The sequence below is a fragment of the Sceloporus occidentalis genome, unplaced genomic scaffold (genome assembly GCF_023333645.1).
Source record: "Sceloporus occidentalis isolate IW3139 unplaced genomic scaffold, rSceOcc1.0.p SCAF_5, whole genome shotgun sequence".
Lineage (NCBI taxonomy): Eukaryota > Metazoa > Chordata > Lepidosauria > Squamata > Phrynosomatidae > Sceloporus > Sceloporus occidentalis.
This window is the reverse complement of record NW_028316985.1, coordinates 11,527,613-12,681,045: the sequence shown is the minus strand read 5'-3', so window position 1 is coordinate 12,681,045 and position 1,153,433 is coordinate 11,527,613. Positions and strand designations below refer to the sequence as shown.

At 41.2% G+C, this 1,153,433-nt stretch overlaps 1 protein-coding gene across 7 annotated transcripts; it reads left to right on the top strand.

Moving 5' to 3' along the window:
* Positions 1 to 476,954: 476,954 nt before the first annotated feature.
* On the top strand, positions 476,955 to 931,508 carry SOX5 (SRY-box transcription factor 5). Of its 7 annotated transcripts, none has more exons than XM_089527613.1 (15): positions 476,955 to 477,298; positions 540,979 to 541,105; positions 587,398 to 587,608; positions 675,075 to 675,161; positions 701,249 to 701,421; positions 702,429 to 702,497; positions 774,872 to 774,992; positions 787,284 to 787,369; positions 822,942 to 823,088; positions 859,592 to 859,769; positions 871,896 to 872,068; positions 907,181 to 907,289; positions 910,181 to 910,354; positions 922,773 to 922,989; positions 930,675 to 931,508. In XM_089527613.1, the coding sequence occupies exons 1-15, from the start codon at positions 477,261 to 477,263 to the stop codon at positions 930,979 to 930,981; spliced, it is 2,217 nt and encodes a 738-aa protein (XP_089383739.1). In that variant the 5' UTR covers positions 476,955 to 477,260; the 3' UTR covers positions 930,982 to 931,508. The 7 variants fall into 7 exon arrangements, with proteins under 7 accessions (XP_089383739.1, XP_089383738.1, XP_089383735.1 ...); XM_089527612.1 differs by having other exon boundaries at positions 774,869 to 774,992; XM_089527609.1 differs by having other exon boundaries at positions 540,979 to 541,210.
* Positions 931,509 to 1,153,433: the final 221,925 nt, after the last annotated feature.

Here is a 1,153,433-nt window from a genome sequence, read left to right as displayed (position 1 = left end):
GGATGTTTTTAAACAGAGGCTGGATGGCCATCTGTTGGGTGTTGGGAGGTTGGACTGGATGGCCCTTGTGGTCTCTTCCACTTCTATGACTCTACGAGAATGTCAATCCTCTTGTGTTTGGGAAATCTCTCATAAATTCATAGACTTTTATCCCTCAGATAATGACAAGTAAGTTGTTAAATAGTATGGTGGGTAGTAAGCCAAAAATGACAGATGCCCTTCTCTATCTTCCTTGGCTCTCTGCCATTCGCATGCGGAGCTCAGGTGTACTCAGTGTGCAGATGGGTCTGCCTTAATTAATCTGTCTCTGCTACACAACCACTGCATTTTTGTGAGTCACTATGCAAAAGAGCTTGTAATATTTGTCCATGTGTGTGTTTAATTTTTTTTTTGACTGCAGATGGCCCTAATGAAGATTCATGGATCCTTCACTACCTTTCAACCTTGGGTTTTTAATCTGTAAAATGGAAGCAACACCACAGTTTATTGTGGAGAAAACATATGGGCTGAGTTGAATCTTCCTCTCTGTATCTTTCCCATGGAGGTGCAGGTTTCATTGGTTGTGAGAAAAGAAAATTCAGGCATTTGAAGAGTGTTATAATTTCACCTTTCAGTCTTCTTCCAGAGGTTGGAAAATTTTGGAATATAACTCCCTAAATCCCCAGCCAGCAGGCCCATGCTGGTTCAGGGATCCTGGGAGTGTGGCTCCAGAACAACTAGAGATGTTTTCCATGTTTCTTTAACAAACAGACAGGAGATGGTTTTCTGCTATATTCAATAGTGATGGCATCAATAGTGCCCCCTCTCCCTCAATAGCTCCATGGTGCTCCAAATAATAATAATAATAATAATAATAATAATAATAATAATAATAATAATAATAAACCTTTATTTATAAAGTGCTGTAAATTTACACAGCGCTGTACATACAATCTTTTTAATTGGATTTGATTTATGACCCCACAATGAAATGTTCTTGCAGTCTCCAAACTTCTAGCATTGCAGTAACTTAAAACTTCAGTTGAACATTTAGTAGATTAGAAGCATCCAAAGAAAAAAGGATAGGCAAAATTACCAACGGTTACCAAAGGTTAAGATTGTTTGTCCTCCAGAGCCTACATGACCAAAAAGGAATGGCTTCAACCTGTTTGGATAGCCCTCCATATCATCTTAATTGAGAACACCAACAGATTAAAATGTAGACCCGTGACTCTAACAAAATCATCCCCCCCCCCCACACACACACATATGACTTTTAACACCTTTGCCTGATGAAACCAGTGGAGCTTTGAAACCTTGCATCATATATTTTGTGGATTTTGGTTGTTCAATAATGTTATCACTCTTTTGTGGACTTTGGATGTTGCTGTACTTTACAACAAAATAGAGGAGTTGTGTGAATGATTTTCAGTGTCTCATTCTCTGCAATGTTAGAAATTTGAGGACTGAAGGAAACATTTCAGACAGGGAAGTAGAATTATTGTTTGGGGGAAAACATTGTCATTTTGCCCCACTACCATAGCTACATCCCTGCCTCCCCCTGCACATTCTTTCAACATGTGTGGGCGTCTTGTGTGAACCACCCTGATGTTGTTTTGGTATGTTGCTCAGTGGGAGAAGCTCAAGCTAGTCTGGCTTTACTAAGTAGAAAAGAATCCAGATAGTTCATCACTCTGTACAGAATATGGTTCCCCCATTTCTAATACTGGTAAATAGCAAATCATATATTATGGTGTCTTTTGCATTCTTAAAAAAAGGAGAAAGTTTTGTGATACTCAGATCTAGAGCAGTTTAAAGTTTATATCATTATGTGTGCATGCTTTTGTTTTAAATGCAACCACTTATTCCCAGTGCACTAGTTTTGTTCAAACCAGTCTTCTTTTGAGAATTATTGCACTGCTAAACACATTTTTCACTTGCCAGGAATGCTGCTTATCTCCAGCGGTTTATCTCAGATGTACAAACATTTCTTAAATGCTGAGTTGCGCAATAGGTTCATTGCAGTGCTAACTCCCTCTGGACTGCCTTGACATCTCTGCTGTACCTCTAGGGTATAGCTGGATGTCATCTGTGATGGCTTCTATCTTGAGGTGTACTCCTGCATGGCTAGGGTTTTGTGGGTTGTTTAAGGGGACCCTGGGAGTTGATTGTCAATGTAAAACAGTCAAAGAACAACAACCACCAGGCTTAAACATAATACTTATACGTCTGGACAAACATTGGGTGGAATTCTACATCATCTATTTAGTTATGTATGTGTAACTAAGTAGAGTCTCCTGGACGGAAACCCCCCCAACCTACTTTACTGGGCAGCAGATGCTTCAAGAGAAAGGAGTCAATTCTTCTGACAATTGGGGCATGGGAAAATGATGCATCTATTCCCCTGTCTGCTGGCAAGTGAGACTATGACAAAGAATTGTGATGGTGTCCTGCTTTTGACTCTTGCATCCTAACTCACTAGCAGGAGGGCATGAGGAAATGTCATTCACCCACACCCCAATAACCAGTAACACAGACCTCCATGTCTTGCTGCAGCTGTTGCTCCCTTAAGTAGGTTGGGAAGGCAGTTACAATTGTGGCAATAAATATAAATATGGAGCAGTTACAGATGCATAATCTCGATTAAACATTCATAATTGTGATACCAAATGCTAACCAGTGTTTATATTATAATATGTTTTTAATAAAACAAATTGTTTTAGGCCCAGACTAAAGGAGCATCTATAGTTATATCAGTTTGATATCAGTTTAACTGCCATAACTCCATGGTAAGGAATCAAGGGATCTGTAGTTTGGTGAGGCATTCTGAATTTTCTGTGGAGAGTCTAGTGTACCTCACTGAACTATAGTTTGCAAGACATGGTGAAAAGAGAGATAATAGTCCAAAATACACTGCAGAAATAATCCAGTTTGAGACTTCTTTAACTGCTCTGGTTCAATGCTAGGGAATTCTGAGAACTATAGTTTTGTGAGACATTTAGCCTTCTCTGGGATGGTTGGATCTGCTATGTGATAGATTGTGCTGGGAGTGGAACAGAAAACTCATAAATGGCAGATTACTAGATTACCTGGGTTTCTAAAAAATTGAAAGTGCTTTTCAAAATATCTGGTTTTTTTAAATTAAAAAAACCACATTATTTTAAAGTCCCATAACAATATCCTATTGTTAGCCCTGGTGGAGAGAATCAAAGCAGCTTCCTATGACCCTGTATTTGCATATTTAGTTATAAAATTGATAGATAAAAGGCTGACTTGGAGAGGTTATTCTCTGCAGAGGATATTGTTATGACACTCGTAGCCACAAAACATGGTGAGGTTCAGTGGCTACCATCCTTTAAGGAGCATTCAGTGTTGAAGTCATTCTCAAAATTAGAAAGTGTTACTAGAAAATTACAGTTTGTTGTGAGATGGAACAGGCTACATTTAACAACCATTACAGGTTGGTTTGAAGCAACAAGTAAACTTAGCAAATTTTCTCCACTGTAAAAAAGTCTATGTAAGAAAGAATGTAAGAAAGGTTACTTGCATGTTGGGGCTTACTTTGTACAGAATTTGCATGTGGTTGCTTGGCACAGAAAGCAGCATTTTCTGCGTAGGAAACAGTATTTTCTGTGTAGAAATCTAATTTTCCACACAAAAAGTGATGTGTCTTGGACAGTAAAAGCTGTTTTATTTGCAAAACACCCACTTGTGAATTTTGTGCAGAATAAGTCCCCAACTAAAGTATTTCTGTATAGAAAACAGTATTTCCTGTGTAGAAAATAATACTTCAGCTAATAAATATTGGCTGAATTCTTATATCATCATCATAATTATGATTGAAGATGCCCTTCCAATCCTACCTTTGTAGTGTGACAGTATCTCAAACCAAATGTTTCTGAGGCACTGGAGATTGAGGTGTTGGGAAATTATGCTTGCTATACTCACCTAGTGTAGATGTGCCTGGAGTACAGGCAGTTGGAGAAACCCAGTGGGTCCTGCCACAATTGCTTGTCACAAGGCACTTTGTAACCAGATGCACAATGAGCACATCATTTCCCAGTCTGACAATAGGCTTTTGGGATCACATTCAGTCAGTCATGTCCATAAATGTGAGTCCCCAGCAGTTACAATATTGCAAGTCCACCTTGCAATATTGTAACTGCTGAACAGGATGCCAGCCATTATTTTTGGAATAGAAAATGCTGTTTGCTGCACAAAACAACCATGTACAAATTTTTGCCGAGACTGCATTTGAACTGTGAAGATTCTTGTCAGACCAGGATTCTTCTCATCAGTGCTTCTCAGCACTCAAGAAACAACTTTTCTTTGAATATTTTAAAATATTCTTTCTATCCTTACATGGAAACTGTTCAGCTTCTTATAGAAAGTGTGTAGCTGGTTGTGGGCATCATCATTGCTATTCCTCACCTTTTGGGGTTCAGCAAGAAAAGGAAAGGAAGAGGCACTAAGGATCACATTGCAAATGTACAGTGGATAAAGGGGTGCACCAGAGAATTCCAAGGGAAAATCTATATACCTTTTATCGACTATAGCAAAGCCTTTGATTGCATAGATCATGAAAAGCTATTGAATGCACTCAAAGAAATGGGAGTGCCATTACACTTGATTGTTCTGATGTGTAACCTGTACTTAGGACAAGAAGCTATCAGAACTGAATACGGGGAGATAGAATGGTTCCTAATTGCAAAGGGGTTAGGCAAAGCTGCATCCAATCATCCTATTTATTAAATCTGTATGCAGAAAATATCATATGCAGAGCAGACTTAGAGGCAGGATGAGTCAGGATTGGAAGGAACTTTAACACAGATGATACAATAATTATAGCAGAAAACAACAAAGACCTGGAACAACTACTGAAGCCCTGGAGCCTTGGTGGCGCAGTGGTTAAATGCCTGTACTGCAGCCACTTACTCAAAACCATAAGATTGCGAGTTCAGTACCAGCAAAAGGGCTCTGAAGATGCCAGTCACAGATGCTGGTGAAACATCAGGAATAAACTCTTCTAGAACATGACCCACATAGCTTGAAAACACAACAAAAAACTATGGATGCCGGCCATGAAAGCCTTCTACTTCACAAAAGGGTTCAAGATTGACTCAAGCTTGCATCCTTCCAAGGTCACTAAAATGAGTACCCAGATGGTTGGGGGCAATTAGCTTACCGTTATAAACCATTTAGATACTGTTAGTTCAGTGTGAAGTGGTATATAAATGAAGTTGTTTATTTGAAGATGGTCAAGGAGGAAAGTGCCAAGATAGGTTTACTGTTAAACATTAAGAAAACAAAAATAATAGTGACAGAAGAGCTACAAGAATTCATCCTAGATAATGGAAAAACTGAAATGGTCCAAGAGTTCCCATACATTGGATCAAATATTGACTGGAGTGGTAACTGCAGTTAAGAAATTAGAAGAAGGCTAGGATTTGGAAGGACAACGACGAACGAACTGGACAAGATCCTAACAAACAAATATGTAACTCTGAACACTAAAGTGAGGATCATCCAGACCATTGTATTCCCCATCACCATGTACGGATGTGAGAGTTGGATGGTGAAGAAAGAAAGCCAATAGAAGGAAAATCAACTCATTTGATATGTGATGCTGGAGAAGACTGCTGAGAATACCATGGACAGCCAAGAACACAAAGGAGTTCTAGAGCAGATGAAGGAGCTTATCACTTGGCCTATTAATTTGACTTACCTCTCCTGGTTTAAATTTCAATTCGAGCTGCATCCTGATCTTATCAGAAGGTTTGCCCCCAAATTCACGAAATTTGAGCGTGAGGAAAAAGCAAAATGGACTGCTAACAGTTTCTTTCAGCCCAATTTTGATTATAATTTACTGAAATTCACAGAATTCTCATGTGGAAGAAAGCACAACTGACAGATTTGTTTGCCTTTAGTGTTATCAAGCATTGACATCTCAGGGACATCTGGGGGGAAGGCAAGGAGGAGGCTCACCAGGTGAGAGCGGTGAGCATAAAGCCGGGCGTCCGGACCTTCCTGCCACGCCCCCTCCGCCTCCTCGCCGGACACCGCTGCCAGAGCCGCGCTTCTGCCGGGCGGCCTCCTCCCGGGGTGTCAGAGGTGCGCATCTGCGCACCGCCCCGGGAGTGCCGCCCACGGACTGGAAGGGCACCGCTGCGGGACTCCGCAGCGCTACCACCGCGCAGCTGCGCAACTGCGCAGCTCTTATTGGGCTTAGGGAGGGTCGGGTTAGCCTTAGAGCAGAGGATGCCTGTGGTGGCTGACCTCTGCTCTCTGATCTGCTGGAGAAGGGTGGGGGGAGGTTATGGATGTGGGGGATGCATGGGCTGGGGAGGAAGGGGATAACATTGCTACGAGCGGAGCTCCCATTGAGGTTGTGTGGGGCAGGGGGAGGTATGGCGGTGGGAGAAGGGACTTGCGTTCCAGGGGAAGGCGAGATCGATGCGTCATATCTATCTCTCCTTCCTGTCCCCCTCCCAACCTAAGGGACCTGAGGGTCACTCCAACCGTGCCACAAACCCTGTCGTTGCTCCTGTGCAATGCCAGATCGATCAACAACAAGTCCCACATCCTCCACGATCTGCTGGAGGACCAAAGTTGCGATCTGGCTTTCATTACCGAGACCTGGCTTGGGCCTGAAGGGGATGCTGTGTGGGCTCAGGCCCTGCCTGCCGGGTTCTCGGTGAAGGACCAGCCCAGGTTAGGTGGGCGTGTGTGTGTGTGTGTGGCCTTGATACATAGGAACACCGTGTCCCTCACCAGGAACCACATCCGACAGACGTCCTATATTGATTGTATTTACCTGACCCTAAAAGCGAGGGACAGTCTAGGGATTCTGTTGGTGTATCGGCCACCCCGTGCGCTAACGGACTCCCTTAACGAGCTGACACAGCTGGTCGCTGAACTGATGCTGGAGACGCCCAGGCTACTTGTCCTGGGCGACGTCAACATCTCCCTCACGGCCAGCTATGTTCCACCCGGTGCAGCTCGCGAATTCATGGATACCATGGCGGCCATGGGCCTGTCCCAGCTGATTTCAGGTCCCACGCATTGTGCGGGTAATACTCTTGATTTGGTCTTCTGTTCGGGTGCGGAAAATCCGTGGGCGGAAATAACTAATATTTCCCCCCTGCCATGGACGGATCACTTCCTGGTAGAGGCAAAAATCAAGGTCACTACCCAGATCCCTCCCAGGGGTGGTGGACCTATTAGGATGGTCCACCCTCGAAGGCTGATGGAACCCAAAAGGTTCCAGGAAGCCCTAGAGGGACACATGGTTGGTAGTGACGGCGACTCTGTTGATGCCCTGACTGGTATCTGGAATACCGGTCTTTTGAGGGCTATACACAGTATCGCTCCCAAGCGCCCTCTCAGACCCGCTTCCAAACGTAAGCCCTGGTATACGGAAGATCTCCGGGCAAGGAAGCGGGAACTGCGACGGCTAGAGTACCGTTGGCGGAAACACCTTCGCTTAGACGACAAGACTCTCCTAGACCAACTGTTAGAGGGCTACGGAGAGGCGATACGAGCAGCTAAGAACTCGTTCTATGGTGCTCGTATCGCGTCCACGGAGTCGCGTCCAGCAGAGTTGTTCAGGGTAGTCAGGGAGCTAACTCAGCTCCCTCCTGCCCTGAACCAGATCCTTGAACCTTCTAAGGCCTGCTGTGACCAATTTAATAACTTCTTCGCGGATAAAACCTCTCGGATAAGCGAAGGTCTTAACGCCGACATTCAAGCAGAACCTAGGGTAGAGGCATCCAGAGCCTCCGTGGACTTTGTTAAACTGGATCGGTTTGAGTTGGTAAGTACCGATGATGTGGACAAGATCCTCGGAAGTGTTCGGAAGACAACCTGCTCTCTCGATCCCTGTCCCTCGTGGCTAGCGGCCCAGGGGGGACCGGCTGTGACTTTATTGTTACGCCGGATTATTAATACATCTTTGAGGGAAGGGCAATTTCCATCTGCTCTTAAATTGGCCATTGTAAAACCTTTATTAAAAAAGCCCTCCCTCGACCCCCTGGTACATAATAATTATCGGCCAGTTTCACTGCTGCCATTCTTGGGGAAGGTGATCGAGGGGGCGGTTGCAATCCAGCTTCAGGCGGTCTTGGATGAAACGGATTATCTGGACCCATTTCAAACTGGCTTTCGGGCGGGTTACGGGGTTGAGATGGCCATGGTCGCCTTGGTCGATGATCTCCGTCTGGGCATCGACAGGGGAAGCATGTCCCTGTTAGTGCTCTTGGACATTTCAGCGGCTTTCGATACCATAGACCATGGTATCCTTCTGGGGCGCCTGGCAGAGGTGGGAATCGGGGGCACTGCGCTCCAGTGGTTCCGGTCCTACCTCTCTGGGAGGTCCCAGATGGTGCAGCTGGGAGACGTGTGCTCCGATGAGAGGGCCCTTAAAACCGGGGTCCCTCAAGGAGCCATTCTGTCTCCCATGCTATTTAACATTTACATGAAACCGCTGGGAGAGATCATCCGGAGACATGGGGCGCGGGGTTATCAGTACGCTGATGACACCCAAATAATCTTCTCTATGTCTCCGACTGATGCAGTGACTGAGGATGGCGTCTCTCCTCTCGTGGCCTGTCTGGAGTCAGTAATGGGCTGGATGAGGGAAAACCGACTCAAGCTGAATCCAGAGAAAACGGAGGTACTCGTGATAGGTTCCCCTGGTCCAGGAATGGCGGTGGTTCCACCTGTCCTGAACGGGGTCACGCTCCCTGTGAAGGACTCCGTGCGCAGTCTGGGGGTGCTTCTTGACTCGTCCCTTCACCTGACTGCTCAGATGAATGCGACGGTCAAGAGCACCTGTCATCAGCTTCGGCTTATTCGCCAGCTGCGCCCATACCTGGCCCAGAGGGACCTTGAAACTGTGGTACACGCTCTGGTAACCTCGAGACTGGATTTCTGCAACGCACCCTACATGGGGCAACCCTTATACCAAACCCGGAAGCTACAAATGGTACAAAACATGGCAGCCAGGCTGGTCACTGGTACCTCCAGGGCCAGCCACATTACACCGGTGTTAAAAGATCTGCATTGGCTGCCGATTCGCTTCCGGGCACAATATAAGGTGTTGGTGATGACCTATAAAGCCCTAAATGGCTTGGGCCCAGGATATCTGAAGGACCGCCTCTCCCCATACATTCCGTCCCGCACCCTCAGAACATCTGGGCAGCAACTACTTAGGGTTCCCGGGGCTAGGCTTGTCTCCACTACTAGGAAGACATTCTCCATCGCCGCCCCGGCCCTCTGGAATACGCTGCCCATAGAGCTCCGCTCGGCCACCTCCCTGGCCCAATTTAGAAGGGATCTAAAGACCTTCCTTTTCTGCATTGCATTCCCCGACTAAAGTCCAATGGGCCTCCTTCCTCTTCACTGGCAAGGGGATTGGCTAATTCGGGGCTTTTCTGTTTTTTCTGTTTTTTATTGAATTTGTATGTATTGATGTATTTTACCATTGTTTTTAACTTGTTGTTAACCGCCCTGATCTGTTGGAAGGGCGGTATATAAATAAAAATGTTATTATTATTATTTATTAAGTTTGTGTGCCAGATATTCAGGAGCAACAATAATTATTTCTCTTGTTGCAAAAAAACCACAAAAAGAATGGGGGAAAAGAAAAGAAATCTGTCCTGCTGAGTCACTACACAAGGCACTAAACAAAGCTAATTTTAAGCAGGTCAGAGTTCAGCCATTCCCTCTGGAATTTAGGAGTCTCATGTGTTAAGCAAAAAGGGTCAAAGTTGATGCTCTGTTACAATTTTTTGCATGCTTTCCCTCAAGAACAGCCGCACGGGCTAGGATTAGCATGAGGTCTGTGAGGCTGGCACTTTGGTGTCTGGGTTAAAAATGTTTTCAAGCAGTAAATGCGCTCTCTGTATGGAAACGAGAGGACGGATCCCTGGGAGCTTTCGTATTCAAAAATGTGCAAGCTTTGAGCAGACGCTGCAATGTAATTTAGGGCAATGCATGCTTCATAGCTTTGGAGAATATTGCCTCCCGTAAATGTTACTTCTGTGGATGGTAGTAATTTTAGAACGGTGGCATTCTTGTTTTACATCGAGAAACTTTGGAATAAATAAAAGGAAGCATCAATCGGGGAGCAGAAGGCATTGCAACGGTGGAAAAGTACTGATGGATCTGCCTCCGAACTGGAGCTTAGAGGGAAGGAAGAAACAAGAGTGGGTATGTACTTCCCTCTTTTCTGCACAGACTTTCTGCCATGGCCTTGTTTCAATTGCAGTGTTTTTCACTCTTTTCCTATGACATGGAATATGAGTTGAGTAAAAAGGGCACAACAAATGCAAAAGGCTGGGTGTGATAGCAGGAAACAAGTGTGTTCTAAACGTTTTTTAGCAGTGTGTATTGTTTACTGAATCCCAAAGTGGCTAAAGGACAGCTCATCCATCAATCTATGGCTGATGAGTTGGGTCTCCCATGTGGGTAGTGTGCTGATCTAAAGGAATCAGTTATACTACTATTATCTCCTTCTTTCTTTCCTTGCAGAGAGGAGAGAGAGGAAAGAGGTACATCAGATACATACAAGATCAGATGCATAGAGCAATCATATTCATGTTGGTCATATAGCAAAGTACAATAACATCTAGAATCCACAAAACAGTAATACCTTTATTTGGATAACCAAAATGCACAAAAAACATGATGCATCATGTGTTTAGTGCATTTTGGTTGTCTGAGTAAAGGTATCACTATTTTGTGGATTTTGGATGTTATTATACAGATGCATAGAAGCTTCTTTTAGATGTTTTGGCTGGCATCCCACTTTCATTCACAGCTATATACATCTTTGGAACTTCCTTCCACAATCATTTTGCCAAGATCCTTCTCAACAAAATGAACTCTGAAAAGATTAAAAAAGTAAACTGACAAACATTTTCTTGATTAATTTAAAATGTGATCTTCTTGGGTTAATGACACTTGTCTTACAATTGTATTGTTACGTACTGTACTGTGTTATCTTGTTTTAATGTTTATTTTGTAAGGCTCATATCCTTATAAGGGCAGCACAGAAATAATTTAAATCAACCAATGGTGTAAAATATAGAAATCTTGTCTTTCATGCAACTCTAAAAAAAAAAAAAGAAGGAACATAAACAAGCCTGGGAAATGAAAAACAAACAAACATTAGAAGCAGATTCTGTTTTGTAGTTTGAGATTAAAGTTCTGCATGCAAAAGGAATGAAGGCTTTTAATTACGCCTTTTCCTCTTTTCACTTCTCAAAGCCTCACCCTAAAAACTTATACGAGCTCTGTTAGAGAACAGTATAAGAGAAAACCAATATATATGAAAACCAATATATATATATGTGTGTGTGTGTGTGTGTGTGTGTGTGTGGTTTTATATAATCTATACTGTCTAAATACCCTAAAGGCACACTATTCTGTCTGATCTTTGAAGCTAAGCAGAATCAGCCCTGGTTAGTACTTGGATGGAAGACTGTCAAAAGTGCTGTAAGCTATATTTTTTTTTGGGGGGGGGACTGACAAAACCCCCTCTGAGTATTCCTTGCCTATGAAATTCATAGGGTGATCATATATCAATTGGTGATTTGAAGGCACATATATACACACACTTACCTATCAAGAGCCTAAATCCTGTTTTTACTCCAGATTACAGGAGAGCCAATGAACCAGTGGGATTTCCTTATGTCTTGACTCACCATTCAATAGTTGGTTCAATGGATCTTATTTAGTTGGGACTAAACAACAGGATTCTAGCCTTTGTTAATTTCCAGAGAAGAAAATTTTACTTCCAAGTTGCATTATTCCAAAAGTTCAAGCCAGCCCCAGGGATGTAGCCAGGATTTTGGGAAGGGGGGGAGGGGCAGACTAAGTGCCACCATTATAATGGGGCTTGGGTGTGCAGCAGCACACACCATTCATTTTATATAACGGAACAACCCCCCCCCCCCAACTTGGCTATGTCCCTGCCAGCCCTAATCCTATTTCTCATAACAAAATACCACTGATATCCATGAGATTTAGGGCCCAAACAGACAGGCCAAAATAAAGCTGCTTTGGTTCACTTTGGAGGTATGTTGTTTAAATGACACTCACATCTTAAGAGGCCAGAAGCTGCATCAAATTTCCTTAGGACTGGAGCACAGCTTTGGTGCAGCTTCCGGCCTCTTAGGACGCATGCATAATTTAAACAGCATACCTTCAAAGTGACCCAAAGCAACTTTATTTTGGCTTATCTGTTTGGTCCCTTAGTCATAGCTGGTCCTACTATTAGGAAGAATGAGACAACTGCCTCAGGAGGCAAATAGTAGAATGGTGCATCCCTCCCAACCATTCCTCCCTCTTAGAGGACAGTCTGTCCTGTATCCCTTAAATCCATTTTATCAGGCTATCTAATGTTCCTGGGACAAGTATCATACTTTTGCCCATTGTCTGCAACTGTTTTTTTTTTTTTTGTCTTTCCTGCAAACTTGCCACAGATTGACAGTTGATGGATTGCAGATCCATGGACTAGTACTTTTCAGTAGAATTGCATTGAACTACCCCACTGCTTTGAGGTGTTTCAACCGGCAGTCCTGTTGGAACAGGGATGTACCCTTCTGTCATTTGTGTCAGGCAGCAAAGAGTCTTGGCCCAGGCCTAGAATTATTTTCAACTTTGAGCACTAGCAGTTCAGTCTTGTACATGTTTACTCAGACATAAACCCTGTTGAATTCAGTGGGGCTCACTTGCAGATAGGTGTAGATATGTTGCTCAGTTTCCCCATGCTAACATTCCCACTTTTCTTCTGTTGTTTCCCCTCTTGCAAATAAGATATGAGCTCCTTAGTTGGGAGTTACTGGACCTCAAAAAACTGTTCCAAAGTCCTGGTAAACTACAGGTGTGCTGTTATCCAACATTTGTATGGCTCAGCTGTGATTGACCTAAAAGGGGAAATAACTTTAAAAAGAGAAATAATTGAGTTCAACTATAAGGAGAACGGACTGACTGGCAGCTGCTGCTGAACTTTATATCACAGTTTACATCTCTTTAGATTCAGCACATTTGAAGGAGAGGAAAAGAGAGGTGGTTTAGATAAATGAGACCTACACTTACACACAGGAGACTGGAAAAGGAAGTTGGCCTGAATTGCTGGTGGAAGAAAGTCCATACCCTCCAGCTGTCCTTATTTGGCAAGGCCAGTCCCAATTAATCCTCTGTCATCTCAGTTTTAAAATTGCCTTTAAAATGTCTCACTTCTGCTCTCCTTGTCACTTTCCCCCCTTTGTCCTTAGCTTATTTCAGTTGCTTAAAATTGAGTTCAAAGTAATAATAATAATAATAATAATAATAATAATAATAATATCTTTATTTATATTTCCTGCCTCTCCCCATGGATCGAGGCGGGAGTACAACACATAAAATCAGCAAAAGTAGTTTGCACCTAGTTAATTCAGTAGTGGGAAGAGGAGAGGGCATAATCTTACCCTCAGGCTTGGGCAAAAGCAAACTGATGCAGCCTCTCCTAGCTTGTCTATTCCTCCTCATTAATACTTTTGTTATTTTGACCACATATTGCCTAGCTTTCATCTGTGAAATGTTGGAGGGTTTGGGTTATGAAAGTCTGGTCAGGAGGGTTGCTTGATTTGGCAGGTGAAGGATGTGGTCCCTCTGTGGTTTTCTGACTCTTTGCATCTTAATGAGGGATTTTTCAAACACACAAACACTCCCCCCAGCCCCTCCCCAAGTCCTGGAATGACAGTTCTGGAAACTAAGACTGCTCAAAGTCTGTGATGCTGAGGCATGAAAGCTGTGATAACGCTAGAGAAATCTTCAGTCGAAGTGATTCATAACTTGCAAATTACTAGTTTATTTATAGCTGTTAACAAGTTTGTCATGTTAAAGGAGCCAGCATAGTGTGTGTGTGTGTGTGTGTAAGTGGGGGGAGAGTCTGATTCTTGCCTGCCTGGCCTGGCCTGCATTGAAGATGGATTTACACAGTAGAGCACATTTTATGGTATTGATGTATTCAGTGCTGGATTTCTGTATCAAGCAGGGCTTTGCTTCTCCCCCTTAGCCAGTTGACCTCTCTGTAATTCTGTTTAGAGCTTGAAGCTCACAGAGCCCAGTGGCCACAGTGTCTGGGAGATTCTTGTAACTGCACTACAACTCCCAACTTTTCCAAGCTCTTTTTCTGTTTGGTCTTGAATTGTGTGCATGTATATACTGCCAACCTTGCAGTTTGAAAACATGCAAATGCAAGTAGATAGATAGGTACCACTTTGGTGGGAAGGTAATAGCCACATGACCACCAGAGAAGTCCTCAGACAATGCTGGCTCTTCGGCTTAGTAACAGATGAGCACCGTCCCCTACGATCAGTTACAATTAGACATTCATGTCAAGGGACTACTTTTACCTTACCTTTATGTACCTTCAAGTTTCCTGTCAACTTTTGGTAACCATATGAACCTGGCAGTTATAGTTCAAAAGTAACTTTTCTAAGCCCTGTTCTCTCCAGGCTTAACATACCAATTTAATTTATTTTTTCTTTATAGGACTTGGTCTGTCTTTTAAATGCATTCCAGTTTGTGGAGCATGAAATCCAGAGCCATACAAAATATTCCAGATGAGGTTTGATTCAGTGGCAGCTGTTAGCCATGTTAGTGGGGTGGTGATTCCATTCCAAGTTTTAATCCAAACAACCTATTTTAGGGATAGAGTTCAGCACCTTGGATAGTTCCTTTCAACTAAACCCAGAGCACATTCACCCGCTCACTGACATGGGAGCCACCAACTGCCCCTGTCTGACTATTGCAGAATAAAACAGACCAATGGCCTCAGAAACTATAGTTCTAGTAATGTATTTGAAATTGCATTAGCCATTTCTGTAGCTGCATTGCACTACTGGTTCACACTCAGCTTGTGATCAACAACAACCCAATAACCATTTCACATAAAGTAGTGCCTGATCAGTTAATCTCCCTCCTATATTTTTGCATTGGATTTTGCCATTGCCTAAAGACAGAATTTTGCATTTGTCTCAGACTGTTTATGATGTAACTGGTTGATGTCCTCAATATGCTGACTTTTTTTGCATATTTAAAATGCAGTGGTGCCTCAAATGAATTCTAGCTGTTGTTGTTTAAAAAAGAAAACAAGCAAACATTTGATTGAGAGAAAGGGGGAAGATGTAACCTGTGGGCTATATTCAGCTCCAGAAGCTACTTTTGAGGCTCCTTATGGCCAACCAACAAATTTCCAAATTAAAAAAGTCACCCACGGCTCCTAGGTTAACTTCTGTTTTGCTTTCTAGTAGGAAAAAAAGCCCTATTCTGGGCCTAAAACAGTCCATGAGATCTAAAAGCAACAAAATAGCCCCACATGTCACTTAGTGGAAGCACAAAGGCTTTTTAGTGATATAAGTGCTCCCCCCCTCAGGAAATGAAAAAGCAGGAAGAAATGCGGTCCTCCAAGGGTGCATGAGGACTCAATGTAGCACCCTTCATCAGTTGCCCGCCTCTGATTTTGAGTATTTATCTGTCTGAAAATTCAGTGCATCTGAGGGCCTGTTTGTTCAACAGCTAGGAACAGTGTGGCAGGACATTTTAGAACTCATGCCTGCCCTGTTTAACTGGCAATGTAGTTGGCTCCTTTTCACATAAATGAGCTCTCAGGAAGAGCACAGGTCAACAGAATCGTCCTCTATATCAGAGAGCATTCCCGAAAGAAAGATCTGTTGAGGGAGCGGTAGTGATTTCCTCAGCCCAGCAGGGAACTGTAGTACTGACTTCCATCTTCCAAGGGTTAACAGTAACCTATAATAATAATTTTGTGACACAGAAGATGCCGACGCCAAACAAAATGTGTCCCTTTTTTATGCATTAGCTATTTTCAGAGACCTAATTTCGGTTTTGTATCAAAATGGATATCACAAACACTCTTGCTTCCCACTGAGAGGGAAAGTGCTAGCAAGATCTCTCTCTCTCTCTCTCTCTCTCTCTCTCTCTCTCTCTCTCTCACACACACACACACACACACACACACACACACAGGACGATGGAAGCAGAAAGAGTGAGAAGAATCTAGGGAGCCATTGTTGAAATGGTGAAAGAGTAGGCCTAAAGCAAAATAGAGGCAAAATAGCCACCCCCTCTTCCCAGGATTGTTATCTGCCAGCCTGACCTTTTGCTCCCTTGTACTAAATTTGAAGGCAACTTCTTATGTCATTCACATAGACTACAGAAAGTGGCTTTTGTTGTTGTTGTGTGCCTTCAAGTCATTTCTGACTTAAGAGGTATAATTTGTGAAGGTCATCAAATCCAGGCTATTTTAACAGTTGTGAACATTTGGTAGTGTTAGAAAAGGCACATGCAGTGGATTGTACAGTGAGGTTGTTTAACAAGCAGCTTCATTTGTTATAGAGGTCGGGTGGCTTGCACAAACTTTTCAAAGAGACACAAGGTTGAAGAGAAAATTTGAAACTCTTTACCCAACTGGTGCATTTGCTGGGTAGCTTTCTGGAGCAGGAGAGCACATTCAACCTTCCCCAAGCCCATGAAAAAGCCATGCATCTGCAGGAAAAATAGTGATGATTACTAAGGCTTCTGCCACAAAAGCACCCATTACAGTGTTTCTCTATGGCGCAGGAAGATGTCAGAGGCCCCATTCCCACTGGCTTATAAAGCAGATCAAGACTCGGATTATGGGGGCATCGTTCATATTTGAGCGCACATTTGATCCTCATTACACCGATTTCGTTCCCACTGGAATTCGGATCCAATCCCCATGTAATCAGTTTTCCCAGGGAAACCCCGAAATGGGGGGGAATCGAACCTGGATTAATTTGACTGCACTTTTCTGGAGGTTTTTCTTGCATCTCCCGTGTCTGATCTGGGGCAAATGATTGGGAACGGCAAGGGTGTCCGATTTGGTAACTTGGGGATGGGAGGAGCAGTGCTCAAGGGGTTGGTCTGGGGGAGTCACCAGCTTTGTTCTCTTTCCTACATTACTGGTGCCATCCCCTCCCCCCATTTGCATAGCCTTTCCCCCGGTGGAGTGAGAAGCAAGGTAAGGAGATCACATGTGTAGACAAATTAATTTTTTAAAAAATTAAGCTTTTGATCGCCTAGGCGCTCTGTCAGGTGTCCAAACATAGCAAATTACTATATTGACTTCCAAACGTGGTAAACAGATTACGCCCCCATGCAACCTCCCCTCTGCTCCACATGCATAGATTGACCTGTGAGGAGAGCCACTGAACACCAGTTCTTTTTTCTTTTTTTTACATGCCTGCTCAATCGCCTCCCAGACAGCCCAGGGAGCAATGGGAGAGGCAAAGGGACTTGGGGGGATAGAGGCTCCTTCTCCCTTTCCCAGAGGGGCTCTGGGAAGACACAGGACAGCTTGGGAGGCAAAGGGACTTGGGGGGATAGAGGCTCCTTCTCCCTTTCCCAGAGGGGCTCTGGGAAGACACAGGACAGCTTGGGAGGCAAAGGGACTTGGGGGATGGAGGCTCTTTTTCCCTTTCCCAGAGGGAAAAGCACCTAAGCAATTTATTGATTGCTTAAAACAACAACAGAAAAACAGGTTTGAAAGATGAAAGTGGGAATGGGGAACAAAATAGCCTGCGCCACAATGCATTGAAGCAACATCACTGTGACTTCAAGTGCCTAGGCGCTTGATTGACAGCTGCTTAAAAAAAAAAAGAGGTTCCGGAAGGGCAATGGGAACGGGGAGCCAAAAAGTCCACTTCAAATTACAACAAGAACATTTCAATGGGAACGAGAACATGGGTTAAAAAAAAAAACAAGTCCGTTTGCACTCTTTTGTAATGGGAATGAAGGACCAGGTTTGAATACAACTCAGAAAAAATATCCAAGTCAGAATTGCAGCGAAATACATTGCTTTATAAGCCCACTGGGAATGGGGCCAGAGTATGCTTCTCTGCTATATAGTTGCATAGACTGATAGATCAGAGTATCTGTTTTGTTTTAGAAGGGAAAGGAAAGGAAAGGAAAGGAAAGGAAGGAGGAAAATACTTTTTTTTCTCCATTAGAGCCCAGTTTCACAAGCACGTCCCTAAATGTCATTGGGGTACAATTCCCATTATCATCCAACAAACATGAACAATAGGGAAGAGATGATGGAAGTTGTGGCCCAACAGGATCTAGAGACTAAAAACTGGGAAACTGGCATGGTAAATTGCAAGTAAGTCTAGTTACTAGTGGTCCGGTGAACTTCCCACAAGCTTTTGGATGACCTCTGGTGGAAATATGAGCCTGTACTGCCTGGATATTTGGGGCTGAAGCAGATTGTTAGCCCCAACCATAGTAGAACCATTTAATCAACAGGGACTTGATAAGGCAACACATTGAATAAGTCCATACTGTATGTTGTTAAGCATGATGGTGCTTATAGCCAGGTCAGTTATGATAGAGGGCTAATCTACACTGCATAACTAATGCAATTTGACAACTCTTGAACTGTCATGATTCAATGCTGTGGAATTCTGGGGTTTGTAGTTTTGTGAGATTTTAATCCTCCTGTCAGAGAGCTCTGGTGCAACAACAAACTACAAATCCCAGGATTCCATAGCATTGCTCCATGATAGCTAAAGCAGTGTCAAACTGCTTTATTACTGCAGTGCAGATGCATCCTAATTTGCTGTTCTATGCATGCCTAAGATTTATTTATCAATCAAGAGATTTTATAGGCATGAATTTACAGGACCTAAGGAGGAGAGCCAGCATGATGTTGTGGTTTAACCATTGGACTACAACACTGGAGACTTGGGCAAGTCGCATGCTCTCAGCCTCAGGGGAAGGCAAGCCTCTCTGAACAAATATTGCCAGGAAAACCCCATAATAGGTTTGCCTTAGGGTCACCATAAGTTGGAAATGCCTTGAAGGTATACAACAATAGCAACAACAACAATGAGTAGTATAGGACAGAGTGTTTTGGAGATGTCTCATTCACAGGGTCTCCATGAATTGGGGGTGACCCAAGGGCTGTTAACAACAGTTCTGAACAGAATGCCAGCTGATGTGTGGCACATGGGGGGGGGGTACATACATGAAGATTGTCTCCTAAACCCCATGCAGTTAACCCCTCCCTGCTTGAGCCACAATCCACTGGGGAAATCTCTTCCACAATCCATGTTGAAATATCTGCATTCTGGGGGCTGCACAACATCACAGTACTTCAAGCATTTTATTTTTAGGAGGTTTGTGTGGGTATGCATATGTGTCCACAGACATGTGCATTCAGTATTGGAAACGGTCCATGTGTGGGGGTCTGCAGATCTGTTATGGGATCTGAGGCTGTATTGGACCCCATAGAATGTCAATGGACTCATTAAGTTTTAGTTAAATTGTATGTATTATTCATAATATACGTTCACAGCATGCCGCCTTTCTCCTGTGAATGCTTAGTCAGAGAGTCATTTGCAAGCTCTGTTATGGATCTATAAAGAACAATACATTTGGGCATATTTTGTGCATTATCTGCCATCCATATTTTCTACATGCCATTATTCCGGGCAGGTGGAAACTGCCTTGAAACAGTTATGTGCAATTGTAGATTATCTATTTTAGAGAAAGTATAAAATAAACATGCATAAACTTCCTCCTCCTCCTCAGGAAAGAGAAATAAGTCTTTCATATTGAATACTATCGGGTATTGATTGTTTCAAGAGATGTGAAAATCTGTCTGTTTTGATTTTTGTTGTGTTTCTTAGAATCCCATTAACATTCTCATCTCACCCCAATTCCATATTGTGTTGTGAGAATTTCTTTCTTCTTACCCATACAGCTATTATTGTGCATTTTGTTATCAATTTTCCCAAAAGTTTTTTGTGTAATTTATTTACTTAATTTAGATTCTGCATTTCTCCTAATATGGGACACAAAATGACATACACACTTACATATATATGCATCCATTTACCCCATTGATTAAAACATTCTTGTACACAATTTTTTTTAAATACATAGATTTCTAGCCATGCACATTTTAAAGTATACTCCTGGTTCTGTCTGCATTTTTCTTTCCTGAAACACATTATAGGAATAGGTTTCCTGAAGCATACCAAATGTATAGTGCGTGTATCCACACAACAAAATTATATCTGTTTGATATCTATTTAATTCTTGTGGTTCCACTGCAATTTAGAGTCTGAAGTGTTTTTTTGAATTTTCTGCCAATTGTTCAGGGAATACATTAGATAATGCTAACTACCACTCCACTAACTACAAATCACAGAACTCCGTAGGTGAAGACATGGCAATTAAAGTAATATCAAACAGTTATAATTGTGTAGTGTTGACACATCCTCAATTCACCTTAAGGCAAGCTTATCATAGGGCTTCCTTGGCAAGAGGGGTTTTTGGTAGTGCCTCCCTCTGAGGCTAAGAGGCTGTGACTTGCCAAAGGTCACCCAGTGGGCTTCCATGACCAATGCTATGACCACTATACCACACAGAGATATTTCTCCAGGGAAATGTATTGCCAAGAATGTTTGCCCTCATTGCTCATTGTACCTTTTCCTTTTAAAAGATTCATCATCCCAGCACAGTTTTACACATTAGAAAACTCCTGCCTGAGCAGTAGAGGGAATTCAAAAGTGTTTATGACTGCCGGCAGGGCTTTTTGAGGACAAAATAGAAGTTTCAGCAGCTTTCTTCAACTGTCACTTGGTACAGCACACAGCATCACAGATGTTGAGAAATTTGTGCATAAACCAAAGTACTTTCTCATCCCCTCTTTTGACCTTTGTTAAATGAGGAAAGGTATATATTTTCAGGATAGGGATGTAAATCCTAGACACTTTAATCCCTACAGTTTTGCAGTGGAGTTATTCTGCAGACAGAAATACATGGCTTTTTGTTCAACAGGTATCATGCACAGAAAAAAGTATTTTCTGTACAAGAAATTCACTTTCTGTGCAGAAAACAGTTTTTTTTGGTGCAACCCCCCATATTTTGTAATTGAATAAATACCAGGAGAAAACTGCGCAAAATTCTTCCCAATAGAGCTTCCTGACTGTCAGGAAACCATTTTTTTTAAACCTTGTAATGTATGATTATGAATATTATTTTCATGTCTAATTCAGGGTGTGGGACAAACACATCTGAGGAAGTAGACTGAAGTGTATGAAAGCTCATGCTGCCCACTTATTTCTTTCAGTTAGTCTCAAAGGTGCTACAAGATCTCTTTCCATACAGATGAGCCTTGTAGTTTTCTTTCCTCTTTTTTGTCAGGTTGCAAGATGGTATATCAGCAGGTATATCTAAATTACAAGTTTAATTTTTTTCAGACTCTGGGTTTGAGTTTTTTTAGGATGGTGGCAGTAGATTTCTGGCTTTAAAATGGATGGGGAGATTTAAGAGGTAGGGATGCAAATATTTTTTGGAGCTTACTGATAGTGACAAGCATCTGTAGATTACAGTTCCCACCATTTCCCATGAAATGTATAGTTTTTCATTCTCCTCTTATTTTGCTTTTTCACAAATCACTGCTTACTACCGGTGGAAATTTTTCTAAATGTCAACTCTCCTGTGCTAACAGCAAATGATGTGGCATATTTCTCAGAGAGGGCAGTGGGGGCTTGTGGCTCCCCAGTCAGTGTGGTAGAGAATCATCTCCACGTTTTAACTTCTAAGGAGCTATCCATGGTCCAGTCCAGATGGGCGCAATAGGAAGCCCTCGTCATGTGCGAGGGCGGTGCTTCTAGAGCCCCTCGCACGTGACGAGGGCGTCAAAATGGCGGCGCCCTGTATAGATGGGCACTGCCATCATTACTTGATGGACGCCTAGCGTCCACACATCATGGTGCCATTATGATGTAATGAGTGCACCATTGGCGCACTGCAGCATCATAATTATGACGCAAGAAGAACCCATTTTTAACGGGTTCTTTTTGGTCTGCGGGGGCTGCGACTTCCCCACGGACCAAAGCTGCTGAGCATGATCTCCCAAATAGATTCAACACTTTGGATAGCTCCATTGGGTAGATGTCATCTTGTCTCAGCCCTATAGATTGGAGGGAGAAAAGTGAAGAAAAGGACAAGTAGAAGATGAGCAACGAAAGGGAGGGCCAGACCACCCTGAATACATCCGATCTTGTTTAATTTTGGAAGCTAAGCAGTCTTGTGTCTGGTTAATTCTTGGATGAGAGGCCACCTTGGAAAATCAAGGACTTCTAGTTGGAGGCTGAGAAAAAAACATGCACAAAGTCTGGAAAGACATAGCTGCCAGTCAGGGCTGACAATACTGGTCTAGATGGACCAATGGCCTGACTTACTATATGGTCAGATTCCTATGTTTCAAGCCAGGGTTGGGCAGCTGGGGCTGCATGTGACCTACCAAGGATGTTTTTGTGGCCCTTGACACCTCCAATATCTCCATACTGAGCTTTGTCTGGCCACAAAAGAGGGCAAATTGCTGCTCTGGAAGCATTCAAATGCAATAATTTACCTTTGAAATTTACTTGTAATGTTTAACAACAGAAATACCCTTTTTTGGGGGGAAGCAGAAGTGGACCTTTGGCCACTTTATTATTATAATTATTTTGCTTTATATTTTTGGTAGTTTTTGCAGCCCCTTGAGGGTCCTGGATTGGGGGTGGGGGTGGCTTCTGGAACTGCCACAGTTACCCATCTCTGGTTCATGCTCTTGAAGAATGAGGATATCTGTCCAGATCTTATTTGGAATAACATCCTCCTCCTCACTAATAAAAACCAACCATGCACATGACAATGGTATATGCAAATAATAATCCTTCCAGTTTATTTTGCAGTAGTCAAACAAATGGTGGCTAGTATCTCCAATGTCAGTGGGGCTCCAGGTTTCTCTCCAAATCTTAAAAGAGCTATCCAGGGTGCTGAACTGTAGGCTTCTCAGAAGGAGAAAGCTTCTCAGTTTTCGTAGTTCGTTACATATAGGCCAGCACATGCAAAATGAGTGTGCTGTTAGTAAGAGTGATTTTAATAGTTTGACCTTTGAAAGCTTTGGTGGTCTTTAATTTAAAGAATTAGTACTTTAAAAGACAAAAAATAAAAGTTTCAATTTTCTCATAAAATTGGCATTTTTTGCAGACTTTTGATACTACATTTTAACAGCCTTTATACTGTCATAAATGCCTTTATATGCATCTCTCTCTCTTTCTCTCTCACAGACACATGCACACACAAATGAAAATTAACAGATGAAGGTTTTCCCCACACCATGGGGTCTTGTGATTGTACTGTAGTTATACTGTACAAAACATCCAGATTTGATAAAATTTGAAGGCTTTCTTTTAAAACAACACTAACAAAAACTAGCCCAAACAAAACATCTCCTAACTAGCCCAAACAAAATATCTCACCTCCAATGGGTGACAGTGCCTCGCATGCCTGCAGCAACATGGTTAACAGTATTTACATCAGTGTAAGCCACCAACAGGATTACAGTCCTCAAATGTGTTCATTTATGATTGCTTGCAGCAGCCCATATGGCAGCACATTGCTTCTTAATTGAGGAGAGGCCTTAGAATCCAAGCCAGTCCTCCTGGGTCTTTGTTGCTTGACACATTTGTCTCCAATTTCTGAAATTTTTTGGAAATCCTGATAAATTTTCCATGACAAATTTTCACCCATTATCCAACACATTCTTTTGTTCAATTATCACCTCTGAGTGAGCTGCTGGTGTTGGCTCTGAGTTCATTAGCAAAATGTCAGTGAAGATTTACCCCACTGTGTCAGTGGGAAATATGTATGAAAACATGCCAGACTGACTACTTATTTTAAAAAGTATCTTATTGCCCCCCTTGATCCTGTTGTCTGCAGTCATAAAGATCCAACAGTTAACTATTTTCTTTCTTATTGCATACTTAGTATTTGTCCAGTTATTATTTTTTTCATGAAATTGAAAAACCTGATTCATCAGAGAGAGAGGAGAAATGGGAAAATAAATGGCAGTCCAGAATTGAGAATCAAGAATTAAGTAGCTGTCTATGGATAGAAAAAATTATTAATTTGGCTCAGCAGATTTCTGAAGTTAATTTGGGTACTTCTCCAGCGATGTCATTCAACTATATTCAACAAAATTAAATATCAACTATATTTAACAAAATGAGAATGGGAAAATCTGTCAGCTTTTCTTTCTCTTACATTTCTGTATTTTACATCCCATGTTCTTTTCATCATGAATATGAAGAAAATTCTAAAAAAATGAATAGGGATGTTCCTAAAAATGTTTTAAAAAGAATAGTCATGAGGCATATTCCTAAAAAATGAATAGGCATGAAATTATGTCCCGTTTACAGACATCAGCCCTTGGATTCAAATCCATACTGGTAAAAGCTAAGCCCTGGATCTAGAATGATGAAATAGTTAGTTTTAAGTTCCTTTCCTCATTTTAATTCAATCAGTTCATCAGTCTCAAGTTCTTTTCATCCTGAATATGAAGAAAGATGTACACTAAAGGCTCCACATAGTGTCTGATTGTGGAAGCTAAGCAGGGTGAGCCTTGGTTAGTACTTGGCTGGAAGACCACCAATACGTACCAGGTGCTGCAGGCTATATTTCAGAAGAAGGAACTGTCAAAATCACCTCTGGGTTTCCCTTGCTTAAAAAAACCCTATGAAATTCATGGGGGTCACCATAAATCTCTCTCTCTCACACACACATACACCTAAAATGAATTGAAAAAATTCGTTTACACATCTCCATATTCTTAGGTAGTCCATTGCGTCTTTATGAAAATTCACCAGTGTTTATTTCATTTTATTTTTTAAACATTCTATCCCATTCCATATAAAAAGATCTCAGTGTGGCACGTGAAATCAATACAATTAATATGATTAAAACAATTTGAAACGATAAAAAATAAAGTGGTCTAAAATCATATCAAACACATTATTAAGTAAAAGCATGACCATGAGTGTAGTATGTGAAGTATATCAGTAAAGCACAAAGGCTTTAATAAACAGCCATGTTTTTACTCAACACCTAAATGTTGGCACTAGTCAGGCCTCCAAGGAGAGGACATTCCAGAATTTAAGTGCCATGGTTGTGAAGACCCTCTCACACAGTGCATTGGCATCACTGGTGGGACACAGCAGCTCTTACTTCTTGAGCAGGCACAAGTGTCTGTGTTGTCCTGACTTTCTTCCTCGAAGGAATGTGTTTCATAGTAGCGTGTCTTCTGGGGTGTCCTTGTAACTCTGCAACATAACCTCTGGATATTAAAGAAGATGCTGAGATGTATGTAATTTTCACATCACTTCCTTTTTGCTTTATAGAAGCATCTCTAAAACACACTCAGCAACACCCCCTGCTCTACAGTTCTACATTGCAGTAGTTATGAACAAAACTCTTGACAGAAAACTTGTCCTCTATTATTCATCTTCTCCTTGAGGAACCCCTAGTAAGCATCTGAGGAGCTCCAAGGTTCCCTGGAACACCATTTGAAACCCAGTGCATTAGGGTAATCTTAATTGTCCAGCTGTTCTGTATCTGGCAACCTGCTGGTAGAACCCACAAACATGTTTTATGTGACTTTCTCCCTCTGTTGTGAGTTTTCCCTGTATTGTACTGTTGTTTTTATGAATACCATTCATTATGGATATGCAAGTTTGGCAATGTGCTTGATATTCTGGGCAAACTAAGTCTTTTGTTTGTTTTAGTCCACACTATGGCTTTTGTGGGAGAAGCTTTCCCTCACTTTGCTACCTTTCCTTCTGTTTGCCTCTCCCCCACTCGCCTTTTGAGCAATGTAAATCATGATGTTTTAAGTATGTAACTGCATTGGGCACATGTCTTCTTCCTTTTTTTTTGGCACTATTTGCCTCATGATGTGGAAAAATAAAAATAACTCGTTTCCCGCTGCTTGCGATTATTCCTAGGAAACCCACAGCAGCTTTATTTAACGTTCACAATGGGTAGCTTCAGAGCCCCCCCTCCCTTTCCTTAATGGTTTTAAGTTAAAGTATGCTGAAGAACAGCTGTTTAAACAGAAGTAAAGAACTTGAAAAATAAACATTGTAAATTACAAAGATCTGCTAGGAATTGCACAGGTAGAAAAAGGAATATTTTGTCAAGAGTCTGAAAAAAGCAATTAAACTGTTTCCAGATGAGTATAAAAGCATTAAAAAAAGCCAAAAAGAAAAAAAAAACCCAAAAGCTAATGCCATAATCTTTTTCAGTGGTGGCTGCATATGATCTCACATCCACACAACTGTGCCATAACTAACCATCCTACTGGCAGCACTCACTCTTTCTCTCTACTGCACCAGTACCATTATATTAATCATTACTGTTGTAAGACTGAAATCAACAAAGTGCTGCAAAACCAACATCTCTATGTAGAATGCATCATATTTAGTGTAAATTTAGTTCAACCCAGTGAAGGTGGTGGTGGGGGATTACACAAAAATGTCATAGAATTGTTGGTGCATTACAGACCGCTGAGAAGCGGCGGTCTGCTGCTGCCACCGGTTGCAGCGTCCGGGAAACGCGGCCGTGTGGAATGGCCGCTGCCATTTGTTACGGACTCTGTCCATAATAGGAGTAGGGGCGTCTAGAAAAGACGCCCCTTTTTCAAACTGGGATGTCCTGAGGACGTCCGAAATGGCGGTCTGTAACCCGCCATAGAATCATAGAATCATAGAGTTGGAAGAGACCACAAGGGCCATCCAGTCCAACCCCCTGCCATGCAGGAAATCCAAATCAAATCATCCCCGACAGATGGCCATCTAGCCTCTGCTTAAAGACCTCCAAGGAAGGAGACTCCACTACACTCCGAGGGAGTGTGTTCCACTGTCGAACAGCCCTTACTGTCAGGAAGTTCTTCCTAATGTTGAGGTGAAATCTCTTTTCCTGTAGCTTGCATCCATTGTTCCAGGTCCTGTTCTCTGGAGCAGCAGAAAACAAGCTTGCTCCCTCCTCAATATGACATCCTTTCAAATATTTAAACAGGGCTATCATATCACCTCTTAACCTTCTCTTCTCCAGGCTAAACATCCCTAGCTCCCTGATTCGTTCCTCATAGGGCAAGGTTTCCAGACCTTTCATCATTTTAGTTGCCCTCCTTTGGACACGCTCCAGTTTCTCAATGTCCTTTTTGAATTGTGGTGCCCAGAACTGGACACAATATTCCAGGTGGGGCCTGACCAGAGCAGAATAGAGTGGCACTATTACTTCTCTTGATCTAGACACTATACTTTTATTGATGCAGCCTAAAATTGCATTGGCCTTTTTAGCTGCTGCATCACACTGTTGACTCATGTTCAACTTGTGGTCTGCTTGGACTCCCAGATCCCTTTCACATGTAGTTTCATTCAGCCAGGTGTCCCCCATCCTATATTTGTGCATTTCATTTTTCCGCCCTAAATGCAGTACCTTACATTTCTCCGTGTTGAATTTCATTTTGTTAGCTTTGGCCCAGCTTTCTAGTCTATTCAGATCATTTTGAATGTTGATCCTGTCCTCTGGAGTATTAGCTATTTTGGTGTCATCTGCAAATTTGATAAGTATGCTCCCAATTCTGTCATCCAGGTCATTGATAAAGATGTTGAATAACACTGGGCCCAGGACAGAGCCTTGTGGGACCCCACTGGTCACTTCTCTCCAGGATGAAAAGGAGCCATTGTTGAGCACCCTTTGGGTTCGTCCGGTCAACCAATTACTAATCCATGTAACAGTTACTTTGTCTAGCCCACACTTTACAAGCTTGTTTGCAAGAATGTCATGGGAAACCTTGTCAAAGGCCTTACTGAAATCAAGATATACTATATCCACAGCATTCCCTTCATCTACCAAGCTGGTAATTTTATCAAAGAAAGAGATCAGATTTGTCTGGCATGACTTGTTTCTCTGAAACCCATGTTGACTTTTTGTGATCATGGCATTGCCTTCTAGGTGTTCACAGACTCCCTGTTTAACGATCTGCTCCAGAATCTTTCCTGGTATTGATGTCAGACTAACTGGACGATAATTGTTGGGATCCTCTTTTTTCCCCTTTTTGAAGATGGGGACAACGTTTGCCCTCCTCCAGTCTGCTGGGATTTCTCCTGTTTTCCAGGAGTTTTCAAATATGATTGCCAATGGCTCCGATATTACATTTGCCAGTTCTTTTAGTACCCTTGGATGTAGTTCATCTGGTCCTGGAGACTTAAATTCATTTAGATTAACAAGGTATTCCTCTACTATCTCTTTACTTTACTAATGTCCTTTGTGCAACATTCCAAGGTTTTTGTGCAAAAATGTTTATCTCAAAAAGTCCCAATTGTTGGATAAAATTGTGACAGTTGAACATTTACTTAACAGGCTATCTCCATTTGTCCTTGCTCATCAGGTGAGAAAAATTGAAAGTAGTCTTGACATCTCTTGTTTTAAAAAGAGCAGCTCTGGGCTGACTTTTTGTGTTGCATCTCTCCACTGCTGTCACTGAAACAACCAGCAACACACAATACATTGCCTGACCTGAGGAGTTTCCTTGCTGCACTGCAAGAGTTAGGGCCGGGGAAATCCCCTCAGGTGGCAAAGCAAGAGCAGTGGTGACTTGCACTCTTTCCCAATCATTGGAAGTCCCCTACTGTTGTCTCCTCAATAATACACCTTAGGAACAGTTCTGGAGAGTTTTGTCATGCCTAGTCACTTACTGCAACAAATGCTGAAACAGGAGAGTAACTACCAGTAACATTTAGACCATCCATCCATCCTCTTTAACTAATGCAGTGTTGGGCAACTCCTGGCTGCCTGGGGGCAGCACATAACTGCAACATTTCACAGATGAAACCTGGGACACATGTTGCCAAGCAGAGTTTGGTCAAGGTGGCCATAGGTATTCATGAAGAGGAACACACAAGCTTGGAGAGGCTGCAGCAGTTTGAGAGCTTCCATTCTCACAGAGATGATAGCTGTAACCCCCCTCCCCAAAAAAGAACCACCCCAGAAATGGCCACCAAATCTTGAAAGCTCTTGTGCTCCCATTCAAGTTGAGTTTTAAAGTGTTTGAAAGGCTTTAGAAATGCTTGGCTTCTACCTTAACTCAGCACCTCTCCAGTGCATTCATTTACACTTATTTCCAGAGCCTGGGGAATAACATACAGTATATAAACCGTGGAGAATTACTGTCTAGGCTGCAGCACTCTTGTTTCCCCAATATTAATACTTGTACCACTTTAGGAAGGTAAAACAGTTTAAAAAGAGAACCAGCTGGAGAAGAAATGCACAGGTGTAAAAGGCAAAGCATATGGTTGAGCTGCGAGTGTGCCGTTGGAAATGCCAGATGGTTAACATTCATTAAAACTTTTAGAATTTACACCTTGCAAAAATCCCATACAATGTCATTTTGTGTAAATAACTCATAATGGCTCAGGGCAGTCTTTGTACCTTTTAAAACAGATTCAGCATCAAAAAGTGTGTGTGTGTGTCTGTGTGCATATGGGGAGAGAGTGTTTGGTTATTTATTTTTTGTGGGTTGGAAATCATTTTGAGAGAGATCAGTAATACCTCCTTCAGTTCTGCAATGCATAGCTCTGTCTACTTTGGCAACTAAGAATAAAAAACAGGAATAGGGATGGGAGAGAAATTTGGCTATTTTAATATGAATCAGTCTCATGAGTACTTCCCAGATTAATATATGAATGTCGTTGCCATCATCCTTCATTTGTCATATTAATTGCAATTTTGTGTACAGTTGTCTGCTCAACATACACACACACACATACAGAATGTGAGAGACTTGGCATACAAAAATGTGTGCAGTAGGGGAAACAGTGTACAAAAAGTACAAGAGAAAATGATTGCAAAGAATCGAAGTATGAGAGAAATGACACAGAAAAATGGGTACACATTTTCATCCATGCAGAAAATGCATGTCTTTCATATGGATTTTATTCTTTTGATCATTCACCTTTCTGAAAGAATTTGTGGATCACTTCTATGCCCATTATGGCACCAGAAACAATGCAGAAAAACACACATAAAAACATCCTTTAAAAAAAGTTCAAAACTATTTTTAAAACCAGTTTTACAAAACCAAAGACTAGGTGAAATAACATAAGGTTAAATGATAAATGGAAACTGAAACTATATGGAAGTAACTTGATATGTTTTGAAAGGGAATTCTAGAATCAAAGTGCCTTTGTAGAGAAAGCACAGTTTTGTGTAGTCAGCAACCTAGGAGCAAAAATAGATTTTGAAAAGTACATATTATTAATCAGCAGAAAAAGGAGAATGGTCTCCACTTGTTTATTGATGGTCAAAATGTATTCTTTAAAAAGCCCAACTTGTTTCAGATGGTGCATTAACTGGGTGGCCTTCTTCAGGGGCATTAATTCAAAACCGGCAAAATATTCTGGAATTAGTTTTTTGTGGGTTTTTCATGCTATGTGGCCATGTTCTAGCAGAGTTTCTTCCTGACGTTTCGCCAGCATCTGTGGCTGGCATCTTCAGAGAATGTTTGCCTGGAAAGGACTTGGCTATATATATTGTGTGATCTGGAAAGGCAGGAGTAATTTGCATGTGTATTGTTGGTTGCTAATGGCAGTCTTCAGGGTGTGAGGGTCTGTACAAGAGGACTAATGTCTGCTTGATTATTGCTCATTGTCTGCTGGGAAACCCCTGACTCTGGAGATTTCTCATTTGCATTTGTCTTTATTTGCTGTCTTTCAGGACTGGTAGCCAAACCTTGTTTACTTTATGGGATTCCTCTTTCCTGTTGAAATTGTCCAGGTGTTTGTGGATTTCATTGGCAACCACTACCATGTCAGGATGCACAGGGAAGCCATTGAAATGCAAATCACTTCTGCCTTTCCAGATCACACAGTATATATAGCCAAGTCCTTTCCAGGCAAACATTCTCTGAAGATGCCTGCCACCGATGGTGGCGAAATGTCAGGAAGAAACTTTGCTAGAACATGGCCACATAGCCCGAAAAACCCACAAAAATCTATGAATGCCGGCCATGAAAGCCTTTGACTTCACATTCTGGAATTAGTTTTTTGTGGGTTTTTCGGGCTATGTGGCCATGTTCTAGAAGAGTTTCTTCCTGACGTTTCGCCAGCATCTGTGGCTGGCATCTTCGGAATTGCAAATAACTCTCCAGTAGTTGGACTGATAAACAATAGAAGAAAAGTCAGCAACCAATCCCTTCAAGTGGTGGGGCACGCAACAGGCTCTTTCTTGAAGATGGCAGATTTCACAAAGGTTCTTATGTTGTCATGTTCTACCTGGGATGAAGAAGGCAAGATGTAAGCCCAGATAACAGGTTCCAATCAGAATTATCCTAGTAGCAGAACCTAGGCCATCTCCCACTGACCTTCAAGAACCAGACTTTGGGGCTGAGCTACTTTATCCTTTGGAGTGTCACAGACTGAAATTATGGCAACTATTGCACAAGAAAGGATTTGGTCTTCCTTAAAAGGGAAATGTTCAGATACTTAAGCCAGCTGTGGTGCATTATAGCCGGTTATAAATTAGCACAACCAAGGCCATTTCTGTGCTGTAAAACAACATTGACTTGCTCTTTGGATTCTTGTCTTTGATAGCTCCCTATCTGGCATTTGACCCTGCTTACAGTGCTTTTTGTGCTTAAGACTCCAGACTGCTTTGACCACTTTTCTGCTCTTAGAGACCCTCCATGTATGACCCTGGGTGTACAGAGGGTATATGTTTCTAGAACTAGAAATGTGTTTTCCTGGGTCCTTATATAGAGTGTTTACACCCCAGTAATGGGAAAAGTAACTGAAAAGTTAATTGTACAAATGAAGTAATTAAATTATACTTGCAATGTTGTGTAGAATAGTTAAATATTTAGTGTAGTGAAAAAGGATTTATGCAAGTAACTATTGTATTATATGCAAGCAATTACTGTAACAAATTTCTTCGAAATGTGGTGTCTGCCTGTCTTTTAATGCAGAGGTAGTGTATGTTATAAGAGCTCTTATGACCTCCCTATTTAAAATAATTTGCAGTTAGCCTTCCTAATTTCCATTGACTTCAGTGTAAGGAAGCAGCATAATTATGTTTTCCTTTGAAAATTATAAGCTCCGCTACCATGTAGGAGGAGGAGAAAATGGCGGTGCATAATAGTATGTGCTCTTTGCAACAATATGGGGAAGAAGAAGAAACAGATAGTGGCAGGGAGGAGGAGGAAGAGTGGGAGCAGTGTCAGAGAGGGGAGAGGAACAGTAGCGGAGGAATGGGTGAACCACTTATTACTTGAATGTTTGGCTCTGGGGAGTTCTTGGAGCCAAGTCATTATGGGAGAGGTGACTTGAAAAATCACTTGTGTGTGCACTGAGGATCCCTTGAAGCCAGGCCTTCTGGACATAGGCAGTTGATGGCCATGTCCTCCTCTCATCACCATTGCCACTGTCTCTGCTCTTCTGCTTCTACATTGAGGTCTTGGCTACTTCTCTGTGTGAACAAAGATTATCACATTACTTGGGCTACACCTATTCTGTTAGAGGTTTGGCACTATAAGATTCTGGTCTGTGTCTCCAAAGATTCTCCTGGCATTTTGTTGTATGTGTTCTTAGTTTATATCACTCTATAGAGTGCCATTCACATGGATTACACTATATAAAGAATGGATACTATTAAAGTCCTTTTAGTTTTTAAAAGCAGAAATAAAAGAGGTAGTGTTTCATTCTGAAGTTTAATAGAGACAGAGATGACTGGATTATAATTATCATGTTGTGAAAAGCTATCTGGATTCTCCCTCAAAAAGAGCAAATTCATTCTTACCTGGAAATATCAAATGATGTTTGTTCCTGAATGGAAATGTGCTTACCCCCCATTTTTTTCAAAACCCACAGTTGATAAGCATAATACCTGAGACTGGAATAAAACATGACATAACTCTTGTCAACACTGCATTGCCAATAAGTTAAAATATTTAGCACCAGAGTGGTTTCATTATTATGGATGAGCAGACGTTCATTACCATGTAGGTGTTGTTCATAACACTTTAATGAGACTTTGGCTGGAATGTTGACTTCTAGTTACAGGACTGTTTTCTTTCACCATAAAATGCAGAATTTTCAAGATTTTTTAATGCTCATTTTTATGCAGAGTTTATAAACAACATATACATATGTTAAGTCATGACCATTTCTTTGTCCCCACAGCACCCCATCAGGTTGGGGCCAATAGCATCACTTTTCAATCATGTTAGCATTAGTGAGGTTTGCCCTGTTGAGGGATTATTGGTTATTCATGAATTGAATAATTACTAGAAGTTAATATTGAGGAGGTCAATTGCACAATGGGTTTGCCCTCACTGGCAAAATAAAGCGGCTTCAAACCAAATTGAAGCCTACCTGTTCAGATGCCATACGGTGTCAAACCAGTAGGAAAATGACACAAAACCATGCTCTGGGCTAAATACCAGCAAAAAGAAGCTCTGAGGAACCAGCTGAGGATGCTGGAAGACTTCATCCTACCATACTTTGGCTCCCTTCCTGCCCTGCTCCCTAGGAGTCTGGGATTCTAGGGCTGAAATCCCTGCTCAGCCATGGAAATTGACTGGATGAACTTGGGCAAGTTGCACTCTTGGCCTTGCTGGAAGGCAATTGCAAATCTCCTCTTAGTAAATATTTCCAAGAAAATTTTAGGATAGTGTTGCCATAAGTTGGGAATTCATTTGAAGGCACATAACAATGGAACTTACTTTATTGGCTTACACAGTGGTCAAGAACAGAATGTCAAGCTCTGCCAGGCATTGCTCTACTTCCTTCCCCCTGCTAAGGTGAGCCACCTACTGCCTTGCCACCAGAGTGCTCCACTGTCATGGCCATTTAGTGGTTGGAGGAAGACAGGATGGACAGGCCAGGTATTAACAATACTGGCATAGAATGAACTATGGCCTGGCCATACAAGGCAGCTTCCCATACTTATTCTTTTTGTTTTTCATTTTCCTCCTTTTTTTGCTGCTACGGATGTACAGAGATTTTTTTTTTTTAAGACCAGGGGAAAAAAGAATTTGGGAGGGCAGGAGAAGGGAGGATGTAAGAGGAGAAAGAGATGGAAAAAGGGAGATACCTCCTGCTGACTCTCTGCCAACATATCAGCCTCCCTGGTAAGAGTACAAAAAGGAGGAAAACATCACAGGGAAAAAAAGTCCAAGCAACAAGAGCAGAGTGCGTGGGCTCCTATGGCTCTAAACGCACAGCCTTTTGTCTGTTTAGAGAACACTTAGCGCTAACAAAACTTCCACTCATATCTTGTTGAGTTTCCATCATATCAGTCCTTGTGTATCGATCGCTTTCATCTTGTCGGTTTCTCTTTTTCTCCCACCCTTCCCTCTGTTTCTATGGTGTCTGCTCTTTGTCCTCTCAAGGTTTTCCATACTAGTAGCTTTGTTTTGCTTCCTCCTGCTTCGCCAAATTCAGTCTAGCCTGTCCCAGTTCAGGCATTATGTAATTACTGTCACGATCAAGGTTGTGGGAATTTTCCCCCCTTTTATTAGCAATCACAACTTGCATCTGACCAGGTTGGCTGGGTCCATGAAAGCTTTTTCCACAATAAATGTGTTAGTCTTTAAGAAGCCACTAGACTTTTCTGTTGCTTTGAGTAGAAACTGAGTGTTTGTTAGATAATTAACCAATTAACTGGGGTTGGCTGTATATATTTCTTCTTTACTTTTTATCTATTATTATAGCAGTCAATTCCTAAATGATTGTCAGAACAAAATAGTTTTCATCACTTACTAATGGAAGGCCAGAAAAGAGGGAACTAGCCTAGCAAGTAGCAATAGCAATAGCAAGTACATTTCTATATCACTTATCAGCGAACAAGCACTTTCTAAGCAATTTACAATGTGTAAGCCATTGCCCCCAACAAGCTGGGTTCTCATTGTACCTACCTACAAAAGGATGAAAGGCTGAGTGGACCTTGGAGCCCTCCTCTAGGACTGAATTTACTACGTTATGGCCACAGTACTAGCATTTAACCACTGCCACCAGGGCTTCCTAGGCTTGGAGGCCTAGGCTTCCAAGGGGGAAGTTCCAAAGTCTGGGAGCAGCCACTGAGCAGTCTATGAATGCTGTTGTATTTATTAGAGAAATTAAAGCAAAGGATGGCTATGTGTGTGATGTATAGTTAATGCAATATGGTAAAGTTATCTGTTGGGAGAGGGCGAGAATATGGACTGTTGGGGTGACTGCTGATTTGACAGAATAAAGGGATTTAAGAAAGGTTGGTGTGTATGAGAATTAGAGAGAGTTGTGTATAGACAGTTTAGGAATTAGGACTTTTTTGCACCAGCCTGCTATCTTGGTGCAATTACGTTAATTTAAGGAAATGGAAACATACCAGTTTGGAAATATTCATTATCACACTTCTTTGCACTAGTGTTAAGGTGCTGCTTTGCTCATCTATGGTCCTGTTCTATCTCTTCAATGTAGTGGCTAGAAGGAGAGATGCCTGCAGGGTCCTCCTTGTTGCACCACAGCTCACTGTAGGGAAGAGGCTGGATGTGTTATCCTCCAGCATCCTGTTTTCCAAGGCAGCACAGTTCTTTCACTAAGTACAGATGCCTGGCTTTTAAAATGGGTTTAAGTGGGGCAGATAAGGGTACACAGTGTAGCAATGGCATCACAGCTGTTCCATGCAGAACCTTGGCCTGTTTTTCTAAATGCTCAACAGACATTTTAAGTTACTGCAATGTTATAAATTTTCATGGGGAGCAGAATTCTTATTTGTGTAGGGCAATACCTTCATCCCTCCCCTAGATACAGCCCTGAACTTAGCACAACCATAGTGTTGTAGAGGCTTTGAGAAATAAAGGGCAATGAATAATCAAGAGCCCTCTGTTTATAAGTATTGCTTGAACTGGGATTGGTGACTTGACTATCTGAATCACTAGGTATCTGCATCATTGCCTGCCTGATCTTTGGCAGTGGTTATGTTTTCATAGTCCTGGGCAGATGGCAAAAACAGGAAGTTGTTCAAGGCACTGGTGGGTAAAGCCGTACACGTGGCTTGTGAGTGACTCACTGGTTTGCAAGTTGTGCAAGTCAGAGCTTCATTTTGTCTCACAGTAAACTGGAAATATGGTGTGAAGGGAGGTGTTGGGCACTAGAAAAACCAAACCACAGTTTTTACAGCTACAGAACTGTCGGGGCTGCCCTCTGGGTCATGTCAACTGGCCACCCAAGATAAAAATTGCCCAGCTGGTTTAACAAGTTAATCACGATGGACTTCACTTCAGGGAGTTGCCAATGGCTGTCATTTTGTTTGCATACTTATATCAAAGTACTCTGCAGCTGCAGTACAGGCTCTCTGCACCAATGGTTTGAAACTGGCCATGCAGTGTTGCCTACAAGATGTGTGAGCATGGAGCATACTACAGAGATGAAGTACAGAGGCATGATGCTGCACATACTTTTTTTTACGATAAATAACTGTATTGAATAAGAGGAACTATAGTGACATCTTTCCCAGAAAGCTTTGCATCTGTCAGTGCTGACTCCTAAGAAATATAAGAGGCAAGCATAAATGAAACAACGAACCTAAACATACAACAGTCCCCTCCATTTTTTTAAGGACAAATAACTGGATGGCATCCTTCTCCCCAGGAGCAGTGGTTTTCAGTCTTGCAATACAGATTCTCTATAGAAGTAGCCTATGGCAGGAGAGGGACAAGCAGAGGGAGGAAAGAGCATGATCCTATTTAACCTGCCTTCAGAAGGAAAGTTAAAAAAATTAATGGAATCATTCAAACCTTTTTGTTCTGTGGTTGCAACAGAGAAGTTTCTACTTTGGTGGAAGATATTTGAGCCCTCACATGTGATGGTATTTTTTTGAGGGCCTCATTAGTTCTTCTCATTTGTTGGGGAGGGAGGTTCATGAAGTGCATATACTGACCCACTCATTAGGATCCTTAATTTTAGTATAGTATGCTGAGTAAGTGAATGAGTTAGATATCCACAAGTCTCTGGTTTGAATCATGCTGATGCCGTAAGTTCACTAATTAACCATAAGATAGCTACAAAGAAGGTTCCCTTATCTACAATTACAGGGAGACAACAATTGTGGCCTGCCTTTTGTGGCTGTAATGTAGGTGTTTGTATGTGCACAGTGGGAGAATGGTGTGGGTATTGCAAAGGTCTGCATAAATTATAATGATTATTGTTAAGTTACCTACGTAGAACTTGATGGCCTTGACAGCAGTGATGGTTATCTTTTAGCATTACATGCAAGCATATGGATTGCTAGACATGTTGCATATAACTAAAAAAATAGCCCCACACTATCTTAAAGTTTGGGGTCTTTCTTACAAATGGAAACTGTTCATTATGAATATATCTTCCAGTTAACTTCTCCACCATATCTTTATGTAACTTCTGCTGATCACCAGATTATAGCCATAAAAATATTGTTACCACAGAGGATGTGACCCATCAGCTTCTTTTCGCAGGCCCCTAAGCTATGTCTCTGCCTCTGAATAACAGCTGTTGGAGGACAAAAATAAGAGGGGGCTAATGCACTCAGGTCCTGCTTGTGGGCATCCCTGCCACTGCTCAGTCACTGTAGGAATCGGAATGCTGGACTAGATAGGCTTGGTGTTTGATCCTCTGGATTGGGTGCCCACTGCAGCTGTCGTGGCACCAAGTGTGGTCACCATAGGGAGAGCCAATGTAGTTAAAATAGGGAGAGCCAACATGGCTGGATTCTTGTTGGTCACAACAATTCATATTATTTATATCCTGTCTTTCTTCTAATATAGGTCTCAATGTTGCTTACAACAAATTAAAACAAGTATAGTCAAAATCTTATTGTGCGGAAGTGTTTTTAAAAAATCAAACATACAGGTAAAACAGTTTAAAACACACATTTAAAAAGCAATAGTTAAAAAGAAAACAACAACAAGACACTCCATGGAAAGACTCTCCTGGCAGATGATTTTCAGAGTCAAAGACCCAGTGAATCACTTGTTGAATGGTGAGTCAACATGTGCTCAATCAAATTAATTCAGTGGCTCTATGGCAGTCATGAATAGAATGAAGATGTATACCTAATGCAAAACAGTGGGATTTTTTTAAAAAAGAGGGTTGCATTGGGGCTTGGGACAGTAGGTAGAGGGAGGGGGTTCTGTCCTTTTCAAACATAATGAAAGTCTACCTGTGAACCAAGCATAGCTCTTAAGTTCTTATGTTTGGACAACAGAATATGGAACAAAGCCTCCAACAATGAATCTTTCAATATACATTCTAAAAATGAGCCAGTCCTTGAAATATCCTGCTCCTAATGCATTTAAAGTGGGAAACCTCATCTTATATTACACCTGGAACTGAGCTGTAAGTTAATGCAGATGGTCCAAGATGGAATAATAGGCTCCCAAGAAACAAACTCAAGAGACGATTCAACTTAATACATTTTGTACTTGCTGAACTTCTCCAAACATTTGCTCTCTGTACACCATATTACAGTAATCTGATTTTTATTAAGTTGTGACAGTGTGTGTGTGTGTGTGTGTGTGTGTATATATATTACATCTGATTAGGGTTGCCATATCCCGCCGGGGGGGCGGGACTTTCCCGGTTTGGGGCGGGTCCGCACGGTCCCGCCCCGGTTTGGCCCCGCCCCGGGATTCCCCCCTCCCGCGATGGACGCCAGGCAGGGAAAGGAGCCTTGCCTCAGCGAGGCTTGTTCTCTGCTTGGCCTCCTCCGCTGGGGACGGAGGCGGCCTGACAGGGGAAAAGGGCTTCGCCTCAGCGAGGCCCTTTTCCCCTGCCTTGCCGCCTCCTCCGCCGGCGACGGAGGCGGCCTGACAGGGGAAAAGGGTCTTGCCTCAGCGAGGCCCTTTTCCCCTGCTTGCCGCCTCCTCCGCCGGCCAGGGAGGCGGCCTGACAGGGGAAAAGGGTCTCGCCTCAGCGAGGCCCTTTTCCCCTGCTTGCCGCCTCTTCCGCCGGCCAGGGAGGCGGCCTGACAGGGGAAAAGGGCTTCGCCTCAGCGAGGCCCTTTTCCCCTGCCTTGCTGCCTCCTCCGCTGGCGACGGAGGCGGCCTGACAGGGGAAAAGGGCTTCGCCTCAGCGAGGCCCTTTTCCTCTGCCTTGGCACCTCCTCCGCCGGCCAGGGAGACAGCCTGACAGAGGAAAAGGGTCTCGCCTCGGAGAAGCCCTTTTCCCCTGCCTGGCCTCCTCCTCCGCCGGCCAGGGAGGCGGCCAGGCAGGGGAAAAGGGCTTCGCCTCAGCGAGCCCCTTTTCCCCTGCTTGCCGCCTCCTCCGCCGGCCAGGGAGGTGGCCTGACAGGGGAAAAGGGCTTCGCCTCAGCGAGGCCCTTTTCCCCTGCCTTGCCGCCTCCTCTGCTGGCGACGGAGGCGGCCTGACAGGGGAAAAGGGTCTCGCCTCAGCGAGGCCCTTTTCCCCTGCTTGCCGCCTCCTCCGCCGGCCAGGGAGGCAGCCTGACAAGGGAAAAGGGTCTCGCCTCAGCGAGGCCCTTTTCCCCTGCTTGCCGCCTCCTCCGCCGGCCAGGGAGGCGGCCTGACAGGGGAAAAGGGCTTCGCCTCAGCGAGGCCCTTTTCCTCTGCCTTGGCACCTCCTCCACCGGCCAGGGAGACAGCCTGACAGAGGAAAAGGGTCTCGCCTCGGAGAAGCCCTTTTCCCCTGCCTGGCCTCCTCCTCCGCCGGCCAGGGAGGCGGCCAGGCAGGGGAAAAGGGCTTTGCCTCAGCGAGGCCCTTTCCCCCTGCTTGCTGCCTCCTCCACCGGCCAGGGAGGCGGCCTGACAGGGGAAAAGGGTCTCGCCTCAGCGAGGCCCTTTTCCCCTGCTTGCCGCCTCCTCCGCCGGCCAGGGAGGCGGCCTGATGGAGGAAAAGGGTCTCGCCTCGGAGAAGCCCTTTTCCCCTGCCTTGCCGCCTCCTCCGCCCTCCTCTCCTCCTCCTCTTCTTCCTCCTCTTCTTCCTCTTCCTCCTCCTCCTCTTCTTCTTACTCTCCTCCTCCTCTTCTTTTTCCTCCTCTCCTCTCCTCCTCCCCTTTCTTCATCTTCTTCCTCCTCCTCCTCTTCTTCTTCCTCCTCTCCTCCTCCTCCCCCTTCTTCTTCATCTTCTTCTTCTTACTCTCCTCCTCCTCTTCTTCCTCCTCCTCTTCTTCCCCTCTCCTCCTCCTCCTCCCCTTCTTCATCTTCTCCCTCCTCCTCTTCTTCTCCACCTCTTCTTCTCCACCTCATCCTTCCCCTGTTCCTCCCCTTTTTCTTCCTCTCTACTTCCTCTTCTTCCTCCTCCTCCTTTTCCCCTCTTCCTCCTCCTCTTCTTCCTCCTCTTCCTCCTCCTCTGCTTCTTCCACTCTTCCTCCTCTTCTGGTTTTTGGCCAGAAAGGGAAGCACATTTCTGCCATCTGTCTAGGAATAATGCCAAATGCCCTCCATTTTGATCATGCCTAAGAAACATGCATTTAAATGGAAAAAAAATTCAAAAATAATCAAATTTTTTGCGTGCCCTCCATTTTTTAAAAATGTGTCCTACATTTGATCATTTTGTCCTACATTTGTCCTACATTTGTCCCGGTTTGGAGGTCCTGACTTATGGCAACCCTACATCTGATCATTTGTATTTGCATTGTTCTTCATTGTGGTTTCTGTCAAGCCATTTGTCTGTGTAGATTTGTGGAAAAGATGAGGCTTGGGGAAGAAAGCAAAAGCACTAAATAAACTATTTCTCAAGTTCTTACCACCTGTCTTCTGGACACAGTGGGCCAGAGTGCACATTTAGAACAACTGTGACTAACAACTGTTAACAATGGGAGCAAGAATAATAGCCAAGAGCTGAGACATGAAGGTTGCTGAAAGGCAATATCCTTCAGTGCTGGGAAAGGTCAGAATGAAGCTCAATAGAAAAACCATTATGAAAGGCACAGGGAGAATTCTCCTTTTATGTTTCTGTCAAAGATTTGGGCCTTGGTTTTCTTTTCATGCCGGCAAACATTTCATTTTGTTTAATTTCAGTTATTTCAATCAAGGCTATTTTCTCCCTCGATTGAACCCATGCAGTGTAGTGATCATGTTTTTTCAGACTGTACATCTTTTCTTCATCAAAAGCTGTTTTATAACCAGAGTTTCAGAAGTCTGGACTACAACTCCCACAATTACTTAAGCAACATAGCTACTTAGCATCCTGTGGAGAGATTCTGGGAACTGTAGTGCAAACAGGTAACTCTCCCAGAGCTCTGCTGATATAATCCAATATTTGTCCATCTAATGCTTCTTAAATTATTTGATATGGAGGAACAGCAGGGCTTTCTGCCTAATATGCCAGGGACTGGTACCATACTTGTGTCTATTGATTACAACTGTTTCTTTCTTAGAAACCTTATGTGGACCAGCAGCTAATAGCTTGAGAACCAGCACCAGTTATATGATCTCCAGCTGTCCTGATTTGGCAGGGATAGTCCTGATTAACCATCTCTCATCCCATTTTCCCCAACTGCTTTAAAAATGTCCCAGTTTCTGTCTCCTCCTTCCACTTTGTACTCAGCTTACTTTAGTTGCAGCAACTTCTATTTAGTACAAGCAGTAGAATTAAGGCCATTACATTGGCACAAGTTATCAGCAGGATCATAAATCTACTCTGTTGGCAGCAACTTCTTAGAGTTTGAGGTGGAGGTCAGTCGCATGGCCTGTTAATTGATCAATTTGTAATACTGGAGTTGCCAGAGATTGACTGTAGATTCTTCTGCATTCACAAAAGATGTTCTTCCACTGACTTGTGATTTAGCCCCATATGTCTGTAAGCGCTCCCATATATCAAGGCAGGATCGTTTCTCCCTTCCTTCCCCTTCTCATTCCTCTTGTTCACACTGCCTTGAGGACTTGTTGGCTTCAATTCTAGTTTAATGCTGCATATATCTAACATTAAGTCCAGCACTGGGTTTTCCACAATTTAGTTCAGGTAATCTTCCCATCCCATCTTATTGCTTGTAGACATTGATAAAACACTGGGGGGAAAATAGTCTAGATATTGCTGCATGTAGGAGTGCTTTGAGAGCTGTTTTGCTAAAGAAGACTAGAAACATCTCTCTTAAAATGCTGTTCTGTTCCCACACTCCCGTACATAGGCAAAATACCACACAAATTCCTTGATATAATCATTTCAAATTCTTCTCTTCTTATTCCTCTTCTTCTTTTCTCTCTTTGAATATTTGTTTAAATCAATCTTGACAAGTGCTTATATGGATTCATAAACCACTACAGAAAAGAAATTTTATTGCTTCTATTAGGCAGTCATATTTAAATTAGAGTGGGGTGGGGAACAAAGCATTCTAATTTAAACATTGATTTAGGATGCATGTACACAGTACAAATAATGCAATTTAACTCCACCTTTAAGTGTTGTAGTACATCCCTTGGAATCCAGGAATTTGTAGTTTTACAAATAGTTTTAGCCTTCTTTGCCAAAGAGTCCTGATGCCTCACAAAACTATGAATTCCAGGATTCTATAGGATGGAGCCATGGCAGTTAAATGGTGACAAACTGCTTTATTTCTACAGTGTAGATGCACCTCTAGTCATAAAAAAACCAAACCAATCTGGCCACCATCCCATATTCTTTCAGAGTATAATATTTTGACTCGATGCAAGGCAGCTTCTCAGTGGTGTCTCACAGCACCACAACCATTTCGTGGCTGGACTGCTGCATTTTCACAACTGGGGGAAAGAGCTGATGCCAGGCAGAGGGCACTATCCAACTTCACTTATACAGCTGTGTCCTCAGGGTGATCTGAGGTATAAATCTGCAGTGCTGGGGCAGGGGAAGTGTTACTTAAGGAGGCACTCAGGATCTCCTTCTGCAGTATGTGTCCAAGTTATATCCCAAAGCTACACAAAAGTCTAACTGAAGTCCCATTAATTTCAGTTGCTATAATCCTATTGGTGGCATATTTATGTATGTCATCAAGAAGATTCTAGCCACTGAAACTAGTGGCTAGACTTCAGTAAGATATAGCAAACCTAAATTTCACTCATTTCATGGTCTTTTTCTTGATATAATCCAGTCTGGTTTAATTCCCATGTCAACACATGCATGCTTGCTGACAATGTGGAAGAAAGGGTGGATAGGATGAATTGTGCAGTTGTGGCAAACTCTGCATATCCATGTAATGACATATCCAGTTTCCATGTTGTGCCATATCCAGTATTCAGCACTGAAAATGAAATGGCTCAGTGGACAGTTCTTAATACATCAGACCCACCTTTCAAACTAGACTTTGCAATTCAGAATTCCAGAATCTTGGAAGAAATTTTGACAAGAAAATTTTTGTTAATGTTAGTTCATAATTATGGTAACATGTTTGTTGTGGTTTTGTTGAAGTTGAACTCCCTGTGGAATGAAGAGTAAGAGATATATCATCCTGTCTCCATACCAGTTATAAACTCTTGTCATGGTGCTCCAATCCACTGCTGTGGCACAGAAGGTAAATTATGGCTCTTGCAGTATCATTTACCCATGGTTGCTGTCAGTGGCAATATCCCAGGTCAACTTATCACACTGATAACACTATAGGTTTCAATGCCATGTTGGTATAGTTTATATGACTAGGTCTTTAGGAAAAAAATGTTTTTATGCTTTCCAGTCTCTTGAGCAAACTTCATTGTTTTATTCAGTCACTGATCGCAATTTTTTTTAAAAAAACATCAACAACTCTAAAGCTGATCTCTTGGGTATTTATGTGTGTTTTACCTCTAGTTGTCAAGAGCAGAAACATACTAGGAACAAATCCTCTTGCTTGAAAGAAAGTGATTTTTCCCCTCTACTCAAAGAGCTGGAGAAGGTTAGGGCTTGTGCTGTTCTGTTGGTGCTGGAAAAGTAAAAGCATACAAAAACAAGGCTTATTTTCATTGTGTGAGTTGTATTGTATTCATGGTGCTGACACCTCTGGCACTGAATGGCTGAATTGGTTTGTGAGCATTCCGACTGCTCAGAGAGCAGAGTTTTCAGCACATGTACAGTCCAGCTTTTCTGAGAGAAAGGAAGGTTATTACTTTGGCTTGGATAAAAGCTTCATCCAAACCTTAAGGATAGAAGTAGCTTTGTGTGACAGGGAGGTGACTGAGAAGAGATCCCAAAGGAGGCTGGGGTCTAGGAAGAAGGAAGCTTGAGTGGAGAAGGAGGGGAAGGGAGAGGTGCTAGCTGGATGGAGTTTGGTAGTAGTGGGGAATACAGTGCTCAGTTTGAAATGTATGATGTTTCAACGAAAAAGCAGGCCTCTTTGTTGTAAACATACAGAGATATATTATACGTTGGACACAGCTGTATTATATCTATGACAGTAATAGTTGTTGTTGTCTGCCTACAAGTTGTTTCCGACTTACGGAAACCCTAAGGTGTACTTATCATGGGAAATTTGTTCAGAGGAGGTTTGCTGTTGCCTTCCTCCAAGGCTGAGAGTGTGTGACTTGCCCATGGTCCTCCAGTGGGTTTCATGACTGAGCTGGGATTTGAACCTTAATCTACAGGGGTGTAGTCCAGCACTCAAACCACTAAGCCATGATGCCTCTCTGTGACAGTAATATGCTTTCAAAACTAACACTGCGATCATATCCTTGCTTAGTTTTTTGTGGGTTTTTTGGACTATGTGGCCATGTTCTAGAAGAATTTCTTCCAGAAGATGCCAGCCACAGATGCTGGTGAAACGTCAGGAAGAAACTCTTCTAGAACATGGCCACATAGCCTGAAAAACCCACAAAAAACTATGGATGATGGCCATGAAAGCCTTCGACTTCATATCTTTGCTTGCCTAAAAGGACACTCCATAGTTGATCTCCATTGTTTTGTCAATGCCTGCAGTGAAATCCATTCCAGGCTCTGCAGCCATTACATTTCCCATCAAAATCTTTTAGAGCACTTTCATTCACTATATCTGACTAAGAGGTACCCTCAGGGTAGGCCCTTTTTCTCCCTGTATGGTAATGATTGGGCTATTACTGTAACTTGCAAGTGCTGTGTTCAGATTCTTACACAAGTGTATACCCTCCAACTGTCCTGATTGGTTGATTAATCCTCTCTCTTATCCTTTTCCAGCTGCTTTTATAATATCCAGGTTTCTCTCTCCTCCTCTTACTGTCCTCTTTTATTTCCCTCCAACTTCAGTTGCTTCAAACTGAGTTCAAATCAGTGTGAGTGGAGAGGAAAGAAGGGGGCATTATCTCACCCTCTCCAGTAGTCTCATGATACAGCAAACCATTTCAAGCATGTCCTAGTTTATGTGTTCTTCATCATTAATAATGTTTGCTATCTTGATCATCCTCTGATGTTGCTTGGGTATACATGTCCCAGGTTTGATCTGTGAAATGTTTCAGGGTGTGCATCTGTGGACTTTGCTAGATGGGCTTAGTAAGGAACATAGATGAAGATAAAATGAAGTGGCCTTTCATATTTTTGCTCAAAAACTCTTGGAGGAAAGCAGGGGTGCAGATATAATGAACAGATATACCTTTACCTGATGTTGAGTATTTAATTCTAATTTGGAAATATCTGAAATTAACTAACTTAATGTGCTTAAAGACATCTCTTCTGATTGTCACATTGCTGTTTTTCTCTGCTGACACCTAGAGAGTGTCACATCAACTCACAAGATGAGTGAAATGTTGGCAAAAGACAACAGGAACCTATTGATGCTAAAGAACAATGCCTGCCTTTCAAAGGTGTTTGCTTCAACAGCCTTTTCTTGTGCCTAACACTTTTGTGTTCATTAGGAATCTGTGTGAATATTAGTCACTAGCAATTTGGGTTAATGTATTTATTTATATAGGTCATGATCCAATAGCACCCAACATTTCACAGATGAAAACAAAGACCAATTTGGCTAAGATGTAAAAGTTATCAGAAGACACAGGCTAGGTGAGGCTGCAAGAGTTTGCTTTTGCCTGAGTCACTTTACAGACTGCCCAAAAGGGCGGTCTGCCGGCACCAGTGTTTGCTGTGTTAGGGAACCACAGCAGAAAAACCGCATGATTCCCTGACACAGCATAAAGAACCCGCAAAAAGTGGGTTCTTTTTGCAGTGTGGAAATGATGCCGCAAGGCACCAATGGCACACTTGCAGCACTATTTCCGTGTTGTGCGGACGCTAAGTGTCCGCTATGTCAAAATGGCGGCGCCCATGTAGAATGGGCGCCACCATTTTGTACATGCTTGGCACATACTAGGTTTAGGGGTGTCCGGAAAGAACGCCCCTTTCTAACCCTAGTACGTGCCGAGCACATACTTTTTGGTGGTCTGGAACCCACCACAGCCTGCTGGAAAGGACAAGATTTTCTTCCCCCACTACTCTTTCCCTGCTGAGTTTATTAAATGAAAACTAATTTTGAGTTCTGTTTGCTGCAACTGAAATGAGCTGAGTACAAAGGATGAAAGTGGAATGAGGGGGAAAAAGTGGGACATTTTAAAGGCAGCTGAAAAAGGGACTGTTCCTGCCAAATTAGAGAGCTGGCAGGAATGTAATCCTGTGCCTGCTTAGTTGGGAGAAGAATTTAGAAAGTTTATCAATTCTTTATTGGCTCAAGGATTCCTGTTCAAGCTCTGCCTAGGAGTAAATAACTTTTTCGAAGTTCTTCCTGGCTGTAAGTCTTGTGGAACTCAATGGGACTTGAATACATATATACAGAGGTCGTGTCTGCACAGGTCAGAATACTCCAGGACCAGCATGGAGTATCCTGGCCCTGGAACTGCCCTGACTTCCTCTGTTACTGCCCTGATGCCAGGCGGCTGTTGACATGTGTATCCCATTCTGCCGTTTGACATTTCCATGCATCACTCACTCTGAGGTCAGAAGTGTCCAGTTTTCATCACATGGCTGAGCACCTCATGCTGACATCAGAACGAGTGAGGCACAGGAGCAGTGGTGTTGGATGACAGAGTTGGACACATTTTAAACAGCCTCCCAGCATCGGAATGGAGGGCTCCAGATCTACCAGGAAGATCTGGAACAAACCAAACCATCTTCTGGGACGATCCAGAGCAAAGCAGACATACAATTTAGTCTATTTTAAGAGGGGTATACACTGGGTTTGGTGTGAATGGGATGCACATTGTTTGCATGTAATTAACTCAGCAAGGAAAAACGAGTGGAGAAAGCAGAATCTTGTTAGCTCCACGCTCAGGGATTGGTCCCTGTATTGTCCAGACCTCTCCATTGTCTCTGCATTTTCCAGATGTGAGGAGGCCGGTTTATTTGGCCTGAGTAGACAGGGTCAAGATTGCATGGTATCACTTACATTCTGCATCTTCAATTCCCATCTCCTTCTCCATGGATGTTCAGAGCAATTTTCATTTTTAGAAAAGTATACGTAACAATAAGACCAGCAATCAATATAAATACCCCTCCTCCACAATAAAACCATCCCATTCGTCTACCAGAATCAACAATGCTGATTGTATGAGAAGCAGCACCAGATTACCACATAACATGTGCTCATGTAAAATGGTCTTCTTTCAATTAAAAGTTTGACTGATTACAATAACTATCCAGAATTAAAATAAATAAATAAAAACATCTAGGGTTAGCTGTTTCGGCCATATAGCAAATCCAATAACATCCCAACAATGATACCTTTATTGGAACAACCAAAATGCACAGTTACACATTGCAAGCTTTTGATGGCTTCTTCATCAGGCAAATTAGAGCGAGGGAAAGGAAGCTATTAGTCATAGGCCTGCATTTTCTGTTTCTAGTTTAGTTCAGATGGTAGGGAGGTCTATCTGCAGGCTGGTACCTCCCCCTTTGGTCATGCAGTCCCTGGTAGATTTTCAAAGTCAAGGAAATTTAATGTCCACTTGCAATTCATAGAAGATGTTTCCTTGGAACCTAGCATGTCTCCTTTCTTTGTGAAGCCACAGGTTCCTATTTAGGTAGAGATATCCAGAATTCCATAAATTTAAAAGGCATGGGGATTCTATTTATTCCCTTTCTTGAGTGCAGGTACCTATCAAATATAAGGAAGTAATCCCATGAATGCTTCTATTCTAATAACTACCAAACTACTAAATTTGGTACTAAAAATGGAAGGTGGAATAACCTCTTTAAAATCCTGTAAGTAGCTTTACATATTTTCTTTTCATATTTCTTTATAAATGTCTGTATCATCTTTGAACTCTAGAAAAAAAACAACCAAGGTAGTTTACAACAATATAATAGCAACAAAGTTTTTTTTAAGCCAAACAAAACAAAACCATAAGTAGATAAAATTAATAGAAAAAAATGCCTTAACTATCCACCTAAAGGATAACAGTCTAGGAACCAGTTTGGGAAGCTGTTTAACAACCATAATAGCACCTCTGGAAAGGACTTGCCCCATTTACCCACAACTTACACTTCTCTTGTTGGTAGAATGCAGATCAAGGTCTCAGAAGATTACTGTAACAGAAAGGCAGATTTGTATGACTATCTTTCATATATCATGGTGTCAAGCCATTTTTGATTTTACAGGTAAACTTCAGTGCCAATGCAATGCCCAAAACTTAATCAGTTCCAAAAACAGTTACAAAATTCGAAATGTTTCTTTTTAAAAAAATGGAATTATTTAAAATCAGAAGCTGAAGGCTTGGTAAAAACAGAGAAGCCTTGTTTAAGACAAAAGTTCAGAAGTGGAAACAATATCACCAAGAAAGACTACATTAATCTACCTAGGCATGGGTTTGTAGTTGTTGTATGCCTCCAAGTCATTTTTTACTTATAGCAACCCTTTTTGGGGTTTCCGTGGCAAATTTCTTCAGAGGGGGTTTGCCATTGCCATCCTCTGAGGCTGAGAGAGTGTGACTTGCCCAAGGTCATCTAGCGGGTTTTGATGCTCAATTGGAGAATCAAACCCAGATCTCCACAGTCATACTCCACTGCTCAAATCTCCGCATCAAACTGGCGACTGCATTTTATGTCAACACATGGGTATTTCTAAAACACGTTACTTTTGCTTTGTGAATTATAATTATATTTTCTTCCCAAAGTAACCAAAGTTTCCTCTTTCTTTTTAGGATGTAACAATGTCACATATGAAACTGGGCAAGTCACACTCTATTTATTTGAAATCACATTGAAATTGAAATGAATTCCAGTAGAATTAAATTAAATTTAAACTAAAACTTGAAATGAATTCCATATAAAATGTATATTTTAGGAGAAATTGTGTATAAAAATCATCTGTCTGTCTGTCTGTCTGTCTGTCTGTCTGTCTGTCTATCTATTTACCTTATGGAAAGATAGAGACAAAATACATATGTTATGGAATGCTGCTCTTGAAATTAAGTGCAAACATGTCTGTGTCTGTATTTTAAGTGGAAATTAGAACCACTACTGCTGGCAAAACTTACATGGACTAGAAATAAACTAAATTCTTACTAGGGAGTAAGCCCCAGTAAAACTGATTTTTCTCTCATATACCAGAGAGTAAGCTCCACTGAACACTGTTCTTTTTTCTGTTTATCCTTGAAGTAAACATGTATGGAGATACTGAGTGTACCTATATTTTGAAGGGAAGAACGCCTATAGATGTTTAGCATGTCTAGAAAAACAGAATCTGCCCCAGTGGAAGGTATCCATCTCTATGGACCATCTTCTTTTTAAGCCTTTTGAAAGAGGCTACACTAAGTTTGTTCTCTTGCTATGGAGGTCCAGCAGCAGCATAAGAGCTGGGAATAAAGATTTAGTAGTATGAAGTAAAGTACATTAACACTGCAGTCCATTTCCTTGTCATAAAGTGTTTCATACTGAACGGGTGAGGAAAAAGGGAAGGAGGGCTTGGTGGGGGGATGGCGGGAGGGGGATCCGCAAACATCACCACTTGCTTCAGTAACAGATTTAGAGCTCTCCATCCACGTTGAAAGGTCATTTTGGGCCCGAGGCTTCTGACATTGTTCCTTTAAGTTAGACCCTCAACATAAACTATTTTCAACACTTGCCATGAAGAACAAATGACCTTTAGTAACTTGCCCAGAAGACAAATGGTACATTAACATGATAAATATATTTCACTAGTATCACGCCTTCTGCTTTAATTTGTAATTAGAATCCTTCGTTCCTTCCTTCCTTCCTTCCTTCCTTCCTTCCTTCCTTCCTTCTCTACGCCCCATAGCATATTCTCCTAATTTGGCTTGAATTTTATAAATATGGTCTTTTTCCTCTGTTGGGATTAGTAATATTCACTGATAATTACTGTGGGTACAGCTGATTTCCTTGCGTTCAGGGACAATGTGTCTTGTTCTCATCTGTTCAAAGTAGGCTGGCTAAACTGTGGGGGAGAGAGAAAGAGGTAAAGGAATTAATTGTTAAGGCATTACAGCACTGGTCTGCTCTCCGCGAGAAAAACATGAGGAAGTGGTATTAAAGCATTTACAGGTAAGTGTGGGCTCCCCCCTTCCATTTTCCTAACTACAACAGTAGGCTAAATAAAGTGACACTGAATATGAACAAAGTCTTATTGTGTGTGTGTGTGTGCACAGATGTAATTGGAACATTAAATTTTGTGTGTTTGACTTGTTACGGTTGTGGTATTGCCTTTATCTTCTTTTTCATATCAATAGCTGTCTGGAGAGGACACCCCAATATGCGAATGGACTTTGAGAGTTCTGGTAGTTGCAAAGTCAGGTTCATTTGACATAAACCAGCTACCAACTCCTCTACTCATTACCCATTCTTATCAATTCTCCACAAACATTCTCTAATCTAAAAGAAAGAAATAGTACAAAGTGGAGGCTTTTGAAAATGTACTTTATTATTTTTTATACAGGAACAGGTTATTTTTGTATTTAGTTTTGTTTAAAAGTTACAGTCTTCTAGAATGAGTACAAGTGCTAGAAATTTAATTTAGTATCAGATGGTCTGCTGGGTGACAAATAAACAAAATCTGTCCTTCACCAAGAAAAAAAGGTGGAGACCGGTACTGTCCCAATAGTTGGGCATTCTTTAAGGTGGCAATAATGACAATTGGGATCTCGTGTAGCCTTTCCTACTAGTGTACCTCACTTGCATTCATTAATATTTAAAATCAAATAAGGTGACCAAGGCAAAAACTGCTAATGTATCTTACTTTAATCTCTAAACTAGCCATTGTAGGTTGCAAATGATAAGACTTGGGGACAGTGTTGTTGAATATCTGTCTTTAGGTCTAGTTATGTGTGAATTTCTGCAACAAAATTTGGGTTTCAGGCCACTCCTGTCTGGAGTGGATAAGACCTGATTGCTTGGAATCCAACACACTGATTTGTTTAAATCAATGTTTTAACATTTGTTTTTATTTGTTAACACCTTTGTTAAATTTGTTTTAGTATTTGTTTTTATCTGTACTTGGTTTTTTAAACATTGCTGTGAGCTACCCTGAGTCTCAGCTTTCCCATGAGAAAAGCATGGTATGAGTCCAAAAAAGAGGGGGGGGGGGGGGGAGAAAAAAAAAAGAAATGAAAACAAGGGATTCATAGTAGCATATAGATAAATATATTCAATTTCTGCACAGGAGGCTGCCAGAAAAAAAAAAAGGCTGGTGATGTTATAGTTAACCCTTAATAGCATGCAAAGCTTGGAAAGTTGCTTTTTTGGACTACAACTCCCAGGATCCTTCTTGAGTCAGTATGAACAGGCCATGTTACAAGGACAAATCTTCAGCAAAAGTGGGCTTTGCAAAAACACAGGAGCCTTTGATGAAGAAAGTGGAAGGGTTGTTGTGGCAGAAGGGCAGGCTTCCCCTTATCCAGTTTTCAATCTCAGCATGAGTGGAGGAGAATTGTTACTCATTTCCTTTGAAGGCTTAAAATAAAACACACCCTCCTGCCCATCATTTTCCCTGGTCGGACACGTCATCCCTGCTCTACAAGTAAGAGGAATACAAGTGACAGAAGGGAATTCCCCACTTTCTTTGGTATTCTTTCTTTCTTTTTCTTTTACAAAAGTTCTCTGTGGCTTCAGTGGCAGGACCAGAAACAGCTGCAGTAAACCAACAGCTCAAACAGGAAGCCAGAATAGACTAGATAATGGAAAAAAGGATGAGTTCATGCACAGTTTCTTGACGGGAAGATGTTCATTAATAGAAAAGAGAGACGAAAATCAGTCCAGGAGACTGGTATCTCAGCGGAAATGTGGTGGATTCCCTAGATCAGTGGTTCTTTATCTCTCCTTTACCAATCACTCCCTTTAAGTATCTTTTGTGGTGGCAGGCAGCCAAGAGTTAGCTTAAGCTTTAAAAACCTGTTATTATTGTTCTGTGCTTTCAAGTCATTTCTGAATTATGGTGACCCTAAGCCAAACCTGTCACAGAGTTTTCTTGGTAAGATTTGTTCAGATGGGGTTTGCCTTTGCCTTCCTCTGAGGCTGAAAGAGTATGACTTGTTCAAGGCCACCGATTGGGTTTCCATGGCTAAACAGGGATTCAAACCATGGTCTCTGGAGTCATAGTCCAAAGCTCAAACCACTGCAACACACTGGGATACTAAAACACATTTTTTAAAAAAGTTGCTCATTGGGTCTTCAAATTTGGAGAGAATGGAGAAATAATTAAATGAACACGCTCCTATTATAATATTTTTATTGGAATTATTCCTTATGAATCTAAAATAATAACACCTGAATACTGAAGCATGTCCGAATATTACGCGTAAATTAAATTAATTAATTAATGAGAAGGCTGGTGCTGCATTTCACTTACAAGCCTTACTATGGGGCTCAACAGACTGCCCCTAAGGGGTGGCTCCATGCCGCCCCTTTCCTTGCTGGATTGGGGCCCCAATCTGGCCTTTCCACAGTGTAAAAAAAGCTGCAAAAAGTGACTCCTTTTTGTGCTGTGGAAAGGGTGCCCTAGCCATGGCAGCAGCAATTTTTCAGCACTCTTTTGGCACAGTGTGTTTAAATGCTGCACCAACAGCGCTGTGACACCCTCTGCCATGTGGTTGGTGCATCGTATGGGGCAGTCAGCATGCATATACCATGCCCCCACACTGCCCCCATGCTGGCATATAACACCCATCTGTACAGGCTCTATATTAGGCTTAGTATGTAGAGAGATCTTGTAACGCCCTTAAGATTAACTAAAAGAAAGAGGTTGGCAGCATGAGCTTTCGTAGACTTCACCAAGTATTGGACTTAATAAGTGAAACTTGTACTCTGAGGGCTGGAAGGATTCCTCATAGATGGGTAGACATAGGTGTGGAGCCTCACAGAATTCCCTCTCACCTTGTAGCCCCTCTTTCTTCTCTGGAAGAGTGCTGGGGGGCAGGGGTGAGGGGCCACCTCTCCATCAAGGCTGTCTGTATTTCCTGGGTGCTTGGGCTGATGAGACTCAAGGCCCAGGCTGGGCAGCAAAGTGACAACCCTGAGCCCCCTCACCCAGGACTAAGCCACCTTGCATACAGTATGGTTTACACATGGGTAAAAAAAATAAAATGCAGAATACACCAGGCATCCCCAATCGCTGGGAGCATCTGACCAGAGAGAAAAGAGGCACACCCTGAGCCACTGACCCTTGGTGGAGCTGGAGAGGAGGGCATCCATCTCAGGCAGGCCAGTCCCAGAGGACCCACTGCACCCTTGCTTGAGTCCCTGCTTCCCACGGAGCATCCCTACAGGTGCCTCTGCTGCTGCCCTGGCAACTGTGAATGACCAGCCAAGCCAAGGTTTGGCAAATATATATAACATTATTGATTGGTTGCTTCATTTATTCATTTCTTAAAAGCTAGATCCTGTTTTTCTGGCAAAAATTGGCAGCTATATATAAATACAGTCAAACATCAGCGAACATTTAAAACCACATTTTAAACACACATCCATTAAAAAGAAGCAACAGTGCCAATGGTCATGTTGCCTGGGGATTCTGGGAATTGTAGTCTACAAAAGAAATTTCCCCAAGCTCTGTATTTACCACAAGTAGTAGAGGAAGGATCTACTGTTTATAATGCACAGCACCTCTACTGTGTATTATATGACTGGGTACATGGAGAGGGAAAGGAGATTGTGTTTTGTCTTCTGTGTTGAAAATTTCTTAAAGGAACTGAAGATTTTTCAGTGTTTACTTTTTTAAAGAAAACTTGCTCTGCTCTTTAATAAGCTATCTTGGTGTCTGGATAATAAGGAACATGAGGTCAAATTCTGCCCTTTGGTTCACGGGCATGGATGCTTTCATATCCACATCCAAGGCTGCAACATCATCTGTAATTTTTATGCATATGTAAATCGCTTTAGTGCTGGAAGTTATCTGATAGTCTTGACAACTGATGGCATGGGGCGGTTCGGCTATTTAGCGAATCATTCATTGCAATGAAGGAGCCCTGGTGGCGCAGTGGTTAAATGCCTGTACTGCAGCCATTCATTCAAAACCACAAGGTTGCGAGTTCAAGACCAGCAAAAGGGCCCAAGCTCGACTCAGGCTTGCATCCTTCCGAGGTTGCTAAAATGAGTACCCAGACTGTTGGGGGCAAATTAGCTTACTTGCTAATTAGCTTACTTGCTGTTCACCGCTATGATCTTTGGAATAGCGGTATATAAATAAAACAAATTATTATTATTATTAATGTTCTCTCATAAATGTACTGCATTTTACTTTATTTATTTTTATACGTAATGTGTTTCTGTGAACCACTCAAGGTGGTTCCAACTGTTTAAAATCTTGGATTGCAGTTGAATTAATACAACACAGAAGGGGAAGGGGACAGTGTGGTTTAGATGGCAAAGATTATTAATGAGGAAAAGCACACAAATGAGAAGAGGCTGCAACAGTTTGCATTTACCAGGGCGTACTGGGAAGGACAGAATTCTGACCTCTCCACCTGCTTAATTGATTAACTGAATGCACACTATTTTTGCACTTTGAACTCAGTTTGCAGCAACTGAAGTATTCTGAGGGGCTGAGCAGACGTGCCATGATGGTGTGGGCTGAGCCCATACTATTTTGGCCTGGCAGCTCACCCAGATTGGTCCCTGGGTTGGCATGAGGAAGGGCGGGTGTTTACATGGCTATCCCCGTGCCACCTCAGGTGGCATGCACTCCTTCTTACCTTGCCATGCTATCACTCCCATTGTGAAGCCCCCCGTTACCATGTCTGATGTGAAAACAGGGTGCCTGGCAAAGTAAGGAGCACTGGGGGCTGTGTAAACAACTAGGGTTTGCCAGAGTTTCCAGGAAATGTGGTGGCAAACCGAGAGTCAAATTGATCCAGGGTTAGAAAAGATCCTATAATGTAAAGATATCTAGCTGAGCATGAAAGTTAGAATCATACAAGCCATAGTTTTCCCTATTTCCTTATATGGTTTTAAGAGCTGGACAGTGAGAAAGGCGGATAGGAGGAAAATCAGTTCATTTGAGATGTGATGCTGGTGAAGAGTGACGAGGATACCATGGATAGCCAAAAAGACAAACAAATAGGTTCTAGAACAGATCAAGCTTTGGAACTCCCTCCCTAGAGAGGTCAGGATGGCTCCATCCCTGCTGTCCTGGTAAAGATGTTCTTGTGCTGGCAGGATTTTGCAAACTGATAAAGGCTGGGAATGGTGTGCTAATTATATTTTAAGATTTGTATTTTTAACATATTCTGTTTTAATTTTTAACATGGATTAATTGCTTTTTAAATTTATTTTTACACATTTTAATTTTGTATTGTTTTTTAAATTGTATTGTTTTAAATCTGCTGTTTGCCGCCTTTAGTATCTATATTGGGAGAAAGATGGGATATAAGAAAATAATAATAATAGTAATAATAATAATAATAATAATAATAATAATTTTTATTTCTACCCCGCCTTTCCATAAAAAATGATCAAGGCGGCTTACAAAAGTTAAAAACATTACAATACAAGATAAAACAAGACAATATGAAGTTAAAAACATAGCTACAAGAGATAGGAACAGGAATCAATAAATTACATATATCAAGGCAAGAAAGGGAAAAATCAATTTACAATGGTCCGGGGTCAAAAAAAAGGAAGGGGACAGGGGCAGAGAAAACAATTAACTAAGGTGGGAAGGCCAACCAAAATAAATGGGTTTTTAGATTTTTCTTAAAAGAGGCCAATGAAGCGGCGGAGCGGAGCTCTACAGGGAGCTTATTCCAAAGGGAAGGGGCAGCGATGGCAAAAGCCCTCTGTGAGGTCCTCACAAAGTGTGACCTAGGGACCTCCAACAGATTTGTCCCAGATGTAGGCCAAGATACTAAAGTTGAGGCTATCATACTTTGGTCATGTCATGAGAAGGAATGACTAATTGGTAAAGATAATAATGCTAGAAAAGGTGGAGGGATGTAGAAAGAGAGGAATACTGCATGCTAGGTGGATGGACTCTATTAAGGAGGGCTTGGGTATACATTTACAGGACCTAAGCAGAGCAGTGGAAAATAGGGAGTCTTGGAGAGATCTCATCCAGAGGGTCGCCATGCGTCAGGATTGACTTAAGGGCAGTGAAGAAGAAGAAGAAGAAGAAGAAGAAGAAGAAGAAGAAGAAGACGACCAACAACAACAACATGGTGTAGTGGCATCTGAGTATTGGACTAGGAGTCCAGGAGACCAGGGTTCAAATCCCCACTCAGCCTTGGGAAGACAATGTTTACCTTGGGCAAGTCACAGTCTCTTAGTGTAAGAGGAAAGCAATGACTACTGAATAAATCTTTTCAAGAAAATCCTAGGGTAGAGTCACCATAAGTCATAGCTGACACAACAGCAACAAAGCCCAAAATTCTATCTCAGTCTTGGTCAACATTTCTCAGAATGGTAGTACTAAGCAAGTCTGAACGATGACACACTGCCGTTTTCTTGTGCATTGTAGTAGGCACTATTGTCATCTTGCTCAATATGTGTTCCTTAACTGGGAAGATAAATCTATCTTCATTTTTGCATCTTCCTCAGTGAAATTAGCAAAAGAGGAGTGGTGCCCCCCTGCCTGGTGGCTGATCAAAGTTTTGGTGAAAAATATATCATCTTATCTTCCACCCCACAATCAGCCCATTTTATAGTTTAACAATTCATAAATGTGATTTTATTATCTGGAAGCCAAGAGAGAGGTTAACACACCTATAAAATGTGTTAGTATTGACTCTCTGTGTCTGCTGAGCCATATTCTTAACTAAGGTATTTCTTTCTTCATAATGATTACAGATTTCTGGGAGCGAATAAGATAGATGGTTTAGTTAAGCATCTCCTTATATATTCTGGTCTGTGCTATTGATTTGCATATTATAGGTCATCATGGCTCAATAACGATTCATCTATACTTTTGATATGAAAATAGACTGTTCCTCACAACGCAAGCCAATGCACTAATTTATTTTTACTCCAGCATTTGAAGTTATATTATGCTGGCTTTGCCATCAAAATGCATTTATTCAAGCACAATATGAAAGCTTACAGTTCAGAAATACAGAGTTGTCTTCCAGTTCAAGACATCGTTTTAAATTAGGAAACAGTATTGCTGTGGTACAATAGTAGATCAATAAAGAGCATCTTTACTGAAAGACATACCCAGGTGCAGTTTTATGAATGACCTCAAAGGACACCTGAAATAATTCAGAAAATTTGTGAGACAGATATTTGATAGATCTATATAAAAAGTTAAATGTGTTATTCAACATCACAACAAAGGGGAAGCCAGTATTTCAGTTAATGCTTGTGATATGGTGGCTAAGGATGCATCTAGATTGTTGAAAAAGTCCCAGATTTTGTTCCTGTTCTTTCTTTTTTTATGCCTGTTGACTTATGCCAACCCCATAGATCCTTCATAGGGTTTCTTAGGCAAGGAATACTCTGAGGTGGTTGCCTCTGAAATAGCATCCAGTTGTCTGTTTTCTAACCATGGTTGACCCTACTTAGCTTCCATGATCAGAAAGGATCTGGTGCTAGGTTAAAATAAACAAACCTGGGGAGCTGGTTGTACTGCTTGTACAAAAATGTTCTGGGATAAACAAAATATGTATGCATCTCCAAAACAAATTTCAAAAGAACAGGAACAAAATCTGGAACTTTCTGGTCTTTTAAATCAGTCTGGATCCACCCTAAGATAGGGATGAAGTAAAAGAACTCATACTTTTCAGTTACTGTTCTGTGAAGGGTCTGGAAATCGTGCCCTGTGAGGAACGACTTAGGGAGCTGGGTATGTTTAGCCTGGAGAAGAGAAGATTAAGAGGTGATATGACATCCCTGTTTAAATATTTGAAGGCATGTCATATTGAGAAGGGAGCAATCTTGTTTTCTGCTGCTGCAGAGAACAGGACCTGGAACAATGGATGCAGGCTACAGGAAGAGAGATTCCATCTCAACATTAGGAGCAACTTCCTGATGGTAAGAGCTGTTTGACAGTGAAACAAACTCCCTTGGAGTGTAGTGGAGTCTCCTTCCTTAGAGGTCCTTAAACAGAGGCTGGATGGCCATCTGTCAGGGATGCTTTGAATAAGATTTCCTGCATGGCAGGGGTTGGACTGGATGGCCCTTGTGGTCTCTTCCAACTCTATGATTCTAACGACACTTGAATATGATGTGTCCAAGAGAAACAACCAGAGATGTGCCCATCTATAAAGTATGCATTTGTGGAAATCACACCATGAAGTCTGATCCATGCCCACTTCTGTCATTTTTAATGGCAATTTGTTTTAATATAGTGATGAGAATTATGTAACCTACAAACCTATAAGAGGCCCTAGGCTAGGGGATATTTTGTGGCTTTGAGGCCATTCTGGATATACCCTTGATGCCCCTCATCAATGAACAAATGAACAAAAGGAATCAAATAAAAAATTGAGACTGGAGAACTGCAGCTGTGGGAAATCTCCAATTTTCTTTTGGAACAATTGAGTCTCCTGCTAGCAGAAAGGCAGGATATTAAACAAATTAATAAAAATGAATAAAAAAATTTTTTTGCTAGAAGGAGCAGCTGCCCACAGTGTACATTCACACCAAAACCTGTTTTACAGAACTGAAGGCTGGTAGCATCAACTCCACTGTGACAGTGAATCTACTTTGCAATGCTTTCTCAAGTCGGTCTCAACTCCAAACTTTAATCGAGTTAGCCATGCATTGGAGCCTTATTTCCTTCATTACTTTGGATAGCTCCTTCAACACTGGGGCCTAAACCCTGGAGCAAATGACACAGTCACTGACATGGGAATCACCAGCCACCATTACTGGTAGCAGACTTTCAGCTATGTCCATTTTCATTTGCAGGGAGATATGCAGCCCATGGCAGATTCTGGGGATGTAAAACTGACCTCTGAACCCCCACAGCTTGCCACTTCCTTGCTTATATGGTAAAACTTGCTCTTTTCATATTTTTTACTCAAATGCATCTTTTTAAATTGTATGTATCCATTGAATGCATCCCCTGTCTATTCACAAAAAAATCTTAAAGCAATGTTAGATATTCATAATTAAAATGTGCACATATGTCTATGCCAATGGTTCAAATGTATGCAGGGTGCTTTGGGGGTGGGAATAGGGGTGTTCTTTGGATGTGTCCAGATCTATGCATCAATATGAGGATATTTCAGAGACCAAACTATGTCTATTTCATAAACCCATCCAGGAAGTGTAAAGTGAGCTAGGCACGTTTGAAACTTGAACTGGAATGGGATTTCTCAGAAATCATAAAGTACCACAGAAAATCGCTGCAGATTTTGAAACTTAGCAAATTCCTGTGACATCAGAACATATTGTAGCGAGACCACCCTAACTATTTTTTTTAAAGAGGAAAAGCTGTACCTTAGATATAGGAGACATACATTATGTATAAAAATTCTCAGAATCAGTTCCTTACATTTCCAGGTAAAAGACTGAAGCACTAGAGAGATGCTGTCAGTCAGTGCTAACAGTACTGATCATTATGTATTCTGACTTGCTATGAAGCCTGATGTGTTACTAGCTGTTCAAAAGATTTACTTAGAAAAGTTACTTTTTTCTGCAACTACATTTACCCCCCCCCCCCCAGTGGATCTTGGGACTTCTATTCCAAACAAAGTACTGGATTTCTTACAAGCTTCTTACAAAAATACAGCAAATTAATGAACTGGCATGCAGTCCTAAAAATACTCCTTCCTTTTTTTTTATTTGTTCTTACCCCCCCCCCCCCCCACATTAGTAGATCCTCTCCCTTTTTCAAATCAGCTATTCCTTTCCCCACTTAAATTCTTTTGTTTCCACCATAAAGTCTGCTCTCCATCTCATTTCCTCCCTCCACGCTAATGTAATTGTGTTTCTTTTGATTGTTTTGCCTGGTTAACTTTTCTGTCTTGCATCCAGCTTGTCAGATTATGATGTTCCTTGTCTATCTAGTTCCAACATATCCTGTATCTTTGGTTCTGGTATAATTGTGACCTCCATGATCTTTGCATTTTGTTGGTCTTCTAATGCTCATTAAACCTCATGTTCTCCCTCCCCCTATAAATTTTGCACCTTTGTACTGTTCCTTCCCTCCCCCCCCCTTTTTTTTTTGCACTTCATTCATGAAACTCACTGCCAGCTGATACTGAGTTAATTATTTCCTTTCCTTTGGCTTTTTTTTTTTTTTAAAAAAAACAAGTCTCTTTTGCTTCAGCTAGTTTACAATTAAAGTTGCAAACCTATATCCACTGAACTGAAAGCAAGTCCCCTTTCACCCATGGAATCATAAAGTTGGAAGACACCCCAAGGGCCAGCCAGTCTAACCCCTGCCATGCAGGACCATACAATCAAATCACTCCTGACAAATGGTTATCCATCCTCTGTTTAAAAATTTCCAAAGAAGCAGACCCCACCACACTTTGAGACAGTGTCTTCTGCTGTCAAACAGCTCTTACCATCAGGAAGTTCTTCCTAATATTGAGGTGGAATCTCTTTTCCTGTAGGTTGAATCCATTGCTCCAGGTCCTATTCTCTGAAGCAGCAAAAAACAAGCTTTCTCCATCTTCTGTGTGACTTCCTTTCAAATATTTAAACAGGGCTATCATGTCATCTCCTAACTTTGTCTTCTCCAGGTTAAACATGCCCAGTTCCCTAAGCTGCTCCTCATAGGGCATGGATTCCAGACCTTTCACCATTTGATTGCCCTCCTCTGGACATGCTTCAGCTTGTCAACATCCTTGAATTATGGTACCCAGAAGCAACACTATATTTCATGTGACATCTGACCAAAGCAGAAGAGGTGGGATTGATTCCTGTACCTATCCTGTGTAGGCACAGAACAGCTACAAACCTACAAAAAGTATTAAAACCAGATTCCTTCTGAAATTAAGCAGGGTCAGTCCTGGTTAGTACTTGGATGAGAGACTGCCTACAAATACCAGGTCCTGTATGTCATATTTCAAAGGAAGGCACAAGCAAAGTCACCTCTGAGTATTCCTTGCCGAAGAAAACCCTATGCAATTCATGGGGTCACTTTAAGCCAACTGGTATCTTGAGGGCACATACACAGACTACTTCAGAAACAGGACCCTTTTGAACTCTCAGTAAAGGCTGGTCATGCTCCTTGTCCAGGGAATGCTTTCTTACTATTGAAGGGCAGAGGAGAAGAGAAAACTGAGAGGGGACAAGGAGAGATGGGAAATGAAATGGAGTATCCTGGAGAAAAATGCAATTCCAACCAACTATGAGCTGAACCATTTCATACGAGAACATTTCATTGCAGGTATGCTCTGTTTTATTCAAAGCTTCCTTCAAAGTCCCCTCAGTGTTTAACTCAAACCAGAACTATCACATTTCAGGTTTACCGTAAGCAAGAGCTAGTACATTTGCCTCAGATTTCAGAAGCAGAGCATATAAAAGTTCCTTTTTTGGACTATTTAGCCCCCAGAATCCTAGCAGCAGGGGAACTGCCCATGCTGACTGAGGGTTTCTGGGAGTTGTAGTCCAAAGAAGGAACTTCCCAACCCGAAGCTTTGTTCCGTCACAAACTCAGAGAACAACATTGCTGCTGTGTTAATAATCTTAAAAGTAAACAGGCCTAAGGCTGCACAGTTTATGTGGATGGGAATCCCCCTTCAGAACTCCATGTAAGACATTCTGAGTCTTCTCACGGAAGGCCAGGATGCAAATGTTTAAACAAATATAAAACCTCTCACTGTGTGGCTCAGCTACTGTGCCATTTCACAGCCAAATTCCACCCCATAGATGGCTTTTGTGTTTAGATACTCAGGGCTTCAAAGATGAAAGCTACTGGGGGCGGAATGAGGGAGAGATATAAAACATTTTTTGGAATTGTCGTAATCATTTCCTTCTCCCACCCACCTCAACCCCAAACTTGTTCCAGTTCTGCCAAGTCACTGTGTTGTGAGAACACACATCTCCCTAATAAGTGTCTGTTGTATCAGAATCAGCATACTGTTAACACTTGGTTACATCAACATATTCTGTTGAAATTCTTGCTAATTTAGATAACATAAATGAGTGGGATCAAACCCCATCAAACCAGATATTTGACACAGCCAGGTTCTAAAAAAACCCAAAGTGCTTCATAAACATTCAGTAATTCTGACAAGGCTACAGTGCATCCAAGAAGGATGTTCATTTTATAACAGGAAAAATGAATTAATTGTGTACTGTCCTCCTAAATTCTAAACAGCATTTGGTGCAGTCATGCTGGACACATGATCACCAGAGTAGTCCTCAGACAATGCTAGCTTAGTAATGGAGATGAGCACCACCTCCTACAGTCAGTTATGACTAGACATTCATGTCAAGGGACTATTACTTTTTTACCCTAAGAGTAAGAGACTTCAAGAGCCTCAGTCATCAACAGCCCTCCTCAGGTCTTGCAAACTTAGGGGCATGGTTTCCTTTATTGAACCAATCCATCTGTCATACAGTCTTTCCTTACTGGCCTCCATTTTAAACTTTTCCAGTGAGTCATGTCACCTCATGCCATGATGTCTAGTGAAAGTTCAGGGTTGATTTGCTCCAGGACCAATTTATTTGTCCTCTTGGCAGTCCATGATATCTATTGAACTTTTCTCCAGCACCACATGCGTATTGTCCAGATAATATTTGAATATTAATATGCAGGGAAAGTTGTACATATTTTGGTATGATTTATTTAGTGATGCATTTTATTTTTGCAAGCAATCCCCCCTAATATTTGTGTATACTATTTTTCTTACTGCACATATTTTAGTATAAATTTTGTTTGGCAAACTACATCACAAAAGTTTTAGAAGTGCAAAAAAAAAAAAAAAAAAAAAAAACCCTGATGATTGCATTCTAGTTCATATATTGGTTTGGAAAATGTAAATTAGATAAGTCTGAATTAAAATAAAAACCAAATGAATTTGTTCCCATTCTCTACTAGTGAGCTGTAAATAACCTTGTTAATAAATATCAATTTGTTTATTCATTTATTCTTTTATTAGAAGTATTTTTACCCAGCTCTCCAATTATATTCACATGGTAGCTTACAAAAAGAATAGAGCAATTATAATTATCAAGAAATATGTGGAGCTGGAATTCCACAACCAAGGTTGAATGGGCAGCACAGGACTATGATCTTATTAGAGCACAAGCTTAGTAAACTAGAGGCCCTGAGTTCAGTTCCTGTTACAGTTCAGTTACAAGGATCTCAGAGAGAACTGGAGAAGTCTACTTACTGAAACATTGGTGAGATAGATTTCAAACTACACATACATACATGCATACATACATGCATATATTTAAAAAACACTAGTTAAATTTATAACCTGAACAAGGTCTTCTCCTCCCCACTTTATCCCCACAACAACCTTGTAAAACAGATCAGGATTTGAGAAAGTGGCAGAATGGGATCATCCCCAGTCGAACAGTCAAACCACTATACCACAACAGTACTGTTAAGACATAAGTTTAATCTACATTGTGGAAATAATACAGCTTGACAGTGCTTTAACTGCCCTGGCTCTGTATGGAATCCTGAGATTTGTAGTTTGTTATGGCATTAGAGCTCTCTGACAAATAAGGCTAAATCTCTTTTTAAAAAAACACCCTGAAAATCCCATAATTCTATAGCATTGAGCCACGGCAGTTAAAGCAGTGTCAAAAGTGCATTATTTCTGCAGTGCTGATTAGACCATAATGATCTTAGTTAAGAGGCCATGGTTTGTTAAACCATAATTTGGTGAAACCAAGCACAAGAGTTATGTCCATGTACATTTGCCTTGCCCTCACCTTGTTCCTTTCCTTATTTGTCATATTGACCGCTTTTGTCATGGTTTGTTTAAAAATTTAACTGTCACTTGTTGGTTGAAATGTAACTGTAGTTTAAAGATGTGCTTCTCAAACTTTGGCCTTTTCAATAGTTCTGTTTTCAAATCCTAAAAGTCACAGACAGCATGGCCAATGTGCAGGAATTCTGGGAGCTGAAGTCCCAAACATCTGGAGAATCAAAGTTTGAGACACAATGGCATAAAGTTTAACCTGGCATTTCCAGTTATATTCCAAGCAGGAAACTGTAGTTTAATTATGTGCGTATGATATGAAACTAAGGGATGAAACAGACTGCCCCAAAGTAGCGGCTTGCTGCCGCCCCTATGAGCACTGAATTGGGGCTGCAGCAGTTGCATGCCATGTGCATTCAGTGTTTTTCCACTTCTTTTTGGCCTGGAAAAAGAGTGCCATTGCCATGGCGGTGGCACTTTCCTGTGCTCCTTTTAGCATGTTGTGTGTGAATGCCGTGCCAAAGGAACACTGTAATGCCATACAAACGCCATGCCCCCATGCCACCCCCCAAGCCAGCACTTTCTGCCAGTCTGTACAGCCCCTAAGTTCATGTAGAACAGGATGTCTGTTGAGGAAGTCTGCTGAGGATTGTCTATGACTAAAGCCCCCTCTCCAACAGCCTGCCTCCTGAGAGGAACCTCTCCTGAATGCTGACCTTCCGTCCCTCTTCCCACTGTTCTGGGACTCCTTGGAAGTAGCAGCAGCACCTTCAGCTCAGCAGAGAGAGAGGTGGGGCAGCATCCCCTCAGCCATCCCTCCCTCCCTCACCCTTAGAACCTGGGACGTTCGGAGGCTCCCATAGCTACCTTTTGTTCTCTGTCAATTCCCTCATGTCTTGGGATCGTCAGCCCATCCCATCCAGCACTGTTGGACTGTACCTTTATTTTTCTACGTTTCTCTTTTCTACATTCTCTCCTGCCATCTGTTCGTCACCCAAACCTCTCTTCCCCATGGCTCCTCTCACCTCTCCCTCTCCTTATCTCATCCCTATCCGCCCCCTCCCTATCTCCCAACTCCCATTCTCTTGCGCTCTCTGGAACTGCTGCTCCGCTGCCCCAAAAGCAACGGCGATCCATGATCTTTTTCTATCACAATCATTTAATCTTCTCGCCCTCACTGAAACCTGTTTCAACACACTGTTAAAACCCTCTCCTCCCTCTGTCTCTCCATTATTTTCTCCCTCCGACTTCGCCAATTACTTCATTACAAAGATCACTACCATTTGTTCTGAGTTAACTCTTCTTGATCTGGCTCCCACCATTAATCTCCTCGCCCCTCCTACTAATAAACTCTCTGTGTTTCCTCCTGTTTCTTTGGAAGAACTCTCTTCGCTGCTGAACTCATCAAAACCCATCACCTGCTCTCTTGATCCAATTCCTTCTCGTCTTCTAATCTCTATAGCCCCCTCTTTGTTACCTTCCCTCCTCTATATCTTTAATCTCTCTCTCTCTTCGGGTTCCTTCCCCTCAGTCTTCAAACATGCCTTAGTTTCCCCTATCCTGAAAAAACCCTCTCTCGACCCCTCTTCCTTGGCTAGCTATCGCCCAATCTCTCTGCTTCCTTTTCTTTCTAAGGTGTTGGAACGAGTTGTCTATTCACGCTGTCTTGAGTTTCTTGAAACCAACTCCATTCTGGATCCCTTCCAGTCTGGTTTTCGCCCACGGCACTCCACAGAGATGGCCCTTACTAAGATCTCGAATGATCTTTTGTGGGCCAAGGCGAATGGCCTTTACTCTATCCTTGTCCTTCTCGATCTGTCTGCGGCCTTTGACACTGTGGACCACTGTCTCCTAATAGACGTACTCTCTGATCTTGGTTTCTCGGGCCTTGTTCTTGATTGGTTCACATCTTACTTGTCAGATAGATCTTTTTCAGTGGTCTCGGGTGGTCAGACCTCGTCTTCTGTCCCCTTATCTGTTGGAGTTCCTCAGGGCTCTGTTTTGGGTCCCCTTCTGTTCTCTTTATACACACTCTCCCTTGGCAAACTTATCAGTTCTTTTGGTTTCTCCTACCATCTGTACGCCGATGATACCCAGCTGTACCTTTCCACCCCTAATCTTTCACCAGAGCTAGAGCAGCGAGTGTCATCCTGTTTAACAGCTGTCTCACACTGGATGCACCATCGGCGTTTGAAGCTCAATATGTCCAAGACTGAGCTTCTTGTTTTCCCTCCTAAGCCCACCCTTCACTATTCCTTTTCTATTTCTGTCAATAACATCTCTATCCAGCCGGTCCAGGAAGCCCGCAGTCTCGGTTTCATCTTTGACTCCTCTTTGTCATTTATCCCCCAGATCCAGACTACAGCCAAAGTCTGTAGATTTTTTCTGTATAATATCGCCAAAATCCGTCCATATCTTTCAGCTTCTACCGCAAAAACACTGGTCCATGCCCTAGTGGTCTCACGACTAGACTACTGTAACCTCCTCTTGGCAGGGCTTCCTCTCTCTCATCTCCACCCATTAATTTCTGTTCAGCATTCAGCTGCACGCATTATTTCACTCGCTCGCCATTATGATCATGTCTCCCCTCTGTTGTCCTCCCTTCACTGGCTCCCTTTTCCTTTCCGCATCAGGTACAAACTTTTGCTACTCACCTTTAAAGCCCTGCATGGGCTGGCCCCTCTTTATTTAGCTGATCTTCTCTCTCCCTACATCCCTACTCGCACTCTCCGCTCTGGTAGCCAAAGTCTCCTCTTTCAACCCAGGATCTCCTCTGCCCCATCCCGGATCCGTCCCTTCTCTCTTGCTGCCCCTCATTCCTGGAATCTTCTTCCTCTGCATGCACAACTCATCACTTCCCTAACCAGCTTTAAGGCTGAGCTGAAAACCATATTGTTTAGGGAAGCGTTCTCAGGGAATTTGTGATTGTCATCTGGCTGTCTGATAATGTTTTATGTGATGTGATCTGCTTTTATATGTGATGTTTTGAATTTATCTTTTCTTTTCTACATGGTAATTTTATTTATTTCTCTATTTAATTGTTATTATCTTAGAGTGTATGCCTTGGGCAGGCTTTTATATACTCCTTAATTTTACCGACTTTGTACAGTGCTGTGTATAATTACAGCGCTCTAGAAATAAACTTTAATAATAATAAATAATAAGTTCAAAACAAAGTACATGGTACCCAAGACCACGAAGGTAGTTTGGCACATGAGATAGTACCAAGGACACTTATCTGCATCTATGTCAATAAAATTACTAGTTAAGTAACAAATAGTTTTTTCATGGTATTCCAAAATTTGCTATCTGAGGTGCCTATCTCACTCTGCATGGTAGGGCTGGCCCAGCCTACACTTGTACTCCAGTGAGCATTCCACATGGTCCTTGCATGATCCATTTCATTTGGAAAACAGTTGCCAGGATCAAATTGTGTAGGAAATATGGCCAGATGGATGACATAGAGTTCAGTTAGTCATCTGTAAGTGGCTGATGAGGTGGGAGAGTTATGTCTAGCTACAGTCTATGTGCTGCTGTGCTGTTGGAAAAAATGGTTGTGTGTGGTGCTGGAGAAGTGTGTTGGGAATACTGTGGACAGCCAAAAAGAAAACCAAATTGGTCCTTGAACAGATCAAGCCTGAACTCTCAGTGGAAGCCAAGATTGTGGCTGTCACACTTTGGCCACATCATGAAAAGGCATGTCTTGTTAGGAAAAGTGATAAAGTCGGGCTTTCACATTCATGGGGGAATCTGTTCTGGACCTCCCACTGTGGGTACAAAAAACCACAGAGCCTCATGTCCCATTGTCCTTCATGGAGGTCCAACAAGTGTGGCCAACTGCACACACCGCTATTTGGGACAACTGGGTTTGCCATTTGCAGATGCTCTAATCCATGGATGGCAAGCCTGCAGATGGCAAGGTCCTGCTGTAATGCTAGGAAAGGTAGAATTATTATTATTATTATTATTATTATTATTATTATTATTTACGTTATTTATACCCCACCGTTCAGCCCTAATGGCTCTCAGAGTGGCTTATAATTATTATTTTTAATAAGACGGTTTCCTGCCCTCAGGCTTACAATCTAAAAGACATGACACAAAAGGAGAAGGGAATGGTGGTGGGGAAGGGGATGAAGCCCAGTGGTTCTTCTCTCCCTCTGATGCCTGGACCAAGGCAGATGGACTGGAGGGAGGGCTCTTCTTCAGGCTAGCCCTGGTGCAGCTGGGCCAGCCTATTCCCTCCCTCCCTCCCAGGCCAAAGGATGACAGTTATGGAGGGAGGAGCCTCTATCTTCAGGCTAGCCCTGGTGGAGCTGAGCCAGCCTATTCCCTCCCTCCCAGGCCGAAGGATGACAGTTTACAGAAGGCAGTAAAAGGAGAGACTTACTGCACACCAGCTGGATGGGCTCAATTAGGGAGGGTCATGGGACTGAATCTAGAAGACCTAAGCAGAGCAGTGGAGGACGGTGTGTGTGTGTGTGTGTGTGTGTGTGTCTTGGAGATGTCTCATACACAGGATCGCCATGGGTTGAAGTTAGTTCCAGGTCAGCTAACAACAACGCCATTGTTCAACTCCTTGAACAATGTGAGAAAAAGTCATTGTAATAGTGCACTCCCTTGTCACACCAGAAAAAGCCACAAGGGGGTTTTGGCTTCAGTCTCAGTTTCACTGCATCTCTTTGAAACATGTCTGCATTTTATTGCTATACTTTTTCTGTACATTGTTGCAAGGTTTTATTTGGGTTTTTTCTTGATAGTCATAGGCAGCATGATGCAGTTCCTCTTATAAGTGCACTCACTGATGCATTTTACCTAATGTAAGCACTTTCTCCCATTGCCTAAGCATGCCTGTGAGTTATTTTTCAATTGTACCCATTCACATGTTAAAATGCATGCAGTGTTTCGAGTACCCTTCCTGCAAAGCCCCCAAATCCTTGTAAATATGTTCATTCTCAAGAGCGGCTGCATGTCTTATGCCAGGGACTGGAAGGAGGTGCAGAAGGCAACTTTCACCATGATGGTTGAGCCCAACAAATTCTTTTTCACTCTTAGGAAACAGGATGGTGCTGCTAGAACTGATGGGGCCATTGGGTTGTTCCATTGTGGCCATTCTTGTTATGCTACACCTATTTGCTTTCTCTCTTTTCTCTGAGTCTGCTGACAAGCCTGAGAGCATCTCAAACTTCATTTGGTCTCCTTTCACACAGAGCATGCTTATCATCCTGAAAAGGCATCTCTCTGATCTTCTCCCTCCCCTGCTTTTTTTTTTTTTTTGGCATGCATTCACTTTTAAGATCTTCCCTTTCTTATGTAAAAAAGGCAATTAGAGTCGTATCTGTTTATTTTAAACAAAATGGCTGTTAATTAGCGTGATCAAAAACCCTGCCATTGTACACTACGGGCTTCACTTTGTAGTTGCACTAAATTGCGTACGGTTTGGTGCTGGCTGACATGATAGCAACACAAAGTCTAGGCTCCCCTCCTCCAGTTTTTTCTTACTTAATGAACAAACAGATCTATGGGGCTTTGTTATGTTCTGTTTCAGATCTATAGGTTCTGAATGCATTATTTAGAGTTCTTGTTTCTTAATGACTAATGTCATGTTTTTACTTATTAAGAGTGATTTAAGTTGCTGAAGAAGTTTTCCCTCTTTTATTTTCAGCTGTTTTTTTAAAGCTTGTGTCACTCGCTCATTTTGATGACTTACTTGAACAGAACACTCATCAACAACAGAACAGTGCTAGTTTTGCACTGTTTAATTCAGGTGTAAGGCTTTTTAACTGACCACTGTGTTTGTGCCTTTAACAGTGAACATCAGCAAATACTTAGGAGGTTATCGTACGTCATTTTTCATCTGATCTGGGCATGGGCTGGCAATGCGTGAGAATTGGTGTTATTGCATAGAAAAATGCCACCGATGCCGCTGGGCAACTACAAGCCCATTCCCAGCCCATGCCTGGATCAGGTGAAAGATGATGTGCGATAATCTCCTTACAGCTGTGTTCAGATGTAACATCATAACTGCTTCCATTTCTTCTTTTTCCCTCCCTCTTCCCTTGCACAAGTGATAAGAAACTTCAGAGCTGGGTTTCATGTCAGGCCGTAGTTGATTGGTAAACTGTGATTTCCCCAAATGAGAATTGCAAAACAAGATCAAACTGTGATGCAAGGCCACAGCTGCATATTGGGGTTACAACTGGTTAACCCCTTTTTTAATGCTAGGAAAGATTCACCTGTTTTTTGCCCATCAGGTCTGAATGAACACTTTTATTTCCCTATCCCTTTCCAGTCTGTTATGGCCCTTTCCCCACTTCTTTTCCAGTATGTTTATTCAAATGAGATTATTTATGATTAATTGTTCCATCCTGGAATGTAAAGTGAAGGCTTGTTTCTCTTCGTAGGGAATGATACCAATCTGGTCTACTGCTCTTCATTCTTTATTACCGTATATACATTTAATTATATCATCATAAGTCAAGAACTGTTTTGTGAAACACTAGAAAAGTAGAAGTGGATTATTTAGATATTTATTGTTTTCATGCATTCCCAGCCCATTTTTGAGGTTATATTGTCCTCACAAGACAATTCATAGGTAGAATTTGAAAACATATTGAAATAGACTAAGTACACAACATGTAAAAATATCACATTGTGTAATTAATGGAGAGCAACAGATAAAAAATACTCAAAGCACAGCACATTGGCCAAATATGTACAATAATAAACACTTCAGGTTTCTTTTGCAAGTTAGAAATGATGGAGCCATGTATATTTCTCTGTGGATAGCATTCCAAAGGGCTGAGTGTAAGCCCTAAAAAATCCAGTTCACATGCTTGCTTGCTTGCTTGCTTGCTTGCTTATTTATTTCATTTCATTTCATTTCATTTATAGCTGCCTTTCTCCTAGAGTGGGATCCAAGGTGGCTTCCAGAAACAGCAAATTAAAAATGTTTCAAACAATTTTTTAAAAAAACAGTTAAAAATCCTCACATTATAAAAGCTCATTTAGGCAAGCCAGAGAACAAGGCCTCAAATGCTGATGTTACAGGTTTAGCAAACTCATAGAGGTGCATACAGTCCTTCAGATAGCCTGATTCCAAATCATTAAGGTTTTTAAGAATCCCAAGTAGCACTTTAATGTAGAACCAGATATGAACTAGCAGCAAGTACAGTATACAGAAATGGTAAAGTATAATCTGAATATGAGAGATAGGTTAGTGGATGGATGTGCAGACAGACTCTCAGTTTCCAAATGATTATTTGTGCCACCTGTAGTTTGGAATCCCAATCATTTGAAATGAATCCACTCTGGGATTTCATATGAAATTTAAAGCATCTGTCCCAGCTGTAAAACCCTCTCTCCAGTTTCAGCATTTTAGATAGGCCTATTGAAGTTCTGTCTAAAACCTAGAGTAGATTCACTATCCCATTGACATCAGAGCCAGGAAAAGAAAAGTAGTTCTTGGGAGTTAGTTATGTATGCATGAATCCAGTGTAATAAAAGGCTAGAGTAGAAAGTGTGGCAATCAGTTTATCCACATGGGGATGTGTGTTTGACAGGTGTCATTGATGGAGTGAATACAGTCATCAGATGGCTGGGGCAAGGGGGAAAGCCCCCGCATGTGCTTTTATCAACATCTTGGTGTGTATAAATCCAGAGGTAAGTCTTCTTACAGAAAAACACCTACTGCTGTCATCTCCTCCCCAAGCTGTAGTTAAGGGCATAGCTACAGTAGCTGGTTGAAAAGATGGCATCTCAAATTTTGAAAGGCTCCAGCCTCATCTTTTGAAACTGAGCAGAATCAGCTATAAGCTTTCCAGTATGTATCTTTTTTAAAACATCTAAAACAAAATAGTCACACATTTTATTATACTGGCAAGAATGGATTTAGTACTAATCAAGCAGCTTGTGCTTTTCAGGAGCAGATTGTTCCATGAACTCCAGTATTTCGACATAGTTCATTAAAACATTTTGAAACTTTGTACAACATTTATTCCCCTCCATAAATAATACATCCTCCTGTGTAAGTAATGAATATATCAGGTGTTTCTCCCTCTCTGCCATTTACAAAGTTATCTAATCAAGGGAAAGGCGTTGGAAGGAGTTCTTGGAAGCTTCATGAAATCAGTTTCAGCTGCAGAGTATTCAGCGCGACTAAGTTAAGAGGACTTTGTGGTGTGTCACAGTACCTTACTTGGAAGCTATTTCTTCAAGAAGCTTGATTGTTCTGCTTGCATGTCATTCTGTCCCTAAAAGCATACTCCTTTCACATCCTCAGGTATTGTACTTGTGATGAAACACATTCAGAGAAGCTTTCTTCCTCTCGGTGTCTTTCCAAATGTTGCTTTTAACAGAAGCGTGAAGGCTAGAAATTAATAACATACCACAATGCAGCATCAGTAAAGTTCTGGGCTGTTACATAGTGTTAAACATACTGAGCTTCTTTGGAGGCAAAATACAGGCACAAACGTGGCCAATTTTAGCAGATTTTAGAATTCTTATTGTGCACCTTCAAATCATTTCCAATTTATGATAGCATTACAGTGACCCTATCATGGGGTTTTCTTGGCAAGCTTTGTCCAGGGGAGGTTGCCATTGCCGTCCTCTGGGGCTGAGAGTATGTGGCTTGCCCAAGGTTGGTTAGTGGGTTTCCATGCCCAAGAAGGGATTTGAAATCTGTTTTTCAGAGTCATAGTCCAGTGTTCAAACCACTACAGTACACTGGCTCTTATTTCTCTTCATAACAGTTATCATACTTTATGTGGATCTGTCAAGTCAATTTCTGTGAAGTTTCTCCCTTTACCACCTACAGTCAGTTCCATACTTTTTTAAAAAAAAAGATAGGGAAGGAAGGAAGGAAGGAAGGAAGGAAGGAAGGAAGGAAGGATCAATCCATGGATATTATTGCATTGATTTTCCAAAATGAATTAATAAAAGCATTAATGGACTCCTGTCCACTCTTACTAAAGTGCATTTGTGTGCATTTTGGACACATATCTCTGGACATTTTCTTGTTTGTCAATATCCTTCTAAAACAGTGATGCCCTGAAATGGAGCCATGGCAGTTGAAGTGGTGTCAAACTGCATTATTTTTTCAGTGCAGATGCACCCGTAGTGCTACCCATGTCCCTCCAGTTGGTTGTATCATCATCATCATAGGCGTCTGTGCTATCTTGAAACAAGAGGAGGATTGACCATTGGTTGTTTCTTCCTTTCTCTAAGTACTTTTTTCCTTCTGCGTCTTGCCACTTTCTATGTAAAGATGTCATTACAAGGTATTGTTTTTGATGGGGGAGGAAGTGCGTGTGTCTGTGTGTAGGCTGCAAAGTACACTGACAAAAACTATCATATTCGATTGGACATGCTTTCTGCAGATTTGTTAAGGATTTACCAGGCACATTTGTAGCGTTTAGTTGCCATGGCAATGACCTCGGTGGCAAGAGGGAACAGCCTTTAGGTTGGACCACAGATTTTCCTTTCATTTCCATTTAATTTGATTTGACTGCAGAATGTCACTTCCATTGCATTGATTAAGCTTCATCTCCGCCACCAGCCTTGTTATGAAGGTTAAAGGGCAAATTGGAAGCTGTTGGTTTGTCCCCCTCTTCCTCCCCCATTCACTTCTGACATCAATACAGATGAGCATTAGATGGAAAGGGGGACAGGGGAGAAAAGAATTCTTATCTCCGTGTTTATCAAAGCACCAAATAGCCAAGCTCTTGCTTGCCTTTAAGCATAAAATATGGACTCAAATCAATTTATGCAGCACATATGGAACTACTGTATAGTCTTTATACAGTATGGTGTAGCAGACAGCATTGCACTGGCACTGCCTGGATTCAAGTCCTTAATACAAGTAAGAAACTTGCAGGGCAATATTGAGCAAGTTAATTTCACTGAGTTTTACTTCCTTCGCAGGGTGTCTGTGACATAAAAGGTTGGGGGAGACAATAGTGTTTTATTTATATATTTTGAAATGGATGTCCTGAATAAATTTAAATGAGGCACAGAACTTGGAAGTCAGAAAGTAACTTATTACTTTTGGTTGTAACTTAATGATGGGGTAATAAGACACTGACAGCAGCACTTTTCAGCGGTAACATCTCAGATTTTTGCTGTTGTTGCAACGAGTTACGTTGTTTTAAATTATTACTTTATTTTTTGTTTATTTCATTTTAAAATGATTGTTACTCTAAAATATTAGAGCTGGGATTTCCAGCTAATGTCCAGGAGAATTGGTGGTTATTGTAAGATTTGTAATGTTTTTTAATAAAAGGTTTAAAAAGTAACTAAACAAACAATATGTTACATAACACATTTTATGATGACCAATGGCCAAAATAGAGAAAACAAGGTCATTTCTCACTATACAATTAATGGCAATATGATTCCACTTTAAGTGCCATGATTCCATCCCATGGCATCATAGGATTGCAATGTACACACAACAACAACAATTTAAAAGTGTCAGCCAGTGAGCTCTAGCACCTTGTTGTTGTGTGCCTTTAAGTTGCTTCTGACCTATGGTAAGCCTAAGGTAAACCTATCACTGGGTTTTCTGAGGCAAAGGCTGCTGCCACACTGAAGAATTACATACATATACATATACATGTACATATACACATACATTTATATCACAATAAACCACACTCCTAACAAATAGGTATCTAGAGCTGGCCCTTGTTATCCACTGGGGTTTGGTTCCAGGTCCATCCACCCAGATTCCAAAATCCATGGATGTTCTGTTAAATACAATGGGATAGTAAATAGCGACCCTTACATAAAATGGCAACATTGTGGATATGGAGAGCCGACTGTACATATAGAATGATTCAGTCCTTAAGGGATCTGGCCAGTCAGTTAGTATAAAAAAGGGATTAGCAAAGTTACTTTTTGGACTCCCAACTCCCAGAATCTTCCAGAAGGCACAGCCAACATCTGGGAGATTCTGGAAGCTGTAGACCAAAGAAAACTTTTCAAAACACAGGGAAAAATGAATTTAGAAATGATGAAATCTATGCAAAGTTATATGCCCAGTCAGCTTGGCTCCTATCAGGAGTTCCTTGTTTGGATCAGCAGAATATGTGAACACTCTTCAGAGGAAGTCCCACAAACCTGTCAAATCTCAGTAACACAGAGTAAGAGAAAAACAACACTGATAAATGGGAATGTCTGCACATAGCACTACGTCTTTTTCACTTATGAAATTCTGTAGGTTCTATCCTTAAAGGAGGTTACAGTCCAAATTTTGACTGTGGAACACAACCAAAGTGAGGTAATAAGGCCACAAAAGACACATGTGGGTGACTATAGTACAAGGAGTGGAATCACAGCTCTCCAAATGTTGGCCTGGCATTCCCAGCTGCACTAGCTACCATTGTCAATGGCAAGGAATGCTGGAAGTTGCAGTGCAACACCACAGAAGGCCGCAAAGCCCCAACAACAGCTGTAGGAAAGGAGAAGTAGGATTTGCTTAGAGGCTGGGAAAGTTTCTTTTGGACTGCAACTCTCCAAATCCCCAGATAGAATGGGCAGATGATTCTAGAAGTTGTTGTCCAAAAAGTGAAACTTCCAAAATCTAAGTTGAAGGCAGTTGAGAATAAGGATTACAGCAAAGGATTCCCAGATATAAGGGAGTTATTGCAAGTGACAGTACCATGTAATACTCTACTTCTATTTCAATATCTGTTTTGATTGTATATGTGCTGCCCTAATTTCTCCCACTATTATTATCCTGCAAAAGTCAAAGCAACACAGGAAATTATGGCCTGGTCCTTTTTACATATCTAAAAATATTGTTATTATTGGTGTTTTTTAAAATTATTTTTTAAGATATGGGGGACAGTTAGCTCTTTATCAATGTTTCTTTTATGTACTGGGAGTATAATGACTGACTGCTGACATTTGCCAAGACTGGTAATTAGCACTAGGCTCAGTGCAAGAAGCTTTCTTTCTGGATGGGTTCTTTTCCCCTTATTTAGAATGTGTTGTTTATACAGCAGAGATGGATACAGTATTCTGATTCTGTGAGTAGTATAAACCAGAAGAGAGAAAGAGAAGCCTAAATGGTAAGCTGTTCAATAACCCAGCACGACTTTATAAAAGAATGCCTAATACTTCTGAATCCTATAGCCTGATTTGCAGTAATGACAGGATGCTCACAGGTTGTTGTTGTTGCTGCTGTTCTTAATGAATACTCCAGATCTCCCCCTTTTTATTCTTGACAGTTGTAAAAAACAACAACCCCAAAACCTGAAAATAAAACCCTTCAGAACTCCCTTTATTCTTTCTTGGTGGTGGCCCATGGTTTGCATACTAGTGGAGAGGTCAGTCTATGCCAGGTTTTATTTTGAACTTTAAAGGAGCTCTCCAAGGAGTCAAACCTATTTTGAGGATAGGATCCAGCAACTTGGAGAACTCCTTTGAACTTTGAAGCCAGAGTAGATTCAGCATCCCACTGGCATGAGCCAACAGATCCCATTGTTCTTCACAATTTCTTATATTGTCTAGGGCTGCTGAGAGTCATAATTCTCCAACATCTGGAGGGACATTTGCTTGCCACCCCTGCTAAAGAATGTAGTGGTTAAGAGCCTGAGTTGTGAACCAGCAAATTCCCTTTTGGAATCACACATCAGCATGAAAAATACATGCTACCTTAAATGGGAATGAATGCAGCCTCTTTCCTCTTTCACTCAGAGGTAAGACCTGGATTGGAGCTGTAGCACATATGGAGGAGCGGTTTAATTCTCTTCCCAGCTACAACCCACAGAAATCCCATCCTGCTCTAACAAATGCTGACTGTACACAAGCATCCATTGGCAGCAGCAAATACCACAATAGAGAAGGTTGGTGGGAAAGAACTGAGCTTGGGGGAGAAGGAAGGAAGGAAGGATTCTGTCCCTATGGATCAGCTCCCCCCCCCCCCTTTTGAGTTAAATTTCCCTTTTTAAATAAAAATAATAAAAATAATAAAACACAGAAATGGCATTGCTTGCTATATATTTAACACATGTTGGCTAAGGATGGTGGGAGTTGTAACCCATCACATACAGCACATAGTACAGAGGGCAGTAGGTTAGGGAAGGCTGCAACCATAGTATATCATTTGTAACTCATTTGAAGCCATTAGTTGCTGCTAGTTCCCATGTTCATAGAATGCTGATGTAGGAACCACTTTTGTTTGAACTTTAAAGGAAATATCCAATGTACTCAAACTTATTCCCAAACTAGGTACAGCATGTTGGATGTCTCCATTACAGTTTGGACTGTAACCCAGAGCAGATTCACAGCCCCACTGACATTGGAACCACTCTTCCTGTCTACATTAAAGGAGATAACAATAAAGATCTACCTTTTAAACATTTAACTTAAATAGTTTTTTGTGGGTTTTTCAGGCTATGTGGCCATGTTCTAGAAGAGTTTATTCCTGATGTTTCACAAGCATCTGTGGCTGGCATCTTCATTTCTCTGAAGATTCCAGCCACAGATGCTCACGAAACATCAGGAATAAACACTTCTAGAACATGGCCACATAGCCTGAAAAACCCACAAAAAACTATGGATGTCAGCCATGAAAGCCTTCGACTTAACATTTAACTTAAACATTTTTACTTACTTACTTACTTTATTTCCTGATTCTGTATGTGTGCTGATCCTAACTTGTTTAAATCGCACTGAAAGCAGTGAGAATAAGCAGACTTAACCATGAGTTGGATTTGTGCCTATAATGTTTTAAGGAGCAATGATATTCTGGGACATAGTGCTTTCCTAATGAAGTAAAGCACCTTTGACAAGAATATACTCCATATGTAGTTGCATGCACTTGGAAGGAGCCATGCCTCCTGCATTTCTCAAATAAAGTGCTTCATTTGTGCCCCACTTAATCTCTTAGTGCCCTGTTTAATTTTTAAATAAGGTGTGTGTTTTCGTGCCCTATTTAATAGCTTCCATCTGTGAAACAAGACAAGATAACTGTATAGCAATGGGTGCACATGTTCACATTAGGATAAGAGATGTGGGTGTTTAGCACAAGACAAAACAATGGAATCTCTCTCTCTCTCCCCCTTTCCTCAAGTCACAAAAAGCAAGAAAAAATATATGCTGTTTTGACTTCATGCACCAAATGCTTTTAGTAGTGGAGAGTCCTCCAAGGCTCAATTTGGAATGACCAAAGCTTAGGAAAGATACTTTTTGGTGACCCCAGCTTGAAGAATCCTGCATCTAGCATGACCATTGTCCATCCTGGCTTGTGGACTCTGGTAGTTTTAGTCCAAAAGATAACTTTTCTAAATTCTAGGAATGGGCATATCTCAAATTGAGTTCAGCTGTGTTTGACTTGGACTGAATTATTTTGTCTTTCTTTAAACCTCTAATCTGGGTCCTGTGGAGGGGACAGTGGTTTGCTTCTAGTCTTCTTTGCCAGTTGTATTATTGTATGCCTTCAAGTCATTTTCAACTTATGTTTACCCTAAGGTGAGCCGATTATGGGGTTTTCTTGGCAAAAGGAAATCTCAGGAATTTGAAGGCTGCTAACTTGGCAAATGTAGGAAGGGTTGTTACTTGTAAATCACTAAAAAAGACAAAATTCCTGACTAAACAAAACATACAAGTAACAGAGAATAAAATTTGCACATACTAACTTATATTAGTACAGGAAAATATAATGTAACTGAACAAGTAATCCATCTGGCTGCTATATCTGATAGCCACTAACTATTGATCAGAAATAGGGACATTAGTAACAAAGGATTCATGCATTTAGTTTATTTTACATTTAAATGTAAGTTAGATGTCCTCACTAAAAGCTTCACCAAATTAATCTGAAAAATATAATCTATGATTTGGATGATTTAGCAATCCCCATCTCTCTCTCTCTCTCTCTTTGAGCTTTAAAAAGAAGGAAAGAACTAAGTGATTTTTAGAATCCTAGAGTTGGAAGAGACCACAAGGGCCATCCAGTCCAACCCCCTGCCATGCAGGAACTCTATCAAAGCATTCTTATCTACCCCATCAAAACCCCTTCTTAGGCTGATGCCACACTGTAGAAGTAATGCAGTTTACACCACTGTAACTGTTGTGGCTCCATCCTATGGAATCCTAGGAACTGTAGCTTGTTGTGGCACCAAAGCTCTCTGACAGAGAAGGCTAAATATCTCACAAAACTACAAATTCCAGACTCCATAGCATTGAGTCATGACAGTTAAAGCATTGTCAAACTGCAGTTAGATGCAGCCTACTTTCCCTTTCCTCCATCCTTATAATATCTTTTTACTCTCCTCCTTTCTAAAGTTCTCCGTATTTTATAGATATAAACATATGGTTTCAGTAATATGAATCCCTGCCTGTTAGTCACTCAGAGTAATAACCTCAAAAGCCATTTACACCGTTCACCCTACTGGAACTACTTTTGAGTAATTGCCTTGAATAAATACTTCAGTTCTTCAAACATAAGGGACCAAGAAAAAACAAGGAGTTCTGCAAAAATTTGCAGAACTAGTCTTTGGATAAACAGCCAGCTGGGAAATATGCAAAATTTGTTGACTCTTTAGCACTGTCTCACATTTAATTAATTTATAACTTAAGTAATAATTTAATTATGCAGTTAAGTTCATGCTCAAATTCCAACTTCTTGTCAATCACTTTAATTAAAAATCTACTTTTTTACAGAAAAGTTTTCTCTGAGGTCTAACTAATAGAGAACTTCATTGATTTTAACTAGAGAGTTCCTATCAGCAGGTCCAAAGTGTTAACCGGGACCAGTTACGAGGAATGTATAATGTCCTTGCTGCCACAATTACACTGGCTACTGGTTTATTTCTAGGCACTTTTCAAAATGCTGGTTGTGACTTTTAAAGCCCTATGCAGCTTGGGCCCAGACTATTATTTGGGCTAAATCTATTGTCTTACTATATGGGCCTGCCTTCTGAAATTTCTCTGGGAGATTTTTCTTTGGCTCACACCAATGCCACAGATCCCTCTGGTGAGTCCACAAGAGAGGGCTTCCTCAGTGGCTGCTCCACATGAGGCAAGGCTGACCCTCTCTCTTCACTCCTTTTTGCAGCAGATAAACACCTTCACATTTAAATTGGTTTTTTGGCAACTGGCTGAGTAGAGAATAATAATAATAATAATAATAATAATAATAATAAATGTATTTATATCCCGCCCCTTTGAGGTCAATCGGGGAAGCTAACAGCAACAAAATACAATACATTGTACATCAAAATTCCCTCCCCCCCCCTTAAAAAATTATTAAATCAATTATAATTAAAACCAACAATTTAAACAACATTAACACATACACATTATTACATGAAAAAAACAAAACAGAACAAAACAAAACAAATAAAACAGTAAACTACGGTAGCATTTCCAGGGAGGACCCTGGGGACTCTCCTGAGAAGAGGGTTCCTGAGGCCGGGGTTATCTATCCAGGAAAGGCCTGCCGGAAGAGAGCCGTCTTGACAGCCTTTTTAAACCTGTCTAAAGATGTCAGTTGATGGATCTCATCCGGCAGGTAGTTCCATAATCTGGGGGCGACAACAGAAAAAGCCCTCTGGGAGGTAGCCGAAAGCCTATATCTTTGAGGCTGCAGCAAATTCCTCCCAGAGGACCGGAGTGTGCGGGGAGGATTATATGGGAGGAGGCGGTCCCTGAGATAGTTTGGACCCAAGCCATTTAGGGCTTTAAAGGTGATAACCAACACCTTGTACTGGGCCCAGAAACTAATAGGCAGCCAGTGGAGGGACTTTAATACCAGAGTAATATGGTCCCTTTGATGGCTTGTGTGTGCTGTAGTTTAATATTTTGACATTATTTCATATATTAAATTATTCAATGAAAATTATATTAAATTATATTAAACTATTAAACTTAAATTAAATTACACCAAATTATTTCAATTTAATCTTCAAGTACACTAGTGTATTTAATTTTTTTTTTAAAAAAACCTTTTTATTATCATTGCTTTAAAAAAAAGCCTATAGTTTATTTTATATCTACACCGTGTGCTAGATTCCAGGTTGGGTGAAATGCAAGATAATAAATAAATAGATAAATATCACTGCTGTTGATAAGCAGGTAGTTAAGTACTCTCACCTCCCTTCCTCTCTATCTTTGAATCATTTTTTTAAAAAAGTCAACCTGCAAATAAAAATCACCTTTAAATAAATGACTATTCAGAACTTCGAAAAGTTTGTGTTTGGGCTACAACTCTCAGAATCCCCAGACAGCATAGGTATGCTAGCATGGAGATTATGGGAATTACAGTCAAAATATAACTTTTCCAAGACTGGTTATGTCCTCTGTAAAGTAAGAGATGCAGGTACCCTAATATCCTTTGATAAATCAGAACATGTTCTGCATATTCGGAAGCAGATGAGGTATCCAGTAACAGCTTCTCTTTTCCTGTGAATTGACTAGGAATGTAGAAGAAAATTATTCAGCTTGCTTTCTGATCTTGAAAAACCTACCTTTTAGATTACAGTTCCCAGAATTATATAGCTAGTCTTATTAATGCAGGATTCTGAGAAGGCTAATACATTTCCCCAAGTTCTGATTTTAATTCACACTTCCAGACCAAAATTTAACAGAAATAGTGTTATATTTCAATATTAGCACTTTCCCAAATTTTATGATTTGGTGTGTGTGTGTGTGTGTGTGTGTGTGTGTGAGAGAGAGAGAGAGAGAGAGAGAGAGAATAATATATAAAAATATAATATTATGGGAAAATGCTTGAAAAAAATTAGGTTTATTTATTTATTATACTTTACTGTATATAGTGCTGTAGAATCAAAAAGGCAGATGTTATGAGAAAATTGTACAAAATGCCTACACATTTAAAAACAAACATTGAAAATGATGCAGAAACAAAATGAACTTTAAACTGGAAAAATGTAAAAATGAATGGAGCTGAAAAGGACAGATATGTTGATCCTTGCTGGCTCTGATCAAGCATTATGAGAACAGGTAACTTTAACATATCAGGAAGGGTATGGACTAAACCCAGGGCTGGCAAGAAATATTTTGGCACTCCCTATCACCCCTCATAATTATTTTCACCCCTTCATTTCTGCTATTTTGTGTGTTAAAGCTAAACATGGCATAAAACTTAGTTTCCAATCTCTCATCATAGTATTGAGAATTAGTCAAAAAGCCAATTAGGTTTTTACAAGCTAAAGGCTTTTTGCTGTGACATTTGGCGACTGGCATTCTGTGTTGTGGCACCAAGGGTAAGGCAGGTGGGTGGCGAAAGGAGAAGGGGCTGTTGACCTTGGGGTTACATTCAAGGCGCATGTGGAAGGCAGATGATGTGACCGTACTACAGACACAGGGGAGGCACACATTTATGTTTTGGCCATTGTACAAAGAAACCATCATATGGTAAGCTTGCTTTTACATTGCCTGCTGTAATGCATTTTCACTTTAATATTGTTTAATTACGCAAAAAATTATAGAAAAAAAGCCGCCGTGCCACCCCTAAATTTTGCTGCCCTAGTTCACCTATATGGATGAGCCGGCCCAGACTAAACCCATGCCAGTCCCCACATTATCTGTCACTTTGCTTATAAGGATGTTATGTTTTTTGTAGAAGAGAGGGTTCTTGGTTGATGAAGATTTTCCACAAAATTCAGAACACTGGAAATTATGTATTCTAAATTGTACAGAGAGACTCAGTGAAGCAGTTTATAGGAAGAGATCTGTGTTGATCTATTTTTACATAAAAAGGAAAGTGAACTAAAGTCCACAAAAGCTTATGCTTAAATTTACCAGTTACTCTAAAAGGTGCTGCTAGATCCTATGTCCTTTCACTGCCCGATTTACATTGAGTCTCTCCTCTTCAGAAAGGCTATCCACTTTAAGCTGAGGTTAGCATCTACCTATGGTTTCTTCAGCCTTCTTTCTCCATTTCTGGAGGAGATTCATAATTGTACACGTGGCTTACATGTGGATACGTTTGATATAATAGGTTTGACTGATATGACTGGTTATAGATACAATAGACAGCCATGCTCTGAACTATAACTTAAACGTGAATTCTAATTACTACACAAAGTGATGACAAAATATAATTAGGATCATTTTTAGCAGACTTCTGACAGTTGTCTCTCCCCCCTTCCCCAGTCAACTACTGGGAAACGACTAAATGGGTGAGCCTTATTTTGATAACCAAAGTCCAATACTTAGCATCACTGCCTCACAGACTAGACACAGTGACAATTGGAGACAAGGCACCAGATCCCTCTGTACATTTCCTTTATGTACCTGCTCCATTTGCCAGATTTCAAGGTGGAGCTCAGAATCCACCATTTTAGTGGGTCAACTCTGCATGACAGGCAGGGTTCAGTTTCTCAAGTTTTCATAAGGTCAGCTCTGAGTGATAGACAAGACTGCATGCAAATCTCTGGCTAGAAAGAGAGCCCTGTAGCTGGCTGTGCAGCTTGTTGCACTTTGCAAAGGTTAAATCAAGTGTTGCAATGTTCAAAGATGCTTAATTTCCATATAAGAAAATACGTTTTATCTGCCCGTGTGTGTCTGAATGACACTCTGAAAATTACTGTGGTTGCTGCTTTAAAAAATGCTTTATGACATCACCGGTGGACAAGCAACATCAGAGTGCCACCAGGATCAAAGCAGTTATTAATGTGAAAGAACAGATAGGTTAGGAGTTTGATTTTGCTTGAACATATTGGGAAGGGCAAGATGCACCCCCTTGTCTCCTTTCCTCACTATTTAGTTAATTGATCATAAACTACTTTTCATTTTGAGCTCAGTTTACAGCAATCTGAAGTCAAAGGAGGAAAGTGGGAGGAGGGGACATTTTAAAAACATCCAAAAAAGTGATATGTAATAGGAGTAATCGAGACTGCCCCTACCAAATCAGGATAGATGAAGGGTATACACCAGGTATACTCCATCACCAGGGACTGTATAGATCTCAGGTTTTGATCTGGAAATTTCAGGGCCTTGGATGATCCCAGCTTGGCAACCCTACAATTCACCGTGTCAGGTAAGTGTGGCAAATGGCAGTTGATGTGGAGGAGAAAGTGGAGAATCGACTATGTCCAAGAAGTGAAGATACAACCCTACCAACATAGCTATGACTGAACTTACCCCAGAACTGGAACCTCATAAAAATGTTGACATTCTTGAAGATGCAGAATGATCTGTGCTCCTACAGCATAGATATGTGCTCACCTGCTGGCAGAATATATTAAATGCCCTCTTATGAACTAACATTCTGATGACATTATTAACAAGAGTTATGTGGATAAATAATGGAGAAGCAGCTCCCTAATCACTCTGTTTGTTGCTGATTCACGAAGGGTTTATCAAGTAAGCAAACTACATGCAAAGAAAATTTAATTTAAAATGCATTTAATCGGCAGATCCTACTTCACAAACATATGATAACCATAGGGTTCTCAGCCAGACATGTGGTACTTTGCTTGTTTAATACACTAGATGGATGAACTAGATAACATGCTGCCAGGGTAACATTAATTCTGCTGGAGAATAGGAACTAAAATGATTAGTCTGTCTTTCTGGTATGTTTATGAGATATCTGGTTACTTTCTGCCTTCCCATTTTGACTCTGCCTTGCCCACTGAATCCCCATCTCCCACGCTTCCATAAAACTGTCTTGCAATTAAACCAGCTGATAGCAAGCCCTGGAGACACAATGCAATGCCACAGTAAATAGATAAGATGTATTGTTCCATATATTTGTGCAAGAGGGAAAGACAGCTTCATCGCTTTAAGCGGAACGCTAATCGGGTTAGGCTAGAGGAATGAGTCCACTTTATTTCCCTCTCCCTGCTCTTGTGAAACTATTTGTAGGTTTGTAATATTGCAGTCATTTTTACCCTGGGACTCTTGCAAAACATTTACGCTAAAATGTAGTACTCCTTGGCGACAAATTCATCCTGACATGTCACTGGGTTTCCACAGTCCCCCAGAAACAGGATAGTGTGCTAGCCTAGGGCTATCGGGAGTAGGAGTGTATGAAACCTCCCCAGTTGTTTCCATAGATAATCAAGCTTGCCTCAAGAGAAGGATTGTTTCAATGGCTATTTTGACTCTTAACTTAATTGCACATTGCCTGCCATTTACAGGTGCAAATGTGTATCCCTTCCACTTTGACAGCAAGTGAGGCTTTGTTCTATTGTACTTTTTCCATGACATTTACCAGCATTTTCTTTCTCTTCTTGTCTAGACTTTCTGTGTTTTCCTTCAATATGGAAATATGTGGATATTTTGATAAGACTTTTCTTTATTGTGCATTTCTGTATGCATTGTTTTTAACGTACACATTTATGTACTCATTCTTCTTCTTGCCTAATAATAATAATAATAATAATAATAATAATAATAAATTTCTTACCTGCCTCTCCCCATGGATTGAGGAGGGGGGGGACAACAACAAATAACAAACAACATCAGTTAAAACACATTGGTTAAAACACACATAGATTTAAATGGACAAATAATATGTACACCTAATTAGAACAATCCACATCTAAAATTTCTCATTTAAAATTCATCGATATGTGGATTAAAGTATGAGTGTGTGTATTTTCCAAAGATATGCATTTTGAGTTGTGTGCATTTATTTATGTATACATATTGAGTATCCTTTATCCGAAATGTGTGGAACCAGAAGTGTTTCAGAGTTGGATGTGCTTTCTAAAATTTATTTTGGAATGCACAAGTTGCATAGTACATATGCTATGAATTTATGAAACTGGAGAGAGACATGGGAGTCTCTGAAAGGACTTGTTGATTGATGCCAAGCATTCTGCTTGATTACCACCATTTCACAGATCCTCAGTCTCTTTCCAGCTATGTGTCTTTTTGCTGCCTGCTTTCACCTTTGAGGTGGTAGCTGTGGCACTCCTGCTTGTTCTTCTCTCCCCAGCCTTGCATCTCTATCCAGCCACACCTCTCATTCTTTTGCTACCTGTGTTGTGTATGAGATGGGAGGCTGAAGAGAGACTGAGGATGTGAGAGATGAATGAACAGGAGCGCCATCACTGCCATGTCAAAGACAGAAGCAAGTGGCTGGGGACAAAAAGTTTTAGGTTTTGGAAGTTTTTGGATTTTGGAGTTCCAAATTAGGGTTGCTCAACCTGTAAGTAAAAAGAAAAAAATGAGAAAAAAATGAATAAAAGAATCTACCACTTTCAGTTTCTTTCCAACAATGGGAAGCTAGACGTTTATTAATAGTCACCATGGATTGCATATTATTATTATTATTATTATTATTATTATTATTATTATTAACCTTTATTTATAAAGCGCTGTAAATTTACACAGCGCTGTACATACAATCTTTTAGTTAGATGGTTCCCTGCCCTCAGGCTTACAATCTAAGAAGACACGACACAAAAGGAGAAGGGAGTGGTGGTGGGGAATGGGATCAGGTCCAGCAGTTCTCAACCTCCGAGGCCTGGACCAAGGCAGATGGACTGGAGGAAGGGCTTGGCTTCTTAATGGTTAAAAGGAGGCTTCCTGGGTCAGAGAGGGGCTAGCCTCTGGGAATGTTTCTCTAAACAATATAGTCTTTAACTCAGTTTTGAAACTGGGTAGAGAAGTGATGAGGTGTGCATGTGGGGGAAGAAGGTTCCAGGAGTAAGGGGCAGCAAGCGAGAAGGGACGAATTCGGGAGGGGGCAGTGGTAGTCCTACACTGTGACAGGAGACCTTGACTACAAGAGCGGAGGGTGCGAGTAGGAATGTAAGGAGAAAGAAGGTCAGATAAGTAAGGAGGGGCCAATCCATGGAGGGCTTTGAAAGTCAATAATAAAAACTTGTACTGGATGCGGAAAGGGAAGGGGAGCCAATCAAGGGAGGATAAAAGAGGTGAAACATGGTCAAAGCGGTGAGCGGATGTGACAATACGGGCAGCTGAATATTGGACAGAGATTAAAGGATGGAAGTGTGAAAGAGGTAGCCCTGTCAGAAGGAGGTTACAATAATCTAGTCGCGAAACCACTAGGGCATGGACTAGAGTCTTGGCAGTAGAGGCTGAGAGGAATGGACGGATCTTGGCAATGTTGTGGAGAAAGAATCTACAGGCCTTGGCGGTGGCCTGGATCTGGGGAATAAATGACAGAGAAGAGTAAAAAATGAAGCCAAGACTGCGGGTTTGATGAACCGGTTGGATAGAAGTGTCGTTAACAGAAACAGAAAAGGAATAGTGAAGGGTGGGTTTAGGTGGAAAGACAAGAAGCTCAGTCTTAGACATGTTGGGCTTCAAGCGCCGAAGCCATATCCACTGAGAGATGGCTGTCAGACAAGAAGAAACTTGCTGTTCAAGCCCCATCGAAAGGTCAGGGGTGGAGAGATACAGCTGAGTGTCGTCAGCATACAGATGATAGGAGAAACCAAAAGAAATGATGAGTTTACCTAGGGACAGTGTGTATAGAGAGAACAGAAGGGGATCCAAGACAGAGCCCTGGGGAACTCCAACAGATAGCGGAACAGAGGATGAAGTCTGACCACCCATGACCACTGCAAAAGATCTGTCTGACAAGTAAGATTTAAACCAGTCGAGAGCAGAGTCGGAGAACCCAAGGTCAGAAAGTAAATCAACCAGGAGACAGTGATCAACAGTGTCAAAGGCCGCAGATAAATCAAGAAGAATGAGAATAGAGTAGAGGCCGTTTGTCTTGGCCCGCAAGAGATCGTTTGAGATCTTGGTGAGGGCTGTTTCTGTAGAGTGCCGTGGGCGGAAGCCAGACTGGAAAGGGTCCAGGATGGAGTTGGCTTCAAGAAACTTAATACAGCGAGAATAAACGACCCGTTCTAGGACCTTAGAAAGAAAAGGAAGAAGAGAAATTGGATGATAGCTAGACAAAGAAGAGGGGTCGAGAGAGGGTTTCTTCAGAATTGGGGAAATGAGAACATGTTCCAGAGCCAGCCATATAACACCAGTCTTAAAAGATCTTCATTGGCTGCCTATTCGCTTCCGGGCCGAATACAAGGTGTTGGTTATTACCTATAAAGCCCTAAATGGCTCGGGCCCAGGGTACTTGGAGGACCGCCTCTCCCCATACAATCCGCCTCGCACTCTCAGATCGGATGAGAAACATCTTTTAAGAGTTCCGGATGCTAGGTATGTTTCATCTCGGAGGGCCTTTTCTGTTGCAGCCCCACAGCTCTGGAACTCCCTCCCCAATGAGCTCCGTACTTCCACCTCCCTTGATGTCTTCAAGAAGAACCTGAAGACTTATTTGTTCTGCCAGGCTTTCCCTCCGTGAGCCTTGTTATGCTTCCCCTCTGCAATGTTTGCTGTATTCCATTCTACACAGCCACTTGTATTGTTGTTGTTGTTTATAAATGTTTTTATATTTTATGATATTGTTGGGGTAGGGGGTTGTGATGTGATGTTTTTATCTGTTTTTATCCTTGCTGTACACCGCTGTGATCTTTGGAACAGTGGTATAGAAATAAATTATCATTATTATTATTATTGTTATTATGTTTGAAGTCAGAAGGGAAGGAACCCATAGAGAGAGAGAGATTAAAGATTTAGAGGAGCGAGGGCAGGAGAGAAGGGGCTATAGAGATTAGGAGATGGGAGGGAATAGGATCAAGAGAGCAGGTAGTAGGTTTGGAAGAATTTAGCAGCGTAGAGAGTTCATCCAGAGAAACAGGGGGAAACCCAGAGAGTTTATTAGTAGAAGGTACCAGGAGGTTAGTGGTGGGGGCAAGTCGGGAGGAACTATTTCAGATCGAATAGTAGTGACTTTAGTGATGAAGTAGTTGGCGAAGTCAGTGGGGGAAAATGATGAGAAAACAGGGGGAGAGGAAGGTTTTAGTAGTGTATTGAAGCAGGAGAACAAACGCTGCGGACGCCTCTCATTAGCGCAGATCAGCGATTTAAAATAGTTCTGTTTTGCCAAAGACAGAGCGCATGAAAAAGATAAAAGGATGAATTTATAGTGAATGAAATCGGCCGGTTCCCTAGACTTTTTCCAAACACATTCGGCCGCTCGAGAGCAGGACCGGAGGAACCTGATAGTGGGAGTGAGCTAGGGCTGAGGCCTAGTCATGAGGGAAGACATGCGTACAGATACAGGAGCAAAGCTGTCGAGAGCTGAAGAAAGAGTGAAATTAAATAAAGACATTGCTGAATCAGCAGAGTCCCCAAGATCAAAGGAAGAGAGAGATGAATTCAAAGTCTGACTGAGATGGTCAGAGTTAACAGACTGAAGGTCACGGAAATGGTGCTGGACAGTACGACGAGGAGGTGGGCTATAAGTAAGAGTAAAAGAAATTAAATGATGGTCAGACAATGGAAAATCAGATGCCAGGTAGTCGGAAATGACGCACTTAGCAGCAAGAATTAGGTTGAGACAGTGACCAAAAGAATGGGTTGAGGAGTTAGAATGAGGCTGAAGGCCAAAAGAAGCAAACAGGGAGCTAAGGCGAGATGAAGAAGGATTGTTGGGATTGTCAAGGTGAATATTAAAGTCACCTAGGATCAGAGAAGGGACTTCATCAGATAGAAAAAACGTCAGCCAAGATTCAAAGTCAGATAGGAACTGGGTAGCAGAACCAGGAGGGCGATAGATGACAGCAACCCGGAGCTGTAAAGGAAAAAAGAGTCGAATACAGTGGGACTCGAATGAAGAGAAACAATAGCTGGGGGGGGGGGGGGGAGAAAGAACTTGAAACTGGCAGGAATTGGACAATAGTATATCGACCCCTTCTCCTTGACCCTCAGGGCGGCTTGTGTGAGTGAATGAGAGACCGCCAAAAGAAAGGGCAGCGGAGGTAGCAGTATCATGGGTCAGGAGCCAGGTTTCAGTAAGAGCGAGAAGGTTAAATGATCTAGAGAGAAAAAGATCATGGACAGCAGTCGCTTTTGGAGCAGCAACAGAGCGACAGTTCCAGAGTAAACAGAGGAATGGAAGCTGGGAGATAGGAAGAGGTCGAATAGGGATCAGGTTAGGAGAGATGCGTGGAGCCATGGGAGGAAAGGATTTAATAAGTGATAATCAAAAGAAGAAAATATAACAATGACAAAAGTAGCAATATAATAGCCAACTGTACTTGGTAATGTTGCCTAAATATCACAAGGCACAAGGGATTTAATAGAGAAGGAAGGGGTGGGATTGGAAGCCTTTGCTCAAGGTCCCAGCTGCTGAGAGTGATGGAAGGAGAGGTGGCTGATGGATGCAGGGAAGGAAGCTCTATCCTTTGAGGCAGGGCTGATAGATCAGACTCAATCTTCAGATGGATGTAGGAATGGGAGGTCCTTTCCCTTGAGGCAGGCCTAGTGGATGAAAGTCACTCCTTAGATGGTTGTAGGAAAGAGAGGCCCTTTCAGCTGAGGGAGGCCTGGTGGATGAAAGTCACTCCTTAGATGGATGTAGGAAAGAGAGGCCCTTTCAGCTGAGGGAGGCCTGGTGGATGAAAGTCACTCCTCAGATGGATTTATTTATTATTTTTATTTTATTAAAAAAGAAGATTCATGCAAATTTCTTTTTAATTCCTAATCCTACTTTATACACATTCATGTCTTTGATCTTTCTACTTCAGCATTGTCTAGGCCAGTTTTCTTAAACCAGTGCACTTACAATAACATACCCATAATTCCCAGGCAGATGCTCTCAGATCTGTCCGTAGATGTCATGGATTGAAAATAGGCGCCTTTCTATGCAAACACAGGTTTTGTCACTGCAGGACCTCTCTTAATGTACTAGGCTATTGTTCCTCCTTCTCCATTCTCTGCAATAGGTTTAACAAGCAGGACCCGCAATAAAATGTTGCATTATGAAAGGCTCCTGTTCTTGGTTTCAATTTGCCACCCATACTAATTATTATTATTATTATTATTATTATTATTATTATTATTATTTGTATCCTGCCTCTTCCTGTATTGGATTGATATATTCCACATAGTCTGTTTCGGATCTTCTACCCAATTTTCCATTTGCCTCTATTATCACATGCTCAGCATTCTGTAGCTACTGGACATGCTCAGACTTCATTGGAATGTACTGCCTTCACCTTAGAAGAATTCCTGCTTCAAAATAATAGTTTCTAGTGTGTCAGCAAAATCTGGGGTATCACCAGATCTAGAGAGAACTCTGTTGGGCATGGATGGTTCCACTTTTGCTATATGTGGATCTGCATTTGGAGAACTGAATTTGCTGTTACTTTTGTGTGGTTTAATTCAGCATTGCCATACATTAAGTTTTTGTTGTTAATTTAATAAGACTAAATTCACCATATGATGTTTAGAGCAGAAAACTAAAGCCTAAAATCAGTAATTAGTTCTGAATAGAAAGGTGGTGTAGTAGGTTGAGTGTTGGAATATGACTCTAGAGACCAGGATTTGAATCCCCACTCAGCCATGGAAACCCACCAAGTGACTTTGGACAAGTCATACTCTCTCTGCCTCAGAGGAAGGCAAAGGAAAAGCCCCTCTGAATAAATCTTGTTAAGAAAACTCCATGATAGGTTCTCCTTAGGGTCCCCATAGGTTGAAAATGATTTGAAAGCACACAATTACAATAAGAGTAGATTTATTGAATCACTTAAACTAATGTATTAATATTCCTCCTTGATTCAACCAATCATTGCTCGTTAGGATTTATAGGTGGATTTAGGCTCAAAAGTCAGAAATGACACAGTGGTCCGGAATTATATTTCTGGGATTTTGCATAAGAAATCTTTGTTTTCGTTAATTATTTTTGGAGGGAATTGTAAAAACCAAAACAAAAAAACCCAATATAGTGTGAAATTGCATCATGATTTTTAATATGAACTCCTTCATACTTATAAACTGGCAATTATGGGCTTAAATCCTAGATGGTAGGCATAGAAGGTGACCGTTGGTTGTAAGTATTCCAGGTTTCTGCTAAACAGCATGGGGCTGTTTGTATTGCTGTCAAACTGCTTTGGGAGCAGTTATCCCCCTGCAGTTTACTGGTCAGGGAGACAACAATCTAATTCCTCTCCCTCTCCTCTAGCGAATTGAAAGGGTTGGCATACAGTCCTTGCTGACTAAACACTGGCCAGAATATTCCAGGCTGTACCTGGATTTCTCTGGCTCCAGAGCTGCCCCAGATTCTCCCCATTGTCTCCGTGATCTGCAGCAAAATCAGATGCCTGTCCACACACACACATCCCTGCTATGTTGCCTAGTGCTGCCGGTGTTGGTAAGAGTTATTCCTCTGAGGTCAGAACTAGATGTCTAATATCAGTCACATGGCTGGGCACCTATTTGTGACATCAAAGGGAATAATTTGCACCAGTAGCAGCAGCAGCAGCAGCAGCAGCAGCAGCAGCCAACAGTGGGTGCGCATTGTAGACAGCCACCTGGCATTGCAATGGAATGCTCCAGGTTTCCCTGCAAAATCCAGAGCAAAAGGTGGGTTACTTTAAACTAGTTTAAGAGCCAGATTTGGTGCAGAACTGATGTCATAAAGACAGTCCACACACGAATCAGGGATTTGGCCCTGCATTGTGAAGACTGGCCACTATGAGGACGAAGAAAACTGCTTCATTTTGACCTGTATAGACATGCAGTGGTTTAGTGGTTAAGATGTCTGTTCTGATGACATAAGATTGGCAGGTTGGCAGTTCAAGGCCCAAGTGCCACATGATGGGGTTGACTCAGCCTTCCATCCTTTTGTAGGTCAGTAAAATGAGTACCCAGCTTGCTGGGGGGAATTGGCTTACACATTAGACGTTAATCAGACAAGGGAAATTGGAAGTATAATCCAATGGCAATCCGAACGCAATCATGGGGTTTAACGTTATTGAGTGATAGACTACCACACGCAATTTCAGGCAATGGGAAGTCAGTCTGAATGCAATCATGGGGCTTCACGTTATTGCGTGAAAGGTGATCACACACAATTTGGGGCAATGGCAAGCTATTTTCAGGCAATGGGAAGTCAGTTCGAACGCAATTCAAATTCATGTAAATTCGCTGAACTAGCAAATTCACATGAATGCGTTTTGGCCCCACTTTCTTTTCATTCAAAATTAAGAGAAATTCCTCCTGTGTGATAAACTCCATTGTAAACCACTTAGAGAGTGCTGAGTTCAGTATTAAGTCATATAAAAATGTAGATGCTATTTCTTGCTATTGCTCTTCTTTCTCCTTCTTTTAATCATCATCATCACCATCATCATCATCAAATATGCCCTTTCCTGCTGAAAATGAAATGGAACTGTACTTATAAGATATTTCAATATTAGAAAAATAATGGAGCAGAACTGACTGAATCTTCTCATTTCCTTAGATGTTTTAAAAAGATGTTTAAGATAGAGCTACTGTTCAACTCTTGCTTAAAGTGAAATTCAGGGCAAACAAACATCCTGAAGTATGGTGAAATGTCTTGGGCACAAGGGGGACCTCCCCATTGCTAGCAAATTCTCTTGTCTCTGCAGCTCTCTTTCTGTCTTTGTCTCATACTCAGTTTCTCTCTGTAAAAAAAAAGCCACATTTTACTGAGGCAAATGTCAGACATTTGGGTGTTGGAGGCTGAGAGCTCTCAGATGCAATTCATGTTTTATTATTGAATGTGGTTATAATAATACCTTGTAGGCCCATAAAATGCTTTTATGTTCAAGTCACTTTACAAACATTATCTTATTAATAGCTAACAATTATATCTTTAGTGGTTTGAAACTGCGGTGTGGAAAGCTGCCAATTGAGAAACCTGATATTAGCTTGAGACACTTTGAAAGTGATTAACATGATTCTCTGTAGTCAATTACATTATTCTCTCCAGCAACTGGAAAGTTTTTTTCTGTTTCTCCTTAGTCTTGCATCTATTCCCCCCTTTTTTGTTTTTATATAAAAATTACCTTTGCATTCATTGGGCTGGGAAGAATTCTGGAGGAGTATTTCATACACGTGGAAAATACACAAACATTTTGACAGATATTCCACACTTTGTCCCTATTTGGCAGGAACAGTCTGTTGTCTTGAGTTTTTCGGCTGTTTTAAAAATGTCCCAGTTTCTCTCTCCTCCTCCTCCTGCCTTCCACCTTTGTCCTCAGCTTACTTCAGTTATTGGAAATGCAATTCAAAGTGCAAAAATAGTTTGCATTCCGTTAGCTGGGGGAAAGAGGAGAGAAGAGGGGGTGGAATCTTGCCCTTCCCAGTAGGCTTATGCAAAAACAAACTGCTGCAGCCTCTCCCAGCAGCAGAAGACAAGCTTGCACCTTCTTTAGTATGGCATACTTTCAGATATTTAAACATGGCTAAAGTGCCACCCCTTAGTCTTCTCTTCTCCAGGCTAAACAAGCCTTACTCCCTAAGTCACTCCTCATAGGGCATGGCTTCCAGATGTTTCACGATTCTGATTGCCCTCCATTGCTGCTGGATAATGGACTGGAGAAATATCTGGATATCCCCCCATAGCCAGAACCAGACTGAGGACATCATCTATTGAGTCTTCTAGAGGACACCAGTGGACCTTGGTGGAAGGAGAGGAGATGATGATGATGATGATGATGATGATGATGATGATGATGATGATGATGATGATGATGGGATGCTTGCCTTCAGCAGCAGCCCTGGACTCCCATGGCATCAAGTTCTGGCCTTTGTAATAATGATACAAAAGCGTTTTGAAAATTGGGCTTCCTTCCACGTTTGCTGGTAGAAGACAAAATTCACAAACAAGACCATCAAGAAGACAAGGTTAATTCTAGTATTTCTCTTTCTGGGAACATGGCATCTTCAAAGACTAACACGGTCCTTCCCTGGTGTCAGCTAGAGTACAGATGAAGTATGACTTCTGTATCGCTTTGGCTGCCCTGGAAATGGAATGTCAAACAGCATATAATCATCTTTCGTTGTATAAGGGACAAAGACCAAGGGAAAGTCCTTGTTTTCTGTTTGTGTCCACTTTTGGATGGCTTGCTATTCCATCTTGTCTAATTTTCCCAGAGAGCAATAATACAGTGCTTGTCAAATTTGAGGTTGCAGATGTTTTAACCCTATGTCAGAAGAGAAAATCACATATTGGTTGTTATTACTGTTAAGTGTCATGAAAAGGTGGGGAAGGAACATTTTAGTTTCTAATAATCTTACATTGGCTTGAAGGGTGCCTTCCAAGAATATCATTTAATTCATTATAAGCAGATTTTGAAAAGTCATTTTGGACATAATGCTTGATATCCTGCCTGCCCCATAGACCTCATTCCTCAAAAGATCAGTTTGCTTCAGCACAAAATGGACTGGGGTGAACTGTAGTGAATACATCACGTGGCAGAGGAATTAACAGTGCATTAAGATTGGTTGACACAGCAAAGAAGTTAATTTTGGATTATCATTGATCTAACCGACTCCAGGAAAGTGAAAAGTGGGTAGATATGAAAACACCCCCACAACTCTCTTGTTATGGACAGTTTTTAAAAAATGTGCATAGAAATCAGAGTGGGAAGAGTGGGATTGCGTGTATCAGTCTTTTTCCGATCTATGAAAAGAGAAAGAGAAAGGACTGTCATTTTCAGGCCTGAGAGGGAGTGACCAGGTAGGCCCAGCTCCATCAGGGAGCCTGAAGAAAGGGATTCCTCCCTCCATAACTGTCATCTTCTGGCCTGAGAGGGAGTGACCAGGAAGATCCAGCTCCATCAGGGCTAGCCTGAAGAAAGAGGCTTCTCCCTCCATAACTGTCATCTTCCGGCCTGAGAGGGAGTGACCAGGCAGATCCAGCTCCATCAGGGCTAGCATGAAGAAAGAGGCTCCTCCCTCCATAACTGTCATTTTCAGGCCTGAGAGGGAGTGACCAGGCAGATCCAGCTCCATCAGGGCTAGCCTGAAGAAAGGGACTCCTCCCTCCATAACTGTCATCTTCTGGCCTCAGAGGGAGTGACCAGGCAGATCCAGCTCCATCAGGGCTAGCCTGAAGAAAGAGGCTCCTTCCTCCATAACTGTCATCTTCTGGCCTGAGAGGGAGTGACCAGGCAGATCCAGCTCCATCAGGGCTAGCCTGAAGAAAGGGACTCCTCCCTCCATAACTGTCATCTTCTGGCCTGAGAGGGAGTGACCAGGCAGATCCAGCTCCATCAGGGCTAGCCTGAAGAAAGAGGCTCCTCCCTCCATAAATGTCATCTTCTGGCCTGAGAGGGAGTGACCAGGCAGGCCCAGCTCCATCAGGGGCCAGCTAGCCTGAAAAAAAGAGCCCTCCCTCCAGTCCATCTGCCTTGGTTCAGGCCTCAGAGGGAGAGAATAACCACTGGACCTCGTCCTCTTTCCCACCACCATTCCCTTCTCCTTTTGTGTTGTGTCTTTTAGATTGTAAGCCTGAGGGCAGGGAACCTTCTAATTAAAAGTAATAATTGTAAGCCGCTCTGATAGCCATTAGGGCTGAAGGGCCGGGTATAAATATCATAAATAAATAAATAAATAATGAATAAGGAAGGGAACAAAATAAAGTATATTGAAGGATGACATGGCTTCTTCACTAGCTTGAATGCTGAAAAGGACCAACCCATGCTAGGAAGGTAACATTTACTTACGTTTTTCTAGTATAAAATATAAAGTTACTTTAAGTTCATTCTAGAAGACTGTATATGCTGCATAACACCTTCTCCTTGGTTTCATTTCACTAACTGCCTCTCTTTTAATTTATTCAGTAAATCATCTCTAAAACATTTTTGGAGCTTGTTAGAAAAAAGATTGGCCACCATCTCTGCACAACTGTTCGTTTCTTGGCTTGTCCCTGAGTATGTTGTTTGTGTCTGCCACAATGTTTCACACTTTGTTTAGAATGTGTGTTTACTGCAAGTCCAGATTTTTTTAGGTTTCTTACCTTCATAAGACCACAAAGTCAATTCAAGAAGAATATCCACATATTATATACAGAAAACCTTATCTCATACAAACATATTTTTCCTAATTTCTTTTTCTACACAGATTCTCTCCTCCGCATTTTGTCCATCATAAAGTTCTAGGCTGGTTGTATGTCACATTCTTTTTTCTAAACAAGGGTGAGATTCTGGAACAAAATCACATCCTATACAATGTTTTCAGCATCTTGTGGAAAAACTAACTATGAGCGCCAAGCTGATTCAGTGTTTCAACACAATTATTTTCTCCTCCCCACCCCACCAGCATTGTTTATCACCATCTTGTCAACTCTCGGTATTATTTCCCCATAATGCTTTGTTTGGATTTTCTTTGAAAATTCCTTTCCTCTGAACTTACCATGAACTTTTCTGCAATAAACGGCCAAATACACACAACAAAAGAGCAGACCCTTTGTAGAAGAACACACTGGGGGAAGTTGCTGGGAAATTAGGCTGTTATTTTACACATACTCCTCCTTACCCTTTTTTCCAATTTTTAAAAAAAATGTCTCTCGAATTTCTTTTGGGGAGGGATAATTTATTTATTTTCTTATTTATTTATTTAATGCTTACAATCTAATTTACAATCAAAACGAAGATAATATATATTCAAAGAAAACATTCAAAAAGTAGAGACAGAAAAAAAGACAAAGAGAAAGGAAGGAAAGAAAGAAAGAAAGAAAGAAAGAAGAAGAAAAAAGAGAAGAGAAGAGTAAAACAACACCAGAATAGGGCCCTGCCTTCCCATCCTAACTGTAATGGAAAGATAAATAAAACAGAACATATTATTCTACCATTACAGATCCAACTAAATAATCTTACCCAAATTACTAATAACCATAACCACATACAGTATTATCCCGGTGTTATATTTCTCAAAAAGCTCAAAAAGTCCATAAATGGTTTCTAACCTCTTTTAAAAAAAACAACCTTCAGTTAAAACCCATATAAATTTACAATCTGGGCTAATTCAGCAACCTTAACAATTATTTTTCCATTGTTGGTGCTTTAGTCCATTTCCAAGTTTGAGCAATGTTCTTCCTATGTAAAGGCTTTCAAGGCCGGCATCCATAGTTTTTTGTGGGTTTTTCTGGCTATGTGTCCATATTCTAGAAGAGTTTCTTCCTGCCGTTTCGCCAGCATCTGAAGATGCCAGCCTCAGATGCCAGTGAGACATCAGGAATAAACTCTTCTAGAACATGGCCACATAGCCAGAAAAACCCACAAAAAACTAATGTTTTTCCTGCTGTTGTCATGTAGTGAAGAAGTAATCAGTGTTTACTGTCCAGTCGTTTATCCATAATGCCCAACACAAACATTTCTGGTGACATTACCAAATCTACCTTTAAATTCTTTTGGGAGTAATATATAAATCCTGGATCAATAATGTTTCACCTTTTTACAAGTCTACCATATATGAAAAAAGGGACCATCCTCATCTTATCATCTCCAAAATTGGTTTGAAACATTCCTGGAAATTTTGCCAGCTTATTTGGTATTAAATATCATTTATACACCAAGTTATACAGGTTTTCTTTTAAATTACTTCACAAAATAAATTTTATATCTTTGGACTACAAATTTCCCAAATTTCTAATTGCTGAAACATGCCTCCCCCTATCTCTAGATTTATAACTGAAACACACTAGCCTTCTATCTTCAAAGGCTTAACATTTAAAGTATGATAAAGGAACAATATCCACTTTGGACAAATGCATCTTGTTGTTCAGTGGCAGATAGATGCACAAATCAAACTGTCCTGATTTATCAGGGAGAGAGAGAGCATGGTGTAGTGTTCTGAGCCTTGGACTACAACTCTGGAGACTAGGGTTCAAATCCTTGCTCAGGCTGGGTAGCCTTCACTGAGTGAGCTTGGGCAAGCCTCACACTCTGAACTTCAGAGGAAGGCAAAGACAACCCCCCTTGAACAAATCTTGGCAAGAAAACCCCATTATAGGGTTGCCTTAGGGCTGCCATGTAAGTTAGAAATGAATTGAAGGAACACAACAGCAGCAAACCTGATTAATTATCTGTTGCCCTGCTTTTTCAACTGTTCTGACAATGCCTAGGTTCCCTTTCCTCCTCCCACTTTCTTCCTTTTTCCTTATCTTGCTTCATTTGCTGCAAACAGAGTTCAAGATGCAAAAGTAGTTTACATTCACTTAACGTTTAGAAAGAAGGGCATATTTCCCTTCTTTGAAGACACAAACATGCAAACTGCTACAGCATCTCCTAGCTTGTTTCTCCTCATCAATAATTTTTGCTATTCTGACCACACTCTGTTGTTGTTATTGTTGTTGTTGTGTGCCTTCAAGTCATTTCTGACTTATGGTGATCCTAAGGGGAGCCTATCAAGGTGGCTCCTTGACAAAATTTGTTCAGAGGAGGTTTGCCATTGCCTTCCCCTTAGGTTGAGATCATGTGACTTTCTCAAGGTCACCCAGTGGGTTTCCTGACAGAGCAGGGAATCAAATCCTGATCCCCAGAGTTGTAGTTCAACAGTCAAACCACTACTTACTTGGCTACAAAGGTTTTGGTTTTCATCTGTGAAATGCTTGGGGTTATGTTGTAGTTTGCTGGACACACTAGTGCTCTCTGGCTAAGATTTTTAATGCCCCTCCCTAAGCTTCAAATCCCAGGACCTCATAAGATGTTAGCAATTAAAGTGGTATCATAGCACTCTAGTTGTTTACTGTCAAGGGGCCCCAGGGGATGTAGATATGGTGGAGCATCCTCTCTCATCATTAATGGAAGAGGCTTCCCAGTCCAGTTGGCTTTGTATGTGGAACAGAAAGGCCATCTTGCTTAGGCAGTAGAATTTCTTGGCCCAAGCCTGGGAATTATTGTCATTAAAGCTGTGGGTTTTTGACATTGCTATTTTTTTTCAGATTTTTTTTTTTAAATACCCTATTCTATTGGATGTACGTGGGCTAGCTTTGTTAATCACAAGAACATAGTTTAGGTAATGTACGTAATGTTCTTTCATGTTCTTGTTTTGCATATGATGTTAAAAGAATTGGGCTTTGGTGTTCAAGTGAGATGGATCAGGAGAGAGGAGGTGGAGGCAATAAACAATCGTTGTCTTGAGATTTGAGATGTACTGTGAAAGTACAATGAGAGAACAAGTTAAGAACTGCAGTGCATTGATCCAATGAAGAGATGAGAGTCTTGTTCACTCAGAAGTGGTTTAGATGCCTGTGAAAAAGCAAAAATATACCATGCTACCTCCAAGAGTATTGGTGCGTTGTGCATAGTGCAGATCCAAGAATAATGGGTAATGCTGAGCTTCATGGACAAGTGTACCAGGAATTAATGGCTTGGTGCATCTGGACTTTATGTTACAGATCTCTGATGGATATATCATTTTATTTATTTATTTATTTATTTATTTATTTATTTATTTATTTGACCTCCTTAATGATACATAGGCTAAGAAAACCCAGTGTAATGCAGTACAAAGCAGTGCAGGAAGCTCACATATAACGCAAGTTTGTATAACACGGATTCACTTTTCATGCATTGAGGAAAATGTTCTCTTTAAACATTTGTAGGTCCTCCAGCATGACTCTATGGTCAACCTTTGGTGGAAGAATACCATAGGGCTGTGATGGAAGACCTAGAAAATGCCCCCCCCCAAAAAAAAACCAACAACTTTGTCATTCATTTAAGACAGGGGTAGGCAACTTTTTTGAGCCGGGGGCCGGGTTGCTGTCCCTCAGACAACTGGGGGGCCGAAGCCGGGGGGTGGAGTTTCCACCCTACGGGGGCGGGGCCGCGTGCCGGGGGTGGAGCTTCCACCCTCCGGGGGTGGTGCCGCACGCCGTAAGTGGAGCTTCCACCAAAGCCCCACGGGTAGGAGGAGGCATGTGCCGCCCTCTCCTCCTCGGTCCCTTTCTGGCCAAACACCCCCAACCTGCATTCCAAAACACATACAACAGCACATTGGTGCATTTCACATGGCTTTACTTAACGTGGCCTCTTGCATATTTCAGAGGCTTATTCCATAACCAAACCCCTTGGGTTTAACGCTTAGCATGGTTTAACATGGTTATGCATATTGAACATGTCAAGGTGGTTTCACCATTTTTGCACCAAGTGTACTTCTCAGAAGTGTGTACTTGGTCAAGGGACTTTGGTTTTTCTTCACTGTGCATGAGTTTGTAAAAATCACAGCAATTTACATTGGCCTTGCCTCAGAGGCTTGCTGATATCAATATCACCATTAAAGAAACAAAAGCACACAGAAAAGGCACTTTGGAAAGTCACACTCTCTTGGCTTCAGAAACAGTGCGTGCATGCCTCTCAAGCTCACTCATATCATCATCATCATCTTCATCATCATCATCGTCATCATCACCACCACCACCACCACCACCACCACCACACTATCACTGTCAAAGCAAGGGAGACTTGTTAGCATTAAAAGCACCCAAAACACACTTTGGAAGGTGACACTCCCTCGGCTTCTGAAACAGTGCCTGCATGCCTCTCAAGCTGACTCTCATCATCATCATCATCATCATCATCATCATCATCATCATCATCATCACACTATCATTGTCAAAGCAAGGGAGACTTGATAGCATTAAAAGTACCCAAAACACACTTTGGAAGGTGACACTCTCTCGGCTTCTGAAACAGTGCCTGCATGCCTCTCAAGCTGACTCATACCACCACCACCACCACCACAACAACAACACTATCATTGTAAAAGCAAGGGAGACTTGTTAGCACTTAAAGCACACAAAATAAAATTAAAAAACCTTGAGGCCTCTGGCCACTCACCACCTCCTCCTTCTGCTCCCCCTCCTCCTCCTCCTCCTCCTCCCCCTCCTGCTCCCCCTCCTCCTCTTCCTCCTCCTCCTGCTCCCCCTTCTCCTGCTCCCCCTCCCCCTCTTCCTCTTCCTTCTTCTCCCCCCCTCCTCCATGCACCACGCGGCCTGGGGGTGGGGCGGAGGAGGCAGAGGAGAAGGAGGTGGGCGGCGCTGGGAGGCGGGGAGGGCAGCGTGGGGCTTCCCCCTTTGCCTCCTCTGCCCCAGGCCACGCGGCCCTCTTCTACCTCCTCCGCACGGTGGAGGAGGAGGAGGGCAGCGTGGTCAAGCGGTCGTGCGGCCCAGGAGGAGGTGGAGGAAGAGGTGGAGGAGGAGGAGGTGGCGGCGTCGGCAGCAGGACCGGGCTGGGGCCGGTCCTGCCACCTCCGCAGGCCGCATCCCTGATTTAAGATATGAGAAATGGGATTCCAGATTTCACATGAAAATCATATTAAGTGAAAGGTCCTGGAGCAGATCCCTTATGTAATACACATGCTATATTTAAAAACAAGCAAAGAAGCAAACAAATAAAAACAGGAAAGATATATGTTTCAGGGTTGTGTGTGTGTTTGTGGCAAAATCATGTTGGCTACAACTAAATCTCTCTGAGACACCTTTCCATAAATGGGATGTCACAACTCAGAAGGTCCTTTTTCTTGGAAACACCTTGCCTAACTTTCTTTCTCTGCTAGTCAGAGTTGAAAGTGATGAGGCAGAAGGGCCAAAGATCTGTCTCTGTGTTAGGCAGTTTAATATATTTTTACATGAGTTCTTTGGGAGACACAATCATGCTGGCCATGGTAACATAACCTCCAACTGTCCCAATTTTCCATGGACTGTCCCACTCAATCCTCTGTTTCTTACTTTTCATCTGCTTATAAAATGTCCCAGTTTCAGTCTCCTCCTCCCACTTCCAACTCTTGACCTCATCTTGCTTTGGTTTTTGCAAACTGAGTTCAAAGTGCAAAAATAATTTGCACTAAATTAACTCAGCTGGGAGGAAGAAGAGAAGAGAAGAGGGGTGGAATCTTGGCCTTCCCAGTGGGCTTAAGCAAAAGTAAACTTCTGCAGCCTCCCCTGGATTCTGTGTTTTTCTTCATTAATAACTTTAGCCATCTAAATAATATTCTGATGTTGCTTGACCACGTGTCCCTGTTTTCATGTTGTTTGTTTGTTGTGTCCCTCCAAGTCATTTTTGACTTATGGTAACTCTAAGGCAAACCTATCATAGGGATTTCTTGGCATATTCTTCAGAGGGGGGTTGCTGTAGCCATCCTCTGAGGATGAGAGTGTGACTTGGCCAAGGTCACCCAGAGAATTGAACCCTGATCTCCAGAGTCATAGCCTAATGCTCAAACCATTACACCACATTGGCTCTAGTAATTCAAAAGGTGTTGGGCATGTTAAGTACTCCAGCTCCTTCACAGGCCCACTACACCTGAACACAGTACCAAATTTTTTGTTTTAAGCTTTTAAAATATAAATAAATGCATTTATGAGTACATTTGTTCTTTATCATGAAACTGAATGGCCCTCAGTGGCAGAGTCCCTTTCTGTGTATACCATTCATCATGTGCTACATCCATATAGTGTGCTTCATCCATCTAGTAAATGCAATGAAATATGTAATAAAAATATAAGTGGGAGCACTCCAACAAATTTATGGGATGGATCTCAAAAGTGTCATTTGTTTCTCAGCAGCTTTCCTCAGATTTTGTCCCAAGGTGATCAAATAATATTAAGAACAATAATTAGTCAGATGGTCAAAAGTGACCTGGTAGAGATTGAAACGTAAGCTTAGGGTTTGATATTAGGGCACTCTTGCGCTCTCTATATCTCTCTCTCTCTTGTTCTCTGTGTGTCTGCGTGTGCGTGTGTGTTTTCCAGGGGAAGGCAATGGCAAACCTTCTCTGAACAAATCTTGCCAAGAAAAGCCCATGATAGCGATGCCTTAGGGTCACCATAAGTCAGAAATGTCTTGAAGGCACACAACATATACACACAGATATCTATCTATCTATCTATCTATCTATCTATCTATCTATCTATCTATCTCCCTTTGTGACTAAGGAGATTATCACATGACCTTTGCCCTGGCTGTGCATGGGACGGGATCGGGTAGGAACAGGGAAAAATAGGTGTTATCACACAGTAAATTGGGGCAGTGATGCTGTCTGACCATCACCCTTCCCTTGGGTGCGCTCTGCTAGCTGATTCCGTACCGTCTGGGGGACGGGTGATGGTAAGGAGGCAGTCCAGCAGCAATTTACTGTGTGATAACATCCATTTTCCCTGTTCCAACCTGATCCCATCCCATGCATGGCCAGGGCAAAAATGGCTGTGCGATAATCTCCTGCATTTCCCTTCCTATCACAGATAGAAGGGGGCATTTTTAGGGGAAAACTGCACTTTGCCCACTGCTGCTCATGCAGAAGAATGCTTTTCAAACTTGGAGGGGGGATTAAGATAAGGTTAAAGCATATTTTCTCCCTTGACTTCCCAGCACCAAAAGTCGCCAAAAGAACCTAATTAAACTATTTCATGCCAGTCCTAACATTGATGGAGGCATAATTGTCACACGTCTAGTGACAATTCATATATTTGCAAACACGCCAGATCCCATTGAGAGCCACACACTGTGTCTCACCCATGTCTGCCCTTCCTGTTCAAAAGACACATGCTTTTAATGTTCCAGCAATATGTGTCTAGTTCAGACTAAAGAGAGTTTAATATTTAAAACATGTTTTAGAAATATCCTGGATGTTCAGAATATTCAGAGCTAATGTTCTGCTATTAAATATTCAGTTCTACCAAGACCTTTTAATGCACAAGCAGTTTTTCTTCATTTTTCCTTTCTTTTTTAATCATGTCAGAAGCACAAAGAAGACACAGCTGAAAAAGACATAAATACATTCCAGCAGCTTGTATTTTGGTTGTTGTTGAGAAATTGCTAAGTGTTCTGCTGTCCCTATGAAGTTCTCTATGAATGAAGTGATTCCACAACTGTAATGGCAGCATTTTAAAAAGTATCATTATTTACAGAAATAGGTGGATATTTTTAATGAAACACCTTTATGGCCAATGTTAAAGACTTGTGTATTCATGCCAGCATTTTAGCATGTTTCAGATATTACATAATTGTGTGGAAGGGGAAGCTTGGCATAATCACACATTGCAATGTCCCACACACGCTTGGTGAGGCTAGCAAAGACCTCCTGCTTATATAACTCTATGGGGGTGATGGGAAAATATTCCAGTTTCACTCTCTATCTCACTAGCCAATTGCAGCACTATATTCCACTTTTAACTGCAGTGGCAACCCCTCCAGGAATCCTGGGACTGGAAGTTCAGGGAGGGGAACTTAGAATTCTCTGCCAGAGAGCCTAAGTGTGTCCCCAAAGTACAAATTCCAAGATTCTATAGACTGCATATCTGTGTGTATGTGCCTTCAAGTTGCCTGTTGACTTACGGTGACCCCTTGTATTTCATAGTGTTTTCTTAGCTAAGGAATACTCAGGTTTAAGTATGTTTTACTGTGTGTATTTCAATTTTAGATTGTTTTAGATTGTTATTTCTTTGAACATCTCTTTGAAAGTTTGGAGTAAACCTTAAGAGTGGGTTCCATGTCTCTGTTCCACAGATATGGAAACCACCAACCTGACCCTAGTCCACACCGCAGTAAAATTCTGTGAATAAGGCAGGTCAATTGCACAGTAAAAAACTCATCTTCAGGTAACCTAAGAGAGTATTGAACAAGCAGTTTTCCAACCTATTTAAATATGTGCATTTGAGGACTGAGAACTGTTTTTCCCCTTGGGAAATGCTATGAAAAATCTCTCACCCTGCACAATTGGCCACTTTTGGACTGTTTCTATAGCAGCCCAAATGAAAGGGGGAAGTGTTTAACACTGATATATTAGTAGGGAGAAAGCTAACAATTACAGGGAGATTTCCTTTTTTCCTTTTTTCAACCTTATTAAAGAAATTGCATTAATGATGAATGAGCATTTATTTGGAATAATTATGTTTTAAGGTAGGTAAGATTAAAAGATATTGAATGGAATATCGACTGTTTCGTTAGGAATAGCAATAATGAGATTCCTGTTGCCTAATCTTACAATAATTGGGTTATTACTATGCAAATTAAGGTATTACCTTTAAAAAGAAGGTGATGGAAGTTCTAGAGGCAGCCATTTATCTATGTATCTTGAAAGCTACGCTGCCACTTGTCTTTAGGTGGAAGATCCTTTTTGAAACAATTTGACACTGTACATTTCATTATTATTATTATTATTATTATTATTATTGCATTTCTAGTCCAGTAGGGTGCTCATTTTTTAAAAAAAGAATTCACTAAGTCTCTCCAGGTGGCAAATCTCAAATTGCTATTCTTATATATTCATAGGCAGTGCTTGCACCATTGAGGGATAGAACAATCAGGAGTGGTTAGTGTTTTCCATGAGATAGTAGGGGCAATAGATAGTTTCCATACTAAGGGCAGAAGTCCAAATAGACTCCCCAACCTATTCTATCCCTGACTTACCCTGGATCCATCCTGCTACCTGCTTCTACACAGGGACAGCATGTAGATGTCTACACATGTTCCTGCTTTAGCCCACTACCGCTGCCTTTCCTCCATCAGCTCCCTGTCAGAGCCAGGACAGATCACATTAACTTAATGTCTGGGCCAGTTCCTTGCCTGGAATGGTTGCAGAAAGGTTTTTCCCTCCTGTGCTGCTGTTATCTGGGAATTTCATTTCTGACCTCAGAATAAGCAACTGCACACCAGTGATGAGGAGGAAAAAAAGCTTTCTATTATTGTTTTGCAACTCCACGTAATGACATTGAGCTAAATGGTGGTGCCTATCAGGCAATGATCTGTCCTGCCTCTCCATCCTCTAGAATTGAGGGCAGATCCAGAGAAATGGAAGGAGGAGAAACATGATAATAAGAATAAGAATAAGAATAATATTTATTTATATCTCACCTCTCCTTTTTGATGATTAGGCAGGTAACAACAATCCAATATAACAATTTCACAAACAATAATAAAATATTCCTATTAAAGATAATTGTTTTGCAATTTGTGAATTTGTTCAGCTTGTATGTATTATGTCAATTTGTATTAAAATGTGACTCAAACAAATTTTGCTCCTATTCCCACATAAAGGCATGAAAAACAAAATCCTGCTGAGAAGAGCAATGTGTAGGTTGACTAAATTTTGTGGCTTAAGATTACCATGACTTTCTGTACATAGTTGCACCTAACTGAAGAAAAGCAGCTATGCAACAGCTGACCTTGTGGCACACCCAGAAGGGGCTCTCAATGCCTCCCCATGCTATAAATAATATCCATAAGTGTATATTTTTGGTCTCCTATGGTTTGTTTTCAGATGATATATTTGTCCTCTTTGCTCATGGCCAATTGTCCCTTTCCTTTGGACCTCTTCTGCCCTTTGGTCAATCAGCTTATAGGCGGGTGGATTGTGTAGCAGGTGACATTGATTGCTCTTCTGTCATTTGGACACTGAATAGTATCGTAGCAGAACGGCAGCTGAACTCACAGCCGGCAAAACGTTAACATGCTTGGCCTACATCACCATGAGGTTCAGGGACCTGGGTTAGCTCATGACCCTGGGTTTCCCAGGGGAAGACTGCAATATACTTGCTGAGCCACCGAGGTCAGCTGTTAAAAGCTGATTTTTAAGTAGGTTTGTATCTTTGCCCATATGCAGACACTGTTTAAGTGGGAGTAATTTGGACATTTAATCAAACAGGCGCACACACAGTTGTAAGCTGCAGAACCAGATGAAGCTCTTATTATAGATTCACGGCACTGTGTTTTCATGTGTATTCAAGGATAATAATACTGGTATACATTTCAAAGGAAAAGAGATCTGCAAAGGTAGAGATTTGAGGGGATTTAAGCCTGTGTAAATGAAACTTGGGAGTTTAATTACAATGGTTGGCTGTGAATGCAGACATGGAGCATGAAACTCCCAGCTTTCAGTATGCTTATCTGGGTACTTTTTAAAGACATAGGTGTGCTTTACCTGCTTCTGAGGAAATATGGGGAAAATATCTATTCACATACTCTGTCTGGATACATACAGTTCTGTACAGAAGAAAATTCCCTCTTTTGGGGATTTACACATTCCCTTTTGCTATTAGAAGCTGTTGGAGAGTGTGAACTGTTACATGTTGTCAAAAACTGAACAAGAACAAGATACTAAAAAGACTGGTACAGTGCTAATGTGATGCACATTGTGGTTAATGTATGGCCAGGAAGAATCAGGTTCAAATCACCCTTCAAGTGAACAAGCAGCAAAACTTGGACTTATATCCCCAAAGTGAGCCTGCCTACATTATAAGATCCTTAGGGAAGGACTTTCTTTTCATCCCACCATCATCATGGGTGCTTCTGGTGAGGACATACAAGAAGACACAGACATAAAAGGAAAATGACTCTTGTTTTCCATGCATACTACTAGCCTTGGCATGAACAACTTTGCCACATTGTTGCTTAGGTTCTTTGAAAGCATGATGAAAACATACATGGGTCAGGATCCAATAAGGCTGTAAATGAAATTGCTTCAACCAGTGGAACTGGGAGGAGAAGATAAACAAAGTCTCACTGCACTAGCAATTGAGCACAAACACTGTGTTGGATTTAGGCCATTGATTGGTTCATTCATTTTATTATTCATATTGGATATTTATATCCCTCTCTTCAGCTGCAGTCTCAGGGTGGCTGACAACCAAATGCACTCTTTAAAAATATAGAAGACAATATGTCAAAACTAGGAAATGCAGCATAAAATACATCTATTTAAAAAATGCTAACAGCAACATAAACTCTAGGACAGAGATAAAAATTATTTAAGATGAACAATAAACTAAATCTAAAGGTGTGGCCAACTTCTTTCAGCTTGACATCATAAGAAAATCAGGGATGGTGCCAGGTAAGTCTCAATAGGGAGTGCATATCATTGTTGGAGTTCTTTCTGTTGAAAAGATATTATTCCCTTACATACAGCAGAATCACACAGAGGAGGGCTGTTGACAAAGATATCAAGATCTCGGCAGATACATATGGGCACAGGTGAGCCTTAAGGTACTCTGGTTCCAATACTTCAAAAATTACTTTTGGGGACTATAGCTTTAAGAATCCCCCAGCCAACAAGGGCAGTGGTGGCTGGGTTATAGAGTTGTAGCTTACAGAAAGTAACTTTTCTAAGCCCTGCTTCATTCCAAGCCACCATGCAAATTCCTTGCTCCCCATCTCCCTGGAGGGAGTATATTTTTTCCTGCAGAGCTTGTCGGTCTAAATAGATGCAGTAGCCTTACTTGAAAAACAGGGAAAGTGATCTTCCTAGTGTGTTTACAAGAGTATCACAGAGATTACTGAGAGACTATGTTTGGGAGGTGGGGGCTGTTTTGACTACTTGAAACATAAAACATGATGCTAAATATCATTTATTTGAGGCTAAACTTAATACTTAGAAATGCTTTCCTGAAATCTCAAGGTGTTTTCCCTCTCTTCTCCTCCCTTTCCATCCACTTCTCTGTGTGAGTGAGTATTTATACAATGTGTTGTATAATTATTGAACCCCATCAGGCTACATGTTGAGGGAAGCTTTTGAAGATATAATCTTAGTTTGAGCTCAGTGGTTTAGCAAGATGTAGGCATAAGGCCCTCCCTATCTTTGCTTTTTCATGCATAACAATGGAATGCTCAGTGTCTTTAGATAATGCCTACCTGCATGAAATCTCGACGGCTGACATACAATTTGAAAAAGGTCATAGCAGGAAAATGCGATCTTCTAGCAGAATTTAAGCCTTTTACTTTTTTTAACACCCCCCCCCCTTGCAAAAACAGCTAAGTAATATTGCTCTTTGAGGAAAAATAAACCTTGGCATTATTTATTTGCGAAAGTATGCATTGTTCCAATCGGTGGGTTACCAGCTCCCAGGTATCCTTGTATTTTGCTTCTTTTCGTCCACCCTGTCTATTTTTATCTTCAGAAGGAGCACAGCTATTACTATTAAGGAATCCCTGACATTTTCCTTTGGCAATAATTCAACAGAAGAGGGTATTAAGAGTCCAAGCTGGAACTTCTAATCTGAGCCTCTTCAAAATTCAAGGGATTTTAGGCTGGATTCCTTTGATCTGAATGGACTTTGAAGGTTTTGACTCAACTCTGGGAGAAACCAATTTCTGATTCTGCAGGGGTCTGTGTCTCATGAAAATATGAAACTCCCTCGTTCCTCTGCTTACCTATTTCCTTACGTGGTCAAGTACTTAACATGGGACACTATCAATATTCTGCCTACCTGGGAAATCTGGAGACTTTTTTTTGTTTCCTCTGCATTTTTGTGAGAGCCAACCTAATTCACACATCCCAACCCAATGTGTGGATCAGCGCATTGCTGCTCTTTGACTTGCACATTTCTCTGAATATCATGGTGAAGTTCTTGGCTCAAAAATGAATACACAAATACACTTCAGAAATAGCATACAGAAATATATAATTCAAATGAATATTGGGAGGGGGAAATGCATATAATTTCAAGTATGCAGTTTTATGCATGCTTTGCAAATAATTCATCATACTTTTAAAAATCAAATTAATAAAAAGTTCAGTGGAACAGACTCCTAAATGAACACATAAGAAACTGTCCTTATATATGTGAATCTTTATGTGGATTTCCCCCTGTATTTCCACCTGCCCTAAAGGGGCGGCATGATGCCATCCCTTTGAGTGCTGGATTGGGGCAGCAGCAACCACATGCTGGAGCCCCAATCTGGCTATCTGCCAGTTCAAAAAAGGGTGGCAAAATGTGGCTGGCAAAACGTCAGGAAGAAACTCTTCTAAAACATGGCCACATACCCTGAAAAACCCACAAAAAACAACTAGCATAGATGGCACAAAGCAGCCTAACTAGCACATGTACCTCTGTGCTAGTTTTCCAACATTTTGCTGCCACTCCCTGCCCCTAGCATCTTCTTTCTGGATTGTTACTTAGCTGTACCTATGGACAGGGATGACTTTGCTTGTGTCAATTATATAATTGATTATAACAGCAAAATACCTTATGAGAATAATAGGTATGTAGGTACATATGTGGGCATTTGGACAGAAAAAAATTTATATCCCATTGCCCTCCTCCCGCCCAGAAAAGGGAGAATTACAGTGGATGCGCCAGTTCACTGGGGTTAAGGATGCAGGACCCTGTGAAAGTGGAAAAACCACAAATATAAAAACACCACTTTTTCAAACCCGAGAGAACATCTCTCTATGAATCTCTAGGTCTTCTAGAACAACTCTGTGGTCAACATCCATCTCAGGTTGACCACAGAATTGTGCTGGAGGACTTAGAGTTTCTTAGAGAGAAGAGATTAATCAAATTCATGAATAATCAAATCCTGCAAAAGTCAAATCCACAAATGTGGAGGGCCAACTGTAGTTCATAGTATAGAAACAAGGATGAAATTAATGAACCTCCAATCATTAAAACAAGTGGACAAGGATGAAAGAATCATCAAGAGCAAACCTAACAAAGTCCATATACACAAGAAACAAAACAGCAACACTGGATATCTTAATTTAGTTTATCAAAACTGTAATTAAAAAAAAACATGTTTCCTGTGACAAGTTCTCTAGTTACTCTAAATATGCACAGTTGCTTCCATTTTAGACAAGAGGAAGAAAAGTACAGTTCAGTTGCTGGTGAAAATTTAACTTTTTGGACTATGAAGCTTCACCCAGGAATCACTTTCCCAGAGAAAGCCCTCTTGCACATTACCAACAACCATGTGAAGACAAAGAAACATGCGAAAGGATCACAGAGACTGGTTCCCTCTGGCTTTCCAGATGTTTTAGGAGTTTATCACATGGGAGGAATTTCTCTTAATTTTGAATGAAAAGAAAGTGGGGCCAGAACACATTCATGTGAATTCACTAGTTCAGCGAATGTACGTGAATTCGAATTGCGTTCGAACTGACTTCTCATTGCCTGAAAATAGCTTGCCATTGCCTGAAATTGCGTGTGGCAGTCTATCATGCAATAACATGAAACCCCATGATTGTGTTTGGACTGACTTCCCATTGCCTGAAATTGCATGTGGTAGGTTATCATGCAATAACATTAAACCCCATGATTGCGTTCGGATTGCCATTGGATTATACTTCCAATTTTCCTTGTCTGATAAACTCCTTAGACTCAACTCACACATTTGACCATATTGGCAGGTTCTATGGCCAAAGGCTGATCTATTTATTTAAATTATTTGTTGTTGAGCTCCAAGTCATTTCAGACTTATGGTGACTCTGAAACAAATCTGTCATGGGGCTTTCTTGGCAAGATTTGTTCAGAGGTGATTTGTGGATTTGTCTTTGTCTTCCTCTGAATCTGAGAATGCGTGATTTGCCCAGCCTGAAATCCCCGTGGAAGCCAAGACGATAAAGTTGATACTGTCTCATTTTGGCCACATCATGACACAATGGAAAAGACAATAATGCTAGGAAAGGTGGAGGGACGTAGAAAGAGAGGAAGACCACATGCTAGATGGATGGACTCTATTAAGGAGGTCATGGGTATCAACTAGTAGGACCTATGCAGATAGGCGATAGTCTAAGCCAGGGGTAGGCAATCTTTTTGAGACGGGGGCCGGGTTGCTGTCCCTCAGACAACTGGGGGGCCAAAGCCAAAAAATAAATAATTAAATATTTTTTAAAAAAAATTAAATATATAAATAAACCAGGACAAATGTAGGACAAAATTTTCAAATGGAAGACACTTTTTTTTAAAAAAATGGAGGACACACGAAAAAATTTGCTGATTTTTTAAAAAAAATGTTAATATAAATGCATGTTTCTGAGGCTTCTATAGACAATTGCCCCCCAAAGGCACCGGCGGCAATCGGCGGCAGGACCAGGCTGGGGCCGGTCCCAAGGCCTCGCCGGGCCACATCCGAGAGGATAGTGGAGGATAGGGAGTCTTGGAGGTGTCTCATTCACAAGGTCACCATGAGTCGGGATTGGGTCAAAGGTAGTTAAGAACCTAGTTTGGTTGGCATCCCATCTGTACAGCCACACTGCAGAATTAATGCAGTTCGATACCACTTTAACTGTCCTAGCTGCATCCTATGGGATTTGCAGTTTGTGGTGGCACCTGGGTTCTCTGATAGGGAAAGCTAAGCATACCACAAGACTACAAATCCTGGAATTCCATAGTGTTGAGCCATGTCAGTTAAAGTGGTGACAGACTCAGTTAATTCTGCAGTGTAGATGCAACTTGTCTGTGTGTGCATGTGTGTGTATAGAGAGAGGGGCAGTGATTCCACCTTATGTTGACTCTGGATAGCAATATTTATTTTAATTTATTTTATTTGTTTTTATCTAAGATTTACAACAAATAGCTCTCAGGGCAACATATGGTAAAAACACAATTAAATTTCAAATCCATATAAATCAGTTCAAAAGCAGCATTATAAAACAATAAATTAAAGCAACTAATCATTTAAAAGCAGCAGAAGATAATAGCACAACAGCAAAACAAGAAAATCTAAAAATATCACAAACAGTATTGCTTAAAAATGCCACATAGCACCAATATATATATACAAGATCGAAAGGAAAGAAAATTGAGCCTGGATGTGTATAGCCCAATATAGTTTTTCCTGATGGGCATTCAGAAACCAGGGTTTTTGGATTATAACTCCCATGCTGGCTATGGGATTCTGGGAGTTGTAATTCAAGAGTTCTGAGCTCTGGTTCTGGCCAGCATAGATCTTTTCCATCACCTACTGCTCAAGGTCTTTTTAAACTGGAAATGCAAGGGATTGGATTTGTGACCTTTTCAATACAAAGCATGTGCTATAACTACTAAGCTTCCACTCTGGCACTGGGACTTCAGTAAGCTTGGAAAATTTAAAGCCTAGGGGGGAGACTTCTGCCAAGCTGCATATGTGTAGGACTGCTTTGTCTCACAGCCACTGCTTGAAGTGTTAGAAAACCAGGCTGCAACATAGGTTTAGCTGTAAAGTCTTTTCTCAGCAGCTGAGCTTTGGGATTGAGAGTGGGCATTTGAATGTATTAAAAACCCTGTGCTCTCTCTGATGCGTTACATTGGTATCCTGTTACAATTGTTGATAGTGTTGTTGCTAAAATATTTGAGCACTTTTTAAAAATATTAAAAGGTACAAAAAACAAACACAGTTTTTGAATTCTAGTGCTCCGGAAAGGGAAAGACCTTTGCTGTCCACTTTTCTGTTCACTGTATATATTTTTAAAAACTTATTTTTCATCTAAAGCAAGTGTGAACAAACAGTGGCTCTGGGGTAGGATGTGAACTTGTTCTTATAATGCTTGGCCTCTTCAGGCTCTTTTGATCACCCTTTTTATGCTCTCCCTGGAGTCTCAAAGACTGATAACCTACCTTTTAAATAGGTTGCAGGGCCTCCCTGCACCGTTTAAGCTCAAAGTACACCCATATTTCAAAACACTGTTTGTTTTGGTACAGTTTTTAACAACTTTTTATCTTTTTAAAGTGCATTTTATTAACTATATTGTAATAATTTTAATTTGTAAACCACCTGGGGTCCCAGTCTTGGAGAAAGGTAGGTCATAAATAAAGCTAGTGGTGATAACAATTATTATGTGAACAGGCCTTTTGTCACAACAGAAAGGTCAGATAGATTTAGATACATGAATGGTCTCCAACCAAACTCACTTGAGAGTGCCAGTACCAATGAAGTTTAAATTAGGTGAAGAAAACTATTGTTAGAACTCATATTCAGGGGTAGACCTGTTGGCCATGCAATGACATCCAGAATCTACAGAAAGGTGATACCTTTCTTGGGTCAACCAAAATGCACAAAATACATGATGCAGACTTTCAAAGCTCCACTGGCTTCTTCATCAGGCAAAGGTGCTAAAATCATACAGGCCTTCATTTTCTTAAGGTGTTGTTGATGTGTTGTTCTGTGGACGGATATTTACAGAGGCCCCTGCCTCCTCCTGGCACTGGGAACAAAGCATTCCAAAGTCCAGAAGATAAAACTGAATTTAGCAATACAAAAAATGTTACTTCTTCTGAGATCCAAGATATCTCCATCCATTGTTAGAACTGACTCTTTCCTACAGAAACACAATCTAGAGGTTTAAAAGTTACCACATTCTAGCTGTCATCCCCCCCCCCCTCCTAAACCCCCGTATGTTGTTGGCTCCCATCTTGATCTCACATTTCCATGAAATGCAGCTTGACTGTAACATACACTCTGGAAGGATTTGTTGAAGTGGGGCTGGGAGGTAGGAAGAGGAAGAGAAAGTGAGAGACAGGCACCAACAAGGGTTAACCAGCTATGCCAGCTTGGAACAATGAAGACAAGGGCAGCTTTAAATGAAATGAACTGAATATTTCATTTGGCCACTCGGCTGCCTGCTCCAATTGCCTTCTTTGCTAGAATGAGATCTTAATCTAAAGTGACAACAACATCAGTTTCGATGTGCACCAGTCACAAAGAACATGACTTCCTTAACATAAACACTATTTACTGGCTAGAGTGGGGAATCAGGGAGTGTGCCCAGCTAAGGCGTAAGGCTGACAATGAAGGACGGCTAACAGGCAACAGAGAATTAACAGAAGCAAATGAAAGCCTGACCCTCGGAGGGCACATCCCTGACACATTTGAGCACAGAGACTTGTGCCCTGTTAACCTTGCTTCCTTGAACAACTGTGCTGTTTAAAAGGAAAAATTAGGACCTTTTCATTTTTGACACTTAACTAAATATATTAGGTCTTACTTCTTAGGAAGGGTGAGGCATGACGTAAAATGAAGGGTTGGTGTCTGCAATTATGGAATATTCAACAACAGCAATAAGAAAGGATTCCCTTTCTTCTAGCTCCCTTGTGCTGGATTTTGTTCTTTCATAAATTTTATTACATTCATTGCTTTTTTTTTTTTTTTTTTGCTGAGCAAAGGTCAGTTTCAATGGGGCAAATTTTTATATACCACTGATCCTTCACAATACAGAAAATATACAGACATTTTGGAGGGTGGGTTTTTTTTTAGGGGTTCTGTAATAACCATTATATTAAAGATACATAAACTGAGCATAGAGGAGTAGGCAGGTAGACACACAGGCAGGCAGACAGACAGACAGATGGACAGACAGTATCAGTGTTCAAAGTAGCATGGATGTCCTGGAAGCAACCGTTGCTCAAACCTCAGCCCGTAATCCTTGACTGACAATAACTCAGGAGTAAGTGCCATTGATCTACCTTGGTACCACCTTTCCATGGTGGTGGGATTGTGTGATCCAGTGGAGTGAGAAGCTGTCCTGATGGTAGCATTGCTTCTGTCATAGATTCTTAAGCCAGACAGGCTTTTGCTGAGAAGCCATAATACATCTGCAAAAGAGTTACTGGCCAGCAGCAGTGAAAGATGGGGTGACATTGGCAGAGGATCTCTCAGATAGACTTGTCTAATCTCCTTTGAAAGCCACTATTGGATCTTGTGAATTCCACTGTTTAACATGTGCTTAATGAATTTTATATGCCTCAGTCATATTTCTCCTTTGCCACCTTTTTAGAAATTAAAAGGTTCCAAATATTTAACCTTTCTTGATAGAAGAGTTGTTCCAGCATCTTAATCATCAGGTTCCATTGGTCTCATTCAGCAAGAAACTGTTCAAATTGTTTTGTATTAAAATATTGGTTTAAATATGTATTTTGAAAATTTAGTGTGTTCTACATGAAAGAAAAATCCCACTTCTTTGGCACTGACCACCAGGGGCTAAGTTATTAGTCATGAAATAAATAATTATTAATGGAAATGGGCTCTGTAAGGCTGAAATACTTCCTCCAAGAGGTGTCTTTATTATGTAGTTACTAATCATTTATACATTAAACCTTGAGGAGATCACTTCTTTAACATATAATAATCATCTCCCTAACATATAAAAATTAGATTAACTTAGACCAGTTCTCTCATGTTTCAAATGACGATTGTCTATTTCAAGTAGATTTATTGAGGATTAACAACTAATAGAACAGTATCTGTTTCATGATTGCTAATCCCCAATGAGTGTTTTTTTAATAATTAATTGGCACTTAACTAAGGAATTATGTTCATTGTGAAGTCGTATAGGAAGCAATAAAAGGCTTCTATGGATGATTAAATGCCAAAAGGATTCTTCATGATATAAAAGTGGAGAAAAGATTGGTGGAGGGAGGAATGCATATACTTCTCAATGTTTTCCTATTGCTGACAATGGAAGGATGGTCTTTTTCTCCGATCTCAAAATAGCTGTACTTATTAAAATTGGTCAAAATTCATACATACAGCACCCTGGAGCAAAATTTGGCAAGACCTAGAGGATTAAAAATACTGAATGTAGGAGAAAGGGAAACTGACAGATATGGAGCCATACTACTTATAATCAAGAGTTCCTAATTTTTTGTTTGCCTTGGCTAACCAAAAGATTGTGACAGCTAGGACAAAACGCTTCTCCCAAGCTGGGGTGTCTTATCTGCTCTTGTACTGTACCTTCCAAACTCAGTGTGCAAGGTCAAGGATAATTATTTGGAAAAGTTCCTTTTTTTGGACTACAGCTCCTAGAGTCTCACAGACAGCATGACTTGTAGAATCTGTAGTCTGAAAAGATGACTTTTCCCAAGGTCCGGATGTTCTGGGCACTGGAAATGGAGGCAAAGATTGTCTCTATATTTATATTTATGTATTTATTTATTTAAATTATTTAATTTATATCCTTCCTTTTGCCCAGCATGGGGTTCGATAACTCTGTGCTCTCTCAGTACCTCCAAGTGATGGGTAGCACCACTGCTGGGATGATCCCCTGCAGTCAAGAATAATCTGTCTCAGTGAGGAATTGACAAACCTATCCATTTTTGATCCATACCACTTTTATATTTTAATGCATGTTTCTATTTAGGATTCCATTCCATTTCCACATCAATCTGCTTTGAAACAAAATGTACCATTGTATTCTCCAATATGTATTTAACTATGTATTTTAATTAGTATTCATGGTTTGTTTCTTCAATTTTTTTTTTACCAGCAGAATATCTTTAATTTGCTACCCTATTATGATGAGTGTTTCATCCCTTTTCAGGGACTGAGGTGAAAATGAACAAATTACTTCTGTAGGAAAGGCAGGGTGTGCCTTATTTTAACTTTATGATGTACACGCTGGTTAAGCCTGACCACTAGACAGAGTAGCAATAGCAAGTACATTTCTATACTGCTTATCAGTGCATTTAAGCATTCCCTAAGGAGTTTACAGTGTGTAAGGCAATTGTCACCAACAAGCTGGTACTCATTTTAGTGACCTATGGAAGGATGCAAAACTGAGTGGACCCTGAAACCCTGCCTGGGATTGAACTCACAACCTTGTGGCTGTGAATTGCTGCAATACGAGCATTTAACCACTGTGCCATCAGGGATCCTGGTGGTGTGACTGAATCAGTTGACAGATTTTGGAAGGGAAAGTGGCAGGAACTTTCTGGGTGTGCTTCATGAACCCTCTGTCTGTTTCTAACTGTCCAAAGCTTTCTGTACTGCACACAATGTTCCATAACTTCTAACAGTTCCAGTTTGACAGGGATAATCCTAATTAATCCTCTACCATCCTACATTTTCAGATGCTCTTAAAATATCCCAGTTTCTCTCCCTTTTCTCCACTCCCCCCCCCCTTTGTCTCAGTGGTGCCACTAGCTAGGGTATCATCTGATGCGGAGGGCTGTCCCGGGGGGGGGGGGGGCTGGTAACTTGGAACCCCCCAACCAAAGTCCCTATAACCGAAAAAACCCAAGATAATAGCTAAACAAACCAAACCAAAGGGTTCTGACAAAGAAGTAATTAAGAAAATAACAGCACCCTGGAGCAAAATAATGTAGTATCTAAAAGGGTATAAATACCCCACTAGAAGGTATAAAAATGCTAAGGGTGAATATATATTGATAATAAAATTTTCAAACCTCAAAACCAGAGAAACTAACCCTGGAAAAAAGCCAATCAAACAACAGAAAGGGTAGAGAACCCCCCCCCCCCTTTTGGCAAATATGTTTTGTTTAACTTGGAACCCCCCTTCAGGGAGAAAGCCCAGCAGCAGAGCAGCCAGGAAGGGCACCCATTCACCCCTCTTCTCCTCGGTCACCAGGCTTCCTTCCCAGGAAGAAAACCCAGTGACGGAGCAGCTGGAAAGGGTACCCATTAACCCCCTGCACCAAAAGGGGAAGAGGGCTTAACTGGGTATTGCCTCTTTTCTCTGGTATCACCTGCTGCAGTCCACTCCCTCTGGGCACTCATAGTGACACCATTCTTTTGTCTTCAGTTTTCTTAAGTTGCTGCAAACTGAGTTCAACATGCAAAAATAGTTTTACTCAAGCAACTCAACAGGTGAGAGAGGAGAGGATGGGATGGAATCTTGCCCTTCCCAGGAGGCTTAAGCTAAAGCAAACAGCTGCAGCTTCTCCTAGTTTGGGTGTTCAGTATTGGAAGCTGAAGAAAACATGTAGCCAGTACTCACGTAGCATGAACTTAAAACTGAATTTTAATGGCATTTTTTTAAATTGCAGATTAATATGGAAATGGGACAGAAGAGACTGAGTGCCAAAGTCAACAAGCTCTCTTATTACTACTGACAGGTATGTTTAAGGGGAAGAGGTTGAAATTTAAGGGATGAGACTGTAGAGTGGATGTATCCAGGTTTTGTGTTCCCAACAGCACCATTAGGAGTGCATTGTATATCACTTGTGACACCGTAAGGAGTGAGATGAGAGTTGGGACATGGAGAGTGAGAGCAAAGTGGATTGGACTCCACCTGGGGAAAGCCTACTTGAGGTTGAATCTGGAAAAGCTTGTTCATCAATGGATAGACATACCTTAGATAAACTGAGAGTTTGGTATAAATATATATTTTGTGAACTTGAACTTTCAGAATTTTTTATATGACATGGCAGTACTTGTAGGGGGATTGTGTAGGTTGTAGGCCTAAGAAGCAACTTCTTCCAAAGTTTTCTTGAAATGAAATGTTGTGTTAACATTAGGAAACATCCTTGTGAACGCACTTGTGAATGTGGATCACTGAACCACTGCCATCTGTGAAAACCATTGTTTAAATGGTTGTGAGCCACCTTGAATTTCATGCAGGGAGAAACATCATTTTATTTTCTCAAACATTTTCAAATTTTAATATTGTTTGCTGTTTTATGCTGCTTTTATCACTTTGTGGTTTTTAATTTATCATTTTTATTTATCTGTTAATTGTTTCATTGCCTTGGAACTCTGACTGAAAGGCAGTAAAAAGCATGTAATAAATAAACCACCAAATCCATTTGTTTTGACTGTTGACAACTAGTTCATCATTAAAATGAATAGGCAGTAATTAGTGAATTCTAAAAACAATCTAAAAATTTAAGAACTCTTTGATTGACGTTAGAATATCGTGCTTCTTTACTTTTGTTACTGATTTTACTATATACTACAAGCTACTGTTTGCATTTTGTATTATTATAACTGTTTATTATTATGTTTATATTCTTTGTTTTCATTTATCTGTGTATATGTGTACATGCCTTCAAATTGCCTGTTGATTTACAGTAACCCCATGAATTCCACAGGGTTTTCTTAGGCAAGGAATACTCAGAGGTGGTTTTGCCAATTCCTTCCTCTGAAATATAGTGTTTAGCACCTGGTATTCATTGGCAGTCTTCTCTCCAAGTACTAACCAGGGATAACCCTGCTTAACTTCCAAGAACAGAGGCGATCTGGTGCCTTTAGGATATTTAGGCCCTTTTAGAGATCTTCTTTGCCAAAATTATAGGGAAAGGTAAACAGGTAAAACTTTTTGAACACTCTTAAGAGTCTGTTTAAACATCCAGATACTTACATGCTATAGTCTTTAAAGAAAACAGTTCAAACTCATAGTATACAGGAGGGAACATTTGTGAGAAACTTCTTCAGTTATATTCTTCCCCATATCCCCACTTCTTTTATTTTATTTTATTGTGAAATACCTTTTGTTTGAAACCACCCGATGTACATTCTGAAGTGATATATTCATATAAGAGGATGGTTGTCACTGTGTACCTTCAAGTCATTTCTGATTTATAGTGACCTAAAGCAAACCCATCACGGGAGTCTCTTGGCAAGATTTGTTCAGAGTGGGTTGTCTTTACCTTTCTCTAGGCTGAGAGATGTGACTTGCCTGAGGTCACCTAGTAGGTTTCCATAGTCAAACAGGGATTTGAATCTTGGCCTCCCAGAGTCCTAGTTCAAAATTCAAATCACTACACCATCTAGAATCAGCATGTTTTCATTGTGTATGTTTTTGGGGCACTCTCAGATGATCTTTTTTACTGTTTTGCATGAAGTTATTGAACTGCTCTGTAAAAAATTCTTCAGTTTAATTCAAAATTCTCTTATCCTCCAGTTTGGCAGTTTGATTAATCCCCTGTCTTTTCACTTTTCCAGTTGCTTTTAAAATGTCCCAGTTTGTCTCTCGTTTGCCCCTTTGTCCTCAGCTTATTTCAGTTGGAGGGAATGAACTCTACAAGTTGTAAGTCAATTGAATCAATGAAATAAGCTGGTGGAGACAACCTGTGTCAAGCTGGTGGGGCATAAATATCCAGCAATGCTCTTATGGTATGTGGCAGGATCAGAAGTTGCTCCCTCTGCCCAGATACATTGAGATCTCAGGGGTCTACTTCCACCAAATCCATCTGAGGAAGTAGACTGAAAACAAAAACTCATGCTGCCAACTTCTTTCTTTCAGATTATTATTAATGTCACAGGAAATTAAGTAGTTGCTTTATGATGTTGTTGTGTGCCTCCAGGTCATTTTCAGCTTATGGTGTCCCTAAGGTGACCCTATCCCAGGGTTTTCTTGGCAAGATTTGTTCAGAAGCGATTTGCCTTTGCCTACCACTGAGGTTGAGACAGTATGACTTGCCCAAGGTCACCCAGGCTCTTGAGGTGAAAAAGAGGGAGCTATTCTTCTCGCTGCCGCCTCCTCCTCCTCCTCTTCAGCTTCTCAGTCTTTATGTTTGAGTAGAGCCTAGGCTGCTGGGTTGAAAAAGAGGGAGTAATCCTTCCAAGACAGTGTAGTGCAGTGGTTTGAATGTTGGACTGGGACTCTAGAGACTAGTGTATGAATCCCAGATCAGTCATATAAACTAGTGAGTGTCCTTGGACTAGTCACACTCTCTCAGCCTCAGAGGATAGCAGTGGGAGAGTCCTCCATGATACCCATCGATCCATGCATCTCAGGAGAGAGTCCTCCATGACATTCATGGACCCATGCATTCGAAGGGACAGTCCTCCATGAGATCCATGGACCCATGCATCCGAGGGGACAGTCTTTCATGACACCATGGATTCATGCATCCCAGGGGAGAGTACTCCATGAGACCCATGGATGCATGCATCCCAGTGGAGAGTCCTCCATGAGACTTATGGATCCACACATCCCAGGGGACAGTCCTCCATGACACCCATGGAAGTATGCATCCCAGAGGAGAGTCCTCCATGACATCCATGAACGCATATATCCTAGGGGAGAATTCTAGCCATGGCACCCATGATTCCCTCCCATGTTTTCTTGAATGTGTTTCCAGTTGTGTCACCAATGACATGTAGATGATTGATAGGCATTTTGAAGCAGCACAAACTAGTGGGAACGACAATCATGCCAAAAAAGAATAAAGAAAAGATCCGCTTCTATAGTGGGAACGATGCATCGACTGGAATTGATTCACCAATCTGGAGTGAAAGTGAATCGCAAACCGGTTTAAATGTAAGTGGGAATGAACCCATTGAGGCCAAAGTATATGTTGTGGTGATTCCTTTATTATTGGCTAAACAAAGGACACAAAATTTATTATGCACACATTGAGTGCCTTTTAGTTGGTCCATTAAAGGTATCATCAATTGTGTCCTTGGATTTTGTTTGATATTCAACACAGCTACATCTGGTTTGTGTCTCTGTGTGCATCTGCCTTATACTGACTCAGATGAAGTTAGCTGTCTCAATATAGTCAGCTGTGAGCAGCTGTGGGTCTCAAGGATTTGAGGAAGGCTTCTTTCTTACTTCTGCATAGTACTTTCCAAGTACTAACCAGACTTGATCCTGCTTAGCTTCCAAAATAAAATCAAATTGAATGTGTTCAGAGTGATATGGTGTCTTCTTGCATACTTTGTTGAACAGGTGGGGAGCACACCATGGACAGGAGTCAGGCACCATCTGTGGCCTTGTAAAGCAGTGATATACAATCATCACATTCTTGAAGGAAGGCATAGCCTCCCCATTTCCCCCTCTTGTTCTCTCATTGTGTTTACATAGGTAATGTAAATAACCTCCTAAGTGTCTTAATAGACTTCAGAGGTTACCGTGTTTACATTAAAAGTGTGTTTCCTTAAACCCTTCAATTTCTGAGTAGTGGTATGTTTTGACAGAAGTGTGTTTATGAAATTATAGATTGAACAAATGGAACAGGATTTAAGTCAGTCACAGACAGAGTGGGAAGTAGTTTCATGAATCTGGATGAGGTCATGTATCACCTCAAGGCTTCAGTTTATATAGCTAGTGTGTAAAGCTGTGAAGGGGTGTGTGTATTGGAAGGACAAAGGGACTTGGGCCCTGGGCATAATACATGAATTTCAATTAGAATTGAAGCTATGGCTGTATGGAAGATCTGCTTGGAAGTAGTTGTTAGTCAGAAGCATGGTGTAATGGTTTGAGCACTGGACAAAGATTCTGGAGACCTGAGTTTAATAGGTGTGATCTTGGGCAAGTCACACTCTCTCTGCCCTGAACAAATCATGCAAGAAAACCCCATGATAGGTTCACCTTAGGGTCTTTGTAAGTCACTATAAGTCATAAACAAGTTGAATGCATACAAAGACAACAGAATTAAAATAGGTGAAATAGTGGCAGTCTGTGGTTGTATTTCTCATCTCTTTATTTTATTTGCAAGTGGATGAAAAGAGTGGGTGTATGCATGCTCTGTATCTCTAGGCTGGAACCAAGGTTGGTAGCTGTACCCCGGAAGATAGCAGCTCCAATATCAGTGGGGTAAACAAAGATCCCATGTCTTTCTTTGACCACTAAAAGACCCATTCATTTTGTTGAACTGACTTTGGTGATAGGGATTGGTACTATGGACAACACTTCTAAAGTTCCAATTGAAATGCCAAATAGATTCCCCATGTATATTGGTATATTTTGGTCAGCTTTTATAAAACTGTGTTCAAAAACAGACTTGTTCTTCCTTATCTAGGATTGAGCCCTTGGGAACCTAGGGAGACTCACATCTGAGCAGACTCTATATGGGACTGCACAATTTATCACCTGTTGGAAGCAGTGCCTCTAGTCAAGTGCTTGTGTATGTGTGTATCTGTTGGTATGCGTAGGAGTGGTGGTCCCATCTACAAAGACAGTCTCTCTGAAAGCAGTAGGAGGGGCAGAGCAGAAGGAGAGCTCAGAGCAGTAAGTGTAACACAGCTGTGCTCTGTTTATGCTTAGGCTACAACAATAATAAAAAAGCTATAAAATTTGAGATGTCAGGCCTCCACTTTGCTTTATTTACACTTCTCCCTCTGAGCTCTGTCACCCAACGCATTCATCTCCTCAGTTCCAACAAGAACAGGGAAAGATGAAAATATCACAGCTCAAAATAGGAGTTGAACGGAAGGAGATTCATCATCACTCTTTTACCAAAAAAGAAAAAGGAGAAAAGAAAAATATGTAAATAAGGTGATGAAGAAGGCTTACAGTCACACTGTTCTACTCTAGTGAGGAAGGTCAGGGATATGGGACATGGGAGGACTACAGATCTGAGACTTCCCTGAAGTGAGTGATATATTATTCAAATAACAGCTTTAAAAAAATCTTGCCACAATTTTCTGGGATTTCCCCTTGCAAAAACACAACAGTGTATGTGTTTATATTTAAACATAAAGAAACTTCATAGTCACCAACATTTCAAAGATGAAAACAGGGAAGTGTGTGGCCAAGTGTAGTCAAGGCAAAAGTTATTAATGAGGAAGAAGGCACAAGCTAGGAGATGCTACAGCAGTTTGCTTTTGCTTGAACCTATTTGGAAAGCCAAGATTTCACCCCTCAGGCTGAGTTAACTGAATGCAAACTGCTTTTGCACTTTGCACTCAGTTTACAACAGCTGAAATAAGTTGAGGGAAAGGGAGAAAGTGCATGTGGGAGGAAGAAACTTGGACACTTTAAAAGCATCTGAAAAAGTCAGACAAAAGAGTATTAAGATTGTCCCTGCCAAATCAGGACAACTGGAGAGTATGCAATGTTAAGAATTTTTTTTAATAGGGAATGCTGTAATGAGGAATCTACACTTCCTCTCTATTCACGTTGTCCATTAACCACACGTATGCAGACACCAAACCATTAGGATGATATCACATCACCCAATATTTTACAACAGTGCTCTAGAAATAAAGTTTAATAATAATAATAATAATAATAATAATAATAATAATAATAATAATAATAATATTTCTGACACAATATCGTAGATCCCATACAAGCTTTCCCAGTTCAGGTGTCTGCTACAATAACTGTGCTGGACTGCAACCCCTGGACTTAGAAAGTTAGAAGAGTTATCTTAAATAAATACACTTGGCCCTCTGCATTTGCAGCTTTGACTTTTGCAGATTTGATTATTTTCAGTTTTGATAAATATGTTCTCCCAAGGAATTGCTAGGTTCTCCAGTGCAGTTCTTGCCAGACGTTGACTATAGAGCTGTGCTGGAGAACCTAGAACTTCCTAGAGAAAACACTTCTTTAGGCATTGTAGGTCCTCCAGCATGATTCTATGATCATTCTCTGGCAGATGTTTATCATAGATCAACTGGAGGACCTGAAGGTTCCTAGAGAGGTGTTCTCTCGGGGGAAAAAAGAGCAGTGTTTTATTTGTGATTTTTTCCACAATCTCGGGGGTCCTTCACCTCTAACCCCAGTGAATTTGGAGGGACTGCTCTAGCTGCGAGTGTACATATAAACTAAACCTTCTCTATTAAAGTATGTTAAGAACAAAGGGCCTTCTATGTTGCTCCTAGACTGTGAAATGCACTCTCTTCTTGTAATTGTAATGTAATGGATGTCTTTGGGGTTATTGCTGTTATTAGTTTCAATGGTTTTAAAAGGTGATTGAATGATGGATATTTTTATTGTTGTATTTTATTGCTTAATGTGGGGGGATTTCTTTTATTGGATTTGTTGTATCATATTTTAACTGATTGTAAACCACTGTGATCATTGGAATAGCGGTATACAAATAGATTCATTCATTCATTCATTCATTCTTCAAAGTTAGAAGTACACCTTGTGATGATGCCTTTATTAGCCAGAGAAGAAACTGGATATATGTGCCAAAAGGCTCAGAAGATGGTTGTTTTGGTAGCCCAAAAGCCCAGTGTGTTTTATAAAGCCACTGAAGAAGGCCTTTAGAGCAAAACACATCTGGCTTTTTGTCTAATAACCCAAGCATCTTTTGAGCATCTTGAGATGTGTCTCCAATTTCCTCTGAGGGTCGTATTGGATGCTCTCCCGAGATCATTTGTTAGTACCCTTATTAGGTCAACCAAAAGGTGCCAAATATATCATGTTAGCTTTGGAAGGTTAGCAGCTTGTTCATCAAACAAAGACAGTATAAAATCATACAGGGGTAGCACAGTGATTAAGAATTAGAGGTCTGCATCTTGCTGCAGGTCTTTGCTTAAGGTGGTGTTGTGGGTGGACTGATACATACAGATGGACACCCCTTGGCTTTGAGGTGGCTGGGAACAAGGACAGAAAAAGAAACATGACAAAAGTATTCCCACAGTCACTGCTCTTAGGAAAGGTGTGAAAACATTTTCCTTTCAACAGACCTGTTAAACTGTTTTGATGTTTATAAATTATTGATTATAATAGTTTTGTTTAATTTTAATTGTAATGACTTGTATGTTTTTATTGTTCATTTGTTCTTATTGGTGATGTTACTTGTCCTGAGCACATTTTTTTAAAAAGTGTAATGACAGCATAAAAATGTAATAAAATGAATAAATAAAGTACTAGAAAAAACCTGATTGGGTAGCAAGTCAAATTTGCACACATTAGAATCCAGCTGCCAGTTAAATGAAACTGAAGAAATCATAACAGGTTCCAACAGGTTTCAGCCATACTCAATCTCTTTAATCTAGAATTTATAGAATCATAGAAAGGGAAGGGCCCATAAGAGCCACATAGTTCAACCCCTGCCATGCAGGAATACACAACTAAAGCACTCCTGACAGATGGCTATATAGCCTCTTTTTAAAGACCTCCAAAAAAGGAGAGTCCATCACACTCTGATGCAGTGTATTCCACTATTAAACAGTTCTTAAACACCTAATGTTTACGTGGAATAGTTTTTTCTTATTTTTTGTAATTTGAATCCATTGGTTTGTGCTAGTCTTTGGAGCAGCAGAAATCAAGCTTTCTCCATCTTCCACATGAATATTTAAAGATGGCTACCATGTGACTGTTTGTTCTTCTCTTCTCCAAAAGAAACAAATCTCCCTAAATTGTTCCTCATTTAGAGTAGTACATAGCATTTATTGTTGTTGTGTTTCTTCAAATCATTTCCAATTTATGGTAATCTTAAAGTGAACCTACCATGGGGTTTTCCTGGCAAGATGTGTTCAGACGAGGTTTTGCCTCTTCTGAACACAGTGAATCCTCCTTAAATACTTTTCTCAAAAATAAAAAGACAGGTAATCCAGCAAATCCATTCAAGATTAATACTTATGCAAAACTCAAGGCCTTCCTAGTTCTGCTGTATCAGTTTAATAATCCTCAGTGTTAAACCAATCCTAGACAATAAAAGCAGAACAGTCTATTTGCTATCAGTTACATTTTAACCAAAGGTTTTCCTAATGCCAATTGCCTGACATTGATGCTTTCTTATCATAATAGCATTTGTTTGGTTATATTTAGTAACACTCTTAATGCTGTCTACATTACACATCAAAGTAACTGTTAATGCTGCTCTGATCAGTTTTTTTTCAAGGAACAAGTTCAGGGAGGGAGGAACTTGATTTGCTAAGTTTGCAATTAATTTTTGTTTCTTAAAGCTCTGTCATCATTATAGTTCTGTTTAAAGGAAGGATGATAATTTATCAAGGGGTCAGTTGCATCCCATGCTGGATTACAGTATGTGTGAGAAACATTTTGCTGATAGTACTAGTAAAAAATGAGTCAGAACAGATGAGCAGGAAAAAGCGGCTCAAACTTGCATTTTTTGGAAGCAGGTTGAAACTCCACTGTCCACACCAGCCACTCCTAAGGTGGGCTGAATGCGCATGGTCCAGCTGCACAGAGCAGTGTCAAGCCATGGCACATGGTAATTTTTGTTGTTGCCTTCCCACCATGCATGTGCACTGTCTCACAAACATTCTGCCCTTGACTGCCTGCTCCCCAGATGCCATCCCATTGGATGGCTGCCCCTGCACCTGTGATTCTTCACTAATACAGGGAATCGGAGCATCAGTGTGTGCCCAGTAAAATACTGGCAAAGTACAGTCATGCCCTCCCCCCTCCACATGCTCCCTTTACCCCCTTCATCTCATGCCCCCCTCTCGGACTGTCTGGCTTGTACATGTTGTACTTACAATATATCCATTTGAGTTGTTACACTTTCACTTATTTTCATTGCCGCCTCGACTGCTTGGATATGCCCTCCCTGTCCTTTTTAAATGTGCATTTATATGCAGCTTTTGGTCTAGAGTTAGGACGGCTAACTTAGAATATCCCATGCTCTGTTTTTTAGCCCCAGAGTACAGCTTCAATCTCGTTTCCACCAAATTAGGAGGTGTGCATCATCTATTTTAGCAGAAGACCCTAATGCAATAAGGCTCCCAGTCTTTTAAGTCTATCTCTTATCACCAGTTACCAGTGATAAACGTAGAAGTTTGTTGGCTGCTGGTTCTCCAACCTTGAGTTTATTATTTATTTTCATGAATATTTATAAAAACTCAGTATCAAGAGTTTTCAAAAATAGTGCAAACAATAATAAAGCTTATAGTGTCTGCAATCCAGCATCTCCTCAGTGTAGCATAAATATTTGCATATGGAGATACACTTCACCAGCACTAGACAACCCCACGGAGAATAGTACCATGTTGCAACACATGTCAGTGACTTGGTGGTTCTTCAGGGGTGTAGAAACTAACAACAGAAACTTAAATGAGGCCTGGTAACTGATAATCAGACATTTATGGATAAAAAAAATATTTGCAAGTTTTCATTTCATCACATCAAGACACCCTATCAAGAAAATGAGCTTTTTTGCAGTTTAGGACATTTGAAGAAGAAAAAAAGTCTGCACAAAAGCATGTGGATTTTATGTATTCATGCATGTATTTAATTTATATCATGCCTTTCTCTTAAATAGTACCTAAGGTGGCTCACACATGAGTTGAAATAAGGTACACGAATTAAATTTTAATAGTAGAAATAATTGAAAAATGCACAACTCTTGCAATCTCACCCAGTAAAAAAAAATATTGAAATTATCCATTCTCATATATATAACAGTAAACTAAGCAAAGATTTACATCACTACAGTTATGGCAGTTCCTTCAGCAGAGGTGTTTGTTGTTTGTTTGGTTTTAGTATTCTTTTCTCTACATAATTTTGTATGCTTCCATCATGCCTCGCCCTACCTTGTTGCTGTGTGTCTCCAAGTGATTTTTGACTGATGAAAACCCTACAGCGAACCTATCACAGGGATTTCTTGGCAAGTTTCTTCAGAGGGGGTTTGCCATTGCCATGCTGAGTATGTGTGACTTGCCCAATGTCCCATAGTGGGGTCTCATAGCCAAGTGGGGATCTGGACCCTGGCCTTCAGAGTTGTAGTACAATGTTCAAACAACTACACCATCCTGACATGCTGCTAATAAGTCATTCCACTCAGAGATAAAAATTAGTGGTGTCAATCTGCAAAACATGAAATGTGACTTTTAACCGCGTCCCATATCTGCTCATCTGAGTGATGTAGACCCATGCAAGTGACACTGTATGCTTTTCCCCAAAGTGTCTTTTGGCTCTATGTTCAATATGCCAGCCAGGAAAGCCTAGTTCATAAGCTGTTCAGTTGACAGCCCATTATTGGTACAAGAACAAAAGGCAGAATTGGCAAGGATCACACCACATAGTACACTCTGAAGAGCATTTATTGAAGGCAGATTTTGTAAACATTTTTTATTATTATTATTATTTTAAAAAACATGGCATCATCCTTGGAGTTGCTTGCTTGCTTGATCTGCACTGACATCATCTCAAGGACATCATTTCCCAGCTTGATGCCAGTTCTTTTCTTTAGGGAGACCTGTCACCAACACCTGTAACCCTTTGATGACATGATGTTTAGCTCGGCACACCTTAGGGCATGGAGCAAAAGCCTCTGGAGCTGTTGTTGCCCTTAAAAGCTCATTAAACTAGCATACAGAATCCAGTGGGAAGGTTATATTGTGCCCATTGACATTGTTTAATGTTCAAGATGAATTATTGTTCCTTTTATATACACTGCAGGCACTTCATAAGTGTAGATTGTTCTTGGAGTAACATGATATGTAAATGTTATTGTAAGAAAATTGGCACTTTGCTCCATGTAGCTCCTTTGTCCAAATGCTACCCCTTCTTTTGGACACTGTGTTGCTGTACTGAGGTACAGTTGGGAGAGATCACTTGGAAGTGAAATATTATCTGATCAAAAAGATAGGTTACAAGATTTGATGCTTTTTAACTTTTTTCAAAAAACGAATAAAGGGAGACATCAAAGAGGTGGTACAAAACTGTGCATTGTGTGAAGAATGCAGAGGGCTTTCTTTCAGTCCTGCCACCATCACAGGTCTTTCTGGTGAGGACATGAGAGAAGGCCTTCTTGTGGCTGCTCTCAGATTGTGGAATTCCATTCTATGAGAGACTAGGCTGACCCCCTGCCTGCTCTCCTTTCACCATCAGGCATTTGGAAAGACCATTATTTCCAAAAAGGCATTTAATGATTTTGTGGTTGCAGGCAATCTTTTTGGGAGGTATTGCTGTATTTTTAACTCTACTGTTATGTTTTAAAATGATTTTCCCCTTTTTAAAATTTAATGATTTACAGTTGGCCCTCCATATCCATGGATTTTGCACCCACGGATTCTACCATCCACACCTTGCCATTTTATATACACATCATTTTATTACCCCCTTGTGTATTGTATATGCTTGAGCTTCCATGGATTTTGGTATCCACAAGGGGTCCTGGAACCAAACCTCAGTGGATATCAAGGGCCCACTGTAACTTGTTTAATTATGTTGTAATATTTTGATTATTTGGGTTTTTTGGGGGAGGAAGGGTTTGTACTGGTTTTTGCTTTATCTTGTTTTAGCCTTTTTTTTGATAAGCCACCTTGGATCTCATGTTGGGAGAAAGGGAGCACATGAAAGCCAGAGAAAGAAATAAAAAAATGAAGTAAGTTTATTGGGTTCCCACTTTCTCTTATAATACTGGAACTTGTGTCATTTTGTGAAACAGAATAGGGGAAGTGAAAAGTCCTTCTTCACACAATACATAGTTAAACAATGAAATTTACCCCTACAAGATGTTGTGATGCCTGCCAAATTTGATAACTTTAAAGAGGGATTTAAGAAATTCGATCCAAATTCTAAAATTGTCCACATGGGTGGCTGAGACAGTGATGATTTTGCTTTCTGACATTTTAGTGTCTGCAAACTTTGTTTCAAGGACAAAATCTTTATAATATTATGTATAAAAGTACATTCAGGATATGTGTATAAGGTGCATACAAAATATAAATTAATTGGGTCTTGCCACAAAGATATCTCATTGTATATATGCAAATATTCAGCAATCTAAAAAAAAAATCTGGAATCCCAAACACTTATGGTCCCAAGCATTTTAGGTAAAGGAGACTCAACCTGTAGTAACACCCCCAGAGTAAAATAGTTAAGATGGGAGATACTGCAAGAATAGAATCTGATATATTTATTGCAGTTGAAATAGGTAGCACGCCACTAAATATTCTAGTCCAGCTTCTTCGGATGGATGAACTTAGAATGTATTTGACTACAACTCCCATGAGAGGACATGAGGAAGATTGTCTTAGCCATATTGGCCTTTGTCTAAATCAATATTTTAAGATGAATTTGGGGAGTCATGCTTAGTAGTTTTCTCATCCTGGTGTTCTCCAGTTACATTGGACTACAAGTCACATCATTCCACTCCCATCCCAGCAGGCCATGCAACAGTGAAGCATTTCAATAAATCTGGTGAAATTTCTTGGTTGGGGTGGTGTGAAGTGTCTGTATATCATCTCATGCTTCAAGGATGAAATGTTCACTTAACATAGCTAAATCAGAACCTGTTTCCTTCCCTCCTCAAGGCAGCTAAATATATGCTAATAAGGGCCATCTATATGTATTAAATTGAGAAATATGTGTTCAAGTTAATTCTGTTTTTGGAATAATCAGAGGATTAATGCATCCTTATTTGTACTCATAACTTCTTATTAATTTTACATGTCCCACTACATTTATTCTTTCAGGCTTGGTACACTGCCCCAAGAAAGTCTTGTTCATACAGTAATGATTCAGAAGTTATTAAACTAGAGCTGTTAGCTAAGCTTACCCATTTTCTCAGCGAAGATCAGTGGCCCTTTCATACTACACTGCTACCATATTGTGGTTCTGCTTTAAGTGTCATAGTTTCATCCTGTGGAATTCTGGGATTTGCTGTTTAGGCATGAGTACTAAGAATTCTCAGCCAGAGATCTCTAGTGTTTCTCCAAATTACAGTCTCTGGGATTCCATAGGATTCACCCATGGCAGTTAAAGTGGAATTACTGCAGTCTTATGCAGTGTGAAAGGACCCAAGGCATCGTAGCTTCTTCTTCTAGTTCTTCAACCCCAGCTGATTGTTCAGGATCTTTTGAAGGTATAGCAGAATGCTAAGAATATGCTCTGTTAGAAATAAAACGTTTCTTATTTCAATTTTTAAAATTTCTCCTAGTTCAAATCTAGTCATGTAATATCTGAACTGGTGCCAATATATTGGCAGGAAACTTATTACTGAGAGCCAGCATGGTGTAGTGCTTTGAGTATTGGACTATTATTCTGGAGATCAGGGTTCTGGAGATCAGCTGTGGAAAACCACTGGGTGACCTTGAGCAAGCCACACATGCTCAGCCCCTGAAAATCTTGTGAAGACACACAACCACAACACCTTATTATTTTTGAACTTCATGAGCAGTAGGACTTTTTATTTGAAGTTATGCCACCTTATTGCCAAAAATGACTTCCTTGAAGCTTGAGACTTGTTACGTCCCCATGGCTATTTGTCCATAGAGTTCTATGTGGAGAGTTGTTGAGCTTATGTACTAGAGATAAAACATCTAGGGGTTAAAGAAAAGCCATGTCAATTGACCATATTTGAGAATGTTCATCTTTAACTCTAGAAAGGAGGTAAGCAAAACCCAGCCTGTGATTGTAATTATCCTCCCACACCACCCTGTTTTCTTTCCCCATATTCCTTGAGATTTTTTCCCCTGCCATAATTGCATAGGTTGTAAAAAAAAAAAATTGGCCCATTCGCTTTTCCTTCTTCTCTTTGTTTACAAGTGACACCGTGCTTCTGTAATCCCCTTGCTCATCTGATTTTACTTGTAAACCAGATGGGCATTCCATGCACACCTTGTTTACAAATTGAACCTTGCTCTCAGAAGCCTCCTAAATACACAGTTTTATTTGGAAATGATGCACATTCCTCATGCTCTTTATTTACAAGAGGAATTTTCTTTCTGAAAATGTGCATGCACTTTGAAATGCGGCACAATGCATGCACTTTTTAAAAGGAAAAAAATGTGTCTTTTATTTATTTATTTTCTGTTGACAGAGCACCAATTGACAAGCTGCTAGGTTTGGGGATGCCAGTTCAACTCCCCACACCTTTCAAATGTTACCCAACCTTGGTTTAGACCAGAGAGGAAAGTGCCATCTGTGGACAGCATGCAGCTCCTAGACCCCATTTCTTTGAACTGTGAAGCCCCCCCCCCTCAATTTTCCAAAAAACATTCAGTGTCATTTTGCACATTGTATGTTACAAAACCATGAAGAAAGCCCTCAAATACATGAAGATATATAAAAATACCTTTACAAGAACCCCATACCACCCCCAAATACCTCTGTTTTCCTCTGCTCTCCCTTTCATAATGGCAAAAGGAAGTGACATCATTTCATGGTGCCATTTTGAGAGGGACTGAAGAAGTAAATGAAGCTGTTTGGGCTTGCTGTAGTGTGTGTGTGTGGGTGGGTGGGTGGGGGGGTTTGGGGAGAACTGGACTCTGGTCCCCACACAGTCGCCTCTCCTTGATTTAGAACATCTGGATGCATATTAGGAGATCTCCAGCATATTGCTGCCCATTATTGGTAGGCTATTGGAAGTTGTAAATATCTTGGATCGGCACCCAAAAGGGGACAGAAGGCACAAGAAGTGAATGATGTTCCACATTTAACCAGTACTGATGTATGTGCAAAGTATTATCTAGCTGGAGCCAAAAAGCCAAAATGATATTTGTTCTATAAAGCATTTTGAGTTCCCAAGTGAGCAATAGGCTAGTGTACGGTAATCTGGAGGTGCCAATTCCAGGAAAAGGGTGATACCATCTAATAAGTAAGATGTAATGATTAGCAAAAGTAGGATGGAGTCAGACACATTATCTGTAGAAGGACCAGAATCATCACCCACCCCCACAAATCTAGTTAATACTTTGCCCTCTTAATTATCTGCAGCATCAGAGGAAAGTGCAGCAATCCCTTTATTTCTCATTACTCCTCAAACTGCTTTATTGAAATACTCTGAAAATGTAGAGAAGACGCTTTTGTCACAAAGGTTAGCAGTTTTATCTCCCTTTGAATTCTTATTTTTGTCCTGTTTTTTTTATCCCTCTTCTCTTGATTAACAAGCACACAAGCCAAAATGATATACATCAATTTATGTTTTGCTTAAAAATGATCAGACCTTACAATGATTGGTGTCAGATGTGATATACTGGGGGCCCTTTCACACTACACAATTATAGCACTTCAATTCCACTTTAATTTTCATTTCCACATCTTATGGAGTCCTGGGATTTGTAGTTTGGGAGGCACTAGAGCACCCTGGGAGAAATTTCCAAAACTTCCAAAATCCCAAGATTACGCAGATTGCACCCAAGGCAGTTAAAATGAGCCCTGGTGGTGCAGTGGTTAAATGCTGGTATTGTAGCCACTCACAGCCAGAAGGTTGTGAGTTTGATTGTACTGGGCTCCAGGGTCCACTCAGTCTTCCATCCTTTTGTAGGTCAGTAAAATGAGTACCCAGCTTGTTGGGGACAATTGGCTTACATACTGTAAAACACTTAGGGAGTGCTAGTTCACTGATAAGTGGTATAGAAATGTACTTGCTATTGCTAGTATATCAATAATGTAAAAGCCCTCAAGGTTGGAGAGTATTGGGATAGGATACTGGGACTATTGGGACAAGCAGTATTGGAGCATCAAGACATGGAAGCTCACAGGTGACCTTGTTCAACCTATGTTTCTAAGCCTCAGTGGTTGCTAGTATTCTCCATGTCAGTAGGATGGTGAATGTGCTCTGTTTTCGTACTGACATTAAATGACCTATCAGTGATGCTGAACTCTATCCTCGAAAGAGGTTTCAGCATTTTGGGTAATATATTTTTGTGAGTTTTTCAGGCTACGTGGCTATGTTCTAGAAGAGTTTATTCCTTTGAAGATGCCAGCTACAGATGCTGGTGAAATGTCAGGAATAAACTCTTATAGAACATGGGCACATAGCACGAAAAATCCATAAAAAACTATGGATGCCAGCCATGAAAGCCTTCGACTTCACATTTTGGGTAATGCCTTTCTAATTCAGATTAAAATCTAAAGTAGGTGGTTTTTTATTTTTTTTTTGTTTTTTGTTAACTGCCTTTGAGTCATCCCCAACCCATGCTGAATCTGTATATGAGACATCTTCCACCCCCCCTGTCCTCCACTGCTCTACTCAGTTCTTACAATTTCATCCTCGTGATCTCCCAGATCCAGTTGGTCCATCTGTATGTGGTCTTCCTCTCTTTTCATTGCCTTCTGCCTTTCTTAGCATTATTGTCTTTTCCAATGAGTTGTGCCTTCTCATGATGTGTCCAAAGTACAACTGTCTCAATTTGATAATCTTGGCTTTGTCTGCTCAAGGACCTATTTGTTTGTCCATTTGGTTGCCCATGGTATCCTCAGTACTCCTCCTTATTGTCACATCTCAAATGCATCAATAATCCTTTTATCTACCTTCTTCACTGTCCAGCTCTCACATCTGTACATGGCAATGGGGAGTACAAAGGCTTTGATAATTCTTACTTTTGTGTTCAGTTGTATATCTTTGTTCTTTAGTTCCTTTATAGCTGCCTTTCCCATTCCCAGACTTCTTTTGGTTTCCTGACTACAGCCTCCACTGTGATCAGTGTTTGATCCAAGATAGAGAAATTCTTTAACTGTTTCAGTTTCCTCATTGTCTAGGCTGAATTTGTGTAATTCCTCCATGGTCATTATTTTTGCTTTCAGGATTAAGCCTTTGCACTTTCTTCTTTGACCTTCCGTAGTAATTGCTCCAAGTCTGTGATGTTTTCTTCTAGAAGTATGGTGTCATCCACATATCTTAGATTGTATTTCTAAGTGGATTTTACAGATATGGAAATCATCACCCAACACTGTTTAGCCTATCCTATTTATATAGGTCATAACAGGGGATGTTATGGTCCCAGCCAGCATGGCAAATGGTCAGGGATTTGGGAAATTACTATGTATTTAGTTCTATATTTAGTAGAAATATTTCTGTGCCATTCCTCATTTGCACAGATATCTGAGCAATTTAGAACAAGAGAATAACAGAATTTTGAAAACCCTAAAGCAACCAGAATAATGCAATATGCAAAGGAGTTTGGAACAGCTCATGGCTGGGGGAAACCCAGGAAAAATTGTGTATTTTTATCTAAGACAACTCAACAGTGTGATGTGACATATAGCAGAGGGGGAAACCATTCTTACAGCTCGCTGGGCTTATTGTCTGGAATACTGGAAAGTACTAGTTTACCAATCTCTGATAATGTGTTACAGCATCATGAAAAAAATTTCATATAGTGTCATCACATGGTAAGATCTGGTATTTTCAGCTTGGTTTGCTAAGCTGTGGTCAATCTCCATTGCTGCAAAGAGCACAGTGTTATGGTTGAAAGGATGAACTGTGAAATCCCTGTTTCAAATTTCATTTCAATATGAGCTTAGCGGGTAAAAATAGGCAAGCTGCTTCTTTTAGCTCTGCGTCCATAATAGGGGCATAACAGCACTGTGCTACCTTAAAAGAGTTGTTTGTAATCTATGTGAAGTACCTTGAACACATAAGGATACTACTCCATCTTGTGCAAGTAATCCACCCTATTTTGCTCATGTATACACCTAGAAGTAACAAATCGCACAGGCAATTCTGCCCCAATGTGCTCTCTCTCTCTCTCTCTCTCTCTCTGTGTGTGTGTGTGTGTGTGTGTGTGTGTGTAGATGGAAGTCTATTTTCTATTGAATATGCTTTCTCTGTGTAGGAAAGAATATTTGAAAAGATTCAGGAAATGGTAAAAAAACATGGATTGATGAGAATCTTCACAGTTCAAAACCCATTCTTCAAAAAACTTGTAAGTTTCTGTTTTGCACTGGCAACTCCATTTTCTGCATAGAAAATAATGCTTCTGTACAGAAATGTTATTTCCTATGCAAAAATTGTTGTTTCCTGTATAGAAAAAAAATCTGTAATTGGGGACTTATTCTTGGCAAAATTTGCATGTGGTTAATTTACATAGAAAACAACATTTTCTGTGCAGAAAAGAGCATTTTCTCCACAGTAAAAAAAATTTCTATGCAGAAAATGTTGTTTTCTATGCAAATTAACCATTAACCACCTTCTGTGGATGCTACATCCTACAACTGTGTGATGGACAGCTACAAGGGGAAAAAACTTCTCTGCAGTTTTCCTTGTCTTTGGAATGTTCTCTTTAAGTTTACTTGGCATCTTCATGTTTATCCAGACATCAATCTAAAATCTTCCCATCCTGGTAGGCATTTCATCTTTAGATTATTGTTTCAATTAATTAATTTTATTGTGTGTGTTTTTAAAATAAAGTAATACTTTGCCGTGTTGATATTGGAATCAATGGTCTTATTGTTTTGGTTGTTACATTATTGACTATTTTGGATTTGTTAAGATTGTAAACTGCCCCAGCGGTAGTTGGACAGTTTGCAAATTCAAGATATAAAGAAATAAGAAATCTTGGAGTGGATGAAGTACCAAGGACAGGTTGTGTGTGTCTTTATACCAAAGATAGGCTATGCATGAGGGTGGTGTGTGTGTGTGTGTGTGTGTGTGTGTGTATCCTCACCCTCATGCACACTCTCTTCTTTCATGTTTGGAGCACTGAGAGCAGACTTGACCGACTGTGTTTGGTTGCCTGTGGACACTATGATGATGGCCTTATTGTGTTACAGCAACCCATCTGCAGCAAAGGGGCAGAGACAATTATAATCCAATGTAGATCTGTTGTAGTCTATAGTGAACAGATAAGCGAGGGGCAGAAAAAAAGACAAAGCGGGAAGATGAAAGATAATTATTGCTTTCAAGCTTGATGGTGGTGACTTCTTAATTGCTTCTATAAAGCAAATTTCCACAGTTCAAAACTTATTATCCTTACATCCGTCTCTGCTCACTGTTTCCTGGTAAGCTTGTTCACAGCAGCACCCACTGGAAGCAACAAGCAGTGACCATATCTCTGCATTTTCCCATGGATAGGAGTTTGACATTAAGACAATATTAGCCAATATTATGTTTGGCTGTAAACTGAGATGGACCTGATGTGGGTGACTGTAGCATGAGTCTGCTTTTGCCCTCTGAAAGCATTGTCAAATATTATTTAAAGAACAAAACAAGGCACCTAAATGTGGTCAAATGGAGCAAATCTTTTATGTGAATGCCAAAGAGGTGTTTTGTTTTTTTGCTTGCATGTTTTAAGGTAAAAGGGGATTGTTCTGTGTTTTTAATTGGTTAGGACAAAGTATATTGAAATGGGCAGGAGATGCAAAAAAGAAGGATTTTGGCATACACAAGGCAAGATTAGTACAGTCAGACCTTGGTATCCATGGAGGGATTCATTCCAGATCTCCTTGTGGATACCAAAAAATGTGGGACCTCATGTTCCATTGTGCCTAATGGTGGCATGACATGCGTGTGTGTGGCTGCTTGCATGTGCTGCCATTGGGAACAACAGGACTTACTCTCAGTGGATGCTTAAATCTGTGGATGGCAAGCCCGTAAACAATGAGGTCCCACTGCATTTGTCCTTGAATCCAAAGAATAGCTAGATCTATCTATCTATCTATCTATCTATCTATCTATCTATCTATCTTGTTCTTCATTAATTTTTTAAAGAAAATTTCATAATCCAGAAAAATGAAATGAAATGAAAAACAAGCTTGCAGTGTAGACTATAAAAGAAAAAATGCAACTGAGGAAGATAGAATATCGAAGAATAGAATCATAGAATCCTAGAATAGGAAGAGAGCCCAAGGACCACCCAGTCCAATACCTTACCAAGTAGAAATGCACCAAGGCCATCCAACAAATGTCAATTCAAAATCTGTTTAAAATCCTTCAAAGAAGGAAGCTCCACCATACTCTGAGGCAGCCTATTCTACTATCGAACAGCTCTTACTATCAAGTTCTTCCTAATGTTGAGGTAGGATCTCTTTTCCTGTAGTTTGAGTCCATTGCTCTGTGTCAAGCTTGCTCTATCCTCAATAGGAGATCCTTTCATATATTTAAACATGGCTAGAATGTCACCTTTTAACTGTCTCTTCTCCTGGCTAAACATAACCATCTCCTCACAGGGATGGTTTCCAGACCTTTCATTATTTTTGGTGGCTCTCTTCTGGTCATGCTCCAGCTTGTCAATATCCCTCTTGAACTGTGGTGCCTAATGAAGGATTAGTATCTTAAGATAAAGGCTGGCTCCAAGTTTGAGATGGCCCTCGGCAAAGTATCTCCTTATGTTCACCTTCCTCCCTCAGAGGAAGGTTGGCTTCTCCAGAGGTTGAGAATCTTATCCCCTTATCCCTTATCTAGGTTCAGCACCTTGGACAGTTCCTTTAAAGTTCAAGTTGAAACCTGGAGTGAATTCACTGTCCATTGCTTCCCATTTATCGGGGCCACTAGCTACCACTAATTGTCTGACCTTTCTGTCTTCGTGCCAAGCTTTTGACAGCTGTGGGAAGATGCATATAAAGAGCTCTTTTATGTGACAGGAGAGGCTCATGGCCTATGCCTGTAGATGTACATTCATGTTCACCAATTCTCATTGTATAGGTGGCAAAAGCAGTACCAGCTCCAGATTTTGGAGGTCTCCTGGACAAGGTTCACTCAAACGTCCCCCTTCCTGGCATTTTCTCACCAATTTCTCACCAGTCTAGTTCTCAGCTACTCTTCTTTCTCTTCATTTTTATCAACTGCATGGTTGCTAGCCAGAGATCCAGAGAGTAAGCATCTCTTTTTCACAACTGCTACCTGACAAAGCCTTCTTGGAGGCTAGGTTGACCTCCTTTTTGTTCTACTTTCATCCACTGATGAAAACTTTTTTTTTTATTTAGACAATCATTTGGCTGTCAACTAGTTATGGCAAGCGGGTCTTTTGTGGGAAAATACGTTGTTCTTTTATCCAAATTGTTATTTTTTAAATTAGTGCTGTTTTATTAAGATTGTTTACTTAATGGGTTTTGGTTTTTACTATTATGATTGGTTTGTAGCTGAATTTTATATTATCCTATGTTGTGAGCCACCTTGTGTTCACTATTGGGAGAAAGACAAGCTATTAATTATATTCTCATATACAGTGTGTGTGTGTGTGTGTGTGTTATACACACACATACACACACACACATATATATCCTTTCTATGCTACAGGGAAAGGCACAATAAACGATAAAGACAGAGCTGCTCTCGGTGTGAATGTGTTCATGCACACACATTTTTGTCTTTTCATCTCTACTGGAATATGTGCCTTTAGCTGTTGGGCAGTCATGTCAAGCCTTGGCTCTGGTAGGAAGTATGGTAATAAATAGAACTCATTAATACAATCCCACAATTCGCTGAGGTGAACACATAAGAAACCCAAGGAAGGGGACTAAAACATAAAAAAAAATAAACCTACCAAATTAAAATGAGAAAATGTTAAGAGGATACCATCCATAGCTAATGACATGGTGAAGGAATCATAGAATCAGAGGGTTGGTAGAAACCACAAGTGCCATGCAGCCCAACCCCCTGCCATGCAGGAATACACAAAGCACTCTGTTTCAAAACGTCCAAAGGAGGAGACTCCACCAGTCTTTTAGGCAGCGTGTTCTGTGTAGTTTTTTAATCTTATACTGTTTAATCTTGTTTTAAGGGGGGCACTATGTATATATGGATGTATTTTAACTTGTTGAATGCCGCTTTGATTGCCTGGCAAAAAGCGGGATAGAAATAATAAAAATATTTATTTATTATTATTCTACTATCGAATAGCTCTTACCATCAGGAATTTCTTCCTAGTATTTAAATGGAACCTAGTTTCTTGGAGCAGCAGAAAACAAGCTTGCTCCATTCTCAAATATTTAAACATGCCACCCCTTAACCTTCTCTTCTTCTTCACTATCTTCCCAACACTGAAAATCATCCTGCTAGGCAGAGAAGAAGGAGGAAAAGAGCCTGGACTTTCACAAAAAGATTTTGTAAAAAGGAGCATCTTTGTCAGAAGCATTGTTGATGGACCTATGTCTGTATTTTGTTGCAATGCAATGCTCTCTCTTTCAGGTCATTAGGTTGCTGACAAAATATGGATGTCTGAGTGGGCACTGAATCATACTGCTTCCTTTTGATTTATGGGAACATAATACAAACATGAAAGAATAATGCAGAAATATTAAGTTTTATTCCTGTCTTATTATAGTGTGCATGGAATTCTTACATGACAGTGGGGAAAAAAGGAAAAAGAATACAGAAATGGAAGAGTAAGTCCAGGGCTCCTTGTTAACTCCAGCTGACTCCTTGTCAGCTCCTTGTTTTTTTTTTTTTAAATCAAAACAAAAATGGAAATACCACAGAAACTATGCAAATGTGAGTTACTCGAATCCTTAGGCCTTGAGGCTTCGCTGAGAGCACCACTACGACTACGAGCATCAGCTCAGGAAGACGGATCAGCTGTACATGAAAGACTTGAGTGTTGTGTTGCTATGTGAGCTTGGGGTATAATTTTGCAAGCTGACAAGAGTGAAGCATCTCCTCAATATCTGTATTTGGCAGAAGAGATGAATGCATACATCAAGAAACAATGTTTAAGTGTTTTATTTCCTTATTTCAGCCTGACAACCTGTCAGCGTAGTTAATGGCCACCAAGAGAGAAGGGGGGATGAGGGGGAGGGAAAGAAAAAGGGGGAAACAAAGGTACAATTTTTTAAAAAGAGCCAAAAAGGAAGGAGGAGGAGGACAATGAGGATGAAGAGGGGGAGGAAAAACATTTGTGAGGCACTAAATCATAGGAAACTCATAGGCAAACATCCTGAAACATCAGGGATAACTATGATGATAGAGTTTTCTCATGGTTGCATCTGATAATAGTACCCCTAAAAAACTAGTTTTAAGATTGGTAGCACCCCAGCCACAGGGCTTCCAAAGCACTGCAAGTTGGGTCACTGGGAAATGACGGGTTGTATCCTGTTAGTCACTTACAATTCTATAAGCTAGACTTAGAAAATTGTAACTGCTTCATAGTCTCATTTGCAATCATGGAACTATTGCCAGGACTTCAAGTGACCCTAAAGCCCACCTGAAACGTCACTGAGCCATCCTGAACAATGGAGGTCTGTTGAGCAAGGTGCTGCATGATGACAAGACCATCTCCCTCCTGGCCCTGCTTCTGATCCTTGCAATATTGCTTACTGACAGAAGGATCAGTGAGCAAGTCAGAGGAAGATTAGGAATGGGAAGGGCAGCTATGAAATACAGCTGGCCCTCCTTATCCATGATTTTTTTTATCCATGGATTCAAGCATCCACAGTTTGAAAATATTCCCAAAAAAGTATAAATTCCAAATAGCAAGCCTTGATTTTCCATTTTATATAAGGGACACTATTTTGCTCTGCCGTTATATTTAATAGGACTTTAGCATCTACGGATTTCATGGGTGATCCTGGAACCAAACCCCAGAGGATAACAAGGTTCCAGGGTAAGTACAAAAGTTCCTAAAGAGTAAAGTTATACAATTAAGCACTAAAGTTTGAATCATACAAGCCATTGTATTCCCCATCATTGTGTAAGAATGTGAGAGCTGGACAGTGAAAAAAGCGGATAAGAAGAAAATCAGTCATTTGAGATACGGTGTTTGAGAAGAGTGCTTAGGATACCATGGATGGCAAAAAAGACAAAAAATCCTGAAGTCTCTGTGGAAGCCAGGATTATCAAGTTAAGGCTGTCGTACAGTAAACACAGACTGGGGATGCTATATGCAGTTGTATCACTAGGTGGTGAAGTGGTGTGGACTACACTGGGTGACACCCCAGGGGGTAGTACACCCCCGGGGGGAGGAATGACAGACTGCTTTCTGGATTCTGCATGGCCATGGCTACATGGGATTTGGAAGGCCAGGGGCACGGGCAGCTGCCTTCCGGGTCCTGCACAGCCATAGCCATGTGGGACTCAGAAGGCTAGAGGGGAGCTGCTGAGAGGGCCAAATATGCCCCCACCTCACTACCATGGCACCATTCTAAGTGCTGCAACAGCAAGGTGGGGGGAGTGCCCTTTTGCTCTGCCCAGAAGCTCCACCCCTATATTGGGTGACACCCTGGGCAGGGATGCTATTGGCTATATGCTCAACAGGGAACACATGATTGGGAGAAAAATTCCAAAGCAACAACAACAATGGAAGCAATTCATAGAAAAGTTATATAAAACCAGTGAAATGATGACCAATTTTAAGGAAGAGCCTTTTGACAATGAATCCAATATTTTAGAAAATTAAGGGGAGACTACTGTCAAAGCATCTTTGAGAAAGAAATTGACAGGAACTGCCAATAGAGCTGGTTCAAATAATCTGTTGACATTCTAACAAGATTCTGCCAACAAATATGGAAAACAAAACAATGGCCTATAGAGTGGAAATCCTTCTTATCCAGTCCCCAAGAAAAGGGACTAGTAACCTTGGGCCATTGCATTAATCTCTCATGCAAGCAAAGTAAAGTGGCTCCTTGTTATCTGCAGGGGTTTGGTTCCAGGAGCCTCCGTGGATAACAAAATCTGTGGATGCTCAAGTCTCATTAAAGAGAATGGCATAGCAAAATGGTGTTCCTTATATAAAATGGAAAATCAAGGTTTGCTATTTGGAATTTACACTTTTGGGGGAATATTTTCAAGCTGTGGATGCTTGAATCCATGGATAAAAAATTCGTGGATAAGGAGGACTGACTGTATTGTTTTTTGTGGGTTTTTCGAGCTATGTGGCCATGTTCTAGCAGAGTTTCTGACGTTTCGCCAGCATCTGTGGCTGGCATCTTCAGAGATGCCAGCCAGAATACTGACTGTATTGCTCAAGATTTCATGACAAATCAAAACTAAATGTGGAGGACCACATTTCAGATGGTTTGACTGAACAGATGAAGCCATGGGCATGAGTTTACAAGATCTGAGCATGGTTGTTGATGATCAGAGCTCAAAAGATGTGGCAGAATGGGAGGAAATATCATTTCATAGGAGACACACACACCCTGGAAGCCTCTGGGGTTGTGAGCTTTCATTTTTGGCCAGAATTTTTTTTATGGGGTGTGAGGTTGATGTGGGGTGGCTCTCTTCTAGGGAGTACCAAAGCACTTCCCAAATGATATCACACTTGCCACCCCTAAAGTCGAGAATGAATGGCCCTCTGCCATGTATGGTGTATTTGCATCTGGCATTGTGGCTGAAGGGATGCTGTAATGCCATCCTGCACCCTTCAGTGAGCAAGATGTTGGATCAAAGCACCTTTAAGATCCCTTCCAACTGTATGATTCTATTATTTGTGTCTGCTTCAATGGAGAAGTTTGAGAGTGCCAGTCTTGAACATTTGTCCCATCTCTAAATCTGGTTATATGCCTTGCATACCAAACTGAACACACTGATTAGTACAAATGTTCCTGGACAGTATATGCCATCCAAGAAGGAACTTTAAATACCCTTTATTCTCAGTGATCTTGTTTAACAAAGCAGTGAAGACACAATGTCTCTGATAAGAAAAATCAGTGTACATTTTATCCTCTTTGACTAGTTCTCTAACCACATGTCCTTTGATTTGTGTATGTGTTTGAAAAAAATGTTCCTACTGTTCTGTGCCCTGGAGATCTATTGGCAAGACTTCTATGAGCAATTAAATTGTGTAAAGCCAGAATCCATGTATTCTGGACCAGAACTACTGAACTAGCTTCTAGTGGTAGATGTCATCCTAAATAATACTAGTGTCAGGCTTCCCTGCATACTGTGGTTTGAAATGCCAGTTTCAGATGGTGATTGTCTATTTTATTAGGAAAAAACTAAGAATTAATTTTAACATCTCCCACCATAGAGCATGCATTTTAAGAAAATGTTACTGTGCTTACCACACTTGCAAAAATAATAACATTTGATAGGGCTTCCAGCCAAACAGAAGAGGGGGAAAATCTAGCCCAGCCAGTTTTATTGAGTAAAGCAGGATTTATTTATTTTTTAGAATGGTAGCAGAACAGTTTTCACTTCAGTTACATGTTTACATCATGTGGCCAAGTGTGCAAAAAACAGGATACATTTTCTGTGGTCTTCTGCCTCTGTCCATGATACTACCTTAGGCCTCCATACCCCCCAAGTGACCCACTTTGACAGGAACAGTTCTGATTAATCCTTTGTAATTCTACTTTTTCCAGCTGCTTTAAAGATGTCCCAGTTTCTATCTCCTCCCACTTCCCACTTTTTGTCCTCACCTTATTTCAGTTGCTGCAAATCAAATTCAGTGTAATTTGCACTCAATTTACTCAGTGTGAGGTGGGGGGGGGGAGAGGAGGGGATGGAATCTTGCCCTTTTCTGTAGGCTCAGGCAAAAGCAAACTGTTGCAGCTTCTCCTAGCTTGTGTGCTAGTCCTCATTAATAACTTTTGCCATCTTCATAATACTTTGATGTTGCTTGGCCACATGTCTCCTGATTTTCATCTGTGAAATGGTGGAGGATATGACCTTCTGTTAAGCTGAAGAATGCTGTATGGGTGGTGTCATTCATTTTATTTCTGGGTAAGTTACATTTCTTTCCCCCAAAGGTGGCAGCTGTCCTGCCCCACATTGTATCCTCACAATGTTCAATGGGTTTAATGGCCAAGTGGGAGACAGAACTCAAATTTTCCAAGCTGTACTCGAGTAGTCTAACCACAACCTTAAACTGGCTCTCCAGTACATATGGCAGGTGCCTATGTGCTTTCCAGCCCATAATCTGATCTGATCTGACCCTAACCCTTGTCTCACCCAGCTATTAGAAAGTAAGCACAAAACCAAATTCACCTTGCCTGTCTATTGACTACCTACACTGGGATCTCAGGAGAAGAACCCATGGTCACAATACAGGTGTACAAATGATGAGTTTATATATAAGCCGGAGAGGTGGAGCTCATAATATTGCAGAATTCATTCCTGTTTCTCCAGGTTTTGGTTTTGACTTGCTGCCCTCCCCGCCTTGCTTGTCTGACCCCCAGGCAACCTGCTGCTGCCTGGCCGCACTTCTGCTATTAGGGTGCCACAGCCTCTGGACAGCTGTTCAGGATCTGGCATAGCTGCTCAAGGGAGCATCTGTGCCAGAACCCAAATGAAAGGCACCTCCTGGTGCTACAGCTTCCTGATGGCTGTTTGGGATCTGGCACGGTAGCTCAGGGGAGCAGCCTCGTAGGAGTCCAAACAATAGGCACTGCTCCCTCAACAGTGCTTGCTGCTTCGGGGTCAGTGGCCTCCAGAGGGCTGTTTGGAGTCTTGTGTGGCTGCTGGTCAAGTGAGAAAGGGATGTGACACCCTTTCTCACTTGCCTAGCAGCCCCACTAGCCCAATAGCCCCATTAGGTGTACCACCCCACTGCTTGTACACCTCCCCTTGTAATCTTGCATGGTTCAGCTCAAATGTTACACTTTTCCTCAAACAGACTGCTCTGTGGGAATGATCTGTGGCCTCTGTGTGGTGACCATCTCCCTGTTATTCTAAGTAAGATGATTTCAATGTGTAACCATAATAATAGCAAAGCAGGCAAGTGTACAAATAAAGGGATAGATTCAGAGTTTTCATTCCTGTGGAGGAAAGACCTTCACCTGCTGGTGGAAGTCCTTCCATCAGAGGAAGACATCTTCCTCCAGATGGGGAGCTGTTGATTCAGTTCACTGTATTTTTATGTCTTTTTTTAAAAAAAAAAAAACAAAACAAAATAAAACAAATAAGCAAAAAGCCCAACCCCTACAACACTCTGGATTTTGTAGTGAAAAAGTCAGCAGAAGAACATATTTTACAATCAGGAGAACCTACCAATCCATTTTCTAGATGTTTTATATAGAAAATCGGGATTAAATTAGAGATGTCTTGGCATAACTGGGTTGCTACAAAGTAAACCAGAATATTAAATATCCTTCATTTTTAACATATACATTGCCTGGGCCAGTTTGAGGTGGCTTGACTTATTATCACAAATTATATCTTGTAAGATCCCTGGCACATAGGCATGCCAGTGAAACCATCTGCATGGCCATAGACCTTGGCAGCAGTGAAAGGGTTAAGTAAGTTCTGGCATCTGCTTCACCCACACAGAACAGCAGAATGGCTTTTTGAGAAGAAGGCTCATGGAGATAGGAAAATATCGGACAGAGTATACGTTTTCTGAGGATAATAAAAAATTGCCCACTTTCTCACAGATGTCAATTCTGGCAATTTTCCAGTGAAATTTTTGGACTGTACATCAACTATCTAAATTATTTTAGTGTCTCTTGAAGAGTGTGCTTGGCAGGATTTTCAGCAGGAAAAATAAGAAGTGGATTTGAAAACATTAATACCATTTTAATACAACTGCTAGAGATGATTGTATCTTGGAATCACTGCTGTCAAACACATTGTGAAGTGCAGCTCTAAGAAAACTCCATTTGGAAGAAATTGTTAGGAAAAGGATGATGTACTTGAACAAAAGGGAATTTCTTTCTTAGCAAACTGGGATTTCCCCTCTTTCACTCTTGGCCTTTACTCCTACCTTCTTGGCTTCACTTTACATTATATTTTTCATGCTATTGTTGTGTGACATCAAGTCACTTCTGACTTGTGAATCTAAGGTGACCCCATCATGGGGTTTTCTTGGCAAGATTTGCACAGAACGGCTTTGCCATTACCTTCTTTAGAGATTTTGAGAGAGAGGGACTTGACTAAGGTTACCCAGTGGCCTTCCATAGTAGAGCAGGGATTCGAATCCTGCTCTCCCAGAGTTAAACCATTACACCCCAGTGGCTCTTTTAGCTAAATATCTTTTATAACAGGGGCCATGCTCTGAAGCCAAACACACTGCCAGTTTTAGCTGTCCCAGAACACCGGAGGCCTTTGGAGGCCTTTTTGGTGTTTCATACTTTAACCATCTTTAAGTTTTTCAAAGCAGTTTCAGGATGTGGAAGCCAAAAGACCTTCAAATATCTAGAGCTGGCTGCAATGAGTTTTGTTTTGTGTTGCTGAAAAACTCAGTTTAGGCTGAAATTGTAAGAGGCTAGTGAGGTGGAGCATTAGGGCCTCAGACTGGATGCACAATTCCTATCTGTGTTTTATAATAAAGTCTCATATCTGAATCTTTTTACCTCTACAACCTGTCCTGCTATGCTAGAAAGAATAGGGGTTGATAGTTGCAAAGAAGGGGAAGGTAGTTAAGTGTATTTTGGGGGCCCTGTAACTATTATCCTGCATTATGTCCTTTCCTTATAGTTAGGGGGAAAATCATCCACCCCAACCATTTTAGGGAGCCATTGATGACTTCTTTGTCATCAGCCATTATTATGTCTGCCCACTGCACTGTTTTACCAGAGATATTACCATGTCTAGCAATCAACACATTACATAAAGGAGGGAAGTTTCCAGTGCTTTAACAGCTTGATAAGAAAGGCTCAAGGAATGAATGTAGACCCAGAGACAGGAACAACTGTCAGTATACTATTCCATTGACTGCAATGAGAACTTTTTGGCTCTGGAAGTATTTTCAGCTTCAGCTCCCAGAAGTTCCAGCCAATGGTAAGGGATCATATAGTGGGTCTAAAACATCTGGAGAACAAAAACTCCAGCAGCCCATTTGAATTTAATGAGTTACCAGTAATGATAATAGTAAACTAAAAAAAAGAGTGATGTCTTCTGAGCTGGGAATATAAAGCAGTATTTGTGAAAACACTGATACCCCCCCCCCCCCCAAATCAACCTTAGGACCAGTCTGGTTACAGAGGAGTACTCATGCAACCCAGCTCTAAAGCCATTTAGTTGCAGTTTACATCCATATAAGATTGCATAAGATTGCACTGTATGAACCTAACACTTGCACCCTAAGCTGCCATGCTCTTGGTTTTTGATATTATTTGGATTGCTCAGAAATCGGCGGATCTTGCTCTGGCAACAGGAGAAGAGCTTGCTACAGAGTGATGATGAATGTAATACAGAAAGGTCCACAGAGGCTCATTGCTATGAAAGTGTAAACCCGAAAGCATTTATGCAACAATTCAGTACACAGACTGCAAGAGGTGTCAGGCTGCTAAAACACTAGCTTCAACTATTTTAGCATGTAACTAGATACGAAATTTAGGTTAAGAACAGTAACAAAAAAGGGCAGTTTTGACAGTTTACAACTGTGACCTGCAATAAAATGTTCAGTGCAAAGTGCTCCCTGCTCCAACCAGCCAGGCATGCCCTGCATCTAGGATTAGAAATGAATTGTGTTGGATTTGACAGTCTTCAGTAAAGTAGTGTCTTCCACATCTCCCAAGATTCATACAAAGAAGTATAAGTTGCAAGATAAATCTGTAAAACTGTGAGACTTATATGGCATTTTGAATAAATAAATTGCATACAGAACAAATATTTTAAGATATGAAGGGCTCCAATGTAGTAATTAAATGTTGCTGTGAAAAGATACGTTAAACAGCATACTCTCCCAAGATGTCACTGATGGAAACTGGGACAGTATAACCGAGCAATATCAAAGTGTGCTCAAGATGGTAAAAGTTATTAATGAGAAAGTGCTCACAAGCTAGGAGAGGCTGCAGCAGTTTGCTTTTGCCCGAGCCTCATGGAAAGGACAAGATTCAACCTTGCTCTTCTCTTCTCTCCTCTCCTCTGGCTGGGTTAAATGAATGTAAAAGCCTTTTGCACTTTGAACCCAGTTTTCAGCCAGTGATGTATGCTGAGGACAAAAGGGGAAAGTGAAAGGAGGGAAAAGAAACTGGAACATTTTAAAAGCAACTGAGAAAGAGGGATGATAAAGGATTAATTGGGACTGTCCTTGCTAAATGGGAACAGATGGTGAGTATGATGTAGTGGTTGAAATTATACCTTGTGCTTAAAGATTTTAGTGGTTGTGCTGAACACCAACATTGTGCAAATAATATCATGCACACTAGTGTGCCTGTTTATTGTTATAAAATAAAAATAAAACTTTAATTTATATCCCGCTTTTTGTTTCCACAATCAAAGCGACATACAACCTTTTAAAAAAAATACAATATATACAATCCCCCCCTTAAAAAAGGATTAAACAATTCCATCCATTAAAATTACAGACAATAAAAATCTAAAAACAATACAACAATAATAAAATAATGGTGGGCAGAGTCTTCGCTTTTATATGACTGTGGGGGGAGTGTTACATGGCCGGGATCTATTCCGGGAAGGCCTGCCGGAAGAGATCCATTGTGACAGATTTCTTGAAGCTCTCAAGGTTGGCAATTTGATGGATCTTGTCTGGCAGGCCATTCCATAAAGTGGGAGCGATCGCAGAAAAAGTCCTCTGGGAGGTCGCCATCAATCTGGTCTTTGTGGACTGCAACAAATTCCTCTAGAGTGCTGTGGAGGATGTGCAGTGGTTAACTGTGCAATCTCAGCAAATCAAGTGGTGGATTGAAGGCACTGATATATGGAGGAATACTGTCCAAGATAGTGAGCAATTGTGTGGCTGGAATCCTGTTGATTGTCCCAACTAGAGTAGACCTACTGAATCAATGGTGAGTCAACACACAGGGAAATCTAGTTTATTCAATAGCTCTACTATAATTGAGATTAGAGAGCCAGTGTGTATAGCTTTGAGTTTTGGGCTCTGGCTCTGGAGATCAGGGTATGATTACTCACTCGATCATAAAAACTCACTGGTTGACTTTGGGTAAGTCACACTCTTTCAGCCTCAGAACATGGCAATGGCAACCCCCCCCCCCTCCGAAGAAACTTGCCAAAAAGAACCCTATGATAGGTTTTCCTTAGGGTCAGTGTAAGTAAAAAATGACTTGGAGGCACACAACAACAACAACAACAACAACAATTTCTTCCTTCTAAAACCTTTCTCTTGGACAGGAGTGATTCCACTTGAATTTATAAACAGCAGCACTCACACCTTGAACAGTGAAAATAGAAGGAATTAGCTTTATCTCTCAACACAATGGGGCAATATAATGTTATTGTTACAATTACAAATCATAGCACCCACTTGTGTACCACCCAGCACACAGAAAAATCATCCACTATAAGAATTCTATTGCCTACTTATTTTTGTACTTGAAACTAGCTCATGGGCCTTATAACAAGTTCTAGCTTGTTGACAGAAGTCTGTAAAAAGGAAAACTATTCTCATGGGGGAAAATAAAGTGGGTTTCTGCCTCTTTTGATACATTTAATAGGCATTCAACCTTCCACTTGTCTTTTAACCTGCTCTCCAGATCGCTTCATTCTGAAAACTGAACTTTGATTGCTAGACTGCCATCACTAGATAAGGGAGAGTGCTGAAACAACAAATTAAGGATTCTATCCTGATTTGGAAATGAAACTGCTTATTGGAAGCCTTGCTTGAAGATGTCAATAGATACATATTTAGAAATGTATTTCATACTTTCCAAATGTCCTGATTTGGCAGGTACAGTCTCAGTTAATTTTCTGTCACTCCACTTCCTCAGCTGCTTTTATAATATCACCGTTTCTCTCCCCTCCTCTCACTTCCCTCTTTGTCCTCTGCTTACTTCAGTTGCTGCAAACTGGACTATGGGTCTGGAGACCAGGGTTCAAATCTCTGCTCAGTAGTGGAAACCCACTGGGTGCCCTTGGGCAAGTCACACACTCTCAGGCTCAGAGGAAGGCAAAGGATCACCTCCCCAGCCAAAATCTTGCTGAGAAAACATTGTGATAGGCTTGGCTTAGGGTTACCATAATTTGGAAATGACTTGTATGTGCACAAAAACAACAATGCTCATCTTTTTCTGTGTACTTTTTCAACCATCATGACATGCAGATACTTCAAAAGTCAAAACCCAAATTTGCCAACAAGAAAGAAAGAAAATCTAGAGCAGTAGTGATAGAAATTCCTGCTAGATTTGATAAATTATTATTAAATAATAAATAATAATTTTATTGAACTTTTTATTTTTAGAAGAGGATAACATGAGTAAAAATAAATAATAAGTAATAAGTGTTGTTGCTGCTGCTGCTGTAATTGTGAGCCTTCAAGTTATTTCTGACTTATGATGATCCTAATATCATAGGGTTTTCTTAGCAAGATTTGTCATTGTCCTTTGGTGAGGATGTGAGCCTGTGATTTGCCCAAGGTCAGTGAGTTTCATGGCTGGGCTGGGAACTGAACCCAACTCTCCAGAGTTGTAGTCCAACACTGAAACCACTAGGCCACACTGGCTTTCCAATTAATAAGTAGTAAATAATAAATTAGTATAATTGATATATAATAAAATAAAAACTAGATTTTATTAATTTATTAATTTTTATTTTTAATATCTAATATTAAATGTTATTATTAAATTATTTGATCGTTTCATAAGAGGAAAACTGAGCACTGAACCAAAAATGAGAAATAATCTACTTTTAGTAAACTGCAAGAGGAACGGTGTCTCTCTGTGCATGTGTTCATTCATGAACAAGTGGAATTAGTCTTAACCAGCCAAATAAGAGAGAGAAATTACAACACCTTTCAAAGATGCAAATTGACTATTAACAAAACAATGAAATCCTTCAACCTTCCTTTACAGAGGTGCAAATTGATAATCAGGCAGAAATGAAGAAGAAACTGGTTGCTTCTGGTTTAATGTGAGTTTGAAATGAAGTTTGCCAAAGAAAGAAAGAAAGAAAGACTGACTCTATAGATGAGAAAATTCTTCAGTGAATAATTCAAATGTTTTGCGACTAGGACCAAAATGAAAGCCCTTCTACATATGTGTGCTGACCAGTCAGGTTTGTTTGGTTTTTTTGTGAACTTCCTTTTGTGTAAACAACAACAACAAATTACTTACCCGCCTCTTTCCATGAATTGAGGCAGGAAACAACAACAGATCAACAAATATATAAGTCTGCCAGAAGAAACTGGTCTTTACTGCTGTTTGAAATTCAGACAGGGTATTCAGCTGTCAAATATCTTCTGGTAGGTTGTTCTACAGTCTAGGGGTGGCTGAAGAAAAAGTCTTCTGGTTGACAGTTGCCAATGTAGTCCCGAGGACCTGAGCGTATAGGGGACATTATACAGGAAAAGTAATCCTGTAGGTAATCTGGACCCAAATCATGTAGAGCTTTAAAGGTAATAACCAACACTTTGATAATGTGTGCCCTCTGTTTTGGCCACATAGAAGTTGCTGTCAGGGATGATGGGAGTTGTAGCTCTTCACCTCTGGCTCGAACTCACCACCTTGTTACGCACCGGCGCTGACCAGTTTTGGCCAGTGGTTAAAGCTTTGCTCTAAAGCAGCAGAGTTATAGAGAATAGGCTGAAGACCCTGACAAACTCTCCAAGCCTTCTCACGCTTGCTTCCACAGAAGTCTTCCCACTTCTTCAGGATCCAGCTGGCTCTTGTCTCTTCACCCAAGACACCAGACAACTCAGTAGTCTTATATAAAAGATCTACTTTATTCTACTATATACAGCTCCAAAACTATCCAATACAACAATACTCCTCACTACTACTACCCACAAAATACATTAGGATTCATAGCCATTATTATAGTCATTGGAAAATACCACCCACTGTTGTCTGTTTCCACCCAGTGGGCGTGTACACCATTCTCATTGGTTCTCTTGGTTCAACCCACAATTAATGATTTCATCATCTCAGCCTTGACCACTTAACAATTCTCAGGTGTGTTCAATTATCCACTTTACATTTCTGTCCTTGGCATTTAGGACTTGCTAATTGTATTACCTTTTACACCTGTGTGGCTCCTAATTGCTTCTGCTGAGTCACCCTGACTCTCACATACATGTTTTATTTCATTCACTGTATATCCCATGTTGCATTTTCCTTAACAGTTGCTACCATGCTCCTGCTTTCAGTCACTCTATACTTGTTGTTAATTGCCATCAAATCATATGGAACATATGGAAACCCCATGAATGAGAGACCTCCAAGTCCCTTTGTCATCAACAGCCATGCTCAGGTCTTGCAGACTGAGGGTTCTGGCTTCTATGATTCATTCTATCCATCTGGTATGTGGTTTTCATCTTTTGCTACTTCCTTCTACCTTATCAAGGTAGTGAGTCATATCTTCTCATGATATGGCCAAATACAACATTCTCAGTCTATGCTTGCACCCCAATACAAAGATAGGAAAGTTAATTGAAAAATGTTAATGCAGTTAGTTAACAAATAATATGCTTTAAAAAGTCTAATTCATTTACATTTGTTTGACAAGAAGGAAAAATTAATGAATAAGTTTGTGTTGTTTTGCCATTTGAGTAAAGCCTATTAAAAGCCTTTTCAGAATAAAGTTTTAAAATGTCATCCGTTATTTTACTCCACTCCCCTTTGTCCTCCTTATTCTTTTTCTTCTTCTTTGGTCTTCACATAGAATGTGATTGTTTGAATAACTTTTTCTACAAGTTCAGATTTTAGGGATACAAAGAAATCTCTTGTTTCAGTTTTATGACTCCGTTATCATGTTTAGAAATACGGTGAGCATAGGGGAACATCAGTTACTCAAACTCAGTTATCAATTGGCAAAAGACATTCTTGCAAATGCTGGGGGTGTAGAAAAATGCTTTCCCTGTCTTGAAGGTGAAAAAAGGAGGTTTGTCATTATTGTGTGTGTGAATAAAATAAGCAAGATTTACAAGCCTAGTAAATTTTTATTTTGAAAATATGAACTGAAAAAACCATCAACCTACCCAACTTCTTTTCCTATTGCATCTGGATTTAAATACAGCCCCCTATGACTCTGGATTGACCCCGACAAGGTAAATCCAAAAGATGAAGGACATGACTGGGAAGCAGTGAGTTCCAGCTCCCCCTGCAGACCCTTTAGCCTTTGCAAATACGTATTTTATTTGTCAAGTCCAATTATGGAGGACTTTAATGGTTTTGCTTGTGTGCAGCACTGCTTGCTCATTTCTCTTCATTCATTCATTCCACCTCTTCTAGTTTTCAATAAATCTTGGAATACCTTCCAATCAATTTTTTCTCCAATCCATCAGTAATCATATTTTCCTCCTTGGAATATATGTAGAATCAGTATTTTATTTCTCCCCTCTGAGCTGTTGCTATCCTGGGTGTTTTGACATAATAATGGCTTTGAATATGCCCTATCATTGAATGTTGACTCCTATATCTTGTTTATTATTAATTTCTAGAGATAGGTTTCAGGACTTAGCTAATTCTAGCCTTCAGGGTTCTAAGTTAAATATCCATTGGAAAGCTATCTTTTTATATATGTACTTGGAATATTAAGTTAATCTTCCAGCATTGCTCAGGAAACTGGCATTTCTGGCTTAGCCCAGGTATAATTGGAACAGACAGAATTTTAGGAGTATAAAAAAAGAATTTAAAAATTAGAATGTTTCATTTATGTTTTTTGTAGCAGTGCATTCCTTTGTTCACAAATGTTTGCAGGTTTAGTGTATTTTAAAAAGATTTTACAAGTCATCCTCATTAAAAGCCAAGCTATGAAACTGTGCCATATCATATGCCATGTCATAACTGAGGACCTCTACTTCTCCAAATTACTGTATATACTCGACTATAAGTCGACCTCATGTATAAGTAGAAGGCAGGTTCTGGGGCCAAAATTATGGATTTTTATATGATCCATGGATAAGTCGAGGGTAAAATTTAACAGCATGTAACAAAGGATGAAGCAAAGGAAAATGATACTAAAGATCTTTAAAATTTTTGACAGGCATAACTGTTCGTGCTCACCCTAAAGGCTGGATGGGTGAAATAGTAGAAGGGTTGATGCTTCTTTTAGATGCTCTGAGAAGAGATTAATCTCTCAACTTTCACCAGGGCATGGTCCCCTTTTCATAAAAGTTAAAGGACAGTACTTACATTGATCCATGGATAAGTCAACCCAGGTTTTTGGGGTCAATTTTTTGACTAAAATTTCTAGACTTATACATGAGTATATACAAAAATACTTTTAACATTGGGAAGAATTCCAAGGCAAAAATGTAACCATATGGTATCCTACATTGGTATCCTTGCTGATACGGAAAATGAACCTCTGTGCTGCACATTTTGCATCTAATGCCACTTAAAAATATTGTCATGCAACTCAAGTCATTACTTGAGTTGTTTGTGCTTTTACTAGCTATGCACCCAAGTGTGCAATCCATCAGTGCAACCCCTGGATTCCTTTGGCAGAAGACAACAAAGTCTAAAATCCACAAAAGAGCAATACAGTCAACCCTCCTTATCCATGGATTCAACCATCCACAGCTTGAAAATATATTTTTTTAAAAGTATAAATAGAAAACTTGATTTTGCCATTTTCTATAAAGGGCACATTTTACTATGCTATTGTATTTAGTGGCAAATGAGTATTCACAGATTTGGGTATCCACAGGGGTGAGGTCCTGGGACCAAACCCCAGCAGATAATAAGGAGCCACTGTCCCACTACAATGCAGAAAATACATCATGTAAGCATTTGAAGCTTCACTGGCTTCATCATTAAGCAAATATGTTAAAAACCACACAAGACAAAAAAAGTGTCAATACGCCAATCCACACTGCAAAAATAAATCCAGTTTGAGACCACTTTAATTGCCCTGGCTCAGTGCTAGAAAATTCTGAGAACTGTAGTTTCTTGTTGCAACAGAACTCTCTGACAGAGGAGGCTAAATGTCTCCTAAAACTACAGTTCTCAGAATTCCCTAGCATTGATCCAGGGCAGTTAAAGTGGTGTCAAACTGGATTGTTTCTGCAGTGTGTTTTGGCCCCAAGGTAGAGTCACAGGCCTGAGGGCAGGGAACCGTCTAATTAAAAATAATAATTGTAAACCATTCTGAGAGCCTTTAGGGCTGAAGGACGGGGTATAAATACGGCAAATAAATAAATAAATAAAACATTTGGTCTCAGATGTTATTTCCATTGCCAGTTAGGTTGGTCTAAAGAGATATAAGTGCAGGCAGAGGGCACTTTCCTTCTTGGCCATGTGGGGACCAGGGACAAAGGGCAATAAAAAACAGGTAATATGGTTTCAACTCCATTAGTAACAGAAAAGTAACTTTCCTTTCACTAATTGAGTTGAAATTTTGTTACTTGTCTTTTATTACCTTTTGTCCTCATCACTCAACTTTCAGTGGCCATTTATGTATGCCTCCCTGATCTATAAAAGCCAATCAGGGATCACAAAACCCATGTAATGGCATTGTGCTACAATATGGCTTATCAATGTTAGCTGTCTATTGATGCCTTAAGGATAAAAGAAACCCATTAGAATGGAGAAGGATCAGTTTCAGAATCAAATGGTTTTGAAGCCCCTTCACAATGAGTCACCTCCTTTGCCTCAAACCCTTTTTGTTTCTGAAGCAAAATGGCTCTTTTGCTGATGTTGAACCACTGCATGAACCTGGCACGGCATTTTGGCTGTATGCTAGTTGTGCCCAAGCCTCCCCGTGTTATCACCATAGCAGGACATGGAGACAGTACCAGCATAAAACACTGACCTTGATTTAATACCTTCGAAATGACTCTGTACATTTAATAGAGTAGTTTAGCTTCATGTGGCCCCATAAATAAAGTAGATGAGCATAATAATGTAATGGTATTCAAGGCAGAAAAAGATAAAACATATTTGCTACCTTGCTCTCTCATTTATAACCCAGGATGCTTGTTTACAGCTTGGGATGTTCAGTAAATCCAATTGTAATCCACAATGATCCACTGGTGCTTTGGCAGACTAAGCCAAAAAATAGGGCTTAACTATAATGAGAATAAATAGGCCAGCATTATGAAAATAGGACATTAAATCCTGATTAGGCACAATGTTTATTGAGTTAGAAGCCAAAACAGAAAAAAACCCAAATGCCAGTATCACTCTGTTCTAGTGTGGAGTTAGTTATATTGGATTTTACTAGGTAGCATTGCCACTTTCCTTTTTAAAACATTCTGTGGCTGCATCAATCTATGGTAGGACTCCTTGGCCTATCCAGAGCAATTTCTCTCCAGAATGCATATGCAGAACAGCAGCCCCTCGAGTTTTGCCTATACTTTACAGGCTGCATATGTGCTACAGAAATAATCCAGATCATCAAAACTTTAAATGCCATAGTTCAAAGTGGTGGAATTCTGGAAACTGTAGTTTTGGGAAACATTTAGTCTTCCCTGTCAGAGAGCTCTGGTGTCCTACCAAACTACAATTCCACCATCAAATGGTTCTGGCAGTAAAAAAAAGTTCTTCCTCATGTTTAGGTTGATTCTCTTGTAATTTGAACTCATTGGTTCATGTTCTAGTATCCGGAACAGCAGAAAAGTAGCTTCAGATCCCTTTCACTTATTTGGTATTTCTGGACCAATTCTTAGTCCTCAGTAAAACCTACCTCACAGAGTTGTTGTGAGGATAAATGGTTGGAAAAGTGCTTCAAAAATATTCACACACCCCTCCTTTTTCTTTTAAGAAAGTTATCTCTCATCAAAGGGGCAACTATCAGCATGAAAATAAATCCCACCAACCCCTTTAAATCAGGACATAAGCATACTTGTAGATGTGAAAGTATTAAACTCCTTTTCATCCTGCAAGAAGCATCAGCCAATAAAAGAAGATGACAAAACCGCACAACTGACTCTGGGATGTGTTAAGCAGGAGGAAGTTCAGTCAAACCTGTGATATACCAACATTATGAGCAATATTCCAGAAATGAAATTCTCTTCAGTGCCAGTTTTGATTGAGGCTGATGAACTAATTCGATCCTGGACATTTTCATCAGCAGTTGCTTGGAGGTGTTCAGATTTCCTTATGAAATACACCTATGCTGGCCAAGCTAAAGAGATGGAAATGAGGCATTTAAAAGCTTTTGCAAGGGCAGGAAGAAAGTGCTTTTTTTCTGTTTCATAGCTCTGGACATAACATTTGATATTAATGTTAAGGACTCAGGCGAAAGTCATTAACCAGGATGCAGGCTAGGGATGTGGGGAAAGGAGGAAGAGAAATGGAGCACTAGTATTTTTCTTAGGTACTTACCTCAGGATACTATTTTGAGTTTTTTACAACAAAGGTGGAACATGTGACTCACTGAGGTAACAAGAACTTTTGGGACACCTTCAGTAATGAAAGCATACATGCTGCCTATGCAGGGAAATTGATCCATCTACTTGGTAAGACTTTCCTATAGGAAGGTCAATAGAACCAGCAAGTTTCAAATGAGGGTATCTGCTCCATCTGGAAACCTCAGTGAAAGTCAAGGTTGTCCTACTGTCAGGCAGAACAGTGGTGGCATTTATGTCTTGGAGAAGTAAAGCCACTCTCTGCTTTAAATTAGATGTCCAAGATGCTGAATCAGTTTTGGTGATAGGGTTCAGCAAACTTGGACTGAACCCATCTTTCACCACTGCAGTGATGTGGACACTACCAGGGAAAGACAGAAGCGTTTGTGGGATTGTCTTCTTCAGAGGTCCAAAAGAACTACCATGACCATAGCAGGAAAACTATTTGCTCGTCCACATCAAGAAAAAAATATTGGGCTGGCCCTAATCATACTTACTGCTAAGTAAATATAATTAAGCACTCATTCCGCAGTTAAATTTTTGTAAGAATGCTAAAAATACAAATTCCCAGCAGTATCACATATAAGAAGAGCAGAAATCCAACCCCTCACCAACCATAGTATGCTTGAATAAACTCTTATGACAGTGGGGCATACCTCCCAATTGTTCTCTCTCATGTAGAGACAGACCTGGATTCCTGTTTCTCACACAGACATCAATTCCCAACCAACCTATCTCTCTCATATGAGCAAGCCAAGGGGTTCTTGCACCTCTGTTGAATAGGTCACTCATTTATTAGTTAAATCCAGCCTCTTCATTTAGAGGTGATATTCTTTTGATTTCTGAAGTAGGTTGTACAAAAGTATGTCCCCCTTGGTAAACTTATGAAATTTCCTAACCATCTGTGTGGATGTTGTTGATGACAAATTCAGTTTTTGTCTCAACTTGAGTAATCCTACTGAATCAATGAAAGCAAGGTAGGTCAACAATTGTGTGAGTTTTATTGATTCATTGAGTCTACTCCAGTTGAGACTAACCATGGGTTTTGATGCAGTGTTGGGGTAAATCAGATTTACCAACACAGTCCCCCTCCAGACTACAACCTCTATTGCCCCCTCCACCAGTAACCATGCTGGCTAGGGCAGATGGAAACTGTAGTCCTCTAGGATGCTAGGTTCAGGAAAAGCTGATGGAATCTTGGCCTGATTTTGGATGAATATGTCTTATCTCCTTATATTCCTAGCTTTGTATTAGATGGGGGAATGTGTTATGCATTTTCTCCCTGCTATGGTTTAATCTCTGTTTAGAATGGGACACCCCTCCAAAGAGGACATACATCTGGATTCTTTAATGGACAAAGTATGGTTGTTCAGCTGTTGCTGGACTGCTACTTCCAACATTCCTCCCTCTTAGCTATGCTGGCTGGGGCTTCTAGGAAATGCACTCCAACAATATCTGGAGGGTGGCAACTAGCCCCTCCCTACCTTAATGGATGGCGGGAATTGAGAGACACCTGTGCACCAATGCTATAGTTCCACTATATTGTTGTTACAAGTGTTGCTATGTTTCTTTGTATCAAGTAGAGCTTTGGAGATGCACCCAGATATGGCCTCAGAAGTTCACCAAGGCATTTCACCTATTGCATGTTACGGTGAAATCCAGAAATAAATCCATTTACTGTGCTTCTGAGAGTTAGCTTTTACAATGAAGTATGGCTGTCAGGTTGTGTGGCAGCCATCCGGGAATGATTCAACTATCTTGGAAGCCAATCATGCAGATATGCCAGCATTTGCATAATCAATTGTTTGTCAGTGATTCCACTTCCCTCTCCTCTTATGCAACACATACAAAACTACATAAATACAGTAGTTAGACTCTATCAATGACAGCTCTGTCAGTCTGCTGTAGGATTACTGTTTCAAATGATAATAGCTCTGAAGCCTGGAATCAAAGAAGAAATAAGATACTTTTATCTGGAGGTTTTAACTTTTTTGATGGCTTTTTGGTGTTGTTGCTTGAAAGGGAGGGAAGGGGGGAACCAACACATCCTGACATTTAAATTCTTTCTGCAATGAGATATAGGCGTGTTACAGATCGCCCTAAAGCGGGTGGTCTGCCACCGCCGCCATTAGGGGTGCCAAGAAGCCCCAGCGGCCAGACCGCAAGGCTTCCCGACGCAGCTAAGAAGAAGCGCCGAAATGGCGCTTCTTCTTGCCACCCGGAAGTGGCATCGTGAGGCACGAGGCGTGCACTCGCAGTGTCACTTCCGCCGCGTGACATCCGTGCGTCTGAGACGTCAAAATGGCGGCCCCTGTGTGGACGGGCACCGCCATTTACTACAAGCTCCGTGCGTACTAGGAACAGGGCCGGTTAGGAAGGTAAGACCCTTTCTAACCCTAGTACACGTGGAGCTCGTACTTTGTGCGCATGTGTAACGCGCCATAGAGTTGTTTAGCAACTTCGAAAAACAGACATCTTTTGAACTATTATCCACAGGTTGGAGATTGACGTTGGAGGCTAACAGAAAAAAAATAACAATACTGATCATTGTGTTACCCTCTTGCTTCCTGATTTACATTTAGCTTTGCCCGCAAACTGCTTCTGTACAAATTTTCAATGTGAAAAAAAAAATCCACTGCACACCTATCTTCAGATTTTAGTTGGAAGGCAAAATTTTGTCTACTTCTATGGACAACATTACAAAAAACATGTCCTGGTAAAAAATTAATTGTGTGCTGAGTGGAGACCTATATGTGAACATTTTAACCAGAGTTAGTGCCTCTCAAAAATTGTCTACCCTATTTTGGAACATAGAAATCAAGTTTGGGGTTGGGGAGAGAGATGATCTCACTGAATTTCCAGGGAGGGGAGATATTTTCTACTTTGTTTCTCAGGAGTAGGGCTTACAGAGGGTTGTTTTTTTTTTTTTGGGGGGGGGGGCAGTATTTTATGGATTATAACTTCCAGAATCCCATGACCACCATGAACAGTAATCTAAAACTATATTTCTAAACTCTGGGGGCTCATCATTAATAACAATGGTAGAAGAGTACACCTCAAACTGGATTGTTTCTGCAATGCAGATGCAGCTGAACTAAAAGAAAGAACCTGGTGGCATCAGCTTTTGTAAACTTGAGTCTGTTTCCCCAGGAAGCTCATGCTACTAGCTTCTTTTTTACAGTTAGTTTCAAAGGTGCTGCAAGATCCTCTTGTATATTGATTTTCTAAAATAACACAACTATGTCTCTGAATGATAAAAGGAACATGTATAAGAAATGGAAAAATGGGGAATCACCAAAGAGGAATTCAAAGAAATAGCTAGCATGTGTAGAGATAAGGTCAGAAAAGCTAAAGCGCAGAATGAACTCAGGCTTGCTAGAGAGGTTAAGAACAACGAAAAGGGCTTTTTTGGATATGTCCGCAGCAAAAGGAAGAAGAAGGAAATGGTAGGGCCACTGCATGGAGAAGATGGCAAAATGCTAACAGAAGACAAAGAAAAGGCAGAATTACTCAACACTTTCTTTGCCTCAGTCTTCTCAGAAAAGGCAAAGGGTGCTCAACCTGAGGATAATGGAGCAGAGGACAGAATAGGGGAATTTCAGCACAAAATAAGTAAAGAGATAGTACAGGAATACCTGTTTAACCTAAATGAATTTAAGTCTCCAGGACCAGATGAGCTACATCCAAGGGTATTAAAAGAACTGGCAGATATAATATTGGAGCCATTGGCAATAATCTTTGAAAACTCCTGGAGAACAGGAAAAGTCCCAGCAGACTGGAGGAGGGCAAATGTTGTCCCCATCTTCAAAAAGGGGAAGAAAGAGGATCCCAACAATTATCGTCCAGTTAGTCTGACATCAATACCAGGAAAGATTCTAGAGCAGATCATTAAAAAGAGAATCTGTGAACATCTAGAAGGCAATGCCATAATCACAAAAAGTCAACATGGGTTTCAGAGAAACAAGTCATGCCAGACAAATCTAATCTCTTTCTTTAATAAAATTACCAGCTTAGTAGATGAAGGGAATGCTGTGGATATAGTATATCTTGATTTCAGTAAGGCCTTTGACAAAGTTCCCCATGACATTCTTGCAAACAAGCTTGTAAAATGTGGGCTAGACAAGGCAACTGTTACGTGGATCTGTAATTGGTTGACCAGCCGAACCCAAAGGGTGCTCAACAATGGCACCTTTTCATCCTGGAGAAAAGTAACCAGTGGGGTCCCACAGGGCTCTGTCCTGGGCCCAGTGCTATTCAACATCTTTATCAATGACTTGGAGGAAAAAATTGGGGGAATACTTATCAAATTTGCAGATGACACCAAATTAGGAGGAATAGCTAATACTCCAGAGGACAGGATCAAAGTTGAAAATGACCTGAATAGACTAGAAAGCTGGGCCACATCTAACAAAATGAACTTCAACAGGGAGAAATGTAAGGTACTGCACTTAGGGCAAAAAAATAAAATGCACAGATATAGGATGGGGGACACCTGGCTTAAGGAGACAACATGTGAAAGGGATCTAGGAGTCCAAGTAGACCACAAGTTAAACATGAGTCAACAGTGCGATGCAGCAGCTAACAAGGCCAATGCGATTTTAGGCTGCATCAATAGAAGTATAGTGTCTAGATCAAGGGAAGTAATAGTGCCACTATATTCTGCTCTGGTCAGGCCCCACCTGAAATATTGTGTCCAGTTCTGGGCACCACAATTCAAAAAGGACATTGAGAAACTGGAGCGTGTCCAAAGGAGGGCGACTAAAATGGTGAAAGGTCTGGAAACCATCCCCTTTGAGGAACGCCTTAGGGAGCTGGGTATGTTTAGCCTGGAGAAAAGAAGGTTAAGAGGTGATATGATAGCCCTGTTTAAATATTTGAAGGGATGTCATATTGAGGAGGGAGCAAGCTTGTTTTCTGCTGCTCCAGAGACTAGGACCCGAAGCAATGGATGCAAGCTGCAGGAAAAGAGATTCCACCTCAACATTAGGAGGAATTTCCTGACAGTAAGGGCTGTTCGACAGTGGAACTCACTTCCTAGGAGTGTAGTGGAGTCTCCCTCCTTGGAGGTCTTCAAACAGAGGCTGGATGGCCATCTGTCGGGGATGCTTTGATCTGGATTTCCTGCATGGCAGGGGGTTGGACTGGATGGCCCTTGCGGTCTCTTCCAACTCTATGATTCTATGATTCTATGATCTCAAATATTATACCTGTCTATGCCTTTTGTAGTTGTTCAGAACAATTTTGGAAAACTTTTGTTTACCCAAGCAACAGGTCCTATTGCATACTCTCTATCATTTCACAGATGAAAACCGGGGCATATCTGGCCAAATAATATCAGAGCATGGTCAAGATGGCAAAAGTTAGTAATGAAGAGGAACTTGCAATATAGGAAAGGATGCAGCAATTTGCTTTTTTCTGAAGCCACTGGAAAGGGCATGGCTTAACCCCTTCATGTCTTCTTCCCACTGCAAGTTAGATGAGTACAAGCTATTCTTTGAACTCAGTTTTTAACTCAGTTTTGCTGTGGTGGAAGTAAGCTGTGGACAAAGGGGAAAGTGGAAGGAGAAGAGAGAAACTGGGACATGTTAAAAGCTGCTGAAAAAGTGGCACGACAGAGGATGTAACAGAACTGTTGAAGGGCATGTCATATGTAATATTCCCACATTGTTGTAGTTCCTCCTCCTCCTTCTTTTCCAATAATACAAATAAAGCATATCATCATCATCATCATCATCATCATCATCATCATCATCATCATCATCATCATGATGCTTTCCTTTCCTTTCTTTTCATTTCAGGCTAGTTTCTTGCCATTTACCTTTGTATTAGCATTTCCTATTGATTACCATTTCTTTCTTTCTTTTTAAAAATCTGTTTATTGTGCTCTTTTGTTTGGCTGCTCAAGAGCTAAAACAAAAGCCACCCAGCCCTATGAGGGACACATTTGCATGCGGGGAGCGTTGCCCGAGGAAAAAGTAATTGCTAATACATATTTATGTGGCACAAATTTGCCATTTGTTTATGCATAAAATTATCAATAGTGCGGGGCGACCCAACCGTAGAAAATGGTGACCTTTTTAGCTTAATAAATAGAAATCAGCTGTTATTGTGAAGAGATCAGCCATTTATACTGTGTTGTGGGATGCTGCTGGGAAAAAAATGGAGATTGGTGCTGGCAATATCATTAAATGGAAGGCCACTGACCCTTTTGGTATAGTCTATTATACTTTTATCTAATAGGAGATAAATGGCTCAGGTTGGAAAATAGATTGCAATCCCCCTCAGCCCATCCCTCATAGCACACACATAACAGGAGACAAAAGTCCTGCAACACATTTTGGCAGTCCTGAGAAAGACACTCTCCATTTAGACTTCTCTCTTCTATTGGCATTTATAAAATTCAGAGCATAAGAATGCTCCCCCCCCTTTTTTTTTTTTTTTTTTTTTTGGTATTTAATGCCCAGGATCCTCAAGCCAACATAACCAAAGACTTGCTGGTGCTGGGATTATGGAAACTGCAATCCAAATGTTTCCAAGCTTTAAGAAAATGCCTGTGGCACAATGCAGTCTAGATGCTTGGAGGGCATTGTCTGAGGGCTCAATAGCAGCCTGTCTCTTCACTAGGTATAAATGGTCTGGACCAGCTGTCCACATAGACCAGGGAATCCATGTGCATCTGTCTTAAACCCATTCATCCTTTCCTTTATACATGGCCAAAATAGTCTGAGCTCTGAACTCTAGTTACCTGTGTACTGAAAAAGAGGTAAGCAGATTTTGGAATTATGGTTGCAAGCATGAAAAGTAGAAATGGGTCCTGTACCTTTTATGGTTTTGTAGAAGAGGAATTCCCAGCAGATGTTGCTTGTTATTTGGTTGCATGACAAACCACACCTGCGGAAACTCCCTCTTCTATACAGTCGTGCCCTCTTCAGTTTACAGTATGACAATACCATTTGGGATGGTCTGGCTAGGACTAGTCCAAGGTTGAATTCTATTACCCTGCTTGTTGCACTTGTATGCAGAAAACATAATAGGTAGAGCAGGTTCAGACTCAAAGGGAGGTGGAGTGAAGATTGGAGGAAGATTTGCAGATGATACTGTACTGCTAGCAGAAAACAATGAAGACATGGAATAATTACTAAAGAAAATTAAAGAAGAAATTGCTATTGTTGAACATTAAGAAAACAAGAATAATGACTACAGAAATTTTTATATAAATTGAATTTAGATGACAAAAAAATAGAAATAGTAAAAGAGTTCCCCTACCTTGGATCAGTCATTGATCACAATAGAGATGGCAGTAAGAAATCAGAAGACTGGGACTGGGAATGGCAGCTATGAAAAAACTAGAGAAGATTCTAAAGTGCAAAGGCATGAAACTGAACAATAAAGTTAGAATAGTCCAAACCACTGTATTTGCCATGTTATGTGAGAGCTGGACAGTGAAGAAGGCTGACAGAAAGAGAATCAACTCAGTTGAGATGTGATGCTGGGGAACAGTGCTGAGGATACTGTGGATGGCCAAAAAACCAAGCAAGTGGGTCCTGGAACAGATCAAGCCTGAACTCTCACTGGAAGCCAAGATGACCAAACTGAGACTGGCATGCTTCAGACACATAATGAGAAAGGATGACTCATTAGAAAGGTCAACAATGCTAGGAAAGGTGGGTGGGAGTAGAAAGAGAGAAAAATTGCATGCTAGATGGGTAGACTCAATTGAGGAAACCACAACCCTTGACCTGCAGTGGATGACAGGGTGTCTTGGAGGTGTCTCACTCACAGACGATCTCACTCACAAGATTGCCATGACAGGATTCCCCCCCCCCCAAAAAAAAAAAAATAAGAATTCTGCCACTGTGTCCAATATTAGCAAATCTGAAAGGCAGCACCTCTTCAGGGATGCAGACAAAATCCTTTTCCAGTCTTACATAGTGATCCCTGATATTCCCTGTTGTTATTATTTGTTTATTTCCTGCCTTTCTCCCAATATAGGGATTTAAGGCAGCTAACAACATTCTTCTTGACAAAGGCATCAAAATGACTTGCTTTGTTGTTGTATGGAGGTCATATTTTACTATCTGCTATGTTTACTTTTCAATGGCTTGCTCTTTTCTACTAACTTCAGGGTCACCTGGGTCAATTATGGCCAATGTATATACTCTGAACAGCAGTACTTTCTACAAGTTCTAGTCCCATCAAGGTAGTAGCCCTAACCCTACTTTGCTTCCAAAATTAGATGAGCTAGAATGTATTTAGATAGTATTTGTTACATTTATAGCCTGTCTTTGCTCCAAAGAAACCAACACTCTTACACACACATAATTGTTAAAAAGGCAGGAATGCTAGAAAGATAGAAAAATAGAATAGGAAGGGGCCTCATGGACCTTCCAATCCAACTTTTTACTCAATGTAGGATCTCCAACAAGAGCACCCACATCAGTAGCTGTCCAGCCTCTTTTTGAAGGCATCCAGGGAAGGAGAACCCATCACCTCTCTAAACAATTTGTTCCATTCCCAAACCACCCTTACTGTCAAAAAGGTCCTTCCAATATTCAATTACAATCTACTCTCCTGTAAGCTAAAACTAATAGACATGATTCTGGAACATGATTCTGGGGCAGCAGAAAACAGGGTTCTCTGTGACAGCCCTGGAGGTATTTAGACTTTTCACCCAGCTGAACAAGCCCAACTCCTTCAAGTTTCCATTATATGTTTTGCTCTCCATATCATCCTTGTTGCTGTTCTCTGAAACCTGCCCCTTATTCACCTGGCAAATCTATGACTGCCTCAGTGCCACCCAATGAAGATACATTCTTCTACAGTGGTGATTTGAACCTAGCTTTCCCTAAACCTGACTAACAGTCTAACCACTATACCATGCCGGATCTCCTCCATAACATGTTCTGTGCATTCATTGATGTTAGATGGATCATCTATGCTTCTCTCAACGTCAGTGGATGCACATTCAGTGGTATTGGTGGGGAAATTGCTCTATAAATGTACAGCCTCTTAAAGTAAAAGGTTATCCTGATTGGGGAGCATTCCTGTATGCAGCAGGTATAACTTCATTTATACAGTGCCACTGAATGTGTTGCTGTTGGATGTCATAGCCAGTAGTAGTATCAGAATGGGAGCGAACAAAGCTCATATCTGTGGACCTCCATTTGTCTATTTCTTCTCAGGTGCTGAGGTTTGATATCACAGAATAATGCTCTGGCTGCAGTAATCTTTCCTTCCCAGGGCCATTCTGGGAGCAATGCTAGCAGGCACTCTGAGGGTACATAGGTACTCTAGAAATAATGCAGTTTGACACCATGTTAAGTGCTGTAGCTCCAACTTATGGAATCCTGGGAGTTGTAGTTTTACAGGTTCTTTAGCCATCTCTGCCAAAGAGTTCTGGTGCCTCACAAAATTACAAATCTCAGGATTCTGTAGGATAGAGTCATCACAGTTAAAGTGGTGTGAAATTGCAGGGTGTAGATGCACCCTGAGAAATAAGTTTAGTAGGAACCAGATCTCCTTTCCTACTGACTGCATCTTTCATACTAAAAACAGGGAGAGAGTAGGAGAAGATGATAAGATTATTTCTGCAAAATAATCTTATCATCCTTCACCCTGGGTCCAGCTTCTCCTGAAATACCCCTCCTCTGTCATTCTGAAAGCGTTTGAAAAGAAACCAGATTATGTTTATATAAAATGCAGGTATATACCAAAATTGCAAAAAGCTAACACTGTCTTGAGAGGTCCTCCCATCTCTCTGTGCAAAATGCCTTTATAAGATGCCTGCTAGAGGTATGACATTTCTATCTAAAGTACAAAGGCTTTTTTTTTTTACTGAAATGCAAATTGAAATTGATTAATTGGCTATACTCATATGATGAATCAACTAAGATATCTTTAATTGGGTGGCTACCTTACGATGTAAGCTTTGTCACACACATATATTAACTGCGAAGAAGAAGAAGAAGAAGAAGAAGAAGAAGAAATAATAATAATAATAATAATAATAATAATAATAATAATTTTGGCCTTGTTTCTTAGCTCTTTTCTTGCTGATGACTTAGGTTGTATTATTGTGCTTTCAAGATTCCCAAAGCCGAGAACTCTCTCAACTCAGCACTATTGGGTATGACACACACAAATATATTCAATCCACTTACTCTGGAAGCTGAGCACTGAAAAGAAGTCAGATGTGAAAACACAGAAGGGAAAAGGGACAGTGTGTGAAAAATACAGATAAGGCTTTAGGTTGTATTTTCCACTCTAGCATACTACTCTACTTGTCACAGCATAGAAGAAGACACCGTCCTGAAACCTAAATTTGCTTTATAGCAATTCCCCCCCCCCCCCCCCAATTTGATGCTTTCTACATGGGTTAAACAACAACTTCCAAGATCCTCAGCCATTGGTCAGTGGTAAGAGATGATGGGAGTTGGAATCCAAAAATATCTGGAAGATCATCCCCTACCCCTGGTTTGGAGACAACTGCTGTTAGAAACAGGCCATGGGTTTCTAGCCTAGAAGAGGCTATAGTTGCAGAATATCTGTAGCAGTGGAACTCAGCCCCGTCCTGAGTTGCACTGGATTCATTAGAGCTAACTTAAGGGAACTGGGCATGTTTATCCTATAGAAAAGTAGGTTAGATAAAATGATATTAATATTTGAACATTTGAAGGGCTGTCAGGTAGAAGATTGAGTGAGTTTGTTTTCTGCTGCTCCAGAGCATAGGATCTAAACTAATGGATTCAAATTACAGGAAAGGAGATTCTAATTAAACATTAAGAAGAAATTCCTGATGGTAAATGCTGTTCAACAGTTAAATAGTCTACCTTGGCCGGTGAGGTAAAACCTCTGTTGTAAGGTTTTAAACAGAGTTGAGCACTGGCAGGGGGTTACTTAGATCAGTGTTTCCCAAACTTTGGTCCTCCAGATATTTTGGACTTCAGCTCCCAGAATTCCTAACTGTTGGCTAGGCTAGCTGGGGCTTCTGGGAGCTGAAGTACCAAACACCTGGAGAATCAAAGTTTGGGAAACACTGCTCCAGATGTTCATTGTGGTCCCTTCCAATTCTGTGAGTCTTTCCTCCTTAGTCTCTTCAGAAACTTTATTGCAGTAAGTCTATCTTTAACCACTGGATCCTCTCATCTCTCACTTGCAAGAGCAGATGCCTTTATACCATTTTTCTATTACAAGTATCACACCACTGGTGGTAATCACACTACTATACAGTGCTTGGAAATATGACAATTAGACTGCAATTCTCAGAATTCCCCACTCTGCAGTTTGACATTGCCTTAACTGTCATGCCATAACTCAGTGCTGTGGAATCCTGGAATTTGTAGTTTGTTGTGGCACCAGAGCTCTCAGACACAGAAGGCTAAACATCTCATGAAACTACAAATCCCAGAATTCCATACCAATGAGTTATGGTAGTTAAAGCTGTGTCAAACTGCATGGGATTGCTGCGTATTCCATTATTTCTCAGGGGAGCAAATGTTAGGAGCTGAACGCTCAGCATTTTAAACTGGCTCAAGCATTCCAGGCTGGAGCCGGGATATGGAAGGGAGGCAGGGATTATCACACATTAAATTGCCACCAGCCACCATCGGCCTGGGTCCCAGCCGTGCTCTGCCAGCACTTTTTAAAAGCCGTAAAGTTTTCTGACTTCTAAAAGTGCTGGTGGAGTGCGGCTGGGACCAAGACTGATGGCGGCTGGTGATTAGGTGATGATTTAGTGTGTGATAATCCCCACCTCCATCCTGTGTCCTGGCTCCAGCCCAGGAGGCTAGAGCCGGTTTAAAATGTTCAGCAATAAGCGCCTTAAAAACTGCCTGCAAATACTATACCCTCCAACTGTCCCAATTTGGCAGAGATAGTCCCAATTAATCCTCTGTCATCCCACTTTTCCAGCTCCTTTTAAAATGTTCCAGTTTCTCTCCTATCCTCCCACATTCCCCCTTTGTCCTCAGCTTGCTTCAATTGCTGTAAATTGAGTTTAAACAAACAAACAAACAAACAAACAAACAAACAAACAAAAACATAGTTTTCAGTCAAGTCAGAAGAGAGGAAGGGGCAGAAACTTGTTTTTGTTAGGGACAGCCTTACAATTGATAAGTATCCCTGCTCCACATGGAAAAAAAAGAAGTGACACAACCCCTTGTACCACTTCAGGATTGTGCCGTTTCTGTTGCATTGTAGACTAATCCTTTTTCAGACAGAAGGAAATGCTGTGTTTGGTGTTACATAATCCTAAATGTTTGGTTTGTATTATGAAGGACATTGTGCCCCCATTTTATAGAGAGGCACAGGATCACAAAGTGGCCTTTACATCAATATATATTTGAATATACCCTCATATATGAAGCGTTTCTTTTATGTCCAGCAATTTTCTGATTCACCTTTGACTCCCCACTGCAATTAATCACACGTCATTTCTAAGTGAGTTTATCAAACAAGAAATCACTTTCACCCATCAGTGGGGGGTCACAAATCTAGACAGCTAAATGCCTACTTGATAGGGAGGATAAAATATTTCGGCAAGTTGCTGAATTATTTCTGAATAAATGAAGGGTCACAGAGTAATGGATGACTTTTCGCTTGACTTTAAAGGCCTTGGGTGTGACAGAGGTTGCTAGCCTTTGGGATGAGCCACTTCTTGTTTGCTTTTGGATCTACTGTCTAAACCAAATGCTGCTAGTTAGATCTGACTCATTTATTTCTATGAATGAGGGAGGATACCAAGCAATATAGATATATGGATGTTATCCTAAGCCTTCAGTCTTGATAGCACTTCTAGAGAATAGTGTTTATTTGCTCAGGCACAGAAACCCCCTGGGTGACCTTGGGCAAGTCACACTCTCTCAGCCTCAGAGAAAGACAAAGGCAAACCTCTTCAGAACAAATCTTGCCAAGAAAACCCCATCATAGGTTTATGGAGACCCTTTTCTTGCAAGATTTTATGGAGGAAATTTGCTATCACCATCCTCTGAGGCTGAGCAAGTGTGACTTGCTTAAGCTCACCCAGTGTGTTTCTGTGGCTGAGTGGGGATTTGAACCCTGCCCTCCCAGATTCCTAGTTCAAATCACTACATCATCCGGGCTCTCTGGAACAAAGCACCAGGAGTTTTGTGATATGCAAGGAGAAAGGCTTCATCTGAAACCTTCTGATTTCTATGTTCTCTAACTGCAGTCCTCACAGTGGATGGGGAAGAGAAGAATGGATTCTCCCAGCAACAGTGTTAGGGTGAGCTAACCCTTTTATAATGTGGCTTGCTTTTGAATGAGAAGCCAAAACCCATTAGTTTCACAAAATATCTATTTCTGGTGGAGATGAAAACTGTTAAAACTCCTTCCATGACATGGTGTAACCCAGTTGCCTGCATTTTTAAGATTGTTCTTACAAGTACCTGCCCTTCAAAATTTACCCCTGCACCACTGTTGCATCCTGTTTTCTGTTCTCATATGAAGCTCAAGCTTACTACTCCAGTTAATAATAATAATAATAATAATAATAATAATAATAATAATAATTTATATGTCCTGCCTCTTCCAAGGATTGAAGTGGGATTACATCATTAAAATAATACAATGCAATTGAAGAGTCAATAAAATACTAATACTGAATTATACATCCTTATTAGTTCCTTAAAAACTCCAAACATCAATTCATATACCATCATACTTAGAGAGGGGGGTCTTAATCATAAATCCAATGGGAAAGCCCGCCAGAAGAGATCCGTCTTTAGTACCTTCTTAAAGGCATCTAAGGTAGTGATAAGACGGATCTCCTCTGGCAGACTATTCCATAATTTAGGGGCTGCAGCAGTGAATGCACTATGGGAAGTTGTGGTTAATCGAGTATTACAATGTTCCAACAAATTATTTCCCGATGTTCTGAGTGTGCAGGGTGGATTGTGTAGGGAGAGGTGTTCCCACAGGTAACTTGGGCCCAAGCCATGTAGGGCTTTAAAGGTAAGGACCAACACCTTGTATTGCGCCCGGAAGCTAATTGGCAACCAATGTAGAGATTTTAACATTGGTGTTATATGGTCAAACCTAGAAGTACCGGTGACCAATCTGGCTGCTACATTTTGGATTAGTACCTCTGTTTTCTCTGGATTCAACTTGAGTTTGTTTTCCCTCATCCAGCCCATTACTGACCCGAAACAGGCATCCAGAGGTGAGATGCCATCCTTAGTCACTGTAACAGTCGGAGACATAGATCTGGGTGTCATCAGTGTACTGATAACACCGCGCCCCATGTCTCTGGAAGATCTCTCCCAGAGGCTTCATGTAAATGTTAAACAGCATTGGGGACAGAATGGCACCCTGAGGGGCGCCAGATGTCAGCTCTCTTTTGGAAGAGCAGCTGTCCACCAGCTTCACCATCTGGAATCTACCTGAGAGGTAGGAATGAAGTCACTGGAGCTCCCTCAGGCATTCCAGGAGGATACCATCGTCTATGGTATTGAAGGCCGCTGAGATGTCCAAAAGCACCAACAGGGTCACACTTTCCCTGTCAATGTCCAGACGGAGATCATCGACTAAAGCAACCATGGCAGTCTCAACTCCGTATCCTGCCCTGAAGCCAGTGTGAAAAGGCTTCTTCCAAAGAGCTTGAGCAGCAGAGTTGGAAAAGAAAGGACTCTTTCTTAGAGGCACCACGAGTTAGCTTAGATGAGACAATGATCTGGAAAAAGTGTAAGATATATTGAAAGTATGTCATATATACTGAAAGTACACACACACACACACACGCACACACACAATATTAGGTGGGTTCTCGTATAAGTCCAATGCACTACAATAGCTTTCCCTAATCTGGGGCCCTGCTAATAGGTTTGGCTGCAACCCCAGCCAGTATGTCGGGGCTAAGGATGACAAGATGTGTAGTCCATCTCATCTGGGGCTGGAGATGATGCAATGTGCAGTCCATCTCATCAGGAGGGCCCCAGGTTGCAGAAGGCTGCTCTACAATATGAATATATAGAAATGAAAATTTCAGCATTACCCATAGCTAATGTGCTTGCGAGAATGAATCATGGAGGAACGAAACAGATTTTAGCTTCAGGCTTTCCATGGAGTTATTTGTGGACAGGATGTTATGGGGAAGGGAAGCAAGGAGGAAGCAGAAATGGTCATTGGAAAAATTATGAAAAATACTTTGATGGTCCTTTAAAGTCTGAACGAGTTCCCAAATTGCAGAAGCATGGAAGACATCAGCAATTTAATGCCTGCACCGCTGTTTCAAATAAGGTGACCGTATATATTTTTAAGAAAAACAAAACAAAAGCAAAGCAAAGGAACAGTACAAATACAGTATATATAGGAGATTGGAGAGCATGGAACACCAAGAGAGTAAAGAAGTGGCTATTTCAGCTAATCTAATCTAATGTAATAGAAGACCCAAACTGTCACAGTAGAACTTGCTGCATAATTAGATTGTAAATCTTCTCAGCTGAGGAACTTTTGCCTGGGGTCAAGTTGTCTAAGTAATAATCCATTCTACATAAATTAGACGATCTGTACTGCTTCACTACATTGTTACAGTTCTCTTTGTTTTCTTGATTCACTCATGTTTTATATTATCTCTGGGCCAGAAGATAGCCATGTTTTCATCAGCAGATTTGGGAACACCTGCTTAAATGTGAATTCCTTGGAAAGCCTTCTTTTGAAAAACTGAATGAAGGGAATATGTGGAGCTGCCCTACTTTATTTTCACAATCACCTTGTAGTAAATAGTGGTAGGTGGTAATAACAAGAGCAATCTATCCATCATGCTAATTAAGTGCATGAATAAAGAAGAGTTCAGCTCTAGATTTTAAGAGTTAAGCACTCCTAGACTTGGTCTGGGTTGACCCTGGATAAGGCACACTATCTCAACTTCAGAGGAATGCCCTGGCACCCCTCTCCCCACTAAATCTCACAACCAAAACCCTGTGATAGGTTTACCTTAAGGCTGCCAAAAGTCCAAAATGACTTGACAGCATACAACACACACATAGGGGCTTTGGACACAGCAGAAGGGGTTGAGGGCCACCTGGACCACAGGGGGTGCATTTGTCCCAACCTTGGACTGGACTAAAGGACCTGGGAGTTGCATGTTTTCCCATTTTCATTCTTTAAAAACGTAGGTTGGCATCCTGTTGGGAAGTTTATTGTTGTAAACCACCTTACAGTCATCCTAAGCTGAATTGCACTATTGAGCCTCTTTCATATTCTCAGGAGTAGAGATGCAGCTGCAACATTAGGATCATTATGTGTGTGGAACTAGCAGTGTGACGGAAGTGCAACATATCCTGTTGTGCAAGGAGAACTCCTATTGTGCAGTGGGGCATTTGAAGTGGTGCCCTGTTGCATGGCATCATAATTCAATAGTTTGATTGTGTATTGTGTCTATAGTGCAGCTCTGTCATTCTCTAGTTACAAATTGTAACTTCTGATGCAGGATCTCAGCCCTAAAGTTTTTTTCCCCCATTCCAAATCTGAAGAATATGACAAAGCTTGGCACATCCATATTTTTTTAAAAAAATGCACCATAAATGGGATTGTCACCCATCCCTACCCTCAATAGCATATATATATTTGCAAGAAACAAATCTACCTACATAGAGATCTACTCTATGCATCCTTTTGCAGACATATCCTGTTTCATATGTAGCCATTAGGGTGGGATCTCAGAAGCTGTGCATCCACAAAAGTGGGGCCATTGCTTGTTGCCCCATGATGGCATATTCATACATGTAGGGGTATTAAGGAAGTTGAGCATCCTTGGCATCTGAGGAGACAACATGAGCGAGAATCTATGGAAAATTAGGATTTTCTTCTCCCAATGCAAAATAAAATAAAACACAACACATTTGCTCTCATTACTATGCTAGCAACATTCAGCCATTTCTCTACTCAATGTTAGGGTTTCTTTCACCTTTAAACTGTTCTGTATTATTACTCAGCAGCCAGGAATGTTGCCTTTGGTATAGGAACTCCACAAATAATAATAAAAAAAGAAATCAGACCTCAAGACTACTTGTGAGGCAGAAATAATCCAACCATTATTTCTGGTGTAAAAGGTTTGTGAATAGCTTCATTTGCCTAGAAGCTGTTTTCCAACCTAATAACTCCTTGGAATAATGACCTAAAACATTTTTTTAAAGAAAAAAAATTGTCCCATATTTAGAGGGAGGGAAAAACCCTCATAAATTCTGATTGGTTATGAGGTGACTGCTTAGTTAAGATGGAGCTGCTTACTTAGTGGAATCAAAAATAGTCTTTTAAGTAACAAAAAAAGTAAAGCATCAAAGTAACCCATGAGTGATAAGAGACTGAGTAGATTTTGTTCAAAGAAAAAAAAGCTTATTCATATAATGACCTCCATGCTGGTCATTTAACTAGCCTTTTAATCCCACTGGATTATGTTTTTAAATAAAAATAATTATCATTTTTAATCTGTTTTAATCTGGACAAAACTCAACCATACCAAACTAAGAAAATAGTACTTAAGCTTAATAAGAATTAATTGTAGAAATTAGTAATGATGATGATGATGATGATTGATAATAATAATAGGAAGAAATCTTTAAGAGAAGGCACAAGGTCACTCAGTAGGCCTTCATGGCCAAACAGGGATTTGAACCCTGTTCTCCAGAGCTGTATTCCAATGTTCAAACCACTATACCATGCTGGGCAGCCTAATGCCCCTTCCTCCAAAAGCAATTGTACTCCAGGGCCAGACTCAAGACCCATATAGCAAATGGTTCTTAACCACACTATATACAAACTGAGGCTTTAATCAAATAAGATAACCATTGGTTGACTGTCCAGAAGTGCCCACTAGGTATTACTATCGTGATGCCTTTTCAGAAATGCTTTTGTTCCCACTTTAGATTCCTCCCATTGCTCTTTTAAGAAAAAAGCCCCTGGGATACTTGGCCCAAAGGCAAACTTGGTTCAAAATAGCAATCGCTTTGAGTTTCTCTCTTTCCTCTTCCTCTTAGAAAGGGTTAAACCGAAGGTATCGCTATTGTATTAGTGATTATTGTCTCTCCTAACAAAGCCCACCGGGTTCCTTTCAGGGGCCTCTCCAAATAATAAGTGCAGTAAGGCTGTTCTGTCTAATTACTCCAAGACAGGGATGCTAAAGAGGAATTAATGACAGTTGACAAGTGCAATTAATAATTATACCAGAGCCGGGAGTCATGCAGCAGGCAGATGACAATAACAGGGTAACAGTACATGACAGCTCTTATCCATTCTTCAGCTGCCTCTTCCATTCCCCCCTTTCTTTTTCTTCTCTCCCTCCTTTTAACATGAGTTGAGGCCCACAGGAAATGCTGACAGCAGGGGAGAGGTTGGGGGGGTATGGAGAAGATGTGAGACAGTTGCTTAGGTAGGAGAGATCGGTATCCCACTCCTGAAGCCCCCAACCCCTTCCTTGCTAGAGATGAGGACCAACATCACAAGCACTGGAAAGTTACTCCGTGCTGACATTCTCTTGCTCACTCTTGCTATCAGGTGTACGCCAGCCTGCTTAAAATTCATCCAGGGAGGCGGGAAGGGGAAGGGGACAGGAAAGGCGGCAGCAGCAGACCCAGAGTTGAAGTGGTATTTCCATATCAAAGGCCAGGCAGTTGGCTCAGAATGGTAATTAAAGGATCCAGATTTCATCTCCTTGGTCAGTGCATGAAAGAAGAGATGGGGAGGAAAGAGGGGGAGAGAAATTAGAGGGACGTATGCCTCCCACCCCCACCTCCTTTAGCCTCCAATATAGCAGGCAATGAATAAAACCAAAGTTGGGCCAAAAGGTAACCCAGCACTTCATTTTTGAGGTCTAATTATATTTTTTGTATTAAAAATACATTTATTGATATGTTAATTTCACATGAAGGGATACATGGATGTGTTGTTTGTTTAGGCTGGCTGGGCAGACATCCTCTGTGTCTCACAGGCATCTCTGAGATCAGGCAAGAACAGTTCCTTGGCAGTGCGCTGCCTTCTCTCTGCCCACAGGCGTATGAGATGGAGGAAGGTTTGCACAGAGTACAGAAGGAGTGGGGGGAGAGACTGACCTAGCTTTTGCTCAGTCAGCTTTAGGGAGCTGCCCCAAACTTTGTACTTTTGGACCAGCTCCAGGCACTCATTGATTCCGTGTTCCTTGAGGTTGCCCCACTGTGCAGTAACTCAGGGATCACACAAGTCCCTAGAGCCTTTAAGAAAAAAAAATGAAACAAAATAAGTAATGCTGGCCCACAAATAATAATTTGAAAAATCCAAAAGCTACCATTAAGTAATAGTGGTAGCTGGTGGCTTCCATAAGCAATGAAATGTGCACAAAATTATAGACAAGCAGTTGGATGAAGCAAAGAAAAAGACCACTAGACCTCTTCAGCTGGCAAGGTATGGTTGGGAAAAGGACTTCAATGTGATTATGGAATCAAGGGAAGTAATAGTACTATTCTATTCTGCTTTGGTCAGAACTCACTTGGAATACTGTGTCCAGTTCTGGACACCACAATAAAGAAAGGATGTTGAGAAGCTGGAGCATGTCCAGAGGAGGGTGACCAAAGTGATGATGGGTCTGGAAACCATGCCCCATGTGGAGAGACTTAGGGAGCTGGATATGTTTAGCCTGGAGAACAGAAGTTTAAGAGGTGATGTGATAGCCTTGTTTAAATATTTGAAGGGGTGTCATATTGAGGATGAAGCAAGTTTGTTTTTTGCACCTCCGGAGAATAGGACTCAGATCAATGGATTCAAACTACTGTGCACCCTTTCTATCCGTGGGGGATCCGTTCTGGATCTCCCCTGTGGATAGTAAAACATGTGGGACATTAAGTCCTGTTCTTCTCAATGGGGATGCACTGCCATATGTGCTGCCGTGTGTGTGCATGTCTCATGCCTATTCAAAAAGCTGGGGTTTGCCGTCCACAGAAGCTCACACTGAAGATTGCAAGCCCACACTTGGTGAGGTCACACTGCACAAGAAAAAGATTCCACCTCAACTTTAGGAAAAACATCCTGAAAGTAAGAGCTGTTTGAAAGTGGAACATGCCACCTTGGAGTGTGGTGGAGTTTCCTTCTTTGGAAGTTTTTAAACAGAGTCTGGATGGTCATCTGTCAAGAGTATTTTGATTCTGTGTTCTGGCAGGTGGTTGAACTGAATGGCCCCTGTGGTTTTTTCCAACTCTATGGCCTGATACAGACAGGCACTTTGTGGCATGGCGACGGCAATACTAGGGTTAGGGACCGCACACCAACTGCACGGTCCCTAACCCTAATATGGAGTGGTGGCATATTAATGGCAGCATCCTGTGTACACGGGTGCCGTCATTGTGACATAAGCGCCACACAGCATCTGCATGCTGCCGCACGTCACTTATGTTGTGAGTACGCCAGTGGCACACTCGCAATGTCACTCCTGGAAAAACTGGGTTCTTTTTACAGCACCGGAGTGACATTGTGAGTTTGGTGGCTGCGTCTTACCTCTGGAGGGAAATAGGCCACTGGCAGGCCGCCCTTTTGAAGTGGTCTGTCCCGGGCCAAAGATTCTACATGAAATCAGCCTTTTCCCACTAGCACCCTCCCCACTTGCTTTTGATAACATCTTGTGTAAAGAAAAGCTCTGCACATCTCAAAAGATTGCCACCCATTCTGTGCATATCATATGGTTGGCCAAGCAATTTAAAGACTGTAAAGCAAACCAGTGCTAGCCCTACTGTTAGACAGAGAAAGGGAACTCCCTCAGGCAGCAGACTTTGGGTGCAGTGAAAAGGTAGCAAATTCTTAGTTATTTATTTTGTTATCTATATATTTTTATATAAAGCCAAGGATTAGAAGAGATGCTTGTAGGCTCTGCCCCCCCCCCTTGCCAAAATAACTTGATTGATTCTAGGTACAAAGCAATGAGGGAACTTCATATACTGTTCTGCCTTAAAAAGCAAGATATCTTAGGCATCCTTAAAACATAGCCTTTAGGGGCTCCCTGCACAACCCTCTGTGAGTCTTCCTTTGTCTCTAGGATATTGGTGAAAGAATACATTCCATGTGGGAATTGCATGCCTGTTCCCAAAAGAGAGGAAAATTTCCTCCTGATTAGGCAAATGTCAGTATGGAAATCCAAACTAACAACAATTCAGTTCACCTCTCCTTTAAATGAGGACCTACTTCCATCAGTTTTGAGTGTTCTGCAAAGACAAAAGCCAGATTGTGCTTTTCACACATGTAAGGATGCAGATCTTCACCTAACTTGGTGAGGTTATGAAAATTTTTTTTGTCCATTTCTCAATTCTGTTTCACATTTTGAAAAATTGGTATTGACTTGTAAATGTAAATCTCATTTCGGATTGAACTCTAGTTGGGACTAGCAATCACATTTAGGTCCAGATACTAAGTGTTATGGGACAACTTCCAGGCCACTGCCTCCTGTCTGTTCTTAGATTTTTTTAGTCTTAAAATTGGACTTGCACCTCACATACCTTCAAAATGCCTCCAAATCAAAGACTGTCCTTTGTACCACACAATATATGGATACTGTGTCATGAAAGTTGGTGCAGTGGCATCACTAGGGAGATATGGTGGTGCAGCCTGCACTGGGTGACAGATCCTTTGTTTAAATGAAACAATCTTGATCTGTTGATATTTTAAATGAACTGAAAAAAATGTAACAGGTCCAGCCACTAGGCAAGGCTAATTACCTTGCCTCAGGCAACAGATATTTGGATGCCATTAAAAAGCAGCAAATTGTCAATTATTTGTCTTAGTAGTATGTTTGTGTCACCATTGGGGCTAGCATCACAGCATTCTGCCTGAGGTACCAAAGTATCTGGGCCTGTTTCTGTAATAAAATTAGCTAAACTTCACACAGTGTGAAGGAAGAAGGTTTACCATCTTTGACTCCATCCTCTGCCCACACCTTGTTGTGGAAGAAAACTCTTTTTCTTTGAGAAATACTTTCATAATATATTTGGAAGGCCTGGGGCTCCCCCCCCCCACTTTTTTGAGACTGATAGCTTCCAGCCAAATCAACTCCACTGGAGGGCTGTAGCTCAAATGGATCTTCACTACAAAAATCATGAGTATGAAGCAAGAAATTGGTACCAAGGATGAGACGGATGACATTTATCCTGTCTTTAATGTGTCACTCGAGATGATAGTGTGGATTGTTAGATGAAGGCAGGGATCGTGGAGGGACAGAGAATTCAGGATGGATTTTGTTGCTGCTCCTTCCAAAGCTGCTCTGAGTTGAACTGGCGCTCTCTGGTGAACTAAGGGCCAACTCTGGAGCATTCCTGTTCAATCTAGAAGGGATTCATTGCCCCCATGATGGTGGATCTACCGGCCACCCAAAGATAAAGGAACATAGGAACCTGACTTATACATGTCCCTCCCTTTCTTGTGTGTGAGAAAATTTATGAAGATTTACGCCTGTAGATTATAAATAATATACAGTTGGCCCTTCTTATACACGGATTTTTTATACGTGGATTCAAGCATACATGGTTTGAAAATGTTCCAAAAAAGTATAAATTTCAAATATCAAACCATGATTTTCAATTTTTTATGAGGGACACCATTTTGCTATGTCATTATATTTAATGAAACTTGAGCATACGTGGATTTTGTTATACACAGGGGATCTTGGAACAAACCCCAACATATAACAAGGGTCCACTGTAGTACAATACAGTCAGTCCTCCATAATTCATGGATTCTTTATATATATTCTTTAAATTTCAAAAAGCAAACCTGGATTTTGCCATTTTATATAAGGGACACCATTTTACTATTCCATTATATTTAATGGGACTTGAGCATCCATTAATTTTGAAATCCATGGGGGTCCTGCAACCATACCGTAGCAAGGTCCCACTGTATTAGCTACTTTCACACTGGCACTAGGTCTTCAAAGTCTCAGAGTCCAACTACATGTCATATTAACTGGCCCTTTTGTATTACACAAATATAAAACTGAAACTTCCATGGTTCTGTGCTTTGGAATCCCAGGATTTCTAGTTTAGGGAAGGACATTTAGAATTCTCAATTAGAGAGCTTTAAGAGATTTCCAAGGTGCAGTATAGACCTCCCAAAAAGGGAGGCCTGCTGGCACCTTTCCCCCTCCCCTTGCAGGGAAGCCACAGCCACCAAACCATGTGGCTTCTCTGCAGAGGAAAAAGAACCCGCAAGAAGCGGGTTCTTTTTGTGCTGCGCTTGTGCAGTCTGAGTGCGCCAGTGGCAGGAGCTTCGGCTGATACGCCAGCTACGACCCTTCCTGGAATGGGAAAACCTAGAAACGGTTGTACCTCCACTGGTAACCTCTTGTCTTGATTTCTGCAATGCACTCTACATGGGGCAGCTCTCATGCCTCGTTCGGAAGCTGCCACTGGTCACAAATATGGCAGCCAGATTGGTTACAGGGAGTTCAAAATTTGAACCTATTACACCTATCTTAAAATCCCTACACTGGCTGTTTATTAGCTTCCGGGCATAGTATAAGGTGTTGGTCATTACCTATAAAGCCCTACATGGCTTGGGTCCAGCTTATCTGAGGGAATGCCTCCTCCCATACAATCCTTCTCACACTCTCAGGTCCCCTGGGAAGAATCGCTTGCAGTCCAAGAAAGCCAGACTGTTATTGACTTCCCAGAGGACGTTTTCTGTTGCCACTCCAAAAGTCTGGAATCACCTGCCGGAAGAGATCCACCATATAACATCTTTGGAGGCCTTTAAGAAGGCAATAAAAATGGATCTCTTCCAGCAGGCATTCCCAAATTGACCTCCTCGGAATGTTCACTCTCCACTTGGGAATTATTGTTTTTAATGCTATTTTAAGGTGGGAGGGAGATAGGGAATTAGATTCTATATGTTTTGCTATGTTTTTACTTGTGGTTTGTTGTGTTCTATTTTTATTGTTCTTATGTTTGTTGTTACCCACCTCAATCCAATACAGGGAGAGGCGGGATACAAATAAATATTATTATTATTATTATTATTATTATTATTATTATTATTATTATTAACCTTTTCTTTACCAGGGGCCCTCCCTTTAAATATATTTTGTTGATGCAAACCCACAAGACTTAACTCAAGATTTAAAAGCCTAATACCTGAACAGTGAACCATTAACAATCATACCATTAAACCTCCTCTTAGAGAAGCTGAATGGGGAGGGAAGTCTGACCCCATACATGAGGGTGGTGTGATGGTGAAGAAATGCCTGTATTTTCTCTCCCCCTCAGAATGGAGGAAGAAGTTACTTGGAAGTGAAACAGATGGGCCAAATAAAGCAATTTCTACCCATTTTGAAGGCAGGGCGTTTAGATGACACACGCCTCCAAAGTGAGCAGAAACCAAACTAAAGTTGCACTCCAGGGCTAAAAACTGGAGCAAAAAGAAGCCGCAATAATCCAACTCAAGTTGGAAAATGCACATTTTTGATCCTGCATCTAAACGTCTCATTCTGGTTCTGAAGGAGTGATGTATCCTAACCTAAAGCTCCATATAAATGCCCCACTGCAGGTGTATATTAAAAAATGATGGAGCCAGCATATGCAAGCAGTTGGGGTGGCAGTACAAAAAAGTGAAAGTGTGACATCACCAATAGATATAAGTACAACATACACAAATCAGATGGTCCAAGAATGGGCATGAGATTAAGGGGGGTGAAGGAGGCATGTACAGGGGCATGATTGTGCTTTGCCAGTGTTTTACTGGGCACAGTGATGCTCTTATACTCTGTACTGGTGGATGATTGCAGATGTGACTGTGTGGCTGATTGAAAGAGCACCAATGGCGCAGTGTCTAGCAGTGTGTTTGTGCAACAGTATGCATGCATGGTGGGGAGGTGAGAAATTACCCAGAGGCATGGTTTGATGCCACGCCATGTGATGAGGCCATGCACATTCACGTTACCTTGGGAGTAGATGGTGTGCATGGAGGTTTCAACCTGCTTCCAGAAAATGCATCCTTGAGCTGCTTTTTCCTGCCCATCTGTTCCAGGCCAAAGTTTAGAAGACTTGTTTAGAGTTTAAAGTTTAGGGGTGTAAGAGCAGTTGAGGTGATGGTAGTCATGCAGGAGGATGGGTTGTGAGGGAGGCGTAGTTGCCTCAGTTTAAGGCTAGGGATGTGAGAGGTTAAACTAAGAATCTGGTCACTGTGATCCCAGCTCAGCCATGGAAACCAATTGGGTGACCTTGGACAAAGTCACACTCTCTCAGCCTTATAGGAAGGCAAAGGAAAAAGCTCTCTGTGAACAAATCTTTCGAAAAAGACCCCACCTTAGGTTTGCCGCAAGTCAGTAATGACATGAAGGCGCAAAACAAGAACAACAGTTTTAAGAAAGAGAGCTGTGGCTAAATGGAATGGGAAAAATCAATTGATTTCCATAGTAATTTAATATGCCCGAGTAGCTCTCAACTATGTACAGTATGTTTTTTTAAAAAAATACATTTGTTCTGTCTCCAACTTCGTGGAGCAGATTTTTTCTCTATCAAGATTTTATTTTGCATTTCATTTGGAGATTAATTTAAACCAGATCAGTGATTATCCTCCCCAGTCCCAGTCAAATATCACAAGACTTGCAGTTAGCTGGATCTGAGATCTTCCCCGCCCCACCTTTCATCCTCTAACATTTCATGCTTTCTCGCCCTTTCTGTCTGGTAAACTCAAGTGCATCATTCTGCTGCCCTAGCCCTATTTCTTTCACTCTTTTTAATTCTTTCTCTGTGTCCCCACCCCCACCCCAGAAAAATACTCTGCTGCAGGGGCTCTGAAATGAATAAAAATGTAATCCTTAATGTGCTCATTGTGTTTCCCTCATTTGTTTTTGTGATATTGATTTATCAGCAGAGAGAAATTACTCGCTGGAAGAGAGAATGCCAGTTGGAATGACATTTCCTTCATCTTGCACAGAAGCTCTCCTTCCGTGTTTCGATGTAACTCAGATATTGGACCTGTAAAACGCCTTGTAACCATGTTTAGTGCTATGATTTGATCATGTGGAGCACCTTTATTTTTATAATAACAGTTGCTCAGCTAGAACAAGGGCCTGAGGTTATGACCAACTTACCAAGCCCACCATCCTACCACACTTCACCCATGTCGTTCTTGTTTTTACACAGAAACACCAACTCAGTTCTTCTGTCTTCCACTACTTTACATTCTCAGTGTTTCTGGAATGAAAAGAGAATCATAGAAGCCCAGAAAACATTTTTGTTTTGTTTTTTTCAAATGAGATTTGAGCTTTTATGTCACTGAATAATGTTTTTTTTAAATAAATAAATGAGGGAAATGCACACTTACTAATCTTCTGAGCTTCTCTCTCTGTTCTTCCTTTGCTAGTGAAATAACTCTTACGATTTTTAATTCACCAAAGCAAATCTTCCCCACCAGTGATTGTAAGATGTATTTGCCTAAAGCTACAATTAGCAGCAAAATGAAACATTTTTCTAAAAAGTGCAGGTGGGGTTTAATCATTTTATACATGCCATGCACAGAGTGATTGTTCAGACTTGTAAACAGTTATGGCCTGATGCCTGTACCCTCATCTATATGGGCACTTGAAGGAATGTTTATTTAGTTCACGCAAAACTTGACCCACAAGAGATGTTACAAAACTCATCAGTGGGAGAGGCATAAACAATTTCCATCTGCTTCAGACACCTGCCATGTACAGTATGTGAATGGGTATGGATATGGGTGCATGTTTGTTCCTCAGTCAAAGAACAGCTGTATTAAAATCGTCCCAACAAATCTATAACTTTTTGTCATTTGGGGTACTTTTTTTTTGTCTCAGTCAATGTAGTGTGAGCCAGTGTGATGTAGTGGTTTGAGTATTGGACTATGGAGATTATCAGATGGGGGTGGGGGGGAACCAGGAGTAAAAGGTATACTCCTGGCATATTTGTGTGATTGCACTGAAGATTTTCAGATGACAACATGATCATCCAGGATGTATACCATGAAGATCCAGGAATGCTCCAGCAACAAACCATTCATGGGAATAGTTGCAAGAGCATTCCTAGATTTTCATGGGATAAGTCCTGGATGAGCGCGATGTGTCTGAAAATCTTCAGCATGGTTGCGTGATTATGCTGGGATGATGAGAGTATGCTTTTTACTACCAGCTTTTTTTCTCCACTTGATAATCTCCTAGGACTCTGGGACACTTTGGTTCTAATTTCTGCTCAGTCATGGAAACCTACTGGGTGACCTTGGGCAGGTTCCTGCATGGCAGGGGGTTGGACTGGATGGCCCTTGTGGTCTCTTCCAACTCTATGATTCTATGATTCTAAGTCACACTCTCTCATCCTCAAGGAAATGCAATGTCCAACTTCCTCCGAATAATTCTTGCCAACAAAACCATAAGACAGGGTTGCCATAAATCAGAGTCAACTTGTAGACAAAACAACAACAACATTTTTTGCATGCCATCTGTTTTGTTGGGTTATTATGCTGGGAAGCATTAGTGTTATAGTTGTCAGTAGGTGTGTGTTTGTGTGACAGATTCTCAAATGGGTTCAGAAAATGTAAAATATGAAAGCTTGCCCTTGCATTAATCCTAACCCTGAATACACGAGAATTCCCATGGAATCAGAAATTTTATATACCCTGCCTTTTCCCCAATAATGGAAATCTAACCACATGTTTAAAAGCTTTAAACCATACAAGGTCATTAATAAATATAAGAGTTATTTTAAAAAGCAATTAAACAATTTATGAATTTAGAACGTTAAACATCAATAACATTAAAATTCATTAAAAGACCATGTTTAAACCTTAAGAACAGCAACACCAATAAAAAGACAAACATTTTGTAAAAGAAAATCTCTCAGTTCAAAAGAACACCAAAACATGTACAAAAGCTGCAAGAAGAAAACTTTGAAAATTCTTTCTTTTGTGTGTGAGAATGAAAAAAAAAACCATCAAAATAAATATTCCATATATGCACAATACAATGTTTTAAATCTAGGCAATTTATTTTGCACAAAACAGTTTTAGCACAAATAGTATTTTCAACTAGTTGCTGAAATACAAAATAAATAAATAAATAAATAATTTGTGCAACTTTCTGAAAATGTGAAAAACCTGGCTGTTTTTTGGAGGGAGAGGTCAGGGTGTTTCACGTTTCTAAGACATCTCAGTGCTGAGAAAGTTACTTTTTACATCCCTATTCAAGAATAAACATCAATCCAGTTAGTTTGGCATAAGCAGAAGAAACTAACCACAATATTCACCTTTCTGTGTAGTAAAATGTGTTGTTGTTGTTGTTGTTGTTGTTGTTGTTGTTAATGCTTATTTATATAGTACCATAAATTTGCATGGCACTTTACAGGCATCATCAAAACAGCATATAACTAGCCAATGGCATACAGTCTAAAAGATATAAACATAAACTATACAAAACTATACAAAATTAAGCAAGTTATGGAGTTAAAATACAAACTGTAAAAACAACTAATACATATAATCCAATATAAAATTAAAAAACAATATTAAAATACAGTTCCAAATGCCTTAGAGAACAGGAAAGTCTTCAATTCAGATTTAAAACTAGCAAGAGAAGAGCTAGTCTGCAGATGTTCAAGGAGGCAGTTCCAGGAGTACAGTGAAGCAAGTGAAAAAGGACGAAGGTGAGCCAAGGAAGAAGAAACCCTTGACTGGTTAAGAAGCCCTGAACTCTTGGACTGAGATGAAATAAGCACTGACAGATAAGGGGGAGCTAGGTTGTGTAAAGCTTTAAACGTTAAGAGACGAAGCTTGTATCAAATCCTAAAATGAATGGCATGCCAGAAGTGGGTTGACATGATCAAAGTGACGGACTTAGAAGATAAAAAGATATACCGGTACAATAAATAAATTAATATATACAAATAAATTAAAGGGCTATCAATTTGTTGCCATTTTGAGACCCCTCCAGCTCTTTCCCATGTTGGATGCAGCTGCCTCAATCTGCAGAATGCATATCTGTTTTGCATATCTGTTTTGAAGGCAATATGTCCAGGTTCAGTCCTCAGCAACTACAGGAAGCTTTAGGAAAATCTCACATTTGCAACCTTGGATAGCTGCTACCTAATTACTCAGTCAAATACTGCCCTGCCTTTTAATAAAACATACAAACAGCTTATTCTATGAAGTTTATCACACAGGATCTAAAATGGGCCCGTTGCATGCAAAAATGTGTGCGCGCAGGGGCGTGCACGGAACAGGATAGGGCTAAGGGCGGCATTTTACTGCACGCTGGAATGCCACCACTGCTTTAGAATAGTTCTCAAAAACCACGCCCTCTGAAACGGAGGGAAGACGCGATTGGAACGCCCGGCAGTAACGGTGGCGTTCCAGCGTGCAGTAAAATGCCGTCCTTAGCTCCATCCCATTCCATGCACGCCCCCATTTTAGGACGCAATGGGCCTGTTTCAGGGCCCATGTGATAAACTCTTATGTCTTGGGTGCAGCCAAATCTATACCATCTTCTTGACTGTAGGCAACAAATTGTTTTTTTTTTTAAAGGTACTGTATGAATGGAGAAACTGGATGACAAATCTATTCTCCCAATTCCATGGGGGAACCCCATTCCCCACCATGTCTGATGTGTGGAGCTCACTTGTTCAAATTTAACCCCCTGTTAATAATCGGTTTCTTGTTCTTTCTATTTCAAAATCAGCATGAAACATCCTGAAACACATCTCTTCTGCTCTGTTAAGTTTCCCCATTTTGGGATGTTATGACTGCATGTTGATGTTATTGTCTGCCTTCAAATTGTTTCTCACTTATGATGACCCTCAAACAAATGGATCATGGGCTTTTCTTGATGAAATTTATCCAGAGGAGAGTTGCCATTGCCTTCCTTTAGGCCCATGACTTGCCCAAGGTGGCTTTCCACGACCGTATGGGGATTTGAACCCTGATCTTTAGGGTCCTAGTCCAACATTCAAACTACTACACCATGCTGGCTCAACAGAAGAGGATAAATAGGATAAATCCAATCCACCCTTAATGCAGGGCCACAACTGTGGGCCCTATAATAAAATAATGCTAATGATCTTTGAAAGTCTGTCTTTCATGTGTGATTTTTTCCTCCAAGTGAAGAAATGATTCACATGATGCATATGGCAATAATTATATCTTGGTACAATTATGGTACAATTATATCTTCTATTAGAATCCTCCTTCTCCCCTCCTCCTTTTTCTTGGTTAGAGAAAGTGTTGTGAATGTGTACCTCGTGATAACTCATTATTCTCTCTGCCATCCATGAATCTGGCTTTAACTAGCATTTGAGAAGTGTCAGATTAGTCCTTCAAAGCATCTTTTCCAGGTGATTTCAGTTTAATGCAACCAGATAATTGTGGCTCTAGGGCTTAACAGGGTTGTAAAATCTGCTAATCCAGACAATATTATCCAAGCATAGGCTGTATTTGTACAAGAGACTTTTGCTTTAATAGTCTTTTCCTCAGATGTCAGAAGTAACTAGTTACAAGTAACATAGCAAACTGGAATGTAGGGTGGTGGATTTGTTTTGTTTTTGCTTTTTTGACAAAAATAGTGTCAGCATATCAAAAGTACAATTTAAAAGTAATGTAATGAGAAGAATTAGTATAGCACTTTGCATAGCAAGTAATAGTTTCTAGTTTTTAGGCATTGTAGAGAAGGTTTGAGTGAAATTTCTTGTGTTTTATGCTATTCTTCCATCCACTGTAAACCTATGTTGTTGTTGTTGTTGTTTGAAAGTAACAAGCCACACAGTGATTAGCATAATAAGTTGCTCATATTTCCTGCAATACCAATAAAATGCCACATTTTCCACGCAACAAATATAAACAAAAACCCATCAGTGATACCTTTATTGGCCAACTGAAATGCACAGTATATTGAAAGCTTGCAACAATTATTTTGTGCATTTTGGTTGTCTAATAAAGGTATCACTGATGGATTTTTGTTTGTATTTGCTAAATGGCCAACACAGCTGCCCCTGAATGTTTTCCATGTAACAAATTACTTTTTCAGGCTTTGTAACAAGTTTCATGATTTACTTTCAAAAACAGGTTTCTAAGCTCTATTTCCCTCTTGCTTGGTGATGTGCTTTCCCATTTTCATAGTTTCATAGGTATATTGCCATTCATAAAGTAAATATGTTCCTCAGTTTAAGATATTTAACAGAAAATTTGGTACAAGGTGCAGAATAACATGGAGACAATATGGATAAGTTCCTAGATCACCAAAAACATGTTTCAGGAAACTTTTTTATTCAAAACTAATGTCATAAACATGTGAAATCAAACAGCCAGGTCAGATAAGCCATGCATATATTTTTTAAAAATTCAACTTTCTAGGAAGCACTTGAAAGCTTCTTCTGAATTTCATGCCAGGATGTCTTTTTCTTTTACCAGCCTCCATGATTTTCGCATGATTTCCATTTGGGGGCCAGATTTATAGATCCATGTTTTCCAAACATACTGAAGAGATAGCTAATGAGGCAGCTTATCTGCTCTCTCCTTTTCTCTTTGCTGTTGTTCACACATGCTAAGTGAGGGATTCTGGAAGCAGATGTTTCCCTTTCCAGTTCTAAGCTGGCACACATGTCTACAGCAGGATTGGTTAGAGAAGAATTCCACTCTCTCAGTTTGATATTGTTTATGGCTTAGTTTACAGGGAGTGCACTGCTGCAACCCAGTATTGAAAAGTTGTGTTTCTCCAGTCCTATGTAAAAAGGAACTTCATAGTCACTGACTTGGGGGCTCAACACACAGGCGGCTCACTGCCGCCTTTTTGAGCCCCAGATGGAGGCTGCGGCAACCAGATGCCACGGCCTCTGGAAGGACCAAAAAGAATCCCCTTCCCAGCGGGTTCTCTTTGCATCTTGGGAGGGGCGCCACAGGTGCGCTGGTGCGCCATGATGATGCCGCTTCCACAGAGCATCATTTGGGTGTGGCGCCATCCATACATAATCATGGTTCACTTCATGTGGATGGGCACGTGCCATAATGGTGCACAGGCAGCAGAACAAAGGCTTGGGGTGTGTGAATGCTCAGCTCTACTGCAGCCCTAGTATACAGTCAGACTGGCTCAAAGTGCTGGTCTGTACTGTCTCATTGTTAACTAAGGGGCTAAACAGACAGGCAAAAAGAGGTGCTTCAGGTGTGGCGTTTAGATGACACATGCCTTGAAGCCAGCAGGAAAGTGCCCTCTAGGCGCCTTATACAGAGAAAAGCCATTTCAAAAAGAAGCAGCTTTTTTCCGCTTCTTCCTGGCTTGAAGTCATATCATGTGGTCATGACATGAGCACTCCAGCTGCCTTGGGAGCTGGCGGTGTGGTAGGTAGGGTTTCAGTGTAGCTTCAGAAAAGGCAGCTTCAAGCCACTTTTTTTCTGCCCATCTGTTTCATCCCTTTGATATGTTTATGTTAAGACTATGATTCTTATTTGGAATGACGCTCAATCGTCAAATCCATTGGTCTAAGCAAAACAGATTTTAAACTTTTATTTTCCTGTGTCTCTAGTCAACTCTGAGTGAGATGACAGCCTAGAGCTGCATATGCACTGGAGAATTAATGCAGTGTGACACCGCTTTAACTATCATAGCTCAATGCCATGGAATTCTGGGATTTGTAGTTTTGTGTCTGTCAGACAGCTCTAGTGGCGCAGTGATTAAATGCTGGTACTGCAGCCACAATGTTGTATGTTTGATCCTAGAGGAGGGCTCCAAGGTCCACTCAGCCTTCTATCCTTCCGTAGGTCAGTAAAATGAGTACCCAGCTTGTTGGAGCAACTGGCTTACACGTTGTAAGCCACCTAGGAAGTACTAGTTCACTGATAAGTGGCATAGAAATATATTTGCTATGTTGCTATTGCTGTTGGTGTTACAGCAAACTGCAGAGCCAAGGATTCCATAGGAAGGAGCTATGACAAGTAAAGTGGTGTCAGCAGTGTGGCAGCAGCCTAGATCTTCTGTTAAGAAAGATGAAGATGAGCCATAAGACTCTGGATTACCTCTGGCAGAACAGTGCTATGAGGCTGACCTGGTAGGTAGCAATGTATAATTGCCCCATTTATGGTTGTGGTGGTTTAACCCCCCATAGCTGCAGTATTTAATAGAAAATGTAGGAAAGTCATTGGCTGCACTCAGGGGTAGCTATGGTTTTTGTTTTGAGTAGCAGCCTTATGCTGCTGTCAGTTACCCTGCAATTGTGCCAACGTTGGGCATGTGAATACTTTTTGCTTAACTCCCCAGGGAGTCTTGGCTCTTAACTCTTGCTGCCATTGCGCTTTTCTCCATCTCACCACCTTCAAAAGTAGGAGTCTCATTCAGAGAGGCAGCAGGGGGCAGCAGCTGGCAATGGGAAGAATGGGGTGGAATATCTGAATCAGCCTAATTTATGCCTCTTTGGCTTCAGCTCAAAGCTTCATGAATATCATAGTGCTGTTATAAGAGCCAGACAAATCCCAGAAACTGGCTGTGAAGGAAATGAAGCATAGAAATCAGCCAGCAGAACATGGGTGGGATATCATGGATTGGTGTGGTGGTTTGGGTAGGACCTAAGTATCCCGTAGCTGTTGAATAACCCCTTGCTTGTACTCTTATTGTTGTTGGATTCCCCCACCCAGCATTGCCACCTCCGACAAGCAACACAGCTACAACTCACTCCCCACTTGGCTACCAGTGATGTTCAGTTTAAATGGGATAGAGCTGATTTCTGCATTGGCTGGGGTTGCATTAAATGATGGTTGGGCCACTTTCCAACTCTACAGTTCTAGGAGAACATTTACTGTATATGTACAAGGTGGCCACCATTTTACATGTAATGCTGTACTTGATCGAAATGCCTCCAACCAAATGGAATCCCTGAGTTTGACCACACAGCCACCAAGGAAAAGAACACTCACTGGATCAACAAATCTCTCAGTGTATATGGAGTGTGTGTAGCTGTTGTGTTACTAGGAGAAGGGACAATAATAATAATAATAATAATAATAATAATAATAATAATATTTTATTTATATACCGCCTTTCCAGAGATCAAGGCGGTTTCACAACACAACACATATAACAATAAAAACCATTAAAAACATCATAAAAACAAATCATACAATAAACAGTCTCACACTAGCTCAACAATGCTGCTGAGAGGAGAGAGGAAGGGAGTACATCAGGGGTCATCAGGGGTCAGGGTATGCCTGCTGGAATAGGTGTGTTTTTAACCCCTTTTTAAATTCTTCCAGTGAGGCGGCCGAGCGGAGCTCGACGGGAAGCGAGTTCCAGAGTTTGGGGGCCGAGGTAGAAAAGGCTCTCTGCGTGGTGGTGACATATCTAGCCTCTGGAAGCCTTAGCAATTGCTTCCCGGCAGACCTGAGTGTGCGGGGCGGATTGTATGGAGAGAGGCGGTCCTCCAAGTACCCTGGGCCCAAGCCATTTAGGGCTTTATTGGTAATAACCAACACCTTGTATTGTGCCCGGAAGCGAATAGGCAGCCAGTGAAGGTCTTTAAGGACCGGTGTTATATGACTGGTCCTGGAAGTACCAGTGACCAGTCTTGCCGCCATATTCTGCACCAATTGCAGCTTCCGGGTATGGTACAAGGGTTGCCCCATGTAGAGCGCATTGCAGAAATCCAACCGAGAGGTTACCAGAGCATGTACTACCATTTCAAGGTCCCCCCGGCCCAGGTAGGGTCTCAGCTGGTGTATCAGCCTAAGCTGATAATAGGTGCTCCTGACCGTCGCATCCACCTGAGATGTAAGGTGGAGCGACGAGTCAAGGAGCACCCCCAGACTGCGTACTGAGTCCTTCACGGGAAGCGTGACCCCGTTCAGAACAGGTGGAACCACCGCCATCCCCGGGCCAGGGGAGCCTATCACGAGTACTTCCGTTTTCTCTGGATTCAGGCTGAGTCTGCTTTCCCTCATCCAGCCCATTACCGACTCCAGACAGACAACGAGAGGAGAGATGCCATCCTTGGTCGCTGAATCAGTCGGAGACATAGAGAAGACTATTTGGGTGTCATCAGCGTACTGATAACCCCGCGCCCCATGCCTCCGGATGATCTCTCCCAGCGGTTTCATGTAAATGTTAAAAAGTATGGGGGACAGAATGGCTCCTTGAGGGACCCCAGATGTAAGGGCCCTCTTGTCGGAGCACACGTCCCCCAGCTGCACCATCTGGAATCTCCCAGAGAGATAGGATTGGAACCACTGGAGCGCAGTGCCCCCGATTCCCAACTCCTCCAAATGATGGTGGTGGAGCTGAATGGCTGGTTGCAAGGCAGACTTAGTTAAGCAACTATTTCTGGGAGTTGCCTTAGGTCCTACTTTGAGAGAAAGGTGGCACACAAATCACACACACACACACGAAAGATGGAGGTTGGTGCTGGAGGGAGGTGCTGCTGTCAGATACTTATTGTCTCACTAAGCAGATAAATATGCAAAGGGATCTTGTAGCACCTTAGTCTCAAAGGTGCTACAAGATCCCTTTGCATACTGATATTCCAGACTAACACAGCTATGTCTTTGAATTCTAAACAGATGATATCATTCTACTTCTGCTTCTTTGCTACTGCTGGGCTTCCTTCACTGAGTCCATCCAAATTTTTAAAGAGCATATGTACAATAGAGTCAAATTACAAGACAGACAGTTCTGACTAAACTCTGTGTGTGTGTGTGTGTGTGTGTGTGTGTGCGCGCGCGTAAATGTATTAAACAAAATCAATGCATTTAAGATGTGGTGCTGGAGAAGAGTGCTTAGCATACCATGGACAGCTGAAAATTCAAACAAATGGGTCCTTGAATAGATCAAACCAGAACTTTCCTTGGAAACCAAAGTGATCAAGTCATACACATAATGAGAAGGCATGGATTACCAGAAAAAAAACAATAATGCTAGGGAAGGTAGAGGGGACAAGAAGGAGGGTAAGACTACATGCCGGATAGATCAGTGGGTTTGTAGGGACTGATCAGAGCAGTGGAGTCACTATGAGTTGGGGCTGACTGGGGGGCAGCTAACAACAATAAACAAAGTATGACACTTCTCTCCTGCCTTTTATCAAGGTGCGAAACAGTAGGAAGAGTGTCTTGATTGTTTAGAGGACTTCTTTTTCAAGTGATTCAAATTGCAAGGCAGAATATTTCAACTAAACGCTGGGAAGAACTTTCTGCTGATACGAGTTTTTGGACAGATGAATAGATTACTTTGGTAGGTGTTCTTCACTGGATGTTTCCACACATATGTTAGATTGCTGCCTCCCAGGAGTGCTTTATCAGTGGATTCCTGCACTGTCAGGGAGCTGGATTAGGTGGGCAAAACATCAGGAAGAAACTCTTCTAGAACATGGTCACATAGCCTGAAAAACCCACAAAAAATATCCTGCTTTCCCTCCAACTGACAGCACCAATATTCAGGTATTTGGTCCTTAATTTCAGATGCCCCCACAAGTGCTGCAGTGATATACTGAATATTTTTGTGTTTTGATTTTCCACTACTTTTTAATCAGCAATATTCAGCAGCTAATCATTCCTTGCTGTAACACTACAACAGAGTCCTCCTCTACCTTTTCAACTCTAACTCTTAAAAATTACACAGAAGGACCCTACAACAGAGTCCTTTGGTTCTGTGACCCCTTTTATCTTTTTTTCCCATTTAGTTCTTGATGCTATTCATTTTCTAATACTGAAGTACAGTACACATCTCTGCTTACTAAGGTGACAGAGAAAAAATTGTTTGACCTGCATTTTAAAGCAAACATTTCTTCAAATGATTTGCACTTTTGAATTGAAACTTAATCATCCTTTGGGTTGTGCACTATTCCAAATTTTTCATATACATTCTTAGGTACAGAATTGCATGCAAATATGCATAAACTGCAGAAAGGGGTGTTTAAAATGTGTGTGCCAGAGAAAGCTGATTATAAAAATGCATATAAAATATAAAAATAAATACTATTTTTCATGAAGGTAGCTTTTTTAAAACACTGACTAAAACAGACGTTAGACAGAACAGAAATATAATAATAATAATAATAATAATAATAATAATAATAATTTATAATTTCCCCAATTCTGAAGAAACCCTCTCTCGACCCCTCTTCTTTGTCTAGCTATCGTCCAATTTCTCTTCTTCCTTTTCTTTCTAAGGTCCTAGAACGGGTCGTTTATTCTCGCTGTATTAAGTTTCTTGAAGCCAACTCCATCCTGGAACCTTTCCAGTCTGGCTTCCGCCCACGGCACTCTACAGAGACAGCCCTCACCAAGATCTCAAACGATCTCTTGCGGGCCAAGACAAATGGCCTCTACTCTATTCTCATTCTTCTTGACTTGTCTGCAGCCTTTGACACTGTTGATCACTGTCTCCTGGTTGATTTACTTTCTGACCTTGGGTTCTCCGACTCTGCTCTCGACTGGTTTAAATCTTACTTGTCAGACAGATCTTTTGCAGTGGTCATGGGTGGTCAGACTTCGTCCTCTGTTCCCCTATCTGTTTGAGTTCCCCAGGGCTCTTTCTTGGGTCCCCTTCTGTTCTCTCTATATACACTGTCCCTAGGTAAACTCATCAGTTCTTTTGGTTTCTCCTATCATCTGTACGCCGACGACACTCAGCTGTATCTGTCCACCCCTGACCTTTCGACGGGGCTTGAACAGCAAGTTTCTTCTTGTCTGACTGCCATCTCTCAGTGGATGCGGCTTCGGCACTTGAAGCTCAACATGTCTAAGACTGAGCTTCTTGTCTTTCCACCTAAACCCACCCTTCACTATTCCTTTTCTGTTTCTATTCAACCGGTTCATCAAGCCCGCAGTTTTGGCTTCATTTTTGACTCTTCTCTGTCATTTATTCCCCAGATCCAGGCCACCGCCAAGGCCTGTAGATTCTTTCTCCACAACATTGCCAAGATCCGTCCATTCCTCTCAGCCTCTACTGCCAAGACTCTAGTCCATGCCCTAGTGGTTTCGCGACTAGATTATTGTAACCTCCTTCTGACAGGGCTTCCTCTTTCACACCTCCATCCTTTAATCTCTGTCCAGTATTCAGCTGCCTGTATTGTCACATCCGCTCGCCGCTTTGACCATGTTTCACCTCTTTTATCATCCCTTCTGGCTCCCCTTCCCCTTCCGCATCCGGTACAAGCTTTTATTGTTGACTTTCAAAGCCCTCCATGGATTGGCCCCTCCTTACTTATCTGACCTTCTTTCTCCTTACATTCCTACTCGCACCCTCCGCTCTTGTAGTCAAGGTCTCCTGTCACAGTGTAGGACTACCACTGCCCCCTCCCAAATTCGTCCCTTCTCGCTTTCTGCCCCTTACTCCTGGAACCTTCTTCCCCCACATGCACACCTCATCACTTCTCTACCCAGTTTCAAAACTGAGTTAAAGACTATATTGTTTAGAGAAGCATTCCCAGAGGCTAGCCTCTCTCTGACCCAGGAAGCCTCCTTTTAACCATTAATTAAGAAGCCAAGCCCTTCCTCCAGTCCATCTGCCTTGGTCCAGGCCTCGGAGGTGGAGAACTGCTGGACCTGATCCCATTCCCCACCACCACTCCCTTCTCCTTTTGTGTCGTGTCTTCTTAGATTGTAAGCCTGAGGGCAGGGAACCGTCTAACTAAAAGATTGTATGTACAGCGCTGTGTAAATTTACAGCGCTTTATAAATAAAGGTTAATTATTATTATTATTATTATTATTATTATTATTTCTATTCCACCTTTTCTCGATAGGGAATCAAGATGGATTACAACAGGTATGATTTGATACATTCAAAACTGGCATGGACCAGGTGTGGACCAATTGGCTATCTCTGTCACCAACTTTTTTTAAAAGTGAAAATGAGAGCTATTATTCCCTGCAGTATAGATATGACAAACTCTACATAAAATATACTTCCCTATTCACTGAACTGAGTTGGAAATGCTACTGTTTGCAGTGAATTATCTAGTGCAAATCATATCAATAAAAACATACCTGCTTTATCATCTGGAATTGATGGGAAACTGAAAAATAATGCCAGGTGCTGTAGGCTATATTGCAGAGGAAAGCAATGGCAAACCACCCTCTGAGTACTCCTTGCTTAAGAAAATCCTATGAAATTCATGGATTTAGTTGTATCTTCCTGCATGGAAGGAAGTTGACAGGTGACTTGAAGGTACATGGGACACAGATGTTTGCCAAGGGGAAGGATTTACACAGACCCTGCTTTTCATCAAAACCTACATTTTTGACCAAGGAGGGTATGCTAGCTCATGACTTGACCACATGATGGACTCCATGCACTAATTTTGTGTCAGGGCATAATCAAACAGACCTGAGAAGTGATGCATGTGACTGAAACCTGATCATGACATCATAGGCTGATATGATTTGTTTTTCATTCTACAGAGAGTGACTACATTTCCTGCTCACACCCATCCTATTAGAGGCTTGAAATTAATCTGGACAAGGTGTGAGAATGAACAGCCTTGCTTTGTAAGCTAAGCATTTCAACTGAAAATTGGCCAAGGGCAAATTTCTGTATGAGATGGTTCCGTTTTTAGTGTGAATAAAAGCTATGGAATAATGGCATGGAAACTGAAGGGGCATTTGTAAAGTAGGGTGCTGTACTTCCATGTGAAAATCAGGACCAGTGGCCAGGCATGGAGGTGAAGAGAGACATGTTTCCAATGGGAACTTTGTCCTTAGGATGGAAAGTAAACTTTTGGCTTTCTCTCTCAATTTCTTTCAACAAGAAAATCTCTCTCCTCTTCTGCTCCTGACCTCCTTCTTCCATGTCTCCCCCCTCTTCTTGCTGCATGCCCCCAGCGACTTTGTTACTCTGCCTTGGAGTAAACAGTAGATGTTACATGGTATTAACACGGCATTTCCAACACAATGCTTTTGGGCATGCTCGGTGTTCAGGTCCCTGGCAGCCATAAATTAATTAAAAGTAGACAGGAACCAGAGGAGAAAAAGCAAGCTTCTTTTTCTCCTCCCTCCCTGCCAATCCTTGTCCCAGCTTTTTCTTTCATGCTCTGTGGGTAAATAGCTAATTCCTTTGTTCCCTTGCTGCACCATTTCATTTCTGCCATCATTGTCCTCATTGTTCTCAGAAACAGGAGGGGTCTGGGCCAGGAGCAGCCAAGGTCTTGGCTAATGACGGGAAGTCTTTAAAGTTTGCGCTGCATTTCATCTTCGCTGTGGGAGTTTTAGGACGCATCCAGTGTTTGATCCCCACCGTGCAACTTTGCTTCTAGTTAATTAACAGATCCCCATTACACTCTCTCATCTGCAAGCGCATGGGAGGCCTATCAGGAGGTAATTCAAGGCCAGTCTGACTGATGGCAGGAATTAGAGAAATCACTTGTTTCAGGGGTTAATGTATGGGAAGAAAGCCTCCCCCGCCCTTTGCTGAGGTCTAATTGAAATGTTGTATTCTGCTACAGCCCATTTTGGATCTATTATTTTTTCACTCTATTCCCTTCCATCTCCAGTTCTTCGCTATCCATTGTGACAAGAAGAGAAGGGAGGAGGTGCTTAGAAGACAATGAGATGTTCAGATACTTACGTTTTTGCTTTCATGTTAGTTTTTATTTGCAATCAAGCACTAGGAATAGCAAGTCCATTTATATACCGCTTATCAGTGAATTAGCACTCCCTAAGTGGCTTACTATGTTTAAGCCAATGGCCCCCAATAAGCTGGTACTCATTTTACCAGCCAATGACAGGATGGAAGGCTTAATGGACCCTGGAGCCCTGCCTGGGATTGAACTCACAACACTGTGGCTGCAGTACCAGCATTTAACCACTGCACCATCAGGGCTCCTCCTAAGCAGCCTAGAAGAGAAGGTGATTAATATGGTGCTTGCTTAGTAGCTAGTTTGAAATGGAATTAAGTGTTGAGGATAAAAAAGTGAATATAATATGAAGGTTCTCTTAATACACGGGACTTAAAAGTGCTAGCATTCACTAACAGGTATTTGTTGTTGTTAATTTCCATCAAGACATCTACTTATGGCAACCATATGAATGAGAGGCTCCCAAGAGCCCTGTTTATCAACAATCCTGCTTAGTTCTTGCATACTCAGAGCTGTGGCTGCTTTGACTGAATCAATCCATCTTTAATGTGGTCTTCCTCTTCTCCTACTTTGTTGTTGTTGTGTGCCTTCAAGTTGTTTCCAACTTGTGGCGACTTTAAGGCAAACCTATCATAGGGTTTACTTGGCCAGATTTGTTCAGAAGAGGTTTGTCATTGCCCTCCCCTGAGGCTAAGAGACTGTGACTTGCTCAAGTTCATCCAGTGGGTTTCATGGCTAAGCTGGGAATTGGACCCTGGTCTCTAGAATCATAGTCCAACACTCAAACCACTATGCCATGTTTTTCCTACTGCCTCCTACTTTATCATGCATTATCATCTTTTTTTTTAATGAGTCATGTCTCATGACACGACCGAAGTACAACACCTCAGTTTGGCTTCTAGGTAGACTTCATATTTGTTTTGCTCTTCGTTTTTGGCCATTTGGTATTTGTGAGACTCTGGTCCAGCAAGACATTTCAAATTACTTGATCCTTTTCCTGTCCGCTTAATTTACTGTCCAGCTTTTACAACCATACCTAGAAATCAGAAATACACTTACACGGACAATCCTGGCTTTGGTATTCAGTGATATCTCTTTCCAGTTGAGGATTTTATGTAATTCCTTCACAGCTGCCCTTCAAGTTCTGATTTCTTGAACTACAGTCTCAATTTTGATTTATGACAGTGCAAAGGTATAGAAAGGCGGGATACAGACCACCCCTTTGGGGCGGCCTGCAGGCACCACAATCCCTGCCGGATCGGGGCCTGAGCAGCCACAGTGGCAGCCCCAGAGGCCCCGATCTGCCGCTTTTCCAGGCCTCGGGGAAGCGGCAAAACGCTGCTTCCTCCTGGCCTGGAAAGGGGAATCCTTGGGGCTTCATGCCCCAGGACACCCCAGGGAGCCGCTGCCGGGAGAGAAAGGTGCCACTTGTCCCTCCCCCCCCCCCCCGGCTTCATTCCTGCAGCCGTTTGGTGGTTGCGAGAACAAGGCACTCCCCAGGAAGGAGCTTCGTTTTGGAGCTCCTTCTGGCACCACTGAAAGGGTGCTACAAGTGCCCTGCAGTGGCGTGAGCACATCACACCCACGCTGTGCCGTTTGGCTGCCGCGTGGTCATGATGTCATAATGGTGGCGCCCGTGTGTACAGGGCGCTGCCATTATGGCGCGGCAAGTATGTGCTAGGGTTGTGGGGCATCTGTAAAGGGCACCCCAACGCAACCCTAGCACGTCACGATGGAACCCCATAGGGCCCGTCTGTAAAGCTCCAAAGTTAATTCTAACTATTTTCATGTCTTCATTCTTCACTTTAAAGTTGTGTGAATTATCTGTGGCCATTAGTTTTCTTTTATTAATGTCGAACTCTAATCCTGCTTCATTAATTTACATCAAAAGTATAATTCTAAAAGCAAATATTTTAGCCCAATGGTTGGTCCCAATATGCATTCCCTTTTCTATAGGAGTTATCTTCTCTTCCTTCTTTCCCCCATATTAACATATGTGTGAATGCATTGATTTTACAGAAAAAAATATATATTCATATATGGTGTAGCTGGGAGGGAGTGGCATTCTGAAATTGGGGAGTTTGGATAAGGTAGGATTCCTCATAGCATCTAAAATGATCCCTGCAGTCCTTTTTTTAAAAAATAAAATAAAAATGGGCTGAGTCCAGGCTGAATTATACAGGAGAAGATTCATTGAAATCTTGGGAGTTCCGTTATTCAAGACTAAGGGGCGTGACAGACAGGGAAAAGGAGGCTGCGAGAAAGGCTGCAGCAACCAAATGGCGTGACCTCCGTGAGGCATAAAACACCCCCACTTTTAAAGGGTTCTTTCTGGGATCGGCCTGGGTGCCATTGGCGCCCTCATGCACACCAAAGATGTATATGCAGTGCAGTGCCTTTTGGAAGCTGTGCCATGCGTACATCATCATGGCTCTCCATATGGGACCATGCGGACACTCTGCTCTCCTAAGCCCTAAAATTGCTCCCAGGCCGGCACATAGCACTAGTCCTAACTTCCATGCTTGGTCATGACTGAAAGTCCCACTGATTCCTTTGGGTCTGGTATAACTGTAACTCCAATCTGTCAAAACAGTAAGCATATTCAAAGTAGATGTTAACATTCTCCCCCATCCCACCCCCCACACACTTGTTATCTGGGCTACAGAACAACCAGCATCTGTGTGCCACAAATCTATTGCCTCTTTCCCACCTGTGGAGCTTTGTGGCTAAATACAGCATGCAGCAGGAGCACAACCTTGTACTGACTTTGAGTCTCTCTGAGTTTCCTGCTACCCTCCCTTCTTCCCCACCCCATGAGCAATGACCCCCTTTAACTAATGAATTAGGAACCGCTCCTGCAATTGCAATTCTCAGTTCAACACTTGGCATTGAGAAGCAAACCAGGGCTATTTAGCTCAGCGTTAAATGGTCCGCCACATTAACCCCCTGGCATGCTAAGCTATTAGGTTGTTTTACTGTTGTTAAAGTTACATTTGTTAGGTGGAGTCACTGCCCTTCTTAGTGATGTGAGAGAGCTTGCTGTGTGCCATATATGCAGTGTACAGGGTGTGCAGGTACCAGCCATTCATGGCGAGAAGGGGGGCTTCCAATCTCAGTGTCCAACATCCTAGTTTTGTTGACATTCATTGAATCAAAAGACAAATCATGGTATAACCGTTTCTAACTGACACCTGAACAAAAATGACATCCATGTGCATTCCCTCCCAACATTTGGATAGTGCATATGTAATCTGTTGACCACATGAGTTTTCCCCCTCCGCCTTGAAAAGAATATGGCTTTAAATCCAACTTAATGCTACTGTTGTGAAATACCCAATGAGTGTAGTTGTTTTAGATTATATCTTTGTGCAAAGCAGTTGTGCAAAAGTGCAAGAGAGTGTGAATCTTGCTGCTTGATAGGTTTCATAATGATTTATTCAGTCTCTTGTTAAACCTCTTGCACAATTACTTGACAATAAAAACTCTATATTAGATACCACTCTTCTGTTGATTCTTAAAATGCATAATAGCAGAGCTGTGACAAGCAGTCAGGAAATTTCCATACCTTCCAACTGTCCCAATTAGGCATAGATGGTTCCAATTAATCCTCTCTTGTTCCATGTTTTCAGATGCTTTTCAAATGTCCCAGTTTCTCTCTCCTTCTCCCCCTTTGTCCTTGATTGATTTCAGCTGCTTCAAACGGAGTGCAGAAAGTAATTCGGCAGGGGGAGGAGGAGAGAAGGGAGCTAAATCTTACTCTTCCATATATGCTCAGACAAAAGCAAACTGCTGCAGCTTCTCCTAACTTGTGTGTTCCTTCATTGCCATGTAGACGACACTTTGAAGTTGTTTGGCCACGTCTGTCCTGATTTTCATCTGTGAAATGTTGGAGGGTATGACCTTCCACTCTCTACCTTGCAAGAAATGAATAGAGACCACTTGACAACCTGTTGTGAAGTGTTTGCAGAACACTTTACAGATAGAATTGTTCAATCTGCACTGACCTGAATGATGAAGTTGATAGAGATCCAGTGGATATAACCTTGGCTCCTGCTTGTCCATGTTATTGGATACATTTCAGTTTGTGCAGGATGTGGACAGGATCCTTGGAGAGGGGAGAGCCATCACATGTATACTGAACCTGTGCTCCTCCTGGCTTATAAAAGCAGCCAGAGGGGGACTGGCTAAATGGTGCCTCACTACAAGAGTAGCCTCACTGTAGAAAGGTAGAGTTCCATCCTGCCTAAAACAGGCTATGGTGAGGACTTTATTGAAAAGAAAACTCTTCCTGAACCTGACTACACTACATAACTGCTGGATGGTCTCCAATATTGCTTTTTGGGGCAAGGGTCTGGAGAGGTGGTGGCCTCCCAGCTTCCAGGAGTTCCTCAGTGAAACAGATTATTTTGATCCATTTCAACCTGGTTTCAGGCTCAGTTGGGTGACTGTAACAGCTTTGGTCACCTTGATGAATGACCTAAGCCTGAAAATGGACAAAAAGAGTGTGTTCATGTTGGTTCTGCCAGACCACTCAGCAGCTTCTAATATCATTGACCATGTTATCTTTCTAGGGATGGGACTGAGCACTCTGTTTTACAATGGTTCCAGCTTTTCTTGGAGCTATGAACTCAGAAAGTGGTGATGGCCACATTGAACTCCCTGGAAGGCCCATAGGGTTCTTCAGGCCTGAGCTTTGTCCCCCATGACTTCAATATTTACATGAAAGCACTGGAAGAGGTTATCCAGAAACTGGGGGTTCAGTATCACATGCATGCTAATGACACCCTACTCTATCTGTCGTTTCCACCTAATTCCAAGGAAACTGCTATACTGCTAAACTGGTGTCTACACTTAGTAATGGACTAGGTGAGGGCAAACCAAGACAGAAGTGCTCTTAGTCAGTCAATATAGAGATCAGGGAATAGGGACTCAGTCTACGCTGGATGGTCTCACACTTGACCTGAACTCTCAGATCTATCGCTTCTGTATATGCCTGCACTCAGATTTGAACCTGGATGCCCAGGCTTCAGCAGTGGCCAAGACTACATTTGCACAGCTAAAACTAGTGTGTCAGCTGCTCTCATTCTTTGAAGTGTCAAATCTAGCCATGGTCTTGCCTTGATTAAATCCTGGTTGGATTACTGTAACATACTCTATGGGAGGCAACGGCCTGTTACAAACAGGCACCCTAGTATGCAACGAGCGCGTACTAGGGTTAGAAAGGGGCGTCACTTCTTGACACCCCTAACCCTAGTACGGACCCAGTCCATACAAAATGGTGGCACCCTATACAGATGGGCGCCGCCATGACTACGTCACCACCGCGCCGCCTCCAAACGAGGCGGCACGGTTGTGACGTCGTCACGCTGCGAGTGGGCGCCTAGAACACCCTTTCCATGGCGTGAGAAGGAGCTCCGAAACAGAGCTCCTTCTGTGGTTTGCGTCGCTAGCGCAGCCTTTAGACGGCTGCGCCAGCGACACAAGGGAGAAAGGGGCCGAGTGGCCCCTTTCTCCTCCTCCCTGCCGCCACCAGGTGTCCTTGGGGCATGAAGCCCCAAGGACACCCCTTTCCAGGCCGTGGGGAAGCGGCCTTTTGCCGCTTCCCCGTGACCTGGAAAGCGGCGGATCGGGGCCTCAGAGGCTGCTGTTGTGGCAGCTGAGGCCCCGATACAGCAGGGAAAGGGCCGGTTACAGGCCACCCCAAACGGGCGGTCTGTAACTCGCCAACCTTTGGAAATCATTCAGAAACTTCAGTGGGTCTGAAATGCACAGATAGGCTGCTACCCCAGTGTGGTCACAGGAAACATATACCTTGCTCAGTGAAACAGTTTCTTTGGCTACTAGTCAGTTTCAAGCAGAATTCAAAGGGCTGGTTCTAATCTTTAAAGACCTATACAGCTTGAGTCCAAACTGTCTGTGAGATTATCACATACGTCTATCTAAGCCTGCCAGAGTGTTAAGATCTTCACGGGAGGTACTTCCCTTATTTTCAAAAATCACATACATGTCTGGTGAGAACACAGTAGAGGCCCTTCTCAATGGCTGCTCCCAGATTGTGGATCTCCCTTCCATGGGATATTCAGTTAGCCTTGTCCCTCCTATTTTTCTGCTGTCTTTTATTTCAGCAGGGTTTGACTCTTAGGCTGTATCCATACTGCAAAAGTCATTTGGTTTGACACTGCTTTAATTGCCCTGGCTCAATGCTATGGAATTTTGGGAATTCCACTCTGGGGCCACAACAAACTACAATTCCCAGAATTTCATAGCATTAAATCAGGGCAGTTAAAGCGGTGTCAAAGCAGATTACTTCTGCAGTGTGGACGCAGCCTACATTCTCGTAGCAGAAGGACCTTTTAATATGGTATGTTGTGCTTTTAGCTTTTAAAAAAACAGGTTTTCTATGAGTTTTACCTTTGTGGTTATAACAGAATTGTTTGTTTTAACCTTTTATTAACATGTATGGGTTTTTTTTAGCTGCACTTCAAAGGCACTCTGTTAGCTGCCTTTGGTCCTGTGCTGGTAGAAAGGTGCACTATAAATTAAATAAATGGCTAAAGCAACAGGGTCTTGTGCTATCACAGTGATGTAGTTGGATTCTGATGTACGTTTCTGTGTCATGCTCTGTTTGGGAAGGCTTAGGAGGGGATGAGCAAGATGTTCTTAATTTCTTGGGAGGTTATCACCTCTTCTCCCTCCCTCCAGGAATAGGGCCACCTTTTGTCCATTTGGTTTCCTCTTCATATTGGAACAAGAGTGAGAGAAGTCCATATGTGGAAAGGATTCAGTTCCTTCTTCAATTGCTCTTAGGCAATAATACCAAAAAAAGAAATGCAGTATGTCTAGAAACCTCCAGAGACTGGCAGTGAGCACCTGAATTGAGGGCTTTGGCAGATTTTGAGGAATGGCAGCCTCTGATTTAGTCATGACTTAATAATTCTACAGGTTTAGCTGGAGGTGAGTGGCTATAGACTTTGGGAAAATTCTTTTCCTATGTTGCTTAGGGAAGTCTAGGTGCTGTAGTCCAGAAAAGTAAATTTTCCAAGGTTTCTTGTATGTATGGGTGCAGATGTGGCATGGGGGTATGGAAGAGAGGAGAAGAAGATCAGAAACAATGAAGTATGAGTCCATACTCAGTGGGTTTCAGAAATTTCCAATTTCAGGATCTCTTTTTCTCTATAGTTAAGTGTTTTATTGCATTTAGGTGTAACTGGATTTTATTGCACTGCTAACAATGCCTGTAAACTTTTAAAAAGGGCCTGTGAAAAGTATAATTCTCAGAATAAAGAATTCTATTCTGAATTCTAACATTTGGTGTGTTTTCTGCAGTTGTGTGGAATTATAAATCTCCTTGCTTGTGATCCAGTTGTTTAGGCATTTTGGGTCAGAAAGCACAGTACAAGGGAAACAAAATCTAATTCTGATATCTCCGCTTCAGAACATCTTTGTAGAATAGACATTATTTAAATTTCTGGCTCAGCGTGAAGAGACTTATGAAACACATATTTGTACTTTTTTTTTTATGAAGGTCCTCCCACTATTACCCCATGGCCAGTTTTTAAATGTCAGCATATTGGCCTTTTGAAATTTCCTGCTTCATAATAACTGAAAGCTATTTGAACATGCAGAATTATGGACTAATCGCCGCTTGGCCAATTTTGCTGATTTTTTATTTTTTATTTTTTGCAGGCACGGCAGAGGAAAAAGAGAATGCAGTTTAGTTGCAACTTCAAAGCCGTGTTTCATTATCATTCTAGCAGAGACTCTTTTGAATACTTCCATCCCAATTCGGTCTTTTAAAGTGAAAGGAATGAGTTGTTTACATTTATGCATGCTCTGTCATCTGGCAAGGAAGTTGGTCAGGATAATAAGCTGGTCAGCGGTGAAATTGTTTGTCAGAGCACATAAAAGCTTTTGCCATTATTTCTGCCATGATCTCACTGACCTGCTAAACACTGCTCAAAGTAGTGGTCTCTCAGGATACAGTTTGAGAATCACATGTACCCTGCTCACAGCTAAGAAACATTACCTTTTTGGATTACAACTCCTACAATTGGTCAGCCAGTATGGGGGATTCTGAAAGAGGTAGTCCCGAAAGAAAGAAAGAAAGAAAGAAAGAAAGAAAGAAAGAAAGGAACAACTTCGGTCCTACCAAAGTTTGGGGTTAAGCTTCCCTCCCAAAAATCTAACTTTCTCAAGTGTTGCTGTTATTTTTTTAAAATATCTGTAAGTCAAAAGAGCCAGTTGTTATTGTCCTCAAGGCAACTTTGACTCATGGTGATTCCATGAGTGGGACATCTCCGAGACCCCCAGTCCTCCACTGCTCTGCTCAGGTTCTGCAGGCTTAGGGCCATGACCTGCTTAATTGAGTCTATCCATCTGGTATGCAGTCTTCCATTCTTTCTACTCCCCTTACCTTTCCTAGCATTATTGTCTTTTCTAATGAGTCAGATCTTCTTATGGTGTGGCCAAAATACAACAGCCTCATTTTAGTTATCTTGCACAGTTAATCTTGAACAACGGAGTGCTTAATTTTATGTGGACTTTGTCCTAAATCATTAGAAGCATTTAAAGAAAAAGGAGAGCCCAGATATTAGGGCATCTTGACAAAAGAGGAGAATATGTTCTTTCTATAAGACTACTGCAGAGTCTCACCTTTTGGCTTTTCATTATGGAAAGGCTGGGCAGGAATACTCCATGTCTGAGAGCAGCAGGCAGAAATGGCCTTTAATATACCCTTAATGTTTCTAAGGATGTGCCATACTGCAGAATTAAAGCAATTTGACACCATTTTAACTGTCATTGCTCCATCCAATGGAATCCTAGTCTGTTTTAGCATAAAAAGGTATAAAGGAATCCATAAGCACCTTTGACTAACTGAAGGATGGCTAGAGTGGTGTGGGCAAGCTGTGATCCACTTATGGGTTACGACCCATGGTCAAGAGGATTGGGTCGTTGGTCTTTTGCCACTCCACCAATGCTCATGTGCCAGTGCTCTATAAAGAAATTATGCTTCACAAAGGAGGAAAGAGTCAGTGGGAGAGAAGGATGCATTTCAGCTTCTGCATCCTTTTAAATGAAAGCTTAGCTTTGAGTAATCAAAATTGCTTTGGTTGTGCATGGAAGCATTAAAAGCCTTGTCCACTAATTGAGAGGAGCAGCTCCGGCAAAGCAGTCTTGCCCTCTCGTTATGCGATCTTGCAAGTTCTATTTGTCATCATCGCTTGCCGGTCTTAATCTAACTGTACTGCTGGTGCAAATTAATGGTAATTTGTTATGACATACTGTGTCCTTCGAGTGGAACAACAATATGGAACTAATATAGCTCCTTACACAGGCCCTTTCCAGCTTCTTCTATTCCTCCCCTGCTGCCTGGATCCTATCCACTGACGAAGACATCCTCTCTACTTACCCTTTGAGCTGCTCTCTGCCGAAAGGGGTGTCAGGAGATGTTATAGCTTGACTGACAGAGACTACCCAATGCACTTCCAATGACATGTTCTAAGAGACATGTGCTAACTATGGGGCTTGTCTTTTCAAGTGCCTGGCTGCTTTTCTGATCAAAAATACATGTTCATTTCTGAATGGCTTTCATTTCTAATTTAAGGAAGCGGGGGGGGGGGGTGTTACCCTTGTATGTCCATGCACCTGATGCTTTTTCACACTGACCAAATGTTGCTGTTTGAAACTGTGCTGAAAAAGCACATTGGTTGTTCATGTGGGCAGCTCTGGAGACAGTTCTGTAAATGTTAAGGGAGGAATAGTTACATACTTTAATGACTGCCACCCAAAACAAGGTATGTGTTTATCTGTGGGTGCATCTACACTGTAGAAATAATGCAGTTTGAAACCACTTGAACTTCCATGACTCTATCCTATAAAATCCTGAGATTGCTAGTTTGATTCATCTTGGCTTCTAGGGGAAGTTCAGGCTTGTTTTGCTCTAGCACCCATTTATTCGCCTCATTAATAACTGATTTAAGGGACAATGTCAACTATGTACCCCCTAAACTGGGACCTAGGAAAATATCAGTTCTAATGTATGCAGATGACACTATTTTATTGTCACAATCACAACAAGGCTTAAGGAGATTATTAAAAGCCTTTAGTCAACTAGCAACACAGGACAAGTTGAAAATTAATTATAAAAAATACTAATTTTTGCCAATAGATATAAAAAAACATACATGGCAACCCATAGAACAAGTGAAGTCCTTTAAATATCTAGGACTAAATTTCTCCTCAACTGGCTCTTGGAGTTATTTTAAAAATACAAAAGCAATTGCTACTAATACAGCCAACTCTTTATTAAGATTTTATTGGAGCAGAGGTGGTAAACAGTTCCCTCCAGCCATTAAAATTTATGAGGCTAAAGTTATAGCTCAGATGCAATATGGGGCTGAAATATGGGGGCCTAAGATAAAATCCAACTTGGAATCAGTTCAAAATAAGTACTTACGAGCAATTTTGGGTCTGCCCAAAGGAACTGAGACTTCTATCCTTTGGTTGGAAGGTGGGTTCCGTACTGTAAAGGCCATTACTCAGGTTCAAGCAATTAAATACTGGCTGAAACTCACTAAAGAGATAGGAACAGTTCTTGTATTGATTGGTTTCAAAGAAATGTTGGAATTTTAAAACAAAACATTTTTATCCTGGAATCAAGAAATTTTACATCTTATTGACTTATATGGGCTCTTAAATGATTTGTTGTGCTCTTTAAACTATCATAGAACTGTAAAATATATGAAGTCCTACATCTTGAAACATGACTTTCAGTTAGATTGTACCTCTGTTGGCCTATCAAAATGTGCTCCTTGTTATGCCAAACTCCCTTTCCAAACAAACTACCCACAATACTTACATAATATAGCTAACTTCAAACAGAGATATGTCTTCACAGCCCTACGCTGTTAGTCTATGACCACGGCTGTGGTGCAAGGGCATTATCAAAGGATCATGTGGGAAGATAGAGTTTGCCCATGTGGTTCCAACACAGTTGAAGATTTATCTCATACCTATTGGAGTGTACAATTTATAAAGATATAAGAAATGTCCTATACAAAGAATTAGGATTGGTATTAAACAACTATGACTATGATTTACATTTAATCATTTTGTTATTAGGGGACACCGAAACAAATATCTCTGAAAAGGAAGCACTGTAAAGACAATGGTTGGGTTACAGAAGAGATCTGAATCTCTACTATCCCTGAATATTCCCAGCTCTATAATTCAACCATATATAGTCTCAGTGTATCTGGTTCTTACGCCTAGCGAGATTTATCTGAGCCCTCATTTTTGTCTTTGCCTTTCTCTGCAATATTCTATTTTAAAGATAATTTTAACTTCGTAAGCAATGTATTATTTTATAATGTATTTGAGGTTTTATTTTATTATTTTTATGCTTTTATAGATTTTTACAATGTATTGATGTTATATTTGTTTTGATGGATTGCTTTCTTTTTGTAATGGCATATGCTACACAAATAAATTTATTTACTATTAGTACCACTTATTCATCTTTTCAACAGCCCAAGGTATCTGTAGTATGCTTCTCCATCACCACATCTCAAATGGATTGATTCTCTTCCTATCAACTTTCTTCACTATCCAGCTTTCACAACCATACATAGAAATCGAAAATATGATGGCATGGATAAACCTAACTTTAGTATTCAGTGATATATCTTTACACTTCAGGATCTTGTCTAGTTCCTCTATAGCTTCCCTTCCAAGTCCCAGTATTCTTCTGAGTTTTTCATGATCTGTACAATCTATAATTCTGAATTCCCCTCCCTAAACTGCAAATCCCAGGATTCCACAGGATGGAGCCATGGGTGTTAATATGGAAACCTTGTTTCATTGAACATTCCCTTCCTTGGCCTCTGTTCCCACTGCATGCTTCAACTCTAGCTTCCTTTATCCAGAGGCCACATGACTTATAGAGGTATCAAAACTCTCTCCCAACACCTGTGATTATTTCAAAGCACCTGAACTTTGTTGAACTTGGGTAAACACATCTTTAATTTATATTGCATGCAATTATTTTTTTATTACAGCTGGAGTGCGGTGTAATCAGGTGGCTATTGTATAATTTAAACTCCAGGTGATTTTTATTTAATAATAATAGCTTGCATTCCTATAGTGCCTCACATCCCCAAAGGGATCTCCACAGCACTTTGCTAACTTAACAATCAAAGATGTAGAAAGTAAAACACTGATTATAATTAACACAAGCTTAGGAAGCCAGGCCCTGCTCCTGCTAGTGCTGTTTATATTCAAAGGGATGCCATTGAATTTAAAGAAGAGTGGATTGGGACTCTGTTCGTGAAGGAACCATTGAGAGGAACAAGGTAGTCCAAGCAATTGTAACTGGTCAAGTGATGTACAGACTCTACTCCAAATTCATATACCTTACTAAAAATTCTCTCTCCTTCCTTTTTGTTTCCCTTATGTCCCCCCCCCCCTCCCCCGGGAGTCAAACTAGATATGTTTATCATGTTACTTTTTCCAGCAGTGTTCCTTCTCATGGTGTAGACATCATTTTGTCATAGCATGTAATTTTCCTCACTTGAGTATCTTGTATTTAGCATGCTTTATTACAGGAATGGTCATTAGAAAGCAAACATGGACTTTATTCAAAAGGTTGATTTCCAATACACATATCTCTGAAAACAAAATCATATTTTTGGAAAGAAAATGGGTTAATCAATAAGCTATGCTAATAGGCATTAATATCCAACTTTATCTTGGAACAGAACTTATGAATTCATACTTTGATATAAGTCAAATGTGATAATAGCCCAGTCCTTTTCAACTGTGGTGTAGTGTAGTACAGCAACAGAGCAACAGCATTATTTATTTGGGGACACAGGTATCATCTTTGTTCCCATTAGCTTTTCATATCAGGAACAATGATGACACAATCCACAGAGTCTCCATCTTATCAGGAGTCACCTTCAGTTCATTCACTGTCATCCAGAAAGACACTGATCACTATGTGAACACAGTGTTGGCCTGGATGAGCCTTTTGTCTGTTCTTCTTAAGGCCTGTTTATAACTCTACTCATTCATTACAAACCATTCAGCCATCATAAGGTGTCTGCAGCACTGGCTGCATGTATCTGTATCACTTCTCTTTTCTTTTTCCCTGACCACACTCCACAATCAATGGCTTTTATATCTTCCTGGTTTAATTAAAACAGAAACAATAGCAATGAAGTCAATTACCCTCAAAACATAGTGAGATTTTTCTAGCATAAATAATTAAGTCCCAAATCCCAAATTTGGATCTATAAGCCAAATTTTAGATTGTATTAACATTTTTTCAAAACAGTAGTGTTTGGCCTGATCAGCCATGCATTTTGGATTTTAGTCCAAAACTGTAGTTGTCCAGCACCAAGGGGTGGCTATTCCATGGTTCAGAGCATTTTGCTGTGGTCATTTGGCATTGTTTCATGATGAGCAAAGTACGTTTACACTCTCCAAAAGGAGGTTTCTCCATTGATGGGGCTGTGAATCAAGCCTGTCCCTAGAGGGCATGCAAATATAAGACAGGCATACAAGACAGCATATGAACTTCCACATGAGATGCATATATCTGTAATCTTGTACCAGTTTATATATACCACCAAATCCCAAAATCAAGATCATCCATGCCATAGAATTTCTGATTTCTTCAATATCATTGTGGATGCTGGACAGTGAAGAAGCTGATAGGAAGAAAAATAACTCATTTGGAATATGGCATTGGATGAGAGTTCTATGGATATCAAGGACTGCCAAAAAGACAAATGAATAGATCCAACAGCAACTCAAGACTGAACTCTCCCTAGAAGCCAAGTGACTAAACTGAGGCCATCTTACTTTGGACATATCATGAGAAGACATTACGCCCGTGGAATGAAAATAATGCCTAAAATAAAATAAAGCTTGGTAAAATAGAAGGTGGTAGGAAAAGAAGAAGACCTCATTATATGTGGATAAACTCAATAAAAGAATTTGTTGTTGTTGCCATTGTTGTTGCTAACCATCCATGCCGACCCTGTGGATGTGATAACTCCAAGAGTCACTGTCCTCCACTGCTCTGATTAGTTCTTATAAACTCATACCCGTGACCTTGGGGTTTATCTCATTGGCTTTGCTCCTGCGATAGATGCAGGATGTAACTTTAAGAAAGTTGATCTTATTGCATTTCCCTGTCTCTGGGGAGTATGGGTGTCTTGGAGACCTTGCATCTGTAGGACAGCAGTACCTTTATTAGTCAGCCAAAATGCACAAAATACCTGATGCAAACTTTCAAAGCTCCACTGACGTTTTCATCAGAAAAATGAAATAGGAGAAAGAAAAAACGACGATGATGATGATGATGATGATGATGATGATGATGATGATGGAGCCATAGGCCTATATTAATTCAAGATGTTGTAATGGTTGTTCTCAGTTAAGATGGTACAGAAGGATACCCATGTAGGCAGAGGCCATACCTCTTCTTTGAACAGGGCTCTGAAGGGCAAAGGGCCATCAGCTCCAGGAATGAAATTTAAAATGCATTAGCAACACAAAATGAAACCTCCACTGAGATTCAGGTTTCTTTTTCTTGTTTGATTTTTAACACCTTTGCCTTATAAAGAATCCAGTGGAGCTTTGAAAGCTTGCATCATGTATTTTGTGCATTTTGGTTGTCCAATAAAGGTATCACTGTTTTATGGATTTAGGCGCAGTGGTTAAATGCCTATACTGCAGTCACTCACTCAAAACCACAAGGTTGTGAGTTCAAGACCAGCAAAAGGGCTCAAACTTGACTCAGGCTTGCATCCTTCCAAGGTCGCTAAAATGAGTACCCAGATTGTTGGGGGCAAATTAGCTTACAGTTGTAAACCACTTAGACACTGCTTAGGCGGTATGAAGTGGTGTATAAATGAAGAATCATAGAGTTGGAAGAGACTACAAGGGCCATTCAGTCCAACCCCTGCCATGCAGGAACTATCAATAAAACCATCCCCGTCAGATGGCCATCCAGCCTTTGCTTAAAGACCTCTAAGAAAGGAGATGCCACCACTCTCCGAGGGAGCGTGTCCCACTGTTGAACAGCCCTTACTGTCAGGAAGTTCCTCCTAATGTTGAGGTGGAATCTCCTCCTAATGTTGGAGGAGATTCCAACACATGGCCAACACAGCTAACTCTGGATTTGTTTTGTTTATTTGTTTTGCATCCATAGGATCACTGTAAGTGGAAGGTAATTGAATGGCAATAAACAATAACCTCACCACTTCCTGGGTTTTGAACAGGATAGGCATAGGATAGAGCAGAGAGATAGATATCTGGAATATATTTGGGGAATTTCTAATCTGTTGTTGCTCTTGTTGTTAGCTACCCTCAAGTCAATTTTGACTGTGGATGAGACATCTCCAACATTCCCTGTCCTCAACTGCCCTGCTCAGGTCCTGTAGTCTCAGGCTCATGCCCTCCCTGGTTGTGGCTTCATATCTTTCTAGTGCCCTCTACCTTTTCCAGAATCATTGTCTTTTTTAGTGATTTATGCCTTATCATGATGAGGCCAAAGTATGACAGTCTCAGTTTAGTCATCTTGGTTTCCAGTGAGAATTTCATCTTGATCTGTTCTAGGACTCCACTTTAGTCACCAAATACCCCATGCTTGGAATCACTAGGGCACCTTTTTGGCTGTCCCAGTTATCTGACAAACTTAAGCATTCCTAGGTATAGGAAAGCTTTTACATTAGCACAATTTAATTTTCTGCTTTATTGGTAAAATATAAGAGGATCCCGTAACATGAGTGTATTTGTCCCCGAGGACATGAGGTGGTAGAAACTCCCAGCCATATCCTTTCATAGCACCCATTTTACCAAGGGAAATGCCTTGCTTTAATTACACATATACTACAGAATATTCCCAGTGGGACCAAATAATTGTATCTTTCCCTTCTGCTCTCTGATGAAGATGTACAGATTACAGATAAGATCACTAAATTTTGGCAATTGCCATTGTGACCTGTAGACAGATGATAAATCAGCAGTAGATAATGACCATACAGAGCTTTCTCAGAAGAACTCAGGCAGCCATGTGGGGTTGGTGGGATTATGTACAAACCTTGGATTTAGGCAGAGTCTTGTGGCCTTCCCTCTTTTATTATTAAATGTGAATTTTATGTGTTTAGTTTATTTCACATTATTCTGTTCTACGTACCTTATGGTAAAAAATTGTCTTCTCCCTTTTTTTAATGCTGGTCTGAGACTAATAAATTATCGATTGATTGCCTAGAAGCACTAATCAGATTTATTATTATTATTATTATTATTATTATTATTATTATTTAGCAAATTACTACATCCCTATTCAGGTTCTACCATGAAGACTGTAGCCAAAATGGGTCCCCATAGAAACAAAAGCACATGCCCCAAATTTCTAGAGCGATGGAACATATTGAATTGCTATGAAGAGTCGAGTGACTGGGAAATGTTAAGAATAGCTTCATTATGAGTGTTAATTCTCCCCAGAATCCAAAACATCCCTTAATTTGCCTTTATACCCTTTGTACCCTTCATTCCCTCAAATATCAGAGATTCCACAGACTTCATAAAAACCACCAATCAACCAGTTTTTGTAACAAATAAAGGAGTGAGGCCATGCTATTGAGGACTGGGCAGGATACGTTTCTAAGATGAAGGACCATCGCCTCCCAAAAATAGTATTCTACGATTAACTCACCACGGGTCAGCGTAAGAGGGGTGGCCCAAAGAAGAGATACAAGGACTCCCTGAAACATCTCAGGCTTGGCCAAATTGATCACCATCAATGGTTCGCCCTGGCCTCACATCGGGAGGCATGGAGATGCACTATCCATGATGCTGCAGCCTTTTTTGAAAGCTCACACCGAACAAATCTCGAAGAAAAATGACAACACAGAAAGTACCACAACCCCGAAAAATAACCCAAGGAGCCTTTCTGCTGTGCTTTCTGCAACTGGACCTGTTTGTCCCAGATTGGCCTTTTTAGTCATCAACATGCTTGTAGAAAGCACAGGATGTGTCCTTCTTGAATCTTTGTTTGCGAAGAAAAGCCAGAGAAAGGAGTGATGTGCAGAACCTATTTATTTTAATTTGTAAATGTTTCTGCGCAAATCAGTGTCATGTGTTTCTTCGGGTGGCTGAGTGCAGTGTTTGTTAAGCTCAATATGTGGACATTTGAAGAAGGAACAGTATGTGTGATTTGCAGACCTTGGAAAGGTTAGAGAATCTGGGAGTTGTGGTCCAAAGAAACCTTTGTAAGTTTTGTAAGCAATGATTGCAGCTCATCCCCTCCCATTTCTTCATGGTAACATATGAAAGGTGCTACTGACTTCTTTGGAAGTTAAAAATTCGTTCAATTCTATAGAAGAAAAATATAAGATTTACAATGACAGTAGTGTCAACAAAGAAGTACTTTTTAAGAAAAGAAAGGAAGATGTGTCTCTTTTTTGTTTATGAAAGCGTGAAACTGTTGAAAAGAAGCTTCTAGTTTCACACTGTCATCCACAAAACTCATGATGTGCCTACAAGCAAACTATAAAGAAAGTCTCAATTGTTCATCCTAGAACAGGAAAAATGGCATGGTCTGTGGTATAAACCGTTATGGGTTTAACTCTTTGGTGGTTTTTGTATTCATCCTCAAAAATCTCTAGAGGAGGAGGAAATAAAAAGTTTATCTACCATCTACCAGTACAGCCACATGAAAATAAGCCCTCTTTGTACATCTATCTGTCTATTTGAGGTTGCTTTGTTTTTCCCATGAACAGTTCCAAATCAATGTCTGTTACCCCAATATATTAATTATTTTGTTTGTTCAGTTTCGAACTGTTTAAACACTTTTAATTTGTCTTTTTAACTTCTTGAATTTTTCAATCTGCTTTTTTAACTTGAAAAAATGATTTTAGTATTGACACTGTTTTAAATGTATCAGGTTGGTTTTATAGTACACATCCTTTGATCTCTAGATAGAGAACTATATATATATATATAAATATTGAAATCAATAAATAAATATAAAATGAGCTCATGTAATGAAATATACAGTCAACCCCCCCTCCCCCCCAATATTTGCTGGGTTTCCTTTCACAGATTTGATGATTCATGGATTTGATTAATATGTCCTCTGGGTCCTTCAACATGTTACAATGGTCAACTTTTGGTGGAAGTTGACCATAGAGTTGTGTTTGAGGATTTAGACATTTCTAGAGGAGTCAGCATTCACAATTTTCATTTATATTTGCATTTTTTCCACTTTTGTGGGGAGAGAGGTGTTGCCCCAATCCTCTGCTAATGTGGAGGAAGACTGTATTTTCATTTCTGACTAAATAAAAGGTAAGATTAAAAGAGAGCAATTGGCAAATAGTTAACCTCGTTCATGAGCAGTGCCTGAAATATAAGGTATTTACTGTTAACACCCCCAACTTTTTCAAATACAGTATGTGGATTTTTTTCTATAAGCCCACAGACATGGCAATTTGAAAACAATATCTGACTCATCATAGTTTTCCAATACCCATTGTAGTGCCTTTTCACCTTCTTCAAGTGTAACTGATCTTTGGATGTTTTGGATGATACAAAACACATTTTGCATTTTAAAGTTGATCTGAGATGCAGCATTGTGAGGAAGAAATCTCTGAAATAGTTCCTCAACTATTCTGAAATAATAAAGAAGAGAATGAGGCCAAGCAAGTGGAGAGAATGTGCATGCACTGTGGAATTTTCCAGTATGGAAGGTGTGTGTGTGTGTGTGTGTGTGTGTGAAGTTCTTCATTGGGGCTACAACTCCCCAAATCACCCCATCACCACGACCCCAGGAACTTATGGGAGTTGTAGTCAAGAATGAACATTCACAGGTTCTGTTTTATCAGATGAGTGACCATTCAGCTTACTACTGTTCCCTTTTGTTTCTTCCTCAGTGTCAGAACTGAAGGCAGTTATAAAAGACTGGAGTGTCAGAGTGATTAAGAGCGGGTAGCAAAGCTGGGAAACGCAATAGGTAAGTCATTTGTAAAATGAAGGGATTGACAATATGCTTTCAACTACAAAAGGCTTGAGCCTTCTAGGAAAATTCCTACAGGGATACTGTCTTTCCAAGAAGAGGAAACCCAGTCATTTAAAATTCTATATTTCTATGAGAAAACATAAAAAATGGTCCATTGTCTAGCAGTGGAGATGAGGACAAATGTGAAGACTCAGTGCAACAAGAAATTGTAGTCATCCTGATTTTAAAGTGCTTTGGGAAGACATTTTTGACAAAAATGAACTGGGATTGTTATGGGTGATGGTTAATCTGGCTCCATTCTGCATGTTTTACATGCCTGTGTGTTCTTCATTGCACAGGGAAGTTGCAGAAGTTTTGCTAAGATCGTGTTGTGGCTGACTGTGTCATTTGTGAAAACATTTCATAAGTCTTTTCCTCTGAGGGTCTCAGGTTTTCTTGGGGTTTTCTCTGAGATTCTTTTTAACATGAATTATGGTGGTTAAGGCAGAACAGTGATGCCTTCGATCTCTCGACTTACCTTTGAGCACTTTGGCTAAACCTTTGATCAATTGCCTACATATCTGTGTCTTTTTAAATCAGGACTGGTGAAAGTGTAGTCTGTAGTCCACATACAATTTTGCCCCCTTTCAGAATGATTAAAGGGTCAGTCACACTTACGCTTTTTGCATGGAGAGATTCGCATCTGTGAACTTATTCAAAATCAATTCACTGTTTTCACTATGTTTTAAGGCAGCAAATCTCTCCATGACATTTAAATCCGGTTTGAAGTTCCCATTGGCCACCGTTCTGGATCAAAATGGAGTCACCTCCATTGCCTGAATGGAGGCTGCACAATCCAAATCAATCTGATAGCACATTCACACTATCGGAGATGCAGATCATTGTGTTTCTTAAAAAAAGAACTGCTAAGGGATCCAGTGCCAAGTGCATTGGTTTAAATGGGCTCTTCAGTGACCCCCTGCAAACTGCACCAACTACAATCCGTGAAAGTCTGAATGACAGAGAAATAACCTGGTTTCCAAACCAGATTATTTCATAGTGTGATTAACTGCATTTGATTTGCAGATGGCTTATTTGTTTCTGTGATTCAACAACAGCAATTTGCACAGTCCTGCCATGCGTATCAGCCATAGTGGGAAATCATTTGATTATTGTGTGTGAGAATGACAACCTCTTAAGGCAATGGAAGAACATGTATATGATTTTTTTTATATGATGATAAATATGTGCTACCTCATTCAAATGTTTGTGTGCATGGCTTTTTGAATACAGCTCTGAGCACATTAATGTTCTTGGAAACTGCTGCATGTTAATTTCCAACCTCTAACATACTTTGAAAATTTATTGTGGGCCATGTACTACCTGAAGCTCACTCTGGTACTCAGCTTACCAAGTTCCACCCCCCCCCCCCACTGCTCAGCACCATGGGCGTTAGTGATGATTCTCTTGAATCTACCTGTTTGACTTTTTCTCACTTGATGGTGACCCAAATTACAGAATCACTATTAGGCAAGTCTGTGTATGGCCATAAGGAGGCAAGATGAGATGGCAGTCCCTTGCCATATCAATTGTGAGCACACTTACCTTGCATTTCTGTATACAAGGGGTGGAGAAAGTGTGGTCTCAGAGGCACATGCAACCCCCTGAATGGTTCTTAAAGTTTAAGTGGATTTTTTTTTCTTGTCATTTGAATCCATTGCTTTGTGTCCTAGTCTTTAGAGTAGCCGAAAACAAGCTTGCTCCTTCTTCCACATGACATCCCTTCAAATATTTAAAGATGGCTATCCTGTCATCATTCATTCTTCTCTTCTCCAGGCTAAATATCTGCAGTTCCCTAAGTTGTTCCTCATAAGACCTGGTTTCCAGACCATTGATCATCTTGGTTGCCCTTCTCTGACCCCTGTCTGGAGTCAGACTTCCAGATAAACAACTGTAGAATTGTAGCCTTAATCTTGATAACACAGGCTAGAAAGAGAACATCAAAATTACATCTTCGGCCAAAATGGAGGGGTGGGGATTCTGGGGGTTGTAGTCCAAAAAGTGGGTTTTTCTAAACTTTGACTCCAAGGTTGCACCAGCTTTAACATTAATTAGTGATGTTGCTGCTCTATCTGCCCTGTTTAACTCCACTCTGTATGTGCAATGAAATTGCCCTGAAACACACCCCGGGCTTCTATGAATACCACACAGTGTCTTTCCAGTGGTTGATTCCAGAGGGACAGTTGTGGTGCACCAAAGATCCTTGGATTAATTGGTCCATGCATTTTTTTGGACTGCAGTCCACTTAGTGGGCTCTGGTCCATGAAAGCCCGTGCCGTAATTAACATGTTAGTCTTTGAGGTACCACAAGACCCTTATTTGTTTTCCTTGTGGCTTTTCTATATGGAATGGATTATTCTCTGTGACCAATGGAGCACTGAGAGCTGGGCTGTGGCAACAGACCTTTTCAAAAAGAGGAGGACAATATTTAGAGAGTCCATAGGAGCTATTTCCCCATATAATTCACACCTTGGCAGCTTTCAGGATGATCTAGCCATCATTTCTACTTGCAACACTATGTGTGCAAAATGTGGAGAATACTTTCAGAAGTGTATAATTTTCATATAATCCTGCGCATCTGCAATTTAGCTTCTAATTTGTTTCTTTGTAGTATTAAGCAGAGACAGTGGTTTATTTTTTAATGACATTAAAAAAAGGTTTTCTCTCCAGGGGTTTTGACCTGCACGGCAGAAAGAGCTCGTGTTTCTTTTTCATCAACAAGACAAAAGACTGAATACTTTCTTTCTTTTTTTTAATGAAGTGATTAAATGGGAGAACAATTTATCCTAGATAAGATAAACTCTTAGGTTCTCCCCCACACCACCATTACTTGTTTTCATTCTGTCATCTATATGTCACCCCTACCCCAACCCAGTGTGGACTCCATTTTAGAATATTAACTGTAGATTAAAAAAAAAAGTGACTGTGATGTACCAAATCCATGCACAGAACATGTTGAATTGTGTTAAATACAGGATGTGAACTTGAATTTACCTACTGGAATTCTTCCAGGTGAAACTGTTTCCTGGCAATTGCTTTGACCCATTCACAGAATTTTATGGCAAAGTTGTCTTTCATCATGAATTGTCCCATCTTTCTTCTTCCATCTTACCAAACGCACACACACACACAAACAAGGGAAAGAGAGAATGACTGTTGTTGTTGTTAAATTAATTTTCAACATATGGTGATCCTGTGAATGGGAGACCTCCAAGTCAACCTATCCTTAACAGCACTTCTCAAGTCTTGTAAAGTCAGGGCTGTGGCTTCTTTGATTGAGCCTATCCATCTGTATTATGGTCTTCCTTTTTTCCTTCTGCCTCCCACCTTGCCAAGAAACAAAAGCAGTTTCTTTGAGATCTACCTGATGCAGTTAAAGGCCTTTTGGTTGACTGAATAAAGTTTTTTTTTTTTTTAGTTTGTTATATTTTGCTAAACTAGTATAGTATTAGTGGTTTGAGTGTTGGACTTAGGACTCTGGGAGCTTGGGTTTCAATCCCTGCTTAGCTCAGACCTTGGGCAAGGCACATTCACATTCTATTACACTGCTAGCATTTTTATATCATGAGTGAGAAAGGTGCTTGATCAATTACAGCTTCCAGCAGCCTTAATCAGCACAGCTAGTGATGAAGAATGCTGGGAACTGCAATCTAACAATATTGGTCTCAGGAGACCAAAATCAGGGGGCAAGTTTAGTTCCAAGTCCCATACCAACAGGCAGAGAGGCACAGTCAGGTATGAATATCAGGGCATCGACCTGTTGTTTGCTTGGCTCTTATTTTGCTGGTACTACCAGAACTTAGGAATTTTATTTTCCCAGTGACAGAATTGTGTAGTTTGCCACTGTTATCATAAACTTTGGATATTGTGAATGAATGGCACCATTTGCTGCTCTTCCTCAGGCAGCAAAATAGCCTTGGGAGGTTCTGTTTAGGTTATGTCTTAATGGTGCTCCCTCATATACCATTTTACTTTCTTTCACATAATGCTTTGATTGAGAGTTCCTGCATGGTAGGGGATTGGACTGGATGGCCCTTGTGGTCTCTTCCAATTCTATGATTCTAATTCAGAGGTGGGAATATATAGGAACTTCCAGATATTTTTGGATTGGAGCTCTCAGCATTTCTAATCATTGGTGTGTTACAGAGCGCCCAAGAAGGGCGCTCTGCCGGCACCTCCATTTCCGCCGCCAGGAAGCCTCAGCCTCCAAACGGGGAGACTTCCTGGCGGCGGAAAAAGAAGCCGCAAAAAGTGGCTTCTTTTCGCGCTGCGCTTGCGATGCACGAGTACACAAATGGCGCACTCGTGACGTCGCAAGGCAAGGGTGACATGCAAACGCTAAGCGTCCAGCATGTAAAAATGGCAGCGCCCGTGTGTATAGGGCACCGCCATTTTTATGCCCTCGTCACGTGCTAGGGGTGAGGCCGGTATGGATGCTAGGTCATCGGCCAACCCCTAGCACGTGACGAGGGTGGCTCAAAGGCCCGTCTAGAATGGGCCCTTGTCTATGCCACCCAGAGCTAGTAAGAACAGCAGTGCAGTAATATGTGAATAGCCACCATGGTATAGTGGTTTGACTGTTGGACTATAACTCCAGGAAACCAGGATTTGTATCCCATTTAGTCATGCAAATCCAGAGTGGCCTTAGACAATGCACATTTTCTCAGCCTCAGAAGAAGGCAGTGACAAATCTCCTTTGAGAAATCTGACCAAGAAACCCTGTGCTTGGTTTGCCTTTGGATTGCCATGGGCTGGAAAAATCTTGAAGACACACAAGAAGAGCAATAAATATGTGGAGGGTCATATGATTCCCACTCTGAAACAAATAGGTTGCCATTATTCGGGGGGGGGGGGGGGAGCATAGTTGGAGGGTTTTTTTTTGGTGAGAACAACATTACCCCTCACCACTGTTTCTGAGAGAAGTTGTATGGTTGTTACACATGTAAATATCCAGATATACAGAGAAAGCTTGCAATATAGTAATCCAGTCCCCTATTCATCTATGCACCTGTGATGTTAAACATTTGAGTACTAACAGGGTTAACAAATTGGATCTGGGATGAGGCTTCTGTAACCAGTCCTTAATGGAGCTTGAAGTCGAACAAGTTACCATAAACTTCCATCATGCAGGATAATAATACCTCCTCTCTCTTATCTTCCAAGCACCAACTCATCCTGCTCTAAGATATGCTAAGGAATAAACTTAAAGGAGCCATGTCCTGGATTCAATCTGGCAATACAAAATGCAGTTGCCAAAGCAGTTCCATGAAGTAGTTCCAATAGATTCTTGTCTTCTCAGATGTTGACCCAATCCCTGCCCTTTTCTCTGAAAGTGCATAAAATCTTGGACCTTGGAAATTAGCAGGATTAATAATATTTATAAGTATTTGGGTATGTGTGAATGTAAGAAATGGAAGCTGGTTTTGTACAATGTTTACTTGCTATACAGTTCTGAATTTGCTGGAGAACAGCTATGAGTTGGTGATTTTTTTTAAAAAAAAATTGTGCTGGCTTCTATACTAGAAATCTGTAGTGGAGCTGTATCAGTGCTTGTTGCATCAAAAGTAGAGGATTACCACTGCTGAACACTCTGTGTCAAGAAGCTGTTGTGAGGATCAGAAACAGCTGGTGCCTAGCGGATGATAGTTTTATCCATAGCTGCTTTAAGCCTTACCCAAGAGCTTACCATATGGCTGGGTCTATGCTATAGCATACTTTGCATATTGGTTAATCCATTTTTCTTTTACAAGAACAAATATTTTACTCTGTTCTTTTCTGTAGGTAGACCAGTCTAGTATTTTGTTTTTCATCTCCACAGATTTTTAAACTCTATTTCTCCTTTTCTGTATTGGTCAAGAGGCAGAAACATATATGCCCTGTTCACATGTACACCCTTCTCTCCAACTGGTTCAGTGCCTACAATCCTACAGAGGAGTTATATATAGCCATACAGTTTCCAGATGGGAATGTACATGGATACAGGTGTACATTTTCACTCCATGTTTGTTCAACAAGGGACAAATATTTTTCAGCTGAAAGGCTGAACTGTATCTAAGGCGGTGTACAGACCACCCCAAAAGGGCGGTCTGCTGCTGCCTCCATTTCTGCCGGCAGGAAGCCTCAGCCTCCAAACGGCAAGGCTTCCTGGTGGCAGAAAAAGAAGCCGCAAAAAGCAGCTTCTTTTTGCGGCGCACAAGTGACGCTGCAGTGCACCATTGGCGCACTCGCAACGTCACCTGGGCATCACGATGTGTGGACGCTAGGTGTCCGTTAAGTCAAAATGGCAGTGCCCATGTGAACAGGGCACTGCTATTTTGTACGTACTTTGTACGTACTAGGGTTGCGGGTGTCTAAAAGAGATGCCCCCAGGCAACCCTAGTACATACGGAGTACGTACTTGGGTGCCTGTTTGTACAGGACCTAAAACACATTCTTAGGATATGTGTGGAGCCAAAGGCAAAAGTGTGGGAAAGAAAAATGCCACCATGACTTTAGCTTAAAGCTCTTGCTCTTTGGACAAAGCTTGCCACATAAAGGTGTTATGGAGAGAGGAAAAAAAATTACAGCCAGCCCTCTGTATACATAGATTCTGCATCCATAGACTCAACCATTCAGTATTCAGTTCAGTAGCCTTAGATTCAACTTGACAAAATTTTAAAAAGAAATAAAAAAAAAATCAAACCTAGATTTTGCCATTTTGTATAAGTGGGACCATTTTACTTCACCACTGTATATAATGAGGCTATATAATGGGAATCCATCCATGGATTTTGGTATACACAGGGAGTCCTGGAACCAAACCACAGCAGATACCAAGGGTCCACTGTAGATCCATGTAGAGAACCACAGAATTTGGACCCACAAGAAAGCCAGATGTGTTTCAGGGTTCCCACCCTCAATTACTTTGAGAAACCTGCTTAGGCAGGTTCTCTCAATAAGAAGTTGTAGAGTTCTGTTAACTTTATTTGGGCAATTTTAGTGCATATGAATTGAGGTATAGGAGGTTCTCTTCACTTTTGTCTGTTTAGGAGGTAGCAGGTATACTTGGACATTTGACAAATTAAAGCAGTTTTGTTGCTAAATCTGCCTTCTCACCAAATAATCAGTGAACTAAATGTTTACTTTTGTATACTAAAAAAACCCACCCTCAGCTCTTTGCATTTTTGAAAGAAATAAGCTTGACAATACTGTATTAAGAGTTGATTGAAACAGATGCTATTAATCATTTTAAAAACAATGACCACTTACAATATTTTACCTATGCCTCATTGCAGTAATGCATCTGATAGTGTTCAGGGGGAACAAATCCATTAACTTCGATTCCTTTTCTGTAAAACTTCCACTGAGCAGTTAAGGCTTTTGTTGACAAATCTACTAATTTAAATAATTTCAATAATGGGGTTGGCAGTGGGGAGATGGACAAATCTAATGAGCAATGGCAACATTCCCTGCAGGCCTTCATGATCCTATTTTAAACCTGCCCATTCCTTAGTGCAGTGATTCCCAAACTTTGGTCCTACAAGTGTTTTGGACTTCAGCTCCCAGAAGCCTCAGCCATCTTGACCAATAGTCTGGGATTCTGGGAGCCAAAGTCCAAAGCACCTGTAAAGCCAGAGTTTGGGAATCACTGCCCTAGTGCATGGATGAGCAGATGTAGCCCTCCAGATGTTGTCGAGCTGAAACTCCCAGGTTTCTTCTCTTTTCACTATGGCCTGTTACAGACTGCCAAAATAAAGCTGCTTCGGGTCTCTTTGGAGGTATGCTATTTAAATGATGCATGGGTCCTAAGAGTCCGGAGCTCGCGCCAAAGCCACACTCCATTCCTAAGCACTGGAGTGCATCTTTGGTGCAGCTTCCGGATTCTTAGGATGCATGCATCATTTAAATAGCATACCTCCAAAGAGACCCGAAGCAGCTTTATTTTGGCAGTCTGTAACAGGCCACTGTTTGCATCCCTTCAGAGTTGCAGTCCAACAACATCTGGAAGTCCACAGTTTGCCAGGCCCTGTCCTAGAGGGAAGACAAGAAACAGTAGCATAAACCCCATTATATCCACCTGATTTTTTGTAAGAGACCTTAAGAAAATACTCCACTTCTGATTATGATTGTATGAATTTTTGATGATGATATAGTTGTTTTATTGAACTAATAGTATTGTTATTAATTTTAAGATTGTATTTTTATATGGAATTGTAATTTTATTGATGTAATCCCGCCTCAATCCTCAGGGAGAGGTGGGAAATATAAATAAAATTATTATTATTATTGGTCTCAACTGGAATAGACCCATCAATCAATGGCAACTTGGAAAGTCAATACTTATGTAAGTTCCATTGATTGAATGAGTCTATCCTAGTTGAGACTGACAATGGGACTTATTGCCTTCTTCTAAAAGAGTCTCCTTGAAGATACTACACTATTTTAGAGGTAATTAAAGAGAAGACAATGCTTCCTGCATTTTCACTATAGGATTTATAGATTCCACCTCAACATTAGGAAGAATTTCCTGACAGTAAGGACTGTTCAACAGTGGAACACACTCCCTCGGAGTGTAGTGGAGTCTCCCTCCTTGGAGGTCTTTAAGCAGAGGCTAGATGGCCATCTGTTGGGGATGGTTTTATTGATAGTTCCTGCATGGCAGGGGGTTGGACTGGATGGCCCTTGTGGTCTCTTCCAACTTTATGATTCTATGATTCTGTGATTTTGAGGTAAAATATTTATTAATTCAATTTATACCCTGCCTTTCTCCCACCATGGAATCCAAGGCAGTGTCTATCCTGTTGAACTCAGGAGAGTGTCCCAGTTTGGAAACCACATGATGAAACAGGTAGTAGAATGGTAGAAAAAATATGAATGGGGGAAGCTTAAGTAAGGTAAAGTCAGGTCAACCTTCAGCACTACCCTCCTTAACCTCCAATTTCAAACCAACATTTCTCTAAAGACAACTTTTAGCTCATTTTTACTATATGCAGACTTTCCATATGACCACAACCCATAGGAAGAAGCTGTATGTATAATCTTGCCCAGAACTTGGAAATGTTACTTTTCAGAGTACAAATCCCAGAATCCCCAGTGAGCATGGTCAGTGGGCATGATGGCTGGGGGATTGTGGGAGATGTAGTCCAAAAAGTAACATTGTCAGCGCAGATTGTGTGTAAAACATTGAGTGTAGAACTGAATCTTATCACAGCCTCCTTCTCATCATTTTTAAACAAGAAACTTGGAATAACTTTTGCCTTAACTTGAATATTACAGTCCCATTGGTGATAATCTCACTTTCTATTCAAATGACTAGTGAGCTAATTTTATATATATGTTACGCTGTTATTTCCTTTGAAGTTAAGGTCAGCCTGTTCCTGTCCCTTTTCCCTCTGGCAAATCTTTGCCTGCTTAGAGGATGATCCTTCATATTTTTAATAACTTCTGATATATATATTTTAAATGTCTATCCATTCAGCTTGAAAGATCAGCTTACTCTTTGGCCATGGAAGGAAAAAATCCTCCACTATTTCTTATTCCGCTCCCCCACTCCATCAAATATGGGTATCCTCATTGTTAGAAGAATCTTTTTTTCTCCTTCTGTCTGAAATCCAGACAAGGAAGTTTATGAGTTCCACATCTTGTTTTATAAATGCTTGTAAATGCAAGCTGGTGGACTCGGGAAGTTGTAGTCAAAAAAAGTAATGTTTCTGGTTTCTAAATTTGAATAACTACATAATATGTCCAAAGAAGTATATAGAAAAATCAGCTCTTTTGATGGTAATCTACAGGGGCTTTATTTCACTTTATAAGGAAAGGCAGCAATAAAATCAATTGGGGAGGGGAGAGAAAAACATGTTTGAAAGGCCCACATTGAAGAAATGCAAAACAGTTAATGTTTTCAGAGAATTTATTATAGTTAATTTGCCTTTGGGCTGCCATATTGGATGGGAGTCTTTCTATATTCTTTGTAATATATAAGCCTGCTGCAGGCAGTCACTGAAGTTTTCAGACAACGAAAGAGTGACCATACTCTCTTCTATTACATCTTCATCTCCAATTCCATCTCCACCTCCATTGGAAGGCATCTGCTACCGTGGAGTGATTTCTGTATTTGTAGGCTTCCTGTTTGGTTTGGATCTCTAAGGACTTCAAATAACACTGGAAGCTTATGTGTGTTGAGATGCTGAGCCCCCAAGGTAGAGGAGAGTGGCCTTCCAGATGAAATCCCCATCATCTCTTCTCTTTACCTATGGTGGCTATGGCTGGTGAGTTTTAGGCCTAACCATAACATGTGGCCTGAAATGTTCTCTCCCCTGCCAGGAAAATGGGGACCATCCATTTCCCTCCCACAGCCTACAGTCTATCTATTGTATGAGTGAGAAGGTGGGCAGCTCCATTCTTCTATCCTTACAACAAAACTTTCCCTTGCTGACTTTGAGACTTGCCATAACTAAAGCATCACTTTGTCATGGCTCCATCCTGTGGAATCTTGGGATGTGTAGTTTGGTGATGTATTCAGCCTTGTCTGTCAGTGTGCCCTGGTGCTGCACCAAACTATGAATCCCAGGATTCTTTAAGATAGAGTCATGACAGTTAAAGTAGTGTCAAACTGCTTTATTTCTGCAGTGTGGATATACCCTTAGTCAGTGTGCAACTCCATTCCATGCTGGGCCTCAGTGGAGTAACTTGCTTTAGTTAGTTGATGTTGTGTGCCTTCAAGTCGTTTCCAAGATATGGCAACCCTAAGGAGACCCTATAATGATTCATTTGGAGGGGGGGCATCAAGTTTCTTCAGAAGAGGTTTGCCATTGCTATCCTCTGAGGCTGCGAGATAGTGACTTGCCCAAGGTCACCCAGTAGGTTTCCATGGCAGATCAGGATTTGAACCCTGGTCTCCAGAGTTGCAGTTCAATGCTCAAACCACTACGTAATTTCCAGGGGAGTGAGGGAGAGACTGTTTTAGGCTGAATAAGAGTTGGCAGTATCATTCTCAAGTCACAAAGCTTAACACAAACAGAAGAGATTTCAGTGTATGTTTGTATAGATATATATACAGACAGATACATATGGGGAAACATCTATTGTGAACATAAGTATAAGCTTTCTTCTGTAAATCTGACCCATTAGAAAGAAAAGCTTCTACTGGTATGATTAGCAAAGTAAAGTCAAATGCATAACAGACTCCGGGCTCTGAAGTGGCTGGACCAGCTCCCAATATTAGGAATATTAGGAATCACATCACTTCTCCTGTTCTCACATGTGCCCTGCCATTAACAGTCTGAAAGCAATTGTAATAATATATATAGCCCCGCTGAGTTGGCCTGGAAAGATAAATAAGCAATGCAGAAAAGAAGCTTTTGTTTTAAAGTAATTATTTAAACTATGTATTACAGGTAATTTCCTTCTAGCACTAAAGCAAAATGCCATCAGAATTTCAATAATGGTTTTGTGTTGCTGATCTAGACAACATGATATTGTCATTTCGGGGAGCTTAAAATGGCTGTTTTATTTCCATTTATGTCAAATATAAGGCTAAATAGGAACTTGAATACACATTTAAATATCATTTGGATGTTAAATTCTCGTAAGGACTCTTCACATCCCTGATCTTTTTTAATGGTAATGTAATGGTGGTGGTTTCATACACCTTAGAACTGATTGATGTGACTGAGGGGCGGGGAAACCGTTGGCCAAATATCATATTTTTATTTTCTTCATATTGTGCAAGCATAACACCTTTCAGCTTGAGTAAAAATATCATTAAAGAATTTTGTTTAGTAGTAAAGTCCAGGCATAGGAAAACTTTAAAGAGCCTGTTTATATACTGGGAGGACAATAAAATAAAGCCAAATAAATACTCAGCCTTATGAAGGATTGTCAGGCTAGTACATATTTTCCAAATGTTAAGGTTTGGAAGAGACAGCCCCTGCTGTCCCACTTCTTCAGCTGCCTATAAAATGTCCCAGATGCTCTCTCCTCATCCCAGTTTTCTCCTTTGTCCTCAGCTTGCTTCAGTTGCTGTAAACTGAGTTGAAAGTGCAAACACAGGCGGGTTACAAACCGCCAAAAATACGTATTGAATACATATTAGGGTTAGGAAGGGGCGGTGCTTCTGCACCCCCCTAACCCTAATACGTAGTCAATATGTACAATATGGTGGCGGCCATTCCACACGGCCGCCGCCATATTGACGTAGTGGATGCTTATGATGTCGCGAGGGCGCCATTGGCGCCTTGCGGTGTCATAACCGCGCCGCAGGAAGAAGCTCCATTTTGGAGCTTCTTTTTTGCTCCACGAGGGAGTCGCACGGTTTGGCTGCTGTGGCTCCCTCGCGGAGCAAACAGCAACGCCGGGAGACCACCGCAAAGCGGCAGTTTGTAACCCACCACAGTTTGCATTCAGTCAACTCAACAGAAGGGAGAGGAGAGGAGGGGACAGAATATTGCCTTCCCATGAGGTTCATTTGTATCCCCCCTCCTTTTCTCACATATTCTCTCATATAAGCAAATTCTCTTGTGGAAAGGAGGGGGATTAAGTGCTGTACTTGGAGTGTTAAAATTGGAGTAGGAAGAAAAACAGCTCATCACCAGTCCTTCAGTCTGCAAGTGTTCCCCCTTCACCACCATTCACATAGATGCATGACCTGCTCATTATAATGGCTATATATACTCACCAGCTCAGTTGTTTGTGTTTCAAAGGAGGAGGACATTGCCTAGAGCCCTCCCCATGTAACTTATTTTACATAATTCTTATTGTTCTTGTAAAAAAGCCAGTGAATACAAATTTGACATCTCTCCCCCCCCCCATTCTTTTTACAATGACAACACTGAACACTCGATTACATATCACGTATATACCCCGCTTAGAAACCTCTTTGCAACTAATAACCTGGCTGCTCCTGTGGGAGATATTGCCAATACACATTGTATTAAATTTAACACAATCCTGCCGCACACATTACCATTTACACTGTTACTTAAATTTAATTTGTATTAGAATGATTCATGGTCACAACAATGCAGCAGAAGAATACAAATGGCAAGTTTAGTACACTTTAGCGGCTGAGCGTCACTTGGAGAGATGAAATAAAGTGTAGCTTTTCTGACAAATGCCCTTGGTGTAATCAGGGACAAGGAGAAGTGTGACCCGGAACAGACAATGTGAAAAGGGTTGTGTTTATCATCCCTCTCAAAGGTCATGTTTTCCATCTCTGCTACAGTCCATAGTACCTTCAAGCACGTGTCTTGATGGCGGATAAGCTTCTGGCATTTGGGGTGGGGGATCTTATTTGCAATTTGAGGCGGTTCTTATTTGTAGCTCTGAATATGTTTAGCTGCATGAGGCCATCAATCAGTCATTGTGTCTGTAAGTGGCCAATTTCCACTTGGCCCCACCATCCTTCCCTCTCTGTCCCTATCAAGGGCAGCTGAAAGGTCATTATTAAAACAGTGATTTGCCATCGGGTTTAACATAACGGTTAGTCACTGTTTTATGGCAAGATGTCAAAACTCTATATTTTGCATGCATGCGTGTGTGTGAAAAGAAACGAAAATTATAACTTCTGGGGAGGAAAAAAATGTTGGCAATTTTTCCAATGGCAGTGTTGAAATTTATTTTAATTATTGTACTTGTCTCAGTTCATAATGGGGGGGGGGGGGAAGGAGGGGGAAATAATTTGGTACAGTATTCTACAGCTAAGGATTAAACAATTAATGGTGAGACCCATATCCTATTAATACATTTGGATTAATTATTTCAACCGTTTGCTTTGTAAGTCAGTGGCTTGGGTTTGGAACCCATTTCTTTTGCAAACACATTCAGGGGTTGCCATGTTGGCCATGTAGCAAAATGTAGCAAAATCCACCAAACAGAGGCCCGTTACAGACGGGCACCCTAGTACGTGCTCGGGATGCCCCTTTCTGACGCCCCTAACATTAGTACGCACCGAGCGCATACAAAATGGTGGCGCCTGTTCTACAAGGGCGCCGCCATTTTGATGTCACGGATGCCTAGCATCCGCACATCGCGCGGCGGAAATGACTCCGCGAGTGCGCCATTGGCGACTTGTGGCGCCATTTCCATGCCGCAAGAAGAAACTGCATTTTGCAGCTTCTTTTTTGTTGCATGGAGGAGTTGCACAGTTTGGCCACTGGGGCTCCTCCATGCAGCAAATGACGGCGCCGGCAGACTGCCCTTTTTGGGCGGTCTGTAAAGTGCCAGAGATATCTTTATTCAGGCAACTGAGGGGCTGTACAAACAGCCCCGAACAGGCGGCCTCTAGCCGCCCTTTCTTCAACTGGATCGGGGCTGTGGTGACCTCACACCATGGCCCCGATCCGGCCTTCCAAGGGTGCAAAAAGGAGCTGCAAAAAGCAGTGCAGCAATATGGCGCTGCGTCATCTGGACACTGTGCGCCCGGTCATGACACCATGCATCCTGTCAATACACTCCGCCTCAACTCTGCCCCCAGGCCAGCCTTTCAGGCCAGTCTGTACAGGGTCTAAGAAAACACAAAATACGTCATGCAAGCTTTTGATGCTTCTCTGGCGTCTTCGTCAGGCAAAGATGTTAAAAATTGTGCAGGAGAAGAAATCGATGATGTTAGAGCATAGGCCTACATATTACTTCTGTCGTCAGTTAAGATGGTCTAGGCAGGGATCCTCAAACTCTGGCACTTCAGTCAATCTGAATAAACTTCTAGAGCTTCACAAAAGCTCCTCCTTCCTCTTTATCCGTCAGCCAATCACCACCCACAAGCAAATTTCCTTCCTTCCTCATAACGCCCTCCCTGACAGCTTGGCCAGTGATCTGGGATTCTGGGAGTTGAAGTCCAAAACATCTGGAGGGCCGGAGTTTGAGGACTCCTGGTCTAGAGGGATATCAGCACGGGTGGAGGCCCCTTCTCTTCATGGCCATGTGGGTATAGGGACATTCCCTATCCTGATATAAATCACAGGCAATAAAATGACAGCCAATAAATGTTCAAATCCTTTACCAGTAGCAAAGTACCTTACATTGAGATCCAGACTGTTTCTTTCCTGGGTGAGGCTGACCACCCCTTTCTTCGGCAGAGAACATTGCATTTCTCAAAGTGCCCCTGTACTTTTACATCTGGATGTGAGGGCGATCTGGCTGTGACATCTGTCGCCCCATTGGTCACCAGGGTTGATTCGGCTGATCTGGCTGGCTAGGCGGGTGTCCCCTTCCTCCCTCACTGCTCTATGCGTGTCCCTCCTGAAGCTGCGCACTCTGTGGAAGAGAATGACCATCCCAGATAGGAGTGTTACATCTGGAAAAAATGTTTAGGTGTGGTGTAGGTAAAACCTGTGCAAATGAAAGAGTTTTACCATTGTTAGACATAAAAACAGCAAAGGTTAAGTTCTAGTCCCTTGGCTCCCTCTTGTATATCTATTTTGTATTTTAAAAGGGCCTTGATGTTATCCATCATCCATAGATAAAAAGAAAAGTCAGTGGCCCCCTCCAAATCAAATCCAGTTTTGGAGAGTGCTGTTTTTCATTCTTCCTCTGAACAGCTTATGTCAGAATAAGTGACTCTTCTACTCCTTCCCGCAATTGTATCCTCCTTGCAGTAAGCCTGTTGTATAATGTCAAAACTTGACAGTAACTGGTCACAAATGGTGAATTAATTGTAGTGAATTCCTTTCCATAATAGGTAAGGTATGATTACTTTACCACTATAACTTATTTTGAGATAACTGCACTCCTTTGGCAGTGCAACTGTCATTTTGATTGGCCAATAAAAGTATCACTCTTTTATGGATTTTGTTGTGAATTGTATAGTTCAATGGCCTCATGAATTTGAAGAGGAATATCACATAGTTCATGTGCTATTTTCTTGCTGTGCCTCATGCTCTGCTGTGAGTACTGAGGCGACAGTGAGGTGGCAGGAGTGTGCTTCATATCACAAGGATACAACTTGTAATGTTTGGATATGTGTTTATTTCTATGTGTATGGGTGGTATATATATTAAAAGCTAACTAAAACACATTTTAGCTGCTTTTGAGAAACAGGAAAATAAAGTAAAAATGAAAGAAAAACTGCATATAAAAAGAGTTGCTTCTTAAGGGTCTGTGGGTGCTGTACTTTGTCCTTTTTGTTATTTTAAATAATTTTATACAGTTTTAAATTATTGTTGTTTTAATACAATAATTTAGTTACTGGTTTAAAAATAAACAAGTGTTTGGCTGTATCTTGTATTAATTTTGTTGCTAGTCATCTTGAGCCCTATGTTGGGAGAAAAGCAGGACATAAATAAATATCGTAGATATCACAGTATGTAAATACTTTCCCTTGACCCTGGAACTACAGTGGTATTTTATTACTTTATGAAAGTAATTCCCCACAATGTCACCCAGGCTTGTATGTTTTTCCTTTTGTCATCTTGATCACACTCTGATGTTGTTTGGCTACACACATCCTGATTTTCATATGTTAAATGGAGGGTATTTATTTATTTATTTATTTATTTATTTATTTATTTATTTTGGTATTTATACCCCACCCTTCAGCCCTAAAGGCTCTCAGCAGGCATGACAGAGAGGCATCCTATCTCTGACATTGGGGATAGCAATTCTGACTAATATTGATAGTCCTAGCCTCTATGAATTTATCCAATTAACTTTTAATGCCATCCAAGCTGATACCCATAACTGTATCTTGTGGCAGTGAATTCCACAGGTTAACAATTTGCTGTATATAAATAAGTGCATCCTTTTATCTCTCACCATTTTGTTTTAATGTGTGAAATGTTTAAGGGTGTTGGGTGGGTAGTTAGATTCCAGAATGGGAACACTTGAGATTACAACACTGATTCAAGCCCTGCTTGTTCTCTCTGGATCGCATACATTGGGCAGTTTTAAGTTACATAGAGAAAAGGGAAACCAGTCAGCACTAAACTTGCGAATGCTTGTGAGTTCGTCAATCCTTGCTATAATTCTTTGAAAGCAAGCTAATATACGTACCTATTGACTTGCACTTTAGTATGCCTTAAGCATTTATTTATAGTCTACTATCAGCTGATTAAAAATCAATTAAGATCTGCAGAAATGACTGGACTTACATATTTCTTCTCTCTCACTCTCACTTTCTCTTTCTTTTTATCCTGGTAAAGGTGCCCTCTCCCCTCTAAAAGATTTTACATTAAATCTTGCTGCAAAGCATTATTGAGGATAATGAGGCAAATGCACTCAAATTCTTTGTGTGTTTAATGCCACTGAAACCTATTAACGTATTGAATGGGGATGCTTCCTTCAGTGGAGGCCCTAGTGTTATCAACAGGCCTACTGCATAGAGGTGTGTGTGTGTGTGTGTCTGTGTGTTTGCCTGCCTTCAAGACACTTGCCAATTTATTGAGACCCCCATGAATTTCATACGGTTTTCTTAGGCAAGGAATACTCAGAGGTGGGTTGTCATTTCTCTCCTCTGAAAGGTAGCTTCCAGCACCTGGTATTCCTTGGTAGTCTCCCTTCCAAGTACTAATCTGGGGAAATCTTGCTTAGCTTCTAAGGTCAGACAAGATCTGGTGCCTTCAGGGTATTTAGGCAGACATAGAGTTAGTTATAAAGAAGTATATATGTCAAGAGCAGTGTTGCATGCTGGATCCTTCATTTTCAGCAATTCTTCATGGCCTGGTGTATTGGCTGTTTCCGCTGCATATTTCATTTTGAGATGGTCTTTGTTCCAAAATGGCTAGTAGAAATTTTTAGCTTGGTTCAAAAGGGAGAGTAGATAAATTTGTGGAGGAGAGAGCTATATGAGTGGTTATTAATGAAATGGTACCTACATGTTTTGAAGCAGTATATACATTTTGAATATAAGATGTTGGTAATTGGAGCCAACTGGGGAAATGGTCGCCCCATTACACCCTCCAGCCTTTCACATATGTAAATGGAGTCACATACAGCCAAACAAGATTGGTGTGTGGTCAAGAAGGCAACAGTTAGTAATGAAGAAGAAAATCTGGAGAGGCTGCAGCAGTTTGCCTGTACCTGAGCCTACAGGGAAGGCCAAAATTTTGTCTTCTCTTCTCCTCTCTGCTGTGTAAACTTAGTGCAAACTGTGAAGTTGAAGGCTTTCATGGCTGGCATCCATAGTTTTTTGTGGGTTTTTCAGGCTATGTGGCCATGTTCTATCAGAATTTATTCCTGACATTTCGCCAGCATCTGTGGCTGGCATTTTCAGAGATGTATACTGTGTGATCCTGGGTAAGGAGAAGTGATTCCCATGTTTATCTGTGTATTGTTCTGTTGTTGATGGCCTCCTCGGGGTAGGAGGCCATGCAAAAGAGAATTAATGTCTGCTAATTGGTGATCATTGTTTGTAGGGAAAGCCTCTGACCCTGAGTGGTTTCTCATTTGCATTTGCTGAGTCCTCGTTTTGGTGTCCTTCAGGACTGGTAGCCAAACTTTATTTACTTTGAGGGTTTCTTCTTTCCTGTTGAAGTTGTCCGAGTGTTTGTGGATTTCAATGGCTTCTCTGTGCATTCTGACCTGATAGTTGTTGGCATGGTCCAGAATTTCAGTGTTTTCAAACAGCATTTTGTGCCCAGGATGGTTTGTAATGTGTTCTGCTACTGCTCATTTTTTCTGGCTGACCCAGTCTGCAGTGTCTCTCATATTCCTTGATTCGTGTTTGGACACTGCGTTTGGTGGTCCCTAGCAAACTTTTATATGGAACACTTTGAAAAGCAAGCCCTGGAAACAGCACTGAAAAAGCCCACAACTTGGTTCCGATACGTGGATGACACTTTCACCATTTGGAGCTATAGAGAAGAAGATCTGGCCGTGTTCCTGAACCATCTGAACAACATCCACCCTAACATCTAGTTCACTATGGAAAAAGAAAAGGAAGGAACACTGTCATTCTTGGGTTCTTCTTGCGGTGCCATTATGATGCCACAGTGCACCAATGGCGCACTCACAATGTCACAATGTCACCGTTAAATGTGGACACTAGGCATCCATCACGTAATGATGGCAGTGCCCATCTGTACAGGGCACCACCATTTTGATGCCACAGTTTCTCCCAGTATGTAGAATCAGAGAATAATTACAAGGACACCTCCTGTGACACATTCTACTACCCATAAAATGTGCTGTCCTTTCTTATCCAGGCTTCCTTTTTTCCCATACCTTGGTGCAAGCTCTACTCATATTTCTTACTGGGATCAGAATAAAATATGCAAAATGAGCAGATATGCACATAAATTATATTGATATGCATAATTGTCATCAAATATTTAACTGATCTTAGGAAACATGAAAGCTTGAAATTATAAGAAAGCTAGGATTATCTGCATCCTAACAAGACTTTCCAGGCAGATTCGTCCCCCCCCCCCCCAATTTTTTATTCAATATAAGGAGATGGGCTGGGAGAGAGGCAGGGACATGGTTTATAGTTTTCCCATCTTTGTTTAAGTCCCTGATATGCTGGCAAAGGGGAAAGTAGCATGGTTAAGGAGTATTAATCCTAATTGGCTGTACTGAATATGCAGTACTACATGAGAGCTATTGTAACTACCTCTAGAGTGACACTAAAGGTAGTTAAGGGACCTGTCTGTTCCAAATCTCAGCGTTGTCAAACTCACTACATGGCCTGGTTCCTTTTAGATTGGAAATGAAACTGATCAAGGAGAGTCCAATATGGAGTTAGCTCATTTTTTATGGTTTCTCAAAGAAAGGGGATTCCTGCCCACCCATGAGGCTCTCTTGTGCTCAACTACAATCAAGACTGTATAGCTGCCATTTTATACTGTGCCAACTAATCTTTGTTCCTGATGCTGGTTTTGTGGATTTCCTAATATGAAGAAAACTGATTTACAGCTCTTGCTTATCCATGGTGATTTTCAAAGCTTGGGTGGAAATAAAAGGTACTTTTCACAATCCCCAGCCTGTATGAGTTTTGGTTGGGGGATTCTGCAGCCACTCACTCAAAACCCTAAGTTTGTGAGTTCAATACCAGCAAAAGGGCTCAAGCTTGACTCAGGCTTGCATCCTTGTGAGGTCGCTAAAATGAGTACCCAGCTTGTTTGGAGCAATTACCTTACAGTTGTAAACCACTTACAACTCCCTAGATCTCTTTAGGAAAAATTTGAAGACCTTTCTTTTCCGTCAAGCCTTCCCCCATGTACCTTGATGTTATTCTTCTCTCCCTTGTGCATATTGTTTGATCCAGCTAATCCGTTGTATGGGTTTAATTGGTTTTTAGATTGTAAATGATTGTATGAAATGTCTTAGGATACTTTGTATTGTTTTCTTAATATTGGTATCGTGGGTTTTTGTATTATTGGGTTATGGGTTGATGTACTGTAGTGTTTTTTGATGGTGATTTTTGTAAACCGCTGTGATCTGCAAGGAATAGCGGTATAGAAATAAAATTTCATTCATTCATTCATTCACTTAGACACTGCTAGATCAGTATGAAGTGGTATATAAATGAAGCTGTTTGTTTTATTTGATTCTGGCAGTTGTATAGTGGACCCTCCATAATTATTATTATTATTAAGCTTTATTTATAAAGTGCTGTAAATTTACACAGTGCTGTACATACAATCTTTTTAATTGGACGGTTCCCTGCCCTCAGGCTTACAATCTAAAAAGACATGACACAAAAGGAGAAGGGAAAGATGGTGGGGAGGGGGCCTCTCTAGTAGGATAATACATATCCTAATTGCTGTGGTTAGTGGCACAGGACCCCCGTGAACATGGAAAAATGGCAAATAACGAACTACACTATTTTGTTTTCTTGTGGGAATACCTCTCTAGGGATCTCTCAATCCTCCAGGGTAACTCTATGGTCAATATCTGCCAGAGGTTGAATATAGAATTGCACTAAAGAACCTACAGATGCTTAGAGGACTGTTCACTCTAGGAATCTCTAGGACTTCCAGTGCGACTTTTGATGGAAGTAGACAACAGTGTCGTATCAAAGGACCTAGAGATTTCTGGGAAGAGCATATTAATAAAATCTGAAAAGTCTGAAAATAATCAAATCCATAAAAGGCAAAGTTGCTAATGTGGAGTCACTACGGTACTCTGAAATGTGTCTTTATAAAGCTTTCTTGTAACTGCATTCAGCTGATAAGGTAGAGTTCCCAGCTGTGTAGAGCTCTATATGCTTAGCTGTCCTTTGTACCCTCCAAGTGTCCCAATTTGTCAGGGACAGTCCTGAGTCATCTTCTGTCATTCTACTTTTTCAATTGTTTTCAAAATGTTGCAGTTGCTTTCTCCTTCTCGCACTTTACACCTTTGTCCTCCAACTAGTTGAACTGGTGCAAACTGAGTTCAAAATGCAAAGATAGTTTGTACACAGTTTACTCAGCAGAGAGAGGGAGCAAAACAAAACAGTCTCTTATAACTTGTGTATTCTTCCTTATTAATAAAATTTGCCATCTTGACCCTCTCTGATGTTTCTTCAGCATCTGTGCCCCTGTTTTCATCTGTGAAATTTTGGCTATGCAGTAGGCCATGGAAAACCACTGAATGATACATGTTGGATAGTTTAGAACTTTAAATCTTCTCTCAGCTCTAGCAGGCTAGCAGTGTACAGGCCTGGGCTGGAATGCTCATCCTCAGCTCTACATGCTTGCAAGAAATGATGCCAGAATATGGCTATTTATTTGATGATTCATTCATTTGCAAAAGCATGCACTACATAGTGAACTCAATTTTGAGATCAGAAATTGTAGTCTGTTAATTTTATCTGGAAAGTAGTGTCCACACAGTTAACCCCTTTGCCTTCACAAGGACTAGAAACTTGCTATACAAACTGAAGATTTTGCATCACATTTTCCCCCTTTCTTATACACACATACATAGTGTGGCATAATCAGAAAAAAAAATCATATCTTGTTCTCAGTGCACATTCTCTAGGCTTCTGGTTTAGCTTGACAGCCCCTAAATAGGGCCACACAGGAAGTTCCTGTGAAGATATGTGTTTTGTCATTGGTCATTTCCTCTCTTGATTTTAATTTTCGTAATTCAAATTCATGGGACTCTACATCTGTTTCCTTTAATACTGAAGATAAATCAAGATTATGGAGAAACCAACTCGTGAAATGAAGCAGGGGGCTATTCCATTTTCCTTTCTTTTGGCTATAGCCATCCGAAGAAATCATCATTTGGGCAACTAATATGCCTAAGTATCCTCCGAAAGGACTTGTGATTTATTGCAGCTGTTCAAATGTCTTCACAAATCATTTTGCTTTACAGCTTTGATCCTGAAATATGTGAAATGATGTCTGATTTATGCCACTGATCCTTCTTTTAGATAGTTAAGTGTTCTCGCTTAATGTTATTAAATAAGTTCAAAGCCTCAAATAGGCCATCCCAGTCTGAGAAAAATTTGAAAAATGGTCTTCCCAGCAAGCTATACTTGGCATACATGTTTTACCCAATCCCGCTACTTTGTTTTAAGAATCACAGGCTGTTTTTGATGCCCTTTCCTTTGTACTGATTTCTCATTGCCTTGATGTACTTTCTCTTTAATGTTATCCTTTGCAAATAATCTTTTGTAGATCTCTGATATTGTAAAAGAATAGAGGGAAGGGGATAAATATTATAGAACATTATTGGATGTGGGATGTCAAGACTGTGGGCAGTCATAGCCGTATCTAGATGGGATGGTTGCTTTCACATCTCTTGTTATTGAGTGCCCTCAAGTCATTTCCAACTCATGGTGATGCTAAGGCAGACCTCTCACAAGGTTTTCTTGGCAAGATTTGTTCAGGGGGTCAGGGTTGCTTTTGTCTTCCTCTTAGGCTGAGAGAGTGTGCAACTTGCCCAAGATAACCCAGTAGGTTTCCATGTCTGAGTGGGGATTTGAACCCTGGTCTCTAGAATCCAATGCTCAGACCACTACATGTTGGCCTTCCTGTTAAATATTTCTGAATAGTTTCTGGGATCTATGGGAAAGTTGTTCATGTGTTTAATTACTCAACTGAAAATTGTAGTTTCTCAGTGTAAGGATGAAAAGAGTATCTGAAAATATTTGAGAAATGTTCGAAGAACTTATTTTTTAGTGTCAAGAAAGCAAAAATATTATTTTCTTCACAGAAAATGCTATTCCCTGCACAGAAGGTGCTGTTTTCTGGGCAAAACAGCCATGTGCAAATTTGCAAAGAATAAGTCCAAAATTGTGAATAGTCTTTGAAAACTTTCTCACAGAGCGATGAAAATTGTAAAATTATTATTTCCTTCAAGAAGAAAATTGTGAAGAATTGCATCCTGGTCTCAGTAAAATGTCTTAGGCCCCTGAAACAACTTCATCTATATCTTATAGATGGGTTGAACAAACTCCAATCAGGGGCTAAGGCAGCGCCTCATAGAGGAAGAGGTGGAAGTAAAAACAGAGATGGTGCTATGCCCTGGACGGTGGTGCTTCTTTGTGCCAGATGAAAGCTACTTTAGCACAATTAGATCATCATTGTAGAGTCAAAACACTTCATTCCAATATTACTTTCCACATGGAGTTAGAGTCTGACCATGCAGACTGCTATGACTATATGAATGTCAGGGCGGGGTGCCAGAATTTGTTCATATGAAGATTTGGATTAAGAATTTGTCACCCCAAAATGCTAAAATGCAGCTGTCAGGGAAGAATTTGGCATTGAGATGAGACAAAAGAGAGGGGACAAACTTAACAGATTCTTAGCATGAACTTACAGCAGGTGCTGGCCTTGTATGGCCTGTTGTGATAAATGTCAATCACTTCTACTCTAACATATTAATTCAACATATATCTTATAAAATATGAATAAAATATGAGATTCAGACTGAGTCCCACTTGTAAGAAAAGGAAATATTACAAGCAATGAAAATCACATTTGCACATGCCCTTTGTGTCAGTTTGCTCAATTGTTGTTCCTCCAGGTGGTTTTGTACTTCAGCTCCCTGAAGGTACCTTGGCCAGTGGTTAGGACTTTTGGGAGCTGTAGTGCAAAATATCTGAAGGAGTAAAAGTTGAAAACTGCTAATCCAAATTACTAGCAGTGAAACATTTCCACAACTTAATGGTGGCCTGGAGTCAATGTACTGGAAAGCAGTTCCTCTACCACACTCTAAAGGCCACTGTGGAGGCAGGTGCCTACCATAAGCTCTTAGACAATGAAGGCTACAGGCAGACTTTGTGACAAAGTCCAGTCTCAGTGAGAACAGCTGCTGTGTGCACAAGGGAACGTTGACACTCTTTCACTGAAGTCTAAAGTCATTCTGTGTTTTTTCCAAAGTTTTATGACAGATTTGGCTTCAGTCCCCTGCTCCCCAAAGAGTCTCTTTAAATTTATCATTTAAAACATAAAAGATAGCACCAACTGTGGATGTGAGAACTGTAATAAGACCACTGCTCATCTTATTACATGGTTTCCTTGGAAAGCACTGTTCCTAAAAGCACACACGCACAATGCACTATGTTCCATCGTTGACTGCCCAGCTGAGCAACTGGTTTAGCAATGGAGGGACTTCTCTGGGGGAAACTGAAGATGTTAGGATGACAGATTTTGTTGCTCCCCTACTTCCATGTGAAGACAGCCTTGAAGATGTAGCTAAAGTAAACACAAGGGGAAATGAAACTTTGTCTCAAAGTTTCCTAAAAGGCATATGTGAAATGAAATAAAATAAAATAAAACCTGCCTCCAAGGATGGTATTCATGGAACTGAGCATGAAACTAAAAAAGGCAGATTTCAGGGCAGATTTTCCGAGAGCATAATTTTTTTGAAAAAAAGAAAACTTTAGGAGAGTGGCATATGATTATTAATCTCTGTGCATAAATTTGTACATTTGATGATGACTACAGTATATGGGGTAGTTTACAAGACATTTGCAAAAAGAAGGAGGAAAAAGAAAAAGAAGAAAGAAAAAGAAAAAAGGAAGAATATAATAACATAAATCCATAGAAATTACAAACTCCCACAATGCATATGATGAGAGCAGTCCATTCATTCTACTCAGAAATATAACTTGTTGAATTCAATGGGACAAAGGACTTTTATTGGATAGCTTGCTGTTGCACCTTCACCAAAATTTTGTTAGTTTAAGAATGGAAGCATATCAGTTTGGCATCATTTCTTATCACACTTTCCCCCATGATAGCACATTGGTGATCCATAGTCATGTGACCTGTTTTCCACATTGCCAAGAAAGGTGGGAACAAGTGCTTGTGGCTGTCAACCACCTCCTGAAGCTGGCTGCTATGTAAATGTGCACATAGTATCCAGCTTTGGGATGTGGTTAGCAGCCACAATTGCTCCCCCTCCCCTTGCCAAAGCACACGGCTGCTGTGTGCACATTTACACAGCAGCCTCACATGAACATTTGTAGCTGCCAAACACGTCCTGAAGGATGGGGCTGTTGTGTGAATGTGCACCCAATAGCCAACTTCAGGAAGCTGTTGGCAGCCACTATCATTGTGAAGAGGAGGGTGAGAGGGTGAGGAGCAGAATCATGCTCACTCACACCATGTGACTGTCTGAGAAGTGAAACTGCAGCAGAAGGACTTATCACACAAAGGCAGTAGTGGAATAGCAGTTAGATTGAGAGCCTATCAACAGGTTTTGCCTGTCAGTAAAAAAGTACACAACAGTAAAAAATGGAAAGCAAGGCAGCAGGAGCATGTACATGATATAGTGTGATAAGTACCAGCCAAAGACACTTTTATCCTATTAAAATTCTGCTTTTTAGCCTTGTGTAATAAAAGTTTTACTCCCAGGTAAGTTTGGGCAGAATTTCAGCCTTGGCCTTTGTGAGGAATTCAAAGAAATAGCTAGCATGTGTAGAGATAAGGTCAGAAAAGCTAAAGCACAGACTGAACTCAGGCTTGCTAGAGAGGTAAGAACAACAAAAAGGGCTTTTATGGATATGTCTGCAGCAGAAGGAAGAAGAAGGAAATGGTAGGGCCACTGCATGGAGAAGATGGCAAAATGCTAACAGAAGACAGAGAAAAGGCAGAATTACTCAACACTTTCTTTGCCTCAGTCTTCTCAGAAAAGGCAAAAGGGGCTTAACCTGAGGATAATGGAGCAGAGGACAGAATAGGGGAATTTCAGCACAAAATAAGTAAAGAGGTAGTACAGGAATACCTGTTTAACCTAAATGAATTTAAGTCTCCAGGACCAGATGAACTACATCCAAGGGTATTAAAAGAACTGGCAAATGTAATATCGGAGCCATTGGCAATAATCTTTGAAAACTCTTGGAAAACAGGAGAAGTCCCAGCAGACTGGAGGAGGGCAAACGTTCCCATCTTCAAAAAGGGGAAGAAAGAGGATCCCAACAATTATCGTCCAGTTAGTTTGACATCAATACCAGGAAAGATTCTGGAGCAGATCATTAAAAAGAGATTCTGTGAACATCTAGAAAGCAATGCCATAATCACAAAAAGTCAACATGGGTTTCAGAGAAACATGTCATGCCAGACAAATCTAATCTCTTTCTTTGATAAAATTACCAGCTTGGTAGATGAAGGGAATGCTGTGGATATAATATATCTTGATTTCAGTAAGGCCTTTGACAAAGTTCCCCATAACATTCTTGCAAACAAGCTTGTAAAATGTGGGCTAGACAAGGCAACTGTTACGTGGATTTGTAATTGGTTGACCGGACGAACCCAAAGGGTGCTCAACAATGGCTCCTTTTCATCCTGGAGAGAAGTGAACAGTGGGGTCCCACAGGGCTCTGTCCTGGGCCCAGTACTGTTCAACATCTTTATCAATGACTTGGAGGAAAAAATTGGGGGAATACTTATCAAATTTGCAGATGACACCAAATTAGGAGGAATAGCTAATACTCCAGAGGACAGGATCAAAATTCAAAATGACCTGAATAGACTAGAAAACTGGGCCAAAGCTAACAAAATGAAATTCAACAGGGAGAAATGTAAGGTACTGCACTTAGGGCAGAAAAATAAAATGCACAGATATGGGATGGGGAACACCTGGCTGAATGAAAGTACATGTGAAAGGGATCTAGGAGGCCAAGTAGACCACAAGTTGAACATGAGTCAACAGTATGGTGCGGCAGCTAACAAGGCCAAGGCGATTTTAGGCTGTATCAATAGAAGTATAGTGCCTAGATCAAGGGAAGTAATAGTGTCACTATATTCTGCTCTGGTCAGGCCCCACCTGGAATATTGTGTCCAGTTCTGGGCGCCACAATTAAAAAAGGACATTGAGAAACTGGAGCGTGTACAATGGTGGGCGACAAAAATGCTGAAGGGTCTGGAAACCATGCCCTATGAGGAATGACTCAGGGAGCTGAGTATGTTTAGCCTGGAGAAAAGAAGGTTAAGAGGTGATATGTTTAAATATTTGAAGGGATGTCATATTGAGGAGGGAGCAAGCTTGTTTTCTGCTGCTCCAGAGACTAGGACCCGGAGCAATGGCTGCAAGCTGCAGGAAAAGAGATTCCACCTCAACATTAGGAGGAACTTCCTGACAGTAAGGGCTGTTCGACAGTGAAACACACTTCCTTGGAGTGTAGTGGAGTCTCCCTCCTTGGAGGTCTTCAAACGGAGGCTGGGTGGCCATCTGTCAAGGATGCTTTGATCTGGATTTCCTGCATGGCAGGGGGTTGGACTGGATGGCCCTTGCGGTCTCTTCCAACTCTATGATTCTGTGATTCTATCTATGATTCTATGCATTACTGGCAGGAATTTGGTTAAGGATTGTGCCGCTAGGACAATGCATATTTCTAAAGTTGGGCACAAAGTTACTTGTATGTCATCTTGAAATCTCATGACATAGGGCAGGAGAACTAATTATCTAACCAATTATTTAATTTATTAATTTCTGTAAATGCCCTTCGTTTCCCCCTCCATGTCTGGTCAATGATTCCATTAGTCTTTTATTCCCACTGTTTTGTTTCAAATGTTCACATGTGGGTGCTTGTTTTCTATTGTACTTGTTGTTTTAACATGTCCTACAGCTCAAAGTGTATTTAACTAATGTTTTGCATAAATCTGAGATATACTTTTCTAGTGGGCATTTTTCAAATGTGTCTATTTTTTTTCTGGACATGTTCACAGTTATCTGGTGAGGATTCCCAGGACCTTGGACTTAAAACAGATTCCTTCTACATTCCTAGCATGGGAAAAAAAGAAGAATTTTCTTCCATTTTACACATTCCTTCTTGCCTCATTGCTTGGAAATGATTTACAATCTTTAGTTAGAACATATTCTACCTGGACTCAGTAGTTTTCCAGTTTCTTCACATTAGAAAAAATTAGCTTGTCTTCTAATGGATTGCAGAGATTCTGGTTACTAAGGGCCTATACAGACTGGCACTTTGTTCCGGCCTGTGGGCAGAGTTAGAGCTCAGTGTCCCTCACGCTGGATGCCCTAACCCCACCCCCAGACACACACCATCATGACGCACCTCCGGTGCTGCATCTACATGATGCAGTGCCAAAGGGGCATCACAAAGCTGTGCCGCCACGGCTATGGTGCCCCTTGGAGAGTGCAAAAAGGAGCTTCTTTTTGTGGCTCCTTTTGCGCTCTCCAGAGGCCAGATCAGGGCCGCAGCATGATGTTGCCATGGCTCAGATCCAGACCTCCCCTTTGAGGCAGTCTGTATAGTCCCTAGGATTACTGATATCCAACAACATGGCATCCTGTTAAAGGTTAATAGTTTTCAAACTGAGTTCTGGCTAATATGCTAAACTGTAAGTTCACATATGTCACCCTCTCTGTCAATGTTTGTACATGGGATGGTGGTTTTATGCCATGTAAGGGGCCCTGTTGGCACAGTGATTAAATGCTGGTACTGCATCCACTCACAGCCACAAGGTTGTGAGTTCGATCCCAGCCAAGGCTCCAGGGTCCATTCAGCCCTCCATCCTTTCATTAGTCGGTAAAATGAGTACCCAGCCTGTTGGGGGCAATTGGCTTACACACTGTAAACCACTTCAGGAATGTTATTCACTGATAGTTCGATGATTTTACTTTGGTAAAATGTTTTGAAGGATTAAGTGATAGATATTTTCCTTAACATCAATGTGGGCGGGGCTGGGTTGGCTGGTTGCATATCGATGGCCACTCCTGGTCTCCTTCCTCCTGTTCAGCCTAAGGCGGAAACAAACTTGCACGCCGGCTGCAGGCAAACCAAACTTTTAATAACTGTTTCCAAACAGATGTCTCCAACTATACAACCGGGCCGTTCTTGGCCTTCCCTACACCATATAAGTTCCCAAACCAGATGAACTCCTCTGTTTCAATCCTCAGGCGTCCTCCTCGGCGTCTCCGCTTCTCCGAGTGGCTCTTCCCCCGGAATGTTTCTCCAATGGTTCGAGGTCAGCCTTCTCCCTCTCCTGGGGTTCTGGACCCGTCTGCCACTGTTCCCCTTTTGGGTCCCACCACGTCCCTTCTATCGGGTCTTCTCCCCTGGTTGCCCAACTTTCCGCGTCCGGGAAGAGGAACTCGCCCTCTATCCTTGGGTCCCGCAGGGTCACTTCCTCATGGGGTCCCTTCCTTCGTCCCCCAGACCTGGCCTGAAGTATGGCAGGGCTTCCATCTCTCCCAAGCCTTCTCTTTACCTCCGCTTTCCCTTCTCCGGCCGCTGCTCCCCGTCCTCCTCTTCCGCCACGTGTTCCCTCTTTCGGCCGCCTCTCTCCTCCTCTTATTTCCCCTGGCCTGGCTCCACCTGCCCCTTGCTCCGCCTCTTCCCCTTCCTGCTCCACTTGACCTTCATCAGCCCCTTCAGCCCTCCCTCCTAAGGGTACTGCCTCACTACATAACCCCCCCCAAGAGGGATGATGGATGCGATGAGGTCCAGGTGGCCTGTCGGGGAAAAAAATCCGCATTAGCATGTAAGAGGCCCTGTCGATGAGAAATCGTAAACGCATAAGGCTGTAGGGCCATATACCATCGGGTAATACGTGGGTTGGTATCCTTCATAGACGCCAACCAAACCAAGGGAGCATGATCTGTGACCAGTTGGAAGGGCGCCCTCCATAAGTAGTACCTAAGCTCCGTGATGGCCCATTTGATAGCCAAAGCCTCCCTTTCTATGGCTGCATATTTCTGTTCTGCGGGTTTTAATTTTTTACTTAAATACAACACGGGATGCTCTCCATCTTCCCAGACCTGAGACAGCATCGCCCCCAGGCCTCTATCTGACGCATCAGTCTGAAGGATAAAAGGCTTAGAGAAATCTGGGGCCCGCAGGACAGGGAATCCAGATAAATGAGCCTTTAAGGCATCAAATGCCTCTTGTTCCTTTCTCTCCCACCTAACTCTCCGGGGCTGTCCCTTTCTTGTTAAATCCGTCAAAGGCCCCGCCAAATGAGCGAAATGAGGTATAAACCGCCTGTAATATCCGGCTAGTCCTAAGAATTGGCGCACCTGTTTCTTCGTTTGGGGGACACCCCAATCTTGCACTTTAACTATCTTATCATCCAGCGGCTTTATGTTCCCTTGTCCCACTAAGTGCCCAAGATACTTTACCTCCTTACAGGCAATAGCGCATTTTTTTGGGTTAACTGTGAGTCCTGCCTTCCTTAACGCTGTCAGCACTAACTGAAGGTGCCGAAGATGCTCTACCCAAGAATCGCTGAAAATTATGATGTTGTCTATATAGGCAGCTGCGCAGAACGCCAAGTCCTTAAGGACCACATCCATCAACCTCTGAAAGGTAGCCGCCGCCCCATGCAGTCCAAAAGGCATGCGAATAAACTGATAGAGCCCTGTAGGGGTAGCAAAGGCTGTCTTCTCCTTATCCTGAGGCCTTAGTTTTATCTGCCAATACCCCTTAGTCAAATCTAGGGACGATAAGAATTGGGCCTGGCCCAGCTTTTCTAATAAGTTCGTTGCTCCCGGCATCGGGTAGGCATCAAATTTAGAGACTGCGTTTAATTGTCTGAAATCGACACAGAATCGCACCGAGCCATCCGGTTTAGGAACCATAACGGGCAAACTCCTCCAGGGACTAGTAGATGGCTCAATCACCCCCATTTCTAACATGGCTGTTACCTCTCTGTTGATGCACTCCTGGACCCTCCAGGGCCAGGGTCTTAGAGGCATCCTTACCACTTTTCCTTCCTCGGTTTTAATAGCGTGCTGCCATAAATCGGTGCACCCCGGTTGCCCTTTAAAAACATCCTCAAATTCTTTTTGCAATTGTCTCACCTGCTCTTGCTGGCTCTCGCTTAAGGGAGATAGCACCGGTACCTCGCCCGTCTCCCGGCAATCCTCCACCTGGGGCCCTATCATCCATTCTTCTTCCTCTGATTCGTCCTCCTGTTCCCCGAAAAGGGCCTCTCGGACCGTCCAGGCCTTCAGAAGATTAATGTGAAAAATCCTCTTTTTAGGGGGTTCGCCATCCATTCGTACTTCATAATCCACTGGTCCTACTCTCCTAACTACCTCGAAGGGCCCCTGCCATTTTGCAAACCATTTGGCCTTTTGAGCTGGTAGCAAAACCAACACCTGCTGTCCTACCGTCAGCTCTCGTTCTTTGACTTTAGCATCATAAAGACGCTTTTGGTCCTCTTGCGCCCGGGCTAAGTTCTCCCTAGCCATCTGCCCTATTTCACCCAGGTGTTTCCGCATTTGTAAAACGAACTGAAGCTCAGACTGTGAACTGGGTTGCTCCTCTTCCCAACCCTCCTTAATGATGTCCAAAACACCTCGGGGCTTCCTTCCATAAACTAACTCGAAAGGCGAAAACCCTAAGGAGGACTGCGGGACCTCTCTAAAGGCAAACAATAAAGGTTCTATCAACCGAGGCCAGTCCTTAGGATGTTTCTCCATAAACTTTTTCAACATGCCTTTCAGGGTTTTATTAAATCTCTCCACCATCCCATTGGTCTGAGGGTGGTAAATAGAAGTCCTCAAGGGCTTCACCCCCAGCACTTCCCACATTTTCTTCAATACTTGACTCATAAAGCTAGTACCTTGATCTGTTAAAATTTCCCTCGGGAATCCTACCCTAGAGAAGATCTTCATTAACTCCTGCGCAATTCGTGGAGCCTGCATGGAGCGTAAAGGGACGGCCTCCTGGTACCGAGTAGCACAATCCACCACTACCAAAAGATATCGGTGACCCCCGGTGGCCGGCTCGAGAGGTCCTACTAGGTCCATGGCTATTCGGGAGAAAGGTTCTTCAATGATAGGTAATGGTATCAATGGGCCCCCAGGAGCCCCTTTCCCTTGAAACAGTTGGCATTGCGGACAGGAATTACAAAAGGCCTTCACTTCCGCAAATACTCCGGGCCAAAAGAACCTCTGGAGTACCCTTTGAGTTGTTTTCTCTACTCCCAAATGTCCCGCCATCGGAATCTCATGAGCCAGTCTCAATATTTCGGCCCTTAGAGCCCGGGGAACCAGTAGCTGGGGCTCGGGGTCACCCTCTCCGATCCTTGGGGGAACCCGGTATACCAAATCCTCTCGCAACTCAAACCGAGGTCCCCCCCCTTCGGTTGGCCCCTGTGCCCGCCTTAGCGCTTCTGAGTGAGGGATCATCTTGCTGCCACGCCACTAACTGAGCCCTCCTTACCCCTGTAATATCTATTGCCACCGTCCTTTGTACCTCCCCTTCTAACACTTCCTCTTCCGCTAGTAAACGTCTCCAACCCGGCCAATCTCTTCCCAGTAGGGCTTCCCTCGTTAGGGTGGGCACCACTCCCACTTTCAACTTTCGGCTTTGTCCAGCCACTTCTACGAGAGCCCAGACGGCCTTATACGGCTTCAAATCTCCATGCACACATCTCACATTAACCCATTGCGCTCCCTCCTCCCCGGGGAGCTCCCTAACCAAGGTCTGACTACAGCCCGAATCCACCAAGGCCTCTCTCTCTTGGCCGTTCACCTTTATCCTCACCAGCCGGGCCCGGGAGGGGCCCTTACTTGGGTAGCTTCCCAGGCGTCCGCCCAGGAGCATTCCATCACCGGACAGTCCCGCCTTATATGGCCCTCCTGGCCGCAGGTGTAGCATACCACCGCCCGACGAGCCGCGTTCTTGGGGGCTCCCTCACTCGTAGGTGTAGGGGCGGCCCTCTCCGTCTTCGGTGGACCGGGTTCTTCCTGGGGTCATAGGGGTAAGGTCACCGATCTGGCCAGGCCCCTTCCCATCCCGGGCACTGCCTTTCCACCCCTCAGAGCCACTCCTTCTGGACCCCGCCGGGGTCGGATCTGCTCGCCCTCTTCCGCTGCCGCAAATGCTTCCATCAGGGTGACCGCCGTCTCTAAATCTTTGGGTCTGTGGCACTTGACCCAATTCCTAGCCTGCGGGGGCAGAGAACCTACAAATTGTTCCACCATCACGACCTCCGCCACCTCCAAGGCTGACCTCTCACAGGGCTTCAGCCACCGTAGGCCACTAGCCCGTATCTTCTGTCCTAGGGTGCGTGGATGCAGCCCCGGCTTCCAACGAAGCTCCCGGAGCCGTAGGCGATAAGTCTCCTCTGAAATGTTCAGCGTCTGGAGGATGGTCTCTTTGACCTTCGGATAACTGTGAGCATCCTCCACCGCCATAGTATCCACAGCTTCTTGAGCCGGGCCCGTGAGACAGGGTGTCAAAATTAGGGCCCACTGTTCTTGGGGTCACTGAGCCGCCAAGGCTACGCGCTCGAAGGTGTTTAAAAACGCCTCTACGTCGTCCTGTGGCCCCATTTTCATCAGTTTTAGAGGGTTCAGGCCCACCGTCCATGTTAGCCCTCGGTCCTGTCCCTCAGCTCCACGGGTGGGGCCGACTCTCCATAGATCCGCCAACTTCGTTACTAGTCTCTCCTGGGCCACTTGTTGAGCGTTACAAACTTGTTCTAGGGTTTGGGAATGCTGCGCGGCCACTTGTTGTAGGAGGAGTTGTTGCTGTTCCGCAAACCAACAAAACAATTGCTCTTGGGTAGGCCTAGGCCCCGCCCTGGGGGCGGAGCCCGCATTCTCCACCAATGTGGGCGGGGCTGGGTTGGCTGGTTGCATATCGATGGCCACTCCTGGTCTCCTCCCTCCTGTTCAGCCTAAGGCGGAAACAAACTTGCACGCCGGCTGCAGGCAAACCAAACTTTTAATAACTGTTTCCAAACAGATGTCTCCAACTATACAACCGGGCCGTTCTTGGCCTTCCCTACACCATATAAGTTCCCAGACCAGATGAACTCCTCTGTTTCAATCCTCAGGCGTCCTCCTCGGCGTCTCCGCTTCTCCGAGTGGCTCTTCCCCCGGAATGTTTCTCCAATGGCTCGAGGTCAGCCTTCTCCCTCTCCTGGGGTTCTGGACCCGTCTGCCACTGTTCCCCTTTTGGGTCCCACCACGTCCCTTCTATCGGGTCTTCTCCCCTGGTTGCCCAACTTTCCGCGTCCGGGAAGGGGAACTCGCCCTCTATCCTTGGGTCCCGCAGGGTCACTTCCTCATGGGGTCCCTTCCTTCGTCCCCCAGACCTGGCCTGAAGTATGGCAGGGCTTCCATCTCTCCCAAGCCTTCTCTTTACCTCCGCTTTCCCTTCTCCGGCTGCTGCTCCCCGTCCTCCTCTTCCGCCACGTGTTCCCTCTTTCGGCCGCCTCTCTCCTCCTCTTATTTCCCCTGGCCTGGCTCCACCTGCCCCTTGCTCCGCCTCTTCCCCTTCCCGCTCCACCTGACCTTCATCAGCCCCTTCAGCCCTCCCTCCTCACCAACTTATTTTTAAGCTCCATTAATGGTTGCAGTGATACAAGACTATCAGCCACCTCCATAACTTCAGTTCCTGGTACATATGGATCCTGGTACATAACATCATTTTTCCCCCCTGGGCATTGCAAGAAGTCTGTTGGAAAGCTAGAGAGCAGGGATGGGAATCATGCAGCCCTACAGAAGTTGTTGGAATGCTTTCCCTGGCATACTTCAGCATTGGCTATGCTAGGTGGAACTGATGGGACTTGCTTTCCAACAACATATTGACAGCCAGATGATTCCCTGGGATCTTCTGCTGCTTCTCTTCCAAATTCTGGGATAGTCTGATACTACAAGGATGTACAAATATTTAAAGAGAGAAGCCCTTTAGTTAAAATAAGGACTGAGCACCTTTAGCATGTGTAGTGAAAACTGCCCCAGAATTCTCCCAATTCGAATCCTTAGGGATCTTTTCAGATTGACACACAGTGGCTGCCATCTAGTTAGAGATATACACATGTGTAAGTTACAATATACAAGCAGGGCCAAAAAGTCACCACTGCACAATTGACTACTGCTGCTGCTAGTAGTGGAAGTAGAGTTGTATAGAAGGCACATTGCTCTAAGCCCTGTCCTTGCACAATGTAATTGTGCATCCTGCATTGCATGTTGCAGTTGTACACTGTGTCTTGTGTGTTGTGGCTGCACACTGTGCATTGCAGTTGAGCATCATATATTGTGCTCTGAGTTGGGCATCATGTATCGTGCTTCACAGTTTTACACCATATGTTGTGTGTTGTTCAACACCATCTAGTCATTGCCATGTGTTTTGTAATGTTGCTACTATATTCTGCATATTGCTTGTCTCGCATAACTGTGTATGTGGATATTTATATTATGCTTATGTATGTGGATATTTATACTATGTTGGGTTGCAGCCACACATAACATATACATAACACATTCATTAAACAGAAAAAATTCAGTAGAAAACTTTGAAACAATCTCCTTCAGGTGTTTCTCAATTCACCAACAGTGGGCAAGCAACTCAATTACCCATCATTACTGTGATGTGTGGTATCAAGGGACTGGTATCCTCAAGACTTTACAGCTACTGAGTTATTCTCACACATGTAAATGTAGCTTGATGTCAAAGATGAATTAATGGGAAGTGGCAAATGAAAGGCACTGTCTGTGCCAGGACTAAAATCAGAAAAGCTTCCCATTTTTAGAGTTGCCCTTCAGTAGGGTTCATCTGTCCACACACACACACACACACACACGGTTATATAACCATACACACATGCTCCAGGTCAGAATGTCAAAGGTGCTAGCTAACATTCTGAATCTATTTTGCAGACAGGTTTTTATACCTTGGCTAGCATAGCTTCCAATAATTTTATTTTGGCCAGGAAAATCACAGAGAAGACAGTCAGAAGATCCCCGACTTTGAAAAAGTGCTGGCTGAACGAGGCTATGACCCAGGATGCATCTGGACAGCAGCATCCCAGCTAGATAGGTGGTGATTTAGGTAAGATAACATTGGGGGGTATCCTGGATCCTGAATTCAAGCTGGAAGAGGTAAACCAGTTTATAAACGCCTAGAACACAAACCAGTTGATTCAAATTAAAAGAAACGAGATTCCACCTAAACATTAGGAAGTACCTTTTTACTGTAAGAGCTGTTCAACAGTAAAACAGATTGCCTCAAAAGGTGCTGGACTCTTCTTCTTTGGATGTCTTTAAGCAGAGGCTGAATGGCCATCACTCAGGTGTGTTTTTCTTGTGTGTCCCTGCATGGCAAGGGGGTTGCATTAGTTGTCCCTTGTGGTCCCTTCAAGCTCTATGATTCTGTGTGTTTCTGTATATCAATGTATGCGTGGGAGAGGGAGCAGGAGAAAGGAGTGTGTTTTTGTATAGGTGGCGGTAGGGAAATGAGTGTCTGCCTCTAAAAGAATAAATTTTAATTAAACTAACAAGGCAGTTATACATATACATACTCAGAAGTATATTCCAGTGACTGGGACTTTTTCCTAGGTTAATGTATGTTTTTCACACCCTCTGATGTAGCTCAGGCAGAGCCTTGATTTTCATTGGTAAAAAGCTGGAGGATGTGGGATAGCTCTTTTAAACTTTGATCTACAAATTGGAGTGGATTCATTCCATCCCCCACCCCCGGCCCAGCTGACATGAAAGCCAACAGCCACCACTGGTTGCCAGTGCTGAAGCCAGTTTTATCTCCCACTTGGGTTGGTTTCTGCACCTGAATCAGGGGAAACCATCTTGCGATCCTGAGTGCTCCTGGTTGGCATCAGGAATAAGTGTGTGTGTATGGGCTGTGTGCCTTCAAGTAATTTCCAGCTTATGTTGACCTTAAGGGGAACCTATCATGGGGATTTCTCGGCATGATTTGCTCAGAGGAGGTTTGCCATTGCCTTCCCTGGGGCTGAAAGCATGTGACTTGCCCAAGGTCACCCAGTGGGTTTCATGGCTGAGCAGGAATTGAATCCTGTTCTTCAGAGTCATCGTCCAATGCTCAAACCACTACACCACACTGGCTCACAGCAAGAGTATATTGCAACATTTTGTTGCAACTTGTCTTTTCTCCCTTTCCTAGTATTGCCTGTAAGTGCGGTGTCACTCTCTTGTGCACCCACAGCCAGATACACACATATGTTTCAAGGCAAGGCATTTGACCCTCTTTAAGCAGAGTAAACTGATGATAAGAGGGAGGGGAAAACAGGATGATGGAGAACAAATGAAAGGGAGAGTAATTTGGCTTAGTCTATTTAGAAGCCGTTGCATCAATCTAGCCAGTTAAAGCAACTGAAGGGGGAAAGCACAGGGCTGGGAAGGAAGCTGGACCCTGATTTGTTCAGGGTCAGCAGCTGTGGTTTGAAGCAATTTTGTTTGTGGACACCTCTTTCATGTTATCAGCGTGTTAGCTCAGCAGCTTTATAAAATTTGCAGCCTAAAGCTTGTATGTGTGAGAGTGAAAGGGGGCGGTGGGTTGATTCAGTATTCTAGGGTGGCGCGGAGCAGGAAAGTGCTGTGGATATCCCCCCCTCCAGAAATGTATTAAATGAGATTAAATAGAGCTAGGTTGTTTGGGGGGACTGAATCTTACAGCTTTTAAATCTTGCTCTAATCAGCCTCTTTTAGGGGAAAAATATTTGCTCATTTACAGGACAAACAAGAGCAGTGAATGAACAATCCATGTGATCAAAGGCGAAAAAGAACGCAGACCAGAATGGAAATTATTTTCAGAAGTTTCCGCTGTGAATATAGTTCTTCAGCGAGGCAAGGCACTTTTAGAGCTTGGAAATAACTCCTTTCTTACTTGTAATGAATTCCTTATTTGCAGTAACAAAGGCATAACTAAGTTATGAAGGATAATTTCATTCCTTTTGTTATGTAAGCATAATTGTTCATTTGCTTTTAGAGAGAGTGGGTTTATTTAGGTTTGTTTTGTACAACAGACCAATGGCATATAGCATAGTGAATGTTTTTTTAAAATAAATAAATAAATTAAATAAACAAAACTATAGTTATGTTTGAATAATGGGAAAAGGAACAATCCATTTTTACCTTTCAAAATATAATCATTGGCGCGTTACAGACTGCCTAAAAGCGGCGGTCTGCCGGCACTGCTGGTTGCTCCATGAGGGAGCTGCAGCAGCCAAACCATGCGGCCAAACCATGGAGCAAAAAGAAGCCCCAAAATGGCGCTTCTTCCTGCGGTGCGGTTATGGCACCGCGAGGTGCCAATGGCGCACTCGTGACATCATAAGCACCGCACGATGTGCAGACGCTATGCGTCCGACACGTAATAATGGCGCCGCCTGTGTGTATAGGGCGCAGCCATTATTACGCCCCTGTCACGTGCTAGGGGTGAGGCCGGTGTGGACGCTAGGTCCCCGGCCAACCCCTAGCACGTGATGGGGGCGCCTCAAGAGCCCATCATAAGGACAATTAAATAATTGGAGTCTTAGAGGTGCAATGTCTAGTTATATGTTGTTTCCCATGTTTTGAACAGCATATGTAGACCAAAAGCTACTAGTTAGTCTCAACCAGAGGTACATCCCTTGAATCTATGGAATTTTAAGAAGTGTTGACTTTTTATTTAGTGGGTCTACTCTAGTTGGCAGTAACAACTGGATTTCAGCCATAGGTTTTCCAGATAGAGTCCCTAACAGTGATCAAATCGAAGCCTCGATCATCTTAGCTTCCAAGAAGTGCTCTGGTCTGATTTGTTCAAGAACCCATTTGTTTAGGAGTTTATTGCACAGCTATTTTTGCCTAATCTGGGCATGGGATGGAATCAGGCCAGAGAAGGAGAAAACGGGTGTCATCGCACATGAAATTGCTCCAGTTTTGAAGGACTAAAAGATTCCGTACTACCAAAATAGTTGGAATAATAATAATAATAATAATAATAATAAAATTTATTTATGTTTCCCCGCCTCTCCCAGTGGATCGAAGTGGGGTTCCAGACTAAAAAAGCACAAAGTGTTTACATAAAAATTCAATTAAAAGCAGCTAAAAACAATAAAATATACAACATCATACAGTAACAATAGCATCAACAAACAAGGCAGGGATCATACACAGATAGGACAAGCCATTCATATCGAGGGGTATTCATATCAGGTGGGGTATGCTCGGCTAAAATGCTCGGTTTTAATTGCTTTTCTGAATGTTTCTAACGAGGTCGCTGAGCGGATCTCCTCAGGGAGACTGTTCCAGATTCTCGGAGCTGTTGTTGAAAATGCTCTTTGCAAAGTAGCAACATACTTAGCGGTTGCTATCTCCAATAGGTTCTTACCTGATGTTCTAAGAGTGCGGTGCAGATTATATAGGGAGATGCTGTCCCGTAAGTAACTCGGGCCCAAGCCATGTAGGGCTTTATAGGTAATAACCAACACCTTGTACTGTGCCCAGAAGCAGATAGGGAGCCAGTGAAGATCTTTTAAGATAGGTGTAATATGGTCAAACCTTGATGAACCGGTGACCAATCTGGCTGCCATATTTTGCACTAACTGAAGCTTCCGAACTTGGTACAAGGGTAGCCCCATGTAAAGCACGTCACAGAAATCTAGACGAGAGGTTACCAGAGCGTGTATCACCGTTTCAAGGTCCCTTCGGTCTAGGTAGGGTCGCAGTTGGCGTATCAACCGAAGTTGATAGCAAGCACTTCTGGCCGTTGCATCTACCTGAGATGTCAATTGCAGGGACGAGTCCAGAAGTACTCCTAAACTGCAAACTTCGTCCTTCAGGGGAAGTGTGATCCCGTCCAGGACAGGTTGGCAAATTTCCTTCCTTAGACCTGAGGGACCTATCACAAGTACTTCCGTTTTCTCTGGATTCAGTTTGAGTTTGTTTTCCCTCATACAGCCCATTACCGACTCCAGGCAGGCATTCAGAGGAGAGATGCCATCCTTAGTCACTGCATCAGTCGGAGACATAGAGAAAAATATTTGGGTGTCATCAGCATACTGATAACACCACGCCCCATGTCTACGGATGATCTCTCCCAGCGGTTTCATGTAAATGTTGAACAGCATGGGGGGACAGAATAGCTCCTTGAGGGACACCAGATGTCAGTTCCCTCTTAAAGGAGCAAGTGTCCCCCAGCTTCACCATCTGCCTGAGAAGTAGGATCGGAACCACTGGAACGCAATGCCCCTGATGCCCAGCTCCCCCAGGTGCTCCAGAAGGATACCATGGTCAACGGTATTGAAAGCCGCTGAGATGTCTAAGAGCACCAACAAGGTCACACTTCCCCTGTTGATGCCCAGATGGAGAACATTGACTAAGGCGAATAAGTGTGGCTCAGGGATGGGTGGTGGTCAGCTAGCAGCACAATAGCAATTTTGTGTACGATAACACTTGTTTTCCCCCTATTGCAGCCTGATCCCGCCCCGTGCATGGATTGGGCACAAAACGCATTTGCAATAATCTCCTTAGTTACCCTAGCCATATGCAAGCCCCTGTCAGGTTTTTAAATGATTTCAGAGCCTTCTGGAGTCTGTAGTACCTTCACTAGCTTATACAGCTTAAATGTTTATGAGAGGTTTCAACATTTAGAAATTCATTCCTGTTTGATTTTCTTTTACTTCTTCGCCTTTCAGCATAGATCCTAGGATAAATAATTATGTTTGTTTAGTAGTGATAAATATTTTTAAGAGAAGGTGCTTGCAAATGGCAGAATACCACAATGACTAAGGAATACCCTAAAGGCATCAGATCCTGTCTGATCTTGGAAGTTAAGTAGGGGCAGCCCTGATGAGTACTAGAATAGGTGACCACCCCCAAATACCAGGTGCTGTAGGTGATATTTCAGAGGAAGGAACTGGGAAAACCACCCCTGAGTCTTCATTGCCTAAGAAACCCCCATGAAATTCATGGGTTGCCATAAGTCAACAGGCAACTTGAAAGCATGTAGATACATATACCACCACCCCCCCCATGCACTTTGGGCTACTTTGGAAAAGCTGTCTTATTTACTGAAATGGCTGGTGGGCCTTTGTTTCCTTTCCCTCCATTTGAATTGGCTTTCAGCTGCTAGATTTTCTCCAGCTCACACTTAGGTGAAATTAAGAACCTTGAAGGTTGGCTATTACCTCCTTAGATCCGTTGAAATAGCTCTTCCTGCTTGCATCCTTATGGTCTCATTAAGAGGAATGCTCACAGCATGCCTGACACTAGTGAATATTTTCAGAGCTCATTTGCTTACATTAAAAAGGGGAGTGGGCTGGAAAAAATACTTCTTTAGCCATAGGAGGTTGAGGGTGGTGATTCCCATTATCTAGGTTAGTCACTCCTTGGAGAAGTTAGAGACCGGCTCCCTGTTTTCTGGGAAGCAAACCTTTATTGTACACAATCAAGGTAAACTCCCCCCGAGAAGAAAATTGGGCCTAGTAGAGGAGTTCAGATGGTGAGAAGTTTGAAAGCTGGAAAACAATTAAAGACTGGGTATAAATGATGGTGATAATACTGATACCATCCCACTTTTATCCCATCCAACATTTCACGGAGGAAAACTGGGACATGTGTAGCTGATCAACATCAGAATATAGTCAAGATGACAAAAGTTCTTAATGAAGAAAAATACACAAGCTAGGAGAGGCAATAGCAGTTTGCTTTTGCCTGAATCTGTTGGAAAGTACAAGACTCTGCTCCCTCCTCTCTGCCTTGCTGAGTTAATTTTGAGTTAATTTTGCTGCAAATGAAGTTAGCTGAGGACAAAAAGGGGGAAATGGAATAGTGAGAGAGAAACTGGGACATATTAAAAGCAGCTAAAAACTGCAGAACAAAAAAAAAAGGCTATGGCGAGTTACAGACCACCCAAAATGGGCGGTCTGCCGCTGCCGGTTGCTGCGTCCGGGAACCACAGCGGCCAAACTGCGCGGTTCCCGGGCACAGCCAGAAAGAAGCGCTAAAATGGCACTTTCTGGGCCCCGGAAATGGCACCATGAGGCGCTAGTCGCGCACTCGCGGCGTCACTTATGCCATGCGACGTCCGGACGCTATGCATCCGCGACGTCAAAATGGCAGCCCCCGTGTGGACGGGCACCGCCATTTTGTATGGACTTGGTCCATACTAGGGTTGAGGGGCATCAGGAAGTGACACCCCTTCTCAACCCTAACACGCCCCTTTGGCGTGTCTGTAACGCGCCTATGAGTGCAATAGACATCAAGGAAGACAATAAGGGTGTAAATTTTTTACTATTTTGTTTTCACATACTGTATGAGGTTCAATAATTTTCCCCTCACTTTGGGCAATATTAATATTTCCACAGTTTTTACCCATTGGTGGCATATTCTGAAATGATTTGGGAATTCATAAAATCATAGAGTTGGAAGAGACATCCAGTCCAACCCCCTGCCATGTAGGAAATCACAATCCAAGCATCCCCAACAGATGGCCATCCAGCCTTTGTTGAAGACCTCCAAAGAAGGAGACTCTATCACGCTCTGAAGAAGTGTGTTCTATTGTTGAACAGCTCTTACTGTCAGGAAGTTTCTCCTAATGTTGAGCTGGAATCTCTTTTCCTGGAGCTTGCATCCATTGTTCCAAAAAGTCTCTGGAGCAGCAGAAAACAAGCTTGCTCCATCCTGAATGTGACACCCCTTCAAATACTTAAACAGGGTTATCATATCATCTCACAATCATCTTTTCACTGGGCTAAACATCCCCAACTCCCTAAGTCTTTCCTCATAAGGTATGGTCTCCAGACCCTTTACCATTGTTCTGCGTGAGAAGGGATGTTCATGAAAAACACGTTTTTAGCTCAAAGACTCCAATTTACAATCTTACTCAACTTACAGAAATACATATATTTTTGTTGAAAGTGTTCATTTTTGTCAGAATGAAAACTGGAGAAAATTCCTTGTACTTTAATGATTGTGTGGAAGAAGAAATTTCAGCAGGTGTTGCTTGTCATGCAATCAGGTATATTTCCCAACTAGGGAGACCCCCTTTTGGCTGGGAAATGAATAATGGTGAATATTCTTTCCATCTCCACAAACAGGGCAATGGAGAAATGCATTTTATCTACATGCTGCATGAAAAAACAGCAGCAACCAGCATAGTGCAGCAGGAAGATTCTGGCCATTGTGTCTGCATCATCAGAGTGAAGCTGGCTCTTATGAGACACCTAGGCTTCACTGTTGCCATAGTGCAGTTCTATAGTTCTTTGTAGGTAGGGTTGGTCTACTCTAATGGTGGCAAACCCATGGCACACGTGCCCTCTCTGGCACGCTGTGTGGGCATGCGGCCTGTTCCTACTCTTCCCTCATCCTCCCTTCCATTCAACTGTTTCTGGGGAGCAGTTAAAGGGATGGCAAGGGAAGAGGAAGAGCCAGCACACACCTGTTTCTTCTTTTTCCCCACCCTCCTGTTCCTTCAACTGACTTCAGGAAGACAGATAAAGGCACAGGAGGGCAGTGGGAAGAAGGAGCAGGTGTGCACCTGTGTCTCACACCCTCCTATCCCTTTATCTGGTTTCCTGAAACCAGTTAAAAGCAGGTGATGGTGGGGGAAGGAGTGGAGCAGGCGTTGAACTGTCCCTTCCCTCGTCCTGTCCTGTGTCTTTAACTGGCTCCCAGAGCTAGTTAAAGGCATGGGAAAGTGGGGGAAGGTTTGGGGGGGGGGGTTGCCTTTGCCCTCCCTTGAGGCCAAGAGAGTATGACATGTATGTGTGGTGCCTTCAAGTCATTTTCAACTTATGGCGATCCTAAGGTGAAATATCATGGGGTCTTCTTGGCAAGTTTTGTCACGGGGGTGGGGGTGCTATTGCTAGCCTGACAATGAAAGCATGTGCCTTGGGTTTTCCCCCAGAAGTCCTGCTCCCTGGAAGTCCTGCCCCTAAAGGCAGACGTCCCAATCCCTGGAAGTCCCACCCTCCAAGAAGTCCTGCCCTCAGGCACCTGGTAACACTCGGTGTGGGAACACAACTGAGTTTTGCTACTCGGTCTCTAAAAGGTTTGCTCTCACTGGCCTACTCCATGGGAAGTACTGCAAAAGGGGCAGCTCTTCTGGCTTTGTTTTTCAGGCTGTCACTGTGAGTTTAACCTATTTTAACTGCAAATCTGTATGTTGATTAGGGCAGTCTGCCATGTAGTGACTGAAGATTTTCTACAGGTTTCTGACACCTGAGCACATTTACATTAATTAAAACCAATACTGTTTTTTAAAATACAAATAATCCACAGGTGCAAACCTCTAACATCAAATTAGTACGTGCAACACATTCCACTGTTTTTCTAGTACCTCTATCCCCTCATTGTATGCCTGGCATTCATTTAGCCTTTTCTTCTGCTCCCTCTGCTCTCACTATGAGACCATCAGCGCAGATCTTCTCAGTCTCTTTGAACTATTTCAAGAGTTTTGGACCCTGAAGGGAAGAAACAGAACAAGGAGTTGTCTAGAGGCACTGTGAAGAAATTTATCTCCCAGACCTGCCTCCAGCCTTGTCTCTCAAGTTGATTAGGAATATCTAGTGTCCAAAGGTGCTACAGCAGGTGACTCACATTATTTTGATCAGTGACATTTCTTTAGTTCATTTTCAACACAAAACACCCCTGAGAAGCACACCCACAGGCCCCCTAAGTATCCAAGATAAGTTTAAGGAGGGTAGGTTTCACAGTTTTGGATGCATCTTGAGAAGACAGAAATTTTGTTTTGGCTTCCTTTTAATAAGAATTTATCAAAATACATACATTTCTTTATAAATGTGAGGGAAATAATTTAATTTTTCTTTTTAAACATGAATGTGGGATCAGATGAACCAACAGATTCTTTCGTCCCTTATACTGAAAAGGGCTTTGATCACATTTTGTCTGGCCATGCTTTCCATGTCTACAATCTGGCTTTATAGGAGAGCCTGCAGCTTGTAAAGGTAATTTTAAAGTTACAGTTCCAACTTCTTGATAGCTACCTGTTGTAGTGACAATGCTAACAGTAACTTTGATTTCTCGCTGATTAAAGATCAAAGAATAGTTACCATTAAGTTACTTTCTCAAAACACAGAATGCTACACATTGTTGGCTTCTGCTACAAAACATAAATAGTGAGCGCTCTCTCTCTCTTTTTCAGTATCTCTCCCTCACACACACACTCACACTTACATGCACACTGTAAGTGGAAGGGAAGTAAAAACAATTACAGTAACATGGCACAGAGTGATCAGCTAGTATATTGTTCCTAGTCCCAAGATTCATAGGTAGTAAATACTAGTCAGTGGCCCTGACATTCAAATGCAAGCAGGATTCAAATGATAAGAGAGAAAATTCCTGTTAAATGCTAAGAAGAATTGTTTGTTATGGAACAGACTAGCTCTAAAAGTGGTAGACTTTTCTTCATTGGACGTTTGACAGAGTTTTGATGCCCACCTCCCAGAGATGCTTTAGCTGTAGATTCCTGCATTGGCCCTGCTAGATCATTCTGAGAGGGGAGTGCAGGGTGTGTGTGTGCAGATTGCACTGGATAACACCCCAGAGGGAGGGGTGGTACACCCAGTGTGCTTGCTAGCCAAGTGAGAAAAGGCATTGCATCCCTTTCTCATTTGTCCACAGACAAGGCAGTCCCTTCCATTTTGGGCTTTGGCATGGTCATCGCCATGCCAAGAGTCCAAAAAGATCTCTGGGGGCCAAGGCGGTGTGCCCCCCCCCCCAGAGACACCAACCCCTGGTACATCACTGGCTGGTTTCATACCATTCTGGTAAGGTTTTAGGGTTTGTATGACTTGGGCATAAGATGCTGCATTGGAAAGTAAGACAAAAGAAAGAAGGCGTAACATAGGTACGATAGAATTTGAAAGTGAGTGAGAGAAACCAGCTTTGAGACTAATTGCTCTATGGGCCCATACAGACAGACCAAAATAAAGCTGCCTCAGGTCACTTTGGAGGCATGCTGTTTAAATAAGAGGCCAGAAGCCATACCAAAGCCACGCACCAGTCCTAATGACTGGACCACAGCTTTGGCACAACTTCTGGTCTCTTAGGACGCATGCATCATTTAAATAGCATACCTCCAAAGTGACCGGAAGCAGCCTTATTTTGGCCTCTCTATACAGGCCCTATATTTATGATGAGGTTTCATCAATCCACTTCTTTAGAGGCACTCACAGAGTGATAGTAAAGCTACTGGTTTTTAAAGGCTGTTTACAGGAGTATAGAAGTGTGAGAGGATGTAGTCGGATATGGAAAGATGCAAACTGGGCCAAATAAAAAGCTTTGTGGTATAGGCTGTATGATACAGGTTTTCCCAGTTGCTGATAGCCCTCGTTTTAAAGTGGTCTCAGATGAAAGCAATATATTTGCTTACCAAAGTCAGTTTCCTTGGGCTCAAAATGTTCTCTAAGGAGATTCCCTTTTGTTATATGCGCACTTGCAGGCACTCGCATATTACTACATTTAGTATGCCATTAAACTGTTATCCTTGTTCATACCTTTGCTAGTGGTATGGTAGTCACCCTGGATAGCCTGTTTTCGATGGATATATCAAAGCTGGGCAAACCTAAACTTTAGAGATTATTTTTTTTAAAGTGAACTCAATTCACCCCTGAAATCTTTGGTTTCCCTAGAAGAATTCACAATTATTTTGCCCTGCTTGAGGCCCTCTTTCTCCCCTGTGACAGTGAGTTGCATTAACTAACCAGGAGAGAAATCTAGCAGACCAGAGTCTTTTTCCTCTTCAGTCTCCTATGTCCAACCCAAGCCAGCACAAACAGGTGTTTGAATGATGATGTTGGAGCTTGCCATGAGCTGCCCACAGGGGGATCCTAATTGGTTTGTGAAAGGGGCATTGTGCTATCTTCCCTGTTCTCTGTCTCAGTAGAAATGTGGCTTCTGCAGTGTGCAGCCAAGCAGTCACACAAAATCAAATGGAATTTGCTTTGAATGCTGAATGAAATCCAAGATAATTTGTATCAAAGCTTCTTTTTCCAAATGGTGTACTGGTATCAGTTCATGAGGAGGGACAGATTACAAGAATATCTCAGGTAAATGAATATGAAATTTTATATAAAAAAATCACCCTCTAAAGGCAGCAGATCCTGCTTGATCTTGGAAGCTAAGCAGGGTCAGCCCTGGTTAGTACTTGGATGCAATGACACCAACAAATGCCAGGTGTGGCAGGCTAGATTTCAGAGGAAAGAAATAATAATAATAATAATAATAATAATAATAATAATAACAACAACAATAATAATTTGTTTTATTTATATACCACTATTCCAAAGATCATAGCGGTGAACAGCAAGTAAGCTAATTAGCAAGTAAGCTAATTTGCCCCCAACAGTCTGGGTACTCATTTTAGCGACCTTGGAAGGATGCAAGCCTGAGTCGAGCTTGGGCCCTTTTGCTGGTCTTGAACTCGCAACCTTGTGGTTTTGAGTGAATGGCTGCAGTACAGGCATTTAACCACTGCGCCACCAGGGCTCCATGACAAAACCACCCCAGAGTATGCCTAATAAAACCTTACAAAATTGAAGGGCTCACCATAAGTTGACAGCTGACTTGAAGGCACATCAATAATATTTTTTAAATGGGTGAACTGGAAACTGGTATGCAAAGGGATCTTGTAGCACCTTGAGACTAAGGGGATTATTGCACCATATTTTTCACCCAATACAAATGAGTAAGAATGGGTGTTATCGCACAGGAAAACATCACTGATGCCTCTGGGAGACTGCATGGATGTCCTTCAAAATCAGTGGGCAAAGTGTGGCTGGGAGACAGCTTATAGTCTCCCAGTGGCATCAGCAGCACTTTCCTGTACAATAACACCTGTTCAAGTCTGTTCCCAGCCCATGCTTGGATCAGGCGAAAAATGATGCACGATAATCTCCTGACTGAAAGAAAGAAGCTGGAAGCATGAGCTTTCATAGACTTCAGCCTACTTCCCCAGATGCTTGTTTCGAATTGAGAATCCAGAGACAGACCTATGTAAGTCACTTGTGTGTGAGAATGTCAGTGTACTTGCCACCTCATCTCCATACCCACAAGAATTTGAATTTGAATCAACGTTCTCACACACAAACAACTTATATAAGTATGCATGTGCTATGTTATGGATTCAAAATTGGATTAAATTGGACAAAAACAGTATAACAGATCTGGAAGCAGTAAAGATGAAATATGAATGGCATGAGTATCTAGAATATGGTAAAGAAAAAATTAATAAAGAGTTTAAAAATCATACGATAAGAAAATCATTAATACATACATGGAAAATAATTAGAGAGAAATTTTATATTGGTATCCCGCTATGGCTTTCAATTCAAGAAGCATTTTTCTGTTCAGTAGCAAATAAGGATAAAAGGCTACAATATAAGGATATGTTAGTAATTGATCCACAGGGAGAAATCAGGATAAGATCAAAGGAAGAATTAGAGGAATGTGGAAAAAAACAAACAAATTGGCTTGAATATTATCAGATCAAATCAAAATGTAAAGAAGACATAACAAAAAACAAATTTGAAATTCAACAAAACATCTTAGATAAAATTATTTGGGATAAAGATTTGGGAAAAGTATCTAAAATATGTAAAGTTCTGATACAAAGAGAGTTAGAGACGGAAACTGTGATGACAAAGTTGGCTCAAGGAATAGGACATGTCATACAATTTGAAAATTGTGAGAAAGCATGGAAACAATTAAACAAATTTACCTGCTCACAAGATTTAAAATAAAATTATTAGAAAATTGTTAATAGATGGTATTACACCCCCATTAAGGCTTTCAAAAATATATGGTATACAAAAAAAATTGTTGGAAATGTCAAAATAAAATAGGGTCCTATCACCATATGTGGTGGACATGTCAAAAAATCAACAAATTTTGGAACAAAATACACAAAGCGGTTCAAAAAATATTAGATTTAGAATTTCCATGCATCCCTGAGTTTTATCTTCTCAATATGACCTCGATTTTGGGAGCAGATAAAGAAAAAAAAATCATTGGAGAATGGCATTATTCTGGCTAGACATTGGAAATCTGAAAAGATACCCAGTATTGAGGAATGGATAGATAAAATAGTGGAATTGAAAGAGATGGACAAAATAGCGGTGTGGAATAATAAAAAATCAACAGATTATTGGGAAAAAGAATGGAAACCTCTGGTAAGATATCTGAATAATTTATGAGGAACAAAAGAAAAATATATAAGGATAAGTAAAGAAATTTTGTAAATATAGATAATACCTTATTTTGTTTTAAGTTAAATGGAAGAAGGAATGGGAAGAAGATAACAAATGTAAAAACAGAAGTTCATGAAGACTGATGTACAGATGGTAAAAACTGTTATTGAGATGTTGATTTCTATATACAGTCGGCCCTTCTTATACACAGATTTTTTATACACGGATTTAAGCATACACTGTTTGAAAATGTTCCAGAAAAGTATAAATTTACCTTGATTTTCCATTTTTTATAAGGGACACCATTTTGCTATGTCATTATATGTAATGGGACTTGAGTATACACGGATTTTGTTATGCATGGGAGATCTTGGAACCAAACCCCAGCGTATAACAAGGGTCCACTGTAGTGTACATGAGAAAAATTAATAATAACAATAATAATAATAATAATAATAATAATAATAATAATAATAATCTTATATAAGTATGCCTCTGGATTCTCCACTCCAAACTTGCAACTGAGGAAGTAGGCTCAGGTCTATGAAAGTTCATGCTATCAGCTTGTTTCTTTCAATTACTCTCAAGAGTTTTCTCCATACTTTCCAGATGTCCTAAATAGGAAGATACAGGCAGGGTACAGACCACCCAGAAGAGGCCCCTCCTTGGTGCCTCTCTCTGCTGCACAGCTGCGCGCAGCATACAAATTGCGCAGTGCAACTGCGCAGCAGAAAAGGAGCTCAAAAAAGAGGCTCCTTTTTGCTGCGCCGCAAAGTGCCAAAGACGGTGCATATACGTCGCAACTGCACAGCTCTGTATGGAAGCTGCGCAGCTCTGACGTAATGGTTACATGCATCGTGTGTAAGGCGCTGGCATAATGGCGGCACGTGCACGACATGCTAGGGTTGTGGGACGTGTGCATGTGCCGCCCTGAGGCAAACCTAGCACGGTGTGGATGCACCGCAAAGGGCCCATCTGGAGAGGGCCACAGTTAATCGTGTCACCTCACTTTTCAACGTCCTTTGAAGTGTCTCGGTTTCTCCCTTTTCCTCCTCCTTTCCCGTTTATCCTCAGCTTACTTCTATGGTTACAGAATGATTTCAAAGTGGAAGAAAACTTAGTAGGGAGAGAGGACTGATAGGGATGATAGCTGACTCTTCTTTTTAAATGCAGGCTAAAACGAAATGCTGGAGCATCCCCTGGCCTATGTATTTTTCTCATTAATAACTTTTGACTTTTTGACTACACTGATGTTGCTTGCCACACATCCCTCATTTGTGATATGTTGTTAGGCATGGTTTTCTTTCCACTGCAAGAGGAAACAAATATTCCTTTTCAGTGTATTGGAACATCCAGAAGTCATCTGTCATCTTCTGGCCTGGGAGGGAGTGAAAGGACAGGCCCAACGTCATTGGGCCAGAAGAGGAAGAGCCCTCCCCTCCCTCCTTCCAACTGTCATCTTCTGGCCTGGGAGGGAGCAAAAGGACAGGCCCAACACCATCGGGCCTGGCCTCGATTAAGAAAAAGAGCCCTCCCTCCAGTCCATCTGCCTTGGTCCAGGCCTCAGAGGGAGAGAAGAACTGCTGTACCTGATTGCCCCCCCCCCCATTCCCTTCTCCTTTTGTGTAGTGTCTTTTAAAATTGTAAGCCTCAGGGCAGGGAACCGTCTGTTATTCCCTCTGTTGTAAGTCGGATTCCCAGTGATTGGGTGGCGTATAAATAAATCCTGTTGTTGTTGTTGTTGTTGTTGTTGTTGTTGTTTTTATTATTACTATTATTATTATTTTGTGGAGAAAAACATACATTTTCTGTTGCAAAGAGTCAAGGCCCCAATCCACTTTTTCCCCAGCCAAAGGGGGGAAAAAGCTAGCTTTGAAGCCTTGCAGTGGCTTGAAGCTCACTGCAAGGCCCTCTGGCCGCATGTGACATATAAATACCGCACTGCCCTAGCGTCTTGAAGCCACCCATGTATGAACAGCTGGATGGTTTCAAGACATCTTGGGGGCGTGCGGTGTATGAATGCCATGCCCCCCAGCTGCGGAAGCCAGCTTTTAGAGCTGGTCTGTTCCAGCTCATAGGCATGTTGCCTGGGAGGGAGGCGCCACAATAAGACATGAGCCATATGTGGAGGAAAGGCCACAACTTTATTCACGCAAAACCAGCAGCCAAAAGGTAGGGTTGGCCAAAAGCATGAGGTCTGGATCATCGTACAACCCGCTGTTGTAAGATACTGGCCAGTCATATATCAGCAAGATATTGGGATGAGCTAGGGGCTGATGGAACGCCCTCTCGTATCCATGCAACCTAGTGATTGCATTCAAATTAAATCTCCTAGTCACCGGGAAGCGGTGTCACGTTATGGCCCCCGCAATGGCCACAACGCATGTCCTCATCACTCCTGTGTCCCATAGGGACTCCCAATACAGTGCTATGCAACCATATAGACCATGACCACCAGATCCAGACCCTCTGCTGCCGCCCCAAAGTTGTGACAAACACCAACACCCTGGCGGAGGGCGGGTGGGAGAGCCAAGCAGCAAATGGCACCGTGCACTGGGCAACTGGACCTAAATAGGCCATGCCCAGGGGGTTGCTGGGAAGGGAGTCGCCCCGCCCCCAGAGCAGCCGAACCAATCGGTCGCCCTGGAGGACCGAGGCAACCATAGAGAGGGACTATCCGCCCCCTAGAGCGGCCTTTCAGAGGCGGAAGTACCTCCCTTTCCCTCCCCAGCAACCAATCACCAGCAAGTACGCCCAAGCAAAGCATGCTGGGGCACTCCACCGAGCCTGCGTCGCCGCTCCGGCGGCAACACGGCCTGCCCGCTCAGTCGGGCTGCCGTCTTTATACTTAACTAATGTAAGCTGATGTCAAATACTGGCCACATTTTTCATTCCTAGTCACTAGCTACAAGAGGAGAGCAGTCTAATGACACCTCCCTCTTGTGTGTGGATATTAACTGTTTTGTGTGCATAAACAACAGTATACACAGCCTGAATGCTGGAAACGGAGGGAACGATCTGCATCTTTTCTGATATTTCTGTACCACATCTGGGCAGCTCAGCAGTCACATGTTGATGTCAGCATTTCTTGTCCTCTTGCTCATGCCACTTTGGCTTACACCCCAGCCACCAGACCAATGCTTAGATTCTTAACATAATGTATTTATATTTTTAAAAATGCCTGATTCCAACTTTCCAATTTTGCCACAGCGTTGTGTCTCATCCTCCGCCCAACAAGATGCTTTAGCTTCTGGCTCACATATTCTTCTTTCAGTGCCAGCACAAGCAGGTGTTTTGTCCATGGAGGGTTCTGATAAGGGAGCTGGATACTGCAAAGCCTTCAGTTCCTGCTGGTTTATATTTGAACAGGAATAACATTTTGTCCACCCCACTCCACCCCTCCACAAGTAAAAATATGCAAGCTGACGATAGAGCTTCTCTGTTATTCCTGATAACTGTATATGAATTCTGTTCATTTTATGGCATATGTCTTTCATGAACATTCAACAAGACATTCTTCCATACAACTGAGCTGAATTATTTGCAGTCAGGCTTTGTTCTCACAGTGGGTAATGGACTTCGGGAGATGAACTGGGATGTAACTGGGATTAGTGGATTCCTCCTCACTAGAGAAGTTAATGCAGGTGCCCTAATCTGTCCCAACCATTTAGAGCAGGGCTGGAAAACCTATGGCTTGTATGTCCCCCACTATCTCTGTAGGCCTACACACATCTGCCATAACCAATACCAAATTAAATGGAAATAAGATACTCTCATTCTTCCTGTCTTGTTTCCTAGAATAGTTGCTGAGGCAGTAGCAACAATAACAGAACCAGGTTTGTGGTGGTGAGACAGTGTGATCCCTCCCAGTGGATGCAGGGAAAGGAGTTGCTCTGGTGCTTCCAACACAAGGGTGTTGACCGTTTTGGTTCTGCAGCATATGTACAGAGTATATCTTTCTGAGCATATAGGTGTTTTTCAGTAATGGAGCACCATACCTTTCAACTGTCCCAGTTTGGAAGGGGAAGTCCCAATTAATTATCTGTCATTCCAGGTTTTCAGTTGCTTTTTAAAATGTCCATGTTTCTCTCTACTACTACTCCTTTCCCACTTTGTCCTCATTACTTCTCATGCTGCAATCTGAGCTCAAAGTGCAAAAGTAGTTTGCACTCAATAAATTCAGCAGGGGAGGTGGGGGCAGAATTTTATCCTACCTTGGCATCTCACTGATAACTTCTCCCATCTTGACACACTGCTATTGCTTGGCTACATGGTCCTGGTTTTTATCTATGAGAGGCTGGAAGGTATGGTGGACATGATTCATGTACAAAACTTCCCAGTGTCAAGTCCTGTAGGACTCTGAGTTTAGAAACTCAGGGGCTGTACAGACTGGCCATTAAGGCTGATCTGGGGGCAGAGTCGCCCCGACTCCACCCCTAGGATGAGGTGACACTGCATCCTGTACCACACGGCAGGTGACATCATGGGACTCCTCTGGTGCTGTGTCTAGATGACGCAGCACCAAAGGAGTGCTGAAAAGCTGCAGTGCCAGTAGCTATAGTGCCCTTTCCATGGCAAAAAACGAAGCTGCTTTTTGTGCCATGGAAAAGTGAGATCGGGGCCATGGCGTGCAGTTGTACAGCTCCTCAGTCTTCTGTGGTTAAAACTCAGAAAATGTTTATTCATGAATGATAGATCCAGTCCAATGATGTTCATTGTCAGAACAGAACAGCACAGCATTAACACTGGCTAATTAAACTATACTGTGGGCCTTTGGTATCCGCTGAAATTTGATTCCAGGATCCCTCCATGGATACCAAAATCTGTGGATGTTCAAATCCCATTAAATACAATGACATAGTAAAATGGTGTTCCTTATATAAAACAGCAAAATCAAAGTTTGCTTTTGGGAATTTATTATTATTATTATTATTGAATATTTTCTTCAATCCATGAATAAAGAATTCGTGGATATGGAAGGTTGACTGTACAAAATTTCAAATTCATGCAGGCTTAATTCTTATTTGTTACATTTAATAAACACATTCGTCCCTCTTGATTTCATACCACCTCTTCTTTGTTGTTACAGCTCGAATATTTTCACAGAAATGGCCTTGAATAGATTTAACTCAGGCTTGCCTCCTCTTTGGTATTATCTCAGCACCTGTGTCTGAGATTGTCATATCTCAGCAATAGCCATTTCTACTATATAACCCATCACACCAACTTGCCAGCATTTTATGGCAGGCAAGGTGCATATGCAACACGTGACACTCAGGTTCAATCTCTTGCATCTCTAGTGAGACTAGAAAGGTATCTTGATCTATCTAGCTCTGTACTGCCTACACTGACTGGCAGTGGCTCTCTGGGATTTTCAGACAGAGGAACTTCCTAATAGCATAAAGATAAAGAACCATGTGAAAAGAGAGTGGGCGAAGGCCCTGAAATATCCCACCAACAGCTAGCAATGCCCTAACAGCGGACTGAATAGGCATGCAGGTCACCTGTTCACAGTCTTTCCCCACTGTGGTGAGACACATTGTATTTCTGTTTAAATTATAGTAATTATTTCTAAATGAGTATTTATAAATATACATTAACATATGCAAATTCAATACAACTCAGTGTCCTCTTTTGTCCTGTAATTTTTGATGATCCATAAATGGCCACTCTAGATATTTAAAACATTTTTTTTCTTGAGAAGGCAGATGAATAATGGTGTGCGGATTCCTAGTGGATCAAGGCCTTTTGCTCTGTGTTGAAATCATTTCATAGTGTGACTCTGCTTATTGACACAGAGAGCATTTGAACTGTTTGCATGTGGCAAATTTAAAATGACCTCCATATTAATTCATTTTAGCAAACACAGAGATATCATATTTTTTAATATTTCAACCATCTAAATGTTGGGCTGTTGGTTTTTACTTAAAGAAGTGGGGGAAAATAATAATCTTGACCTATAGTAGAAATGTTTTTCATTTTTTAAAACCCCTGAATTTGTCCTTTTCAGCTCTAACTCCACAAACATACCGATTCAGTTAGTATAGGCTATGACTTTACAAGACAAAGATCTTCAGAGTCAATGAAATGAATAAATGAACCCATTCACTAGGATAATGTGAAAGACAAACTCAATATTTGGGAATGGAATATATGTAAAATGTAAATGTCGCAATGCCATTAAGTAATTTCCCCTGCAGATGTATATAGAATGCTGTGTACTATTCTGGTTTGCCCCATGTAATACATCTGTATTACATAGAGTTTGAAAAAGTACAGAAAGAGTACAGTTCCTTGGATGACTAAAGACAACAGTATATACCAATGTCTTATTTTAGACTGAAAGGCAACAAAGCAAGAGACTTGGTTGGCTGTATGCATGTCACTTTTCACCTTCAAAACTGTTTGAACTTGTTAAATACTTCAACGTGGTTTTCATTTGCTTAAATCTTTTTCTCTTTCTTTAAACTCTGAATTGCTTTAAGTGGATCAAATTGATTTTGTTTGCACACTGCATTGAGATCCCATGATATGGGGCAGGATGGAAATATTTTAATGCATAGACAAATAAATCATGGGAAAAGAGAAAATACATTGCCAAAATAAATGAAAATATAATCAATTTATTTGTTTGGAAAGAAGAAATACATATACCAATTTACATAGAAATTTAGAAATCATTATTTTATACAGAAATAGAGTACACTTGGCCAGTATATGGATACTATAATGTGTTGAGGTACATGGCTGCTTATTTTACTGTTGTTCAGGTGCTAACTAAGGATAGGCATAGAGCTTTATCACACTAGCGAGATCCTGTGAGAAAATAGGAGTTAAACGTGATTTAAAGTACATTAGAATTTAAAAAAAACTTCCAAATTCAGGGAGTTTATCACACTAGGGGACTGCCCAAGTGAAATAACATGAAGTTAATCCTAATGCAAAGCAGAGAGAAATGGCAGCTTTTTTACTTGCAGGTTGTTCCGAAAGTAAAAAGCTGCCAGTTTTCTCTGCTTTGTGTTTGGATTAATTTTGCGTTATTTCACATTAACTGCAACGCTGTGTGATAAACTTCGGGCATTTCCAGGTTTTCTTTACTTTAAATCTCATTTAACTCCTGTTTTCTCATGGAATCTCGCTAGTGTGATAAACTCTATAGTCAAGATTGCCCTTTTTCTCTTATTTCTGTTACTATGGTTTTTGCTTTTTGCTTTTTGTTCTTAATTTATAAACCAAATAATAAAAATTGAGGATGTTTTCAAAATAAGGACTGGCCTCTTGAACAAGATATCTTTTATGAAGTAAGACATTGGGGACAGTACAATTGCTACAATTAGGAATGGAGAACTCTGTCAAAGTAGGAGGAAAGAGTTCTGCACCCTGCATGCACTGTAACCCAAGAAATGTCACAAGAAATCAATTGGCAACAGGTTCAAGACACAGGCTGCATCTGCACTGCAGAAATAATGCATTTCAACACTGCTTTAACTGCCATGGCTTCATTCTATTGGATTCTGGGATTTGTAGTTTTGTGAGAATTTTGCCTTTTCTGCCAGAGAACTCTTGGGCCACAACTAACTACAAATCACAGGATTCCATAGCATTGTGCCACAGCAGTTAAAGTGATGTCAAACTGCATTATTTCTATAGTTCAGGTGCGGCCACAGTGTGTGCTTAATACATACCCTTCAAAAGTCCCAGTTTGGCAGGGGCAGTCCCAGTTCAGAATATGTAATCCCATTTGTTCATCTGATTTTAATTTTTCCATCGGTTCTCTCTTGTCCTCCCACGTGATCTCTTTGAACTCATCTTATTATGCTGCAAACTGCGTTCATAGTGAAAAAGTAGTTTGCAATCATTTAACTCAGCAGGGGCGAGGGAAGAGAATCACAGATAGAATCTTGTCCTCCCAGATAAACTCAGGCAACAACAAACTGCTGCTAGCTTATGTGTTCTTCTTTTGCCATCTAAAACACACTCTGATGTTTCATGATGACAAGTGCCCCAGCTTTTATTTGTGAAATGTGGTAGGCTATGCTAATCTAAAGAATTTACTGCCACATGATGTGATGATGGTCACTAGTTTAGATTACCTTTAATTCAGGAAATTGTTCATGGAGGAGAAGTCCATCAATTAATGTTGGACTTGATAGTTACATGGACAGAAAATATGGGACAATTTAATTGGGAAGTCCTTTGTAAGAATGTTCTCTAGCCAACTAGGAGGTCCTGATGTGGTGCTTGAGACTGACAGTTCATGCCTGCTTTTGAGCTAAGTTATTACATTGTCACACATTACTGGTGTGTAATGTCTAACTGAATGAAGAACTGGTCATGTGCTGATTCCAACACACATAGTTCCTTCCCTGATCTAACTGTCTGGACTACAAGGAAAGAATTCTTTTAAAATAGCCCTGCTTGGTTATACAGGAAGATGAGCAAGGAGTTGGATTTGCTTCTTTCCATGCCACACTTTCTCCCATCGACAGCCTGTGCAGGGGAATTTTAATTTTTCCAAAAGGGTTCTATGTGTCCTCTGTTGGATCAGAGCCATCATCCTGAAATAGTAAATTGTCCCAGCACAAATAACCATATGCCAGCCACTTTATTCTGCTAAACTGATAATGCTTGGGAAAGATACAGAAATAGACACTTTAAATTGTTCCAAAAGGAATGGGGAAGAGTGCCATTTTTCACCAAGAAGAATATTTACAGATTTCTCCTTACATTTCAAGGAAGTGTCAAAATTTTAAGATATCCCAGAAGAAGAAGAAGAAGAAGAAGAAGAAGAAGAAGAAGAAGGAGGAGGAGGAGGAGGAGGAGGAGGAGGAGGAGGAGGAGGAGGAGGAGGTCAACTGCCACAGGATTGTTTATTTATTTAATTATTTGCCCTTTTTAGAGCAATAGGGTTGGGGATTTTTAAATCCTCACAAAAATAAAGTAAAATAATTATAAAATATGGACAGACATATTTTGGAGCACAAAGAGTATTTTGCACAAGAAAGAAATATTCTTGAACAAAGCTATTGTATGGTCCTGACAAAACAAAGCAAGTGGTACAAAAAAACCAACATATTTGGTGCAAACTGTCCATTGTGAATGTTTCACCAAATATTCTCAAAATGTAAAAGGCATTGACAAATGTACCAGATCTCTCATAATGCCATACTCTCCATCTGTCCCAATTTAGCAGCAGTAGTCCCAGTTAATCCCCTGTCATCCTACTTTTTCAGCTGCTTTTAAAATGTCCCAGTTTCTGTCTCCTGCACCCACTTCCTGTCTTTGTCCTCAGCTTATTTTAGTTGCTGCGAACTGAGTTCAAAATGAAAAAGTAGTCAACAGAGGGAAGAGAAGAGGTAGGTGTAATCTTTCCCTTTCCAGGAGACTCAGACAAAAGCAAACTGCTTCAGCCACTCTTAACTAATGTGTTCTTCCTTATTAAGAACTTTTGTCATGCTGACCACACTCAGATGTTGCCACATCACATGCATTCCAGTTTTCAACTGTGAAATGTGGGAGGCTATGGAATATCACCTGATAGGGAAAAAATGTTGAAAGATTTCATTTGCACACGGGAAAATGAAATACAGTTGTCCCTCCACATTTGCAGCTTTGATTTCTGGCAGATATTGACCACCATAGAGTTGCACTGGAGGATCTGGAAATTCTGAGAGAGGTATTCTGTTAGGTAAAAATAATAGTGTCTTTTTTATTTGCAGTTTTTCCACTTACACAAGGGTCCTTTGTCTCTAACCTCAGCTAATGTGGAGGGACCACTGTAATAGAAGAGTTACATCCCTCTGGCTAAAACACCTTTTTCAAATTCTGATTAGAAATGAATAAACAAAGCCCCCCAATTCTGTATGGCCACCATTGGCTCTCCCTCTTCTGTGCTTGTGGGTAAAATCTAAGTTGGTCCCCACAGTTGCTCAGAATACTGTTTCTGAACCATAGCACAGTATGAGAGTAATTCCAATTCACAAAATGCAAGAGGGCAGAATCTCTCAATCAGAGAAAGTACAAAGAAAAATGTTCATTCAATTATTCTAATATATAAATAATAGGCAAAGTCATCAAACCAGTTCAAGACAAATGAGACAATTACTGTAAAGGTGAAAACATATAGTCAAACAGAAGCAACAGTTGCTAATATTCCAATTTGTCATCAGCAAATAATACCAATAAAAATGGACAGTAAAAGAAAACAGATTATTATTATTATTATTATTAACCTTTATTTATAAAGTGCTGTAAATTTACACAGCGCTGTACATACAATCTTTTTAATTAGACGGTTCCCTGCCCTCAGGCTTACAATCTAAAAAGACATGACACAAAAGGAGAAGGGAAAGATGGTGGGGAAGAGGATGAGGTCCAGCAGTTCTTTTCTACCTCCAAGGCCTGGACGAAGGCAGATGGACTGGAGGGAGGGCTTGGCTTCATAATGGATGGTTAATCTTCTTCCAGGGAGGCCTGTTGGAGCTAGCCTGCCTCTCTAGTAGGATAATACATCTAAAGTACATAGCAATACAGGAAATGGTTTGACAAAACCATTATAAACCAGATAGCCATGGTGTGTGAGCAATTACATAAAATTACAAGAAAACCAAAAACTAGAAGAACATGAAGTACATGGAATAATCTACTAACTGTAACTAAGAGCTTGTCTACACCTGTGAAAAATGCCACACTCACCCTGAATCTGTTTATGGCAGTCCTCATGATGTACGGCTACATGTGTGTGTGTTTGCCTTTATTCTGACTTTGGCACAAATTATGTAAAGCCAGGGAAAATACCTGGATTTTCCAGAAATCCCAAAGTGATCTTGGGGTTGTTGTGCATGTGGACAGCTGGATCAGATCCATTTTGGCATAATCCAGCTGTTTACACACCAGGAGCTTTGCCTTCCCTTCCCTGCAATGGGCAGTGTGAGAAAAGGGGATGGTCTGGTTTTGGCACTGCCACCACAGCATCCTTGCATTCAGGAGCTCCATATAAAGCCTGCCCAGCATGCCATTGCTTCTGCTGAGGTCATAATGGAGATCAACAAGAATGGAGTAGATTGACCTACTTGTTTATCACATGGTACAGCACCCATTCTGACTTCAACAGACCTGGTGATGGCTAGTCTGTCACAGAGACCTGCTTGGCCAGCAAGGCTGCAGTGATAGTGGCAGCACTGAGGGGGATGAGCCAGTGAGGGGGATGAGCCAGTGAGGCTGATATGGTATTGGCCTGGTGCATGTGGTCACCAATGTAGCCAGTCTGAGGCATAATGGTCCAGACTGGCCTCAGATTATGCAGCACATGTGGACACACCCCTGGTATCAACAAGTTCCACAAGATGTGTGTGTGTGTGTGTGTGTGTGTGTATATATATATATACACACTTGAGATTTTGAACTGGTTTTAATCTGTTTGTCATTATCTATATACAATAACAATAACAACAACAACAACAATAATAATAATAATAATAATAGGATTTATTTATATCCCATCCAATCACTGGGAATCTGGGCGGCTCACAACAGTGGGGATAATACAAAGCAATAACAATAAACATGAAAATAGTAAAACAATATCATATTTGGTTGGCATTTCTTCTGTGATTTCACATCACTCCTTGTTCCACAAAATCAGAAGCATTTTTAAGAAGTGCAAAAATGGTGCCAAGAAATGTGGCTAGCCACATCAAAATTATTTTTGGTTCATACAGATTCATGCAGGGCTTGAGGAAAGAAGAAGCTGTCGCTTCAGGCAGGCAAAAGCTTGGAAAAGTTGCTGTGTTGGACTAATGGCTGTGCTCTGAATGGGATTGGAGGATTTGTACCCTAAAGCAATAACTTTAGCAAGCTCGGTGAATAATGGTTGATAAGGAAAACCCATCATCAATTGTCAAATTATGCTGGTTTCATTGAAATTCTCTTAACACCCCCACTCCCCAAATCCCTACAGTTACCTCACCTGAGTAAACCTCTTCAGGTTCACTTTAGACTCTACTTACAATAAAATAGGCAGAACTTCTAATTCCAATTTGGCCTTATCTACGTTTCTTTAGATTTGAAGCGTGGATCAATATCAGTGGGAAGTTACTCCTTGTAAAACTTGAGTGCAGTTTCTGGGGAATGGTACCAGAACATCAGCTTTTCTCCTTCCATCTTTTTTTTTAAAAAAACTTTTCTCATAGTTTCAACATTGCAATAATGACAACAGAAAGAGTCTTATCTCCCATATTTAAAATCAAAATGGTGACTTTTTCCACTCCCACCATGTCCTAGAATCAGTTTTTGGCAGGAAGAAGGGGCACAGAGGGAAGAAACCTACCATTCCCAATGCCTATACCCCACTTTGGGCAGTCTTGATTGTGTTGTCTCCACAAATGATCAAATTTACTACCTAAAAATGTGCTAATAAGTGTAGGTGTGTGTGTGTGTTTCATTTCACTAGTGATACACACGCCACTGTTGTGGCCCACAGTTGGACTGAAGCAAGAGAACAGCCGGTCCTGGAGATAAGAAATGCTGATATACTGAAAATGTGTGAAAAGAGCCATGGAATAAATCAAGCTGCATGAACAAGGAAAGGAAAGAGGGGGGGGGGGGGATCCGCAGAAACTTTTAGATATTTTTAACACCTTGACCTTTCTTTTAAAAAATGAACATATTCTCCAAAGCTCTGAATACGTTGAATCAGCAGCAGGCAATGTGGGGAGTGGGGATGGGGGAGCAGATTGTGATGTAATCTTCAAGAAAACCATATTTGTAATAAGGTTAATTAAATTGTGCCGCAAGCTTCTGACAAGCCGGCTGTACGTTTGCCAGTAAATCTGGTCTCTTATTTTATCAAACTGAAGGGCAAAAGCAAGGGGGGGGGGGAGAAGAAGAAGAATAACAAAAGAGGTGGGGGAGAGCGAACCCTTTCCCCCTTCTCCCAAACCGGTAATGTGTCTTGCCAGAGGACATGTGGTCCGACAACAATGGCTAATACGTTATGAGAGGCTGAGCAAGTTTAAATGAGATTTGTCTCTGAACTCCAAGGCATATTGTAAGGAACTTCTTTTGTCTCCTTGTGATGCTGTGAAATTGAAAGCTCAATGGGAAGCTTCAATAGAAGCAACAAAGGTTGAAACGCCAGCCTGCTGTTTTGTAGCAAGCATCATGGATCGCCTGATAGTCCCGGGCATCTGGTAAGAACAGCCACTCCTTGTCAGGTTTTCGCCCACACACTGGGCGCCCGAGAACTTTACACGGCTTAACATATCCTGAATACTTGTGCATACTGTGCTCTGTGTCAAAAATGTTTATGTAATAAAACGCAGCTAATTAAAGATTTCAAAGGGAAACATTATTTTAACTCTAATTAGATATGATTACAGTTCTCCTTCCTTATGCCTGTGTGAAATTGCACAGGAAAAAAAGAGAGAGAACCTCTTGATTGGTTTTTCAGCTGAAATTGTTTCAGTGTTTTTGCTTTCCCTGTTTTAATAGTAGAGCCTTTTTAATTCTGTTTTCTCCCCACCCTCCTCCATGTCCTGTAAATAAAGCGAAGGTTGGATGCTCTGTGTGTGTGTGTGTGTGTGTAGGGTGGAATCCTTAATCAAATGGCTAATATATTAGAATCACAGATGTTCAGTATTTTCCTTTGGGAAAACAGCAGAAGCCCCATCCCTTGGATAAGGCCTAATGAAAGAAAATCAGATAAGAAACAAATAAACAACTGGCAGTTAAAAAGAGGGATGTTGGATTCTCAGGCTTGATCATTGTGTTTTCCAGACTGTATACAGGATGAGTCCATTTGCCCAGGTGCAACTGAAGTGGGCCTTGAAAAATTAAGCAACCATGGGAGTCTACAGAGTCGAGTGGGAAGCTCAGGCCCTGAGGCTGAGTTTGCTTTCCCCACAATCTTAATCTGGCCCTCTGGCTACTCTCCCTTTCCTAAAATACCAGTGCTGGGTGGTTTCCCAACTTTTGCATCAATTCCCTTCTTCTAAAAGAGAAACATTTTTCTTGAGTTACTGGTAGTAAGAGGTTTAAAGTAAAATATGCTGACCTTTTAGGTTCCCCTCCCCAGTTTTGACTTTTCCCACTACTGGAATGCCTTTCTAAAATTGAATTTGGCTGAAATAGATTTGTCATTTTTCTGTAGGAAAATTAATGGCAACATTAATCCCCATAGTTCCCCCACCTTATGTGGGTGTTGACACTAACAGAAGGGAAGAGGGGATGCACCTGAACGCCTAGATGTAGGCTGCACAAATAGTAGAAGGCATAGTTGAATCCCAGGTACATCACCATTGCAAAGGAAACCCATTCCTATCTCTGAATGATAGAGTGATGAGAGGATGGAATATTGAGAAGCCATGTAAGAAAGACACTAGTCAGATTTGGTTTCTCTGACATTTGATTTTTGTTTCTGGTTCCCAGGCTGCACACACCACTTTGCAAAATGCCTTTCACTATTCATTCACCCACCTTGGCCTTAGGCAACATCATTCCTCCTGCCTGTGTCCTTCAACTACCATAGGTAAAACAATCTGTCGCCTTATTTCCATACCTACAAGGCTTGCATTTCTATGGCTATTCATATAGTCTTGTTATAAAGGTCCTTCTTGGGAAATACTTAACTCCATGCATTTGAGGAAGTAGACCAATTCTACATAAGCTTATGCTACAACTCCTTTCTCCCAGTTAGTCTCAAAGGTGCTACAAGATTCTTTGACATAGGGATTGAAAGCTAGATTGTTAAAGAGTTAAACACTCAAAGCCTTGGGACTGGTTGGATTAATCTGACATTTTCTATCATTTTCACCCCAATTAATTCCCCCTCCCACATGCACCATTTGACTGGTTAAAAAACAAACTCAAGTACTTTCCATCCTGAATATGAAGAAATGAGTCCATTTTGGTGACTTCTGATTTAAAAATGGATTGAAACCAAATTCTCACCCATCCCTGATGCTAGCTTGGTTATATTCCACTTGCAAGAAAGTAGCTGCTGCTCTTTCTGTGTACAAATTAATAGACAGAGAAAAATACATTATGCCCACTTGTCAGTGCCCCTTGGATTTTCTATCTCTTTCTGCCAATGAGCTGAAGTGAGAGGATATACTAGGATCCTTTGAGACAGCCTACCTCAAAAATTGAGAGACACAGTGAAACACCAAATGTGAATTGGAAGGTTTTCAGATGGAATGCATAGTTTTTTGTGGGGCTTAGGATAGCTACAGTATGTGGCCGTGTTCTGGAAGAGTTTATTTCTGATGTTTTGCCAGCAGCTGTAGTTGGCATCTTCAGAGAAATGCTGGCAAAACGTCAAGAGTAAACTCTTCCAGAACATGGCCACGTAGCTGAAACCCCCCAAAAAACTATAAATATGAAATGCATTATCTTTCTTATGATTGACCCTTCCCTTAACCCCTGTAAGACTGGGCAGGGTGGGGTACCAGCTAGCAACAGTAGCTCAATACCATCAATCCATGGTAATTTAGCTCTCCTCAGTTTGAAAGGGATTTGAAAGGAATTTGAAAGGAAGATGCTTGCTACTGTTTGAGGCATTGATAGCAAAAACTATGCATACAGAGCTTCAGTAGATTGATCACTTAGATTAGTCTTTTTGATCTATTTTAAAAATGCCTCTAATCAGACAGCAATTCTTTCTTTCTTTCTTTCTTAAAATGTGAGTTATTCTAACACATGCACACAAAAAAATCATAAATGGGAGGTCTCATTTTAAGAGGTATCCTCTATCTCTCTCAAACAGTATAATAATATAATAATAATATGTTTTATTTATATACCGCTATTCCAAAGATCATAGCGGTGAACAGCAAGTAAGCTAATTAGCAAGTAAGCTAATTTGCCCCCAACAGTCTGGGTACTCATTTTAGCGACCTCGGAAGGATGCAAGCCTGAGTCGAGCTTGGGCCCTTTTGCTTGTCTTGAACTCGCAACCTTGTGGTTTTGAGTGAAATGGCTGCAGTACAGGCATTTAACCACTGCACCACCTACCTGTGAGGATGAAATGGAGTATCCCTGCAACATAGTGTATCTCCTCTGAGTTTGTTCAGACAAATTGTAGGATTTATTTTTAAGGGAAGATAAATAATCACAGCCTGCCTAATCCAATGACTAATGTAATCTTGAATTCAGGTTAAGGTGGAAGGAATATCAGAATCTTGAAGAAGTTCCTCTTCTAACTGGTTGTTTGCAGTTCTAATTTAAGAAGACTTCATTGAGATGTTCTATCTCAAGCTGAAGGGCATTGTTCTAGCTGGAGAGCATGTTCTGTTCATTTTGTTATTTGAGTGGTTTGTTAGAAGAAGAAGCTGTCTTTTAAAATGACTATTCAGCTGCCTCAGGACTTTGCTGTCACATCAAGGTTTTTCCTTCCTACATACTTTCTGTATTATACATGCAACAAAATGATCAGGCAATGAAAACTTTCTCCTTCCCAGGAGGTGTTGCATTGGAAGTTGTCTTGTGAGTGTGGATTAGTCCATAAACCCATATGTACACTGACAGTGGTTTAAATCAAAAATGGACAATAGCAGTAAGTAGAACTGACTGCTAAAGAAATGTTACAAGGCCCTTTGAGATTCTATGAAATATTTAATCAATGAGTGAGAAAATGTTTTCTCTGAAAAAAGAAAGAAACTTCAAGAATAATGTAAGCTGTCTTGGAAGCCAGTTGAAGGGCAGGTTATAAATCAGTTGATCAATCAATCAAATATAAATGGGAAAGGACTGTTGGCTTCATTTGTTACTTGTTGGCTTCTTGGAAATGATTTGGTTTGCTTAAGCAGGGCTATTCCTGAATTATATCCTCCAGCATTTCACAGGTGAAAACCAGAATTTATAATGAAAATATGGACACATCTTCAAGTGATTGAATCATAAAATAAATAACTATTTCCAGGAAACTTTTGTTGTAAGCATGTAGAGCTGGAGATGAGCATTCCAGTCCAGGCATGTACACTCCCAACCTGCAAGAGTTGTAAAAAGATCTAAAAAGTATCCAATCAGTATTACCCAGTGGCTTTCCATGGTCTAGAGTGGGTAACCACTCGGGACAAGTGTGACCAAGCAATGTCAGAGTAGGTCATAATGGCAAAAGTCATTAATGAGGAAGAACATAAAAACAAGGAGAGGCTTCAGCACTTGCTTTTACCTATGTTTACAGGGAAAGTCGAACGTTTGTCTCCTCTCCCCCCTGCCAATTGAGTACAAACTACTTTGGCACTTTGAATTCAGTTAGCAGCAACTGAAGTAAGCTGGGGACAAAAGGTAAAAGTGGGAGGAGAAGAGAGAAACTGAGATATATTGGAAAAGCAGCTGAAAAGTGGGGTGACAGAGAATTAGTAGGGATGGTCTCTGACAAATTTAAACAGTTGGAGGGTATGCTCCATAAGTTTCTGGATTGCAGCTCCCGTAATCCTGCTCCATTGGATATGTGGGTTAGGGTTCATGGGAGTTGGAAGACAAAATTATCTGAAGGGCTATGTAGTTGCCCAACCCTATAGTACTTCACATTACCACTCTTTTAATTTTCTCTGTTTTTTTCAAAGTTGTGGAATAACAGTTAAAAATGTTTAGCTTTAGAAACTGGAGTGCTTATCTGCCAAGAGACATTTTCCCCCTTTCAAATAGAAATTTATGGAAGTTTGTGGTCTCTTGTAGAATAGTAGGGATCAAGGCCTTTCCAGTCAAGGACTCAGGATATGTTTCACTACAAAGGCCTACATGCATTTGAGCAGGCTTTCCTAACAAGTTACCCACCAGCTGTGTTGCATGATAATATCCATCTTCCTTGTCCTGTATCACTATTGTCTGATGAGGTTGTAGTCCAGCAGTAGAAATCCTAGTAACCTTTAATCTCCCACCAACTCCTCCCACTCTTTTAAAGGGCTTCTACTGCACTCTTTGGCTCAAGATTTTGAGCCAAGGCTGTGGTGCTGCAACAGTTCCAAAGTCAATGGAAATGTCATTTTATGCCTCAAAGGCCAAAGCATTTTCTTTTCTTCTTCTTCTTCTTCTTCTTCTTCTTCTTCTTCTTCTTCTTCTTCTTCTTCTTCTTCTTCTTCTTCCTGATTCTGCTCATTCTGTTTGCTAGCTTTCTCCTGTGGTTCACTGACATATTTTAAAAGCTACTGCCACACTTTGGCAAACGATGCAAACTTCAGCCTGACTCCTGTGAATTCGCTGCACTAGTAGAAACTGTTCCTAGTATATGTCTATACTACTTTTTCCCCCCATGCAGGGCTTTGTTGGGTATTGAGATTATGTAATTATATGTATAAAGCACCAGTGGGCAAACTAAAAACAGTAATTCATCATTCATTAAGCAGACTGGGTTGTTAAGATTGACAGTTCTAATCTCCTTGTCCTTCTCTTGTCACTTTTTGAAGACAGAGCTGAGGATGTCTGGAAATTGCTAGACTAATGTAGAAGGGAGGGTCAAGCTGAAGCATAGGCTGCCTTGTGCTTTTTTCTTTGTCTTAATTGTAACAAACTCTTTTTTATATGTGCCATTGCTTTTTACTGTTCTCTAGCTCAGATCCTCCAACTGTCCTGATTTGGCAGAAACAGCCCCAGTTAATCCTCTTATCATTCCACTTTCTCAACTGCTTTTAAAATATCCCAGCTTCTCTCTCTCCTCTTCTTATTTTCCCTATTTGTCTTCAACTTACTAAAGTTTCTGCAAAAGGAGTTCAATGTGCAGAAAACTAACAAACAAGTACAATCAATTAATTCAGAAGAAGGAGAAGGACAAGAGGGTGAAGAGTCTTGTTGTTGCCAGTAGGTTCAGGCAAAAGCAAACTGCAGTACTCTCTCCTAGCATGTATGTTCTGGCTCATTTATAACTTTTGCTGCTCTCATGTTGTGTTCACACACATTCTGGTTTTCATCCGTGAAATGTTAGTGGGTACACTAGCTGAATAGCTGCCAAGGTATCTTCACAAGTATCTTCTTGTTCCAAAGCAAGAAGTAACTGAGAGTCCCTTGTGGGTTTGAAAAAAAAGCCCTTGTGCCTAAACCAGGCCAACATACCAAGAACATGAAATGTCTTCACGTGTCCTCAATGGGCTCAGGGGCATTATGAGTACCCCTACCCCCAACTGGGGTCCATGGGGGATTTAAAAACAACCTTGGGTCTGTATATAGCCCTTGAACATGTTCCTCATTCCTAGTCTACACTGGCAACCGCTCTGCAAGGTTTCTGTTGATGTTTTTCTTGACCTATAGAAGTGCAAGGGAAAGAACCTGGGACCATGGATACTTTCACACTGCACAACTGTAGCACTATGATTCCACTTTAACTACCATGACAACATTTTATGTAATCCTGGGATTTGAAGTCAGGCGCCACATTGGAACTGGCTGGCTGAGAACGACATCAGCCATAATCCCCAGCCAGTATGGCCAGTGATAAGGAATGATAGGAGTTATATACCAAACCATCTTGAGATGACCAGCTTGCATTATCCTTGGTTAGGATGTCCTTGAGGAGACTGCCAATCCCTGCTCAGCCATGAAATTAATATCATTATCTCATGTCTGTCACCTTACCTACCTCACAGGGTCGTTGTGAAGATCATGCAGTGAAAACCATCTATGCTGGCGTGAAATCCTCGGCAAGATGCCTGCTACTGTTAGTCATGGGTTTTTTGTTTGGTTTGCATTTTAATATGATCAGAGCTTGGGAAAGTTAGCTTTTTCAACTACAACTCCCAGAGTAATATCACTTATGATGGCTGGGAGATTCTGGAAAACACAGCCCCAATAAAGTAATGTTTCTAAGCTCTCAGCAGACTTCATTTCCACTCCTTGAACTAACAAAGGAACCAGAATACCATTCTCCTTTGGTTTCAGCACTTCCTCAAATTATGCAGTGCATTTTTCAAATTTAAAAATCTATGTAGAAATTCATATTCTAGGGAGAGAAATACAGAAATACAGAACAGGTACATTATGTAATATTGCTTAGAAAAATTAGTATATTGGGTGGTGGTGGGGTGCCTATAAAATATTGCCTAGGGAATTTTTGTGCAGATTGTACATTCTGTGTTTGTGAAAAAATGAATTCAGAAACTGGTTATGATTCTATGGTGTGGGCATATCAACATTATAGAAAGTCTGCAAACATGCTTGTAAACATGGAAACATTATAGAAAGTAAAATGAACAGATCCTTCCATTCTCCTAGCTGGAGAATTCTTATCATGCTTATTGGCTGTTGTGCAAATGGTCTTATTCTTATTTTACTGCATTGTGGCCTGGGCAGTCATTCACTTTGGCTCTCAGTTGGCATGCAGGTTTGCATCCCTATTATTATGCCAAGGTTTTGATTCTAGTAGGCTATCAGCCATATGCAAAGCTGTTCAGAGGCTGAGGCCTGACTGCAGTGGGCATGCTATGGCAATTTCCAGCATGGATACTGGCCTTCCACTGAAACAGACAATTATTTTAGCCTCCTGTCCAATGGCATCCAGCTGACTTTTTTGTTCGAAAAAGAAATGATTGACACCTGGGTATGAAAGTGCCTAGGAAGTGCTGTGTATCCCTGAATATACAGTATATGTGAAAGCTCATGCAGTGCCATTCCATGTCAGTAATGGGTGAATGTGCTCCAGTTAGTCTATATTTGAAAGGGGGTGCCCAAGGTGCTGAACTCTGTCTTCAAAATAGGCCCAACAACTTGGATAACGCCTTTAAATTTTGAATTAACCCCCATTGTGGATTCCCTGCCCCTCTGTCATCTGAGCCACCGACCTCCACTGTGCACATGTCAAACAAAGCAGAGAAAGCACCAATATTTGTATATGTATTTGGCTTAATATCCACAGTTCCCAAGATCAAAGGTAGCCAAGAGATTTCATGGGGTTTCTGTGTATCATCAAAATTATCTTACTGGCAAGTGGAAACTTCTTCAGCAAAATAGGAAATATGGTTCTAGCAGACCTGGGCTATGGTTGGGCCATTTTAGGATTCATCTAAAGAAAGGGGCATGGCATTTTGGGTGAAAAGGAAACAATATTGGGAGTTGGGGGGGGGAGTAGATAATCTGAACTATTTGGGATTTTCCCTTTGTGGAGTCCTATAGTTTTCTTTGTTTTCCTCTATTATTTAACAGTCCTACAGTTAACATAGTTCCAAGTATACGCCATCCTGGGAAGAAAAAAAAAACACGTGGTTGTAGCAGTCAGACCCTTCTGTCACCAAAATCTGTCAGTACAGTAATTTAAGTAATAATAATAATAATAATAGTAATAATTTTATTTATATTTCCCACCTCTCCCTGTGGATCGAGGTGGGATTACAACAATAGAAACAACATTACAAGATAAAAAAATTACGATTTCATATAAAATATACTCAATAAAACAGTAAAACCGCTATCAATACAATACATAGACTAAATCATCATTTAAAATACATATCTTTACAAATAGAGGTGGGGTATTTCTAACTCTCTTATAGCATATTGGGTGGATAGGCCTGCTGGAAGAGATCCGTCTTAAGTGCCTTCTTAAAGGTATATAAGGTGGTAATGAGACGGATCTCCTCCGGCAAGCCATTCCATAATTTAGGAGCTATGGCAGTAAATGCCCTGTGGGAAGTTGTTGTTAACCTGGTGTTTACATACTGTAATAAGTAATTCCCGGTTGTTCTGAGAGTGCGGGGCGGATTGTGTAGGGAGAGGTGTTCCCTCAAGTAACTTGGGCCCAAGCCATGTAGGGCTTTAAAGGTAATAACCAACACTTTGTACTGTGCCCAGAAGCTAATTGGTAACCAGTGAAGAGATTTTAATACTGGTGTTATGTGGTCTGATCTAGATGTTCCAGTGACCAATCTGGCTGCCGCATTTTGCACCATTTGAAGCTTCTGAACTTGGTACATAGCTAGACCCATGTAGAGCGCATTGCAGAAATCTAAATGAGAGATTACCAGTGCGTGTACCACTGTTTCAAGGTCCTTTTGGTCCAGGTAGGGATGCAGTTGGTGTATCAACCAAAGTTGGTACCATGCACTCCTGGAAATTATTTCCACATGGGATGATAACTGTAAAGATGGGTCCAGGAATACTCCCAAACTGCGAACTTTGTTGTTTAAGGGAAGTGTGACCCGTCCAGGACAGGTTGACAGAATTCTGTCCTAGGACTTGAGGTACCTATCGCAAGTACCTCCGTTTTCTCTGGATTCAACTTGAGTTTGTTTTCCCTCATCCAGTCCATTACTGACCCAAGGCAGGCATTCAGAGAAGAGATGCCATCCTTAGTCACTGCAACAGTCGGAGATATAGAGAAACATATTTGGGTGTCATCAACGTACTGATAACACTGCACCCCATGTCTCTGGATGATCTCCCCCAGCGGCTTCATGTAAATGTTAAACAGCATGGGGGATAGAATGGCACCTTGAGGGATGCCAAATGTCTGCTCTCTCCTAGAAGTGCAACTGTTCCCCAGCATCACCATCTGGAATCTGCCCGAGAGGTAAGAGTGGAGCCACTGGAGCGCAGTGCCCCTAATACCTAACTCCCTCAGGCTTTCCAGAAGGATACTATGGTCTATGGTACTGAAGGCCACTGAGATGTCCAAGAGCACCAACAGGGTCACACTTCCCCTGTCGATGCCCAGACGGAGATCATCGACTAAGGCGACCATGGCCATCTCAATTCCGTATCCCATCCTGAAGCTGGTTTGAAATGGATCCAGATAATTGGATTCATCCAAGACAGCTTGGAGTTGGGAGGCAACTGCCCTCTCAGTCACTTTGCCCAAGAATGGTAAGAGACCGGTCTATAATTGTTTCTTACCAGGGGATCTAGGGAAGTTTTTTTTATAAAAAAAGTGGTCTTACTACTGCTTGTTTTAATTTAGATGGAAATATTCCCTCCTGAAAGGATGCATTAATTATAAGTTGTAATAATATTTTCATTACATCCCCTCCCTGAATGGTTAACCATGATGGGCAAGGATCTAGAGGGCACGTCATCTTCCTTACATTTCCAAGGAGCTAGTCCACTTCATCGGTATTTACAAACTTAAAATGATCCAGTTTAATACAGTCCACAGAGTCACTGGACACCTCTCTAACTCTTTCTGTCATAATGCCGGTGTCTAGATCAACCCTTATATGGGAGATATTATCCTCAAAGAAATCATTAAAAGTGTCACAGCAGGCCTTAGTTGGTTCCAATAAAGAGTTCAGGGTGGGAGGCAATTGAGTTAGCTCTTTAACCATCCTGAAAAGCTCTGTTGGATGAGACTCTGCGGACGCAATACGTGCATCATAGAAAGAGTTCTTTGCTGCATCAGTTACCACTCTATAGAAATCAAACATGTTCTTATGATGTGTCTTGTCAGATAAACATTGATGTTTCCACCAGTCGTTGCACAGCCCGCTTCATTTGATGCAGATTTTCCTTGTACCATGGTTTTTTATTTGAAACAGGCTGAAAAGGACGCTCGGGAGTGATAGTGTCTATGGCCCTGGTAAAATCATTATTCCTGGTATCAACCAGGCTTCAACAGAATCACCGTCGTTCCCAATCATAAATCCCTCTAGAGCTTCCTGGAACTTTTTGGGTTCCATCACATTTCGAGGGCGGACCATTTTAATAGGTCCTCCACCCCCCAAGAGGGCTGTAGGTAGTAGCCTTCAGTCCCACTTTGACGAGGGAGTGATCCATCCATGGCAGGGCAGAGATCTGAACTACTTCTGCCCATGGATATTCCTGATCTGTACTAAAGACCACATCAAGTGTATTACCAGCACAATGTGTTGGGCCCGAGACTATTTGGGACAGGCCCATGGCTGTCATGGAGGTCATGAACTCCTGAGCTTCACCTATCAGATCTGATGAGCTGGTCTCGAAGGGGATGTTGAGGTCCCCCAGGACAAAAGCCTGGGAGATTCCAACACCAGATCCAAGATCAGCTGTGTCAGCTCGGCCAGGAAGTCTGTTAGACAACGGGGTAGATGGTAGGGTTACAATAACTCACAGCATGGAAGCTGTTCAAAAATTCACCAGGACAAAACGCCGCCAGGGGACATTGATGTTCTTGGTTATGATAAGTTCAGTAACTGCCAGTTTCTGGACACAATTCAAAGTGCTGCTTATGACCTGTAAAGTCCTATACGACAAGTCCAGGTGATCTGAAGAACCATCTTTCTGCATACGAACTTACCTGTCTAGATTATAGATCTTCAAGCCCCTTTTCTCTGATTATCCACCCTCAAAGGCACATTTATTGTGATTTTTAGGAAGGGCTTTTTCAGTGGCTGCTTCCAGATTGTGGAACTCTCTTCCGGGAGACTAAGAGGCCATGTCCCCATTGTCATGGCACTTGCAAGAAAATATATTTTCACTTTTGGCAGTGGATGGGTGCTCAAGAAAGCTCTTTTATTTAGGAGTGCCAGTTTTTTTCCCCTCCTCCTTTTGTGGATTTGTTTCTGAACCAATTGTTTGAATATGCTAATCTATTTCATTGTGTTTTTGTGTTATAATTTAGTGTGGTTTTAGTTGCATCTGTTTTTTAATCTCCCAGTTTTGGGAGAAATTAAATAGAAATGTGAGATAGAAAAGAAAATGTAACTGGCCCTAAGATAAACATCCTTTTATGTCCTCCACAATGATTCGGGGACTGAATTGCACCCTCCTGAAAAGCAGTCAGAATGGCCACCCCAATTCACTACCTGTAAAGGGATGAACTGAGGTGGACATTTTGTTAGGGTGAGTCATTGGCAGGTTACAGACCGCCATTAGGGACGTCCTGAGGACGTTCCAGTTTGAAAAAGGGGCATCTCTTCCAGACGCCCCTAACCCTATCACGGGCAGAGTCCATGACAAAAGCAGGGGCCGTAGCGGATGCTGTGGGTCCGCACATCGTGCCCCGGAAGTGATGCCGCGAGTGCGTGACTAGCGCCTCACGGCGTCTCTTCCGGGGCCCAGGAAGGAGCGCGATTTCCGTGCTCCTTCCTTGGAGTGTCCGGGAGCCGCGCAGTTTGGCCGCTGCGGCTCCCAGACGCTGCAAGTGGAGGCGGAGCCAGACCACCGCAATCCGGCGGTCTGTAACGCGCCATTGGGAGATTAGAAGAAAAGGTTGCTAGTGATAATACAGTAAATGCCACTGCTGTGGCTTCTGATGGAGAGAACAGCAACCAGCATCTGTCGGACTTAATGCCCTCCCTCACAGCCACCCTCTGTTCCTTGTGGTTTGTGGTTTTTAGATTATATGCCCGAGGGCAAGGAACAGTCACATTCACAATTGCAAGCTGCCCATGTAAAGTGTACAATGATAATCCAGTGGTTCCCAAACCTTGGCCCTTCAGATGTTTTGAACATCAGCTCTCAGAATTTTTCACTGTTGACCAGATTTGCTGGAGTTTCTGGGAAATGAATTTCAAAACACCTGAAGGACCAAAGATTGGGAATTGCTGTGCTCTCCCTCCTTCCTCCCCCCCCCTCTCTCTCTCTATATATACATACAGAAGAAGAGGAGGAGGAAGAAGATGAAGAAGAATAGGAGTTTGGGGCCAAACCAACCAACTGCCCCAATTCATTATCTATCTGTAAATGGGGAATAATAATAAATGGGGACTAATGAGCCTTTTTTTTTTTTTTTTTTTTTGTCTTGACCCATCTCTTGTTTCCAGACCTCAGCTCTCCTAACCTCCAAATGGCAACTACCTAGTTGGGCCAAATGATCAAAGACTACAACTTTTCTTCCACTCCATCTAACACAAAGCCAGGTGCTTTCACCAGCTCTGTGTCCACATCAAACCCTCCTAAGCGCAAAGCGTCATATGGCTTTTTTTGACTGTGCACGCACCAGAGAAGCAGGATCTAAATACATTAAAATATTTTATCCCATTATTTGTTTTGACCAATTGACCACAATATTAAAAATTCAATCATGGTGCAGCTGACAAGTGTGGTTGACTAATTTTATTTAAGAGTTCTCTCCCTGCCTACCCTAAACTCTGGTTTTCCCATTTTTCCATCCTGTTAACGCTGCTGCCTTTGCCTAGGCAGTAATGGGCTGCTCGTATGCCTACGACTGTTATGATCATGTAAATTTATTGGTGCTTAGAAGAAGCGAGCTATTAAAACATTACAACAGCCATTACAGCCGGGCTCGTGTTGGCTTTCGCTCCCAATGAACATATGCTTCCGAGTGAATGCCTAAACTCTTATTTATGGATTTAATTTAATATGCGGAAAGAATTCAAAATTAAATTTTGTGTCTGCCTCCAGAGAGTGTCAGTGTATAATAACATGGTAATTTTTACACATCTTTATGAGAAATGGGAAAATTAATTCTTTCTGACAAGTTGTAATTATTCGACTTGGAGCAGTTGCAGCTGAGCAGTTCACACGCCTGTTGTCTTGTTGCTTGTGTGGTGTGAAGGGAGAGGAGAGGAAGGGAGGGAGAGCCGCTGAGATGGACATATATTGTGTGCCTCTGAATTTCTAATAGCTTTTGACTTTTTAGCCTTGTGTATTATCAGGGTGTTCTTTAAAGAAATGGGGGGCATAATCTTGTCTATTCGGTGGAACATGTGACTTACAGTAGATGGGAGCTTCCTGAAGGAAGAGGATTATTTCCATCCATCTGAAACTAGTGAGGATTGTCTGGATTCTTTTCAAAGTTTATAACAGTTTAAAGCACTGTGAGATCACCTTTCTTTTTTTGCATGCTATGCACCCAGCATTGCTAACTACTAGATGTGTATATGGGTGGGGTGATAAACCTGGAGACAAAGGTCAGATGCCTTGGAGACAATGGTCCATCGGTACTGGTGGCATAGATCTTTGCTAGCACACATCTGGCAGTGCAGAGTAAGAGGGTATAAATGCTATAAATAAATAAATAAAATTAGGTGGAGAATAAGTAGTTCTCAAGCCCCATCTGGCTGTAGCCATGCAGCTGGGGAAAAGGAACAGCCACTGCTACCATGGAGTGCCCACAAGTATGCTGGTGATCCAGAAGGGCAATAGTTATTCCTTTTTCCTAGGGTTGCCATATTCCAATTCCATATCTGGGCATCTATTTTCCACATTATGCAAATTATTATAATTATGCATATTATGAATTTGCATTCTGATTATGCAAATTCATCACATTAATCATTGCACTTTTTTTCTACCATTATATTTCAACCTCAGTACCAATAACAAGCTAACAGCTCTTTTTTCTTTTTCCTCTCCCCTGCAGCTGGCCTGAAGAGCGGGAGGCTTCCAAGCAGCCCCAAAGAGTAAAGGGAGCCCCTTTACTCCCTCCAGGCTCCACCATGCTGCCTAGCCCTAAACTCAAGGTGTGGACACAATCACCACACAACACAAGGCCACCTTCACATGCCTCTTTTTCTTTCCTGCCTTCTGGGCCTGTCCATGCCTGTGCAGTAACCAGTGTTAGGTTCTGAAAAGCAATTGGTTTCTGTATATTAGAGGCAGACTTATCCCATTAATATACATAAAGGTAAAGGTATTCCTGTTGACAAGGTTGTCACTTTGTGTCCGACCGTAGGGGGTGGTGCTCATCTCCATTACTAAGCCGAAGAGCCAGCGTTGTCAGAGACTACTCTGTGATGATGTGCCCAGCATGATTGCACAGAATGCTGTTTACCTTCCCACTGGAGTGGTACCTATTTATCTACTTGCATTTGCATGCTTTTGAACTGCTAGGTTGGTAGAAGCTGGGATTAGTGACTGGAGCCCACTCCATCATGTGGCACCCAGGCCTCGAACTGGCAACCTGCTGACCTTGCAATAAACAGAATCAGCATCTTAACCACTTGAGCCACTGCACATATGGCTTTATTACCCTCCATATTTTGCTCTAGCTCTCACTGTGATAGTTACATCTGCTTGGGAAGATACTCTAGTCAGAAAGCTGACCTTTTCTGACCACACCTCCTAGAATCCCCCAACCATTACAGCCATCGGCCATACTGATGGGTAAGGTTCTAGGAGTCATCCTCTTTAAAAAGTCACCTTTCCAGATTCTAGAATGGTACACATAAATCCAAAATTGTTTGCTATCTGTTGAGGCACTTGCCTCCTTCTCTCAGCCATGGGAGCCCCATATCCAAAAGACCCATCCTCATCCTATATTGCTTATCCTCTGTTTTCTTTTTAATTAGGATGTCAAACAGTTCATTACCAGTAGGGCTGTTTTCCTTGCCCTGGTGGGCCCGAGCTGTTTTTTCCCCCTTAGGCCAGTGGAGGGGGCTCGGTTGCCTTGCTTTTATTTACGGCAGGGTGAAGGTCAGATCAAGGGGGAAAGTTTTCTTTCCCTCCTCCTCCTGTTCTTGTGCTGCTGCTTTCTTTTGTGACCTATCTTGCATTGTTTGCCTCTTTCCCCCCCTCCTTCCCTTGTCCTTTGAAGTGCCTCTCTCCAGGTGTTCCTGTTCTGAATTACACATGAAAGGAGCACATCCCCCTGACTAATTAACTAGTAAACTGCACCCGCCTCCCTTGGGTTTAATTGATGCTGTTCTTTAAAAAGCAGGGAAGAAACCAGTTCCTGGTTCCTCCTGATTTGACACCTGGGCTTCTGCCTCCTTCCATGTCATTACCATAGCTGGAGAAAAGAAAGGGGTGACAACTTTGCCTAAGGGTCCTCCACCGGAAGGCATGTCTCCGGACTCCCCTCTCACCATTTTGGAATTAATACAACAATTGCTCCTTGTTAAAAATAAGATGCAAGGAGGACAGCCATGACCACAACCTCCCTTTCCTGCCAGCCACATATTTGTGAAACTGAAGGCTTTCATAGCTGGCATCTATTATTTTCTGTGGGTTTTTTCAGGCTGTGTGGTTGTGTTCTTGAAGAATTTATTCCTGGCGTTTCACCTGCAACTGTGGCTGGCATCTGAAGATTGAAGGTGAAACGTCAGGAATAAATTCTTCCAGAACACAGCCACACAGCCCAAAAAACCCACAGAAAACTATGGATGCCGGCCATGAAAACGTTCGACTTCACAAATATATGGCTGATAGGAAAGGGAGGTGGTAGTCATGGTTGTCCTCCTTGCATCTTTTTTTTAACAAGGAGCAATTGTTGTTAAAACCCACAGAAAAGCCACATATTTATTTGCAAGGTTTTCTTTCCTTTTCCCAATCTCTCCCACTTACACACACACACACAGTCTCCAGTTCTATTTGATGGTTTTTAGAGTCTTCTCTCTAGGGAGCCAAGCAAAGAGAGTGATCCGTTTCCTCAGAGCAGCAAGGCCCAGTGCCAGAGTGCTAATTACTTCACACGATTGTCCTGACCCAACAAAAGCATCTGTGTGCTTGAGTGTGTTCCCTGGCGCTCAGTTCCTTTCTCCTTAGAGCGACATGTCCTGTGGTTGTGCCGCTGAGATGAAAGTTCCCGCCTGTTCTCTATTCTTTCAGTTGCCTTCAGATAAGGGTGGCTGCACAGGACTTTGTCAGAGGCTGCCTCCCTGAAGTCTAAGAATTCAAAGGCATAGCCATGTTAGTCTGGGAAATCAGTCTGCAAAGGGATCTTGCAGCACCTTTGAGACTAACTGTGAGGAGGAAGGCTCAAGTATACAAAAGCTCATGCTACCAACTTATTTCTCTCAGTTCCTCTCGAGGGTGCTACAAGATCCCTTTGCATACCTGAAGTTTGGTAGGGAGAGGAAGGCAAAAAGGAAGGAGAAAGTGGTGTGGAGTCTTTTAAAGTAAAGCTGATGCAAACAGGGGCAACACTGAGAATGTGGCTGTTTTCAAGAGGAAGCAGTTCTATCCTTAGTTCTTTTTCCAAGAGGCTTCCATCAAAACAATAGAAAGGTCCAGGTATGGATCCAATAAGGCCATTTATGTGCATGGCTTTAATTTAGTAAAAATCTGTTTATATCACCCACCCACCCACCGGACTTAGGATAGTTGCACCAGTAGTTGGTTTTATACTTGCTGGAAGCTTTTTGCACTCTCTTTCCCCCTCGTTAGATAGGGAATTCCTGCATGCAAACTCTCTCTCTCTCTCTCTCTCTCTCTCTCTCTCTCTCTCTCTCTCTCTCTCACACACACACACACACACACACACACACATTCAAACTAATAATGTGATTTATGTCACTCTCCCTTTGGGACTAACAGACATTTCAACTGAGCTGTTGTGTTTCCATCTTCCTGCTCTCTCAAACTTTTGGGGAAAGATGATGAGATAAAGATTTATTTTCTACCTGAACTGTTCACTAGCTAAATTAGGATATAGCTTCTGTGTAAATATAGAGTAAACTTTTGTATTTTAAATACAAACTCTGTGTCTGTTGATTTGTTTGTTTTTTAGTCAGTCACAGGTCTTAGAGACAAGAGCACATTTCTGTTAATTTTAAACTCTTAACAGGCTTGGCTTTGATATTTTAATATTTTTGTTTCCTAGCAAAGGCTGAAGTCTTAGAAAACTTAAATTACCCCACAGTACTGCTGTGGGCTAGAACAATTTAGGGCTAGTCTACATGTAAGTGTAATATGTGAATTGATGCTGATATTCACACATTCACATCAATGGAAAATGGTCTTTACTTTTCTATGCAAATTATTTGCATCAGTTTACATCTGTGTACCTTCCCTCTGCCAAAGCAGACAAACAGCCACACATGTGATAATGCACATAGTGTCTTTGTGCATTTCCACAGATACTTCAGTAAAATCTGATGACAAGGCTTTTTCTGCAGAGTTTAAGCCCCCCCCCCCCCACCACCTTCCACCAAAAGCCTGTACTCCTGTGAATTGAATGGGACCAGATCATGTTATATTTGACTGGAATGAGGAGCATTTTAATTGTATTAACTAGCCTTTAGTTGCATGATAGTGTTGGTATTGGCTGGGCAGAGGGTGGAAACAGTCAATAGATTCCTGTAGCATCAACTTCTTTAGTATTTAACAATATTTCTTCCCTCCCACCCATCCAAGAAATGAGAAAATGTTGATGCCATGTATTGATTTCATATAATTAGCTCCATCTTCCACCACTAGTTATTAGTCTTGGCTCTCCCAAAACACTCTGTGTCAGTATTTAATAATAACAACAGATCCCATGGACCAAAAATTAGTTTCATCTAAAGTAGGCCTATTGATATTAATGGAGCTTCAATAATAATAATAATAATAATAATAATAATAATTTTACTTATATTTCCTCCCTCTCCCAAGAATCGAAGCAGGATGATATCATTAAAATAACACAGTACTGTTCCAGAAGAACAATCTCTAAAATACTAATACTGAATTATGCATTCTTATTAGTTCCTTAAAATCCAATCATCAAATAGTTATTCAGTCATAATCAGGGGTGGAACATTAACCATAATCTCTTATACGGAATCAGGTGGATAAGCCCACCTGAAGAGATACGTCTTAAGTGCCTTCTTAAAGGCATCTAAGGTGGTAATAAAACAGATATCTTCCAGTAGACTATTCCACAATTTAGGGGCTGCAGCAGTGAATGCTCTATGGGAAGTTGTGGTTAATCTGGTAGTATAATAGAATAGTAGGTTGAGGCAAAAACAAACTGTTGCAATATATAAAGAAACAAATTCTTCCCGGATGTTCTGAATGTGCGGGGCAGATTATGTATGGGAGAAGCAGTGAGGCCCGGGTGCCGCATGATGGGGTGAACCCCCATCACTAGTCCCAGCTTCTGCCAACCTAGCAGTTCGAAAGCATGGAAATGCAAGGTACTACTCCGGTGGGAAGGTAAAGAGTGTTCTGTGCAATTATGCTGGCCACATGATTATAGAATAGTCTCTGACAACGCTGGCTCTTTGGTTTAGTAATGGAGATGAGGACCACCTCCTATGGCCAGACACGACTTGATAACCTGGTCAACGGGAATACTTTTACCTTTGTCCCATTTTTTCAGATGCTTTTAAAATGTGTCATGCCATTAAGGCTGGCCTGGGGGTGGAGCTGGGGCATCGCATCCACATGATACGTGCCTTGACTCTGCCCCCAGGGCACCATGCCACACGCCACTCCACACAACATGTGGCGTCACTGCGCTCCTCTGCCACTGCATCCACACAACGCAGCCCCAAAGGAGCACCTTCAAGCTGTGGTGCCATGGCTATCACACCATTTGCAGGGCGCAAAAAGAAGCTGCTTTTTGCGGCTCCTTTTTGCTCCATGGAAAGCCTGGGTCGGGGCCATGGCATGCAGTTGCTGCAGCCCCAATCCAGTGCACCTGAAGGCAGTTGCAGGCCACCCCTTAGGGGTGGTCTGCATAGCCCTTTAGTTTCTCTCTCTTCCTCCCCCTTTACCCCTTTCTCCTTAGCTTACTTTGCGTTTTGCAAAATGAATTCAAAGTGGGAAACAGTAATTTGCAGTCAAGTCAAGAAGGGGAGGAGGAAGAGGGTGTAGATTCCCTGAAGGCTCAGGCAAAAGCAGAGTGTGGTAGGTTGTGTGATCTTCCTCAATAATATGTGCTATCTTGACCACTCTCTGATGTTGCTTGGCCTCATATGCCCTGGTTTTCATCTGCTAAAGGTTGGAAGGCATGCCATGCAACTCTGTGGTGAGATGGGAAATTAACCCTTTCCATCAGTAACATCATGACCACTCATTATTCTATTCAGTCAATCATTTAATCAATTTATGTGCCAAAACCAAGGATATGTAGTCTATGCACATATATACAACAGGATTGTGCAATCAGTTGTAGCCAAAAATATTTTGCTGCCTAAACCAGAACTGAAATAGTGCTCCGTCCCATACTATGAAGAACACTTTGAAACAGCATCTCCCCCCGCTTTCCTTGTGCCACCTGAAGAACCTTTGTGGCACGGATAGACTAGCCCTGCTTGCAATTTCCTTTATTGTCTTTTGATAATGAAACTCTGATTTGAAACCTGGTTTTACTTATATAGTTTTCCCCTCCTTCATCACTTTGTAACAAAAGCTGTTTCTTCTATTTTGAACATATATTTTTTTAAAAAACAAAACAAAAACAAATACAAATAAATAAATTTTATGGCCACAAAAGGCACTGTTATAGTTCAAAAACTCTCCTTGCTAAATTATTTGTGAGTGTCTCATCAAAAACTATAACATGTAATTTTGTTACTGCACATGTTAGGTTTTCAGAGTAGTGGTTTTTAACCTCCCTCACACCTGGCTGGTATAGCTTGAAACCTTATCCAATAACCTTCATTCCACTCCGCATATTCTCTGGAGACCTTCTCCTTTTAATGCACAAGTTAATATTATCCATGTTCTTGTGATGCAGAATCACAGACTTGGAAGCCTAGTTTCTTTCATCTTAAAGTGTGGTGTCTGGTTTGAGAAGTCAGCACCAGTTTATAATGCATACTCTCCAACATTTCACAGATGAAAACTGAGATATGTATTGCCAAGCATAATAAGAATCTGGTTAAGAGGCTGCAGCAGTTTGCTTTTGCCTAAGCTTACTAGGAAGAGCAAGATTCTGACCCACCTATCCTCTTCCCTCAGTTGAATTAACTGATTAAAATCTGCTTTTGCACTTTAAACTGAGTTTGCAGAACTTTAAGTAAGGCATGGTACAGACCACCCCTTTGCGTGCTGGATTGGGGCCAGGGCAACCTCACTGGCAGCCCTGCATCCGCAATCCGGCATTTTTCAAGGCCAAAGAGGAGCAGCAAAATGCCGCTCCTCTTTGACCAGGGAAATGGGTGCCCTTGCACCTTAGGTGCCAATGGCACCCCAGTGCTAACTAGGAGAAAGGGGTGGCCGCTGCGACCCCTTTCTCCTCTGCATCGTTGGCGCAGCCGTTTGGTTGCCACGCCAACGATGCGGGGGCCCCAAAGAAGCTCCATTTTAGAGCTCCTTTCTGTGCCTCTGCCAGGCCACTGTAAGCAGCCTGGGTCGGTGTGGAGACATCATGTGCATGCTGTGCCGTTTGGATGCAGCATGTGCGTGACATCATTGTTACGCATGCAGTGTGGAAGGCGCTGGGTAACAATGGTGCCCCCCACATGTACTAGGGTTTGGGACTGTGCGGTTGGTGCATGGTCTCTAACCTTAGTATCACCGCTGCCATGCCACATTTGGGCTGTCTGTTTCAGCCCTACGATAAAGTAACAGAAGTGGGAGGACATGAGAAACTGGAGCATTTTTAAAGCAGCTTAAAAAGTAGTGGACCTGTCACTGCCAAATCAGATCAGTTGGAGGGTATGTTGCCATGTAGGAAAATATAGCAAAATTCAAAATACACGTTTTGATGATACTTTAATTAGGTCAACCAAAAGGCACAAAATACATCACACAAATCCCAATTAATCCTGTTATATCACACTTTTTCATCTGTTTTTAAAATGCCTGGTTTTTTCTCTCCTCTTCCCATTTTTTTTAATTTGTCCTCAGTTTATTTCAGGTGCTGCACACTGAGTTCCAGTGCAGAAGTAATTTGCACTAAATTATCTCAGAAGGCGGAGAGGGGAAGAGAGGTCAGAGTCTTGCCTTCCCAGTAGGCTGAGGCAAAAACAAACTGTTGCAATCTTTCCCTGCTTGTGAGTTCTTCCTCATTAATAACTGTTTATCATTTTGATCACTATCTTATCTTCCTTGGCCACACATCTTTAGATTTTCATCTGCTGAATGTTGGAGCCTATGGTCCAAATGCCTTTAAGGCACCTGATCCTGCCTGATCCTGGAAGCTAAGCAGGGTCAGCCCTGGTTAGTATTTGGATGGGGGACTGCCAACCAGTACCAGGTCCAGTAAGCTGTATTTCAAAGGAAGGAGTTGGCAAAACCACCACTGAGTATTCTTTACCTAAGAAAACCTTATGAAACTCAAGGTGTTGCTATAAGTTGACAGGTGGCTTGAAGACACATATATACACACACACATTGTCTTGCCCAAAGTCCTCCAGTGAACTTCATGGCTGAGTGAGGATTTGAACTTTGGTCCTCCCAGCCAGTGTCTTGCCATCTCTATCCATTACATTGGGAATACAAGGAGTGGCCAAGTTTGGTAGGTTTGGGGACCAATTTTGTCTTTCTAAAGAGCCAGTGCAGGTGCTACACCAGGAGGTGTAGCTATGGGGTGGGTGGCAGGAATTGAAAGCATTGCCGAATAAGAATTCTGGCCTCCATGAAATTTTTCTTCACTACCCAAATTTCTAGCATTGTAGTAAGTCACAACTTCAGTATGGCTATGTCTTTGAATTAAAATGTCTGCCGAGTATTTAGGAATACAGTTTAGGCATCCAAAGAAATGAAGCAGGAAAGTTTGCAAGGGAATATGTACACAGGGGCTTAGTCTCAGCAGAGCTAGAAATTTAGGAACTTGAGGAAAATTGGTGTGTGTGTGTGTGTGTGTCAGAATTCTTATTTAGAGGCTCAATAACCTTCCTTCTGATTTCTAGATTTCTCTCAATACAGGAAGAGGCGAGATACAAATAAATATTATTATTTCACAGAGAGAACAGAAATCACAATCAGTTTTTAAAAGATGTAATGAAAAGACACTTTCTAGTGTGCCCTGCTTTAGAGGAGAAATCTACATTTTTTGAGGTTTCCAGAAGTGTAAATCCCTTTCTTTATATATTCCATCACTAAACAAGATTGGGTCCATGATGGTGCAGAGATGATGTGGGAGCTGTAAAACAAGGCAGGGAGGACACATGTGGATTCTATGTGGACTATGCCCACCATGTGTGTATGTGCTTTCAAGTTGCTTGTGAACTTCTAGTGACCCCAAGAATTTCATAGGGTTTTCTTAGATACTCAAAGGTGGTTTGCCAGTTGCTTTATCTGAAATATAGCCTATGCCTCCTAGATTAGTAACACTCATTTTCTGAATGTAGATGCTTACATATCCAAAGTAACATGTCCAAATGTCTCTCCCCAATCTTGTCTATTTTAAAGTGATTTTAATTTGTATTTATAGTGTTGGTATTTTAGTTTAAAGTAAGAGATAAGGATAGTTATGTATGTATTATGTATTTATTTATATATTCTATTGCAACCCATCTTGAGCCTTCTTGAAAGGTGGGATATAAATAAAATCTATTATTATTATTATTTCCTGTATTTCAGAGGATAGTACTGCATCACTCAGGTTTAGAGGAAATCCAAGTTTTGCAGAAGTAGCAGGGGAAACAGTAAGCCCAATGATGACTAAATATGTTCAGTGTCCACAGAATGGTGACTGTTGAGGTGAGAATGGAGGTAGACCCAGAAAATAGGTGATGTGGGATGGAGTATGCTGGAAAAGGAATGGAAGAGAGTATCTTGGGAAAAATCATGGCTAACTGTCTGGAACTCTAAATAGGAGCATTGCACTGGAACATTTTGGTGCAGACTCCCTTTGCCTTTATCACATCCCAAAGTGAATTCTTTACTCTCTGGAAGGGAAAGATCTTATTTCTTTTGGGAGATCCCCTCTTGCATACTCTCTCTCTCTCTCCTTCACACACACACACACACACACACACACACACACACACACAGAGAGAGAGAGAGAGAGAGAAAGAGAGAGAGAGAGAGAGATGGATGGAGTTAACCACAGAACACCCAAAATTTTCTGTTCCTGCTGGAAATGAAAAGATCTTAATTGTTGATTTAATAGATCTTTAAGAGAAAACCTAAATTAAATATTATCTTAATCAGTAATAAAATGTAACTCTCTCAATTATATCCCCCCCCCCCTCGTCTTATTAAAATACGTAAATAGTTGCAGTGAGTATTGTTGTAATTGTTTCCTCCTTTGATTTTTCATTTCCTTTCTTGTCATCATCTCCCGGTAGCGGCAGCAGCTGTAAAACAGATCTTTCAACAGCCCCGTTAATTGCATGGAAATTAATCTGATTTTAAAAAACCTCCTTGATATACAGAAACTCATGTGCCTTAGTGCGTATAGGCACATGTTTGTTCCCTGCTGGTAGGGATCCATTGTGGAAGACTTTCCATCACTGTGAAGTGTTGGAAGAGAGGTCAAGACCACCGGAGACGTTTCTACAAAATCAGATCTTGCTGCTGTCTTTTCATTGAGCGCATCCTGCATTTCAAGGGAATGGATACGTTGCTGATCTTGTCTGTGCTAACTGCTCCCTGTACACCGCTGCAGGTTGCCATAGCTGACTCTGTGCGAATGCCCTCCCATCCTTAAATTTAAGCTCTTTGTCTGCTTTCAAGGGGGAAAGATTTCCCTTTGCAATTTGGGATCCATGAAGTCCCCTCAAGAATTTGGACCTTGTTTGTCTTCAAGTCATTTCTGACTTTTGGTGACCCTTAGGCAAACCTATCACAGGGCTTTCTTGGCAAGTTTCTTCAGAGTGGGTTTGCCATTACCATCCTCTGAGGCTGAGTGATTGTGACTTTTGCAATAGCCAGCAGCCTGCAGAAAACTATGGCAAAGCCCAAACTGGTCTAGTTTCTAATTCCTTGCTCCTTCTGTTTTTGCCCCCACCCCCCTCATTTCAAGGATTTTATTGACTTTCAAGTGTCTAAAAGCTTCTAAAATTGGTTTTCCCCTTTTCTTACAGTTGACACATCTGTGTACATGCACACACATACGTGCACAAACAGAATTCAGATCCATTAAATTGGATATTTGTTGTGTTGTTAAAACCTGGATTTTAAGGGATGGGAAGGAAAAAGAGAGAGAGGGAGGGAGGAATGTTAATATATGTGCTTTGATTTTGCCTTGCAGGTTGCCTCTCAGCCTGTCTTTCATAAGATTATAAAAGTGCCAAGGAGGAGTTAACCCATATCTTGTTCATCCATATTCCTTTAGGAGCGTTCACATTAAATTGTCTCCCTCTAGTGGTCCAACATCTATGGGAAGTGTTGACAGATAAATTATGACCAGAATAATATGTATACTGAGATAGGCAAATATTTCACAAGAATTAGACCTCAGGCAAGCAGGGCATGGTCTGGATTAAAACAGGCAGATTTAAAGGAATGGGAGTCTGAGAGCAGCCAACGGCAAATGGGCAGATGATCATGCCATCTCACCTCTTATTCCTCTTCTCTCTAGTGGTTATGGGCAGTGGGGAGAATCACACTCAAAGCAGCAGCAAATGTACACCTTTTCAAAGTTAAGGAGGGTTGGGATGAGAGTTAGTGTTACTATGGAAGAAAGAGAGAAGGCATAGCATCATAGGAAGCTGCCTAGGTTCAGATCAGACCATTGCCATGTCAAATTCAGTTTTGTTTATACAAGGTATGACATAATTGGGCAGCATTTGCACATCCTCCAAATTTCACAGATGAAAATTTGGACACATGTGGCCAAGCAACATCAGAGAATGGTCAAGATGGCAAACGTTATTAATGAGGAAGATCAGACAAGCTAAGGGATGAGGCAGCAGTTTACTTTTGCCTGAGTCTTTAGGGACATAAAGTTACCATCTCCTCCTTTCCAATCTCCTACTGAGTTAATTGAGCGCAAAATACTCTTGCATTTTGAACTCAGTTTGGAGCAACTGAAAAATGCAAGAGACAAAGAGGAGGGGGAGGGAGAGGGAAAAAAGAGCAACTGGGACATTTTGAAAGGAGCTGAAATACTGGAAAGACAGAACATTACTCAAGACTGCAACTACCAATTCAGGACAGTTGTAGCATATACAACTACTAGAATACTTAATCACTGGCTATACTGTTTAGGTCTGCTGGAAGTTGCAGTTGAAGGGCCACACTTTGGGAGTGATACAAGTTTGTTGTTAGCTGACATCAGGTGGACTTCAACCTATGGTGACCCTATGAATGAAAGCCCTCAGAATTACCCTATCATCAACAACCATGCTCTAGTTTTGCAGACTCAGGGTGACTGTGACTTCCTTGATTGAGTCTATCCATCTGTAATGCAGCCTTCCACTTTTCTTGCTGCCTTGTACCTTTCCAAGCATTATTGTCTTTTCTAGTGAGTCCTGTTTTCTCATGGCCTGAACAAGTATGGCAGTTCCATTTTAGTCATCTTAGCTCCCAGGGAGAGTTCAGGCTTGATTTGCTCTAGGAACAATTCATTCATTGTTTTAGCAGTCCACAGTATCTGTAGAATTCTTCTCCAGGACCTTTCAAATGATTTTATTTTCATCCTATCAGGTTTCTTCATTGTCTAGCATTCATAGCCATGCATGGAAAATGAAAATGCAATGGCATGGACAATCCTAACTTTAGTATTCAGTGATTTATCTTTACCCTTCAGGATCTTGTCTAGTTCCTTCATAGCTGCCCTTCCAAGTCCTAGTGTTTTTCTGATTGCTTGACTGCAGTCTCCATTTGGATTGAATAGTTCTCCGGCTATCAGAAGGAAAATCTAATTGCCGACCTCTGACTTTACCACAGTCATTGTATTGTTTTTATGCTATTGTCTGCTAGTAACATGGGCCTGTTACAGACTGTCAAAATAAAGCTGCTTCGGGTCTCTTTGGAGGTATGCTATTTAAATGATGCATGAGTCCTAAGAGTCTGGAGGTCGCACCAAAGCCACACTCCATTCCTAAGCACTGGAGTGCAGCTTTGGTGCAGCTTCTGGATTCTTAGGATGCATGCATCATTTAAACAGCATACCTCCAAAGGGACCCAAAGCAGCTTTATTTTGGCAGTCTGTAACAGGCCATGGTGTCATCTGCATATCTTAAATTGTTGCTGTTCCTTCCTCCTTCCTCTCAGTCTTATCCTGCTTTACATACAACACATTCATCATACAAGTTAAACAGACAGAGTGATAAAATGCATCCTTCCCTGACCCTCTTGCCGACTGGAAACCATTTTGTTTCTCCATGTTCTGTCAGCTGTGGTTGCTTCTTTTCCTGAGTCCACGTTACACATCAAGAAAACCAAATGCTGTGACACATCCATTTCTTTAAGAGGATTCCATAGTTTTTAATGACTGATACAACCCAAAGCTTTGCTATAATCTATAAAGCATGGCTTATTTTTTTCCTTAACTTTGTTGTTTGTTGCTCCATTAGCCAGTGTGTCTTTGCAATATGATCCCTAGTGTCCCTTCCCTTCCCTAACTCTGCTTGGGACATTTCCCACTCCATATATGGTAAAACTCTTAGTTGTAGAATTTTGAGCATGATTTTGCTTGCATGGGAAATAGAAGTACACCACCAAAATTTGCAGCACTGCAGTAAGGGGCCATCTTCTCTTTTCCAAAAAGGAGACACTCTGTTCCACGGGGCTCTATGGTGAATCAGAGCAGACTGACACCTTTCTGTTGGACAGGGTACCACCACAGCTGCTACTGAATTGTACCATTAACAGGGGCAGTGTGAATGTAGGGCAGGGTAAAAATCCTACAGCCTTTCAGATCTCTCAGGACTGCCACTCCTAGCATTTCTCATCCTTAATGATATGACTAGGAGTACTGGGACTTGCAATCTAGCAATATCTGGAGGGGCATTGGGCTCTCACCTTTTGTACAGGGAGATCCTGGCATGTAACAGTTACATATGCAGACATGTATGGAGCCAACATGATGTTGGACTATAGCTTTGGAGACCAGGGTTCAAATTCCCGCTCACCCATGAAAACCCACTGGGTGACCTTGGGCAAATCACACAGTCTTGGCTCTCAGAAAACCCTGTGATAGGTTTGCCTTAGGGTCACCATAAGTCAGAGAGTACTTGAAGGCAGACAACAACAGCAAGCTGGGGCTGAGGAAAATGGACATTTATAGAAGAAAAACAAATGTATATCTGAAGCAATAACCTCTCAGCTAGAAAATAGAGGAGTACAGTAATCTTTGATAAACACAAAGAAGCTCCCCAAATGGAGATAAATTGTTTGTTATACTGCAAAATTATTTCCAAAATACAGCTGAAAATGCTTTATTCACAACACGGCTTACTAAATCTGAGTAATCTTGTCTGTTGCATATATCACCTTAGTGGTCATAAAAACACTCAGGAAGTATAAAATAGCCTTCAGGGTAACCAAGGCTGACAAATTATATGAAATGAGTCAGAGATTCCTTCCTTAATAGGTATACTGGAAGACTGTTGTTCCAGTGGTCTCCATCAACCACTGGTCTCCGTTGGAGACTAATGGAGTACTTTGGACTAAAATAGTGTTCAAATGAAGCTGCTGCACTGTCACAAACGAAAAGACGCTACTGTACCTCTGTTGTAATTCCATCATTCAATATAGTGAAAGCAAATAATAAATTAAGTTATAAATAAGTCTGGCTTGGCTGTCTGATTTTTCTGCTCTGAGGAGTACTTGAGCAACACCATCAGTAATGTTGATGTTCATTAAGTTTTGAGTTGTGTGCATTGAGAAACATGTTAAATTAAATCCCTTTTAAAAAAGAAACATCCCAACAATTCCTTAGCAAAAAAATTTTTTAGACTTTAACTTCTCCAACTATTGTGGCTACTAGCTACTGGCCATTACAACTCAGCTATACACTGGGAATGGAAAGAATATGCAAACACATTCAGAAAATGGTCAGAAATGTTTTCTGAATTTCAAGAAACCTTGATAAGAAGAATCCAGGACTTTTTGGTGTGCAAAATTGACAGACAGCTTAAACAGTCTTTCTGTGAAGGCAGCAGATTTTTCTGTGCAGAAAATAATATTTCTATGCAGAAATGTTATTTTCTGTACATAAAAACACTGTTTTCTGTGCAGAAAATGTTGTAGTTTTTTTCTGTACAATATTTACCTGAGATTGATTACCATAGAAATTTTCTAAACAAAACCCCAGCATTTTCTGAACAAAACCCCAGCATTTTGTATGCAGAAAATAATATTTTTGCATGGAGATAATATTTTCCTTGCAGAAAATGCTGTCTCTTGCACAGAAAAGGTTGCGTTCTGCACAAAACCATGTGTAAAGTGTGCACAGAGTAAAGTCCTGAATTATGGATACTTTGCCCTTAAAACTATACTGTTTATAAAGATTTTCTTACAATGGGAAAAAAATTGCTAAAATTGCTAATTGCTTCATTTGAGAAAAAGATTAGTGAAGAATTGCATCCATAATGTAGACCCACTGGATCTTAAGAGTGAAAATGAGGCTTATTTCTACTGCTATTCATACCATTCTCTTGCAAGCATTCTCTTTCCTTTCCAGCAACCCATACTCATCCACACTTTTTGAAGAGTGGGAGTAATCTCTATCAGTGAGGATTCAGGAGTACCTTTCCAGCCCTACTATTATTGGGGTCAGTGGCATCACTAGGGTTGGTGTCAGCTGGTGTGATAATTCATGGTGTCATTCCCTCCATTGACTTCCTCTTGTACCACCCAATACAGAATCTGTATTAATGTTTTTTGTACTAATGTAACTCATAAATTTTTAGTTCCATAAATTAAGTTATAAATAAGTCTGGTTTGGCTGTCTGAGTTTTCTGCTCTGAGGAGTACTTGAAGAACACTAAAAGTAATGTTGATGTTCATTAATTTTTGAGTTGTGTGCTTTGATGCCCAACATTGTAGCCATTGTGTGACATCACAGGGGTAGGTTGTTGCTGTTGTTTTTCTGTGGGGTTTGTAGAAGAAGTAGAACATTATGAACATAGTATACACTTTTAGGACAGACTTGCAAATCAAGCAGATTCCCAAACCCTCCACAGATCAATAGCCATGTATTGTGGTGTGCTAAGGACTTGTCTTGTCTTGCCCATATTTTTATAGTTGGTGGGCTAGTAAGAGTGGCATAGTTTTGGACTAGGACTCTGGAGACCAAGGTTCAATTTCCAGCTCATCCATGAAACCCACTAGGTGATCCTAGGCAATACACATGATCTCAGCCTCAGAGGATGGCAATGGCAAACCTCCTCTGAACAAATAATGCCAAAACACCCACCCCAGATAAGTTCATTCTAGGGTCACCATAAACAACACACCAGCAAGAAACCAGGAGGCTAGTCACATCCTTGATGGGCCACAACATTCATAGCTAGTGACATGTGTTCTGTTTAATGGAGGGTGGATTTCAGATGAATTTTAGAAACTTACTGTTGGTTTGAGCAGCTCAATTATGGAACAGATGATACAGAAGAGTAGTCCTAATGAGGTAGTCCTTGCTGTGGCATCTGTTAGAGCCTGAGGTGATCTATTGATTAGAGCATGGTGGGGAAAATGTAGCCTGTAGACCTTGTTTCTGTGGCCCCGAAGTCTCCTGGCAGTTCTCTAAATCGGGGCTCCCAACCTTTTTGACTCATGGAGCCCTTTCACAAATCAGTTTCTATGGTGGAGCCCTTAGGAGGCCTATCCTATGTCTTACAAGTCAATTGTGTTTAGGAGTAGTGCTATGGGCAGGGTGGGGGGGGGTAGGGGTAGGTGGAAGTACATGAAGAACGCTAAGAGCTCCTCGGAGCAAAGGTTGAGAACCACTGCTCTAAATCTACCTGTCTTCCTCAGTGTATTTCTGGACCACTTTGGGGCTATTTTCTGACCTTAAACAGGCCAAAATGCAAGAAAACTCTTTGCAAATATGGTGGTTTTGCTTTCTCAGACTCCAGAATACCAGCCTTCTTTGAGGTGAAGTATAGCTGAAAATGGCAAGCTGAAGTGAAAGGACTTATTTGATGAGACATACAGTTATGCTGTACATACTTTCCCTACTTCATTTGTCACAATATGTTTGAGAAATTCAGGAATATTGTGGGAAATCAAAGGCACAAATCCCATTTAAATTAGATCTCTCTTTAAAAAAATAAAATATAAAATATTGTCTTATTCATGTAAGAGTTGCCGTTTCTTAGTCCAGTATATATTGTTCATGTAATTTTTTTAAAAAATTAGAATTTAAGCAGTTATAGATCATCCTAGTGTAAAATCAAAATAGATATGTTTCTAGATATTATGCCCCAGTGTTATGATGTAACAGACATCCTTTTTGAAGCAAACACAATATGGCATATTGCAATTTGTGAGATAAAAATATTTATTCCATTGCTTATAGGTGTTATAATTCCAGTGTCTGAGCAATGTGGAGTAATCAGTGAATTAGATTAAAGAGGTTGCAAAGATGAATGAGCAGGAGGGAGAGAGGAGGTTAAAGTGGGAAGAGGTCAGGTTACAAGTATACAACACAGCATTAAAACATGGATATGTATAGAACATATTATTGCTTGCCTGTGTCAATTTTCATTTGGACCTCAAAGTGAAAATGGCACATGAGGGAGAGACCATAGAAAGGGGCTTCTTTTCCATAAGGTAATTCATGTTTTCTGGTTATAAAATGGCCTGTCACTGATGTTAACACAAATTGTGCTAATCTTACAGAAGTGCAAATTATCTGTTATTCACTAGCAGTTAATAGAGTGCATGTTCATGTCAAAGAAGGTGAGGTAAACTAACCAACAATGAATCATGTGAGACCAAACAAGTTGGTTGATAGGGCTGTCTAGTTTTAAGTTCTAAAAAGTAGGCAAACTGCATAGGATTGGGGCAAACCCTGGTGGAATCAGATCGATGAGACATATGAGTTATAGGCCAAGCACATTAGAATCTGTCAAACAGCTCTTACTGTCAAGAAGTTCCTTCTAATTTTTAACCAAAGCCTGTCCTCCTGTAGCTCAGTTCTTTGCAGACTCAGATTTGCCAAGATTATACCCATGTAACATATTGCACTGATGGCGATGGAGTGTTACTATTCTCCTATCATTTTTAAAAGATTTACGTGGAAGATATAACATTTAATAGTTTATGAACATCACTCACTTTCATTCTGTTTAGATTACTGTAAAACAGTGTTTAAATAAGGCTACTTTCAAAAAGAGAATGAGTGTGATGTCGTGGTTTGGCTGTTGGACTAGGATTCCAGAGATCAGGGACATTATTGAATGAGCCCTGCTGCAATCGTGCTTAGTAAAGAAAATTGAATTATACCTATTTGTGAGCAGCTGCTTTGAACATCATGGCTTTGGGTTTTTTTAATTGTATTTTTATTTTTACTGTTTCCACACAATACCAGAGCTCTGCTCCTACTATTTAAAGTTTTGTTTTTGTTTTTTCAAAAAAAAAAAAAAAAAAAGGAAAGGAAAGGAAAGGAAAGGAAAGGAAGAAAGAAAGAAAGAAAGAAAGAAAGAAATTAAAAAAATTAAAGGGAATCTGGCTGCTAGGAGGAAGTCAGACAGAGAAGCAGAGATAATGACACCACTTGACTGTTAGTATCTCAGCTACTCTGGGAGTGATGTTTCTCACCTAAGGACAAATGTGACTGCAAGCTCAAGGGATGCTCTAACCATGCATCAGGGACTCAGCAGCTTTGGGTAGGGGGCATTGTCATGTGATAACTGTCACCAAAACTTTTTTTCTGGCTCTAATCATGGTTTAAAAGCTGTATATGATAAAGTCCCAGGGTTCACACCTTTGCATAGCCTTGGAAACCTATTGGATGACCGTGGACAAGTCACACTCTCTCAATTTTAGAAGAAGACAGTGGCAAATCCCCTCTTAACAAATTTTGCCAAACCCTACAATCTTGTGATAGGTTTGCCTTAAGGTCGCCGTATGTTGGAAATAATTGAATGCACAAAACACAATGGCACAATCTTAAAAAAAATGTTTGGAACTTTCAGCTGTGGCCAGATATTTGACTGGGGCTAGTTAGAGGGAAAACCAGTCTCCCTTATTACCATGGCTTTAGTGGCTACTGGTCTGTTTCCAGGGTCAACTCAAAGTACTTGTTATAACTCATAGAGTTCTACATAACATGACTCCTGGCTTCTTCCATATGAACCTATCTGGGCTCATGATTGTTGATCCTGCCACTAACAGAGGCACTTTTTGATAAAGCTGCCTTTTCCCAGAGTAGAACTCCCTTCCAAGAAGGCTAGACTGGCCCAGCTCCCTGCTGTGTTTTCACAAGCAAGTAAAGTCCTTTCCTTGAAGCATCTTGGCAATTAACTGGCTTCCAAGAAAGGGCACAGAGGGCTGATGAAAAATGCTGCACTCACCCTAAAGCTGATGCTGGCAGTCCTGATGACATTTGGCTACTTCTGAGGAGGATCCATGCTTTTGAATATTGGCAAATATTCTTTCTGCATCTAGTTGACAAACAGATTTACCTTCTTATCTTTTTGTGAAACCCTAAAATGCTGTCAGCAGCATCCATCATCCACCAAGCAGATGGGTACAACTGCCAGGGAGGCCATTTTGTGGTAAGTATTTATATTCCCAATTTGTACTCCCCTGCTGATGTTCCTTGCATGGGGCTTTGTGTGCTATGTAAGCCACCATCTACTTGGGAGTAGGAAGTATTGTAGTGAATGACAAGCACATATTAGGTGCATCACAAATGTGATTGCCAAACACATAATGAATAATTACAAAGGGAGCAAAAAAAGAAGAGCAAACAACAAAAGGCCTACCTTTTTCTGTGGGTAGAATTCCCATGATGATAATGCTGACAGCGCAAAAAAAAAGGTAATTTGAGAGGAAGCAGGAAACAGAGAAGGACAGGAGCAGGAAAAGCTGCAATTAACTAAGAGAATAAATAGTATGGTTATTATTAGAACAAGTGGGAAATGGTTGGAGGTTGGGGAGAGAACCCTGATATATACATACTGAGTAACATCTCAAGCCTTTACTGCAGGCACAACTTGCAGATTTCCGAGGATCAAAGAATTGGCAGTTGGCATCCAAGGATGACAAGCACAATGGGAATCTAGGAACACATGATTTAATTTCACCTCTGCCTCCTTGTCCTACCTTCATCCTGATATGGCACTTTTCTAATTCTAACCTTTGGAATTTCCTTATTTTTGTAAAACACAAAAAGCAAAACCAAACAAAAACCAACCGAACAAACATTAGTAATAGGGGTGGGGTGGGGATAAATGTCCTATGCATTGCAGTGAAGAACATGACACAAAGAGGCCGTTTTCAGCAGTAGCTATATGTTAGGGATGCTCCAGATTTTTGGTCAGATTCTCAAATGACCTGATCTTAATCCACGCTTCCTAGACTAAAATTCATTTGATGGTTTTCCGCAGTTAATGTACTCTTCAGAATTGTGAGATACAATTCTCGGCACAAAGCAGCCTATAAAATGTATACAAAATGAATATTTTAGATTTAAAGGCATAGAAATGTATATTTGGGAGTCATAAACTTGTTAAAACTGCCCATTTAACTAATTGTTTAAATCTGTACTTTTTTTTTCTTTAAAACAAAATTGTAGTGTAAGATGGAAATGCAATGGAACTGATTTATGAATGAGCACAGATGAAAACGAATGACCCAGCCATCTCCTGTTCAGCATTTAGTTTAGATCCACTCATGTTGACTAAATTTTCCAATGAGTCTAAATCTGCACTGGAGAAACAATCTTGCTTGACAGCACTTGAACTGCCATGGCTCAGTGCTATGGAATTTCAGGATTATAATTCTCAATGCGAGTTTTGTGGCTCAATAATGATTGCAACCCAATTTATTGCAAAACGGGAAACCCTTACATTCCATGTTCTCATGTTATTGGATAAAATTTGGCAACTTTCTCTTGAATTTTTTTGTCGCAGAGGTCTCGTTGTGCAGCCGGTCTTGAATTGTACAATATTTAAATGTTACCATAGTGATGAGTAGTGGACACAGCTTCTCTCCCCCCACCCCAAATTAAAGAACAGATGCTGAAAAGGTTGATCTTACTGTGACCTCCTTTAAGCTGACATCAACGCACTAATTGTTTTCCATTCTTTTCTTTCCCCAGCAGTCTTAGCTTTGTCCTTCCATCCTATCTTGGCCTGTTTTTAGATTTAAAAGGCAGCAGCTCCTTTCAGTCTTTCCTTTTGTGAGATGAAGCTACTTCTCACAATATACCCCATTCCCTCTTGGCAGTTAGGAAATACATACATACATAATAAAATTAAACGCGAATTGTGCAGAGCTGGCCAAACAATATCAAAAGTGTGAACACATTTTTAAAAACACACCCAACCTGCAACCCGCCAATGGGAAATCTTACTGGTTTTTGCAAAAGGTTGAAAGATATCTGAGATGCATGGTACAGGTACAGCGTTGCTTCCCCTTAGATCAGCTTATTGCACCTCGTTAGCAAAGGGCATGTGGAAACATCTCTTTTATTGCCATGGATCTCTCTGGCTTTCAAGAAGGCAATATTGGAATCCTGGGATATTTCACTGCAAAAACAGTTACTTAAATTTCATAACAGTAGGATTCTTCCCAATTGTAGCTCATATCCTAACAGAACACTATGTTTTTTGTCCATAGTGCAGTATTTGGCTATTGTATTTGATGCTAGACTTTTGGTTATCCTTATCACATCTTTATCAGGGGATTATTATTATTATTATTATTATTATTATTATTATTATTATTAACCTTTATTTATGAAGTGCTGTAAATTTACACAGTGCTGTACATACAATCTTTTTAGTTAGATGGTTCCCTGCCCTCGGGCTTACAATCTAAAAAGACATGACACAGAAGGAGAAGGGAGTGGTGGAGGGAAAGAGTAAGAGGTCCAGCAGTTCCTCTCTACCTCCAAGGCCTGGACCAAGGCAGATGGACTGGAGGGAGGGCTTGGCTTCATAATGGATGGTTAATCTTCTTCCAGGGAAAATATATACTCTCAAGTAGGATAATACATATACAGTACATAGCAATACAGGGAATGGTTTGATAAACAGGCACCAAAAGAACATCAAATAGTAAGCGACAATTATGCAATGCCTGGGAAGGCTTCTCTGAACAGGATGGTTTTCAACTCCATTTTGAAGCTGGTTAAAGAAGTGATGGCTCTTGCTTGTGGGGGAAGAAGGTTCCAGGAGTGAGAGGCAGCAAGTGAAAAGGGGCGAATCCGGGATGGGGCAGAGGAAATCCTGGGCTGAGACAGCAGACCTTGACTACCAGAATGGAGGGCCCTGGTGGGAAGGTGAGGAGAAATAAGGTCTGATAAGTAAGGAGGGGCCAGTCCATGGAGGGCTTTAAATGTCGACAGCAGGAGCTTATACTGAATGCGGAAAGGGAGGGGGAGCCAGTGAAGGGATGCCAACACAGGAGAGATGTGGTCAGAGCGGTGGGTGGAAGTGATAATGCGTGCAGCTGAATGCTGGACAGAGATTAAAGGACGGAGGTGAGAAAGAGGAAGCCCAGCCGGGAGGACGTTACAGTAATGAAGTCGTGAGATCACTAGGGCATGGACCAGGATCTTGGCAGTAGAAGTGGAGAGATATGGTCGGATTTTGGCAATATTGTACAAAAAGAATCTACAAGCCTTGGCTGTGGTCTGGATCTGAGGGATACACGACATAGAAGAATCAAAGATAAAACCAAGACTGCGGGCTTGCTGGACTGGTTGAATAGAAATGTTGTCCACAGAGACAGAAAAGGAATGTTGAAGGGTGGGCTTAGGAGGAAAGACAAGAAGCTCCGTCTTGGACATGTTGAGCTTCAAACGCCGATGGCGCATCCACTGCGAGACAGCTGTGAGGCAAGACGAAACTTGCTGTTCAAGCCTTGGAGAAAGGTCAGAGGCGGAAAGATACAACTGGATGTCATCAGCATACAGATGGTAGGAAAAACCAAAAGAGCTAATGAGTTTACCTAAGGACAGTGTGTAGAGAGAAAACAGAAGGGGACCCAGAACAGAGCCCTGGGGAACTCCAACAGATAAGGGAACAGGAGAAGAAGTCTGACCACTTGCAACTACTGTAAAAGATCTGCCAGACAAGTAAGATCTAAACCAGTCAAGAACAGAGTCTGAGAACCCAAGGTCAGAGAATATGTCAATTAGGAGAAAGTGATCAACGGTGTCAAAGGCTGCAGACAAATCGAGAAGGATGACAAATCGAGAAGGGGAGGACCCATGCAGGGCTCTGCCCATTTTGAAGCTTCAGCACCACCATTGCTGATACTTCAACCAGTACAAAAACTTGTTAATGTAGCAGCAGTGGCAACATTAAGTATATTTCCATTTTAAAATGTCTCCTCAAGTTTAAAAATCTTTGGGGGAGGGCTTTCTCTGAGGCCCATCACTATGATGGGTATTCTGTGAGGACTCAGGAGAGCCTTCACAGTGACTGCTCCACTATGGCACTGTGGATCTTCCTGGAGGATCCAGAGTAACATGTATATTTTAAAAAAACATTTAAAATGTGTTACACGCCCAGTTCTGCTGCAGAATGTGCTGGACATCATCTGGATTATGAAGTCAAAGGCTTTCATGGCTGGCATCCATAGTTTTTTGTGGGTTTTTCAGGCTATGTGGCCATCTTCTAGAAGAGTTTAATCCTGACATTTCACCAACATCTGTGGCTGGGATCTTCAGAGAAATCAAAAGGAGGTACCCAGCCTAGTGATCATCACTGGCAACCTGGTTCTGATCTCAGAACAAAGCAACCTATGGCCGCCAGTGGGATCAGTGGGATCCGTGTGTGGTCAACTGCCTGGTGTCAGAATGGAAGGCTTTGCATTGGGGCAGTCCAGGGCCAAGATGCTCTGGATTGCCCTGTGCCAGTGCAGACAGGCCCCAGACAGCTGCCTGGGAATGCCACCAAAGTGTTTACATCAGAGCTGCCACTATGAGTGAAGCTAGTTTGAGGTGTATAGCTAGTGACGCTGAATGAGACAGGAATGAAACGATGGGAAATGGTGAAAAGACGTTATGGGTGGTGATCTCTGTAGTCACTGTGCAAGCCATGGCATCTCTGGCTTCAAGTATCTCTGGCAGTATGTCAGTGAAAGACTTCTATCTCAGATCTTCAAGTGCCACCAAGGGAGTACTGGGTTAGATGAATGAGTGGTCTGGCTTTTTGTAAGACAGCTTCACATGTTCTGTTAGATCTCAGTGCCTATGGAAATGACCATTCCTGGAAATGTATCTTTGTACACACACAATTGAAATGGGTCAGTCAGCAAAACATTGGCTGAAGCCTGCACAGTTAGTGACTGATTTCTATTTATTGTTAACACTTGGTGGCTTGGATTTGCCAGTATGGATTGACTCCACTGAAAGGTTTCATGTTGTGAGATGAGGTAGAAGCTTATTCTGTGATATGTGACCCATGGTAGCTCCTTTATACATGCATATGGCCTCTTGAAGCAGCAGTCATTGAATGCCCAATAATGAATATGTGATGTCACTTGATGTGAAACTGTATAACCCATGGTTTTAGAACACCTTCTATTATATTTCTTTTCAGTACACAGCATTACTCTTTTTTGTAATTTTTAAACTAGTTTTACACCTATTTTATGTTACAAATGCATAAACGTAGCAGACAAAGACAAAAAAGAAAGAAAAACAGAAAAGGCATTACTTTTTAATAGTTTGCAATTTCAAGACAATTTCAGTTTGCAAAATAAGAATGGCATACCTGAAGAAATATGAAGATAATCTTTTAAGGCAAGTTTTCATATTCCTTTTGATGACAAATTGTTCAGGCCTCCCAGCTAGTGTATTTGAGATAATTGTTTTCCCTTTTTAATAATAAAAAAAGTCTTTATCTCTAATAATTATAATAATGCAGTCAAGCTGTAATGGGATTAAATCTGTTTAAAACAATAGAGTGTGTGACTTAATTTACAGAATGAGCAAGCTCTTGCAGTGAAATGCTAGGGGTTGTATTAATGGGAGGCTCATAAGACCTAATGCTGGGTAAGGACTCAATACTCAAGATGGACCTACATGCACTGATTTAATCAGAGCTCATCCAGGCTAAGCCTCTTTGGAGGATACATATCTGAAAGGGCATGGCTTCCTTTCCTGGCTGTTTGCTAGGATTCCCCCCCCCCGCCGCGCTTCCCAAACCCAGCAAATAATTTGATCCAGGATATTTTACGTCATAGCATCCTGGGGATTTGATGAGAAGAGGGCGCGAGACACAGGCCAATGCTATTTAGATACTAATCTGTTTCTCTGAGTTCTTTGGTCACTGAAAGTGGTATGTAGAATACAGCAACACCCAGCTGGAAGCATGAGTAACATTTGGCTTGTTGCTGCTGTTGTTGTGTGCCTTCGAGTCATTTCCAATTTATGGAGACCACAAGGTGAACCTATCACAGGGTTTTCTTGGCAAGATTTGGGGGGGGGGGGCTTTGCTATTGTCATCCTCTGAGGCTGTGAGACTTGCCCAAAGGGGTTTACCAGTGGGTTTACATGGCCAAGTGGGGATATGAACCCTAGTCTTTCACTGTCCAAGTCCATCACTCAAACCACTACACATTGCTAGCTATCACTTTAGTCTTGTTAATTGCATCAAACCCTTCTTTTGGTGGCAAAATGAGATGGACATTCATAAGCAACACAGGATTTGGAATAATAGTAAAAAAAAAAATCAGAGTCATGGCATATATTTTTAGGGGAGCCCTAAGAGTTAAAAAGGACTCACCAGAAAAATTAAATGTTTTGTGAATCTTTTCCCATGCCTGTAACATACTCATCTTACATTTCACCCTTACAAAACCCATTAGAAGAATCAGAGGTTGTAACTGTTTTTTTTTTTTAATCTGCAATTTCCAGAATCTCCTACATGGCTGTGTTGGTTGGGGGATCCTGGGAGTTGTAGTGGAAACAATAATTTTCCCAGGCACTGAAAATAGGATTTGATAGCAGTTTTCCTTTAGCTGGTATAATCAGATGGAGATGGGAGATCAAAATTTTTCCAATGCTAATGTAATATTGGGAGAAGGGCAATAAGAGTACCTTTCTTGTTCTCCCAATTTTTCCACCTCCTCTTATTCCACCAGAATCCTCTCCTTTCACTCAGGGTCAAAGTACTACTATATGAAAAATCTTTGAGGACTAAACTAGATATTTAATATTCTAACAAGTACAATAAATTCGGAATACTATTATGGTCTCTTTTGACTGATACAGATTACAACAAACATGTGATGTCAGTTTTCAAACATCTGTGTTGACTTTGTTGTTGTGTACCTTCAAGACTTTTCCAATTATGGCAGCCCTGTTACTCAAAGACAATAGGAGGGATGAAGGAGTGCTCAACCATCCTCAAGCAAAGCTAGGACAATTTGGGAGAAAGACAGGAAATAAATCCAAGAAACAAGTATGCAAGCAAGCCAGCCAGGCAGCCAGCCTATCACAGGTTTTTCTTTACATGATGTGTTCAGAGGGAGTTTGCTTTTCTCTGAAGTTGCTCTTTATTCCCCAGTCTCCACATGGTCAGGAAGGGGATGGCCTCTGCTTGCATTGAGATCCCTACTCTAGAACATCTTGTCACACCAATAGTGTGATGCAGCAGCCAAAAAGTGTCAATATGATCCGAGGCTGCATCAGTAGGAGTGTAGTGTCTAGATCAAGGGAAATGGTTCTGCACTGGTCAGGTCTCATTTGGAATACTATGTCCAGTTCTGGGCACTACCATTCAAGAGGGATATTGACAAGCTGGAGCATATCCAGAGGAGGGCAATTAAAATGGTGAAAGGTCTGGAAACCATGCCCTGTGAGGAGTGGCTTAGGGAGCTGAGTTTGTTTAGCCTAGGAAAGAGAAGATTAAGAGGTGACATGTTTTTTAGATTGTAAGCCCGAGGGCAGGGATCCGTCTAACTAAAAAGATTGCTTGTACAGCGCTGTGTAAATTTACAGCGCTTCATAAATAAAGGTTAATAATAATAATAATAATAATAATAATATTAATAATGTTTAAATATTTAAGGGGATGTCATATTGAGGATGAAGCAAGCTTGTTTTCTGCTGCTCCAGAGCCTAGGACCCGTAGCAGTGGATTCACTCGGCAGGAAAAAAGATTTCCACCTCAACATAAGGAAGAACTTCCTTACAATATAAGCTGTTCAACAGTGGAATACACTCCCTCAGAGAGTGGTGGAATCTCGTTCTTTAGAAGGTTTTCAACAGAGGCGGGATTGCCATCTGTCCAGCGTGCTTTGACTGTGTACTCCTGCATGACAGGGTGTTGGACTAGTTGGCCCTTGTGGTCTCTTCCAATGATTCTTCTATGATTCTAATTCTATTATTAGTTTATTACTTTATTTATTTATATCCTGCCTTCTTCCCAGTACAGAGACTCAAGGCAGAGTCTAAGTGATGATTCTATTATTCTCTAGGTATTGTTGGATGGCAGCAGCCAGCATCCTTACTGCTCACTACACCCACTAGATAAAATGATGGGAGGTGCCATTTTGTTCATCCCAGGCAGAAAACAAGCTTGGGTGCACTTTTTTCCCCATTTAAACTATTTATACACCACTCTTCAGCCAAAAAGTCCCCCATGGCAAATTACAAATAATTAATTTTAGAGTTCCCTCCCTTCAGTCTAAATAAGACATGATACAGGAAGAGAAAAAAATAGTGGAGGATCACATCCAACAGATACTGAAAGCTCTTCTCTCCCCCAAGAGGCCAGAGCAGTGACATTTGGAATATGGAGTGGGGGACACTCACTGACCACTGGGGCCAAGGCATGGTGGACTTGTACCTGGCTGCTCTTCTCTGCCTCAGAGGCCAGAGCAATTGCAGTTGGACCAAGAAGGGAGGACCACTCACCTGTTGTTGTCATGCAGCCTTAAGAAGAACTCTACCAGCTTTAACCCAAGGTCTAGTTTGGCATTCCCTTTTGCAACATGAGCCATACATATGCTGAAATGCAGGGCAAGAAGGTAACCAGCAATGACTCAACAACAAGGATTATAAGCACAGCACAAGCAGACTATCACCAACCCTTTTATGGCTACCATTGAAAAAGAATAATTCACCCATGGAACTGCTAAACAATGCCTCTCAAACATCTTCTGAATACAGTTAACATTAGTATTAGTATTAGCTGAGCCAAGTGGCTTGTTCCTATTACCCAGCCTACGTTTTCTGGACCCATTTGTCAGATACTTCATTTCACTGCATCACAGTCTATCCAGACAACCTTGTCATTGCAATTTCCACATCCATGCAATTTCTTTGTTCTCTTTGACGATGAAATCTTATCTCTGTAGTCTCCCAGCTTAGGTTAATAGCCTGGAACAAAACTCATTTAAGATCCTTTACATCATGAAAAGGAAAGAGAGAAGTACAGGAAGAGAACAGAGTTGGTGGCCATGGTCTCACAGATTCACATGATCTCTGGAGCACTGAATGAGAGAGGGGAGCATGGCACTTTCACAAGCAGTGTGTCAGTCTGTTTAGATTTGTGCACAGAGTGACAGCTGGAAGTTAAAAGGAAATAGAGCATGGGTTTCTTGTTGTAGTGCCCACAGATGCAGGAACATAAATTTTAATTGAGTTTATTTCACCTATTTTCCTTTGTCCCCTTCCCAACACTGTAGTGCTGTTCAAATCATTGTTCAGAGAAAAATGTGGTTCAAGAAAGGGAATTGCTGAATAGATGAACAAATACAAATTTCCTTCAGAGCTTAACCTGTACTTAAGGTTGAGGGTGGGGAACATACAGGCTGAGGGCTTGCATTGTGCCTGTGTACTTCAAATCTACACTAATTAAATTGCAGTTACACTGTACCAACTTTTTACTGAACACTGATCCTGTGCAACCAGTTGTGTGTCTGGCAGTGTGCCTGTTATTATCCCCCTGTGCAATGAGGAAAGCCCAGTGGCTGTTTTTGCAATCCCATTGGATCAAGTGGTACACTGAGGAATGGTTAAGCAGCATCCAACCATGCACAGTTGCATGGTTGGAATCCAGCTCCTTACAGTAGACTCATCAAATCATTTGCTGATTCATGAGTCAACATGTATATGAACCCAGTTGACTCAAAGGTGCTGCTCAGGTTGAAACTAATACAGCCCTCCCTTCCCTTCCATTCGGAATCCCCCCCATGTAAGGGGAAAGTTTTGTATGCACATGCCCCATTTAAAATAATGGGATGTGTACATGTGGTCTGTCACGGCTCACACATCATAGGTACACACACCATTCATAACATTGTACTGCAGCTTCAGCGTATGCTGAAAATCACAGAAGCAAAGACCGCATATGGCACGATCTCACCGGAATAGGATTTAGGACACTTCAATCTTCCTGAGCATTCCATCTCTGTTCTCAAGACAGTGGTCTTTGAGACAAGAAATCTACAAAGAAGATGGGAAGGAAAAACAGCTGAATTACAGTATATTCACCAATCCATCAATAGTAGGTTGAACAGAGACAATGGCTTCTTGGTACATGCATATATTATAACACTGGTTAACACCTCGGCCTCATGAAGCTGCTCTTAACTAGTGCATCATATCTACTTTCTGGTTCCACACACCTTGGCTTTAGGCAACATCTCTCCACCTGTCTTTGTCCCTCAATGACCATAGTTAGAAATGAATTTGTCACTCCATCACCATATTCCAGAGTAACACATCAATGTCTTTGAATAGGATTTAGGACTATGGTTACACCTGTGAATCTTCACCCACGAAAGTAGGGACTAGATATCTGCTTTGTACAATGGCCAAAAAAAACCAAAACAAAGAAACAAGGAATGTACATATCTGTAAAGCACAAACAAGAGTCTAGCCACAACTTTTAAGAAGTTGTATGGCCGTTTCCAACTTTCCTCACCGCTGTCTATCCTGGCTGAGTTTATTAACAGTTGTCATATATACAGCCTGCCCTGCGATATGCCAAGCAAAGTGTTTTTCCCCAGATATATCCAGGCTGAGGAATCAAAATGAAAAGAAAATCACTCTCTGATTTTGTGAATTTTGTAAGATGTATGTTTGCTGAAATTTAATGAATTAAACAGGTTGAACCAACTGACTAACTTGATATAAATAGCATTGGGGAATTAGAACATTTACCAAAGTCTAAATTCAGAGCACCAAAGGCTTTCATGTGGTCTTCTTGATCATGTGGCAAAAATTATATTAATTCATAAGCAAAGCTAGGCAAAGACAGCACAATTTAAACAGCTGAAGCATGGGTGAAGAAAATCTTTGAATTTGAATTCATTCATCCTATCAGTCACTAGAGTCACTGAGCACAGTGAATGCATCTTCAAATGAGCCATTTGTGATGAGATGTTCATTTTGGCAAATGCATCTCCATTTTGAGTTGTACTTGGTTCTGAAATTTTAAAGAAAATCCACTCAGGCTGTGTCTGCACTGTGGAAATAATGCTGGCTGAAACTGCTTTAACTGCCATGGAATTCCGGGAATTGTAATTTCTTTTGGCACCAAAGCTCACTGATAGAGAAGGCTCAATGTCTCACAAAACTACAATTCCCAGATTTCCATAGCATGGAGCCATAGCAGTTAAAATGGTGTCAGCCGGGATTATTTCTGTAGTGTGGATGCAGCCTCAGCCATGAATTCCTGCCACTGGACATTCCTTATTGCTATATAGATCATGCTTCAATGGAATAGTGTAGACAATATGTTTTACATACAGGGCCAGTCCTGCCATTAGGCACAGTGCAACAGTCTTCTCAGGAACCAGATTTTAGTTGTCTTGAAAGAGCAGCTAATTCTTAGTTTTTAAATTTATTGTGGTTATATTTTTACTGTCTGGAAAGAAGAGAGGAGCTCTCTCTTAAATAATTTTACTGCTGTGCAGTAATATGAACCCGGACCATTGGAAAGTATGTTCTATATGCTGCTCTATCTTATGTCACAAAAATTATTGGGTGAAGCTGTTTGTATACCATGAATCTTAGTTTCAATCTGCAGCATTTTTATTTTGAATAGGAATGGGGCAACATATAGCCCTCCAGACACTGTTGGTTTACAGTATCCATCACCCACAACCATAAAGCATGCTGGCTGAGTCTGATGGAACTGAAAGGATCCAACAGTATTTAGAGGTCTACAGGTTTCTTATCTCTAAGGAGTAGTAGGCAATTCTTGGGTAAATGGTCACAACATGTAGATCTACCTTATATAAATATTTATTATTTGGAATAACAATGGAGAACAGGGTTCAGATCCCCACTCAGACACAGAAACCTGCATGTCACAGTCTCTCAGCCTCAGAGGAAGGCAAAGGAAAGCAGAAGAAGACCCCTAGGAACAAATCTTGGCAAGAAAATTCCATGATAGATTTGCTGTAGGGTGGCCAACATGAGTAAAAAATGACTTGAAAGCATACAACAGAATAGATATATTCAGATACAAAAACTTATTTCTTGTTACTCAGCACTTGTTGATCCTTGACTAAATGTCTGAACTGGTACATGTTGAATCTCAGCTTTTACCAGGTGTAAAAGTTCCAGCTCTGATGTTTGTTCTGTGAAGGCTTATCTGATACTGCAGCCATCAAGAGATGAACTAGACTGTCTAGGACTTATTTCACTTCCTAGCAATAGATTTTCTATTTCTGGGCAGCTCATACGCTTTCCAGTCTGGATTTTCCAACATTGTGTAATTTATTCTCTTTCTAAATGTCAGTTTCCTAACTTGTGATGATTTGCTATCAGATATGATGCCTAAAGCAAAATATCAGCTGTTCTGAAAGCATATGACACTTTTCTTTCTCTGTAATTCCCTTTTTGGTGTCACATGGCCTCTCCATGGCTGTAAAGGAGATCAGAGGGACAGAAAACCTAAATGCTTCTCATAAAATTCCAAAATATTGCAAATGCATATGGCCATTTTTATATTTATGTCCCATTTGCATTCATAAATAGACTATTTCTTGGGTTTTTGCTAGGGGACAATCACATAAATTTTTTTGGTTGTTGTTCAGTTGTAAAACCCTGGAGACATAATTCTTGAAAAAGTATAATGTCCCCCGCAAAAATTCTTTGTTTGGTACTGAAAAGCTGAAGATAAGCAGAATTACTAACCAAATGGCAATCCTTTCAGTGATGCATACTGGTAGAAGAAGATGTACTAATTCACTATGGAGGCTATAGCTCTGACTTACAGGCAAGGGTAAGCAGAGACAGAGAGAGAGAATGAGAAAAGAATTTCTGAGACCGATACTCATCAGCTGGAGAGAGATGTAGTATACCTGCAGCCCATACTGACCAGCCAAGGAAAGAAAAGTCAGTGTGCAGCCCTAGGTCTGCATGTGGCCTGCAAAGGCAGCCTTGGCAGCCTCTCAACAATTCCTGACTTCCCAAATTTCCACCTTTCTAGAAAAAAGAGGTGTAATGCCTTTCCTGAAAACCTCTAGGGTGGTAATTCCCTTTTTATTACACAAGAGGCAGAGCCCCTCTACATTGTTTAACATTAAAGCAAAACCAATTTTTGAAAACCTATTTTGGAGCAAATTTTGGTAGTCAATAAAGCTGCTGGACTAGTTGTAGTTGCCCGCTGCTGCTGTAGGTCAAGTGGGTGACTTTGCTAGAACATGGACATCAGGTGCTTATAGGTGTCTAGGTTTAATGTATAGCTGCAAGTGGACTTGTTTATTGATTACTGATCCATCTTCTGCTCAGTTCAAAGTTCTGGTCATTACCCTTAAGATCTGAAATGGTTATTGTATTCAAGTTGCCTGTCAATGTTTATTGACTCCATGAATTTTATAGAATTTTCTTAGGCAATGAATACTCAGAGTTGGTTTGCCATTACATACTCCTAAGATGTAGTCTACAGCACTTGGTATTCTTTGGTGGTCCCCCAACCAAGTATTAAATGGGCCTGAGTTTGTTGGCTCCTAAGATCAAGTGGGATCTGGTGCCTTTAGGCAGGATATCCAAAAACTCTGCCTGCCCTATGTGGTCAAAAGGGAAAACTGCTTTATATAAGAGACCACAACCTTTTTGGTTGGGATTCATGAAAGAGTATTTTCAGTTGTGATGCAAACCCATCCCTTCCATTATGGTGAAACTGGGGAAAATATTTGTTCTGCCTAATAGTATTCACAGCTCTCAGCATAAGCTAAAGTGCCTGGAGTCAGGGTGTTTTCTTTTGAAAACTGGGATCTGCCCAGGTTTGGGAAAATAATGAAGTAAAATAGTGAAGTAACCCCGTGGACCTTTTTAGTACTGCCTATCTACTTCTGTTCCAATAATAACAACAATGGTGTCCAAGACTTTTTGAGTGACCCTCACACTCCCCATGAAATTAATTTCACATTTAGATCTGTACCTTAAATTTGGTACAGGCATATGAAAAGGTACTGTGAATACTGAGTAATTTTAAGAAATGAAGCGTTATCTCTTCTCACACCCACTCAATAGTGGAACCAGTTAAATTTAAATGGTTAAGGGTCTTCCACCCTCACCACAGAGGTGAAGTTAAATATATGTATTAATAAGTGGGAAATATACCCAAGTTCTGATACATGTACATCTTTCTCTCACTGAATGTCACTCATCTCTTCTTCTTCTTCTTCTTCTTCTTCTTCTTCTTCTTCTTCTTCTTCTTCTTCAAGTGGCTACCTTATTGCCAACACAGCATACGAGTCAGGCTTGATTCTTTCATCCTGGAATGGGTGGCCTGGGTTTAGAACTATTGTACTTTGTTGTTCTGCTCCATTTCTCAGGGCCAAGCAATAAACCTCATCATGATGCTTGTAAAAGCCTCACCAGGGATTTAAAACAAGCTCTGCCCTCTTTCCACAATGCAGTGTTGCACAGTGCAAGGGACTTGGGTTTTTCGGTGCTATTACAATGGCAGTGAAACCTGGAATCTCTGTAGACCAAAGTCATTGCAAATCGGAGGGATTACCTTGAGGATGAAAGGCCATTTGAGATATATGGGTTAGTACTGCATGATATGGAGCTCTGCTGTTTTATCAAAAGTTGCAATATGTGTGTGTGAGGGGGAGGGGATCTGGTAACCTGTGGGCCTTTTTTGTGCCCGTCCAGTCCCCCCAAAAAACATTTTCAGTTAAGAAAATGGCTAGAATTTTCTAGGAATTGAAATTTTGCCTTAAAACAAAGTGCAATCCCCCCCCCCCCAAAAGATGTTTTATTGAACCAGAAGCAGACTTTCAGTTACCTCTGGTTTTGTTTTTGGGATGTGGGGCAGACTAGACCAATCTATGGTGGGTTCTGGGAACCACAACTGATCCCAGGTCTCTGCTGCTTGTAATGCCTTCAGCATTGGTTTTCTCTATGTTAGGCTTTGTTTGCTATTGCCACCATTAGTCAGAACCATGTTGGTATCCTGTTGGTAGGTGAGGAAAAAGGCCATAGGTTCAGTATCATGAAAATATCTGCAGAATGGGAAAATACCTGGATCAGATCCAGCAGATTTGTCTGCTTGCTTTTGTCTGCCATCCCTGTACTAGCTCAGAAAATCTGCAACTCTAGCATAATACACCAACATTATTCCAGCCATTATTTTCTCTGGGACCCAGTTTAGTATCTGGGCCAGGGATAACTCCTGGAGAGGCTAAACTGGTTCCTGACCTTTGGTGCCCCAGATGTTTTGGGCTTCAGCTGCCATAATTCTTGACTGTTGCTCAAGTTGGCTGTGGCTTCTGGGATCTGAAGTCCAAAACAAATGGAGGACCAAACTTTAGGAACCACTGGGCTAGAATATAACCAGGAGTGGAGTCACCACCCCAATGACTTGGGAGACACCAGCAGTCCCTGAAAAATAGTAGTAGCTGCAGTAGCTTTCCTTCTTAGAACTGTCAGCTATGTCTGCCTCTGGTCTGGTAAACCTATGAGAGGGCACAACAGGGGACAATGTTCAGCCTCATATTGAGAAGAGAAATATTAGGCAAAATGGTGGCTGCAGCAGCAATAGCCTCCATTTTTGCATCTCTGTTGGATTGGCACTAGAATAGCAGCAGCTGAGGGAAAATGGCACTTTATCAAGTCTCCTTTTAAAACCTAGCTCTTCACATACAGCATTCCACAATAGGATGGCCTAGAAGCCATGGAGAAGGGCCGGGTTCCCCCATCCTTTCGATGTTATGAGAAGAAATATAGCAGCACACACTGGATCCTTATAGACATGTTCAGCTGGTACCATATCACCTGTTATCTTCCAAGGCAGGAATATACTGATGCCATATGCTGGTTTGCTGACCTCCTTATTATTGAAACAAGGTAAGGTATCATCCCTGTCTCGGACACTATTTTCCCCTTCCCTTTTCTTCATCAAATTGGAGAGAAAAGCTGTCACACTGGGGGAAACAGAAATACTCCTGTTGAAACATCAGGACTAGCAAACATAAACATATGTTAAATTGTTTTTCCTCTTTTATTGGTAACTGATACTGCTAATAGCTTTCAAGGAAAGCCCAGATCCAAAGCTTGCATCATAACAAGGGGGTGCATGCATTATTATTTTCTGGTGACAATGCATTTTATAACGTTGTTAACACCAGATGAGGGATAATAGCCCTAGTTTTATTGTTTGACTTGATATGCTTTTTTTTTTTACTTGATATGCTTTTAAGTTGCATGTTAAATCACTCGTGTTGCTTGTGATATGGCATATATAATCTTGCATTCCATATGATTTTCTACGCCGGGTGTTTTTTAGGTAACTAATCGCAGGAAGTTTGAGCTGAAAGAATACTTTGTTCGAGTCTAAGCTACATTTCAACAACTGTAGTGGTGGGAAAATCTATCCTCGGTTCATTCTTCTTTTTCTTCTGTTCCCTCTCCCCTCGCCTAATGGAGAATTGGCAAACCAGAAAGAATAGTCTTTGTCATGTGCAAATATGGTGCCCATAAATGGCGCTGGAGGCTTTTTTCCCCCCATTGTCCTATGACTTTGCCACAAGAGAAAAGTGAGAAGGGAGAAAGAAAGGCGCACTTGATAGAGTTGTGAAGAATGTTTGAATGGCTATTGGGTGTTGGGCATTGTCTTGGAGTGACCTCAATTCGGTACAGTAGAGACCCTTGAAAGCACTGTCTGAAGTCACAATACCACTATTCTCTTCCATTTAGCAAAAGGGATTAGTTAAAAGGGTGACGTTTCGTGCAGAGAGTTCCAAGTATTCCATGAAACAAAAGGACCCTGAAATGTTTTTGAAGTTATTTTTAATTGAGTTGAACTAATTTAATAAAGGGCCTAAGAAAAAAGGGGGGAGGGGGAATAAAGGAATGTGATTGTTTTATGATTCCTCACAGATGGAATGGACGTTTATAGCACACTTCTTTGGTCTCGGAGAGAACAGTAGCCCCATTTACAGCTACTGTTAGCAATTTAAGGCTGCTCCAAAATGAAGTCTTTTCAAGAAGCTGACAGCTTATAAATAAATCTGTCTGATAAAATTGAGCATAAACTGCATCTGCGGTTCGTTTGCCAAAATTAATTCGACATTTAATTAGAAATAGCAGTCAAACATATTTAATAAAAGAAAAACAGCCCTGGAAAGTAAATCAAATGAAGTCAGGATTTTTTAGCAGACGTATGGCTTTTTTTCTTCTTCTCTCTCTCCCTCCTTCTTCAGCAGGGAAGAAGTGGCGCTTCGGCCTAACCCCTGTGATCCTCAAATCTATGGGGGTTGAAGCTGAAAGAGTTCAGGAGAAGCTGATGAGATTATTGGAGAGAAGTGGTTAATTAATTGGCTTGGAGTTCCTGGTGGAAACTATTGTGCGGTAATTTTTTGTTGATTCTGTAATTAGGATTTTCAGTGGTGCCGCTGAAAATTTGTTGTAAACACTGACATGAATCAATATGGTCTTTATTAGCAGAGCTGCAGAGTTCAGTTCCAGAACTGTATTTCTAGCACCTCAGCAGCTTTGGACATGCTAAGGTTATAACAATCTTATTTCCATCCCATTATTGTCATTATTTCAATAAGGTTAGAGACTTATGTTTCCACCAGAATGAAGGAGAATCCCACTTACCCATCTTCAAGAGATCAGTTGTGACTTTCCAGATAGTGGGAAAATAGCTGGCTACAGAGATTGCATGGAAGTTTCCCATTTTCAGGATTCTTGTCCTCAGTCAGAGCCAAATCCAGGTCTGAGGGAGCAGGATATCATCCCCGATTAGGGCTAGGCCTGATCCCAAGTTTCCAGTTTTTGTGGGTCATTTCCAAGTGGGACTCCAGGCAAGAAAAAAGGTCTGTGTGCAAATCTTCAGCTCAGCTAGGACAGCAGCAACTTGAGACACTTTTCAAGTCTTCATTGGTTTGTTACTGCAACTTCTAAAGACTCTCCAGGTGGTTGCTCTATTTACTTAACTTCCTCCTTCACTCCCAATCATTGTGTTGCCAGTGCTTCCCCTCTGCTGTGCTCCACTCCACCTTCTGGATAGAAGCAAGTTGCTTAGTTGCTTATGTTTAAAATACTGCAATACAGATTCAACCACATATGGAGAGAGAAATCTCAGAAGTGTAAGCAGGGTTCAGGAAAGATAGAGGCACTAGGGACTGCACTGCAAACATGTGATAGCTAATGGAGCACATCAAGGATTTCCAAAGGAAAATCAGCATATGCTTCATAAACAAGCCTTTGATTGCATTGATCATGAAAAGCTATGGAATGCTATCAAAGACATGGAGGTGCCAATACACTTGATCATTCTGTTGAGAAATATTTGGGACAAGAGGCCATTGTCAGAATACAATATGGAGAAACAGACTGGCTACCAGTTGGCAAAGTAGGCAGAAAAGGCTGCTTATTATGACCATACTTGTTCAACTTGTACACAGAAAACATCATATGAAGAGCAGGGTTAGACTTAGAAGGAGGAGGAGTGAAGATAAGAGGAAGGAACATCTACAATCTAAGATATGTACATGACACAATGGCGGGTTATAAACTGCCATTAGGGACGTCCTGAAGACGTCCCAGTTTTAAAAAGGGGTGTCTCTTCTAGACGCCCCTTGCCCTATCACGGACTCAGTCCGTACAAAATGGCGGCGCCCTGTTCATACGGGCACCGCCATTTTGACGTAGTGGACGCTCTGCGTCCGCACGTGGTGCCCCGGAAGTGACGTCACGAGTGCACCCTTTGGCACTCGTGCCGCTTCTTCTGGGGCCTGAGAAGGAGCGCGATTTCTGCGCTCGTTCTCTGCAGCGTCCGGGAGCCGCACCATTTAAAGGCTGCGGTTCCCGGACGCTGCAAGCGGAGGCAGAGCCAGACCGCTGCTTCTCAGCTGTCTGTAACTCGCCAATATTACTAGTGAAGAACATTATAGACTTTGAACAAGTACTAAGGAAAGTAAAGGAAGAAAGTGCAAATGCAGGCTTGCTGCTGAACATAAATAAAAGAAAAATAATGACCATGGAGGATGTACATAAATAAAAATTAGAGAATGAGGAAATTGAGATAAAGACTTCTTGTACCTTGGATGAGACACAGTTCAGAATGGAGGCTGCAGTGAAGAAATAAGAAGACTAGGAATGGGAAGGACAGCCATGAAAGAGCAAGAGAAGATCTTAAAGAGTAAAGATATACAATGGAGCACTAAAGTTACAATTGTCCAAGCCATTGTATTCCCCATCACTATGTATGGATGTGACAACTGAACAGTAAAAAAAAGCAGATAAAAAGAAAATCAACTCATTTGACATGTGGTGCTGGGGAAGAGTCCAGAGTATACCATGGCCAGCCAAAAAGACAAATAAATGGGTCCTTGAACAGATCAAGCCTGAAATGATGATGATGATGATGATGATGATGATGATGATGATGATGATGATGATGATAAATATTTTTTTGTATGCCCCCTCTCCCTTTTGAGGATTGAGGTGGGTAACAGCAAGAAATTAAACAAATACAGAAAATAATGACAAGAAAAACAATCCCCCAACCCCCTCACCCCTTTGACCCATCCTTCCTTCAATACAAAATTAAACAATCCATATAACTACAGAAACAATTAAAAACAGTTTAACAAAAGTGGCAATACATAGGGGCCAGATCAAATGGGCAATTAATTCTGTTCTGGGCAGAGGTCAGCCTGGGAAGGCCTGCCGGAAGAGAATTGTTTTTATTGCCTTTTTAAAGGGATGTGATCTGGTGAGTCTCCTCTGGCAGGTCATTCCAAATTTTTGGAGTGGCAACTAAGAAGGTCCTCTGGGAAGTCACCAGCAGTCTAGGCTTCTTTTTACTGTAGTAAGGTCTTCCGAGAGGACCTGAGTGTGGGGTAAGAATTATATGAGAGGAGGCATTCCTTCAAGTAAGCTGGACCCAGGCCATGTAGGGCTTTATAGGTAATAACCCACACCTTGTAGTGTTCCTGGAAGCTGACAGGCAGCCAATGTAAAGATTTTAGAATAGGTGTAATCTGGTTGAACCTAGATTTTCCTGCGACCAATCTGCTGCCATGTTTTGCACCAGTTGAAGCTTCTGAATGTGGCATAAGGGTTGCCCCATGTAGAGTGCATTGCATAAATTGAGATGAGAGATTACCAGCATGTGTACAACCGTTTCTGGGTCCGCGGCTCCAGGTAAGGTCACAGCTGGTGTATCAGCCAAAGCTGATAATAGGCAGTCCTGGCTGTCGCATCAGTCTAAGGTGAAATTTGAAGCAACGAGTCCAGGAGCACCCCCAAACTACGAAAGCAGTCCTTTAGGGAAAACGTGACCCTGTCCAGGACTGGTGAACTTATCTCCATACCCGGGTTGGGGTTACCTATCACGAGTACTTCCGTTTTGCTTGGATTCAGCTTAAGTCTATTTTTCCTCATCCAATCCATGACTGACCTCAGGCAGTCATTCAGAGGGTAGATGCCCTCCTTGGTCACGGAAACAGTCTGAGACATAGAGAAGTAGATTTGGGTGTCATCAGTGTACTGATAATACCCAGCCCCATGTTTCAGGATGATCTCACCCAGTGGTTTCATGTAAATGTTAAATAGCATGGGATACAGAATGGTGCCCTGAGGGATGCCAGATGTCAGCTGTCTTTTAGAAGAGCAGATGTCCACCAGAATCACCTTCTGGGATCTGCCCAAGAGGTAGTCACTGCAAAGCAGAACCTCCAGTTCCCAACTCTCTCAACTGTTCCAGAAGGATACCATGGTCTATGGTATCGAAGGCTGCTGAGAGGTCCAAAAGCACCAACAGGGCCACACTTCCCCTGTCGATGCACAGACAGAATCATAGAATCATAGAGTTGGAAGAGACACAAGGGCCATCCAGTCCAACCCCCTGCCATGCAGCAGCCATTGCTCCGGGTCCTAGTCTCTGGAGCAGCAGAAAACAAGCTAGTTCCCTCCTCAATATGACATCCCTTCAAGTATTTAAACAGGGCTATCATATCACCCCTTAACCTTCTCTTCTCCAGGCTAAACATCCCCAGCTCCGTAAGTCGTTCCTCATAGGACATGGTTTCCAGACCCTTCACCATTTTGGTCGCCCTCCTTTGGACACGTTCCAGTTTCTCAATGTCCTTTTTGAATTGTAGTGCCCAGTACTGGACACAGTATTCCAGGTGGGGCCTGACCAAAGTAGAATAGAATACTACCTTTGATCTGTACACTATACTTTTATAGCCTAAAATCGCATTGGCCTTGTTAGCTGCCACATTGCACTGTTGATTCATGTTCAATTTGTGGTCTACTTGGACTCCTAGATCCCTTTCATATGTAATCTCATTCAGCCAGGTGTCACCCATCCTATATCTGTTCATTTCATTTTTCTGCCCTAAGTGCAGAACCTTACATTTCTCTGTGTTGAAATTCATTTTGGCCCAGCTTTCTAATCTATTAAGATCGTTCTGAAGTTTGATCCTGTCCTCTGGGCGTATTAGTTACTCCTCCTAATTTGGTGTCATTTACAAATTTGATCAGTATACCCCCAATTCTGTCATCCAAATCATTGATAAAGATGTTGAACAGCACTGGGCCCAGGACAGAATCCTGTGGGACCTTGATTATATAGAGAGATTCAAATTGATTCTGCAGCTTCAAGCTCACAGAACATTCCCTGTTTCCCTACTTCTGTGTGTGATCTTCCTCCAACTATCTACTTCTGTTGTATGAAGTGACCTCCTCCACCCCAGCAACTTCCTCTGTGTGTTTCCCATTCAGGACCATCTGGTCCATTCTGGCGAGGAAAACCTCTTGCTCCCTATGATGCTGAAGTGTAGCTACCTGGGCGTCCAGCTGCTGTACTTTCTCTTCTAAGAGGGCTACCAACTTGCACTTAGTACAGGTGAAGTTCTCCACATCTGTGGGCAAGAAGACAAACAGAGATCATCGACCAAGGCGACCAGAGCAGTCTCCACTCCGTATCCTGACCTGAAGCCAGTATGAACTGGATCAAGATAATCGGTTTCATCCAAGACTGCTTGGAGTTGGTTTGCAACTGCCCTCTTGATCATCTTGCCCCAAAAAGGAAGAAAAGATACTAGCCGGTAGTTATTTTTATCCAAGGGGTCAAGAGAAGTACCCCTAGAAGTCAAGATGATCAAACTGAGGCTGTCAAACTTTGGCCACATCATGAGAAGGCATGATTTGGCCACATCTGTCAGGGATGCTTTGAATTGGATTTCCTGCATGGCAGGGGGGTTGGACTGGATGGCCCTAGTGGTCTCTTCCAACTCTATGATTCTATGATTCTATGATTCTATGATTCATTAGAAAAAACAATAATACTAGGAAGGGTTAAGAGCAGAGGAAAGGGAGGAAGACTGTACACCAGATGGCTAGATTAAATTAGGGAGGTCACAGGCATGAGTCTGCAAAACTTAAGCAGAGCAGTAGAAGATGCTGCATCCATAGGATCTCCATGAATCAAGGTCAATTTAAGGGCAGTTAACAACAACAACAAAGTTGCTTAGATTAAACATTCATTATTCCACCTCGCTAAATCAGTGAGAAGGAAAAAAAATGCTATAATTTCTCCTTGATCTGGGAACAAACCCTTTAGCTAAGATTTCTGTCTTAATTCCCAAACAGGAAAATCTGTTCATGATGTGTGTGTTTGAATGACAAGCTGGGAACAACTGTAGCAAATACTTGATGCATAAGACTTCGTGACATCACCAGGGGCCATAGAATCACAGAGTTGGAATGGGATCTCTAGGTCATTAGGTCCAATTCCTTGCTCAATACAATCTGTTTGCCAAGATTTCTCAAAAATGATGGCAAGCAGTTCTGCAAGTATGTCAATAACTTACTTCAGTACTTTGGGATGCTGTTCATCTGGCTCTGCAAATTTGAACTCCTTTAGGTTAGGTTTTGGCCTGGAAACTTCAAGGCCTGGAGCAATCTTGAACTGGCAACCCTATCTTAGACGCTGTCATCAAATTCTGGACAGTGCTGACAGCTGCAGGAAAGCCATACAGACTGGTAAAGAAGCACCTTTACTTGTTTTGCCTCCATGTTTCAGATGTTTCCATTTCTCATTTATTTTCCATTTCTCTGTAGTGTACTGGTATGTTGCAAATTGAAAAAAAATTATCATGTACATTTTAAACATAAGCTTGTTATTAGAGCATCAGATTTCTTGGTATTCCATAAAGGAAGAGGAGAAGACAGGATTCTTGTGCCTTCCCCATTTGTGGTAGGATACAAACATCTTTGGTTATTGGTTTCTTAAGTGTTAAGTTTGTTTTCACAGCTGTATCGAGACCTGAATTAATCTCCATTGTGTCCTGTTCCTAGCACAGTTCTTTTGGAAGAACAAAATTAAAAAGAACAAGGAAATAAATCCATTTGTTGAAACATCAACTGACCCAGTGAAATCTGAAACTTCCAAGAAATAGACACCTACAGTTTAATAGGAAGTCTATTTCAGGGCTTGGGAAAGTGTAATGGTCTCTGCCCTTAGTGCAATGAGCCAATCTTACTTGTCTGGCAGATCTTTTGCAGTAGTTGCAAGTGGTCAGACTTCTTCTCCTGTCCCCTTATCTGTTGGAGTTCCCCAGGGCTCTGTTCTGGGTCCCCTTCTGTTTTCTCTCTACACACTGTCCTTAGGTAAACTCATTAGCTCTTTTGGTTTTTCCTACCATCTGTATGCTGATGACATCCAGTTGTATCTTTCCGCCTCTGACCTTTCTCCAAGGCTTGAACAGCAAGTTTCGTCTTGTCTCACAGCTGTCTCACAGTGGATGCGCCATCGGCGTTTGAAGCTCAACATGTCCAAGACGGAGCTTCTTGTCTTTCCTCCTAAGCCTACCCTTCAACACTCCTTTTCTGTCTCTGTGGACAACATTTCTATTCAACCAGTCCAGCAAGCCCGCAGTCTTGGTTTTATCTTTGACTCTTCACTGTTGTGTATCCCTCAGATCCAGACCACAGCCAAGGCTTGTAGATTCTTTTTGTACAATATTGCCAAAATCCGACCATATCTCTCCACTTCTACTGCCAAGATCCTGGTCCATGCCCTAGTGATCTCACGACTTCATTACTGTAACGTCCTCCCGGCTGGGCTTCCTCTTTCTCACCTCCGTCCTTTAATCTCTGTCCAGCATTCAGCTGCACACATTATCACTTTCACCCACCGCTCTGACCACATCTCTCCTGTGTTGGCATCCCTTCACTGGCTCCCCCTCCCTTTCCGCATTCAGTATAAGCTCCTGCTATCGACATTTAAAGCCCTCCATGGACTGGCCCCTCCTTACTTATCAGACCTTCTTTCTCCTCACCTTCCCACTCGGGCCCTCCGTTCTGGTAGTCAAGGTCTGCTGTCTCAGCCCAGGATTTCCTCTGCCCCATCCCGGATTCGCCCCTTTTCACTTGCTGCCCCTCACTCCTGGAACCTTCTTCCCCCACAAGAGCCATCACTTCTTTAACCAGCTTCAAAACGGAGTTGAAAACCATCCTGTTCAGAGAAGCCTTCCCAGGCATTGCATAATTGTTGCTTACTATTTGATGTTCTTTTGGTGCCTGTTTATCAAACCATTTCCTGTATTGCTATGTACTGTATATGTATTATCCTACTTGAGAGTATGTATTTTCCCTGGAAGAAGATCAGCCATCCATTATGAAGCCAAGCCCTCCCTCAGTCCATCTGCCTTGGTACAGGCCTTGGAGGTAGAGAGGAACTGCTGGACCTCTTACTCTTTCCCTCCACCACTCCCTTCTCCTTCTGTGTCATGTCTTTTTAGATTGTAAGCCCAAGGGCAGGGAACTGTCTAACTAAAAAGACTGTATGTACAGCGCTGTGTAAATTTACAGCGCTTCATAAATAAAGGTTTATTATTATTATTATTATTATTATTCCACAAAACTGAAGCAGACAGGTCTTGCATAGTTCCAGAATGTAAATAGATGACCAGTCATATAGACCCCCTTACAGACATCCAACTTCCACTTCAGGAGGCTGAGAATTTGGAAGTCAGGGACAGTGAGTGCATCTCCAGACCCTCTACTTGTGCTGCTGTTTCTGTAGGACCCCTGATGGTGCAGTGGTTAAATGCCAGTACTGCATCCAGTATTGCAACCACAAGGTTGAGAGTTCGATCCTAGGGCTCCAGGGTTGACTCAGACTTGCATCCTTCTGTAGGCCACTAAAATGAGTACCCAGCTTATTGGGGGCAATTAGCTTACACATTGTAAACTGCTTAGAGACTACTTAGTTCAATATGAAGTGGTACAGAAATGTAAATGGTGCTAAATGCTGGTTTGGGGATAATGTCTGTATAGGGCCAAGACTGATTAGTTGGAGGGAGCTACTTGCATGTAAGGAGAACAGATCATCAGTATCCATTCACTTGGACTAAAAGATGTTATGCTTTTCATGCAGCTATAAATGTATGTATTTATTTATTGTTATCCCACCCTATATCTGAAGATCCTAGGATGGTATACAATAAAATTCATTTAATACGGTAAATAACAATAATATATTAATTCAGTTATAATTTAAAACCAGTCTCTTTAAAATCTGTGAAAACAATTTAAAATAATGCCAACTATAGCACATGTGCAAATTGGAAAAAATCAATTATGTCCCAAAAGCTTTAATAAAAAGATGTACTTTCTCTTACCCAAATAACATCAGTATTGGTGCCAATCAAGCCTCTGAGGTTATGGTACTCCATAACCAGTCTATCTGAGCAAAGAAAACCCTCTCCCATGTCCTTCCACAATGAACTGCCCTGACTGATGGGGCACCAACAGCCTCTCCAACAGACTAACACAAACAATGATGCCTCTTGTGCCTCTGAGGAACAGGTATTCTATAACCAGGGTACTATAACAGAAAAGGCCCTCCATAGAGATGGCTCCCAATGATAGGATATGGAGGAATTGCACAAATAATTTTTCAGATGCCAGTTGAAGGTACAACAATGATAGAATGCAGAGTGAAACCCCAGCAGAGTGGCAGGGACTTTAACTCTCCCCCAGATGTACCCCTGATTCAGTTTGAACCCACCCCATGCTTTTGTTTGCATAAATCAGGGGGATGTTAGGAGGAGGGCAAACTAAAACTCTGAAACATTGGGGTCAGTCCTGTGATCTGGCCACCTTACTGCCAGCTCTGCAACGTTGGAGTATCCTGAAGGGTGGGGGTTTTCATGGAGTTCATGAGAATTCAGCCTTTTTGCCACCCTAGCAATTTGAAGATTGCTGTGATGAGGCCAAAACAATGTGCTGCAACGGGGCAAGGAAGCCAAACTACGAATTGAAAGCAGATGGTATTATCACTGTGTACAGAGCCCTGTTTGGATTTTGCAATAATTATCTGATTAAATTTTTTAAAAGAAATCATTAGGAGAGTAGCTAATACTAAGTGTGAAGATGAGAATATTCTGCATGTGCCAGAATTATTATGATTTCTTTTTAAATGCACTGCTCTTGAAATGCCTTGGAGATAGCAGAGAGTTCAAAACTATCTGTAGGAATTAGCTTGGCTCCTAGCCTTCATTCTTTTTTATTGTCTTAAGCCTGAGGGGCTCCTGGATGTTGTTGTTGTGTGCCTTCAAGTCATTTCCAATTTATGGTAACCCTATGGCAACCCTATCATGGTGTTTTCTTGGCAAAATTTGTTCAGAGAAGGTTTGCCATTGCCTTCCCCTGAGGCTGAGATAGTGTGACTCGCCCAAGGTCACCCAGTGGTCAAAAACTGAGGCATAGATGAAAAGCTCATTCACACACAGCAGTAGCTTGACCATTCCTCAGATGTTTTGGATTCATTTCCTAGAAAGCCCAACCATCTTGTCCAGTGATTAGAAACAAATGTTCTCAGAGGACTGTGTAGCCATACTTTTCTCTCTCTTCTCCTTCTCTCTTTTCTTTCCCCTTCTCAAAAACTGAATCATGTCTGGAGGATTCTTAAAAAGGACTGAAATTCTCAAGCGGCAATCATGTGGCCCTCCAAGGTATTGCTGGTATATCAGGAGCCCTAGCCAGTGATGATGAAGGATTCTGGGAGATACAGTCCCTTGACATCTGGAGGGCTGAATGATTCTCTGAAATGACAAAGTGGGCTAGCTGACAAAAAAGAAAGAAGGAAAGTAAAGGAATGTAAGTACCCCTCTGTTTCATCATGACAATATGACCAGTCCACTGGTTCCCAACCTTTGGTCCTCCATTTGTTTTGGACTTCAGCTCTCAGAAGCCTCAGCTAACTTGGCCAAAAGTCAGGAAATTAGGGAGCTGAAGTCCAAATCATCTGGAGGACCAAAGGTTAGGCTCTAGTCCCTCCATTGCTGTTATGAGCATTCTGGCAGATCACTCAGCGCCAAAATAACCCTTGGCCCAAGAAAGATATCTTGTTTCTGCTGTGATGCCTCAGACCCAAGCCTGGATCTTCAGTGTAAGTAGCATTTTGCTTGAAACATCACCAGATGGCTTTCTGGTTGAGTGTATCTGCCCACCCAACTTTATCTGTTAATATGGACATTTAGTGAATAGTCTTTTAGATCAGTGCTTCTCATCTTATCTGATGTTAGAGATTAGCAGTTATTCTTTTCCAGTGGGCCAGGGACTGGTGCCATATTTATGGCCATTGACTACAGTTGTTTCAAACTTTTCTGAAAACGTATCAGGGACTGGCAGCTGAGGACTTACAGACTGACACCAGTCCACAGGACCACCATCTTAAGCAGCACTGTTTTATAGAATCATAGAATGGTAAAGTTGGAAGAGACCACAAGGGCCATCCAGTCCAACCCCTGCCATACAGGAAATCCAAATCAAAGCATCCCTGACAGATGGCCATCCAGCCTCCATTTGAAGACCTCCAAGGAGAGAGACTCCACTACACTCCGAGGGAGTTTGTTCCACTGTCGAACAGCCCTTACTGTCAGGAAGTTCTTCCTAATGTTGAGGTGGAATCTCTTTTCGTGGAGCTTGCATCCATTGCTCCGGGTCCTAGTCTCTTAGAGTGGGCATGATAAGGTAATAGAAATTATAAGTATTATGGAGTATGAAATGTTAAACACATGGAGATAACAACCTTCCCCCCTCCTCTTTTGGTACTACTAAAAGAGAAAAAGAGCTTTGGCTAGTAGAATTTTTCTCTCTGTTTTAACCCAAGATTCACCAGCTAGCCCCAGATGCAAAATGCTGGCTCCGGTAAACCCCAAGAACATTATACTTTATGACCTTCATACAGAAATAAAAACTTATATTGGAGTTACTGTAGAGCAGGAATTCTAAAGGTATCATTTAGATCTTAAAATCACTAATATCAAGCAGCTGGAAGTTAGATATTCTTGCTGATCTGCTACACTATAAATCACTCAGAGGTCTGCAGGCAAATTGAGATCTATCTACTGTCCATTCTTACATTACTTACTGGTGAGCTTTGTCTCTCGCTGCAATATTACCTTCACAATATTCTCATCTGGCCAGTTAGGATTTTCAGAAAAGCATCAGTCTAGTGACAGGACATTTAAATGAAGAGCAACTCCATCCCCAAGAAAGTGTTGCTCACTCTTCCATAGATGAGAGATGCCCTCTTTCCCTTTGTTCTCCCCCAAGAGGGATTTTCCTGACAAAACATAAAAACTTGTCAGGTTTCATGTGTTAAATGACATTGTAAATTGACAAAGAACATTCCCTGGATATCTTCAAAGGGGTGGTTGGACAGCTGGGGTAAGGAGTTACTTTCTGGAGCCCCATGGTGAAGTCATTATTATTCATAACAACCCCAAACAGAAATATTTAATACAGTCCTCAAAAAGAGACTTGAAATAAAATTTCCCCCCAAATTTTAGAAATTGTGACTAAGCATTTCAAGAATGTTGTAAGTGATGCCCCATGTCAGTTTTAGCCACATTAAGCCATTAATTTTTGTTTAAACATATAAAGTGTGTTTTCTCACAAAGTAAACATTTCCTAACAAATTTTATTATAAACTATGCTCTTCTAAATGTATTTTTTCCTAAACAGATAGTTTTAATATTCATTTTGATACATTTATTGAGCTGAAACCTGCATAGTAAAATTTAGCGAAGTGTGAAATCTGAAGGCTAGCTGTTTTCAACTCCAGACAGATCAGGCCAATTTGCATAAGAATTCACAAAACCTAAATGTTAAATCCTGTGGATCATAAGAATTCTTTTGTCAAAAATCCAAGCCTTTCCTTCCCTTTGTTGTTTCTAAAATCTCTAAATTCATGTGAAGAGACATGCTTCAATCAGAAAATAATAACCGAGAGAAGTTTTACAGACTAATTCAAGTCAGGATAAATTACTGGGATATTTCCTTTAAATTTGGTGTGGCTGTAGTTTGCGGAGGTGTATGTGTGGTGTGTGTGTGGTGTGTGTATTATGATTCAAACATTTTCAAATATTCAACATATCCTGGTAAAAGATGAGCTTTATCTCAGGCTACAGTTCAGTCATTATTTTTTCCCTAAGGGTTTTTATTTGGAGGGGGAGATATTTTAAAAATTATCACATGATAGCTTAAGTTTTTGTTTATTTAAAAAGACCAAGGGAGTTTTAATGCACTGTAGAAACATGGAGTCTTATGCTATTGAGTTTCCTGTTGTGCTTGCTCCTCCAGAATAAATGGCATCTTTTCCAGTACAGAGGCAGTCAGAAATCTTGAATTCATTTTTTTGTTTGTTTGTTTGAGGTGAAGTGTGCCCTGTGAGTTTACCTGGTGATCCTGCTTGTCTGCTGCTTAAGGTCACTAGTTATGAAGAAAAGATATTATGGTCAGAATTCACAGTCCTTTTTCCTCCCTGTAATGTCCTGGATCATGACTTCCCCATTCAGAAAGTTTGGGACAGGTGACATAAGTTTTCAGTGGGAGACACACAATCAATCAATTGCTGAATTATTAAAGATCTGATGGGAAATCTCAGGGGCATTTCTTATCTCTTTGTAGATTTCCAGCATCAGCATTATGGTTGTAATCCTGCTCCTCTTGCTTGTCCTGCATTAGCTCATCTGTATTTTGTCTTGGCCAGAAAAATATTTACTGAGCTAGACTATTGGTCAGCCTGGACCAATGTTATCTGCTTTGGCTTGCGGAGGCTGCTTAGGAACTTTGGCTGAGATTGTTTGCTCTGAGACTTATCTCTGAATTCTACAGCCAAAAGTAAAATGAAGTTGTTGAAGATTGTATCTTGGGCAATACCCTTTTCATTGAGCATATATCTACCACTGAGTTCATCACTCTATCTCATAGTTCAGTAGTGGTAATGCTACCTCACTCTTATTTTCACAGGGGCCATTTCTCTAGCTGTTACTCTCATTGTGATCTGAAGCCTTTCAATTACAGTAACCATAAGTAGTTTGGGGTAGGAATGTGGAAGATTATCAATCTCATTTTCACTGTACTTCCTTGAATCACAGCAGTGTTTCCATCCTGTATGTCTTTCTTTTCTTTTTCTTTCCCCATAAAAATTTGCATGCATTTTTATACAGCAGGCCCTCTCCTTGCGTGGGGGATCTATTCCGGATACCCCCACCTAAGGGGCACACTGTACACATTTTTCATAACATATGCATGTACTGATACAGATTGCCAACTTTTTTACCCATGGTCCCCATTGACCAAAGGATGTTTGTGCATATTATTAAACTGCATACATTTTTAGCTGTTCCTGGCCCCATGCAGACAAGCCAAAATAAAGCTGCTTCAGGTCACTTTGGAGGTATGCTGTTTAAATGATGCATGAGTCCTAAGGGTCAGGAAGCCGCTCCAAAGCCACGATTCAGTCCTAAGGTCTGGAGCACAGCTTTAGCGCAGCTTCTGGACTTTTAGGACGCATGCATCATTTAAACAGCTTACCTCCAAAGTGACCTGAAGCAGCTTTATTTTGGCCTGTCTGTATGGGGCCCATATTGTTTAAATGTGTACATGATTTTCACTTCCCCAAAATGTACCACAAGCCTTGCAAACATATAAAGTTCTGAAGTGTGTTCTAATTGTTGTTGTTAGTTGCCTTCAGGTCAACCTTGACCCATAGTAACCCTATGGATAAGGCATTACCTTGTCCTCTGCAGCTCTGCTCAGGTCATGCCGACTTAGGAATGTGGCATCCTTGATTAAATCTAGTCACTTGGAATGTGGTCTTCCTCTTTTTTTACTGCCCTTTACCTTATTATTATTATTATTAAACTTTATTTCTAAAGAGCTGTAATTACCAAGCATTATGGTCTTTGCCAGTGAGTCACGCCTTCTCATTATGTCACCAAACTATGATAGCCTCAACTTAGCCATCTTGACTTCTACAGAGAGTTCAGGCCTGACTTGTACTAAGACCCATCTATCATCCATGCTATCTGCAGAACTCTTCCCGAGCACCACATCTCAAATGAATTAATTTTCTTTCTATCAGCTTTCTTCACGGTACAGCTCTCACAAATAAAGTGATGGGATATACAATGGCATGGACAGTCCTATAAGTAGTCTTTCAAGAAGAAGTCTTTGGAAGGTGTGAAAGGGATAATATCACTAAGAATTCTGAAATGACCAACATTCTTTTCCATCCCTAAATCTGAAACTGGACACTGCCTAAGAACTCTATGTGTGCCACCTTGACTTCTGTCATGAAAGCAAGGTGGCATAAAAAAAATATTATCCTTACATATTTGTTTGCTATAGTCTCCTTCTGTGTGTACCTCTGCTTAGGTAAAGGCCACTGAACTTCAGCTAGCTGGTAAAATCATGAGTAGGTAACATGTGTGTGTGTTGTTACTTCAATAGCAAACATGAAATATTGCCACTCAGTTGCAGCTCTTGTGGTTTAGAGTGTTTTTACTGGTAGTTTAATGAGTTGGAAAACAAGTAAGAATTGATTGTGTCTGGAGAAGGTGACAATGGTACTAAAGAACCTGGAGACCAAGACATGTTGAGGGAGCTAGGTCTAATAAGCCAGGAGAAGTGAAGATAGAGAGGTGATATGACAGATATCTTGAAATATTTGAAGAGCTGTCACAAAGAGGATGGAGTGCTCTCCTGCTCTGGAGGTGGGAACTGAAGCAATATCTTAAAATTACTAGAAAGGAGATTTTAACTTGAACATTTGGGAAAACATTTGGACAGTAAGAACTGTCCAATAGTGAGATGCACTGCATTATAGAGTGGTGGGCTCTCTTTTGTTGGAGTCTGGATGGCTGTCTGTCACACATACCTTAACTGGGCATTTCCTGCACCAGAGGAGGTGAAATAGAACCTTCCAGCTCTGCAGTTCTATGAGTCTATGGTTGGATGCCATGTGGCAAAAGCAAGCCCGCATGCAGGCAGGATTTGGTGCCATAAGATATCCAGCTTCTATTCAGATGTGTCATAAACTCCCCTTGTCTCCAACATCTTTGTAATCAAAAGCAAGCAAAGTGAATTACAAGGGAAGGGGAGGTTGTCTGTTGGCTAACAATCATAAGAAGAGAGATAATATTGCTTAAATGGTTACTGTTTTAATTAAATAATATGAGGTATGGAATATAGAATGTTCCATGAGAACAGGGAACTTGATAAAACAGTGGAGTGCTGCAGAGCAGCAAGAAGGGAGAAGCAAGGACCAGAAAGTGATACATATGGGGAAGCTTGCCAGTGTGGTGCAGACGTTTGGGTTTTGGGCTAAGATTCTAGGAGATCAGGATTCAAATCCCCATTTGGCCATGGAAACCCACTGGATGACCTTGGAGAACCCAGCTTCATAGGAAGGCAATGGGAAACCCCATCTGAACAAATCTTGCCAAGAAAGCCAGTGAGAGAGCTGCCTTAGGATCAGAAATGACCATGCATGGAGAGGTTGTGGGTAGGGTTGGTGTGTGAACTCTTTCTTTGTTCATATTTTCAGCCTTCAGGCACAGCTTGGAGCCTAAGATGATGCAAAAGTGAGAATCACATCTTTAAAACAACAGTGGAGACTGTATGGAACCCATGGTTGTGCAGTGCAAGCCACTGTACCATCCCTGGCCACCACAAACTCATCAAGCCCTTGACATCCCCCTAAGTTTTTCAGGTCCACCTATTTTCAACCCCAAATCTCCCCTCGGTCAATTTGTAATGTCATTTTCCCCTCCAACCCCCCCCCCCAAAGTACCTAAAACCTGCTGCTAGTCTCAACTAAATTATAGCTCCTTTGTGCTCTTTTGCCTGTCCTGAATCAGTATTCAAACTTGGGAAATTTTTGATTCATAGAGCAGTCCGTTAGCCTCTGTGTCACACCAGCTAGTGCAGTTTTGTGGTTCATATTTGTTACTTGTGTTTAGGTGTGGATTAATATTGAATGGAATCCAAGCAGTCTCTCCCCCCCCCCCCTTCTGTAGTGTGTCAGCAGAGAAAGCCAACATGGCCTTTGCCAGCAGTTTTGAAATCTGTGCTTGTATTATGAAATTGTGACATTGGGAGGGGAAGGGGGGGGAGAGGGGTCAGGATAGAAATGTGTGAGAGATGTGAGTTCTGTCAAAGCATTAGGATGCTTACCTCCTCCTTAACTGCCAAGGAATTGTCAAGGAGTTTGAGTTTGCTGAATTAACATGTAACATGACGGGTAAACCCCTGCTGGGCTGTCTAAATCGGGGCTTGTCCCTCCGCGCACACGTTAATCTGCAACAGGATACTCACCGCTATCTCTGCTCTGCGATGTTCTTTTCTATGCCAAGTCACAGCTTGCAGTGCTAACGGAATACTTTTCTTCAGTAATTTGCACTTTGATGGAATTGTAACGGTACTTGTGGGGGAGGGAGTGGTGGGCCGGGGAGGGAATGAAGTAGCAGGTCTTTACAGCTAATGGGAAGCTGGCACATCATCTATACATGATTTAAGCACTTCTATGTGTTGTATTAACATTTCAGTTGGAATGGTTTGATTGTTATTTTTTAAAAAAACAACTTCATACAGGTTGAGTCTCCCTTATCCAGAACTGTGAAATCAAAAATACCCCCAAATTGTTTACATGAATGGCTGTGCTAGTGATATCTTGGCTTTCTGATGGTTCATTGTACGCAAACTTTGTTTCTTGAACAAATGATTTAAAAATACTATGTATAAAATTAGCTTAAGGCTGTGTGTATAAGGTGTCTAGAAAATGTAAATTAATTTCATGTGTAGAATTCAGTCCAATCTCCAAGATATCTCATTGTGTATATGCAAATATTCCAAGATCTGAAAAAGAATCCAAAACCCAAAACATTTCTAGTCCAAAGCATTTCAGATAAGATAGACCCAACCTGCATCTGTTTGGCTAGAAGATATGTGGAAACAACAATCCTTATCTAGGACTGTTGTGAAGGGGGTTGGCCAAGAACAAGGGCAGATACACAACTTGTGGACTTCCAGATGTTGCACTGCAGCTCCCATCATCCCTCCTTGGATATGATGGCTAGAGTTTCTGGGAGTTACAATCCAAAACCATTTAGAAGACTATAGCTTGCACTAGGAGTGAGTTACACTAAATATATTGTTGCAAAGAGGGAGAGAGATGACCAAAACAAGATTCAGTAGAGTTGTTTTCTTTTGCAGAAAAGAGCCAATTGAGAATGTCATTTTGTTCATTTTTTATATTAACTTAACCTCATTTCCAAATTTCTTCAAAAACAGAATAGAAAGATCTTGACTTTTTGTTTATTTGTTTAATTGGTTGCTACTCACAAGGGTCCTTCAAATAGAGTTTATTCATCTTTTCAAACCATTGTGGATTGGTAAATCCATTAATATCACTACCTCTAGGGGTCAGTAATGCTTACAACTCCATTCAAAAGACACCTTATCTTCTCCTGAATTCCTTGTGGCAGTTTAGTCACTAGTATGTTTTCTAGATCTCTGTGTGACAAACCTGTAATTCTCTACATTAGAGTATAACATATACCATATATTCCGGCATATAAGACGACTGGGCGTATAAGACGACCCCCAAATTTACAACTTAAAATAGAGTGTTTGGGATATACTCACCGTATAAGACCACCCCTCTCTTCCATGATAAGTTAGAAAGGAGCTGAAGGCGCACACAACAACAACAACAGCAGCAGCAGCGACAGAGGAGAAAGAGGGGGGAGGAGAAAAAGGAGAAGGAGAAAGAAGAAAAGGAGGGGAAGAGGAGGGAGACTCCACTACACTCTGAGGAAGGAGTGTGTTCCACGTTTGAAATAACAGCATACACAACATTATTTCACCCGCCTCGACAACTCTTCCCGCCCTTCCTCTTGGTGCATCTACACTTTAGAATTAATGCAGTTTAAACTTATATGATGGAGCTAGAAATGTAGATTAAAATTCAAATGACTTAAAATTTGAAAGGGCCATGAAGATGCTTAGAATCTGGAGTCTTCTTAGAAATATTCAGTAAGATTGTAGCATACAGATATAAATAATAAGTAAATAACAATAGGATTACAAATGAAATGTTGAGTGCCAGATAGGAAGGTCTGTGTTTTTATGTTAGACGAGTAGATAGAGGTAGGAATTGTTAGTTTGGTAGGTAGGTAGTTTTTGTAAGTTAGGAAGAATGTTTGGTAAGGTGAAGAAAATGTGTCAGTATGTGAAAGAGGGTAAGTGCAAGTGAAGAAAGTTTATGGAGTGTTGAGGATGCAAGATTGGAGGAAAGGTTCAGAGGAGTGAAGGATAAGAGAGATAAGAGAAAGGTGGTATTTGAGAGAGGGTTGTTTACAAAGGCGGGTAACAGACCGCCATTTAGTACGTATAGAATACGTACTAGGGTTAGGAAGGGGCGGTGCTTCCACACCCCCCTAACCCTAGTACGTATTCAATACGTACAAGATGGCAGCGCCCTGTTCATACGGGCGCTGCCATCTTGACGTATCGGATGCTGAGCGTCCGTACGCGTCGCGGGCGTTGTGATGTAGTGAGTGCGCCCCTGGCGCCTCGCTATGTCACAAACGCGACTCAAAAAGAAGCTCCATTTTGGAGCTTCTTTATGGGTCCGCACGGGAGCCGCGCCGTGTGGAGGCTCCGGCTCCCCCACGGACCAACCGGCGGCGGTGGCAGACCGCCGCAAAGCAGCGGTCTGTAACCCGCCAATGAAAACTTTTTCAATTTTTCCATCTGATGGTAAACAATTGATATGAGAGATTGTGTTTGTGACTTAAATGTTTTATGTTATGTATGTCTGTTTTTGTAAATTTAATAAAATTAAAAAAAAAAAGAATTAATGCAGTTTGACACCACTTTAAGAGCTGCTGCTCCATCCTATTGGAATCCTAGGATTTGTAGTTTTATAAGGTCTTTTGCCTTCTCTGCCCAAAGAATGCTGGGGGTGGGGTCACTGCTCCAAACTACAAATCCCAGGGATTCTGTATGGATGGAGCTGTGGCAGTTCAAGAGGCTAATGTTGGAATCAAAGCCCAGGAAGCTTTGTGCCAAATAGAAACATGTTCGGCTGCAACTGCACTGCAGAAATAATCCAGTTTGACACCCCTTTAACTGCCCTGGCTCAGTGCTATGGAATCCTGGGAATTCTAGTTTTCTGAGACATTTAACCTTCTCTCTAAGCAAACTTTGGTGTGACAAAAAACTACAATTCCCAGGAATTCATAGCACTGGGCCATGGCAGTTAAAATGGTACGAAACTGGATTGTCTCTGGAATGAAGATGCAGCCTGAGTTGGATCCAAGACACACTGCAGAAGTAATCCAGTTTGAGACTGCTTTAGCTGCCCTGGCTCAGTGCTAGGGAACCCTGGGAAGTGTAGTTTTGTGAGACATTGAGCCTTCTCTGACAGAAAGAGCTCTGATGCCACAACAAACTACAGTTCCCGGGATTTCCTAGCACTGAGCCAGGAGAGTTAAAGTGGTCACAAACTGGATTATTTCTGCAGTGTGTTTTGGACCTTGGTTATTAAAAATGCTCAAGGTCCAATCCATACTGCAGAAATAATCCAGTTTGAGACCGCTTTAGCTGCCCTGGCTCAGTGCTAGGGAACCCTGGGAATTGTAGTTTTGTGAGAAAGAGCTCTGATGCCACAATGAACTACAATTCCCATGCATCTAAGGAAGTACGCTTAAGTCTAGGAAAGCTGCCAACTTTTCTTTCAGTGAGTCTCAAAGGTGCTACAAGAGCTATCTCTCTATCATCATCACCATTATTATTATCATTATTAAATCCAAATGCACCTGCAGAATTGGCAACACTGATATACTGTAGACTCATTCTCTGGGGCTGGGATCTGGAAGTGTGGAGGCAATTCCCTTGAAAAACCAGGGAATCCTGGGAATTGTAGTTTGTGAGGGCGGGGGGGGGGGCAACCACTGTCCTTTCTCTGATTGGCTGTTAGTGTGACTCCATCCAAACAGGATTGGTTGCTCTGTAGCCTGGCTCTCAGAGGGACTCAGGGGCTAAGAGGGAGAGAGAGAGAGACCCTTTTCTGAGGGTGGGGTGGCGACCACAACCAGCCCTCTCTCTGATTGGCTGAAAACTGTGAGTGTGTGACTCCAAAGGATTGGTTGCTCTGTAGCCAGCCTGGCTCTCAGGCTGGAGCGAGGAGAAAAGGAAGAAAAAGGGAAGGAAGGAAGGAGGGAGGGAGAGAAAGAAGGAGGGGAAAAGAAAGGGAGGGAAGGGAAGGAAGGAAGGGGAAAAAGCAAAGGAGGGAAGGAACGGAGGAGGACGCTCCTTTGCCTTCGAGAGAAGGCTTCCCTGCCGAGGGCTCTCTTTAGGACCCAGGGGCTTTCCGGCATACAAGACGGCCCCCGACTTTGGGGAAGATTTTCCTGGGCTAAAAAGTAGTCTTGTACGCCGGAAAATACGGTGTGTGTGTGTGTGTGTGTGTGTGTGTATATATATATATATCAGTATCTATATGTTTATATCTGAATCAGAAGCTGTATGGTTATATTGTCCGACATTGCAACTATTGCGACTCTTATCCGACAGAACTCGCCATAGGAACTTTCTTCGTTCCTATAGGGAGGCAATACGTGCAGCGAAGAGAGCCTTCTCCTCTGCACGTATTGCATCTGCAGAGTCCCGTCCAGCAGAACTGTTTAAGGTGGTGAGGGAAATGACGCAGGTGCCCCCTGTGCCAAATCCCTTACTTAACCCGACGACGGCCTGCTGTGACGCGTTTAACAACTTCTTTGCAGACAAAATCTCTCAGATAAGAGCCGACTTAGATGCCACCGTTGAAACAGAGTCGACAGGCGAGGCGTCCAGTGACTCCGCCGATGTAGTCATACTGGATCAGCTCCAATCTGTGAGTACTGATGACGTGGACAAGCTGCTTGGTAAGGTGAGGAAGACAACTTGCCCTCTCGACCCTTGCCCATCATGGCTGGCCGTCCAGTGGGGGGATGCATTGATGAGATTCCTCACGGATATCATCGGTGCATCCTTCAGGGAAGGACATGTTCCATCTTGTTTAAAGGAAGCGGTGGTTAGGCCACTCCTGAAAAAACCTTCCCTAGACCCCCTGGATATGAGGAATTATAGGCCGGTGTCATTGCTGCCATTTTTGAGCAAGGTGATCGAGAGGGCGATTGCCCTTCAGCTCCAAGCTGTCTTGGATGAAACTGATTATCTAGACCCATTTCAAACTGGCTTTAGGACAGGCTTTGGGGTTGAGACTGCCATGGTTGCCTTGACCGACGATCTGCGTCTGAGCATTGACAGGGGGAGTGTGACCCTGTTGGTGCTCTTAGACCTCTCAGCGGCTTTTGATTCTATAGATCACGGCATCCTCTTGGACCGCCTGAGGGGGTTAGGTATCGGGGGCACTGCTTTGCAGTAGTTCCGGTCCTTCCTCTCGGGCAGGTCTCAGAGGGTGCTACTCGGGGACTGTAGCTCCAGTAAGAGGTACCTCACTTGTGCGGTTCCTCAGGGGGCTATTTTGTCCCCGATGTTATTTAACATCTTTATGAAGCCGCTGGGTGAGATAATACAGAGTCATCGTGCTGGGTGTTATCAGTACGCTGATGACACCCAAATCTATTTCTCTGTATCTCGTTCATCGGCCTCGAATTCCGATGGCATCTCTTCTCTCAATGAATGTCTTCAGGCGGTAATGGGCTGGATGAGGAAAAACAGATTGAAACTGAATCCAGACAAGACGGAGGTGCTCATGGTAGCGGCCCCGAAACCAAGAATTGGGTTGCAACCTCCAGTCCTGGATGGGGTCACACTCTCCTCCAATTACTGTGTTCGCAGTCTGGGGGTGCTCCTTGACTCGTCGCTCCTGATGACAAATCAGGTAAATGCGACGGTCAGGAGTGCCTGTTATCAGCTTCGGCTGATACGCCAGCTGCGCCCTTTTCTGGAAGTAAGGGATCTCAAGACGGTTGTGCACGCGCTGGTAACCTCACGCCTTGACATCTGTAATGCACTCTACATGGGGCTACCCCTGTGCTTGACTCAGAAATTACAGCTGGTTCAAAATATGGCAGCCAGGCTTGTCTCAGGAACATCTAGGAGGGACCACATTACTCCGGTTTTGAGGTCCCTCCACAGGCTGCCTATCAGCTTCCGGGCCCAGTACAAGGTGTTGGTTATTACCTTTAAAGCCCTAAATGGCTTGGGTCCAAGCTATCTCAGGGACCGCCTCCTCCCGTACAATCCTCCCCGCGCTCTCCGGTCCTCTGGGAGGAACTTACTGCAGCCTCTAAAATCTAGGCTTGCGTCGACCTCCCAGAGGGCGTTTTCTGCTGTCGCCCCCAAACTCTGGAACGACCTGCCGAATGAGATCCGTCAGATAACATCATTAGACAGATTTAAAAAAGCGGTCAAGACGGATCTCTTCCGACAGGCCTTTCCAGATTAACCATCCCGGCCCAGGTTCCCTGACTCCCTCATTCCTCCCGTGGCCCCATCTTAGTGATGGTTGAGGATCAACAGAGGGATATCAGGGTTTTTTAGTTTTTAATTGTTGTTTTTATGCATTGATATTGTGTTTTAATATGTTATACTGTTTAATACTGTCTTAAGGGGGGGAGGGATAAAGTGTTTTTAATTGTCATATTTTATATTTTACTGTTGTTAACCGCCCGGATTGGTTTGCCAGAGGGCGGTATACAAATAAATATTATTATTATAAATTATTATTCCTTCAATAATTTTTTTTACAGGTGTTATAATTTTATCAAAGTGGGGAAAGTTATTTGGCTTTCTGTTTGCTCTTCTTGTTGTTACCCAGATGGAATTATAGTCATTGTAGTTTTTGCTTTAGGCTAGATCTGCACTACAAACGCACTTCTAATTTAAGATAGTTTAATGGTAATGCCTACCCACAAAGCAATGTTGCAGTTTAAAGATGACTTGGAGAGGATTGTTCTGTACATCACAACCCCCCTTTTGACAGAAAAGAGAGAGTAATAAAATATATGAATGAATAAATCACAGAAAGTGAGACTGGTAGAATTGTGGAAGGCACCACTTTCAACTGCATGTGATATGTCCTCTTCTGGAATTTCAATTTCTTGGCCACAATTGTAATTCATAGCAGTGCTGGCTCTTTCTCCTTAGTACTAGTTTTCTATATACTGAATTTATTTTGGACGTTTGGACACACATTACTTTTGGGAACTACATTTCTAAGAATCTCCTGGCCATGTTAGCTTAGGGAATTCTGGGAGCTGTCATCCCAAAAGTAACTTTATAAAGCTCTGCTTTTCCTTCTGCATTTGTGTTATTTCTTCTGCACCTGTGTTCCAAAACACACTGCAGAAATAATCCAGTTTGAGACGGCTTTAACTGCCCTGGCTCAATGCTCAGGAATTCTAGGAACTGTAGTTTTGTGAGACATTTAAACTTTCTTGTTCTCTAAAAGGCTTTTTTTTTTTGGTTCTCTAAAAGACTTTCTTGTTCTTTAAAGCATTTGAAACTGTATTATAATATTGTTTTATAATTTTATATTTGATTATATGTATTAGTTGTTTTTACAGTTTGTATTTTAATTGCATAACTTGCTTATTTTTGTATAGTTAATACTTTATGACTTTTAGATTGTATACCATTGGCAGGTTATATGCTGTTTTGATAATGCCTTTAAAGTGCCATGCAAATTTATGGCTCTATATAAACAAACAACATCAATAACAAGAAGAACAATAAATCTAGCTTTCTCATCAGAGAGCTATGGTAAGTCCTCTAGCACAGAGAATTCCAAGGATTATTTAACACTAATCTAGGACAGTTAAAGTGGTCTCAAACTGGATTATTTCTGCAGTGAGTTTTGGACCATAGTTAGTTTGTAGAGTTTTGCTCCTGTGGCCTCCATCTGTGGAGATTTCTTAAACTGGATGAGCATGTTTTAGGAGCACCTTACCTCTGTATTCCTTCACAGCAGAAGATTTGACTAGAGCAGGGGTAGGCAACCTGCGGCCCGCGGGCCAGATGCGGCCCGGCGAGGCCTTGGGACCGGCCCCAGCCCAGTCCTGCCGATTGCCGCGGGGCCTTTGGCCTCTCGCGCGCAGGGGCAAGGGGGGCAACTGTCTATAGACGCCTCAGAAACATGAATTTATATTAACATTTTTTAAAAAAATCAGCAATTTTTTTTGCGTGTCCTCCACTTTTTTAAAAAAAAGTGTCCACCATTTGAAAATTTTGTCCTACATTTGTCCCGGTTTATGTAATTATTTAAAAAAATTTTTAAATTATTTAATTATTTGTTTTTTGGCTTCGGCCCCCCAGTTGTCTGAGGGACAGCAACCCGGCCCCCGGCTCAAAAAGATTGCCTACCCCTGGACTAGAGGGTCCTTACAGTCACTTTGAACTCTTAAAATTCTGTGATTCTATAAATCTGTTTTAAGCAGTAAAGTCCATTGTTCTTTCCTTGCAAGGCCAGACTAGACTACACATTGAACCACTCACAAATAATGATTCAGCTATTTCCCTTAAAGCCACATAATAGTGTGTCTGTGCAAGTAGTGGAAGGGGATGATTGTCTTTGGAAGTTCAGTTTGCAGGATTGGGAAGGTTGTATCCCTCCCTCCTTCCAGAAAAGGGGTGGCTTCCACTGCATGGCATTGCCTGAACCTCAAAAGAGGTAACCTAGTTGCATGTAACTAGTTACTTTCTGAGATAACAAAGGTATAAAGTTGTGTTTCAAAAACAAGACACTGTTTCAAAAGTAAGATAATGACCCGAATTACTTTATTGCTGTAATGAATAACAGTTTCAAATTGCTTTTGAAAGTTACTTTTAAAGGGCATTTTAAGTGGCATTTTGAGATCTTTCTGAAAGTACCGTATTCTGCCACTCTCTTTTTCAATCTCTTTTACCCTGGAGGACTAGAGATTCCTAGCGAGGTATTCTCTCAGGTTAAAAAACAGTGGTTTTTTTACTTTCCACTCTCAGGGAGGTTTCTGTGCCCCTAACCCCAGCAAATGTGGAGAATTCACTGTATTTGCTCCAGCTACTACACCCACTGATTCTTTTAAAACAGAATCCAGCTGAACATAACTTGCAAGTGTTTCTTTCTCCCTTGTTATATGACTGTTCTCAAGCTTCTCCCAAGGGCCCTGGTGGCTCGTCCTGGGGTGGTAAATCCCCTCTGGGTTTTGGTCAGATTTGAAAGGAGCTATCAAGGATGGCGAAGCCTGTACCCAAAATAGGCACAGCACCTTGTATCTTTTTTTCAATGTTTGAACTAAAATCTAGAGTTGATTCACTGTTGCAGTGGCATCAGAGCCATCAGCCACCAGTGCATGAGGATCAATGTGATGTGTGCTTGTAATGATAATATTGACAACAGCAATAAACTAAATGTCCCTTGGGATCCCTTCCAGTTCTAAGATTCTGTGACAAGACAAATGGCTAAGGGCCCTTTGGAGTACACAAGACTGGTGGATTGCCTTTGAAGTGGTACATTTTCCTCAAAAGGCATCATTGGCCTCCTCCTCCAGTTGTGTAGATCAACACTATATGCACTGGTTAAAACCAAATTGATATTTGGGGCCATGTGCATGCCCTGTGTGCAACATGTCATGGAGTGAGTCTGTTTGCCCATGCAAATCAGCACAAAGGCAGGGATATTGTCGGCCGGCTGCGAAATTGAGAGGTAGGTCAGGTTTAATGGAACCATCTGTCATTAACCCTTTTACGGAGGCTGCCTGAGGGGAATCCTGGTGGATAAAAGCTGCACTGTATTCTGCCTTACCTTTAGTGTGGCGGAGTTACAGAGCAAGTGTTAGTGTAATGCACTTCTTCTGTTCTGCAGGGTTTACTTTGGAGTGCTGAGGGATGTGTGGATCATAGAGGGGGGGAAACACCCACAGCTGCTCCCTTCCTTTCCCCTACACATTTTGTCTGTCTTTGCAAAAACAATCCTGAGAATCCAGATGACTTCAAGGCTGGTTATTCTAGGCTTTTTAAAAAAGAGTGCTAACCATTGCAGCCCTGCTGATGTCTTAGAATTGTACCATGAGCTGGGTGTGCCCATGAGGGGGAGAAAGGGAGAGAAACAAATAGACACACACAGTTAATGGAAATCCCAGGGCTGAGTTTTTTCCTCCCATTTTCCAAGGCCTCCCTGGAATGTACACGATGAGATACATTTGGCTGTCAACCGCACAGTGCTTCCCTGTAAGGGAAGGGCAGGGTTTGTGTGTCATATATGCCGTTACGCTTGTGAAATTTTCCTAATTTGAAAAGATCCTGACTAAGATGATTTAAAAACAACAACACCAAGACCTAGAAGCATGTAGAATAAGCCAGATAATGTTTCAAACATGTGTTTAAGTGCTAAGAACAGTTGATGTTACAAACAGTTGATTTTGTAAAGAGTCGTCATTATTCCACCTTGAGATGCAAGATAGATTGTGGCCAGTTTTCAAGAGTCACGACATCTGGTCTGATTTGTCCAATTTGTTTTTTCAATAGAAGATAACCCAGGTTTAGTCAGTTATTAGTGCATAATGCAGAACTTTCTATCATTTCAATAAAGCTCTTTAAGCAATTTGTTGTTTTGTGCCTCCAAGTCATTTTTTTTACATACAGCGACCCTAAGGTGAACCTATCATAGGGTTTTTCTTAGCAAGTTTCTTCAGAGGGCATTTGCCATTGCCATCCTCTGAGTCTGAGAGAGTGTGACTTCACCAAGGTCACCCAGTGGGTTTTTATGCTCGAGCAATGAGTTGAATCCTGATCTCCAGAATCATAGTCCAAACCACTACACCACACTGACTCTCTTAATAAGTTTATGATGGCTTAAAAGAGAATGAACAGAGCTGGGAAATAACTCATTTTCTAGTAAGTTCATTTGGCAACTGGTTACTTTTTCCAGTAACAATCTGGAATGGAATTACTTTTCTTCTTGTAATAGCTACATCTGTAGCTCAGTACATTCCTGTTGGCTGCCATTACTAGTTATTGAGTGTGTGTATGCGTGCTGACTCATACCACGACCACACTGCTGAATTAATGCAGTTTGATACAGCTTTAACTTTCATGGCTCCACCCTATGGAATACTGGGATTTGTAGTTTGCTGTAACACCGGAACTCTCTGACAGTGAATGCTTAATAACTCACTAAACCACAAATCCCAAAATTTCTGAGCATTGAGCCATGGCATTGAAAGTGGTATCAAACTGCATTAATTCTGCAGTGCAGATGCAGCCTAGTCTAAGCAATGGAAGAGAGAAGAAGAAGGGACTTTGTGCTGCACCTGATAAGGAGAACAACAGAGAGAATATTGAACTGGAAAGGAGAGACTAACTTGGGTTAGGTGGAAATCAAAGAAAAAAGTTTTATAGAAGTTAACCACCTATTTTTGACCTTCCTCTGACAGAGAAATTCTGAAATATGTGACAGAGGGTGGGGAGTGGGGGACTGCTGCTGTCAGACAGAGAGAGCAAATCAGTGTGCTTCCTGTCCCCCCAACAAGGCACAAGAGACAAAAGCAATAGGAAGAGAAACTCATTAACAAGTAATACAATTAATTATCTTTCTAAATTGTGATATAAAGATGGTATTCTTCACTATGTTTTTCTCAAAAGGGGCAATGAGTAAATTTAGTCCCCACAGCAAGACAGTACATTTGAAAACTGTGCAGTTTTCAAAGACTATTCACAGTTTGGGATTTGTTCTGTGCAAAATTTGCATGGGATATTTTGTTGCAGAAAACAGCGCTTTCTGCACAGAAAATAACACTGTTGCTGTTGTGTGTCTTCAAGTCATTTCTGACTTCTGGTGACCCTACGGCCAACCTATCATGGGGTTTTCTTGGCAAGATTTGTTCAGAAGTGCTTTGCCCTTGCCTTCCACGAGGCTGAGAGAGTGTGACTTGCCCAAGGTCACCCAGTGGGTTTCAAGACCAAGAAAAAATTGAACTCTGGTCTCCAGAGTCGTAGTTCAACACTCAAACCACTAAGCCACATACAGAAGTATCATTTTTTGTGGAGAAAATGCTTTTTCCTGGCCAGAAAATGCTGTTTTCTGAACCAAACAACCATGTTCACATTTTGTGGAGAATAAGTCTTGATAGGTTCCTTATCAGTCCTAAATTATTCCTGCTAAGATTACCTGACACTTGAGAGAAAGAGAGAAAAACAACAACACCCAACTTCAGATAAAAGGTACTATGAAGTACTCATCTTGTTCTCTGATCCAGTGTTCTGGATTTGATCAGTTTCTGCCATGACTCTCTTGATAGATTGTGCTAAATTCCTTAGAGCAATTCTAAAAGGAAGATTCATGGAGAGTTGTTGGTCCATGATGGTTGTCATTCTACAGAAAGTTTCTGTGAAAGAAACAGACAGCGGTAGCCAATGAACATAAATATGGTGCTAGTCCAAGGCACATTAGTAGGGGAAATGGTGGCCTTTCACATCAGCCCTAAGATGCAGTGCCTTGGAGCTTCATCAGAAACCCAAGCCTTCTTCACGTTGTGCAACTGTTGCACTATGATTCCACTTTAGCTGCTGTGGCTCCATCTTGTGGAATGCTGGGATTTGTGGTTTAGGGAGAGGTACATATAATTCTATGCCAGATTGCTCCAGTGCCTCACCAAACTACAAACCTCAGAATTTCACAAGATGTAGCCATAATAGTAAAAATGGAGCCATAGAGCTGTAATACATGTAGCATGAAAGAGCCTCCATTTTGGGGATTATTAGAATAGGATATAGCTTTGCCCATCCCTGGCTGTGAAGTTTTAGCTACAGTTGGTCCTCAGTATCCATGGACTCCTTATCCACAATTTCAACCATGGCTTGAAAATATTTGAAATATGTTTAGAAATTCCAAAAAGAAAACCTTGATTTTACCATTTTGTATAAGGGACACCATTTTACAATGCCATTACATTTAATTGGACTTGAGCATCCATGGATTTGAGTATGCACAGGGGTCTTGGGAGCAAACCCCAGTGGATACCAAGAGCCCACTCTAATAAGGGTGTGAAGCTTTTAATAACAGCATAAACTGCAAAACTCAACAGATGAGATTTTTCCTCTCAAAATCAGGTAGTTCATTATCACTGTAGCCCAAAGAACATGTTGCTTTCTACCTGTCATGCAGCAGCATGGAGCATGTATGTATCCAACAGGTGAAAATCTTCTTCCAGCATCACCTTTCCTCAATTACTAAGGGGCTCTTGTTGCTCCTGGTGATGCTGGCAATCCAGCTTCTCTTCTTTCTTCCCACTATTGTCATCATCCATAATCTAGAGATTGTTCTTCATAAGCTAGTTTAATGCTCTTCAATTCAGATCTATTTTTGAAATATGTACACAAATCCAGTATTAAAGTGAGGGTGTGTTTTTGGAAAGATATTTTGGCATGTCTGAAAGAAACATATGTATCGTGTACATGTCAAGTATATCATCATCATCATCATCCAGCAATACAGTTGTAGTCTCTTATGTCTGACTATATGGACAAAGCTAATTCCTCCTTCCCCGTCTCCCCCTTTCTGTCTCCGCGTGTGATATTTCCGAGTGACATTTAACAGTGTGGGAGCTTACATTTGGATCCTTCTCTCTTGGCTCCCTGCTCATCCTTCCACTTTCATTTTTTCCAAGAGTAATTTCATATTTTCTTCAGCACGGCTTGGGTTGCCAACATGGAGGAGAGCCCATTGTTGGAAGTGGGGCGGCAGCCGAGCTGGCGAGGAAGAAGGTATTGGCAGAAGGAAGGGAAACCCTTCTGTGTCAAGAGGGCCTGGGCATGGTTAGGTTCGACAGCCTATTCCACTCTTTGCCTCCTGCCAACATTTTCTGTTTGCCCTTATGCCAAGACTTATTGGGGGAGACTGTGTGGTGTGTGTCATCTTCATGGCTGTTTAATTAATAACCCAGCTGACAGTTGCCATAATAATTACCTTACCTAAAGTGAAGGGGGAGGGAGGCACACAGAGAAAAAAAATCCTTGTGCATGTATTTAAATGAGATATGTTAACAGCCCTCATCCCTCCTGCATCTACCCCAGTCATAATCACATGCTGATTTCCAACAGCAATCAGAACTACAAGTGGCCTTTTCTTTTTCTTTCCTCTTTTTTCGGCATTTCTTTTTTTTTTTTCTCCCTCTTTTTTTTTCTTTTGCTCACTGAACTGACAAGGCTGTTTCCTTCCAAATGTGTACAGTCTTGACCTTCTTGTAATACAACATTGGCCTATGCCGGCCTATTGGAAAGAAAGAGGACACAGGAAATGAAGCGATAATGTCATGGAGCGAGTCTGATTGTTGAGTTGTCTTTGGGAAGAGTTCATAGAATGCTTTCCTACCGAACGGCTTTATACAGCTAGCATATACAACCTATGGGACACAAGAACTTTTTTTTTTTTTAAAGGACATATTTCCTTTTCAAACTATTAACAGGATTTGGGCCAGAAGCGCATGCATACACCACAACTGTCCTGATTTGAGAGGAACTATCTCCTTTAATCCTCTATTGTGTCATTTTTTCAGCTGATATTTAAATGTTCTAGTTCCTCTCTCTTTGTCCCAGTTTCCCCTTTTGTCCTAAGCTTTTTTTTCTTGCTGAACACTGAAATCAAACAGCAAAAAGTTGTTTGAGCTCATTTAACTTACCAGGAGGGAGAGAGGAGGGATGGAATCTTGCCCTTCTCTGTAGGCTCAGGCAAAAGCAAATTGCTGCAGCCTCTCTTAGCTTGAATGCTTTTCTTCATTAATGAATATTGCCATTTTGACCATGTTCTCATGTTGCTTGGGCAACTTGTCATAGTTTTCCCATGTGAAATGTTGGAGGGCATGCTCCTGCCCGAAAGAATCATCCCCCACCCAAACCTTGCATTATAGAGTCTAATTATTTTGGCTAATAGTAACCTTCATCCTTGCTATAATATAACCAAGGCAGTACTATGTTGTTTAGAACAACTTTTTATTTTAATATAGGGCATGGTGATTTCTTATTGAGCAGGATATTTTTATACCCACATCTCTTGAAGAGAAAGATCAGTGTTATTCATAAAATGTGGAACTTCAGAGAACAAGTCTCAAATCTCTGTTCAACTGAGAATCTTATGCAGTGATCTTGGAGCGGCTAGTCCCTCTTTGGCCCTGTCTACACCAGCCAAATAAAACAGCCTCACCCTGTCCTCTTGGCAGGAAGTCCACTTGCAGCATAGCCCAAACCCCATCTGGCATGTTTAGCTCCAAACCAGGGTATACCCCTCTTAAAACATATTTTAAAGCTCCCTGTTTGCTCCAGATCCTCCTGCATGTCCTGGATGGCTGTTTGAAACACATCCTGCAGCAGCAGTGGCAATGGGTCACTTGCTCTGAGGTATTCAGCCATGTGACCAATGCTGGATAAATCATTCTGACCTCAAAATGAGTGGCTTGCTGCCATGGAGGCTGTAATGGGTGCCACAACAGGATGCACACGTGCACAACTGCCCAGCATTAAAATGGAGGGGCCAGGGTAAAAGGGAGAGGTCAGGGCAGCTCTGGGGCCAGGATACCCCTGGAGTATTCTGGCTAGTGCAGACAGGACCTTTCACTCCAGTCTGTCTTACAGTACTGCAATGGAAAATTAAGGAAAACTCCTTAACTTGAATTCGGGGGGGGGGGGGGTTGCAGGGAAGTTCCAATAAAAATGTAATGGAGCTTTCCTTTTATAAATAAGTTATGGTCTGACATTTTGATCTGCTATGTAGTGCTGAAAATGTTAAATTAGAGTTGCTGCTTAAATTGGGGGGGGGGGGGGAAACAAGGAGCAGGTACACTTGGAAAGTGACAGGCTTTTATAGGTTTTATATGGTGTCTCAGTGACCACCTTTTGGGAATGCTGGAAAAATGGCTCACCTTTCCTGGCATTGGGTTAGAATAGACAATTTTGATGGAATTCTAGCTCTACCATTCTGTGGCAAGAGTGAGCAATTTTTGACATCACAGCAGACTATGCCACCCTGGTTGGGTTGATTTTTAGCCAGCAATAATATTGGAAGTGACATTTCATTTCCACTTCCAGTTTCAGCTAAAGCCTATTTGAAAAACAAAACAAAACTTTTGGAACGATGGGAGGGGGTTAATGGTTTGGGATAGGGGAGAATTACCAGGCCAAGTCCACAACCAGCAGCCTTTCCCGCTATTTCGGGGGTGGAACATTGGCAGATTTTGTTTTTTTTAGGTGTAGTCCCTTGAAAAGGACTTGGGGAAGCGCAAGAGGGGGGCAAAAAGCCCATATGGGACACATGGAACCCATGGATTTACCTTCTTGGAGTATTTACCTATTTTCAGGAATGTCCACTATCATTGTTTTTTATGTGCTGCCTTGTGAGTTTTACAGAGGCATCTGGTTGTGGCCTCTGTTGGAGATATGATGTCCTTAGTCAGATTTGGTAAAGCAATTCTTATTTTCATATGGAACAGGATATGTGAGACCCACAGACTCCATGTGGTCCTGGGGCTCCATTTGGCAGCCCCCGAAGGCCTCTGGAATCTTCTGAAGCCCCCAGATGTCCCTTGTATTTTTCAAATGAAAGGAAAATATGAAAATTCTCTAAAATCTCCACAAACTTTGGCCCTCTTTCCCCCCCATTAACCCCATGTGCCCTATCAAAAATCAGCATAGTTTGGCAAATTTAAGGAATAGAAAGGGATGTGACATCACCTCTGGTTGCTTTGGGAGTGTCTGTACCACCTGCAGTGAAGGGGTACAGTCTGAAGTTCTCAGGGGCACCTTCACCACTGATGTATAGCCCTGATGTAGTTGCACATGCTATGTACATTTCCACAGCCTACACTACATGGAAAGGCAGCCAAATAGTGATGCAAATCTTCGCTTACTTCATTCTTGAATTCAAGAATGAACAATGTTGATTTGCCATCTGCTGTCATTTTGTTGTTGTTGCTCAATGAGAGTGAAAAGAACAACACCTTATTTTGTTTTGTTTTTGTCTTCAGTGGTGGTTGCACAAAATACAACATTTGTGCACCAAAATGTATTTCATGCAAAATACATTTTTCCTACAGAAAGATAGTACAGTCAGCCTTACATATCCACAGATTCCATCATCCATGATTTGAAAATAATCACACACAACTATACCATTGCTGGTGAAGGTGGTCTTTTGACCTTTAGACCCTTGCCTAGTACTGACATGTGGCCCCAGATATACTTACCTGTAGCTCTCACAGTAAAACTCCTGACTTCTGACTTCAAGTGTAGACCAATTACTAAAACTGAGGCAAATATGGTTGCATTTTCTTGAAATATTTAACTGTACCATGATAGTAGTTTCTGAAAGGAGAAATAATGTCCTGAATCCTTTTAATTCCAACTAAAGTAGACACATTAAATCAGTGGGTTGTACCTATGTGATGTCTCACCATTCAACTAATGATTCAATATATCTACCTGACTTGGGACTCTGCCTCATCATTTTGGCGCATGAGGAAGAAAATCCGTCAGGCATCTCTCCCTGTCTCCAGCAGTAAAATACAACAACAAATTCAATAACTAAGGGGGCATTCACACCCAGATTTTTTGTCCCAAGGAGATGCGGATCACCTCACTGAAGCATATCGGGATCATTGTTCCCATTAAGTTTTGGGTTTGCGAATCTCTCTGAGTCATTTTAAGCCTTGGGTTATTCACACATGCCGTCATTTCAAGATAAAATGAAGCTGCCTCCATTCCCTGGATGATACAGAGCGATCCGAATTGATTTGGAAGCATATTCACATTGCTGAAGATGCAGATCGATATAGATCTTTCAGGAAAACTGGGGGGGGGGGGGACACCCAGTATTGAATATCCTTGGTTAAATGGCAGTTTTGCTAGCCCCCCTCCCCCCCCCCCCAAAAAAAAAAGTACACTGAGTGCATTCGGGGTGAGTGAACTCCAAGGAAATAACCGGGATTCATCCCGGATTATTTTTGTAGTGTGAATGAGGTCCAAGAGATTTTCTGCCATTTCACGAGGCCTAGAATCTGCTGCTTGAACTAGCTGTCTCACTTTGCCTATTAGTAGGGCTGGTCCTGACTCTTCTTTTAAATATTGAATAGTGGTCTGCTCTGTGTTGTTTCTTCCAACCCCAAGTTCTTCCAAGACCTTTCCTTGTTCTTTCCTCTTAGATAAACAGGAGGTAAACACACTGACATAAAAATAAGAATCTTAAATTCATCAGCATACCTGGCTACCATCTGGCAACCATCCCAGGTGCCTGGTGATCTCTTTAGCTTTCCTGTGTGCTTTTCTTTGAAAGGAACAAAAGAAAAGGGAAGAAAGAAAGAAAGAAAAACAAGGGCTCTGTGCAGATTTGCTTGTTGCCAGATGGCTCTTAGTAAAACATGGGCAAATGGAGCTGGCATGGCTTCTCTCATGACGAACCACAACAGACAGACTGGGATACTGCAGTCTAGCTGTTTTTCATCCCTACACTCAGAGAATGCAGAAAATTAAGTTTGGCAATTGCCAAGGAAATTGGAATAGGACGAACATTTGAATCTCAAAGGGATGATGATGTGGTTAAGTTTGGAAATAACACCAATAATGCTCAGATTTAAAAATATTAAAAGAGGACTGGGAAGACATGGTTTTCAGTCGTATTTAAAAGATTCTCTCTCGACTCTTGGCTCACGGTTGTCTTGCTTTTAAAAAAATGTATTTTAAGTTAGGTGGAATCTTTCCATGGGCAATATTTGGTTCAAATATGGAGGGACTGACCAGAACATGATGGTGAAGGCAGTGCATTTTGTTATTGTTGTTCAAAAGCTCAGGGTTTAGGAATGCTAGTTTTTTGAACTGTAGCTCTCAGAATCACCTATCAGATGCCTGGGGGATACTAGAGTTGGCATCCTTTTCTGGACTCTCTGGAGGTTGGCTTTTCCTTCTTCCCTCTGTAACAACCAAAACCCCTCTCTGGACTTACAGTACCATCTTGGAAACCCCCCACCCCCATGCACATTCATCCCATACTTTGTGGAGAGCAGGAAGAATTAGAAAAGGGTCTGGCTATGACCCATAGCCTCATATAAAATGATTACAGCAGTTCTGAGACCTCCAAGGGACCCTGATGGATCTCAGTCCTGATGTAATCATTTTGCATCCGGGTCTGGCTGCTGGAACGTAGCCAGATGCTCCTCTAATACTATCTACTCTCCATGAGGCACAAAATGGCTGTGCAGGGTGGGCTCCCCAGAATCTGTACAGTAAGTTCAAAGGCTGGTTGTGAGGGATGGTATATGACTCAGCCTAGCATAGATTTGTATGCAGAACTATGACACTATGTTGAGCCATACAGGATAGTGACCTAGAGGTTGTTGTTGTTGATGACAATGATGATGAATGGGGAAATTCAAAATGTGGGGAAATTGCCCACTATTTTAAAGCAAATATTTATTTTTTTTTAAAAAAAAATGAAAAAACAAAACAAAACAAAACCCCAGTGTGGGGGCATGACAGGGCATAGCATGTGAGGTGACCCTCCAATGTTGAATGGAGGGCCTATGATGGCCCCCAAGTCCCTGGAAGTTACCCAAACCAGTTTAGGAAATCTTTAGTCCTCCTGCTCACTGGGAGAAAAATAGTCAAAGTGCTTGGAATTTGTGAAGATCTAGAAAGCATTTGGATGGGTGGGGGAGCAACTGGATTTATGCATGATGGAGCCACATCTCATTCCACATTTTATTGCTACATGGGAGCAGGTCTACACCTAGCTAGGGTTACATCAAAAATGTAACTTTTTCCAATTCTGTACAAACCTAATAGAAAACCCAGTTGAACTCAATGAGACTTATATTATTTCTGAGTAAGCAGGCATAAGACTGAACTGGACTATGCTACATTTTTTGGAATGGGGAATTCTCTGCCCATATCAAAGGGAGTTCTTTAGCCATGCATTTCTCTTCCTGCCCCACATATCTTTCTTCTCCCTCACTTTTGCTTTCTCTTCCCTCAGCTGCTCCCGCTGCTCTTAAATATGCCTATTACCCTCAGGTTTTGACCTTAGGCAGACTGTGAGCACCAAGTCTTGTTATTGAGAGTGAAGTAACACCAGTAGTCAGGAAGGAACAATGTAGTTCAGGCCAGATAAAATAAATCTCACGTTTCCTGTTAGGAGACCTGGCCAAAAGCGATGATGAGACGCAGAGAACAAGCAGCTCAGCACTCAGCAGAAACAGAGAGACACATGGGGCAGACATGACCACAACCCATGCTTGAAAACACAAAACGAAAACAAACTTGTTGTAGTGACAGGGAAGAAGTCGGGAGGAGAAACCCAAAATTCATAACACGGGGAGGATTGCCAGACTGGAAACTCAAAGCACGGCACGTGCCGGATAATTTTTTCTGGCTTTCCTCCCACTGAAAAGCATTGCTGTTTATAAGCTTGTCTGCAAAAAAGAATTAATAAGGTATAGTAGAAAGACTTGGGAGGTTATTTGGGGGTTTTGTGGGAATGTTCCAATGTTGTTAGAAAAGCCACTTTTTCTAAAAACAATGATGGCTAACTGGTTGCCTGAAAGCCATATGAAAGCCCTAGTGCTGTTTGCTTTGGTCCCCGGCAACCCAGCCAAGTTTTAATTAAAGTGTCAAGAAGATTGTGTTCACAGTATCTTTTGGAAGGAAAAGGGAAACAAAGTATTCCCTTGTTTAAAATGCATTTCTCCTTGATTTTGTATGCAACCTTGTCATCAAATTGTAAATCCCCATATTGCTCTTCTTGAACACACAGTTACTACCTTTTGTACTTTCTTTCATTCATTTATTCACTCATTCAAAAGATAAATATCTTGCCTTTCCAAAAAAGAAGTCCAAAGCAACTTAATATAATAATATAAAATCATATTTACCAACATATCTGCACCATCATAGTGGCAGTTGGCATGAAAAGTTCAGTAAGACTAAATTCAGAACATTAGCAACTAAATACAGTGTGCCATGGTAAATAATGACGAAGCTATAACTGAAAGTTATAACTGAAATAGTCCTCTGGGAAAAAAAAAACTAACTTCTATGGGCCACTGGGAATTATTTGTAAGATTATCAAAGCCCAATCCTCTTCTTTCTTTGAAAGCTGTACAGTCAAGCTACAGGAAAAGAGATCCCACCTAAACACTAGGAAGAACTTCCTGGTGACAGGGGCTGTTTGACATTTGAACATGCTGCCTCAGAGAGTGGTGGAGTCTACTTCTTTGGAGATTTTTAAGCAGAGGCTGGATGGCCATCTGTCAGGGCTTCTTTGATTATGTCTTCCTGCATGGCAGGGAATTGGACTCTTGTGTTCTCTTTCAGCTCTATGATTCTAAGTACAATTTAACTATGGAGAAACCCTAGATAGTGAGAGTAGGAAGCAGTGGTTTGGAAGCTGCTGATCCACACTTAGCCCTTCCATACAACACATTACAATCCTACTTGAAGCTGGCAGAACTTAAAGCTTCATCAGTGTGTTTACACAGAGGTCTGGGTAAGTGAAGGCAGCCAGCTAGGTGACCATGTAAAGGAACCTTTCTGGTGTACCTTCCTGCCAATGAGTGGCTATTTGGAGGGAAGGGGTATGGATGGCGCCATTGGATAGCACAGATAAACCATTTTTTCATGTGGGTCCTGAATACCTTCATGAGTAACATCAGAAAAAGCTGCATAAACCACAAAAAGATTCCAGCCAAGTAGCAGGTAAACAGGTCACCTAGGACTTATCTGCATGGGCCAAATAAAATGTCCTCCTTCCATCCTTTAGTGGGGAGTCCGGACAACACACAATGCAAACCCTGTTTCTGGTGTGAAAAGTCCAGACAACATCCAGCCTGTTCATTAGTGGATCCAGGGTATATCCCACTTTAGAATGGAGTAAAATAACTAAACTGTTGCTTTGGATCTCCTCTAGCAGATCTGGAGCTCTCCATTGCACCATAGGAAAGTTGCTTAAAATGTGTCCTGTTGTGCCACCTGGATGGTCACCAATGTGTCATGTTGCTTTCTCTGAAGTCAAAACGAGGCACCCAGCCATGTGAACAAGGCTGGACACCTTGTTTTGACCTCAGAGTGAGTGACTCATCATGCGGCAGGTGACATAGTGGAATGTGTGTGTTAACAGCCACCTGGTGTTGCAATGGGAGTGTCAGGTAATGAATGGACAATGGGACAGCTCTGTGACAAGAATACTTTGGGCTTCCCCCAGAATATTTTGACCTGTGCAGACAGTGCCCTTTTCACTGCCTTCTTCATTGCTATGGTGATACTGTATATATGTGGCATTTCTATTGAAATTATGGCAATTATTTCTAAATGTACTGTACAGTGGGCCCTTGTTATCCACTTGGGTTTGGTTCCAAGACCTCCCATGGATACCAAAATCCATGGATGCTCAAGTCTCATTAAATACAATGGCATAGTGAAATGGTCTTCCTTATATAAAATGGCAAAATGAAGGCTTGCTATTTGGAATTCATACTTTTTTTAAAAAAATGTTCAAGCCATGAATACTTAAGTCTGTGAATAAAGAATTGCAAATAGGGAGGGGTAACTGTACATCTATCCATAGTATCTGCAAATTTCATGCAAAATGGATTTTGCATAAACTCTCCCTCCCTCTCATCCTTTCAAGGTGGGGGAAGAAATGGCTCTCCTGATTTCATTTCATTTTGTCGCACATTTGTGTTGTGTTGTCTGCCCCTTGAAATGAATGGTTCATCTGTGGTGCCAAAACCTCTGTTGGTTTTCAGAGTGAGAGAGGAAGGGGGTTAAAGAGCCTTTGCCTTCATATCACTCTTCATCCAAGTGAGTTTGTCAGCCTGCTGGCCCTTCAACGTGGCCCCTGTTAAAAATGAATTGCCAACTACATTTGGGGGCAAGGGGAGGTGATGCTTGCTGATTTGAGTGCTGTCTTACCTAAGTGGCTTCCTGACAATATAGAGGTAGTAATTGGGATTCCCTGCACTGGCTCCCACATGAGCTGCTGTTGGATCATGTTCAGTTTTCTGAGAAGCAAATTGGAGATGACGCCCCAGGCATTGCAATAATAATACTCAAACACAGTAGTGTGTTTCATCTTCAAAGCGCTGTACAAACACCAACTAATTAGAATTGTTTTTTCTTCTTCTTAGAAAGACTTAGCAAAATAGTGGGATGAAGACAAGCTCTGGCTGTGATTTATTTAGATATTGAAAATGCTTTGTGTTAAGTCCTTTTTGCGGGAGGTTGTTTAGGAAACCTGCTAACCCCAGAGCAGAAGGCAGAATCTTGTTGTGATTTGACAATGAGCCAAGGGACCACCAAAAAGAACACAGCTAGAGGAAGCCAGTGCATGTGCATGATGGGTTGCCAGGTAGATTATGGTGGAGGCTTAAGCCTTTAAGTGTGCAGATACGGGGGAAAGGATGAGTTTATGCAGACAGCAAAATGAGTGGTAAAATGTTTCCTAGATGGCATATTACAGTGTAGTCACTACACTATGATGAGTCCTAGAGTCTTTATCAGCATCATCACCAGATGTTCACAGCTGTCTAGTGGCACTGAAGGAGTGATTTCCTATTTAGTAGCCCTTGTTAGATAGTTTCACTTTGGCTTCACAGTTCAATGGTAGGTACTGAGGGGTCTTTTTTTTTCCCTTTTAGCAACTTGCTCACACTGTTCTTGTAGCTATTAAAAGGAGAGACCAATCACACTTGCACATTTCATTCTCCACTGTTTGCTTCTTCACCATATAAACCTTGGGAGGTCATCTCTCATTGGCCTCATGCTGGGCTAGGTGTACACCAGCCCAGGGACCATTTAGCCATGATGAGAATTCAGGGTCTGGGATAGTTTGGGGACAATTGGTAATTCATACCACTTGCTGTGATTGGATGGTGAAACATATCAGCTAAAGCACAAGTGGACTCCGGCTGCATCCACACTGCAGATATAATCCAGATCAACACCATTTTTATCTGTCATGGCTCAGTGCTGTGGAATTCTGAGAATTTTGGTTTGTTGTGGCACCACATTTCTCTGACAGAGAAGGCTAAATGTCTCACAAAACTACAATGTAGCAATATGGAAATAGCAACTTCATTTATATACCACTTCGTTCTACACTAAGTGGTCCCTAAGTGGTTTACAATTGTTAACTAATTGTCCAAACAAGCTGGGTATTCATTTCAGCAAACTCGGAAGGATGCTAGGCTGAATCAACCCTGAGCCCCTGGTTGGGATTGCACTCACAACCTTGGGGTTTGTGAGTGAGTGGCTGCAGTATCAGCATTTAACAACTGTGCCACCAGGGCTCCTACAATTCCCAGAATTCCAAAACATTGAGCCATGCAGTTAAAATGATGCCAACCTGGATTATTTCTGCTGTGTGGATGCAAACTAAGTGTAGTCTGTGGCCCGTGAACTCCTGTTTCATGGGCCTTGAATTCCTCAAAAGTCAATTCCTCAAAGTCCCCCTCACAATATTTTTCAGTACCAGGTTCAGGTATTTTCTCTCCAAAACTTCAATGAAAGCTCCAAGTTGTGCAAAAACACTCCCAGCTTCTCACAGAAAGCTCCCAAATACCTTTATAGTCACCCCTCCATTTTCGTGGGAGATCCCATGAAAATGGAAAATATTGGAGTCTCTATTGGCTACAGTGGTGGTGTGCTTCTGTGCATGCCGCTGCTCATGTGCCTCAGGTACACACACCATTGTGTCACCCTCCATTGGTCTCTCGTGTATTTCCAAGGGATGCAGACTCCAAGTTTGTGAAAATGGAGGGACGACTGTATTTTTATTTTTTTTAAAATCCTTCTCAAAATTCAGTTGCCATTTTGGGAAGAACTCTAATGAGGATAGAAGTATTTGAGAATACTTTGTGGGGTGAGAATTGGTCCACAGTTGAGCTGGAGGGGGAAAATTGGCTCCCAGCTCCCAGGAATTTGCTCATGCCTGAGCTAAAGAATGTGATGCCTTTTGTGCTGTAGATCACCAATTGTATCATTTACCACTGAAAAGCTTACAATTCTGTGCTATGTGTCAGTTTTCACACGTCAGCAAACACTGTTGCTTTTCTACAAAAGCCTCTCCAAATCCACTGCTTCTTGAAACACATTTTTTTGTGTGTAAAAATATGGGATTTGCACAAAACTCACAAATCAACAAGGAGTAACAAAGGAGTGTGCTCATGCAAATTGTTTTTCACACAAAAATACAAATTTGTGCTTTTTTTCAGAAACATTTTTGATGCAAAAACCAAAAACATAGTATTTGCATGAAATCCACCATTTTCCTACAAAATCCTGCACACCACCCATTGTATTTCTATGCAGAATAATTTACCAATTCAAGATGTGTAAGTACTTGGTGAAAAGTTAGTGAACTTCTCACCTTCTTCCCAACCAAATTTTCCTTTATTCAGCTGAGAAATTAATAAAATGCTATAACTGTCTATTGTTAAAGGGTCACTGATGTGTTCAAAGCACAAAGAAGGTGGTGACACTAGCTTTTAATTCTCTTAGATGTCAGGACATTACCTTATCCTTACCTTACACATTACCTTATCAGAAAATGTGTTATATATGGAAGCTTGTGCCTTAGAACATCTTTGTCTCTGTCATTTTTTTGCTTGCTTAAAAATCAACCACTCCGCTTTCATTTAGCATCAGAATAATGACAATCTAATTGGTAACATACTGTCAGTGTTAGTTAAGCAGGTCCTTTCTAGTCAATGGTGGTTCATGCTCCAAGTTCTCTGTGTGTGTGTCTTCAGGTCTCCTGTTGACTTATGGTGACCCCATGGATTTCATAGGGTTTTCATAGAATCAAAGAGTTGGAAGAGACTACAAGGGCAGGGATACACAGTTTCTTAGGGGTCATTCACACATTATTTTCAGTAGCGGAATGAGGCGAATAACCTCACTCACATTCACACCATGGAATGACATCAGTCTACGTCTCTTCATGTTCAGAGCAGGAGATGGTGGCTGAGGCAATGGTCCCCCATGACCTCCATAGTCTAAGGTGGGTGGAGAAGATACCACTTTCCTCCTGAGAAGCCACCAGAAACCAGTCTGTAGCAACAGATGTGCAGGGAAAGAGTGTCTCCTTGTAAAGCCAGCTGTGAGGAGCCTCATCTCTCCCAAGGAGTTGATGATGCAAATGTATTTGAAACACGTTCAGGGTATGCTGGATTTAATCCGGGTCTGTTCACATCATTATACACACTGCCAACAATGAGAATCTTTTTTTTTAAAGCTCAAGAAAAGATCCAGTAACAATTATCCCAGGTTAAGTGGCTTTTTTCATAGCCCCCCTCAAACATTTGAGGAGCATGTGCATTTGAGGTGCATGTGAACAATGGAGATTCAACTCAAATTCATCCTGGATCATTTTCACATGTGAATAAGCGTAGGGGGACCTTTATCCAAGTGTGTGATGAGACTCTTTCCCTGTACTGCTAAAACCATGGGCACATAATAGTTCTAACCCATTGCATGCCTTGTAACAAGAAATAGCCCTCAATTACCAACTTTCCACATTTTCCAGTGATTGCCATTTTTAAATTTTTGTATGCAAGTGACTCAAGGCATCTCAGAATTTCCACATAAGAACAATGCTGGCTTTTTTTTCTCCCCTTAGCATCTTTCAACATTTGTATTTGTCATTAGAGGGAAACTCATCCAAAGGAAATGTAAGTGTAATCTTTAAAACATTGTTTCCTGGATCTTAAATAGAGCACCTCTTCTGTACTGAAGTGTCTAATTGGTACTCTCTAAATGGTGAGTTCTAAGTGATCATTGTAGCATCCATTTACAGTGGTGCAATTTGGGAACAAAGTTGTGCTCGTGTTAAGCTGAGTAAGACTCTCAGGTTCCTGCTGCAGAGAAATCCTGATGTTTGTCTACCATCTACAGTCATCATATTTTCTTTCGCCCCCACTGACTAACAAAAAACATGATTGAAATACCACTTGAGCTCCAGTAGCTAAAGAGATCTGATGCCAAAGAGAAAAACTGAAGCTGTTTTTGTCATGTTTCCCCTATAAAAAGCTACAAAGTAGTATCATGCAATTGGAATCTTTTTCCTTTTCCTCTATGACCTCGACATAATCTGAACTTTGAATTGCTTCCCATGTTACACTTTTTTAGACCACAGTACGGGTGTGTGTTCCCTCTTATATTACACCCTTTAGTGGTAACATTATTATTAATGAGAAAACGGTTTCCATCTTGCCATGCATTTTGCATTTATTTGCTCTATTTACAGCCTATCTTGACGATTACATTTTCACAACAGCCCAGTGATGGAGATCAGGCTGAGAGAAGCTGAGTGGCCTAAGGTTGCCAAGTGAGCTTCATGTCTCACTGGAGACTGGAGACTGAATTTCCTAGGTGCCAGTTCACCCCTCTAACCACAACATCACACTGTTTCGGCAGCAGTAGGCAGAGCATTACTTTCTGTCAGGCCATGACATCCTAATCATATGAATTTTAGTTGAGTGAATATAATTATATTTGCATACAACTTCATGCGGACAAACAAGAATCCTTATGAAGCTTAAGCCAGACTTAGGTTGGTTCTGTTGTTGCTGTTAATTGCCCTTGAGTCGGCTCTGACTCATGGCAACCTTGTGGATGAGACATCTCCAAGATCCCCTATCCTCCACAGCTCTGTTTAGTTCCTGCAAACTCAGGCCTGTGGCCTGATCCAGTGAGTCTATCCATCTTGCATGTGGTCTTCCTTTCTTTCTACCTTCTACCCTTCCAGCATTACCATCTTTTCTAATCGGTCTTGTCTTCTGATGATGTGGCCAAAGTACAACAGTCTCAGTTTCATCATCTTGGCTTTTAGGGAAAGTTCAGGCTTAATCTGTTCAAAGACCCATTTTTCTGTCTTTTTTGTGACCACGGTCTCCTTAGCACCTTCTTCAGCACCACATCTCAAATGAAATGATTTTCTTCTTATTTTCCTTTTTCACTGTGCAGCTTTCATATCTTTACATGCTGATAGGAAATATCATGGCTTGGACAATTCTAACTTTAGTGCTCAGATGTATATCTATATTCTTAAGGATCTTTTCTAGTTCTTTCACACAGTTGCCCTCCCCATTCCTAGACTTCTTCTGATTTCTTGGCTGCAGTCTCCATTCTGATCAATGTTTGATCCAGGGTATGAGAACTCCTTAAGTATTTCTATTTTCTCATTCTGTAGGCTGAATTTATGTAGAACTTCCATGGTCATTATTTTTGTTTTACAGTGCGCCCTTGCAATTCACAGGGAATCCATTCCAGACACCCCACAGATAGTAAAAATCATGGGACAAAAATGTAAGTCCTGTTCTTCTGAATGGGTGCACACTCCCGCATGTGCCACTGCATGCCCATTCAGAAAGCCAAGGCTTGCCATTCCCAGAAGCTCAAACTGTGGATGGCAAGCCCGCGCTTAGTGCGGGTGCACTGTATTTATGATCGGCAGTAAGCCTGCCTTTGCACTTTCTTCTTTGACCTTCCTTAATAATTGTTCTGTGTCTGTGATGTTTTCTGCTCATAGTATGATGTTATCCACATACTTTACACTGTTGATATTCCTTCCTCCTGCCAGCACTCCTCCCTCTTCTGAGTCTAAATTTGCTCTTCGTATATTTGTTGGTCCTACTAATTTTGGTTCTAGCAATAATTTAGTTAGTTCTAGTAATGCTTAACTCAGTGGATGAAATTACTCTTTCAGTGGGGTTATGAATCTATTTTGGATTCAGTCTGAACTTCTAAAGGAGCTATCCAAGGTGCTGAATGCTGAGAGGATTGGGTTAAGACCCTTGTTCAGCTTTTTAGACAATAGAATGAAACCCAAAGTGGACACTGCCACACTGACATGGAAAGCACCAGCTGTAACTGTTTCTGGAATTACTTTACAAGTTTATTTGTGTAACCGTAACATCCCATTACCTGTATAGGCACAGGGATGCATCCATACCTAATGGTAGAGGAGGAATATAAAATGGTTCATGTGCTAGCTCATGCTGTTCCACCTGTGCTGCCTTGTGCTCTGTTGCAGGCTTCAAGTGATAATAAAGTAGACAGGAGAAGAATCTTTTCAGATTTTTCAAAGAGCATTCAGATTTTTAAAAAGTAACTACTGCGTATTTTATTAAACAAGAAAGTATAAAATGGTCATATCTTTATAAAATGGTACATGAGTTGGAAATGACCTGAAGGCACACAACAGCAACAAATCCACAGTAACTAACTACATTTGAAGCCTCATGATAAGAACAGTAACTAATTACTTTTCAAAGTAATTTCCAATTTCTGGGTTAAAGCATGAAAAACTCTTCTCACCTTTTATCAGGGACTTGAAATGCATGATGTACATGTTGATTTTATTTGATGGAAATCTCCAGTCTTATGTGAAGAAAATATCTTGTATTTCAACTGGTCTCAGGCCTAGGTTCTAGCCCAAGTTTTAGTTTAAAACAGATCCACTAACCAAGTGTACAGGTATGTTCCTTGACTGGTTTTAAAAAAGATTACTTTCATTAGTTTTAATTCCACTTCAGTAAGCTGGCTAATGAAAAGGAGTAGAGGAACATGCTCTATGTTGAAGAAGTTATACTGAATGTAGAAAGTGCCCAATTTCATCCTTGGTTTCTCTACTTAGAAACATAGTAGGCAAAACCTGGGAAAGTGGCTTTTTGGACTACACCTCCCACCATCCCACTCTTAATTGAGGGATTCTTAGAGTTGTCATGCAAAAAGATTCCTTTCCTAGTTGATAGTAGCAGCTGATGAGATCCTCTGCTTGAGACTTTGGACAGCCCCTTTCAGTCAGAGACAATATGGAATGAAAATAGAATACAGGTGTCCCTCCTCATTCACAAGTTTAACATTCATGGATTTCTTAGAATCATAGAGTTGGAAGAGGGCTATCCATTATTTGCAAATTTGTCTACATGGAGCAGGAAGAAGGGAGGAAAGTGAACGAGAGACAGAGAAAATGGGTTCTATTCCCTCCAAGTGCATTGTGGCTATGGGAGAGAGAGGGAGACAAGGTGTACAGATGGGTAGAGAAAGAGATAACGAGGGAGAGTTGGAGATGGGCAAAAGAAGTGGCAGTGAAAACTAGTGGCACAGAGAAAGAGACAGTGAGGAGGGGCAAAAGAAGAGACAGTGATAGTGAGCAAACCGACCAAAACCATAGCTGCACCCCTCATCTCCTCTTGCCATCCTCTAGAGGGTCCTGCTGAGGAAGGCGGTGTTGTAGATATTCATGATTTTCCCACTTTCACAGGGGTCTTGCCCCCCTAACCCCTATGAATGTGGAGATCCAACTGCATTCTGTCCTGGAATAAGACCACACTCTGTGTCGTCTGTGGGTTTAAGATTTATGCAGCTGCAGAGCTCTGTTGCCACCCGAACAACGCTTCCCAAAATTTCATAACATTGAACCATGTAGTTAAAGTCATGTCAAACTGGACTATTTCTGTAGTGTGGATGAAACCTGAGTGAACAAAAGCAAGGTCAGTCCCAAAGGAGAGCACAGTCCCCATAAACTATGGCAGAGATGGACAAAGTGAAGTGTGTGGGCTGCATACAGCCCTAAGGCCTTTTTTCCCATCACTGGCAGCTTCATCAATACCACCACCACCCCAGTGCCCAAAGATGACTATCAGCTTCTGAAACACATGCAGAGTGGAGAGTTTATATTCAAAAGGGGGTGGTGGATCACAGCCACAAAGATCCCAAAGCCAAACCAAAACTAGAAGGGGCTCCATTATCACTCCTAGGTCTCACTTTTTTGTACACTGCACCTGCATCATATGCTGGCACACCATACATGGCTTTCAGCTTATGCTGAAAGCTGCTGGAAGAGGCAATGGTGTGCACGCTGCGATGTGTCATGGGCACAAGCCCCATTGTTTTCACTGGGGCTCCACCATACATAGTATTTCCCTTATGCAGGGGGGTCTAGAATGGATCCCCCATGTAAGGGAAGGGCACAGTGTATTTCTTTCTTTACTTCTTGCTGCATTCAGCCCAAAGCAGGTGGTGGTGATGAACATTTCACTTCTGTCCCCCCAAGTCTCCCATTAATGATCTGTGGTCGCTAGGGTTGCCAGATCTCAGTATCTGACCCCAAGCCTTCAGTTTTCATGAGTGATCCCCAGGCAGGAGAGAAGCGTTAAAATAATCCAGTTTTGATGTGCTCAGCTCCAGGAAAGAGGAAAGGGCTGCATGTAAATCTCCAGCTCATCTCGTAGAGCTGTAGCTTGCTATGATTTTGCAAGGCTTAGATGGTTTGTTGCTATAACTTCCAAAGGTTCTCTAGAGTAGGGTGGGGGGTGGGCTATAGCTAGTTTCTTCCTTTCCTCCCAGTTGTTTTACCACCTGGGTTCACCCTCCACTCTACTCTGCATCCACCTGCTGCTTTCTCCATAAGTAGACAAGAAGAAATAATCATCTTGTCTTGAGAATTGACCCTTTACCTAAGATTATTCTCTTTCTTTCCAAGAAGGAAAGTATGCTATGTATGTATATATTTAAATGACACACTGTGAGCATCTGTGGTTGATACATAATGTATAATGTTGAATGATATTACCAGGAGCCAATCCTTCGCCTTAGTTTTTGGCTCAAAAACCTCAGAGCCTGGGATCATCCTGAACTGGCAAGCTTAATACTATCACGGGATAGAAAACTCTTAAGGATAACATTATTCTTTTTGGGGATTGCAACCTCTAAAAAAAATTAAAAATTTAAAAATAGGTATGGGGAACAACGTCCCTTTGGGATTGATAACAGATTGGAGACAGTGACAGGTTTGCTCCCTGGATACAAAGCCTGTGGAGTTCACTGTTCACTAGACAGGACCCCAAATGTATTGTGCGTGCTTTATCTTGTTCTCAGCTTATGTAAACCTTGCTTGAGGAACACAAAGCAAAATTGGGGTTGAAGTCCCCATTGTGTCAATACACTCAAATGATGTGGCAATGTTCAGTTGCAAAATTTGATTTGTTACAAAGAAGAAAAGGACCGGCCCTGGGGTTAGAAGGGCCTTGGCTTGACAAGAGAAACAGCTACTGCCTGTCTGTAGAGAGATCATACTCTGTGTGAGATTTCCGTCAATCGGTCTTGCCTGTGCTGGTGTTGCTCATGTCGCTGTTCTCATCTCCTGTGACAGATCAGAACAAAGCAGCAAGAAGCATATTTGGGCAGTTGTGGTACTTCTTGCTAGCCCTTCCTTCTTCACGGATAAAAACAGAAGGGAAAACCACATAGGTAATATTGTGGTTTGGTTGGAAGGATGGAAACATTGCTTGGTTGGTTTATAAGATGTGGATGATGGGATGGAGAAGGGGTTTGTTATATATTTCCAGGTTTGGAGGACCTGGCCCTCTAGATATCAAGGAAGATGCACTTCCATCATCCCTCACCATTGGCCAGGTTGCTGGGGATAATGGGAACTGAAATCCAGTAGCATTTGGAGGAGTTTGCCAGCTTTGTGTCAAGCTTTGCTTCTGCTCTGTGGAAGGCAGCAGGCTAGTGCTGATGATACTTGTCATTTAAAGCATGTGTTTGAACATTATGTATCATATGCATAATTGTTATTGTGCTCTTCACACTAACCTGAAAGGCAGAAGATTGTTATTATTCCCAGACTGCAGAGGTGGGGCAGAGGCTTAGAGGTAACAACTTATTTCTGTTCCTGGCAGAACAGAGATTTGAAGAGGGGCTTTACCAACTGAAGACAGGTTTTACCTCAGTCTCTCTTCCACCACCTCTGTGATGAATATCGGTGGATATTTAAGAAGTGATAACTTGGGAAGTTAACCCATGTACTTAGTAAGCATTTCCAAAGCAGAATGAACTGACCCTTTCACCACAGATTGCTCACTTGTTGATGGAAGAACAAGATATGCCATAAAAAGGGGTCGTCTTCTTTTTATTGAGTCTCCATAATATTCTGCAAAGGACAAAGCCAACCTCACTGTTCCTATGCTTCAATAGACTTATTAGTGATCAGGTACAGGTAAAAGGATGACATGACCGGGGTTCTTATTATCTGGGGCCAGATGATAAGAGAACTGGCAGAAGAAGTTGTCATATGCACATACTGATAAATGAAAAGGTGGTCTGTATTTACTTCTGGTTGAATATAATCCATATCATATTCTTAGAAAAACTAGGTTAACACTTTTTCTAGAGGCACAGTAAAATAGCAAATTTGATCAAAATGATCTATTTCTTTCCAATGATATAGTACACTCTTAACTATTACCCTATGAAGCTATTGGTCTTGGTTTTTGGATTGCAATCAAAGATGCTCTTTCAAGTTTGAGAGGAGTTCTAATGAGTTAATTAGGTTGAGAAAAAGGCAGATTTACCAGATCCCATTGCACTTTGTGCTGGCAGCAGCACCCGTAGGATCAATGAGCTGGGCCTCAAGCTGGCACAATGGTATTTGGGTCAGAGTTCCAGCATTGGCATCTGGTTGCAGAACTGACACGGCAGCTCAACTCTAGTGGGCATTTGCAGATGGAGCCGCAGAGCAGATGTGGCCTTCAAATGGGTGGCTGAGCACCATCCACTTAGCCTCAAGAAGGCTGCAGGTTATCTATGAAAGCTGGTGCTTCTTGATGCTAAAGGACAAGGATTTCTGTGTGTCTGTGCATGCGCACCAAAGGCACAAAATTCTGTTGTGCTTTATCCCAGCTACCTAGCAGTGTTGCATTTCTTTCATACATTTTAGCTCTTCAAAGAGCTCACAGTTTCCCACAGTTTCTTTTATCCTCACGACAATCACACAAAGCAGAAAACTTTGGCAAAGTTGTACCTGGAACCCTCAGCCATCAAGGCTGGGGGCTTCTGGGATTTATGTCAAAAAAGTGACTCTACCACACCTTATGCTGGAGGCAAAGCTAAGAAACAGTGAATGATTGGGAATTTGAACCTAGGCCTGTAGAGTTTTAAGTCCAAAACTCTCCCTTTATACCACTGTGGCTTTGAGGCACAGTCAACCCTTCCACAACACGGAGTGATGTGGTTGCTCAGGCAGCATATTTTGCAGAGTGTCAGGAAAGGGCTCAAAATTGTTAGTTCTCCATTTATTAGTGCATTTTATATTACTGCTTGTGGGGTTTTCTTCCCAATCTGCCAAAAATAAACATGTTGGTGTTGTTACTGTTCATTTTGACTTGTATAGGGGTAGGTGAATGTGTGCACCTTTGGATCTGGAGGCAAAGTAGCTTGAATCAGCTGTGCTCTTAGGAGTAGTTCTTTTAGTTCAGGGGTGAGTAAGCCTTTCTATCACTGAGAAGTCTGTTGGAGGCCATAACATTCATGATAGGTGTTGCTGAAGCAGTCATTGGCAAGACCAGAGCCAAACATAAGCAAAGCTTTTCCTCCCACTCCCACTCTCTTTGCCATCTTTACCCCCTCTTTTCCCTTGCTCCCCCCACTTACTAGTCTCCTAGTAGACTATTGGGAAAGAGACACATTGATCTTGCATTGGCATGAACAGATTGATGCAGAAAGGTCTTAAAATTAACCTTAGGATATCAGGACTGCATGAAGTTGTAAAGCTATAATCCTCTTCCTGTATTTGTTGCATTGCACCCTGACCTAGTTGTATTAGGTTACTTCTGCAGTGCTGAATCAACTAAATTTGACACAACTTTAACAGCCATGACTCAATACGATGGTATTCTGGGATTTGTAGTTTTACCATGTCTGTCAGAGAGCTCTGATGCCACAACAAACTACAAATCCCAGCCTTCTACAGGATGGAGCCATGACAATTAAAGCAGTGTCAAACTACATTAATTCTACAGTGTGACAGCAACCTTTGTGTGGGAAGCCACTCTGGACTCATTTTCTTTGGTATTCTGCTAGACCTTGACAGAAATTAGAGCTTGTATTGGTCTGAGAGAAAGAGAAAGCCTAGACGATCAGCAGTTTAACCATGGATCTCAGTGATGGTGTCTTAATGGGGATGCTCTGGATTTTTTTCTCAATAGTCCCTTTGTGGCAATACTCCATTGCAAAAGCCCAACAATCCTCCTGAGCCTTTCATTCAGTAAGAATGGACTATGGGAAGGGACTGGATCAAGCTGGAACATTGTGCATCTGTTTCTCTTACCAATAAGAGAAGAGTGTGGCATGTCCGCTTTTGAAACATAACCCTATAGACTGAAGCAGAACAAGACCGTTGGTAACTTTTAAAGAACTGTTGATTGCTGATTTCTTATTTAAATAAAGAGGGTTTTTTTTCCATTGTGGCAACCCCCCCAACCCAACCCCACCCTGCTTGCTGCTTAGCGTTCCAGTCCAGGCTAAGTTGTTGATTCCTGCCTTTTGCAGTCAGTCGGAAGGTAGGCTAATTTAGAGCAATCCTACCAATTCACAAGGAGGTCATTAGGCAGATGGAAGTCTGTAGTAGGTTATGAACCAGACAGACTCTATGAAGGAAGGTCACCGGGTGAGCTTACTGTTTACTGAGTCTGTAAACGGGTAATCGTCTGGCTGGATATATGGTCATTATCCACTGTGAGACCCAAATCCTTGGCAGTACAAGATCCCTGAACCAAATACATGCTCCTTCGCATCACCTAGGAAAAAAGAAACACCCATGCCAATAAGAGCTCCCTTTCCCCCTTTTCCCTTGGAAATGAATTGACTATCCCTTTAAAAAGCTGGAAATTTTTTACTGCTGAAAGCTGTTTAACAGGCAGAGTGCCGGGTGCTTAATTGTGTCAACAATTATTCACACATTAGCACCAGCTCTTCCTTCAGGTTTGTACAGCAATGACTCGTGAAAGTAAGTTGATCATACTCATCATAAATAAAATTAGCTTTGGGCAAAGTTTGTATTTGACAGAGGGAAAAAATGAAATTAAATCCTCGACAGTTATATACTTAGTTTCTTGCTGAAATTCGTTAACTGAAAAATGTGTCAGTATATGAAAGTAAATTGGGATATGTGTATGTGTGTGTGTGTGTTTGTTTCTGATATAGCGGCACATCCAAGCAGAATGCAACTCAATTTGCAAAATAATAAAATAATCACAATTATGTGGCAAAGAATAATTACCTTGAGAACCACTTTCCCTGTTTATTTTTCAGCAGCCAACACTCTTAGAGGTCTTTTACTTCAGTAGGAATTTGAGTGGTAAAGCTGTACTCCAAATTCATTTGATTCCCTAAAGAACTGAAGATGGGTATTGTATGACTTCACATGCTTCCCTTCTCCAGGTTAAACATGTCCAGATCCTTCAACTGTTCCTCATAAGGTTTGGCCTTTCAAGCTCTGATCTAGCAATAAGTTCTCTCAGATAGTTCCACTTCAGTCCCATTGAAATAAAAAGGAAAACTTAGTTGTGACACTGCTGCCATAGATTATAATAGATACAGAGGTCAGGATCCATCCATCTGTCTTTGAGAGCTCAGGTGTGAGCATGCTATATCCATCTGGAAAATGAACAAATGTGTAAATTCTAGTGAATTTTTCAGAAACAACTGAAATGAAATTATCCTCTCTCTCCCCCATTTGCCCTGGCCAGATCCCATAGGTATGGTGATTCCCAGCATGCAGAGGACCGTATTGTACCTGATTGCTGTATGTTAAAGGTTAAAAATGAGGAGAAAAAAGGTGTTAAGTTTTAATTCTGCAGTCATGTTGGAATTTAAAGTAATTAATTACCAGACTTTAAAGGGTTAAACAAATTCCCAGGCCTACTTAGACAAATTGATCAGTTTTAGTATCTTCAGCTTCTGAATTTTTCATATCTCAACAATTTTCTATGTGGAATATGAAGGAAAAATTTGTATCCTTTGGTACGTTCTTTTAAAAAATGAGCTGAAATGAAATTTTCGCAATGGCAACCTACACCAGGTGTTCCATTAATGTTAACCTATTGCTGGTAACCTGAGGCATGCTCAGACTCCTGATGCATCAGACTAACCTACAATCCTATTCATGTTTAATCAGTAATAAATGTCTCTGTGCACAGTTGAGTTTGCTTGCAGGAGAGTGAAGATAAGATTGCAGCTGAAATGCCCATTTTGTCTGCCATTTTGCTTTTTAGAATGTCTAGAGAGATACCTTCCATGAAATCCCTATTCTTCCCTCTCTGTGCCACTCTAGCACTTACAATGGGCCCTTGTTATACGCTGGGGTTTGGATCCAAGATCCCATGTGGATAACAAAATCTGTGGAGTCTCAAGCCCCATTAAATCTAATGACATAGAAAAATGGTGTCCCTTATAAAAAATGGAAAATCAAGGATTGATATTTCAAATTTATACTTTTTAAAAACATTTTCAAACCATGGATGCTTGAATCCATGTATAAAAAAATCAGTGTATAAGAAGGGCCGACTGTATTAGTAAACTAATTAGTAAAACAAAGAAACAAATTGCATTGTGTTAGGAATATTGCTTGAAAAATATCAGTATGATAGGCAAACCCTTGTACAGAAATGAATGCATTAAAAGTGTATGAAAAATGTGTATTTGGGGGGGATCTAGTGGACCATCTAGTGCCATCCTCTGCCAGAGCTTGTATCTGCCATGGAAGCACCCAATAAGCAGCCATTAAACTTCTGTTTAAAACAAAGGAGGCAATGAGATGGCAAACTCTCCTCCCTCCTTCTTTTACTATTTCTGTTTCCTCATTGTCTAGGTTGAATCTGTGTAAAACAAAATTTTTCAGTGGTGGGGTAAATGCAGTATTCCGTGAATAATCAAATCTGCAAACTCTTAACCCACAAATGTGGAGGGGCTCTATTTTAAAATCCCATTGTTTTTAAAAGGAAAAAAATCCCCATAATTTTGGTGGTTGTGTTTTGGAACTCAAATCCCTCCCCACTCCCAAGATGGCTATACTTTCACAGTAATGCAAGGATCATGCCTATTTCATTTGTAGCAAATGATCCATGCTTTGTGCAAAAATACTTGATATATTGTGATATGATCACTTCTTTGCTAATTATCCAGGGGATTTTTTTTAAGTGGAAATATGCTTTTTAGTGGAGGCTGTGCTTGTAGTAGTCAGACTGTAAGGATAACTGATTTACAACTTTGAAAAAAAGGAAAGAAAAGGAAATGAAAATATGTCAAGTCTTTCTGTAAAAACTGAAGTTGAGCTGAGAATATGTACTAGGGGCAATATAGTATGAATTCTTATGCTATGGAAGTGTGATGACAGAGAGAAAAGAAAGACAGTTATGAAAATGTGTGTTGAATTTTTCAAGTCAGTTGTGGCTCATTTTTACTGTTTGTGGTGAGATTCAAAATAGTGTTGGTGGTTTGTGGACCTGTGGTAGTCAGTGGTGAGTTTCCAGGAAACCATGCCAATATAGTCATAATATAGTACAAATGTCCATAATAAATATGGTACAAATGTCACTGGGAGTGTGCCCCTCCTGATGTTGCTGCTGCTGATGATGATGACAATGACTGTATTTATTTCTAGCCTACCTTTTTCCCAGTTCAGGACTCAAAGCAGTTTACAACAAATTAAAAATTCCATGGTTAAAATTCACAAGATACAAAAGTTAATTACAATCAAAGAATTAAAACCATGTTAAAACATATTGCATTAAACATGCATGTGTGCAACACAGCCACACAAACACCCACACACCTCACAACAATTAGCAAGATCCAACACAATGTTTAGGCACGATGGGCCTTATAGATATGGTTATGGTTGGACTTCAACTCCCATCAACTGTAGCCAGTGGTGGTGAGTGATCTAAGTTGTATTCCAGAAGTGTCTAGAGAATCACATTTTACCCAGTCCTGCTTGAAAAGTTTTGACTTTTAAAGCCCTTAATTGCTTAAGAACCTGGACACATTAAAAAAAAATGTCTATTTTCATATGTCCATATGGCCAAATTCACAGCAGTGACTCTTCCTTGGGATCTTCTGCCATCCAGTGAGGGGCTGCTGGGGAAAGGATCCTCTTCGTGGTGTGTGTTTATTACTTTCCCTAGGGAAGTTACCTTGGTACCAACCCAGATGTCATTTCAATGCCAGCCAGTGACCTTTAAAAATAAAATAAAATAAAACTGAGCAAAGTATTATACGGATTAGGGAAAAAGTAAGCAAAGTAAGAGGCATGGTCAACTTCCTTTTGAAGATCTTTAAACAAGTAAATCTTAGAACGAGACAATGGAAACATGAGTTAGTGACAGGACATAATAGTGTTGTGGATAATGGCACAACTAAACTCAAGCTGAAAGGAAGTTCAGCTGTTGGTGTGCTCAGGGGGGAAAGAAAAATTCAAAGCTGCACAACACACGTTATGGGAACATAGAATGTGAGAAGCATGGATTGGGGGAAATTAGACATAGTAAAGAAGAAATAAAATTTATAAACATTGCAGTACTTGGAGTGAGCTAGCTAAAGTAGACATTTGCTCTGGGACATTTTGAGTCAGATAATTGCATAGTGTTTTACAAGAAGAAGTAGAATGGCATTTATAGTTAAGAGAGAGGTAGCCAAAGCAAACAAAGGAGATAATGCAAAGTCAGACTGAATCATGTCAATAAGACTCAAGAGAAAACTAATCAATACAGCCACAATCCAAGTCGATGCTCCAACAGAGGCACAAGAAGTGGAAATTGAAAGATTCTATGCTGGTACACAAGAGGAAATGGATCACACACCAAAACAGGACTTCTTGTTAATCATAGGTGACTGGAATGTAAAAAGAGGAAACAAAGCAGTATCCAAGGTTGTAGGAAAATATGGCCTAGCAAAAAGAAAGTAAACAACAGACTAACTGATTGGATTTTGTGAGACCAATAGTTCATCTCAAACACATTCTTCATGCAACCAAAGAGATGACTATATACATGAATATCACCTGATGGTCAAATATAAAATCAAATAGACTACATAATGGGAAGCAGAAGGTGGAGAAGCTCCATTCCCAATCTCTCAAGAAAATGGACACTAGGGATTGCAGTAACCACAGGGCCATCACAGTAATTTTCCCATGTGAGCAAAGTGTTGCAGAATTTTAAGCATCAAAGACTTCTGCCATATATGCAGTGAGGAATCCCAGCTATCCAAACTGGGTTCAGGAAAGAAAGAGACATTAGGGATCATATAGCAAACATACATTGGATGATGGAATGCACCAAAGTATTTTAAAAAAATCAGTTTATACTTCATAGATTATAGCAAAACATTTGATGGCATAGATCATGGAAAGCTATGGATTGCTGTTAAAGAAATAAGTGCCACAATGTTTGATTGTCTTAAGGCTACAGTTAGGATAGAATACAGAGAAACTGAATGATTTCCAGTTAGCAAGGGAGTCAAACAAGCCTGTATTTTATCACCCTATCTGTTTAACTTGTATGCTGAAAATATAATATGTAAAGTAAGATTAGACTTGGAGGAAAGAGGTGTGAAAATTGGAGGAAGGAACAACAATTTAAGATATGTAGACAGCACTATCCTACTAAGGGAAAATAGCAGAGATCTGGAACAATTACTGAAAAAAAGTAAAAGAAGAAAGTGCAAAAGTAGGTTTATAGTTGAACATTAAAAACAAAACAAAAGAGTGACCACAAATGAATTGCATAACTTTAAATTAGATACTGAAGACATTGAAATAGTTCAAGATCTTTCCATGCCTTGGCTCAGTCGTCAATCAGAATGGCAACTACAGCCAAGAAGAAAACTTGGACTTGAAGGAGCAGTAATGAAGAAACTAGACAGGGTCCTGAAGTGTAAAGATGTTTCACTAAATACTAAAGTTAGGATGGTCCATGCCATCTCATTTCTATGTATGTTTCTGAAAGCTGGATAATGAAGAAAGCTGATAGGAAGACAATGAATTCATTTGAGAAGGGTTCTGCAGATACTGTGGACTGCTGAAAAGACAAATAAATACGTCCTAGAGCAAATAATGATTGAACTATCTCAGAGAGAAGAGAGAGTAGAGGAATACCTGTGGTCACATGTCAATATAAGAGTCAGGGTCCTAGATGTTTTTCCAGTGCAAAATGGTATTGGGTGTGTGTGACAGTTTTGGAGCAGAGATAAGCTTGCTTGTTTGCTTATTTTATATGATGCCTTTATTCCATAGTAGGACCAAAGGCGGTTTAAAATTGTCACAATTAAAACAGTATAAAATTATATTACAATATAAAATTATTTTCAAAACATACACAAGTTAAAAATAAATAAATGAACGAAGCACATACTCCATAAGTGACTAAATATTAAAAGCCTGCTTAAACAAAAAGATCTTTGCTTGCTGACAAAAAGAAACCAGGGAGGGGGCCAGACTACCCTCCCATGGAAAGGAGTTCCACAGGGTGGGAACAGCCATCCAGAAGGGTCTCTCTTATGTCCTCACCAAGTAAGATGGTGGTATGACCAAGAGAAAGTCTTCACCTGCAGATCTTAGGACCCTTGTAGGTTGTTATGGGAAACCTGTCCATTTTCCCCCTCCACGCCACTACTTTCCTACAACGGTGCTCCTAGGAAATGGATTGATCAGATAGGATGCTATACTTCTTGCCCTACCATTTTCTCTCCAATTCTTTCCCTACAACTATGATTACCAAGAACTGGCCACAGGAGGAAAGCAATGAATCTCCGAAAGGTTAAATGCCAAGCCTACCAATTCTTTATGAAAACAGACCAATATTTGATTTAGCCACATAACACAGAGTTCTAGCTTTAGAACAGGAATTAGCTGGTATCTTCCTGATGTTTTGGAGGACTACTGATTAGTCCCAGCCAGCATGGCCTCTGTTGATAGTATTATGGGATCTGTGGTCCTGAAACATTTGTTGGGGGCAGAGAACAGAGGAGACTCTCTCTCTCTCTCTCTCTCTCTCTCTCTCTCTCTCTCACACACACACACACACACACACAGAGTTGATTTCAATGGGAGGGGATGGAGTACACATATAATCTTCTCCCACTCAAATGAATGAGACTAAAAGGTCTACTCTTTGGGGCAGGAAGCTGCATGGTACCCCAGCACCATTTTGTGTTCTTGTTTTGCCCCCACTTTCAGTTTCCAAGGGCAGGTTGAAAGTTCAGAAGTGTATTAAGAAGAAGCTAGTGGTGCTTGTTGTTAAAAATCTCAGGCAGCTCTTAGAAGGTGCTTGATGTGTAGAGGGAAGCAAAGAGGCCAAAGATAAATAAAAATGTGTGGTCCTTCCAAGAGTCATAATTGTGTATAGTCTGCATCCTTTCTCAGTACAGTTTATTCTAATAATTCTGATGACTGCACTCCCTGGTAGATAGACACACATGCGTGTACACACACACACACACACACAATCTGCTGCTGTAGATAGAAAAGCTGTGTGCCTCTAATATTATCAGGCAAGGAGAGGTGGGGAGGGGGAGAGAAATATGGACATCTGTTTAACAATTCTCTTTTGTTGGAAGGATCATAGAGACACTGTTGCCTGCCTGTTGCACTCAATCAAAATGAGTAAAATGCTGATTTTTTTTTTAAATCAGGCGGAAGAGAGCCTTAACAGTATTTGCTTACACATTTCTGTCTTAATTTCAGCATTGTGATGATGAGGGAGAATCCCTAGGGCTTGTTGGGGCACACGGAACAGTGGGTGGGTGGGTGGATATTTCAGTAACGATAAAGGGTTTTGTTTTATTTCCTTGCTCTGGCCGGGGAGAACTAAACAGCAGTCGGAACTAATTGTAGCTCACTTAGGAAAGTCTTTATTAGCGCTTGCCACACATGGTTGCCAGATGTGCTGGACGGAGAGAGGGAGGGAAGGAGAAAGGGGGTGCATGTGAAGAACATGCTAACATACTTAAACCTAATAATCTGCCTTTTGTTTTGTGGCCTATTGTGACGGGGAGGGCAGGAATGGAGAGGGGGGAAAACCCTGACTGCACCTTTTTTTCGATGCACTTAGTTCCCTGTGGCTGAATGGAATGCTTTGTCTTCTGTTCCTTCTTAGGGAAACACACACACACACAATCCTAGTCCCAGTGAAAGGATATTTTTATAGCTATCAGTGACCTATTCTTCTGTTGGACAAGGGCAAAATTCTCCGGGCCTCGGAAAGTAGAAACTGTTGCCCCTGCTGGCTGTTTTGAGGTGGCAAGCTCCCTTTTAGTAAATATATCAACTCACACAATATTGCTCAAGCACTAGAGCCACTGACCCAGGGCCCTTTCACACTACACAATTATAGCAGCACAATTCTGCTTTTTAAGTGTTTTTTGGCTGTGGAGTCCTGGGTCTGTAGTTTGGCTAGTCAGGGAAGCTGTCTGAGAATTCTAAAGACAGTGGACCCTCCACATTAGCTAGAGTTAGAGGCACAAGACTCCTGTGAAACTGGAAAAACTGCAAATAATAAAATACTAATTTTATTAGCATGTGAGAACACCTCTCTATGAATTTCTAGGTCTTCCAGCACAACTCTATGTTCAATATCCAGCAGAAGCTGACCACAGAATCACACTGGTGGACCTACAAATGCCTATAGAAGTGCTTTCTCTAGGAATCACTAGGTCCTCCAGTGTGACTCTATAGCCAACTTCTGGTAGAGTCACACTGATGACCTAGAGATTCCTAGAGAGTACATAGCAACTAAATCATTGAATAATTAAACCCTCAAAAGCCAAAGCCACAAATGTGGAGGCCCAACTGTACTCCTCCCTAAACTGCAGATCCCAGGATGCCATAAGACAAAACCAAGGTAGTTAAAGTGGAATCATGATTCTAGAATTGTGTCATGTGAATGGTCCTTCAGACTAAATGCAAAAACAATGTATGTTGACAAAGTTGAGGGCAGGGCTGCCAAGAAAACAAAAGCAACTTGCACCTGCATCTATTATTTTTCCAAGCAAAATTCCCAACTTTCTTGAAATATTTAGAGCCTGTGGCCTTCAAGATATTACTAGACTACACATTTCTGACTACAGCTACCATAACCCCTGATTCTTAGCCATGCTGTCTGGGACTGATAGGCTTTGGAGTTGAATAAAATAGCAAGCAAGCAAAAACAAAAAAACAAAACAAAAACCAATGGTGCACTTTCCTTAAAATCCTCACAGAGTCTCAGACCACAGTTTGAATAACTTTGCTTTCGAAACCTTAGTAAATTTGAATTTCTTTCCCCTCTCCATGTTGAACACACCTAGACTGAATGAAACATCCCCAATTTTGTTCCAATTTTGTACTGGATTAAAATAAACTGAAATAGGAAGTTGGTATAAAAAAATTCCTGATCATACCGGGAGCTAATAGAAAGTACAGTCTGCAGGCTCAGTAACTACAGTTTCACTTACCCACATCTGGAAGAAAAGGCCTCTCTAGGTATCTGGAGGTCCTCCAGCATCACCCTATAGTCACCTTCCACCTTATAGTCACTATTATCCATGGTTCTTGCTATTGATAAATTTGGGAATTTATCCCCTGACAGTAATCTGGGATAACCAAAACATGAATGGATTGCCAAAATAATATGATAATGAACAGGAGCAACCTCTGGGACTTTTTGGTCTTTTTAATCAGTCTGCACGCAGCCTCAAAGTACAAAGTGAGGAACTGATTATAGGAGAGATGGGGAAAATGTGTCTTGTAGCCCACAGGACCACTACAATTCCTCAAGGGCTCCCCAACTTCCTCAATATTTTCGTGATTTAAAAAATGTAAAAATGTTTCTCATGCTCCTGAAGAAGCATAAGGTACATTTTACCTTAACTTTTTTATAGAAAAAAAAGCTTTACCGTTTTTAAAAATGGGTACAAGGGGATGTGAAAGTGCAGTACTCTCTCAGCCTCCTTGGGGACCAGTGTGGGCCCAAAAGCTTTGAGAGAATATTCCAGTATTCCTGCCTGTATGGACCCGGTTTAACTCTGGTAATTCATTTATCTTGTTGTTTTTAAATATATCCCTCAGGTTAATGGGAAAGAAGGGGTAAAATCAGAACTTGGATTGGAAATATTACTTCTTGGACTGCAATCCCCAGAATCACTAGCCAATATGATGGGCCTTGGTGGCGCATTGCCCCCTCCTCTAACAAGTAACTCTCCCAAGATTGGAATAAAAGAGTGCACTTTCCAAAGCTTCTCTGCACAGGAATAGCTTAAAAGCAGCCTTTGGCTTTATACAGAGCTGATATTTTCCTCTCCTCTTACCACCTCCCTGCAAAGTTGGCAAGTTTGTGAAAGTTTGGAAAGAGACACTGGCAATGGAGAAAAGCAGGTAGCAAGCATTATGAGCGGTGGCAAAATTCCAAGGGGAGGTTGGGCTCAGCTTACAATGGCTTGGAGATTTTAAAGCTGGGGAGTTTGTTTCCAGCCATCCCTGTTATGAAATCCTCCTCCTCCTTCCATACTTCAGACTGGCCATGTGGACTGGTTGTCAATCAGAAAAAAAAAAGCATAAGTAAGTTCAAGGAAAATCTTTTCAGTGCCTCTTTTCTGAAGCCGGTATGCTTTCCATTGATTTTTGAAGTTCCTGGAATCCTTAACTGGGAGCACCCTTATGTGGATTTGACCTTGGGGCTTCAGACTAAGCACATATTAACTTAAAGGAAATTTGTCAGTCTAATGAAGTCAATTTAATCCTTGCAATTTCAAATATCAGGCTTATTTCCTTTTTAGCAGCCAAGGAACATACGCTCTGCAGACAATGAAAGCTGTTTTAAACTTGCTAAACTCTCTGAAATAGATGTGTACTGCTAATTAATGTATGTGTTGAATTGTAATTATGTCATCCTGAGGGATTTACAAAATAGAATCTAGTTAAAATTTGATTCAATCTTCAATCATTCACAGGAGGTGCCCAAATTATCATTCGTTTAGTGCTCTCTGATTTCACTTCTGAAGGTAATCTAGAAAAAGGGAAGGGGATTTTTTTTGTTCTCCTCAGCATTGTTTAAAGACTAATATCCTCTAATTATTGTATTGTGCCACAAAAGTAGCTTCAATCAGAGCGGAGCAAGTAGTTCAGTTGTGAACATAGCATCCCCACATCCTGTTCATCTTTGTAGTATGCAAAGCAGAAGTGAGAAAAGGCATTCGAAGGACAGCAATGATAGGCTATGGCGGGGCAGTGCTTAACCCTTTCCATCTCTACCACATTTCCTTTATCATCCCTCCTGAAGCTGCTTTTCAACTTTATCTTTTCTGGTCTTATCTGCCATTTTCCCCCAGTACTTTGGTCCTCTGTGCTTTGCACTAGGAATGAAGGGAATATTCACTGTTATTCATTTCCTGACTGAAAGATCTGGAAGAATAACATAGAGTTGAGAATTTTGTGCATAGTTCACCTGGTACTGTATTTGCTATGTATCCAATTATTTTTGCTAATGTGATTGAGGTGAGAACAAAACTCATGCGCTAATGTCCTATGAATGAAGAATGAAGTGGAGAGTGGGTTGAAAATGGTGGGATTTCTTTTAAAAAATACTATATTTGCACAATGGGCCTACTTGTGTTGTTTATGTTTTGTATTAAAAAATCCCTTAAAAACATACTGTTTCTCCAAATGCATGCTTTTAATACAAAAAGGAAAACAAATATAATGACCATGGAGGAGCTACATATATTCAACCCAGCCAATGAGGAAATCAAATATTAAAGGGTTACTGTATCTTGGATCAAACATTATTCAGAACTGAGACTGAAGTAAAGAAATCAGAAGAAGGCTAGGAATGGGAAGGGCAGCTATGAATGAACTAGATAAGGTCCCAAAGTGTAAAGACATATAACTGAGCATTAAACTCAGAATCATACAAGCCTTTGTATTCCATATCATCATGTACAGATGTGAAAGCTGAACAGTGAAGACAGTGGATGACAAATCAATTCATTTGGCATATAGTGCTAGACAAAAGTGCTGAGGACAGTCCCAAAGACAAACAAATAGGTACTTGAACAGATCAAGACTGAAATCTCCCTGGAAGCCAAGATAACAAAACTGAGGCTGGCATACTTTGGCCACATCATGAGAATGCATGACTCATTGGAGAAGACGATGATGTTAGGAAAAGTAGAGGGCAGTAGAGAAGAGGAAGACCTCACGCTAGATGAATAGACTCCATTAGGGAGGTCATAGACCTGAATTTACAGAACCTAAGCAGAGCAGTGAAGGACAGGAACTCTTGAAGATGTCTCATCCTCAGGGTCACCATGAGTCGCGGTGGACTCGAGGGCAGTTAACAACAACAATGGCATTTTTCCCTTGCAAAAGATCATGCTTTTGCATGTGTTTCTGAAACACAGGGGATATGTGCCAAAATGATATTTTATGCAAGGAATGTTTGTACTTCTGCACAGAATTCTTACACAGAAAATTTGTGCATTTCTGTGCCATTCTGGTGTTATTCCCTAGTGCTTCCCTATCCAAGTACTAACCCAGATTGATCCTTCTTAGCTTCCAAAATCAGGTATGATTTTGGGTGATTTGATCATCTGGTAGACTAACTGCAGGAAGGTAGAAGATTCCAGGAGGAGCTAGTCTTGCCCAAAAATCTTCCAAACCCCGGAGACAGCGAGCACACTGGAATAATTTTTCAGGCTGGAACCTTTGAGTTGGCCCTGTGGGTGCGTTGTTTGGAGACTGGTCTAAAATAACATATTTCTAAGGAGAGAGTGAAAGAGAAAATGAGAAAAAGTCAGATGGACTGATGGATAGATGTTTGCAACAGATGCCAACTACATGTGGGGATGACCTTTCCAAGGGAGCGGTCCCCAGCAGGACATTGCACAGAAGCTGAAGAGGGGAATACGAACTTTAAGTAAGCTCAACACTTCCCCACAGCTCTAGTTCTGAAAGCTGCAGCTGCTCTACTCTAATCAGAATTGCCAACAAATTTTCTCTTAATGTGAACTTCAGCATGAATCTAAAGGTTCTTCTTCTGCAATGACTATTAAAGAATTTCTATGGAAACTAAAATAATTTCAGCAAGACAGTGTTTCTCAGGTGAAGTCTAACAACCCTGGTTCTCTCCAGTTCCTTATGCTTACAACATTGTTTCCCATCTTACATAATAATAATAATAATAATTTGTTTTATTTATATACCGCTATTCCAAAGATCATAGCGGTGAACAGCAAGTAAGCTAATTAGCAAGTAAGCTAATTTGCCCCCAACAGTCTGGGTACTCATTTTAGCGACCTCGGAAGGAGGCAAGCCTGAGTCGAGCTTGGGCCCTTTTTGCTGGTCTTGAACTCGCAACCTTGTCGTTTTGAGTGAATGGCTGCAGTACAGACATTTAACCACTGCGCCACCACTGCTCAAAGGGCACCATAGCTGCATTGCCGTGGCTGTGTGGTGCTCCTTTGGTGCTGCATCATATGGACACAGTACCGGAGGAGCACCATGACTCCACTTGCCATGTCATGGTGCACTGGTGCAGATTCAGGGTGTGCATCATCTGGATGTAACATCTCGACTCTGCCCCCAGGGCAGCCTTAATGGCCAGTCTGAAGAGGGCCTAAGTTTTCAATAATTGTGCTAAAGTTGTAGAGCTTTAATTGTCATGGTTAGTGAGTATATTAGTTTGGGATTCTGGGAAGAGTCGTCCCCGAAAAAGGAACTTTTCCAAGCTCTGGACCTGCATAAATAATCAGATTTAAAAACAACAACACATACACACATCTGCCTGAGAACAGTGTAATGTAGTGGTTTGAGCATTGGACTTTGACTGTGGAGATCAGGGTTCAATTCCCCACTTGGCCATGGAGAGCTGCTGGGTGACTGTGGCCAAATCACACAACTCTCAGCCCCGGAAAACCTTGTAATAAGTTTGTCATAAGTCAGAAATGACTTGAAGGCACACAACAACAACAACAACAACAACAACCAACACATCGTCCTGCAACATTTTCATGGTCTTGATCACTCAAGTCTTCATTTTCCTGTATACTGGTGTATGTGCATGCCTGTGGGTGTTGGGGGAGGAGGCTTTATTGCGGAGAAATAATACTCAGAAAATCACTGTGCACCCTTAACCCCACCTGACTCACTCCATAGCAGCCTAGGAAGTAACTCTCTGTGGCATTTGGGCCCTGTTCTACTACGCCCAATGTCAGGTTGAGCTTCAGGACCTTGCATTAGGAATCAGACAATGCATCAACTTGGCTCAACCTGTCCTCCCTGCTTTGTCTCCCTGCAGTGTGATGCCCCCGGGGCAATTGCAAGAAGCTAGACAATACCTTTGCTCTGACAGTCTTTGGCCTCTTCTGGGAGAGAAGCACCCCACCATAATCAGGGCCAGCCTATGCAGCTGCATCAGGAGGGAGACAAGAGGGAAAGTGCACTGCCATGGGCCAGCAACCACAAAGATGGCTTTCTCTTGTTCTGGAGTCTTATCCCCTATCCATTTTTAGCTCATAATTAGGATATAGGGTTGGGGAGTGGGTGACTTTTTTTTTTAAAGATAAAAGATGGGTGGAGGGGAGAGAGAAAGCAAAATATGGAGAATAGTTGGGATTATCACTGTTCAGTCTCCCAAATCCAGTGACAATACAGCTACAATGGGCAGCTTTGAGAACTGCATATGGTCTTCCTTCCGCGGGAGTTGATTAAGCGAGTCCGGATGAAATTGAAATCCTGTGATTTGACCTTTGTCTGGCCTGGGAGGGCTGCAATTCGCATAACAATTTCCTTTTGTTCTTTGTTTGGTGTTATTAATCCAACATGAGCCTCGAATTAATCAGAGGTAGTGCCGTTGTTGCGTTCTCTCTCCCTCCCATTTTTTCTTTTTCTCTTTCTTCTAATTCACAGCTCTACTGCTTGTGTCTTTTTTAATTAAGGCCAAACGATAACAGGCCGTAGCCCCCTGATTGCAGCACTTACCAACCACACATTGAGGGATGAAGAGGCTAAATAAGCAGTATGAGATTACTTCAAGGTTTCATTTAATTGTTTTCGTCTTCCTTTTAAGTAAAAAGAGCATTGGAGGGACATTCCGAATCCCAGGGCTAGCGGAGTATTTCCTTTATTACGCCTATGTTTGTCTTCGTCTCGGAGCTGGGAGGAGATTAGGATAGTTACAATGTGGATTTTGAGCCCTAATAGCTTAAGGGTTTGTAAAATTGACAGCCACAAGTGACTGATTTAAACCATACTTCCTCCATTCCAGAAGTGCGGCATTGCTCGAACAGGATGTAAGAGGGGGAGAAAACAAATGGTCATGCATTTAAACTTTGTTTAGCTACATGGGTTTGTTTGTGGTATAGCTGATACCACACTTGCTGTTCCTCTGCTTTAGTCTGGATTGCTCCTTTCATTCTTGGCTTGCTTCTGGGTGAAATATAAAACAATGCAAAATCAGCTATTAAAGACTGATGGTTCAAGGCTTGCTCATGATGGTAATGTAGGGTATGACATATGAAGTTAAATGCTGATGGGCCAACCTGCTCCCACCCTGGTCCAGCCAGTCATGAGCATGCAGTTCAGTGTTCCAGTGGCAGCTATTCTAAATGCTGAAAAAGTTCATGTCCACCTTGTACTGTAATTAAAAACAAGAGATATATTTGAATGGGAACTCTTACACACCAGTGCACCTAGGGAAAAGTAATATCTCAATAGAAGGGTAATTTTTTCCATGCAAAAAGTACAAAGCATGATCCCCTGTGTGTCTGACTAGAGCTGAACATCTGATAGAGGAGAGGAGAGGGCCAAGTGGACCCCCTAGAGAGTCTATAGCAGCTGCTTTATCCTGCAGCAAAGCCAGGAAGAAACAGCAATCTGTGCATACACACATAGACACATGCACATACCTTTGAAGACAGTGCTCTCACCTTAAGATTCCTCTTCCTCCCTCTGAGAAGAAGAGACAGGTGCCAGGTCCTGAGACTCAGAGCCATCCCTGAAATGTGGGAACCTATGGCAGTATAGAGGCCGCTAAGTTACATGGACTGGTAGTTTGACTCAGTTTAATCCATCTTCTTGTCTTGCATGGATTGCCATGGACCTTTAGAATCAAGCGGAATTTTGGACTCCCCTCTTCTGTCTTTTGAAATATTAGATACTGACCCACTGAGAGATGGGAATCTGCATGATCTGGATATGTGACACAGAAACGAATTTTACTTGGAATGGATATGTTATTTTTGGGACTACAGCTCCCAGAATTACTTAGTCAGCATGGCTATGCTTGTCTGGGGAATTATAGGAATTATATTGCCTGAAGCAAATTTTCCTAGTCTCTGATTCTGTGGATGAGTTTTGCTCATTCTACAGCTTTGTTGGGGCTAGAAGGAAGTCCCTTTGTTCAGTTTGTGTAGCAATTAGAGATAGCCTTTACCTTTCCCCTGTACTAGGCTTGGACATGGGTGTTTTATGTGAGTTTTAGGGAGCTAACATTTTGCACCACGCTATGGCATGTTTGAATGGGGCATGGTGGCTTAGGGGTTAAGATACTGGCTCTGATGATTGCTACGTCAGCAGGTCAGCAATTTGAAACCCAAGCACTGCGTGATGGAGTGAGCGCCAGTCACTAGTCCCAGCTTCTGACAACCTAGCAGTTTGAAAGCATGTAAAAGTGCAAATAGATAAATAGATACCACTTCAATGGGAAGGTAACAGCATTCCTTGCAGTCATGCTGGTCACATGACCACAGAGTCATCTTTGACAACCCTGGCTCCTTTGGTTTATTAACAGAGATGAGCACCATCCCCTACAGTCAAATCCGACTAGACAAACCTGTCAAAGGGGAAACCTTTGCCTTTTACTTTATATAGTATGCGTTGGTGTTGGTGTTGTTGTGTACGGATTGGATGACATAGCTTTTTCTGCCTGGGAATTATGAGTTACCCAGGTGAGGAAACTGATGTAAAAGTCCTTTGCGTGATGTCCAATATGTGTAGGATCCTCTCAGTTTCGTTAGATGCCATCTCAGAGAATGCTGATTTTTAGTAGCTGGAGCCAATTTGTAAGAATATATTAGAATCTCTAATAATATGATATCTGGGAGGGGGAGACCCTATCTGTTCCAAACTCAATGCAGTTTGTAACAACATGAGCTTGGTGGAGTGGATCTCTTTATCTTTTTGAATACTTAGTGCAGTACTGATATAGATTGAAGAGTGTTGCCATCATGAAGGCACTGGATGAGGTCAATAGTTTTGGAGTTTGATGGCATCAGTATGTTGATGACACTTGTGTCTATTTCTTCTTGTCATCACAGACAGCTGCAAGTTTCACAGATGACAACCTGGACATGTGTGGCTATGCAACATAGGAGGGTTGCATGCCCACTGAAGGACAAAGTTAGTACCCTGGGAGTCCTTCTGCATCCATCTTTGTCACTAGGGACCCAAGTGGACAGTGGCTTAAGAGTTCTTGGCACTAGCTTTGACTAGTGTCTCAGCTACGGTGTTCCTGGACAGAGATAACCTAGCTAGAGTAATTCACATACTGTTCACATCCCCATTAGGACGCTGCAATGTGCTCCGTGTGCCTGATCTTGAAGATAACTTGGAAACTACAGCTAGTGCAAAATACTGCCTGAGATACTATATGTACATCATACAATGCCAGTCCTACAATGTGCCTGACTGAGGATTCTATGTTTCATTGAGGCCAGTACACTGTGTGAGGATTTGAGAGAAGGCCTTCTCAGCCATGACACCCCAATTGTGTAATACTCATCCCTTGAAAGCTCAGCTGGAATCAAGACTGGTTTTTACATGCCAAGTTTAAAAAGTGGCTATTTTTTAAAAGCCTTTGAGCCTTGCTCATTTTTTCAAACGTTGTGCATATGGTCTTAAACAGTTTTAGCCTTCTAAACCTGTTTCACTTCATAATGTGTTCAATATCTTTTAAGTTATTTTTTATCTTTTTAAAATGTTTGATCCTGTTTGTTTTGATTTCATTTATATGCTGCTTTGAGATCTTTTGATATTTAATAAATAAGTAAGTAAGTTTGGGGCCTTCCAAATGAAACATAAAGTCGCAATGTAACCGACTACTGGTATACTTCTTTTCAACTTAGTTATCCATTGCATTCATTATTCCTTAAATGTTATTCCCTGTGCTTCTAAATGAACTTTTTGCTGTTTGATCATTTTATAATCTATCCCTGGCTTTAATGAAATCTTTCATGTAAGGGCCCAGTTGCATACAAAAGAGGAATGGGACCTATACTGACTGGCAGAAGGGAGGGGAGAGTTTTTAAGAGAGCATTTACACATCACCAAAAAGGAAGAAAGGCATATATATATATATATATATATATATATATATATATATATATGCATGCATGCAGACAGCCATTGTGGTGTAACATACCCTACAATTGTCTCGATTTGTAAGGGACAATCCCGAATAATCCTCTGTCATCCCACTTTTTAATATGCTTTTCAAATGTTCCAGGTTCTCTTTCCTACTCCCAATCTACTCCTTTGGCTTTTGTTTCTTTCAGTTTCTTCAGCGTGAGTTCAAAATGCAAAATATAGTTTGCTTGCAATTACCTGAGTAGGGGAAAAGAAGAGGTAGATTCTTGCCCTTCCCTCTTAGCTTTTCTGTTTCTCCTCAGTAACTTTTGCCAACTTGACCACACTCTGAAGTTACTTGGCCACACATGTCCCAGCTTAGATCTGGGAAATGTTGGAGGGTATAGTGAAGTAGGTTCAGTGTTGGATGAGGACACCAGAAGGCCAGGATTCTAATCTCTTGTCAGCCATAGAAACCCACTATGTGACCTTGGGCAAGTCACATTTTCAACTAGAATCTTGACAATAGTGACATTTCTTCTGTCTCTAATTCATACCTGAGGAAGTAGTTATTAGTTTACCAGTACATATATAAAGGAATTTCAGACACACGCAGGGGCTTGGCAGACTGCCATTGAAGCCCTAGGTTGGGGATGCAGCAACCACATACCACGGCTCCCAACCTGGCACGAAAAGAAGCTGCAAAAAGCTGCTTCCTTTTGTACTGTGGAAACGGTGCCCTTTCAGGTGCCGCCACAACTTTTCTGTGGCTTTTTGGTGCAGCATGATGCCACCTGCCACGCAGTTGGTTGGGCGGCATGACACCAGCATGATGCTGGCATGAGAGTGGGCAGCAGGCGGTCACCATGCCCCCACTCTGCCCTCATGTTGGTGTTTTTTTGCCAGTCTGTTGAGGGCCTCAGGTGAGGCTTTAAAATTCCCCATAAACCTTTTGGTGCTTAACACATAAGTATTCTGACTAATAAATCTGATCTTGGGACACTACAAATTCAATAATAAACAGTACCCCCTAAGACCTTTAAACATTTTCACAGTGGTTATTTCAGTGAAACCTCAGTAGCTTACCTCTTATATGCTTAAGGAAAGATAGTTTAACTTACTTCACATCGTTATAAATTAGGTAAACTCACTGGTGTATCTTGTTGTTGTTGTGTGCCTTCAGGTCTTTTCTGACTTATTGCGACCCTAAGGTGAAACTATCATGGAGTTTTCATGCCAGGTTTCTTCAGAGGGGGTTTGCCATTGCCACTCTCAGTGGTTGAGAGTGTGTGACTTGCCTAAGGTCATCCAGTGGGTTTCCATGGCTGAACCAAGATTTGAAGCATGATTTCCAGAGTTATAGTCCAGTCCTCAAACTAGTATGTGACACTGGCTCCCAATATAAGGGTAAATTATGGATTTTTATGAGATAAACCTTCAGATAAAGGTCTGCCATCCATAAAGTAGAATACATGTTACCCTGTGAAATGACATGTGGGGAAGGAGGGGGAATAGCTGATTCAAATCATGCCTGAACCATGAATGCATAAAATGATTTTAGGCAAGCCATCATCTCTTAGTTTCAGCCTTCTACCACTGTTTGAAAGAAGCAGGGATCAAACAGCTTCTGAAAAGACCTTCTCTTGACCCCCTGGACAAAAATAATTCTAGGCCAGTTTTGCTCTTACCATTTTTAAGCAAGGTAATTGAGAGAACAGTCGCTAATCAATTCCAAGTGGTCTTGGAAGAAGCCGATTTTCTAGATCCATTTCAAACCAGGTTTAGGACAGTATTTGGAGTTGAGACTGCCATTATTGCCTGGGTATGGACAGGGGAAGTGTGACCCTGTAAGTGCTCTTTGACCTCTCAGCGGCCTCCGATACCATTGACCATGGTATACTTCTGGAACGCCTGAGAGAGTTAGGTATCAGGGGCACTGCATTGCAGTGGTTCAGGTCCTACTTCTTGGGAAGGTTCCAGATGGTGATGTTTGGGGACAGTTATTCAACCAATCGGGTGTCCCTCAAGGAGCGATTCTGTCCCCAATGCTGTTTAACATTTACATGAAGCCGCTGGGTTAGATCATCCAGAGACACGGGGCGGGGTGTTATCAGTACACTGATGACACCCAAATATATTTCTCTAAGACTGCAGCAGTGACTAAGGATGGCATCTCTCCTCTCAATGAATGTCTTAAGGCAGTAATGGTCTAGATGAGGGAAAACCAACTAAAGTTGAATCCAGATAAGACAGAGGTACCTGCTATAGAAACCTTGAAACTGGGTATAGAGTTATGTTCACCGGTCTTAGATGGGGTCACACTTCCCCTAAAGGACTGTGTTCATAGTTTGGGAGTACTTCTGGACTCGTCCCTTCAGTTGACAGCTCAGATAGATGCGATGGCCAAGAGTGCTTGTTATCAGCTTCGGCTGATACACCAACTACGACCCTCCCTTGCACCGGGTGACCTAGAAACAGTAGTACACACTCTAGTAACCTCTTGATTGGACTTCTGCAATGTGCTCTACATGGAGCTACCCTTGTACCTAACTCGGAAACTTCAGTTATTCCAAAACATGGCAGCCAGATTAGTTGCTGGAAAATCAGGAGGAGCCCATATAACTCCAGTTCTGAAATCTTTACACTGGCTGCCAGTTAGTTTCCGGGCAAGGTACAAGGTGTTGGTAATCACCTTTAAAGCCCTACATGGCTTAGGTCCAGCTTACTTAAAGGAATGTTGCCTTCCATACAATCCACCCCGCACACTCAGGTCCTCTGGGACAAATTTACTACAGACTAAGAAGCCCAGACTTGCTGTGGTTACCCAGGCGACCTTCTCATCGGCCGCTCCTAAACTTTGGAATGACCTACAGGAATAGATCCATCACCTAACATCTTTTGAGGCCTTTAAAAAAAGCCATCAAGATGGAACTCTTCCGGCAGGCATTCCCAGACTAATACATGGGTCCTCTCCACTGTCCCACAATGATGCTTTCTTTGACTTTCCCTTAAACCGCCTCATTGCAATGGGAATTAAATTTTGTTGTAATTTTAATTGCGATTTTATTTTGATTGTAACCCACCCTGATCCTCTGGGGAGAGGCAGGCTATAAATAAATATTATTTTTATTATTGTTGTTATATGGGGATAAAATTACCAGCTTACTTTGTAAGGTTGCTGTGAGGATAATGTGCTTTCATTCAAGAGTTGGAAGTACTGCATAAACAACAAAAACAATGTGTTTGTTTGTATAGAAGGCTAATCTTGAATTTGAAAGGGAGGAACTGAAGACTGGGGCTGAATATGCACTGCAGAAATAATGCAGTATGACATGCTTAGCTTGCCAAGAAAACCCCATGATAGGTTCACCTTAGGATCACAATAAGTCGCAAAAAACTTGCAGGTACACAACAACAACAAACAAAAGTGTCATGGCTCCATCCTATGAAATCCTGGGATTTGCAGTCTGTAATCAGAGCTCTGTGATAGGGAAGACAAAATATCTCATAAAACTACAAATCCCAGATTTCTATCACATTGAGCCATGGCAATTATAGTGGTGTCAAACTAAATTATTTCTGCAGCGCAGATGCAGCAAAGACAAAACTGGCAAGGATGGAAAACTGGCAAGGATAGGAAATACATGTGATAACATTAATTCTGTCATATTTTATGTACGATGGAAAACAGAATATGCTAAATCCTTGACGTGATCATACAAATGATCTATCATGTTTGCCCTTCCTTCCCACCCCTCAGCATGTGAATCAGTGCCCATGTACTGCCCATGTAGAAGGGAGAAAAAATGTTAACTGGAGGAGGGAAGGAAGAAGTCTAAAAACTGTTGCAGATGATACATGTATAGCCCTCTGAATAAATTTGAGAAATAAAGATGGAACAGTATGGGATTCATAGTGAATCCATTTCCATTTGGGAAGCAAAACCAGGCAATTTGTAAATCCAAAATCTAGGGAGTAAGTGAATTTGAGATACATTCCTGCCTCAGTCTCAAGCTGCATCAGCAATGCAGAATTAATGCAGTTTGACATCACTTTAACTCGTCATGGCTCCATGCTATGGAATCCTGGGATTTGTAGTTTGTTGTGGCACCAGAGCTCTTTGACAGAAAAGGCTAAATATCTCACAAAATTACAAATCCCAGCATTCCATATCATGGAGCTACAGCAGTTAAACCATTGTCAAGCTGCGTTATTTCTGCAATACAGATGCAATCTCACTCTATTATCCTTCAGGACACTAGCCAAACATGTAGTACTTATTTGAATCTTGACATGTAGTCTTTACATTAGGATAACTAATTCTTAGTTATGTTTTCAAGAACATGTTGCTTTTTACATGCAGGCATGGCTCCCTTGAATTGCAACCTGGTGTTATTGTTCTATTTTAAAAGCAAACATGTAGCTTTATAGCAGGAAATGTACTGAATAAAGTTTTGCAGGAACAAAGAATCAGAGTAGGTGGAATGATTTTTTGAAACAGATAGCTAATATTATTGTTGTGTTTTTAATGGAGAGATGGAGGTTTGTCAATGGTAGAAAGGCAGAAATAGAAGTCTGATTGTTTTATATGCAAAATAAAATAAAATAAAATAATAGTAGTTTCCCTAAATAGACTGTGATGATTTTATGGAAAGTTGTTTAAAAAGCACCAGCACCTTAAAAGAGATGAAGTGAGAGAAAATGAACCCAAATGAAACATATGATCTCTGGACTTTGTGAATTCCATTATAAAATGTCTGAGCCACACCATCTTGACTAAGATGCCGACTAAGCCTTTATTACAGAACTTTCCAAATGTTCCAGTGTGTTGTATGAACCCATTTAAATATGAATTTCAAGGGAGTGTATATTTCATTGTGAATTTTCATGTCATTTTTTAAAAAGCAGAAACAAAATGGAATAGATGCATGATACAATATGGAAACAAGATAAAATAGATACAAATATAGAATCATAGAGTTGGAAGAGACCACAAGGGCTATCCAGTCCAACCCTCTGCCATGCAGAAACACACAATCAAAGCACCCTCGACAGATGGCCATCCAGCTTCTGTTTAAAAACTTCCAAGGAAGGAGACTCCACCAAACTCTGATTGTTTTCCACTGCCAACAGCTCTTACTGTCAGTAAGTTCTTCCTAATGTTGAGGTGGAATCTCTTTTCCTGTAGCTTGCATTCATTGCTCCATGTCCTAATCTCTGGAGCAGTAAAACACAAGCTTGCTCCACCCTTAATATGGCATCCCTTCAAGTTTTTAAACAGGGCTATCATATCACTGCTCAACCTTCTCTTCCTCAGGCTAAACATATCCAGCTCCCCAAGTCTCTTCTCATAAAGCATGGTTTCCAGACTTTTCATCATTTTAGTCACCCTCCTCTGAATATACTCCACTTTGTCCACATCCTTTTTGAATTGTGGTGCCCTGAACTGGACACAGTATTCCAGGTGAGGCCTGAATAGAGTGGTACTATTACTTTCCTTCATCTAGACACTATGTCCTATTGATGCAGCCTAGAATTGTATTATGTTCCTTAGATGCTGCATCATATTGCTCATTCATGTACAGCCTGTGGTCAATTAAGACAGCTTGTACTGCTGTCAAGCAGGGTCTCATCCATCCTATATCTGTGCATTTTATTTTTCCTGCCCAAGTGTAGTATCCTACATTTCCCCCAATTTATTTGTGGATGAAGAAATGGAGAACATATTTATACAATTTGCAGATGACACCAAATTTGAAGGAGGAGCTAATAACCCAGAGGTCTGAACCAGGATTGGAGAGCTGTACCCAAACTAATAAAATATACATCAGGGACAAATGAAATGTACTAAATTTTGGTCAGGAAAAATGAAATCCACAAAACTAGAATGGGTGACACCTGACTTAAAAACAGTGCATGTGGAAAGGATCCAGGGTCTTAGTAGATCACAAGCTAACCTTGAAACAACAGTGTGATAGGGTGAAACCAAAGGAATTCCATATGTATGGAACAGTTTTCTGTGTTTTTATGATGGATTTCATTTAATAAAGTTTAATTTTTTAAAAAAGCCAAAGAAATTTTAGGCTGCATCAACAGGAGTGTAGTGTCCATAGCAAAGGAAGTAATTGTCTATTCTGCTTTGTTCAGTCCTTACCTGGAAGACTGTATCTAGTTCTAGGCACCAAAGTTCAAGAAGAATATTGACAGTCTAGAACAGGGGTAGGCAACCTTTTTGAGCCGGGGGCCGGGATGGTGTTCCTCAGGCGACTGGGGGGCCGAAGCCGGGGGTGGAGCTTCAACCCTCCGGGGCGGGGCCACGTGCGAGGGGTGGAGCTTCAACCCTCCGGGGCGGGGCCGTGTGCCGGGGTGGAGCTTCCACCCTCCGGGGCGGGGCTGCGTGCCGGGACGGAGCTTCCACCCTCCAGGGCCCACGCCTCCCCATCTTTGCTGGCCCCTGACGGGGCCCCAGGCCCCATCAGAGACTGGCAAAAAAGCTGGTGGGGGCCACCAGCCCTGGAGGGCCCCCTGGAGGGCCCCAGCGACGGCACCGGGCCTCCCAGAGGCCCCCTGCCGCCATCGGAGCCCTCCTGGAGGGCCCCAGCGATGGCAAAGGGCCCCCCAGAGGCCCCCTGCCGCCCTCGGAGCCCTACTGGAGGGCCCCAGGGATGGCAAAGGGCCCCCCAGAGGCCCCCTGCCACCCTCGGAGCCCTCCTGGAGGGCCCCAGGGACGGCAGCAGGCCCCCCAGAGGCCCCCTGCCGCCCTCGGAGCCCTACTGGAGGGCCCCAGGGACGGCAGCAGGCCCCCCAGAGGCCCCCTGCCACCCTCGGAGCCCTCCTGAAGGGCCCCAGGGATGGCAAAGGGCCCCCCAGAGGCCCCCTGCCGCCCTCGGAGCCCTGCTGGAGGGGCCCAGGGATGGCAAAGGGCCCCCCAGAGGCCACCTGCCATCGTCGGAGCCCTCCTGGAGGGCCCCAGGGACTGCAAAGGGTCCCCCAGAGACCCCCTGCCGCCCTCGGATCCCTCCTGGAGGGCCCCAGGGACTGCAAAGGGTCCCCCAGAGGCCCCATGCCACCCTCGGAGCCCTCCTGGAGGGCCCCAGGGACGGCAGCGGGCCCCCCAGAGGCCCCCTGCCGCCCTCGGAGCCCTCCTGGAGTTCCCCAGGGACGGCAGCGGGCCCCCCAGAGGCCCTCGGAGCCCTCCTGGAGGGCCCCTGGGACAGCAGCGGGCCCCCCAGAGGCCCCCTGCCGCCCCCGGAGCCCTGCTGGAGGGCCCCAGGGATGGCAGCGGGCCCCCCAGAGACCCCCTGCCGCCCTCGAAGCCCTCCTGGAGGGTCCCAGGGACGGCAGCGGTCCCCCCAGAGGCCCCCTGCCGCCCCCGGAGCCCTCCTGGAGGGCCCCAGGGACGGCAGCGGACCTCCCAGAGGCCCCCCGCCGCCCCCGGAGCCCTGCTGGAGGGCCCCAGAGATGGCAGCGGGCCTCTTAAAGTCCCACCGCCGCTGCCACTGCGGCCACCCATCGCGGCTTTTCGCCGCTCTGGGCGCCGCCATTTTGGGCGAAAAAATGGCGGCGCCCATAGCCCCAGAGGCCGCTCTGGGCGCCGCCATTTTTTCACCCAAAATGGCGGCGAAGTCTCGCGTGACCTCGCCGCCATTTTGCCGACCAAAATGGCGGCGCCCAGAGTGGCGAAAAGCCGCGACGGGTGGCCGCGGTGGCGGCGGCAGCGGCAACAGGAGGCAGGGGCTGGCCGCCAGGCCTCCGCGGGCCGCATCCGGCCCGCGGGCCGGAGGTTGCCGACCCCTGGTCTAGAACATGTTCATGACAAAAATGATAAAATGCCTTGAATCCAAACCCTGTGAAGGATGGCTTAGGGAGCTGGGTATGTTTAGCTTAGTAAAAAGAAGACTGAGCCATCTTTGAATATTTGAAGGTATATTATGTAGATGATGGAACAAGATTACTTTCTGTTACTCCAGAGACTAGGGAGGTTATCAAACGAGGCTTTTAAACTGCAGTTAAAATTGGAGAATAGCATCTATTGCCATACTTACTCCATTACATCATTTATGTCTTGTTGCTGCTTTGCCTTCGAACCATTGGTACAGCATGAGTAAAATCCATCAATAAGCTCCCAATCATTCTGCTTTTCCATTTCTCCAGTGGTGTGATACGTTCATCCTTAGTTCTGATATTGGGGAGCTGGTTGGCTCCTATTATTTATTTTTTATTTAGCACCATCAGTGTACATGGGGCTGCACTTCTCTCTTTCCAAAGCCACAACAGTGACAATTGGGATGGTAGGAGGGCCTTTCCATAGCTGCTGGACATAGGCATGACATCATGTCCCTGAAGCAGTGAATTCTCTATAGGTTTTCACCTGAATTTTAAAAGAGCTATCCAAGGTTCTGATTCCTATTCCAAAAATAGATTCATACCTCATTTAAAGTTCATATTAAAACATAGGGTGGATTCACTATCTCACTGACCTGAGAACCACCACTGTTCCACATTCCCAGTTATTGTAGCTGTTTTCAATGGCAGGAAAAGCCAAGGAGTAACAAATGGTCTGCAGCTCATTTTAGGAGAAGCCAGGAAACCATTGTCTGTGAACATAGACATTTTATATTGCTGTAACAGTCTAAAATCTATATGCTGATACGAGTTGGCATGCTTGCTTACTTGCTTATTGGTTTCCTTCTTTCTATCATTACATTTTTAACCTAGCTTTTTACTCAAAAGAAAAACACTCAAGGTGACTTAGAGTTGTTTGTTGTTGTTAACTGCCCTTGAGTTGGCCCCATGGTAACTCAGTGGATGAGACATCTCCAAGACCATCTATCTTTTACTGCTCTGCTTTGGTCCTGCAAATTAAGTTCCATAATAATAATAATAATAATAATAAGTATTTTCCCACCTCTCCCAGGTGGACTGAGGCAGAATCACAACCTAATTTAAAAACAATACAGAATAACACACAGCACTTCAATAAACACATAACAGTTAAAAATTAAACAAGATATCACTGGCAATACTAGGGTTCAGGGAGGTGGATTCATGTCTTACAAAAGATCAGGTGGATATGCTCACCAGAAGAGTCTGAGTTTCATCAGCTTGGCTTCCAAGGAGAATTCAGGCTTAATCTGTTCAAGGGCCCATTTGTTTGACTTTTTGGCTGTGTGTGGTATCCTCAGCACTCTTCTGTAGATGCATATCTCAAATGTGTTGGCTTTCTGTTTGCTTTCTTCACTGTCCAGTTTTTACATCCATACATGGTGATGGGGGTGATGGCTTGGATGATTCTAACTAAGATCTGTGTAAAGAATAAAGCCATTAAAATCATCATAATAATCAAGGTCCAAAACACACTGCAGAAATTATCTAGTTTGAGACTTCTCTAACTGCCCTGCCCAAGTGCTAGGGAATTCTGGGAATTGTGAGACATTTAACCTTCTCTATCAGAGGGCTCTGGTGCTACAACAAACTACAATACCCAGGATTCCCTAGCACTGAGCAGGTGCAATTAAATTTGAATTATGTGTAGAAGAGTTAAATGATGCACATTAATTAATGTTTCAACCAGGCCAGGCATACTTTTAGGCTCTCTCTTCCTCTTTCTCCCTAACAAATATGAACACACTCATATACAGTAGGCCCTCCACATTTGCTGGCGTAGGACCCCATCAAAGTGGAAAATCTGCAAATAAAAACCACTAATATTTAAATCTGAGAGAACACCTCTCTAGGACTCTCTAGGTCTTTCAGTGCAACTATATGCTAAATATCCACTGGAAGACCAACAAATGACTAGAGAAATGTTTTCTCTTGGAATCTCTAAGTCATCAAGCACAACAAAAGTTGTCCATAGAGTTGTGCTGGAGGATCTCAAGATTCCTAGAGAAAACATATTAATCAAATCTCTGATTGGTATGGTGGATTTGATTATTTGCAGATATGATTAATATGTTCTCTGTAGGAATCTCTAGGTCTTCCAGCATGACTGTGATCAGCTTCCACCAGATTATTCCCCAAAATGTCAAAACCGCAATGTGGAAGGCTGACTGCAGTGGGCATGAGGCAGAGATCATGGAATCATAGAATCGTTGAGTTGGATTCTATCCAAGGGCCATCCAGATGACTAGCAATGATTTGTTGTTAGCTTTTCCTCTTCACATGGTCTCTCCGCATTTCCACCAGCAGTATCCCAATCCACCTACTATGTTTTTCTTTCTTTTCTTCTCCCTTCTTCCTCAAATGGAGGTCTTTGATGTCACAAGTGAGAATTCTGTTGGCTAACAACAACCAGGAAGGGCGCTTTACAGGAGCTCGCCACCACAGGACACGAAATGCAACCCACCGTATTTCCTTAACTAGCTGCTCTCCTGTACAGCTGCCCTCTCTCTTTTTTTGGATGTCCGCACTGCATCCTGACAGGAATCACAAAGATATGTGTGATTAAGTCTCTGTAATAATACTTTCCCTCCCTCCACCTTCATTGTGTTGCATTGTAAATAACCTTTCTGGGCCCTACTGCTTTATAAGCCCCACTGGCTTTGGCTCGGGTACATTTTTTTTTTACTACTCTGTATATACAGTGTATTAGCGCAATGGAGATCATTATGTGGCCTGTATTTGAGTCATTTTTATTTAAGATGCCAAACAATAAGCTGTTGATTGGGAGAACAAGAGGCGAACAATAATGTTCTGTGTCACATAATACACCACCATTTTCCAGCTTTGCTTTAGAAGGGCCCTCTTTATTGTTTTTGTATAAAAATGGTTCTTAGGAGGAGGAATATTTTGCTGAGGTATGTCATTATTTTGCAAATTTCTATTATCTCATCATGTTGTCTTCATTGTAAATTGCAGCTAATTAGGAACCTAGTTAGAGCCCCAGCTTTGAGGCTGGCTTTTTGTGAAAAGAGAACCCACCGATTACCGCACTACAAGAGAGGAAGGGAGAGAAAAAGGAGATTAATCTGGTTACCTAGGCGACTCTCGCTTCCATCTGCGAGGAACAATACATTTTTGTTTCCTTGGCTCAGTTCAGATCTGTTTTGTTTAGGGGAGAGAGAAAAAAAAGGAGAGAGAGAGAGAGAACCTAGCCCCATAACAATGCTGAATTCTGTCTAGCCCCAGCTTACGGGCTTCGATTCCTCTGCAAGTTTGGGGTCTCCGGGGACTGGAAAGATGAAAGAGATAAGCTCAGAAGTTGTCAAAGGTTGTGACCTTGCCACACAAAGCCAGCAGTTTTACTTCTAAATCCCCTTCTCCCGAAAAGCACTTAATGAAATAATATACTGTGCTTCTCAACACCCTGTAGTCTTTATTAAGCAGCAAGGCCCCCGAGATAGTGAATTTAAAGAGTCATTTAAAACTTCTGACATGAACATGCAGTGACTTAAGGTTTGGACAGGTAATACACCCTCTCCTTTCCAAAAGTGAAGGCTGCTCTCCCCACAAAAAAAGTGTCAAGAACACCTTCCATTTTCACATGAAAAGGGGAGAAAGTTTATCGCAAAGATCTAAATGTACTTTAGCCTTACCCCACTTGCTACCATTGCTTATCATGAATTTTATTTTAATGGGCTAGAGGGGGAAATTCATCCTGCCTGTTTCCTCATGTGGAAAGTTTTGAACTGCTCCAAAGTGTGTATTGTAGAGAGTACACCCACCACTATGCTTTGCTTATTCATCTGGCTTTCCACAGAAAGAAAGAGCAGAGGTGGTAATCGAAGCTGACCAAGCCTAGCTAAAAGGCTCGGAGGGGCTTGTGAGTTTATCAAAGGATTGACTAAACCCTCATTCTCCTTTTAAGCATAATGGCTTCCTCAGGTATTGTGCCATTGTGGATAGCAGCTTCTTATCTAGCGCTGCTATGAACAATGACGGAAAAGTCACAAAAATATAGGAATCGCTGAAGTTTGCTTATCTGAGCTTTACCAGCAAGGAGAGCACTAACCAAATCAGAAAGGCTGGCTTAATGGTTGGCCTTTATTACCTTTTGCTTTTTCTGACATGGCATGCAAATTATGATTTAAAAAAGAGAATTCCTCCTCCCTTCATGCTAACATAATTCTGAAGTCTCTCCTGTTGGCAGAAAGAGCAAGCCATACCAGTGAGTACCAGTGCTGTGCCAGGCAGCAATTTCTGGTTGTCATGAAAAGGCAGAAATGATTAGTTGGTAATGTATTATTTTTATATTTCTTTATTGTAAAGGTGGAAGCAGATATGCTTGTGAGATTTTCTGTCTCAGACACCAAGAAAACCTGCAGAAATGTGGTTTGAGGAATACGGTCACAGTATTTCATAGTAAGAAAGATCAAAGAAGAAAGTGTAAAGGCAGGCCTATTGTTGAACATAAAGAAAACAAAAATAATGACCACAGAGAACCTACACAAATTTGAATTAGTCAGTGAAGAAATAGAAATAGTAAAAGAATTCTCAAGCCTGGGATCAAACATTGATAGAAATGGAGACTGCAGCCAGGAAATCAGAAGAAGATTAAGCATGGGAAGGACAGCTATGAAGAAACTAGAGAAGATACTAAAATGCAAGGATATACAACTGAGCACAAAAGTTAGAATCTTACAAGCCATTGCATTCCCTATTGCCATATATGGATCTGAGAGCTGGGCAGTTAAGAAGGAGAATAGGAGGAAAATTGATTCATTTGAAATGTGGTGCTGGAGAAGAGTCCTAAGGATTCCTTGCAAACAAACAAACAAACAAACAAAAAAAAACCAACAAATGGGTATCCCTAGAAACTAAGATGACAAAACTCAGGTTGTCATACTTTGGACACATCATGAGAAGGCATGAATCATTGGAAAAAGCAGTAATGCTAGGAAAGATAGAGGGAAGTAGAAAGAGAGGAAGGCTGCATGCAAGATGGATGTACTCTATTAAAGAGATCATGAATGAGTTTGAAGGAGTTGTGCAGAGCAGTGGAGGATAGAGGGTCTTGGAGATGTCTCATCAGCAGGGACGCCATGGGTCAAGATCGACTCAAGGGCAGTTAACAACAAAGACCAATTTCATAGTTAGAGGAGAACCGGTGTAATCTAATCCAGCTCCTGCCAATGAAGGAAATCCACAGCTAAATCATCCCTAATAAATAACCACCCATCTCCCTTTTAAAAACAACCAACCATAACCCTAACCTAATCCTAACCCTAACCTCTTTCCTAGGTAGAATCTATTCCCTTATAATAGTACTTATGGTCAGGAGGTTGTTGAGCAGTTAAAATCTTCTTTTTTCTGAATTGAATCCACTGGTCCAGGTCCCAGCCTCTAGAGTAGCCGAAAACAAACTTGTTCCTTCTTCTGCCAGTATCAGTTGTCAGATATCTGAAGGTATCTAGTGTATTATCTGGATCCATTTCAAACCGGCTTTAGGGCAGAATATGGAGTTGAGACAGCCATGGTCGCTTTAGTAGATGATCTCCATCTGGGCATTGACAGGGTAATTGTGACCCTGTTGGTACTTTTGGACCTCTCAGCAGCCTTTGATACCATGGGGTGGGATGTTATCAGTATGCTGATGACACCCAAATATAATTCTCCATGCCTTGGACTGCTGCAATGACTAAGGATGGCATCTCTCCTCTGAATGAATGTCTAAAAGCGGTAATGGACTGGATGAGGAAAAACAAACTAAAAATGAATCCAGATAAGATGGAGGTACACGCTATAAGGAATCCTAATCCGAGTATGGAGATATGTTCACCGGTCCTAGATGGGGTCACACTTCCCCTAAAGGACTCTGTTCGCAGCTTGTGAGTGCTCCAGGATTTGTCTCTCCAAATATCAGCTCAGATAGATGCAATGGCCAGGAGAGCTTGTTATCAGCTTCGGCTGATATGCCACCTGTGACCCTACCTGGAACCTGGGGACCTGGAAATGCTGGTACACACACTGGTAACCTCTCAACTGGACTTCTGTAATGCACTCTACATGGGACTACCCTTGTGCCTAGTTTGGAAACTTCAATTAATTTAAAATATGGCAGCCAGATTGGTCGCTGGAAAATCTAGGGGCGACCACATAACACCTATTTTCAAATCTTTCCACTGGCTGCCTATTAGTTTCCAGGCACAGTACAAGGTGTTGGTAATAACTTTTAAAGCCCTTCATGACTTGGGTCCAGCTTACTTGTGGGAGCGCCTCCTTCCATACAATCCACCCCGTGAACTCAGCTCCTCTGGGGAAAACCTACTGCAGTCAATAAAGACCAGACTGGCTGCAGTTACCCAGAGGACCTTTTCATCTGCTGCTCCTAAAGTATGGAATGGCCTGCTGGAAGAGGTCCATCATATCACCAATCTTGATGGCTTTAAAAAGGCTGTCAAGATGGATCTCTTCCAGCTGGCCTTCCCTGACTGATCATCTCATCTCCACTGATTTGAACTGCCCATCACTGCCCCAAGATGTCTCACCCCAAATATGATTATTTTAAGTGATTTTAACTGGCTTTTATAATATAGTTGTTATATTTATGTAGTTAGTTTTGAGGAAGGGGTTAATGGTTTATGTAATTTTACTTTGTAATTAATTATGTATTTTTGTGTATTTTATGTTGCAAACCACCTTGATCCTTTAGGAGAGGCAGGATAAAAATTAAAAATAAATAAATAAAACTTATTGTTATCACTCAGTCTTCACTCTCTAACATCCCAGCATAGCAGTATCCTTCTTAAATATTGATATCCAGAACTGGACATAATATTCTCATTGATTTTTGACCAAATCAGAATAAAGTAGTACTATTACTTCTCTTGATTTGGGCACTACACTTCTGTTGATGTAGCTTAGAATTGCTGCCACATCACATCAGTGTCTTCTGTTTAGCTGGTTGTTTGTTAAGCCCCTAGATCCTTTTTGCACATATTATTGTCAAACTCATTATAAGTCATCCTGTAGTTATGCATTTGATTTTCCCTGCCTGTGTTTATCTTGTTGAAATTCATTTTGTGTGGCTGATTCCATTAGCAATCTAATGGATCCTTTCTTCTTGGGTACTGCCTACCACCCATCTACAAATCTGAAGAGCCTCTGCAGTACCAGCTCTAGCTAGATGGCATGAAACAAAATACATTTCTATGCTCAGCTGGTTTTTTGGGAAGGGCATGAAGCTGCCTGTTGACTTTCCAGTGTTCAGGAGTATCCTTGCCAGTTGTACTTGAGTCATTCAGTTATACTAGGCAGGCTGCAGTTTGTATAGGACCTTGATGGTACCTATGATTTATGGTGCATCATGGGAACTGTAGTAAACCAAGTGTGATTCCTGATCTTATGGAGCAGGACATATTAACACAGGGAAGTCTTATCCACATTGCTCCTTTTAGTTAAGAATAATGAACCAAAACCCCACCCCAACTTTTACTTTCAGTTGTGGTAAAATGAGTTTTGACTCATGAGTTTTGATGCTATAAATTTAGTGGAATTAGATTCCAATATATTTTTGCCATATTTTCATGCTTTAGGATATTCAGAACATTAATAACTAATGGTTGTGTTTTAAAATAACTATACAATATTTCTTTTTTAGTAGCTTATATATGTTTTTTTCTATTATTTCTTTCTTAGTTTTTGTATGTTTTATCTAGACAGAAAAAACAAGTGAGTGAGAAGATAAGTCTAAAGAAGACAACTTCTTAGAATCATGGAATCAATCATAATCCTAAAAATGTTACTTTGCAAGCCAGATGGACTTTAGTGAACTAAATTTCCATGTTTTTATGTTGTCAAGGTTGTAACAAACTTCATTTCGACATCTATTGCTATGTATATTTAGGGGATGTAATTTCAGTGTCTGGTTCTTGAGCAGGGGACATACAATTTCAAGGGTTTTTTTTTTTTTTTTTTTTTTAGTTAGAGAATTTATGTACCTGTTGATTAACATGGCAGTGAAAGACCCATGTCTTCAAATGTATCTGCACCGCTCACATCTATTGGGAGTGTGTTACCCAAAGAGCAGGTGGGGGAGACTGGGGGATCGCCACCAATACTTCAAATGTTGGGAAAATTAGCTTTCCAAGAGACTTCGGTAACCTTTGGGCTGTTTGCACCAGTGTAAACCAGTACTAACTGAGGAGGACTACAGGTCTTGGGTGAATTAAGAAGATTTTATTTGGAAAAATGCAGAGTGCAATTACGCACACAAGAGAGCAATTCAACTAGACAGAGCATACAGAGCTAACCGAAATGGAAATATGGAAAGGGAATAGTAGAGTGTGAAGGTGAGACTCATCCACCCAATTACCTTTTCCTTATGGCAACACAACAGGTCTTTTTGATCCCACCGCTGCCATCAATATGTCATGGGTGGCAATTATCTTACTAGTTTGCCGCCAAAATTGTGACGTGACACTCAAACTCAGTTCTCACCTCAAGTGTCTCCCACACTATAACTCTTCAGATGCCACACTCTGGGTTATCAAAATCCCAACAGCTTGAGACCAATTGCTTTTTGACAACTACACACCCAGTATGTGATGTGTCCCAAACCTAAATTTTTTTTTCTCTCATTGGTAGCATTATGAATATATTTCTTTAAGCACTTCAAAGCAACTGCTTGTTAAACAAACAAAAGGACTTTATTTACAAATTGGGTTGAATACAGTATCTTTCTTAGTGGATGACATTCAAGGTGGATATGATATATAAATACTTTAGTAGATACACCGTTTAACAGTTTCTTTTTCTTATCTTTGTAATTGTTTCTTTATAGCCTTATAAATGTTTCTTTATCTGTCTTCCAGATCTTTTAACTCTTCTGGTTATCTGTGACTCCACTAGTCACCAAGCACGATATCTCCTGCAGGATATTACAACAACTTTCCTTGTCCCTGTCTCGGGTACTTAAAACCCCTTTTCCAACTGCCCCTCATAGCAGCCTATCCTAGCCTCAGTGGATGTTAACTTCTCAGGCAACAGTCAACATCTCTCCCTATCTTGGGTTCATAAACCCCCTTCCAACTGCATCTCACAGCAGTCTCCCTCAGCCTCCTCAGCTGCTAAACTCCTCAGGGTAAAATAAAACTCTCTTAACTAGCACTGCTCTGTCCCTCTATTTATACTCACTCCTGGGAGCAGGTCCCACCTTTTCCTGGCTTAACTCTCACTGACTTCCCAGAGTCCTAATCTACATAGAATTTGAGGAAATGACCACATAAAGCTGGAGTGGCTCTGACTGGGAGTTCTGAGGGCAACACAGAACCCAGAGTATGAGGCTGTATGGCAGCTGTGTGTGCAGAAGTGAGGTTTTGAAACCATATTTATACCTCATCTGACCAGGTAACAGAGGCTAAATGTCTTTTCCCAGGAATTGATAGTGGGATTACGACTGCTTGATAACTTTAATTTTAGTGTAACAAAAACAGTGATTGGTTTGGGATATCCCTTAGATGGATAGATGGAGAAGTTTGGCTGGGGACACAACAGGGGGTAGACAGAGAGAGATTGGCTTACTGCTTTAGGTTCATCTCAAAGTTTGAAAGGAAGTGCAGATTATTTGGGGGAAGGAAAGAGCATTTTAGATATGATGTTTTTTTAAAACCTGAATGTCAAGACTCTGACCTCAAGTTCCTGAAAGGTTATCACTCTCTCAAAAGCATGCTATCTCCAGATATGGGATATAAAAATATGAGGACCCCAAAATGCACTTTGAGGTATGCAGGCGTGCTTAACAGGGGTGATTTAAAGTATGAAGAAGGCCCTCAGAACCAACTTGTCCTCCCATGTATTTGTAGACTGCTTTATAGCCAGGCTTTGTAACTGGATTTTCAGGTTGGCTTTAAATTAATCATGCCACTAGTGTGTATGAGGTCATAATAAGTCTTCTTTGATTGTTGCTTAATCTCCACAAGAACAATCCCCTAACTTACTGGGGAGACTGTTTGTGATCAGTTCCGACTGGTCACCATCTTCTCTCCATGGCTTGTTCTCACCACTCTCTCTCACCATCTGACATCTATTCCAGGAAAGATTCTAGAGCAGATCATTAAACAGAGAATCTGTGAACAACTAGAAGGAAATTCCATTATCACAAAACGTCAACATGGGTTTCAGAGAAACAAGTCATGCCAGATAAATCTTATCTCTTTTTTGGGTAAAATTACCATCTTGGTAGATGAAGGGAATGCTGTGGCATATCTTGATTTCAGTAAGACCTTTGACAAGGTTCCCCATGACATTCTTGCAAACAAGCTTGTAAAATGTGGGCTAGACAAGGTAACTGTTACATGGATCTGTATTTGGTTGACTGACCGAAGCCAAAGGGTGCTCAACAATGGCTCCTTTTCATCCTGGAGAGAAGTGGCCAGTGGGGTCCCACAGGGCTCTGTCCTGGGCCCAGTGCTTACATCTTTATCAATGACTTGGATGACAGAATTGGGGGCATACTTATCAAATTTGTAGATGACACCAAATTAGGAGGAGTAGCTAACACCCCAGGACAGGATCAAAATTCAAAATGACCAGAATAGACTAGAAACCTTGGCCAAAGCTAACAAAATGAACTTCAACAGGGAGAAACCTGGCTGAATGAAACTAAGTGTGAAAGGGATCTAGGAGTTCAGGTAGACCACAAATTGAACATTAGTCAACAGTGCAATGTGGCAGCTAACAAGAGCAATGTGATTTTAGGCTGCATCAATAAAAGTACAGTGCGCCCGCATCATATGCATATGCTGAAAGCAGCATATACTGAAACCAGCATATGCTGAAAGCAGCACCAGAAGAAGTGGTGCCATGTGCCAGAAGAAACAATAGCATGTGCACCCATGGCACATGCGCGCCGCCACATGCTGCCGTGAGCACTAGCCCCATTACTTGTAATGGGGCTCGAGCATACGCACTATTTCTTTTACATGGGTGTGTGTGTGTGCAGAATGGATCCCCCTCGTAAAAGAAGGGCACACTGTATAGTGTCTAGATCAAGGGAAGTAATAGTCTACTCTATTCTGCTTTGGTCAGACCTCACCTGGAATATTGTGTCCAGTTCTAGATACCACAATTCAAAAAGGACGTTGTGAAACTGGAGCATGTCCAAAGGAGGGTGACTAAAATGGTGAAGGGTCTGGAAACCATGCCCTATGAGGAACAACTTAGGGAGTTGGGGATGTTTAGCCTGGAGAAGAGGTTAAGAGGTGATATGATAGCCCTGTTTAAATATTTGAAGGGATGTCATATTGAGGAGGGAGCAAGCTTGTTTCCTGCTGCTCCAGAGAACAGGACCTGGAACAATGGGTGCAAGCTACAGAAAAAGAGATTCCACCTCAACATTAGGAGGAACTTCCTGACAGTAACGGCTGTTCAACAGTGGAACACACTCCCTCGGAGAGTGGTGGAGTTTCCTTCCTTGGAGGTCTTTTAACAGAGGGTGGATGTTGGGCAAGCTTTGATTGAGAGTTCCTGCATGGCAGGAGGTTGGACTGGATGGCCTTTATGGTCTCTTCCAACTCTATGATTCTATGATCTCTCTTTCTTCCAGGAACATGTGCAGTTTCCCTGGCTTTGGGAGAGAAATGGGAAAGCCAGCAAATCAGACATGGTCTAATTGGACAACAAGTCAGTGCTTCACAGGCTGGCTGGAAGGTTCTCTTCACTCTGGCCCTGGAGCTTCTAAATAACTAACTCCACAAGCACTCTGGAAGTTGTTTGGCTTGGAGCATCTTCCCACCTACCCTCCCTCTGTTCAGAGCATTGATGGATAATAAATTTTCAGGATGATTATTTTGTGTGGGAGTTTTCAGAGTGTGTAAGACTGATTTGTCACAACTTTGCCAGTTTTGGTGTTACTCTGGATCCTCTTTGGATCACACCCAGCTCAGGAGGAAGCTCCCCTTAAGGGACCTTGAAGGGGCAGGCTAACAAGATCAGTTCTTTCTCAGGGGCATCTGGCAATGCCCCATTTCTATACAGTGGGTTTTGCTTATGTGGACTCCCATGTCTTGATTCCAGGCATGCCCAGAAAGGAACCCGGGTGAACTGGGGTCTATCATTTAGCAATGGGTTTTCTTATGCCTCCATCTAGGCCCATATTGGACCAAGTATCATCAGCTGTTACCTGTAAAGCAGTGGCTTTTATTCCAACAAGTCCTGAGTGTTCCATTTGCCAAGCAGAACCACTGGCTTGCCACTGGATCTGCAGTCTGTCTTCCTGGTCCAGTACCAGAAGTTAGTGGACTGGGAGAAAAGGACCTGTGGGGGGGGGGGGACTCAGACTTATATGATATTGTAGTTTTAATCTTGTAATTGTTGTTTTTATTGTTGTAATCCCACCTCGATCCGCAGGGAGAGGCGGAAAATATAAATAAAAATTCTTCTTCTTCTTCTTCTTCTTATTATTATTATTATTATTATTAGAGAGAAAGACTCTTTAGAATTTCAGGCAGAATGACAGAATGCAAAATGCTGTCCTAACAATCATACAGACTCAGCAATCAAATCATTATCATCTGGAGATAAAGTTTTCACCCAAATATATATGTTGATTTATTGTATGAAAAACTTAGCACTGCAGTGTGGAATATCTCTTCTTACTACTTGAATTATTATTATTATTATTATTATTATTATTATTATTTATATAGCACTGTAGATTTGCACAGCGCTGTACATAAAACAATAAGTATATAAGAGAAAGCCTGCCTATGGCATACAATCTAAGAGATAATAGGATAATACATATAGAATACATAGCGCTACAGGAAATGGTTCAATAAAACAGGGAACAAAAGAACATCACATAACAAATGATAGTCACGCAATGCCTGGGAACGCTTCTCTGAACAGGATGGTTTTCAACTCCATTTTGAAGCTGGTTAATGAAGTGATGGCCCTTGCTTGTGGGGGAAGAAGGTTCCAGGAGTGAGGGGCAGCAAGTGAAAAGGGGCGAATCCGAGAAGGGGCAGAGGAAATCCTGGGCTGGGACAGCAGACCTTGACTACCAGAATGGAGGGCCCGAGTGGGAAAGTGAGGAGAAATAAGGTCTGATAAGTAAGGAGGGGCCAGCCCATGGAGGGCTTTAAACATCGACAGCAGGAGCTTATACTGAATATGGAAAGGGAGGGGGAGCCAATGAAGGGATGCCAACAAAGGAGAAATATGGTCAGAGCGGTGGGCAGATGTGATAATGTGTGCAGCTGAATGCTGGACAGAAATTAAAGGGCGGAGGTGAGAAAGAGGAAGCCCAGCCAGGAGGACGTTACAGTAATGAAGTCGTGAGACCACTAGGGCATGGACCAGGATCCTAGCAGTAGAGGCGGAGAGATAAGGTCGGATTTTGGCAATGTTGTATAAAAAGAATCTACATGCCTTGGCTGTGGTCTGGATCTGAGGGATACATGACAGAGAAGAATCAAAGATAAAACCAAGATTGCGGGCTTGCTGGACTGGTTGAATAGAAATGTTGTTCACAGAGACAGAAAAGGAGTGTTGAAGGGTGGGCTTAGGAGGAAAGACAAGAAGCTCCGTCTTGGACATGTTGAGCTTCAAACGCCGATGGCGCATCCACTGCAAGACAGCTGTGAGACAAGACGAAACTTGCTGTTCAAGCCTTGGAGAAAAGTCAGGGGCAGAAAGATACAACTGGGTGTCATCGGCATACAGATGGTAGGAAAAACCAAAAGAGCTAATGAGTTTACCTAAGGACAGTGTGTAGAGAAAAAACAGAAGAGGACCCAGAACAGAGCCCTGGAGAACTCCAACAGATAAGGGAACAGGAGATGAAGTCTGACCGCCTGCAACCACTGCAAAAGATCTGTCTGACAAATAAGATCTAAACCAGTCGAGAACAGAGTCTGAAAACCCAAGGTCAGAGAATATGTCAACTAGAAGACAGTGATCAACGGTGTCAACGGCTGCAGACAAATCAAGAAGGATGAGAACAGAGTAAAGGCCATTAACCTTGGCCCGTAAAAGGTCACTGGAGATCTTAGTGAGAGCTGTCTCTGTAGAATGCCTTGGGCGGAAACCAGACTGAAAGTGATCGAGAATGGAGTTGGCTTCAAGAAACTTAAGACAGTGAGAATAAACAGCCCGTTCCAAAACCTTAGAAAGAAAGGGAAGAAGAGAAATCGGACGATAGCTAGACAAAGAGGAGGGGTCAAGAGAAGGTTTTTTCAGAATTGGGGAAATGAGAGCATGTTTAAAGTCCGAAGGGAAAGAGCCTGTAGAGAGAGAGATATTGAAGATATGGAGAAGCGAGGGCAGAAAAGAGGGAGCTATAGAAATTAGAAGGCGAGTAGGAATTGGATCAAGAGAACAAGTTGCAGGTTTAGAACAGTTCAGAAGTGTAGAGAGTTCATCCAAAGAAGCAGGAGGAAACACAGAAATATTTTTAGGCGAGGGCAATAGAAGATTATGAGCAGAAGAAGAATCGGGAGGGACTATCTCAGAGCGAATAGTGTTAATCTTAGAGATGAAGTAGTTAGCGAAGTCATTGGGAGAGAATGATGAAGAGACAGGAGGAGAGGGAGGTTTAAGCAAAGTGTTGAAGGTGGAGAACAAACGCTGCGGGCACCTCTCATTGGTGGAGATCAGTGATTTGTAACAATTTTGTTTTGCCATAGAGAGGGCGCGTGAGAAGGACGAAAGAACAAATTTGTAATGAATCAAGTCAGCCCACTGTTTGGACTTTCGGCCTCTCTAGAGCAGGACCGGAGAAACTTAATGGGGGGGGGGGAGCCAGGGCTGAGGCCTAGTCTTAGAGGAAGAAGTGCATACAGAGACAGGGGCAAAGCTGTCAAGAGTCGAGGAGAGAGTGGAGTTAAATAAAGACATTGCTGAACCAGCAGAATCCCCAAGATTTAGGGAAGAGAGAGATGAATCCAGGGTCTGACCAAGATGGTTAGAGTCAACAGATTGAAGATCATGAAAATGGTGTTGAACAGTATGACGAGGAGGAGGAGTATAAGTAAGAGCAAAGGAGATTAAATGATGATCAGATAGTGGAAAGTCAAGTGCCAGGTAGTCAGAAATGGCGCAGTTTGCAACAAGAACTAGGTCAAGACAGTGACCAAGAGAATGAGTTGAAGAGTTGGAGTGTGGTTGGAGGCCAAAAGAAGCTAGGAGAGAGTTGAAGCGAGATGTTGTAGGGTTAATGTAAAGCCATGCTTGGTGGTTGTTGTTGTTGTTGTTGTTGTTGTTGTTGTTGTTGTTGTGTGCCTTCGTGTTATTTCTGATTTATGGCAAGTTTAAGGCAGAACCTGTCACAGGATTTTCTTGACAAGATTTGTTCAGAGGAGGTTTGCCTTCCTCTGAGACTGAGAAAGTGTGACTTGTCCAAGATTGTCACATTGGATTTCCATGGCTGAGGGGAACCTTGGACTCTGTAATCATAAACCAATGCTCAACTCATTAGTGGCTCTCATACTTCTTACCATGTGTTAACTAAAATGACCTATCATTAATTAGTTTGCTAGTGCTGGTGTGGACAGATGGATGACAATCTCTATTGTTGTTTTTAGTACTGTCAGAAGATTTGTTGTGATTGTTGGTTATTATGCTAAAGGGCTATTCCTTTTTTATTTTAAATTTTTATTCAAGAGTTATCACATTATTTCAAACATACAAGCATACAAACAACATCAACTCACTTTATTCCTACTATCCTATCCCCCCTCCTCCTTCCCCCATCCTCTATTTTCTTCTACTCCTACTTTCATTCCTTCACTTCTTTCACCCACAAATTTAGCACCTTCCAGTCTTCGTTTCCACTCATCTTACTTCACATCAATCGTTAACCATCTTCTCCTATGCTAAAGGGCTATTCCTGAAGCATTTAAGCAAGGGAGCTATCTGTGCTCCTCCTTCCAAGTAAAAATAGAGAGGTAGAAAGCAGGTATGGTGATGAATTATCATCACCATGGAAAGTGATGGAACCAAGCACCCATTTTGGACAACCTTCTGTTTCAAAACACTGGTTCACTTCCATACAGAGTACAGACCAAAAGATACACTGTGCATTCAAAGCAACTACGTTTCCTTCTTGTTTGCATTGTGCACACTGATGTTTATGTGCAAAGTATGCATACCACATCATAACTTATATATGCAAAGCATGAGGTATGGATCCTCCCATGGGTTACTGTGCAAACCTCCTTCAGCATATTGCAGAACGAGGCTTGCATTTCAACTCCTGGAAGTGGCCATAAAGTAGCAGAGTCCATTTTTTTACTATCCATGGTGGACTTATGACCTTATGAGGAAGGATTTGGACTGATCTCTAATCAAGGATTTCAAATACTGTTTTCTTATGGAACAGAACAGTTTTCCAGGTTTTGCCTCGATTCTGCTCATGCCATCCAACTGTCATTAGCTGACTTGGATTATCAGTTCTCTATTTTTTTAATGTGTGGTTCCCCATAGAAGCAAAAATACAAGGCCAAATTTGAATCCCATATCTTTAAGCTTGCCAACATTACAGGAGTACCACAGGCCCTTAAACCTCAGCACCTAAACATCAGATCTAGGAATAATTCCGTATGATGTTACAAGGGATTCTAAAGTTGCACAGGCAGTGCTACAGGAGGAAGCTCCTGGTGATGTCCCTGAGCACAATACATTAAGCACCAACCAGAAGTGAATAGAGCAAAGAATTCAAACAAAAAACTCACCAAGTCTTACAAATGAGGAATACACACACACACACACACACACACTTTTCATAGAGATTCCACCGCCTTATCCTGAGAACCAGACAAGTGCTGTCAGGCCCTAAGAAGAATGCTATCTAAATCCCATAATGAGAAAATAACCTTTTCCTGCAACCCCCCCCCCCCCATTTTTTTCAGCCAATAAGGCAAAGTTACAGCCAAAGCAGCTAAATGCTAAATTCTCCTGGACATAAGAATGGATAACTAGATAAATAAACAGGACAGCCACTCCCATATATGGCTGGCAGTGTGTTGTGTCTGGACTAGTCAGGATGGCCTGGCATAGATAACCAATCTTAGAACAACATCACAGGAGTATCAATCCGCTCTGCACTCTCAGAACATTGGGGAAGAATTTATTAGAAAATCAAAAGACCAGATTAACGACTTCCCAAAGAGACTTTAGTGTCACCACTCCAAAACTATGGAATAGCCTACTGGATGAGATCCGTCTAATCACCACCCTTGATGCCTTCAAGAAGGCAGTTAAGACGGATCTCTTCCAGAGAGTTTACCCATCCGACCCTCCTGTTTAGGAGATGTGTTATAATAATGCTCCACTCCTTTGACTATTACTCCATCATAATTCTATTGTCATTGCTATTATTATTGTATTGTATTGTATGATGAGATAGTTAATTTTATTTGAACTAACATTGATGTTAGTATTCATTAATTGTATTTTTTTATATATCTCTGTATGTATTTTATTGGTTGTAATCCTGCCTCAATCCACAGGGAGAGGTGGGAAATATAAATAAGCTATTTATTTATTTATTATTAGCATATATATTTTTTAAAAAATAACTCTTACAGCCCTCCTACCAGCCAAAAAGTAATGTTTTCTAGGTGCTGGTCAGGATAGCCTGATATAGATATAAGGTGCCCCATTTTCCATCCTTGTCTGATCAAAAAAGGAATACTTTCTGCCTGCTACACTTCAGCAAAAGTTCAGTCAACTGGCTCTCACTCAAATATCCAACTCTGGGGACTGACCTCCAGTGTAAAGAACGTGCAGTCCAGATCTGGGTCAAGGTATGGCTTCCTCGTAACCATCCGCCTGGCCCCAAGAGTCTTTACAAGCCAGTTTAACTCACCCTTCTCTCCAGCTGCTGTGTTGCCTCAGCAGAGCACAGCCTCTCAACAACACTTATGTAGATTATGGTGACTGGATATTCTGATTCATCACATCAGAATTCAGGGTGAGGATTACTGATGTATAATCATGCTCCGGTTGGCAAAGTTACCACGTGGGGCCTTTTGACGAAACTCTGTGGATTCGCTGCATTTTTCAAACAGCTGATAACAACTCAACAAGGCAAAATGCATATGATCCTTTAATTTTATTCTTAACTGCACAGGAGTTTCCCCTTACGTGCTTGCCTGCACACATACACGTATGCACAAAGCCATCTGTTGTTAGCTAGCAAGCAAATGCAGAGCAGGAGACACCTGTGTGCCAAATACGCACCAGCTGTGTGTTCTAATCCCTCACTAGACCAAAACACATGTCAGCGGATTGGCAAACGGAAGAGTCTAGTTAAACCTACAAAGCACAATACCCCCCCCCCTTCTTGTGTATCTGCTTCGTTTCTGTCTATTGTCTCTCCCTTGCTCCTGTACTTTTTTCAGGCATGGTTCCCAATCCCTCTTTGATCTTTGCATTTGTGTGTGAGTGTGTAAACACAAGTATTTCTAACAGTTGCATTTATAAATGTATCACTTTTAAGGAAGTCCCAATGAGAACAGGATGCTTGAGCTTCACCCCCTGAGAACTCTAAGATATGATCTATATGCTGCTTCCCTCACTGCAATCAGCATCCCCATGTTGAGTTTCTCAATTCCCCAACTAAATAATTAAGCCAAACTTGTAATATTACTCAAGCCCTCATATAGTAAGTCTTCCAGTTCCCATTGGCAGGGATCAGGAGAAAAGCAATAATCATGGACTTAATTATTTTTGCTGCATGGATAAATCTGGAAAGCAGGACACTCACCCTGGCAATGTTAGTCCAGGTGATGAAAATAATGTATAGGGCAGGTCCCAACAGTGGTATGACAGTGTCCAAAACATTTGATATTTCAATATGCACTAACATGTCTCTAAATACTTGTGTGTGGTTGGCAAAGGTCCCCACACTTAACACACATGATAGATCAAGCAACATCATGTGTCAGCTGTTGAGACTGAAACACTGCCTCAGTGATGTATTCAGGTCTTTTACTCCAAGGCTCAGGTCAAGTCTCAAATTTCTACCTTAGTCTCGAGTTTCAAGGTATCCATGCAAGATACATTCAAGTCAAATCTCAAGTAGAGTCTCAAGTCTAGGAACCAACTTTTAAAAGAATAAAGGAGGCAGAGTGTGTTTCTCAGAGGAGATGAGCAAGCATGTTGAGCAATAGGCTTGAGACAGGTTAAGGTCTGCTTGGCTGCCTGTTCTCGCTGCACATCAGAGGAGCAGTCTAAAACTTTAAAAAACATTAGAAAGATGCTTTCACCTCATGCCCATTGCCTGATGCATTTGCTGTCCCTTCTGTGAGAAACACCCCCATGGTCAGGGGGTGGGTCTTGCCTGCTGCTCAAAGTGAATTTATTTATTTATTTATTTATTTATTTATTTATTTATTTATTTCCTGTTTTTCCCCCAAATTGAAACTCAAAGTGGCTTACAATTTAAAAGATGACAAAAACATACAAGAGAGAGCTTTAATGATGGTGCTATGAAAGTGAATGATGCCACCAAGTTGGTTGCTAAACATATACAAATCGTGAGTAAATCAGCTGAGTAAGGTCCAAGTCAAGTCACTGAAGTCATTTGACTCTGACTGAAGTCCAGGTCAATTGACCTCAGTCTACATCACTGCACTGCCAACACTTAAACATAATAGCAGTACTGTGGAGGGGTGCTCAGATGAACCATAGCAATATATTCCCATAGGCCTGTTACAGACTGCCAAAATAAAGTTGCTTCAGGTTTCTTTGGAGGTATGCTATTTAAATGATGCATGGGTCGTAAGAGTCCAGAGGTTGTGCCAAAGCCACACTCCATTCCTAAGCACTGGAGTGCAGCTTTGGATTCTTAGGATGCATGCATCATTTAAACAGCATACCTCCAAAGAGACCCAAAGCAGCTTTATTTTGGCAGTCTGTAACAGGCCATAGAAAATCCTTACACCTGAGGTGTGAAGAGAGGGATAGCTTGATCTATATCTATCCAGAGTCCTGTAAATGCTAACTACAGATGTCATTGATTCATGCTAGAACATAGAGACTATGTGGTATGAACAATACATCTTTGTGTCATTCACACCTGTCTGCACCATATGCCTTCTTGACTGATTCCAATGAGAACTTAATTTCCAAGGAACAGGCTACATCGCACTGAGAGTCTATGCCCCTTTTTATGTGTATGGTTGTGTTGCTGTGCTCCCTGTGCTGAAAAGCATCTGAGATCATGAAAGTTCAATTAATTTGCATGGAGGTATCAGAGAATTGTATGACTTCCAAATCTGTGGGGGAAACATTCCAAGACTTCCCGTGGTTAGCAACAAATGGTGAATGCTATATTTCTGGTGAAAGTTGATCATAACGTTGTGCTGGAGGACCTACAGATGTCTAAAGAGGTGAATTCTCTAGGCATCTGAAGATTCTCCATCACAACTCTAAAGTTGGTCATAGAGAAGCAGTGGAGAATCACCAGATGCCAAGACAGACCTTTCCCCCCTAGTTATGGGTAAATGAAACCATAGTTACCAGAATCATAAATACAGGAGCCATATTGTATTTCTTACATTAGAGATCCCTAACCAGCAAGCGCCATAGTTGTGAAGCATAATGCAATTGATTGTAATGTGTCACTTCATATAGACCTACTTCATCCAATAAAAATACTGAAGAATCCCTTGCATGTAGAGTAAATTCTGCCTGTGCATCAGAAATTTGCATCTGCATTGAATCTCGGGGTGGTATATTTTTTAGCTAGTCTGTGAAGTTCTCCTTGGATAAAGATCATGACTGTTTGTGAAAATAATAACCAATGCCCCAGAAAGAATGGAGATCTGATACGCTTTTAAAAGTTCTGGGATTTGATTTCAATATCAGACAAGGGATAAAACCCCACATTAGATGCCTGGTATGTTTATTTTAGTAATATCTTTGGAAATGTTGGAAACAGTAGCACTGATGGCTCAACTTCGATACAGGATTTTCTCATGGCACTCTTAGACTACCTCCCAGTTACTGAAACAAGAAAGTGAGTAAACTTATCATGCCTTAGCAGTGCATGAAGCACTTGGCAAGGTTATGATTTCACCAGAGGTCTTTCAGAGTAACGCTCATCCCCTTCCCCACCACCACTCCCTTCTCCTTTTGTGTCGTATCTTTCTAGATTTTAAGCCTGAGGGCAGGGAAACATCCAATTAAAAAGATTGTATGTACAGCGCTGTGTAAATTTACAGCGCTTTATAAATAAAGGTTAATAATAATAATAACGCTGAATGGTGGGCCCTCTCTCTTAGCTAAATTACTTTCTTATATTAACACCAAAGGTATTTTCTCTGAAGGATGGAAGTAGAATAAAAAAAATTCAATAAAGAAGGAGGCGATGAATCAAACTAACAAGTGTTAAAATATATTATTCTTACTTAAGTATAATATATTTTAATACTTGTTAGAGGTTTTGATTTATCTCCCTTTTTCTAGATTGGAAAATAAAAGAGACAGACCACACTCAAATATGGAATGATTCAATCCAGAAAGCCACAAGCCTGAGTTTGCAAGACCTGAGAAATTGTTGAACAGTGCTCTTGGAGGTCTTTCCTTCATAAGGACACCACATGTCTAAGTTGACATGATGGTAAACACTAACAACAAATCAAAATTAAAAATAAATAAAATCAGAAATAAAATCAGAAATAAAGAGGATAAATCAAAATAATGTAAACTCAGCCCTTTGTATCCACAGATTCTGCATCCATGGATTCAGCCATTCATGACCTGAAAATATTCCCCCAAAAAATTAAATTTGAAAAGCAAACCTTGATTTTGCCAAGGTGCCACCTAGCCACCATTTTGTTATGCTGTTGCATATAATGAGACTTGAGCACCCATGGATTTTAGTATCCATTGGGGTTTGTGGAACCAAACCCTATTAGATACCAAGAGCCCACTGTAGTTTCTCTTTAAGATTTGTCTTATACATACTCAACAGTAGAAAGTTGATCGAAGATGATGCTCCTGCATATTGAATGAGACACATAGTTTCGCAGTCCATTGTAGGTTATTGCATATATTTTCTAGACTGAGCAAAAGCCTTCTTATTTTGCCATCTCAGGTGTACTTCTGCCATTAAGAACATGCTTTCTCTGAAGAAAGTGCTTTGTACTATCTAAATGTTTCAACAGCCTGATTATGTCTTTGGCCACCAAGGTCACTAAAATGCCCTATGCAAAGAATATGTATGGGCATGTTGCATTCAACTTTTATGCATCCAGTATAAAAATGATTAAGTTTTTAAAAGTTTGGATGACTTGACTCTAAGCATTGTTGACAGCTTCAAGAAGCATCAGGCGGGCTGACATAATGCTCCTCTTGATGATAGAGCTGTCAGAGTGGATTATGAATGGGAACAGGAAATAAAGAGAAGTGACATTTTTTGATGTGGGGCCTTGTGCCACAAAACTTGTGCTAATAATGAGTGTTTTGCAGTTAAGGCCCCACTGCACAATGCTGGGTGAATCTGGAGTCCATGCCCTTTAGTATGGCTTGAATTACACTTATGTCTGCTCTAGTTGGGACATATAATATCTGTTCTGAATGGCAGATCTGCCCTGTTTCCTTCAGGTAATGATAGTATAGAAGCACTGAAAATCAAATTGATTGTGGTAAAGAGATATTTTTAGAAATAGATACATGAAAGCATGAGGCCCCACAAACTAATCCCTTGGATGCATTCTTTTGCTTGAATCAACTCAGCTGCTTTAGTGACTGTGCTTGAATCATTTTGGATATGCCTTCTCTGATGCTGTGGCTTCTGTCCAATGTAATGAATTGGACATAGAAGAGCATAGTTTGGACACAATTTAACTATAGAGGGCAGAATTTGAGATTTGCAAAAATTCTCAGCATTATCAAAAGGCTTGTCTGTCACAAGACTGGAGTAGTCATACCCACAGAACTGGGTGTAGGACGCTAACATTATTTTGTGAGGCAGATAATGCTTTTTCAGCACACACACACACACAATTTTGAATGAAATACAATGTTTTAGGCACAACAAAACTTTTGTGGAAGTCCCACCCTCAAAAAAGCCCCAAAGGAAAAGAAAGAAAATCTCATCATCTCACCTCATGGGAGGCTTTTTTAATTGCATATATAAGAGAGCCAGTGTAGTGGTTTGTCTCTGGAAACCAGGGTTCAAATCCCCACTGCACTATGGAAACCTGGGTGACCCTGGGCAAGTCACACACTCTCAGTCTCAAAGCAAGGCAAAATGTGAGAAGAAAACACCCAGCCCTAACCAGCAAGTGCCATAGTTGTGCCATATGATCAAGGTTTGGTGCTTTGTTCTGACCTCAGACTCACTGCCATGGCAGCTGCACTGGGCAGCACAGCAGGATGTGCTTGCAAACAGATGCCCAGAGTCAGAACAAAGAGTCCTAAGTAACAGGGCAAGGGTGGCCAGGATACTCTAAGCTGCTTCTGGACTTTGCTGTCCCATCCAGACACCATCTGAGATGTTAGGAGCTGCTGAATCTGTGGCCTGGTTCCCTGCGTTGTGAACCATCAAACTGTAGGTGGCAGATTCTCTGTAAAGTATCCACAGGCTTTGGACTGACTCCTCTTACCAAGTCATCTTGGACTCCGGAAGACTTCCTGTTTCAGGGAAGATCCTTTTGAGGTCTGGTATGTTTCTGCATGCCAGAGCTCAAAATGTTCAAACAACATGTTCCAACAGTGTGTTAGCTGTTGTTTTGTCCTGACTTCTACTTTGCTCCTTAACCCTGGTTTGTTCTTTAGTTCCAGCTAAGGCTTCAGTTCTGACTACTGGCTGATCCCAGAGCTCCTGAATCCCAGGCGCATTACAGACCGCCGGATTGTGGCGGTCTGCTGCCGCCGCCGCTTGCACCATCCAGGAGCCGCAGCCTTTAAACGGTGCGGCTCCCGGACACTGCCGAGAAGGAGCGTGGAAATCGCGCTCCTTCTCAGGCCCCGGAAGAGGCGCCGCAAAGCGCAAGGGGCACATTTGTGGCATCATTTCTGGGGCGACACGTGCGGACGCAATGCATCCAGCACGTAAAGATGGCAGCGCCCGTGTGTATAGGGCACCGCCATCTTTACGCCCCCGTCACATGCTAGGGGTGAGGCCGGTATGGACACTAGGTCCTTGGCCAACCCCTAGCACGTGATGGTGGAGTGTTAAAGGCCCGTCTATAACGCGCCCCAAATCCTACCTCATTTCAGATACTTGCCCATGGCCTAGGGCTGGCATGGGGTCATATCAGGTGCCAGGAAAGTTCCGGCTGTCTGTGTAAGACCTGAGATGACATTCACAGAATTGGAATAGTTATATTTTTTGCTTTAAATCCCACAGTCTGCATGGAAGTTGTAGTCCAAAAAGTAACATTTCCAAGCTCAGTGGTGACTTATGGTTTAATTACTTTGTATTTCATTCCCAGCAAGAAAGATACAAGGGAGGAAGAATCAGTTTTGTGAATCAGTAGCAGCTGGGAATGATGTTGGAAGCCAAGCAGAGTAAGCCCTGATTAATACTTAGAGGGGATACCACCAACATATACCAGGTGCTGTGGGCTATATTTCAGAGGGAGGAACTGACAAAACCACCTCTGAGTATTCCTTGCCTAAGAAAACCCTATGAAATTGATGGAGCTGACAGGTAGCTTGAAGGCACATACAAGCACACAGCAATTGGAGCCGTCCAAACACAGGCCAGAATACTCCTGGAGCAGCCTGGAGTATTCTGGCCGTAAAGTTGACCCACACTAACGTGTTACCTGGGCATCCTAGTTGGGTGGTATCTTGATCTTGGTATACTGCAAAGTAAGACCAGTTATGAGCTAACACAATAACCAGCTGTAATCTTGTTGAACTATTTGAAGAATTTGGCAAAAACGACTGATAAAGCCCATTAGAAAACTTAATACTCTACTAATAAATAAAATAGATCTGAGCTGGAGTAATCCAGACATCAGAAGGGCTGCCAGGCCCAGAAAAACCCAGAGGAGGGAAGACAAAAAACCACCCAAAGGGAAGGTATTTTTACCATACATCAAAGGAATCGCAGACAGAATAGGGAAACTGGTGAGGAAACACAACCTTCAAAGGGTTTACAAACCGGCAAAGAAAATCCAGCAAATGCTTCGCTCAGCCAAGGACCAGAGAGACCCTCTCAGAGCCGCAGGAGTTTACTGCATACCATGCAGCTGCAGACAAGTCTACATAGGGACCACCAAAGGCAGTGTGCAAACAAGAATTAAGAAACACAAGAGACATTGCATACTGGGCCAGCCAGAAAAATCAGCAGTAGCAGAACATGTTACAAACCATCCTGGGCATAAAATACTGTTTGAAAACACTGAAATTCTGGACCATGCCAACAACTACCATGTCAGGATGCACAGGGAAGTCATTGAAATCCACAAACACCTGGACAATTTCAACAGGAAAGAGGAAACCCTTAAAGTAAACAAGGTTTAGCTACTAGTCCTGAAAAATAGCAAGAGGAAGACTCAACAAATGCAAATGAGAAATCTGCCAGAGTCAGGGGCTTTCCAGCAGACAATGAGCACTAATCAAGCAGACACTAATCCTCTTTTGCAGACCCTCCCAACCTGAGGCCTGCCATTAGCAATAGAACAATACACATGCAAATCACTCCTGCCTTTCCAAGTCACACAGTATATATATACCCAACTTCTTTCCAGGCAAGCATTCTCTAAAGATGCCAGCCACAGATGCTGGCGAAACATCAGGAATAAACTCTTCTAAAACATGGCCACATAGCCTGAAAAACCCACCAAAAACTATGGATGCCAGCCATGAAAGCCTTCGACTTCAATTATTGTATTTCCCTGATTGTCAGAATGCAGTGTGTGTGTGGGAGGAGGAGGTGATATGTAAGCTGATGGTCATCTTTTGTCCCACAAGTTCTAATATCATTTTTAGAATTAGTATTGAACTAGTTCCAGATTCTGTTTTATTGTATGTATTTCCATTTTTTTAAAAAAAAGCTCTGCTTATACTGATTTGTTCCTTCACTCTGGTACTGGAGACAAAGGCCAGGAGATAAGAAAATGTAGGACATTTTACAAACATCCATAAAGCAAGTACCTCTCTGCCCATTAGAATCTCCTTTAACTTGCCAAAAGGCTCACTGGAGCCTCATACATACATGGGTTTGTGTAGGGAGCAGGAATAGACCCGTAAGCCCTCTCTGAGAGACTCTGCATTTCTGAGTCTCAATTTGAAGCTGTCCTTTTTAAAAACTTTGGCCTGTTACAGACTGCCAAAATAAAGCTGCTTCGGGTCTCTTTGGAGGTATCCTATTTAAATGATACAGAGTCCGGAGGTCGCACCAAAGCCACACTCCATTCCTAAGCACTGGAGTGCAGCTTTGGTGCAGCTTCCGGATTCTTAGGATGCATGCATCATTTAAACAGCATACCTCCAAAGAGACCTGAAGCAGCTTTATTTTGGCAGTCTGTAACAGGCTTTAATTATTTAATTTACATTCCAATATGGGTCTCAAGGTGGCTCAAAGTGCATTTGCAACTTTGGGTCAGGATAGCTCGGTTCTCCAAACTGAATTTCCTGCTGAGTCCAAGGGAGTCGGTTCATCACTACTGATGATGCTGATGCAAGACATGCAATGCATAAAGTGCATAATTTAAACATTTCATCAATAGATTACAGTGGGGTTAGGGGCACAGGATCCCCATAAGAGTGGGAGGGGTGCAAAATACTGTTGTTGTTTTTTTAACCTCAGAGAACATCTTTCTAGGAATTTCTAGGTCCCCCAGTGCATGTCAGTAATCAATATCTGCTGGACGTTGACTATAGAATTATGCTGTAGGACCTACAAATACCCATAGAAGTGTTCTGTCTAGAGATCTCTAGGTCCTCCACTGTGACTTCTCATGGATACTGACCAGAGAGTTGTACTGGAAGACCTAGAAGTTCCTAGAGAGAACTTATTAATCAAATCTGCAAAAGTCAAAGCCACAAAGGTGGAGGGCCAACTGTACTATAATGCTTTGAACTTAAAGCTCTGAGCATAGTTTCTTTCCAAACTATTCTTTTTTTTTTTTTTGAAGTGGCACTTCTCCATATCTTACTATAGCTATTTTTCTTTGCACTTTGATATTACACACAGTGCCATACTGTGTGCATGTATCCAATGTGTGGATTTCCCATGGGCAAATAGCCGTTGTGGACACAGTGAACATATTGATGGGCTTGATAAGTCTATAGTCAGATCTGACAGGTCTAATTCTACATTCTTATTTTGCTTGGAAATGCCCACTTTTGATTGGAATTCATGTTGATAAGGGGAAAAATAATACAGACTAAATTTCTTCAACCCCATTGTATATTGGCATTTAAGAATCTAGGAAATCTACTCAGCATTGATGCGACTGCTGCTGGCAGTTTTCATTATGATTTAAATGAAAGCAAAATATGAGTGGTGGAACCTGTAGTTTGTAACATTTGCTGTATGCTAATTTCCATACAAAGTAGTGCAAAACCAGCAATTTTCTGAGGAAAAGATGTCAGTTTGTGAGTTGGTCCCAAACTTGCACAGATTGTTCAGAATGTCAACTAGGGCTGCCAGTTCAGGATTATTCCAGGTACTGAGGTTTCCAGGCCTGAGATGCAGGGATGGTCCCTGGTGATATCATTCAGCATTACGCATTAAGTACTAACCACAATTATTCATAGCTTGTCATTCAAACATATATATATATATACACACAGAGAGAGAAAGAACAGATTATATAGTTTTTTGTGGGTTTTTCGGGCTATGTGGCCATGTTCTAGCAGAGTTTCTTCCTGACATTTCGCCAGCATCTGTGGCTGGCATCTTCAGAGAAGGCTTTGCCTGGTAAAATTGGGTGTATATATACTGTGTGAGCCTGGGAATGCAGGAGTGATTTGCATGTGTATTATTCTGTGTTGATGGCTGGCCTCAGGCTGGGAGGCAAATGCAAATGAGGATTAATGTCTGCTAATTGGTGATCATTATCTGCTGGGAAAGCCCCTGACTCTGAATGGTTTCCCATTTGCATTTGCTGAGTAAGTATATATACACCCAATTTTTTCCAGGCAAAGCATTCTTTGAAGATGCCAGCCACAGATGCTGGTGAAACATCAGGAAGAAACTCTGCTAGAACATGGCCACATAGCCTGAAAAACCCACAAAAAACTATGGATGCCAGCCATGAAAGCCTTCGACTTTACAAAGAACAAATTGTCTTACTTGGAAATTACAATAGGAATCTTAGCAAAAAAGGGTTGTTCCCAGATCAAGGTGAAATGACAGGATTTTAGTCCTCATTGATTTTGGAAGACAAAGTAAGAAACATTTAATTTAACTTTTTACTTAAAAAAAAAAAACCCACTGGGTGACCTTTGGGAAGTCACACACTCTCAGCTTCAGAGGATGGCAATGGTAAGTCCCCTCTGAAGAACCATGTCAAGAAAACCCTATGGTACATTCATCTTATGATCACCATAAGTCAAAAATGACTTGGGGGTACATAAAAACAACAACAATCTAACCTACTTGCTCCTAGCTAATGGTGGATGTGGAGCAGAATGGAGGGAGAGTGAAGGCAATACAACAACTGGGAAAGAAAGAGGAAACTAAGTAAATAGAGAGATGACATGGGATGTCTTTGTAAGTTGCAGCAACAGACCAAAGAAGGCTTGAAAAGTGTGGCAAGCTGCTGCTGTCCTAGCTCAGCTGGAGATTGGCACACAGCCCTTTCCTCTTGTCTGTTCCTGAGGAAAACTGCAGCAAAACTGGAGAATTTTGACCTGCATCTCCAACCTGGAAATGATCAACAGAAACTGGAGATTCGAGGCCAAACCCTGGGAACTAGTAATGCTAACATCAAACTGGTACTTAATAATAATAATAATAATAATAATAATAATAATATGTTTTATTTATATACCGCTATTCCAAAGATCATAGCGGTGAACAGCAAGTAAGCTAATTAGCAAGTAAGCTAATTTGCCCCCAACAGTCTGGGTACTCATTTTAGCGACCTCGGAAGGATGCCAGCCTGAGTCGAGCTTGGGCCCTTTTGCTGGTCTTGAACTTGCAACCTTGCGGTCTTGAGTGAATGGCTGCAGTACAGGCATTTTAACCACTGCGCCACCAGGGCTCCTTCATCTGCATTGGAGAAATAATGCAGTTTGACACCACTTTAACTGCCATGGCTCAATGCTATGGGATTATGGTATTTGTTGTTTGCTGTGGCACTAGAGCTCTTTGATAGAGAAGGCTATCCCAGAATTTCATAGCATTGAGCCATGTCAATGAAAGTGATGCAGATTATTTCTGCAATGCAGATGCAGCTTAAATCAAATTTAGTCAAAAATCAGATTTATCAGATTTAGTCAAAAATTAGTTTGCAAATGTGCATTCAGGTGTTTGTGCAGGAGGTACTACTAGCAGTTGATGGAGCACTTTTGAAACACATGGTTTTTTATTTGCTCTCATGAGAACATATCTGGTTTGAGGATACTGAGAATATGTAGCAAGGCAGGACAGAGACAAACATTTTGCAGTATAAATGACAAAAGCAGCATCCACACTGCAGAAATAAACCAGTTTGACATTGCTTTAACTGCTATGGCTCAATGCTGTGGAATTTTGGGAACTGAAGTTTTGTGAGACATTTATCCTTCTCTGTCAGGGAGCTCTGGTACCACAACAAACTACATTTCCCACAATTCCATAGCACTGAGTCATAGCTGTTAAAGTTGTGTCAAACTGGATTATTTCTGCAGTGCAGATGCTGCCAAAGAGAGGCATGCAAATCCACCAGTACATTCACCATAATTACAGTGATTTGTGGTTTGTAGAAGGAAAACATACTGAAAGTTAGTTGGCTGTTGCAGAGGTGCTGTGAAGATTGTGTGTGTATACATGTGTGTAGGAGGGAGTCTGCATGCATATATGTGTTTTGCTCTTTAGGGATGTATATCACTTTGTGGTCCAATTGTTCTAGACATTTTGTCCATCAAACTAAGAGCCTATACAAAGAGCGATAAAATAACAGCATGTCCCCTTGGATCTCAAACAAACAGACCCAAATGGCTTTTGATCCTTCAGGCCTTTCCATATCTCTAATACTTTTGAAGGCAGACTTTAGCTTTTTTATGTTATTGTTGACTCAATTCAGTAGGGTTGTGTATGTTCTGAACCAAAAATGAACAAAGACCCTTCTCCTACTGCCTCCCCATTGTGTTGTACCTTTATACAAGCACCTCTAGCCACAGGTGGAAGTATTAAGATGATTTGTTTCATTTCTTCCAGCATGCACACTCCTGGGGTGGGTGGGTGAGTTAACAAGGAATGACTGTTGGAGGCTATGGATTTAATGAAAAAGCAAGCCGCTTGAAGGCAGAAGCTGGAGCCAGAGATTTTTGAAAAGTGCCCAGAGCTTGCAGCAAATGATGGTCATGGAGAGAGCATCAGGCTCTGTGCTATGCTTCCTTTAGGGGACAATCCACTGCATTCTGACAATTGATTGACAGCGCTTCTTTTTTCACCCTGTGGAGAAGGCCTTTCAAAGTAAAGAACAGTAGTGGCAAGCAGCATGTCTTAAAGCACCACTATTACAGATGCCAACATTTATTTATTTATTTATTTATTGCTTGCTTGCTTGCTTGCTTGCTTGTTTGCACTGGGGACCATTTGGTGCCATTTCACTTTTGCGCAAATCCCAAACCACTATGGAACACCACCATGGAAAAACAAAATAATCCAATAACAGGCATAATAACAGTGTTTTGGGGTGGTGGGGAAATCAGCATTGAATAACTCCTTTATGGGAACACTAAGAAGTTACAAATGTGGCCAGCATTGTATTTTAACAGAACCATTCTTTTTGGTTTGTTTGTTATTAATATTGTCTGTTTGTTTTCCTACTGCTATGGGACCCAAGACAGCATATGACAAAGGCTGAAACAACATATAGCTAAAACCAGTTGTGATCACACAAAAAGGGTTAAAATTAATAAGCTAGCCTGTTAAAAACTACAGTAACTTGAAACAGTTTAAAAGCATTGAAAATATTATGTGCTTAGGTGCTGTTCAGACTGGGCTGAAAGATTGGCCTGGGGGCAGAGTTGGGGCATCACGTCCAAATGATGCACACCCTGACTCTGCCCCAGGGTGCCATGATGCTGTGTGCTGCTCCATGTGGCGTGTGGCATCATGGCACTCCTCCAGCGCTGCATCCATATGACTTAGGGCTAAAGGAGTGCCATATAACTGTGCTGCCACAGCTATGGCACCCTTTTGAGGGTGCAAAAAGGAGTCCTCAAAAGGTTGGATCAGGGCTGCGGCATGCAGTTGCAGCAGCCCTGATCTGGCTAGGAAAGGGGTGACATCCTGCCACCCCTTAGAGGCTGTATGTAGAGACCCTTAGATGTCTTAGAAGCAACAAGATACAAGAGTCACTAGCAGCTACACTGTAGGGGTCCCAAAGAGGAAATAAGTGCAGTGTAATCCTAAATTGCCTTCAGTTTGCACATGAAAGAATACCTGTCTAGAAATATCTAGCTCCTGCCAGACATTGATCACAGAATCGTGCTGGAGGACCTAAAAATGTCTAGAGAAGTGTTTTCTCTAGCGATTTCTAGGTCCTCCAGTGCAACTTCTGGTGAAAGTTGACCATAGAGTCATACTGAAGGACCTCAAGATTCCTCGAGAGAACATATTATTCAAATTCATGAATATTCAAATCTGCTAAAGTCAGTGCTGCAAATGTGGAGGGCTGACTGGACACTCAACCATCAGAAAGCAAAGGGGTCACTGCCTTAACCACCTATGATCCCCCCCCCCCCCCCCAGTTTTTGGAGTATTGCAGATTTTGGAATGCTGCACTTAAAAATGAACAAAGGATTATGCACAAAGTACCTAAAAAGGCAAAAATTTACAGAGTCTGACCTATAAAAATCCTCAGTATTCTAATTTGAGATTAAGACAAAATAGACAACAACACCAATCTGATTCTGCTTTCACTGTCATGTCACCTAGAGAAGTCTTCTCTCTAGGAATCTCTAGGTTAGTAATGACAAACCCTTTAGAGACCGAGTGCCCAACTCAATGGCATTCCTGCACTACTGGCATTCTTGCGCTCAAAGGCATTCCGGGTGTGGGACCTCTGGCGTGTTGTTTTTCTTTTGTTATCTTTATCAGGGCACAGGTTATACAGTATGGATTCTGTGTAATTCATTCCCACTAAACCTGAGTTGTTTTGGAGGTTCTCAGAGTCTGTTGAAACAACCCTGTTTTCTATTTTGGCTGTGTCAGTCACAGTGGATGTCTACAGTGCTTCATCCTGAATTATATATGTGTTTTAATGTCTTGAACTGCTTTCATTTAATTTAAGCACACAGAGTAAATAGTTGAACTGTGGCTACATCCATACTGCTGAAATAATCTGGTTTGACACCACTTTAGCTGCCATGGCTCAATGCAATGGAATTCCTGGAACTGTAGTTTGTTGTGGCTCCACTCTGATGTCACAGCAAAGAACTGCTCTCAGAATTCCATTGCATTGAGCCACGGCAGCTAAAGTGGTGCCAAACTGCATTATTTCAGTAGTGTGGATGCAGCCTATGTCTCCCCCGCCCCCCTTTGCCATTTAACTAAGAACTCTGTTTCAGTGGGGTAGGAGGATGCAAAGAAAACTACAGATCTACCCTGGCCTGTAGGTTAAGATGAAATTGTCCATAGAAATGCATTATAAAGTTTGTTATGGCTACTTTTTCAGAACCTCATTAAAAACAGAGATGCACATGCACTGAAGGGGAAACACATAGGAACCAAGGAGAGTGTTTTGGGAGAGTTTTCCTTTCTGAAAGTTCCCACTGCTTTTAACCATCTTCATTTTTCCATCCTCTCCTCTGAATTTTTTTAAATGCCTTCTTTCTTTCTTTCTGTTTCTTTTTGCTCTCGTATTTAATTCTGATGAATTTTCTGTCTCTCTCATTCACCATCCATGAATCCTGCCCTGCTGCAAAATTAAAGTAGTTTAACACCACTTTATCAGTCATGGCTTCATCCTGTGGAATCTTTGGAAATGTAGTTTGGTGAGGTATTCAAGATGAGAGCCAGAGTGGCATAGTGGTTTGGACTATGACTCTGGAAACCAGGGTTCAAATCCCGGCTCGGTCATGGAAACCCGTAGGGTGGCCTTTGGCAAGTCACACACTGAGCTTCAGAGGATAGCAATAGCAAACCCTCTCTAAAGAAACCTGCCAAGAAAACCGAGTGATAGGTTCACTTAGGTTCACCCTAAGTCAGAAAGGCACACAACAGCAAGGTATTCATCCTGGTCTTTCAGAAAGCTGTGTTGCCTCACCAAACTACAAACCCCAGGATTCTGTAGAATAGAGTCATGGCAGTTAAAGTGGTGTCAAACTGCTTTAATTCTGCAGTGTAGATACATCCTGTGTGTGTGTGTGTGTGTGAGAGAGAGAGAGAGAGAGAGAGAGAGAGAGAGAGAGAGGTAAAGTATGAGAAGAAGCTACTTACGATAGTAAAATCTGCTGTAGCTACTAAGGCTTGAGGAAAGAGGGAGCTGGAGGGTGAAAATGTTGAGTTGGACCCTTAGAGGTATCTAGGAGAAATACTTGGTGTGTTGACATACTGAGATGAAGCTGTCACTGTGGCAGTTTGGAACCCGTTCTGAACTGTCAGTATTTACCTTCCTGGCAGTTTTGCTTCTGAGAGAGAAAGCAAAAGAAAAGAAGAGTTCAGTGTCAAGGGAGTGAATCTACTACTTTTAGCTAAGGCCTGATGCACTTAAAACAAATGGGTTATTTCCAAGATGGATATTGAAATGGTTGCGGCTGTCATAAAAGACAACAAGTTGTACTCTGATTCCAGATAGTTTTCTCATGGGGCTCTGAGCGCTGGTCACGCGGCAAATCACATCTACTTTTTATGTCTGAAAACAGTTGACAATTTTATCCTGTCTCTGACTTATTTACCATTCTGAGAAAACTCTTTAATCTTTAATCCACAGATTTGAATCATTAGTACAGTCTTCTTCAATATCTGTACGTTAAAAAAAAACCTTGAAAAGACCAGCAGAGATTAAATTAAGGTATTCAGAGCAACTGATACTAATTTTATAAATGTGATCATCACTTAATCTTTCTTCCTTTATCCCAAAATTTCTAGCCCATCATATTGGGTCCCAACAAAACTGACAGAAGCTTCCCTCAAACACTTCTGTGGCTGCATTTGTTCTGTAGAAACAATGCAGTTTGACACCACTTTAATCGCCATGGCTCAGTGCTATGGAATTCTGGGAACTGTAGTTCCTTGCGGCACCAGAACCCTCTATCAGAGAAGAATAAATGTCTCACAAAACTACAATTCCTAGAATTCCAAAGCATGAGCCTTGGCAGTTAAAGTAGTGTCAGACTGGATTGTTTCTCCAGTGAGGATGCAGCCTAGAAGAATAGGCCTAAACATATTGGACTCAAAGCAGCCACACCATATTGCTAAATCCAATATGGTATTTCCCATGCAGCTGTTTTTTATTTGATTTTCCTAAGCTTAGCTATTTAATTCTTGGAATTTAAACTCTTAAATCACCAGTGAAATTCACAGCATTATGTCAGTAGAATACTGTACAACAAAATTAAAAATCCACAAAAGAGTGATGCCTTTGTTAGCTAACCAAATGCAGAAACTGCATCATGCAAGCTTTCAAAGCACCACTGGCTTCTTCATCAGGCAAAGATGTTAAAAATCATACAGGAGGGAAAAGGTGAAGATGTTAGAGTTGCTTGTGAGAACCCAGGGCAATAAATTCCATTAGCAACAGGAAAGTCCTTCCCTTGAGATCCACTTGTCTCTGTCCTGTGCTAACTGCTCCTTTCTTAGACAGAGAACATTGAATTTTTCAAGGATCCTCTGTACTGTTATCTGGAAAAACTTTTAGGTGCTTTATAAGTAAAACTTGTCATTTATAGTGGAATGAAAGTGTTTTACTTTTGTTGGAAGTAAAAAACCCAAAGTATTTTAAACGCCCCTCGCACATGACGGGGGTGTAAAAATGGTGGTGCCCTATACACATGGGCGCCACCATTTTGACGTGACGGACGCCTAGTTTTGATGGTGCAAGTGCGCCATTGGTGCGGTGTCACAGCGGCACCGCATCTGGAGGACCAATGCTTAGGAACCACTGCCATAGACAAAGTATGATCCTTTAACATCAATATAGTCCCGCTATGTACTGTGCATCTGAATGCATCTGAGGAAGTAGACTTAAGTCTATGAAAGCTCATGGTGCCAACTTCTTTCTTTAGTTAGTCTCAAAGGTGCTACAAGATCTCTCTACATGTATTCTGTGTAGATCAGGCTGCATCTCAAGTACTGTGTTTATTTCTGGGTGCCTTATTTTAAGTATTATATAAGTTGGAGTGGGTTCAGAGAAGGGCAATGAGGATAGAATCATAGAATCATAGAGTTGGAAGAGACCGCAAGGGCCATCCAGTCCAACCCCCTGCCATGCAGGAACTCTCAATCAAGGCATCCCCAACAGATGGCCATCCAGCCTCTGCTTAAAGACCTCCAAGGAAGGAGACTGATAAATGGAGAACAAACCCTGTGAGAAAAGGTTGAAGGAGCTGGGCATATTCAGCTTGGTGAGGCTGAGGATGACATGATTTCACTTTTTAAATACCTCAGTGGCTGTCACACAGAGAAGGTTGCAGGCTTGCTCCCTGCTGCCCCAGAGGATGGAACCAGGTCTAATGGTTTTAAGTTAGAGTTTGATTAAATATTTGAAGGAATAATATTCTCAATCTGTTGCCTCCTTATTTTATCTAACTCTATCTTGTATTACTATCTATTGTTTTATATGTATTTTGTAGAATGTATGCCATTGACAGGTTTCATTTTTATTGATTTTTCTGTCTGTATGTACAGCGCTGTGTAAATCTACAGCGCAATATAAATAAAGTATAATAATAATAATAACAACAACAATATGAAGTTGAAGGCTTTCATGGCCAGCATCCATAGTTTTTTGTGGGTTTGGGGGCTATAGAACATGGCCACATAGCCCGAAAAACCCACAAAAAACTGTTAGAAGGAATATTTTGACAGTGAGAACTGTTTGGCAATAGAACCAATTGGCAAGAGAAGAAGATGGGTCTTTTTCTATAAACACCTTCAAGAAGAGGCTGGATAACTACCTGCTGAGGGTGATCTAGCTGAAAATCCTTCACTGAGCAGGAGTTGAACCTGATGGCCCATGGGACCCCTTCCAACTCTATAATTCTCTGATTGTAAATTAGGAGAACTGGAAGGAATGCCTCTTCTTTTTATATCAATACATCAAATAGGGCTTTGGGGAGATTTGTTCCTGGATTTAGGTAAGCACATAAAAGAAATTACTCTTAAAATTACTTTATTTTGAGAAATGTATTTTCTGGAACTTCAGGACAAAAACTGAATTTATCGAACTTTGGGAGCCATGCTAATGAAATCTTTATTATAACCCCCCGCCACCTACTTTAATGTAAAACCTATGCATAATGTCAAACCTGTGTTTTGTGTTTGCATCATAGTTTCAAATGCTATGTGTAATGAGGCGTTTGCTCTGAGATGTGTTTCTTCTCTGAAATCATTAAAATATAATTAAAATAAATATGTTTTAGTATAAAGAATTCCAGATATTTTGGATTTCAGTCAGAGCCAGAATAGTGAATGGTTTAGGATAATGGGAAGTGTCCAAAATATCTGGAGTACCAAAGATTTTTCAGCATTTAAAGTCCTGGAATTTCCATAGAATCTGCTTCTTAATATTAAGAAACTGAAAAATAATGTCTTTCGTGTAAAATATTGAAATACCTTGAGAAGGCTGGAGTAGATAGGCCTTTGGTCTGGCCCTGAGTGACTTCTATTTTTTTGGTCTCTGGAGAGTTTCTTAAGGTTTCTTAAGAGAGAGCCAGTATAGTGTATTGGTTTGAGACTTGGACTAGGGGTCTGGGAGACCAGGGTTCAAATTCCTGCTCAGCCATTTTGTGACCTTAAGCAAATCTCTCTTAGTCAAAGAGGAAGGCAATGGCTAAACTCCTCTTAATAAATATTGCCAAGAGAACCTATGATAGTGTTGCCATATGTTCAAGTCAACTTGAAGGCACACAACAACAGTAAAATATGCTTGCCATGTCCCATCAGTTAAGTATGTTCTTTCAAATTGTTTCTGAATGTATGGCAATCCCATGAATTTCATAGGGTTTTCTTAGGTAAGGGGTACTCAGAGGTGTTTGCCATTTCCTTGCTCTGAAATATAGGCAAACAGCAGCTTGGCATTCATTGGTGATTTCCCATGCAAGTATTTACCAGGGCTGATCCTGTGTAGCTTCCAAGATTCAATGGGATCTGGTGCCTTCAGGATATTTAGGTCCATCCCATCAGTTAGGGAAGTATGTTGTGGGAGGATATGGAAGAGGGCTTTTTTTGCTTTTTCACTGCAGTCATGGATTGCCCTTCCTCTTGGAGGCCCAGTTTGTAAAAATATAACTGTTTACTAAACCCTTTGGGCCATAATTCATCTTGTCCCAATTTGCACAAGTGAGTGGTTTAAAATGGTTTTAACTGCTTTTAATCTAAGTTTGGAATGGAGAGCCAGTGTGATGTAGTGGTTTGAGCATTGGATTGTAACTCTGGAGATTAGGGTTTGAATCCTCAGCCATGTAAATCCACTGGGTGAACTTGAGGACCTCACACTCTCTCAGCTTCAGAGGAAGGCAAAATCAAACCTCCTTTGATCAAATCTTGCCAAGAAAACCCCACAAGCTTGGAAAGGACATGAAGGCACACCATATCAATAACTGTTAAATGGTTTGTAGAAAGATCCTATAGCACCTGTGAGACTAACTGAAGGAAAGAAGTTGGCAGCATGAGCTTTCATAGACTTAAGTCTACTTCCTCAGATTCATTTGGGGAAGAAGACTTTAAGTCTATGAAAGCTCATGCTGCCAACTTCTTTCCTTCAGTTAGTCTCAAAATTGCTACAAGATCTTTTTACATACTGATTCTACAGATTAACGCAGCTATATTTTGAATTCTACCACTGTTAAATGGTTTGATATACTTTTAGCCTCTAAAGTATACTTATTGTTTTAAGTTGTTTTAATCAATTCAAATTTTTGCATACCATAAATAAATAACACCTCCATAAACTGCTGTTGATGAGATTCCCCCTCCCTGAAGATAGTATCCAAGATAATGTCTAAAACAAGCTCTACTGACCTGTACTGCACCACTCCAGTCTGATATTGTGGGACCTGACTATCTGACCAGTATTGTACTAGATCCAAATTTCTGGGATGTCAGAATGCTAGAACAATGATGGAACAAAAATGTTCCATTGTGGTCATCCCTGTTTGTAAGATTAAAACTATGGTGGATTCTGGAATAGCTGCAAGAGTGTTTTTGTTTGTTTGTTTGTTTGTTTTTGTGTTGTTTTGTTTTAGATAAGGATTCAAAAATGAATTGAAAACCATATTGAAACTGAACTTGGAGAAAGTGTGTATTGGATGAATAAATAAATGGAGAGAAAGCAAAGCAAGACCTTATTTATTTATCTTATTCCATTTATATACTCTCTTTGAGTGAATCCACAGTGTAGAAATCATGCAGTTTGACAGCACATCCAACAGAATCCTGGGATTTTTAGTTTTGTGTGGCACCAGCATCCTTTGGAAGAGAAGGCTAAAGATGATGTAGAACAACAAAAACCAGGATTCTATAGGATGCACCTACAGCACTGGCAGTGGTGTCAAACTGCATTATTCCTACAGTGTAGATGCACCCTTTCTGCCCCCAAATTAAACTCAGTATGATCAGAACCTACTGAGACATTTTTCTGTCCTTATTAAAACATTTTGCACCTTTGAGACCCGGAACAGATGGGCCTTTGAGGCACCCTCGTCACGTGCAAGGGTTGCCTGGTGGGCGGAGCGCCCACATGCCTGGCAACCCTTGCATGTGATGAGGGCACCGCAGCTGCGGTGCACCCACCAGACCTGACCACCAGATGGGGCGGTGCAGCTGCAATGTCACCACACCAGCTCTGGCGCTTTGTAGTGTCACAGCGGCGCAGCAAAAACAAGCCACTTCCAAGTGCTGCTTTTTTGCTCCGCAGCAGCGCTGCACAATTTGATTGCTGCGGTGCTCCTGCGGAGCAAAGAGAGGCGCCTCCCCGGCGCCTCTTTCTGGCAGTCTGTACCCCGCCTGAGAATCCCTTTTGCTAATGTAGCCTCTGTTGATGTAGCTGTTGTTCAAGCTAGAACCTACAAATTCACCTCCAGATTTCCAGTATCAGCAAACCTATGTAGCTTTCACACATTCAGAGAAATTCAGAAGTCTCTTGAGAAATCTTGCTTGTCTAATTAAAACCCTGCTTCCCTTCCTCAACATTTGTTGGGTGTTTTGCCAGAGTGAGAATCTCCAAATTCAGCTTGAAATTTCACTTTTGGCATCTCATGAAGGTTACCCTTAATTCTCTGCAGTGCCTTCAGAACAGCCTCCTTGCATTTTGCTAGCTTGGACTTCCAAACTATCATATATCAGCTGCTGTTCTTGCCATCAATCCATGAAAAGGCCTCATTGCCCTTTCTGTAGAGATGTGCTTTCTCCTAGTGTGTTGACACAATGAGATGTGTTTAGCAATTTGTCAGTGATCAACTGATTACACAGAACCCATTTTTTACAAATGGATAATTTCACTGTTCAGCCTTTGCAAATAATGTGCTGTTTTGTGTCTCATGTATGATCTTTCTGATCTTTGTAGCTTCTCCCTCTATAGTTATGCAGTTTGAGCTTTTTCAGTTTTATTTTTGACTCCAACCAACATTTCACCCCGAAAATACAACAGTTCAGTATGACCTCTATTGAGGTTGGGTTAGTTAATTGTAAATTGGATGTATCTAACATTTATCATAATGGCTCTTTTGAAAAAAGAAAATGGCTGATGAAGTGTAGAGTAACATTTTCAGGGGCATTTTGGGGCAATTAGCACTGCGAATATCATTTTCCTCTTCTTCCTTTGGCACTAAGCCTGACACTGGATTAAGGCAGAAGGATATATGGGATGGGGGATGAGATGCCCATCAGTATGAGCATTAAAGGGCCAAAATGCCCACCAACAAAGGGGCACATGAACATGGGGAGAGCATTTACAGTATCTGTGCTAAACCAATGACCTGGATGCTCTATGAAAATTAAAATTGTAGGGCAATTCAAGTTTCCTAAGGCTTCAGCCTTTGTTAAGGAAAGAAAAGTATTTAAATATCAAAAATATCAAAGCCAAATATTTTTGTTTCCTTAACCAAAGGCTGAAGCCTTAGGAAACTTGAATTGCCCTACATGTTTTATTGTCTTTGGCCACAACTTGTTACAACTTGTTGGGGGAAAAAAAACAATAATGTTAGGAAAGGTGGAGGGAAATAGAAAGAGAGGAAAGCCACATGCTAGGTGGATAGATTCTAGTAAGGAAGTCATGGGTATGACTTTGCAGGAACCAAGAATAGTAAAGGACAGAGAATCTTGGAGACATCTCATGCACAGGGTCACTATAAGTTGAGATTGACTTGAGGGCAGTTAAGAACAACAACAACAATGCTAAAGATAGTTCAAGTGTAGTGGTAGCCCTTTATTTACCAATATCCTTTGGCTAACTGGTCCAGCGAAGACTGCAACTTCAGCTCCACCGTAAATGCTCATCCCATCTTTCAAAGAAAGGGCTCATAAAGTGAATTAGGGTGAAAGCCATCCAGTGTTTTTCAGTCCTTTGTCTTTAAGCACTTGCCTAATAGATACAGAAGCCAGCATGGCGTACTGGTTTGAGCATTGGATTATGACTCTGGAGACCAGGGCTTGATTTCCAGCTCAGACATGAAACCCACTGGGTGACCTTGGGCAAGTCACATACTCTCAACCTCAGGAGCAGACAGTGACAAACTTCCTCTGAACAACTCTTTCCAAGAAAACCCCATGATAGGTTCACCTTAGGGTTACCATAAGTTGGAAATGACTTGAGAGTACACAAGAACAAACACGGACAATAGATACAGGTGATAAGAGTTTTCATGCAGGTGCATGAGAAGGCTAGAAGAGATGGGGGAGAAACCAGTCCACCCCTCCTCTGCACTCAAGTGTAGAAAACAACCTGAGTGCATCCAGTCAACTGCTGGGCAAATGATGGGAAAAGAAAGAAAGAGAGAGAGAGCAAGCTGATCAATTGACTGCCTTTACCGTCACTTACATGATCACTTTTTCCTCTTGATAAATAGCTTGTATGAATATATTGGGAGCAGCACTTGCTTTTTGAGTAAATCAATACGTGAAGCCTTGGCTGTTTCTGGGTACATGTAATCATCCATTTTTAATAAGAATTCTGAGATTAGCAACCTGCAATAAGAGCTTAATTTATGCTGTAAATGCGCCAAGCTTGCATTAAATTGTCATCTAGAGTTACAGGGTGAACTGTGTGTCTTGCCTTGTGGTGTGGAGAAAATCCACCTTGAAGTATTAGATGTCTCAAGCATGTGGAACATGTCCTACACTTGTAGGAAAGAGTGTTCACAGCACTTATGCACAGCAAGTGGAATTTAATCTCCTCTCCTCCCCCTCCCCACCACATCCCTTTCATTCAATATCTTCCTAATTTGCTTTCTCTGTTCTCCTGCAGTGTCTTTGAGAGGCTGGTTCTTGGAGAAACAGGTGATGCACTTAAAGTTATGGCTGTCTGCCCTGAACAAATTTAGATAGCTTGGTTTTAACTTTCTTGGATCCTAGAGTTAATCAACCCCATACTGTAAGGTGATGGAGACCTTGAACCAAGGACTCTGGTACTGCAGTACCATGGTGGTACTACAGCGCCATCATCAAAAGAGGCCAGATGGTATATTGCAATTTTCAGTCTGACGGGAACTAGATACCTTACATTCTAGGAGAGGTCCATCTAGACTTATAAATGGTATCAACATAAGGCTCCAGACTTTTTATGAACTGACATCTGATGTTCTTCCCAGAAGCATTCAGCACAAATGATTATACTTGGCCCTCCACATTTGCAGGTTTGACTTTTGCAGATGTGATTCTTCATAGTTTGATTAATCAGTTCTCAGTATGAATCTCTAGGTCCTCCAGTGCAATGCTGGCAAGCATTTACCTTAGAGTCCAACTGGAGGACCCAGAGATTCCTAGATAAAACATTTCTCTAGACATTTGGAGGTCCTCCAGTGAAATTCTGTGTCTAAACTTTGCCAGATGCTGGCCATAGTGTTGCACTGGTGGACCTAGAGACCCTAGAGTAGTGTTCTCTCAAGTTAATAAAAAGATAGTTTCTAACTTGCATTTTTTTTCACACTCATAGATTCCTGAGCCCTTAACCCCAGTGAATGGGGAGGGCCCACTATATTTTCAAAAGTGATCCTATAAAGAGTGCCATGAAGGATTCACCATGATCAGCACAAAATGACTGGTGACTCCTTTGTAGCACTCTTTAAAGGACCTCTTTAGGAAGGAATCCTTTGTGCTGACTGGGACTTTCCCATGGAAATATCCAGTTGAAGTTACACAAGTTTATGAAGATTTCCCTTTGGCACATGCAGATGAAGACATCCAGTGTATCTTCATTATTTATGGATTTAATGAAGCTTATTTTACTTATTTTTTTTCAGAATGAAATTTTCACTCAGACATTTTCCCCAGTCTGTTCAAGTATTTTGCTATCTGACTACATTTTGTAATGCATCAATATTCTTGTGAATCGTTAGGAATATAATAGTTGTTCACAACACTTTGTTATTAATATTGGATGTATTTCATATAGTCTAGCTTGACACTTAAATAGAGTTCAACTATATAGTTATTAGCCCTGTTCTTTTGCTTGTTAAGATACTTGGAAAACATGTTAAAGGAAGCATGCCTTCCAAAAAGGAAGACTGACATTGGAAATGCAGAAGAAGGTGAGGAATGTTAATAAATCCTCATCATCCATATTCGGCAGTATATATTTTAGAGTTGGGTGCCAGCTAGTGGGATATTCTCTCTTCCTGGCATGGTCATTGTTGGAGTGGGAGTAGTATTGCAATTTACAGTTCTTGCAGGGTCACTGGACTCGCACAGTTCAGGCTTCAGTCATGTCTTCAGCACTCAAGATGTTCACTCAGTTTGCTGCAGCTCCTAAACTTCCTTTAGCTTTTCCAGAAAGCTTTTATGTTCCACACACCAAAAACCAAACCAAACAAAACAAAAGGTTTCTAGTTCCCCTTGGAATCCTGTGCAGTGCATTTTGTATCCTTTACAAAATGGATATGCAAAAAATAATTCAAAGCACTCAAGTACATAATATCAGCAGAGATTTGTTGTTCTTTTTTCCCTTTAAAAAACAACAACACAAAACACTTTCCTGCTATCTGTTTCCAAGGACTAATAACTTATTTCCCCACACAACTGCTTCAAATAATGCTACATTTCTCATATTATAATTCAGACAATAAAAAGGAACTATGTGGATAATCACTTTTAATACAGTTGAATCTATAGAAGGTGAGGCAATTTAATGCTATTAATAGCAAGAGTGCAAAGTGTCTTCCCCATCCCCACATATGGATCATGTAGAAATAGCTTTTTTAAAATAACTAAAAAGGGGGGAAGTCCTTCGCAAATGTAACAATTACACAATGTTAGCCAAAATCAAAATATGTTATTTTTCAGACTGAGTTAGAGTTAAGGATTCTTCATGTGTCCATCTTCTATGTTTTTACTCATGCATGGAGAGAGGCACAGTGCGCGGTGGACTTACCTTAAATGATCATGTATTTCATTTGGCCTTAGCAGAATCACAGAAATACAGTATAGAATCATTATCCCTATACCAGTGGTTCCTAAACTTTGATTCTGTATTTGTTTTGGACTTCAAATTCCAGAATCTCCAGCTAACTTGGTCAACAGTCAGAAATTATGGAAGGTGAAGGCCAAAAAATCCGGAGTACATAAGTTTGGAAATTACTGCCCAATATTCATGTCTTTAAGTTGGGGTGAGCAAACTTTGGTGACCTGGGTCCCATGGGGAGGGATCATAAAAATCTCCCAAACAAACAGAAAGTCCACTTTGATTTTGATTTGTTTTATTTTATTTTTGGCAGGGGGGGAATGTTGTAGTGGGCTCTTGTGAGCACCACATGGATACCACTGAAAACAGTAGGTCCAAGACTACTCCTCCACTAAAATTGTAACACTCTTCTTCCCTCAGCAACAACGTTTTTGAAAATCACAAAGTTTTCAAAGCTTATTAACAATTCAAAACTTGTTCTGCACAAAATTTACATGTGGTTCCCCCCCCCCCCCCAAGAAACCTTTTTTTTAAATGCAGGAAACTGCATTTTTTTTGCACAGAAAATGCTGTTTTGATGCAGAAGACTTGCAAAAGAATTATGACAAGTCTTTTGCAAGTTACTAAGTTTTAGAGGAACAATGAGGCTGGAAAAGGATGAAATTTCCCTATATAAATGTTGCTGGGTTTATTTCATTTTATTTTATTTAAAAGACCTTTGACTTCTGTTGAAACTTCTTAGGTATGTCTCAAGTACCACACCTAAGCCAATAGCCAACCGGGGGGGGGGGGGTTCATTTTCCCCCCGAAGAAGTGTTATATGGTATGAAATCCCCTTCAGAAATTTTTCTAGTCTTGTTAAATTATTTCAGTTTCCTTTGAATGTTTTCATGTTTCATTCACATTTCCTTCAGAGTTAGCTTCAGACATAAATTTGATTTTTTGTGTAGTGGCTATATAGGCACAATAGTAATACAGTGTGCCCTTATTCTCTGCTGGGATTGATTTGCAAAGTTGCCTACTATTGTTTGTTTGTTTCATTTATGTCACCTTTTTCCTGGAGTGGAATCCAATGTGGCAGACAAAAGGAATCAGCTAAAAACCTGTCCCATAAACAGTTGTTAGAGGCTTAGATTGTATGGCAGATGACAAGGTTGTGGCACTGAGCATGTTATACTGTGCTCAAGAGTTTTGTATTTAATAGGGTGGGGGGTCATCTGGTACACAATTAGGTAAATTATTGACTCTATGCAGTGAATCAAAATCCTCCCCTTGCTTGGGAGACTCGACCTTTCTTTGGCATGATGTCACTAATGACTTTTACACAGCCCTGAAATAACAACAAAAGGAAAAAGCATCAGCAAAGGGTGAAAATGAGAAAGGAACTGAACACTGAGAGATTCAGAAGTAGGCACAGTCTGTTACAAAGGAAGGGAAATGGAGAAGAGAACTGGAACAACAACCCAAAATGTGGTCAGGCTTTGGATTAAATATGATCCTTAAATGCAGGGAAAAGTTTCAGATTGTTCTCTGTGTGATACACTTTGAAATTTGGGACACATTTCTATCCATGCTGCTCATTGACATGATAAATGATATGTGACAGCTCCAAGTGGCCTACTAGATAGGGTAAATTATTTCCTGAAACAAATTTTTCCTAAAATAAAATTTTCGAGTGATTTTTCCAGTTTCTTCTTTTGTTGAAATCAAATCATTTTGAGATTTGCTTTTTAAAAAAATTGATGGGGAGAAAAACATAGAAACAATACATGCTAGAACACATCACCTCATAATATATAACCCTCAAAACCAAGTCCACTATGTGGAGAAAGAGGGCATCTGCCCATGCTCAATGGCAGTCTCCTACTTTTGTACCCAACAAGTGCTTCTCCAGGATTGATTCCTTGATGGCAAAAAGGTCTGAAGAGGGGAGCCATCATTCAGAGCTTGAAATACTACTTTTTAGATGTGTATAGTTTTAATGCCCAAAATATGGTTAGTCATTGTTACAGAGCACAATCCTAGTTCACTAAGAACGTTGAGAGCCAAATAGGCAAGTACTAGATCCACTGGAAAAAAAAAGGTTGAATTTAAATCCCTCTCCAGTGGTTAAATGCCTGTACTGCAGCCACTCACTCAAAACCATGAGGTTGTGAGTTCAGTACCAGCGAAAGGGCTCAAGTTCGACTCAGGCATGCCTCCTTCTGAGGAGGTTGCTAAAATGAATATCCAGATTGTTGGGGGCAATTAGCGTACACTTTGTAAACCACTTAGGGAGTGCTTAAGTGCACTGATAAGTGATATAGAAATGTACTTGCTATTGCTATTGCTATTGCTATCTTGGAATGGTGGAAATTTCCTTGTCTTCACCTATGTTTGTGTCAGCATAGTGGCTGTGTCTCTGGATTGGGATTTTAATCTCAGCTGGCAGAGCAGTTGTAGTGGCAGATCTCTTAGATCAGTTGGCAGAGATTGGTTATACCAGCATAATGGTAGTTCAGCCAGCAGATGTTCAGTTTATTGAACACAAGAGGCTCTACCTATTCTCTAACTGTTACAGTTCCTCCCAAGCTCCTCCATAGTTTCAAAACTGGTGAAGGAAAGTGTCTCTGGGTAAAGCCCCTCGCTCTTACAACTTACATACTACTTACAACTGCATAGAGAAGAATTTCTGAAGATGGCTTAGTTGTCTGAAAAACAGATGATGAAACTGTACATTCAGATACTAGGTGGTAAGCTACTGTGTATAATAGTACAGTACTTCCTTTTGAGCAGGCATACATAGGTTTTGTTGAAGAGTAGTTTGAAATGAAGTCAAACTTTCAGACATTACAAAAATAAGTACTTCTGTAAGTGGGGGGAAATGTCTTAAGTCCGTCAAGATTTTGGAAAGTTAAAAATACCCTTTGCACAGTATTGTCCTATGTTATCAGATTCTGTGTGGTGAAAAATGTTGAAAGGGTTTTGTCAGAGGATGGGTCTTGTCTGGGTTTACTTTGAGTAAGTCAAGACTTTAAGAGTGGTTAGGTAACACTAGTGACATTTCCTTGTAAAAATATCTTCACTAGAATTATCTGCATGGTGTAGATAATGATCAGGAAGCCATCTCTTATGTACATTCATCTCATTTATGTATATATTGATTTTAAAGTCACTTTTCATCCATAAAGGTACCAGAGTGTTGAACGAGTAAGATTAAAAGAGTAAAATAATTTGTTCTTGTTGTGGGCTTTCAAGTTGTTTCTGACTTATGAAGACCCTGAAACAACCCCAGGGGATGCAGTGACTTAGTGGTTAAGACGCCAGTACTGATGAGCAGAAGACCAGAAGGTTGGCAGTTTGAGGTCCAGGTGCTGTATGATGGTGTGAGCTCCTGTCACTAGTCCCAGCTTCTGCCAACCTAGCAGTTCAAAAGCATGCAAATGCAAGTAGATAGATAGGTACCACTTCTCAGTGGGAAGGTAACCGCGTGTGGTGCAGTCATGCTGATCACATGACCACCTGAGCAGTCCTTGGACAATGCTGGCACTTCAGCTTAAAAACGGAGATGAGCACTGCCCCCTACAGTCAGTTACAACTGGGCATTCATGTCGAGGGACTACCTTCACCTTTAAAACAACTCCATCATGGTTTTTTTTTTAGCATGTTTCTTCAGAGGAGGTTTGCCACTGCCATCCTCTGAGGCTAAGAGATTGTGATTTGCCCACGATCACCCAGTTGGTTTCTGTGGTCAAGTGAGGATTTGAATCCTGCTCTCCAGAATCTTAGTCCAGTGCTCACACCACTACATCATGCTCACTCACCATAATGAAAACTCCAAATATGACATCGTGACATAGGAAAACAAGCAAAATAAATAAAAAACAATCAGCTAATTTTAAAATGCCTTGGGAAATAACAGGATTTTGACCTGGCTCTGTAGTGATGATAATGTTGGTACAACTTACATGGGGCCAAGTATTCCAAAGCTGGTGAATCACCATTGAAAAAGATGTTCTCCCTTCTATAAACAGTGCAACAAAGGTACCTGGAGAAGTGGCTCTCCTGATGATTTTATGTCACTCATATTATGATAACAGGGAATGATTTTCTTGTAGCTATTTGGTTCCACGTCAACCAGGGCTTTAAAGTTCAACACCAGCATCTTGAATTGGGGTGGGATCAAATAGGCAGCCAGTGTTAAATTTGCATCCATTTATTCACTCTTCACTATTCAAAATGCTCTTTAAAACTCCCCCCAAAAACACATCTATGGTCAAAGAATCTGCATCAGAAACTTGCCCAACATGATAATGCTGGAGGACTGCCGGGATTTGTAGCACAGCCCATTTGGCAGGAGCCAGGTGGAGAAAGGGTGACTGGGGCTGCATCTATGCTCAAAAATTAATGCAGTTTAACATTGTATTAACTGGCATAGCTCAATGCTATGGAATTTTGGGATTTGTGGTTTTGTGAGATATTTAGCCTTCACTCTCAGAGACCTCTGGTGCCACAACAAACTACAAATCTCATGGCAGTTAAAGCAGTGTCACACTACATTAATTCTGCAGTGTGGCAACAGCCTTAGAGGTATTTCTCAGAAACAACTGTATGATTGCCTTAGAAATACATTGTATTGACTCTTGCTATAAACCAGGCTGAGAATTTCCAGACTTCCAGATGTTGTTTGACTGAAATGGCCAGCATTTTTTATCACTGGCTATGCTGCCTGAGATTACTGGGAGCTGCAGTTCAACAGCATCTGGAGAATCACACCATCCCAGCTGTAAACTTTAAATGGGCTTATTTATGAACTCTACATGCCAAAGCCAGTGATTCCTCTCCTTCTAAGCAACAACAGCAGCAACAAGAGGAAGACGGATTTATCCATATTGGTAGTATTATTACTATTATAAAGTAACTGCTCTCTCCCTCTCTCTCTCACACATAATGTGAATGCATCTCAAAATGGACCTTGTGATATTTCTGGGAATTTCTTTCCTTACTGAATTCTGTGATAGCACCTTGTCATGTAGCAGCTCACCAAGCAACCATTTCTTTTTTCATGCCAGATTGTGTGAGCAAGGTCATTTTATGAAGAAGCCTTACTTTGGGGAAACTGTGGGTTACCTTCATAAATATCAAGTATCTTTTTAAAAAATCGCTTACATTTCACATTAACCAAAAATGTTTCCTGAAAGCAAAATACAAGCACTGTCGTTGTAACTAGAAACAGCCAATAAAATAAAATAACAACAAAAAAAACTGAAAAGAGGAGTTGTCAAATCTCGGGTGCGTTCATCCAGGTTTTCCATCTGCCCATGTAATTTACATCTTAAAGGCACAAAACATAAATGAAAACTGACAAAGCCTGAAGTCTTCAATCCATGTTCACTACAGAAGTCACACTGTGAAGTTGGATAACTCCAGATTTAATGAGTGATAGAAGTACAGTTGAAATCCATTGAGAACAATGATAATTTTCTAGGGGCATCAGCTGACCTTTCTTTCAGGTCTGTCAGTGACTATTAGCCATCAGAAATAAATGAAACTTACCAAAGTACTGAGCACCACTTGCTGATGGGGGTGTGGGCATGAGTTGCAGAAGGTAGTTCCTTTGTTCTGTTTGGATTTTTTAAAATATTTAATGGCATCTTTCATAAGCACAGCTTGTAAAAGTTGCATTTTTGGACTACAGCTCCCAGAGTCCCTCAGCCAAGATGATCACTAACCATGCAGGCTGGAGGATTCTAGAAAGTGTGGTTCAAAAATGAAACTTTTCCAAGCTCAGTAGGAAGCAAGATGCTGGACAAGGACAGGGTGGTTTCTGATACCCCTTAAGTGAAACCCCTTAATTTGCACAGTCACATGTGTAAATTATGCAAAATAATTTCTTATTATGCCAGTCATGTGTGGCTCAGTCCCACTGGTCATTTCGTGCTAAAATCACTCCTTCAGAGTAGTTCTACAGATATGAAACAGGTAGCGGTTTCTGCTTTGATATTTAATATGTAATGCTGGAGCATACAACCTGTAAGTCACAATCCACTTGCATACAAACCCATGGCATAACTAGGCTTGGTGTTACCCAGTGCAGGGTGGCAGCGGCAGTAGTGGACCACCTTGTCCTCTCCTCGCTCCCATGCCCTGTGCACCGGGCCAGATCTGGAAAGATCCAGGTGGCTGTGCAGGTGAGCAGGCAAGACAGCAAACAGCACCCTCCTTTATCTCTCACTGTCCTGCCTGCCTGACTGCCTGGCTGGCCAGACCCAGAAATACCCAGGTGTCTGGGTGGGTGGCTGGGCAAGCCAGCATACGGCCATGCCCTCCTTTGCCAGGAGGGAAGGGACAGCAGAAAAATGATCTGCAATGTGGGGGGACATCCTTTCTCCTTACTATCCTTTGTCTTTATAGGAGTCCTGTGCCATGAACAGGTGGTGGGAATGCAGATACTCAGCAGTTACAGGCAGGAGTATGGCAATGGTGTGTGGGAGTGGGGGTGGTGCGGAGAACAAATGCATTGCCCCCTAACAATTCTTATTCTGCCTCCTCATGAAATTTTCCTTCAGCCATCACATTTCGAACATTGCAGGTGAACATTTAGAAAACCAGAGACATAGCTGTGTTAGTCAGTCTGCTTCCTGAGATACATATGGGTGAACTATTACAACTTCTTTAAATAAAGTTAGTTTCAAAGATACTACAAGATCCCTTTGAGTTTAGGTATTCATTTTCATATAAGTGCATTAAAAAAATTCTAAGTAGCTATTTCAGAACTGGAAAAGATTTTAAGACCTGGAGACCTAAATTACATACTGAGTGTTCAAGCAAGTGAAATAGCAGTTGGTTGCAAACACTCATTCAGAACAGGTCTGTAGAATCTCCTAGGTAAATATGTGCAAGCACTTCAACAGAGAAATAATTTCAAAAACATTTTGAACTGCGAGGAGTAATATATTGCAACAACTATGGAGACCCAATTTACATGATCACTCAGTACAGAGTCTAAAATTAGATAACTGCATCTATGGTCTTACATCTGTACCTGCAAAATGAGTACATACCTACTGATATGACACAAGGTTATGGTTTGATAAGGATTTCAGACATAATGTAGTTATTTGACTTATTCACCCAAGATGGGACCTAAAGCAGCGTACAATATGCATTAAAATTATTAACGTACATGGTAAAAGAGTTAAGACAGCATTAAACAAACGACCCAACTGAAACATTGTTTTAAAAATATTAATGTCAAAATAATTTTAAAAACATAAAACATATGGCATAAAACATATGTTTTCTGACATATGGCAACCGTAAGGCACACCTATCATATGATTTTCTGGGACTGAGAGTATATGACTCACTCAAGGCCATCCAACGAGTTTCCATGGCTTCCAAAAGTGCTCTGTGGAACTTGATGTCAACTTTTTTCAGTGTAACAAAACCCAGGGGCCACAAAACAGGTTTGGCTTCTGTCTTTTGTCACCCCATTCTTTCAACTGATGCTGGTTCATATATCAGGCATGATGAACAATTGTACCTCTTATGGTACTGGTTGTCCTTGGATGCTGTCTTTTACCTTTTCACATAGAACTGGATATTAGTGATCCACTTGTATGATAGAAAGTCAAGGGCTGACCTCAAGAATATCAAAAAATTATTCAGTACTCTTGAATCAGAGGGTTTAAGTTACAAGGAAGGGATTTCTACCAAGCATTTGGGAGAACTTTCTGACAGTACAAGCTGTTCAACAGTGGAACAGACTGCCTTAGAAAGTGTTGGATTTTCCGTCATTAGTGGGCTTTAAGAAAAGGGTGGAGGGTCACCAGTCAGGGATGCTATAGTAGCAGATTGCCTGCATTATCGGGGAAAGGTTGCAGATGGTCTTTTGGGTGCTTGCAACCCTAGGGAGCCACTGTCCCTAACTCTGGTATTTAATGGGAAAGAGCAAGTTCACTTTCGCCCACCCATGTCTCATAATACAACTCCCATAAAATTTAATTGGTGCCCATTTTATCCATTATGTATATATCCCAGCATTTTTCAGAGTAGGGCATGAGGTGTCATCCCATGTCACCCTCACCACAAACTTTATATATTAGATTGGATTATATTTATATCCCTCCTTCCCTCCTTAGGGCCATTAACAGTAAGAACATTCAAATAAAATTAGAAGCACAGTTAAAACATAGAAACACAATTAAAATATCATTAAATAGATTTGCACTCAAACATTCAATTCATCAGCTTAAATGCCAAAGACCTGTTTGAATAACAGTATTTTTGTCTAGTGATAGAAGGACAGCGAAGCAAGTGACAGCCTACCCTTTCTTGGCAAGGAGCTCCTTTGCCATTCATAAAATCGTCTCTTATGCCCCTACCAACCATGGTAGCAGCAATTTGACCACATGCCATAACCACAAATGAGGACAAGGCACCATAAAATGTAGGACATTACCAAATAAAAACTAAAGAGACCAATATAAATATAAATTCATGTTTTTTAGTCATGCTCAACATGGAGGACATTTTGGAATTCCTCCTGCATAGAAGGCTGAAATGTCAGACATGTTCTGGAAAAGAAGGACATCTGGTCACCCTGGGTAGCAAGAACACAACGTCGTTCTCCAACAATTTTAAAAATCTAGACAGGCGCATTTTGGAGAATAGCCTTAAAGTCGGGAGAGTCATAACCGATGTAAAAGCTGGACTGTGAAAAATGTTGACAGGAACTGAATCAGCTCATCTGAAATGTGGTGCTGAAGGAACATTCTATGGAATCCATGGATTGCCAAAAAAAGACAAATAAACACTGCTTAGCTATGAGGGTGGAGCCAGCTTGTTTTCTGATGCTCCAGAGACTAGGACACAGAGCATTGGATGCAAGCTACAGGAAAAGAGATTCCACCTCAACATTAGCAAAAACAAAAACAAAAACCTTCCTGACATTAGGAGCTGTTTGATAGTGTAACATGCTGCCTCAAAGTGTGGTGGAGTCTCCTTCTTTGGAGGTTTTGAAACAGAGGCTAGATGGCCATCTGTTGGAGGTTCTTTGATTTTGTATTTCTGCATGGCAGGGGGGTTGAACTGAATGTGTCTTGCAGTCTCTTCCCACTGTATGATTCTGTGTTTCTATCTGAAAGATTATATCCCTTCAATCAAACCTGCAAGAACTCTAAGATCTTTAGGGAAAGGCATTCTCTCAGTCCTCCACCATCATTGGATCATTTAGTGAGGACACAGGAGAGGGCCTTCTTGGTGGCTGCTCCCACCCTCTGGAACACCCTTCCATGGATAGCTAGGCTGCCCTCCTTCCTGCTTTCCCTTCACCAGAAGGTCAAACCCTTTTTGTTTCAGCAGGCTTTTAATATTGAATTATCTCAGGGAGGCCCCACTGTCAGAGAAAGGCGGCATATAAATCAAATCAAATTGATCAAAATGGGCCTGAGAGCAAACCAGATTTGAGCTCTCACTAGAAGCCAGTATGACTAACCTGAGACTGGCATCTGTTGGACATTTCATGAGAGGATGCAACCCATTGGAAAAGATTATAATGCTTAGTAAAGTGGGAGGCAGTAGGAAAGGAGGATGGACACATTACAGGTGGATTGATGGAGTCAAGGAAGCCACAGCCCTGGGTTTGCAAGACCTGAGCAGAAGAGTTGATAACCGGGACTCTTGGAAGTCTTTCATTGATAAGATCAACTTAAATTGAAGTTGACTTGATGGCAAATATTAACAGTGCAACTTGTCTCTTAAGTCATCAGTGTGAACAATTCTTATGGCAACAGCATTGTTTTTCTTGATTTTATTTCCCCCATTGTTTGTCTTTCCCCCCCTTTCTCTCCCATCTAATTGTTGGTGAAAATTCTTGATATTTAACCTTCCATTCTCTTCCGGCAGTAAGATCCCTTTACCTCCTGTCCTGCCATCAGTCTCCATGGAGAACGATTGGTTTCTGTCCTCTTCATAACAGCGTTTTATGAATGTAGGTGCAATGAATCAAATCTTTCCCAGAACAAGCATTCTCTTTCTGTCACACAATGCACAATTATGTGTTCAATCTGTGTACACTGGCTTCCATTTATCATGGGATCAGCATTTTACTGCCATTTTAGATTTCATGGAGAGTGAGCAAAAATGCCAGTTAAACAATGATTCTAATTTCGGTCAAGCAATTGTTCTCCATCTATATGTAACGAGCCATATGAGTGCTAGTTATTCTACAACTGATTCCTATTATGTTGCTAAGGATGGGATCCAGCCAAAGTAAAGCAAACTTAAACCCTGCCCCACTTTGAGTGAAAATGTAAGCACCACCTGCTTAATTTCCCCAAATGAAACTGATTTATTAAAAAGTGTTAACTTTGCCTTGATCATATTATTTTAAACCTTGTGGGCAAGTGCAAAATGGCATCCCTTGCTATGATGTATTTGAATTAGGGCCAAAACCTGTGATCTGTAGGTGACTGGAAATAACTCTACCTGCACTCTTTGTGAGAGTATTCATTTTCGGTATCCCCATTTTATTCAGTGCTACTCCTCCCCCCTCCCTTATCTGCTGTTTTTCAGTGTTGCTGAAAATCCAGATGGTTACTTCTCCCTGGATGTGTCACATGCATAATCCCAACAACAACAACAAAATAACACTGGGATGTAATGAACATCCAAATAGAATAAATGCACCCTAGACATTTAAAGTTGAAATATGCCTATTTACCCAGTAATAATCAAATATAAGCTAACTGTAGCAACATTCTTACAATTTTAGTATTACAATGGTCCTTCCACATTCACTGGATTTAAGGGTGAAGGATCCCTGTGAATGTGGGAAAAACACAAATAAAAAAGCACTATTCTTTTTTCCAGAGAGAACACTTCTCTAGGAATCTCCAGATCCTCCAGTGCAACTCTGTGGTCAATATATGTGAGAAGCTAGCCAGAGAATCATGCTGGGAGATCTACCAAATGCCTAGAGAAATGTTTTCTCTAGGAACCTCTAAGTCAGTGGTTCTGAACCTTTGGCTCTTCTAATGTTTTGGACTCCAACTCCCAGAAGTCCCAGCCAGCTTGCCTAAATGATCAGGAATTCTAGGAGCTGAACTCTAAAATGCCTGGCGGACCCAGGGTTGAGAACCACTGCTCTAGATTCTTCAGTGCAACTCTATGATTAACTTCCTACAGAGTTGTGCTGAAGGACCTAGAAATTACTAGAGAGAACATATTAATAAAAACTACAAAAAAAAAATCAAATCTGCAGAAGTCAAAGCCATAAATGTGGAGGGTCACATGTATTAAGTCAAAAACAGCCATGCAAACACAGTGAAAGCCAATATTGATTACCATAAAGTAATGTCACATAACATTACAGTGTCACAATACTTGTACTCTGGTGAGTCCTCAGTCACAATATGGTTGTTTTTGACTTAATAATACTAAAATTGTAAGAATGTTGTTATAGGCGCTGTAGAGACCGGCGGCCTGCACACGTACTAGAATTACCTCAGGGCGTCCTTTCCAGATGCCCCGCAACCATAGTAAGTTGTAATGGTGGCACCCTTTCTACATGGGCGCCACCATTACGATGTCATGGTTGCGCCGCCTCCAAATGGAGCAGTGTGGACATGATGTCTTGGTGCCGCTGAAGGGCACCTGTGGCACCGGAAGGAACTCCGAAACGGAGCTCCTTCCTTTGTTTGTGTCACTGGTGCAGCCTTTACATGGCTGTGCCAGCGACACAAAGGAGAAAGAGGCCGAGCGGCCCCTTTCTCTTGTTCCCCACATCTGTCGGGCTGTCCTTGGGGCTAGAAGCCCCAAGGACACCCCTTTCCAGGCCACGGGGAAGCGGCCTTTTGCCGCTTCCCCACAGCCTGGAAAAGCGGCGGATCAGGGCCTCAGGGCTGCCACTGTGGCAGCTGAGGCCCCGATCCGTCGGGGAAAGGGGCGGGTGCAGGTCGCCCCAAAGGGCAGTCTGTACACCACCATAGCTAGCTTATATTTGATGATTACTGGGTAAATAGGTATACAGTTGGGTAAACAGGTATAGCTCAACTTTATATGCATAATCCCAGATAATCAGTGTTTGAGTTTATATGCACAATCTCAGTTAATCAGCAATCATATCGTGAACCAGGTGGCCAGTCAGATTTAAACCCTTGATGATATCACTCAGATCAAAGTTAGTTGAGTGTAAGGGTGGTGCTTCCAACCAATCAGGGTCACAAGGGCAATTCCATCTAACTAGGGATTCCTCATTGAAAAGGATAATTTTGCTACACTGGAAAACCAATTACAATTGTCTTAAGGCTGGCATCACTGATGGCAAATGGAGCTGAGATTCTCAAGAAAGGAAAATAATTAACAACATTTTTACTAGCATTGCTGGAAAAAAATAGCAAGGGGGGCTTTTTTTTTGGCAGGACCATAAATGTTCCCAAAGTACAGTGAACAGTTTCCGTTCAGCTGTAATTAACATACATATAGCAAATGCTGGCATCTTTTAAAAGTTGCCAATTACAGTTAAGACTGGAATTTCTTTTTAAAAATTAGAGTCTATTTTTTAAAGAGTCAAAACGTCACAATGCTTTTCTTTGCTAGTTATCTGATTATCTTTTTTTTATTTCTTTGTCATTCACTTTCTTCAGGCCACATAAACACCTTGCATTTATATATTTCAAAAAGCATAAATCAGTTGTATTACTAAAAACAAAACAAAAAAGCAAAAAAATATTACAAAACACACATCTCAACTTGACACATGTACTAAATTCCCATTAATGAAAACGTCAGCTCAGCATGCCACTTCCAGGAGCAGGGGGGAATGACTTCTTAAATATGCCTTCCAAACTATATCATAGTCAACTCTTTCCAGGCTTCCAAACTAAACCGTTGCTACTCAAAACAAATCCTCATTAGAAAATAAGTCAGTTGTATTCCTTTCTCACTTTTCCTACTTGTAGCCTTAAACAGAAACAGACTTGAAAAAAGAAAGCTATAATTGTGTTTAACCCTCCAGCACTACATTGGAAGCTTTTAGTCCCTTCAATGAATTGCAAATTATTATTATTATTATTATTATTATTATTATTATTATTTACCCACCTCTCATCAAAGCTTGAGGCATGGTACAACATAGATTAAAACAGAATATATAACTTAACATATAAAACCATTTAAACACATAGGTAAAAACGTATACATTTAAGATTAGGACAACCATTACATATTAAAATAATCCAGGGATTAATTAAAAATGTACCAATTTAAAATTCATAGTTTAAAATTCATAGTTTTAAAATTTAAAATGTATAGTTTAACATTGACCAGGTAGTCCTGCCAGAAGAAATAGGCCTTTAATACTGTTTTAAATTCAGACAGCATGTTTAGCTGTCAAATCTCTCCAAGCAGGTAGTTCCACAGTCTAGGGGTGGCCAATGTAAAGGTCCTCTGGATTGCAGTTGCCAGTCTAGCTGGTTGAAGTAAATGTCCCCCAAAAGACCTGAGCGTAGAGAGCAGATCATGTAGGAGAAGGTGATCCCTTAGGTAACTTGGACCCAAACCATGTAGGGCTTTGTACTTTGCCCAGAAATTAACTGTCAGCCAGTGGATTGATCATACTAATGTATGATATGCTCACTGCTGAATGTACCAGTGACCAATCTGGCTACCATATTTTGAACTAATTAGAATTTTTGAACTTGGTACAAAGGTAGGCCAATGTACAGCAAGTTTAGAGTTTACCAGAGCATGTACTACCATCTTTAGATCTTCCAGTTCTAGAAGGGGCACAGCTGGCGTATCAGCCAAAGCTGATAATAAGCACGCTTAACCATCACATCTATCTGAGTTGACGTTTGGAGAGATAGATCCAGGAGCACTCCCAAGCTGTGAACACAGTCTTTCAGGGAGAGTGTAACCCCCATCCAGAACTGAGCAACCTCAACCCCATATTAGAACTCCAACTCCAGGGTAGGTTCCTTGATAGTAAGCACTTTTGCCTTGTCTGGAGTATGTTTCAATTGGTTTTTCTTTATCCAGCCCATTACCCACACTGCCCACAATGTAAGTCATTGCATGACATTGTCATCTGCACAGTAGTAAACAATGGTTGGAATAATCTTAGTGAGTTATGCATGTCATTATGCAATGCCTTTTCCCTGGCTGTAGAATGGACATCACCACACTCCATATCCTGTCCCCTACATGTGGCAATTGTCACATGGTTTCCCATGTAGACACCAGACCCTCCATTTGCTTTACATTTTTAAGGTGGTTGCTTCATGTGACAAGCAAACACATCCTGTGGCCTGAATTTTCTTTGATGAAATTCAGTGATAATTCTAAACATTTACATCCTGAAACTGTTGCTGTTTCTGGTGAAACCTTTCTCTTGAAATCTTCCTTCCTTCCTTCCTTCCTTCCTTCCTTCCTTCCTTCCAACAATTAGCAATACACACTCCCTATTCTATGTTGTAAGTTTCCTTGGGTCATATGTGAGGGAAAACATGGGAAATAAATTAAACAAATTAAAGAAATAAGTAATAAGTATGACATTTTAGTCACCCAGAAGTCCTAGAATATAGAAATATGTAGTGACCGCCTGTTTTGGATTATATTTCAACAGTCATATTAGTCTTAAGCAAAAACACATCTAAACTATAGATGTATTAGCAACTTTTCAGATGAACTAATTTTAATACTATTTAAACTTTCCCAATGCGTAAGTGAAATAGCTGGCAGCATGCAATACTTCTCAGTTGTAAGGATCAGCTAGCCTAGGTTTCACACTGGCAGAATGTGTTGATTTGGTGCGTGTGTGTGTGTGTCCCACCTTTACTTTTAAGTACAGTGATCTGCCAGTGGAGGTAGAGTAACAGTGGGGAATTGTAGCAGGTTTGGTACATAGTATTTGCACCACATTTACTATGCAGCTGTGACCTTTTCCAATTGGTTATTTCCACTTTAGGCAATTACCAGCTGATTTTGCAGAGCTTGGGGGGAAAGATGACTATTTTCCCCCCAGTATCTACCCCTCCTAGATACCTCTATAATTTCTTTTTAATCAAAATTGAGATATTCACCCCATTTTAGGTGTGGAGATTCAGGGATGTGCTTTAGCATGTCTTGTGGGACTCTGGGGGCTGCAAAAAAGCATCTTGGCAAGAACATTCAGTTCACAGGCTGCAGTTTTTCCACCTCTGAAGTAGGGAATGATGTTGTCAGAATCACCTCTATGAGTCAGCTCATTTCTGCTGTCCGTGTACTTTGTTCTCCACAGTCCTATAGGAATTTCCAAAATCTAGGGCTAGGCAGTCATAGGACTTTATCACATGGGGAAAATCAGGGATTTAAACAGTTTCCTGGGAAAGTCGTGTAATCATGGCTAAGATTTTCATATGACATCACGATTAGAGAGAACTTATCCCAGGAATAACCAGGAATGCTCCAGCAACAAGTCATTCACAGGGAAATCTTAGCCGTGATCACGTTACTGTCCTGGGAAAATGCCTGTTTAAACCACTGTTTCCCCCATGTGATAGTCTCCATAGTTACAGACCCCTTAGTGTTGTAACCAGAAATACAAACCATAGGGCTTGATCCACATCAACAAACAAGTTCTAGAAGTTTTTGCCTTCACTTAGGACAGGTAGAGCTGATTGATCTTATTTGCCCATGCAAGATCAAGACATTCTAAACTATTTCTCATAACAGCAAGGATCACTCATGGTGAAATATGGTTGCTGAAAAATCCATCCCTTTTTACTTCACCCTTTCCTAGCTACTGTAAAAATGTCACCTGAACTCAGAGGAAATAGGGAAACATGAAGGGGATGACAGATGGTGTTATTTTGTCTGCTGATTAAAAAAAAGAATCCCAATATTTGCCCTGGGAGCCCTAGAAGGGAGTTCCACAACTTGGAACCAACCACTGAGAAGATTTTCTCCCATGTTTGCACCAAACATGATGGCATTGATAGAAAAATCCCTTTTCCACAGACCTTAAAACTCTTAAAACTTGGCTGAAGCAGCAGGTACATAGCTTGGGAGTGTTCCTAGCTCCATCTTTGTAACTGGAGGCCCAAGTGGACTTTGTGGCATGGAGTGCTTTATGCCAGCTTCAGCTAGTGTGCCAGTGATGGCCTTTCCTGGACAGATAAACTAACCACAGTAATCCATGCACTGGTAACCTTCAAGGCTTTAGACTACAGTAATGGTCTCTCCATGGGGCTACCAGTGAGGTAGACTCAGGAGATGCAGCTAGTGCAAAATGTACCTATGAGACTGCTGACTGGAGTACCATTTCGAGATTTTAACTGCTTTTATATGATGTTTTAACCTAATGTACTTCTGATTGTATTTTATATTGTAAATCCTGTGCTGTATAGTTGCTTTGAATTTGTAAGCTGCTTTGATCCCAGGAAAAGCAGTATAGAAATAAATATTTATTATTATTATTATTATTATTATTATTATTATTAGAGCACATCATGCTAGTTATAAAAGAATTGGACTAGCTGTTAAAGCATTTCTGGTCTGAATTCAAGAAGCTTGTGTTGACATTTAAAGCCCTAAACCCCTTGGAGCCTTGATACTTCAGGGAATGCTTCTCCCCATATGTGCCTGCTTGAGGATTAAGATCTGCTGGGGGAGACCCTCTTCCATGTCCAACCAGTGAGATCAATATACTGTACTGGGGCATGGGACCAGGCCTTCTCAGCTGTGGCACCCCAATTGTGGAATGCTCTCCCCAGAGGCCCACTGCCACAAACATTTATGTCATTGAGGTACCAAGTTATAACTTAGCTATTCATCAAAACCTTCAGGTCTCATTTATTCATCCCAAAGCCAGTGTACATAGTTTTTAAAATCTTTAAATATGTTTTTTAACTTCTTTCTTAATTTTAATATGTTCTAGTAAATATAATTATCTTATTGTTTTAAATTGTGTAATTTGCTTTAATGCTTCTTGTAAGCTGCTCTGAGATCTTTGGGTTGTTAATCTCACTGAAACTGAAGGGCTGACAATGGGTTTGTGGTTCTTTGGTCTGTTTTGTTCTATATTTAATCTATTTTTGTTTAAGTAATTTCAGTGCCACCACTCCCAGAACTGGTCATTTGTGCCAAAGGGAGCCCCAATAGATACCATTCTGAGGCCCCAACTGCTATAATCTGGTCTTGCTTGATGGCATACCCTACTGTAAACACAGTGCTGTTATTCTTGATGGAGAATTCAGCAGTTTGGGACAGATGCTCAAGGCAAGTTAAAGCAAAATAACAACAAACAAACAAAACATTATGATAGAAACTTTAAACACAATTAAACAAGCTATTATATCAAAACAGTATTGATTTTAGGTCAGAGTGTGGGAAGAAGGTGGAATATCAATCAATCAATCAATTGGAGATAATGGTCTTTCAGATAGTCTGAAGCTATTGATTTGTATATCATTACTCTTGATAGTTACAGCTAGTCAGTGAACTTCAGACTTTCCCAACCAATTCACCACATGTTTCAATCTTCATCTTCCATCAGCTCTCAACAAGTATGGTCAATGACCATGGATGCTGGGAATTATCTAAAATATCTAGAGGGTGCAAAGTTGGAAAAGATGGAAGATACCATACTGAGGAGGATGGACTAATTGACCAAGCTTTCAGCCTAGGTCCTCTCATACCTGGAATCTTGGCATAAGCAGCCTTTTGTTTTTGTTAACTTCATCCTATGAGTGAGAGATCTCCATGTTACCTTCTTGCAAACTCACAGATATGGCTTTCTTGATTGAGTCAATCCATCCATAATGTGGTCTTCTTTACCCACTGCTTACAACTTTACCAAGCATTATTGGCTTTGCTAATGATATGTACAAACTTTTTCTGGGTTTTTTGGGCTATGTGGTCATGTTCTAGAAGAATTTCTTCCTGACATTTCGCCAGCATCTGTGGCTGGCATCTTCAGAGAAAGATATGTACAAAGTATGACAGTCTCATCTTGGCTTATATGGATAGGTCAGACTTGAAATGCTCTTAGGGCACATTTATTTGCCTTTATGGGAATCCATGGTAGCCATGGAATCTTCCTCCAGCATCATATTTCAGATGAGATGATTCTTGTCCTATCAGCTTTCCTATAAACACCACTGTATCAAGTCTCTTTATCCTAACCCCGAAGTGATTCAGTAAATTACTACTTCAGAGCACTTTACTATTTCTCTAAATAAATAGCTTTCAATGATTTTTTTGCTAATATTTATTTAGTTATTTATTTAAACATTTATATCTTGCCCTATATTATAGGACCACAGGGTGGCATACAAACAGATCAGTTTAACCAGTTTTAGCAGTGTAAATCAGTAAAAAGAAATTAAATGAATTACAATTGTATCAATCATTTTGACAAGTTAAAGCAAAACAGTTAAAACCAATTTGAACATTTAAAGCAATTTAATACCATCATGTATGTGCAGATCTGGGCTGCAAAGGCTTTAATAAAGAATAGCACGTTTTTATTTGGCACCAAGCAGACTTCTAAAGGAAGGTTCTTCCACAACTGGGGTGCCACAACAATCTTTTTAATACCTGACAATACTGAGATCCATGGTAAGTCCCAAGTAAGTGTGGCTAGGAAAGCAGCCTTTGTTTCACTATACAAGGCTTAGCCTGAAATACTCTCTGTACTTTATTCTGAATAAACACATATAGGATTCCACTATTTAAATGTTCACTGAAATTCTTTGCACATCTGATGTGTTGTTCTTTGGATATTATGTTGATTGTTTTGTCCATTTTTTCCAGTTGGCATCAATTTGTCTATGTGTGTGCTGTACATCGATATTTGTCCAGTAATAACTAATAACTGCAATGGTGAATCTCAGAGTCATGTGCTAAATGTATCTTTCCAATTGAATTCTGCCCTTTCCCCCCAAAAAAACCTTTGTAAGTATTTTCCTTCCCTCTTCAGCATAAACAGAATAGCATACATTTTAACTTTCATTTCAATCCATCCTGTTTTCTTCACTATGGGTGCATATGCACTTCAGAATTAAATCAGTTTCACACCACTTTAATTGCCCTGGCTCAATGCTGTGGAGTACTAAATAGTTTTGCAAGTTATTTAGTGTTCTCTGTCAAGAGCTCTGGTGTTACAACAAACTACAAATTCCAGGATTCCATAGCATTGAGGCATAATGCAATGTCAAACGTCATTAGTTCTTCAGTGCAGATGCAGCCTATGTCCCCACCTAGACACACTGTAATTAATCTTAGTAATGGTTTAAGGAATCAAGTCATCTTCATGGTGTGGTTGTTTGTTTCCATAAATCAATCTTCCCTAACTAATCTCTCTGCAGATGCATTGGGGTTAACCATCATGATGGCTGGAGATAAAGTTCAATCTATTTGGAGAATAGTTGGATAAAGCTGACCTAGATTACATTTAAGATTTACCACAGCTTTGGGTTCAGTTATAACAATAAATTACAGTTACAGTGGGCCCTTGGTAGCTGCTGGGGTTTGGTTTCAGGACCTTCTGTGGATAACAAAATCCATGGATGCTTTCAGTCCATTATATACAATGATGTAGTAAAATGGTGTCCAGCATATAAAATGGCAAAATTGCTCTTTGCGGTTTTTAAAAATATATATTTTTAAGCCATGGGTGGTGGAATTCGTGGATGAAGAAATGGTGAATATGGCAGGCCAACTGTAATTGAAAATGGAAGTAAACAATTCCAATCTCTGCCTCATGGGTCACAATACAGAACTACAGGGGAGCACACAGTTCCAAGGCCCATGCACATGGTGCTATACAATGGTTTAGTATTACATCCATGCCAGCTCTCTAATGACCCATCAAAGGAGAGGAAAAAGTGAAAATAATGTGTTTTATCAAAGAACCCAGGCTGACCCAGATAGCTGCTCTGGGTCATTAGTAAGTGTACAAGAATGTAAATGCTGAGTAGGTGCAGCCTTTTTCATTCCTGTATAGTAAAATGCACCTGCTCAGTATCCTTTTGCAGAAATACAGGAGCCCTGTAATTCTTTTCATCTAGTCACCATAGGTCAACCCCAGATTGAGTTGTGACCTAGCAAGCAAGATGTATAACACCACCTATATGTTGTTGTGTGCCTCCAAGTCCTTTCTGACTTACGACAGTCCTAAAGCAAACTTTTCATAGGATTTTATTTGAAAAAAAATGTTCAGAGGGGGGTTTACCATTGCCTATCTCTGAGGCTGTTACTTGCCCAAAGTCACCCAATGGGTTTCCATGACTGAGAGGGGATTTGAATCCTGTTCTCCAGAATCATAGTCCAGCTCATAAACCACTATATCATGAAATCAGTGTTTGCTTTCCCTGCCTGTGGTTTTAAATAGAATGGGATAGCAAACACCAGAAAAATCAGAGTGTATGCTCAGTGGACCACATTTGATGGTGACTTGAAAGTTGTCCAAGCCTCCCTTGAGATTCAGATGTTTGGGATGTACAGACAATGGAAGCATGGATTGGAAGGGAGAAATCCCACAAATTGTTTGCTCTGCTAATCTTCATTTGTGGTTCTGGCATAAGTATATGCCAGAACTTTTTTTTAAAAAAGTACAATTTTGGGCTCTAATCTCCCCCCACCCAGTTATGTGTCTGAATTACAAATCCTGTATCCTGATGGCATATCTGCTCATGTACAAGTTATGTGTCCATAGGATCTTTTTAGACCTTCCAATAAATGTATAGAGGTTGGGCATATGGGCATGATCTGTACTCCTCATATCTGAATAAGAGTTTGGTTAAATGTCCAAATCCATTCTAAGCCTCCCAACTGTATTTTAGTGTCCTTTTTCACATCTTGTGGAGAAGTTGTAAATAACTTGCATTATCAAAAATCAGCTCTAAATATGTGTGAAACTATATATTTCTTCCAAGTGCACCTTTAGTGCTTGAATTTTCAGTAATGGGACATTTATCAAAAAACAATAATTAAAATGTTTAAATATATTTGGCATGCAAATATTGCCTTTTTAGAAAACATTTCTGTTCATGAACGAACTTGGCTTTTGTTTGCAAGCATACTGTCTGCCTATTGCTATGGTGTGGGTATGTGTGCCAAAGAGAGGTGACATGCAAACACTGACCTGGTCAAACAGTTGCAGGGTCAGAACATTAGCTCTTTTTGTGCCTAAACCCCAGCTGTAGAGGCAAAGGGAAAAGAGGAAGGAAAGAAAGAAAGAATTCGGACAACAATAAAATGAAAATAAAGACACAAAGAGATACAAATTATGTAGTTTTAATTTTTTTGAGGCATGTTCTTTCTGAGCCATGGAGGAAAATCCAGGTTTCCACAAGCTGGTGTCTTCCAGATGTGTCGGATGAGAACTCTCACCAGCAGGAAACAATGGGAGTTGTTGTCCAACATACGCGAAAGATGCCAGGTTAGGGAATACTGGAGTCTGGGCTAGATCCATTTCGAACATGCTTCTTTGAAGAGATGAGTTTTTTTTCATAAAAATCTCTGCAGTAAATCTCATGCAGTGCTTTATCACACAGAGAATAGGAAGTTTTCCCTTTATGTGTGTACGCACATACTCCTCTCACCCTTGTCACTGGGATCAGACACCTTGTTTGATGCAACTTTGTGTGTGTGTTAGTTATCTAATTAAGCTAAGTTATCTAATGTGGACAACCTCTCTGCCTGACCTGGTTATGCTTGCTTCGAGGTGATGTAGTAAAAACCACCTTGGTGCAGATGCCTGTGTGTGTGTGTGTGTGTGTGTGTGTGTACTAGGACATTAAACACAGGCACTGCACTGCCTCAGTCCCCTTGAGGGTTCCTATTTGCATTATGTTGCAGAGCATGTTATGTCAGGGGTGGTGGTCATCCCTGGCATCCTATGTCAAGAGCCATTACCCGATTACCTTCTTGCTCTGCCAAATTGTTGTATGAATTACTGCAAGCAGCTATGGAGGCCAGGATGTGCAAGGCACCACCTCAGTCAGAACTGCCTTGTTATCTTGGCCAGACTTGGCCTAGCCAAGGAAGGAAACAGACCCCACAGGCTGCTGGAAAGAGAGACCGAGGCTGAACTGAACCATCATCTACAACTTGAAAGATGGGGGTTGCCTGTGTGTCTGGACCGGGGATTATTCCTCATGCACATAGTCACCCTGTGTGTAACAACTCTCCATTCCACAAAGTCCAGTTATTCTGATAAAAGTTGGGAGCAAAGGGAACTTCTTTTTAACAAGAATCATCCCCCCCCACTCCTGTTGTTTGTGGCGATGGTGGTGTTGGTGTTGCCAGGCTGCTTCATAGCACTTTGTGGGCAATGCAGTGAAACCGACAGAGTGAGTGACAAGTTGTTTACAGGTTTCCTTGAAGGGGCCTCTGGTATATTTCAATCTGTCAAAGTTGCTTTTCTTTCCTCCGAACAATGCTTGATTGTTGTGTTGGGTGGCTTTTCCCCCCCCTTCTTTCCCCTGCACAGAGTGAAAGGTTTTTGGTAGTGTTTTTCCCCAAAATGAAGTCCGAGTTGGAGAGAGGGAATGCAACACACACATGTGAATCTGTCTGTCTGCTTTTCTGTCTACCTAGAACTGAGACTCGGGGATTCTTATATATGCAAAATGTCATGGAAGAAATGGTTCTTAGGTGTTCCTATCTTTTCCCCCACCCTTTCTTTGCAACTTCTCTGAAGGAGTTGCTAAGTGCCAGCTGTCTTAACCAGGCAACCCCTTGTTTAAATTCCTCTTGGCCTTTCCCTCCATCCTCCCTTTCACCCCACTGAGCTTCACCTATACAAAAAGGAAATGTCGGTTATTTATCAGAGAAGAGCAGTTAAGAGAATATTTGTCAGGGCCCTCCTTTTTAAAAAACTAAAACTAAAATTGTGCACAAGCACACCTGCGAGTTCGCTCCCTCTTTGCACTAACAGATATATAGATGTTCAAATATAGCTGCATGTTAAATATAATGTGTCCCTCTTTCTGGAAGTGTTTCCCTCCCTCCTGCATCCTACAGTTAGAAGTTAAGATTATGATGAAGGGCTGACTTGCATTAGTGGAATTTGATCAATCTAGCAAAAAGAAGAGATTTTGCGGTGTGTGTACAACTTTGTGCAAACTCTTTGACGTTCGCACCCACCCACAAACACTTTCTCTTTTGTACGATTTTACCTACTCAAAAATCTAGCAAACTGGAGTGTGTGCCACCTTAGAAAAATTAATTTGGAGGCACATGTGTATATATTTTATGTCTCTATACAGAAGGGATATAAGGAAAAGACAGGTCTGGGTGTACCTTTGTCCGCATAAACCTGAGCATTCTAGGAGAAGAGAGGAGGTTTGATTCCAGATGGGAAAACCACATAGGGCTTCAATAAATCCTATTTATTCTACATTTGTGACCAAATGGGTTGGTGCAAATCTGTGTATTTTCCCTGTTTTCTTCACTGCCTCCCTGTCCTGAGTATGGTTTTGGCAAATGAGACGAGGGCTTGATTTATTTTGAATGATTGATCTTTAAAAAAAACAGCAACCAAGAAATGAAAACCAAACCAATACTCAGTGTATACACACACACACACACACACACACACACACCAAGATTTGGTGCAAATCTGTATATTTTCTCTGTTTTCTTCACTGCCACCCTGTCTTGAGTATGGTTTTGCCAAATGAGTGGGGGCTTGATTTATTTTCAACCAACCAACCAAGAAACAAAAACCAAACCATTACTCCTTCTCTCTCTCTCTACACACACACACACACACACACACACACACACACACCAAGAAACAAAAACCAAACCAATACTCATTGTGTGTGTATGTGTGTGTATATATATATATACATATAACCAAGAAATAAAAACCAAACTAATACTCATTATATATATGTGTGTGTGTGTGTACTCATTATGTGTGTGTGTGTATATATAAAACCAAGAAAAAAACCAAACCTATACTCATACACACACACATATACATATATACAAGAAACAAAAACCAAACCAATACTCATACACACACACCAAGAAACAAAAACTAAACCAATACTCTCTCTCTCTCTCTCTCTCTCTCTCTCTCTCTCTATATATATATATATATATATATATATATGAAATGAAGCTGCTATCTATGCTCAGCTCCATTGGGGGAGAGGGGTTTCAACCTGCCCCTTAGCCTGTCTGAGCCTTCAGGAGGAGTGGGAGAGGGAAAGAGGAGTGTGTGTGTGTTGTTGTGGTGATGGTGATGGTGATGGTGATGGTGATGCTTGGAGGGGGGAGGGGGAGGGAGGCTGAAAGATGCTGCCTTTGCCAGGCTTGCTTCTTTTGGAGGAGGGGGGGGCTTGCAAAGGCCCCCTGAGGTTTTCTTTTGGGGGGGGTCTGTGTGTGGCGCAGGGGACAGCCATGTGGCGCAGCTGTGGGGGGAGCTTGCGAAGCCCTCTTCCCTCCAGCTAAAGTGCGCTGCCCCTTTAAGAGCCTGGTCAAGGAGTCCTAGCTCTGAGAGAGAGAGAGAGAGAGAGAGGAGGAGGAGGAGGAGAAAGAGAGAGAAAATCAATCGGTTTAGGAGGTTTGGCTCCACTTGACAGGTTCAGTTGGAGGCGATCTTCGGTGGCGACGGTGACAAAGGGGGATCCCCAAACTGTCCTCTCTTTCTTCTTCTTCTTCTCCTACGTACATACATAGAAATATTATTATTATTATTATTTTTCCTCCAGCATGTTAACTGACCCTGATTTACCCCAGGAGTTTGAAAGGTGAGTCCAGGGAGCTTTTTTTATATATATATTGCATTTGATCTGATGCTGGGGATTTTGCTTTGCCAAGGCATGGTCTGTGGTTGCATTTCGAGCTGTTGTCTTTTGGGAGGGGGGTGTCTTGGGCTTCAGTGTTTCGCTTTTATCTATAGATATATTTCCCAACCTGCTGCCACGATGTTTCCAAAGTGTGCAACTTTTCCTTCTGTATAATCTTTCCAAATAAACAAACAAATCAGACAGGAAAGGAAAATCTTTGGCAATATATATAGAGAGAGAGATAAAGAAAGAAGGCAAGCCCTACCTAAACCCTTGAGCTTCCTTTCCCCTCCCTAGATGTCAGATTTGTGACTGATCTCTTGCTTTTGGTTACAAATGTTCCAATGTTGCCTTTCCCCTCCCATCCTTACAAAACTCCCAAAGTCCTGTAACCTACTTCCAGAGGAGATGCTTGATCGGATTCACATTGGGAATTTGCACATCATCCCAGCTCTCTCTACCTCTTACAGCAACAACAACCCCATTTTTTTCCACTCCTCCTAATTTCTTTTTTCCTCCTTCCTCCCTTCCCTCCTTGCCTTAATCTGCTCCATACTGAGCAGAGAGAGATCTGAAGGCAGATTCTCCCATTTCTTCTCCTCCTTCTTCTCCTTCCTCCTTTCCTCTCTTTTGCAAAAGAAGGGTTTCATTTGAAAAAGCAAAAAAAGAAGGGACCCAGAAGCGCTTCCTCTGGAATGAATGGGAAAGCAGGCGGTGGCTTTCAAACTTTCAGGCTCAGCCTTCCAGAAAGGAGGGAAGGGGGAAAAGAAAAAGGAAGCAAAAAGAAAAAGAAAAGTTTATAGAAAGCGCATCCGCAGGGGCTTTGGGGGGGCTGCAGAGCTTGACAGGGAGCTTCTTTGGGATCTGATGCCAGCCCTTGAACAGGGAACTTAGTAGTAGTAGTAGTAGTAGTAGTAGTAACAATAATAACAATAGAGGATAGGGGTGAGAGGGAGAGAAAGTACTCTTCTTGGGAAGTAAAAGGGACCCTCTTCCTTCTGTGCTGAGCAGCAGGAACTTTTTGGGACTGGGAATTAATGCTAGTCCTTCAACAGGAAATAATAATGATAATCATAATCATGATGATGGGAGAAGGGGAATAAGGAGAGAGAAAGTACTCTTCTTGGGATGTAAAAGTGACCCTTTTTCTTTTGAGTTGAGCAGCAGGAACTTTTTTGGACTGTGAGTTAATGCCACTCCTTGAACAGGAAATAATAATAATAATAATAATAATAATAATAATAATAACAACAACAGCGATGATGATAATGATTATGATGATGGGAGGAGGGGAATAGGGAGCAAGAAAGTACTCTTCTTGGGATGTAAAAGTGACCCTCTTCCTTCTGAGCTGAGCACTAGGAACTTTTTTAGGACTGTGAATTAATGCCAGTCCATGAACAGGAAATAATAATGATGATAATAATGATAATAATAAATGATGGGAGGAGGGGGATAGAAGGAGAGAAAGTACTCCTCAAGGGAAGTAAAAGTGACACTCTTCCTTCTGAGCTGAACAGCAGGAACTTTTTTGGGCTTGCCTGTCAACAACTCGCCTTTGGATGTATGACTTCTTTGGCTGCCCCTCTCCTTCCTCCCCCCCATGGCTCTGCAGCACCATTGCCAAAGTTAAGCTCTTGCAGAGCCCCTCTCTGGTGGGCTTTTGTGAATGAAAGGAAACTGCACAAGTAGCAGGGGAGAGGGATCTTTGAACACAGTTTGGAAGCTCTAGAAACAAACTGTCTAGGAAATAAGCTGAGTTCTAGTAACTCCCATCTCCCAATCTATGTTTGAAGATTCCTCTCTGCTACAGATGCAATTTCCTTCAGAAAGCCAGGATACTTCCTTTCCAGCTGCATGCATCCCACCTTCTATATTTTTCATATGCACACATACACATATTGGCAAATATCTGATAAATGACTTGAATGGGGGAGTTAGACTTTGCATTTCTAGGAGAGTTGTTTGAAAGCAAGCAAGCTTCAAAAGACCAGGGGTGCCTGCTTCTTGGCTCCCCAAGTTTCACGAAACCTACCTTCTGCAGAACCATTTGGTTACATCTGACTGTGCGATGCAAGCTAGGTGATAGACCAGCTGGTAAAAAATATGCCAAGTCAAGCTGTTCAGCGTTCGGGCGGCTGAATTTGATAGTAAAAGGCGCAAGGGGGAAATATGTTTCAAGCATCTTAGGAAGGCAAGGGTGGTGCATGGATTGGGTAAAAGAATGCACAGATCAATGCACAACAAACTAATAGTAGTGTTGTGTATGTGTATATATACATCTAAATGTACAGCTGTATGTCCTTATTAGTATCAAATTTAATTCAATTCAGCAAGAAGGTTTTTGTTTTAACTAAGATACAAAAACTCCTCAACCAAAAACACCTTGGACTGGAAGTCTTTCCAAGGTTTTATTTGCTCCAATTAATTTCTCCCCTTTGTTTTAAATCACTGACATTTCCCACCCAGCTTCCATATTATTGTGATATGAATACATCTTCAGGAACTTAACTATTGATCCCAGTATACTATGTGCTAATGGGGTGATCACCAGATTCTTCTCAAATATAAATAGCCAGACAGCTAAAAGTCTTCTGTTGCAATGGAAAGGTAATATAAATATAAATGTAAAATCAGGTGTGTTGTGTTAAAGAAAACACAATAACAACAACTTTCCCTGTGAGCTGGCTAGGTGAAATTGACACTTTCTGTCTTAGAAGTGAACTCCTTAGTCTCTATGTATTGTTTTAAGACAAGAGGTTTCATTTTCATTCTGAAACAAAGTTTTGACTGATAAAGAAACTAGATCAGTTTCTTTTTAAATCCCTTAATGTGCTGTATGCTCAGAGTTTTATCTTTTTTACAAATATATAAGAAAAAGAAGAAGAGTTAGCTAAATAATCCCTATGTGTCTAGTTTTCACAGACATGTGGCTATCAAGGAATAGTTAGGAATGATTAAATGGTAGCAAGGGGGAGGGCAACCTTATCCTCCAATACTTTTTTATTTAGCATTTTCCATCTGTGGTTTTAGTTGGTAATACAAACCAATATCTCTGTTAATCATTACCATTTGTTTACATTCTCTGTGTTTTACTGTAGTTACTAACCACACATACATGGAGAACTGTACAGGTTGTGGAGATTGCTTACATCAGAACATGTACAAGCCACATGAAAATCCATGAGGCATAGCTAGGTAGGGGATGTTGTAGTTTGCTCTTCTATATAAATGTGTGTGTTTGCTTGTGTGTGTACATGTGTGTGCATTTCAATACAATTATAGGGCTTTACCACCTGTCACACCCCAGCTAGACTTATAAATGTGTACAAGGCCTATTAAAATTATATATATTAGACTGCCCAGTCGACTACACAGTGACATAGATTTATATTCCAAATAATTTTTAACATAGTTTCATTTCTTACTCATCAACTTGTTCTCAAATCCTCTGCAGGAAAAGATGTGTCCCATTGCCTTTTCAGTCACTTTGCTTTATTCTAAAACTTTTGGAACTACAGTTTAGTCAAGAAAAGCTGATGGCTTTGTAAGAGATGAACCGACACAGCTTTTGTTTTGGTCTGTGTGCATTGTTTCTTCCCCATCCTGGCTTTTAACTTTGGCAGTACAGAAGCTGGAATGAAAGCTGTCCACATTAATATCTGCTAGAGTCTGTGAGTTAGTATCTACAGTTTGTTGAATTGAACTGAGGAAAGGTTTAGCATGTTGAGATAAATTATGGTAGGTTCAAATAGACAAAAAGCTCAACAGTTGAAAGTTGGGGTTCAATACTTCGTAATTAAAATTACTGAAAGATTTGAGCTAGGAAAAGCTTTTTCTTTATCCAGAATTGGATAAAGATATACTGTTTGTGATGGTCAGAATTCACGCTAGGAAGATCTTCAAAACAAGGATTTAGGCTACATTTCTAAATATTCTTGCCAGAATGTGAGCTTTACTGGACCTAGTGGGGCTCCTTCCCTGAAATGCACTGGACTGTATTTTTAATTTTTTTCCCCATTCCACAATTGTGGCAAAGCATATATTAGCAAGACTGCAGAAAGCAAAAGCCAAGGTAAAGCTGTTTACCCAAATTGTCAGTAGAAGAGACCTGTAACTCCAACAGCACAACTTCAGTGTAAAATGTACAAGAACAATTGAAAGCTTGCAAACGATTGGCACAAACTTTGAATATATCTCTAAAATCTTGTAAATGAGAGGGAAAAAAGATAAAAGAGCTGCTTGTCAATGCCCATGTTGTGGAGATGTTTCTGAACCTAAAATAACGAGTGCAACGTTCACATGATTTCTCTGCAAACCCACAGGCTACATGTAGTCTTCAGAACACAATGCTGGGACCTGGGTTCATGTGACTTCAAGGTGAAGGGTATGATTCTAATAGTAAAGTACAGAGGAACAAGGACAGAGATGAATGAGACAAAAGTTAATATTTTGGATGTCTTGATCAAAGCTATAAGGGGATCTTAGATTAACAGTAGACATCAAAGACTTGAGGTGTTTGCTTTTTAAATCTTAGATGGGACAGCAACAATAAAATATTATGAGTTGGTTTTGTAATCCCAGCCTTCCATTTCATTTGTTTTGGGGTTCTTCCAACACTACCAAATGACAGAATGATTTTTCCTATATTGCAATTTTGTGTTAGTTGAAATTTTCTGGTAAGAAAAAGAGAGAAACTCAGCTTTCTCTTCCCCCACTCCTCATGGTTGTTGTCGATTTGGAAAAACTGACACCCTTCCGTCAGCGGGCCAGATTATAATGATTTGCCATAACACTCTTCCAAAGCACTTTAGTATTTATCCTTATCCTGACACCCTTTAGATGTGTTGGACTACAGCTCTCAACTTCCCCAGATAGCATGCTGGCTTGGAATGATGGGCTTTGGAGCTTCACTTCATCTAGAGGGTGCAGGTTTAGGGAAAGCAGTACCACAAGGACTTTCCTCTCCCCAACAAGGCAAAGTATGCTATGATGCTAACACTTAGTACTTGATGTCATTTAATTTCCATGCTTGCACCTCTCTTGCATTTTCCTGTTTGTTAGACCAGACACTGATTTGTACCCATGACCTGAGAATAGCTACAAACATCAATTTTGGCTAAACATAAATTGGCCCGTGGATGCCTGGTTGTGCTATGGCAGAAAGAATAAAGTGCTTTCAGTGTGTTTGTTTGACAGTGCTTTTGATGTGATTTGTACACTTTTTATTAAAGTGGGAAACATTTTGGCTATAACTCCGGCAATAGTTCCCCCTTACACTTGTAGCCTGCAGATACGAATGAACATTTCAGTAGATTTGTTCATTGCTAGAATAATGTAGCAGCGCTGAAATTATTCTGAGAAGGAGCTAAGAAGTGGAAGGAGCCTTGTGCACTCGTGCCAAATGTAGAATTTAACAGGTCCAGATTTCAGGAGGCAACCTTATCCCTAATACTCCAGGGGTTAATTTGAGAGTGACAGCGAAGAGGGCTGGGGGACCATTTGACTCTCCCCCTCCCAGTCCCCCTTGACATGCGACTCTAAAATGTTTGCTTGCGAGTACAGTTTGTACAGTCTGCTATCTTGGAGAGCCGAGAAAACGTATTTCCCTTTCTCCCTGTTGTCCAGAGACATTAAGCATAATGAATGCATGAGGTATTTACTGCTTCTTAGGGAGCTTTTAACTAGCAGCTATATCTGTGTCAGAGCCTTATTAAAAATGTGACAACCTGTCTTGTTGTTTTAGCCATGGTTCTTTTTGATAGGGATTGAATAAGTTTTTTCATGGCGCCCCAGGAAATGTATATTTTACTTTTGATCAACCACTTTGTATTTAGCTAGGAAATAGGCATATACATACCAGCTAATGAAAAAAGGTGAATAATAGATAGAAAGGGATCACTCTTGGTGATTTTTGTATGAGTGCTTTTGAATCTTATTGCATATCTTCTCCCCTCTCAAACAAACAAAAACAACATTTTTCTGTGGAAGTTAAGTAAGAATGAGATTTGCTTGTCTCCTTTTCTGTTAAGATCTCCTTAGTAATAATTTTGCCGCAACTGTAGAACTTGGAAGGAACTTGTGCCCCAGACAGAGCCCACTTTAACACACCATACCTTTTGATTATGTTATAATTACAGGAAAATCTTCCTAATGCTTGTACTAATTCTACATTGTGGCTAAGGCTTATGTTTTCAAAAAGAAATGCATTTCATATACGGCGTTTGCAAACATCCCTGTATTTCTAATATTCAGAATAAGGAGAAATTGGCATATATTGAAAAAATATTATTGCAAAGGTGAGTAAAGTCAGCTTGGAGCAATTATTTAAATTGAGGAACTTCATTAACGCCCCCCCCAACCCCACAAATGTGCTCTTTAATTAACATTGTCTAAATTAGCTTCTCTTGTAACACTTCAAATTAAGTAGAGCAGGCTGTAGTAAAGTAATACAATGAACAGTGATTTTCTCTGTGTGCATGCTAAGTATGATTTTTTTAAAAGGTTCCTCTTGAATATTTGCTGCGAGGTTTGGGTGAGACTTTTGTTTCTTAAAGGCAATTAGATCTGTCCAGGGTTCAATTTTAGCTCAATTTGTATCTATTCCTTTGCCAAATCTGCCTGTTCCAAAGTCCGTTTTGTGAGTCTTGCTTCTCCTTTAGAGACCATTCAATGTCTAATCCATGTCAACCACTAGGGGGGTGTTTGAGAAGAGAGTAGAGAGTACCTTCCATCCTGCAAATAACTAACTCACCTCAACCATACACTATTGCTAACCTTTGCCAAGTTGAGACTCTCCTGTCATTGGAAAAAATAGTGTCCAAGCCAGCATACCTCTGTAGCAAAACAAATCTATTTATAGAGGAATAGATGAGAGACAAGAGCCAATTCTGTAAATTGCTAATGTTTTAGCATTGCAAAATGCATGCTAAAAGTAAAGTCCACAAAGAAGGGGAATGTGGAGCAATTGCACAGAAGTGTATTTTTCTTTTGGGACCAGTAGATGAACACATAATGAAATGGATCAAACTCTGACTGCTCCAGACTCTGAAGTGTAATCTGTTGCGATATGGGTGCAAAACCTGACATCAATTTTTGTCCGTTTGTTTATTTTCTTGTGTGCCTGATATTTCTGGCTACCATGTCCTTTGGCCTTCATACTTGTTAACTAATTTGTTGGAGTGGGTGTGCATAATTATAAATGTGAAAAGCATGGCACGAGTGCATTGCATTAGCAGAGACTAGTAATTTTAAATGTTGAAAATCAGCATTGCACCTGCATAAGACAGAGAGTCTGAGAGCATTGATCAGTATCCCAACCTGATAGTGCACTGGGTAGCTTAAGCTGACAGGGAATTGCACCTGCTTATACAAACTCTTGTATCTTCCACCTCAGTCATTGCTTTATTAAACAACCTAGGTCCCATCATGACAGAAGCAGAAAGTTCACTTGATTTTTAAAATAGTTTTTATAAACACTCTGTTGCTCTATTTATCATTTATGGGATATTTTAAGGACAAAAAAACCCCCAACAACCCACAGTAGTGTTGTTGAGAGTAAAGCAAACAAAAATAATATATTCGTAAGTAGTTGAAAACTGTAACAGTACTGTTGAATATAAATTTATGGCTATGTTCCTTGTAAAACAATCCAAGAAATGCAAAGATAAAGACATGCAAAATAAATTAGGGGAATGTGAGGATTGGCAGACTGATATTTTAATAACTGTTATGAAATCACTGTGTCCCACCTAAAGCTACTACTGTTTCCCAGCAGTATTAAATGGGCCACGTATTAAGAACCACAATACAACATGTGGATTGCAAGAATGAATATAACTATTCCATGACTTTCCTTATTTATTTATTTTAAATTTACTCAAGAAAATCATAAGTCACTTTTGAGGATCAAGTCACAGCATCACAAAGCAAAATGCACAAGATGAATGAAACAAAAACAAAAAATACTGATACAGTGTATTTTAAAGTGGGTTCCTCCTCACCAAAAAAAAGGCTTTCATCAGTTATTGCATACCAAAGGGCAACTTAAAAGGTATCACAGAGCCATTTACAAATTATTTGTAATATCCAAATTTAAAGAAAGACATAATGGAACACTTTTATTGCTCATAAACTTCAATTAAAAAAAAATAGATACATTCTTAATGCTCCCACTTACCTTATAATCCTTCGGTCATAAACTTTGGCTGGATCATTCCATGAGTTCTAATGACTTACATTTCATATTATTTATCTTCATTTATATCATGTTCAAAAAGATCACAGGACCTTGTTGATTTGATTCATTCTTTAGATAATAGTTTAGCTATGTTCTTAAAAATAGTTTGTTAAAGATCTCCGTGTTTTAAATATCAGTATCATAAATGCAAATAGGCATGATATAATCTTTAGTACATTCCATGCCCCACCTCTCAAGCCATTCTTCTTTGCTTGAAACACTTTGTGAATACCATTGTCTGTCTTTGGAGCTACAATTATATGAAATGGTACGATCTCTCTCTCTCTCTCTCTTCGCGTTTTCTTTAAGGGACTAGTATTTCAAGTAAGGTCAAAGGATTAAGTAGCAGTCTTGGACCCAAGGATTTCTCAATTATGTTAACAAGCAAACCCCAAAAGTTTCTAGTAGTATTTCTGAAGTGCTACCACAGACGTATACAATCTAATTAGAAAAGGTTATTATTAAGTACTAAGTATATAGAGGTGTACTGTGATACAGATGGCCTTACGGTGGACCAAAATGCTTCTAGTATAGAGTATAATTGAATCATCCCCAATATTTCACATTGATTCTGTGTTATGAAGCACCTTTGAGCCAAGCTTCCGTACCTTCAGACAGTGACAGTCCTTTCGTCAGTATAGTAGCACAAATTCATGATGTTGTTAATAGTGTGAAGTCTTGGTTTGGCTCTCAGCATCGCTGTACTGTGGATAACTGCTCCTTATTTATTTGATGGAATGGTTAATTATGGGATCAAGTTTATTTTCATAGATCTTTTAGCCATGAAGAGTAATAGTGCCAGGTGCTGATGTTTGTTGTAACTGATCTATTGGAATCCTCTTTGCTTTCAACTCCTATCCCCCCACCCCACAAAAATACATATCTTGATACAGATAATATCAAATCTATATACATTCTTCATTCTTTTCTTGAATCCACAGGATATGTCAGGCTTTAAATGTGTACATATATGTATTCCATTTATGCATTGTTGTTATCCATCTTTTTGTTTTAATATGTTTTAACTCTCCGTATTGTTGTGAAATGTTGCAAACCGCTATAGATTATTACTACATTCCTTCTATTGCTGGCTAGTAGTTTATCTTGTAATTTGTAGTAAAGCATCTGCAACAGAGTGATGCTTGCTTACCTCACGTTAAACCTCAAAATTTTGAGATAGCGTATGGTTTGTTTAAGATGATAAAGCTTCACTGTGTTCATCTGAATGACAGGCAGCTTGATTTACACAGTTCAAATGAGTGGATTCTCTTTTAAAAATACAGTCTAATGTAGTGGGTAGACTCTCTGATTTAGGACTAGGAATTGGTTTCCTTTGATATCTCTGTCAAAAGATTAATTTTTTAGTCTTTTAGCTAAATTGCTCTTTTTTAGATAAAATGTATAAGACCATGACACCAGGGATGGGCACGCTTTTTTGTTTCCAGACAGTGTCAGTTTTGCATGTTCTAGCCATAATTTCTATCCACTTCTATATTAATCTGTGGTTTTATTTTATTTTTAAATCCCCATTTTGTATGTGTGTTAATATTTTCTGTCAAAATACATGTTTAAATATTCATTTTGATACTTCTCAATTCTTCAGAACTGTGTCATACAATGTTTGAAAAAGTGAAAAATCTTGAGGATAACTATGGTGCAAGTAGCACCTTCGCCAGAAAAGCTATGACTAGTTGAAGAGGAGCAGATTGTGTCCTTTATTTATTAGTGGCATTTGACTGCATAACTTGCAAAGTTTCAAGTTCTCAGTCATTCTTACATGATAGCCAGTGGTTTGGATTGCTTTAAGAAAAGAGATCAGGCAAATTCTTGGTGGGTATAGGTCCATCATTACCTAATTGCTGTGATAGTTCAATGGGACTTTTGGAAGTATGTGAGCCTCTTAATGTCAGGGAATCTAAAGAAGGGCTGTCTTCACAATCTCTTTGACTACTGTTGGCAATACAAATGTTGGACTAGATTGACCATCAGTCTCATCTGTTAAGACTTTTCTTATGTTCTTTGTACATTTACAGCATGAGATAGAATGCTAGCTAATCTTACTGAGATGTCAGTCGATAGCAGTTTTAAGCAGTTGAATTCGATGGGACTTTAGGTGGATTTTCTAGGCTGTATGATCTCTAATAGAATGACATCCTTGTTTAAAAGTGAAACTTGGAAGCATAATGCAGAATGTTGGAGATTTTTGTGTTCTCCCTCCAACCAGTTCAGCACTTAGTGTGTTTGCATGTGTCAAGGTAGACAGGGAAAGGACAAGGACATTTTGTGCTATATGGCTAGTGCAAGCAGCCTCTCTCACCATAGGACAGTACAGATACACCTACTGGCAAACTGGAGCTAATTTTCAGTGGCACAAAAGGAGCACGGCTACCCAAAAAGTTTTCTGACTTCATGACAGTGATATGGTGTGCAATAAGTAGATTTTTTTAAAAAAGACACTCTCTGACAGTGTTAAACCAAAGTGTCTTGTTTATTAACTGTTGCAGACAATTCTTACCTCCACCTTATTCCTTTCTATTCTGAAATTTACCATAGCTGATAAAGAAAGGAACTTTTTTTTTTTAACCAGGGCAAAGCTAAGGAGAAATAAAGTACTCTGTTTCCAGTTGTTTTTATGTGCTTTTTCTCACCGTTCGATTTCAGCATTAAACAAAAAAAAAACTTCCTAAAGATAGGCAATTTTATGCATTTAATATTTTGTTGCAATACCTATTTTTAAACAGTGGTAGAACAGTTGTCTTGTATGCAGAAGATCCCAGTCCCCAGCACCTTCTTATAAAGCAGGAAATATTTTGCTTGGGACCTCGGAGAACTGTTCCCACTCCAATATTAAGCAAAGTGGACCAGTGAAAGGAACTGGCATCAAGGAGCATCATATGTTCCTCTAAGGAGTGCAGTTATGGACATTACTTACTCTAGTTTGCTGCAATCTCCCCTAATTCCAGCTCCAACTGCTTTTATCTCTGACTATTACTTGTGTTAGCTGGGGCTGAGGGAATCTCTATATGAAAAATAATCTGGTGGTTGCAAAATTGGGGAAGGCTTATGTACTCAGACTGGCAGCTGTTCATCTGGGTCTAAGATGGAGACAGGGTTTTTTATATCAGCATCATCCTTTAAACTGGAGATGCTAGGGAATCACACCTGAAACCTGGTGGATTTGGCACATAGAGACTACAGCCTTTGAGTCTGAGAAGAAAGGGTGCATGCACTGGATTTTCTCTTCAGTTTTTTAAAATGTGATCCGCATGTAGCCCTTTCATTTTAGGATAAAGAAGATTTATCTAGTTTAACTAGTTTGAGATGTGTGCATTGATGAAATGAACTTTTCCTTTATCAGGAATGCCCAGAAGGGGTGCTGTACAGTAACGGTGCGATTAAATTTCTATTTGCTACCTCTTTCCAAGGCCGTTAGCACAGATTTAAAAAGTATAAATGATACATTCGGTTAAACCCAGACACACACGTATTTACATTTTAAGAATACCCTACACCTGCTTCAGCAAGAAAGTGTGATGGTGCTTTTGGAAGATGTACAGATTCAAGTTTTGGCTCAAGATGTTCTGCAAAAGTGTTCCTCTTGCAAGCAACTTGGAAATGTGAGAATCCCCCCCCCCTTTGCAACATTATGGCTTTTAAACAAGCAGCACCTGGGGTAGAGTTAATGCTTTGAAATGTCTCTGGTTCATCCCCTAGTGTTTCCAGGTAAATCTCTCTGTCTGGAACTTTGGAGATGTGATATAAATCATTGTATAAGATGAACTACATGGACCAATGGTTTGGACCAGACTTTGAAAATATTACCTTTTGGGCCAGCAGTGCACAGAATTCCCCAGCCCCTGTTGACTTAGAGGAGATTGTGGGAGCTATAGTAAAAAAATAATTCCCAGCTATGGTCTGGCTTATTACAAGACAGCTCTATAGGTTCAGCTTCTACAAAGGCATATTTGTGAGCCAGAGCTTAGAAGAGTTATTTCTTGAACTACAATGCCTGATTAATATATGGGCAACCCTGGAGGGAGCTAGAATGAAGGGCCAGCAGATTCAGATAGGGAAGTGAAGAATATTCATGGGTTTTGCTGTTTTTCGTGAAAAAAGGGTGACTGGGAACATCCTGTTGAAAAATTATCAGCTTCTATGAGATCCTTTGCCCCTGGGGTGAAGTGAAAGGACTGAATTATTTTTTTCATAACCTTTGGTTATTTTTTCTGCAAAAAAATTTTCAGGGTTTTTTTTGTTGTTGCTGAAAAGTGTATTTTGTACAAAGACCTCCCCCCCCCTCCGAAAACCTCATTGTTGATGGCGTTATCATTATGACATCTATTCATATCCTATCTTTTTCCCCAGTGTGGTACTTGAGGTAGCTGACATATATAGTTTTAAAAGATCACAGCATACAAAAGTTAAAAATGCAATTAAACAGCCAGAAAATTAAAAAGCATGGCAGGTGTGTTGGACTGGATGGCCCTTAAGGTCTCTTCCAGCTCTACAATTCTATGATTCTATAAATTAGCAACAACAGAAAATTGTTCAGCACGTTATACCTGTTACTCCATGAGTATCGGCTCTCAGAGTCTATCAGAATAAAAAAGGGGTTACTTGCTTGAGGAAAGACAGTAAGGAGCATACCAATCCAGCTTCTCTGGGAAGGGAATTCCGGAGCCTAGGAGGAGGCACTGTGAAGGCCCTTTTCTGTGTTCCACCAAATGTTGTCGGTGGGATAGAGAGCACACACACACAATTTCCACAATGTTTTCATTAAAATTCTCCAGATAGAAAAAAAAATCATCAAAGAAGGAGGAAAAATTTTCTTTCTTTCTTTCTTTCTTTCTTTCTTTCTTTCTTTCTTAAATGTTCTTATATGAGAGAATAAAATAAGATTTAAATCTCTAGACCACATCCAGGTCTATAACTCAGAACAGTCTTGAAAGATGGAAGTATCATCCTGCTCATATAGATACTGCTCTCCCCTTAGTTACACAGCAGGGAAAAGTCACAATGTGGATGAGTTCGTTTTGCAGCAATATATTAAATACATATGTATTTTATATTTTGTATGACAGAAGGTTTCTTTTTTCCTAATTATAAGACAAAGAGAATGAACATAATCTTTTTCTTACACTTGATCCTTTATAGGTAAAGACCCCCAGAATGTTTTAAAGTAATTTTGCAATCCCAAAATCAGTTAAATTGCATTTCTCTGGCAACTTATGTTTCTGAAGTATACAGTATTTCAATAGGGTTTATCCTCAGGTCTGGATTTCAGTGCCAGGAAACTGCAACTTTAACCTTTTCATCACCAATGAAATATACTATTACTGCCATAATACTAATACGGTGCCATCCACAGATGCTTTCCCAGGCTCATGCTGTTTCTGTGATAAAAGTCTTTATCTATTTAAAGAACTGATGCTTTGAACAAACATCATAGGGACATTAAAATGTTTTGTCCATTCAATAGTTTCATCCAACAAACCATCTAGGAATTGTTTTACTTCAACAAAGCACAAAAAGGTAGATAATCAATGAGAGAGAGAAATAAAAAAGTTGAATGGAAATATATTATATGTCATTGCTATTTATTTCTCAATCATTTGATAGCCTGTTTGACCAGATGGGACATTTCACACCTATTCAGGTGTTTAAAATAATAGGGTTCCTCCTCCTCACATCCTTGAGAAGACAGAAAGGTTTGTGTGAGAGTGATAGTATGAATGTCAAGAGCTTGGAAATTATTTTAAAGAGTAAATAATTCCAGTTACTTGTCGCAGTGTTTAAAAGTAATTTATTTTGCTAATGTAGTGTTTAGAAAGTAACTCAGTGTGATTGCTAGCTTTTTGTTTTAAAGTAAAAAGAAGATATACTGCTTTCATTTTTGGGAAAGGAATGGCAAGGCTAATTGAGAAAAAAGAACTTGGAAAATTCCTGTTAAAAGGCTTCCAAAATGGTCATTTAGATATCCTTTAAAATAACTAGACAATAATACTTGTTACACCAGTAAAGTATCTTCATTCTCTTTCTTTATGATACTTTTCAAATAGCTTTTCATTATGGGCTTGTATTTCAGAGGAAGGATCTGGCAAATCCACTTTGAGTATTCCTTGCTTAAGAAAACCCTATGAAATTCATGGGATTGCCATGAGTTGACAGGTGACTTGAAGGCATGGATGCACACATATACACACACACAAATACACACACAACTATAATACTTATTACTTCACTGTGTGTGTGTGTGTGTGTGAAATATTCATCAGAGATTGAAAATGTTACTATTTTGGACTAAAATTCTGAGAGTCCCCATTGACACTAACCATGGTGCTAGGAAATTCTAGGGGCTATAATCCCCAAAAGCAATGTTTTCAGGCTCTAGTTAATATTATTCACATAAACATAATCAGGGGGGCATATTTAGTCAAAGACTCACCAGGTTTACTGACAGGAGCCTTGTTTCTATAGTTCTGTTTGTCACAGAATGGAAGGAATTTATATATAGCTCCAGATACTGCTCCAGCTTGGCCCAAGGTGTTTCTACACCTTCCTTTTCCTGCTTTTATATTATTATGTAACTGTAGGTATATTATATAATTTTGTGCAGCATTAAAATTTGTGTGGGCGTCAGATGGTGTACACAAGGAGGAGGCCAAAGCTCACTTATTATACATTTATAATGACTCTTACATATTCTGGACTTAATTTATTGTGCCACTGCTTTTAATTATTGTGAATCTTCAGAGTTTGGGTTCAAAAATACGTTTATCCTTAGTCCAAATTTGTGCTGTTAAGAGTTTGAGTTCAGCAGTTCAATTCAAGAGTCAATAAAATGGTTTTGAATATTAAACTGTTTGCTTTCCTCCCATAGAAGCTAAAAGTTTAGACATGGATTTATCAACTGGTGCATTATCATCCAGCAAACTCAGACAAGTTTTGGGTCTTATTTTTCTGAGGATATTTAAAAAAAAAAAAGGCTTCACATTTACATCTAGAGAAACTGAGGAACAAACTATTCAGAGTTTGCAGCTTTCAATGAAAAATCACATCTCCTGGCATCTAGCTCTCTGTCTTTTATCTTGTAGACTGCCCTTTGCCATATTCCCCATTTTAAGTTTCAAGAAACTGCAAATTACAGATTTCTAGCAGTAGTCCAATTACAATCTCTAAAGGTCTCGCTCTGGCAGGATGAAATATAATACTTAAATTACTTAAATATGTAAAGTAGGGGGCTTTGGAATATCATTAATAATGATAGGTTCAGGGATATTTACAGCCTCTGATACTTCTTTTTTCCACTCCCTGCTGCCTTGATGGAGGTGAAAATATAACCAATGATCAGAGCATGTGGCAAGTATGTTTCGACTTGAAGCAGCTGAGTAGCTAGCCTTCTTAAGCAGTATGCCTGACATGATAATGCTAAGGCCATTTTCAGAAACGGTGACCTGAATATCTGATTTCCAATTCCAGAAGTGAAAAATCACATATTTAGATAAATGGACAAAATACAGCAACAGGTTTCTGAATGTCATGAATCTGTAGAGGAAATGGGAGGTGAACCCCGGTGTGTTTAGAATATGCTCTTATGTGTGTTCCAATGAATTCACACACCCAGGAAAGCCGTATTTGTGATGCAATTCTATTATTAAAAATCAGAAGTCTGAAGAATGCACAGAGTAGGAACATTAGCTGTTTTGCTTCCTGGAACAACTTGAAAAAGAAAAGCGGGGGGAAGGGAGGCCAAAAAAGAAGGGTACGTTAGATGCTCATAGTTCTATGTGAGAGCAATTTGTTTAAAGGGGAAATGCTCCTGAAATATTGAGGATGTTTGGACTCTACCCAGAACTGGTATTCTTAGGTAATTTTTAGACTCTCAGCTTATTGGTACATTAGGCACATCTGCAATAAAATCAGCTTCCCCTGCCTTCACTGAAACCTGTATAAAAATGCAGGAGCAAATCCCCAATTTGAGTGTGGGTTGTCAACATGATTGACTTCACAATATGAGGCCAGTTCTCCACCAAATCTGACCTGTCCCTGCCTAACATGGTTTTTAAAAATCTTACCTTTTGCTTTGGATCTTTGGACAAGCATCCTGTTGTGTTGCCCAGCAAGTTGTTCCCTCTAAAGTCACAGTGAGGTGCCCGGCCATGTGTTTGTCACTGAGCACCTTGTTTCTGACCTGAGAGAGCAGCTCATGCCAGAGGCAGTGCCAGGTGGCACAGTGGGATACATATGCATACAGCTGCCCAGCATTGTGATGGAGTATGGAGGCAATGGGGGCAATCCAGGGCAGAGACAGGGCCAGAATACTTTGGAGGCAGCCCAGAGTATTTTGACTGGTTTGGAGGAGACCCATGAAGGACTCCCTTTTCAGATGACAGCATATATTATGTGTAAGCCAGTGAGTTATATTAAATGATATAATACCTTCTTGAGCACAGCTGCTCTTGAATGTGGGATCTCCAACTAGGGCTAGGAAAGAATCTTAGACAGCCACCGCCAATCAAAATTGACAATACTGGGCTAGAATAGCCACTAGTTGGACTCAGAATGTCCAACAGCTTTCAGTCCTCTTCTCCAGCTCTACCTTAATTCCAGTGCTCTAAAGTGCACTGTGGAAACGGGGCTGCTTCCAGCGCTAATCATATTTAGAGTAGCTCCTTTGCAATGAATGGGTCCTAACAGTTACAACTAAGTTCTGTTGATTCCACTGGGCAGGACTAATGCTTGATTTAGCCCAGGGTGCTTTCAAATGTTTTGTTGAAACCCAGATAAGGGGACCATTCAACCAGGGTGACTGGGTGCCTTGCTTTGCAGAAAGGTTATTTGAAAGTCAGGGGAAAGTGTTGATGGGTTCGCCACTCAAAATCCAATTTGAAGAGAAGAAAACATTAGAAAAGACAGTAGAGAGCTTGATGTTGCCCATTAACACTGTCCACATAGATAAGATAACCAGTAGGCATGACATTCACCAGGGGTATAGCCACACAACACAGTAATAGAAGTTTGAGATGCATTTCTTGACCTTGATGCCATCCTACAAAATCCTGGGATTGCAGTTTGGTGAGGTCCTTAGTATTCTCTGATAGAGAGTTCTAGGGCATTCTGCAGAACTACATCATCACAGACTATTAGAACAGAATTCAAAGCATCTTGCCAAACTTCAAATCACATGATTCTGTTGGATGGAGCCATAGCTGTTTAAGTGGTATCAAATTGCTATAGGTGTGCAGTGTTGATACACAATGTGGATAACTGCTGTTTTTGCTATTATGGTGAGATGTATTGTATTTCTGTTTATATTGCAGTTATCTGTCAATAAAAATCATATACAAGTTGTATGTACATCAACATACACACACACATATATACATAAACACATCTCTTCTTTCTTCAGTTTTGGTGATACATTTCCTCCTCTTTTGGCCATGTGTAAACAGCTACTTTCAGCAATAAGGGTGAGGAGAAAGAAAAATCTGACCCAGAATTTCCAGTTTGAAGATAGACATCATTGTGTATACATTTTAGTGCTTGTGGTTGAAGCCATCTATTTTCTGATATTTTTCCCCAACCAGCAACCTTATAGGTACATTGGACTACAAATCCCATCATCCAAAGCCATCACAGTGTATGCCATGGTATTTGTAATGGTATTGGTAGTTCAAATCACTTGGTAGGCGACCGTTTGGAGAACATCTTCCTCTAACCTCATTTGCAGAAGGGAGGTAACTTCATATTACAGTACATGTAGAGCTGGTTTAATGTCTACACTTGGAATTTCCTGCTAGAAAAAAAAACCATTCATCTTACCATATTACCATTTTTTCCAATGAGTGTCTATACATTTCTGTTGTCACTACCAATTATTTTAAAGAGGTTTTTAATATACTCCATATCTTTCTTTAATCAAACTCTTCATTCTATCTTTCATTTTAATATACTTTGACTCTTAAGTAACATCACATGAGTCATACATGCTCAAATGCAACAGATAATGTTATTAAAAATTAAAACTGAATGAATTATCCACATTGTTAAAATACATATACACAAAAGACTTAGAACCACTTATTACAATACTACACTTTATTTTTCATGCTGACAACCAACTTTTTGATACAAGGGAAAATAATGTTTTGCCACTTGAAAAATCTCTTAAGATGGCTGGGAAGAGGGAGGTAAATGTAAGAGGGTATCAGTAAGGCATTGTGGTAGCATAGAAATGGACCACTGTGGTGGGTCTGAGTGTCAGATTTCTGAACCTTTAGAGGTGTGTAGCATCCCAAAAACGTCAAACAACCACAAAAACTGCAAGTGTCCAAAAGCTCTGTGCTCTATTTGATGGCTGTATCCTGAATATATCATATTTTTAAAAATGGAATTGCCACCCATTGCTGTCTCCAAAAAGACAATTCAAATTTTTTCTCCCTTAAAAATGTTTGACCTGGGAATCTGGAGGGTTTGAGGGCCATAAAAACAGCCAATGGAAGTACATGGGCCCTCCTTGAAGGGCCACATTTTATCCACCCAGAGAATTGGAGGTTCAAAAGCCCAGTAGACCTTGAAGCACTTTGGAATGCATAGAGCACAGATGGACAAATGTGACACCACCACCACCCCTGGAGTTGTTGGACTGCAATTACCATCGCATTTAATTGGCATAGGTAATGGTGAGAAAAACTGCAGCATTCGGATGACAATATCATTCTTTAAAGAATTAGACGTGCATGATGGGTAGGGTTGCCATCCCTGGGGACCTCCAAACCGGGAAAAATGTAGGACAAGGTTTAAAAAAGTAGGACCTTTTTTTTTTTAATTTCCTGGCCAGGAAATTAAAAAAAAAAGTCCTACATTTTTAAACCTTGTCCAAGGCCTCGCTGGGGCTTGGGTGACAGCGTCCCCCAAGCCCATGCCAGGCCTGGGAGGACTCCGCGATCGTGGAGCCCCATCCAGGGCCTGGCATGGGCTTGGGAGGCAGCGTCCCCCAAGCCCATGCTAGGCCTGGGAGGACTCCGCAATCGCGGAGCCCCATCCAGGGCCTCGCTGGGGGGGAATCCGGGGGGAATCCCCCGCCTCCCCGCGCGCCTGCGCCACCTTCCCCCACCTCCTCTCCACCTCCCTGCGTGGAGGAGGTGCTGCCTCCATCCACCTTCGCCTCCTCCGCGTGGCCTGGGAGAGAGGGGGCGGAGGAGGAGGGTGGTGCGGGCGCGCGGGGAGGCGCCGCCTCCAGCTTCGCCTCCTGCGCCCTAGGCAGGCCTCGCTGCCCTCTTCTTCCTCCCTGCCTCCCCGAGGAAGAGGAGGAGGGCAGCGAGGTCTGCCTGGGGCGCAGCAACCCAGGCTGCAACCAGGGGGCTCCCGGTTTTGGGGCTGCACCCGTGCCGGGAGGGGCTCGGGGCCCCCAAAATCGGGGAATTCCCGGTTGCAGCCGGGTTATGGCAAGCCTAATGGTGGGGATGGAGAAGAATATTGTGACTTCAAGGTACAGAGCAAGGAGTGGATCTGTAGATTACTACCAGATGGGTCCTTTTGCAGTCATGGCCTGCTTGTGGATTTCCATTGATGAGACAGAATGGTGGATTACATATAGATCTTTGGTTTTATCCAGGATGGCTGTTTTTATGTCTTGCGCCAGGCTACATCTTGCATCTGTTACATGTTTTTCCATGTGGCAAATAGTTTTAACACAAGCCATAGCCACACTGTTGTACCACTCTTAAACCATATATGAAGTAAAGCATAAAAATCACATGTTTTCAAACATGAGATGGGCCTACAGGGTCAATCTGATTTGTAGGGATTTCCTATTTGACACTCAACATGACCTTCAATCACAATGTGTCTGAAGAAGGAATTATAATCCATGAAAGGTCATGCTAAAATAAATCTGTTAGTTTTAAAAGTGTCACAAGACTCCCCTTTCTCCTTCTTTTTATACTGAAATGGACTAACATGGATACTTATTTTAAAATTGCATTGATCACACTTTTCCTAAATGAGGCATTCCAAATACTTTCCCCAAGCCAAAGCAAAGGGGAAAGGCTTCTGTTATTCTCTCTTCCTAAAACTTATAAGATCTTGGAAAGCTGAATTAATATAGTGATATGCTAAACCAGGGGTAGGCAACCTGCGGCCCGCGGGCCGGATGCGGCCCGGCAAGGCCTTGGGACCGGCCCCTGCCCGGTCCTGCCGCCGATTGCCGCTGGGGCCTTTGGGAGGCAATTGTCTATAGAAGCCTCAGAAACATGCATTTATATTAACATTTTTTTAAAAATCAGCAAATTTTTTTGCGTGTCCTCCATTTTTTAAAAAAAAGTGCCTTCCATTTGAAAATTTTGTCCTACATTTGTCCTGGTTTATGTATATATTTAATTTTTTAAAAAATTATTTAATTATTTATTTTTTGGCTTCGGCCCTCCAGTTGTCTGAGGGACAGCAACCCGGCCCCTGGCTCAAAAAGGTTGCCTACCCCTGTGCTAAACCATCTAGAACTGAATAGCTGTAGGATGTTGTTCTGGGTCTCATTAGATTTGTTCCTTAGAAGTAATTTTCCAAGCAGAGGGTTTCCTAAACTCCTTTTTCATTATGTCCGTGAATGCTTGTGCATGCGTCAAGAGAACTCAAACATAAGATTGCAGTCAAAGTCTCTGTTGAGCTTTCTTTCTTGAATCATAACTTGTATGGACATGTGATTCATTGTGTGGAGCTAGTGTTGCTAACCTTTTCAATCCTCAGTCAATAGACAATACAGCCCTGTTGAAAGGTAGATACTGGCAAGCTACTGAAGTACATGGTGAATATCAGCATGGGAGAGCTACAGGAAAAGAGATTCCACCTTAACATTAGGAGGAACCTCGACATTAAGAGCTGTTCAACAGTGGAACACACTTCTTCGGAGAGTGGTGAAGTCTCTTTCTTTGGAGGTCTTTAAACAGAGGCTGGATGGCCATCTCTCAGGGATGCTTTGAGTGTGATTTCCTGCATGGCAGAGGGTTGGACTGGATGGCCCTTGTGGTTTCTTCCAACTCTATGATTCCATGAAATTGTTTTGAATTTTATTGAGATTTTAAATGTTTTATCTGTGAGCCACCCTGGGTCCCTCTGTGGAGAAAGGCAGCATATAAATTAAACAAACAAATAAATTAAACAGCACTTCCTAGCACATGTTCCTGAATGAACCAATTTCTTAGTTGAATGTTTGCTGCAGAAAGGCATAGGTTTGCACATTCCCAATTCCAACTTTGGTATAGCTGTGATGAGTTCAAAAGCTTTTGTTTGCATTATAGGTTCACCACAGCTTGTCACAACATCACCTATTCGACCATCTCAGGGGAAGCTGAGGCCTTGGATGTCAATGAGGCAATGAGACAACTTTGGGTTTGAGTCCAAATTTCAAAGGAGCTATCTAGCCCTATTTTTGGAATAGGCTTCCAAACCTTTGATAACTTTTCAAAAAGGTGGCCCAAACTTCATAGTAAATCATCACCTCATTGGATCCATGAGCTTCCACTGGTTAATCTTAACTATAATTTGTTGAAATAAAGCAACATATAACCATAGTTTAAGAAGCAGACTTGTTTCAACAAACCATACTTAAGATTAGCTACAATTTAGGGTTATGCCAAATGTAGTTAATCTAGAATGGAAGTGTCTGAGGCTCACAGCAGCTTAACTACATATAATGCTGAACCATGGTTTATTTATTTTTTTTATTTCTTAGATGTGTATCCTGCCTTTCTCCCTGCGAACATGAGACTCAAGACAGTTTAGCATTACATGCTAACTGGGAAGATGGGTTTACTGAGGGAAGGAACTGTGGGACAACTACAGCTGCAGCAAACACAGTTGTTAGACAAAGCGTGAAGCATCTCTTGGTCACAAAATTTGCAGTTTGTGTCTAACATAAATACACTCAATTTTGTGTTCCCCTCATTGTGTCATTAAAGGAAAATGGCTATCCTGATTTAAAGTTGTATGTTTAGCTCAAATGGGAAAGTGTTAAAATTTCAGTATGTCTTTGGTCCATTAACTTTCAACCTGATCTAGCACGCTCCATAGTGCCTGGGCAACAGACACTGCTATACAACCTATTCCTAAGCAAACAGTGTTTTGTTTCCATAAACCATCTGGGGTGGTAAGGGCCACTTGCCTGGAGTAGTTTAATACACTTGGCCATTTTGAGACAGAGAACTAAGGAACATTTCTTCATTGCAGGAAAAAAAATTTTTTTGGAGGGGGAAGGAGACCGCCATCGAAGGAGGAAGAGAAATGAAATTTGGCTGTGATAGTTGTTTTCATTATTCAGCGGCAGAAAAACCATTGGCTATCTAAAGTTTTATGAAGAGACACACACGTGTACACACGTACATTCCTCCCCTAAAGGTACCAACAAAAGTGATACCATTCATAAACCTGGACAGTGCTTTCTTTCATAGAGCCTCTATGAGCTCTTCAAGCTAAGGAGCAAGAAAATGGATGGAATCTATGCACACACACACACACACTGCAAAACAGGCATCTTGTATTCATTCAAGCAGCTTAAATTTTGGACTACAGTCACAGGGACTGAGAAAAGTATTTAGCATTTGAAGCTAAATGACAAATGTATTCATAGATCCCATAAAACAGTCTCTTAATCTCCCCCAGGTAGATAATTCAGATAGAAAATAAATACTCACACATACAAAATCACAATTAGGCCAGTAATGCAATGCCACTCACCAATACTGCGACATATCTCCATGACCAGAGTGGGGTGAAGGCACAATTGTAGCTGAGGAGAGGAGCCATTGCCACATCAAACCTCCTTCCATATTTGCTAGAGGCCCAGGAACGTGATGGTTCCTCCTTTTCCCTAGCTTGAGAACCCCCACCTCCACCCCAGATTGACCATAGGAACGTGCCATAGTCTGATCATGCCTTGGAACCTTCCATCTCACAGACATTAACTCATATTTTTGAAAGATAGAAGGTAGTTATCTATATGAAAGTGAGGCATGACCAGTAGAAAGGCCCATATCCAAGTGTTAGTCCCATCTAAAGAAGGCCTATTGATTCAGTGGTACTTATACATGTGTTGATTTATCAAGTCTGCATTGATTCAGTGAACGAACTCTAGCTAGGACCAATAATTGTAGTCAGGACAAGAATCCCAAAAAAGAGTATAGGTAGAAATCTTGATGATATCCATCAACACCTGGAGAGCAAAGTGCATAGAGACATAGATCAACAGCTCACAGCCTTCTCTATTATGGTGAAATGCATTATATTTCTATTTAAGTTCTGGATATAAATTAGTGACTGCAAACGTTGTGTGTGCGTGTGTTGTGAAATTACTCAGCCTTGCAGCACATGAAACCACCACCATGGTCACACTGGCTACCATAAAATGTTGTTTAGTTGTTGTTTCAAGTCAACCACTCATCTTCTACTGTTTGGGCATGATATCTTGTAGTTTTGAGCTTTGGTGGGCATGGTGCATTAGGCAGGGATCATGAAAGCCAGATAACTGTTGGGAAAATAATTTGAGTCTGTGCTGGAAGGGGAAAAAAGGCATCATTCTTGAGGCCCAAGACCAGTTTGTTTATTCATTTCACTTATGTCCTGTCCTGTCCTTCCTTTAGAGATCTCAAAGTGACTTTGAACTTGAGGTCCAAAATATACTGCAGAAATAATCCAGTTTGAGACTGCTTTAACTGCCCTGGCTCAGTGCTATACAATTCTGTGAACTGTAGTTTTCTGAGACATTTAGCCATCTCTATCAGACTCTGTCAACTACAGTTCTCAGGATTCCCTAGACCCAAGCCAGCGCAGTTAAAGCGGTCCCATACTGGAATATTTCTGCAGTGTGTTTTGGACCTTAGTTAAACACATGGTCCCCATCCTGTCCTTGACTAGATCAGAACCTCTAACTAAGGTTTATCTTTTCTATAGGATCGTGTAATAGGATTTCCCAGCCCAGTCATTGGATCTTAATTATATCCCTTAATAAAGTAGGCAATGTTTAGTATGGCATTTATTGAGTTTCCTTCTTCTTGCAAAAATCTGGTGAAATTAAATTTCTGGTTATTTTGCCATAGCTAGAGGCTACCATGTCAAGTTTAATGACTTGAATTTTGAAAATGCTGATGCCAGATAAATTGTGTTTCTGATGGAGCAAGTTGGGTTACCTAAAAGGGGAGCAGGTATAAGAGAGTTAGTTCATTCGTCGAACACTTTGCAGTGCCCTCCGATAGCAACTGAGCTGATATTACATAGCCAGTGTATTGGCAGAACAATTTTGCACGTTCCATATGATAAACTGAAGTTTTCTTCACAGCCAGGAAATAACAGCTGATTTGCCTGCCAGTAAAAATAAATGTGCAGAAATCAGCTGCTGTTTCTGAGGGTGAGAGGTCTGAAGTTGTAGAATCTGTTTCTCTTGAAAAGTAAATTTAAATTTTATTTGATCATATTATATTCTTGTAAACTTTTTCAGAGAGGAAGGGAAGCTTGACTGGTGTCAGCAGTTTGCCCCTTTCCAAGAACTTATCTCCGTGCATTCTAGGCAATATTATTTGTACACTTGCTTTGTAAAGGCTTCCAGGATACTGTGGTTTGAGTAGAAGCACACACATGGCAGGTTAAACTAGAGAAGACTGCTTCTGATGGTGGTCAGAGTGGTGGAGCGATGAAGGGGAACATGGAAACATGGAGCAAAGGAGTTTAAAGTTGAGACAACTTGCCAATTGTCTCCTCTTTTTATTTTATTTTTTTAATGGAAGGTTGAAAGTTCTAGCCAGTTATTTGATTACACTGCTAAATCTTAGTTGCTTAACACCACATGTGAAGTTGGAATAAATAGCCGTCACTCCCTCATACCATATACACACCCACCATGAAATGTCTAAATGCATCCGTCTCCTAAAACAGTCATCTACATTGTGTTGTTCAAACTCCATTTAAAACTGTATTTTATAGTTACCATTTGGGAAGAGGAGAAAAAGGGACAAGAGAATGAACAGAGAGATAGAGGGGAGTACAGTGCCAAAAAAAAAAAAAAAGTGTGGTGATGGTAGAGATGGTAAACAATTGTGTTCAGTCTTCCTTTTTTAAGCAAACTGACCTGGTTTGCACTTCTCAAACTTGTATATGAATCAAAATACAGGTACCTTTTGGTTTTCACTCTTCTTTGAATTTTACATTAATGTTCCTGGCTCAAAAATACCTACCAATGTGTATGTAAAAATCTCTTGAGGCGTTTTAATATGAGTAGAAAAATGCATTATGATAAAATACATTTTTTTTTTCATTTTAGGGTAAAATGCATATACAAGTGTATATTCCATCAGAAAAAAATGGTGTGTGTGTGTGTATGTGTGTGTGTTTAAAAATGCATATAGATGAAGAAATGAACTAAAATGGACTTTTGAATGAACTCTTGTGAATCACAGGCGGGATACAGACTGCCCAAAAATGGTGGTCTCCCCCCGCCCTGATTTTCTCCGCGAGGGAGCCGCAGCGGACAAACCATGCGGCTCCATCGCAGAACAAAAAGAACCCGTAAAAAGCGGGTTCTTCTTGTGGTGCCTTTGTGATGCCACAAGGCGCCAGTGGTGCAATTGTGGCATCAGAAGGGCACCAGGACATGCGGACGCTATGCGTCCATCGCGTCAAAATGGTGGTGCCCATGTGTACAGGGCGCTGCCATTTTGACACCTCTATCATGTGCTAGGGGTGAGGCCGGTATGGATGCTATGTCCTCGGCCACCCCCTAGCATGTGACGGGGCGGTGCAAAGGCCCATTTAAACTGGGCCTAAGATGCCCTTGGTTTTTGATACTAGCTTAGAATGGGATTCAACATATTCATAAAAAATTACTCAGTTAATGACTGTTGGTTATGATAAGTTCATGCCATCATAACACCTTTAAATACCTGATGCTGGGTGGCAATAATTGATACTTATGGCCTTTGTACTCTACTTATGAGTTTCATGGAGATATCTGGTTGGCCGTTTCAAGATCAGAGGCCTGTTGGATAGTAGCAAAGCAACATGCTTTGTGTTCCAAGATGGTTATTGTAGGTTATGGTGACCATGTGTTCTGTCTAGTGAGCCATTCAATCAAAGTTTGGTTGAATGAGAATGAACTCAAAAAAAGAAGAGAAAGTCCAATAACATCAAAAATCCACCAAAGAGTGATACCTTTATTGGGCTAACCAAAATGTACAATATACACATTGCAAGCTTTTGAAGCTTTGCTGGCTTCTTCATCATGCAAGGTGTTAAAACCATACAAGAGAGAAAAAAATTGAAGATTTTAGTCATAGGCCTGCATTTTGTTGTTTTTATTCTCAGTTCAGATGGTATGGAGGGGTGTATCTTGCAGGCTGGCACCTCCTCCTGGCCATGTGACTACTGGGAGATTCTCAGAGTGCAGAAAATTTAACATCCATTTGAAAAACAAAAATACACTTTTTATGTTATTGGATTTGCCATATGGCCAACTTCAACTTTTGGATGTTTTAAGGAAGAAAAAGGACCTTAATATTGATTATCAGTTCTTAGTGTCTGGATAGGAGACTGAGGAAGCACACCAGTCATCTGGTCTTTAGTCTTCTCCACTATGGTGAATTATATTTTTGTTAAAATTATGTAAATTATTTCTAAATTTACAAATATACATATAAATTATACAAATGGTGTTCAGGTCTGTGTCTTCTCTTTCGATGATGCATTTCCTCTGAGGTTCCAGTGCAAAAGTTGCCCACTTATTAGAGATAACAGGACAACCAGATCCTCATGATTATTATTTTTTCTTCATCATATTATCTACCCAGAAATCATTCCATACACGTCAAACTCACTCAGGAGAGATAACCATGGGTCCCAAATGAGAAATACCTTGATGTTGGTTGGAACAGCAACAGTTGGGGTTAAGCAGTCAGATAAAAAAAGATGGAAGTTAAAAAAAAAAATCTGGAACGCACCATGCTTTTGTTGCTGCTGTACATGATAACACTCCTTACTTACCCTTCACTTTTCTGATTTGCCACAAGGGACACGAGTGCCCAGATTGGGAGTTGTGAGCATATCCTCACCATCCACATTTCATGATGAATTGTGGAGCTCTGAATTACCTGATTTGAATTATCTATGAACCAATGACCTATGATTTCCCTATATTTTTCAGAGATACACGTTGGCACTGTTTCCACTTTGCCCCTGCTTCCAGATTAACAATATACACAAACACATACATGATCTCATGGGGAGGTGAGAGATATCCAGATGTTACCACAATCAGTCTTTATTCAGTGGCATTATAATTAGAGCATGTATGTATGTCTGTGCATCAGTAACCTATAAAGGGGAAGGAGAAGCTAAATTGTGAACGTGCCAATTCTGATGTTAATTTTAGAAGTCTCCAAGTTAAAACAGATGGAACAGAACACAAGGCATAGCCAATCCATGGAACTGGAATGAAGTGGAACAGGGAATAATGATTAATTCTTCAGATCAGAAAGGTCTCAATGAGGATGGTGTAAATGTTCACAGGCCTAGCTCAGATTTCGACCCAGGGGTTTGATGGACCACAGTTCAAACAAAATATGAGCCCAGCAACCCTGAACTTTCCCCAAAATATGATTTGTGTTCTTGATCTATCTAACTATCCTGTTCCTTTGTTTTGTTGTCTGGTGTGTGTGTGGGGGGGGGGGGGGGGTGTGGGGAGGTAAACTGGTAAGGAATATACAGAGATAGGAAAAATACAGATTGTTCATTTATATCTACAGTCAAACAATCTTTCAATAAAATGTTAATAACAGAACAGCAGAAGTCCCCCTCACACTACACAATTACAGTGCTTTAATACTACTCTAATGGCCATATGTCCGCCATAGGGAATCCTGAGTATTAGTGACTCACTAAACTACAAATCCCAGGATTCAGACATAGGCAGTTCAAGTGGTATCAAAGTTATGTAGTGCGGTATCAATTGCGTAGTGCGGACAGCTTGGGAAAATGAAGGTCTGTAGCATCCTACTTTACCTCCACTGGCAACATTCCTTTCTTGTCTTTAAAGTGTGGTGGCAACAGGAGTAAGAAGTGAAGGGGAAGCTTTCATCCACATCTTCTGCCTCCCTTTTTCCACTGCTGTCACTAGTTGCTACATATTTTATACCACCATTGGGCACCACACTGCCTGTGGTTCTCATGTAGTTTCCCATATTGTAGTTCCCAGGCTGTTTGAACCACATGCCATGATGTTTTGCAAAAAGATGAGAAAATATCTTTAAAATGTTAAGGAAAAAGCAACATGGGATATACAGTGAATGAAATAAAACATGTATGTGAGAGTCAGGGTGACTCAGCAGAAACAATTAAGAGCCACACAGGTGTAAAAGGTAATGGAATTAACAAGTCCTAAATGCCAAGGACAGAAATATAAAGTGGATAATTGAACACACCTGAGAATTGTTAAGTGGTCAAGGCTGAGATGATGAAATCATTAATTCTGGGTAGAAACAAGAGAACCAATGAGAGTGGATGTACACGCCCACTGGGTGGAAACTGACAAGAGTGGGTGGTATGATCCAAGGACTATAATAATGGCTATGAATCCCAATGTATTTTGTGGGTAGTAGTAGTGGATAGTAGTGAGGAGTATTGTTGTATTGGAGTTGTGTTGGATAGTTTTGGAGCTGTATATAGTAGAATAAAGTAGATCTTTTATATAAGACTACTGAGTTGTCTGGTGTCTTGAGTGAAGATACAAGAGCCAGCTGGATCCTGAAGAAGTGGGAAGACTTCTGTGGAAGCAAGAGTGAGAAGGCTTGGAGAGTTTGTCAGGGTCTTCAGCCTATTCTCTGTAACTCTGCTGCTTTAGAGAAAAGCTTTAACCACTGGCCAAAACTGGTCAGCACCGGTGCGTAACAAGGTGGTGAGTTCGAGCCAGAGGTGAAGAGCTACAACTCCCATCATCCCTGACATAAAAGCCCCCTCCTCCAAAGTTTGCTGCATGCTTTCCAGGGGTGTGTAGGGCAGAAACAGCATGGTATGGTGTTTTGGGCATTGGACTAGGACTCTGGAGACCAGGGTTCAAATCCCCACACAGTCATGGAAACCCACTGGGTGACCTTGGGCATGTCATACTTTCTCAGACTTAGAAGAAGGCAATGATAAATCTCTGAACAAATAAACAAAATGTGATAGATTTGTCTTAGGGTCACCATAAACTGTAAATTATTTGAAGGCACACAAGAGCAACAGCTGGTGGGGGGGGGGAGCAAAATAAAGACATCTCCCCCAAAGAAGAATTTCTGATCCAGAATGAAATTTTCCACCAGTCCCCCAATCTATTTCTGATTGATTTGCTGCCAATCCAAGGGATGTGGCCTAAAAAAGATTCCAAGAGGGATTCCCCTTCCCTCACTTTTGGAAGTCCCCCATCCCTGCTTTAAACTGAGTACCTTACCAGAATCTACCATCCTCACTAATGCATGGAAGTGCAACATAATGATGAGTTATAATAAATAAGCCACTGCTTGAAAATCCACACTGAGAAAAGTGTTCTTTTCTCTTTCTGTATGCATTTTACATCTCTCCCTGCCTCTGTTCCTTTCTAAGGAAAAGTTTGCTCATTGAATGAAGTTTTACATTTCTTAACTCTGAGTGTTAGCAGAATGGAAAGTTGGGAGAGTTTTGGGTTTGGTTGGCTGTGCCATTTAAGGCCAGCATAGAATGACAGGAGTGTATGTTAAAGCTGTGAGCACTGGCAAGGTTGCAGTTGTTAAAAAGTGATATTTTTAAAAAAGCAGAAGTTATTCAAACGAGACATATGGAGGACTGGAAGTGTGATCTTGTGAGACTCAGTTTTTCTCTTTTTTTCCTGGAGAGCAGCTTTAGTTGCAAAATGCAGACCACGTCTCTGGTGGTTTAGAACACCACGTGCAACTGCTGGCCAACAGTCAAAGGAAGATATGTAATATATTCTAGAATCTGTGAATAGATCATCACAGGTAAACTGGAAATTTGCTTTTGTTTTTGCTAATGCATCTGGACAAATGGCTCAGAGTTTCAGTGAAAAACAATCTTAAGACAGAAATGGGAGCACTAAAAGTAGCAAAATGGTGGATTTTCTTTAGTCTTTCAGTATGTACATCTGTATGACACAACACACACAAACGTAACCCTGTCTTTTCTTTCTCCAGTTTCTTAGCCCTGTGTGATAATTTGATCAGAGATAGAAGATGACTGACCTAAGTAGATATTTGATTTCAACCTGCATCTCCCAGTTGCATGATACTATACTGCCACCTCAAATGATTCACACCATTAAACACACACAATTTGGATTAACTTGTCTGCTGAGGAGCCTTTGAATGTCTGCACTGATGTTTGCTGAGGGTACACTGCTCAGGTCTGTTGCATATTATCATTGACATACATGTTTTAAGGATGCACCCTAAAGAATACACCTATTATGTGCATATAAATGTGTAAATAAATATGTGTATGGAGAGCTAGGGGCTCCCCTGTTCACATGCTGATCTAAATATGGTAGGTTATGACTAAATAGGGCTTAGGAGTATGTTGGTAGTGTCAGGAGTTTCCTCTAACTGTGTATGGAGACCTAGGGGCTCCCTTATTCACATGCATGACAAAAAAGTTACTGGTTAGCTACCTGACTGGTGTATAGATAAAAATCAAAGAAGCATAGATTTAGAAGAGACCCCATGGGCTATCCAGCCCATCTCCCTGCCATGCAGGAAGACACAATCAAAACATTTTTGACAGATGGCCATCCACCCTCTCCTTAAAAACCTCCAAAGAGGGAGACTCCACCACCCTCCAAGGCAGTGTATTCCACTGTTGTACAGCTCTTACTGTCAGGCAGTTACTTCTAATGTTAAGGTGGAAATTAACTTAGATGGATGAGTGCTCTGACTCAATACAAAGCTATGCTCCCCTTTGAAAACAAAGTATTATTGTTTCAGAATTATTTCAACCCTACCCAGACTTAGTTGATAGATTGGTTGACTATCGTTCATATTAGTCATGGATAAAATTACATTTCTCCATTCAGATTGATGTTCTACTATAAATACTATCTACTTCATAATATGATTTGTCTTAGGTTTTTGTTTTTTAAAAATTAAATTGTGTCAGATATAACAAAGAAGGGGAGGACATTCACATATTGCTGTTTTCTTAATGATAAAATTCAAACTTTTTGTGACAGTATAGAAACAAATTCTCAAAACTATCTTTGTGGACTGTATGAACAGTTGCTTCTGTTGTTCAGGTTGTCATACCAGAACAGTAAGCAAAGGGCTCTCGTAGCAAATCTGAGACTAACTGTTCAACAGATATTGTAGTATAAGCTTTTGTAGGCTTGGTCTATGTCCTCAAGATGCAATTACTTGAAAGCTCATGCTTTATTTCACACAGTTAGTCTCAGAGATGCCAGAACATCTCTTTGCATACAGATATCCCAGACTAGCAGCTACATCGCTGAAGTCTGCATGCTAGGACAGTGTATGAAGTAATAGCTGTGGTTGTTGGTGACATTAGGAAAACATTGTTTTGTTGTGTCAGTTACTGAATAACAGCAAATCAAATACATAGCTGTGTTTCTATGACATTTTCTTAGTCTAAAGCATGGAAAATACACTGTTGTGTGGACTTCTCCACTGCAGTGTGGTATTCTCTTGAATTAAGATATTTGGAATGAACTAGGAAATCTGATGTCATTATACAGAATAGATGGGGCACATAAATATGAAGTACATTTCTGTTTCAAACTATGTGGAAGAAATACTCATAATTGTCCTGTGACAATATCCGTGGGACTGGCAGTACAGCTTGAAGACAATTGATGGCAGTCCTCTTTTTTGCATGATGAAGGAGAGTAGAATAGATCAGTTCAGAGGATGGTAGACTCTCCATCTTTGGTCTCTAAACAGAGGTTGGATGGGCATCTTTCAGGACTACTGTAGTTATGTATTCTTGAATGCCAGGGGGGTGGTTCATCTGAAGGGTCCTTATGGTCCCTTGCAATTCACCTGGGGGGTAAGTCTCTTTGAACTGAGCTTGGCTTACTTTGCAGCAGACATCTCTAGAACTGTGCTGTTAGCCACCTAGCAGTAAAACACCAATGAGCAGGAACATTGAGGAGCTGTGCATGATAAATAAAAGCATGTGCATGATAGGTATGAAACATAAGTAAATAGTTTTGGCTGCAGTGGTTCATTGATAACGGATGACAATGCGACACTTTCCATTCAGTTTTTGCTTTTATCCTCTCTTCTTCAGTTTAGCTTGAAGAAAGAAGATTGGCAAAGGGAGATAGGGAGGAGAGGTGATGGAGAGGGTTGACCAAATATCACATTTTCAAATGCCATTCAAGACTAGATTGATTGTGGGAATCAGGGAGAAAGCAGCCAAAAGGAGTTTTAATTGTATTGAGGCCCTCCCTCAGCTCATTTGGCCACAGTTGTCTTTAAACTGGTTGCATTTCAGGCCATGATGATTTCCTTAAAAATGTGGTTGAGATAATGATAGTAGGCAGTTTGGCTAATGAAAGGAAAAGACAGTAACAAACAAGGAAAGTGAAAAATGAAATAACATTTTAAGTTTTAATTTTACTAGCCTAATGGTTTTGTTTGTTTGTAGTGAAGGTTGCAGCTTTCTATTTTTAAATTCCACTCTTATTAAGAGATAGGAATTTAAAACTAACCAGCCAAAAGAACACTTCCTAGATGAGCTTCAAGAGTTGTGGTTTTCAGGGTCCTTCAGTCTGATGGTGTCCTTTCTCACTTTCAGGCATGATTTTATCAAATATAATACTGTATGTGCAAACTGGTTCACAGCTATATCTCCATAACAGTACCATGATATAATCCTAAAATATTGTCCTTACAACCCTGAACACATCAGTCCTGTCTGAGTTCACTAGCTAAGCAGTGCTGGTCCTGATGAATATCTGGATAGGTGACCACCCTGTAATACAAGAGCTGCCCAGGTAGGCTAAGAAAGAACTCTTCCCCACAACTTGGAGAGTCATTGCTATGAGTCGAGTTGACCATACTAGACTAGGTGCATTTCATTGTAAAGTACTTTCTGTTTTCCTTGTTAAGAAAGGCAAAAACAAAGTATAGTCAATTCTGTGTTCACGAATTCTTTGTCCACAGATTCAACTATCCATGGCTTAAATTTTTAAAAAATTCCAAAAAAACAAATCTTGATTTTGCTATTTTATATAAGGGACACCATTTTACTACACTACTGTATAAACTCTAATCTATCTGGTCCATGGGCTGCTTTTTGTTGACGATGCTGCCCTCGTTGCCCATACGGAAGCAGCTCTGCAGCGCCTAACATCTTGTTTTGCAACAGCTGCAGAGCTCTTTGGACTGGAAGTCAGTCTGAAGAAAACTGAAGTTCTCTACCAGCCGGCACCACAGGAAGAACACTACCATCCCCACATCACTGTTGGCACATGTGTGCTTGTCCATCCAGCAGTGCACCTACCTGGGAAGCATCATCTCCTCAGATGCCAAGATTGATAAAGAGATCAATCACAGACTGGCAAAGGCATATAGTGCATTTGGAAGGCTTCACAAAAGAGTCTGGAGTAACAAACACTTGAGGCGAAGCACAAAAATCAGTGTGTATAGAGCCATTGTACTGTCTATTCTCCTCTATGGGTCTGAAACATGGGTCACCTATCACCAACACCTACGACTCCTTGAACGCTTTCATCAGCGCTGTTTACGCACAATTCTAAATATACACTGGACTGACTATGTGACAAATGTTGCTGTCCTCGGGCAAGCAGGGATCACCAGCATTGAGGCCACGCTATTGAGGACGCAGCTGCGCTGGGCAGGCCACGTTTCTAGGATGAAGGACCATCGCCTCCCAAAAATAGTATTCTACGGTGAACTCGCCACGGGTCAGCGTAAGAGGGGCGCCCCAAAGAAGAGATACAAGGACTCCCTGAAACAACATCTCAGGCTTGGCCAAATTGATCACCAACAATGGTCTGCCTTGGCCTCACATCGGGAGGAATGCACTATCCACGATGCTGCAGCCTTTTTCAAAAGCTCACGGCGAACGAGTCTCGAAGAGAAACGACAACGCAGAAAGAACCACAACCCGGAAACATCACCCAAGGAGACCTTCCACTGTGCTTTCTGCAACCAGACCTGTTTGTCTCGGATTGGCCTTTTTAGTCACCAATGCGCTTGTACAAAGTGTGGGATGAGTCCTTCCTGAATCTTCGTTCGCGAAGCAAAGCCAGAGAGAGTATATAATGGGACTTAAGCATCCACAAAATTTAGTATCCATGCAGGGGGTGGGGGTGGGGGGTGGTTGGAGTCAAACCCGAGCGGATACCAAGGGCCCAATGTAATATACTTATATCCATATTAAATAAGCAATTTTGTAGGTACATAAACAAGCATTAGTATCAAAAAAATTGCAAAACAAGTATTTACCGTGTTCTCTTTTAGGCAATCAGATTTTTCTCTCACCAAGATGAAGGTGCTGAAGGAAACTGTTCTACTGTTGGGAAGAGAGCCTTTTTCTAAGCCATGTCATTTGAGGCTGTCTATCTGACTAAAGTCACATTTATTTTCTGGATGAACTTAATATCTTTAGAAATAGCAAGAGTAGAAAAGTCCTAATTAATCCTTCTTACTATGAGTGGCTGTAACAGTAAGTAATGTTCTGCTTAATCCATTACCTTCCCATGAATAAGGAGAAAATGAGCCTAAAGAATTCTGGATTAAAGGAAAGGGAGGGTGGTTATACATGTATTGCACTTTTCCTGGCAACTGCGCCTTGGTAAGAATATGCCTATACAGCTAATCTAGATCTCTCATCGGCCTATCTGATCTTACACAGACAATACTTATCTAAATCTTGGAAAGTTAAAATAAAACACAGCAACAACAACTGTTGAAAGTAACATACATGATCAGATAGGATTCTCTTCCATAATCAAAAAGGGCCCATCACCTGATTTCATGTTCTGCCCACTTTCCACTCCATACACTGACCTGGCAGTACTTAAGAGTACCAGGTGCATGAAAAGATCACAAGGCTGGATGTGAAAACTGATGCAGCAATGCAAAGATTTGTTCTTAGATGAAAAAATGAAAGAAAGAAAGAAAGAAAGAACCAGCTGCATTCCTTGTGACTTCAAACTGCACCATGGTGCCTCCTACATTTGTTTGTTTGTTTCTGAATGGTGTTCAAATGTATTATGACTAAAAATAATAGGGAGGGGGGCTCCTTTTCTCCTTCATTTTATTTGAACATATATCTCTCCATAAAGGAGGCATGGGAGGCTCCAATATAATGAAACAAGGCCTGAAAGCAGTTTTTATAACCACATATTATGTCTCAAGAAATATAGGCTTGTTCCTGAAATAGTGCCAGTCAACATTATATGTCACTGTTACTGTTCGTGCCATGCTATTACCCTAAAGGCAACATTGAATATATGCTTCGCCCAGGTATCATGAAGGTTTATTGGACCTGTAGTAAGGGCTATTGTAAATACTAGCTTTTCATAACCACTGATTTTCTTGTCTCTGAGTTTGATTTCTGAGCAGTGCTATATCTGTGTGGGAAAGGGAAGCCATTAGGATTTGGGGTTGCTGAAGACAGCATTGGAAAAACGGCCTTTCAGTTCTGCAACTGAAACATCAGCTACATAAGGGTTGTGGCTCAGTGATGGATCACATACTTTCCATGCAAAAGATCCCAAGTTTGATCCCCATTCTCTCTCAATTAGAGTGGGAAAGACTACTGCCTGATATTTTGCTGAGCCAGTGCCAGACTATGTAGTGTAGGCAATACTGGGCCAGATCTGAAAATAAATATTTCTCCTTCCCCATCCTCCCCCTTGTTTTGAACCTATTGCCAGTCACTTTCATTGAACAAACTTCATTCTAGTGTTATGAGAGATCAGAGCTTGGAAAATGTACTTTTTCTTTCCTTTTCATTTTTGACTACAGTCCAATAATTCCCACAGTCAACCTGGTCTGTGGGGGAAATGCTGGCTGGGGGATTCTTTTAAGAGATGCGAGCTTAAAAAATAATGTTTCCAAGCTTTTCAAAATAACTATACAGTTATCATCTTTGACACTGAGAAAGATTCTCTCTGCAGAAGAAGAGGGCACTTTCCTAGTTAACTGCAGTGGCTTCTATAGTCGTAACACATATCACCCTTTGCAGTCCTGTAGATTTTTCATCCAAAGGGTCTTTCCAGGATTGCATATTACACTGTCATCTCTAGAGATGTGAAGGCCTAAGATGAAAAACACAGAGGGGAGCAACAGGGTTTTTTTTTTGGTTTTTTTTTTTTTGGGGGGGGGGGGTATTCCCTGAGAAAAAATGTTTAAAATGAGTTATGGAAGATTTTTATTTAGAATGATACATAAAATGTTTAAGACAAGCTGTTCATATAATTACTTCTCCAAAATTAGCAGGAAGACTTTGATGTAAGACTATGTACAGTATCAGATCATTACAGTTCCAGGTCTTGGTTCCCCTTTCTCAGTTCTTTTAATGATAATTGAGTGCTTTATGCCTGCTTGTCAACTTTGGCAAACTAAAAGACACAAAGTAATTGTCTTTGTTTTAATAATACTGATATTGTCTTCTGTTTTCATCATTGGCCAGGGCGTTTTGGGAACTGTTATCCAAAACAGTATTTATTTATTTTTTTAGGCTCTGATAGAGAGTAGCCTCATACAACAACCTTGTGCATTATATTATATCTACTCTGATTCACAGTGAAACTTTAATTACTGAGCCAAAAATCTTACCGATAAGTACGTGGGAGGTGTCCAGTCTCATGACTTAGCCATGAAGTAGGATATAGCCACCCTGATTTGGAACTCTTCTCTGGCATAAATTCACCAAGTGGTCTTAGACAAACGTCTTGGCCTCAGTCTGAATTTCAGCCCCTACCCCAACATCTGTAGCAATGTAGGAATTAATAGCGTTAACTATTCTTAGTGCAAAGTCTTTGCTCTACAGTGGGCTGCATCCTTTCTCTACATATATATTATTCTTCTCCAAGTATTATAAAATTAATGTGTGTGTTATACTGATAAGCTGTTCTCTGGACAGATAGCGTTAGATAGAATATTCTTTTCACAACCATAGTCTAATACTTAATACAAGAGAATATAGAGATGATATTGCTGTTTTCAGCTTGGGCATCATAAACAGAGGAACAGTAGTTATTTAGCTGGTAGTGAAAGTAGGACCGTGTATGGTAAGAAAGAGGATAAGCACTTTAGTTAATTGAGGAATCAACTTTGTCTATTAAAATGACAGGTGTAAACTTGCAGCACAGAATCCACATCACCACCATTGGCTGATTTATTGTATGACACTATCAAGAACTGAAGTGGTATGAAATAAATTAAACTCGCACTGCCATCAATAACAGCAAAGTGTCTTGTAGTGCCCTAAAGGCTAACGGATTTATTAGGGCAAAGATTTCCATAATACAAAGTCCATTTTTGCACCTGCATCTGCTCTTTATAAGGTAGTGTTTTGATATGTTATTAGTCTTTCAGGTGATTCTCCACTATGGAAAATTGTCATCAATGGAAGAAATGCTCAACCCCCACCCACCCCGGTTAATTAATGATTGCTTAGAAGCATGTCACACGTAGATGCACACACATTTTATTACAGTTGTCTTTTCTTTTAGAAATACCTTTGGATTCTCCAGTGCTTAAAAATGATCTCCCCCAGGCTTTTTGGCTTTTAACTGATGTTAATTTAGTGAGGAGGGGAAGAAATGATTGGCAAATTGAGCTGATTGAATTTTGGCCTAATAATCCAAGGTATGAATTTCAAGGACCTGCATGAAGTTAAATTTCTTCACATCCTGGGAGGATGGGGGAGTGCAAGAAGTTGTACTCAACCATATTTTCTTGTTATGGCCAAACTGAGAATTATGGCCAGTGGCTTCCAAACAAGCCAGGATCCAGAAGCCAACTTGGAATTACAGCTTTTTATTCAGCAATGTTCATAAGCCATTAACTACAGTTTCCCAGTCAGGATGTCTTGCTCTGACTTAATGATAATAATAAATAAAATTTTTATTTATATACCGCCCTTCCATCAGATCAGGGCGGTTTACAACAATTAAAATACAATAAACAATAAACATTAAAATCATACACGAATTACATAAAACATAAAAACAAAAGGCCCCAGGTTAGCCAATCCTGTTGCCGGTGCGGCGGGGGGGAGGGGGGCCTATGGGACCTTATTCAGGGAATGCTATCCCAAACAGGTAGGTCTTCAAGTCCCGTCTGAATTGGGCCAGGGAGGTAGCTGAGCGGAGCTCTATGGGCAGCGTGTTCCAAAGGGCCGGGGCGGCGATGGAAAATGTCCTCCTGGTAGTGGAGACAAACCTTGCCCCGGGAACCCTAAGTAATTGCTGCCCAGATGTTCTGAGGGTGCGGGGCGGAATGTATGGGGAGAGACGGTCCTTCAGGTATCCTGGGCCCAGGCCATTTAGGGCTTTATAGGTCATCACCAACACCTTATATTGCGTCCTGGCTTGTCAATCCATTTGAGTGAAAGGATAGGCAAAGCTGCTCCACAAAGTTGCACAAAAGCACATGCATATTGTGGCTTGTTAAGCAGAGATCAAGTTATCAAAATTTATCCAGCATGTTTGCTGAGGTCCAAGGTGGAATTTCAAGAGTCTCTTAATATTAGCCAATATATGATGACAGATAATGGCAGGGATCTGTAATTTGGACTGTAATAAAGCCCTACTGAGTGAGACCAAAGAGATATCCTTTAAATAGACCATGAGCAGGACATGGAGGCAATAGCCTTTTCCCATTTTTGTTCCCCCAGTAGCCAGTTGTCACTGAAACACTATCACTAAAGCATTTGCTTGGATGTTTTTCCTTTCCTTTCTTCCTTTTTAATTTTCTTCTTTGGGAGTGGAATGAGGAGGGGAGAAGTGAGGTAGATATTGCTGGTGAGCTTTGCTAGCATATATTAATACCACAAGCCAAAATCTGCTATACTAGAAGCCTAATTCCATGGGAGCAAGGAAAGGTGTTATGAGAATATACCCTTAAAACGTCAACTAGAAAGCCCCATCTTTGTGCTTTCTTGTTTTTTTGGAACTGGGCCTAAAATGTCCCTTCCCCACACATGGCCATCTGCACAATGCATTTGCTGTGTGTGTGTGTGCGTGTGTGCGTGCGTGATGAATTCCTAGGGACACTGAAAGTGATGTGTATATATACTGAGGGAAATAATATACATAAGATGAAACTATCAGGAAAGGACAATTCTATGCCTAGCTCAAACTGCAGAGTGAGGAAAGAGTCGGTTCCTGTGTGTTGAACAGCTTTCCAGCTCTTCTAGTTAACTCACTCCAGACATGCACACACCTCCATTTTTTTCCTGGAGTATCTTTAATAGAAGGATTCCTATAATCTTGAAGCTGTCATCCTAAAGTGGTCTGCAGAGACCCCCAGCTATAAATCTCCATATTTCTGTCTGCCTCGCAGATAGATTTACACAACCGGAATCACACAGCAATGCTGAAAGCACTCCGCTAGGGAATCCTCCTAAATATTTAAGACTTTAGCTTATGGTTTAAATATGGGAAGGGGATTTCTTACTGTTCAGAAATACTTGTATTGGTACACTGGAAAATCCAGAAACTGGGGGCAGAAGAAAAGAAAAATGTGCTTGTATGCATTGATGGACTTAATGCATATAGGAATGAGTGACGATAAACCTCAAGAGGTAGCATTTCCAATGAAATGTGTCTTAAACCAAACCAGAGGCCACTGCTTTTAACAATCCACCCAAGTTGTCGGTAACTGAGGTAGGTTTGAGCTCAGTGCATAATAGCCTTCTTTCACACTGTCAGATTAGTTTCCCAAAGAAAGGTTTGGCAGAGAGCTGTTTTCCAATCCAACTTTCCATCACTTTCTACAATACTGCATTTCACTGGCTCAGGCATTTCTTGAGCCGGTAGGTAAGGCTGTATGGCATTCTAAACAAAGATGGGATTTAAACAGAGGTGCAAAAGAAAGGAGTGGGTGGATTGTCCTTTCCCAGTGCTTGCCCCCAGCTCCTTTTCATAACATTCACTCCAGTTTGCAGTACTATCTGAAGAAGAAGAAAAGTAAAATTAAAAATCCAGAATTAGAGAAGAGTTATGCAGTATGTTCTAACTCTGAAGTTTTGACTCATTGCTGGTGATCAACAAATATATAATACACACAATCTTGTGCTATGCTATTAACGAAAAATGATATTATGGTATAAAAACATCCATGAAAGGTAGACTACAGCTTTATAGTTGTTGTCCTGGTATGGTACAGAAATATTAGCTAAGTTTTTTCTCTCTAGAGTTTATTGAGAGCTGGTTTTGCTGAAGACATGGAGGTGGTGAGTCACTTGATGTCTCCTTGCATGGTCAGTGTTAAGTTGGAGCCACTGTTTTATACAAACTTACAAATCTGCTTTCAAGACAAGAAGAATCTTCATTCCTCCCTCCCTCCCTTGTGGAAGACAAGCTGTAATCTTCCATTAAGATAGGATGAACATTTCTGAATATAGGAAAAGGATTTCTGAATCAGACTATAAATATATCAAACGTATTTCTGGATTGGTCTAAAATTTATTCTAATCCAGAATCCTGCTTCTTAAAGTGCCTAGTTATAGGCACGAAGAATCTGACATAAAGGACATAAAAGAAATAGTTCCTCCCTGTTTTTCCCAGTCCACATACTGTCTCCTTGTTGCTGACTCTGAACCTTGGAGGTTCTATAGAGCCATCATGGCTAGAAGCCATTGATGTTGATAACCTCATTTCACCATAGCCAACTAAACTAGCACCTACTACCACCTCTCATGGAAGCAAATCCTGTAGATTAATAGGTAATGCATGAAGCGGTACTTTGACTTGGGTTTGTTGTCAGTCAGTTTCATAGGATGTTAACAAATTCCACACTGTGTGAGATGGGGATTCTACCTTCTCTGGATCATGCATAATTCAATAAGTCCATGCTTGGATCCATGTTATAAGGAAGCTGTATGTATAAACTATTTGAGTGAGTAGTTTTGTATCACAGGCAGCCCTGCCAAACAATCAGAAGACCAGCTTCTTACGTCAAAGACCAGGGCTAGATTATCTCAGGATTTATTCCTATGTTCAATTTAGTTGACAGCCATTCTATTATGGATGACAGCCAACCTATGATAGGGATTTTGTCTCTCAGCTTCAGTCCTATTTTATGAATAATTGCCTGAGGTGGCAAGCGGCAGTGATCTGTGATTGTTCATGAAATGTCATGATGGAGAGCAGCAGTTTCACACATCCGGTTTATGAGGATAACCACACTCGACATGGAAAAAAAAAAGAATGTGGGGATGAGTTCCTGCTGTTGTTATTACTGGTGTTCTTCTGAACAAATATAGTGTGTCTATAGTACACACCATACTACACTACAGTTTGAGGCCAATTTAACCACCATGGCTCCATCCTATGAGATCCTGGAATTTGTAGTTTGGTAAAGTTCCTTAGAATTCTCTGGTAGAGAGATTTAATACCATAGTTCACAGGACTTCAATAGAGCTGTTTTAGCAGAGAATTGAAAACACTTCTCAAACAATAAATCCCAGAAGTTCATAAGATGGAACCATGATGGTATCAAACTGCTACAACTGTACAGTGAATACATTCATAAAATTCTGTAATTCTGATTGTGCAAATAATGCATTTTCAGGGGGGAAATGGAGCATGTAGATGAATTCCATTATTGTGGTACTTGAGTATCAAATCCTATCCCACCCTAGAAAATGTTGTTGATATTATCTAACTTGGACTGCTTCAGGTGTTTTTGATGAAGGAAAACCTTGCATTTGCTATGGATATTGTTTTAGGCAAAGGTTGGATGGCAGGTTTGACAGTTCATAGAATGTTGCAGAGTATGCCAGAACTGGCAAGGAGGTTGTGATGTTTGATTTATAAATTGCAGGACTGATACTGGAGATTGATACTAAGTGCAGAATTATATTTAACTGGTGTTTGCCAACCCCCCTCCACTTTCTGATATTTCATCAGATAGTGCCTTTCCATTTGAAGATCTGTCTCAAGGGAGAGAAATGTGTTTTTAAAAAGAGAGAGAGAGAGATTGAGATTCTGCTAATCTGCCCCCAGCAAATCCAAATTTTGCAGGTGAATAGGACATACTCTTATAATTGTAGTGTGGCACAGTTCCTTCCAAATGATATTATAATTTAAGACACAATAGTCCAAAATTCTGATCTTGTTTCCCCACTTATTCATCCTATTTGTAGTTGTCATTCATTGCTTTTAAGGGACATGTGTTCATTCTGGACTCCCCTTTATTTTGCCCAAGTCACCTCTGTTATAGTTAGCAACACTGCTGCTGGAGATAATAGAAAAAAAGAGGCTTAGTGGAAATTATCTGCATTGAAGACTGCCCTGCCATGTGTATGTTTGGCTTTTGGTGACAGATGGGTGTCTAAAAAAAGTACAACACCTCTTTATGATGTCCTCTAGATATATGCTCCTATATTTGTTAGGCCACATGCCATTTAAAAAATAATTGCAGTGTTTTCTTACAATTACTAGCAGGTCAGATAGAAATGTTAAATGACAAAGTACCTTTCAGTTCAATCATATTTTACATATATCCACACACACTCACAATCACATGTTGATGAGAAAGGCTGAGTGACAATTTTACTGGGACACATCAGAGACTTATGGATGATGATTTGCTCAAAGGCAACTTGTAAATTCTGAGCCTAAGAACAATTGAAATCTTTGAGGTTTTACCTATTCTAACCCCTGGATTAAACCAGTGATATTTTAAGACTTCTCAGTGTCTTGTAATAGCAGACTCAAGAGGTGAATGTCATGACAACCCCCACTTTTAGCAACTATTTTGTTGACTCCCTCCCTGCAAAAAAATTGGAACAGAAATGTAATGAGCATCCTCCCCCAATAATCCCATGCTCAGTAGCAATGGAACAGTGGTTGGTTGACGGAGTGACTAAAAAAACTGATGGGGTAGGGAGGTGATGACCTTTTGGATAATTGCTATAAAATTTTGGTGCAGTTCCTACTTCTTCTCTGTTCTCACACTCAAGTACTGCACCATCAATTCTCAAGAAGTAATTAGTTCTTTTAGCCCTGCTTCTTCCACAGCCTGCTTATTTTCAGTCCTACTTTGTGGAAGGTAGCCCTCTGTTTGAAGGGCTGTCTGGTCCCAGCGAACTATCCAAAAAGAGGGCATGAAGCAGTCATGAGGTTTCCCATCCCGCGTTAGCATTCTGAAAGCAGATGGAGCAGACATAGAGTCACTAGGTGACCTTTCTTCTCTCCTATGATTGATATGTATTGTATTTATGGGCAAATCATAGTGATCCTTTCTAAATGTTGCATAGTCGTTTAAGCTGTCTGATGCAGTAGACCAGCATTTCTTTCTTCCCAAGTGTGTCCGAGACTGGCACCATATTTGTGCCCATTGACTTCTAGTGCCCTGGAAACTCTCCAGAAACTGGCAGCTGATGCCTCATTGATTGACCCTGGCCCATGGGCCACCAGTTTGAGTAGCACTGGTTGATGCCTAAATACCCCAGAGGTACCAAATTCCCTCTAATTGTGGAAACTAAGCATGGTCAGCCACGTTAGTACTTGGATGAAGGTTCACCAATGAAAACCAGGTGCTATAGGTTATATGTCAGAAGAGAAAACTGGCAAAACCACCTCTGTGTAGTCCTTGCCTAAGAAAACCCTATGAAAACTATGGCCATAAGTCGATAGAAAACCTAAAGGCACATACACAATTTTTATTCCTGTTAATTGCCAGGTAACTGTTGTTTGTGCTCATTTCAACACAACTCTGAACTGGTGTTGTGTTGAAGTGAGTAGAGATTCTTCAGAGTTAGCGTCCTGTCTTGGGTAAAGCCCTGGAAGTCAATATTTATGAAATCATTGTGTGCTATAGATCATTGTGTGGATGTGAACCACTTTGACAAGTCAAGCTCTTGATGGCAAAGTTCATTTCAGGAATGAAGGAGTAATCCAATCACAACCGTGACTGAAAAAGTGTTTTCTGGTTGCAAAGATTTCCTGTGTGGTGCTGGCTGGATATTAGAAAGGTATGGAACTCTATCCTCAGTCTTTGGCTCCAACTATCCTTCTTGTTGCTATCTATTATTGATATCTAAGGCTCTGATTTCTCTATGACTATTTCATCTCACCACTTCAGTGGCATGGTTTCCTGTATGAGTAGCAGGAGGATGTCTAAGAAATCCTGGAGCTGTTCCTCAGGAAGGGAGAAACATAGCAAGCTCTTTATCCCAATTCAGATCCTTGGCTCATCTAGTTCAGTATTTCCTATATTGATTGACAGTGGCTGTCCAGGATTTCAGAAAGGGCTCTTTTCCAGCTATGTGGAGATGAGAGGTTACAAAACTATGTGCCCAGCTAGGCATGTTATGTCTCATTTTGGCAAGCAATGATTCATTTCCCACAGCCAAGAGGGCTGTTAGTCTCTTTCCTGCATTGTCTACCAAAGCTGTGTATCATCAGAAATGAGGAAAGATTAAATTGTAAAAACAGAATTTATTTGCACGAAAAGTGCATATGCTGGTTTGTATGTATAGATGTTTTTTAACTGATGTAATTTAAATAAATATTTCATCATAGTGAGGATGGTTGTGGTTGGTCATTGTCCAGGTGCTACCTTTTGATGGTCCCTACCTGTTCTGTCTTCTTGTGGTTGTTTATCTTTAAACTGGGCTTGGAGTAGGCTTCAGGGAAAGGCATCTTTCAAACAGAGGAATGTCCCTGTAAAATAGGACACTAGCTGCAATCCTAACTGATATTTTTGGTAAACTCTCATCTGTCTTCAGTGTGCAACTAGTGTAGGAGGCAGCTCAATGGGATGGAGGAGGACTTGTTGAAAATTCTCAAAGCCACAATTAAAAACAACAACACATACCCACTTAGTTGTATGCTGCCAGTCAAATCTCCATTTTCATTTGTACTTAGGACTCACTAAAGCTATTGTTTCAGAGTTATAGTCCAAAAAAGCTAACATTTCCAAGTTCTGATGTGAAGTCGAAGGCTTTCATGGCTAGCATCCATAGTTTTTTGTGGGTTTTTCAGGCTATGTGGCCATGTTCTAGAAGAGTTTATTTTTGACGTTTTGCCAGCATCTGTGGCTGGCATCTTCGGAGATTGCTGACCTGGAAGAGAGTGGGTATATACATACTTTGTGATCCTGGGTGATTCTAAGTTTTGATACATGATCTGTTGACCCCTGCCCCAAAAGTATAGATAGAGCATATGCATTGGCTATATATGTGTATGCTCTGTTTCATATGGTACATTATGGCGCGTTACAGACTGCCCTTTTGGGGCGGCCTGTAGGCACTCCTTTCCCCGCCGGATCAGGGCCTCAGCTGCCACAGTGGCAGCCTCTGAGGCCCTGATCTGCCGCTTTCCAGGCCGCGGGGAAGCGGCAAAAGGCCGCTTCCCTGCGGCCTAGAAAGGGGTGTCCTTGGGGCTTCATGCCCCAAGGACACCTGACAGCGGCGGGGATGCGGAGAAAGGGGCCGTGTAGAGGCTGCGCCAGTGATGCAAATTGTGGAAGGAGCTCCGAAACGGAGCTTCTTCTGGGGCCATGGAAAGGGTGTCCCAGGCGCCCTCGTGTGGTCCCACTACGTCACTTCCGCGCCGCCCCGTTTGGAGGCGGTTCGGTCGTGACATAGTCATGGCGGCCCCCATGTGGGATGAGTGCATAAGGCACGCACTTTCCCTAACCCTAGTACGTCCCCAGGACGTACTTTACACCCGTCTGTAACGGGCCTATATGTGCTAATGGAGGAAGTTGTGTGTGAGCCTTAAAATTCACCCCAAGGTCCCATCACATGTAGAATTTAGGTGCTGAGGATATGTGTGAACTGGGCCAGAGATTGCTATCAGGGATCCATATGGATGAATGGAGCAAGACATAAATTGACATGTGTGTGTTTGTGTGTGTGTACAGAAGTGAACATTTTATTATGGCACTTTCAAGTTACGATTTGCGTGCCACTTCTTACCAATGCAGGTAGAACTTGTATATTGAATCTAACACATAGCTTCTCAATGGAAACCATTTGTACCATCAGCAGCAAGTTTTTCTAGGAATCAAGTGTCTATCCACATTTGAATCAGGCATTGATGACTGCAAAAATGTTTTCCCAGTGAGAGAAACACTGGTGGTCTGATTTGACCCTGACACTCATTGTTTGTCTCCTGTCTGCTGAATTTAAAAAAGAAAAGTGTTTTTGGATTTCAAACGGTGTACAGTGTGATACTGTGAAAGGTGCCAAGTGGTTATTTTAAGGCAGTTTATGGATCTCTGTATAAAATTGCCAGTGTTAAGAAACAGAGGGTGGGGGGTACAGCTGCTTTTTAGATCACAAAGGCCTCTCAGTGGGGGAATACTAAAGGGGTGGGGAGAGGAGAAGCAAGCGAGTGAGTGAAAAAAAAGAGGGGGGAAGTTTCCAGTCTGTGGTAGAAGAGTTAAAATAAACAAACAGCAATGGGCGATTATTTCTCTCCATCAAGGCTCCTTTATCCTAGTATGCTCAGTCAGTGGTCAACATGTTAGACGCCCCTCCCTGGTTTATCCATTCCTCCTTTGACAGCCTTGGTTTATACAGCTGGGTCTTTGTGGAGCTTTATGGGAATTGCTGTAGAACAACAGGCGTGAAGGTAGACAAAGTACCTATGCAGTGAGGGCTGGCAGACTTTCGGCATGTTTTCCTGGAGTGAGGAATAGATGTGGTCACCACAAACAGGCTTATGCCTTCCTCTGCACCGTATGACTTAAAAGTGCCAGAGTTTTTCTTACAATGTGTACTGCTCCATTTTTGTACAAGAGGGACAGAATTCCACTGAATTGAGGTAAGTGGCAAAGAGGGTATTTAAATAGCAATTCTATGATTCTAAGTGGGTTTCTCAGGATCTTCTGGTTTACTTGCAACCTTCTTTGACTGATTGTCTACATCCCACCTTTATCTTAGCAAAATGAAGTAAAGCAAATCCAACTGGGACATAAAACATAAAATAGATTAAAGATGCAATTAAAAGCACATCAGTAAAATTAAAAACAGCAGAACTAAAAGGACTCCACCTGTCCAGTTCTCTAGCAGGGATCACTCACCAAAGTGACCAAAGCCATAACAAGGCCTGAAATCTTGTCCCATAACCAGCCCTGAAATCATATTGAAGTTGATCTAGATAATTCACCACATCCAGGAACTCCTTGAACTGAGATGCCAATATCTGCTCCAGAATGGGTTGTTGCATCCCCTGTCACCCATTCGAAAATAACTTGACCAGCCTTGGTACTGTTCTCCTTGATTTGAATATGTTGGGAAGGTGTCATTTGCTGCACCACTTCTGTCGGCAACATGCCTTCGACCAACCTTCTCAAGAGTTCCAACTGCCCCAGAGGTTTAGATGGTACCTCATTTTTTGCAATCCATTCAACATTGAATATAACACCAAGGTTGTCTCTTCCTCCCTTAAAATTTAATGTGCCTGCTGTTGAAAAACAGATTAACTCATACCTTAATGGAATGTATCTCAAGCTATTGAATGGGAAGGGATACATTTTTTTATAAAGTGCCAAGAACCAGTAGAATGAGGCCTTGGGGTTTGGTCCCAGGACCCCCCCATGGTTCCCCAAATCCATGGATGCTCATGTCCCATTAAATACAATGGCATAGTAAAATGGTGTCCCTTATATAAAATGACAAAATCAAGGTTTGCTTTTGGAAATTTATATATTTTTAAAATATTTTAACACTGTGGATGTTTGAATCCATTGATTAAAAAAATCAGTGGATATGGAAGACTGACTGTACCATATTTCTGTCCATTGGCTACAGTGGTTTCTTTCATTCCTGAAAAGTCACAAGGGACCATCAGCCAATGGTTTATGCACTGGCAGTAGTCCATGGACCACCATTTTGAATAGCAGAGCATAAATGGACTTCCTAGAAAAACATCCCTACCACACAATGACACATATAAGAGAGAGAGGGAGAGGGAGTGGAGAGAGAGAGAGAGAGAGAGAGTTTGTCTGCTCTGGTCAGAATGAGTTACATTTTTTGGATGTGGCACTCCAAATCTCTTCCCTACAGTCTCTTAGGATTCTTCTGCCCAGAAAGGGCATGTGAAGTGAACATGACAAGGATGCTACTTAAAGTTAATTGGTTGGTTTTGTCCATTTAAAAGTCTTCAATCAGTTAAAAGAATTGCCCCTGCTAATTAAGCAGCAGATTTTAAATAAAAATACTAGCAGCTATAAAATGTTAGATGACACCTGAGATCTGGGACAGGACAACTACAGTGGTATCCACTAAGTGTGCACCATCAAAAATGAAAGAGTGTATTGCTTCAGATGATTTATTGTCGTTTTAACTTGCCAGCAAATTTCCTTGACTGATCTTCTGTACACATCTTACCTGGGATTAACTCCCATTAAAATTGAAGGCACATCAGTGTCATATTTGAGTAGGAATGTCAGTCTTAACATTTCACTTTTCATGATGAAACACAAATAGCCAACATTTTCTCACCACTGGATGATAAAAACAAATTTGGAATTTTGTTTTGCATTTCAGGATTTTTGGTAAAAAATATTGTGAGCTTTTTTTTATGCACACACACACACAAGTTTATCTCCTTCTGAGCAGAAAATAGCACTTGTTCTTTTCACCCTCTTACAGTGATAAAAAAATTGACATTTCAGATACCTTTTATGTCGAAACACTTTCTTTTTCTTAAAGGATGAGAAAATGTGCAAATATTCTTTACATCCCTACTTCTGGGTAAACCTGCTTGTGATAACCTGTAAAATGTATATAATTGCATTATATACTGTAATCCTGAGCATATTTAGTCAGATGTATTCCCTCTGAGCCCAACACAACTTAGTCTTTCGTAAGTGGGTTTCAAATTGCTGCCTTTACTGACAAACAAGGTGATCCTGTGGATCATGTAAAGGTAGACATACATCTTTTTGAATTGGCTGAAATTTAACTATCAAGTACTTTTATCTAGGATTGCAGGCTAAGTTTTCTTCAGTCAATTGAGAATGTTAATTTTCTGTACAAGTATCTATCTAATTGAAACAGAGACAATAGGTGAATGAGACAAAATTAATTTCTTTTTCTAGTGTTTGAATATCGATGTTTATGAGAGCTGATATTTTGCTGTCTATACATTTAATTCTCCAAAATAGATGCACATAAATGGATACACAAATGTTGTCCCCCAAGGCATATGTAAAGAAATACACATTACTAAAATATGCACTAAAATATGTCACTCTGCTCTATTTCTCTAAAATAAGCACATCGACACCTTTAAAATGTGCCCAAATTTTAAACAGTGTTGCATAATACAGAATAAGATCTGAGGATGGATTTATGTGTGTTTTTAGTTGCTCATGTTGATGATTATTCATATATTAAATGTACACATACACACACACCACATGCTTCATTAGAAATTATTTTTTTCTTAATTTGAATATGGTAAAATTCTGTGTCAGAATTTGTTTGTGGTTGAGGCCTGGACTTCAGAACCATTTTGGAATATTGAAGCACCCAGTTTTAAAAAGTTTTATTTCTGCTTACAGAAAACTTTGCTTATGGGAGGGGGTGTAGTGTTCAGAATAATAGCAATAGAAAAGTCCTGCTGTGTGCTTTCTTTCAGGAGGAGAAGAAGAAAAGGGGGTGGATTCTAATCCCAGGAGCTGTTTTGGGGTGCAAGTGAGTGTATTAAGTGTTGGATTCTTGTAGCTGAAAATACGGAGCAGAACAGGAGCTGCCTATTCTAGTTTGTTGGCATCCACTTAAGAAGAAAACTGGATCATTCCACCAAATCAGAGCTTCAGTTTGGAAGGAATTATTGCTGTATTGTTCACAGGAAGTTGAATTATTGTTCCCCTTAATGCTGTTTTTGCTGAGGAGCTAGTTGCATGCATGCAATAAGGATACTGTGGCAGGCAAGTAAGTTACTCAGGAGAAGAAGAAGAAGTGAAAGATCTCCTTGTGGGGAAAAAGTTTTTGCTCTAGTTTAGCCACAATTCACGCTTGCTGAAGCTTATGGCTATAAACATTTACAGTTATTATTGTTTACACGGAGCCTGGTGTGTGCATCCCACAGCATCTAACATTAGTAAGGGAAAAGTGGATTTTTTATTATTTTTCTTTTAACTTTTATTTGCATTTAAGAATTAATTTCTTTTCTCAAAATGCATTGAAAGTCACAAGGGTCCCCACCCCCACCCCTTTGACTCTTTCCCAGTCACATTGTTCCCATTATTTTTTAGGAAAATGTACAGGATGGTTCTGTAAAAGACTGTTGCCCAAAGAAACATCTATTTTTGAATTTAGGAAAAAAAAAGATTGTGTGTTGAAATGTAAAATACTTTTTCAGCCAAGACAAATATCGTTTAGTGCTGATAGACATGATCTAAATAAAATGCATCACATTTTACAGGACTGTGCTCTCTGTCTTGGCAACTTAACATCAGCGTGTCTGCTGTATTTTGAAGCAACTTTAGCGGCAGATAAGTTGCCAGATGTCGCTTATTTTAAAGGATCCTCGTGAAACATGGCATGAATTTAGGCTATAATGGATGTCATATATTTTCAGTCTAACGACCCACAATCATTTCCCCTTCCAATTTGGATTGTGATTCTCCCTTGCATTGGTATATCTAGAAATTGACTGGCCAGTCACTTTGTGGTCACTTGGACCTCTGATAGTTGTGATGTTAAGTCAAAGGCTTTCATGGCCGGTATCCATAGCTTTTTGTGGGTTTCTTGGACTATGTGGCCATGTTCTAGAAGAGTTTATTGTCTGATGTTGTCTGAGAAGCTGGCAAGATAGATGAGTAAATTATACATGCCAGATTAAAATAACACAACTCTTAAATTGGATCTTCTTCTCCATGTGTTCAAAAACATACAGTTCTATATAATAATCCTAATATATTTCTTGCCTACAATGTGGGGAACAACAGAAGATTCATATATAACACATAGCATCGGTAAAAACAACACCAGTTAAAAACACATATGTGGGGCATTTTCAGACCTTAAAATTAACACTGGAGGTGTGAATCTATCATCACAATGCTTACCTAACCCATTCAACGTACATGTTTAAAAAACTTATGTGCTGAATGGATGTTGAGTGTTTGGAAGGGTCCTTTTTTGAGTGGAAAATCCTAAATCCAGTCTCTGGAATCTCCAGGTAAAAGAATCAGGTAGCAAGCATTCAAAAGAGCGAATACTTTTCTAGTTGAGAACCTGTAGTACTGTTTTTTGTCAAAGGCAAAGGCAAAATATTTTGATCTAGAATAAGGCAGTATTCTATATTCAGAGATGTGTGTCCTTCCTGGGTATAAGAGGCCACTTTTTCCCATCCCACCAAGGAAGGAAAGACATATATCATCAGAAAAGGGGACAAAGCAGGACAGAGATAAAATATGGACATGCTAATTTAAATGTGTCAGTGGCCTGTTTAAAAGAAAATGCTGATACTGTATTTAAATAGAAAGACAGTAAAGATTAATTCCTTGTCTGGAATTCCAAAATCCAAAATATTCCAAAATCAACAACTTTTGGAGCTGAGTACCTGTACTGTGAGGCTGGAAAGAGAACATGGATCTGTGAAATGGGGTAGTGAAAAGGGAATAGCTATTTATAGGTCTAATTTCGATGGTTACTTCCAAGTAGAAAAGACCCATTACATTGATGGGAGTCTTGCTAAATTAAGACTTATGTCCAATTCCAGTGATTCTTGTTTGGATTAGTTGGGATTCTAGTAGGGATTTGATGATTTAGTTGGGAATAACAACTGGATATAGGTTTTAACTTTTAAATGCATCTTACTGTATTCCATATACTAATTTGCAAGTTTGGCTTTTTTTTGGTACCAACCATTTAGCTTGTCATTCCTGATCAGGGAGGGGAAATAATGACTACCTTAGCTATAAAATTTTGGATGAAGAGGTCTCTTGTAGTGAACGTATTTGTTGCTAAAAAACAGAATTATTATTTGGGTTTGCTATAAGCGGGGTAACAGTCTGATAAAAATGGGATCGGGGAACTAACTTAAAGCAGTGTTTTAGCAAATAAATGAGCTTGTAGATTTAATTCAAGTCCAGTCAAGCAAGGGCTGTTTGCATGAGAGATGTGACCGATAGGGCTCAGCTTCCTCGAAATATCAACAATGGTGGAGTCCCGCTGTTTCCAAATTTGTGCTGATGGATGCCCATTGTGTTTGACATGACATCCTTCTGCTGGAATGTTCCCTGGGGCTGCAGCCACAGTTGTACTTCATTGGTCTCCTCTTACTACTAGGTCTTTAAAGTCTGGCAGAAGCTAGATGAGTACAGTAAAGATTTTCTGCACATAGGCTGGAAAGAAATTATGAGCAGGGATACCTTGCTCATTCCCAATAATGGAATGTTTATCCAGAGCCACATAGCAGATGCCAGTTTGTACTGGTGGAGATGCCAGAATTCTTGTACATCTCTTCCTGTCCTGAAATGAGGGCTTAATAGCTTGACTTTGAAGCTGTGTGTTGAAAGTTGTTGTGCTTTTTTTTTAAGCTGAGAGATAAACATGAAACATGCCAGCTTCTGCAGCATGCTCAAATGTCAAAAGTAACATTTTAAGTACAAAATTCATATTGGCATCTTGAATATGGAACATTAACCACAAAACATGAAATTTGGGAGCTTTGGACTTGTTTGGCAGTTCCTGATTGTTTTGTTAGTCATTAAACATGAAGTCTCATAAACAACCAGCAGTCAAATCCTAAATACCAATTCATCTCATCCGTCAAATGTTGTCACAGTCAAAATACTATTATTGCATCCTCTCAAATACTAATACTAATACTATTGCATGTTGGCTAAAAATGTTGTTGTTTGTCAACCATGAAACATGGAATCATTTATGTATTAACTACATTTATACATCTCCTTTCTTTAATTCAGGGTAGTGAACATAGGTTCAGAAAGCCTAGTGGTGTGTCTTAAATACTAAGAGCAATTGTGTGTCAGCTGTCAAATACTTTCAAACATGAATGGTCTAATTATCAAATATTGAAAATTAATATTATTTAATGTCATCTACAAAATACATGATACCTAAGAATATCTAGAGAATATCCAGTGTTAAATTTCATAATATACCCCGGAGCTCTTTGAATAGAAATAAAAAAAAAATTTCTTTCCTGGGTAGTTTATTTGGCAGTCTTTCTGCAGGAGGAAAAATCCCAGTGCAATTTTTAGGCAAAATGAAGTCTCTGAACTGGCCAAACTGTTAAATTAACTTCTTTTTGACATTTTCCCTGTCTCTGGATAGAGCTGAAGACCTCTGCTCCTCATTCTGGCTGCTGACTCCAAGTCATACATTATCAGTCTTGTTTCATATGTGGCTGCCCATCACCTTGACTTCAGCCACAACATGGGAAGAAAACCCTTAAAAAAAAAAGGCTCCCAATATCCCACAGCCAGTATGGCAACTCACTATGGTGGCTGGATATTTGGGGAAGTTGTAGTTCCAAAAAAGAAAGTATTTCCAAGTTCTGTTTCAAAGATCATCCCCCTCCCCTCCCATTTCAGGATGCTTTTTCAAGGTTGTGTGTATTGAGCATCTGTCCATGTCCATTCATTTTTTTCCATTGGTGGGATATGCATCTCATCTTCTTCCAAGCAATCTTTTGCCAACTTCTGCCAATACTCAAAACGATTGCAGCATAATTCACTTTGATTTTCATTTGCTGAGACTTGAGTGTTAAAGAACATTGACTTGAAACTAAATTGCACAGAGGTGTGTTTAAGGTATCTGCTGTTGGGGTTAGTTGGCTGAGAGTATACTGACTAGAAATGTATTCACCAATCCACTATTTCCTCCCTGCCTCCCTCCCTCCCTCTTTCTTTCTTTCTTTCTTTCTTTCTTTCTTCTAATAATGCACATGCATAACAAAGAAGATAATGATTGATACATTCATAGAAACTAATGATTAACAAATTATTGTGTCCCAAAATGACTGACAGCTGAGACACAATTTTTATTTACTTCATCTCATTTTTAAAAAATAGCAAAGAAGAGTTGTGTGGAAAGTTCCCCCCTCCATTTTTTTAAATAAAAGAAAATATAATGAATAAACTGAACAACTGGGGGAAAGCTGTCTGCACTAAGGTAGAGATGAATGGATGATTATCTCCATCATTCAATTTTACATGAAGGTTGAGGGCAATTCAGTTCTAAGTGTCCACTAGAGCCCAGGCTGTGATCTTCTGGCTCACCACACTGTAATCTGCTATCTGAGTAATCTTATGAATTGTTTGGGTACTGCTTTTGTCTTTAAAGTTCCAGATTTACATCTTCTCCACTGGTCTCTCAGTTCTTCTTCAGTTTATTTGGGCTGGTAAGCATGCATAGAGATACCTACACACATGTCTGTCTCTCTTAATGCAGTCTCTCTGCTCTTAATGCTGCTGCCTGAAGCAACCATTGCTACCCCTGTTCCTCCTCTTCTTACCTTGTGGCTCATCATCACCTCTCTCCCTCCTTGCTGGCTCAAATTCCTTTCATCACTGACTCCTTGCTCCATCACTTCTCTGCTAACACTACCAGTTGTTGATGCTCTTCTCCATAAAGCTGGTCAATCCCAAATGCATTGATTTAAAGGCTGAGTGGGAGCTATGTGGCCACTCCCAGTCACCATAGCCAATGTTGAGAGTTGGTGTCCAATAACATCTGGAGGGCTACACAATTCCCATTCTTGCTTCCTCCCTCAGAACAAGCCATTGTGGGTGGGGTGCTCTGAAAGATTTCCTATCATTAATAAAGGAAGAAGAGCAACAGTTTGATTTCCCAGCATTCTGCTGTCTGTGGTAGTTCCCTCAGTGCACCCACAGGACACACTGGCCCTTGTCTTAATATCAAGTGATTATTGAATATATATAGCTAGAACCATCACAGGTTACAAATGCAGAATTTTCAGTTATGTATATAAGTGCTTTGTGTGTCTGAAAGTAAATATGAAAGTCTTATTTTGTTGACCTCAAACTCTTCCTTCTTACAACCTTGGAACTATATGCCCCCTTTCTAATCTTCTCCTACATTCAAGTTGAGTGTGATAACTCTTTTCAATATGTGTGAGTCCTGACTGCTTTCTATCTTCTGTGAGTTTTTCTGCTCATTTGTAAAAAAAAACTTTTTACAAACAAGTTACCATGACTGCATCATAGATAACAGACCCATAGATTTAGAAGGGCTGCAAATGCCACCTATCCAATATCCTTACATGTAAAGAACTAAAGAAGTCCTGAGAGATGGCCTTCCAACCTCTGTTTAAAGACCCCCAAAGAAAGAGAGTCCACCATTATCTGAAGTTGTCTATTCAAATGGCTGCTACTTGAATTCACTAGAATGTGAATTTCATGAGCTGGTTATTGGTCACGTTTCTTGTTGGTCCTAAAAATCTCAACCCTCAGTTTAGTTCAGTTTTATTTCTTAAAACCTTAGGCCATCACAGTATGAAACAGTGGAAATGGGTATTGTACAGAAAGTTGACTAAATGATAAAATCAATATGAATAAACTGAAAATACTTAAAATTAAGCCACCAATACAACAAGAGGGGGGAATTATATTTTAATTGCTAAATTTTAAAGTTCAGCATACAGATTTCTAATTTTGGTCCTATAGGTAATTAATCATAATCAAATGTAAACTTGTAAGCAGTGCTAGTAGGACAAGACTACAGGGTAGTTTGGAGTGACATGGTCTAACAGACATCTCCCATGGCACTTGGATAACAGTGATGGTGGTAGCCCAGTCACAGAATACCATGATATGCAGTTAATACAAGTGCTGCATCAGCCAGTCAAGGGTGCCTCTATATGCCATTTGAACTTAAACTCCATTCCTAAATGTGAGAGTGGCTGAACTGATAAGGTGCTACTTTGGGAGGGAGGGTGTATAGTCAATGATGTGATGGAATGCAGGGTATCAATTAATAGCCCTGTAGACCCAGAGGATATTTAAATAAATTGTACCAAGATGGCATCCTAAATCTATCACCATCCAGCTGCATTGGATCACTCTGAGTTCTAAATGTATGAAGGAGGGAGAAAATCTTCTCTCTGACTACATGCTCTCTATATAAGGAAAGGTGTGTGTATAAATGACACCTGGATATTGACTGATCAAAAAGAATGAGCTTCAGCCAGTTGGGATTGAGGACTCAGGAGACATTTTGCACCCTAATCTGAAAGCTGGCTGCTTTGTTATGTCTCAAAAGGCTTGTTAAGAAATTAACTTTGATTTTATGGGGAGGTAGAGGGGGGAGGGGGGAAGGTATAGTAAGGTGTTTTTTTAATGGCATACAGTTTAAACCATCTTGTTATATCCTGTGGACTTGGAACTGTCAAAAAGGCAAAGCTGGTATTTAAATAAAAATGCTTTCTATTTCTCTTGGGATTTTTAAAAACTTTTTTCCCCTCTGAAGTGTACCAGTTATAATTATCCATAACTATGCAGGCCTGTATTTAATGCTGTTTCATAATTACAGGTCTTAATGCTAGATTATACAAAGTCATTTATAAATAGTCAGAAGAGAAGGACTTTGGGAGTTGCGAACCTGTGGATTGCTGTAAGGTTGTGGCAGCTGATGGGATTTCAGCTGTATATACATATAGATGTGGTGTTAGCTGTGTAATGATTGATGAATCCTTTAATTAATTCCCCAACAAGTTCCGATTTATAGCCCCATATCTTTTTCTCCTGACACATCAGTGTTCATCACTTTTAAAGACATGGATAAAACCATCCCCCCTCTCTCCTGCAAGCTTCTTTGTGGATTTCTTGAAATATTTCTGGAGCATTTTGCTGAATGTAACAAGATTAGAGTTTCATAATTTTATGGTATAAGCAGTTGAGTTGGGATTGAAGTTGACTCTGTGCAAGGTGACAACACTTTTGTGAATATGGGGCATTCCGTTTGGGGTGGAAAAATCACAGTTCATTCAGTGAAGGAACCAAGAAGACAAAGTAGAAAATTATCAAGTAGATTTTTTGTTTTGTTTTGTTTTGTTTAAGAGGCACAAGGAATTTAAAAAGGGTAGGATGCTCCACTGCACAAGTCTCACTAAAAGGAATGGTTGCTGAAAGAGCATTGTCACACTCCATTCATTTCAACACGTCTTTCTTAAGGACTTCGTAGTAGATTGTATCTGCATCCATCAAGCATACACGGTTAAAAGAAGTTCATTAGGCATGCTTTATGACTAGTTAGGTTCTTGACAGCTTCCCGAATTTTGACAGTAAAACCAGGAGGTCTGGTGGATCAGCCTGTGAAGCTGAAGGGCAGTTTTCATCTTGATGGGTTGCAAAGTATAATGATTATTATATCACTTACATAAAGTTATCTCCAATAGGTTTCCTCTGCATTTCCAGACAAAAACCAGTGCACTGGTTTTAACATTCATACGTTTGAGTCCCAAGTACTCATTCTTTCCCTCATGAGCCTTCTCATGTTTTGGCACCTATATCAAAAGACCCTATGGATGCCCTGCTAATACACTCTAGAAAACTGATGTTTGGATTCAGAATAATAATAATAATAATAATAATAATAATAATAATAATAATTTATTTCTATACCGCCCTTCTTGAAATCAGGGCGGTGTATAACAAGAACAATCAATACAATTAAAATACATTAAAAACAATACAATAAAAACAAAACAAACTCATGCCAGCTCAGAAATGCTGACGAAGGGGGGAAGAGGGGGGAGAGTATTCTGAGGCAAGAATACTGAATTAGAATTAGCCTGAACAGTATAGCAAGGGTGGGATGATTGAAAATGGAGAGTAATGTGCCCCCACATGTCTGTTCTTGCAAGTCCAAGATCCTGACCCAACATAATTTCATGAGTCAAAATGAAAATTGTTACTTCTCAAATTGTCTGGAAAAAATGGTCCTTCTTTAAAGCAAGGAATAGGACTTTGCTTTCATTTTTATTGCAGGAGTGGAAATCATACAGCTCTCCAGATATTGTTGGACTGCATTTCCCAGCAGCCCTAAACAGCATAGCCATTAGTGAAAATGCTTGAAGCTCCATGACACCTTAAAATTACAACAAAATGCTGTACAAGACCTAATAAAGTGTTGTATTTCTAAATGATGGATTCTTCTTCCCATGAAGAATTAGTGATTTTTTTTTCGGGTGAATCAATGTTATTCCTGCTGCACTGGGCCTATGACTTTGTTATCTACATAAATCATTTGCAGTCACATTGCATCATGGGTTTTGAAGTCTGTGCCAGCATTATCTTGTTTCTGTGAATATTTGGGGAGAGGGAGGCAGTTGTGATGGTTTGGTGTAAACGAGAAATGGTTTGATTCTGCTAAGCTGCACATGACATATGTGGGATATGCATATGGGAATGGGGATTATTTGGTGAAAGAAATTAAGCCAGAGAGTTAGCACCAGTTTTAATTTCTCTCCTTTTAAAATGATTTCTTGATGATTAATGAAATATAAATAAATTTCGAATATTGAAGTTTGCCCTCACCAATCAAAAATAGCTTCCACCAAAACATTTGTTAATCTGCTATTTAAGAAAAACTTGCAGCCCAGGTTAAAAAAATAAAACTTCAAAAACTGATCAGATTGCAAGAATAAACCTAGTGTGGGAAGCACCTATGCCTCGTTGTGTATCATAGTAGGTTCTCCCTCCCCAGTATTGGGAATCTGATGCCAGATTTGTTTTGTTTCTTGTTTTTTGAGGATTCAAAAATGAGAGAGCTATAACATTGATGTAAATGCTAATCCACTCCACACACAATATTCATCCAATTTTGTTAAGAGGTTTCACATTCAGCCACTGGTCAATGGACTTTCACATACTCAGCCATTTGGATATGTTTGACACAAAGCAGGCACCCAGCCAGTGGAGTTTGTAGGAAGAACAATACTCTTTTCCCATTCTTCCTTTTTTTTTCCTGGAATTCTTTCCTAGAACACCTGCATTGGAAGGATTTTCCTTCAAATCCATCCTCAGAATCCACTTTTTCTTTATAGCTTTGGCAGAGCACTTAGGTTTTTTTTAAAATTGGTTTGTTGTTGTTGTTAATCCATCCAAATGGAGGCTGAGTTATTGGCTTCCTAACCCTCCCTTTGTCTCCCCTTCTGTCGGAGCTTCCACTGAAATTCTTTGAAGTTCTTTCTCCGCAAAACATCAGGTATGTTCATTACTCCAAATTAGCATAGCAGCCAGACCCTCCTCTCATATACTTGCATTTATTTAATTTGTATCTCACCATTTCCCAACATGGGGCTCTTTTTTCCCTTTACCTTCCAAAGACAAAGCTTGCAATGCAATTAATGAGGGTCAGCCCTACCATTAGGCAAAATGAGTTCTTTAACTCAGGCAGCAGATAGTAGGGAATAAAGACTAGTAGTGAGGTGTTAAAGGATACATCTGTGTGCACCACTCACTCTGTCCTATACAGATATAACCTACCTTATTACTGAAAATATATTCCAGGGTATCCATGTTGGCCAAACAGCAAAATGCAATAAATCCCAAAATCTGCAAAACAGTGGTACCTTTTGGGGCTAATACATTACACAAACCTTTGAAACTACACTGGCTCCTTCATCAGACAAAGGTGTTAAAAATCATACAGTAGAGGAAGAAGAAAAAGGCTATGTTAAAACCATAGGCCTATGTTTTGTCTTAAGATGTTACTTTTCTTGTCAGTTAAGATAGTCTGGAGGGGTATCAATGCAGGCAGAGGCTACTCCTTTCTTTGGTGACATGAGAACTGGGAAACAAAGAGCTATATAAAATTTCAGCTCTATTAGCAGCAGAAAAAGTAATTTCCCTTATGATCCATACTGTTTCTGTCATGTGTGGGGCTACCTGCCTCTTTGTTAGGCAGAGAACATTGACTTTCTCAGAGAACATTGACGGCTGTATCTGGAAAACCATTTAGGTGCTTTATAGGTAAAATCTACTAAATATGGTTCCAATGACTAACAATGTTGTTAGTGTAGTGGTGGTCCTATCTCTAGTGCTAAAGTAAACCATGTATGGGGAATTGGGATGGATGGCATCATCTTGTTCATTGCTTCAGGGAGAAAGGTTTGGGGTTGAGCTTTAACTGACTTGATAAATCAAATCTTCAAACTATTTTCATGACATCCAAAAGGTCAACAAATTAAATGTGAAATCTCCCTTGATGCAAAGATGATCAAACTGAGGCTGTCATACTTTGGCCACCTCATGAGAAGGCATGACTCATTGGAAAAGGCTACAATGCTAGGAAAGGTAGAGGAAAGTCGAAAGAGAGGAAGACCACACACTAGATGGATAGACTCAATTAGGGAGGTCATGGGCATGAATTTACAAGACCTATGCAGAGTAGTAGAGGCCAAGGAATATTGGAGGTGTCTCATCCATAGGTTCACCAGGAGCTGGGAGCAACTCAGGAACAGTTAACAACAACAAAGTCAATAGATAGCAGGCCTGTCAGAGTCTAGAAACAGATTAGTAGACTAGAAGTTCCTGTTCCCAACAATTAAGGTTGCTACAGAGTTTATCGCTTGGGCAAATAAGCCGGCTTACCTCTTCTGGCTTCAATTCTGGATCTGGGATGCCCCTGGATGTTATCATAACTAAATTCCCATCGATCTAGACAGGATGCCGCCACCTGGATGCATCCCAGGTCGAAGCCTTGCTCAGCCCACACTTTTTTGATGTCGGGGAGATTCCGACTTCAAAAAAATGTCCGGCTGAGCAAGGCTTTGACCCAGGATGCATCTGGGTGGTGGCACTGTGGCTAGATTGGTGGTGATTTAGTTATAATAACATCCCGGGGCATCCCAGATCCAGTATTAAAGCTGGAAGAGGTAAGACGGCATATTTGCCCAAGTGAGAAATCCCTACAGTATGATTTTAACTTAACAAGGGATAACATGAGTCTTCAGCATTACTGAAACGTTCAGTTATTTGACTGTTAGTTACTTTGACTGGTGTCTTTGTTGAATACCAGGGGAAGAATATCACATGATTCGTGGCTTCGGCTTCTGCCCTATGCTGGCTGTTGAGGTGATGAGGTGAACAAAGAAGAGTGTGTTCTAAACCACAGGTTATTTAATATTGAAAACTCAAGTCTGAATGATCCATGCCAAAATATTTCTGATTTCTATGTACAGTTATAAAAACTGACAGGAATAAGAAATGTGCTGCAATGGTGCTGAATACCACGGGCCACCAAAATATCAAATAAATGGATCTATGTGCAAATTAAGTCTGAAGTCTCCCTAGAAGTCAAAATGTCTAAACAAAGTCTGTTGTATTTTGGACGTATCATGAGACAATATGACACATTAGAAAAGGTGATGCTTGGTAAAACTGAAGGCAGTAGGAAAAGAGGAAGGTCAAATTACAGATGGATTGACTCAATAAAGGAAGCCACAGTGAGTTTCAGGGCTGTGGATCACCATAAGCCAGCCTGACTGTACAACAACAACCAGAACAGTGGCTTGTAGCATGCAGATGTATGTGTATGTTTTTTTTTAAAAAAAACATACTATTTGACTTATTTTTGAGAAACATGAGAAAAAAGAATTTATAAATTGTAGCCAAAACAATACATAGCTACTTGGGGGCATCATGAAATTACAATAGTAAATAATTACTATACAAAGCAACTGAATCAGGTTGCTAAACGATAAGTCAACACTTGATTCGGTGACCCTACTCTTGTTCAGGACTTGGAATTTAATTTAGGTCTTTCTAGTTTCTGTTTCTACTTTCTCGGTATATAATGGTTTAGATAAGAGGAGCTCCTCCAGTCAGGTAAGAAGGAATGCACTATGTCTGGAAGGACTGTGAATTACCCTGTTGGTTTTTGGTGCCATGCTCATTGGGATGGACATTCTTCATATCACAACATCCTCTGTATGGTTGAAGAAGGTACTGGTCTTTATTGAGACAGTTTAAAAAAAAACGCTTGCATGGACCATTACAGAAAATGTTGTTGTTGTTTTTAACTGCTACAATCCACAGGCTTGTGATACAACGCACTTGTCTACTTCACAGTCCACCACTGTACATCATCACTTTCAGCACCCACAACAGAGTATAAGGTAGCAGCATGTCCTCATCTCTGAGTTTAGGCCTGACCCAGGGCCCTCTTTGTAATGGTACCCAAACTGTGTAACTCCTCTTTTTGAGACACTTCACCGATGAGGATGATATTATTATTTATTAGCCTGGCTGAGCCTGTTTGATTGCGCCTTTAATGCCTAATTAATTTGCATCTACTCTTTGATTGTATACTGTGTTTTCATAGTTCATAGGTTTCTCATTACAAAGCAACAAATTGTAGAAGAGTATTCTAAATAAAATTAGGTAACAGTACTCATGTAGACAATGGGCAGTCATCAAGTGGAAGTATGTTCACCCTGTGGGGCATCTTCTGTCCTCCCTCCCTCCTGCAACCCCTTGGTTGACCCTCTGGAACAAATTTGGAAGCAGCTCAGAGTGCCATGGATGGAGGAATCTTCCATCACAGTTCCATCAATGGACAAACATGTCAGACAGGTCTTTTGCTTTATTCTTTTTTTACTTTGTATTGAAATTGGTAGGATTTAAATGCATGCACATAAGGGCACAAAATGGTGGCCAACTAAGTTTTAGCATCACAAAAGTTTGAGTTTCACAACAGATCTTACTCTTTCACATCAATATTAAAAATTTGTTGGCCTTCCCCCGCCCCCCACACACACTTCCTAAGATGACTTGGGGAGAGCAAAAGGAGCAAGTCAACATCCATGTAGACAGGATGGATGTTCTGTCTTTTGCAATTTCTTTTAAAGTGCTAAAAAAAGAACCTTCTATTGCCATCCACCCATATGTAAAATAAAATAAAATAAAATGGAATTGCATTTCATTATGTTGTGCTCTTAGGTAATTTCTCCCCCTCGTGAATGTGTTTAAGAAGCCAGCATACAAGAGAGTGCTGTATTAGCGTATTATTCTCACAACAAACAAGCACTGTTCTGTTGCTACCTGCTTGGCCATTGTTCCCGATTGTGTATGCTTTGCAGTGGTATTTGGATGGTTTCCTGCTCTCCGCCAGCACAAAAAAGGCATTTCTGTTACAATGGCCCCTAACCACACAATGACGGCATTAAGGATTTATGTGGAGGTTTCATTATTTTCTCCTCTTTTGTTCCTTGTAGGATGTCTTCCAAGCGACCAGCCTCTCCGTATGGGGAAGCAGATGGAGAGGTAGCCATGGTGACAGGCAGACAGAAAGTGGAAGAAGAGGAGAGTGACGGGCTCCAAGCCTTTCACCTTCCTTTGCATGTGAGTTTTCCCAACAAGCCTCATTCTGAGGAATTTCAGCCAGTTTCTCTGCTGACGCAAGAGCCTTGCGGCCATAGGACTCCCACCTCTCAGCAAAACACAATGGTAGGTCTCCTCCAGGCTCTATTGTGCTTTTGGTTTGCCTCTACAATAACTTGGCATCTGAAGACCTCTCCTTTGTACAGTGTGCAGTTTAGCCATCACATGGGTGGAACACAACACAATAATGGGAAAACTTTGACCTAACCAGATCAGTTTCCTTCTGGTACTCCTTGCAGCAGAGCCTTCCAGCAGTTAGTGCAACCCAACCTTATCAGGCCTCCAGTTTATCACCAATTCAGTAGCTATGCCTTATTCAATTGTAAAGTAAATGAATAAATCTTCAGACCAGTCAATCTATAAAACAGCATAGAATGAAAATAAACTCCCCTGCTCCTCCACACACACACAGTGCAGACCTTCCATCCAGGTGGCAATCCTATACCTTGGCAAGGGTAGCAAAACAAATATTGTGTGTGAAACAGTAACACAAAGGTATCACCCATCAGCAGATCCAAAGCAAACCTGGGAGCACACAGATTTCAACACAGTTTATATATTAGTAGTGTACAGGTGTGATTTGTCAGCAAGTATGCAGAGGTGAAAAAGAGCAAGCATGGTGTAGTGGTCTGAATGCTGGACTCTTGGAGGCCAGGGTTTGATTCCCTCGTCAGCCATGGACTCTCATGTAAATCATGTAAGGGTGACTTCATGAAGTCACAGTCTCTCAGCCTTAGAAGAAGGCAGTGGCAAGCCTCCCCTGAATAAACTTTGCCAAGAAAACCTTATGATAGGTTTGCCATATGTTGGGGTTGACTTGAAACATGGACTACAACAATGAAGAAGTGAAACCAGAGCTTGGGGGGAAAATGCCAGTAATTCCCAGCATTTTCCAGTCATTAGAGCTATTGGAGGATTCTGGGAATGGTTGTCCAAAAAAGTAATGTTTCTAAGTTCTGGGAGTATATTGTTCATGCATCTTTCATGCCATTCTCTACAAACCAAGAACAAACTCATTCTCAGAGTAGGTATCAGCATCCATACCCCAGATGGGTGGAAACATAATGATGGGGCAGTGGGGGTGGAGATGGTAATGATGCAGGTATGGGGATCTATTCAGCAAGCTTAATGGCACAGATAACTGGCTCACAATTTGGGGGACAGTAATGGAATACTTGGGTTGAAGAGGGGGAATGGAAAGGAGGAACTTGTCAAATAGCATAGCTGACTTGCCGGCTGGCAAGAATCGTGGAAAGGAAGACTCTACCGGTTCCACTTTTACCGTTAAAAAAGCAATGCCCAAATGGACTCTGATGGAAACTGACAGTGCCAGAATCCCATGCAACAGCATGAACATGTTCAACAATTTTTTTCTTTCTCTATTCCCCTATGAACCATCTTGTGTGACAATATTTCTCTTCACCATATTTCTGCTGACATGGACAGAAAGTTTGTCCTATAGAACTGGGGGAAGGAATTGCGGACAATCTTAGGGTGCATCTGCACTGTAGAAATAATACAGTTTGATACCACGTTAACTGCCAAGGCTCCATTTTGCAGAACTGTGAGATTTGTAGTTTTGTGAGATACCAGTGCTCTTTGGTAGCAAAGGTGAACTATTGTGTAAAACTACAAATCCCAGGATTCCTTAGGTTGGAGCACAGCATTTAAAGTGGTGTTTAACTGCATTATTTCTACAGTGTAGATTCACCCTTAAACAACCTATTCTCCCACCCTCAAAAACAAATTATACGTAGTGTCAGTAACCTTCATTCTGGAATTGTTTTTCTTGTACCTTTTAAAAGTTGGAAAAATCAGAAAGAAAAAAAAATGTTTAAAAGAATGCAGTTTAAACATTGTGATATGTGAATTCCTGGGGAACAAGACAGTGTTAAAGCCAGAGCTGCAACAAGGGCAGGTTCAAAGATTGGGCATCTTACCTGTTGCCGGTTTTAAATGGAGGTATGATACTTAGATATGAGGAATACCTGACTGCAATGATCCTTGAGTTTTCTTCACCCTTTCCTTCAGTAACAAAACTGTGTTGCTTATTCCATAATGTGTGGGGGGGGGAAGGGGTGCACATACACATCGGGGGGGGGGGAATCTAACAATTTATTGAAACATTTTTATATATGGGGCTTCCCCCTGTTTTCTGTATAGAAAGCAAAAGGTTAAACATGCTGCGCCACTTCAGAAAGAATATGGAGTGTTGATAATCTTCTTTCTGAAGTACCTTTTTACCTGCCAGGTGGCTAAGGATGCCCGTGTGAGAGAGTAGATTTGTGTGAATTTATCTTATAAGGAAGGAGGGTACACAGAAGTAAAGTGAATGGAAACCAACACCTAGATGTAATATCTTAAAATGTACATTTTTTGCTTTGGTTATTCAGCACTGGAGAATGCAGCAGGATACTTTCCTTTCCTTTCCCTTCCCTTCCCTTCCCTTCCCTTCCCCTATATTCACAAAAGGGCACTAAAGAAGAAGTATATATTTCTTAGTGAGGATAGGATTTTAATTTTAAAGTCTCTGTTTTATTAGATTTATTGAAATAATTACATCCAGCTTCTATCCAAAGATTTCAGGGTAACATAAAATAAAGCAATGTGATCATTTTTTTAAAAAAAGTAAATACAGGTGTGTGTCTCCCTTTTCCAAAATTCCAAAGTCCAAAATATTCAAAAGTGTGAAACTGTTTGTATGGATGGCTGAGATAGTGATACCTTTGCTTTCTGATGGTTCAATGTACAGAAACATTGTTTCATGCACAAAATTATTAGAAAATACTGTGTATAAAATTACCTTCAGGTGTATCTGAAAAATAAATGAATTTCATGTATAGACATGGGTCCCATATGCAAGAAGTCTCATGGTAACCCCATGAATGAAAGAGGGAGATGACTGATGAAAGAGTGGAACAAATGTTTCACATGTTTTTTTAGTGCTGCCACACCCACCATCTCAATTTTTGTTTCAGTTTTGTAATTGGCCTTATATATTAGACTCAGTGTGACTTTTCCATATTCGGAAAACCTAAAGCTAGAAGGCACGGTCAAATCAATATGTGAAAGGCAGCTGGGCCCAAAGTTTGGAAGCTGCCTCGCAACATACAAAATGCGTTCCACCACTGAGACACAGCCCTACTATTCAATGGGGTCAGGATGGAGAAGGAAGTCTGCTTCAGTCCATGAATGCCGCTTTCTGCATTGCATATTTTGTGTACATAATTCTTTATAGTAGTGATATGACTGGGATATGTGTGGTGTGTGTTAGGTTATTCAGGACTGAGATATGAGCCACATCCTTGGAATATGGTCAGGATTTTTTTTTTTTATGTAGTACATTAATCTTCTTGTCAGGTTTACCACAGTCCAGTAAGGTAGGCCAGGATTATTATTGTCATATTGCAGATGTGGGCTGGTTAAGATGGGGAAAGGTTTGCCGGAGCCCACCATACCAATTCATATAAAGAACAAGATTGAATTTGGAGAGGAGGAGTCCTGTTCCCAGCTCAGCTTAGTCATTCAACTACATCAATTCTGTGCTTGTATAATAGAACATTTTTTCAAACAGAGAGCTGTTGTGGGGTAAGAATGCAAATTTCAGGTGTACCTTTTGTACATCTAGCTTGAGATAGGCTCCAGCCCACACCTCATTTAATTGTGATGGGACAATACAGAATGTTGTGAACACCAGAGTAGTTATTGTGCCAGCTCTAATAATGAGAATTTTCATTGTTTGGGGAAAGCTGTCTCCTACACTCTAGACAAAAGTGTAATTACTTTTGAACGATGTGGAATGTGCTCTGCTTAAATAGCACGGCAAATAGATTTGCAAAGATTCAGATATGGCTTGCTTAGATGCCATATGTGCAGCATGGCAATAAGGCATACTTAGAACGTAGCATAATTATGCACTTTGGCATACAGACGACGCATACACACAATTTCACAGTGTAAGCCCAATTCTATTGTTTCTCTAAGAGGCAGACCAGCTTCCCTGAAGAAGGCTAGTTCAGCTAAAATAAAGCGAATAATGGTGATCAAAGTTTGCAGTTGTCTTTTTTTCAATGTCTCTTCCTTTCTCATGCTTAATTGATATTTATCTTATGATGGAATTATATCGTTGCAAGCATTGTTGTGCTAAATGTCATTGCTACAGTACTACTTGAAAGCTGTTTCCATACATATAATTTCAGGCTTGTAAACTTCTGCCTTTCAGTGCTTGTACTTACATTGTCTTACAAAATTATTCTCAGAGCTGACTATATAAACAATGCTGCCTGTAGGCATTAAGCAAGACTAGAAATTGTGCAGCCCACCTGCAAAGATTCTGCTGTGATTTCATTTTGGTACCATCCTGCCTTACAGTGATTGGTCTAAGGAGCACAAGATGGTATCCATGATTCTCTTATCACCCTGAGCTTCACAACAATCCTATAAGTCAAACTAGCTGGAGGACAAATGATTGACCCAAGCTCACCCAGTCTGCTTGGTGGCTGACTGGGATTGGAACCTGGATCCCTCCAGTATGTCTTGGGCATTCTAGCCATTGTACCATATTGACCTTGTTTCAGTACTCCCCAATGGCCAATGATCATGGATTTGAAGCCTAACAGCATTCTAGAGGGCATGTTCAGAATCTTCTGCTGTTCAGATAGAGAATTGGTGTTCCTATCCAAAGATTTGGAATGTTGATTTCTGGGACTACAGCTCCCAGAAACACTAGCCAGCATGCCACCCACCATGCTTGCTTGGTGGTTTGGGGAATGGTGGTCCCATCTCTGTTCATACCTGAGATCCTTTAAACTGAGGTGTCAGGAGTCTAGTTTGTAAACTTTAGCATGGAAATCATGTATTAGTGAGATAATGTACTCCTTTCCTCAACAGTATTCAACAGCCTGAAACGTAAGTTGTTCACAGAAGCAACCATAAAAAGTATCATTTAGATCCACTTTGCGGTATGTTAGTCTTTGTGTCTCTATGGGGTGGGAGGTTCTCATTAGTTATAGAAAAGTAGAGGTATAACTGTAGGCTACATATTGTGTTCCCTGTACACATTGTCCCCAGATTCTCATCTGCATCTTATTTGAGGGAGTGAGCATCAGGTCTCCTTACACTAGAATTGGTTAAGACAGAGGCGGGGTACAGACCGCCCAAAAAGGGCGACCTGCCGGTGCCTTGTTGTACCACGTGAGGAAGCCACAGTGGACAAACTGCGTGGCTTCCTCACATGGCAAAAAGAACCTGCAAAAAGTGGGTTCTTTCTGCGGTGCCCTTATGATGCCGCAGTGCACCAGTGTTGCACTCGCGATGTCACAAGGGGCACGACATGCAGATGCTAAGCATCCATCATGTCAAAATAGCGGCACCCGTGTGTACGGGGTGCCGCCATTTTGACGCCCTCATCACATGCTAGGGGTGAGGCACGTTTGGGCAGTGAGCCCTCAGCCAACCCCTAGCACGTGACGAGGGCGCACTATAGGCCTGACTAGATCGGTCCAGAGTTTCTAAAACATCCCTACAATGGCATTTGTAGGTACAGTTGGCCCTTCTTATACACGGATTTTTTATACACAGATTCAAGCATACACGGTTTGAAATGTTCACAAAAAGTATAAATTTCAAACGTCAAACCTTGATTTTCCTTTTTTTTTTAAATAAGGGACACCATTTTGCTATGTCATATTTAATGGGACTTGAGCATACATGGATTTTGTTATACATGGGGGATCTTGGAACCAAACCCCAACGTATAACAAAGGTCCACCATGGGGCTTTCTAAACAGCCCTTTGGGACGTCCTCCGGACGTCCCATTTTAAAAAAGGGGCGTCTCTTTTAGACGCCCCATGGTCTAGTACGGACTCCGTCCGTACAAGATGGCGGCGCCCCTTCTACATGGGCGCCGCCATCTTTACGCATCGGACGCACAGCGTCCAGACGCGTCGCGCCGCTGCTGACGTAGCGAGCGCGCCCCTGGCGCCTCGCTACGTCGCAAACGCGACGCAAAAAGAAGCTCCATTTTGGAGCTTCTTTTTTCGGTCCGCGCGGGAGTCGGGCCGTTTGAAGGCTCCGGCTCCCCCGCGGACCTTCTGGCGGCGGTGCCAGACCGCTGCAAAGCGGCGGTCTGTACCCCGCCCGTACATGGTAAATTGTTTCAAGATTCTACATTGCCAAGCCTGGGATGAATAACAGTCACCTGTGCTGGTCAATAGGACTACACTTTCTGCTTGCTACATTTCATATTCCAGTGTCCAGATTGACCCAGTTAAGTCCAGGAGTCTGTGCTGGACAATTTGTGCTCTAGTTCTAGGATTGGTAGAGATGCCTACCGCTCTGGTGTGATCATGACAGAATATCTCCAAATCACCCACTTAGAATGGTTTAGAAATTCATTTGGTCCAGGTTTTCTAAAATCAAACAATGAACTGAACACAATATGCAATTAGAAATCAATAGATAATTCCAACTTAGTGATGCATTTTCTCAAAGAAAAAAAACAATGTGCTCAACAACATCAACACATGTACAAAGGCACTGTATAAAACATGAACAAACTGTGACAGATATGGGGAGTCATTCTGCTGGGGTCTTTGTTGTCGTGTGCCTTCCAGTTGTTTCTGATTTCTGGTGAACCTAAGGTGAATATATCATGGGGTTTTCTTGCAATATTTGTTCAGATAATGTTTGCCTTCCTCTGGGCTGAGAGAGTGTTACATGGCCAAAATGATCAAGTGGGTTTTAATAGCTGACAGGGATCTGAATCCTGGTCTCTAATCACAACGCCCTGCTGGTAAACAGCCTTATGTGTGCAGAAAATTGAATTTAGTAATTTCACAACGTCTGTATTCACCTAGGGCCTGCTGTGCAGCTACAATGCATTGGCTTCCATTGTTCATTGCACAGTGAACACTGAAGTGCTTTGGGATACTCCCCTATGCACATCTGGACACTGGCTAGGAAGTTCTGGAGCACAATAGGAGTGTCAAATGCCCATTGTGCTTCAGAAGTTTTTCATGTGCACCAGAAGTTCCTGACTTGCATTGGTACACTCTTGCCAGTGTTCAGAGGCACACCTTCACAATTCACTAACAGGGTTTTGTTGCATTTCTGCAATGTAGCTACAGTTTGGTAAATTAAACATTTAATTGTGATATAGGATCTTGTCCAGAATTTAACCAATGATTGCACATGTACAGAAATGTGGTCATTTGAAATACACACACATGTTTAAATTTATATGGTGGGGAGCTTCTATGGAACTGAGATAGAAAGAAGGCATAAGAATGAGAATCTCAACATGACTGGATTGGGCAGATTCTTTCATCTTCTTGACTCCTTTGTCAGTTTGTAATTTTTAAAAAAGGTTTATGAAAAGTTTATAGAAAAGTTCATGATGCAAAATGTTTAACCCTAGTCTTTGCAGCTGAGGGCATTTATAAAAATGGGGAATGACATGATGCACTTTTACAATATAATGGAGTGCTGTGGACTAGCCAGGACAGGCCTCTTCAATGCCTTGTTATGGCTGACTGAAAGGTTTGATGCCCACAAGCACAAATACATTTGGAGAGTGAGGGTGTGGTTGGCTTGCAGCTTCTTATTGAGAAGCAACTCTCTGTGAAGCCCTGGCGAATTGTAAAGGGAGTCATTTGGAATCAGTTAAGCAGAAAATCATCACCTGGAAAGCAAACACCTTGTTTTCTAAATGTGCTGGGAACCGTATATTTTCCATTGTTTTCAGCTGTACAGGCACACACCTAATTGGGGGGGGGGGGGGGAGAGAAACAATTGAATGACTTCATAACAGAAAATATTTGTGCTGGAACCTCTTGTGTCAATATGAGGCAAAGGCTGGTTTACCTTGGAAATAGTGTACAAAGCAGCAAGGTGGAAATGTGCAATTCAGAATCCATCAGAGTATTTTAATTGTTTAATTTGTGGCAAAGCTCTCTCCACATAACTAAGAATTTTGCCCACCCATCCCCCATGATATTTTCCTTCAGTTCCTAAATTTTTACCTTTACAGTAACTTAAAACTTCAGCTGAGGAGTTAAAAATATAATTTAATAGGGATGTACAGTCGTCCCTTCAGATTCACGGCTTTGGGGTTCGTGGATTCGATTATTCGTGAGCCCCTAGTTGTGTGCGTGTGCACTCCTCCCTCTCTGTCCCTCCCAGGCTTTTCCGCTGTGAGTGATGGAAAAGCCGGGAGGGTGCATGCGCACAGCTAGGGATTCGCAAATAATTGAGCTCCCTGAAGCCTTGGAACTGAAGGCAGAAGCAGCAGGCACACCCTCCTTCCTTCCCTCCTAAGGTTTGAGAGAGGTCCAGGGATCTCTCTCAAGCCTTAGGAGGGAAGGGGGATGCACCCCAAGCATTTTGTCACCCTACCTGTTTAACTTGTATGCTACATAAATTAAGATTAGAATTTAAGGATGAAGGCATGAAAATTGGAGGAAGCAGATGACACCATGCTGCTAGCAGAAAATAGCAAGCAATTGGAAGAATTCCTAATGAAAGACAAGGAGGACAGTGCAATAGCAGATTTACAGTTGAACATTAAGAAAACAAAAAAAATAATGATCACAGATGATTTACATAACCTTAAAGTAGATGATGAAGACAGAAATAGTTCAAGATTTTCTATACCTTGGCTCAGTCATAAATGAGAATGAAGACTACAGTCATAAAATAAAATTAATAAAAGGCTAGGACGTGGAAGGGCAGCTATGAGGGAACTAGACCTTTGACAAGGTTTCCCATGACATTCTTGCAAAGAAGCTTGTAAAATGTGGACTAGACAAGGTAACTGTTACATGGATTTGTAACTGGTTGACTGGCCAAACCCAAAGGGTGCTCAACAATAGCTCCTTTTCATCCTGGAGAGAAGTGACCAGTGGGGTCCCACAGGGCTCTGTCCTGGGCCCAGTGCTATTCAACATCTTTATCAATGACCTGGATGACAGAACTGGGAGCATACTTATCAAATTTGCAGATGACACCAAATTAGGAGGAATACCTAATACCCCAGAGGACAGGATCAAGATCCAAAATGACCTGAATAGACTAGAAAGCTGGACCAAAGCTAACAAAATGAAATTCAACAGGGAGAAATGTAAGGTATTGCACTTAGGGTGGAAAAATAAAATGCACAGATATAGGATGGGTGACACCTGGCTGAATGAAACTACGTGTGAAAAGGATCTAGGAGTCCAAGTAGACCACAAGTTGAACATGAGTCAACAGTGTGATGTGGCAGCTAAAAAGGCCAATGCAATTTTAGGCTGCATCAATAAAAGTATAGTATCTAGATCAAGAGAAGTAATAGTGCCACTGTATTCTGCTTTGGTCAGGCCCCACCTAGAATATTGTGTCCAGTTCTGGGCGCCACAATTCAGAAAGGACATTGAGAAACTGGAGCGTGTCCAAAGGAGGGCGACAAAAATGGTGAAGGGTCTGGAAACCATGCTCTATGAGGAACGACTTAGGGAGCTGGGGATGTTTAGCCTGGAGAAAAGAAGGTTAAGAGGTGATATGATAGCCCTGTTTAAATATTTGAAAGGATGTCATGTTGAAGAAGGAGCAAGCTTGTTTTCTGCTGCTCCAGAGAACAGGACCCGGAACAATGGATGCAAGCTACAGGAAAAGAGATTCCACCTGAACATTAGGAGGAACTTCCTGACAGTAAGGGCTGTTCGACAGTGGAACAAACTCCCTCGGAGTGTAGTGGAGTCTCCTTCCTTGGAGGTCTTTAAACAGAGGCTGGATGGCCATCTGTCAGGGATGCTTTGGTTTGGATTTCCTGCATGGCAGGGGGTTGGACTGGATGGCCCTTGCGGTCTCTTCCAACTCTATGATTCTATGATTCTAGACAAGATCCTGAAGTGTAAAGATATATCATTAAATAACAAAATCATGATTGCCCATGCCATCATATTTTCAATTTCTATCTATGGTTCTGAAAGCTGGACAGTAAAGAAAAGCTGATAAGAAGAAAAATTCATTTGAAATGTTGTGATGGAGAAGAATCCTACAGATTCTCTAGACTGCTGAAATGACAAATAAATGGGTCCTTGAGCAGACCCAGTGTGAACTCTTCCTAGAAGCCAATGTGACTAAGCTGAGACTGATGTAGTTTGGCCATATCATGAGAAACCACTAGAAAAGACAATAATGCTTGGTAAGGTAGAAGGCAGTAGGAAAAGAGGAAGATTGCATTCCCGATGGAGAGACTCAGTCAAGGAAGCCAGGACCCCTAAGACCTGAGCTAGACAGTTGATGACAGGGTGACTTGGGAGATTACCGCACTAGGGTAAAAGCATTCCCCAATGCGTTCTCACGGGCGCGAGCCTGGAACGTGATGAGGGCCAGAATGCTAGTTTACCGCACAGCGGAACGCCGCCATCGCCGCTGGGCGTTCCAAATGTGTTCCAAATGTGTTCCAAATGTGTTCCCAATGTGTTCCAGGGAGGCCATTTCTGGGAACGGTTTCAAAACCGTTCCCAGAAATGGCCTCCTTGGAACACATTTGGAACACATTTGGAACACATTTGGAACACATTTGGAACACATTTGGAATGCCCGGCGGCGATGGCGGCGTTCCGCTGTGCAGTAAACTAGCGTTCTGGCCCTCATCAAGTTCCAGGCTCGCGCCCGTGAGAACGCATTGGGGAACACTTTTACCCTAGTGCGGTAATCTCCTTGGAGTCTCTCATTCATAGGGTCACCATACATCAAAGTCCACCTGATGGCCGTTTACAGCAACATTTTGCTGACTCCTATCCTTTACCAGCAAAGCATGTAAGCATGTTCAGATTTACTGAGAAATTTCCTGGGTGGGCTTCCCAGTTATAGTAGCGGGTTAAGAGCACAACATTGGAAATGAAATAACAAATCCTGATATATTTGCTATCCCCATACAATCCTCAAAATACACCCTTGGTGCCACAGATTTTAGAACTCTCTTGACATTCAGTTGCTTGCCCCTTTCCCATGCTAACAACATCATCATCTTTGGAGAAAGGGAAAAATGCAACAATAGCTGGTTTCCATGCACCCAATTAAGATTTTCAAAAAAAACTCTCTTCTTTCTCTTTTCTCTTTCCTGCATCAGCATAACTGTGAAGTTCAGCTCTGTGTTTCCAGTTACTAGTGAAATGCAGTGTACATGTGAGCAGATGATGCATCCCCTCATGTTTAGTAAGGCCAATAACCTCTGTGAACCCTGTGAAGCTAACATCACAAGATAAAGCTATTGAGTAGAGTTTGTGTCTAAATTAACTGGGGATGACTTTGCCACAGATCCCCAAACAATGCTATCATTATCTGTGAGAGGAGGGTTTTATTTCAGCATCCCTTCCCTGTGCTTTGAAAGGGGAAAAAAACACACACACACACACACACAAACCTCAAGCCAGCCCTAAGGGGAGAATGAGCTCTGGAAACAGGATTATCTGTTTGCAAGCTGCAGATAGGATACAAGGGAAAGTCACAGAGAATGCTTGCTGATAATTTGGAACAAGGGCCAATTAAAATGCTCCGCATCCAATAATTGTTTCTATTACTCTAGTGACATGATATCCTTTTGATTATTCAACATCATCATCCTGTTAATAATTAATTGTATCTTTTGAAATATAATGATGGTGTATTATGCACAGGACTAAAAAAAGTGCTCCCTTCCCCCCATTTCCCCTAATAGCCTGATCAACAATCCAGGTAAGATGGAAGGGCTTGGATTGAACCCAGTACTCAGAGTAACTTCTTTGTTTACTCATTGTTATGCTGCATTTACTTGGCATCACGCGTAGCCAGTTCTGCTGTTTTCCCGGGTAATCCTTTGAAAGTTTTCCCCCTCTGAGCTGATAGGTGGCAGTGGTGGTGGTGATGTGTGCATGCATGTGGCAAAATGAGAGAGATTTCAAATACAGCACCAGCCTGTCTGGTGTGGTTGTACAATGTACATTCCACTCAACCTTTCATATCCATGGGTTCTGCATCCATGGATTCAACCAACTACAGCTCGAGATTATCCCCTCCACCAAAATAAATAAATAAATAAATAAAAATTAAAATTCAAAAAAATTCAAAAAAGCTAAACCTTGGTTTTGTTCACAATTTTATATAAGAAACACCATTTTACTACCCCACTGTATATAATGGAGACGTGAGCATCCATGGACTTTCATATCTATGGGGGTCCTTGAACCAAACCCTAATGTATACTGAGGGCCCACTGTGCTAAAGCTGTTCAGGGCTCTTGTGCCTTTAAACTGAAAACTTCCTCTTTGCAAGTTCAGATCATTCCATCACTTCTTATTGATCCACATTGAGGAGTTGATGATAAATAGACTTTCTGAATTGCCGAAATGGGGATTTTTAAAAAAAATCTTTGCTAACCACTTTATTGAGTGAACATATTTCACAAAACCTTCTGTTTTAATTCATGGTAAAATGTGTGGCGTTAGCTGGGTACCAGGGTTTAATGGATGTTGGAAAAATCTCTTTTCTTCAATGAAAAAGGGTATCTTAGCATGTCAAATTAGTCCTTTGATTTCAGCCATCATGATTTTTTGCTTCAAATGAGAGGTTGTTTTTTTTTTTAAAAGTGTCATTTTTCTATCATCAGTAGCAACAGCATAGAAAAGGTTTTGGGGTTTTTTTTTGGGGTGCAAATTGATGAGATCCTGCATTCTTAAACATAATCATGCCAATGCTATGTGGTTATTGTAACTACATCTGGCAACTGTTGTTCTTTTTGGTGTTGTTGTTGTTGTGCCTTCAAGTCATTTCCAGCTTATGGTGACCTTAAGGCAAATCTATCATGGGGTTTTCTTGGCAAGATTTGTTCAGAGGAAATTTGCCATTGCCTTCCCCTGAGGCTGAGACAGTGGCATCACTAGGTTTGGTGTCTCATGGTGTCACCTGTACATTGACTTCCTCCCATTTCACACCATACAGAATCCTTAATAATGCTTTTTTGCAATGATGGTACTCATAAATTGTAATTCCCATATACCACTGAATGTAATGCTAATAGTTAAACTAGCAAAATTAAAATTATACCTTCAAATTACAATGTCACATGCACAACAAATGTATGTACATATACATAGTGAAGATTTGGTTAAATGTGATGCTTTAAAAGAAAATTTTAAAAAAATCATTTTTTTTTAAAAATTAAATTTTGAATTTAAATTTTTAATTTAAAAAAATTCTGGAGCCTCTCCTCTCTCTTCCCACTGAGCTTCACCCCATTTTCACCATCTTTTAAAGCATTTTAAAGGGAAGCAGATGAATGCCACAGCTCTTTTCTGCACTCCCCGCACCTTCATTGTAATGCCACTGTGTTGAGAGCATGTGACTTGCCCATGATCAGCCAATGACCAAGTTCAGAATCAAACCATTGTCTCCAGAGTCATAGTCCAACGCTCAAATGCTTGTTTAACTATTAGCATTACATTACTCTGACAGTTCCACCCTTTCAAAAATCCACCTTTTAAACTATACAGCACCCCAGCTAAAGGGAATCCAAAGCACTGCAGACTGGGATGCTGTGAAGTGATGTCTGCAGTGCTTTCCTGGTCATAGATCACTTTGAGAAAAGGTAGCTGAGAAGACACTGCAAGCCCTGTACCAACTGCTTGTCTCAATGTGCATAATAAAAAATGTGCATAACAATATGCATAAATTTCCACGCAGAAAAATAAACAAATGCCTAAATCCAACCTGATACTAGTGGGTGATCACTAGGAATACAGAACTTTGTTTCTTTCTTCCTTGAAACCCTCCATGACTCCTGGGGATTTGCTCCAGAACATTTCTTAAGTCTCCAGAGCAAGTTTTGAGAGTGGGATGGAGGCTTGGGAGTAGAAGTGAGTTGTCTGCTCCCAGTGAAATTACCCTAGTGCTTGCAATCTGATATAGACCTAAGTCAGGATGGGTTTTGAGGAGGAAATTGAAAAACTTCAATGAGCTTGAATTTGTTTTGCAAGTTTTCATATCCCTAATGGTTGTCCTATCCTCAAGGGAATGCTTTCTGTATTTCATACCCAATATCTGAAGCTGATCTCTATGCCCCTTCCCTGGCCAGCAATACTGCTCTTGGAAACATTTACTTGGAAACACACAGCAGATTTTATGACTCTGGAATCTACATCAGATATGCCTTCCTCTCTGTATCTCTATCCGCATGCCCATGTACATATATCAGTACAAAGGGTACACTCTAAATGAAGCTGTCATACTTAAATCACACAGTTGGTGCTCTAGCTGTAATTCCAGCTTAGTTCCTGATCTGTGTTTAATCCAAACATGCCGGCTGTCTATGTGCATCTCTAGCTTTATGTCTTGGTCCAGCATGCTGTTTCAGTGGTTTACCTTTTGGCATGTTGCTCTGTGTGTTTTATCATCAGCCATGAGCTGAAGGAAAGAAAAGGAGATGTCAATAAGAAGGAGGAATGGAGAATACTTATTGTCTCAACCAGGAGTAAAATGCACTACAACACATTTTATCTGTTCAACTACTTGTGTTGAGAGATTATCTGTTATAGTGACAATACCTGTGCTGTCTTTCTAAGGGAAAAAGAGGTGATCAGAGCTTCAAGAGTGATTGGTGAAATGCCAGGTTCAGATATCATCTCAGACAGCTCTTTCTCTTTCTCTTTACTAACAGTGTTTCTTTGCTATGTGGAGATAATAATAATACTGACTAGCCCCAATGGCCTAAATCCAGCTAGTATTTTCAGCTGTGTGTATGTATGTGTTGTGTGCCTTCAAGTTGTTTCCAACTTATAACAATCCTAAGGAAAACTATCACAGTGTTTTCTTGGCTAGTTTCTTCAGAGGGAGGTTGCCATTGTCACCCTCTGAGGCTGAGAGAATATGACTTGCCCAAGATCCCCAGTGGGTTTTTGTGGCCGAGCTGGGATTTGACCCCTGGTCTCCAGCCCAACACTCAAACCACTGTGCCGCATGGGCTCTCTCTAGTTTCAGCTAGAGTAGACTAACTGACTCATTGGGATTTACAAAAGTGTAGACTTAGCAAGTGTAGACTGTTAATTCAATTGTGTCTAATCTTATTAGGAGTAATATTTAGATTGAGGTATACATAATTTAAGGGAGAGGATCATTGTACAATACATAACAGCATTCCAAATATTGCAGGATCTGTCCTTAGCAAGTTTTTATGGATCACTTTTGCAAATCCAGTTGATTCACAGAGTCTACTTTAGTGGATTTCTTTAGAGGATCATAAAGGCTGAGGAGGTCAGCCAAAATCCAGTGAGAGTTGTTGCCAGTCAGAGTAGACAATATTGGACCATGGAATTCTTGCCTGAAGACGCTCCCTTCCTCTGTAACTGGCAGTCCAGTTTATGACAAACACTGTGGAGATGAAAGAAGGACTCAATATGGGACTGCCATTAGAAGCCCTGTATGTTTTAAACCAAAGTTCCATCTCTAGATAATATACGTGAAATGTTTGAACATACTATAAATGCAGGGGTGCAGCCCTATGTGTGTAACAGACCTTACCGTCAGTAGGTATGTTTGCTGTGGCATTGTATAGATATAAGATTTTTGCTGTCTTGTTGAAAAGATGGTAATGCTCTCTTGGTGCTTGATATATATTATTCCCACTTCTATGATATTTCTTTCTTGCTCTGTGATTCTACACTTTAGTGTGTGTGTGTGTGTGTGTGTGAGAGAGAGAGAGAGAGAGAGAGAGAGAGAGAGAGAGAGAGAAATATTTTGTCTCTTCTACATTTTCTTCTGTTTCATGCTGAACAGACTACACAGCTGACAGCTTAAAAAAAGCCACCCAGCTCTCAAAATTCTATCCAGCTTTAAACTCTTATGTTTATAACCCTGAATATCTCTAAAATGTCTTTACCTAAAACACTTTACGGTTTTTATTACCAGGTTTATGCCAGTAATAATATTCGCATCAGCTTTCTTAGGGATAATCTTTCGGCAGAACCCTCGCAAGAAAGGCTTTTGAAAACTATCGTTGCCGGCAACGCAAATCTCGAAACATGAAACATCGGTATAATCACCCCTTCTGACAACTTAACATGACAGATTGAAAAATACAAGCCGATATGGAAGCGGGATCAATGGATTATCAAAGTCCTAAAACATCTTCTCTGGAGGGGTGGGCAAAGGGGGGTGTTTGTGGGCTGTTGGCATGCGTAAGACACTAAGTTTGCATAGCTTATAATAACGCAGATCCAGGGCTGTCTGACTGGCAGGGAAGTTGAGAAGGAGAGAGCGGAGAGATTTACATGAGAGAACTCAGGGGGCTTTGTCACGGCAATTGTATAAAGTGATATACAGTACAAATCGACTGGAGCATGTCCCTGGATAGCAGGCGGTTTACAGCCTCTTCGAGCAGAGATTACTGCTTTATCTTGTCATACTAAATTAACGTGGCAGCACACTGTTAAACAGTGGTGACCTCTTCATCTGTGGAAATTGCTGCCTAGAGGAAAGATAGTATTTAAGACTCTCTCTCTCCTATTCTCTCTCTCTCTCTTTTTCTCTGTTCTTCCTTCTTTTTTCTTCCTTTAGGGGACCTGGAGGGTTTTCAGTATAGGGTTCTTGTAGCATTCCAGAGGAGAAGGGGACACAGATGAAGGCAAGAGTTGGAAGAGAATGCTTTTAACACTAAGGTGAAAAGAGTTTTGTGCTAATTGGACTCTTGTTCAATTAATAACTGTGCGGTGGCAGGGTATTATGCTTTTTGTTTGGTCAGTTTTGATGGAGATGCAGTGTTCTATGTACTGGGAAACCAAAACAAAAATGTAGTACTCTCCCTCCCTCCCTCCCTCTTTATTCTGATTTTCAGATACTGAACAATCAGATACAAGTATGCCCAAATCTCTCTCTGTTTTCTCTAGTAAGATAGATAGTAGTCTGAGAAAAAACTTGAACTGGTAAAATACTCTGGTGAGGAGAATGACTGTCTTGTTCTCCCTGGTGGTATGGTCCCAATCCAAACCCCTTATGCTTTGTATATTTTTTTTATTTGATTTGATTTATATCTTCCTATCTGTCAGGACTGAGATGCAGGTGATTTCCAACGTATTTTTAAGAAAGAAATTACAGCTATGTGAGAGAATGGCAGTTCCTTTTCAAGTACCCTACTATCTTATTTAATCTGGTGACACTTGCAACATAGATCACCGCCTCATTGGGTAAACATGAATAGGTAGGAAGCATTTTTATTTTGTATGTGTGCGTGTGTGTCCCTTCAAGTTGGCTGTTGACTTATGACAACCACATGAATTTATTGGGGTTTCTTAGTCAAGGAATACTGCTGCTGCTGCTGCTGCTGTAGCTACCACCGCATCCTCTTCCGTCTCCTCTTATCCTTTATTGTTATATTTATTTGTATTCTGCCAGTAATGGGAATCAAGGTGGCTAACACCATATTTAAAAAAAAAAAATTAAAAATTATACAAAACCATTAATAAAAGTATAAATATAAATTTTAAAAAGGAACTAAACTGTTAAACTAGATATGAAACTATTAAAAGTCCATATAAAAACCTTAAAACCACCACTGCATGGTATTAAAAGCTCAATTTTACTCAGTTTGTAAAAGCCTAACAGCATAAAAATGTTTTGACTTGCTGACAAGGAAGGCAAGTCAACAAGAGGGTAGATTCCAGTAGGTGAAGGTGAACTTTGTTGAGCTTGAGCACAAGGATACTTATCCCCATCCACTGAATATAGATCTTACAAATGAACCAGACTGCTAACCACTAGTATAATGGAACAGGACAGATTCTTGCCCTGGTTGTAAGTTCTTGAGTAGCAGTCATATTCTTTCCAGATAATGACACAGCTTCCTGTGCATATTGACGCATATGTCCTCACAACCAGAGATATAACAAATTAATCTCAACAGAGTTTCAAGGGAACTGACTCTCCTCAAGCAGATTTATTGCTTTCATGGGGAAAAACTACAGACCAGCCTGGCAGACCTGTCTGACAGAACTATATAAAAGTTTATGGCCAGTGTTGCATGTTGCATATTTCTGTATCCTGGTGAGCTCTGATCCCATCTCACAACTGTGCGATTGTAAATGTGCCTGTAGTCTGATATCAGTGGATTGAAATCCATGAAAGCTCATGCTAAAATAATTTAGTTAGTCTTAAAGGTGGTGCTAGATTCCCCCCCCCACACACACACACATTTTACTTTTTGATCATGCTTTTATAGTTGATGACCAGCAATTATATTGTTAACCCAAGCAGTAAACCCTTGTTCTTTGAAGAAACTAGCCTCTAGCTCCAACTATCCATTAGACTCTAGATTCTACCATGCTTTATCTTTGATCTGTAAGATTCTACACTTGTTCAACCTATAAGCTCTACAGTTACACCACTCTCTACCATTGTTTCAGCAAGGCCTACACAAGTTATATTTTTCTTAGATTTGTTCCCTGGCTTCATCTCAGGGACTACTATTTTTGAAACTTAATACTGGCAAACCCTAGTCCTTATGAATATATGCATATTTGGTACCCACTAGATTACTGGTTAATTTGATTGATGTTATAGTTGTGTGCCTTGTTATTTATGAGTTATGGCAACCCTTAAGCAAACCTTTCATGGCATGTTTTGTTCAGAGCGAGTTTGTCATTGCCTTCCTCCAAAGTTCTGAGAATGATCCTTGGCCAAAGTCACCCACTGGGTTTCCAAAGCTGAGCAGGAATTCAGACCCAAGTCTCCCAGTCTTACTCCAGCACTCAAACCACTACACAATCCTGGGTCCCCATTCAATTGATAGAGGTTACTATTTTGATCCTAATGTTTCACTTAACAAGTTTTCAAGCTCAGATCTAAACCACTGCCTTTAAAAATCACACAAAATATATTTTAAGTTGAAATGTTATCCATCAAATAATTGGGGAAAATTTAAATAATTGGGAAAATATGTGGGTTTGTTTGTTTGTTTATTTGTTTGTTGGTTTTAAGAAAAATAGATAGAGAATAAGAAATGGGATGACTGTAAACTCAACAGGACCTGAGTGTCTGTGGAAACAGAATGTTACAAAGTTTTTTGTGGGTTTTTCAGGCTATGTGGCCATGTTCTAGCAGAGTTTCTTCCTGACGTTTCACCAGCATCTGTGGCTGGCATCTTCAGAGAATGTTTGCCTGGAAAGGACTTGGCTGTATATATTGTGTGACCTGGAAAGGCAGGAGTGATTTGCATGTATATTGTTTGTTGTTAATGGCAGTCCTCAGGATGTGAGGGTCTGCACAAGAGGGTTAATGTCTGCTTGATTAGTGCTCATTGTCTGCTGGGAAACCCCTGACCCTGGGAGATTTCTCATTTGCCTTTGTTGAGTTGTCAGGAAGAAACTCTGCTAGAACATGGCCACATAGCCCAAAAAACTATGGATGCTGGCCATGAAAGCCTTTGACTTCAGAATGTTACAAGTTTGGATGCTTGTTGAGGGGGGGGGGGGGGCATATGATCCCTGGCCATGCCTTGTCTAGCATAACCCAAGTATTGTCTCTTCTGACTAGCAGTTGCTCTAAAAAAATACACCTACCTCCCAGCTCAGCCTCTTGATATCCATTTTACAGGATATCCACTGATGGAACCTGGACCCTCTGAATGCAAAGAGTATGTTCAGATATGCTTGAGGATTTAGTTAGTCTGAATTTTAAAGGTAAATATCCCTGATTTGTATTTCTTGTAAGAATTCATGAAAGTGAAGATGATTATCCTTTGGAAGCCACACTCTCCCAAATTTTAATAAATCAATCCTGATCTCTCTCTAGAAGAAACTGTCATGCTTTGGCCATATGATGAGAAGACATGTCTCACTAGAAAAGAAAATAATAGTTTTTGCAGGGTTTTCAGACCATGTGGCCATGTTCTGGAAGAGTTATTCCTGATGTTTCCCCAGCATCTGTAGCTGTCATCCTCAGATGCTGGTGAACATCAGGAATAAACTCGTCCAGAAAACAGCCACACAGCCTGAAAACCCCACAAAAAACTATAGATTCTGGCCATGAAAGCCTTTGACTTCACAAAGGCAATAATACTTGGAAAGGTGGAATACAGTAGGGAAAGAGGTAGACCACATTACAGGTGGATAGACCCAATCAAGGCTAATAGTCTGCAAGACCCAAGCAGGGCTATTGGTGACAGTGTGACTGGAAGAGATCTCATTGATCACCATAAGTTGGAAGGCAGTTAACAACAAAGAATGTTTTGTTTTGGAAGGCCTTTGAGGACTGCTCCGAAGGAAAGGTCCTTTCATGTGCTATGATTTTTATATTCATTTTTCTTTCTGATGGTTTGTTTTTAACTGCTTTCAATTTCATTGATATTTTTTAACAAAATTATACAATGAAATTGTTAGGTTATATCTGTTTTCACTTTTGTAAGCCAACTTGAATACAAGAGTGAGAGAAAGGTGGGATAGAAATAACAACAACATATCAACAACAAGGGAATAACAGAGCAGTCTTATGCTGGCATGTCTCTTCAGAGGCAAGTCTAATGGAGTTAAATGGAGTTTACACCTTTGAAGTGCTAAGAATTCAACATACCTAAATTATTGGGAGGCATGAATTGAGAAAGATTTCAAGAAAAGAGAAAGTTGGGAGAACTTAGATTTGTGGCATAGTGGTTTGAGCATTGAACTGCAACTCTGGAGACCAGGGTTCTATTCTCAGCTCAGCCATAAAACCCACTGGTGACCTTGGGCCGGACACACTCTCTCAGACTCAGAGGATGGCAATGGCAAACCCTCTCTGAAGAAACTTGCCAAGAAAACCCCAATAGGTTCACCTGAGGATCTCCATAGGTCAGAAATGACTTCAAGGCACACAACAACAAACAGCTAAGAGAAGTGAGTTTATAAAGGGAAGGAAGATGACAGAGATAAATAGATGAGTGGGGAAGGCAGGGAAAACAAATCTAGTCTGCATAAAGGAGAAAAATGAAACAAGAAAGAGGGAGAACAGTAAAGGAGAGAGAAAACAAGTTAATAAGGGGAGGGCAAGAAAGAGAAAGAAGGGAGGAAGGAGAAGACGTTTAGCATTTAGCCAGGGGTTGTTGGGAGGGGGCAAAAGTGGACAGGAAAGAAAGAAAGATAAAAACTAGATAAGTGTAATCGGTAGTTTGGAAAGCAAAAAAGGAAGAAAAGAAGGAGTTGTTGGGGAGAGGAGGGAGAAAGAAGATGAGAGAGAAAAGGAAAAACAAAGCAAGAATTACAGGGAAAGAGAAAGGGAGCAAAAGCTTGAGCAGAGCTGAAGAAGAAAGATATGTGTACTACAGTTTTTCATACCAATCTTGCTACTCAAATACAGGGGCACCACTAGGTGGGTGCAGGGGTCCAGGACACACCAGGTGACATCCTGAGGGATGGTGGCACCACTGCTCCCTAAACATCTGCCTTTTGGCAGAAACAGACCATGGTGTTTGCCTGCATCCCTTTAAAATGCTGGGACTCAGTAGAAGAGATGGAATAAGTAGGGCACATCTCAGTGTGGGGAGAAAGGAGAGGCCTCAATTTAAAAAATATTTTTTTAAAAAACAACAACAACATTCTTTTAAAATATTGTATAAAACATCAAATCTTACTAATGTTTTACTTTAACCACATGGCATTATGGACATGTAAATAAATTTAGGCTGTGTGCATGGTATTGCAATTTAAAGGTATAATTTTAACTTTGCAAGTAGTTTATGTCACAACTATTATCCTTACATGTATAGCAATATACAGGAATTAGAACTTATGAATAGCATTAATACAAAAAATATAACTAAGGATTTGGTATGGTGTGGTATGGGAGGAGGTCAATGGGGGGGGGGGGGGTGACACCATGAGTTATTGCACTGGGTGATGCCAACTCTAGTTGCACTACTACTACTCAAGTGCACCAGAGACCAAAAAAGAAAAATGTCATTTCAAGTGAGTGAGGAAGGTGAGAATATTCAACCATTGAGGAAGGCAGGAACAAAACTGGGTAACTAAATAAATAAGATAAGATAAGCCACAAAGTTCCACAGAAAGTATATCAGTTTTTGCCCCCATACTCATATCTCCCATTGAAACCTAGTACTGGCTACAGAATGGGAAACTTTGAAAGGGTGAGAATAGAAGAGAGGAACAGGCCAGACAGACCTTCTGCAACAATGGGGGCCAGAAGCACACGGAAAGAAGTATGAACGTAGGAAGGCAGTTTTATCTTGTCTTCCATACTTTCACCATCATCCACCTGAAATAGTTGATGAGGATTTGAGTTAATGAATTGTTGTGTATAGTTTTGTGTTTAGGTAGTTTTATGTGTTTTTATTGCAAGTTACCTTGAGGATTTGTTTCAGCACCACAGGGGTTGATATAAATTTGAAAGTGTAAAGGTCTGTTTTAAAGAACTGAGCTAAATAAATACATGTAAAAACATAGGCATAAAGACAAGGAAAATGTATCATGATGTCTTAGTTATTTTATTGCAAGTTACCTTGACATGGCATTTCATTACCCACGTTGTTCAGCATTGTGTTTACCTTTTTTTATCTTTTACACACACACATACACACATTAATACATGCACACACACAAAACAACTTCCAGATGGCTCTCTTTCATTTTTTAAAAAAAGAATCTCTCTTTTATGACATTAAAAAAGGAGAGAACAGGAAAGGGATATTTAAAACAACAATAACAACAACAGCCCACTTCCTATAGTGTTATCTTTTTTTAATTTAAGCAAGAGGCCATCTGGGTCCTAAGAAGAATATATTCAGAAGAAGCAAATTGCCCAGCATTGGCTCCCCTCCTAGAAAATTCCCATCATCTTAACAGATTCCCATCAATATCCTAGTTTGAGTTTTCATAGATTTATATAGCTAGTGAACAATTTGTGGCCCTCCAAATATAATTGGATTTTTGTTCTCATTGTCCCTCATAACTGACTCTGTTGACCAGTCAGAGGTGCACTTCAACAATATCTGAAGGGCCACAAGTTCCTCATCCTTGATCTGATCCAGTGGCATCACTAGGTTTGGTGTCACCCCAGTCTGGTAACTCATTCTATCATCCTCTCAGTTTTCCTGGCTGGCACCCCCACCACCTTTCTATTAGCCATGCCACCTCTGCCAGGCAACCCATTCCATCTGGCAACCCATTCCATCTGGATCTCTGATGGTTGCTGTGCCAGGCCTGAAAAACATTGCAACCCCTCACCAACAGCTACTGATGGAAGTGCAGTGTTACTGTCTACTGGCAGCCCATTCTAGGTATGGCACAGTTGTTGGGTGAGAAAAAAAGGAAGGCAAGTTGATAGGTGTCAGAGGTACCCTACTTGGCAGAGACAGGTGGCTTGAGGGGTATCTTTGAATGGTCAGGAGCAATCGCCCCACTGGGTGTTCACCTTCCCTCTGAGCTGTCACCTGGTGCAGTCCATACCCCCCTAATGATGTTTCTAATCTGACCTAACCTTCTGTTCAAGGAGAAAATCACTACTAAAGCATCTCTGATAAATTTGTTTAATCAAAGCAGAATAGAATGATATTGGGTGGAATCCTGTTGGTTAGTCCTGTTTAGAACAGACCCAGTCAATCAATTGTTGAGTAGTGAGTCAACACACAGTAAATCTCATTGATTCAATGGGTCTACTGTAGTAAGGACTAGAAACAGATTTCAGGCCACCATTTCTTTGAGGAGCAAGTCACCAATATTCACTCAGAATTTGACTTATGGCTATATTGTAAAGTCTGTGAAGGTCTCCACTGTTCCATCTGGTTACATTTTGGGGGAATACTTTCACTTGTTGCAGCCTGACAGTGTGGCCACAAATAAGCCCAACTTTTGCCCATCTTAGCTGATAAGTCCTAGTGCAACTGGAATGATTCGGTGGATTCAAGCATGGCAAATGTCTTAATTTCAGGGGGTTGGTGAATGCTGCTTTGGAAGAGGTGATAGTGTACCTTCTCTAAAGAGAAGGACACCTCTGCACTCAGAAATGGGTGTGAACTACAGACCTATCACTAAGATTTCCTTTTGGGTTGAAGTGTTTGAGCATGTGATAGCTGGACAACTTCAGAGGCTCTCGGGATAATGGTTATATGGGCCTATTTCAGTTTGGTTTCAGACACTGGCATGTGGGCTTAGTTTCTCAAACAAGTTGCTTATGCTGGGGGGAGATACTGTCAATCTTCTTGGATCTTTGATAGCATTGAACATGGTTTCTTCTTGGACTAGTTCTGCCAGATGAGAGGAGGAGGCACTGTGTTAGAGTGGTTCCTTGGCTATCTACAGGGCTGATTCTACATAGTAACACTGGGGGTTCATCTTGTCTTCCATGAAACAGTTTTAGGGTTCAGCACTTTTTTTTACTTATCTCAGGCAGATAGTAGGGATATTTAAAGTTCATTAAAAGAAATCCAGAATAGATTGACTGTCCCACTTACATGGAAGTGACTAGCCATCACTGCCCTCAACACTTTTCAAAGGATCAATATAAACACTCAAAAGCTCTAGTTCATCTTTGAAGCAACTGTGATCATTGAACAATGTCACTATTACCTGCTAGTTACCAGGATTTAATGCTGCATACCCATGTTTCATTCTGGCAACTATAAAGTGCCTGCTGGACCTGTGCATGCAATATATAGAGATAATATATGCCATATATATGAGACTAAGAACACCCTAGTTCGAGATTCATGATGCATATTGGCCATCCCAGTGAGACTGCTCCATATTGCATGGAGGAGAGTAATGAATATGCTTTCTGAAAGGTTCTGGCTCAGATCATACCATGATTTTATACATAGTTATGCACTGTAAATGCAATTGAGGTGCTTCATTCAGGTAAATTAGTTGAGAAAGGTGTGGAGGGTAAATAATGGAAGCCTTGAAGAAGTGATAGGAAGCTATAAGGACCTGTAAAAGATCTGGCAGGATTTTTAGGATTGATGGAGGAGAATTTTGGCTCATTTCATGTTTTTTATAAAATAGGAATTTGCCAGGATTCCAAATTTCCTCATGTTATGAGTGGAAAGAATGTGAGATTAAAAATATTTGAATGGAGTACAAATTGGGGAATTGACAAATCTGTCAATCTGAGCCCAGTACTTTAATTCTTGTAAACGTAAAGATGTTTATTCTGTATTAGGGTTTAAGGTTGGCATCTTTCTTTCTTTTCTTTCCCCCCCCCAGCAAGCTCCTCGTCTTTAACATTTAGGGGGTAGAAAAATATAAATAATAATAATAAATAAATTTTTTATTTATATACCGCCCTTCCATCGATCAGGGCGGTGAACAACATAATAAAATTATATACAATAATAAATGACAACCAAATAACAATATACACATATTAAAAAACAAATTAAAAACACAATCAGCCGACCATCTTGCCAACAGGAGAGGAAGGAAGGCTATCTGGAGCTTCATTCAGGGAATGCAGCTCGAAATAGGAAGGTTTCTAAATCCCTTCTAAACTGAGCCAGGGAGGAAGCTGAGCGGAGCTCTGTGGGCAGCGTGTTCCAAAGGGCCGGGGCAGCGATGGAATATGTCCTCCTCGTCGTGGAGGTAAGTCTAGCCCCTGGAACCCTGAGTAATTGCTGCCTAGAGGTTCTGAGGGTGCGGGGCGGAATGTATGGGGAGAGGCGGTCCTTCAGGTATCCTGGGCCCAAGCCATGTAGCATGTAGCCATGTAGATAACATGGTCATCTTCATGCTGGGAATAAGTATATGTTTTGAGTTTGGTCAGTGCACAGGGGGATGAATTTATGCAAATTCTCATATGTTGTTGTACTGAAAGTGCTGAAAGTTCGTGAGTTTTAATGAATTCCACCGTAGGAGAAAGTAAGCCTAAAGTTTTCATTCTCTTATTGAGGAGGTTCATTGCAAAATAAATAAATAAATAAATAAACAAATTTTAAAAAAGCTTACTAATATGAACTATTATGTTTTATTGCACTTAACCTGCTTTATGTTTGAAAAATACATACATTCCCTGTTGAGGAATCCATTTTATGTTTTGATAAATAACTGTCATTGTGAAGGTTAATGGAGTGTCACATCTCTTTATTTACTCTCATGTCAGAAGTATGGAGCTCATTCTTCATGACCAATTGACCTCAACACTTAATGGGTGGATATTGTCAGAACAATTATTGCAAATATGCCATTATAGGGCTATATGGATAGGGTCAGACCAGATACGCTCACATCAGAGAAGGATCACACCCTTGCACATGTTTAAGTGCCTCTGTTTGCAGATTTAATCCTAGATCTGAAAATTAAATGGTGCCTTTTCCATTATTACCAGCCTTTCTACAGTTTAGATAAGCTTGGAATAAAAATGATGCACCAATAATCAAAATAAACAGGTTCTAGGACTCTAAAAGTTGGTCCTAGAAGACTTGTGAGCTAGTGAAGCATTTGATAACTGAGTTTTTCCCATATGCATGTCTCCTCCTTTCATTTGCCTAGCTCTACCATGGAATTATAGTCACTATTCCATGACAAAGATGTAGAAGATAAGGAACGGAGAATATATAGTCTGTATAAAGTTTTGCATGTCATAAATCTATAATGAAGTAGCTAATTGCAAAGATTATTGCAAAATTGTGTTGTCAACTCCACTTCTTGTGAATTGGCTATAAGGGTAGTCAGGTCATGACTATGAGATGACATGGCTGAATTCTGAGAATTTGGGATGACCACTTGCAAAGCCAGAGCTGGTAGACCCCAGTGATGTTTAAAGAGTGACATTACTAGGGACACCTGCTAGTGATGTCACTGAGTATGGTCTTGTAAACATCAGCCACTGTTGAACATAATATACCATTCAAATAAAAAACACACCACGTGTAACAATGAAGGGTGTAAAAGGGTGTGTACACACTTTTCAGGACAGTGCTCTCACTCTCAGATTCCTGACACTGAGCCTGAGGATGGAAGAAGAATTCCCAGGCCCTGATATCTGGGAATCCTAGTGGCTGGTCTGCACAGATGTGTTCCAGAAATCATTCCAAAATCCCCCCCCCCAAAAAAAATCACAATGCCCCTTAAAATATCTAGCATTGTCCTTAAGAAATAACTTTGAAAAATAATGAGAAAACTTGACTGTACCACTAAAGTCACTCTACCTATTCATTATGTTACTATTGAAATGTAGGGATGTAAAAATTGCTCAGTTTTGGTGATAATTTTTTAATTTTTTTAATATCAGATTTTAATTTTAATTTTAATTTTATGATTCCATATTGGGTTGTGAGGCTTGGTTTTATTTCCTCCCACACTTCAGTTTGCACATAGTTTAAACATTTCCCCCTAACCGGCACAATTTATGCAACTTTCCCCCATTGACTAAAGTGTATCTCTGAGTTTTGTTTTTAAGTGCACATTGTATCTGTTCACATTATAAAATATGGACACTGTTTTGTGTGGACTACATTTCTTGGAAGTGTCTTGTGATCTTCACAAATGTGTGAATTATTTAACATGAAGTGTGCCTTTTTTCACAATGGCCTGTTACAGACTGCCAAAATAAAGCTGCTTCGGGTCTCTTTAGAGGTATGCTGTTTAAATGATGTATGCATCCTAAGAATCCGGAAGCTGCACCAAAGCTGCACTCCAGTGCTTAGGAATGGAGTGTGGCTTTGGTGCAACCTCCAGACCCATGCATCATTTAAATAGCATACCCCCAAAGAGACCCGAAGCAGCTTTATTTTGGCAGTCTGTAACAGGCCAATAAGTCTTGAGTTCAGCACAAATGCTACCAGATTTCCTTCTACCCCTACAGAAATGTGACTTTATTATGGTCTCATTGTCCACTCCCCAATGGTAATTTCTTAGACGTTACTTGTAATTAGTTACATTCCAGCTATAGTTAAATATGTCCTATAACTTCTTCTTGGCTTTACTTCATGAACGAAGATTCAGGAAGGATTCATCCTTGCTTTCTACAAGCGCGTTGATGACGTTGGATGTATCCTTCAAGCCTGTGCAATGGATTTTTCTGGTGGAGTGCAGCATGCACAGAACTGGCCTCACCTTTTAAACCAGAGGTTCATCTGCTGAGGCCTTGACAAGCATGGACGGTGGCAGCGAGGTCCTCGGGTCGTAGGTTTGGTTAGAGTTTCCTTCTCTTAGATGGTTGACCTTACAGGGTAGACGAGCACTATCTGCCCGAGTTTGGGATTAGAGTTTTCCTTCTCCTAGGATGGTTACCATAAGACTAGAGAGCCCATCCTGCCCTTTGGCGCTCTTGGTCAGACGTTCGGTTGTTACCTGTCTGGCATGGGAGGCCCTGACAGTGGCTATTATACCACCGCCAGCATAGCAAGCCCCTATAACTATAACCTAATCATAAAGGGGTTCGAAGTTGTCCAGAAAGGTATTTCTGGATACCAATATTGTTTATCTATCAATACCTTGAGCAAAAGGGGATCTTAGTTATAATGTACAATGGGGCCTTGGTATCTGCTGGGTTTTGATTCCATGACTCCCTGTAGATACCAAATCCATGGGTGTTCAAGTCCCATTAAATAAAATGGCATAGTAAATTGCTGATCCTTATGTAAAAGGGTAAAATCAAGACTTGCTTTTTGGAATTAATATTTTTTTTGGAATATTTTCAATCTGTGGATGCTTGGATCCATGGATAAAAATCTGTGGATAGGGAGAGCCAACTGTAATGTCATTTGTATGTTATTTGAACTACTTTTCTATATAATTTCATCTGTTCAAGTATATATATATATATATATATATATATATATATAGAGAGAGAGAGAGAGAGAGAGAGAGAGAATATATGATATGAGCATCCACACTTGGAAACATCTTAGAAATACTCCTCTTGAAGTCCATCTACATCTACTCTTTACATGTGCACACAATGTCTATGTTCAATGCATAGTCATTAAAAAATGAAAGATAGGAGGGTGTATATGTAAATCCCTGACAGACCACCAAACCTGCCATAAAAAATAATTAAAAAGATGAAGTATGACTCTTGTAACCAAATACCCTGCCTTTGTGTTCCCCCCTGTCTGTGCTCAAGGTCTCTAGGTGCTCAATGGGAGCTTTTTAATTATTTTTCTCTGTTTGATGTTGCTAAGTATAATGAATGGATTTCAGAGGGGTTTTTGTTGAACCCTCGATGCGTATCAGTTCAGTGCTGTTAGGCACAGCGATACCTGGCTGGATCATACCCTGAGATTTGCTCTTTATAGATCTGACGTCCAGAAACACCAGATTGTTTAAAGTCAGGCTCTATTAATCAAACGACACATCCTTGTCACAGGAATGTGATTTCATTCATTCTTAGGGGCAAGAAAGCAGAGGAAACTGTATGTACATTTCTGAAATTGGGGTGGTTGGTTTTATGCCATTTTAATTTATGGGGTAATGTTAATTATAATATTAGACAAATGGAGACTCCAATGAAGTGTTGCAATGTGGAATGCATCTACTTGGGGGTACAGCAATCTGCCAGCCCTGACTACCCATTACAGTGTCAGGAGAAAGGTGGAATATAAATAGAGTATCCAATTAAATGTATGCAAGCATGGTAAACATAAGATTTTCAATGTTTCCCATTCAAAGGACAATATGAATTCTGCTGTAACACTCTTTCACACTTGGGAGTTGCAACTGTGTAATGGATTGGTCATCTGCTGAAGCCCAAGAGGGTTGATTCCCCTCTATTGGTTTTTTTTTTTTTTTACATAAAGTACCCCCCTTCTGTAATTGTTGGGGCTACTCCAACCACGGTGATTCATCCTTCCCTCTCACTTTTCAGATGCCCTATTTTGGCTAGAAAAACAACAACAACAACAACAACAACAACAACAATAAACAAAACTTTTATTTCTAGCCCACTTTTTGTAAAAACAATCAAAGCAGCTTACAATGTTAAAAGAATACACCATATATACAAAATACCCCCCCTAAAAAGTATTAAACAGTTTAAGGTTAAAATTACATGAACACTTAAAACAATAACGGTGGGCAGAATCATCAGATATATGTGGGGGGTTGCTGCATGGCTGAGTAATTTATTCTGGAAACAACTAAAAATTATCTGCAGTTGGCACTCTCAACTTCAGTAATTCAGTCATTACTAGAAGGAATGGATGAGGATGAGGACGATGAGTTGGTAGTAATAGTGGTGGAGATGTTGTTTATGGACCATTTGCACCATGCCCACACGAGTATGATTCATGAAAAGAATGGTAGAAGAAATGAGAATGAAGAGGTAGAGATGCTTGAGGAATGACCCATTTTTCAAGTCTCTACCTCAAGGACTAATGTGCAAATAAGAATTTAGATATTCTTTGCTGTCATTCCTCTTGGAGGTTCTGGTGTAGTTCTGGACTCAAAAAGACAGTCTCATCGCATCAAGAATGTTTTTTTTTCTCATCCAAGTGCTTTTACTTTTCATATTCAGCAAGGCAGCCTTTTTAATTCTGTTCATTTTGTTTTATTCAGCAAAACAACAATTTTATTTTTATACATATATAGAGATGCATAAAATCCAGCTTTGGAAATGGGTAAAATCTCATAATGTCCCCAATTCCTGCTTTAAAAAATCTTGTCATGTTTCAGTGAGAAGAAAAATGTTCGCACTGCCCCATTTACTGCATAAGGATAAACTGTATCAGGCTTTACTTCCCTAGACTATTCCCCTTTTGAAGTCAGTCGGTGGCCATCCTTGTGTCTTATGATAACAGATTCCAGCGTAACTGTCTGCTATGTGAAAAAGTACTTCCTTTTAACTATTCAGCATCTCTAGATCACTCCAATGGCTTTAGTATCATGTGAGGAGAAAAAATTCTCCCTATCCACTTTCCTCATGCCATGTGTCTATCTCCACTCCACACTTTTTCTGAAGCAACCCCCCCTCCCCATGCAATGTAAACCTTTCTTACCAGGAGATGTCATAACCTTTTTATTCTGGCAGGATTTCAGCAGTTGGCTGACTGTTGGGAAAAGGGCTTTTTAACAGATTGGTGCTGTGTTTCTCCCTTCCTGCAAATATATGTGTTTTAAAATTGCTTTGATTTCTGGCGTGTTTCAATATTTATGGTCTATTTGTGTTTTAAGGGGGTGCCAGTTCACCACTTGCTTCACCCCCTTTTATATCCTCATCACTGTTATCTCCCCTGCTTCTCATCATTCCAATAAGTAAGTTAGTAAATAAATAAATAACAATGTTAGGAGAGGCCTATTGACTCATTTTGATTTTCAATTAACTTTGACACTCATGCATCACTCTATCAAGGAAAAGATTTTTATCCAAAAAAGGGTTATAGGTTTTGTTTTGTTTTGAAAGTGATTAGGAGGATGCCCTAAAAGCACTAGGTCTGATCTTGGAAGCTAAACAGAGTCAGCCCTAGTGACTATTTGTATGGGAGACCAACAACAAATACCAGGTGTTGTAGGCTATATTTCAGAAGAAGGACCTGGCAAAACCACCTCTAAGGGCCTGTGCGCATGGTCCATGTTCCCCTTGGCCTGGCATTGCCCTGTCCAGATGATGGAGGCCATTAACCATGGGCCATGACTGAAAGATTCAGATGCTGATCCAATAATTGCAGACTGAACCAAAGGGGTCATGATTTGGTCAAAAAAGACCAGCCTAGAAACTCTGCATCAACAGCAAGCAGATCAAACAGCCCTGCATGACTCTTACCTGCTGCTGCTGTTGTGTCTGTTCCAGTAGCCCCTGCCATGGTCTGCCATTTTGGAATGGGGTGCATGACCACATGAGTGTAGCCAAGGGTCCTGTTTCCATTCTTATGGACCATAGTTACAGCCTTTGGAGTGGGTGCAGTGGCAATGGCAGGTAAAGGGTGCATGGCAGCAGCAGATCCATGGCTTGGTGGGCTGGTGTGTGAACACCCACAAATGACTATGTTGGCCCAGGAACTAACCTGGATGGAAACTGCAGCCCGAATACCACAGGGTTGCTCCATGGTATTTTGCCCATCTGTTTTGGCCCTCAGTCATCCTTACTGAAGAAAACTATGAAATTCATTAGGTTGCCATAAGTCGACAGGTAACTTGAAGGCATGTGTGTGTGTGTGTGTGCGTGCACACATGCACACACACACACACACACACACAGAGGATGATTTGAAGACTGCTATTCCAATGCTACTTCTTTTCTCCTTCAGCTCTACCCCATGTGTTAATATTTTTATGTTGTCTGAAAAGAGATATAAAAGGGAGCATTTGGTGCATTAGATGCACAACAATTCTGCATGTATGTCAGAGCTTCCCCTCAAATACTTTTCTTCCTGTGTCAAACATTCTGTACCTATATATTCACATATTAAAACTGACTGGAACCAGCACTGAATGTTACAGTAGAAATGGGGCAAGTCCTCTGCCACACCATCAGCCATTTAGGGAATGCAGGAAAAATTGTGTGGCATATAGAGCTCTCATCCCCAAGAGAGAGGATGTCCAAGGGACTAAGGAAACATATGTGGGTGCTAGCAACTGCTAGCAACTGTTGCCTCAGTACTGAATGCCTGAATTAGTTTCCTGACTGCCTACTGGCAGAGCCTGCCCTATCCAGATTCTATTTGTATTCGTCTCTGGGGTGAAACAAATTAAAGGAAGTCTGGAGCGATGGATGCATTGCTGGATTAATCTTCTGAAGAGAGGAGATTTAATGTCTAAGTGCTTGTCCAGAGAAAATGTTCAATATATCTACAAGACAGTGTGGTGTAGTGGAGAAGGCACTTGACTGATCCAGGTTCAAGTCATGATTCAGCCATGAAACTCATTGGGTGGCCTTTGGCCATTCGTTTTCTCTTTCTTAGCCTCACGGAATTGTTTCAAAGATCAAGTGAGGAGGAGAACCAAACATTTTTGCCTTGAGCTCATTGGAAGGGAAGAAAGGGAATATATTAATCAGAGAGAAGATCTTAGACCAACCTTCTTGCTGACATATTAGTTCTGAACATCTAGGAAGTATGTTGGGAGAGAGTACAGATTACACTCAAGCTGTATGAGAGACCTACAGAAATGTACACTTCAGTTGCATAGACATCCCAGCCATAGGATCATCTTTTTGGGTTTCTACTTGCCCAATTTAGTTCTAATTGCTACAGATCTAATGCATGCCACAATATATTTGTTTGTATTTCAGATGCCACAAAAGCCGGAAAGTGTTGCTAACTTATAGGAAGATAGGAACAGAAGTCAAATGGATTTAGATAAACTAGAAAATTGGGCATAAATTAATAAAATGAAGTTCAGTAGAGACAAATGCAAAACTCTATGTTTAAGCCACAAAAAACCAAATGCACAGATGGGGGATACATACACAAAGGATCTTGGGATTATTGTTGATCATAGGTTGACCATGAGTCAGAAGTGTAATGCTGCAGAAAAGAAGGAGAATGCTATTTTGGCCTGCATTAATAGAAGCATAGGCCCGTTACAGACCGCTGAGATGCATACTCATTAAGGCATTCTGAAGGCAGCTGCTGTACCTTGCCTGTTGTAAGCAGGCACACAAAGCTGCAATAGGATCCACTAGAAGCCCATATTTTCTCAGCTCAAGCTTTATTGCATTGTTTGTTGCAGACACACTTCAGCAACCTGACACTGAAAGTCTGTGCATCTTTAGCCCTCCTTCCCTATTGCCTCAGTGCCCATGCTGCTAAAAAAAGCAAAAAACTTATAGAAAGACAGGGGATGAAGAACAGTGATACAAATGGTTAAAAAAAGGGAGCTTACTTGTCAGAAACATCCAAAACCAAAATCTTTTTCATGGTGGCCAAGATATTAACACCTATGCTTTTTGGTGGCTCAATGTACTCAAACATGTGTTTAATACAAAAACAATATATTTAAAATGTTGTATAAAATTACCTTCAGGCTATGTGTATAAAGTGTATATGAAACATATATTTGATTTTTAGACTTGAGCCCCATCTCCTTGACATCTGATTATGTACATACCTACAAATACAGGCATTCCAAATAAATAAATCAAAATCCAAAACACTACTGGACCCAAATATTTTGGTTAAGAGAGGCTTTATTATAAAATGATGTAACTTGCATCTTACAGTCTAAAGTGCAGATCAAAACTTAGCTACCAAACCTTGGTGCACTCCCAGTGTTTTGATGCAGTTCTTTGCAATATGTACATATATGTTTACATATCCATGATCAAGTAAAAAATGTGTTTGACATTTCACCCATATTTAGGGTGCATTTTCCTACCTTTTGGAGATTAATAGAGAACTAGGAGGTAAGGGATTTATGAATGAATATATGCCAAAGTCTCACCAGCCAGAAACTATAGAATACTTGCATCTCTTTATGTGGATATAAGCAATCTATATCATTTCAGCAACAAGTGATATATTAATTAACTATCAACTTCACTTTTAGTGAGCCAGTAAAATGTTCTTTGTAAGGAGTGGATTGTTGTTGTTTTTATTTTTTTAAAAAATCCTTAAAATAGTTACTCTGGTAATTCTGTAGGAGAGAGCTGGTTTCCTGTTTTTTTTTGGGGGGGGGGGTAAGTAAAAAAGAGAAAGAGAAAGGATTAATTACATTTTGAATTCATCACCAGTCAAGAGAGAGAAATAATAGGAAGAGAGGTTAAAACTATGTTATCTGTGGGAGTTATGAAATGGGGCTATGCTTGTAAAATTACAGTTTAATGCAGATCGGGGAAGAAAATAATGCAAAATCCAGATAATCGAGGGGAGGAAATCACTTGGAAAAGGAGTAATGGTGAAAAAAGGTTTAGGTGTGACAGAGCAAATTAGATGTGAGCTTCCTCTGAGGCAGGGAAGGGAGAAAAGGAGGTAACAAGGAGGTAATTGTCCCGCTTTTCATAGCTTCTGGTCAGATTACATGTAAAATGTTGTGTTCAATCCCAGGCACCTCAAAAGATGTCAACAAATTGGAGGGATTTCAGATGTGAGGAAGAGAAATGATGAAAGGGCTTCAGGAACTCATTAGTGGAGAAAGATTGAGAGAGCTAAATATGTATACAGAAAGGCTAAATGTGGCAGGATAACTGCCTGAGAGGATGTCAACATGCGCAGACACCAAGGAAGGCGAAGAAGGTGGTTTTGGATACTGAAGGGGAGCATTAAGGGGAGTTAACAGTATCAAATTAAGTCAAGGAAAATTCAGTAGCAAGATGGGGGAATATTTTCTCTCATTTTTGTCCAGCCTATAGAACTCTGGTCCTGAGTTTACTGGGTGGGAGAGCCTTTCCTAAAACAGGGCATTCGACTATCAGCACACTACATCATTGCAGAAGCACTTTATAGTGAAAGGATTTGTTGGAACCCTTATTTGTGTATACTTTCCTTTTTCAGTTATTAGTAGAACTGAAACTCTTGTCATGGTGTAGTGGTTTGAGTGTTCGACTACGACTCTGGAAACCAGGGTTCGATTCTCAACTCAGCCATGAAACTCACTTGGTGACCCTGGGCAAGTCATAATTTCTCAGCCTTGGGGGAAGGCAATGGCAAACCTACTGTGAATAAATCTTGCCAAGAAACCCCCATGGCAGGTTCACCTTAGAGTCACCATAAGTCGGGAATGACTTGAAGGCACACAATACACACAGGGGTCTTCTGAAAGATATTGGACATATGTTTCCACTGACTTAGCTAGCTAGGGCTCATGGAAGTTGCCACCCAACATCATCCAGAAAGCCATATCTTCTCCAGCTTTGATGTTTATATTGAGAAGACAATAAGGGCAAGAAAGTCAATGAAAGGTTGTTTAGTGAATGACAGCATATATCACTTTGTGAGTTAAAGATGGGGGTTTGTCAGCCCCAAGCTATTTGAAGGACTGTATTTTTCCCAATGAGCCTACTGAAGCTTTAAGATCTGCAGGGGAAACACTTCTCTCTGTCCAAATGCCTTCACAGGCATGGTTGGTGGGATCACAGAAGAAGGCCTTATCCATGGCTGTTCCTGCACTTTGCAACTCCCTTCCAGAAGAAGTTGGGCATGGGCACCTTCTTCTTTTGGTGACAGGTTAATACCTTTCTGTCCCAGCAAGTTTTTATAAAATGATTTTAACAAAACTGTATTTTATGGTTATGTAGTATATGGCACACTTGTTAACCGAACAGCTGAAACCCTTGAAACTGATGGCACAGTCATGAAACTGGTTTCTTATTAACTTTGTCAAGTCAGCTTTGACATATGGTGACCTTATGTTTGAAATACCTTCAGGCTGCCCTATTATCAACAGCTCTGCTCAGGTCCTACATACTCAGGGCCATGGCTTCCTTGATTGGGTCTATCCATCTGTAATGTATTTTCCCCTCTTTTCCTAAGGAATTCTATCTTCCCAGCATTGTTGTCTTTTCTAGTGAGTCATATCTTGTCATGATATGTCCAGAGTACACCAGTCTCATCTTGGCTTCCAAAGAGAGAGTTAAAATTTGATATGCTCTAGGACACATTGATTTGTTTGTTTTTTAAGCACTCTGTAGTATCCACAGAACTCTTCTCTAGTGGCCCATTTCAAATGAATTGATTTTCTTCTTATCAGCTTTCTTCATTGCCCAGGTTTCACAACCATAAAAGGAATTGGAGATATAATGGGATGAACAATCTTAACTTTAGTATTCAATGATATATTTTCAAACTTCACGATCGTGTCTAGTTCATTCATAGTACCCTTCCAAGTCTTAGCCTTTTTTCTTTTAATTTTAATTTTAATTTATGACTGAGTCAAGGTATGGAAAATCTTGAACTGTTTCAAGGTCTCTTTTGTATGCTTTAAAAATATGTAAATAATCTGTGGCGGGTTACACACCGCCATTAAAGTACGCGCGGAGCGCATACTAGAGTTAGAGAGGTGCAGTGCTTCTGCACCTCCCTAACCCTAATACGTGCTCTGCGCGTAAAAAATGACGGCGGCCGTTCCAGACAGCCACCGCCATGAGGACGTCACGGCTGTGCCACCTCTATACGGGGCGGCGCGGACGTGACGTCCTCACTCCGCGCCAGGGCACCTAGTGCGCCCTTAGTGCGGACCAGGAAGGAACTCCATTTTGGAGCTCCTTCCTGATTTGCAGCGCCGCTTTGCGTCGCTGGGCGCAGCCTTCAGACAGCTGTGCCCAGCGAAGCAAGGGAGAAAGGGGCCAAGCGGCCCCTTTCTCCTCCTCCCCGCCGCCGCGGGGTGTCCTTGGGGCTTGAAGCCCCAAGGACACCCCTTTTCAGGCTGCGGGGAAGCGGCGTTTTGCCGCTTCCCCGCAGCCTGAAAAGCGGCGGATCGGGGCCTCAGCCACTGCCTTTCTGGCAGCTTAGGCCCCGATACACCGGGGAAAGGGGCGGGTACCGCCTGTGATCAATATTTTTGTTTTCTTAATCTTCAACTGTAAACCTGCCTTTGCACTTTCTTCCTCGACTTTCCTCAGTAATCGTTCTGAGTCTGCTATTTTCTACTAATAGTATAGTGTCATCTGCATATCTTAAATTGTTGATGTTCCATCCATCAGTTGTCATGTCTCCTTCCTCCAAGTCTAGTCCAGCTTCCCATATTATATATTCAGCATGCAAGTTAAACAGATAGGGTAGTAAAATGTAGTCTTGCCAGATGCCCTTGCTAATTGGAAACATTTCCATTTTTCTGTATTTTGTACTGATGGTAGCCTTTTGTCCTGAGTCCAGGTTATACATCAGGGCAGTCAAATGTTGTTGACAAGCAATCCAAAACTTTTCCTGATGTACAAAATCAAAGGTTTTGATATAATTTATAAATTACAGACTGATTTTCTTCTAAAATTATTTGGTGCACTTCATTTTCCATCATGTGTTTGCAATATGATCCTCTGTGCCTCTTCCTTTCCTGAATCCTCCTTTGACTTCTGGCATTTCCCACTCCATATATGATAAAAGTCTTTGTTGTAGAATTTAGAGTGTCACTTTGCCTGTGTAGGATATCACTGCAATATTTCTATGGTTATTGCAACCCCTGGTGTCCCCTTTCTTGAGGATTGGTATGTATATTTCAGCTTTGTATTACTTTGAAGTGATTTGCAAACAGCTTACAAATAAATTGCCTAAAACAAACCAGTGTACGTTTTCATGTATATTAGGGAGGTAAATCTTAAACTATTCAATTTTCAAATATAGGAACAAATACTTTGAAAACTTTTCTCCATTCTTTGTGAGTTTTTGTGCATTAGTGATGATTTTTCACACTTCACATCTTTGTGAAAAATTTGACCAAAAACTTGGGTTTTACATTTTAAAAAAACCCTGTGAATTTTATGCAAAGGATGCTGCTCTCAGGCAATAGTTTGATAAAACAAAGGGAAATGAATTTCTTGTTCCTGTTATTCAAAATAAACTGTTATGTAGAGTAATATTTTTTCAACAGAAATATCAAGGATAGCAAAGGGGCCCTTTTGTTTTTTACTTTTTAAGTATTTACACCACCCATAAAAATGCTGATGACAACCTGGCAATGCCTGATCACATCTGATGTTGGAAACAAAGCATGGTGGGACTGGTTAGTACTTGGATGGAAGACCAGTCGGTAATCCCTGGGAATCTCCAGGCAAGGCTAGTAAAGAATCTCGTCTTAAATCCTGAAGAGCAGCAGCTGATCAAAGGTTACAGTGGCTGCTGACACTCTGCAAAATTAACACAGTTTGACACCACTTTAATTGTCATGGCTCAGTGCTATGGAATTCTGGGATCTATAGTTTGTTGTATTATATTTTATTATTATTTTTATTTTAGTATTTAGTATTATTGAAATTTAGTGTTTGGTATTATATTTAATATTTTACTGTTTATTCAAACTGGTAATATTTGATATAAAAGAACTCTCTGAAAGAGAAGGCTAAATATCTCACAGAACTATAAACCTCAGAATTCTAGAGCAATGAGCTATGACAAACTACACTAATTCTGCAGTCTAGATGCAGCCAAAGGATTTGTGTAAGACAGCCTTCTGTGTTGATAGCCGTATATTCTGGAAACACTTCCTCCAGAAAATTATATGGGTTATATATGCAAAATTGCTGCTTTTGTGCAAAACAGCAAATCTGTACAAAAATGTGAACCCCCCCCCCCCAAAAAAAAACCCTGCATGTATTTTCTGTGCAGAATAATTTCCCAAAATATTATGGGGTGTGTGAATTCTAGAGAGGAACTGCTCAGGAATATCCATTTTCCCCACAATCAGAGAGAAAACTATGGCGGGATACACACCGCCATTTAGTACGTATAGAATACGTACTAGGGTTAGGAAGGGGCGGTGCTTCCGCACCCCCCTAACCCTAGTACGTATTCTATACGTACAAGATGGCGGCGCCCCTTTCACATGGGCGCCGCCATCTTTGCGTATCGGACGCTGAGCGTCCGTACGCGTCGCGCCGCTTGTGACGTAGCGAGCGCGCCCCTGGCGCCTCGCTACGTCGCAAACGCGACGGTAAAAGAAGCTCCATTTTGGAGCTTCTTTTTCGGTCCGCACGGGAGTCGGGCCGTCTGAAGGCTCCGGCTCCCCCGCGGACCTACTGGCGGCGGCGGCAGACCGCCGCAAATCGGCGGTCTGTACCCCGCCACAGGGAATTATTTGTCTTAACATGTGACTACAAAGTAATCAAAGATTTTCATAACTACCATGTTGCCACATGCAACTACTTCTTGTCCTGTGCAGCCATCTCTGTGCATCCTGCAGGAGTTAGAGTACACATGACATATATGAATTGATTGCATATGCATCAGTTTAGCTAAACACTTAATTCAACAATAGATGGAATATTTATTTATTTATTTCTAAGATTTATGTCCCGTCTTTCTCCCACAATAGGACTCAAGACAGTTTACAATAATTTAAGAAACAGAAGTACAAAAGTTTTAAAAAGATTTTAAAATGTTGATATTAAAACACAAGTTAAGCAGGCAATTCTAATACATTCAATTTCACTGGTCATCATTATAACTCAAAAACCAGTTCTGTATGCACATTTACATCCCCTCCCCTTCAATGGAGACCTCCCGGCTTGCATCTGCAAACCTGCCAGTCCATATATTATTGTCTTCAGAAGGGTAGTTGTATTCATAGCTTTCTGACTTGTAATTACCTAGATACAGGCAGCTGGATCAGCTCAGGTCAATTCAGGGCTCAGTTTGTTGGTGGGAGGGTGATGGGAAGGCAGCAAAGGAGAAAAAGGCTTGTACTAATGTCATTGTGGTTCCTGGACTATAATTTGTGGTCTAAAATGTGTTTGCTGGTGGTCTTTATAGAGGAAGTTTATTTGCTGTTTCCAGCTTAAATCCAAAGTTGCAGCATTGATGATATGGGATTATACTGAATTTGAATTTCAAGGTACCTCTGCAATTTTTTCACATAAAACAAAACATTAAAAACTAAAAAAGACAAAAAAAAACCTATTAGGAGAACAGAACTTATCTTACATGGTGTGTTTAACGCTGTTGTTTTACACTTCAGACTATGAAAAGTAATATCACCAAATGACCACTGACCTTGATCTAATGGGCAACTGGGTGGACAATTCCAGTAGCCCCTCACCACTGGTGATGCTGGGAAGGGACATGACACTTGTGGTCCAACAACATCTGGAGGGCTAGACATTGCCCATCCCAATCTACATACAGTGAGCCCTCCCCTCCATTTCAGATCCCTCCATGTAAGGGGAAATCTGTGTGTGAAGGATTCAAATCCATGGAAACCCTTACAGGATGGCAATGGCAAACTCCCTCTAAAGAAACTCCCCAAGAAAACCTTAAGATAGGGTCATCATATGTCAGAAATGACTTGAGGGTACACAGCAACAATAATAACAACAACATACTGAGGATGGAGCAAACTTGTTTTCTGTTGCTTTGGAGACTACTTTGTCATGGAATCAAATTATGGGAAATGGGATTCAATATAAAGATTAGAAAGAATTTCCTGACAGTAAGAGCTGTTCCTCAGTGGAACATGCTTCCTTGGAGAGTGGTGGAGTCTCCTTCTTTGGAGATTTTTCAACAGAGGTTGGATGGCCATCTGCTGAGGAGGGAGCAAGCTTGTTTCTGCTGTTCCAGAGACTAGGACCCGGAGCAATGGATGCAAGCTCCAGGAAAAGAGATTCCACCTCAACATTACAAGAAACATCCTGACAGTAAAGGCTGTCTGACAGTGGAACACACTCCCTTGGAGTATAGTGGAGTCTCCCTCCTTGGAGGTCTTTAAACAGAGGCTGGATGGACATCTGTTGGGGATGCTTTGTTTTAGACTTCCTGCATGGGAGTGGATTGGACTGGATGGCCCTTGTGGTCTCTTCCAACTCTATGATTCTATAATTTGGTTGTGTCTTCCTGCATGACAAGAGATTGGATTGAATGGTCCTTGGTGTCTCTTCCAGGTTTATGATTCTATAAACCTTTCACCAGGGATGGTGAAAATATGGCCCAAAACACACTGCAGAAATAATCCAGTTTGAGACCAGTTTAATTGCTCTGGCTCAGTGCTAGGGAATCCTTTGAATTTTAGTTTCTTGTGGCATCAGAGCTCCCTTGACAGAGAAGGCCAAATGTCTCACAAAACTACAGGGCCCAGAATTTTTAAGCATTCAGCCAGGGCAGTTAAAGTGGTGTCAAATTGGATTATTTCTGCAGTGTGTTTTGGACCTATGGCACCAACAGCAGATTCACAAGAGTTCATACAAAGAACTCGCTTCACACCTTCTTTTCACCACAAGTGAAGAGAGGTACAGTTCATCAAGTGTAGCTCAGCAGTGAACTGAATGATGCCAGGGGACATCATGGGTGGATATCTTCTTGAAGAAAAATAGGTATGCTTCTGCCTCAAATAAAAATAGCATAAAAACATTTATTTCAAAGTCTTTAACATTTCATCCATTGTTCCCATCTGCCTGAATTTACTTTTTGGCTTAGGGAAGGTGGCTGAGGGATGAGTGTCAGTGTGAGTCAGTGTATGATATGAAGTTCTAGCTACATAGAAAAGGGAAAAAATACTATCAAAATCTTTCTGAGTAATATCCAACCTGTTCTTGAGAAATGATATTTTAGTAATACTTTATAAAGCAAAAAGGAGCAAGTACTTTTATAAAGACAAATGTGACATACACACACAGAGAGAGAGAGAGAGGGGGGGGGAATGGAATAAAGACTTTAAACTGGGCAGGGAAGGAGGGGATGGGAACACTAGGTTAACTTGGGAGGAGGGGAGAGAAAATGTCCGGGATGAGGATAAGGTCTATTGTCCAGTGACGTGACTTTACCTGTCAATCACAAAGGTGACAAGGGGGCTAGATTAAGCAAAGCTTCATCAAGATTAACAAAGGAAGATTATTGACCTCATCGCGAAAGGGCAGAAGCCTGTTTTATCATTAAACCTTGGAAGTGGAATGTTCCATCATTGATAGAAAATCTGTTTGGCAATGAGAACAGCAACTTTGTCCGTCATTATCACTGGATGGACTCCGAACACACAATTCTTTTATTCTTAATATGGAGGGGCTAGAAGCTGAGGTGGGAAGGTAAGGATCTGAGTGATTTCTGTACTGTTCTTCGAAGTGAAGAAACAAGAAACTATAGCAGGTCCTAGGGTAAGTACAATGCCAGTTTGCAAGAGGGTTTGGAGAAGGGCTTTCTTTTTTTCCGTTTTTTTTTTTTAAAAGAAGCTGTTACTTTTTTGAGTTTAATGCTCCTGGACTGCATTGGATTTGCACGAGATTTGCAAAGCAAACTCGCTGTGCATGGAAACAACTACTAACCTCATAAAACTATTAGAAGGATTAACATAGTCAAAGGCTGAAATGTAATCAAACTTGAACAGGTGAATGGATTCCTAGTAGAGAGCAATATTCCAGAAAGCAGGTGACAGGGAGCAGGCACGGAGATAGCACTGAGTTTGCTACTGGGATAGTAACTGTTGTTTACTAGAATTCATATGTGTCTTGAACCTTAAAAAACATTCTAGTTTTTTTCACAGAGTCTCTCATAGAAGATTCAGTTGGGGATAATATAAATATTGATATGCTTTTCTTTTAATATTTGGTCTCTACTAAGGATCCACCCCCTTGCAAATAGAGAATACAACCCCATTTGTCAAGAGCTCCCTCAAAAGAGTAGATTGAATTTAAATCTTTGCCTCTTTGGATAGATGTTTAAAAGCCTTTGAATAATTTTTCAGTACACTGATTAATTTTATTAATTAGTCTGTAATAACTATGACCCCCAGTTCTTACATACATCAAGATGATAGTTCCTATTTTTGTGATGGGCACCAGAGAAAGAGTTGAGACAATTTGTTTGTATGTGCTGCATGTGATTGAACTACCCTGCTTGCAAGTCCAAATGTTGTCTAAATATTAAATATTTAGGAAAAGCCAACAGGTTAATATAACATATGCTTCCATACAGGGGGGCAAAAGTCTGGGCTCTCCCTACTGCTACAGGCTTCTGCAGGTTTTCCATCATTTTGCTGTTAAGCATTTATTTAAGAGACTTGTTTTGTTCTGATGCAAACTTACACTGTTGTTTAGTTAGCATACAGTCTTGAGGCTTGCTAAGATCCAAATGAGATTTTGAGATGTACTGTGCGATGTTGGTCTTCTCAGGCCCTATACTACTTATTTGAATGCTTCCTGAGTTCAAAAACCACTTCACTTTTAGAAAGCTAGCATGAGAAGGGGAAGGATTCTACCCCAATGTTCTTCCCATTGTTCTAGTTTTGTAGGGTTTTTATTTATTCATTTTTAGGAAAATTCAAGTATATAATTCCCCTATATGCATTGTGTTGTGGTTCAGTAAGGATTATGTCATAAATGTTGTGGTTCAGTAAAGGCTATGCCACTTGCTTTTTTTTTTTTTTTTAATTTGGATGTGTAGAACAATTCTTTGCTGACCAAAGCTACTTGATAACTTGAAAGTCTGTATGTCACAATATGTTGGCAAGAAAACAACAACATGCTACTATTGATATTAGCAATTATGTTGTGGTCAAAGGAGTATTATTTATTTATCACACTCAACACCGAATGTGTTGACTAGAAATTGTTGTTGTTATTGTTGTATACCTTCAAGTAATTTCAAACTTATGGCCACCCTAACACGACTCAATCATGGGAGTTTTGTGGCAAGTTCTGTTCATAGATGGTTTGCCATTACCTTCCTTTGAGTCTGAGAGAGTGTGAGTTGCCCATATACACCCAACAATGAGTTTCCACAGCCGAGCAGGGTTTTGAACCCCAGTCTCCTGAAGTCCCAGGTATAATTTGCAATGCAGGAATAAAGCAGTTTCCCACCACTATAAGTGGCATGGCTCAATGCTATCGGATTCTGGGATTTGTAGTTTGTGATCTATGTAGCCTTCTGTGTCAGAGAGCTTTGGTACAAGGACAACATCATTTCTACATCAATAAAAACGACAACAAATGAAACAAAGACAAGGGCAGAGGGTTTCCCCTCCAAATTGCTACTATGAACACTTTAGGGATGGAAAGAACTGGACTTAAGGTACTTATTCTGCACAAAATTGTAACTTTTAAAAAATTATTTTTCTACTCGGAAACTGTTCTGGCCCAGCAGATACTCGAACTTCCAGCAAATGTATGCTTTATGGAAATGTATAGATATGTGTGAGTAAACAGAATAACGCTTAGGTCCATCTCTAAATGCATTTCAAAGTTTCAGAGACAGTTTGTTTCTAACCATCATGTGCAATATGCAGGATGCACTTCTGATTACCAGCTGAACAAGGGTGAAGGCCCTGTGACCTATGCTGGGATAGGAATCTGGCAGGTCTGTTAAGTAACAGTACTACCATGTGCCAGGGCAGCTGGCAGATCCTTTCTCATGGAGGTGGCACCTCCACTCTCAGTTCTATGGGCACTCCTTAGAAGAGCCACCCAGAATCTTATTCTTGGATTGCTTCTGGAGCAATCCAAGTACAATCTGGAGCAATTATGGGTAGAGCAGTTGTAAAACAGGAGAGTAGATCTGCATCCCCAGCAAGAAATCTACCAGCCTCACTTGCCATGTTTAGGAGAAAGCAATCCTACAGTGTCCTTAAAAATCAACCACAAAAAGGGATGAACTTAAAAAGGGATACAGTTGTGTGAATCTTCAGAGATTAGTGTACACTAAACGCATGAGAGATTCCTGCAGCAGTTTAAAGACTTAAACATCTTATGGCATAGCTTTTTGTGGGTGAGCCTTCATCTTCAGATCCATGTAAAGTCTTTCAACACAATTATAGCCCAACAACAGAAGAAACAGTTTAAGATACACAAACAACATGAAACTAAAAGACAAAGGAGGAGGAAGAGAGAGAAAGAAATAAAGACCTAAACGTGAAGGAGGGGGAGGTGGATGATGTTTGAAATATCAGAAGGTGTGAAGAAGGCTGGTTTCATCAGGACAGAACAGAAAGTGGCTATTAAGAGTCAAATCCATTAAAATAGGTGAGAATATTCTTGGTGACTTTAATGAGAGCCAGATCTCACCTTTGCTGGAGAAAGATGTGTGCTTATGTCATTGGGTTTGCCATTTGCAAGCATCATTAGGACCACTCTTGTTCCAGAGGCTTTGTCTTTAAAAGAGTGTTTTAAAAAAAACGTAAAAGAGAGATGAAAGTGGAGTGGGTGGGGAGAGGGAATAAATTAGAAAGATCTGATCAGATCCATGGAGAAAAGATAGTTACTTAAACCATGTATTGGGAAGGGGAGAGGATGAGGCCATTGTAGTATGGCATATCCTAATATTAAGCACTTTTAAAGGGGGGGCAGGAAATTAATAGTGCTTTGTCAAAACAAAGAAGAAGAAGAAGAAGAAGGGTTTTTAAAAGTCCCCAAAGGTTGGACATAAAAAGCTGTAAAAGAGCAAACAATTAATGGTAATCCATAATGTTGTTATTGGAAAACCTGTGAACATTAACTGTTCTCATTTGGAGGAAAAATATATATAATGTTTCTCTCCAGAGCGCTAATCTTTTCTCACTTCAGCCTGTAATCTTAGTTTATCCTTGATGGAAAGGCTTTGTTCTCTGTGTTTTTGAAGCAATACTTCTTTTTCTTCTTCCTCTTCTTTCTCCCCCCCCCCCCCCGCCCCAATTAAATAAAGATTTTGACAGAGGAACAATCAGCAATGAACTCAAATGAACAAAGGATTGTTATTTCTTCTTTTCTTTGTGTACACATGTCATTACACACACACACACACACTGAAGAGGTGTTTCATTTGGTCTTATTTCTCTTTCAGGAAGTTGATGGCAATAAAGTGATGTCTTCATTTGCCCCACACAACTCATCTACCTCACCCTCGAAGGCAGAAGAAGGTGGGCGTCAAAGTGGAGAATCCTTCTCCAGTACAGCCCTGGGTACTCCTGAGAGACGCAAAGGCAGTCTAGCAGATGTTGTGGACACGCTAAAACAGAGGAAAATGGAGGAGCTCATCAAAAATGAACCAGAAGGTAAGGCTTTACAAATAAGAAGAATTGTTCTTCAATTTCCTATCGGTTGACACCTCGAGACACCGAAGCATATTATATTGCAATGAGCGCTGAAGCACCTGCTGAGTCTTCCCCTCAACTAGTGCTTGTGTTCACAGGTCAACCTAAACCACCATTTAATGCTATAAGGGTGAGACACAGTGACCCCCATTCTCATGCACTCATACCTCTTCTTTCCTCCTCAATCACAGTTGTGTAGATCAGAATCTCTGTTTCTGTTTTTCTTTAACTGTAGCTTGTAGTGTGTCACCCAAACCATAAACTGTGCTTAATCTTAAACAAATTGTTCACCCAAAAAAGGCAACTTCATAATCCTTGATCTGAAGTTTGCTTGTTTAATCCAACAGCTGTGAACATTAATCATGGTTTGTTCAAGTTCCTATGACACAACAAGTTGTGATTAAAAGCTTGCAAACTCTGGCCATGCCAGAGAAAGAGAAGGAAGGGAGATATTTGGACCAAGTTTTGTCTACAGCAGTACTTCTCAGGCTATCTGACCTGGGGAAATGGCAATTATTTTTCCCCAGTGTGCCAAGGACCAGAATCATATTTGTGGCCGTTGTCTACCGTTTCTTTGTTTCTTGAAAGTTTTCCAGGGATCAGCATCAAACTGGCATGGGGCCCAGGGACTAGCACTTCAAGTAGCACTGCTTCACAACACCTCCCTGTAACAGTAAGCCATGCTTTAGTATGAAAATTAATCCATAGTCTTATTAATAGTTTGGGGTTTTTTTTAAGATTACAACTCCTAGAAACACCAAACTAGAATGGCCATGAGCCATCTCATGAGAGAATTTGGGGAGTTGTGATCCAAAATGGTAACATTTCCAAGTTATGGTTTATTTGTCTTTCAGATATGCAAACAAACATAACCTTATTCATGTGAAAATGCTGTCTTCTTTCCCTACCACACTAACTTCAATTGTAAAAAGAAGTTGTTCATTATTTTCCCCCACATTGTTGATGTTTTCAGTAGCCTGCTCAGGTACCTCAAGAGGGTTTAGTCAAGTCATATTTCTTAGACTCCTGTTCCTGATTTTGGTGTTGGACTGTTTGAAAGTTCTCAAAGCAGTCTGGTTTTTTTAAAGTCAACTGAGGCACGTTACAGACCACCCAGAAGGGGCAGTCTTGCACCGCTGCTGGTTGCTCCACGAGGGAGCCGCAGCAGCCAAACCGCGCAGCTCCCTCGTGGAGCAAAAAGAAGCCCCAAAATGGCGCTTCTTTCTGCGGCACGGATATGATGCCGCGAGGCGCCAATGGCGCACTCGCAGTGTCATATGCGCTGTGCAATGTGCATACATAAAGATTGCGGCCCCATGTGGAAAGGCGGGATATAAATAAATAAATATGCGGCCTTTAATAAGGAGACTTGAGATAATAGGCTTAGTCACTGCGTTTCCCTGCATTCTTTGAATTAAACTTGCTTTGAATCAAATCTTCTTTGACACCATGTTATATAGTGATAAACTCAGATCAACTAAACTGATTTTTAAATTAAAGTTTTTCTTAACAGAATTTTAAGTAGAGAATATTACTAATAACTAGTTAGTTTTTAATTTTTAATACCTGTTATTAACCGACCTACTCTTCCCATACCTCTGCCACTTTTGCCATCTGCTATGGTTTTGTGCAGCTTTCCTCGTTTATAAAGACAGTTTACTGTTTTATCAATTGTTAAGGTCCTGGGAGATCTGATTATGCTGGCTTGGGGGAATTAGAGTGATGTAACAGTGACTTTTCAAGTTCTGGGTGTATAGAGATGGATCCAGGCACTGAAGAAGACCTTTGAGGAGCTCCACAGGGTAGATAGAGATGATGTAATGAAGTCTTAAACACAACAGAATTCTTATATCCCCATTCACTGTCTAATCACTGCAAAAGGCTCACCCCATAAGAAAAATTACAAGGAGTTAAAAGAGATAGTGTGTCATTATGACACCATTATGACTTAAGATTTTGTATTTTTCTTCTCCACTGAGGACTTTTTGGGGAGAGATGCCAGCTTTAGGTGCTTGGATTTCTCTAACCTGGCTTTCCTGATTTGATATGTACCTAAATGTCTCCTCCTCCTCCTTGTTATCGTTATCATCATCATCATCATCATCATCATCATCATCATCATCATCTGAGAAACCTATCAATTTCTCATTAGGCTCATTCAGGGATTGTGAGATATCCTAGGGATAAGATCATGTCTCAGTTCAATCCAATTATTATCCTCAAGTAATGGAAATCCACTGAATCAAAGTCTCCACTGATTCAATCCACTGTACATAGTTGGGACTTCACAATTACATTTAGATCAGGAAACTTCATGATGGGAACAGTATCTGGGAAAGGTCTTTATAGGCTCTCCATAGGTTCCAGTCAGTCCTATATACTGTGGAACAATTGGGTGTTTGAGCCTTTTGTTTGGCTTGGTTATTCTTTGAATGTGGCCTTGCTTTGCCCTGTGACATTTTGATAACCTCTCTGCTTTTCAATAAGAAACTGTGGTGGTGTATTGTTCATCTCACCCTTTTCTCATTCTTGATTTTCTAGACATGGCACATGGAAAGTAAGGCAAATGTTGTCGGAGGAACCAACATCTTACTGTTGTGAGAAAACTGCATGGCAGTTGTGAGAAAATGAGTTTAGAGAAACTGTAGCTCCATTACAATGGATGATGGATTGTGAATTAAACAAAAATAGAGCTGTAAATAGTTTAGAATTTTTCACACCATTGTTAACAGCAGTCCAGCTCCATCCCTTGTAAAGTTTGGCTGAGATCCAACTGTATCTGTCAGCTGTATGGACCATCCAATTTTGTTCAGAAGAAAACTAATCACCATGGTGATTGGAGCAATGGCAACTGCTTCCTGCCCACATCCTCTTGGGTTATTAGTGTTGTCAAAATTGTTGGGGGAAAGTTCTTAACAATGGAGCAAAGTTTTAAGAGAGAGGAGGCCAAGTACTATACTTTAGCTTTAGCAGCTTTCATGAATGGATGAATGGGAGGAAGGTGAAAATTTTAAAAATTCCTTGTAAAAGATCCCAAAGAAACATGCCATATTTGCATGCTGACTGCCTCCATATGTATGCATACAGCACCATACCTATACATTGGGTTTATGATAAACTGTGCTTATCATAAATCTCTTTGCTTGAGTGGACAGAGGAAGAACTTCCGGGATTTTGAAGATAGATCCTGTCTTCATGTCATCAGAAGTGCTGTTTGTGAAGTGAGGTTGTGAAGTACCTTGTGTTTTTTTTTTACTTTCCCCTTTGTCTTCTCGTTTATAAGCAGGAATTTTCACATCTTATTCAGGTCAACCTTGGTCATAATGGTTGGTGGATTCTTGGACCTCTAATTCATTTTTAGTGCCTCCTATTATATTGATCATAATCTTAACAGTAGGAAGGGAAGTCCAGCTGGATCCAGAGCTTGGAAGCTCATTCATCGGTTGGTCTTTTAAGCACTACAGTCCATATTCACAGATTTTTTTATCCAAGCATCCATGGTCTAAAAATATCCATAAAATATATAAATTCCAAAAAAAAAAATTTGCACCTTTTTCCTATGCCATTTTATTTAATGGGAGTTGAGCATCCACAGATTTTGGTATCCACAGGGAGTCCTGGAACCAAATCCCAGCAGATACTAAGGACATACATAATACCAACATAGCATGGAAGAGAGAAGTGAGAGAAAGAGAAATAAAAAGGATAATATTCTTGTTTCTTATTTTGACCATTCTGTTGGTTACCATGTCAAATATGTGGAAAAACTAGAAAAACCCAGGTTCTTTTGCTTTGTATTTGTGTTTTTGCTAGCATAACTCTGAAAAGGTTTTTTTTTTTTTTGGGGGGGGGGGGGACCTCCAAATTCCTGCATGTTGGCTTGGGGATTCTGGGAGCTTCAGTCAAAAAAGGATTCCTCCCATCAAGCTTTTTTGTTTTTGAAGCTCAGTTTCAAAAAATAAGGTTCTCCAAATCTGTTACCCATTTGAGAAGAAAAAATGTGTTTCCATCTGAACTCATATTTGAGGTACACCAAAATTTGCAGAGAAGCTAGTTGAGAGGGACCTGCAAATACAGTGTTCTCGGCCTTGTACCCACATGCCTGTGTGATGTGATTGTAAATTAGTCTGTTCCTATTGAATGAGGCCCACAATAAGAGTCTGCTGGAAAACAACTGCTTTGTTTAATGGCCATTTATCGTCAATCCCTTCCTTCTCCCCTTCCCCCATCCTTCCTCTCCATCCACCAATAAAGGGATATATTCAATAGATCGGAACATTGTTGTTTGCATTTACACAGATATTATGGCCTCAACATTAAGACTTATTTCATAGTTTTGACTGGAAAGGACCTTCTGGAGATGAGGCCCATGCCATGTCTCTTGAATAGTGGATGGGGGAGGGAAATTGGAATGGGGGAAGGATGGGAGTGGGTTGTGAAAATGCTGTGTTGAGTGGGAGGCCATGCATATGCCAGAGACTCCATTAAGTAAAGGTTACAGTTAGACATAAGAATGGTAACAGAGCTTATGCATTATCTCAGTTCTGCTAAAATGAAAATGTATAGCACAAACAAAAGACCTACAGCTTTGTGAAGAGACGAGGGAAGAGGTGCTGGGGGGTGGATAGAGAACTACAGAACATGGGGGCTTTTAAACAAATGTATGCAGCAGAAAATCTTTTCTTCCCTCCAGCCATTGTTCTATTGTCTTTCAAAGGCCATTAAAATGAACAGCAGGTTGTGATGAAATTTTCATTAAGCTCTAGTTAAATCATTATGAGGGTGCCATATTCAAGCTTCGGTTCTTTTCCCCATTGAGGAAGCAAAAAAATAATAATGAATAGACTATGAGATGGATTTTATCCTCCCTCCCCAAATAAAGCAGCAGCAGCAGCAGCACCACCAGCAGCAGCAGCAGCAGCAGCAACAACAACAACAACAACAACGAAAGTTGGGATGTTGGAAGATTAAGGTAAAAAGAGACCTTATTGGCACATCTGCTCAAAAGGTGTAGGAATGGGGAATGAGACCACTAAGAAGTGATAAAACAGGATCTGCATTAGCACTGTAAAATGCTTTGCTGTCCTTTTCTCAAACTGAATTCCCACTTGGAAAGTTTTTTAAAAAACACCCTTTTGTGTTATAGAAGCAGAAAATAGTTGTTAGTTTTAAAATGGTATCTGAGAAAGAGAAGAGGAAGGCTTCTATGAAAAGAAGTGAAGATAACATTTCTTTTTTAAAAAATCCCCCAAAATGTATGGGGAGATTTCTTGATTTTCTTTCTTTAAAAAAAAAAAAAAAAATTATTGTATATATCAGTGGTCAGTTTCATCAACTTGTCAGAGTGTGAACGTCTGAATCTAGTTTTATAAGGTCATCTTCTTCATGTGACTCCCAAAACATTCCTGTATAGCTAGAAAACTCCAGAATCGTAGTCAAATGGTTGCAGTCTGATGCATAGATGTCATATACTGCTTAAAGTCCTATTGTTGTATTTTGTTTTCATTTTTCTCAAAAGAGGAGAAAGAAAGGAAAACCAATTCCCAGGAGTGCAATCAACCCTCCAATTGAAACTGTTTAGAGGTCAGGCTTAAAGGTTCAGGCTACTCCTCTAGTATCCAAAGTGTTTCTTCCTTCAGCAACTGCCACTGAGGAATGAGAGTGGGCACCTACAAAATATAATGATCAACAATGCATTTTTCTAAGCCAAACACTATGGGAAAATGAGAGAGGAATGAAATGTGGGGTTACCAATTTCTGCAGCAACCCTATTATCTGAATTACATCTAGTTCTGTCCTAAACCTGTGCATTAAAATGTAAATGTCTTTGCTATTCCAGAAACCACACATTTGTACATTAGCTCCTACACGTCAGGATATAGTTTTTCTTGAACATGTCTTGATGCCCAAATACTATAATTTTCAATATTTCAAAGCTCAGAATAGGCTAGCAAAGTTGTATCCAATTAAGAAAGTGGTGTTTTACCAACCAAAGAAGTCTGTTGACAGGATATACTCTGATATTATGTGCAAAATGCAGACAAAACAGCAAGGCATACCTATTTAAACTGGGTGAGAAAATAAATCTAGCTGGAGGGCATGATGTTTTATCATGGTTAATTTTGGACCAAGGACATGTGGATTCCTGTCATTCCTCAGCCATATATTCATATGAATGTATGAAGTTGCCTTATAATAAATCAGAGCACTGGCCAATCTGTTTACAGTTGATGGCTTTCCACTGTCTGGAGCAGCAGTCCTTTCAGTTTCTTGCTATCTGATATTTAAATGGTTCTACAGTTTCTCTCTTTCCCCATGTAGAAATATTAATCAGCATGCTCATCTGTACCCATAGCATTCCTGTACCCATAAAGCATGAATTTTATATTGTATCTGAGCACGACAAACTAGGCCAATTCATCTTCAAACCAGGTAAATACAGTGTGCCGGGGCCAAAGGTGGGCTTGTTATCCTCAAATTTGAGCTTTCATGAACGGCATGCCCTGGCTTTTGCAATGGGTGTGCATGCATGCGGCAGCATATGCGGGAGCACACACCCATTGAAAAGAATGGGACTTGAGGTCCCGCATTTTTTACTGTCTGTGAGGGAATCTGGAACGGATCCCCCATGGATATCAAGGGCCCACTATATCCAGTTGGACCTCCTTATCCACAGATGTTTTATGCACGGATTCAAGCACCTACAACTTGAAAATGTTCAGAAAAAGCATAAATTCCAGTTAGCAAACCTTGATTTTCCACTTTATTTAAGAGACACCATTTTGTTATGCCATTGGATTGAATGGCACTTGAGCATCCACAGATTTTGTTACATGTGGGAGGGGGGGATCCTGGAACCAAATCCCAGTGGATAACAAGGGCCCACTGTATATTCCAGCAACACCACTATGGATGCGTTCAGGCATAACACCAAACCATAGTATAGAACAATATGCAAAAGAAAAGCATATTTGGATTTGGAAGTTACCTCTTTTCTATACTTCTGTACTTTTCCTTTTATATGCAACAACCAGATTCTTCACGTACTATGGCTTATTGCTATTTCTGTGTATAGTAAATTATGGCCAATACAAATCATTAGAGTATGATTTGAATGCCTTTGAATGTGCACTTTGGTCCTACACTCCCTCTTCCTTAGGCTAATTTCATCACTTCCAAACCAGGAAACAACGGTATGAGTTATCTTTTCAGGCCAGGATTGCAAAACCTTGTTTGATCCTAATTTACAATCCTGATTAGTAGATTATAGTTTAGTTTATCATTTTTCAGATCAGTGGCACCTAATGGATTTCATGGAGGGGTTGTGGTAAATCTGGTCTGAAAATGTGTTTGGCATCTTGGATAGCTGTTTTAAAGTTTGCAATAAAACTCTAAGTGTTTTCACTTACAAGGATGTCTACCTTTCTTCAGATGTGCTAAGAAATGTGGCAGAGCCCAAAAGTACAGAGATTAGGTGAAAGTGAGCTCCTTTTCCTGGAGAAAATTGCTTAAGTCCCTCACATGCACCCCAACATCAAGGTGTTGGGAAAGTCACACTCAAGTTTCTAGCAGATATTTTCTGCCATCTTCCTGTTTTTCAAATGTCTTCTTTTTGCTGTTTCATGATTTCTCATGAAATCTAATCTCCATGCACATTAATAATAATAATAATTTGTTTTATTTATATACCGCTATTCCAAAGATCATAGCGGTGAACAGCAAGTAAGCTAATTAGCAAGTAAGCTAATTTGCCCCCAACAGTCTGGGTACTCATTTTAGCTCCCTCCTCAGAAGGATGCAAGCCTGAGTCGAGCTTGGGCCCTTTTGCTGGTCTTGAACTCGCAACCTTGTGGTTTCGAGTGAGTGGCTGCAGTACAGGCATTTAACCACTGCGCCACCAGGGCTCCATTGATGCCTCCCACCATCCCTTCTCCAGATATTTTGTTTCCATTGTTTGATTCCTCCTTAATGTGAATAGATGTTACAAATCTGAGCCATTTCAACCAAGCGTTTATTTTGTTTGTCTGTTTATTGTGGATACAGAATCTGGAGAGTTTGACTTATTAGTGTTGTGTTGAACATCAATGCTGTTTTAGTATTCATGCCCCCAAAGGCATAACTCTATTGCTGAAGTCACCCCCTGTTATATTATATGAAACAGTCTCTCTTTTCTAGCTTAAATTCCATGAGAAGCAGAGTCAGATGTCTTCTATTTCTGGTGTACAATAATAAAGATAATGGAGCGGGTTTGGAGAAGTCTTATAGGCTATGACAGACCTCCCGCCCTTACTCTGAGGGGTGCTGGTTAACCATGGTATTTCTCTTGCAGCACAAATCATTAGTGGGATGAGATACAAGGACTTTCTTTTCCTCCTCTTATTTTCTTAAGATACTGGAGGATGGCACAGGGCTTCTGTGTTCTTTCTAGCCCTGGGTGGAACACTGAGCATGAATGAAGTTCACAGAATCAAAACTTCCAAACAACCCCTCCTTTTCCCTTATTGAATTTTTCCTTTGACTCTTGACTCAGTTGGAGGACACTTGATTCAATTGGAGCCCTGGTTTCTCTATAGAAAACATGCAAACATGTTCAGTAGGAATTCTCTCTATACACACACACACACACACACACACACACACACACACTTATAAAATTAATCATATACTTATTATTTTTTCATTTCATTTTTTCATTTTATTATTCTCTGATCAAGGGTGAAGTATCCATTGATGTGACCTCTTCTCAGGCTGTTACTTAAACTACAACTTGTAGTTTATGTTCATCATTGTAAGTCTGTTTCAGGGCTGCATTCACAAGATCATGCAGTATTACTGCAAAGTTATTATTCTGTGAAAAATACCCTCCACAAACAGGCAGTCACTTTTGTTTACATAAGGAAGCTTTATCCCTCCTGACCTTAGAACATCTTTTTCTAAAATCTAGACCATCCATAGACTCCCTGTACTTTCTTGAAGTATAAAATTATAGCCATCATTCATCACTCTGACATACAGCATTCAGCACATCAGCAACTTAATGCATGCCCTTTGGTGATACAACAGAGTACTAATTTGGAGACAACTGTACTGCTAGTTTCAGGAACACATGGCCCTTCTGGTATCATCAGACTTCAGGTTTCATCAGAACTAAACTTTTCTTGAGGAATTATGGAAGTTACATTCTACATCTGAAGGGTCCTTTCCTCCATGTAATGGGTAAATCAGTATCTAATTTGATGATTTCTGTTTTTGAGGATTCTCACATTGACCTTTCTTCAAAGAATAAGGCCATAAATCTTTGCTCCCCCCCCCCCCTTCTGACACACAAGAATGAAGAATTTTGATGGTTTTCTCCAAGTTGGGTTAGAGTAGAATCTGGGAGGAAAGGGATGCATTTTTCCCATGATTTTTCACTTTGCCTGCATCCAGACTGCAGAAATAATCCAGTTTGAACACCCCTTTAATTGCCATGGCGCAATGCTGTGTATAGGCTTCTGGGATTTGTAATTTTGTGAGACATTTAGCCTTCTCTGTCAGAAAGTTTTGGCACCACAATGAACTACAATTCCCAGAATTTCCATAGCATTGAGACATGGCAGTTAAAGTGGTGTTAAACTACACTGCAGATGCAGTCTTGATGGAACTGTATGAAAAAAAAATCACTTCTACAAGAATCACAGAGTTTTGCTCAAGAAAATATGCCTTTTGCATTCACAAATGTTATTTTTGCACATTTTTTGTTGTTGTGACAGTTTATGATTTTTGTCATCATTTAGTTGAGGATGAGATAATTTGTGGGTATTCCTTGAATCACTATCAATGACTAATTTGCAAAAGCAGACAAGGTGAGGACAATAGAAGTCAGTAATCAAAAGATAGTGTAGCAAGCCTTGATGAACCTAACTTGAGTGTACTGAAGCTGTCCAGACCTGCTGTCAGTGATTCAGCAGTAGAATGTGCAAGCATAGAGATGGAGCGTACTAGGATGAAGAGCTTGTAGTCAATCATATATGAGGGTGTAAATGAAATTTGCATCAGCATGCAAAATCCAGATTGGCTGAACCAGAGTATGTGTGCATGTATGAACTTTCAGTTTTCAGAATGTTGCAGTCAGGTTTGCAACTTAAAAAATGTACATAGTAGAATCATAGAATCATAGAGTTGGAAGAGACCGCAAGGGCCATCCAGTCCAACCCCATTCTGCCATTCAAGAAATCCAAATCAAAGCATCCCCGACAGATGGCCATCCAGCCTCTCTTTAAAAACCTCTAAGGAAGGAGACTCCGCTACGCTCTGAGGGAGTTTGTTCCACTGTCAAATAGCCCTTACTGTCAGGAAGTTCCTCCAAATGATGAGGTGGAATCTCTTTTCCTGTAGCTTGCATCCATTGTTCCAGATCCTGTGCTTTGGAGCCGCAGAAAACAAGCTTGCTCTCTCCTCAATATGACATCCCTTCAGATATTTAAACAGGGCTATCATATCACCTGTTAACCTTCTCTTCTCCAGGCTAAACATCCCCAGCTCCCTAAGTCGTTCCTCGTAGGGCATGATTTCCAGACCCTTCACCATTTTAGTCGCTCTCCTTTGGACATGCTCCAATTTCTCCATATCCTTTTTAAATTGTGGTGCCCAGATTTGCTCCCATTTTTCCTAACAATATTTGCAAAGTAACCTTTTGGTGTTAGTGCAGTGTCTAGAAAGCAACTCATTGCATTGCTTGTAGTACTCCTCACTGAACCTTACCCTTATTTTCCATTACCATTCTTTTTATAAGAGTAGGGTTTATAAGAGAATGGCATAAAACCTAAAAAAATACTGTCAAAATGCCTCTAAAATGCTGTCATAAATTAAAATTTGACTGTAATTATGAGTAACTGTCATACATTACAGCAATAAAGTAACTCCACTCTTCTTGCATTATTACAAGCAATTACTTGTAACTCTTTACTTCTAAGCTCTGAAAGAGTGTTTGCAAAAATATGTGTACACCAGGAAAATGTGTACAAAATTGTGTATATTAGTGGAAATGCATATACAAAGGTACAATAATTTCAAATGTTTTAAAGGTGTATTTTCCATGTTTGGAAACTGATACGAATGCTCTCTCTCTCTTCTCTCTCTTTCTCTCTCTCTCTCTCTCTCTCTCACACACACACACACACACACAAGCCCTGCAGTTCAAGAATTGAGATATTTTTTTAAAAAACACTGCAGTTCATAGATTCACCCATCTTTACCTGGAATATTGTGCTGGGAAGTATTCAGGAATTCTGATGTCCTCAAAGCAGATGCTGGTTTTGTTTATTTGTTTTCACTATTGATTTCTTTCCAAGCTATATCCCAACAGAGTAAGCAGCCTTACAAGTAGTCCTTCTATTTCAGTATTACCAACTCTGGCAATGGATACCTAGCAAGGGTGAGGGACCTTGTTCAGGTTGTGGGTTGCATTAAATTTCAGTGATATTTTCAGGGACCACAGGCCAGTGGTGGTTGGGGCCAAGGGTGGAACCCAAAATACCAGCATTGTTTCAGAATCTTATTTTCAGTATCTGAGAGTTATGAGAGATGTTAGGATAGGATGAAAAGATAGAAAAGTCAATAAACTATTAAATAACATTGTTATGGGGTGGGCATATTGGAAGCCCAGAGGGCTAGACTGGGAACCCCAGAAGGTCCAGATGGGGATCCAAGGTTCCTCACGCCACCATTCCAGGATTTCAGGTAAGAGGTTTTCCCAGCCCTTCCCAAAGATCCAATTTACAATCTCTCTGTACATTTCCTCTACTATTAAGCAAGGCCCCCCTACCACAAATGGGTGTCTGACTTGGGCTCCTTAGATTCCATCTTTGCAGGGTTAGATAGCTCCTAAAGAAGCAACAGGTTTATATGACTAGATTTTATCTTTAGATATTGTATCAGTCCTTTTTTCCTTGTTAAGTTTCTGGGGGGGGGGGGACATAAAAGGAGAAAAAGAGACCTATAGAAATGCAGCCTTTAAAATATTATTCAGACTGAAATTTATATGGCTTTCATACATGTTACAAATATTTTGCTTTCTTACGAAAGTGGAAAAGGTAGTGATTAAAGGCTTGGGCATAAAACTTTTTTTCTTACTTATATCTTCATAGTGTATTTCTGTTTTATGTTTCATATTATAAATCACCGAATGTACTCAGTTTGAGTTCTCATCTGGTGTGCTTCTCTCTCTGTGTGTGTGAGTGTGTAAGACTGAGAGAGCAAGAGTCAGAAAGCTCTATATAATAACAAACTGTATTGCCATTTTGGATCTGGACACTCCTCACTGAAATATGAACTGTACAAAATCCCCTAATATTATCAAACTTTTTAATCACCATCTCTTGTTACGGAATCAAGAGGTTTACCTCTTCTACAAGTCACCTGTGTTAGAAAGGCAATCATTAATGGACACAACAAGAGAAAACCCTTTGAAAACACAAACTCTTTTTCTTTTTAAAGCACATCTGATGAGGTGGGGAAGGGGAAAGTGGGGGGGGGGGTTTATTTTTTTAAAAATAAAGTGATCAGAACCTGAGGAAAAGCCTCAGGATACTCTAATTGGCTGAGGTTTGAGTTTCGTTTGTTTGGTTCTTCGCTATCCTCTTTGACAAAGTCTACACGAAAGAGGCTTTGTAATGCTTTTTCTACTGAAGGGCAAACAAGGGTACTTTGCAGTTAAGGGCTTTCAAGTTTGGGTGCCCCCACCCTCCTGCTGCTGGGAAGGATGCTTCCAATGCACCAAGGCAACATGTTCCTCTGTGCAGTTTATCCACAGGAAAACAAAAACAGAACACATGCATACACACATACACTCCCCACCAATAGCAACTGCAAAACCATTTTTCTTGTAGAGCAAGGTAGCTTGTCACCTCAGAGCCCCCTTTTTCAAAAGCACCACCATATGGAGATGCACAAACATGCAAATGATGATTAAAAAAAGAGTGGGGCGGGGGAGAGATGAGAAAAGGGAAGACGCAGTACGCAGAGCTTGGCTGTGTAAAAGGAAGTCCTTAAACGCTGCGGTGGCGGAAATCTTTTGCTGTCGAGAATTTCAAGGCTGTAATAGATGGCATGTATTTTGAAGACTTGCCAGTTCTCCCTTCTTCAAAGTGGTTTGCTCATTTGTTACCTTCAGGAGTTTTATCCCCACCTCCTAATAAGTTAATACTGATAGTAAAAAGTTGATTTCAGCTAATGGTAGTTTAGTTCCCCCCTCCCCAATCCACCCACACGCTTTCGATATTGCTTTAGAATTCTTTCCAAATCTCACTTGCTTTACATCCTCAAAGGTGGAGAGCTTTTTAGGTTTTTGGTTTGGATGAAAGACATCTAAAAACACTCATACAGCATCTTCAAATGCAGAAGAAACTAAAGGGGAGGTCAAGTGAGAGAGTTTATAGTAAAAAGTTTGCTTTTAGCTGAAAGGCTGCTGTTTTATTCTGCTATTTCGCTTCAGTGTGATAGAAGGAAAGTGTGTTTCTTATCCTTCAGCTCTTAATTATTAAGGTTGCTGCGGAATTAAAGAAATTGTGGTCAACTGATCATACAAGTTTAGTCTATTAATCAACCAAACTTACATCTGAGTAAAAAGTTAGATATTAGTCCCCCTGAGAATCAGGGAGACTTCGGTTATGATGAGCTTTATATGTTGATTTTATTGGGAATGCAAATTCAACTAAGTAGTGTAGATATAATCAGTTAGTTCTAAAGTAAAAAATAAATAAATCACATTTTAACTTATCTTTCATATGCTGATGTCCTGAATCCTATTCTTACTACAAATTGTAGTAAAGACCTCAAATAATCAACGTGATTTATCTATGAGTTGACTTAACATTCAAGAATGGATTTAATCATTGCAATTAACCAGTTGAATCCAGGTGGATAGAATTTCCCCTTTCTATATAAGTAGAGAAACTACTCACTTATGATGTCAGGATCATCTTAGAAGACTTGATTCCATGTGTGACAGAGGAAGGATGCCTCTGATAAAATGATGAATATTGCCCACAGTTTTTGTAAGTCTATTTCAAATTTTTCAAATTTAAAAAAAATCAAAAGGAGACCACTTGAGAAATTTTAAAAAAAGAGAAATCCCTAATTATTAATACAATATGCCCATTACTTGTAGAATCCTTCCATGGCTTAGTATTACCTTAGATACTTTCTCACCCAATACATGCTTCTGTACAGATAAGATTCCCTTCTTGATGGCTGATCAGTGTGGGAAGCCAGGGCATGTACAGGGAAGCTAGGCCCATCTTGATGCTTCCAGGGTTATGTGGTAGCTCAGATAATTTCTCTGTTTTATTTCAGAAGCTGTTGTCATACTTTTCTCTTTAGGATGGCTAATTGAAGCATAATTATTAGATCTGCTTTATAAATTGTCATTGCTGATTAATGCATTTGTTCACATTTTGACAGCTATGTGCTGTTCTGGCATTTTTGGTTAGGACATCCCTACACTGTAGAAATAATGCTGTATTTAAGTGCTGTAACTCTGTCATATGGAATCCTGGGATTTGTAATTTTACAAGTTCTTTAGTCTTCTCTGCCAAAGAATGCTGGTGCCTTACAAAACTACAAATCCCAGAATTCTGTAGGATGGAGTTGTGGCAGTAAAAGTGGCATTAAACTGAATTATTTCTACAGTGTAAACACACCTGTCACTCACTCCTGGAATTTAGCTTGTAGCGCCTAGATTATATCAGTTGGCAGAACAAGGTATGATTTTTGCATGGACATTTCTGCTCTGCAATGTAGGAAGCATAACCTGGACAAGTTAGAAACAACATCCAAAGTAGGGCTTAGAACAGTAATGCCAGAAACAGAGATGTCAGAAAGCAGAGCTTGGAACAGCGATGTTAGAAGCAGCAAGGTTAGAAACAGAGCTTGGAAAAGTTACTGGCCCTCCTGGTGCTGGGATTCTGGGATTCTAGTCCAAAAAAGTAGCTATTCCAATCCTTGTTTAAAAATAACAGGTTTTTTGAATCCATCACATCCTACAGAAAACAACTGAAGGCTGTCTTGGTTTTTCCCTCCCCACTGCCCATGCCAATAGAGCATCTTTCCAACAACTTGGCAGCGTCCAACTGGGGCACGACAGTGTGAGGGCAGAGGAAGAGACTCCATTGGCCTGTTTTGTGTTGAGTGTCCTTTGGCAGAAGCCATTAGCTTTGTCAACCTCATTTCCAGGTTGTCGTCTGAGGCCCTTCTGACCTAGCATGTTAATGTACAAATATACACCACAGATGGTGCCAACCTTTTCTGCCACCTCTACAATTTCCAGGGGATGCAATTTATGCAGGAGTGAAGAGCCAGCCACCTGTTTTGTGGGCATCTTTCTCCTTCCTATTTAAAGATTGAGACCACTGATGAATAGTAACCATCTAATCTGGCTACTATTTAACTGAAGCCTATGAATCTCTAAGGAAGGAGGGTTCCCTCTATCCCAATACATGCACACAGCCAAAGCCAAGCATAGACATACGGCCTCTTCTTTCCTCATCTCTTCCTCCTGAGACAGTTGTCATGACTGTGCATATTAAAATTAATCAGACCTCCTAGGCCTCTGTGGCTGTATGTCTGCAACATGAAGAAGTGGCTATCAAGCATTTGCCCTAATTAAAAAGGCCTGCTTGGCTTAGCTCTAGTGGATGCTTGGTCTCTTTCCCCCCTAATAGAAGATACTTACAGAGGAGGCACGGACAGTGCCGTAGCAAGCGGAAGGCTCACTTGAAAGTTTACTGTGCCACCTGTGCCCAGAATGTCGAGGGTTGGAGAGCTCCCTGGATCCTTTCCTAACTGTTCTGTTTGAGGAGGGAATAAGTAGAAGGAAACTGTAGCCCAGTAAGTAAGAGGAGCAATGAGTGAAAGCTTAAGAGGCTCAATGAGCATTTTGATCAACTTGTTTGAGGCTGATTAAGTTGCCCCCATGATCTAGTAGTACCACTTTGGACTCAAGTCTGTTTCAACTGGCCTTCTCCCACGCTATTAATAATAATAATAATAATATGCTTTATTTATATACCGCACTTCCGAGACGATCAAAGCGGTTCACAGAATCATTCAAAAATTTCACATCATAAAAGGCAAATATCACAATATATCTATCAATAAAAACCAATATTGTCTTTCCTCTACTGAAAGTTCAGGAAGTCTCTTACTTTAAGAAAGGCTCTAACATTTTTCATCTTGTGCTTGTAGTATGAATGCCACCTCAGTGGCTCACAAAGTTGGAATAGACATAGGCATGTTTTTGGGTCCGTTCCCCCTCCCTCCAAAAAAATCATTGGAATACCAGGTCTTTGATGATTTGAGGCTGGATGTTTACCCTCTGATGGTATGAAAATTGTTCTGGGAGGAAGATGGGGAATTCAAAGTATGAGATCTCCCACAAACTGGAAATGTCTGGCTGGATTATAGGTTGGGATCTGTTCCCTTCAAGCTGGACCCATTCTCGCCCCCCTCCACTAACATGGCTGCAGATTTTGTGAGTTTCAGGATTTACAAACTAGTTTCTGCCCACTCCCTGCCATTATCTAATTCCCACTACCTCCCTCTTTACTTTTTCCAATGGAGGTATATGAACTAGCTTGATGCAACCTCTCCTCCCTCCCGAAATGTTGGGGAAGGTAGTAACTGGGGTCAGGCACACTTTCCATAGTGAGTGATTCCTCAGAGATAAGACAGAGGGTCTTGGGAAAGGTAGGGTCAAATGCAGGAATCCCATGTAGTTCTTGGCCCCCATTATGCCCACACTCCACAAACCATGATTTATTTATTTTAAAAATGTTGAAACTCTCACCCACCAAAAAAAACCACTTGGGGCACTGCCTACGTGGGCCAAATGAAACACCCTATCCTATCCTCTAGCAGGGAGACCAGATGATGCATGGGCCAAACCATCGCTCTGGTGGGGAAAAACATTCTGGTCTATTCAGAACCAGAACTGGGGTATTCCTTCCCCCTTAAAATGAAATAAAATACCTCACCAGTTGCTCCCAATTTTCCTAAAAGATCTAGAGCCCTGAATTCCTATGCCAGCTGGCTGTTTGAAACACGTACTGCCATGCTCCCTGGCACATCTGCTGCTGCCACCAGTCCCTCACTCTGAGGTCAAAATAAGGTGCACAGACATGTGAACAAAGCTGAAAGGCTCATTCTAACCTCAGAGCAAAATGACCTGCACTGGTAGATACACCAGGGAGAAGCACATGTGACTAGCTGCCCAGTGTTGGAATGAAAGATCTTTGCAATGAGGGAAAGTCATGGTAACTCTGAGGCCAGGATACTCACACCAGGGCAGACAGGACATAGGGTGCATTTTAGTCATAAATGCTGTAGGGAGGGCATTTCAAAATAGTGGGATAGTGAGTAGAGGTTGCCCCACTACTGAGGGACAGGAAGAAGCAAAAATGACCCTTAGCACATGTCCACCAGTGGCTCTACAGGGAGGAAGATAGTGGATTTTATCTCTCTGGGCCTTTTGTGACTGTCTTACTGAATTCTTGGGACAGGAGCGACCCTTGAGGTTCTTTCAAACACTGGAAAATTCAATTGGTTTCCTGGGCAAGCCAAGAAGACACTACTAAAACTGACTTGGGCACTGTGCTTGTAGTAATTTGAGGTAACAGCTACAGTTCTTGACCAGTGATAAGTCAACAGCATGTTCAAGCCATTTATGGTGAACATGTATTGGTGAACCAGATCCCTTCCATCCATAGGTAATTCCAACCCTGCATACCAGGACTTCCCATTCAGTTCAATGGAATAAGAATAACTGTGTACACAATCCTCAATGAGATGATGTTTTTCGTATAATATGACCGAACATGGAAGCTCATTTATGCAGGAACTTGATGTACAAATCAGGCTGTTTTTAAGAAGGACTGACTTCAAGATTGGCAGTTTTTTTTTCTTTATAACACAATTGTGTTTTTCTTCATACAGTAACACAATTGGTGTTTGATTTCAGATAGTGGGTACACTTCCAGCTACTACAAAGGCACCTTTAAACAGTCTCTGGAATTAATTCAAAGCAAATCATATGAACAGTTAACCATGTGGTTATTTTCTATATTTATATTCTATTGTGAGTTGATCATTAGCATCTCACCATGTATCTAAACCTGGCTGACAGCAGGATTTGGGTAGGTGGGTGGAGTGTTTTAATGTAACTCTTCTACCTGAGGGCCATTAACAGAAGATGCCAGGAACTGAACATGTGTTCTAAGACTATATGCCCACCCCCAAATGTTGTGTTGAGGATTATCAGATTCATGCAAGTGACCTAAGCAGGGTGCCTAATTGTTCTTAAAAACAACCCAGCTCTTTATTTTGTAACTAAAAGACAGTAATGCTCTTTTTTGTAATATTCCTGTCCAATTAGATTTCCTCTGCAAACCTCTTGCCTTAATCAGGAATGGCACTCTGGAATTGTATTTGCAATCAAGAAGCAGTAATTCACCAATGTGAAAATTAAAATAGAAACCAGCCCTACCCTTGTATCAGATAGCTTGTAAATTAAAGAAATTGTTCTAGCACATCCTAGGATTAGGTAGTGAAAGTTTGGTGTGGCTTCCTCAAGCCTTTTCAGTGGATCTCCTATAAACACCAGCAGTGCTCTCTTTCTTCCTTTTGAAACTGCTGGTATGGCTATGGTTCTCCATTGTAGGAAACATAGCTGAGAAAGGAGCCTGATTTCTTTCTTTCTTTTTAAGCCTGCTGCTTTTGTCTATATGCCCAGGATCCTCCAACCAGCATAGTGTATTTTGGAAGAGGCAGGGCAAGCAAGTAAAATTTATAACTTCAAGTGGAATCCTGGAAGATTCTTCTCAGGTGGGCTATTCACCTAGTATAATGGATGCCTGGGTTCATTTATTTAGTATGTTTATTCATCCCGGAAATTTGTTTGCTTTTCTCCCCTTCTCCCTATTTTTCTCCCCAGAGCAGCAACTCTGGAAGGTAAGTCAGGCTGAGCACATGATGTGCCCAAGTAATGGTCATGACTGAATGATGCTTTGATCCCTACTCCTGTTCTTAAATATTACACCCTGCTGGTTCTCAGCGTTCTTTCATGGTACATAAAAAGCTAATGTTGCCATGTTGGTGCACAATATTGCTTGATGAGCAATAACTTTATTCAGACCAACCAAAATATCGCCAAATAAGTGAGCAATCTTGCTCAGATTTCTCCCTCCTTTTTGCTTACTTTTTTATTTTTTATTTATTATTATTATTATTATTATTATTATTTTGCTTAAGGTTAGAGACAGAATTTTGTTACTGCTGGACCTTTGGGTTGCAAAAATGTGGGTCAGCCCTTGCATCTGCATTACAGAATCCACAATATAACTGGATACCTGTAGGCACTAGAAGAGACTTGTTCATTCACTTTGCAATTCCAATCTTGAGACTGGGTTTAAATGAAGATATTTTAGCCACAGCAGCCCTATTCAGGCAGTCAGTAATCTACTGATGAAGGCAGCTGACCTCACTGTTCTCTGTTCCTTCTCTCCGTGTGTGAACAGTGAGAGTCTGTAGAGGACAGCTTCCTCTGTGTATTAAGATGGTTGTTGCCTTCTGACTGACTCTTTCCTTGTGAAGAGAGCAGTGGAAATGGTGGTGGATGGGAGGTATCCACATGCTACCCACTCAGGTATGTATTTAAAATAGTTTGCTGGAATCCTGAATAGGGCCATTATTTTTCTCCATTTTCTTTTCCCTTCCATGTTTTCCTCTCCCCTTCCTTTTTTTATACTCTCATAGAGAGATTGTCCAAGGGGATGCAGTGGCTCATGTGGTTAAGACACCAATTCTGTCAATTACAAGATTGGCAGGTTGGCAGTTTGAGGCCCGGGTGCCACAGGATGGGGTGAGCTCCCATCACTAGTCCCAGCTTTTGCCAACGTAGCAGTTTGAAAGCACACAAATGCAAGTAGATAAATAGGTACCACTCCAGTGGGAAGGCAAACAGTGTTCTGTACAATCATGCTGGCCACTTGAACACAGAGTAGTCTCTGACAATGCTGGCTCTTTGACTTAGTAACAGAGATGAGCACTGCCCCCTATGGTTGGACATGACTTGACAACCTTGTCAATGGGGAATACCTTTATCTTTACTTTAGAAAGATTTCCATACAAGCCAAAAGACCCAGGTTCTCTCTGGCCTCATGTCATCTAGTTTAAATGATGCAGGCAAAAACCACAGGGGCAGGATCGTGTCCAGTCCTGCCTGGTCAGACATGAAAGATCGGGCCTGATTCCATGGTAAACAGCCAATACCCCAGGGTAATTTACCCCTGCTTTGCCATGGGATTTCCTGAAAACTCCATGGCAAACCCCGGCTGTTTACAGGGCCTCCCATGCTCCTTACCTTGTTGCACAGCCATTCTTACTCAGAGCCAGGTGCCCCATTTCTGCATTAGAGATGGTGATAGGGTTTTTTTTGGGGGGGGGGGTAAGAGTGATGGCACAGCAAGGGAAGGAGTGTGTACCAGCAGTGGGTCCTGGATTGGCATGGATTCCTATGTCAACCTGGGGGCCAAGCTGGGTGAGCATCACGGCCAAGTTAGTATGCGTTAAGCCCATGTTATCCTGGTCCATCTGCTCAGCCCCTAAAAGAACTTGAAAGTTAGCTCAGCATTTTGCATCATTTTGGTTTGTCTGTATAAAGTTTTCACCCAACTGAGTGGATTTTGCAGCATTCCTCAGTTTCTACAGATGACAGTTAGGCAATCCACCCAGGCTCTTTAATCAAGATAAGGGAGAGCTGGATCAGGAGGAAGCTCACGTGGGCAGCTTGGCTAGATGCCCCCTGCTCTTGCACCCAAGTTGCTTTGAGTTATTTTACTCTCAGACTGCAAGGTTTGTGGTAGGGCCACAATGCAATGAAAAGAAAGGGACATAGCAGGGAAATGGATGAAATGGGAAGGGGGAGGCACATATGTGGGGGGAAACCTTTGCACATCAACACCGCTTTCATCATAGCTATTGTCTGGTTTGTTGACAAAGTGCTATTCAATATTTGGCGAGAAAGAGATAGAAAGGGAAAAAGAGAGACTTTGCATGCTCCTCAGAGCGAGAGGAACCTTTTTGTGAACTTCCATCCTTCTGCTTTTGTCTAGGAATGGAAAACAACAACAAGGAAATAAAAAAGTTTTTCTGCTTGCCGTTTTTTCCCCTCCTCTTTTGTCACTGCCTACCTGCCTGCCTCTCACTGAAGGCTCCCCCCCTCACCGCCGCCGCCTTTACTATTATTACTGCTTGTCAGTGCTGATTTGACATGTGCACATATTTATGCAACTCTATTGAGAAGTGTCCCTTTTGTCAGATAAAACAGCATTGAGGGATCTAATGGTGAAGGTTAACTGTGCTTGGCTGCCAGAACAGCGAGCTACACCGATGCTGAGATTTAGTTTTGTTTCTTTCTATTTCCATAGCAGCTTTTTGTCTATCCCTTCCGTTCCCCCTCTATCTGTTCCTCTACCCCTTCCTCAGTTTGTTTTATTTAATAAGAGAGATGGAAAAACAGTGGCTGCTAAAATGGGGAGCAGGGAGGGAGGGGGTTGGAGAGAGAACAAACCCTTCTGAGTCTCCCTTTAAATAATGTGCTCTTAGCGCTCGTACGACACAGTGCATGGCTTTCTGAAATGTTTAGCCTTGATTTAATTCGTATTTAAGGTCTCCCCTCCCAGCACATTAATATAATGTCAGTGTAGAATGCATTGCATGCCGTAATTACTGAAGAGAGCAGTAGTTGGGGAAAACAGACGGTAATTGAACACATGGCTGTTTATTACAACAGGACAGTGCTCCTACGCTGGTATTTAGGGCATTAATAGGGAAGAATTGATTTGTTGTTTTAAGATGAATTCAATCACTGTTACTTAGACCTTTGTTTGCTGTGGCCGAGTTATGCTTTGTTTGTATAATGTGCCCGAGAGGTTTTATCCACCACAGTGTGGCATTAGTCATGTGGAGGGTTTGAGTGCAGAAAGCCTTTTACAGGAACAAAAGAGATTTTTTTTCTCTCCCTTTGGGGTTCTATTTATCTTCCTCTCTAGTTTTGTTACCCTCTAATCTCATGTGTGCCCCCTCCCTCTTTCTCTTTTTTACCATCCTGAATCATTTTTTTTTTCTGTGCAATGATCCTGTCTTCCCTTCCTCTCCCTCTTCTCCTGTCTCTCACTCTCTTTTCTAACTCAGGAATGGAGCTTTGAGTGACAAGTGGCAAGGTGGGGCAGAATACAGTGCAAACAGAAGGTGCTCTGCCCCAGCCTGCACACATACCCACAAAAAGAGTTAAGGAGAAATCAAACTCAACTTTGTGCTCTAAATGGGGATAGGATTACTAATTCTAAAGAAAACGAAGCTGGTACGGTGCTGCTACTGCATGTCTGAAAGTTGCCAAGAGAGTGTCTTTTGCCATTCTGAACATAGGAAGACATAGGTTAGCCTACCTAACCTAGTATCATGTTTGCAACAGTGGATAGCCAGATTGCTCTGGAAATCTCACAAACCAAGCATGAAAGTAGTATCCTTTCCATTTTTCCCACTTTCCAGTATCTAATATTCAAAGAATATTGTCTCAAAAGATGGAAGTGGCTTGTAGGTAGTGTGATATGGTGATTAACAAGTGTATTTTCTGTAAACTGCCCTAATCTCAAGTTTTTAGTAATTAATCTCACTAGGAGCAGTGCACAATTTGTTCCAGTACTTGGAAAAATTATGTTTTTAGACTACAATTCTCAGAATCCCTCAGTTGGTATTTGACATCTAAAAGTAACTTATCTGAGTTTGGCCTTGGAGAAGGAGGAGGAAGCTAGAGATTGATGCTTAAAAGAGAAGAACTGAATTTCTGCAAATGTATCTAATCTTGTAGAATTTGGAAAAGGTTTTTTAAAGAATAAATAAATAAATAAATAAATAAATAAAGTAATTAGTTCACATTACTCTTTACACTGGCTGCATCTGCACTGCAGAAATACAGCAGTTTCATACCACTTTAACTGCCATGCTATGGCATTCTGGGATTTCTAGTTATGGGAGCTGTTTAGCTTTCTCTGTCAGAGAGCTCTGGTGCCCAATAAACAAATCCCAGAATTACATAGCATTGAGCCGTGGCAGTTAAAGTACCATCAACTTGAAAAATTCATGCCAAAATTGCTCAATGAATGCCTAAGATGCCCATAAAAATTACACTGAAAATTACACCAAGAAATGAATTTTTCTCCATAGGTTAGATTACTTCTAAAATGTGAATTATTATTAATTGATTGATTTATAACCTGTTATTCCCAGAATGGGACCCTAAGGCATCTCTGAGCAAAATTAAAGCAGATGCATGTAGTCAAAAATTAAAAACAGATATGAAAAGGCATACAAAATATATATCATATTAAAACACAATTATACCAACTACTGTATGATATTAAAATACTTTAATTTATTGCCATTGTTGTGGCAGTAGAAACAGGACTTTAAAACTGTTTCAATGTTTGTTTGTTTGTATGTTATGACTATTTTAATGATTTTACTTTGGGGCTTTTTTTAGTGATTATGTTAGCTTGAGTTCTTGTCTTAGTGGAAAGTTGTTGTTTCTAACTTCATTCTTCAGCCTATGGTGACTCTATGAATGAGAAACCTCCAAGTCAGCCGGTCCTCAACTGCCCTGCTCCGATCTTGAAGATCCATGGCCTTAGCTTTTTGATTGAATATATCCATCTTGTATGCACGCTTCCTCTTTTCCTACTGCCCTCCACTTTACCATTGCTCATGCTGCCAACTTCTTTCTTTCAGTTTGTCTCAAAGGTGCTACAAGATCTTTTGGATCTATGTTTAACTATCTAAAAAGCACCAAGCTTTTCTAGACTTCCTTTGCAAGCTTCCATTTTTGCATTTCCTTTGAATGGTGTTGGTCTGTATGTTATTTTTTAAAGCATGCTTTATCAAGTCTGCCAAAAGTGATGGATGCTTTTCCAACACAAGCATTCTGTTCCTTTTTCAAATCACAGGTTATCTTGTCACTGTAGGTCCAAGGTAACAGAGTATAACTACCTATGGAGGTGTGTCAGATAGGATGATCATAGGCTTTCATATGAGCCATTGTTTTCTTATTGCTGATCTTGGGGAGAACATATGGTCCATATCTAAAAGGTTGTCCAATACGTTTTCTAGGAGGCTTGTTTGTAAGTAGGGAACATGGTGTCATCTGGGGGGGGGGAAGCACTTCCTTGAATCTCAGCAACCTACACTACTGATGGATCTATTAAGTAAGGAAGGTTATAAGTTCATTCTTGTTGTGGTATATACAGAGATCCCCATGCTAGCAGCACTAAGGCTCAAAAACTCAGAGAAAGAGTCACAAAAGAGATTTGATACAAGACTACAGCCTGTTGCACTTGTCATTTTTATTTATGAATGATTGGAGCTACATGATATTATGTGTATTGTTGAAGAATCGGACTTAATTAAGAACTTCTTAAAAACTTAGAAGATTCTTGAAGAGATACATTTTGCTGGCAGTATCCATAGTATAATTGTACAGTTGCCCCTCCTAACTCGCGGATCTGGGATCTGCGCCCTCAAATATCTGCAGAGGGGCAACCTCCGCTATTTCCAATGGCGAGTGCATCCAGGCTGCACGCACAGGGAATCAAGCCTATGCAGCTTGAATATGTGTGAGCCTCTGTATTTGCAGGAGAGGGGCAGAACGGATCCCTTGAGAAAACAGAGGGCCAACTATATAGGATTTTGTTTGCTCTTTCAGGCACTAGGTTTCTTGAGCAGACCTCTTAAGCTGCTGCCACACTACAGAGGTAAAGCAGTTTGACATCACTTTAACTTCCATGAATCAGTCTGTGAGATTTGTAGTTTGGTGGGGCACCAGAGCTCTCTGGCAGGGAAGGCTACATATCTCACAAAGCTACAAATCGCAGTTTTCCATCACATTGAGACATAGGAGTTAAAATGGTATCAAACTGTTTTATTTCTGCAGTGTGGCATCAGCCTTAAAGTCACTTTCCTTCCTCTCTTCTAGCTGGCAGTGAGTTACATCTGCTGATGATCTCCCAGCTGTGAAGCTGCACTTTGGTTTAAAGTAGATGTGACGTAGGAGTTCTGTAATATCTTTCTTCTTTTCCAAAATGGAGCCAGATGTTAGAGGAGTTATAGCCTGTGAACATCCCCAAATATAGACAGTTATGAAATAATGAAAAAACAAACAAACAAAGCACACAACCACTCATCCTACAAAAAGAATTAAAGCATTATGGGAAGCTTAGCTGATTTCTACAGCAGATGTTTGTATAGAGAAAATTTTAGCTATCTTTGTTAACAGGTGGGGAAAATACCAGAAGCCACTTGCACAGGAAGATGGATAGTTTTGCCATTCCAAAGCAAATCACATGCTATTAATCTAAGTGGAAGGATCTTCCCCCAAATGTGCATGAGCCCAGTTGTAATCAAGAAGACTTTATTCCCAAATCTTATCTTTTCTCTACTCCTCCCTGTTTAGTTAAAATGTATTTAGATACCCCTTGCCCAAGTGTCCGCTGCATAGAAATGCTTTTGGCTTTTTTCCATGGGATATATGGAAACGAACTGAGGAAGTAACAAAATGCATTTGTTGTCCTCCTTCCTATTTAGCCAGTCTTACCAGCAGAGATGGAAAACATATTCAAAAACATTTTTTAAAAAAATGCTTGAAAAATATGTTTTTTGTGTGTCAGGAAACTGATGGGAAGAATCCTAGACTGATAAGAATCTTCACAGTTTGAGATGACTTCTGCACCAGTTGTGTTCCACAGAAAATACCATTTTCTGTGCATGAAACAGCTTTTTCTGGGTAGAAAATAATATTTAAATATAGAAATACTAATTCCTGTGCCATAAAGGTGTTTTTTTGTACAGAACAGAAGCTGTAATTGGGAATATGTACTGTGTAAAATTTGCATATGGCTAATTTTAACAGAAAACAGTATTTTCTGTGCAGAAAGATAATATTTCAATGCAAAAATATTAATTCATGAACAGAAAATGTTGTTTTCTGCACAGAAAAAAAACCTGTAATTGGGGATTTGTTCAGTGCAAGATTCACATCTGGTTGATTTGCATAAAAACAATATTTTTTGCCTTGAAATATTATTTTCCACACAAAAATGATGTTTCTTGTGCACAGCATGCGGTTTTCTGTGCAAAAGAACTACATGCAAATTTTGTGCAGAACATGGCTCCTAGATATGGTTGAAAAACATGTATATTGTATATTTTATTTTATTAATATTTCATATATTTTATTTTATTTCTATCTTTTTATACTCTGTAGCATTTCTATAGAAGGTTATTGTATGTATTACTATGTTTTGAGGTATTTTGAGATGGCCCTAGGACTATTCCATAAAAATTGATTGGTTGGTTGGTTGAAAAACAACATGCTTGCTCCATGTACATCTTTTCCAGTGAAGATTTAGTGATACATTTTTTAAAAACCCACAATGATGAGGGACAGCAATTCCCCACCATACTTTAATGTCAGTAATTGAAGCAGCTGTAGCTCTTGAATTGGTTGCTAAGAATGTCAGGCAGAGATTCAAGTTGTATACCATAGCAATGGAAAGGATATTTATTTTGGGGGGGAAATAGTCAGAAAACAGGAATCCTGGACTGATGAAAATCTTTGCCATTCAGGGCTTATTCTGCACAAAAATTCACATTTGCTTTTTTTGTGCAGAACACAGAATTTTCTGTGCAGAAAATATGTTTGTGTACAAAAATATCATTTTATCTTTAGAAAATGATGTACTCTATGCAAAAAGTGCTGTTGTCTGCACAAAACCACAGTTTATGAATTTTGCTCAGAATAAGTCCTGAATTGCAAATAAACTTTGAAGACTTTCTTGCCATAGAAAGAAAATTCTTAAAAATTATTTTCTTTTGAGAAAAATCTGGTAAAGAATTGCATGCCTAGTTAACATCAGCTTCAGCTATTATACCAGCTGTGCCCCTCCTAGAGCTACAGTATCTAAAGATGGTATTGCTTGTGCTGGTAACCTTAAGGATGGAATTCTGCTATGTGCTGTACATTGGGCTACCTCTGTACCAAGTTTGTAAACTTCAATTAGTTCAAAACATAGCAACCTGATTGATTGCAGATATATGTAGGAGTGATCATAGCACACCAATATTAAAATCACTCCACTGGCTGCCAGTTAGTTTCCAAGCTAGGTACAAGATGTTGATTAAATCCCTACATGGTCTGAATCCAGACTACCTATGTGATTGTCTTCTCCAATATAATCCACCTTGTACACTCAGGTCCTCAGGGGGACATTTATTCCAGTCAGCCAGGACTAGGTTGGCAACTGTTATCAGACTTTTTTTGAAGCCACCTCTAGACTGTGGAACAACCCGCTAAAAGAGATTCACCAGCTGAATACACTGTCTGAATTGAAAACATCAGGGATGTAGCCGGGGGGGGGGCAGTGCGCCGCTATGACCAAGCCCCATTATAATGGTGGCACTTAGTTTGAAACCCCCCCTTCCCAAAATCCTGGCTACATCCCTGAAAACAACATTAAAGACCAGTCTCTTCCAGCAGGCCTATCCAGATGATTTTTGAATTGTGAATTTTAAATTGTGATATTTAAAATATGGATTTGTTGCTTTAATATATATTTGAGTTAATTGTTCTTTCAAGTTGAGGTTGTGTGCTTTTAACTGATGGTGTATGTTTTGTATTAATTTGTTATTGTTCCTGCCTCGATCCATGGGGAGAGGTGGGTAAAGAAATCACCATCACAAATCACCATCATGCATCACCAGCTAGCTCTGATCAATAGTACGATGTGTAGGGAGTTCGGCTATATCAGCCAAAGAAACTTCTGTGTGCCAAGAGATCAGAAGAGATGCTCATCCCAGGTTCTTAAAAGCTTCTGTGTCAGCTAGTATATTCACTGCTTCTTTGTGAATACAGACACCTTTGCAGTCACCTTGTGCAGTGGGCATCTGTCACACATAGAGCTTTATTGCCATACAATTCTATTATAGTATTGTACAAAGCTCTGCTAAGTGTTGCTGCAAGATCTAGAAAGCATGTGCTGTTTGTGTGTCTGGTTGCCCCATGCTTAAAGTGAATTATTTCCCCCTATATTGTATTTTTAAATTAGATCAGTCAATGGGGATCTTTAAGTAATACCAGGTAGTGTTACTCTGCCAAGCTGGTTGTGTCCAATAAAGCTTCCAGTTCTCTGGCTTAATATTGAGTCTTAGTGAATTAATTCGAGGCTCATGGTGATCTAGGACATGACATATGCCAGAAGAAGAAACTAAAATTAGAGGCAGACTTTTGGCTGTGAGATCTGCTGCAGGCTACACAGGGCAAGTGAGGGGGAGGAACTGGGAAGTCAGCGACAGGCTGAAGAGTTGCTGGATAGGGAGATCATTCCTGCAAGCTGGACAATTTTTGTCTGTGTGTCTGTGTGCCTGAGATGCATAATGACCCTTCTTTTTATATTGCATCCCTCTATGTTGAAGCAGCATGATATGACTGTTTCCCTGTTTAAAGCAATCAAATGAAAGTCCTTTATATAATGACAATGATGCCATCTTCTATGTGTAGTTTTCAACTGGTGCTCACTGAATGCATCTCCAAGTGAACAATGCAAACCCATTAGCAGATCTTGGGGTGTTTTTTTAACACTAAATTCCTCAAATCCCCCAGTGAGCATGGTCACTTGCTGGAGGATTCTGGAAATTAGTCCAAAAAGCAAATTCTCCCCACCCAGCTCTGCCAATTAGGAAGCACGTTGCATCTAATATACATCTACCTCATATTTTCCCCAGTTACTAATGACATGTGTTGGTTCTTGTTTTCATGTTTTCCATGGCAAACAGGTCAAATACAATCTACACCAGGGGTAGGCAACCTTTTTGAGCCGGGGGCCGGGTTGCTGTCCCTCAGACAACTGGGGGGCCGAAGCCAAAAAATAATTAATTTTTTTTTTAAAAAATTAAATATATAAATAAACCAGGACAAATGTAGGACAAAATTTTCAAATGGAAGACACTTTTTTAAAAAAATGGAGGACACGCGAAAAAATTTGCTGATTTTTAAAAAAATGTTAATATAAATGCATGTTTCTGAGACTTCTATAGACAATTGCCCCCCAAAGGTCCCGGTGGCAATCGGCTGCAGGACCAGGCTGGGGCCGGTCCCAAGGCCTTGCCGGACCGCATCCGGCCCACGGGCCGCAGGTTGCCTACCCCTGATCTACACTATCATTGAAAAGGTTGGCCTATCTAGTACAAACTGGGACCAATACAAAGATTGCCATAAGACTTTGGATCTGATCAGTCAACTATTTCAAGTGCTTCCTTGAATAAACACTTAGGATTCTTTTGAGATGATTCAAGATCACTTGCTTTTAAAACTGCAAGTAGAAAAAGAGATCATGGGTTGCAGTATTGGGTGTTTAATCATCACCCCACCCCATCCCACCTGAGACCCTGAAAAGGTATAGACAGTCATATCACATAGCTCCTAGCTATATGGACCAATAATTTGACTTGAGATACAGCAGTTTTGTTGGCCACATATTTGGATGGCATGATTCTAGCCTCAAGGATCAGAAGACTTGGTATGGTTTTAAACATTTTAAACACAACACTGTGTATCTTCCTTTTGTATAGGAAAGAATGCAGTTTTACTAAGCAACAGCTATTTTTGTCAAATACTGTATTATGTAAATGCTTGGGTCTAGATATAGACTGTGTCCAAGGTGAAGAGCTATTCCATAATAAGAGAATGCAAGAAGTGTGCACTTGTAGTAGATCTCAGTGTATTGCTGGTCCCTGCACCTCAAGAAGTCTCTAGCAGTCCAGGAAGCAACTGTGACTGTATGGAGGGTTAAAACCTGTAAAGTCGAAGGCTTTCATGGCTGGCATCCATAGTTTTTTGTGGGTTTTTTGGGCTATGTGGCCATGTTCTAGCAGAGTTTCTTTCTGACATAATCATGAACAAGGGAGTTGAAAGAGAGATGTGTTTCTAAAAATACAAATGCATTTGAAATCAAATCCACCTTGGTTAGCATTAGTCAGACTACAGAAAAGATTAATTAGGATGACAATACCTGTTCTGATATTTTAAAACAGGCTATGGCCAAAACCAAAACAAAACAAAACAAAAAACTAACATTCATTTGCCACTCATGATCATGGAGGGTAAGCCCAGAGAGGGGATAGATTTAATGCCAGGAAGGACCACAAAAGGGTCCTAGAGAAAATCAGGCCTGAACACTCACTAGAAGCCAAGGTGACTAAATTGGGGCTGTTATACAGTGATGTGACTCATTGGAAAAGACAATAATGCTCAGTAAATGTGGAAAACCATGTGGATGGACTCAATCAAGGAAGCCATGGCCCTGAGATGCAAAATTTGAGCAGGGCAGTTAATGACTGGATCCTGAAGGTCTCTTATCCATAGCTTTCCCATCAGTCAATGGCCCTGTCTGCATAGGCCAAATACAATGGCATCTCCCCATTCCATTGGTGGAGGGACCAGATGACACATGACATGGCCCAAAAACAGGTTCTGATATGAGCAGACCAGACAATGGACAGCCCGTTGAGCACCATATCTGGCTTTCACCCTTCCTATCATGTTTTTTTTTTAAAGTCTCTGTTTATTCCAGATCTGCCAGGAAAATTTGGAGCCCTCCATCCTGATGCCAGCAGGCTGTTTGAAATGAGTCCCGATGGCCACATAAGCATTTCTGGATTTCATTCTGATCTCAGAACTAAGCAACCAGCAGTTGTGGTAGATGTGCCGAGTGGCTCAGTGGGATGCATCTGTGGCCAGCCACTCTGCTTCAGACTGGTGGGCTTTGCAGTGGAGGAGGGTCAGGCAGTTCTGGAGGCAATATAATCTGGGCTGCTCCACTCCATTGCAGACAGGGCTGAGGACAATTTGAAAGCAAATAAGAATAACAGTGAAGTTTAGCTCAGGTTTTGAATGCAGGCTCAGATTAAGCCTTTGAGTGCAGTTTATGAGCATTTTTAGGTGTGACATTTACTATAGTTTAAAGGTTTGGTTTGGTGTGTTTTTTGGTAAAGGTTTTGGGTTTAAAAACAAACAGAATGCAAGCCTAGAAAACCTGCACATTGTGCCAGATTCGTAGTTAGCTATATTCTTGTATTCTCAAACTGGATCGAAACATCTCAGTGTCTTTGCAATGTTCCCTTCTCTTACTCAAAACAAAACTGTGCAATCTTGGAAGGATGAAATCACCTAGAGTTTTTAACTGGAGTCTGATATGACCCAGTAGCTGAACCATGTCTGCTTGTTTTGTAAACAAGACCTTCCAAATTTAATTGGCTTCCAGAAAACATCAGAAAACTAGCCAAGGAAGTCTATGCTGAGGAAAATGTGCATATCTTCCTCAGCAACAAAGCATCAGATAAGAAGAAGGTAAACTAGCAAATCAAATATCTTTGCCTAAGAAGATGAACCATTTCCCATGACTTTACAGGCTGCCTGCTGTATCCACAGATATCTTATCCACAAACTCAACCATCCACAGCTTCAAAATATTAAAAGATATAGAAATTCCAAAAGAAAATATTGATTTTTCAATTTTTTAATAAGGGACGCTATTTTACTATGCCATTGCATTCAACGGGGCTTGAGCACCCCCAGATTTTAGTATCCACAGAGAGTCCTGGAACCAAATGACAGCAGATACTAAAGGCCCACTGTGTTTAGATTCCACCTTGTTCTCAATGCTGAAACTCAAGGCAGCTTATAAGCTAAAAGGTAACACAAGTGAACCCACATGTAGGTAAAAATCAAAACCATTTAAACCATTTATTTATAAGCAAAGAACAGAAGTAGTACAGCAAACTAAGAAAGATTTATTCTTGTGAAACTATCAGTTCCTGATAGCATACTGGAATATGAAAGTCTTCTCCTGTTGATGAAAGCATACAAGGAGGGAGTTACTCTGCTCTCCCAATGAAGGAAGTGTGGGAGTAGCCATGGAGTAGACTCTCTCTTATACTCCCACTGAATATACTTGCCAAACCAAAGCCGTCCTATCAGTAGGAGTTATCTACTACTACTAAGAGGTGCAAATATAACCTTCTCAATAAACAAAGCCAGTAAAGAATAAATGTTATGGAGATAGAGAGTCAGGCAAATATTATTATTTTTTAATTATATATTCATTCTTTTATTTTATTTTATATTCTCCCTGCATGGGAATATTACATACAGTTGGTCCACCATATCCATTGATGCTTTATCTACAGATTCAACCATCCATGGCTTGAAATATTTGTGGTGGGAATCATACAAATGTGTAAGACTGCAATTTATTTTTCTTTTGCCTCTGTTTTTCTGACGTCTTGAAACATTAGCTAAGTAGAATTGGAGAGACCAAATTTTTGCTGACATGGGCTGCATCCGCACTGCCAAAATAATCCAGTTTGACACCACTTTAACTTCCATGGCACATAATTTTGTGAGATATTTAGGTTTTTCTGTCAGAGAGATCTGGTGCTACAGCAATCTGCAAATCCCAGGCTTCCATAGCATAGAGCCCTGGAAGTTTAAGGCCCTGTGCACACTGACCATTAAAGCCAACATGGGGGTGGAGTCAGGGCGTAGTGTCTTAATGATGCATGCCTGACTCTGCCTCCAGGATGCCCTGATGTCGTGCACCGCTCCGTACAGCACGCACAATCATGGTGAGCCTGTGGGCCTGTCTTCTGCCCCAGAGATCCTCCAGATGGCCAAAAATGCCTATTTCTCTCTGTGTGTTTCAGTGTTATATAATGCACTGGAGCCCTACAAATTATTTAAAAAGTGAATTGTCATTTCCAGAAGCTTCCAGGAGAAACTATTCACCTTAGGGGGCAGAAAAAGGACTGCCCACAGAGGCTAGATGGAATGAGGACCTCAGCCTTGGTTGCCAATTGCAGTCCTAGTGGCACACTCCACCTATGCCTGCTTAATGCTAATTATAAGGATTCAAAGCTAATTTTCATGTTGTTTTGATTCTCATATGTGCACTGTTTGATGCAACAATTAGCCATATATATTTTTAAAGCCTCTTAAAATATTAAATATAAATACCAAAAATTACCCAATCTTATTAATAAATTATCACACAAATCTCAATTATCAAGCGATAACTTAGGAATGTAAAGAATTATTTCAAATGTTATCATTCTCAACAAGAAAAGATATTTTGACATGCCAAAAGACTTCATTAAAGCAATTGCCATCTTCATGAGATTTATTATTCATTGTCAAATATGAAAATACCAGTAATACCTTCACCCAATTTTTTCCTGGATTACATGTAAAGCATATTTTAGACTAGTACAAGTCAAAGGATGCATCCATACTACAGAAATAATTCAGTCTGATATCAGTTTAACTGTCATGGCTCCATGCTATAGAATTCTGGGAATTGTAGTTTGTTGTGGCACCAGGGCTCTCTGACAGAGAAGGCTAAATGTCTCACAAAACTACAGTTCCCAGAATTCCATAGCATGGAGTCATGTCAGTTACTAAATAGTTGATACAGAATACTGGCCATTGATTTGGCTGGTGTGGATGTCTTAAAAAATCATTTCATTTAACAGTCTTTATAAAAAAAATTCTAAAATTTCTTCACAAATTCAACCAAAGGCATTTGATTTTAAAAAAAAAATCAGTGAGAGTTAAAGATTCATCAATTCCTTACTGGAATTGACTTAGCTTTGAAGCCTTCTGGGTAATATTGGGGTAGCACTAGCACTCAGCCAAAGACACCTTTAGGTTTTCTGTATGGCAGGGAGAAGGGTAGCAGTAGGGCCATGTGTGCCTCCTTGAGTTTCTAGGAAGGAAATGTGTGATATAAAATATGTAAGATATATGTTCTTTACCTTATTCAAACATTCCATGTCTTACCTGGAGGAGACCTTCTCTGATGGGGAAGAGGAACAGGAGAGCCCAGATGACATGTTTCAGTCAAATACATTTGACTGTACATTGCAGGTTAAAGCAGCAGCACAAGAGCAGGACCTGCCTTGATGTGCTTTGAAAAGACAACCCTGAGCTAATTAGGCCAGTTGTGCTGATTTACAGCTGGCTATACATTAGCGGATGCAGTGGCTTAGTGCTTAAGACACCAATTCTGATTATCGGAAGATTAGAAAGTTGGCAGTTTGAGGCCTGAGTGCTGCATGATGGGGTGAGCTTCTATCACTAGTCCTAGCTTCTGCCAACCTAGCAGTTCAAAAGCAAGCAAATGCTAGTAGATAAATAGGTACCATATCGGTGGGATGGTAACAGCCTTTGGTGCAGTCACGCTGGCCACATGACCACCAGAACAGTCCCCGGACAATGCTGGCTTCCTGACACTTGGCTTGCTCCATGGACTGTTCTATTCCATGACTCCTTTCTTAGTTTTGGGCCTTTCTTGGGCTACTTTTTATACTGAGCCATCTTATAGACCCTCTGTGTTTAACTCTGTTTGGGGTTTGTTTCTCTACTACTTGTTTGCTTGAAGCATAGGCACACACTCTAGGGCACACATCACAATGAAACAGGACTGTCTAGACTCTAGCTGCACTAATACATGAAGCATAAAAGTCACAGTGTGGCTAATAGTCAATGATGGTAGAGTTCAAATACCTTATTGTATCCCAGCCTTCCTCATCTTGGCACCCTTCAGATGTGTTGGATGGCAACTCCCATCATTATCAGCTATCATGGCCATTTGGAGAACACTAAGTTGTGGAAGGATGATGCATACACTTACCAAAACATAAATCATCCTCACAGGAGAGGGTTGTCTTGCCAAATTTGTGCATTTAATGTGGGAGGGGGATAGTATGAGGGATATATTTTCATGAGAAATATCTTACTGTGTGTGCAGCTTTGCTTGAAATCAACTGGAATAGGCTGACTGCTATTGATAGTGTAATAGTTCAGTTCTTTTTTAATGCTTGCATTTTGTATGTTTTTAACTGCATTGTTCTTTTAAATTGTGAGCTGCTTTGAATGCCAATTTTTTTGGGGGAAAGTGGGATATAAATAAATAGGAGCAGGAAGAGGTTACATCTTTTGGACTCAGCAGTATAAGAACTCATTGAAAGAACAATAATCGGCCACTATATGGGTAACTTTAAAGATGTCTAAAACATCACCTGTATTGGATGCTGACAACTTACCATTGCAAGGCAAGACTAGATGTTCAGTCCAGAATCCCAATTGGCCACTAGCTCAGACTTACACAGTTGGACTGAGTGGTATATTTTTACAGTATTTTTTTTAAAGAGAGGGAAAGACTAAAGATGAAAGATACTGCATCGTATCTAAAAAAGGAAAGGTAGAAGAGAACATGGTCTTGAAATAACCAGAGGGAAGAATTAAAATTGATGACAAAGAGATTCTTAAATGTCTCTTAAGGGAGGGAAACAGAAAGATTTAGACATTACAGGTGTTAGCCGCTTTAAACACACATAAGAACAGACAGAAAATCCCTCTAGTGCCCACCCTGGTTGTATGGAAACTGTTTTTTAAGTACATAAGAATTTATGTCAGGAGATGAAAGCTTCAACATTCAGTTCTACTCTTGGTTGTCACAGAGAGCTCCGAAGCCGAGACAGATGGCTGCTGGTTTAGTTGTGTGCGTGGGAGAGAGGAACCTTCCACATGTGATTTTTAATTTTTTTTTTACCATTTGGTAGTAATTAGTTTGTTGTATAAATTAACATTAAGTGATCCATTCTTCAGGCATTGTTTGTAATTATCTTCTTTGAGACTCTGAGTTGTGTAAAGATGGCTTTTTTAAAAAAAGCAGGGAACAAACTGCCTCTTATTTTATCCAAGGATCGGAATGTATCATTAGACAAAACTGAGCCACAATTATTGTGAACTAGATTGACAAAGCAGTTTGAAATGGCAGCTTTTAATTTTAAAATAGCAAACAAAGGAAGGATAACTTTTCCTAGGACAAGGTGGTCTTAAAATGCAGCAGACATACAGTTTTCTAGAACAAAACATAAAGAGAAATATGGTTATGAGAATTTGGGGGTACTATTAGTAGTGAAGTAGTATGGAGACATGGTTATGGGCTGAAACCAACACTGGGCTACTATTCAACTGCTAGTGTGATGGAACTGCTCCTCTTACACTACCAGAAGTTGTTCTGTCTGTTGAAGTACTCCACCTGAAACTGTCATATATTCCCTGGGTTATTAGATTCAAGGTTCACTTCAGAATAATTTGTGTAGCCTGCTGTATATGTCTGTACATCAACTCTGGAAAGTTGAGGTAAGATGAGGTAAGATCTTGACTTGAATCCCACTGGTGTTGTACATCTGTGCACATTTTCAGTGGATGTACTCTCTCTCTCTCTCTCTCTCTATATATGTATATATATATATATATATATATATATATATATATATATATATATTGCAATTGATATATTCAGCTCATGGCTGCATAAGCAAAGTCCAACAAGTCCACTTCATGAATCCTATTATTGGTCCTGACTAGAATGGAGGTACTGAATCAGTTGAATTCACCTATATGTTGACTAAACATTCAACAATTGATTCCATGGTCTATGTGAATTCGGAGTGCCATGTGTGCCTCCTTGAGTTTACACCCTGTTTATTTAAATGTAAGGCATGTTTTTGTGTTATCAAATTGAAATATATCCTTCCCTTTCCTGGCTGGTGATTGTTATGCTCCTTCCCACACACACTTCAAAATAAGAATGAAACGACAGATCATTTGGAGTGATGGCAGCATTTTGTGCCCTCACTCTAGCTTGTCTTTGTGACATTCATCTTACATCTGGATCTGATTGGCTCTACAGTGATGTCAAATCATATTCTGTTTATATGGTTACTTATTGGCTTGGCTGTCTTCTGAAAGAAAAAAAAATTGCAACTCAGGGAAAGCAGCAGCTCTGCACACTGTGTGCACAATGTAAGTATGTGAGCTCCAGTCTCTACTTGTGCATTAAATCTTTTGGTGTGTCAAAAATTCAGCACAGCCATGTTTAAAGAAAATGAAAGCTGCATCTGGTTCAGGAGAGGATATTCACTCTTGGAATGGGAAAACCTTCATGGTAGTGAAGTGTAATAGTGACCCAGTGCTCCTTTTCAGCAGTTGCTCCTAGACTCTGGAATGACCTGCCGGATGAGATCCGTCAGATCACCACCTCGGAAACCTTTAAGAAGGCTATTAAGATGGATCTCTTCCAGCAGGCCTTTCCAGACTAGGTCCACCTCTATTTTCCTGCCTCCTCCCCCCCTCCACTTCTCTCGCCTTTTCTCCATCTCTTTTTCCATAATATCTGGTCCCCACTATACATTTCCATTTATTTTAACTGTGATTTTATACTACTGTTTTAATATCTGTCTGGTTTAATCTCTTTTTAGTCTTACTATGTTTTTATACTGGGGGGAGGGATAGGGGTTTTAGAATTTTAACTGTATTCTCTTTTATTGTTGTAATCCACTTGGATTCCAAGAGATTAAGCGGAATATAAATAAATAAATAATTAATAATAATAATAATGGAGGGACATGTACCCATGGGCCAATCTAAATATCTGAACTTCTGATAATCTTCTGTTCTGTTGCCATAGAGGCCATCAGATGAATTTGCAATTTTAAAAAATGGATAATTATAAGCAAGTTGTTGATGGTAGTTTTATATCTGCACTGTCTCACAGATTGTGGGATTTTTGTAAAATAGTCATCCTGTTGGTTTATACATGCAACAATAAAAGATGGGAATGGCTGTACCGCTTCAGACTGTATTTGTGGGATATCACTTCTGAATGTTTTCTCATGAAGAAACTTCTTTGCACATAGAAAACTAATAGTGACTTGGAACTAAACTGGCTCAGAACCTTTTCTCCTCTTGTACTAGCTTGCTAGACATTTTTGAAAATTAGAGAATTGTGTAAAAATGACATTCCATTTGCAGTCTGAATTATTAATGTCAAATCTACTACCTCAGTGTTGTAACATATTTTAGTGGTCATTCAGTACTGATTTGATCATTTGTATGTTCAACGCTGTGTACATTTACAGAGCTATAGAAATAAACTATAATAATAATAATAATAATAATAATAATAATAATAATAATGTCAGTTAGCCCTCTAAGTAAAAATGCATTAAGTGATATTATGAGAAATCTGACATACAACACACACAAAAATACATTTAGCCATGAACTTATTCAGTCTTAAATTCTGGCCAGCAGCATCATAACAGTTTAGAGGAGGTTCATTGGCAGCAGTTACTACATTTCAAAATTACAATCAGTAGCTGTATTAAATAGATTGCAGATTAGTACTTCAATAGTTCAGGGCATTCTGCAATGTTTCGATATCTGTAAAGTAGCTAAAGTCTTTATGTCAGAAAATATGCATTACTGGACATGGAACATATTTGTTCTCTGTGGTCGGCTATTGACAGCTGCATAAAATCACAATGAATAATACCGCCCCTGCAGTAAAATAAAGGAGGGAGTGAAACCTGATAATCTCTATCTTTTTTGTGCAATGTCTTAAAACAAGCACTTAACAGCCAATAAATGAGGTCTGTTGGTTTAACCAAAAATGCAGCCTTGTGAATAGTTAAGGTGCTTAAACTCAAATAAATGAAATTTAAATGTGCAGAAGGTTGCAGAGATAGGATGTGATCCAACCAAAGTACTGAGATACCATGATCCCCCCCCCTCCACTGTGGTAGAGTGTTGAAACAATGAAACATTGGAACAATGAGACTTAAAAGTGCTTATCTTTGGCTGGATCATGCCGTTAGTTAAGTAAAATGTGAGCCCCCATGATTTTTCCTCCAGTCTGCAGATATGGAAAGTCACCTATTATGAGTATGGAAAATGACTTTTCTACCATACGGCAGCCATCTGTTCATGCCTTATAGGCAAGGTTTGTTTGTTTTTTTTAAAAAAAAAATCTGGACAGAGGATGGCAGAAGATGCTTTATCTTTTAAATGCAGGAATTAATCATGTTTCAGATGCCATGAGATTTCTGTTAAAATCAAATGGGATGTTTTTATTCCTCTTGCCTTCTTCATCCCTTTGCATCATACACCCCAATACTTTTTTTAAAAAAGGGGGGAAAGGGAAATCAACTGAACATGGAAGGGAAATTGTCAAAGACTTCTTGCTCAGAGGTTTTCCACACTCACCCCAAATTCTAGACCAGCACCAGAATTTGGCTTATATTTTTTCATTGCTTGTTTAAAAGGTGCAACCCAAACCTATGTTATGTCTTCACTACTTCTCTGTCAGGACTGTAGCCAGACATTGGAGGTAGAAGACATACTTTGCATGCAGTAGGTCCCAGAAATCAATCCCTGGCATCTCTCACAGAAAGGTTAAAAAATGGCGTCTGAAACCAAGGAGAAATGTTGGCAGTTAACTTCAAGCAAGATAGGGTAGATGGAACAAAATCTAATTTTCTGTATAGTAACTCCATGAGGAGGACTGGATGTGTGGCTTTAAGCACAGCAATACTAACTGCTACATTTTGGGGCATTAAGGATGAGTTATCCACCTTATGCTTCACTTGAAGTGACCTGGGTCAGCCTTTGACCTTTGATCTCCAAAGTAGATGTACCAGATGTCAGAGGTTGATGACCCAGACAGGTTAGTTCATTTTTCCAGCCTCTCATTTCCTTTTGAATTCTCATCAGTAAAAATGGAGCAAATGCTGATTTTAACTGGATTGGACAGACAAACAATCTCATCTGGTACAAGACAGCTTCCCATACTCCTTGAAAAATGGTATGAGAAGATGCTTAAAAACAGAACATGAGAACATTCCAGATATTTTGAACTACAACTCCCACAGTCTTTTACCATTGGCCATGCTGGGAGCAGAAGCCAACTGGTCTGATGACCAAATCCTCCTCCCAATGTAAACTATTTCAGCTACAAAACCATGCATTTGTATCATTCAAATTCCCAAACATCACAAGTGATTGATTTTCATCATTAACAGTTGTCGAAAACCTAGTACTTAGATATGTAAACTCACCTACCTCATTTATTAAGATAAGAAGTCGAAACATGTCTACTAAATGTTTGAGGAAAATCAACACAATATAGTTAAACCACAAGGCCTAACAGTGAGTGAGTGAGAGAGAGTATCATGGCCATTGCTGGTATGCACAACATTTTTCATTTGACAGTCATAAAAACTGAATAGATAGAAGAAGGCTAGACAGTCAAAATGATACTTTCTAGTCTAGATCTTGGACACCTTATTTCCTTTGGATTACAAGATCCAGAATCCCCATCCAGCATGGCCTTGTGGACGGAGGAAGGGACACATACCTGTATATACACACCACCCCGCAAAGTGGAAGTCATCAGAAGATAGAAAAGGGCCACAGAATCAGACCAAAGGGTCACTTAATCCAGGATTTTGCCTGCCCAACCTGATGCCTACAGGGAGCTCATTATAAGGGCAGATGAGCATTCAGTCTTTCATGTTGTTACTCCCCATCAATTGGTACTGAATGAAGTACTGCCTCCAAACTGGCTGTTCTCCTTATATCCTATTGTCTACAGCTTCGTATATCCTTATTGTTATAGAGTTATCTGATGCCCTCTTAAAGCCACCTAGATTAGCAGGCATCACCAGACCCTGTAAGCAACAACATCCTAAATTACCTATATACTATATTAAGGTTGTCTATCCTTCCCTAAACGTATGTGTGTGTGTTGTGTTTTAAAAGTTAACAGCTAATCTTCCTGCAGCACAGAAATCCTAGTGAACAGATCTGTGGCATGGAAGTGGGAGAGACGCATGATTAAATGTCCACAGAAAGGCAGTCATTCCCCTTAATCCCACTCCATCTTTCACACTAGGCATAATTATCCCTGTAGAATACCTTTATCTCTAGCCAGTTCATTAGATAGTCACTGAGTTATCGTTGTTATGAACAAGCGGTGGGATGTGATGCATGCCAAAAGCACAATCCTTTTGCCTAAAAAAAATAAAAGAGGGGTGAGTGCCTGGACCTGTGTTGCTGTTATGAATGAATAATGCAGGCTCTTAAAACAATCATTTAAGATAAATGTTTTGGATATTTTCAGTCCAATATTTAATTTGTAGACTCAGTGTCGATCCAGGCTTTACTTTCGAGTGGAGTAGCATATATGGATACTGCTGTTGGCAAGAAAAAGTCACAACTTTATCAATTAACTCTGAAGAAGAGTTAGCCCTTGCATGTGTCCAGATTCAACCATCCTGCCTGGCAGCCAGTGAAAAAACCAAACACCCAATCCCAACTGCTGGGTGAAATCAAAATGGGAATCCACGTAGGCAGAAGTCACTATGTGGTTCCCATGCCATATATATCCAACAGAAGGCTTTTGAACTTTGCTATCAGTCCCAAATCTCAAATCACACATTTGGGGAAGATCAGTGTTTGCACCAAATCCAGCACAGAACTAATTAAATACCCTCGGTTTTTTGTTTTATTTTGTTTTGGTTTTGCAGGAAGGGGTAGGAACCACCTTCCTTGTCTCTTGAGCTAGTTGCTTTCTCCATTGTGACAATCGGCGATGATCCTGCTTTTTATGGGGGTAGAATTCAGAGACATAGGCCCTTTTGACATGAGGCACTTACCGTGCAGATATCATTGCCCAAATGCTCCAGAAGTGCAGAGGTGGAATCGCCGGTTGCGCTTCTGAAGCATCACTGAAGCGCATCCCACTCTTCTCCTGTTGACAAATCATTCATGGAGCAGCCATTTCTTTAATAACAGGACTTTCCATTATTACAAAAATGGCTTCTCCGCAAACAATTTATTGACGGGAAAAGAGCAAAATGCCTCAATGATGCTTCAGAAGCACGACCAGCAATCCCACCTCCATGCTTCTGGAGCATTTCGGCAACAATATCTGTGCAGTAAGTGCCTCGTGTGAAAAGGGCCATAGCTATAGTCTGGAATATCAGTATGCAAAGGTGCTGTAAGATCCCTTTGCATCCTGCTTTCTTTTGTTAAAAGGGAACACCAAATAAAGCTTTAGTCTACCTTTATAAAACTACTAAATTGTTCCCAAAGCTCTGCAATATTGCTAGAAGCAGAAATCCAGACCATGTTCTATTTTATTAGTAATAGGGTAACAGAATTATTATGCTGCAAACTATACCAGTTGCTCCTCTTTTAAAACAAACTAAACAGTATGGGTCACTTCTTAGCTTTCTTCTTCTCTTACTCCCAGGATTGGGAGAAAGAAAGGCGTGTGGAACAAGGAGCAAGCTTGAGCACCATAAAGCTCAAAGAGAATACATTAATTAACCCAGGAGGATTGCTGCAATGCTAGAGTGAGAAAGCATGGCTTTGAAATTCATTGATCTCTAGCCATTCTTGGGTTTGGGTCAAAGACCTTGGACAAGGTGGAGGGAGAGAAAAGGGGAGGAGCGCAATGGGAACCAGATGTTCAAAGCCTACGGAGGTACTTGGCTTTGTTATTTTGCAACATACCCTCCCTCCCCAGCTTCTTTTCTTTCTGGGATCTATGACATTCTTTTCTGAAATCCCCTGTCCTTCGAAAAGGCACACACAGAGCGAAGGAGAGAATATTCTGGCTCTGTTACTCTCCCTCCACCCCCTTTGGCCTACCTTGTCGAATGGCCCTGGAAGACTAAACAGGTGTTATCTACTTTTGATTTCAGTGCATTTAAATTAATCCTGTCAGCTCAGCTGTTAAAACAACTGTCATCTCCAGCTGTTAGTAATTTTCGACTGGGCACTTTTACAGGTTGCCAAGTTTTCTGAGGCTGCATTGTGGATCTCTCTGTAAGGGCTGAGAATAAGTGTGTCTGTGTGCCTTGGTGTGGTTTTAAAGGGGAAACTGCATTCCAAACTACTTCAATATCAATTTTGAATAAGTATATCTTTGACATAAGACTGCCAAAATCATCAGAATGGACTGAGAAGAGAAGAGCATTTGTTTTAGCCTTGTGCACACCAGTCTCCTAGTATATTTAATTCTATGCTTTTATAATTTTTAAAAGTGTGAACGAACATAGACAAAGGGAGAAGTTCAAGGAGAGCAAAAAAGGATGATGGCACATATGTATATACATGTGTACATGAAATACCACCCATTTCATTTTCATTTTGTTCTACTGAAAGGAAATGTTTTGGGATTGCCCTACTGCAAATAGAGTCTTTATTTAAAATTACCTTTATGTTTCATGTTTTTCCTTGGGACCTCAAGGAAGCATTAATAGTCACCCACCCCAGTCTCTTTCTATCTATCTATCTATCTATCTATCTATCTATCTATCTAATCTTTATCTATCTTTCCCTCACAATTCTGTAAGGTAGCCACTGTTAGCAGGAAGAGTGTTATGTTATTCTTGTATTTTCTATTCATTCTTCTCCTTTCTTGGGAGATTGTAAGCAAAGGAATATACTATGCATCTCAGTGATAAAGTAAATAAATTAGAAAAAGAGAAAGTATCCTGTTTTGAAAAGTATCCTAAAGCTTCTTCAGATATGTATTGTGGGCTTGGTGTGACATCATTATATCGTATCTTCAGGACTGGTGTGTGTGTAAGTGTAAAGTCCCTGTTAACTTCTGAGTCAAGTGGCGTGGAACTAGACCAGAGGAAATATTCAAATTATTGCTTAGATACAACCCTAGGGGAAGCTGGCCATTCTGTGCAGAATTGTCAAAGTGCTTGAGGTGCCCTCCTAAGGGACAACACTGACTCCAAATGGAATAAAACAAAAGCCAACTGCCAGGGGACATATTCAGAATACCACACACTCCTAAAACTGGGTGAATGTGGTCTTTTCATTCAAACGTAACCAACAAAATCTGAGGTGTTCTTTGAAAACAACATTGATTGTCTTGCAACTACTTACACAACTTTGTCCCATTTGCTTAAGAGGAAGACTTATTGGAAGCTGCCAGGGTAAGTCCCAAATGTAGTTAATGTGAGAAAATGAATGAAGGAGAATCATGCTTAAGGGAATTTTAGACACAGGGGAGTTCTACATGTCTACATGTCTATTATAGATGCAGGTGTAAGCTCCTTTACTCTGTCTCTTTGTCTTTTCTTTGTCTTTGTCTTTTTTTACTCTCCCAGAATAGGAAGCTTTAAAAACAAAAAGCAACAAGAAACAAATATTCCCTTATTTGGAATATAAGCAACAATTGCAGATGCTCTGTACATTGTCTTCTTCCTAGATTTGGAAGACATAATGAAGGAAACAGCTATATTTGTGATAGCATTATCTAGAGGTGGAAATAATATTTTAAAATATTCTTCCAAAATTGTTGATAAATGTGGTTCTTGAATGTTCAGAAACCCCAGTGGAGAGAATCCTGTACTGGTAAAAATCTTTGCACGATGGCACTTATCCTGTATAAAATTTGCAAATGTCTTTTGTTGTGTCTGTATGAGTCAGAGGTCTTTTTCTCAAGATATAACATTTTCTGCACAAAAATATTATTATATTACTTTCTTCACAGAAAATTCTGTCTCTTGTGTAGAAAATGCAGTTTTCTGCGCAAGAATACCATGTGTGAATTTTGAGCAGACACAGTCCCAAACTGTGAATAGTCTTCAAAAAAAAAAGTACAGTTATCTCAAGACTCAGATCATTTTTCTTCCCCCAGAATTGATTCAGATGACATACCACACTTTGGAGGACATTATTTAGGAAGATTGCATTTTCCAGAAAACCTCCTCCTCCCCGTCCCCCCCCCAAGCCTGTTTGCAAAAGCACAATCAATACTTAAGGCCTTCTCTGGAATACTGCCTAGTGAATGTGGAACTCTTCACCCTAGGGCTGTTTCTGCACTGATGGGAAAACCCACCTTACAATTTGGGGTTCTGGATCTACAGGGCGTATGCATAACCAGCACCCACAATGGGCCAATACCGGCAGCACTATCCACATACTCTCTAGGCAGTGACCATCCAATTGAGTGTCGGTGTGCTGCACAGATGGTATTGTTTGCTAATGTGCACATGTGCGATCGGTTTGCACATCTGCAAAAGGAATGATGCCAGAACAATATGAACTTGAAAGTGAAAATGTTGTGGTGGGGAGCTGGAAATTCTAGGTGGGAAGAGTCAGCAGCGTGCCCACCTGCTGATGCTTCTTCCCTGCCCCTGCACTGGCACTCAGTCTGAATGCACATGGGCTTCTCCAGAGTTTCTGCCCTGATCCAGCACAAAAGGGAGCTCTTTTTACTCTGGAAAATTGCCCTGGGACATGGATTGGGCCCAGTCATCTTCTAAACAGGTTATTGCAGGAATAGGGTGGAAATATTTCTTTTCCTCTGTGTGGAAACCACCTAGGAGGTCCAGCTGTGACTTCCATTTGGCTAGTGCATCTTTTTCCAGCAAACCTTACATTGATGTGTTCCATAAATGTATTTTCTGTTTAATCCTGTCTCTTCAAATTTAAATTTCCAGTATTGCTGTTCCTTTTGGCAGTAATCCTAGGGATGACTGTTTGTGGTGTAAATATACCAGCATAGGAATGGCAGCAACAGGACAATGGCCATGAGTGCAGCAGTGACCAAAAAAAAAAAAAAAAAAGACAGTGGAAGAAAAGGCTGTTCAAATTTTATTTATTTCCCCTCAGCACTCTTGGAAAAAGTGCAACCTTTATTGTAGTGCATCAGCATTCCAGCAGTTGTTGTTGTTGTTTAAATTCCCAGTGAGGGGGGGAGCCATTATTGATATTTGATTATCTGATTGATTCATGATTTATTTGTATTTTTGTTTCAGAAATGTTCAGGGTCAGGAATATTTTGTTTCAAGGAGGGCCAGCTGTCTGTCTTCACTTCCACAAGGCAGTTTGTCCCCCACAAATGTGAGAGGTATGGAGAAGCTTCGGGTGTGGAGAATTCTTAAAATAATCTTTGGGGAGGAAGGCCACAAATGTCCAGTTATAATTCAAGAGTAAATGAGATGGGCAGTGGAATTTCTCTTAAACAGAGAGGAAGGGAACACTTGGTTTTAAAATCAGAGGAGAGCAAGAATGTTACAGAGTCAAATACAGCAGGCAGTAAAAGACCACCAAGAACATGTGATTGCAAAGTGGGAGAGGTTTAAAAAGAAATCCTTAATATGAACATAGGGTGTCCTCTCTTTTATCCATGATGTGCTGGCAGGTGTAAAAAAATGATTTGGTTACTTCTGTTTATTTAAGCACATTGACTTTATTAAGTCCAAACTTGTGTAAATAGATGCAGAGCTGTATTTGACCATGATCAATCATATTGGATGTCAGAGTTCCTATGGATTTGCATTCTGAAGGCATTTTTTTTCTGTCAGGATATAAACTCATGCAAGTAATGCCAGCCTTTAACCATGTAAGAGCTAATACAAAAAGCTTCTTGGGTAGAAGGGCTGTGTGCAATGTGAGTAACTTGTAAACAGCAAGGCTTTCATATAATTTTGGCTGGTGGACCTTTGGATACTGCAAGGTAACACTTTGGGGTTTCTAAGTTTTCCTTTTATGTGGTTGCTTGTAAGACAGCTAGAGACTATTAAATTACATCCTCCCACCCATGCTGTCCTATCATGATTCTAGAGTAGTATTTTATATTTCTTATAAATCATTGACACAGTGCAGTACTAACTTAGGCACATTATAAAGCTAAACACATTTAACTGCATGTTGGGTTATGGCCCTTTTTTCCATTTTGGACTTTAAGATTGTATTGAGATACAATGGAGAAAGATTGGGAATAGCTTAGTGAACTATGTTCAACTCAGAGAACAGAATATTGTGACAGAATATTATAGCCAGATATATATATATATATATATAGATAGATAGATATAGATATAGATATAGATATAGATATAGATATAGATATGAAAGGATGTCCTGTAGAAAATTGAGTGAGCTTGTTTTCTGCTAACCCAGAAACTAGAATACAAATCCGTAGATACAAATTACAAGAGATCCCACCTAAATGTTAGGAAGAATGTCTTGACTGTAAGTGCTGTTTAACAGTGGTATGAACTGCTCAGAGGATCGTGGAGTCTACTTTTTGTAGGTCTTTAAATGTGTCGGATGGAGATCTTTTGGAAGGGCTTATGTTGCATAATCTTACATGGCAGGGAGTTGAACCAGATGGCCCTTATGATCCTTTCATCTGCATGATTCTACAAAAATATTGCATGCCACTTGACCAGCATCTCCACAGTGGCCATCCTCATAGTTATTCCAACCCCAGAAAGCAGGAGATCCATTATGCAGCCTCCACGGTCTGAAAACTAGCTGAGAATGCTTCCCATTAAATCTTCTCTGTGCTTCATAATATCTTCCGCAGTCTTACACAGCTTCCCAAATGAAACATCATCCAATAAATCTAAAGATGCCTGGATCAGTGTAAGGACTTGGCATTCACAGGCCTATTTCTAATTAAGTTCTAATATGGCACAGTGAGCTGTTGTGTGGGCGAATATTGTCACATGTACACTAAGGCCATCACTCAATGCGATACTAATTAACCAAGTTTTCATGAGAGGTGACAAAAGGAAGAGGGGAAAAAAACAGCCTTCCAACTATGTTCTGGTATTTTTATCGTTGCTGAAAATATTATAAATAGGAAAAGTGAGAAATCTTGGCATCCTTATTATTTGGAGAAAGAAAACTCTTTCTCTCTCCCCCCTCCAAACTTTGCCCTATATTTTATATGTTATTCTTATCCATAGTTGTGGGGAAGGACAAGGGACAAAGTGAAAGTGCTGCAATGATCCAGAACTTCATGTACACAAAAAAGTTGTCCATAGAAAGGGAAACATTTTCCTTCAATCACAAACTCTCATAGGCAGCTACTGGTTGAGGAATCTCCTTAAATGAAAAAGATGATTTGTTGATTGACAGATTGATAGATTATTAAAATGAATGAATGAATTAACACACATAACACACACACACACTTATCCAAGCTCTAAATTCTTTGAGGGAGCTCTTTCTCTAGTCTCACTGCCTTCTTAGGCATATTTGGTAGGTACAAAGGAGAAGGCCATCTTGATGGCTGTTCCCATACTTTGGAATTCCCTCCTCAGGGAGGCTAGGTTGGCTTCTTCCTTGGATCATTAAAATAATTGTATTGTTTTAAACAATTACTGGTGTTTTTGTATGTTTTTAATCTTTACTGGTTTTAATCATGTCTAAGCTGTCTTGAGCCCCAGTATTGAAAAAGAGGTGGAATAGTGGGATATAAAAGAATATCAGTGAATAAAACAACAATGAAGTTATACCAATCCTATCTCTGGAGTAAGCCACTGTGCTGTGGTGGTATGAGACTACACAAAACTCACTGAATGACCTTGGGCAAGTCACATTCTCTTAGCCTCAGAAGAAGGCAAAGACAATCCCTCTCTAAACAAATCTTACCCAGAAACTCAATGATAGATTCAGATGAGAGAAGTTGCCAAAATCATGGGACACAGAGGTATGGTGGAAATTTCCATCATATTTATTTTGACACTAAATATCTTTGTGAGTCTTAGGAATCCTTAGGGAATCCTGCTTTGACAGATTTCACTCTGGTGTTTTGGACCCACTTTACAGGACAGAATTCACATATTGGAATCCATTACTCTTTCAGATGCTTATTTAGAAATAAGTGTCAAGTAGAGAGTGTGTTTCTGGAGTCTTTTCTCTTTTCTTTCACACCAAATGAATTAAAAATAAAAAGAAACCATTCTCTCACTAAAGGTATCTTAATTTTCTTTATTTTTTCCTTAATCTCAATTTTATCTAAACAATTGGGCAATCCCCCCTTTTAAAAAGAATATTGTGTTTATACTTTTAAACCACGTCTTCTAGTGTTCCAGAGGAGTGCAGTTTTGCTTCTAAAATACTTTAGGTGCAATCTGTATGGGATCTGTAAAAAATATTGCAGAGTTTGCACCTATCCAGGGTTCTTGGGAGTTACACATCTCTTCCTCTGAGATGTATAATTCCACTCCACTTTTCTCCCATTCATCCATTGGTTCCCACGTCCCCCAATCTTCCACCAGTAGACACTCAAAATTATGTATCTGTTAAAATTATGCAACTAAACATATTCTGTCTTCATTTGGCTTTGGGGCTTGCTTCAGTTCCCCCCCCCTTCCAATTTGGATGTATTTCCTTAAATTTCATTATACTTCTGCAAATCTTGGCGTTATCCTGAGCATGTAGATGCTACTCTATTGTTCCTCAATAGTCCTATTTTGGCTAAATTTACTGTATGTTCTTGCCAACAAAGTTTATTGTTTAGCGTGTGGGATTGTGAAGATATACATAAACTGGACCCTTCCCATCCATGGAAGTTTGGTTATGGGCTCTCTGCAAATGGGAAAAATGTGGATAGTTTCACCCCATATTATTCAGGGGCATGCATCCACATATACACACAAACATTGGAACATATGGGTCATGGCAATCTGTGGATAGTGTAATCTAGATTTCTATATATTACACTATCTGGATTGCTGCCAGAACTCGAACAGTATCGATCACAAGGAATATCAGGATGTCAGAACATTCGCAGTGTAAAACTGATAGGACCATGAGTCTCTGGTTATTAATTAAATGGCACACTTAATTAATTAAATTACCTTTTCTTATCCCAAGTTAACTTTTTTTTAAAAAAAAATATGGCCAGTCTACAGCAATGTAAAACAAGAAGAAAAACCCACATTAAAAAATAAAACAGAAAATATTCCGTGATGTGATCTTCTTGCATTCTTTATTATTTGCTAGTAATTCGCAGAAGCCAACAAAGAGGGACAGGAACACACTGGAGTAGATAAATATAACCATGCACTGAGTACTCTGTAAACAAGCATAAGGTTGAGCAGACTACGTGCTTTTGGAATCTACTTTGGCTTTTTTTAAAAAAAAACTTGGAATCTCAAGATCCATCAACCAAGGTTTGTGGCAAAAGACATATGCCTAGAATTAAAGACCTGTTAGTCCAGAAAGTTGTTATGATTATTAGAAGTGATGTGAATCCACAGTCTGTCACAGAATAACCTACTCTTGATTTTAGCAATATAAATTGAGGTCAGAAAGGAGGAGGAAGTCATTTTGTAGCTGCTTTGTGTTGAAATAAATTGGAGTTAGAAATCATAGCTGATGTGCTGAAAATTATACAGAAATCTCACAGTAGATCCAGGTCTACCTTCTCTCCACACCTGAGTTAGCCCAGGGGCTCTGCTGAGCAAAAGAGACTGCAAACCTATGTGTCCCAGTTTGAAAATATATCCCATTGAATTCAATGAGGCTTATTCCAGGGATTGGGAATATTGGTTTTCAGACACACTCCACTGTCTCTGCTGAAGATAATAAAGATGTAATACCATGTGTGTACTTTTCTCTTTGTGTGTATCTCTTTGGCTGTAACATGTAGTTTGAGTATAAAAGGAAGAGATGGCAATTCCTCTTCTAAGCACTTTTTTCTTTAAAAAAATAGTATTTTTAATAATTTTAACACTGCTCCCTTTAACATCTAGGGTAATACATAAGATGATTCTTATCTGGGTTTCTGTGTCAGTAGTTTTATCTTCCTTATTTTCGTTTTCATACATATCTAGGGCAATGTTTGGATCTAAAAGATTTGATTTGCTGGATGTGTTCAAAGAAGGGGAGGGAAGAGTGATTTCATGTTTTATTACATTGCCCCCGCTCCCGCCACCCTGCAATCTACTTGTAGACCTTGAAATTGAAGCTGGCATATTTGTAAATATGATTTTCTTCCTTGGTTCTTTGGAAAGTTGATGGTCTCTGTAGCTAAATTAACCTATGATTTTCAGCAGTGGGTGAAAAAATATCTTCATAGTATGGAATCAATGTAAGTATACTTCAGAGTTGCAAGTGGATTGATTATTCTATTGTAGTTCTCCTTATGAAGCTTTCTAGGTGCTAATTGTCCTTCACTAAGTCAGATGTTCACCATTATACAGATATACAGGGCTCTTGATAAAGGGCCAGATGTTGATTACAAATACAAATATTGTTTGCATTTCTCAATTTCTTTTTTTTTTTAGTTATAGCACTGATTCAAAGCAATAAAGCATTTAAGTGCCAGATCTATACATACATATAGGATTATATATGATAGCAGTGGTTTATGTGAGATCAGCAGAAAGCATGCATAAATCATAGAATCATAGAATCGTAGAGTTGGAAGAGACCACAAGGGCCATCCAGTCCAACCCACTGCCATGCAGGAAATCACAATCAAAGCATCCCCGACAGATGGCCATCCAACCTCTGTTTGAAGACCTCTAAGGAAGGAGACTCCACTACACTTCGAGGGAGTTTGTTCCACTGTCGAACAGCCCTTACTGTCAGGAAGTACTATCACCAATAAAATTGGTGATAGTACACATTCACAAAATGGTGTAAAACTGTGCACATACAGCATAAGCTCGATATTTTCTATCAAATCCAAAACATATTTCAAATTCATTTGGATTTTGCCTTCTCCTCCCCCAGCTAAGAACCGCATCGAAAAAATTCAGTGGCTATATAAAGCCAGCTGCTTCCCAAATGTTAAACTTGGCTATATGGAAGGAGTGACTAAAACAAAAATCTTTCATGGCACATCAAAGTCACCTCTCCCATAGACCCTAGTGTTGAGGACCTACCAAGTCAGACAATTGTGCATGTGGATGGAATAGGTTCTTTCCCTCCATTGCAGGGTGGGCAAGTAGATATAGGTGTATCATTTCTAAGAGGTTAAGAGCCATATTGGTCTTCTGAGAAGATGCACCTGCTGCCTTCAATACAGTTTGGGAGTTGTGATGCTTTGCTTTCTGTGGGACAGCTTGGGCTACTCCTGATGTTGGGCTACAAGTGGACCATGTTGACTGCTTGCCCAGTTGAAGTACATGTTCCTCATTTGGGGGATTATTCATATCTAAAGAGTAAACATAATTTATTTTGTATGTTTGTTACTTGGCCCATAACACAGAATGGCCTGCTGGAATATCTTGTTGTTGCTGCGTGCCTTCAAGTAATTTCTGACTTAGGGCAGCACTAAGGTAGATCTACCTCAGGGTTTTCTTGGCAGAAAATGTTTAGAGGAGGCTAGCCTTTCTCTGAGAGAGTGCAACTTGCCCAAGGTTACCCAGCTGGTTTCCATGGCTGAGTGGGGATTTCAACTCTGGTCTTTATCACTGTCCCAGTCCAACATTCAAACCATTACACCATGCTGGTTCTCTGGAATGTCTTTCAACAATACATGATACAGTAATACATAGTAATTTTCTGCTATTCTATGTTTCTATTATTCTATTATTTTATACTATTTCCCCTACAAAAATATCAATTTCATGCTCCTTAAAAATGGCTATTAGTTCAGAGTGCCACACAGTTCCCAGGCTTCAGAGGGATAACCATATTAGTCTGGAATATCAGTATGCAAAGAGATCTTGTAGCACCTTTGAGACTAACTGAGAAAAACAAGTCGTAGCATAAGTTTTTATAGATGTGGTCTACTTTCTCAGATGCATGAAGAGAACTGGTGCCGAGGAAGGACCTTTGTACAAATGGCCATAGGACCTCATCACAAGTTTTGCATTTTTACAAAGTCTGCAAAAGCTGATGTTACAACATATTTGACTCAGTCTCAAAGGTGTTACAAGGTCCCTTTGCATACTATTATTTATTTATGTTCACCATAAATCCCATTGAGCCCAGCAGAGGATGGATGGGTGTGCAGAAAAGAAAGATAGAGAAGGAGAGATGGATGGGTTGGTCTATTTCTAGTCCATTTCTGTTTCATTCGTAAATTTGTTCTATACCATTCCTACAGGATTCTGCCTCTACCCAATATTATACCACTTTGGGAACAAAAATCACATTTTTTCACACAAATGATGTTGTTTCTAGATAGCCATTTTTCTGTACTGGCTTGCTGTGTTCTGAACAGAAAACCAGTAGTTTTGAACAAAAAGCACATGACAACATGGGCTGCATCTGCACTAAAGAAATAATCCAGTTTGACACCACTTTGACTGCCATGGCTCAGTGCTGTTGAATTCTGGGAACTGTAGTTTGTTGTGACACCACAGCTCTCTGGATAGAAGGCTAAATGTCTCATAAAACGACAGTTCTCAGAATTCCATATAACTGATCCATGACAGTTGAACTGGTGTCAAACTGGATTATTTCTGCAGAGTGCTACAACCATAGAAACAGTGGGGGAGGGGTGTGTGCAAGTTTTCTATGTAGCACATCTCAATTGTGGAATTCTCTACCCAAATAAGTTAGGCTGGCCTCCTCTTTTAACCTTCTGTCCAGCAGCCTGGATAGTGCTGTTCTGCATGGCATTTATTGTTTGAAATTACTGCTTTAACTGTTTTAAAACTGGATTCTAGGATTGGTTTTAGACTGCTTTTAAAAGAATTCTTCAATGTGTTTTAAAAAGTTTTTTTTATCTTGGTATTATTTTAATTGGTTTTTATTTGTTCATTACCTTGGGAGCCCTTGTAAGCCGGGAGGGGATACAGAAATAGTTTAAATAAATAAAGATATTGCTTTTTTGTACTGAAAATACTCACAAGGACTCCATTAAAACATTTAAAAATGGGGATTGAGGGCAGATTATGACAACTACAAAAGCAACTAAAAAGTTACAGTGGCACCACAAAATGAGTGAAATGTCCCACTTTACATTACCATGTAGCAGTTTTGCCTCCATTAGTAGGGGAAAGTAATTAGTTACAAATAGAATGTTGTTTATCTCATATACTTTCGAAGCTCTGATCCAGCAAACAGAACATCTAGATCAGATGGATGGTTTGTATATATGTAACCTAACATCCCACAGAATGCAATTATGGTTTTCCATGATCAACAGGCAGCCTCTAAGCAACTTTGTGATAATAATGCCTTTGATTGTTGAAAACAGTATTGCTTCTTTTCCATGAATGGCTCTATACTGCCTTTGTTATTGCTGTAGCAGTTTTCCGAGAAAGAGACATATTGTTTTCTGTAATTATTTTGTTCTCAGGTAGCAGCATTGCATTAAATGCATTTATATTTTTTTACAAAATGGTCACAAAACTGAGTGCATGTCAATTGCTACTCTTACTTACAAGCACAATTCTTTCTAATCCCCACTCACCCCCTGGTGTTTCATGTTCGAGTGGATTGTGATCTTCGGTCTATTCTCTGCATAATAATTTTATAGGACACTCTACAATGAGATTTATTTATTTTCTTAGGTAGATGAACACTAATTTGTATGAAAGCTTCTGCCTTGAAAATGCATTTCTTCTGAGTATGCTTTGTTTTACTTGGACTATAATTGTTACGCAACATAGTTGAAGAATTTCAGATGCTCCTTGAAATATTGAGTGCTGTTCTTTGTTTTATACTAATAAGATTTTAATGGATAGGAAATGTGTGGAGGGAGCAGGTTCTTCCGTCCTCATTGAGATGGTGTGGTCTCTTCAGTGAATAATGCTGCATTCCTTGCTAAGGACGATGGGTATTCTGCTGGAACACTGGCAGTTGCCTTTTGCTCAGGGTAACTCCACCAGGACATCATACCTCTTCATGATGCCAAGCCAAAGTGTCACACAAAGCAGTTTATTTACTCCGACACTTAAGCACTTCCAGCACTACTACTTGGCATCAGGGCAATCACAGGCCCTCAGAGTTAGACTCCGCATAGATAGACCAACCACCTTTAGGATGAATCATAGAGTTGGAAGAGATCTCAGTGACCATCTAGTCCAACTCCCTGCCATGCAGGAATACACAGTCAAAGCACCCCTGACTGATAGTCATCCAGTCTTGGTTTTTAAAACTTCCAAAGAAGGAGACTCCACCACTCTGAGGCAATGGCTTATACTGTCAAACAGCTCTTAGGAAGTTTTTTGTGGGTTTTTCGGGCTATGTGGCCATGGTCTAGAAGAGTTTCTTCTTGACATTTCGCCAGCATCTGTGGCTGGCATCTTCAGAGAATGCTAACCTGGAAGAGAGTGGGTATATATATACTGTGTGACCCTAGGAGAGGAGGAGTGATTCCCATGTTAATCTCTGTATTGTTCTGTTGTTGATGGCCTCCTCAGAGTAGGAGGAAATGAAAAAGAGGATGAGTGGCTGCTAATTGGTGAACTCTTAGGAAGTTCTTTCTAATGTTGAGGTGGAATCTGTTTTCCCATAGTTTGAATCCTGTTGCTCTGGGTCCTATTGTCTGGATCTGCAGAAGACAAACTTATTCCATCTTCAGGATGACATCCCTTCAAATACTTAAACATGGCAATCATATCACCTCTTCACTTTCTCTTCTCCAGGCTAAACATACTCAGCTCCCTAAGTCTCTCCTCATACAGCTTGGTTTCCAAACTTTTCACCATTTTGGTCGCCCTCATCTCAAAGAAACTTGAAAAGTACATAAAAATTGAACCCATAGCAGAATGTTATGGAGTGTGTTTTATGAGGGTGCCAGCCAGTTAGCCACGGTCTTTTTGAGGAAAGTCCATTTTTCCATCAAACTTGTTTTTCCTTTCTCCCTCCTCTAACCACTGGACTTAGGTCTCATTGGTCTGTTTGAGGCATTTCTACTTCTTCAGGGCCATACCCAAGCAGATCCAATATGTGTGTGTGTGTGTGTGTGTGTGTATGGAACTTCATAAATGTGGACATTGTACAATCTTTAAGTAAAGCAGAATTTACTTGAATGCTGAAACAGATACGTCTCAGAAAATACATGTACTGTACACACAGAGATACATTATTTTAGGGGGAAATGCTTGTGAACAGTGTTCATCATAGAAGTCACTCCCAGAATGTGTGTTTTTAGGAAATGAATACACATACACAGAGAGAATACGAATTTTCAATGCCAATTACTATTACATTCACAAACTGATGCAGACATCTGCTAAAACAAACATGCAGGCAGGGAAATGAGAAATTCAGTACAACCAAAAGCCCTAGATTTCTCAGTCCCCACTTCAAATGTTGAAGTCCGTCCCTACTTCATATTCCCCCAAATCCTGTCTTGTACAGGGATGGCTTAGAAAGGGATCCATGCATGCAGGATGGTTTTGCTATCAGTTTATACAAATAGATGCTATGATGACAGCGAACAAACCTGAACGGCTTTACTTCTGCTTCATCCTTTCTCCTCTCAGGTAAGAAGCTAGGACAGCTGTTTGTGGACAGTGATCTCCTTCTCTCTGTGTGGGATTGCCTTTCCTTCCATGTTGTTTCACAGTTATCTGTTAGTAGCAGCAGTATTATTACACACAGATTAAAAGCCAGGAGGCTTTTAGGCTCCCTGACAGTTGGCCAGAGCAGAGATTAGAGATAGAAGTTAATCCCGTGAGGTAATAGCCAAAAAAAAAAAAAAAAGAGAGAGAGAGAGGAAAAAAGTAGAAAGACAGATGAGCCGATAATGGTTTGTTTAGGTAAGACAGCTTCCCTTCTGAGGGTGATTGGCTCATGGTCTGTACTAGCAACCAGTGGCTGATCGCTTCCCAAATCCTTTCAAGTTTATAATATCTAGCTGAGGAATGGAAGAAGCAGTAAGGAAAAGAAATATGGCAGCTAACAGCGATGGAAATAAAGAAGGGTATTAAATCATTATAGCTGTGAACAGAAGGCAGTGGACTGCAAACTGTGTGTTTGTAACTGCAGGATTGCCAATCAGTTAACACCTTGAATCCTTAGAATCCTAAAAGTACCAGGAGAGGAACAAAAGTGTGTTTCTGTGTTGTAAAAGAACGAGAAGTAAGATGTAGTTTGTGTTTGCTGCATGGGCTGTAGGGTTTTGTCTTTTTTGGAGGGGGCTTTGATAATGATTTGGAGCATATTAGAAGTATCATGCTTAGAATTGTCCCCATTCAAAAGTTTAGAATTTAGCTAGTGCTTTTCCTAAACATATTGCAACCACCCTGCAAGATACTCCCCTTTAAAAAAAGAAATTTCCATATTAATTATTGGGGGTTGACTTAAACCAGGATCATGTGCTTTTAATCACCTGCATTGCAAAATAGGAAAGTAGTCATCACAGAGGAGCAATACACCAGTATATCCTGGCCTAAAGAAGTAAATAAGGTGCAGAAAGTTCTGTAGCAAAGTCGTGTGGACACAACTCCCCATCACCACCACCACACATCTTGGCTTAAATCATGAACTGTGTAGCCTGCAGGTTGTACGGAGCTTGTGGGGAATGGGGGATGAGGGCTCCTTTGACACCCTTGCTCCCCCTTGATCCTAAATTTATCTTTTAAAAGCCACCAACACTTCTCCCCTATTTGCTTGACAATCATAAATGCCTGTAGGGAGCTATCAGTATGCAAAGGGATCTTGGAGCACCTTTGAGACTAACTGAGGAAGTTGTAGCATAAAATTTCAGAGATGTGTAGCATAAACCTTCACAGACTTGGTCTATTTCTCAGATGTATGGAGTGAACTCATACCCAGGAAGGAATCTGTTTCCTTGAAAGTGAACTATTTCACTTTCCAGGAATCCTTAATGGGCAACTGTTGACTCTGTGCATCTGAGGAAATAACCAAGTTGTTGTTGTTGTTGTTGTTGTTGTTGTTGTTGTTGTGCTTTATTTATATAGTGCTGTAGACCTGCCCATGGTGTACAATCTAAGAAAAAGTAGCATAATACATATAAATAATACATAACAATACAGGAGAGGGTTCAGTAAAACAGGCAACAAATTAAAAATGTCAAATAGCAAATAATAGTCATGCAATGCCTGGGAACGCTTCTCTGAACAGGATGGTCTTCAACTCAGTTTTGAAACTAGTTTAAGAAGTGATGACCCTTGCTTCTCATGGAGGAAGGAGGTTCCAGGAGTGAGGAGCAGCAAGTGAAAAGGGACAAATCCAGGACTCATCTGGGACAATTCTACGAAAGCTTATGTTACAACTTCTTCTGCACAGTTAGTCTCAAAGGTGATACAAGATCCTTTTACATACTGATATTCCAGACTTAACTCAACCATGAATTTGAATTTGAATTTCTGCATTTTACCTTCTGTAGGAGCTAGGTTTGGCTCATAATTTCTGTTTCAGCATTGCTCACCCTGAAATGGAGGAAGGGGGTCCAGAAGTGACCAGAGGTGAATTTGGGTTGCCTGGAATTTCTAGTTCCTGTGTATTTCACATGTCAGGATTGGCCCTTCTTCTCCCATGCTCAGAGTGAGGGGGAGGAAGATCAGGGCAAGAGCTCTGTCCTGAAAAGTATGTATGTATTTTCCCCTTCCACTGGTGTCAATGGCATAATCTGTGAAACTGTGCTTGGCGCTTAAGGTACAGTGCTTAATATCACCAGAGGCTGCCTCTTGGAACACAGCAGAATCATAAAGTTGGAAAAGACCTCAAGGGCCATCAAGTCCAACACACTGCCATTACCTAGGTCTGCTCCCTGTGTGTCATTGCTAAGTCTCAGGTATTACCTCTGCATCCTTAATCCCTGGGATAATTTTAATTTGGCACCTCTAGTCACCACTGACCCAATTGGTGTGGCTGCCTAAGGATTGGGAAATATCAAAAATGGCCTTCTGACTGTCAGTGCATACTTACTGTAAGTATTTGGAGGAGATAGCACCGATATCCAGGTCAATCACCTCTGCCAAAGTACATACTAATGCTAATACTAATTATTATTATTATTATTATTATTATTATTATTATTATTATTTGTATCCCACCTCTCCTTTCTGGGATCTAGGCAGGTAGCATCAGTCCAATAAAACAGATATACAGACACACTGACACACATGCATACACAAACTTATGATTTATGTTTCTGTTTTGGAAAATTAAGGAGCTGGAGGAGTGGGGGAATCCATCTCACTGTTCTTGCTGCCATAGTCCATTCATTCAGACCAAAATACCACCAGTTCCTCTTTGCAGTGAAGTTCAAGGAATTGTCAGAGATGGGGAAATTACTTTTTAAAAGTAACTAATTGCAGCCATATCTACAACCACAAACACTTAAATACTGTTATAGTGGCTGTTAAAAAAATTAACATTTTATCATCATTTAAAATTTTATTTTTTAATTGCTGGTGGGAAAAACTAGAATACATCACTGGTCTGTGATGTAAAACATACCTTATTTAGTAAGACCTTACTATTAAAAGTTACTGAAAGCAGTTAACAGTTAGATACTGCATTAGAGTCATAAGGTAACTTCATTTTGCTTTGTGTGTTGATCAAAAAATATCTACAAATAACTCATTGTTTCTAATGAGCTGTTTCCATGCTCTGGCAAATGATAGCTGTCAGAAATATCCAGAATACCCATCATTTTGTGAAATGAAAGATTTCTTTTTCATATTTCTACATCCAGAGGGGGAAAAATATTCCATTTAACATATGTTTTTCAGAAAGTTTGTCTGCTGTTTTCCCCCTCTTGTGAACCTGACAGCTGTTTCCATCCCAATCTATTTTGTCCTTCATGATACATAACTCTCCAAGATGGTATTGGGAAAACAACAATACAGTGTCGGTGCCAAAAGTCTAATTATGAGTGGTACTTTTATAGAGCGATCATAAGGATTTTTTCCTTTCAGACACCTCTTTCTATAATCTCACAATCCCTTTAATCCTGAAACAGCATGGCAGCTCTCCATTCCATGTGGTTACAGAACATCCAGACCTGGTTTTCTCACATGGGAAGGTAGATCAGTTCTACAAAACAGGAGAGCTTGCTCAGTTGAAAATGTATGTTGTTTGATACTAAACCATCCATTTTATTTAGTTGTTTAGGAAACCTTTGGTTTTCTACAGGCTCTTTTCAGAATTCTTCTGTAAAGCCCCAAATATGAATGAAGAAATGAGACATTTTCCCCAATGAAATAAACATATAATCATCAGCTTTACTTTACTGAATATTAAAAATGGCTTTTGGTCCAGAAACCAGCATAGAAATTGAGAATTACAAATTGTGGGACTGAATCCCTTGTAATAACTCTCTTCGGCCTTGTCTAAATGGTTCAAAAGGCCTGTTCCCTTCCCCCATTCTAGCTTTGTCCTGTTTCAGATGGTGCACAGCCCAAATCCTGATTCTTGTGTGGGTAGTTCAGACAATGTCCAGCACATCCCACACCAGAACTGGGGCAAAAAACTTACCTGTTGCTCCAGATCTTTAGGGAAGATCCAAAGTCCTCTGCTTCTGCATGGTGGCATCTTGCTGGGCTACACTAGTGCATTTGCTGCCATCATGGGTCACTCATTCTGAAGTCAGAACAAGGCACCCAGCAGGTGACCATCAGTAATGCCTCATTCTGACCTCATAAGTGAGCGACCTGTGTAGGCAGTGGACATGCCAGGGATGCCCATGCAGACAGCCAAAGTGGTGCAGAAATGGAGGCCAAGGTAACAGGGGCAAAACAGGGTGGCTGTGGAGCCAGGATATTCTTGGCTGTTCCTGGATTATCCTGACCAATTCAGACAAGGCTTGAGTCAGGGTTAGGAACTCAAAGAATAGCACTAATCATTTCCATTAAAAAGTGCATCATGGATAAGGGAGGTGACACATTGGATCCAAGTTTTATTTTATTGTGCCTTATCATCCATAGAGGACTCTTGGAAAAAGCAACTTTAGCTGTCTCCTTGCACCCCTCTCTTCATTCGACCTAACATTCCTCCACATTCACACTATCATGTGGAAAGAATGTGCACATATGGAGCATGTGATTCTTAGAAATCAGAGCTTGCCATAGACCATTTATTCTTTTTGTGGTGGCATGCTTGTCTTTACTGTCTGAGTGAGAATCTTAAGTATTTTTCATATTCTTTCTACTTTCTCCTGTCATTATTTTTCCGCCTTTCCCCCTTTGTAGTCTGGTTAGGGCATGACAGAAGGTAAATGGTACTAGCCTGCTGCCTAAATTGCAATTGAAACATCAGCTTCTTCACATATTTAAGATACATCATTAATCCCCTCCCTTAACATAAGTAGAAGGCAATACAGTTTTATAGGCACATGTTTTGTTTGTGCAGAAAGAACGAGGGAGCTTAACAATCTAAGACGAGAGATTCTGGAATGTGGAGCTTTATGTATCTGTTGTATAAACATTCCCTGTGCTGACTGAGAAGAATAAGGTCTAAACTGAATTTGTATTTAACATGTGAGCTCTGTTTTTCCAACACAGGTTGACTCTCCCTTATCCAGAATTTCAAAATATGAAATATTCCGAAAACCAAAACTGTTTTCATGGGTGGTTGAGATAGTGACACCTTTACTTTCTGATGGTTCAGTGGACACAAACTTTGTTTCATGCACAAAATTATTTAAAATAATGTATAAAATGACCTTCAAGCTCTGTGTATGATGTGTATGTGAAACAAATATATGGTAAATGGATTTTGTGTTTAGACTGGTCTTATCTCCCAGCTATATCATTATGTACGCCTATGAAAATACTGGAATTCCAAAATTCCCAAAACATCTAAAATTCCAAACACTATTGATCCCAAGCATTTCAGATCAGGGAGATTCACCAGTATGTTATATAGGGTGAGTAATTTATATACCATGAGGCACAGGATCTTTGTGGATCATATACTGGAGGTTTGCTGCAAAATTCTGTTTGTGAGAAACCGAAGGCTTTCATGGCCAGCATCCATAGCTTTTTGATGGTTTTTCAAGTTATGTGACTGCATTCCAGAAGAATAATTGGGTTGGTCTGTTGGTGAATGGCCAACAGACCAACACACAGATTAACATGTAAATTGCTTCCTCTCAGCCAAGGGTCACACAATATATATACCTCACACACTTCCATGCCACCATTCTCTGAAGATGCCAGCCACAGATGCAGGTGAAACATCAGGAATAAATTCTTCTAGAACATAGCCTGAAAAACTGACAAAAAATTCTGTTTTTGCGTTGGGTTTCATGTGGTTGAACAAAAAATGGCCAGCCCTGAAAGCAGATTTTGGGTGTCCCATATGCAGGTGCTAGGTTACTTTTCATACGTTGCACTTATTCTAAGCTTCCTTTGCTTGAATGTCTGTTAAGGTGGCCTTAGGAATAGATCATTTGCTTTAACAAAAAGTGAAAGTTTGAAAGTACTCCAGGGACTACTTCTTTTTCCCTAGACCACATAGATATTGAGAGGTCTGGTCAATACATGAGATAAGGCAATGAATGCACCCCATCCCCGTTGTCTAGCACTAGAGTTCTCAGGTCTCAAGGCCTAGCATGAACTGTCTTATCCGGGCATGAAGTCTCTTTTCTGGTCCTCATAGCAGCAAGAGGGGACCTCAGGTTGGGACACACAAACATTTTTTCTGCATTTTCTTGGTTGCACTAATTAAATTAGACCAACGAATCTACAGAGTGTACCGAGTTTAAATACATGGGACCTTGGTATCTACTGGGGATTGGTTCTAGGACCCTCCATGGATACCAAAATCCATGGATGCTCAAGTCCCATTAAATACAATGGCACAAGAAAATTGTGTCCCTTCTATAAAATGGCAAAATCTTTTTTCTTTTTCTTTTTCTTTTTCTTTTTTTTTCTTTTTTTCTTTTTTTTTTTTTTTTTTTTTTTTTTTTTTTTTTTTTGTGGAATTTATATATTTTTATATTATTTTCTCTCAGTCTCAGAAAAAAGGCAAATGCAACCCTCTTTGAAGAATTCCCTGTGATAGTTTTACTTTAAGGTTGCTATAAGTTGGAAACCACTTGAAGACTCATGATGACAACAAGAAAGAGTTGGCTTTGTTTATTAGAGGACATTTTCTCCATACCAGGTGCCCACACTGGATGTACAACATAATATGCTAAGCTAGCCTGATTTGCACAATCTTTCCTCCTAATACCAACACCCTTCCAAAAGTGGACAGATCACACAGGTGTGTGTCTAAAGCTACACATTGGATGCTGTCATATCCTCCAACTATCCCAATCTGGCAGGGACAGTGCTGATTAATTTTCTGTCATCTCATTTTTTCAGATGTATTGAGAATATCCTATTTTCTCTTTCTTCCTCCTGCTTCTCCCTTTGTCTTCAGTTTATTTCAGTTGCTGCATACTGAATCCAAAGTGCAAAATTAAGTTGCACTTAGTTAACTCAGGGGGGAGGAAAAGGGGAAAGGGGTAGAATCTTTCACTTCCCTTCAGTCTCAGGCAAAAGCAAGCTACTACAGCCTTTCCTAGCTTGTGTGTTCTTCATTACTGATTATTGATTAATTAACTTTTGCCCATGTCCCAGTTTTAAACTGCAACATTTCAGACTCTAAGGAGTTTATCACACGGGATAGATCCCATGCATAAACTGAATGCAAACTAGAAAAAGCCACAAAAGCATATAGATTTTCAAATGGCATTGAGAATTAGCCCAAAGAAAAAGTGGACAAAACCCACAAATGTGGGTACATTTTCTGATGACGTTTGTGTGAAGGTGAAATAACACAACATTTAAAGGGATGTCATATTGAGGATGAAGCAAGCTTGTTTTCTGCTGCTCCCGAGAGTAGAACCCAGAACAATGGATGCAAGCTACAGGAAAAGAGATTCCACCTCAACATTAGGAGGAACTTCCTGACAACAAGAGTTGTTTGACAGTGGAAAATGCTCCCTCGGAGAGTGGTGGAGTTTCCTTCTTTGGAAGTCTTGAAACAGAGACTGGATGGCCATCTGTCAGGGATGCTTTGATTGTGCATGGCAGGGGATTGGATTGGATGGCCCTTGTGGTGTCTTCCAACTCTATGATTTTATGACATTAACCCAAATGGAAAGTCACCAAAACCCACTCCTTTTTACTTTTGGAAACTTCTGAAAGTAAAAAAGAGTGGTTTTTGGTGATTTTGGCAACACACACAGACATAGGAAGAAGGGGGACAACAATGACAACTACTGCTACCCCAGTTTGGATACACCATCGTTTGGGGTCTGGCTTTGATGTTGCTAGATTATTCATTGCTTTTCCTGGCCATAGTTAGCTGACTGAAACTCCAGGCCAAAGCAGACATTATGTTAATTGCATCATTGCAATTAAGCAGTCTAATGTTTAAATCCCTTCCTTCAGGTAGTGAGGAAAATAGCAGGGGGTGGGGTTAAGTTTCACCCCCAGTTGCTTTTGGGGAGGATGCTTTCACTAGTTCAGAGGATGCATGTCCTTAGGAGGAACAGCTATGTCCTCAGTTCTGTGTCATGGTCCCAATCCTGACTTCAGCTTTCAAAAACTAAGCCAAAAAAATAGTTGGTCCTTGGATTCATCATTTGCCCACTTTCTGAAATATGACAATCTGAGTTTTAAAAATCTTCCTTGCAACCAGATACTTTTAATGACTGATCTTTGTTGGACTTGATAAAGCTGAAATCTACCTGCCCTTCCAGCTGAGTGTGTATTGAAAATGTACATAAGGCTTACACTTTGAGACTGCAACATTTGGCCTTTGAAACTGTGTTTCTCTCTCTCTCTCCATGCGTGTGTGTGAGCGAGAGAGAGAGAGAGAGAGAATTTTGTGTTTTGTGCATTATTTGTTTTAATGCTCAAGATTTCATTTCAAGTCTGTGAGGACTTGTAAAGGCCCTTTTTTATGTTGCTACAGCAAAGAATGTGTGCAGCGATGTCTCTCTCTCTCTCTCTCTCTCTCTGTGTGTGTGTGTGTGTGAGAGAGAGAGAGAGAGAGAGAGAGAGAGAGAATTTTGTGTTTTGTGCATTATTTGTTTTAATGCTCAAAATTTCATTTCAAGTCTGTGAGGACTTGTAAAGGCCCTTTTTTATGTTGCTACAGCAAAGAATGTGTGCAGCGATGTCTGTCTGTGTGTGTGTGTGTGTGTGAGAGAGAGAGAGAGAGAATTTTGAGTTGATGATTTCTTTTACTGCTCTAAATTTCATATTAAGTCTGGGAGGACTTGTAAAGGCCCTTTTTTACATTGCTACAGGAAAGAATTTGTGCAGCTGTGTGTGTGTGTGTGTGTGTGAGAGAGAGAGAGAGAGAGAGAGAGAGGTGCCTGTAGGAACTGCACCAGCCAGGGGCACAGAGGCTGAATGGCATCATTTAGGCACTGACTGTGACATTGTATTAACCTTTTTTAATGGATGTATGTAATAAAATGACATGTAAATGGAGCACAAGGGGAGATATGACACTATATCTGGAAAGGGATAAAACAGGCAGTTGAATACTGGGCTATTATAGCAGTTTGCAAACCTTGGATAAACTCAGTCAGCGGTTGTATAATTGGTTATTCAATCCCGACCCTTGTTCACAGCTCAAAGCCAGGAACACTGAGACCTGTTGCCAATTTGAGTGAATGCGGTGACTGTGCTCGGCCGGGGCCTAACACTGGAGCCAGGCCTTTTCCTGTGGGCTGCTTTCCACCATGTCTGGGACTGGCGGAGTGACAGTAGCTCTTTTGTTGTGAAAGCCTGGCTAGTGCTCCCCTCCTTTGCAAAATGTCTAACAGCTACACAAATATAAGAAAATAGGAGGGAGGGGGAGGATGAGGGGAGAAAATAGAGTCTTAGTGTAGCTTTTCTCTGACACTGTGGAGGTATTGAGACAGAGGAGGTGGTGGTGGTCCAAAGAGAAAGGGGAAGCTGGGCGTGATATGAAAAGTTACAGCTAATGATAAGGGAAAGCGCCATGATGTCCAAGCATAGGGTTGAAGCAGCGAGGGAGCGATGGAGAGCTCTCTTGAAAACATGAATTGTTCTCCCCGACTAAAGCCATTGTTTTAACGCTTCCTCTTTCCTCAGACCTCAGCGGAGTGAATGGATTCTATCTCAGCTAGCAATGAATGGCTTCTAATTTATGCTTTTGGCGGAGGTTGCCTCTCAGGGTCCAACCAAAAATGTTGCGGGGTTATTTTTTTCCAGACCTGAAAGCTAGGGATGTGTGAAATTTCCCTTTCCCCCTTTTACCCTTTTTGAGGAATTGTGAGTGTCTTTTCAAATTCCTTTTAGGTTTCCCCACAGTCACTAGATTTTGAGGATGCAGGGGTCAACCTTTAATAGAAAGAATTGTTTTAACAATTGTCTTAGTTAAGCAATAGCATTATTTTTAACAGTATATAATGCTACAGTATATAATGCTCTCTCTTGGGTGCATTTGAGTTGACAATAAATAAGTATGTTGTCCTCCAGGATTATCCACTTTGAACTCAGTTTGGCTTTAGTTGGCAAATCCAGAAAACACTCCTGGGCATTTCTGATATTTGTACCAACATTTTTTTAATTACCTCAAAATTCCTACATATGATTAACTTTGGCAAGACCCCACAAATTCAACTCAGTCATTGATTTATAAAGGGACTCTTTCCAACATCTTCTCCACATACCCAGGCTACAAAACCTTCACACACAAACCCAAAAGCCAGTACCAAAGATTGGTGTGGAAGACCAGGCACTATGTTTTTAGGGTTTTCCCGATGTGCCCTGCAAAGTGAGAGTATAAAATACAGCTATCTGGAAACATGCAGTCCATGAGTATGCTTTTTAGCCAAGGTGCCTTGCTGAGCAAACACATCTTAACATCCTAAAAGTGGTTTGAAACACCATTAAAATGCAAATTCATTTATATTCTTTTCTTTTTTTAATTGTAGCATCTGAAATGGGGAGCCAAAGAGAAAGGGAAATGGGAAGTTTTGATCCAAAATAATATAAGATGAGTATCCCTAATCCGGAATTCCAAAATCCAAAATATTCCAAAAAACACACACCTTTTTTTTTCCATGTGAGAAATAGTGATAGTGATACCTTTGTTTTGTGATGATTCAGTGTACACAAACTTTGTTTCATGCACAAAATTATTAAAAGAAATGTTAAATAAAATTACCTGCAGGCTATGTGTATAACGTATATATGAAACATAAATGGTTTCTGTGTTTAGATTTGGAGCCCTGGTGGCGCAGTATGGAGCCCTGGTGGTGCAGTGGTTAAATGCCTCTACTGCAGCCATTCACTCGAAACCAGAAGGTTGCGAGTTCAAGACAAGCAAAAGGGCCCAAGCTCGACTCAGGCTTGCATCCTTCCGAGGTTGCGAAAATGAGTACCCAGACTGTTGGGAGCAAATTAGCTTACTTGCTAATTAGCTTACTTGCTGTTCACCGCTATGATCTTTGGAACAGCGGTATATAAATAAAACATATTATTATTATTATTATTATTAGATTTGGGTCCCATCTCCAAGATATCTCATTACATACATATATACAGGTAAAGGCATTCCAAAATAAAAATGCAAAATCCAAAACATTTCTGGTCCCAAGCATGTCTGTTAAGGGATACTCAACTTGTAGTATGAAACTGAGCATATGTTTGGTATGACTGTTTGATTCTCGGGTCTCAGTTATGCTTATCTGGAGTCCAAAAATTATGATGACTTTTTTCTGAATGTGCTAGCAATTGCTTGATAATGTATTTATACAGGCACAGCACTCTGAGTTATGCATTTGCAAATTCTTCAGAAAGAATTTGAAATGAAATTCTCCTCCAATTCCAATAGGTAGCCTGCTATTCCCAGAAAGCAGTGGTAAATAGTCCATGCAAGATAGTCTGAACCCAAGACATAAATGTCATAACCAACACTCCAAATTCTGTCTCAAAATGGAACATTAACCAGCTGTTTCAACAAAGGAGTTATATATTCCCTATAACCAGCTCCCTATAGCCAGCCCTATAACATAAATGTTATGTGTGGAGTCAAAAAGAGGGAAATGATGGGCACACAGTGAGCAGAATGGCCAACTTGAGTCCTTAACCATTAGTAAATGCTACACTTTCTGTATGTCTGGAAGCCTAAACATCAGGATTCCTATTTAAAAGGTGAGGGTTTCACAGGAACATTTTGACGTAAATCCTACTTTTTATCAGTGGCTCCTGGTGGCTTCCATGCTCAGTGTCTGAAATCTTGTTGTTCATCCCAACTAAATTAGACCAACTGAATCAACTAAGTTCACTTAAGTATTGACTGACCATTCAACAATTGCTTCACTCCGTCTATTCTTGTTGGACTGACCAAAAGAATTCCTCCCAGTGATTCAGCCTGGCAGTTTAGTTTAAAAAAATTATCTACGGTGCTGAACCAGTTTTGAAGGATGGAATTTGGGATCTTGTATAACTCCTTTAAAATTTGGAGTAAAAACTGAAGTGGATTCATTGCCCCACTGACACAGAACCCACCTTTCTCCATTGCATTTAACAATCTATTGTATCCTCATCTCTGACATTTGCTGTCTTGGTTCGAACTGGTCAGCTGGTCCAGGATGAGATGGGAGATGTGCATTCTTGCAGATTACAGAAATAAGCACTGCCCCTTTCAGACTTTTTATCTAGTCAAAGTGTATATTATTTTTTCACACCTAACCATTTCCTGACAATTTAGCATGGACCAATTTCTTTATGTATGGATCTATTGCAACAGTGCAGCTTACTAGAGCTGTCGACTGGACAAGAGAAATCTTTTTGCCATCCTGGTGCTGAAAATATAGCCAAGCAGTTGATTAAATGAATAGCTGCAATTCAATTAAGAATGTTTCACTGGGGTCATATAATATAAATGGATAGAGCACCTTTTTTGCCTGAGTTACAGCCTTGATAATTCAGGACTTGCTTTGTTGTTATTTATGATGGTACCTTCTTAAAGCAATCTGCATAGCTCTTGCTATAAGCCAAGTTGGAAACACTACAGCAAAAGGTTTTCTTATATTTACACCTTCTCCCATTGCCTCACATCCAAAGATAAAAGAAAAGTGTTTTTACTGAGCTGGAGATCATGGAAAAGCACATGATTTTGGAAATAAAAATTAACTGCATTGTTAATGGGTGGGTAATGATAAAACAAATGTGAACAGAGTAAGTTAGGCCTCCATATCCACAGATTCTTTATCCATGGATTCAAGCATCCACTGCTTGAAAATACTCTGTGTTTGTGTGTGTGCGTGTGTGTATCCCCAAAATAAAACCTTGATTATACGATTTTATATAAGGAACACCATTTTACTATGCTATCATATATAATGGGACCTGAAGCATTCATAGGTTTTGGTATCCACAGGGGGTCCTGGAACCGAACCCCAGCAGATACCAAGGGCTCAGTGTAGTGAACTTGGAATAAGTAAAGAAAGGAAAAGGAGTGAAACTTAATAAAAGACCCTCATGGGGAGACATTTTCTATTTATGTATTTATTTGACTGATTGATAGTTCACTTTTCTCCCAAAATGGGACTGGAAGCAGCTTATAATATACATCAAAACAAAACAATTAAAACAATATGTGGCACAGTAAAATGGTTTTTAAAAGCATGAAATAACCCATCCTATTAAAATATTAATTTTAAAGCACTAATTTAAAACAATAAAAACACATAAAACACATGTTACTTTAAAAAAAAAAGAGAACATATATTGCCCATCCTTTTACCCCAGCATTCTACTGTCTCATTTAAACATTATGTATCTTTGTCCTTTTATAAAATAATTGTGCAGGACATAGGCATTGGCATAGCAATTCTGTATCCTCATAGCCAGACATGAAATGATTACAGTGGAGCTGAGACCTCTGTAGGACTCTGGCAAACCCCAGCACTTGTGTCATCTGGCTATGGAGACACAATTGTGCTTACTCCCTATAAAAAAGGCAATGGCCATGTGGGGAGCTTCAGAAGCTGTTCAGTAAGTCATGTGGGGGATTGGGTACTGCAAAGGGAGGAAGTCAATACCAATTTCTGTTTACTCAGAAAAGACATGGTTGTTGCGTGCCTTCAAGTAATTTCTGATTTATGGTGATCCTAAAGCAAACCTATCGCTGGGTTTTCCTGGCAAGATTTGTTCATAGGGGGTGTTGCCATGCCTTCCTCTGAGGCAAAGAGAGAGTGACTTGTCCAAGATCACCCAGTGGGTCTGCATGGCCAAGCAAAGATTCAAACCTGGTTTCCAGAGTACTAGTGCAATGGTGAAACCACTACACCACACTGGCTCTCACAAAAGGAAATGCACAAGTGTAATTGGCATGTATTTATGTCCCTCACAGGATGCCAGGCACATGCTGCTTCCAAGTTTTCCTGGAGGGGGAGGCAGGTAGTAGTGTCACTTCTTCACACACACCCAGGGATGTAGCCAAAGGGGGGGGGGTATGGGGTCCGGACCCCCCCTTCCATTAGATACAATGAATGGTGTGTGCTGCTGTGCCCAAATCCCATTATAATGGTGGCACTTAGTCTGGACCCCCCTTCCAAAAATCCTAGCTACGTCCCTGCCTCCTCACTGAGGAAGGAGGATGAAGGACTATGGCAGTGGTGGGTCTAGAATCACCACCATGTCACTGAACGAGGAAGAAGCAGTGGAATAGAGCCTGGCTGGAATGAAGGCACTATGGAAGGAAAGTGTCTAGAAGATTCCTTTCAGGGAAAATGGGGGTGTTGAGAATGGGCTTAAATGGGAACCTGTGTCCCATCATGGTATAATGGTCTGAGTATTGGACTACAACTCTGGAGATGAGTGTGACCTTGAGCAAGCCACGTGCTCTCAGCCTCAGAGGAAAGCAAATCACAAACCTTGTTTGAACAAATTTTGCCAGGAAAACCCCATGATGGGTTCTCTTTATGGTCCCCATAAGTGGGAAGCAACTTGAAGGCACACAACAACGACTCCTATATTATTTCAAAAAACAAGATTCTTTAAGTCTTCTATACACTGCAAATAACATACATTTGAAGAGAGGAAGTGTTTTCCATCAGGGAAGCACTCAGAGGAAAGCAGGGAGGGTGAAGAAACAGGAATGGGAAGGGATAGCTATTTGCTGATTTCTTTCATATTTGACTCACAACTTTGCTGCAGGTATCTCAGGCTGGTTGGAGTACCAGAGGAATTCCATCAGCATATCATAAAATCATAGGCGGGTTACAGACCACCGCCGCTGGTTGCAGTGTCTGGGAACCGCAGCAGCCAAACGAAAATCGCGCTCCTTCCTGCGCCCCGGAAGAGACGCTGCAAGTGCCAAAGCGCGCAATCACGGTATCATTTCCGGGGCGCTACGTCAAGATGGCGGCGGCCGTGTGGAATGGCCGCCACTGTTTTGTATGGACTCAGTCCGTACTAGGGTTAGGGGCGTCTGGAAGAGATGCCCCTTTCTAACCCTAGTATGTGCTGAGCACGTACTTTCCTGCCCGTTTGTAACGGGCCATAGAATCATAGAATCGTAGAGTTGGAAGAGACCACAAGGGCCATCCAGTCTAACCCTCTGCCATACAGGAACTCTCAGTCAAACCATCTTCGACAGGTGGCCATCCAGCCTTTGTTTAAAGACCTCGAAGGAAGGATACTTGCTTGCAATGTTCTCTTTCTCTCATCAGAGCAGACCTAATGCCATTTCCTAATGCCCCACAGCCAGCAGTGCAGTATATAAGAATGTATCCCTAATATACCATTTGATTATGACATGTTTAATATATATATATATATATATATATATATATATATATATATATATTAAAAAATCAAGCAAACTAGCAACCAGGAGGCATTGATGGCACACATGACATTGAAGCTGTGGAACACCCCACAGAAAAATTGCAGTACCAATATGCATGTATGTGTGACAACTGACAAGTCATATCTGCATTTTCCTCATCTGTCTGTATCTATATCTTTACATTACAATGTGATATTCTTTTCTGGAATAATGATCTGTTGTCTCCATTAGGTTAGCTGAGTGTTTCCAATTTAGACAATTGGAAGATGTCCGGCTGGAGGGAGGCTGAAGAATGTATTTTTAAGACGCCTCATTAATTTAATGTAGCTAAGAGGGTAGCACAGCTTAAAGGATTTTGTACAGGTCCCACTGAGAACTATCTGAATGTGATTCTAATGAGTTGAAGAGACTCTTCTCCATGCCCCCACCCATTTCTCTTTGAGTTGTGTATTCTCACTGCATTTTACACATCACTGGAACGGGCATCTTCCGATCTTTAGACTTTATCGTACCAGGCTGTTGGAATGCCACAGTCAGGTTGGAAACATAAAACGTACCAGTTTGAGGACAGTCATTTTCGCATAGCTCTTTAAAAGTACGATGAAGCTTCTGTCATTCTGGCTCTGTCTTCTGTATGCCAGCCTTTATAACCTCACTTTCCTACCCTATGCCTTTACCAGCATGCCTTTCAGTCATTGGCATCACTAGGGGAGTGCAGGGAGTGCGGCCTACACTGGGTGACAAATCAAAAGAGGGGTGACACCTGGTTGGGCCCTCCCCTACCACAGGGTGAGAAGGGCCAGCACACCCTCTAGGCTTTGCTACGGTGATGGCCTCCTCCTGAGAAGGAAGCTGCCACAACAGTGAAGGCCCAGTATGCCATTTCAGGCTTTGCTGTGGCATCAGCCACTTCCTCCAGAGGAGGAGGCTGCCACCTAGCAAAGGAGAAGGTCCAATATGCTCTTTTGACCACTGCCATTGTCCTCCTGGTAGCTCACACACACACCAGGTGATACCAGGTGTGGGGGTGCCACAGCTTTCAGTCTGTATTTTTATATCTTCAATTGCACAGTCACAGCAATTGATCAAATAAAAAAAGAAAGAAAAGAAAATGAAATGAAATAAAAAAAGAGAGGAAATAAATCAGCCTGCTTAGGAATAGCAAGGGGGAGAGGGGAGAAGGGGAAAGGAGCATGATCATGCCCATATGAAACACATGACTGCCTGCATATTGGATTACAGTGGAAGTATAGTGGACTACAGAGGAAGGTATCACATAATCCACATACTTTGGCCACATCATGAGAAGGTGTAACTCACTAGAAAAGACAATAATACTAGGAAAAGTAGAAGGTAGTACAATGGGTCCTTGTTATCCACTTGGGTTTGGTTCCAAGACACCCCGTGGATAACAAAATCCGTGGATGCTCAAGTCCTATTAAATATAATGGCATAGCAAAATAATGCCCCTTATATAAAATCTCAAAATCTAGGTTTGCTATTTGGAATTTATACTTTTTTAAAAAATATTTTCAAGCCATGGATGCTTGAATCCATGGATAAAAAATCTGTGGATAAGGAGGGCTGACTGTAGAAAGAGAGGCAGACAGCATGCCAGATGGATGGATTCAATCAAGGAGGATGACCATGAGCATGCAGGACCTAAACAGAGCGATGGAAGATAGGGGGTCTTGGTGATGTCTCATACATAGGGTCACCATTAGTTGGGGTCGACTTGAAGCAGTTGACAACAACAGCAAAGCACAAGCTTTTGTAGACTGGCCCTACTACATCAGATGAATGAAATGCCTATGTACCGATGATCATGCTTAGCATTGTTACACAGTGTTTGCGTTACATCACCCTTTTTCTGAATACGGACAGTGTGCAACCATTTGAGTCTCTGCTAATGTGGCTGCATATTTGTCCCACTGTGCAGTGCAGAAAGCACATGGGATGTTGCTGCAATTCCAGTGAATCAAGTAGGACATTGAAGGCCCTGACAAATTGTTGTGCACTGTCCAAGCATGTGCAACAGTATGGTTAGAATCCTGTTGGTTAGCTTCAGACACAAGAAACCCATTCAATCTGTGGTTGAATGGTGAGTAAATGCAGTTGGTTCAATGGCTGTACCCTAGTTGGGACTACCTATAGGATCTGAGCCACATGAAATGGTGAAAAACCCACAACTGCATGTGTAAGAGAACTTGTAGATGTTACCAATAAAATTCCAACCCTTATGTTCACATACAGCATTCATAATTATTACTGTTCTTTTGCTCAGAGAAAACCTGTAAGATGTTTTCAGGGACTGTTTCACTTTTGTCTCCTTTGCCACTTAGAATCATAGAATTCTACAGTTGGGAGAGACCCCCCCCCCAGGCCATTCAGTTCAACCCCCTGCCATGGAAGAATACACAATCAAAGCACTTCCTAACCCGCCATGTTCTTTCAAAGGAATAGGCATCATATTTTCTTTCCTTATCTATACTGGAAATAACAGGCCAAAACAATAACAAAAAAGATTGAAGATAAAAGAGTAGAAATAAGGTTTTTATGTTACTTGGTAGTGTTTTGGGGTTGGGAGGGAGGGGAGGGGGTATCTGGCTTGTGTTTGTTATTGTTTTTGGTATGGTTGTTTTTAATTGTGTCATATAAAAATAAAAAATTAAAAAACAATAACAAAAACTATTCTGATAATCTGAATGGCAACAAGTTGCCAAAGCAGATGGAACCTTCTACTTTGGTGGAGAAGTTCATGAGTAAATCTTACAAGTTTTTTTTTTTCTCTCCCTACTGAAGCAAATTCAAGGCTGACATTTGCTTTAATAATTTCTACTTAATTTGACATTATGATTTCATGCAAATATCATCTACATTTAAAAAAAAAAGCATCCTGATTTACTGTGAAACTACCTTGCTCTTCACTAGGCCTGATTTATGGAAGATGTGTTCCTTTTTTAAATTGTTCATCTCTTCCGGCATCTGGCACAATAAAGATTGTGATTTTGTTTTCACATATGTTATGCAAGAGGAGTTCAGGATGTGGAGTGGTTTAGCATCAAGCATATGTGGTTTAATTCTCACTTCCAGTGGCAAAACATTCTGTCATATTTTCAAGATGGCTAGAAAGAATTTAATTCTAGTGTGTATTCCTTGATTATGATTTTGACCTTCTGTTCATGGCTTTTTAAGGAAAATGTCCCCGCTCCTTCAATGTTCTATATTTTCAAATTTTCTTAACCATGCCATTAAGGAATACAAACACGTTGTTTCAATAATTTTATTATTGCATTTTATTATCAACAGGCACAGTAATACACGGATAAGTTTTCTAATAATCTTCCTAAACCATGACATAGCATTTCATAGATCTGCGAACTAAATATAAATGTATAGATGGTGTGCACATCCAAGAATTTCTTTCCCTTCTGATCCCTTCTGCAGCCTGTGGTGGCTACAGGCTCTGTGTCAGTGGAATGGTGAATCTATTCCAGGGTTTAGTTGGAGGAACTTTCCAAGGAGCTAAACTCTATCCTCAAAATAGGTTCATCTTGGATAGCTTCTTAAAAACTTGTACTAAAACCGAAAGTGGATTTGCTTACTCTCTGATAGGGGGACCATAAGTCATCATTGCCACCAGCCTCACAACCTGCCACCTCTAGAGGGTTTCCTTTCCTTGCCCTCTGAAGCAAGTTTTGGGGGTGCTTTTGGGTCTACAGTTGGAAGGGATGCTGTTCCACTCCCATCTCCTTACAGTGAAACTCATCTTTGCATATGCAGATATCCGGGTTTGAATGTGGTTTTAGGGGATTACTACACTCAGCTTTTAAACTGTGATTTGACCTGGGAAATTAGGCAATCTTTACTGCATGATGATGCCTCCAACTTAGAGCTGCTATGTCCTTTTCCATTGATGGGGGAATCCCATCAATGACATCCCAATTGTGTAATTCCACAGGTTTTTGCTGTGGCAGTTACAATATTGGCAATTATATGGTGTCACAGTCTCCTTCTGTCCGCCCCTCACCCTCACTATTCCCAAGCAGCCTGATTGCCTTTTTCCTTCTATTTCTTTTATTCTTTTAAAATTTACATGGCAGTAGCAGAGCTCTAAAACTGTGTGGAAAAATAAAAATAATAAATAATAAATAAATAAAAAGCCCCGGACACATACTGGGTAGAGCATAAGGCAGGGAGGCAAGTTGAAGGGGGAGTCAGGAAGAGAGTGCAGTGGCAGTAGCAGCCCCAGTTGCAGGATTGCAAAGATGTGCACTATTGGCTGCTTTGAACATGGTATGTTTCCATTTAAAAAAAAAACCTGACACAATTGCTGCGAGAACAGGGTGCATATGGTAATGCCCTTAATTTTGGTATGCATCAAAGCTGACTCAAAGGCAGTTAACCACAATGGCCATTGTAAAACCTCTGTTAAAAAAGCCCTCCCTCGACCCCCTGATGCATAACAATTACCGGCCAGTTTCGCTACTGCCATTTCTGGGGAAGGTGATCGAGAGGGTGGTTGCAATCCAGCTTCAATCGATCTTGGATGAAATGGATTATCTGGACCCATTTCAAACCGGCTTTCGGGCGGGTTACGGGGTTGAGTCGGCTATGGTCACCTTGGTCGATGATCTCCGTCTGGGCATCGACAGGGGAAGCGTGTCCCTGTTGGTGCTCTTGGACATCTCAGTGGCTTTCGATACCATAGACCATGGTATCCTTCTGGAGCGCCTGGTAGAGGTGGGAATCGGGGGCACTGCGCTCCAGTGGTTCCGGTCCTACCTCTCTGGGAGGTTCCAGATGGTGCAGCTGGGAGACGTGTGCTCCGATAAGAGGGCCCTCACATCTGGGGTCCCTCAAGGAGCCATTCTGTCTCCCATGCTATTTAACATTTACATGAAACCGCTGGGAGAGATCATCCGGAGACATGGGGTGCGGGGTTATCAGTATGCTGATGACACCCAAATAGTCTTCTCTATGTCTCCGACTGACGCAGTGACTGGGGATGGCGTCTCTCCTCTCGTGGCTTGTCTGGAGTCTGTAATGGGCTGGATGAGGGAAAAACGACTCAGTCTGAATCCAGAGAAAACGGAGGTACTCGTGATAGGTTCTCCTGGCCCGGGGTTGGCAGTGGTTCCACCTGTCCTGAACGGGATCACGCTTCCCGTGAAGGACTCGGTACGCAGTCTGGGGGTGCTCCTCAACTCGTCGCTCCACCTTAAATCTCAGGTGGACGCGACGGTCAGGAGCACCTGCTATCAGCTTCGGCTGATCCGCCAGCTGCGTCCCTACCTGGGCCAGAGGGACCTTGAAACGGTAGTACATGCTCTGGTAACCTCTCGATTGGACTTCTGCAATGCGCTCTACATGGGGCAACCCTTGTACCAAACCCAGAAGCTACATTTGGTACAGAATATGGCAGCCAGACTGGTCACTGGCATATCCAGGGCCAGTCATATAACACCAGTGCTGAAAGATCTGCACTGGCTGCCTATTCGTTTCCGGGCGCAATACAAGGTGTTGGTTATAACCTATAAAGCCCTAAATGGCTTGGGCCCAGGATACCTAGAGGACCGCCTCTCCCCATATAATCCACCCCGCACACTCAGAACATCTGGGCAGCAACTATTGAGGGTCCCAGGGGCAAGATTGGCCTCCACATCTAGGAGGACCTTTACCACCTCGGCCCCAACCCTCTGGAATTCACTGCCCGGAGAGCTCCGCTCGGCCACCTCCCTGGCCCAGTTCAAGAAGGGAGTAAAAACCTTCTTGTTCAGAAAAGCATTCCCCGATACAGGCTCCAGTTAGCCTTCCCCCCCTCTGATAGCACTGGCAAGCTGGCCAGAACTGTTTTTAATGTGTTTTTAATTGTAATTCTTTCTTTTTGATTATGTGAATGTATTTTTATTGTTGTACACCGCCCTGATTGTAAGAAGGGCGGTATAAAAATAAAACTTTTAATTATTATTATTATTTATTATTATTTAAAAATATTAATAAACTTATATCCTAAGATTTCAAAGTACTGAGCAAAAATGATTGAACATGCAATATCAAACCAAATAGTAGAAGTAAATATGTAATACTTACGTTATATGTAGATAGACAACATAGCTTAACTAAACTATGAACATGTAAAACACACACACACATTTCTATCATGTGTCTGATAAAGATGAGGACCTTGCCAGAAAAAAAAAAAAAAAGAGGCGGCAACCCTAATTCAGCATGACAAATATCATGGAATAAACAAGGATTGAAAGTAGATGCTTTAGACCAGTGATTCCCAAACTTTGGTCTTCCAGGCGTATTCAACTTCCATTACCAGAAGCCTCAGATAAATTGGCCAACAATCGGGAATTACTGTATGTGAGCTGAAGTGCAAAACATCTGGAGGACCAAAGTCTGGGAACCATTGCTTTAGACCAGGGGTTCCCAACCTATCCTCCAAGGAGCCCTTAGGGCTCCGTGTGCACTTCCCAGGTGCTCCATAACTGCTCCAGGAAAATGAAAGAAATAAAAATTAAATGAAATTAAAGAATAAGAATATATTCTTATATATACTCCTAAACACCATTAATTTGTAATCCTCTTAGTGGCTCCACCATAGAAATATGGACTCCATGAGTCAAATAGGTTGTGAACCCTTTCTTTACACCATACAAAGTCTTCTTGGTGTTTGGATGAATCTTTCAGTTTTTCTTTCTTCTACTTCTGATTTTTTTCACCTTAATCTCAAGCTCTTTCTTGAGATCGTTCATGAACCGATTTGTGAAGTTTGATAAGTTCTTATAAAAATGAAGTGAATAAGATACACACACATACCCACCTTACACTAGAACACAAGGGACAGAAAAGAAATTGTGTTCACTGAAGTGTTTTACAAATTTATCCACAGTGGTTAAATGTCTATACTGCAGCCACTCACTCACAAACTGCAAGGTTGCAAGTTCAATACCAGCCAAGGGCTCAAGCTCGACTCAGGTTTGCATCCTTTCAAGATTGCTGAAATGAGTAACCAGCTTGTTGGGGGCAATTAGCTTAGGGAATGCTTAAGTGCATTGATAAGTGGTATAGAAATGTACTTGCTATTGCTATTGAGGCCTGTGAGACTGTTAGAAAAATGTACACATATCTTTTCACTCCTCACCAGTGGACAGAAACAACAAGCAGCAATTTTTTCTCCTCTTAAACGCTGATCATTAAAAAATGAAATGTTTCAGTCAGCAGTTGATCCTGCTTTAGTCTATGGGATACAAAAATGTGTACATCAAGAAAAATGACTTTGAAAATGCACACAGAAAGAAAATGTGCGAAATGTTCTGGTCAGAAGTTTTCTGACCGAGGAAAATGGTGCCCCTAAGCACTGAACAGGGATGGCTTGGTGCCGGGGGACAGAACAGGGCCTTTTGGAGGATGCTTTGGCATGCGATAAAATCCATTTTTTGCAGGTCATGCGTGTGCACGAGCATCCTCTTCCCATACCCGTAAGGAGGAAAAAACAGGTGTGATAAAGTTCAAAGAAAATATTACTAGGATTCGGGGGCGGGGGGGGGGGAGAATTAAATTGTCACAGAGGGTGCATCTACACTGTAGAAATAATGCAGCTCAACACCACTTTAACTGCAATGGTTCCACCTTTCAGAATCCCGAGTTTTTGAAGTTGGTGAGGCACCCGCACTCTTTTGCAACCAAGGATAAACTTGTAAAACTACAAATCCCAAAACTACATATATTGCACCCAGAGAGATTTTCACATCCCTCATAAGACCTCTGCAGCTTCCTTGGAAACACACTGATACAGAACGGCAGAAAGTTTGATGCACCATCTTTCCAAAAAGGCTCAGTCTGTCTCTCTCATTCTCTCTCATCCTCTTCCTCTCTTCCCTACTTTGTTCTTTCAGTGTGTTTTCCATGTAAGTAAAAATGCCTAGGTTCTGGTTCCAGCTCCCCTCCCCACCCACACTTTGCTGACATCATAAATTATCCAGATCTAAATGGACAACATTCATTAGCCAGGCACTTTACGGAAAGAGCTTGCTCAGGAGCTGTGTGCAGCTCTCTCCGTCCCCCCTTCTTTTTATTAAAAGTTAAAATGCTCCTGGCTGTCACGGAATGAAGGGAGGGGAGACGGGTGGGCGAAGGCAGGTTAGAGGACAGTGCCGCAGAACTAATAAATAAAAATAATAGCGATTACCGTTGGCTGAGTGACCCAGGGAGAAGAGCAGTGCTGGGGCCATTTGTTGTTTCCTTTTCACTTGTCAACAGCCAGTGGCTTAAAAGCCTTAGCCTTTGTTCAGAGCCTAATAGCACCTGTTGGGATGATAGGAAGACAGCTGTCAAAGAGAGGGAGGGTGGGAGGGAATGAGAGAGAATGAAAGAGAGAGAGAAAGAGGAGATATGACTGGGGAGGGGAGAGAATGGCAAGGAGGAAAGAGGCCCTGATGGGTCAAAATAATGGATGCTTGGTGAAACACTGAGTGTAGATTTCATTTCTCAAGGCAGAGAAGGGGAGACTGTATCTCCCTTATCCACACTTCTTCTTTCCTTTTCTAGCAAACAGTGACATTCGCCAGAGAATGCTGACAATGGTTAGAGAGGCCCTACATAGGATAGGCCACAATTCAGGTCTCCAGTGAGTCTCAAAGGGCTAGATCTCTAAGATCTGGCCACATACCCTGTCATCCTGCCTTACCTTGCAGGGCTGTTGTTGAGGGTAAAAGGACTGGCATGAAGTGGAAGGACCAACTATTATGCCCTCAGCAGGAATGTGAAAACTGCTTAGTATAGACTTTGTTGAGTTTCTCCAAACCCCACCTCCATTTTCTCCTTGTCTGTGTTGTGTATCTGGGTGTGATATTTTGTGCTTTCTCGGCACAGTTTTAACACATTTTCCCTAATGTGCTTTGCCTGATTTATGGAATTTGCCCTGTTGGCTGAAGTGTGTTTCTACATCTTATGTTTCAACTGTGTGCATTGGAACTGTTTACATTTGAAAGAGGAACATTGTTTAGTGAGCACATTATTTCTCAGAAATACCCTGTCAGTTGTTATATTATTGTTGTTGCTGTTATATTTATTTCTGTCTCACTTCCCCTCAAAACTGAGACTCAAAGCAGTTCAGAATTTTAAAGAATAATATATTTAAAAACATGCAAAAAGGGAGCAGTAAATTAGAATTAAACTGTTACAGTGTTAAAACATATCACACAATAAAAGATTAAAATGTAATTTAAAAGATAAAAGCACTTTAAAACAATACAGCACCCTCCAGTCCATTCTTTAAAATCTTTCAGTTTTAGAGGTCTCTCTGACCTGTCTGGAAATGGAGTTGCAGTCTAGGGGCAGCCACCAAGAAGGCCCTGTCTTGTGACCCCACCAACCATACTTGTGATGGGCTTTATATGTCATAACTTTGAATCGTGACCAGAAACAAAACTGGCAGTCAGTGGAACTGTTTCACCTGTTTAGACCAGCTGGCATTTCTGAACATGCTTCAAAAACAGCCCCAAGCGGTGTGTATTATAGTAGTTCAAATGGGATGTAACTAAGGCATGTATCAACATAGCCAGATCCAGCGTCTCAAGGAACAGATGTAGTTGATGCACAAGCTCTCATAAGTGTGCAAAAGCACCACACAAACCTGGGCCTCCAGGTTCAAAGGTGAGTCCAGGAATGCAGCTAAATTGGGAACCTGTTTTCAGATGCCACCTCATTTAACACACGCTGAATCCTGTGTTAATTAATTGCCTTCACATTGACTTTGACTTATGGTGACTCTATGAATAAGAGATCCTGTTCCCAACAGTCCTGCAGGTGCTTGCAAATTCAAGGCTGTGGCTTTATTGCGTCCTAGTTAACCAAGCAGTATTGTCTTTTCCAGTGAATTATGTCATCTCATGATATGTCCAAAGTACACTAGCCTCTGCTTAGTCATCTTAGCTTCTAATGAACATTCAGGCCTGATTTGTTCTAGCACCCATTCATTTGTCTTTTTAAAGGTCCATTGCATCCTTAGAGTTCTCCTCCAAAACTACATTTCAAATGAGGTTTTTTTCTTTCTGTCTGCTTTTGTCTAGCTTTCACAACTATACATAGAAATTGGAAATAATATGGTATCGATAATACTCATTTTGATTGCAGCACTACACTAGTGTAAAAATAATTGTGCAAACAGTGTAAACAAATGTGTAAACAAGTGGACTTTCTTGGAGGTTACATAAATTTGGTTTAGTACAGCCAGTTGTCCTACAATCACACACACACAGCCCTCTCGCTCATGTTGGACTCAGTGGGTGTAGAACTCATTGATTGTTGCAAGAGAAGTTGCACAACATTGGGATCCAGCATAACTACAGTGGGTGCTCGGTATCCATGGATTCTTTAGCTATGGATTCAACCATCCACAGCTTGAAAATATTCAGAAAAATATATATATTCCAAAAAGTGAACTTTGATTTTGCCATTTTATATAAGGAACAAAGTTTTCCTATGCCATTCATTGTATTTAATGAGACTTGAGCAGCCACGGATTTTGCTGGCTACAGAGGATCCTGGATCCAAACCCCTGTAAATACCAAGGCACTGTACACTGTTGTGTATCTCAGCGCTCTACATTGTTGTGTATTTAAGTTACAGTAAAAATGTGTACAGGATGCCTTATTAGCCTTTGCTGCTTCTGCTTCATAAATAGGCAGATGATGGTGATGATGATGATTTTGCCAAGGATTCTGTACTTGGGTCAAGGGCCGCTGCTTTATACCTGTCAAGCCAAACTGTAGCTGTAGTCTATTGATGTCTCAAACTGTGTGACTGTTGCTTTAACTGTGCAAGTTACACAGAAGTCTTCTGTTTCTTTACAAGCACACTAGGGTGAATATTTTGTCTAGCTGCTGGGGAAATCTTTGTCACGGACTTTGCTGACAATAGACTTAGAGGTAAAATGGTCTGCTTTTGGTGCCTGGAGGTTCTGTAGTCTATTGTTAGTTCACAATGGATTTCTATTGCTGCATTCCTGCTTTGCAAAGGTTTGTTAGCTTTTAATGACTGACAGTCTTCTACCGCAAATACCATGGTAGTCGGGGTTGTTTGCTTACTACTCAAGGATTTTTTTTTTTAAAAAAAGGAACAGCAGAAAGGAGAAAAAGAAATATACCAATGTTTATATGACCTATTCAGTGTTGTTGTTAGTATTTTTAACCCTTCATGAAGTATTCACACAGGGAAACAATTTAAACATGGAACATACTTGTTAGTGATGCCTGGGGAAATCTTCACCTTTATATTAATCAGACTCATTGATTATGAGTTAAGAAGAGTCCATCTCACAGGCCTAATCCACCCTCCAAAGAATCAGAATTTGGCCCACGAAACTTCTGTGGTCACTCATTTTTGGTAGCAACATGATGGGGAGAAGAGGTGGAATCTCAGTGGACTCAAAACAAAAGGATCAATTGTGTCAATGGGCATGGCCAGAAAAGGATATCATTTTTCTATGCTGTTCATCACCCTAAATTTAGATAATATCAGAAGTCCTTTTCCAATTTCACTCCATACGCAAATGCTAAAACAGTGGAATAAGGTATCACTCAACTTAGAGATTTCTCCACCAAGGTGATAAAAGCATGGAATGTTAACCTAAATGAGGGTTTTAAAAGCAAAAACAGTGGGCCATTTTGATGGTGGTTTGGTTCTGGACTTCCTTGCAGGTTCTAAAAAATATAGAGATTATCACAACCCATATTATTCAATGGCAGTAACATGAACTGTGAATGCTTCAGCATGTGCATGTTCACTTCGCCAGCATTGAATAATGTGGGGCATGGCAATCGGTGGGTTGTCAGATTTGCAGATCAAAAGCCCACCAAATTCTCTCATACCTAGAAAAGCTAAATAACACACAAATCATATGTGCTCTGTATTTATATTCTGTGTTAGCTTCTCTGCAGATATCATAGTTTTTGTATCTACTGTACAGCTACAATTCATTTGTAGCCACAAATGTACAATACATCTGCCCTTGTTTATTAACTAATGGGGCGGTCCAGTGATTCATCCATCTGAGTGTGTTAATACTCTTAGGAGTGCTTTAGGTTGGACTCTATGAAACTAACAGGGGGTTGGACTCTATGATAATGCAAACTCTATGATAATGTAAATCCCAACTCAGTGATACTTACTCCAGAGCAAAATCCCTTCCCAAAGACTGATCAAATTTGTGCTACCAAAAATGGTACAACTCCAAAACTGAGTTTCTCCTGTCTTCACCAGGATTCCCTGATTCCTTTTGTCATGTAAATGCTTAATAAATATGTAATGTACTTACTTTTACTCCTACTTTTCCAACTGCATATTTTCAAACTTCACATTTTTTCCAGTTCCACATTTTGTGTCCAACTGCACAACATTGCTGTAGAATTAAGGGCAACTTACATAATAACATAAGAAACTGATCTATCTTGAGTCAGCCTGTTTGTCTAGGAACATTTTAAATGGGCAGTTTAAACCAGAAACTCATTCCTATCAGTGTTACATATATTCCCATAAGTTAAAATAGAGGAAAGGGTTTTGTTATTATGCAAAAGAGGTTTTCTTGTTGAGAACGTATCATCTGAACACTTTCTGGGTTGTAAATGGTGCTGTGTGCCTCCTAGTGATAGTCATATAACCAGGTTCAATCCCATGTATCTAAGGTTAAACGTCAGGCAGCAGACCTTGAACTGATATTGGATATTCATTGCCAGGTACAGAAGATATATTCTGAACTAGATGAGCCCATGATGTAACCTCTAGACAGACCTTACAATAGGCAAAATAAGGCAGCTTCCTCAAACCACAAAAATTAGAAGTGGAGCAAGTAATCCATCCTATTTCCTCTGGGTCCTACAAACTGGCATTACTTCCTGCTCCTAAGAAAGGGTGTGTTCCTCAGATGTGACAGAGGATTCTGTTTCTTCAGTGATGCCAAAGTGAGCTTCTAGTGACAAGCCAGTGGATACTACATGTGGAATACCATGGGGAGGCCATCCTCTTGTCCCAGAATGTGTGTATATGTGCCTTCAAGTCACCTGTTGACTTATGGTGACCCCATAAATTTCATAGGGTTTTCTTAGGCAAGGAATACCCAGAGGTATTTTTGTCCATTCCTTTTTCTGAAATATAGCCTACAGCATCTGGTATTCATTGGCTGTCTTCCATCCAAGTATTAATCAGGGATGACCCTGTTTAGCTTCCAAGATCAGATGAAATCTGGTGACTTTGGGGGTTTTAGGCCCCATCCCAGATTCCCATGTCCCAGAATACCTTGGCCCAAAAAGAAGATAGCATTAGACTTAGCAGCTTGGAAATTCTCTCTGTTCAGATCAATGTGGCAATTGGGTACATGAATAAGCTTTAAGGACTCCAGGTTGCCCACATTTCTTTTCCATCAAGACTCATTTTGTCCTTGTTCTATAGAGATCTTAACTGCCATGGAGTAGGTTGAGAAAAGAGTCACACATAAAATCTCCAGCAAAATTAGCCAGCAAAGAGAATGGAGGATCCTTGTAATGCCTTTTTATTTCCATGGAGGGAATTAACCAGTTGCTAATAAGTATACGGTCTCTAGGCCAGACGGTCCCTTTGAAAAGTTAACATGTACTCTCTTTCAGTTCCTGGTAGGGGGTAAAAAATGCGGGAGCAAATACACATAAGCACAAAAGTAGAGGAAACAGTTATATGTCTTAGATGGAGATAGTAAGTGTGGCCATTGTTATTTAGATGGAACATACTGGAGCACTTATCTTTTAGTACACTCCATTTTCGAACTGAATGCAGCACTAATCGCAGGATTGAAAGCTATTGTAATTGTGCACCCTTCTAAATGCTGACAAGAATATGCAATTACATTGTTTGGAACCCAGTTTAACATCCCCTGAGTTGTATTAGCATTTGTATTTTACTTATGCATTAAAAATTTGTATAAAAAACAAGGTCAGAATACAAGAGTTATAAACACTGAGCCCATCCACACCCTACAAATATATATCCCTGAAAATCCTGGAGACATATATTAAAAGCAAGCAATATGTTTATGAAGTGAATAAATAATAGATTCTCATGTACTACTTGTGAGCATTTTAAGAACACAAGAAGTTGTCTTATACTCATTCAGACTAAATGCTTGGTCCCTCTAGGCAAGTGGGTCTCAACTTTTGGTCCAGCAGATGCTCTGAGATGGGGAGATGGAGGCAATGCTGTTGCTCATCCTTCTCCTCTAAGGCTGATCACCTCCAGGGCTCTTTCCAGATTCTGTTACCATCTTTGGAGGTCTTGTGTTTTAACTGTTGGGCTTGTTTTTGTTTTTGATACCACCCCCTGACCCTTCTTCTTCTTATCCTCTCACTCTGGGCACTGTGTGTGTGTGTGTATTGTGTGCTTTCCAACTTATGGCAACCCTAAGGCAAACCTATCATGGCTTTTGAGGGGCAAGATTTGTTGTCTTCACCTAAGACAGAGATCATCTGACTTGCCCAAGGTCATCCAGTAAGTTTCATGGCTGAACAGGGACTCCAGAGTTGTAGTCCAGTACTCAAAGCACTATGCCATGCTGGCTTGCAATACTGCACCCTTGTTCTAATCCACAGCTTCCTTTCCTTCACTTAGGCCACTCTCCTTCTCTTTCTTGAAGCAAGGGCTGACCAACTAAATATCTTTAGTATTTTAATGATACCACTGAGAAGGACAAAAACAGATACAATATAGTTGGGTCATAAGTCCCCTTTTGGACTACTGGACCCCAGAAATTTGTATCAACTTCCCCTCTACCTACCCAGTAGCTCTGCTAGTTGGTATGTGATGATGATATATACTCCTTCCACTACAACAGATGCCATGCATTTATATATCAATTGCTGGAATGCTCAAACGAAAGTGTTGAGGTAGACATGATCATGTGAATGTTCCATAGGTATGTGGATGGCCATGGTGGCAACAAAATGATGGACTAGTTAGGCCTTTGATCTGATCTATCTGACAATTTCTTGTGTTCTTACCATAGATAGAATTAGATTCATGGAGCACAGATTTATGAATGGTTTATTAGCCATGTTGGCTATAAGGCATTTGCTGATTCAAAAAGAATATGTACTTATTGATAGTTGTTGCTGGGGTGCTTCAGCCTTCAGATCCTACTTGAAGCCCTGTTCATGGGCTTCCTGGAGGGAGCTGATAAGCCACTCTGGGAAGCAGCTTCCAGAGGCATAGAGTGGTCCTTGATCTGATATAACAAGGCTCATCTGATATTCTTATACACCGTGCAAGGCTTCTTTCATTGTTTGCCCAGGATTTTACAATCTTTGCAAAGTGCTGGTTGCCCTGAACTCTCCCCATTATTGTTATTATTTGTTTGCAATGTGTGTGTTACTTCTGTGGGGGAGAGAAGGATCTTGCCACAGCGTGCTTACCACCACACTATGTTTAAACACATTGTAAAGTGGATGTAATTGTAAACACACTGAGGGATATAATTACATGTAGCAGATTTAGGCGCTAATTCTTTGCCTTTCTCTCTCTCTCCCCCACTCTGCATTTTATCAACATAATTATATTTTTTTAACACAGACTAACACCCTGAAATTGACAAGCATCCATTATAAGCAGAAACTTGTTCTCTAAATTGAAAAACAATACACGCCAGGTTTCTGTGTGCCCATTGTCATATGGAATGGCTTTGTTCCGTAAGAGGGAAAAGCTAATGATTTTGAAACAGCAGGTGACAAAACACATTCTTTTTTTTTCACGCTTTCCCCTCTTATCAGTTTGTTGATGAAGTCATTATGAACTGGGGTCCAGGATGGGGTAGCTCTTATTTTTAGCAGATAGACTTTTAATGAGTTCTATTGTGCCGTCAGTCATGTTGATTTCGCTTACACTTCTCTCTCTTTCTCCCCCCCCCCCCCTTTCATTCAGAAACCCCTAGTATTGAAAAGCTACTATCAAAAGATTGGAAAGACAAGCTTCTTGCCATGGGATCAGGGAATTTTGGAGAAATAAAAGGTAAGCCTAATTTTGTTTGATTGGTAGGGACGTTAAGAAAAACATAAATGGGAATATGTGTGATTTCAATTATCACAATTGAAGCCTGCAGTCTTTTGCTCCTTCTATTTTGCTCTTCTTCAGTGCAGAGAGGAAAGGTCTTCAGGGCCAGTTCTGTTGCAGGGGTATAGCTATAGGGGTGGGAATGAGGGCGTTGCCCCCACTAAATAAGAATTATGGTCCGCAGTGAAATTTTCCCTCATTTCCAAAACTTCTTGCATTGCTGGAACTAGAAATCTCAATAACATAATTTAAGCTAGTCAAAAATGGAATGGACCATTAATGGATCATTGAAGGCAGATAGGGCTATCCTTTTTCGGGAAGGCCCGCCAGAAGAGATCGGTCTTGATCGCCTTCTTGAAGGCATCTAAAGACATAATAAGACGGATGTCCTCTGGCAGGTCATTCCACAGTTTCGGAGCAGCAGAAAAGAACATCCTCTAGAAAGTTGCAGCTAATCTGGACTTCTGCAGTTGGAATCTACAGTAGAAAAAGAAGGAACTGATATGCTTAGTACCAGTTCACAATTCTGTGTGCTACAGTAGGATTGGGAGCAAAATAGAGATCATTTCTACCAAGCCTTCTTAAAAGCTACATTGTGTTCCTGTTCTTTTACTTGTAGAGATCGTGGTGGTTATTTGTGAAGAACTTTCCTAACACTTGAAGAGCACTATCATTTCTTAGAAGTGTGTAGTGAGTTAAATCCCATGGTACTCTCAACTAGAGTAGACCCACTGAAATCAAGGAGATGCAACTGATAATGAACAAAACGATAACCTCACTCCTGTAACTGTAATTTTTAAGTTGCTTATATAGTTTAGGGTACTTGCCTCATTAAAGAGTGGAGCAGAAAAAAATCATATGGTAAAAGTCCATATGATTTTTCAAAAGCACCAATGGGAGCCGTACCCTATACAAAGATGAGGGAGGGGGCCTTCTTTGTTGTGGTGCCCCAGTTGTGGAATGCCTTCCCCTTGAGGGCTGGATTGGGTCAATGTTGGCTTCCTTTCATTGTTGGAAAAGCAGGGAGGAGGGAGCAATTCAATCATGACTTCTGGGCTCTGCTTCTTCATGGGTAACTAGCTATTTAAAGTGAGAAGTGTGTGTGTGTGTGTGTGTGTGTGTGTGTGTGTGTGTGTGTGTTGGCTGCTGTCAAGTGGACTGTGTCTGTTGCTAGAGAAGGTAATCTGTTCACAGCCCCATGATCTCATTCTGTTGGATGGCAATCTTTTCTCTCCCTCCCCACATCTTCTTTGGCTCTTTCCCTTCCTTGCTGAACACTTGAAAGTGGCCACCACTGTGAGCTGGTGACACAAAAAGAAATTTCTCAGTGCTTTCAGCCTTGCCTGGGGGATGTCAGGAAGGGAGAACCCAAGCCTCGACGAAAACTCTACCACTTGGCATTGTTGTTGTTATTGTTATTATTATTTTTGTACCCTGCTTTTTTGCCAAAATCGGAATACAAAGTGGCTTACAGCCTAAAAACACAGTACAATTAAAAATTTACAAAAATGACAGTTAAAAAGGAATTAAACTAATGCAATATTAAAACAGATAATTTGTTTAAAAATAGAATGCAATTAAAAAAGATAAAGGCACTTAAGGGGGATAAAGGCACCCCACAAATATATTTCATTGTATCCTGTCTTATTTATGTATTTATTTTTTGCATTACCTAAGCTCCTTGTTGACAAGCCCTGCATCTGAGATATTAAAGAGAAGGGAATGCCATGGAACTGGGTGGTTGTATCTGTTGCACGTGTGTTTTGGAGTCAAGTTTGGTCTTAACCTGTGAATGTTGAAAAAATAATAGGTCTCTTGAGGGTCAGCATCTAGAGTCAGCTTCATTGGACACCAATCGCAGTGGCATCCTGCCTCGGCTGCCATACCCTGGAGCCTCTCACCCTGTTTCTCTTCTTTCTTCTTTTGTGCCCTCTAAGCAAGTAAGCAGTGGCAGAAGCAAAGAGAAGGAAGAGTTGGGCCCTGCTCATCTTGCTTTCTCCTTGTGAGTGGCTCTATGAATTGGGTGCAAAGATAGGGGAAAAGCTAATGGGCAGAAGTGGCAGCTGTGAGGAGCAAGTGTGCCCACCTCTGAAGATTACAAAATAAAAGCTAAAAACACTAATATAAATATAAATTCATTTCATGTGGTTTGTTTACAACTATATTATATATGCGTTATTTTATTATGTACTCAACCATATTTTTCTGATGAACTTACCTTTTGTAAAATGTCTTGTTGGCTTGCAAGATATTTATATAAGGCTGATCTAAAAAAAATTCTTAAATTGTACTTTTCTAGCCACAAACCATTGACTGAATCTGCTTTTAACTTATTACTTTCATTGTCAATTGCGGTGAAAACAAGTGGGGGGAGGACCCATTCAACATTTGCACTGTGTCCGCAAGCAACCCATAGCTTAATACATTTGCTGTCCTTTTCCCCTATGAAGAACAAATGCAGGAAATCTGGTCTATTGCTGCTCCTAGGAAAAATGAACTCTAGAAGGATTCATCCTATCTCCCTATTTGCAGTGAGGACAAATTGACAAGTAGTCATCTTTCTTAAAGGGGAACAGCAAATGTGGTGTTACTCTATGGGCTTCTTAACCATGCTCAAAATTGAGGACATTTTGAAATTCTTCCTGGATAGAAGGATGAAATGTAGGACATATACTGGAAAAGAAGGAGGACTGGTTACCCTGAGTATAGTAGTTCTCTTTCTGAATGTGCATATAAATTAGCACATGCAAATGCTATGCAAATCTGTGTTCCCTTGTGATGTTTTGGGGGGAGGGCAGTGCAGTTCTTCTCTTTTTGGCAATGCATACAATACATGACTGGCACAACAGTTGGAATTATTGTCTGTTATAGGTGGCAGGAAGAGAGGGAACAATGAAATACTTTATTTAGTACATAACTTAGGCCTATGTTTTCTTTTCTTTCTTTTTGAGGGAGGATAGCCAAGATGACTATTCAGAGCCTTGGCAAATGGCAGTCATGCTGCCACTGAAAGCAAAGAGCAAAAAAAAAAAATGAGAGCTCAGGCCATGGTACAGCTGTATTTGTTGAAACAACATGGAATGTGTATGTGGTACTTGCATGCGCTCACACATGTATTGGAAAGAGGGCTTGCTTCATTCTTTCTCCATGAATATGAGGTTATTATGAAGGGTTTTCCAGCTCTTAAGTTTTAATTAATTCCTTGATATATTTGTCTTGGCAGGGACCACTTTGGAAAAACAGGCACCAGACACCTTGGGCCTTTCTATTGCTTTGCCCTGGAATGTGCCCAGTGCTAACGTTCAAATGTCTTTTGTAGGAGAGTGTGTATACATATCCCACTCCATTAAAAAAGGAAAGAAAGAAAAAAGGAAAAGAAATCCATACTGGCTTCCATCCCTTCTCCCACCTGCCTCTTAATCTCCCTCTCAATAGTGAGAAGACTGAGGCAGAAAGAGAAAGAGAAGCAATGAAGATAGAAGAAGAGGCCTCCAATATTACTCTTGGATGCACAAATCTCTTCCTACTCCTTATCTAGTTATAATATAATCCTAACTGGCCAAGATGAGCAGATACTAGGCTACCTGGAGCTCTGCTGAATCCAACCTCTCCTGCCTGGTATCCACACTGCAGAAATAAAGCAGTTTTACACCATTTTATTTATTATGGCTCCATCCTGTGGAATCCTGGGATTTGTAGTTGAGATCAAGTATTCAGCCTGGTCTGTTAGAGAGCTTTGTTGTCTCACCAAACTACACATGCCAAGATTCTGTAGGATAGAGTCATGGCAGTTAAAATGGGATCAAGCTGCTTTATTTCTACCGTGTGGATTCACCCCCAGCCTTGGAACTTACCTGTACCCTCCAACTGCCCTGATTTCACAGAGATAGTCTTGTTTAATCCCTTCTCATCCCACTCTTTCAAATGCTTTTTAAATGTCCCAGGTTATCTCTGCCTTTCACCCTTTGTCCCCAGTTTATTTAACTGCTAAAAACTGAGTTTAATGTGCAAAAGTAGTTTGCAACCAGCTAACTCAACAGTGGAGGGAGGGAAGAAAAGGCAAGACTCAGTAGACTCAGGTAAAAGAAACTACTGCAGTCTGCCCTAGCTTGTGTGTTCTTTCCCATTAATAAATGTTGATATCTTGACCATACCCTGATGTAGGTTCACTGCTTGTGTCACAGTTTTCATCTGTGAAATGTTGAAGGGTATTTATTGTTCTTGTGTGCCTTCAATTTGGAAATAGAAGAGTCTAAATATCTACTTCACTAAGTAACTACTTTACAAATATTCCACTGATCTTTCTTGAAATTTTCCGTATAAAACGTTGCACCCGAAAAACATCTTCAAATCTACTTTTGGAAGAGAATACGAATTACTCCCACTTACATTATTAAATGAGATTTACAAGGAACAACTGCAACTAATTTTCAGTGAAGTAAGCATAACCCTGGGGATTTTTTCCATACTGTGGCTGACTGTGGCAGAAGCTGGGGGGGGGGGGGGGATTCAGCAAATTAGTACTCATCAAAAACTGCAATGTGGCAGTCTACCCAGAGATCTTGTCTATTGAATTTGAAAATACAAGAGAAAACTTTATGACTTTGGGAAGATAATTCATGTTTTTGCAATGGAAAAGGCTAGAAAAATAGAGCTGTAATATTAATTGGATTAATGTTTGCAGACACATTGGTCCATTATGATAAAAAAAGAGTCAAGGATAATCTCTTTATTAATGACCTAAAAGTTACCAAATATTTAGCAAACTTTTAGGATTCTGAGGGCATTATTCTGTATTGATAGATACAACCAACCACTTTTTTGCATTGAAAATATTCACCATTTTTTTCCAAAATGCAAATCTTGTTTTTTGCCATTTTATATTAGTGCATTTTACTATGACATTATATATAATGGGACGAGCATCCACAGATTTTGGTATCCACGTAAGTCTTGGAACCAAACTCCAGCAGTATTTGTTTAATACCCTATTAAACAAAAATAGCAAAAATAAGTGTTTCTCAAAAATGTAAAAAAATGGAGCAGTAATTTCAGAATTCAAACAAATATTTTTTTTCATGATTCATGAATTGTTTCAGATGAAGGATTGTAATACTGGGGTGGGATGGGGGCCTGTTTTATAGGCTTATGAGTGTGTGAGTGCCTTCAGTTAACCTGTCAGTGCATGGCATAGAGTTTTCTTAGCCAAACACTTCTCAGAGATGGTATTCTTTGGTGGATCTCACATGAAAGATCTGAGTTTGCTTAGCTTCCAAGGTTACATAGAATCTGGTAGATACATGGTCATATAGCTTGATGCTTTATCAAGTGTAACTTCGTACCAGCATTGTGGCTGCATCTTGAAGCTGGTGAACATTTAAATCTGACATAGCTGGACTCCTCCCTCATTCCATCCTATTTCCTTACTTTTTTGGCATTTCTCGTGACTGGTTTTTAAGCAGTTCTGCCAACAAATTGCTCTGCCAGCAGATTACTCTCTTGTGTCTTGGAGCTGGTAGACATTTGAAGATCAGCTGTCAGAGGAATGCTCTGCCAGGAGAAGAACCTTGTGCCTAATCCTAATCCCCTACATCCAACTCATCTCTGAATTAGGTTTATAGTGCTTGAAGGGAATCCACACAATGGCACCCTCCACTGAGTATTATAGTAAAAATAACCTCATGTCATGCCATAGTTCCATCTATGGGAATCTTGGGATTTGCAGTTTGCCAGAGAGTACTATACTAGTGTAGTCCCCTGAAAGAGACCAGAAAATTCTAAAGTCCTCATCAGTTTACAAATCCCAAGATTCCACAGGATAGATGCATGGCAATAAAAGTGATATCAAATTCCTATAGCTGTGTAATGTAGACATACCCTATCCTCTTACATTATAATGTGGAAGAAAAGATCTGTGAATTGCATATACTCCTGGGAAGAACCCCCCTCATGTTCTTCCCAGTAGACATTAAATTATATGTAGACAATGAGTCACTCTCTTTTCTTCAGTGCCTTAATGCTACTTCAGCTGAAACAGTAAGATGGGGATGCCCCCATAGTAGCAGGAGTGCCTTTCACCATTGCCATTTGTGTGGGTGGGAACATCTGTTATCTCTTGCTCACCCCAACCATTACAAGTTGCACAGAATGCCAAGAGAGGGGGAGAGTATCTTCTTTATATCCCTGCCAGTCCAAGACGATGGACTCAGCAGCATGTGGAGCCAGCCAAACTAACCCATATTGGAGAAAAACAGATTTCTGGATTTACTGAGGAATGTTGTGATGGGGCTGACCAAGCACATCAAGAAACGCCAGTTCAGATCTTGAAATCTACAGTGTCAGTTGATTCTTAGCTTCATCATTGTTGTTTGTTGTTGTTAGCTGCCCTCAAGTCGATCCTGACTCATGGTGACCCTGGGGTTCTTGGATGAGACATCTCCAAGAACCCCTTTTCTCCACTGCTTTGCTCAGGTCCTGCAAATTTATGTCCATGACCTCCCCGATTGAGTCCATCTATCTGGAATGCAGTCATCCTCTCCTTCTTCAACCCTCTACTTTTCCTAGCATTATTGTCTTTTATAATGATCCATGCCTTCTTGTGATGTGCTCAATGCACCACAGTCTCAAGCTTCATCATTATCCACATATGTCTGTGTGTTTTTAATCACACAGAAGTCTGCACATGGACATGTCTGCACATGGATATATCTACATATATGCATCTTGCTTTGTGCACTTATATTCTTCAGGAATGGTGCAAAACTGTGTATAAAACTTCATAAATACACTTTGTGAAAGAGTTTTTACTTTTTAAATAGCTTTCGTAAATAACTTTGTAAATCTGCTTTCTAGAAGAGTTTATCTAGGCAACACCATGCTTTCTTCCTTCATTCAGGTATTGATCACTTTTCCGAAGGGAAGAGGGGGGGGGGGGAAGAGAAGCAGACCATATATATATATATATATATATATATATATGAATGAATGATAGAATCACAGTTGGATTTATAATGCAATTTATGGGATTTTCTTTTTTTTTAAAAAAAAGATTCTTACAAAACGAGGTTGTCTCAAGTTGGTGATGGGGAAAAGAAAGCCTCTGCATTGTATGACAAATGCCAGTTCTGTTCTAAAAAAAACATACAAAATATTCAAGGAACATATGAAGAGGTAGAACCATGAAATCTGGGCATACATTGTTATCCTAAAAAGACCTTCAGTGCATAATAAGGATGCAAATGGTGCATCAACATACCAAAATGTCCCATCAAAACAATGACCAACTGCCATGAGATTTTGTTACTGATATTTTCTATTTTCTATTATTTATTTAATTATTTATTATTATTTTTCAAAAAAAAATTTGCTGCAAAAACGCTGTTTATATGTAACTCTTCTCCGACCTCCCCAGTATTTTTTAAAGTAGGAGCCAGTGGCTTTATGCAAACAGATCATGAAGAAATAAATTCCTTACCAAAAATGTATTGAAATGTTAAAAGTTATTAAAAAGATATCAGTCAAAAGACGGATGAGGGAACAGAGAGTCAATTTATGCTGAATGGGGTTCTATTTCTCCTGAAGCAGTTTGGGTGTAATCCTAAATCCAACCCTCAGCCAGGATGTTCAGGTTTCATTGGTATTCAGGTGGGCATTTGCACAATTAAAACAAGTCCACCAACTTTGCGTGATTCTAGATTTGGCCATGGTGACTCATGCTTTGCTGCTGCTGTTGTTGCTGTTGTTGTTGTGTGCTTTGAAGTCATTTCTGACTTATGGTGACCCTAGCATGGGATTTTCTTGGCATGATTTGTTCAGAGGAGTTTGCCATTGCCCACCCCTGAGGCTAAGAGAGTGTGGCTTCCTCAAGATCACCAAGGGGTTTTCATGGTCAAGTAGGGAATTGAACCCTGGTCTCCAGAATTGTAGTCAGACACTCAAACCACTATGCTTCCCATGATAGATTCACCTTAGGGTTGCAATAAGTTGAAAAAAAACTTGAAGGCACAAAACAACAATAGCAGCAGCAGCAGCAGCAGCAAGGAGGAGGAGGAGGAGGAGGAGGAGGAGGAGGAGGAGGAGGAGGAGGAGGAGGAGGAGGGCTCTTATATTTACAGAGTTAGCTTCACCTTGTAATTTTGCCTTTCTCTTTTCTTTCCATACCTAAACTGTATCTCCAAATGCTCAATGGATGTTTTTGTTACTGCAATGCTAAAAATTTGAGGGGCAAAATTCATATTTTGGGGGGCATCTTATTGTCCTTCCATTGCTACACCTTGTCCCTACAGCATAAGTTGTATGCATGTACAAGGATCTTCAACATGATGGGAAAATCTGAGAGGCATGGACTGTGTGTATGTGTAACTAACAGAATTATGCAGCCATGAGATTGCCGTAAGAGTAGTGGGATTGATCACACATTCATTGTGGGGGTCTCTCATTTGATCAGTGCTGAGATATTTCTTCATTCCCTATGAATTTGATATTCCCAAGTCAGAACTGCTCATACCCTACATAAATGTGCCACCAAAATTCTGCTGTAAGCAAAAATTACTAGAGTATTTGGAGGTTCCACCTCAAGCAAACCATCTGAGGAACTTTAAGGGGAAGCCAAAAGAATTTTGAGGAAATTTCTCAGGAGTTTTATGCATTTCCTATGGTGCTCAGCTCTGTCTGGAGTAGGAAAGAAAAGGAAATATAAGTTTCTCTCACTATCTTGTTGATCTCTAACTAGACATTACAAGAAGGAAAGCAAGTTTAGTATGGCTTTTTTTGGGGGGGGGGAGGGATGACTTTAGTGCTGTATAGAAAATGATGTGTTATGATGATTTTAAAGAGTGAGCTGCAAGTACTAAACCTAATAGTTTGGGTTCAAAACTGGATGATGGGTGGGGAGTAAAACATGACATTGAAACCAGTTTTGTGGCACCAAGAACAGCCATGGTTCTCATTCCCATACCCATAATCCTATATGCTATATAGTAATGTACCACCTTGAGACATGAAGAATATTTGTTCCTTTGGATATCCTTGATGCAAAACAAACAAACAAACAAACAAACAAAAAACAAACTTGATCAAAACAAAACACACAGTCCTTAAGCTAAGGGCATCTGGCTGCAATAAAGGAGAAAGAGGCAATGTTTTTCAGGACAGTTTGCTTTTGCAGATATAAATGTGGTGTTGTGGACAGAAAACTATATTACATGCAAAATCACTACCACCACTTATTTAGGGGGAAACGTTTTCCGTGCAGAAAAATGAATTTCTGTCCAAAGGAACAATCTTGAAAGATGTCCCAAAGTATGAAAATTCTGCAGAAGCTCTTGCAATCCTTTACAGGGGGCAAGATTTGTTTTTGTGTGTGAAAATGCAATAACGAAAGGTTTACACCACACTAGCCTTTTTTCCCAGAGGACTTCTGGTGGTGGTGGGGATTGTGGACACCTGCAAATGGGCCATAATAAATTTGGGGCAGGGGTTTCAGCTTGGCCCCAGGATATGAACAAATTGAACTGTTTTAAGTTTTCATCTTCTGGAGGAGTCTAGCATGTTTTCTTGTTTCTGTGATGTGATTCCTTTGAAAACATGTTGTGTGGATGCTGCCAAGTATTCCTGGAAGAGAAACTCTGAATGTGTTTCTGTTCCCAAGGTTACTGGCATACAATGCACTGGTTAACACCAAGACATCTGCAAGGGAATACCATGTCAGGAATGGCAGAAAATGTGCTGTGGTAATAGATTCTCACCTGTGAAGAGTTATTACAGAAGACTTTAATGCCTGGATATTTTCTCAGCCACTACATTATATTTTTAAACATAAAAGACACATGCATATCAAAATTTGAAATGCATTGAAATGCAACACAATCTGGCACATGTTTATCCTAAAGTCCTGTTGTTGCAAAGGAGACATAGTACTGAAGTCTTGACATTTTATGTAAGTAAAGAAGTGGCAGCAAAGGCGAAAGCAATGTCCATAATAAATCTCTTCTCCCAATTCATTTGTGTTTCATAGAGTCAAACAAGAAAGAAAAATCAGTAGAAACATCATATGTGATGGCTTTCATAGATTCATGAAATATAATTAATATTCATATTCAATAATGTTGTATATTACTAGAGTTTTGCTATATCATGTCTACTATGCATCAAAACCTTCTTTTTGCATGTTTTAAGTATTCCATAGTGTATATATCAATATACTTGGGTCTAGAGGTTGGACAAATTACCATTCTCAAAATCCCAAATTCAGCATGGCCATGCTGGGTAGTAAATTCTGGGAGTTGTAGCCCAAAATGTATTTTTTCCAACTTGTGCCTGTGGTTTGTTGAGAGATCATACCTTCACATTTTTCTCCCTAGAACTGGGAAATCAAAAGCTGATTCTAATTTAGGCTAGGATTCAGTACTGTTCCATCCATTGATCTATTAATATTCAGCACAAAATCTGAAATTGTGGCACCATAGTTGTGAAGATCTCTTCCTATGAACATTACAGATGAATCTTTAGGCCAGCACCTTTTCATAGCCTCCAGTCCTCCCAGTTTGGCAGGGACAGTCCTGATTTATCTTCTGTTGTCCCTCTTTTTCAGCTGCTTCTAAAATCTGCTTCCCACTTTCTCTCTCCTCCTCCCACTTTCCCCCTTTGTCCTCAGCTTGCTTCACTTGCTGAAAAACTGAGTTCAAAGTACAAAATTAGTTTGCACTCAGTTAACTCAAGAGAAAGAAGAGAGGAAGAGGTGGAATGTTGTCTCTACCAGTAGGGTCAAGCAAAAGCTTACTGCTGTAGCCCCTCATAGCTTGTGTGTTCTTCCGGATCAGTAACTTTGGCCATCTTGACTACACTTGGCTGTTCCTTGGCCTCACATGTCCTAGTTTTCATCTGTGAATTGCTGGGTGCTAGTTCTTTCTCAAAAGATTGTTTGGAGCTGTCTCAGGCTGATCTTAATTCATTCTTGTTTCTGTTTTTTGTACTTTGCTGAAAATGGGATGAGTGGATTTTTCCATTATGTTTACCAGCCTGAGGACACTTTTCCCTTTGGTGTTTTGTTCAAGATGGATTGTGAAAGGGGGAGAGCCATTCACAGGTTCCATCCTATCTCTGCAGCACTTTGCAAATCTGTTCATAGGAAGTCTTCTTCTAAATTCATAAGCATTTTCATAAAAATCTCCTACTATGCACTTTTTGAATTAAATTTTCCCTAATATACCAATTGTTTTATAATGGTATGTATTTGGAGTTGGTATTTGTCCACTATTTCTTCTTGTGCTATTTTCGCAATCCATTCTCTCTCTCTCTCTCTGACACAGACACAGACACAGACACAGACACACACACACACATAACTATTCAAGTGTCTGGTTTTTAAATCTGAATATGTGATTGTTACATGCAACATAGTTTAGCTGCAAAAATTCCTTTTCCTTCTGGTTCTTAGCAAATTGGACGACTTTGTGTCACTAGGACAAAAATTTGCCCTCAGTCTTACCCACGTATAATCGGTTTTAACTTGGAGAATGTCACTGTAGCAACTCGGGATTTAAAGGAACACAACTGAAAGCAGAAACTGTGGCCTCAACATGCCTAATCTTAGTTTATTAAATCCCCATCAGCCTGAAATAGACATTTGTTTGAAAGACATAGCTCAGTATCATGGAGCACAGAGGACATCACTAACAGGTACTTATGTCACACTGTGCCTGACATATGACAGGACTCTGTTTGCAGAAAACTAAAACCCTGCATGCATGTGTCACCAAGATGGGGCTGGGGGTTCTCTTCAGAGAACACTCTTACAACTGCCAATAATGGATTAAGAGAAATAATCCATTCAGTGATACTATAGCTCATCAGCGACCGTGAATTAAAGACATATGTTATGTAGATTCAATGTATGGATTAAAAAGGATAATCTGTTAGGTGACATACAGAATCTTGAGATAAGTGGGCTAGGCAGATTCTGTATATGGATTGTGGCAGATAATTCCATTTAAGTAACACTGGACAAGTTGGAAGACACGGAAGATAGGAGGGGGGCAGCGCTCTGGTTAGGAAGGGTAATCCACTGTGTGACACTTGGGATCTTGTAATCTGGAAACTAGAAACAAGAAAGCTAAAGGGTTCAGCACATTTTGCTTTGGAGGAGGCAGAGGAGAGGAAAGCCATGGTAAGGAGATTACTCTATAGGACAAATATTGGTTTTAAACCTTTGGTTAATACAGCATACATTCCCCAGGATATGTTGTTAAGCAGCATGCCCTCTTAGTAGCTTTTTTATTTTATTTATTTATTGCTGCATCTTTTTGCCAGATGTGTCAGAATGGCTGGGTTCCCTTTGAATGATGCTTTGGCTTTGGGTTTTTTTTAAACAGGAAGAGAGGAGGATGGGAAGAAAAATCCTTAAACAAAGGAGATAAGATACATGTGATTATTTGTCACTCCTTATGATACATGCAGTGTTTACTGCAATTCATGCTGTTTCTTCTGTCTTGGCTTCTTTGTAAGATATTTGGAATTGCTAACAGCAGACATCTGCTGTTGGCGGGTTCTGGACTTAAGACTGTTTCCAGAGCATCAGGAGGGTGAGGATGTGTGGAAGGGCTTCCCCAACATTGGACAAGGGAACCTATTTATTTTCTTTAAAGAAGAGATTATGTAGATACTGGAAAAGTTAGAACAGGAGCAAATGTCATCTGGCTAAAAAGTTGAATCATGTCAGTCATTACTCAATGTAACACATTCCTTGTTTTTCATGGGTAATAGGTAGAATGATAAATTATTAGCACATTAACATTAACAGTTACATTGTTGCTGTTTGAGGCTTTTTTTGGGGGGGGGAGTTAAATTTAATTTTTAAAATGGACCAGTTTCTTTCCACTAACATTTTCCAAAGAATGAATAGACCTTACTTGAGAAATAACTAAAATTGACACTCTTGTCACTGAAATGGCCAAAGGTAATGCCGTTGCACTTTATTGCTCAAAACAAAAGGCAAGGGCAGTGTGGAAGAAACTTTTCTACAATTTTGAGGGGCTTGTCTGAAAGAAAGAAAGAAAAATGACCCAAACCTATGAGTCAGGAACTGGGGGGGGGGGGGGGGGAATGGGACAACTTTCAGTTCCTCCACAAGCAAATTGGTGACAGAAAAGGTGAATCTGCAGATAGAGTCATTGCTGGCTTTGGTCTGAGACCTTTATCTGAATGAGGAGAAAGAGAAACAAGCAGGTGCAGGTGTTTGCTAGAGCAAGCTAGGAAGACCAGCATCTGTCTGTTGCCTAGATATAATCTCCTCCTACAGGTTCCCCTTCATGCCTTATGCTCTTTGGTTGAGATGCTGCTGCTCATGTTTTCAAAATAATGAGCGAAGGCTATAAGATCTAGAATCTAAAAGCTTAGATGTGTTACTCTGGAAAATCAGTATGCAAAGAGACCCTGTAGCCCCTTTGAGACTAAACGAAAGAAAGAAGTTGGTATCATGAGCTTTCATAGATTTGAGTTTACAAAAGTTAATGCTACCAACTTTTTTCTTTCAGTTAGGGGCTTGACAGATGAGTGGCTCCCTGCTGCCCTTTTTGCCCCGCATCATTGCCGCAGCAACCAAAAAGCATGGCAATGAAGCTGTCAAAAGCAATTTCCTGGAAGGGGTACGATTGGTGCATTCGCACCCCCCAAATGCATTGACTGGTGCAGTTTGGACACTGTGCCACACTCGTGCTATCATGGTGCCGCCCGCATAGACGGGGGTGAGCAATGATGGCGGCCTTTTTGTGGACTAGGGCTTCTGGGCATATAAATGCCCAGCCTCGTCTAGCCCTAGTTCGTTGGGAAGACGCCGCTAACAAACAAACAAGCTTCATTTATCTACCGCTTCACACCGCCTAAGCAGTGTCTAAATGATTTACAATTGTAAGCTAATTTGCCCCCAACAATCTGGGTACTCATTTTAGCGACCTTGGAAGGATGCATGCCTGAGTCGAGCTTGAGCCCTTTTGCTGGTCTTGAACTCGCAACCTTGTGGTTTTGAGTGAGTGGCTGCAGCACAGGCATTTAACCACTGCGCCACCAGGGCTCCTAATCGCCCGTCTGTAATGGGCCATAGTCCTAAAGGGATCCTTTTGCATATAGATTTAAAATTTCTGTGTGTGTGTGTGTGTGTGTATGTGTATGTGTATGGAACTAACAACCTGCCCAGGCAAGATCACCAACAAATCCTCTGTGTTTCCAAAATCTTAGGAAAAAAGCCATTTACATTGGCAACAAGCACAGCTAGCTTCTGTGTATCACTGAGTTGACATGACTCACTTTGTTTTGTGTTTATTTTCATGCTTCATGGAAAGCTCTCCTCATTTTCAGCTATTTCTAGCTTTTCTTGCAAACACCTTGGGCTTCTTTGGATCCAGTTTTTCACATTGTTCCCTTTCCTCTCCTTTGGCCCCCACTGTCCTTGACTTTACTTGTATTCATTGTCATTTAATCTGATTGGTGAGGACAATTAGGGATTATTTGTCAAAAATATCACATTGTGCTGCATTTGGTGTGATGATATCATCATGTATACCTGTAAACAAAACTGCACGCCATTTGGGTCCAAAAGTGATGTGGGATGAGAATGCAAGAACAGCCTGCTGGATCTGAGTGAATGTTTATCTAGTTCAGAGCTTGGAAGCTCCTCATTACAAATAATGAGTTCTTTTTAATAATTCCGTCTAGCAATGAAGAAATAATTACAGTATGGCTGTAACTTAATAACGGATCAGCCTCTATTTAACGTCATTGATATGTTTGGCTGTATATAATGTTTTACTTTTGAAATTAAATTTGGATATATTAGGCAAAGGGATACAGTGGTTCAAGAGCTAAGATGGTGACTCTGTTGGTTGCAAGATCAGCGGGTTGGCAGTTTGACTAGTACCAGCTTCTGCCAACCTAGCAGTTCAAAAGCATGCAAACACAAGTAGATAAACAGCATTCTGTGCAATCATGCTGGCCACATGATCACGGAGTAGTCTCTGACAGTGCTGCCTCTTTGGCTAAGTAACGGAGATGAGCACTGTCCCCTACAGTCAGACACAACTTGACAACCTTGTCAATGGGGAATAGCTTTATCTTTTACCTCTTAGGCAAAGACTTAAAGAGTGCAATGAGAGACAAGATTGCAACTAGGTTTTTTATAAATACATTGTTTAATTTGCAAATGTGGTTTGTTTTTTAAAAAAAGGTATAACTTGAGAAGGGGGTAAAGGGAAGCCAATGCTCCTGAATGTATTTCTCTTAAAACAACAACATACAGCATATTTTATGTCAGGTTATTAACACGATGTTATTGTTTCTGTCTAGGTATATAAAAGTACAATATGTTATTTGATCTTTCTATAATCTTTAAAAAATAAGCATTCAAAAATCATCTAGTTCGTAATTTGGCAGTGAAACAACTTAGAGTAGGTTTAACTATTTTTTAAAATCCATTCAGAGTGGTTGATTGCTGTATTCAGAGTAGCTGGTCAAGGACACAATCCAGGCAAAGCTAAGTCCTTTGCATTTGTGGTTCAGGTAGTAGCTGATGCAGCATGTAATATAAAAGGTGAACAGGTGTGTTGACCGTAACTCTTTCTTTGGTCAGGAAGCCACTGAGATCCCCCTGTAAGAATGAGACAGAACATTTATTTTCATTCCATGGAAGATAACTGAGGATGTGTTTAACTCTCTTGTAGAAATCATTGGGACTAAATAGTGCTCTGCTTTGTTTGGATACAGTTCCTGGTTATTAAACCTGGCAATATGACAGAGACATGGGAGCTTGCTGTGGTTTTGTATAGCTTAATACACTCCCCCTCAAAAAAAACAAAAAACCATTGAGAGCTTATACTTGTGCAATACCTTGTCCTATGTTGTAGGTTCAACGGCTGCACAAATAATATGCACTTTAAAATTTGGTCAGTTCACTTTAGGTGTACTAGAGAGATACGATTGGCGCAGGGCAGATGGTCCCAAAGCACCATGCCACCATTTCTAGGGTTAGGGACCACGCACCAACCGCATGGTCCCTAACCCTAGCACGGCACGGCGATGGACTAATGGCGGCATCCCATGTATATGAGCGCCACCATTTTGATGTAAGCGATGCGCAGCAGTAGCCATTGGCACACTCGTGATGTCTGCCCGGTGGCTCAAAAAGAACCCAGTTTTTCCAGGTTCTTTTTACTCCGGAGGGACCCCGCGCAGTTTGGTGGTTGCGGAGTCCCTCCGGAAGGAAATAGGCTGCCTTTTGGGGTGGTCTGTCCCAGGCCAGTGTTTCATTTTCAGATGTGGATGGGGGTTTTTCCCAGCAAAAGAGAAAAATATAGAAAATCTTCCTTAAGTCTACTTTTAGACTCACTTCCAGCAACTGGATATGAACAGCTAGTTATGCACAAGCTAGGCAAAGGAGGCAAGTACAGGTCAGCTCTACTGTAGGCAGAATGAAGCAGCTGCCTCAGGCAGCAGATTTTAGGTGTCATTCAATGGCAGCAAATTGTTAGTAATTATTAAGCAAGGATACGTTTTTTTCTGCCAGAATTGGGGAGAAGTGAGACCATCTATCTCATGTGCTACAAGAATTTGCCTGATTATAGACTTTGTCTTAGATGCATGAGGTACAACAGCATCCAAATCATCTGTACATATCCAGCAGTTTCCTAGACATGCAAAGATCTGATGGTTTCTTTGTAAATGTGTTCAGTTAAATACAACTACAGAACTTCTGATCATGGGAATTCTGTAATTCAGCCAAGCACTCATTTACATTCAGCAAGACACATTTACACATACTTCTTTAGACCTGGAAGATCTTGAGCACTTATGGATATGTGAGGATGTTCAGGCACAGAATTTACATGCATCACACTTCTCTTCCATTTGTTTAGCCCTACACATAAGCAGGCAAACACTTGAATGAGGCTCAAATCTTTAGTCTCTCAGGATTGTAAACCAAGCCACAGTCTTACCTTGCCAAGTATTTTTTATGATAAAATAACAAAGTTTAAATGTAAAATAAGACTGTCAAAATCTAGCAACAGGGGGTTGAATGAGCACTGAATATATAAATATAGATTCATTTCATTGTTTTCTCCTGTTGCTTTATTTTTAGCATCAATTTTTCCCAGCAAAGATTTGACTAGTAGGCAGTATCTCTCTCATATACATCCAAATCAGAAGGTATGGGAGATTTGTGGTTCAGATGGAGGCTATATTAAGTGTCCTGTCTTTCCCAAAGGGGGATGCTAGACTGGATCCAAAGAGCATGTGACACACAGCCATTGGGAAAACCTATCATGTGCGACAGTTAACCTAATCTTTTTGTTGTCCATGTTGGATTGCAGCCTCAGGGACATTATCAAATTATATTGGTTGGTGGGCTGACGTATCCTCATGGGTTACATGCCATCTACTGTAGGTGAAATACCATTTTGCATGAAAAGGTGCTAGGTTCAGTTCAGGACAGTGATGGCCAACCTTTTAGAGACTGAGTGCCCAAACCCAGTGGCATTCCTGCACTGGGTGTCAACCGGTGGGGGGGGGGGGGTACTTCCAGAGGTGGGACTTCCGGGGGCAGGACATCCAGGGAGAAAACCGCCAAAAAAAAAAAAAAAAAAAAAAGGTGGAGGACCTGACCAAAAGCTCAAAACAAAAACAAAACAAAAAAGTCACTCATATAAATATTAAATCCATCCTTCTCAGCCCTGCTCAGAATGGAGGACCTTTTGGAATCCCTCCTGGAGAGGAGGTTGAAACTGAGCACAGGTCCTGAAAAGAAGGAGGACCAAGTCCAATCACCATGAGCTAAGACATGCCCCCCCCATGACCCTTTCCAGAAAGGAGAGCTGCCTGATTCACCTGACAGCTATCCATCTTGGAAAGGGATGAAGGATCAACCCCCCCCCCCCAATGCCCCTTTCCAGGACAGATAACTTCCTGGAAAGGCTTTCTAACTCATGTGCATGCTCCACTCTTCATCTCCCTCACTCCTCTCTTTGCATACCCTCTCTTGCACATATGCCACAGGTTCACCACCACAGGTCCAGGACATAGAATCATAGAATCATAGAATCATAGAACATCTACAGCATGGGTGGGCAAAGAATGAGCTGCATGCGGCCCCCAGGCTCCATTTTTGTGGTGCCTAAAGCCCTCCACCAGCCCTCTTCAAGCCCCCCTCAAAACATGAAATCATATGAAGATATCACACCACACCCCCTCCCAAGTACTCCAAAAACTATACTACTCCTAGACACCTCCAATTTCATCAGCAATCCCTCTAAAAATGGTGACAGGATCTCACTTCCTGCTGTATTTTTGAAAAGACTGCAGGAAAAAAGTGTTTGGGGTTGTTATGGGTTTGCAGCTCATATGGGAGTCTGGAGGAATATTTGCTCCTGGTCCTCATGCAGTTGCCCATCCATGTTCTACAATTAAAATGATTTCAAATGAGCAAGCAGGGAAAGACTGTACCTTAGATTTTCAAAAGCTGAGGAAGGGGAAATTATAAGTTATGAGATGTCTAAGTGATTCAGTTTGTCTTATGCAGCATTATAAAGTTTCCCATTCCATAAAATGGGACGATATTGAAATGGGATAAGTTTTTAGTGGTCTTTGAACCTAACTTGAATGATTGTGTTTAGTGAACTATCCTCTGAATTTATATCATGAGTGTTGATAACATTTCATATATATTGCCTTAGTAGGTTTGAATTACAGTTCCTACATTAAATATTACCAGAAGTAAGCTTCGACAAACAAGATCTTTGTGGGTAATGTTGAAAGACTAGTAAATTATCTTTAAAAAAGAGGGATCATCTGCCACAGAAATTCTCTGACTATGCTCCATGGATGAATAGAGCTATGTCCACACTGCAATAACAATGTAGTTTGATACCGCTTTAACTGCCATGGCTCCATCACATGGAATTCTGGTATTTGCAGTTTGTTGTGACATCACAGCTGTCGGAAAGAGAACAGTAAATATTTCACAAAACTTCAAATCCCAGAATTCTATAGGATGGAGCCATGGCAGTTAAATTAGTGTCAAACTGTATCATTTATGTAGTGCAGATGCAACCTAGGGGACCAAAAGCTTCTTTCATGCTGTCCCTAGAAGGCTACAGAACCGTTGAGTGACTCCGATAATGCTGCACACACACTGTGGCATCAATGCTGCTCTGGATTTCCTGGCAAATGCAGGGTAAGAGGTAGTTCTGTTTTCTCTGGAGTTTTGGAGAAAAGCCCCACATTGTCTGCAAATCCTCAGGAATGTGACTTTGGGGTGAGTACAGGTTTTTCTCCTTGTCTAGGCAAGCCCCAAGACTTGAACTTTTAATTGAGGCAGATTGGACCAGGGCCAGCTCACCAAAGTGGTTGACAAGGCCCTTGATGTCAGTGAGGTGTCACATATTCATTGGCTTTTTGTCTTTAAAAGCAGCTTCAATAGCAGTTTTATATATATACTGATTCATACCGCATAAACTGTTTACAACTGTAAGCTAATTGCCCCCAACAAGCTGGGTACTCATTATCTAAGCATTATCTAAGGTGCTATCCATCTCTTTGTGGGATAGATTTCAGCACACTGGACAGCTCCTTTGAATTTTAGAGTAAAACTCAAGAATGCACTGCCTCTTTCATCCACATTGAAGCCATCAGCTTCCTCTGGACCTTGGCCAAGACCCTGTGACTTTTATAATGTGTCGCTGCTGGTGGTGGTGGTGGAGTTGCACCAGCTGAGGAAGAACAAAATGCATGTACTTTGATTTGTAGCTCTAAAAATGTTTATTAGTTGGTTCTCAATTTAATTGGTTCTCAATGTAATTGGTCAAGTGGCCTGTCAAAAGTTTGAGAACTGTTGACCTAGTGAATTCATGGCAGACATCAGATTTGAACTGGGGGCTAGCCCTTCTCTGGAGTCCTGAAGAGATGTCTTTGGCACAGGCAGAAGAACAGGGACCCGTAGTGAAACATCAGGGGGTACTGCAAGGATAATGAGGGATGGAGGGACAGCTTAAAAGCTTAGGTTCAAACTAGGGACGTCCCTGTCAATTACAGTAACTTGAGGGGTATGTTCAGAGGTATTATATTTTTGCTCATCAAGGCTGTCTATCTTCTTCTTCAGCCTTGAGACAAGAGGGAATGAAAAGCAGCAAACCTCCATTTTCTTCTGTTGGCAACACGATCTGACAGAGGCATTCCTTACTGTGACAACCTGCCAATCATGAGGTTGGCTGCAAATACATTAAGTCCCAGCATTTCCTCCCTGTTTCTGTTAAAATTACAGTCTAATTTTGGTAGTCATTCATACTGCATGTAGGGGGTGGGGGATGCTTAGGTATCTGGAGACAGAAAGAAAGAGAGGTGTTTTACCAGCTAGCTTGGGTAACTAAAACTTAAAATGAAGCACAGTTTTAGCAGCAGCTGCTGCTGCTTCTTCTCTCCAATCCTCTTCTTCCTCCTCTTCTTCCTCTTCTAATAGCCAACTTTTCCACCAATACTGGGACACAAAGTGTCTCCCAGCATAATTAAAAACAATGAAAAGCAATGAAAACACATTGTTATGGCATCAAAATTAATAAAATGATAGAATTAAAAGAATGAACAAATTAAAAACAAATTTATTTTTTAAGAAATGGGGGGGGGGAGAGATTATACCCCATCAAAATAGGAGCTGGTCAATTACATAAAGCCTGCCTGAATGAAAAGGTCAATGTCTTTTGTAGAAGAGCAACAGGAAGAGCACATCCTAGCCTCCTTTAGGAGGGACTACCGTGACTCTGAAGCCATCACTGGGAAGGCCTTCTCTCATGCTCTCCCTAAACATGGTTGCACATGGTGAGACTGCGAGAAAGGCCTCTTCTGAACATCTTAAACTCAGACAGCCTCTTTCAGGAAAATGCTTGGAAAACCAGGGTCCATATCATGAGTCCTAAAGCCAAACTGATGTTATAAAATATGTTGAAGTGACTTTTTTCTCCCTTTCAGATCTGATATGTATCAACATTTTGTTGGATTTGCCCTTCCTTAAAACTGCAGGAATAGAAAAAGGGACTGTTCTTCCTTTCTTTAGGCTGTAGAGCTATGAGCAGAGATCGTGTCTACCAGAGATTAGGTGAGGCCTCCAAGGGTGGAAACCTAAAATCAGAACCCATGTCTGCTAGCAAAGTCCACTCCCCATTTCAAGCTAAACCCTTCTTATATTTCTTGCACCTTCCTCAAAAAGTTCCATACCCCCCAACTGACCCAAGTTGGCATTTGTCATCATTAGTCATTTGTCATCCCTCTTTTTTAGCAGCTTTTAAATTGTCCTTGTTTCTCTCTTCCTCCCTCTTTCCCCCTTTGCTACAAAACTCAAGTCACAGTGCAAAAATAGTCTGCACTCAGTTAACAGGAGATGAAAGGAGCAGATAGATTCTTGCCCTTTCAGTAGACTCAGGCAAAAGCAAGCTGCAACATGTTGTGTGTTCTTCTTCATTCATCAGTTTTGCTATCTTGACCACACACTTATGTTGCTTGGCCACCTGTGTCCTAGTTTTCATCTGTGAAATGCTGGGGATATGCAATTCCCTAAAACCTACCATTGGGAAAATTGAGTGTGGGGTTAAAGGTATCATAGAGTCATAGAGTCATGGAATCATAGGCCCGTTCCGCATGGGCCTTTGCGGTGCCCCCGTCACGTGCTAGGGGTTGGCCGAGGACCTAGCGTCCATACCAGCCTCACCCCTAGCACGTGACGGGGGCGTAAAAATGGCTGTGCCCTATACACACTGGCGCGGCCATTTTCACATGCCAGACGCTTAGCATCTGCACGTAGCGTCACGAGAATGACGTGGCGAGTGCGCCATTGGCACCTTGTTGTGTCATTTCCGTGACACAAGAAGAAGCCCCATTTTGGCGCTTCTTTTTAGCTGTACTGGGAAGCCTCGTGGTTTGGCCGCTGGGGCTTCTTGGCGCAGCTAATGATGGCACAGGTAGTGTGCCACTTTTCGGCACTCTGTAACGTGCCATAGAGCTGGAAGAGACCACAAGGGCCAGACCCCGCCAGGTCTCTCTATAGTTGAAAATGACTTACTAGGAGTGTCATTTTCTGCATGGGCTTGTAGTCCTCTTAGCAGAATTCATTTTTTTCTGAGGTCAGTTTTGCAACAGAACATTGCCTCGGAGGGGTGCCGTCAAAATAAACCAAAAGCCAGGTACTTTATTGAACAAACAGCAAACAGGTAGGGTTGGCCAAAAGCATGAGGTCAGGATCTGGAATATCAAACAACCCCCCCCCCCCCCCCAGTTATTCGATGAAACAAAATGACTGGTCACAGCAGGCCTCGGGATGCCCTAGGGGCTAAGAGTACACCATCTCGCAGACATGCAACCAGCCGATAGCATGTTCTCACCGTAGCCCCTAGTCATTGGGAGGCACTAGCACAATGTGGCCCCTGCAATGGCCACAACATATGCCCTCAACACACCCAGGCCCCAAAGGACTCCCAATCCAATGCTCTGCAGCCCTGGAAACCATGCCCACCAGATCCATGACCTATGCTGCCACCGGAACAAACCAGAAATACGAGGGAGGGAGTGTGGGAGAGACGAGCAAGAATGGCACTGAGTCCCTGGACCACGTGGCCTTAAATAGGCCATACCAAAAGGGGGAGGAGCTGGAAGGAGGAAGCCACACCCTCAGGCCAGTCAACCATTCGGCTGCATGGAGAACAGGAGTGACCACTGAGTGGTCCTCATGCCTCCTAGAGCGGCCCATTGGGAGGTGGAAGTCCCTCCCTTCCTTTCCTGGTGACCAGTCACAGGCCTGCTCGCCCCAGCAAGGCATGCTTTGGCACGATGAGCCCGCAGAAGGGCCAATATGGTGGCGGCCTCCCTCTTGGCAGGTGAGTCTGGCAGCTGTTCTAAAACACACTTCTAAAAGACCTTTGGCTTGCTGAGGATTTGAGACAAACTGAAGCAAGAGACTGAGGCTGGAATCCTATCAATTGGTCCCAACCAGGGTAGACTGATTCAATCAATGTTTGGCTGGTGAATCAACACATAGGTTGATTTAATAGCTCCACTCTAGTTGGGCCTAACTATATTATTTGCACAGAAAATTTTGTTTCCTGTGATGAACAGCACTGTATGAATTTTTCACTAAATAATTCTCAAGTTGTGAATATTCTTCAAAAAAATTGTACAGTTTTCAAAGACCTTACAGCCTTGTCTTCAGGGGCCAAAAAAACATTTCACTGCTCTTTTGGTGTCATCTTGTTTAGCTGATATATTGGGCTTTCAGTACAGATACGATCCATGTTAGCTCTCTTTTGCTGAAATTGATGTTGTGATTTTAAAGCTTTTTTTCCCCCCTGTTTTGTTTGTTTTGAAGAATACCTTGTCTTTCTCATTAATATTCCACCTAGATTAAGGGGACTACAAACATTTTCACAAGGTCGAAACTGATTCCAGATCACACAGTTGAAATGCTAGTTCTTGACAGTCATTGTGGTGTGTGCGTATTATCTAAGAACACAGCTATTATACATGCTAAGAAAGGAGCAGTTTTATTGTTTTCTGGGGCAATCTCTTGTTCAGAATTGCAAAGCGGATTGCCTTTGGTCTATCAGCAACTGCTATCCTGTCATCCTGTATGAGTTCTGCTCTCTCTTCCTCTGTTGATTTCACTATCTCCACTCTATATAGTGTTAGTTATCTGCTTCCCTGAGTACTTATATAAAATCAAACATGTTTCATTCCATGATAAACAGTACCGTAAAATGCTTCTATGTGGCTGATTTTCTGGTTGAAGGATTATCCTTTAAAAGACTTGCAGCCTTACCTTTTTGGCATGGAACAATGGCTAATATCTTCTTAATTTTTGCAGATCCTGGAAGAGTTACTTTTGGGGGGGCTGCAATCTATTTTTATGTTGGCTCATGGATTCTGGGAGCTGTAGTCCAAAAGAGTGACTTTTTCACACTCTTCCCTTTTTGTGATATATATCTTGGGATTCCAAGGCATGTTAACAGATACTTCTGACAAACAGGATATCCAGGCCGCAATCACACTGCTACAACAATGTCTTGGAAAGATTCCTTGCAACACTGAAAAGTTAAAATTCATTAAGGATGAACTGTGTGATTTTTTTAGCAGTATACTTTACATCCCTATTTATGACAGGAAAGTGATTTTCATGTTAAGAATTCTATTATTTTTTTGTTGCTGCCATTTGGCCCATGTTGCCACAGTGGCGAGAATATTTGGTAGAGACTATTTCTCCAGCAGCAATTCATAAAATGAAATAGACATGCACTGATTGTGGCTGGTTCTGTTTGTTTGTCTTGTTTTTTGCATTTGGATAATTTTTAGTAAAGACATTAGAACCAACTTTGGGTCAAAATGGATGGCCCTAAAGGAGCAGCATGACGCCTCCCTTTTGAGCGCTGGATTGGAGCTGTGGCAACCACATACTGAGGCCCTGATCTGGCTATTTGGTGGCTCAAAAAGAGGAGGAAAATACCACTCCTTCTTGAGCCTGCAAAAGAGCACCCTTTCAGCCTCCACCACAACTTTGTGGTGCTCCTGCGATGTGCGGAGGATAAACATTGCATCACCAAAGTACCACAATGCTGCCTGGCATCTGGACCGGTGGGTGTCATGATACCAACTTGGGGGCAGCATCAGGGCCTGTGTCATCTAAACACCACATCCCCATACCACCCCCAAGCTGGTGCTTACTACCAGTCTGCTTGGGACCTCAGTTGTCTGTGGAACTATTTGAGACAAAACACATAGACCAGAAGCTGGAAAGCATGGGAGAAACTCATCTCTAGAGTTCCTCCTTAATAGACTTTTATATGAAGGAACCAATCCTTTGCTCTGTATCCTTTGCTCTGTCAGGGTGGCCCATTTCAGCTTTTAAAAGACTTTTCCGAGTGTTGTTGTTCAATACCTTCAAGTCCTTTTTGATTTATTGTATCCCCAGGGCAAACTTATAACAGGATTTTCCTGGCAAGATTTGTTCAGAGCAGGATTGTCTTTGCCTTCCTCTGAAGTTGAGAGAATGTGACTTACCCAAGGTCACTGACTGAGTGCAGAATTAATGCAATAATTAATTATTAGCAGAGTAGAACACTGTTTGTCAAAAGAAATATATAAAAAGTAAGAAAAAAGAAATCTTGCTCAAGATATTTCTCCACTTTGACTTTGCTTCCTTGCATAGCGCCTGTTCAGTGTAGTGATGCATTACTGTCTCCTTTTCTTTCCTTCTCTTGTTCAAATGTACTCTCACTACAAATGTCTCTATCTTGTCTCAAGTTTCATACATACTGATGTTACCCAGATGCTTACAATGACTGGGGTGAAACTAAAAAAACAGCAAGTGATAGAAGCCCTGGCATTAGAAAGATATCACCGAGAAACACAATAAAAAAGTGTGGCTAAGGGATTTTAGGAGGTGGAGTCCAACAAATAACTTTTCCATAGTATAGAACCATGTCAGTTAAAGGGGTGTCAAACTGTGTTACTTCTGCAGTGTAGATGCAGACTTAGGTGCAGTAAAAGAACATCCCTGCCTTGTCTATTTGTACTATAATGTCAAACAAGAGATGGCAGATATCAAACCTACTGATACCCAGTCACACCAGAAAAATGCACAGCAAGAAGACAGCCTTGCTTTTGGGTCCCTATGTTTTCAAGACAGGTGATTAGCACAGTCAAAGATGGACCAACAGTCGTGCTTGGCTTTCATTTGGCAGATATTTTCTCAGCATCAGATGGATAGTCCCTTTCTAGGCACACCTATCTCTAGATCAGAACACTCGGGTGTCCTGCAAATGTGGACCATAAATTAAATGCATAAATATATACATATATAAATAAGATTGGGACAGCCAATAATTAAGTTCTTTTAAGGCACTTTACTGCATTATGCATTTTCCCCCAGCTCTGCTTTACATGGACTGTTCAATTGGAACAGTACCCAGTTCTCATTTTTCATTCTCTCTCCTTTCTCCCTTTACCTTTTGTCACCATATGATGCTCAGGGACTCCAGAGAGCCTAGCTGAGAAAGAGAGACAGCTTATGGGCATGATCAATCAGCTGACCAGTTTGCGGGAGCAGCTGCTGGCAGCTCACGATGAGCAGAAGAAACTGGCGGCCTCACAAATTGAGAAGCAACGCCAGCAAATGGAGCTGGCCAAGCAGCAACAAGAACAGGTGAGCGATTATTAAAAGGGACTTTTAATCTAGTCCTGCTCTTTAGTTTGGGAGTAGGTTATTAGCACTCCATTAACATATCTCTATTTTAGGAGGTGTGAAATAGTTTACAATCTGATGCTAAGGTTTATTTTTCCCCCCCGGAGATGTATGTAAAAAGTTGGATGGAATATATAGAGGTCTGCATTTATTAATAGGGTGCAGGGGAAATTCCTGCTTTAAAGTACTGGGCATAATAATTATGAAGGAAATAGTATATGTATGCCATGTGCAAGATGAAGCATTAATAAAATCTGCATGCCATCCAACTGTCTTGATTCAGTAGGGACAGACCTGATTAATCTTCTGTCATCTCACTTTTTCAGCTACTTTTAGAATGTTCTGGTTCTTCCTCTCCCTTTCCTCCTTTGTCCTCAGCTCACTTCAGTTGCTGGAAACTGAGTTCCAAATGCAAAAGTAGTTTGCACTCAACTCAGCAGCAGGAGGAGAGAGGAGGCTCTGGTAGGCTCAGGCAAAAGTAAACTACTGCAGCTTTTCCTCATTTGTGAATTCTTCCTTATTAATAAATTTTACATCTTCACCACACTCTGATTTTGCTTAGTAACAAATGTCCCAGTTTCTGTCTGCAGAATGTTGGGAGATTCTTTTACTAAAGTCAGATCATATATGAACTATATAGTATAAAATGAAGCTGTTGATAAAATGTGGAATTTTGTGTAAGATTTTTTTTTAAAAAAAATGTTCTAATAAATATGACAGGCCAGTACTATACAAAGAGCAATATTTTTCCACGACCTTTATACATGAGCTTTTAGATGTATACCGTTTTTCATACATTTTTTGACAGTATAGAAGTGCCCATTATTTGAATTTGGACTAGCTGTTGGCAATCATCCAAGTTTGCCAAGCCAATGGTTTGTTTTTTGTTAATTATTATTTTAGGAAGAGGACAGGTATCAATGACTCCCAGTTAATTTATGTTGTATGTTATGTTGACCTTCTCACAGATTGCAAGACAACAGCAGCAGCTTCTGCAGCAACAACACAAAATCAACCTTCTACAGCAACAGATTCAGGTCAGAGATTGTGAATGCAGCCATTACTTTAATTATTTCCTTCTATCTTTTCATGTTTCTCATTACTTCCCATTTAACAGCTTATTGCCATTCAAAAATATGAGACACATGCCCACATATACCTGAACTGAAGCTCATTTTCAAACTATGGCTGTCTATATGCATTGGGGTACCTGTGCAAACTGAATTAGGTATAGACTTAAGGCTTGTCTTCACAAACCAGAATGCTCTGAGCTGCTCCCAGAGTAATCTGGCTCTGGATCTGCCTGATTCTTCCCATTACTTCTGTACTCCAGAGCGGTGCTGGGTGTCTATAAATGTATCCCACCATGCCACCCAGCATCACCGCTGCTGTCACAAGTCACACTCTCTAAGGTCACAACAAGTTGCCCAGTTTCACTTCCATGGCTGGGCCCCTCACTGTGATCTCAGAAGGAGCAACAGTGGGACACATGTTTAGACAGCTGCTTAGTGTCACAATAGAGTCTTCAAGATTTCCTGCAAGATTTGGAGCAAAAAGTGAGTTTTGAAAATCTTATTTATTTATTTATTATATTTATTTGTATCCCGTTCTTTTCCCAGGACTGGGACTCAGAGTGGCTTCACAGCATTAAAAACAGTACAGTTAAAAACATAATTTAAGCAGGGATAGGAGGGATTCAGTGCAGAACTGGCCTTTCCTCATGATGACACTCCACACTCAAATTGTGAATTTGGCCCTGTGTCATATAGACAGGTTGTGGTACAGGCAGAAGGGAACTGGTGTAATTGGACTGTGTAGAAATAAACTGAGTCACATGTTGAGTAGAACCATTGGAAGCAACTCAATTTAATCATTACTAAATTTAATCCCATGGAGCTCCATGAGTCTACCGCATGTATGACTAAGTCTAGATTCAACCCATTATGTACAGTGCAAGTCTGAAATCTAATGTTCTTATAGAAAGAGTGTCTTGAGTTTCATAGGTTGCTTTCATTACATGTATCTCTTTTGCTAATGAGGACAGGGGTGAGTCTTTCCTTTGTAACCTTAATGTCCGTGCACTTCCTAGAAAAATATGATGAATATATTCTCATGTTTTCTGTTACGACAGTTTTCTTACAATTCTAATATATCTTATGTAGTTGTGAAGGGATGGAGAATTAGTTGTAAAAGTTTAGCAAACAGAGTTTTGTAAAATTAAAGAAGTCCCGTAGCAGGAGCTCAAAACTCTAGATCCTTAAACATATCCATCCATTTCAAGCACCTTGTTTTACATAACAGTGGGAGTGACATTTTTATACTTTTTTTATATATTAGAACAACATGGTCATATAGAAAGGAAAGGAATAGCATTAACATGTGATGATTAGACTCAAGGGATGTAATCTTGTGCATATGCATGCAGCAGCAGTTAGGCCTTTACATGTGTATTTCCAGTCATGCAACTACTAGGACCACTATATACTGGGAGCGGTGGGTGCTATGGTCATTCAAACATTGTTTTTTAAGTGGAGCAGTGTGAATAACCTCCCCACACATTCCAGTTTTGTTGTTCACATTATTATTATTTTTAAACGGGACTGCATCAATGTGCATCTCTTCAAGTTCAGTTGCTCACACATGCAAGCACTTGAATTAACATGGAGTTGACTATGTGAGTGTATTTGAAACGTATTGAAGGCATGCAGAGTTTAATCCTGAATTATCCCAGGTTCATTCACATTGGTTATTCACACTGCCTATGATGCAAATCTTTTTTTTAAAAACTGAGGGGAAAACCCAATATCAATTATCTAGTGGTAAATGGTTTTTTGGGCACACACACACACACACACACACACACAACTTTATCTATTGCATTTGGGATGCATCTGAACATCCCAGATTCATCCCAGATTATTTTCACATTGTGAACAACCCCTTGATGTAGCCCTCAGTTTCTTTTCTGACCAGTGATTTAACTTTGTTTCTCTGTTTCCTAGTTACTATATCCAGAAACTTACACTAGCAGTTGCATTTTTTTCAGAATTATACAGCAGTAGTGAGAAAAAGCTGACACAATTTTCTAGCTCCAACCAGAACATTTCTTTAGTGCCATAAATTGTGTCTGCATGGGCCAGAATACTCTGGAATCAGCCTGAGGTATCCTGGGCCTGAAGCTTCCCTGAAGTCCCCCCCCCCCGCCTTACCTGGGTACTTTGGAATGACACCAGGCATTCATACAGGAGTCCTGCTGTGCTGTCACTGCCGCCCACACAAGTTACTCCTTCTGAGGCCAAAAATGTGGCACCCAGCATTGATCGCATGGCTTGACACCTTGTTCTGGCCTCAGAGGGAATTACTTGTGCCTGTGGTGGTAGGTGGTACCATGGGATGCCTATGCTGCCCAGCATTGCTCCAGAAGTTCTGGATCTTCCAGAGCAAAAAGTAACTTCTTAAAATCCTTGCTAAGAGTGGTATACCACAGATTCGATGTTGAAGTGGCCATACATCATCTCCAAAGGCGCCTCCAAAGGCTGGGAACCAAGAAGATCAAAGATCTGGAAACCAGTCCCTAAAAGGAGCAACTTAGGAAGCTGGGTGTATTTGGGTATATTTAGCTTGGAGAAGAGAAGACTGACAGGTGACTTGATAGCCATCTTCAAATATCTGAAGGGATGTAATTGAGTGAGCTTGTTTTTCTGCTGCTTCAGAGACCAGAAAATGAGCCAATGCATTCAGATTGCAAGAAAATAGATTTTTCCTAAACATTAGGAAGAACTTCTTTACTGTGAGAACTGTTTGGTGGAGGAATAGACTGCTTCAGGAGGTCTTAGACTCAGCTTTGAAGGTTTTGAAACAAGATGGGTTTCTTTCAAGAGTGTTCTAGCTGTTCTATTTCTGCATGGTGGTGCTTGGACTAGATAGCCATTGGAGCCAATTTCCAAGATTCTATGATTCTATGAATTACACCAGGAAGATTCCAGCCTACACCACCCCTAAAGGGAATGAAAAAAAGCCTTTGAAATTAGGGGTCCTTTCACATTGCATAGTTATATTACTATGATTCCATTTTAACTGCCATACTATGGTATTCTGGGCTTGTTGTTACTAGAGCAATGATTCCCAAACTTTAGCCTTCTAGGTATTTTGGACTTCACCTCCCAGAATCCCAGACCACCTGCCAAGATGACTGAAGCTTCTGGGAGCTGAAGTCCAAAACACTTAGAGGACCAGAGTTTGGGAATCACTGCGACTAGAGCATTCTGGCTGAGAATTCGAAATGACCCTTCAAAGATATCAGATCCCAGGATACCATAGGCAATTGAAGTAGAATCATAGCACTATAATTTCATTGTGTGAAAGGATGCCTGGTTTGTATTTGGGATGAAACAGAGCCCATACAGAGGAATTTAAACAAGTAGACTTGTCCTATAATTATTTTTGCAACATGTCCTTTTTAAACCTTCCTTAACAGAGGGCTATAACATGCCTGGACACCTTGTCTTTTATCTGGAAGTATTTTGACTATTTCTGATTTTTTTTTTTATCATCAGTTTATTGATAAACATCACGTCTTGTATTAATGTTGATTTTTGGGTGCATGAAATCAAATTTCTTTCTGCCTGTATTAACTGACAGGACCCACTATCCTGCTCGTTGGTATTAGCTAGGATCAACAAAGCTATCTGTTTCTAGTCTATGTCATTTTACATAGTTTTATACATAATACCATTTCATCTTGGCTTAAAAGGAATGTCATCTCAAAATACATACTAAAATGCATGTTTTGATACATTCATGCTACTGGGAATTGCATCCTGGTATTTGGAGATGCATGAAATCTGGCAGATTGCCAAATTTCTATTCTCACTTTGCCAAGAAGGATATGAATTTGTTTGCTTCCTTTTCCCTCAAAAGAGATTTGTAAAGCTCAGACTCCTCAAATCTAGCTGTAGTGGAGTAGAAAGGAACCTCTGGACTGTGGGTGAACCCAATCTTAACCATGGAGGATCCAAAAGGTGCCACATCTGCTCCTCCCAAATAAAGAGGAATGCTGGTATTATCTCCAGTAAGGACTTTATCCCATGAGACTTGAAAATTACGAGCATGATAGTAGTATCTGTGGGAGTAATTTATCACATGATGCTATCTCTGTCTAGTAGCTGTTCTATAGTCCATCCATTGTTGGAGCTCTCCTTCTCATTGAGGGGCCAAACCCATCAATGCCTCCCAGTTGTGCTGCTTTTCCACTGTTGATGCACCTGTAATAAGTTCCTCCCAAATCAGTCATGTGGTGTAAGTGGACATAATTCTGCTGCTCTCCTCCTTGCTATTCCCAAGTTGGCTGCTTTCTTCCCCCTCAATTTCTTTCTTTTCTTTTACTTAATGGATTGCTATGATCATGCAATTGTGCTAAAACTAAAGGCATAGAGTAAGGAGAAGGGGCTATAGGTGCTGGTGGTGTGGAAAACAGAGGCCAGGACAGAAGCAGCACCATGGCAATTTGGAAAATATGAGGAATGATAACTGTCCCCAACCCACTAAGTTTGTATTTCCTAAACTAACACAGTTGTAGTGCTTTAGGAGCTTGTTGAGATAAAACCCTTAGTTTGATTGGATTACAAAAGGCGCAAGAAGAGGCCCTTCATGTAGAGTTCCTTCACCCGGTGGGGCCCCTTTTCATCAAAATGTTATGTGCATATCCATGGGTACAAGTGTTCAACCCCCTCCCACTCTAGCCACTTGTGCAAACATTGGGAAATGTTTCCCTTGCTTTGAATATTAGCAGTGGAGTTAGCCTGGGTAGCAGAGCATATCAAGTGTGGTAGTGGGGCTCGTCCCTGCAATCATATACTTCCTTCCTCATAAATTCTTTTGGGTTGCATCCGCAATGCAGAAATAATCCAAGTTGACAGCACTTTAACTGCCATGGCTCAATGCTATGGATTTATGGGAATGGTAGTTTGTTGTGGCATCAGAGCTCTCTGGCAAAGAAGGCTAAATGACTTACAAAACTACAATTTCCAGAATTCCACAGCACTGAGCCATGGCTGTTAAAATGGTGTCAGACTGGATTATTTTTGCAGTGTGGATGCAATGTTCAGGTATCTTTGATTGGCTGGAATTTACCGTGTGAGAAATTAAACAACAGAGCATGACACTGAAGCCTCAGGCAAACACGGGAAATAGTGACAGGAGACAGGATCACTGAGGTGAACATTTGTTCCCAGGCAATATTTCTGAGAAATAAAAGAAGCTTACAATGAAGAAACAGGAAGGGATTTTGGTGTAGCTCTGATCAGAAATTGCTATCTTGTGCATTCTAGACAAGACAGCTTCTTCTCCATACCAATCCATTCTTGCTACTTTTTCCCCCAGCTTAGAAGACTGACCAATGTTGAAGATGTTATTCAAGAAAACCAGGCCTGATATTGCATCATGCATTTGGATGGTTAAAATGCAGGAACAAACACAACTGTGGATATTTATTTGTTTGGAAACAACAAAAGATCCTACTCACTGGATCCAATTTTCTGTAGAGTCTGCTATAGTCATACTACTTCTGAATGAATTATTGTACAAGGAGGGGGAGGCTTCCATTGATAGATTTCACTAAAAACATTTTTAACAACACCAAAAAAAAACCCAGAGACAAGCTTGATGATTTATGCCTCCCCTGCCCACCTCCCTCCCCCAAGCATAATAATTTTACTAAGTCTTATTCATTCCAAGCAATTGTCAGACGGCTTTTTTTCTTCTTCTGTTAATTTTCCATTCCATGAAGCCTTTGATTTAACCCCTTCCCCAAGTTTAGAAATTCTATAATGTGGTCATATAATGTCTCTCTGTGGGCATGCCTCCGTTGTTTCCATACAAAGCTTTGTGTGCATTCAGAAGTAAGTCCCAGAGAGTTCAGTGGGCCAAAAGGAGTGAGAAAAGTGCAACAAATGGGGGGCACATATGGCTATCAAGATTCTGTTTTATAGCCCCAAAGCCTGCAAACAGATGCTCAGTTTAAGCTGCATTTTTCATGTATACATATATTTGAAAATCCCAGATAAAACAGGGTAAGAAACAATATAGATAGGTCCTAAGAAATTAAGAACAGCCTTGCAGATCAAACTAAAGGACAATCTAGTCCCTGCATTCTGCTTGCCTCTGGAAAGTCTACAAACTTCCTAGCTTCTGTTATTGAAAGTTATTGAGAGTAAACCCCAGGATATGGTTTCCATAGAATTGCCATAAGTTGGAAATGACTTGAAGGCATGCGACAACAACAAAGTTGTTATTGATGTTGTTTATTAAAGTATTATAATGTATCCTTTGCATGAAGAAAATGGTCCAAAGTTTCTTCTTGTTGTTTATTATTCTTTCATTATTTATTTAAATTCTTATTTCATGTTCAGTATAAAAATATCTCAGGACAGGGTAGAGACTGCAAAACAATATAAAACAAAATTTGAGAAGTGTCAAGATAATTTTTAAGCATATAAAACTGTGTGTGCAGCCTCATCAGACCATGATCCCTAGATCCGAAAGGTTTTTGATGTGGTGCCAAGTCTTAACATGGCATCAAAGATAAAGCAAATGTCAGTGCCAACTGGGCATCCAAGGAGAGAGCATTCCACAGACAGGAATTCCTTGAACTCTTTTGCATTCTGAAGGATGCTGGATTGAGGACAGAGACTGCAAAATTATTTCAGGTATTGCTCATATAGCACCACAGCAGCTATAGAAATACAGACACAGGATACATAAAGAATTGTATTTGTGGATTATTCTCAGTGTCTCACTCTCTGCTGTGGTAGAAATTTGGAGACTGAAGAGAAATTTCCTTAGGGGCAGAGTTCTTGTTTAGTGGGGCAAAAACTCAGCCTGCCCCCCAATAGTTACATTTGAAAGCACAGATGGAAAGGTTAATGGCTGAAGCAGTATAGAAGGTATGGAGATTCTATAGCGTTGAGCCATGGCTGTTAAAGTGATGTCAAACTGTATTAATTCTGCAGTGTAGATGCAGCCGAAGTCTCTTTTAATTGTGAGATCTGGAATCTTTCAAAGTATAGTGTGCGTTTCTCCCATCTAGTCCTTATGTTGCACTGTGGTCCATGTGATTGGCTTTAGATGAGCTTGAAGAGATGGCTCCCATATTTCTCTTTCTAAGGGATGGGAAGAGAGGAAAGATAAAGAGAGAAGGGGGGAGTGTTCTTAAGAATGCCTTTTTATTTTATTTTATTTATTGCAACCATGTGCTTGTACATATGGAAAAGCGCAGCATGAAGCCCAGGGAGCCAAAAGGAAGAAAGAAAAGCATCCTTGTCCATTGAACTGACCTACTGAGGGGAACATTAGTACACCATATGATCACCGTCTCATCTGTGTAGAGAATGTGGAGTCATGAGCACTTTTCTTTGGCAGCCAAAAGAAGAGAGAGAGAGAGAGAGAGAGAGAAAAGGCAGCTTTTGCTTTGGGAAGGTTAAAAAAAAGGAAAAGGAAAGAAAGATGGGGGAAAAAAGATGATTCAAGCAAGATAACAATAAATTTTTTTACTGCTGGCTGGTGGAGGTGTTTAGGATGTGTTTTCTTTATATCTCCGTCCGCCCCTAATTGACGATGCTTTAAAATTGAATGACTAGCAGTCAAAACGTGTTTGCTTCAAGCTGAGAAGAAAAATGCCGGTGTCTGTGCTTCCAAACTGATTGCGCTTTGTACACAACTGACAGCCGCAGTCACTTTGAGTGACTGATAAGTGGGGAGCTTTGCCACTTATCAAGGAATGTGCGCTGAAAAAGAAAAAAGGACTCTGAGCCATTCAGATGCGTTGGCATGTTCAAAATAACATCTCACATCAGTCAGACTCACAAGGCACTGGGAGACGTTTCAAAATAAACTTTGGATCCATCTATCTTGCTATCTGGAGGCAAAGATTCAGTTTAACAGACAAATCACCCGTGTAGTATCGCAGTGTTTCCCAAAAAGGAGAACATCATTATAATGCTCGTGGCTTTTTTGAAAAATACAATGGCTGGAATTTCTACAATGTTGGCTAGGCCTTCCCTTGGTCAAGGGCTATCCGTCTCCCAATTTTAATGGGGAAATTCATTTCTCCACTTTGTAGGGAGCTGCAACCCAATGGGAAGAGCCAGGGTGGTGTAGTAGTTTGAGCATTGGACTATGACACTGGAGACCAGGGTTCGAAACCCAGATTGGCCATGAAAACTTAGGCAAGTCAATGCTCTCAGTCTCAGAGAATGGTAATGGCAAACACCCTTTGATTAAATATGCCCAGAAAACCCTATGCTAATCCTGCCTTAGGTTTGTCATATGTTGGAAATGACTTGAAGGCACACACACACACCCCTCAGTGAAAGGACCATAGTTCTGGGGTACAAATAGGTATAGATGTATCTTGCAGGTTCATTTTTGTTTATTTTCTCTTTATTTTATGCCATTTCTGCGCCACTTGGCTTTTTTTGACAAGTCTTCATGAAAATTTGCTTGTGTGCATGCATGTGTTTCTCAGCAGGTCTGTATTTGTGCATACTTTCCCAAAGGTATTTATTCTGCCCCCCCCCCCAAATAATTAATTAATCAATTGTTGATTTATACAGTGGGCCTTTGGAATATGCTGGTGTTTGGATCCCCCATGGATACCAAAATCCATGGATGGTCATGTCCCATTATATAGTATGGGTAGTAAAAATAGTGTCTCTTGTATAAAATAGCAAAATCAAGACTAAAATGGCCTTGTATCAAGAATAAAGTGGCCTTGAATATAGAAAAAGTGGGGAATGCTGCTACTTACAATGCTTTATTCTCTTAATTTCCAGCTGTTAGTTTGGGCAGCAATTTTGATTTCTCCCATTGCCAACAAAATGCAAGGAAAAGCTCTGGTAGAGTGATTCACCGGAAATGTATTGGTACCACCTACTGAGTCATCAGTACTATTGACTGCATCATTATGGGTTTCCCCTTACACACCATTCCTCTAAAGATGGGCAGTGCCCATTGCTGCTGTTTTTATGAGACATAATTGAATCACCAGTTAGGGAGGTGAAATGTGAAGTCTGCATGGCGATTAATTGGAACAATGTGATGGTTAGGTTCCTTTTTCCTGCTTGTTGGGCTGGTTTTTATTGCACATTTGGCAGATTTGTCTGACATCCTTTACATTTTGCTATGACAGTAGCAATAAAGAAATAAAATGGAATGGGCTGACCATCAGGAACCAGAGAAAGGAGGAGCATACTTGAATCTCAAAGTGGAGAAAATGCTAGAAATAGTAGTTTAATTGTTGCCTGAAAGGGGTTAGCTTGTCCTTTCATTGTTGTTTTTTCAACTGAATTAGTGTTTTCTTGATGCAAGTACAGTCGGTCCTCCATATCAACAGATTTCTTATCCAGAACACTTTCTAGGCAGAAAATATTTGTGTGTGTGTGTTATGAGTTATATATTATAGGAATATTTCTATCTACATAAAATGCTGCAATAGTCCCTCATGTGGATTATGTGCACAATATAGTGGGCCCTTGGTATCCTCTGGGGTTTGGTTCAAGGACTCCCCATGGATACCCAAATCTGTGGATAATGAAGTCCCATTATATACAATAATGTAGTAAAATGTCCCTTATACAAAATGGTAAAATCAAGCTTTCCTTTTTGGAATTTTTTAAAAATATATTTTCAAACCATAAATGGCTGATTCTCTGGATGCGAAAACTGTGCATAGGGAGGGCCTGAACTGTACATCCTGAACTGCAAAGATACTCATCAATTCAGGATTCTCCTTACCTGACACATATTTCCTGACACTTGAGAAACATGTTTGTTTGTTTTTTTACAATTTTCCAAATATTTTGTATTATTATTTCCATCCTTAGTTGGGGGGGGGGGGGACTTGCTCTTATACATTTGGGGGCTTTCTTTGTGGTATTCAGGTGAAAACCACCTAAAATACCACATTGAAAAAAATAATGGGGTGTTTCACGAGCCCCAAAGCGAGGTCCCAATGCTGAATGTGGTCCACAAACTGGACTTTCCCCACCCCTGATTTAGGTGATTACAGCCGGTAAGAAAAGAGATTCATAAATGGCAAGTGTAACCCATCTCCATGTGTATGGTCTCTTAGAATTGTCTGAATGTCTTACCATATGACCTAGAAGCTACATTCTGAGACATTAAGCTTTATCAGAAGTGGGCAGCTGCAGCAGATCCAGAAGCCCGTTATTTTCCCTTGGGATGCTTCAAGAGCTGCACAAGCTGCCAAAAATGGCAAAGGAGAAATGCAAATGCGCGCGCACACACACACACACACACACAACCCCACACCTGGAAGTCCATGGAAGTCCATTACTGGTTCTGAATATATATGTGTATGTGGGCATGGGTGTGTCTATGTGTGCTGGACTATGACTCTGGATACCAGGGTTTGGGTGACCTTGGGCAAGTTACATGTTTTCAGCCTCAGAGGAAAGCAAAGGGAAATCCCCTCTGAACAATTCTTACCAAGAAAACCCTATGATAGGTTTGCCTTAGGGTCGTCATAAGTTGGAAATGACTTGAAGGTACCCAACTATCTATCTAGCTATCTAAACATAAAATGATTCAGGGCTCTCTTTACACCCTGTTGAAAAGCACACTTCCACAATTCCAGGTAGGAGAGTTCTTGTTTCTGGGCAGAGTTTGGAGCCTTATGAAGGGTGTGAAGAGTTCTAGGGCTACCAAAACAAAACACCCCCCCCCCCCATTCTGGAAGCTACATCCAGATACATGACTACACTTCCCTCACCTCTGTGCTAAACCATTTGTGGGCATGACAGAGCCGAGAGTTAGGAAACTGTTCTGCTATGGGTCCAAATTCTCTACCCTGTAGCCCTCTGTGGATCAGATGGCATCAGTGGATGGAGCCATGCCATCTCTCAGGAGTGTTTTCCTGCATGGCAGGGGGTTGGACTGGATGGCCCTTGTGGTCTCTTCCAACTCTATGATTCTATTCTTCTACGATTCTATGATGTCCATGGCATGGCCATGGCCCCAGACATCTTTGCGTTCTTGTTTGAAGTTCTGGGTGGATCTCCAGACTTGAGAACCTTGCTTTGTTTCTCCTGCCCCTTTCCTGTTTCTGGAAAAGACCGAAGGATCAACACATTCCCAGCCAGGGCTTATAAGCTCTTCAGAGATCACCCAGCTTCTTTATGCCTTCCAATCCTCATGGCTGCAGGGATGTTTCAAAATTAGTCAGTCAAAAATACCAAGTCCAGCAGAAGGGTAGATTGTGAGCCAACCCTGAGACTGTGAAAGGAGAGGAAATATTCGAGCTTTTTAGGCCTTTCAGAATGAATGAGGGCAATGTTTTCTGCCCCTGGACTCTGATTTTGAAACCTCAGTACCATTGTCTGACACAATATGTTATTGCTAAGGTTTTCCCAGAAATGCTAGACTTTTGTATCTTTCCCTGCCTTGTGTTTATGTGCTTAAAACCAGCATTAATGTACTCCTAAGTAATTCTATACAAATCAGTGGGAATACTCCAGAGCAAGTGGGTTGCAGATTGCACCTCAGGGGGAGAGGGAAAATGACCGCCCCATTTCCCATTGTTTGTTGCAGGTTTTTCTTCTCTGTCTATTGTCAGCCTCTCTTTTTGTTGTGCATAGCAGGTGTTTCTTTCAGTACACCAAAGCTGGCAACACAAGGGTTTCCTTTGTGGTGGTTCCTTGGAGACTTTTGATTAAACTCTTCTTTGTGGTAATGATGCCAAGTTGCACACGGAATTTGTGCATACACAAATGCCTTCCATTTCTTCATTCATTCTCGTTGCTCAAGTCTCTTGTTCTCACTTCTCTGTATTATCTTTGTCTTTCACCAGCTAAATCTAAAAGTAGGCCACATCCTGACCACACGGCCATTTCTCATTGGCTTATTCTTGGTGCTTTTAGCTCTCTCTTTAAACAACAACAACAATTTCTAAAATAAATCTTTAAAAGAAAAAAACAAACAAATATTTTAAAAGGGAAGGGTTGTAGGTCAGTGACGGAGTTCCTGCTTTGCATTTAGACAATCTCAGGTTCAGTTCACAGCATTTTCAGAAAGGGTTCAAGAGCTTGACATGCTGGGCAGCTACTGGAGGTCAGCATAGGACCAGTCTACATGAGCCAATTAAATTGGTTTACCTACCAACCTCATCACAATCTATTTACGTGATGCAGGACCAAATCCCCAGTTCGAGTGTGGATTGTCTTCACAATATGAGGCCAGTTCCACACTGAATCCATCATATCTCTGCCTAAAATGGTTTGTAAAAATTCACCTTTTGCTCCAGATTTTCCAGGAAAATCTAGAATTCTGTGGAGTGATGCTGAGCAACTGTCTACACACATGTCCTGCTATGCTACCTGGTCTTTCTATCCTGATGCAAATCACTATATCTGAGGTTAAAACAAGGCAACCAGCCATGTGATTGATGCTGGGTGTCTCATTTCTATCCTCAGAAGGATTCGCTCACACAAACGGTGGTGGCACCAGGTGACATGGCAGGATGAGAGTGTAGACAACCACTTGATGTCACTCTGGAGTGTGATGGTAATGGGGGAAATCTGGGGCAGCTTTGGGGACAGAATACTATAGGAGCAGCCTGATGTATTCTGCCTGGTGCAGACAAACCCAAAGACTAGGAGTGAACAAAGGACAGTTCTAGGGCTTCATGCATCTCCTGGGGCTGTTTTTGTGAGCTTCAGCCCCACAAGCTGCTCCAGTACATCTGGGGGGGGGGGGGGGCAAAAAAAGGGAGGGGGAAATGCACTGCTTATCCTGGAAGCATTCAGTCATGGAGATTCACCATTTATATGGGTTGCAAAGAGGAAAGGGCAGCACTGTGTAAACAACAACTACAACAACAAAAGGAAACAATTGACTTTTTGAAAGATGTGAACTTCTAGCCATTGCCTGTTTTATTTTTGTAATGTTTGGTAATTGAATGTTCAAAGAATGTTCCAAGACAGAAAACGGATCTCTAGACCTGTAAAAGTTGCCTGACCTTGTTACAATAATATTGCTGCTGCTGCTGCTGCTGCTGTGTGCCCTCAAGTCTTTTCTAATTTACAGTAGCCTTGTAGTCAAACTTAGAATGGAGCAAGCTTGTTTTCTGCTGTTCCAGAGACTAGGATACAGAGCAATGGATTCAAGTTACAGGAAAACAGATTCCACCTAAACATTAGGAGGAACTTTCTGACAGCAAGAGCTGTTTGACAGTAGAACAAATTCCCTCGGAGTGTGGTGGAATCTCCTTCTTTGGAGGTTTTAAACCAGAAGCTGGGGGGGCCATCTGCCAGGGGTGCTTTGGTTGTGTGATCCTTCATGGTGAGGGGTTGGACTAGATGACCCCTATGTTCTCTTCCAACTCTATGATTCCTTGATTATAGTAGGATTTTCTTGGCAAGAGTTGTTCAGAGGTGTTTTGCCATGGTCTTCCTCTGAGTGACTTACCCAACATATCCTTATGGATTTCCATGAACAAGTAGGGACTTGATCTGTCATCCCACAGAGTCAAAGTCCCACACTCAAAGTCCAAACACTTATCATACTCTCATGAAATTAGGTAATGTCCTATTATTCCAATGCCTTTCCTATTATTTGATCCAACATGTTCCCTATAATATGGTAGTGAATGCAGATATTACAGACACCTTGTAGGCTTGAGTCAAAAGGACAGATGTTTGTGAGAGAAAGAGGGAGAGAAAATGTTTATCAGTGTTAAAAGGACATGACCATTCAACAGATATTTTTTTCAGATAGATGAGATAGGTGGTGAAAGCTGAAAATATTCACTTGCACATGAATCACTACCCTGCATAGGTTTTGGCCTCAGTGATATCATTATTTCACTACACGATCACACATGAACCCTCTAAGATCACACAATTGGCTGGTCAAGGACATACTGTTCTTGTCTCAGTTTGGCTTCATTTCCAGCCTGCATCCTATAGAATCGTGAGATTTGTAGTTTGGTGAATCACAAGAGCTTTTTGACAGATAATTCTAAACATTCTAAACTACAGATTCTCAGGATTCCATAGAATACAGTCATGTCAGTTAATGTGGAAGCAAAATACTATAATTCATAGAATCATAGAATCGTAGAGTTGGAAGAGACCACTAGGGCCATCCAGTCCAACCCCCTGCCATGCAGGAAATCCAATTCAAAGCATCCCTGACAGATGGCCATCCAGCCTCTGTTTAAAGACCTCCAAGGAAGGAGACTCTATCACCCTCCGAGGGAGTGCATTCCATTGTCGAACAGCCCTTACTGTCAGGAAGTTCCTCCTAATGTTCAGGTGGAATCTCTTTTCCTGTAGCTTGCATCCATTGTTCCGGGTCCTGTTCTCTGGAGCAGCAGAAAACAAGCTTGCTCCCTCTTCAATATGACATCCTTTCAAATATTTAAACAGGGCTATCATATCACCTCTTAACCTTCTTTTCTCCAGGCTAAACATCCCCAGGTCTCTTAGTCGTTCCTCATAGGGCTTGGTTTCCAGACCTTTCACCATTTTTGTTGCCCTCCTTTGGACACGCTCCAGTTTCTCAATGTCCTTTCTGAATTGTGGCGCCCAGAACTGGACACAATATTCTAGGTGGGGCCTGACCAGAACAGAATACAGTGGCACTATTACTTCTCTTGATCTAGACACTATACTTTTATTGATGCAGCCTAAAATTGCATTGGCCTTTTTAGCTGCCGCATCACACTGTTGACTCATGTTCAACTTGTGGTCTACTTGGACTCCTAGATCCCTTTCACACGTAGTTTCATTCAGCCAGGTGTCACCCATCCTATATCTGTGCATTTTATTTTTCCGCCCTAAGTGCAATACCTTACATTTCTCCGTGTTGAATTTCATTTTGTTAGCTTTGACCTAGCTTTCTAGTCTATTCAGGTCATTTTGGATCTTGATCCTGTCCTCTGGGGTATTAGCTATTCCTCCTAATTTGGTGTCATCTGGAAGAGAATTTGACCCCATGTAGAGTACTAATTCCCATATAAGTGAATATTTTGATTGGTGAGCTCTTCGTTTCCATATGACAACTATCATAGATATGCCCCTGCCAGTTGAGAATCCAGAGTATTTTTCATACCGCTTTCTTTTGTATCACTTAGGTCTCCCCACTCATCTTCTTTCTGGCTGTACCTCCCACAGTGACATTTTTGACACCTCATGTGGTCTAGGGATTTGCCTTTTGGAGAGAAGAGGGGAAAATGGATGCTTATGGAGCCCAAGAAACGTATCAGGGCTCTGCACAGAATTGGCTAGACAGGGAATTTACATGGACCACCTGACCTCCAAATCAGCTTCACGACTTTGTGTCACTTTGAGGAGTTTTGTACGCATGTTTGAATTTGAAAGACTATTTTTCTTCATGTTGGGACTGTCTCTCCATGGAAATGCCAAAGCCGAGGACAGATAAATGCCTGGTTACAGTAAAACAAGAAAAGAAAATGCTCTGAAATTATCTGTCAGGCTCCATGTTTTTCTGAGCTTTTGCATTAGCAGGGGACGAAGTCACGGTGTGTTGACATGTGCTAATGTGCAGTGACATAATACCTGGAAAGGGGAGACAGCAAAAAGGCACAAACTTATCTGAGTTTTTCACGAGGAAAGAAGGGATTTAACTTTACTGGTTTAACTGTGTGTGTGTGTGGTTGTAAAATCAACATATTTACCCATGTTTGATAGAGATAAAGCAAACACAATAATTTTTTTTAGGTCTTGTGAAAAGTGGACCTTAAGATACCAAGCTGATTTCCTAAATCCACCCTCCCTCCTTGTAGAAATAGAGAATGGGGGAAAAGTTTGGTCCTTATCTTACAGCTTCACAAGGCAATTGAAATGCTTATATGAAGGACATCTCCTTGAACTCCTCCTCATTGGTCTTCACTTAGATTATGAAGGAAAGCTTCAGCTATATAGATTTCCCACAATGCACCAGTCTCTTCATTTTACATATCTTAGTGTGGCTAAAGAACCTTAATCTTTTTATTCTCCTAAACTGTCAATTAAGTTGTAGGAAATTCAATCCCTTACCCTCCCCACCAACTGTGCTTATGGATTTATAATTCAACTGTCAACTCAAATGTATTGCCCTGTGCTGTTCCTCAGCCTGCATAGTATCCTGACTTCTAATTGCCAATAACTTGAATATAAACTTTCTTAATAGAAACAGAGCTAAGTACTGAAATAATATACTTGATAATGAATAATGCATGTGCTTGTTCATTCGAGATTGGTCTTTGCAAAGCCACATCTCCAATTAGGGTGTGTTAAGGCCTTATCTGCATTGGCTGGTGCTAGTCTGGAACATTATGCTTTGGAACTGACCTCGAATTGGCCATGATGGCAGCTGCCAAATTTGGCATGGTGGCACAGAGATGTCTGCCTGGGCCAACCATGCTGAAACTGCACTGGCAAAGCTGGACTGTCCCTTGTTCCCAGAGCTGCCACATACCTTACCTGCAGGAGCTCTGTGGCCATGGCATCACTAGGAGGGTGTGAGGAGTGCATAGTGTAATGAGTGACACCCAGAAGAAGAGTGGTGCCCAGTTGGACCCTCCGCCCCCTTCCCAGCTGCTCCAGCTCTATGCTTCCTCTCCAAGGAAAAAAACCCAGGACAGAGGAGAAGGAAAAGAAGGCTGCTTTGTCCTGGGATTTTGCTCTGGAGAGGAACCTAGAATGGAGATAAAGAAGGAAGAGGAGGAAAAGCATGCATGTGCCCTTGCAGGTTGCTCCATCCCAGGATTCCTCTCCAGGGAAAAAGTCTGGACAGAGTAGGAGCAAGAAGAGAGGGTGCCAGGCTTTTTTCCCTGGAGAGGAAGCACAGAACAGAGCAGCCTGCAAGGACATGTGCATGCATGCATTCTCTTCCTCCTCCTCCTCCTGCTCTGGCCACATGATTACTCTCTGGAGATGAAGCTTGGGATGGAAGAGAAAGAGGAGCAGTGCATGCATGCCCTTGCAGGTTGCTCTTGCCCTGGAGGAGGAGGATGAGTGTGCACTGTGGTGAAGCCTGGAGGGCCAGCTTGCCACTGCCACCATCACTGGCCCCTAGCAGCCCACCCCTGCACTAGGTGACACCTGACATGGGGATGCTACTGCCTCCTGGTGTGCTGCTGCTTCTCCAGAAGGTGTGCTCATCCATGCAATCAATGTGAAGAGAGGGTAGAGGTGTTCCCTGGTGAGGGTTTCTGGAAGTCCTGTTATGAGTTTAAGGTGTCCCTCTGCCTATTTCCTCACTGATGGCACAGGTGAGGCCATCCTCTTGGAGAAGCAACGTCATGCTGGAAGGTTGTCCATAGAGCTCCTATAGGTAAGAGACATGGCAGTATTGGCTCTGCGGACAGTGCAGGGAAGGTATATGGTGTAGCAGCTGGCATGTGAACAACTGGCAAACCGAAAGTGGGCCCAATCTAGCTGTTTGCATGCCACAAAACCCTGCACTAACCCAGGACAAAGTTCTGTTAGCCAGGAAAACCCACAGTATCTCACCAAACATCACTGTATGTTGTGGATACTGGCATTGCATTAGGCACGAGGTTTTCCACCTGTGCAGGAAAGGCCTTAGGCTGCCATCTTAGGCAGGAGATCTGGAAAGTGATGAAAGTATAACATTAAAAGGCTGGTGATTTATTTGATTATTGTTGCATTTATCAAGCCACAGAGGGGGAAAGGGGCTGGTATAATATCTTGTCACAATGCCATAAACCTGAGCACCATGTACCTTAATTTGATTTCAGTAGCAGGGGGAAGCATTTGCTGTTATACCTCAGAGAGCAACATTGTAATTAGAGAGTTAGTTAATATCCTTTCTTCCTCTTGTCACAGAATCCAAATGTCTCTGCACAGCACTGGATCTGGAGATTGAGGTCCAAAACAAACTGCAGAAATAATCCAGTTTGAGACTACTTTAATTGCCCTGGTTCACTGCTAGGGAATATTGAGAACTGTAGTTTTGTGAAACATTTAGCCCTCACTGTCAGAGAGCTCTGATGCCACAATAAGCTACATTTTCCAGGATTCCCTAGCACTGAGCGTGGGCAGTTAAATCAGTCTCAAACTTGATTATTTCTGTAGTGTGTTTTGGGCCATAGGTCCCAGTGTTTGACTTTACATACCCTCCAACATATTGCAGAATGAAAACCAGATACACATGTGGCCAAGCAACTGGAGAGAGTAGTCAAAATACTAAAAGTTATTAATTGAGGAAGAGCAAACAAGCTAGGAGAAGATGCAGCAGTTTGCTTTTGCTTTTGTAGAAGGGTATGGGCCAAGAGCAGCCAGTAAGGTCTGTTACAAACCCACTGAAAGGACTGTAATGGTGAGGCCTGGCAAATGTCAGTTGGAATAGTAATCCACATGAAGGGAACCACTACCAAGAAGACCCCATACCAGCCCAATCACTGGTATAGTTGTAATACAAGTCTAAATCTATCCATGATTTGCCAGGTATCACGACCATTTGTGCCTTCTTTCACCTTTATGCAATTGTTTTTCCTCTTTTTCATTCAGATATTTTCCCCTTCGATAAAATCATGTTGATGAGGAAACTCTGCAAGTGTATGATTGTGTCTTTGTGCTGTAGGCCCCTTCTGCATATTTATTGTCATGGGTGTGTATTGTAATGTTTCATGGAAGGAAGAACCCAGAAGTGACAATAGATTTTATTGTTGGCATGGAATCTCACCCGTCTGTTGGCTGCCAACACTCATGGTTTTCTGATGAATCTACATGCAAATCTTACACTAATGTGATGTTATTCTTAAAATCTCCTGCTGCTGAAATAATGAAAATTGCCTTCTGAAGTATAACTTTCTAGATAACTTTGTTGGCAAAGTAAGGTGGAGAGAGAAGGGGATAAGCAGCCATTCCTATAATATAATTCAGTATGGCAAATTAAAATACAAATGTAAAAAATAGTGCATGGTTGTGTGTGTGTGTGTGTGTGTGCATGTGCGTGCATGTGTGTAAATGTAAGAGAGAGAGAGAGAGAGAGAGAGAGAGAGATTGAGGAGAAATAGTGCATTCAGACTTGTATATGTAACTGTAATTGGGTAACACTGCAAACAGCCAGCTAAGTCAAACCAAGGCAGTCTAAAGCTATGTTCAGTACAGTTACCTCCCAACATAAGGTGCTGGAAATTGCTTTGGACAAGACTACCCTCTCCCTGATCCCTGTACCACTATTGTGGCTATGTGCCCTGAATGTTCCTATCTTCTCTAACCCCGCTTTGATTTTTCTGCAAGCAGAAGAGATTTGTGTCAAATCATAATCCTCTAACCATGCTTCTTTGAGGTACATTTGCACACACTGGCTACATTCCTACATAATGGTTGTGTAGCCTCTCCTAGCTTGTGTGTTCTTCATTAATGTTCAACATTTGCCATTTTGAATGCACTCTGCTTTGGCCTGGCCACATGACACAGTTTTCATCAATGAAATGTTGGAGGGTATGGGAAGATTTCTGCAGATACTGTGGGTGGTTAAAAAGACAAACAAATGAGTCCTAGAACAAATCAAGCCTGAACTCTCCCTGGAAGCCAAGATGACTAAATTGACATTGTTGGACATTGGCCACATTATGAGAAGGCATGAGTCAGTGGAAAAGACAATCACGCTTGGAAAGGTAGAAGGCAGTAGCCCAACCATGTGCCAGATGCATAGATTTAGTCAAGGAGGACATAGCCCTAAGTCTGCAGGAGCCAAGCAAAGTAGCTGAGGGTAAACTGTCTTGGAAGTGTCTCATTCATAGGATCACTATAAGTCAAGGTTGATTTGAAGGCAGTTAACAACAACAAGAACAACATGGGAAGAGTTGGACCCAGACATCAGGAGGTAGTCCAAATGGAACTGACAAGGTGTTGACTGAACAGAAGCAATCTGTATTGAAACACTTTGTTGGAAATCCCATTTGTATTCTGTCTATCTAGACATCAATAGATCAATCAGCCAGTCAATAGTTAGATAGATAATTTTGTTAACTTTCAAGTCAATCTCACTAAATGTTTTTTTTCCTGACTCAGAGATAATAGACACTAAGGATTGGCAGTACTCAGCAAGAAATTTGGCACTAAAATAATTTGCAGCCTGTGGATTACATCATCAGATAATTTGGCTTAATCTGTGTGATAGGAACAGAAAGTAAACAGCCAGCAAAAACAAATCTTAAAAAGTGGAAGATTCCCCATTCTGTTGTCACTTAAAATGCCACTATAGAGGAGAAGGAAAACACATATTTGGCATGTTTTGTATACTATAGTTGGGATTTCTTTTTTTAAATAATCCATTAAACTTTTTTACTTCTGTGCTCTACTACATGTGTTCAAAATATTGTTATAATGAAATGTTACATTTCATGCTAATTGAAATGCTACATGTGCTTACTCAGAAGCAGCCACTAGTGTGTTCATAAAATTAAACAAACAATGTTTTATTTATTTATTTATTTATTTATTTCATTTTTATCACGTTTCTCCTGACATGGGACACATGTCTGCTGCTAGCATTTATTAAAATAAGATACATCTAAAAACCTAATGCTAAAAAATGGTCAAAAGCATGCAATTAAATAAACAAATTTATTAAAACACCAGTACTTTAAAGCGGCATAAATTAATTTCAAAATAACAGTAAAAATAAAAGTACAGTGTACATACCCCATTAAAAAAGCCCTTTGTCATAGCCAGTTACACATAAAATTTCTGTGGAGAGAAAAAGGACTTTACTTTAAGGAGAAGGAATAATATATGATGATAGATAGATAGATAGATAGATAGATAGATAGATAGATAGATAATCTCCTCAGTTTCATTTAGACATAATCCAGAAGGAAGAACCCCTTACATTACTCAGTTTCTATTCTTTATATTTTGCTAAAATTCAAGGGTATGTGTATTCCAGATAGCTGGACTGTATTTTCAACCAGGTACAGATTGCGTCTCCCTTATCAGAAATTCTGAAATCCAAAACATTCTAAAATCCAAAATTTTCAAGATGGGTGGATAAGATAGTGATGCCTTTGCTTTTTGATGCAAACCTTGTTTCATGGCTAGTGGTGTCACTAAGAAGGTTTGGGGGGGGGGGTGTAGTCTGCACCATATGACACACCAGATGGTGGTACATCCTTGGGGGCGGATGCTTTCCGAGTGTCATGCAGCGACTGCCATGTGGCAGCCGGAAGGCCTTGGGGGGCAGTGTGAGTAGAACGGTGTGATGAGGTAGAAGGTGGGCTTGGTCCTCTCAGAAGATAACTCCCAGCCCTTTACTGAGGTCTTCCGAGTCTCACACAGCAACTGCCATGCGGGATTTGGAAGGCAGTCCCCAATTCCCAAGGCATTCCTACATGACAACTGCCACACAGGACTTGGAGGGCAGCCCCTGCCCTCCCGAGGCCTTCTGAGTCCCACATAGCAGCTGTCCCACCTCACCCCACCATGCCTTTTTACTCATGAGTAACATGAATAATAAATATTCAATAATAAACAATAAATTATTGATGCTTCAGATCTTTGAGGAAATATTGTATATGGAATATATACATATTGTATCCAGGAAGATCTAGAGCCTTCCAGTTCCATCCTACCACAGCTGTCTGCACGGGCATCTCACTGGGCCAACCAGCAAATCTGTCACCAGCACAGGTTACTTGTTCTGAAGTCAGAATGAGTTGCCCAGCATGTGACCATCACTGGGCCACTCATTCTGACCTCAGAAGTGAGCGACCTCCAGTGGTGCTTAGATTCCTGTGCAGATAGCTGCAGAAAATTAGGAATAGATGCTAATGTAACAGGGTCTGATCAGGGCAGGTATGGGGCTAAGATACTCCGGACTTCCCCTGGTATATCCTGGCCAGTGCAGACAAGGCATCAGTTAAATGGGACTTACTCTAAGAAAAGTGCATGTAGATAATGTCTACCTTATATAGATAACTTTGAGCCAGTCTAGACCAGCACAATAGGGCAGCTTCACAGCAGGGTGGGAACATGGCTTTCAGATGGTGCATGCCCCCATGCCACTTGGAAGCCACATGGCTGACTGCACATGCGCCAACTTCATGGTGCTTTGGCAGCACAGCATTCAGATGCTGCACACTGTTAAAGCACTGCAAATCCCTGGTAGGGCAGGGAAAAAAACACCATCAAAAATTACCATTTATTATTACTATAATAATAATAATAATAAATTTTATTTATATACCGCCTTTCCAAAGATCAAGGCGGTTTAACAACATGGTTAAAAACATCCACAATACAATGAAGACCGACAATAAAAACAGGATAAAGCACAGTTACATTTCCCCCCCAAAAAATAAAAAATCTCAAGCCAGCTTCCAATGCTGTCGAGAGGGGAGGGGGGAGTACTTCAGGGGTCAGGGGTATGCCTGCTGGAACAAGTATGTCTTCAACCCCTTCTTGAATTGGTCCAGCGAGGCAGCCGAGCAGAGCTCGCCGGGCAGAGAGTTCCAGAGCTTGGGGGCCGAGGTAGAAAAGGCCTTCTGACTGGTGGTAGTGTATCTGGCTTCTGGAACCCTTAACAATTGCTTCCCGGCTGACCTGAGTGTGCGAGGCGGATTGTATGGAGAGAGGCGGTCCTCCAAGTACCCTGGGCCCAAGCCATTTATTATTATTATTATTTGCAGCAGCACCAGCAAAATGCCAGAGTGAGGCCACAGCATGTGGTTGCTGTGGTGCCGACCCAGGTCTTTCAGGGGTGGCATCACGCTGCCCCTTCTGAGCAGTCTGCCCCCCCCCCCCCTTTGAGTCCTGTATCTTACAGCAGGCCATTGGTGTCCACTGGAGTTTGGTTCCAGGGCTCACTGTGGATACCCAAATCCATGGATGCTCAGGTCCCATTAAATACAGTGGCATAGTGAAATGGTGTCCCTTATAGACAATGGCAAAGACAAGGTTTGCTTTTTTGAATATATATTTTTTAAAAATATTTTCAAGCCATGGATGGTTGAGAGAGGGGCAGCTGTACTATTTGTGAAATTGTTTATGCTTTATTAACTAAGGAAATTAAATGGAACCCTTACCTACTTCTGATACTACTGAAGAGAGGCTATTAATATTAATAAAGTTATCCTTAATTCAAGATGCCAGTGAAGACATTCAAAGCCCTAAAAGTCTTGGCATCTTGCTCCTTGATACCTCTCCTTATAAATTCCTGCCTGAGGTCAGCTTCAGGGGTCCTTTTTTGTGAGAGCATACACTGTGGGTGGACATAGGACTTTCTGCCATGTCACCCAAGCTGTGGAATGCCCTCCCTTGGCTTTGGTGCTGGTTTCATTCCAGTGCAAAGTTAAAACATGGAGATTTACAAAAGCCTTTGGGAGCCTAACAGATCTCCCCCCCCCCCTCAAAATGTAGATGTTTGTGGTTTTAAATTGTTTTAACCTTTTCATCTTGTTTTAACTTGTTAAATTGTTTAACAAGTTTTGTTAAAGCTTTTAGTCTGTCTAAATTAGCTTTGATTGTTTTAAATATTAAATAGTTTTCAACCATTTAATTTAATTTTACTCATACATTACCTTAAGATCCAGGGATATAGGGTGGGATATAAATATTTCAATAAATAATAGAAATGGTTCTAAAAACTGTAACAGCAAAGTCCTGTACATGTTTGTGCAGAAGTAAATCTCACTGTGTTCAGTGAAGCTGACTGTCAGGGAAATATGCAGAAACCAAAGCTGCTCTTCAGCAAACAAGCTTTTAAGACAGACTACAGCACCAACAAAATCAAATATGAAAATCAGTCCCAAATGGAACAGTAGTTAAAGATCTATTGTTTTTCAATTAGTTTAACATTTTGACCCAGTGGAACTTACATAAGTGCCGACTGAACAAGTTAATATTGATCCAGTACATTTACTGCAGTTGGGACTATCAATAGAGTTTAGGCCAAAATGTTACCATTGCTGCATGATATACCACTCACTTAGTTAAAAACCAGAGTGAATAATTGTGGCTTTTTGTAAAGTGGTAAAATTTGTCTTTTTATTTTATTATTGGGTAATTAAGAAGTTCCTAGTCTAGTATTGTGTCCTGAACTAAGTAGTAACATATTCTCCAACTGTCCCAATTTGGCAAGGACAATCCCAACTAATCCTCTGCCATCCCACTTTCTCAGTTGTTTTTAAAATATCCCAGTTTCTCTCTCCTCCTCCCACTTTTCCACTTTCTTCCCAATTTATTTCAGTTGGTGCAAACTGAGTTCAAAATGCAAAAGTACTCAACTAACTCTGGGAAGGGACGAGGAGAGGAGGATGTAGAGTCTTGTCCTACCCTGTAGACACGGACAAAAACAAACTCCTGTAGCCTCTCTTTGCTTGTGCATTCTTCCTTAATAATAACTTTTACCACCTTGACTGCATTCTGAAGTTGCTGGGCCACATGTATTCTGGTTTTCATCTGTGAAAGGTTGGAAAGTATGTAGTAGTACATTCTCCTGCAGTCACAATGCCTGGAAAATCTCACTGAAGAACAATTTGATGGGACAGCTGAAGAATTTTAAAAGGAGCAAAACAAATATAAATATAAATATGAATAGTTCGATATTGTGTGTGTATGTGCTTCAAGTCGCCTATTAACTTATGGCGACCCAATGAATTCCAGAGAGTTTCTCTAGGCAAGGAATAATCAGAGGTGGTTTTGCCAGATCCTTCCACTGAAATATAGCCTACACTACATGATCTTTGTTGGTGGTTTCCTATCGAGCTACTAACCAGGGCTGACCCTGCTTAGCTTCCAAAATGAGATCTGGTGCCTTTAGGGTATAGTTTGATTACCAAGCTTCTTTGGAAGGGATTTGTACTCACCAACCAGTTCTGTTCAAGTTTTTCCAGCAAAGCTTATTTGATTCCCTCTCTCATTCACTGCCAAAGAAACACAAGTTTATTTCTCAGTGCAGAGGTGTTTTTCCTTCTTTTTATATAGTTCATATGGATGTCACCCTTCCTTTTCTCTGAGAAACATGCTTGCAGAGTAGCCTGTTCGATTCATTATCTTCTGCCCTCAGCTCACCTTGACCATTGTTCCACTTTCATTCAGCACTGGCTGTGTTAAGCCCTGCTAAATGTCAGCAGGAGACCTGCCCACATTGTTGATCCAGATTGATCTGCTCCAGCACTGAGTGCCTTATTCACCGTGTCGTTTTCTGTTGTGTTCCAGAAACTGACTTACCTGCTTCCATAGAAAGGGGAAAAGAGGTCTGGAGACAAGAAAGAAACTCAATATTGTGCTTATGTAAGCCAAGCATGTACTTAACAGATATAAGCAGATGTGTCTCAGCCATGTTCATTTTTCTTCCTTTTTAATTCCTTCCTTTTTTCATTTGACAGTCTGATACTAAGGAGAAAGCAAAGGTTAGCAGCATGTGGTCAGCTAGAGAACAACCATGAGTAAAGTTTATTTTGCATAAGACAGAGTCTGTGTGCGATGTCTAAGAATAGTGCTGCTGTCTGCTTTGTTTTCTTCATTTTAATTAATGATTTGATTAAACGAATATTCATGTCTTGGTGAAACATCTTAGTTTCTGACTTAATATACACCATTGCTCGACAATCAGTTTTCCTGGGACAGTCAGGAGGAGCTTCACATGTTCAGAAAGGTTGCTCAACACAAGCCAGCTTGTACTGAATTCAGAAAACCATGAGCAGAAGGAAGGAAGGAAGGAAGGAAGGAAGGAAGGAAGGGGAAAAAAGGATGATCAAAAATCAAGACTGCATCTGCACTGTAGAAATTATGTAGTTTGACACTACTTTACCAAACATGGCTCATTGCTATGAAACTCTGGGATTTGCAGCTTTGTGAGATATTGAACCTTCTCTGTCAGAGAGTTCTGGTGCCACAGTGAACTACAGATCCCAGCATTCTATAGGATGAAGCTGTGACAACTAAAGCAGTGTAAAGCTGCATTATTTCTGCAGTGCAGATGCAGCCCTGTAGTTAAAATTCAACAGCAGATGCCATTACTCATCGATAACACTGCAAATGGCTGTAGAACAATGTAGACAAAATGTGATCATCTGGTCATTTATTGTTTAGAAATATTTTTTTCCAAAAGAAAGAAAGAAAGAAAGACCGTGTTTAATCTTTAGTCTACAACATGGGACCTGTTTTTTAATTTTGATCCAGTATACCCAGCTCTTGCATATTTTGGCAGTGATTAGTCACAAAGACATTGGTGTATATGCATAGCCTCCAAGTTCAGATGTAATGTGCCAATGGAAATCAAGGGCTGGGAAGCAACAGACATTGCCTTCATCATCTGCTTGTGGATTTCCTAGAGGCAACCTTTAAATTAAAAAAAAAAACTCATCACCTCTGGAGCAACAAAATTCTGGACTAGACAGACCACTGGCCTTTGCATCTTTCTTCTTGCTTATAGGATTTTGCAATGGAGCCATTCCATGTTGTTTGCACTGCAGATTATTGCCGCTGAATTGGGCTACAAAGGTAGATTCTTTAAATGCTGATTGTTCTGTGATTTTCTATATTTCTAAATCCTAAATCTAATTATCAATCCCAAGTAAAGTAGAGCCATTGCATCAATGGGATTTAGAGATGTATTGATTTACCATTTAAGAGTAAATTGAATGGATCTCCTCTGATATGGACTAGAAACTGGATTTGGAAATAAAGATAAATTTTGTGTGTATCTCTGGATTATTGATTCAGCTATTACCACTTTTAAAAGACTACCATAGGCACCCTATCTTCCTATATTTCTGGGGGTTGGATACATGTGGGTGTGATCACCACTTCTATTTTGCATTCAATAGCTCTTTTTACTGTTCCATGTATTCTGAATTCACAAGTAAAATAATGTTCTTTATGCTCTCCTTCAGGCTAAACAGTGAAACTGGCACTATTAGTTAATTAAACATCTATCTAAAGATAAGTTGTTGAAAGGCAATAAAGTAAAATGAATGTCATGTTTCTAGGAAATCAAAGATGTTCTGTACAGGTGAAGCAGGAATATTAGTCTAACTATCTATCCAGATTTTTGCCATAGTCTGGCCAGAGTGATTTACAAGCAGACACAGGTTAATTCTCTCAGATTTCCCCATATATTTTCTATTCCTTAGTATCTCTAGCATGTAACCAATGCTAGTCACCTAGGGTTCAGTAAAGTTCTGATCCTTGGTGTCAGAGGTAGAAATCTTAGAAAACCTCATGACCAAGCCCAAAATTGTCTCTGTTCCTAATACAAAAGGAAATGTGTGTGACCAGGTTTGGATGAATTATGGTAGCCTGTTCTACCCCTGTTTGTTTTACATCTGCATGCAAATGCAGATTTAATTAATTTTACATTGATCTTTATAGTCATAACATTAGGTTTATTTATTTTCGTATTTTAGTAAAATATTTACATGTCACCTTATATTCAAAGATCTCAGGGTGGCTTATATTAAAATCACTTTAAATAATAAATTCTAATAAACCAGACACTTCAAACTGCTTTAAACACTTTAAAATAGTGTGACCAAAGCACACGAGTAGCCCAGATAAAATCAATTAGGCCCAGGGGCTTTAATTTAAAAAAAGGAATTGTTGATGGTGCAAAAATGATACCAAGGTTGGTGCCAATAAGACCTCCATGGAGATGACAATCCACAAATGGGATGTCATGGTTGAGAAGGGCTTCTCTTATGTTATCTCTTTTCCCTATCATTGGGACACAGCTTTGTATCGCCAGTAGACGATATACAGTAAGCCCTTGATATCCACTGGGGTTTGGTTCCAGGACCAGGCCCGTAGCTAGGCTGGGTCATCTGGGGCACCACCTCATGGCCCCCAGCGAAAGGGGCCCCCAAAGGAGGTGCAAAACACAACTCCTTTGTCCGCCGCAACAGAGGCACCATAAGGCCACATCATTGATGCACTACCCATGTAAACGGTGGTGCACCAAAAAGGCACCTGTGGTGCACAGTAGGACTCAGGACATTAGGGCCCCAAATGTACTTTCTGCACCAGGGCCGCTAAAGGCCTAGCTACGGGCCTGTCCAGGACCCCCTGTAGATACCAAAATCCATAGATGTTCAAGTCCCATTAAATACAGTGGCATGGTAAAATGACAAAATGGCAAAATCAAGGTTTGGTGGGGTTTTTTAGAATATTTTCAAGCCGTGGATGTTTGAATCCATAGATAAAGAGGGCTGATTGTATTTCTAAACCTATCTCATCTCAAAATACAAATTTCTTTTAAAAATTTCCCATTTAGAATTTAGTACTGTGTTGCACCTTTATGCAGTGTGAAATTCACATTCTAATCCAGAAAATGTTGGTCACTGAGCTCATATCAGATTTCTCAAATACTGAATTCCTGAAGCATCCTTACTCTTGGCAGAAAAGACTATGTACGTTTTGCACCTTTTGTAATAACAGAGGGGAGAAGTTTACTGCAAAATTAGTGAATGACTCGATGCCATTGTCATTTTGCATTTTCCTTCCCTTGCTCCACACTTTTGGTTTTCATTGAAAGAGATCAAATAAGAGACGCTTGGCCATGGAAACCCACTGGGTGACCTTGGGCAAGTCACATACCCTCAACCTCAGCCGATGACAATCACAAACCCTTTTGAAGAAACTAGCCAGGAAAACCCCATGATAGAGTCTCCTTAGGGTCACTGTGAGTTGGAAAAGACTTGAAGGCACGCAACAACAACAACAACAACAACAACAGGGAATTAAAACTAAGAGAAAATATTGTTTAGGGGAGACTGGCATCCATAATGTTTCATAGTCATTTATCTTAAGCTGCTTTGGGATTGGTTTGTTGGTTTTAAAATGGCAAACAACTAAACTCTTTCATTTTAATTCTCTGTGTGTCTCAGGGTAGTATTAATAGCATACTACATCTCCTAACAGACTTTCAGACCCCTCTGGATGCTTAATTGCTCAATGAGATTTAGATTTAAACCAAATGGGATGAGATAACAGTTTAGCTCTGTCCTCGCTGTTCTGTGATCAAAGCAAGGCTTCACAGCATAAAATATATATAGGTGAGGGTTTATCAGGATTTTGACATGAAGACTTTGATTGTTGAAATGGAGAGATGACCTTGACTGACAGGCCCTTCATAGAAGGTAGAAATATGGGACTAGATATGCACCCCTGTGACCTGCATCAATAAAAATAATGACCAGATAGTGGTGATTTGTGTGTTTTAATCTCTGGCTAAGATCACTCTTAAGGAAAAGCACCAACCTCAGATGAACTCCTTATCTTTCCTATCAACCCTTCACTATTTTGTACAATCTTCATTACTATGGCAACACCATCTCATACAACCACTAAGGCCTCAAATGAACCTCCACAATGTGTATGGCTACTCATCCCACCCTTTGTCCACCACGAACTCTTCACCTGAACATCCTGTTTATTCATAGTTTAATGCTCAGGGAGTTCTTCGTCATAATGCCATACTTCAACATTTTTGGCACCATATAGAAAATGATCTGTATATAACTACAGGAGAGTGAAGGAACTGAGTCTCTGGTTATCTTTTGACAAACTGTTAGGAAATCTCTGTTAGGAAATCTCTCTCCATTTTTAAAAAGAATTTTAACCAAGCAGATACATTTTAATTGGAATTGTCATTGTGCTATTTTCATCATTCTGTTGTGTGCTTTTACATCATTTCTGACTTAAGTGGCAAAGCTATCACAGGGTTTTATTGGCAATAGTTCTTAGAGGGAGTTTGTCTTTGCCTTCCGCTGAGGTTGAGAGAGTGTGACTTGTCCAAGGTCACCCAATGGGTTTCCATGGCTGAGTGGGGATTTGAATCCTAGTCTCCAGAGTCATAGTCTAACACACACTACACCACACTGGCTCTTCTCACTTTACTAATCTTAAAACTGATTGTCTGAAATTACTGTAAGTGTAGCCCAGCTTGGGTTAATGATGTGAAGAAAGATCTGTTGGAAAATCCAATAAACAGAAAGTTTCCAGTGCCTTGAAATCTAAGAAGGGTCAATGCTCAATGAAAAGCAATAGGATCTTGCATGATTCCTTGTGTCCAATACCACATTTTATCTAGACATCACAGCAGACATTAATTATTGTCAGGGCTATATCAGCAGCCACCAGGATCCAAGTTGACTTCCAGTTATTCACACTTGGCAAGTTTCCTCCTTTTCCTTCCCTCTCATTCACAACTTGTGACGTTCCTTCATGTTTAGTCATGCTCCTTACTTCTGTCCTAAACATAGCATAGCAAGTGCTGCCATCATTCACTTTATCCCCATTAGGGTTTTTTTCCCCATTGCCATCTTTGTACTTTTCTTTGTGTTACACAGGCATAGAGTTCCAAAAGCCTTCCTTTTCATCTATACACTTCTGTCTACTTCATTTGTGATATCTAAAGAAGTAAGCTGGGCAGTCAAGTCTGGATGATAAGCATGCCCATTAGTTTAACAGCCACCATGCTTAGACTACTTCAACATACTGTATCTAGGACTACCTTTGGAGACTGTCCAGGATCATAATACAGTGGGCCCTTGTTATCTGCTGGAATTTGGTTCTAGAACACCACACTGCTAGATAGCAAAATCTGTGAATGCTCAAGTCCCATTTAATAAAATGGCATAATAAAATGATGTCCCTTATATAAAATGGCAAAATGAAGGTTTGGTGGAATTTATACTTTTTTTAATATTCAAAAAATATTTTCAAGTTGTGGCTGGTTGAATCCATGGAGAGAGAACTATGGATACAGAGGGCTGATGGAACAGTCATTAATCACTAACTGGGACCAGTTATTAGTAGTGTACATTTTCATGGTTTAAACGAGGGGTCGGCAACCTACAGCCCACGGGCCGGATCCGGCCCACCAAGGCCTTTCTGCCGGCCCCCGCACAGTCCTGCTGCCGATTGCCGCCGTTTCCGCGCCGCTCCGGGCGCCATTTTATTTTTCAAAATGGTGGCCGAAGTCTCGCGTGACCTTTCCCAGGATGGGAAAGGTCGCGCGAGACTTCGCCGCCATTTTAAAAACCAAAATGGTAGCGGAGGAGGAAGAGGAGGGCCGCACAGCCTGGGGTGGAGGAGGCAAAGGATGAAGACCGGCGCGGCCCTCCCCGCCTCCCCGTGGGGCTCCGCGCGGCCCTGCGCGGCCCTCCCTGCCTCCCCGCAGGGCTCTGCGCGGCCCTGTGTGGCCATCCCCGCCTCCCCGCGGGGCTCCGCGCGGCCCCGCACTGCCCACCTCCTCCTCTGTCTCCTCCGTCCTGCCCCCAGGCCGTGCGGCGCATGCAGGAGGGGGAGGAGAAGAAAGAAGAGGAGGAGGAGGAGGAAGAGGAGGGAAGAAGAGCAGGAGGCGGCAGCAGGAGGAGGAAGAGGAGATGGAGGCAGTAGGAGGAAGAGGAGATGGGGCAGCAGGAGGAGGAAGAGGAGGAAGAGGAGATGGGGCAGCAGCAGGAGGAAGAGGAGAGAGGAAGAGCAGGAGGAGGAAGAGGAGATGGGGCAGCAGGAGGAGGAAGAGGAGAGAGGAAGAGCAGGAGGAGGAAGAGGAGATGGGGCAGCAGGAGGAGGAAGAGGAGAGAGGAAGAGCAGGAGGAGGAAGAGGAGATGGGGGCAGCAGGAGGAGGAAGAGGAGAGAGGAAGAGCAGGAGGAGGAAGAGGAGATGGGGGCAGCAGGAGGAGGAAGAGGAGAAGGTGGTGAGTGGCCAGAGGCCACAGGGGTTTTTTGTTGTTGTTTTATTTTGCATTCTTTTTAATTGCTAACAAGTCTCCCTGCTTTGACAATGATAGTGTGATGATGATGATGATATTGATGATGACGATGATGATATAAGCCAGCTTGAGAGGCATGGAGGCACTGTTTCTGAAGCCAAGAGAGTGTCACCTTGCAAAGTGTGTTTTGTGTGCTTTTAATGCTAACAAGTCTCCCTTGCTTTGACAATGATAGTGTGGTTATGATGATGATGAGTCAGCTTGAGAAGCATGCAACTACTGTTTCAGAAGCTGAGAGAGTGTGACCTTGCAAAGTGTGTTTTGTGTGCTTTTAATGCTAACAAGTCTCCCTTGCTTTGACAATGATAGTGTGGTGGTGGTGATGATGAGTCAGCTTGAGAAGCATGCAACTACTGTTTCAGAAGCTGAGAGAGTGTGACCTTGCAAAGTGTGTTTTGTGTGCTTTTAATGCTAACAAGTCTCCCTTGCTTTGACAATGATAGTGTGGTGGTGATGATGATGAGTCAGCTTGAGAAGCATGCAACTACTGTTTCAGAAGCTGAGAGAGTGTGACCTTGCAAAGTGTGTTTTGTGTGCTTTTAATGCTAACAAGTCTCCCTTGCTTTGACAATGATAGTGTGGTGGTGATGATGATGAGTCAGCTTGAGAAGCATGCAACTACTGTTTCAGAAGCTGAGAGAGTGTGACCTTGCAAAGTGTGTTTTGTGTGCTTTTAATGCTAGCAAGTCTCTCTTGCTTTGACAATGATAGTGTGGTGATGATGATGATGTTGATGATGATGATGATAATGATATGAGTCAGCTTGAGAGGCATGCACGCACTGTTTCTGAAGCCAAGAGAGTGTGACTTTCCAAAGTGCCTTTTCTGTGTGTTTTTGGTTCTTTAATGGTGACATTGATATCAGAAAGCCTCTGAGGCAAGGCCAATGTAAGTTGCTGTGATTTTTACAAACTCATGCGCAGTGAAGAAAAACCAAACTCCCTTGACCAAGTACACACTTCTGAGAAGTACACTTGGTCCAAAAACGGTGAAACCACCTTGACATGTTCAATATGCATAGCCATGTTAAACCCAAGGGGTTTGGTTATGGAATAAGCCTCTGAAATATGCAAGAGGCCATGTTAAGTAAAGCCATGTGAAATGCACAACTGTGCTGTTGTGTGTGTTTTGGAATGCAGGTTGGGGGTGTTTGCCCAGAAAGGGACCGAGGAGGAGAGAGCGGGCACATGCCTCCTCCTCCTTGCAGGGCTTCGGTGGAGGCTCCGCCCCGGAGGGTGGAAGCTCCACCCCCCGGCTTCGGCCCCCCGACTTGTCTGAGGGACAGCAACCCGGCCCCCGGCTCCAAAAGGTTGCCTACCTCTGGTTTAAACAGCTCTACTGGATTTTGGCTTTAAAAAAAATCCTTACTCATAATTTCAAGGTGTCTCTCTGAATGCAACCTACTTTCTTTTCTATCTTTGTACAATAGCAGATTGTGAGACTTTGGCCCATTACACATGGGCTCTTGAGGTGACCCCATCACGTGATAGGGGTTGGCCGGGGACCTAGCGTCCACACCGGCCTCACCCCTATTACGTGACGGGGGCGTAATAATGGTGGCACCCTATACACACAGGTGTCGCCATTATTATATGTCAGAAGCATAGCGTCTGCACGCCGCACAGCGTATATGATGTCGCGAGTGCGCCATTGGTGCCTCGCGGCATCATAACCGCATCACGGGAAGAAGCGCCATTTTGGGGCTTCTTTTTTGCTCCACGTGGGAGCCGTGCGGTTTGGCTGCTGCGGCTCCCTCACGGAGCAACCCGCAGCGTTGGCAGACCGCCGCTTTTAGGCGCTCAGTAACGGGCCTTTGTGTTTCTTCTTAGTGCCTGGAAATTAATATGCTTTCCCCGTACTCATTTTCTCTAATGTACACATTTGATTACACAAGTTTCCTAATGTAGTCTTTTTTATTTTATTTATTTACGTATTTATATCCCGCCCTTCAGCCCTAATGGCTCTCAGGGCGGCTTACAATATTATTTTTAATCAGACAGTTCCCTGCCCTCAGGCTTACAATCTAAAAGACACGAAACAAAAGGAGAAGGGAATGATGGAGGGAAAGGGGATGAGGTCCAGTGGTTCTTCTCTCCCTCTGAGGCCTGGACCAAGGCAGATGGATTGGAGGGAGGGCTCTTCCTTCTTCCAGGCTAGTCCTGATGGAGCTGGACTTGCCTGGCGAACTCCCTCTCAGGCCGGCAGATGGCAGTTGTGGAGGGCGAAGTCTCCTTCCTTCAGGCTTAGTCCTGATGGAGCTGGACTTGCCTGGCAAACTCCCTCTCAGGCCGGCAGATGGCATTTTGTATATATTTTCTTCATGGCCTAAAACCTGTTTTCAGCCATAGCAGTAAAATTATGGGATAGAGTGCAGGCAGTGAACTTCACAATTTTTTTCTGGAGTATAAAAGGCTTCAACTTTATTGGTTACAGTAAAGACATTCCTAGTTTAGATAGAACCTTTTTTCTTGTAATTTGAATCCATTGGTTCATGTTCTAGACTAGTGCAGAGAGGGAGGCATCCTAGCTTCCTGCAGAGCATATTCCACAATTTGGACAGAGCCACTAAAAAGATTTCATGGAGGAACCAGTGACTGAGAGAAAACCTAGCTCTAAAGAACTTAGGGACTGTACAGACCAGCATCAAAGGCTGGCATGAAGGCGGAGTCGGGGTGTGGCATCCACACGACATGCCCCAACTCCAACCCCATGCCAGTATGATGCTGCATGCTGCACCACATAGTGGGCAGAATCATGGCACTCCTCTTGTGCTGCATGCAGATGAAGAAGCGCCAAAGGAGTGCTGAAAAGCTGCAGCACCCGCAGATATTACATCCTTTCTACGGCACAAGAAGAAACTGCTTTTTGCAGCTCCTTTTTGTGCCATGGAAATGCCAGATCAAGGCCACAGTGTGTGGTTGCTGCAGCCCCGATCTGATGAAGAAACTATTCAGGCATTTAGAGACTTGGGCAGATTCTGATAGGGAGATCTGATCTTTCATTTACTCTGGAGCTAACCCATATAGAGCTGTTCAGGTCATAACCATCCTTTGAATTGTCACTGGAAACAAACCAGTAACCAGGGATGCCCTTTCAACAAAGCAGTTAAAAATCCCATGACTGAGATGCTCCAGGTTGTCCATAAAGCTATGAATAAGGCTTTTGTAAAGTGTAAAGTCACCTGGTAAAAATCAACAAGCAAAAAGACTTTGCACTATATATATATATCTCCTGTCAGGTTCCTCCATGGGAAGATTAATTGCAGGCATACTCATTGTAGTTACCCTTCTGATTTCTCTTTTCCATTATACAAAATATAGGAGAAGCGGGGAGGATAAAGAGGAGGAGGTGATTACCACGGACAGAGGCTTTGATCAAACAAGCAGTTGAGGACTGTGGCAAGGTTCAAATGCTTTCTGGATCACTGGAGCTGATAGGTTGAGCACATGAAGCCTTAAATGGCTGTTTAGCAAGAAGATGAATGGCTGGGGTCTCTCAGACAGGTAGGGTTCCTTTGACTATTATGACTTTTGAAGATTTCACCAGAAAGGAAGCTTTCAGAAACAACAACCACAGTGTCTTACCTTGTAAGGGGACAATAGTAACAACCCCCCCCCCCCCCACGCACACAATTAAACAGTTTTTTTTAAAAAAAAAAATCAAAGTCAGTATGATCCATCCATAGCTTGGGTCACTGATAGGGTTGTCAAATGAAGTAAGGACTGGGCTCATGTCCCTTAATGGTTGTGTAGAAGAGAGAATCACAGCAGTTGTTGCTTTTCATGCAGGCAACACCTGAAATTTTCTCTTTTACACAGCCATTAAAAGGATAGGAGTGCTCTCCTTTATTTTACCTGACAACCATACTCACAAAGGAGCTTCCTAGCCTCCTTGCACCTCCCAACAATAATGCACCTCCCAACAATAACGTCATAAAATGAAAGTTTTGTATCAAGAGGCTTATCACATTGGTTATTAAATCTATTTACCTCTATCTGTTTTAAAGCTGAATTTGGGCGGCATCCTAATTTTATCAGACATTTTTGCCTCTGGATCTGCCACCCGAATACAGCCTGGGTCCATCCCGATTTCCAGAGCCACTAAGACATTTTCTTAAGTCAGAAAACAGCTGGATCCAAAAAGCACCAGAAGGATCAGCTCTGGAAGTGGGGATGGACCCAGGTGGTATTTGGGCACCAGATTTGGTGGCAAAAAACATCTGATAAGATCAGGATGGTGGCTGAATTCAGCTTTACACTGGATAGAGGTAAATTATTTTAATAACCAATGTAATACAATCTGCCTTATGTACAATGTACAGAATGGCTGGGAATCATATGGTCCTTCAGAAGTTGTTGAACTGCAACTCCCAGCAGCCCAAGCCAGCAGTGAAGAATGCTAGGAGATGCAAACCAGCAACATCCAAAGGGTTTCATGAGTCCTCCCTTGGTATAAGGGAATGCAGATTGTGACTTGCTTTCTCCTCATGGGATTCATCTTGATTTGGTAAACAAGAAAGTACCAAACGTTCTATTACTCCTAATACACTGCCATGTGCCTAACACACTGTATTATTTCTGCAGTGCAAATAGAGCCTAGGTCAACCATATTAAAAGCTGCTTGATTTTAGAAATTGTAGAGAAAACAACAATACAATCAGAATACTAGTTCAACAAACCCCAAGAACATGTATACTCCCTATTTTCAAAAGAACTAAGCTGCTCACTTGAATGTGGTTGAGAATGAGTTCCCTCACACTGGAAAACTTTGCTAAGGAAAGAATCATATTTTGTGGATCCTGCCATGTGCTGACCAAAGATACTACAACCTTTCACAGAGGAAACTGGTCCTCTGATTCTCGTCTTGAACCTATCAATACAGTAGTAACCGGAGGTGAAGCCATTCTTAAATGAGAACATTTGGTCAGGGATGATGGGAGTTGTAGCTCTTCACCTCTGGCTCGAACTCACCACCTTGTTACGCACCGGCGCTGACCAGTTTTGGCCAGTGGTTAAAGCTTTGCTCTAAAGCAGCAGAGTTATAGAGAATAGGCTGAAGACCCTGACAAACTCTCCAAGCCTTCTCACGCTTGCTTCCACAGAAGTCTTCCCACTTCTTCAGGATCCAGCTGGCTCTTGTATCTTGACTCAAGACACCAGACAACTCAGTAGTCTTATATAAAAGATCTACTTTATTCTACTATATACAGCTCCAAAACTATCCAACAATACTCCTCACTACTACCCACTACTACTGTTAGAGAAAAAGATCTTTGGGATGGTTGATGTCTCTTGTTACCGGTGGTTCTGAACTGGTACCAACTGGAACAGATGTAGTCTTCTCAGCTACTCAATATCAAAGTAACTTCAACACAGATTTTCACTCAAATGAGGGTTTATTAACTTTGTTGCTATTTACACTTTACAGCAAGCTACTATACATCTATACTCTTTTAGAGTCCATGCTAAAAGCTTGAATGTGACATCAGTCTTTGTTCTCTCACAAGATCAACTTTCCCACCAAGTGGACACACCTCTTTCCCATGAAGTCACCATGCTACACAGGAGCATAACAATAATACATTTGTTGATATTATGTCTCAGCACATGTCCTTGAAGACTTGCTCTTCCGGGCCTAGACTTTCTGGCCTTCAACAGGAACCATTTTAAACCTTAGTTAACCATTGACACATCTGAACATTTTCAATACAATTTAGAAATATATTTTAACATGCCCCTCCAAAATGTACAGATGTGGAATAACACTGTGTATTTACATTTATATCTTTGTGGAGTTAAGGAACCATACCAATTGCACAAGAAAGTTGTTCATGTCTTTCTCCAGAAAGTGCCTTTGTCAAAACATCTGCCAAGTTATCTCTTGTGTCAATGTACTTTATCTTTAGGATACCATTCTGAACTAACTCTCTTACATTCTGGTACCTTACTCCAATGTACTTAGTCCTGCACTTCAAATTCTCAGCCTCTGCCATCCCAATACATGATTGTGAATCCTCAAAAACCAAAGTAGGCTCAGTGCAATTTTCTCCCAGATCACTTAACAACTGTCTAATCCAAACTATCTCTCCAGACAAATCAGACAATGCAGCAAATTCTGCTTCTGAAGTACTAAGTGCTACACAATTCTGTTTTCTACTTCTCCAAACAACTGGACTACCTGCAAACTTAATCACAATTCCTGTTATTGACTTCTTTTCTGCCTCACTTGCAAAAGAACTATCTGCGTAACACACTAGATTCTCTTCACTTCCTTGAAACACAAGCTTCTTGTTCTTGCTACCTTTCAAATACCTCAAAACATGTTTCACAGCCGTCCAATCATCCACCTTTGGACTATTTGCACTTCTACTCAATAAACCAACTGCAAAAGAAATATCAGGCCGTGTATTGTTAGCAATGAACAACAAACTACCAATTACACTTCTGTACAACTCAGGATTATCAAACAATTCAGCAGACTCTGCACTGGCATAACCAGGAGTCATTGGGCTTTTCACAGGCTTTGCATCCTGCAATCCACACTTCTCAATCAGCCTCTCAATCTTTTTCTTCTGACTCAACAGACATCTGCCATCATCTGTCCACTCTACTTCTATCCCTAGGTAAGCTTTCAGATTTCCCAAGTCCTTCAATGCAAACTTCTGAGACAATTCCTTTTGTACCTCTTGCACTTCTTGTTCTGAATTAGCTGTTACACAAAGATCATCCACATAAATCACAAGAACTACCCCTCCTCTAGTGTAAACACAAGCATCTGCAACACTTCGTTTAAACCCAAGCCTTTCAAGCTCAGCATGAATACACTGATTCCAGCAACGTGCACTTTGTTTCAAGCCATACAACGCTTTATTCAACTTACACACTTTTGTCTCAGTATTACTACCAAAACCAGGAGGTTGTTCCATGTAAATTTCCTCCTCAAGCTTAGCATTTAGGTAAGCCGTCTCAAAATCAAAATGCCTTACCACTGTTCTTTGCCTCACAGCTAATGCAAGCACTAATCTCAAACTTTCTGGCTTTGCAGTAGGTGAGAAAGTTTTGTCAAAATTCTCAAACCTTTGCTGTGTGAACCCTTTAGCTACCAACCTGGCTTTGTACTTTTGACTATTATCAGGCATTTCCTTCTTCTTATAGACCCACTTGCAACCCACAACCTTGTGGTCTTTAGGCCTATCAACAATATCAAAAACCTGCTTCTCAACTAGAGACAAGAATTCTTGGTCCATAGCAGAAAACCATTTGTCTTTCTCCTCCTTAGGAAACTTCTGCAACTCTTCAAAACTCTCAGGCTCATCAGCCACTGCACAACAAGCAGTTGCAGTCTGAACAACAAATCTGTCAGGAGGCTTTCTCACTCTCTGAGACCTCCTAGGAATCAACACCTTTGTTCTACCTCTCTCATCCTCACTTTCTGAACTAGTTTGCACCTCAGTGTCCCTCTTTGACACAACTTCAAACTGACTTGTGGTGATGGGTGTGTGTAGTGTTGGCTGTGTTTGAGTGTGTTGTGAAGTACTGGGTTTCTCCTCCTCTGGAGACATTGTGGACATTGTGGGCTGTCTTACCCCTCCATTTCCAGCACTTTGCCCCAGTCGCAGAAACACTTCCTGATTGGAATGCAACCTCTCCCAGCCAGAATGTTTCTCAAAATTGGCACTTCTGGACAACAAAATTCTCCCATGACCCTGGTAAAATTTATAACTGTTGCCAGAATAACCCACAAACATCAACCTTTTCCATTTACGTTCACCCTTCTTTCTGAATTTTGCTGGCACAAACACATTTGCAAATTGCCCAAACACCCTCAGGTATTTTAAGTTTGGTGGTCTACCATGTAGCATCTGATAAGGTGTTTGCTTCACGGCTGAATTCCACACCCTATTTGCTATATGGTTAGCCATTAAAACTGCTTCATCCCAAAATTTTTCAGAAACATTAGCATCCAATAACATACAGTCTTTCATCTGCTTCAAAACACCAATACGTCTCTCTGCCAACCCATCTTCCTGTGGAACTGCAGGATTAGTGGTGTTGTGACGTATACCTTTCTTCTGCAACCAATTCTTAAGGTCAGAAGATAAAAATTCGCCTCCTCTGTCAGTGACCAAAGAACCCACTTTGTACTCAAATTGGCGCTCTATTTGATTCACCCAGTCTTTGAAGACTTCAGCAACCTCACTTTTCTCCTTCAAGACTTTCACATAGGAGTACCTTGTGTGCCTGTCTACAATTACCAGAAAATACTGACTTCCCCCAACAGTTTTAGTTAAAGGCCCAGCCAAATCAGCATGCACCACCTCAAACGGCCTTTTGGTGACACATTTTGTTTGCTTGGCCACTGGAAAAGCTTTCAATTTGATCTTACTGCAAACAGAACAATCAAGATGATTAGGACAAGAATTCATTTTGAACTCAGGACAAACCTCTCCTAGCTTTTCCAAACCTGAAAACCCTATATGACCAAACACTCTGTGAAAATAATGTGCACAATCTGCATGTAAAGGCACATTACTGACACTGGCACACTCAGCTTTGTCAAGCATAAAATACAATTTATTTTTCTTTTGTGCTTTTGCACATACCTTGTTCCCTTTGCTAATTATGCATTTATCTCCTTCAAATTTCAAAGCATACCCATCTGTTGTTAATGCAGACACACTAACAAGACAATTCTTCAATTTGGGAACACACAAAACATTTTCAAAATCTTCCCCAAAACTAGGAACATGTACAGTACCCATATGTTTTACCTCTCTGGGAACACCATCAGCCATTGCAACAGACTGCACATTTGACACAGACTTAGCTTTCAAGAGCTTATTGTCATTACACATATGGTTAGAAGCCCCAGAATCCAGCATCCAGACTGAACTCACTGTGGCTGCTTGATGGGCTTTGCAGTCATTGTCCCCAGCCACAACTGCCGCTCCACTCCTGCAACTAGCACCTTTTCCCTGCTTCTTCTTCGATGCTGCCAACTTCCAACAGTTCTTTTGGACGTGCCCTGGCTTCTTGCAATAGAAACAAGACTTGGACACTGCAGCCTTCTCCTGCTGGCAATTCTCCACAACCTCCAGTGGGTTGAATACCTTTGGTATCTGTCGCTGCTGCCTCTGGAGCCCTTCTGACTTCCGTCGCTGGCTCTCCTCCAAGACGCGCGCCGACACCAACTCAGCAGTCATCTGGTCTTCAGCCATCCCTTGGAAGCTATGCAATATGTGCTCAAAGTCTTGGGACAAACTCCCAAGCAAGATGTACGCCTTTTGCTCCTCAGGCAAGGTGACACCTCTCAGCTGCACTTGTGCAAACAGGTCATGCATTTCCTCCAAATGCTTCTCAGGATCTTGGTTACTTTGCATCTTGCAAGCATATAACCTTTTGCAACAGAGCATCCTGGACAAGGCAGTGCTACTTTCATGCACATTCTTCAAAGTGTCCCAGACAGCTTTAGCACTAGTCTTGAGCCTCACATGATTAATCTGGTTAGGCTCAACAGTGAGTAAAATTGTAGCTCGTGCCTTTGAATCATCAGCACGTGTAGCCTCAGTAGGACCTTGTTCCACAACACGCCAGAGACCCTCACGGACCAACAGCGATTCTGTGTAAACAGCCCAAGAGCTGTAATTGTTGTTGTTTAACTTGGGAAATCTTGCTGCCGCCTCCATGATTCAAAGCAAACGGCAAAACAGCCAAGAGTCCCAGCAAAATGTCCAACAAACACTGTTATCTTCCCATTTGCCTCCCGGCACAGGACAGATGAACAACACAGAGCTAACTTACAGCTGGAAGAAAAACTCCACAGCAGATTCTCAGTGGAACAGGAACTTCAGCAACAGCAGACCCTCCAGAAGACCATCTCAGCACACCAGCTTGGCAACCATCCTGGGAACCATCCTCAGGCAAACCATCTCGGCAACCATCCTAACCATCCTCTGCTACCACTTGTTAGAGAAAAAGATCTTTGGGATGGTTGATGTCTCTTGTTACCGGTGGTTCTGAACTGGTACCAACTGGAACAGATGTAGTCTTCTCAGCTACTCAATATCAAAGTAACTTCAACACAGATTTTCACTCAAATGAGGGTTTATTAACTTTGTTGCTATTTACACTTTACAGCAAGCTACTATACATCTATACTCTTTTAGAGTCCATGCTAAAAGCTTGAATGTGACATCAGTCTTTGTTCTCTCACAAGATCAACTTTCCCACCAAGTGGACACACCTCTTTCCCATGAAGTCACCATGCTACACAGGAGCATAACAATAATACATTTGTTGATATTATGTCTCAGCACATGTCCTTGAAGACTTGCTCTTCCGGGCCTAGACTTTCTGGCCTTCAACAGGAACCATTTTAAACCTTAGTTAACCATTGACACATCTGAACATTTTCAATACAATTTAGAAATATATTTTAACAACTACTACCCACAAAATACATTGGGATTCATAGCCATTAGTATAGTTATTGGAAAACACCACCCACTCTTGTCTGTTTCCACCCAGTGGGCGTGTACAACCATTTTCATTGGTTCTCTTGGTTCATCCCATAATTAATGATTTCATCATTTCACCTTGTCCACTTAACAATTCTCAGGTGTGTTCAATTATCCACTTTGCATTTCTGTCCTTGGCATTTAGGACTTGTTAATTACATTACCTATTACACCTGTGTGGCTTCTAATTGCTTTTTGCTGAGTCATCCTGACTCTCACATACATGTTTTATTTCTTTCACTGTATATCCCATGTTGCTTTTTCCTTAACACATTTTTCTGTTATTTTATCATTCCTGAGATTTTTTATTTTCTTCTAATTTTGCTACCATTCATGCCTTGCCTTACAGAAATAAGACTGGCCATGCTTTTATCCATTATAGCATTTGGACGCATCAAATTAGACTTCAAAGTGTTAATTGCTCCACTCAATTAATGGATTTATTAATACACTGCATGTTAAAAATGTGGATTTTTAAATTGGATTCAGTTGAACTTTGGACCTCAGAAAGTGTGGCATTATTGCCGTCAATAACAGATTTCCCTTCCTCTTAATTCAGGCAATGCATTTTTAACAAAATGATAAAATAAATAAATAAATAATGCTCGTATATTTTATATACCACAACTTTTTATTAAGTACTCCTCTCAGAATAATCTGGCCATATTTATTTTAATTGGCTAATTAATCAACTAATTGGCAAGATAAGACTTTTTTCCCCCCTGCATGCCTCACCTTAAGCATGAACTGTGCCAGTTTTGGCTTAGCTTGAACAGTACTCCTCCCATGAAGCCATTCCTGGACAGCCATGGCCTGAAGATTTAGTGGTTTCTGTTTCCCATTAACCTCCCAGATCCTCACTATTCTCTCATCGAGACTTTATTTGTTTTAGTTGTTTACAAAAGTTATATCCTACCTTTTGGCTTGGAATCAGGCCCTCAAGTCAACTTGCAATGTGTGAAATGAAATGTCTTCAAAAATACATAAACAGTACAATCTAATCTTAAAACCAGTTTCACAAAAACAAATTAATTTAGCTAGATTTTTTTTAAGGATAGAAACTATTTCATTCTGTTCTGTAAATGAACAGAGTCTGGCCATGTCCTGTGCAGAGACACTTCCAAAACTTGGGGGCCATCAGCAAAACAAAATCTTGGTTTCCTCTAATTTACCAATTTACATTAGGGTCCATTCATACAACCTTAGATTTTTTGAGACTCGATGTACAGGTCTAGTTCATATAATGAACCTGATTTTCAATATTTCCCTCCTTCTTGCCAGACTTTCACTTCTCCCACCAAAATGGAATTAATGAATCATTTGTATACCAAGGGTCCTTTCACACTGCCTAGTTATAGTGCTTTGATTCCACTTTTATTGCCATGGCAACATTCTATGGAATCCTGGGATTTGATTTTTAGGGAGGGACATTTAGAATTGACGCCCAGAGAGCTCTAGTGCCTCGCCAAACTACAGTCCCCAAGAGTCCATAGGAAGTAGCAAGACAAGTCATATACAGTTGGCCCTCCACATTTGTTGCTTTGACTTTTGCAGATTATTTGTGGTTTTCATTAATATGTTCTCTCTATTTCTAAGTCCTCCAGCGCAATTCTGCTGGAAGTTAACCATAGAGCTGTGTTGGAGAACCTATATGTCCCTGGAGAAAACACTCTCTAAGCATTTGTAGCTCCTCAGCATGATTCTATGATCGACTTCTGGCAGGTCTTGAGCATGGAGTTACACTGGAATACCTGGAGATTCCTAGAGAGGTGTTCTCTTACGTAAAAAGAATAGTGGTATTGTTTGTGGTTTTTCCACATTCATGGGGGTCCTTCACCCCTAACCTCAGTGAATGTGGAGGGACGACTGTACTTTATAACCAGTCCAAGTGATCAAGAATGCAAGAAGTCAAATATATGATAGTGGAAGTGATGACTCTCCTCCACTACTGGGAGGTTTATAACTGTGTAACCTTGAAATCTAGGTATCTAATTGCCATCTGGATTTTGCCATGGCAATTAAAATGGAATCATAGTGCTATAATTGTCCAATGTGAAAGGGTCACATTGTTCCATCTGGCTCCATGTTGTGTATACAAGGGGTGTTGGTGGTGTTGGTGGTGGTGGTGAAGAACCTCAAGTCCTATGGCTGCATTTAGCCTTCTTATGGTTCCAGTCCTTCTCATCCCACTTTTAAGACTACAGACATGAACCTATGACTGGATGATTTCCCAGCCTTTGCACTGTCTTTCCTACTGCTTAAAATGTGCTACTCATTCTAAAAGATTGGAGACATCTCACTTAAAAATTAAGGTCTAGGTTACTGGCAGTAAGAGCTTTGAGCTAAAATAAGCTGTTATTTTGTGTCCAATCCATCTGCCTTTGACCCTACCCACCAATGGAATGTAACCACAAAGAACTTCTGTGAAACGGAATTCTCTGTATTTTCTCTCTTTCTTTCTCTCTTTTATATGGACTGGCATGGTCTATGGATAGTCTTGGTGTGGAAGTTTTATCTCTAGCCTTATCTGGAAATGTTAGGGATTGAACCCATTGTCTTTTGAATGGAAAACACACATATTCTTTGCATGCTTTGCCTGTGAAAGAGCTACTGCTCTTAGTAATATATATAAAAGAAGTAGCTTCACGTGTACATTATATAAAAATAAAGTGGTGGAATTCTGGATTGTTAACACCCCAGGGGCTGTATTAGAGAGATGTGTATCACGATCACTAGGAAAACAAAAATCTGTAAGGAAAGAAGAAAAAAAGATTGTACATAATTTCTGCATTTTGGCTAGTCCTCCTGGGCATATCAGTATAGAGTTGTATAGCAAAGTAAATAATAATTTTTTATTAATAGCATTATTAATGAACTGGTATGGCAGAAGTAGTAGGTAATTAAACTTTTAAAAAGCTATTAGTCCCTGCTTGAACATTATAATTTTAAATTGCCCCTTAGCAATGTCCCAGAGACAACTTCTTGACTCACTCTTCTTTATTAAAACCCAGGAGGGAAAGACACAGGTATTTGCATGTAAAAGTTTCAGATTATTCCATGCCATGTAGGGCTGCCTGTTTGAATGTTTCCGAGAAAGCATTGTTCTTATGTGACAACAGGTCAGGAAGACTCTGCATTAATTACACTAACATATGGTTATTAACAGATTCTAGCTCAGGGAGCAATACTTTACAATGTTATCTTCCAGATAGTCAGATGTTAGCCATATTGTCAGTGCTGGCAGCTATTGTTTCACTCATTTACTTCACAGAGCTAATTACTCCCTAATAATAACTTTACCTTGGAGTTTTTCACTTGCTTGTGCCAGCAAACCTGTTCACACTACATATGCTAATTATTGGCACTTATTCATTATGTTAAGATAGCTTTAAGTTCAAGCTGTGCAGCCTGGCTTTCAGTATAGAACCAGCTGGCTGCAAAGTTCCACCTTTTTTTTCTCCCCCTTCCTTTTTTCCTCCCCCTAACTAAAGTCATTAAAACTTTTACTGTGGGATCATCTTATTATCTTAACAAGATTTGGTTTTGGAGGAGCTGAGTGTATGTTCAGTTACTACCACACCTCGCCCTGCAAGGACATTATGTGTAACAATAAAGATCTTGTTTTTATAGTCGTTCCCCCTCCCCCCCCCCCCCGTATCCATCTATACAACACCTTTAATGTGTTCCACTGTCCTTATCTTAAGGCTGCACCATCTGTGGCAGAGATACCGAAGGCTCATCCTCTGCTCACAAGACAATGTGTAGCCTTCGCAAATGTTGACACCCTTTTACATTTGGAGGGGGCAATGTTGGTGATTTGGGGAGGTATAGGGAAGTGATAACTTTTGGAAGACTTCGCATGGCAGGAAGGATTAGCCATTGCTGGTGCATGGTATGTACATATCTTGATATGTACCCATCTATGAAGTCCCTGCATCCATGGACTATCCTATTTCCTTCCATGCCTACTACTGTCAGTAGGTTTTCATTTCCTTTCATGGACTGAAATCTCTCTCTCTCTCTCTTTGCATATTTTTGCATGCATTTCACAAATGTTCACATTTCCACAAAAAAATGTTTTAACTTCTTTCCCACTGTGTTTTAGCATTGTTTTGTATGCATTCAAAATACATGCAATTATGTAAGTGCACTTTTCAAATGTATACTTTCTTTGTGGTTTTTGCATCTTCAGCAGTCCATCCCCATTAAGACTCTCAAGCACAAATTGTACCTATCTCATGAAAGCCTGGCAAAGTGCAGCCTGAAACAAACCTGTGAAACTGAAAACAGGTTTCTCACATGCCCCTAATGGTGGCAACAACTTTAACAACAATGTTTGGGGCTTCCCTTGGTGACTAATAGTAATTAGAATCAATAATAATTTTTCTCCAAAATTGGGAGTTCCTTTCTCCAAATTAGGAGCCAAGGCAGCTAATAATTTTGTGTGTGTTGTGTGCCTTCAAGTTGTTTCCGACATATGGAAATCCTAATGCAAACTTATCATAGGGTTTGCTTGACAAGATTTATTCAGAGGAGGTTTGCCATTTTCCCCAGCATTTTGCAGATGAAAATCAGGACTTAGGTGGCCAAACAACATCAGAATATGGTCAAGATGACAAAAGTTCATGACAAAGAACACACAAGCAGGGAGAAGCTGCAGCAGTTTGCTTTTGCCACAGTCTATTGGGAAGGGCAAAACTCTACCCTTGCCTGACCTCGTCCCCCCATCAAGTTAACTGAGTACAAATGACTATTTTTTTAACATTAAGCTCAGTTTGCAGCTACTGAAGTAAGCTGAAGACAAAGGAGGGGAGTGGGTTGAAGAGAAAGAAAGTTGGACATTTTAAACCCAGCTGAAAAGGTGAGATAGCAGAGAATTAATTGTGACTACCAAATCAGGGCAATTGAAGGGTGTACCATTTAAACGAGTGCAATATAGCTGAAAACATGCAACATTAAAATAGAATTAAACATTAAAATTAGGGTTGCCATTAGTCAGGACCTCCAAACCGGGACAAATGTAGGACAAAATTTTCAAATGTAGGACCTTTTTTTGGGGGGGGGGCCTACATTTGAAAAAGAGCCTCACTGAGGGGAGGATTCCTTCTGCGCTTGGGCTCCGTTCGTGGAGCCCAAGCGGAGAAGGAATCCGCCCCCAGGGAGGCATTCTTTTCCCCTTGGGCTCCGTTTTTGCTAACGGAGCCCAAGGGGAAAAGAATCCCTCCGCTCAGTGAGGATTCCTTCTCCGCTTGGGCTCCGTTCACGGAGCCCAAGCGGAGAAGGAATCCGCTCCCTTTCCCAGCCTCTGTGGAGGCTTGGCCTTCACAGAGGCCAGGAAAGAAGGAGGAGAGCGCCCGCGATCGCGGCGATCGCGAGCGGCCCCCTTCCTTTCCCATCCTCTGTGGAGGCTTGGCCTTCACAGAGGCCTGGAAAGAAGGAGGAGAGCGCCTGCGATCGCGGCGATCGCGGGCAGCCCCCCCTTTCCTGGCCTCTGTGGAGGCTTGGCCTTCACAGAGGCCTGGAAAGAAGGAGGAGAGCCAGGCCGCCTCCCTCGGCAGAGGAGGCCAAGCAGGGAACGGGCCTCGCTTATGCGAGGCTCCTTTCCCTGCCTGGCGTCCGTCGCAGGGGGGGTGTCCCGGAGGCGGGGCCAAACCGGGGTGGGACCGTGCAGACCTGCTCCAAACCGGGAAAGTCCCGCCCCCAGGCGGGATATGGCATCCCTAATTAAAATAAAATAAGCATTAGAATAGAATTAAGCTAATCAAAATATTTAAACGACTGAAAACATGCATTTTAAATATCTGGAAAAAAGCAGTTCAATAAAAAACAATACAGCACTCTCTTGAAAGCCCTTTCCTTAAAAACCTTCAGTTTTAAAAGTTTGTCAGAATTTTTAAAAGGTCTTTGTCCTCTGATAGAAAGACTAACTGAAAACTTTAGTTGCTCCTATCCCTGAATAGTCCTGTGAAAGCCAGTTCTGGCAGCCACCATTTTTAAAAATTTTCTTCTTTTAATTCAGCACTATCCTACCTGGATTTCCTGGAGATTTGTCTCTTTTTTTATTTTCCTTCAAAACCCAACATATTTTCCATCTGAGAAGGACGCTCAGCATTTATTTCAAATTTCACTAGAGGCTTTTTTAAAACCTCAGATTACATACTTGGCAAAACTTTATGCCAACTCTAGCAAAGGATGTTCTTAAATGGGTGCACTTGAGATTTTGGTGGAATGAAAATATAATTTTTTTGCATAAAATGAAATTTGAGGAAGTTTGAAGTTGCTGTTTAGGTGAAGTTTCAGAGGAATTCTAAGGGTAGCTGAAATAAATTTTAATAAAACTACTACATTCTTCAGAGGTCAGATTGTTATTTTTTATTCTTGTCTGAATTCGTAGGTTGCCACTGAGTTCTTCCTAAAGCAGACAAAACATCTGAGGAGTTTGAAAAGAGGCTTAAAAGCACTTTGACAAGACTAGCAACATTTCTCTGGGTGCTTCTTGGCATTCTTAGAACAGGAAATATGTACAGTGTCCTCTGTGAAAATAACATTTGCTTTACGTTTTGTTGCTTATGTCTGATTGACTCATCCCGAACAATGCAGAAAAATGCACACATATGGAATCATCACACTTGAATGTACATACTTGCCACTATAGATAATGTGTCACTTGTAAGGAGGGCTTTATTCAGTGGCAAAGAACAATCCTCTCTGTGAGGTAGAATGAAACTGTAACTGGGAGAACACAATTCTGTCAACTCAGCCAGTGATTATGACTGAGACTTGAAGGAGGGCCTCTCCATGCATAAACCTGCCCAGGAATTGAAATCTGCCAGAGGAGGCCTCCTCTATGTTCCATCGGTCAGAACAAGACACTGTGTGACAATGTAGGACAGAACTTTCTCTGCTGTGGCACTCCAGTTATGGAATACCCTTCTCTTGCAGACTTGGATAACTCAAACATTGCCATTATACTGCACACTAAAAACCTTTGGAGATTAACTCATTTTACACAACCACCACCACCCCAACTGTACATTACTATAAAATATTTTAACCATATTTAATGTGTCTTTGGTGCTAAGTGCATGGGCAGGACACAACAGATCAACCCCATCCTGCCCATGGATCTGACCAATTCCCACACCAGCTCCTACCTGCTCAGTGCAACAAGGTGTTCACATGCCCTCTAGGTGCTATGACACAGAAGCACTGCTGCCACTGCCTCATCCATCTCTACTACCATTTTATATGCAGGCCCATGCTTCAGCCTATAAAGGCAGAAAGAAGGCACCTGGCTTTACCCATGTGACCATAAGTTTGACTTAGGCCTGGAACAGACAGGCCAAATGAAATGGCTTCTGGCCACTTTGGAGGCATAGTGTTCAAATGATGCACATTTCCAAAGCAGCCTGAAGCTGTGCCAAAGCCACACTCCGGTCCTTTGGACCAGAGCAAAAAGGAGCCAGGACATTCTGCCTCCTGGTGGCATGGCCACCTTTGGCCACTGCCCACTTTGGTAACAGGCTATTTGGTCAGCGCAGTCCCAACCCACTTGTCTTTCACACCTCTCTGTGCTGGCCCTCAGATTTCTATAGTCATACTGAGAGATGCTAAGGCTCTATTCTCAGTTTTCTAGATCATGTATTGTGTGGTCCCTTTGCCACCTCTTTGTGGACCTTTGCTGTCCTGGCATAGTACCAAGCCCAAGGCAAAACATTTTGTTGCCTAAAGTGAAGGGTTGTCCTATTTTGCCCCTGGGAATCTAGCCAAACTCCCATCCAGAAGCCATGGTTGTTAGCCATACTGGACCAAGGGAGATGCTGGGATATTTGTAGCCTATACGGATCTCACAAGTGCTCCCTATTAGCAGTCTGCACTGGGAGGACTGACATCTTTCTCTTTCCTGGAATCTCTCTGCAGGGGTAAACACTGGTAAGGCTGGCTCTAGGGTTGTATCGGTAGTGAAATTTGCTCTTGTGGCTGCTGGGAACTGAGTCCCTGTGCTAGCTGCAGGTTCTCCTGCTGGAGCTGTTGGAGTTGCTGAAGCCCTGGCATGCCCCCCTCAGACCTCAGACTCAGAGGCCATGCCAGGATCCTGGAGGCAGGGCATGACAAGGGTAAAATAAAGTCCCCTCAATCCACTTAAGTCAGGGTACAGTGTACCCAAGGCCAACCAAGTTATTTTGGTACTTGAGGAAGAAAAATCCCATTGCACCTCTTCCCACCCTGCTAAGAAAAATACAGTCAATCAATCTGTGTTTGTTACCCTTTCATAACACCTAAAATCTGTAGTCTGAGGTAGCTGCTTAACTCTACCTAATTGCAGATTTGGCTGTACATAGAACACCAGTATTATTTATTTATGATATTTATTTACTTCCTGCCCTTCTCCCAGGATTGGGACTCAGGGCAGCTTACTTAACAAATAATACAATTAAAATAATATTAAATTATTACAATAAAATAAAAAGAAGAAGATAAAAATGTCTAAAATATATTAAACAATATAGCATCCCAGGCCATTCTTTAAAAGTTTTCTGTTTTGAATGCCTGTTTGAAAAGGAAGGTTTTCACCTGTAGGCGGAAGGCCATCAATGAAGGGGCCATTCTGGTCTCCCTGGAAAGGGAGTTCCAGAGTCTAGGGGCAGCTACAGAAAAGGCCCTGTCTCGTGCTTGTGATGATGGTGGGATGGAGAGAAGGGCCTCCCCTGTGGATCTCGGCTGGCTCATAGAAGGAGGTAGGGTCTGCCAAATATCCTGGACCTGAGCCATATAATAGTGCTCTTATCCATTGGTGCATTCATTAGATTTTAGCACATTTACTAAGTAGTATTTATAATTATTTATAATTATTCTCCATTGTAAAGGAAGAATGACCAGAGATTTGTAATCAGTTATTGAATTATCCATTTATTGAAAATATTCAAAGAACTGAAGTTGACATGCATGGCTCTCTCACTCACCACACAATAGGCTTTAAAGTGAAAGAGAATGACTTGCACAAGATCACATTGGGTGATAGGTAGGTTTGGGAAGAATATTCACAAGTATCTGAAAACTGGTTGAAAAATATGTTTCTTAAGCTTTGGAGGAAAAACCAATCGGAAGAATCCTAGATTCTTCTTGGCAGTTCCAGACTTACCGTGTACAAAATTTGCACATAATTATTTTTGCATGGGAAAAACAGTAGTTAACATTATTTTCTCTGCAGTAGTATTCCTGTGCAGAAAATGCTGGGGTTTTTTTTCTGTATAAAATATTGTATATGAATTTTGTGCAGAATAACTTCTGAACTGCAAAGATTCTTAACAATCTAGGATTTTGTGCCTGTGTATTTTAAATGCAGAATATATCTCGAAATGTGAACATTATCAAAGGCTTTTTCACATCAAGAAAAAAAATTGTTAAAATTACTTGTTGCTTCTTTTAAGAACAGACTTAGCAAGGAATTGCATCCCTAGTGAGGAGGTGAAGCCAAACCTTGTCCAACATTGTGTTATCTATATTCTATATGCAATGGTGTTTTGTGGCTGTTGTTCTTTTAATATGCTCAAGCAATGTGTCACCCACTTCCATGCCCATCTTTTCTGCTTCTCAGCTAATTGCACAAATTATGCCTTTATGTATTCTTTATCAGAATGTGCATGGCACCCAACACAGGAAATGTATAAGACTCTTCAATTTTTCTCAAAGCCCATTAGAAACTTGGTGTTAAAAAAGGGGTAAAGTCCCATCCCTCTCAGTTGCTAAAAATAATCTGAAGAAATGGTAGTCATCTATGTCTATGGTGGCTCTCTGTGCTAAACAGTTTACCTAGTTTTCCTTTCAATCTGACTACATTCTTTGGCTCATTTATTAGTACGATATGTATGCCTGAGCCCCAACAAAAGACTTTTGCAGGCCTGAAGTGGGAATACGCAGCCTCAGCGTAATTGTAGCCAACCGTTTTCCACAAAAAGACATTTCTGTGTGTAGAGAATCCACAATGTCCAGCTGTTCCTAGAAGGATTACCAGGGTTTAATGGAGAGCACAGATGGAACCAATGCTATTGTCCAGAGACTATTCCAGGGCAGAGGCTAAAATGTGAAGGATGATCAGCAAAGCACTGATTGGAAAGAGAAAAGGAAAAAAGCAGGGAGAGAAAACAATCCTCTTGTTCTATCCCCCCCCCCCCAAAGGACAGGATAAGCGGTGGCAAGAGGAAAGAATATACACACACACACACACACATCTCCACCCTTCCCAATGGTGACTAAGCAGAGGAAATTGTTTCCCTAAAGCTTCCTTTCATGGTCAGTCGGGATTTACAAATATCACAGATCATGTTTGCAGCTGTTTATTGTGTGTCTTCCTGTTATGTCGGAGATTGCCCTGCTTCTCAGTAAAGTGTGGACTGTGCCATTTCAGACAGCAAGAGAGGATGTATTTGAATGCCCCTCTTCATGAAGCATCCCTCCACACAGAAAGTGTAGACAATAGGGGAAAGTTGATGGATGGGAACAGGTAGGTTGGAGCCACCACCTGATGAAAAAAATGGCATTGGCGCATGTGAAAAATGAGGCCAAAGATGATGGGGGCAGGAATTCCACAACACGAAGAGGGTAACAGGTTTTCCCAGGCCTTTGGGTGTTTTGAGGTTAGAATAAAGAAAATAATAGGAGTCCAAAAGACACTGCAGAAATAACCCAGTTTGAGACTATTTGAACAGCCCTGGTTCAGTGCTATGGAATTCTGGGAACTATAGTTTTGTGAGAAATAATCTCTGTCAGAGAGCTCTGGTGCCACAATAAATTACAATGCCCAGGATTCCCTAGCACTGAGCCAGGGCAGTTCAAGGGGTCTCAAACTGAATTATTTCTGCACTATGTTTTGGACTAGAGAGATATGACAGAGGTCTGTAAAATTACACACAGTAGAAAAAGTATGTTGAGTTTTTAATTTTGTTTTCTTTTTGATATGAGAATACTAAAATTTGGTGTCATCCAAAGGAAAGCGTTGGTAGATTCCAGAACACAGGAGAAGAAAGTAGTATTTCATATAATTCACAGAGGTGTACCTGTACTGCTTAGTTATAACAGTTTGAATCTCATTAAATTACCATGGAATTCTGAGATTTTTAGTTTTGATGAAGTAGTTTGAATGTTAGACTACGATTCTGGAGATCAGAGTTCAATTCCTTGCTCAAGCATAAAAACACACTGGGTGACTTTAGGCAAGTCGCACTCTCTCAGCTTCAGAGGATGACAGTGGCAAACACCCTCTCAAAAAACTTGCCAATAAACTCTCTGATAGCTTTTCACTAGGGTTACTATAAGTAAAAAATGACTTGGAGGTGCACACAACAACAACGATGATGCTCAAAACCTCTACTGGATTCCTCAAGTGACAGCATTAATGCTGTCATGCAGAGAAATCATGAAAATGCAAACCCCAGGACCATGCATTTAAAACTGTATCAAAATGCTACAGCTGTGCAGTGTGGATACACCCACTGTTAATTCATGGAATTTACTAACTCAAGATATGGTGTTAAACCTGGGGTTAAGGCCGCTTTAAAGGGGGAATTAGACAGATTCATGGAGGAGAAGGCTGGCACAGTAGCTAAATGCAACCTTGAAAGGAATGTGAAACTGAATACCTGTTTCCAGAGATTAGCAGTGGGGAGAGGGTGATTGCTGTCAAGATCTAATGGGGGGGGGGGAGGGTTCCCCCCGAAAAGCAAAATTAGATGGTCACTGTGGGGAAAAGAATGATGGGCAAGATTCATGAGGGTAAGCTGAATGAAGATCATGGAGGTAGAGCAGTTAGCTTTAGTGTGACCATGAGTTCTTTGTATCATGTAGTTCTGTCCTGGGGTTGAGAAGCCAATGATGGATATAAAATAGGACAACAATAAACACTTAGCTCAAATTTGGAATAGTATCCTATCCTGCATATAATAAAGTGACACTTCGGGAAAGATGCTTTGGCTGAATTCATCTCTCTTATGTTCTACTTTACTTCTTGTGTAGATGGGCTGTTTTGTTTTAACGTGCAAAGTCTGAAAAACCCTACCTCCATGCATTCTGAAGTGGTACAGTCCAGATTCTTGACATCTCATTTCCAGGAAAGGTGAAAACCTCAATAAGTGTGAATTTTAACAGTTCACTCCTTCCAAACTAGGAGTCAGGAAAATAGGATTCAAAGATCAACTCAGTTGTCAAGCTCAGTAGGTTCTTGTGAAGATGAACTTAAAGTGAGAAGCATTTAAGCCACCTTGAGTGTGGTCTTGTGAGGGAAGGTGGAATATCAGCACAATAAACAAACAGTAAATACACATTATCTGAATGAGTAAGTTGATCCTGGAACGTCCTGTTACTTGTGAGCGCAAGGGCCAAAACAATATAAAAGAGGGGGAGATCCTTTCTTTTCAGGAAAAAGGCTGTTCATCTGAGTTTGCTTAGAAAAACTGATTGACTTTCTAATAAATATTTCTCTTTCCAAGGGCAAACTGTCGGACGTAAAAGTAAATGATATTTCAGTTGAAAAAGAAAAAGAAATCCTTTATCCTAACTGTCAAATTTTTATAACAGACAACATTCTTGAGCACATAACAAGTAGCCTGTCTTCTAAGGAAGTTAGTCAATTAGGTAAATATAACTTCCTCTGCACTCCACCCAAGCCCAGCAGCCAAAGACCCCTTTAATTGTTTTAGTCAAAATTGTGTGCCTGTAGCGCAGCTGTTTTTCATTAACTATGGCCACACACAGGCACGACTTGTGGCTAGGTAACATTGCTGCAAGTTTGTGTTCCTGCATTCTGGAGGGGGGAAAATGGAAACAGTGCTGATGTCTGTAAAGCAGCTGCATTGTGGTTGAATGCAGTTGTCTTCAGGAGGAAAAAAGGAGGGAAAAAGGCTTATGCAACAATTCTTGGAGCGGAGGTGGAACATTTATGGTTGTGGACTACCTGTGGTTTTCCAACCCCTTCTTTTGCGGATTTGAGTGGAGGTGGGACCAGGTGACAAGCATGTTATGCCTTCTGGTGTGGTCCACAGAGGATTCCTGTTCCATGTTCACTGTCTTGCTTTCATAATTTAGAGAAGAAAGGACTCTACTGTGTCCTGAGAAATATCATCAGGCAGGATACAACACTCCCTTGGAAGAGAAAGGTATAAAGCCATTGCCTTCTACTCATTCAGACCGTTGGCCTGTCTGTGCTCACCATGGATGAAAAGAATATTCAAAACTATTTAAAAATAAAAATAAAAACGTGGTCCCAAATCTATTTTTCAAGTGCTGAGTACCCCCAACAAGCAGGATCCTGGACTGATGGAAATCTTCACAGTTCAACCCTTATTCTGTGCACAATTCACATGCACTTATTTTGTACATGAAACAGCATGTTCTACATAGAAAATAATGATTTTGCACAAAAGTATTAATGTCTGCAGAGGAAAATGTGCTTTCCTACACAGAAAATGCTGTAATTGGGAATTATTCTGTGCCAAATTTACATGCAGTCATTTTGCACAGAAAACAGCACTTTTCCATAAAGAAAACAACAACACAGTGTTATTCTGTGCATTTTTCACAGAATAAATCCCAAATTGTGAATGTGATTTGAAAACTGTACAGTTTATGAAAATTTTCTTACTGTGGGAGCCAGCGTCACCAAGGCTCCTGCTAGCCAGGGGGCTGCAGAAGTTGTTGAAAGTTGTACTATAAAAAAGTAGCTTTGATAAACTCTGATTCACCAAGTTTTGCCAATTTGTTTACACCTAGATCTGTGTTAGATTCTAGCAGCTCTAGTATTTCATAGGTAAGACGAAGCCAAAACCTTTTCCTTCCCTTGGGGGAAGACCAGGCTGCATCAAATTGCATATATCTTCAGTTGAGTCTGGAAAGAGAGGGTTAAATTCATTCTGGACATTTTAGCTTGCTTCTCAGCACATGCACAAAAAACCTTTCTCTTGATAAGCAAATGAGTAATTAAAAGTGCTCAGGAGATAGAAATGAATAAGCTAATAAAGTAAGCCTTGCAGTCATTGATTTTCATTAGCTAAAGAGAACATGGAAGTTCCTCTAAAGAGCTGAGTGACGCTGAAAGTTGGAACAGATAAGAATCAAGGGTAACTGCACCTTTGTGTAGGACAATAGATCTTGTGAATAAGTGGCTTCCTCTCCAGGCTGCAAGCTGGTACGGTTAACCAAAATTGTTGAGTAATTGTTCTGTGGTTGAGAACAAAATGTTGAATTAAACTGTTCCCAGCACAATAATTGTGTGATTACAGCATTTATGTTGCTGGCCAAAAGGAACAGTCATTAGGTTTGGAAGACTTACCAAAACCACAGGCGCACACACACACAAATAAAATAAAATGCAAATTGCATGTAAATTATCCTCTAATACCTATAGCAGCTTAGAAATGGAGCTAGAAGTGCAATCGTTGTGTATTTAAAGACCAGCAATCTGGAAGAAGGAGAAGAAGAAGAAGGGAGGGGAAAAGAAAGGCTGTGCGTTCCAGGAACTATTTTAGCTTTGGGCAGAAAATATCAGCATCAAAAGAGACTCAACTTTAATTATGTTGCATTTTCTTGGATATTGCCTATATTGCTAATAACATGGGAGAGAAAAAGAGTTGTATTCATACCTACCACCACCCCCTCCATTGCATACCAAGCACATATTGTCTAAGAGTTGTAAAGGTGAATTTACTCCAACTCAGAAACCCAGTTCAGAACTGAGCCAAATTCATAGCTATCTACTGGGCTGGATCCCATGATAAATGTCTAATTAACAAATTGTAAGCCACTTTGATAGCCTTGGCTGAAGAGCGGGGTATAAATAAATAAGTATTATACAGTTGGCCCGCCTTATACACGCCTCATATACGGATTTTTCATACATAGATTCAAGCATTCACGGCTTGAAAATATTCAGAAAAAGTACAAATTTCAAGTATCAAATCTTGATTTTTCCATTTTATATAAGGGACACCATTTTGCTATGCCATTGTATTAATGGGACTTGAGCATACATGGATCTTGTTATTAACGGGGGTTCCTGGAACCAAATCCCAGCGGATAACAAGGGTACTCTGTACTTTGTTGAGATGTTTGATAGTAACACAGCTCATTCAAAAAATTATTTTCTTCGACAGCATGGGAGTCCTACATGGAAAAAGCCAGCAAAGCAAAGTTATTTTTTTAAATTATTTCCTTTGTTCTTTTGTTCTGCTGTCATTTCCAGCCAGGGCTAAAAGAGGAGGAGGAAGACGCATAGGAAATAAGGGGCCAAAGTGTATTTGTATCCATCCTCAATTTTGGTGCCTGACAATTAAAAGCAGTCATGAATAAGAGGATTTTTATGGCTAATAACCCAATTTTCACTGGTGAGGGGTGGAAAGCAGCAGGTAGCCAGATGCTTAACCCTATCATCTGCATATGCAATTAATTATACCTGAAATTGTTTGCTGCTATTTTTTTATATAAAAATAAAATTGCTTGTCTGATTATTAAAAAGAAAAAAGAAAAGGCAACAGCAGCTCTAAATGTCTGTGTGTATCTGTTAGGACAGCTGGTCCACAGTAATATTCAGGGGCATTTCACTTGATTATTCTTGTGTTTGAAAATATTGAGACAAAGCTTTTTCAGTACCTCTGTCATATCTGTGATTCTATAAATCTGTACAACAACCCTATAGAGATGGTCTTACTACTGTTATGCTGAGATGGTGGGAGAAGTGATTTCTTTATGCCAGGATATGAGTTTACACCTAATATCTAATATCCATAACCACTCTTACATAGGGATTTGGAGAGTGCTAAAAGAGAGTTTATGATTACATGCAACTAGAATATAAAAAGTCACGTGCCAGTGGATATGGACAGAGAAATCAATTTTGTTTTCTATAATGTTCAGGTCTTTTGAAGTGAAACTCTATTTCCACATGGGTTTGTGGGTTTGTTTTGTTTTTAGAAATCAGCCCAAAAGTGTATTTTTATTATTGTTATTATTTCTGCATAGGACAGTTTGGAAATGTTCTTTTTCAAACGACTACACCGAGAAGTTCCCAGCCAGCATGGCCAGTAACTTCCCCAAACTCTGCTCAAACAAAGCATCAGACATCATCAGAACTTAAGAGGAAGATATCAAGGAGAAAGACAGCAAACTTTCTCCAGTTGATCCCCGATCCCCCTCCCCCAAAGTGTATAGCAAACAGTGGAATGAAACTACATTAACCCACATCTGGCCTAGTAGAGGTGCCAACCAGATACAAACCCTAGCAGCTGAAATAAAATAAAATAAAATCTCATTTTCCACACCCCTAGATAGCAATTTGGGATATAGTCTTACTGTTATTTAAAAATATCTTTAACTTTATTATCATTTATTTTGGTTCTCTTTCTCTTTGTATCATATTGAACAATAATTCTCAATATAAAATAATTGCAAAATGTGTCACCTTGAGAAAAGGATGTCATTAAACTGTTGTAACAACTAAAGCTGTGAAACCTTATGTCATTACATGCCAACCATACAGTCATGTCTGATTCAATTAGATAGCCCTGTTGCTAGATTTAAGATTTTAGCCACAATCCAGCAAGCAAGACAGGCACAGCCAAGGCGATGTATAGCCATTCCTCTTGAGTAAAAATCTTTAAAGGTGCATCTACACTGTAGAAATAATGCAGTTGGACACCACTTTAAGTATTGTAGCTCTGTCCTATGGAATCCTGGGATTTGTAGTTTTTACAAGGTCTTTAGCCTTCTCTATCAAAGAGCGCTAGTACCTTACAAAACTACAAATCTCAGGATTCTGTAGGCTGGAGTCATGGCAGTTAAAGTGCTGACAAATTACATTATTTCTACAGTGTAGATTGCATATTTTTAAAGTCCTTTGAGTATCAAAGGGAGCTTTGTAGTGATTAAGAAAAGGGGGCTGTTATTTGGGGGGGGGGGGGAAGAATTGGTAAAAACTGATGAAGATCCATAACTCCTTGGAAGAGTGTTTGCTTTCCATATGGCTGTTCTCAGTTTCAGTCTCAGGCATCTCAAGCCTAGGAAAGAATCTTTCCTGAAGCCTTGGAATACCAATGGCCTGGTTTGATAGATGCTCACCCAGTGATACATGGATATGCATGCCTAGAGGCAGAACACATGAACCTGCCTTAAATTTTCTACTGCGGTCTTTTGCACAATGTTATGGAGAGATTTTCCTTCACCACCAGCGATATTGTGCCTTAGATTTTTATTAATAGGCTTGATCTTTGCTAAAACCAAGCCGATCAACTGACAAAAATGTTTCCTTTTCCACATTGCACTAGAGCTGATCCATACTTTAAAACAGAAATCCAGTTGTTAGTCCCAACCACTGAACTGGATTTATTGGATTTACTTATATGTTGATTCACCATCCATCTATTCAGTGGGTCTATTGTAGTTCAAATTAACCTACAGAACTTTGTTTTGAATTTGCGTGAAAAAGGCATAGGTGAGACTGCCAGTCCCCCTATGCAGAATCTCCTTTTTTGGCTGCAAAAAACCCAAGAATTTGCCCTCCTGGAATGCTCCAGAGGAGGCAGTTCTGATCTAAAGTCAAAGACTCTGATCTCCTTGCTTTGGTGGACTGAGCATTTCTAGTTGCCCCCCCCCCAAAAAAAAAAAAAAAAGAACTGGAATAACTTCCAGTTATTCCCAGTTTTGAGAAGCACTTTAAATGTTAATTTTGGTACATGTGCAACCTTCAATCCTTCTGGAAGGCTCAAAATAATAATAAAAATAATGGACCTGCCATAATTTCTCAAGCCTACTCTGCTGCAAAAGTGGTAATTGTGTAGCCCAAAGGCCATATGGCCCACCCTTTGGTGGAGGTTAGTCCAGCCCTTAGGACTCCCATTAACTCTTGCAAAGGCTCTGATACCACTCAAATTTTTCAGCTAAAAAAAGTCAGTGAAAGAATCAGAACCCCCTTTCTGGGGCCGTTACATGCCTTTTCAAACAAAAAGTATTCCTAAATGGGAAGTAGAAGTGATGCATCATCATTTCTGGTCACTCAAAATAGTGGCTGTGACAGTGGGCTCCAGCAGAACTAATAATGGGCCAGCATCTGACACGCCCACTCCTGCTGCAGGGCAAAGGAGAGTTATAGATGCATTTATGTCTGTCCATGGGGACCAACACACACATATTTCATATTCAAATGGTGCGCTGCTAAAATTCTGTTTTTTAAGGGGTAACAGAACATGAGGACTTATCCTTCTTTGTGAGAGCATTTGAGAAGCAGTACACTGGCCTTTTGGAGAACTTTTGGACTGATTTATATTGGACTTTCTCATGTTCTCACTCAAAATGAAGAGGTTTAAAATACCAAGGCAGCCCGATCACCCAGGAGGGTGAATCTCTGTTTTATTCCAAATATTAAAGGACCTGCCCAAGTTCTGTTTTTATAGTTCATAGTAAAACCCAGAGCAGATTAATCCATCTCATTGACATGGATTTGCAACACAGAAGAATTCTGAGTGTTCAATACAGAGGCAGCCACCACTGCAAGTGACTGAAAGAGGACCCTCGGTAGCCACCATTTTGTGCATGCCAGCCCTAGCGACAGGTTAGAACAGAAAGCTGTTTTCCAATATGAGATATTGAGATATGAGAATGGGGCATTGTACATCTTTGATTTGAGCATCAAACCCTTATGTCAGATGGCAACAAGCTACTTAAACCACCCTAATTTTAAAAAGCAGTTGATGGGACTGAGCAGGAGGAAAGCAGTCTTTTTTGGGCAACATGGCCATGGTTTTGTGGCTCTTTGGCTTCTTTCCCAACTACAGAACTCAAGCACCAGTATTTCATCAAAGCTTAAATTCTGCTCTGCCTTCAAAATAAAGCTGCCCCCCACCCCCATGATAGATGGATGGATATCACTTAAAGTGAGTGACTCGTGTTAGACTTCTCTTTGTGTGTGTGCCAATGCATCACACAAAAATGGTGCTAGCTTTGAATCACTGCCTGCTACATACTACTAGATAACCTCCCGTTCTTGCCCACCCGCCTACACATTAATTAAAGCAAATGCTGCTATCTTAACATGATAACTACTTGTTGGAGGGGGAGAGAGATACTAAAAGAAAAGAAAAACACATTTAAACAAAAAATCCCATCCAAACAATGGATCAACAATATATTAGGATCCTTTTCAAAGGATCTAATGATTTTATTGAACAGATGTGAGGCAAGAGTAAAGCTTGTTGTTTACATCGAAAAATCACCTGCCATCTAAATGAAAAGTGCAAGACTACAAACATGAAATGATAATTTGCTGGATAAAGCTTGGATCGCTAAGTAGACTCTGCTGTGCAAACTGTCTGGATTGATTAAGGCAGGGGATGAGCAGGTGGAATTGTGAGTGGATGGAGAAGCAATTGCCATGCAAAAACTAGATTCAATTCTAGGTTTCTAAAATTATTATTTTTGTTGTTAATTCTATGTCCAAAACTTTGTTCTGAATGTAAAATCTAACTTAGGGTTATCCTGCTGAAATTGATGGGTGTGGACTCAGTTCATTTATTATATTTAGATCCTGCTTCCTATCAATGCAGGGTTGCTTCAGGAATTAAAATATTGTAAATCCAAATTGACTTTTTTGTTCAAAATCATATCAGTGTACTACATCAGTGTAACTAGGCTGGCATAGGAAGTAGTGAAGGAAGGAAAAATCCATTGGTGCAGCAAGAGTGAAGGAAGTGAAACAGTGGTGAAATAGCCCATGCAGAGATGGCAGGCCATCCTTATGCTGAATCGTGGCATTGTGCTACTGACTGTGTATCAACCAGTGTGCCAGATTATTGTCACATTATGCAATGGAGAACTGTTTCTGCAATCCCAGTGAATCAGGTGGTATGCTAGAGGCAAAAAGAAATAGTTATACATTACTTAATAAGACACAACTTCATGGCAGCAATCTTATTGGCCCTTTGCAACCAGAATAGACCCTGTGAATCAGTTGGTGAATGGTCAGTCAACCTACAGGGAAATCCAGTTGTTTCTATTGCTTTACTCTAGTCAGGACTAACAATTGGATCTAGGTCTATGTAAAATATTTACACTTATCGAATTCCGTTCATGCAGTAATGAACTGAATATAGCCATCATCATACAATGCCCCCCCCCTCCTCAAAGGACAACCACATGTGAAAAGGAACTTACATATATGTTTGGCATCAACAGGCTCCTGGTCTTAGTCTGTTTTCCATTGGAGGTTAATGAATTTCAGTGAATTCACTCCAAATTTTATGCTAAATTTTAACAGAGCTATCCATGGTGCTGAATTCTATTCCCAAAATAAGTTCAGCACCCCGGATAGTTCCTTTAAAACCTGGAGCAGAGTGATCAGACCAGCAGACCACGTGTGAGCAACCACTATTTCTGCCTCTGTTAACCATTGCTGTTTGACTCTGGAAAAAGTGAAACTACTAGCATAGTGCACCAAGAAAATTCTAATGTTATCCTCCTGGACTAATATGCAGTTTAGAATTATTCCTCCAGCTTTAATTCATCTAGAATGTTCAGAAAAAAAATCCCTCATCCTCATGTCAATAAAAGTATGTTAATAAATTCATATTTTGATAGAAAGTATGTTTAGAAATCTATATTTAAAAGAAATATGATTTTGGATTTTAGTGTAGAAATGAGAAGAAAAAGGGTATGAACATAGCAACAGAACTGATATAGGAGATTATCATACACGGTGCTTCCGTCACCCAAACATCATCAAAATGGACAGAAGTGTCACCAGTGTGATCATGCTGCTGGCACTTCTGAAGTGAAACGGAAGCATTATCGTCATGAAATCGCTATGGAATTGTCAGGGAAGCAGCCCTTTTCTTATTAATGGATTAAAAAATGTCAGGAATAAACTCTTCTAGAACATGGCCACATAGCCTGAAAAACCCACAAAAAACTAATGAAAAGGGGTTCTCCACTGACAATTCCATGGCGATAACGTTTCACTTTAGAAATGCCAGGCATGATCACACGGGTGACGCTTCTGCCCCATTTTGCTAACGTTTGGGCAACAGAAGCCCCGTGCGTGATAATCTCCATAGACACAAACTATGTTTACTGGAGGATTCCGAGAGTTTTAGCATTAGAAAGTTACTTTTACAGTCTCTAGGAAAACATTGATCTATCCACAGATAGATGAACTTGCCAGGTGGTCTTTTCTGCAGTTGTGATTTAGTGCTAACTTGTTTCAGCTTAGATGTTCCTTTTCTGTGCCTTTCAAAGAAAAGTTTTGGCTTTGGAGTACAGTAAGTGCTTGTGTCCGATGCACATCATTATCTAACATCAGCTTCCCATCTGTTTCCAAACTCAGGACTTTACCACACAAGTCTAAAAAGCAGATTTTTAACCTCTTTGGACAGTACTTACAATAGAACATAATGTCCGTCCAACTACTGCCTTGCCTTGCATTTGTTACTGTACTGCACCCTTCCATTGATGGGGAAAACCCACTAATAAGCTCTCAATCTTGCTCCTATTTCATTTCTATCTTCTATTTCATTGCTATCTTCACGTAATAAGTCCTTTCCACTGCAGTTCTACTTCTGAGGTAGTGACTGGGCAAGATTCTGTCCTGCACTCTCTGCACTACCCCTTGCAGCAATTTTGGCCATCAAGTGCCTCCCATAGCCAGCTGCTGTGTGCCCACTGTAGCCAGCTGCTAGAGGCAGTTGGCAGCCTAAATCACTTGTGCAGGTCTGCTGTGTGAAAGTGCACACATCAGTCTCATGCTTTGGGGTGGTAGTGGTGGCGAAGGAGTGATCAAGCTGCCAACCACCCCCCAAAGTTAGCCGCCATGTGCACATTCAGTGCACAAAACCACAATTCCTGGAATTCTGCAGAAGATCCAAAAAAAGCTAATTTTTGTTGTTGAAAAAAAAAATCAGCTTTGGGAACAGGGTATGTGTGGTTGGGCCAAACAAGAAAAATAAGCTGGGGTTCATGTTTTTAAGACCTGGAACTGTTTTTGGGATAGGAGAGCCAAAGACTAGAAAGGCATCTGGGAAAGGGGGGCATCCTGTTCTGAGGTCCCTACCATGTCTGCCCCATTGGCTGTAGTTCACCCACCCCTATTCTAAATGATCTACCAGAACCAGCGTATCTGAGGAATACCTTCCTCCCATAAGGGCACATTAAAAGCCTTGGTTCAGTGTCTGAAGTGTTTCATTTTATCCCACAGCAGGCAAGAATTCCATCTGGTGAAGATAAAAGAAACAAAGTTCTCCATCATTCCACCCACTTTATGGGTAGATAAGAATGGCTTCTCTGGGTTCTTCTTTGTCTTTTTTTTCTAATATGGCAATATTATTATTCTAATATTATTTCCACAGGCATTTTGTCCAATGCAATCTTATTAATGTCTCCTGTGCAACATTGGAATTCCAGGCCATTACTTTCTCATGTCGGGCTGCAATACTGTATCCACTGAGGTAGAAGGTCCCATGATCTAACTAACACATATTCCTACTTAGCCGTAAACCCTGTGTAACTCCATAGCGCTGACTACACACTTGTAGGGTGAACTATGGTCTAGTTCTATTTGGATTGGTTGTTTAATTGTTTTCTTTAACTTTTTTGACTATATATTGTTTTAGCTATTTTATTTTCACTTTCATTTTCTGTAAGCTGCTTTGGGTTCCATATTGGGACTACTGTAGGATAAGGAAGGAAATAATTATGATATATCATCCAGTAACAGAAACTATAGCATCTGTATGCTACAACTAAAAGAGTACTATTGTACTCATATCCTTCATATGGGCTTCCTATAGGCATCTGGTTGACTACTACAGAAGCAGAATGTCACTACATAGCAAGCCCTCCAGCTGTCTCAGTTTGTCAGGGACCAAGTGTCATCCCACTTTTTCAGCTGCTTTTTCAATGTGCCAGTTTTTCTCTCATTTTCCCACTTTTCCCCCTTTGTCCTCAGCTTACTTGCACTGCTGCAAATAAAGTTCAAAGTGCAAAAATAGTTTTCCCCTACTGACTCAACAAGAGGAAGAGGAGAGGAGGTGGTGGGATTTGCCCTTCTCAGTAGAATCAGGCAAAAGCAAACTGCTGCAGCCCCTCCTAGCTTGTCTTTTCCTCATTGATAACTTTTGCCATCTTGACCACACTCTGATGTTACAGGTATCTGGGTTTTCATCTTGTCAAATGTTGGAGAATATAAGATAGGCCTTTGTTCTGATTAAGCAGAGTCCTACTCATGATCCTATTTCAGTAGAAGCCACTTACATCTATGGAAAAAAAACTAATCGAGCCGTAGAAACCAATGAATCTGTATTTTGGAATGCAATAGGAGGCAGTGCACCACATTAAAAGTAAAGCTATTTAATTTCTCTCCATGAGCATGGGAGTTTGGGACTCCAGCAGTTACGTATATATAAATATATTTTCCTCCTGTAAATAAATCATTTATTACATTAGTACCAAATTCTTCCCAGCTTCTTGAGAGCTGAAACAGTGTTTTCCAGAGTTAGGCTGCCTTTCCAGCTTGAGAAATTATCCAACATATTCACAGAAAAGGAAAAAAAAATACCCACCATCAAGCAATCTCACACCTGTTTTCCTTTCACTGACAAATGTTTCATTGAGTCACTTACCACAGCGGTGCTCCGCAAAGGGCCGCAGCTTATCAGTTGCTGCATTAAACAAGCATCTGGAAGCTGTATGTTCCATCGTATACTGTGCGGAAACATCAGTTATTAATGAAAAGATCATACAGTTCTCCCTCCCTCCATCTCTCCCTCTTCCAAAGAAGAGGCATTGCATAGTAACTTGTAGCAGCAGCTACATTTGAGAGTACATTTCTGCAATCCGTTCCTGTCCTGTGTGAGAAAAAAAACACCTTCATTCTTCTTTACAGTGATACTCCTGGCATCTACATGGTGGGTGGGCATTTGATGTGGACCATACCTCAGTTTGGAGGGGTCATAGCTGATGTATAGCCCCTTCACTGGCTGACACTGCCATGCTTCTAGCTTTTTCGCATAGAGATAAGTAAACTTGTCTGGCTTTAAGTTGCTGCAAGTAAAAGAGCATAAGTCTGTTTGGGTCAGACTTCACCTGGAATATTTTGTCCAGTTCTGGGCACCACAGTTAAAAAAAATATGTTGACAAACTGGAATGAGTACAGAGGAGGGTGACCAAAATGGTGAAGGTCTGGAAACTATGCCTTATGAGGAGCAGCTTAGGTATCTTTAGTCTGGGGTAGAGGAGGTTAAGAAGTGACATGATAGTCATGTTTAAATATTTGCAGTGAAGCAAATATTTATAAATTCTCCTGTTTCCATGTCCCAAAGGTTGATGTCAAATTAGACATGAATCTTGTCATGCTTGGGCCCGAGTTACTTAAGGGAACGCTTCTCCCTACATAATCTGCCCCGCACTCTCAGAACAACAGGCAAATACCAACTGGAATATCCTAAGGTGAGACTGTCTGCAACTCACCAACGAGCTTTCACATCTATTGCTCCTACACATTGGAATAAACTCCCTGGAAATTCGTCTCAGTCCTTCCCTTGATGTTTTCAAGAAAATGTTGAAGATTCATTTGTTTCGTTTAGCATACCCTCCTGATCCATCATAGAGAATGCATCCTCCTATCCCCATCCTGTAATGTGAAATGTATTAGGACGTTTAAGTGTGATTTCGAGATTTTAACTTCTTTTATATGATGTTTTAACCTAATGTACTTTTGATTGTATTTTATATTGTAAATCCTATGTTATATAGTTGTTTTGAATTTGTAAACCGCTTTGATCCCAGGAAAAGTGGTATAGAAATAAAGATTTATTATTATTATTATTATTATTATTATTATTATTATTATGCTGTTAACACTAGAATGCATATTTTTAAAGCCAATAGGGATGTTGGGAAGCAAGATCAAGGGAAAATCCTCTGTGCTCCCTATCCATGATCTGTTCAAACTGAACCTGGTAGATCCATGGCAAAATCTTAATTCCACTGATTGAGACTATACCTTCTTCTCCCCTGTACATAACACTTACTCCAGAATAGATCAATTTTTTTATAAGTAGAGGTTTAATTCCACAGATACTAGGGGCATCTATTGAGCCTATCCTAAATTCTGGCCATGCACCAATCATCCTTGACTGGAGTATAGGCAAAAATAGCCATTCTTCTAAAATCTGGCAGTTTAATTCTTATTTGCTCAATGATGAGTGATTTAAACAATTGACTATTGAAGCCATCCAACATTTTTATGAAGACAACTTTACCCTGGGAATTTCAGAGGCCCTTCTTTGGGACACGTTGAAAGCGGTCCTACAAGGCCTATTTATTAAAGAAGGGCCCGTCAAAAACACTTACGAGAAGCAAAGTGAGGGTCACTCCTGAATGAGGTAATAGAATTAATACACCTGCATAAGAGTTCACAAGACAAGTCTGACCTGGCAATTTTGCTCTAGAAAAAGGCTCTCTTGGAAGAGACTGATTCCTATCAAATTCAGAAAGCCATATTTCACACAAAAGCCAGGCTCTATGAATTTGGTAATAAGAATTCTAAATTAATGGCAAGAATAGTAAAAAAAAAAAAAAAAAAAAAAGGCAGAGAGGAGGTTAACTCCATGCATTCGGTCTTCAGAGGGTCAAATTTATAGTAAGTAAGTATTATATACGAGGGAGAAGAAGGTGTAGTCTTGATCAGTGGAATGAAGAATTCGCCATGGATCTACCAGGTTTAGTTTGAACAGATCATGGGTAGGGAGAACAGAGGATTTGCTCTTCTTGTTTTTAGAGTTGTAGGACCTATCCAACACAGGATCAAGAACTGAGTTAGAGTCCCCTCCTATAAGGATCTCTCCCTTAGCTGTTTCCCTCAGTATCCATAAGAATTCCTTCATAAAATCTGCCTGGTGCAAGTTGGAAGCATAAAAGCTGCTAAGAGTAACCTCTCTACCCCATAACTTCCCTTGAACTATAATAAATCTTTGGGATCCCTGTTCACCTCCTATAGAGAGAGAACAAAGGATATAATGAGGGTGCCAGGTAGGTCTTCTTTGGAAGAGTTTTCAACAGGCCGGGTGGGAAGTACTACAGGTACTACAGGGAAAACTTTGCTTGGAAGATGGCCATCAGTACTGTTGGCTTCTAGAAATGGCATTTTCCCCCAGCCAATACTTTGTTTAGCAAAGGTATTTAGGAAGTCCAGGAAGGACCCAGGGGCTTGGGGGTCATATATAGTCATGTGTACATGATTTCTACTCTTAACATTTTAGCTGTCAGCCTTACCTTTGTCCCTTCCCCCTCTCCATATGAGATCTCAGGCTATCTCCAACCTCTGTTGATCATCCCTATTCCCATGGCAAATATGTTGTTGTTGTTGTTGTTATATCTTCCCTTTTTCCCAGATTGGGATTCAATACAACTAGCAACAATTTAAAAATTCAAAGACAGTTGTGTTGGGAGTTTATTGTACTGGCTTTGCTCCTGCTATAGACATGGGATGTAACTTTAAGAAAGTGGATCTTTTTGCATTTCCCTGTCCAGGGAGTACTCAGCCTGTTTGCAACCTGGGCTTCTCTGGGCTCCTCCCACATCTTTTCAAGATCGAGGCAGGTAACATCATGATTATATAGTACATAAAGCTCAAACATTAAAACCCATAGATTTTTCATAGACTTTAGCCTACTTCCTCAGATACTTGCATATGAGGAAGTAGGCTCAAGTCTAAGAAGCTCATGCTATCAACTTCTTTCTTTCAGTAAGTCCTAGAGATGCTACAAGATTCCTTTGCATAACAATTAAAACCATTGTTAAAAGTCACAAAATACAAAAGTTTAAAAAAATGAAGAATCAGGAAAAAAACAGGTTAAAATGTATATTAAAACACATACACACACCTTGGCACAGTGGTTAACAATATCCAACTAATGGGCCTTTTATCAAATTCATCAAATTCCTGTTGGAATAGAAAATACTTGAAAAGAAAGCAGGGAAGGTGCCAGACCAACTTCTTTGGGAAAAGGAGTTCCAGAGCCTGGGGAAGTCACTGAGAAGGCCCTCTTCTGTGTTCCTACCAGATCAAGGAGACAAGATGTCCTAACCACATTGGAAGGCAAGACACCACAAAACATAGGATATCCCAAAAATGGAGGACATGACCAAACAGATGCTCAAAATAAGCACAGAAGTACAAATTCATGCTCCTTATTCATGCTTCAAATGGAGGACATTTCGGAATTCCTTTTGGACAGAATGTTCAAATGTAGGACATGTTCTAAAAAAGGAGGACATCTGGTCACCCTGCACCAGATGTACCTGTGAGGAAGGGAGGACAGAGAGAAAGGCCTCCTTGACTCATAAGGGAGAATACGGTCCTTCAGATAACCTGGACCTAGGCTGTGTAGTGCTTTAATTAAAGATCATAACCAGAACTTAGTAAGAAAGCAAAATACCACCATGAATTGGGTAGAGTTTGGAGATGGCTCTTTCTCTTGCCGTTATCAAGTTCTCCTGATTACAACTGCATTTTTAGTTTTATTTTTGTTTTACTTAATCATCCAAGCAAGGGAAGACACCTACGTCCAGCCAGTCTATTTCTGTGTATGTGTCCATGCATAACTTTGTCATTATATCCCTTCCCGAGAACCTATGCTAACAATAAAAATCTTCAAATATAGGCACTATTTGTAATGATGTATGCAGGGGATGTCGACTGTGGAGAACATATGGCAGGGTCTGCCACTAGCCCTGATTAGAACTTCTTAGCAGTCCTAAAAACTCTAAATCTAGGATCAACAAGTTACTAGGGGATATATTTGGAAGGTACATTGGTGGGGTGGGGAGAGAAAAGGAACTGTGTGTCTATATAATTCCCTATAAACAGAAGGTTTTTTTAAAACCATGTTGTCATAGAGGAAGATGGTGGTGGTGGGGAAATCTGTTTTCCCCCCAGCATTTTTCGCCTCTGTAACTTAGCAACAATTCTGAGTAAACAAACCATTCTGAAAGCCCCCCGCCTGCAAAAAAATAAATACTTCATTGAGAGCAAAGCCAGTCATCATGTGCATTCAGTTCGCATTTCCTCCTCCTGTAATATTTTGATAAACAATGAAATTACCTGAGCACTTATTTACTTTAAAAACGAAACAGAGTGCAGGTATTAAAGCACTTTCCTCATCCTACATTCCAGCTTGGATGGAAAATCGCATTGTTTTGACTGAGTTATTTTGGTCTCCATGCAAACCATCCTCACCTTTTCTGCTGTTCTTACCTCCATTACTCAGCTGAGTTTTCCCATCTGAAGCCAGAAGAGTTTTGAGGGGAGATGATAGATAGATAGATAGATAGATAGATAGATAGATAGAAGATAGATAGATAGATAGATATGAAAATAGTACTTTGGGAAAAAATAAAAGTAGAGGGAAGGTTGTTTTCCTATTGGCTCCTTTGCCAAACAGGGACAGTTTAGCACAATGCATTTCCTAGTATACCCAGAAGTCACTTGAAATCAAGTGCAGACTTGTACTACCTTGTGGTCTTGGCAGAAGCACTTTGTGTGTGTGATTCTGTGTGTGCTGTTTTAGTTTATATTAGCCCTGGAGGCAGAGTTAACACTTGAAATGGGACAAGAGTATTTGTAGTCATCAGAGAACTTTCCAGTCAGCTTCAATAACATCACTATGATTTTTTTTTTCTGTATATAATTTTTTCCCCTTTTTGGCAGCAAAGCCTTCAGTGGAGCCATCTGTCTCTCTATTAGTGTTTTGAGTTCTGTTTTGAAGCTTCTTTGCTTGGCAAAGTCACTTTCATCCTTGGAACCCTCTTTAAAAAAAAAAGTTTGGTGGCTCTCTGCCGAAGAAGATGATGCAAAAATTCCACTCGGCTGTTCATTTTTGTTCTAAAAGGAGGGTGAAGTTTCTTTGTAATTTTATGTGTGTGTGTGTGTGTGTGTGTGTGTGTGTGTGTGTGTGTGTAAAAAGAGAAAGGGAAGAAACATCAAGTCAGGGCAGAAATGGAATTGTCCCAAAGTTGTTTAAAAGTTCAGTCCTATAAATACTATGTGCCAGCAGTTTGCAGTTTGGACTAGGGGCGCATCTTCACTGTGGTAATAATGCAGTTCAGCACCACTTTTAAGTGCTGTAGCTCCACTCTAATAAATCCTGGGCTTTGCATAATTTCATGTGGCTGAAGTGAAAATTTGGTAAGATGTGATGTTTGTAAAGAAAGTTAATAAAGAAAAAAATTTAAAAGACAACATGAGGCCTCTCCTTTGTTCACCCACTCAGCTTCGCTCCATTCATACCTTCTCTTCTATTGAGCTCCGGGGTTTTAAAAGTACTCAGGCAAACACCACAGCCCATTTCTGCCAAAAGGCAGATATTTGGGAACAGTGGTATTAGTCCCCTTAAGGTGCCCACAACCCTGCACTCCCCATGATAGGATTGCCATAAATTGGAAATGGTTGAAAGCACATAATAACAACAACAAAACTACAAATCCCAGGAATCCATAGGATGGAGCTACAGCATTTAACGTTGTGTCAAACAGTGTGGCTGCACCTAGAGCCTGCTTTGGAGGTTTTTAAACAGAGGCTAGATTGGTATCAGTTGTGAGTGCTTTGACTCGGTATTCCTTTACAACGGTATGTTGGATTGGATGGACCCTGTGGTCTTTTTCAAGTCTGTGATTATGTGGCTTGATTCTATGAAAAAATGGTACAGTTCCACCAATTTGTGCTTTGCTTCCTGATCAAAATGTGTAGATATTTCATAGTGGTTCCAGATCTCAGTTGAAAATAAAAAAAAAATTCTAGAGATCATTGGTGGCTTGAGAGAGGGGTCCAAAAGAGGATTTAAGGCCACATAATTTGCCCATACCTGCTCTATATTACATTTCCTGAGTTCTGGAGTGGAAGGGTAACATGGAAATCCATTTCTAGACTGAAATTCTTTGTCCTCTAAAAATGTCCTCACAGGCTGAACATATTATTAAGCATATTATTGTCTGTACTATGCATGCCACACTATACAAGTCATATGGCCATACTATGCAAACATACTATTACAAAGTCATGATATCTGGTTTGATGTTCACCTTCTTTGTCCAGCAGGTCCAAGGTCAGCTACCGCCATTAATGATTCCAGTATTCCCTCCAGACCAGCGGACTCTAGCAGCAGCAGCCCAGCAAGGATTCCTCCTTCCTCCGGGTTTCAGTTACAAGGCAGGCTGCAGTAAGTCTAGTCATCCCCAACCCATGGCTGTAGGGATGTGAGCCAAAGTTGGCCTGAACTAGAATTTATGTAATTTGGCCCAAAACAGAACTTGTGATTCCACACTCACACTAATTAATCAATAATTTTAGTTTTTCTGGAAGTCAAGGGTGCACCTACTCTGTAGAAAAAAATGCAGTTTGATATCGCATTAACTGCCATGGCTCCATGCTACAGAATCCTGGGATTTGTAGTTTTGTGAGACATCAGCACTCTTTGGCAGAGAAGTCTAAAGACTGGTAAAAATACCAATCCCAGGATTCCATAGAACAGAGCTACAGTACTTTAAAATGGTATCAAACTGCATTATTTCTACAGTGTAGATGAACCCCAAATCCCCAAACCCTTGGGAAAGGGTTCTCATGTATTCAACAGAAATCCCTCGTGTGCAATAGCATCTGACATTAATTCCAATGGTGGAAGATCATTCATGTATCTCTGAATATTTGGATATTCTCCATAGAACAAATGAGGAAGCGCATGCCTCATAATACATAGGAAACTTCAGCCTCTAAACTTATGGAAAGTGATCCAAATTTACTTTGAACTCAAGTCTTATGGAAGTTATACAAATACAGGTTCTGAATTTTGCACCATCCTCATCTTCATATACTTCATCTCAATAGCCATGAGAATAACTTTATATGAAAAATCAATAATATTATCTTTATAAGAGAGATCTGTAACAAAAAACTAGTGTGGAATTCTCCTGTCATTTTAAAACAGCAAGCCCTTCCCTCTTCCAGGATACACCTTTCCATTCTCTCTGCCCTCTGGTTTTCTGTAACAACAGAAACACAACATTCCACTGAGTATGCTGAATCTTCATTTGGCAGATTTTCCTTGGGAAGGGGTTACCTCTTTAGGGGAAATTTCCTCCTAGAACCTTTGTGCTTCTGCAAACGTTAGGGTTCAATTTCTGTTTTTCAGATGCTATAATCCTCTAAGCAATCACAAGCCAAGTTTGTTGCTTGTGGGTCTGTTTGCAGATGGGGTACAAACCCTCTGAAGACTGGGGCACATCCTCTGATGTGCCAAGCCAAAGTCTCTTCCCTGTCAATTTTCTCTGTGATCTGTTCCTCTTTGCTGAGATTATAGTTGCTTCTGGTGTGATTTATCCTCATCTTGGCAGCCTGAGGAACAGTGGGATACCACCAGGAGCCCTGGTGGCACAGTGGTTAAATGCCTGTACTGCAGCCAATCACTCAAAACCACAAGGTTGCGAGTTCAAGACCAGCAAAGGGGCTCAAGCTTGACTCAGGCTTGCATCCTTCCGAGGTTGCTAAAATGAGTATCCAGATTGCTGGGGACAAATTAGCTTACAGTTGTACACTGCTTAGGCAGTATGAAGCGGTATATAAATGAATCTTAGTTTTTTGTGGGTTTTTCGGGCTATGTGGCCATGTTCTAGCAGAGTTTCTTTCTTACGTTTCACCGGCATCTATGGTTGGCATTCTCTGAAGATGCCAGCCACAGATGCTGGCAAAACGTCAGAAAGAAACTCTGCTAGAACATAATAATAATAATAATAATAATAATAATAATAATAATAAACTGTTTATTTATATACTGCTTTTCCTCGAGATCAAAGCGGTTCACATCAGGTAAAACTGTGACAAACGTCATAATACAGTATAAAAACAGTTAAAACATTCAATTACAATAATAAATATTCAATAAAATTATCTAAAATTAGAAATTAAATGGTCAAAATTATAGGCTATCAAGTATCTTAATCTAATTGGGGAATATTTCTCTAAAAAGAGTCGGGAGGGTATGCTTGCTGGAAGAGATAGATTTTTAAAGCCTTTTTAAAGGCTTCCAATGTACTACTAGACCAGATCTCTTCCGGGAGAGCGTTCCAAAGAGTAGGTGCTGTCGCAGTGTAAGCTCTTTGGTGGGTTGTTGCCAGTCTCATCTTAGGATGTTCAAGTAGGAGTTTCCCCGTTGTTCTAAGGGTGCGAGGCGGATTATATAGGGAGAGGCGTTCCCTCAAGTAACTCAGGCCCAAGCCATGTAGGGCTTTAAAGGTAATGACCAACACTTTGTATTGGGACCGGAAGCAAATTGGCAGCCAGTGAAGAGATTTTAACACGGGGGTTATATGATCCGACCCAGCTGTACCCATGACCAATCTGGCTGCAGCATTTTGAACCAACTGAAGCTTCCGAATCTGATACAAAGGTAGCCCCATGTAGAGCGCATTACAGAAATCCAAACAAGAGGTTACAGTTTCTAGGTCCTTTCAATCCAGACAGGGACACAGTTGGAGTATCAGCCGAAGCTGGTACCAAGCACTCTTGGGCATCGCATCTACTTGAGATGATAACTCAGTGGCAAGCAGGGCCTAGTGGCATTTACCTTTCAGGCCACAGTGTAAAATGTGATTGATTGATTTATTTGTTTGCTCAAAATTATTCTCCTATACAGAGATGAATCCAGGAGTACTCCCAAATTGCGAACTTTGTCCTTTAGGGGAAGTGTAACCCTGTCCAGGACAGGATGGCAAATTTCCCTATCTGGATTCGGAAGACCTATCACGAGTACCTCTGTTTTCTCTGGATTCAGCTTGAGTTTGTTTTTCCTCATCCAGCCCATTACTGACCCCAGGCAGGCATCCAGAGGAGAGGTGCCAACCTTAGTCACTGTATCAGTCGGAGACATGGAGAGATAGATCTGGGTGTCATCAGCGTACTGATAACACCGAGCTCCATGGTTCTGGATGATCTCACCCAGCGGCTTCATGTAAATGTTAAATAGCATGGGGGACAGAATGGCGCCCTGAAGGATGCCCAATGTAAGCCCTCTTTTATGAGAGCAACTGTCTCCCAGCCTCACCATCTGGAATCTCCCCGAGAAATAGGACCGGAACCACTGGAGCGCAGTGCCCCCGATACCCAAATCTCTCAGGCGTTCCAGAAGGATACCATGGTCAATGGTATCGAAGGCCGCTGAGATGTCCAAGAGCATCAACAGGGTTACACTTCCCCTGGCCACATAGCCTGAAAAACCCACAAAAAACTATGGATGCCGGCCATGAAAGCCTTCGACTTTACATTAAATGAAGCTTGTTTGTTTTGTTTGTTTACATGGTGTCCCAAGGGAGAGCAAAAGAATGTCTTGGTTAGTAGAGTTGGCTTGGTGGCTCACTATGCCCCTACCAAGAAAGATGGTCAACTGGCAGATTTTGCAGGTCATCATCATCAAGACCATCTAAAAGACCATATTTCCATTTATATTCGCTTTGTAGTACATTTCTGTTCCTACCAGAAAGGGGGAGAGAGTGGTGTTTGCAAAATTCACTGCTTTGTGTGCCCAAAATAACTAAGGTGGGTTTGGGTTAAAGTGCACTGGCTCATTTGCCTTAGGCAGCAAAATGTGTTGGATCAGCCCTGCAGCAAGGGGGGGGGGGGGAGAGAGAGAGAGAGAGAGAGAGAGAACATTTCTTAGTGGTAACATTTCAGCACATAAAACTCAAGCAAATGGACCTGCTACTTTTGAAATACATTCATCTCGTAATGCTTCTAAAACAGCTGTTGTTTCAAATGTCTCTTTTTCCTCCCACCCTAGTTTAAAAAAACCCACACAACCCAACCTTAACACTGTTGTAGAGGAAATAAGATTTCCTTCTAAAACAGCCTGTTTCCTATTTAATGAAGAGGTTTAATTTGCCCTTTTTGAAAGCAACTTCCAAACAACATGCAAGTCCCATTAATCTCAACAGGAGTTCTGTGCATGGATCAAGGGTAGCATATGCCTCCCAATTTATGGGCTAACACAAAGCATGAGTATCTTTATAACCGTCTAAGGTTGAACACTGCAGATTAATCCTTGAAGGCTTTGCTTTCAAGGGAGTGTGTGTGTGTGTGTGTGTGTACGTGTGTGTTATTTGGACAATTCTGTTGAAGCTCTATATAGATTCTTGTGTATTCCTGTCATCAAGACATGGGTTGTTGTTGTTGTTTTTTACAAAAAAAGAAAGAAAAGAAAGGGGGAAGATCACAACTGCCTTCGTTCCAGCAAACAAATTTATCTTCATCATGGATTTCATAAAACTGGTTTCATTCATTTCCGCTTATCTAACTCTTCTGACATCAGTTTCCTATCTAGCTATCTGAGGCTCTCTTGTTCGGGGTGCTTCTGTCTTTGGTCCTTCTGTTTGGCTTTATTATGTTCGCATCAGTGTATCATTGACTAACTCATGAATTCCTCAATTGTTGTTGGGCCTTTTTCTTTCTTTCTTTCTTTCTTTCTTTGTTAGCACAGTATTCACTAAAAGGAGCAGATGAATTCATTTCCAAGGCAAAGGGGCTAAGCTTGTGATATATCTATTTTAAATGTGTTAATCCTCAAGGCTGATTTTTGTTTATAAAACAGAATGTCATAAATGCAATATCTAGAGCAGTACAGTATATATGTGTGCGCGCACACACAGGCACACACACACACAGTACATATATATCCAGGTTATATAGAAAATGACAAAGATCACCTGACAACATATTGAAAACAAGATTTGCTTTTACTATTCTCAAATGTAGATTTTCTGAGTGGCAACTAATACTTCCAAGACAACAAGATTTTATTTCCTTCTCACACATACCCCATGCACGTATTCTGTGGCCAGAAATATATTGGTATTTTATTGTTGTTATTTCTAACTTATGGTGCCCCTAAGATGAACCTATCATGGAGTTTTCTTGGCAAGATTTTTTTCAGTCGGATTTTTCCATTGCTTTCCTTTGAGGCTGAGAAAGTGGAACTTGACCAAGGTCACCCACTGGGTTTCCATGGCTAAGTGGGGATTCAAACTGGATTCACTTTTGTTCATTTTGTATCCAGGCTTCTTGGGAAGGTTATCATCAGAGCTACATTTTTTAAGATATACATAACGTCACTATTCACAACAAACATTTCCCCATTTCTCTACAGTGCTGCCAGTGAGGAAAATCAAAGTTCTTGAGCTCATCAATAGCTGAACTGCCTAGAGTATGGACATCTAGTGTTCTCATCATTTCTCTTCCTCAAACCAGGAAATGTAGTGATTCACAGCGCCAAAAGTGTAACTTAAAGCTGTGTTGAATATCACTACGGCTCTATTTGTAGGCCTGGAAAAGGTCAAGAATGCATCCCATTAAACATATCAGGCAGATTCAATTAATTCCTTGTTTAACACAGTGTGACGCTGTGTATGTATGTTTGCTTTTTAACTCCTAGTATATTAACAGCATGGCAGCTGCATGACACTTTACATCCATGAGACTGACATAACATCACAGAGTTCAGATTTGGGGGGAGTGAGTAGTCATGGAAATGCGAAAGAAAACTAAACCCTCCTATTCCCTGTGCCTGAAAGATGTCTTTAATAACTGCATACCAGGGAGAGGTTTCTGAAACTCCAGCTTCATCCATCCATAATGCTATCTTTGGTAAACATCTTCCTTTTATGAGACAAAGGGGCTATACAGGCTGCCCCTTTATTGGCTGGATCAGAGCCATGGTAACCTCACACCACAGCCCCCGATCTGGCCTCTGGAGGGCGCAAAAAGGAGCTGCAAAAAGCGGAAGCCAAGGGGCACCATAGCTGTGGTGGCGTGGCTTTATGATGCCCCTTCAGCACTGCATCATGTGGTTGCAGCACCGGAGTCGCACCATGATGGTGCACACTGTTTGGACCGGCGCGTGTCAAAATGGTTCCCTGGGGGCAGAGTTAGGGCATCTAGCATGAGGATGCTGTGCTCTGACTCCGCCCACAGGCTGGCACAAAGTGCCGGTCTGTATAGGCCCAAAGTCCACAGGGAATCTCAGATGTCCTGCTTCACACATAAAGCTCCATGCAGATTGAATGTAGGGCCCTGTCTGCACAGGCCAAATAAACCAGCCCCCCAGCCCCCTCCCAGGATGACCAGATGTCTTCGTTTTCCAGGATATGTTCTACATTTGAACCTTTAGTTCAGGAGGAATTCCAAAACATTTTCCATTTTGAGTATGACTAAGAAGCATCAATGTGTATTTATATTAGTGTTTTTAGCTTTTATGTTGTAATGCCCTACATTTTTCTTGATTGTCCTACATTTTATGGGGCCTTGTCCTCCTTTGCGGTTATGACATCTGTTCACCCTACCCCTACCCCATCCTCTTGGCAAGGAGACCAGACAACACACTGTCCAATCTCTGAGTCTGGTGCAAGCAATTTGGACGACATTTGACCATTCCGTGTCAAACTCGGGATGTAACACTGCTGTGGATTTTAAAAACGCACTAGCTGCTCCAAATCTTCCCAGGAGATGTTCTGACACTGGGCAGCAATTTGTACCTGGCACAGGCACCACTGCAACAGGTTGCTTCACTCTGAGGTCAGAACAAGGTGCCCAGCTATATGATTGAGCCTGGGTTCCTCATTCTGACCTTAGAAACGAATCACTTGCTGTGGCAGTGGCCAAACCTGGTGGCACAGTGGGATGGAGACAGTTGCCTGGCATCAGAACAGAGGGCTAAGGTAACAGGGGAAGGTCAGGGCAGCTCTGGGGCAAGGATACTCCAGGCTACCCCTGGAATAACCTGGCCAGCGCAGACAGGACCTAGGTCAGGATGATTTCTCTCGGTTGTTGGTGAAGCTGTGTGGGTATCCAGTAGGTTTCCCACATTCCTACTTTTTCCACAGTTTCACAGTGGTGACAACAGCAATCAGAAAATGGTCAGAATCTTGTTGGTATCTTAAACATGTGCATGTTCCCCTGTGAAAACAATTGACCATTTGTGTTCAATGAGACAGAGCTGGATTCAGTTCAAGAATGTGGAAGTGAAGTTGCATATTCAGTACCATTCCACCTCAATGAGCATTTGGCACGGATGCACATATGCATTGCAGATGGGTGTGTAGAATTTGGTTGTGCCTTCAGTTGCACATTTGGTGCCTTGATCCAGTTGCACGATATTGCCATTCAACACAAATGTTACATAGCACTATTAAGTGTAAATCTGCATGCAGAGATTTACACTATGTAGTTCCAATGTTCCCTATTTTTACTAGCACCAAGCAGTCTGTTTTTCCAGTTAGTTCCAGTTAAGACCTGAAATACCAAAAAAATAAATAAATGCTTGAGCTGATTGGCTATCTCCTTGATAAGGTGTCTCAATATGTCAAGGCACTCTCTCTTGCCAAAGATGGGAAAATTTGTGTGTATTCCTTATATCTCTTTCTCAGCATCTTTCCTTGCCACTTCCATCCATTATCTGGAAACCTTTTGGAAAAATAGGTGGAAGTGACAGAGGAAATTGCTGTTTGTGGTAGACAAGATTGGTGGGAATGTGAAATTTATCTATCAAGCTCTGTTTTTTCTCTTAACTAATGAGATTTATTTCCAAGGTCCCTCTCCTGTATTTTGGCCCACATTCTACCACTGCACATGACATTGTGGAAGGGTATACAGATGGCAAATTGACGAGTACGGCTATATATATATATATATATATATATATATATATATATTCACAGATATTTAGGTGATGAGAAATCAGGTATGAAATGTTCTAGAATTCAATTTTTACCTTTTTTCTTTAAAATGAGTATTTGGCCATTTCACTTGTCACAAAGAATTCTGAGAACAATTCAGCCCACTTTCACTTTTTAAAATACCATTAATTTCAACTGCCTTTTATGTGGTGAGTCAGATATCATCACCTTGAGCTTTACAGATGGGGTATCTTTATTCCAATTTCAGACATACCTACATTTTAAGAAGGAAAGGGCAATACATACAATAGGTAAAGGGTGTGTGTGTATGTGTGTATTTATGTTTGTGTGTGTATCAGCTAGAAATTAAAAAAATACAAAAAAACCTCAGCACAGTTATTGATGAAATATCTAATTACTCTTTACTCTTGGCACAAATCAGTATGAGTGTAGACAAGCCAAGGCTAATAAAATTAAAATATGCTGAATTTACCATTCGTCAGTTATTTGAACACTATCCTCTACATCCAATAAAAAATTATGAAACTCATAGTTAATTGGTTTTTTGTACAGGACAATAAAATTAATGTTTAGGATTTAAACACCATAAACTTCCCCAGGCAGATTTGCTGATGTATCTCTGCTTTTTAGTCCATCACATGTTTCATTGTTTAATAGGGTATCATGTGGGCCATATTATAATGCCTCTTGTACACAAGACCCGCAGGCATGGCTTTGTGAAGGCTCCTGGCTAATTTCTGATTTAAGTACTGTCAGATGATGTCCAGGACATTAACAAATTGCCAAGCCCCATAGGGGAGAGTGGAGAGTTGGGGGGAGGAATAACGTGATATAGATTTTATATATACATAAGCCCTGTTCAGGCATTATGTACCTGGTTTGAATCAAAGCTTAGATGGAAATGCCTGGCCCATTTTGTCCATCATCACTTTGCTCACATGGAAAGAATATGTGTGGCGTTCAATGCCTGCACAGAGAATTTTGTGCCTTTTCAGTTGACCCAACAGAACCATTATCACATTGTGGGCTATAGAATTTATGTTCTGGTCCACACAGCTACTTCTAATGGATTTGAAGAGGACCAGCATATTGTTATTGCCACTGTTATTTATAGTCTGCTTTTCAGCCAGGACTAGCTCCCAAAGCAGCTTACAATTAAAATAAAAAGCACATTTATTAGAGATATGTGGGATGTTTACGACAGTCTCTTCAGGTCATGGACAGTTGATGACACAGTTGAGGTTCCAGACTCTTCTCTCCAGAGGAAGAATGGAGAAGGAATTGAAAGTGGGGTCAGGATGGGGCACCTACCTATTCATTGCCCAAAAGAGGACATTGATTTGCACAAAAAGCACACAAAGGCACATTTTGTTACAAATAATTATGATTTTACATAGCACTATAATACAAGTTGAGAGCCAGCATGATGTAGTGATTTGAGGGTTGGTCTATGATACTGGAACTCAGGGTTTCGTTCCTGCTCAGCCATGAAAGCCACTGGGTGACCTTGGAAAAGTCACATGCTCTCAGCCTCTGGTGAAGGCAATGGCAAACATCCTCTAAACAACCCTTGCCAAGTAAACCTCATGATAGGTTTGCCTTTAGCTGGAAACAACTTGAAGGCACACATGCACAATGCAACTTGAGAAACAATAGGTTTGCCTTTAGCTGGAAACAACTTGAAGGCACACGTGCACAATGCAACTTGAGAAACAATAGGTTTGTCTTTAGCTGGAAACAACTTGAAGGCACACATGCACAATGCAACTTGAGAAACAGCATGATATAATGGTTTGAGCATTGGATTACAACTTCCCTGCTCAGCCATGAAAATGCACTGGATGATCTTGGGCAAGGCATACACTCTCAGCACCCTAGAAAACCCCATGATAAGTTTGCCTTAGGCTTGCCTTAAGTTGGAAACAACTTGAAGACACACAACAACATCAATACAGCTTACTACAGTGGGGAATGTGCTAAATTAGTTGCTATTTAAAGATCAAAAAGGAATCATCCTTAAACATCAAGTGATATTTCTCACTGTGGTGGAGGTTTGGAGTGGATGGTCCTTCAGAAAAAAAGACACCTTTAGACATATTGGCCTGATACAGACAGCCAAAATAAAGCTTCTTTGAGTCACTTTGGAGGTATGGTGTTTCAATGATACAAGCGTCCTAAGAGTCCAGAAGCCGCACCAAAGCCCATGCTCCAGTCCTAAGGACTGGAGTGCAGCTTTGGTGCAGCTTCCAGACTCTTAGGATGCATGCATCATTGAAACACCATACCTCCAAAGTGACTTGAAGAAGCTTTATTTTGGCTGTCTGTATAGGGCCATTGCTATCATTTTGATGGTCATTTAAACAGCACTCTGTGCTTTGTAGAACAGGGTTGGGGATGTTTTGGCCTTCCAGGTGTGTTGTCTTACAACTTCTATCAGTCCTACCCCGAATGAACAAAGGGAGGTGATTGTTGGGGTGATAATCCTTAGCAAACAAAAAACCAAAGGTTACCCATCTCTGTCACAAAGCAATATGGCAACCCTAACTCAGAATGTTGAAGATCCCAGCCAACAAAAACATTTGGCCTATTGATGACAGTAATTTCCTAACCACTGTCAACCAACAACCTAGGTCATGAAGGCTTAGTGATCCTGTGAAAAGCACCTGCCAACTATTTATGATACCTAAATGAAATGTGGGGACTGAGGATGGAGCACTATCTCTCCCCTTCCCCCAGCCCAAGAACATATGGGAACATCAGGAATGGTGAGGCTAGAAGATGTGTGCATTCAGTGTCATAAAGAACTATTGCTGGGGATGTAATCTCAGCTACCATTGTGAGCAGCAGTCTTTTGTATCTGAAGTTGCCAGATGTTTGGTGAAACCCCTCCCTCCATTACAGACTTTTGATGATCTTCAGGAAAGGATTTTCTGGAGATGGAGTGGGAACGAGTGGTTAGAAACAACTGTTGCATGATTGATTGTAACATTGGGTAAAGCCCAATAAAAGTTGACCTACATTAACTTGCAACATGTTGGTAAACATATATCACGGAAAATAGCAAGAATTCAAAAGCCACATCCACAAACTTATTATGCCCATTTAATCAGATACACCATGACCATGCATTGTACTTTTACAATAAATGTGTACTGTTCTAAGTCTTGTTTCCAAAGACTTTCCTGGTCCAGTAATTTCTGTTAGAACATCTTTGGTCCATGCACAAATGCTCCAATTATCTTTATTAATGGAATGGAAAGCTTTTTAAACATTTTGTCATGTAGAGAGGCCAGAAATATATAAAGCACTGCACATCTGTGTTAACTGCAAGGTTAGATGTTAACAATTTGTTTCTTTGTTTTCTGCACAAAAACAGAAGGGGTACTAGGATTGTTAATTCAGATTAAATCAGAGATGACAGCAAGATTTAGTAAGGCCTTTTCTTGGATGTGTTCAATCCTAATGTTTTAAAGAGGATTCATATGAGTATTTCTTTTTAAAAAATATTTCATATCAGTTATAGGAAAACAGAAAGACAGGAGGACCTATCTTAAAAAAAAAAAAAGCAAAAGCACTGCTGTGCCTATCTAATCTACTAAACAAATTTATCTGAGAAATTTTGTCACAATATTACAATTCAGTCTCCTTTCTAGACTACAGCTCCCGGGAATCTTTTCTACAAGAAAAAAGGATAGGATGTCATTGTTGCACTTTGTAGGAAAGAGCTGAATTCTTTTACCCTATGAAACCCTTTTGACAATTAATTCAAATGATGTGTGCCAGCACCAAAAAGTCTCCAGCAACTGAATAAATTGAGATATATTCTGATTAAAAAGATGGGGCCTGTATCCAAAATTTGCCACCTCCCTTATGAAATCAAACATTTTCAAATGGATTTCTTGGTCCTGTGAACAATGTTATGGGTAACTCTTTCTTCAGTGGCTAGTCAATTGCAGATTAACTTAATGAAACATGTGAGATCCAACAAGGTGTACTGATTTGTGTTGGACTACAACTCTGGAGATCAGGATTTGATTCACAGCCAGTCATGAAACCCACTGGGGTGACCCTGTGCAAATCACATGCCCTCAGCCTCAGGGGAAAACAATGGCAAACCTCTTCTGAAATCCTGCCCAAAAACAAAAAAACAAAAAAACAAAAAAAAAAAAAAACCCATGGGGGTCACCATAAGTCAGAAATGACTTGACAGCACACAACAGCAACAAATGACAGGCTCAAGGCACTTGCGTAGTGATCTCTGGTGTCAATACAGGCATGTTACAAGCACACCCAGACTATTATCCATGAATCCAGTGAGTAAAGTCATGATGGGTTAACCCTAAGTTAGCCCCATTGTGTTAAGTGCTTACTGTGAACAAGCTTGCAAATTTGTCCCCTCTCGTGTGATGCTCTTATCAAGGTTGCAGTGTTCCCCCACCACCATTCTTTTTCTTTTTCCTTCATGGCTTTCCCCCACCACCACTACCTTCTCAAGCTCAGTCTTCTGATCAATGTGTGCTCCCCCCTCCCTATTTCCCTAAATACATCATGAAAAAGGATGAGGTTTCCGCCTTAATTGCTTGTGCCTTTTATTCACATTCCTCTCTCAGCCAGAATTGTGAAGAGTGTTAGTAAAAGGCTTCACAATGGAGCTTTTCATTAGGCCCCAGCAAGGCATACAAAAGAAGGCTTTTGGGAAGAGTGAATGCAGGAGTTTAATTTGCAGGTGGAGAGTAGATAAAAGGTGCTGATGCCTCTATTATTCTCTTACTTAGGTGACCCTTACCCTGTTCAGCTGATCCCAACAACCATGGCAGCTGCTGCCGCAGCAACTCCCGGCTTAGGCCCTCTCCAACTGCAGGTAAGTCTGGACCAGGCAAAGGTTAAATAAATATGGAAAATGGTTTTCTCTCTCATTCGAACAGCCTGAAATACACAACGTGTTTCTTCCACCCCATCCCCAACCTTTGTTTTGATTCTTTTATTTATTTGTTTTTTGTTTTTGGCACAGCCTGCTTTTTCATTTGCAAAACTGCATCTGCAGATGGCTTTCTTTTCACCTGGATGAGGGAGGCTTTATTTGAAGGATCATTTCCACTCCCTGGTGATGCTTTTAGCTTAGCAGGCAAATAATAGTAGTAGAACACACATTTGCACTTCTCTTCCCTTGTATTTTCCTACCTTCCTTGGGTTCCAAGTTTAGTCTTAGAATACTTGTAACATGTTGATGAGGGGAAGGAATAGATATAAATGATGAATTTCTTCTCAGATTGCTAGCAATTCTGTGCAGCAGACAGCACTTGGCTTAGAAATGACCAAAAATGTACCTATGTACATGTGGGGTTGGTAGAGACAACCAAATTTGTGTGCACTGAGATCTGTCGTGCAGATCTTGGTACGAATGAAATGTCCTTATAATTTGGAAAATTCTGAAGTCAAGAATTTGGTTTACAAACTAGCACTGAATGTAAACCATAGTCATTTCACATCCAAATCTACTTCTGGTTATTCGAAACTGCCATCATTTCAGCAATATAATTGAGGGCAGGAGGAATGCCATCTTTCAATTGCTATGGCAGAACAACTGGAAGCCAGGAATCTTTAGTGAGCTGTAGTACTCAGATTTTTATGTATCTTGTGCCTCACCTTGACTTAACAAATTCACTGTGAGAAAGTGAGGTAAAATCCTTGATTTGAGTGATGTAAATGTTCACGTATTTTGTTCCCACATGCAAGAGTATATAATTTAAGCAATTTTCTTCCCACCTTGTGAGAATATATGGATGTAGGCCCAATCTGCAAATACTATTTGTACTTTTGGACTTTGTTGGGTAAAATTCATTTTTGTAAAAATCCACGTGGCTTTGCTAGCCAGATCATATGTTTCAGTGTAGAAAACATGTACCTAAGAAAAGACAATGTGCAAAAATATTGTCTTTTGTGCCAAAAAACACATTTCAAAAAAAGTTACACATGGTTCTTAACAGGAATCCATGTATTTGTGCAAGGTCCATAAAGCTGTACTCCCCCCAGCATTTTGGTTGTTTAAAAACAACAATACTTTTGTGCAGGAATTGATATCTTTTGCACATTATTATTATTATTATTATTATTATTATTATTATTATTATTAACTTTTATTTATAAAGCGCTGTAAATTTACACAGCGCTGTACATACAATCTTTTAGTTAGATGGTTCCCTGCCCTCAGGCTTACAATCTAAGAAGACACGACACAAAAGGAGAGGGGAGTGGTGGTGGGGAATGGGATCAGGTCCAGCAGTTCTTCTCCACCTCCCAGGCCTGGACCAAGGCAGATGGACTGGAGGAAGGGCTTGGCTTCTTAATGGATGGTTAAAAGGAGGCTTCCTGGGTCAGAGAGGGGCTCACCTCTGGGAATGCTTCTCTAAACAATATAGTCTTTAATTCAGTTTTGAAACTGGGTAGAGAAGTGATGAGGTGTGCATATGGGGGAAGAAGGTTCCAGGAGTAAGGGGCAGCAAGCGAGAAGGGACGAATTCGGGAGGGGGCAGTGGTAGTCCTACACTGTGACAGGAGACCTTGACTACAAGAGCGGAGGGTGCGAGTAGGAATGTAAGAAGAAAGAAAGTCAGATAAGTAAGGAGGGGCCAATCCATGGAGGGCTTTGAAAGTAAATAATAAAAGCTTGTACCAGATGCAGAAGGGGAAGGGGAGCCAATGAAGGGAGGATAAAAGATGTGAAACATGGTCAAAACGGCGAGCGGATGGGACAATACAGGCAGCTGAATACTGGACAGAGATTAAAGGATGGAGGGGTGAAAGAGGAAGCCCTGTCAGAAGGAGGTTACAATAATCTAGTCGCGAAACCACTAGGGCATGGACTAGAGTCTTGGCAGTAGAGGCTGAGAGGAATGGACGGATCTTGGCAATGTTGTGGAGAAAGAATCTACAGGCCTTGGCGGTGGCCTGGATCTGGGGAATAAATGACAGAGAAGAGTAAAAAATGAAGCCAAGACTGCGAGCTTGATGAACCGGTTGAATAGAAGTGTCGTCAACAGAAACAGAAAAGGAATAGTGAAGGGTGGGTTTAGGTGGAAAGACAAGAAGCTCAGTCTTAGACATGTTGAGCTTCAAGCGCCGAAGCCGCATCCACTGAGAGATGGCAGTCAGACAAGAAGAAACTTGCTGTTCAAGCCTTGGAGAAAGGTCAGGGGTGGAGAAATACAGCTGAGTGTCGTCGACATACAGATGATAGGAGAAACCAAAAGAACTGATGAGTTTACCTAGGGACAGTGTATATAGAGAGAACAGAAGGGGACCCAAGACAGAGCCCTGGGGAACTCCAACAGATAGGGGAACAGAGGACGAAGTCTGACCACCCGTGACCACTGCAAAAGATCTGTCTGACAAGTAAGATTTAAACCAGTCGAGAGCAGAGCCAGAGAACCCAAGGTCAGAAAGTAAATCAACCAGGAGACAGTGATCAACAGTATCAAAGGCTGCAGACAAATCAAGAAGAATGAGAATAGAGTAGAGGCCATTTGCCTTGGACCGCAAGAGATCGTTTGAGATCTTGGTGAGGACTGTCTCTGTAGAGTGCCGTGGGCGGAAGCCAGACTGGAAAGGGTCCAGGAAACTTAATACAGCGAGAATAAACGACCCGTTCTAGGACCTTAGAAAGAAAAGGAAGAAGAGAAATTAGACGATAGCTAGACAAAGAAGAGGGGTCAAGAGAGGGTTATAATATGTTTTCTTCCTCGAAACATGTCTTTTGTACAAGAAACCTACTTGTACTTTTTTCGTATGTCTTCCCCAGTCCTGAAGTGCAAAGAAACTTGGAGTTGGTCTCCTTTCCCTTCTGGAGGGTGTCTCGAGTGTTCAGTTTCTAAATGCCTATAAATATTAACCAACATTTTTCATGTCTGTATAAGAGACTAGGCAAAATTTTCAGAGTGTATGTATTTGTCATGATACATATTTAGGTGGATCTTGGCATGGTGTATGTAGAGTTACCAGGTGGTCTTCCATCCAGACATTGAGCTAGATGGCTACATCACATCTGTAGACCACAACCTAATATTCAGAGAAGACCATGCTAAATAGGGAAAAGATTAGAGGTAAGGGGATTTTGTTTACAAAATGCCAGTCATCAGTTATTCACTCCTCCATATGAGCATCTGATGCCCATCGGATGTTATCTTTCCCTGCTTTTATTAATAGGGAACAATAAATTGTTAGCTATTAGAGGACCTGGTTCACAGTGCAAGATTAATCAGTCTTATGAATGTATTCATACTTCCACATCTCAGCTGGACACATCATGGAAAACCTCCCTGAGTCCACCTACAAATGCAAAATCAACAGTTGAGGTGTGCTAAATAAGACCTTCAGTAAGTCTGATGTTCTCCAAAACCAAGACCAACTCACACACCCAAATCACCAGCCTGTTATGAAAGGATTGTATGAGTTAGAGTTTTCCTTTTCCTTGCTTTCCTCAAAAGTGGAGAAGAAATCATTTCAGAGAGATGGAGTAACTATCACATTGTGAGTTGGCCTGAAATTATCATCATTTTCAATTTGCTGTGTATGACATAACATCAACATAATAAGTCACGCTTTTAGTGAGCAGGAGAGAGGATAGTTAAGATACATCTCTTCTGCATTTGAGTCAGCTGAGTGCCAGCAAAAGCACTGTCAGTGTATAGGCTTGTAGAGGTTAATGTATTCACCCCTATTGTGCCTTTATATGAAAAGCGACACTGTGCTACAAATACTACAGACAGTATTGGCTTGTTAGGACCACAGATGCAAGGCTGTGTAGATCTGTCTTTCTCCAGGAAAGATATCTTGGGGAGAACCTCAGTCCTCATAGAGTGCTACAAATAGTTCCAACAGATGGAAAGACAACAAAGTTATAAATCAGAAAAAGAAAGGGAAGCGTTAACCAGAGCTGTGTAACTGGCCATGAAGTAAAATGTTTAGAGGTTGAAATGGTTTATTTCTATTGTCACTTAAAAAAAAACAGGGAGAAAAGCAGTTAGTGATAGAAATAGTGGACAGTATAGAGCAGTTGTCAAGGTTTTCAGAGACCTATAAAATGAAAACTGTGATAATGGTTAGTAGAAAATGAGGGAATGTGGACATTCCCAGTGCTATTGGTTTTATGGGAAGCAATGTGACATGACTGTACTGAGGAAAAATCCATCCAACCTCCAACATGTGAAAATAGAGACAACCTGATTGATGAATATCCAGTAGCTCCAAGAGCATGATCTATTGTAAGTTCTGGGGCAGTGGAGCACAGTGAGTCACGGGGAGCACACACAGAGAGAAGGAGTGTAAGATTGATTGATTGATTGATTGATTGATTGATTGATTGATTGATTGATATTGTGCCTTTCTTCCAAAATGAGACCCAAAACAGCTTGCAATATAAGTTAAAACAAAATACAGATTGAATTTCTCTTATCCAGAAATCTGAAATATTCCAAAATGCAAAACTTTTTTTCATGGGTGGCTGAGATAGTGGAGCTTATTGCATGGGGCTCAGGGAAGGCAAATGGCATGGAAGGGAAGGGAGCAAAAAGGGAAGGGAATGGGGAATTCACCCATATTACCACACCCCATCCATCCCACAGGAGGCGATTTTCAAGAACTGTTCAGAATCATCCTTGAAAATCATCTCTTGTGAGAAGGATGGGGAATAGATCGGGAACTTCCAGTGGCATCGGCAGCGCTCCCCCATGCGGTAATATGGTTGATTTCCCCATTCCCTTCCCCCATTTGCGTTCCCCAAGCCTCGTGCGGTAAGCCCAAGCAATACCTTTGCTTTCTGATAGGTCAGTGTACACAAACTTTGTTGCATGCTCAAAATTATTTAAAATAGTGTGTATAAAATTATATTCAGGCTATGTGTATAAGATGTCTATGAAACATAAATGTTGTGTTTAGACTTGGGTCCTATCTTCACGATATTTCATTATATACATATATTAAAATACAGGTATTCCAAAATTCAAAAAACTCCTACCAGCCACCCTGAAACCCAAAAAACTTCTGATCTCAAGTGGTTTGGATAAGGGAGAGTGAACTGTAGCTAAAACAATATGTGATTCAAAATTTTACCAAGCATTAAACAATCCAATTAAAATATTACTTTTAAAACATTAATGTAAACCACTTAAAACATATGTTATATTTTAAAGAACAACACACCAATTGCACATCCTTCTGCATCATACTGTGTATGAATCATGTATATGGATTTTCTAGACACACATACACATTTAGTTAGGTTTGGATCCTGAATTAACTACTGTAAACAAAGCATCCATAAGTCACTGTGGCAAGAGGTCTGGTGTGGAATAAAAAAGCACTGGGGAAAGTTAGATTTTGGAATACTGCCCTGAGACTCTAAGGATATTGCTTAAATCTATTCATGGAACAGCGTAGGGTAAAGGTCCCACCACCATAAAGACAGTCTGTTAATTCTATCCTCTGCATGGGCATCTGATAATGTGAATACCCAGCTGGCATTACCTCCCCCTGCTCTTATTAACAGGGAAAATAACTTGATAAGTATTGGATGATTTGGTTCACAGCGCAAGATGAACTCATCCTATGAAAGTATATCTATTTCAAAATCTCAGCTTGCTACATCCTGGAAAACCTCACCTGACCCCATATCTGTGTGTCTATGCTTTCAAGTTGTTTGTCAACTTATGGAGACCCCATGAATTTAATATTTCAACCGCATACACAGATACCAAATCCTGAGACCTATGGTGTGTTAGACCTGAACTTGGGTATGTCTGATTTTCCACAAGACTATCTTGCTCCCCCTCATCAGACTGCTAAAAATGGTTTCTGAAGCTACCTCTGCACTGTACAAATAATCCAGTTTGACACTGCCTTAACTGCCAGGGCTCAATGCTATGGAATTCTAGTATTTGTAGTTGTATGAGCTATTTTAATTGCATGCTATGCCATTTTACTGTTATAATCCACTTTGATTCCTTGAGAAAAAGTGGAATATAAATAAATTGTTGTTGTTGTTGTTGTTGTTGTTATTTGTCAGAGAAGTCTGGTGCCACAAGAAGTTACAGATCTCTGAATTCCATAGCATTGAGTCATGGTAGTTAAAGTGGTGTCATACTGCATATTTATGCAGTACAGAAGCAGCCTCTGTGTTAGAGTCCAATAAGGTAACTATTCCAAGCCCTGGGAATATTGATTCCATATTCTCTTTTTGGCAAAGGAAAGAAACTACATTATCTCTCCCAGGACTTTTAAGCTTTTATCCCTTGTGTGTTTATTACATTGTTGTGACAAATATAGTCGTATAAACAAGGTTTGAAAACCAGATTTAAGCACCCAAACCTCTTGGCCTGGATGGATGACTTTATCAGTTTCGGTTTTTCTTATTTGCATTTCTTTAAAAGCTCAATTTTTCTCAAATGCAAAGATAAAGAACTTTAAGGATGCAGGAATTTTTTCTTAAAATAACAATCTAAAAATAAAGACCTAATTCCTATTGTTAGTATCAAACAGAGTAGACCTGATGAATCATGGAGATTTACCTATGTGTTGACTCACCATCCCATTAGACTCCTCTAACCAACAACAGGATTCCAGCTAAATTCTCATCCATCCTTAAAAGAACCCTGAGTTTTTAATTATTTTATTCACATCTATCCTGCCTTTCTCCTTGAACAGGGACTCAAGGTGGTGAACAGCAAATTTAAAATACAATTTAAAAATAAAACCAAAGCATCAAAATATACAAATATAAAAATTTTAAAACAATTAAACAATTTTAAAAGTTAAAACAGCCATAGTTCTCTTTCCAAGAACTATAAAACAGAGTAAAACTGATTGGAGCTGTGTCATTAGCTCTTGTAAGAAGAGCCCTGAGGATGAAAAAAAGATAAAATCCCTCTGAAGTCCTATTGAAATAATGGGTTCATGAGCAAGCCAATTCCTCTGGCTTGGAGCACTCATCATGCAGAAACCCAAGATGGATTGAAGCAAGACTTGAGCCAAATGATGGCCACCTGTCTGCCCAAGGTCTAGCTCTAACCCACCAAAGCAATTTTTATCCAGCCCTCAATATCTGTGCCAAATTTTAATCAAGATGTGTTGAGAAGTTCCCCTGCGATTTCTCCCATTAAAAGAAAAGAAGGAAATAGAGACATCCCTTGTCTCACTTTTGAAAATGTTTCATTGCACGTTTGGATTTTATGTGCAATGCTTCAATTGTGCTAGATCATATCTCTATATTGTAGAGATACTGCAATTGACCAAAGACACACGTTCAAATCCCTACCTACTCAAAAACTGGTGACATTGGAATGGGGATAGTTTTTTTGAAAACACAGTAGAGCTTAGAAAGGTCACTTTTCTGGAATGACAGTTGCCAGAATCCTCCAGCCAGCATGGTCCCATGGGTATTCTGGGAGACACACTCACCAAAAGTAACTTTTCCAACCTCTGAAACCGAGTGCCCCTTCAGAATGTAGATGGGAAACATTGGTGCTGTGGGCCATGCACTTTTGATAAAGTGGGTGCAAGGCAGAGATAATAGTGATGTTGTCAGTAAGTACATTTCTCCACTTGGGGACTTCCTGCAACAGATGTTCACTAAACTGTGGGGCTTTTAGTCTGCTACAAAAGCGTAAGCAGCTGCTCTATTCAGCCGACTCATGACTTTATAGATTTCAATTATGTCTCCTCACGGTCGTCTTTCAATACTCTTGGAAGAACATTTTCTACCTGCCCTCATTTTTCCTTTCTGCCTTTTATTTTATTCTCTGCTCCTGGTTTTGCGCTTTCATCCTGTCCGAATCTTTGTGCACTGACAGCAGTAGTGAAACAAGGTTATTGTGGGAAGGGGATGAAAAGGGGGAAATGACAATGTCACCAGTTCTGTGCAGTGTCTGACACATGCTCTTGGTGTTGAAAGACCCCTGCCAACCTGGCTTTGAGAGGACATGTGTTTTGAAGCCCTTCCTCTCCTCTGTCTCTCCAGGAGTCCCCCACTGTGCCATCCTACCTGCCACAGTTAGCACTAATTGGTTGCCCTCATTGGCACTGCCTGCCGAGAGGCTAATGACTGGATGAGCAGGTACATTAAACTGCCTTCCCTGTTTGTAGCAGTGGATACTCTATAATGAATGTAACTGACTACTTTAGGGAAGCTGCCATGCCATACCATCTATGTCTGAGCTTCTTTTTGTGTGGATAAAGCAGAGACTTCCCTGTCTTTCTTTGCAGATATGGATCTTGGGAGATCTCATTGTCACTCTCTCGGTCAGTGCTTGCTTAGATTCTGTTGACCTGAACTCACATGAGCAGGGAGATTGCGTATTGGGTAGTGTTGCCACACTACTTGTAATCTAGACAGTTTGAAGAAAGGTAAAAAGTTATGCAATAATGGTGAAGCCACATGATCCCCCTGTATGTGTAGATTCCATGTGCTGTTTCTCTGTTGGAAATCAGAAGGTTGCTTTTGTTACAAGGGCAGATCTGTGTTTTTGTACCTTCAGGTGAAGGAATGTCTGAGGAGGAGAAGAGAAAAAGAGCAAGGGTGAATCTAAACTGTAGAGATAATGCCGTTTGATATTGCTCTAAGTGCGGTTGCTCCATCCATAGAATCCTGAGATTTGTAGTTTTACAAGGTCTTTAGCCTTCTCTGACAAAGAGTGCTGGTGCCTCACCAAACTACAAAATCCAGAGGCATGGCTGTTAGAGTGGTGTCAAACTATGTTATTTCTGCTGTGTAGATCCATCCCAGATTGGTATTTCCTAACCCAGTTTGCAGCAGACTATATGGTTTCTACAGATTTGTTGTTAGGAACATACAGTTCTATTATATTCTGCTAGCAAGTTTTCTCAGGATGATTCTGTACTACCCCTACTCTGGTTGTGCAGCAAGGCAATGTAACATCTCCAAAAAGACTGGACAACTTTCTGATGTCATAATTATTATGTTGAGGTAGCATTCTGAAGTCTGGTTTATCTATACTGGGATGTAACATAGAGACAGAGCATCCTCCTTTCATCAGCCTCATGAAGTTCAGCTGATGATAGTGGCAAAGACACATACATACACACACTGGGTCTTTGCTTATCTATTTTCTAAGCAGTAATGGGTGAGTGGAGACTAGAATAGGCAAGTGGGAAAGGAAAGTGTTCAAGACTCATCCCCATAAGCAAGCTGATACACATCCCAGAGGTGTAGGAGGAATTAAAGGGGATCTGTCCCTTGGGCTGTGGGTTCTCCACTGCTGATGTAGACCAAGGGAGGGCAACTGTGTGGAGACTAGAGGCTAATTTTTCTCACTGAAATATACAAATGAAATATCTCAATTTATCTCTACAGTCTCTCTCAATATGATAACATTGCATTACTTCCTCTTGAGAGGGCCTGGAGAGGAAAACAGGTATTTGGGGTAGTACAAGATTCTGGGGAGCTTTTGTTGGTGGGTTGAGAGTATTTTTACATGCTTTTACTCATTTACCCCGGGATTCTGGGGACAAACATTCCCCAAAAGTGCATGTTTAATTATTATTTTTATAAACTCAGGAGCTGTGGGGCTTTGAAAGAAATGATAAGGGTTTGGAGGGCCCAAAACGTGGAATTCCAGGCTCACATACAAACCATGATCTGCACTATGTTCACCCGTACTATAGACAGTTTAGAGATGGCTCAGTGGCGTGACCTGCTATTCCTATATTTCCTATGGTTTATGTCCGCACTCAGCTATAACATAGGGAAGAGTGGGGTTGCATCAATATATTGTTTATGCAAACATAAAGATATTTCATGATTTTCTTTGGATGGTAAGAAGCCCAGAACATTTTTGAAATATTATTTTATATTCTGCTATTATAGGTTTACATTTCACATCCAATAGCTAAAACACAGCTTTAAACACCGGTTAAAGCTTTGCATTTTTAGGCAGATGAGCAGAGAGGTCTTTTGCCATTTTTTTTTCTCTCCTAAATATTTTTCTTTCTAGGATGACAAATCATTATTGTATTGCTTAACTACTATATTAGACAACAGCTCAAATTCACTTACACTTTGGAAAAGCCAAAGCGAAACTGGGTTTCCGCTTGGAGAAACATTCCATGAACATCTGGGCAAAATAAACTGAAAATAAGAGCTAAATACACATACTGCAGTGTTTCAGATTAGCATTGCCAAAACATGGCAGGCATCCATCTGTCATTAGCTCACTAGATTCCTTTAACATTAATATGCACATTTCTTGATGGACATCACAAATGCTGAAGATGATAATGACAGTGGGTTAATAAGGCAGCATAGTATGAATATTTCCTATTGGCTAGCCCCTAAAATTGGTCTCAAATGTATAATATTAACCTAGATTGGGCATCGTGCTCTCCTATTTTTTTGCAGATACTATATTTAGGTGCATTGGCTGCAAGTTTCTCACCACCTGTTCTGCCCGAGGGGTAGCCAAAATGCCCATTTTTATATGAGACTGGTGGAGATCAAGGGCCAGTTCCACAGCTGTAGGGAATAGATGCGCTTCCATGGGTGCAAATGGATCAATGCCCATAAATAGCAGCTGAGGATTTAGACCTAGCATTGGTGAGAGGCATTCTGCTGGCATGCTCAACTTGTAGGTGTTGTCAAATAATGCACTATTAATGCTTTAAATGGGTTTTTTCACCTCTTCTCCCTGCAGCTGCAAGCATGGGACTCTCTCCCTTTTTTCAGTGTCCAAAGATTCCTATTATTGCAAGGGCTGTGTGTTATAATGTGTGGTTTCTCAATTTGCATACACACTCTTAGAGATACAAATGTCATACATTCCCAGTTAGATTCTTATGGTTCAGTGGCCACTGGCCAGCCATTACTATTCTAAACTACTGAGGTGCAAATCTATATGGAGAAATGGGAGAAATGCCTTACCCTCAGTCTTGGACATGAAGGAAATCCTAGAGGCTCCATTTCCTGACCACAGTTTGAGATGAGCCACAGTGAACTTGTGAAAGAAACTTAAAGGGAAACCTGCAAGATAACACTTATTTAAAGTGGTTATCAAGGGTTAGTAGAGAGAGAGTTATGGTCCACTGCTCATAGCTGCCTGGAAAAAAGATATACCCAGACACACTGTACACGGTCTGATGAGGATTTTGTTGGGTTGGGAATAATTCAGCCCTCCAAGTCTTATTGGGTCATGATTGAGTTGGAAGTTGGTTCCTTCCATCTCTAAGGCCCTGTACAGATTGGCCTGAAAGGCCAGCATGGGGGCAAAGTTGGGGTGTAGGACTCTTGGAATACTTTAAAAACAGTCTGGGGCCACATGTGGGCCCACATAATTTCTACCAAACCATTAAAGGAACATGTGTCAGATTTTGATCTTGCATTCCCATGAAGCCCACAGGTCTTGTACTTGTGCATCTGCACCCAAGGTGACAAAACTGAGGATGGGAAAGGAAGAATGGCTGCTAAAATATGGTCCTCACTTTCATATGATGTGGGGGGGATCGGGTGAGTACAAACAGAGTAACAAACGGATGTTAGGTTAATAGCTCTTTTTGCATAACATATTTGGTCAATACGTGTGTGCACATACTTGGGGGTGAGAAGCCAGGAAACCTCACAGCTTCCTCTTGTCTTCGCTCTGGCCTGCTGTGTGTTAGCAGACTTCAGCCTGCATGAGTGAGCTTCATTGTGGGTTAGAGAGCGAGTGTTTCTCCTCTCTTTCCCCCTCTTCTTCCCAGCCCCTGAGCCTGCAGGGCAGACAGACAGAAGCACACATATGATTAATACAGCACAGCTGCAGTGCTGGCTCATTTGCATATGTATTAATAGAGGCAGAAACAACAATTCAATTACATCAGGAGACATTTGGAATACTAAAGAAATAGGCCTGAGACCATTCTGATTTTTTCCCCTCTCCTCTGTCTTTACTTAATTCAAGCAGGCAAGAATCTTTGGATTTAGTTATTTCTTCTCCTAGCTCTCCCCACACACACTGCTTTCCCTCTCCAAAATGAATGAATAAATAAATAAATAAATAAATAAAAATCCCCTTTAGGAAGAAGTGGTGAGGGGCTACATACACAGCTATTACTACCACTGGGCTTCCCAGGAGCTCTCTGACATTCTGACGATAGGAACAGCCTGAGCAAAGCTTTTCTTCTATGCTTTTTTCATATCACCAAACCTTCAGCTTGAAGATGGTGACTTTTGTTCCCCACTAAAACAGCCTCAAAACATGACCATTCCCATCTTCTAGTCCTGCAGACAAATTCTTTCTGCTTTTCTCTTTGACTCGTGTTCCTTGAAGTTTTGATCAGTTTTCCTTTTATCTTCTTTCTCTCAATAGCTCTCTGTGCTAAGCTGCCTAATTATTAGGGTTCCCAACTTCAGGTTTCAGACTCTGGTACTTGAGCAAGGCTAAAGGCTTGTCCCTGAAGCAGACTAGCCCAGGGCACAGATAAATAGAGAAGGTAAGAGAATATGTGCCTTGCATGTAGATGTTCCCAGGTTTTCCTGTGTCTTTTCCTTCTAATATTCAGTCAAAGTCTATCCTCCTGTAACTAACTTAAAATCACTGCATATGGTCCTGCCCTCTGAGGTTTGGTGATATGAAACTCTCCTCCTCTTGTGGCATCTTTTGCGGTATTTAAAGAGTGTGATCATGACATTCATTAGTCTACTCTTCACCAAGGTGAATGTGCCCAGCTCCTTCAATCTCTCCTCCTATGTTAGGGTCTCCATCCCAACAAGTCTCACTCAGGCAACATAACTATTGGATTTTGGTACTTCTGTGGTAGCCCTTCAGACAGAAGAGAACTGTCTGTAAAATATGTCACACAGGACACGCTGGGCCAAAAGCTCCAACCCAGAACCCTGTTTAGATGCAGAAGTAAGCAGAGGAATGCTGTACATCTGGCAGACAATATTGAGCCTCTAGATTGGCCCAGCTTAGTATCATGGCCATGGATTTGGCCTTGCTTACTCATCAGAGCAGAAGCATCTGCCTGTTGCACTGCAGAATCCAATTCACATTTCAGGAATGTTACACCAGAAATATTGGACTGTAAAGGCCTCTGTCCCAGGTCTGTATTTGGATACAACCACCCACAGACCTGGCCTAGTTCTGACACCAGCTCTGAGTCAGCACACATTTGGAGAATGAGAAAGCGAAAAGAGGTTATGCAAGCAGAAGCATGTAACTCCCTGGAAAGCACCATTGGAGAGGTCAGGCCATCTTTAATTTCTTTCCTCTTGTAAGAGAGAGAAAAAAGTGTGTTAAAAAAAGACTGTTGCACTTTCCTCCTCTTTCTTTTTGAGGTTAAGCAGGCATAGAAATAAAGCAGAACACTCCTTGATTATTTATAAGACATTAATTTTACATGAATATTGCTTAAGTGGCTGACAACGTCAGTAGTTGTGGCAGCAGGCAGAAGCTCCATCAACGGAATTGTGCTTCATCCCATGGTCCGGTTCCAAGAGAGGAACACTGACATTTAAAAAGAAGAGTGGGCAAAGAATTGTTTATTTATTTTTAACATTTTGCTGACAGGTACCTTATGAAAAAGTTTATTTAGCTGCTTTTAATTCCACATTGTTTCTCTGTAATCACATATTTCTATAACAATGCGTATGGCAGAAGCTCATGGCAGATACCCACTCTAAGGCCCGAGACAGACAGACCGAAAGGGGCATGGCGGCCTGGCACCAATTGCATGATCCCTAATCCTAGTATGGAGTGGCAGCGGACTAATGACGGTATCCCATGTACACAGGGACTGTCATTGTGACGTAAGTGACACGCAACATCTTCACATCACTTCGTGCCGCTTACTCTGGCACTTTAAAAAAGAACCTGGAAACACCAGGTTGTTTTTACTCCAGAGGGAAACTGCATGGTTTGGTGGCACCCGCCAGCCCGGACATTCCTAAAGGTATGTACCGGGCCTTAGTCAACATGGACCTCTCCTTTGCTGATATCAAAAGGGTTGAGTTCATGCTTAAAGCATTTCCAAAGAAATCAGTGGCGCTTAAGGGAGTCATAATTACTATGTCTGATTGATTTCAGTGGCTCTACTCAAAGCACAATTAAGTTTGGAACCAACCCAAAGTCTTCCTCAATTTTATCTGGTGGTGGCTGTGGGCCTCCAAGCCATTTCTGATTTACCTAAGGCAAACATATCACAGGGGTTTCTTGGAAAGATTTGTTCAGAGGGGGTTTGCTTTTTCCTTCTTCTGAGGCTGAGAGAACAGGGCTTGCCTAAGTTAACCCACTGGGCTTCCTTAGTCAAGTGGGGTGGGACCTTGGCTCATTGGAAGAAAACCAGCTAGCCAATGGGCAATTCCAGTTTCTGCCCTCTGCATTTCTACATTGGGAGTGGTGGAAGAAAAATATCCTGCCTGATTCAAAGATCCACAGTCAGGTGGGGTCAACAGTACTGGTCTAAACATCTCAACGGTTTTACACAGTATATGATAGCTTATAGTTTTGCATAAGGCAGCCATAGGATTCATGAAGCCAATACCCTATAGCCTAAAATCACAGATAATGCCCCTTGGATACAACTGTACATACAATCATGCAATTACGTTCTACAAAAGGACATAAAAATTATTCTTTGCTGACAACATTGTCCTGACGTCTGTATGAAGTAGTTTATGGCCATTTTTGACAAAGTTTGAAGCAGACATTGAAATGGCTTAGAGCAGCGGTTCCCAACCTGTGGGTCGCCACCCCTTTGGGAGGTCGAACAACGCTTTCACAGGGGTCACCTAAGACCATTGGACAACAGTAGCAAAATTACAATTATGAAGTGGCAATGAAAGTAATTTTATGATTGGGGTCACCACAACCATAAGGAACTATATTAAAGGATCAAAGCTTTTGGAAGATTGAGAACCCCTGGCTTTGAGACTGTCAGTGATTTATATACATGTGCATAGTTGGATCACATGTTCCTTGACATGGCAACACAGAAATTAATCCTAAAATGCTGATGTTTAGGTTTAGCCTACAGTTTTGCAGATTTAAATATTTATTTTTGGATTATATTGAACATAACAATAAGACAGGATCTTGACTTAATATGAGAATGCAATGTGTTTGTGCATGTACTCCATTGGCTCTCACTTCATATCTTTCTACACACGAACCAGAAACTACAGAGTTATGATGGGTATGGTATCCATACTCCTTCCCCTTGATGTCATCATTTTGTGGTTTCTCAGTTTTGGTCTGGTGATTTTTTTCCATTCTAAAAGGTTGAAATGCAACTGGTAAGGCTTAGGGACTGACAGTAAGAGCTTATACACATATTTTGGTCACATCCTTTTGCTTTTGGCCAATCCAGCACTTCTCCAAAAATAACTTCTCAAAAATTGAATCCAGCCCTTAGAGATTTCCCAGTCTTTTGCTAGGCCATGATGTTTGAAGATGCTGTTGTGTAAATGATTCTGTTGACCTTGTTCCAGAAGACCCATATGTCTAACTTGGTAAATGCCAGGGTTTGCTGAGCTTCTGCTTATCAAGCACCACTCTCAATTCCACATGTTAAATCATTTTAAACTTCCCAAACCAGCTTGTGATATGTCAGAAACAAGGAGCCTCCCATTCAGACAAAAAAGTCAACTCTCCATTGGACATATTCAGGCTCTCATGTACATCTATAGTAAGCCTTTGGGTCAGAGTCACTATAAAGCTGATAAGAGTGTCATCGAAGAGGGCAGATGCAAACACAGAAAAATTATTGATTTTTAAAAATACAGAGAGAAACAATAGCTGATTCATCACTCCATTCAAGGAGTGTGAACAGAGCATAGTTCCAGCCCTAAAATACTTCCACCCTCCTCCTCTTTTTATTGCCTGGAATCTTAAGAGCTTTATCATTTGCAGTCATAAAATGAAAATATACACCAAACCCTCAAAGGGCAAGTATGAAATTAAATTATATTTGGGCATCTGTAACCTTTTAAAATGATCAGATTCCAGTTAATGTATTTCTTCCTGTTCCGAGGGCTGCCATGGTGTTTGATGGTGGGAAGCAGTCCAAAGGGCATTGGGAGATAATAAATTCACTGGAAGTTTCACCCTGAGGCAGTCCTCAATACACCATGCCTTCCATTTAGGAGGCCTGACCAAAAATCTTGTCACATTCAAAGGTCACTGAGGTTGGGGATGGTGTGCCCCATCGATCTTTCCCTAGTGGCACAGAGTGACAGCTGAGCTCATAAGAAGTCGTCAGAATTTGGAAGAGAAGTTATTGTGGCAAATGGAGACTGGATGGAAGAGGAGGGAATAAAGCAGCCTGCAAGGCTTTTTATATCCTGTAGGCTAATAACATCGCTAAAGAATTATTTTATAGCTGACAAAGTAGGACTCCCATGGTTTGGCATCTTCCTTTTCTGTGTTTCCAAAGGTGGTCTCCACCATCTGTTGTTGCTGTTTTTAAGGGCCATCAATCATAGGATCATTGAGTTGGAAGAGACCTCAATGGCTATTCAGTCCAACCCTCTGCCATGCAAGAAGACACAGTCAAAGCACCCCCAACAGTTGGCCATCTAGCCGCTGTCTGAAACCCTCCAAAGGAAACTCCACTGCTGTCTAGTCCACTGCCAGACAGCTCTCACTGTCAGAAAGTTCTTCCTAATGTTTAAGTGGAATATTTTTTTCCTCTACACTTGTCCCTCCATATGCACTAGGGTTAGGGGCACAAGACCCCTGTGAATATGGGGGGAAACCAAATAACAAAAACACCATGTTTTTACCTGATAGGATACTTCTCTAGGAATCTCTAGGTCCTCCAGTGCAATTCTGTGGTCAACATCCGACAGATATTGACCATAGAACTGCACTGGAGGACCTAGATATTCCTAGAGAGAACATAGTTATCAAATTTATGAATAATCAAATCCGCAAATATCAAAGTCGCAAATATGGAGGGATGAGTGTAGTTTGAATCTACAGCTTGGTGTTCTAGTCTCTGGAGCAGCAGAAAACAAGCTTGCTCCTTCTTCCATATGACATTCTTGCAAATATTTTAACATGGCTATAATGTAATCTCTTAACCTTCTTTTCCCCATGCTAAGCATACCCAGCTCCCTAAGCTGTTCCTGTGGCTGTTATTTCCATGTTTTTGCTGTATTCTGTTTTAACTTATACTGCAAACTGATTTCAGTTGGATATTAGAGGGAATATAAATTAAATAATAAATAAACAAACATTTATCTTCTGTTCTTTAAAACAGTATCTGTATTAGGTTTCACTTAACATGCAGTTTCATATCAATACAATCAGTAATATAACTGATGAGATGGAAAGAGGCCAATCAACTTTGGATACTACATAGTCTGTTATAGTAATTCCCCAAAGCTTGCTATTCGTTATTTATATCCTTTTTAACATGTCCCTTCCTCATTATAGCCTTCTTATCAGACTCAAAAGCTGATCGAAAATACAAGGAGAGCTCATAGTGATGTAGCTGTAAATGAGTTTTCAAAACTTTATTAGCTGGAAATTTTTCAATTCCTCTCTGGGGTTAGTGTGTTGTTCTTATTTGTTTGGGTCTTTATGTTTGTATATTTTGTAAATATCTGTTTAACAGCTGCTTTGGTTGCAAGCAGCATATGAAATGGTGGGGGGGACTGCCATATTGGAAATTGTTCCATTTTTCCCCTTCTGTTAAGTGGGAATTTGTGGGTTATTAATTTGTAACATGTGGATTAGGGTCTTTCTTAATTAATCTCATTGATAGAACTTAATATTTTCATAGAAGTAATTTTGGTTTATAATGATTTGGAGGCAAGTAATAACTAAGGAGATGTAAAATATTTCCTTCTCATTCTCTCTCTTTCTTTTAAAAATGCTCTAGTTTTCTGTGTTAGATCAGTGAGACTCGGAATCCTTTTAGCTGACTATTGTTATTGTTAACTTTATTTATATCCGGCATTTTCTCCAAAACTGGATTCAAAGTGGCTTATAATTTAAAACAAGTACAGTATAGCATTGCTAAAAGCATGCAAAGGTCAACATTTAAATAATGTGAACTACTTTTTCACTCTGAACTCAGTTTGCAGCAGATGAAGTAAGCTGACGACAAAGGTGGAAAGTGGGACAAGGAAAGAGAAGCCAGAACATTTTAAAAGCCACTGAGAAAATGGGATAGCAGAGGATTAACTGTGACTGTCCCTGCCAAACTGGGACAGTTGAAGGTTATGAAATATTAATTTTAGCTCAAGCAGACACCTGAGTTAAAAAATGATAGAACCCAAGTCCCTTTATTGATTACTGCGGGTTTTTTTTTCTTTGATTGATCATTTACACTTCAGCCAGCCAATTAATCAATTAAATACACATTCCAAAGCTTCAATGTATTAAATTAGTAAATCAATGTACCAATCAACTATATAAGGAGCTGGCTTTGATTGTGACAATGACTCTGAACATTACAGCGTTATGAACGGGAAGTATAACTGATTTTTTTTATACTTTCTGCTTCCTTACCTCATGCAGAATAGATCTTCTGAGTCATAAACAGGGGATAGATGATTAAGTTCCCAATGCAGCACATCTTGTGAAAGAACTATTATTTAAAAGTTAGAGGTTGGGAGAAACAGAAGGAAAGGCTGTATTATGCTTCATGTTTTCTTCATTGTCTTCATCATTAAAAAAAAACTTGACTCATCTATGAGAACATATGCTGAAAAAACTGTCTGTACAATCTATTAATAAATAAATAATCAGATATAATTATCAGTTAGCAGTTTAGATAATTATTTGGCCCAATGTTGGCTATTCTGACTTGCAAAAGCAGTCCAGGGCTGTCTGCCAGCTCTCCCACCTGAGATGCTGTAGCTGGTGATGCCAAAGATAAAATCTGAGGTGCTATAACTCACTGGGCTACCAAGCTATGGCATTTCCTCTATATAGATCACTTGATTTCTATTTCTGCTTCTTCCATCCTAGAACAGAGTTAAAGGCTTGCCAAAGCCTCTGCTCCCATCCCAGACAGAAGCAATGATTTGGAGTCAAGTAAGAACTAAGGAGATGTAAAATATTTCCTTCTCATTCTCTTGCTTTCTTTTAAAAATGTTCTAGTTTTCTGTGTTAGACCAGTGAGACTCGGAATACTTTTAGAAATGAGAAAGTCCATTTGGAAGCTGTGGGTGAGTGGTAGTATATATAATATCTTGTCCACACAAAGCAATTTCCCCAAAAGCAGATGTGCGGATGGAATCTTTGATCTTCCATACATTGTCTTGATTTATGCACACAATATGTAAGCTATTCTTCAGGGCCTCTGATTATGAGGGGCTACTAAATGCAAAGCAATATAATGGGTGGGTAGGTTTTGGGGTAATGCTGTGGGGCCTCTTAAACTTGACATAACCTTGATCCCCACCCCACTCCTCCCAGAAACCTTCACAATAGTTTTCTCTGGCCAAGAACAAACAGACAGACAAATCACAAGCAGTTAGAGGAGTGTGGTGTGATGTGGGCTTTCAAGTGTAAAATACTTCTTTTGTAACAAATCCAGGTTCATGATTTGAGGGAAATAATGCTGCAGTTTATAGGTGGAAATTGATCTTCCACTGCTAATTGTAGATGGCATATAAGGAAAATGGGTCTTGTTTTCATTTTTTTTAAAAATCCACACATTTGTGCGTGCTTTTTTGTTATGAAAATAAGACTGATCCCAAAGAAAGGCTGATCGTCTCTCAGAGATGTAAATTAATGTGTGCCGTGGTCAGCCGAGGACCTGCTGGCATCTGGTTGACTGGTTCGAAAAGCTTAATTTGCTTTGTGAACTGCTTTCTATTATCGGTTCTCCATTACTGTCAGTCAAGCGACCCGGATAAAGGCAACAACAAGAGTGACGGTGACAATGACAGACACTCACTCCTCGACACACGGCGCTCGGCAGAGGAGCGTGTGCAGGAAAAAAGCAGTTACCCTCTTCCAGTTCAGGCAGAGCTGAAAGAAGTTGACAAGTAGGCCTTGTGGGCTAGCCAGGAGATCTCACTGCCACACAGGAGGCAGAGGGAATAGGGTTGCTCACTAAAAGAGGAGTTGAATTTGGAGCAGAAAATGGTATGTTGGAGCAGAGGGCATTTAAGTTATGGCAGAAGATGCATCCGTCTTCCCTCAAAGTTAAGCTGTAGGCTGTTCTGATTTCCAAGCTTGGGTTCAGAGGGTTTCCTTAGTTCCCTTTTGTCTTACCGTAGAGTGCTTAATGGGACGTGACAGCTAGTGATCACAGCCCCTTTATTCTATGCAAGAAATGTATTTACTTTGGCCTAAATCTATTTGCTTGTCCCAGTTGAAGTAAACCCATTGAATGAGTGGGGTTTACAGAAACCATTCTAATGGGGACCAGCAATTGAACATCACCCAGAGCTTTATTAGAGGAGTCAAATATGTATTTTGAAAGGTAGACAGGAACTTCAGGCCAACTCAAGTGTTGTCTTCCTTTTCTCTTAATTTCACTTAGAATGGATAAATGACTTAGATAAGCAACACTTACCTATAAGAGCAAAATATGGTTTTCTTTTCTGAAAAATAACTTCCATTTATGGGGAAACTTGGCACTTGTATTATCACATCCAATGTGATAATTGCACACATACACATGTTGGCACATGTACATCATCTTTATTTGCAACATAGTGCAGAGGACTAAAGTTGATGGTTCATCCCAGTTAAAGCAGACCCATTCAATCAATGGGGATGTGAAATGTCAATATTTATGTAAGATCCATATTCCATTCTTATTTATGTAAGGTCCATATGGAATATGGAAGAAAGGAGAAGAGAAGAAGTAAGGTTAGAAAGAAAGTGAGGAGAAAAGATCTGATGGATACCTTGATAGGGAATTTGTAAACAAGACTAATGATTAAAGTTAAAACATTTAGATTATTTGTAGATTGTTCATTTATGTCTAGTTAAATGTTGTTAATTGTTAAGTTGTGGTTTCTTCCATTTTCCTTTTCTTTTGTCATGTGTCTTTTTTATATATGGATGCTCTATATCTTATGTGTAATTGTATAAATAAGCAATAAAAAGACGATGTAAAAAATAAAATATTTATGTAAGATCCAAAACACACTGCAGAAATAATCCAGTTTGAGACTGCTTTAACTGCCCTGGCTCCGTGCTAGGGAATCATGGGAATTGTAGCTTATCGTGGCAGCAGATAGAGAAGGCTAAATGTCACAAAACTACAGTTCCCCAGAATTCCCTAGCATTTAGCCAGGGCAGTTAAAGCGGTCTCAAACTGATTAATTCTGCAGTATTAATTCTGCAGTGTGTTTTGAACCTAAATTCCCTTAATTCAGTGGGTCCACTTTATTTGCAACTAGCAATTGGATTTAGCTCTCTGATTCCAAAAGCCATTTATATTTTTAGTTTTTTGTGGGTTTTTCAGGCTATGTGGCCATGTTCTAAAAGAGTTTATTCCTGATGTTTTGCCAGCATCTGTGGCTGGCATCTTCAGAGAATGTTGGCATAGAAGAGAGCTGGATATATACTGTATATACTGAATGATCCTGGGTAGGGAGGAAATTCCATGTTAATCTGTGTATTATTCTGTTGTTGATGGCAGAGCCTCAGGGTGGGAGGATATGCAAAGGAGGATCCCACCCTGAGGCCCTACCATCAACAACAGAGCAATACACAGATTAACATGGAATTTACTCCCTACCCAGGGTCACACTGTGTGTGTGTGTGTCTTCTATGCCAACAGATGCTGGCGAAACATCAGGAATAAACTCTGCTAGAACATGGCCACATAGCCCGAAAAACCCACAAAAAAACTATGGATGCCGGCCATGAAAGCCTTTGACGTCACATTTATATTTTGTCTGTTACTCTTCAGAAGGATCTTGTAGACCTGTGAAAAGTTCAGAAAAGGACAACCAAAATTACCAAGAGACTTCAGCAGCTCCACAGTGGGGAAAGGTTACAATGTCTGGGTTCTAGCTTACGAGGGACATGATACACACATTTAAACCTATGTATGGCATGAACAAAATGTTTCGGGACTAGATTGATGTTTTTGATGTTAAAAAAAAGAGCTTCTTCCCATCCTACACATTTAGAGTATGTATAGTATTTGCTACTGTGGCTTTCCAGGTTCTGCGGAGGCACAATCACAGTTTAAATCCCAATATATATATTTTAGCAACAAGTCAGATATTCAGTATAACACATACTTACTGTCCCCAAACATCCATGCATCCAATGAGGTGCCAGTGTAGTACTTGATTGCAGGACTCTTTTGCTTGTGCTGTTCAGCAGTGTTGCCACATTTGGATGCATCTTTAAAGCCCTAAATAAAAAAAGATGCAAATACAATATAAATAGATGCAAATGCAGTATAAATATTCCACCACGAAGAACCTTTGTTCTCTCCTAAATACATAACTGAAAACACCAATACTTTATTCAGGGTGAAAATGGCCTGCTCCTTATCCCTGGTAAGTTCAGTTTCTTTATTCTCCAGCTCTCCCTCTGTTTCTAAACTCAACAGGTACAGCCCCTTCCTTAGGATTTCTCCATCCTTTGGGCCAAGCTAGTAATTCACAGGGGTCTCACTGCCAGAAGATGTATTGATGACTGTTAGCTTGGGCAGCTTTGAAAGAGTGTTAGACAAACTCATGAAGGACATGACTACTAATGGTTACAGGTTATGACGATGATCATATATTATCTCCAGTGCTGCAGGCAATATGGCTCTGAAGATCACTTGCAAGAGATCATAAACGAGAGAGTTCTTTTGTGCATATATCCTACTGATGGCCTTCTCATAGGCATCTTGTTGACCACCTTAGGAACAGAATGCTGAACTAGGTAGATGTTTTGTTTGATCCATCAGAGCTCTTCATGCATTCTTACCTGAAAAGAAAGAACATTTGTTTCAGCAAAATTTGCAGCCACATTAGCAGAGTCTTGCAAGAGAAATGTGTGTTAATCTTGTGCTACCACATGCTGTAGGGACAACAGGATTTGGTGTTCCTCACAAGAGCTCTTTCTTCTGTACTCTGTATTTCTATCACTAAATCCTGAACTAGCATGGTGAGAATTGGATAAAGATTGTTGTCCTCCAAGCCCCTTGTCCCCACCACAGTTCAATTTCTGATTGGTGCACCCATCATCTAGGGACAAATAAACAGAACAACAACAATAAGAGTAATCCTGATCTAGACTGGATCTCCTGTCTTGCAGTTGAGCACTATTCAAATATCTGTTCCAGAACAGATTTTGGACATGTGGGAGAGGGCTGCAGAGGGAGAGACAGGAAGAGAAAATTACCTTGTGCAAACATGGGATTTCACCTATTCTGTCATAAGCAGGGCATAGATGTTCTCTGCTTCTTGGCTCAATAAAAATCCACAGAAAATAGGTTGATGGTTTTGAAGGGAGGAATATAAAAACCCTCTTTGCACACAATCCTAAGCATTCTGTGAGGAGGCCATTTTATTTGTTGTTGTTGCAGCTGCTTTGTAGACACACAGATATATGTATTGGATGAGTCCTCATCCAGAATCCCTGTTCTCACAATGGCCAGGTAATTAATTGCTCTGAGAAGCTTGCAAGCAAGGCCTAAAGGCAATAGCTTTCTTTTGGCTGTCACTTTCCAGTATCTGGTATTTAGTGATATTGCCTCTGAGCTTGAGGTGTCATACCTAGTCAACATGACTAACAGCCATTTCTAGATGCCTTCTTCATGGTTCTAATTGTAGGCTAAAGAGATCGTACAACAGTTCCTGGCCATTTTAAATTTATGAGTAGTTATCATGCATATATCCCTGTTCTGTTCCAAGGGGCTCAAAGCAGCTTAGATGTGGTTTCCATGCAGGCAAGAGCTCACATTAGCACCTGGCTTTCTCAAGCAGCTGCCAGGACTCCAGTGCTGTAGCATGACTCGCCATGGGTGGCTTCCCTTTTTTTTTCTTATTATTTACTGTTAAGTTGGCTTCAAGTTGAAACAACCCTAGAAATGACAGACCTCCAAGAGCCCTGCTCACCAGCTTTCCTAATCAGGTTTTGCAAATTTCATGGGTTTTTTTCAATGAGTTCTACCATTTCATGATGTGCCTTTTTTATTCCTTTTGACCTTTTGCAACCAATACTAGGTAATAGGTCCGGATGGTAGTTTCTGACACCATCCCCTGTGTAGCATATCTTCCAGGCTTCATGGAAAATCAAACTGGTATCCGGAAGCATTTTATAGTAGAGACCACCAATAGAAGAGAGGGTCCTCTAGAGGACATTTAACTCAGGGGGCATGTAAACCTAGAACTGCCCTGATCCAGCCTATACTCATTGTAACAGAAGTTCTTCAAGCTACTTCATCTTATCAGTTCAGCTACTGAGAAGCTTAGAAGTATCCCTGTACCTTGTTCCTTTAAACTGATTGCTCTATGGAAAACATGTCCTTTCTCTGATTGCAAAAGCCAATTAAATTCGCTGGGTCTTCCTATAAGCTTATATTATACAAAAGAACTGTTTCCCACTAAATTCTGCCCCTTCTTCTCAGTGTGCTTCTAGCCTTTATGTACTTTGCCTTTCCCTTCTTAGTTGTTTCCCTAGGAAATCCAGAAGGGCTACAAAACACTGCAGACTCAGGCCTCCAGATAAGGCTTATGGACAAATTGTTGGTAGATTTCTTTGTTCGCCTGGAGCATTTACATTGCTTACATCGGACAACACATTCATATGGAACATATCAGCCAACAGTGTTTACCCGGATGACCCTATCAAATTTCCTTTCTGGCCAGCTTTCAAGTCTTTTCACTCCATTTCAATTACTGTCACATGGTGCGAACATTGTTATGTACAAATATGTGACTTATTTGGGCAGCCTTCCAGTTAGCTATTCTTAATTTGCAAAGGGAGAGGCAATCTGGTCTGCTAACTTTGCAGCGATGCATTATTATCGCAGAAGCCGAGTAACACATTTTTATAAGCTGATGATAGGAAGTGCCTAGTGATAAGTCTCTGCATGTGAACAACATGGAAGGAGATCTTGCAGTCAATGCAGAAGGGACTTGGAGCTGCACACTCTGGGCTTTAGATTCATACTCCAGATTCCCACCATACAATCATTTTCAGACATTTTACTAACTGCTGTATTCAGTGCATGAGCAGGGAGCATAGAATTTGATTCATGGAGGATTCTTGCAAGCTGGAAACAGGACCAGTTTTAAATATGACTGATTTGGATAGCCACCATGAGTGCCAAGCTGAAAGGAATGTCAAACTGACCCCCATGACTAGGACTAAGATCCTTAATCATGCTTGTACCTAGGTTAACATAGTTAAATGGTGGGAATGCTATACCACTCTTGCACTGAATTCAGACATTATGCAACCGAGTGTGTATCAATCAATGTGCCTGCTTATTGTCCTGTTGTGCAGTGGGGAAGTGCACAGGGACTGTTTCAGCAGCTCTAGTTGATCAAGTGGTACAGTAAAGGCACTGATAAATAATGAAATCTCATTTGAGAACTTCCATCTAAGGCTAGAATCCTCTTGGTTATTCACAACTAAAGAGGACCCATTCAAATAGTTTTCGACTGATGAATCAACATGCAGATTCTACAACACAGCCTCATAGCCCAAAAAACTCACAGAAAACTATGGATGTCAGCCGTGAACACCTTTGACTTCACATCCATCATGCAGATAAATCAAGTGATGCAGCTCTGTTCTATTCAGGACTAACAATAGGACTGAAATACATGAAATGCTTGTACTTGTCAAACTCCACTTACACAACCAAGAACTCAGTATGTCCATTTCACAACTACAAAGTACAATCACACATGTAAGGGAACTAGGAGGTCTGAATGTATGAGCTTTCCTTCTACAGATGCCCATAGTCATACCATTGACGCTGCAGTAGGGTATCCAATGTGTTACCACTCCTTGCTCATATGTTTATTACACAGCATGAACAAAATACCTAAATGGGCACACATAATAGTAACCACTGAATACACTGAATACAGCAGGGGCAGTTCTAGGTTTACATGTCCCCCAGAATGTTTAGAGGACTCTTTCCTCTGTTGGTGGACCCTACTGTACTGTACTGTACTGTACTGTATTGTACTGTACAGGTTGGCTGCAGGATGCCATTTGGATTTCCCATGAAGCCTGGGATGATGTCCGAAGCTACCATCGAGGCCTGATATTGGTTGAAAAAGTAAAAGAAATAAAGAAGGCACTTATCATGAAATGATACTACGCGTTGGCAAACAATTCATTGGATTCATTATGGATAATGCATAATAAAGTTGATCAAGCTATTCAGTGAAGTCAGTGAGTGAAACAAAGAAAATGTCTTAGTGGCATGTTTACCATAGAGCAAAGCTATGCACATGTAGATCAGGCCAGTGGACACTATTTGGGAATCATTTGTATATCCCCTTGTGATCCAAAGTGAATGAACACTCCCTGGAAACCCTTTGCATATATGTTTGAGATGCAAAGTGGAAAAAGATGTCCAAGGTCCCATACAGACAGGCCAAAATAAAGCTGGTTTGGGTCACTTTGGAGGTATGCTGTTTAAATTATGTATGCGTCCTAAGAGTCCGGAAGCCGCACCAAAGTCACAATCCAGTCCTAAGGACTGGAGTGCAGCTTTGGCACAGCTTCTGGACTCTTAGGACGCATGCATCATTTAAACAGCATACCTCCAAAGTGACCCGAAGCAGCTTTATTTTGGTAATCTGTATGGGGCCCAAGTCATCTAAAGGGCTAAACAGACCAATGTTTAACGCTGACCTCGGGGCACAATGGGGGTGTGGCATCTGTATGCCCTCATGTCACCCTGATACTGGCATCATGCTGCCCACCTGACCACATGGCAGACGGCAAAAGGGCATGTTTTTGGTGCAGCGTTTAGATGCACTGAGCCAAAGAAACTCCTAAAAGCCACCACTGCAGCAAGGGAAGCTTTTCACTGCTTTAACTAGGAGTGGCAAAGCACCAGATCGAGGCCTCAGCGTATGGTTGATGTGGGCCCAATCTGGGGGCACGGAACTGCTCTATCAGGGCAGTCTTTTGCCCCTAAGTGAACAATAACAGAATAACACAAGCTGTCATTCATCCAATTTTGCCTCCTCCACACTCTCCTTTATTCTCTATTGTTGAAATATTGGTGATAATCTCCTTGGGATCAGAGACTATTATATGGGATCTCTATGTGGAATTTAGAGTCTCAATTTGAGCAAGGGATAGAAGAAAATATGGCAAGCAGCTGAAAGTCTCAGGACTTCAGGTTTGTTTCATTCAAGGATGACACCTATGAGATTAAAGCAAGGGCACAGATCAGGTGACTTTTAAGCAAAGCTTGGAAGACATACTATTTTTGTTGTTAAAGATGGAAGTTGTTCAAGGGTAAGTTTTCCAGCCTCTAGTTTCAAGGAGTAATACTGAAAGAAGAGAATGAGGTGGAACCATGTGTTTGGTGAATGAGGGGAGAAAGTTGCCTACAGGCTGAATGGCTGAGGTCTAATATACGCGTGTAACTATGCTTACAGTTCTCTGTCCTTCCACCCTCCAACAGCTGTCAAGCTCCAGGAAGGAGCCTTTGCTGCTCTCCCTTCCTAGTGGGGAATGGAGAGTGGGAAAATGATTCAGACCATAGAGACACAGCCAGTATCAGCTTGGTTAGGGAAAAGAAATGAAGATGTTCTGTATTCTCAAATGGAGTGCACTTACCTTTTCCTTCCCACAGGAGCCTGGAGCAGCCAGAATGTCATGGTCTGAATTGCTTCCCTTCCCTCTGCAACAGCAATCCATCTTGGTTGCTGAGGGTGGGCGGTTTTTGGATGGAGTACTAGGGCAAGAAAATACCCTTTGCGCCCTGTCCAGAAAAGGACTTATGCATGTGTGGGCTGTCCTCTTGCATGAGTAAGTCACTAACAGGAGGCTAGCCAATGTTTAAAAAGCTTGGCAGTCTGTACGTGTTCTTCCATTGTGGGATGGAGTGGGAGAGAGACAGAACCAACTCTCCTGGCAAAATGAACCACTTCGACAGACATTTGGCCCTTGGAAACAATAGTTCCTCATGATTATTTCATGCAAGTTCTGTTAAGTAAAAAGGTTTGAGCATGATATTGTACTGTGAGTTTCTCTGTTCCTGCTTTCATGAATTGGCTTCTGTCGTGGGAATGGAGACACAGAAAATGTATCTGTGTGATGCTACCAATACGTCCTTGAACAGATGTATGGGGGGATATAGAACTATTGTTTTACAAGGTCTGCTCCTCTCCTTAAGATAAAGACCCTCATGCATGCTTGTCTTCAAGCTATATTTGATTAGTGTCATTTCTCTTCTTAAATGACGATTTCTGGTGGTGTGCCTAACCCAGTAGGTTTCTGCACAAAATCACCCAAACATGAAAGCATTCGACAAAGGGAGAGCCCGGTTTCATAAAATCTGTATTCAAATGAAGTAAACATATCCAAACTATGCAGAATTGTGGTGCACACTGGCACAAATCAGAACAATATCCAGCCATGTGTGCATTTTTAATGATGGGGCTCTGACTGATATAGAATAGAAACATTGCCACACTTTATAACATCAGAAAATTAAATGCATGGACTCTGATTGGTTCATCTATGGCTCCATACAGAACGTATGTTGGAAGTGATATTGTACTCAGGATGAAAGTTAGCCCTTCAGATAACTCATTTCCTATTACTGCTCCCCTCCACACACACACATTTTAATTTTATTTTATTTTCTTCTTTGTCCCCAACTACAAATACAGAACTCATTGGTTCTTAAAGTGATATTAAGAACATGGCTGTGGCACAAAACACATAGATCTGCCTAATGTTAAAACAGCTAATATGGTTTTTCCCCAAATAATTTAAAAATAGCTATTATGCCACATTATCATTTTCTTTATTAACAGAACAAGAATTCATTTTTAGTGTGGCCTCGAAGCTGTAATGAGCATTGTTAACATACAATAACAATGCCCCAGGGGAAAGGTTTCAAAGGCAGTCTAACCTCACAGTTGAACTTCTGATGTACTGCCATGCCATCCAGCCAAGAACACTTTCACAATCCTGCCGAGAGTTTAGCAGAATATTGCTAAATGATAGATGATGGATGGTCAGAGTTATGAGCTGAGGACAGATAGCATTTCCCTAAGAATGTAAAAATACACGCTCAAAATTTTAATACTAGTTCTACAATGACAGAGGAAGACATATATGAAAGCCCCCTAGTCCAAGTCCCTGAATCCAGGAAGGAAGATGCTCAACTCGCATTACCCTGTTACATTAAACCCAGGATTCTGGGGTCCCCTGACATGTGGCTATTTATGTGGCCTTCCCCCATAAACTAGGGTTTCCATATCTTGGTTTTTCCTATGACATTCCCAATTTTTAAGGCTCTTTGGGATGTCCCGCCTGCTTTTGGGATCATGTCCTGGACCCAGCAAGGCCTCCCTGACCCTGGAGCAGCTGTGCGGAGCCTTGGCCAGCTGGCCAACAAACCAGCCCCCAAACATCCAGGGGGTGAGGCCTCCCTGGCATGGCCTACACGCTGGGCCTCTGCTGGCCAGAGGAGCCCCAGAGAGAGCCAAAGGTCAAGCCAGCACCCAAAACATCCAGCCAGCCAGGCCTCCCTGGTGCAGCCTGTGTGTGGGGCCTCCACCAGCCAGAGGAGGCCCAGAGAGAGCTGGAAGCCCGGCCCACTGGCTAAGGCGGCCAGGCAGGTAGGCCTGGCTGGAGCCTCTGAGGATGGGGATTGAAGGCCGCCTTTGCCTTTAGTTGGTTGTGTCCTCCATTTTTTTGAATGTCCAACACTTTGTCCTACATGGTTTCCTATATTTTGTTCCGATTTTGTGGCTACATTAGGTATTGATTTTTCTCCATTTTTGACAAGGACCTTAGGCCAAAAAAATAAAAAAAAATAAATAGAAGTGTTCCTCAGATCCATAGAAGTTGTCTATATTATTTTAACTACTTAGTTTACATATTTGGGAGCACAGAAAGTGAACTACACCTGAGAAGCCTTTCAGTTTAGTCAAAAATGCATTTGAACCCTCCCTCCCTTATTAATCCATTTCCAGCTTGTGAGTTCTTTTGCCAAATTTTTAGAAAGCCATGTAGATAAGAAGACTTTTAATCTTGCATCACTTCAACTGGGTTCTGTTCTTACTGGGCCATAAATGTAACTGTTCAGAATAACAAATCTCATGGAACTGTGATGAAGATAACTTAGAATTTACCTGTTGTTGCTGCCATGAATATCAAGGCAGAAAGACAAAATCAAAAATGTGGTAACCGAATTGTGCAACTAGGAAGTGCTCAATCAGGAAAGGGCATGCCCTTGAGCAGAGAGGGCTGCACTACCTGAATTTTGGCAACTCTGGACCTCCTCCAAAAGCCCATCATGTGCCATTGCAGCTGCTGTTCTGCAAAACCAAAAGTGAAACCTTTTCCCATTCACCTTTTGAGGACATTTGGGGTTGCTGCTGTTTTAGGGAGGGGTACAAAAAGCATCATTTTTGTCTGAAAATTAGAGTTTTGGAAAAAAAATTCAGGGGAGTGCCAAATGTTTGAAAGTATCAGTGGAACATTCCCAATGATTTGCCACAAATTTTATCATGGCATACCTTTTGATCATGACCAACTTTCTGCTCGATTCTTCCTTGCAACCTATCTATGTTCTCTCAAAGACAAAACAGCCTATGAGCACACTGCATATCAGTTGAGTCATGAGATATAATTCAGGCACATGTCCCACCTTTCTTGTTCATTCTGGCATGTTATCCATAAATATGAGCAGGATGGCTATTAGCAGTATGGTAGGTGTGACAATTTAGTCACACCTACTATATTAGAAGAACATATACATTGTGCCCAAAAACTGTATGATAGTTGTTGCAGTGAAGTTTGATCCCCCATAGTACTGAGGTCAAGATACTCCTGAATGGTAGAAGCTGATAGTGTAAATATAAGATAAAGGAAATACCTATCATCCAATTCTCATTGGCATATTGGGTAGAGCTACATATGTTTACTGTAATTTCGGGCATAAATTAAAGAGGTAAAAGGTTCCTTGGCAATTTTGTGCCTTCGTGTCAACCACCCTTGGCAAGAGGTGACATGTTTCTTTATTCCTTTACACCCTAAACCCGTGTGACTGTAGGGGAATAAAGATCTGACCACTGAGCTTAGCTCTGGGTGTGACCCAGGGATCACACATTTTTCCATCTGAATATGAGAGAGAACTGGGTCCTACTCTTCCAAGAGTTAGAGCAAACAGTGAAAAGTCCATGATGCCTTGGCTTAGCAGTTGCTTTTCCTACATATATAAGCAGATTGTCCAAACCATTATGAAATAATCATGCTTTTTCTTTTTTTCCCCTCCCTATCTACTAGTCACATGAATTAAATTACACAAATTTAACCAGCAGCATATCCAGTTATTTAAATACTCCCAAGTTCTGCCTTCACTGTTAAGAAAGGCACCCAAGACATAGAGAATGTACACTTATGGGAAGATGGCAAAATACAGATTGTGTTTCACTGTACTACTCTGCCATAGATAGTGTTGGCAGCATCCCTAGAGTATAAAATTAATCCAAATTTTGGAGCTCTCCGTTGTAGACCTTTGAATAGACACAGTCCTTTGTTTGATTGCTTCAGGGTGCCATAACTTTTCATTCTCTAAAATGTTGTCAGTTTAACCATCTTGATGCACAGCATGCGGTCATTCCAGTGTCCTTTCTCCTGGTCTTGAGCCAGACGTTGTCCTGCCCTGTAATGATTAAATCTGAACAGACAGATTCAATAATGTCAAAGTTCAATCTTGTCTAAAAATATTAACATGCTGCACCCCATCCTGCATATTGTACATTTCATTCTCTGTTACAAGGCATGGCAGGTCTGTAAGAAGAATGTCATTGACTAAATAAGAGAGGAACAAAACCTAGGCAATTCTGTCCATGTAATGTCACACGTCATGGGGCTACTTCAGCCTTCAGCCTTAGGCCATGGCACTTGAATTGCCAATGGCCAGATTTTACAAAACAACAAACAAAAACCCCTGCCTTCTTTCTGTGTAACCTCTAGGCCAGTTGCCAGATTTGTGTGTGGGTAAAAGCCAGACATGTAGCTCAGTTGCCAAAATATTTGAAATTACATCCAGAAGAATGATTTTTATTTTTTTTATTTTGTCATTAATGTGCATGCTTAAATTGTGTAGGCAGTGTTTGGGCCCATTTTGTTCAACTCAGCTCCCATGCTACTATATGGGTGATGAGAAGATTTCATGTGTATAAGTTCCTGATGGAGGAAGGCAGAGAAGGTAATGTCATCATTTGTATTGGGGGTAAGGAGAATGAAGGAGGCTTGGATCTAGCTTAAGAATTTTTAAAACCAGAAGGTAATGACTCTATGCATGAGTTCTTATGTATGTGAAGGAAGGTAAGGGAGATTATATTTAGAAGTTTGGGTGGAATCATCACCAAATTAGCTCTTTCTTGCTTGCATTTTCTATTGAGAAGAATATTTACTATGTGTGTAGCATTTAATTAATTGACTGGCTGACAAATTAATTTTTATCCCACCTTTTCCCTAATGCAAGGCAGCTTACAAAAATGAAATTATGACAGGTAATCATTAACAGCACTTTTTGGTCATTATTGCAACATCTTGTGATTGCAAATCCTACAGTGTGACTATGTGCTCTATTGAGATGGATGATGTGGATCACTGGATTGACTCAATCAAAAAATGCATGGCCCTGAGTTTGCAAGATCTGAGCAGGGCAGTTGATAACTGGGGGATCTGGGAGGTCTCTCATTCATGGGATTCCCATAAATCAAAGTCAACTTGATGGCAACTAACAACAAGAATGAATGGAAGACAAGGAATAGAATGTGGCTTTGGCAGTTCCATCAAAGCTTACCTCTATGTGGGGCAAATCCCCCAGCCCCATGGTAAGCATATTGGCTATATAGCTAGGATCCACTACAGTGAAAATCTTCAGGACCTTACCTGATAGCAGGCAGAAACATGGACTTATTCTATATAGGAAACTGAACCAAGGACATTTGTAATGAAATACAATGCAAGCTAATATTACACTCAGACTCTTTGAGTCAAAGAAGGAGGAAGAGAGTTAGATGAATAAACACACATAATATCTTCTTGCATCTTTGAAAGCTACAGTGGAATATCTGAGCTTTTTCCATTTTGCTTGATCACCTTGAAATGCTGTTCCAAACTCACCCTCAGAGATCACATGCTTTGTTTAGCATTCCACAGTCTGGTGCCCTCTAACCTTCATTGCTCTGCTAATGTAAACAGCCAATGTTAAAAGAAGATCACCAAATAACAACAATGCCTGATCATAACTTTGGTCACGGTATTGTTGCATGTTTGTCCTTGCTCTGTTTGTTATCATACTCAGCATGGTTATACTTAGCATTACAATGAAGAACATCTTCAGTGGAAATGCATTATTTTGTTGGATTTCTTTTCCTTTAAATAATGGCCAAATACACAATGCTGATACATATCCAATACCTCTATACATTCACTTCCAGTTACTGTATAGCTTACCCGTTACCTTGACCTACAAGTGCACCAAGCATCAGGGATGTAGTATAGGCATTGTTGCTGTTTTTCTCCAACATGTGTGGTTCTTCACATTGGGAGCAGCTTCACTCAGCCATGGTAACTGTGTTTAACTTCCAAAGCTTAGAAAAGGTGTTGTTTTTTTACTAGTGTTTCATTGCTGGTCAAGTTGGCAGGGAGATTTAAGTGGGTTGCTTGAAAGAGCCAAATAAAATTCCCTCCCTTTGTCAAATTGGCCAAACCCAATCCCTGGTTCTAGAGCGAACTGTCCCCGTGGCATCCAGATGGTTCAGTATCGAACCCAAAATATAAAAACCTTAAAATATTTTTTAAAGAACTCACAATTTGCTCCATATCTTCGCGCAAGATCCAGAGCCCTCTGTTGTGATGCCAGGTGGTTCATTACAATGTGTCCTGTGGTGCCACTTGGCACCACTGGTGCTGCCAAGAGTCACTTGCTCTGAGGTCAGAGTAAGGTGCCTAGCTTTAATCATGTGGTTGGGTGCCTTTTTCTGACCTGACTTTAACCAGCAACAGTGGTGTTGGATAGAACAGTGGGACATGCATGTGATCAGCCATCCAATGTCACACTCACAAAAGAGGGTCCCAGGTAATGAGGGGACATTGGGTCAGCTACAATGCCAAAATACTCTGGGCAGCTCCTGGAATATTTTGGCCCATGCAGACATGACCTGGGAGCTGTAGTATAAAATTAATATTTTTATTCTACATAAATGCATCACTTCTCTTAACACTTTAGAACTTGAAACAGGTATCCCATAAATATTTCACCAGATAGGACCTTTCCCCCCTTCATTAATGGTATTGCTGTACTGAATCCCACCCTCTAGGCAATCTTGATGTGCTGATTTTCTCTAGGTCTTTAAACGCCAAATGGATCAATGGAAAAAGATTGTGATTTGAGCATTACAGCTGATGTTCTATGGAAGAGATGTAAAGAAAGCTCACAAATTCTCATATCTTCATGCTAATTTCTTGAGATATCTGTGTTGGTTTGTTTTTAAAGATCAGCTCTGTGTCACGAGTTTTGTTTTGTTTGCGTTTGCATTTCAGGACTACTTTTAAAAAAAATAGGCAAAAACACTGTTTTGTTTTCTACAAAATCCTGTCTCTTCTGCATAAACACAATTTTTGTTGGGTCATCCCTAAACGTGAAAAAAAAAATCCAGGTCAAAAAACAATGTGCCTGAATGTTGGGAAACCTACTTGGGAAGAATATTAGACCAGTGAGAATTTTCCACAATTTTCTCCTCACATTCAAATACCCTGTAGTGGTGTTGGAGGAATTATTCTGTATAGGAAAACACATGTTTTCTGTGCAAGAACATGTTTTCTGTATGGGGGGCAGGGTTCCTATGTAACAAGCAGTGTTCTTTGTGCAAACAACAATTTTAATGCACAAAACTGTATTTTTCCCCTCTGCAGAATAATTGCCCTGCATCATATTCAAATATGGGGAGAAAAATGCAGAGGATTTAATTTTCTCCTGCAGTATGCAAAAAATTACTATACTTATTTGTCCCCACATGTGAGGCATGATTTACATCTCTTAATGACAATCCACCCCTTCAGAGGTACAGAATACTGCATATATCTAAGGAAATGGATTGCAATCCATGGAAGCTCATGCTAAAACAGATCTGCTAGTACTAAAGGTGCCTCTTCATTGTTTTGCTGGAATGGCAACTAGGAGCTAGTGTTGGTCTAGAATGGCAGCTTCTTCAATTAATATTGGTTTCCTACTTGATGAGCTTTCCCCCTTTACCTCATTTTCTCTCTTTTTGTGATTGTTTCTTTTTGCAGCAGTTGTATGCTGCCCAACTTGCGGCGATGCAAGTATCCCCAGGTGGGAAAATACCCGGCATCCCCCAAAGCAACATTGGAGCAGCAGTATCACCTACCAGCATCCACACTGACAAGAGCACAACCAGCCCTCCACCCAAAAGCAAGGTACTACTTAAAGATCTGTCTGCCTGGCTTTTCATATGCATTGCACATTAATTTGATTTCGTCTTGCATTATATGTGATTGTAGCATCCTACAGGCTCTTCTGCAACTAATAAAGCATGATTGTAAGCACTCCGGGCATTCATTCTACATGATGCTTGTTAGTATAACAGCAAGCATTATAAATCAGTAAAGAGAGACTAATCTGGTATTTAGCAGCCTGTGATTCTATATGTGTAAAAATCAATATGCAATATGGATTTATTTATTTATTTATTTATTTATTTATTTATTTATTTATTTATTTATTTATTTTTGAGACCTTCTATAAGATATTGTTGAGGTCTAATGGGGTGTCTTATGCAATTTCCTTTTCTATGCAAGAAAACCAGGATCTTCTGCAGGTGGCTATCCAGCTTCTACTAGAAAGACCTCCAACAAAGGAGAGTCTCTTGTAGGTTATGGGTTCCATTTTTAAAGTGCTCTTACCATTAAGAGTTAGCCCATATGTTCAGCCACAATCTACCTTCCTGTAATTTAAACCTGTTAAATCTAATCTTGATCTCTGTATTTCTTTTTTAACCTAAGCATTCCCACTTCCTTCAGCTTTCCTTGTTATGCATTACCATGTTCTTATTTTTTAAAGGAACAGCAAAGCCCATGTTTGAACAACTGTTTGCCTATTAATAATGATTAACAACATTCACCATTATTAGCACTGTTAAACATAAAAGTGGGTTGGAATGGTATCACGCAGGGCCAGCTCATCCATATAGACAAACTAGACAGCCGCATAGGGTGGCAAAATTTAAGTGCGGCTTGGCGGCTTTTTTTGTATAATATTTTGGCTTTTTGACTAATTCACAATACTATGATGAAAGATTGGAACCTAAGTTTTATGTTTTATGTCATGTTTAGCTTTAACAAATGAAACAGTGGAAATCAAGGGGTGAAAATAATTATGAGGGGTGACAGGAGATACCAAAATATTTCTCGCCTAGGGTGGCCAAATATTTAGAGCCGGCCCTGGTATCAGGGCTAACTGTTCTGCATACTGTGACAGCTATGTTTCTCTTATATTCCTTGTCCTTGTTGTGCTAGGTAGTGTGCTAGGTATTTGTTAAGAAAAGAGTTGATTGGACTTAGATGGGGGAGAACTCATCCTTGATTTTTCTCCCTATGTTTTGCTTGAACATGTGCATTGATAACACTTGTCTTGCACTACCAGTTATGAAGATAGGTGTCCCAGCTCTAGTGTAGAGTGTTGGTAGTGAGGATGTTGATAGACCTCTACCACAAAACAAGAACTTGAATCTGATCTGCAATGCAGAGTTAATGCAGTTTGACACCACTTTAACTACCAGCACTCAGTGCTATGGAATTCTCAGATTTGTAGTTTTGTGAGATATTTAGCCTTCTCTGTCAGAAAGCTCTGGTTACACAACAAACTACAAATCCCATGGCATTCAGCCATAACAGTTAAAGCAGTATCAAACTGCATTATTTCTGCAGTGCAAATTAGACCTTGGGCTCAGTTCATAGTCTTATTTGGTTCATAACCCCTAAATTCATATGTTGGTACCAGCTAGAGTAGACTTGTTGATTCAACTGCTGAATGATAGCATTCATTTGGATTAAGTAGGTTCAATGTAGTTGGAACTACCAAGTGAAATTAAGCCACAGAATCCAGAATAGGGATGAATAGGGAAATCAATTCTTCATTGATTCAGTCTTAATGGAAGTAATTCTAGTAATATTCTTCCCAGTGCTGAAGAATTTATTATTTACTATACTTTCATGTGCTTAAAATATTTCTAACCTATACCTAATAATATAGTACTTACTTAACAGAAATGAAATCATCATCATCATCATCATCATCATACATATGACTTTACTTCTTTAACAAAATATTTGATAACAGAGATAGAAACAACAAGGAAAGAATAAGAATAGGTTCCTACACCACAAAAAAGGAAGACCTGTTCAACATGTTTCAGCAAAGTTTTTATTCATAAGAAGTACTGTGTGCATGTGAAATGGAAAAAAACAGGGCAGGTAAGCCTTACATAAGTAAACAAAGGCCCGAGACAGACAGGCAGGAAGTGCCATCCTCTGGCCAAGTCTAGGGTTCCGGAGCGCACAGCAACTGCAATCGTGACATGTGTGCGGTGTCCCAAGAAGAACCCACTTTTTCTGGGTTCTTATGGGGACAGAGGGATGCCTCGCAGTTTGGCTGCTGCAGTGTCCCTCCACATGAAAACCGGATGCCTCCAGCCCAGACTTTCGGGGAGGTATGTACCGGGCCAAAAATATTTCGAATCTTCTAGAAACCACCTGAATACTTCTTCCAAAATGCACTGCAGGATGATTTCATCACCTTTGCTACCTCTGCACTGCAGAAATAATTCAGCTAACAAGACATATCACTTGAATATCTTAGAAAAGCCATATAAAACCACTTTAAAGGAATTGCATTAGCTGCCAATGCTCTTCTACTTTGAATTCAGGGTGCTTGTGATGACATTTACAGCCCTAAACAGCTTGGGACCTTGATAGGATCTCATGTCATCGGAAAGATGGAGTACAAATAACATCGATGGATGGATGGATGGATGGATGGATGGATATATTTGAAGGAGAGCCCTGAGATCTTTGAATACAAGCATGATGTAAATGTTTTAATACATAAAATTAAATTAATTAATAATGTATTTTTCATGGCTTTGACACAGAATAACAAAAGTCCTTGAACTGAATAACTAAAAATGAAAATATATTCAGAAAGCTATTTCTCTTTGAAAAATATAAAAGCCATCATAGCTAATAACTATGGAACTATTACTTCCATGCATTATTAGAATCTTTTGAAGACACGGACATTACAGGTCTTTATCACGCCTTGCCTCAACACATTTGGTAAATTAACTGTGCACTGTGTAAAGTAATATTTCTGTTGGTCTTTCTCAAGTAAAGCAAAAAAAATTAAAACGAAACAAAACAATTTTATGGGATATTCCCAAATTTTCCTAAATCCAAACAGACTTTGAACTATTTATTTTTCTCTGCACTGTGAATAAAAACACTACCCTGAATAGACCAATGGTCCTACAAGTGGCTGAACAGTGCCATCCCTGAATTACAGATTTGTTTTGCAAGAGGACTTTTTTCCTTCTGTGTTGTTGTTGTTTTTCCACCACAAGAACAGCTTCACAAATAAATTCTTCTGTGTCCATGTCTCAAAGATTAGTATCAAATTAGACATGAGTCTTGTCATGCGGTTACCACTGGAACACTTATTTTTAAAGCCAATAGGGACGAGGAGGGAGCCAGATCAAGACACAATTGTCTCTGATCCATATTCTTCCCCTGAACATCAAGCCTCATGAGGAGTGGCTTAGAAAGCTGGGTATGTTTAGCTTAGGGAAGAGAAGGTTAAAGGATGACATGATAGCCCTGTTTAAATATTTGAATGGATGGACCTTAAAGCACTCACTTTCATTCCTGATATGGGTGCAGCTGAGGTAGAACACATTTTATTGCATGCGCACTGTCCTCAATCTGCCCCCATGCTATCACTTGGCACCAGGCCATTCTTAATCAGGGCTCAGCCACATGATTTTGCTCTGCTGGAAAGCTTCAGTCAGAGCAAAATCGTGTGGCTGAGCCCTGATTGGGAATGGCCTGGCACTGGGCAATAGCCTGGCGTCGGCTTGAGGACAATGCGGAATGCGATAAAATGTGTTTTTCCTCAGCCGCACACATCCCCTGCCCATGCCCAGATCGGGGACGAAAGTGAGTGTGATAAGGTCCAATGTCATATTGAAGCTGGAGCAAGCTTTTTTTCTGCTGCTCCAGAGAACAGGACATGGAGCAATGGATGCAAACTACAGGAAAAGAGATTCCACCTCAACTTTAGGAAGAACTTCCTAACAGTAAGAGCTGTTCACTAGTGGAACACACTCCCTCAGAGAGTGGTGGAGTCTCCTTCTTTGGAGGTTTTTAAACAGAGGCTGGATGGCCATCTGTTCGGAATGCTTTCATTGTGTATTCCTGCATGACAGGCGGTTGGACTGGGTGACCCTTGGGGTCTCTTCCAATTCTATGATTCTATTATCATATTCTTGAGTTTTTCATTTTAAAAGGGATAATGATGTGACAAACCTCATGTCTAGCTTGACTTGTAGTTGGCGGCTGACCATGTCATAGCAAACTTAGCAAAATCGTTCTTTGATAGTGCAGTATTTATTGTGTAGCATGTATGGAAACCTGAGAGCTTGTCTACCTGTCAGAATAGGAGAATCAAAATCCCATCTGCAACTACCACAATTTTGTTCTACTTTTTCTTCTTTCTCTACTTTTTCCCACCTTTTTGGTACTTTTCCTAGGTATTTCTGTTCCTTAGCTTATCGTTCAGTCAAAGCACACAAACAGAATTTATCAGCAAACTGAAAAGGGGGGGGAATGGTCCTGAGGGAAACTGTGTGTGTGTGTGTGTGTGTGTCTGTGTCTGTGTGTGAATGAAGGGCCCTCCAAAAGGCTGTAAAATTGTGCAGCATGATCCCTCTGAATCATGCTGTTTTCAATCTGCTGTGTGCCAGTTGGAGGCTCAGAGAGAGAGGAAGGAGGGGTGAAGGGAACGGATAATGCTGAGAAATGATAGAGTGGCTGTGACCTCCAAGCTCAAGCTGGAAATCCAAGACATTGATTTCACTTAGCATTCCTGCTGAGAAATCCGGCAGAGTTCAGTTGTAATAAAAGAACAAGATTCTGTTCTAATGGTAATGGCGTATGACAGACATATCACTTTGTCTGTCCTGCACAATACACAGAGATGGAAAGGGGCAGAGAGGGAGAAAGCGGGAAAGAGGGAGAAGGGCAGGGGATGCCAAATTGGAGGAAAAGGTCGCCTGATCTGCCTGTGGAGTCGGGCGAGTGTTGTCTTGAGCTTTGAACTGAAGCAAAGCTACACATATTATTTATAATCCATTGTGATCTAAAAGGAACCTTTTGGGGAGGGGGGTTCTTGGAAGGTAATTAAACGAAGTCTTCTCAAAGGGCCCAGAAGAAAGGTAATTGTGGTTGGACAGCTGCCGAGAGAAAAGAGGACTTAACAATCATTGTTCTCTAGCCTTCTTTGTTGTATGTGTGTGTAGGGCATGAATATGCAGAGCTTTGAAAGTTTCTACTAAAAATAATTAGTCACCTTCATAGACAGAAGCCTTACCAGAGTATTGGTTATAGTTACCTTTTTAAAAGTAGCTCTGTTGAATGTCCAAATACGTCAAGTTAGTCCTGAAAAAGAGAGAAAATGTTTAACCTGTCTGGCAACAAGATATAATCTCAGGCCTATTTTATATGTGTTTTATTACCAGTTCAGCTATTTTATCTTAACCATGGTTGCATTTGTATTGCAGAAATAATGCAGTTTGACATTGGATTAACTGCCATGGCTCAATGCTATGGAATTATGGGATTTGTAGTATTGTGAGATACTTAACCTTCACTGTCAGAGTGTTCTGGTGCTATAACCAACTACAATTCCCAATGAAGCTATCCCTTATTAATGTGTAATGCCATGTGATTATGCCTTTGTTACTGGAAATAGAAATTTTTGCAATTAACTTGTATGTAACTAGTTACTTTCTACATCTATATACATCCTGAATGGATGATAAACTTTTGCCAAGTGAAGCATTCCTTCTTGCCAATGTCAATTGAAGTGTAGCTCCCAGTAGTAGATTTGCATCTTGGCTCTACCCTAGACCATGGGTGGAAGCTCACATGATATACTGCTGCTACATATAGAAAAAAATGCCCTGCACTTAGAAATCTATGGGATGTTAAAAACTCTGAGCTAGAAAATTTAGAGTAAGGTGTGTTTCTATCCCATTGCCACATTCTTGTCCTGATGGTGATAAGAAATGTCATGAGAGTTGGAGAGAAAGGATTAGGGTTTGTATTAGAGTAAATTCTATTATCATTATATTTAAAGTAACCCAGGGAAAGTACTTCTAGAAATATATCACAACATTTTAAGATAGCAAGTATTTTCTCCTCCCTGAGAATGGGAAGATATTCAAGGGGATTCCTTTCTCCATATATATACATATACACACACACACACACACACACACACACACACACATATATATATATATATATATATATATATATATTCATTCATGAAGTGTAATGTGTGCAGTGTGGGATTTTACGTATTTAAACTGCACATCGCTTTTCACTGGTTGATTTTAGCCCTTCTCCACCCAAAACTAAACTGTGGGGTTGTAAAATCTTTGTTTTACCCATATTGTAAATGTGCTATAATGTGTGTGTGTGTTTGTGTGTTGAAATGGAGGAATTTTCATAAAATCAACTGCGAGCCAAATTTCTACACAGGAAGTGTTCAGGGTTTCTCCTCCACCCTGCAAATAACCTTCAAGAAGCTGTTGTTTTGCTGAGTCCCCATCTGCAAGCCACCCTTATCCTGGCTCTGTGCTGGGAAAATACATCCAAGTTTTCCCAGAGAGGAGAAAAGCTTCACCTGAGGCTACTCCAGAAAGGTGTGAGCAAGTGGATCTCGAAAGGAAGAGAGGGGTGTTTTTCTCCTGCACTGTAACCCTTCAGGAGCTCCTTTCTTTTTCTGCAAAGATTGTTCAAAGTCATCGTTGGCAGCAGATGGGAAAGTGCTGGCCGTAAAAATGCTTAGAAGCAATGGTGGGAACATGCCAAAGATCATCCTTTAAATCTATGTAAGACTTAAGCACAACACTGAAACCTCTTAAGACCTTGGCAGTTGCCATGTTGGCAGACTCTTTATCAGTGGTCCTCACCAGTTGTTTGAACATCAGACTGGGAGGCATCATTTGACATCTTCTGCTCTTACCACTGTGCTGCTTTTCTTTCTGCAGATATGACTCTCAGCATTCAGTTTCACCTTCCCTAACCTTGCATCACAGCTGTTAGGTTGCCAGATAGCTCAGGTATGCCCAGGGGTGTAGCTACAAGGAGAACAAAATGAGAGCATTTCCTCCCAAATAGTAATGCTGCCCACCCAAATGAAACTCTCCTTCATTCTCCAAATTTCTGGTACAGATATGAAAGTAATGTAAAATCTGAGTTGAGCATTTAGAACTGCCAAAGATGGGGCAAGCAAAATTACTGAGGGAATGTGAACACAGCCTATATAAAAGTTCTTGATGTGAATCCCACTGTATTTTTCCATCCAACCTCACCTTCTGAGGTTGGATATTGGCTGGACCATTTTATCAATTTTTCACACGGTATTTCTTGAAATAATTTTACAGCATGCTTGTTCCAAAAGCTCTATGTGACTTACTATTATAATTAAGACATTTTGAATATTTTAAAGTAATGATTAAATGGCTAATACATGTGATGGACACAGTTGTCATGGTTATTTGCTATCAAGTAAACTGTGACTTATGACCACCCTATGAGAGATTTGAATTGCAATCCTCAGGACTTGCAGACTCAAGATTATGCCTTCCTTGATTGAATTAATCCACCTGTACTACAATCTCCCTCTATTTTCTATCCCTTTCCATACTACCAAGACCATCAGTCATCACTTTCCCTGCTCAAGTTTTGCAAAGTCAGGACTGTGGCTTCCTTGACTGAATCACTCCACCCAGGCTGCAATCTCCCTCTTTTTCTACTCTCTTCCATTTTACTAAGCATTATTGTCTTTTCCAGTGAGTCATGTTATCTTATGATATGTTCAGAACACGATGGCCTCAATTTAGGGGAGAAACAAAAAGGTGAGTGCTCATGGTGAGAACACTACTACCAAACCAAGTGGAACCAATTTACAGACATCAATTAAGCCATCAAACACTGCAGAGGTCACAAACAGGCAGAAAAAAAGTTCTATAGGGCCTGAACAAACGGGTCAAAATAAAGCTGCTTCAGTTCACTTTGGAGGTATGCTGTTTAAATGACATGTGGCTTCCAGCCTCTTAGGACACATACATCATTTAAACAGCATACCTCCAAAGTGACCTGAAGCAGCTTTATTTTGGCCTGTCTGTTCAGGCCTGTAGATACCATGTAAGACTACAGGAAAAAGGAGCACTTAGCAAGCCAAAGACAATTGCTGGTGAGTGGTGATGGACAGGAAAGGAGAACATGTGAGATGATGACTAGGACCTTAAATAGTCTCCTCCTTGACCCCCTGTATGTGATACAGCTTGGCACTTCACACCAAGCACAAAGCATCATGGTCTCCATTGTGGATGCCAACAAAATGCCCCCCTCACCCACAGCTGTGGTTGTGCAGTGCTTGAGAATCAAAAAGATTAAGCTTTTCATAAGAGTTGTTCAAATCTGCTCCCAAGCCAGGAGTGGACAACTGCACTAGATCTGCCAACTGCACATGCAGTAGGGCCTGGCTCTAAGTTCCCAGTTTCATCGAGTCATCTCCAGCTGGGAGAAAGGGATACAAATTCTCCATCTCTCATAGGAAAGTGCTATAGACAAGTCTCCAGCTCAGCTAGTAAAGCACCAATTTGCTATAGTTTTCAAGTCGTACTTGATTTGTTGCTGCAACTTGCAATGATGGTTCTAGAGATCCACAGATTTTAGTAGTTAGCTTTCTCCTTCTTTCAAAGTCATTGTGACATGAGGACTCACCCTCCATTCTACTTGGCATCCACCTTTTGGCCAGGAGAAAGTGGGCTAGATTAGTGTTTCCTATCTTATCTTCCTAAGTGAGTGAGAAGGAATAGCCCCCTCATTTCACCATCTGGGAATAGTGACTTTAGGTAAGATTAATTTTTAAATAGGAAAATATGGTATGTGGGGAGGGGGGTAGATGTGTGTGCTTGTTTTTGAATGACAAGCTGTGAGCAACTGTAGGTGTTACTTAATGTATAATACTTAAATACATAACCAGGGGCTGTCCCTAGGTCTGGCGTTTGGCCTGGAATCCCAGAGAGCCTGGGATGATCCTGGCAATGTGTTGTATGTTGTGTGCCTTCAAGTCGTTTCCAAATTATGGCGACCCTAAGACAAACCAATCATGAGATTTTCCTGGCAAGATCTGTCCAGAGGAGGAGCATGTGACTCAGCCAAGGTTACCCAGTTAGATTCATAGAATCGTCCCCTGGTCTCCAAGAGTCATAGTCCAGTGCTCAGACTGCTGGCTCTCAGGATCCAGGCAATCCTACCCCCAAACACAGAAAGGCTGCACCTCTCCCATGAATCCATTCGATTTGACAGTCAAGGGGCCATGGTGGGTAATTTTGTCTTATTAGGGGGGCTCACTTTAGCCTCAGGAGATGAAGAGTCACTAAAACAGATCAGTTTGCAAACCTGGTAAATTGGCCCTTCCCCACACCCATAGGGGCATGCAAGCGATTCCTTGGTTTTAAATACAGATATATAGAAATGAGTTGGGGCATGCAGACATGGTGGTGGACAGCACTGTGATTTGGGGAAATTTCATGTGGCTTTTATGGCATGTCTTACCCTATCCTGATTTGGGGGTTTAAAAAACATATTGCATGTGTCTGCAAATACACTGACAATCAGCAAAGAATAAAGACTTTGCACTCATAAAGCCAAATGTTGTTTACTTTCCACCAGCAGAAGATGAACACAGTTTTCCCCCCTTGTGTGTTGCTTCCCATTGACATCAGTAGGCTTTGTGTCATGCCACGTAACACAGAGTAAAGGAACGATGTAGCAATCATGTTGCCTTGTGCCATGGGGATTTTTGTCCCTTATATTTTAACCTCATTTAAACATAGGTGGCATTTACCCACCTGCAACATGTCAAGATTAAGCCCTTTATCATTTCCCTCACTCAAGAGGTTTGTGGACTCCCATGAATTTTCTGTGCAGCTTGTGATGTTAGCTAAATATCTCTTGATACTTGACAAGGCACAGTGCATTGCATTGTCTGAGGCCTCTGGAAAAACAAGGGCTAGTTCAATGTGAAATCTAGCAAGAGCTACCAATTCCCAGCTGCTTTCCTTTTAACCTTATTATGACCCCAGCCTTTTGCCCAAGTCACAGTTGTGTCCCCATCAATGGCTACAGCACAGAGATTGTCCAAATCAATTTTTGTTTTGTTCTTTTCAACTTCTCCTGGGCAGTGATGTTACTATTTGCTCAGCAGTAGCACCTGGGAGTTGCAATAAGGAGAAGAGATTGCGATTCAAGCAAGCAACAAACAAGAATAACCAGCTGGATTTAGGAAGCTGCATTCTCTATTGAGCTGGTTTGAAATTATCCTTAAGTGAAGGGGGAACTTTATTCTCTCATTATATCATCATTTTTGATCACTAGACTGAACTGTGGATAGGAAAAGAGATGCCATCCTTTTAATGAGAGATAGAAAAAGTTTTAAACAAAGATAGAAACTTGGGGGGGGGGGGATGGGCATTATAAATCAGAGAAAGAAAGGGAGATTTGCAGTGGATTATTATTATTATTATTATTATTATTATTATTATGCAAATGGGATCTTCTGGATAGTACAGTATTTTAAAAATGCTTAGAGACAACAGTTTAGATTTCAAAGGGAAATGGGTAATTTTGGCATATATATACCAAAGCCTAATGGGCTCCAAAGCTGACAACTGTGGCTGTATCTGCATTGCAATGTTGCAATGAGTTCCATGAGATGCAACATGGATAACTTCCATGTGAGGGTGGGAATCAGTGAAATTCTTTTTCCATTCCAAGTTTGTTCTGAGAAGAACCTGAGAACTCAAGTGACACTGCTTTGAATGCTCTGAGGGAATGATGGCAAACAAAAAAGAAAGAGAGATATGCATGGGGTGGTAGATGGAAATTTTCAGATCGATGTAAAATAACCAGGAGTGGAACTCCCATCATTCCAAGCTTGCAAAGTCATGTTGCCTAGAGGCAATGGGAGTTGTAATCCAACCGACCTGCAGCTCACCTGGTTATGAAGGATGTTGTGATTCAGATTCAATGGTTCTGCATGCTTGCTTGATATTGAAATCAGGGGTTAATTTTGGTATGATCTGTGGGAGACAAAGAGAGAGATATACTGAGCATAAAGCAGGCAGAGGAAGTCTATCATTTTATAACACATATATATTGGACAACAGGCCAAATCCTCACAAATTGTATAGCCATTAGGACAGGAAATAGTTCTGCTGCACCCAAATGGCTAGAAATTCCCAACTAGGTCATAAAAGTGTAACTGTGTAGGGCAGCATGAAATCTGAAACAAACTGTATGGGAATTAATTATTGTTGTTTACCCCTTGACAGAAATGTTAACTCTTTGTAGAGCTGACATTCATTTGCAAACCATGGACATTTCAAGCAAATTTTACCATCCACATTTTGTATGCAAGTGTTCAGTTGTCAGTCAGGGCTTATGATTCTGAATGATCTCCAGTCTTCCCAGGTTTCAATGCAGTTGGGATTGTAAGTATTATAAAACAAGAAGTATTTCCTCAAGGTAGAAACTAACTGCAATTTTTTTATTATTATTAAAACATTAAAATGATCAAAGTATGAATTTTGAAGTTTTGCCTGATTTCATATTGGTGCAATATCCCATTTGAGCTCAAACTCTCTCACATATACACGATGCAACTGGAGAGGGGCAAAATGAATGCATTTGTCATCATCCCCCAGTAATTGTCCATCAAATGAAATTTTCCTTCATTCCTCAAATTTCCAGCTCTGCAGAAAGGGCTAAATTAAGGGAGATGCATTCATTTGCCAAAGGATTAATCTTTTCCCACCTTTATGGCAACCATGTCCAGCATGATCCTCTCCATACTGGAAATAACACTTTTGGAAATTAACTTATCTAGTGGATTTCAATTCATTTGTAAAAAATATTTACCAAAAATAACGTACTTTCGCTGGCTATCCAAAGCAAATGTATGCTAGAGAATTCAAAACTGACAAGTTTTCCTATTCTCTGTTATTTGCCAGGGAGGGAGATCCCATTGAGATTGCTTTATACAAAGCCATAAAAATATGGTGCTTTACAAGAGTGACTTAAACCATGATAATAGGTGGCCCAAAATAACAAAGTTATAAGAAGTAGACCAGAAGTAATGATGCATTTGAATTGGGAAAATTCAAAACAGGAAAGAATGGAAAGCTGAGAATGTAAAGAACAGAAGTTTTAAAGATAAGGAACAAAGAGTTTGTGCTGGATGCAAAAGATGATGGGAGACCAGTGTAAGAATATGAAGAAAGGAGTTTCATGGGCAGTGAATCAGACAAAAGATTTTGGCAGCTGAGTTCTACATAGAGGCGAGGCAATGAGAGAGCAGATATGTAACAAATGGGTTTGCACAGCCTTCCAGCTGACAAGCTGGAAAATGACGAGCTACATCACACATCTGTCAATCCTGTTGCCTTACATGATTTTGTGCAAACATGACACCACTGGAGTTGTAGTGACAGATGAGACTCAACGTGACATATCCATGGGAAAATTAGCACAAAAGACTCCCTAAAGTATCTGTGAAGATTCAACCCCCACTCCCTGAACGCTCCGCACAAATATTTTACAGAGAGAGAGAAAAATATGTCAAAAGTACGATGGATTGAGAAAAGTGGTGTTATAAATTCATTGCATGCTATGCACAGAAATACTGTGAAGGAATGATATCACTTTTTAACTTTCTAGCATTCTGCTTTATGGGTGGATTGCATGACTCTGGTCTTTTCTTTCCTTTTTATAGTCAGCATGTAATTTTATTTTGAAATAAAGTTAATAGTGCAGGCAACAAAACAAATGAAGAATGCTCATAACAATGCAACCACATCCCTGATTAAATAAAAAGAAGAAAGGGGAAGTCTTCACCAATAATTGTCCTTAATTTATAATGGTGAACAATAAAATATCATAGGAACAACCTCACTAACTACTGAGATAGTTTGGAAGAAGTGTAAATTAGTGTAAATTGAATTATTTTCTTAGAGAAATAAAGCATTTCTGTCATGAATTTGATCAGAAGGGCTCCTGCATATGAAATACACAAACATCTTTAAATCTGGAACATTTGCTAAGTATGCGTGTACTTCATTGTGGGCTAATATCCATTGTACCTTGGAGTGCAAGAGCTCTGCCAGCATACTTTCACCCCAGACAACAGAGATGAACAACATGGGAGTGACGGGGGCAACTGGACAGTTTCCAGCTTCAGTAGTGCAGCCAGGTGAAATGAACAGCCATAATCCTTCCGTACCTTCAGAAAAGATATTGGATGATGGATGTGTAATGGCTGTTACTGTCTCCTCACTGCACAGCTGTGTCTGGATGCTGCCTGCATTCTCCCTACCCTTCTCCAGTCATTAATTGCTCATGGGAGTACTGCCAAGCTGCAGTTATACTGGAAGGGGGTGAGGGAGGCATTGCAGAAGGATATGCTGAATGTCTCCTTTTGCAATGTCCTACTTCTGCTATATCTCAGGCTGCTCCCATAGTATTCTGGCCCTAAATTCCCCGTGTTACCTGGGCACTCCAGAGCACTGCACACGTGTTCCACTCTGCCATCCCATGCCACCACTGGCATGAGTCAGTCTCTTTGAGGTTGAAAACGAGGCACCAAGCATTGATCACATGGCTGGGTGTGTTGTTCTGACCTCAGATGGAGGGACTCATGCCAACAACAGGCCACTGGGCAGCACAGTGGGTCAGATGTGGAAACCGTGAATCACAGTCTGTGAGGCTCAGAGGAAAGCCAAGGTAAACCCCTTCTGCACAAATCTTGCCAAGAAAACCCCAATGAAAGGTTTGCTTTAGAGTCACCATAGTTAAAGTCATCTTAGCAATAGCAATAGCACTTTATATTTCTATACCACTTCATAGTGAACTAAGCACTCTCTAAGCCAGGGGTTTCCAACCTGTGCTCCAAGGAGCCCTTAGGGCCCCATGTGCACTTCCTAGGTGCTCCACAGCCTCTCCAGGAAAATGAAAGAAATAAAAAATTGAATGTAATTAAAGAATAAGAATATATTCTTATATATACTTCTAAACATAGGGTAGGCCTCTTAGGGGCTCTGCCATATAAATAAAGGCTCTGCAAATCAAAAAAGTTGGGAAGCCCTGCTCTAAGTGGTTTACAATGTGTTATGCAATTGCCCCCAATATGTTGGATACTCATTTTACTCATTACCTATGAAAGGATGGAAGGCTGAATCAACCTGGAGCCTAGGATCAAAATCACAACATTGTTGCTGCAGTTCAGCATTTAACCACTGCACCATCCAGGCTTATGCCTTAGGCTCATATCTTAGGGTCACCATAAGTCGGAAATGACTAGAAGGCACACAAGAGCAACAAATTTTCTTCGTTATATATCCATTATAAATTTAAGTTGGTCTCCTACCAGTTTAACTGCCAGGGTTCCTTTCCCATAGAATCCTGTGAACTGTTTTAATTGAGGTGATAAGAACTTACTTATATATCTTTAACCTCTCATGCAGAATTATTCCCCAGATTTTCCTAGAATGAGGAAATTGCTGTCAAACCAATTGAAGTTTGTGGGGCACATTGTTGTGGTTGTTGTTGTTCCTGTTGTGTGACTTCAAGTCATTTCCAATTTATAGCGACCCTAAGATGAATCTATCATGGAGTTTTCTTGGCAAAATTTGTCTAGAGGAGGTTTGCCATTGCCTTCCCCTGTGGCTAAGAGCATGTGACTTGGCCAAGATCAGCCTTCATAACTTTCCTAGGGAAAAACATTTTTTTCTCTGACCAAGATTCACATGAGTTTAGGCCCATGTGAAATTGTTACATTTGTGGCACTCTGTTCATGCAGCCATGGACTGAAAGCATCCCTTACACAGTAGCCAAAAAATGTACCCCCTTACACTTGAGTATGACACCAACAGGATTCCAGTCTTAGTGTCTGTCTTAAATCATAGAGGCCAGAATCTAGAAGAGATGAAAGATATACATTAATCTGTCTGGCATAAAACTGTCCTTAAGTGGCACTGTATATCAAGAGCTGGACAATTTTATGTTCCCTCCTCCTCCCCTCAGACATTAGTTTCCCCTTAGGATGTTGCCAGTAAGACAATGACAATCTTAATGTTTGCATTGAGGTTATCATTAAAATAAAAGGCAATCTTAAGACGTCAGCTACAAACCATCAAAATATTGCTGACAGCTAGTTTTTGACACAACTCAGCCTGCATGAAGTGGGCCAGGGCTGAACTGGAGGCCCTTTGGCCAAGCTTAGAGAAAGATTAAAGGTCACTCCTCCTGAAGCTCCTTCTTGTCTCTCTTCCACTTTCCATATCTTGCATTTTTTTAGTTTCTGGGAGGTGAATGTCTTCTGCTTGGATGACGGCAATGCATTTGAAAATGCTCTGAAGTCAATATTTGCTGTAGTTCTGAAAAGAATATATGAGCTATAAGCATATGCTGAGAGTCAGCATGATGTAGTGGTTTGCATGCTGCGCTAGGGCCTTGTCTACATGAGTTATTTACTTCAAAATCCTCCCAGGCTCACTGTGTCCTGTTTGCATGATACAGGGCCAAAAACTCAAATCAGCATGGACTGTCTTCACAGCCCGGAGTATTCAGGCCAGTGTAGGCAAGCCTAGGACTCTGGAAAACCAAGGTTTAAATCTTCACTCAGCCATGGCAACCCACTGGGTGACATTGGACAACTCATAGTCTCTCAGCCACAGAAGGCAAAAACCCCTCTGAATAAATCTTGCCAAGAAAACCCTGCAATAGTTTTGCCTTAGAGTCACCATAAGTTGGAAATGATTTCAAAGCATGCAAGAGCAAAGCATATGCTACCACAGTTTTTATAGATAATTACTCTCTTTTGGTAATTAAAAAAGAATCAGTTATTATGTAAATACTTTAGTATAATGTGAGAGGCATGTTGCATTAAAATCTCTCTGAGGCGCTCTACACAGTTCTGCAGAGTATAGTGGCTGCAGCACATTCAGCCTCTATTGGTTGAGTTTCCTTTCTGGCAGTACATGTGAAGGTGGGGTTGTGTGGTGGCTGTTTATGTACATTGTGCTGTGATTAGATTTGCTTTCTGAATATGAGCACAAGATAGAACCATAGGATTTTGTGTGGATTGCTGAGAGTGACAGCAAACACCTTTTCAGTGAACACTGTCTCTATTGGATGTCATGCAAGTTGGCATTCGAATGCTGTAGCAGAGAAATGTGACTGCATGCAATGTCACTCTACCCCTGTTTCAAGAACTCTCTGCTATGTGTTCAAAGATGTCCACAGCAAAACCCATAATGACAGAGAGAAGAAAATGTTATGCCTGAGTATCTACCTAAAATCCACCACTGTTCCTACAGAGGAGATCACTCTCTGGCTTTGCTTCACGAACGAAGATTCAGGAAGGACTTATCCCGCGCTTTGTACAAGCGCTTTGGTGACTAAAAAGGCCAATACGGGACAAACAGGTCTAGTTGCAGAAAGCACAGCGGAAATCTCTTTGGGTGATGTTTCCGGGTTGCGATTCTCTCTGCGTTGTCGTTTCTCTTTGAGACTCATTCGGTGTGAGCTTTCGAAAAAAGCTGCAGCATCATGGATAGTGCATCTCCATGCCTCCCGATGCGAGGCCAGGGCAGACCATTGTTGGTGATCAATTTGGCCAAGCCTGAGATGTTGTTTCAGGGAGTCCTTGTATCTCTTCTTTGGGGCACCCCTCTTATGCTGACCCGTGGCAAGTTCACAGTAGAATACTATTTTGGGGAGGCGATGGTCCTTCATCCTAGAAACGTGTCCTGCCCAGCGCAGCTGCGTCCTCAATAGCATGGCCTCAATGCTGGTGATCCCTGCTTGCTCAAGGACAGCAACATTCGTCACATAGTCAGTCCAGTGTATATTTAGAATTGTGCGTAAACAGCACTGATGAAAGCGTGCAAGGAGTCATAGGTGTTGGCGATAGGTGACCCATTTTCAGACCCATAGAGGAGAATAGACAATACAATGGCTCTATATACACTGATTTTTGTGCTTCAACTCAAGTGTTTGTTACTCCAGACTCTTTTGTGAAGCCTTCCGAATGCACTATATGCCTTTGCTAATCTGAGATCAATCTCTTTATCAATCTTAGCATCTGAGGAGATGATGCTTCCCAGGTAGGTGAACTGCTGAACAGACTTAAGCACAGATGTGCCTACAGTGATGTGGGGATGGTAGTGTTCTTCCTGTGGTGCCGGCTGGTAGAGAACTTCGGTTTTCTTCAGACTGACTTTCAGTCCAAAGAGCTCTGCAGCTGTAGCAAAGCAAGGAGATCAACTGAGAAATTATTACTTACTAGGCATTAGCATGATGGATCTCTCCTAATACACCTCCAACCTCTGTCAATAATTGGCCATTCGGGTGAAGGCAAAACTGATGCATCTTGGCAGCTATTACAGAGTAAGGCACTGCCAGTGTAGTGTAGTGGCTTGAGACTTGGACTATGACCCTGGAGACCAGGGTTTGATTCCCTGCTCAGACACATAAATCCATTTGGTAACTATAAGAACGTCATACACACTCAGCCCTAGAAAACCTCATGATAGGTTTGCCTTAAGGTTTCCATAAATCACAAACAATTTGAAGGCACACAACAACCCCCCAATTATGTTAGTGTATGATGCCACAAGGACTGGAATCTAAACGCTGATTTTATTGTTACTGTGTGTCTTCAAGTAATTTCTTACTTAGGTTCTATCTTGGGGATATCTGGAATGATAGATGACAGAAAATATTTATTCTGCCCACTTGGCCAGGGAAAGTGGGCCACAATCCTGTTGGTGTGTGATACATGAATAAGATTCCCTGTGGAAGCCGTTCGATGTTTTTGTCCAATGGAGACTGTCTGCATTCATTTTAAAGTTGCAAACGCATGTTTGTACATGTTGTACCATTGCTCATGGGCATGTAAAGATGTACATGGGAAGCACATTGGAAATAGATGTATATTTTGTTTTTCATTCAATTGACCATTTGGATATGCATTTAACTGTTCAGTGTTGCCATTCAAGAGAGGGGTTTGCATTGCACAATCAATACATAACTTCACATGCAGAATTTTTGCTACCCAAACCCATTGTCGAATCTCAGCCTTGTATTCGTGACTGATCTAACAGGATCTGAATTCTAGAGAGAACTGATACTTGAACAGGACATTAGGTATACTGTAATTACTTTTGCACTGTTCATATGTACATATGTTGTTAACAATGAGGGATAAATCAGTTATGGTGTGAGAGAAATGCTATCAAACCATTTACCCCTGCTAAATAAAATACACCAAGTAGTCATCCTTGTTTAAGCCAGAGAGAACTGCAATTAAAAGTTTGACCTAAAAGAAAACAGCAAGCAAACGTTTGGGGTCTCTCACCTATGCAAAACATATCTAAAATTTTAGGAGGAAATTTAAAGATCTGGTAAAGCCTACAACATAGAAAGGGTTGGCACAATCCAAAGTGGGTATAGATTTAAAGTAAAGCGATGATTCTTAACTTTTTTTTTGTTATAAACCCCTTTGAAAATCTGGCAAAAATTATAGGCACCTTTCCCAGAAAAAAAGCTCTTAAACTCAATTTTAAACAAGGAAAGTGAAGAAAAAATATTTTTTTACTTTGGCCCCAGTTTTTGCAACCCCTGAAACCTACCTAGAAACACTTTTCAGGGTCATTGGCTTCAGGTCTTTTTTCAAAAACCCTAATCTATAGCAAGATAAATTTTCTTCAGGAGAAACGTTTCCAGAGTTTTGAAATGGTTCCAAACAAACAAAACTTTTGTGAGAGTATATGGGATGTGCCCTCTCATCTTTCCAATTAAAGTATTTGGATTTAAGTTTAGATATTTCCTTCTGAGGTCACTTTTCTTCATTTAGGCAAGTTTACTTGCAAACAAGGATGCTGAGAATCAGGAGGTAAGCCCTGCTGAAAAGGTCCAAACTGCTAATACGTGTGAAGGTGCAGCAGGGGAGGAATTCAAACTCTACTTGTTTTATCTAAAACCCACAAAAGCTTTGGCCCAGCACTTTGTGTTATCAACACCATGTCCCGATTGACATCCATAATGCAAAAGTATATGGAGACACCCTAGTGATGGAGACACAATGTTAGAAGTAGTTCAGGTAGGTTATCAAAAGAAATCTGTCTGTCCTCTGTAGGTTATCCAATCTGTTTGAATTTTTGTTTTTTTCAAGCTCCTTTTGACTCATCGGCAGCCTGCGATCTCTTTCTCCCTCTCTCTTCTACTCATGGAATTCAGAGCTTTGTGGGGGAGGTTTAAGTTGTATTTTATTTTTCCCTTCTCTTTCATACAACCACAGCAGGTTGAGGGGTCAGTGGCTAATTTGTTTTGATATCGGTGTGCTTTGGTCTGTTTTCCTTTTGAAATTAATTCCGTTTGTAGGAGTGAGGTTGAAGTGGTGGGATGCTTCCAGCATAGGTGTCATCTGCAGCAGAGAGAAGTGGTAGGCTTTGATCAGCATGGCTTCTGTTTTCATGCACATTTAAAATGTAGCAATTGTACAGGACTGTGCAGCTTTTTGGGTTCTTGCTTGGTTTCTTCTCAGGCTCCTTACTAGTATTTTCAGGATGTTCTCCTCTTCCCCAAACTTCTGGTCACTAGCCCTTTATTAAGTCAGTATTAACTGGGACAGTAGTTTACAGGGTTTATTTTTCCTCACACTCCTGTGAGGTAGGTCATCCTGAAAAAAAGAGTCACTGGTCTAAGGTCAAAGCAAAGTGAGTCCCATGGGTCAGTGAGGACTTGAACCTGGATCTCCCAAGTTCCTGAGTACATATCACTGAAATGGAGACATTGTTTCTGGCCATGGTGAAGGGGAGTTTTAGATGAAAGGCTGTTCAGTTCATGAAATTATCCCTTAACTGATATACTATGCTAACATTAAAGACCAGAGTTTACTGTTGGGGCTTCAGGATCTCTGGGAAGAATGAGCAGTCTGCAAAACTGAAACCCTCAATGGGCCAATACTGGCAGCATTGTCTGCACACATTGTTGTGCAAATGTGAGTAGGTGGGAAAAAACAATATTCAAATTGGCTGCAACTCCATATCCTATATTCCCCAGTCCTGAGTACAACTGGAGGAAAAGTAAGAATCAGTGACAAAACATTTTTTCATATATTCACATGAAGATTCTCTAATAATCCCCCAGTCCCCTTCTTCCTCTCTTTCTCAACCACTGCCTTGTAAAAACATGTACTGAATGTGTACTGAAAGAAGGTATCAAAGTGGTCCCTGAACGCCTCCTAAGAATATATTCCCAGTGATCCCTATGTGAATACAAATATGTAGAACATAGGGATCATTGGTAATGTATTCTCAGGAGGCTTTCAGGGACCACTTGGATACCTTCCTTCTGTACATATTCAGTACAGCATGTACTATGTGTCCATCTGTCCTTAGCCTCTGTTGGTTGGATTGCCAGTTTGTTTCCTTTGTGACCATGTGGAAAGTCCCTGGGTGAGCTGAGCACCAGGGTCATCCTTATTTGCACTATGGGGATAATGATGCCCATCATGAGTTAATTTAATGAGTGTTAATATAGAGCTTTGTCAGTTAGTATTATCATTCTGCTCACCTTCCATTCAACAAAAAGAGTGCTGAGAAGGAGTATGTCTTTTGATGGAGTGGGATCAGCCTTCCAGTTTCAGTGATGATTTCTCTGTCTATCTCTCTCTCTTTTTTTTTTTCCTCTCAGAAAATGTTGCATATTGTACGAAGCAAAGTCAAAAATTGGCTCCTGGCCTCTGCTAGAGATTTGCAGATGCTGTGCTGATCCCTGCTGATCTGTAGCTAAGACACTCATTTCCTGTTTAGCAGCTAGCTTGAACCTATTTATGGAGATGGGGGTGGTGGAGGAGGCGGCTGACTAGTATTGAAACAAAGCAGCTGTGGTGTGGGAAACCCAACAGAACAATGCTCTAATTATTTGGGGTTACAAATGATCTGGAGGGCCTATATAATATGCCACAGTGGTGGTCAAAGGAGAGCTGTGTCTACAGCTCATTTGCTAAAGCTCCTTCCTTTCTTTCTGAAAAGGTTACTCACCTTTAACATCTAAAAAAACATAGGTCCAACGTGGTCTTTTACCTGTTGAATCTAGCCAGTGCCAATAGGGAGAATCATTATTTATTTATTTATTTATTTATTTATTTATTTATTTATTTATTTATTGGGAGGGGGATGCCATCATAAGCAGATTGTATATTTGCAATGGGGAAAACGGGAAGGATAAACCATTCAAATGTGAGAGAATGCAAAAGGGACAGATTTCATCATCTCTCCTGATGCAAAGGGATCTTGCAGCTCCTTTGAAACTACTTGGAAGATAGAAGTTGGTAGCGTGAACTTTCATAGACTTGAACCTACTTCGTTAGATGCATTTGGTTCCTCATGAGATTGGAAAAGCACCTCTTCTTTGGGTCTGTTTCCCCTATTTGCAGATACCTTTACATGCTTTCAATGTTCCACTTCATGGCACTGGTTTGCTTCAAACATTTGGGCCTCTGTGTGTTTGACACCATTGGCCAATAGTGCAGCGAGGAACTATGTGGCTATAGAAGGATAGCTTTACTTCCTTGTACATTCATAAACCAAGGAAAGGTGCAGCTTCCAAAAGCAGTGGAAAAGGAAAAAAGTGATAAGGGCTGGAATCCAGTTGGTGCACTGCACTGGCACAATAATACCAGTAATGTCACCAGGAAGGGGAAAACAGTGGGTACAGTGGATGGGAAGGAAGTAAAACAATGGAGAAATCAGATACTTTTAGCTGGCAAACTGTGTCTGCTTTCTCTTGGTACCTGCACATGACTCTAAATGAAATGCAACTCTTAACATTGTGTATGAACAGTTTTCAGGCCATAGGAAGCAGACCTATGCAACTCATGATCCCCAGAGATGAGTACAATCAAATTAACCATATATTCTGGTCTATCCCAGATTAAGGCTGCTACCACACTGCAGAAATAAAGCAGTTTTACACCACTGTAATTTTCATGGCTCATTACTATAGAATTCTGAGATTTTTAGTTTGGTGGGGCAGTAGAGCTCTAGAGAAGGCTAAGTACAGATCCCAGAAGTCAATAGCATTGAGCCCAAGCAATTAAAGCAGTGTCAAACTGCTTGACTTTTGCAATGTAACATCAGTCACAGTCCCAATGGGGCAGGCCTGTGGAGGTCCTAAGATGTTAACATTTTGCTTGGTTAGGCATCTTAGGTTTGTCTTCTACTTTTTATTTGAAGGGGTGGTTCCTTACTAGTAATATTAAGCACTACAGAATTATAGCAGTTGGTTATCACTTTAACTTCTATCACTTTTTCCTATGGACTTTTGGTATCTTTTATGTGATGCGGGGCTTAGAATGTGCTGCTGTAATTCCGGGTGGTGGACCAGCAAAGAATCCTAAGGCCTTCATAGTTGTTATTTATCATCAAGTTGGCATCCCTATGAATGAGAGACTTCTAAGAGTCCCAGTTATCAGCTGCCCAGTCAGGTCTTGCAAACTTAGGGCTGTGGCTTATTGAATCAATCCACTTATAAAGAGGTATTCTTCTTTCCCTACTTCTACTATGCCAATCAAGCATTATCATCTTTTCCAATGAGTTAGGTTGTCACATGCTATGTCCAAAGTACAATAATCTTAGTTTGGTCACTTGGGCTTCTACGAAGAGTTAACTCCAAGACTTGCTTTGCTCCAAGACTCATTTGCAGTCGCCCCTCCTAACTCACGGATCTGAGATCCACAACCTTGAATATCCATGGGGGGCAACCTGCGCTATTTTCAATGGCGCATGCACACAGGTCACATGCACGGGGGTGCACCCCATTCAAGCCTATGAGGCTTGAATATGTGTGAGCCTCCATTTTCATGGGGGAGGGGAGGGGTCCAGAACGGATCCCCCGGGAAAATGGAGGGCCAACTGTATTTGTTTTTGACACAGTCCATAGGATTGAGAGAACTCTGTTCCAGAATACGTTTCATATACCTCCCCCCACATACACACACACATTCACAGGGGTTAGGATTGTGGTGGGAAAGCTCCAAATATAAATAAACTTAAATACAAATCACAAATGCTTTTTTTAAAATCTGAGAACACTTGTTTAGGTGTGTCTAGGTCATCCAGGGCAATGAAATTCCTAGATAAGGGTTCTCTCTATATTTGAATCACTAGGCCTTCCAGCATGACTCTGTGGTCAGCTTCAACCAGAGGTTGACCATAGAATTGTTCTCGGAGACCTAGAGATTCCTAGAGAGAACATATTAATTAAATGTATGAATCATCAATTCCTCAAAAGGGAAAGCAGAACATTTGGGGGGGGGGGGGTGGAGACTGTAAATTGATTTTCTTCCTATCAGCTTTCTTTCCTGTCCAGCTTTCACACTCATACATAGAAAAACCCTCATCAAACTGCAAACCCAAGGATTCTGTAGGATGGAGTCGTGGCAGTTAAGGTGGCATCAAACTGGTACAATTATGTAATGCAAATATATGCTTATTTTAAAAAGGGACCATACCTCCATTGGGTTATGAAGCCATTGGATCACATCTCCATTACCAGAGAGATATACTCTTAATGATGGAATCCAATAAGGAACCATCTTTTCACAAAAGGAACAGGTGGCATGTCTACAGGTCCTGACAGGTCACTTGTACTCCTGTGACTTTAGCTTCAGGAGGACTCCATGAGGTCATAAGAATACCAGGGTAATATGCTTTGCAAATATACTGAATTGGGAAGGTTCTGTTCTGTTCTCTGTCTTCATCCTTTTACTCTATTGATAAATTGTGTATAAACATGGAGAATCCACGGTGCCAAATGCAGTGGAATAACAACATGCCGACATGCTATCTCAGCAAAACAGCATATGGAATAGACAAGCATAAAAGCTGAGGGTTTCTGGGCAGGCAAACAGGTCATTGTAACCAGATACTATATTTCCATTGAAGCAGCAAGACATCAGGGTAAGGAAACAAAAGATGATGAGAAAGGAGGGAAGCAGGGAAGGGGGAGGTGACCTGAAACAGAAAATTAAAAGTAGCATTTGTTGTTTGTCTGACAGCCAGCTGCAGACTATAAGAGGGGGGTCGAGGTAGAGGATGAACTCTATGCAATGGCATAATGATTAAGTCATATCTCCAGAGATGGCATAACTACAAACAGCTCAATACACTTAGGAACTCAGGCTCCCAGTCTCCAAAACAAAGTTGTTAAATAGCAAGACAAGAAAGTTAAATTAGGCATGGAAACATCTTCCTGGCCTCCTGCAAAGGTCTGAGTTTGAAATACAATGGGACTTCCACAGTTACTGGGATTAGGGGCACAAGACCCCCAGGAAAGTGGGAAAAACTGCAAATAACCACTGCTATTGTGTTTGGAGGGGGGATTCTCCCAAGAGAACGCCTCTCTGAGAATATCTGGGTCCTCCAGTGCAGCTCTGTGATAAACATCAAGCCAAACATTGTCCATTGAATCATGCTGGAGGATTTACAAATGCCCAGAGAAGTGTTTTCTTTCCTCCATTATTATTCTATTGCCCAACAAACATAGCAATCAGATCCATGAATAATCAAATCCACAATATTCAAAGTCACCAATGTGGAGGGTTGAGCTGCAATTGAGGATATGTTTAATATGCCAAGAGAAATGGACCAAATATGACATTGTTTTTAGATGTACATCATGTATAAATCCATTCAAAATATGGCATACTTCACACATGGAATGTAATTATTTCCTTATCCTGCATTTTCCCCAAGGAACACAAGGGGTGTATGTGATAGTCCATTCATTGATTTTATCCCCACCACAACCCTATGAGGTAGGTAAGGATGAAAGACAGTAACTAGTCCAAGGACACCGGGTAAGTTTTGTAGGTTAAAGGTGATTTCAGCCTGAGTCATCTCAGGACTAGTCTGCCACTAACTGCTACTTTATACTGTCTCTCAGAGTAGGTATTGTGGCAGTTTCTGTATGTCCCCCATATTGTTTGTGGACACATGAATGCACATTGCAATTCCTTTACTAGAGGCAGGGAAGGTTCCCCCATCCACCCAGTTTTCTAATCAATGTTTTTGTTGTGTGACTTCAAATTGTTTCTGACTTATGGAGACCCTAAGGCGAACCTCTCATGGGTTTTTCATGGCATTTTTTCCATTCAGTCTATGGCTTAAAATACCAAAACATATATTAAAAAGCATTATTTAGTATATTTCATTCAAAATATGTTCAGAAATGTGTTTACGTAGAAGTTTAAATAAGAATTTTCAGAAGAATTTTGTCCATGTTTGTGAAATGCACATTGATACAGCAGCTGAAGAGAATGGACTTATGAATGAGGATCTATAAAACTATGATGTGGACCAGAAGTAGAATGATATATCTATTTCTCTTTTGCCTGCTAAATGCTGGAGGCAAATAAGAAATGGCTAACAGGATCCTCATTAACGTCCTGATGACAGCCATTTTGGTGTGATCCAACAACTATATAATTCTTTAGCCATTAGGAAATGTAGGATATAGGGCATGTTTACACTGGCCATTTATTTCCAGGCCAGTCCAGAGCATTATGCCCTGGACTGGCCTTGGACTGACCATAATGGATCATCAGGCTGAATCTGGTGTGATGCTATGTCATTGTGCACAGGGGCCAGCTGGGCCGACACCGCATCAGCCCCACTGGCCCATCTCCCTTAGTGCTACTGCTGCCATTGCAGCCTCAATATGGGGCACCCCACTATGTGATCAACAAGAAGGGGTTCTCTATCTCCTCTTTGTTGATCGCACATGTGCCCCATTCTGATCTCAGGAGAAGCAACAGTAGGACAGGCTCTCGCAGAGAACTTCTTGGCCAGTGAAGTAGTGGCAATGACAGCTCCAAAGAGGATCTATTCTATTCCCTGTGCTGCTCAGCACAAGGTAAAGGAGATAGCATCCCATTTACTGTCTGCACAACTAGATTGGGCTGAATCAAACTTGATCAAGCTGTCCAGACAGTCAAGAGAACCAGAGGCACTCTTGACTTTCCTGGAAACTCTGGAGTAAACTTTGGTTTCTCTTAAACTGGCTCAATGGCTTAAATAGCAGTTTTGATGCAGATGTAACCACATGTCATCTGGACTGATTGCACTGGGACCGGGCTGAATCAAATGTATATCCTTAGGGTCCATAGTTGTGGATCTCTCTAGAAGAGTAATCAAATTGGCAAGGCAGAAGCTGAACAATTACTAGTCCCACATCTACCCACATTCAAGGTCTAGCAGAGAAAGAAACAAGCTTAGTCTTGTACAACTTGCAAAAGAACATTGCATACAAATTACTTGTGCATAATCAAATACATTGTTGAATGGAGGAGAAAGAGAGAGAGGAGAAAATGGCTGGAGGTTAGAGTGATTCAGGAAAAGGGAGTTTGCATGTATATAGGTAGTCTGTAAACATGTGAACTAGAAATTAATACAGGCAAGCAAAGGGTTATATTATAGCTCTACCACTGGCATAATCTGTTCCTCCACTAAGACTGAAAGCAGTGGTCTAAATATGATAGTTCTGAGCAAAGCAGAGGCATCAAATCAATTGTATTTCCCTATGGGTTGACTCACCATCCAACACCTGATTCAATAGATCTACTCAAATTGGAAGTAGCCAATGGGATCCCCATGCATAACTCCTAAAATTGCTTTGTGGATGACCAACATCAGAAATTGTTCTGTCACTTAACCTGCTACAGTTTCAAGGACAATTCTGTACCTTTCTGGGCTTTATTTATTTTTTAAAAAAATGACTCACAGTTCTTCCCTGTGTCTTAGCTAAAATTTATGACTTAGATGTCTTTCAGACTCTCTCTCCCCTCCTCCTTTTAAAGACTTTCAGTGGTGTGTCTCAGCAGATGCATAAATTTCCTCCTTGAAAGAGAGAAAGGGATGCATTATTCTTAATCAGAACTTGAGAAAGGGAAATAGGGTGGGAGGGAGGAGTACCAGAGTGGGAGGAGGGATGCTGGAGGAGAATTATCTAATTCCACCATCCTGTCATGTGAACATCCCTGCTTAATTTAATACAATTATTCCATCAGGGAGGATAATAATATCAGTGGCATAATTCATTTACACAACATATTTCACAACTGCCTTTACCTCTCCACTCCTTATTCTCGTGACTGAATTTCAGGACTGCTTGTGGGATAAGAAGGATGAGAACAAGACAAGACAACTGCCAATGCTGTCTTGTACTTCTGCATCTGTTGTGTCCAGGGGAAGAGGTTTGAGGAGCGGGATAGAACTTCAGCCTCTGGAGACAGTCATGGGGAAGGTTTTTTTTACTTTGTGTGTGCCAGTTGCCAGTGGACGTCCATTATTGATATATTTACTGGTCGGACATTTCTGGAATAAGCTAGTGACTCAGTAGATAAGCCAGTGACTGGCAGTATTGTTCAGCGAACAACAATGGCACGATTGTCTATGGCCCCAGATGTGCCAGGAAATGCACCGTATTGTGCATTTATGATGAAATGAAGATCTCTGTGAAAAAGCGGGGAGAGGAAGGAGGGGGACTAGGTCTGGGCCTTTGTTTCCAAAGTGGTCGGGGTGCATTATTATTTCTCATTCTCGTTCTTCTTTTTTTAAATAGCTTCCCTCTGTGGCTTCTTGTATCTGTCTGGGCTTTGGCTGCAATTTCCTACCATCAAGGTCATTTAAACAGACTGCAATACGGGATGGATGCATTCCCAGAGGTCACAAAAAGCCTCTTTAGCACAGAAGCCTCTACTGTGCTCATGCCAGGTCATTTCAGCATCTCTCCCAGTCCGAGGATACACAACAAGAAGTTCCTGGATTTTGCAGACCTTCAGTTTGCAGCACCATACTGTGGAGCTCCTGTGAAGTGTCTTTGGAAATGTATTAATGGGATATAAAGTTTTAGAAGAAGGAGAGAGATTTTTAAATAAATAAATAAAGTTGATAGCATGGTTTAAGGTCAGCAGGCCTGGGTTGCACACAAAAAGCCATGACTGGGGAAAAGGAAATGTATGGATGGTATGAGAATACTATACATCCATCTTGAAGCAAAGCTTGATCAGAGACAGGAAGGTCAGTAGAAAAGAGATGATGTTTCTAGTTTAGTTTTTATAAATTAATAAAGTACATTTAGGTTGGAATACAGAAAAATTAAGACAATTAAATCTATGTTGAATTGACATTTAAATTTAAGTAATATACTTGCCATCCAGAGTGGATTAGTAGTTTGAGTGTTGGACTATGACTCTGGAGACCAGGGTTTGATTCCCAGTTCAACCATGAAACTCACTCGATGACCTTGGGCAAGTCACATCCTCAGGGGAAGGCAATGGTAAACCTCTTCTGAACAATTCTTACCAAGAAAACCCCATGATAGGTTTGCCTTACTGTTGCCCTAAGTCAGAAATTACTTGAAGGCACAGAACAACAACAATAACTCGATACTTGCACTTAAGTAAATTGCCATCTGTGATTTTACTTCCACTCACTAGTCCTATTTTGATCTCTGGAGAGAAGTCGTTTGGACTGGCAATAAGGTTTGGTGTAAAAAGTGTTTTATAAAGTAGAAGAGAAAGTTGTCTAAAATTGTTTTCTTAAGGTATTTGCTGGCTTGCTGGCTTGTGTGCTCTCTCTCTCATTATTTCACACAGATTTCAAGTGTTTCTACAATCTTCTGAAACCCTCCAGATTTTGTAGATATAAACAAATGTTTGGTTTTGGCAATGTGAATGCTTTGGAGCTCTCTGACAGAGAAGGCTAAATATCTCATAAAATGACAAATCCCAGAATTCCATAGCATTGAACCATGGTAATTTAAGTGGTGTCAGATTGCATTAATTCTGTGGTGTAGATGCAGCCATAAGGTCTACCGAGTGATACAGGGTAGGAGATATCAGCATCCTTCTGCCAGAGTCTTTGGTTTGAGACACCTGTCCTGACACTTTGCATACTTCTTTTTTCAATATAGGTGGGGGTTTTCAAGTGATTTTCCAGTGGATAGGTATTTTTGTGCAAATTTCCCTCTTGCAAAAAACTGACATTTTAAAAATATACACATATTTATATTCTCTTCTCTGTGTTTGAAATGCAACTTCCAAAATGATTGGATTTTGAGGCAAGCTGCAGTAAGGCTCATTTTTAGGTGTGGGAATTTTCCATTTGCATTGAAGTCCAGGTTGGACAAATTTTCCCTCTGTTCTCAGGCCATACCTTGTACAGTTGGGTCGCTTCACACATTCCATTGCCATTTCGTACTTAAGTCATCAAAGGATGACAAACCATGTCATAGACACTGATGTGTAAACCAAACCTAAGTTGAGCCAAAACAAATTACCTGGCAAAGCTCATCCCTGTTGGCTTCTTGAAACCAAGAATCCATGCAGGAATAGTGAAAAATGGCTAACACACATTTCTCTTGCATATGCATGGCTATATCTGGAGAGACCTACTTCATGTATCCTTTATGAGATGACAAGACATAATGAGGTTTGTTTGTATGTTACATTTATAAATTGACCTTCCACTTCTGCATTTGCCCAGGGCTATGTATAGAGGATTTTTAAAAAGCCACAATGTTATTGTTGTGTGACTTCAAGTCATTTCCAACTTATGGCAACTCTAAGGCAAACTTATTACAGGATTTTCTTGACAAGATTTGTTCATAAGTAGTTTGCCTATGTCTTTGCCTAAGGCTGAGAGAGTGTGACTTGCCCAAGGTCACCCAGTGGGTTTCCGTGGCTGAGCAGGGTTTCGAACTATGATCTTCAGTGTCGTAATCCAATGCCCAAACCACTATACCATGCTGGCTCTCTAGGATATGTACAGCTATATCTGAGGATACCTTCTTTATGTATAGTTTATGAGATAGCAAGACATAATGAGCATTTAATTTTAACACTTATAAATTGCTCTTCTACTTCTCCATTTGCCCAAGGCTATGTATAGAAGATTTTTAAAAACAACAACACACAGTAATACCAATTATCTCAAAAAAGAGAAAAATCAGAGTTTCTCTTAAATCCATGTAAAGCAGCTCAAAATGCTAAATTTCTCAGCTGGCATGGAGAGCAGTGATGGTGCTCCTGATTTTACTGGATTATCCTTATCTCTCACCATTATGTAGTCTGAGGTGCACTGGGGTTTTGCTCCAACAATGCCTTCCCCTGAAATAGGGCTTCATTCTTTTTCAAAAATTGAGTAAGGACAGAATAGGACTAGCTTCCCAGGGGACATTGTTCAGGAGCTACTGAAAGATAGGAAAGTTGGTTAAGAAAATGTTAATATGTTTAGTTAATCATAAATAAGCTTTTTTTTTAAACTAATTCAACTGCATTTACATTAGAAGAAAGTAAATAAACTACAATCCGCCCTCCATGGCTTGCAAATATTTTTAAATATATATAAATTCCAAAAAGCAAACCTTGATTTTTCTATTTTATAGAAGGTGTGCATTGCATTAAATGGGACTTGAATATTCACAGATTTTGGTAACCATGGGGACAGGGGCCTGGAACCAAACCACAGTGGATACCAAGGGCCCACTGTATTATATTTATTTCAACTTGTAAAGTTAAATGCCTGCACTATAACCTTGGCAGAGTGGAGCTGAAAACAACTTCTGTGATTTTATTCTTCCCTGTGATTACCTATTTTGAGCTTTGGATACAGTGGCATCTATCACTGAAAACCCCATTTCTCATCCATCCCTCCATAAGCCTTGCTCTTGCCTTTCTCTCTCCTTCATGGTCTCATCTCCTTTCCTCCACTCTTTACTGATTTCCAAGAACCAGACATATTATTCTCTTGTAGAATTAAAAAAAAGGGGAGGGAGGGGAAGAAAAGAAATGTGGCAGCACGTTTAAGACTGCATGAGCCTTTATGGATATAAAGCCACATCATTTGATGCAGTACTGAGTGGAGCATTTGTTTCTGCTTCCAAAGAAGTGAGTTTATATCCATGAAAGCTCATGCAAAAATAAAAGCCAATTATATACATATTAAACACTATATCATCTTCATCTTCATCATCATGAAGGTTACAAATAATATATTCTTTTCTGAGCACATGCTTCCCCAGTGAATAGAAACAGATGGTTGTTAGCTTATTTGAAGCCTCTCTGTTTAGCTGCTTCGGTCTGGTTTAATTATGACTACACCTTGAAAAAAATTGTGTAAAATTGTCTCAAAACTGTCTAAAGGTTTATATCAAGTCAGGTATATTCTTCAAGCATAACTACATCAAAAGCATGTGGGCCATATATAGTCGTAGAAGAGCTTGTTGTTGTGTTTGTGGCTTTTTGGAGGGGGTTTCTTCAAGATATTTTGAATGCCTTCCTCACTCTCATTTACTTTTAAAAAATTATAATTTTCAAACAAACTTTTGGAAATAGAGCAAAAAGTTTTCTCCTTCATGAATAAACTTGTTTCTGCTATCCAGCATTCTGACCCATGAGCTAAAAAGTTCCAGGCTGTATTGATATTTAATCTAATTAGATACCATTCAACACATTTGACAACTTTTTTTGTATTCTGGCTATCCTGAAGTTCTTCCTTGGTTCTCCTTCAAGCAACATAACAGCAAAGATTAAGTGAGATACACATGGTCAGGATAAACAGTATGGGGCTAGATCAGAGATGTGAAAATCTCACTTTTCCATTCTGTGATTCTTAAGTAGAGGAGGAGATTAGGAAAATAGGTTTTCCTAGGGGATGGGGTTCTGTCCTCCCCACCCTTGGGCATTCACATCTCTACTCTGGATGAACCAATGAACTGATGGAAAACGCACACACACACTTCTTCATGGTCCTCTGTAAAACTGCCTCATTAGGTTATTTAGCTAACCTCTATAAAAGCATTTTCAAGAAATGAAGGAATGATCAATATTAGGTTATTTGGCTAACTTATATAAAAGCATTTGCAAAAAGGAAGGAATGATCACCTCTGCATGGTTTAGGAAATGACTCTAGGTTGTCCAAGCTCAGGATGGCAGGATGTACAGGACAGATCTTTGATGGACCTCTCCTCACTCCCAGGACATCACTAGGAGATATAAAGGGTTTTGTGACACCACTGCTCCCCAGAAATCTACCTTTTGGCAGAAATGGACTATGGCATTTGCCTGCATCTCTTTAAAATGCTGAAAAGATGGCGTGAGTGGGGAAAGGCTAAATGTGGGGAGACATGAGAGGCTCCATGCTTAAAATAAGTAAATAAGTTTATTTAAAAAAAAATTAGATTTTTTTATTCTTTTAAAATTTTTGTTTAAAACATCACATCTTACCAAATTTTCATTTCAACCACATGAAACAACATACAGATAAATACATTTAGGCTGTGTATATGTCACTGTAATTTAAAGACATGATTTTAATTTTGCTAGTTGTTTCTGTCACAACTATTGCCATTATTGTTTGTTGCTGTGTGCCTTCAAGTCGTTTCTGACTTAGGGTGACCTTATCATGAGATTTTCTGGACAAGGTTCTTCAGAGGAGGGTTGCCATCACCATCCTCAGAGGCTGAGAGAGTGTGGCTTGCCCAGTGGGTTTACATGGTTGAATTGAGATTCGAACCCTGGTCTCCAGAGTCCTAGTCCAATGCTCAAACCACTACCCCATGCTGGCTCTCACTAAGTGATATACGGGAATTATGATTTATGAGTAATAGTACAAAAACTTGACTAAGAATTCTGTATGGTGTGATATGGGGTGGGGGGACACATTGAGTTACAGTACCGGGTGACACTAACCCTAGTAACTCCACTGCTCACCCCTGTCTCTTCCAGTGAGGTCAGAATAGATATATTGGAAATGATAAACTGTTATGAAACTTAAGTGAAATACTATTGCATTTCAATGGCTCTGAACTGTTTGCTTAAGCCTGCTAGATGAAGGCTGAACACGTGTGACCTTCAATTAACTTCAATTAACTTACCATTAGCTTTAAACGCATAATGGTAGTGAATGACAGAACAAACTGGGGTGCTATTTGTCAGCTTAGGAATTTTCCATTTTATACAATTCTCCTCTCTGTGGAAAAACTGCAATGAATGGGCAAGAGTACCTGCACGACTTTGAAAAAGTTGCATCTAAGTTAGTTTGGCCCCAGATGACTTGTTAAAAAATTGAGACCACTTCTCCATCATTGCCATTTTCTTCCCAAGTTGTGTCATGTGAGCTGTAAAGACACAACCACCACATTGTTCTTCTGTCAGCTCATATCAAGCCCTGGGATCATCAAATATAGAACGTGCATCTCAGCATCTTTCAAAAGAGAACATAAGGGCAAAGCTAGACATGACATTCAATGTGTCTTGAATGTAATGCATTTATTTAAAAGTGCAAATAAAAATGACTGGGCAGCTGCTTATTACAAAGCTCATGGCAGATGAGGAAAGGGAACTTAACCATTCCTTTCCCTGTGAGTCCTGATGAAAAACACTCCTGTAAAGCAATATGAATTGGGAGAAAACCTCAGTACACCTTCAGAAATGGTCAAGTCTGGGTGCTAATATTACATGTTGTAAAGATAGTCACTTAATGAAAGCTAGTATAGTGGTCTCAGTGTTGGACTGGGAGTCTGGGAGCCAGAATTTGAATCTGTGCTCGGCGATGGAAACCCCTTGTGCAAGTCACATTCTCTCAGTCTCAGAGGAAGCCAGTGGCAGTGGCAAACTCCCACTGAATAAATCTTGCCAAGAAAACCCCATGATAGGTTCATCATAGGGAAGCCATAAGTTGAAAACAACTTGATAGCATCTTCATTTCTCTGAAGATGCCAGCCACAGATGCTGGTGAAACGTCAGGAAGAAACTCTTCTAGAACATGGCCACATAGCCCGAAAAACCCACAAAAAACTGGATGCTGGCCATGAAAGCCTTCGACTTCACAACTTGAAAGCACACTACAGTGAGAGCAACAATTGAATTTATATACGGGTTGAGTCTACCTTATCCGAAATGCCTAGGACCCGAAGTGCTTTATATATGTATGTATATATATTTGCATATACATGATTGGATATCTTGGAGATGGGACACAAGTCTAAACGTGAACTTCATTTTATGTTTTGTATACACATTATACACATATACCTAATAGTTTTAATAACTTTGTGCATGAAACAAAGTTTGTGTACACTGAATAATCAGAAAGCAAAGGTGTCTCAGCCACCAATGTGGACAATTTTGGATTTGGAGTATTTTTGATTTCAGAATCCAACTAAGGGATAATCAACCTTTACTAAGAAAAACAGAATTTTAAAATACTCGAGTAAGACTTATCAAACTGATTTTTCCTAATCTAAGTAGGTAGGTAGTAGGTGGTAGGTCCAGGAACAAAATGATTCGGGTATACCCCAACTCTGGACCAGATGAATGACTCTACCATTTCTGCCTTGTCATTCAGAACTCAAAATGTCATCTGTGCCGAGATGAAGCCTAGTATGGCCTAAGGAAAACTTCACCTGAAATTGTGTTGCTCAGTAAATCGCACTGTATTCATAACAAGGCCTTGTACAGTCCCAGATTGTTCTCAGCCCATATTCTGAAGTCCCTTTGGCACACTATCATATTATATCATCAACTCAGAGAGAAGCAGATAAAAGCTTTGCCGTGAAGTTGAATGTGTGCATATTTTTAGTACTCAAATTCAAGGAATGCTTTCAAAATGGAACTATGAGATGGAGTCTAGAAGATTAGCATGATAAGCCTCTGTGATAAATGGCCTCTTTTGGAAAATGAAGAAATCTGAATTTGTCTATTGTTAACGAACCCTAGCAATACAAGACTTAGATATTTTACAGTATTTTCCCCCCATGGCTCTGGCTGCATCTATTTTTGAAAATTCACTCTATATATTCCAATATATTCAACAAACTGGAGAATATGAAAATTCAGCTAATATAGGCATCCCAAACTTTTAATTCCTATCCAGAATCTTTGTAGACTAACCATCAGGATTATAGATAAGTACAGATATAGAGAAACAAAAGTACTGGTATAAACATATACATACACACATATCAACTCCTAGTATCATTTCTCTGTCATGGGGTGCATCTCCACTGAAGAAATAAAACAGTTTGAAACCATCTTATGGAATCCTGGGATTTATAGTTTTACAAGGTCTTTCACCCTCTCTGACAAAGAGTGCTGGTGTCTGAGAAAGCTACAAATCACAGGATTCTGTGGGATGGAGCCAGGGCAGTTAAAGTGATGTCAAACTGTTATTTCTAGAGTGTAGATTCACCCCATAGTCACAGGTTAGCATGCAAAAGGAAAGGAATAAAGAGAAAGCTATTGAGTAGACATTAAGTAGAGATGGATAGATCATTCTGTTTCAGAATTTGAAAAAGATTTATCTGTAGACCACAGTTTCCAGTATCTCCCAGTGGGCATGGCCAGTGTCTATGGTGATCCTTTTTGCACAAAACACACTTATTGGGAAGTTATATGATCATAAACTAACTTATGAGTCTATAGTTGAATTGCAACTTTGTACAATGTGTGTATTTTCAGGAGGTGAGCACAGATATGCCTTCAGGACCAGTACACAAGCAGTACCAGCAGTGTGGCCATTGCACAAGATGTTCTGATGTATAACTTATCCTGAAGTGCAATGAGTGTCCCATTGTGCATCACTGCCATTCACTGGCATGGTTGTACATTGTGTCAGCATTGTAGCTCTGTTCTTACGTTATGGCATATGGTACAGGATCTTAGCCATGGGTTTTGTGCAATAATTGTGGTATATTTTTGCATAAAAAAATCAAGTGTATTCCAGTACAGACTAATGTCCTGAAACAGTTTGGAATGTACTACTACTGGGTGAAAATTACATGGCTATGTTCATTTTCTCCTACATCAGGGAGACAACTATAGAAATTATTCATTCTTCCATGCTAGGATGAAATATTCAAAGAGTTACATCATGAGCGTACATTCATAATTGCTTCCTTATTCCATGCTGCTGTTCATTTGCAGTATATGTCTATATCTATATTTGTGTATATATGTGATTTCAAGTTGCCTGTCTGTTTATGGTGACCCCATGAATTTTGTAGGGTTTTCCTAGGCAAGGAACAATCAGAGATTATTTTGCCAGTTCCTTCCTCTGAAATATAGGCTACAGCAACTGGTATTCATTGGCAGTCTGCTATCCAAGTACTATCCAGAGGTGATTCTGCTTAGCTGCCAAGATCAGATAGGATCTGGTGTCTTTAGGTATTTGAGCCTATATCTATGTATGTGGCAAGAACAGTTGTATTTAAATATGTCCTTTAATTCATTTCCCCCCTGCCTTATAACAGAGCATTTCCCCCCTTACCAGAGGTGTAATAGCAATGCACCTAACTCTAGATGAAATATTTTAATATCATCAGTGAAAGTGTGTGTGTGTGTGTGTGTGTGTGTGTGTGTGTGTGTGTTAACCTTCTGTCAGTGTTTCAGAAGGAGCATTAGAGTGATCTCTCTCACCTGCTTGTTCTTCTTATGCCCATTTCAGGACGATGTGGCCCAGCCATTGAACCTTTCAGCAAAACCCAAGACAACTGACAGCAAGTCACCCACATCGCCCACCTCTCCTCACATGCCAGCACTGAGAATAAACAGTGGGAGCAGCTCACTGAAATCTTCTGTGCCAGCAACATTAGCTAGTCCTTCAGCAAGAGTCAACACAATAGGTAAGTACTCATCCTTTTATTTTTACCTTGCAAAAAAACTTTCCTCTAACAAGGAGCCCTCTGCAAATCTTAATGTTGGCTTCTTCCTTGGATGTTTACTTTCCATGAGTGAAGACAGGAGGAGAATAAATAGGTGGACCTGATATGAAAGTTCTTGGCAGATATCATGCCTTTTTGAAAAGTGTGCAACCAAACTGAGAGTTAATGCAGTGAAATGACATTGGGGCCTTCCTTACTTAATGAGGTAGGTTGTTTTTGTTGTTGTTAATCTAAAATATTATTTTCACCCTACCTCAGCCAATGGTAACATCCTTTTGCTCCCTGAAGTACTCTTAGAATGTACTTTCAAATAGCCTGAACCCAAAGTCGAAGGCTTTCATGGCTGGCATCCATAAATTTTGTGGGTTTTTCGGGCTATGTGGCCAGTTTACAGTGTGTAAGTCATTTGCCCCCAAGAAGCTACAAGTCCAACCTACAAAGGGATGGAAGGCTGAGTCAACTTGGAACCCTGTGGGATTGAATTTACAATGTTGTGGCTGCAATACCATTTAATCGTTGCATCACCGGGGTCTTTGTAGGTCAGAACAAACACTTTGAATTGTGCCCAGAAATGGACTGGGAGCTACTCAAGTTTTTTCAGCAAGAGATTTATATGCCTTCTATAACCAGCTCCAGTCAGTAGTCTAGCCACAGCATTTTGGACTTACTAGAGTTTCCAAAGTTTCCCATGGAAAGTGTGTCACAATAATCCATCCAGGATGTAGGCAAGGCATATTACTGTGGCCAGATCTGGGTTCTCAAGAGATTGACATAGCTGCCCCACTAGTGTAAACTGTGCAAAAGCACAGGCCCTGAAGCCAACACCACCCACTTAAACTCAGCATACCATTTTTAGGTAATTTTTTCCCCAAGTCTTCCTGAGCTAGTTGCAAATGCAGCAATTTATTACCCCTGTCCCCTAGAGCTGCCAACAACCCTTAAAACACACCCCCCCCCCCAAAAAAAAACCAAGCCTGAAAATCTTCTACAATGGCAGCTGGAAGTGATGTGACATTGCGTCCAGCACACTGAATTGCAATGGTGCAGCCCACTGGGAGGGAATGGGGGAAATGGTCCCCATCATCCCCTCTGCATCTGCCCACCTCTGCTATACAGCTTAAAATATTGAGAAACCAACTGGCAGAAGGTACTTTTAAAATTGTACTGGAGTATTATAAGCAAAAAAAATTGTGCTGCCAGACTGCATTTGGAATGAAGCTTCAGAGAGTTTTTCAAAGGTGGCCCACACAACAGACTACAATGCATCCCTGATTATTATTATTTCTTAACAAAAGGGAATGATCCAAAGTTTTGTATCATGGTAGTATTTCATTCTTTCCACTCACTAAGTCAGATAAAATATTTATAATGTTACAAAGCATTTAGCAGGATGAGGTGGGGTGGAAGTATAAATCCAGTGGCAACTCATTAAGGGGCCATTTCACCCCAAAATGTTTTTGGGGAGGTGGTTCCTATTCAGTCCATAAATCCTCCATGGATTCAGCATAAAGACAGACTGCTGAGGTCCTCTTGCATGACACACAAAGTCACTCTGTGCCAGTTTGACCAGCCTCATCATAGCTGCACACTCCTCTTAATTTGCCAGATAAAATCTTTTCTTTCCCAGTCCCTGGTCTCTTTCCTCTCTTTGGAATCCTTGCCATTTCCCTTCCCTCCTTTGCAGTGAAATGTAGATTTTGAAAGGCTGTACCTGTAATGAGTGATAATGTAATTGGATAAAAGCTGTGAGGATGACTGGAGTTGTAAAGGTCACTCTTGTAAGGAGAATTAATGTGTTATACCATTAATAAACCATGGGAAACTGTGGACCAAAAGATAACATACTTAAGTTATTGTTAATGACATAGACTTCACTGTCGTATATCTTTGCGGGACAGATATAGAAAGGGACTTTTTGAGGTTACAGAATGGTATTGCTGTGCGTGCTGTCTAGGATAACAGAGCCGGCTGCCTCCTCCCACCCTTTGCTGCTATTTTATTTAAGCCACAGGAAAACTTTTGCTGGCAGTTACTGGTTGAGCTACAGTTAGTCGATGGTAGAAATGAAAATCTTGCTACCTTCTGTTGACCTAGGTTGGCTGCTTACCCACTACCCGCAAAGAATGTGCAAATTTGACTTCTCCTCCCCACAAAAGGAAGTCAAAGAAAAAAACAATTTTGCATATGATCATTAAAATCTCTTGATGTAAAATTAGAAATGATTAGTAAAATGTAAGTGGAAAAACAGTGCAACTTTCCATGGTAGGGAAGAAGATTTTAGTCAGGTGATTAAAGTCTGTGTTTGTTTTTGTGGCTGTCTGATGACCTGGACCAAAATAATACATCCAATGACCCCAGAGGCTGCCACACTGCAAAAATAATGTAATTTGATACTGCTTTAACTGGCATGGCTCCATCCTGTGGGCTCCTGGGATCTGTAGTTTGTTGTGACACCAGAACTCTCTGACAAAGAAGGTTAAATATCTCACACAACTACAAATCCCAGAATCCCATAACATTGAACCATGGCAGTTAAAGCAGTATCAAACAATATTAAATATGCAGTGTAGATCTAGCCTCAGTCACACTGCACAATTATACCACTATTATGCCAGTTTCCATCCTATGGAATCCTGGGTTTCATAGTTTGATGAGGCATTTGGATGCTGTGGCAGAGAATTATAAATGCTCCTCCCAAAACTGCCACTCCCAGGATTCCATAGGACACAACCATGGTGCTATAACCCTGTAACATGAATTGTCCTTGGGCTTTGTAGCATAAGTCTCTGCATGTAGAGTTACACATTAATTGTGCGATCCAACCTTTGTGCTGAATGGCAATCAAAGCACCAAACATGCAGCTGGATGTACAACCAAATGCACATGTGTATGTATCCATGTTCAATCTCCATTCATGTGCAATGCACAATGCACATCCCACATCCATGCAACTCCTCTTCTGCCAACTTAAACTGAATGTGAAATTCCATAGCAGACAAAAATACCCAACCACTTCTGTAGGGGAATTCACACACACATAACACCAGCACAGTATAGTGGTTTAAGTTTTGAAATATGGATCTGGAGACCAGGGTTCCAATCTTGGCTCAGCCATGAAAACCCACTTAGTGACTTTGGACAAGTGACACTCTCTCAGCCTCAAAGGATGGCAATGGCAAACCCACTCTGAATAAATCTTGTCAACAAAACCCCATGAAAACAACAACACACCAGCAGGATTCTGGCCACATTTTAATTGTCATTGGGTAACTTTGAAGGACCTGCTCCCTGCTCTTTGAAACAGGAATTGTCATCTTAAAAGTAGGGGATATGGCTAACTCAGATTGATGTATATTTGCAATATATCACCATATATTGGCATCCTTACTGTGAAAGGTAGTTTTAACTGGATGTTGTATTTCCTTTTATTGGTGCATGTGTTTAAATCTTGTTTTAATTTATTAAGCCTTTATTAATTGTAGACATTTGTACTATTTTATTGTAAGCCACCTAGAGTCCCAGTCATGGTGAAAAGGGAGGATATAAATTGAATGAATGATTGAATGAATATAATATATGAAATGTAACATCTCACATTGTTGCCAGATGTCTCCTTGATAAATTGCAGCCACCAGTCTGAACAGAATGGTTATTTCTTCAATTTAATTTTATTTATTTATGGGATTTATGCTCTGTTCTTTAGATTGTGGAGTCTTGTGGTGGCTAATGTTAGGTTAAAATGATAAAGCAACAGTGACAAAATATCAGTCACCTTTTTTTAAGGGAGGTAAAAAGAATAGATGAAAATAGAAAACACTGTAGAAATGTGATGTGTGTGTGTGTGTGTGGGTGGGTGTGTGTGTGTTTGTAGGGTGGTTTTTAGCTGATTGTTTTTTGTGAGCTACCTTAGGTCCTACTCCAGGAGAAAAGTGGCAGATAAATAAATAAATAAGAAAATAAGAAAAAGCATGGGGACAAAGAGGCCTAGGTGAACAAAAAGATGTCTTGGTGCCCCAAACAGGGACTGCATCTGCACTGCTGAAATAATGCAGTTTCACGTCACTTTAACTGTCATGACTCAATGCTGTGGAATCCTGGGATTTGTTATTTATTGTGGAACCAGAACTCAGAGAGAGAAAGCTAAATAGCTCACAAAGCTACACCGAGACACATTCTGTGCCATATTGACACAGAAAACAGCTTATTTTGTATAAGAGACAGACTTTTCTGTGCAGAATTTTTTTTAAAAGATTTGTTTATCTCAGAATAAGTCTGAAGTTATTTTCTGTGCAGAGTTTCCCATGCAGAAAATCTTGATTTCTGCAAATACTGTATATATAAATGAATAACTCACGCAAACAACAGTTTCAACCTATTCTACAGAAACATTGTTTTCTGTACATAAATTGCTATCTCCTGTGAAAAAAAATGTTAATTTCCTGTTCAGAAAATGTCACGTCAGAATTTTGCACAGAAGTCCTGAACTGTGAACAGTCTTTGACAACTGTGTGGTTTTTGAAAACTTTTCTTGCAATGCAAGGAAAATTTCTAAAATGATTCATTGCTTCGTTCAAGAATAAAATTAGCAAAGAATTATATTCCAGTGCTGAAGCTAATCCAAAAAACCTCCTGAAGTTGGTCCACAAATCAATATATTGCAAAGTCCTTTTTTTAAAAAAAAAAAAATGCTTTAAATCTTGAAGATTTAACTACTCTGGGCAACTACTACAATCCTCCTGAACAGCAGTAGCAAATGTAATAAAATTATTCTGAGAAGCAACAGGCAGAGATTGTAAAATCATTCACTCTCCCACCTGTTTCTTTTCTTGCCTCTTCCTATGATTGGTTTGTGTTTGGGTTCATCTATACTGTAGAAATAATGCAGCTTGACTCCACTTTAAGTGCTGTAACTCCATCTCATGGAATCCTGGGATTTGTAGTTTTACAAGGTCTTTAGCCTTCTCTGCCAAAGATTGCTAGTGCTTGATGAAACTACAAATGCCAGGATTCTGTAGAATGGAGCCATAACAGTTAAAGTGGTGTCAAACTGCATTATTTATACAGTGTAGATGCACACTTTGACTTCTGCTGTCCATATTGCTTTTAAGACAGTTATTGAATTTGCAACTTATACTTTTAGATATTGGTAATTTCAGAAGTTTATGATTTAATTATTGTGGTTTTAACTATTTGTTTTTATGTAAGATTGCTTTTTGAAACTCTTATGAGATCCCATCCCATCCCTCCTCCCCTCTCCCCTCTGCTGAGTTAATGGAGGACAAATGGCTTTTGCACTTGGAACTTCATTTGCAGAGAAAAATCAGAACATTTTAAAAACAGATGAAAAAGTGAGATAACAGAGAATTAATTGGGACTTTCCCTGCCAAATTGGTATGACTGGAGACTATGTCTTTCATTTTCAGGAATCCCACCTACATTCTCATCCGGTCCTAAGGTTATAAGCAAGAATATGAGAATGATAGCTGCTTCTCCTCCCCTCCTTCTTGTGCATTTTTAAAAACAGAATCATCAAAATGCTACATTATGTTTGTGTCATGTAAATCTAGCCAGTGTTGTTTAGTGGTTTGATCGTTGGACTATGACCCTGGAGGCCGGGGTTCAAATCATAGCTTGGCCATGGAAACCCACGGGGTGACCTTGGCCAAGTCATATTCTCTCAGCCTCAGAGGATAGCAATGGAAAACCCCTTCAGAAGAAACTAGCCAATTAGTTTGCCTTATTAGAGTTGCCATTAGTCAGAAATAACTTGAAAGTAGACAACAGCAACAACAACCGTGTAAATCTGAACTCGTGCTGTTATCCAGTGGTTGTGATACATCACCCTTCCTCTGCTTACACTTCTGGAACTATGTTTATGCAACCGTAAACTGAATACAACCAATGCATAATGGTCCCAAAATCAAAAGTACATGTGGAAGGGAACTTACCCATGTGCACATATAACAAAAACTGGATTCCATCCTATGTATTTTTGGACACAATACTAATGAACGGAGAGAAGCCACATCATAGTCTGGGATTTCTCACAAGCCTGAGCAGTTCAGAGAAGAAATGCACTCTGTGGAGGCTTCCATATGGCTCTATTGCCAAGGTAGCACAACAAAATCATTTTACAGTGTTGGGGAACCTGGAGGGCATTCAGTTTGTCAAATATTCTGCCACAATAAGAGCAAGAAAACAATCTGTCCAAGTAGTTAGTAAACTAAAAATTTATATAAAGCTCTTCCTGATGTACTAGTTTATGAAATACAGGGAAGAGTTTATCTGGAGTTTTGAAATGATGTATTTGAATTATGCAGTCCAAAGAAAATTAACACCTAACCTACCCATGAAGCAGAATGAAGTGGTAGCATGGCATGTGGAACTTTTAAGCAGAGAAACAGGAGTCATTTTTAATGACTACAATGAATCTCAAGGCAATGGGGATATATTTGGGAACAGACAGAGCTAAAACATTTAGGGAGCCTTTTTTTAAAAAAAAAAGAATCAGGAGCGTGAAATCCGAAATGCTACTACTGACCCAACCATCTCATTTTATTGCCAATATTGACCTGTCCATGACCCATCATTTTATTCAGTGCCATACTGCTTTTCTAAACTTTTTACCCTGGAGGAACTCTTGAAATAATTTTCAGATCTCTGGGAACCCCTGCATAAGAATTATATCTACAGCTCAAAATATGTTTGTTTTTTAAATCTCTTACAAAACACCTAGCAACCTCTAGTTAAGAAACCTTGGTGTGTGTGTGTGTGTGTGTGTGCGTGTGTGTGTGTGTGTGTGTGTGTATAAAATGGCTCCAAGAGTGTCTAAGTACAAGGGTGCATCTACACAATGATGCAGTTTGACACCATTTTTAACTGCCCTGGCTCCATCCTACAGAATCCCGAGATTTATAGTTTTCTGAGGCACCAATAAATACCCTCTAGCAGAGAAGGCTAAAGACCTTGTAAAGACCCTGAATTCCATAAAATGCAGTGACAGCACTTCAAGTGATATCAAACTGCATTATTTCTGTAGTGTAGATGCACCCCAAGACTCAGAGGTTAGCAAAGTGACTTTGGGAGACTATGGCCCAGTCCAGACAGATGGGAAAGGATGCCCTCGTCATGTGCGAGGGCGGTGCTTCTAGATGCCCCTCACACGTGAGAAGGGCATCAAGATGGTGGTGCCCTGTACAGACGGGTGCACCATTGGTGCACTGCAACGTCGTAATGGTGATGCAAGAAGAAACCACTTTTTGCGGGTTCTTTTTGGTCCACGGGGAAGTCCCATGGTCTGGAGGCTACGGCTTCCCCACAGACCAAAACTAGGCACCGGGAGACAGTCCTTTTTGGACGGTCTGTCCCGTGCCTATAATTCCTAGAATTTCCACTGCCAAGATGGGCAGCATCTGTGCTTACTGCAGGGATTGTAGAACTTGGGAAAAACAATAACTTTTCTAAACTCTACTGAGGTTCCCACTATCATCTTTCTTCCCAACCCTTGTAGGTTTTGATTTCTTAACGAAACAAGAATTGCCAATTCTGTTTCTTTCCAAAATGGTTTTTAAAGGCATTAAAAAAAGAAAACGAAACAGTGTACACAGAGAACAGCAACAGCCAAAACCTTCCAGCAGTGCTAGTCTGAACTAATCTGACACCAGCCTCTCTCCCCTGTCATGTTTCAAAGTGGAGCGCAAGGAGACAATGTTGTACATTCTTTGGCAATCGGCAGATCAGATAGAAGACGCAAGCAATACAACAAGGATGTGTAATCTGACATGATTAGACAAGGCTCTTTAGGAACAGAACATTCATAATTGAGACAAAAGAAAAGAGTATTAATAACACTTTCCTAACGCGGCAGTTAGCCATTTTATATTTCCTTTCTTTAATCTTAGTGTTTTTCAACAAATCATGGGATTTAATAGCGTGTTTTGGCAGATTAGAGGATTTATGGCCCAGATGTTTTTTGTTCTAAAAATGGATTAGGGTGTAAAGTTTGCTGGAATCCATGGAACATGTTGAGGCAAGCCGGTCATTTTGCGTGTGATTAGTGCCAGCCTTCTGTCTCACAGCCCCTCCATCTGTTACAATTCACCAATGGATCTGGTTAGATTTAGCCTCATGTCACAAACAGAAGCCCCTTTTCCGGGCAATTTCATATTGTCGTTTTCAGGGCTTGAAACAAAATGCCGCGTTGATGCCCTAGTTTAAAAGATACAGAGAAAAGCAACCAAGGGTATGGGAGAGAGGCAGTTTTGAGAAATGATTAATATTAGTTCCTTTCACCTAGATCCAAGGTCTGAGAGGCTTCACTCCTACCAGTCTTGGAAGCTGTAAATGCACACCAGATCCTAATAAATATAATCTATGAGGACAGGCTAAAGCTGTTGCAGGGGAGACAGAGGGAAGCCCCAAGGTGACATGTTTAAAGTTAAACAACATTAGGGGATGCTTGTAGTGGCTTTTAAAAGCAATGGTTTCAACTGCTATTGCAGCCAAAGCCTAGGCTGTGTTGTGTATATGTGTTTGCAAGCATGTGCCCTTTAGCCAAGGAGGGAACATCTGAACTGGTATTAACAGATCAGGAATCAGTCTAAAGTCTGTGGCTTGGTGCATTTCTAAATGGCATGTGGTGTGGGGAGGGGTGTGTATGTGTGTGTTTGTGTGTGTGTCAGTCAGAGGCTGACATTCTGTGGCAAAGCTTTATGTGCTCAGCGGCCATAGCTCATAGCAAAGTGACACCACCTGTGCTTTATTAAGGTATTTGTGAGGCTGGAGGAAGGGGTGCAAGATATTCTTATGTCCCCCCTCCACCATTGCTGCAATTAATAAGCCTGCCTATCTACTCAAGGAAATGTAATTATGTTTCCACAATTTACTGTACAGCTTTTTAATATATATATTTAATGCGCTGCTGCAGGAATACAAATGCACAGTGTTCAGTACAGGACTGACCTAATTCCTATCCAGCAGATTTGCGCTCTGAATGGCCCAAGTAGGATAAGTGTTGTATGGGTCACAAAGGGGGCTGAGGTGTTTGATAACCAAAGAAAAGATCTTTTCCCTTTACCTGATCTGGAATTTGTTGTTGTTGTTGCAAGCCTTAAAGTTATTTCCGACTTAGGTTTGCCTTAGGGTCTCCCTATCATAGGGTTTTCTTGGCAGGTTTCTTCAGGGAGGGTTGTCATTGCCATCCTCTGAGGCTGAGAGAGTATAACATGCCCAAGGTCACCCAGTGGGTTTCCAGGGCTGAGCCAGGGTTTGAACCCTGGTCTCCCAGTGTCCTAGTCAAATGCACAAATCATTATCTTTTCCTCCAAATTGTTTCCTTGGTGGCCAGTTTAATGAACTTTAGAGTCACAGTGAAAAAGGTTTTTGTAGGAGCTCACAAATCTATTTATTTATTTATTGGATTTTTATCCCACCTTTATCCCAAAATAGGACCCAAGAATTTGTGTGCACAGTTTTCTGCTGCTGCCTTCAAGTATTGTCAGTTACATTTTGCTAGTTCAACTTGCTGCTTAAATGTAATTTGTATTGTTTGTAAGGCTATATTACTGCAGAAATAAAGCAAGTTTGACACCACTTTAACTGTCATGGCTTCATCCTGTGAAATCATGGGATTTGTAGTTTGGTGAGGTATTCAGCTTGATCTGTCAGAGAGCTCTGGTCCCTCACCAAACTACAAAGCCTATGATTCCACAGCATGGAGCCATGATAGTTAAACTGGTATCAAACCATTTTATTTTTGTAGTGTGGATACACCCTTACTGAGTTCTGAAAAAAAGCTTCGATATAGGATTTTAGCTTTCTCCTTCGAAAGGGCTTTCCTGATGGAAGGTACAGCCACTCAGTGGGTGGGGATAAGACCTGTATGACAGTTCACTCAGCAATTTCCCCAACGTTCTGTGTAGCGTTTTTTGGAGGAGCTGCTATGACAAGGAAGGGGGGACTGTAGGACCGAACAGACAGGCCAAAATAAAGCTGCTTCGAGTCACTTTGGAGGTATGCTGTTTAAACAACACACGGGGCTTAAGAGGCCAGAAGCTTAGGACCGGAGCGTGGCTTTGACGTGGCTTCTGGCTTCTTAGGACACATGCAACATTTAAACAGCATGCCTCCAAAGTGACCCAAAGCAGCTTTATTTTGGCCTGTCTGGACAGGCCCTATACATCCACTTCTAGTTGCATGTATATAAATCTGGGATCCAACCTGTTTTTAAAAATGTTAATGTTGCAGCACCAAGGAGAGCTCCAATTGCTTAACTTGCTCCAGGAAAGGTTTGAAATTTCTAGTGCATTGATTCCCAAACTCTGGTCCTCCAGTTGTTTTGCACTTCAGCTTCCAGAATCCTCAACCATCTTGGCCAATGGTGTAGGATTCTGGGAACCAAAGTCTAAAACACCTGGAAGGACATAGTTTGGGAATCAATGTTTTAGTGCCTTCTCAGCCAAAGCCTTCTTTCAGGCTCCACTTACTCCCTTGGTACACAGAAGGCCTTGAAGGGGCAGACCTTTTGACTGTGCTCTGTCATTCCTGCATTTACTCATTGCTTTAATGGGTGCTGAAACACTTTAAGGCAAGTCTGCAGGGGGCCTCTGTGTACTCAGAGGTAGTTTTGCCAGTTCCTTCTAAAATGTAGCCTACTGCACCTGGTATTTGTTGGCGGTCTCCCATCCAAATACTCACCAAGGATGACCCTGTGTAGCTTCCAAGATCAAACAGGGTCTGCTGCCTTTAGGATATTTATGCCCTCTGTAGCACCTTAAAGAATAACAAAATCATTACAACCTAAACATTCATGAACTAAAGTCAACTTTGCTGGTTAGAAACAGTAAAGTACAGTATTCATTATTACAATCCATACACCCATCAATACAAGCAAATAACAGACAAAAATGTACACTATCAGATAAGATACAATGTAACATTCCATAAACAGAATAAAATTGTAAAGTCAACTTTGCAATGTGCATAGTGTTTTAAACAGACACACACAAACATGCACACACCTGTGCAAAAACAGAAGTGTGGATTTTTTAAAAAAAGTTGAATGATACTGAAGACATGAAATTCCAAAAGTGCTATTAGGAACAATGAAATGCAAAAGGGGAGCATAGGATATGACCACAAAGCACTCATTGCAAATCTGCCATTCTAGCCACTAGATCACACTGTGTCTACCTTCTGTTGGGACCAATGAGACCATGACCGAAACATAAACACAGATATTTGTGGTACACACTGAGCAGGCACTCAGCCCAAACATCAAAATTAAAACAGAGACATCTGGATTCAAAATCCTAGACACTCTCCTGAGCTAGAAATTCCTGATGCCAGAGACTGCATTCCCCAGTTTGAGTGCCAAGATAGACAGACAGACAGTAGCTAACTGCTGTGGGGTTTAGAACAAAAGCTGTAATGCTTTTTTTAATCAACCTTTGAAGCTTTGCCCCTAAAAGGCTTTGATTGCTTAGATTTATTTATTTTATCTATTTAGTTTCCTTACTATTGAGAAAAATGGGAAAGATTTATGTTTAAAAGGAAAACAGTAGCTAACCGCTGCAGGGCTTAGAACAATAACTATAACTATTTTTTAAAGTAATGTTTGAAACTCTGCTCTTACAGGGCCTTGACCCTATATGAAATATAATTTTGAACCCTGATTCTCTATAGGTAAAATAGTTGTGGCTCCCTGGCACAATTAGAGATGCTGAATATCTAACATGGCCCTCAGCAATTCTGTGCGTGTATGTGTGTGCATTTGCATGTGCATGAAGCAGTAGGCAATGTGTACTATTGTTCTTGAATAGGGAAAGATTTAACATGCTCAGACTAATAACACTCACAGATAATGTAACCTTCATTTTAGTATTTTGATGAAGAATGAAATACAAACGTGACAGTCCGTGCAACATGAAGACCCATCCCTGAACACTTCCAAGGCACCAAATATGAGTTGGCTTAATGTCCAACATCCATTAGAGAAGGCATCTGAATATTTTGATGATAATCGCTTATAAAGATCCCTGGTAACCTTGCTTCTGTTTGTCTCCCTGGTCCCTTTCACCCTCTTTCTAGATATCCTTTCCTCTATCACGTCGTCAGGTTACTTAAATGATCATGATGCTGTTACCAAGGCAATCCAAGAGGCCCGGCAGATGAAAGAACAGCTACGGCGGGAACAACAGGTGTTGGATGGGAAGGTTGCTGTTACAAACAACCTGGGTCTGAATAACTGCAGGACAGACAAGGTCAGTTCCCAAGACTTCACTTTGGTTAGCTACTGGCAGTTCAGTTCCAATTGTTGTGTCACAGTTTCCCACTGTATGTTCCAGCATTTGGTTTTCATGTGTGGAAACACCGAAGAGAACACCAGGGAACACTTTATTTACATCTTCCACCACTTCTGGATTAATTATTTTACAGCCTAGGCCCAAACTTGGTTGGAGACTCACCAGGGAAATAGTCTGTGAGTTTCTCTAGAGTTCTTGTAGGACCATTTAGCATGTATGCAATAGCAAAGCTCAGTTTGTTTTCAAATATATACCCAAAAAATAGCTACATCATTGCAAACACAGGTTGGTCATAGTGCCACATTACAATATTAACTGTGCACTAACATCCACTTAGATCGGTACCGTAAAAAAGTAATACTGTATGTGTAAATGGCTCATATATTTGCACCAGATTCCATTAAATTATCAGTAATGCATCTATGGCAGATATTGACTTTATCATGCTGGATATCAACACTATTTCTCAGATGTTACTGAACAGATAGCTGCTTAACAGATGGGTAGTGTGACTAATATAAACCATCTCTGGATATTTCAGAAGCATTCAGGGTTGAAAGGATGAGAAGAGTACACTTGTGAACATAATACAGTGGTCCTTGGGATCTGCTAGAATTTGGTTCCAGGACATTCCATGGATACCAAAATCTGTGGATTCACAAGTCTTGTTATATATAATGGCATAGTAAAATAGTGTCCCTGTGCAGTTGGCCTTCCATATCAGCAAGCTAGCTGTTCATGGTTTTCACTGCCTGTAGCTAGCCCCACCCCATATAAATCAGTGGCAGTTTGTACACGCAATTGCACTAACATGGACATGTGTACGTCACTGTCCATAGACATATATGTACTTGAGATTTCATGATATTTTGTATCTGGGGTGGGGGTGTGGGCAGGAACCAAATCCCCACTGATATAGAGAGTCAGTTGTATAAAATGGCAAAATCAAGGTTTTGCTTTTTAGAATTTAAAAAATATATTTTCAAGTCATGAATGGATGCAGAATTTGTGGATACAAAGGGTGACTGTATTTGTGAATATTGCAATTATCCAATCTCTATGAATGTTGCCACGAGAAGAAAAATATATTTTAAATGTTAGACATTGAACAAAAGCATCGGTTTTCTTTCCATTTCATGCCATGAGCTTGACTAAATCATTCCATCTAATAGCATACATGAGTGTTAGCGCCCATCCCTTTACAAGCAAAATGGGATGGGAATATTCCTCAAACCTGGTAGTAGTTTCTACCACAGTAAAGGAACTCCTTGAGTATGCAAAGGGTTATATTTTGCCAGCAAAAACTGTTTTATTCAGGCAGATTTTGGAGAATTTATTGGTTGTGAGAAAGAGGTTGTTATTGGCTTGGTGTTGCACTTTTTTATTGCTCTACATTTATTTCAAGTGTGATGCAACATTTGTTTAATTTTTTATTAGGAATTCTTTATAAGGAAGAATTTATTTATTAGGAACAACTTCAGTGCAAGTATTGAGAGAAAGACAGGATATTGATGAAATACATAAATAAGTGGCTTAAAATTCAAATATAAAGATTTTTGATGTCTTGATTGGGATCTACATAATATTAGTATATAAATTGAGGGGGGGAGAGAAAACAGGATGTAGTAGAAGAAGAAAAATGAATTAACCTTGTTATAGAGTAGGTATCCTGAAACCTGGTAAAGATTTTGGACTGGAGAATGTGTACCAAGATGTTTAAATGGGAGCTATTGGGGTGGGGGTGGTCGATGGGGTGGGGGGGGGTAGATGGAGTCTGCTTCCACCAGTCCAATGTATGCACCTGAAGAAGAATCCAACCCAGTTGCCTGATTTTAAAAAAAATAAATAAATAGCAACTGAAAGCCAAACTGGAGAGTTTAAGGCAGGACAGCAACAAGCAAGAAATTGGCTGGAATCCTCTTGTTTAGACACCCTTAAAGTAGAGCCACTGAATCAGTTGTTGAGTGGTAAGTCAACACATAGGACAATCCCATTAATTAAGTGGATCCAAACTAGTTGGGACTAACAATAGGATCTGGATGGGTGAGGGAAGCCTTTCCCCCATACCCTTATTCTGAGTCCCTCTTGAGTGAATATTTTCCCCAAGATAGGGAAAGTTGACTTTCATTGACTTCTTTCCCAGAGTCAATTGTAGCTTTAGATGGGCAATATTCATCAGGAATGTGGCACTGGGAGGAAAGTCCCAAACCTGTGTTGCAGTCCCAAACCTGATTAACTTTCTCTGCTCTCTTCTGTAGCTGCTTCTTAAATTTTAAAAATGAGTTGTGCTAATGGCCACTATGCAATCAATACTATATCTAGCTTGGTCTCTTAATAATTTTTGAACAAAAATAAAGACTATGTTTCTTCCCTCTACTAGATTACTTTGGTCTAGTTGGCTGTTTCTTGCCCACTCATATCTTTACCTGTCTGATGGCAGATGCTGGCTTCTGTTTTAGGGGTGTGCTGAATTCACTGTGGGATTTCTTCCACATTTTAAAGGAGCTATCCAAGGTGGCAACACAATTACTTTAAAATCTAGGATAAGCCCCAGATCTGATTCACTGCATCACTGACTTGAAAGCCACCAACCAGTTGTGATGAAAAACCCATACAGGCTACTCCAAGTGCATTGGAGCAAGGTCAGAAGAAAAATAACAGAAGGAGGTGCTTGAACTGCCGATATGGAGTTTTACAATTGATATTTGGACTCCCTTTATTAATCTGGATTGTCTGGAAACCAGAACCTATTAGGAGTGGCTTAAAGTGCTGGGTATGCTTAGCTTGGAAAAGAGAATATTGAGAGGTGTTACAATAGCGATCTTTAAATATATAGATGGATGTCATGTAGAAGCTTATTTTCTGCTGCTCCAGAGTCTAGAATCTGAGCCAATGGATTCAAATTACAAGAAAAGATATCTCACCTAAACATTAGAAAGAGTTTAATTTTGAGTGCTGTTTGACAGTAGGATTTGGAGGGTGGTGGACCATACTCCTTTCAAGACCTTTCACAGAAGATGAATGTCCACCTCTCATGAGAACTGTAGTTGTACATTCCTGCACAACCAGACTGGACCATATCGCTCTTGCAATCCCTTCTACCTCTATGAGCCTGTGATCTTTCTTCTACAGTATTCAGCTGTGACAGCTTCTTCCTTTTTTTAAAAAAAAAAAGTCCACCCTGGGACTTAAAGATGGTAAGGAATAAAGCCCCATTAAGCCCTTTTGGAAGAGGGAAGAGGAGGCATAACAAGAAGTTTAATTCTCCATTTCAAGCTGTCAATATATATTATGCCAGGGTGATCCTTGAAATATCTGGGTCCAAGTGGAAAATCCTGCTTTTTCAGAAATGCTTACATGTGTAGGGGAGATGAGCTGGATTTGAAAATCATATTGAGGTTTCTCCAGGAGCCAAAGCTTTTACTGATATCGAAGCTAAGCTTCCAGTGATGGAGCTTCATGAAGCTATCACACATGTCCTGTAACCATTGCAGGTTTTCTCTTCCAAGTCATGTTAGATGACTCAGCTGGGGAGGGGGAGAAAAGGGGGAGACACCATTGAATCAAGACAGATGTATTTATGGAATTTGCTACCGCAGGATGGCTACTAGCTTAAATAGGTTTTCAAAGGAGATTAGACAAATTCTTGAAGGATAAGCCTATCAGTGGCTTCTAGAGATGGGTGAGGGATCATTCAGTTCACATTTCAATATGAATTCACCCAGTTTGCACTTCCTGAACCTAAATATGAACTGGAAGGCAGTTTGCTCTCTGAATCTGAACATTTTCAACAGTTCAACAAAATGAAAAATGAAAAATGGTGTAGGAAATAGCCACTCATTCTCATGGTGGAGAAAATTTTTGAACCCAGGCCTGAAACAGTTAATTAAATTCCAACAAAGATAATTCTTCTGTATGAAGGGACAGCATATTGGAAGCCGTTGATTTTCTGTATTTCCTCCCTGTGACTCCCTTGCTGCATTTTCACAGTACTGGCTTTTCCTGCCCCTTGCTGAGTGTGTGAATAGACTTACTGCTGCCTTTCCCCGCCACTTTCTGAACATTGGAAATGGAGGTCTGTCAGCTGGGAAGGGGGGAAAATCCTATATGCACACTTATAATAAAATACCATATCTGTAACATGAGTCTAAAGTTGAGACTTGAGGCTCATACATGCTATGTGGTTTCTGTTTCATTGTTCTCTGTTTGAAGTGCATCTTAAATTGAATAAATGGGAGAGGGAATGGTTAGATGGCATTGGAGAATGGGCATCAATTTGATGTGAGCATCATTTAGGCATCCATCAGCTTTATTGAGCAGAATCAGTGAACTTGTGGAAGTTCATTGAACTATCCCCATCATGTACCCACTCCTTTTTGGGTATATTCCTTAATTATCTATCATCTTTCAGTCTATTGCCTATCAACTGTCTGTCTGCCTTTGGAGAAGTTTCAAGGCTCATTCCAGATATTTTTCTCCAAAGTGGAGACTACAAGAATGCTCCCATCCCATTCCACATGTACAAACAAACCCATCAGGCAGCCAAAACTTTGTGTGCTGGGATAGATTCTCTCTGGTTCATCCTGCCAACTGCTACCTGGAGTGATCTTGCTTAACAAAAAAATCCTGGGGTGGAATTGGATTTAGAACCAAGCTAAAGGAGCTACTTATTTTTCTACTTTGATGTTTTGCAGCAATGAGCTAGATTTGAGTTCTATTTTTTTTTTTTTTTTTGCCTATAACAGCCATGACTCTTAACTCACTATTTTTCAGTGAATTACTGTAATTCACTGTTTTCAGTGTAACAAAAAGAGATGGTCTGTAATTCACTATGGATGTATATGTTCCGACTCAGTCTGAGCAATGGGAGGAGGAAGAAAAAGACTAATCAGGAATAGCTACCTTGTGATCCAGCCAAAAGGCTTGCCCTTAATAACCTTTGCATTTTTGTCATAATTCCAAAGGCATAATGTCTGAATTGGACACCGGGGGGAACCAGAGAACATTTCCCTATATTGTCCAATGGTGTAATAATGCCAGAAATGGTAAACTGTTAATAGTAAGTAACTTAGTGAGTTGCCTTTCTAGACTATAGTAATAGTAACAAATAGTGTGACCTGTTGGGTTATCAGAATGAGTAAGCAGCATGGTCTAATGGTTTGATTGTTGGCCTAGGACTCTGAGAGACTAGGCTCCAGATCCCAAGCTCAACCATGGAAACCACTCAGACTTAGACTCTCCCAGCCTCAGAGGAATACGAAGGCAAAATCTGCTCTGAACAAATTTTGCCTATATATTATATTCACACATTTGCCTCATGGTCACCATATATCACAAATAACTTAAGACACAAAGGAACACCAGCAGCAACTACAACTGGGTCTTATTATATATTAACATTTTAAGTTCTGAGGTCCAGAGTCCTGTTTCTCACAGTGGCTAACCAAATACCATTGAGAGGCCTTGCCCAAAAACTCAAAATAAAAGCCACACTCACTCAACTCACATTTAAAATAGTTCTCATGTAGCACAGTACAGTCAGACCCCGTATTATATACAGGAACTATTCCAGGACCCTTCATGTAATTACATTCGCATATAATCTAGAATGCTATTTTTCTTACCTGCATCGCTGGGCGCAGCCATCTGAAGGCCTCGCCCAGCGATGCAAACGGCAAAAGGAGCTCCATTTCGGAGCTCCTTTTGGCAGGTTACAGACTCCGTGCATCCTAGGGTTAGGAAGGGGCATGCTAGGGTTAGGAAGGGTTGCCCCTTCCTAACCGGCCCCGTTCCCAACACACGCAGAGCGCGTCCTAAATGGCAGCGCCCATCCACATGGGCGCTACCATATTTATGTTGTGTACGCTATGCATCCAGACGTGGCACGGCGGAAGTGATGCCGCGAGTGTGCGCCTCGTGCCTCACGGCGCCACTTCCGGGGGCCAAAAAGGAGCGCTGTTTCAGTGCTCCTTTTTCACTGCGGCCGGAAGCCTTGCAGTCTGGCCACTGGAGCTTCCCGCCACAGCTAATGGCGATGGTGGGAGAACGGCCGCTTGAGGGTGGTCTGTAACACACCTTTGCAGCCAGGGAAGGGGCGCACTATGCGCCCTTGCGCGGCATGACAACGTCACGTCCGCGCTGTCCCGTATAGAGGCAGCGCGGTCATGACGTCGTAATGGTGGCGGCCGTGTGGAATGGCCGCTGACATTTTGTGCGCGCTCCGCGCGTGCTAGTATTAGGGGCATCTGGAAAGGATGCCCCTTTCTAACCCTAGCACACGCGGAGCGCGCACTTTTAGGCCCGTTTGTAACGGGACTAAATTGCTTATGTGTCAAAGCAACTTTCTCAAAGTAATCTACTTTTCTCTGATGTGGTTCCCATATCTTTCTATCTAATCTTACTCTGTTTGGTACATGGCTTTGTGAAAATAGAGTCCTCAGAATCAGCTTAAGAACAATTTAAATAAAGAAATCCTCAGCATATCAAATCCTGTGCAGAGGCAAAGATTCTGAACTCAAGCAGCAAAAACCCACTGATGTGAATGCTACACCTAATGCAACCTAGGTTCCCATTGTGCATTAGCTTAAAATAACCATAACTTAGATATGGTATAAAAGTCAGTTGCCCAACCCACATAATATTAAAGGACATATAATATTGTCTAGAATTAGAAGATGACTAATCTGAAGAGCTTTCCAGGCTATCATTAAATGTTTAATTCAAAGGACTGGGGGAAGCCCCCACACACACACACACCACTGTGTGACTGAGAGTCAATAGGCTTAATGCTAGCAGTCCTCAATGTACAGAAATTTTCTTCAGTGAAACAATGTATTAGTGTAATTTTCTCTGCACTAGGAAAGGAACACTGTGCACTGCATCTCCAGGCTTTTTAAAGTTCTTAAGAGCTTTTCATTTCCAATTGGTTAAAGAACTTCCATTTCCCTATAGTGAAACAAGCTTCTTGATCAACTCAAGTTTTATAAGATTGCACAGCCAGGTGTCTGGCATGGCCCCAGGACCTGTTTTGAGCCCTAAAAGTCATCACTATGAAACTGTAAAACTGTAAATAAAAAAAGAAAGAAAGGAAACATAGTGTCCCTAAGCATGTAAAGAATTCTTACTAACTGCTGTTTGCTAATCAGTATTATAATAAATATGCAGGAGCTGCTAAAAGCAACACTCAGTGTTCAAGAATCCCTGCTGTTCTTCCATAAGATTAAAGAGACATTACCCTTACGGTTCCCATTTATGAAAGAATAGCAAGAAAGTTGCCAGTTCTGACCTCTCTAGGAAGTGAATTCAAGAGTCTGGGAACAGCTACCATGAAGATTCCCTCCCATGCTCTCACCAGATGTACCTGTGAAGGTGATGGAACAGTGAGAAGACCATCCCCAGAATATCTCAAAACACAGGCAGGCCTTCAGGAATATGGTCATTCAGATATCTCAACCTGAGACATGTAGTAATGTATACATGAACAGCCCTCTGTATTGTGCTTGGAAATAGACTAGGAGCCAATAGTTCTGTTGGAACAAGGGAGTTGTATGCTCCCTGTAGCTAGCCCAGACTAACAATCTGGCTACAGCTCTTTGGGTCAGATGACGTTTCTGAGCACTCTTCAAAGGCAGTCCCATATATGAGTTGCCCTAGACAGGGTGTAACTAAGACATGTGTCACTGTGGCCAGATTAGACATCTCAAGGAAAGGGCACAGCTGATGCTCAAGCCTTAGCCATCTGAATGCATAATCAAAACCTGGGCTTCCAGGCTGCCAAGCTGCTTTCTTGGGAGGAGTGTAACCCCATCCACCACAGGTTGAATTGCTATTCCATGATTTGTGTTTGCAGACCAAGAGCAGCTCTCTCTTCTCTGAAGTGCATTTCAATTTATTCACCTTCATCCAGTCCGTTATTAGTGACAGGCATGAGTTTAGAACCAAGACAGCTTTCATGAATTGAAGTGGGGGGGCGGGGGAATAGAACTGGGTTTCATCGACATACTGATGGCACTGGAACCCCAAACTCCAGACAATGTCTCCCAGTAGGTTTCATGTATATGATAAATAGTATGGGGGATAACATCAAACCCTGAAGGACCCACAGGGCCAGTGAGCTGAACAAGACTCCCTCTCCACTAACTTCTGGGTTTGCCCCTCCATGAACAGCAGGCTCTAAGTCCCATCCCAGCAAGATAGCCAAGAAGAATACCATGGTGTCCTGCTCCTGCCACACTAACAGGCAAAAATTTTCCCTATCCAGTTCCCGTTGTAGATCAACCACAAATATGACCAAAGGAATTTGTCTATTCCATAGCCAGGTCTGATATGAGACTGAAGTGAGTTTGATCCAGAATCCAGAAACCCCTGGTGCTGAGTGGCCACCACATGTTCCAGTATGTTGCCCAAAAATGAAATGTTGCAAAGTGGCCAATATCCAATATAGTGGAATCCAGGGATGGCTTTTTCAACAGTAATTTTAAAACTGCTTCCTTTAGACACAATGCAACTATACCTTGTTTTAATTTAATGAGGCATTAACCGCTCCATCTTCCTATTTAGACAGAATTCTCCTGGCTTTTTTTAATAAATCAGGAAAGGCCATCAACTTTCTAAGAATCATGTCCACATCCTTGCACTGTACAAATTAAAAAGTGCCAAATTTAATTCCACTGGATCCAATGGATCTCTATTAACCATACCATTTAAGTCAAAGTCAATCTGAATGATTTTGTTTGCAAAGTGTTCACAGAACTCTTGAGTGGACTGGATTCTCCCTATGTGGGCCCACCTGTCAATGACCCCTGATCATCCAAAAAAGCTTCACTTCCATCTTATACATATCTTGCACCGTGGAAAGAAAGCTTTACATGTTTACCCTACTGACAAATAATTTCTTGCCATCTCTTATTATAGAAATTGGTTGATAAACTTTTTGTGGCCCATTTCAGTGGGAAAACTGTCTCACCACCCCCACCACCCCGTACACATGCACACACACCACACACAACTTTCTGAGGGTCTCAGCAAGCTCAGGCACATCATGTCCTCCAACTGTCCTGATTTGACAGGGAGAGTCCTGAGTAATCCTCTGTCATCCCACTTTTTAGCTGCTTTTGAAAAGTTGCAGTTACTCTCCCCCCATTTCTCCCCTTTTTCTTGAGTTTACCTTCATTGGTGCAAACTGAGTTCAAAGTGTAAGAGTAATAAACCCAGCAGGGGGAGAAGATGGCATCTCACCTTCCCAGGAGCCTCAGGCAAAACCAATCTGCTGCAGCCTCTCTTAGCTTGTCTGTTCGTTTTCATTAATAGCTTTTGGCATCTTGACCACACTTTGATATTGTTTGGCCATACATGTCCCAATTTTCATCTTTGAAACATTGGAAGGCATGGAGCACATACACACACATATGGGAACCCATAGATAAAGTATTTTTTTTCACAATCCCCAACTGCAAAATACATAGGAATAGTAACAATTTCAAGCCTTTTCAAAGAGCATTGCTGGAGACAAAAAGTGCTCGGTGTAATAGGTGTCTATCACTGTATAAGATCTGTTTGAGGGGAATAAAAGGCAACTTTGGTTGCGGGGGTGGGAAGGAGAGGGGAATGGGCAGCAGGGAGGGGAAGGAAGAATGAATGTTGCTGGTGTTACAGAAAGGAAGTGTGGGGAGGGAGAGTGGTACCGCATGGGGAGAAAGTGGAGTGTCAGATATAAGACGAAGTGATCACAGGCACAAAGGAATTTATATTCAAATATTTAAGCATTCTTGAAAGGATGCTCGGAGCAGAAATTCCTTTTCTCTGCTCCCCATGTAGAAATGACTTTAACACTCAGCCAGATGCTAATGCAAAGTGACTCAAGCTATTCCTCACAAGCATAGCTAAATTGCCGTTATTTGTTAAGCGCATTGAATTCAGCTGTGGATACAGCAGTTGGTTGCATTCAGAAAGCATCTGTACTCCTCTCTCTCTCTTTTTTTTTTAATCCTCCAAAGCAGAGACAAGTCTACCTATCTCTCCTCCACCTCCCTTCCCCCTTGCACCTCCTCCCTTGTGCAAGCTGGGAATTGTCAAGTGACAACCAACCAAATCCATTTGGACAGGAAGCCTTCATCCCAAGTTCTATATGCTTGCAAAGCAGGGCCTTGTGGTTGGGATCAGGGAGCCCATTAAAAGCGCTTTGATGGTATGGAAATTCATCTTCATGAAGCAGGCCAGGCCCCTAAGCAGCCTGCTGTTTAGCTGTGGTTACAGATCAGTCATTCACTTCGGAGGGCAGTAATTGTGCTGACGGCTTGTATGGCAGGGGAAGTACATAAAATAATCCAGGGCCCTCCGCCGTGGCACTGTGAGTTAATCTTCTTTAATACAGATCAGCTGTTGTTCTAACACATGACTTTGCGCTGGCCCTGGTGACTCGGCTTCAGCCTTTTTGATTAAGTAACAGAAGCTACGGGCCTCATCTGTGTTCACTTTAGGTTGCCATTTTTCGATTGTCAAAGCTCCCGTCTCCTCTCGTCTCTCTTGCTTGTTTCATCCCAGGTTGGGCAGAGTAAAGTGATCCCCTTTCAGGGCTGAGTGCTGAAAGAATGAAAACTGCCACTGAATTCTTCCCCCTTCCCACCCTCTCCAGCCGACTTCTGAGTTGAATTTGGGGAAAATATTTCAGGCAGAAATGTCTGAGACATTCTGAGAGACGCTGACTGGCTTTCAGTGAAATTAGGGGAACTCCCTGAAGATGGGGATGGGGGGTATGGCTGGAGACGCCGGCATGAAATTACAGAAACAAGCCCTCCATCATTTCACAGATTGATACATGTATGGCCAAACACCATTGGAGTGTGGGTAAGATGGCAAAAGTTATTAATGAGGAAGAACAGACAAGCGGGGAGAGGTTGCAGCAGTTTGCTTTTGCCTGAGTTTGCTGGAAAGAGCAGGATTCCACTCCTCCCCTTCTCCTCTTACCCTCTTGCTCAGTTGATTGAACACATACTACTTTTGCACTTTGAATCAATTTGCACCAAATGAAGTAAATGAAAGATGAAGGGGGGAGGGGGGAGGCAAAAAGAGAACCAGAACATTTTAAAAACAGCTGAAAAAGTGGGATGACAGATAAGGACTGTTTCTGCCTAGTCAGGACAGTTGGAGCATATGCAAGAAACACGAATACTGTTGTGGTGAGCTGTGGCTGTAAAAAGGTAAATAATAATAATAATAATAATAATAATAATAATAATAATAATAGGATTTATTTATATGCCGCCCAATCACTGGGAATCCGGGCGGCTTACAACAGAGGGGAGAATAGACGGTTCCCTGCCCTCAGGCTTACAATCTTGACATAAACCTCTGGTCATAACTGACTATAGGGGGTGGTGCTCAACTCCGTTTCTAAGCTGAAGAGCCAGTGTTGTCTGAGGACTGCTCTGGCGGTCATGTGGCCAACATGACTGAACTGAACACTGTTATCTTCCCACTGAGAAGTGGAACTTATCTATCTACTTGCATTTGCATGCTTTCAAACTCCTAGGTTGGCAGAAGCTGGGACTAGTGACAGGAGCTCACTCCATCATGCAGCCTTGAACTGCCAACCTTTGATCTTTGATCATCAGAATTGGTGTCTTAACCACTAAGACCCCACATCCCTTGAGTTGTGGGTGTACACAAGCACAGATTGGGAAAGGGGAGATATATGTTTCTATAAGTGCTGGAGAACCATGGCAAACCTCATCTGAACACATCTTGGCAAGAAAACCTCATGATAAGGCCTTAGGGTCTCCATAAGTCAGAAATGACTTGAAGGCATAAAATCCACACACAAATACACACAAGTGCTTTTAGGAAAAGGAATACAGGTGAAGGTAGAAAACATACAGAAGGTCACAGGATCAGTCCTCAGCTAAAGGGAGGGAGTTAGTCAGTGGGAGTGCCTTACATTGAAATGGTGGAGTGAGGTGCCCCTTCTACTTGACCCATAATGAGTAAAGAACTCTTCCCCCCAATAGACATACATACACACTTTACTTTGTTGTTCACTCTGAAGTTTGGGTAAAATAAAATCTATTAAAAGCCAGTGCAATTCTCCCCTGCATCAGCAGGAGCATAGTATCCAGACTGAGGGAAGGAATAGTCCCACTCTACTCTGCTTTGATCAGAACTCATCTGTAATATTGTGCCCAGTTCATGGACTAGAACATGATCCAAAGGATTCAAATTACAACGAAAGAGATTCCACCTACACCTTTAGGAAGCACTTCTTTATTGTAAGAACTGTTTGGCAGTGGAATAGACTGCCTCGTGTGGTGCTGGACTCCCCTTCTTTGGATGTCTTTCCATAGAGGTTGGATGGATATCTTTAAGGAATGGCATAGTTGTGTGTCTCTGCATGGCAAAGGGATTTGGAATAAATGGCTCCTGCTAGGTTTTCTGTACAGCAATATGGGACAAACTCCTCCCAGTTGCCAGATCAGCTCTATATTGGCTAGAATACAGCCTATATAAGGGTGCCTCATGTCTCACAAGCTATCCTGTTTCCCACAAGAATTCAAATCTTGTTGGAACTCCAGAATGCATAATGACATTCTAGCCTTGGTGAGAAAACAACAGCTACACTACTGCCTAACCAGTCTCCACAGGAGATGGATCAGGGCTCCAGAAGTTGGTAAGGCCTGGTTGTTGGGTACCAAATGGTCAGGGGGTTTTCTGCTGGGTTGGTGCTCACTCTCACGAGTTTGAGGTATACTGGATTTAGGGCATCTTATGCATCCCCAACATAGGACCAGACTCCAAGGCTGCAAAAACAGAATTTCCTCTATAGAGACCTCTGGAAACCCAAAGGGGGAGAGCCTCATCCTACTCAGGTTACTGGTGCTTTGACATCTTATAGACATTGCAGCTTGTAGCTTCCTGTGGCCTCCTGGGATGGTTCCAGACTGAATACAGAAACCTCAGGCTCAGACTTGAGCCAAACAACTTGCATTGGCAGCTGGATGACTAATCTGTAGGCATCTGCTTTGCTTCATCCTTAGTCCACAGCAGGAGGCATCGAATGTGCTTCTGACTCAGTTTTCTGTCTTGATTAGAAATTAAGCTTAAATCCCACCTCAAAACCTTCATCTTTTCCTGGAAGCCTTCAGCTTAATCCCTTAATCATCATCCCAGTGTTAAAATAAAAGAAATAACTCAAAATTGCAATTTCCTCACTTTCACTCCTGACTCCCCTTGTCTTCCCTCTCTCTTGTTTTCTCCATGTTAAATTTAGATTGCAAGTTCTGTGGGAGCAGGGACTGAGGGGTTTTTTAGGGTGGCACTATGAAGTTATTTCCAGGTCACTATATAAATTACCAAGAACATCACTACCATTGGCACTGCCATTATCTAGCAAAGACACTTGAGAAGGGTATTCGGTTGAGAAAACGGTTGCTGGAGTGCTTCCCATGCTACATGACCAGTCTAGAAATAGAATTCTGTTTGACAACTGTAAATAAGACTTATCTAGCATTTCTTAAGCTAGATGTTCATGTTAACAAGTTGGGAGGGACAGATCTTGTCATTTTATATACATGCCCATAATGAATACAGCTTGGATCAAACTGTATTTTAATTGAGAAGGCAATAAAACATCCCTTTAAAAAAGTATTTACTTTTCTTGCAGGGATTTCAACTTAAGAAAGAAATATACGCACGGCTTGTATTTTTCTGGTTTCTTGGTAACCTGGGGACACAGTTGTATTTATAATTGTAATCCCCAGTTAATTATAACTTGATACTTTCAGTATCAAAACAAAAATAACTTTTTTTAAAATGCCTGGTTCCAATAGTTCAGATTAACATCCAGAGAATAATGATTGCGTACCATTAGAAATGCCACTTTGCCCTCCTTGGAGTTGAGAATTGTCTACTTTTCTATCTTATGTTGTGTAGAATTCTGGGTAATTGAAACATTCCGTATCAGACCAAGGCTCTGTATGCTGTTTTGTTTTAAAATAATAATAATCAGAATTAGGAAGCAGAAAAATCTTCATTCTATAATATGTACAAATTGTGCATATTTGCAGGTACAATCCCAAGAAAAATAACTTCTAAACAAGTCGTATGCTCCTACCCACCTGCTCCTTTGGATGTATCCACACTGCAAAATTAAAGCACTTTGACACCACTTTAACTGTCATGATGCTAGCCTACAGAATCCTGGAATTTGTAGTTTATTAAGGTGACAGAGTTCTCTGACAGACCAGGCTGAATATCTCACCAAACTACAGATCCTAGGATTCTGTAGGACAGCGTCATGGCAGTTAAAGTGGTTTCAAACTGCTTTAATTCTGCAGTGCTGATACACTCTTTGACAGTGCAATCCCCCCTCTCGTTTCCACACACATACACATGCACATACATACACTATTTACTCTGGCATGGTAGAAATAACGCTATTTTCAACAAGGAAATACCACTGGAACTAATTTTTTACTTATATCCCTGCTCTCCTCCATAATGTGTAGAATCATTTGCCCTGTGTTATACACGTTTGCATGTTCATATCCCTAACAGCGCCTGCCAATGAAATGGAATGGGCCAAAGGAACTACCCTTAGCATGGCTATCTCATGCCATGGTGTTGTTGGCAAGTGCTGTTATCTTTAATGTTACAGGGCCAATTCAATGCACACATTATTTTGGTAGTAGCTCCACATTGCTGTGGCAGTTGTCACAGTCAAAGAACTCAAAGAAGTGAAAGCACCTCAAAACCCTTTCTGTGTTTTAAATTTTTCTTCAATTTGATGCAATGCTTCTTTTCTGTTTGCACCACTGCTGCTTTTGTAGTATCTCTTCTCTAGAACGATTTTCAGCTTTATGCATTTTGGCTGGAGAACTGCAACAAAATATCTTTTTTGCAACTTCAGTTTATTCTAATAAGGAAACTAGGTTTTATTATTATTATTATTTCTGGGAGGTAAAGGAAAGCAAGATCCAGATCGCTTTTAACTCTCATCCTCACCTTCCTCCTCCTTGCTCCTCTTCCACTTTTCCCTTACATAGTGCACTAGACTTGAAATGACAGTGACCAATGTTGACTTAATGTGGATGTTTAATAATGAAAAAAAGCATGTCAGCTCCCGCGTTAGTTACAAATGGCAGGAAGTGTATCGGGTGGCAGCCCTGTGATAATTTTGCATCCATCATGCTCTCCCGATGGGTCTCTGGTAACCTGATGGATGGGAATTAGAAGTGTTAACACTCTACAATGCCAGACTGGTATCTTAGTGTGTTTGGGGAGGGGGAGTCTTTGAGAAACAAACAGCAGAATTACATGTATAGCTCAATACGTTCACTTCCAAAATCCACAAAACAGTGATACATTTATTAGGCCAACCAACTTGCACAAAATATATGTTACTTTTGAAGCTCTACTGACTTCTTCATCAGGCAAAAGTGTTAAAAATAATGCAGAAGAGAAAAAACATAATTTATGTTAGTCATAGGCCTGTAGTAGTAGTAGTAAAATTTATTCGGTCATTGACCAATAAAATAATAATTGCACAATTCAGTTATTAAAAATTGTTAAACAATTTCATATACAAATTCAGAATCATCTATAAACATGTCAGTTTCCATCAACCAATTGGGGACATCATAGGCCTGCATTTTGTCAAGATGTTGTTGGTGTTGTTCTGAGTATGGAGGGATATCTGTGCAGGCAGGCCAATCCTCCTTCTGGCCATGTGGTACTAGGAGACAAAGTATTTTAGAGTCCAGGAAATAAAATTTAAATTCTATTAGCAACACAACAAGGTTCTTCCTTTGAGATCCAGGATGTCTCAGTCCTTTGTGAAGCTAGAAACCGCTTTGTTAGACAGAGAACACTGAATCTCTCAAGAAGCTTCCATAGTTTTGCATCAGGGAAATTTTTAGATGCTGTTAGGTAAAACACATCAAAGAGAGCCAGTGTGGCGTAGTAGTTTGAGTGCTTGACTATGACTCAGGGGACCAGTTCGATTTGCAGCTTGGCTGTGAAATCCACTGAGTGACCTTAAGCAAGTCATGCTCTCTCAGCCTCAGGGAAAGGCAATGGCAAACCTCCTCTGAACAAATCTTGACAAGAAAACCGCCTTAGGGTTGCTATAAGTCAGAAACAACTTGAAGGCACACAACAACAACAACAACAACAACAACAACAAGTAAACATGCCAAATGCGGTCCCAATTTTTTAAAAAGTGTTTTACCTCAGTTGATGAAGTAGATGTGTTCCTAGGTATTATTTTAACAGAAAATATGGTGCAGTGCCAAAGGTACAAATAACACAGAAAGAGTAGGAATAGTTTATTGTACAACAAAAAGGAAAAACAGCTCACCATGCTAGCATCTCATTTTTCTATAAAGTGTCACTTTACTAAGGCATGTATGTGCTCCATGCATTTAAAACATGCTGGGTGTAGCTGCTGAGGCAAGTTTATATGTTGTCCCCTTTTCTTTTTGTTTTGCGGTTCACACAAGTTCAACAAGGGATTCTGGAGGCACCTGCTATTTACTTTGCCTGTTGTAGGCAGTCACAGTAGAATTGGATTGAGCAGGATCCCATTCTTTTGTAATGGTATTGCATTGCTTATTGCAAACTTGCTGCTGCAGCTTGACAACAAAAGTCTGTGTTCCTCCAATCCGTCTCCAACATCCCCCTAGCGCAAGTGCTATTAAACAAACAAAAAACAGCTAGACAGAGGACAAGAAGGAGAAGACGGGAATTCAGTGGGCATAAAATGAGCTTCATTGTTAGACGTTTGTTAAGGCGCCTTGGGTCCCACTTTGGGAGAAAGACAGCATATAAATAAATAAATAAGTGAAGTCTTCCTGTATTTGTATTCATGTTTTTTCAAGACCTTCCTTTTTACAAGGCCTGTTCTGGTGGGATATTCAGAGGCTAGAATTAACAATTTAAAAAGTTTTCTCCTTACTATCTACCTATATACATTGGAAGCTATTTTATATTGACCTGGGCAATTTGTCCAGCCTAGCCCAATGCCATCACCTCCAACTGGCCACAACCCTGCAAGGGTCTCAGAAAATTCTTTCCCATCTTCTGCCAACTGATGCTTTTGTGACTAGAAGTGATGATAACTGGAACCTGGGCCTTTTATATGCATAACACAATATAGCTTATAGTGTAGTTTTGTGTCTATATCTGGAGCATTTCATCAAAATTGTGTAAGGTCTAGAAACCATGCCCTATGAGGAGTAGGTTAGGGAGCTGGGTATCTTTAGACTGGGAAAGAGAAAGTTAAGTTTGATTCAAACTACAGGGAAAGAGATTCCACCTGAACATTAGGGAAAATTTCCTGACAGTAAGAGATGTTTGACAGTGGAACATGTTGTCTTTGAGTGTGGTGGCATATCCTCCTTTGGAGATTTTGAAACAAAGTCTGGATGGCAATTTTTGGGAGTCTTTTGATTGTGTATTCCTGCATGGCAGGGGGTTGGGCTGGATGGCCCTTGTGGTTTCTTCCAACTCTATGATGCTAGGATCTCATTTTTCTATAAAGTGTTACTTTAACTAAGGCATGTGCTCCACCACCAGAGCTTGGAAAAGTTGAAATATAGCTCCCAAAATCCATCAGCTCATGTGGCTATGGCTTAAAATTTTGGTCTAAAGAAAAATTTGGTGTATAGAGGTCTTACTGGATTGTGCATTCAATTTGGCAAATAATTTTCAAATAGACAGTGAGATTTGAACATGGGCAAGAGTGAGGTGGTGAAGTATGAAGTATGCTTTACCGTAGTGCCATCAAGAGTGCCCAGACAGCTTGCAACAACACATCAACATGGTGTGGGGTTATGATGCCATCACTTGTCCATCGTTCCAAATGTCAGCCATTAAGTACATCCAGTCAGAAACCTTCATGGGATTGTTCACATCAAGGGGGTAGTTTCTTTAAAAAGCTACTGTATTCATTCTTTCCCCAATCTCTGATTGCTTTGCTAAAAAAGAAAAAGAAAGAACAATAATGATGAAAATAGATGTCAAGTTGATATAACACTAAGATCGGACTTGTTTTTTTCTCAGCCTTAAACATTTTGATTTGTTTTGAGCTTAGAGCTTACTCCTGCTTCTTCTTTTTCTTCTTCTTCCTTTTTTGTTGCCATTTGGTTCTTAGCATTTGTGTGTATTTATGGCCTCTGCATTTAATGGCCACATGCCTTGTTTTCACAGATGGTCAGTGAAAGATTTCCCCCCCCCCCTCTTGCTTTTTTGATTTTGCTATATTTGTCACACTGCCACTGCTTGCAGCTAGTGAGTGCCCACGCATGGTAGAGATTGATTATCAGATGAGTGTGTGTGTGTCACCTCTCAGTTTTTACAAGGACATCTTCATTTTTATAATGCAAACTTTTTTTAGGGAAAGGATTCTATCCCACACTTGATTTTTCCCCTGGTAAGCAATCTTTATTTATCCCTTTATTTGCTTGTTTATTTAATGTGTTTCATCGTGGTGGCACCAAGAGTGGCTAACAGCAATTTTTAAAAAATGAGACATATGAGCCGAGATCACGGATTATGCTTGTGTTGTCTTAATTTGACTCATATGTACAGTGGGCCCTTGGTATCCACTAGAGTTTGGTTCCAGGACCCCCTGTGGATAACAAAATCTGTGGATGCTCAAGTCCTATTATATATAATGGCATAGTAAAACGGTGTCCCTTATATAAAATAGCAAAATGGAGGTTTGCTTTTTGGAATTTATAAATTTTAAAAATATTTTCAAACTGTGGATACTTAAATCTGTGGATACGAAGGGCTGACTGTATGACACATTTTTGCTGAATACTGAAATCGTACAACTGATGGTATATCTGTATACTTGTTGATTGTCCTATGGTGCACTGGGGAATGAATGGGCTGTTTTGGCAATCCCAGTGAATCCACTTGCACATTGAAGGCATCAACAAATAATTACACACAATCCAAGAAAGCACAACTGCATGTGAAATGGTTACGCTTGCAGAACTCTGCTTATACCACCAGGAATGGAGTTCCACTATAGTTGTTGTTTGCTATATATTTCTGACTTTAGGACGAACCTAAGGCAAGCCTATCATGAGGTTTTCTTGGAATGATTTGTTCAGAGGAGGTTTGCCTTCTTCTGAGGCTGAGAGAGTGTGACTTGCCCAAGGCCACCCTGTGAGTTTTCATGGCCTAGCACGGATTCAAATTCTGGTCTCCAGAGTCGTAGTCAAGCACTCAAACCACTTTGCCACACTGGCTCCACCACTGTGGTACAAAAGCCAAAAAAGGACAACCACATGTGCAAGCAAATTTATGTATGTGGATGACAACAATAGGACATCATAAAATAAAATTCACAGATAGAACAGCAGATCAATAGTCCAAATAAAGTTTACCAATAGAAAGAGGCGGAGGAGAGGAATAACAGTTTCAGTCACCCTGAATCTTTTTCTGCAGGTTGATGATCAGTTTGTTTTGGAAACGTATATCTCACCTCATGCAGGGTTGGCTGGTTTAAACCAGCCAAATGACTTTGAAAAACCACTATTTTTAAAATTGATTATTCATGTTTTTTTAAACAAAGTCTGTTATTACTATTTTCCAACCCTCTTACTGCAACAGCAATGACTTTTTGTATTTAAACATTTTAAATCAGTTTATTAGCAGTTGTTCATTGTTAGACCATTATCCGGTGTCAGTTGCTTCTTTTTAAATCACTCTTTTTATAAGTGCAAGAGATGCCATTCAGAAACAAATTGTTCAGTTAACATAGGTTCAACCAAAACAACTCTGAGAGTACTTTTTATGTTTTATTATGTATATTCTGAATATTTTCAGATTTAATAGGAATAAGAAATAGTAAAAATGGGTGTATTATGCAATGATGTAAATCATATCAAACCCTAATAACTTTGGATTGTTAACCTTAGAAAACATGAAAACATGGTTGACCAAGCTTTCTAATACATGAAATAGTGTTTCCCAGCATTAATATAATCAGTAGGATTCCATTTTTTTTTTTTTGGGTTAAAGCATTAATCCAAAAGACTAGTTTAACCAAAAGTTTAAACCAACTGTCCCCCCCCCCCCCACTCAACCTTGTCACTTTATTAAAATGGTCAAGGTGGCTCATACAATTTGAAACCATAAAAATATTCTTTTTGAAAAATGAACACACACAAAGAAACAAAGTATAGCAGCTAAAATACTATAACCTGCACCAAGGAATAAAGGAGTCTTGCCTAACAAATATCAGCAGACCTTGGGAAAGTTACATTTTTTTCATTAATGGTCCTAGAATCCCACAGTCAGCCTAACTACTGGCCGTACTGTCTTGGGTATTCTGGGAGACATAGACCAAGAAAGTACCTTTCCTAGACTATGGTAATCAAGGAAACAGTTAGGACTGGTCTCCAACTTGATCCACACCCTGCCCAACCCAGTGTAAAAAGCCCTTCTCCATAGATCTGTCAGTAGTGAGACAGAGAGGTTTTTAATGTGAAGTCGAAGGCTTTCATGGCCAGCATCCATAGTTTTTTGTGGGTTTTTCGGGCTATGTGGCCATGTTCTAGAAGAGTTTCTTCCTGACGTTTCGCCAGCATCTGTGGCTGGCATCTTCATGCCAGCCACAGATGCTGGCGAAACGTCAGGAAGAAACTCTTCTAGAACATGGCCACATAGCCTGAAAAGCCCACAAAAAACTATAGAGAGGTTTGTCCCCAATAATATGTTAGAAAATGTCAGAGACAGCTGGAAAAAATCAATTTCCTTCCTTCCTTCCTTCCTTCCTTCCTTCCTTCCTTCCTTCCTTCCTTCCTCTTTTGATAAACATTTGTCAATATTTACAAAGAAAATTATGTTAAAGACAAAAATAATTTGAGATTAAAAGACACTGAGTTGGGAAAAGTGAAACTCACAGATTCATACATCCAGGCTCCTGAAATGAACTAACTCCTATATGTGTAGATTTTAAATCTTGTCTGTTCACCCATGTCTGTGGTGCCAAAATTGGTATTCTGCTCCTTTTCTTCTGAAAGATATCTCATCTTCACTAATCATGTGGCAAGCAAGTGTAACATGTCTCCCACCAAGCGGGAAGTAACTGTGTCTCTCTTATCTGGTTAGTGCAAATGAGGTAGAATTTTCTTTCAATTTATTTTTGACAAATGTTCACCAAAATTAATACAGTTCTTTGTATATGAGAGATAAAGAAACGATGATGATGATGATGATGATGATGATGATGATGATGATGATTTTAAAAAAGAATGCTGGAATAGACAAAAAGACTTGCCCATTCTTTACAGCACCTTCTAGGAAGAGATGTTCCTTAAATCAATGTTTTCTCAAGCCACTTGTGGCTTTAAATGTAATATAAAGACCAGTCTTTAAACTGGACTCAGAAGCAAAGCAGAAGTTAGAGAAGCAGATACCTTCTTTCTCGTTCCTTTCTTGTTCAGGTCTCTTTATAATGTGGCAGCCATTCTAGCTATGGTGAATGAAAGCCATAGTCCAAAACAGCTGGAAGTACCAAGTTGGTAAGGCTAATTTAGAGAGACTAAGGATTACTCAAACTGCAATGGTGTCAATATATTTGGTAATGTGTGGTGAATAACACCACGTTCCTTGCCAACACAAGCTTCCATAGCCCATGGTTACATAAGTCAACTTGTATATTATTTCCTAGAATTTCTCCCAGTTTTGATGTCTTGCTTTCCTCCTACACTTCGGTGTTACTGGTGCTAACATTTAAACAGAGTTTAGTCTGTTTTCCTACAATGTATTGTCAAGTTATTCCAGCCAATAGATTTAAAACTGGTATGAACTACAGCACAAAGAAGGTTAGGCTTCCCGTGTTTCCCAAGCTGTCAGTCTGACACCTTCTGCCATTGCTTGGCTAAAGATGAATAGCAGGCAACATCTTTACAACCTTGTAAGGAACCCTGCCATGTCTAGGAGTGTGATTAAACCCATTGTTTAATTTCTGCAAAATTTTTCTACCTTCCACTACTCCAGAATTGCATATTTGGGACATTTGATGTCACCAACAGATTTGGAGGAAGGGTGTTGCCATGCAAGTTTGAAGCAATGTCACACGTCACCCATTTATTACTTGTAATAGCCTTAATTGCATATCGTTGTCCCCATTCAAAAGTTTTATGATGCAACAATGAATCACAGGGATTCATTTCTTTTCAGTAGGTTGTGCAAAGCTGAATTATCATAGGTAAATAACACTGACAGATTTTCTTCTCCTTGATGAAAAAGGGTGCCTCAACATCAGGCATATATTAGCTGAGATGCTGTATTGTCTAGCAAAGTATAAGAGATCCCCAGGTAGACCTCTGCTCAAGGCTTGGACTCAAGGTTTTGCTGTGGTAGCAGACCTGAATGACTGGCGAAGAGCACTATGGCTGGTGCAAAAAACATGGTGTGTGTGTGTGTGTGTGTGTGTGTGTGAAGGAACATCTGGCTTTGCTCCAAAGACAGATGCAAACAGATGACATCTTCCACTGAGATCATCCATAGTCTTGGTAGATGATGTCACTGGTCTACAGTGAGGACACAAGATGTTGCCACACTGCAGAATTAATGCAGTTTGACACCCCTTTGACGATGAAATCTTGGGATTTGTAATTTAACTTCTGTGGCTCATTTTTTATTGAATTCTGGGATTTGTTTTGGTGGCACAAAATTTTGCAAAATGTGAATCCAAAAATAAAAAAGCAACAAAACAAAATCCAAAAAGGAAGCATTCACAAAACCCTCAGGATATCACCCAGCAGAGAAAAAAATAATCTTTAAAAATTCTTCCTTCTGTGAGACCAGAAGATTTTTATCCATAGTTTAATGTCAGTAATGTCAAGTCTTTTGTGGTGAAAAATGTGCATTTTCAGAGAAAATCGTCAGTGGCAAGATAGTTATTTATTTGTGGAATTTATATCCTGCTTTTCTCCCAAAATGGAATTCAGTTCCGTGGAAAATCTTTGAATGCTAGGAGCAAAAGGAAAGCAATGTGGAAAAGTTAATCACCTTCATTGTATTTTATTGTATTTTATTTCATTTACATGCCACCTTACTGCCAGAAAGGGATGCAAAGTGGCTCACAGACAAGTGGCTGGTACCACTTGAAAGCAAGGTTGCCAGTCACTCTCACCCACCAAAAGGGGTACCTTTTTGTACTAACAGGATTCTTTTTTTTAATTTTCCAGTACTTAAAATCAACATCAATACAATGCATTACAATAACATACAATACAATACATATATTACAATATCATACAGAACAATAACACACTAATAGGATTCTAACATGCACTAGTCTCTTCCCCTGCTCCCTGTTCTCAGATGCACTGATCATAGATCCTTGTAGATAAGCAGTTATGTTTTCTACAACCTGTTGCCCTTCAGATATTTTGGACTTCACTTGGCACTGTGTTGGGGAATACTGAGCTCTTGGATCTCTGAATTACAGAAATAATACCCCCCCCCGCCAAAAAAAAAAGGCATAGTAGTGTTTGCAATTCCCAGAGACGTTGCTGCTGATGGAATGCATGTCGAGCCATTTTTGACATGTGCACCACTTCTAAGTAACTGAGTCACTCTATTGTTTAGTAAACAATTGTGAGCAAAGCACAGCCTGTGTCCTGACTTTTTGTTTACATGAAGGCAGCTACTCCCTATCCTGTGTGGGCTGTGCTTTTCATCTCCCTTCCTTCATTTGGCATGCCAACCCTTCCAGATAAAGCTTAACCCTTTACTTACAAGGATTTCTCTCTGTTTTCCATCTTGTTAAGAAGGAAGTGAACTTTAAAAGTTACGGCATGTGTCTTAAACCTATGTGTAAGTTGCTAAGGAGGCAGTAAGAGACAATAGCTACAATCCATAACACAATGAAGCGAATTCAGGCTGATTCTGCACTGGAGAATTAATGCAGTTTGATATTGCTTTAACTGCTATGACTCAGTGCTATGCATTCTAGGAGTTGAGAAATTATATTATTAGGAGTGAAATATTTATCCTTCTCTCTCAGACAGCTCTGGTGCCACAACAAACCACAATACCCAAATTAATATAGCATTAACCCATTGCAGTTAGTGGTGTCAAACCGCATCAGTTTTGCTGTGTGGCAACAGCCTTAGTGTCCATTGACTTCTGTGGGTATTAATCACCTTGAATTGTGTGTTGAATGTGTGCCATTATCAGAGTTGAAAGTAAAAAGTAAAGTAAGAAATAGTTCCTGATAGTAATTATTTCTTTTTCCCATTAAGAAAGTATAACGAAATTGCACAGCATCATAACTTCATGAAGGATTGCCCCATATAATAAAAGAGATACCAGTAACATTTTAGTTCTGTAAGTTATGAGAGTAAAGCCTTACTAAACGGTGATGATTTCTAGACAATGAGAAAATCAAAATAGTTAAAGTTTTCCCATACTTTGGATCACAGAAAGGAGAGTGAAATCAAGAAATAAGAAAACTAGGAAAAGGAAGAGCAGCCATGGAATAACTAGAAAAGATCCTGAAAAGTAAAGATATAAAACTAAAGTTAGAATAGTCCAAGCCATTGCATTCCCCATCACCATGTATGGATGTGAGAGCTGGATAGTGAAGAAAGTGGACAGAAAGAAAATTAATGCATTGGAGTTGTGGTGCTGGAGAAGAGTGCTGAGGATACCGGGACAGCTGAAAAGACAAACAAATGTATCTGAATTCTCCATGGAGGCCAAGATGAGTAAATTGAGACTGTGATACTTTGCCATATCATGAGAAGGCAAGAATCACTGGAAAAGGCAATAATGCTAGTTATCATGTTATAATTAATTATTTATTAAAATCAACTTCCTAACATCTGGTTACATACCTCCAGTGTAATAGACCAGATTTACATGAATGGATATTTATATGGGCCTGTTACAGACAGCCAAAATAAAGCTGCTTCGAGTCACAGTGGAGGTATGGTGTTTCAATGATGCATGCGTCCTAAGAGTCCAGAAGTCTCACCAAAGCCACACTCCATCCCTAAGGACTGGAGCGTGGCTTTGGTGTGACTTTTGGACTCTTAGGACGCATGCATCATTGAAACACCATACCTCCACTGTGACTCGAAGCAGCTTTATTTTGGCTGTCTGTAACAGGCCATGGATTCAGTATCCCTTATCTTAAATACTTGTAACCAGAAGTGATTTGGATTTTTTTTTATTTTGTATTATTTTGTTTATTTTGGAATACTTGTATTTTCATATATGTACATGTTGCAATATCTTGGAGATGGGACCCAAGTCTAAACACAAAATTGATTTAGGTTTTCTATACGCCTCAAAGACATAGCTTGAAGGTAATTTTATATAATATTTTTAATAATGTCATGCCTGAAACAAAATTTGTGTGCATTGAACCATCAGAAACCAAAGCTGTCACTATCTCAGCCATTCATTTTAAAAAGTTTTGGTTTTTGGAATATTTTGGAATTCTGGATAAGGGAGTATATTCTTCTTTCTGCTGTATATTCTGTATATTTGTGTATACAAGAATATACCTGCATATTATTTCAAGAACCCTAATAAGTATAATTTCCACAGAAATTATGCTAAAATTAGTCCATCTGTTTGAAATCCTTCTCTAGGTATCAGGAATGGAGATGGTCTATCCCATGTTTGGGCAGATTTACTCTTATGACAGTGGTCTCCTCAATGTTAGCATCTTCTCTATCCAGTGAGGACAAGAATAAACTACCCGATAGGGTCATTGTAAAGAAAACTTCATCAATGTCTTGGAAGCACCCCACATGTCTAAAGCACTCAGTAAATGACAAAGGGAAGTAGCTGTGATCAGACACAAATAAGAACCAGGTTCAATACATCGGCCTGGACTGTGCTTCAGAGCCAGTTGGAAATAGGAAAAACTGTGCTTTATTGAACACTGAATAGATCTTGCTCTTGAACAGATACTTTCAAAACCTTGCAACTGTGCTTTCAAACCATCCATTTCTGGCCAGGAGGGAGGAGAGATAATACTTTGAAACTAAACTGCCATACAATTCCACCCCCAAAGGGGACTGAAAAGAAGGTTAGTAACTTTGCTCTCTCCCTCTTCTTATTTTTGTGCAACAATAAGAGGTCTTGAGTAAGAAGGACAAATGGGGAGGGGGCATTGTTAGTGGGTCTCTCTCTCTCTCTCTCTCTCTCTCTCTCTTTCCATTTTTAAGTTCAGCAGAAGCAAGTAGGCAGAAAATCCCATCTGATAAATCTTAGTTACATTATAAATAATCTTTCGTCTACTTTGGTGGTCCAGGGAGTTTATATAATCGGAAGGTTAAAGCCCTTCTTTGTTGCTGTTTCCCTGTTCATTAGTACAGTAGAAGACAATAAAACAGGGCTGCCAGAAGGGGGGTTAACAATAACTGAGTGAACATTTGAAAGTCTTGCTCCATTTTATCATTTCACGCAGAGCTTTTGTGGCTCTGTAAACTGTATTTAAGCCCAGCACAGTCTGTTGCAACAATTGATCCTGTTTATGTTTTTATAGCTTGTTTCTCCTGGTAACACTCATTATCTGAATGAAGTCCAGAGAGGAGGCATGGCACAGTCTGGAAGATGGTGGAAGTGTTAAGTGGCCCTATTCTTGGCTTTGATATAGTGCCCACAAAAGGAGGGGGCTCTCACAGAGGGAGCAGAGTAGTAAATTTATCGAGTCAGTCTAGAGATGGGGGAAAAATTCCTTTGGTCCAAACCTTCCCTATTTGCAATTTCTAGATCAGAACATATTGTTTTGGTTGTGAACTGCACTAAATTTTGTCAGTCAGATCAATGGCCACAAACAAAATTTAGGGGAGGTTGTATGCAAAATGTGGGGGAAAGTTGCATTCAAAAATGTGCATTTTTTAAAAAAATTATCAGCTGATTTGGAAACCCAAATTATGAATGAATATTGGTTTGAAGATTACCAAGGCGGTATAGTGACTAGCATGCTCAGTTAGGACTCATGAGACACAGGTGCTGAGAAATAACTAACAAATTGTTGGCATTTCATTACACCCAAATGCTGCTGGTTCAGGTGGCTCTGCCTAAGAGTATGGTCAGCCCTGTCCTTATCCATATTCATCTACAGATATCAGAAAGCTTCCACATTTTGATAGTTAAAATGCCGAAGTGGGTTAGGTATTCAATATTTGGAAAGATATTGGGAAAGAACCATAATACCAGTTTACAGAGATGGATACCGACAATTGGCAGAATGTTTATTTTAGTTTGGATGTGAGAATATTGCAGATATTCTTTAGTTCGATGTGCTTCTCCAAAACAGTCACCAGACCCCATGGGGCCACCACTGCAGGGGAGGGATGGGGAGGGAAGGAACAGCTCTCACCCCCCCCCCCCATTACACTTTGCTAGAGAGAGAAGAAGAGAAGCAACATCATCCCCACTTCTCAGTCATCTCCCCATCCCCTCTCTTCCTCCATAACTGTTGAACAGGTATAGCAGTGATCCCCTAGATCTTTTCAGCTACTGGGCATGGAGACCAATTATGTGCCATTCATGTGATGAAGGATCTTAGGTATACAGATTCCCAAGGAGGAGTTTACTACAATGGACACACAGACACTAAACTAGCCAAATGATGAGGAAAACATAACCACCCTACCACATCTTTCTGTAAGCTGGAGAAAGAGGATCTTTCAGGTTCTCTTCAGGAATGGGTCATAACCAACACCCTAGTTAGTTTCCTGCATATAATGGAATGCTATCAGTACAAACAGTTCTCTGCAGTCATTCATTCTTAATCAGGGATCTGATAATTTGCAAGTCTTAGAATCACAGTATCATATAGGTGGAGGAAACCACAAGGGTCATCCAGTCCAACCCCCTGCTATGCAGGATACACAATCAAAGCACTCTCAACAGATGCCTATCCAATCTCTGTTTAAAAACCTCTCCTGAAGAAGAAGATTCCACTGTCAAACAGTTCTTAGGGACTTTTTCACATGGGTAAAATTGGAAGGTTATCCCAGGGTCAATCCAGGGTCATCCATGTGGTTTGACATTATTTTGCAAGAGAATATCAAATGACATCAGAGGCAATGCAAACCCAAACCGAACGCAATCCCCAGGCAGCCCAGGGATTGGTAAATTCAGAGAAACATTGAATTTATAAATCCTGTTCCACTCCAAATGTTCGGTCAATTTGCTTTTGTCTGGTATAGAATGCATCTCTAGAATGGCCTTGGATTGTCTTAATTACAAACACACTACAAATCCCATGATCCTTTGTTGCAATTTCCCCTCCCTGCCTGACGAGAAAAAAACAGCTGTTTGGGAGGAAAGACCGAAGGGGGGGAAAGTAAAGGCAAACCCCCTCTGAAGAAATCTTGCCCGCAAAAACCCATGATAGGGTCTGGCATAAATATGAAATGACTTGAAGGCACACAGCAACAACATAAAGGCTCATTTTAATGGTCTGAGAGGAAATGTTAGAAACAGACTACAATTCCCAAGATCCTTTGCTGTGATTTCTCTCCCTGAATTCCCTGGCTCTGTGTATTCTCCAGAGGAATTAGAGAAGGGGGGAAAGGTAATGAGGAAGCTCAACATGTCTCATGCCTCCTCCTTATTTCTCTCGAACTGGGGGGGGGGGGGGGGGAATGATCCTTGAGACCAGAAATGTAAAATCCTCCAGATGAGATCCTGTCCTCCATGCACAGGTGAAAGCACGTTAATTCACAATAGAAAACTAATCAGTATGCCATCATGTGATGAATTCATTCGTATTTACACTGCTTTCTCTTTTGGGTGGATGCTGTTCTCGTTTGTGTCTGATGAGGTAGTACATTATTATGTGCATTTCCGAATTGGCACCACTTGCTTCTTCTTTTGGAATGGAGCTGCATATCCTCTGTGTGGAAAAGTCCTCTGTCAGAACATTCTTCCTAATGTTTGGATGGAGTATGTTTTCCTATAGTTTAAATCCATTGCTTCTAGTTTCTGGAGCAGCAGAAAACATTTAAATATGGCTGTCATGTCATCTGTTAGCCTTCTCTTCTCCAGGCTAAATACATTCAGCTCCCTAAGTCACTTCTCATAGGTCATAATTTATAGACTTTTCATCATTTCATCATTGGACGTTATCAGACAACGGAAATTGGAAGTATAATCCAATGGCAATCCGAACGCAATCATGGTAGACTGTGAGAGGTGATCACACACAATTTCGGGCAATGGCAAGCTATTTTCGGGTAATGAGAAGTCAGTTTGAACACAATTCGAATTCATGTGAATTTGTTGAACTAGCAAATTCGCGTTAATGTGTTCTGGCCCCACTTTCTTTTCTTTTGAAATTAAGAGAAATTCCTCCCGTGTGATAAACTCCATTTTCATCATTTTGATTGGAGTTGCAAGACTCTCTCTCCATCACCACTACCCTCACCTTTCTTGCATGGAAATGCATTGCTATTTCTGTATGCATCTTTTCCAAAATGTATATGTTATGATAAGCTTTATTTTCCATTTCTTAGAGTGTGTTTGTATGTGCATTTTTGAGATATGCACATGGTTTGGGGTGCATTGCTGTTGCTTTGGCTTTTCCAAATATATTCATTGCCTGTCTTAGGATGTGTGAAATAGATATGCAGAATGGATATTTCCACACAGAAAACCAAATCCAACAAAATTATTTTTCCATCTCTGTTTGCAACCCCACCAAGGAGAGAAGAGCAATTTTGGAGTACTGTTGAAATGGTCAACACAGCTCCCCCTGCATGTTTTGTTGAAATACAGGTTCATTTGTGCTGACTGGACATTAGGTTTTGCCAGACTTCTGGGTCCTCTATGCCTCCTGTGCTTCTTCTTAGCTTGGTCTCTCACTTCATTTGGCACAAGGCAGAATACAACATTAAGTTGGGGAGCTGCATCTAAGCTGGCATTTCTTGGCAGTCTGAACTGGCTTGTTTCACCAGAAGCGTTAGAAAAAAAATACTCAGCAAGCAAACAAATGTGAATGAAATGTATGGCCTTCTTTGGGACAGCATCATGGGGATGTCAGTGTTGAGGATGGATAGCTGAAATGAAATTTTAACCTTGAATTATACAGGAGGAGAAGAGGGATTTGGCAAAGTCAGCCCAAAAGTTCACAGCTCTCTAGGATTTTGCCAAGTACACCAGCCAAGAGGATGTCTCAGTAGGAGAAATGCAGTTGTCGAACTGAGTATCAGGCCTGCCATAGAGTATTGCCAAGGAGGGAGGGGAGAAGCAAACCCTGCACTTGAAGCTTGATCCATCACCCAGTTAGGCTGAAGTACCTGTGAGTACACCCAATTACTTCTACTGAACTCTGGGGAACTAAAGGCCAATTCAGTGTTATAGCCTCCGCACAGAGTGGCTGCTGAAAATCACTTCTATGAACAGTTCACCACATGGCATCTGTAGCCTTTGGAAAATGATTTCCTTATGGTTCTCCCCACACACTCGCACTGTATAACGTGAGGACACAGTTTGTGTGTTATTTAACCTGTGGTACAGAAACACATACTCTTCCCATCCCTCTCTTATTCATTGTGACATTCACAATAGTGTTTAAGGCAGCACCATGAGGCTAACACTTGAACTGTGTGTTATTTCATGAGGTGGCACTCCTTTAACTATAAATAGATTAAAATGTTACTATTATTTTTGCAGAAGAGCTGAAGTTATCCCTCATTAAGTTGCAGTCATAATGTAACATCCAGGCTGAGTATCTGAAATCCAAAATGCTACAAAATCCAAAACTTACTGAGTGCAACAAAACTCTTTTCCTGCTCATTTGTTTGCAAGGTGGAAGCATTGTTTCAACTTTGTTTCATGCACAAAAAGTACAGGCTATATGTATAATGTATATATTAATTATAAATGAATTTTGTGTTTAGATTTGTGTCCATCTCCAAGATACCTCATTATGTAAATGCAAATATTCCAAAATCGGGGGGGGGGGGATCAAAACACTTGTAATCCCAAGCATTTCAGATAAGGGATACTCAGCCTGTAACTATAGCTTCATTAACAAGTGGGGGGTCAGTTCAAAATAACTCATTATTTTTTAACAATTCACTTCCAAGCTCTTCTGGTAAGGCCTAGCCTGAAATTTGACAGTGGCATTTTGAAATAAATTTCCTAATATCTGTTGCATTATGACAGATGGAGGGGAAAGTTTTATTAATGCAAGAAACCCACCCATCCCCACAACATCATAGTCTAAACAGGGCCACCGAATGGTTTCTGAATTGATGTGCTTATGCGTTAACATGTAAATCACACGCATTCTCGCCCTTGCCAGGAATATAATCATAGTCTTTGAAGGCCTGTGCTACATCATAAACAAGTAGGAGTTTTAAGACATTTCAAAACTGACTATGTTCCATCAAACCATGATGATTAATGGATGCATTTTGATGTGCAAACCTGAGACCATTGTGCTTTCCCCTTTGGTATCACTAAATGGATTTTGCAAGATGAAGGTGGGTTGTCCTGCTATCAGCATGCTACAGTTAATTTGTGAGTGGGAAGGGATAGGAAAGAATATCCCTTTCCTTTATTGACAGAGATGCCAGGAACGTAAATTGAAATGTCTCTCGGAAAGTGCTCCGTCCAGCTGATAGGAAGTTGCCACCCACTTCCTTCTACTTCAGCTAAAGAAAAGCCCAGCTTTGAGACTGGTTTTGCAATTCGCTTTGCCATGATGCTGTTCATTTTATGGTCTGTTGATGCACTGAGTTCAGAGAACACTGAAATCCTTACCACAGGGAGCAGTCACACTGAAACTCTGTCCAGACAGCAAAAGAAAACAGAGGAGGAGAGATGCTTAATTCCAGCAGGTGGCAATGGGAAGGAGATGTTAACTTTTTTTTCCTGTCTTTCTCTATTCCCTCTCCTGAAGCTGGTATTTGCTTCCAGGATCAAGGTCCTGTTGGCCTCAACAATTATTTAAGTCTAGTTTATTATATTATAGTTCATCCTGCAAGCTGTGTTGGGAGATTGGTATGTTTTTCCCCTTTTGTCTTTTTGACTAATGTCTATAAAAGCATTGCACTTTACAAAAGAGCCCAGAATCACTTTGACGAGCCTCACCTTAAAGCACACACCAGAAACATATATACATCATTCATTAAACCTTGCAAAAAATGTTCCTCTTTCTTCCCCTCCAACTGACTACAGTATTCCAGCAGAAAACTGGGAGTTCATTTGTTTTTTCTTCCTTGAATGGCCCACCCTTTGATTGAAACCATTTCATTTATGAATTATTGTGTTCCTTTTTTATGAGCAAATAACTGACTTTGCTCATGCGAGTGTGCTGTTGTTGTTTTTTCTTGTGCGTTTTGATTAACTGTGTTATTCTGCTCCTTGCTTCAGTGGCAGCGATTTGTTATGTGTAACTGTGGCAGCAGTGGGGCTTTTCTCAGCCTTGGAGGCCATTCTGTTGTTTTATAATTAAAGCTTTTTGCAACTTACTATTCACCTCCTCTGCCCCACCACCAACTCCCACAACCCATCCCTCTCCCTTCCGTCTATACTGAGATTGACTGAAGGTTCACTTAAGTCAAGGCTCAGAGGGGCATAACAAAAGCTGTGCTGACTGTTTTGACATTGCTGGGTTTTGGAGTGACAGCCTCTGAGAATTATCTCAACTTTCCTTTTGATGGTGACTAATTGAATTATTTTATTATACCGCATGTTTTAGTAGTGGGAGGTTAGGGGTCGCCTTGTCGCTGAAACGGAGTCTCCAGTTTCTCCCGTCTCTTATCGCTTGAGTGTTCCACAGAAGGAAACAGCTGAAAGCCAGGAAGGTTGAACTATGCAACTCCAGATGAACACAGGGTCTGCTTGTGCTTTCCACATTGTGGTTTGGCAATGCTGTTATTTATGCTCCTGTGTCTGAAAACATTTTGCAGCGTAAAGGAGAACAGGTATCTTGCTCAGATAGACGGCACAGATCCAAGCAGGCTTCTTTTGAGCCCCAAGTGTGGATGCACACTTCCAGCTGACTCAAATACTGCTAATCATTGTCACATCATGTTTTCAGACACAGGAGACCCTTGTTGGAAGCCCATGTTTACAAACATGGAGCAGGCACATGCCAGAATTCTAAGTGCACAGTCAGGTTTCTGAGACTCTCCAGCTACTGTGTTGAGCAAAATCAGCTTCCAAAACTCAAAAGAACCCTGAGAGTAGTTTGTGAGAGAGGGCAATAAGCAGTGCTAGGGAAAACTTTCCAAGCTTGGAAAAGTTATGTTCATAATATTGGGGAGGATTATAACCTAGAGAAGTTATTTTTCCAAGCTCTGAATCTGTTGTGCATTCAGAAATGCTTGGCAGTGACAAAGACAGGTCTGAACTGCTGGTGGCCCACAGAAAGGATAACAGACAAATACCAATGCAGGGAAGTCCATTAGGTGAGTTATATTACACTTGGTCAGATTTCCTGATTATCTGCCTCATTATTTTTCTCTTTCTCCCCACCTCAATTAACCCACTCACCAACATACCATTAGTGGTGCCTGGTGGCATCTATGAGCTAATCTGAACTTCAGAAATAATGCAGATTGACATTGCTTAAATGCCATGGCTCAGTGTTATGGTATTCTGGAATTTGTAGTTTGGTGTGCTATCTAGCCTTTCCTGTCCAGAGAGCTCTGGTGTCACAACAAACTACAAATGCCAGGATTACATAGGATGGAGCTATGGCAGTTAAAGTTTTAATTGTACTGCTTGAGTGCTTTTATCTGTTTAAAATACATTTTATTCTTTTAGTGGGTGACATGTTTTATTACTGTTTAATTCTATTTAAATGCTTACTTTTGCATGTTTTTAAATGTATTCTTTTAAACTGTAAGTCACTTTGAGTCCCAGTTTAGGGTGGAAAGTGGGATAATCATAATCATAATCAGAATCAGAATCAGAATCAGAATCAGAATAAGAAGAAGTCAAACTGCATTATTTCTGGCCTGCAGATACACCTTATGGCAATGGGTGAATGACTGCATGGGTTTATTCCACATATTAAAGGAGCTATCTGAGGTGCTGAACTCCCTCCTCAAAGTAATTCAGCACCATGGCTAACTATCCAGAATGTGGAGTGGATTCAACAACTCTGCTACATGGCAGCTACCAGCCACCACTGCATAACATGTACTTTGTTGCTACCTTCCATCACCTCTTACACCCCTGGTGGTTTCTCTTGCCACCACTGATCCAAAGTACCTTTTCCATCTTCACTGTTTATTTATAAGATGCCAAAATGAGGGCAGAAAACATTGTCCACACTCTGCTTTCATCACATCATTATAAAACCAGATCAGCGAGTGTGTCCCTTGCCCTCATTCTTTCATCTTTTGGTTAAGGGAAGGGGAGCAAATGGCACCTAGGACTGGGTACTATGATTATCCCCTATTGTTCAGATTGCCCTTAAAAAACTGCCGATTCATTTGTGTTCTTATGAACAGGTTAGTTATTTGGCTCAGTTGTAGTATTTGGCTATTTCCTCAATTGCTTTGCATGCTTCTTAGCCAAGAATATGGAAAAAATAACATCAGAAATGGCCTTGGCTAGTTCTTAATTTTCCATGAATTGTGCTATTACATGTTAAAAAAAATTTCAAACACAAGTATCAATCAAAACATCAGAGAAATTAATGTCTTCAATGGCCTTCGGAGACTGAGAAAGCAACAAGACTTAATACCTCTGCAGTACAATGACATATATCAAAACGGTATGAGTTGTTTGAGAAATGTCTTAACTGGGCACTCTGATGGGTGTCAGAAAAAAAGTCCGAACTTCACAAGATTTGGAAGTTTACTCACTGTCAGCTAATAAGCTATATTTTTACATGTGAAGGGTGAATGTTTAAGCTGTAATACTTTCAGCTCATAACACCTCCCCAAAATGATTGTGTTATTTTCCTCTTCTAATTTACTTTTTCAGCTCAATGGTCTTCTTTCTTATTTTCTAATCCTCCTCCCCTGAAGAATCTTGCAAATTACCTATGAATGTTGTAGTTCTATTGCATGTTAATAAAAAATACGGCTTTGTGCCCTCTCTTCTTTCCCCACCCAGGACAAAACAACACTGGAGAACTTGACTCAACAATTGGCAGTCAAACAGAATGAAGACGGGAAATTTAGCCACGCTATGATGGATTTCAACATGAGCGGAGACTCTGACGGTCAGTAGCAAAGTGTTTTGCCTTGTTTCCAGCTGTGCCTGTGCATCCACCACCAGCAGTGAAGAAAAAGCATAGACTTCTTTGGTGCTTAAGCATGGTGAGAAAATATCCACAGACCTGACGTTGTAGATCTGTGGGTGAATTTTCTTACTGTCATAAATGCTGTTGCCAAGGCAAGGCCTAACAAAAAGATATCTTTGGCTCTGTAATAATGAGAAAAAAGAATCAAACAGAAATAGATTTAGGGTAACTGAGATCAGAGGTGGACCCAATGAGCTACATTGGTGATTGGCCATGAGACAGGAATACACCAGATGTAGGAGCTTGTTTGCATTGGGTGAAATGCCATTTTCTATATTTAACTTTGCAGAGGTGTACACACATAAAGAATCAGATGATCAAATGTTTATTGGCTGGTTAGGTCTGATTCACACCTTACTTTTTCTTTTAGGTGTCCACCTAGGGGTGCTTTAAAGGTGCACTTGAAAATGTAAAATGCAAACAACTTCTGAGTAAAACCTTGTGTTTGCCACATGGCAGATACATCTGGTGAATACATGTACTCCTCAGGGAGCCAAGAATGGCTGTAGCTCCCTGCTGAGTGTACTTTCAGCATCAATATCTGAAAGCATCATTAGAAATTTCTTGTGAATAGAAAAGCCTCTGACATTTGCCTAAATGTTCTCACTGAAAAGTCAGCAGAATGAAAGCAAGTGTTCTTTCAATTAATTTTGAGTGCTGAGAGAAGAATCTGTTTCTGGACAAGCTTTGGTAGCAGTATTAATTAAGACCTAAAAGACATGGAACCATTGTCAGAATACATGAGGAGAGTCAGTGTATGTGCCTTTTTGCATTGGAAATGGGTTTCACAATACATTGCAAAAAAAAAAAAAACACCAAAAAAAAAAAAAAACCCTACAGAAGGATGTTCCCAACAGATGCCAAGCCAACTTTTTCATGAAAGCCTCCAATGACACAGCATCCCTAAATAATATCAATGAAGTTATTTTCTCAGAGTTAGAAAAGCCTCTTTGTTTGGGCAAAACCTGGGATAGGAGTATTTCTCTAGATAAATTGTTTTGTCCAAATCTGACCACAGGATGTATAGACCATGAGCCATATTCCTTCCACTTTAAGAGGACATCACCTTTTTTTTCTCATTCCTACCTGAGGCCTACAGCTACTAATACAAATTGTTGATGTCAGAGGAACTTCTGTTGGCATGAAGCAATTCAACTTGAAGTGCTGAATGCACAAAAACAGAATGAGAGATGTCTTCCATATAGTCTATACCTTTTGTGATCCTGATATGGCACTGCCTGCTATTGGGGCATTTGGAAACATTTTGCCTTGTAACTTATATCTCTGGGTCCTTGTGCATCTTCATATGCAGAAATAGAAAAAAAATGATATGACCTTCTCACCCACATTTTTTAAAAGATGTTGTATTCTACTGATATTAATTTGGAAAACTTGGTTTTTTGGATCGTACCTCCTAGAATCTTCCATCCAACCACAACTACACTGGTTGGAAGATTCTGGGGCTTAGATCCTACATCAAGCAGGCAGAAAATAATGCTTTACCCAAACTAGTTCCATGCACATCCATCCCCTGAATGCTTTTTATGGGTGGGGCACAAGGGTCAATTCTCCCACACTTTGCATCACATCCAAAATTTCCCTGCCCTGCAGCTGTCAAGACTTGGTAATCCACCACTGCTGCTATGTCTTGGTGGGACTGAAGAGGCAAGTCACACAATAAAGAAATGTCTTGTCTCAGCTCAGAGGGGAAAGGAAATAAGAAAGTGTTCACTGAAGATATAGCATTGAACAATTTCCATCACAAAAGAAACATATACATGTGTATGCCATGCCTCTATGCACACATGTCACTAACAAGATTCTGAACTGGGCACTATAAATTTTCTGTTCTCTGACATTATACATAGGCAGAGTAACAACCAAGAATATGCCCAAGCTCCCATCTCTCATTTACCTGGCCAGTCATATCTGTGTGGGATACAGGGCCATCCAGTGACTCCATTGCTTTGAGATGGTGAGTCTACACTTGATTTTATAGGAGCTACTTTTAGTTTACTACCTGAGCCAGCTTAACAGAAATTAATTGGTTCAGCACCTTGGAAAGCTCCCATAAAATGCTCCATCCCCCCAGAGTAGCTAGGGTAAAGCCCAGCATGGATTCATGGCTACAAGCAGTAGAGCCACCAGCTGCATCTGATGGGATGGAGGAGTTAGCAGGACCAACTTCTGTCTGCTGTGAAGAAAAAATATGAAGTGGGAATTCCATGTAAAGGCCCAAGACTTTTCCCCTTCGAAAAACTTTTTAAAAGGTAGGAAAAGCTTGCTCAAATTAAATCTATTTGTATTTGGGCCTCCACATGAACTCTAGTTGTAACTTTTGTGTGTGTTTTTAATAATTTTAAATTGTTCAGTTTATGATTTTAAAAATGGTGATCGTTTAATGGTTTTAACTGTATTAGTATTTTTCCCCATTTTGTGTTTTATTGTTTTTAAGCCATTTCATGCCCCACACCAGGAGAATGGTGACATATAAATGCTATAAGGAAACAACAAAAACTACCATCAAATGCTATATTTTTTATCACGGGATGAAGTGAATGGTTTCTTTTTGTTCCATATCTCCATTTTCTCAGTTGCACCATGTAGATCCTAAAACTGAGACAATTTTTCAATAATAAGGGAAATTGTCCTGATTCTCCTTTGGTTTGCTGCAAGGAGAATCCCATCTCAGCATGATGGATTGAAGTCCTGATGAAATGAGTATGTTCCTCAATTTCTCAGAAGACTGCTGAACACAATGAAATACATTTTATTCCTTCCTCTTTCTCCCTCCTAAACCAACATTTCAGGAAGTGCAGGGGTATCAGAGTCTCGGATTTATCGGGAATCCAGAGGGCGTGGAAGCAATGAGCCCCACATCAAGCGTCCAATGAATGCCTTCATGGTGTGGGCAAAAGACGAACGGAGGAAGATCTTACAAGCCTTCCCTGATATGCATAACTCCAACATCAGCAAAATACTGGGTAAGGAATCAAAACCTCTGATCTCCTTCAGGATTCTTTTGTAATGAGTAGAGATGGAGAGATCAGTTTATACTACTTGGGGTTTTTTTTTCCTATGTTCACATGTAAATCTTTTCCACATTAATATGTGATTTAATATCATTTAAACATTTGAAGATTTTCTTACAATATGCATTGCTAAAAATATTTCATTTCAAAAGTATATGTCTCCATGTTTTTTCTCCTAACACACACAAGTTCTTTTTGAAAATATTTTCACCAATGAGATTTTATTTTTTTGAGCCAAGAAGCTGATTGCAAAATTTGGAAAAAGTACTGAATTGTAAAAGTAATAACAGATTAATTTCTATCAAGATATATCAATATAGAATTCTTCCAGTGTCCCTAGTTTTAGGTGGAAATGTTTTAACTGAACAGCCAGTTTTACATACATCATCTAATACTGTGGTACAACTTCAGATGTGTGGAATTGACCACCTAACTTGTTCCATGTGCTAAACATATGATTGTCGAATTCAGGATTATACCACTTCAAAGTGCAGAAGGGGGTGGGGTGTTAGCTCCTAAATGCCTCAGGGATAGAGCATCTGAAACACCATATTGTTTGTGTGTACCAAATAGGATAATCAGATCAAAATCTTCTTGCCTTGGAGTGGATGCCACCGCTGAATAAGCACAAATGCCCAATTGGAGAGGAAAGGCCGCAACTTTATTAACAAAACCATAACAACAAACCAAATAGGGTTGGCCAATCAGCATAAGGTCTGGATCTGTCATCCACAAACCCCTGGTTGATGGATGAACCCAAATGCCTGGTCTTGGCCAAGCTTCAGGATGACAGAGGGATAGAGCTCTTAAACGCCCAGCTGGTAACCGCACATGCGGTTGATCGCATGTTCACACATGCGATCGTTCACTCATCTGTCCCTTGTCAACGGGGAACGCTGTCGCGATGTAGCCCCCGCTATGGCTGCACCACCTCGGCCTCAGCACCCCTGTGTCCCATTTGGACTCCCAATCCAGGGCTATACAGCCCTGGAAACCATGCACACAGGTCCTAGACCTATGCGACTGCCACCAAAGGCTGTCCTCTCAACAGGAAAGCCTTCCGCCAACCCTAAACATTAATGACTCAAACCACAAGTGTCTTGCCATGGGCGGATGTAGGCCGTGTAAGCCTTTGACTTCCATCTCCACAGCTTCTTTATAGAGTCCACAGGCAGCCCGCACCCCGCTGCAGCTGCACCAATTCTGAACGAATGTCCAGTAAATTTCTCTGGCGGCAGCCCAAGTCTCTTTAACGTCATCTGCAGCACAGAGACCAGCTGGTATCGGGTGAGCGGAGATCCATCAGCATGAATGAAGAGAGGACCGTCCCTCCAAGGGCGGGCTGCCACATAGTTCTTTAGGGTACGCACTGGGCACAAATGAGAGCCATGGAGCTTTCGCAGAGGAGCCATTGCCAAGTTGGCCGCACTTTGACCTGCGAAGAGCTAGGCAGACAACATTATTTGCAAAAGAGATATCCCCCAGTTGGAGTGACTGCCTGGAGGCAGGTACCAACTCCCCCACCCTGAAGGCCCCAAAAAAGGCTGTAATGAAGGCAGCAGAGAACAAGCCCCCCCCCCCTTGGAGATGCAAACATAGGGGAGCTGGACTATTAGCTCATTAAGGAGCTCAAAACAAATAGGCCTTCTCCTGTCCACATTCCCAGATGAGTCCTCCTCCACCCTTCCAGAGTTCTTTTAACCAGGAAAGAGGCACAAGGGTTGGGGTGGCCCCCAGCTCTGGAGAAGAAGGAGATCCCTGCCAAATGAACAGACATGGTGTGAGGTGCTATGGACTGTTCCTTGAGCCACACCATAAACCTCAGTACTATTTCAGACTGGATGGGCCAGTGAGCCTGGATCTTAACAGCCCTGAAGAAGGCGTGAAGTTTGGCCACTGCTCTGTTGTATACTCTGAGGGTGGCTGGGGCCACCGATGACAGGACTCCCTGCATCACCGCAGCTTGCCAACGTCCCACAGCTCCTCTGGAAATGCGTGGGTGAGGTATCCGCTCCAGGTGCCAATGGGCGGAACCTGGCCTTCTGAAAATGTGAAAGAGCATCTGCAATGTTATTATCTAAACCTGGGACAAAACGGGCCTTGAATGTGATGTTGCAGGCAATGCAGCACAAAATGTCTGACCAGCTGCATGACCCTGTCTGACTTGGAGCTCTGGCAATTGATAATCATGACAACTGCCTAGTTGTCACACCAGAAGCAAACAGACCTATTGGCATTGGCCTCATCCCACAAGTAAATGGCAACCACAATGGGAAAAAACTCCAAAAAGGTGAGGTCACGGAGAATTCTGCTGTGGGCCCACTGATCAGGCCACCGCTGAGAACACCAGTGGCCTTGGAAGTATAGGCCAAAGTATAGGCCAGGCTCCCTGCCGCATCAGAGTGAACCTGGAGGCCCAGGCCCAAGTCCCATAGGCGCTGCCAGAGGGTCACTCCGTTGTACTGACTAAGAAAACCCTCCCACACAGACAGATCTTGTTTAACGCCTTGGGAGAGGCAAATGTGATGATGGGCAGCCCGGACTCCCGTGGTGATCCTGGCCAGCCTGGAGCAGAAGGCCCTGCCTGGGGAAACAACTCTGCAAGCAAACTTGAGATGTCCTAGCAAGGACTGGATGTCTTTTAAGGAAGCCTTGGTGGCAGAAAGTATGGCCCTAATCATGGCATGGAGTGCTTTTAGTTTGTCACCGGGGAGGCGCGACAGCCCAGCCAAGCTGAATGCCCAGGTAAGTGAGTGATGTGGTGGGGCCTTGGGTCTTGCCTGGTGCCAGAGGCACACCCAGCTCACTAGCCAGATCATGGAAGGTGGCCAAAAGCTTGGCACAGTTGTCAGAGTGTGTGTCGCCCGCAAAAAGGAAGTTGTTTAAGTAATGTGTTACCAGGGGGAGGTGGCCCTGTGCTTCACTTCCCACTCAAGAAAGGTGCTGAAGGTCTCGAAGACCAAACAGTTGACCGAACACCCCATGAGCATGGCTTTATCGAAATACCTTTGGCCTTGGATCTTGAATCCCAAGAGGCAAAAATCATCAGGGTGAACTGGTAACAGGCGGAAGGCTGATTGGATGTTGCATTTGGCGCGGACCAACCTAACAGTGTGATCAAAGGTGGCATAACGAACAGAACAAAGTTCGGGAGGGATATCATCGTTGACCAACTCACCTGGAGGTTAAGAAAGGTGGTGAATTAGGCAGAATTCACCTGGGGTCTTTTTTGGGACCATACCCAGAGAGGACACCCTGATGTTAGGCATGGGAGGTGAAGAGAAAGGGCCAGCCACTCTGCCCACAGAAAGCTCTTTATTAACCTTGTCCAGGAGGACTTATGGCATGTCACAGGCAGACTTAAGGTTGCGGGCATCGGACGCCAGCCTGGGCCCCACCACTGAGTAAAACCAAGGGCAAGGGTGGAGGCGGCATCCTTATTGGGGTATCTTTTTAGAAGGGGGATCAAGGCCTTGGGGCAAATGGGTGAGGGGGCAAGGCCAAAGGAAGATGAGGCAGCCTGGGCCGACTCACTGGGGACCCCCCACCTTTCCAGTGTCGGAGCCAGGGGCTCCCTTTTTTCCAGATGCTGCCTGGGTGGGGCGTCCCAAACAAAAGGGTTGTTGGGAGGCAGAGGTGCGGGCACAGGTAAGTTTGGCATGTGGGCCAAAGCAAAGTTCGCAGCAATGCTCGAACTTGCATTGAGGGTGGACACAATTCCCGGAGTTAAACTTCCAGCAAACCAACCTTTTTGGGTCCCTCTTCCCCAGCCACCTGGCAGAGGTTCTAGGCTTGGCATGTGGGCCCACCTCCAAAAGCCAGATGTCACTTTCTATGAGGTCCCACCGATCAGAATCACTCTGAGAGGCCCTGTGGCGGAACACTGTGTTGTAGGCAATAGCCACAGCATTCCCACCAATGGACCGCACCCTGAGAACATTGAGCATGTGGTTAGTGAGATGCCAACCCCACTCAGGGCATGCCATGGAGACAACTGCCATGAAAACCCCATAGCCCTCCACCCAGTTCATGAAGGTGCGTTCAACTGGCAGAACCTTGGAGCCCTTCTTGTCTTTCTTGGTGGATATCACTGCCCCCACCTCCTCCCCTTTGGGCCTGAACAGAGTAAAAGCATCTACAAAACACTCCTTAAGAATCTTTCTTCTAACTTTTTGTGGAGATGAATGCCCAGAGGGTTTTCTCCTCTAGAAAATCTTGGGAATCCGGAAACCTGCTGGTCTACCCAAACCCCTTAGAGTCCCAGGTGGTGGGCTCGGTGCCTGAAAGCCCAGGACGGCATGCCTGGGACCAGCGCCCCTTCCAGCCAATAATGGTCCCTGCTCAAGGAGGCCTGCGAGCACTCACCAACCACGGCAGATGAATCTCCGAGGGCTGGGATCGTGACTTGTGCAGTCCTCTCCTTATTGTGCTTGTCCTTGTGTCCCTTACATTTGCTAGCTGCTGGAGGGGAAGCAGGAGGTACCGGGACCACCAAACTGGCAGAGGACATTGTCGGGGATGAACTGGACTCACTGGGCAACAAACCTGCAGCGCTGGTACTGCTCAATGAGGACTCTCGCCGAGTCCATTTTTTCTTCTTAGTATGGGTCTGGACCTGGCTCCTACCCTCCCGAACCTCTTTAATCAGCTCCACAATGGATTGCTGCTAGCCCACCAGGGCCTCGTCCCGCGCTGGTGGTTTAGAGGCTGCTGACGTCTGTGTGTGTCTCCTCTTAGGCTGTGAAGCCTCTTGGGTCGCCGTATTGGAAGGACTCTTTTGTTTCTGCCAGGGGACCGAGTCCGACCGGGACTTGCGGGGCTGGCCTATCTGACCCCTGGTTGTGTGGGGGGGGGGAGCTGTTGCTAGCCTTTTTTGGCCTTAGGTGGCATGATGCCAAAGAAAGCAAGCTAAAATATATGCCAAGGCCAATCGGGATTTATCCTGCTCCTCAGGGGAGGCCCTTGACCAAGTACCCTTGGCAATGGAGGGACCAAGCCTCTCCATATCCCACGAGCCAAAGAAGGGTGGGCAGGAGGAACCTGCGGCCCAGTCAGGCATGTAATTGCTTCGCTCCTCGAAGTACAAGGCTTGCCCGTTTGGCCCCAATATATGAGGCACTGCTTCCTGAAGGGGAGGAGGAAAGGAGCACAAACCGGGCCACTCAGGCAAAGCACACCGTGATGCTTGGGCACCCAAAAACCCCGGGAGGGCAGACCGCCGCAAGTGTCCTGGACTGCAGCCAGCACACATAAACAACGCTGATAAGGATGTCTCAGCAAGGTAATTAGCAAGCACTGGAAACAGTCCACAAACCTTGCAAGGAGTCAGAGTTAAAGAGCAAGCCAAAAGCCAGAGCCGAAGTCAGGAAAACAGAGGTCAGCGTAGTCACTCCAGTCCAGGGTCAGGGCAGCAGAAGGTAGCAAGAGTCCAGTCCGTTTCAAGGTCAAGAGTCAAGGCAACAAGGAGTCAGGATACACGGAGCCAGTGCTGGCAGCAATCACACCAAAGAATCATGCAATAAAATCTGGCACTGAGTTGGTGTCTCTCTGCTCATTAAGTAAGAGAAACTCTTCCCTGTGCCACCTGAGGCTGATTTGCTAATTGCTTCTCAGCAATTCTCTGGGATCTGTGCCTGCCAGCACTTTCAGCCCTGCATTGTCTATAGGAGGGAATCTTCAAGCCTGGTTCCTCCCCAGAGTCACCACTAGGCTGCTGTACCACCAGAGGAATCCCACCAGCACTAGGACCTGGCTGAGCCTCCTCCTCTGGGGCTGGGAGATCAGGGCTGGATTCTGGCAGAGCAGGATTAGCACCTGGTGTAGCCTCAATTACCTCTTGTACTGGAGCAGGATTAGCACCTGGTGTAGCCTCAATTACCTCTTGCTCTGGAGGAGCCCCATCCTCCTCATCATCCTCCGAAACCTGCTCTTGGCTGGCCATGACAGCGAGGGAGGATGAGGCGGCAGCGGCACTCCACATGCTGCTCCTCTGCCGTCCCAACTCCTCTCCTCCCCCTCTGCGAGCCGCGTGGCAAATGGCGCCAGCCTGGGTGCCTCATGGCCTAATATAGGCCTGGCAGCCAATGGGAGGCCAGGAAGGAGGGGCGGTCCTGCCTCCCAAACAATCCCAGGTGGTGCCAGAGGATAACGCCGCCCAATCAGAGGCACTTCCGGGTCCTGAGGTATGCTGGGACCTGTAGTCCACAGCGCTGGACCGGAAATGCCTCCCCTTCCACGCGCCTGGGCCAATACCAACCCAGGCATCCCCGCGCCTGGGCTGCTGGGAACTGCCCGGGCTGGAGAAGTTCCACGGCTTTTCCCCACGGCAACAGCCCGCTTTGTTGAGCAGCCCCATTTTTCTGCAGCTTTCAGTGCTGCATTCTTCTTTTCTCCTTCTTTTCTGCAGCTTTCAATGCTGCATTCAAAAGACAAACACGCAGGTGGAAAGATGAGCCTTTTTAGTTATAGCACCATGATTCTAGAATTTGTTCCTAGGGAGGCTCTAATCTGTGAGCAGTGAAAAGGTGTGTGCTATGGCAACTTCCACAAGAAATGGGGTGGTGAATCCGCTGCTGGTTTTTAATGTAAACTGTTTGATATGGACTGTAGCTTTGTTGGGTTGGTCCATTTTCTTTTTGCTCTTAACGTCTGTTGATGGTAGCAGTTAGAGATTGTGTAATGAGCATCATCCCCATTCAGTGCAAGAGTGAAGAAAGAGATTTGTACATGTGGTGCAAGAGAAGCATTGTGTTTCCTATTGTGGCATTCTGTTTTTTTGCCTCCAGGAGGGAGCAGTCAGGAATTCTGTCATTCTCTTTTGCATAAATGTGCAGATTGGCTTGATCTGACCAGTGAAATTCTGCCCCAGCAGAGATGCCCTTAAGAACAGGATTAAGCACTGCTATTGATTTCCCTATTGAACACACTCAAAGAGGCTTGCATACTAGCAGTTGGTTATGGATGGCAGGTAGGATGGCTTTAACAGGGATGCCTGAATTGATTAGATTAGTCAAAAGACAGTGAGATAAGGAGTCTACATTTGTTCCAGAAATGATAAAACTTATATATGCCAGCAGAAAGGATTTAAAACTGGTTAAGGCTGTGAGATTAGGCATATGAGTCAGGAGGCAAACAGTTTGGACCAGTCTCTGGAATTAAGAGTGGTCCTGATTAAACCTGTCTTTAAGTAATCATCTTCAGGAATTGGTCAGATCACTGTGAACATCCCCCCTCCTTTTCCTCCTCCTCCCCGTGCCACTACTTTTCATATAGAAAGTACAAAGGAAGCTTGATGTTTCCCCATCTTAACTGATTGTTTTGGATAACAACCTCCAACAGCCCACCACTAATTCATTCCGCTTAAAATAGGCGCTTGAGCCGGACTGACATTTTGCTCAGTCTCTAGGGGATCCGCGTTGACATTTTAAAGGGCTTCTAAGCATTTTATAATACCCTCCAAATCTGGTTTTAATAAGCCACTTCAGCTGAAATTTTTAACATAAGGAATCACCTTTTACTGTTTAGTGCTAGACTGTGCCGGTGTGTGTTGGAGGAGAATGCAGTGAGCGTATCAGAGTCATCTTTTTCTGATTAAATATAAAGTAGGTGGAGTGTAATGTGCAAATCCATTCCAGATTCTCATAGAGATGACAGTCCTCTACTCTACTCTCAAACTCCTTGCACTGCAAGAGCGGTGAGGTTTGAAAGCAAGCAAGAGGGAAAGATCGTCTGTCTTTGAAACATCAGAGGACTAGGGGGAGAATCTCTTCCTCCTTTGCAATAAAGCGGGGTGAGCCCCTCTCTTCTTTCCTGGCGGAAACTTTGCAAAGGTCCCTTCTGAGTTGTCAAAGGCCAGTTTTTGAACTCAGCAGGGAACTCTCTATTAACTACGGGAAGGAGAGTGAGTAGAAGCTCACAGATCAACCAGGTATTCGGGTCTCTTTGCAAAAAAGCCACAATTGTTCTAACTCACCATCCTTGCTTTGCTTTTATTTAAAACAAAAACAAAAACTCTTGACATTGCACGGAGGTCGAATGTCTGATGTATCATTGTAATTTATATGAGCTTGTCAGGCTGTGTGTTAGTATATCTTTATGGACACATGTGCGAGCACATTTGTGATTTTGGTAGTACAATCAGCATTCCCATTCTCCAAGGGTTAGAATTTGACTCTGTGATATTATGCTCTGAGCATTAAAAAGGGAAGAAGAAGGAAAAAAAGTGCATGGATTTGTTAGCAAAGTCATCTGTGTGCATTTTTGTCCACCTGTTCATTGCTACATAAATATCTTTATCAGAACTCTCTATTTTGCAAAAAGAAAAAAGAATGTGTAAAGCTACATTTGCCAATATTCTACCTTGGCTACATAGTTATGTATACATAACTAGATAATGCCTCCAGGCCTGACCCTCCCAGTCCATCTTAATAGTCAGCAGCTGGATTGGATAAAGAAGGCCTGTTCAGTTGCCAACAGCGGTCCAAGAAGGACAACTTTTCCAACCCCACTAGCAAGCAAGGCTGGAACGAAGACTTGCAACAGAAGTCCTGATTATCATAGGCTCATTTGCTCATCCTCCTTGCACCCAGCTGAATAGACCTCCTTTGCCTGAAACAGCTGCTGGCTGCTAAGACAACTGGGACATTTACATAGGTATATAGAAAGGCTACGTATTCTTACCAAATACAGAGCAGTTAGGGAACCTATAATGATAGGTTACAAGTCTGTAACTTCAATATCACATGCCAACCATTTTTTAACTGCTTGGACCTCTCTATGTTTCTGTTCTTACTTGTTGAAATTTCCTTTGTATTTACTGCATTTTTAAAAAAAGGATCTTCAGAAATGTTCATTGGAGACAGAAGAGCACGAGGTAGAGGTCTTTGACAGCTAAGAGGAGATTTATAGGGGCTTTATATCCTTTGTGTCCTGTTGCTGAAATGTAGTACTGTAGCAGCATCAAGGGGAAGTGGTGGCTTAGTGGTTAAGATGCCAGTTCTGATGATCAGAAGGTTGGAAGTTTGGCAATTGGAGCTGCAAGTGCCACATATGATGTGAGCTCCCATCACTAATAATAATAATATATATTTGTATCCCGCCTCTCCCTGTATTGGATCAAGGCGGGTAACAACAAACATAAGAAGAATAAAAATAAAACACAACAAGTAAAAACATAGGAAAACATATAAAATCCAATTCCCTATCTCCCTCCCACCTTAAAATACCATTAAAAACGACAGTTCCCAACTGGAGAGTGAACATTCCGAGGAGGTCAATTTGGGAATGCCTGCCAGAAGAGATCTGCCAACCTAGCAGTTTGAAAGCATGTAAAAGTGCAAGTAGGTAAAAAGGCACCACTTCAATGGGAAAGTAACAGAGTTCTGTGCAGTCTTGCTGGCCACATGATTGTGGAGTCATCTTCAGACAACACTGGTTCTTTGGCTTAGTAATGGAGATGAGCACCATCCCCTACAGTCAGTTATGACTAGACATTCATGTCAAGGAAAAACCTCTACCTTTACTTTTGCAAGATTTCTTCAGAGGAAGTTTGCCATTTCCTCTGAGTCTGAGTGCCTAAGGTCACCCAGTGGGTTTCATTGGCTGAGCAGGGATTCAGAGTCTCAGAGTTGTCCCACTCTAACACTAAATCACTACACCATGCTGGCTCTACAGTGAAATGTACTACAGAAAATAGTGTGATAATCAACTGATGTATTACAGAATTAGTTGTAATCTCTGCATACTCCAGTGCCAGATAACCTTTGCTGTGATTCAGGGAGATTTTAGAGTGAAATCCCAAAGTTTGCCACAGCCATTCAGTGGAGGATGGTGACTCCAGTTTCAGCAGAGTGATGAATCCACTCAGAGTTCTAATCCAAACTTTAAATAAGTTATCCAGGATGCTTAAACCTGTCTCAGTACTATGGAAATTCTGGGCAATGTGATTTAGTTTTCTTTGTCAGACAACAAACTACAATTCCCAGTTCCATAGCACTGAGCTATCACAAAGTGGTGTCAAACTGGATTATTTCTTTATGGAAGAAGTCGTAGTCTATCAGAGACAGAGTTGGGAAAAGTTACTTTTCCAGCTCCAGCACCCAGAATCTACCTTATCAGCAGGGCCACTGGCCATTCAGGCAGGTATGTATGTATTTATTTATGTATAGTGTTCTGGTCCAAAATAGTTACTTTCTGAAACTCTAGTTCAAGGGGAAATTAAGTCAATGTGTCTCTCTGTGCAGGCGCATTGCATTCCCATTACTAGATATTCTTTGGTTCTCTTTGTGCTATTGACCATCTCAGAAAAGACGATCACCTAGAGTGAGCAGTGGAAAACAGGCTGTCAAGTAAAGAATAATGAAACTACTTACACAAAGCTAGTTATTATTTTTCTGGTGTTTTTGTGATGGGGTGAATGAGATGAAAAGGGATATTTCATAGACAAGCGGAAATGTAAGCTATTTATATACTGAAAACTGTCTAGGGGGTATGATGATGAAGGCATAGTCCAAGTGTAATAACATTAGCTAAATGTAGCAAATAGGAAGGGCAACACTGTCTCTCCCAAGTTATGATTCGATCAGCCCCCACAATGTCCTTGTAACATTTTTACTATTGGAACATAAGAATAATTTCCATCCTCTGTTTGTTTTCACAGCCAGGCTCATCTCACTCTCCCCAAAGAGACTGAGCACGACAAGGCTTGACTAATATCCCATTGGATCATTTCTTTTTTTTCCCCTCAGATATCCCAGCCCAGCTTTATGAGCATCAAGGTTTTTTTTCTTAAAGAACAAAAATCTCTCCACCCAGCTCCGTTAACCAAAGCAAACTGAATAGCAAATGCATACTGTTCCTTCATTTGTAATATGCTTATTGTCTGAAATGTTAGCAGAACATCGCCTTGGTTATGTTTGATCAAACAGCAAGGAAATTTTTTCCCTTAAGGAAAATATATGCACACACATACAATTTTAAAGAACTATAGGGCATGGGAATCTATGAAGGTTATGTCAAAACCATGATAGGAATGATATGTTTGGAGAAAGGATCTGAAGGAGGCTGGAGAACTGGCATCGTGTATTAATACTGTGTAAGACAGGTGTAACATAGCATAGCATTTTACATTTCTATACCACTTACCTGTGAACTCAGCACTCTCTAAGCAGTTTATAATCTGTAAGACAATTGCCCCCAACAAGCTGGGTATTCATTTTACCAACCTATGAAAGGATGGAAGGCTGGGTAAACCTTGGAGCTTTGGGGCCGAACTCAACAACCTTGTGGCTATGGTACTAGTATTTAACCACTGTCCCATCAGGGCTCCTTATATTAGTCACAAGGACAGGGATACGAGAAGGGCTATTAGTTTCTTTAGTAAACACCATGCTGCTGTTATTGTGTGCCTTCATGTCATTACCAACTTATGATGACCCTAAGGCTTTTATGGGGTTGAGAGTGCATGACTTACCTAAGGTCACCCATGGGTTTCCATTGCTGGGCTGGGAACTGAACCCTGATCTCCAGAGTCATAGTCCGGTGCTCAAATTACTCTGGCTTACCATCAATATATAGATCTCTTTATGAGATACCATCAGCAAAAATGCAAGGAGTTTACAGTTTGGATTTAGACTGTGTACGAGACAATGACAGAGGGAGGGCAGGAGGGGGGAGGATTGTCAAAGACAGCAGACAAGATGAAGTGGGGCAAGCTATGTGAACAAAGGATGGAAGGAGAGAAATATATATACAGAAATAGCAACTTTCTGCATATCTATATATACTTTGACATGGTGTCTTGGATCTCCATGCTTGCCACCACAGCAGTTAGGATTTTGTGTTAAGGTTTCAGCTCATAAGGCTCTTCTAATAATTGCTGTGGCACTTAACCTATCACACAACTGATTTGCATCCCACTGGTTTCACAGAATCCTGTACCTAGAAAAGATCACAAGGCTAACAGATCTCATGACCTGTATCATCCCCTTCAGAGATCAAAGCATAGCCCTCAATGCAGCAGAAAGGGGTATCCCACAATAAAACAGGTTCAGGGCACTTCACTCCAGCAAGTAACCAATTAGGACCCTGCTCTGGCTACAAAATGGCTAATCGTGGCATATCTGATGAATTATTTGGAGGTTCCAGATAAGCAACACAGGGGCCTTCAACCTTTCTTATCTAGATTAAAATATGGCAGAACCACTCGGGTACCACTAAATCAACATATTGCAAGGGCTTGATCTGGGCACATTTTGACTCTTCATGGCCAACCAGGCTACTTTGCGCTCACCAAGTTCATTTATCAAACTAGCTTTTGCAAGGTTGACCAATTCAGAAATGGACAGATCTCCTTGTCATTCTTCCCTGGCAGGCTCTCGCTGGAAAGCTATGACAAACCTAGAGAAACAGCCATACTATGAGGAGCAGGCCCGCCTCAGCAAGCAACACCTGGAGAAGTACCCAGACTACAAATACAAGCCCAGGCCAAAGCGCACCTGCTTAGTAGATGGCAAGAAGTTGCGGATTGGTGAATACAAGGCAATCATGCGCAATCGACGTCAAGAGATGAGACAGTATTTCAATGTTGGGTATGGGTCCTACATGGCATATTATATTTACTTTAGTCCAAAAAATGTGTAGTAAAATATCTTCTGATGCATGGGCACGATTCCAGGGTTTTTATTTTACAAGATGGTGCAGCTAAAGTGTCCAAGAAGCAGAAATTTGAGATAGATGTTTTGTGTATCATAGCCTTGTGAGCAACTCACTTCATGAGACTTTAGCAGACATCCATTGTTTTCCTAGTTCAGGATGATGCAATTAAAGATTTGAAAGGGATGCCATTTTCTTCTTCACTCAGCATCTGCTCACCCAGTCACTTTAGTACATGAAAGCTGTTGGACAGGGATCAGTAACTTTGGAAGTTCTGAAGCTTGTTGAGAATTTTGGAGGGTCAATTTTTGTAAGCAGGTAGTTCCCCACTGAAAAATTCAAGGAGATTCAAGACTAAGATCAACCAGAGGTTTGCTTCCATTTAAAAAAATTAAGATAGTCAAATGAAGGAATGGAGAGCATGTTGTACTCCATATGGTGTTGGAATGTAAATTTCAATAGAGGTAGTGATCATGGGCAACGGTGATACTTGATGCACGTTACAATTAAATTACATCTGCTCTGCAATAAATTTCACAAAAATTATTATTACATTAAATTCATTTATTAGGAAATTCATTATTAAATCAGGGTCTACTATCCTGATTTATGCCAGAGGCATCACTAAGGACTGAGGGGTGCAAACCATATCAAGTGACACCTCAGAGGGCTGTGTCTCCCAATGCATTGGTGGGAAGGGGTGTCTTATGGATCTGGCGGCTCTGCTGATCCTGTGGGAAAGCAAGTCTCCTCCCTTTCCAGGGGCTGAAAAAATAGGGGCTGCATACAGCCTGTAGTATATGCATTGCCCATTCTTACTTTTGAGAATGCCTCAGTCACAAGCTGCTTCTGGTGTTGGAAGGAAGCTGGATTTGCCCATCCACTACCATGCTCATGATTGACTTTAAACATCACCCAAAATCATGACATTTGTAAGCTCAGCTTTCAGTTTCTTTTATTAAAATTTGTGGGTCAGAAAACAGGATGGGAAAGAAGCACCCCTCTCCTGCTGTTGTCACTGGAAACTATTATTGGGGTCATATTGCTTCTGAACACAGAGATCCCACCCAGAAAACAACCATAGACAATTGGACAAGCTTTGGCCAATTCCCTTTGAAAGGTACCTTTGCAGACAGTAGCTTTTACCCCATCTTGTGGCAGTGAATCCCATTAAGTAACTAGAGGTGGCATCTTCAACAAAATGTTGCAGTGCAGAAGGTTTACACTTACCGTTGGAATGACCATGGTATGATCATGCCTCAGCCTTCTTTCATAATAGTTCAGTTCATTCCTCTATCCCAACCAGAATTTGGAAAAGTCATTTATTTGGATTGCTTATCTGAGAATGTGTTTGGCAACAAGCCAAACTTCTCCAAGACCAATATGTTGCCTAGTTCTCAACGTCGCTTCTCAACAGCTATCAGTCAAAACTATATGGACACTGGGCATGTTCAGTCTTCATTGGGATATTGAGAATATTGAGAATGTTCAGTCCTCACTGGGCCTTATCCTCTTTCCCATTAGGTATCCTTCCCCTCTACATTTTTTGTGCCTCTGCGTGCTTTGGGATTCTCCCATGCCTACTGATATCTCCTGATATGTGCATAGATGGTGATGATTTGGCTGCATAGTTATCATCAGAAATAGATATACTGTGTTTCCTGTTCCCTACCCTGATTCTATTGGACAGAGAAAAGAAAGTATTTCTTTATACACTATGTGCAATTAATTTATGGAATTCACTGCTGCAAGATTTAGTGATGGCTGCTGCCTGCATGGTATTATGGCTTTCAAGGTTGATATCTGAATTAATGCATAACCATCCCAAGTTAATCGCTTTTGAGTCCCACTGATTTTCCAATATGGGAGTTTAAGTGCAGGTTTAAATCTCTCCTGTTGAAATCAAGGAGACTCTAAAATGCTTTACTGTGACTGGACTGTGCCCAATGTTTTTGGAACGAGAGCCAGCTGTTTGAGTCTGGTTAATGGGTGACAGGAACGATGAACGGAGATGAATCTGTCCAGCTACTGCTAAGTGTCACCAGGCAGTTTTTTAAACAGCTACAGTGTGCATTGTTGTAATAAGCAGCTCAGCCCAGAAATCTGAGCCGCTTAACCCTGTGGTGTTGGCACGTCCAGCGATCCCACTGGTAAGCGCTGAAACAAACATAGGGAAGCTGGCCAACCCTTGGCATCAGGAGATTAAAAAGAGAGGGAGGGGAAGACCTTTTGGAGGAAGAATAGGCAGCAACAAAGCTTCCAAAATTCCACTTATCTCGCCAACACTGATGCTTGACAATGTTAGAAAAAAAATTAATCTTCCAAGATTTGAAATGTTATTCAACTTCCTTGAGCCTGCCTAAATCTGTCAGAAGGGGGGAAATGGAAGTAGTCTGAATTATGGGTTTAGGGAAAGGTGTGCCTCAACTGAGGTGTTTATAACTAGAAGAGAACGTAAATCAGGAGTTGATCTTCGGTTTTCTGAAGAATGTGGTATTTATTAAGATGTAGAGCTAAAGCTGTGTCAATCCTATACCAAACTGATTGACTGATTTCAGTACATTTCATTCTTACTGTGCATATGATCTGGTTGAAAAACTATGATCCTGTGTGTGTGCCTTCCAGTCAGCTGTCAACTTAGGTTGACCCCATGAATTCCATAGGGTTTTCATAGGCAAGGAATACTCAAGTGGTTTTGCGTATTCAGGCGAAATAAGGATTTGTGAGTAAACATGGGTCTGGTACATACCAGTGGGAAGTGGCGTGGCAGTGGCTATACTAGGGGTTGGGAGTGTGCAGCAATCACACGCTCCCGACCCCTAGTATGGGTGGGCAGAGGCATCATGATGCCCTCCTGTCTATACGGGGGGGGGGGGGGTGCCATGATGCCACTGATGCCACGCAGCGTCCAGACGTCACTTCCAGGAAGTGACATCATGGTGGTGCCATTTCTCCTTTACGGCACTGCAAAAAAGAAGCCACTTAGAGCCGCTTCTTTTTGGCAGTATGCTGGTGCTGCGTGGTGCAGCTGCTGTGGCACTGACAAGCAGAAAAGACGGGCGGCACAGAGCTTCCCGTCTATACCACGCCATGGTGTATTTGAGGCTGCAGAATCATGGAGGTGGTATCACTGAACTGTATTCATCTGTGATGACACAGTGTTCTCTGATGTTACAGATGTGCAATGTTTGAACCTATGCCAGACAATGCCATAACTAACCCCCCCCCACACACACACACACAGAGTCTTCACCTACAACTGAAAAGTGTTGCAGTTGTTTTTATATGAGTGCTTAGTTGTTAAAGTCCATTAAAGGTAACAAATGTTCACCTCACCCAGTCCATTGTTGTTGCTGTGTGCCTTTCCAACATATTGCACCACTAAAGCAATATCATGGGATTTTCTTGGCAAGATTTGTTCAGAGGGGATTTGCCTTTGCCTTCCTCTGAGGCTGAAAGAATATGACTTGCCCAAGGTCACCCAGTCAGTTTCCATGCCTTAGTGTGGATATGAAGACTGTTTTTCCAGTGTCCTAGTGCAACACTCAAACCACTACATCACACTGGTGTGAATTATTTTCCCTAATCCATACATGTGCATATAGCTCTTTAAAACAACAACAACAGTACTGATGATAGTCCGTGTGAGAAGTGACAAGACCAGAAGCTGTTGGTTTAGCATTTTCACATCATCTTTAAATTCAGTGAGACAGATTAGGGCTTAGTTCCCCAAAATGATTAACTTCAGAATATGGCCTCATTCCCACTTACAAATAAATCAGTTTGTGATCCGAATCAATGGATCAGTTAGACAGCGGAGCATGGTTCATACTACATTTGCCCCACTCACATTTTCTTGTAAAATAACCCATTTGTCATTCACATTGACTAATGAATCGATTCAAAATGGACCCTCTGCAGTGGGTTGCTGATTGTTGATCGCATCATAGGAAACTGATCCAGATCCACATCTTGTTCAACCTTGCGTTGAATCAATCAATAAATAAAAGATAGTTCTACTAGCCTATCCTCCTCCTTGCCATGCTAGTTTTCTATATGTAAGAATTTGCAAGGATTTTTTTAAAAGAATGTATTCATTATATTCTACACCAGCTGGAGGCTCCAGTATCAGTGGAATGATGAACCTACTATAGGCTTTACTTCAGACATTAAAGAAATTATCCATGGAGCTGAACCTGTTCAGGAGTGATAATGTTCAACAACTTGAAAGGCCTCCTTTAAAGTTTGGACTCAGCCCATACATGGATTCATGGCTCTGGTGACATTTGACCCACCCGTGACTATATCACAAACATTGTGTAACATATGGCATTTTGGGTAACCAAAAAGGTGGAAGAGACTCACCCTTGTGAGTGCCACACTTCTAGTCAGAAGTGGTGTATGGCCCCAAAAAACTGTGGGATCATTGAAAATTAGGACAAGGAGAGTAGCTGCAGTTAAGAATCAGAAAAACAAAATAGAACAAAACAGGTCTTTTTTCCCATAGTGAAGCTCCTCCATCTCCTCTCATCTTACAGCAGACCCACAACTTAGAAAAGTAACTTTTTGTACTATAGTTCTTGGTAACCTTTCCATGCTCTGCAGCAGCTAATTCATTCCGGGGCTTACTCTGAATTATCCCCAAAATAGATTCACCACTTCCCAGCTCAGCCAGATAAACCCACTGGGTGACCTTGGTCATACTCTCTCAGCCTCAGGGGAAGGCAATGGCAAGCCCCCTCTGAAGAAACTTCAAGAAAACCCCATAAGTTCACCTCAGGGTCACCATAATTCAGAAACAACTTGAAGGCACACCACTACCACCACAACAACAACGTTCAGCAGCTCCTTGAAAGTTCCACATAAAATCCAGAATCCACCCACACTGCAGAATTCTAGCATTATAATTCCTCTTTAACTGCCATAGTTCCATCCTATGGAATTGTGGGACTGACAATTTCAGGCGGGGTGTTGAAAATTTTCCGCCTGAGTGCTCCAGTGCCTCGCCAAATTTGAAACCCCAGGATTCCTTGGTGCATTATAATTCTGTAGTGTGAATGGACCCCTGGAGTGGATTCCCCCACTGTACTGAAACAGGAGCCAACAGCCACTACAGATCTGGTCTGAGCAGTCAACAGACTATCCCAGTAGAATCAGAGCTAGCAACATCATTTTTCTTAAAAAGATAACCTGTGTGCAGGCAAAGTCAGCAAACATCACATATATAAATTAGTCCTCATTCAAAAAGCTTTATACAGGACTATACATTGACTGTACATCAGAACAGTGCTTTTCAGTTAGACTGGGAAAGAGGTAGGTCTCACTGATCGTCCGTCTCTCCTTCCCAGATAATTCTGCTTGTCTTGTTATGATACATGAATAGATCCCTTCTCCTTGATGACAAGAAGCAAAAGACTTGGAAATGTAAGAATTTCAGTGCCAATCCTGCCCCAGAGGTTTGCAGAATTGTAAAGGACCAGGACAAGGTTTTGCTCTCCATTCAGCCTCCTCCTCTCCAGGGATTCCCCTCTTGTCTCTCATGGCAAGGCTTTCCATTGCAGATGGACACACCTTTGATGACATTACAATGTGAAGCATGTTCTGCACAATATTATCGCAATTGAATTAGTCCATGCTGCAAGACAACAAAAGGAGCATCAATGCTAAACCCCTTGCTTTGCAGGGACCCTGGAGCTTCTGAAGCATATAAACACAGCCACCGTTCCAAGATTTGAGGAAGGAATTGAGAAGCACAAAAATAACTGGTCTTTTTTTTAAAAAAAAATCTGCATCCATTTCCAAGATGTCAGTGTCTCAAAAAGGAGAGCTTTGCGCATATTGTCTGGGTAATAAGTCTTTCCACTCTGTGCTTGCTTAGGAAGGTTATTACAAGAATTGTCTCCATCTTATGGGAATATCGAGCCAAAATACAGAATTGGATCAGACTTCTGGATCAGAGCTTGAAAAAGTTTCTTTTCAGACTACGGCTCCCAGGATCCCATGCACATGGTGGTCTGTATAGGGTATAAGAAGCTATGTTACACCTGATCTCTGCATTCTTGGAGCAGCATGGACAGTTTGCCATAGCTGAATGCATATATATATCTGCATTATCTGAATGCAGCAAAATCCAAGATAATAAATTGTGGTGATACTTTTATGAGATCAACCCAAATGCACAGAACACTCATGCAATTTCAATGCTCACAGGCTTTTCAATCAGGCATGGATGTTAAAAGGGAATAAAATGCGATGATCAACAGCCATAGACCTGCATCTTTCTTGAGATGTTAATGCTGAGTTTAAGGTGGTGGTGGAAGGAGGTTTGCTGTAGGTAAAAGGATACCTCTTGTTGACCATGAGGCATTTGAGACATAAAAGCAAGACAAGGCAGTAACACCCCCCCCCCCCACACACACACACAAACCATTAAAAACCCAGGCAGTTATCTACAAATTCTCATCCTGTATGAGGCAACAAACCTCCCTCATGTCATTCTTCAATCAGTTCAAAAATGTTTCAGGAGTGTGATTATAACAATAATTGTAGTTAACATCCTTTATTTTGACTGTTGTTTCTCTGCAAGGTTGCTACAGGCTGTGTACTCCTTAGCTGAAACGCTTGGGACTAAAGGTGTTTTGGATTTTGGGGCTTTTCAGATTTTGGAATATTTGCATATACATATTAAAATATCTTGGAGATGGGACCCAAGTCTAAACATGAAATTCATTTATTTTTCATGCATTGGCATCACTAGGAGGTGGGGTGTGGACCACTTCAGGTGACACCCTTAAGGGGAGTGACACCACTGCTCCTCAGTCACCTACATTTTGGCAGAAACAGGCTGTGGCACTCATCTGCTCCCCTTTAAAATGCTTTAAGAGATGTAGGAAGTGGGTGGGGGGGACTCAGTGAGAGGAGAAAGGAGTGGCCCCAGAATTGTTTAGAATTAAAATTTCAATTTTTTGAAATTTTTGAAATTTTTATTCTTTTAAAATTTTCTTTAACAACATCACATTTTAACCAAATCTTCACTGTGTATATGTAAATACATTTAGGTTGTACATAAGGTATTGTAATTTGAAGGTTTATGTCAGAACAATTAGCATTACACTCATATACATTCAGTGGTATATGGGAATTATGTAACTATAGTACAAAAAAGCATTACTAAGGTTTCTATATGGTGTGAAATGGGAGGTCAATGGAGAAGGGGTGACACCATGAGTTACCGCACCAGGTGACACCAACCCTAGTGACACCAATGGTTTCATGTACACATAGATTGAAGGTAATTTTATACAATATTTTAAATAATTTTGTGCATGAACCACAGTTTGTGTACATTGAACCATCAGAAAGTAAAGGTGTCACTATCACAGCAAGCCATGAAAAAAACTTTCAGATTTTGGAGCATTTCAGTGTTCAGTGTTTTCTTTTCCCCCTGTTGAATGTGCACAAAGTGATAGCAGAGAAGCAGGGGGAGAGGAGGTTTTGCATGTTATATATATTGTTTGGGATCATCTGTGACCCCAGAACATGAAGTTAAGAGCTTATGAGAACAAATGGACCATTTATAAGAAAACACATTTAAATTTCTTTTATGTTCCTCTTTCAACAGACAGCAAGCACAGATTCCTATTGCAACAGCTGGCGTAGTCTACCCAGGAGCCATCGCAATGGCTGGAATGCCCTCTCCACATCTGCCCTCGGAGCACTCAAGTGTATCCAGCAGCCCAGAGCCTGGGATGCCTGTTATCCAGAGCACTTATGGTATCAAAAATGAGGAGACCTCTCATATCAAAGAGGAGATGCAGACCGACGACATCAATGGTGAAATCTATGATGAGTATGATGAAGAGGAGGATGACCCCGATGTGGACTATGGCAGTGACAGTGAAAATCACATTGCAGGACAAGCCAACTGATAAGGGGTCTCAATTCTTGATGTTGATCTTGGAGGACTTCAAAGGAAAGCCCCAACTGGTTTATGACCCAGTGGCCAAGCACATGAACTTAATCCTCAAACACTGACTGTTACTTAAAACTCTTAGTCTTAACTAGTTGGGACGTCAGCTGATGAATAGACATCAGACCTGCATCAAAAACTTTTAAAAAGCAAAACAAAAAATTTAAAAGAGACAAAGGCTCAGAGAAAGAAACCATGACAAGGAGGACAACTCATGATGGCAAAAATGAAAAAAAAAATTAAAATAATGGACAAAAATAAGCTATGGGTAACATAATGCCAGTAATTCAGCTGCTATACCCAAGCACTGAAGTCTTACCCGTTCAACCTTTTATTATTATTTTTTTCAAATAAACTTTATGGCTGTTTGTTCTACAATGTTCTAGAAAATTCTCACTCAGGTACACAGTGCCAACAAGTGGCTTGTGAATGTGTTCTGTTGTTTTGTGCTACAGTTTAAAGAAAAATAAGATTTTGGGGATGGGGTGAGGGATCAGGTGCCAATAATGCACCTGACCAGGGGGCAGGGTGGGTGGGGAAAAGATGATAAATTTTTTTATACGTTCCCCTTCAACTTTCCTTTCCTCATTCCAGAAGTAGAGTTCATGGTGCTTATGATTCTGGCTAGAACATGGGGACCACACCAGTTTTGGCCCATGTGGCATTGCACAGTTATTGCTCAGGGGCAAGGAAGAGATCCGAGGGCATGTTATGGAGCAGCTTCAATAAACAAGATGGCTCAGCAAGTCCAAACTGGTCAGTATGCAGGCTTTAGTAATGGAAAAAAGGCTTGCAAATTTTCTCAACTGAGACACTCCACTGAGGAAAAGAATCAATTTGAATTTTTTGTCTATTTGAAAATTTTGTTTGCTTAAAAAGGGAAAGGAAAACCCAATACCTTTCTGTAGAAAGAAATATATTTTGCACAAAGGACATTGTTCCCTGAGCAAAACATTTTTTAAGCAAATGAATTTTTAACCCACCACCACCACCATAAAAAGTCCCAAAATGTGAAAAATCAACAAAAATGTCCATAAAACTCTCCCAGAATCTCATCCAGAGAGGAAAACACTTTTCAAATTATTTGTTTTTGTATGCAAGAATGAACTGCATGAAGATTTACATCCCCAGCGGACTGTAATAACCCTTTGCATGGTTGCACAGTCTTATAGTCCACACTTTTGAACCATATGAAGCTCTCTCAGGTCAGGTCAGTTCATTCATCTGTCTAGCACTATGCTACCTGCTTCAACAGACATTCAAGGATTTGAGCTCTGGAAATGTAAATTGAACCTGGGACCTTTGGCAGTTCAGGGCTTGGAAAAATTTCTTTCTGGACTACCACTCCATGAATCCTCTAACCAGCATGAGGGGCTGGATTCTGGAATTATAGTCCAAAAACAACATTTCCCAGCTTTGGCGCAGACAAATTCTCCTGCTCAAAAATGCATAATTGAGTTCCCCAAACTGCAATCCATTGGATCTACATCTGGCTATCCTTCCTTATTATTGTACACCAGTCCTTTGATGAGTGTACTTGGTCATCAGTTGCTACTTGACAAGTTCATCTTGGAAGACTCGCATGCTCTTCTCCAATCTGGAGCTCTTCTCAGCCTTGATGAATGTGAGCTGAGTATGTATTGCCACATGAGCTACACTAGTTATACTGTATTTCTGTTGCCACTACACCAAACAATCAGCCCCTTCCTTCCTACACAGGACCTCCTTTTACCGATTCCACACCAGACATTGTCTTTGAGCAAGTGCCAAATCTGTATTCCCTGGCTGAATGACTTCCATTTCATGTTTTTTTTCCTAGTTGATTGTCTTTTTCTTTGTTTCTTTCGTATCTACTTCTGTCTTAAGTTAGGGCTGTATTGTGTCTTAGACAATCTCTTTGGAGAACCTGATTACCAGCAGCTGGCAAAGTTAGAATTTTTTTTAAATTAATTTCTTAAAAACTTTAAAGGAAACTGTAGGTGCTGTTCTCAGGTAAAGCAGAGAGAGAGAGAAAGAAACTTAAGGGTTTTTTTGTGGAAAAATGATACTGCATTTGTGTATGTGTTATGAGTGCTAATGGTATTAATAAGAAACAAATATTCAGACCATTGTTAGGGAAAACTTACATTACTGGATTATATTTCCCAATGACTGAGTCTATATGGCATCATCCTTGGTTTACAGTTTGAATTGCTACCCATAGGAGTAGATTTGCAAATGATTGTGTGTTATGTATAGCATTGAGAAGTCTTAAAGAATAACTTCCTAGTATGATATTTGGGTTCAAAGAGTGAGGATGGCCACTGCCACATTTCCAGACTTTAAGGCAAGTAGTAACCTCTTACTCCTTTATGTGGTGAGGTTCTGAACCTGTAACCTTTGAAACATGGCCACCAAAACTCTCACAAATGGCACCTTTTGTGAATCTGAAAAAATATATAGTGTATGAATATTCATAGTGAAGTTGAAAACATTACTTTTTTTTGGATTGTATTTCCCAGAATCACACAGCTGCCATTGCCAGTATAGTCAAAAAATGTAACTTTTCCAGTCTCTGTTCACTTAATGGGTGTCATCATTCTCCTTCCCAAAATGGTCATGAAGAGAGAAGGATCCTATAGATTCAGCAAAGCAAGACATATCCCACAAGCTTTCTTTCATATGGTACTGGGGGGGGGGGGATCCTTTCATCATGTGGTTATATGCATTACTACAGGTAAGACTGGTTGCGGTACTAGCCATGCATTGCAAACATGACTAGCTAGCATTGTCCCAGCATCATTGACCCAGTGTTATCGCAATGTTGTAGGAAGTTTCCACCAGTTTCATCCAAGGCAATTTAGCATCAGGATTTGCATTAAATCTGAGACATTCCCCAACCCTCCTGACATGCCAACCTTGGCTGGCATCCTATTGAGCAGTTAGCTAGATTTATGCATTCATAACTGTTCAATAGTCATATTTATAATTGTGGCACTATTGCCATAATTGCAATGCCCCCATAAAAAACCTCAACAGTCAGCAGCCACACCTAGTAACAGAGGTCTCTTCTGTTGATGATCAGGACACTGCTTGTTGACATTTCCAGCCAGCGAGCTGTGATGCGACAATCAGAAACAGGACTCATTTTGCAGGTCCTCATTGTACTGCAGCTCACTGAGAAGAAGAGGCTGGAAACATCATCCTGTAAGTCGGCCAGTCACAAGCTTCTTGGTGTTACTGCTAACTGCTAGAGTCGGTTTGGGGAAACAGGTCAGGAGACAATATGTAGTTGTGCATTAGTAACTACATCGGTGATGTAGGAGCTCAGTCCTTATTGACACATACAGTACATTATAATTCAGGTCCCTCCAGGTTAAGGCTAGCCAAATAAAATTGGTGAGAAACTATCAGTTGAATGGAAGAATATTCTCATAGGCAATTTGGGATGCAGGCTACCAGATTAATAAAATTTATAGTTGTTGACTTACCTATTCAACAGTTGATTCAGTGTTTCCAATCTAGTTGGGACTAATAATTAGATTTATTCTGTAGCTGCATGTTGTGGAAGAGGTTTATTCTGCTGCTCAGTATACCAATAAGAATTCCATCCGAAGTGGTTTACTGCAACAAATAGCTAGATAGAGCTGAATGTGCAGTAAGATTATAGCACAATACAAAATCCAAGTGGAATTGAGGGCATCCCATCATCCCTTTGTAAAAACAAAAACAAACATCTGTCCTTTACCATTGTTCAGGTATTTTTGACTGTGAGTCACCCGTGCCAGATGGAATATCAGAAATTTGGAGAGTTTGTTGAATAATGCTAATGGACAGTGTTCTCCCTGAATGATTTATAACTCCAGTGATTTAGGTCTGAGTAACCATGCATAGGATTGTGTGTTGAATGATGCAGAGCCAACAAAACAATGGCAACCCAAACACAGAGCAAATTATGTGGGGAAAGAGGAAATCAAAAAATATGTTTAGTCTGCATTGCTTATGAAGGTTGGGAAATGTGAATTGTCTCGAGGCAGAAGTCTATAATTTGGCACAGACATGGCTAGAATAATCCCTTTTGTGTCTGCTTCAACCAGCACATCTCAAATCCAACCATCTCTGTCCTTTACCATTGCCCTTCACTGCAGGCACACAGCTATAGTCAATGGCAGGTCTTCACAAAAACTGCCACTGTTTTACACTTCTGAACCAATTTGTGCAAGACTGGTGTCCTTCAAAGGGTGAGGACTGTGCATTGACTGAGAAGTCAGAATGCTTCCCACCTGACAATCTTGACTTGCCAATGTGTTCAGAGCTGGGATTAGGATGTTCCTAAATTTGCAGGGAAGTGTACATCAGTACAATTATGTGCCACAAGAGGTGTGGGAATCATGCAGCCCTCCAGATTTTGGGCTACCACTCCCAGAATTCCTTACTATCAGCTACGCTGGCAAGTGTGCTGGAAGTTGCAGTACTACAGCACTGAGTGAGCCGGTAGCTGCAAAGGATGATCCCCAAGGGCTGCATGATTCCCACCCCTGCTCTAAGTCTGTTTTTTAGTTGCATGAGCATCTATATCACTGGAATATTAGTTCAACATTGAGGAACATTGGATACTGTTGTACTTGCAAGATGATATTTCTGAAACCCTGAACACTAAGAATGTTGCAGAACATCTTACTGAAAAATTCAGCTGATGGGGATATTTGAGGAAGTAGGACAGACAAGGCTGGAAAAAGAGAGAGAGAGATAAAAGCCAGTTTAAGAACTGATCAGTCAGTCTCCATTCATCTTTATTAATCCTTTGAAGAAGTATACACTCATAACAAAATTCTATTGCAAATGTCAATCTCCGTCTGCAAAGTCAGTCCCATTGGACAGCCAGGATGTGTGATATTATTTATAATCCCACTGGGCTAAATTCAGTGTTATTCCTCCCAGGAGTAGGCCCAATGAAATGAATGGAAATTTTTGGTCGCAGATAACATAAATCCCCTGGATTTCAGGAGAGGTACTGTAAGTAGGACAAATGTTGGCTTTACTGAGCAGTTACCATCATTGTCTTTGCTCTGATGATTTCCACCCTTCTTTCAACAATCATCTTTCTTCTCCTCTTCCTCTCCCTCCTCCTTCTCTCTCTGTCTCTCTCTCAAAATATTTAGTCTGGGTTGATTTTCAGAGTAATACATCCTCTATGCCAGAGATGTTTTGTTTTGTATTGGTTCTTGGATATATTTGCTGACTATATGTGTTGGGTTGTTTTTCCCTTTTTCAGTCGCACTGCCTCTTCATGCTAGTGTTGTAATGGTACGTAAAATGATGATAAGAATAATAATGGTCAGCTGTTCCCATATAGTAAATTATGCATAATTTATTTCCCTCTTTTTCTATATTATGTTGTTAATTTTTTCCCCAATATGGCAGTTACCACAAAAGAAAAGTACTACTGTTAAGGTATTTTTTAAAAAATATATCCTTTTGATATAAACATAGGAAAACAGCTGCAGTTTCTCCATTTGTCACTCATCCTATTTGTTTGTTTAATAATAATCTGAAAAAAATAATAATTTTGTGCTCATTTCCCCATCAAATACAAATATTTCTTGTGATGGGTGAATTATGTGAGTGTTGTGTTCAATCTTAATTAACTTCACTCCTGTCACTCTCAGTCTGGATTATTTAATGAGACTCTAGAGCCATGCAAAGCACTCTGGTTTAAAATAAAGCAAACTTATATATATATAAATATAAATATTATGATAAATGTACAATGTGAAAACTGAACATTTTGTTCTTTTTCTAAAAGAAAAAGAAATATAAGATTGTTCCCTTTCTTTGTGAACAAAATATTTCTCACCCTTGTGGGTTCAGTCTCACAACTGATGGATGCTTGATTTCCACCATCTTAAAAATACCATCTGGATTTATTATATTGACATTGGTCAACCTGAATACTTTGTTTTAGCTCCACGATAGTTCCACCAAGGTAGGCATGGTCAGAACAAATCATAGCACACTACTTCTGAGAATATGGTCTTGAGTTAACATTTGATAGAAACACTTAAAAATGTGTATATTTCCACACCACTAGCATTAAGGCTAGGTTCGAAAATGAATGGTGTTCTTTAATGTTGATCTAATCATCTTCCCAGGAAAAAGAATGCATTGATTTCATTTGTACAACTGACTGTCCCAAGTTGTGTTCAGCATACCTATGCTTGCAAGAATTTATTGAATAGGGCCCAAAGCACTGGAAAATCCTTCCATTAATGGGAAACACATTGGCGAGTTAGTGAAACAGAACAGATCCTGATTCCTAAATTGTTGTTGGGAGATAAGGTCTGAAATCCTGTTGGTGACCTACTAAGAGGCTGAATAGGATGGTTTCCTAATTGTATTGTGCAAGTGATGTTACACCAGCCTAAAAGTTGCAAAAATTGTACATTATAGGAAGTTGCCAGGTTCCTCTGTTTCACTTGGTGGTTGAAGAATAATTATACCATTGCACATCAGCTGGGTATGACACATTACCACCTGTTGTACAACAGTGTGATCCCCTATAAATTTGGTGCAGCGTAACTTCAACATAGCCACACAACCACTGAACAGGATTTATTTTCCTTTTTATTGGAAGAAGGGAGTGTTTCCTCATCCCACTGTTTGCCTTGGGAGCTAGTTCAGGTCTGGACTGAAGCATCCTAAAGTGATGACCCTTAAATAAATTTTAAGCATTTCCATGTTCCCAGTGATTATCTTTCAATCCTCTGAACATCACCAACCCTATGCTAGATAGAGGCTATACTAGGATATAGCCCATATTAACATCTTGATTGCAGAGGGAAGGTTAACACATAATGCAAGCAGCTTCATGGATATCAACAGATTTTTAACAGATTGTTGTTAATCCTTCCTAAATAGAGAAGAACTGTGCAGTCAGTTGGATTTACCTACATATTGACTGTAGTAACACGCACTTGGGACTGACCGAAAGCATTCCAGCCCTTACATTTGGTTATATTGTGCTTATTACTCGTAGTTTAAGGTTCTCTGGTTCTGTGCCATTCTGTGTTCCCATCCTTCCATTGTTTTCAAACCTACTTTTTCCTATTAATTTGAGAGTTTGATTATTTTTGTTTGTTTGTTTGTTTGTTTGTTTTATTGGCCTTGGAGTTTTGTATTTTCACTCCAATGATCCTGATTCACTCAGCGTTTATCATGGGTAATTCCACTATATTATGCACCCTGGCCAGGGAATACACCCCATGAAGCACACTGAAGCTTAGTTCTGAGAAAAATAACCAAGATCATACATTGTCAACATAACAACAATGATGGAACTCCATCATTGTAGTGATGACAGATGATGTCCTTTGACAAAACTTATGTTTGCAGCTTGGGAGCATTCCAACCAAAGTGTTTCTGAAAGCAACGCATCATGAAATCATATTTGCAGCACACTTCCTTACACAGTGCCTTGAGAACAGGCAGCTGGAGAGGCCTCTCTGGGGCCTGCCACAACTGCTTGTCTCAAACCACCCTATGGCTGGAAGCATGCTCTGAGTGTCATTTCCCGGCTCTCCAATCTTCAGCACCTCATAAATGCTTTGGTTGGGATGTTACCAGGCTGCAATGGTAGGTTTTCAGGGTTATCTTTGACTGTAAAGCTGAATCCCTAGTGGTTAGGATATTGTATGTCCTGCTTATGATATTGTAACTGCTACATAAAATGCCATGCAATATATGTGAGATTTCACTACACAGTGGAAAAACTAAGTTGTGACTACCACAACACCCTCTGCTTTATAGAAGCATGTGGCATAATCCCATTTACTATTCTTATTATACTTACTATTCAGAGGTAAAGCCCATTGAACTAACTAGGTTTATTCAGTCTTTTGGATTTATCTACATGATGACTCACTCAATAGGTTTACTCTAGTTGAGGTTAAGCAACCTGTCACTGAGTTCTTATGGATTGTCTTCTTGTGCGTGGGATTAATAGCTGGATCAGGACAACGGCTATGAATTTTCCCCTATTCGCCAAGGTTGTTTCTGCTCCAGTATGAATTTAAGACAGAACAATACAAGGATGGGTAAAAATAGGAAGGGAAATATTTCAAACCTCCAGCTGCTAAATTCAACAAAATATAATAAATTACCACCACCACCCCTCCCCACAACTTGTTCATGCTTTATATTGGCAAAATAGGATTGTTAAGTGCATTGAATGTCTTTATTTAACTCTTCTGCTGTATTAATCCCAAAAGGGATACTAACTATTATTATTACAGTATTTAATTAGCTGAGTAACCAAATCCTCTTATTAATGAATGGATGGGGGGAACCCTTTCTTCAGTGACAATGTTACACAGATGGGGTTTTGGCAGCAGACTCCCTTCCATTACTTATTTTTTAACAAAGGAAATTGTCTTTAACCTTCTTACAACACATTTTCAAAGTCTTCTCTCTCTATCTCTGTCTCCCTTTTTTTTCCTAACATAATCCAAAGGAGATGAACACTTATTGTCCCCAAAGAAGTCTCTGACATCACGTTGCTTCTAAAGTTGAAAATAATTACACTCAGTACAAACGTAAGCTTCTCTTAGCAAAAACTTATCCCTTAGAATTAATGGCAACCACACAATAGTGTCTATTTAAAGACATGGTTTAATAAGGGTGAAATGTTTAGTTTTTTTCCTTTCTGATGAAGTCAATTCTCTAAGCCTGAAATCAAATGTATCCTCAATTCAGAAGACACAGGGTGGTAGTCATGCTTCCTTGAAGTACATAGTAGGCTTCTACTGGTGTATGTCTTGTCTTGTCTTGTCTTGTCTTGTCTTGTCTTCCTTCCTTCCTTCCTTCCTTCCTTCCTTCCTTCCTTCCTTCTCTCTGTTTCTCTCTGTTTCACTGTCTCTCTCTGACCCCATACAGAGCAAGATTGCTATATTTTAAGTCTCATTTAGTTCAGTCGAATTTAAGCACAAAATTTGGGCCTGACTCCTAACATTAATCGCAGCTTAAGTAGATCCTGTAAATGAATATGATTGTTGACTCACCATTCAACAGTGAAATTAATGGGTCTACAATATTTTGGGCTAACTGACAGGTTTCTAACCACCAATGGATTCTATGAGAGAGTGAGAAAAATATACCTTTGTTTTACTATCAAAAGCAATAGCACCTTAGAAGGCTTAACTTTGACTGGACTACATCTTCATATTTTCAAATCTTCCTCACGACTTCTTTTCAGTTCATCTTGTCAAATTAAACAGGTTTTTTTCATGCTTGTACTATTTTTTCCCTTAAATCTGTATATGGGGATGTTGCTCCTGAGGAGACATCAGATTAGAACAGTATCATCTAAGGCACAAAATAATAAAGTCTGTGTTTTAATTCTCCCCTACACACCCTTCTTCCCAAATTCATATCATCTTTCAAATACTGTCGCATTGTGACACACTAGTATGCTTGAGAAGATTTCTCCAATCATTTTGGCATCTGTCCAGAGAAGAAATAGGAAATGCACCACATTCATTCAGACCACATTCAGATGATTATACAGTACAATCTTCAAGCTCATAGAGAAGCCATCTTGCAAACAATGACAAGAATCCTTCTCTATGGTGCTAATTCCATGCTTGAAACCCAATATACCAAATGTAGCACCACTTCACTTAATTATTTTTTAAAGCAATGGCTTAAATCCAATTGTTACTTCCAAATCAATTAGAGCTATAGAAGGCTTGGGAACTTGGTAAGTCAACATTTCTGTAGTTTCACCATTTCCAAGGCACTTCTTGGGGCTAGCAACTGGATATAGGTCAATAGAGTTCCAATTAGTTGCAACTCACTTGCCCTTTGACTATTGCTTGAAGATGGTAACATTTGCCTCTAATAAGAGATTTGCATTGCAAGCCTCCTAAATTCCTCTCTGGCTCAGAGTAAAATGTGAGCTCGTGACTTCTTATACATCTATTAAATGTCTTCTTCATCCTCTTTAAAGAGCTGGTGAAGCCATGGTGGAACTTTACTAGTCAGAAAAAGGGAAGAAGGTAGAGATAAATGCATGTGTCTTTCCTTCTGTAATGTTCTAGTAGCACATTCTAGGGGTGGGAGAACTCTGAGAGGCCTTTCGGAAATGTGTTTTTTTCTCAAGGACTATGGTCATTGCAATGGTAGTGCCAAAGAGATGGAAGGGCAGGAAACATCAGGGTACCTTGATTTCAGTGAAGCATAGCCACATTTAATTTTTAGCTCATTTGTGAGCCTCTGTCTATCATTCTAAGGCACTTTTAGGCATGCACAGAGAAATATATTTAATGGCCTAGTCAGTTGGTCAAATCCCAGGTACAGAGGGCAGCAATTTCCCTGTTAGTGTCAATACAAGTCCTGAAAATTTCTACCAGCCATGTCCTCAGTCAGCTGTTTCACACTAGACTATCTCTCAGTATGAACAGGACTTCTCATGTGTAGAGAAAACTGTAGTGCCAGTGCTAGGCTTTAGAGGCAAGAGTTCAAATTAATAAAGCTAATAAAATGTGTTTTGAGACTTATAGTAAATTTTAAAGGACTTCATTGGGAAGGAGCATTGATAGATATATTTCTGGCCATGTGTTGCCATTTTCTTACTTTCCACCACAAAACTATGCTGTATGGCAATATGTTATCATGTTGGGTGATTTTCTCCTGTAAGATGTGTGTGAAAGGGGGGAGGGGGGGAGAAGAGACCGAGTGAAGTTTATTTCTATGTAAGTTAACTTTCTTCTTGACTTTCTTTTCGACAATAGTTTTCTTTCACCACTGTTCATTTTCTGCCCATCCCACATCTCAGTGTAGTATGAGAGATCAACGGGACCAATCCTAGTAACTTTTCATTACAACATCTACAAGACATCCAAAGGCTCCAGTCTGGGCAACTGACAGAATAGTACCTACTGGGAATGTAACAGTCTTTAATTATTTCACTCTTACATGCAAGGATGAATAATTACTATATGTAGTGGTAGAAAGTGAATATTTTTGCATAGTATTCTCCCCTTCTTTGAACATCCTGGAGTTTCTGAAGAATTTTTCTGCACAGAAAAATACTTCTTTTCCCATGAAAAAAAACACATTTGCTGTGCAAAAAATGATGGGCAGAATTTTCTAAAACCATGTATGTTATTATATACTTGACTATATAGCAGATGTGCTAACAAATCCCATTAGAGAACTGAGAAGACGCAAGGTAATGGGACATTGGCAAGAACATATTTTTATGCAATGACACTCCCTAGCTGATGTCCTCATGCACAACTATCCCATTGCACATTGGTCTCAATGCACATCGGTCACTTTGCTGACTCCTTTATCTATTAACATAAGAGCAACCCTTCACTGGATACAGATTTTGCAGAACTGTCCAGTTCTAATTCTTGCAAACATAAGACCACTTACAAAGAGAGAAGTCCCCAACAAGATTCTAGCCAAGGTTACTATACAGAAAACACTGTTTCTTGAGCAGGTAACATAGAAAATGTGTCTTTGTACAAAACTAAGGCTTCATGTTTCTCTGCACAGAAAAAAAAATCCTCCAGAACATTTTGGCACATGCAATTACTGGGAGAAAACTCTGCAGAAATATTTTTATTCTTCACAAAACCCATTTTTTAACAGAGAAACAAATAGAGGTTATTCTTTCCATCTCTGGTGCTACTGTTGATTTCACAATACAGATGTATTTCATGCATGGACATCCTTCCTCTTTCTATTGCAAGACAGTGTATTTAGGGGTAATCCTCTCAATCCAGGAAACCAAGAATAGATCAGAGCATACCAACCTGGTATGTTGTGCTTATGGATCCCTCCCTCTTCCTCCACTAAGTAGGAAAGCACTGTCACATGGCAATATTTGTTTCCTTTTTGGTAGTGAGAGGGAGGCCTGAGCCAGCACCTGAACTGGGACTGGGATTTCAGATTGAGACTGCAGACCTACAGACACTTGTCTAGCAGTAATTCCCATTGAACTCAATAGGATATTCTTCTGATTTCCATGCAAATCTGACATGTTCGGCTACCACTTAACCCTTAACCAGGGTTGTGACAGCACCAATCACAAGTTAGGCAGTACATACAGAAGGCATTTGTAGAGACATTACTGGACTTGCATTGGGGAGATCCATAAGGGTGGAAACCTGTTTTTGCTCATGAGTAATGCTTATGGATCTGGGTGAATGTATTTCCATAGCTCCATTGGTTCTGTTGTGTATATAATCTCAAAACTTTTTTTAAAAAAATAATGGTCAGTGGGAAAGAGGGGGGACACGCTGAAAATGAGGGGGAAAGAGACAATCAAATGCTTGGAGCTTAAAACAAAGTATGTGTGCAACCTACCATCTCCCTTGAAATTTAATTAAAAAGAAAGAAAAGAATTATGTAAATATAACATAGAGTTATAGATTTATATTTTGTTCATAACACATAGTGTAATATAAGTTGTATATTTTCATGTTTTGGTTTTATGTTATCATTCACATCACAAGAAATAAAACAAAAACTTAGGACCTGATGTACTCAAAAATGTGGGTTGACCGAATCCATGTTTTGCGGGGAGGGGTGGGATGGGCTGGTGGCTTTCTTTTTTTTTCATTGCCCTTTTTTCAGTATTATTTGCCCTGCAAGGCATCAATAAAAACAGCAAATGTGTTCTTTACCTGGAGTGTGTTTCTATTTCCAAGTTCCTAATGCTAAAAAGTGCCATTGTGTTACAGGAAAGTAGCTGGCAGGGGATGAGAGTGTTTTTACCTGCCTCAAATAAAAATTCTGAAGAATTTTCCTTCAGTCCTCAACTTTTTAGCATTGCAACACCTTAAAACCTGAGCACTTAGAAAAAGACTTTAGTCATCCTGAGAAAAAGAGCAGGCAAAATACCATAGAAATAGGAACAGAGAAAATGTAGGCATTCCAGGTGTGAAAAATGTCCAACGTCTCACTCTTTGCAATGCTAGACATTTGGGGCCACAGTTCTTATGGGTGTGTGTGTAATGGCTCCTTTTGACACATATGCACCATAGCCGCACCTCTAGTGTTACCTTAAGAGTAAAACATCTGAATCCAAGCTTTGAGAAAATCAGTGCTTTCCCCCTGTTTTATTTTTTCCAAGTTCTTTTCCTCCCACTGCATTGTGTTCTGTTCTTCTTTCATTCAAGTTTAGCAACACGAATGTCTCCAAATGGATTTCAAAACCAGAAGATGTTCACTTTGCTGAAACTTTCAGTTCCCATAATTTGGAAGTAACTCATTCTAAATGACATTATTTGCAACCTGGTATTTTTTTTGTCCCCTTGAGGCGTGCACAACAAGGCATAATTTCCTTCTTTTTGTGAGATAATTGTCATGTTTTAAGAGAGCCATAATAGTCTGGAAAATCAGTATCCAAAGGGATCTTGTAGCACCTTTGAGACTAACTGAAAGAAAGAAGCTGGTAGTATGAGATTTCATAGACATGAGCATGTGAAGAAGTAGATTTAGTCTACAAAACCCATGCTACCAGCTTCTTTCTTAATTTCAAAGATGCTACAAGAAACCTTTGCATATTGTCATGTTTTAGTCACTTTTATAGTTACAGAGCTGTGATCTCACTAAATAGTGGAGGAGGAATATCACATAGTTCAAGTGCTGGGTGTTGAGGCAACAGTGAAGTAGATAGAAGAAGAATTTAAATTACAGGCCAGAAAACTCATAGAATCACATTTTTAAAAATAACTATGGTAGGCCCATGGTATCTGTTGGGGTTTGGTTTCAGGAGCCCTGTGGATACCAAAATTCATGGATACTCAAGTCTCATTAAATGCAATGGTGTCCATGATATAAAATGGCAAAATTAAGATTTACTTTCTGTAATTTATACATTTTAAAAATATTTTCAACCCATGGGTGGTTGAATCCATGACTAAGGAATCAGAGGATATGGATGGACAACTGTAGTTACTTTTGAGAAATGGGAAAGATATTACTTCTTAAATTTTCTGGCTATCATGATAACTTGATAACACTTAGAGGCCCAGTTGGTAGCAGTTCACTCTCATTCCCAGTAAAAACATGGCTTTATTTCAAAATCTTTTTGGGATACGATAATCTTGTCTAACTCTGTACAGGTAAACCGTTTTAAGCTGTCTGAATTTGTCTTAAATTGTCCAATGGTTCAATATGCTTTTTGGATTATTTAAATTATTTCTAATGGTTTAAAGTTTTTAAAATGGTTTCAATTGATTTTGTTTCCATGCCACCCTGAGATCTTGTGATATACAGGACAGGATATAAATATAATATATAAAATATAATAAATATAAATACATAAACTGCCAAAATCCTGCTTGTGGTGTACCATGGCATAAAAGCCATTACCAAATTGGCTGCATTTTATAGGATGTTGCCAGGTTCCTCCACTGCATTCGATGGCTGGGCACTGCTAACATTCCAGAGTTGTTGGCACAATGTTGTATTTGCCAGTTTTTTTCAAAATAGCAATAGGGGATAGTCAAAATTCATGCCATGCAGGATGGACAACCAGAAATCAGATATTAACATGTTTGTGTTCTACTGAAACACCAAATTAAAGTATCAGTCTCTATTAGCTACCTATTTCTCTCTGTAAAATTAAGATATTGTCTACATTCATACATTACTTGATGCACACATTTCTGTCTTTATGAAGGACCCACATGCCAACATATGGCTGGAATCCTATATGACCTGTTACATTAGGTAACTTTATGTACATTAGGCTGCATCTGCACTGCAAGAATAATGCAGTTTGATACTACCTTAATTGCCAAGGCTCTATTCTATGGAATCCTGGGATTTGTGGCACCAGAGCTCTCTTATAGAGAAGGCTAAATATCTCACCAAATTATAAATCCCAGAATACCTTAGCATTGAGCCATGACAGTTAAAGTTGTGTCAAAGTGCATTATTTCTGCAGTGGAGATACTGTCCTAACTACACAGCAAAGGTGCTAAGAAAGCTCTTTATTGAATTGCAGAGATGTGTAATGGGACACCAGCAGGAGTGCTCAAAGTGCATTGAAGCCCAATACACATCGGGACCAATGTGATGTGCATTGGGACCAATGCACGTCTGTCACATTGTGCCTCACTCCTATTGTGCATCAATCATCAATGAGCATCAGGCATTTTGCTGGCTCTGTTGTGTTGTAACATAACAGCAGCCCTCTACTGGATATAGACATTATCCAACTACACGCTTCTAATTCCCCCATGCATAAATCCACTTACAAAGATGTAAGTTCTCAACAAGATTCCAAATGGGTTGCAAATATCTATCTATCTATCTATCTATCTATCTATCTATCTATCTATTGCATCTTGTTCAGTCTATATAAAAGGAAAAGCTTTCCAACCTGCAAATAGAGGTCAGCCATCATAATAAGGAGTGCTTGCCAGTCTTATAAGGGCCATGGTTTCCAACCTTCCAGTAATGAACATGTGTTATTATAAGGAATACCAGTCAAGTATAGTCAAGTATATAGTGGTGAGAGCCAATATAACACCAAACTAGTGTAACCACCAGAGGCAGTATAGCTATAACTGTTAATTTTTGCCACACTTCTGTTGAACATGATAAGCAGAAGTTATTACTATGGTGAATTACTTTTTTTATAGAAAGGAACTCTCCAAGCTCTGTCTATTTGTTCCTGTAAGGGAGTGCCAGAGGAGGAAGCTACAAGAAATATGAAGAACATTAACATCCACAGTGAAAACAGAGTGTCTTGATGCATGAGACACCCTACCAAAGATAAAGAGATTAGCCATGAAATTCTTCACACTTGAGAATTTGGTTGTGGGGAAATTTGCTTGTATAAATATGGGCTAGTATCCTTTTGAGTGTTATGCTTAAGGTGGCAATTAGCATCTCCTTCATACAATGAGCTCACAAGTGTAAAACCTATCTTATGGTCGAGGGTGGCATACTTAACCTCCACCATTTAGCAATCAAAGGAAGAGGTAACCAGACAGTGTCTGGCTGTGTTTCTGTAGATACACAAAGAAGATGATGTCCTTCTGGACCCTCCAGGGGCCCTCTGGAAGATATGCTGCTGATGGTGGCCTCTGCCTTCTTCCTTCTAAGAAGGGCAAGGTAGCAGTGATAGCAGTGGTTGTACACACCCTGCCTGAGAAAAAGGATGCCACAGCTAGTCCACCTTCTAGCCTAAAAGGAGATGCAATGGGGCCAGTGCACACATTTCCTAACCGATTATAATCTCCAACTGCCCCAAAGGATCCAACCGAGGTGCCCCTGGACGCTCATGTGCAGAGGAGGAAACACTCCATCCTGCCTTGTGAAAGACAAGAATTGACCAGGGTCCCCACCACCACAGACAGTGGAAGTTGCTCTCCAGAGGCAGACATCATGCCAAGACAGGGAAGATGGCCACGCTACTAAGCCCAGCACCCTGCCACCACCAGAGATAACTCTCTCACTGAAGCAAATGGCAAAGCAAGTCATGAAACAGCCCATCATTTGAATTACCCACAGTGCTTCTGGTATAGTAACAGCGCAGGGCATTAAAACGACATTTTGTAGATCCAACTACATTGTGTATGTTGGGAGAAAGGACTCTACTCTGCAATTACCAGTGGGCCCGCCTATGGCTCAATGGCCCTAGCAGCTCTTTGAACGTAATGACAGAAGGGGCCAACCCTTACAATACAGTACATTTTGTAATCTTCCCTTTATCTTTTGGGGGAAATTACACTCAAAAAAACCTAGGTAGCAGCAAAGATAAGTAATTAGTGCCAAAGTGATCAAAGGTCTAGAAGGCAAACAAGGTCTAGTTATGACAACAAAATTATGGGAAATTCCTCCACACCCAGACCACCAGCATCCCACCCCAACACATGAGACTCACCCTGCTCATGAGATTCTACTCTAGGAGAGACTTCTACTCAGTGCCAGAGCAGATGTTTGGCATGCAGAAGGCAGAGATGGAAAAGAATCTTGATGGCTTTGAGATTCTCGCCAAAATTACCTATTGAGACTCATTGCAAGACAAAGCACTCCTGTGCATGTTTGAAAACCATGTGGCATGTTTCGTAGACACATAATGGACTATAAACATCTGTCATGCAAGAATCCACAGGTAAAGCACCAGAGTGAAGCAGCAAGGTGGGTCATGTCCAAATAAGCAGCTTGTATAAGGCTTTCCACTGAAGAGAACAGTTTTCTCTCCACAACCTAGAATTTATTTTAATTTCAAAGATTTCAATGAATGCTGACCTCTCCTCAGTGTTTGGTTGCACAGAAGAGGGAAGGTCAGCAAGTATTCCTTGTTCCCTGGTTCTGAGACAGCACCTGCTGAGATTCCCTCTTCTACACAACCATGAAAGGGACAGGAGATGCCTCCAGTTTTCAGTCTAGCAACCCTGTCTGAGAGATGGCCACCTAAACTCTGTTTAAAGACCTCCACTGAGGGAGAACCCACATATGTGACACAATTGTGTATGTGTTTAACAGCTGCCAAAATTCTTGCAAAATTGTAGTTTCCATTTGTAACATGTGGAATAAAATAAGCTTTTGGGATAGTTTTTTTAAAAAAAACAACAACTGGCAAGTTTTAAACAGAATTACTACTGCAGTCCCCATATCAATCTCCCACTGAAGAGACTGTGCAATGTGGTGGCTAGAGTGTTGGACTGGGAGTGGTGTTTTCCATCTTTGATGTTCCACTGAACCATGAAACTCATTGCATGACCTTGGGACAGTCACTCTCTATCAGACCTACCTAGAAGGACTCACAGTGTGAAGGAGCAGAGCCACAGACAGCACCTTAAGCTCATCGGAAGAGTCAGGGTGTAAATATAACTGCCCAGAAGAGGAAGAGGAGGAAGAGGTGAAGGAGGAGGAGGAGGATTATTTCACAATCTCTCAGCACTTTCTCTTGCTTACACTCCAACTGCGTGTCATAAATGGCTTAACTATTTCCTCTCCTACTTTCTCTCCAGTTTCCTTGGTAAACAGCCATATTAACTCCCATTCTACACCCTTTCATCTGACCATGTAAAATTCACTGAAAAAGTCCAGGGTGCACCCCACCACATCATAGCCTTCCTGGAATCAGCTGAAAAGCAAAAAGGACAGTGCTTTGTGTCCAATTGTGGATTTTTAATGAATGAATGAATGAATAAATAAATAAATAAATAAATAGCCAAGGGCACTGTCTTGTTGCACAGGGTGAACTCTTGTGTCTATTTAGGTATAAGTCTCATTAAAATCAACAGGAGTTACTTCTGTATATGAACGGCAGGATCAGAATATGGAAAAATAATAACTATTTTTCTGCACCCATGCTCACTTAGAGATTCTGGGAGCAACTTTCAAAAAGAAAATCTGGAAGGAAGGGGGGTTCAAGGTCTGCTTTGGTTCATATCATCAGGAAAGATGGATAAGTAGGCAGACAGACAGGCAAAGTTTCTTTATCTTTTTAAACATCTTATGAAACTACCTGTTCAGCAGAGAAACAAAACCATTTCCACTAAGAGAGTAGAAAAACTGTTTTGTTTTCATGTGAAGTTTCTAACTCCTGGAGGAAGCTGTACTACATCAAGTTTCAGAGTTTGACTATGCAGGAGTTGGTTTGAAGTGTGAATGATCTGCTTTCTCAACCGAAGCTTTGTTAACTTTTCTGTTTGAGTGAGACATCCCACGTAGGAGGTGGGCTGAACAAGTAACCCACATTCTTTGGAGTGAATATGAGAGGGCAATCTATATTATCATATCAGGGAGGAGCAAATTATACAGGCAAATTCCTGGCAGACAATAAAGACAATCCTGACAGCAGGATCAAAACAGACGTCAAAACTTCTTTTTTCTCCCAGGCGTATCAATGTTTAAGTGACAGGTGAGAAAAGAGGATGATGGACTTCTTGCATTGTTCTCTAGGTGCCTGCCACTTTGGGAAGGCGGAGGAGGGGATAACCCAGTGTTGCTGGTATTTAATTTGATCAAATGACAAGCTGGTTTGTATGTAAGACAGACAGAGCCATCAGTCTGTGAAGTCAAGTTTCTTTTCAAACAATTTGTTTTGGTGACAGTGATCTCTGGGAGATACAATGCAGAAAAGGCACTGCCAGTTTGTGTGTGTGTGTGTGGTAAGAATGTTGCAGAGGGAGGAAGAGAATACCAGCCTCCACAACAACAGCAAAAATACTAACACAAGTCTAAAGGGGACTTACGTTTGTCGACCTGAGACTTGAAAGGGTGGGAAAACAAGTTGTTCTCATTAAAGGAAGCTGTACAACAACACCAGCTTAATTACAACCTGCAGATGAACTGAATGTGTCATCTTAAAAGGATTGTGTGAATAACCAGCCTACAAACAAAATAAATTATGGTACAAAAGAGAAGATGGTCTGAAATCGCCACTTGGTTAAGGCTAGCCAGGCAGCTTTCATAGCAGCACTGATGCAGCTTTTGGCTTGTTGACTGTTGTTTTCGACTTATGGCAACCCTAAGGCAAGCCTATCATGGGGTTTCTTGGCAAGAGTTGTTCAAAGGAGGTTACCATTGCCTTCCCCTGAGGCTGAGAGCATGTGACTTGCCCAAGGTCACCCAGTGGGTTTCATGACTGAACTGGGGATGAAACCCTGGTCTCCAGAGTCATAGTCCAACACTCAGACCACTACACCACACTGGCTCGCAGCTTTGGGCACCTGTGAAGTAAAACTGGCCTCAGTTCAATGACTGTGGGATGAGTTGATGACAAATAAGAAGACAAAATTGATAATTTGCTTTAACTGGAAATTAAGAAGGACTGGGAGGGAGACATATCCTGATAGAGAGGAATAATCCAGAGCCAGATTCCAGTCTGGCAAAGACAAATAGGTCAAGATCCTCCATATGCTCCAAATAACATGGTGGTTGTGCAGTAGTGCCCCATTAGCAAATGATGGTGTTGCGCAACTGACTACATGGCCAAAGGGACCTGCGAGCACAACCACGTGCCCCATTTGCAACTCTGTTCCAGCAGTCTTGAATTGAGCATGGCCATTTTGCATCACAAGGTGCACACACATACACACACACACACACACAGAGAGAGAGAGAGAGAGAGAGAGAGAGAGAGAGAGAGAATGCATTCGCCTATTGTTCATCCAGCTAGATTAGACCCATTGAATCAATGGGCATTACCTATTATTATATTATTAGATTTATTTATTTATATCCCGCCCTTCTCTCAGGACTGGGACTCAGGGCAGCTACCTACATGTTGACTCACCATTCAACAATTAATTCCATAGATCTACTCTAGCTGGGATTCACCAACAAAAGCCTGTCCATTATTTGTAGTGAGCTACTTTCAAGCTCCCATCCCAAAACTATTAATCTTTGGTCAGTTCTCAATTATGATAGTGATGGTGGCTTTTTCAATATTATATGACATCCAAATCTCTGCTTTGGCAAGGGCTGCAAATGGAAAACGTTTTCCACAAAAAATGGACCCTGTTCTCAAAAATGCTTGGGAAGCGTCCATCTCACTGACTGCTCACCTAGCAATGGTGACATCAGTTCTCTTTTTGTTGTTGCTGCAAATCGAGACGAGAGACCAAGCAGTTTCCCCACACACACACTTTTTTCCATTTCTCCAACCCTTTCAGTTTTATGTCAGGAATGCTTAATTGCCCGCTGTCGTTCGACAACCCTTCAAGCGCAAGATGGCTGGCAAACCCCATTGAATCCTAAAGACTCTGGCATGCTTCTTTGTTGCAGTGAACCAAAGTCACCCCTAGCAATCATTCTTGATGGGGGAGAAATATGTGCAAAATCTCTTCATTCAGCCTAATACTACGATCTGTCAATCAGATTTAGGCCGCTGAAAGTAGCCAGCGATAGCCTCATCTCTCTTGATTTAATCACTTTGAATTAGCGTAACTCTCTGTCATTCCTTTGGCATGAGGTCCTTTTTTGACCATCTGAGCAATACAATCGGCCATCTTTGGAATGGGGATATGGTTTCCTATGGTTTTATTGGAGGCCGATTTAGCTTGTCACTCTAGCAAATCTCTTAGTACCATCTATTTTGCAGGAAAGCAAAAAGCAAAAAGCAAAAAAGGAAGATGATAAAAATATTTTTTTTAAAAAGCTTGCTGTTTGTTGATTTTAAAAAAAACTAGCAGGAAGACAGAAATTACAGCTAAAAAAGAGCAAGTACTGTAAACTGGGTGGTGTGCACTAAAGGTTTCTAACAGGTCCCTTGAAGGCTTTTCCCATGATTACATACTGAGCATGTGATTAATTCTGCTTGTCTTTGGAAGAGAAGTCCAGCACTGGTTATTTTAATGCTCTAAAGAGAAGGAAGCCTTCAATGAGAGCAAACCTAGGATCAGAGTAACAATGTATGCAGTGCTTGATACCATGATACCAGATGTCATAGCCACAAAGGAAGACAAGGCACCACAAAATGTAGGATGCTCAAGAAAAACATGAGGCATTCCAAAATAAAAGCTAAAAACACCATGATAAGTTCCTTCCATGTGGTTTATTTAAGGCTATATAACTTATACTGCATTTTATTATGTACGCAGCCATATTTTTCTGATGAACCTATCTTTGTTAAAAGGCGTTATTGGATTGCAATATACTTATAGAACTCTGAGAGTGACAAATGCTTAAATTTGTATTATACTAGCAACAAACCATTGACTGAATCTACATTTAAATTATTCCTTTCATTTGTCCATGCTGAAATAAGGGAGAAAATACTTTCAATATTTGCATTGTGTCCTCAAGCAGCCCATTACCTAACACATTTTCAGTCTTTTTCCCCTTCAAAAACCAAAAACGCCCTCAGCTCTGGGGGCAAGACTTCTCTGCTCCTCCTCCTAGGAATAAAGAACGTTAGCAGGATTCATCTTATTCCCTTATTTGCAACAAGGACATGCTGCCAAGTGAATTTTGAGATGAATTTTGAGATGAATTTCTCAAAGGGGTACAGCAAACATGGTGTTTCTCAATGGGCTTCTTAAGTGCAATGCAGTCCGGCACTTTGCATCGGCCTGGCCATGTACTAGGGTTGCCTGGGGTGGAGCGTCCACACGCCCCACAACCCTAGAACGTGGCGGCGCCATAATCATGGCGGCCTCCCATCTACATGGGACCGCCATGATTACATCACGCATGCACTGTGTCCAAATGGCACAATGAGTGAATGACATGTCTGCGCCACCCCGGGCCGCTTACGGCAGCCTGGCTGCAGCGCGATAAGGAGCTCTGAAACAGAGCTCCTTCTGGGTGCACGCCTCATTCCCACAGCTACCAAATGGCTGTGGGAACGACGCCAGGGAGAAAGGGGCCAGGTGGCCCTTTCTCCCATGGCTGCAGCTCCTGGGGTGTCCAGGGGCATGAAGCTTCAAGGACACCCCTTTTCCACGACACAGAGAAGCAGCATTTTGCTGCTTCTCCGTGGTCTGGAAAAACTCTGGATTGGGGCTGCAGGGCTGTCGGTGAGGCTGCCTTGCCCTCAACCCAGAGCTAAAAGGGGCAGATGCAGGCCACCCCAAAGGAGTGGTATGTATTGCGCCATAGTCATGCTCAAAATGAAGGGCATTTTGGAATTCATCCTGGACTGATGATTGAAATGTAGGGCCTGTCATGGAAAAGTAGGACTCTGGCCAGGATGGATACCACCATCTCCACAGAAAATAGTTTTTACAGTAGGGATAGGTAAAATTGAATATTTGTTCATTTTTTTAATAAGACTTTACCAGCAATCAATGATTTCTTCATATTTGAGTTGGGAAGATTTTTGAGATGAAAAATTACAGATGCAGGAGAAACCAAAAAGGACAGATTTATTCAGGCCTAAGATTTTAAGTGCCATATTCTTCTAAGTATATCTTTGAATCCTTATGGATACGGCCACCTTCGTGATTAAAATCTGCATAGCAAGCAAGTGCAACAAAGTCTTCTTTTTGCTTAGATTCAGTAGTTGCATCTATAGAATATGGCTGGTGCAAATACAGGATACGTTTGAGTTTGAAGAATTTACCAAAGTCCACAAAATTTTTCAGATAAAGCATAAAAAAAACTTGGGGTTGCTGTCTTATTTTAATGAAAAGGGGGAGAAACTGAAGTGACAGATTTTCTCCAGAGAGGGCTGGCCCTACCATTAGGCAAAATGGATACAGCTGTTATGTAAGCCCTGTGATGTGAGCTGCTCTGCATCCCTTACACCATTGTGCTGTCTTCGAGTGCAGTGGAGGTGCTATCCTATTGGCAATATTCAAATAATAATCAGTCTGATCAGCTTTTCTACATAGAATTAAGAGCAGAAGGAAGACAAAGTGTTATAACTTAGCCTCAGACACAACAATGCATTGGAGATGTGAAGCTTGAGGTCTTGAACAGATTGCTGTGGTACCAGGAACATTCCATGGCCATGAAGAGGCAACCCTTTTGAAAACTGATTTTCTGGTTGATCCTTCAAAACCCTTAGTTCACCAGAGCACATTTCATTCATCTGGCTTGATCAATTGGATCTGGGGAAGCAGACCAAGTTTACAAAAGTTTATGCTACAACGTCTTTCACTCAGCCAGTCTCAAAGAGGTTACAAAATGCCTTTGCATACTGATCAATTAGGGTATGTTAGAGGCATTTGATACAAGCAGTCATGCAACAATTCAGGGGTACAAGGTCCAAGTTGCTTCACGTGCTGAGTGAAGGTATTTGGAATAAGCTAAATTCTCTTCATCCAGACCTATGAAAATCATTCTGTTCTATAATGGTAGTGCAGCTCTGCCACTAGACAGATTGGGACAACTGCTTCAGGCAAAAGATGCTGGAGCAGAAATAGCTGTCCCTTTCCTCTCTTGGTTATTCCCAAGACCTCTATCTACACCCCTCTTGAAGGACAAAGCTGTGTTTACAGCACCGCCTTTTCTATACCCTGTGGTGCACCCCATAGATATCCAAGAGGTTCTTCACCTGGTGCTGGAACAAGATGAATTATAGGATTGTCACATTGGAAGGAACTTCAAGAGTCACCAAGTCCAGCCCCTGTCATGCAGGAAAGTACAACCGAAGCTCTCTTGAAACACAGCCATCTGACCTCTGTTTAAAAGACTCCAAAGGAGCCCTCTAGACTCTGAGGTAGTCTATTCCACTGTTGAACAGCTTTTACAGGTCTTGTCTGCACTGGCCAGGATATCCTGGAGGCAGCCTGGAGTATGCCAGACCCAGAACTGCTCCAACATCCCTGTTATCTGGCTCTCCATTCCTGTGCTGATGTGGCTGTCTGCACATGTGACTCACTCAGCCACTGGGTGTGTCCATTGCTGCCATGGGTCATTTACCTCTGAGGTCAGAATGATGTGCTCAGTGATGATCACTTGGATGGGCATCTCATTCTGACCTCAGAGTAAGTGACTGGCAGCAGTGGGTCAGTGGCACTCACATGCAAACAGCTGCCCTGTTGCAGAAAGGGAAAACTCCATATCTTCCTTTTACTGGAATAAGAGGTATAGTTTTAAAAATTATGTTAAGGGTATTATACCCCAGTACTGGTGTTGAATATGCCAAATGTCATCCAGACTTTTCACACCAGAACTGGGATTTGGGCTGTGCATCGACCAAACAGGACACCATATCTTCCTGCAGGGAACAGGCCTTTTAGCCCATGACAAAATAACCACATTATCCCTTATGTTTAGATGGAATCTTTAGGGAGAACATCTGACTCTTTACTGACCTGGTTCACATCCATCATTCAGTTCATTCAGCTTCTTGCATGGATTGGATGTGGTGTCATCATGTCATCTGACTCAGGAAGCAAAATATGTGTGAAACACTGGAGGCAAGTTGCAGCTGGAATTAGAAGCCAGTGGTTTTGTGGCTACCATCAGTTCTTCTGTGCATGAGCATTGTTTCCCTTTCACATTGATGGTGGGGTTAGTTGTGTAGGCAAACAAAGGAAGAGCATTCAATCAGTATAGGCTTACTAGATGAGGGTGATTTTTTGTATAAAAGGAAACCTTTGAAATGGTGCAAACAGACTCACCACATGCCCATCTAATGTTTTTCTCATCATTTCTGGCATATGATGTCATTGCTTGTTTCACTGATGTCATTTATGGCTTCCCGCGTTGTGCCCACAGAACTCAGTTATGTCATTACGTGCCATAAACATGTCATCATCATTTATCTTCCCACATCATAAATAGTTTATTCAATGACATTATTACACCTCTAGATCTCTCTCCACCCCACTTCCATACGAATGGCAATTACTTCAAGAATTTACTGTAATTATGTCACTTGATGAAATTACAGTAATTACATCAAAAAAATGATAGCCCGTGACTAATGAATTAAAATAGCATGGAAATTCACATAAAGATGACATTAAAAATGTTAAGGATCTGAGGCAAACTCACAAAGGCAAGGAAATTTATAATTAAGAATGTAATCTCCAAAAACATTGCAGGGTAATGCTTTTAAGGGAAAAAAGTGAGAAAGATTAAATCGCAGGTGCAGTCGAATGCTATGTAAGCAAAGCAAACAGCAGTGGAACACAGCAGCATGTTCTGCAAGGTACAAAGATCAGATCTGAGCCTGACACCTTTTTATCTGACAAGTTATTAATTGCTGAGCCATTTCCTACTTCCTTTGCAAAAGATGAGCAGGACATCTAAAGGTTTCCCACACAGCTTGGAAAAAACTGCTTTCTCAGATTACAGTTCCCAGAATCCCCTTGCTGCTGGGTGATTCTGGGATTGTAGTCCAAAATGTAACTTTTCCATGCTCTGATTTACTGTACTCAGAATCATCCAGGCTCTTATGTATGGCTATTCTGCTTTTTCTGGAAACTAATCCACAGTAAATATAATTCAAATTTCTAAATATTTTCCAAGTATTTGAAAAATGGTCCAAAACATGTTTGTGTCAAGGACCCCTTATGAGAAGGCTCCTGTGCTGATGAGAATCTTCACAATTCAAGACTCAGTTCTTGCTTCGTGCAGAAAATAGCATCTTCCTGCAGAAAATAATATTTCTGCCCAGACATATTACTTGTTTTATGCACAGAAAATGCTGTTTTTATGCAAAAATACCACATCTAAATTATGTGCAGAATTAGTCCCAAAATATTAATCGTATCTGAAAACTGCACAGTTTTCAAAGACCTTCTCACAGCAGGAAGAAATGTGTTAATATTTCACATTGCTTCATTCAAGAAGAAAATTAGTGAAGAATTACATCCACATTGTCTTACTGTATCCACAGATTCTGCATCTATGGAGTCAGCCATCCACGGTTTGAAAATATTTTTTAAAAACTCCAAAGAGCAAACCTTGATTTTTCTATTTTATATAAGGGACACCATTTCACTATGTCATTGTATATAATGGGACTTGGGCATCCATGGATTTTGGTATCCATGGTGGCAGTCCTGAAACCAAACCCCAGCGGATACAAAGGACCTACTCTATTTCTAAATACTTAACTGAAGTTTTAAAGTTACAGACAGACAGACACTTTATTTTGGTCATCGACCAATAAATACAATGAGCAAAACAAAGAATAAATTTATAAAATTGATCTCTAACATCAAAGCTTATTGGATGTCATTTGAGGATGCAACTTGCATGTTATGAAACAAAACTTTGTCACTTTCAGTAAAGTTGTTTTGTTTTGGTTATTCAGCAAATAATGTAAATAAAAATCACCAGAGTGTCCAGGAAATTTAGATAAGAAAAGGGTGGTCCACTGGTGACAAATATCCCTCTAAAACTGACAGTACAAAAGTACATGTACTATCATTTCTAATGCACCCTTGTCACAAGGGCAATATTGTATTTCATAAGGGATTTTCCTATATTTCCCTTCCAAAACCACTGCTGGGAGAGCATTCAACCAGACTAATGATAAAGCTAAATTACTGCAATGCTAGAAATTTGGGGATTGACGGGAAAATTCAAAATTCTTATTCGCTCATTCCTCACCCCACCCCACCCCCATGATAACTAACATCCTTTTCCTGTTTTTATTATTCTTTTGCAATACTAAAATAGATTGGATCTTCACAGAAGCCAACCTAATGGAGGTACTTTTTTCCTATAAAGAAGAGGGTGGGAATTGTGCGTCCCTCCAGATCATGTAAACTCCCTGAAGCCTTAGCCAGTGTAGGCAACAGTGAGGAATGCTGGGTGTTGCAGTCCAACAATATCTGGAGGCCAGTGCAATTTCTACCCCTACTTCAGGAGTATGAGGTTGAAAAAGTTAGAATTCTTCCTCTTTCAATCCTATGCTTATGTACTCAGAAGCACCAGACACCTCACCTTCTTGGCCACAGTCACTGGGAACATCAATATATCCCAAGGTGGTCCAACCTCTTCTCGTTCTTCAGAAACCAAGAACATTTCATAGGTAAACATTATCTTAAAGCTGTATTCCTTCTCAAGCTGGGAGAGAAAGAAACAGAAAGAGAAAAGGAGATGACAAACTGCTTTGAGTTAGACTATCCAGAAATCATTTAATTTCTGCTGCCATTTTAGAAAATGTGCTGTTCATATTGATTGGGGGGGTGCGGAAGCTTAATAGACGCAGCTGCATCCTCTAGCAAATTATTACAAGGCCCAGTATGAAATGCATTAAGAGGAAATGCTTAACAGATGATGGTGCGACAAGCTGTTAGAAGGCATGTTAGAAGGCTCCGATATTATTAAATTGATAGGCTTGCTTAGCACGTGAGTATAAATCATCTTTCAGCCTTGCTGAAAATTGCTTGGCTTTATTAATAATGAAGAATGTATAAATGGGACCTTATTGGGAAGCATGATTAAGCTAGGCGAGTCGGGAGGCCTTAAGAGCCCCAGCACCGTCACAAAGCAACTGGGACAGGCTACTGTGTTCGGCTGAGCATAAATCACACTGGGGTTGGTTCAAGCAAAACAGGCCAAAAGCATTTAGTGTTCTGTCCTTTCCAAACACATGGCAGCAGAAAGCTGGCCTCCCATCTTCTCTTTTCCAGTTGCATGGAGGATATGAGTGTGAGAGAACAACCGCACTAATGGCTCAACACTATATGACACCCTTAGATTGATTTTAGCCCAGGAAAATTCACATAGGCTGCATCTGCACTTCAGAAATAATCTGGTTTGAAACCACTTGAACATCTATGATACTAACTGTTCAACTAGTGTCAAACCAGATTATTTCTGCAGTGCAGAATCAGCCCTATATTTTGTTTTGTTCTTGAGGCACAACAAAATGCATAGAAATGGCCTGGGTGAGAACTGTTTTTGATGCAGGACTCTTTTTTCCTACAATCAAAGAAGGGACCTCAAGGACCATCCTCTCCAACCCCTGCCCTGCAGGAACTCACAATCAAAGCACCCCCAATAGATGTCCATTCAGTCTCTGTTTAAAGACCTCCAAAGAAGAGACCCCACCACTCTCCGGAGGAGTGTGTGTTCCACTGTCAAACTTTTTTTTTAAAGTGCCATTTTTAAAATACAAGAGAATGCAGAAGAAAGTGAAATAGATTACCTAAATCAGGGATGGGCAACTGTGTGGTCTCCAAGGAATATATTTACCCAGCTAGACAGAAGGTTTTGAATGATTACCACATAACAATCTGACCTTGAATCCAGGTACTTTCAGTAATGGATGTGGTGTCCCTAGAGACCAAGGTCTTCCAAGAAGTGTTCCCTGAAACCCTATGGTTCTGCAAGAAGTTGTTAGGAGTTCTGTGAGAGACTGGGACTGGAAAAAAAATTCTGTTTATCTAATAATATTTATGCAAAGGGGTTCCTGAGACCTGAAAATTAATTTAAGGTTTGCTACAGGGTAAAAAGGTCGAGAAAAGCTGCTATAGCCAGAAACCCAATGAAGATGCCATCCTCTAGGTGCAACTTCACCAGAGACAATTATAGTAGAATGCTTTCACTTTAACTGCCATGGCTAAATCCCATGGAGATTTGTAGTTTGTTGAGGCACTAGAGGTCTCTGGTGGAGAATTCTCAATACCTCTCCCTTGATACCTGATGATTCCCCAATGCACAAGTAAACAGAGACATTCTAAACCTTCTAGAGACTATTTGAAGGCTTCTTCCAAAATGCTTCCAGGGATATTTTTTCTTTCTTCCATGGGCTTCCAGTCTTTTCATGTGATTTTGATTTTGGAGGCCATAATTATAGAGTTGTGCTCTTTTTTTACCATTCTGGGAGGAGCTGATGATGCAAACTACAGTGTAGATGAGCCCTTAGAAGTAAAATATGATTTTTTTAAAAAAAAATCGATATTTTGTATCCAATTGTAAAAGATGAAAAGCCGGATGCTACTTTGCCAAAGTCTACAGACTAAGAATGGATTTCTTTTCTATATTTTTTTTAAAAAAATTCAATTTTTATTATTTCTTCTTTCCTCACCAATTTTATTATTAAAGTCCTCTCTCCTTCCTAGTGCCCAGATCTGATTCCTGTTCATTGCTTATTTCTTGGAAAGACCCAACCAACCTTCTCTGTGTCCCTGCAGAGCTAAATGCTTACCCATAGTGGAAGAGGAAACAACAGTGCTTCCCTTGGAGAGCTTAAAAGCTGATTAACAAAGAAGACACAACAAGAGAATGAAATGAACAATAGGAGAGGAGGAGAAAATGGGAATGTTTCTCATGAGATAATATAGGTACAGGTTTAAAGGGGGCAGGGCTTTCTGGCTGCAGAGTATTGCAAGTGCTTCTTATTTTACCTAAATGTCTGCTCCTTCCTGCTATTAATAATGCCACAGCCATTACTGCTTTTCCTATATTTAAACTTCTTCCAGATTTCAAATTATTTGTAACTTTCTGCACTCCATCCAAAAACCAGGCTCTTCAAATTTAGCAGATTTTTAAAAAAATTCTTCCCTCCTTTTCTCAATGATTTTGAAGCAAAGATAGTCAAGAAATTGAAAATGATTATTCGAGAAGCTGGAGAGATTTTTATAAAATCTGTATTGACCAATCTAATTCACGCTTCCCATCTGCCAGTGTAACTAATAGGAGGATTAGAAACTCAACTGTCTATCAGACTGCACCTTTCTCTATATTTTAGAGAATAGTATGTTTATTGGTGTTGTGTACCTTCAAATTGTGTTTGAGTTATGATGATCCAAAGGCAAACCAATCATGGGGGTTTCTTGGCAAGAGTTGTTCAGAGGAGGTTTGCCATTGCAATCCCCTGAGGCTGAGAGCATGTGCTATGCCCAAAGTCACCCAGTCAATTTCATGGCCAATCTGGCAATTGAACCCTGGTCTGCAGAGTCCTGCAGCGTCTAACACTCATACCACTATGCCACATATCTTCCCAAAACCCCCCACAAATATACAAAAATGCATATGGGGGGAATGTATTCAGGGATGCATCTATTAAAGAAAGATGGAAGCCAGTCTGAGAGCCTTTAGGGCTGAAGAACAGGGTATAAATATGATAAATATATAAATAAATAAAATGTGTTGGTAAAAGTTGTGCCAGAAGGGAGGGAGGGAGAGAGGGAGGACTTAGACAAGCAGAGATCCCACATTGTCTGGCAGAACACAGACAGAACTCTATCCCACTTCACCATTCCCATGTGCAGATTACCTGTTTCGTGCATGGCCCCATGGCCATTTAGTGGTCAGGGAAGCATGGAGGACATGCACAACATCTATGTTTCTATAGTTGGATGGAAAATAAAGAGGTCATCCTATTTTCAAATGTCATAATTGTGTGTCTGTCTACAGGAACATAGATAGATGTTATCATTATATAAGGCAGACAGCTGAGACACTAGCACAAAGAAGACTAGGACTGATTATTGAATAGTGATTCAATGGGTCTGTTATGGCTGTGTCCTACACTTTGTTGCTGTTGCATGCTTTCAAGTCATTTCCAACTTACAGTGACCCTAAGGCAAAACTATCATGGGGTTCTCTTGGCAAGGTTCTTCATATGGGGTTTGTCAGTACCATCCTCTAAGGCTGAGAGAATGTGACTTGCCCAAGGTCACCCAGTGAGTTTCATGGCTGAGCAGGGATTTCAACCCTGTTCTCCAAAGTCATAGTCAAATGCTCAAACCACTACACCATGCTGGCTCCAGTATGAAGCAGCAATTCCAAGGAAATCAGGTCTAGTATGGCTGAGCAGTCACAGGAGAGTCAGAAAGAGAAATGGAGTAATGCAGTCTCAAATGTTCCAGTTGTTCACAGGGAAAAAGGAGTCAGGGAAAGCCAGTCCAAGGGGCCATATATGGAACAAATTCAAACACACAAGAACTTGTGGATCTGTTATCTGCAATGAGATGTATTCTGGGGTAGACATGCTGGTCATGCAGCAAAATATAACAGTATCTTTACTGGCCAATCAAAATGCAGAAAATCTCCTGTTGTTGGAAGATTGATAGCTGCCTAACTATGATAGACAGGTGGCTATTTGCTCGGTTTTGGGTATTTACACCCGTGTGTGAAATGGTTATTTATTTATTTAAATAGTTTTATCCCACCCTTTTATCATGAGATCTCAGGATGGCAAATGGATAACACAATATAAACAATTTAAACCATTCCAAATTAATAAACAATTAAAAACAAGGTAAAAACATTTTAAACAAAATCAAACAAGTCAAACAATTCAAACAATTTTAAACAACCTTTAAAAGGCTAAAAGAGTTAAATTCATATGAATGCTAAAGAGAAAATTAGACACTAAAGGCTTTTATTCAAAGCCATGTCTTGACGTGGGGCCAAAAAGAAGCCAAAATTGGTGCCTGTCAGATCCACAAGTGCAGTGCCATGGTCTAGAAGGCATTGGCTCCACCTATGCTCCTGTTTAGAACTGTTGCCATACAAAGCAGAGTGTCTTCAGTACCTACCTTCCATGGCTGAAATGGGGGCTCATTGTTCAGAGGATTAGCATTGCTTGTGTTGGCCTGTGATTGTTTAAACTCTGAGAAGGACTTCCAGAACTGTAGGTAGGGTTGCCAATTTAGAATAGCCTTAGGCCCTGAGGTTCTAGGCCAAAACCTGAGACTGAAGAATGGCTGCTGGTCAGTGTGATGTAGTGGTTTTAGCACTGGCCTATGACTCTGGAAACCAGAGTTTGAATCCTAGCTTTGCCATGTAAACCCTTTGGGTGACCTTGGGCAAATCACACTCTCCCAGCCTAGAGAATGGCAATGATAAACTCCTTTGAAGAAACTTGCCAAGAAAACCCAATGTTAGCGTTGCTTTTGGGTCACCATAAATCAGAAATGACTTGCAGGCACACAAAAGTAATAACAACAATGCCATTAAGTGTCATGCAGTAAATGCCATGCCAACCACAGTTGCTCACACTACTTTGTCATTCAAATGCGGTGGGGGGAGGGGGAGATGTTCCTGTTTGGAAATTAAAACCAAGTTTCTACCTAACGGGGTTGTTCCCAGATCAAGGTAAAATGAGGGGATGAGTATTCCTTCTCCGTTATTTAGGAAGATGGGATAAGAAACATTTATGTTAGCTGAATTGCTTCTGGCCAGAAGGAAAAACAGGGGATGAGTCCTGGCACCATGCTAGGCCAGAACAGGGAAGTTATGTAAATACATAGAACGCCTGGAGAGTTTTTGCAAGTTGCAGCAACCAATCAGTGAAGCTTTGCAAATGGTAGCAAGCTTCTGCTCTCAGTGGCATCACTTCAGTTGATATCACCTAATGTGCTAAATCATGCTGCTGCTTCCATAGACCTCCTGGAATGGGGGTGTGGATGAGGAGGAGGGTCTCATCCCAGGGAACCTTGTCCCCACTATTCCCTCAGCCAGGAAAGCAATGATGGGACCCCCCCCCCCCTGAGCAAGAACAGTATTTTTAATTACAAAGAACTCCAACATTAAGGAAAGAGGGAGTCACCCCACCCAAGGACAGTGGTGAAAAGGAGCTTAAAATATTGGTAGGGGAGGATGTGGTAAGCAAAAGGTCAGTGCCTTCAGACCCATCCTTACTCCCAAAGGTGAGTGGTACGCCAGTCACAGATGAAGATGCCAACCACAGATGGTGGCGAAACATCAGGAAGAAGCTCTTCTAGAACATGGCCACATAGCCTGAAAACTCCACAAAAAACTATGGATGCCAGCAATGAAAGCTTTCAACTCCACACTCTTTCTTTTCTTTTCGGGGTAGGGCCTTGGGATGCCTTACTGCTGCCCAATGTCATCCCTTCAGATAGTCTCACCAGGTGTATTCCACACAACCCTCTCTCACACACACACACACACACCCAGTTATAACACTGGCTGCTCTATTAGCTGAGCTAGAGATTTACAGACAGCCCCTTCCTCTTCCCTGAAGCTGAGCCCACCAAAACTAAAAAAACTTGCACCCTTGTTGCTCACCTGGAGATGACCCTGAAAGCCCTTACTGGTCTGACTCCTTTGTCTTGGCTCTCAGATACTACAGGGTTAGAACTCACAACACAGTTCTGGCCTGGATTCTCTCCAAGGGGTCATTCAGATGTCTTTTTTTTTTTTTTTAGCAGAATGATGTGAATAACCTCACTCATGTATTCCAGAGTTGTTATTCACACAATGGAAATCCATCTCTGCACATGTACAAGTCCGGTTGGTCACATGTGCCAGCACTCAAATAAACATAGAGTCAATGATGAGAATGTATTCAAAATGCATTCAAGGCATGGGGGATTTAATCCTGGATCTATTCGCATTGATTATTCACACTGCCAATGAAGCAAATCTTTTTAAAAACTCAGGGGTGGGGGGCGTATTGATTATCCCGGGTTAAGTGGATTTTTGGGGCAGTCTCCATCCCAAACGTAATTGGATTAATTTAGAATGCATGTGAACAACAGAGATTCAAACCAGATTCATCCTGGATTATTTTCACCATCTGAGTAACCCCCCTAGTCTTCTATGAATTCCATGCTCTCTCTGTTGATTTTTCTTTCTGCATCGCATGAAACAGAACTCCACTTACATTTTTCACCTTCCCGAACTGCATAGTGGAGGTTTGTTTGTATTGTGCTTTACTGTTCCCGACTGTTTCACAGATTTTTATTTTTAAAAAATATTGCTCTAAAACAGGTTGCAACTCAAAATAAATGAGCAGCTACACATTAATACATAAAAACAGACAAAACATGGGGAATATTTACAAACAATGGGAGGGGAATTTGAGGCTTCTGATAAACACAGCAGTAACAAACATTTACATACATATAAGCACAATAAAGATAACAATTACTTCAGTTTACATCCCAAAAGCTGGCATCAGAAAACATTTGTTTTTCTTGTGGAATACCACCTGGTATAACTTCTTAATATCCTTTAATATCCCACATTGCTTAGCTATAAACAGCTGATGGTGGTGAAAGTCAGCACTGTTTGAGAGACATCTGTATATCAGACACTGAAATTTGCCTATGCCACACTCTGGCTTGGTTGGCCACAGGCAAGCCACTCTTGGCCTCAATCCTTCCTTCTGTGATACGGGGATGTTTTAGACTCAAAACTGAGTTGTTATTATTATTATTATTATTATTATTATTATTAAACTTTATTTATGAAGAGCTGTAGATGTACAGACCATCCTGTTCAGAGAAGCGTTCCCAGGCATTGTGTGACTATTATTTGCTATGTGACGTTTTTAATTTGTTGCCTGTTTTATTGATCCCTTTCCTATATTGTTATGTATTATTTATATGTGTTAAGCTATTACTTCTTAGATTGTATGCCATGGGCAGGTTTACTCTTATCTATTTTATTGTTTGTGTGTATAGTGCTGTGCAAATCTACAGCGCTATATAAATAAAGCATAATAATAATAATAGACTGATGCTAAATGTCAGCAGTGCCATGCTGGATTAGAATGATGATATTCTGAAGTGAAATCGAAGGTTTTCATGGCCAGCATCCATAGTTTTTTGTGGGTTTTTCGGGCTGTAATAGGAATTCATTGTTGTTGTTTTTTAAAAAAAAACTCTCATAAACTGAATGTGTGATGGTGTTGAACATATTTGTCAGGAAAACTATACATAGTTTTGGCTGAGCCTCACGTATGGTAGGACCCTGTTAAACCAGTGCTTTTTATCTTAAATGAAAAAAAATGTTTGAGAGCAGCAGACAGAGAAAACCACAATGGCTTACCATTGTGCAACTTTCTGAAGTTGCCCCCAGCCTAGAATTAGATCTATTAGGCTGAATTATTGTCTTGCTGCAACAATTATCTCTGGAAGTCAGCCAGAGGGAAATGTACCTGCAAAAGCTCATGGAATGCATTTCATTTTGCCAGCAGACTAGAGGAAGAAGAAATGTAGACTCATAATCCTCATCACTCAACATGCCGCAAAACAGATCCTTTGGCAGAAGGAAAATGAAAATGATTTCACTCCATGCATGTAGAAAATGTCAGCTTAACCAAGTATATCTGAGGACTATGGGTCTAATGCAGTTTGTGCTCCACTAAGGAGGATGAAAGGTGTATTCCCAGATATCTCCAGGGCACCAGTTTGGGGAAGGGTGGTATCATTCATAGAATGAGTGCTGGTGGGGACCATATCTTTTGACTACCACTTGTTGAATTTCCCAACTGACATGACTAACTTCCCAAGAACGTCACTGAGGTAGCAGTGGCAGGCATTTTGGTGATTACTGCAATCTCATCAGTGATGTTTGTTGTTGCTGTGTGCCTTCAAGTCACTTATCATGGGGTTTTCTTGGCAAGAATGCCCAAAGGAGGTTTGTCATTGCCTTCCCCTGAGGCTGAGACATTGTGACTTGACCAAGGTCACACAGAGGGTTTCGTGGCTGAGCTGGGAATCGAACTCTGGTCTCCAGAGTCACAGGCCAACACTGAAACTACTACACCATGCTGACTCTGTCAGTGACGTATCCACATATATTACTAAATCTTGTTCTTTTGTAGTAATTGTGGGAGGAGATATTTACTTCCTTCTTGTGGTATTTACTCTCCACACAGACACACTAAATTCACCTTTATCTGCACATCCCATCTCCAACATGACCATTTTGTAACTGGGGAGAGTGGCTGGAGTGAAGGTGTGTCCCGCTATGTTCCTACAGCTGGACATATGACATGACTTAATTGTCCAAGACCTATAGGGGACCCTCTCCAAACTGGTGCAACTTTACACTCTTCCAGACAATGCAAAATCTCATCCATTGTTTGGTAAGCAGTGCTGAATAGAAGGGCATTCTCTTTAGTGCAGTGATTTGTTTTATCTCAAGAGTGCAGGAACTCAGGAAGCTGCCTTAGACTGTGCCAGGTCATTAGCCCATCTAGTATTGTCTGATTTTGCTGGGATTTGTTTTGCAAGGCTTCTGACAGGAGGCCTAAAACAAAGTACATGTTACTCGGTGTTACTCTCTATGTCTTTCCTCAGGAGGGGTGACTGCTTTGTTTGGACTGGGTGCACAGCTTAGGGGAATGTTTTCTTCCATAATTTGTCCCACATTAGTTATCATATGCAACCTTCCCTCCTCCAGCCTACTGTGATTGGCCCTCCATATCCAAGGATTCTCCATCTATGGATTCAACCATTAGTGTGTTTTTTTTAATTCCAAAGAGTAAACCTTGATTTTGCCATTTTATATAAGGAACACCATTTTACTACCTCATTGTATATAATGGGATTTGGTATCCATGGCGGATCCTGAAATCAAACCCCAGCAGACATCAATGGGTGAACTGTATTAATTTGCATGACAGAAAATTGGAAATGCAGAGGAAAATTGAAATATTGGAGAGCAGCAAGGGATTCTGTAGTTCTTGTGCAGATGGGGTATTTTCACATTTCTTTGTGCGTTTGAGTTGCTTTCTGATTTGTTTGAGGGGATATATATTGGAGATGGGCTTGGAAGACTTTGGGTTACTGCAGTTACAAAAGGCTCTGGGGTTACAAAAATAGGTTCCAGGGGGCATATATGGGCTGCAGCGTATACTTTGTCCACCCTTGTTTTATATACATCATATATCTGCTTATGTATTCTTCCTACCTATCTTTTTAAATACTTTATATCTATATAGATTCAACATGGTGTAGTGGATTTAATGTTGGACTAGGACTCTGGAAGACCAGACTTCTAATCCTGATTCATATGGAGAAACTCACTTTTCTGCTGACAGAGATTAGCCAGTGGAGCAGCAGGTCTCTGCAATCCACTGGCACACAGGGGCAGAAGGATATTCCTTCCAGCAGAAGTTTGGGTCTAATCCTAACCCCCATGTCCTTGAATTAGAACTGAATTACTTGGGTTTTTTTGTTTTGTTTTGTTTTTTGAGAAGTGGCAAAGCAAAGCGTTATTCTTTAAAGTGTACTGTAATTATAATGGTAATAAACTACTTTGGGAGGACTTGAAACTAGAAGTGCCATTAGTTGGCTAGAATCCTGGTGATGATTGACACTAGTGTAACACATCGTAATGCGGCACTTTGGGGAGTGGTATGTAATGACAGAGGGATGAAAGAAGAGAAAGCCATCTCCATCACCATCACCCCAGCTGCCCTGTCAGCTCCCATAAGGCTTGGAAGCCAACCAGACAGCTCTCTCCCCTGACAGAAATGACTTTCATTGGCAACACACATTGTTGCAGGGCCCATGCCCATGCCAACAAACCGCCACCTACACTACTACTACCTACCCCTGCCAACCTGATTGCAACTTTTTATTTATTTGACTTTATTATTCAATTTATAACCTTATCTATTTATTTATTTCATTCAAGAAACATAAAGTGGCTTACAGAAATTTAAAATAAAAAAGTTTAGCTCAAAATACACTATTACAAGTTTTTTTTTTAAAAAAAACAGCAACAACAATTAAATCTGATAAAAGCACATAGCTAAAAACAGTTTTAAATGCATTAAAACCTAATTAAAACACATTAAGTAAAAATGTGAGAGCTGGACAGAGCTCATGGATATGAGAACTGGACAGTGAAGAAAGCGGGTAGGGAAAAAATAAACTCATTTGAGATGTGGTGCTTGAGAAGAGTGCTGAGGACACTGTGGACAACTAAGAAGGCAAATAAATGGATCCTTGAACAAATCAAACCTGAAGTGTCCCTGGAAGTCAAGATGACTAAATTGAGGCTGTCATACTTCGGCCACATAATGAGAGGAGATGACTCATTAAAAAGACAATAATGTTAGGAAAGGTGGAGGGCAGTTGGAAGAAAGGATGACCACATACCAGATGGATAGACCCAGTCAAGGAGACCATGACCCCTGAGCCTGCAGGACCTGAGAGGAGCAGTTGAGGACAGAGAGTCTTACAGCTATCTCATTCATGGGCTTGGCATGAGTCAAAGGGGTAATTCATATGTCTTTTTTTTTTTTTTTTTACTGGAATGATGCGAATACCTCACTCACATGTTCTGGGTTTGTCATTCTTACTATGGGAATGCATCTCTCTGCATCTCTACAAATTTGGTTGTTCATACGTGTGGGTACCCTTCCCCTGTGCCAGCACCCACTGGCCGTCTGGCACCCCTCAGCCAGGCAAAGAGTCCTCCTCCTGCCACTCAAGAGTATTGGCATCCCTTTTTCTCTCTCGCCTTTCATTTCTCTTTCTCTCCAGTGGTGGCTGTTCCACTGGGGAAGGGGCAGCGCTTTTTCAACCACAGGGCTATCAGTGATGCAAATATATTTGAAACCTGTTCAAGGCATGCAGAGTTTTATCCTTTGTCTATCTGGGTCTATTTGTATCAGTTCTTCACACTGCTGATGATACAAATCTTTTTTTAAAAAAACCCAGAAAATACCCTGATATTGATTATCCCGCGATAAGTGTGTTTTTTGGCAACCCCTTTCCCAAACTTAATTGGGTGCATTCAGGATGCATATGAACAACAGAGATTCAACCCAGATTCATCCTGGATTATTTTCACCATCTGAATGACTCCAAAGTTGACTCAAAGGCAGTTAACAACAACAACAACAAGTAAAAACAGAGTGCACTACTTTGAACACTTTTCTTCCATGTGCTTAAAACAAAAACGGCACTTGTGGTGGTGATGGGACCAAGACAAAGCCCTTCCCCTAAGATTATAAAATTCAAGTTTGAATAGGGAAATGAGGGATTTTAGACAGCCGGGACTCGTTGTGTAGGGCTTTGAAAGTCACAGAATTATAGTGTTGGAAGGGACCACAGGTGCCATCCAGTCCAACCCCCTGCCATGCAGGCATACACATTCAAAGCACTCCCAACAGATGGCCATCCATCCTCTTTTTTAAAACCTCCAAAGAAGAAGGTCATAACCAGCTCTTTGAATTCTTCCTGGAAATGGACCTGTAGCCAGTGAAGCTGTTGCAACAGGGATGTTACATGAGCATAGTGTACTTCTTACTTGTTCCCAGGTGCACAAAGATCCTGTTTGAGGTGTAAACAGGTGCAAATAGTGCTAGGTATGAGGAGTTTGGGGTTGTTGTTTTTTACAATACACTAGTGGTCATATGGACCATATAGGAGCTAAAGTATGTACAATAGTTTTATCTAGCTGCCAGCAATATAAGTAGAGTTGCACATTTGAGGCCATTAAAGTATACAGAATAGCATGTGAATATGCATTGACTGTATGCATTATTTTTGCCAATCCGCACTGCAATTGTACAATTAGTTGTCACACATGCACACTGACCATTGATCCATGTCATATAAGTTGTGCTGCATTGGTGCTCAGTATAAGGGTGATGCAGTGTAACTCTTACAGAACTGGTTTGAGTGTTGGGCTAGGGCATGGAAGAGCAGGCTTTGAATCCCTGCTCAGACATGGAGGCCCACTGGGCAAGGTGAGATCTCTCAGCCTTAAGGGAAGGCAATGGCAAACTTTCTCTGAACAAATCATGCCAAGAAAACCCATGATAAGTTCATTTTCGGGTCACCATAAGTGAAAAATGACATGAAGACCTACAATAACAATGTAACTCCCCCGGTGGATATTTATGCTAAGTTGAATTGATTGAGGATTGGGGCCTTGATTTCTTTATAGTCCTTGTAGGGTCAGCTAAAAGTTCAGAATGCACCCTGTTCAACACTCTTCTTCAGAAAATATGAATTCTTAAACATTGCTGCTGTTGTTCTTGTTTTTGTGTGCCTTCAAGTTGTTTCCAACTCATGATCACTCTAAGGTGAACCTGTCACAGAGTTTTCTAGGATCAAGAATGTGTGACTTACCCAAGGTCAGGTTTCCATGGGTAAGCGACGAATCAAATCCTGATCTCCAGTGTAGTCCAATGCTCAAATCACTACAACACAAACGTATATATTTTAAAAATGGGAATCGGAGTTTTGGTGTCTGACCAATGAGACAGGAAAAAAAACTAAATTAATTTGAGGGGCAAATTGCATTAATGGAGGAGCTGATAGATAAGCAGTCATGGGAAATCCGTCTTGGTAGAGGACAAATGAGCAGAACTTGACTTTCCTCTCACCCTTAATCTATTTATAGGAAGGAGAACTGGGGAATGAAGTACCTCTCAACTGAAGTTTAAGTCAACAGCTAAAATTAATTGCCTTTCCTTTCAGACTGCAGCACATGCATGCATGAGCAACATAATGAACTTACTGATTGTGCACTGCTCAGTTGTGGGTTAAAAATGTCAACAAAGAAAGCTGGCTGGAAAACAACAAACCTGTCCCCTGCTAAGCTTTGTATGCCTACTTTGAAGTTCCAAGGTAATGTCAAGAAAGTTGCCCTACTGCCCTACTGCCCAACCACAATGGGCATCAGACATTTCATCCAGAACCATGGAGTCAGTGGAGTTTGGTGGTTTCAGTTTACCTAGATTTACTTATCTGTAACTGTTCTATATTCACAATCACTGCTTAGTCATGATTGTGCCACTATTGCCATGATCGTAGCTCCCACCATCATCACCACCAACCTACTTTACCAAGCAGCAGCTGCATAGGGAGAAGAAGGTCCATTCTGACAGTGTTCAGAGCATGGGAAAATGATGTTTCTATCAGGTTTGTTGGGTTCAGGCCAGGAGATGTTACTTAGGTCTAATATGCGCTGGAGAAACAATGCAGTTTGACACTGCTTTAACTCACATGGCTCAATCAGGGACGTAGCCAAGGGGGGGGGGGTTCTTGGGGTCTGGACCCCCTCCCTTCCATTAGTAAAATGAATGGTGTGTGCTGCTGCGCCACCACACCCAAGCCCCATTATAATGGTGGCACTTAGTCTGCCCCCCCCCCCCCCTTTCCTAAAATCCTAGCTACGTCCCTGGCTCAATGGTATGGAATTCTGGATTTATAGTTTTGTGGGATAGTCTTTTGTCAGAGAACTCTGGTGCCTCAATGAACTGCATATTCCAGGATGGAGCCATGGCAGTTAAAGTGGTGTCAAACTGCATTATTCCTGCAATACAGATTAGACCCTAGTTAGGTTAGTTACAAAACTGAGGCTGCATCTGCATTGCAGCAGTAATATACTTTGATACCACTTTAACAGCCATGGCTCAATAGTGTGGAATTCTGAGAACTGTAGTTTGTCATAGCACCACAGTTGTCTGAGAAGGAATGCTAAATGACTCAGAAAACTACAGTTCCCAGAAATCCATAGCACTGAACCATGGCAGTTAAAGTGGTGCCAAACTGGATTATTTCTGCAGTGTAGATTCAGCCTAAGTAGCTGATGTAGAATACTAGCCCATGCCTTCCTTGTCATATCAGCAGCTTTAAAGGCAACACAGTTCTTTGGATGTTACACAAAGCTGGCAGCCTTATACCTCCAGATGCATAGGATAAATGTCCAATGCCTTATGAAAATAAACACTAAAGCACCTGATCGCTAGAACAAGAATATTGTCAAGTATGGAGTGTGGTGGAATCTCCTACTTTGGAGGTCTTTAAACAGAGGCTGGATGGCCATCTATCATGGTTGTTTTGATTGTGAGTTTCTGCATGGCAGGGGATTGGACTGAATAACCCTTGGGGTCTCTTCCAACTCTATGATTCTATGATTCTGTGAGTACTTGGTTCACTTTTTGCACATTGTTAGTGATGGAGCTTCATAGTTAAGTGTTCAATCAGGCCCTTTTTTATTTTAAAAAAGCAGATTGTGGCTGCTGTAGTCAGAACCATGTGGATGCACTGCACTCGCAGAAGAGTCCATTTTGGTAGCAGGACTGTGATTGTGTAGCAACCACGAAGGAAGTAAGGTAGATTTGTCACTGCCAAGAAAAGAAGACGTACAGCTCCAAGAAGTATATTTCTCCAGTGCCTGGCTTTCAGGTGGGTCTACAAAGCCAAAGGCACTCTGGGAAAGCTGGCTTGAAAAAATGCCTGTCCGGTGGTACAAGCAATTTCCCCCATCACTATTCCTGGAGTGCCTCCAAGGAGCTATCCAGAAGCCAGAAGTGCACACATGCTATACAGTCAAAGCACTTGGAGTCAGGGTGCAGTTATGTCACACAATCATAGTATTTAGATACTACCACTGCCATGGCTCCATCCGATGGAATCCTGGGACTTGTAATTTCATCACATACTTAGAGTTCTCTGTCAGAGTGCTAGAGGTCAAGAGAGCACACTCAGTAATGCTAAGTACTTCACCAAACTACAAATCCCAGTACCCAATGGGATGGGGCCACTAAACCCATGGTCTTTTTCATCCTTCCACTGTGTCAGTGCCACCTACACTAGTACAGATACACAAGAAGATCTCAGCCTCTGTATCCTTGCAAACAAATAAACAAACCAAGGAACAAACAAATTCACCATGCTCATTGCAAATGCTTTCTTCTTCTTTTTAATCTCCATGTTATTTTAGGCTGCATTCCAACACACAGTCACCTGGAAAGAATCCCGATTGAATCCAACAAGACTTACTACTCTGTAGACAAGGCATAACATGTTGTTATCCATTGACTAAATTGAATATCACATTGTGATATTAATAGTCTCAAATAAATTTATTTTAATTGTAATTAAAATTAATTTTAATTTTTTTAAAAAATAACTTGGTTTGGATTTGTTGCGTGTGTGTGTGTGTGTGTGTGTGTGTGTGTGTGTGTGTGTGTGTGTTCATGTGTTTAAATCCTTCCAGCAAAACTTTTAGGTGCTTAAAATTCTTTATTCAAATTTTCTTTGGGCAAGCAAACATTATCTCTTTCAAACTACAGGCTAGGTTTAAATGTAGTTAAAACATGATTCAATTACAACCAGAAACCCATTTCATTAAAAAAAAAATCTTTTACGCATTTTTTCTTTCCAGTTAGATTCCCATTTTTATAGCATTTCCCTACACTAATAGAGTAGCAAATCCTCATATTTTTGTATGCTCGGCATTAGACAGCCCACAAAATGTAAAAAATATATAGTATCATTAATAACGTATAATGCAATACCCATTAGTCCAATAGGAAGTAACATTCTGTGACTTTATTAGTTCATATTAGTAAACACAGCTTGCATTAAAAGCCCTTCCAGTTTTACTCCTAGGATTTTTAACATAGGGAAGGACATTCTGGTGGTTTGAAATGTGCCTCTAAATTTTCTGACATTTACTAAGCAATAATGCCTGTTTTACCATTGTAAGAGGCACTCGTTTTCTTGAGTAAGATATGCTCTCAAGCCTCTAGGACATTTTCCATGGGACTTTATAAACTAGGTAACCCTGGTGAAGTCAGAAGGACACTGAATCCACTCTGCGTTGTACTGTGAACTTTAATGGAACTATCTTTAGTTTTGATCCTATCTTGGGGCACATCTTCAGCAACACTTTGGATACTGCCTTTCAAGTCTAGTATAAAACCCAGAACACAAAGTCATCACAACACTTACACAGAAGCCAGTGGTTGCCACTACTATTTGTAAATTGGTTGGTAAAATTCCACTGTATGTACCCTTCCTTGAAGTCAATAGTGGATGAATCCATGTGACTATGAATCTGCTCTGGGTTTATAGTCCACACTTTAAAAAAAACTACCCGGTGAAGCAAATCCTATGCCCAAAATAGGTTGTTTTTTTTAAAGCTCCTTTAAAATTGATGTGATCCTGCCTCTCGGGTAGATTCTAGATGGTGTCACTTGGGGACAGTTATTCAACCAAGAGGGAGCTTAGGTCAGGCGTCCCTCAAGGTGCGATTCTGTCCCCAATGCTGTTTAACATTTACATGACGCCGCTGGGTGAGATCATCTGGAGACATGGGGCGGGGTGTTATCAGTACGCTGATGACACCCAAATATATTTCTCTATGTCTCACACTGACACAGTGACTAAGGTTGGCATCTCTTCTCTAAATGCCTGTCTTAAATTGGTAATGGACTGGATGAGGGAAAACAAACTCAAGTTGAAGCAAGGTAAGACTGAGGTACTTGTAACAGGGACTCCCAAACCAGGAATAGAGTTATGCCAGCCACTTCTGGATTGGGTCACATTTCCCCTGAAGGACTCTGTTCGCAGTCTGGAGGTGCTCCTAGACTTGTTCCTTCATCTGACAGTTCAGGTGAATGCAACAGTCAGGAGCACTTGCGATCAGCTTCGGCTGATACGGCAGCTGTGCCCCTTCCTGGAGCAGGAGACCTTGAAACAGTGGTACATGCGCTGGTAACCTCTCAGCTCGACTTTTGTAATGTGTTCTACATGGAGCTATCCTTGTGTCAAATTCAGAAACTTCAACTGGTACAGAATATGGAAGCCAGGTTGGTTACTGGCACACCTAGATTTGCCCACATCACACCAGTTTTAAAATCCATTCACTGCCTATTAGCTTCTGGGCAAGATACAAGGTGTTGGTTTTAACCTTTAAAACCCTACATGGCTTGGGTCCTCCTGACTTCTTGTGGGAGCACCTTCTCCATATAATCCACCCCGCACTCTTCATTCCACTGGGAAGAATCTGCTCCAACCTAAGAGGACTAGACTTGCTGCAGTGACCCAGAGATACTTTTCATCAGCCGCTCCTTGATTCTGGAATGATCTGCCAGAAGAAATCCATCAGATCACCACCTTGGATACCTTCAAGAAGGTAGAATATGTCAGATCACCACCTTGGATACCTTCAAGAAGGCTGTTAAGACTGGTCTCTTCTGGCAGGCCTTTCCAGACTAGGACACCCTTGCTGACTTGCCTCCCCCTGCTTTCCCCTTTCATCTTCCATCTCTTATCTTTATGTACCCTACTCTGCTTGAAGTTTTTATCTCATTTTAGTATTTTGTATATTAATGTTTTAACTCTTTTTTCAGTTTAATCTCTTTTTATAACTTGATTATGTTTTTATGTGAGGGGGAGGGGGGATTTTGGAATTTTTAATCTATCTCTTTTAATTGTACCGTATTCTACTGCTGTGATCCGCTTGGATTCCCTGAGATTAAGCGGAATATTATTATTATTATTATTATTATTATTATCCGTGCAGGAAGGTAAATATGATTGTATAGGCATAACAAAGACCTGGTGGGATGACTCCCATGACTGGAATATTACAATTGAAGAGTATAACATATTCTGAAAGAACAGATGTCCAGCTGCAGTCAAGGTGGGCCATTTTGTCATCATTGCATTGCTTCACTCACATTTCCTATCAGCTTGATCACTGGGGGGGGGGGGGGAGAGAGTTGGGCAGTGGCTAGTGAATAGCTAGTGAATATCTCACTTTTTTGGCTGGTGTATAACAGTTTAAACACATTGACCAGGGCTTGGGAAAGTGATTTGTGGGTTACAGCTACCAAAATCTCCTAGGCAGCATGGTCAGTGGTTGTACTTGCTTGGGCACTTTGGGAAAGAGTGGTCCAAAACACACTGCATAAATAATCCAGTTTGATACCATTTTATCTGCCGTGGCTCAGTGCTGGGGACTCCTGGGAATTAGACTATAATTGTGGCACCAAAGCTCTCTGACCGAGAAGGCTAAATGTCTCACAAAACTACAATTCCCAGAATTCCCTAGCATTGAGCCAGGGCAAAGCAGTCTCAAACTGGACTATTTCTGCAGTGTGTTTTGAACCATAGTTTCTAAAGATATTTTTTTCTTAGTTCTTGTGTTACCTCCAGAAAAGTTATTCTTTGATGGCCATTGTATGTAACTCAGGATTATCTAATAATGTCATATAAGCAGAGTTGGCGAGCTTAAGACACAGAAAGCTGAACTGATAGGGGGGGAAACATTCTAAATAAAAGATTGCTTCTTATGCTTATGGGTACAACCATAAGGACAAACTTTCTCTTTGCATTGCCAGGAATTTCAACGAAGGACCATCTTTCCAAGTGTTTTCATCTTGCTGTCAGAACAGAAGACAACAGCTCTTCATTTACTGCACACAGTCACATGGCCTGATTATGCTTTATTGTAAAGAATGCTAACATTTACATAATAGAACTGAGCCCAACTTTTTTCAACATGGAATTTATAAATGGGGTATACAAATAAGAGGCCAAGAACAAATAGAAAAACCTCTGAAGACTGGGATGGGGAGAGATCTCTACCAAATCTTCAGGTGTGTGGGAAATGATTTTTTTTTTCCTTTTCTTCACTCTTCTTCACATATTAGCCAAAACTAGAATTCATATGTGTATCACATAACTACAGGTGCGTTTACATTGTAGAAATAATGAAGCTTGACACCGCTTTAACTGCCATGGCTCTATCCTACAGAATCCTGGGATTTGTAGTTTTGTGAGGCACCAGCACTCTTTGGCAGAGAAAGCTAAAGACCTTGTAAAACTGCACATCCCAAGATTCCATAGAATGGAGCTACAGCACTACAGAATTTTGACTGTGTAGATACACCCAAAATGTCCATAGCTATATCTCCCAGTGCTATTCCCTCAAACCCACCTTGTAAATAGTACAGCTTCCTCCTCCTGCCCACATGGCCTTTTCCATGTTGTCACAAAATGGAAAACATTTAAGCTATTTTCCTATACCTGGATATGCTGGGATAGACATCCACAGATACCACCAGTAGTCCTTGGAGATCTCTGTGGATGACATCTTTGCAGCATGTCCAGCAACAAGAAAATAGCTGAATGTGTCCCCGTTGAACTTTGCACTCTTTGACAAGACAAAAATGGCCATGTGGGGGTTGTTCACAAGGTGTTGTTCACAAGGTGAGTTGGGGAGGGTATTAGCAGATCTGGTAGGTGTATTGAGAGTTAACCAAATGCTGAATCTTTGTTGGGAATACAGTTCAGCACCCAGAGAGCTTTCATATCATCTGGAAGAGCTGGTAGTACCGGAAGTAATGAGAGAGGCTTGCTAAAACCAACTGTAGATTACCATTCCCACAAAAATTGGAGCCAGTAGTGACATCCGTTGAGTGATTGCTACACTTGGTAACTGATGAGAAAGCACAGGAATTGTGAGGCACTGCAGTTCATGCATGTGTGATTCCGCTGGCCTTTGGCTCCTTTGTACCTGTTAGAAGTGACAGTCTGGCAAAGGATGGAATATTTCACTTCACATTGTTGGGTCCCAAGTTCATTCACACAGCTCTTCATCTGGAAAGCAAAAGGTATAAGCAGCAAAATGTCAAAATAATGCTGGAGGAGCTATGGGCAGAATCCTAAATTAGAAATAGATTTCTAAATTAGGCATGGAAATCCTTGTTTAGACTACTCGATACAGTATCTGTGATGGACTTAAAATCTTATATCTGATTTTGATGTATCTTATATCCGATTTTTCCCAAACAGATGTTAAAGTCAAACTGTCATTTTGGAGATAGTTCCTTGCTAGAAAGGGCGGGCTGGGGCAGGATTATTATAAAGGTGTTTTCTTCAACTGGAAATGCAATTCTGTAGTGCAGTTATAGTGGCCAGATGCCATTTAAGATCCCCTGGGCCATCAGTTCCTGAAAAGAAGTAATCTTTGGGGGTCAAAATGACCATAGCATCAAACCTATGGCAGCATAAAGCCAATGGCCAGAATCTTGTTGGGCGCACATCTTCATTAGTGGACTTACATTTGTCAGAATTCAGAGTGCATCACTGTAGAAATAATGCAGCTTTACCACTACTTTAACTGTCATGGCTCCATTGTCCAGAGCCCTGGGATATGTAGTTTTGTGAAGCACCAACACCCTTTGGCAGAGAAGGCTCAAGAATCTGTAAAACTACGAATCCCAAGATTCCATAGGATGGAGCTACAGCACCTAACATGGTGTTCAATTGTATTATTTCTACAGTGTAGATGCAAATCAGTCTTGCTACAACATGAGCACTTAAGGGTGGAGATCTTCCACAGCACCAAAACAGTACACACCAATTCATTGCTTCTCTCTGTTGGTCAAAATTGAAGAAGGCATGCACATTAGGGACAGGGAGGAAGTGTGTATGGATGGATGTGACAGCCAAATATACTTAGAGGAGGGCTCTCAGTGGATGCCTTTAACAGCTGTAGCAGTTCCAACTGTTACAATCACCCAGATGCTTCCTATAAGGCTTCATTCATAGAATCTTGTATGAACCAGTCCATGATCTGTCAGCCTACCCTGCCAACAAAACTCACTCAAATAGTACTTTGCACCCCTGAAAGCATTATCATAATACAGCAATGTTAAATTAAGCATATGCTAATGAAACCTAATCCATGGTTGGTTTCATAGTTCCTTGGATTTCAGAGCCCATGTAAAGGATGTAATATTACAGTGCTATGAAACTAGACTTTCTTTACCGTGTGTGTGCATGTGTGTGTATGTTTGCACGTGCGTGTTTTTACAAAAATTTACAAAATCTTCATGGCTTCATGGCTTTTCTAATTTTTTTTCCAGCTCTGTCCTGAACTCTAAATAAAATAACAAAATGCCAGACAATATTGCTGCCAATCTGGAAAAAAGGAGGAATAACAGCAAAACAATGTCAACGGATGTCTGCGTAGACGACATTGTGATTGGAGAAAAGGCAAAAAGCTGTCGATGGAAGTCTATCTATGCCGTGAATGGCATTTCCACAGTATGTGCATAAAGGCAAAATGATGTCAAGGCAATACATACAAAACATAGTGGATGGAATATATAAGCAGCCTGAAAAGAATGCCTGCCATGTAAGGGATCTGCATTGATTTCCATTCTATATGGTGATGGGTTGTCATTTTGTTATGTTATGTCTCACTCTTTTTTGTTGTTTTTTGAATGTGCCTAGAATTCTAGCAATTAAAATACAGAATTTGATTAATGCTTCCGTTGTTGAACTTCCCAAAAGATCATTCTTCATGGAGGCTTGGGGAGTGAATCAGATGTTTACAGGTTTGTGTGTGTGTGCGTATGTGTATATTAAGAGATATATATCCCACCATTCAATAGGTTCCCTAAGTGGCTTACAGAGAGTTCAGATTGCAATGAAACTCATCTAAATCATGGTGTAGTGGCTAGAGTGTTCAACAAAGGCTAGAGAAACCTGGACCTGGCCTGGCAATATTCCAAATCACAGAACAGAATCGTAAACACTTGGAAGCAAGGGCCATATAACCCAACCCCTTGCCATGCAGCACTCCTGAGAAATGCACATCCAACCTCTGCTTAAAAACCTCCAAAGAAGGAGAGCCCACCACCCTCCAAGGCAGTCTATTATAATGGTTTTTATCATAATAATTAGGTGGACGGTCTTTTCTTATAAATTAAATACATTGGTTCATGTTCTAGTCTCTGGAGTAACAGAAAACAAGTGTGCTTCATTTTCTATGAGACATCCTTTGAGGTACTTAAAGATGACTACCATGTCACCTTTCAGTCTTCTCATCTCCGCGCTAAACAAAACCCACTGCCTAAGCCATTCCTCATAGCGTTCAGTTTCTAGACCTTTGATCAACTTGGTCACCATTCTGAATGATCCTGGGCCAACCATTACCTCTCTTCTTGACATACCTCACAGGGTTGTTATGAAGATAAAGGTGAGGAAGAAAAACACAGAATCATAAAATTGAAAGAGACTACAAGGGCCATCCTGCCATGCAAGAATACACAATCAAAGCAACCCCAATAGGTGGCCATCCAGCCTCTGCTTAGAAACGTCAAAAGAAGGAAACTCCTCCATACTCCAAGGGAGTGTGTTCCACTGTCAAACAGCTCTTATTGTCAGGAAGTAAGTTCTTCCTAATGTTGAGCTAGAATCTCTTTTCCTCCATTGCACTGGGTCCTACTCTCTGAAGCAGCAGAAAACAAGCTTGGTCCATCCTCTGTATCCATGGATTTTTTATCCACGGATTCAAGCATCCACAACTTGACAATAGTTTTAAAATATATAAATTCCAAATAGCAAACCTTGATTTTGTCATTTTATATATGAAACACTATTTTCCTATGCCATTGTATTTAATGGGACTTGAACATCCACAGATTTTGTTATCCACAGGAGGTCCTGGAACCAAATCCCAGCGGATACCAAGAACCCACTGCATTTTGCAATAATCTTTTCTGTTTTAGCTGAATTCATGAGGGAATACAAACAGATTGGAATCAGCTTGATCCACTGACATTTGAGGTTCCTCAGTGTTCTGACCACAGTTTTCATATCAAAAACCAAACCATATGAAACATGTTCAGAACTGCATGTGCTAAGAAGGGGGGGAACTAAACTTACCTGCTTAAATGCAGGCATGTGAATTAATGCAGAAATGGGATGTGAAAATGACAGAAACAAAAAATAGTCAGATTCATCCAACCGTAATTATCTAAAGTCTAGCTGGGAACACATATTAAATGACACAAGATTATTGCCAAAATTTAATCCTGGAGAACCTCCCTCTCAAATCTCAGTCTAAACAAATGGCTTCTGTTTTTGTTGGTTTGCCATTCATCCTTCAGATGGTTTTGGCCAAACGTTTCTGCACTGAACTTCCTTCTTCCCTGGGTACCAATAATGGCCCATTTCTCACTAGCCTCTCTGGTTCAATGCAATGCACATTAGATGCTAGGAATGAAACACTTCTCTTCTGCCAAATAAAATGGAGGCAGGAGGCCAGATCCATTTAACCCCAAAAAGGGGTAATAAAGACAGAGAGGTTTTTTGTTTGGATTTTTTTTTTTTATTCTAATGACCCAATTGCTTTTCTATTCGTTGTTTATCCATTTTTGAATCCTATCAAATAGCTCTGCAGATAGCCATCCAATTGCTTTACTTATGCCGAACTGGCACAAACAGAAATAAATAAATGATGCCACTTATATGACACATGGGTTTTTTAGCACTGGCAGCAGTGGGAGGAACTGAATGCCCAGGAATCCTTTGTATACATTGCACATAGCTGGCCTTTGCTCTGCACATCAACCCCAGCGCTTTCAAAATTTTACATATAATTATGTATCCCTCTCCACAATGATAAAATGTTATGGGCTCAGTATGGCTCCTGTTCAAACTGGCATATGACAGCTGCTACTCTTATGATCACATCCTCTGCCTCCACCTATTAACAGGCTTCTTATGCTTTCATTGGTTTCCCTTAGAAGAACTGATACGTTTTATATAGCCTATGTTATCTATTTTATATTATAAACATGCATCTGAGGAGATAGGCTCAAGTCTACAAAAGATCATGCTACCAACTTCTTTCCTTCAGTTAGTCTCAAAGGTGCTACAAGATCCCCTTGCATACTGATTATCCAGACTAACACACCTGTACCTTTGAATTCTACCATCATCTTTTGTCTTTAACTCTTAACCAGAGCTTGCAATGAGAAGACTGTTTTAGTTTTGTTGTGCACCTTTAAGTTGTTTCCGACTTTGGGTGACCCTAAAGCAAACTAAGATTTTTCATGTCAAGATTTGATTAGGTGTGCTTGTGTGAGTGTGTGTGCATATTTCTAAGGCCATTAAGTCCAGAGTTTAAAATTATCTAGTATCTGGCAATTATTTATATGTGAGGAGTCACCATGGTGTAGTGGTTTGAGTGTTGGACTATGGAGACCAGAGTTTGAATCCCTGCTGGGCCGCAGAAATGCATTGGGTGACCTTGGGCAAGGCAAAGGCAAATCTCCGATGCACAAATTCTGCCCAGAAAACCTCATGGAATTACTTGAAGGCATGCAACAACACAACAGCAGCAAGCAATATACTGGCCTGTGGTAGAAGAGCTTTTTTTTCTATATTGTCGCTGTTTTTAATGTATTTTTGGGTACTGAATTTAAAAAAAACAATAAAAATGGCATACCATACACAGTTCTATCAAACATTCAACAGTTCTGTTGTTACTCAGCTTTAAGTGCAGATGCTGTAGTTCCAGTACAATTTCTTTTAGTGCTCTTGAATAGATTTTTGTCTTTCATGCATTTCTGGGATGCTGAATTAAAAAAAACACAATAGAATTGCAAATTAATTTTTTTTGGGGGGGGGGGAATCTATTAGGAGATTTTAACTCCTTTCTTACTCTTCACAGGATAATTCTTTGCAGAATCATTTCATTCACTTACATATTTCAACACAGAAATGTCAAAGCAACTTGTGAAAAAACTTTACATGAAGGAGCAAATCTGAGGTCATTTTTTAATTTAAAATGCAAAGCTGTCTTGGCTTGCTTGCAAATTTTACCTAAACCCAAATTCAGTGTGAGTCTGAAAAATTCAAGAGGAATTCCAAATGAAGAAGGATAGGACAGGATATGTCCAAATCAGTTCAAAAGATACAGACCCAGTTTACTGGTTATCTATTTCTTCTGAGCCATGAGTGTGGCCAGATTCAAGTCCCAGGTGAATGTAAATAAAGAAATAATAATAATAATAATAATAATAATAATAATAATAATAATAATATCATCCACAAGCATAGATATCACATAATTTCTCATTATTTGACTATTCAATAGATGAATCACAACTGAATGTGTGGATTTCAGATGAATGTCTGAATTATCTGCTTTGAACTCCTTAAGTGATTGAATGACATATGATTGTTTTGTCTTTGGTGTTTGATCATGTATATCACAAATACTCATGTAAGTCACTGACTGATGTTGCCTTATGTGATGAACAGGTTTCTGTGAACCAACCAGTAGCCTCTACACAGAAGATAGCACTCAGGTCTTAAGATGACAGAAGCTGCTTAACTTAAGCATGTCTGCCTTGCATAGTGAAGCCTCAACTGCAGTCAGTCTTCAGTGAAAACGTCATTTTTCTCAGAGAAGACACTGAGACTGATGCCATCCCTCCTAGGCAGGTATTAGATCATTCTGGACAGGAAGACATATAAAAGACTTTCTGTTATTTCCAAACCTTCCCAAGAAAATGCGGTTTTCCTATGCTTAAATGTGTTCCTGTCTCCTTGGTTAGTCTTCTGGTTCTATGTTTTGTTCCCAAATTGTTCCTTTAATCCTTATAATTTATGGCATGTTGTCCACAGTTCTTGGCTCAGGGTCAGCGCCAAGAGTGGTCCAGGATCCAGCTCTGACAAAAGGGAATGCCTGGATCTACTGTTAAATTTTCAAAAGAAAAAAAAATGCTAAAAATGGAAGAAAATTCAAGGGAATGCAGAATGACAAGACCCCCAATAAGGTTGGAACTTAGTTAAGAAGTTGACAGCCTTCCTCAAACCCTGCCCTTGTAGCTAGCAGCCTCCCAAAAAATATGATTTGTACCTTTGTGAAATTTGTTGAAGTGAAGACCATGTCAAGCAGAAAAGATATTCCACCCCTTAGGTGGAAAAACTGATGTTGGCATAAGCCACCTCAAAGAAAGAGACATCAGTTGTGTCACATTCTTTTCCTCATCACTGTCATGGACACATTCATGTCACAAAAGTGCTGGAGATAATCCTTTGGAAAGTACCCTGTGGACAACAAACAAGAAGTGACAGACAAGAGATCCAGAAGCATAGTTATGAGAACTTTACCCAAGATATGCACATGCAGCGTGGAGCACAATGTTTGATGCTCATTGTCTGTGATAACTCAGTGTGAGACAATCTTTTGGATAGGATATGACGACCTTGGGGTTTGGGCGGAAACATGTCAGCGGGGGGATCCTATTTGGGAATGAACTGGAGCAATCTTTGTCAGTGGTCACTCTTGATAAGGCAAGCTAGTTAGGGATGAGTGAATCTATCAAACAAATCTGCAGCGTGCAGATGGATTAATCTTTCTCCACCTTCAATTTCATTTTAATTTCACATTCTTTCCATTGAATTTATAAAGGCATTTGCAGAATTTGGAACATTCTTCTCAAAAAGAAAGGTTCAAGATAGAAGATTATGAGGGGTGGTGGAAGGTGGGAATCCTGATTTAGTCACAAAAATGTGGTTGGAGCCACAAGGCGTCTTGTCTAGAATCTGAACAGCATAGTACCCAAAGCCCCAGGTCTGAATGACATAATCTGTGAATTTTAAAATTAGATTTATATATAAATCTGTTTGTTTTAGTTATTTATATTCTGGGGTTTTATTCCAGGCCAAGGTTCTCCACAACGTTACAGAGCCCATGGTAGTTCTAAGTGTGAAAACACCCACCAGCACCTCCTGAAAGGAACATTCAAAATGGCAGGGAGTGGGGTTCTGCAATCTGAAATTTTTGTAATATATCTCCTTCACCAGTATGGGTCGGTCATCAACAATGCTGAATTCCACAGAAAATGTAGATAAAGAAGCTGCAAAACCTACCTTGGGGACCACACACACCTTTACCAGATCCTATGGGCTCAATTCAAAGTCTGCATTATGTGTGTATGTGCATGTGTATGCAGAGAGACAGAGAGGGAGGGAGAAGTTTTGGTAGGCATTTGAAAAACTAACCCACTAACAAAATACTTCCAGGAGGAACAGATTCTTTGGAACCAGTTCTAGAAGAAGTCACCTATAAAATCGAGAGTCTCCCTTAAGAGTATAAGTGAGGATTCATTGTAAGTCTGCCAACTAAACAGGAACTTTCATTCTTGAAGTCTTCTTAAAATACAGTACTCTCATGCTTCTTGCAGATGGAGTTGAGTTGGGAAGACTGTCGTTACTAGTTGAGTTGTGCTCTGAAATAAAAGGGAACTTTAAACCTCTATGGAAAATGGAGACTCTGAAATTAGCAACGTTCCCTTGAAATAAGGGTCCCCTGGCAACCATATTTAATGACCCACTGCTAGATAAAGAGGCCACCGGAGGGTGCTTTTCCAAAAGAGCAGGACTCAGAACCCAGAGGGGTCATCATTTTCTTGGCTATCTCTCAAGAGTAAACTAGCTTGCTGCAATGAAAAACGGTTGCAGTAAAGGACTAGCTGGAACTGACTTGCATCTGCATCTCTTTATTGGTCAAAAATAATCTCTGTTTCTCCACCAACAGCTTTCCTCTGGTCCCCATCTCCCAATTTGGTTGTGTCTCCCATCTGTTCACCTAATTATCCAACAGGCTGCTGTTGATGTATCAAACCCAGATGACAAGGTATGCCTGGATGTATGAGCTCACTCCTTTGCCACCATTTTGAGCACATTTGCTTAACCTGACCATGAGCTCTTCAGAGAGGTATGAACAGACAACAGAAGTCAGCAACAGTTTTCTTTAAAATAAACTTCAAGATTATTAAATGCACACGCACAGAATTCACAAGTATAGGCAAGAAAAGAAGGCCTACAGCAATTGTTATTTATGTCTGACAAGATGTCAGGGAAATCCAAATTCACTTCTAAGCATATTGAATGGAGTTGGAACTATATATCCATTTTCTATGCATATGTGCTACACACTTAGAATGTATTTCATATATGTTATGAGAAACACAGGAATACAACTGAAAACAGAATCCTCATGTCAAAGTTGCTCTCTGCCCCCTCGTGTGTAAAGGGAATGTGACAAAGAGTATATCTACATATTAAGCTGCATAGTTATCCAGTCCTACTATAACGGCCCAAGTCCTCTTGTTGACCTATGCCAGCATAACATTCCATTACACCAAAGAAGGGCACTTTTTGGTGCAGCAGAGAGTGGAATGGAAGCTGCCTGCTTGGGTCTGCATATATAAAGGTAGAGCATGTTATCGTGAATCTGGCAAGCCACAATTGGGATCATCCCAAGATACTTTGCCCCTGAGAGTAAGGAAAATTCCACCTACAGGATCTGAGTGGACTGGCATCTGATTCTTTCTTCAGCACTGACAATGGCATAGTAGCTACCTCCAAATTTACATAGGCTGCTTTAGGAAATTCAGAACTTACTGTGTAGTATAGACTGTGGACAACCAAAACAAGAAACAAATGGGTCCCAACCAGAGCAAGCCAGAACTCTCCCTGAAGGCCAAGATGACAAAACTTAGGTTGGCATACTTTGGGCACATCATAAGAAGACAAGAATCATTGGAAAAAACAATAATGCTAGGAAAGGTGAAGTAGAGAGGAAGGCCGCATTGTAGAAAGATCAACTCTATCAAAGAGATCACGAGTATGAGTTTGCATAAACTGGGCAGAGCAGTGGAGGACAGGGGGTCTTGGAGATGTCTCAGTAGGGTTGCCATGGGTCAAAATCAATGCAAAGGCAGTTAACAACAACAACAACAACAAAACAGTTAGCTGATGGACAGTTTCCCAGAAAGAAAGAAAGAAAGAAAGAAAGAAAGAAAGAAAGAAAGGGCTGTGGACAATGGGTACAAATATGGTACTGACACATTGAGGGGGATAAAAAACAACCCTGCCAGTCTCCCACATTAGATAGCTTAAGAAACACTGGTGTGGGTGCCTCTGTCCTCCAACAGATGGGAAAAGGTGGAAAATTTCTGAGAAGAGATCGAAAGCTGTCACTGCTTCCCTGCAGTTTGAAGTGATCACCTTGCTCTACCTAACATTAAAGCCAGCTCTGAACTCATTACACAGTTGGTAGACTGTTTTCAGTTCAGCAGGCAGCAAACTGAACATCCATTGCCTCTTGAAGAATAGAGTAAATGTTTTGAGATAGGGCATCATCTGGGTTAGAATGCAACTCAGCCTTTGAGGAACATAGAATTTGCTTTTGTGGCAACTGCAGGCTTCCATGTCAAAGGAGTGGTAAACCTCTTTATATATGCCTGCCTGAGAATTGAAGTCTTTTGGAGGAGGTCCCCTCTGTGTCCCACCAGTAGGGGGTATACATTGTGGGAGAACATGGGAGAAGGCCTTCCCTGTGGTGACACACAGTTGTGGCATATCCTCCCTTTGGAGGCCCGATTGGTGCCAACATTGGTACCATTTCAATACCAAGTGAAAATGTGCCTTTTTATTAGAGCCTTCAAGTCTGATTGAGTTCATCCAGGGTGTGCATGTACAATGTTTTAAATTGTTTCACCAGTTTTAAAGTTGCCTGGTTTTTAATTGGAAAATGGTGTAATATACTTTAGGGTTTTTTTTATTATTTATTGCCCTAAAAGGATTAGAACGCCACCTTGAGATCTTCAAATATAGGACCAAATATAAATATTTCAAATAAATAAATAAGCTAATTAATCTCTTCCAGAGCTGTCAAAGGTAATGAACCTATACTGAAGAATGAACTTTCAGAATCACAGGCCTAGAATGCATCAACAGCAGTCTGATACCACTTTAAGTGGTGTAGCTCCATCCCATGGAATCTTGAGGTTTGTAGTTCTACAAAGCTAAAAAGATTTCTCTGCCAAAGAGTGCTGGTGCCTCACAAAATGACACATTCCAGGATTTTGTAGGATGGAACCATAGCAATTATAGTAGTGTCAAACTGCATTATTTCTACAGTGTATATGTACCCTCAAACTCAGAGCAGATTCATCACCCCAATGACATGGGAGCCACCAGCTGCTACTGATTTGTCCTGACCCATTGGTGATAACTGCTCCACGGGAAAACAAAAAGATAAGACAGCAGATAATTCATCTTTGGACTGACCTCTTTAAATTCTTTAAAGGAATCTCTTCTAAATTATGAACCTCAAAATGTCCCAATTTCTCACTGAACCCATAAAACGAAAATAAGCACTAACTCACCCAACTATTTAGTTAAAGGAAGGGTTTTATAGCAAAAGATATCTTTAAGCATCTTTGAATTATTACAGATACTACTTAAAACAGTTAAACTGTCAATTTAGGATTCGGTATATCAGCCTCATTAGGTTCTTTCCTGCACCCTGCACTAGGTGAATCTGTTATGTTACAGTTTTCTATTTTTCCCCAATATGCTTTATGCATCCTGTAAAAAGCCCTGAGAACTTTATGAGGGGATGTTACATTAAGTTGTGTTATTATAAATATGATTTAAATTGCAAAGGCATTACAAAATGATTATTGTCCTGTAAGGCTGCCCATGTAAAAAGGACCCAACCACAAGAAATGTTTGGGACTCCACTCTACAGCATAATGAAATTAATTCGATCGAGTTTGCATGTTATTCATCTCTTTTTTCTCCTCTGACTCCAGAGAGCCCTGATCTGCAATTCTCTAACAAGACGATCATAAATTGCTGAACAAGAAGCAGCCCTTGAGATTTTTAGATAGTATGTGGATAGCATGTAATCCATCTCAAGGAACTTGATTTAGTGGCACAGAGAAACATTCCTGACAAGGCTCAACATTGTTTTTAAACTGCTGCTAAATCAATTACAGTATTTTGGAGACAAAACATTCCCTACCACTCTCTCAGCTGCTCTGTTCTGGCGGGCTTGTTGTCTGCGAGATGTCAGGTTTTTGAGAAGCATGCAGTGAAGTTGCATGTAAGCTACTGAAGTGCACAGACAGAACAAAAGAAAGGACCGAGGATATTACACTATAGTCTGGCTTCCTTGACTCACACATACATGGCTACCAAAAACATTATGGGACTTCCATGGATGCTAGAATCCTGGGTTTCGGTACAGACATCTTCCAAGACCAGGATTGTGGAAAGGTCTGTAGAGTACAAATCCCAGAATCCCCTGCCACCACTGCCAGCATGACCTCTTTTCTAAACTCTGTCCACAATAGCCTGATTTCTAGAAAGATCTAGCATGGCGTAGTGGTTTGAGCACTGGCTTGCAACTTCGGTGACCACACTTCAAATCCCAGCTCAGCCATGGAAACCCATTGTGTGACTATGGGCAAGTCACACTCTCTCAGCCTCAGAGGATGGCAATGGCAAACCTCCTTTGAAGAATCTTGCTGGGGGAAAACCATGATAGGGTCGCCATAGAGTCACCATAACTCAGAAATGACTTGAAGGCATACAGCAACAACAACAAAAGCATGTTATCCCAAAGGAAGAGCCTGTGCCTTTTCTTGGAGAAGGCAGATCTGGCCATGGTGGTTCATGCCTTAGTTACCTTTCGATCAGGCTACAGTAATGTGTTCTACGTGGGGCTGCCCTTGAAAAGTGTTTGCTGCAGGTCCTGCAAAATGCAGCAGCCAGGCTGGTGTCAGGAATGCATTTTACAGACTATGTAACACCAGTCTTGCAAGAACTGCACTGGCCTCCAGTTTGCTTCTGAGCTCCATTCAAGATCCTGGTGTTGACCTACAAAGCCCTAAATGACTTGGGGCCAAGCTATCTGAAAGATTTCTCCTTCCAATATGAGCCTACCAGAAATTTGAGATCTTCAGAGGAGACCCTGTTGCGTGTCCCAACACCTCATGAAGTTAAGTTGATGGGTACAAGTAACAGGACTTTCTCTGTAGCAGCACCTCAACTGTGGAACTGTGAAACTCCCTATCCAAGGAAGTTAGGCTGGCCCCATCTCTTTTAAGCTTCAGACAGGCAGCCAAAACAGTGCTTTTCTGCATGGCATTCAATGTTTCAAATTGCCATTTTAACTGTTTCAAAACTGGATTCTAGGTCCCTATTCACACTACAAAAATAATCTGGGATAAATCTCGTTTGAATTGTTGGCATTCACACAAATCCTGAATGCACTTTATGCATTTTGGGGGGAGCTGGCAAACAAAAAAAAAAAAAAACATTTAACTTGGGTTATCCAATACTGTTTTTTTTCCTCAGTTTTCCTGAAAGATCTGCATCAATCTGCATCATCGGCAGTGCGACTACACTTCCAAATCAATTTGGATTGCTCTGTATCATTAAAGGAAGGGAGGTGGCTCTATTTTAACCCAAAACAATGGCATGTGTGAATAACACAAGGGTTAAAATGCCTCAAAGAGATTTGCAAACCCCAAAAGTAATGGGAACAACAAACTCGATATGCATCCACGCAGTGATGCACATCTCCTTGGGACAAAAAAAATAGTGTGAATGATAGTTTTAGATTCCTTTTAGGAGTTTTTAAAGTGTATTTTGATGTGTTTTAAAAATGTTTTCATCTTTGTATTACTTTAATTGGATTTTATTTGTTCATTCTCTCAGGAGCCCGTTTGGGCTGGGAGGTGATACAAAAATACTTTAAATAAAATAGCATGAATGGGCCCCACGTGATATTAGGGATGTCAAGAAAATTTGAATTTTTTTTAATCTTTGTCAAGAAAAGTAGCCTAAATCCTATTGCTAGTTCTGAGTTATTATTTTCCATCAAGTTGAGTTTGATATATGGCAACCCTATGTGTGACAGATCTCTAAGACACCTTGTTATATTTAATAGCCCTGCTCACTTCTTGCCAACTAAGAGTTATTGCTTCCTTCACTGATTCAGCTTGTTGCCACATTGCAAAATTAATGCTGTTTGACAACATTTTAACTGTCATGGCTTCATCCTAGGGAATCCTGGGATTTCTAATTGCTTGTGGCACCAGAGGTCTCTGACAGAGAAAGCTGAATGTCTCACAAAACTGTACATAGCACTGAGCCATTAATTCTACAATGCAGATGCAGCCCCTATCCATTTGTAACATAGGCCCGTTACAGACGGGCATGAAAGTACGCGCAGAGCGCGTATTAGGGTTAGAAAGGGGCGGTGCTTCCACACACCCCTAACACTAGTGCGCGCTCTGCGCGCACAAAATGGCAGCAGCCGTTCCGCACGGCCGCTGCCATGAGGACGTCACGACCGCGCCGCCTCTATACAGGGCGGTGTGGATGTGACGTCCTCGCTCTGTGCCAGGGCGCATAATGTGCCCTTTCCGTGGAGCAGGAAGGAGCTCCGTTTCAGAGCTCCTTCCTGGTTTGGTCCGCTGGGCGCAGCCTTCAGACGACTGCGCCCAGCGGACCAAAGGAGAAAGGGGCCAAGCGGCCCCTTTCTCCTCCTCCCTGCCACCGCGGGGTGTCCTTGGGGCTTGAAGCCCCAGGGACACCCCTTTTCAGGCTGCGGGGAAGGGGCCTTTTGCCGCTTCACCGCAGCCCGAAAATCGGCGGATCGGGGCCTCAGCGGCTGCTGCTCTGGACACTGAGGCCCCGATACACCAGGGAAAGGGGCGGGTACAGCCCACCCCAAAGAGGCGGTCTGTAACCCGCCATAGTGTCCCTCTACTCCTTTTTCCTCTACTGCCTTCCAGTTTACCAAGCATTATCAATTTTTTCAATGAGTCATGTCATCTCATGATATGTCCAGATTATTATAGCCCAAATTTGGTCATTGTGGCTTCTAGTGATTAGTGTCATTGAAGCAATGGGCTCACATATGTGCCGACTCATTATTCAGCAAATGATTCAGTAGATTTATTCCAACAGGATTTCAGGATGCTCAACCAGGATTCCCTAACCAATAGGATTTCAGTATTCTCAACCATCCCATTAAGAAAATGTCCAACTACCATAAAACTTTTTGGATTTCAGTGCGTTACTGAGAAAAACATATTTATAGGTTAAAAACTTCTTTTGTTGAAAAAAAGAATTTTCCTTAAAAACATTTTTCACATAAAAAACAGTATGTTTTGCACAAAATAAGTTGTTTCCTATGCATAATGTATCTGAGCAAAAACCAATGGTTTGTTGCAAAAAGAACAAGATTGGTTTGAGGGGTTTTTTTGGGGGGGAGGTTACATAAGCCAATTTCTGTGCAAAAATGACTTGACATGCAAATAATAACAAAAATAATTGAAAATTGCTCAAAGCCTTTTTCCCAGCTTGGAGAAAACTTTTGAAATTATTCCTTCTTCCATGAGAGACTGAACCAAGATTTACATCCCTAGGCGATATTAATAATTTTTCCAAGTTATACCAAAAATGACAGCACGCTGCCAAAAATCTTTCCTGAAAGCATTAAATTATTAAATGTTTTCATGCACGTATTTATCATCGATCAACTACAGTTCTCTCATAGCACTCTAGATTTCATAGGAGAGTTCATCAGTATCTTAATAATTTTAGCAGGGACAGTTATATAACAGGGAAAGAAACACCCATTATGGATACAGCATATGGGAACATTACAACTTAATGGAAATATTTTTCCCCCTAGATGGGCTTTTCATAAAGTGGATCAACATCAGAAACTGCCTAGTGTTGAGTAAAGTATTATTGTTTTAATGAAATAGGGAAGCAGACAGATCCGTCACTGAGTCTCTGAAATTATGTCTATGGCCCTCACATATCTTGACTGTAGTCATAGGAGCATTTCACAATGGCCGACAACCCACAACTCATTACTTTGAGACTATGTGGGACTACATGATGTCCCTGGAAGATTCAGAGAGGTACCAAGTGTGAAAACCATTGACTCGAAACTCAGGCATTTTAGACAGGCACCATTACTTTTACAATATTTATTTATTTATTATGTTTATTTGTATCCCACTCTTTTCACAGAACTGGGACTCAGAGCAGCTTCAAAACATTAAAAAACAGTACAATTAAAAACTTAGGGAAAAATAGGACAACTCATTGAGCATCCACAAATGTATAGATCATTATGGCCATATAAACACTCATGGTGGCCCCCAGGAAAGCAAAGAGCCTGTAGGCCCACATTTTATTTATTTATTTATTTATTTATTTATTTATTTATTTATTTTATTGACTTTATTTATATGCCACCTTTTTCCCAGGAAGGGTACCTTGGCAGCACTGTACATGGCTCCTGGCTATTTCAAACCTCCCCCCCCCCACCGCCTCCACAATATACTGTATCTTTAAAACTGGTTACCCAGGAAGTGTGTATCTTGTTTTTAAGATGAATTGTAGCCCTGGAAGCAGATGATGGCTGAGATTATAAATCAGTTACTCAGAGACTGAACAAACCACACCTTTCAGTGCTGGATCAGGGCCGTGGCAACTACATGCCATGGCCCTGATCTGGCCTTTCCATGGCACAAAAAGGAGCCACAAAAACAGCTCCTTTTTGTGCAGCGGAAAGGGCACCACAGCCACCTGCGCCATGGCTTTTCAGTGCTCCTTTGGTGCTGCCTCATCTGGATACAGCACCAGAGGAGTGCCATGACACCACCCACCATGTGGTGGGGTGCATGGCATCATGCTGGCATGATGGAAGTCAGGACATCATGTGGACGTCACATCCCCACTCCGCCCTGATGCTAGCCTTTGAGGCTGGTCTGTTGAGGCTCTTAGTTAAGCATTCTATACTTAACTAACTTAAGTTTCCGAGTCTCTGAAATTATGTCTGTCAGTCAAATAAATGTTGGCAATGTAAACAGAAGAGAGGGTCTTTTTTTTATATGTGGCAGACCTGTGAAAAAGCACAGAAATATTGGACTCAAATCCATCTAAGGTTAAGGGACATTTTAAAAGTTAAGATACAGTTCAAACTAGAGCCCTTTTTTTACTTAGAATGCTGACTGACCAAAGAAGAAATATGAAAAGATATTATGATATATGATTACAGCAGGATGCTCAGAAATGGAAGGCACTGATATTCCAACAGAAGAAGACTGGCTGACGAAGACAATTGATCTTGCATAAACTGATAAATTGGCAATGCTGATTGAAGAGAAATCTCTGAACAGATTTAAGAAAGACTTGCAGCTGTTTATTATGTGTATTAAGTTTAATTGTTTATTACTTGTACACAGTTTAGTAGGGTATGAGTCAGTTTCAGGCATTTTAAAATAAACAGAATTTGTATGTTGTAGAGGGGTAAATAGAATATTACATATAAGGAAGTGTAGTGATAGTGATATAGATCCATAAATTGGGGAGAGAAGAAGTCACTTGTGCATGTTTGTTTTTGTTTAGTAGTACAGGTAAATTGGCTTTTGTTAGTATCATTGATATATGTATGTTTTAGTTAAATGCATAAAATTGGTTTGTGTTTGTTTATACTTTTAGTAAAAATGTTTTTTTAAAAAAGAAAAGAAAGAAATGTAGGTTCTGAAAGTTTGCATGGCCCAGCTTCCTCATGCAACTTGCTGTCATTTTTATTTGCAAAAACATATGCTACTTTTCTTTATTTGAATGAAGAAAACAATACATTGTTGTAGTTTCTTGTTTCCATGGTTTGGTTTCCTTCCAGGAGATTCTACAATTAAAAAATAAAAATAAAAATCATAATACCTATCTGCCAACCATGTCCTAACACTGGTGCCATTAATAGATATTTGTTTACCTATTTGTTTAAACATTTCTGCCCCATCTGTTCCTCTGAAAATTCAAAAGCTGGCCAGTCACCACCGAAATCCATCACAAAATATTAACAATGACAACAGTAATCCAACTAACACAATAAACATTAGAAACAATATCTCAAATCAGAACATCAGTTGCTTCAAAAAAATACAGAATATCATCACATCAGTCAGAGAACCCCCAAAGCCTGGTGGAAGAATGCCAAAGGTGAAGAAGCAAAATGTGCCAGTGCTGGGGAAAGAGCTCCAACACATTGGCCTCATGGCTGAAATGGTTCTACCCCACATGGCTGCTCCCACATGGATTTGGAGAAAGACTTCTGTGGAAGATCTCCCAGTGTGGACATACTCACAGAATTGGGGGAATACTTATCAAATTTGCAGATGATACCAAATTAGGAGAAGTAGCAAATACCCCAGAGGACAGGATCAAAATTCAAAATGACCTGAATAGACTAGAAAACTGGGCCAAAGGTAACAAAATGAAATTCAACACAGAGAAATGTAAGGTACTACACTTAGGGCGGAAAAATGAGATGCACAGATATAGGAAGGGGGACACCTGACTGAATGAGACTTTTAGGTGTGAAAGGAATCTAGGAGTCCAAGTAAATCACAAATTGAACATGAGTCAACAGTGTGATGCTGTAGCTAACAAGGCCAATGTGATTTTAGGCTGCATCAATAGAAGTATAGTGTCTAGATCAGTGGTTCCCAACCTTTGTTGGGCTGCGACCCCCTTTGGGGATGAAAGTCCCGCCCACGGCCTCCCTGATCGGTTGGGAGACCGGGAAGGGGCGGGACTTTCAGTCCTGCCCCTTCCTGGCCTCCCAACCAATTAGGGAGGCCCCCGAGTGAAAAGGGGCGGGACTTCCGGTTGCAAAGCCCGCTGGGGCTTGCAGTCCCGTCCCCTTCTCCCCGCGGTTGCCTGGCAGCCCCGGGGAGAAGAGGAATAGGCGGCCCGCCCATCCCTTCCTCCTCATGGGTGCCTGTACCTGCGGGAAGGGAGGGAGAGGAGGAGGCTGCCCCCCGTCCCTTCCTCCCCACGGGTGCCTGCACCCGTGGGAAGGAAGGGAGAGGTGGAGGCGGCCCCCCGTCCCTTCCTCCCCGCGGGTGCCTGCACCCACAGGAAGGAAGGGAGAGGTGGAGGCGGCCCCGCCTCCATTCCCTTCCTCCTTGTGCGTGCCTGTGCCAGCGCGGGCACTCGCAGGGAGAAGGGAAAGGGGGGAGCCCCACCCCCTTCCCCTTTTCCCCGTACGATGCCTTCTCCAGCGTCAGCACCTGCGGGGAGAAGGAGAGGGGGAGGCGGGGGGATTCCCATCCTTGCGAACCCCCCCCCCAGAAGGGGTCTCACAACCTCCAGGTTGGGAACCCCTGGTCTAGATCAAGGGAAGTAATAGTGCCACTCTATTCTGCTTTGGTCAGGCCCCACCTGGAATACTGTGTCTAGTTCTGGGCACCAAAATTCAAAAAGGATGTGGAGAAACTGGAGTGTGTCCAAAGGATGATATTTGAAATTTATAGGGGTTTTTTTTAACATTTTCAAACCATGGATGCTTGAATCTGTGTATTAAAAAATCCATGTATAAAAAAGGCCGACTGTATAATGTATGAGTGGAGGAGAAAAAGAGAACACTGTGATGGTCCAACATGGCCTGGGACAAAAAGAATTCTGGATTGCAAGCACACTTCATTTGTTGAAAGCAATATTTATCAGAGATGAAAGCCTCAGAATAACAATGAGGAAGGCATTCTCCAGATGAAATGGAAGACAAACCAGTCAGAGAACCTTGAGCTGAGTGTGATATAAACAAAAGTTCTTCTGTTTTTGAAAAGGTGAAGCATACATTGTCATCAGCCAGTCATTCCTGACAAAAGGTGTTTTGATCTTTGTTGCATCATAAAGTGTGTAATGTTTAGAGTGACGCATGCTCAATTCACAGATCGTCCTTGAAGTAAAGGGGTCAGAAGTTCTCAGAATTGAACTTTTTACCTGAGTGTGGTTGCTGATCTTCAAGAATCGGGTTAAGTGGTTAAAACTGCCTATTGTATTTCTTTCTTTTTGGCAATTCTGTGGATGAGGGGTTTATTCGGGAGGCGGGGAAATTTGTCAGAGCTCTTGAAGCTCAGTTGTCTGTCATTTTGGTGTTCCTTCAGGTCCTGACTGGAAAAGCATTTTGGAGGAAAATAGCAGCTGGCACAAAGAGAAATGGTTAAAATTCCATTATTTAGGCCCTGTTCCTCCATGGCAGTGGATGAGGAAAGGAAGAAATGAAAAGGACCACACATACCTAAGCTATACGTGTAAACAATAAATACTTAGACTTGGTTTTAATGTTGAATTTTCATATATTTTTAATTGGAATCTTTTTAATATGTAAGCTGCCTGGAGTACCAGCCTTGGGGAAAAGGGAGGATATAAATGATGATGATGAGGATGAGGATAAAAATCCTGTTGGTTAGCCCCAACAAGAGTAGACCCATTCAATGAACTGATGAATGGTAAGTCAACACAGAGGTAGATACCACTGATTCAATAGGTCTGCTTTAGATAGGACTAGCAACAGAATTCAAGCAAAAAATAATTTGGAAATTATTGAGTCCTTGTCTAAAAGAAAAGAGATTCCACTTCAACATTAAGAGGAATTTCCTGACAGTAAGAACTGTTCGACAGTGGAACACACTCTGTTGGAGTGTAGTGGAGTCTCCTTCTTTAGAAGCTTTTAAACAGAAGTCAGATGGCCATCTGTTGGGGTGCTTTGATTATGTGTTCCTGGACAGGATGGCCCTTGTGGTCTCTTCCAACTCAATAATTCTACAATTTGCTTGAGATATAATGCTTGAATTTAGTTCCAACAGCATTCAACAGCACCAGTTTGATCAAGGTTGCAGAAAGTGCTGGCAGAGGGCTACACGAATCACCCAAAGCATGCCCTGTGATCCCTGAAGGCTCCAACTTCTAAAGCAAAATTTCCCTGCTGAAATTTTCAGGGGATTTATTTTTGCCCCAAATCAGTCAAAACAACCTGCTCCTTAGTGTCCTTCTGCCACCAAAAAGAAAAAAAAAGCTGACTGGAAGTGGTGCAACATCACTTCTGATGCACCCTGAAAAACTACAGGATAGCCTACCAAGGAGGGTAAGGAAGCAAAAAAGTTCACCCTCATCCCTTCCATAATTGTCCTCCCTTCCAGTTTATACAGAGAGAGTAAGAAGGTTGTTGGAGTAGCAATGGTATGGGATTGCACACCATTTAGAAGGATTAATTTGTCCATGCAAATCTGAAGTAGCTACAAAGAGCAAATGCAGTGTCCCCTCGAATGCAGAAATCAGTAACAACTCTGGGCAGAAAGCTTTGTGAAGTAAGAAAGGGCCATGTTGTTTGGATGCTTCTAGAAATATTTCTCCTTATCCCAGACCTTTTTGTCTACAAATTCAGTTTTATTCAGCAATTTTTGGCATCTTTCATAGTCAATCCTTCACTTTGTAAACATAGTTATTCAGCTGGTCATGGGAACACAGCCTCACCCCTACATCCCCTGTTTCAGACACATTTTGAAAAAGTTACTCTTTTATACTACATCCCCCAGAATCCTCCAAGCAATATGGCCACTGATTTATTGCTTCCCCAAATATTTCCCCCCAAGCTCTAGTTTCAAATCACATGTGACAGAAACATTTGTATCTGTTCTTGACATACCTTTCTTGGATGTCTTTAAACAGAGGCTGGCCATCTGTTGGGGTCGGGGATGCTTTGATTGAGAGTTCCTGCATGTCAGGAGGTTGGACTGGATGGCCCTTCGGTCTCTTCCAACTCTACAATTCTATGATTCTACCTTCGTAGCCAGTGGTCATCAAGAAAGTGTATACTTAGTGATGGCACCCCATTTTAGGACTGCTCCCTCCTGGAGGGGTTTGCTTGACATTTAAACTCTGTCATTCTTTTGCGATGTCTTCTTTTTTCACCCCTCAATAATTTAAGGTTATTGGGGTTTATTTTCACCCTGCAGATTGTTTTTATCTACTTTTAAGGTTTGGCTGTTTTTTAATCATTTATTTAATTATTGATTTGCCAATTCTGTCTGCCTTTTAATTGTGTGTTTTTGCACTCATGGGTCAGAAGACCATTGGAGCAATCAGCCTTTGGACTGACTACTGCCTGTGTTCCTTTCCATAAATCTCAATCAGTAAAAGACTTAAATGGAGGCTTAAATGAAAGCTGAATATTTAGCAAAGGGGCTTTTAAAAATCCCTAGGGGGACTAGGCCCCCTAACAATGCCACCTGTAGCAACAGTTCTGGTTTTTGGCATGATGCCCGTGGTGCAAAATGCCACACTCCACCCTCTCCAAAGGTAATACTCTAATAGTGCTTGGATAATGCTGTTGCTGTGGCAGGTTTGTATTACTTTGCCTTTAATCTCTTGCCATTGTTTCCTCCTTAACTGTTACCCCATTACGAGACAATTAGTCACCTTGGAATGTGTTCCCTTTTCCCCCACCATCATTATCACCATTCAAGGACAGAACATTCAGCCCTGTACTTGGTGACCTTATGTATTAGTATAATATACAGAACCATTCAAATGCCTTTTTAATCTCCATAATCTGAGCAGATGATGCCTTGAAACCTCCCTTTTGTCTCCTTGTTGTATTATCTTTTCAAAAAAAAGGGAGGGAAGGCCAACCTGCTTTCTGAAAGCAACATATGTCCATTATGAAGTGACACTCGGTTTTTCCAAGCTTTTAACTGTTTTGCTGCTACTAAATTTGCAAAGGGTAAGGAAGCTGCAAGCAAAGCATTTCTCTATGTGGATTCTCATTGCATTCAGTGGGTATTACTCCTGTGGAACTGGGTATAGGATTGCAGCCCAGAGTTGCCAGGTTAGGAATGATCCAGGTTAGGAATGATCCAGGTCCTGAGCTTTTCAGACCAAAACCTGAGACCTAGGGACAACCCCATGTGATGTCCTGGGATGGGGCCTGGTGATGTCATTAGGCACTAGGTTTTAACTAGCAACCATAGTTACTCACAGTTTGGTATTCAAACATACGCACAGGCAGAACATATTTTCCTGGTTGAAAATTGTTTTGAAAACTGAGGGTGCATCTACATTGTGGAAATAATGCAGTTTTCCGTGACTTTAAATCCGTCTCATTTGTGAAACCATAGAAGATATGCTGTCATCCCATTGGATATCCCAACTGCCCACCCGGGTGGCAGAGATAGGGACACCTTTGGTTTCTGATGGTTCAGTTTAAACAAACTTGATTTCATGCATAAATTTGTTTAAAATATTATGTATAAAATGACCTTCAGGGTATGTGTATAAAGTGTATATGAGACATAAATGAATTTCATGTTTAGACTTAGGTATCATCTCCAAGATATACTATGTATATCAAAATGTTCCAAAATAAAATAAAAAATCCAGAATCCAAATTCTAGTCCCAATCATTTTGGATAAGTGAGACGCAATTCGTACTATTTCATGCCCAGGATGTTGTTGTTTTTAATTTGCTGTGGGTACCCAAAAAGAGCACTGGTGGCTGCATGTAGTAAGTCTGCATAAATCCTATTCCTGCTATATATTACTGTATCATACCCTCCAGCATTGCACAGATAAAAACCAGGACACATGTAGCTAAACATCAGAGTATGGTCAGGATGGAGAAGGTTGTAAATGAATGAGAACACACAAGCTAGGCAAGGCTTCAGTAGTTTGCTTTTGCCTTAGTTAACTGGGAAGGACAAGATTCTGCCCTCTTCCTCTACACCCTTAAGAGTTACCTGAATGTGAACAACGATTGCAGAGGTTGATGGATTTCCAACCATCCTGCTGAATTTGGTGCTTTCCATGGAGGTAGAATTCAGAGAGATAGCCATGTTAGTCTGGAATATCAGAGTCCATACCATATAGTTGCCACAGCCCTAATCCTGCGCTGAAAGGGGAGACAGCAGACCGCTCCTTAGGGGTGGTCTGTTCAGCCTATAAGTCCCATGAAACTCAGGTGAATTTCATTTTGAGTAGTGCTGGGTAGTTATCACACTGTAGGTCTCCCTAGCTTCCCTTCCATATTTCAGAAAGCACACTTTCAGGCCCTGTACAGACAGGCCAAAATAAAGCTGCTTTGGGACACTTTGGATGTATGCTATTTAAATGATGCATGTGTCCTAAGAGTCTGGAAGCCACACCAAAGCCATGCTCCAGTCTGTATGGGCCCTAAGATGACCAACTATATGCTTCAGTTGTCATATCATCTATCATTCTAAAGGAGAGTGACAGAGAAACTGAGCCTTTGCTCATTCTTTTGTGAAATTTTCATGGCCCCCAATAAAGGGATCACCCTATCCTGTTTTTGTTTTTTTGTTTGTTTTTGTTTTGTTTTGTTTTGCATTGCACAGACAGCATCCAAATAATGTTTTGTCCATAAAAAGTTTTATAACACACATTAACATCACCATTTCTTAAATTATGTTGATCTAAAGGAGAAAACAGTGAAAATATTTCTGCCTGATAGTCTTGTGATACAATATTTCTGCCAGCATCTTCTTTAAATGTCACTTTTATCTTTGACTGTGGCAATATTATCTCAATTTTCATTTAATTTTTTTCTCCTTAAAACACACATATACTGTTAACTAATGTCTTCTGACTTAACTCTCTCACACACACACATCCCTACATTAAGTTAGCAAAATTATATATGTCAAAATTATGTACCATAAAGTAAAAGCCAGTCAGAAACTATTCCATAATGTGTCATTTTCTTTATATGCATTTCAACTACTTTATCCCCTTTTCCCCTGCCTTTGTAGCAAGGACAGCTAAGAACTTGAAGCATTACTTTTAAAAACAAAGTCCAAAACATTGGGACGATCAAAATTTTGGGAACCACATGTGTAGTAGTTTGGGTGCTGGACTAAGGATGCAGCTACACTGCAGAATTAATGCAGTTTGATACTGCATTAACTGCCATAGCTCAATGCTATGGGATTCTGGGATTTGGTGAGATATTTACCCTTCTCTGTCAGAGAGCTCTGGTGCCACAACAAACTACAGCCTTGACAGTTAAAGCGGTGTCAAATTGCATTCATTCTGTAGCACAGATCCAGCCCAAGTCTCATTTATGGCATATTTTTTCTCCTTCTTTCATCACTTAATTTATCCCTTTTCCCACCAGATAAGTAGAATGGAGATAGAATTGTATTTCTACAAAATCCAGCTTTTGTAATTATGACATCCAGAATGAGCCAGCCAGCCAGCATGGCCGCTGGGGATGGTAGTCTCTATGCTCTGTTTTGATGTTGCTGGTGGTAGCAATTAGAACTGCTACTCTTTGACAGTTCCATTGGGGAAAATTCTGCCCCCCCCCCCATGCTGTTATTTAGCAATCAGGGCCAGGTAACACCAGTGGTTTCTGTTCCTGAGAGAACAGGATACTTTCTCACAGACCATGGCCCCATTCTCACTAGCCGATTTACACTGGATAGAACTGGGTAGATCCGGTTGCCCCCATACCAAATCAGCCCAGTTACAAGTGCGGCACTACCCTTTACCTTGATCGATGCAATTTGCCCCTCTGAAGTTCACATTTGCAGTACCGCTTTAAAATGGAGCCTCCTTTGTTGTCAATCAAATTCACTTCCGCTTTTGTCAAAGATGACATATCCTATAACCATTGGCCAACTGGCAGCAGTGTGTGCATATTCTCACAACTTGTCAAATTTAAAAACATCCAGGTGTGTGTGTGTTCTGTGTATTTGGGTCATTACAGGTTATGGCAACCCTAAAATGACTCCATCCTGGGGTTTTCTTGGAAAAACTAGTTCCGAGGAGATTTGCCATTGCCTTTCCCCTGAGGCTGAGAGAGTGTGACTCCCCCAAAGTCATGGGTTTCCACAGCCTTCCCTCTGAATGCCAGCCTCTAGCTTCCCCTTCACTTCCAGCCCAGCATTTCCTCCTCTTTTGAACCTCTTCCCATCCCTTCCTTTCAAGCCCAATACCAGCTCTGAAGCCCTTGCCTCCCCCCATGCCATCCTCTTCTCTTCCAGCCCAAAGCATGCACATAATCTGTCACAATAATAATAATAATAATAATAATAATAATAATAATAATACCTCACCTCAGAATGCCATCTCTGCATCCTTGTTCTTTGCTTTCCCTCCAATTGCCACCCCAGAATGCCTTAAATACACATATACATATGTAGCAAAATCATCCAGAGACACGGAGCGCAGTGTTATCAGTACACTGATGACACCCAAATATGTTTCTCTGTATCTCCGACTGATGCAGTGACTAGGGATGGCATCTCTCCTCTAAATGCCTGTCTGGAGTCAGTAATGGGCTGGATGAGGGAAAACAGACTCAGTTTGAATCCAGAGAAAACAGAAGTACTCGTGATAGGTTCTCCTGGTCCAGGAAAGGAAATTTGTCCACCTGTCCTGAATGGGGTCACACTCCCCTTGAAGGACTCAGATCGCAGTCTGGGGGTACTTCTGGACTCGTCACTCCACCTTACATCTCAGGTGGATGCGACAATCAGGAGCACTTGTTACCAGCTTCGGCTGATACGCCAGCTGCGACCCTACCTGGGCCAGGGGGACCTTGAAACGGTGGTACATGCTCTGGTAACCTCTTGGTTGGATTTCTGTAATGCGCTCTACATGGGGCAAGCCTTTTACCAAACCCGGAAGCTTCAATTAGTACAGAACATGGCAGCTAGGTTGGTCACTGGTAGCTCCAGGACCAGCCATATAACACCTATCTTGCAAGATCTACATTGGCTGCCCATTCGCTTCCGGGCGCAATACAAGGTGTTGGTTATTACCTATAAAGCCCTAAATGGCTTGGACCCAGGGTACTTGGAGGACCGCCTCTCCCCATATAATCCGCCCCGCACTCTTAGATCAGTCGGGAAGCAATTGCTAAGGGTTCCCAAGACAAGATATATCTCGTCTTCTCAAAGGGCATTTTCTGTCTCGGCCCCGCAGATCTGGAACTCCCTTCCCGACAACCTCCGCTCTGTCACCTCCCTTGACCAATTCAGGAAGGAACTTAAGACCTATCTCTTCCAACAAGCTTCCCCCCATGTGTCTTGACATCTGTTTTCTCCCCCGTTATACAGTTGCTATTCGGCTAGTTTGTTTCTCTGGTTTTATTTTCTGGAAATTGTATATGTTTTATTGGGATGTTTTTATGATGTTTTTAACTTGTTATGTTTTATACTGTATACTGTTTGATATATCCATGTTGTAACCCACTTTGATCTCTGGAAAAGCGGGCTAGAAATAAACAGTATTATTATTATTATTATTATTATTATTATTCACACATTGTATCAATTTGCCAAATTTAAAAGGAAACACAAGCATCCGTATATTCTGTCACACACACACAAAAATAATCTTTAAAAACTGCCACTTGCAAAGTGAGGTGCCGTGCCAGCAGCAAGCAAATGAAAGGGAAATGTAGCCCAAGCAGACACATTTTATCAATATGTATCAACCTGTAGAACAAGCATTCGCATAATCTGTCAAAAATAAAATTACAAAAGAGAGAGAGAGAGAGAGAGAAAGCTGCCTGCGAGAGGTAGGCATGTTCTGCCCTCTGCCCTCCCTCTGACCTAAATCCCTCCCCTAAACTTGACCCGATCATGACTGGGGCCAAGTTCACATTTGCCGGCAGCAGGGAAGAAATTGGTTTTCCTAAAAGACACGGTAAATAATCCACTTTTGGAAAAACAACTCCAAGGAGGATTTGCCCTGGATCGGGTGTGAAAGATCTAATTCCGATGTGTTTAAACTGGTGCCAATGGGGACTTCCAATTTTTAATCTGGGTTACAATTCAATACAAAAGGTAGTCTGAATGGCCCCCATGTTGACTGGGGGATTCTGGGAATTATAGCCCAAACGGAAACTTTTCCAAATTCTGAAATCGCAATGTCTGGCCTCTGAGATTACATCTGGCTTTACCCACACACTCTCAAGAATATCAAGGCTGAGAAACATGTGTTTTTGAAAAAATGAGAGAATATAATAACTGGGATTTTTCAAGAAACCAAATTTTACAATTAATGAACAGCTTTCATGCCTCATAGGGCTGCTTTTGTGAAGCTTGGAAACTTCAATTAGTTCAAAATGTGGCATTCAAATTGATCACTGGTACATCCAAAGTTTGGAAATTTCTGCTACAAATTGAGTGATCACATCACACTAATATTAAAATCACTTCACTGGCTCCCAGTTAGCCCTACAAGGATTGGGTCTGGGGTATCTATGGGATCACCTCCTCCCATATAATCTGCCCCATATGACCAGATCCTCTGCAGGACATTTACTTTAACTGGCCAGGATTAGACTGGCAACTGTCACCCTTTCATCAGACACTCCTAGACTGTGGAATGACCTGCCAGGAGAGATTTGACAGCTAAACATGCTGTCTGGCTTTAAAATTGTACTAAAGACCTATCTCTTCCGGCAGGCCTACCCAGGTGATTTTAATCTCTCGATTTGAAATTGATATATTTTTAATTTTATGTTGGATTATTGTAATGTGTCCTATGTTTATGTGTTTTAATTCATGTGTTTAAACAGTTCTATGTTTTTTAATCCCTGTTGTACCTCACCTCAAGCTTTAGGAAGATACGAATAAGAGCATTATTATTATTATTATTATTATTATTATTAGCAACTAGGACAGTTCACAGACTTCACAGCATTCAGTGGTGACCTGTTGCTTCCATGTTAGGGATATACTGAATCCAATCCATGTTTGATTCTAAACTTAAAAGAGCCGAATCTGTTTGGAAGATAGGATTCTGCAGCTTGGACAACTGCTTTTAAGTCTGGAATAAAACTGACAGTAGATTTACTGGTCCTCAGACCTGGAAGCCACCAGCCTCCACTGAACACAGCAACTATAGGTAGTGCCAGCCTGCACACGTACAGTCGGCCCTTCTTATACACGTTTTTTTTATACACAGATTCAAGCATACACGGTTTGAAAATGTTCCAAAAAAGTATAAATTTACCTTGATTTTCCATTTTTTATAAGGGACACCATTTTGCTTTGTCATTATATTTAATGGGACTTGAGCATACACGGATTTTGTTATACACGGGGGATCTTGGAACCAAACCCCAGCGTATAACAAGGATCCACTGTACTAGGGTTGTCTTGGAGCGTCCTTTTCAGACGCACCACAACCCTAGTACATTGCCACGGTGTTGTAATGGCGGCGCCCTTTCTACATGGGCACCACCATTACGACGTCACGGCCATGCTGCCTCCAAATGGGGAGATGCAGATGTGACATCTTGGCGCCGCTGAAGGGCGCTTGTGGCACCCTTTCAGCGGCGCCCAAAGGAGCTCTGTTTCGAAGCTCCTTTGGCCACGCGTATCACTGGCACTGCCTTTAAACAACTGCACCAATGATACAAAGAGAAAGGGGCCAAGCGGCCCCTTTCTCCCTTTCCCCACCACTGTCAGGGTGTCCTTGGGGCTTGAAGCCCCAAGGACACCCCTTTCCAGGCCACAGGGAAGTAGCCTTTTGCTGCTTCCCCGCAGCCTGGAAAGTGACGGATCGGGGCCTCGGGGCTGCCGCTGTGGCAGCTGAGGCTCTGATCTGTCAGGGAAAGGGGCAGGTGCAGGCCGCCCCAAAGGGGTGGTCTGTATCCCGCCATTGTAAACTTAATTGCGATGCTGCTCTGCATTCAGCTCAGAACTGTCTAAATGCCATTTCTTATGCTTATTATATTACAACCCCCAATGAAGAGTGCTGTTCTTCAAGGTGATGCAACTGCAAGAGAGTGGCAGAGTCGAGTGGAAGTATTTCTGCCTGCCAGATTAAAGAAACTAATTATTCTGTGTGACTTCTGAGTACTTCAAAACACAAGAAGTGTGCAACAGCTCCTAGTCAGGTTGTGAAACATTGGTTCTGTGACCTCTTTAATGCTTTCTTTCTCCACTTTCCCAAGCTTCCATATCAACAAGGGTTTCTATATTTCTCAGGGACAATAGAGCACTCCAAAGACAAAAGATGAAACCACGACTTTGCTGTAAGGTGTTATCTTCTTGTCTTTGACAAAAGGAGTAATTATAATTAGCTTGAGGAGCTTCATGAAAAGAACAGAAACTCAAAGGGAAGAAGGAACGGGATCTTTCAGGATGGTTACATGTGATGCTTATCATGTACTTTCTCTCCTCTTGCTGAACTCTAACGTCACTTCCATTCTCTGCTTTAGTTCTCAGGCTCAGCCCCTTCTTGGACAAAGTGGGAAGAACTGACTTCTTATTGAAGGGCTGCCAAGAGGTGGAATTGTCTTCTGGTGATTATGTCTTTCAGTGGAGAATACTGTCTCTCTCCTGCATTCTCCAGCAATGGTGCTTTATGGAAGGATACATCAGGATAGTACTTCTCAGTCCAAGCACTTTTACTTGGACCTGGAAGGGACCAAAAAGGGTTGAATGTGGCCACACAACATCAATGTGATTTCAGGATGGTGAAATGTATTAATCAGGAAGACCAAACAAACTAGGAGAGGCTGCAGCAGTTTGCTTTTGCCTGAGTCTACATAGAAGTGTGGGCAGGTGGCCAAATCAGGACTATAGTCACACAATTGTGTCTTAAGTATATTGTTGCTATGTGCTTACAAGTCATTTCTATCTTATGTCAACCCTAGGGCTAACCTATCGTGAGTTTTTCTTGGCAAGAACGCTTATCATTACTTTCTTCAGAGGCTGAGAGAGTATGACATTGGGTCATTCAGAGGGTTTCCATGGCTAGGAGGAAATTCAAATTTTGGTCTTCAGAATCAAACCACTACACCTTGCTGGCTCTTCAGCTTCAGTATTTTGGTGTTGTTGTGTGCCTTCAAATAGTTTCTGACTTATGGTGAACCTATCACAGGGTTTTCTTGGCACGGTTCGTCAGTGGGGTTGTCATTGCCATCCTCTGAGGCCGAGAGAATGTGACTTGCCCATGTGAACTCTTTTTATGCAACCATAAAACTAATATGTAACTTGCAGAATGGCTCCAAATAGTTTCTGACCAATATTTTGTGTAAGAGTGAAGAGTGCCTCTGCTCTTAACTGAGACAAAATGTTGTCTTTCAAGTATCCAAAGTTTGGAAAACTCTGCTACAAATTCAGTCTCCCTAATCCAGAATTCCAAAATCCAAATATTCCGAAAACTCCAACATTTTTATGGGTGGCCAAGAGAGTGACACCTTTGCTTTCTAATGGATCAATGTACTCCTTCATGACAACAATTATTCAAGATATTTTATAAAATGTTATACACACACACACACACACACACACCTTCGGGCTATGTGTATAAGGTGTATATGATGGATAAATGTATTTTATGTTAAGACATGGATCCCATCTCCAAGATATTTCATTATGTGCATATATGCAAATACTGGTGTTTCAAAACCCAAAATACTTCTGGCCCCAAGCATTTCAGATAAGGGAGACCTGTATGAGTGCCCATTAGAGGTAAGGATGAGGGCATGTTCATAAATGCCTAGTCCAGAGAAACTGCAATTAGAACATACAATTCATTTCAGAAGAAGCCTCCCCCAATTATGCAACCTCCAGATCCAACTCATTAAAATGCTTCCCAGGTACATTCCCACTTTCTGTTCAGAAGGGCCAGAGAGGGCTTCAGGGCCATGTTGAATGATGCATTTGTTTATCTTAGGTTCACATACACACACAAAAATGCAAGACTCTTAATCCCAGCGAAGCTGAAACTGTGAGAAAGAAGCTCTCTCTGACCTCCTTGGAGAACAAGAAGCAAGCCCTGCTGAGAAGCAGCAGAAGCAAAACAAAGCACATTGCCACAGAGTTGTTATTGTCTTGGAGGATGACAAGTGCCTGAGAAATGGAATGGCCAAGGAGGAATAACCGCCACTACACCCGCCTGCTTCCATCTGTGTTAAGCACATAACAAATGAGGAATTGAAACCTCTACCAATAATAGTGTCAATGAGGGATCAGGATTATACATGATACTTCCTAAATTTGTTATGCCTCATTAGCGTCGTGGCTTATTACATAGTTCCCAGGCATTCCCCAACGGCCTGGCCTGATGGATAATGGAAATAAAGAAAGGAAAGGCACGGGTGACACTGTACTCTCATCGCATTTATCAGGGGCGTTGTTAGCTGCTTTAGGTGTGTGTCTCGCACATTGATCAGAATAAATAGCAGTACACTTTTCCAGATGTGCAAGAAGAACCAGCATTAAAATGAATAATACACAGCCTTGGTCTATCTAGCCATGTAACAGCTAATGCAAAAGACAAAGAGTACTGAAACACTGATCTGTAGCAACTGTGGCCAAGATTCTATATCATGATTCTGTGTCTCTACACTGTGTAACTTTACACATCCTTAACTATGTAGCAGAGGTGCTACAGAAACTTTCTAGTGAACTGTGAAGATGTGGATCAAAGCACCAGAAAGTGTCCCAATAAGCAGTGGGCTCTACCAATGCATTGACACTCCTTAGCCAATGTCTTGATGCACACTGGGCTCTACGGATGCACAATGGTACTCCCTAGCCAGTGTCCCAAATCACATCACTTGTCCAATGCACATTGGTCCCAATGTACAAACTGTCATTTCTCTGGCACTTGCTGAACATGGACACTGTGAAACCACACAATTGTATTTCCTGCGGACATATATACACTTACATAGACAAGCACCTTACTGAACCCCAGCCACCATTTTAAACTGTATTACTTGGAAGTAGCGATGGGGGGAAGTCAAACACAGAGGGAGTCTGAACCTGGAGATCCATTTTGATTAGGAATGATACCTCTCTTGAGTCCAAATTCCGTTCAAAGCAGATCTGTTTTAGTCTGTAGTAGTTTTCGGCACCTTCCACCTGCTAACTCATTTCTTCACCTTTCCAAAATGTCTCCTATGAATCATTGTGGTAGAGCATCAGACCATGACTGTGATTAAACATGATAGCTGCTGCACCTAAGGATACATACAGACACACACACACAAAAGCTCCTTCACAAAGTGCACAGTTACATTATCGAATCTACTGCCAGAAGGTTGGCTGCCAAATCTGGATGGCTTCTAAAGGAGACTAGGACCATGGAGGCGAAGAATATCAATGGCTACTAGTCAGAATAACTATACATTATCTCCATTATCAGAAGCAGGATGCCTCTGCGTATCAGTTGCTGGATGACATGAGAAGAAGGATGCTAGTTGAGCTAATGCCCTTTGGTATCACTTCCTGTAGACATCTGCTTGACCACTGTCTGAACAGAATATTGGATTAAATTGGCCTTTGGTTTGACCCAGCATGGCTCTTCCTGTGTTCTTATGTTTTTAACAATGGGAAATGTAGCCAAAAGAAACCATGGGAAATGCAGCATGGTTGGTATTAAAGCCATGCTGCATTTGATCCTTGAGATAACATAGAGCCATCGTGACTAATTGTCATTGATAGCCTTGTCCTCCATGAATTAATCTAATCCCCCTTTGAAACTAAGTGGGTGGCCTTCACTTCAAATTGTGCCAGCCTATTTCATAACTTAACTCTACCCTTTCTTCTATAGATGCTGGGATAGTTTGCATAGAAAATACTTGCTATGGTCTTTCTATGAGTAGATGAGTGGCTTGATAGCCAACAAATCAATCTAGTCTAAATCTAGCCATTCACCTGGAGTTGATCTATTCAGTGAATGGAACTCACACAAGCATTCACTTACTAAGATCCTGTACAGACAGGTGTTATACACCGGCATGGGGGTGTGGTGTATGCACTCTGGCTGTCCTCATCCATTCCCATGCTGGCGTCACACCACGCACCCAACCGTAAGTCGGGGGGAGCATCTCAGCACTTTGTTGGCCCAGAGTTTAAATACATTGCACCAAAGGAGTGCCGAAAACTCACCACCACTGCAGCTAGGGCACCCATTCCGCGGCGTGAAAAGGAGCCACTGTTTGTGACTTCTTTTTGCACCATGGAAAGGCCAGATTGGGGCTGTAGTGTGTGGTTGCCGCAGCCCTGACCTGGTGCTTCCAGGGCCGTCTGTTGAGCCCCTAAGTTCCTATTGACAGTTTTCAAACAGACAGCTGTATTCGTCTGTTTCAGAATAAGGAATGGAAAATGAATCTTATGATACCTTTAAAACTAACCATTTTATTTAATAATATGCTTTCATGAGCTACTGCATAATACTTTAGGTGCAAGAACTGGTGTGTAAGCCACAAAGGCTTGTTCTGAAAAGAAATTATTAGTTTTGTAGATGCCATAAAACTTATTCCTACCCAAGCCTTAGGCAGCCAGGTCCATCAACTATCACTTGGTGGTGAACTCTTTTCTTCGTCAGGTATCTTGCTGGCTAGCTAATTTTTGTCAGGGCTATAATGTAGGCCCTACAAGTATGGCCAACCCAGTAGTGGATAGCATGAGGGCAAACAAATGAAGTTTAATCCAGACAAGACAGGCATGATGATGATGATGATGATGATGATGATGATGATGATGATGATGATGATGATTTGAACTAACCAAAGACTGAAAAACCAGCTGCATTGGCAGTACCCCAATGGTGGGGAAACTTTGACCCTCTAGATGTCAGCTACCCAAAACCCTTGGCAACATGACCAATGTTAATGGCTATAGGAGTTAGCAGTCCAAAACATCTAGCAAACCAAAGGTTCCACACCCCATGCTGTACCCACCAATGCTTCTGTGATCCAAGAAACTGGCAAAGGGATCTGTGAACCCCATGCCATGTAAAGGCAACTCCATTCAATCTGTCCCGCCCCATCAAATCATGTTCTGTCTTACGTACCCTCTACATTTCATAGATCAAAAGTGGGGAAATTTGTAGTCAACCAAATGGGGTCAAGACAGTGATGGTTGTTAATGAGGAAAAACACACAAGCTAGGAGAGGCTGCAGCAGTTTGCTTTTGCGTTGCTTTGCCTGAAGTTACTGGGAAGGGCAAGCTTCTCCCCTCTCCTCCCCCTGCTGAGTTAATTTTGCAATTTTGATTCATTTTGCAACAATTGAGGTAAGCTGAGAACAAAGGAAGAAGTGAAAGGAGGAGAGAGAAACCAGGACATTTTAAAAACAGCTAAAAATGGGATGACAAAGGATTAATCAGGACTGTTCCTGGCAAAGCAGGATAGCTAGAGGGTATAGTCTTAATATATTCATATTCAAAAGTATTATTGACATAAACATGTCTTAATCTGCATTCCACAACATACAGAAAGGTTGCCAGGTCACCCAGGACAGAGCTTAGAAAGGTTACTTTTTGGACTACATTTCCCAGAATCCCCCAGCCAGCCTGGCCACTGGGATTCTGGGAGTTATAGATTCCTCCCCTCCCCCCCTCCCAATTAATTATCTCAAGGTCTGAACAAGGAGTTCAAAAGACTGGAGGCCACTATATAGAGAGTCCAATTCAATACAAACCGATAGTAGTACGGTAGGGAAATGCTTGTCTCAAAGGACACGAAGATATGCATGGGACAAAATAGGTTTTTGAATTCACTGTATGCTTTGAAGCAGACATCAGCCTTGCAGGGCCAATTTCAGCTGCCCTACCCATAGTTCGTTACTGGTAACATAAGTGCATGCCACTCTGTATGCCATCACCATGACTTGTTTATTTAGGCCTGGGGTGTTGGTTTTGTTCTCTGCCTATGTGGACTAATAGACTATGAACACATTTACTGGGGGGGAAGAGGGAGGAGAAGGAGGGAGAGGGCGCCATTCTGTGTGTTGTGTCATTTCCTTTTTGGGTTTCTATGGTGGGCCTAGTAATTTATTAACAAAATATGACAGGAAAATTGAAATGCTAGCTAATATGTTTTGTTTTGGGAAGTTATGTGGCTGACTAACTTTTGGATCATGGTTTTTATTACTAACACCCTGGGGTGATAAATTACCCACCCACCCACCCCTTTGCATGACTAAATGTGCCATTTATTGCTTTATTTCACTATTTGGCTTGGCCAAATAATGGCTGGTCATTGTGTATTCAGCTTTCTACAGCAATTAAAATTTTCAGTAGACTCTTAGTGGAAAAGTGTGCAATTGGCATGAGCCTCACCTACATCCATTAATAATATGGTCATTCTTTATTATTGTAATTTTTAAAACAGGAGTGAAAAGAGATGATCCGTAGAGTATTGTCTTCGTTCAGGTGAAATCCATTGACCCAACCAGAGCTTGGGAAAGTTACTTTTTTGATAGCATCACCCAAAATCCTCTAACCAGACTGTGGCCAAGCTATAACCATGGCTATAGTGGGTGTTGCACTCCAAAGAGATAACATTTCCAGATTCATCCCTTGACTGAAACTAATGTCTTCCTTGATCACTTTGCCACTTATGGCTCTGAGTATCTTCACATCTTATACTTTGCAACTGTATACCAAAAAGTTCAAAATGCATCTAAAACAGCAATAAGGCATTAGCAGGCTCCAACTGGATAATGTTATCACAGATCCATCTTTCTTATATGGTGAGAAATTGGCTGACCTGAGTCTTTTGGCTCTCCGGCTCTATTCTCCAGTGTTCATGAGGAGAAAAAGATTGACATGGGACCAAGTGGACTGGAGAGCTACCAAAGATCTCCTTCATTTTATAGAAGAATTCTCCTATATTTGGGTGGATCAGCCATGGAGGAAAAAATCCATAAATTTCTCCAAAATGTCTTCAAATTAAAAAAGGGAAATGCTTTGTTTTAGCAACATGGATTCTCTTTATTTCTTATTTCAGTTCAAACACAAAGATATTTGTTCATATGGCTTCATCAAATGATGCATCATGGCGTGATATTGGTTCTTTGCTTGTATTCATTTGGTTAGTTCAATGGTGTGGTTGACTTTGGTCCTCAGAAGAAAAGTGAATGATTCTGATCATTTTTTTACTTCTTCCTGTTCATGTTAAATCCAATAAAAACATTTTGAAAGAAAGAAAAAAGAAAATGCAGTTCGCCCTTTCTTAACGCGGGGGATCTGTTCCGGACTCCCCCGCGTAAAACAAATACCGCCTATGCTCAAGCCCCATTTAAATGAGTGGGGCTTATGCATGTGGCGGCATGAGCGTGCCACGGGCACACACCCCATCCGTCCCTATGAGATGCGCTGCCCCTTCTCCCCGGGAGCACTGTACAATTGGACCAAAACACCTATGATCCATCTCCTGGATCCCCTAAAACCCATCTCAAAATCTAGGCAGCCATGGCTGCTGAAGGAGTCCTGCATCACTGGTAAACAGGATGCATAAGGATGATGCTTCTAGCCCCCTCCTACCAGCAAATTCTGGTGCTAAGAGCAGCAGTAGGGACCCCTATGGAGTGCTTTGCACTATGGCTTGCTGGCAGGAGGAAATTGGATGAATCATTCTTCAACATCCCATTTGCCAGCACCACAGAACTCTTTAGATGCTTTGAATCAATTGTTAAATCCAAAGACAGCACTTATGTAAAGCTTATTAATTCAATGAGTCAACTTTAAACGGGATTTCCAATAGAATTCAGACCATTGCACACATTTAAATCAGGAAGATGTAATTTGTGCATATCTTTACCCAAATAATTTTACTAACTTGGGAAATATAAATGATGTGGGCATAACCTTCCAAAATTTCAGATGAAAACTGGGACACATGCAGCTGAGCAACATCCAGAGTGTGATCAGGGTAGCAAGACAATAAAAGTTATTAATGCGGAAGAACACGCAAGCTAATATTTTAAATACTGAAACCTTGGAATTTATGTACTGAGGACCAAAGCATACTGCAGAAATAATCCAGTTTGAGACTGCTTTAACTGCCCTGGCTCAGTGCTAGGGAATCCTAGGAATTATAGTTTATTGTGGCACCAGAGCTCTGTGACAGAGAAGGCTAAATGTCTCACAAAACTACAGGTGCAAAGTAGATTCACCTTGACTTCTGAGTTGCAAAGTTGTAATATGTGAAATGTTTCAACAGCCTACTATGACCTTCTGGAAGGAGTATCTAAAACTGAGAGCAATTGGGTGGATACGAATCCTGGAATACTCATCCAGGTTTACCTCCTGAAGTCAAAGAAAATATTACAGAAGATGAATAGAGAGAGGTTAATGATTTCATGAGTGTATTTTTCTTCTAACTCCAGCATCCTAATTAAAGTTGAAAGGAATTTCATAAGAGAAAAGCTTTGTGGGTCACAAAGTGCAACTTAAAAGTTATACGTTAAAGTCAGAACAATTTCCAAATTTCTAACTTACTCAAACAACTCATTAGGGAGGTGAAAATCTGTCAGTCTCATTCAGGTTGATTTTTTTAATTTCCCTTTGACCATTTTCATTTCTGCCCATATCTTTCTTAGGTTGTGCTTATTATTATTATTATTATTATTATTATTATTATTAACCTTTATTTATAAAGCACTGTAAATTTACACAGCGCTGTACATACAATCTTTTTAATTGGACGGTTCCCTGCCCTAAGGCTTACAATCTAAAAAAGACACGACACAAAAGGAGAAGGGGAAGGGTATGAGGGCCAACAGTTCTTCTCTAACTCTGAGGCCTGGATCAGGGGAGATGGACTGGAGGAAGGACATAGCAATACAGGAAATGATTCAATAAAACAGGCAACAAAGGAACATCAAATAGCAAGCGACAATTATGCAATGGCTGGGAACGCTTCTCTGAACTGGATGGTCTTCAACTCTGTTTTGAAGCTGGTTAAAGAAGTGATGGCTCTTGCTCGTGGGGGAAGAAGGTTCAGGAGTGAGGGGCAGCAAGTGAAAAGGGGCGAATCCAAGATGGGGCAGAGGAAATCCTGGGCTGGGACAGCAGATCTTGACTACCAGAACGGAGGGCCCTGGTGGGAAGGTGAGGAGAAAGAAGGTCTGATAAGTAAGGAGGGGCCAGGCCATGGAGGGCTTTAAACGTCAACAGTAGGAGCTTATACTGAATGCGGAAAGGGAGGGGGAGCCAGTGAAGGGATGCCAACAAATGGAGAAGGATGAGAACAGAGTAAAGGCCATTAGCACAAGTATACGCATCTACAGTTGGGCACATTTTTTCAAAAATTACTCATGGATTTGTGTACATCCCCTCACCCCTTGAAGTGGACTGCAAGCTTAGCAAGTAATGGATTTCTGTAGCTAGAGCCTTTCGGTTGGCAATCTGGATAACTCTGATATTTTTGTGTGAAAGTTCATTTTTCTACTCTTAAAATCTTGCTAATGCATCCATGGTAGTATAGTGTACTATAGCCCAAAGGGGAAGCACACTGGGTATTACTTGCTGAAGAAAACCCTATGAAATTCATGAGGGTGCCAAAAATTGACAGGTGATTTAAAGATGTGCGCATACACATACACAGCAAGCATCACCAGTTCCCCAGTCCAGAATCCAGCATGTATTCCAATGTCCACATGGAACCACTGAACGTTCAGGCTTGCCTGGAATAATTTCATTTGGCAGATTTTATGCACAATTTCTTACATCTCTGCACTAATCCCTATATTTTTTTCTACAATTAACTTCTCAAACTAACCACTGAAATGGAACAACATATATTTAAGTGTGTATGTTAATATTTGTGTTTGAATTACAAAAATAAAAAAAAATCTCTTTGTCTTTGCACCCTTGCAAAATTGGAAATAAAAAAGGAAGACTTAGGGGCTGAAGGATATAATGTTGTTGGGGATTTTCACTAGCAGAAGTCTACTTCGCATTTTCATAAATCCTCCTTCAATGATTACGTGCAGAAGGTTTTGAAATTAGGCAAAGGAACAAATGACATGAGGGCCACATATCAGATGTAGGGCTTTAGACTGTCTACTATCCTTCTTCCTCTTTCTTCCTCTCCTCCTCTTCTTCATTCCTTTTCCTTCTTCTTCTTCTTCCACTTCCTTCTCTTCTTCTTCTCTTTTTAATGTCCCCCACCCCCCCCCCCCAGAATGGGATTCAAGATAGCCAGTAAAAATTTTAAAAAACCACATACAAAACTTCAGTAAAAGAAGGAAAACTAGAAAAGTTACTTCAAAATCAGTTAAACCATCTGTAGAGTGAAAACCATTTAAAATTAATTAAAAGACAATATTTTTAAAATTAACAAAACAGCACAGCATACCGCTAGAAGTCTATCACAGTCCACTCCTAAAAGCCTGACAGAATAGGGACATTATTACTTGCCAGATCAAGAAGTGATCCATCCTAACTGCCCTAAGAGTTACAAAGTCTTGGTGCAGCCACTGAAAAGGTCCTTTCTCCTGTTCCCGCCAAACAAGCTTGAGAAGGTAGTAAGACATAGGGAAGTGCCCTCCCACTTTTTTGGTTTGTTAGTTTTTTTCTTTTTATGAGAACAGCTTTACATTTCCAGGGAGATCTAGTTTCACAAACAAGCCACTGAAGGCAAGTGAGGTTATTTGGGAAGGAGAGTTTTGTTGCCCTGTGCCTTCAAGTTATTTCCAACTTATGGTGACCCTAAGGAGAACCGATCACGCAGTTTTCTTGGCAAGTTTCTTCAGAGCAGTTCGCCATTGCCTTCCCCTGAGGCTGAGAATATGTGATTTGCCCAAGGTTACCCACTAGGTTTTCACGTCGGAGATGGGATTCAAACCCTGGTCTCCAGATCCCTCAAACCACTACGCCACACTGGAGAGAGGAAGAGGTTAATGCCAATGCCTACATGGACCTTTGCACAAGACATTTCCAAAATGGTCACAACATAAAGGCATTTTCAACTGTGAGTAGTCTCAGATCAGCTATGAATTGCTTCTTTCTCTTTTGCAAATTCACATAGATACTTTTGAGAAAATAATATAAAGACCATGTAAGCAGAAGGCAAAATAGAAACTTCCAGTAAGGGGAAAATATGTATATAACTGTGAGCCCCGTTGGTGATAGCTTACACGGATCTTTTGCCAGGGGTATCATGAACCAAAAACATTTCTTTTCTTCCAAGAGACAAAGGGACAGTTTTTTGGGGCATTATGTCAGGAGGAGTTGGTCATACTGCTCCTATTAACTTTAATGAATGATGTGGGTGTAACTTCCAATGCACCACCAGAAAATGTTTCCCTTAAGTGGCTTGTTCCTGTGTGTTTCCAAAAAAAAATAGTCTAAACACATTTCTATAGTCTTTTCTCTTAAAGCAATGTGCACTATGAATAGCCAGATTGAATTAGCCAAACATAGCAAAACACATATAATCTAAAATCAGGGTGTAGCTAGGGGGGGGGGGGGACAAGGAGAGGATGAAAGCATTGCCCCCTAAATAAGAATCCTGCCCCCAAAATTAATTTTTCCTTTGGTTCCCAAATTTCCAGTATTGCAAGGACAGAGACACTGAAAATCATTCACACCTAGAATTTTTACATTTGTTGTGTTTGCATTCCCTTGGTAACTTTGCCTCCCCCTTTCCTTTGGGTGCATAAACTGTATTGCTAAATGCTCTACTGAGGTTTGTGAAGTTATTACCATGCTAGAAATGTATTTGTGAACAGAGCAAATTAAAGAGTTCTAGGTTTGAACACTTTTTAGTGTCTTACTCTAGAAATGTAGGGACTGAAGGAAAATTTCATTGGGGGGATTGAATTCTCATTTGGAAGGGAATGCCCTCACCCCCAACTCATAGCTACAACCCACTACCTAAAGTGTAGCAATGCCACATTTTCAGTCTTTGATTCTTATCTAGAAGAGTTCACAGTTTGGTTTTGTTCCTTAAAGATGGTTCTGCATTCATTTATTCAGTCTGATGGTTGAATTGTTGAGATGATGATGATAGATTGAATATGAACCATTTCCTCGAGTGCCTTCTTTGTTTCTATCTTGCCTTCCTCAGAATCAAAACAAATCAATCAAATAAACAAATAAGATCATACAAATTATCACATACCATGAGATAAAAATTAATGCAAATTGGGGTGCTCGTAATGCATGCTCTCTAAGGTGTAGGCCTAAATATTTCCTAGATTTTCTGCACTCTGTGATTATTCAGGCTAATGGATTCCAGGCTGTGGCCATATTGCAAAAATAGTGCATTTGACACTGCTTTAGTAAGGGAGCCCTGGTGGTGCAGTGATTAAATGCTAGTACTGCGGCCACAAGGTTGTGAGTTCGATCCCAGGGCTCCAAGGTCCACTCAGCCTTCCATCCTTTTGTAGGGCAAAAAAATGAATACCCAGCTTGTTGGGGGCAAGTGGCTTACAGATTGTAAACCGCTTAGGGAGTGGTGACTGCACTGATAAGCAGTAGAGAAATGTACATGCTATTGTTTTAATTGTCATGGATCCACCCTATGAAATCCTGGGACTTGTAGTGTGTTGTGGCACCAGAACCCTCTGACAGAGCCCTCACAAAACTACAGATCCCAGAATTCCGTAGCATTGAGCCATGACAGTTAAAGCAGTGTCAAACGTCATTTATTCTCCAGTGCAGATGCAGCCCAAATTTCAGAAAAGATTCCAACTAAACATTTAAAAGAACTTCCTCACTGTAAGAGCTATTAGACAACAGAATAGACTGCTTTAGAAGGTGGTAAACTCTCCTTCATTGGAGGCTGATGCTTCAGGGATGGATTCTTGCTCTCATGTTAGATGGATTAGATAGCCCTGGGGTAGCTTCTAACTCTATGATTCTGTGACAGAATCCATTGTATAGACATTTTAGAAAGTGACTTGAATGCTCCCCCAAGATAGTGCACTTTTTAATATTTGCTGAAATGTTCAAGAGAGTGGTGGTGAAAAATGACTGGAGAAGAAGTGCATTTTTCCAAGTTAAACAAAAAGAAAAATTTTGAGAGAATAAATTGAGTTCAGGTGTAGTCTTAACAGTGGACCACTGTTAAGAAATATATATAAATTCCACAAAGCAAGCCTTGATTTTGCCATTTTATATAACACATAAGGAACCAAATCCCAGATGATACCAAGGGTCAATTGTAGTAACCTAAATGTGTTGGTTATCATTTTTTGTTTGTGTTCTCTCCTACCAGGAGTACAAAGAAATGATGCATCAAAGTAAAGAGAAATGCTATTTAACCTATAGACAACATCTTCTTTATGATTGCTACCCAAGTTGGATGTCAGTCCAGTGTTTGTGGCTAGAATGGGCCATCTCTAGACTTTAAATGGGTACATCATGAAACTGAGTCTTGGAGTATTTGTTGAATGTTATTCCCACCAAACATATCTCGGGGGAAAGGGGACATTTCATGTGCTATGCCATGTCAAATTATTCTGGAATGATGCCAATCTGCCTTGTCATAAGTCATCTAGAATGACCGGAATAAAATGAGCAGAACTAAAACTTTTATTTTTAATAAATAATAACCATCCTGGTCTTTGTGAAAATTGGATGGTAAAATACATCAAACTCATTTCTTTGGAATACTACTGCTAGTGGAATTCTAGAAATTTTCCAAATGTACAGTAACGTGTGAGGAAACCATCAAAGTGGGAAAAGTGAAACAATGAGTGACACATGCAAATGAAAATTCATTGTATGACTGCTTATGCCTTTTTGTTGTTATTGTTGTGGACTTAGTATTCTCTTCTTCCTCCACATCAACAGAAGTTCCCCCTCAGGACTCACCTTTTTTACTGCCATTCAGTGACACGTGGAGAGCAGGTGGATCAGAGAAGTACCTGACTATGTCCTCATAGCCAAATGTAAAATTATTACATCATCTGACAAAATGTCTGCAGGACCCTGCTGGAACTTTGGTGGACAAAATCATTGGTCAGCATCTGGCCCTGGGGACATAGATGCTTCCCTGATGCTCCTGCTTACTACTAACCACTAAATGTGCATGGGGCTTGTCTCACAGTGAAACAGTGAGTGTTAAGGGAACCATGGTGCAATTCCATCTGCAGAACTTTTACACTATGATTAGTGAGAGAGACTCTAAGCCATAGGAAGCTGCTGTATACCAACTCAAGCCATTGTTCCATCTAAATCAGTGTTCCTCCACTGACTAGGTAGTTGTGGCTCTCCAATACTTCAGACAGTACCAGCTCCAGCAAGAGAACAATTAGACTTGCATTGGCAAAAAGGTGTCCAAAGTCCAGGTGCTCTTACCAGTAGGCACCTGCTGAAGTATGGGCCCTTGGAAGATGCCCAACCTTGTCGGCTCATAATCCCAGCATCGGCCTCAGATAGGGGCTTTCCCAGCTGTACCTCAAGATGTTAAGGACTGAAGCTGGAACTCCTTCATGCATTGTATGTGCTCTGCCACTGAGCTACAACTCTGTTGTTTGCTAGTGTGTGTTTGTTAGTATGTATTTCTTCAAAACACCTGTCAATTTATGATCACCCCATGAATTTTTCATTGGGCTTTCTTAGGCAAGGAATACTCAAATGGTTTTGCCAATTCCTTTCCCTGAAACATAACCTACATCATATGGTATTCACTGGCAACCTCCCATCTAAGTACTAACCAGGACTGGCCCTGCTTAACTTCCAAGATCACATAAAATCTGGTGCCTTTGGGCTATTTAGGCCTATGCATATGGCATCTGATTTTTAAATATAGCCTTTTAAAAAGCATGGGAATATTGGTTACCACAAACTGTAACAAACAAATCAAGCATTATTTAACTGACTTCTGTCACAAATGAATATAGTGCCAGAAACATTTTGGGTGATATTGTCTGTTCGACGTTACCCACTAATATGCTCTTTCATTAACATGAGCAATTATTGAGCAATTTAAAGATGAGAAAACAGTGGCTCAGCAATAATGAAACTAATGACTAATGCCATCAAATTAATATTTATAATATGCCACAACATTAACAGAAGAATTATCCCATTTTATGTTTCTATCAGCTCTTGGGCTGCTTAAGAAAGACGTTGTAATGTTTCGCATAATGCCAATGCCAAGTCTATTATTTTCAAAATTATTTCTACCCTTAAGTTAAAGACTGTTTTGGAAAGCATTATGAATAACAGCTTCCTCCCCCTAGAAATTATGGTATAGCTAAACATTTGCATGAACATTTCTCATTTTGGACAAAATTTCCGTTCTGTGATATGGTCTAAGATGCTTTTCACAAGTAGAGCAATGTGGCAGCTCCTTTGTCACCTCATGAATGAATAAAGCTGGTTATCATAGTGGCTCAGATAGTACCAACTGGTGATTTCCATGTCAGAGGACAGTGAACATAGGAGTGTTCCTTCTCAACACTCATTATTTACTGTGATACACCCACTGTGCATATTCAGTGGTTATGAGGAAGCAAGATGATCCAAAAAGCATCTGGCTATGTCACCATGGCCAGCTGCTGATCAACAACCTCATTGTCAGGGTACGAGGTGTGGGCAGCTTGAATTCCAAGGTGGGCTGCCAGAGCCATGGATGGTGAGTACCTCCAACTGTAGTACCGCCAATTGCTCCAGTAGAGTAGAGCCAGCTGTGCCTGTTGGCTACCCCTGACCTTTCCAGGATTCTGGCAGTTTGGGCCTAGTCCTGCAAAGACTTTGGCAGCAGGACTCCAGCATCCAGATGTCCAATTTAGGGAACTGTTAAAGAGTAAGGTGACTTGTGAATTTAATTAGTATACTTATTTCTCCTTGTAAAGCAATTTTGGCCCTATATTACAAAAATGACAAAATGGGACCATCTTCATTGCCTGTTAATGTCCTAGTACAGTGGTCAGCAAGTGATCTAGATTAGGGGCAGCTTTGATGTTGTATTGGGTGGTGAATCTGTACTGAATTTTAAATTGAATTTTAAAGGAGTTCTGAATCAGATCACCAAAATAGATTCAGTACCTTTCAGACTAAAAGCTGGAGCAGGTACATGACCACACAGACACAGGAACCACCATCCCATCAGTGCTTTAGATCACTGTGATTTAGTGAACAATACTGGCACAATTGTAGAATCATAGAGTTGGAAAAAATCTCAAGGGCCATCCAGTCCAATCTCCTGCCAGGCAGGAAGACACAACCAAAGCACCCCTGTGCATTTACCCACCTCTGTTGTATAGGAACAAATAGCATTAGCAAGTACATTTCTATACTGCTTATCAGTGCAGTTAAGCATTCCCTAAGTGGTTTACAATGTGTAAGCTGATTGCCCCCAACAAGCTGGAAACTCATTTTAGCCAGGTTGAGTCGACCCTGGAGCCCCTGTCTGGGATTGAACTCACAATCTTGTGGTTTATGAGTGAGTGACTGCAGTACCGGCATTAAACCACTACAGTTAAACATTTAATCCATGGCTTATAGCAGTATATCTAAATGAGAATTCTGCACCCCTCCCCATGAATTTTTTTTTTCACATACCAGACTTCTAGTACTGCAGTAACTTAAAATGCCAGTTGAACATTTAGAAATGGAGTTTAGGGATCCAAAGGAAAGGGGCCAGCAATGTTACTTGGGGAATGCTAACTCAACAAATATAAGAATTCTAGGTGTGAATGCTTTTTCACTGTCATGACCTCAGCAATGCTAGAAATTTGGGAACCAAAGGAAAATTTCATTGAGAGAACAACATTCATATGTGAGGGACAATGCTCTCGTATTGCATCCCCCAGCTACAACCCAATGGTTGACATTAATAAGTTTATCGCATAGGGCTTCAACCGTTCCCCAGCGCGTTCTAACGGGGGCGAGCGGGGGCGCGCACGGAGCGCGATGGGCACCGGATGGGGCCCAAAATGCGACTTTATCGCATGGGGGGGACAACGACGACGACGACGCCACGCGTTCCCATCGCGTCCCAATTCGGTTCCAGAGGGCGCCATTTCTGGGGACGCTTGGAAACAGTTCCCAGAAATGGCGCCCTCTGGAACCGAATTGGGACACGATGGGAACACGTGGTGGCGGCGGCGGCATCCCCCCGTGCGATAAAGTCGCGTTTTGGGCCCCATCCGGTGCCCATCGCGCTCCGTGCGCGCCCCCGCTCGCCCCCGTTAGAACGAGCTGGGGAACGGTTGAAGCCCCATGCGATAAACTTATAACACTGAGTGGATAAGAATGGTATGGACAATATTTAGGATGTAAATTTTAATGTCAACATTTATTTTATAACTTTATAAACTCCTTTACAAGGAGTTTTAATCTTCGCTTGAGCTGCATTTTGGTTTAATTGCATTTTAGGTTCTTAATTTAGAATGGGTTTATTAGCTTTCTTTGATTATTGTTATTATGTTCTCACATACAGAAAGGTCTGTAGGCTAGAGGAATACAAATTTTGGTGTCATTTGTTTAGTAGGGATTGGGTGAATGTCTCAATACACACCTACATCTGGATGTACCTCCATACTACCTGCACATGTGTCTCTCCCTTTCTGTGCCAAGTGAGTCTTGAGATAACCACATTTGGAATGATGTGGATTTTGATGAGATTGTTGTTTCCAGATAAGTTGTTCTAGCTTGAGGTTGGCTCAGAGGAACAAGCAGTGGGAGGGATGAGAAGAGATGTTTTTGCTATTGAAACTTTTAATAAAAAATAGGGGAGGGGGTTTAATAGAGTGGTTTGGTAACATTAATTTGTCTTATGGCGTATGCACAGAGGGGGCTCAAAACTTGGCAGAAGAAACTATTGTGAGAGTTCAGCCAGCCAGTCCTTTATGTTACAGTCCTTTTTGACCTGTGCCAATTATATTTTACTTGATCAACACCCCCAGCATTAAATGAAAGAATTGATTTTGTTTGGGAGCACTTCTATCAAATGTCACAGACTGTGGAATATTTATCTCGCCTCTGTGATTTCCCACTGTAGAAACATCTGTTTCTTTTCTTTCCAGTCTACATGAAATCTAAAGGGGGTTCTAGTTCAAACGTGATTATATTTTATGCCACTGATGTACAGTTGCAAGAAGACACATTAACCTCAAGAATATTTGATCCTCAGTTCCCCCCCCCCCCCCACCATTTATGTTGAACTCATTTTTAGACATCCAAGAGAAAGAAACTAGTGTGAATTCATAAAAGTTGTTGACTGTTCTATTGAGATTCAGGACTTCAGCTCCACAGGAGGCCACCAGCTTTGTTAAACTGACACTCATCAGGTGCTTATTCGTACCAAACGGTATGGCGGTGTTTCTTTCCTATTAAGCAGATTGTCACATGCAATCTCATAAAATCATTTCTTTGTGCTCACTTTGTAGGAGGGCCTTCTGAAGTATTTCACATCCTTCTAGGAGGCATCTTCATTTCATTTTATTCTTTAAGGATAAGAGAAAGGGGTTTTTATTTCCATCATGAAAAAAATCACTTTTTTAATTTGATATTTGAAATATTTTAATAGATGATGACATGTAGAGATGCAAGTATTTCTCCATTGTTTGTGTATAATACCTGGGTTTGACCCGCTGTGATCTACCTTTCTTCTTCTGAATGGCAGTGATGGCAGGTTTGGAATACAGAGCCCTTGCCTGGCACAGAGGGCTATTTCCTAGGGGACAGCAAGAAATGGATTGTCTATACCTACAGATCTGGGAGCGATTAGTAGAAAGCTTCAAACACCTAGCTGTACTAATGGCTCACCTCAGAAAGCTGTTGATAGAAGACATACAAAGGAGGCTCCATCTCTTTGTTCTTCACGAAATGGGCATGCGCAGTAGTTGCTCTGGAAACAGATAGAAGAATACATGTGAACAGAAAATGTTATACAAGTTCAGAAAGATAGCACAAATTATTTGGAGAGATTGAGAAGAATTTTGCAGAGTTCAAAATTCCCTACAAAAAGTATCCATTTTATACATCCATCCTTTATGTAGCTACTGAGAGGAGCTACAAATTTTTTAAAGTTGCAGTGAGTTTGCAATGCCCATAAATCCATTGGGCTATTGTTAATTGCCACGAAGTTGGCTTTGACTAAAGGCAGACCCTGATGAATGAGAGATCTCCAAGGCACCCTGCAAACTCAGGGCAGTGACTTCCTTAGATCAGTCTATCTTCTCCTTTTCCTACCACCTTCCTGTTTTCCCAGCATTATCATCTTTTCTAATGTGTTGTGTTGTCCCGAGATATGTTGTTGTTATTATTATTGTTGTTGTTGTTGTTGTTGTTAACCTTTATTTATAAAGTGCTGTAAATTTACACAGCGCTGTACATACAATCTTTTTAATTGGATGGTTCCTTGCCCTCAGGCTTACAATCTAAAAAGACACGACACAAAAGGAGAAGGGAGTGGTGGTCCAAAATATGTTAGCCTCAGTTAGTCATCTTATGTACATTTTAAAAATGTGAATGGTGACTGCAAACACAAACACACACACACACACACACACATGCACACTTCAGTCAGAGGGGTAGTTTCATGCAAAAATGTGTACAAAATATATTTTTGGAATGGAATGGCAAATAATACAGACAAATCTCACATGATGTGAGGTATGGGAAACAAAGTCTCCCAACCAGTAGCATCAGGGGGAGGGGGTGTCTGGGAGTGTGTACTGCACTGGGTGACACCCCTGAAGGGGGTGGCACCTCTGAAGGAGGGATGACACCCTGTGAGTGCCCCCACCTCCCTGCTGAATGCCACGGTGTGCTGAGCGCAGCAGGGAGAGAGAGGGCCCAACTTCCCCCTAGTCCCTGCCCTGCATGGCTTTACTTCAGAAGTAAGCCATGCAGGCAGGACAGGGAGAGAGAGGGCCCAGCCAACCCCCATCCCTGCCCTGCACAGCTTTACTCGTGAGTAAAGGCATGTGGGACAGGGAGTTGGGAGTGGGCCCCCAAATCCCCACCCCCCACACCGGCTAAATTCAGAGCTATTGCAGGGGGAGATATTCAATACCTGATTGAGAAGTGCTCACCTTCTACAAGGAAGAGAGCATCCACAGTGTGGAAGTGTTCCCTTTACCCAGGGCTGTAAAAGGTTGGAGGCCATCCAAGCAGTGTCCAGCTGCCATTTTTGCAGCTGAGGTCCAAAACACACTTCAGAAATAATCCAGTGTGAAACTGCTTTAACTGCCCTGGCTCAATGCTAGGGAATTCTGGGAACTGTAGTTTTGTGAGAAATTTAGTCTTCTCTGTCAGAGAGCTCTGGTGCCACAACAAACTACAATTTTCAGGCCTCCCTAGCACTGAGCCCATGCAGTTGAAGCTGTCTCACACTGGATTATTCCTGCAGTGTGTTTTGGACCTAAATGTGATGGAAAAAGTTGTTTTCCAAGAGCCCAAATGGGCCAAATGAAGTGCCTATGGGCCACTTTGGAGGTGTGCAGTTTAAATGACACATGCATCCTAAGAGGCTGGAAGCTTCACTGAAGCTGTGCTTTGGTCCTAAGGACCAGAGCATGGCATTGGTGTGGCTTCCGGCCTCTTAAGACGCATGCATCTTTTAAACATCACATCTTCAAAGTAACTCGAAGCTGTCTGTTCAGGCCCCAAGATTTCCATCAAGTATGTGTGTAGTTGGTGGTGATCTAGGAGAATGACTTCTCCTTTCATCTCCTGATTGCAAAACTACAGCAAAACTACCCATGCCTCCAGCCAATAAACGGTTGTGGGAATATGCCTCCATGCTGCAGGTGCTGCTTTTCTTGCAACCAGAAGACACCCAAGTGATACTGGCTTGGAGGAGTGTTGTGCTCTGCTAGCATCATGTGAGATCTTGGCCAATGAATATGCATGTAGATTTCAGAGATTTAAACAGACGGAGAAATTTTTCAAAATCCTAGAAAACTTTGGTTGCACTCAATAGCAGCTTTTGGCTTCTATGTCAATGAAGCACCACATCCACTCCAGGCTTGCATCCGAAGTTTAAATGAGCTATTCAGGGTACTGAATAAATAGGGGATAGGTTTCAGCTCCTGTAAAGTTCAGAATAAAGCCTGAAATAGATTCACCATAGACAGTGCAACCACAAAAATTGGGCTCCTTCTTGGTCTACAGACATTTCCTTTATCACTACATCAAATGGTGAGTCCTGCATCAAAGAAGATAAATTGCATCACTCATTATATTTCATGTATTTATCAATCTAAATGGATTTTTTCAAGATATTTTTATCCTGGCTTTCTGTAAATCTAGGTGGTAGCACAAGAAGATTTTTTTTTTCAAAAAGCAAAACAAACAAATATGGCGGTGTAAAAGCAAAATATTTATAAAAACAACTGCTGTCAAGGAATGCAATGCCACCAGATAAGGCATAGGGATAACACATGTTCCATTTTCCCCAAATTATTGTTCATTAATATGGTGTCATGAATGTGCATGAAGGTTTCAGAACCACAAAAGCATAGATCCATGTTCTAAATACCTTGCAATTTAATAACTGTAAAATTGACATACCAAGTGAAGAGGGATATAGGAGGCAAGAGTGGAGCTGAGGGGGATCAGGAGTGAGTAAGGCTGATTGACCACATACAGCACCCAATCCATTTTGTGACTCCAACAGCACGTCAAGGCATTCCCCAAATCTACCTCCATCATTTTTAAAATCCAGGCTGTTTTTTACCTCCTAAAGTAGTTTTCGGAGATGAATCATTGTGCCAGTAGTGTGACAATCATGATTAAGTAGCAATCATGAATACAAAAGAGCTACAGTTGACTAAATCTCATCTCTCAGTATAACTACTGACTGCATGCACATTGCTGAAACAATACAATTTGACAACGCTTCAGCTCAGCTCAGTGTTGTGGAATTCTGGGATTTCTAGTTTGGTGAGATATTTAGCTTTCCCTGTCAGAGAGCTTTGGTGCCACAACAAACTACAAATCCCAGGATTCCATAGGAGGAAGCCATGGCAGTTAAAACAGTGTCAAACTGCATTAATTCTGCAGTGTGGTAATAGCCTAAGTAAATGAAACAGGGTTCCAGCCACTGCTTTTCAAGTTGGCATTCTTAGTAAGAGTTTGAAATAAGTAAAACTAAGAAATATTTTCTTCTTGATCCAAATGATTCATTTATCTATTTTGCCACTCAGAAATTTGAGGGTGGGGAGTCAGTACCACAAAGTCCCACATTTGCTTCTGGAGAGCTGGATCCTAATTTTCATATTGATCAATATATGTATTTGGGGCGTCATGAAGAAGCCACACATTCATATGACTAGTTTGTGTAACCAGCTGCACCAATGGTAAAATTATAGTAGCTGATTGCTTGAACTTATATTCAAGCCCTCCAACTGTTCCAGTTTGGTAGGGATAGTCCCAATTAATCTTTTGACATCCTACTTTTCAGCTGTTTTTAAAGTGTCCTGGTATCTCTCAATGCTTCCCACTTTCTCCCTTTGTCCTCAGCTTACTTCACTTGTTGCAAACTGAGTTCAATGTGCAAAGGTAGTTTATACTCAATTAACTCAGCAGGAGGAGATAGGCAAGAAGAGGGTGGAATCTTGCCCTTCCCAGGAGATTCTAGCCAAAGCAAATTGCTGCAGCTTCTCCTAGTTTATGCATTCTGCTTCATTAATAACTTTTGCCATTTTGAACATACTCAGTTGTTGTGGTTGTTGTTGCTGTTGTTGTGTGCCTTTAATTTACTGGGGCACATACATTCCAGTTTTCATCTGTAAAATATTGGAGAATATATATGTAAGCATATATGTATGTATATTAAATCCTAACATAATTCAAAGAATGCAACACTGGCATTTAAGGCCATGTTTCCAGCAAGAGTTGCCAATGTTGATAGTTTTCTGCTGATGCTCTGCCTTGAGGATGGAAGGGTATCTTTTGCCAGATTGTCACATATGGCATCATTCACTGATTTTAGTTTTATTGACTGAATCAGCACCTGTAGTTCACTGGTTAACAGAAGTGGCTTAAAACTTCACCACCATCTGATGCATCTTTGGTGAATTATGCTCATTATTCAATTAATCAGCTTTCAAAGTGCTCTTGCTACTGTTTGTATCCCAGTTGGTATTAACACTGTCATTTTTTATGGTAGTCTTGATCAAAAAGAACAACGCCAAACACATATGGAGAGTGAATCCCTTAGATCTGAGGATGGCACACTTCCACATCAGTGGCTAGGAACTTTGGTAGGGCACAGCAGGGGAGCTGGCACTGCCCTCACCATGAATATCATCGGTTGATAAGTTGTGCCAATTGTTTTAACCAGTCATCTCCTTAGGCTGCAATATCAACAGGCAGATCCAACAGGAGACAGCCAACATGAAATCACATTCTTCAGAATATTTTAGTTGCAGCTTGTGCTCCAACTGAGCAACCTTTCTTCATCTACCATGTTGGTGCTATGTAAGCTATAATGTATCTATATGGAAGTGTGGTAGTGTAGGTCAGTGCAGGCGGATGATAAAATATTTTCTTCTTCACTGCCCTCCCCCCTTTTCACCACTATTGCACCCAGTTATGTCATGGTGATAGCAAGTAAAGTACAGCAATGGAAACAATATTCAAAAATATTTGAAAATTTATTTCACATGTATTTTTTGAGTGCCAGGAACACTGATGAAGAGAATCTGGTCTGAAAAGAAAATCTGCAATTTGGTACTCATTATTTGCAAAACCCACAATTTTCTGCACAGGAAACAGCATTTTCTGTGCAAGGAACAGCTGTTTCTTTGCTGAATACATTTACTTACTTACTTAATATCCTACATTATTACTTACTTATTTAAAGTCCTACCTTTCTCCAAGCATGGGATTCAAGGCAGCAATATTTCAGCACAGAAAATGCTGCTACCAGCTCAGAAAATGGTGTTTTCTATGTAAAAAAGAAAAGGGGGAAAAGTACAAATTTAGCATAGAGTAAATCAACAAACACATTTTTGGCAAAGGAAATGCCATGTTCTGTGCAGAATGTAATATTTCTGCATGGAAAATGCTGTTTTCTGAGCACAAATGCAACATACGGAGTTATTCAGAAGAAGTTCCAAACGGGGATAATCTTTGAAAATCCTGCAGTTTTTGAAGACTTTTTCCAAAAGCAAGAACCCAAACTCTCTGTCAAATCCAACCCTGCTCTCTCTCTTGGAATCCACACCCTCTCTCTCTCTCTCAAAGTCAACCCTATCTTGGTCATCTTCTCCCTGTCTGGTGCTCTCTACTTTTGTTAAATTCTGTTCCTCCTGCAGGCCCATCTTCAAAGCATTTTGGCTGCCTCCACCCAGGTTTGCCCAGCTCCTTCTTCACAGCCTGGACCCCTGCCCCATGCGTCATGTGGACTGATAGCAAGAACATGTATGTAAGGTCTAACAAAATATAAAGTCTAACAATATGTAAGGATATAAGGTCTAACAAGAATGGCATCAACTGCTTCACTCTGTGATTGGAGAACATTGCAGTTGTCATTTCCCAGTATCCCAATCTGCAGTGACTCTTCTATACTGACAGTGTACCCTTCAGTTGGAGTACTACATGACTTAAGAGGTAAGTTTGTGAATTCATATTTGGCCATTAATGACAATAGATGTGAATCCCAAATGTTGTATGCCTACAAGTAATTTCCAACTTATGGCAACCTTGGGGCGAATTTATCACAGAGTTTTCTTGGCAAGGTTTCTTCTGAGGGGGTTTGCCATGGCCTTCCTCTAAGAGGAAGGCTGAGAGAGTGACTTAACAAAGATAACCCAGTGGGCCAAGCAAGGATGTCACCACTCATTTCTCAGAAACTTTTTCTACACCACACTGTCTCTCCAAAATCTCAAAAGTTGCATGATCAGAAATCCAAGTTGAAGTCTTGTAAAAACTGAACAGAATGCCAGCCATTGACCTTTGCATCCTGGTTATGGATTGCTGTATGACCTGGTTTGCTGGGTTTTATACAGACTCTCATTCCACAATCAGCTGACCTATAGTTGTTCCCAACCCTTGTTTTCCCTATGCCTGTGACAGCACAAGGGCTCACCACTTTTTAATGAGGCTCTGTCCCTTTGATATCACTAGGATCCATCACCTGGTCTCAGGTTTTGGCTTTGAAATATCAGGGAATGCTGATCTGGCAACCTAGATAGAAACATAGGCCTATTACAGACAGCCAAAATAAAGCTGCTTCGAGTCACAGTGGAGGTATAGTGTTTCAATGATGCATGCGTTCGAAGAGTCTTGAAGCCACACCAAAGCCACGCTCCAGTCCTTAGGGCTGGAGCGTGGCTTTGGTGCAACTTCTGGACTCTTAGGACGCATGCATCATTGAAACACCATACCTCCACTGTGACTCTAAGCAGCTTTATTTTGGCTGTCTGTAACAGGCCATAGATAGGAGCTACTTTTTAGAGCAGGAGCTATTTTTATCCTCATCCTCCCCTTGCAGAGAAGAAGAGAGGTTGGGATTTGCTCATGTCTCTGCAAGCTCCAAAAAGGCAGTTCTCATTCCTTGGTCTTAATAAAACTTCCTTCCCTCTTGGCTGCAAACTCTCATAACTAGCCCCATGCCAAACATTCAAAGATTGGATTATGGCCTGTCGTACTTGATTATTTTTGTCAGCATGCTGACCCAGGGTGCCCTTTTCTTGTGTTGTTCCTTCTGTTTCCATTTTTCATGTCATCCAGCTTTTCATCTTGTCAATCAGCCTTTGACTTCCTGATTAAAGTGTCTGTCACAGGAGCAGTCTGGTCTCTCCAGTCACTTGTTTAATTTGTTCCTCATGGCATCCAATTGAGTTATTCATCAGGGCCAGCTGTTCCCAAGTGCTTCCAGCGTCACTCCCCCCTCATGTGTTTGGGGTTAGCCTCTGTACCTACGTACAAGGGTGTGAACTGCTCCATTCACCCTCATTGCTCCTACTTACGGCTTTGCCTTCCACCCAATGCTTGAACCTTGCTACCAATACACAACATAGCTTCTGAACCCAGGGCAACGTGGCATTTCAGGTTGGTTCTGCAAGCACAACCAAATAGGTGAGTGTCAACATTTGAAACAGCTTAAACATTTAACTGTGGGGTTTTAACGTAGGACGTATATGGAATCTCAGCCCTTCAAACTGTCTCAATCCCCATAGATCAGGACTGGTCAACTGCATGGGGGAAAGGGCCATAGCTGCATGGAGTCCACAGTGGTACTTGTAGCATGAACAGGAGTGATGTAATATTACTTCTGCTTTTGGTTTCTGCCACCAAAATTGACACCACCACACCCCCTTCGTTTTGGGGTTATAGAGGACCCAGATAGCCTAATTGTCTGGCAGTCTGGGCATCTGAGGGACATATCTGGGCCAAAAGAATGGCACTTTTTGCAAAAGTTAGGGTTGGGCGATCTCCTGGGACGCTATAGAAACTACATGTGGTCCATCCATAGCTTGCACCTTCCTCATCTCTAGCCTAGATGGCGGGATATACTTGGTATATAGCAGAGCTTGAGAAATTACCTTTTTAGGACTCCAACTCTTAAAAATCCCCCTCATTGAAGAAGTCTGGGAGTTGTGGTTCCCCACATTAACTTTTCTAGACTCTGGAATATAGGCAGGGTGAACCTGTGTACTACTTTGCACAGGAAAATCCTCTATTTCAGGAGATGGCAGAAGATAGTTGTATGTTTGAAAGAAGCCTCCATTTCAGGGACTATAATGTCCAAGTCATAGAATCATAGAACCACGGAATTTCAAGGAACCCAATAGGTCATTGAATTTGACTCACTCACTCAATGCAGTAACTCCAGGTAGAGCATCCCACTAGTCCAGCCTCTTTTTGAAGACATCCAGAGAACGTGACCCCACTGCTTCTCTATTATTTGGTATTTATTAAATATTCAAATCACTCCACTGGCCACCAGTTAGCTTCTAGGAAAAATATAAAGTGTTGGTTATTACCTTTAAAGTCCTACATGATTTGATTCAAGTTTCACTTCAGGATCGCCTCCTCCTGTACATTCCACCCCATTCACTCAGGTCCTCTGGAGGATATTTACACCAGTCAGTCAGGACTAGGTTGGGTTATGTCACCCAGAGAACATTTTCTTCAGCCACCCCTAGACAGTGGAACCACCTGCCAAAAAAGATTTGACAGGTAAATATGCTGTCCAAACTGAAAACAGCATTAAAGACCAGTATCTTCAGGCAGGCCTATCCAGATGATTTTGGAATGAATGAATGAGTCTTTATTTATATACCGCCATTCCTTCGATCACGGCGGTTTACAGAATAATAAAATACAAGTTACATTAGCAAAAGTCCCCCATATTAATCAGTACAATACATCAATTAAAATGCATCATTCAATCATTAAAACCAGTTAAAAACAATCAGACAATTCAATCAATACAATACAATACACACAATACACAGGAGAAGAATAGTGATTAGGACATGTGGGGGAAAGCTTGGCGGAGGTCTTGAGATTTTTTTAAAAAGATTTGAGGGAGGGGGCCGAGCGGAGCTCGTCAGGGAGAGAGTTCCAAGTCCGCGGGGCCGAAACAGAAAAAGCCCTTTGCGCAGACGCTGTATATTTCACCTTAGGAACTCTCAAAAGTTGTCTCCCACCTGACCTGAGAGTGCGGGGCAGATTATATGGGGAGAGGCGGTCCTCCAAGTACTCTGGGCCCAAGCCATTTAGGGCTTTATAGGTAACAACCAACACCTTGTATTGCGCCTGGAAGCGGATTGGCAGCCAATGCAGATCTTTCAATATAGGTGTTATGTGGCTGGCCCTGGAGCTGCCAGTGACCAGTCTTGCTGCCATATTCTGAACCAACTGTAGCTTCTGAGTTTGGTACAAGGGTTGCCCCATGTAGAGCGCATTACAGAAATCAAGTTGAGAGGTTACCAGTGCATGTACCACTGTTTCAAGGTCCCCCCAACCCAGGAAGGGTCGCAGCTGGCGTATCAGCCGAAGCTGATAACAGGCACCTCTAACTGTCGCATCCACCTGAGGAGTCAGGTGAAGCGACGAGTCCAGAAGCACCCCCAGACTGCGAACTGTGTCCTTCACGGGGAGCGTGACCCCGTTCAGGACAGGTGGACAAATTTCCTTCCCGGGACCAGGAGAGCCTATCACAAGTACTTCCGTTTTCTCTGCATTCAGGCTGAGTCTATTTTCCCTCATCCAGCCCATTACTGACTCCAGACAGGCACTGAGCAGAGAGATGCCATCCCTAGACACTGCATCAGTCGGAGACAGAGAGAAGACTATTTGGGTGTCATCAGCGCACTGATAACACCGCGCCCCATGTCTCCGGATGATCTCTCCCAGCAGCTTCATGTAAATGTTTAATAGCATAGGGGACAAAATCGCTCCCTGAGGGACCCCAGATGTAAGGGCCCTCTTATCGGAGCAACAGTCCCCCAGCTCCACCATCTGGAATCTGCCTGAGAGGTAGGAACGGAACCATTGCAGAGCAGTGCCCCCGATACCCAACTCCCCCAGGTGATCCAGAAGGATACCATGGTCGATGGTATTGATGTGAATTTCAAATTATCAATTTTAAAATTATGGATTCTTTGTTTTAATATGTATTAATCTTATTTTTAATTGAAGTTGTGTGTCTGTTAACTCATGCTATTTATTTTCTACTGCTGTTCTATATTTTTAAATAATGTTGTGTGTTGTGTATTCATCTATTGTTCTTCCCTACCTTGATCCATGGGGAGAGGTAAGTAAGAAATATACTACTACTAATAATAATCATAATAATAATAATAATGCAACCCACTACCCAACTCTGCCATAATAGAGGACATAACAGTAGTCTAGTTTGGCTGACACAAGGACATAGATGATGGCTTAAGGCAAATGCCTGAAGCAATTTAAGGATATTCAGAATACCCCAAGGAATTTTGACTTGTCCTTGGACTGTTCTTATAACATCCTTCAAAATTCCTCATGCTATGCCCCTCTGTCTGTCTGTCTGTCTGTCTGTCTGTACCTCTGTCTCATTCACTCACACACACCGCTACTGCCACCACTATTAAGCTTAAGGAATTAAACCACCAAGGGCAATTTATGAGGATATCCTCAAACCTACAACTATCAAGGCTGCCCCTTAATATTTTCATTACAGAATATTGATCCACACAGCCATTTTGGAGTCACATAAGCCCTTATTTTAATAGGAATAGGGGAGAACGAGGATGATGACCACTCTACCCTATCTCTACCTTCTTGTCTTCAAACCCCTTTATTACCTAGAAATGACACATGTGTAAAAAAAAAAAAGGAGATTTATCTGAGGCCCATCTGTGAAGTTTCTTCCTGTGTTTTAATTGAGAAATCATGGAAATGTTACCCTTTTGGACCCCATTCCCCAGAATCCTGTTGGCAAGGGGCAGGATTGCCAAAGCTGTAATCCAAACAGTAATTTTTTGCACATTTGGAATTAGAACCCTGATGGTTCTAAATGAACGGTGTTTCCAAATCACAAAGAGAGCCACCAAGGACCAATGGTGCTATTGACATCAGAAAATTGCCCTTAATATGTACGTAAAGGTAAAGGTATGCCCCATTGACAAGGCTGTCAAGTCATGTCTGACCATAGGGGGTGGTGCTCATCTCCGTTACTAAGCTGAACAGCCAGCGTTGTCAGAAACTACTCCTGTGATCATGTGGCCAGCATGATAGCACAGAATGCTGTTTACCTTCCCACCAAAGTGGCACCTATTTATCTACTTGCATTTGCATGCTTTCGAACTGCTAGGTTGGCAGAAGCTGGGACTGGTGATGGTAGCTTACCCCATCATGCAGCATCTGGGCCTCGACTACCAACCAGCCCATCTTGAAATTAACAGAGCCAACATCTTAACCACTTGAGCTACGTTTATATGTAGGGAACAACCCCCCCCCCCCCAAAAAAAAAAGAGAGAGAGAAAGGCAGTAAGGATGAAGAACTTTCATCCCTACTTCTATAGGCCTCATGTATATTTTAACCTTATTTAGAACACCTGGATCAGGGCATAGTCAAATATATCTGCAACAAATACTCTCTCCCTCACAAAGCACACATCTTGAAACAGTTCTCGTAGGTAAAGCACTGGGCCTTAAAGACAAGCAAGGGCTTCATCACTTTGTCTTTCATATCTTTTCGTGCCTTCAGGGGAAAGGTTGTGATATCAATAAGGATTACTGCACAGAGAAAGAAGCTCTGTTCCCTGTGGCAAGGCAACCCTAGGGTAAATTCAGGTGTTCAAAAAGCAGCTCTCCTTGTGAAGAGAAAGATGAGCTAGGACAACACTAAAATATGAAACACTGAGACAGAGTAAGAGAAAGACAGCAATCTAGATAGACAGACGGATGGTTGGTAGATAGATAGATAGATAGATAGATAGATAGATAGATAGATAGATAGATAGCATTCAAGAATCACTGCTGCATTCTAGCTTTGCTTATGCTTTAGTAATATCTCTTGCAATTAAGTAATGTCAGTAGTGGTGTGTCGGGGAATGTGCATGAATAAAGAGATGGAGACATTCAACAGACAAACGAATTAATATGCAGAAGCCCCTTTGCAGCTGACATATTTCTTGTGAGTTTCCACAAACAGCCACTTTTCAGCTGTAGTTAATTTTTAAATGTGAGCTACACTTCAAAGTTCACTCCTCTCCAGAAGAAATATCCTCCAGACTGCCTCACAACCTGAAAGGGCTGTTTGGGACTCCCAGAAATATAGGCACAGTCCTGAATCATTTTGGTTGGCTTCACGTACAATGATCCTCATTGGATCCATTATTAAATAGTGAGTGAGCACATAGGTAAATCCCAGTGATTAAGTGGAACATTATAATATGGATTAACAAGAGTACTTCTCAATCAGGTTTTTCTCCATCCCTCAGTTCTATAGGGCTAAATTTCATGATCGTGAAGGACAGATCCAGCCACACAAAACCTTGTGCTAAAATAAATCAGTCTTAAAGGTACCACTACTTTCCTTACCTTTTGATGCTGAAACAGACTAACATGCTATCTGTTTAAGAACACATGCACCCATGTTCATTTAAATGAATGGTGTATTTTCAGTACACTTGGTATCTTCCTTGAGTTTAATATTTAATTTAATACTGGGCAACTCCTCCCACTGTAAAAATATGTTTGAAGGCACTTAAAAATACTCCTTAAAGCTCACTTCCTAATCCTAAGGCTCAACTGTACAATACTATGAATACTCATCACTCGGGAAAGGCAACTACCTTTTCTCTCTCTCCATACTTTCCCCCCAAATGATACCAAGTGCATTCCATTGCCCAGCAGTGGTGGTGAGTGAGTCTGTTGTCAGTAGGATTATGAATCCTCTCCAGGTATGATTTTGAATTATAAAGGATCTGTCCTAGCTGCGAGACCTATTTGGAAGATAGTGTTCAGTACCTTTGATCGCTTGTTTAAAATCAAAGTTAAAACATGGAGCAGATTTTTCTACTCAACTGGCCTGGAGGCCACCAAGTGCCATTGTTGCTCAGTTCCCTTCAGGCATAGACTTAGAACTTTACTACACAAGAATAGAAACGTGAAACCGATCGGGAGCGTAATGGCTTTCTCCATGCCACTCTGCGTGCCTTGTAGCACTTCCGTTTTCTTCCCAATGGGAGATGGTCATCTAAGTGTGCCTTTTGCTGAATGGATTTTTCCCATTCTTCAAAAGGTATGCTTGGATTACTGTCTCCCCTCAGGAAGAAAATGAAACTGCTATGAGGGCATGTGGAGCAGCACAGAGAAAACCACTACGTTCCTGATCAGTTTTGCGTTTCTTTTTAACTTAATTTCTAGACTCTGGAACATTTCCGGTTCTCTAGGACTCCCACTTTTGTTTTCTTTGGAGTGGACATGAGAGTCACCATAAAATTGTAGAAGAATGCTAGAATTTTTTAATTATTATTATTTTTTACTCTAATCCAACAAACAATAAGCAGCATTCTCTCACATTTCAAATGAAACAAAATAAAATGAAACTATGGGGTAAATAAAAAGGAAAAACATACACAAAAACACAACAAAACAAAAGTCTTGTGGCATTACTTCTCTATATCTATATCCAATATGCCATTCATTATAGTTTACTAATCCCCTACTTTTCCAAATCATATTTCTTCCCTAGATCTTGTCCGCATTATAACTGTATTTATCTGTTTCACAGAAATATCTTGTCAAAGATGAGTGGCTTGACTTGGTAGTCCTATTATTTCCATGTTTGTATTTGCATGCGGAATATAAATGGATAGCAGATTGTCCAAAATTTATTACCCTTCCTATTTTTTCTTATTGATTTAACAGTACGTGTTAATTTTTCCATTAATGCAAACTTGACTTAACCATTTATTAACACGTAAATCTTTTGCAGTTTTCCAACAATATGCAATTTCTTATGTCATTGCTATCAAGATCATATTTATAAGCTTTAAAAAGGCCATTATCCTTTGTGAAGACTGAAAATACTTTTATCAAAAGAATCACTTTCTTTCCTAACAGTCACACGATGAAATTAATAGCATCCATCTGAAACCGAAACCATTTGAGTTGTTTTGTTACATGACACAGGATAGCTAACATATTACAGCCCCTCCAGTAGAATGGTGCCACATAACTCAGAAACAACATGAAGGCAACTTTTGCAGCACCCAACACCCCCTCCATACACACACACATACACACAGCTTGCCACACAGCTTCTAAAGCCTCCCTGCACAATAATTCCTTGTCTCTTGGGGAGTGGGAAGTATAGGAGAATCATCTGGCTATGTCCTTGTAGCCAGGCATGAAATTATTATAGCAGAACTGAGACCTCCAGAACATAGTAGACCTCAGCAGATTATGCATTTGCATTGCATCTACAGGGCCAAATAAATATCCGATCTGCCTGTACCATGTAAAGCATGAAAATACTATATATTGTATGGCCTCAATGAATTATTATGCTACACTGAACCATACAGGATTGTTGTTGTTGTTGTTGTGCACCTTTGTTTCTGACTTATGATGAACCTATCATGGGGGTTTCTTGACAAGATTTATTCGAAGGGGGGTTGTTTTTGCCTTCCTCTGAGCCTGAGAGGGTGCAATTTGCCCAAGGTCACCCAATAGGTTTCCATGGCTGAGCATGGCTTTGAACTTTGATCTCCAGAGTTGCAGCCCAAAGCCCAAACCGCTATATCATGCAGACTCTGCCACAGGATTGCAGCCATTATACTGATGACAGCAAAAATGTAGGTAGATTCAGGAAGTAACTAGAGAAGAAGAAAAAGTGAGCTCCACCTTTTCCCTTCAGCATTAGGCCACTTAGGCTGGATCCAATGTAGCAAAACAAATGTTCTGATAGGGAAGACATCCAATGAGAATGAAAGGTGGATGGTAAGACTGACAGGAAAACAAGAAAGGCTGTTTGTTGATAGATGTGGACATGCATGATGGAAAATAAAGAAGCGAAGGTGCAGCAGTCATGTGAGTGGGGGAAAAATCCAATGTAGCAATCACATTGATATGGTAGGATACTCCCTATTGTACTGATGTGACATCTGGTGGTGGGGACACATTGGGGTCAGATTATTATTGGTATGTGCGATACTAACAGGAGTCAAGCAGGATAATGTAGTGGAACTGAATTATTTTGCTGGTGTGGATACAGCCTGCAGCCACACTGCATAATCAGTACAGTTTGGCACTGTTTTAGCTGTCATGACTCCATTCTATGGAAACCTGGGATTTGTAGTTTGCTGTGGCACCAGAGCTCTCTGACAGAGACAACTAAATATCTCACAAATCCCAGAATTCCATAGCATTGAGCCATGGCAGTTAAAGCTGTGTCAAACTGTACTAATACTGAAGTATAGATGTCACCTTAGTACATGAAGGCAACTGCTCCAATCGAACCATTGCTAAACTATCCCTGCTGATTTATCTACATCCATTCAAGCTTCATCGGCTTTTCAATCTGTAGTACATCTAGGGGAAGAGCACCTCCTGCAGGCACAATTCCCTTGGCAGCAAGATTGATAAACAACTCCTTGCTCTCCTTTGGGCCCCTGCTCGCTCAGGGATGATCAGAAATGCACGCCTAAAGAAAAAAAAGAAGTAGGACTCTTTCCTACCCCCTCAATGAATTTTCATCTGTTATATTTACTTACCAAAACCACTCACCCGTGCTTCTCTTCTCCAGTGACTGCTTAACAAGGCTGCAATGGTTATCACTGCACTGGATGGTCTTGAATATACTCCAGTTCCCACTTAAAATTCATCTAGCAAGCAGTGAAATACCCATCCTTTTTTGTGTGTGTGAATAGAGCCCATAGTGCTCAGGTTTATATAAATGATGTTTTCTTTGGCTGGGTGACAAAGGCTTAACAGAACTGGTACTATGGTCTTCGTAGAGGAGAAAACCAAATAGTGTTTCACCAAGGTATTTGGAAACAGGTGTGCTGAACAATTACAGAGTGATTTGCACTCCCGAGGGCGATTTTCCAAGAATTTTCTCTTTTAAAAAAATAAAATGTTATATATCAGGGGTACATAAGACAAGGCTGAAAAGGAGTCTCTGTACAGTGGCACAGAGTCTTTTGCCTGGTAGCCTTAAGTGGCTTTAGCTAGTAACTATTCTCTTAACATTAGCCCTTCCCTGATCTGAAACAGCTGTTACAGAATGCTTCTAAGATTTCCCCAAACCTCATATGTAAAGTGTTTTGAGTCCTTTAAACATGCCATATTAATCAGAACAGAAGCAGAACTTGTTGCTTCTTCTCCATTCACACACACATAAAGATTGATGGGGAGGGTGGGATGACTTCCACTCTTTAAAGACACCAGGGCCTGAATCTTGTTGAATCCTGTCAGATAGAGTAGACTCATTGAATCCATAACTGACACAACACATTAGAAAATACCATTGATCCAATGGGGTCTAATTTAGTTGAAATTAACAATGGGATTTTGGCCCAACAATATATCTGCATGCCATGGTTATAGTCATTTGATACCATTTCAGTTGTCATGCCCCCTTAAGAGAGGTCTTGCGAGAGCTCTAGTCCACCTCCTACATTCTGACACCCAAAAGAAGTTGCTGCAGTTGCACCTGAATTGCAGAAGTAACTGCAGTGCTGATTTCTGTGGGTAACATTTTTATGTGAGGATATAGGCTGACTGGTGATGGGCATACCAGATCCTTACATAGAACTGCCATAATGAGATGAAGATGTCCCAAAGAGGCTTGCACAGGTGAAGGCCACTGGCATAGGTAAAGAACTTAGTCCCACTCATACTTAAAATAAATGTGATATATTCTTATTAAAACAGGAATTGGCTATGTAAATTGTATCTTGAACTGGCCTTAACCAGTAGGAAGAAGTCCCAAGGACAGCTGATTGATGTAGTCATTGGATATGTAGCTACTTGACTTTCCTGTGCATGTCACCCAAGAGTCATCAAAGTGCTGAACTTTATCCCCTAAGTAGATTCAGGATTTTGGAGAATTCAAACCTGTCCAGTTTCACCATCCCACTGGCATGGAAGTTACCAAATATCACGGATGTCACATCTCCCTGGGCCCAGGTTATTGTATGCAGGATGAAGCATACTGCAAAGTGTTATTTCAACGACATTTGAGAAAAGCTAAAATTAGATTCAGCCAAAGTTATATGCAGTTGATTTCATCAGGAATTAAATATGCTCAAATTTCACTAGATTGCATCCTGAGTTTGCACTGTCATCTTGTCCACAGCATGGGACTGTTTGTTAAAAGAAAGTTTATTGATTAGTCAATCAACCATATCAAAACAGTTAACATCAAACATGGTAAAACAGAAGAAAATTCAATGCATGAAATACAATGAGATAAAATAAATTAGACTAAAATAAGACAGTATGGGATTGGTTGCACATGACTGCCATGGGCAAGGAGCTACTGCCAAGGGGAATTTGAAGTTCTACCCTTCACCTGTTTGACTTATTGTAGAAGACAAAACACTGGTCAATTGTGAAATTCCTTCCCTTACCTTTTAGCCGTGTTCTTATAATGCAGCTTAAGCATCTGTATATCTACAAATGTAATTAATGTGATTGAATTTTTTCTTTTCTTTTCTTAAAGCTCCACTGCAGAGTTTGACTCTCTGACCTTTCATTTGACACTCTGACCTCCTGCGGCAGCTGATTCCTGAGACAATTCACTCTCTTTGCCAACAAGGCAAAAGAATTTTTTTTAATGCTGTAAGATGAAATACATTATCCCTTCTTTGAAGTTAGGAGAGAAACCTTGAGGCCTCTTTTTCTTTTTTGCTTATTACATGGTACAACACACTCCCATAACCTTGTGTAGAACTGGCAAGTCTTCTTCAAGGTCAGTTTGGCTGTTGAAACTACATGTCCAGCTGAAGTCTTACTTCTATCTGCTTCTGTTTTATCTGGTCTGTGTCTCTTCATCAAAGGTAAGTCAAAACTCAGTGGAGAGAGACTTACTAAACATTCCAGTCTATGAGCATGCATCCACACCAGCAAGTTGAATAATGTGAAAGTTTGGAGTTTAGCACGCAGCTAAAAAACATGACTTACCACTGCTGATTTCAATTTGAATTTGGGATTTTGTTGCATGCATTTTGCAACCAATGCCACTGGCTGGGTGAATCCTGGGTAATGTCCAGTTAGAATCCAAGCTCAGCCAACCAATTTGCAAAGCCGGGAGCCTCCTTTTGAAAAGAGGATGGCTGAGTGCAGATTCTAGCCGGACATTAGCTGGGCTGCACTTGGCTGGAAGCATCAGAGGCAAAATGCATGCAATAAAATCTGGATGTATCCTGAATTCAAATTGAAAGTGGCAGTGGTAATTAATTTTTTTTAGCTGTGCACTAAACTCCTTTATTATGTAGCCAATAGGACCTTGTAGCTAAAAAGAAGTCAATAGTGGTCTGACCATTGGACTAGTATGCTCTGCATACTCTGCACTGTATCTGGGGTGTTATATCTGGAGTCAGCATGTTTTTAAGAGGTCACAATGAAGTTTTAAACATTAGGTGAAGTTCCCATGAAATAGGAGCAAAGACCCAAGGGCAGGTGAGTGATCCAGGGAATGCTACAATCAAAGCTAAATGGGTGTGCTGACCACTTCCTCACCCTGGGCCTTTTTGCATTTCCTATTGTATGAAGAGACAAAGGAGATCTCCTTGCACCAAAGTAGTGAGCCAGCTCTTTCTGCCTGCTCTCTGCTGTGTCTCCAACCAACTTCCCTGTCCATTCACTCTGGAATTGTCCTCATCCAGTCACTGTTTTTTGTTAAAGCCATCAACCAGTCCAGAATCATATTGTCAATTCCTGGGAAAGCCACCAGGTCTTTGTTACATTGCTAGAAAACAGGTATAAATATTGGTCCCAAAACCTCGCCTCCTTCCACACAGCCAGCCCCCAGCACATGTTCACATAGTACACATAAAGTTAGTCCTCCATGCACACTCCGTGTATGAGTTGTGTTGTCCACAGAACCCAGACTGAGCCAGTCTCGCTTTCCATGGTCAACAGATAACTATCACCCTCTTCACACCCCTCAAACTCTGCTATCCAGTTTCCATACCTCCATTTCTGTTAATAATAATAAATAATAAATGTTTTATTTGTATACCGCCCTTCCGTAAGATCAGGGCGGTTCACAACATTTAAAAATACATAAGAATTTACAAAAACAGTATTAAAATTACAAAGCAATACAAAGATAAAAACAACAAATGCCCCCGGGTTAGCCAACCATTGCCTGTGCGGCCTTTACGGTGGGGGGGCCTATAAGGACTTAATCGGGGAATGCGATTTTAAACAGGTGAGTCTTCAACTCCCGTTTGAATTGGGCCAGGGAGGTAACTGAGCGGAGCTCTATGGGCAGCGTGTTCCAAAGGGCCGGGGCGGCGATGGAGAAAGACCTCCTAGAAGTGGAGGATAACCTCGCCCCGGGAACCCTAAGGAGTTGCTGCCCAGATGTTCTGAGGGTGCGAGGCGGAATGTATGGGGAGAGGCGGTCCTTCAGGTATCCTGGACCCAAGCCATTTAGGACTTTATAGGTCATTACCAGCACCTTGTATTGCGCCCGGAAGCGAATGGGCAGCCAATGGAGGTTTTTTAAAACCGGTGTTATGTGGCTTGCCCTGGACGTGCCAGTGACCAGCCTTGCAGCCATGTTCTGCACCAATTGAAGCTTCCGGGTTTGGTACAAGGGCTGTCCCATGTAGAGTCCATTGCAGAAATCCAATCTCGAGGTTACCAGGGCATGTACCACAGTTTCAAGGTCCCTCTGGGCCAGGTATGGGCGCAGCTGGCGAAGAAGCCGAAGCTGATAGCAGGTGCTCTTGACCATCGCATTCACCTGAGCAGTCAGGTGAAGGGACGAGTCAAGAAGCACCCCCAGGCTGTGCACGGAGTCCTTCACAGGGAGCGTGACCCCGTTCAGGACAGGTGGAACCACCGCCATTCCTGGACCAGGGGAACCTATCACAAGTACCTCCGTTTTCTCTGGATTCAGCTTGAGTCGGTTTTCCCTCATCCAGCCCATTACTGACTCCAGACAGGTCACGAGAGGAGAGACGCCATCCTCAGTCACTGCATCAGTCGGAGACATAGAGAAAATTATTTGGGTGTCATCAGCGTACTGATAACCCCGCGCCCCATGTCTCCGGATGATCTCTCCCAGCGGTTTCATGTAAATGTTAAATAGCATGGGAGACAGAATGGCTCCTTGAGGGACCCCAGTTTTAAGGGCCCTCTCATCGGAGCACACGTCTCCCAGCTGCACCATCTGGGACGTCCCAGAGAGGTAGGACCGGAACCACTGGAGCGCAGTGCCCCCGATTCCCACCTCTGCCAGGCGTCCCATAAGGATACCATGGTCTATGGTATCGAAAGCCGCTGAGATGTCCAAGAGCACCAACAGGGACACGCTTCCCCTGTCGATGCCCAGACGGAGATCATCGACTAAGGCAACCATGGCCGTCTCAACCCCATAGCCTGCCCAAAAGCCAGTTTGAAATGGGTCCAGATAATCCGTTTCGTCCAAGACCCCCTGAAGCTGGATTGCAACCGCCCTCTCGATCACCTTCCCTAGAAATGGCAGCAGTGAAACAGGCCGATAATTATTATACACCAGGGGGTCGAGGGAGGGCTTTTTTAACAAAGGTTTTACTACGGCCAATTTAAGAACAGATGGAAATTGCCCTTCCCTCAGAGATGTATTGATTATCCGGCGTAACAATGAAGTTACAGCCGGTCCCCCCTGGGCTGCTAGCCACGAGGGACAGGGATTGAGAGAGCAGGTTGTCTTCCGAACACTTCAGAGGATCTTGTCCACATCCTCGGTACTAACCGACTCAAATCGATCCAGCTTAACTAGATCCACGGAGGCCCTGGACGCCTCTACGTTAGGTTCTGCCTGAATGTCGGCGTTAAGACCTTCGCTTATACGAGAAGTTTTATCCACGAAAAAGTCGTTAAATAAGTCGCAGCAGGCCTTAGAAGGTTCAAGGATCTGGTTCAGGGCAGGAGGGAGCTGAGTAAGCTCCCTGACTACCCTGAACAACTCTGCTGGACGCGACTCCGCGGACGCGATACGAACACCATAGAACGAATTCTTTGCTGCTCGTATCGCCTCTCCGTAGTCCTTTAACCGTTGGGCTAGGAGAGTCTTGTCGTCTAAGCGAAGGTGTTTCCGCCAACGGTACTCTAGCCGTCGCAGCTCCCGCTTCCTTGCCCGGAGATCTTCCGTATACCAGGGCTTGCGTTTGGAAGCGGGTCTGAGAGGGCGCTTGGGAGCGATACTGTGTATAGCCCTCGAGAGACCGGTATTCCAGATACCAGTCAGGGCATCAACAGAATCGCCGTCGCTTCCAGCCATGTGTCCCTCTAGGGCTGCCTGGAACCGGTCAGGTTCCATTAGCCTTCGAGGGTGGACCATCCTAATAGGTCCACCACCCCCGGGAGGGATCTGGGTAGAGACCTTGATTTTCACCTCAACCAGGAAGTGGTCCGTCCATGGCAAGGGGGAAATATCAAATATTTCCGCCCACGGATTTTCCACATCCGAACAGAAGACCAAATCGAGAGTATTACCCGCACAATGCATAGGACCCTGAATTAGCTGGGACAGGCCCATGGCAGCCATGGTGTCCATGAATTCGCGAGCCGCACCGGATGGAACATAGCTGGCCGTGAGAGAGATGTTGAAGTCGCCCAGGACAAGTAGCCTGGGCGTCTCCAACATCAGCTCAGCGACCAGCTGTGTCAGCTCGTTAAGGGAGTCCGTTAGCGCACGGGGTGGCCGATACACCAACAGAATCCCTAGACTGTCCCTAGCTTTAAGGGTCAGGTAAATACACTCGATATAGGACGTCTGTCTTATGTGGTTCCTAGTGAGGGACACGGTGTTCTTATGTATCAAGGCCACACACACACACCCCGCCCACCTAACCTGGGCTGGTCCTTCACCGAGAACCCGGCAGGCAGGGCCTGAGCCCACACAGCATCCCCTTCAGGCCCCAGCCAGGTCTCGGTAATGCAAGCCAGATCACAACTACGGTCCTCCAGCAAATCGTGGCGGATGTGGGTCTTGTTGTTAATAGATCTGGCGTTGCACAGGAGCAGCGACAGGGTTTGTGGCACGGTTGGAGCGACCCTCAGGTCCCTTAGGTTGGGAGGGGGACCGGAAGGAGAGATGGATATGAGGCATCGATCTCGCCTTCCCCTGGAACGCATGTCCCTCCTCCCACCGCCATATCTCCCCCTGCCCCACACTACCTCAATAGTAGCTCCGCTCAGAGTGATGTTGTCCCCTTCCTCCCCAGCCCGTGCATCCCCCGCGTCCATGACCTCCCCCCACCCACCCTACACTGACAAATAAGGGGCAGAGGTTAGCCACTGCAGGCATCCTCTGCCCAAGCTAACCAACAGCCTCCCTAGCCCCGTAAAAGCTGCGCAGCTGCGCAATTGTGGAGCACCGCCGCGGTGCTCCCCAGTCCGTAGGCGGCACTCCCGGGGCGGTGCGCAGATGCGCACCTCCGACACCCCGGGAGGAGGCCGCCCGGCGAAGCGCGGCTTGGCTGCAGGGACCAGCGAGGAGTCCAAAAGGGGGCGTGGCGAGGAGGTCCGGCGTCCGGCTTATGAGCTCGCCGCTCTCACCTGGCGAGCTCCACTCCCTGCCTTCCCCCCAGAGTCTTAAGGGGACCCGCTCCCCGGCGCCACCTGAGGCCAAAGCGCCAAAACAGAGAGTCCCGCCGCGGTGCTCCCCAGTCCGTAGGCGGCACTCCCGGGGCGGTGCGCAGATGCGCACCTCCAACACCCCGGGAGGAGGCCGCCCGGCGAAGCGCGGCTTGGCTGCAGGGACCAGCGAGGAGTCCAAAAGGGGGCGTGGCGAGGAGGTCCGGCGTCCGGCTTATGAGCTCGCCGCTCTCACCTGGCGAGCTCCACTCCCTGCCTTCCCCCCAGAGTCTTAAGGGGACCTGCTCCCCGGCGCCGCCTGAGGCCAAAGCGCCAAAACAGAGAGTCCCGCCGCGGTGCTCCCCAGTCCGTAGGCGGCACTCCCGGGGCGGTGCGCAGATGCGCACCTCCGACACCCCGGGAGGAGGCCGCCCGGCGAAGCGCGGCTTGGCTGCAGGGACCAGCGAGGAGTCCAAAAGGGGGCGTTAGCTCTGAATGTTGTGCCTGTTTGAATTACTGTTTTGTGTTTGATTGCACTCTTGCATATTTCTTAATAAAATTCTCCTAATTCACCCAAAACAGTCAGTTTGAGCATTGGACTAGGACTCTGGAGACCAGAGTTTGAATCCTGGCTTGGCCATATAAAACCACTGGGTGACATTGGGCAAGTAGTACACTTCTCAGCCTCACAGGATGGCAATGACAAACCCCCTCTAAAGAAACTTGCCTGTGATAGATTTGCCTTAGGGTCACCATAAGTCACAAATGACTTGAAGTCACACAGCAACAGTTCACCCAAACCTGGTCTCCTCCTCAGTTATTACTGGTATACACATTTGCCAATGGTCCTAAGATTACCCAGCCTCCTACAAAGCTTAGGCTAATCCCCCCAACATTTAAAGTACCTTTCTTCAGGAAACATACCAGGACACTGGGGGACCAAGGTTTGAATCCTTGCTTGGCCATGTAAACCTACCAGGTGACTTTCAGCGAATCACACTTTCTCAGCCTGAGGAAGGCAAGAGCAAATGCCCTTTGAACAAGCTCTGTCAAGAAACCCCTGTGATAGGTTCGCCTTAGGGTTACCATAAGGCAGAAATGTCTTGAAGGCACACAGCAACAATGATCCTACAGATTCATATGTTACATCTTCCTTGTGAATCTGACCACTTACGTTAAAATTTAATCACATCCAAAACTATCGCCCCACATTTTTAGTCACATATCAACTGTTTTTCATGCTTTCTGTCTCCAATAGTCTTTCTCCTTTGTCAAAACCAAATAAATAGTCTTTCTTTCCTTTTTTTGTTAGTCCCTCCCCATGCTTAATTCTATTCATAATTACTATGTGTTGGAAGTTGGCAAATATATTTAAATGAGATGAAATTAAGAGGGCTGAGACAATTGAAGTCTCTTCTGTAGTACGAAGAGAATGGTTTAAAAGAATGAGGGTGTCATAATAGTGACTGAAAGCTATAAAGAAGATAGACGTTTTTTCAAATGAATGAAACAGCAGTATTTGGGATTATTTTCCTAATTAGTCCTACTGTTAGAGACTTGCTAAACAAATGGCTTAGAAAGAACTTAAAAGCAAATGTAAATATAACCAAAGAATAGCATTATCAATACAATAACTTTTACTCATGATAATTTCATTAGCACTGGCATAGTTGTTACAGGACTGGCAAGGGCACTGCTCCTGGGACCCCAGCCAAAGCAGACTGCCTCCTATCACATTTTGCTTTGTCTGACCCTCTCAAGCAATCCAGCAACATCTCAGCCATCCTTGAGCATACAGATGGACAACTGTAGCAGGTATAAGGCCCATTTTCTGCCCATGAGATCCTTGGATGGCTACAAAAACTGCCAAAATGTCCTTCAAAACACACAAAGCTGGTAGTGACCAGATGTTTAGTTCTGTTCATAAAAAACAGGGAATCATTAGGAAGAATTTTCTGATGGTCAGAGCTATTCCATCATGAAATTGATCGCTTGAGAGGGTTGTGGACTCTGCCTCTTTGGAGGTCTCTAAATAGAGGCTGGATGGCTGTCTTTCAGCAGTACTTTAGTTGAGTGTTCCTGGATTAGATGGCCCTTGTGGTTTCTTCAAATTCTACAATACTATGAATCTATTTTTTTTGTGTGTGTGTGTGATAAATTATAGGGCAAGGGGATTGTAATCTATTTAAAAGGTAAATTGTTATTCTTAAAATCTTTCAGAAGAGAAAATTCACCTATTTTGGCCAGAGAAAGGATGGTCCAGGATTATTATTTTTTCAGGAGGATGTTGGTGAACTGAAGCCTGCAAAGTCTACCTTGGATGGCAGGGTTTAATCGGGACTGTTCCTGCCAAACAGTTGGAGGCTATATGGTAGGTAGGTTAGTGTAAGAGACAATACAAAGTCCAAGGCTGACTTAAGGCTGAGCAGGGATTCAAACCAAGGTGTGCAATCCAAGTTTGACTCATCTAGCCAAAATGCTGTACCATCTACTTACTCATGGATCCATTCTGTGACAGCTGCTTGAAACTCAACACACCAAGTGATTGTCTCCCTGCCGCTATTCAAGGCCTATTATTATTATTATTATTATTATTATTATTATTATTTTCTTTGCTGATTTGCAGAGAGAAGGGAGAGTGCCACAATAAGAAGCAAGGAGAGCCACCCAATGGCTGAAATGAAGAAGCAGGAGGGGGGAAAATACCACAAAACACTGTGGAAAACATTGAAGAGCAAAAGGGTAATAGGCCCGAAGCATGAAACAGGCTACAAAGGTAGCAAACTTCAAAGCACTTCCAGAACAACAAAGAAGTGTGTGTCCATGTGTGTGTTTGAGTCTGTGTGTGTGTTCATGTGAAGAACCAAACAGACGACTGAACAGAGATTATTGAATCAGGAAGACTATTGTAAAACAGCCTATTAGCATCTCACAGATCAAAAGAACAAACACCTCAGATGACTCTGCGGCAGGACGCAAGTCGCTCTAGTTGCAAACTTCTTCCCCTCATTTTCAGCTTAACTTTCTGCACAGAGCTTTTGCCATAGCAAAAGCTAAGTCACTAAAGCAAATTTTCTTTGAATAGCTACAAGGGCAGCTCTAAATATCCAGCAATTATACTGGAGAAGATTAAAGAAATGACAAAAAGGGTGGAAGGAGAAAAAACAGGAATTAGAAAGGCTCCATAACGGAGGGACAGGATAGTAATGAAGGGGAAAGATCTGCAGTGTGTGTGTGTGTGAGAGAGAGAGAGAGAGAGGAGAGGAGAGGAGAGGAGAGGAGAGGAGAGGAGAGGGAGGGAGGGAAAAGCAGGATATTTTCCTTTAGAAAGCCCTTCAGAAAGACAGAACTTGATTACCATTCTTGGGCAAGTCACACTCTCTCAGCCTCAGAGGATGGCCATGGCAAACCCACTCTGAAGGAATGTGCCAAGAAACCCCTACGATAGGTTTATCTGAGGGTCATCATCAGTCAGAAACAACCTGAAGGAACACAACAACAAACAAAATTGTACAGAAACTCTTTGGGGACATGATGCCTAGTCTGCATCTTGAACTCAGTGATGTCAGCCACAACACAGTGTCATCATTTATTTTTCTTAATTATTACTCCTTTTTAAATAAAAATTAATTAAAGGTGCTGGTGATGACATTCAAAGTCCTAAAACAGCTTGGCGCTTTGATATTGGAAGGAGCACCTCTCTATATATATATACATCTCCCTGAGAACAAAGGTCTGCTGGGGGGGTCCCTCCTCTGTGCCCCACCCATGGGAGAAGTGCATTGTGGGTGGAGATGAGAAAGGGCCTTCTTTGCTGTGGCAACCCAGTTGTGGATCATCCTCCTCTTAGAGACCTGAGAGGTACATTTTATGAAAGCCTTCGGGAACCTAATTAATTTATTCCAAACTATACAGAAGTGTGATTTTAAACAGATTTAATTTTTAAGTGGCTTTTTAAGTGGTTAAATTGTTTACATGAGTTAGTCTGTTTAAGTTATTCTTATTGTTTGAAATTTGAATGATTTTAAACTGCTTGCATTGGTTTCACTTGCATGCTACCCTGAGATCCCATGCTATAGGGTAGTATGCAAATAGTTAAATAAATAAACAGTCATCCCACTTTACTTCTTTGGCTTTGATTAACTACAACCTCATGAATGAAACCGCTCCAAGTCCCCCTGTTCTCAACTGCTCTACTCAGGTTCTGTAAGCTCAGGGCCGTGGCCTTCCTCATTGAATCTATCCATCTGGTACTCTTTTCCTAGCATTATTGTCTTTTCATGTCTTCTCATGATGTGGCTGAAGAACAACAGCCTCAATTTGGTCATCTTGGCTTCCAGGGAGAGTTCTGTCTTGATCTGTTCAAGGACCCATTTATTTGACTTGCTGGATGGCCACAGTGTCCTGAACACTTTTCTCCAGCACCACATATGTAAATCATAAAGTTTATCTATATTCTGCTCGAATTTCTTTCATTAGAAGTCCCAAATCACAATTCATATTACGCTAGACAGGTTTACATTGGGGAGTCGGGAAGGAGAACTTTAAACAGGTTTTTCAACACAATTACCTATTAGATAAATAAACTAATAATAGCACTAACCAGAGAAAGTTTGCCTGTAATAGGTGTTTGTAATTCTGGCAGATTATTTTTAGGGGCAATCTTTTCATAGAACTCTCCATCTGGGAGATGAAAGATAATCTCCAAATCTTTCAGTCCTATGGGCTGGCAGCCAGGCAGTGCTGTTCCGTATGGGATTGCCATGACTGGAATGATCACAAGAGTCTTCTTTTCCCCATGCTGTTGCAAGAGGGTAAATCACAGAAGTGTCAGAGGTGTTAAGTCCATGTGGAGTAACCAGTACTTACAAATGCCATTTCCTTGTAAGCACTGTTGGAATGCAAGTTCAGCAACAGCTCACATACCCTTTGAGAATTATAGAATCAAAGAGGTGGAAGAAGGTACATCAAGGATCATATAGTCCAGCCCTCTGCCAGTACAGGAATTCACAGCTATAAACCTCTGACAGGTGGCCATCCAGCATCCATTTTAAAACATGCAATGAATGACAATCCATCACAGTTGTAGATAGTCTGTCCTACTGTTAAACAGTTCTAACAATCTGGAAGTTGTTTCTAATGTTTAATGTTTAATTTAATCTCCTCTCTTTCAATTTAAATCCTTTGGTACATGAGCAACAGAAATCTTCTGGAGCAACAGAAAACAAGCTTGTTCCATCTTCCACGTGACAGTCCTTCAGCTGTTTGAAGATAGCTATCTAGCAACATGCTCTCAGCTTTAGAAGAAGGCAATGGCAAACCTCCTCTGTACAAATCTTGCCAAGGAAACCCCATGATAGGTTCACCTTAGGGCTGCCATACATTGGAAATGTCTTGAAGACACAAATTGAGAACAGTCTGTCACTTTTGTTTCATTTCTGTGTGGCCTTTCATAACTTGAAATTTCCTATAAGGGACCTCTGAAGCATACTGCAGAACTCAGTGCTTCTGACCTGGCAAGCTTGACTGCAGAGGACAGTTGCTACAGCTGTGCTAAGATTCAGAAACATTGTGGAGTTAGGAGCAGCCTAGTAGAGTCCCCCAAGGAGGAGAACTAGGGTAGAAGATGGAAGATGAAGGAAGAAAGGAGAGGAGTGGAGATTAAGAGAGGAGGTGAAGGTAGGTGAGAAAGAGGACTGAGAATGAAGGAAGAAGAAAGAGGGTAGAGGAGGAGAAAGATTGCTAATGATGTCAATTGTCATCATCACCATCATTTTATTTATTTACTTACATCCCATCCCATTCCTAGGGTGCTGCCACACTGCAGAATTAATGCAGTTTGACACTACTTTAACTGTCATAGTTCCATTCTGTGGAATCCTGAGATTTGTAGTTTGTTGTGGCACAAGACCTTTCAGACAGAGAAGGTTATACAGGCCCTGTCCAGATGGGCCCTTTGCGGCGCATCCACAACGTGCTAGGGTTGCCTCGGGGCAGCACGTGCACATGCCCCGCAAACCTAGCACGTCATGCACGTGCCACAGTTGCGCAGTGCCATACATACAGCACACGCAATGATTACGGCGCAGCTGAGCCGCCTACGTACAGCGCTGCGCAGCTGCAACATAACCACACCGTCTCTGGTGCTTTGTGGCACCGCAAAAAGCCACTTTTTGCAGCTTCTTTTTTTCTGCGCAGCAGCGCCGCACAATTTGTATGCTGTGGCACTCCTGCACAGCAAAGAGAGGCGCAGAAGAAGTGCCGCCCCTTTTTGGCGGTCTGCACCCCACTATAGCTCACAAAAGTACAGTGGGCCCTTGGTATACGTGGGGGATCCGTTCCGGACACCCCCCCGATGCCAAAATCCGCTTATGATCAAGTCCCATTGTCCCCAAGGGCGGTGCGCATGCGCACGCGTGTCGCCATTGGGGACAAAAGTCCCTCTCCTCCCCTTCTCTTTCCCTCCCTCCTTCCCACCTACCTACCTACCCTCCCTCCCTCCCTCTTCCCCTCCCTGCTTCCCTGCTCCGTCGCCGCGCCACTGCCTCCCGGCACCCTCAAGGCCTCCTCCTCCGCGGGAAAGGCCGGGTGCTGCTCTTGGAGGCCAAGAAGCCTCCAGGCTGTACCCAGCTCTTGCGTGGTGGTGGCGGCAGCGGCGAGGAGGACAAAGCTTGACCTCGTCCTCCTTGCCGCCGCTGCTCCCACTGCAGAAGGGCCGGCTGGAGGCCTGGAAGCTTCTTGGCCTCCAAGAGCAGCACCCGGCTTTTTCACAGTGGTGGAGGCTGAGGCCGGGAGGCCAAGCCTCATTCCCATCACCACCACTGTAAAACAGCGGGTGCTACTCTTGGAGGCCAAGAAGCCTCCAGGCCTCCACCCGGCCCTTTCGCGGTGGCGGAGGTGATGGCAAGGAGGACGAAGCTTGGCCTCATCCTCCTCCACTTAGCTGCCACTGCAAAAGACCCGGGTGCAGCTTGGAGGCCTCTTGGCCTCCACAAGCAGCACCTGGCCTTTCCCGTAGTGGCAAAGGAGGCGGCAGCGAGGAAGCCGAGGAGACTTCGGGTGCTGCTGCTCTGCTGCCTCAGCCTCCTCTCCACCACAGCCAGGGGAAAGGCCACGTGCTGTTCCTGGAGGCCAAGAGGCCTTCAGGAGCAGCACCTGGCCTTTCCCCCGACCTTGGTGATGGCAGCGGAGAGGAGGCGGAGGACGAGCACCAGAGGCCTCCTTGGCCTCCTCTCCATCGCCACCGCCAGCACCTCCTTGCAGGGGCCGAGTGGGGCTATTGGAGGCCAAGAGGCCTCCAGCCCACCACCCAGCCCTTGCATGGCGGCTGCGGCGTAGAGGAGGCCTCTGGCGCTGCACCTCCTCCTCTCTGCCACCGCCACAGCTGAAAGGCCAGGTGGCAGCCTGGAGCCCTCTAGTCCTCCAGGAGCAGCACCCGGCCCTTGCACTCTGGCGATGGCAGCGGAGAGGAGGACGAGGAGGCCTGTTGCATTCATCCTCCACCTCCTCTCCACTGCCATCATCACGGCCGGGGGAAAGGCTGGGTGCTGCTCCTGGAGGCCTCTTGCGCGGAGGTGCTGGTGGCAGCGGCAGAGAGGAGGCCAAGGAGGCTTCTGGCGCTCATCCTCCACCTCCTCTCCGCCGCTGCCACCGCCACCTCTGCACAAGGGCTGGGTGGCAGGCTGGAGGCTTCTTGGCCTCCAAAACCCCCACCCGGCCTTTCGCCCAGCTGTGGTTCATGCAGCAGTGGCAGCTAAGAGGCAGTTCGGCAGCACCAGCAAGGAAAAGGGAGGGAGGGAGGGAAAGAAAGAGTTGGGGAGGAGGGGAGGGAAGTTGTCCCAAATGGTGGTGCGCATGAATGCATGCCGCCATTGGGGACAACTTCTGGGTTTGCCATGCGCGTATGCTCAAATCCGCGCATGGCAAATCCGCGTATAAGGAGGGCCGACTGTACAAATTCCAGAATTCCATAGCACTGATCCATGGCAGTTAAAGTGGTTTCAAACTGCATTAATTCTGTAGTGTAGATGCAGCCGAGTAAAAGCTTCAAGGATGCTTTCAAGAATTAAAACAGAAACAACTAAAAATTCACAGTATGCAAAAGTTTAAAAGTACAATTAAACTAATCTAAGGCACTTTAAACATGACCATTAAAAAGAAAACAATAAATAAATTGTAAAGCACATTTTGAAAGACCCTTTCCTCCTGAGCAAGCAGCCCTCAAAGGTCTACTGGAACAAAAAGGCCTTCACTTGCCTATAAAGGATGATAACAAGGAGGGTGCTAATCTAAACTTTCTAGAAAGTGAGTTCCACCAAGAAGATACCACATTAGATGTACTTGTGAAGGTGAGGAAAGGCATGGTTTCAGAACAAGCTTGCAGCTTTGTTAAACAGAGTTGCCCTCTGAAGTATGAGAATGTCTGGAGCAGCACATTTTTATTCCTGGAAAGCAATCACGCTCAGAGTCATCACTTAGGAAAATGAAAAACCCTGGATTTATTAAAATGCCTTTTGACAGAAAAGATGATCGCGATTCTTTTCCTAACTAATGAGGGCAGGGAATCCATGGTTTCCCAGCCCTTCAAGACTGAAGGCAATCTCTCCCAGGAAAAACTGAGAGTGTGAACAAGAAGGGAAAAGTGATAACAGCCCTAACATTTACCAATATAAGGATTAGAAAGGTCAGTATAGGTCAGAAGAACCAAAGGACAGTTTGGGAAACTCTCATTCTCTCTCCCCAAGCAAGCTGAGTTGCAGCAAAACACTCTTCTTTAGAAGCAGAAAGTTGAAGCCTACAAAAAGGAAAGCAATAGCAAATCTGATTTGAATAAATCTTGACAGGAAAACCCTAGCAAACATGGGAGGGTGAGATGACATGCAGTGGGTTTCTGTGGCTGAAAAGAGATTTGAACTCTGGTCTGTTGCTGCCGAGTTTTGAGTGCAAAAAATGGTGTGCACTAAATTAACACAGGAGGGTGAGAGAGGTGAGGAATCTTATCTTTCTCAGTAGGCTGAGACAAAAGCAAACTACTTCAACCACTCTTAGCTTGTCTGTTCTTCTCAATAATAACTTTTGCAAACTTGACCAGACTCTGATGTTGCTTGGACACGTGTATCCTAGTTTTCATCTGTGAAATATAGGAAGGAATGAGATTAATTGGAGGGAAAGTTGTGGGAAACAGAGGCAGAGGGGAAACCAAGGAGCAAAGTAATAGTCTGAGAGACTCCATTACTGGCACCTGAGGCCCTCCTTGATGAATCTTCTGGGAAGGAAGCAAGAGGGACACTGGGAAAGTCAAGGAGGAGGACCAGGCAGTCCTTCCTAAATCAGGCTGATTATTATTGCTTTCTGTTTGGCAATAGGAAAGAACAGTCCAACCAAACCTCAAGCAATTTGCCTGTTATTAGAGTTCCAAGAGTCAGGCCTCTCATGTTGGACTACAAAGGGAATGCTGGTAACCAGGAGGAAAAATCATGGCCTGAGGGTAATTTTATATTTAGTATTTTTAATAATTTGTGCATGAAACAGAGTTTATGTACATCAGAAAGCAAAGGTGTCCCTATCTCAGCCACCCATGTGGACAATTTTGGATTTTGGAATATTTTAGAATTTGGAATTCTGGATCAGGGATACTCAACTTGTTTTCCACTGTAGGAAAATGAAGATGGTGGTTGTAACCATAACCACCAAAGGGGTCTACTACAAAGTTTAAGAACCAGTCGCTGTAGCCACAACCACTACTTTATTGTGGATCACACCTTATTTATTTATTTGTTATTTATTTGCCATTTTTGTATCTTACCTTTCCTCCAAAGAGCTTAAGGTGATATATGTAGCTCTATTTCTCTTCACTTTATGCTCATAATAACCCTGTGCGGTAGCTCATGGTGAGATAGTTTGATTGACCCAGGCTACCATCCAATTAGAGACATGCACATGCAAACGTCACACTACACATGCAGAGCCAAAGTCACCATTGTACAATGGACTTATTTTGCTGACAACATGTTCCTCTGTCCCTTGTTTTGCAAGTGACAATTGCACTTGATGTGTTGCAACTGCACACTGTGCATTCATATTGCAACTGTGCATCCTATATTGCACATCATGTACTGTGCATTTCACATTGCACAGTGTCACCTAATAATTGACATGTGTCACATAATGTTGGTATTCTGCATGGGCATTGCATAGTGCTTGTGTAGTGTTATCTCTACATGGAGATATTTATGCTATGGAGAAGGAATGTTGGATTGCAAACCCAAAGTCAGCCAGAGAGCTTTCATTGTTCAGCAAGGACTAGAACCCAGACGTTTCCAGTCTTGCTCCAACACTTTACTTACTTACTTACTCTATCTATCTATCTATCTATCTATCTATCTATCTATCTATCTATCTATCTATCTATCTATCACCTAAAAATCTTTACTGCTTGACCATTAAAAGGCCTGCTTTAAAATGTCTTTGCCAGAGGAATAAAAGCAGGGAGGGGTCCAGCCTAGCCTCCTGTGGAAGGGAGTTCCAGAGGTTGAGAGAAACCATTGAGAAGGCTTTCTCTTCTGTCCTCACCAAGCAAGACTGTGATGGTGGTGGAACAAAGAAAAACTCTTCCTGGGAAGATCTTAGCATTCTTGCACATTTGTATGGGGAGATACAGTCATTCAGATACTCTGTATCTAAGCTGTATAGGGCTTTATTGGTCATGACCTGTACCCAGAAATGATCCAGTAGTGAGTGAAGCTGTTTCAGCAAGGAAGTTATGTGTTCCCTGTAACAGGTCAGCCTTCTAGCTTTGGCATTTTGACCCCACTGAAGTCTCCTAACAGTATCCAAAGGCAGTCACACATAGAATGTATTTCAGTAACCCAAATGGGATGAATTCAAGGCATGTTTAACCTAGCCAGAGCTGATGTCTCAAGGAATGGGCACATCTGGCGCACTAGTTGTAGCTGTGCAAATGCACTCCTGGCCACTGCTGAAACCTGGGCACCCAGGTTCAGAGCTGAGTCCAGAAGAACAGCCAAGTTGTGAGCCTGAGATTTCAGGGGGAGTGCAACACCACTTTAATGTGGACATCTCACTAGCTTTCCTTCACAGTGGTGTTCTCTGCAAGCTGGGATGTGCCACACAAGCCCAAAGTTGTAACTTTGTCATAAAAGTCTTGAACTCCCTGTTTTAAGTCCTTCTACCCATTATGATCTCACAACATCTTCAGCAAATCAGCTATAAGAGAAATAAGAATATTGGTCTAATTAGGGAGAACAGACAACTTTTAAGGAATATATTAAGAAAAATCAAAAGGCCATGAAAAAAGAAAGAGAAGAGCATGGCATCAACTCTGTTAGGAGAAAAAATATATTTTTATTTTTTAAAAAGAGCCAACTGGCTGTATTCCAATAAGGAAAAAAAGGCATAGAATTGCTAGAAAAAACAACTATAAAGACACTGTAAATCAAACAGCATTGAGTTTAGAACTTCAAAAACGCAGAAATTTTCATCTATTATTAATTATGATAAAAAATTCTATCTCAGAATATTTTACAGCACAGCTGTTGCTGAGAGAGAGAGAAAGAACCTAACATAAATGTCCTGAGAAACAAGAGCATCGGAACCAAATCTTTGACCTCTAAATGGAGACGTCAGAAATATAATCAAGCACTTCCTTTCCTTTTCTCATTTGAGAGAGGAAAATATAACTACAGCAATATAAAGTCTGTAATTGTATTTTAATTGTAGGAAATTAACTGCACCATTCTTATCAATAAACATGAGAGTTTCACTCCCAAAAAAGTCCTTAGTCCTTCCTAACCATATTAAGAAGTGCTCAGTCCTCGGTTTCCAGTTTTTCAACTGAAAGAACTACTATTAATTCTTCATTAATACTTGAAAGATTGAGAGGGAATGAGGGTACATTTAAAAACAATAGCACAAATGCTAGTGAAAGACTCAGTTCTTCATTGAAAGGGTATATGTGTTGACCTGATTCTTCTGGAGTCTAGCTAAATGAGTTTAGAAACTTTTAGCTAAGGATGTTGTGAACACTGATGGGTGCTTATAGAAATGAATGTCTGCAAACAGGATCGATGAAAGGAGGGGCTTTGTGATATCAGAGTCTTCCACCATGCCCCTTGTTCCCTGCTACACATGCCCAGTTACTTATCTAAAGGTTGAAAGAAGTCAGAGATGACAACTCTATCAAGTTCATGCTGAGACTACAATTGACAGTTTTCACTAGCGAGAAAAATGACATTAAAGGAGTTACACTGGCTGCCAGTTTGCTTCCAGTTGGAACTCAAGGTGCCAGTGACAAGCTTGAACACGTCCAAAGGAGGGTGACCAAAATGGTGAAAGGTCCAGAAACCATGCCATATGAAGAGCAGATTATGGAGCTGGGTATGTTTAGCCAGGAGAAGAGAAGGTTAAGACGTGACATGATAGCCATGTTTAAATATTTAAAAGGATGTCATACTAAAGATGGAGTAAATTTGTTTTCTGCTGCTCAAGAGAATGAGTCACAGAGTAAGGGATGCAAACTACAGGAAAAGAGATTCCACCTAAACATTAGGAGGAACATCCTGATGGTAAAAGCTGTTTGACAGTGGAATGTGCTGCCTCTGAAGGTGGTGGAATCTCCTTCTTTGGAGGATTTTAAACAGAAACTGAATGGCCATTTGTGGGGAGTGTTTTGTCTATGTCTTTCCAAATGGCAGGGGGTTGGGCCCCTTTGGCTCACTTCCAGCTCTATGATTCCATGATAGTATTCACAACCCTAAAGATCTTTGGACATCGATATTTGAGGGAGCACCTCTTCCTAAATGAGGTTAACAATACTGTACAATGTGGTCCACAATAGTGTGGTATGGCATCCTCTGTTGTGGCACCACTTAGAGGCCTGATTGGCATCAATGTTGATGTCACTCCAGCACCAAGTAATAACATGGCTTTAAATATATAATTAAAGTGTTTGAGTCCTAACCAATTTCTTTCAGATATGTACATATGCATGGGTTTAAATTATTTTGTTTCAACTTATCAAACCTGTTTAATACAGTTTTTGTCTTTTAAAAATATTTTTATTCATTCAAATTGGTTACACTAATCTTATTGTATGCTGCCCTGAGGTCCTATCATATATAAGGCAGGATTTAACTATTTTAGTGAAGAAAAATTAAAAATAATGGTAATATACGAATAGCATAGTTTTCCTGCCTGGTGGTAGCTGGTGACTGCCATGTAAGGATGGGAAAAAAATTAAAAATGTGTTTTTAGTGATTTAAAAATGTGTTCTGACTGTCAAGAAGCCCAGAAAACAATAATCCTGAACCAATATTAATTCACAGTGGTTGTTTTGTACAACAAATAGACTTTTCTACACAGGAAAACTCAGGTCCAAAACACACTGCAGAAATAAGCCAATTTGAGACCACTTTAACCTCCCAGGATCAGTGCTAGGGAATCCTGGGAATTGAAGTTTATTGTGGTACCAGAGCTCTCTGACAGTGAAGGCTAAATATCTCACAAAACTACAGTTCCCAGAATTCCCTAGCATTGAGACAGGGCAGTTAAAGTGGTCTCAAACTTGATTATTTCTGCAGTGTGTTTTGGACCTCAATCTGTGCCAAACTCCATCAAATGAAGATAATCAGATCATTCCAGATTACCAGCTATAGGGTTCTTCAGATAGTAATAATGGGAGAAATGGGATTCTTCCTTCCCACTGAAGAAGAGAAAATCTTTAAGACCCTGAGGTGCAGGAAGTGTATTGAAATCTCTATGGTAGTTTAAGGTGTAGTTGTCAATAACTGGTTGACTATATTCACAGGAGGTGTGATGATATTGTAATAATACTCTCCACCACCTGTATTGGATTTTCCTTAAACTGGCAATTATTATTGAGTTTTATCCAACTGCTGTTGGGTGAATGACACTGAATCATTTTGACTAGTTGTTTAGCAGTATTCACATGGAGTGCAAATACAAAAATGCAGGAAAATAGAATGGTGGTCACAGGATGCCATTTTATAGCCTGATTTTTAATCCATTTCCCAAAAATACACAGAGAGTCCTCCAACTATGATGGACAAGATCCTGCCTTTGGGTTTTATAGTGCAGATCTCTGCATGTGGGGCTACACAGTAATTGTGCTATACAACCATTGTGCTGAATGCCAACATTGCACAACTGAACCAAAACAAAATACACATACCTTAATACAAAACTGTGCATACCTGTGCACATGCACAATGGCACTTCCACAACCTTGAACTGAATGAAGACGCTCCTTAACAAACACAAAGATCCACCCTCTTCTTTGGGGAATGTACACACACACATGGCATCAGTAGAATTCTGGCCATTTCATTACTGTATATTACTAAGATCACTCATGCATTGATTCATAAAGTTGGACCACAAGATGAAACTTGTAACCACATTTCTGTGTACCAGGATTATTTGTATGTGTGCTAGGCATACAACAACAATAAATGTTTATCAGAAAAACACACAGCAACCCACAGATGCAACTCAATGGCCCTTGTTGGTTCCCTTTCTCCCTGTATTTCTGTACTGTTACTACTCAAGGATAACTGTGATGAGATTGCCATTTTCACCTCCAGTGTGCAATTAATAACTTCTTTGGCTAGATGTCCAATAATGAATTTGCACCTTTAATGACGTGCGAGTTTTGTCACTTACATTGTTCAGCTTCTGGGCATTTCAGTAATATCCACATATATTTTTGGCTACACTATAATGCACCTTATAAAAGTAGTGCTGCCAGTGAGGGATTCACCCTCCCCCCCCCCCCCCCCCCATATGTAACTTCTTCATTTGAAAATTAGTTTATTCTGTAAAATACCTCTGGCAGAAAGAGTGGAAAATCAAAACGTATAACCATCAGGTCAATTAGAATGGGAATACTATTTTGTTTTCTCCTGCAGTGTTATAAGAAAGAAAAATATGAACAGGACACTATGTTTCACTACAGTCTCTGCTGATAATCTCAAGTGATCACAGTTTAAGAATATCAAAAGAGCCCTGATGGACCTGATAAACCTATTAATTATTTAGTCCAGCAACCTCATTCCAACAGTGATGAGTCAAAAGTGGAAAATGTACTTTTGGAGGGGAGAGGAGACAGGTTCTCAGATTCTCAAGCCAGTATAACCAGTTATTTTGGGGGACTATAATTCCCAGAATCAACCCCACATTAGCTGAGTGACTCTGGGAATTATATCCCAAACAAGAAACTTTTCCTGGCTGTAGTGACAAACCAAACAGTTTGTGAAAAGCACAAGGGCAGAAATAACCCCTGCCAGTATTGACCCAAAGTATTTTCTATCTGAGGAAACCAAGAATATAATGCATTCCATGCAGAGATGCTTGCCTAGATTTGCCAGTTAAAGACTACATCTCCTACACTGTTGATGGCACATGGTTCTCCTATACATCAGAGGGTAATAAACGAAGAGGCTGTACAAACCAGTGTTATACGCCAGCCTTGGGGCAGAGTGGAGGCATGGCATATGCACAATGCACACCCTGATGCCATCGTCATGACATACGCCCAACCACACAAGTGGATAGCATCACATCCTTTTTGGCACTGCATCCAGGTGACCCAGTGCCAAAAGGAGTGCCAGAAAGTGTCGCCATGGTGGCAAAGGCGCCTTTTCCCTGGCGCAAAAAGGAGTGGCATTTTGCTGTTCTTTTTAGTGTCAGGGAAAGGCCGGATTGGGGCCACAGCATGTAGTTGCCATGGCCCAGATCTGGCACTGAAAGGGGCACAGCAGGCCACTCCAAAGGGTTGGTCTGTTTAGAAGTCTAGTTGGACACAGCTCTGTCCTCCAACCTCTCACCACCTTTGAGCATCTCCTACCCAAGGCACCCATCTCAAGCTGTCTAATAATAGGGATTGGCCTGACCCTTGATATTTTCCTCCTGGGAATTGGTGTGCAGGCTTATACCAGATGTAATGTAAACATGAAGGCCCTATTAATCCATCACGGCTTAAAACAGAACTATCCTCACAATCCCCCTTTAAGACCATCTAAGCCTAAATATCCTAAAGGCACCAGATTCCATCTGATCCTAGAAGCTAAATAGGGCCAGTCCTGGTTAGTACTTGGTTGGGAGACCACCAATGAATGCCAGGTGCTGTAGACTATATTTCAGAGGAAGGAACTGGCTAAACTGAGTATTCCTTGCCTAAGAAAACCCTATGAAATTCATGGGAGTCAGCAGGTGACTTGAAAGCTCATACATATACAAGCCAATGAACACATGTGGTAACATGACTTAATAAAGCTTTCTTTGCTTTTCTTTTGTCTGACTTCAATCTGTTGCCAGTCACATTTAATTAATGACTTCGAGTACTGTAAAAGTGGGAGACAAGAAATATCTCTACCAACTTTCTCCACGGTATATACTGCTGTTTGATGTTCTCCTCCATGCAGCAATATGTGCCCCCTCTCCAAAATAGCTTTCAAAAGGTCAAGAGGTCTTCCTGAAAACTGTAAGATAAAATGTGTAGACCTGCTCTAACAGGACATTTTCTTCAAGACTAACTTAATGTCATCATGCAATTTTAGGCTCCGCACCCTACCAGTAATCAATGAATATCCATTTCTTTCTCTGCCCATAAGCTCATACACAACAGCAAATCTTGCATATACCCTCGTCTATCCACTACAGCAATTTACAGAACTTTTCTTTAGCAAGACATTAACTGGAAACTGTGATGAAGCAGCAAATGCACACAAATACCTAATTCAATTCTAGGCTGCAGTTCCAGCCCAAGACAAGAATAGACTCCAGATCAAGAGCAGTAACAGTACACTTTATCCTGTTTTGGCCAGATGTTACCAGGGGGCGTTTCACACTACACAATTATAGCATTATGTATTTTATAATTATAGTATTATCAATAGCTTGACACTTTAACTGCCATGGCAACATGTTATGGGATTCTGGAAACTGCAGCTCAGCAGGGAGCACTTAGAATTCTCGGCCTGAGACTTCTAATGCCTCACTTCACTACAAATCCCAGGACTGCACAGTCATGGCAGTTGGACTATAATTACGGTACTATAATTGTGTGGTGTGAAAGGGCCTAAGGATTCCATAGGATGTTGCTATGAAGTTGAATCATAGCACTATAAATGGGGAGTGTGAAAAAATTTCTGTAATGCTGTATCTGGTTCTAGACACCACCGTTTAGAAAAGAATATCTACAACCTAGAACATGTCCACATAAAGACAACAAAGATGGTCAAAGGCCTGGAAACCAAGCTTTATAAGGAAAGGTTCGGGGAGCTGTGTATGGTTTGCTTGGTAAAGAAAAGGCAGAGAGGCAATGTGATATCCACTTTCAACAATCTGAAGTACTCGCACTTGGAAGATGAGGTGAGCTTGTTTTCTGCTACTTTAGAAAGTAGGTGCCAAACCAATGGATTCAAATTACAAGAGAGAGGTTCAATTAAACATTGGAAAAACTGCCTCACAGTAAGAGCTCTTTGACTGACTTGTAAGGTGTTCGGCTCTTCTTTGTTGGAGGTTTTAAAACATAGATTGGATGGCCATCCATCAGGGATGCTTTAGCAATGGATATCCTGTATTCTCTTTGGTATGAACACGATGGATCTTGATTAGGTGTGTGTAACTCTATGGTCCTATATGAATACCCATTAATTTATTCTGTCTGGCTATTGTAATTTATGCTGCCACAAGTAAATATCACAAAAATATCTCCCCAAGTTCAACAATAATTTGCGGATCTGTTGATGTTCCCACAAAAGAAGAGATTGTCTGCATACTTGACATACACCAAACTTTAGGGGGGGAACCTAACAGAATTGAATGAGGTAGAATATAATATGTATGGCTGGAGAATGGCATTTCACCAGATGCAGATTAAAAGGAAAACTGTCATGGACAAGGATACTGAATTTCACCAACACCAAACTGAAAAAGCCATGTAAAATCAATACACAGAAGCAATTAAATAAGCCAGACAGGGAATCCGCCTCGCCCTTCCTGGCTGGCAAAATGCACCCACGCCCCATCAACAGCATTACTTTTTTCTGAACAAAGCAAGGGAAAATTAATTTTACATCTGAACACAGCCTATGAGATTACAATAGGTTAATATTTTTAACAGCAATGGCTAATTCTAAATGCCCAGAGGGAGAGAAGTTTTAGGAACATTCTCTAAGAGCTGGCAGGCAGAACTCATCAAAATTATGTGAAGGACATCCACCCTTTCCCTAAAGAGAAACAAAACTACACAGTGGCTTCATCATACCCTCCATGTCTTCTCAAGAGTGATGCTGATACCCAACTGTCCCTCCCTACAAATAATTTCCATCACACATCGGGAGACATAGGGAGGGAATGGCTGAAGTCTCGTGCCTTTGCAATGTCCCAAGGACCAGATCTAAATCTGACACACCCAGAGTCACAAAGCTCCTTGAATTTGGTCTGCCAAAGGAAGGGCCCCTGTTGCCATCACTTTCCAGTGGTGAGAGAAAGAGAATGGGGAGGTAGTTCACACCATGAAGAAGCAGGTAGTCTCAGCTGCTCTCAAAGTCCTACTTCCTTCATGCAGGAGGCCAGACTAGCCAGATCTTTATAGTCTAAATTACATCCTCTACCCACTTCTCACTGGTAAATTACTGCAGTAGGTGCCCCTCCTGGAGAATGTTTTCTGGTATGTCTCCACATAATATGTTGCTGCCATGAGTGAGACTCAGAGGAAGGCCTCTCTATAAGATCTCAGCTTCCACCAGCAAGTGAAAACTTTCTTATTTCAGCAGGATTCAGGAATTAACTGTGTTGTGCTTTTAATGGTTGCATTGTTTTGAACTTTTGAATGGTTTTAACTCTGTAAATTGTTTCATTTCTTTTTAATATATATATATATATATATATATATATATATATATATATATAACTGATATCTTTGTAGGTTTTAATCTGCTCTGATTTCAATATTCTGTAAACTGCCTTGAATGCCAATATTGGGGGGGGGGGGGGGGAAATAAATAAAAAAAGGTTTTAAAATGGGAGAAGCTGGCTACTTAGAACCATAACCACCATCAATATAAGCTTCTGTGAATACCTGTGGGCCATGCCTTGTCTTCCCATTTCACATCTTATTCAAAGGCATCCTCCCCCAAAACTTGGGTGAACCACATAATGATAAAAAAAATGCAGCAGATAGATTGATCAGTGAGTTTGAGGTGAGGAAAAGGATCTCAGAAAATCAGAGAAGAATTCTGGCATAAGACAGGCCGATAGACAGGCTTGCAGATGAGAAACTAGGAAGAGTCCTAATATCTGAGCTAGGATAAAACGGGGAAGAATGGTTTCATTGCCTTGAGCTCACTGGGTGAAAGCTGGGATTAACACACACACATGCAGACAAACTGAGCATAAGATTTCAAAAGTCAACAACATTAACACTCCAGTACATTCCTGTTCCCCATAAGAGGTTTAGGAGAAGCCAGCAGGCTACTGGATTTTGCATAAACAGAAAAGTCATTCAAAGCAACCCCAGACATACAAACAGTAGCTTTGAATAAAGTCTTTTCACTTTCTTCAAGCCTTTTTAGCCTACATAATTACAGTGCTGTGATTCCACTTTAACACACCCACTAACATTTCATTGATGGAAACTGAGACATGTGTAACCAGGCAGCATCGGGATGTGGTCAAGAAGGCAAGCGTTATTACTGAGGAAGAAGAGAAGAGCTGGAAGAGACTGTTGCAGGTTGTTTTTGCCTGAGCCGACTGGGAAGGGAAGGATTCCACCCACTCTTCTCTGCTTTGAACTCAGTTTGTAGCAACTGAAGTAAACTGAGAATAAAGAGGGAGAATGGGAGGAAGGGAGAACTTACCTTGCCAAATTGGAAGAGTTGGAGGGTATGCTTTAACAGGTATGGATCCATCCTATAGAATCCTGGGATTCGCAGTTTAGGCAGGAGAATGTAGAAATTTCCTCCAGAAATTTCTCCAGTGCCTCAACAAAGTACAAACCCCAGGGTTCCATAAGACGCTGCCAAGGCAGTTAATGTAGAATCATAGCAATATACTTCTGTAGTGTGCAAAGGCCCACGGAAGAGTAAGACATTATTTTGGAACAGAAGAAAGTTTTTAAAGGGGGGCACTACTACTGCTACTGCTACAAAAATCACAACAAAGACCCTTAGATATTAATCTGCTTGAAATAGTTTCCATATTTCCAAAATAATTCTTTGGCGAGGAATGTCAGCAGCCACAGAGACAGATCTAAGCAAACTTCATATGAAACTGGGCACACATATCCTTTTCAAACAACAGCAAAGGCGACAATTCAGCATGGCGATCAATTGGCTCCTTTAGCTCGTGAGATTTTCTCAGTGCCCTTCATGGCGAATGATCACAAGGAACTTCACTGAAACTAAACTCCAGCACTTACCAAACAACAACAGAAAGAGAGCGGCTGGGAATAAAACAAATTAGTTTTTCAAGGCTGGGACTGAAGAAAAGACCAAGGGCCTTATTAACGAGGGAAAGCTTAGTGGCTCTTTGCATGTGTGAGCAAATTTGTCAGAATGCATCGAGAAGTGTCTCTATATTTGTCTCTTTCTTCCTTACAAGTCCCTGCACTGAATAACGATTTCAGGAAGGGGGGACATAAATAAAAATTAGCAATTCATGCTGCATCAGGGAGATTGTGCTTTCTGTTTTCAAGTCTTGGGGTTTTGGGAGATACTTGAGCTGCAAGTGACCTACATTTCAGCAAATGTTAAGAGTAAGGTATGGATTTGATTAGAACAGGTGATTGATTGACTGCAAGCAACAGCCAGAAAGGGTCAAAGTTGAGGGATGGATCCACCCAAAACCATAACATAGTTGGAGCTGATCAAATCCCCCGCCCCATGTGAATTTTGTATCATTAAATGAAAACAGTGGCTACAAACATCAGATTTCAAACTTACAGGGAACATTTTCCATCCTGATTCCAATAGGGAACCATGGTGTCTTGTAGGTTAGGCATAGCAAAAGTGTGATCTGTGGTCCCCAAGGCTGTTTCAATGACACCCAGCTCCCCCCCCCCCCCCCCGCTCCTCTTATTGCAAAAATTGCCCAACAGGGAGTGGGAATCCTTGGGGACAATTTAAAAAGCAATCATATCTTCAAGCTGTCCCCGTTGGGCAAGGAAAGTCCCCAATTAATCCTCTGTCCTCTCATTTAAGTTCCAGTCTTTCTCACCTCTTCCCACACTTGAACCTTTGTCCTCAGCTTATTTATAAAATAAGCAACTCAAGTTTTAAACAGAGGCTGGATGGCCATCTGATGAGGGTGCTTTGATTGTGAGTTCCTGCATGGTAGGGGTTGGACTGGATGGTCCTTGTGGTCTCTTCCAACTCTATGATTCTATGAAATTTCAGTTTCTTCAAGATGATGTCAAAGCACAAAAGTTGCTTGTACTCATTTAACTAAGGAAGGGAGAGAAGAGAGTGTGGTGAAAGTATTGCTCTTTCCAGGAGGCACAGGCAAAAGCAAACTGTTCTGCCTTGTGTGTTCTTCCTCATTAATAATGTTTGCCATTTTGACCAGATTTAGATGTTGCTTGGTGAGACATCTGGGAAATGTTGGAAGGTATGAAAAAATTAGGGGCTATAGCAGAGCAACACAGCCCCCACAGGTCCCCTGAGAGAGTCAATGCAGCCCCCTAACCTCTGACAATTGGCCATCTGTATCTGGGTCATGTGCTAAACCAGGCACACTTCACAGTGTTATGTAGACCTTTTTGGTCTCATTGTTAGAATCTAAAAACCTAAATAAATCCTAAATGGGAGTATATTTTGTTTCATTTTCATAGAATGATAGAATCATAGAGTTGGAAAGGGCCGCATGGGCCATTGAATCCAATCCCCTGTTCCATGCAGGATTTTCAGCTCAGCATCCCAAGCAGCTAAACATCCAACTCTTTCTGAAGATGTCTTCAGAAGGAGACTCCACCACCTTTCTAGACAATTGGTTCCATTGCTGAACTGTTCTTATTGCCAAGAAGTTCCTTCTGATGTTTAGTTCAAATCTACCATCTTGGAACTTCAGACCATTAGTCCTACCCTCTGGGACAGCAAAGAACAAGCCTGTTCCCTTTGTTCTGTGACAGCCCCTTGAGGTATTTAAAGTGTGCATTTCACCAAGCTGAATAAGTCAGACCAGATGGCCCCATGTGTCCCGTACCTGCCTCTGCCATTGTGTCTGCTGAGAAGACCCCTGTCAAAGCCTTTGATGTCAGATGAGAGCATGTGGCTGAGCCAGGTGCCCCATTTCTGCCCTTAAAGGCCACAATGGAGATCTTTTCTAAAGACATGATGGCAGAGGCAGGCATGGGGCAACAGCAGGTCCATGGTGCAGTGGCAGACAGGCATGTAAACACCTATCCATCACTATGCCAGCTTGAGAACTGACCTGGTTCAGGATCTGGTGCAGGATAGGAAGGGCTTGGCCATTCCGGATCCCCCCCCCCCCTTTTGTGAATTTGGAAATTTGCATATATTCAAGCCCCATAGATTTGAATGGCCACATGCTCCTGCCTGCGGCCATGTGCACGTGTCATGGGTGTGTGCACCATTAACTTAAATGGAGGTCACCCCTCCATGAATAACCAAAAGTGCAGATCTCAAGTCTGTGAAAACGGAGGGGCGATTGTATTGAATCCAGCATATTTCTAATAGAATATTTCTTCTGATTGTTCCACTTGGTAAGTGAATTTTGCAAAGATATATCCATTTGAACAATATATTTCAACAAACATCCTATCTATCTCTTTCTCTAACTGTATATAAGTTTCATGATTTTTTTAAAAAAATCTAAAATAACCAATAATCATATTTTAAAAAAATTAAAAAACTTCATTCTTTTTCTTCAAAGACTTGAAGACTTTTTTTCTGTTTGTTACTCTTCAATCAAAAGCAAATCAGAAATGACAAATTTCATTCATCCATACATTTTAGAGACTGGACAACCAGGATACTACAAATATATGAATTGATTTCAAGAGGCATTATTTTCATATTTCACAGAGGCCCAACAAGGCCAGGGATTGCCTCTAATTTCTTTTGTCAATAAATTGAAATGTCACTTGTAGCTGTATGCTACAAGAAGAGAATGAATATACAATTTCTGGCACCGTCCTGCCAAAGGAACAGCATTTGGAAGAAAATGTTCACTTCCTAATTATTTAACATGAGAAATGTGTAAAATCTCCTCACATCATAGCTATACACTTGACAATTGTTTTCTCACTTCAGCAGCCAAACAAGCAGGCCCAGTGATGTAATCCCTTTAACAGGGTGTCTACGGTTTTCTGTTCAGCAGAAGGAACGTACAGTACTTTTTTACTAGTGCTGAAGCCACAAAAACAAAGCCAGGGAGGTTGTTAAAATAATGAACAGTTGAAGAACAAATTTAATTCCCTTGCAAAAAAAACAACGGCTGCCAAAGTCATAGAAATAACTGCCGACGTCTTGTGGCTGTAACCAACTGGGCAAAGGAAAAGCACATGGCCTCTTTCCCCCACAGTGCATCTTGGTTAGCGTTACACCCATTGCAAAATCTAGTGGTGAACTCAAGCATATAAATAGATCAGGGAACTTCAGCTCCTCTCATCCCGCTCCGATTACTACTTCATGAGAAAAATCTGTTGCGTGTTCAAGATTAGAATGGAGAGGCTTGGCCTGCAACATATGAAGTTTCCTTCTACTGAGTAAGACTTCGGCGCGTTATAGACCGCCCCTTTGAGGCGGCCTGTAGGCGCTGCTTTCCCCGGTGTATCGGGGCCTCAGCTGCCACAACGGCAGCCAGTGAGGCCCCGATCCGCCGCTTTGCAGGCTGCGGGGAAGCGGCAAAAGGCCGCTTCCCCGCAGCCTGGAAAGGGGTGTCCTTGGCGCTTCAAGCCCCAAGGACACCCCACGGTGGCGGGGAGGAGGAGAAAGGGGCTGCTTAGCCCCTTTCTCCCTTGCATCGCTGGGCGCAGCCGTCTGAAGGCTGCGCCCAGCGACGCAAAGCAGGAAGGAGCTCCGAAACGGAGCTCCTTCTGGGGTTGCGCAAAGGGCGCCATAGGCACCGTGGCGCGGCCCCAATACGTCACAACCGTGCCGCCTCATGCTATACTCTGCGGGTACTATATGGTCCGTTTGTAACGGGCCCTTGGCTCCATTAAGTACAGTGGTACACAAACCCCTCTTTACATGTACAGGCAGACGTCACAAAGCACCACCACCACTACGCTGTGATATATGAATAAAAACATCTTGTTTATTTAGTGTGCCCATTTTTATCCACACATTGATGTATATTCATATTTTAACATTTTGTACAGAAATAACAATGTTCAAATTATTTATTATTATTATTATTATTATTATTATTATTATTATTATTATTATTTATATCCTACTCTTCTCCCAAGACTGGGATTCAGGGCAGCTTACAACATTAAAAAAACACCATACAATTAAAAAGATACAAAAACAATACGTTAAAATAGGATTAAATTATTACAATAATTAAAACAAATTCAATGCTAAAATATCAAATACTTTAAAAAGATAAAAATGCTTAAAATACACTAAAACAATATAGTACCCCAGACCATTCTTTAAAAGCATTCTGTTTTGAATGCCTCTCTGAAGAGGAAGGCCATCAAAGAAGGGGCCATTCTGGTCTCCCTTTTATTCATTTAATTATATTCAATATTTAACTCAATACTTGTGTAAATTTTACAAATAAAAAGATTTGGGAAGAGGAGGAAGAGGAGAAAGTGGAGGAGGGATCAGGGTCTCCAAGTTGAGTGCCCCCTTGAGCAACTCTCAAATTCCCCCATGGGAACCTCTGATCTAGTTGTTGTTGTGTACCTTCGTCATTTCTGACTTATAGTGATCCTATCATGGGGTTTTCTTGGCAAGATTTGTTCAGAGGAGGTTTGCCATAGTGTTTCCCTGAGACTGAGAGAGTTTGGCTTGTCCAAGGTCACCCATGGCTGAGCTGGAAATCGAACCCTAGTCTCCAGAGTTGTAATCCAACACTCAAACCACTACACCATGCTGGCTCTCACCAACTTAAACACTGCAGGGTTGGGCAAAGTACAATCCTGGGACTGTATATCACCCACAAGGTGTGTTTTGGTTTTTCAGCCTTCAGAGCCTCTTAACTTCTTGGTCTCCTCTTTTTCTGGCCAAATAAGCAAATGAAAATGGTGGAATCTCTCCAAGAAAGACAATCTGTCTTTTAAATAGTCTGCAGCACACAAGGGGAGCAAAATCATTGCCCCCCAAAATAAGAATCCTTCCTCTTCCATGAAATTTTCCTCCACTTTCAGATTTCTAGCATTGCACTAACTTACAACGTCAGTTGTGTGTTTGGACAATTTAGGCATCCAAGGAAAATGGGCAGACACCAGTTTCCAAGGATAAGCAAAAACAGCAAATATACTGTAAAGGGATCTTGTAGCACCTTTGAGACTGAAAGAACTTGCTAGCATAAGCTTTTCCTACCAACGTCTTTCATTTAGTCTCAGAGGTGCTCCATGATCGCATTGCATACTGATCCAGACTTTCATGACAATGCCTTTGAATTCTGCCCCACAGTAAATATAAGTTCTAAGATTTAATGATGTTCAGGCTCTTAGGGTGTGTTTACATAGGAAAAGTAAAGCAGTTTGACACCACTTTAACTAGCATGGCTCAATGCGATGTAATTCTGGGATGTATAGTTTTGTGAGATATTTAGCATCCCTGCCAGGGAGCTCTGGTGTCCCACCAAACTACAAATCCCAGAACTCAGAAAGTGAAGCAAAAAGTGAGCCCCACCTCAGTTGCCCAACCTTGATTGAAAGGCTATCTGGTGCAGTGGTTAGAGTGGCAGAGTAGAAATCTGGCCTTAAATTCTTAGTCAAGTAGTTAACTGGGTTACCTGGGGCCAAGGCTATCCACAGAGTTTATATCAGGAAAACATCAGTAAATTACTGAAAATTTTCATTGTTGTTACCATCTACCCTGAATCCATCATATAAATAGAGGAAGGGATGTCACTGATTATTAATTGAGTCTTTCATTTATTTCATGCATTTCTGGCTTCCTTTGAAGACAATGTAAAGTATGCCATACTAAATGATTATAACAAGCTTGTAAAATCATAGATTAATTTTAAAATTAATTCAGAAATAAATAGCAAGCAGCAGTTATCCTGCTACGCTTTTTGTTGTGGGAGCATTCAATAAGATCAGCAAAAAAAAAAAAATTAATCTAAATACATTATGAACCCTCCTAAAAGCAAGAAATGGAGTTAGCTCTCTATATCTTGGGAGGGAGTTCCATTGAATAGGGGGGCACCACAGTGAACCATAGGCTCAGCATGATTCAGTAATGTGATGCGGCAGCTAAGAAAGCCAATGCAATTCTAGACAGCATCAATAGGAGTATAGTTTCTAGATCTAGGGAAGTAATAGTACCACTCTATTCTGCTTTGATCAGACCTCACCTGGAATATTGTGTCCAGTTCTGAGCATCACAGTTCAAAAAGGATGTGGACAAGCTAGAGTGTGTCCAGAGGAGGGTGACCAAAATGGTGAAAGATCAGGAAACCATGTCCTATGAGAAGCAGCTCAGGGAGCTGGGTATGTTTAGCCTGGAGAAGAGAAGGTTAAGGGGTGACATGTTTAACTATTTGAAGGGATGCCATATTGAGGATGGAGCAAGCTTGTTTTCTGCTGCTCCAGAGACTAGGACATGGAGCAATGGATTCAAGCTACAGAAAAAGCAATTCCTCCTAAACATTAGGAAAATCTTCCTGATGGTAAGAGCTGTTTGACAGTAGAATATGCTGCCTTGGAGTGTGGTGGCATCTCCTTCTTTGGAGCTTGTTAAAGATAGGCTCGATGGCCATCTGTTGGGAGTGCTTTCATTGTGTATTCTTGCATGGCAAGGGTTTGAATTAGATGGCCCTTGTAGTCTCTTCCAACTCTAGGATTCTAGGAATCTATTACCACTAAAAAGACCTTATCTTTGGTGTCAACCAACCTTACAAATATTAATGGCAGGCCTTGTGCCTGACAATGATCTTAATAAATGGGAAGGTTCACAAGGGCATGAGATAAATAACATGGAACAGAACTGTTTCAGGCAGGGGTAGTAAGACAAAACTATTTAGTGAGGTGGTGTGATAATGAAGCAAAACTATTTCAGACAAGAACAGTAAGTCTTTTCTAGCAAGGACTAAATTCCTTTAGGGATAATCTGTCAGCAGCTGCACACCAGTGGTGAAAAAAACTGAAGCTAGGTGGGGACAGAGAGAGAATCGGTCTCACCTGTGTTTGGCTCTTACAGATCTTGAGATGTCTCTCTTTCATGCGTGCACAGCCCCTGGCTACCGATGGCACTCATGTCATTGAATCATAGAACTGTAGAGTTGGAAGAGACCACAAGGGCCATCCAGTCCGACCCCCTGCCATGCAGGAACTCTCCCTCAAAGCATCCCCGACAGATGGCCATCCAGCCTCTGTTTAAAGACCTCTAAGGAAGGAGACTCCACTGCGCTCCAAAGGAGTGTGTTCCACTGTCAAACAGCCCTTACTGTCAGGAAGTTCCTCCTAATGCTGAGGTGGAATCTCAGTGAAACAGCACATACATTCTGGAATTTAGACCAAATATTACCGGATCTATCCATGGTACTTAATACTATCTCCCCCTCCCCCCCCCAAAAAAATGAGGTGCCTAGTGTTGTCTGGGCACCTCATTCTGACCTCAGAAGGAGTTAATTATGCTAGCAGCAGCAGCAATGGGTGGCACAGTGGGGAATGTTGTAAACAGCTGCCTGGTGTCACTCCAGAGGGCTCCATTTTTTTATTTTTATTTTTTAGAATATCCAGAGCAAACGGTGAGCTTTTATCATCCATGTTAAGAGTGGTATAATGCTGATTCAGTGCCAAACTGGCCGCATGTCACCTGGACATTTCACACCAGAATCAGGGGTTGGGTCTTGTGTTGTCTGGACTGATTGTCATGAGGATGTTCATTTGGCTCATGCAGTTACAAAGAAAGGCATCACTGCAATCTTTTGGTTGTGTTTGCTATGAATTAAGACCATCACCAATGAGGATGATGAACATTCTGTCCCTCAATACATTCGTAATGTAATGTAGGGATACTTATGTTGCTAAAAAAGGAGTTAATTATGAATGTGTATGTATTTGTAACAAGTTACTTCCAAGCACTGTTAAACAATTACGCCACCCATGAAAGGCTGTCCTGGGGAATCTAATTCAGACGAAGTGCTAATTGCTTGCAATTATCAAAGGAAGGATGCACAAACTTAGATGAGCTGATGATGATTGAAAGAGGGGATTTCCTTGAGCCTTTGTAAATTTTTGCAATTTAAAAAAAATCAAGGGGAGAGTCTGTACTATTTTTGAATAACTGCACATCACTGTTTAACATAGTAATTAAAATGATACAAGTTAAATTGTTAGCATTATGTAGCAAAGTTCTAGTATTTAATGTTTGCTTTTAAAAGAAAGAATCCATCACAGTAAAATCCCGAGTTCATAACCATGCCAAGCTAGATGTTTAAAAATGATTATCATAGGGAAACATTTGCTTTATTCTCTTTCTATCAATAGAATAGATTTGCCATTATTTATACATAATGCAAGTCTATATTTAGGTTTGAATGCAAAAGCAATATGCAGTAGGTTCAATTTCATAATGGCCTTTTTCGCATCTAATCGACCTTCCTGTTTGAAAACATGTAATTTGTGCAGGAGATTCCATAGTGCCACAAACCAAGGCTGAGAGCCACAAAGAGAAATTATCATTTTGGGTCCCAGCAATCTCCCACTCAGATAACAATACCTCTGCAAAACGGTAGCAGGGGAATAAAGTCAGAGTGAACAATCACAGTACTTAGCATTTATTAACTGACAAAAGGTGCAATCCAGGCCCATTAAAAACAATGGGAGTTTTGTCCCTGGCTTCAGTGAGAGTTAGATTGCATCTCAAAAAACCCCATGTTGCAAAAGTGATACAGAGCACCGAGATTATCCCGATTATATATTTTTTTCAAATCTGAAATCTGCTAAAGCAAAGAAATAAAAGCTATTATAGCAATATTTTTTACTGCATATGATTATCAATATGCAAAAAACAAAACAACCTTGCAGTTTACATGCGGCCCTAGGGATGAAGAAACAATCATTCATAAAATCCCAGGTAGACAACCCATTTTGGATCTCCAAGCAGAAGATCTGCATGGAAAACCCATCTCCCTGTTCAGATTTTCTCTAGCTCCATTGGCACTGACATTCTTTCAATAGCACCAGTTGCTCACCTCACTGAAAAGCTGTTGATTTTATTGCATGTTTGTTTCACTTTTGTTTACACTGAATCATCTATTTTGCAATTTTAAGGCTGCAGAAACATTTTGGCGTTGTCACTTTCCCAGGTTCTGTTAATAGCATTTTTCCCCCATGGGAGAAGTTTTTGGCAAGATTAAACTACATAAGAGCTTGGCCAGTTGGACTTTTGCACACCTTTTCACTTCCTGTGGAAGAACAAAAAAGCTCTAAATGTAGCAATCATGAAGGAAATAAATCAATGGAGAAACAGATGTGTGTCTACTCTCTTTTGCCACTACTGCACGACCATGGAAAAATGTAACTACAAGTACAATGCACTAACAAGACCTTGACCATAGTTTATTATTCTTATACACACCGTCCATATAAAGAAATTAATGTTCTGTCCCTGAGGAATTACAACATTAAAATGTTGTTGTTGTTGTTGTTGTTTGCCTTCCAATCATTTCCAACCTATGGTGACCCTAAGGGAAACCTATCATGGGATTTTCCTGGCAAAGTTTGTTGACAGAAGGTTTGTCATTGCCTTCTCTTGAGGCTGAGAGCATGTGACTTGGCACCCAGTGGGTTTCATGGCTAAGCAGGGAATCAGACCCTGGTCTCCAGAGTCATAGTCCAACACTCAAACCACTACACCATGCTGGTTCAATCTATTAAAATATTACAAGAATATAAATACCTGATCTTTCGTGCATTTGTTTCACTCACTGTTACACTGTATGGTGGATTTTGTGGTCCTGTTTTGTAGCTGTATAAACCCTTTGCAGTTCTTGCATAGGTGCAAAATTTAATGCAGATTGGGGCAAAGTGATTAAAATTTCATGAGAATGCTGATGGTTGAAATACTGCAAGACAAGCTAATGTTCCTTCTATAGTTGACTCATCAGCAGTTTCACAGCAAATGTGACAGATTTGGAAACTGTCACCAGAATTCTCCAGTTTCAAAGCACAAGATCCTCACAATGTACCCTGAAGATCTTTTTAAAGAGATAACAGCGTAACTGTTTTACATAATATTGCTTTTGCCAAACCGCACTGCTTGTGCACACACAAAAGTGACCTATTTATTTCAAAAACACACGCACTTACAGGGGGTTGGACTGGATGGCCCTTGCAATCTCTTCTAACTCTATGATTCTATGATTCTATGGTGACATTTGTATAAACATATCAGTGCCATCATAATATGTTCATCTTTATATCCAGTGTGCATTATTTCGGTATGTGCAAACAGTGAACAAACCAATATTCATGTTGGCCCATCTTGAACACTTCAGGTGGCAGAGGCAGTGGGGAAGGCTAAAATTGAAATAAAAGGTTGTCATCCCTCTTTCAAAGAGGTCAAAAAGTACATTTCTTTCTATAACAGCTTGATTTCTGAAAGCACCAGACTGACCATAAAATTCCATTATTTAAGTGGTACGTACCAGCTAGGTATGACCAAGGAAAGCTGGCAGTAACTTACTCTGTTTGTGGTTTCGATTTTGTTAGACTCTGTGGAGCCATGAATCTATCTTGTCTTTAAAAACCTGAAAGGGGGGAAGAATGGGCTGTCGTGAAGGGTGGGGTGTTTGGGGTGGGGTGGAGAGAGGCTTGGAAAAGAATATAATGCTAAATTTATGTGCCACAGGAGTAACATATCAGGGCCTCCGAGCTGATTAGAGCCAGATGTTGGTAACAATGTTGGCGTTATGGTCCAACTGCAGGTGAGGGAATAAACCCCCTTCCTTGGGACCTTCAGTAATCAGACCGGCGGTTTCTCCTGGCGCTTGGCTCAGACATTCCAGTTAGCGCTACAATAGCATTGTTGTTCTCTAATATTAGATCGTGTGTCATGTAAATGAAGTTGAATATATCGTTTAACTTGACAAGGTGATTAAGGCCAAGGATACATATGTTCAGCATTATAACCCAGGCAAGGTTAAACAATAATCATATTAATAATAGGAGGTGGAGGCATGACAGGAGAGGGGGGGAAGAGAGAGAGAGAGAGTGGAATAAATAGCCCTAACATTGCTATATAAGAATCTGTTTGGTATTATTATTATTATTATTATTATTATTATTATTATTATTATTGGCTTATCAGGAGATTTTCACATTCTTATTTCCGTCAAAAGAAAACGTGCCATGGAAGAGGCCAATAAAAATTGGTCACTGCCTTTTTTTTTTCCTTCCTATAAAAAGTTATATAACGTTTTTATCAGTTCTCAACTGGACGGCTTTATGCATTACTAACTGACAACCCCGGTGGTTTACTCTCTTTGGAGCCTTTGGCGCCCCTGTTTTACATCTGCCATCCTTACCTTTCCCTCATTAGTGTAAATGATCGGTACATTTGCACCCACTTCCAATGGAGGAGGAAGAGCTAACCATTCTGTAGCAATGAATCTGCCTCATCAGTGCCAAGAAAGGCTTTCCCATTTCCTTTGGGCTTTGGGATATTTAGAACATTGCATTGGCTCACCAAAACATATTAAGGGCTCCATTAACTAAGAAACTTCTCTTCCCCCCATTTCCCCCTTCCATATGTGGATATCTCTTATAAGTGTAGTGACAGGTTATGATTGCCTATGAACAAAACCGAGTCTCAATCTCTCTCTATGCACACATGCATGCACACACACGCACACATATAGTATTAATTTTGGCAAGTTGTTTTTAAAGTTAGAATTATAGGAATATATTTAGACTGAATGAATTACTGCAGAATAATACATGAAATGAAAAAAATTAACAAAAAGAGTCATATAGTCAAATCAAGCAAGACTTGAAATGTTTGTTTCAAAATGGGAATAGCAGGATGAGGAGGTTTTGTATGTATGTACAGCATATAGAAGATTAGTACAATTAATCTCGTATAAATGGCCAAGCTTTGACTCAAGCACCAAAAATGCTTCAGAAACAGAGCTAGTACCAAACTATGTGCAACTGCATTTATTAGTAGGCCAAGTTGCTTGACTACAAAATCCCTCATTATTGGCTATATTAGTTAGAGGTTAGGCGAGTTGATTGCCAACGACATTGTGATCACCATGCCACATTAAATACATCCAATGTCATCTGATTTTTTGTAGTAAGAACATTTGGATCCGGTTAGTACTTGAATAGAAGACCACCATTAAATCTCTGTGGTTTGAATGTTAGACAAGGACACTGGGAGATCAGGATTCGAATCCTGACTGGGCCATGGAAATCCACTGGGTGACCTTGGCCAAGTCACCCTCTTAGCCTCAGAGGATGACAATGGCATCAATATCTTTTTACCTTTAAAGAAAATTGCCAAGAAGACCCTATGATAGAGCTGCCTTAGGAGTGCCGTAAGTTAGAAACTACTTGAAGGCACCCAAGAACAAACAACAAAAACACCACAAAGCCACTGCCGATCAGAATTGACAACACCAGTCTCAATGAACCACAAGGCAGCTTCCTATGTTGACTTAATCTCGGTGTATCCAACATTGGGATCCTCCAAATTGTTACCCAGTCTAAGCAGTTGATGTGAAAGAAGGATGTTACTCTCTACATGGTATCATAAAATAAATAAATTGGCAGAGGGGAGAGCTACTCATTATAATGAGTTTATCTCCAGGTAGGGGAAGAGGGAGGGGAGATTATGAGGCAAAGGGTTCAAAAAAGGAAAGCATCTTAGCAATGGCTTTCTCTAAAATAGACATCTCATAAAGCTAGCCATGAAGAGCAAAGGTCATTGGTCTTGTTACAACAAACACCCTTGCCTGACAGGTGGGACCTAATGAAAAGCATACGGCTGCCTTTTTTGCACTGTGGGTCTTTCTTTTAAGTGTAGACAAAATAGCGTTCAGGGTACATGCAAGAATTCAGACACAAGCCACCAACTAACACAGCAAGAATTGTAAACTATACCCACACTGGTTTTGGCTTTAATGACTCATATCAAAGAAAGCAGGAATGCCTACGTCAAACAGACCCTTCAGTATATAATCACAAAGCATACTGGCTCGGCTGTTTACATTAAGGGCCATTCGTTAGGCAAGCTCAAGGAGGGAACAATAGGATTATTATACTGAAAACTTGAGTAAATCTACCCCACCTTTCATCAATATCTTTTTATGAACCAGAGAGTCCGTGGGGATGAATAGCATTATTCTACAAAGCATTGCTGGTCGAAAAAGAAGGGGGGGAAAAACAGGAGCCATTGTTAGCCGCACAATGGCTTACTGATAACCAAACAGAAGCAAAAGCATGCAGGCGTATTTCATTATTGGCAGCAAAGAAAAGCAAAGAGTTGTGCAAACAAGCGGAGAGCAGAGAATATGCTTTTAGCATGCCTCTCATCTGGTTAAAATGTAACCGAACTTGTAGGCAGCTCACTAAATGTAAGCAATGAGTGATGTGATGGTTTCCTCACCTTTTTCCTCCTTTAGAACTATTTTGTGCAGACAATTAAAAGGACCTCTCTTTAAAAGGCATACAGAAGGAACATCTCAAAGTGAATCCATGTAGTTTCCTTTCTCTGCCAAGTGCAATCTCATTGCAACCTCTTCCAGGCCATTCATGTGCATGTTGCCAGGGATCCTTAAAGTGAAGTCCGATGTATGTTGAATCATCAGTTAAATTTCAGTGAGACTGCATCCACACTGCAGAAATAATCCACTTTGACACCACTTCAACAACTAGGGTTCAGTGCTATGGAATTCTGATAAATATTACCAATGCTGAACCAGTGTCTGCTGTCAGTAATGGACTGGATGCCCAGGTCTCAGCAGTGGCCAGGAGTGCATTTGCACAATTAAAACTTGTGCGCCAGCTGAGCCCGTTCCTTGACGCATCAAATCTTGCTGCAGTGACACATGTTTTTCTTGCATCCTGTTTGAACCACTGTAACACGCTCTACATGGGGCTGCCTTTGGAAATTGTTCAGAAACTTCAATGGCTCCAAAATGCTGTGGCTAGAATGCTGACCACAGACAGTTACAGGAAATGTATAATTCCAGTATTGAAACATCTTCACTGGCGACCGGTTCATTTCTGAACAGAATTCAAAGTGCTGGTCATAACCTATAAAGCCCTACATGGCTTATGTCCAGACTATTTAAAAGACCATATCTCACCATAGGAACCACCTAGAGCCCTAAGATCCTCAGGAGAAGGCTTGCTCTCAGGCCTACCACCATCCCAGGTTCTCCTGGTGAGGACACAAGAGAGAGCCTTCTCAGTGGCTGCTCCCACCCATTGGAACTCCCTTCCACAGGAGACTAGGCTGGCTCCCTCACTGCTGGCCTTTCGCAGACAGGCAAAAACATTTTTGTTTAAACAGGCCTTTTGAGGTCTGGCAGGCTTGGTTTTACTGGGAGATGAGAGGGTTGGTCTTGGATTGTTAATTTTAACTTTATATGTTTTAAATTTTATATATATTTTATATTTTTATAATCTTAATTGAACAATTTTAATTGTTGTATTTTATATATGTAAGCCGCCTTGGGTCCCACTTTGGGAGAAAGGTGGGATGATGATGATGATGATGATGATGATGATAATAATAATAATAATAATAATAATAATAATAATAATAATGTAATAGTAAAATGAAGAAGACATTTTGAGGCAGAGCCTCATGCCTGCATCCATCTCAAACCTAAGAACCTGAAGAAGAAAAGAACAAAGATTCGTAAAATTCAACTCTTAGTCTTTAGCAGAGAAGGGGAGGAGATAGGAAATGACTTCTTTAAAATCACACTGACCAAAGACACTTAGCATAGAGAGATAAGCATGATAGGCAACCAAAGAAGTTATCTCTTCCAAAGATCATTGCACTGATGCAATCTTAACTTCCAACAAACTTAGGCTGTAGATGGATTCCAACACACTGCATAGTTACTTTAAGGTTTGGTCTGACCGGACTGACCACCTCACTGTCATGGAAGCCACCAACTAGTTGCACTGGGAACCTGGGATGGATTGTCCTACAAAGGACCTGAGGACATGAAGAAAGCACCTGGAACAGTCTCAAGAAACTTCAATTTACAAGGTTCCCCAATAAAAGCAGTGACAATCAAACTGGAATATTGTAACCAGGAGGTGGTTTGTTACATAGGGGCACAGCTTGAGATTTACAACTACTTAAGAGAAACAGTGTCACCATTCCTTGGACAGAAGAACATACTAATGTAAGTTGTTCTTACAAGTAGTCATAGCCAGTAGTAATTTATAGCACCCTTTTGGTATATGGTTATCATCTCCATTAGTTCAGAATAAATTTGAACATAAAAAGTACTGAGGTTGCCTTAAAGCTGAAGGTTTCCTCCGCTTTAGTGCCAGCTTACAAACCCCCTTTATGAAAACATAGAACATTTAATCACCCAGTCATTATAGTTTGCTCCAGCTTCTAAACAACACCTCTAACACAGGGCAATAGGAGTTTTTGTTTTCTTGTGTAACACACTTTCTGTGAATTCTCTTTGGTCATTTTTGTACTAGAAGGATATAAAACACTTTAATTGGCTTTGGACTCTTTTAAGGGTTTGTAACTTACTTTAAGAGTTTTGTAACTTATAAAAGTGCACAGGGCTTTCCCTTTGGCCTGAGGTGTTTATTTTGTGTGCATTGGTCCTCTTTTCATTCCTTAAGTACTGTACTCAACTCTATTTTAGAGCCATGTTGGATCTCTAAAGTATTGTTTCACATTTGCCACTTCTCCAAGTTCCAAGTGCAGTTTTATGAGACTGGTTCCCTTTATGAAAAGGGAAAGCTTAAGATTTGTGGTGCCTGTTGTGATCAGTTATTCATTTTCAAAGATATAGACTGAGCAGATCGAACCAAAAAATCAGAGAATAATAGAGTTGGATCCACCCCATCCAGCCCCATTCTGCCATTCAGGAATACATTCAGTCAAAGCACCCCTGACAGATGGCCATCCCACCTCTGTTTATAAACCTCCAAAGAAGGAAACTCCAGCACACTCTGAGCGAGTGTGTTTCACTATCAAACAGCGCTTACTGCCAGGAAGTTCTTCTTAACATTGAGGTGGAATCTCTTTTCCTCTAATTGGAATCCACTGCTCCAAGTCCTATTCTCTGGAGCAGCAGAAAACAATCTTGCTCCATCTTCTTCAATATGATACCCCTTCAAATATCTAATCAGGACTATCATATCACCTCTTACCCTTCCCTTCTCCTGGCTAAACATACCCAGTTTCCCAAGTCTCTCCTCTTAGTTTCCAGACTTTTCACCATTTTGGTCACTCTCCTTGGGGCACACCACAGCTAGTCAACATCCTTTTTGAATTGTGGTGCTGAAAACTGGACACCATATTCCAGGTGAGGCCTGATCAAAGCAAAATAGAATGGCACTGTTATTTCAATTGATCTAGACACTATACTGTATTTCTATTGCTTCAGACTAGAATCACATTTGGCTTTTTTAGCTGCTGCATCACACTGTTGACGCATGTTCAACTTGTGTTCTACTAGGATGTCTAGATCTCTTTGACATGTAACTGTTGTCAAACCAGGTGTTCCCCATCCTATATATTCGTGGAAGCATACTTGAAAACAGAACAGGTCTCCAACTAACATGATGCCAGCCTAGAAACTACTAAGCAACCATCTCCAACTGATCCATATTTCAAAACTTTCTCCCCATAGGTCATGTTCAAGACCCCCCTAAATCTATTCCTTCAGCATCCACCTAAGTCCTGTCTACACAGGCCAGGATACTCTGGATGCAGCCCTGAATATACTCTCCCGGAAGCTGCTCCAACCCCTTTCTCATTACAAAGGTCCTCCATTCCAATGCTAGGCAGCTTTCATATGCATATTCCACTGTTCTGCCCAGTGAACCCACTGCTGCAGCACATCACTCATTCTAAATTCAGAACATGTCTCATTCTGACCTTAGAGCAAGCAATGTGTTGTGGCGGCGGATGCTCCATCTGGCACAGCAGGACATACATGCAAACAGCTGCCCGACATTCAAATGGAGGAATCCAGATCTTCTGGGAAGATCTGGAGCAAATAGTATTTTTTTCCCTCCATATTAATAGGGGTATATCCCAGGATTGGTGCTGAACAGATCAACATCATCTGGTCTGTTCATGAAAGACTTAGGGTTTGACCCATGTGTTACCTAGATTATCTATGGAGAGGACAGAGGGAGGCCATTTTATTTAGCCAATGCAGTCAGGGCATTGCTTATGCTTATGGTGATTCTATCTGTAGTGAGGTGGAAAGGGGTGATGGGAGGATTGGTCACAGCGAGATGAGGCAGGTGGAGGAGATAAAGGAGATGAGCCCCGGGGAGGGGACGAGGGGCGGAGGAAGGAAGCCTGGGGTGGGGTATAAGAGGAGAGGGAGAGATGAGTGTGGGGGTAGAGGAGGAACACGCGGAAGACTGGGACACAGAGAGGCGGCCAGACGAGGGAGAGGGAAGGTCACCCAAAGCCCCCGGAGGGAAGGTCAGCCAGTGTCCCTGCAAGGAAGACACGGAGTGTTGAGGGTGAGCCTGCATGAGGAAGTGCAGCTGCAGGATCCCAGAGAGGAAGGAGACTTCAGGTATCCCAAGGAAGGGGAGTGGAGGGAGAAGGAAGGTGCCACCCTGGAAAGGGAGTGGTGGGACCCCAAGGGAGAGCGCTAAGAGCAAGCGCCAGCTCCCACAGACTAGGAGAAGGCTGAGCGGGAACCGTTGGAGAAGCACCGCGGCGACCGGGGCGTGAAAAGGGGCGAGGATGCCGAGGAGGCCTGAGGACTCGACAAAGCCTGACACGGGTGTATTGGGACATTGGGACCTGTTTCCATTTCCGTTGCCATTTAGTTCAAGCTGAGTAAAGTTTGACTGCATTTCCCCATTGAGTTGTGTAAGTTTGTAACACACATGTTGCTACTCGGGAGGACATCCGGTCGAGATGTAAGCCGGAGCCCAAGCCCCACCCACACTATCCTAGGGCTTACTTAGCCAGATTTATCCAGAAGAGGCTTGCCATTGCTTTCCTCTTAGAATGAGAGTGTGTGGCTTGCCTAAATTCACTGACTGGATTTCCATGCCAGAATGGGGGGTTCAGATCCTTGTCTCCCAGAGTCAGAGTCTGACACTACACCAAGCTGCCCCCAGGAGAGGTCTAGGAGCTGCCATTGATTTTCTACAGGGTAACATTGTGGGAAATTTCAAGGTTAGCTTATTTTCTAGTCCTATGCTGCTGTTGGCTGTTGTCTTTTGTCATTACTACCATCGATCCCTCTAGGGCTGCATCCACAATTCAGAAATAATCCAGTCTTACACCACTAGTAATCATAGTTTTGTGAGTCATTTAGCCTTCTCTGTCAGAGAACTCTGATGCCTTAACAAACTACAGTTCCCAGATTTCCATAGCACTGAGTCATGGCAGTTAAAATGGTGTCAACCTGGATTATTTTGGCAGTGAGGATGCAGCCTAAGGGCATTATCAAATGAGGATGGGCATCCTTATCCCATCCATCCTGCGCAATTGTGTGAAAGGCTTTCTCTCAAGATCGTGCCAAGCTTTGATATCTTGTGATTGCAGAGGAATTGCATTAACGGAATCTTCCAATAATGTAAAATGACGGAAAATGAGGAGACAATTCCTCTTTATTCATGAGACAATGACAGGATCAGTGCAATGACATGTGAAAGTCATTTGCACGATTGCTGCCATTCGTGCTTTCCAGATGGGATAATGTTCAGATAAGCACAATTTTGTGTGAAAGTCCTTCCCGCAATCATGTGAGAAGGATGGGATAGGGAGAGAACAATGAAGTACCACCCCTTGTGTGATAATGTCCTAGGTCAACCCATCAGAAATGAGGAAATGAGGTGGCACAAATAGGATCTCAAAAGTTTTTTGTTGTTGTTGAAGAAGTGGCTAAGCTTAAAATTCACCTTAGCTCATTTGGCTGGCTTTAAAAAAAATCCCAAATTCCCCAACATGCACCAGATGGGGATGCAAGCCCATTTACTTCTGTTGAAGTTTCAGAAAGGAACCTATGTCTTTAAATTGTGAATATTGTTCCATAAATCTCTACTGGAAATAGTCAAGGTCTGATAACCTTACAGTGCTCTTACTGTGTACGAGGTCACATCATCAGTACGTGGATGTATAGAATGTTTCACGAAGTATAGAGCACAGACAGGTCATTAATAAAAACTGGAAAAGTAAAAGCCTTCTAATTAGCTTCAGAGGTAACTTGGCGCATAACATTTCCACCTCCAATTCAGCACCATTAAACAAAATGACTGGTGTTTGCTCACTAATGTAGCTGAAGAACTATTCCCCCGTAGATAAACTCCACCAAACCGAGGGAAATGCACGGAGCAATATGTTGTGATTTATTGGATCAAAGGGCAGAGGCAAATCAATATAGGCACTTCATGCCATTCCAACCCTCACCCACCCCATAATAATGAATGAGATATAACAATATCATCAAGGGTACCTTCAAAGGTTCAACAGAAGGGGGCAAACAAATAAATAAACCAGGTCTAAAAATAGGATCGGTGAATTATCAGTGAAGGGAAAGCTCATTAATTTTTGAGCAATTTAGATTACAAACACCAGCACCACCATGCAAAAGTTTATAATTAAGTATCATGATGGGCCTGATTTGGCCCCCATTGAAACAACTGGACTTCTCCAGTTAGGAGGGAAATGTTCTGATGAATGTTTAGCAACAGGTTAGTGAATAAGTGCAGACCCTCCAACTGTCCCAATTTGGCACTCCCGATTCATCCTCTGTCATCCCACTTTCCCAGCTTCTTTTACAAGGTACCAGTTTCTCTCTCTTCCTCCCACTTTTCTCCTTTGTCCTCAGGTTTCTTCAGTTGTTGCAAACTGAGTTTTACACACAGTTTGCACTCAACTCAGCAGGGAGGAAAGGAAAGGAGGGGGTAAAATCTTGCTCTTCTCAGGAGGGTCAGGCAAAAGCAACCTGCTTCAGCTTTTCTTAGCTTGTGTGCATTCTCACACCTTGACCATACTTGGATGTTGCTTTGCCACAAGTGTCCCGTTTTTCTTCTGTGAAATGCAGGACAGTATGTAAGCATTAATTTTTCAAGTAGAAAGAATCTCATTGAGGTGGCTGCACTACTTCACATGCTGAAATGGCTTTGGGAGTCAGAGGTACAGTATCACTCAGACCTCCGAGAAAATTACATTTTTGGTCAACATCTCCATGAATCCACCGGTCAGTGAGGTCACCAGACCTTCAGTGGAAAATTGCACAGTGGGCCCTTGGTATCCACTGGGGTTTAGTTACAGGACCATCACCATACTTGGATACCACAATCCTGCTCAAGCCCCACTATATACAATGGAGTAGTAAAATTCCCCTTATATAAAATGACAAAATCAAGGTTTGCTTGTTGGACTTTTTGTTATTATTATTTCAAACCATGGATGGTGGAAGCCATTGATACAGAATCCGTGGATATGGAGGGATGACTTTAGTGCAAAAAAGTAGCTTTCCCAAGCTCAGTGATCCTTTTCTGGAAGCAGTCGCTTGCTGTGTGATCACAACAGAGCCTTTTCACACAGTTATTCTACTACATGAATTGCAGGGCACATGGCTCTAGTGTGCCTTTATAGTATTTAGACTGCCCTGTGTATCAACCAAAAGACAACTACAGTGTACCTCCTGAAAGGAAAATACAGAAGTTGACCATAAACCCAAAATAAAGTTGAGCCAGGCTATTCCAAATCAAGAAAAAAAATTAGAAGTTGCAGGATTATTAAACTCTTAGAAATCTCAAGCAAATGCAAATTAAATATTATCAGAATATTCTGGCCATACCATCAGTTAACTGATGCTTTCTACTAAGAACACAATTTCAAATGTAAGAAAAAGTTTCAACATGAAGACTTTACTTGAAGCTTGCTTGGAAGTTTTCCATTATGCGTTAACTGTTATTTCATGATTGGCTTCTATATCACCAGGATCCTCCTATGATTTGCTCTATGTTATTGTATGATGGTAGGTTTTTTAGGGAGATTTCTAGGAGGATTTTCTAAATTTGATTTAAATGGTAAAGTGTATGTTTGCTTTGGTGCCAGCTTGCTTGAATTGAGTGCTGACATCTAGATTGGCACTTCTGTCTTTGATTCACTGTGCCTCCATTTTGGAACCCCGAAATTGGCAAGTCTCCCCTTCAGTCTAAAAATCACAAAGAAATTCCTCCTATATTTCCAGTAATTTTCACTGCCAGTGCTGCCCCTCTTTTTGACAATGTGTGTTGGCTGAGTAAAATGAGATTTTTTTTTAAATGACATATCACTTGGGAAGGCCCTTCAAGCAGTGATTGAACGGTGGTTTGCACGTATAAATTAGACCTGGAGAGTATGCAAAATTGACCCTATTTGGTGCATTTGAGTGAATAAGGGGGACAGCAATTTAAGCCCCATGCACACAAATGTTTTTAATGTAAGAGCTATGAGACTAGTAGTGCCCATTTCAAACTCCACATCAGCCCCCAATCTAAAATATGAGGATAATTAACAAAGTGAGTCAATGCAGGGAATGTGTACATGATTATAATGACATATAGTAGCTGAGGGGGTAGTTGAGATACTCTTGCCACATGTGCTGCTTGAGATGCATTGGTTGCCAAACATGCAAATAATTCTATGTGACAAACCCTTATATCCTGAAGTAGCTCAATAGTGCCCCCTAGAGAGGCTGGTAAGTTTGCACCATGTTAAGAATCCTGTGCTTTGATTCTGGGTATGCATTCAAAACCTAAAGGTTTTTTGGGAAACACGCTCAGACTCAGCCCAAAATTGTCTCCCTTGAAGCCTCCAGAATTGTGATTAGACGTCTCACAGAGGCTCAATTAATTTTTGTGATTTTTAAATTAATTTTTTTATTTATTGCCTCATCTCATTCACTTTAGTCCTGTTTCCAAAATTGGAAATGACTGAACAGGTCAAGGAGCTCCTGAAAATGGAATTAAATGGCCAATCGTTTCACCTTAAAGGCTTCAGGATGCACTATGGGGCCAGTCTGGATGGGGAAATGGGGAAATTAAAACTACTGAAACACTATGACCCCTGAGTATTTTAAGGTCTACAAATGGCCCACAGGCCACATTTTTCATCCACAATCCCATGGGTGCAATACTGATGTCTTGAAGACACTGATGATTCCCTGAAGGATGGAAAGGTAACAATGTGCCTGAACAGACAGGCCAAAATAAAGCTGCTTCGGGTCACTTTGGAGGTATGCTGTTTAAATGTTGCATGCGTCTTAAGAGGCTGGAAGCAGCACCAAAGCCATGCTCCAGTCCTAAGGACTGAAGCGCAGCTTTGACGCAGCTTCTAGCTTCTTAAGATGTGTTTGTCACTTAAACAGCATACCTCTAAAGTGACCTGAAACAGCTTTATTGTGCCCTGTCTGTTCGGGCCCAGACAGTTCTATTCCCCATTTATCCGTCCTTCCATGAGATTGGGTGATTTATGGTATACCACAGTTTCACTCATTACCTGAGTTGATGGCTAGTATTCTGTACTAGTGTTATGGATTTGTCACCTTGATCTCTACCTGCTCCATTTTCAGTAGGACTACACATTCACAATTGTGGCACTATTATCATAATCATAAATATCTTAGTATATCCTCAAATTATTTTAGTATTTCAGCATTTTCTAGTGTTGTGTTTTGTTGCCCTGTTTTGATTATATATGTTTGATGTTCTACTCTTTGGTGGAAAGGGTGTTATAAATAAACGTCATTATTATTATCTCCCCAAACCTACCTGAACAGCCAGAAGCAATGGAAGCCTGTTCCGCTGCCAATGGAAATCTGTTCTGCTGCAGGGGGGGGGGGTTGTCACCTACCCACCATGCACGCGCACTGTCACATAAACAAACTGCCTTCAACCTCCAAGTGTGTCCCACATGCCACCCAGAAGGCCACACCTTACATCAGCCATACAGTCGCACTGGTGCATCGGTGTGCCAAGTAATACATTTGCATGTCTCCTCACATGCCCCCTTCACCTCACTTCACTCCATGCCCCCCATTGGATTGTCCAATTTATGTGTAATTACATCCATTGGAGGTGTCCCACGTTCACTTTTTTGCATTGTCATAGCCCCGCACTTGCACCTGGCATTTAATATGCTGGAGTGAAGATGTGCATTTTCCAGGCTAACCTGGAATATCAAGGGCTCTTGTTGCTCTGGTTTTTAGCCCCAGAGTGCCTTTAAGTCATGTTAAAATTCTGACAACTCTAACATGAATCTATCACAGGCTTTTTTTTTTTACAAGATTTATACAGAGAAAGTTTGCCATTGTTTTCCGATTTCTATTCATGAATGTGAAAGCTGGACAGTGAAGATAGCTGATAGGAAGAAAATCAACTCATTTGAAATGTGGTGCTGGAGAAGAATTCTACAGATAACATGGATGACTAAAAAGAAATGGGTGTTAGAGCAAAACAAGCCTAAACTCTCCCCAGAAGCCAAGGTGACTATACCGAGACTGTTGTATTTTGGATATATCATGAGAAGACATGGCTCACTTGAAAGGACAATAAAGCTTGGTAATTTAGAAGGCAATAGGAGAAGAGAAAGACTACATTACAGGTGAAATGATGCAATCAAAGAAGTCACTGTCCTGAATTTACAAGACTTGAACAGGGCTCTTGATAGCAGGGTGACTTGGAGGTCTCTCATTCATAGGGTTACCATAAGTCTAAGGCAACTTGATGGCAATTAACAACAACAACAACAACAACAACAACAGGCTGAGAGAATGTGACTTACCTAGGGTCACCCAGGGGATTTCCACTATTCCATGCTGATTCTCAAAAACACACTCTCAAAGGCTTAGCATAAGTTGCCAGCAGGATTCTCTCCAATATATCTATTGCCCTACCCTGCCCTGCTTACTTGTAACATGCATTGATGGTGTTTTTTTTTCCTGCCAGTGGAGGAGATGTCAACTTGTCCTTTGCCTCATGCAGAAAAGACCTGGTTCCAAAAGTGGTGATTCACCAGAAAATTTCTCTTAAATTGTTGAGTTGTTATTGTTTTGTTTTGTTTTTACTTGATCAAGCAAGATAGTATCCCACAGGTACTGAGCATTGGCTACCCAAAATTCCTCTTATACATTTGCTTTCTCGTTCCTCCCACTCCTTCTTCTCTGGATGAAAGCTTTTGCTTGGAAAAACACACACATATTTTTTTCTCTTCCTCTTCCAACAAACTTCTTTGCCATTTCGACAACCTTGCCAAAAGTATCCAAAAATATGGAAAATATCAAAATTTCAATATTCCTTCCTTACAACATTTGACATTTTGTTTCAGCGTTATTGATGCCAAAGTGATGGCCGTGTCAAAACAAAGTTTCAAACTTGTCATAAAAATGGCATTGCTCTTTTTAACCAATTCTGTTGCCAAGCTGACATTTTTTTTGTCTCTTAACTAAACTTTGTTCCCTCATCATATAACAGCTGAGCTCAGGAGAAAGAAAGAGAGAGAAAGAAAGAAAGAAAGAAAGAAAGAAAGCTCTTAAAAACAATGAAGAAATCCTGTTCTTGCCACTATTACTTTAAAAGATTTTTTTAAAAACTATTTGCATCAGTATATATGACATTGTAAGCCATTTGGAGTTACTATGAGAAAAACAGGATAAAAGTGTTTTGGCGTGGCCTAATAACAAAAACAAAAACCAGGCTGGTTCTAATCTCTCCTCTTCAAGGAACATAATATATTGGATTTAGTTAAAATGCTCTTCCTCCATCTCTTAACCTCTATCTTATCAAGTTCTATCTGCTAAATAGAGATAATTTAATCAACAGGGATACTGAAAGAATTATTGTACATCCTCCAACAAATAGCATAAAACATGGAAACAACTTGAATGAATAAAACAACAAACTATTTTTAATACGTCTTGCCTTTAATGCCACCTACCACTGGCAGAGCTCCCTGAAAGCAGAAAACAGTGGGCCATGGGCCAGGCTTTCTGAGATGCTAGCTTCTTGCAGTGAAATGCTAAGTGATGGGTACCTGCAGCTTCAAAAGTCTATTGGATTGCACTGGCCAAGACTGACAATGAAGGTGAATCTTACCTTGTCCCACCCGCAGTTTCCGCAATTTTAAAAGGTATATGTTCTGAACAATTACTATTTAGTGTGTGAGATGGCTGACATATATAGGGCAAAAGATTCCATTTCTCATCCACTCCCACATCCCACATCATTAAGCCTCCATGGAAATCTGATACTCTTGCTCCTAGTCCACAGATTAAAATCTCAGCCTTAAACATAATAAAATTACAATAAGGGTTACATATCAATAAGGTGTCAGTTGTGCATAAAGATGAAGTATTCCAGTCATAATTAACTTTCAAATCCAATTATAATTCAAGGAGTCCTCCTTTTAATTACATTGCAATGCTTTGCTTTTCTAGAACTGCAGTTGCTACAGCATCTCTTTTTGTTTGTAATTTTCTTTTAATTAAAACATGTAAATAAATCAAAACCATCTACTTAAAAACTGTTTCCTTCATAAATGAAAAAGAAAGAACTTTTTTTAAAAAAGCAGGCAATATTGTTTGAATTGGAATCCATCTCTTGCTATTAAAATGTCGGCATGGTTAATATAATAGGGTATTGTGATGGGGAGGGCTTATGTTACATCAGTGGTTATAATTTTTTATCAACCATTTGGTCCTTTTAAAAAAATGTAGTTCTAGCCAACATTATGTAGAATCATACAAACCTGTTTCTTATTCCTCAGTTTAGTAGGGCTGAACCAAAACAACTCAGTTTAAGGCCAAAATCATGTTGATTCTCTTACACATATGGCTGTACTTTTCTGGCCATTGTAAAGTGAATCTATTCAGTTCGTGGTTGCATATTTCTATAGTTGTATGTTCACTTGTCCCTCCCCATTCATGGACTTGGAGTCCATGGTCTCGCTCATTCACAGATGGCAAGCAGGGAAGGACAAAATGGTGTGTGTGCTTGAGGCACAGTGCCATGCACAGGAGTGTGTGCGCATTTTAACCAATGGGCTTTGAATATTTGTGGGTTTTGTGATTCATTGGGGGGGGGGGGGTCCGGGACAGGTGCCCCACAAATCAGGAGGGATTACTGTATTCACATTTCAGCTGCTTTTCAAATGTCTTAGATTCTCTCTCCTCCTCCCACTTTCTCTCATGATCCTCAGCTTATTTCGACTGCTTTAAATTCAATTCAAAATGTAAATATGGTTTACACCGAGTTAACTCAGCAGGAGAGAGAGAAGGGGGCAGAACCTGGCCCTTCCCAGTAGGATCAAGCAAAAGCAAACTAGTGCACCATCTCCAAATTTGTGTTCTTCTTCAGTATTAGCTTTTGCCATTTTGATCACACTGATGTTGCTTGGACTCACGTGGCCAGGTTTTCTTCTGTTATATGTTGGTGGGTATGAGGCCCCATTGGTAAGAACTGTTCCAGGAACTTATGAACATTTAAATGTTGGCTCATGATATTTTGGTGCCTGAGAATGGAAAACCAAATAGCAATTGTGGTGATGGTTAAAAATCAATTGATCCAAACCATGAACAATTTGATGCAGTTTAATAATACTTTATATCTCATAGCCTGACATGGGTTGTATAATAAGTACAGGCCTAGTCCTGGTGCAACTCCACTACAAGGTTATACATTAAGAAGAAAGAATGTCCACCCATCGTCTAAGCAATAGAAGAGGGACAATGGCTGCATCTGCACCACAGAAATAATTCATTAAGGGGCTATACAAATGGGCGACATACAGCCGCCTATTTTCACCCCAGATCAGTGTCGTCGCAACTGTACACAGCAGCACCAATCCAGTCCCTGGAGGGAAGAAAAAGAAGCCGTGAAAAGCAATTTTTTCTTGCTCCCTGGAAGGGGTGTCATAGGCACGCAGGTGTGCCATGGTGATGCCCGTTTGGTGCTGCACCATTTGGGTGTTGCACCGGATGTGTGTCATCATGATGCATTCTGTCTAGAAGGGGACATGCCAAAATGGAGCCCGGGTGGCAGCGTTAGGGCTTGGAGCATGCAGACGCTCAGCTCTCACTCCGTCTTCAGGTGGGGACAAAGTGCCAGTTTCTATAGCACATAAGACACCACTTTAACTGCCATGGCTCAATGCTATAGAATTCTGGGATTTGTAGTTTTGTGAGATATTTAGCCTTCTCTGTCAGAGAGCTTTGGGGCAACAACAAATTTCAATTCCTAGAATTCCACAGCCTTGAGCCATAGCAGTTAATGTGGTGTGAAACTGGATTCTTTCAGCAGTGCGGATACAGCCAAAGTCAAGCGCTTTATAAAATCCCACTTTTTACAAAACTGTGGAATGCAAGAGACAGAATCAGTTCCTGAATCCCTTTCCCCAACACCACCCAGTGAGTTTCTCAGTATAAATGCCCTCTTGTTTTCTAACATGGCTGCTTCCTTGTTATAACATCTTTGGAGGGATGAATTGTTCTGATTATAACCCTCCCTTAGTTCCCCATTCAAACCCGCTCCTATTTTTTTATTTTATTTTATTTTGCTCCTTTGTGGGACATTCTTTGGATCAGATCATGCGTTGCCATAGTATGCTTTCTTAACTTGGCTCCAGTTGCGCTCACAACCCTCAGTTCTCCACAAGAAAGCCTACATTCTTTGAGAATGCTCTCCTTCCTCCTTCGCCATACAATAGTGCAGCAATGAGTCAGGAGCTCAGGAGTTTCCGTGTGAGCTGTTTTGTCCCTTTGCCAGTCCCTGCTCTCCCTGCAGCAGCAACACAACACAGACTCACTCTCTCTCTTTCTCTCTTGCAGCTTGTGAATAATTTCCATTCTAGGCTCCTGTGCCAGATTCTCCTACTGTTTGCTCCAAGTTTCCTGACAAGATACTTTTATAGCACGGTGTACAGTAGATTTGTGTATATGCATCCTGTGCCAGATTTCACTCACAGCCTGATTCATTTTTCTACACTATTTCCTCATAGTTAACACCAGACATCTATTCATACAGATAGATTTGGATGGCGGGGGAGGTGTCTTCTTCCTGCAACCAACCAGATTTCCAAGATGCAGTGGGAAAAGATATTAACCTATCTCTTCAGTAACACTGCCATGTTCCACAGATTTTAAAGGAAGCTGAAATCTCACACTACAATTTCCACGACTCCAAGCCTTATGCCTTATGCCCTTGAGACTAACTCTCACTCAGGAACAAAGCAGATGATTTGCAAGCAGAAGGTCTTTGGTTTGTTGCTGTTATGAGCCTTCAAGTCAACCCTGACTTAGGGTGACCCTATCCTTGGGTTTTATTAGCAGGATTTATTAAGAGGAGGTTTGTCATTACCTTCCTCCGAGGCTGAGAGAGTGTGACTTGCCCAAGATCGCTGCAAGTTTCCATGACTTAGCAAGGATTTGAATCCTGGCATCCTAATATCCTAGCCCAACACTCAACCCACTACACTACAATGGCTATCAAACTGAAAACAAAACATGGGAAACACAACTAAAGGGTCCAACCCAACCGCAGACACACAATTCCCTCAGTTTGGCTTGATTCCACATTATTTTTTTTAATCTCAGGCGCAGTACTGACCACCCAAAAACGACGGTCTGCAGGCACCCATGTTAACTCCGGAGGGACACTGCAGCCCCCAAACAGTGCGAAATCCCTCCAGAGTGAAAAGAACCCTGTACTTCTAATAATAAATAATAATAATAAATTTTATTTGTATACCGCTTTTCCACAGATCAAAGCAGTTTACAGCCGCAGAAAACCAATTACAACCATAAAGAAAAGTTACAAAACATCTCTAGATAAAATCCAATTATACAAATTTAAAACACAGTCATACACCAAGGTAAGGCAGGGAACCAATGGCATCAACATACACAACTTCATTTATCAGGGGGGAAAGCTTGACAACAAAGGAAGGTTTTAAGCCTTTTTAAAAATGTTTCTAGGGGGGTCATCAAACGGAGCTCCTCGGGAAGGCTATTCCAGATTCACGGGGCCACCACTGAAAAGGCCATCTGGGATGTAGAAACATATTTGGAAGGTGGAATTTCCATAAGATTCTTCCCAGATGTTCTGAGTGTGCGGGGCGGCTCGTAGGGGGAGATGCGATCCCTCAAGTAACTTGGGCCCAAGCCATGTAGGGCTTTATAGGTAATAACCAACACCTTGTATTGCGCTCGGAAGCGAATAGGCAGCCAGTGCAGAGCTTTCAGCTTAGTCAAACCTAGATGTACTGGTGACCTGTCTGGCTGCCATATTTTGTACTAACTGAAGCTTCCGGGCTTGGTACAAGGGTAGACCCATGTAGAGCACATTACAGAAATCTAGGCGAGAGGATACCAGAGCATGCACCACTGTTTCAAGGTCCCTTTGGCCCAGGTAGGGTCGCAGTTGGCATACCAACCGAAGCTGATAGCAAGCACTTCTGGCTGTCGCATCTATTCTAGGTTCTTCTTGCGGTGCCCAGGTTACGTCGTGAGTGCGCCACTGGCAAACTTGTGATGTAACGGACACATAGCAAGGTGTGGACACTGCATGTCCCTTACGTAAAGATGGAGGCATCTGTGTGGATGGGCCATGCCCCTTTCGTCCCGTCTGTCTTGGGCCTCAATTTCTTTTCATTCTGAAGAAGAAGGAATTTTAAAATGTTGATCAATTCTGATCAAGGACAAACTGACATTAAATTTTCATCCACCATCACTGCCCAAATTCAGTAGGTACAGCTATTCCTAGCAAGTGGGTAACCAAGTTCAACCTGCCTATCATGCCAATTTGTTTTAAACATTTTGCATTAATTCCAGCCCATATATGAAGAAATTTGCAAATTTTAGTAAACTTGCATTAAAAACACATGGATTTTAATTTCTCAGCCCTCTCAAATGATGGCAAAGACTTCTCCTTGCTGGTTTGTTTTTCTCAAAAATTACTTGCCAGAAGCTAGAACATGGCACAGGATCCCTTGTTCCATGCCCTGTTGTGCATCATCACAATTCACTAGCATGGTTGCATATCATGTCAGTGATGTATCTCCATTATTGTAAAGTTAAGCACTGCCATCCCTGTTTCAGGATCTCAGCCATTTAAAAAGCCATGTATGATCACAACAAAGGCCTATCTAATCCAATATTCCGTTCACATAGGAAGCCAGAAACAGGATGAGGATGTAATCGTCCCCTCCATCTTGCATTCTCCACATGCTGATATAGAGGCTCAACAGACGTGCAGCTCCAAGCCACCCAACTTTGCTCCGACTCAGTGCTGCAGCAACCATAGCACCAACACACCACCAAAAAGAAGGTGCCTAGAGTGGCTTCTTTTTCATGGTGCCGCAAACAGGAAAGGATGATGCCATGATGCCACCTCCTGCCAACAATATCTGGTCACTATATGGCATCAGAACTGGCATCATGGTGGCCCCCGTATGGATGGGAGGCCGCCATGATGATGGCATCCGTATGGACTAGGGTTCGGGAGCGTGCAGTTGCTGCATGCTCCCGAACTCTAGAATCATCACTGGCACGTCGTTTCCCACCCATATGTACTGGGCCATAGAAAGGCATACGTCCCCTGATTAAGACTAAAATACCCCAAAGGCACAAGATCCATCTGATTTGGGAAGCTGAGCAGGGTCAATCCTGGTTAGTACTTGGATGGGAGACTGGCAATGAATACCAAGTGCTGTAGGCAATATTTCAGATGAAGGAACTGGTAAAAACTCCTCTGAGTATTCCTTGCCTATGAAAAATCTATGAAATTCATGGGGCCACCCCAAGCAGAGAAGTGACTTAAAGACATATACATAAATGCTTCCTCTGATACCTCTCACCTTTTGGTCCTCCAGATGTCTTGGACTTCAGCTCCCAGAATTCCTGGGTGGTGAAGGTTCAACTGCAATAAAAACAGAAAGCTGGGGTGGGAGTGGAGAGATGAGATATAAATCATTATAAGATGGAAGAAAATAATCATCTCAGAAAGAACTCAATCTGAATACTTCCAATGCCACACAAATTAGACGATGCCATTGAAAGAATTCCAGTTCAGGTTCAAAATATAAAGTGATGACTCTTCTGAACCTGAACTGGAATTCTTTCAATGGCGTTGTCTAATTTGTGTGGCTTTGGCACTGAAGAGGGGACAGGGACCATCTTTAACCTCATACTTCTCCAGGGGCCATACTGGTGCAACTGATGCAACCAGAAGTCACATCAGAAATTCCTTTCATCCAATTTTTGGCCATGGTGGCGAGGTGTTTTTAGAGTCTCAGCCTGTAGTAGTGATTTTAATATTGAACTAGGACTCTGTAAGACCAGGTTGGGAATCCCAACTCAGTCATGGAAACCCAGTGAGTGACTTTAGGCAAGTCATACTCTCTCAGCATCAGAGGAAGACTATGAGAATTCCCTCTACAGCTTGCTGAAAAAACCCTGCAATAGGTTGCCTTCCAAAAGCTGGAAATGACTTACAACATACAACAGTATTTAAATATTTGAAGGTCTTGGAAGTTATGCGGCCAAACTGCTGCATTTTGCAATCGTTGTAAGCCATTTTTGGTGATTTGGCAGGCGAATAGTTGCCACCCCACAATTTAAAAATATTCTGAAGACTTTGGGAGCTACAAAATTGAGTGCTGTTGGCTCTGTGCATCCCACAGGGCACACTTTCCCCGCCCTTGTTCTATATGGAAAATAGCAGCTGTCTCAGAAATAGAGTGCATTGGGGAGGGTACCTGAGGAGTAGCAACTCAGCAAAACAATTTGGAATTAGAAAAGCCATGATCATTCCTATATGTGCTAAAAGGAAGTAATGATGATTAAAAAATCCCTTCAGAAGAGGTCTCTTTGCGACAGTCACTACTATTAGAAAGTTTGTGTGGCTGCTGCCAAACATCACTCCATTCCATGGATGGGAATCATGCAGCTCCCCATATGTTTTTAGACTCCCAGCATTCCTCACCATTGACTCTTCTGGCTAAAGACTGCTGGGCATTGCGCATAATGTCCAGAGGACACCATACAAGAATGAAGTATTTTTACTACTACCACAAGCCAAAGAAGTTTCTGTCTTGCAATGCAATACAAACAAACAACAAACCATTAAGTCAAAAGCAAGAATTTCCTTGATAGGAAACATTTACCATTTTGCCCTTATATTAATTTATTTTAAGGGGGAAAGTCTTCACAAACCTCAGGGATAGTTAATCTATTTCTTCCAGATTTCCACAGCTGAACATTTCCCTGCTCGCTACATCTCTTGTTTACCTTGATGCTGTATTTCACGCATACCTTCAGGATCTTAAAGAATAGAAGCAGTTGGGTACAATCAAAGAGGTAGGGGGTCTAATAGGCATGTAGGACTCCATGCACAAAATCCACAACTATGGGATTACCAACAAGGGTGATTACCAGGGAAAACAGTGTTGGGAGGAAAGGGTTAACATCCACTGCTTTCTGTGAGAAACACAACTGTCCAGGGATCTTGTAGCACGTTTGAGATTAACTGAAAGAAAGAAGTTGGCAGCATGAGCTTTCGTAGACTTAAATCTACTTCCTCAGATGCATTTGTATATGAAAGCTCATGCTACTAACTTCTTTTTTTCAATGTGAAGTCGAAGGCTTTCACGGCCGGCATCCATAGTTTTTTGTGGGGGTTTTGGGCTATGTGGCCATGTGGCCATGTTCTAGAAGAGTTTCTTCTTGACGTTTCTTTCTTTCAGTTAGTCTCAAAGGTGCTACAAGATCTCGCTACATACTGATTCTAAAGATTACCACGGCTATATCTTTGAATTCTTCAACTGTCCAGGGTTTTCAAATTTCCTTCTTCCCTTTCTTCTTCCTCTTCCTCCTCTTTTACCTATTTCCCCTTCTCCTCTTGCTTGTCGTCTAACTATGCTTCCTTTAGGGCAGAGTGTGATTGTAATGCTAAAACCTTATCCATGCACACTTGGATTTGAAATTCCATTGAACTCAATAGGGCTTTCCTCAGAGTCATCACAAATATGGTTGCAGTGTGACTTCTTAAATACTCAGTTTCTGTTGTCTGGATCATTCTCATATGCTGTTATCAGACTTCTATTAAGCAAGATGACATATTTACGCTGGCAATAATCAGTTTATGGTGCTGTGAGCAATCAAATGCTTGTGCTCAAGAGCTGACTGACACTTGCTGGTTTCGTGTTTTCAAAAAGAGAAAAACCTCTCACACAGACTGATATCCTACATCGCGGTGCAAATCTGCACTCAGTTACATGACTATTGGGCTGTACCACCCATCTGCTGAATACCAATGTTGTACAACTGATTGTGTATCTGCCAGTGTGCTTCTTTGTACAATAGGAAATGGACAGTGCCTCTTGTTGCAATTCTAATGAATAAGGGGTCCATCGCTGGGCAAAAAGAAAGAAGTGTGTGCAGATCTCTAACTTATCTGCTAGAACCACAGATAAAGGGACTCAAGGCAGCTACCTGTGTATCTGTACCTGTGAGGGTGATGGGATAGATAGATAGAAGGGTCCAGATGATCTTAGAGCATGGGCTAGTTTGTAAGGGAGAATATGGTCTTTCAATATTCCTTATCCTATCTCCCTAATTCAGAGAGAAGGAATAAAATTCTTGCATCTCACTTTGATCTGGTAACATCCTCTTTAGCTAAGGTTTCTGTCTTCATTTCAAAACACTTGTGTGTGTTTGTGTGTGTGTGTGTGTCTGAAAGATAAGCTGTGAACAGCTTTGTTGATACTTAATGCATAACACTTAATGATATTACCAGGTGCTGTCTCTAGATTTTGGCCTCAAAATTTCAGGGCCGGGAACTCTCCTGGACTGGCAACCTGATATGCAAGAGAATCAATAGGATTCCATCCCCATTGTTGCGGCACCCAGTGAACATGGCCAGTGTAGATGGCACAAAATTTCATTTGATAATATTTTCTATATAAATCTTTCCAACCTTGAAAACTTTTTCATAAGCAGAGGGGGAAGAATTTAAGATATTTTTAAGGGATGTGGGAGAAAGAAAATATGGAAAGATCCATCCACTACTACTTAGGATCATGGGCAGTAGTCTTGCAATTTATTTCTGGACATTCCTTATATCCAAAGGAATTTACAACTTTGTCAACAGGTTACTCTGGCCCAGGAAGAGAAAGTATGGTAGTTAAAGCCTTAACACCTGAACCTATAAGTGGTCTGTGTGGATTTGGAAATCACTCTGAGAATAAACATCAGAGCACCAAAACCAGAAATAACCATGTCCAAACTATTTAAATATCTCCACATTATCAAAGCCATGGATGTCTTGATAGAATGTTACAAATCTTATAAGCGATCATAAGTAGCAGCTAAGACCTTGGCTTCCCCCACGTGTCTGCAAGTGGAAAAGGACCAAGAGAATAATTCATCCAAGCCCAGGGTAATGAAGTGTTAACCAAAACCAGATGAAGTTATTACTGCAACCACAGGCCACAAAACACAAAAGGGAGGAGAGAAAAATCTCCAGGACCAGGGAGGAGAGCGGAAGTCTCCTTGTTTCATTCGTCTTTTGCTTTACGGATCACCTAAAGGCATTCACCAAAAAAAGAGAGAGAGAAAGAGAGAGGAGGCAGAGAATGAGGCAATGCAATTGGCATAAAGTGATTCATTAGCTCTAATGAACAATGCTGATCATATTGTCTCTAAAATACGGTCGACAGACACTGATGTATATGTGCCTTAACTCATTCTTCCCAACTTTTATTAGGTACATATGTCTACAGCAGACACAAATGAAACATTCCACAACTAGGCTCCCAGCCAAAAACTAATTTATTCTTTAATGTGGTAGTGATTACTTGGTGGTTCCTTGAGTAGAGATGACAGGTCCGCGCTAATGGAGTCATACTGTAAGTTAATATAAATCATGACAGAGCAATTAATTACAGAAACCGCTGCAAATCCCTTTGTTAGTTTTCCCCATCACCAGAAGGATTTAATAACGTTCATTTTGCTAAGTTCCAGTGACATTTACAAGTCTTAAACCATTTTTAATCAAATCAATATCACAGTGCTGCTGAATTTAGTTGTGCTACGCTAGCAAGTCTTGGAATGCATTGAGACGAATGCTCTTCGCCTTCTGTTTTGAATGAATCATGCAGAATCCACACACTTCCTTTTCGTTTGTTGATGCTGGATGAGTGTTCAAAAGCAGCAATGATGCAGATCAGAATGATGAAGTACACTGCCCTCACACAGGTATAATTTTGTATACATGAACACCATGTACAAATGTAGTAATGATTTCATATTGTTGCTTGTGTGCCTTCAAGTTGTTTCCAACTTATGACAGCCCTAAAGAGAATCTATCAAGAGGTTTTCTGGAGCTGAGAGTGTGTGACCTACTGGTCCCCCAATGGGTTTTCATGACCAAACAGGGAACTGAACCCTGTTCTCCAGAGCTGTAATCTAGCACTCAAAGCACTACACCATGCTGTTTCAATGATTCCATATAAGGTTGTGTTATGTTGTATATTATATTGTTTTATTATGTACCTATATGTTGTCTACTTCTATGATTTTATATAGCCTTTCAGAGCATAGACAGTTCGAAACATGTTGGGCTTTTTAACCAATAAAAACATTGATTAATTGATCACTTTGAAACATGTTTCTTCTATAGATTTTATTAGGCACTCCCCAGGTTTTTTTTTTCTTTTTGTACATGAATAACAAAAATATGCATCAAATTTTGCTATAACCCTACCTCCAACCATGTACATGTTTTATATATGCTTGAACTTCTAAGGTTATATGGCATGCATTTGATGAAATGGACTACAGTCCATTGAAGTTCATACTATAATAGATGTGTTAATATTAATTGATGCCACATTACCTTCTGTCCTGAATCCTACTGGTTTACTAGTGGTTGACCTCAGCAGTGTTGAAGGAAAATATGCCAGCTCTGAGTAGCCTGTTCCTTCAATGTTTTAGTTCCTTCTGCTGGAGGACAGGTCTGCAGATACCATGGACCACCACAAAGACAAATAGATTACCCTGAGTTCAAATGAACTCTGAACTCTTGCTAGAAGCCAACATGAATAAACTGAGATGGTTGTACTTTGGACATATCAAGAGAAGACATGACTCACTGGAATAGATGACAATGCTGAGTAAAGTAGGAAAGAGTACAAAAAGGGGATGACTGGAATACAGATGGATTGATTGAATCAAGGAAGCCACAGCCCTGAGTTCGCAAAACCTGAACAGGGCAGTTGATGACTGGGGCTCTGAGGGTCTTTCATTTGAATATTATTATAAGTTTATCTATGTAAAGTATTTCTGTTTTATGTTATTTATTTATTTAAAGTATCCCCCTGCCCACAAGGCTGTTATTGTTGTTGTTGTTGTTGTTGTTGTTGTTGTTGTTGTTGTTCTGTGCCTTCACATCATTTGTGATTTAGGGCAACCCTAAAGCGAATCTGTGGTGCGGTCCAGACCTGCGCTTTGTGCCGGCCTGGCCATGTACTAGGGTTGCACAGGGGCAGAGCATCCGCACACCCCACAACCCTAGTATGTGGCGTCATCGTCATCATGGCAGCCTTCCGTCCACACAGGGCTATGATGATGACATTATGCACACGCCTCGTTCAAACAGTGTGGCTTGTGCGTAACATCTCCGCACCGCCCCAAGCCTGGGTGCAGTGTGGAAAGGAGCTCCGAAACAGAGCTCCTTTTGGGCGCTGCATCATTCCTGCGGGAACAATGCCATGGAGAAAGGGGCCAGGCGGCCCCTTTCTCCCATGGCTCTGGCTCCTGGGGTGTCCAGGGGCATAAAGCCCCAAGGACACTCCTTTTCCATGCCACAGAGAAGCAGATTGGGGGTGCAGGGCTGCTGGTGAGGCTGCCCTGCCCCAACCTGGAGTGAAAAGGGGTGGCTGCAGGCTGCCCCAAAGGGGCAGCGTGTACCATGCCATAGACAGGATTTTCTTAGCAGAATTTGTTCAGAGGGAGTTTACACTTGCCTTCCTTTGAGGCTGAGAGCATGTGGCTTGAGGTTTCCATTGTTGTGTAGGGATTCAAACCCTGGTCTCCCAGTGTCCTAATCCAATGCTCAAACTGCAAAGCTGACTTGATAACAATTAACGATGTCTAACCAATTTTGAGCAGCATAGGACTTCACAGCCCTACTGGGCAAAGACTTGTTCTGGTACTGATGATGATGATGATCATCATCATCATCATGACTCAATAGTCGATATTGCTGTTTTAACTTGTTTCATATGATGTTTTTAATTTGTTGCTTTAACTTTTAGATTGTACGCCATAGGCAGGCTTTTATATTCTTGATTTTACTTGGTTTTGTACAGCACCGTGTAGATTTACGGCTCTTTATAAATAAAGTTAATCATCATCATCATCATCATCATCATCATCATCATGTTCTTGCCACTCACTATGCATAACACTTTACAGAATAGAAGAGGACACTTCTGTGTAGACTAAACTGAGACTGTAATATGGTGGACATGTAATGAGACAATGTGACTCACTGAAGATGACAACTCTGCTCAGTAAAGTAAAAGAAAGTAGGAAAAGGGAGTGACCACAATCCAGGTGGATTCCTACAGTCAAGGAAGCCACAGCCTTGAGTTTTCAGTATTTGAGCAGGGCTGTTGATAGCAGATGTTCATGGAACTGTCACATCTGTGAGGTCCCCATACAACAAAGCCAACTTGATGGCACATAACTATTAAAACTCACATTCTTCATAGCCACCACACTTACATATATTTCCTCCTATTGTCACCACCTGTTCTAGCATAGTTATGGTTACCAACAGGATTCCAGTCTTTGTAATGATGCTGCAACCGATGAACACGGCTACCCCTTTGAAAACATGCATGTAGTTCTCTTTAAATCCAGAGATGCTAGAGATTTTTTTAAAAGGTGAATTTTTGCAAGTTGTTACCAAAAGCAAACTGAATCAATTTACCAACTATCTGCACTGAGCAAATGGATACATTTAGATATTTCAGCATAGAATGAACTCTCTTAAACTGCCTGCCATGTAGCTCTTAAAGTTGTGGAACCTGTCAGGAAAAAAGGCATAGTGCAGTCATGCTAATTCAGCACCACAGTGGTAGACTTGTAAGGACTAAACACTCAAGGTTCTCTGGCTGGATATTTCCATTTCCTCTTCTCATCCATTCCAATGTGTTTAATATCAAGCTCTTTCTGTCATGTTTATAAAGAAATTTGTAAATCTAGAAAGGTTTGTTTCTTTCCTTTAAAAAATAAAAATAACCTCCTCACCTAAACCTCAGCAGGGCTTTTCTCATGCTCTGCTACTTGGCTCTTTAAAATAGTGATAGGGACCCCCTGAATCAATTGTGGAATGGTGTGTCAACACCTCTGTAAATCCTCCTGATTCAGGTGATCTACTCTAGTTGATACTAACACTAAGATTTGGGCCAATGTGCCCAGCATTACCTTACCTGGTCCACCATACGAGTCCCTAACACTGTATTAGAAATCTTTCAAGCCAGTGTTGGACTTTTCTCCGACTGAAGGCAGTAGCAAGTCTTTTGAAGCCAAGTTGGATAGGAGCACAGCAAACTCTCTTATCTTTCAGGATGAAATGGCTTTGATATTTCGGCCTTGTTTCTATCAACACATGAATTTCTCAGCTCTTTGATGACATGGTTTCATGTCCCTGGGATATTTCACATCACGGTGCTAAAAAATAAAGAAAATTTAGAACAAAACAAAACAAAGGAATGCACAGATCTCACAACTGTTGTTTTTCGTCTCTGAACAACAACAACAGCGGCCACAATCTGAAGGGCTGTGACATTGTGCTTCATTTAGAACACTTCCTTTTCCCTCCATACAGACTATATCCATATTTGCAACAATAACTCTCAGATCTCTGTGGTCCCTAGGGCACCAACCACCGGTCATGGAATAAGAACACCAAACACATTGGCAATGAATAATAAAAGAGTGGCAGAAGTAAACCTTCAAAAGCATCGCTTGCGTTGAGGTCCGAGGTCTTTGGAGACCTTGTGTCACATGCCTCCTGTTTATCTTGTTGGTTTATTCATTCATTTTGGTACAATTCAATAACAACAACAATGCTGTCTCTGGTATTCACATATACCTACAGAACTCATGGAGTGAACGAGTCAAAAAGCCCTTGTTGTACTGGCAGGCTGGCATTAAACCAAAGCATCAAAATATATCAGGCACAAACAAAAGGAAAGAATCGGGCTTTATGAAATCGAGGCCACAAGCCCAAGCCTGCTTACTCGTCACAAAGAATTTACTTATTGTATCCTGCTCTTTCATGTGTTCCCCATTGCTCTTTCATCCAGATTTTTATAAAGGAATGAATGAATTAATTTCATTTATATCTCACATTTCTCCCAGTATGGGACCCACGGTAGCAGACTAATAATCAAGGTAATCCTTAGCTTCAGAAATGTCACCGCAATTGATGTTCCCAGGCCATATCATGAGTCTCTGAATTCTTCTGACTTGGGAAGTCTTCATCTAGTGGTGTTTGGTGGCTTCTCTAGTCAACCAGGGCTAAGCGGGCAACTGTCAGCCAGAGGACTTTTTCCTCAGCCACCCCTAGACTGTGGAAAGACCTGTTAGAAGAGATTGAACAGCTGAATATAATGACTGAATTGGAAAAAGGCATTAAAGATTGTCTTTTTTGGCAAGTCTATCGAGATGATTTTTAAACTGTGGATTTTAAAGGTTGAATATTTAATGTGATTGTTTTAATATGCATGTGTCTTATTTGTTCTTTTATATTGATGTGTGTCTTAATAGATTTGTGTATTTGTTAATCTGTTTTTGTTCCCTGCCATGATCCATGGGGAGAGGGCGATAAGAAATCATCATCATCATCATCATCATCATCCCTTGTCAATCAGACAGTCAATCTTCTCTGGGATAAAGGCCTCATACAGACAGACAGAAAGCACCGTCCTTGGGTCAAAATTAGGGTTTGGGAGTCCGCAGCACCCTAATACGGAACGGTGGCACCATCATGGAGGCCTCCTGTCCACATGGGGGCCGCCATGATGACGCAAGCGCTGCACAGCATCCAGATGTCACTGGCAGGAAGTGGCATCATGGCTGCACCCTTTCCTGTTTGCAGCACCATGAAAAAAAAGCTGCCCTAGGCAGCTTCTTTTTGGCAGCGCGTTGGTGCTGCAGTGTGCAGCTGCTGCAGCACCGACTCAGAGCAAAGACGGGCAGCACAGAGCTGCCCATCTGTCGAGCTCCTTAGTCTGCATAGCCTTCTTTAAACTTTGGACTAAAACCCAGTGCAGATTCTCCAACTTGCCAATACAGAAGCTGTCAGCTCCCAACATATTCTGTTTCAGTTCATTAGCACCGAGAGCCAGTATATAGTAGTTAGAGTGTTGTTCCCTGCTCAGCCATGAAAACCCACTGGGTGACCTTGGGCAAGTCACACTCTCTCGGCCTCAGAGGAAGGCTGACATTTAGCCATTTCTGTCGTCACCTCTGGCGTCACAATAAACTACAAATTCCAGGATTCCCTAGTACTGAGCCAGGGCAGTTAAAATGGCCTCAAACTGGATAATTTTCACAGAGTCTTTTGGACCAATAACACATTACACTGTTATAGTGCTATTATTCCATTTTAACTGCTATGGCTGCCTCCTGTGAAATCCTGGGATTTCCAGTTTAGGGAGAGGCATTTAGATTCTCAGCCAGAGAGCAGTTAGGCCTTACTAAACCACAAAGCCCAGAATTCCACAGGAGGTAGCCATAGCAATTGACATGGAATAATAGGGCTATGCAGACTCTGCTGAGCTGCTTCTCTTCTTGAAATGTTCCTTATAGATAGTCAGGGCTTAGTAAGCATGTAAATATGTTTGAATGTACCTTTAAATGTAATACATTTTATCTACGAATTTTGCATACTGCCTGACTTTGCAAAAGAAGTTACACTGATTTTATTGCATGGACATTTTCCTCAAAATGGCCTCCTGTCTCTTCCAGTATTGAATTTGGGCACTGTAAGTCACTTCAGTGGCCATTTTTTTCAATTCCGAAGCTTCCACTTTGGAAAAAATGGCTGCTAAAACAACTTATGGGGACCAAATTCAACACTGAAGGGAATGGGAAGCCATTTTGAGGGAAATGTCCATGTAAATTAGCGTAATTTCCGTATTTGAGGCCAATTCGGAAGAGGTAAGTTGGGCAATGGAGGCAGTGCGATAAAGTCCTTGGTTAGGGGTTAGAGTAGGCTTGCCATATCCCGCCTGGGGGTGGGACTTTCCCGGTTTGGGGCGGGTCCGCACAGTCCCGCCCCGGTTTGGCCCCACCCCCGGGATTCCCCCCCCCAGGGAGGCCCTGGAGGCGGCTCCGCAATCGCGGAGTCCTCCAAGGCCTCGCTGGGGCTTGGGAGATGCTGTCTCCCAGACCCCAGGAAGGCCTTGGACAAGGTTTTAAAATGTAGGACCTTTTTTTTAATTTCCTGGCCAGGAAATTAAAAAAAAAGGTCCTACATTTTAACACCTTGTCCTACATTTTTCCCGGTTTCGAGGTCCTCGGGGATGGCAACCCTAGGTTAGAGGCACTACAGAACCCTCCAAATAAATTGTGAAGATGCCTATCAAGGCACCAACAAGAGTACTAAGAGGATGAAGATGTGTATCAGAGCATTGGCATCTGTGGCCCAATGCTCATCAGGTTCTACCAATGTGCATCAGTCCCAATGCACAACATTCCCTTCATTGGCACCCCTAATGACACATAAATATGGATATTGCAAAAGTGCTCAGTTCTGTTTCCAGCAGACAGAAGTCCACTTATGTAGATGTAAGCCCCATACAAACCTCTAGCCCATAAGAAAGCAGATTTAAAAAAACCAACTCATCTAAGATGTGGTGCTGAAGAATACTGTGGACAGTCAAAAAGACAAACAAATGGGTCCTAAAACAGATCAAGCCTGAACTCTCCCTGAAAGCTAAGATGATGGATGTAGTTTACAATGGATGCAAACTACACCCAATGCAAATGTCACCAAATTAGGAGGAGTAGCTAATACCCTAGAGGACAGGATCAAAATTCAAAATGACCTGAATAGACTAGAAAGCTAGACCAAAGCTAATAAAATGAATTTCAACATGGAGAAGTGTAAGGTACTGCACTTAGGGCAAAAAAATGAAATGCATATAGTATGGAGGACATCTGGCTGAACAAGACTACATGTGAAAGGGATCTAGGAGTCTTAGTAGACCACAAGTTGAACATGGGTCAGCAGTGTGATGCGGCAGCTAAAAAAGGCTAATGTGATTCTTGGCTGCATCAATAGAAGTATAGTGTCTAGATCAAGGGAAGTAATAGTACCACTCTATTCTGCTTTATTCGGGCCTCACCTAGAATACTGTGTCCAGTTCTGGGCACCACAATTCAAAAAGGATGTTGAGAAACTGGAGCGTGTCCAAAGGAGGGTGACCAAAATGATGGTAGGTCTAGAAACCATGCCTTATGAGACTTAGGGAACTGGGTATGTTTAGCCTTGAGAAGAGATGGTTAAGAGGTGATATGATAGCCCTGTTTAAATATTTGAAGGAATGTCATATTGAGGATGGTGCAAGCTTGTTTTCTTCTGCCCCAGAGACTAGGACCCAGAAGCGAGTTACAGGAAAAAGAGATTCCACCTTAACATTAGGAGGAACTTCCTGACAGTAAGGGCTGTTAAACAGTGGAACACATTCCCTCGGAGAGTGGTGGAGTCTCCTTCCTTGGAGGTCTTCAAACAGAGGTGGGATGGCCATCTGTCAGGGGTGCTTTGACTGTGGGTTCCTGCATGGCAGGGGGTTGAACTGGATGGACTTTGAGATCTCTTCCAACTCTACGATTCTATGATTCTATCATTAAACTACTTTGGCCACATCATGAGAAGGCACGAAAAATTTGAAAAGAAATAATGCTAGGAAATGTAGAAGACAGTAGAAAGAGAGGAAGACTACATGCAGGATGTCTAGACTCAATTAAGGAGGTCACAAACCTGAATCTATAAGACCTAAGCAAAGCATTGAAGGATAGGGGGTCTTGGAGATGTCTCATACAGAGGTTTGCCATGAACCAAGATCAACTCAAGGGAAGCTAACAACAACAGTGATAAAACATTTCATTGACATCAGGTATATAAATAAATCCTATTATTATTATTATTATTATTATTATTATTATTATCAGAAATATTTGGCTTTTATTGGGAAGGTGTATTTCCATTTATTTTGCAAAGAGAGGACAAGAAGTAGGCTTCAAAATACAATCTGCACCAAGCAACTCATCTATTCAAATGCTGCACCACCAACAAGGCATGGGAGGGAAGGCTTCATTAGGAATGCAGCTAGGCTGGAGACTCAGACCAATTTGGGATCCCGTTTGCATAATCATTCTCAAAATAATAAGGCTCTAATTAGCCTGTTTAGATGTTTGCATACACAAGTTTTGTTTAAAAATAAACCATCAACGCAGTGGGCTTTGCTTTGTATATTACAGCAATGTGTGTGAGAGGAAGGCAAGGAGAGATGGGAAGAATCTTTACCAAAAAAGAATCTCAAAATGACTGCAGTTCTTTTTTTCTTTTTTTTAAATGGACTTTTATCATTTATGAGTTTTCTGAAAGGGGCTTCAAAACAAAATGCATTTTGGAGAGGAAAAGGTTCCTCTTTAGAGTCCTATTTGTCTTTGAAGAAGTGTGCATACAAAATGGAAGGAAGAACTTCTATGTACTAATTTTTTCCACCCAGGGTCAGGGGGATTTCCCAGCAAGACAATGGTTCACTAATTAAATAGATGGTGATGCTGGGGGACAGCTGCTCCTCTATGAGAGAGCTGACATCTGGTGTCCCTCAGGGCGCCATTCTGCCTCCCATGCTGTTTAACATTTACATGAAGCCGCTGGGAGAGGTCATCCGGAGACATGGGGTGCGGTGTTATCAGTATGCTAATGACACCCAAATTTATTTCTCTATGTCTCGGGCTGTTTCAGTGACCAAGGAGGGCATCTCCCCCCTGAATGACTGCCTGAAGTCGGTAATGGATTGGATGAGGGAAAATAGACTTAAGCTGAATCCAAATAAAATGGAGGTATTTGTGATAGGTAACCCCAATCCGGGTATGGAGATAAGTTCGCCAGTTCTAGATGGGGTTACACTTCCCCTGAAAGACTGTGTCCGCAGCTTAGGGATGCTACTGGATTCATCGTTTCAACTGTCTTCTCAGATTGATGTGGCAGCCAGGAGTGCCCATTATTAGCTTCGGCTGATACGCCAGTTGTGCCCCTACCTGGAGCAGCGGGACCTAGAAACAGTTGTACATGCTCTAGTAACCTCTCACCTTGATTTCTGCAATGCGCTCTACATGGGGCAACCTTTGTGCCACATCCAGAAGCTCCAATTGATACAAAACATGGCAGCCAGACTGGTCGCCAGAAAATCCAAGTTCGACCATATTACACCTATTTTAAAATCACTACATTGGCTGCCTATTAGCTTCCGGGCACAGTACAAGGTGTTGGTTATCACCTATAAAGCCCTACGTGGCCTGGGTCCAGTCTACTTGAAGGAACGCCTCCTCTCATACAATCCTTCCCGCACACTCCATTCCTCTGAGAAAAACTTCTTACAATCTAGAAAGATCAGACTGGCGGTGACCTCCCAGAGGTCCTTCTCTGTCACCGCTCCAAAAACTTGGAATGACCTGCCGGAAGAGATTTGCCAATTATCCTCACTCGAGGCTTTTAAAAAGGCGACAAAAACCTTTCTCTTCCGGCAGGCCTTTTCTGATTGATAATGTCCAGAACCAATTGAATCCCCCTTTTATTATTTTTCTTATTTGTGATTTGTTTTTAACTTTGATGTATTGTTATGTACTTTTTAAACATTTTTTTTTACTGTTTAATTTTATAGTTGGGAGGGAGGGTTGAGTCAGGATTTTGTGGGGCTTGTTGTTTTTATTGTTGTATATTGTATTTACTTTGTTGTTACCTGCCTCGATCCTCAATCGGAAGAGGCGGGATATAAATAAATATATCATCATCATCATCATCATCATCATCATCATCATCATCACGGTACTGCTTGACAACACATGTCCTGATTTTCATCTGTGAGATATTATGTTTCTTAGTCTCCCTAGAGTTAACTGTCTCATTTCTCCTTCCTGTTCTGTATCTGTTACACTGAATCACTTATTGGTAAATTATCCAGTGGTAGTCATGTAGTAAAGTATAACAATATCCAATATCCACAAAACAGTGATGCCTTTATTGGCCCAACTGAAATGCACAAAATGCATGTTGCAAGCTTCCTTGTAGCTATTCACTTAACCTATGCCTTGCCTCTAGGTCACTCCAATTCTCTTCTTGTCTGCTGTCCTAACCCTCCTACTTAATTCCACACACATTGATAAAATGTCCATTTTTAGTACCAGGATGGGTGATGTGTTAGCACTGCTGAAGCCAACTGCTCATTTAGCCATTGACAAAAGTGCCACCAGAATTTCCTTTAAGCCTAAAAGTGAGAGGTCTGAAATCATTGTGTGCAGTCAGCCCAGCTCGTTGGATGCTCCAGCGCATACTATGCCCTCCTCGTTCCATGGTGGAAAGTTAATATAACATAAATCAGACCCTGTTTCAATACCTTACTGATAAGTTTTCACCCCACTTAATAATATGTTCTGTGTCTGTGTCTGAATAAGTTGATTTAAAACAAGCCTTTATTTCTTAACTTAGAATGTCTTTCCAGCTCTCTCCTCCAAATGCACACACACTCCCTTCTCTATTTCTCCCTCTTTCTTTTTTTTTTAATTCAAATTGCGCTGGCCATTAGAAGGCGTGGGAGAATTCAAGGATCCCAGAAAACGGTTTGATTAAAATTGGTTGCTAAAAAAATATGATCAGAGCAATGATTTCTTCAGCTCCTTGCACCCTCCCCATGTCCACACATTCTAGCATTACAGGAGGCTCATTAATAGATAGGTTGGCTCAGTTTGTCATCTGTTTCATTATGCAAAATATATACGTTTCATTTACAGTTCCTGTAGGAAAAAAAATCAGTCACCTTCAGTGGAATATAACGATTTCTTTGGGTTTCTTCTCAACCCCCTGAATGCTTCCAGCCCCTAAAATCTCAACTGGTGGTAGAATACTAGGGGAACCCTGATGTGTGCCAATTTTAACATAATGATCTTTATGTTCGCATTGAAATGCGAATCATTAACAGCTTAGAAAGCTGACCACTGGGCAAACTGAACGGCTGACCTGAAAGAAAAAGAAAATAGCTTCAAAAGCCCTCTGAACATCATTAAAAGAGCTATTTGACGTGGAAATTAAAGTCGATACTCCTTAAATGGAGCCTCTGTTCCCCTTCTCTCCAGCTCTATTAATGTCTGTGAATTAAGCGCCAAAACCTTGGTATTCTGCCTCTCATCTTTTGACTAACTAAAAGCAAAGTCTTCAAGTTTGACAAATGTGTTGAAGGTGTATCAGAGTCAGACCACAGACCCATTTGCTAACTACCTGGTCTAGAAACAGCCTGTTGAATCCCAGTCTTTCGAAAGATGGCTATAGCTGACATTTGTGCTGACAGCTTAGGAAGCTGGGAAGAGAGCACTGTAACTCAGTCCTAAACTTGAGCCAGTTGAACATCAGCCATGTCAGATGTGGAAACATCTGGAACACCAAAGGTGCTCACCCTGAAACAGCATGAGGGAGACACTTCTAAACAGAAGATTGCTGCTGAAAACTATGGTTCAATCCCCCTCTGTTTCAAAGCAAAAATATTTTCCTTCACTTGCTTTTGATAAAATATAACTGTTGCTCAGAAATTCACTTTATGCATAAAAATAATATTTTTGGAAGGAATCCTTTTGGCTTTGTTCTGGTGCGACAACAAACTACAATTCCCACAATTCCATACCTTTGAGCCATGGCATTTAAAATGGTATCAACTGGATTATTTCTGCAGTGCTACATTATTTTGGTAATCCTGCCTCAGTATGGTAGACTGAAAACATAAGTACAGTGGCTTCTTTAAAGAGATTATTAGAAACCCAAATTTTGAACAGTTACTTTTATGGCTCTATTTAATCTCTTACCTGCTATGTGACATTAGCAATATGTGACATTAGCAAATTAAAAAGTATTTTAATTGTATGCGCAACAGAAAAAAATAATGACACCCAAATTAGACTATGATATGTTTCAAATGTACCTTTGATTTCAATTTTCTTGTAACTCTGCTGAAGAAACTGCAAAGGAAAAAAAACTTTCATGCAGCCAGGCTCAAATACAAACTTTAAAAAATACTGTCTAGTTTAGACAACAGTTGTGATAATTTAAACTAGTTGTAAGTACAGTGTGCAATAAGGAGACCATAAATAGGCTTGGTAAACCAAGGAGCCATTTATGGCCTCATAAGCACAGTAGCAAACTAAAATTATATCCTAAATAACAGATTTTTCCAGTTGTACTGAATTATTTGGTTTTGGAGCATAAAAACCTGTCACTGAATCGTAACCAGAAAAAAATGAGAAGTGTGAATTAGTTCAATGTAATGGTAGATTTCCTCATTATAAACCACATCAGTGGTTGAAACTTTCAGCGGAACTCAAACCAAGTTGGGCAAGAAGTGAGATTTGTGACATGTGATTTCTGTGGACACCACACCACTCCATTATTGACTTTATTGAGAGCTAGACAGATCTTTCCTTAATGCTACCTAGCAGCTTCCATGTCAATTGGGGTATTGAATCTACTCTAGTTTTAGCCTTTTTGGATATTTCATTTATATTTCAGAGTAAAAACCATAGCAGATTCACTATACCACTGATGTAGAAGTCATCAGCAATCCATGGTGCCTGTTTATTTTATTGTCGAGGGCCCATTTGCACTTCATAATTATAGTGCTATTATTCCACATTAACGTCCATGGTTCTGTCCTACGGAGTCTTGGGGTTTGCAATTTAGGGAGGGACTTTAAAATCCTAAAACAGAACACTCTAGTGCCCCACCAAACTACAACCCCCAAATTCTGTAGGATAGAACCTTGACAAAATAGTAATACTATTTTGAGTATTACTCAGAATAGTATTTTTTTGAGTTGAATCTCCCTTATCCAAAATGCTTGGGACCAGAAGTGTTTTGGATTTTAAATTTTGGAATATTTCCATATACATAATGAGGTTTCTTGGAGATGAGACACAAATCTAAAGACAAAATTAATTTATGGTTTCATATATACCTTAAACACATTGCCTGGAGGTAATTTTATACACAATATTTTTAATAATTTTTAGCATGAAACAAAGATTATGTACTGTACATTGAAGTATCTGAAAGCAAAAGTCTTACTATCTTAGGCCCAGTACAGACTGCCCCTTTCTGCGCTGGACTGGGGCCAGGGCAACCTCACTGGCAACCCTGCAGACCTAATCCAGAGTTTTCTGGGCCACGGAGAAGCGGCAAAATGCCGCTTCTCCTTGTCCTGGGAAAGGGATGTCCATGGGGCTTCATGCCCCCAGACACCCAAGCCCTACAGAGGAGAAAGGGACAGCCCCTTTCTCTTCTGGATCATTGGCAGGGCCATGTAGTTGCCGTGCCAATGATCTGCAGCCAGGAAGAAGCTGCATCGCAGCCCTTATGACATCCCTTCTTGTTGCGGATGTGGGACGCTGTGCATCATGCATGTCATCATGGTGCCCCCCATGTGGACGGGAGGCCGCCATGATGATGGCATCCACACATTGTGGGGTTCTGGACCGTGTGGTTGCCGCACCATCTGGAGCCCTAGATTTGGCAGCAGTATGCCGCTTTGTGCCCATGTGTATCGGGCCATAGTTACTATCTTAATCACTCATGTGGACAATTTTTAATATGTAGTATTTTAGTATATTTTAGTATTTAGTATTTTAGTATTTTTGATTTAGGGTTTATGGGAAAGGTATATTTAACCTGGAGCACTATACTTGTGTAGTATGAAGGAGACCCAAGTAAGAGCTATTCATGAGCAATTTCAAGTCCACACCACCTTCTTTTTCTCTCTTGAGGTCAGACCTCTTTCTTGGCCTTCAGGGTGCAGATTCAAAATGTCATAAGACCTGTAAGATATATTTCACAGGAAGGGCATTTTACCTTACTATTGACAAATGGGTATAAAATCAGCACAGCATATAAAATACAAGTCTGTAAAGTTAATACTATTTGAAAGGTGAGGTCACTTGCCAAACAGAGGAGGTAGACAGCTGGAGGAATGTCACAAAGAGAAGTAAGCCAAGAAGGAATTGTTCGGGGAGCTTGCAGCTAGAGAATCGATTCGAAGCTCTTTCCCTTATCAAGGAGGATGAAGAAGAGCAGCATGGACAGACTTCAGGGACCGAGCAGGGGAGCCCGACAGTCCCACCCGAGGGAACAGTCGCTGCTAAGCCTCGGAGGAGGCGTGTGGTCATAGTGGGGGACTCCTTGCTGAGTGGTACAGAAGCAGTGATTTGTAGGCCTGACAAGATGTCTCGAGAGGTGTGTTGTCTTCCAGGTGCAAAGATCCGTGATGTGACAGAGAGGCTGACAAGACTGGTCAAGCCTACTGACCAATACCCCTTCCTTTTGGTCCACGTGGGAACTAATGATACTGCAAGACACAGCATTCAGAACATCAAAAGGGATTACGAGGCGCTTGGTAGGAAGCTGAAAGGAATGGATGTACAGGTTGTCATCTCGTCTCTTCTGCCAGTTGAAGGGCATGGTCCAGGAAGGGAGAGGAAAATAGCAGATGCGAACAACTGGCTTCGCAGATGGTGCCGCCGAGAAGGATTTGGATTCTTCGATCATGGGCTGCGGTTCCATGAGGAGGGACTTCTTGCAACAGACGGGTTGCATCTCACGCCAGTTGGAAGAAATGTTTTTGCCAACAGTCTCAAGAACTTGATCAGGAGAGCTTTAAACTGAGTTCCGAGGGGAAGGGAGACAATATTAAGGAAGGCGAAAGGGATGGCGAAAATAGTCAAAATGACACAGAGGAAACAAGGCAAACAGTGCAAGGGCCCAACAGTGGGAGGCAAAAAAACTTGCACAGGCAGCAAGTAAAAGGGAACCATGGTCTGCGATGTCTCTACACTAATGCACAGAGCATGGGAAATAAGCAAGATGAACTCGAACTCCTAGTACAACAAAGCAAATATGATATAATAGGCATCACTGAAACCTGGTGGGATGAGTCTCATGATTGGAATGTGGAAATAGAGGGGTATAACCTTTTTAAGAGAAATAGGCCAAACAGGAAAGGTGGAGGAATAGCACTATATGTCAGAGATATTTACACCAGTGAAGAGATCCAGGACATCAATCCTGGAAGCCAGGTGGAGAGCATCTGGATAAGAATTAAAGGGGAGGGAAACAACAAGGATGTTACGGTGGGAGTCTACTACAGACCCCCAAGTCAGACTGAGGAATTGGATGATATCTTTCTAGAACAGATGACCACACAGTCAAAAAAGAGAGATGTAGTAGTGATGGGCGACTTCAACTATCCTGATATTTGCTGGAAGTCAAACTCAGCAAAATCCTCAAGGTCTAGCAAATTCCTCACTTGCCTGGAAGACAATTTCATGGTCCAAAAGGTGGAAGAGGCAACAAGGGGGTCAGCTATTTTAGATTTGATCCTAACCAACAAGGATGACTTGGTTAATGGGGTGCAAGTGGTGGGATCATTAGGTGGAAGTGACCATGTTCTCCTGGAGTTTGTAATACAGTGGAAAGGAGAAGCCAGGCATAGTCAGACACGCATCCTAGACTTTAGGAGAGCAAATTTCAGTAGACTTAGAGAAGTATTGAGGGCGATTCCATGGTCAGAAATACTAAAAGATAAAGGAGTTCAGGATGGATGGGAGTTTCTCAAAAGAGAGATACTGAAGGCACAATTTCAAACAGTTCCAGTGAGAAAGAAAAACGGGAGGTGTCTCAAGAAACCAGGATGGATGACTAACGAACTTTCAACTGAGCTGAGTTTGAAACGGAACATATATAAGAAATGGAAAAAGGGGGAAATCACGAAAAAGGAATTCAAAGAAATAGCAGGCATGTGTAGGGGTAAAGTCAGAAAAGCTAAAGCGCAGAATGAACTCAGGCTTGCTAGAGAGGTTAAGAACAATAAAAAGGGCTTTTTTGGATATGTCCGCAGCAAAAGGAAGAAGAAGGAAACGGTAGGGTCATTGCGTGGAGAAGATGGCAAAATGCTAACAGAAGACAGAGAAAAGGCTGAATTACTCAACACCTTCTTTGCCTCAGTCTTCTCAGAAAAGGCAAAGGGTGCTCAACCTGACGGTAATGGAGCAGAGGACAGAATAGGGGCATTTCAGCACAGAATAAGTAAAGAGATAGTAGAGGAACACCTTATTAATCTAAATGAATTTAAGTCTCCGGGACCAGATGAACTCCATCCAAGGGTATTAAAAGAACTGGCAAATGTAATATCGGAGCCATTGGCAATCATATTTGAAAACTCCTGGAAAACAGGAGAGATCCCAGCAGACTGGAGGAGGGCAAACGTTGTCCCCATCTTCAAAAAGGGGAAAAAAGAGGATCCCAACAATTATCGTCCAGTTAGTCTGACATCAATACCAGGAAAGATTCTGGAGCAGATCATTAAACAGAGAGTCTGTGAACATCTAGAAGGCAATGCCATAATCACAAAAAGTCAACATGGGTTTCAGAGAAACAAGTCATGCCAGACAAACCTAATCTCTTTCTTTGATAAAATTACCAGCTTGGTAGATGAAGGGAATGCTGTGGATATAGTATATCTTGATTTCACTAAGGCCTTTGACAAGGTTTCCCATGACATACTTGCAAACAAGCTTGTAAAATGTGGGCTAGACAAAGGAACTGTTACATGGATCTGTAATTGGTTGACCAGCCGAACCCAAAGGGTGCTCAACAATGGCTCCTTTTCATCCTGGAGAGAAGTGACCAGTGGGGTCCCACAGGGCTCTGTCCTGGGCCCAGTGCTATTCAACATCTTTATCAATGACCTGGATGACAGAATTGGGAGCATACTTATCAAATTTGCAGATGACACCAAATTAGGGGGAATAGCTAATACCCCAGAGGACAGGATCAAGATTCAAAATGACCTGAATAGACTAGAAAGCTGGGCCAAAGCTAACAAAATGAAATTCAACACAGAGAAATGTAAGGTATTGCACTTAGGGCGGAAAAATAAAATGCACAGATATAGGATGGGTAACACCTGGCTGAATGAAACTACATGTGAAAGGGATCTAGGAGTCCAAGTAGACCACAAGTTGAACATGAGTGAACAGTGTGACGCGGCAGCTAAAAAGGCCAATGCAATTTTAGGCTGCATCAATAGAAGTATAGTGTCTAGATCAAGAGAAGTAATAATGCCACTGTATTCTGCTCTGGTCAGGCCCCACCTAGAATATTGTGTCCAGTTCTGGGCGCCACAATTCAGAAAGGACATTGAGAAACTGGAGCGTGTCCAAAGGAGGGCGACAAAAATGGTGAAGGGTCTGGAAACCATGCCCTATGAGGAACGACTTAGGGAGCTGGGGATGTTTAGCCTGGAGAAAAGAAGGTTAAGAGGTGATATGATAGCCCTGTTTAAATATTTGAAAGGATGTCATATTGAAGAAGGAGCAAGCTTGTTTTCTGCTGCTCCAGAGAACAGGACCCGGAACAATGGATGCAAGCTACAGGAAAAGAGATTCCACCTCAACATTAGGAGGAACTTCCTGACAGTAAGGGCTGTTCGACAGTGGAATGCACTCCCTCGGAAGGTGATAGAGTCTCCTTCCTTGGAGGTCTTTAAACAGAGGCTGGATGGCCATCTGTCAGGGATGCTTTGAATTGGATTTCCTGCATGGCAGGGGGTTGGACTGGATGGCCCTAGTGGTCTCTTCCAACTCTACGATTCTATGATTCTATGATTCTATGATAATAACATCCAAAATCCACAAAACAGTGATACCTTTATTGGACCAGCCAAAATACACAAAATATATGATGCAAGTTTTTGAAGCCTTGACAGTAAGGGCTGTTTGACAGTGGAACACACTCCCTCAGAGTGTAGTGAAGTCTCCTTTGTTGGAGGTCTTTAAGCAGAAGCTAGATGGCCGTCTGCTGGGGATGCTTTGATTTGGATTTCCTACATGGCAGGGGGGTTGGACTAGATGGCCCTTGCGGTCTCTTCCAACTCTATGATTCTATGATTCTATTGTACTGTTCTGTATAGCCAACACAGCTACCCCTGGATATATTTGAAAGGAAACTTTATATCTCAAAACATCTGAATGATCATTATTCCTTCTTCCAACTGAAAGCTTGGAGAAGTTCCTTTCTGAACTCTAATTCCCACAGTTCTCCAGCCCTCATGGCCCCTAGGTTTCTGGATGCCGTAAGTCTCATATATATATATATATATATATATATATATATATATATATTATATATTCCAATATCTACTCCAAATATCTGCTCTTATCATAAGACGAAGTAGTGCAAAGTTAGCTGCATGAAATTGACTTTGTAATGAAGATGCCTGAAATTCTTTCTTTAGATGGGCACTGAAATTTCTTCATGCATTTGCCTATATATATATATATATATATATATATATATCACTGACAGCTGACAATTTCTTTGTACCCGTTTGAAGATAATAAAAGGCTCATTAATTAGCCAGCGATGTACAGTTTCTCTTTTGGCAAAGGGCCTTTGCCAGGAGAGAGAGGGGGAAAAACAAGGCACAGCAAAAGTGAGAACTTCCAGAATATAAGGGAATCTTGTTATAAAAGTACAAGCTGAGGAAGGAAACAAACATTGCTAATTATGTTGGGCACCTTAAGCCAGAAAAACATCTGAGGTGGAGAGAGTAAAGGAACAGAATGGAAGGGAAGGCAAACGCCATCTTGGAACTACCCTGCCAGCAGCTGCCAAAGGGAACGGAGCTACAGCCAGTTTGGCTTCAGGCCCAGCGCCATCTGTGTAATAGTTTACGCAGTGTGAAACAGGGAGCCAAACTTAAAAATGCTTTTCTTCAGGCACTCCATTACAGAGGTGAGATAGGAAGCAGAAGTTCTTCTGCAGGGAGGAGCTGGTCTACCGACATAAAGTGTGAAATGAGGAAAAAGCCAGGTTCAATGCTTTTTCTTGGCCATGAACATGCTGGGTGTTCAAGAAAGGGTTTATACATGCTCCAGCTTCAGCAGTCCATTTGCAGTATAGATAATAACAGTGGCGTTGTTATTGTTGTTGTTGTTGCATGCCTAGGGTTGCCATAATTGTCCACTAGTATGCCTTAAAATCCCTTCTGACTTACAGCGACACTAAGCGACCTATCACAGGGTTTTCTGGGCAAGATTTGTTCAGGGGAGGTCTGCCGTTGCCTTCCCCTGAGGCTGTGAGCATGGCTGAGCAGGAATTTGAACTCTGGTTTTCGCCAGGGCAACTGTCGGCCTTGGGATCAACCCTATTTATAACAGTTCCAAATCACACAGAACTCCAGAGGCAATTCCAAATAGCTTTTTGTAATTTTATTAAGGAAATAATCAACACAAGCACATGCTTACATGCACACACAAGGACTAACTGAGAAAAGGTGGGAGAAGGTGGCCTTGCTAACAGTGATATATTACCGATCTTGAAGGGTGTTTCAAATCAGTGGAATCTGGAACAGAGAGGGCTCAATGGCTGCCTTGGAAAAAGGGGTGGCTGGATTATTGAGGAGCCTAGTAGAACAGACAGGGTGTCTGCCCAGTTACAAACTAGACCAAATTGCTAGTGTCCAGATGATGGTATATATACTCAAAATCATGTCCTGGGCAGTAATCAAGGACTGAATGGATTAACTCTCTGCTAAATGGTTTTCCAGGAGAAAACAATGGTTGGGAGCTGTAGTAAATGTTTGGACAACTGGCATGAATATTTCAGACAAAAGCAAACCCCTTGCTGCTTGAGAAGTGTGCTTTGTCTGTGTATGCATCAACCATCTCCTTTGGCCAGAGTCCCATCATCACCCTCTATAGATAAAAGGGATTATATTGATGTCTTGGATGATTCCATGGTGGTGGGTGCCTTGCTTACTCCCTTGCTGGACCCAACCAGATTTATGGCCAGATTTCCACCTTGGGGTCGCCTTTACAGGTCACTCACCAGTCACTCATCTTGGTGTCCCTTTTAATATTAGATTGATATCAAATATGAGAGGGGTGTTGGGTAACAGACTTGAATGCACATAGCAACAAAAAACTAAATGCAATGATGTACAGATGTCAGCCTCATATGGATATCAAACTAGACATCCCTTTTCACTGAAGCTTAGGTATTGTTATTGTGTGCCTTCAAGTTGTTTCTAACTTATGGTGACCTTAAGGCTCTATCATGGGGTTTTCCAAGGCTGAGGGTATGTGACTTGCACAAGGTCACCCAGTGGGTTTCCATGTTGTTGTTGTTGTTGTTGTTTTCATTATTGTTTTTCCATTTTTACTGGTCAGATTTTTGTTGATGTCATACCTATGAAGAAGACCACTTATGCATGTTATTGTACTCTTCTGGCCATTGTGCAATGAACATATTTAATTAATCATCCCATGAGTGAAGTTCCATAAATGTAAGCTATTCACATGGGTCTAATTCTGATTCTTAGTTCCAATTACAGTAGAGTCATTGAACCAATGGGGCTTTAGCTATGGTTTGACTCACCATTCAACAATGGATTCAGCGGATCTGCTCTAGTTGGGAATAACCAAAAGAATATCAGGCATGCTGTTGAGCATTCTTGGAATGTACCTATTTATCAGTGTCTTCAGTGAATCATTCAATTCCTTGGGACTGCAAAAAAAAACACAACATGGCATATTCTCCACTGCACATTGGTAAAAACACAATCAGTTGCACAATCAGTATTCAGTGTAAAGGTGGTACAACACAACCACTATATCACTATGGGTGCATCTACACTGTAGCAATAATGCAGTTTGACACCACTTTAACTGCCATGGTTCCATCCTACAGAATCCTGGGAATTTTAGTTTTGTGAGACACCAGCACCGTTTGGCAGAGAAGGCTAAAGACTTTATAAAACTACTAAACTCAGGCTTCCACAGGATGGAGCTAAAGTGGTGTCAAATCACATTATTTCTACAATATGGATGCATACTATGTGAGTGTAGATTTACACTACACAAGCACGATATGGGGCCCTATTGGCCTACTAATTCCATAAGTACCAATGTGTATTTTATTTAAGCAGGCATTTGATATATATCAGAGAGGTTTTTATGAGCAGGTGGGTTTTATATTGTCTGTAGATTATGTTAATTGTTTTGAATTTTAGTGAGATTTTAAAATGTTTTTATCTGTGAGCCACCTTGGGAGAAAGGCTTCATACAAATGAAATGAAATAAAATAAAATAAAATAAATATGTGGACTCCTGATCCCTTTTTATTGAACTTTTTAGGCTCAGTTTAAGGATATGTAGAATACTCTTGCTGAAACACCTTCACTTGTTGCCAGTTAATTTCCAAGTACAATTCAAAGTGCTGGTTATGACCTGTAAAGCCTCATGCAGGTTAGGTCAATGCTATCTATAAGATCATATCTCTTTATATGAACCCACCAGAGTCTTAAGAGCTACAGAGAAGGACTTTCTCTCAGTCCCACCACCATCAGAGGCACGTTTGGTGAGGACATGGGAGAGGGCCTTCTCAGTGGCTGCTTCCAGTCTGTAGAATTCCCTGGCATGTGAGGCTAGCTTGGCCCCCTCTCTGCACTCCTTTCACTGGGAGACAAAGACCTTTCTAATCAAACAGGAATTTAATTATTTAATTATTAAATTTAATTACTGAAAGGAATCGTTGGGAGGGGGTGCACTATATCCTTAACTTTATCACTATGTTTTAAAATGATTTTACACTTTTTAACATTTAATGGCACTTTAATATGATAATATCTTTAATTATATTTTACCCTTTTTTAGTATGAGGTTTTTACCTTTTTCTTGTATCAGCATTTTTTAAGCTGCCTGGGATCCAATGCCGGGGGGAAAGGGGGGGTATAATTAAAAACATATAAATAAATTGTTTCTTTCTCCCGTTCTTCCCATTATCATCACCCATTTTCATTATGTCTATACTCTGTTGAGCCCATTTCTTTTTTCTTCTTCCTTTATCTTGGGGCGGGAGTCTGTTTACAATTTATGCACCTTAAATGATAAGTGGGAAAATGAGGAACATATACATTGGCCTTAGTCAGATATAGGGACTGAGATAAAAATTGGAATCACTTGGAATCTCTAAAACATGTAGCATTGTTGATGTTTTTATAACCTTCCAGAGATCAAAGTAGAATTAGCAGAAGGCTAATTTTCTATAGCCAGGGATAAACTGTAGTGAGTCTCCTATGAAAGCTGTAAAATATAAACATCATCCATTCCCTCTTAGGTAAGTGGTGCAATATAAATTTGATTCTAAGCTACCTGAAGGATGCAAATCCTAATAAATAAATATGCATGAAGCCTTGCAAGTCACAACCCTCAGGCTGGTGCTGCAGTGTTCTGCTTCACAAAGGATCGGCATAAGATGAGTAATTTATTTACAGCTATTTACAGTTCAAATTAATCTCCAGCATTAACAGTCTCCCAGGTCTTCTGACACATTTTTGTCACTCATCATTGCTTAGCTCATTCTGTCAGTCTCTTGTCCCAGCTTCAGTCTCTTGTGTTTACCTCCCAGAAGTTTTTCCTAACAAACGTAAGCATCAAGAATCATAACCTATCTGTTTCCCCTTCCCCTCTCCATTTGCACACACCAGAGGAAGCCATCAGTGTATCCACTTCCACTTTTAAACTAACCAGAGAGCTTTGTAATTTGTTAATAAACTATCATTTGATCTTAGCTTGTCTGAATGAAAAGTTGCTCACTGCATCACAACTTGATGAGAAACATTCTTTTCACAGTTTATAACTGCAATGATGCATAGCTCACATACCCTCCAACTATCCCAATTTAATAGGGACAATCTTGATTAATCCCCCTGCTGTCTCACTTTTTCAGCTGTTTTTAAAGTGCCCCAGTTTCTCTCTCTTTTTCCCATTTTCCCTCTTCATCTTCAGCTTACTTCAGTTGCAGCAAACTGAATTCAAATTGCAAAAAATAACTCAGTGGAGGAAAAGAAGAGGGAATCTAATTGTTGTTGTTGTGTGCCTTCAAGTAATTTCCAACTTATGGCAACCCTAAGGTGAACTTATCATGGGGTTTTCTTGGCATGATTCTTCAGAGGGGGTTTGCCATTGTCATTCTCTGAGGCTGTGAGTGTCTGACTTGCCCAAGATCACCCAGCAGGCTGAGCCAGGATTTGAACCCTGGTCTCCAGAGTCATATTCCAATGCTCAAACCATTACACCATACTGGCTCCTACAAATACAAAAGTAAAAATATACAAAAAGAATAAAACCATACACGGAGTTCATGGGGTAAATATATACTTGCCATGACAAGTAGTCCTATAGCCCTATCATCCATAGATTTGACATCAGCAACAAGTTGCCAAATCCAGTGAGTTCATCCCACTGTAGGACCACATCACTGGGTGGCATTGTCCATGTAAGTAATATGGAGATCAGTAGACTAGGACCTATTCATGCTACAGAATTAGAGCACTATGATTTTACTTTATCTGCCCTGGTTCCATCCTATGGCATCCTGGGACTGGCAGTTTAGGGAGGGGCATTTAGAATCCTAAACCAGAGCATTCTAGTGCCTCGCCAAACTACAAACCTCAGGATTTCAGAGGATGGAACCATGGCAACTGAAAGTGGAATAATAGCACTATAATTGAATAATTGTGTAAGAAAATAGCAGCCATTATCACATGTCTAAGAGCCAGTGTGGCACAGTGGTTTGAGTGTTAGGCTACAACTTTGGAGACCAGAGTTTGATAGCCATGAAACCCACAGAGTGACCTTGTGCAAGTCACATGCTCTCAGCCTCAAGGAAAGGCAATGGCAAACCCCCTCTGGACAAATCTTGCCAAAAAGAAAAACTCCTATGATACTTACACATTAAGGTTGCCATAAATCAGAAAAGCACACAGCAGCAACAATAACAGCAACACATATATTTGCAATCACATGACTTGGGTTTTACTTTATTTTATTTCAAACACATTTCCACAGTTTTGGGAATGCAATTTAAGTAAACAGAAAATAGAAAAGAAAATAAATACTCACAAAAAATGCAAATCGGGCTGCTTGGGAACAGCAAGATATGGTGCCCTCCATCTTTGAAACTACTGGTTCAGACCTAGGGGAAGTTAATTTTGAGGGACCTAAAACTCCCAGAATCTCAGAGTGCACCTACAATGGAGAAATGAAGCAGTTTTCCACCATTATATCTGCCATGGCTCATGCTGTGCAGAGATTAAAATGTCTGCTACACTCAGTTGTGTGGTACTAATAGGAGCACCTGAAAAAATAATAATGGATTATATCAGTGAAGATGGTCAAGGTGATGGATCTGCTTGGGATATGGACCTGTGGTAGTTGCCCAAAGATGCCAGGTTCTGGTGCCAAGCCTGGGCATAATGAAAGATAAAAGCAACTATACAACTTGTTCAGTGTTGGTGCTGTCATAGCCACAATTTCCTCCTCAGCTGTGCAAGGGAAACAACTTGGAATATAGGAGCAGAAAGGGCAGGTGAAGAAAACAAGCAACATAGAAAATGTCAGGGATGCTGATTTAAAGAGAGACGAAAGAAAACCTCTTTCTTGAGGGATGTGGGAATGATTGGGGTGTGGGATAAGAAAATGGCAGGAGATGTGGATCTTGAGATAAGGCTGTGAGAGGAGAAATTTAAGTACAAGGAAATGTCAGTGGCATGTAATATTACTACAAGATTTCTTATGTACATTTTGATCTTGACTGAGGACAGCCAGTTTTAAGCTTTAGCCCAAAAGGGTAAAGCTACTTATCCATCCCCCCTTGGACACATCATTTCGATAGAAAACACCCTTCTTTCCCCCATCCCACCCCCCAAAAAACTCTATAATTTCATCTAGATACTAGGTATATTATAACGGTAAAATAAGTTAAAACAACACATTGAATCCTCCCATAAAACATAGGCTTTGTGTTGTGGTAGCATTTAAACAGCAGAGGTGGACCTAAGAAAAATAAAATATTTCTGTAGCACAAAATGACTGTATGAAACATTTGAGGTAGGAACCAGGGATTTTGGTGAGACATATTTTTTTCTAGGTCACAAAAGAAATACAGTTCCTGCTACAGAGAAGAGGAGGAGAGAGGTAGCTGGGCAGCCATTTTAAGTGGTGACTGTTTAATTGTTTTTTAAACTCTAGGAAGAGTGTGCTTGTAGTCACATCTTCAGTGAGTCACACCTGTGAGTCACTAGGGGCGGAGCTAGCAGACTAGTTCTTTATTTCTTCTCCCAGAGCCGCGCACCGAAATTTTATTTATATTTTTATTTCATTTTTTTTCATCCAAGGAAATCTACAGCAAAGGCAGAATTGATCGAACTCACTGCCACAAATTGTTGAAGCATCAGGGGCTTAGCGTTGGTGTTTTCTGGAGGATTCTTTTTTTCAGGAGGAAGCCCACAGTCCTGTTCCAGTAATTTCCTAAGACTTTTCAGTATGGACACTGACGGAACCATGGCAGTCACCTGCAACACTTGTGGGATGTTTGTCTTCTTGCCTAAAGAAGTGGAGAACTTCACAGGCCCCAAGTGCAAGTTGGTAGCCCTCTTGGAGGAGAAAATGCAGCAGTTGGAGTCCAGAGTAGCTACACTTCAGCATATTAGGGAGCAGGAGGATTTCCTGGACAGAACAGAACTAACAATCCTGGACAAATACCATGCAGAGGAAGATGCTAGAGCCGAGGAGGTCACTTCACATACACAGGAGGCAGACAGCTGGAGGAATGTCACACAGAGAAGTAGGCCAAGAAGGGATTGTTCGGGGAGCTTGCAGCTAGAGAATCGATTCAAAGCTCTTTCCCTTATCAAGGAGGATGAAGAAGAGCAGCATGGACAGACTTCAGGGACAGAGCAGGCAAGCCTGAGCGTCCCACCCAAGGGAACAGCTGCTGCTAAATCTCGTAGGAGGCGTGTGGTCGTAGTGGGGGACTCCTTGCTGAGTGGTACAGAAGCAGTGATTTGTAGGCCTGACAAGATGTCTCGAGAGGTGTGTTGTCTCCCAGGGGCAAAGATCCGTGATGTGACAGAGAGGCTGACAAGACTGGTCAAGCCTACTGACCAATACCCCTTCCTTTTGGTCCACGTGGGAACCAACGATACTGCAAGACACAGCCTGCAGAATATCAAAAGGGATTACGAGGCGTGTGGTAGGAAGCTGAAAGGAATGGATGTACAGGTAGTCATCTTGTCTCTTCTGCCAGTTGAAGGGCACGGTCCAGGAAGGGAGAGGAAAATAGCGGATGTGAACAACTGGCTTCGCAGATGGTGCCGCCAAGAACAATTTGGATTCTTTGATCATGGGCTGCGGTTCCATGAGGAGGGACTTCTTGCAAGGACGGGTTGCATCTCACACCAGTTGGAAGAAATGTTTTTGCCAACAGTCTCAAGAACTTGATCAGGAGGGCTTTAAACTGAGTTCCGTGGGGAAGGGAGACAATATTAAGGAAGACGAAAGGGCTGGAGGAAATAGTCAAACAGACATAGAGGAAACAAGAAAAAAAGTGCAAGGATCCAACAGTGGGAGGCAAATAAACTTGCACAAGCAAAAAGTAAATAGGACCCGTGGTCTGCGATGCCTCTACACTAATGCACAGAGCCTGGGAAATAAGCAAGATGAACTTGAACTCCTAGTACAGCAAAGCAAATATGATATAATAGGCATCACTGAAACCTGGTGGGATGAGTCTCATGATTGGAATGTGGAAATAGAGGGGTATAACCTTGTTAAGAGAAATAGGCCAAACAGGAAAGGAGGAGGAATAGCACTATATGTTAGAGATATTTACACCAGTGAAGAGATCCAGGACATCAATCATGGAAGCCAGGTGGAGAGCATCTGGATAAGAATCAAAGGGGAGGGAAACAACAAGGATGTTATGGTGGGAGTCTACTACAGACGCCCAAGTCAGACAGAGGAATTGGATGATATCTTTCTAGAACAGATGACCACACAGTCAGAAAGTGATGGGCGACTTCAACTACCCTGATATTTGTTGGAAGTCAAACTCAGCCAGATCCTCAAGGTCTAGCAAATTCCTCACTTGCCTGGAAGACAATTTCATGGTCCAAAAGGTGGAAGAGGCAACAAGGGGGTCAGCTAATTTGGATCTGATCCTAACCAACAAGGATGACTTGGTTAATGGGGTGCAAGTGGTGGGATCATTAGGTGGAAGTGACCATGTTCTCCTGGAGTTTGTTATACAATGGAGAGGAGAAGCCAGGCATAGTCAAACACGCATTCTAGACTTTAGGAGAGCGGATTTCAGTAAACTTAGAGAAGTATTGAGGGTGATCCCATGGTCAGAAATACTAAAAGAGAAGGGAGTTCAGACCGGATGAGAGTTTCTCAAAAGAGAGATACTGAAGGCACAATTTCAAACAGTTCCAGTGAGAAAGAAAAATGGGAGGTGTCTCAAGAAACCAGGATGGATGACTAAGGAACTTTCAACTGAGCTAAGTTTGAAACGGAACATATATAAGAAATGGAAAAAGGGGGAAATCACGAAAAAGGAATTCAAAGAAATAGCAGGCATGTGTAGGGGTAAAGTCAGAAAAGCTAAAGCGCAGAATGAACTCAGGCTTGCTAGAGAGGTTAAGAACAACAAAAAGGATTTTTTGGATATGTCCGCAGCAAAAGGAAGAAGAAGGAAACGGTAGGGCCACTGCGTGGAGAAGATGGCAAAATGCTAACAGAAGACAGAGAAAAGGCAGAATTACTCAACACCTTCTTTGCCTCAGTCTTCTCAGAAAAGGCAAAGGGTGCTCAACCTGAGGATAATGGAGCAGAGGACAGAACAGGGGAATTGCAGCACAGAATAAGTAAAAAGATAGTATAGGAATACCTTGTTAATCTAAATGAATATAAGTCTCCAGGACCCGATGAACTACATCCAAGAGTATTAAAAGAACTGGCAAATATAATATCGGAACTATTGGCAATAATCTTTGAGAAATCCTGGAGAACAGGAGAGATCCCAGCAGACTGGAGGAGGGCAAACGTTGTCTCCATCTTCAAAAAGGGGGAAAAAGAGGATTCCAACAATTATCGTCCAGTCAGTCTGACATCAATACCAGGAAAGATTCTAGAGCAGATCATTAAACAGAGAGTCTGTGAACATCTAGAAAGCAATGCAATAATCACAAAAAGTCAACATGGGTTTCAGAGAAACAAGTCATGCCAGACAAATCTGATCTCTTTCTTTGATAAAAATACCAGCTTGGTAGATGAAGGGAATGCTGTGGATATAGTATATCTTGATTTCAGTAAGGCCTTTGACAAGGTTTCCCATGACATTCTTGCAAACAAGCTTGTAAAATGTGGGCTAGACAAAGTAACTGTTAAATGGATCTGTAATTGGTTGACTGGCCGAACCCAAAAGGGGCTCAACAATGGCTCTTTTTCCTCCTGGAGGGAAGTGACCAGTGGGGTCCCACAGGGCTCTGTCCTGGGCCCAGTGTTATTCAACATCTGGATGACAGAATTGGGAGCACACTTATCAAATTTGCAGATGACACCAAATTAGGAGGAATAGTTAATACTCCAGAGGACAGGACCAACATTCAAAATGATCTGAATAGACTAGAAAGCTGGGCCAAAGCTAACAAAATGAAATTCAACACAGAGAAATGTAAGGTATTGCACTTAGGGCAGAAAAATGAAATGCACAGATATAGGATGGGTGACACCTGGCTGAATGAAAGTACATGTGAAAGAGATCTAGGAGTCCAAGTAGACCATAAGATGAACATGAGTCAACAGTGTGATGCGGCAGCTAAAAAGACCAATGCAATTCTAGGCTGCATCAATAAAAGTATAGTGTCTAGATCAAGAGAAGTAATAGTGCCACTCTATTCTGCTCTGGTCAGGCCCCACCTGGAATATTGTGTCCAGTTCTGGGCACCACAATTCAAAAAGGACATTGAGAAACTGGAGCGTGTCCAGAGGAGGGCAACTAAAATGGTGAAAGGTCTGGAAACCTTGCCCTGTGAGGAACGACTCAGGGAGCTGGGGATGTTTAGCCTGGAGAAGAGAAGGTTAAGAGGTGATATGATAGCCCTGTTTAAATATTTGAAAGGATGTCACATTGAGGAGGGAGCAAGCTTGTTTTCTGCTGCTCCAGAGAACAGGACCCGGAACAATGGATGCAAGCTACTGGAAAAGAGATTCCACCTCAATATTAGGAAGAACTTCCTGACAGTAAGGGCTGTTCGACAGTGGAACAAACTCCCCCGGAGTGTAGTGGAGTCTCCTTCCTTGGAGGTCTTTAAGCAGAGGCTAGATGGCCATCTGTTGGGGATGCTTTGATTTGGATTTCCTGCATGGCAGGGGGTTGGACTGGATGACCCTTGTGGTCTCTTCCAACTCTATGATTCTATGATTTAGGCTGCATCCTCACTGCAGAAATAATCCAGTCTGACACCACTTTAACTGCCATGGGTTTGTGAGGCATTTAGCCTTCTCTATCAAAGAGCTCTGGTGTCACAACAAACTGCAGATTTCAAAATTCCACAGCATTAAAGCAGTTAACGTAGTGTCAAACTGGAATATTTCTGCAGTGCAGATGTCACTGTGCAAACATCTGTTTAGAATACCAATGTGGCCCTGTTGTAATGCAGCCTGCAGTGGTTTTAACACTGAACTGGATTTTAAACAGCCATTATAGTCATAAAATAGCGCTTTGGGAGATATTTATCACACAGTTTCATCTTCAACCCATTTTTGCTTCAGTTTATTAAGATTTTAATAGCAGCTGTCTATGCCAAAATGTGGTTAGAGTATCCCTTTTCATTTATGGGGGAAACCTGTCAATAGCTCCCAATCTCACAGCAGTCCCAGGACTTCTCATGCAAAATTGTCATTGTGTTATTGACAGCCACTTGGTGCCAGTGTCTCCTGTCCCTGGTCCAGAAAGCCCTATTCAATATGATGACAGAATATTTATCGGGACCGTCCCTGCCAAATTTTAACAGCGGAAGAGTATGTGTCCACTGGCTATACCAAGTGAGGTTTCCGAGTGTTGAAGTCCAGAACCAGAGTTTGGAAAAGTTACCAGAACTTCTCCTATTCTTCCCAGCCAACATGGCCATCATGTATCAGGTACAGTAAACCAAAGCTCCCAAAATCTTGTTCCAAACTTGTTAGTCTCTAACACACCCAAAGACTTTTTATAGTTTTAGGTGAAAGGTGGCAGCCACTGGAGAAGGGCAAGGGAATGCTCCAACCTCCTCTATTGTTTCTGTTGTTCCCTTTTTTGTCACAGAAGATTCTCTTGCTACAGAATGACAAGAGAAGACAACAGAAGAAGACAACAGGAGAAACTGGAGCGCGTCCAAAGAAGGGCGACTAAAATGGTGTAGGGTCTGGAAACCAAGTCCTATGAGGAACAACTTAGGGAGCTGGGAATGTTTAGCCTGAAGAAGAGGTGATATGATAGCCCTGTTTAAATATTTGAAGGGAAGTCATATTGAGGAGGGCGCAAGCTGGTTTTCTGCTGCTCCAGAGACTAGGACCCGGAGCAATGGATGCAAGCTACAGGAAAAGAGATTCCACCTCAACATTAGGAAGAACTTCCTGACATTAAGGGCTGTTCGACAGTGGAACACACTCTCTTGGAGTGCAAAGGAGTCTCCTTCCTTGGAGGTCTTTAAACAGAGGCTGGATGGCCATCTGTCGGGAATGCTTTGATGTACATTTCCTGCATGGCAGAATGGGGTTGGACTGGATGGCCCTTGTGGTCTCTTTCAACTCTATGATTCTATGATTCTAACAGCCCAGTGTTCTTTTCTCTTTACTGTGAAGATCCAGCTAATTGAACTGGTAGTTGTACAAGGTCTTAAGCATTCTCTGTAAAAGAGTGCTGGTGCCTCACAGATCTACAAATCCCAGGATTCTGTAGATGGACGTATGGCAGTTAAAGGGTGTCAAACTGCATAATTTCTACAGTGTAGATGCACCTTTTTTTTTTCTTGGAGTTTTCGCAGTCAGACGGAGCATAGAATGAAGAGTGTTGTTGTTGTTCTGCTTTTTTCCCTTTCTGGGACTCATGGTGGCTTATAACAGGTAAACTCCCTCAGAGAAACATACCTGGAAAATATACCAAATGCATTCAGTCATCCAGCTATTCATAAAATCAAAACCAGTTTGAAAACATAGTTATTATACAGAAGAAAGAAAACACAGTGACGCCTTTTCTACATGGTATAGCTCTGAACCTCCCTGCATCTCCAAGCACACTCCTTCCATTATGGAGGTTTACTGAGCGAACAGACTGGATACAGAAAGATTTAGATTTTCTTTCTTTCTTTCTTCCTTCCTTGAACTGCAACAATTACAATAAAGTGATAATGACCTGACGAGGGCACATTAGTGTTTGTTCCATCATTGGCCCCATTAGATGTGGTTTTGGCCTAAGGAAAAGCTAACGGCTGGATGTCTTTTTAAGTGGGCTAAAACCTTGATAAACAATGCCCCTGTGGACATTCTTTCCATTAGATGACAGCCAGCATAAAATATAAAAGGCATTGTAAAAGCAGTGCAAACTCTCCCGCCCCTTTACCACCGCTTTCTTTCTTTTTGTCATAACTCTCTGCAGTGTATATATACTTCTGAAGACTTGATTTTCCCACTGTAATGCCGAGCAAACACAAATCATGCACAGCATATACAAGATGATCAAGGAGGCAGCAATGCCAATTAGCTGCCTCCGTCAGCAAGATGCAAAGTGGCTTTGAATTGTTTTAAAATGTTTTAACGGATTTTAATCTGTCTCCTTTCAACATGTTTGATAGGTTTTTAGCCTTTTGAAGATAGGTTTGCTGCTTACAATTGTTATAAACTGACTGGGCTAATTTTATTGTGCACCATCCTGAGATTTTAGACAGAGGTTGAGATGTAAATATTTTATTAAATGAGTAAATAAATGTCCTCACATTTTTGTTTCACCCAGAGACAGATTTGTGCCCGATTTTGCAACTATGGATGAAATCCTGGTCGCCAGCTGCGTAGCATCAAGTTATGCCAGTGTACGCTATGCTGTAGTACTCTGGATTGTACCATTGTGTAAAAACCTAGCAGATATTGACCTGACTCTGTCATTCCAGAGTGCTTAGCTGCTCTTGCACAAAGCCTGCAAAAGTACAGCCACGAAGGTTATCAGGTGAAATAAGGGACAGTGGTTCTGTGACTTTAATAATTGTGTAAATGAGAGGATTTCAACAGGTGATACTTTTTATGCAAGCAACCCTCTCCTCTACAGAACCATTAAAGAGAAAGGAGAATTATCCCTTCTTTTACCTGGCAATCCTGACAATCACATGTACAAGAGTTAAGCCAGCAGAATAGCACTTGGGCATGCCTCCCTCAGAAATCATCCCAAAAAGCACAACTGTTTATGCAAAAATGGCATTTATAACAGTATAACTGTAGGAAAAGAGATTCCACCTGAACATTAGGAAGAACTTCCTGACAGTAAGTTGTTCGGCAGTGGAATATGTTCCCATGGAGTGTGGTGGAGTCTTCCTCTTTGGAGGTTTTTCAACAGATACTGGGTGGCTAATTGTTGGGGGTGCTTTCATTGTGTATTCCTGCATGGCAGGGGGTTGGACTGGATGGCCCTTGTGGTCTTTTCCAACTCTAAGATTCTATAGGGCACAAACAGGATTCTGGCTTACATTTATAAAAGCATTTTGGGAGAAGGAACCCTTTCTACCTCTTGTGTATCACAGGGGAATTTGGATTCACGGTAGCCAAACTAACAGTGATAGATATCATCAATGAAAGTGTCTTAATTCTTGAATTATTTAGAATTGTTTTTCTTTCTCTTTCTTTCCTGACCCTATTAGTATTGATCTTTCAGCATTCACAGTAGGTTTCTTATATCTCCTCCCTCTTTTCTTTTCTTTTTTAAACTGACCTTGTTGCTGTCCTTGTTGCTGGTTTTTGCAGGAAAAGAAAATACATGCAATTGTCCTGGGTTTTCCACCTTTTCCTTTATTTCTTTTTTATATATATGCACTTTAAGAAAATCAAAGGGATGTCATTAAAAAAAACATGGTATGCAAGAAACATGGGGGCACCTTTGAATAAAAGGCCCAATTATATTCATACACCATTATGTTTCAGAGCCCAAATTTGCATACCATATGAATAGGTTTACAAAGGCTTCCAGAAGGTAAAGAAAAGAACAGGAAAAACACTATGCCAAGGCCATCACCTAGAGATGGGGGAGAATATAAGAACAAGCCATTGTTCATCAACATGGTGGCAGTGATTTTCAGCAGCACCAAACTTTTAACCCTTGTACAAGAGACTTTCATCCATCCATACCCAGTATTTCTATTCCACCACATATGATAAAAGCACCAAGCAGTTTACAACGAAATCAATTTAAAATATAAGACAATTTAAAAGTTGCAATAAACATATCTTATGCATTCTAAAAACATTAAACTCCGAATATCTTTTGAAACTATCACTAAAACAATACAAAATTAGAATCATAGAATCATAGAGTTTGAAGAGACCACAAAGGCCATCCAGTCCAACCCCCTGCCATGCAGGAACTCTCAAAGCATTCCCAACAGATGGCCATCCAGCCTCTGTTTAAAGACATCTAAGGAAGGAGACTCCACTACAGTCTAAGGGAGTTTGTTCCACTGTCGAACAGCCCTTACTGTCAGGAAGTTTGTCCTAATGTTGAGGTGGAATCTCTTTTCCTGTAGCTTGCATCCATTGTTCTGCATTCTAGTCTCTGGAGCAGCAGAAAACAAGCTTGCTCCCTCCTCAATATGACATCCCTTCAAATATTTAAACAATGCTATCATATCACCTCTTAACCTTCTCTTCTCCAGACTAAACATCCCCAGCTCCCTAAGTCGTTCCTCATAGGGCATGGTTTCCAGACCTTTCACCATTTTAGTCGCCCTCCTTTGGACATGCTCCAGTTTCTCAACATCCTTTTTAAATTGTGGTGCCCAGAACTGGACACAGTATTCCAAGTGGGGCCTAACCAAAGTAGAATAGAGTGACACTATTACTTCCCTTGATCTAGACACTATACTTCTATTGATGCAGCCTAAAATCACATTGGCCTTGTTAACTGCTGCATCGCACTGTTGACTCATGTTCAACTTATGGTCTACTTGGACTCCTAGATCCCTTTCACATGTAGTCTTGTTCAGCCAGGTGTCCCCCATCCTATATCTGTGCAAACAGGGCTAAGTTGTTTAGCGCTACAGGCTATTTTAAAAAGTAACATTTTAATTTGGTGCTGAAATGAGACCACAAATGGCACCAGTTGGGCCTTCAAGGGGAAAGCATTCTACATCTAGGGTGCAGGCACTGTTTCTTCCATTGGTGGGACACAGAAGAGGGCTGCTCCAGCAGATCTCAGGCCAGCAGATCTCTGTCTCCAGCCAGGTATATAGAGCAGGGAGGTACCATTTCAAATATCAAGTTTCCAATCCAATAAGGGCTTTAAATGCCATTACCAGTACCTTGAATTCAGATCAGAAAGCAGTCAGTGCAATTCCTTTAGAACAAACATTATAGGGTCTCTATAAGCTCTTCCTGACAGCATTCTTGCTACCGCATTTTCTAAATCTTCTACAAAGAAGCTTCATGCAAAGTGCTTTATAGTAGTCTAAGATGTTACCAGTACACAGACTACGACTATCAGTTTGTACTTAGAACATAGGTTGGCAGCATAATTACCTGAACAGCACACACAAACACACATCCTCCCCAGTTTCACAGATGAAAACTGGGATATGTGTAGATGAGCAACATCAAATAATTCTTCTGAAAGTTATTAATGAAAAAGAGGAGACAAGCTAGGGGAGGCTGCAGGAAAGGCAAGATTCTGCCCTCCTCTTCTCTGTCCCGTTGTGTTGAGTGTAAACATCTTTTGCCCTTTGGGTTTAGGGGCTTGACAGACCGCCCTTTTTCTAGCTGGATTGGGGCCACAGAAACCTCACACCATGGCCCTAATCCAGCCTTTCAAGGGTGCTAAAAGGAGCCGCAAAAAGCAGCTCCTTTTTGCACCCTTGAAAGGGCGCCATAGCTGTGGCTGTGCAACCATATGGCACCCCTTTGGCACTGCGTCATCTGGACACAGAACCAGAGGCGCACCATGATGCTGCATGCCATCTGGAGTGGCATGTGGCATCAGGGTGCCCGGGGGGGGGGGGGGGCAGAGTCAGGCATGTGTCATTAGGACACTATGCCCTGACTGCAAGTCGGTCTGTAAAGGGCCTTAGTTTTCAGCATTTGCAATAAGCTGAGGACAAAGGGGGAAAGTGGGAAGAGGAGAGAGAAACTGGGACATTGTAAAAACAGCTGAAAATGTGGAACTACAAAGGATTAATTGGGACTGTCCCTGCCAAATCAGGACAGTTTGATAGTATGGAAATAGTCGGTTGTGCATTTGGTAACATGGACTTTAATCAAAGACAAGGTTATTTCTTTAAACAAACTGATGAGAAAAAGATAAAGAAATGGAAGATTAAAATGACTATTATTACCATTTCAGTCTTCATAATAATATATTATTAGAGTACTAGAATAGTATATTGAAGGGATGCAGTGGCTTAGTGGTTAAGATGCCAATTCTGACAATTGGAAGATCAGAAGTTTGGCAGTTAGAGGCCTGAGTGCTGCATGATGGGATGAGCTCCCATCACTAGTCTCAGCTTCTGCCAACCTAGTAGTTTGAAAGCATGCAAATGCAAATAGATAAATAGGTACCACTTCAGTGGGAAGGTAATAGCATCCAGTACAGTCATATTGGCTACATGATCACAAGAGGCATTTACAGAGAATGCTGGCTCTTCAGCTTAGTAATGGAGATGAGCACCGGTCCCTAATTTATGACTACGCATACATGTCAAGGGACTACCCTTACCATTATCTTTAGTAGCATATTATTTGAGTGCTCCATCTGTTTGAGTGCTCCATCTGTTATAAAGGAGGATACATAGAACAAGATACAGTACCTCCTTTGGATTCAACTGTATGGCTGCAGGCATGATCATCTGCCCCTGACCCATGGCTACAAGGTTCACTGGCACCAAGAAAGTACAGACTATCATCACCAGATTTTTGTAATGACTTTTTCCATTACAATTGTCAGTTCTGGCTCAGTCCACAGTACCATCACACCTCAGTGACAGTACCAACATACCTTCAGTCAATGTTTTGGTGAGGATTTCTCTTCCGCTTTCTACTCTGTACTACTTGGTCATGCACTATATGGTGCCCGGTGGATTAAGGGAAAGCATCTTGATACTAGCCCTTTGGCTTCTTGGGCATTAGAAAAAAAGTTTATAAGAAATCCTGTTGAGAGACTTCCACTACTCTCTCACACACCCTACATGTTTTCCACTATAGGTCATTGCCTCACCCTACCTAATGGTAGAACCAACTCTGTGTAAAGGGATGACAATCATATCTGGCACAGGACAGAGCTAGCCTGTCGAGCTCTCCAGCCATCTTGCACTTGTTGATAGAGGATCTGTGATATATCTATGGCCCATTCCGCACGGGCGTAAAGTGCATCCTGGGGACGTACTAGGGTTAGGGAAAGTGCGTGCCTTACGCACGTACCTAACCCTAGTACGTCCCCAGGACATACAAAATGGTGGTGCCCTATACACATAGGCGCCACCATTACGACATCATGAACACGCCGCCTCCAAACGGGGTGCGCGGACGTGACGTCTTTGCGCCGCACGAGGGCGCATGGAGCGCCCTTCCACGATTTGCATCACTGGCGCAGCCTTTAGATGGCTGCACCAGTGATGCAAGGGACCCCTTTCTCCTCCTCCCTGCCGCCACCGGGTGTCCTTGGGGCTTGAAGCCCCAAGGACACCCCTTTCCAGGCCGTGGGGAAGCGGCCTTTTGCCGCTTCCCCGTGGCCTGGAAAGTGGTGGATCGGGGCCTCAGTGGCTGCCGCTCTGGCCCCTGAGGTCCCAATGTGGCGAGGAAAAGAGCGCCTACAGGAAAGGAGCACCTGTTACTTCAAAAGCACAGACACCATTATTTAGGACCCCATATAATTAACCTATACTCCTTCCTACAATGGAATGTCCTTATTGCCCCATGGCCAACAAAGCTCATGTTGACTTTCTACTGGCCACTCACAAGACAAAGCATGCTAAATGCAAGTTACATAGATGAGGACAATCATGTTCTATGACAAAACTTGTTGAAACTTCTTTGAAAAGAAGGTGTAAGGATGCACTGATTTCATGAGACAGTTGATCACAGGCTCACCAATCCCACCACAGTCAATGGGATGCTCAAAGTTTTACTTTGAACAAGGTCCTAAGTAAACATTATTTTACTACTCAAGGATCACTACTTTTCAATCTCTCTTTCTCCCCACCCAGTCTTAACATATCTGTGCTAGCAAGGGATTCATAGTCAACAACAAATTTGCAAGCTTCTTAAGTATACAGCCTTTTCTAATTTCCACTGAACTTTGAATAGTGCATCTGCTATTGGACTTCTCTAAACATCCATCACAGAGGACATTCTTGGCCAGCATTCTCTGTTTTTCCCTTTTCCAGCTCCCCTCAACCAAGAAAATTAGTTGGACACTGGAAATACTGAAAATACTTAGCTCTCCTTGGGAGAGCTAAGGTGCATTCTTCAATAATGTCTTCAACATTCTAACTAATAAGTGAGGCACTTTTAGAAGGAAGGAAGAGAGTAAGAGAACCAGGGAGAGATGCTTCTTTAAAACAAGGCAAGAAGTCAAGAACTGATCATGTAATTGGCCTACAAGGCAAGGAATAACTGCTGGCCCAGTGGAATGTGGATTACTGTCTGGCAAGAATGCAGGATGGACCCAAACATCTGGTGTCCAAGGTGCTACTGTATATCCGAACTATAGCTAACATCTGTTCAATCAGCCTATGCCAAATTCCAGATGAAAAACATACACGATAAATAAATGAATACAGTGCACCATACAACATGAGGGAAATCATTCCCTCTCTTTCCCGCTTCAATTGAAAACACACTTCAAAGTTCAGTTCAACTACTCTCCTCTTGGTTGGAAATGTAAGCACAATCTGTATGAAACCTGCTACAAAGTCCAGGACTAAGATGATTATGATGTTATATCCTGCCTTTCTACCAATATAGGGACTCACGGTGGCAAACAGCAGATTTAAAACAATACAGCTTAAAAACAATACAGCCTACATCATGCTTCTGTAGTGTAAACCTATATTCATATTGTTATGCAATGGTTGTGCAACATTACTATGCCTGATTTATCAGGAACAGTCCCAATTAATTCTATTCAACCCCAGGATCCCTCAGCCTCCATGGTCACTTGCAAAATGCTGGCTGGGGTTTTCTGGGAGTTGCCATTCAGAAAATAACTTTTGCATGATTTTTCTTTTTGTAACTTTGCATAGGCTGAAATGAATGTGCTGCTGAAATTTCTTACAACATGATCTTAGACTGTCCTGTTCAGTTCTCCAGACAACATCAGTTTGCTAGTCAACTGCTTGCTAGTGACCAATAGAATCATTCATGGAAATGAAACTTTGGATCCAGCCTAGTAATTACTAACAAGAAACTCTAGGTTAGTTATTTTTAATTTGATTTTTGATCAGACAAACCTGGATTAAGAGAAGCAGAGAAGTGGGAAGACCCTAGGAATAGTTTTTCTTTTCATAATAAACCAAAAAAGCCCATTGTTTAAGAACTAATCTCCTTATTTCAAGAAGCCGTGGTGATCTAATGAACTTAAATAACATGACTCACAAACATTTATCCTTCATTAACAAAGGCATAAAGCAGAAGATTATGAAAAAAATTAGCCCTAACCTGCTGCTAAGCTTTATCCATCACCTCAGAAACCTACAGCATTCCTTTTTCATTTGCATAATGACTGGTTCAGGATTCTGGTCCTGAATTTGGAGGTTAGTTACATTTCATGCAATTAATGGAAGAGAATTAGCAAGATGTCACAACAAAGCCCTGTCTGAGAGGAACAGGAGAGTTTAATGAGGCCTTGTAAAGTAAAGTGGTCAGGTGTATGCATAACCACATTTCTCCAGAGAAAGGGTGAGCTATTTTGCAGCTGGCAGAGCAAGCTGGAAAGAAAGGGGCCTTTGGCCTGTATTGAGCCGGAGGGAATGACAGACAAGACCTTCTGGTCCAAAGGCTAGATTACACATTACGGTTACCATGTTCAAGCCCTGACATATTGCTCCCAGAACTAGTAAAGATTACCATTTTAGACTACAGGTTGAATCTCCCTTATCCAAAATGCTTGGGACTAGAGGTGTTTTCGGTTGCAGATTTTTGTTTGTTTGTTTGTTGCATTTTAGAATACCTGTATTTGCATGTGTGTGTGTGTGTGTGTGTGTTGTGTGCCTTCAAGTCGTTTCTGATTTATGGCAAACCAATATTTGTTCAAGATCTGTTGCCTTTGCCTTCCCCTGAGGCTGAGAGCATGTCAGCCAGTGGGTTTCAGGGTAACTAACCCTGGTCTCCAGAATTGTAGTCTAACACTCAAATCACTATTCCACAGTGGCTCAAGTAATATATATATATATATATATATATATTACATTGGTAAATATATTTGCATATATGTACATATTTGGGTTGCCATAATTCTCTACCACAAACTGGGACAAAATGTAGGACAAAAATTAGAGCAAATTGCAGGACAATTGTAGGATAAAATTTAGCCCAAAATGTAGGACATTTAAGAAAAATGGAGGACCTTAAATGTCCTACATTTTGGGCTAAATTTTATCCTACAATTGTCCTGCATTTTGGTCTAAATTTTGTCCTACATTTTATCCCGGTTTGTGGTAGAGAATTATGGCAGCCCTAGTGCATAATGCGATATCTTGGAGATGGGGCCCATGTCTAAACTCAAAATACATTTATATTTCATATACACCTCATGCACAGATCCTGAAGGTTAGTTTTATACAATATTTTTAAATGCTTTTTGCATGAAACAAAGGAGTTTATCACATGAAGGAGATCAGGAGTTTATCCCGTGAATATTCTGGGAAAATCGCATAATTACGCGAACCATTTTCACACATCGCATAAAATCCACTTTTAAAGTGGTCACAAAGAAGCATTAACACACATCTTTTTACTTTCATGATTTCAGCAACAATGCATTTCCAATATCGCTTCATTTGCAAAATTGCTTGTGATAATCATTCACACAATTACTCACCATTTCCGCTTCATTTGCAGGATGTTTTAAATGTGCTTTGATCTCTCTGAAATGCCCAAATTAGGCCCAGTGTAATAAACTCCATAGTTTTTGTGCACTGAACCATCAGAAAGCAAAGGGGTCACTATCTCAGCCACTCATGGAAAAAAATTTGGATTTTGGAATTTTCATATTTCAGAGTTATACATAAGAGAGACTCAACCTGCACAGCTTTCCAAATCCCATAACCAGCATGGAAAGTTACTTTTAAGGATGGCAGGTTGAAAACTGGAGATGGCTCCTGTATCTTTAATGGTTGCGTAGAAGAAAGAATTTCAGCAGGTGTTGCTTGTTACCTGGTTGGATTACAAGCAACACCTGCTGATATTTCCTCCTCTATACAACTGTTATAGGTACAGGTGCCATCACCAGTTTTCAATCTGGTAACCCTAATTTTAGTTGGTTTATTTTTGTTCGAAAGCCCAAATGTAGTTAGTTGATAGTGGTTGCAATTTTAAAAAGTAAATTTTTACCTAATTCCTAAGTGTAACAAATTTGAAAAACATCTCAATGCAACAAGCTGCTGTAGTATCAAACATATTCTCCTCTTATCCCCCTTGCTACTACCTGAATATAAACGAGACCATGAACCAACAGCCATTGAAGCATGGCATAATCATCTTCCATCATCACATTATTCTTCTCCACTATTTGCAACCATATAACTAACATTAAAAGTTAACTTTAAATTACGACAGGAGTGATATTATCTGCCATTATTATACAGTAATAATATAAGGTTGTTATACTTAGTGATTAGTGAAATAAATAAATTACAACTGGTTATTTGTAACTAGGTACTTCCATGTTCTGCACAAAGGATTCTTCATCAGGAAAACAAGGAATATGAAATCTCAACTATGCATCACAAAAAAAATACATTATCCAGTATTTCACAGTTCATAACTTGTGGCCAAGCAACATCAGAGTGTGGTTAAGATGGCAAAAGGTATTAATGGGGATGAACACCCAAGCTAGGAAAAAGTACAGCAATGGGAAAGGCAAGGTTCTGCCTCTTCCTTTACTCTCAACCCATTGAATTAATGAGTGAACTGAATTAACGCATTGAATTAACAAACTACTTTTGCACTTTGAACTCAGATTGCAGCAGTTGAGGGCAAAATAGGAAGGTGGAAGGAAGAGAGGGAAACTGGGACATTTTAAAATAAGCTGAAAAATGTGATGACAGTCAGTCAGTTGAGACCATCCCTGAAAAAAACTGGGAGAGTTGGAGAATATGAATATGGTGTTTCCTACACTATTTTGAGCCCCTCAGTCTTTGGGACAATAGCACTAGCAAAGGTTGATACACTTGTGCACAGCATAAAGTAGACAAACCTTCAACTGTGGCATAGCTATTATACAGATTTTTAAAAAGGAAAATAAAAAAGACAGGAGGAGGAATATTATGCATTAAACCTTTAAAAGCATAAACATAACTGAAGAAGGAGACAGGTTTAGTGCTCTCTGGAGATGAAGTAGAAGTAATGGGACAAAAATAAGCCAAGAAAGTTGCAACTCAAAAGAAGGAAATATTCCATATTTGTGAAGTCTGCCCTACCATGGAATAATTCCTCCTGGCAAGACTCATTCCTCAATTGATGTCAAAGAGGACAGTGTAATATACAATAGAGTACAGTTTGGAATTGCCATTACTTCATAGGTGTTTCCAGGCTTGGATACACAACATTCACTGAAGCGGGATTTTCCATCAAATATAATTCATTTCGCCATGGTTCCTGAAGCATCACTGTGAAATCCAGCTTTTCTTTCACATGCGTCAATGGGAAAAAATACTAAATCACAGGAACTGCTCAGTTCCAAATGAGGCCAGCAACAGAGACAACAGAGTAAGGCTAAGGTCCATCTCATTCAAGTAAGTTAGGAACCCTGACTGGGCGCTATATATGGAGAAGTAACTTCAGCAGATGGGGGGCGCTTTGGCACATGATCTGGCCCTTGATGACACCCGCAAAAAATTAGTGCGAGATGCAGAATAAGTGCCTCCCCATCCAATTTTGTTGGACTGCAGCTCCCATCCTCCCTTACCATTGACTGCACTGGACAAAGGTAATCGGAGTTGCAGTCCAACAGCATTGGGAAAAACACAAATTACCCACCTCTTTGATAGTGAGAAAGGATTTACATTTGAAGATGTCTTGTTGGTTTTTGTTTGAAAAGGCTTCCTCCAAATCAAGATTGAGAATTATTTGGCCTTCAAGATGCTGCCATACTGCAAATCACATCTTTCTTCACACCAGTAGCTTCTTGGATTTGATACAATAACATCTAGAGGGCCTCATGGTTCCCAGCCCTTTTCAAAATGCTTGATAAGTTTATCTTTAATAATACTTCCAGCCAATTTACCAACATTGCCCTAACTGGCCTGTAATATCATAGACACTCTCCCCCTCTGATTATTTTAAAATAAAAATTGTATATAGGAGTAGGTCCCCCCCCCCCCCAGTCATACAGTGTCTTAGGGGCATGTCTTTGTTAGACCATCTACTTTTCAAATATGATTTCTTTCAGAATTCTCTGGATCTCCTCTCATCATTATTTCCCTTAGTGCTTCTGACTCTATTCTTGCAACAATCCATTTGGATGCAGTCATCTGCACTATACCTTCTTAGGTGAAAGTGGATGAAAAGAATTAATCCAGCTTTCATATAGCCAGTAAATGTTCCTTTAGCACATTTTTATCTTTCTTGTTGACTGGTGGTCCAAATGCCAGCCTCTATGCTTTCCTGCTTCTGATATATTTAAAGAGGGGTTTTAAATGGTTCAGTGACACGTTCTTGCAAAGAAACTCAGGTTTAGTCATTAGCACCATCAATACTGGGGAAAATAGTAAATAATAAATAATAGAACTTTATTTATATACCGCTTTTCCAATTATCAAAGCGGTGTACAACAAGAATATAGTTACATACAGGTTAAAAATATAAAATCTATATATCTCAGTTTACATAAAAACACACGGCCAAGAATCTATCAGTCAAAGAAGTGCAAATCTATCAAGAACAGTGACTACAGAGAGTCAGACGGATATGCTAGTCGGAATAAATGTGTCTTCAGAGCCTTTTTAAAGGCATCCAAAGTGGAGCAAGCTCGGATTTTGTCAGGAAGGTTATTCCAGAGAGTAGGTGCTGTCGATGTGTGTGGCCTTTTGTGACTTGTTGACAACCTCTCTCTCGGACATTCTAATAAAAATTTCCCTGGTGTTCTGAGAGTGCAGGGCGGATTGTGTGGGAGAAGGCGCTCCTTCAAGTAGCTTAGGCCCAAGCCATGTAAGGCTTTATAGGTAATAACCGACACTTTGTATTGAGCCCGGAAGCTAATGGGCAGCCAGTGAATAGATTTTAGTACCGGGGTTATATGGTCTGCCCTGGATGTTCCAGCGACCAGCCTGGCTGCTGCATTTTGAACTAGCTGAAGTTTCCAGACCTGGTACAAAGGTAGCCCCATGTAGAGCGCATTACATAAATCTAACCGAGAGGTTACCAGTGCGTGTACTACTGTTTCAAGGTCCTTTTGGTCCAAACAGGGACGCAGTTGGCGTATCAGCTGGTGCCAAGCACTCTTGGCCATCGCATCCACCTGGGATGACATTTGTAGGGATGAGTCCAAGAGTACTCCCAAACTGCAAACTTTGTCCTTTAGGGGGAGAATAACCCCATCTAGGACGGGATGACAAATTTCCCTGCCTGGACTTGGGGTACCTATCACAAGTACCTCTGTTTTCTCCGGATTCAGCCTGAGTTTGTTTTCCCCCATCCAGCCCATTACTGACCCCAGGCAGGCATCCAGAGGAGAGGTGCCATCCTTAGTCACTGTATCAGTCGGAGACATGGAGAGATAGATCTGGGTGTCATCAGCGTACTGATAACACCGAGCCCCATTTTTCCAGATGATCTGTCCCAGCAGTTTCATGTAAATGTTAAACAGCGTGAGGGATAAAATGGCGCCCTGTGGGACACCAGATGTTAGCTCCCTTTTACAGGAGCAGCAATCCCCCAGCCTCACCATCTTGGACCTTCCTTAGAGATAGGATCGGAACCACTGGAGCGCAGTGCCTCCGATGCCCAATTCCCCCAGGCGTCCCAGAAGGATACCATGGTCGATGGTATCGAAAGCCGCCAAGATGTCCAAGAGCACCAACAAGGTCACATCTCCCCTGTCGATGCCCAGACGAAGATCATCAACTAAGGTGACCATAGCAGTCTCAACTCCGTATCCCGCTCTGAAGCCAGTTTGAAATTGGTCTAGATAATCGGTTTCCTCCAAGACAGCTTGGAGTTGGGAGGCAACTGCCCATGGCAACTGAAAATCCGGCTAAAATCCGTTAGTAAATCCCAACTAGAGAAAACCCACTAAATGAATTGGTGAATAGTGAATCAATACTAGAGATGTCATTTTTCTCTGATTTCATTCTGAAGGTTGTTTCATTCAGTGAGTTGTTTCAATTGTTTTCTTCTCATGTGAAAAAGTCTTTAAAAACTGCAGTTTTAGAAGACTATTCATATTTGAAGACTTATTTTGTGTAAAATTTGCATGTGATATTTTTACAGAGAAAACGTTTTCTGCATGGAAAATAACACTTCTGCACAAAAAACATTACCTCCTATGCAGAAAACGCCTTTTGTTGTTGTGTGTTTTCAAGTCATTTCTGACTACTGTGCAAAAAATAGCACATGCTAAGGTTTATTCAGAGGAAGTTTTCCATTGCCTTCCCTCAAGACTGAGAGAGTGTTATTTGACCAAGATCACCTAGTAGGTTTCCATGGCTGAGTAGGGATTTGAACCTGGTCTACAGAGTCGTAGTTCAACATTCAAACCACTCCATCATGATCTATTTCAGAATTATGACAACCCCGTCATAGTGTGTTTGAGTTTGGGGTTGCCGTTTTGTTATTGTTTTTTGCTAGATTTATTCAGAAAAGGTTTTCCATTGCCCTCCATTGAGGTTGAAAGAGTGTGACTTACCCAAGATTATCCCGTGGGTTTCTATTGTTGAGTGGGGATTTGAACCCTGGTCTCCCAGAGTGCTAGTCCGACACTCAAGCCACAGCACCCTGCCAGCTCCTAGAACATGATTGTGACAACACTGCTCCACAGACATTTGCATTTTGGCAGAAATGAACGGTGGCATTTGCCTATATCTCTTTAAAATGCTGAAGAGATGTTGTGAGTGGGGTGAGATTCAGTGGAAGAAGAAGAGAGAGCTGTGGTGTTTTTTTAAAAAATATATAAGTTCAAATTTCAAAATGTAATTTTTAATTTTTTTAAAAAAAAATAATCTTTAAAAACATCGCATTTTACCAAACTTTCACTTTAACCACATGAAGCTACGTATATGTAAACACATTTATTCTGCGTGTATAATATTGTAATTTAGAGGTATAATTTAATTTTGCTAGTGGTTTATGACTCACAGCTATTACCATTACATTCAGTGATATGTGGGAATTACAATTTATGAGTAAATTTGTACATAAACATTGCAAAGGATTCTGTATGCGGGTGCTATGGGAAGAGGTCAATGAAGGGAGTGACATCATCAGTTGCCGCACCAGGTGACACCAATCCTAGTGATGCCACTGCACTGCAGTGTGGCAAAATTGATTGCAAAGAGGCTGCAGTTTTGCACCATGGTGTGCACTGACTGAGTGAGCTCAACTTATTCAAAGGGGCTATGGATCTAATGTTAGGAGCTAGGAAACTGTTCTCCCATCCTTTAATTTATCTTCTTCTCCACTTACATATTTCAGGAGCCCTTCCTGGGTTTCTTCCTAACTAAGCCTTGTCACTTTGCCTCAGCCCACTGTGCTTCCATTCCACGAGTTCTAGAACCGTGAGCAGAAGCACTGACCTTTCACTCTCAGACCAGGGAGGAAGGCATGCTATACATTGTATCCCTGGGCAGATCTCAAAATAAATTAGTTGGACAGCAGCTTCTCTCCATTTCTCCCTCTCTCCCTCTCCCTCTCCCTCTCTCTGTCTCTCTCTCTCTCTCTCACACACACAACTTTTGCCAGCTGATTCACAGAGCGGAATATGCATAAACTCTTGAAAAGAAATGCTCATTAGCATTCTCTGCCGGAGGCAACATGCCACAATTTCATGAGACACCGGGTCAGAGGGGGAAAAAGAGTGAGGGAAATAGGCAAAATAATGGAAATCTTCATAGAACAAGTCGATTCTCTTGGACAAGTGATCTCTTTGTCTAGGATGGATGAACAGACCATTCTCTGCTTGGGAGAATGGTTAAAATAGGATGAAAACAAAGCAAGATTCTATGTACTATTTTTATCCAGAGCCAAGAAGTAAAGGATGAGGACAAAGACACTTGCAAAATTCATTGGAACCACAGGAGTCTGGGAATCCCAAAGGAAACACAACCCAGTCCACTAGAAGCTCTTTTGACAGAAGGGCCTTCTCTTTGGAATCAATTGAAAGAAAACTTTGGGAGTCATCAGGGCTAAAATCTACAACTGCAGCATCACCAGTACAATGCTCCCAAGTTTGCCTAAATACCTGAAGCAAAGAAGAGCCTGCCACCTCCCAAGGCAGTTTGTTTCACTGTCACCCAGCTCATACTGGGCACAAATGCATGGGCAGAACATGATGGGCCAACTCTGTCTTATTCTGCTGACGGATCTGGCCCATTCCCACTCCCATCCTATTGGGACAGATTTGCTGAATTGGCACCTGGTCTACCCATTCAGGCTTATGGCTGTTGGCTTGCATTGTCTGAACAGGATGACACCAGGCTAAGGGGAAATGGGCCTTTTGGCCTGTGTCTACAGCCTCATCCTTAAGATATTCAACCTAATCTTTCCTTGAAATCTGCTCTTTTGCAGATTTTCACCCACTGTTTATCATCCAGCCCTCTGAAGCCACAGAGTCCACCCCATTTTTTGAATGATAGCTCATCAGATATTGAAAGACAGCTGTCATGTCTCTCTTTAATCTCTTGGTCAGAAAGCAAATGTATCCAGCTTTTTCAGCCTCACAGAGGTTAGCATGCAGGCTTCTAATGATTCTGGTGCCCCCACTTCTGAACTGCCCACCTCCAGGAATAGCTATACTTTTTAAATAAAAATACTGGAAGGGTAGGGTGCACCAGTTTTAAAATTTCACCTGGACTTTTGCTTTATAAAATTACATAGTTGGATGCAGTCTTGGAAATCATCTAGTCAAGCCCCTACTCCGTGCTTTTCTACTTTGTTATTGTCATATGTGTGGGATAGTTTTACGAGAGACTGGTAAAATAATTACACGTTGAGTATTCCTTCTCCAAAATGCTGGGGACCAAAAGTGTTCTGTACTTTAGGAATTTTCATATTTTGGAATACCCATATTTGCATGTACATAATGAGATAGAATGAAGCTGGAGAGAGACAGTGGCTCTGCAAAATGGCAGGAGGCATGGATTCCTGCCATTTCACAGATCCTCAGTTTCCCTCCAGCTACATCTCTCTCCAACTGCATCTCTCTCCAGCCTCACAGATACAGTACAGATACATATTATGTTATGTGTGTTGTAGCTCTAAACATTTTGGATTTTGGAGTACTTTGGATTTCAGTATTCTAGACAAGGGATACTCTGCCTTAATGCATACTCCTCTCATTAGAAAGGGAACAGCCATTATTCCACTTGCCTTGGCTGCTTGTTTAGAATAGATTTTTTTTAATGAAACTGAATGGGTCGATAGGTAGCATGTGGTCTTACTCTGAGACCTGGAACATGCACACCTCTCCCCAATTTCTCTCATGTATGTAAAATGCCTAAAGGATTCCCTCAACCACCCTCCCCCTTCACCAGGCTTTCCTACCCTATTTCCACATCAAGTAGGCTTGATGTTATAAAATCGTTTTTGTTCATGGACCAGTGAACACTGGCTTGTCAGGATTCAAATTACTACTAGGGCTGTTTAGTACCTGTCTAATTAAAACTGAACTTACTCCTGATGCCTCCAATGCTTAAGCAAATTAAAGCCTAATAGGAAAAGTGATGTATCACTTAGATGAGAAGAAAAATTGAATAACTATTACAAAACCTGCTTTCTGTCTCTTACCTTCTCCTCGGATTTCCAAGAATTCAGACTGAGAGGATGGCATCATTTATCGCAGATACACCACTCTAGTCTGCATAGTTTTATTAGTAGTGATATAGGTAATCTCAGCAATCTCATACATGCTTATATGGTTCCACATAGCATAGTAGATCCAGATGTTTATCTACTGTAGACTGCATAAAAACAAAATAGATGGGTCCTAGAGCAAATTAGAGCTGAACTTTCCATAGATGCCATGACTAAACTGAGACTGTCATACTTTGGAGGTATCATGAGAAGCCATGACTCATAGAAAAGACCATGATGCTTGGTAAGGTAGAAGGCAGTAGCTTTATACAGCGCTTTATAAATAAAGGTTAATAATAATAATAATAATAATAATAATAATAATAATAGGAAAAGAGGAAGACCACGTTCCAAATGGATAGACTCAGCCAAGAAAGCTATGGCCCTAAGTCTCCAAGATCTGAGTTCTTGAGGATAGCATGACTTGGAGTCTTTTTTTCATAGGGTTACCATAAGTTTAAGTTGACCAGATGGCAATTAACAACAAATTTAACGTGATGGTTGATAGGTTTTGACTCTGTTATTATCAGGTTTTCAATTCTGTCTGATCTTTAACTTTGTTGTAAGATGCTTTGGGTTCCCTGTCTGGAGAAAGGTGGGATAGAAATAAAATAAAATAAGTAGATATCTGCATGCAAATGAATCTTGCAAAACCTTTGAGACTAACTGAAAGAGAGAAGTTGGTTGCATCAGCTTTCCTAGACTTGTGCCTACTTCCTCAGATGCAGTTGGACCTCAGATGCATTTGGTTCTCAAGCCTAAATGTTATATATTTAGAGCTTCCTTGGCCAGTTCCTCCAGGACAGGAATGGAGGAAACAAAATAAAAATATAAAATAAGTATCTTCCCAATGGGATTACGGTCACCATTTTTAGAGAGAGAGAAAGGGATGGTTAGAAGAAGAACCTTGACTCAGAGCCAAGAGTTTTATGTAAGCCCCAAACCCATCATGCGTACTGTTTGATCCAGATGTCTCACAATGTTCCATTGCAATTTCGCCCACTCAATTGCCCATGTTATGGCCTGCTTTGTTGTTTTCCTTGTGATGCTTTTTCCATCCTCCCAATGCCTTTTGACAGCAGCATGTGAGTGGCTCTTGTGGTGGTAGGTCGGTTCGCGCTTTAATTGTGTGAAGAATCGGAGAC

Bases quoted from the DNA above. Each gene is read 5' to 3' on its own strand.
- SOX5 (XM_089527607.1), top strand. From the start codon at position 477,261: ATGTTAACTGACCCTGATTTACCCCAGGAGTTTGAAAG. The intron at 587,609-675,074 runs GTAAGGCTTTAC...CCTTTCATTCAG, and splicing joins CATCAAAAATGAACCAGAAG to AAACCCCTAGTATTGAAAAG. The intron at 872,069-907,180 runs GTCAGTTCCCAA...TTCCCCACCCAG, and splicing joins ATAACTGCAGGACAGACAAG to GACAAAACAACACTGGAGAA.